The sequence below is a fragment of the Vanellus vanellus genome (genome assembly GCF_965231255.1).
Source record: "Vanellus vanellus genome assembly, chromosome: 1".
Classification (NCBI taxonomy): Eukaryota; Metazoa; Chordata; class Aves; order Charadriiformes; family Charadriidae; genus Vanellus; species Vanellus vanellus.
Window position 1 is genome coordinate 165553603 of NC_138905.1, and position 929208 is coordinate 166482810.

The 929208-nt window shown below is 38.0% G+C and overlaps 2 protein-coding genes across 2 annotated transcripts in view; both read right to left on the reverse strand.

Moving 5' to 3' along the window:
* GPC6 (glypican 6) overlaps positions 1-773 on the reverse strand; it is a gene marked incomplete at both ends in the record, with an annotated part of 788000 nt that extends 787227 nt beyond the window's left edge. The window contains one exon of the mRNA XM_082479868.1: positions 404-773. Coding sequence (XP_082335994.1) covers positions 404-773 — 370 coding nt within the window. The remainder of the gene's footprint in view (positions 1-403) is intronic.
* A 135887-nt stretch (positions 774-136660) lies between these two features.
* On the reverse strand, positions 136661-901669 carry GPC5 (glypican 5; the record flags this gene model as incomplete). The annotated part of the gene is made up of 8 exons (XM_082480394.1): positions 136661-136818; positions 463957-464119; positions 634883-635003; positions 749306-749431; positions 753576-753709; positions 775939-776633; positions 881584-881745; positions 901501-901669. The coding sequence occupies 8 exons, from the start codon at positions 901667-901669 to the stop codon at positions 136661-136663; spliced, it is 1728 nt and encodes a 575-aa protein (XP_082336520.1).
* Between the last annotated feature and the right edge of the window lie 27539 nt (positions 901670-929208).

A 929208-nucleotide genomic window follows, 5' to 3' on the forward strand; every position in this document is an offset into this window, starting at 1 on the left:
GGCGGCAGCGGGGGCAGCCCCCGCTGCGGAACCGCCTGCTGCCTCCCGCAGCCCGCCCGCAACTCTCCAAGAAGTTTCTGCCGGCGAACAGAACCGCGGCTGAGGCTCGCCCGCGTCCCGTGTCGTGTCGTGTGTGTGTCCCCCACCCCACCCCACCCGCCTTTTTTTTTTTTTTTTTAAATCCCCCTCCTTAGTTTTTTGTTTTTTTTTTTAATGTTTATCTCTCCATCTATTTACACACACGCACGCCCCCGCCGGGAAAGCCCCCCTCCCCCCCCCCCCCGCCCCCGGGGGTGCCACCGTTGCAGACAACGCGGCGATTCAACGGCCCCGCTCCCGCGGAAAGTGCGCTTACACACACACACGCCCCCCCCCCAACCTCCGCGCTCCGCGGCCCCCTTACCTGCGATCTCCTGGTAGGGGACGCTGGCCAGGCTGAAGCCCTTGGCGCTGTACGCCTGCCGCACCTCGCCGCAGCTCCGCGCTTTGCCCTCCGCCCCCGCGGCCGCGGGCGGCACCGGCACCAGCAGCAGCACCAGCAGCAGCAGCCCCGCCGGGGCGCAGCTCCGCGCAACCCCCTGCGCCGCCGGCATGGCGCGGCGCGCAAGTCCCGCGCGGCGCGCAAGTCCCGCGCCGCCGCCCCTCCGCGTCGCCGCCGCCGCCGCCGCCGCCGCCGCGCCCCCCGGTTGCGGGGGCGGCGGTCCGGGAGCCCCCCGGTCGCCGAGGCAAACTTTTGCGAGGTGGGGGGGAGATGGGCGCGCACACGCACACATGCGCGCACGGCGGGGGCAGGAGAGCGGCAGCCTCGTCCCCCGCCCCCCCCACCCCCCCCGCGACTCCTTCTCCAAATGCAAAAGCGCTCTCGCCCCCCTTCAAAAAAAAAAAAAGGTGGGGGAAAAAAAAAAAAAAAGAGGCGGGGGGAGAGAGAGAAAAAAAAGAGGGGGGGGGGGTAAAAATCTGTCTGTAGGTTGTGAAGATTGAAACCGCGGGCGCGTTGGTGCGAGAGCGGAGTCCCGGGCCAGCGGCAGCGCGATCCGCCGCCGAGCTGCGCCCGCCGCCTCTGCGCGGCTGGAGGTGGTGGGAAAAGCAGCCGGCGTGGGGATGGGATGGACTGGACAGCGGCTCTGTGCGTGCCCGTGTGTCTGCCTGTGCGTGTGTGTGTGTGTGTGTGTCTCTGCATGCGTGTGGTGCACTGGATGCGTGTGTCTGTATTTACGGGATCCGGGGAAACCTCTGCTCCGCGCAGCGCTGGAGCAGCCTCCGGAGCCAGGCAGGGAGAAATCCTGGAGGCAGACACAGCGAGGGAGAGCCACACACGCACACACATCCGCACACACATACACACACACACACACCACACACATCACACACACACACACACACACAGAAACGTGCTACACATTGCATCGCCGAAATACAGGAGCAGAAAGCAAATCCTGGCGTGGATCGCTGTTTGCTGGCAGAAGGAAGGAAAGGCATCCGCAGCCCCCAAAACTTCCTCCTCCCCACGAATCCAGCCGCTCCTAGCCCCAAAATTACAGGTTGCCTGCTAGCGAGGAGTCAGAAAAGAGACTCTTCGGTGGTATCGCTCTCTGTAAATGCCAAGTTTGGAGTGAGCCCCGTAAATACTTTTTTTTTTTTCATTAATTATTAGTTGCACACCTAAATACCTGAGCTGAAGAGCTAGAACGAGGATGACTCCATCGTCTAAAGGGGAGAGAAGGAAGGAGGTTTCTGTGCACCAGACAGAGAAGAATGAGGAGGAAACAAGAAGGGCAGTCCTTGACCTGGGCAATTCATGTCACCCTAGAAAAGGAGAGCAGGGGACAAAACCGTAAGTCCCCTCCTGCAAATGAGCATCTGCAAAGCACTGAATGGGGGAAGTGAAGAAAATTCCTGTAAGGTGAATTCAGTCTTTGCCTAGGGAGAAAGAAAAAATACTCTGTTCTTAAGTATTTGATAGTAAAATCCAAAGCTACAGTTTTAAAGGATTTACTGCAGTGCTTTTTATGAGTACTGTAGAGAAGTGTGATATTTTGTCAAAAGTGTACAGACAGAGATGTCAGGCCCAGGATGAAGTGAAGGCGGCCAACAGAAGAGATAAAAGACCATCAACTTGTAGATTGACAGCAAGGAGCCATAGAGGAATGTCATGACACTATCATAATTCAAGATGCATTCAAATTAGACCGAAATTATTAAGTGCCAATACTGCTGCAGTGTCACACTAACTGCAGTGTTAGTCCTGGGTCTGGGCCAGCGTACACAGCCTGGTCCCACCTGCCGTTGTGTGTTCCCCTGGCTTCCCTTACCTTTTTTCCTCTCCCACATCGTTGTTCCGTCTCCTTCCCTCCCCTTTTCCTCATCAACCCAAGTGAAGATGCTCTGATGCTGCTCGTGTACACAGCAGAGAAACAGCAGTTGTGTCCGCGGCCTTCGTCCTCTCCCTCTTCCTGGCAAAGTTCCTGCGAGCGTAGGGCCAAGGAGGGGGGGGTGGGCAGGAAAGAGTGGGTGAGACGTGGATTTTATGAGTTCTGCAATCCGGTCAGAAAGGTAGGGTTAGCACTAGTCCCTACAACCTCCCCCTAAAGTGAGATGTCCCTAGGGAACCAGTGCCAGACCCCGGTGAGATCAGGTTGGAATGCAAAGGTTTGGGAGGGGGGTTAGTGACAGAGAGAGATTTCCTTCCTTTCTCCCCAGTCCACAAGCCATTAAAAGCTCCATGGGCTTGCTGGCTTGAAAAGTTTAATTATATACCACAATCCTTGCTAGCACTAGTTTTGGGGGACGGGAGGGTTGGTGGATAGGTGGATGGGTATTGTAACGGTGTCAAGTGCTGTCACCCAGCCTCATCTTCTGGAGGACAGGATGGAAGACACTGCTTTAGCAACCCAGAAACAGAGACCTCCACGTGTTCCCAGCCCACTACAAATAAGAAGCTGTTACTACATGGTAGTGACCCCATATTAATGAAAAGTTAGGCAAGGTCTGTGTATGTACTGCGTGGAAAAGTTTTGACAGATCTCTAGGTAGGATCTCACTGTGTGTAAGATACATGCAGGTCACCCCAAGATAGGATCAGGAGGGTGTTACAAACATTATACATACCTCATTTCTTCTGGATTGCTCCAACTTCCCTCGACGTTGCGGTCAAAGCAGAGAATTAGCTTACGGCATATCAAGCATGACAGACTCCCCCACAACCCAATCTTCTTCAACATTTCTTCAACCCACAGGCAAGTTATTTGACACAAATTCAAAGATGCAAATGAGAAAATCATCAAACTGGTTTGAACTAAAATAGCAAAAGAGATTCTGTGATTAACTCAGGAATGCATCTAGGTAATTGTATTCTAAGAAAATTGTAAATTTGCTCAAAAAAATGGGGCTTATTCACCCCTGCATTTTTTTGCGAATACCAGTTGAATTCATAACATGGGTAGTATGATAGCACTTTTACATAAGGCGATGACAGAATGATGTAACCTTTATATAACATGGGAAACCTTCTATGGGAAAATCAGGCTCATTTCCACCTTTGAATCCTGCCTCAGACGTAAATGGCCTGGGCAGCCGGTCACACTGCAGTCCATCGCGTGTTGAAGGAACACCTTACTCTCCCAAGAGCTCGCGTTGACACACAGGCATTTCTACCGCTTCAACAAAACTCCTACTCATCACATGGGAGAGCCATTGTGTGTTCTCAGTGCGTATGTAATTAATTTTGTACAAAGTGGAAGAGCTCCAAAGAAAGCCCAAGTCGGAACGCGCTCTAAGCCAGTGGCTTTAGCAATCCCTTCGAAACATAACACCTTCTGCCAGGCGCATCATAGGCACGAGCTAAAAGCGCTCCTATTTCAGGACTATTAGGCTATTTGAGGTGGTCACCCATCCCATACTCATCCTTTTTCAGCTGTACCTTGTCAAAACCCCATGTAACTGGTGTGTTTCACAACTCATGAAAATACCTCTTCGATTTATTCTCTCAGAAGGAGGCACAAGCGACCACTGTTTGCTGAATTAGAAACAATTTAAGATATATGTAAGATGATGAATAAAGTCCTCCTCCCTCCTCCTTGACATGGCGATTAGTGTCTTCCAGGTTAAAGTGTTCTCTGGTGGAGATGGACTTGATTCTGAGTTGTCACGTATCAGTGAGTACTCAAACCTCGAAGTTGTTGGGTAGAAGTCTGGCTTTTCCTACATTAAATTTGGGAGGAAACACATTCAATTCATTTGCATAAGCACCAAAGTGAAACATTTTCTTTTAGTTAAATGGAACATTATAATCACTGGGGAATGTTTTTGCTTCTTTTGCATTTCTGTGAAAAGAAATAATAGCACTTAAAAAAAAAAATTATGTTTCATATTTTTGCTTGCTTGGCAGTTGGACTGAAAAATCACTCATTTACCCTCTTGGAGAGCCCCCTCCACCGAACAAATTTAATGCAGTAACATAGATGATTGCTTAGAATGAAGATTTTGCGATGCATCTACTGGCCAAGTTTACCACAAGTGGGCTTTTTTTTTTTTTTTTCTCCAAGTTATTCCAAATAGAAGGTGTTCATTTGTATCAAGTTCTACTGATTGATTTTTTTTGCAAACTTTTTCCTAAAGTTGCGCCAAAAATGTGGAAGACAAATGATTTTTAACCTTCGTGTCCAAATACTTCATAAAAAAATGGATTAAAAGTAATCATTCACACCCTGTCGTCATAAAAACGTCAATACAAAGTGGAGCGGCAGCCAGCGTTAATTCCTCCAACCACTGGAACACTCTGCCCCACACGGCTGAGACAGTTTTATGGTGCGCAGCAAAGGAGCTGTGGAATCTCTAAACAATAGGGACAAAAATAAATATTGAATTGCCGCGACATTTGCCAAGCAGCCATCAGTTTGAGCTCTGAACGATTCGAGGACATGGTGGAAAAACACATGTTTATAGATTTTAAACATTATAATCTGTAGTATGTAGGTGTGAGATTGAGTTTGTACAAGGAAGTTTTGGTCATGTTTTCGAGTTATGTCACTTTAGAAACAGGATAAATGATGTTACGTTGAAAGATACACTGATTTATTTTCAGGTGTTATCAAAAAACTCTCATCAATGTCATGGGTATTAAGGGGACTGCATAGAGAAAAGCATCTTTCACCTGACTTGACAATAAAGCTTTGGCAAATGTCAAAACGCTCTATAACTCAACTTCACAAATAAAAAAAAAAAAACCAAAAAAAGGAGCTGACTTCTAGATTCACCGTTCAATCTATGTGCTCCGTAGATTTGCAGCTTTCACGTAACGGATTTCTAGCCAGAAGGTTTCACGGGTTGAGGCGACGATCGGTGAGATTCTCAGATGTCCAATGGGATTACTGTTGGTGAAGTGGCTCTGATGTTTGTTTCAGTTATTTCCTCAGGTGGAGGATTGCTTCTGCGCAATTAGCCCCCGGCTGCACCCCCAGGCCCTGAAGCACCGCAGAAGCTGTAGCTCTGGGGGAGGGAGGGCTGGGGGGATCCTGCCTTCGTCTGAGGGAGACATCCATCCCCACACAGGTTTACAATGCATTTTGTTTAGAGTATGAAACACATCCTTGATATTGAGGAGCAAATCACCCACGCTCTGGGCCGTACACCCCAATAGGGGAATATCCTTTTCCTATAAAACCGTGAGGACAAATATGAAGAAATGACAGGAAGAAAATGTTCTTATTCTACGTCTACAGTGTCTACTCCAGGTGGGTGTGGTTCTTCAAAAGGTCAGAAATCGTTAATTGCATGGTGATGAGGTAATGCTCTGTGAATGAAATTGAGCTGCGAGTTTGTCCCAATAAAACTTTCCCAAGACCAGTTCAAAGAAGGCATGCATTGTAGCATCAAAAGGTCCCTTTTAACTGGTTTTTCATGTTGTGTCCAGAGCCTTCATAGAAAAACTTCCTCCAGACGGCACAAACTGTTCTTCCTTATCACTCTATGCTAGAAGGGAAAACTTTTTCTTTTTTTTTTTTAATTTGCACTCAATGGTATTTGCTGCAAAATTAATGCAAAGCCCAGTTCTTTCCAAAAAGTAAGCTCTAGAGGCACAGGTGTGAAGAACTCATCTTGCTCTTGAAGTTGCACTCAAATATAGAATTGTCAACACAGCTGGTAGATAAGCCCTCTTAGAAAAGGTTTTCAGACTCATGGCCAAGAAAACAGACCTGCTAAATATACAGAATAATGAAATACAGCTAGCTTGCTTTCCTCTGAAAATTTTCAGAGGCAGAAGGTAAAAAAATGATCTAAGATTCCATATGCTCAGTTACGCATAATATAGGAGGCTTAGGCTCCCATAAAAAAGGTTCATAAGTGGTAATCAGTGATATCATATTAATTATAAGCAGTAATGGTTGCTCTTGAAATCTGCAGGCTATGCTATTTTGGGCAACTAGCAGCATTTTATTTTAGCTGTTCATTTTATGAAACCCTTTGTGAAGAAATGCTAGAAGTTTATGCATAGCAACTGACTGGGTAAGTCGAAACGCCTGGGCTTTGCAGCAACCGTACGTGACGGCTGGATAGAACCATTGCTCTTTTTAGGTGCGGATTACGGGAAACAATCCAGGGCTGTTGTTTGTAGTAATGATTTTAAAAAAGAAAAAAATTATATTTTTCTATCTATTTATTTAAGGTAGTGTCATTTAATCTGCACATTTTTAATAAAAGAGGTGGACCACGGTGACACTCTCTCTTAAGTAAAATGCCTACAATTTGTATTTCCTTAGAAAAGGTCAGCTCCAAAAAAAGGGAGAAAATGAAATGGTTTTTAAGACCATAACTTTTCATTGCAATAAACAACAAAATCACAGAACCGTAGAATCATAAGTGCACGTATATAGATGAATTCTGTTCTTATGCTCAATTTCACTGAAGTTCAAAACATTTTTAAAGCATGAATAAATGTTGGCAAAGTTCCAAAATCCAACTATTTATTTATTTATGTAGATCTTACACTGACCAAGAAATAGTATTTTAAATATTATGTACCGCTGGTTTTGTGTTGTTGTGATGCTTTACTTCTAAGTAACTTGTCTCCAGCTCAGGCAGGATTTTGACATTACACTACATCTTTCAAGAGCAAATGCCATTTTTCGTAAGAACAAATATACATAAAATCAGGTTCATTTTCAAACGTATACTTTTATGGATCCGCTCCTCTCTAGTTAATCCATGGATAAGATGTGACATCTGTTCTGATTCTCAACTGTACAAGAAGATTACCTTAAAGGTGCCTAAAAATGGCTAAGCATCTCTTTATCATTGTTTTCCTGCATCCTCTTACTATCATTAGAAAGTAACAATTAAAACAAAAAAGCACTTCGTATACAAAGTCAAAGAAAAATGTTAACTTCCAAACAGCATTTAGACTGTAGATTAATATTATTGAGAAATATTACTTATTTTTAAACATGCATATAATCAGATACCAAACTACGGGGTAAATTGCAGCAATATTACAGAGTCAAAAACATATTATATGCCATAGATTACCACTAGAAAGATTAGCTGTATTTAGGTCATAGGCCTGAGTGTTGCCAAAGCCAGCAGGTGTCCATCCATTGGTGACAATTTTCATTCATATCTTATCAATTTGTATTATCCTTTTTTTTTTTTTTTTGTTTCACCTGAAATTTGAGGGAATTCTATGCAATAGACAGAAGATGGACATTATTTTTGGTAGAAAAGTACAGTCTAATATATGCATTAAAGCTGTGAATGTAAGGTTTATAGTTTTTAAATTACAATTTCCGAGCAACGTGTTTAAAAGTATATGATATGTTCTCTGACAAAGATCAAAGGGCTTAATATATTTTGTAAATTACAGCTGTAATGATTCCATTTGCAAAAGCTGTAATTTACTGGTCTATTTTCATAATGAATGGGAGCCTAACGAGTCACACAAGCTTACACATTCAGCTGAAATACAGGACATCTTACACTTGACTTGGAATGTACATTATGATAATAGTTGAGATTTTATTGGTGAGTAAATTTTCTTTTCATTTCTTGGCATGCTCCTCTTGTCAGCTTCCTCGGGTGTTTTAGTTTTCCCAAATGAAGTGCAGGAGGAGGTTGCAATGGTGCATTCATTCCTGCGCGCACGCATGTGTACCGGGAGGCGGTGAGAAAAGAAAGGCCAAGTTTTTAGATAAAGACAAGCTAATAAACCTCTTGTCAGGATTAAAGGAAAATACACCTCGGGCACAGTTATACAAGTTCATTTTTCTTGGCACTTGTAATAGAATCATCGCCTTCTTGTCATGGGATGGACATGGCATGCCTAATAATCAAAATGGAAGATTGTATAGAACATAAAAGAATGGATAGTTTGGTCTTTTTTCCCATGGATGTTTAATACCGCTTTACATGGGTTCACGGAGAGACTAGACAAGCTCATGGAAAAGAAGTTAGCTGAGAATTGCTAATTACTGTCAGCTCTTGGCTCCGGAATAGCTTGAGCAACCAGTTGCTCAAAAGGACAGATTACCTCCATAAATTTGTCCTTTCCACCAGTGTGTGCTTTGGAAAAAACATATCAATTTCAAAAGTGCATTCAATGACTCCAACCCTCCAGCAGGAAGCAGTGCAGATCCCCTGTAAACATGCATACCTCGTAAAACCCTTATAAACCTCTGGTTTACCAACAGCACCCTGCAAGTGTTACAGAATTTGTCAAAACTTGACTTTTTTTCCACTTCACACTGTCTGGGCAGTTCACAGGAATTACTGTATTCTACAAGATCACTGGCTGGACAATTTTTTCCTTCTGAAAGTATGTTCTGCTCCACAGGAAAGCACACTCCCTCCCATCCTTCCCTTCCAGTAAGTCCCCCTGACTTGCTACTGGGTGGTATTCCGTGGGAGGGAATTTTATCCCAGTGATTTCTAGTTTGATTCAACACAGCTTATGTCCATTTGACCTTTAAATGGCAAGACTGCTAAGATTTTATTAATATCAGTGTAAAAGTCTTAGGGTTTTTCATCCTCGGGACATTAAATTCCACACCTTTAATTGAATAAAAGGATCACTCCTGCTAGGGAGAGGAAAGCTCACAGAACCTCTCTTCTGTATTTACCTGCTTACTGCTCAGATAAATACCTGTCTGCCTTATGTTCACGTTCAGCAAGCTACAGACCCAAGCTTAAGGGGGAAAAGAAGTTTTTCCATAAGAAGTTTACCCCGCTTCCTTCGGGACACTTTTTGCAGATATTACATAAGAAAAGACTGTATTCTTTTGACAATACTCATGTGCAGGGAGTTCTGTTGATTTTGATACGGAAAAATCAGATCCGGGTATTGATCTGTCCTTACTGAGCTCTTTGTTGGTTAATTCAGTGGCAGCTAACTTTCCCTGTACTGCTTCGGCACCGCTTCGTAGTTCCCAGCGTTACCTTTAAGTCTTCTGTGAAAGTTAGGTGTTGTATTCAGCCTCCCTCCAACCTTCAGACAGTGACTGGCTTTAATTATAAAATGTGGATTTGTCAAGTAGCTCAGACGCTTTATTTTTAGTTCCAGGCTCACAGGTGTCAGGAGAATGCCTCTTTCTCCTGGAGATTGTTTTCATTACCCCCTTATGAACCCTTCATCAAGATGCTTTAGTGTATCTTCCTTTGATACTTTTTACTTCTGTCAGCAAAATTATCATTAGTGTAATCGTATCACCATCCTTCTTTTTTTAAAAAGCTCGGTCTCAATGTTAGGATTTCAGAAAGTGCTACGAGGAGGAACGGCAGGAGTTTGTTTGCAGAAAGCGAGAAAAAAAAAAAAGAATAAAAAATAAGCGGGACACTTTCTTTTCCCGCTGCGAGTACTTTGCAGTTTCCTCTGCAGCAACTAGAAAATTGTGACCCTTAAAAACAGATCAGTTCCAAAGCAGACAACACACAGCAGAGAGACTGTGGGAACCCAGGAGGTAAAGGTGTGCGTGTTTATATAGGGTCCAGCGGTCTCCCTTATGCACAGCTCCCTCCCCAGTGGTACCAGAGGAGCAGAGGACCCCGTGGGCAGGTAAGGCAGCATGGCAGGTGGCCAGCTGCCTCCCGGCAGCCTTTGAAGGACCCTTCGCCTAACCTGGCAGGCTGCAGGTAATTGGCTAAAACATTTCTGTTATCCGATAAAGTCTTGGGGTGGTGTCTTCGGGAAGGCAGCAGCCTTGCGCCCTGCCTTCCCGAGGAGAGAGAAGGTGCTGAGGTGAGAGGGAGCCTGGACAAAGCAGCGGCTGGGGAGTCACTTTCAGCCTCAAATCTTTGAAGATAAGTTTCTCTGCAGAGTCAGAATATCAAGTCAGATATCCTTCAGAATAAACAGAAGAAATGTAAAAGACATTTTGCTGTGTTATCTGCAATTCCAGTGGGAGTTTTGTATACAAAGATCGCTGAATATGCAGGAGGTCTTTTATAAGCCTATTTTTACTGTTCTCTGTGATTACTAGAAAAAAACTTGGAGTTCATATACATTAGTATCAGCGTTTTCAGTAATGGTGGGACCAGATGACTTCCTGAGGTCCCTTCCAACAATAATTTTTCTATGGCTCCGTGACCGCTATGTGATATGCTGATTTTTGGGTGAGAAGTAAAGTTATACAAAGAAAAAAAAAAAAAAATCTCCAGAAAGAGCTTGGCATCAAGCTCCATCTTTCTTTGTGGTTCCACAGGACAGACCTCAGCTCTAGGAGCCACGAGCGTGACTATTAACAGCAATGACTCCCTTCTTGCTGCTTGTCAAAATGGAACAACGAAGCTGGCTTGGGAGGACTGAAACTGAGAAGTACTTCTTTGAGGCTGAGCGTAACTGCAACTCTGCGATGCCTATGCCTAGAATGCAATCTTCTGCATCCTTTGCTTCCCAGGTATTTTAATTGGCTCCTGTTGTCTTTCATTGCATGTGTAGCAACTGATCTCAGCTCAAGAATAAGCTTTAGCGCATACCCTTTCTGTGTTTCTTTAATTAGCACGTTCTTCTGTCCAACTAAAACGGCTTCATGCTGCTTGTTTTCAAGATACAACATGTATAAATTTTATCACGATAAATATTCGCAAAACACGCATGTGACAAAAGTCAAAATTCCTAGAACCTCCTTAGAAACCACAGGTACCTTAAAGTCAATTTAAGTGAGCCTTGGTTTCTTGGCACATACACTATGCAGATCCTTTTGTAAATCTGATTTCCCTTTTTTCCAGGGAAGGGCTACAAAAAGCCTTTCGATGCTTTTCCTACATCATGTACTTAATTTTAAACGCAAAGCTCAAAAAACTAAGCCAAGCTTTTCCAAAGACCACGAGTTAAAAAAAAAAAAAAAAGTATTACATTACTCTGATCTCAGCAGAATTACACCAATTGATTTCTCCACACGTACTATCCCTGCTAGCACCTTTCTAGATGTATGCAGATTGCATATGTTTGAATGGGTACGCTAAATGTTGGATGGTCAGTCGAGCCGTGTGCGTTAGACTGCATTTAGACACGCATAGTCTATCCACGTGCAGAGTCCTTTTGTCCAGATTTCAGGTTAGATTTACTGGAGTCTCATGACTCTAGCTGTTGAAAAATTCCAGATGAATAGCCAGAAAAATCAACTCGGGTCACTGATAACGTGGAAAAACATATCGCCAAACAATGGATGCTAACAACCCAAAGAATTGACAGATAGAGAATGGACTAATGCCCCTTAGATATCTCACCGGACAGCAGAATAAAATATGTGAAGAAAAAAAGTGAAGGAAAACCCCAAAAGATTCCTTGCTATTGCTAGGATTTGAACGTTCCTCTTTCTAATAAGTCTGTGCACTCTTTCAGATTTATCTAAGATTAGTGTTGCAAACCAGTCCAAAAGGCAGCCCTTGTTCCTGGTAGGGAAGAAGAGTCGTGCCCCGCGTCCCCAGTGCTACAGCCCAACAGCTCCAGGGAGCCCCCAAAGTTGTGTTTGTCCGTGTCCTACCGATTCCTCTCTCTCCACCTACCCCAAGGACTTAAATCTGCATGCAAGCCAAAACCGTCGTACAGTCTTGTCAGAGGAGTTTGGGGCAGGGCTTTGCCGCATCATATCTGTAATCTACAAGTCTGAACACCACTTGAATGCTAAACCACACCCACCTTGCAGAGATGCGAGGATTAAGCCGGAGACTCAATAATTCAAGTCTTAACGCGGGGGACATGTAAGGCACGTGCAAATATTTAGCTGAAGAGCACATTTCCATACCCCATATGCGACCTGTGCGTCACACGATCTTCTCATTTTTGTCAGTTTGTAATAAAGTTACACTGGCATTTTGAAATACAGTGCGATTACCGGAGAGAAAGAGAGCAGGATGAATACTGTGCAGTGTACGTTTTCTGCTGTGGTGGGTAAGAAAGATTTGATGCCCTAACTCCACTGTCGTCTTGAGTTCAGCCCTGAAATACCTTTGCAAAGCTTCTAGAAATACGTTTATGTGCTCTCATAAAAGTGGCAGATCATCTGAATTTGAAAACCACAACTTATCTCATATTTTTCAAAGCATAAGCGGAAGTAAGCACTGATAACATGAGAAAGAAATCTACTTCTCACTTGCAGAGAGTGTAATGTTTTTTAGAACAGTATCCTATTTTAATGCTCAAAGATCATTAATGACAACATACTGAAGACTGCAAATAGGCGCATAAGTGTCTTTATAGAAGCTATGCTCAACCCTAAGAAGTTTATGCTCAAGTTGCTAGCCTAAATTTATCAATGGTAAATTGTTTTTGGAAAAGAATGGCAGTTTATCACGGATTTATGGGATAGTAGCCATATTTATCACACTTCTATCATACTGATCAAAAAATCAAGAAAATATTGGATCTGTACCCTGACCGTCAAGAGCAATGGTGCCATTCCTTGCTTTGAGAGGAGATTTGAATGATAAACTTATTTCTTTAAAATGATGGTTTAGGTTTAGAGTTTTCAAACATGTATTCTATATATGATGCACATATACTTTGTATTATGACCTGAGTTTAGGCATTTGTTACATAGACAGATTTATTACTAAATTTAGGGCTAATAAAGAAGTCAAACTTAAGACAAATATCCTTTTTCTTTGCCTGAAGATCCTTGACAGTTGCATGCAACTTCTACAAAAAGAAACAAAAAAGAGCTGTAACACAAAATCTCATTTATCACATTTAATACTTGGGAGTTTTGTTTGTTTTTGTTGTCCTTGCTTGGGTTTTGTTTTTTTTTTTTTTTTCCCCTTCAAGCTTTACAAAAAAATGAGCAGAAAAAGAGAAAAAATAAGCTTAAGAACTTAACATAAGGGGATTGGATTGTGGTTCTATAAAAGGGCTATGTACTGTAACATTCAGAATAACAATAATTTTATCTATTAATTGGAAAGCAAAACAAAAATGTGATCCTTTTGTTAAAGGAAAACATCACTTTCTAGAAATGCTTTAAGTTATGTGGTTACCTGAAAGGTTAGGTTACAATAAAATTGTAATGAGGAATGACTCAAACTTGAAATTAGTGTGCATAAATGATTTGTGTACCAAATAATCACATAGTAAGGGACATCAGAAATACTAAAAGAAAAAAAATACATCAAGTAAATAAAAGTAAGGTTTAAGAAACATACCTGAGAGGAACTACTGTGTTGTTTTTTCTTGGCAATATTTGGCCACTCAGTTCTGCCGGGTTGTGTTACAGGTAAAGAAGATAACAGCCTAAAGGCTTGATGGGAAACAATGACTAGATTTTATCAATAGACTTTTAGTCCCCCTCTATATTTCTTCATTGTATCTGCAATTTTATTGACTACCTTTCTCTGTTTATACAGCTAGCAAAGGTGACCAGTGTTAATCAGACCCTACCTCTCCTGGCAGTGATCGCTGCAAAAACATTCTCAGTGTAAAACAACCATCAGACCTGTACCAGGGACATATTTACGGAGACATTAGTTTAGCAGTAGGCGAGATGTTCTTGCACCTAGCAAATCTTGGCCAAAGTATTAGCACCTGAGAATGTTGCAAGACAGTTACTTTCCCAAGGAACTAGAATAGTTAAGCTCAACAGGGGAGGATGATGTTTACAAAGTCTCTAAATAGAAAGACGGTGACCTCAGCTTAAATGATTGTTAACAAAACATTAGTGACCTATTCAGTGACCCCATATATTTCTGCTTCACCTTATCTGTTTAGCCACTAAATACATCTTAATCTCCAAAAGGGCAAACCCAGAATGTTAGTGATTGTATGTGATGAGTGAAGCCAGACATTTTCAGCTAAAAGATCACACAAAATATAAAACTGCAAACTGCTACAGCCTATGAAGCCCCCAGTATCAGTTATCCCATCTACTACTTTGGGAAGGAAAAGACTGAACGTAGTATATGTGGAACTAATAGTCCTCCTGGGGGCCACCCCTCATCGTATTAGTGTTTTCTCCTTTCTGATTTTCCTATATACAGTATTCTGTGAACGCCGCAGACCATAAGGTACAGAGCATACCTATACAAATTTCATCCAGATCAACTTAAAGAAAACAAATCTAGCTACTCTTTTTAGGAAGAAAAAAACCACATGGAACTAACTGGTTTGAATTCACCCAGGACACTGTTTCTCACTAAGGAGTATGCTGGTAGAATGAAATGTTGACAGAGTAATAACAATACTCATTTTAATATTACAATTGAAAATATATGGAATGAATATTCACAGCAAGAGATCAAAACCTTGGATAACAGAAGGAAAATGGGAAAAAGAATATTTATTCCACAAAAATAACGCTCTACAGGATGAATAAATCCTTTTCATTACTAGAGCTTTATAGAAAACAATGGAAATAATCTTCTTTGAAAAAAGTGCTTAAAGTAGCTGTTCTTTTGATTCAGCTTTTAGCATCTTTGCAATAGAAATGTTCCTGTAACACATTCACTGCTAGAATATGTTTTTATCGTCTCAATCTCCCTGTGAACTCTGAGCGAAAACATTCTGTGGGTGGTAGAATAATGCCATTAGAGTCACAGCACAATTCTCCAGATACTGGAAAAGGACAGTTTTACTGACAAATATTTACCTATTTAAAGATGCCAACAAAAGTACATAGTATTTAATCATCTCAATTTTATTATTTATCTGAGATGGTTTAACGTACTGAATCCCAGCTTACAAAGCATTTAGAATTTCAATGCAGGAAGAAGTCTCAAAGATTATATCCCATCTTTGTGATACAGGAGATACAGTACGTAAATTTTACAGTGGCATCACTCTTCCTGCTTTCACCACTATTCAAAGGTCTCCTAAACTATACCTGAAAAAAGCAGAGAACAGGGAAAGAGGAAGATTCTAAAAGCATAAATGAATATTCCTGTTTCCTGGAAAATCATTCCTTATCCTTCATTGCAACAAAAAACACACTTGCTACGCTATGCCTGCTCTCCTGTACCTGCTTACTTTTACTGGAGTGAAAAAACCCCTAAACCCTAAGGCATTATGTATAAAGGAAATGGTAATATATACAAAGTATCTTAAACAAGTTTTAAGGCCCCTTTTCATAAAATGTAGTAGAAATGCAAGACTGCAGTTTTCAAACATCGGTAACAACTTTTGCGTTTTCTAACCATGCAGGGTAATTTATTACAATGCTTGATCATTTACAAACATGTCTTATGCAACGGAGCTGTTATTGGCAGTAAATGACTCTGTCTGGAACATCGTCTGCAATTCTGGTATTCACCCACCGGGGTACCTGTGGGCTCATTAAATGACCAGGGAGGACATGAAAAAACCTCTCATAATAAGAGATTTAAGAAGCCCCATTTCTTCAGTTTGCCTAAGAGAAAGTTAAGAGAGTGCTGGATTACAGTCTACCTATACCCGTATAGGAAAAGATTTCAGATCGATTGCTCAAAGAGACCAAGGCATTACAAGGTACAATGCTAGGGAACTGAAGTTGAACAAATCTAAAACAGAGGGCATAGATGTTTAATTTATGTAGAACTTACACTGGGATGTGGTCAATTCCTTATCACTTGGAAATCTTTAAATGGGTTGCATATGTTTAAAAATATGATGGAAGTTATAGGCTGGATACAGAGATTATTAAGTGGGATCTTATGCAGTTATGAGGTGTTGATACTTAAGTGTGCATCCTATTTTTAAGCATTCCTTTGCAAATAACTGAGCTGGGACAGAACAGTGAACCTAGTAGTCCTCTTTACATACAGAAAAAAATAATTTTTCATATACATGTGATTTATCAGGTTGAATGTTAACCCATTGTCTTTCCCTGATGCATCTGCCACCTGTCAGTGAGGTCTTCTGATGTGCTCACAGTGAGCAGGTGGGAGCAAGAGCGACAGGAAATATGCCACCAGCAGCAGAAGGCTCTTGACATTAGTTTTTGTACCTGTTCAATCCAGCACGATACAGAGCGATTGTTACGCAAAAAAAAGAACAGTTCAATGTCCTTTCTCATACTTTTGTCTGGGACACAGAGTGTGGGAGGTGTCCCACTTTTTAGTGTCCTTTAGAAGAGGTGATTTTTATTTTCACTGTATCACATACACTTTAGAGAACTTGGACAAACTCTGCTAGATATGGCTTTTTAGTTATTTAAATCTTTCTGAAGTGTCTCTTTTTCATCCTTCCTGAGGATGGAATCATATAGCTTGCTCTACCTCAAGGTGAAGATTAACAGAGAGAGTTTTCATTACTTCCACCCCATTTGTTCTCATGTTCTTTCCATTCTGTGGGTCACCAGGACAACTTGAGCTCCCCACTGATGTCCTCCTCAATGACCCGAACTTTGACCAGGCTTTGGGAAAAGACATGGTGTCAACCCAAGAACGCAGGAACAAGGGAAAACCTTACTGAGATACCAGAGGGTGGGGCTGCATCCCATTTTTCTGTCCAGGAAACCTTGGATGAAAATATGGGGGCATGCATACACCCCATTACAGTGGATGCATCATAATTTACGTGGGCTGGATTTCCACATGTAGCCAGCAAGCAGCCTCGGCTCCTCTTTTTTCACCAAATGCCAAGCAGAAGGAAAATATGACAGACACTAGCCATTATAATGGGAGAGGGGATAATTCCTCTTCCCACCCAAAGCTCTGTAGCACACGTTACCCTCTCCTTTCCTGGCTGGTCTGGTGAAGGGAGCTTGCTCCTGACACGGATGCCCTACCTCCCTAACCTCTTCCCCACAGGGCAGCATCTGTCCCTGCTGTAACCTCAGTTTCTGCAGCTTGCACTATCAGGTTGTATTAATGTGCCACGTATTAATGTGTCACATATTAATGTACTAACCTCTACAGAGTTAAAGATAATAGGTTAAAAGAGCAAGTACTTAATCCTTTACAAAGCAGATTTTATCAGATTAATCGGTTCATGGAATATAGTTTCACAGAGATCCAGTAGCCGAACAGAAGTGTGATAGTATATTAAAAATTTATAGGAAAGATTTGTTTAGAATGACCAATAATCCTAAATCAGAAAGCTTTTTCCACACCTACTCCTTATTATGCTAAACAGTACCACTTCCCCTCTGTCTGCAGAGAAGAGACAGATTCGAACCACCCAGTCAGCCTCAGATTCTTTGCTTTGAGATCACACTTTTTTCAGACTTCATTCCATACTCTTTGAGATTGGGATTTCTTTATCCCGTTTCTTACAATTTGGGGTTCAAATATGTGGCCAGTACAACAAAAACAACAAAAGGACTATTCAGTTACCTGATCCAGTCTGACGTGATAAAATTTTAACTCAGCCCTTGCTATGTTTCAGTCAGTAATAAAAAGATAACAGAAAAGAAAACAACTCACAGGGCAGTACGTAACGTAAAAATACATCAGTAGCATATGACAACGTAGAGAAGCAAACCCTTGAGAGAAACACCACTAACTCATTCTTGCCATAACAGAACAATCTTTCAAATCAATTCACTTTATATCCACGCAACTTGTTATCCTTGACTGTGTTGTGAGGCTGTAAAGACTGTCACTTGTTGACATAAAATACATTGTGGATTCAGTTAAACAGACTAGAGGGATTTGAAAGATATAACCAGAATACTTTGCAATACGTCCTTTTACTAACAGTTTGGAGTTGATTTAGTATATGGGGAGACAGAATATTAACCAAACACCACTAAAAAATAGGAGCTGACCTTAATAAAAATAAGTAGGTGAAGTTATAAATTAGTTTAATTAACAGAAATTTGATATTAGCTGATTCAGATAATTTACCGTGCTGACCATTCAAACTTATTTCACTAATGGAGAAGGAGTATGAAAAAAATGGATGCAGTACAGCACAAGAGTTTAGTATAATTTTATTACTTCCTCCAACCCACTTTAGCAAATTGCATATCTTCAAATGAAATTCCATTTTGCATTCACACAACAGCATTTAAACAGCACGGAAGCTTTGGTGACCTACTTGCATAACGCAAATTCTGTAAAAATACACAGGATGTGTAGCGAGTAAAACCAAGGACCTGATTTTTCATTGGGACAGGTAGGAAGTCTAGGAACACGGAGCTATGTTTTTCATGTTTTTTATTGCAAACATACGTTATTAAATCATTATTAAATCATCTCATTATATCAAGAAAAGCCGCTCCAACTTTGTAAATCAAACACCCCAATGATTTTACCCTAAAGCTCAAGTTCGCTCTGGCTGCCAAACTTGCAACCACCTCAGCACATTCCAAGTTGTAAGAAATGTATCGACAACAGTTAACAACACGGTTTCTGCCTAATTTCCAAGCAAACATATGTGTACAAGTCACACATTGCATGCATTAGATTATCATACTGGAATCAGTAAATGAGGCCCTAATGGGTGCCTCATGTTTTTAAGAGTAGAAGACATTCATAAAATGATCGGTATTTCTTTTTTTCTTTCTCTCTTAAAACAGTACTTAATAGATATGTTTGAAAATGTTACATATGCCTTATTTCTCATGGTCTAAGCAGCCTTCGAGTTTTATGTAATTCATTTGAACCTGAAATTTGTAGGCCTTTTCTCCCATGTTCTTTTTTCTCCTTTTAAATAAATGAAATGGAATTTTACATTTTATGGCAGCATAAAATGTAAAATTAACATTGTCATTATGGCTTTATTACTTTTGACCATGCTGCTCATTCAAGGGCCGTAAGCCTTTTTGCTGGCTTTCAGACCACACAGCTCCTGTTTCGTGCCTGGGAATTCCAGTGTCTTGAAGACTTTTTGTCTTTCTCCTTGCAGCTGCTGCTCAGGGACAGTCGTGGCTGTACTGTCCACGTTCAAAAGCGGAGCGGGTATTTGCCAGCGTAACGTATACGCATTCTCGAGAGCGTTTGCAGACCAGCTGAGGTAGATAATAAGTTCCCAGGAATGTCTGACAACATCAGGATTGTCAGGGAGAGTTTTAGAGAAGAGGCTGAAGGTCTGGCCTACCTTCGTTTCTGTGCTGCTCTGTGTTATCCTTACGGCTCAAAACGAGGCAAAACTCTGAAAGCATTGAGGTAACGGGCACAAACTTGAATATAGGAATTCCCATCTTAACATGAGGAGGAACTTCTTTACTTTGAGGGTGGCAGAGCACTGGCACAGGCTGCCCAGAGAGGTTGTGGAGTCTCCCACACTGGAGACATTCAAAACCCGCCTGGGTGCCGTCCTGTGCAACTTGCTGTAGGTGGCCCTGCTCTGGCGGGGGGGTTGGACTAGATGATCTCCAGAGGTCCCTTCCAACCCTGACCATTCTGTGAGTCTGTGATTATAATTTAGCATTAAACCCCCCCAAACTCTATGACTACAACACTGTACTTCCTCCAAAGAGTCATGGAGCTGTGGTGGGTTTTTTGTTTGTTTGTTTGTTTGGTTGTTTTTTTTTTCCAAATAATGCCATTTAAAGATCATGATAAATGTAGGGTTCTTTCTTTTGGCTCTTTCATTTTAGCATATAATGTAGAAAAGGACCAAAAATTAAAACCTGTAATCAATTAAAGCATGACAAAAATTATGGTGAAAAAGAACAGGAGAAAATGAGTCTTATTGAAGCTGAATCTTATTCTGCCCTGTTGGTATTTGACAATATATTATCCATCTTCATATTTTATGAAAGTTTTGGCTTCAAATGCTGTGGCTTTTTCATGTAGTGCAAGCCGAAACTTCACAGAGGCACTTAAAACAAGGAAAAAAAAAAGACTAATAAGCAAGCTGAGATAACATTTCAGAGATGTCTTTGTACAACACATAAACATTAAAATATATCTGCTGCATGAAAAAGCTTTTTTTATAAATAAAACCAATCTTAAAACATCTCAAAATTCTTGCTACACATTTGTTCTAAGGAAAATATCTATATTTGTTCTAAACCACAGTAACTTCAACTGTTTTCATTCAACATCAAACTAAATGAAACAATCATTAGTAATAATTACTGAGAAGACAATAGAATAGTTTCTTGATAAACATGGAGATACTCCACAATGCTGTATGGAAAAATTATTAACTGGAAAACTTGTTTGTTTGCAACATAATTGCCAAGAGCTGATCATTCTTCCATCACCTCCTACCTCTTTGTGCGTTAGTCCATCAGAAATGATGCAGCGTGTGTATTTATTCAGGGACCTGTTCCCACTGAAAACTAATTTCCTCACCTTCCTTCTGAAAAAAAAAGGAGGGGTCCGGGAGGATTTGGGGCAGGGGGGAGAGGGAACAGGTAGAAGAGTGCAAGGTCTCTGAAGAACCAAGACTGAAATGCCACAGCAAGGCAGGCAGTACTGGAGCGACTCCACAGAAAGTTCAGGAAAACAGCAGGAATTATAAGCTTGAAGAAAGCCATACATGAAAACACATTTGATGCGTTTCAAGGCAAAGGAAAAGTCAGAGACTGAGGAGATTCACCTTTAATTGCCCAGAAAGCCACATGAACTAGTTTGGGCAAACAAGAACACTGTCTAAAGAAATAAGTTCACCTTTAAGGGAAGGTAAGATAGCCACGCACTTTGATATTTTAAGCTTTTTCCTTCTTTTCGTGACCTTAGGAAACCTTGTTCCTACTTGCATTAGGACAGTTGCCTCATCAGTCTGCTCCAGCATCCTTGCAGAATCCCAGGTGCCAGACTCAGAGCATCCTGATAACCACGGGGATGTACGGTACAAGAGATGGTACGCGAGGTCTGACCCAAAAGCATGGGAATTGGCAGATTTTGTCCTGGTAGGCAAAAGCAGGAAACCTGACACAGAGGGAAGTGTATCTGGTGCCACTGCAAATAGTACAGCATGCAGCGAGCCCTGTGCAACTGCGCCACCTCTACATCGTGATACAACATGATGATTCCTTCATATCTATGACATGCAGCAATAGCAAAAAAAAAAAAAAAGTCAGGAAAATTTCTTTATTCAGCCATACTAATTCTATGAAGTAATTCTAGACTAAGAAAGTGATGAGAGATCCCATAAACCTACAAGACAATGTGACCTGTGTACCACGTGGAAAAAAGTTATACCACAGGTAACAGAAGAATTGAGTTATGTGAATTTATGCCCACATTTATAACTCAAGTCACTACTTACAGCCAATATTTGGAAATTCTGTCCTTGCCACCCTCCCTTCAATTTAGATGCCGATAGAAGAGTGCCGCAAAGTATGCTGTTATTCCCTTTTGTGTTATTTTATTGACACAGCATACCAAAAAAAACTTTTCTGTTTTAATGTTTAATAGTTGTAAATTATTTATGTACTCCTTTTTTTCATGTGTGTCGCCTAAGGATAAAACACAGGGTTATTATTGCTGGTACTGGGAGAAGCAATCCTTTGGGTTTGATCCTTGTTTTCACCCTCCCTGAAACCCTTTAAGTCACTGACTACAATGATGCTGAGTGTGAAGAATGCACCTGTCAATCATCTAGGGGTTTAAATCTATCGAACCCTGCTAGCCACTCAACTAAGCAAATGTTTTTTCACTCAAACAAATTTTAAAATAGCCTTGCATCTCCTTGTTGGAGAAGAAAACATGCATATAGAGATATCGAGAAGCACAAAACTAAAAAAAAAAAAAAAAAGAGAAAAGAGGAATTCAGTGTTCAAAGGCAAACACAGCTGTGGGGTTAACCTGTTTCAGAAATTTCTCATTTATGAGCATGCATGTGAGAATATAAGACTAAAGAGGAGGCTATTTATAGCGCCGAGAGTGCTCAGGACTACCAGATTTAATTTTCAGCTAAATGGGTGCGTGGTATCAGTTAATATCCAGCGAACATAATCACAGAATAATCCATTTTGAGGGAACTGAGTTCTATCTTCAAAAACTTTGAACAACAATATATTTAGGAACACAGTTCTATAAGGGCACAGTGTGAACGTTACAAAAAAATGGCATTTTACTGTGGTAAAAAAAGGAAAAAATAACAGGAAGTGAGCTCAGGTAACTAACTTTATCCTCATGTAAATTAGATTAATTAGTATTTTTGTAATCTTTTGGGAAAAACTGATAATAGTGGCTGCATTGTTTATGCAAATAGTATCCAAATATGCAAAATGGACATAACCAGATTATAAATTAAACTTCAGCTAAATGATTAGCCTGAGTCTATCTCTACAAAGCAGAAAACCTCATTAAAAGCATTGACTCTACATTAAAAAAAAAAAGACAAAGCTTTCTATTTTTCTTTTATAATGTGTATGAATAGTATATACAGAAAATAAATCTTAACATTACTTTAAATCTTCATTTTCCTCCTATCTGGAATTGATTTTGAATCAATGCAAGTTCTTTAACAGAACCTATCTTCCAAAGGGACAAACACAGTTTACTATTTAAGTAAAATAAACCCAATCTTTACAGCAGCTACAACTCATCAGAATTCCGAGTTCACTGTGTAGCAATATCCTCCTTCCTGAAGAAAAAGATGAAAAAATAGCTATATTGAATTAATTCCCTGGCTTAACAGAACAAACATATTATCAGTGCATATTCACAGAAGTTTGTCAGGTTTGTTTATTCATGTGTTGCCTGTCATTGGAAGTGCAGAAAAACTAGGAGATAATACTTTTACTTAAATATAGTTTTTTTTATGCGTATGTGTTAGATTTTGTAAAGAGTAATGATTTTGGTTGCTGAATCTTTAACTTTATATAAGAAAAAAAATCAGGAATATTTCTTTATTTCACTTCAGAAAGTACAAAATCAATATTTTGAAAGTTTCATTCCTTTGAAGATTTGCATCAAAAACGCAACATCAAGACACGTTATGGAAACTTGAAATGACCATAAGATTGGCTTTCAAAATCAAGATTACTGTCCTACTCCCTTATATCTATTATTTCAGCTTTATAAAATTCCTTATTTATCAAAAAAAAAAAAAAGATGAAATATACAGGAATAAATACATCACATCATGATTTGAAAGAGGTGGGAGAAAAAATCATCACGAAAAAGGATGTGTAATACAGTGAGCAATCAATGTGCTACTCAAACTTGCATCAGCAGTGCGCCACAACTACTTGCAAAATTCAGTTCAAGTTCCAGTATCAGTTCTGTGTTTTTGGAAAAAGTGTTGATCCCAACTCTGAGCACTTCCAATACTCTTAAACAAGAGAAGTACAAGATATAGGTTGATCCCCTTGATCTCAGCTGTACAGTCTCACAGATGTGCCCTAGAAATTTTGTTTTGATTTTTGTAAGAGCAAATAAAATTTTTCACTTAGTTATAGACAGAAGGAAGAATAAACCAGTATACCAACAATGACGTTGTTCTATCCTATGTCTGACAGCTTTATGTTTCCAAATACAGCCCTAGTTTAAGTGGATACTTGTCCAAAAAGTTACTTCAAAAAGTGTGCCTAAAGAAAGTAGTCTGCTATAATAATTCTGTGAGCTTCCGAGGTCAGCAGGTTTAAAATAGAGTGGAAGACTTGTGTATTCCAGCAAAAGAAAAAAAAAAATTAAAAACAAGTTTGTACCTATGATAAGCTACCCCTTATTTCAGTTTTCCATTTTCCTTAACTCTGGAAAAGAAATTGGTTCTGAGCTTCTGGGTTTTTTGGCTGCTCACAGTTCTGCATTGATTTTACCACTAACTAATACATAAACAATTTTAGCTTGAGAGTGACTTATTTTTGGTTTGTCAAGCTAACAAGAATTGAAATCATGTTTTCCTTTCATTTTTGTGCAGTCTGCATATGCACATTCTTTTTTTAGAATGAGAGTGTTTTATTTAGACATCCATGAAATGTTGATATTTCAGATATTTTTTTTTTTTTTAATCTTGAACTGAATCCCAGACTACCTGCTCCCAAATCAAAACAAGGGGTGGCACAGATCTTTTCTTATCTAAACATGTTTCTTGGAATGATTATAGGATCTAAGCATTTGAAACAGAGGATCAATATGATTGTCATTATATTTACATATGTCTTTGGAAAATGTCACTGCTTTGAAGGTGATGACAGGCAAAAAGACAGTAAAGAAGAGAATTAGATCTAAATATGTTTCTTTGAGTGATTATGGGATGTAACGATTAGAAAGCGGTGTTCAGTGCTGCTAACCATTTCACTACTGTCTACCAATAAAACGACAAAATAGGAGTTAAAAAGGCAATGTGGAAAGTAATGATAATTCAGCAATAAAAGTTCTCAGATGTAAGAATATGCAAGTGTTTCTCAGCATAAATACAAGTTACATGTTCTGATTTACAGCTGGACGACTTGGGACGAGTCTATTTGCTTTTCTGTAACTCAAATACTATGCAGTTGTATTGCCCAACTCACGTAGCATATAAAAGTATAAACAGCAAAAAGATATTAAACAGCAAAGATCGGCTTCCACTCCGGAAAGAGAGCTAAGCCAAACATAAGGCGGTTTATAATAAGATCATGTTTATCCATAATAAGCAAAATCAGCAAGGATCAATAGCTACATTTTACTCAGACTTACAGGCAAGGAAAGAAATAACAGATCCAGTGTCCACTGGCAGCTTTCTGAAGTTCACAGTATCAAAGTCTCCAAGCACCAGTCCAACTGTATCTAACGTTACGAACTTCAGTTATGTTCCGGGAAAACAAACAGTGTACAAACGTCTACTAACAACTCCCTCATGACACAGCTTCTGGCCTCTTCAGACAACATTTTTGATCTGCATCTCTTTCTCTTACTGCCCAGCCTAGAGTATCCTTTATCATTGTTGATAGTGGGCTTGTTAGCTAGACTTGAGGCTATCTGCCCTGCCTGCCTGACTTGGTAATGAGGCTCAGTTGCCCTCTGTAAATGTATACCAGCTGCGGAGAGATTGATAAAAATCTAACAACACGTGTGAGGTGTTAAAAAGCATCTCTTGAGTCCCTGGTGTCAGTTACAGATCTATTCAACTGTATCTGAGGGCTTCATACAGGCTGAAAAGGGAGAGCTTCCCTTCATGTTGAAGATGGCCAGGTTGACTTGGCAAACCTGCAAGACCTTTCACATCGCTCACCAGAAGGATAGAACCAGCCCCAGGTCGTTCAGGAGAACATTGGCGAGAGAAATATAGGATATCTAATTCAAGAAAAATACAGGATATCTAAACATTGTGGGCAGCTTTTAGCATTTTGGAGGCTCCTCCAAGTAGGTTTGTGAGGAGCGATTCACAAGAAAGTGACGTACAGGATCTCTCAGCCCATCTGCAGGGTAGGTAGCTTGTATTCAAAGTTTGGGGGGTTGTGTTTACCTACAGCATTGCATACATTCTCAGGGTATAGGGGCTTGCGTTTTGGGTTGTTGGTTTTATTTTTAATCAGTGTTTTGTAAAGGTCCTAACCAGGCTCCTTGTTGGCAGACTTTGTCCCTGTGTCAGGAAGGTGAGACAGACACCCCCCCGCAGCACATTAGAGTTTTGATCCCTTTGCTCAGATCAGGGGACTCACCCAAATGTGGTGCAACTCTTTCTTCCCGTTAAAAACACAGGCTGTGGAGAAAGGAGATGACCTGTGTGTCTGAGATGAGATCAGGGTGCAGCAGGGGCGGACTAGGAAGAGGTTCCAAATCTCTTGAACTGGGACAGATGTGCATGCAGTGACCTGCTGATTTTAACATGTATATTGGTTACAGAGACAGGCTAAAGGGAAGTTCTCTTCCACTCAGACGGAGTATTTGTCACACTTTCAGGTACTGTATTACCACTGAATACTTCTTGAATTCATCAGTCCTGGAGATGGAGGCCAAAATCCATGAAGGCCTGTTCTCTCCTCTGCTAGAGAGGAACTCGGAAGGGGAATCCTAATATAGCTGAGAGGAGGCAGTCCACTCCATGAAAAAAAAAACAAAAAAAGAGGAAAATATTCAATGTTTAATGCAGTGGCAGGCTGAAAGGCGGCCAATGACTACCCATACCTGAAATCACAGTTCTTTTAGAATTACTAGTTTCTCGGGAAACTAAAATTAAGAGGAAAAGAAATACAGACACCTTCACCACTTAGAATACAGATCCTGGAAAGTATGCACTGAAAGACTAGTGAGCTGATGAAGGATCAGGGGAGCATCGTAGTGACATCCTTTCCACTTTTCAGGGCTTGTTTACAAAATTAGTAAAGCATTCAAACACAACATAAAAAGCCTGAATTCTATTCTCTGCTCAGCTAGAGTGGAATCAGAGCCTCGTCTCTCAGTGGACACATTGACTTGCTTGTTTTCTGGCCCCTGGAACTCTGTTCAACACATGCTGCCACAGCCTCATCACACAGAAAGGAAACTATTTTCTATCTTGATGCTCTAATAGTGGCCTTAAGATGTGGAATTGCGACTCCTTAGTCTGAAGAGGGACAGGAATCTAGATCACCTACATCTGTGTTCAGTTTTGGGCCCCTCACTACTGGAAAGATATCGAGGTGCCAGAGCATGCCAAAAAAGGGACAAGAAAGCTGGTGAGGGGTTGTGAGCACAAGTTTTATGAGGAGCAGCTGAGGGAACTGGGGTTGTTTAGCCTTGAGAACAGGAGGCTCAAGGGAGACCTTATCGCTCTCTACAACTGCCTGAAAGGAGGTTGTAGTGAGGTGGAGATCAATCTGTTCTTCCAAGTAACAAGTGGTAGGACAAGAGGAAATGGCCTCAAGTTGCATGAGGGGAGGTTTAGAGTGGATATTAGGAAAAATTTGTTCACTGAAAGCATTGTCAAGCATTGGAACAGGCTGCCCAGGGAAGTGGTTGAGTTACCATCCCTGGAGGTATTTAAAAGATGTGTAGACATAGTGCTGAGGGTCATGGTTTATTGATGGACTTGGCAGTGTTAGGTTAATGGTTGGACTCGATGATCTTAAAGGACTCTTCAACCTAAACGATTCTATGATTCTAGTTGATAAGGTAATAGGCATATTCGTCCTCAGTATTTAAAAAAAAAAAACACAATTTGCCTTTAGTAAGGCCTGTGTACTAGGTGTGTTTAAAGCACACCTACTTTCTCAGGCTTGCAGGGATCTGAAGTGCTGAAGTGCTGCTGTTGCAAAGCAAACTTGGTGAAAATGTCTGATGTAGACAAAGAAGTGCTCAGCTGTAAATGCTTGTAGAGATGGCCACGTGTTAGTTTTGCACCTAGGCATTTAAAATTTGCCTTATACTGAATTAAGAAGCATAAGCCTTTCTTGAAGCTGGTCCAGATTTGTGTTTTTACTCAACTGTTTCTAGTCTAGCACCTCAGATTTTTTTCAAAGACAAACACAGATTGAGCAAACAGGTCAATGCTGTATTTAGCCATCACAAGATCATTTTACACTACTCCAGTTTTGCCAATGGAGCAATAAAAAGGCAGATTTTCTGGGCTATGTAAATTCCGATTTAAAAGCTTACTGGAATTGTATATAAAATCCAGTGAGAATTGTTTCAAATATGCAGAAATAAACAGAATTAACAAGCTTTCGAAAATTCTACTGTTTCTTTGAGAATAATCTGCATAGAAATAAGGAATTAAAATCTAAAGAAAGCATTCATCATGGAATTACTAGGCAATTAAGTCAGACTAGAGGCAGTGGTGAGAAGAGCTGGGTAGTCTTTGGTTGTCTTTCACTGATAGTAATTTTTTTTCTCAGTTTTATGACAAGTGAGACATTGAATGAAAAGGAAAAGATTCTCAGTCTTTGAATATTCAAATTCTGATGGAAAGATGTTTTTATTTGAAAAGTAATTGCAGAAGCATCTATCAATAGTATAAGAAATCACACACATGAAGTTGAAGAGGAGTTGAAGACCTAATGAGGGGAATTTGTAATGAATATTACAAATTTTATTACAAATGTAGCTCCAGCTTTGATGAAAATTGAGAACACAGTCCGAATTAAGAACTTGTAGCTTCCAGTTATTTTTTCCTTCTGAAATAATTTGTTAACTGGCATCAGGGAGAGTGTCTTTGGTTATTGAGTACATATTCTGCCACCGACAAGCTAGTTGTCTTCTGAGCCCTTAGCCACCTGGAAACGTGAACTTTCATGAAGCAGTTGCTTGAGCACATGAAATTCGTGAATACTGTAAGGCTCTTGCATAAAAAACCCTCTGTAAATGCAAAAATAATTTCATTTTTTAATCACAGTCCCATTTCTACCTTTCCTTCGCCCAAAAGAGAGAGAAGTAAAGAACCTTCCCATAGATCTAATTTTACCAGGCTTCCTCAAGGCTGTCCAGGTTTTGCTAGCTGAAGATTTCAGTGGTCTCAACTGACAGGTCTGGAGTCTCTAGTAAGTAAAAGAGAAACAAGTGATTATTATACTATTAGAATAAGTTATTATAATAGTTAAAGAGGACCTCAAAGCCAAGCCACATAGACTGTCTTGCTTCCGGACTGCTTGGTTCTATCTGTCTCTACAGCAGGTTTGCCTTGTGAGCAGCTAGCTGGAGCACTCCATAACAGACATGAAGGAATAAGTTAAAATATAAGTGCTGTGGATGGTCAGGCGTTCAAGTCTTGAGCTTTGTCTTGACAGTGTTTTTTAGCAGCGCCCAGAGTTTTGACCAGTGTGATATTCAGCACAATACCAAAATTCAAAGTGCCAACCTTGTAGCAAAATTCATGCTCTGGAGTATGGTAGGGTCTAAACTCAATAAAAGGCCTAGTGTTAGATAATTTGACACCGGATTTTCACGTATCTGGCATCTTCAGTAGAATCCATATCTTCCTACATAAGAAGTTCATTGCAGGTGCATAGAATCAGGACTATGATGGGGCATGGTAATACAGACAGTTTTTGTTCAGCTACCAAAAATTCAAAATTCTGGTTTGTCCTACTGGGCCTCTAATGAAGAACTGTGACTGGGTTTCTGCCTGTCATTAGCCACACGTTGCATCTGTAGGCAGTATAAGAAATGTAGAAATAGACAGCGTGGCTATGGCCATTACCAGGTGTCTGTACATCTCAATTAGATCCTTGATGCACTGTCCTAAGGGGTCTCTGGAGCTCAAACTCCCCTCTCTGCCTCACACACCATGATTTGAAGCTTCCTCAAAGCCCGAATATGAGATAAATTTGAGCACAGGAGGCTAAAAAGTGGAGTAGTCATAGTGACAGAATATGAGAAGAATTAAACTATGGTTTCTTGGCAGGTTAAGGCCACACAAATCATGTCTGGCACTATCTTCCTGAGTCTTTTCTTGAGCCCTCGTGCTTGTGTGGCCAGACAATGAATTGATTCAGGGAGCTGATTTGGCTTAGAACTTACATTTTTGCCAGGTTAGCTTTTAACTGGCCATTCACAAATTCAGATGGCAAGAATCCCAAGGATGCACTTCATTTCACTGTGATGACTAACAAAAGGAGATAACACTTCTCTGTAAGGTACACGCAGTCTCTGGACAGAAGAAGCTGGTTATTGCATTGAACTTTTTTGAAAGCTAATTTTGTGGTAACAGACCTAGGAAAATGAAAGGACCGTTTTTGACATCTGAAGGTAAATTGTTAAAATACCAATATATGGAACACTATGCAGCTAATTAACTTTTACAGCCAATATATAGCCAATTAACTTTTTCACATTTACCATATGTTTATCTTCCTGCAGGGAGTATTTCCAGGAGGAAATCATAATAGGAGATAGTTCTGCCTTTTATATGGGAATAAGATCTGTTGATGATAGCTACAAATTCTTACATAGCTCGTGGTAGCTTCAGAAGAGGGTGCTGTTGAAATTTGAGAAGTGAAATGTAGGAACGCAGCAACTAATTTCATGTTTTCACAATGCTCGTTTCCATAACTGGTTGACTATAAATGGTCCTTTTTCTTTTTCCTGACACCAACCCAGAGCAGTCAGTATCAGCAGTACTCAAAAAAGAACAGGACATCAATTCAGACAAGACACTAGCTGAATAAATTATTGTCACACAGTGGTACAGTGTGTCTCCAAGCTCCCTGACCGCTCCTCTTGGGAATAATCATATATTACTGTCTATAATACAGTAACTGTACAGTCCTGGGTCAAGTCTCAGCCGGCATTGTTTCAGGAACAGCCTTTGCTCAAGCTCTTATGTGAGGACTTGTCCTCTAAAATCTTGGTAAACATCTGCTCTTGTAAACAAATTGTGGTAAATTTTTCAGTTCTAGACAATAGCGGCAGTATTGGCTGGTCCTCCTACAGCCTTCCTCTCTTCACTGTCACCAGAGAGAGACATTGCCGTCATCTTGCAAACATCTGAAACCTATTACACGTAGACAAACTTGGCTGGAATTTCAAAATGCTCTCAAAATTATAAAACTAAAATACATAAATGAATGCATTGACCAACTCCAAAGTCTGCAACTGCTTTTGAGCTGTTTGGTAGCATAGCTCCCCAGTTCCTTTTGCAGTCCTGGTCTCTCTCCAAAAGTCTGTTAGAGCACACCGAAGTCTCTTTTTTGCACCTGTCGTTGCAAAAGATGGTCCTCCCATGGCAATCGTAGGGACCAGGGACTATGAACACACCTAACTGTTGCAATGGGAAGATGCTGGACTCTTGGGTCTCACAGCGGGATTGTAGCCTGCATGACTGGGTCACCGGTGTGATTGTGCTTAGGTGAGGGAAAAGCATTGTTGTCACTTGTCAGCCGAAAGAGCCCTCGCTGCTCTAACAGTAATAGTGGAAGGAGAAGTAGTTGCTTGGGTGTTCAGGCAGTTAAGTTCTCAGATCAGAGGAAATGGAATGAAAGGGACTAATGAGGAGGAATTAACTACTGCTGTGGTGAATTGGTTGTTGTTTATCACTGTCCAGAGTTGAATAGTCAGTCCATAATTAAATAAGACTTGCCAGAAAAGGTGCAGCAATGTTTGCACACTGGGTTGATTTTATTATATTTTTTCAATTTATTCCAATACAATTGCTTATACATTTATTTGATTAACAATGACATTTATCCTGGAGTAGCAGCGGCGGAATATTTATTGGGAGAGCTGAGGAGAAGAATATGAAGGATTATCTTAGTTATGCCTGGCTTAGTCTTTGATCCTAGAATTGAACTGTATTATTAAAAATATTATTTAAAGTATTTGACACGTTTTTTAACATAAGGGTATAAATAACTATTAGAAGATGAATTTGACAATTATCAGCATTTTAAAAATGTGAAATATTCTGATTTCAACATTATGATCTGACAATGAAAGTAGAATATCTAACATGAATAAGGATTTTTTTGTTTGTTTAATACAAAATATTTCTCCCAAATAGCTGTGGGAAATACACTTCTCATGGTTCAAACTACCACACCTCCTCCGTTTTCTTTTTGAAACACAAAAACTCTGCCAATCTGACTAATGTCAAAGACTTTCTTTTTGTTGTGTGGAAATATTTGCTTCATTTTCAAGTTATTGAACCCTTTCTGGTTTTAATGGAGATAAATAGCCAAAAGAAACAATATAGTAAAAAGTTAATTTTAAAAATATCAAAGAGAAATGATTTTTCATTCTGAAGACAGAACAACTCATTCTCAAAATATATCTTTTAATATTTTTATTTAAACTCTTCACTAAATTTGAAAATTATTTTGATTGCTCCAGAATGTTATTTCTTGCTGAATTAAACATTTTTGGAAAAAATTACATGTAGCACTGACAATGATCATACATCAACACAATAATCCATATACTTCAGCAAAGTTCTTTTTATTAATTTCTACCTCTGTTATTGAGCATCTTCTCTGAATATTTCATTTTGGAAAAATAAATTCTCAGTCCTAAGTGTTCAAATTTGAATGCCTTGAAACAGAATCATAGAATCACAAACTGGTCAAGGTTGGAAGGGACCCCTGGAGATCATCTATTCCAACCCCCACACTTGATGACAGAAGAGAATACATCTTAATTACCTAGGAGGTACTCCAAGCACACTGTTGGATAAGATTAAAATTCAAAATCGTCTTGATAAATTGGATAAATAATCTGGAAAACAATCCTCAATCTGAACAGGATGCAATTCTCCAAATGCATGGCAAAGTTCTGCACTACTTCACAAAGATAAGAATGATAGGCTTGGCAGCTGTACGCAAAAAAAGATCAGGATCAAAGCTAAACAACAGTGATTAATGTCATGCAGTTGCAAAAACTTTCAGTACCATTATTATCAGGATATACAAATAGAAACACTGTACAAGGATGTACCCCTTTTTGCTTTGTTTGGTAGAGTTCCTTCTTGTATGGTCTTGGCTGCAACGCTTTCAACTGCAGTGTAGGGTAAACACCAGTTAGAGTGTCCAGAAGGTTGCAGTTGTAATGCTCTTGTAATGAAATGCTCCGGTAATGCAATAAAGACATGGTAAGGTATAATTATGAATGCTAGATGTGAAGAAAAACATTCTCCATGTTTGTTGTACACAGACTATGTGGGGTTTAATTCCAGAAAGGGAAGATTTAATTTATATATTATGAAAATGTGCCAATTTAGACATTGAGGAGACTAAAGAACATCTATTCAGGAAATTTCAGAGAACATATGTTGGTCAGAAATTGTAGGTAGAGTTTATAGAAACTACCATTTATTTTAATGAAAATCAAGAACAAAACCTGAAAGATTTCTGGTTATTTGTAACCAAATTTATTGCCACACTTTTCTTCTGTGAATATCTTTTCAAAGCTAGCACATTAATCACATCCACAAAAAGCAGGCATTTAAAACTGCCTTGAGACACACTGAGAATAATTTTTGACATTTAAGTATGTGCTTACCCTTTTGTTCCATAACATTTACAAGAAACTTATGGTTTTGTTCTCAAATTTTGTACCTACAGTCATATAAAAGCCAATGCATTTGTTAATTATGCATTCCTATATGTATTTGTTGTTTAACTTTCAAAATAAAATGGTATAGAAACAATGTCTGCAATAAGGATGTTTGCAAATCGTAATTGGAACCATCAGAGAACCACTGCCTATATGACAGTCAAAAGCATTCTTTTTTTTTTTTTTTCAATTTTCCGAGTTGATTTCAATGTCTGCGTTAGAATAAAACCTATTCAACTCTCAAAAGTCCTTGTAAGAGAACTGAATTAGTCTTTTGTCCTGAATTTTCTGAAATGAACTCAATGAGCACTCAGCAGTCGTGGATGTTAAGGCCCAGACAGCAACTACAATGCTCGAGTTCCAAGTTCAGGAGTTGACTGCTGTTCACTTGTCAAATAACTTGGTGCAAACCGTTCTTGAATTCTTCATACACTTTTTCATGAAGGATTAAACTCTCTTGCAGTTCTCTGTCATGGCAATTTGTTTGGCTCAAAGGTTCTTGACGTCTGTTGTCTCAAATAGCAATGCAAGACCTGCACCAATAAAGCAAAATATTAAAAATTTTAAATTTTTAAAGAAAATGTGATATGTCATTAACGGACACTTAGTTTCCTGAAATAATTCTTCCAGTTCATTTTTAGATGATGTCCAACCCTGGGACTTCAGGGTTGGTTCTGGAAGCTTTGGTTCTGGAAGCCTTGTTCCTGTGTTTATTTCAAACAAACTAATGATGAAGTACCTTAATTGCTGGCAACCTTTCTCATTACATTGCTTTAGTAACAATTGCAGAAAACTGATCACTGAATAGATGTTTTTTATTAATAATAATCAAACACTCTGGGAAACTGCATCTTCATTTTACATTGTATGGAAGATACAACACATGAACAATGTTATTTAGGAAAGCAAATAGCTAACTTGACTTTGGAGTGAAACTAAATAGAATCCCTGAAGGTCATAGCACATGCTAAACCACAGGGTAATCCTGCTGCTAGTTTTCTTTCTTGATACATGAAGCTGAAGTACACATCTATCATGGTTTGCATTTTTCTCATTAGGACTCTGCTTGACAAAACTAAGACATTTTAAGTGTTGTTGTACATTCTGTTTTCTTCGCCCCCCAAAATTATAAGCTTTGAAGATTCTGAGTACTGCTGCTCTTTACAATTTTTTTCTCAAATTCTTCCATGAACATGTCACGCTCTTCATATGACTTCTGCTTACAACACTCCTCAAAAACTAATACCTTGACTTTATATTACCTTCAATTGACTCATTCATCACAACAGTGTTGCAGATCAGCTGGGACAGTAGAGAGGAGTCATTGAAAAAGGATAGAGGTACCTACGTTTTGCACCCACATTTTGCTGACTACTTTTTTTTTACTGGGGAAAATAATTGTTTCAAATCCATGCATATTATATTTATCAATTTAAATTAAAAACTAATGGGCTTAGATGTAGTATATCTAATGCTTTTTTCATCTTGAAAGGCTGAGAGAGCTGGAGCTCTTTAGCCTGGAGAAGAGAAGGCTGAGGGGAGACCTTATTATGGCGTACAAGTATCTCAAGGGTGGGTTGAAGGAGGATGGAGCCAGGCTCTTTTCAATGGTTCCAAGTGACAGGACGAGGGGCAATGGGCACAAGTTAGAACACAGGAAGTTCTGTTCAAATACACGGAAAAACTTCTTTACAGTGAGGGTGACAGAGCACTGGCACAGGCTGCCCAGGGAGGTTGTGGAGTCCCCTTCTCTGGAGATCTTCAAGACCCGCCTGGATGCAGTCCTGAGTAATGTGCTCTGGGCAATCCTGCTTTAGCAGGGGAGTTGGACTAGATGATCTCTAGAGGTCCCTTCCAACTCTGAAAATTCCGTGATTCTGTGATTTCCTCTCTTTTAAATTCTAACATACTTCATTCTTATTTATTGGCTTGATCTCTATGTCTATTCTATGACTTTATAGCAGTTCAGCAATTAGAGACTTTGTAAATAAGAATTATTTTTTCATATTTGATTCATTTTGGGGTAGTTTCAATGTGATTATTTATAGGTGCGTTACTATTAAAATTGTGGTGCAATTAATACAAATAATTTTATACCAAAGGTTGTGCAGCATTCATTTTTTTTCATGTAAAAAGTGTGTATCGGTGTTGTTTTTTTTTACAGTAGGTAGTGCACCACAGCAACTAAAATCTTTGGATTTGAATTTCCCTCAGCTCTATTGTCTTCTAAGTTCTCCTCTCCCCAGTTTTATTTTATTTTTATTATCCGTTTTTTTAGTTGGTTGTATGTCAAGAATAATTAATTGTTGTAAGCAGCTTGAAAGCTCAATGATGTTAAGAAATAAACAGAAATCTCTTAAAAAGTTTAGTTTGGGTGACCTGAATGTACTGGTGGGTAGGTATTCAAGAAAGCACAAAATGCAGTTGAATGTACATATATAACCCTTGGAAGGACAAATAGCTTATAGTTGAGCTTATAGTTGGGCAGTCAGATAAGAGACTCGGAGACACAGGGAATATGATCAAGCTGAGCACAAGGAGAATGATCTTTGCAAGAGCATTTTGAATGGACATTTTTGACCACTATTGCAATTTTCAAGGCAAAACCAGGTCATTAATCAAAGTGAGAGGTGAAAAAAATGACATCAAGTTGTTTACTTGTTTTCTTTTGCAGGCAGATAGGAAAGGCTTTAACTTAGAAATGTTATGCATAATGAATCTGTAAGTCATAAAGGCCGTCATATATTTATTAGCTATAACTGACACTATATCCACTTCTCTTGCAAAAGTTGTGCCAGTTATTTCCAGTAGTACAATTGTATCGCTTTCTTCCGCTGCCTTTTTGTACATTTAGACTTCATGATTTTTACCTGTCTTAAAATATTCGCATTTGATCTTTTTATTGACCAGGTGACCTTCACGGAACTGGCAGAGGCAGCCGGGCCGAAGTGGGAGCTGAAGATGAAATGCAGGCAGGGACAGACCTCGGAGGCGGGACCGGAGCCTTAATGGGCCGGTGCCAGGGCGCATTACGCCGCCTGCATGACAATTGCCCAGGAATCCCACAGAATGCATATTCTCAAAATTTTCCTCGAGGTGAACCATTTTAAAAGCAGCCTGGGAAGAGATATGGCTTAGAGTAGAAATGAAGCCTAAATCTGGTCCAAGCGGTGGATTAATGCGAGGCGGAATGCATTGCTTCAAGGCTGACTGGACCGTTCCCGGGATCAAATGCCAGTCAGGGCTCTAGTTAGGCCACTGAAGCTACATCTAGAGTGCTCAAGAGAGAGATTAAAGATAAGTAAAGTCTGATTTATGGTTTCTGTTAGGGACATGGTTATTTATAATACAACATTCTTGTTTGATGTTCCTGTCTACATTTAATTTTGTTTCTGATAGTGATATCTCTTGTTGCTGTTATTCTTCCAAGCCATGCTCATTTTTCCTTTCCTAGTCATATATAATATATTTTTGTGAGGTCTTCTGTACACATAAATATTTTCACTTGGTCGGTGTCCATTTTACTTAAAGGAATAGCTACAAAAATGTTCTACAGAGGTAACATTAAAGCATTATTATCTTTGAAAAATAGTTCTTGGTATCGTAAAAGGAAGTAGTTAAAATAATAACATATTTAAAATAGTTAACTCAGTGCTAATTGACATCTTATAATACTTTCGCTATGATGGGAAAATTCCAAATTTCGTTGGGTAGTTGCAGAGAGAATGCCCTTTTCAGATCTGAAGACAGATTGTATTTTAATTGAGGGATGCTAAGAGGAGGATGCTATATATTGAAAAGTATTTCAGATGTAGTAGTCTGGTAGAAAAAGAAAGACTGCATTTATGGTGCAAGAAAGGGAAGATAGAGAAATCAGTTTAAAAGGTAACTGGGAGACTTGTCTAAAAAAATGATGAAAAAAATGGGCTGGGAGCATGTACATTATAGAATGCTTACGAAGGAGAGTGGTTCTTACTTGGCTGTATTAATTTCAGCAGCATGAAATTAATCAGTTCAGTAAGGCTGAATAATTCTAAACGCAACATTTGCCTGTTTCACAGTTTAGATGTCTGAAAGTTAGGCATCTAAGTCAGAAGTAGTCATCCTAAATTCTTTCTGGTGATGATGGAAAGAAATGGGCACCTTCAGATTAATCTGGCCTGTCTTAGACATCTATGTTGGGGTGAGCTAAATTGTTCTTTGGAGCTCTCTTAAATAACATTTTGGATGTCAATAGTGAGGTGAGAATAATATTTCTTCCTCCACATCTCCCACCCATATTCATAAAGACCTGTATGCACATCCATGTCATTCTTCAAAAAGTGGGATATTTCCTCTCATCAAGTACATTTCTGCTTTCAACCCTTCCAAAATTAGATGTCCCATGAAGCACAGAGGACCAGAATTGTGAAGAGCGAGCTTTAATAAGACTCAGAAGTGACAGTTTCTAGTTCTTCCATTTACCTTATAAAAGGAGTAGAACTCGAAAAAATAGGTAAGACACCTCTAAAATGAGACAAACTGATATGTCCTTGAAGACAGCTTCATAAGGTGAAGGAGTTTTAACAGTGTTAGAGAAAGCTGCTCTTACTAAGCTATCCCTTGGTTTGGTAAAATATATGTAGTACACGCATCAGGATTTTTTTTTCACTTTCTTTTGGGTGTTTTACTTTGTGGTAAGGCTTGATTATGTACTTCAGATACAAAGAAAATCATGTGATCCCGTGAAATCTTCTTTCCAACAGTGTAGGTTAAAATGATGTATACATTTTCACGTCTGGAAAGACTTTCGTACCAGTCTGGCTGTGATGTTTCAGTGTTGCACGTTAGTCTGAAAGTTAAGTGTCAGCCAGAGAGTTTAAATACATTAAAAAGTTCCCACAGGGTAAGGAGTTAATGAAAAAAGGCTAAGCTAGCTCAAATTACTTTACCACAAGCTAAGAGCGCGTATACAGGCAGCTGCCACAAAGCAGCTGAGGTGTGTGGAGCTGTTGCACCACAATGGCTTGTTCATTTGTATGAGCCCTTGACTGCGCTTTGAAATCTACTGTATTTTGATATAGTAAGAATCTTAGGTTGTAAATGTGTAGTTAATAGACTATTTCTCTGTTTACTTTTTACTGTTCAGTTTCCTCTGGCTGAACTGCATTAAACTACTGCATTTATAAAAATAACCACACTCATGATTGAGTTATGTTGATTTCACTTAAAGTTCTTAACTGATTTATATTATCGATTTTGATTAGTATTAGATTACTAATGTGTATGTAGAATGATACATAGTAGTCATTTAACATTAATTATTAATAATGAGTCAGGTTAGAAGAAGTTAATTTAATACTCTTTAGATCGCACACAACCTGCATTTTCAATTTATTCTTTCCTCAGCGCGCAGTCTGATAATGTTCCATGTATGAGTTGTAGCAGGTCACTAGCAGTAGAGCGAACTATTCCTTAACTCCAAGCTTGCTGCCAGAGCAAAGTTTAGATCTTTAGGATGTGCCTTCCTCACACTGCTCTGACCGCGTTTACTGGCACAGCCACTTGTGCCTTTCGTGCTGCCTGGCTGTGCTAGACTTTGTGTGAACACGTTTTGTGCCTGCCGATTTTACCCTACCGGAGACTAAAGAGTAGTTTAGGCTCCTCCACTTCCACCACTGAACTGCAACATGACTCAAGCCAGCCCATTTTCCTAAAGTGCAGCATGATGGCATGTTCATTTGGTTTAAGTGCTCCAGACACGGGTATGAAGGAGAAGACTGGACTGTCCTATAAGGTACGGTCCTACAATCTATACATACAACCTGCACCGCACCCACTTCTGTTTCCATTAAGAGTGCGCGAAATAATGTAGGGCTGCTATGCAGCTCACCAGAATGTTGTTTCAGTGTGAAAATAGGGGTATTAGTTGCATGCCTTGGAGAAGGGATAAGGGTCTTCAGATGTGTTTGAGACTGCAAGATGTCCTTGGGTTGTGTTGGAGGACGTGGAGAGTGGAGGAAAGCAATCCTGGTATAGTCTTGTCCTTATGCCTTTGGGAATTGACTTTTGCCTCACCCGGCTCAGGTTTAATCTTGGAAAAAGCTAATTGGGACATTTGAATAGTGAGCTAGTGGGGGAGTTACAATTATGTGGTTTGATAACCAAGGGCCAGTGCTCGATTTTGTTCTCTAGCCTCTTTTGCTTGGCAATGTAGACACAACATGCAGCTCTTCTTTAAGGTTCCAGAGAATATAGGTGGCCTGAATAATTTTATTAACCTACTAGCCATTTGTAAAAAGGTCTGCAATCCTTTTAGGCCAATGTAGTGATTACTTGATAGCTTTATCATACACTTTCACACTACCACAGTGATTATTACCATTCAACCCTCTTAGGGTGTAGGTGAGACACGATGAACAGGGAACGCTCAGCAGATTCAGTTCAGGAAACTCCTACTGTCATGAACAAAGAATAACCTATACCAAGCAACAGTTGCCACAGCTGCTTCACCATTTGGAAAAACTCTCCAATGTTTAGGTAAATATTCTTGAAGATGCTCAGGATCCTACTGTGTTGCCAGAGTTAGTCATTAAAGTTGTGCATGCCCCATCCCTGGAAGCGTTCAAGGGCAGGTTGGATGGGGCTTTGAGCAAACTGGTCTAGTGGGAGGTGTCGCTGCCCGTGGCAGGGGGGTTGGAACTATAGGATCTTTAAGCTCCCTTCCAACTCTAACCATTCTATGATTCTATAAAATCACAAAGCCTACCTCTTCCTCTTTCTCTTCCTCTTTCCCTCTACCTCTTTCTCTTTGCCTCTGTGAGGTTTCTAGCAGACGTTATTAACAACTCAATTACTTTGTCAAACCCTGAGAGATTTTCACCAAACTGCCACACCTGCAAAGAAGCTGGAGGAAGCTGTTCAACTAGAATAGGTTATCATTAAAATGTGACTGGCATTGTCCTTGTCTGATAAATAGACCACTGTCAGCCTATGGTGGATTACACTGTGCGCTCTCTTCTTCCCCTGTGAAACAGACGGCTTTTAAACACCAAATGAAGACGTAGCCTTTCAAAGGCAGATTCCCTTCGCAACACGGTGTGTGTCACTCTCATTACCCTCTCTGGTATCACTTCACTGAGATATGTAGATATCTAAATTGCAGTAAACAATTATTTCAAAATTTTAGTTATGAGCCATAGGTTATACCAATAAATTCAGCAGACTCTGGGAACTCTCAGGAGGGACGGAGGTCAGCTGTAGTGCACAGCATTAGGAAGGATGAATCGCTCCCATCCTCCCATTTATCAAGGCTGATATCCATGACAGGCTGAAGGAGAACCAACAGAGTCGTAGAAGAATACTTAGCCCCTGAATTAAAAGAGCATTTTGAATGCTTGCTATCAATGCCCAAGCCTACGCAAAATTCCCTTTGTCCTGCTCTGTCTTTTGTCAGATACTGACAAAGCAGCACCCAAGGTCTGTAGCATCGGTCCAGGTTTGTTTTCATGCAGTATCAGCGTTACGAACATGCTCTCGGTTTAGGTGTTTGAGACTTTTTCAGTTAATCTCAGAATTATATATCTGTAAATCTTTGACTTTATAAGTGAGGAAGACTGGAGCTTAAATATTATAATGAAAGAAATTTTGGTTGGTCCTGTCCTGTGCAAACAGACCGAGTGATTAAATTCTCAAATGCAGATACACTTGATCTCTACACAAGATAGGATCATAGATGCTGCTGCTGATTTAAGGCAGCCTGAAATCTCTGTAAGTATTCAGCTGCTGGGTGAGGGAATACTTTGTACCATTAAAACTGTGGAGTCACACTGTGTATGAACTTTGAGAAAAAAATCCACAGAGCAGGAAACCATAGTTCAGATTTGAAGTCCTAAATCTTGTTGAAAGACAGGCTGTTGTGAATATTGTACAGTTGCAGGTGAATGAGGCAACAGATAAATCATTAACAGATTCTTTGTTTCTTTTGACTTCAGTTTCCCTGATGTGGATTAGGGGAAATTTCTTCTGGGGACACAGGTCAAGAGTTATCAGATGAAAAAAATACTATAGGCAAACATGGCATAATTATTCTGTTACCAGTCCCACAGTAACCCTCCCTCAAAGGAGAATACATTGCAGTATTCATTTACAAGATCTTTTACCAGTCTTGTGTGATAAATGTCATTTTGATTTAGTCTGGGATCCTGTTTTGTTTTGAGATGATACTTCTTTGCAGTTTAATTTTATTAACGTAGCAAGTTAGAGAATGATGTTCTGGATCCACATAGTGAATTATTCATTACATTTCAAATACTACGTTGCCATCAAATGCTTTCTGATCTGCATTACATAAAGTCATGCTGAATGTCTAATGTCTGGACTACCTGTGTAATGAAGAACCTCTCAGACAGTTTCAATCAAAATACACTTGAGAGAAAGCAGACACGGTATTTTGATAAGCATCATGAGTACCCTATAGTTTTATTTTGTTTGGGTTTTTTTGTTTCCTAAGCAGGAAGAATCCTCTAAGATCACCACATCTCTTAGAGGCGCCTGCTCAAACACAAGAGTTTTGATTTTGAAGTTATTATTATTACATCATTTAGTGAGTTTCTAGGGCTGTTGTTACTGATAAAGCTGTTAAAATAATGTCTTACAGATCTGTAAGTGACTTTCACTCTTTCAATTTCTGAGACTAAGACCATACGCTTGCTATTCTTTGTAAGAAATGTGAGGCTGTGTTCAAAAAGCAAAACATCTCTGTAACATGGCCTTAGCTCGCAGTCAGAGATACATGCTCTCTTCCACTTCCTGTGTTCTCTTAGAAAATAAAAATATAAAAGCCCAGGACTCATAAGAATAGAAGAATAACTTTTAAAAAGTTAAAAATATACAGAGATCAGTAAGAAAGTAAAATGTTTAAGAAGTCTAAATCAGAAGAATGGAATGTTTGTTATTTTTATACATTAACTAGATATATTGATTGACCTTTTAGCAAAAATTCTGTCTTAAAATTTTAATTTTTATTTTAACATCTGAATGACCTGATCTCTATTTTAGCATTTCAGTTTCATGGACACAAATAATGGGAGACAAAGCGTGGTTTACTCAGACACATCTGATTTGTTTGTCTTGCTCCTTTGTCCTTGGAGGTCCGCAAGAGAAACTGCGCTCAGAAGTAAAGCTGTGCTTCATGCTGTGCCTTTAGCTGCTTCCATGGCCAGTTTTGCGTCCTTAAACATTCACAAACAAGAGTCCCCTCGTGATATGCCGTAATTCCCAGTCATTCTTAATAGCTTCTAAGCTGCGATTCAGCGTTGAGTCACTAGGTGGCATGTGGCAATGAAGGAGAAGGAAGTTAATACTGGGAAGTTCTGGTGAGCAGAGCTGGCACTGGCTGCCTTGGAATAAACGCATTAATGTATTGCCATCTGCCTCTATTTTATTCACGTGTTGGACAACAGACCATAGTTGTCTATTGCTCAACATGCTTTTCCTCATAAATGATACTAAAATGTGTTCAAATATTTCCTTTTGGTAACTTTATGAAAAATCATCCTGTGTGCCCGATCGTTGTAGAAATTGAGTCTTTTCTGCCTCTTCCACCCTCTGCCTACTAAAAGCAGACACAGTCTGCTTCTTAGTAACAACAACGTATACAGAAATAAAGGGATAAATTAGGCCCATGCTGGGGGCAGGGAGAGGGGGGAGAAGGAGATGCCAGTATTCTAGTGCCTATATGGCCACATTATTCTGTGACTCTGGTATGATTCAAATAAGATATTGTTATTCCACGCGTTAATCTTACAAAACAGAAGTTTCTTCCCAGCTGTCTATGAGATTGAAAGGAAATGGGTCCACCGGTTAATACAGCTGTGTATCATGGAAATCTGTGTAAAGGTGGTAGTTCTGCCATTAGAAGCACATGTAGGATACATATCCCTATAGAAATAAGTTATAGAAACAGCAGACAGGTATAAAACTCCTCCATTTTATGGTGACCACAGCCAAGGATTCTAGTGATTCCACGTACCCAGACAACTCTTCCTCATTTGTGAGAACCAGGGCCTGTGGTGGGACATGTTTTCTGGTGGTTTAAGAAGACATTATCCACTTCTTCTTCTTGATTTGCTTAGAATATGAGAGATGCCCACCACAGTACCTTGCCTTTTGGCTCTGTGGTGGATTAACCTTAGCTGGCTGCCCACCAAGCCACTCTATCACTGACCCTCCACAGCAGGACCAGAGGAGAAAATAAGATGAAAAACTCATGGGTCAAGAAAAAGACAGCTTAATAAAGAAAAGCAAAAGCCGTGCAGTGAAGCAAAGAATCCAAAAAGATTTATTCTCTACTTCCCACCAGCAAGTGATGTCCAGCCACTTCCTGGGAAGCAGGACCTCAGTACACGTAGCAGTTGCTCCAGAAGACAAACACCTTAGTAATGAACGTGTTGTCCCTTCCCCCACCCCTGCCTTTATCTTAGCTTTTATGCTAACACTGTCGTATTGTATGTGTCCTGGTTTGAGGTACACAAACCATGACAGTCTGGAACGCCATGTGGATTCTGGATGTGGGTCAGGGCAATCCCAAGCACAAATACAGGCTGGGCAGAGAATGGGTTGCGGACAGACCCGAGGAGAAGGACTTGGGGGTGTTGGTTGATTAGAAGCTCAACATGAGCTGGCAATGTGCACTTGCAGCCCAGAAGGCCAACTGTATCCTCGGTTGCATCAAAAGAAGTGTGGCCAGCAGGTTGAGGGAGGTGATTCTCCCCCTCTACTCCACTCTCGTGATACCCCACCTGGAGTACTGCATCCAGCTCTGGAGCCCCCAACATAAGAAGAACATGGACCTACTGGAGCGGATCCAGAGGAGGGCCACGAAGATGATCAGAGGACTGGAACGCCTCTCCTACGAAGACAGGCTGAGAGAGTTGGGGTTGTTCAGCCTGAAGAAGAGAAGGCTCTGGGGAGACCTTGTAGAGGCCTTCCAGTACCTAGAGGGCCTACAGAAAAGGTGGTGAGGGACTCTTTATCAGGGAGTGTAGTGATAGGACAAGGGGTAACAGTTTTCAACTGACAGAGGGTAGATTTAGATTAGATATTAGGAAGAAATTCTTTACTGTGAGGGTGGTGAGACACTGGAACAGGCTGCCCAGAGAAGCTGTGGATGCCCAATCCCTGGAAGTGTTCAAGGCCAGGTTGGATGGGGCTTTGAGCAACCTGGTCTAGTGGGAGGTGTTGCTGCCCATAGCAGGGGGGTTGGAACTAGATGATCTTCAAGGTCCCTTCCAACTCTAATCTTTCTATGATTCTATGATTCTATGAATGTCTTTTTCATCAGTTTGGGTCAGCTCTTCTGGCTAGGTACCCTCCTAGCCTCTTGCCCACCCGGGGACTACTAGCCTTTGGAGCTGGGCTGTTGGAGTGACAGCCTTGATGCAGTGCCAGCACTGCTCAGCAGTAGCCATAATATCAGTGTGTTATCAGCACTGTTCTGGCTGCAAATACAAAACACAGAACTATGAGGGCTACTATGGAGAAAGTTAACTTCTTCCCAGCCAGACCTTCTCTGGCTTTTCTCTGTTCCTGAACCATGAGCTCTCAGTAGGCTGCTCCATAGCAGAGGTCTGTCCTCCGTAGTTGCTCCTTTGTGTCTGGAGCAGTCCACACTGCATGTCTTTTCCACCTGTGCTCATGTAAGAGTCTGTCCATGCCCATTTATTGCCACAATCCAGGTGATGGAGCTATCCTGCCACATCTCTCTCATCCCAGTGGTATCAGAACTCAGTGTCTGTGTACAGGCTTCTGATTTCTTTTGTTTACTTCATAGGTTACTGGCACTTGAGATGAGTTCACAGCCACCTTTTCGCTCTCAAGGGGAGTGTGAGACCCTTTTCCATCCTCCATCCATGGAGCTTCCCTTATCCCTGTTCCCCTATTTCTCTGGGGTTTTTTTTGGCCTCCATCCCCACTGAGCCTAGCTTAAAGTCCTCCTCACTAGGTCAGCAGTCCTGCTGGCAAAGATAATCTTGCCACCTGTCTTCATTGAGTGGATCTTGTTTCTTCTCTCTGCAGAAGTTCTCATCCCTTGAAGAGGGATCAATGGTCAGAGCAGCCAAGGACCTAATAGTGACTCCAAGCTGAGAAGCTGGGATTTGACTTTCTGGTGATCCATTCCTTTCCTTTTAACCATTAGGATCAAGGAGGATACTGCCTGGGCAGCTGTACCCTTTGTGATAGCCCCTAGAGCCACCGTTTATCTGCTCAAGGTCTCCTTTGGTAGTATTATTAATGCCCACAAGTATTATAAGCAAAGAAAGTTTCAGGTTTTGTCCAGTTTCATGGTGCGATTCTTATCCATCATCCGATGTATGCTTTTTAAATACAGTTTAGGGATCATTAGAAAGTTTTCTTCTGAAGCCATGTGTACATCAGAGGTGGCAAAACATCCCATCAATTTGGCATCATTCAAGAAATAGATCAGATGATGTATGAAGTCCTAAAAAAAGAAGAAAAGTGGAGCCTCCATTAGTGAGAAGGGAAGAAAATACTTGGAATTTAAGCAGACAGCTGAGGTAACAGATTATTTCTCAGTACAGGCCTTATCATTAACACAGCCAAAAAAATCCTTCTTATAATGAAGTAAACATTTGTTCTTTCTGGATAATTTAAGTGCGGAGTCAGGAGGTCATTTAAGGTTAAGCAAGAGATTCATAAAACATAGTCCTGCTCTGCCTGTGTTGATACATAAATTACCCCTACATCTGTGATTTTTACTTTTACTTTGACCGTTTGTGTGTAGTTACTCCTGCTCTTGCTTGATCTGATACATCTCTTTCTGAACCTGACCTTGATGAACCACTCTGAGTTTTTATTATATACTATGTCCCAGTTTTTGGAGATGGCTAAAATTAAATTTCTCTTTAATAAAGTGATCTGTCTTAGCAGACATTGATTACCTACTTAAACTAGTATTTAATCACTTTTAATAGGACTGCAAAGTATCTTCATAATGTAGCGAGGAATAAGAATTGTGAAGGGAGAGAAAGGGGAAAAAGAGATGTGTTTGATTGTCACTGAAAACGTATCTAGAATTAGCAATGTATTTTAGGATTCAAATAAGTGAATTAGGTTGTCTACATTTGATTAGTTGTCCAGACTGTCTTCATAGCCAATGAGTCTGATTCAAGATGCTTATTTATCTCTATTAACTCTAAAGGGAGCGTTGCAAACTAGTTCAATTGTAGTTGTCTGAAGTTAAGTGAGATGTATCCTACCCATGAGGACAAAACATTTCACTACTGAGGAAAACTTTGTTGTTGGTAGATGCACATCAACAGGAACAACCTAAACATAACTTGTTTCAAAATCACATAGGATGAGAACTATCTTTCCTAATTTTGTATGTCTAAGTCCAGGCCAGACACTTTTAGAATTAATTCACTTCACCTGTTTTTGATATTTGTATTAGGATGAGTTGAATCATGGGTTGGACATGTGAACAGAGAGATTCATGCTATTATTGTCTTCCCTTACAAGAACACTGTTGCTTGATGTGCATGATGTGGTTGCTTGCAAATGGTTTATCTTCATATCAGCAATAGTCCTGATTGACTCCAGTTGTATGAGAATTGGTACCCTACAGTAATACCTGTCCTGGTTTGAGAAACACAGGATTAATTTCTCTTTTAATGCTTGGGAAAACTGCACTTTCAAAAGACTCTAGTGTCTGACTTTGTGAAAATATTTACTTTGTAGCCAGCTATGTTATATGGGTTTCAAGGTCTCAGTGTTTTTGAGCTCGCCAAGTGCAAGGAGGAGGAGGAGCGGGATCTGGGCACTTGACCCAAGCTGGCCAACAGGATTACTTCATACCATGAATGTCACATTCAATATAAATTAGAAAGTTTGCCGCAAAGTGTTCTCTCTTCCTTAATGGCTGTGATCCAGAGAACTTCATTGCCCTGGTGCTGGACACCTGAGGCCTTCCCTTCCTCCTGAAGCCACAGCTATTGCAGTGTCTGACATTTGCTGTCTACTGCTTGGAGTGCGCAATTTCCTACTACGAAGATAGAATTGTCTGAGTATAATCCTTGTATCTTTTATATTGGTATTGGGATCAATATTGGTTCTTTAGTGTTATTTATGTTAATTATCTCATCTTAGTCTATTAAATCTGTTTATATTTCAACCCCTGAGTTTCCTTTTTTTTTCCTGATTCCCCTTCCTGGTTGAGGAGGATTCATCAGGTGAGAGAATAATTGTCTAAACGACAATAAATTGTTTTGGGTTTCTCCAACCATAACAATACCGAAGGGAGTATTTCTGCCATTACCAAGGGTAGTTCAGTAGAGACTGAGATATGATGGTAGTATTTCTCCTATGTATTTCCAAGTGTTTCCAACATGCAAACACTTGACTTTGTACTCAGTTCAATGTAATGTTTGTTGCATTGGCTTAACTTTTATTCATCTCCACTGAGCTATGCTATTTTTTTTACTATCTGTTTTTTTTTTTTCTTCTGTTCTCATAAATTCTTTAAAAGTGGCTGGTGGCTGCTGTGAAAAGAGAAGATAGTCCAGAAAGAGCTTTGATATATAGTCTTTTTAAAGTTTGTTAGAGATAGACTATAAAACATTTAATATTTCAAAATAAAGTGATTGTTTATAATGCAAACATTAAAATATGAATTGACAAATGGGACGGGCTGCTACTTTTAATATGGACATTGTCACAGCTCTTGTTTTGGCTTAGGGATATATCTGAAAAAATAGCCAAGAATCAAACATCACGTTATATTCCTCCTTTCTATGTATGCTATTTCTAACCTTATTGTCTTATTTTTTCCCAGTTACAGTCATACAAACATACCTAGATTTACCAAGTAGCAGGGAAATGGGAATTTAGCCCAGTTTTCCATTTCATAGTCTAAAAATCACTTCCTATATTCAATTACTGTTTAATTACTTAAAAACTGAGTGGTCATTAGATGTTTGAAGTAGATAAACAAATCACTGTCCACAAATAAATTTAGAAAATGTCATTGGGTGAAATTTCAATGAATTGATCTTAGTTAATCAGTTAATCATGAGCATTATCTCTTTAGAAGAGGACTATTTTTTGATGTGCAAGGCTTCCCAGTTTTATCCATGGTTAGACACTTGGATTAACTGATCGACTCCAGCCAAATTGAGACACGAATAGGGAAAGTTCACAATACTGCCATAAGAAGAGTAAGCATTACTAAAAACTGAAATTTTCACTTGAGATTTGTTGTAGGAGTATGTTTACTGTTGGGCTAAGTAACACCACCACCACCCTCTATTTAAAGAACAGTTTTAGAACAGAATGATGTCTGGTTTTGAATTCCAGCTACATCTTTAATTTTAAAATCATAGTTTTCTAGTTTGCTCCAATGTTTTTCCTAATGGTGAAGGTGCAAACATCCTACTATAAACAAATTAAGGATGTACTGAGGAACATAAAGAACTGCATAATGTAAAAAGTCCCACACCGACGAAATAATTGTAATTAAGTTTTAGTACCGTTAGTTATATCCTTTATACATTTTGAGACTGAAATGTGATTTACTAGGTCTTTTGTAGATAATTACTATCAAAAGTATATAAATCATCATTTTGTAGTGTATATATCTCCTGTACAATAAAGAGTTTAAATAGGTATAAATGTGCTTTAAATAGCTGCGAATGCAACTTATATCGTGGGAGTTTATTTTCTCGGCACCAAATTACCTCGCTAATAGAGCTGAGCAGAAAAGAGCAATAGGAGCACTTCAGGATGTCAAAATACAACCCCGTTCCCAGTCAGAGAGAGAAGCTCACTTCTGCGAAGTGGGAAGTCCCAGCTGATGCAGAACCATGAGTCTAAACCAAGATCATCAAGTGCTGCGGGCTTGACATTTTGCTTCTGCTTCCTACAGTGGGTGGCCAGAAGCTATAGCCTGGTATAGCGGCTCACCTGACTACAGCCTGGCTGGTTTGGGTATCTGTTCGGCAGGGAAAACTTTCCAAATTTTGCCAGTAATGATACAGTTCCATGGGACATTTTGGTTGGTTGGTTAATCATGGATACAATTATCTGGTGAATTGGTGTTACTTTTAAGCTTGCCTACAGCAACATTGATTAACAATGTATGGACAATTCTATGCAAGTGACCTCACTATTAGTGAAATGCCTATTTTCTGAACATAAGTTATCACTGAGTGTCTTGACAGGTTCTAATAACAGAGAAAAATATGTATAAAAATTTTGTGCCTATGTCAAAGAGATAATTAAGGAGACTGGTTATAGACATCAAGCGTTTACCCCTGTATTTAGCTATGAATGCAGAATCGAGTGCCACTGGAGAGAAATTGCTTCCATCTGAAAGCAGCTTTCACCTCTCTATGCAATACATTGCATGTTCAGTTCATTTCCAAATATCTCTATTACTGACTAGAGATGCATCTGATTCCAGCTGTCTCAGAAGAAAACAACCTCCAAAGCAGAGTTTTTTAAACTTCCCAAACATGTAGGACAACAAAACTTATCTCTACACAGCTCCGAGATCATAAAATTTTGTTGAACACAAATTTAAGATTATCAGTTATCTTGAAAATATTGGCCATGAGCCTAGGAAATTACATTATATTTGATCTGAAATAGAAATTGAGTATTTCTTCAGTACAATACTAGTTATTTAGAAAAAATATCTTCACAGTCCTGCTTCTCTCTACACAGCTGGAATAAAATTGCAGAAAGGCTTTACAATCTGGAGCAAGAACATTCCCGTGTTTCTAAATGAGTCCTGTGTTCCAAAGAACTCTTGTTCTCCTCACTCTGAAATATCCTGGATTTTTCCCTTGCTCTCTATCCATAGTATAGTTTGCCAACTACTCCCTTTACCCCCCACCTTTGCAGCTCTGTCCCTAGAGCCAGCTATGGCGTGGGGCTGCCTGCACTAAGGAACCATTGAAGAACCATCCTGTGATGGGACATCATCTAGAGGCATGATTCAGTTCAGTGAAAGGTCTTAAGGATTAATTTGTGCTTAGAGAGGCTAATCTTCATTTGCTTCTTTAATAGTCAATGGAGAGAGAGACAAAGGCTTCTCAGGTGCTAATTTAGTCTACAAAGTTAGGTTCTTCCAGAGGATGATTCAAAGCAGGATCCTGCCTTTTTCTCAATCAGAGGGGACTTTGTTAGCGCTATTGAGATACTCCCTGAAGACTTGCCTTTTAACAAAAGCAAACACACAGTAAAATACATGAGTCTTGTCCAAAAGCTTCCCCTGATTCCAGTTTTTATATATACTTCAAGCTTTTCTCTTTTCACCTCTTACTTTGTGAGGTATTACCTCCGTGTAGACAGTAACAGTCACTTGTATCGTCACTGTAGATAATCATCCTTTCGGTACAAAAAGGCATCTACTCTTCATTGAAGAGTATAATTTAAAGTTATCAAAATCAAGGGGAAAAAAAGCTAAGGGAAAGAAAGAATCAGTATACACATGGAAATTTCTGTCAGCGGTTTTAGCCCTCACAATCCCTTTTTTGTCATAGCGGCAAAAAGATTTTCATACAACAGGATCAGCTAATGATGTAAGCAATCGTATATTGCTTACAATATATTGTAAGCAATATACGATTGCTTAAGCAAGCTTGTATTACTAAACCTTCTTAGTTTCACCTCCTTGTCCATTTCTTTACCTGCTTTCTTTTTTTTTTTTTCTTTTTTTTTTTTTTTTGTTGTTGTCATATCTAGAAGTGAACCGAGGGAAGATTTTTATCTTTTTACCAGTTCCATACTTTGCTGAAATGCAAATATGCAATTTATACTATCAAAGCAGGTACACAGAACTTAGATGCCAGGTGAAGTGAAAATATAAATTGTAAACCACAATGTCAGTACAGAGTGTCTAGATAAGGTTTTTCTTTAGAAATTACTGCAGAGTCAAAACCTGTAGTTGTAGTTTAAACCACATGTCAATTTGCTAGCCCCTGAGAACCTTACCGCTGTTCTTCATTTCTGGTCTCCCCAATAAACAGGGGAATACAATTTTGTTACAAAAGGTCAGAAGTTTATAACATGCTGCCTCAACAATTGATGAAAACATCTAACTCTTCTTAATCTAAAAATGAATGCTGCTATTAAAAGGTCAAATTATATTAGATTATTTGTATTTTTCAGCTTGGTGGAAGCATCTGAATCACTTGGAGTAACAGAAGTCATAGTATACATACACAGTCAAAAAATAAAGGAATGGAGAGTTAGAAGTTCTAATTTCAAGGAAGCGCATTAGATTTTTCGTAATAAGGCATAGATTTACAGAAGTGATTAACATTTTTTTAAATGTCCATAACACTCTTTAGAAATCAAGCCCTTTTATCTTGACTCAATATCAACACAGTCGCTTCTGAAAATGAGAATGGGAAAAGAAAAAAAAAGAAGAAAAAAGAAAATGGGAATTCTTTCACAGTTGTAAGTCTATGTGTCTCTCTCGTTACTACCAGTGTTATGAACAGCATGAAAAAACTGACAGATTTTTATTATTCTATGGTTTAAGTCTTTTTAAGATAGCAAAGTGATAAGTTCAAAGGTGCCCTAAGTGAAGATCTAATTGTGCATCAACTGGTCTCTGTGCCAACAAAGACTATGTAAATGGAGCTCAAAGGAAAAACAGATGATCTAAAGTTCCAGTGGTAAAGTTCATTAAATAGTTTTTTATGAGAGAGAAAGAAGCACACTTATAATATACCAATATCACCCAGCTGGCATATCATACCAAATATAATTTGTAACAAACACCTTATAAATATTATGATGTTTAATTAAATTAATAGATTTTTTTACATTAAGAAAAAATAATTTCCATCAAAATTGTCAGAACTGCATGATTGAATAATTTATTGTACATTGTAAATAGAACAAACTCCAGGACTTTGAATTAACCTTTAAAAAACCTGCTATCTAAAACCCAAACATTAATCACTAAATTAAAAAGTAAAGATTTAGGTATTCTACTTCTGAGGAGGTAACTCCCCAAGGAAAGAATCTCTTTGAAGGCTCTAGTACAGTCCTGTCCCAATCACTGAGAATCAGTAGAAGCTTTAGAAGGGCAACGGATTAGATAATTTGATGAAAAGAAGAGTAACGTTTATTTTATGAGTCATTCACAGTAGGAAAAAAAATGGGTTAAGTTAAAAATACATGGAAAGTGACTGTTAAAAATTACGTAGTTTTCAGATTAAGCTAAGGATTGAAGAAAATTTAAAATCTGAAGGTAAAGAGAGAATCTAGCTGGTTACATCTACTAATCTCATCATTCCCATACATTTTCCCCAAAAACCAGTTCATTTCTCTGTTCATGAACACAGGAAAACTTTTCAGTTTCCCATATGAGTGCTTTTGCAGGTTAAGAAAATGGGTACCAGCTTGCTCTTCTAAAATGTAATTTTGGGCTTTTTTTTTTTTTGTTTGGTTTGGTTTTATTTGGGTTTTTTTTTTTTTTTTTAGTGCCTCTGCATAGTTTGAAAATTATTTTAATACATAAGGGAGTAACAGTTCAAATTGAAAATTACCTTTTACAGATGGCATTGTTTCACTCTTAATTTTCTTTGAAAGAAAGAAATCAAGATATATTGTTTTAGGCATCTTGAAAAATGTTAACGGAAATGTAAAAGGAAAGCTGGCAAAATTTACAAATATCAAATTAATCAGTAAAGGTGCAATCCATCTCACTCAGTTTTAACTCCCTGAAAATGATGCTTTTATTTTAAGGTATATGTGAAGGCTTACATTCATAAGTGATGCAAAGAGAGAGGTCATCCAGAATGATGTATCCCACCTATGGGATCTGAAAATTATTGAATACTTCATGAGGATTTTCACTTATATTATGAATAGGGTTTTGTCTGCTTTTAATAAATATGAAGGACAAGGCAATCACTTACAGGTAAAAGATAATTAAAATGAAAAAATAGTATTTACTTTCTACTAAACAGTTCATCTCAGTGGCTTTGTTTCCTAACGTGAGATGGTTTAGACAATTCAAAAGAAGTAGATAGTTTCATTTATTTTTAGGGCCTAAACATCTACTATATTTACAGACATTATGTTTTCTAAAACATATTTTCAGCCTTAAAAGCATCAGATGCCTTGTGGAGACTGTTGGCTGGAGTGTATCTCAGTTCAGTGCAATAAAATCGCACTAATTTCTGTCTTCCAGCCAGATGTCTCCACCAGACTATGGAATCCTTAAATATTTTCTCTTGTAGCTGACTTCAAAACTGGAGGTAATTGCTTTATCACAGAAGGTTGGGAAATGTATGTCTGGCACACAGGTTGAGTCCTGAAATAAGTACAGGCTTATGTTTTATGCATCTCTTGAAGATAAATTAGCTTGCTTCAGGAATTTTGATCTTGAAAGATTTAGCTTGGGAAACCCTGGACGTTTCTTTATCGCCCATTCCAACTGATGCTTCTGTTAAGTATTTCTTTTCCTTTTATCAGAAACTCTCTTGCAGGAACCCTACTTGCCACAGAAACATCAGCGCATAGAAGGTGTGGGTAGTGGACAATGTTTGGGGGACAAAAGAGAAAAAAAATGAAGGAGATTTTACTGGTTTGTTTTGGGAATTTTCTCATGTCCCTTGAGACAGGTCTGGATATGATGACCAACATGACAATCATGCACACTACAGACATTTTGATACTCTTTTTGCCTATCACAGCAGCAGTCAAGGCCCATCACAACTTAGATGTTTGGGAATTCCCACCCCAAAATGGGTCTTTGCCGCTGTATGCAGATGGGCCAGGTCTCTAGAATCTGCCTTTTTCGTGTGAGCCTGCAAGCACAAAAATAAATGAATACGGAAAAGACTCTTGAGCAGTGTGTCAGTCCTCTACTGCAGAAGGCGTTCGCTGCTTACCCAGCCACCATTCTTCATTTATCCAGTTATCCTTGCCAGATCTCCCCAAAATAGATCTCTGCCTGACAGAGACTAAAACATGACTAAAAATTATCATGTTAAGGAAAACATTACAAAAGAAATCTTAGGGCAAGAAAATTTAAACACAGACCATCCTGAAATGCCTCGGCTTCTCTTAGCTAGTTTAGAAAGCTGACTGTCTCTCTTTTCCTTTCTAACATATCTAAGCTGAAGTCTTCAACTTGCTCTTATAAGAATTTCCTTCCCAGTTCTTTGTGATTGGGCTTTTGGATAATCCTACTCGGTTTCTTGTTTTTTTTTAGGCTGAGACTTTTAGCTTTTTTCACCAGCGTTTCCCAATTTACATTTTTTTTTGCTGTGCTCTTTTATTTGTTTACAATTTTCTTAGAGGTTTTAGGCTGTTTTCTCACTCTTATCTTTCTGAAGACACATTTGTGAAACTGCACAGCTGATGTCTCAAGAAACCGTAATTTTTTAATCACCGTAGAAGACTTCAATATTAATTTTGCTCTAAGTGCTGTATAAAGACCAATCATTATTCAACAGATGGCAAATTGGGAACGGTATCGTTACAGAAGTATTTAACTTCTTAAATACTGCATTGGAGAACAAATGCGACTAATAATGGTATTAGTGCTGAATAGCCTTGGCTGTTCAGATTTGTGACAGCTAGCAGATTTATTCGCTAAGTCATTATGAATCAACAAGAAGTGGTGCTAAGTTTATACTAATCTGGATATCCTTGACAGGATCTAATAGAAAATAACCTTAAATCACTCAATTTAAATTAATCAAAAAATAAAGGAGTTCTGTAACATGTTCTTGGTTTGAAGAGGTCAGATTTCAATGAATGTAGGGAATTAGCGATGCTGCAGTGAGGACCTAAGGGTATTGATTCACAGAAATTCCAGGACTGCTTCGCATTCAAAAGAATGATCAGTATCCTGGAAAAATCTTGTGGAAAGGCATCATGACTATTCCTGAATAAAAAACAACTGTAAGTTTATTAGGAGTAACCTTGGAAGGAGGAAGAAAGAAAATACTAGTTAGGAAAGAAAAGTCGTAAGTGCAGGTATAAAGTTCCCGAAGTAAGTCTGAGTTAGACTGCTGCAAGAGAAATAAGAATAAAACCCAAAAGCAGTTTTAGCTTTATAAATATCTGTGAATCAAGAAAGAGTGCAGCTTGAAAGAGGTACCTCATACACCAGAAACAGTCTAACTGTATTAGCACACCACTCTGCCAAAGCCGATATACTGTCCTCCTCCATTTTCTCTCATGTGGGGAAAAGCATACAGAATGTGAGTGTGTCCCTATGGAAAGGGAAAGTAAAAGTCAAAGATTCAACAGCTGAAGTCAGAAACGCTTGATCATTTCTGTCACAGGATCCTGGAAATCACAGATCTGGAAACAAATATCTTACATGGAGCCACAGAGTTAGAAGAGAAACTGCTGAAAAAAATTTTTTAAAAAAATCTGGAAAAAAAAGAAAGAAAAAATAACCCTCAAAACGCCCCTGGCCAAGTAGAGGCCTGATCAACTGACTTAAACCGCATGGCAGGAAATGGAGAAGAATGAATACGGCTGTCCAGATGATGATTGTTTGCAACAATGAACTTTATTACTTCTGCTGTACGTGTTTTGATCTATGTTACTACTTAATTGTTTACTCATCCCTTTTATATAAAAGTGGGAAGTTTAGAGCAAAGTGGAAAGACATTGAAATTATATAAAGCTTATACCTGAATTTAGACATGAAAGTTTTGGAAAGATACATCTTCACTGTTAACTTGTAGAAATGGGACAGCTGCTTCTTATTTTATTGTATCCAAACTGCAGTCAGAACAATTTTCAAAATTTTTTGTGTTGCCCAGTATATTTAAATAACATACTTCCTGGATACAGTCCAAACTCAGCATGCATTATACAGAGATTAATGATTTTAATTTGTATCTACTGTCATCAACTGATTTGTAAGGAATTAAATCGAGTCATTTGTTAAATATTTCCAGGTAAAATAAGAGATTAAATTACCTCTAAACTTTTTTATTATATCAAAGCAACCTCTCTGGTAATAAAAATAAATTTAAGAGATCAAAAAAACCTAAGAGTATTGGTCATACAGATTACATTTTTAAAAGTCAGAGGGTCACAAACTTTCTGGTTCATATTTAAATCAGATTTACATTCATTAGGAGCCTTACCATGGGTTTGTATTAAGGAAAAAAGATTTCAAACATTAATCATATGAAATAAATATTCCAATCCTTTCTCAATTGTACTTCCACATCAGTATCATATTGCTTTTAGGTGATTTCCACAAAAAAAGAAATTATGTTTAAAATACAGTATAAAACCGTCCTATAGAAAATGGAAATTTCTCCTGTAAAGAAAAACAAAAGATAGTATTTTATAAGTCAGCCAGATCACAGAATCACGGAATTTTCAGATTTGGAAGGGACCTCTAGAGATCATCTAGTCCAACTCCCCTGCTAAAGCAGGATTGCCTAGAGCACATTAATCAGGACTGCATCCAGGCGGGTCTTGAAAATCTCCAGGGAAGGGGACTCCACAACCTCCATGGGCAGCCTGTGCCAGTGCTCTGTCACCCTCACCGTAAAGAAGTTTTTCCGTGTATTTGAACGGAACTTCCTGTGTTCTAACTTGTGTCCGTTACCCCTCGTCCTGTCACTGTGAGCCATTGAAAAGAGCCTGGCTCCATCCTCCTTCAACCCACCCTTGAGATACTTGTACGCCATAATAAGGTCTCCCCTCAGCCTTCTCTTCTCCAGGCTAAAGAGTCCCAGCTCTCTCAGCCTTTCCTCATAAGGCAGATGCTCCAATCCCTTAATCATCTTAGTTGCCCTTCACTGGACTCACTCCAGCAGTTCCCTGTCCCTCTTGAACTGGGGAGCCCAAAACTGGACACAGTATTCCAGTTGTGGCCTCACCAGTGCCGAGTAGAGGGGGAGAATGACCTCCCTCGACCTACTGGCCACACTCTTCCCTATGCAGCCCAGGATTCCATTGGCCTTTTTGGCAACAGATATTCAGATATTTTGGATCGTACAACAAAAAAAACCCTCAAACAATACAATGACCCTGCCTTCCCCCCGATCCCCAACGCCCAAATAAAAAAACCCTATAAAGATTAAAAAAAACAACCAAACCAACAGATTAAACAGTTGCAGGCTTTTGCACCTCAGAGAAAGGTACATAGGCAGCCAGCTAGGAGACTTCTATTTCTCATTTAAAAAAATCCCAAACCACTCTGGTCAGGAAATTCAGCAATCTGGAACACTGTGTGGAGATTTGGCATTGCCTGGAGAGGACTGCAGTGATAAAAAATCATGGAAAGAGTACCTGGAAATCTAAATACTTTAGTTTACACCATGGCACGTTGTTTTCATCCTTACAATTTACACAGATTAATACATAATGCTATACTTTTTAGGATTTCAGTTACTGACTTTTTTTTTATTTTCTGCATGCTTTCATCAGTGAATTGCAATGATAGGTCCTTTGGGACTTGCTATATGGCTTCAATTTCTGGTATTCAATAGTACGTAGGCAGATATAGCCTTGACCTAAATGCAGGGGTGAGAAAATGGGAGAATGTTCATACAGGCACAGGCCATAATGTCATTGCAGAAGAGGGGTGGTGGATGGTAACGGAAAGGTCCTCTCTTCTCCTCTCAGTCCAGTCCCTGCTCAGTGTGGACTTGGTGTAGAACTCCGAGTCTCCTGTGTGGCTTGAACATTTGAACCCAGCTCTCCCAAAGCAGGTCGGGATGCTGGATTACCGTTTCTGGTAAAAATAAAATACAAGCGAGAAAAATTGCTGTTGCTTTTGCTGGGCTTTTTTAGGTTAAGGGAGAAGTGTCTAGATGTCGTGGGAGACATGCTGTTTTCCCTATTAATTTTCCTGGTTCTTCATGAAAAAGTAAAAGTCTAACTATTTATTTGCTCATAAAACCACAATGAGGAAAGCATGAACCTATGTGTTGTATATATGCCTTTATTGTAAAAAAAAAGAAAAAACAAACAAAAAAAGAGGTGTGAACACTTTGTTCAGGATGACGTGTTCATAATAGGTAACAATAGTGTTCACAAAGTTGAGTAATTATATCTACAGTGTTTGTTTGAGTTTTAAAACCATTTTATGTTTTCTTTTTACACTGCTCCAGGGAGATAAAACTGATACATTGTGTGCTCAAAGAAATGTAATGGAAGCTATTTAACGTCTCATTTCTGTGTGTATCGTTTCTTGCTTACAGAATGACATTTTAAAGGCAACCTTTGTTGTAAAAACTGTCAGTTTTACACTCCTTTCCAAGACATTTGTATTGGTTGGCCGAGCTGCTGCCACCTCTTGTATGAGGTGAGGATGAAAGCAAAAATAAGTTCCCTTGTACCAATATCATCAGCTGGTCCACATGAATGTGGTCTACTTAACTGATTTGGCTTGAAACTGAGTTGCAGAGACATAAGGAATCATTTGCAATACCAACCGTTGTGCCAATGCATAGGACAGCCAAGCACTTCAAAGAAAATTTTTGAAGGTTTCTCAGATTTTCATTCATAATGTTAGCAATATGACACAGACGAGACGGGGAAGTATTGTATAACTGCGGGTAAAAGATTTTTCCGAACTCACTATACCGACAACCTTGATTCAGATGACAGCCCATGAAACCATTGCTCAGAGTCACTAGATTTCACAAAATCAATTATTTTCTTTTCGTATGTCCTAAGTTCTGTATCATTACCCGAGAATGAAAGCTTCTAATTAAAAAGAAGCAAAGAAACATGAAATTACAAAATTATTAGATAGAAAATTTCAAATACATAAATCGAGAAGACTGAAGGCAAAAAGAGAACTAAGACAGCTGGTTTTAAACTTGCCTTATGATTCAGAATGATATTTTAGTGCCAGTGGACTACAACCCCCTATCAACAATAGCAAGTGATTCTTTCATCCTGAGCTGAGAAAACCAGCACAGATCTTCAATAAAGGGTTAAAAGAAAAAGTAGTAGCTCTGCTAAATCATTATGGAGAATGTGGTCCCCAGTTGTGGACAGTGAATAAGCTACGTGTCAAGTAGCCCGTCAGGGACTCCTTATTTCTTTGCTCAGGAGCTGCATTTAAGCCCTCGCCCTTGTTCTTTGCCCATGCAATGTTGCAGTTGTGCCTGTTCCCAGCCTTCAGCTGAGGAGCCCCTTTGCTCCAGGAGTGGAGTCCTGATCCAGCCTGCGCTGCCGTGCCTGAGGAAGCTCAGCATCAGTGGGGGCTTCCTCTGAACATCACTGTCTCCACTTCCCCCACATGGTGCTGAAGGTGACAATGAGGTGGACAGAGCAGTGTGCTCTTGCTAGTAAGGGCACTGCCCTGCAGTACGCGAGGAAGAAGAACAGAGCAGGACCAGTGATCGGCACCACAGTCAGCCAAGAGTCCTGCAACCACTGGGGAAGTCTGCAGTAGCCAGTAAGTCTGAGGGGGAGCCAAGAAGCGGAGTCAGCAGGTTGGGAACAGCTTGGGCGTGGTCATACCTACAGCATAGCTCAGGCAAGGGCCCAGGGCTGTGGGTCTGAGCATAAGTGCAGTTTTGGAGCTGTGGGGCAGAGGCCTCCAGCAAGGCCTCCGTGAGGTCCTTCTGCCACCCAAGGTGTTCTCCTAGCGGTTTGTTGCAAGGTTAGGTGGCTGCCTGGCTTGGAGCACAGGCAGCCGGACCTCCAGGAGGGAGGAGGGCTGTAAAGCCCCTGTATGAATCCAGGTCCATGACTCCAACCTTGGCTTTTCTCCAAGAATGCCATTAATGAAACAATGGGGCATATTCCTGGAAAGGGTAATGGACTTGGGGTAGCACTAAAGCGCATGAAGGGCATTTAACACCAGTAAGTGGCCAGTAGGTACCTTCTGGCCCTCATCATATGAAATCTCCAAGAAAACCCAAGCAAAAAACTCAGGAAAAAATTTGTAGGTTAAAAATGCTATGATTTTATAAAATGATCTTGAAAAATTGAACTTTATAGTAGAAATTAGACAAGTCAGAAGTTGAACTCTCTGGTACATTCATTATACCTACAGTTATACCTGCAGGTTGGTTCAAAATTATTATAAATCCCATATGACTACTGAGAGGTGTAGGAACCATTCAAAAATTATCCTCTGTATTAGCAAATAAAACAGCTGAGATAATGCTATCAAACCAGATGGAAAATTCAAACTGTCATTCATCTCTGTGTTGAAATTTTTAGGTTGGAAGTGGTTATCTACCTACCTAAGACAAGATAGACAAAGTTCACCTTTGCTGGTAGGAACGTAAAAATACTGTATTGTTTTTACAGTAAGTTCTCAAACGGCTGCTAAACTTTACTGATCTTCACATTGCAAACCTATTAATTTACCAACCCATTAACTTACAGTCGTTTTCATGTGTTTATTTTAGTGTTGGTTAATAACTCTTTTTGCTGTAGTGAAGAGTGTTAATTACTCTCCTGAACCTTTTGGTAAGGCACATAATGGAGATCGTGCGATAGTTTAATTACAGACAGTTGTTCCATGTAGTTCATTTCAGAAGCGCTAAGTGACCCGTAAGTTTAATTCAGTGCAGTTTGGGACAGCAAGATCAAATTCTGAATTTATTGTGGCAAGGAATTTCTTGTTGGAGCTGAGAGCTATACTTTTATGCCAGCAAAGGCAAAAAAAGATCGTAGCCTTTTGTTTGTTTGTTTGATTGTTTGTGTTTGTGTTTGGTTTTGCTTTGTTTTGTTTTGTTTTGGAGGCTTCTTTTTAACTGATGGAAAAACTTAATTATAATTATTAAATCCATAATGCATCTCATCACCCTCTGACTAATATTCACAGGAATTACTTTATTCTCAGTTGTCCTTGTGCAAGTACAGTTGCACAGACTTAAATGGTTACTAAATTTGATACATTATTTTATCTATAATTTTCAAAGCGACCTCAGTTCTATGTCCTTTCAGATGTGTAATTTTTTTCTGCAGAAATAATCTGTGTATGTTTTTCCATGAAGTGGCTAACACATATACTCACACAAGACCCTACTACACGTTGCCCTGCATATTTGGATAACATCTGTAAGAAAAATAAGTGCTAATGCATGAAAATACCCATAAAACTTCTTTTATGGCAATGCTTTTGAGTTTATGAGTTTGTGAGAGATTTAAACATTTAAATCTTGTTTGGAAACTACAGTTATTGGAATATTTTATATGCATGACAAAACCTCAACTAGGGACTGTTCCAGGTGCTTAAGGACAGGTGTCTGGAGCCAATTTTATAATTCTAAAGCATTCTGCCCAGCCTGTTTTTGCCACTACAGAGAGGCACAGGTCTGCTGTACATCCTCTACCATCCCATCCTTCTGTCTGCCATCTCTGTGCAAGTGTTTTGCCTAGTCTCAGATGGTAGTAGCTACTCTGCTCTGGTGAGATCCCACCTGGAATACTGCATCCAGCTTTGGAGTCCTCAGCACAAGAAGGCCATGGACCTGTTGGAGCGGATCCAGAGGAGAGCCACGAAGATGATCAGAAGGCTGTAGCACCTCTCCTACGAAGACAGGCTGAGAGAGTTGGGGTTGTTCAGCCTGGGGAAGAGAAGGCTCTGGGGAGACCTTGTAGAGGCCTTCCAGTACCTAAAGGAGGCCTACAAGAAAGCTGGGGAGGAACTCTTTATCAGGAAGTGTAGTGGCAGGACACAAGGTAATGGTTTTAAACTGACAGAAGGTAGATTTAGAATAGATATTAGGAAAAAATTCTTTACTGTGAGGGTGGTAAGACACTGGAACAGGTTGCCCAGAGAAGTTGTGGAGGCCCCATCACAGTATCACAGTATCACAGTATGCTAGGGATTGGAAGGGACCTCAAAAGATCATCTGGTCCAATCCCCCTGTCGGAGCAGGAACACCTAGATGAGGTTGCACAGGAAGGCGTCCAGGCGAGTTTTGAATGTCTCCAGAGAAGGAGACTCCACAACCTCCCTGGGCAGCCTGTTCCAGTGCTCTGTCACCCTCACTGAGAAGAAGTTTCTTCTCAGATTTAGGTGGAACCTCTTGTGTTCCAGCTTGAATCCATTACCCCTTGTCCTGTCATTGGTTGCTAAATTGGTTGCATTGGTTCCCCATCTCTGGAAGTGTTCAAGGCCAGGCTGGATGAGGCATTGACCAACCTGGTCTAGTGGGAGGTGTCCCTGGGCGTGGCAGGGGGGTTGGAACTCGATGATCTTCAAGGTCCCATCCAACCTAAACCATTCTATGATTCTACAATAAAAAGATTCAACTTCCTGAAAAACATTAATTTGAAAAATGGTACTGCATGGCATCCTAAGAAAACATTGGGAAACTTTTATAAAGGTTTTAGTAGCTGCTAAGCTATTTATGGTCTGAAATTATGCATGCAAATATATATTACATGATCATCGGTATCACATTCTTTGATTATATGTAGAAATTTCAGCTGCTGGAGCTAAAAGCTGTGAAATATATTTCCAATACTAGTGGAACAAGAACAATAGTCCATGACGGTGAAAATAAATAAAAAACTCTAGAAACTGAGTAGTTTTTGGGTACTTTTTAAGTAATTGTTATAAGAAATGATGCCTGACAGAGAGTATTCAAAATGAACTATTTTATTGTTGCAATTCAAGTCAATACTAACTGTCTCTATACAGAGACAGTAACAAGGATACCATCCAGAAAACTGTGATTAGGAGAAACAAATCAAAATACTCGTGCAATTGTAACTCTCCAGAACAGATAGATAACTGAGTCTAATAAAGTTATAAAATTTAAGAAATAGAAAAGGTGTTGATACAATGGACAACACAGAGCTGCAGGCACATGCACATGAGGGGACAATCTAGGTGTTCTTGAGAAATTACTGAAAGGATTTAAAAACATGCCTGATCTTAGTCATAGTGAAGGTACTAGCTGACTTTTGCTTTTCAAATCCTTGTTGCACAGCCTAGAAACCACTCTTGGGCTGACAGTCCTTGATTTTGAAGAGCTGTCTTAATGTGGTGCGTGTTCCTTTGGGAACCACAGAGTAATGTCCATCCACAGAAGTGCCATTTCTGCTTTCTAGGAAGAAACTGTGTTCAGCAATGTCATAACCACTACAGCATAACACCGTCATTATAGCTGATAGAGGCGTCAAGTATCTCAGATGAATTGATTTCAGTCCAAGCTCTTAGGGCTTTAAGGACATGCTTACAAGAAGTAATACAACAGTTCTGTTGGAAACACCTCAGCTAGCTCTAAATGATGGAATGTGGCTGCACAGTGCAGTACCACACTACAATTGCAGATTTATGTTCCATTAGACTTTGGAAGCAACATAAGCACGCTAAGGTAACCCCTGGCAGGTACAAGTGCCGCATGAGGGTGCCTCCATTTTCAGCACTAGCCGGGACGCAACCTCTGCCTGGCATTGCCCTATGCTGTGCTGTCCAAATACAAATTATAAATTCTCATGTGTGGGGAGCTCTTCAGGAAGACCCTCCTGTTCAGCTCTGTTTCAGGGGATGAGTAATATACAATATGTGCCCTTTGCGCTCATGTGCTTAAAAGCTGTAGCAGAGGTGTCCCCAGCCTTCAAACACCAAGAGCCCCCAATCTAAGGACAGCCCTTCCCTATTCTTTCTGCCCCCAGGTTCTGAAAAGACTAAATCAACCCTTCTCTTCTTTTTCTGTAACTTCAACCTGGTGTGCAGGCCACAGCAACCTAATGTTAGTCTTGGTGCACTTGAGATTTTATTGATGTTGAAATCATTGTTAAAACTAATAAAAAGAAAACACCTATGCACTACTACACTAATTAATTATAGATAAGAACTAAAAAAAAATGAAGTCATGTCTTTTAATATAGGAATACAACACAAAAATATGTAAGGAAAGTTACAGATTGAATAATTGCTACATTAAAATAAAAAATTTATTGTATTCAACACCATACATTTTTCCTGAAAGGCAATAATTTCTTGACAACAATATATTAATTTAACTGCATGAATACTACATTAAAGTCTCATTATGTGACACTATAAAGTAAATTCTATCAGTCAAATGTGAGATTCATTTATCTAACCAGGCACAGGCTTGAGGAACCTGTCACTAGTCAGACCTCAGAGGTTCAGTATTTAGGCTCTCATCTACAGGCAAAGGAGAGACCAGGAAGGCTCCCCCAGAGGATGCTAGAACTCCTCCAGCTGAGGAAGGAGCTCCCACACCCAACAGACAGGACTGGGGGAGCACAGGCTCGTCCCAGATTTAGTATCCCAAGTCAGCGATGTCTATTAAGCACCATTCATGCTCTAGACAATTAGGCCTGCCCATCAGACTAAGCGTCTAAAATAAGTCTCACAAAGATTGTAAGTTCCTACCTTTTGAATAATAGCTTTCTCTAGAGGAGTCTGAGTCTCATCTTTCACCTCCTAAGGCAGTACCCTAAGTATTAGAGTATTTTGGAGAAAGAACTTTCCTTTTCTATTTTTGAAAATGTGTTTCCTTCTGTAACCAGTGATACAAGAGACACTAAACCAGAGGGATGGACAGCAAGGAGAGAAGACCTGGTTATATGGTCTGACTGGGACATTCAAACAGAATTAGTAAAAATGACTTCTATGCAACTGGGCACAGCCTGAAGTGAAGACTGCTTAGTGAACAGGGATCAGAAGCCAGGTCCGCTTGTGAATGAACGAGAAGACTCTTGAGATGACAGCAATGAGGATAACAACTACTTAGACAATAAGTATGCAGTCCAGAAGAAAACACTCAAAGAAAAAAATATTCAACCCAGAAAATCTCAGTTACTTATTATCCGCGTGATAAGTTCAAGTTCATAAGTTCAATTACCTAGTTGAAGTAATAAAGTGTATACGAATTGCAAATAAAGCAGCTATGACAAATTAAATAAATACAAATAGTTAATAGAAGGCACCTGAAGTTAAAAGCAAACACTGGAGAGAACTGAAATTTGGAAAGAATGCTGTGAATAAAGCAATGCCTTATAATAGTACCATTAATTATGAACTGTAATTGCAAACAATGAGGGCAAAATGCTTGAACTTTGCTAGAATTATGCCAGTGATACTTTATAGGTTTATAATTAAGCAGTTAAATAAGAATATGCTGGCCTGAACTTAGGCATTGCCCTCATAAAGAAATTGTACTATCTTAAATATAGTGGTACAAGACTGTATATCTGTGTATAATGGAATAATGTTAATGATAAACAGACGCTGACATGCACAAATTTTGTGGATCAGACCTTATGGTATCTCTAATGACCTCAGAATCTGTCACTGGAGATAAAATATGAATATGTATATGTTTGCTTATACTATATGTAGTATTGCGGTGTATACTAGAACTAATATGTACGTACCTGTATGCATGGTATATAACGCAGGTTATTTGCCTATGTTGTTATGCATCCATTAGAGTAGCACATTTTTGGTAACTGAGAAGGGAAAGGTATGAAATATTATAATTTCTGACATTATTCATAATAAATTCAGTTTATACTACAGAGCGCTGTTAGTGACATCAGACTAAGAGCAATGGCAACAGGCCCAGTAGCATCCTATAGACAGCAAAGGAAAAGAGCCTCCATTTTATGGACTATATCCTAGAAACATCTTTGGAGTATATCACTGTACAGAAAGTGGCGTCTTGATAACCATATCACAGTTTAACATCCCTACAGTCCCCAAACACTACTTAGTTCCCCCCAAACTCCTTGACATCATCTTTGAATGAGGTTGACATGAACACTTAATTTTACAGCCCCACATCAAACTCATCCTGATGTTACCCTTCTGTGGCTCACAAATCCTGCTCCTGCCATCTCAGCTTTTCCTCCACACAGACGCAAAGGAGAGAGGGTTCTCGGGGATTTGAATGTTGAATTCTTAGTCTTTCAGTCTTAGTCTAAATTGCACTCAAAATTTTTATCAGTAGAGCTTTCATAGCTGAGGGTGTGAAAAAATCTCACCCCTTACTGACACTGTTATGTCAGAAAAATACCTCATACAGAGACATTTATGCTGATAAAGGAGAGTCTTTGTCAGACTTAGTTTATGTCATTCAGAAGATTAGTGAGACTATGACGGCAGAAAACCACTTTCTGCTGCCATGCTCTGCATGTACGCTAGGGGCTCTGCTGACAAAGCACCTGGCGTAACCAAACCAGTGATGAAGGCAGCAGCTCAGGTTTGTTGATGCCTGCCGTCTGCTCACATGTGATGCACTGCCACTGCCATCCCGAGTTTTTACCCTGCTGTGGGTGCTGAGGAATGTCACACAGATAAGGTGACGCACGGAAACTTAGAGGGTGTAAAAATTTATACAAGAGAAGTAAGGCATAGCCCTGAACTAGCTTGCCATCTTAAATCCTTTTATTTTTTCAAGGATTTCTTCATTCTCTTAATCTGATACTTATCCAGATCTCCACGATGTACGCATAATTTTCTTTATATAAAAAGTCAGGAAAATGGAAAGGTTGCAAGATACCTTTAGGTTGCTAAAACATGTTCATAGTACACATTATTGAAGGTGAATGTTGTCTTTTTTATATAATTTATTTACTTACTGAGAAAATAATGAATCTGATAGCCTTTATCAAAGCAGTGAATTGCAATTGAATAATACATCCTTAGCAGTATCTAAAACACATTCTACTTTGATTACTCCCAGGATTTTGGGTTAGCAGCTTCATCACCTTCACTGATTTGTGATGAAAACATTCCCTCAAAATTCGTGCAGACACCTTATTTACTTCCTGAACTTCTGGTTTGTATCTCAATTTCTATGATCATTTTTTTTTACTTAAATGAAAACCATGGGATTCAGTACTTGGGCTCTTCAGACATATCAGGAAATTACGACTGCCAATTATCCACATCATCTCAAAACAGATTTACATGATGAACTTTGAAGAAAAGCACACAAAAGATCCCATATAAGAAGAGCACATTTTGACTCTGAAGCTGTGTCCTGTTACTCCTCCTAAGTTCATACGTGCTAGCAATTACAGGCTTCGCGAAGAGCTCTCTCTTGAGACCAGTCAGGAAGAAAACAATCATCCATTGAACTGGCTTGCAACTAGCTCCTCTCTGACCACAGCTGAGCAGTAAGGACCAACGAAAGTTTGAGGAAAAAAATGACCCAGGAGAATGAGCATGAACCAGTTCAAAAGCTAAGATTCCTTTCATGTACAGCAGCAGTTTAGAGCCTATCCTAGCAGACCGTAACTTACTTGAATGATGTAAATAAAGTCAGTCAAGAACCTCATAGGAAGGTGCCAATAATTCCAGGCAGTTCACGTAGTTTGTGGTCACTAAGTGAGTGAAGCTCAGCACCTGAAACAAAAGTCTCCTCTTTAGGCATAGAGTAGTTTCAATGCCAATATAAGCCCTACTCATCTCTTTGCAGTATTTCATCTCTCAACAGGCGAAACACTTTCCAGATGAATCCATTTCAGAGAACTGGTTACATTACTGTGTGTGCCATGAAGGCACACCTACACATGCAGGAAAATTTACATTGTGAATGGGAATTTTGTGATGTACTTGCTAATTCATGAGACTGTCTTGAAACCACGCACTCACCTCATTTCTGTCAGTGACAATTTATAATCACGAGAAAGCAGCTAAAGCTGGTGATGATGATAGGACTGTCTAGCAGAGACATTTTTTGATTTCATGCTTACTGTCTTCTACTCTTAACTATCCAACTCGTCTGTACCTCGTAGAAACTTTGTGAGGAAAGGTTAAAAATAGTACTTCTTAGTTGCAGATATTTAAAGGAAATACAGTTTCACAGAGAGTTATCAGCACACTTATTTTTTAGGCTCTGGGCTGTGTTGGTTAGAAGAGATGAGAAGAGGATTTAGATCACATGCCAGTCCTAAAAACTGGCTGTTACTGCTAGATAGCAAAGGTAAACACCTGTGAGCCAGCTCAATGCACAGATGCAAATCAGACTACATATGAATTTCTCTGTTATGATGGGTCTCAAAGGGGACCCATTAGAGCTCAATTAAGAAACAGCTTGATGTAAATTTTCTTCTTCCATTTACTTGTTTATGTTTTCTACATATGCTGCATAGGAGAAAAAGAGGTAACTGTGAATTTTAGAGGCAACCACAGTCTCCCTTTGACCATTTCATTTTTATAGAGCTTTCTGTTTATTTTTCTCTTGCACATTTTGCTTACAAGGCTGTACTTTGCCTACTAGGTCTGTCTGGGAGTTTGTTAAAAAGACAAAAAAGCACAACCACCAACTCATTCCTAACCTCAGACCTTGTGAGTATTACACAGTAAGCAAAAGTAAATGATATGGATACTTTCTGGAATGGCTAACAACAAAAGAATAAAAATTAAATGCGTTTTGGGGGTCTAAACAATGTTAAAGGTGAATGGCAAGCAATATTTGAGGATAAAGAAAAGAATTCTCAAAGTAAAGTGGTATTCGGATGTTTTAGAAGTGTGATCTCCTTTTCACTCATTTATCTTTTGTGACCTCTTGAGAAACAGCAGTTCAGTGCCTTCAAGGCAGGGTGGTGAAAACTGACTGTAATTACTGGTGACAAGTGTTATTTTCTTTACCTTGTCCTGAAGTATTTGAACTGTAGCTTGCAATTAAAGGTACTGAATAGCAATTAACTTCTATCTTGACTGTTGGTGTTAAACCCTAAGTCAATATGCTTCAACAAAAGAGTTTAATATGCCAACAAAACCCTCTCTTTCTTATTACCAAAGCCGAATTCACTCTCAAGAAAAAAAACAGGTCTGCAAGACTTCTATAAAATAGTAAACTGCCAACATCAGATATAGTTGTTTCTTTTAAACTTCATAAGTTGAGTTTTCTTTTACAGAGTTAATTGAATTTATATGCACATCAGGTGGGATATTATGCAGGGTAAACCCAAGAACTTTACATTTCGAAAACAGTTTATGCATCTGAGGTTAAGGGAAATGATTGAGTCACACTTTTGTACTGGACACAGAACCAACACAACCTTTTTATGTGACCAACAAGGCTTTTGGTCTGACATCACTGAGTTGTCTTAGTTACAGAGACAGCAAGTACCCTAACTGGAAATTTTGAGTTTTATGCACAAACATGTAATGTCAACACACGAATGGCCCCTGTGGTTTGCAGAAAATTAATCTCACCAAACAAAGCAAAAAAACCCTTGAACCCAATCTGCCACAAATAAGCCATTTAAATGGAGGGTAAATGCATAGATGTACTGTAGGGTGAGTGCAGGGGACCAACAGAGAGGAGGCAGATCATCAACAGTGATGTCTCCTGAGCATTCAATTAATCCTGCCTGCTTCATCATTTTCCAGTTCTTATTTAAGCTTCCATAAAAAGCTGAACTTTCCATTAGTGTTGTGGAAGACAGTAGTAATAGAAAGAGATTTATATGCTCAATTTAATACGCTGTATTACTTTCTACATTCTGTTCATTATTAGAGTGTAGGTAGGTCATCCAATCAGTTATCACTCAAGCACCCATAACAATTTTAGAGAAACATGTTCAAATAACAGTCTGTTCCTACAGAATGAAATTATTCGGTGCAGTCTTAACTAGACAGTGATGAGGAGACACAGTGCAAGCAGATCAATGTGGTTTAGTGCTGTTGTACAAGATAGTAAACTATGTCCTTTACATTAGAACAGCATAGCTATGATAGTTACTTCAAAGAAAAAAATATTTCTATTACATTCATCACGTTTTGAAATTCCAAGGGCAGATTAAAACCTAAACTTAGGCCTTTCTTTCTGAGTGTGAAGGATTTTTGAACTGTCTACCTTTGATTAAAGAAGACAAAAGAAAAGCATGAAGAGAAGGGAAAATCTCCCTTTAACTTGATCAGTTTCTAACTCACATAACAGTAAAGAAAGCACTAAAAACCTGTACCAAGGTCATCTAGTGCGGTGATGTCTACCAAGGTACTTACATATTTGGAAGCAGTAGCCTCGTGGACTTATCGGTGAAGTAACAAGCCTGACAGCTCTCAATAGTCCTGTCACAAGATGTTGCACTGAAGTCTGTCCATCTTTCAACAATGCATAAGCCCTGAATTAAGTAGGGGGCAGTTATTGACATAATTTTCCATTTGGACAAATTAGTTTTATAGCTCACTCTCCTTGTAACCATTCCTCCTGATTTGCATGAGGACCATAGCATGATACAGTAGTATGGTAGTTTGTCTTGTTTTGCTCTGATTCTTACTGTCTTTCCAGGATGGGCTATCGTGATCTGTCTTCAATTAAACCACAAACTCCTTGAAAGATAATACAGGCTTTAGAATCACAGTTTCACATTATCTAGAGATTATTAAAAAGAATGTGGCCAGCAGGTTGAGGGAGGTCATCCTCCTCCTCTATTCTGCCCTGGTGAGGCCACATCTGGAGTCCTGTGTCCAGTTCTGGGACCCCCAGTTCAAGGACAGGGAACTACTGGAGAGAGTCCAGTGGATCAAGGGAATGGACCACCTCTGAGGAAAGGCTGAGAGACCTGGGGCTTTTTAGTCTGGAGAAGAAAATTCCGAGAGGGGATCTCATCAATGCTTATAAATATCTAAAGAGTGGGTGTCAAGAAGATGGGGACAGTCTCTCTTCAGTGGTGCCCAGCAACAGGACAAGGAAATTCCATCTCGACATGAGGAAAAATCTTCTTTACTGAGTGTGGCAGAGCACTGGCACAGGCTGCCCAGAGAGGTTGTGGAGTCTCCTTCTCTGGAGATATTCAAAACCTGCCTGGACGCCGTCTTGTGCAACCTGCACTAGGTGAATCCGCTCTGGCAGGGGGGTTGGACTAGATGATCTCCAAAGGTCCCTTCCAACCCCTACCATCCTGTGATTCTGTGATTCTGTGATTTACTTGGAAGGGACCTCTGGAGGTCATCTTCTCCAAAACCCCACTCAAAGCAGGGCCAATTTTTCCCAAGTGATATGCTGACAACTATCCTTTAAAGTAGCTCTTCACAAATTATGTTATAGCAGCTTTCGTAATGGAGTCCTGATCTTGATTTCTCCATATGTTTGGTTAGTTCATCTGCTGAGTGGGAGGGAGGAGGAATAATTCGATTCTCCAAACAACTTTAAAATTACTATAAAAGATGCCATTGAAACTAGAGAGATAGAATTAAGATACCTTTGGTTCCAGCTATCAAGTTATTATTCTATTTAATAGTCAGATACTGATAGACAGAACTGATATTAAAGCAAGCAGGTCACCTAGTATGTTATTTAGTACGTTTTATAGATCTTACAACTTCTTGTCTTTTATGATAAATGGGAAAGGCAAAATACTGTTTGCAAGCATGGCAACAGGAAGCCTAAGGCTACCTAATATATCTGTCAATCAACCTGCAAAGTATAAGTGGTTTCTAAGATACTTCTAAGACACTGCTTAGATAATTCTCAATTTATCCTAGAATGAATTATTCTAGAACCAAGAGGACATCTGATTAACCACACTCTGATTAACAGAAACTATATGTTAATCAGAGGTCTGTGAAGACTTCACTTGGGATATACTGACATTGCTCTTATGAAGGTCCTAAAATTTACGGAGGTAGAACTTAGTGGTTTAGAAGTAGTTGTCTCCTTTTAGTTGATATGACTCCTGAATGCAAACCTCCAACTGTTCCTTCTTCAGTGCAGTGCAGAAATAACTGAAAAAACTTTACAAATTCAAAGTGCCAAGTCTGAGCAGTTTTCTCCATGAAGAGCCTAGTAAACTTGACTGAAGAACAATAAAGGAACTTCATTGAAAAGATGTTTTTCCATAGCTTTAACATAAGAAATCAGGGTCCTTATAAACCTAGAAATTAATAAAAACAGTCTAGTGGGAGAGTTATTTATTGTCCAGTTAAAGATTCTTAGTGACTTGCATAGGTGTGCATAGATATATACACTTCTATAGACAGTTGTGCATGGGAAAAAAAAGAAATTATTAGGACAATATTGTTCTGATCTGCTTTAAATGATCAACAGTGGACTACAGAGTAGAGATTAAGAAACCTGTAGAGCAATCCCTCATAATCTCTGGGTCCCTCCTCCCTTTCAAGAGGAATGGGCTAGGAATTGTCTAAGGTAGCTTGGACTAATTTGTCTCATTTTCTGGCGTTTTAGACCAGGTGGATAATTTTTAGGTTTATAGTGTGCTTGGAAAAATGTCACTTAATTATTACCTTCCTGATTATCAGCTCTTCTCCAAACAAGACTGAAATGTTTGTAAGTTTTTTGAAACTGTGAAGTGAAGTCTTAAGACTGTCAGTGTCAGCTTCCTTCTGAAGAGAGAATGTCTCCAGGGCATTCAATGACAATACAATGCTAATTCAAAAACTATCCAGCAGGAATCTTGAAAAATACTAAACCCAAAAAATCTTAACCAAGCTGAGGAACTAATATGATGAAGCTATATGACAATTATAAGGCAAAAGGAGAGAAAAGACAAATTCTATCTTCTAAAACGGTAAGTATTTTTTTTTTTAATTGGGCCATTGAATCAAGTGCTGTGCACTCAATCGCACTGAAAAAATCAGACGCTGACTATAGCCATCTGCTACAAAACAGCTGCAAGTACTTACTATACTTAAGCTTTTGTGGTGCATATAAAGTGGTGACTATCTAGCATAATGAATGAAAGAATTCAGATTCCTATCTACTTCCAATTACACAAGAAATTTAAAATGTGAATTGATGAATTTTATATTTTAATTATTTTTTAAAAAAGAAAACAAGTATTTTTGCTTTTAATCCAATAGATACAAGATATTGTTAAGCACAAGTGCCATGAGCTACAAATACGGACTTCAAGGCAAAGTAATTGAGAATTTTAATGCAAAGTAATTGAGAAGGTCTCTATGTTTAATGCTTTTTGTAATCTTCGATCTGTAATCAACAGTATCTCAATTTAAATTGCATTACAAGGAAGATTTCTTCTGCACAAAAGAGATACTTTTAATAACAGCTTTGATTATCTTTTATTTTTGATACTACTATAATTTTTGTCCTGTAGATAATTTTGTGCAATGTCAGCTGATGTTGTTTTCAATTCATAGAGTCTTGGTAGCCAATGACTGCACAAAAGTAACACAAACACCATGCACTGTAGGGAAATTAAATGTAATATCCTTAATTTTAAAACAGCTGTTGTGTGTGTTCTCCTTTATAATGAAAGCAATACAATTGGCAATATGGACAAGTCCCAAAGCACATTTAAACACCTACATTTGTGTGTCCACTTGTAATCTAGTATCCAAGATGCCACTGTACTTGATTCAGGAGCCCATTCAAAGGCTTTTTGCTGCCTTTTGAGATGTCACACATTGGCAGATCTTACACAAGATCCATGGAAGTCCCATGTCCTTCTAGAAGAGCACAGGCTGAATAGAATAACATACGGTACTTCAAATGGTACAAGTCACCAATGTCTTATCAACTACTTTGTAGCAAATAGAGTTTACAGAATGATGCAACTGATGAAATGATGACAGCTCTCATTTGACTTTAATGGAAAGGTAGGCACTTAGGTGAATAATAACTTTAGAGTAAGATTTGAGTGTCTGTACACAGGCAAAAAGTACCGTTGTGGATAATCATGGACATTTCAGCTATCTACACAGGGCTAGTTGATCTATGGAGAGGCCACACACTTTTAAAGACGTGTCTGTAGACTGGGAGGAATATGCCAAAGCAGCTCAAATGGCACTTGAGATCTATATTTCTTCAACTGGATCTGACCCTAAGAGTTTGCGTTTTGCACTCACATAGTCTTTCGATACCTGGCTTTAGAACAAGAGTTAATACTCTACTACGTTAAACAGAATCCATTCTTAGTATGTTAGTATGAACTGACCTTATTTATCATTGGTTCCCTTAGTGATTGTAGGGAATTCAATTTTATAGGAAATAAAAAGGAAAAAATAGACTTAGACATGGCTAAGCATGTTAAAATCTTCATTCATAACCAGTTAACTATAATGCAATTTAATAAATACAGTTTTATATGCAATTAATACATCAATTAAATCAAGCAAAATATTCCCATAGCTGATTTGAGAAAATAATCTTCATAAGAAGAAACGCCATCATTTGAGTCAAAACATTTTTTTTACTTTTTTTTCACACTTTGATTAAATGCTTATAAAGATATTGAATATAAATATTCACTATCACATTAGCTTGAGAAATCATGTTAACAACAGTGAGCCTACAGAAGTTGACACCAGTTTAGAGGAAGGCAGATGAGCATTATGCTTGCCTTCCAAAGGTAATATAGATGCATTGTAAGATGTAAGAAAAGTTTTTCATCTTTTCTACATTGCTGCAACTGAAGAATCTCTTTGTGTAAAGTCATTATGAAGGTTTGAATCAAAGGAATGGGGCAGGGAGATTCTGGCATTCATAAACCATTTCACTTTGCTGAAAATACTTCACTACTTCACCGGAGTGAAAACACTATGCTTGTGCCCTACCCAACTCCATCTCTTATGGGCTTGACAGGCATCTTCAAAATAAGCTCAGCTACTCTGTCTAGGTACTCATCTTTTTCTAAAGAAACAAAGTGAATGACAAATCTGATTTCCCTCTGAACTTTCAGTTAACTTAAAGTGAAATAGTTTGGTTTTTTTTTTAATTTATTCTGTAGTCCATTGACTTGTGTCAAACATGGATGGTAAAGTTTTTAACACAGAATCACAGAATAGATGTGCAGTTGGAAGGGGCCTCTGAAGGTCATCTGGTCCAATCCTTCTGCTCAAGCAGGGTCACCTAGATCCAGTTGCCCAAGACTTTGTAACCAAAGTTACAAACAGAAAAAAAGCATATAAATACTTCACCCTTACCACCTGAGAGTTAGTTTTGTGCTTGGAAAATTCTGTAGGACCTTTATTTTCTTTTTTTTTATTTTTTCTTCATGTTTTCAACTTGTGGCTGCAATAAGGGTCATATTTTGTAGCATTACCAAATGAAATTTTTTCTGAAAAGCAACAAGAAAATCTTTTTTTCCCCAAAATATCAGTTCAACTTGTTAAGTTGTATTGCACTTCTCTCAGCCTTTCTGCTGTTTTCCAAATCCTCTCCGGCACCACATATAAATTATCAATGATGGCCAAGTAACAAAAATGTCAAAATGCAATGAAACAAGAGCATATTAAAAAAAGCCTTAAAACATAAGGCCAAAACCCATGTGATATTAATTTTTGTTTTCAGTCTAATTTTTCATACTTTTTTCAGTACTGTAATCAATTCATCTGTATAATGAGTTCCATGGGGATTTTAACTGAATATTTTCTTCATATCATGCCACTTCTTTCATATTAGTTAAAACAGTACGAACCCCCATCTCATAATATATTGAGTATAGAATGAAATAATTATTAGTTTCTAGTCATCTATGAATTCACATGAATGTCAGTCTTTCTGCTAACCCTGTTTACGTTGGTATAAAGGTACATTTGTGTTTCCAATGAAATCAGCAGGAAAAATCACGGATTTCATGGCTGTAGTAGTATACTTCTAGACACAGGATCGGGTGTCGTGATATAAATGTGTTTTGCAACTTTTAAGCCCTTAGCATGTTCAGAGAGACTATTAATATCTTAGGATCAAGCCACAGAGAATACCTTTTAAACTAACCAACTTCCCTCAAACCTCAAGAGAAAATATTGTGAATATGTGCCTGTGTGCATGTGTATTTGTGTATGTGTGTGCAGATGGACAGTATACATTAATGATGTATCAGAAAACTCATCTTGGTCGCTCGCTTTATCAGAAAGCTTCTAGCAAAAACCAGATTGAGTCCGAAAGATTTATAGCAGCTAGTGTTACTCGTGACACTTCATCTGAGTAGAAGGACTAATCAAAGAAGCTCATGGAGCAGCTAAATCTAAGGCTGCTGCTCAACTCATGATCTCTGGATTATCAGTGATCTGTAGGATCTGAGCAAGTGGTTCATGGAACGATACATGTTCACATACAAGCAGGGAAACAATCAAAATGGGAAAATAAAAAAAAAAATAAATGAACATTCCATGCTTAGTTTATTTTCTTAATAGGATGTAGATGAAAACCATTCTGCCAACATTGCACAAGATAATATTTCTATCTTTAGAAAAGTAGATTGTTTTCTGATTAAAAGAGGCTTTGGTTGTGAGGTACTGGTCTAACAATTATAGTGTAGTGTTTCCGTAGTGCCATCTTTGAATCTCTTATTATCTTTCCGTTAACAGAATTGCACCCTGGAAGTTATATTTTGTGAATTCCTCAATGTATAGCTTTTATAGGAAAGATCTGGCATTTCTGCGCTATTTTGACATACTTTGTTTACTAGCTGTTCACCTTTGTTTCATAACCTCTGCTCAGATGATAGCAACGCCTAGACAGTTTCATGTCTCTCTTCCAGACTCCCTTGCCTATCCTAATTTGTCTACATGAGTGTAAGGAGCATAATGATTTATTCAAGAAAGCATAGTCTAACATATGAGCAAGCTAAATAAATGTCAAATAACTTTATTCATTACCTGAGAAACAACAGGTGAAAATGCAGTTTGGAATGACTTCCCTTCCATTTTACCTGACACAATGACAGAAAAAAAATAACCAGCAGAATACATATCTTGACTGAGTAGAAAAGGAAGTGAGCTAAACAATACCAAGAAAAATATATCTGGAGTATTTTATGTGGTACATTACATCCTCTTCCCCATCCCTGTATGCCCTTGTGAATCAAGGTCTTGCAGAATATTGACTGAAATTACTTTATAAAAGTTATAATCATGAGTGCTGAACTAAGGGGAAAATGAAATGAATTGCATGATGATAACAAAGATTATGACGATCATAAATTGTTATCTGTAGGACTAAGCCATGTAGGATCCAAGTTTAAAACTTAAAGAATCTATATTGTTATTTAAAAACAGTCCCAGAATACTTCATTGCCTCTCTTCAGAGCTAAAGGCCCAAAGCATTATTAACTATCCCAGTGGCTAGGAAACCCGGATGGGAATTGGTCCTTTATACTACTACGGGTGTTTTAAAATCAATGACTCTTAAATACAAAAAACAAAACAGGGAGCATAATCTGGGATTCCACAGCCAGATGGAGTGCTTTAAGCACTAGACTGTGAAGTTGAGATCCTTCTTATCTTCTAAATCTCTTCTACTTAGTAGTTGAGCGCTGAGTTTTCAACAGAAAACTCTTTATGCTTCTCTTTCTTTTCCCATATAACCTTCCAAATGGAGAGTGGAGTAGAGGAAAGACGGATTCGGGTTTGGTCCTGTCACAAGAACACAAGAAAAGCCTCCCCAGGTCAAACCAATGGTTTATCTAGCCCAGTGTTTTTCTCCAAGAGCAGCAGGAATTGCCATTTAGGAAGACCGTACAAACCAACCCATTTTGTGGAACTAGTGGACTCCCTTATACTCTTCCAGCATCCCACTGTTGTATTAGATGCTGGAGGACACATCCTTGCCCAAACGCTCCAAAAAGTAGCTATTGCTGATGAATGCCACTTTTTTCAGGAACTCCAGTAATATTCTGGCATCACTTAATAAAGACAGCATGAATGTTGTCTTAGGTATGATTTGGCAGATGCCTCACTGACAGATCCTTCTTTCCAGAATGAAAAACTCCGTAACCAGCCATGTACAATATTCAGGTAAAACAACATTAGTGTAACTAGAACAGTATGATGGGCCCCTAATCCCTATATGTTGCACTGTTTTATCAGTTGCTATCTGTCATTATCTATTATGTAAATTGTGAATAGTGCCTGTGGGTTCCAATGCATCTTAGAGTCAGGTTATTGAAGCCAGCATAGAGAAGTTAAGGAGGGCAAATCCTCAAAGAAATCTATGTCTAACAGGCCATAACAGGAGGTTAAAAATACAGAGTAATCTAAGAGAGAGGGAATGGAGAATAGTAAATTCAGAAATGTTTGCATAAATTAAACAACAGAAGTAATACATTCCTGCCGCAGTCATTTAAAGTGATTTGCAATTACATCAAAAGCAATTATAATATAATGAAGCCAGTTGAAATCGTGAGAACTGTACCTTTATTTTCTAACATGTTCTAAAGTGAGCAGATGTATTTTGGCATTGTCCTGCAGTCATCTCGGGTTTTGTTTCATTTTCTGCATTAATTTCATTAACCGATACCCTCCAGTATAGTTGTCCACACATAATGAGACATGAGGACAGGGTAGCAGCTCTAACAAAATGTGACACTACTGCAGGCTGCTCAGCAGAACTTGCTCTGTGAAGACACTTACCAGTATCCACTTTTAATAGAGTATGTCACACTCCTGACAAATCAAGAATGCATTGTGTCGGAAAGGAGGTGTCTTTGAGTCAGTTCTGGAAGCAAATACTTCATATGACAGGGCAGCTCTGTGGGCAACATGACTTCTTCCATTTACCAAGTCCCTTGTCTCAAACTGACCTCCAAGTCCTTCAACAAGTTAGTTCAGTTACAGTACATTTTTAGGAACATTTCTTTGTTATTACAGTGCCATTACAGAGTCATTACACAGACATAACTGCGCATATTGTCAAGCTTTTACCCTTTCATTGTTCATGGTCAAGATTTTTCATTATTTTCATTAATATGTAAAACCTGTCACAAATGTTAGAAGGGTTGAAACTATGTTCTTCTGACTAGAAAAGGGGCTATATTTGAAAAAAGCTTTATTTGTTGGGAAAATACATGTTTCTCTTTGTTGTTAGTTCAAAACTAGTGAAGATGTCTGAATATATTTCTATTGTAAAGTTTGCAAAGGGAGTTAGACCTACAAAATTGTATCCAAAGCTGGTAAGAACTGAGATACAGAACTGTGGGTTGGACCATGATGGAGATTAGAAACTACGTTGTCACATTGCAAATCTATGTAAAGTGAATGTAAATATATATTAAGGTTTGGGATTTTGGTTAAGAGCAATCATTAATTTGAATAAAACAAATCTGGAGGAAGCACTTAATTTTTAGTGCATAATTCACTGGATCTCTTCAAACTGTTCACGAGAAAAAATTAATAAACGTCCAAAAAATTAGTATTTTTTTTCCAAGGAGTGAGAAGGAAAAAAATTTAACAAATCCTTCACATTTTGTCCCTGGTTTTCATACTTTCTCTAGCTCTAAGGCACTATAATTCTGGTCTCTGAAACTACATTATTTTCCTTAGTGATCCAGATACTCTGGAGATACTGTTGTAACTCTTTCTAATTGCACTGGCTATAAATGTTTTACGGAGTCAGTATATGTGTGTCCATGTCTGTATTTGAGACACCTATATATCCAAGAAGAAAGAAAGAATATGTTTAGAATTAGGTTTAGATAAATCTTTAAAAAGATAAGCTGCTGGAAACAAAGTACCTTTAAGGATAAAATAATAAAAAAAAAAAGTATCTACACTGTATGTTGTTATCTGTGGCATGTTCTACTTTGTTATGATTGAAATAGGAGTGTTGGTCTCAGGCAACCTTGATTTGTAGCAAGCATGAATGCAAGCATAAAATCATTTTTTTTTAAAATGTCCTAATTTTAGTTTCAGATACTCATAAGGAAAATATGGTTTATGAACCAAGTATCAGAACACTAACCACTAAATAAAAAAATGCCAGTTATTTTGTTTATTTTACTTCATATTTCTACTGCTTTTTCTCCCTATAAACGCCAAAGAAAGGTCTAATAGCTGATTTCCTTGTGCATTCGAATTTTGTACTTAATATCAAATTGTGGTTAGATATTAAATGTAAAAACAGAGCAACAGTCTTCAGAAGAGTTTAGCTTCTTTTTTCTTCTTAATTCCCGTTTACACTCGTACTTTATAAGAACAATACTGTGATATGTTAGAGTTTCCATTTGCAAATTCTACCTATCTAAACCTTGGATCGATAAAACGAACTTATTAAAAAGAAACAAACATCTGAAACATTCTTGTAATTTATATGATCGGTGTAGAAGTAGATAACCTTTTTGCAAAGTCCCTTGCTTATTTTGCATTAGACTTAAGGAGAGCAGGGTTTTTCTCTTGGTTTCTGGCAAGAAGCAAACAACAGTCAAAAGAAGTGGCATGGTTGAATGTGAAGATGTGTTTACATATGTTCACGGAATCACTTCAGCTTGCAGGGTCACAAAATGCAGGATTCAGTTGTCTAAATGTAGACAAGCAGGGCTCTGAGGTACCCATCTGCTGCCCCTCGCTTGCCATATTCTTTGGTCAGACATGCTAGCTCTCTGAAAAAATATTAGAGCGTCTATAATGGCATTAGTTGCCCATTTTTAAGCAACAAAATTGCTTCTTTTTGAGTTAGAAAGAAACACTGAATATATGAGAAATATATCTTAATAAAAATGCAAGAAAGAAAAATGACTGTAAAGATTAATCAAAACATTCTGCTGCAGTAATTTCTAAAATATTTAATCTCAGTTTTGGCTTTTATTTTTCACTTTATAAAAGTATTTATATTTTAATATTAAAAGTCTTTTTCTTCTGAAGATCAGAAAATAGATTTTAAAAAGCTATGAAAGCTTTGACAGTTAGAAATTTATTTTTATCCAGAAAATTCAGTGATACTCTCTTACTAAGAGATGGTTTCAATAAATCATGACTTTTTAAATTGAAAAATTCCACATGAAAATTTGTGACTATTTCCATTTATGATATTTCTTTCAGATGTCACAATATACAGTACTTCTATGAGATGCAAAGAAGGAATGTATGTCATTGAGTTGGCATATGCTAGATTAACATGGACATCAGCTGCTCCTCATAAATCTCAGTGTAGTAGGTGTGAAATATACACTTCTAACATGATATTTTTTCTAACGCCATAATTGTTATTACTTAATTATTTAGTTATACAAAGAAAATGGGGTTTCTCCTAAAAATGGGTGCTTGCTTCCTGGCTTCCTGCTGTGTTTTTCTAACAACTGTGGGCAGAGGAACAGAGGAACTCCCCAATATGTTACTTTGCAAGATAATTTGTTATGTTTCTCCTCTGTAGTTCTCTATAAGAAGTTGTTTGATCTTTCTTGACAGGAAATAATTTTTTCAGCATGCCAGAAAGTGAAACATTTAAACAAGTCCATGTATTCCTAAATAGATCACGGATCACGGAGTTTTCAGAGTTGGAAGGGACCTCTAGAGATCATCTAGTCCAACTCCCCTGCTAAAGCAGGATTGCCTGGAGCACATTACTCAGGACTGCATCCAGGCGGGTCTTGAAAATCTCCAGAGAAGGGGACTCCACAACCTCCCTGGGCAGCCTGTGCCAATGCTCTGTCACCCTCACCGTAAAGAAGTTTTTCCGTGTATTTGAACGGAACTTCCTGTGTACTAACTTGTGCCCATTACCCCTCGTCCTGTTACTTGGAACCATTGAAAAGAGCCTGGCTCCATCCTCCTTCAACCCACCCTTGAGATACTTGTACGCCATAATAAGGTCTCCCCTCAGCCTTCTCTTCTCCAGGCTAAAGAGTCCCAGCTCTCTCAGCCTTTCCTCATAAGGCAGATGCTCCAATCCCTTAATCATCTTAGTTGCCCTTCACTGGACTCGCTCCAGCAGTTCCCTGTCCCTCTTGAACTGGGGAGCCCAGAACTGGACACAGCATTCCAGTTGTGGCCTCACCAGTGCAGAGTAGAGGGGGAGAATGACCTCCCTCGACCTACTGGCCACACTCTTCCCTATGCAGCCCAGGATTCCATTGACCTTTTTGGCGACAAGGGCACATTGCTGGGCCATGGATAATTTACTGTCTACCACAACCCCCAGATCCTTCTCCTCAGAGCTACTTCCCAGCAGGTCTGCCCCTAACCTATACTGGTGCCTAGCATTCTTCCTGCCCAGGTGCAGGACCTCGCACTTGCTATTCACAGTATGCATTTCAATTGTCACCATTCCTTTGAAAGTCTTTGTGTCTTGAGGTTGTGGTTTAAAGAAGGATTACCTTGCCTCCAATCCTTTCTCTTTCACTAGCAGAGAAAAAAAAATGTAAATAGTGGAGCCCAGTCTTACTACAGGTATCACTTTCTCCCTAAAATATCTCAAAGCTGAGTGATATGATTACTTACTACAAGAGAGTTTTAAGTTCCTGAAAAGCACATCACAAGTTCTCAGAGTGGGGAGTGCTTCCCAGTTGCAAATCCTTTGACATTGTTGGTAGTCATGTATATACCAACTGTATATTGAAATAACAATGGAGAAAGTTCCATGCTGTTCTTCAGATGGAAACCTAACATATAGACAGAGGAGACACAGGACTTCTAATAACTTGGTGTAAAAGATCTAAATAGCCATTAACAGCCTGGATAAGGAAAGACTGATCACCATTAGAAATGCTTTCTCCTTTTGTTACAACAGTGGCATGATTTCTGAGTATCTGTCAGATATTATGCGTTTTCCCAGCCTTTAAGATAGGGCAGTATTATTGTTCCCATTTTTCAGACAGAGGATTGGGGCAAGGGGAGGTAAATGGCTCCTTACGGACAGTTGTACCTCCTGTGACAACCTCTGCTATCCTCACCACGGCCCCAGGGAGCCATCCTCATTCCCTGAGCCATTTGGTTCACAGTACCTTGCTTCAACTCTTTTCTTCTCAGACCTTTTTTAAAATGAGCTAGCCACTTCTTCATGGGAATAGATCCTAGCTTGTAGCTAAAGCACTGGCCCTTGCTGACCTTCCTGCTCCCAAGCCTCCCAAAAATGTTGCTCATACCCTGAGTGTCCCGTGCTTCCAATGTGACCAAACAATCTTTCAATTTTTAGTATTTTGAATACTACTTGGGGTGTGTTAGGTTGTTATATCACCATGGCCACTAAGGCCTGTTGAGGAGCAGAGGAACAATGATAGGCCAGGGACTCCACGAGTGCCAGAAGTCTCTGCTTGTCCCAAGAACAATGAGACCAGTGTCTGGGTGTTCATCCCCCAAGATAAGTCAAGGAAAGAAGCTTCTTTCTCAAATGCCTTGTGGAGTGAATGAGGATATTGCTGAACAGGGGTCTAGGATTAGTTATGGGATGCAGGGAACAAAGCATTTTAGGACTGTCTAAAACTTATTGTAGAAGATATTCAGGAGACTGTGAGAATGTGCAAGGCTTATTGTAGAACCTTTATTGGAATGACCAAAGGCAGGGAAAGGGATGGAACGAGTCTGGGGAAAAAAGAGAGAACTGGAGATAAAAGGTAAAAGTGTAAACAGGTCATCTGCACCCTGCATTTCATCACCGCAGTTTAGCCTGTAGTATCATTAAATTGTATTTTTAATTATATTCTGCGTGGGTATGGTCTCTATTCTGACTGCATATAGGTGAACACTAGCCAACTTCAAGATGGATTAGCCAACAAGTGTACAAGAGGTGAGTAAGATAAAAAACATGGGGGCTCATAGGCCCAAGTACCAGAAAATGGGAAGACCAGGGAATCCAAGGGCCAGACAGCGAATGTCTAATGCCGGCTGCTGGACTGACCCATATTTTGTTTTGTGCTTATAAGTATGTATAAATTGTGTGTGTGTGTGTGTGTAGTCCACTACTAGACTTCAATCCCAATCAGCTGGAGAAAAGGCACAGGATCAGACTTTCCATGTTATTCATATTTGTTTGAGTTTATGTGGGTGCTGGTGAGGGCATTATTTTCCACCCAAGTTAGCATGAGGTGACTGGCCACGCGTGTGTTAATTTTGTGTGTGTCCAGCCAGGCATGCCTGCTGAGAACCCATGCTCTGCCTCGCTGGTGGTTGAACCTGGGGACAGGGGATGTCCACTAACCACATCTATCAGCTGCTGAATTCAGCAAGCATGAACAGTTGTGTTCAAACCACTCGTGTAGCAGCTACCCTGCTGCATTCCTGCAGGTGGCTGAGGAATCCCCTCACTTGCAGTAACTTCAATTTCAGGTTCTTTGGTGAATAATATTCTTTTACAAGTTGCCCAGGATAATGAGAACTCTATTTCACATCGCTCTCTGCTTCAGTTTTTATAGTCCAATAATAAATGTGTCTGCTATCTGCAGAAGTACTCCACATGGGGATGTACGAACATACAAGACCCGCTGGAATCAATTAGTTATTTGTGTTTAGGTGAAGGATTCTCATTTTCAATGTCAAATCCTATAGCTGAACTCAGCGTTCTTCTTTGACCCAGCTGTTCCTGTTACCACAACTCGTGGTTGACATGAAAGATGGAACGTCAAAATCTCAAATTGCTGATAAACTTCCAAACCAAAACGTGGCTGCATCATTCTTTTACATCATTGGGATTTTAAAATTTGCTTTGGTTTTGTAATTTTTTTGTGTTAAAAAAAAATAGTTTGTCAAACTAAAACTTAAGCTTTATCAGAAAATTAAATGTCGTAGAAAAAGTCAGAAATAAAATTGACATGATTTCAGAACTTTGATGCTTTTAAAAGGGAGAGACCTTTAAGAGCTGATCCTTTAAAACAATTTTTAGTTTCAATAAATGGAGAATTTTTGTACAAAGTTATTAGAAAATTCTGACACAGAGCTGGAATTCTTTTCCTGTAAAAGACAAAAAAATGGAGAATTAGAAGTGAAAATGCATAAGAAAAGACATAATGTTTATAGTAAGATTAAATACTGTTCCCATTTTCTTCTCCAGTGTTTTTTTTGTTTGGAAGTTTGACATATATAAACAATGTAGTTTGGTAATGGAAAGAGGTGGAATTCAAATTGACAGCCTTTGATTTAAGAAGATAAATAGTTTAGAAACACATAACTTCCATATCATGGCACAATGATGTATTTCAATGTTTATTGGGGTTTATGCACAATACTTGTCAAATATAAGAAGTGTTTCAGGCTTTCAAATACACTGCCTGTTACACTGTGTGTAACAGTCAAATTTTAGAGGGTTCTTTGGTTTAGACCTTGAACTGGGGAATTACTTTTCAGTACTTCACGTTTCTGGTATGCTGTAGAAAGCACACAAAGAAATTAAGAACCTGGTGAGACTTTTTTCTATTGGTCTCCATATTTATAGTTATTTGAGGTTTTATTTATTTTTAGTAAAACAGACAAGGCAGAAAAAATTTATGGTATACCATGTATCTATGCCCTAAATTCTTCAAAATTTAAACTCCTTGGGGATGCGACATTTAGAAATCTCACAGAAAATTTTCAGTGAGTTGCTTCCACTGAGTGTTTTGTCAGGCAATGAAAAATAGTCATCATTCTTTATTAATGACAATCTCTCTACAGTCTAATCCAGGACTGACACTGTGTCTCTCCACTGCATTTTTAGTTCACTCCCTATCACCCCTTCTATATATTGGATATTGCAATCAGTAGTTGTTTGATAATGCCATTTTCAAAATGTGCCTGCAGACCAGGTCAGTAAGGTGAAATTGCAACTAAATTTTGGAACTGAAATTTCTGTATTCAATCTTACAAATGCTTGACACTGAGAATAATGCGTACTATGGAAAATCCACTTAATGCTGATGCAGCTGCTCACATTAGAAATATGTTTGGGGATTTTTCAGTTTCCTTTTGCATCATAATTATGTTTCTTTTTTCTGTTTTCTCAGTTTCACCTGTATTCAGTGTCTTTTAAGAAAAAGAAAAGACTCAAAGTTTTGTTCTCTTTGTTTTCTCCCCTCCTTTTTTTCTTATCCTCGTTGTCCACATTTTCTTCTTCTGCAGCCCTAGTTCATAAATGAAATGAAATGATGTAAAAGAAAAAAGAAACCAAGCAATATCAGTTTGGTCTGCAGCCAAAAAACCCAATATGTTCTAGATGATCTTCTTTTCAGGGAACTCTAACTTTTATTTTACTCTCTTTTGCAAATGGGCTTCTATAAATACAGCTTACTTCGGCTGAGCAAGAGTGCTGTAAACTTATTGATAGTTTGTGAATTGGATAGCATGATTTTTTTTCAAAAATGCATTTCAAGAAAAAACAGTATGTTGGAAAAACTTAAAAAAAAACCCAAACCAAACAACAAAACAACCAAGGTCCAGAATTGGAATTGATGAATATTTGCAATTATGCTTGTGATTCAAGAATTTGCTGAATCAAGCCTTTTTGGAAGAATGACTGGACACAACACCCCCTTACCCCAGATGGATGAGTAAATGCAGGCTTATCTGTAAAGTTGATGTGAATGCTAACAGTTCTCATAAGTGTGTGTGCTGAAGTGGAACTACATCAAGACATGTCAGAGGAGGATGTGTCAGATGTAACGAGGATTGTGTACAGAGAAGAGTATAAAGCCAGGAAACATCCCGTAGAAACCTATGAGACGTAGGAAACCTTTAGATACTAATTTGCCTTCAAAGTCCAATTTGAGATGCTCTGTCTGAAGTAAATCAACTTTATTTTACAACCTAACAAATGTGGAGAATGAAAACTTTCTAGTGGAGTTACTATGAGACATAACTTTTCTGATATATAAAATACACTGAGGTGTACAATCAAGCATTCTTGGCACTTAGATGAATAAATGTTTTAGAAACCAAGTGTACAGTGATTTTCTGTTCAGTAATTTTACTTTGCAGCTAAGCTTCTTCTAACTACTGAAATTAACAGCATATTGTGCAGAAACTGTTCGCTCTCAGAGTGGTAAGACCGATGTTTATAGTTGATGCCCAGGCATGGGATGCAGAGAGGCTCTCGCTTATACTTATTGATACAACAGCCAAGGTCAGCTAACGTTGTTATTTGCCCCATTGGAGGGTTGGAAGCAGAAAAGTGTAGAGGGGTCCCACCTGTGGGGAGGAGTAGACAAGACAGGTAACCCAAAACTGACCGACAGGGTATTCCATCCCATCTGCCTCATGCTCAGTATAAAAGCTGAGGGATCAAAGAGTCAGCTCTCTTTCTTCAGTGGCCGACGTCTGAGGAGGACTCTCTTGTGTTCATCTGTCTTTGATCCTGTTCCGTGCATTCCTGAATCCACATCTGGAATCGAGTTCCCATCCATCGCTGAGTCCAGTCTGGGACTTTCCCAGTGCCTGCTAGTGATTTGATCATCATCCTGGGAGCTCAACATGGTTTTGCATATATTTCATTATTTTATTTTTTATTATTTTATTAATATTTTCATTAAAGTGGGTTAGTTGTTTTTTTTAAAACTCATAAGTTTCTTTCTCTCTCTCGTCCCTCTTCTTGGAGAGAGAGGTGGGGGAGAGCATCGTTTGTTTCAGTGGCCAGTCTGGCCCAAATCATGGCATAGCTAAAAGACAACAGTATGTAAGTAACACACTGTCTCTAAAAAATAGGTCTATAAATGAATGCATTGCTAAGTTGCATATGATTTTAAAACATTCAATTTCCTTTAATACATTATGCAAATTCCATATGAAATATAATAAATTATTACATAAGTACATAAAAGGGTTTCATCAAGACTAGCATACTGTAAGAGACTGTAACATCAGGCTGACAAAAGAGATGCTTCACTTTCACCTTTACTATCCACTGAAGGAAAAAAGAGAGGGAAATCAAACTTTTTTATTTTATGTTTTTTTTTTTTTTAGCTTGGAAATAGTTTTTAGTAGGGCTTTGTTCTTGCAGAATCTGAAATGGCTTCTGAACTTTTAGAAGGTTTTAATAAGGAAGAACTTTATAACATTACAGCTGTGATCAATACAGGGCATTGAGGGCTTCCAATACACATTCCTAGATAGCTCAGGTATGACCTCTGTTATTATTGGACCTTGAAAAAACATAAATATAAGCTTGAAAATCAAATTTCTATATTATCCTTTTTACTTCAGTATAAGTTGGTTGAATGACTAGACTGCTTACTCAGTCAGAAGTATATGTTGTCCTTATTCTGCCTTTTATATTCACAGGTTTCCTACCTGCCAGTCACAGGATCCTTAAGTAGAATTACAAACCCCAAATTTTCTGGAGATCTGATAGCCCTTGTCTTTTAACAGGTATTGCTGTAGAGAAAAGGCAGAATAAATCACAAACCCCAGTGTTTTCTACTGTCATAGCTATGGTGTTACCAGGTATTTTAAACTGTAATTGTCCACAGTGGAGGATGAACCCGTTAGGGACCATTACAGCAAATCAGTCGATTGGAGGGGTTGGACCTGAGGGTGCTGAGGGACCTGGCTGCCATCTCAAGGCGGTGGTCATCACCTTCAAGGGTAACTGGGGGAGGTCTCTGGTGATTGGCAAAACTCAGACATCACTCAGACTTTGAGATGAGTGAGAAGGAGGCCACCAGCCTCACCTCAATCCCTGGGAAGATTATGGGCTAAATTCTCTGGGAAATCTTACCCAGGCACACGAAGGGCAAGAAGGTATCAGGAACAGCCCATATGGCTTTACAAAGGGCAAACCATGCCTTCCCAGCTTTTGGCCGGGCCAGGACCAGCCACAACCCTGTACCTCAAACCTCTGCCCCATAACAAAGCTGAAAATAGCCCTGTGAGCACCTTCCCAGGGGTGGGCAGTAAGTAGCCATGGAGGCAGCCAATCGCCAGGTGCTGCGGGACCCTGAGCCAATCAAAATCGGGTACCCTCTGTTGCTGCCCGCAGTGCTGAGGCACCAGAGTTTGTTTCTCTAATTGAAAATTAGGCAGAGAATCGTCAGCACCCTGGCACAGTAGCCACAACCTCTTCATGCAAATAATGGTTCCTCTGAAATTGTTTGGGGGAAAAGGTCTCATGAGGGAGAGCATATCTCCCATCCATAGAGCTAATTAAAGAAAATTAGTCAAAGCACAGACTAAAAAGCCTTTTTTTTTAAAAGAAAGAATTGTATATAAAACTGTTTAAACTACTTGATAACAGATATAATTCTACATATAATTATAATATTTGTAATTATATGAACTAGAGGATGATAGAATAAAAAAATATTGAAGATAAATAAAATGTTCTGTATAAAGATATTTAGTAACTTTTGTTGACCTCTGCAAATACTTTTTGTAATTTTTCGAAGCCCATTCTTTTTTAACTTGTATATCAATGTCAGTTTTGCTTCCTAACTGAAGACTTCTGCAATGATTATTAAATTTATTTCTTAGTTGAGGATCTGGATAGTTGTAAATGTCTTCTTTAGAAAGGGGAATTGCAAATTATGGGGCAATTTAAAATACATCCTACTTTTAAAACTGCTTTAAGTTACTGTGTTTGGTTTGTTTTTTTTTTGTTTTTTGTTTTTTTTTTTTTAATATATAATTTCCTTGTTAATTCAGCCAATTATCAGCGTTATTGGGCATATTTTCTCTCATTTCCTCTGCTCTTCACCTGGTTGATCTTACACAGAAATATTAATATAAAAATATGTGACATCCTACTTAAAAAAACACAGATTGCTCCTGCTATTGTATACTTTAGATTTTTAAAGTTTTGCTGTTTTAAGTTGTATATCGGTGTCTTAGGCAGCTTTTGCATGAAGCTGTAAGTCTCTTACTATAGATACCTTGTAAGAAGAGTAATTAGAGTTATGATTAAAAGACCAGATCATTCATTTAAACAAACTCCATTTGTAATAATTGAAGAGCTGCCAATAATTGAAGACAGAAACATCCAACAAGAATAAAAGTAAATATAACAATAATGCTTTAAAATATTGGGTTGAATGATGAATTTTCTGGAATGCTTACAGTATGGAAGGTGGGGAATACATAGTGCATATATTATTTTTTTAATAATTTAATCAAATTGCTTGTTCTGTATTGACCTATTGCCTCCTTATCAGCTACCTCCCAGTCATCTTCATACACGTTTCCTGGAAACAGCTGTAAGTAGGAAAATTTTATGGAAGAAAACTTTTGAATTAAACTTGTAACTGAATTTGTATTTAAAAAAGTTGTTGCTGCATATATTTACTCATACTTAAATTACATGTTGTAAATGGAACCAGTTGCAAACAATAGGACTAATATCACCATGTACAGTTGTACATAAGGATAGAATAACAATGTAGAACAATTCAGCCTGGAAGGGACCTCAGGAAGTCATCTAGTCCAGCCGTCTGCTCCAAGTAGGGTCAACAGTAAATAATCATAAAACTCTGATTAGTATGGGTTTTAAAATGGATGAAAGGAAGCAATATTATATGAATTACTTGTGTTTGTTTGAGTGGGGGTGTGTAGAATTCCTTGAGTGACTCTCTTTTGTTTAGCTTGGAGAACTGATTTTAACCAGTGTTATTTTCAGTTTTACAAAACTGATTTTAACCAGTGTTATTTTCAGTCTACAATATGTCCCATGATAGGCAATATCTTATAGATAAGATTTCTGTCCTATATGATTACTTCACTGCAAGACTGAGCAAAATAAGATCAAGCAGGTAGTGCAGTGAGATAGAATGCTCTGAAAAAACATAGATATTTCTAGAAACAGAAATGGGAATAAAACCCAAACAACTACTTTCTTTGTCTAATCACTTTTTACAAAATTCCTTCTTAGTGCTAATCTCTCTTTACTTATGTTTGCCTCAAATTTTCTACAGAATAAAAAAAGTGATCTAACATAGAGAAACAATTTTTCCTTAAATGAAATTTACATAATTATACTAAAGTCAAATTAATAGTCCATAAAATATCAATCATCTTAAATTCTTTTCTATATTTTTATTTCTATATTTCAGAATACATCTGCCAATAAAACAAAAAGTATTGAAATTCCATGAAATCTCTGAAATAGGGGTACAATAGAAATGGCACAAAAAGTTTATTCATAAATAAAGCAGTCTGATTAATTTAGATTTTTGTTGCCAATCTTCATCAGCAATTAGATATATAAATGATCATTTCAGTATGAATATTAATTATTTAAGCCACTTCAGAGCAACAGTTATCACGGTCTTATTAGGTATAATATATAGTGCACAATATGTATTTAATTAAATATATCTTCTCAACCATGACTCAGTAACCTACTATTTATCTATATCAAGCATTCAGTTTTGTCATTGACTTCAATTAGCTAAGGTCTTCAAAGATTAAATACTAGGCTAGTACCGTGCAACTAGCTTCAGATATTTCTCCGGTGGGAGTAGGTGCAATATAATCTCTATGGAGTAGCTGCAATATAATATCTTCCTTCTGTACTTAATGACCTGTCCTTTCTAAACCTGAGATGAAGAAACAGGTAGCAAAAAGAATGAAAGGTTTGCTTCTCTCAAAGGGATTTCTGACTCACATCTGAGAATTACTGCTTTGAAACTGCTGTGTACCCAAATTATTCCATTATTTATTATGACGCCTTCTTTCATTTCTTGGTCTCATGAAATACTGAGTTTCTCTTTGAATTAGAGATTTTCCATTTTGACCTTAAGAGCAAGTAGAACATTGGAAGATTCATGCTTTTATTATATGAACTATACTCTTGAAACGATTTTTTGAAGAAAAGTTGACTTGAGATGTCCTTTGATATCCAAGACCATCAAACTCTTGTGCCAGGTCCCTAAACTTCTATTACATTTAATTTTGCTTTTCATATTGTTTTTCTAAATCCATTTCCTAGAAACTGAACTCATTTGAGCACTCTTGGCCAAGTCTTGTTTACAAATCATACTGTTGTGAGTTTGGTGTTCTGGGCTCTGCCTCTCTGTCCAGACAGCTGAAGAAAAGCCAAAGGTAGTTAACATTTTCTGTTAGTATCAGATTTGTGCTCTCTGCATGTATAGACATGAAAATAATTGTCATCAACTAAAGAGGGAGCACCTTGATTATCTGCCCAAAATTAGATGGGATGTATCCCAGCCTAACCATCTGGAATGACTGGATAGATATTTCATTTGCACAAAATGATCAAGTTATCACTTGGCAGTGCTTCAATTTTCTGTCCAGTGAAGAATATAACATAGGAAAAAACAGATGTTGCCACTATAGATTATTCAAAGCTCGACCAAGTAAGAATACACAGCTTTTTTTTGTAGTCTATAAACAATGCTTTCAGCATTGTTAATTTTTTTTTAATATTTCATTTTTGCTGATGAATCATTTGTGTTCCCTATTATTGAGGAATAAAACCTCATGCCTGCCCTCAACTAATATTAAGATCTAAATCAAACTTACGGATTTTCTATGGTTGTCTGAACTCTTTGAAGGTCTTCTGTTATGGTAGATGATACATTTAATATTATCAAGACAATATTTAATTCATAGTCAATACTTAGAGGTTTACTTTATAGCCAGTGATCACTCTGGCGTATCATCTGGAATACAGAATTGCAAGAAAGTCTCATGGGATGATAATATTACTACATTGCCTGACACAGTGTCTAATACATTGAAAGGAAGCTAAGATATTTTAATGAATACTGCTTTTTTTTTTTTTAAAAAAAAAAAACTTTCATGCAGAAAACAATTAGGAAAGTAGAGTCAGTTAATAAAAAGACATAAGCAACCAGACTTGCAAATTCAGAACAAATTTTAAGCATCACTTTAGAGACATTGATCACAACAGATAGTAGATAAAAGCTTCAACAGAAACTGTACAGTAGAAGTAAAATAAAGTATTATGAATATGATTGTCTAAAGCCTAGCTATAGTTTAAAAAAAAAAGCAAGAAATACATTTCACAAAAACCTCAATTTCCTGCTGCATTTTACTGCAGTAATGGATAATTGTGATATCGTTCATAGGAACGTTATACAAATTCTACAGGAGAACTATATGACAGGACTGTTTGTTTAGAGGGTGTGTTTTTAAGTATATGGCTTACTTAAATTGTCACAAGAACAATGCAGTTGAGAAAGAGGGCTGAATAGAGAGATAGATGTGTGAAAGCCAGAAACACTGGACTCAGATTTGCTGCATTTACTTTAAGGTGTTTAGCTGAAGTAGCTATGTTAGGAGCCTGTAACACTGCATGTGTTAAACATCTGAGTGACTTTTAATGCAATTTACATTATTACTTAAGCTGCCATGCATTATGATAATAAATTTCCTTTATTTTATGTATTCAAAGAAGACATATTTAAGAGAGAGCAAGTAGAAAACAAGCCTGGAGATGAGTTTTAGTCATTTAGGTGTCTCCTTTTATTTTAGAGGCTGTGAGGCACCCCACCCGGTCTCCAGCAGCACCTCCAGCAAGGCATAGATCTCTGGGAAGTCCAGGAACCTGGCTGCCAGTCCTACTCACCTAACTTGGATACCTGTGGTACCTCAGATGACATTAGGTGCTTGTGTTTAAGCAACTGAATCCGATCCAGAATGGCCACTGCAGTAGAAATACAATGTTCTGTGCAAACCAAATACTTAGTCATCAAAATAAAAATTATGTTTTCACATGGGTTTACTGTACTTTTTTTTTTTTTCAAAAACATCTTATGAATATCTAGAGGAATTTTTATAGAACTTGTGGTCTCATAAGAACTATAAAAAATTTCCTCTCTGTTCCTAGCAAATCAGTTTATTATTCCTATAAACATATAGAAATACAATAAATTTAAGCATAATCTCCTAAGCTTGATGCAATCTTTTTCCTTCATTTAATAATCTGCCATTTAAAACTTAAGAGCATTTTAGGCATACTCCCTGTTTTGATATTCAAAATCACAGTCCCGCAGATGATTGTATTAACTGTATTGGTGAATCTTAATTTGTTGCGCTTCTTTTCCTATGAGCTTTCTTCCTTTGCTCTCTAGCAAAATAACGTATATGTTTATCATCAGGTAAGGAAAGCAGGAGACCACCATGGTTGAGTAAGGACCTCTTGGTCAAACTAAAGCAAAAGAAGGAAATGCATAGGCAGTGGAGCCAGGGACATGTATCCTGAGAAGAATATAAGGATGATGCCCAGATGCATAGGAATGGGATCAGGAAAGCTAAGGCACAGCTGGAGCTGAATTTGGCAAGGAATGTGAAGCGTAATAATAAGGGTTTCTACAGGTACATCACTCATAAAAGAAAGATTAAAGAAAATATGCCACTACCACCACTCCCCTGATAAATAAGACAGGAGAACTAGTGACAACTGACATGGAGAAGGCTGAAGTACTCAAAAATTTGCCTCAATTTTCACTGTTAATCACTCTTCCCACATCTCCCAAGTCCCTGAAACTCAAGGTAGGGACTAGGGGATTGAAGTCCCTCCCATGGTAGGAGAAGATCAGGTTAAAGACCACCTGAGGAATCTGAATGTACACAGGCCCATGGGACACAACAAAATGGTTCCCAGGATCCTGAGGGAATTGGCTGATGTAGTTGCCAAGAAACTCTCCATCATAATTCAGAAGCCATGGCAGTCAGGAGAAGTCCCCAGTGACTGGAGAAAAGGCAATATCACCCATTTTTTTAAAGGGTAAAAAAGGGGACCTGGGAACTACCAACCAGTCAGACGCACCACTGTGCCCTATAAGATCATGGAGCAGATCCTCCTGGAAGATATATGGAAACATATGGAAGACAGGGAGGTGATCAGAGTCAGACAGATGCTGTCTGACTGATCTGGTGGCCTTCTACAATGGAGTGACTGCAGCAGTGGGCAAAGAAAGAGCTACAGATGCTGTCTACCTGGACTCTGCAAGCCCTTTGATACTGCCCTACTCAGCATTCTTGCCGCTAAATTGGAGAGATATGGATGGACTGTTAGATGGATAAAGAATTGACTGTGTGGCCATGTCCAAAGAATTACAGTCAATGGCTCAATGTCCAAGTGGAAACCACTAACAAATGGTGTCCGTCAAGGGTCCACACTGGGAACAATATTATTTAATATCTTCACCAATGGCATAGATAATGGTACTGAGTGCACACTCAGCAAGTTTGCAGACAACACCAAGCTGAGTGGTGCAGCTGATACGCTTGAGGGAAGGGATGCCATCCAGAGGGACTCAGAAAGGCTTGAGGAGTGGGTCCATGTGAACCTCATGAAGTTCAACAAGGTCAAGTGCAAGGTCCTATACCTGGGTCTGGGCAATCCCCAATATCAACAGAAGCTGGGGGATTAATTAATTGAGAACAACTCTGCAGAGAAGGACTTGGGGATAGTGGTGGACAAAATTTTGGATATGAGCTGACAATGTGTGCTTACAGCCTAGAAAGCCAATCATATCCTGGGCTGCATAAAAATAAGCGTGGCCATCAGGTGAGTCCCTCCCATTCTCTGCTTATGAGACCCCACCTGGAGTGCTGCATCCAGTTCTGGGGCCCCCAGTACAAGAGAGACATGGACCTGTTGGAGAGGTTCCAGAGGAGAGCCACAAAAACAATCAGAGGAATGGAACACCTTTCCTATAAGGAAAGGCTGAGAGAGTTGGGTTCATTTAGCCTGGAGAAGAGAGGGCTCCAGGGAGACCTTATAGTGGCCTTTCAATATATAAAGAGGGCTTATAAGAAAGAGAGAGACTTTTTACCAGGACCAGTAGTGACAGGACAAGAAGCAACAGTTTTAAACTGGAATAAGACAGATTTAGATTGGATACAAGAAAGAAATTTTTTACAGTGAGGTTGGTGAGACACTGGAACAGGTTGCCCATAGAAGTTGTGGATGCCCCATCCCTGGAAGCATTCAAGGTCAGGCTTGACTAGGTTTTGACCAACCTGATCTAGTGAAAGATGTCCCTGCCCATGGCAAGGGGGTTGGACTAGATGATCTTTAAGGTCCCTTCCAACCAAAATAATTTTGTGATTGTATGATTCCATTCTATAATTTATGAAGTCTCATAACTCATTAAATATGCCAAGCATTCCAATACAGAAATCTTACAAAATGGGAGTACAGTCTTGATTTAAAGAAATGTGGTAATTAAAAAAAATTTTGAGTTGTAAAAAGGAGCCTTTTTTAGTTGTTCTCTGTTTTGAATTCTGAGTCGACTGGTACAAATAATTTTTTTTATAAGAGTTAAGATGTGATGTTATAAAAAACCCCACTGCTTCAGTTTTTAGTTTAATACCAGGGCTAAATTTAGAATTAATGAACAAAGTAGCCTACGCTATAGCCTTTCATTAAACTCTGGCTCCAAGGAGTCTGAGCTATTCTAGTTTACTTGCACTGGAAATAAAGGAAAATGCAAATTAAAGTTGTCCATATATCTATGTATGCAGGGAATAATGTGTTCTGCTCTATATACCTAGCAACTGGAGGATTAAAAGTATACAATATTAAGAGAAGTTCACCATGATTTATTCAATATACTTTGTGAGGTGATTTTTACAAGATTTTTCTGTGACATTTGTTGATTGTGTAATAATCAAGCATGTGTGACCTCTTTTCTGTTAGAGGGAGTGGTAAGCAGACTATCTTTCTGGTAAACAATCCAGGATGCAAGTGAAAAGCGTGAATATTTTCTTTCTTGAACTAAATAAACAGAACAGCAGAATGGGCCAAAGGTACATACCAGGTTCTATTCAAAGAGCTGGCATAAGGAAAGACATTTTGGAGCGAGATCAGCAGGGGGATACCAAGATTGTTGAGGGGGCTGATCCATATGTCCTGTGAGGAAACCTTGAAAGAATGGGGCTTGTTTAGCCTGGAGAAGAGAGGCTAAGGGGGATCTTGTTGCTACCTACAAGCACTTAATGCGAGAAAGTAGAGAAGACAGAGCCAAACTCCTCAGAGGTGCGGAATGGAAAGTGAGAGGTAACAGACATAAGTTAGAACACAGTATAAGGAAATGAAATAAAATAATTCTATTTAGGAAAAAAAAAAAAACAAACAAAAAAACGCCATAAAGTTGGTCAAATACTGTAATAGGCTGCCCAGAGAGGCTGTGGAAACTACATCTTCAGAGGTATATAAAAATCAACTGGACATGGCCTTGAGCAACCTGCTGGATATGCTCTGAGCAGGAGGTTGGACTAGATGACCTCTGGAGGTCTTCTCTGACCTATACATGTCTGTGATTCTGTCTTCAGTATAAGGAGAATCCTTCAGAGACATGAGAGATTTTATTTCCTTTCCTGTTGCACTGTGTAAGTAAGGAAAACAATGTATTGTAGAAATATCAGGCCCAAATGAGGCATTGACTGCTTTTTTGACTATTCTTCTGGTTTCCCAAAAGATAAACAACACAAGTCAGATTCCCTGTAAATTGCTGGAGATCTTAAAAAAGGTTCAGAGCAACTCCAGATTAGCAGAATTCTGAATTGTCAATTGCTTCAGCATCAAATGGATTAATTCCAGTAGGCTAGATCCAGGCAATTAAATTCTGACTGCACTGAGGTTGAATGTAGAAGGTTAAGCCCCAAGTGACAACACAGACCATCTCCTCTTCAGACATAGCCTGATCTGCCTTAAAATTCTCTTGTCGCTGCAGGGCATTTTAAGAAGTGCTCATGTCAACTGCAGTGTAGGTTTTCTCAGGTGATGACACGACTAACAGTCTGTAGAGCAACAGAATCAATAGAGTATCCCTTACAAGCCATGCGTTGAAGAAGCGCAACCACATATCTCAAAATATAAAACTTTCAGAGTCAGGAAGACAGCAAGATGCAGTCCTTTGATGAAGGAATATTTTCCAACCATAAAGAAGGGAGCAAACTATTTTTACCAAAATGCATTATTTCAGTGTGTGACTTTAAGAACCTTTATGATTTCTGAGTTTTAATTTATTAGAGGTGTTTACCCAGGTCATTCCATTTGAGCAATCTAACTTAGCTGCTTAGGCTCCCAAAACAATCAACAACCAAAGCTGTATTTCCTGCACATTGAGTCTGTGGGGAACCTGGGCAGCAGAGTTAGATTGAATCCAATGGAATCCTGGGCTGCATAGGGAAGAGTGTGGCCAGTAGGTCGAGGGAGGTCATTCTCCCCCTCTGCTCTGCACTGGTGAGGAGGAGGGGTAATGGAGGAGGGGTAATGGGCACAAGTTAGAACACAGGAAGTTCCGTTCAAATACACGGAAAAACTTCTTTACGGTGAGGGTGACAGAGCACTGGCACAGGCTGCCCAGGGAGGTTGTGGAGTCCCCTTCTCTGGAGATTTTCAAGACCCGCCTGGATGCAGTCCTGAGTAATGTGCTCCAGGCAATCCTGCTTTAGCAGGGGAGTTGGACTAGATGGTCTCTGAAGGTCCCTTCCAACTCTCAAAATTCCGTGATTCCATGATTGTCAGAATCACCGTGGCTCACTGTAACATCAGTTTTTCAAGTATGGCAGTATCTAACTCAGGAACATAACATGGATTAGGTTTTTATCACCTTAGCCCATTCTTATAAGCAGAAAGAAAGCTTTTAAATGAGGAGCATTTTTATCAATGTCCTGCATTGAAATTTACAGCAGCCAGAGTGCTAAATGTATAGCCCAAACTAATGAATAGGAAATATTGGTAGAAGAATATGTCTTAAGTCCTTCTGTTTTCAGGGCTGTGAACACTCTCTGAACTCTTATCATGGTGTGGAGGACAAGACAAAGAAGACAGAAAGGGGAAAAATGCGTTTCATTTGTGAACCATTTAAGCCTTGATTTTGAGGCTCAAAACCAAATTCTGCCCAGTTAATCTTGTGTGAAACCTGAATTAGGTAATTTTGACCTAGACATACATACCTTCCACACTTGATAAACTGATTTAAGCACTTTCAGAAGATAGTTCTTCCTACTTGTCCTAGGGTTTGATTTCACAACTAGCTTATGCTGAACTAGGAGTGTTCCTACTGACAGATTCAGCCGCCTTTTCTGCCTGTAGCCACATTTCCTTCTGTCTGCTAGCACTAGTTATTGTAATGCTTTGCAAGGCATGGGAACAGTACACCCATATGAATCCAACTGCTTTCAGAAAAAAAGACAAAACATTTTTGTAGTGATTTTTTGGCAACCTCAGCTGCTTTTGAATCTACTCCCTAAAACATGTCCCTTAGAATATAATAACTTCAGTCCCACTGAAGCTTTTCAACAGACAAATATAAGTGAGGTTGGTAATATGATTAACACTATAGCCTCAAGTATACTTTGATGTTTATTTCTGTATTTCCTAAATTACAGTTCAATCTCAGATTACCCAGAAGTTTGTATCCAGGCCAAACTTCTGCAGCAGGTTACATAGGAATGGCAGTTTTGGCTCTTTTGTTTGTAAATTATTTCCTCATTGCTAACAAACCATTTCTTTCTCTGTTTCTTCTGCATTCCTGAGTAACATCTGGAGAAAACAGGAGTCTGGATAACCTGTAATTTTTTTTTTTGCATATGCTCGCCATGCTCTTTTCTTCACAGCACAAATAAATGCAAACAAAAGGAAACAAAAAATTCTATATTGGGTCAGATTCTCAGGTACTGTAAATCAACAAAATTGGCAAAAGAGGCCTTATCTCTTTTGTTTTAGTCACATTGCCCTTTCACATGGAACACTTTCTCATTACCTGTCCCTCATTTCAATATTTTGATTAACATTTATTTATGGGATATAAAATTTAATATGAAAACCATGTTCCTGAAGAAAAGCAAAGTACATGATATACGAAAAAAAATGTTTTGTTTTTCAGGAACATCATTGACTAATTTACACAAATTAATAGCCTGGACTACTGTAATTACATCTTGAAGTTTTTTCCAGAAGAAAAATTTGAAACTCTTCTTTCAGCATCTTGAAACTATTAATGTGAGTGTTTGATAAAGACAAGTTTGGAAGAGATAGGGAGAAAAAAAAGGAGTTTTGACATAAAAGGAAGGGAGGTTGTAGCGAGGTGCATGTCAGTCTCTTCTCCCATGTAACAAGTGATAGGAAAAGAGGAACGTCCTCAAGCTGCACCAGGGGAGGTTTAGATTGGATATTATGAAAAATTGCTTCACAGAAAGGATTGCCAAACATTGGAACAGGCTGCCCAGGGAAGTGGTAGAGTCATTACCCCTGGAGGCATTTAAAAGATGTGTAGATGTAGTGCTGAAGGAAGTGGTTTAGTGGTGGACTAGGCAGTGTTAGGTTAATGGTTGAACTCAATGATCTTAAAGGTAATTTCCAACCTAAATGATTCTATGATTCTATGAAAATAACAGCTGGGATGTCACTTATATTTTTTACCATTAACTTATTCAGTTCAGTTGCTATCTTGCTTATTTCATTCTGCAGTGTATTTCTGAGATACACATACCTTGTTGTGTATGTATCTTCCACATGACAACCTATATTTTCACTAATATATGCATTTTATTACTTCTGTCATTACTAAAAAAGATATATGTATTTATATATAATAATTACTCACCATCTCTACCTTACTTATCAGGACATGCAATGATTAATAGCACTGGATTCAGAATCCCGTATTCATGCGCACCCCCTGTAGTGTGTAGATAACTACTCAGAAATTACAGTGGAAATAAAGTCATCAGGTTCAGCTTCTTTCTGTCCCTATCAAATTGTAACTGGCATACTTTTCTTTCCACTTGGCTACAATAGCTGCAGTTTTAATTATATTGCTAAAATGATATTCTATCCGTGTTATGCTGTATAGCATCTGCCACAGTTTTCTTCAACCTTGTAATTCACCACACAGATGTCTAATTCATGATTTTTCCCCTCTAATGAGGTCAGAGTGTCTTGTATTGTCTCAAATAGTACATGAAATGACATCATTACATGTACCTTGTTATGTGCAGAATTCAGTCAATGCAGAATAAGAAAGCAATAGGTGTTCTCAGAAAAGACATCTTCCCTTCCCTTCCCTTCCCTTCCCTTCCCTTCCCTTCCCTTCCCTTCCCTTCCCTTCCCTTCCCTTCCCTTCCCTTCCCTTCCCTTCCCTTCCCTTCCCTTCCCTTCCCTTCCCTTCCCTTCCCTTCCCTTCCCTTCCCTTCCCTTCCCTTCCCTTCCCTTCCCTTCCCTTCCCTTCCCTTCCCTTCCCTTCCCTTCCCTTCCCTTCCCTTCCCTTCCCTTCCCTTCCCTTCCCTTCCCTTCCCTTCCCTTCCCTTCCCTTCCCTTCCCTTCCCTTCCCTTCCCTTCCCTTCCCTTCCCTTCCCTTCCCTTCCCTTCCCTTCCCTTCCCTTCCCTTCCCTTCCCTTCCCTTCCCTTCCCTTCCCTTCCCTTCCCTTCCCTTCCCTTCCCTTCCCTTCCCTTCCCTCCCCCTCCCCCTCCCCCTCCCCCTCCCCTTTTTTGCTTTAGTCATATTGCCCTTTCAAATGGAACAGTTTCTCATTACCTGTCCAACTTTTCAATATTTTGAATGACATCTATTTATGGCAGATGAAATTTAATGTAAAACCAACATTCCTGAAGAACAGCAAAGTACACAGCCTTTGTCCCCGCTGCCACTTTTATCCTGTCTGTCTCTGGCCCTAGCCCTATTTCTTTTTATGTTTTTGATATGCGCGAGCCTTCTTAAAGGTAAGACAGCTTGTTCTACAAATTATTGGTTTCATCAATTTTAGCCTCAGGTTTGAAATGTCCTCACAGAATGTGATGGGAAGATGAGATCAGAAATTGATTTGAATTTAATTTAAACTCCATGACAAGGAGTGAAGGATGTTTTGAATCAAGTTCATCCAACTGCTTTGTTCTTCTCTATTGTATTAAACTCCTCCAAATAAAGACTTCAGATTTTATTTTTATTGAAGGTTATTGTTTTTTGGATTATTTTTGTGTGTGCTTATTATGCTCAATCTATTGTTCCAAAATACTTGGGTACTGATGACCTGTGACTTTCACTCCTTTACACTTCTGGACGGCTTTATTCCCTGTAATTAAGCCTGGACTTTGTCATTCAATCTCTAGCAAAAATAATAAAAGTTGTGTGCCACATTTCAACTTTTGACAGCATTTGAGGTGATCTGCACTGAACAAATTGTACCTGAGCAGATTAAATGAGCATTTTCTTCCACCTGATATAATAATGAACCTTGCTCTTGAAATCACCCATTTGGTTGCAAAAAATAGCTTAAAGGTTAAAGAGAAGAATTTAAGAGAACCATTGCCAATCAGTGTGCATTGTACCTAAATCGAAGTATATTATTTAAGGTGATTCATTGATAAAGGCTCCATAAATGGTAATGAAACCTGAAATGTGGGACTGTGTTCTGGGTATCCTACAAGCCCCCAAATCAAAGGTAGAAAGCCCAGCAGCAAGAAAACCTGACTTGCAGGTTATTTCCCCTGGCAAGTAACCTGCTACAGACCTGTGAAAGAACGGCCGCACATTTAATATCTTGCTACCTTCCGCAGCCGTTACAAATCTGTGATTTTGAAGTTCTGGGATTTCTGGGTACTGCTGTACTTACCAGATGTTTTTGCTGTCATTTCATGACTCCCTCTTGGAGTTGTCATATTTATTAGCTGACACTCATCATCCCGCACTGCATGTTCTTGAAGCCAGAGAACATAAACAGCACTGGAAAGAAATTTCCAATATTATTTTAGACACTCAGCTCTGTTACTTCCAGAGTTCATCCTTTCTAAACTGTTTCTCTAATCTACTCCTCCTGCAAAGACAAATTGTCTGTTTCTTTTCAAATAACCTTCAGATTCCAGGGTGAGGAAACCAGTAAGCTACTGAAGCAGAAAGACTGTTAGACTGGAAAGATTTTGCAAGTAATGAGACGTTTTTTAATTGCAGCTCTGCTATGGCTGTTTTTAAACAGTAGACGCCACCACTCCGGGTTGTGGTTCTGTCTGCAAACCTTTAATATTTGCATAGAAGAAATCTTGGCTGAATAAAAGACTATTATTTGAACTATATTATCTGTTAATAAAACAACTGTAAATGGAAAAGGGTCTTTCAAAGAGTACAAACTGGCACTCTTAGTAAGGAAACAGGAAAGTCTCTTGCATTATTTTTATAAAATACAAAATCTCAGCTTCAAACTCCTTGGTTGTATGCTTTTCTTAGTTGATTATGAGATGAGTTATCTGTCCATTTTTGATGTGCTGATCATAAAACAGCATTCCCAGATTTGGATGACTTCCCAGAATTGCATTATACTGAGCCAGTGTAGCTCAGTTTTCATATGTTTATGTGGATTGATGTGCTGGAAAGAAAAAACTTATAAATTGAGGTATTGAGATTGCTGGATATAATTTTTATTATTATTTCTACAAAAGGCAAGAAAGAAAAAAAATCAGCTTCATTATTTTTGGTTGCAAAACTCATGTCAGGATTATCTAAATACTTCTGTGTGTGTTAATGACATGAAAAAATCCCTTAGATTATCAGTTGTATAGCAGCAAAAAGAATATTTACTCATAGAAGAAAATAAGAATATGTGGGGTTTGGGGAGACCCTACTTATAAAAAGTCTGATATTATGGCTATTTGAAAAATAAATTTCAGTTATGATGTTTCTTGTACCATTTCAGTAAGATTCTTTCAAACACCTACCTTGTCAAGACTTATTGACATAATCTTTTAAAATAGTTTGACATAGATCTTCACTTCCCCCTTTTATTTTTTTTTTCATTACCCATTTGTTTTTTCAAACAAGATTTAAACTTTCTGTGTGTTCACAACCCTTCTACATGTCATTTTCAAAGATCAGGCTCAGATAGAAGTGGTTTATAACGGCTTGCTTGTTTTCATCTTCCTCTTTCACCTTTCACAGAATCACAGAATCACAGAATTATCAGAGTTGGAAGGGACCTCTAGAGATCATCTAGTCCAACTCTCCTGCTAAAGCAGGATTGCCTAGAGCACATTACTCAGGACTGCATCCAGGCGGGTCTTGAAAATCTCCAGGGAAGGGGACTCCACCACCTCCCTGGGCAGCCTGTGCCAGTGCTCTGTCACCCTCACCGTAAAGAAGTGTTTCCGTGTATTTGAACGGAACTTCCTGTGTTCTAACTTGTGCCCATTGCCCCTCGTCCTGTCACTTGGAACCAATGAAAAGAGCCTGGCTCCATCCTCCTTCAACCCACCCTTGAGATACTTGTATGCCATAATAAGGTCTCCCCTCAGCCTTCTCTTCTCCAGGCTAAAGAGTCCCAGCTCTCTCAGCCTTTCCTCATAAGGGAGGTGCTCCAAGCCCTTAATCATCTTAGTTGCCCTTCGCTGGACTCGCTCCAGCAGTTCCCTGTCCCTCTTGAACTGGGGAGCCCAAAACTGGACACAGTATTCCAGTTGTGGCCTCACCAGTGCCGAGTAGAGGGGGAGAATGACCTCCCTCGACCTACTGGCCACACTCTTCCCTATGCAGCCCAGGATTCCATTGGCCTTTTTGGCGACAAGGGCACATTGCTGGGCCATGGATAATTTACTGTCTACCACAACCCCCAGATCCTTCTCCTCCAAGCTATCTCCCAGCAGGTCAGCCCCTAACCTGTACTGGTGCCTAGCATTCTTCCTCCCCAGGTGCAGGACCTTGCACTTAGTTTTGTTGAACCTCATTAGGTTCTTCTCTGCCCAGCTCTCCAGCCTGTCCAGGTCACGCTGGATGGCAGCACAGCCCTCTGGGGTGTCAGCCACCCCACCCAGTTTGGTATCATCAGCAAACTTGCTGAGGATACACTCTGTCCCCTCATCCAGGTCATTAATGAATATATTAAACAAAATAGGACCAAGTATTGACCCCTGGGGGACACCACTGGTTACAGGCCTCCAACTAGACTCTGTGCCGCTGATCACAACCCTCTGAGTCCTGTCCCGCAGCCAACTCTCAATCCACCTCACTGTCACCTCATCTAGCCCATACTTCCTCAGCTTCCTAATGAGGATGTCATGGGAGACAGTGTCAAAAGCCTTGCTAAAGTCAAGGTAGATGACATCCACGACTTTCCCCTCATCCAGCCAACCAGTTATAACATCATAGAAAGCTATCAGATTGGTCAAGCACGATTTACCCTTGGTAAATCCATGTTGACCACTTCCAATAACTTCCTGTTCCTCAACGTGTTTGGAGATGACATCCAGAATGAGTTTCCTAGCAGCACAACGCAGCATCAAAACAGGCAATAGCTCTTTCAAAACAGCTCTGTGGACTGCAGCAGAGGAATACAACATATTCTTGTAAACATTTTCCCTAACCAGGTTTGAAGATGGGCCAAGAAGTTAAGGAGTTGTATATAGTCTGAAAAATTTAGCTCCTGGTAGACTACAGCAATGGTGTAGATGATTGCAAAAATTGTATTCTGCTAATGCAGCATTGTGATGGTCCCTACTGAAGAGTGAGGGCTTATCATTAACTACTATACAGTGGTGCACTGGTGTTGGCAGATAAGTGTTTGGCTAGAGTTCATTTTCCTCTTAGTAGCTCGTATGGTGCTGTGTTTTGGATTTGTGATGAAAACAGTGTTGATAACACACTAATGTGTTAGTTATTGCTGAACAGTGCTTGTACAGCGTCGAGGCCTTTTGCTTCTCCTCATGCTGCCCCGCCAGCGAGTAGGCTGAGGGTGCACAGGACGTTGAGGGGGACACAGCTGGAACAGCTGACCCCAACTGACCAAAGGGGTGTCCCATAATGACACTGTGCTCAGCAATAAAATCTGGGGGAGGAAGGAGTGTGGGGACTGAGGCAAAAAAAGGGTTAAGTGTGGTAGAACTAGTAGGGAGGAATAAGCAGCTGCAGCACTGTTTTGGCAGACGATGAAGTTGTGTGAAGCTACTCCCTAGATAAGGAGGTGCTGCTCACAGGGAAGCGAGATTCCCTTTTTGGTGGGAACGTGATCTTTTAGAGTGTCTGATGGTGTAAACAAGTAAAGTAGAAAATTACTGGCCTTGGTAGAAAAGTATATAAAGAGCACGCTTGCTTAATAAAGCGGATTTGGGGTTGGATTTCGATCCTGCATATCAGAGTTCATGCATTTCAATCGCCACAAAGGAGGAAGGGGGGATGTTTTCAGTTGCAGCATTTGTCTTCCCAATTATCCGTTACACACAATGGAGCCCTGCTTTCCTGGAAACAGCTAAACACCTGCCTGCCAGTGGGCAGAAGTGAATGAATTCTGTATTTTGCATTGCTTGTGCACACAGATTTCGCTTTCCCTGTTAAACTGTCTTTATCTCAACCGATGAGTTTTTCTCACTTTTACCCTTCTGATTCTCTCCCTCATCCTGCTGTAGATAAGTGGCTCTGTGAGGCTTAGGTGCTTACCAGGGTTAAACCACATGAAGTGGTGTTTGGAATGCCATAATGATTTTTAAGGATAGAAAGAGAGTCCCAAAATAATCTAGAAATAAGTTAGGCACAAACAGGAACTTCCTTCCATGATTCCTGCAGTGGTGAGAAATTACTTTTTTTTTCTATATGAATACTATAAAATCCAAAGCATTCGAGAACAAAAATGTAACAGTAGTGTTTTGGCAGCTGATGTTTGTTAAACAGCTGATAAATATTAGGTTGCAAAGGATGACTACTGTACTTCATTGAATATGACACATTTGGACTAGGACACAATTATTTTTCAGCTCACCACATTACAAATTAATGGTATATGTATGACATTCATATAGTCCTCTTTGAAATGGTTCCTTACTTGACATAGAACGTCTGAATATTTTCCACTTGCATGCATCTGGGAGACCTTCACAGAGAAATCTGCACTGCAGAAATACCACAGAAATTCTTGACATGATCTGTCTAAATTATCAGTTTATTAACTGGAGAACTTTTGGCCCACAGTTGTTGACTGCATTGTGGTGTAGATTAGCTTTTGCTCTTTGTCACCTTATATCCATTCCTCGTTTATTTTCAGACTGAAGCTAATTAAACCTGGAGTTTTGAAGAGCTCCTGCTCTCACTCTGTTTTACAATAGACTCAAATAGTCTACATAGAAATCCTGAAAAAAAGAAAGCTTTGTGTTTTTCAGCATTGGTCCTTGTCTTTAGCTTTCTATGGCTGTCACTAGCCTTGTTGGTGATGCGTTCCTGGGCCTCGTATCCTAGACATCCAGGCCTGTACTCATTTAGCAAAAGTGTTGGCTCCTGTGCTCCAAAGGCCTACTTTTGTGTAACTGGGAGTAAAGGAAAGGGCTATTACATACTGATAACTTGTCCTAACGTGTGGCTGGGATGTGACTTGGGCATTCACCAAGACGTAGGGACCAGAGAAAAGCTGTCTTGTACACCAGTGTACACATGGCCTCTATTTGCTTGACATAGGTGGAATTCGGTGATGAAATAAATGAAAAATGTGTAGTTCAGGGCCTTTATCACTATAACACAGGCAGAGGTATTTGCAATACAAATAACAAGGGGCATTTGCCAAAAGATCTTAACCTTGAATCAGAGAAGCAAACTTACCGAATTATTCCATCATTCTGTTTAGCTTTTAGCTTTTCTTTTTGTGATTACCATCAATAGTGTCAATTGTAATTGTTATTTCATAACACATATTCTTTCTGGGTTTTGTGGAACATCATTACAGATCACACAGATCACAGCTCCATTAATTCACAACTTCTGCTTCTTTACAGTTTTCCCCATCTAATACCTGCTACAACCTTCTGCTGTGTATCAGTAGAAGAGGACTACCTTGTGTGCATCCCACTAAAGGAATGTTTATCTGCAGCACATTCTACATGACACTGACAAATTTGTTTTAAGCAAATGGCCTAAAGGATTTAACAAATGGAGGAAAACTAATAAGTAGTTTTCAGAAAAATATGGCATCAAACAGGAGACACTGATTCTTCATGTGCAGCCTTGTCAAAGTTCTGTGGAGCAAAGCTAGTGTAAATAGAAAAAATGAAAATGTACCTATCCAGCAATGAAATCCCAGGTGAAAAATGTAGTCTGAAATTGTCCTTAATATTATCCAATTTATTTTAGAAATAGTAGAATATTGATCATGGGAAGTAGTTGAAAAAAAACCTTACCAGGTGAAGTTGCACCAGCGTTACTACAAAATAAATAAATAAATATGTATTTGTCCTTCACGCTAGGAAAACTCTCTTCTCACCTTTCTGTCCCCAAATGCAGTGTTTCACAGGTCATTTTGATCTCTATCATCCTAGATATAATCAGTTTTCAAGGTGATTTACAGAGATCACAAGTATTTTTCAAATACACTTTGCTGTGCAATATGAATTATTGACATGCCCAAGGCCCACCATGCTGGCTATGTCATTCAGAGAAAATAGGTGATGATGTGCTTATGCGTATAGAGAGCAGACTGACAGAAATGGGAACAAAAGCATGAGGACAGTGAGAGTGTGGTGATAAATACCAAAACACGAAATGAGAGAAGAAAGACTGTCAGACATGGTAAGAAAAAAAAAAAAAAGTTGCAAAACAAACAAAATGGATTTTTTAAAAAAAAGTATGTTCCACTTTATGAAAAATAGAAGCAAAAATATTTTGAAATGTTCAACTTCAGATAGTTTCATTATGAATTCTGAAATATGGGGAATATCTATCCTATTTTTTCTCATGTTCCTGAAGTCCATTATTATTTTCCAGAGAGATAATAGAAACTCTTTTAGTCCACATCAGAATTAATACAGCTTGTCTCTGTGTCTTTTTTCCCCCATCTGCATAATTTTACATTTAAGAGTTTAGTTTATTTTTTCATAATTGTCTGGAGTATCTCCTTGGTCTTAAATGCCACTTTGGAAGGACGAGCGTGTCCTGTAGATCATTTGTCATAACTGTTAGACCCATATAGAAGTCTCAGATACCCTTAGGGCAAAAGGTGACGTGTTTCTTTTTAGTCAAATCTATTTCCTATGAAGTGTTTGTTTTCATTTTTAGGTTTGTGTTGTGTTTCTTTCCTGGGGTGAGTTTCTTTTAGAATAGGTCTTCAGAATGGTGTCTGCCAGATGTTAAATTTCTCAGACATGGAAGCTAGCAAATAAAGAGACTCTCCCTCAGGTTTGGGTCCAGAGGGGTTATTGGGTACCAAGCAAAACCCTCTCTGTAGGTATGAAGCCTTATAAGACCTTTTCTTCACTTTCTTTGGTGGTTGCATACAATGACCAAGTTAGTTGCCGTTCACTTTGGTTGTACCACCACTTTTGATACTAAACTGGGCTATGATAATTACATTTCTTAATGAAATAGGTCTTGTATATTGACCCTTCCTCCCCTTCCCTGTCAATGATGCATGCTAAAACTGGTGAATTTTAGTGCTTCAGCAACAGAAAACATAACAAAACACTATAACCACCTTGTTTCATAAGGAACAACTTTGAGTGTTCAAGTTTTACATCTTATATCTGTTTTGGAGGTTGTTTCCCTTCCAGTGATTGCCCAGCATGGCAGATGTTTAAAATGCACTTTGCTATTTTCATTTTCAATTACGTGCCAAAAGAGCTAGTGTGTCTTTAATGAAACAGTACACAAAAAAATACAAAGCTCTATTTGGCAAGTACTATGTCATCATAATTCAGGTCTTTAGACATTTCTCAGTGCTGCTCATTAAGTTTATTATCACAAATGAAGTTTGTACAAACCCTGTTTTGAACGCTGTGTTGACTCGCACATAATAGAGTAAGAAATGTCTAATAGTGATGCAATCCCACAGGAAGCATCTTTTTACTTTGAAAGTAATGCAAATAATATTCTGTGTTGCATTAAATTAGCACGAAGCTGATAAAGGGTAAAACCTATCATCTGTATTGTTCTCAATTTCGCTGTTCACTGGTAGTGCTAGCAGTTGCAGCATCAAGTTCAAAATGATAAACCTAATGAAAAAGTCCTGTAATAGAAACTCTCTATCTAACAATAGTCATGTCGTGCCAGAAGACCGAGAAAACATAAATAATCCAGGAAGTCATTTATGTATTCACAAATGAAATGAAATGCTAAATGTGGAAAACCTGTCAATCTTTAAACAATATCTCTTATAAGCCATATCTATCTTTGATTGCATTTGTAAACTACTTATTTTGGGGTATTTTTGCTTTTGTGTTGTAAGTTTTGTTTGTTTGGTTAGTTTGGTTTGTTTTAAGATAAGTTGTAGGGGATGAGGTATACTAAAGGACATCCTTAGATGAAACAAATTAATTACGTGTACGGATCACAACCAGCAGTCGATGTTGGGAGAAGGTAGCATCTGTATCACAAGTAAATAAAATCTGCCACCTACTTATTCTTGACTAATCCTGACTAATCATGAACTGGTTGTTCAAGTGGGCCTTTTGTTTATAGATTTTAGCTTTACTGTCTGCCTAGGATAAAGTACTGTGCATTGTTCTTCCCAGTTTTCCCACAGGTTTTGGGTAGGAATAAATGAGGTTGTCCTTTCCTGGACCAGTTAACTTTCTCTGAACACTGAATTAGCTTCACCTTCTAGCATTTATAAGGTTGGTTCCTGGCCTCTTCCCATCCGTTCCCTGTCAAACCCATATCGACTTCCTCACAGTGGAAACAGAAGTTGTCTTTTCTCAATATTCCAGACCAAGCAGGGGAGAAAAAAAAAGCCTTCCTTTCCTTAAATACCCATGAGAAAGTGTATGTTTATTCCTTCATGCTTTCATAAATGCGTTATGTTACCAATTTCACCTATAAGTATAACCACCTTCAAAAATATTGTAGGCATTTTCACTTTAAACCCTCTTATAAGGTCTAAGTCCTTTCCTTCTTTTTGCCATCCTCAGTGTTTGCTATATCTCTCTGCTTCATTGACCACACTTTCCTTAATCTTTGTGAAGAAATAACCTAGTTAGGAAGTTTCCTTTTGAACCACCATGCTAGCAAATTACCTGCAATACCAGGGGACTGGAATATCCCTGTCTTATATTCCAATCTAATGAGAGAACTGATAATATGATGGGTGGATAAAAGAGACCTATCCTTTATTAATAAAATGGGATTATCAAATAAATCCCTCTTAGATGTAGTTCCTGTAATGATTTTGCACCTTTTTTTATTCTAGAAATTTTATTTACCATGCAAGAATACGTACTTTAAATATTTTACGTTTGTGTTAAAAGAATACCAAAGTTACAAACCCAAGATCTCAAGAAGATACAAATGGTTTGAATTAAAGCTGCCTGTGGGTCATCATTTGGTCCTCTAAATTCAGGTATATACTTGAACTGCTGGATCATACAGTGATTCTTCTATTATTCAGAAAAAGTACTGCTCACTACGGTGCTTAAGGTGAAATATAGGAATTTGAAATCAGAATTTAATGCTTACATTCTTATCCAAAATCCCAGTAAAAATCCCCAAATCCTCATGTTCAGGTAGTAAATCTTGAAACTATTTGGAGAAATGTGCTTCCGGGCTTGAACATGCACGTCAAGCAGAGGTTTGGTCTTTGCTTCTGAGGTATAACTGTATTGTATTCAGTGACTGTCTACTATAAAATACGTAGCAGCCTTGGGGGCAGGACCAAGATACTCAGTGAGAATCAGTTGCTTTCTGGCTCTGGATTTTATTCTGTGCTCATAAATCTTGCACTCCAAACTCCACTATGGCTTGACTTCATAGTAAAGATGGCAGATGATGTGGAATAAAACTGAAGTATGAGAGAAAGAGTAATCTCAGTCTTCTTGGATGAATTCTCCAATCTTTTAAAGTTCATCACTATCCTTTTATCCTTCTTTAAGGGCCATATTTTCAGGGAAAATTAATGAGTTAGGCTAGGAAACTCATTTTTACAAGGGTGTTTATGCCAGCACTCTGGATAAGCACCTACAAGGGTTTCACTGTTTGGCACTTCCTCTCAGCTGTCATAGTCATAATAATGCTGTATAACTGCAACAGCAGCAAGCCTTCTACAGAACTCTAATGACCATTTGATAATTTATCTTACTGTTTTTCAGTGTGCCCCATACTTCATTTACTACTTATTTAAAACTTGTTCTGAAAACAGGATAATTACTATCCGGTAAAATTTATTTCTGTGGTTGCTTCATTATTAGCCTATCAGTTGGGGTATTATAATCTCTGCCTCAAAACGCAGAACTAAAAAACACTGGCTACAGGTCAGCACTGTCTATTTATGTGGAATATCCATGATGAACCCTGAAGAGGTGCAAGAAGAAGTGAGGTTGTCTTCCTGCTCCCTTGTACCATGCAGCAATACCAGTTACTGATGCAGAAAAACAAAAGCTGCATAATCTGATAAAATGGTTGAAATGCTGTTCTTGCCATGGGTGGATGAAAGTCTGGGATCAAATCTCACATTGATCTATAGACGTGTTCTTTTTCTTCAGAAACTGGTTCTGGTCATTATCTGGTTTAGCTCGTCGATTGCAAGCTTCTTAGAGTATCAATCATGCTCTCTTTCATACATAGCTAAGGACAGAGTAACAAATGATAATGTTTTATTTACATTTTACCCTTTTGGCTTAAAATGAGAGGTTTAAACAGAGTTCAGAAAATGCGTGTTCAAGTGCCACACGTGAAGTTTTCTCACTGTCATCGTCACATTTTAACCTTGTTTTAAATACTATAAATGAAAATTAGACTTTGTTGTGAAGCTTGAAAGATAAAGCAATATATACCTCAGAATACATATATTTTTCTTGCCAATGAGTCTAAAGAAATTATGAAACAAAATTTTGTATAAGCACATTTGTAAGTTCAACTGTCTCTAATTTCAGCAGTCCAGGAGCTCAGAAATTTCGTCTTCACATCCAAAAATAAATTACACAACTTGTTGAGTCTCTTGACAGTGGTCTAATAAAATAATGGAATGAATTAGAGTTGATTACAAATAGCCAGAGTGGACTATTTCTCACCTAGTCAGTCTGACAATATAAAGATACTCCATTTGTTTCCAAAAGTGAGTCAACATTTTGGCAGAAGGAATATCTAATTTATTTGATGCCAGCACTGTTTCAAATAAAATAAACTGAAATGTGTCCTTCCTTCCATGTAACTTGCAAGACTTAAAAGTTGTCTTTATTTTTTATTGTTTCATTCTCTTCTGCTCATATAGCCTGACAGTCATTGAGTTATTTATCATCCACTTACTACTTCTCAGTTGCTGGAACCAGTCTACTTTTTGTAACAAAATGGAAAAGTGTATTAGATTGGTTTAGGTGAAATAGATGGCATGAATCTGACTGTGCACAGAGTAATCGAGTGGTGACATTTGGTTGTGGCTTTGCTTCATCCAAATGAAGTGAGTATTTTTCTTGATCAATCAGACTGAATAATAATGATGCACTTCCCAGTGACTAAAATCAGTGTTCTCAGGACAGTACCATGTGATTTCATCCTCCAGAGCAGACTACCAAAACGGTCCACTGCTCTTACACCTGACAACTTTATTTTCACATATTCGATTTAGCAAAGCTCAAAAGGAATTCTGAAAGTTGTCTGTCTCATTAAATGTTAACTAGATTTCTCTCCAGGAAAGTTGTTCCACTATAATGTTCAAAAAAAATGAAAATAAAATGGACAAGGAAAACAGTGATTTGGATAAAACATCATATTCACTAGAGATTGCGTATAGGCACACATGGTCCAGGAAATTTTACTTTACGTTCAATTATATAAATGATTGCTGTGTAAATGAAGAATAAACTGTGTTATGGTATTGACCTAATGCTTAAGCCTGATCTTAAATTGTTCTGAAGTTAAGTACAATTTACTTTGTGGCTTACTTTAAATTGTATTCCGACAAAACATCAAATAAAATCACTTATTCTAGTAAGAAAGGTTTCAGGGAAGGAAGGTTTACCAGGTGCCAGTCCAAGCTGTGTTAAAATGTGCGTATGAAAACAAGCAAAACCATAATATAAAATAAATATTTCTCAAAAATGCACTTAAAAGAATTTATAAATATTAAAAATTGATAGGCATATGCTTGGAATGATACCAGGCACAACTTCTCTGTATTTTGTAGACAGTTCTAGATGATGCATGCAGAAATTTTTATAGCTAAAGTAATGATGATGATTAAATTAGTCATTTAAGTAATTGTTTAGTTATTGAATATTTATTAACATTTTCACTAAGTAACTATTCTTTCCCTTTCCTGTCTTTTTTCTCCTTTCTCCTAATGAAGACCTCTTTTTTGCACGGTGTAATGTTACAAACAGTAGCACTTACAGTAATACCATCAGTACCAACATTTAAAATAATAGCATTACTTCAATGAGTAGCTGAAAAGACCCAGTGGTACCAGGCTGGTATATCAAGAAGAGGCTTAACTTTTACAGAAACTCTTCTCTTCTAAAGTGGCTGCTGTTAACTTGCCTGGTATTAAATTTTTTCATCAATCACTCTTACTAACCATGCAGCACTTTTTCATATTCTATACAAACCTCCTGCAAGTTCAGGCATTTCTTTAACAGGGTTTCATTCAAAATGTGGAGAGAATCATTCCCTTTCTGTCTCTTCTGTTGAGATGACTTACCCCTGCTACACTGGTGACATGCCCAGTGTTTAGAAGCACACTGAGTGCCAATGTCATATTCAAAAGACAAAGTCACTGTTCATGAAAACTCAATATAGGGACCTAATTCAAAGCCCATTGAAGCAGTGAAATCCCTGGAGAAAAAAAAAAAGAAAAAAAAAAAATTACTGACTTCAGTGACCACAGAGAAAGCCAAGAAATGCAAAAAATGCGTTCATTACAGTACTGCTGTGTAAAACATTAAGGTACATTCATTGCAACGAATGCAAGTAATGGACAATGGAAACCCGTAACAACGTACTTAGAAGCGAGAACAGTCTCACAGTGTGAGTGGGGTTGAGAGAGCAATTTGACAAAGAAGGAGGCCATATAGCAGATGATTATCAGCTTGCACTCGCAGCACAGAGGGTTATTCAATAGAAAGCACACGGCGGAGTCTGTCAGGGGGAAGATTTTCTACTGTTAATAGAAAGAAATGAAATGAGAGATAGCAAAGAAGATGGAGCTATAGAGTGCTTTAAGGAGGGTGAATGTGAAACTAAATTAGGGGAGTCAGTGACCAGACTGCAGAAAGGTAGAAAGCAAGTTCTGACTGATAAAACAGAAGATAATTTTAGTGGCAGCATGTCAGACTTCAAAAGATAGATGCTGATGAAAAGATCATGATTCTTAAGACAGAAAATAACTACAGCATTGAAAGCTTTAGCTGTGACGTGTTTTCCTCCCTCAGGTTTTGAAGGAACTCCAAAATAAATTTGTGCCACATTCTAGTAAGGGACTGACACGAAGAATAATAAATGAAACAAGTCAAATATTGACTACATCAGGTTCTTGAGTCTGGGAGTAAAATATTCAGTTAAGGATTTAAAAGTTCTCTGTAAGGCCTGACATTTAAGACTGCAGGTTTTGTTGAGCAGCTAATTTCCCCATGCGTTATACATGAAGAACTCAGATGCCACACGCCGTGCAGGGAACCGCCTGGTAGGAATGATGAGGGTAGAGACATCTCAGAAATCCCAGTACCCTGTAGGGCTGTAGATGTACATGTTTGCGTGTATATGCACTTCTACCTCTTCATGAGCTACAGACGATAGGTGCACTTTGGGCACCACCTGGCTAAGCAGCCTGTGGTGATGGCAGACATGTTCACTCTTACGTGACTGGAAAGTGGTTAGAATAATTGATCAGTGAAGGATCTCTACAGGCCAAGAGGGTTCAACTTCACATTTTTTAAGATCTGGGATGGTGTCCTTATCACCCTAATTTTCAAGCTGCAGTCACTTCTAAGACGGGGCACTGTGCATTTCTTGATCTAAAGTGGTGCTCCTGCAAGCAGTTGTCATGTTGAACAAGTAGGGAAAGGAAATGAGAAAAGAACAAATGAGGTAAATAGTAAACCAGAAATAAACAACAAAGCAAATGCTAGAAGTTGGTGTATTTTGAAGACCACGATTAAAAATATTTTGTGTTATGCTCTGTTGAAGAGTAACAGAACTACATGAGGGAGCACATGTGGGATGAATGGATAGTTACCACGAACAATTGGTATGGCTGCAAATAGAGGCAAGTATAAAGGATAGTGTCAGATAGCTTGAAATGTTTCTGTAACGAAGCCATACAGAGAAAAAAATGTAGAGGTTTTTTATGTTTGTGCATCAGAAATTGAGAAATATCTGCAGAAATATATACCTTGTTGTATGCTGATATGTGAATAAAAGCCAGAGAATGGACATTCTCTATTATGGTGTAACAGAGACACCCGGAACCAGAGTGTAGGGAAACCTATGAATATGAAGTTACGCAAGTATGTGGCAGTATTTGTACCAGACCCATGAACTCTTACTACCTGAGACCCTTGTGTTTTGTTATTGTTTAAAAATCAATTTTATTTGGTTTACTGTGCTTGATTTGTGTCTTTTATTAAAGAATAAAATCACATAGTGTTTATTTTGCACATTGTATTGATAGTGTTTATTTTCTAAATCCCAATGAAATAAAGGTATACTTGTAGCAACAAAGGTGTTGAGCTATAGTTATTCCACATGAGATGGACCTTACATGATTGCCTAGAGGCCATTTAATTTTTATGAAACAGGTGCACGCACATCATTTGAATATATATGACAAATAGGAAGTCATTTAAAAAAGGATTTGTCAGATGTTATATGTAAGGGCAGCTGTCTTGGAAGTCCTGAGTATGATATCTTTTTAGTTTTGATGGAAAACTTAGTGTATATCCTGTCTAATAATCCTTCTCTTTTTAAATTGCCCCTTGCTTTTAACTTCTGGCTTTACAATCAGAATGCAAATTTTCCTTCTGAATGACACTTGAAAGAGAAAAAAATACATTTGAAAAGGAAGAAAACCAACAAACACTATACACCTTCATCACTTGCCAATACCACATTTTGGTTTATGTTTCATTTTTTCAGGATCTGATAAAGACAGATATGTATCAGCAGAAAAATACGCTGAAAGTCAGTGAAGCAGATAACAGAGATTCAGAATCTTATTGCAAAATGTACACTGCCCTCATTGTCAGACCCAGATGTTTGCAAAATCAGGAAACTGTTATAAAACAAACAAACAAACAAATAAACAGCTTGAAGGAAGGGTCTCCTTAGCTAGATTTATTAAGTGAGATCTTTATTATGCCATATAGTGGCTTGGCTCTTCCAAGAAGCACAGATCTGTGGATGAATGTACTGAAGTGTGCTGACCAGCACTAGTGGAAAAATTGATACCACCCAGGGGAAAGAAGTGCGTTCAGCAGTATTTTTCACTAGTGTCACCTGTGATGCATTTCCAGGTAGTCCATTTTGCCCCAGTATGCTTTCAATCAAACCCGTGATCTCCATTTAGCCTGCTGTTTAGAAGAATCTCTAGACATCTTGCTTTAAAGAAATGGAGGGCGTTTGTAAGGTTCATCACGTTATCTAACACAGCTTGCTTGTATCAAAATATTTCACGCAGGCAATCCAAACAAAAGGATTTACAGAGGTTTTAAAAGCCATTATTCAAGTAAATGGAAAATAGGCAAAGCACACAGTGTTTAAAGTGTTGGGCAACTCGACAGAATTTTCTCTTTTACCTGAAAATAAGTGAATATAGTCCTTTTTTGCCTATTGAAGTTTTTTATCGTCCAGGGATAAATGCTTTTATTGCAGTGACTTCTGCCAGAGCTTTGTGCTTCCCTTTCATTAGGGAACTACAGGATTTTATAGTTGCTTTATACTAAAAATAGGAGTTTGGTATATGAACTATAATACACATTCTAAATTTGTCCTCCAAAGCATTAAATATAGTCTTACCCTCTCTCTACAAACTGCTAGAACTTATTTTGTGTTATTTAAATGCCTTTTTTTTATTATGACATTTTCCTTCAATGCCATATTACTTGACATCTTGTAGCATTAGCCATCCAGTGAAGATGCAAAAGGAAAATACTTAAAAGATGTCAGCACGTGCTGATCAAGAGGCTCATCTTGCCTCTGAAGGCAGCAGAAAAAGGAAAATGGACGTTTAACTCCCTTCTCTGGCTGTGCAAAAATGTAAAGAAAAGAAAAATTACTGTTGCCTATAAAACTTCATTAGCTTTAAACCCAAGGAAGTAATTATTTTGACCAAATGCACTATCAACCAATGGAATTTATTGTCCATGATACCACCAAGGCAAAATCTTAGCAAATACAGAAAGAGAAGGGGACATTTATATAAACAACAATGCTCAGAGGTCTGAAATACATGGCCAAGAGAAAAGAAGTACGTCTGTTCATTTGTTCTATCTTTCTCTCTCTCTTCCTTTGTTTCTTTTTTCTTTTTCTTTTTCTTTTTCTTTTTCTTTTTCTTTTTCTTTTTCTTTTTCTTTTTCTTTTTCTTTTTCTTTTTCTTTTTCTTTTTCTTTTTCTTTTTCTTTTTCTTTTTCTTTTTCTTTTTCTTTTTCTTTTTCTTCTTTTTCTTTTTTTCTTTTTTTTTCTTTGTCCCCATTTTTCCTTCCTTTTTCCTCCCTTCACTCCTCCCTTCCTTCCCTTCATCCCTCCCTTTTCCTCTTTCCTTCTATCCCCCATCCTTTCTCTCAATCTTCCTCTCTTTCCTTCTCCCTCCCTTTCTCCTCTCTCAGCTCCTACCCCTCACCCCTTCATTTGTCAACAGCTATTAATACATGGGATAAAGAAAATTTCCCTGGAGATACAGTAACTTTTATGGTAAGCAAGAAATAACATTGTCAAGTGTACTCTTTGGCAGAGATGTTTCTCTAAATTTAGACTTAAAACAAGTTGCTTAGATAGAAAAACTATACCTGACTCGGTATCATTAAATTCACGCCATGTTTGTTATCCAAGCTGATCTTGACTGTTTTCAGAGAAAATTTTTGGAGATAAAACTCAAACTAATGCAAACAACTACAAGGCTCCCTTTGCTCACTTCTACTCCATCATAGTAAAACAACTATTTTTCGATACAGTCAAAACTTCCTGCCATTTACTTTTATATTCTTTTTTAAGAGGGTTTCTACATCAATAAAGATAATAGTAGTTGACAAAAATACATCCCACAGAAATAAATATTTTATTTACCCTTTGAGCATTATTAGAGGATATTTGTATAGCAGTACTTTCAGGAAAAATCTTGTGTTTACAAGTTGGCAAGCCATTAGCTCTTCTTCCTCTCAAGCCCCTAAACTAGAAATCATTTGAAGATATTACAACAATCTTGGATTGCTTATTGCCATTTAATCCTTTTTACCGTTCATTTCTAAATCCAAAGAAACACATTTCCTTAACTGGATATTTTAGAAAAGTATAAGTTTCATATCTTCAGTGATATGTGTGAATTGCAAATATTAATAATCCTGTCACAAAAGCACTTAGAGTTACAGCATATTTACATGCCTTTTCCATAGCAATTGATATTTCCCTTGAGCAAGACTATTGGAATTTATGAGCTTGTGAATGAAGAAAAATAGCCAGCAAATTAGTGGTAACACAGACTTACTGTTAGTTTTGCCGCTGGCAAATGGTGTTTTCAGTACTGGCAACAGGCTCATTAGCCTTTGTATAAAGCATCTGTGACACTGAGTCATATCCTGAGGCAGCATTACTCTGCAGTCTTGCCTTCAAGCAGAGCTTTAATAACAAAAGACTTTTCTTATTGCCGTTTTGTTGCCGTTGGTGGTTGTGGTGGGTTTGGTGCTTTTTATATTGCGTTTTGGTAAACAAAATTAGAGAAGTTCAGATCTTCAGTCAGTCTACTTGTCATTTTTAAATACCATTTGAAACAAGCGAGGAACTCATCAATCCTTTGGAAATGGACTGCTAATGTAATATTTAATCCATTAGGCATTATGGCTTTGTTCATTAATTTCATTAGCAAAGATCTGAAATGCACCAACCTTTCCTTTTAGGTCCAGACCGTCTGCATTAATATCCCTTGGAAATGACTTTGTTGTTTTTGAAGTTTACAGCTAGTAGCAGAGAGCTGAATTTACGTGTGCTCCTGCCAAATTGAGTTTGTAGCAACGCTAATTGTTAGATGGAAGGCTAGGTTATGGAACTTTCTGTTGTCTAAGAAATTTTTTTCTTCGCCTGGTCTAATCATGGCCCTATGAATGTAACCAATCCAAAATACTATGGCCAATTCATTCCTGCCACGGGGCTGATATAGCTGCGGTGTTTGTTGGAATAAACACATTGGAAAAATAACTGTATTGATGCAGTTAAGGTTATGCTTTCTATTTAGTCTTCACACCTTGGAAAAGCATCACAATTTTTAATCTGTGTATTTAACATCCATTTGATTTCCTTTTCTTTTCCTTACATAATAATAATCAACCCTCTAATAAAGATTTTCATAATCATAACTGTATTTAGAATTCCTTTAGCTGAAGGAAAGAGTTGATTAAGGCAGTGTTACTTCTCTCGCTCCTGCTGGACACCTGAGGTGAGGATGAGTCCTGTTATTTGCTACCTAAATGCTACAGTACCTTATGTAATTTAGTCATCTAAGCTCTTTTTACAGAGAATTGAGGAAGACATGCATCTCCAGAGGGCAATTCATTTTTTTCTGTCATAGAAAATTATATTAAAATGAGATGCGCTGCAAATGTCTCACAGATGACTAAGACAGTATCTGGACAGGCTTGGACTAAGTGCTTTTCTTTTAGAAGACTGATCTTAGGTGAGATGGCTTCTCCCTTTTCTGCCTACAAGCCTAACTTATTTTACCAGAGACCAGAAAGGTCTCTGACTAGGTAGTCATTCAAGGATTTCAAAATACAAGGTTTATTGTGGTAGTTTTCTGTGAAATGGTATGCTTTTTTTGAGCATACATGTATCCTAAAAAAAAACCCAAATAAACCGTTTTTGATATTTGGTGGAAAAGAACCATGACTTTTCCTTTTAGAATTGATTTCTCAATTTTTCAACAGCTGAAAGTTTCAATAGCTCAGAGTTTTTGTCCAGGGAACAGTATTTTTCTTCCAAGTTACTAATAGATTTCAATATATTACTTTTTTTTTTTTTTTTTATGAAAACCTGATAGAATTTAGTCAGGTTTGTTTCCTTGCAGCTGTTTTTTTGACAGAAGAGATGACAAAGTCTTGAATCCCCTGCAAGAGAAGCAGGGACTGCTGCTACTTCTAGAATTAATGACAAAATATGTAATTTGATCTCAAGTGGTGCTACTTTTCCTGTATAGTCTTGGGGAAGAAGTGTCATTGAAAATAAATCATTATTTCCTTTATGTGGGAATTTACAGCAGTGAGCACTTGTGGAAGGTCAACAGGTGAGTCCTTAAGGTTACAGTAGAATATTGGTATTTGTCTTTTTTGTCTTACATTTATTACATAATTCCTTTTGTATTATGATTGCATCTTTAAACTAAGATTTAGCAACTGGAGAAAACGCATTAGGAGAATGCCTAGATCTATGCTTATCTCTTTCGGTATAGTCTTAGGGATTTGCCTGTGAATGTGACACACTGCGGTTCATAGCAGTCTCCTACTGCACGGAGTTGGAGATACATAGACTTTCTTTCGTTCATGGCCATTTCCACTTTTTTACAATGAAGGTTAGCCAGAAGAATTAAAAGCTCTTACCTAATTCCCTCTGCCCCGTATTTTTTGAGCTTGTTATCCTAGAATGAGGCATTTCTTCAATGCTAGGGGCTGAGATTTTTTTCCTAGGAACTCAAAAATAGTCTTCTTAACTTCAATTTTAGCTAGGGCATTACTGCCTCTTTGAGAAAAAGGAGAGAAGACAGAAAAAAGTTATCATTTAAGTTGGCATTTCTTATTTGTGATTTTCACTCATTCATATTTCAGGTGTTTTCATGGAAACTCATGTCTGATAATTTCTACATACTGCTGATAGAACAGAGAGAAGGTTCAGAGTGAGCTGGGCTGCAGCTTGTGCATTGGAAAAAGTCCAGATTTAATAATATCTAGAAAGATTTAGAGTAGTATGATCTAGTGCATATAAGCCTGGAAACCAGAAACTTTTTACACTGATCCTGTTACTGTAAGTTATTTGTAAAGTTATTTTTAAAGGAAGTAGTGGATAAAGGTGTTTTTTTTTTTTTTAATATTTTTATTTAAGAAAAAACCTTTATTGTAGCTGGGAGTAGGGGAATAATCTGATTTTCTAAAGTGGGCATTCATTCACCATGTTCTAACAAAAATTTAAATTAATATGCAAAGGTAGAGAGGATCCTTAGGATACTTTCAAAATTTTGGTTAAAACATGAAACATAAAACAGATCAGGAGGTATGGTACTGAGTACTGACTGCATGCACTCAGTGTTAAGGATTAAATATGGTCTTCCAGCTCAGAGGCACAAATAACACATTTTCAATCTTTCCATGGGAGGAAACACCAAATATTACATACTTATGTCTAAAGGCTTAATCAGTTAAGTAAAATCCCAGATCCCACACGTAACATTTTGGTAACTTCATTCCTTCCTGACATTAATAAGTCCTTATACAAGGCATTGCAAGTTTTTGGTACAACCATTTTCAATCTGTGGGAAAAAATCTGCTATAACATTCTTTGTGGCCTCCTGGATGCTTGATTGCAGTAATTTCCTAAATAAGCATTTTTAACATCTAAACCTTGACCATCTACCTGTATGACATCAAGGAATGAACATCTGGTAGTTTTTTTTCTCTTAAAGGGGTATAAGATTGAGTCTTTCAGGAATTTTTATATACTAGAGGTTCTTTGCATCGGAAACTGGCCATTGCTCACACTGTGCGTTGGATTTTCTATTTTCGGTTGTTTGATTCTTGCTATGAAAGAAAGAATACAAGATCACACAATGTACTTACTGTGTAATAAAGGGTAGGGCAACATTTAGATGGGATATTTGAATTTGGCGAGTTCAATTTCATTCAGACACTCACTGTTTTGAAGCATTTTGGATAAATGAGATACAGCCTGAATGGTAGAGAAATAAAGGGCAGAGCTAGGTCTGCAAGCAAGAGTTTTGTTTTTAACCTCATAATTTGAGAGACTCTCCATAAACATACATCATGTAACAAAGATATAATTTGGTGAAAAGCCAGTGTCAGGCTTTGATGTAAAGCTATTTCAATACAATGCACTGTAGATCACAAATCCTCAAGAATATTTTCTTTAATCCAGCTGGCAATGTTTGAGAAATGATAATTACTAACCTTCATGAAATGTAGATTTAATTTTGCCTTCACATTTGATAGCTTTATGGGTCTTCCCTACAAGCCATTTTTGTGTTTCTGAAATATGTCAGAGTGACACTGCAAGCATCTAACGTCTTTTATCTAGACACTGAACAAACAACACCCGCAGCAGCACCGCAGGCTTCCTGACATTGCCTTGTCAAAGCATCGTCTTCAGCTCCATTTTGGGAGAGTCAGTGATAGAGGTTTGTGTAGTTCAGCTTCTGCTTGTTCAAACCTCAACCTTTTTGCTGAAACTGCCAATCAAATGTACTCATTGCAACATGCCTAAAACTGCAGCAATCAGTGTTGCTTCTAATTTGCCTAAAATTGTACAATCAGTCTAAAACTTAAAAATCTCATAAGCACCTTATCAGTTGCTTGACTTATCCAGCTTCTGTGACAATTGGGATAAATTCCCTGGGAAAGGCTGGCATACCATAGAAGTGAATTTGTCCTTCTGGGTGGCAGGGTCTCTGATAAGATGTGTCTTATCACCCTAATTAAAGAAAGTAGAAAGAAAGTAGAATAGATGACTGTGATGAAGAAGATAGGGTATCTAAATGGAAATGCCAAACATTACTGCCTACAAAGATATGTATGATGGATACATGGAGAGTGTAACCTATCTAGCTGCTTAGCAGTGGATGAATAAATGTTATTTTCCTTCTGAGGTTAAAAAGTGTCTCAACACATTGGAATTCTTCAGCCTTACTTGACCTGCCCTTGAGGGTTCCATACCTATTTAATTATGGGGGTTTTAGCATTTATGAGTAACAAAATATCTTGTGACAGTCATTGTGGGAGAATCAGGAATTGCAAAATGGATGCTGCATCATGGAGTGAAAAGCAGTTGTGAACACAGGACTTGGAAGGACCTCTTGATTCATGAAATGCAGTTACCCACTATCTCAGGCAATACGAATGACATAATTACTTCCCTAAACATATCCAGGCCTATCTGAAAAGCAAGAAGTTTGGGGTTTGTGTTTTGTTATTTTTTTGCCACTTGCATCATTAGGAAATCTGATGAAAAATTCAGTTTTATGAATTTAGAGGATTCTTCTAATTTCTAGTCTGAAGTCTGTTGAAATTGCCAACAGATGCCAAATGAAAAGTACATGTCTGGAAGCAAAGGCTGAATTTTGGATACCAGCAATACTATCCTGTACCTGGTGTCTTGATTGGCTTTCCCTCACGTTAATAATTTTTTAAGCATACATTTTCAAAGGAGGCTCTACAGGCCTGAATAAAATTGGGATTCCCCTTCGGTAGGCCATGAACAAACCTACAAAGAAACAGATCTTCTCTGCAAATCAACAGTCAGATTAGAAATAAAATACTAAAATTGACAAATACACAAAATAATAAAATTATCATGCAAAAGAAGAGATAAAGTATAATGTGAGGGAGACAACAAAATGATTATGCAGTTCTTGGGATGAACTATATCTGTGCTAGTCAGTGGTTATATATCTGTGCTTTTATCTGTATTGCCAGAGAACTAGACAGTTTATAATTAACCAGAGACTTAGAAAACATTTTGGGTAACATTGTTTTGCATGTTAAATACTACTTTGGCCCAGTGTGGTTTAAGTTTAACCAGGAAAATTAAGAACAATTGAGATTGATGATATTGGACTTTTTTCAGTGTCAAATTATGGTCTTTGAAACCAGATGTTTTAGTGCACAGATAACCAATGTTTCTCACTGAAGACTAGTACATGGGCACCTGATAGAGATGGCTACAAAGTATGCTTATTTCTTTATCTTGTCTTCTTGTCTTTCTTTCCTGAGTGTTGTCAGCTATAAGTTGCCTTTTTTTTTTTAATATAGAAAGATGCTCTTTCAAAATCGTCTTATGATTTAAAGGAAAAGAAACCACACCTGTTAAAAAAAAAATAAATAGTGCTGGTGATCCTTAGCTGATATATTAGTACATGGCTGTTTATGTATAGATGTATGTTTATATATATCAATGTAAGTTAGCACACAATTTTCCTTTTTTCATTTCATTTTCATTGATACTTGGCTAGAGTTTCAGCATTCAGAATTCTGATTCCTATTAGCAGATAGTTTCCACTAGGCCCAGGGAATCTATTACTGGTCTTGGCTCTTCTCTCCTGGAGATTACTGTCTTTTCAGCAGTGATATGAATGTTTGTTCTTGCCGCAGCAATTTAGACCCTAATGTGTTTCTGCAAATTGCTAGGCTGTATGTGGCAACTCAGGAACAGACATGATATCTTCTAGGTAGACAACAACATCTTTTAGAGGCACGCAACAAAACAGCTGTTCCACCATCAGAGCTCACAGACAGTGAAGTTTATTCACAGGCAGTCTGAAATCTTACCGTGTTCTCTCTGGGCTGTGTCAGTATTTTATCTGAGAACAATTACATTTAAAATGCGTAAGCCACTTAGGGAACAGGAATGAAATTTCTCAGGACTTCCATCGCAGATTTCTACCTACTGGACTAATGTCATGTTCTCCCTCTTTTTTCTTTTTCTTTTTTTTTTTTTTTTGTCTTTTTTTGTTGCTTTGGCTTTGATTTTATTGAGTGAAAATCTGAATTTGGCTTCAAGACTTTGTATTAAATTAACAGAAAATTGAAGATAAAATCTCAGTAGGCACAAGCAAATTTCATTTGCATTTCCTTGGTAAGCCACAGAATTTGACATGGTCTATGTTCTTCTTTATTACACTATCTAGATTTGAAACGGCAATGATAATTGTTCAAATTAGCAAGTATGTTCATGGGATTATAAACTCTCAGATAATATGATTTGAATTTCCAGTAATTTTCCAGAAAAATAGAAGTAGGTGGCTTTTATGTAGTTTGCAGCTTTGTCACAAATATCTTGTACAACTTTGTTATTGGAGGAACCTTGTTTTCACATTAAAATTTTCTCAAAAATTATAAGCATTTTCTAGAGGTAAACCACAATTTGCTCAATACTGTATGTTTATTTTCTAAACTTTTCTTATCTTCATCTTAATTTTAAAATTTGGAGTGAAAAGAGAATAAAATAATCTGGAATCCTTCCTCTCGCTCTTTATTGATAGGGTTGTTAGCTTTTTACCTCCGGCTGGCATGTACGTGTTGTCTGAAAAGCTTCATTCTTAATCCAATAAATCCCTGGGATTAGATGTGTTTTATCTCTGTATGTGTGGCATCTATCATTGCTGGAAGGAGAAAAAGACGTCTAAGAAAAACACATCAGAAAGCATTTGTGTGAGTACTGAGCCATAATTTGTGCACCAAAAGCTATCATATATGAGGTTTCATGAGCAAAAGATGCAAAGGTGGTCATCAAAATGCAAGACTAGCTGAGGAAGATACTTAGAAAACTAGGGTGAGAATGAAATTTATTGGTGAAATTGGAGGAAATTTTTTTAGCACTTATGTTGTTTATAGCAATATTAATCCTGGCAGAAACAGATTCCAAGCAAAAAGGTCCATATCCAATTTATAGTACTCTTCCTTAAACTCACAGGTAAGTGTGGCTAAAAACCCACCCAGGAGAATGGTAAACTCATTTGCACTGTCTGTGTGCCTCATGAACGTTTGCCTGCGAGAGAGCAGTAAGTTACATAAAAGAGTTTACTTAAGGAGGACTTTAACAAGGTCAAGGTAGAAATGCAAAGTAAATAACTTATCAGTTTGGCAAACCTCAGAAATCTTTGAAAGACAAAGTTACTGTTCTTCAAAGTGTGCTTGCAAAGTCATGCATGGTGGATAAGGAAGGCAGCCACTACTCTCTCAATCCACTTCTGTCTTATTCATAGTTTATTGACCAGCCTAGCGCCTCAGCTGTTCCTCTTAGCAAAGTGCATCCATGAAGCAAAGGTGTTCAATTGCTGCCACTGAAAGAGGTGGTCTACAGGGCTCTCCTACCATTCTCAGCTTCTACAGTTCTCGTTTTGCCATTGAGCACAGGTCTTGTGGGTGGTAACAGCTTGAACAGCTCATGCCCTCTTTTGCTAGCATGATCAGTGTTAACTGTTCACTAGATGTGAGATATTGTCTGTAAGTAAACTCTGTAGCAGTCTTTCAGCTAACTCAGTTCCCCTCTGGCCCAGGGCTCGCCAAGGCCACGTTTGGCTAGCCAGGCCTGTGTTGTTTTCACCTCTGCTTGCTCCCAGAGCAACTTCTCTACTTGTCTCTTCCAGTGCCGCTCAGCCCTCTCAATATAGTGCATGTTCCGTTCTTCTTTTAGAAAGGATTAACTGACATACAGGCTTTATTCACCAAAAGTGGTGTCTCTCCCCTCAAAATGAAAAAGAAATAAACACTCCCATAACTATTTTACTCAGCTTCAAGGTTACTGGTTACGTAGTTTTAGTAGAGGCCTTTCAGATCATGCCCGTTGTGTGTTACTGTAGAAGTAGAAGACTAGATGGTAGATCCAGTCAGTGCCTGAACATCAGGTGGTATAGAAGACCAGTCCTGCCAGGGTAAGTATCCAAATTCCTTGTGCAGCTAACAAAGAGAGGTAAAACTTTAGAATGTGCTTTTCTTCTAGAAGGAGAAGCTGAAAGGAATTAGCTGGATTGAATCCCATGTTAAAAGTGAGATTTATGTCTTGTAACTTCACATATTATTAGATAGTCTTGATCTAGTTTCTTCATTGCCAGAAGAGACCTATGTGACCCTAGATACCTTTCTCAGGTGAGAGGAACCACTCTTTCAAGGTGCTCCATTGATCCTGAGGGCTCAGTTCAACTGGCCATACAGAGGCTGTGTACCCCTTTTGAGATGGCCTAAAGCATCTGCTGGGAGCTGGCAGAAATGATGCAGTACACGGCTGAGAAGTCCACTGCCTCCCTGCAGCGCCAGAAGGGGCAGGTGTCTCAGACTCTCCTGGTGTAACTGCGTAGCCTTGTAATATGGCATTGCTATGGCTAGTAACTGGCCATCAGCTTTGTACTGAGTTTTCAAGTCCTCCAGACTGAGGCTCATTAGACTTGCCCCATCTGAACTTTTCTTGACCTGCCTGCAGCTTTGTTTTGTTTGATTTAGCTGTGACAGCATGTTCTTTTTTTTTTCTAATTCACTAGGTGGCTACGGCAAATTTGCTTTACTTTCATTTACCTTTGTGCGAGACAACCATAGTTTTATACAGGTATCAGTAACAAACACATATTCTATGTAGAATGAGAAATTTATGACTTTCACACAACAACGTAATGTAGAGAAATGCAGGTTTCGTGCAACAGTAGAGGCCTTGAGAAGTGCAGACACAGGGTGTGATGTAGAGGAACACAGGCACGGGATGCCAAAGGACAGGAAACAGGGCTGGTACTGGGGACCCCATGGCGGGTACTGGGGACCCCATGGCTCTAAACAACTGATCTGTGGTCGAAGAAATGCAGACCTGGACCTGGAGAAAAGTGGTTTTAAGGGTAACAAAGAAAATGAAGATATTTATATATCTAACATATGTAAATGACACTATATCTAGTGAATTCAGATGTAATTTGGAGCAACAGATGAATGAAGGAAAAGTAGAATGTGCTAGCAAATGTATAAAAATGACATAATGCAAATCTTGGGGTGAGAAAGAATAAACCATGAACATTGTATTCCTCTCTGTGAAGGACCCCAGATGCTGATGACCCAATAAAATCACTCTTCTGCAGTCTGAAACTACCAGTTTTAAGACCCAGACGAACAGTGGAAGGCTGAAATGAGATAGAAAATGCTGGCTGAATATGATCTGTCAGTGTGCCCAGGTGGACAAGAAGACCAACATCATCCTGGCCTGTATCAGGAATAGTATGGCCAGCGGGCCTAAGGAAATGATCATCCCCCTGAACTCAGCACTGGTGAGGCCCCACCTCGAGTATGGTGTTCAGTTTTGGGCCCCTCACTACAAGTAGGACATTGAGGTGTTGGAGCGTGTCCAGAGAAGGGCAACAAAGCTGGTGAGGGGTCTGGAGAACAAGTCTTATGAGGAGTGGCTGAGGGAACTGGGGTTGTTTAGCCTGAGAAAAGGAGGCTGAGGGGAGACCTTATGTCTCTTTACAGCTCCCTGAAAGGAGGTTGTAGAGGTGGAGATTGGTCTCTTCTCCAAAGTAACAAGCAATGGGACAAGAGGAAATGTCCTGAAGTTACACCAGGGGAGGATTAGATTAGATATTAGGAAAAATGTCTTCACTGAAAGGGTTGTCAAGCATTGGAACAGGCTGCCCAGGGAACTGGTGGCGTCACCATCCCTGGAGGTATTTAAAAGACGTGTAGATGTGACACTTAGGGAGGTGGTTTAGTGGTGGAGTTGGCAGTGCTAGGTTAGCGATTGGTCTTGATGATCTTAAAGGTCTTTTCCAACCCAAGTAATTCTATGATTCTAAGTAGTTTATGTATTACAATTTATTTGTATTATTACTCTTATTGAGACTTTTTCTTTGTAGAAATATTCTAACCAGGTAACCATGCTTTATTTCCTTTTCAGTAATAATTAGATCTAGACTAGTAATGATTCTTGAATTAGGTTGTTAAGATTTTGATTATGCTAACAGTAAATTCTTGGTTTTATATGTATGGTGCCTTTCTTCTTTGTCCATAAACAAAACTTCAAGTGTAAAACTAGGCACCTGTGTTTCAGCAACTGACTAGTGCAGAGTGCAGGAAAGAGTCAGTCAGTGAGAGTTTACGTTCTAGATGCATGAGTTCAGACTACTTTTCCTCTTTGCCTAAAGAACCAGATGGGTCTAAAGCAATTTTGCTTTATGTTGTTTACCTTAATCAGTGGGTTTGCAGTGTTTCCTAGGATTTGAAATTGCATAGTCTTCTGTAAAGCTGATCTTTTGTGTTTTTTATTCATAGAACACCATAACTAATGTGACATAGTTTAGAAACCTTCTTGCCTGTCAAGAGTATACCTCAACATCTCCCATGGAAATTCCAATGTCAACAGCTGTCCTTGGTCTTAGCAGTTTTCTGAAGTGTTATAGAGAAATAGGATTTTCAGAGTAAAAGATTGAAATCAAAGGAATTAACACAGTATTTCAAATTACTCGTGTAACCATGTATTAGTATGCAAGTCTACTTACATATTTGAGCACAAGTAATTTCCTCTTATCCTTGCTGTTTAGATTTCTAAAATGCTGAAAATTTTAACATTGTTACATATTCCATAGAAAAATACATGATTTTTCCTTTGATTCATATAGGTAAGAGCTCACAATATAAATTTATATTTGTTAAATTAAAATTTTATTTGTCATGGTATACATATAACCAGTGTAGAGCAGAGAAATACAAATTGCTATTACCTGTAATGTTGTGATGACTTTTAAAACCAATCCTACTCTATTAAATGTATCGGTTCAGTTTTGCACGTAGATAATACAAAGCCAAGCTATGCTTGCAGTTATATCCATTGAATTCCATGGCATCACAAATGTTTAAAAGAAGAACATGGCCCATGCATTAATTATCAGCCCTACTGATGCTCTGAAATTACAAATACAGCATTTTTTATGGCTTACTAAAGATACACGTGGCAAGCAACATTTATTCTTCAGGATCATGTTGCTTTGTACCTTTTTGAAGGCCTGGTATCCCATATTTTGTTTTACTGGATAAACCTCCGATCTTTTTAAAAATAAAAAGGTGAGAGACAAGGATTTCACAAACACCTCTTTCTGCCAAAAAACAGGAATGTGAACAGACCTGAAAAATATTTTTAACAGCCAGCACAAAGGTGTTAGCTATACATTTAAATAAACTACAAGTAAACAGGAAAGCACATTCTCCTACTATGCAATACCAATCCCCTACAGACACAGCTACAGGGGACAAAGAAAGGGAAATATCTGAGGGCAAGGTATATTGATGTATGTATTAGGCAGTATGTTTTTGCCCATCAGCAAAAGAGGTCTGTTATAGGTTTTCATGTGTGGCATGTGTATGAATAAAATCAGACTTTGCCATGATTTTTTTAATGGCCAAATCCTGCTTTAGATACTGAAGTATGAATCCTTGCACAAGGTGTAACTGTGAAAACAATTTCTTGCATGATGTGTTTATGCTATTAAAATGTTTTCTTGTACCTAACATTGTGTCCGCTTGCTACAAATGTGTGACTAAACTGCCATGAACACTATGGCCACCCTGTCTGTTGTACCAGTGCCTCTGTCTGTGATGCAAGGTGAACGGGATCAAGGAGATCCTTCGGGTCAGAAATACCCTGACCAGTTTCACTGCATGGTGCTGTAAACTCTTGTACCAGCACAAATGAGAGAGACAGTGACACTGAGAGAAGCAGGAAAATCAGAAACTGCCATGGAGAAAAACCTCCATGTGACTTAAATTCAAGAGACTAACAATTGATTTAGATTGCCTGACAAACTTGGAGAGACATAGTTGTGACACCTAAATTAGGCACACACAGCAGGTCATCTTAGCACAGCCCTCTGTGCTGTAAGGGGTGATGAGATACATTGATCGAGTCCTCCCATCCACAGAAGCTCAGCGTGTTATTCCTCTTCAGTGTGAGCTGGTAAAAGAGCTTCATGGGGTACCAGGTATATCATCTCTAGCATTTCGCATTTACAAGTTACAAAATAAAGTGAAAGATAAAGTTTCCAACTGCCAGACATGCAAATTTTGTCTGGCAAAATCTGTCAAGACAGATTTTTTGTTCATGCATCACCAGGAAGAAAGAATTAGGAGTTAGAACTTTATTAATAAGTTGCTGAGATTTGCAAGAGTAGAATCTGCATTTTACTAGAACTACATTAGCTTTTTAGTCTAATGTAGTTAGAAGCAACTTTTTTTTTATTCCTATTATAATAAGTTGTAACTCAGAGCACATAGCAAAAGGCATCATTTGCTGAATAAGATTAATTTTTACACAAGTATTTCAGAGTAGAACTGAACTTAAAAAAAAAAACATCAGCAGTGATAGCTTCAACCTCTTGTATTATTTCACGCTCCTGAGAAGATGCTATAGAAATATTAAGGTCAACCTGGAATTTCTGATGGGTTAATCTAAACCCTGTTATGATCTGAACAAAAATATTATTTTAGTAAACATATAAAAGTACAGGTATAGAGAATTAAATGATGTACGTGTATATTCACCTATCCGTAGAAAGAAAGACAAAGATAACCTGTTACATGGCTATAGTTATGATTCATCTTTTATTAGTCATGAAAGGAACAATGATATTTGCTTCCAAAGGAAATAAATGTTTTTTTTTTTCTCTTTCACCAGCTACACTCAGGAAAGTTGTCAACTTAAAATATTTGTTTGAAGTGCTTGAGCATTAGTTATGAGAAAAGGTGCTTCCGTACTTTTTCCTATGAGATACAAGGTACATTTAAACATACATGTTTTAAAAAGAAAATAAAAATTGGACATTCAAGAAGAATAGGTTGGTCTTCACAAATAAAAATATAATGGATTTTTGAAATGTTGTGATTTCAAATCACTCTTTTTCTAAAATATTGTTTCACAAGTAACTACACTGTCCTCTAATAAATTATTCTCTATAAATCCCTCTCACCTTATATTTGCTGCTTTTTTAAATTGTACTGAGACCAGTTGCACAACTTTAATAATGATATCCATTGTGATTCTAGTATAAAGAGCATTTGAATGAGTGTCTGCCTGAAAAATGATACGTTAAGTAAAACATTCTTACTTTAAACCATATCAGCTATAATTCATAAAAAGCTTATTTAAAAGAAAGCAAAACAAAGCAAAAATCTCATTCAACAAAGGTTTTGTGAGATGCGGAGAAGTTTTAGACTGTTAAAAATGTCTGAGTAAAAACAACTGAAAGTACTCAGAGAAACCTTGACCCCAGTGCCACTTCTCAGGTCATGTGGAGAGCTCAGCCCTCTGCTGCCTGTAGGACCTGCTGTTGGGAAAAGCCTCTGCATCCCAAGGCAATTCACCCAGAGGGGCTCACATACACACTGCATACAGTCCACCTGTTTTACGTAGATACGGAAGTTTTTCCACTGTATTGTTATGATCTCCAGTTTAGCCTATTCTTTCTTTTTCTCCTCCTGGCTTTTCTAACTTACTCTGCATTTACAGTGCTATTCCTCATTTCCTTGCTGGCTTTCAGGGGTCTTTTTTCCAGTTGCCGAACTTGGAGCTACATTTCAACATCCTGCCATGCTCCCACAGTTTCTTGCAAGGGTACCTCCCTTTCAAAGTAACCTCCGGACAAATTGCAAAACAGCCTTGGCTTCCTCTGAGGTAAGTGTCCTCTCCTTGCTCTGAGACATTTTATTGTTTTGTTTGTTTATTTTTTATAGTTCTTTAAGAAACAAGAATATTTCTTTATAGTACATTAGATGTGATGAAGGAACCATGATGTAGCCTGGCAGACATACGAGTCCAGGCAATGATGTGGAGTGTGAGGTGGTGCCTAGAGATGGATGGGCAAGTGAGGGAACTCCAGACCTGCCACTATTGTATTCATATTGTTTGTGGGAGCAGCCCCGAAACCTAGATTGTTCGTATGTGTCTGCGAGGAAAAGACCTTATTTTCCACTCCAGATGGAATCTTAGAAATGATTTTTGCATAGGTGCAGTGCAGAAAATAAGGGGAACAGGCCACGAAAAAGCTGAGAAGTATCAGACTAATTAACATATATCTGAAGAGGCCTTAGGACCTAATTACTATCAGTATTTGAAAGTGGGGCTTTTGTTTCCAAGGTGCTATAGAATAAACAGTTATCTCCTTGACTACCTGGTGCCATCAGTAAGGTCTTGAACTACACACAAAAGTGAGGAATGAAAACAAACTGCTTTAAGATGTAAATCAAATTCTAAGTGACGGGTATTGGTAGATTTTTTTTTTCTCCATTTCTGAATCTCTAATTCAAAGCTGTATTCTGTGTTTCTTGAAGTGACTGGTACCGGTTATTGTTCAAAAAAACATTTCTGGACTTGATTAATTACTGGTTTGAGCTGATATGAAAATGGAAAATAACTAAATCAGATTTTCTTTCCCTGAATTACCGATGCTGTAATTTCAATGTATGCTGAGACAACAAGGCAAGTGAATTTGAAGGACTGGTTTACAAAACCTGCGAAAGAAAAAAGAGGTCAAGTAAAATGTGCACACTTACACACATGCCTACTAATGATGTTTATCTGGGCATGGAATTGCTCTTAGGAATGTTCACTCGGTTTTTTAAATTTTATATCTGTTTACCTCGATATTATACTGTGTGCACTAATGACTAATGCATGCATTTGGGAATACAAATATTTACATATGTTTCTTTATATTAGTCTCATATAAAATTCATTTTTTTACAGTCTAGGAAGAGTTCTAGGTATAGTATGAATGCATACAATACTATATCATTTTTTTTATTTTGTAAAGGACTGTAAAGGAGAAATAAAAACAAAATATTCTTAAATACCTTCTGGTTAAAATGACATGGGAATTAGTCATGGCAGGATAATAAAATCTTATAATACTAGTATATAATGTAGCATTAACACTGTGGAACACTTTAGCTTATGTCACTGTATGAAGCATAGAACTTGATCTGGGATTCATGTTGTGATTCAGATTTGCATTCATGTGTCACCACTTCAACAAGGTATCTAAGCTCCCAACATTACTGATGGACACCTGGTGTATGATTCACAGGCCCACATATGCATGTCTCGATCTATTTGAGATAAACAAGAATATCTCACTTAGCTACCAGCTGCCACTCTGGATGGCTCCCATCTAAGGAACCTGTGGAATTTCCTATGAGGCCAGCTTAATATATCCCAGTCCCATAAGGATATCTTGGATACTCCAAGAAATCTTAGGTGGCACCAGACACTTACTTTTGGGCAACTGAGTTGCTCTCTTAGGTGTCTGTCTTCATATGAGCTGAATAACTCACCGGGCTTCATTAATTGTGTTGACAAAGAGGTCAGGTCACTTGCTCACAGAAAGACCTGAGCCCCTTCAGAGCAGTAGCTGGACATCCGAGTGGGTTTTCTTACAACGTCTTAACTGGCACTTGTTGCTGGTATTTTAGCAATTGAATGTTACCCCGTATTTCCACTGACTGCAGTGACAGCTTAGATATATAACACATATGTAATAGATACATAACACACATGTAAATATTTGTATGTAGACATATAGATTGAGATATCTTAATCCAACATTGAATCCTAACCTTGCTGTTATCTGTAGATTGCAGTTATATGTATCTGCATATACATAGACAGTCTTTAATATATATTTTTTCCGAACTATGAAAATTAATTCCTACTAAAATTAGCTGAGTTTACACTGCATTTTTTTTTTCCTTTTTGGAGAAAGAGAGCAAGGCAAATTCAACATTTTCTGGTTTAAAGGGATCATAACCCAGAAGGCAGGACTTTAAATACAAAACTCATAAAGTGCTGAGCAACACTTTCATCAGTTGGTATCAGTTGTATGTAGGGTCGTGAACAGCAGCACAAAGTCCACTTGGAGACGAGTCACTCTTGGTTTACTTCAGGGGTTGATACTGTTTGACTTCTTTATTAATGACCAGGATGATGCAACAGAGTGCACTCTCAGCAAGTTCTCACAGAGGATACAAAAATGGGAGGAGTGGCTGATACATTAGAGAGTTGTTCTGCCATTCCAAGGGACCCTGATAGGCTAAAGAAATGGCTTGATAGGAACCTCATGAAACTCAAGAAAGGCAAATGCCAAGTCCTGCATCTGGGGAGGAATAACCCCATGCATCAGTGCATGCTGGTACCAACTAGCTGGAAAGCAGTTTTGCAGAGAAGGGCCTGGGAGATCCTGATGGACACCAAGGTGAACATAAGCCAACAATGTGCCCTGGCAGCAAAGACAACCAACAGCTTCTTGGGCTGAATTAGGAAAAACATTGCCAGCAGGTCGAAGGAGGTGTTCCTCCTCTGCTCAGTACTGGGGAGACAACAATGCTGTGTCCAAGTTTGGGCTCCCAAGGACAAGAGAGATAGGGATGTACTGGATAGAGTCCTGCAAAGGGTCATGAAGGTTTTTAAGGGATTATTTTCAAATTATTATTCAAAGGGACTGTGATGAAGTATAAATATTTTAGTCATGGTGTTATCCTCTTTGTTAAGCTGGTTTAACGGAAGCTTAAAAAACACAGGAGAGGCTCAGAGAGCTGAGACTGTTCAGCCTGGAGAAGATGTAGGGGGGTCTTGTCACTGTGTATAAATACCTGATAAGGGGAGTAAAGAAGATGGAACAAACTCTTCTCAGTGGTGCCCAGTGACAGGACAATAGGCTGTGGGCACAAACTGAAATACGATAGATAACATTTAAATGTAAGAAAACATTTTTTTACTATGCGTATTCAAGCACTGGAACACGTTGCCAAAAGAGGCTGTAGAGTCTCCATCGTTGCAGACATTCAAATACCAACTGGACTTGGCCTTGGGTAGCTTGCTCTGGTTGACTCTGCTCTGCACAGGGTTGGTCTAGGTGATCTCCAGGGGCCCCTTGCAGGACTTGGTGATTCTGTGATATCTAGTCAACTTATTATAAACGTAAAATATTATAAAAGGAAATGTGATTTTGCATGACTTTACAGATGTTGAATAAAACCCACAGGAAAAATATTACTCAAACAACTTTGCTAATATTCAGGCCTAAGATCAGAAAGGCTGATATTGTACAAGCTACCGTAAATATAGCTATATCCACCAGATCCCTTATTCCAGGCTTGTGAGCGAGGATAAACAGATGACAATGAGACGCATATATCAAGCCAGAGCTAAACAGTTACCAAAGACTGAGAAATAGTGTCACCAAACTAATCAGCATAAATGTCATATAGTCAGCCACTGTTGTACATCCCGCTCCAGTTGTGTCTAAAGTGCTGCCATCGTTGGTTTGATGGATTTGCTTTACGTCACTGAGGTTCGTCTTGTCTGGCATCCCTGCTGAGACAAATAAGAAAATATAGTATGATGCATGCCTTGTCACTACTGGCATCATTATAGCTAGAACAAATTTAAATATCCTCAGCAGACAGACTGTCACAGTTTGGTTTCTAATTCTCATGTTACTGCCAAATTCAAAATCCTTTATAACTGCATCTAGAAACATACACTATACTATATGGCTATTCATCGTTGAAAGCAGTTCAGAGGTCTGCCAGCTCTGAACAAAGTTGTTCTTGTAAAAATATATATCAACAAACATGTGCAGACTGAAGTGAACAGTTTTTGAAAGTCCCAGCAGTACCTAAAAGTCCACTGCTCACATCTTTCTTGGATTTAAAGGAAAAGGGAAATAATTTAATGTGAAATTGCTTGTGTCTGGGTCCCAATATTATTCCAAAATAACCTATACCTGATGGAAGCTATGCAGCAAAGTATACTTGTTGCTGTAAAAAAAACCTCAATTTTGGCACAATTTAAATGGACTTTACAGCATTATAAGGCAAAACTGTAAAGCTAACTTTAAAGAGGAACTCCTTTACTGAGTTCCTGGCTAAATATTTGTACTTCTTGGGACCAGGGTAAATATTTCTCCATCTCAAAACAGTGCTTTGTATGGAACAAGGATGTAATCACCCATTATATTTCTGCTGCCTGGTTAAACAATCAGAAACAGAAAGTCTTGGAGACACATTCAGATTTGGAAGCGTTGTCAGCTGCTTGCATTTGCTATGAATACTTCTAGACTATCTTAGCCCGTGTAATAACTTGTAGCATGCCGCTATCAGTCAAAATTAACAAGTCTAAATTCAGTGTTATTACATGCAACAAATATTGACATTGTAATTACACCGAGACTGAAAAAGGCTTCATATAAAGCAAAGTCAATATTTATGTAATTAGGTCAATACATATATAATGCAGAAGGTAAGCTCTACTGTTGGAAGAGCAGCATTAGAAAGAAGCTCAGCTCTACTGAGCTGACATATTGATTTTACAGTCTGAGTCCCTGCATTATTATTCATTGTTTAGGTACTTCTTTCTGTATCATTAGGAAAGATGAATAAACTAGTGATACTTTTTTGTTGTTTTATTATTATTCAAAGGGACTGTGATGAAGTATAAATATTTTAGTCATGGTGTTATCCTCTTTGTTAAGCTGGTTTAACGGGAGCTACAGAGAACTCTCATTTTTAAAAGGAACAACAATTTTGGTGCTTGTGTTAAAAATACTCTTTTCTCTAAAAGCAGCTTGAAAGCTGCTCTTTGTGAACTTGCTGTATGTACTCAAATCTCCTTCCTGAAGCTTTGAAAAAATGCATTAAGGGAAGAGTCAGCTAAAGTCAATCATGTTGTCTGAAAAACCTGCTAGAATGAATTTGTCGTCTTTGCTGCTGTACTTAGAGAGCAGAATATACTGCTATTTTGTGTGGATTTATCGATCCGGTGCTCTTGCCCGGAATCTGTGAAAATTAGCTCTATGAGTACAATGCAAGTGGACATACAAAGAGGAAGAGTGACAATAGATGTTGAGAAGGAGGTAATACAACTTCTCCTTATCATGCACATTCAATGCCCTGTCTAGAAAAAGGTCAGTCACTCAACATTTCACTGAATGGGTGGTTGGTGGATCATCAAAGAGGGTATGTCAAGGGCTGTTTTCGGAGAAGATTTGGAAGTAGAACAACAACAAAAAACATGGTTTGGGTCATTTCTCCAGGGCATTAGTGAGGATTTCCCATATTTAAAAAGATTAATTTCAACAGATGGAAAAATGCAACTCTCACCTATACAACAAAGCAGTACACCAAATGCTATAGGTATAATGAACTGGGTTTTTCCCAGTGTATTTGCAGATACACTATCACAGCAGTGAAAGATATGGCATTATCTTAAACACCTAGGATATCAATTATCATAAAAGATAAATACAGTAAAAAGAAAAATATTCCTAGATCTTGCAGTTGGAGAAATAACTGGCTTCAGTTAGAGCATGTGATCTGAATCATAAGGCGATGTGACTAGATATTAATTACTGAATGAAAAGTTGAGTTTAATTTCTAGTGAAAATTTCATTGACAATATTATGGAAAATAGGGGGAGAATAGATTTAATTTTATGGGAAATGTTATTTCAATTTTTCTTTCCAGTCCCAAATAAATACTGCAGATTTTGGAAGTTCCCATGAAAAGAGTGTTATAAAAAATGTTCAAACTTACCAATACATATTCCTTTGATGAATGAATATAATCTCTGATGTTACATGCATATACTGTTAGGATTGCAGTGTAAACATACAGCCAGCCTTTCACCTATTCAGTCAACCCCACAGGTCTATGCCACAGCTTTTACTTTATTGAAATAAGAAGTTAAAAAAATATACGTAGACATTCCCCTGTGAAAAAATCACTGAACAGAAGACCACTCCTAAAAAATAGTCTATTTTAACAGAACTGTGGGCTTTTTTTTCCCCACAGAATGCTATGTCTTTTTTTTTTTTCCAGCTAGTTCTAATAAGTATAACTGTATATTTAATTCCTACACCTAGGCTGTACTTTCTATTTAAATAAATAGGTTCTGTTGCCCATTATGCATCAGGATTTAAACATATATGTCATCTTTCCTATGTCATAATCAGTAATGGAAATGATCCTTTCCTCTGAATGAGATTAACTTTCGTAGTTCACAGCAAACTTGCAATGAGAGCTATCCAAACATTTAGAACAGAAGGGACTAAAGGCAAAAACAAACTCGTTTGATTTTAGTTTCCTCACATACAAGAAGCTGAAATTATGTTACACAAGAGACATTTACGTTTCCCAAATATAAATGTCTTGTTTAATATCAAAATCATACTAGAGCTAGTATTTTGACTGGAAAATGGTAAAATTCAGATGTTGAAGCTGAGATTCACAGTTTTGTTCTGAAGAAAAACTAAAACTGCAGCGGAGCAGAAGATAAGTCTATTAGGAATTAAAATCCAAGTGTAATATTTGCATGAACCTATATAAAGCAATGCTGCCAAGTATCATTACCTGTCCCCAGCATCACCTGTGAAACTCAGTGGCTGCAATTTAAAGTATTGTCCTGCTCTCGTTTAGAAAAAATTAATCAGGAAAAGAATTTCACCAAACATTGTGATAAATATCACAGTATCTCATTATAGTGTAACAGCTGCAGAGTATTTCTAATGGTCTTTAACATCTTCTAAAGATATTTAAAGCTTGTGAGAGGTAATGTTACTGGCAGCCTTGAGACCTGACCTGTTGTGTTCTCCAGAATAGCAACAGCAACAGTACAATTTCCCTACAAATGTAGGGAAAAAATCAGGAGGACCAAAGTCCAACTAAAACTAAACCTGGCTTCTGTTGTCAAGAATAACAAAAAAAAGTTTCTATAAATATATTACCAATAAAAAGAGGACTAAGGATAATCTCTGTCCTCTGGTAGACGGGGCTGGTAACATAGTGACCAAGGATGAGGAGAGGGCTGAGGTACTTAATGCCATCTTTGCCTCAGTCTTCAGCAGTAGGACCAGTTGTTCCCTGAGTACCCAGACCCCTGAGCTACAAGACAGGGATGGGGAGCAGAATTAAGCCCCTGTAATCCAAAGGGAAATGGTGCTGCTTCAGCACCTGGAGGTGCACAAATCTATGGGGCTGGATGGGATCCACCCGAGGGTACTGAGGGAGCTGGCGGAGGTGCTCACCAGGCCACTTTGCATCATTTATGAACAGTCCTAGATAACCAGGGAGGTCCCAGCTGACTGGAGGTTGGCAAACGTGACAACCATCCACAAGTAGGGCCAGACGGAGGATCCAGAGAACTACAGGCCAGTCAGTCTGACCTCGGTGCCTGGGAAGGTCATGGAACAGATCATCCTCAGTGCCATTACACAACACATGCAGGAGAACAGGGTGATCAGGCCCAGTCAGCATGGGTTTGTGAAAGGCAGGTCATGCCTGACAAACCTGATCTCCTTTTATGATAAGGTGAATTGCTTAGTGGATGAGGGAAAAGGTGTGGATGCTATCTACCCGTATTTTTGCAAAGCTTTTGACACCATTTCCCACAGCATTCTCCTGGAGAAATTGGCTGCTCATGCCTTGGATGGGTGTACTCTTTGATAGGTAAAAAACTGGCTGGATGGCCATGCCCAGAGAGTGGTGGTGAACGGAGTTAAATCTGGTTGGTATCTGGCCACAGGTGGTGGTCCCCAGGGCTCAGTGCTGGAGCCAGTTCTCTTTAATATCTTTGTCAATCATCTGGATGAGGGGATTGGATGCACCCTCAGTAAGTTCACAGAGGACACTAAGCTAGGCGGGCGTGTTGATCTGCTTGAGGGTAGGATGGCTCTGCAGAGGGATCCGTACAGGCTGGACCGATGGGCTGAGGCCAAATGTATGAGGTTCCACAAGGCCAAGTGCCAGGTCCTGCACATGGGTCACAACAACCCCATGCAGCGCTACAGGACTGGGCAGAGTGGCTGAAAAGTTGCCCAGCAGAAAAGGACCTGGGGGTGTTGGTGGACAGCCGGCTGAATATGAGCCGGCAGTGTGCCCAGGTGGCCAAGAAGGCCAACAGCATCCTAGCCTGTATCAGGAATAGTGTGGTGAGCAGGACTAGGGAAGTGATGATCCCCCTGTACTCGACACTGGTGAGGCCCCACCTTGAGTACTGTGTTCAGTTTTGGGCCCCTCACTACAAGAATGACATTGAGGTGTTGGAGCGTGTCCAGAGAAGGGCAACAAAGCTGGTGAGGGGTCTGGAGAAGAAGTCTTATGAGGAACGATTGAGGGAACTGCGGTTGTTTAGCCTGGAGAAGAGGAGGCTGAGGGGAGATCTTATCACCCTCTACAACTACCTGAAAGGAGGTTGTAGAGAGGTGGGGGCTGACCTCTTCTCCCTGGTGACAAGTGATAGATGAGAGGAAATGGGTTCAAGTTATGTCAGGGGAGGTTTAGACTGGATGTTAGGAAACATTTTTTCACTAAAAGGTAAAAAAAGGGTAGATGTGGTACTTAGGGACATGGTTTAGAAGTGGTTTTGTCAGGGTAGGTTAATAGTTGGACTTGATGATCTTAAAGGTCCCTTCCAACCTCAGCAATTCTATGATTATATGATTCTAATTTCCTTCCAATATTCAGCAAGAGCCTTTAACCTTGATTTGAAAAGTCAAACCTAAGGTCATGGAAGATTTTCATTTGACATGGAGCTTTTCTACTGAGATTTTCAAAATATTACAAAAATGGGCTATGACTTTTGAGCCGCAGATGCTTGCCTAACAAGGGCCATGCTGGGACTTTAAGCATTTTAAACATTTTAAATGCAATATCCTCTAATAACGGTCTAGTTTGAAACCAAACCAGAAAGTGTTTGTGTAACTGTAGTATAACTTCAAACACCTTGCTGTATTATTTTCTGTCTGCTGAGTAACATATATCAGAACCAACATGGCTCTTCAAGAAAAAATCAAGCTGCCAAATGAGCTGCTGTGGGAATCCCATTGGATACAAACCTTGTCAAAGATTCAGGGAGCAGGGAGAACTGGATTTATCTCTGTGCATCATTCTTATGATGTTCTGGAAGATTCAAAATACAGCTTTTATGGCACAAGCATTTTCTATGAGCCTCAAACATGAGGAAGAATTTGGGTAAGGATGGGACAGTGTTTCAAATAGGAAAAAAATGAGGAACGTGGCTTTTACAAGACAACACTCCTGTGAAGTTTTATGCAAAATTCTTCTTAAAAGGGAAATGATTATTTCGATCATTATATGTAAGTTAATTTTTGGGATCTGATAACACATCAGCTGTACAGAAAAACACTGATAACTACGTGAAGCTCTGTCTCAAAATTCATAAGAAAGATCATGAAGAAGCTTTATTAGAGATCAAAGAAATACATAAAGGTCAGATGAATAGGCCAAAAACCTGATGTGTTATAGATGAATGTTTAAATATGAAGTTGGAAATGTAATTTAAAAAAATGAGGTACCTGGAAAAGGATGACATGTAGGCATCTTGGTTATGAATTTATAGATGTCAGCAGGGAGCAATAATATTTTGGGAATGTAGAAGATGATAAATTTGTATGTAACTGATAAAGTAAACTGAAGAATTTGTAGGCAAAAGCAAAAAGAAGAATAGCATAATGATTAAGAGCAAAGAGGGGACAGTGTTGTCAGAGCAATGGGTTCAGGAATTTGCCGGTAGCAAGAGATAGGACAATCTCCTTACTGTGTCAAGTGAACACCAACACTGACTAGTATCAACATATTTTGTAATATGAAAGAAGACATAATATTAGTTTGATTCCTGCAATTCACAATAATGAGGTCTCAGTAATGACTTTATGCAGTTAAACTTGAAAAAAATGTATTAATCGATTTTAACAAAAAAAGAGGAGAAAAAAAAATTATTTTCTTTGCATTGTTGTTCCACAAAGTAAAATGACCTATTAGTAACCAAACCATTTTTTTTTTTTGATTGGCCAATCCTTTGTCATTTGGAACTTTTAAAGTTTCTAATGGATGCCCCGTCCATGTCTTTTACTGATTTTTGGCCAGGTTTTATTCCTACCTACATAATACCATGAAAATGTTTCCAAACAGAGTTATTCTAACTAGATCACAGAGCTGTGTTTAAATACCTCAGACATGCTTCAATTTATATGTAGTGGTTGCTGTGAAAACTTGCTTTACTTAAGTAAAACTTTAAGTTTTACTTAAACTTTCCTACTTTAAATAATATATAGATTCCTTTACTGAACAGTAGCTATATGTGAGAAAAAAATATTCATTATATGTCAGATCATTCCCCCCAGCTAGTGTGTTTAAGCCATTAATCTTAAAAACATCACAAAATACAAGTATTCAGTGTTTAGAAAATAAAGTAGAAACAATGGATTTCCTCTACTATTATTTGAAGTCTCTTCCATGTGAAGTTCATGTGATGTTGGCCATGAAGTCTCAATGAGGGAAGGAAAAGATGTCTGAGAAGAACCATATTATGAAGGGCACCTGGCAAAGGACTGATTTCTTGAGGCCATTTTCATGTTTTTATGACTCCATCTATACTTAGAAAAGCTAAGGGATGTCCCTAAAAGGAAAACATATGCTATATTATGTTTAAATATATGTCTTTCTTGTAGTACACGTATAGCAGTGCATGTATTCGCCATCTTAGGAAAACTGTTTGTTTTTATGATGTACTGCCCTCTCCATTGCATAGTAAGTGAAAAGGAAAAGAGCAGGGGGATTGGAATGGATGATCTCAGAGGTCCCTTCCAACCTCAACAATTCTGTGATTCTATAAGTAATAAATGTTTCACAATTCAGTACTAATCATGAACAAATAAGCAAACAAGCAAAAAAACCCCACTGGATTTCACCTGCAAGTAGTACAGAGGGAAAGAATCTACATTACTTTACCATTCTTTGACTACAGTGCTTTTGAAGATGTGAACAGTGATATGAGGGGTATCTCTGCTGAGAGTTAAGTCAGGAATCAACCTAGTGAAAAATGTATCTCTGCTTTATTTTGTTTAATTTTCATTTAATAGAGAAATTAACAGCTGAACCACAAAGGCTAAAGAAATGTCAAAATTTTCAAACATTTTTCCAGTGAAGTTTTGGGGATTTTTAGGCTTTAATTTTAAAGAAAAATAAATCATCTAGCATTGCACATTGGTTTGCCATATCTGAACTACAAATAAATTTACTCAGCTGAACTTCTTAATACTTCAAACTTCTTGTCTTTCAGTGAAGCTCCGTTTGCTGGAAGGTTCATGAGGAAAGAACAGAAAAGGCAATATTATTCATTTAGAATGAATGGAGGCTTTTGCATTATGGATTCTATTGTTACATAGACATACATATAACTGCTGCCTGGTCAATGAAATTAATGAATTAGCACAGAAAACAGGCTTCACTGATACTAAAATTGTGTTGTAAAACGGTTTCGATTCCTATCCCCTTGTGTCTTTCTGTGAGGTCTAAAATCTTAATTTGGGTGCAATAAATGATTGTATCTGTGTCAATTCCAATAGCTTGTCAGTAAAGGTAAGATGAAAGGGAAAATAAGGTTCAACATCAAAATTAATAGAATTTGCCAAAACAGTAATGTCTCTTTCTTACTATTTGAGTCTGCCTGTGACCATTGCCTGATGCTTTTGGCGTGGAAGAAACAATAAGACATAGTGAAAAATGTAATAAACAGTACATTGGGACCCCTGACTTCTGGCATTCAACGATTAATGTGTGCCTTGGAGCATAGGGATACATATTTATTATCCTTGTAAAGTAGAGTGAGTGATTCTCACAATTCGCATAAATTCTTGCTACTTTTTCTACAGCCACTTCGCCTTATGCAAGAAGAAACCAAACCAAAAGCAATGAAAAGCCAAAATAAAAAATCAACAAACCGAAAATGTGCTTACACCTTCTCAGTTGTATGAGATCATTTTTAACTACGAAGGCCAGAGTTCTTAAAATGCATCCATTAAAAACAATTCAGTACAGCTTTTTTAAAATCACAGATGAGCTCATATTTTGGCAGAGCAGGATTTCATCTGCTTTGCTATGGTGGTTATATGGGTCAGTTTGTGTCAGAAATGATAAGCTTAAGTGCGAGCACCATCCTGAATGCAGCAGAAAGTAGCATTATGCTGATGCTGAAGTGGTGAGCTTAAGAAGATAACAACAGATGATATGTAAGGCATGATTAATTCCACTTAATTTTTCATATCTGTACAGTCTACATCTACAGCCAGGGTTCACTTGGTTAAACATAGCCATCTACAGACATTTTAGATGCAGGGGAGGGTCGTATCACAGTCGTCACACAACTGTCCATTCAAACAGAGTCTGATTATTATAAAACCCTTTAAGGATGTCTTGGGCATCCTAAAGCATCTCCAGTGGCTTTTGGTACTTCTGCTTAGACAACTGAAAACTGCGGCTTCCATTATAGTGAATATAGAGAAATAAGTAAATGCAGAAGAAGGAGATGTGGTACTCAGATGTAGATATTTAGTCTGTATTTTCACAGATGAATCCTACTCTTAGTCACATAACAGGTTCACCACTGAGTAACCAGTGAATATTTTCCGACTTTTTCCCTCCCTGTCATTATGCTTTATATCTGTGGTGGAAAACCAAAAAAAAAAAAATACTGAATCATGTAGCTCTTGCAAAAGTATTACATTTTAGAAATTCTAGGTAGGAAAACTGAGAAAAAAAAAAAAGTGGGGTATTGATACAGTTCATACTTGTTTCAACTGTAGTCTTATATTTTCATTTATACCTAAACCCCTGCCTTTAAACATTTTTAGTTTCAGCATCTGGTGTTTAAGTGCAAGAAGGGCTGCCATACTGCCATGAAAATAATGAATGTCTGATGTGAGCAAACACATCTGAGTAGCCGGTACGTCATGAATGTGTTCCCTGCTAAAGTACAGAAAGAGTCATTGCAGCTATATTTACATAGCTAAATACACATCCCAGAAGGAGATCCTTCAGGCAAAGTGGTGTTGAGTGGCTTATGCCTACCATGCTCAGAGATACCAATACCTAGAAGAAACTGCTGAACAAATCGCCACTGCACAGTACAATGCCCTGAATGTCTTTTAAGCCCCACACAGTGGTCTCCTTGGCTACTTGACCCAGTTATCAGTTTGTTTGCTTGTTTGGAGTTCAAAGTGCCTGAAAAACGTGAGGGCTGTGCTGCAACCCACCAGGAGGTGTTTTTATAACATGAAACTGAAGCAGCACGTTACAGGCTCTGGGATACGATATCCAGGCATGGGAAAGTGTTTCGAAAATAAAAAGCCTGCTGTTGAGGGACTTTGTAGGGCAGAGAAATCCTTCAGCCTTCAGCCGTCTGGTTTGTGTTGCCTTTTGGAAGCAGTCCTTGGAATGAATTATCCACAGAACTTGAAGTTTGTTTTGGAGGATGGAGATGGTTTGCCTTAATGCTGGACCATGGAGTGAAGTAACATTTATGCAGCGTGGAAAATGGGAACTGAAACCAGGAGACAACTCACAAGCTCGGTTACTTGACAGCACAGACGTAGCCAGTGAAATCACTGAAATTTGGAGAATTGCATAGTATCATAGGGAGGTTCTGGACTGTGATATAAATTCTAGCAGCAAATTCTTAAAGTCCTTATGAGTCTCACCTCTTTAATTGGCCAGTTATTTCATTCAGTGAAATGCAATCACGTGGGTTGTCATGGCTGGTCCTAAGGAAAGTAGCTTAGGAAACGTGTATCATATCCCAGACAGGACCTTGAGTAGGAGTACCAAAGGAATGAACCTGATCTATATGCCACAAGGTGATGTGGAACAAGGAGATGATGTTCCCTTAGGAGCCAAGCCAACTGAAAATTTACATTTAGCTTGCCTCCACAAAGGGGGTTTATCAATTATTTTTGTGTCCATAAGTGAAGTGTAGCAATAATCAAGCCATCATTAGATTTCTTTATCTCTCAGAGTAACTTTCTTGAGCTTTATCCACTATATTCTTAAGTGACGGAGCTTTTACCAGTTTCCCGAGGGAAAACTATGTCACTGTCCATGTAATGTAGTATGCTGCAGAATGATGCGGGTAAGAACTCTTTGAAACACAGTGTACTGAGTTGTTGTCAATTTTTGCTCTCTGTCTATGCACTAAACATAGATACTGTTACGAAGAAAGCGTCTGGAATAGGTAATTGGTACTTATTTGGAGGAAATAATTTGATTTAAAATCTTCCTTTTTGACTTTGTATATTCTAATGATCATTGTAATAATACACAAATCAACACAAATAGCAATTATAAATGCAGAGGGAATATTAGGATGCAAGTAATCTCACCTACAAACAAAGGAATAGTATTACTGTTATTTGTTAGAGAACAATTATGAAGTCTGCCTAATGGCATTAGCTAAGAGAATTCTGCATGGTTAACCATATATTCGGAAATGAATCCAACATATCATGTTTAACTTCACATATTTTATGAAATCTGTATATATGAGAAATAGAGTGTAACCAATGATCTTAACCTAAGTCTGGCAAGTCATTTTAACTACAAGAGCAGCAGACATTAAGTCTCTAGTCTAGTATTTGAAAGTTTTCTTTCAAAGTTGACAGTGGCATTTGTTTCACATTATACATTAATGGTCTCTGTATTTCCCTTTAGAAAACAAAGCTTTTATGAGTTAATGTAACACAAACAAATGGTGTCACAAACCAAAACATTTCCATTTATTTCACATTCTTAAGAATCAGAAAGAAATAACTTTATTTGTTGACATGGCTAATGTATATTTTTTACTTGTAGGTCAGTTTTAGCATATAGCAAAGTATTAGATATCTAAAAGACTTGCTTTTGTTTTGCATACAGAAACTAAAACATAACTGTATTTTTCAACTGAGGTAGAAAGAACCACAGTAACCTTCATTAGATCTATTCCTATTGCTTTCTCACACAATAGCTCTTCTACGTCTGTGTTCATTATAAGAAACGTTCATTATAACTCCAGTGCTCCAGGGTGCTGGAATCAGCATTGTCAATGCCTGTTTTAAATGAAGAAATCCATCTTGTCAATCCTTTACACTATTTGGGAACTTTTAACCTTTATCATTAACCTATGCAAAGGCTTTGTAATCAATACAAAATTATAATAGGACTAAAATCCCATAAATCCGACTGGGTGAAAGTAAGCAAATTCTTCATTCTTTGAATTTTCATCTGATCACTACTAATTTCCTTTCTATGAGAAAGATGTCCCATATAAATTACTGTCCTTTGAAACAATTTGGCCAATTCATTATATTTTAATCTTGTTTTCAATTTGTTGTAGAAGGTTTGTAATCAACAATTCTGGTTTATACAAAACTACCATCTAGAACAGAGAGGTGAATTAGAACTGAAACTCCTGAAAGTAATGTGTGCACTTGGGTTGAGGCTAAATCAAAGTTGAGGCTTGGGTTGTTACTAATTAGGCCCATTAAGAAAATGAAATACTTTTCAACTTTTTTAAAATCATTCAGATTCCTAAGATTTCTAGCCCAATTTCACTGTACCAGTTCATTATTTTACTGTTTGTCTGGAAATTGTTTTTAAAATGAAGGTATAAAATCAGTCTTTTACAGAAAGAAATCTGAACGACACAGATTTCCATTGTTAAGATGATTAAGGAACTTTGGCAATTTTTTTCACCTAGAATTCCAGTCATTCCACTTTCTGTTAAAAGAAACATAGCCTGTAGATTAGCTTAATCCCCCCCAAGCACTGATACACTAAACCGTCCTTCTTAATTTTAGCTGTAAAGCATATTTAATGACATATTTCCACAATTTAAGCTGATTAAGGACTGATTAAGCAGGCCTGCTTGTAGCCATTTCCTCGCCACGTCTGCCAGGTGGGGGCTACAAACCCACCTGCTGCCACGTCCTGGCACATGCAAGATCCCTGCCGTGAACTTCTTCCCAAAGGTGAGCCATCAGATCTGTGATTTTTCTTGCTGAGTTAGTTTTACTGCAGCTTGAGCTTACTTTTAGAACCACCCCACGGTGGGATCAGATAAGTGCTGGCAAGAGGAAGAAGGATCATGCTGTTATACTCTGGGAAAGGACTTAAGCTGTCAGCTAACCATAACGTCGTAAAGCTCCCAGAAACAGACTGCGAAAAACGTATAATCCGCTGTTGATATCTGACCCAAACCCACATCAAAGACTGGATTACTGACAAAAAAGGAAGTGCGGAGCAGTAAAGAAGGTAGATGTCCTTGTCTCTGTTCCTTCATTGTAAACAAAAGCATAGCTTTTCTTACAAATAAGAGTGCAACACAGAGATTCTCTTTGGTCACTGATTTCTCTTCCTTTCTGGAATAACTTTTGCTTCCTCGAGCTTTAGCTCAGCTATTACGTTGAGAATGTATCAAAAACATATGACTCAAAAGAATCTCATTCCTGATGTCTTCTTAGAAATGCGTTTTCTAATCAGGTTATGAGGTTTAAAAAATACAATATTTCATAGCAATTTTTGCTCTCTGATTTTCATTTCAGAGACAGCCCTCTCTGGAAGAGTATTTCAATTTCTTTCAGGCTAGATGAATGTCTGTGATAAATACTGTGGTGCTTGCTGATGTATATTGATCTGCATCCCTCTGTTTAGTGTTATGAAATGTCATAGGAAGTCTCGTGTCTCGGTGCATCCCACAAGTACAAGGTCTTTGTTCTGAAGTCACTAAAAATGGACAGTTAAACATCAAAATAAGTGCATTCTTTAAGTTTGGAGGTAGCTGTCAGGCAATTAAAAGACTAAACCTGGTACTTGTAGCAGTTTTACCTCTCCCTAGGAAACCTGGCCTTACAGAATTTGTATCAATATGCAGGTTTTATCCAAACATACGGTTCCCATTCAGCAATACACAAATAGTGCTGCTTCTGTTTGGATCCTTAACATCTGCCCCTGAACAGAAAAAAAAACTGCTCTCCCCTTTGTGCTCCCACAGCCTAACAAGGCTGACCGTTGACTTCATTGGCTCTGGTCGACTGACTGGGGGAAAGATATCAGTCTCCAGGCTTGTGGGGAGGAAAGAAAAAAAAAAAAAAAAAAAAAGTAAGTAATGTAATGACAAGCCTCAAGATAACATGTGGAAAAAAAGGAAAAGAAAGATTGAGGAAAAAAGATGATTTCTTTGTTCGTGGATAGGAGAGAAGCCAAAATAAAAAGAAAACCTATATTGTTTCAAAAGTTTCCTCTTAAAAATACGTAAGCTGTGTTTGCTCTTTACTTCTAACTGAAGGGGAAGGCCCATCTAACTTAGCTTACTGAACTAACTTAAGCATAAAGAAATGTAATTGCTATGTCCGGTTAATTTGATAATTTAGATATATTTTCAAAACAGGCTTTTAGTCACAACGCAGCTTTTCAAAGAGAACAGGGGTACAGACGGATGAGAAACAGCTGAATTTTCAGTTTAGGTTTTTAGCCTGAAGATATTGAAATAAGTGAAAAAAAATTGAGTAAACAATGAATCAGGGTTGAAAAGCAAAGAGAAGAGAAGAGTGAAAGGTGACCTCTATTCAAAGTAACTTTGTGTGGACCTGTAAGTTAAAGGCACCATAATTTTCCACTTTTTTTTTTTTTTTTTTTTTTTTTGTTGGGAGGCCCTAATTTTGGCTTTAGAGCTACTTCCAGTGGGTCATGAACTGTACCATTGTCAGTGAAGAGGCATGTGAAACTGTTAAAGACGCTCACTTTTTATGTACGGGTGAGCCATGGGAACTGAGGGGATACACTGTGGAGTCATTCTGTGAGCTTTCTTTTCATTTTAAGCTACTGAGTTCTCATCTTGACCATTCACTGTCCTTTAAACATAAATGTTCTTCTTGACCCTAAATGAGTGTCAACAGACCAAGACCATCTCCTCCACCACACTCCTGTTCTCTGTTGAAGCATCAGCATTTGGCAGGAGAAGGGGAGATGATAAGTCACCTTGGCAGATAACATGACTCACTTTTCTCTTTTAGATGAAGAGAAGGAAGGTCGGACTCAGGTTCCACAGGCAGTGCAGCAGAGAAAGCTTTGCAAGAAGCCTATATCCAAAACCTTATGAATGTATACCAGACAACATGAGAACAATAATTCACATCCCTGTCCTTCGTGCATGTTTCCTAGAGGTTTGGTTTGGTTTGTTTGTTGTTTGTTTTTTTTTTTTTTTTTTTTTAAGTTGAGTTGCATACCTTAGTACAGCTGTCATTTCTTGGGAATTAGTAGAGAGGGGAATCCTTCCAGAGGAGTAGAGCCTGGATATGAGATAGTTTAAAGCATATGATAGCTCTTGGTGCCCTGAAACTGGTTTTGTTTTTAAATAGTCCTCTTCTAGAAAATGGCAACTGAATAATGAGAGGACTGCTTCACAGACAACCAGAGGTTTGCTTTTCAGCCTGACACCAGGGATTTGTGATTTTATGGAGAGATTAGAAGCCATGAAGTCACTGGAATAGGTTTGAATGTTCAGGATGGAGAAAGCAAAACCTGGTGCAAATTATATCTATTTCTAAAAATACAGTCAATCCTGAAGCAAGCAATCTTCTCAGGACAATTGGGCTTTTCCCTTTTGAGGGACTCCAAATGGAAGCTCTGACGGAAATTGGCATGTGTATAGGGTGAAAGATCAGAGTGCCTGGACCCTAAAGTAAAAATAAAAACATTCACTAGACAGTGAAAGAAGCCTACATCTTAAGAAAAAGTGAGCTATTTACTTATATCTTCTCTTACACACTAAATGTTAAAATAACTTGTTGTATACTTTAAAGCATTTGATTTTGGGAACTATATCGAAGTTGGATTTATTTTTATTTTATTAATGATATGTATTTTTTAAAGGCTTATGGCAAAATTAGCAGGTAAGATCACACGTTAAGGTAAGGCAACAATGGAGACATTAAGAAAAGTAAGCTATTGAACTAGTACCATCAAAATCCAAAACCAATGCAAGAAGACTAAGACTGAAGTTACACAAACTAGAAATTGGATATGAAAAGATGGAAATTCTTACACAACTAAAAAGGCAGAATTGGAACAGAATGAATGAATGCATTCAAAAGCTAATGTAAGTTAAATGACAAAGGAAATTCTCCAAAAATAGTTCAGCAGCACAAGCAGATGAACTAAACTGCTGAAAAGACAGACACTAGGTTTTTAATAAGTCAATAAAACTGTAAGTGTGGAAATGTCATGTAAGCTTAAGTGGTAGCCATGACATCTCTTTCCTCCCTTGTGGTGTGCCTTCCTCCTGTGTGCTCTTTCTTTCCTTCAGGCTCATGGATGGGTCATATCATGTCACGCTACTCCTCCACACAGTCCCAGGACATGTTCAGTACACTCTGGTCCTGCTCCAGCAGTTTCCACAGTCAGCAAGGAATTAGGGAGCAGCAGAGATACTCAATAAGTGCAGCAGGAGAAAAGTGTCAAACTCCAACACCCTCCTGGACACCAGGTCAAGATGGTGTCTCCTCACTTTGCCAAGAAAGCTGTCAAGAAACACAGGTCTGACTTTGGAAGCGGGGTTACGGAAGGTTGAGAGGTGAGATGAATTCTTCCAGGGGTTGCTACTATGTCTGTCTGGGCATTGAGGATGACCCTAGCACAGGCCATGCTGTTGCTGATGGGGTTCAGTCCTTCAGCACCTGAACAGGTCTGGGTTGGTGACAGTAACAGTTTGTGTTGACTGTCCAGTGATCCCTAGGAAAGATGGGGTGTTGAATCTGTCCCAGGTCCATCCAGGAAGACCAGTCAGGAACAACAGCAGGAAATGGGGCCAGAAACAGGACTGGAGAAGGTGTTTCATTCCACATTGGTCTGAGACCATTCAGGAGACAGGATTGAAGATAATTACATCCACAGAATAGCTCAGGGAAGGTGCAGAACTGAGCTGAAATGAGGCGCTTGGGTCTATGGCCAAGAAGGCATGGATGGAAGCCACAGGTGACACTGGTCAGGGCCATTAGGGCTTAGAACAGGGGACATGGGTATATCTCTGTAACAACTGCCTGAAAATAGTGCTTAATTGTGTAAGTGTCTCAGCACCCCCAGCCCCCAGGCAGCTCCCAAAGACCTCATGCATTTTCCAGAGAGGTGTCTAAAGCTGCAAAAGGTTCATGTTCCACATGTTCCCCTGAGTACGGCACAGGCACACAGTTTGGACAAGTGATCGGTACGGTGTCCCTCACACCGCATAAGTCTCCCTTCATTCCTCCTGTTGCACACACCTATCTTAACCCTCTCCTGCTGCAGTACCAGCTATGGGCTTTAGAAGAGACAGGCAGGTTATTATAGCCAGCCCCAGAATGTTCCTGCTGACATTGGGGTACACGCCAGGAGTCAGTAGAACACTCTCTGGGGATTATCTCCAACCTGTTTTTTTGGAATGCAATCTGCCCGTGAATCACTGTGGTCGACTCATCTATATAGATTGCTTTGAACTTTGTCCTCCAGGTGAACATAATGTGAGGGAAATGAGAAAGCATCTGGAGACAGCAATACAGTAGTCAGTCATTCTGAAGGACTTACATGCTGGTTTTAATTCTTCAAGTATATACGAAGGAGAGATCCCGCATCCAGCTGTTCCTGGACTACATCTATTTTCCTAGCCAACATTCAACAGAGGAGTCTGAGGAACGCAGTCCTCCCAAAGAAATGGAGGCCTTTGAGATACTTGTCTGCTGCCAACATGCAGTGAGTCAATATCTCTTTCCAGGAAAGTCTGCGGGTAGGAGGAGAGAAATTAAGAACTATTTCCAGACTTACTTCTGAAAGCTATTCTCTATGAACTCTTCCTAATAACTTGTCAGTGGTTGTCAGTGTCTCTCCTCCCTTCCTTGCCCCCAAATACCTCCTGCCCATGTTCTGAGGAAGTGAAAAGCAAGTGTCCTCTCTCGCTGTTTAGGTGTCAGCCTTAGAGCAGGTGGATGTATTGGGACTACATAGCTTTGAAACAGGAAAAGGGACTAGTAAAAGCCTTTCTTTTGAATGGGTGTCCAGGTTTTTATTTTCAGTTGTAAGTTATCTGTTGCATATATAAAACATGTTAGGAATTTCAGGGATGCATAACTTTTTCCCTTTATGGGAACATAGTGGAGAATTTCCTGTGTGGTTCTGTTGCCTGCTATATAGGCTGAGTGTGTGGGAAAAAGGCTAACAGTGTTAGCTACTGGAAAGAACTGTGTCTGGAGAAGATCTCAGTGTCAGAATGTAGCAAATGAAGGCAGGCAGCTCCTCTGACAGAGACCTGGACATGACCCTCTGCCTTCCTGAGTCTTACACTGACTTGCTGATTCCACCAAATGGGCAGGAGAACACAATCCTATCAGAAGATGCCAATCCATTTGAGCAAAACCACTGAAATTCCTTGGATTAATGTGTAACAAAAGACTGTTTCAATAGCCTGACAGTTTAGCCAAAAGTGTGCCAATATTGTCACTGAAGTGTGCACCTGCCACTTGATCCAACCATCCCATGCTGTAGTCTTTCCGTTCCCCAAGTCTCCCTTTAAACTACTCAGTCTAGATCTGATTTACAGTATAATATTTCTTTGGTGGAGATTAAAGACAGGTGAAAATATTACAAATAATATAATGTTTGTTGCTTGATTAATACCAGCCTCTTCTATGGGAACCTATTCATTTGTTCAATCTAAACTCTGAACTTTGTATTAAAATATAAGGAACTGAGATCAGTTGAGACTATGTAGGCTTCTGCAAACAGTATTTTACATATACTACTATCAGGCAGAAAGCTGTAAGCAAAAGAAAACAAACAATCTTACAATTATTTTCAGCATAATAGAGAATCACTTCACTGTTACAATTTTTGGTTTATGAAAAAAAATCTTAAAAAGATGATAGAAAAGAATTATGTAATAAATGTTTTTTAAAAGGAATAATCTTGGCAAAACAATCATGTCTGGAAGATTGGCTATTTTAAGTTGTGTAAGTTTTCTGCATTCTCAGTGATGGTTTTTGCTTCCCATAAAACATTATCTGTCACAAATTTACTAATAATATTTTCACTTTTCAAGGGCAAAAAAATAAAGGTGTGGCATTCATAATGCTTGAAAACATTGAATGATGTACACATAAAGAACAAAATAAATCCTCTGTATTGCTAGGCATTACTGAAAGCAGAGCGATATCTTGCTGTTTAATCCTTTTATTGTCACAGTGATCAACCGTCCAGATGCAAACTATTTTTAGTGGCTTTCTCTGCACATGGACAGTGAAAGCATAAATAAAGGAGATGATAGAACACTTTTCTCCACACAGGTGGTCTGATTTATAAACAGGCAGTGGATAACTAATGTATTTTATACCTTATGTCAATCAAAATCCTAAGAAAGTAAGATTAGGCATTGTTACAAAATTGGGACTTTATGGACTGATTCAATTCTGAATGTAAAAAAAACTTCTTTCACTTCTATATTCAGTGAATTGCAACCTTAGCATTCTTTTAAAATGCATCAGTAAAACAGATTTTTTAAAATCTGGTATGTAGAAAATTCAAGAAAAAAGTATTATAGATACATTCTATTTTGTCTTTTTGGAAGAAGACTATGTGATATTTAAAACTGCTTATTGTTTTACACTTGAACTGCAAGATCCAAAATAGCACGTAAATCAATCTCATTCAGATTTTTTGTCTGGCATGAAATGAAATTGTAAACTGGGAAATGAAGACATACAGACCTAAATAATTAGATATTCCCAAGCATATTTTTAGATGACACATCTGGAATATATGTGTGAATATCTTAATACAGTGTGGAGCTGGTGAAATTCAGCGGTCTGTGTTATGCACAACATCAGACTAAATGACCAAACTGGAAGCCTTTTGGCTGTAGATCTGTTAATCTATAGGCAGATTGAAATCCTCTTGAATTGGAATTAATAGTTATTAGCCCGACTTCCACATTGTCTCTCCAACTGAAAACTCTAATTATATTAAATCAGATATAAGTGCTCACAAACAGCACAGTCTGCCCCGATAAGCTTGTCTTGAGCTCATAGAGCTGATATTTAATTCTTAGACTACTTTGAAACAGTTGTGGTTTTTTTTTTTATTTTATTTGAAAGCAATGCAGACATTTCAAATGCTTCATGTTTATCATAAAATACTTATGTTTACTTACTTTGCCATATTTTCTTGAACTTTTATAATTTGCAAATGACAATCATCTTTCAAAGCCATGCAAAATTAAAAATAAATTAAAATAATTCCTATAATGAGAAACTATTTATGTCAGGAGCACATTTTTGTCAAAATGAATTTATGAGTTTTGAAGAGATACATTCCTGAATATAGGGCTTTACTAGCTGAACGCTGATGGACACTTACTTGAAGTACTGCACTCAGCACTGTCATAGCCAAGTCCCCAAGCACAACTTAGCCACTAGAAATTCTGTACCTAGTCTCTTCCCAATGCTTTGTATTCAGATGACATTTTTCAAAGTGTTCCTCTGTGCAAATCCTTTCCCCAGAAAGATATTGTACTTCTGGGAGTGTAGGTGATTTCTGTGGGTTCTTTATTGGTGCTAAGAACCTGAGAAACAGATGATTAAATAGGAATAGCCTTCCTCCATGCCTATTGTGTAACTGTTCTATATCTGTATTTTTAAAAGAGTATTTTAAAATAGTTCATGGTCTAAATGTTCAATAACAGTATTAAAACTACAGCTAGACTGTCCTCAGCATTTTTGCTCTGTGGACTCAGTATGAAGGAAAAAAAAACATTTACCCAAATCTGCACCTCCTAGACCAAGATTTCAGCTTGTATAACAGAAGGTATGTGATTTATTTTTTTTTTAAATATCTTTTCCATTATACTGTGGTCTCAGCATAACAGTGTGATTTACAACCTGGCCCGGGTTTTCTGAAATATTTGGATCAAATTGAAATGCAACTAAAGGTGATCATTTGACTTAAGGAGTTTCATTATTCTAGATATGTAATTATTTTAGAGTTCCAAGACATATTTCCAGATATTTTGTAAAAGAAAGAAGAAATCATCTTCCTTATTAAAAAAAAAAAGAGGCAAAAAAAAAATAGCAAAAAACTTCCTACAATTGTGAAGTTAAGTATGTTTATGTAACGTCAATATTAATAGTAAGGGTGGCATATGTTGGAAAGGTGCAAGATTTGCATGACCACCTTGTTTGCTCATGTTCACACCACTTGGTTTAATTACGGCTATCCTCTACAACACTGTCCCCATAGAGAAACAGTACAGGCATTTATGGACACACTGCCTCCAACATTTTTGCGTGACATTCAAGAGACTAAAAACCAAGAAAACCTCGCCCAGTGGTAACTCTGCATCCACAGAAAGTGAAGGAAAGCAGAGCATGTGCCAGTAGGTCTACCATCAGATTTGTTATATCCACTTTGGGTCTACCAGTGATGGCAAGACTGGATTTACAAGGTCAGTGATATACTGGCTGCCTCCAAGCATTAAGTGTGAAAATGCTGATATTTTAGCAAAGCTTGCTCTTAAAAGAAATATGTAATTACGCTCTGGTGAGGTGCACTGTCATTCCTTCCCTGAGCCAAACTGTAAATTTGCCATGGGGCAGAAATATAGTAAATTTATTTTTTTTTAATGCAGACATTTAGTCGAAGATATATCAGTATCAGATATATTTTTGTGCCAGGATATATACTTCCAATATCTACCCTTCTGGGACTATTGAAATATTAATATTAACATTTAAAAGCCTTGATTATGAAGCCCTTTCTGTTTTCAGTACTGGTTTCTATGTCTCTCTATTTATTGGATTAACTTTCTTATAAGCTTTGTAAACAAAGAAAAGAAAAGAAAAGTATAATCTTTTCACCATAAAAAAAAAAGCTAGAAAGTCAACATCTAAGTATTGTTTTTATAAATTATTTAAGTTAAAATGTTATAAGACCTATTCTGACTTATGTTCTTCTAATACACATAACAATATGTGCGTAGCATTGTTATAGGTCTCAGCCTGAGACATCTCTGTACATATGTTGCTGTATTTCAGTGTTACAGAAGTAACCTTCTGTGCTAGTTCTTAGTAGACACCAAAAAAATTACTAAGAGAAATAGTTCAATTAAAAAAATAAATGTAAGGTATCATAAATTATAATGAGATGGGCCCTTTTCTTGAAGTATTTTTTGCTTTGGAAATAATTTTTATTAAACCAAAATAATGTTAAAATTAACACTTTTCATTGTGGATTCACTGTAATTAAGAAATACCATAATGTAACATATAACTCTCCATTGTATTAAATCTGAGTAATTTAAATCTATTAGGGATAATGAGTTTCTCACATTACCTGATGAAACTTGAACCGAGTTCTCCTTTCCATGCCAAACTGAAAGACAAATACTGCTGATGGAAACTTTACAACAGAAGTGTTTCCGTGTTATTTGTAAGGACTTTTTTTTTTTTTAAATGTCCCCTTCATCTACAGAATGAGATTAATATCAAGACCTAAACCTAGAGCAAACATGACACTTGAAGACTTCTCTTCAGCTTTCTAGACAGACTTGCTGTGAGGCTGCCAAAATACAGCTTAGTGAAACAGAAAAAAATTTTCAAGTAAGTTTTTTAAAAAAACTTTTCTGTATTAAATAGATTTCATAGTTCCCCGCCAAAATTTATTTTTGGTTCACACTGTGATGACTAGCTGATGTGCAAGAATTATTAACAGCTGGTCTGTATTTATTTAATTATTTATTTAGAGACTGGTTGCTTTTTGTCTTGTATTGAAATCTAAACAAGAGAATTTCCTGACTACGTTTCTGTTAGATGCCAATAAAAACTGAAAAGTTACTTTTAAGAAAACTTTTATTTATATGCAACATTTATGTAATTATGTACGCACTGACAATGCTGAAAAGTAGTGTATTAAAAAGAACTTTTGCCCTGAGTATCTCCTGCTCTCAAAATATTTTCAACTGCAGTACAAAGCTGACTTCTCTCCAAGACTGGAATTCTTTTGTGGTCTTTTAAAAAAAGTGAAGTGGTGTAAAAATCAGTAATGTTTTGAGGTTTGCAGAATCCACTTAATTATTCAGAGAACCCTTGTTTCAAAAATGTTTAGATTTTATCAAGTCTGCAGTAATAACATCTAGCTTGAGACAGTACTTTGTCTCTCTGTTACTAATGCTGTCCAAACCACTAAACTATCCCAAAGGGAGAAGAATGGGAAGAATAGAAAACTGTCATGAAGCAATTATCACTGGGCAAACTGCTTCATATCCATGTGTTCAGCACATCTATTTCCATTTGTTTCTGGCACGGAGTAATATAAAATCAAGGACTGACACAGAGGAAGAAACAGGAATAATGTTCAATGATTTCAAAGTATGCAATAAACCAATTTAGCCAACAGAACAAATATAGATACTTTCAGCTGAATGTAATTATGTCAGAGCATCTGGAGAAAAATTCTGGGGGTAAGAGGGATTTCCAATATTTAATCCAAGTAATTGTATAAATCTATGTATACCTTGCCTTCTGGGAGTATACATGTACGTTAGGCAAATTATATACATGGCTGAAAGATAAATATATTGGGGGAAAGTTTTTTACATTTGTTTCAATACTAAGTAAAACTGGATGTAACCCCCCTTCCAACTGAAATGCAAATTTCATTATTTTTCAACTTAAAAAAAAAATCTGCTGTGCTCTTTACTTGGGTTTTTTTGGGGTTGTTTTTTTTTTTATTGTGGTTTGTGGTTTGTTGGTTTGTTTTTTTTGAGGAAGATAGGCTGCCAAATACTTACAGGCAGAAACTGATAAGCTACCTGTGAACTTGCTGCTGAGCACCTCTGTACAGATACAAGCAGACTAGACTGCTGGGAGCTGGGTGGCCAGGAAAAGCACGAACAGCCCCAGTGCTGCCTGCTGCCTGTGCCGGACAGGAGTCCTCCCTCACTGCAAAAATTGTACAAACTAGGGAGAAAGCTGAAGAGCTGACTGGTTCAAAACTTCAGACCTTCAAAGATATCCCAAATGATGGGATCAATTGTTCCTAGAGACCTTGGGCACTGAAGGCACCTTTACAATCGATAATAAAGGGATGTCTGCATGGTAGATTTGCCTTAGAGACTTTGCTACAGTCTACAATTTCTGAATAAACTGCAGCTACTCCAGGCTAAGGTGGACAAACTTCCAACAGAAGGTCCTCTAACAGACAAAAAATAATAAACTGAAGCTTTATGGTATTCGGTTGGAAGATGTGTTCAGCTGCAAAGAAGCCCAACACTATCTACATAATTTCTGGGAAGCAAGAATGGATTCAGCCTCCGATGTCCAGAGATCTCTTCCATGACATGGGTAATTCCTGCATTTCCAGCACAGCACACCCAGTCCAGTAGCTGTGAACTTACTAGCAAAGTTTGGTACAGGCTAAACATGTTTTGGGTACTGTTCAAACAATTTATCGATACTGATCTCCGAATTCCACTGACTGGCATTGTTCCTGATTACTGCTGAATTTATTGGAAGCCAAAGAATCCAGATGAGAAAACAGAACCTTGAAGCATTTCTTCTCAGTGCATGAGAGGTTTTTTATCATCTCTCAGACTTGTAGAGGCAGTATGGAGAGATCATGCTGGTCAGTCAATGCAATAAGAAGAAATGAATCATAGAATCATAGAATTGTCTAGGTTGGAAGAGACCCTTGGGATCATCAAGTCCAACCATCTACCCTACTCTACAAAGTTCTCCCCTACACCATATCCCTCCACACCACATCTAAATGTCTCTTAAACACATCCAGGGATGGTGACTCAACCACCTCCCTGGGCAGTCTATTCTAATGCCCGACCACTCTTTCTGTGAAAAATTCTTTCCTAATGTTCAGTCTAAACCTACCCTGTTGGAGCTTGAAGCCATTGCTTCTTGTTCTGTCATTAATTACCTGTGAGAAGAGACCAGCACCAACCTCTCTACAGTGTCCTTTCAAATAGTTGTAGAGAGTGATGAGGTCTCCCCTCAGCCTCCTCCTCCTCAAACTAAACAGTCCCAGCTCCTTCAACCACTCTTCATATGATTTGTCTGCTAGGCCCTTCACCAGCTTCGTTGCCCTCCTCTGTGCTTGCTCCAGCACCTCAATATCTCTCTTGTATTGAGGTGCCCAAAACTGGGCACAATACTGGAGGTGTGGCCTCACCAGTGCTGAGTACAGGGGCACAATCACCTCCCTACTTCTGCTGGCCATGCTATTTCTAATACAAGCCAGGATGCCATTGGCTTTCTTGGCCACCTGGGCACACTGCCGGCTCATATTCAGCCGCTTGTCAATTAGAACCCCCAGGTCTCTTTCTGCCAGGCAGCTTTCCAGCCACACTTCCCCAAGCCTGCAGCGCTGCATGGGGTTATTGTGGCCCAAGTGCAGGACCTGGCACTTGCCCTTGTTGAAACTCATACCATTGATGTTGGCCCAATGATTCAATCTATCCAAGTCCCTCTGTAGAGCTTCCCTATCCTCCTGGGAATCAATACTCCTGCTTAACTTGGTGTCATCTGCAAACTTGCTGATGATACACCCTATGTCCTTATCAAGATCATCAATAAAGATGTTGAACAGAAATGGTCCCAACACTGAGCCCTGAGGCACACCACTTGTGACTGGCCGCCAGCTTCATTTAAATCCATTGAGCACCACTCTTTGGGACCTTCCAGTTAGCCAGTGCTTGATCCAGCGGATCGTATGCTCATCCAGGCCATGCAAAGCCAGTTTTTCCACAAGAATTTTATGGGGGTCGGTATCTTATGCTTTTCGAAAGTCCAGGTATACAATATCAACAGCCTTTCCCTCGTCCAATATTCTGGTAAACTTGTCATAAAAGGAGATCAGGTTCGTCTGGCAGGACCTGCCTTCCATAAACCCATGCTGACTAGGCCTGATCCCCTGGTTGCCCATTATGTGGGTTTTGATGGCACTCAAGATGACCTGCTCCATGACCTTCCCTGGTATCGAGGTTAGACTGACAGGTCTATAGTTACCTGGATCCTCCTTTTTGCCTTTCTTGTAGATGGGTGTTACATTTGCCATCCTCCAGTCCATTGGGACCTCCCCAGTTAGACATGATTTCCTGTAAATGATGGAAAGCGGTTTGGCGAGCACGTCTGCCAACTCTTTCAGCAGAAGTGTCAGCATATCATGAAGTGTCAGCATATGCAGCAGTAAAGTGAAGTACCTAGATAAGAAGGAAAGCCTCATTCAAGCAAACACATGCTTAAGAGCACATCTGGGGCTGAACAAAGGGAAATAATCATTCAGAGGAAAGGGAAATAATTGCCAAGTGGAGTTGGTTTGGGATGAGAATATTTCACATGAACAGGATTTTCAGAAATTATTTCAAGCTTTTGCTACCAGTCTGGCTGTTCCCATACCTCGATGCCAAAGAGTTGCGTGTACCATTCTGCCAGACCTCTCTAGCAGTGGAAATAGAAATTCTTGAAATGCCTGAACAAAGAAACTAAACTTAGTGCTTTTAAGCAATCCTCTTGGTGATTCATCCATTTGAACCTGGACATGATACATAGTTTAGATATATACATGCTTTTATATCTGCTCTAGCTGTACTTAGTTTCCCTACGAGTCATTGCTAGGTGGTTTTGGGTTGCTTTTTTTTTTTATTATTATTTTTCATTTTTTTTCTAGTACATCTGCTTGTGTGCTCACTCTCTGCCATTTCCCAAGTAAGTATTCTAATTTCATAAGCAGCACCTTAAATTTTCTAAGCAGCCTGTTGCAGGTAGAAGGAATGGTGATGGAGTTGGGACATGGATTCTGAATGGAGCTCAGAACGGAACCGAACAGAATATAGATTCCCACATTCTACACAAGCTACAGAGGGAGGCCTTTCCTGTAATACCGTAAAAAGTACCTGGCATGCAGAACCACACAGCAAGGGTAAGGGATGCATCCCCCTGGGGAATGAACAAGTCCCTGGGGCCTTTCTGATGTTCTGTCCATCCCAGCTGTGGAATCACTCACCTGGTAAAACAGCATCAGCACTCATCTCCTAAATGCAGACACACACTATGTTATTCGGTTGCCTACATACAGATGCTAAGGGCTATTTCAGGCACAGTCAGGTATCCTGCTTAGCTGCTGCTTGTCATTCTAGAAGAATGGTGACTTCCTGTAAGACCTGTATTGTAACTATCATCAGCCCCATATCTTGGATACCCTTTATATATACTTTGGAAGGTGATACGTACCTATCAATATAGGTATAGAAGAATCCCACTCTAGTTTTCTTCCACTCTGATGTTAACCAAAATTGGTTTGAAATGGCGTCATGAAAATGTTTGTATTTAATATGTTTTTCTGCATGGTCAATCTCTGTTTATCAGCATTTATTGGTATCATAGATATCCCTGCTCTTTGATGTGATTAGTATACAATTGGGCTTGCTCTTTGCCTGCGGACAAAGCAATTTCATCAAATGACAATTAAGTTGAAATGAAGAGATGTCTCATCCAGATGAACATCCAAATGAACGTGTATCAGAAGCAAAATGTTTCTAAATTTCTTCCAAGTCTGACTATCAGATCCAATATCTGTCTCGGATAACGTGCAGTTCTGCTGATTACCTGACTGCCTGCTGTCCTTGGCTTGGTGACAGATGTTGATGAAGCACCCATGAAGTCGTGAGAGATAATAATATACTGGTTGTCTGAAAGAGTTAAGGTTGGTTCCTATTTTCTTCATTTCAGAGATTGTGTAATAATTTGAAGATATTAACTTGTATCCATATGGAAGTGTGTACAGGAGGACTCTGGATTTCTAATATTTCATACATAACAAAGCTATCGTCTTTCATATCTTTTTAGATCATATTTTTCTCATTGTTGGATTGCAATGTATTTATGTATTGTTTTCCTATGTCTATAATTTATGATCAGTTGCTACAAATCACACGTCACACAGTTACAGTTATGATCATGTAAGTTTGGACAAAGCACTGATATTAGTTAGAAACTCAGGTGTTGTTGCATCTTCCTAAGTGGTGTGTGATGATGATAAAATGAAGAACGATATTCTGATGTACATATGTTACTGACACCTGGATTTTATCTCAATATCCATAACCTGTTAAGTAAATAAATTTTTTTCTAGACAGCTATATTGTATCTAGTTAGCACAGAAGCACATGAGGGCATGTGTTTAGGCACAATAATCAAGGACTGGCAGATCCTTCCATTTGTAATTGAAATTAATCCTACCCCAAAGGTCTGGAAAAGAATGAGATATCTGAAATGAGTCCTTCCCTTTTAGTGCTAATCAAAATAAAAGTATATTTGATGGAGTTGGCACTGTTTCTACCAAAAGAAATTCCAAGAAGAGTTGAGACCTATAACTTGGTCATAATGACCTTCAGTCAAAGTGGCTTTCAGTTTCAGAGAACTGGATAATGGGTGCTTATGACTCTACAACTCATGGCACATTAAGGCTGCTTTCATCCCCTTCTGCAGGTTGTACCTTTCAGAACATAAAAAGAACACTTCTTTTGCAGGTGCTTTCAATCTCCTTGTTTTCATGAGTACATGTCTAGTTTTATACAAGCCGATCTCATGAAAGTTCAGAACATATGCTGTAACAAGAAGACTGCGCTCCTTAATATACACTTCATTACAGTTTCTTTGGTGGTTTTATAATCCTTTTGAATTTTATACCTGCACGAGAAACATGTTTCTTCTTTTTTTTTTTTTTTTTTAAATAGACTGTGATGCATATATTACAGTAACTGATTTACTTCCTGCTTTCTCCTTCTATAGTGCATGCAAAAATATTTTGTACAAGAACAGTGGATAGTAGGACTATTGGGAGTACAGTGAGCATCTGAGGGTCTTGTTTCATTTCTGCTCCAATTGCTTCTACTTACAGGTCAAACCTGTGTTTATAGTATTTTCTTCAATATTTCCTGTAAATTTAATCGCTGCAGGGGGTAAAAGTTATTTCCTTTTCTACTGTATTGCACAAATATTTTTCTAGAACCATGTGCTGATTTTAAGTGTATACGACATCTCAAGTTTAACAGAACTCCTTTATTGGGATATGAAATTTCACATTGCTATTAAAAATGAGTAAAAATATCTTTCTTGAATACATATTGAATAGGACTGTGTATCCTGAATAATTCCAAAATAGTAATAAATGTCTTGAAAGGAGCTTAATATTTTCTACCATCAGACGTTCACTGGTGTTGGCAGTATCCCCTGTAATTAAGGCTTTCTGGACATTCCATTAATGATGACAAGCTTCATTCTTGCCAAAACTGAGTTATTTAGAATAAAAAATCTCTGAGAATCAGCTGTAGAATGAATTCCATTTCAATTATTTATTTGGAAATGTTCAGTCATAATGAATCAACTATATCTGAAAGAAACACTAAAGAAAATACACATTAATTCCCAAACTTTTACATCTTTTGCATTTTCTTCTTCTCATGTGGGATCATTAGTCAAGTTTTGTTATGAAGAGGTTTCACTGGTTGAAAAAATGCATTTTTAGTGACTTGCAATGTCTTTTTTTTCCCCACTGCAAATCTGTAACTATGCCCAACTACATAATTTTGGTTTATTTATTGGTTTATTTATTAGAAAGTTGCTTTTGTCACTTAAAATTTCTGAAGAATCCATTATTTTCAGGTTCTCCTTGTTATGACTAAACTCTGCTCACACCTTTACAGTCAGGTAACTGACTATGCCTCCTGCTTAACATAGGCAAAAGTTGAAAATTTCCCTCTAGACTTTTTTCCAAAACTACCATTCTTAGATTTCCTTTGTCGATCTAAAATTCATACCATAGTCTGAGTATTATCGATGAAAACAAGGGTGGTCTTCCCTCTGTAACAGTGGTGGCATCAGACAGCACAGATTTGCGGCAGAGAAATAATCTGATTCAAATGCAGGGGAAACAAATATCTTGTTGAGAAGGGAATTCACTGGTTAAAGGCATTAACTGATACCAGGACTGTGAAACTAGGGAAGGGAAAGGAAGAACTTGGAACCTGAAGGAAATACAGGGAAGACTGCAAAATATTTGCCTGGGAAAGGACATTCAGTTCAAAAGAAGAAAGTGACAAGGGTGGTGATGGGACTGACAGGAAAATAAGACTTGTGAATGAAGAAAGTAGCTGAGCAAACAGTGATAGAGTGGAATCTGATGAAAAGGAATAGATCAGCTGGTGGGGAAAACTGACTTTGACATGAAGCTGGAAAGGAAAAGGTGAAGGAGTGGGAACAAGGCGGTAACTGAGAGAGAAGTACATTAACAGTGTTAATTTTTGAAACCAAATGGAAATGATTGAAAAGAGAGATAAAAAAAAAATAATCAATTACCATCGAGTTAAATGAGTACCAAAACCAGCACTAGAAAGGAGAATTATCTTCTGGAACTGGGGAGACAGTGGGATTGTCTAACTGCTGCTGTAAAACATTTGTTGATTTCCTTCCCATGTTGTTATCTTTTAGTTCAAACAGCAGAGTTTTTGCAGTGGAACTGAAACTTCAAGACCTGCTGATAGTCAATGTAAGTAGGTGTATAAAAAATGAAGGAAAATACTATGGGATTTCTTTTTATTCTGAAGTGTTTTCTTCCAGTTGTTTCTTTAGACAAAAAAAATATGCAAAAAGCATAAGAGCAAAAATGTGTTGGAGCATTATTATCTGTCTGAACAGGCAACCAGTTAAAAAAATAAAATATAAGAAACAAAGTTGTTTCTAGATAATTGATTTGGATCTTTTATTACATCTTTGCTACTAATAAAGCACGGCAAGGGAATGTTCTGAGCTGCTGAAAAGAGATCATTTGCAATTCCTGTATTGTCAAAATGGCCTCTGGTTATTTTTGCCCTGAGCTGACCAGAACTTCCCAAACCCACTTCCAGTCACAAAATGTAAGGTAGTATGAAGCAGAGGCACGTAAGCAAATAGTCTTTTTGGACATGGCCACCCTGTCTTGGAGGGCAAGGTGATTTAAATTTTGCATGCGAGTTGGCTTTAATGCTATATAAAAGTCCTATACACATTTAGTATATGGGTATAGACAAAGCCTTATTATCTAGCCAAAGAGTTTTTTAAGTTCAAATTGACATACTACATTTTTTCTCTCTGCCCAAATTCAGTTACAGCTGTCCATTGTTGCAAGGATAAGTAATATTACCTATCCTAAATAAGTAATCAGCTTACCACAAAAGTGATTCTAGAGTTGTCTTTGTTAACAAACTAATTCAAGTTTATTTTTAATAATGAAACATGCACAGAAAACCAAGGACAAGTATATTTGCAGTAGTACTGATCAGACTAGTTTGTCAGATGTGCATGACAAGTATGAAGAATCCTAAAGACTTAGATGCCAGATCATATTTGGAATTTGGAAGTTCTTTTATAGCACTTAGAATAAATCTGCTCCTCTATTGTGTGCCTTTTGTAACAGTACCCTGTATACCATTACAAGGTGACAATCAATGACACCAATCTGCCTGAAAAAACTGCATCCCAGTTTGAATATGCCTGTAATAGTGACAGAAAGCATGGATTGGACACTGTCTGCAAACTGCAGAAATTGGATGAGAGCCTTTTTCTAAACTCAGCAAGGAATAATTGCTCATAGCTATCCAACTGAGCCTGTTACTTTAGCAGAAAAGAAATCTAAGAATAGGTTTATAAAATACGCAATAACTCTCCCCTACAGGCATAACAGAGTTTAGGCATCTAAATGCCTTTAAAAATCTGGCTATATGCTCAAGGTGGACAAAAAAAATGTAGAGCAGTCTCTACAACCAGAATATTCTTTTGTTTAAGAAAATTCCAAGTTTAACAATGTTTTCTTACTGTTCTATGAAAAAAGTATAGGTTTTTGGGATCTGGACAGGCAGGATCGATGGGCCGAGGCCAGTGATATGAGAACCAACAAGGCCAAGTGCGGGGTCCTGCACTTGGGTCACAACAGCCCCATGCACCGCTACAGGCTTGGGGAAGAGTGCCTGAAAAAGGACCTGGGGGTGTTGGTCAACAGCTGGCTGAATATGAGCTGGCAGTCTGCCCAGGTGGCAAAGACGGCCAACATCATCCTGGCCTGTATCAGGAATAGTGTGGCCAGCAGGACTAGGGAAGTAAGTGTCCTCCTGTATTCAGCACTGGTGAGGCCCCACCTTGAGTACTGTGTTCAGTTTTGGGCCCCTCACTACAAGAGAGACATTGAGGTGCTGGAGCATGTCCAGAAAAGGGCAACAAAGCTGGTGAGGGGTCTGGAGAAGAAGTCTTATGAGGAGCAGCTGAGGGAACTGCGGTTGTTTAGCCTGGAGAAAAGGAGGCTGAGGGGAGACCTTATGGCTCTCTACATCTGCTTGAAAGGAAGTTGTACAGAGGTGGGTGTTGGTCTCTTCTCCTGAGTAACAAGCGATAGGATGAGAGGAAATGGCCTCAAGTTGTGCCAGGGGAGATTTAGATTGGATATTAGGAAAAAGTTCTTCACTGAAAGTGATACCAAGCATTGTAACAAGCTGCGGTGTAGTGGTGGAGTCACCATCCCCGGAGGTACATAAAAGATATATAGATATGGTGCTTAGGGACATAGTGATGGACTTGGCAGTGTTAGGTTAATGCTTGGACTCGATGATCTTAAGGGTCTTTTCCAACCTAAATGTTTCTATAATTCTATGATTCTATGCATTGTTGGTTTTTTTTCCACAAAAAATAGCAAAGGCATCAATGCCAGGACAAATATAGGTTGGTAGGTTACTTGAAAAGACAAAGACCCAGATTCAGTTATCTGCCCCAAACAAGACAGGGACTTGAAGCTTGGCATCCATCAGCCCATACAGAGCCCTAATCTGTAGGCTATTGTTCTTTCAGTTTCTGTCTCTATTCTAAACTATTATGAAAACTCTAGTAAAAGAGTTTCTGTCATGTTTTTATTCATACCAATAGCATTTACCATGGAGAATAACTTTGTCACAACCAAGGCAACATGGGAAATCTTAAACCACTTTTCTCAGAAAGCAATAGGGATGATAGGCCTAAATCTCCCATAAAATGATCACTGGTGAACATGTTTCTATAAATAAATCACCTTGTTTCTGATGTTCATTACAGCTTGAGGAGTACTTAATTTCTTAAATAAATAAATAAAATAATTTGGATGTGCATATTTCCAAAAATTAAGGAATGACTTTCATGCCCATTTTAAATGTATTGTTTTTACATTGCTTTTCAAAAGTCATGTTGTGACCCCTGCTTCAATATAGGAATAAGTAACTTCTCATGTGCAAGCAATCATTTCCCCTGTCACATTGAATGATATTGTTCCAGAAAGAGAAGTAATAGTTTTTCATCTCCCTAACTGGCCAGTCTGTCCTGTAAGCAAGTCACAGGCTGAAATATCAGCACGTTCAGAAGAAACTAGATTACAATTGCATTTCCCTCAGGAACAGAATGGTAAAACAGTCAACAGAGCAATACTTTTGTAGCTAAACCCCATAGAGCAACAGATTACCATGACCATAGCATCCTAAAAATCATAAGGAAATTACAGGGACTAATTTGCATTCTCCCACTGTTTCTGAGCAGGTTTGTAATCTGAAAAAAATCTGGTAAAATTGATTACTTTTTAAACCAAGCAAATACTAACTGTAAGTACATGTGCTGGAATATAAAACATTTTAATGCAGAGATTAAAAAAAAAAAAAAACAAAACCCAAAACCCAAACACAACAATCAACAAACCACACAGCAGCAGTGGATAGATGTGATGACAACATTCACAAGCCCAGACCCTCAGCACAAACCCCAGAATCACGAAAGTGTCTTCTTTCATTATCAGCCACTGAGGTGAGTTAATCAATGCAGCTTTCCTTTCCATCGCTTTTAGAATGATGGAGTCATACTTTGCCCCATCTCTAAGGCTACAGGAATGAAAAAAGACAAAGATTGTCCCAGATGGGGAATTGGGAAAAAATAATGCCGCACAAAACTTTTCTCTATAGTCTAGTCCACCTTCATGGAACAGTAATAAGCTTTCAAAGGCTCAGTGTAGTTTGATGCATTGCTCGCAATAATATAACTTCATCTCTAGTGAGAATGAAAAGTACCCCACTCTTTCATGAAAGGAAACTTGTGTACTTATAATGAAAGCTTCCTTAAGTTTGTGTGGGTTTTCGTCTTGTTATTGTTTTATTATTCAGGAGATGAAATAGGAGGCGATAGGAGAAATAGGAGACTGGAAGAACTCCTAACTTAAGCTTTTTATGTGCTCTGTGGCTAGAATACTTGGTTAGTGTTTCAGAAAAGTACATTACTTTTTGAATCAATCTTTTCTGTTCTGAGAGTCTCTAATACTTCTCACTCTGCCTCAGTCATATTCTTGAATGGAGGAACCTCTACTTTTTATCAAATATTTCAAGCTGTTGCTGTCAACTTTCTCTTCTCATTTACTCAGGGTACTCTTCAAAAATATGGCTAATCACAATTGTATGACATCTAAGAAAAACATATGCAAAATGAACATTGAAGACAGTTTTTTTCATAGACAGAAATGGACTTTTTGCAGCCGTGCAAAGCTTCTATGATTTATTATTTTTTTGTCTTTTGTTAGACATATGAAAACTACTTTTACTCTCAATTAATTTTAGAAATCAGGAAGAATCCAGTTTGCCTTTGGAAATTTAAAGCCAAATATTTACAGTCCAAGACAAATACACTTCTCGAGGTAAATTTAGACGTTGATGTGAAAGAAAAGAGAGAGAAAGAATGAGAGTCGTGGATGTCATCTACCTTGACTTTAGCAAGGCTTTTGACACTGTCTCCCATGACATCCTCATTAGGAAGCTGAGGAAGTATGGGCTAGATGAGGTGACAGTGAGGTGGATTGAGAGTTGGCTGCGGGACAGAACTCAGAGGGTTGTGATCAGCGGCACAGAGTCTAGTTGGAGGCCTGTAACCACTGGTGTCCCCCAGGGGTCAATACTCGGTCCAATTTTGTTTAATATATTCATTAATGACCTTGATGAGGGGACAGAGTGTATCCTCAGCAAGTTTGCTGATGATACCAAACTGGGTGGGGTGGCTGACACCCCAGAGGGCTGTGCTGCCATCCAGCGTGACCTGGACAGGCTGGAGAGCTGGGCAGAGAAGAACCTAATGAGGTTCAACAAAAGCAAGTGCAAGGTCCTGCAACTGGGGAGGAAGAATGCTAGGCACCAGTACAGGTTAGGGGCGGACCTGCTGGGAAGTAGCTCGGAGGAGAAGGATCTGGGGGTCCTAGTAGACAGTAAATTATCCATGACCCAGAAATGTGCCCTTATTGCCAAAAAGGCCAATGGAATCCTGGGCTGCATAGGGAAGAGTGTGGCCAGTAGGTCGAGGGAGGTCATTCTCCCCCTCTACTCTGTACTGGTGAGGCCACAACTGGAATACTGTGTCCAGTTTTGGGCTCCCCAGTTCAAGAGGGACAGGGAAGTGCTGGAGCAAGTCCAGCGAAGGGCAACTAAGATGATTAAGGGACTGGAGCATCTCCCTTATGAGGAAAGGCTGAGAGAGCTGGGACTCTTTAGCCTGGAGAAGAGAAGGCTGAGGGGAGACCTTATTATGGCGTACAAGTATCTAAAGGGTGGGTTGAAGGAGGATGGAGCCAGGCTCTTTTCAATGGTTCCCAGTGACAGGACGAGGGGTAATGGGCACAAGTTAGAACACAGGAAGTTCCGTTCAAATACACGGAAAAACTTCTTTACGGTGAGGGTGACAGAGCACTGGCACAGGCTGCCCAGGGAGGTTGTGGAGTCCCCTTCTCTGGAGATTTTCAAGACCCGCCTGGATGCAGTCCTGAGTAATGTGCTCTAGGCAATCCTGCTTTAGCAGGGGAGTTGGACTAGATGATCTCTAGAGGTCCCTTCCAACTCTGATGATTCTGTGATTCTGTGATTCTGTGAAATGAAGATATACCCTCTGTCTCTCTTGACGATGAGATTTCTTTATATCTACCTACCTACCTACCTGTCCACCTACTTATCTATCTATATGTGTATATCCATATGTATGTACTTGTATATATGTATACACATATATACTTATGCATATATATAAGCCATTTACTCTGTATGTTTCATTTGGTTTTTGCTTTAGGCAACACACTGTTTCATAATTTCATAAGGTATTTTTCTTTTGAAAAATATTTTATTCTTATTATATATTTCTTTAAATATTTTTTAAAGTGTGTGTACGAGAACAGGAATGCAATGTCCCTGTTCTCATTGCAATATCTCAGATATTTAATCAGGCTGATACAAAATGGAAAACATGTCCTCTGCAATCCAAGAGGGCAAACTGCATCATGGGATGCATCAAACACAGTATAACCAGCCCGTCAGAAGAGGTGATTACACACTGTATTCAGTGTTGATGCAGCCACACCTTGAATACGGTGTGCCATGCTGGGCCCCACAATTTAAGAAGGATTTTGAGGTACTCAAATGCATCCAGAGGAGGGCAACAAAGTAAGTGAATGATGTCCTGGTTTGAGGTAAAACAGAACCAATTTTCTGTTCAGTAATTTTACTGTGTGGCTGGGCCTCTTCTAACTGCTGAAATTGACAACACATTGTGCAGAAACTCTTCACTCTCAGAGTGATAAAACTTATGTTTATAGTCGATGCAAAGGAATGATATGCAGAGAGGCTCTTGCTTATACTTATTGCTATAACAATCAAGGTCAGCTAATTTTGTTATTTGCCCCGTTGGAGGGTCGGAAGCGGAAAAGTGTAGAGGGGTCCACCTGTGGGCAGAAACGGACAGGACAGGTGACCCAAAACTGACCAACAGGGTATTCCATCCCATCTGCCTCATGCTCAGTATAAAAGCTGAGGGATCAAAGGGTCAGCCCCCTTTCTCCAATAGACAACGTCCAAGGAGGACTCTGTCTGTTCATCTGTCTTTGATCCTGATCCTGAATGCAGATCTGGAATCGAGTTCCCGTCCATCACTGAGTCCAGTCTGGGACTTTCCCAGTGCCTGTCAGTGATGTGGTTGTCATCCTGGGAGCTCAATACGGTTTTGTATATATTTCATTATTTTCTTTTTATTATTAATATTTTCATTAAAGTACTTTAGTTCCTTCTAAACTCATAAGTTTCTCTCTCGCTTCCCCTCCTCTCCTTGGAGAGAGAGGTGGGGGAGAACATATGTTGTTTCGCTTCAGTGGCCAGTCCAGCCTAAACCTCAACAAAAGTGCTGGAAGGCATGTCCTAGGAGCAACTAAGGACTTTGGGCTTATCTGGTTTGGAGAAAAGAAGGCTAAGGGGCAACCTCATTGCTCTCTGTGGCTTCCTGAGAAGGTGAAGCGGAAAGGGAGGTGCTGTGCTCTTCTCCCTGGGATCCAGTGACAGGACATGTGGGAATGGTTCAAAGCTGCACCAGGGGAGGTTTAGATTGGACATTAGGAAGCATTTCTTTACCAAAAGGGTGGTCAAACACTGGAATAGTCTTCCTAAAGAGGTGGTCAATGCCCCAAGCCTGTCAGTGTTTAAGGAGCATTTGGACAATGCCCTTAACAACATGCTTTAACTTTTGGTCAGCCCTGAATGCATGGGCGGGCACCTTTTGGTCAGGCAGTTGGACTAGGTGATTGTTGTAAGTCTCTTCCAACTGAAATATTCTATTCTAAAAATATTTTTGGAGTTCGATCTATAGGCATCTAAAGGACTACTCAGCATGAATTCTTACTAGAACTGTGCAAAACTTGGCAGGTGTGATTTTCTGAGTTTCAAACCTGTCTTTTCTAATCACAGCTTCTGTGGTTTTAAAGTTCAACTTTTGCTTTAAGTTTTCTAAGTATCTGAATACAATGCTTCATGAGAGTGCCTAAGAACTTGCCGGGGTTAATTTCATTAAGTTTTATATATTTTTAGGAATGTCAATGTCTTGTTTTCAAATATATATCTGCATTAAAGAGGCAGAGAAAATGTTTTCCTTACTTTGATTTTCCATACATGATGCAAATGCTACAAAATTTTTCTTTAAACTATGCCCAATAGCTAACCCATATCTTAGTCAAAGCTGAGTTTTAAATGATTTCCAATTTCATTTAAAATGTCTTTATAGCTTTAATATTTGTGATTGAATTATGATTTTATTGAAATAAATAAACTAATAAAATAAAATTAGAAAAAGAAAGCACGTTGATTGAGACCACTAGCAGTTTGGGCATCATTTCAGAAAAGCAATTAAATGTGTGTTTAAAAGGAAAGTAACTTCACTCAAGACAGACAGTAGACAGTGCATGAGACAATGTAGAAGACGGTCTCAAAGAGTAAAAGATCCCAAGACAGTTAGAATTTGGCAAGAGAATAAAGCCTCAAAAATCAAGCAAATGGAAATTGGCCAAGACTGAACAAGCAGAGTTTTGGGGCAACCAAGTTGTTTGGAAAGTTGTAACTGAACCTGCAAGATGTGTTTCAACGCTTATAAAACAATTACGTCTGGGAAATTCTAGATGTCATCATCAGTGTGGAGTCCTAGTAGCTGGAAAGGTCACTAGACAATAAGGCAGTCTGCAAAATCATGATTGATTTAATAGGAAATGATAGTTCAGTCTTCCTGCTAAAAAGAGAATCAGAGAATAAAATGAAGTGAGCAATAGTTAGATGCAAAACATAGTAAGATGAAACAGAAAAAAAAAAAAAAAAGAAAAGAAAGCATGTTCTCACACAAAACATACCTAAGCTGTGTGGAACACCTTGCCACAAGATGTTGTGGACTTTATGCATTGCTGAAGTTCAAAAAGGAGCTTGGTAAACCTTCTGCAGGAAAGTCACACAGCTATTAAATACAAAAGGCTCAGCTTATTTGCTTTAACTTTGGCATTTATTGTCATTTCAGACACCTTAGAAACTTGCAGGTGGATGTTGAACCTGAAAGAGACCTTACCTTTCTTAACCAGAGCTGGTTATAGTTATAGTTATAGATAGTTACAGTTATAGTTAGTTATAGTTAGTTATAGTTAATGAACGGACATATAGTTAATGAATATATAGTTAAAGCCAAGTTTATACTTGGGTACTTAAATGACACTGGGCATTCATGCTTATGCATCTGAACTCCGGATGTTTACTTTAGCATGAACTGAATCTCTCTTGAGGTTCTATTGACTGTCTTGACTAGACAGTTCATTAACTATATGTCAGTCCATTAAGTATAATTAAAGCTTAGACATCTATCTCACATCTAAGCAGTTGCATGGAGACATCCAAATGAAAGTGTATTAATGTTTTGCTAAATACCAAAAGCAACTACTTCTGGCTCAAGAAATCCCTGAGTTGCAGACTGGCAAGAACTGGGAAAAATATTCCAGGAAATGATCAATGATCACTGTATTCTTCTTGTTTTTGTAAATCCTTACCTAAGCAGGTACTATCAGCCAGTGGAGACAGATGATTGGTAGAGCAGATGAGATTGATGGACCCTGAGCTGTCTTAGTATAGCAACATAGATGCCCTTATTTCTCTGGGAACATAGTATGTTGCGTACAGTTAGGAGCTAGGATCAAGTCAGCATAGCACCAAATAGAAAATCCAATGATATTCAGATGAGATCAGTAAAGAAGAAAAGTTTTTAAATGTGTGCTGTACGAAACAAGCTGTTTTTCCTGAAAGGGTTGGAGGCTTGTTAAAATAAAGGACCTACTCGTTCCAGGTAGTGCCTTGAAATGTTTGACCTACTTTATATGAAGGCATGAACATATGCAAAACATCAAGGTACTACTATGTCTACATATCTGAAACAGGTTATTCTTCCCATTCAGTCTCGTAAGTTGCCTCTGTACTGAAAACCTTTGTGTCTTTACCTCACAGCTATTTCTAACACTTTCTTTACATGTTCCCTCAAGCCCCGTTTATAGCAACAATTTACACAGACCAAGGGCACAGGTTTGATCACTGACATACGGCTGTCTGTCCCCAGTAATGGCTAGCACACTCCCTGGCATCGTTTTGATCCACTTTTCCAGATGGAGTCTATGAGTCATTTGAAGAAGAGAATACACCACAGGCTTTTCTCAACAGGCAGGTTGAATAATAACTTTTTCTTCTTGGGGTGAAAAGTAGGAGGAGTTTACCCATTTGAATTTAAAATGCCTTGACATTCATCTTCTAATCAGGACCTATAATGTTTTATTTACTAATACAGATGTAACTGAGGGGAGTTTTTTTCCCCAGTAATTGTTAAAAACACTCCTCAGGCAAAACTCCAAGCTACCCGAGGCTACCAGAACATATCACAGGCTTATTATCCTTTTCTCTCTTATCTTTGTGCTTTCCTTGTGCATATTTTCACATTTATGTTTTAACTGTCCTCTATGACTGATCCTTCCATGAACTTCAGGTGATTAGGTCAGTCTTAGCATTCATATAAACCCCCACTGTGTTTTCTGTGAAAGAACTAGTTCAGATGTAGATCCTATGAATTCTGCTGCTGTAATCCTCTCTCCCCACAAGGGTAGACACTTTTTTAATAACAGCAACATCACGATGCAGTACAAAGACAAGGTATTTCCTGTAAATAATGCATGGATTCTCAGAAAAATGTACACCAATAAAAGTTATAACTTTATCTCTAGAAGTATAAAGAACAAACTCTTTGGGGAAACAACATATTTTTATTCTTTTCTCATAAATTGCCTAACCCACTGATGTCCAGTGGAATGGAGATGAAACAAATCAATGCAGTTACTGTATCACAACACCAATGTGTACACTGGGTTCTAGGTACTAATGTGTATGCTACAGTGATAAATCTGATCATTAATCTGTTAAATAGAAGGCCATTGCCTGTGAATACTTACTTTTTTTTGCAATAATTATGGGCATATTTGATAGCAACAAAGAAAACTTTACATTTCCAACAAATTTTAACGTGCAAAGAATGAGTTAAAATCTTAAAAACCTGACATAATGGAAGTAATTTCTCAGATTGCTACTAAAAACACTCTCATAAGACACAGATTGTTCACTTAAGAAACTGGGGAATTTGTGACTGAGAGGTATAAGACAACCATATTTAAATTCACAGTGAGGGACCTATAATGTGATAATTTCATTTTTTCGTAAATTGTTTTTCAAAAGTTCCCAACTATATACAGTGGTTTCTATGGCCTTCTGTGGAAGGAAAATGTTAACAGGGTCTGTGACTGACCCTGCATGATGAGTGATTTGAACTATATCTCGCATGATTGCATGTAGCAAATATTTTAGAAAGTATTGTACACAAAGAAAATCACAATCCTTTTTTCATCTCTTTTTGCCAATAGTTATTTAAACTACATGCAGTTTTAAATTCAGCAAGGTCTACAAACCCATGCAAAGAAAAAAATGCAAGCAGATATAACTGTAAAATTCTGAGATAGAAAATCGTAGTGAATTGCAGGCTGACCTTTATTTTCGCTACTGGAATAATGATTTTATTTGAGAAATTATGTGGTCAGACTGATTAAGCGCACTTTTAGATCCACAGGGAACCTCGGTTACTTTTGCTTTCAAGGAATCAAACATTTTCAGAGAGGCTTAACATTTCTTTCTTTGTGAAAGTCTTGTTATGGAAAAAGAGATTTCAAAAAGAGGAGAAACTGTAGAGAAGGAGCTAAACGGTATTTCCTTTAGACAATATCAAATCCGAAATAAAATAATGTGAAATTTAGAGTTAAGGAGCATTGCTCTCAACATTCAGCTGTATTATTGGCATAGCTGACAGGTAGGCTATAATACACAGTCCTTTTAACTTTGAAATAAGTAAATTGCATTTAAATAATGATATCTAGCGATTTAATTCCTTTGTGTGCTGGATCCTGGTAACTGACCACCTATTAAGTCAACAGATGAGCAGACCTAAAATGAGCTAGAGATGAAATCCAAATGAAATAGAAAGCTTTAATTTACAACAAGGCTTAGCAGAGTATATGCAAAATTGCTTTCGTTTCTTTCACTACAAAATATAAATAGGCAAAATACAGCAAGTTACAGGTGAAATTTGTTAATTAACCTGTCATATGTTAATTTACATAAAGATCTGGATGTTTATCATAGAAAACAGATTTTGGAGATGAAAGTAATCAGTGAAAACTGAAGGCATGTATGTATGTGCCATATCAATACAGAGGGTGGTAAATGTATTGTTCTTTGATATGTGTCAGAAAAATTTAAATAGTCTAAATGTCCCCAATTTGAAAGTATATTTTCTTAACTTGATAAAGGAAGAAAGACCTAATTCTAGATTCTACTGCATTCCTTTTCCTGCATACTGTATTGATTGTCCTATTCTGTATGTGGAGTTAGGACATTTTAGAAACAGTAACAGTCTGAACCTCTCTCATCAATCAGAACTGTCTGAAAATAAACATGCACAATGGATAAAATATTTAGAACAGATTTATATTTAATTCCTCCCCAAAAGTTACAAAAAAGGACTAAACATAACAAAAAAAGGGCACTTAAACAAGCATTGTGCAATTATCATCTCGTATCAGATGCATAGAGCGTACTTCTTCCCTACCTTTCCCAGACAGACGTCAATACTACCTGCAGAATGCACTGAGTGACAGACACGTCATTAGAAAGATTCTGGGCTGTACTGTTTGCTTCCATGTAAATTTTTTCAGGGGCATATAAAAGTACTTATACTTTGTCTCCCATATAATTGAAAAGCAATAATTGTTTTTTCTTTTTTTTCCCTGTCTTTCTTTTTTTTTTTTTCAGAATGAGTATTTTTTTTTCTGGAACAGATACTCCCTGTTTCACTGCTGGACAATTTATCATATTATTAAGGTAAAGACTTTCCTTCTGACAGATGAACAACTAATTAACCCTCCTAATTTTTATCAAAAGAGGACAATATGTAAATCTCTAATTCAATGTACTATATTTATAGAAAAACAGGTTGTGAGGAACTTTGAAGATGTGTCCATACAAGTAAGTAAAAGGCCTACTTCCTGACTATTCATACTGTTTAATTCCTAACATGGTTCCTGTTAACGGTTTTGGTCTTTACCACCTGCTACAGTTCCAGATGATGCCTGGGCATAGCTCCTGAGATAACTTATGCCAGGAATATTTCCCATACATTTGGGCCCAGTCATCATCTCCTTTGGGTGCAAGAGGGTTTAGTTGCATGGATGTGAGCCAAGCTGTACCGGTGACTTTCTGCTTTGCTCTAAGTCTGTTTCAATTTACATTTGTAAATGTAGCCCGAGGGATGTTCTCATCCATCTTTCCACCCCAAAGAAAGAACAGCTAAATGTAAAATATCTCTTGAGCATATTTGTGTAAACTGGTGTACTGGGTCTGGCTTGGATGAAGTTAACTTCCTTCATAGCAGCCCATACGTTGCTGTGCTTTACATTCGTGACCAAAACAGAGTTGATAACACACCAGTGTTTTAGATATTGATGAACAGTGCCTGCACAGCGTCGATGCTCTCTTTGTTTATCCCTCTGTCCCCTCAGCGAGTATGCTGGGTGTGGGGAAGAGGCTGGCAGGAGACACAGCTGGGACAGCTGACCCAACCTGACCAAAGTCATATCCCATACAGTACGGTGTCATGCTCAGCAATAAAACTGAGTGGGTGCAGGGCAGGGAGTAGTTCTGAAGTAGGCATTATTCAGAGACCGGCTAGGCATTGGTCTGATGGTGGGTGGTGGTGAATGATTGTCTTTGCATCGCTTGTTTTGTGAGGTGGTTTTTGTTTTTGTGAGGTGGTTTTTGTTTGTTGGTGGTGTTTTTGTTGTTTGGGTTTTTTTTCCTTTCTCCTTCACTTATTAAATTGTTTTTACCTCATCTCACAAGTTATTCTCACTGTAGCCCTTTTGACTCTCTCCCCTATCCCACTGGGAGGGGAGCGAGTTAGCAATTGTGTGGGTGTTTAGCTGCCAGCCAGAGTCAATCCATAACAACTGGTTTTTAGACCCTCCAGTGATGGAGTTGTACAACCTCACTAGCAATCTAGATTAGGGCTGGCTTTTTAGAAAGGTTTTGGGTATTTTTTTTTTTTTTTCCTGCTGCAATTTAAAGCCCATCAACTCTTCCCTATCCACAGTGAGCATAAATGCAATTTTATTATTACCTGCTGTAGAGATTCTTGCAGAGAAATCTGGAGGTTGTTATGAATGAAGTATGAATGGAAATATGTGTTTGAAAGCATCAAAAGAAATTTCACATCACGGGGTTGTAAGAATGACCTGTATTGATAACAGATGCCTCATTAGTGAAGAACTTCCATACAAACACCAGGAGGATGGCAACAAGGTTGTAGCATATCATATATATCAGTCCATTTCCTTTTAGCCCATCAGAAAAAGGACTTGGTATACAAATGAAGGAAAAACCTTCCATGGGCAGAAAAGTAGTCTAAGATTTAGTGAAGCTGACTTAAGCAAGATTCTGGGACAAACAACCACTCAGCTGCTGACTCCTAGAGCATATGAAAGATCTGTCAAAGAATTAGTTTGTTGCCACAAATCAGAGAAAAACAGAGACAGGACAAGGACTTGTCCTTTGTTCTCTGTCTGGCATACAAGTGATCCTGACCAGACCACTTAGAGCATCTGAATATGTTGAGTGAATGAATTTTATGACGGTACAAATGTGAAAAAATCAATCTACGTACATACTTTGTGGGGGAAAAAAAAATCACCTTCCTTTACTAGAAGACCTTGCTTTGAGTTTGATTGTAGTCATTTCACTACAATTCTTCTGTGAGCTACCATAACATATTTGAAGGTTGTTATCACAGCACCTTCCAGGCTTTCCTTCTCTGACTCTGCAGTCCAAAGGGTTTCATTTTTTTCCATAGGTCATATTTTCTATAGCTTGTTGGTTCCTTTTGGACAATTTTCAATATGCCCGTGCCCTGTCTGGCTTATGGCCATTCCTAAAATTGCACCATGTTGGACTCAGATTAGTGGAAGGACAGATGGATAAAAAAAAACATCTGGATGATTGGGCTGGTGGCTCACAACCTACCTGGAGGCAGGTAACAAGTGCAGTACTGCAGAGACTCTGCTTTGAGCAGGAAGTTCGACTACAGATACATTCCAATCTGAATTATTCTATGTTTCTTTGGCTCAATGCTCAAAGTAAAGAACTGGAAGGGAAGGAAAGAAGGTGAAAACTCTTTTAGAAAATAGTTAGTATGCCATTGTGTGTTGTATGTCCCAACAGAGAAGCTCTTTCTTCACAATACTGCAATAAATGTTAGCAAATATTCATTTTACAACCCGTAATAACCATCAGGTCCTTTTCTGCAGAACCTGTAGTTTCCCATTTTGCATTTGTATCATAGTTTTTCCCTACCTAAATACAATTCTTTCTTCCTACTGAGTTATATTTTACTTAATCATATTATTACAACAAATCAGTTTTTTTTAAAAATTTTATCTTATCTTACAAAGTACTTGCAGACCTAGAGTTTCATAACATCTGAAAATTTAATAAAGATGCTCTTTCTTCCATTGTCAAGAGTGAAAAATATTGCTGAGCCTTGGAAAGACTTTTGTGATATCACACAATAAACATCTTTTCACTTTGACGATGAGCCACAGTTAATTCTTTCCTAAAGTAGTTTTCCATCAGTTTTGTGTTCATATTATTATTAAAACTTCTTTACGGTGAGGGTGACAGAGCACTGGCACAGGCTGCCCAGGGAGGTTGTGGAGTCCCCTTCTCTGGGGATTTTCAAGACCCACCTGGATGCAGTCCTGAGTAATGTGCTCTAGGCAATCCTGCTTTAGCAGGGGAGTTGGACTAGATGATCTCTAGAGGTCCCTTCCAACTCTGAAAACTCCGTGATTCCGTGATTATAGTTGTTTAATCTGGACAGTATTTCCCTTGATTGTTTATAAGACTGTCATGTGACAACTTCCAAAGGCCTTCTAAAATAAAAATGTACGACAACACTCATCTCTCTCTAACCACAGAATTTATTAAAACGTAATGGATGTTTAATTGGAGAGTTCTAGTTTCTGCCTATATCTATATTGTTGCCAATTACAGAGTAGTAGAGTTCAGTATTTCTGGAAATTCATGCTTTCTGGAGGTATTTAATGGAATTCTAAATTTTGCCTTTATTTGATATGGTAAAGATTAATTGAAAGTACTGCCTGTCCCTTTGAATTAAAAGCAATTTAACAGTACAGAGTGCTGACACCACTTAAATTCACTTCATACTCAGTTTTCACTTGCAACTAAGTGAATTTTCTCTATAAAATATTTTCAGTTTAACACATTGTGTGAACCAGTACTGAGATGTAACTCAAAGTAAGTGATATTTTTGCTCTGATGTGTGCTTTTCTTAACAGTGAAAGAGTTTGATTGTGCAGAGTAATGGAGGTAATGAATACAAATAATTTCTGCTGATGCTACGTTGATACCAGCATCCAAGGATAAACTACCATTCGTATTAGAGATACTCTAAGAAAAATAAAAATACAAAAGAAAGACTTCCCGTAAGCTTATTTAACTGCAGAATCTTTGGCTAAAGGCCTGAAACAACTTCCAAATTATTTTATCGTGTAAGGTCCTATGTGTCATTTTTCCCAGCTGCATTAATGTTCCTAAGATTCAAATACATCACATGTCATAGCACTTGATGCCCGTGTACACCATCAGCTGCAATGCAAGTTAGCGCTCAGAAGCAGCTGGAAGAAAGAGCAGGCGCTTGTCTTCAGCCTTTTACTTAACTATATTCACGCAACACTGAAGTTAACATTAGTAGTAACAGAGAAAGGGAAGCTGTTTGCAACTCAAAGCGACATTTTGCAAAAAAAAAAATATCCGTAACCTTTAAAGAACACACAAAAGAATGTAAAGCTAGATGGTGACGCTAAGCAGAGCCATAGGTAGTGAGTAAACTGCATCATTACTGATGCAGCTATACTTCAGAGAGACTTTCCTGAGGCTTTTTTCCCCCCCCCACTCAAACTTTGTCATAAGGAAAGGCACAAAGAAGACATTTCCTTTGGATTAAAAAAAAAGGGCAGAAGGATCAGAGCCTGATTATTCCCCTGATTCCTTGGCCTGCTCCACGTCGTTTTGGTAGGCATCTAAGGGCATCATGCCTACAGCACTGTGCTACGCTCCCAGATGAAGATGCTACAGTGAGCTGACCCTCATTGGCCAACAATGCTGCTAGTAAGTTTTCCCAGAGCGCCACCTCTGCTGGAGCCATTTGCAGCTTACCAGACCTGTGTCCTACCCTATTTTGCTAGAATTTCAAATGCTCACAGACTGGGAAAGGATACTGGCAGGTAAGGTAAAATTCCTTACCTTCCTGCCTAAGTGTAACCAAATGAGAATTTAATGCTTTCAAAAAGGCTTTCAAGGGAAAACTGCCATCACGGAAAGATCAGGATGAAAATCTTACACTTTGCAACTGGTGATAACCTACCTTGGCTGATAACACAGGATTTCCCAGACTTTGCATGAGGACTAGACTTGCCTCTGTGGTAATGAAAAAATGTGAGAAGCGGCACCCTAAACATAAGTATTTCTTAGAACAATGCTGGGAATTCTGCTGGTAAAAATACCAAAATGAATGGCTTATTTTGGGAGACTGTTAAAAAACATGTGAGAACAGTTAAATTTTTCTTCTTGTCTTCAGTCTGTTTCTATTTAAGAGTTGGCAAGCACAGAACGGCAGTTATTTTTTTGGTTCAAAGAATGTAGATACTTCTGTGTTTGCTTCCTCTTAAGTAAAAGCGATCCCACAAGAAAGGAAAAAGATGCTCCTTTCACTTCATTTTCAATGAACGGCTCTCTTATGCTTTGCTAGGAAGAGGTCAATGCCTGCCCCAGGGAGCCCAGTCTCACAGTGCAAGAAACACGAATCTGAACAAGGTGGGTAACAAGGGCAAAAGTACCTGAAAGAATGTACTTTTCTGGTGCTCGTGGGTTGCGTTTTGCAGCTCAGCATTCACACATCACAGGGTGCTGACACCTACAGGAATTCAGTTAATGATGTGGGGTTTTTAAAACCTTCTCACTGGTAGAGACAATGATATACTCAATAAACAAAGGGAGAATTATGATTAAAAACCTGATCATGATGTAAAGTAAAAATAAAAAAAAAAAAGAAAAAATGAGCTAGAGATATAGATCTACTTTGCACTGTTCAGTTTCCCTATTAACAAGAAAATGAAGAATCCTGTCATTTCATCTTTGTTAGGACTTCACTGATCAGCTGCAACAACTGTAAGCATTTGATAGTGTAAATTGGAAATAATCAGTCAGAACGATTTAAATTTTTCTACAAACCTATTTGAGAAGGTGAGTACATAAAAAAAACCCACACCACTGAATTTTCCCTAGTTGTTTGGGGGACTAGGTTTTAAACTGAAAGAGGGTAGATTTAAATTGGATGTAAGGATTACGTTTTTTATGATGTGGGTGGTAAGAGGCTGGAAGAGGTTACCCAGAGAAATTGTGGATGCCTCATCCCTGGAAACATTGAAGATCGGGCTTTGAGCAACCTGATCTGGTGAAAGATGTCCCTACCCGCAGCAGGGGAGTTGGACTAAATGATTTTTAAAGGTTCCTTTCAACCCAAACCATTTGATTCTATAAACATGATGTCAAAGACATGCTCCAAAGATGCAATAAGAAATAAGTATTTATAGGACAGAATAGAATGGAATTGAATGGAATGTGGGAAAAAGGTCACGTAACCCAGACTTTGCTTCCAGTAGCTATTGGATAAATGTGACTATTGCAATGGGAGAACGGAAGTTTTCCTACAGTAGCTTGTTGTCCTTACTGCTAATCTCTCACCTCTCCATCCGTTCCTCTGAGCCATTTCCTTCTGTGCATTCTTATATAGCTTCAGCAGATAAGTGCTAAAAAACTTTGAGGGGATGTCATTTTGACTCCCTCAGGTAGAAGAAGGAATGGCCTCTTGGACTCCCATTCACTGCTCATCCCTCCTGGTTAGGATATAGAGACACTGCTACTAACGCTTTTAAGACCTTGCCATTGCCCACGGTTTTAAACAGAAGCCCCGAAACAGCTGAAGACTTGAAAGTTTTTGGCAGTAAAGACACATGTGACTTAGGTTCTGGTACCTGTATTAGGAAACATATCCCTCTTCTCACTGTTCTTGCTGCTGTCATTTGCAGTTCATCTCACAGCAACCTAGCTGCTGCAAGTCTGCTAGAAAAGGCATGATTTCTCCCATTCCTTTCATTAGGAACCCTGGGGCCCAAAATGGGCCTAAGAGCAGCCAGATGCTAAAAGGCTCACTTTCAGCTGAAATAAAAGTTTAAGTATGAGCCACGAGCATAACCCAGGACAGACAAGAAAACAAGGAAGCATCTTTAGATGACACATTAGGTAAGTAGCATGAATCACCCTGTAGTTCCATCTCAATTCTTTCTATAATCAACGGCTTCTCAGTGTAGGCAGGTTACTAATGTTAGGTGGGTGAGGTGAATCTGTTATCAATGTCACAGAGTCAACTTTTGTTTGTGAATCTCACCCTAACTGTTTAATGCTTTAACCAACCAATTAAACTTGATTTAGATAGTAAGGACTTTTTCATTTTCAAGAGCTTCACTTGCAAAATCAAAATTGTTATTAATTTCAGTTTAAACACTTGCTTAACATGGCATGCACACAAAACACAGATGCAAATATAGAAATACAGCAGTATCCTGTTATCCTTCCAGAAGTTCCTTACCACTGGAGTTATACCATATTCACCCATATCATTTTAAGCTCACAGGAAAGAAACTGTTTTGAAACAACATCTGATAAGGACCTAAGGAAGAACAATAAAGTGAAGAGTTTGCTGGTGATGGTTAATGGGGAAAGACTGAAAAAGCTAATAGGTGTTAGAATTTAATAGGAAAAAAAGCTTATCTGCTCATATTTATAAGAATAAAACTGTTAGATTTCTATATATACCTCAACACTAAAGAAGGCTACTTAACAAAGAAACCTTTGAAGTGAAATGACATTGGATTATTGGCAATGAGACGTCAGGATAAAATCACTTAATATCATGGAAAAGCTTCCTCGCTTGTGGAAAGGTGGGAAGGGCAGAACAATAGATATAGTGTAAGTCTCACCCCTAGTTCCATTTAAAAACCAGATATAACTTCCTTGTAGGCAGATGCGACAGAAAGATGACAAGTGGGTAATCTCAAGTGTTGCTAATACTCAGGATGCTGTGCAACTGAGCACAGAATAATTCCAGAAAACTTCACAGTTGCTGTTAACTCAGTTTAGCTAAATCAGGCTATTTTTACTGAGACCTAAGCCAGCATTATTATACCACTAGTTTTCCTACTGTACTAGAATTTTTAGTGTTCTTTCATGTCTCTCAAAATCATAGAACAGTTTTGAGAGAACAGAGAACCCTGTGGGTTAGCACTCTCTAAGGAGTTAATACTTGCTCCCACAAAATAAGTCATAAAACCTTCCAAAAATACTGACTCCTAAAAGGAATTTTTTTCCCCTTTGAAATTATTTGTCATTTCTCTATTTCTTTGGATTTCAGTCCCAGGATATCCTTTCTACACTAGCAGAACCTTTGAAAGAACTGTTAGGTCAGATTGTATAAAATCATTAATTTAATCTAGGATCATTAAACCTGGATACTGTAGAATTGAGACCATAGATATATTTCAGAAGACGAGATTTTCTTTCAGTGGCATAGTATTTTTGCTCCGCGAAATTATTCAGAATGTGAAGAGTTTTAGCCCAATGTTTCAGGGAAGCCTGCTTATATATTTTTAAATAATGAATGATTCTTTGGAAAAATTGATATCCCTGAAACTTGTATTTATTATTTAACAGTCAAATGGCATCAGAAACAGCCAAGAAAGAGCTTTAACCTGTCTATTCAAGTTGTTTAAAAATTATAAATGTTTTGTTCAATCAAGATGAATTATCTTTTTTTAACCTTTCATCCTCATGTGCCTAGTCTGCTGAAAACTGTTTATTTTAAACTAAACCTTGAAGTGATTACTCAAGATTCAGATCAATTACTTTTAATTTCAAAGCCAGTACAAAGCTGTTTTCAGCACCGTGAGACAAAGTTGAGTTTTGCTTTCCCCAACATGGAGGTGAAATAAGCTTTTTTCTCCTCTTCTTGGAAACAAAGTACGAATCTGTGGTAGCAGACCAGGTGTCTGTTGGTGTCGTGTTGAAGGGAGTGGGCAATGGTGAAGGGCGGCTGAAAGGAAACAGGCAGCTTTTGAGAAGAATTTGGACAGGATGGAAAGCTGCTGTGAAGACTGAGGATGTTGATGTGAGGGAAAGAGGGCATTGGGTCCCTGAGGGCACCAAGCCTTCCCTAAGACCTCTGTCATGGAATCATAGAATCATTTAGGTTGGAAAAGACCTTTAAGATCAGCGAGTCCAACCATAACAACAGTCCATAGCCAAGGCGCTCCTTTAAGCTCACCCTGGGCCCCTGGTCTTTGCCGTCCTCCAAGACACCCATCAAGACTCTCATGTATTGCCCCTGGCAGCAGCAGCAAAAGCAAAGGACCACACCGACGGGAAATCGTGACCAGGTCTTTAGGCAGTGCACGGTGTTAAAACATCTGATACCTGAAGCTTCTGGCAAAAGCAGAAAGGGCAGCTTTGGGGCACGATTCCTGCTATTGACAGCACGTATGTCACGGTATCGGTTAAATGAATGCGACTAGGAGAAAGTCAACACTTGCAAAAGATTTCTGTTTCCAATGTTCATATTTGAAATAGAGGTTGGCAGCAAGAAAGAGTGGACTCAGAACTTCTAAAAAAAAAATGTTAAACAGCTTATTTTTAGTGGTGACTCATTTATTTGATGGTAGAACACTTTTATGTATTCTACTTGTTTTCCTGAGGATACTTCTCTAAAGGCAGATTTATACCTATGTTTCCTGTAAACAGTGCTTTCTTAATTAGCCTCTTGCTGGGAGGGGAGGTGGGGGAGGGTAGGCGACACAGGGAGGGGGAAAATATTGCCTGCTTTAATGCAAACAGCAAAATTTCTGAAAGTACAAAAAATAAATACCAACTCAATCAATACTAGGAAAATGAACTAAGAAATCACGCCTAAAGTCAACAGAAGGAGTTAACTCTTCACAGTCTTAAAGTGAATCCAGTCATAGTATTCTTATATTTATTTATATAGGTAAGTTATATTGCAAGTAATGCTGTTTGCCTAATTGATTTACAGAAGATAATCTTCAAATTTTTCTGATAAAATACTATTTCTGTAAACATAACACTTGTGTAGGAATCTCAGTCCTAGGTATTATTTCTATAACATGGGACTTGAAGAGCTGCCTTTGATGTTTACATCTACTGACCACTGAGGACAGCACTAAAAGGTTAGAGCATGCAATCACTTGCCAGTGACTGCTGGCATCTCCGCTAGAGGATCCCGCCAGCTCCTTCCTGACTGCAGTTGTGAAGGATTCCTCTGTTGCAGATCGTGTTGTTGCACTGCTCATGGTCCTCTATCAATGTGGGCTGTGTGTCCTCGCTAAATTTGAAACGTCTGCCCACTTCAGAATTAACTAAATTAATCATACTAAACGTTTCCTCGGGTGTTCAGGCATGTTCTGCAGCATTTTGATATTTGCTTTTCTTCCTCACTTACTGACGTCAATTCCACCATTTTAATACTTGCTCTGGCACTGCAGTATTCACGGGACAAATTCACTCTTGTGACACTTTCATCCTACTGCTGTGGTCTCTGCCTTATTCTCTAGCACTTGTCAAAACTTTGTATAACCCCGTGGACTAATCTGCTTGCCTGTCTGCTTTTGATGCCCTCAAAAAGTGGTGTATAAGTGCTTTATACGTGTCATATTCTTAGAAATCTCAGTATTTGCTACCTGTTTCATGTACTTGAATATTTCGATCTGATTCATTCCACCTATTTGTGGCACCTAACATAGATCCCTAAGGCAGGAATATAGTCACCTACAGCTCCATTTGTAGTTAATGGGAGGCAGTAAAGACCTCACCAGAGCAGATTAGGATGCTGTAAAAAAATGTTTCAGGCAACAGTGCATTTTGTTTCTCCATTGCCTAAGAACATAATGTGACTGCAATCCTAAGTGAAATCCCTATAGTAAAGTGGTATGAATGCACTAGTAACTGCTTGATTTGGGTTTTCTTCTAATTTATCTTCATATGATGAGGAAAGACCTTTGTGTTCCCTGACCTAAGCTATATCTATGAGGGAGGACTATGCTTGTCAGGGTTTTTTTTGCAGATGTCATCCCATATGCCAAAAAATACGGAATTATATCATGTCTTGTTTGAGCCATCTCAAGGAGATATCTATAATCTGTCCAGATAATGCATCAGTACATGAATAAGAATACAGTATAACATGCATAATAGTGTATTCACATACATATTACTTGTTCCTACTTTGCTTGTATTAGTATTAGTATTTGTATCCCTATTTGTCTTAGCATTAAAACTTAAAAAACTGCAAATAACACCATGGGATTTTTATATTGTTACATAATGAGAGAAAAATAAGCATCTATCATGGATTTATGTTATATTTTTGCACTGCAAATGTCTTTTAACAGAAGCTGATTCAATCTAAAGTATAACATTTTCAGGTACATTAAAGCCAGATATGAAAGTCACAATATATAGAGAGTATTCTTAGTAGAGATTTTGATGAAACTATATCTTCCTGAACACTGCTGGAAGAATTTACCTGAATATATATTTCCTGAAGTAATCTTATCATATTACTGTATTTTGATCAAGTGTGAATACACTCAGACACATAAGTGTCTGAAATGTATTAAATAACGTGTAATGCCATTGTTTTTCAAAACAACGAGGCTGGACAAAGAAGAGTAAAATGAATTCCCTGGTTTGTATCCACAGAAAGATTTATTTTATATAATCTACACAAACCTATGAATAAATGTGTATATATGCACAGGGATACTCTTCTTTTAATTTCCTTTTTTTAATTCAATCTATGAATTTATACTTAATTTTGCTTAAAACAAGATAGCTACGATAAAGTCTCAGGCTAAAAGCAAAGTGTCGTTGGACATCTGCTTTGTTTCATTGTCTGACTGCCAATGTGTGTTGAAGCCCATCCTTTCTTATCTGAAGCATTGATTTATATTCAGGAAGTATATGAATCATGTTAGGCAGCTAGACTTAGGAACACAGATCTTCCTTTCTTTTCTAAATAGCTATGTTTAGCAAGTTGTAAGTAGCCTAGAAATATCTTGGTAGTAGAAAATAGTTGGCATATGTAAGTTCAAATCCCCAGCCAGAACGTCATTAATGCTGTTCAGTGAGAGCGGCAGAGACTCACAAAGAAATGATCAGTCCAGCAAAATGTGAAGCATCTTCAGTTCCTTTTGAATGCGGTGGAAAATGAAGTTGCTCAGCATATTACCAGAAATATTCAACACATAACAGATAAAGCCCAAAAGGAGAAATTCACAATGGTCTGGTGAACCGTTTTACTTGTACAAAGATTGTTTGTTTCTTGGTACCCCTCAAATGCACTTCCAAAAAAGTAGAGAACAATCCCAGTTTAATTAGAAAGTCAGCACCACAAAGGAGTAAGCTTTTTAGAAAATGTATAAAATGAGTCCTTCTGATCCTTTTGCCAATCTATTAATTCTCAAATTAAAAAAAAAAAAAAAAGCCAGGGTGATACTTCATTAGAACTTAAAAGCAGCAGAGAAAAAACTGCAAAAGAAAAAAAAATCTTGCTTGGAAAATCAAAGACAAAACACTGAAGTAGACTGTAAAATAACATTAATGTTCATGAAATATGCTTAAAGTGGAAATTGCTTTGGGAAGTTGGTAAATGTTCATGTAGTGCTGAAACGTCACACAGAAGATGCAAAGCGCAACACGGTTTAAAAAGAGACAATGGGTCAAGAGCAGAGTTAAAGTGAGCACAGTATTAAAAGTGGGGAAAAAAAAAACTCTGAAAGGCCCTGAAAAAGATATTTTTCTTGGTAGCTACAAGATCTTTTTCCATTTTCAGTATTGCTTTGGTTACCAGCCCCTTCAAACTTTTTCAAAACAAACAACAAAAGAAGTATTTTAATCTGGGATTACTCATATTGGGTTTATTTCAAGACAGGTGTTTTCTACTTTGTTTTTTTTGGGGGGGGGGAAGGAGGATTTTTCAGGAGGATATTAAAACCAGAGAATATAACTTAAAAGGATCCTTTTTGGTGAGGAATAATTTTGAGCATTTACCCCTTTGCATTAGTGATAATAACTTGAAATCAATATAACAGGCAGGTGACATTGTTTGTATGTCCAGATTCAATAGGATTCTTTGAAATAATTAAAACCCATGATCAAGGGCAGCTTCTGCATTCCAGCCATTCTTTTTCAACTATAGCATCTGGCATAATAATAGATATTCCCCCTACAGTCTTTCTTGCATTTGTGTTTATATTATCACAGCTGAAACAACACTATTATTAGAAAATATTGTGCCAAATAAGTTACTCAGATCCTCCCTGTTGTATGCTATTTAGGCAGCAGAAAACAACAGGCACTGGTGTAACCACCAACTGAGCATCGCTTTTAGCTCTTGAGGGCCTCAGGCAGCACCTGACCTACCATCCCCCAGCGAGCTGCATCAGCTCAGCAGTGGAGGTGCTGGGGGGCACTGGCTGGAGGTGACAGAAGAGGGCAACAAAGCTGGTGAGAGGCCTAGAGAAAAAGTCTTATGAGGAGCGGCTGAGGGAACTGGGGTTGTTTAGCTTGGAGAAGAGGAGGCTGAGGGGAGACCTTATCACTCTCTACAACTACCTGAAAGGAGGTTGTAGAGAGGTGGGGATCGGTCTCTTCCCCCAAGTGACAAGCGATAGGACAAGAGGAAAAAGCCTCAAGTTGTGCCAGGGGAGGTTTAGATTGGATATTAGGAAAAATTACTTCACCGAAAGGGTTGTCAAACACTGGAACAGGCTGCCCAGGGAAGTGGTTGAATCACCATCCCTGGAGGTATTTAAAAGACATGTAGATGTAGTGCTTAGCACATGGTTTAGTGGTAACTTGGCAGTGTTTGGTTAACAGTTGGTCTTTATGATCTTCAAGATCTCTTCCAATCAAAAAGATTCTATGATTCTGTTCTATTATTCTAAGACCTGCTGGTCATGTTGGATCTTGCTGTAGCTCCTGGTCTTTTCAGAGCAGCCAGCCTCCTGCTCCTACAGACCTGCAGCTCCACCTTCTCAGTGGGTGCAAATGCCCCCAAGTCCCGGTCCTCCTGCTTTGCACCAGTGCAGAGAGCAGAATTGGTGTGTGGGCTTGAGTACGGAAGTGGAACTTTCCGTAGTCATCATTATTTGCTCGTAAATCATTCATTGCTGGTAAATTATAAATTATTGATAGATCTTCTGTTTATTATTGGTAGCTTCCCTGGCATACTTTCAGACCACGAAACTAGCTGTCCCTCGGGAATGGCTGGACACAGAGAAACCTCAAGTTAGCTATTCCTGATAGCAGTTTGGGTACAGCCATAGTCTTCTGATAAAGAACTATATGGGATGTGAGATGCCATGGCACTTAACTCAGGTACGATCCTGGTGTAGTCTAGGTGCAGCCGAAGCAAGGATAAGTCTAGTTTGGCCTGTGGCTGGATGAAGAGGCTCCAGGTTTCCATAACAATAATAAAACTCCCATGCTTCACACCAGAAAATCCAAGCTGAATTAACACACACTGTTTTTAGAATAACAATCTCGCTCTCGTGCCTACAGCACGCATTGCGCTGTGTGACAAACTTCTGAAATGTATTTGGAGATAGCTACACTGTGCCACCTGGAGTTTTAATAAACCAAAACAAATTATTTTCTCTCCATCTCATATCATTTTATTTATGAATAAAGTATTCAGATTTTGAGCAAGAGTTTACTTCCATGAATCATGGATAAGGAATTCATGAATAGATTTGCAAGTGTTCTAAGGAAGGCTCATCAGCTATCCAGAAAGCACTATTAACTCTGTAATTTGTCAGTATATTTTGGATGCTGGGAAAAAGAGAAAAAATGAAGTAGAGATGGGTGCAAGAGCATTACAGAAGCGGGTCTTCCTGAATATTTTATAATGCTAATATTATGGGTAAGGGTCACAAGAACGACCACTGCAGAGAAATCCACAACAATGACATTCAGAGGCTTTTTATTACCTTTCCTCCCTCTCACTTCTGCCTGCCTGAACAGCTATTTTGGCTGTTGCACAGCTTTACTATGTCGTTAGGGTTCTGTCTAGCTCAAATACATTTAAACAGCTAGGTCTGAGGTGGAGGTATTGATACGCTGCTCATGGTGCAATTGCCCCTCCTTAGGGAACACTTACTCTTGTTTGTCCTGCCTTTTTACCTGGGAAAATCACCAGCTGAGAAGAGAAGAATTCTGTGGTGAAAATGTGTCTATAGATTTTTATTTTATCCAGAAAAAGCAAATGGCTACAGCTATTTTGTCAGTTAAAATACTTGTGCTTTTACAACATAGAAATGTAGCAAGTACAAAATTGTCAATATAAATCACATTTGTTTCCTTAATAACAAACAGAGTATTGCCATTTTAGTCACTTGAAGAAAGATTCCTACTTTAGCAATATGAACAGCTCTTGAAATTGATAAAGGCTTTCCAAGATAAGAAAGTTTCCAGCTGAACCTGGAAGAAATCCATCTATTCAGAAAATTAATATAGCTCTCAGCGTTGCCTATCTGGTAAACAAAGAAAAAGAACTACACAATCTGTGGGGATCTACAAGCATAAAGCAATATATTCTTGCCAATGCTGTGAGAATCAAAAGCTCTCACTTGAACTCTCAGTTTACATATTCTGTTCCTTTTTCTCCGTGTGACAGCCAAATTACTGCTAGTATCAGTAGTTTCAGAAGCAACTTTAAAACCACCCACTAGATTGATTTTCATTTCTTTCTACTGAAATAGTAGGTTAATTTATGTGAAAGTAAAAGGGAACAAAACCTACATACACAAACAAGATTTTTAAATATGTTTTTTGAAGTATAGCTACCGTTAAAGAGCCTAACCAAACCATATATCGCTGCATGTGGACAAAAGTTTTGAACAGCAACACCTGTTTGCAATATGGTTCAGTATTAAATGAGACCAGTGAGTCAACTGTGTGGGTTGCCATATGGAGTCTCATGTGTTTACTGACATGGACATAAAAGAAGAAATACTACCATATCTGCTATACAATGTCTTGATTTGAGTTGATTTTTTGTTCAATGCTGTACAGTTTTAGTCCCTGGCTGTGAGTCTACCTCATCTTTCTTGGTCCATGGTCCCGAATGAGTCAGTGTAACAAGGCAAAGGTACCCCATGGGGGCAACTATTTGTATCCTATCCCAAGTACTGAAGCCTGGGTATTTGGTCAGAGCACCAGTTTCTTCTCACAGAGCAACCATAGTCTCCTTTCCTAGTGGACGTACTTGCAAGAATGTACGAATAGGTGACTTGATAAAGTTTTTAAAATAAAACAATTTTCAGTTAATATGGTTTATTTTTTCTTTGTAATTTGTTTTTATTTTATTTGAATTGCAACTCAAATGGAAATCATTAAAAGGAGCGTAGGCTGCAAGAAAGAAGAGTTAGGCATAGGCCAGGAGAAGTGTCCCAGGGCTCCTATCACCGTCTTTGTAGATGATTATCTGGGAAATGCAAGAAAAAACACTACTTCACCTATTAAAAATTATCAAAGTGTATCTGGAAGCCTAGAAAGGGTATGAAACTTCACAAGTGATCAAAAGATGTGCACGGATTCAAGATCACTCTGTAGAACAATGAAGAAGAGGTGCTGCTTTATTACCAGCTATTGAAGACTTGGTCTCTGAGCATATTTAGGACAAATACATAGTAGAGAAGTTCTGGCTCACATGAACAGCAAAGGAACAGCAAAGCCTATGGGATGTGAAGAGAATCCAGCAAGTTACAAGGATGACAAGTACATGCATATCTGAAGCAACTCCTGAGCCAGCTAGCACATGCTACTGTAATGTAGAAAAGAGAAACAAAAAGATGTATCTGAAAAAGTTAAGGAACTCAGAACAAAAGTACTCGTCCTAAAATCTTGTATCCTTTCAATACACCCCCAGACACCATGAAGTGGCTTAGAAAGAAGTGTAAAAGTAGTCCCAACTCAAAATAGGTAGCCCTTAGCATTTGGGTCAGTAACCTCCCATGCATGCACATCTTCACCAGCCGAGGTGGCCATGCGTTGGGCTCACTGCAAGGCTGTGGCTCCCCCAGCCCCTCCATAGGTGCTGCATCACAGGGCAGGCTGAGCAAAAACCCTTGGAAAACATCAGGATGAAGCCACTGCTCAGGGCAAGTGAGCCGCTCTAGTGCTTGTCGCCGGGACTGAAGACCTACTGTCTGAGGGACAGAGGCCAGGAAAGTCAGCACTGGTGGCAGCCACACTGTGCACGCCATCATTTCTTCCACAGCGTTAAACTGCTGCCTCCGCAGAAAAAGGGGAAGGTCTGACAACATGCCACGGTAAATTCCCACCTTTGATACGCGTCAGGCAATCCAGCAAAGCATCTAGCAAGCAGGAGTTCAGGGCTGGTCAAACAGCTGGGAGCAAGTGCCACAAGAGATGAGGGATGATGGATGTGTACAAGATCGGGCTTTGCTAAAAAGGTGCTGAGGAGAAATCTTGTTGGATTTAAGAGGAGACAGCTGCATTCCAGATGGCAGGTGGGCTGTTTCTAACAGCTAGCTGTGAGTGAGGTGTTTTGGCATCTGCCAAGACTACAGGCACATGAGCTTTGGTTCATTTATATTTGAAAGGGGCAAGGTGAGGAAGGAAGGAGGAGTCCACGCTGTGTCCAGCTACTGCAAGTATCTCCCAGTAGTCCAGAGCACTCTGTATTTTGGAGCTGCATAGAGTGGGCTCCCCCTTCCTTTGGTTTTTCCCTTTATTCCTTACTCCCTTACGCCTGGATCCTGCTGAACCACCCAGAGACAGTGGGGAGGGAAGACTCTCACTTGTCCTCTGCTGGGACCACCTGTGCTGCTGATGCCACTGCTCAAGGCTGCTGCCTCTGCTGAGACGTGGCCCCCAGTGTGGCCTGATGACCCTGATTTAGTCACTGCTGTGGCTATTTTCTAACAGTACTCCCCAAAATTGTTTCTGTGTTGCCAAGAAAATGTGCAATTTTAAAATTTCCACCTGTAGACAAAAATACACGGAACAATCAACTTAATGGTTAGGCGTCACGGATGGAAAGCCACTTCTCATCACTGTTGTGCCAACTGCTATTTCCTCCTGTCACAAAGCAGCAATAGAAATACTTTATTGCAAAAGGATTCAATTAATTTTTTCAGCTGAAAAAAAAATTATTTTTTTATCAGGTCCATTTAACAGAAAACACTCTTTTTGACAATAGGTCAAGCAAGATATTGTCTTCTTTATTTTAAACACTGACTATTACCTATAGAAGCTAGTGGTTTCAAACATAAAATCAGAAATACCATTTAAGTTCTCATTGCTTCCTTATATTCATTTAATGCTATTTTCTCTGGTGTAAGATTGACAAACCATTTAGCAATTAGTAAAAGGGCTTGTTTTTACATTAGAAGTAAAAAGCAAGTTCATGAATGTGAAAATATGGGAAGTCTCACCCATATTTTATTAATGAATGTGTTAATATACCTTCTTTAGGGAATTTCTCAGTGTGAAAATATGCAAATGCTGTTATTTTTAAAAGCACAAAGAGAACTTGATTTACACCGATAAAAAAAATAAAACCTTTCAGAAAATAACAGGCAACTCACTGGGGCATCACTGACCTATTCCTTTCTCACTTATTAAACGAATCTGAGGACCGTTTCGGGATTGTATTGATCGCGCTTTTAAAATGACAGGTGACCTCCAAATCAGTTCACACACCAGTGTCTCTTAATAGAGCACAGAGCTGCTTGTCAGTGGTGCCCTCAGAATTGAAATAGACATTGATGGACAAGACCTTCAACTGGCTATTTAAAACATGCGGATTTCCCTGATTAAACTGATCATTTTTGTGAGGTTTTTGTTGTTGTTGTTCTTGTTTGGGTTTTTTAATAAGCTTTTATTGATTAGGTGTTTACTGCTACAGTAAATTAAGCGAATGTTTGCAATGCCATAGTTAAGAATTTGTGACATTGTAATACAAAGGTTCTGCCGCAGGTTTATAAAAAGTGTTATGTTATTAGCTATAAATGCATCCTTCTTTAGTCCACGACTAAGTGTAAAAGCTTGACTCTTTTTTGCTGTTTTGAAAAAACATATGACATTTCTGTAAGTTAAGCAAGATGTTCTTTTAAAATATAATGAGTCTTTTTGTATTTCTAACACAACTCAGCAAGACTAATTTTAGAGGTGTCAGTATAATTATAGTACCTCAAAATTTGCTAAATATTTTTCGTGTTTGAAAGAAAAAACCCAAAAAAGAAATGGTCAGTCTTTTAGACAACATCTATGATATTGTGACATGTGCAGGTATGTTTTATTTAAACAGAGCAACAGTGTAAAACAGGAGCTTGCTTTAGAAATCGTTGAGTATTACATGCATTTTCTCCAAGCCTGATTTTGCTGCTGTGGTATCTATTGTCTACATAGTACCTCACTATGAAGTGGTTTTCAAAAAATGAAATCTTGATCACACCTCAATTACAGCAAATGTTTATTAAATATGAGTGAAGGAAGAAAAAAATCAGATTATTTATAATCATTCCTTGTTTCCTGAGTTACTCTGCAATGAAGACATTTTCTTGGTTGTGTTTTTGCATTAAGAGAAAAGTGAATGTTACAAAATTGTAATTGAATCTAGGTTCAACCACATCAGCAATTCCTCCAGTTTAGCAAGATAATACTTTTCTAGAGTTCTGTCATCAAAAGCATTTACTTCAAATATGCTTGCGTTTTCTCTCAGCTTTATTCGTCTTTGAATTAGATTACTCTTCTCTGTGTTTCACCCAAAAAAGCTGTAAATGAAAACGGTACTGGACCCAAAGTGGACTCCTGTGTGAGGTTATAGCATAGCACTTTCCATCTTGACAATTTTTATATAGCAATAATTGTCTGCATGACTCTGAGTTAGGTAAGTTACACATACTGAGTTTTTCATGCTGTAGGTAAACCTGAACTAATTCAGTATTTTTTTTTCCCCATTTTAAAGTTCAACTCTCATGATTTCTGAGTGAAATTCTTCACACCATTTAACATTAATCCCATTTATCCTTTCTCAAATCCCATATTTTTAAAAGTTTAAGTGAAGCCATGGATATCATATATTAATTCCCAGGAAGGGAAGAATTTAATTCCAAAACTCTAGAGGTGACATTTAGAGTATCATATTCTGCCCAAGACTAGTACAGGCAGACTTTGGACACATTTGCCTCAGCTACAGATGGGTTAGGATGGACACAAGCTTCTCTCTCTGCAGTTTGAGCTGAACAACCGCGGCCCAGCTCAGAAGTCATAGAGTTGCATTTATGCTGCTCCTGAGCTGACGCATCTTGCCTCTCAGGAAAGAATATCCACTCTGTTACAGCATGCTCTTAATGTGTGTGGAGCATGAACCAGACCTGGTTTAAGTTCAGCCAGCTCGGAAAACAGACAAAGTAAATTCAGAGCTGCAGAAGGCAATTCAGACTATTTATTTTTCAAATGTCACCATTAAAAATATCTAAATCAGTTGTTACAAGCCCCTCAGACAAATCTGTTCAGGTGAGCGCTCTAGAAACAGAAAATCTGTGTTCTGCCCCACCTTCTTTCAGCTTGTGAGAATTTGTATTCGTGGTCACTGAGAGTGCATTGAAATGCCTGTGCAGAGCCCGAATGCTTTCCTTTTCTTATTCCAGACAGGCATAATTTCAGGCCAGGACAGGTGGGTGACCATAAATAAGGAGCGTGATTTTGTCACCTGATGACTAAGACGTGTTATTTGGAGGAAGACAGCATCAGGTCCTGGCCCTTGCTCCAGGTAGTGTTGTGTATTTTCCATTGCCATTAGTATGTAAAAGAAATTTTGAACAGGAATGGGAAACATGATATTCATTCTCCTTACTCCACTAGAAAATATGATCGTTTCTGAGTGGCCTGAGCAGATTCTTTCCTGATTAAGTGAAAGAAACAAAATCACAAGAGTATCAGAACACCAGCATTCCTGTAAACTCAATGATTTGTTACCTTAATATTATTTGTGATGCACAGTTGCATCACTAGCAATCTGTAAATTTCTTGCTAAACTCATAATGAAAGCACGGAAGCGAATTTTGGAAGTTGGAGAGTGGCCATGAAATCCAAACTGCTCACAAACTCAGTGCAAGAAATAAGCCATCTCAGAATCTTTCAAACAGTATCCACAGTGTTGGAAAATAACTGTGTCATCAGGGTGCCAAAATGCTGTCCCAGCAGAAGTCCTCTGAAAAAGTTTTTTAAAAGCATGCATTTTTTAAACCTTTCCAGTTATGAGAAAGCAATGCTTTAGAATCTTATGGCAGGTGAATCAATTCATTGACAGACTTCTTTATATTATTTTCTGTGTTCAGAATAGTTGGACAATTAATTTGAAAAATGTTGTTTGGAATATTTTAAAAAGAATAGCAACTTTTCATGGCTATGTTTATTTTCATGACCTTTCCATACACAGTTTTTGAATTTTGAATGTATATTCCCTACACTTTTTCTTGAGCAAAGAGCTTCATCCAAGCTTCACCCAAGTGGCTGAGAAAATTATGCTATGTTCTGCTTCATTCTAAGATGATGACCAAGAGTAAAGACACTTAACTTTAACATAAAAAGGGAAATTCACAATGGAATTCTGTAAGTAAATTAATATTAATGGTTACTCTATCTTTTATTACAAGTTATTCCCACACCAGTTTTACAACTCTCTATGGGATTCAAAAGATATTTTTAGGTACCTTGGAGTTTTGACTGTTTTGGGATGGAAGGGTTGTGTTTTAAGTGAAATCCATGCCATTATTCTCATGAGTTTTAATTGTTAATCAAAAGCTACTGTGTCTAGTAACATAATCACTTCAGTCTAACTAATCTTTGCAAGTGAAGGGATGCTATCTATTGAAATGCTAAAATGATTAGAAAAAGTATGGATTCAGAAAATTTCCTATCAAAGTACTGATATTATCCAAATATGTCCTAGATGTATTTACAAGATCACAATAAAAATAGAGGAAAAGACAAAGAGATTTCCTAGCTGCTTTTATCAAGTGCCTGTGAATAAAATTTTTAAGGGCTCAGTAGCCAGCAGCATAATAAATGCCACAGGATTTGGCGAAAAAGGCAATCCATGGCAACGGCAAGTTTTCTGGTGGGTGACTATGGCTTCACAAGCTGATAGGAATTTTTTAATGCAGGCAAGCATCTATAGAAATACTAAACATGACTAAGGAGACTGACCAAAATCTGTAGCTTCTGAGCTAACGTCCTCATACTCTTCCTACAATAAAGTAACTTCATTGTTGTACCTGTTAGGGTTGTCCTTCTGATTGCAACCCTCGCATTTACTAATCTGATGCACACTTGTAATGGAAATGTATTTTATAAATAAAATTCATTATCTTCATCAGTTCATTTCCCACAGCAAAACTTTTGGGATGAAATCCTGCCCCTATATATCCAACAGTAAAATTTCCATTCATCATAAAGCAGCTAGTATTTTACACTTTATTATTGACCTTTTAAAAGTCATATTATGAAAAAATAATGAGAAGCTGGTGTACCTGTACCATAAGCAATATAACCCTATATCAGAGCTTTATGCTAATGAAAAGCTTTCTGTTGACTTCACTCTTGAGGTTTCCTCGTATTTCAGTGAAATAGAATATTCCACCGATAATAATATAACACAGCCTAATTAGGATGGTGGAAAATGAAACACGCTTCTGTTATTTCAAGGACCCAAGCACCTTTTAATTATTCTATAAATACAGTGGGTACATGATTTAAATGGAATCTGACTGTATAACGTGCTGCACTAAACCTTTACATACCCCTTTCTGTCTTCAAAGTCTTGAGCTAACACTGACTAAGTACACTAGGTATGCTGATAAAGTGCAATTAAGTGAAGGAATAGCTTTTCTGGCAAAGATCAGGAAGGAAAATTGCCATGGTAGTCTGACCTACATATAAGCATCAAAAATGGAGGCTCTAAAAAGGTAAGATGGAGAAGTTGACTATAGAAGATGAAAGAAAAAGACATCCGGGCAAGAGGATTATACTTTTCAACTAGCATAGAGTTTGTGGCTTTAAACAGTAAAAAATGAGTGGATAAATAAGTATGAGAGAAGTAATTTGAGCAAACAGGAGAAAAAAGTACTTTTTAGAATTTCAACACTTCTATTCATAACAAACACTGCTAAATATCTGAGTGTATTAGCTTCAATTCCCCCGCTTTGTTTACACTTCTAGCTCCTAATATTTATGTGTTTGTTTTGTTTATTTTTATTTGGCACACCAAATGTCATGGGTCTCATCAGGAAAATCTTTAATCACAGCTTTATCGCAGCTTCATATTGACAACTTCAAGCACTAAAAAATAGGGAATCGGGCACAAAAAATCATAACATTGTCTTTAAAAACTCAAGAAATTACATAAATTTGAGGTCTCTGTGTAGGATGCCATCTCATTTATGAGCTGTTATCTTGCAATTGTATTATACATTAGGCTTTTTTTCATAATAATGAGAGGTCTAAGTGTATTTGAAAAATAAATAAACAGGTAAAAGATGAGATTATAAGATTAATGTGTCAGTAGCTGGGATTTGAAGAAAAATAGTTAATGTTATTGACACATTAAAATTGTGAGTGTAGATTATATAGCTTACCGAAAGATTTTTTTTTTTATTCCTGGATAGTTCTTTAAGATATTGAAGATTTTTAAAGATCAAGAAAATGTGAAGACTTTGGTTAACATCTGGCCAAGCACATTGGTTTGCAAGGACCGAGGTCAACATGTACTGCTAAAAGTATCTTGTCCTGAAGTTATTGTACATCTGTGTATAATTGAATTCTAGTTATTTTTGAATATTAATAGAGTATTCTTGAAAATTATACACTGAGATTGATTATTTTAGAAAGAAATGCTAAAACAATATCTATTATGTTGCACTTTTTAACTATCTCTTCCAGAATACAAAAGAACTGGAACAAGCTGTGCTAAGTGATTTAGTGATTTCCCCAATGTCCTAGCATGCCTTTTGTTTACAGCTCGGCATTGTAACAATCAAAGCTTTTCTTCTTTCTTTCTTTTTTTTTTTTTTTGTCATCTTTTTTTTCCTAGACACTAGAAATATAGAGCTTTTAGAGAAGATCAGAAGACATCCTGCGGTCCAGCTTATAAAATTTCTTCATCCATTTCCATTTTTACAGAGTTTAATAAAATCGGTTGCAGGTTGTAAAATGTGCGTTCTGAATCCTCTTGTGATGGAAACTGCATAATTATGCAATGCACAACATTGATCCACGTTAAGCATTTATTTATTTAAATAGCTGTACGCATGGATTTAGGCAAGTAGTCATATGATCTATAGTAGCTAAGTAGTACTCCTGCAGCCTTAGGGTGGTACAGGCTGCAGCACCCTGCCAGAAATCTACATTCCATGAAAAACACTCACTGGACAGTGGTTTCCTGAATGGAACTGAAATTTTAGGGTTTGCTCTGTAAGTGCCCAAGTGGATTGGCATTTCAGAACTTGCTGCTTTGTGCTGGCAAAAATGCCAGAGGTGGATTAAGCAATCACAGCCAAGCTTGCTTCTGCTTGCTATAAAAACATGTTCTATGCAAAGGACTGCTTCATTTGGCACGTGCATTACCATGGTCTATAATTTTTTTCCAACCAAAACCAAAAAAGGCTTTTGAGTTTCAGTGACTGCGCAGGCAACTGAATGCGGGGATTTCTGTTTACTAGGGAAACACACGTAACAGTTATAAACTGTGCTCAAATTCTCAGTGGAAAGACCAACAAAAGAAGTGTTCTCATCTCTTTTTTAATGCACTCATGTCTTTTATGTTTTTCCGTGTCGAATGTACGAAATGTTCCTGGTAGCACTGTCGCAGCACACTTTGAAATTTATCTGAAGCCAGAACCTAAATAAATGGTCTAGTTTATAAGCATCTTTAATGTACTTTTGAATTTAAAGCTTAGCTTACACAATTTATATCTTATGTATTATGCTAAGTAAATAACTGATTCTGAACAATATCACATCTATTTACCTATAGCAAAGCCTTCATTTTAACATTAACTGCAGTGGAACATTCTTCTACAAAATACTTCTATTTTCAGCTATTCTTTGAAATACTGTATGGTTATTCAATTTAGCAGCACAGAAGGCAACTACTGTAAACACCGCAATCCATTTAAGAAAAGTAAAAATAATTCACAGAGTTTCTAATCCAAGAAAGCAAGCTGAGAGTGACCAAATGGAACTGCAGACTGAGACTAAAGGTCATGCTGAGTTAAAGATTTACCGTAAAAAAAAAAAAAAAAAAGCAAACAAGAAAAACAAAGTGGTTTAAATATTAGTTACTGGTCCCCTCAAACATTCTGCCTGCCAGGAAATTTGTCTGAGGAAGCTGAACAATTTCCCAGTTAAGCTATATGGGCACAATTCCTATCTTTTGAAATAAATCATCTATAGGAGTGTCTTTGCAGAAAAAATCTTTACAGTGATTAAAATGTAATTGCTCACAGGGAACTTGTTGCATAATTCAGTATCTGTCTCTATAATGGGAACAAACTGCATGGTTTGAGCATGCTTTTAGATGCAGATTGAGCCATTTTCTATATCCAAGATGAAAAGCAGCCTTGGACTTGCCCGATAACTGCATTTGATTTTAGAATGAAAGTAGACAGACAAATTGGGAAAGTAAAATTTCAAGATCAAAGCTCCATCACAGAATCTTTTACAAGCCCGAGAAACAGACTACAATGGTTAGGGTACTTTTATTCAAAGGTGTATCAAAAGTGGATGCTTGATTTTAGAGACAGTTTCTTTTTATGCTTGGGCTAGCATAGGGCGGATGCAACCTCGAAGTAAAAAAAAACCCTAGATTAGAGGAGAAAAATAGCTGTGTTCAGGAAAACCTTTTGCTTGCCCATTCCTGAGGTCATTGATGTAAACTTCAAAGGAAGGTATTTATATCCCTTATACTTTAATATATTAGTGTTGTCTTTGTAATCTATTTGCCAAGGGTCATTAGGAGGCAAGGCCCAGCAATGCTCAAAGCAGCTCCCTTAAAAAAAAAATAGCAAAAAAAAAAAAGCATTTTATTAGGCTCAGTCTCAGCCTAACATCTTTATTTTCTCTTCCAAGGCTTTAGAAAAGTAAAAAAGCAAAGAGGAAAGGGGAAAGTAAGGGAGCTCAAATAAGTCCCTTTCACCTACCTGATCCATATCATGATTAAATCAGTGTTTAGATAACCTTAACCACTCCCTTTTACTGCTATTATTCCCTTGCTAGACAGTTCTAGTGAACAGGAAAAAAAATATTTTTTTCGTATTAAAATGAAATTGAGAAACAAAATTTCGGGGAAAGAAAGGCTCAAGATCCTAAGCATATACATGCCATATATTTATGCAAATCACAGCCAGTGCTCTTGAAAAATTCCCACCCTCTCAGAAATACTGCCAGAATCACTAGTGCATAGACTAAACCCCATGACTTCACATCCACAAAGACAACTTTGTCACTTAAGCTCTATCCACGACCGGTCACAGTAGGCTCCTGAAAAGCCAGTTCTGGTGCGATGACTCTCCTGGAGCTGTAGGAGATACTGCTTACGTAGCTAACCCTCCATCATATTTCAATATTCTGAGAAAGCAAAGAAAGATGAGAGAGTTGAGTGTGTTTGCAGTTACCAATTTATTTGGTGAGAGGATTTGCCATAAATTGTGAAGCAGCCGGAGTTCCCTATGGGCTGATAGTTTCACGCCCAGGTGTGTTGCATTGTCTTATCCCAGATGGTAAAACACATATCTAAGAGCAGGTCATAACCTGCTCGGCTTTGAGCAACTGGATGTAGTGCATTCTTATAACTGCTGATGTCTCAGAAAGTGATGCAGAAGCCCTCCCAATCTAATTAATTGTGGCCATAAAGCATCCAGCTATAGTTGGAAACACATCAAAGTATTTTCTGCTCTTGATGTGACCTCTGTCCTGTTTGCCTTCAGTATCAGCTGCTTGACTTTTTCATCAGGGAGCTGGTAACTGGTAAGGACTAGTTTATTTTAGTGGTGTTAGTTATGTTTAGTGCAGACTAGACAGAGGGGTATCTGTGGTGAGCGAGAGATGCTCGCACTGGAGTCCGGAGTACTTGACAACACAGATTATGTTAGGTGTTATTTAGAGCCAGACCTGCTCAGTGCCCAACGGTGCTATCTCTGCTGCCATGCCGTGTGTGTTCGTGCTTGTGAATATAAATGTATGCAGGTACAGAGAGTCTTTAAGATGATGAAGGATATATGCAACCCCTGCTGCCTCCTGCACAGAAAACATTTGAATTTCAGCTTCCAAAGGGAAGTCACTGAGCATATGAAACAGGCCAGGAAGAAAGCAAGCAGGGAAATCAGTTCCCTTAACCTCCTTGATCTTAGATGGAGAAGTTTAACAATTGAATATATAGTCTTAGCATGGGAAACATGATTCAAGCCAGCCTGAGGGAAAGGAAAAATAAGAGAAACGTGGAACACTACTGATCAGCTTCTTCCCTGTGGATTTATGTGTTCTACCTCATGTTTTCAAGCCAATTGATAGCTAGTTGTTCAGGCCACCTACTGGCAATTTTCTACAGCTCTGAAAAATTTCTGATGTGACTTTTTTGTGACTTTGCAAATGTTAGTTGTGTTAAGAAACTCCTGGGGTTAGGATGATTTCGCAGAAATAATCATAGCTAGTTTTGGCTTAATAAAATTAACAATTTATTTAATCAAACAGAAAAATGGTTTTTAGACAATACAGAGCATGTGATAAACAACATAAGAAACCAGAGGTTTTTTTCCTCAAGTAAAACTTTCATTACTTTTTTTAGACTAAATCTCAGTTCGAAGTGCATACAAATGTCTCCTCTCCATGTAACAATAACAATATGAGTCACAGCTGTTTCACTGGAAAAACCTCCTCCATTTCAATGCAAAGAAGTAAATCTGTTTAAAACAGCTTCAGTGGTAGATTAAACTAATCTATTTCACTTTGCACAGAAATGGACTGGAAATTAACACAATCAGTTATGGCGTCTCAGCTGTGAGGCTGGTAACAAGCAGTTGTGAGGGATAATTTCATAAACTATTTCAACTAGAGTCATAAGAGCATTTTTGCTTGTGTCCTGACATACTGAGAAGTCCTGTAAACTTTTAACGTGCAGGCTAGTTACAGGGAATATGAATTTATTTATGTCTGCATATAATTAACAAGCAAATCACCACAGACCTATTTTGAATGTGGATTGCACCTTGCAAATGACTATGGATATTTGAATACTTAAGGGGAGCTTCTGCAATAAAATGCATCTGGCCACATGAAGAACAAGTCAAGAAAGAAGAGCATAAGAGGCAGAGAACAAGATTTATTTGTAAAAAATGCAAAAGCATTTCCAACTAGGCAAAAACTCTTCACGCAAGAAGTGTGATAGCATGAAACAAGAACATCAAAAATCAGTGAGTGATCTTCTATCAGCTGTTGAATTTGCCATTTGACTGCTGTTTACCAACTTTATGTTGAAATGAAGACCCGAAGGGCATGTCTCAGTTATCGTCAGATAACTGATGTCTAACCACAGATGTCTCATGATTTGAGATGCCCTAAGATATCCTCTCTGGCTTTTCAGCTGCTGCTTCCAAAGGGTGCAGAACTCCTATGGCTCATGTGTCATTTATGCCAGCCTTATGTAGATATCTTTAAAAATCTATGACATCTACAGTGGTACATGGCATATCTGTTTAGGTAACTGAATGCAGTTATCTGATCTGAATTCCACAGATATGCCTCTGTAAGGGAGAAATACTACATGAAACCAGTAGGGAGAAATGCAAAGTAAAAGACTTCTGGACTTCTGATCCCAGCAAGGTTTTAACTTTGGTAAATGTTTTATCTGAGTGATGACTCAGCTCTTAGCAAAAAGACCTAAACCGGATTTTGGATTGTCTTTTCTGTGGAAACAGTCCAGAAGTCTACAGTCTATTATTGTGAGCAAATACTGAAAAACATGCAAAACTAAAATGAGTCTATGAGTTTCCAGCTGTGTGATAAAACTTATTTGGTTTGCTTAATACATGCACAGAACAAGAGTCTCTAAAAGCTTGGTGTGTGCAGTTTGAAACAAATGCTAAAAAAATTAAACTTCAAAACAAATAGAAGATCTGAAAAAATCACAGTTTTCTTACAGATAAAAGCCAAAGCAGTGACATGCACATGATCCCTGTTAACATGCTACTAAATTGTTTATCTTAAGGCACTAATTCTACTTTTAACCCCTCAAAATAGAGCTCACTGGTGGTGACTAAAAGTTGCATTAGAATCAGAAAACAATTAGTTGTCAGGAAATGCAAGTAATCATGTAGTCCATCCCCTCCCTCCACAATAAGCTCAGATATGTTTAAATCATGCCTGACAGACTTGCTGAGCCTGCTTCCTAATGATGGAGGCTATACAACCTCCACAGCCACCTATTCCAGTACCTCACTGGTCTTACAACTTAAAAATGTTTCGTTGTTTTTCCAAGTACATCTATCTTTTTTTTCTGTTTGATTTGCCAGTTATATGTCAAGATAATATTCCCTCCCTCTTAGCTTGTTCCTTCCTCATTGAGATAAGGACTTTTTCCCAATAATTTAGTGCTTAATAAGCAAACATGAGTTCATCAGGCAAATGTTACCATTGACTTAGAAGTACACTGACTGTATCTACACAAATTCAGTCTTTTCACCACAAACATTGAACACATTCCACCACTTAAGGCTATGAGACAACTAGTATAGGTAAAGAGAAATTTAGCAGTAATACTCTCCTAGGGTGCACGACTACCTATACCTATTAAAGGCATTCGGGAATTTTTGTGTCAGGAAGTCAAACATATCTTTATACAATCTTGTAATATGATTTTCTTGTACTGAGTAGTTGTACCAGTGGATGTCTACAATAAACGACCTCTGCTTAAGTTAACATCCTTCAAATGTGATGAGCAAATTTTGAAAGAAATACCTATATTTACAGGATTGCTGTATTATGATAGAAAACCATAGTCTTGAAACTGGTAAATTCAAAATATATATATATATATATATATACACACATATATTTAAACCAGTTGAGACCCATTGGAATGAAGCCTTGAATGCCACAATTATTAACTATTATTGTCTAATGTTTTGTTGTGAAAACTGAAGGTTCAGCTGTCTCAAAAAGTTGCTTTAACAGTAGTCCATTGCATGGACAAAACACCATTATTCCAGAACATAAGATATTATTTGGAGCCAATATCTATGGTAGGATTTAGCTCCACAGTGGATGTTATGTAAGCTGTAGAATCAAGCTGGGCATCTCAAAGGTTCTCCAGCTTCGCCAAATCTGGAGGAAATTGGTGAGCTGACTAACTCACCAGGTACTAGTATTATATTAATTAAGACAACCATTAACTACAAGGACATTTAGTTATCTCAGTCACAGGTAGGAACCTACAATGAGATGCCCACAAACTGGAGCTCCATCATATCTCTAAAGGGTGGATATGTACATGTGAGACAGTTGCTAGATTCTTCATGGAGTTCATAGAAATAATTACGTAAAGAAAACTATGACAAGTTTGAAAAAAAAAACCAAAACACCACAAAGTAAGGCAAGCCAAGAATGAATTTGAGGAATACCTTTTTGAAAGCCTGAATCTTAGAATTTTCCACATACAGTAATTAAACCTCTAGAGAACATCAGGAAGTGGGGTCTGCAGACCCAATAGATGATTAAGATGTAAAAATAATGCTCAGAGAAAAAGAGGCAGTAACTGAGAAGGTAAGTGAATGCATTACATTGATGTTCACCATGACAAAAATAAGGCAAACACCCACACTTCTGCGTTTACTTATAAAAAAGATGCAAGTTGTTTGCCAAAATGGCGAATCAGGAGGAAAATTTTAGGAAAAATTGACAAAATGAGCACTAACAAACAGCCAGGAATTCAGAATGTTAATCCACTTATCGATTGAAGTGTGTAACCCAAACCCCTAGATGATCATTGTGATTAGAAGAATAGAAGGTGATAAATGTAACTCCACTTTTTTTAACCAGAGATGATTCACAGTTACAAATCAATACAGCTGAATACTCTTCTAGCTTACTAATAAAAAGAACAGTAAAAACTATGTTTGAAAAGGGATAAGTCAACAAGAAGGAGGAGATCTTGCATGAAAAATCATAAAAACAAAGATTGGCATCATATATTTTACATTTTGAAAGATAAATTTCAGGGTATCCTAGAAAGGCTATGTAAAAATAATAATAATAAAAACAAAACAAAACAAAACAAAACACAAAACCTCCTTATTATGCCAGTCACAGCAGATAAAAAAATTAGGAAACAAAACATAAAATAAGCAGTCTTTTTTTCCCAATAGAAGGCATTCAAATTAGGTCCCTCTTTCTCCTAGTATGTGTTGTTCAGCATACTCATTAATTATCTGAAAGAGAAGGTAAGTAGTGAGAATAAAATTTGCTGATAATCTTAAATTATTCAGGATAATAAAAGTAAAAAATTACTGTGAAGATGTGCAGAAGGATGTCAAAATATTGACTGACTAGGCAATAAAGTGGCAAATGAAATTCAGTGTTGATTAGTGCAAATTAGTACACATAGGAAAAGAAGCCAAACTATATACAATGACTGACTCTAAACAGCTATTGCCACAGAGGGATGAGAGCTATAATTTACTAAAGATAGTTTTGTGAACATTTTTGTTCTATGTTCATTGTTTAAAACAAACAAATTATAAGAACTATTAGGCAATGAACAGGAAAAAAAAGCTGAAAGTATCATTATAACGTGCTAAATCTTGAATGTATCGACTTCTGATTCCCCTTTATGAAGAGTACAGCAGAACTAGAAGAGATGCAGAGAAAGTAAACAAGTTTTATTGAAAATTTCTATACAATTTCTGTATTAGGAGAAATTAAATACACTAGAACTCATTGAAGGAGACAGCTGGAGAAGCTGGTGAAATAGAATCACCTATATGAGAAATGAAATTGGAAATGCTTATTTAGTTGCTTACAGTGCAAAGAATTAGGGTAAACATGTTTTTTTTTGGGTAGTGGACTTTTTTTTTTTAAAATATACATAATTAAACCATTGCACCCATCATTCCAGGGTGTTAAGAAATGATTAAGATCATGAAAGAAAAACAGATTAGCAGCTATTAAATGTTAAGAAACAACATTGAACTCTGCTTCGGATCACTGGAAGTGGTGACTGTTTCATGCAGGTAAGCATCACTGTACATTCTGCTCCTTTACATCTACCTAAACTTTGCATGGTGGACCCTCTTAAGAGATAAGTTGCTGGATTAGATGCACAAGGTTATGAACTTGGTGGAACTGCTGTAGAAGCTCTTATATTCTCATATATGCATTCAGAAAATAATTCAGTGAAGGAAATAGTAGGGTTAGACCAAAGATCCATCCATCACAACATCCTGCCTTTGAGGAATAAGTTGCAGGGGAGGGAATTGGATTGAGAGTTGGCTGCGGGACAGAACTCAGAGGGTTGTGATCAGCAGCACAGAGTCTAGTTGGAGGCCTGTAACCAGTGGTGTCCCCCAGGGGTCAATACTTGGTCCAATTTTGTTTAATATATTGATTAATGACCTGGATGAGGGGACGGAGTGTATCCTCAGCAAGTTTGCTGATGATACCAAACTCGGTGGAGTGGCTGACACCCCAGAGGGCCGTGCTGCCATCCAGCGTGACCTGGACAGGCTGGAGAGCTGGGCAGAGAAGAACCTAATGAGGTTCAACAAAAGCAAGTGCGAGGTCCTGCACCTGGGGAGGAAGAATGCTAGGCACCAGTACAGGTTAGGGGCGGACCTGCTGGGAAGTAGCTCTGAGGAGAAGGATCTGGGGGTCGTGGTAGACAGTAAATTATCCATGGCCAAGCAATGTGCCCTTGTCGCCAAAAAGGCCAATGGAATCCTGGGCTGCATAGGGAAGAGTGTGGCCAGTAGGTCGAGGGAGGTCATTCTCCCCCTCTACTCTGCACTGGTGAGGCCACAACTGGAATACTGTGTCCAGTTTTGGGCTCCTCAGTTCAAGAGGGACAGGGAACTGCTGGAGCGAGTCCAGTGAAGGGCAATTAAGATGATTAAGGGCTTGGAGCATCTGCCTTATGAGGAAAGGCTGAGAGAGCTGTGACTCTTTAGCCTGGAGAAGAGAAGGCTGAGGGGAGACCTTATTATGGCGTACAAGTATCTCAAGGGTGGGTTGAAGGAGGATGGAGCCAGGCTCTTTTCAATGGTTCCCAGTGACAGGACAAGGGGTAATGGGCACAAGTTAGAACACAGGAAGTTCCGTTCAAATACACGGAAACACTTCTTTAAGGTGAGGGTGACAGAGCACTGGCACAGGCTGCCCAGGGAGGTTGTGGAGTCCCCTTCTCTGGAGATTTTCAAGACCCGCCTGGATGCAGTCCTGAGTAATGTGCTCTAGGCAATCCTGCTTTAGCAGGGGAGTTGGACTAGATGATCTCTAGAGGTCCCTTCCAACTCAGAAAACTCCATGATTCCGTGAAAGAATGCTGGTGATGAAGTGGTCCCATCTCTGGGCAGATCCAGCACCCTGGAGGCCTTAGGGGAGTGAAAGGAAGCTCTGTCTGGTGTCAACCTCAACCACCCTGTTTTATTTTTCATTGTTTTATCTTCATCCCTTTTTCATTTCAGGGCACAATTGATTTTAAGCTGCCTTCATATCCCAGTATTCTTATTTGGAAGCATATCTAGCACATCTGAGGCCAGCTGGAGAGCATTAGGATGTCCTCCAATATCCACGGCAATGCTGAGGATCAGTGTTGTGCAGCCTCACACTGCTGGCTGCGTGCCATAAGAGCAGAGCCCCCATTAGAGGGCTTCACTAGCCCTCTTTAAGAACACAAAGAAAAATACCAAAGTGCTTTGGCTATCATAGTTTCCTCCTTTTAGCAAAGAAATCAGAACCCGTGTTAGAGCTTGGATATGATGACCTCTTCTTCCTTCTTTGGAGGATGACAGGGTTTGCAGATGGCAATCAATAACAGCCGGCCCAGTAGAAGCCTCCCAAATGATGGGAGCAATGATTTTGGAGCAAACACAACAGAAAGAAGACTGTAAACATAGTGAGAAGCTGCCTGTGTTTGCAGTGCTGGTTCTTTCAAGGAAAAGCCAGTTTCCTTCCAGAAAGAGCGAGTCCTCTCATATTATTAACCAGGCGATGGTAAATACAGCAACACTGCAGCCCAGGAACGGGGACACAAAAGCAGTCTTTCTTGCTTTGTAAGAACAACCGATGGCTCTTTCCTTTCTGACTGTATTGAAACTGGAAAAATATCTTAATTCAAAATTGCTTTAACTAACTGTGCTTATTACAGGCAGAAACCAGAGCAGGAAGCCTTATTTTTGCTTCTGTTTTAAATCTACCAACTAATTCTTTTATTTCACTAACTCAATTTTCTTATGTTTATTATACAAACACTGTTTCACTTCAACATTAATGATGTTCCCTTTCCTACTTTTCCATTTTAGGAATTTTTTCTATATATGTTTGATCGTTGAAATAAATACATGGATATACAAAGTGAAACATAAGCAAATGAAGCTCCAGATAGTGAATCCATGCTGGTATTATATAAATGCTCTTCACTGGAGTACTTCTGCAACAGATCTGCTGTAGAGGGTTGGCCCTCTTGGCTGAGCTGAATTCGGAGACTAAATTCCATTACTTGTCTATTTCACAGATGGCAACTGCTAGGAAAATACCTTAAAAAAATCCCTTTCTTTGGACTACATCTACTTTGGTAGCTGAAAACATCTGCCGCAATTTAGGATTTATGCCCTTTCAGGACAAACAGTTCCTTATGGTCGTCTCACCGCACAGTAATTTTGCACTGGGGCTTGGTGCAAAGCTGTTACACGATGTTTCAGTTTGGACCAATCTGTTTATCACCTTACTAGCAAAAAGTAGAGAAAGAAACCCCAGACTGGAAGTATAAAACGGGCTATATAAAACCCAAACTGTTGCTATGCCAGCCAGCTTTCATCCAAATATAAGCCGTACATGCAATGTACTCGTTAACATGGTAGTAGCCTGGGGTAGTGCCCAGGTAATAATGAATTCAGCGTGTTTGCCAGGGTGCAGCAACAGGCTGGTGCAGCCACCGCACATTTAAGGCACGTGGTGGCACATTTAAGGTCTACCTGATGTAACACTGAGCCTAACATTGGTCATCTCTGTTACCTCAGCCGCTGTTGCACTGCACTTTGTTAGGCAGTGTAAGCATGGCTGATGTTTCTTCCCAAGAAACAAGAATTACTTGTTTTTAAAATCAAAGGTAATGTACTTTCACATCCTTGGGGTTTTTTTGTTTTTGCTCCGTCTTACATTTATATTTATGTTCCTGGTTTATGTTTTACCATAAACCCTGTTCATGTTATGAACCGTTTTTATGCACCCAATTCCTTGTTTATACATCATTAATAATACCCATGTAATAGCAAAAGGTTTACTTTTTTTTTTTAGTTTTTAAAATGTTAAAATATAAAACTAAGGTATTTATACTTAATACACTCTTAGTTCAGTTATTTGTGCAATATTTCTGTAACTGAATCTCCTGTATTGATATAGCAGTATCAAACCACAAATACTCTATAGAGCATAACACAAGAATACTGTGTCAAACAAATGATGCAGAGAAACGTTGATATCATATCACAGGGAAAAAAAGGGGACTTATTACTTAAATATTAAGAAAATCAATATAGCTTCAACTCTAAAAGCCAGTTCCTAGAGGAAAGCAATACTTTCTGTAGTTAATCTTTTATCCTTTTTCCTTCTATGATGTTTATACCCCAGGGAGGGGTATAAACTCTCATCCTTTACACCTTATATTTCACAAGTACTTTCATTCTTAAATACGAAAGTTGGTACACCTAAATATAAGATAAGACACATAGACACATACAACCCCTCTTCTAGGGATAGCAATACTATGTCCAGATATGAAGAGGCTGATGTTTGCGATCTCCTTAATGCTCCAGATCCCATAACCATGACAATCTCACCTTTCATTAAAATAAGCCCCTAACTTTCATGTGACACAACATCTCTAACATCAGAAGGATTCTTTAATGAGAGTTGTTTTCATTCCCAAAGTTTGTGAGAATCTAATCCATGGTTATTGTATGCAGTTAGGTTAACAGTTCCTGTATGTTCCCATTGTTCTCTATTTAGCTTTGTAGTTTGTCATTAGTCATTAGAAACTAAAGCTACTGTTGTGTTTTAATTTGAATACAACTCCCCGTGCTGACACAGTCTTTGGAAGACAAACTTTGTCTCAAGAGAAATTTTACAGCTGAGTTGCTTGCAAAGCTCTCAAATAATAATTTCTAGTTGAAATGGAATGGTACATTCATAACAAAACCTGCAATAACTGGGGGGAAAAAAAAGGATAATCTTGTGGAAAACTCCTAGTCAATGAACTACTGTTCCCACAAAATGACAGATATTCCAGTGGTTCCTGAAGTTCCTGAATAATCAAATAATTATTAATTCAAACCTAGCAAGGAAAAGAGTAGGACATTCCTCATGTAAAAAAGAAAAAAAGAAAAAGAAAGAAAGACTTTGGACGTTCTCTGTTAAAAAAGCAGTATAACTCAGATGATGAACTTGATGCTGTTTTAACATGACTGAATAAAAAAATGGAGTAGATGGCATATATGCATGACTTGTCAAAATCTCTAGCAAAGCTTTTCAAAAGGTTGGAAAACAGAGGATATCCTTTCTTCTCAGAATACTGACAGCTGGAAAGTAGTATTTCTAGAAAATAATGCCTCAAAGGACCAGCAGATTTTTTGAGCAAGACGTAGATGTATACAGCTGTTCCCTCTTTAAACATTTGACAGCATGCAGTGGGGCACTATACTCGACCAATAAAAGCAGGTGGAGCGTGAATAAACATACCAATAAACTTTGTGTCTAATTCTTTCTCAAAGATGACTGAAACGCCTGTTAAAGAGCAACTAGTGGCTTCCGTATCCTGGCAGTTTTTACTATTTTCCACGCTATTTACAGTGAACATTAATTTATTGAGAAACAGTATGGTGCTTTTCTCTGTGACTGTCTTACTCTAGCTAACTGTGAACTATTAAAACATGCTGTTCAGAGTTTTATGGAGAATAACCCTGGAGTTTAACTTTGTAATGCTTCTGATAAACCCTGAAAAGACAGAATTTTGGCTTGTCTTTCGACCAAAAATTAAGTAAGCTGGCGTTAGCAAGCAGGATTTAAACAGAGCTATGCCCAAGTCTGACTCATCATTGACCTTACCCATATATGAGCACCAGAGGGTGAATAAACATGATTATATCCTCCCACTCTGTTTGGTTGTGCAGCAGATATTTCAAGTTGCAGTGACTTAGTGCAATATATTATTGCTTGTTTGCAGAAAAAAAAAAAAAAAAAAAGAAGATTCTATAAAAGGAGGTAGAGGGAAAAGGAAATCAGCTCATGATGCAGTATTTTTCCTTAGTCCACAGGAGAGTCACATAAGGGTGTCAGGCTTATCTGCAGGATGAATTCTCCTTCCCAGTGCTCAAGGCACTCCAGCAGAGAGGACGGCACACAGACCTGGAAGAACTTGCTCTTGTAAACTGTATTCCCTCAATCACAGTGAGATGCCTGACTGTTTTATGTCTGTTAAACTGCAACACAATCTCCTGCCTTTATTTCTCAATGTGATAAAAGCTTTTCATAATGCATCACATAGTGTTAGTGCAGTCTCTACCACTGTGTTCTGTATTTTGCATTCCCGAATGGACTCTGGCAAATGTAAACAAAGCAAAGAAGCAAACAAAACCTCCCTTTATCCTCTGGCCTTTTTCTTTCGATAGAACATAAATGCCACTTTTTATTCAAGCAAAACTGAAAACTACATCGTTGCTAAAAGATGCTGTCTGTTGTAAAGCTCATGGTGTTTCGAGCTAAGTGAAAAGAAAATTAAACCCAATAAAGTAGTACAGGAAATCTAACATGAAAGTAAAAAGCAATGCAGATTCCTCCATATCAGATTTGTAATGGAGTTCATTTTCTCTTCAGGGGAGTAAAATTAGCTGTACAAAGCATTTACACAATGTGTTCCTCTCTGTAAAGATATGAACATTGCAAGAGTCTTATTCAGTATAGAAATATCTGAGGCTATCAAAAGTCTCTAAAATTGTGCTTGGCTTTGTCAGCATAATATGTCGGAGTGCTCATCTTTTAACAGATACGAAAATAGTCAGTAAAAATTTATTATTGATTCTATCATCAGTGTGGTCTCCTCTAACACAAATACACAACTCCAGCAAAGATGGTACTTCTTTGAGATGTCTACAGACAAAAATATATCTGTTTTCAGGACTGCAGGGTATTGCCCTTGTCATGGAGGATAAAATAGCAACATGCAGTACTCTTGAAATAACCCGTGGACATGATAATAGAAGGATACAAATGAGATGGCGTTTGTAGGAAAGAGTAATTGGAAACTAATGAAGCTAAAAAAAACCCACCCAAACCCATGTAAATTTGCAAGATCTGGCTCAGGTAGAAACTACTTAGTGGCAGATTGCAGAGCAAAGCTCCAAGTTCATTGTGATAAATGAGCAAAAGGAGGTGTTGTACCAACATGAAGATACTACAGGCTTAGTTGCATTGCCTAACCAAAGATGCCTAGTGCTGTTTGGGCTACCCTGGGCTATCCTCCTGACCCTGGGCTGCAACTCTAGAAGGACACAAGCCTCCTATATCATATCTGCCAGCCCCTTGTGGGGTCCTGGATGCCTTAAGGAATGTCAAATAGCACCAGATATTGCTGTGTGTTGTCAACTGTGTTGACACCTTTATTGCTTGGTGTACATTTTAATATGTGCAGTTTAAGTTTGTATTTCTTAGCGTTTCATCATACCATGGAAAATTTGAATTTACTCTTCCTGGACTGGCTCTAATTCTGCCATGCCTCCCCCTCCCCCCACTGATACTACATTTATAATTAAATAATAAAGACACAGAAGCTTAAAAATAGATCAAATCACTCAGCAAACAACGTAAGTGAAATAGGTCAGACCAAAGTTCATGTAGCGTGGGACCTTTCATCTAATAATGGCTTGTAGATGATGTTTAGTGAAAATTATTGGAAGTGTGATACTTTTCGGACTATTTTCCCAGCTTTAAACAATCTACAGTTCAGGGAATTCCTCAGGCATAAGTGATATCTTTGTGTTAATAGATTTTTCTTCCACAACTATCAGAGGTCAACCAATCATTTATTCCAAGTGAGCAACTTGACGGTTTTCAAAAAATTTATTGACAAGAAAGTAAATGTTGGTATTATGGTTAAGAATGGATTAATTGAGCAGTGCATGTGATCTAATAAGTTTCTGGATAGTTTCTTTGGAGGATAAAAAAATAAATAATTTTCCATTTCTGAGCATAATGGGCTTATGCAATGTGACTTAAAATGTGTGTTTTCAAATGTCAGGATGCAATGGTGGCAAAATGTGCTTTATGTTGGTTTCACTGTCCAAAGTAGGATGCATTGCATTTTATCAAAAAAGACACTAACGTCAGCAAGATAAATGACAATATCTGTTCAAGTATGGTCCAGAAGAGAAAGATCTTCAAAAAAGAATTTGAAGGTGCTATACAATTGAGATGAAAGATAAATTGGTAGTGACAGCCAGCTTCTTTTTTACATAGTGTCAGAATAAAGTTGTCTGACTATTAAGAAAAGACACACCAAAAGAGGACCTAAATCCAGGATCAGTTCTGCCCCACAGATTATATCAATAATGTTAATTCATACAGAAATAAAATGATATTTGCTCTTTGTTTACATATAGTTTACAGAATCATCTAACAAAATCATACCGTAATCTTTTCTTTTTTTTTTTCGTATACTATGGGGTTGTTAATAACTACACCCATTTTTTACATCAAAAATCTTAAATCCTTAAGATAACATGCTATAAAAACACTGAGACATCAACATTAAACATTAATATTTGACTGCTGTGTAAGTCAGGGAAAAATTTTGCTTAGTTGTTTTTAGATGAATCCCTTTGTTCATGCATAAAATCTCACTTTTCCTCTTCTTTCCCCAAGGAGAAGCCTAAAATGTAACTCTTATCAATCTGGCTCACTCACCCTCATTAAAGCTGAAAGAAAGAATAAGAGGAAGAAAGTAGACTGCGCTTTTCCATAATCATGAACTACTATATTGTTTCATCCATATGGCGTATAGCCCTATCTCAGGAACATGTACATTAGTTTGACCTCTGGATGACCTAAGATTAAACTGTTAAAGGAAAAGATAGGTAACAAGGGACAGCTTAAAACTAACCATACTCCAAGCAGTGGAAATAAGCTGGCTGAATAAACTTCTCATGGAGCAAACTGATGGCACCTTTCCATCCCCTTACAGCAAACCACGTAAGCTTTCATCATTCCTGCAGACACTGTGTTCATAAGCAAATTGAAATGTTTCAGCTTTTTAACTGATAGAAATTTCATAGGGCATTTAGCCAGAACATATACACCCTGTTTTAAAGGCGGTGCAACCGCTCTCCTGGAAAACCTCGCTTCCAGTGACAAGTCAGTAAGAAGACATGACAACTTCTTGAAAGTTTCACTGAAGATCAATGATTATTTTTCAGGATCTCTATGCTTGAAATACATGTCATGGAAAGAAAACCATGATGAAAATATTTTTACTGTTGGATTTTAGTGTAAAAAAAACCATGTACCACCACATTTTGGTGGACAATAGAGTGGTGCCATGAATGTCAAGATGTACCTCTGAGTTATAGCTTAAAAAAAGTAAGAGAGTTTGTTTGTGGTTTGGATTTTTCTTTTTCCTTTTTAATATTTAATTTCTTCAAAGTTTGGTTTTTTTTTTATTTACTTATCTATTTATTTTTTAAATTTTCACACTTTTTTTCTTTTTGTCTTTTTTCCTCCTAGATTCCTACTGTCTTTTTTTTCTGTTTCTTTTTTTTTTTTTTTTTTTTTTTGTTGCTGTAAACAGAACAGGAAGCGATGCTGATGAAGAAAACCAGAAAAAGTATTCTCTGGTTTAAAAAAATAATTTTTTTAATGTTTTATTTTTGGTAATTTTTATTCCTGGTTTATACTGAATCTTATTTTTGCAGCAAGCTGTACTAGCCCTCCCATGTTTTTCATCTTACACAGTGTGGAATTTGTACTGTGCTAGAATGTCTTTAGAAATAGATAAAGTTTTTAAGCTCCTACCTTTAAAAAACCTAAATCTATACAAGGATAATCTGAATTCATGACCACTGTGTGTTATACATTAGACCAGGAAATGAAGTAGTTCAGAATCAGCTTCATCTCGTGTTATGAGGGTAGCAGTCTGTAGGAGATGGGACAGAGAGTAAAGGGAAAAGTTAAGCCAACACACCCTGTCTGAAATACAGCGGGTATTGAATCCATAAGTGGAATGCTGGCATCACAGAAAAGAATGGCAAAGTCTGTACGATTTCAGCAGAGCGTGAATTTTGTCTCCGCTTTAATGCGACAACTAAAGAGCATTACATTAAGCACATCTTTTGCTTTTCACAGACACAGGTATCAGGCTCCCTTTTACTTATCAATATTTGATCTATCCCTGTTTTATCATCTCAGAATTTGTTTTACTGAACGTTGCACTAAAAAGGAGTCTAAAATATTGGCTGGATCATAAATGCAAATGCCAGAGAGAAAAGTAATATTTAAAACAAACAAACAAAAAATTTTTAACAAAGTGCTATTCACACCTCTTTTTCTTACATCTCTGGTTGTGACAGAGTACATTGTTTTACCATGATAGCTTCCTAAGTGGTAATAACTAAGCATGAGTGACTGTGAGTTAAAAGAACACTTTTCTATACCGCTTGATTTCCATGTTACAGCAACAAAGAGACCCTAGCAACTCACACATATAATTTTCCTTTTGTTCATTGTTTTTGACAAACTTGCATAGACAGCATTGTCAGCTCTCTTGCTGTTGTCATTAATGCCATAATAGCTAATAATTTGCATAAATATCTAGCTCTTGAAAGAGATGATCATGTAAATATTTCAGATTTCATTAAAGAGAAAAAGCATGTCTAGTGTCTAATCTTTACAGCTCTGAAGACTTAAGTGTGCCCCACCTCACAATGAGGAATTAGAGCCTTTTGTTAGCTCTCAAATCTCATGATTTTTAGACATTTGGAAATGTCTAAACAGGAATGCTGAAGGTTTGAGCAGTATTCCCCTATACGATAAGGTTTATTTCAGTAGGACCCTGACTTAATTCTTCTTTCCTGGATGCCTTCTTTCTCTGCCAGTAATTCCTTTTTTTTTCCTCCATAGACAATTTTCCTTCAGCAACCCTTCAAAAACTTGACTGGGTGCCAGTATTTACTTCCACAGAATTATTCATCTTACGATCACTCTGGTGTTACTAAGATATGGATCATGTCGTGTGAGATGACAGTTCAGAGAGAATGGGAACACCCAAACAACGTCTTGTCCCTCTGTCTTTTTATCAGCTTACTGGTACTCTGACTCCATTGGTCCAAGGAGATATTTTTTCTAGTTTGCAGGATGCCTTGTACTTCAAAAATGATTAACAAATAATGTAACAAATAATCTAATAAGCTGTCTTCTGTTCTTTTAAATTCATGGTAGCAGACTTTATTGCCTATAGAAACTTGTTTGAAACTTACATGGCAAATTTTAAAGATTAACAGGTAATTTTAGATCTTGGGTCTTAAAACTTATAATAATAATAATAATAATAATAATAATAATAATAATAATAATAATAATAATAATAATAACAATAATGAAGTCTAACAAATTATGTAAAAAAATCTGTTGTACTCTATTCTTAGATGTGTCTGTGTATAAATCAACAGAAAGAAAAAAGCAATTCAGTAGCAGGAAATTTGCAATACACAGTATTACACCAGAATCATCTTACTATAGATTGTTATTGGCAATAAAAAGGGAATAAAACTCAATGAAAGGGAAAATGTGATAAAAAAATAAAATCTTATAAGTATTCTTTTTTGTGCTATCTTACCCAGTAGCATTAGAATTTTCATTTTTAGACAGCTAGAATGACTAAGGAATTTTCTCATGGGTCAACACATTTTGTCATTACATTTTTCAGGTTTTATAGGAAATTTTCTAACCATTTTACTAGATACAATATCTAGATTATTATGTAGAAAGGGCTTCTGCTTTGTCAAGTAATATATTTAAGCAAACGGAGGAGCAATCTCTAATTTTTCTATTCCTATTGCTATAAATACATGCATACATACATACATATATATACACATATGTGTATAAACACAGATGATCTTCTTTCAATGGCATTTCAAGGCATTGTTCTGGGAAGATTTTTTTCTTTACCCTTGACTTATTTTAAGTATTCCACTCATGTTATGGAAGATGGTTGTCTGATTGCCTGCCCTATTTTTCTTTGCCAGAGCAGATAGAGCATGCTTATCTATTAAAAGCACTCCAGAGCTACATTAAGCTTGGATACCTGTGGAGCTTGTCAGCACAGGTTCTCATGCAGGTCACTGGTTGCTGGGGCAGCCTCAAGAACAGAATAACAAGCACTATTTGATATGGGAAACACAAATCTCTGTGTCTTTTTCTTATCTGCATACTTACAAAAATTCCTTTGGATAATGAAACAGAAAAGCTCTCTGGATAAATTTGGTGCTTTTTTTCACTTTTCTGATTTTTGTTGTCTTTGATACAACTATTTTTATTCTTGAATCTCAAAAAGATATAAAACCTTTGTAGTGGTCGGGATATTTATGTATCACCTCTAGTTCTTCTTGGAGAGATGTCTCATTTCAGAAAAGAAAGCCCATAGACACATTAAGTAATTGATCAACTGAAAAAAAAGAGGGTGTGGAAATAAAAGCCATCAGAGATGATTTGGCACCAAATCATACCATGACTACAGGTTTTTAGGGGTTGTATTCAGTTATGAGAGCATAGGTGCCTGCTGACTTAGGGCATCTGAGAAGGCTCTTTAGATATCTACTACAGATCTGTTTTGAGAGCTGTAGCAGACCTATAGTTCTCTAGAATTGGAAGCTAGGAGGGACAACTCTTAATATTTAAAAATATATGAGACACCCATATTCAGGAAACTAAATTGCCCCCCATCAAGTTCTGCTTTTTATTATTGTATTTTTATTTAATGGTGTAACCTTGGACTCAATTCTGGTGCCCACGTAGAGATGATGGTAAAAGTTGAGATTCACAGTGATAGCCTGCCTGGCCCTAGATGGTCCTCTGGTGGTGGTAAGTTCGCCTGCGGATCCTGTGTCACAGCTGATAAACCTATGCAGCTGTCTCATCCTCTCTAGAGCATCTCAGACAACACCACATGCTTAGGTATGGACAACTGCATCAAGCTTCTGTATACAATTATCAATAAACTGTCCTCCATAAAGAAAATCAACATTGTGAACATACAGGAAATTTTTTTTCAATATCATATAAGAAGATACTCTCTACCATTCTGAATGACTCTTACATGATAGTAGGTGCGGGATATTGGACTCATTTCCCACAATTCAAGGTGGGGGTTGGTCTCTTCCAAGTAACAAGTGATAGGACAGGAGGAAGTGGCCTCAAGTTGCACCACGGGAAGTTTAGGATGGATATTAGGAAAAAAATTGTTCACTGAAAGGGTTATCAAACATTAGAACAGGCTGCCCAGGGAAGTGGTTGAATCACCAACCCTGGAGGTATTTAAAAGATGGGTAGACATAGTGTTTAGGGACATGGTTTAGTGGTGGAGTTGGCAGTGCTGGGTTAATGTTTGGACTTGATGATATTAAAGGTCCCTTCCAACCTGGAACTTACAGATTTCTTCTTAACTGAATGCTTTTATTACCCTTTTGTACAGAAATTCTACCAGGACAACCAGAACTGCTGTATTATCGTGTAAAGATCAGTGTATACGTGTTTCTATTTTCAGGATATACTTGAAATGCCATAGTGTTTTTGTTTCATACATGCCTGCTGTTTTAAACCCTTGACCTTTTAAAGCAAAAAATAACTATAAATTTACTCATTAATGTATTTTCTGGCACTTTACTTTTAACATAGAACTCTTACTTCCACACTGTTCAAGTTTCAGAGTGTACCCGAATTTAGTTGTAGATAAATATTTATCCATATATCTATAAACCGTAGCAGATGTGCTATTAGTCTATGCTGCATAACCCTGGTCTCAGACAATCACCTAAACCAGATTCAGTAACTTGGCAGTATACGTCATGCAGTGCCTGGTTATCGTCTGAATTACGTGTCTGTTTCTTGATTCATTAAAAGTATTTTAGGAAGCTTTTCACAAACTACAATTTCATTAAGCAGACAATGGAAAAATTATGATAAAATAGAAGCAAGTGAATCTTCATGATCATAATTCTGAACTAATTTCTTTTTTATTTTTTTTTCAAGACTTTTTTATTTCAAAGAGCTAGCCGGTTTGACTCCTTTCTTCTCTCCCTTAAAAACTGAGATTCTTTGAAGCACTAGCACTACTGCTGAATTTTGAATGTAAATGTATAAATTGTATGGCTGTCCCGTGTCATTTTAGGCACTAAATTTGTCCCATCTTGTTTTAGGCACTAAATTAGAGATGGACATCTTTTAACCACAGATCTATCTTCAGGTAAGATTCCTCAATAAGTAAATATATTGCCTTCTGCAGGTGCCTGTCTCTGTAAGATGAATAGGTGACTAAGATCATCTAGCCTTCGAAGTACTGGTTTCAAGTTGGTACTGCACTTAGAAGTCTAGGTAGAGAGGGTGATTATGTCTGGCCCACTAAATAAAAAAAGGGGCCAGACATCAATCCTGGGGCTTGTAGCCAAGTGTAACAGGCTTGACCCATCCATACTACTATCTTCTACCTATCTTCTTCTTAGACCTGTTTTCTTCTAAAACAAATTTTTTATCCAAAAGCTAGGTCAGCGTAGTCCAAAATAAAAACAGAGAGGGAGCTAAGAGTTAAGCAGCAAGTACAATCAAGCATCCAGTGCTCAAGTTCACTCCCTGACTCTCTTTTTTGCATCCATGGGGAAGCTGAAGACATCACAGATTTGTGTCAATGCTTGGGGGGGGGAAGGGGACGGAGAAAAAATAAATTCTTTACATATACCTTCGCTGTATCTCCAGATGTTTCTACCAGAAATTTAGGTGTGGGGATTAGCTAATTGTTGATCTTTTTGTGGAAAGTGATGATTTACAGGACCTCTTGGTTTTCCTAACTTATGTGAAGATACTATTTTAAATTTAAGGTTCACAACAAAATTGCATTAGTTAGTATTGAGCAGTGATCATGTGCTGGGTGTGATACCTGGAGATGCAAAGGAAGAACTCTATCACACTAATACTTACAATCAACATTTTAATAAACTAATGGAGAATTTAAAGAGAACTACTAACTAATAGGAAAAACGTTGAAAACTTCAGAACTTGAGTAATGCATAATATGACACAGAAAGAACACAAGCATTAGGGGGACGTTGTTACTTTTTCCTGGATGAAAGATTCTCGACATACTTTTTATGGTTGTTGTTGTATACTTCCATTTCTTTATCATTTTTTCTGCCAGCTGGCAGACTTGAAGGTCAGCTGGAGGGTAGCCACTTTGTAAACAGTACATAAAGCTGTTTCTGGGGAACAGTATTACTATGGTGAATTAAAGACCTATAATGTTTTTTGGTTTTCCTATACAATAACATTATACAATAGTATATAAGCTGAATTAATAAATAATAAAGTTAAACTAAACATATTAAAATATGTTTAAGAAAGAAAGTTGCATAACCTTAGTTTGGACAGGAAATTTCAAGCCTTCAGGTCACCAGAGCACCATAGGCTTTTCAGGTCATCAGGTCACTACGGGATTTTCAAGTCATCAGGTCACCATAGGATTTTTAAATTCCATTTCTCGCTTAGTAATTAGATTTTGACAACAGTGACTTACCTTCTCTCTTTTTTTGAGTTGTGGTTTTGTTTTTTTTTTTTGTTTTGTTTTGTTTTGTTTTTTTTTTTTTTACTTTTCCTCCCATGCCAACGCTTACTTACATGATCAATCTGGAAAGCGACATCTGTGAGACCTGAATTTATGTGATTCAGTAAAGAAGCTTGCGAAGCATGCAGTATGAAATGTGAAAGTTTATACAGTAGTCATGTGATAATAATGTTTTATCCAATTTATCAGCACCTTCATTAAGTGACATTAAACATTTAATTTTGGGAAATGTAGCTACTGTAACAATGCACAAATATAAAGAGCGGCAACCCACTTCATGTTTTTTCTTCCCCAGCATATGTATCCTCAGCAAAGTACAGGCAAAATGTTCTAGGAATATTCACAGAAGGAAGAGATTAGCCTTCTGAAAGGCATGTGTAAAACAGGCTATGTAAATTAACTCTAACAAAAAAATTGAAAAAATTGTTGGAAGAGTGGAAAGACATTATGTATGGAGATTTCTAACATTTTTGAGAGTCTTAATCCCTTATGAATGGATTTGATCGGAAATATGTTATGCAAATATTTATATAACTCTATTAAGTCTATCTTTAGTTGTACGTTTGTTCTCATGAAGGATATCTTCTTGATTCTTTGGGACCTGAATTTTATAAATGTCAGGTCATAGTTTCTTGTATTCTATTGTCAGAAAAGTGTTCACCTTCTATGATACTATTCAAAAGTGCTTAACACTCAACTATAACAGTGTTCATATTGAATTGGAGATGATGAATAATTCATACAGTCTAATTTAACTTTTTTTTCTTGGCATTAGATGGTAATTTAGCATAGGGCATAATTAATGATTTCTAATATACTGACAGTCAAGGTTGTACTTGGTAACATCTAGAAAATGTACAAAAACATGCTTTCACAGTTAATTTAATGCACTAGGTACTCTTTGTCACTCTTATGGTATATGAAATTGTATTGTATGTATTCATGGTTTCCCTAGATACTTAGAAGACACTCCGTAATGCTAGCATGGAAATATTAGATGAAAGATTTCTTAATATCCCATCAGCAGGTTTTGACAACCTTGGCATTTCCATATTGGCTTCGGGAGGACTTCCAGACTGGTAATTTCACTTTATGTCTGGGTATACTGCCTTCTCCTTTTTGCATAATGATTTTATATATTATGTCATATACAGTCTAAAACCAATGCCCAGGAATGAACTAAAGGAGACTTATTATGAAATACTAATAATAATCCTATTAAAGAGGACTGATCTTTGCCATTGTTTTAAAATAAGTCTATATTTCAGTCCTTTGTTCTGTCCCAGATCCTGCCACAGATTTTATACATAACCTTGGTAAAGCAACTTGAGGTTAATCTTTCCATATTGGATATGTAGGTATGTGCCTATTGCAGCTATTTCTCTTGATAAAAATGGTTATAATTCCTTGTACCCCAGAAGACGTGAGACTTTGGGTGCTTAACATTTGTTGACATTAGACTGAACTGGGGCATCAGAAGTGATCACTCCAAGGCACGATGGTTCCTTTTCTCTCCAGGAAGTAGGAAATCCTGTAGGAAGTACAAAACCTGATGCAAGTTTATGTAGGCTGCTGTGAGATTGCATTTTCATCTGCAGCTTGGTTGTCCCTGCCACAAGGGCAACAGCCACTTAGTGTGCATGTTCGGGGAAGCAACTTGGGTGGAAACTACTTCACACGGCCTAACATTTTTATGATGCTGAGTATATGTTAACTAGACTGTGTTGCCACTTTTACTGAATACAAAATTGTACTCTGTTTTTTTTTGCTTTTTTTTTTTTCCCCTGGCTACTCAGGACAGGCTTAGCAGTAGACACTTGGAAACATCTGAGTTGCTGTAGAATACCTATCGTCAGCAAGTTCAGACAACCTTGAGGTTCAATGACAGGTTTACTCTGCTACCACTGTTTTAAAACCATTTCAGTTTTCTGATTTTCATGTTGTTGCTAATGAATCCCACTGGCAGAGTTAAGAATTGTGTTCTGAAATACACTTCATTAATATTCTTTAAAGAGCTTTCTACCCTGGGAGGTGGCAGTGGACAGGAAATTTTCTCGAAGAACAATGCCTGTTGTGTTGCGTAGGTCAGACAATCATATTGGTTTAGGGAGTGTCACTGATGCTCATTTTTTCTTTCTGGAGACTCATTTATCTTCTAGGAGTCAACCTCTTTCTGAGCTAGAGTCAACCCATTAGTGATTGTCATCAGAATGCTGCTGAGCTAGCCCAGGTCTGTGATCTTCTTGTTTTACGAACTATGATGAATGAAATGTACTTCATGACAGTAAGTCTAATGATTTAGGGCTGGAACTGCTTTGGAGGTTTCCAAAATAATTTATTTGCAAGTTGACTTACACTATTATAAACTAGAATTTCAGAATTTATGCGATGACAAATCCTGCAATCTTTATTATATTCTCAAGGAAAATAATGAAATACCACACTTTTTCTTACTTCTTGCATTGCATGGAAAATACAGTTAATTAGAATATAATAATTTGTATTAGAGTGGAGTCTAAGAAGAAAACAGCTTAGAAACTTTGTTGTAGTTTAGACAGTAAATGAAAAGTAAAAGTGTTATCCTGGGAATCATAACTTACAGCACTGTGCTTGATATAGTAACATTTTTATTCAAAGGAAAGTTGAAACCCTGCAGAGAAAATAAACATATTATTCCAGCATAGAAATATGTTTGGATAGATTTTGCATTATTCATTAATGATGATTTTTTCCCCCATTTTGAGAAATTTCTTATCCTGCCTTACTGTTCAGGATAACAACAAATTTAAAATGTCACAGGTAGCATTTTTTTCTTTTTTAATCAAGCAGACATAGGGCTGGGTGGGAAACAGAAAAATAAACCTTAAAAGAGGTACAGTGCATTTTGTGGCTTTTTTTTTCATCTAAGATGCAATTTGCAGCCTGACATAGGAGCAAGATGCTTTTGGTCCATCTGCAACCTCATTAAAACCTGAGTTTTGAGAAGCTTCCCTGATTAGGCCCGCGAGAGTCAGTTTTCAGTACCCAAAGTGGAAGTACTCATCTCCTGAATTTCCTAACTTTATAAATCTGTGCCTAATGTGCCTACTTTAGCACTGCATTTGCTCTAAGACCCCTCTATTGTCACAGTAAAGAGACAGGCAGCTCTGAGTCATTTAGAAATTATTTGGGTTATTTCTCTCCATTAGCTAAAGGAGAAGTTATTTTTCTCAAGTGAAAATCATAGTGCTTTACAAAGTGTTTATATGCACTTTGCAGCCATACTAATACACTGATAGCTACTTGTGCTATAGACAAATGTCTTTAGACTAGTAAAGGTACAGGCAAAGACAACTTGGATATTCCAGAATACTGCATGTCTGAATGAGGAGTATTTTTAAATGGACTAAAATAATTTAGTTTATCTAGACTAACAAAAAAAGGTGAGGTATATTTGCCGTCTATAGATTTTTTGGAATGCTTTTGAGGTAAGCACTTCAGACAAGATTTACTTCGGTTGAAGAACACAAGGAAAACTGGGCTATACATAAGATATATTTAAACAGAAAATTAGAAAAAGTTTTCAACCACTACAGTACTGTCACTCTATTACAACTTTCCAGTAAGCCTTCTACTGTCTTTCAGAGGAGAAATACATGCAGATATTCATGTAACTGTATTTGAAGCCTTATATGCATTATTGTGGCACAATTTCAGTACTATCTGCCCTATAATCCAAAAAACTGTGACTTTGTGTTACACTGGGTATTTAACAAAACAAATAATTTTTTTTCAGCTGGCAAATTAATTTGTGATTTAAAATGTAGCCATTAGGCTATATATGTATATCTTTTATTAACTAAATTTTATACTTTATATATTAGATATTATTCATTATAAAATTAACATATAAAATAAACATATGTATTTTTGTACAGTGTATATACAATTTTTTCTGAAATGTTAGAAAATATACTCTCCAGATTTTTTGTGGAGGATCACATATACTCATATGTATGTATACACACGTACAGGTATGTAGTCTTATTTTTTAGATAAACCCTCAACCTTCCTGATTTGAGTTTCCATAATTTTACACCATGTCACCAGCACAGCAAAAATCATCATTGTTTCTCACCCTGTTGTTCCACCTCTTTTGTTGCCTACCAAGCTATACTGGGAACAGCTGGGAAAACAGGAGAGAAAACTGATTATTGGAGAGCAGAAGATACTTAAGAGGGAAGATCCAATTTAACTTGGAAGGAATTCTGAAGGAGTTCTATTTTTTCATGAATCAGCAGGAATTCATAATCTTCTCTGAGGTCCAAAGGCAGGTAACCAATATAACAGTTAAAATGGACAGAATGAATTATGTCAAAAGCAACCAAAAATTAGTTAAAAAAAAAATCAGGCAAATTAGTTAGTAGTCGAAGTTTTTGAAGCATTTGTTGATATTATTGCTCTCCAATGACTTGCAAGATCTTCAGGAAGATTTATAAACTTCAGTTTTGGCCCAACCCAACTTTGTTCCCATTTAACTGTTAAGGAGTTACGGTGTCAAAGTCTTTTAAGTGCAGAGAGGAAGTGAGGTGGGGGGAATTAATATTAATAAATTTGACTTTGTTTAGCAATAAAAGTCAGAGTTCATCTAGGGATTCACTATATTAAATAACACCAAGTAGGAATAAGTTGATTCACTATATTAAATAACACCAAGTAGAATTAAGTTGACTTACACAATTGGACAGAGAAGATAATTGCTGTTTGTTTTAATAACTTACTCATAAAGCATATAGTCATGCCCCAAACTACAGGTCAGAAATACATTCAGGGGTAAACTTTTAAATCTGTGAGGTTTTGATCAAGTCATTCTCATTTACTTTGATAGGATTTGGACAGTGACAACGCAACAAACATCCTGCAGATAGTGGTAAGAAATGGACTGCATAGATAATTTCCAAAATCCTTTGCAACATGTCTGCTGCTTGTGTTTTAGCTGGAAGACAAACAATATGACTTAAATAGCTCAGTGGGTATCATGAAGAACATTTCACACACTGGTGAGTTTCATACAATCCAAAGTCTAATGGAAGGTATGAGAGGATAGAATGTATTATAGATAGAGAAGTCTGATCAAAGTAGAAGTGGCGGGTTCGTTTTTGTGAGGCATACTCTGGGCCTACTGCAGACAATGTTTTGAGTTATTCTATACATTTGAAATTATAAAATACTTTTTACTACCTTTTTCCATTCAGCAAAGGTCTCAAAAAAAGGCTCTGTGTACTCACTCAGGAGTCCATCCTTGCTGTCCTGCCAAGTTCCCAGTACAGCTGCTTTTTTTCCCAATGGAGGGGAAAAAAAAACGTAGGCACAATTACAGCAAAACTTCTTGAAGATGTGTCTCATAACAATATAGATTGACAGCGAGAAAGGAAAATGATGCAAAAGAATTCCCCTAATCTTCCTAAGCAACCCGCTCTATTTGAACATAGCTAGTGAACAAAGTCTACCTAAAATTAACTCTAATGTAACAACAGGGGAAGTGAATTGTAGAAATCTATGGCTTTGCTCTAAGGAGAATGTGTCACCGGCCCCATGACATTTAAATTAAATATAGAGGCTGTCAGTTTAAATGTCCCAGCTGATCTCAACTACTGATATAAAGCAAAGAGACAGAACAGGTCCCTAAGGTACCTAGGAGTCACACGGTAAAAGGTTTTATGGGCAAAATACAGTACCTTGAACTGTACTTGGAAAAAAATGGGAAGACAGAAAATATTGCAGGACTGGTGTAACAGTTCTTTGCGTGTAAACTACTGCTAGTAGCAGAGCAAGTGTATTTTTTCATAAAAATACTTTCTGCATGGTTTTCAGATGCAAATTTAACTTCAGTTGTATACATCTGTAAGTGGTCCACAAGTGACTCTAGTAACATTTTGTAAACAAAAAAACCCAACGCATGCTTGCATCAAGACCACGTGCATTCTGATAAAAGCTGATTCAAACATTGATGGTACTTCAAGCACTAAGACAAATTGAGAAGAATTACTTTAACACACTTGTGAAAAGGTACTTTCTTATTGTTGGAGAATTAGATATATGGCTGTTCTTTGTTTCCAGGACAAGACCCAGGTATATTTATTATATCCATATAAATGTCATGTCTGTTGCATTTGTATTACTTTAGACATATTCTTATGTTGTTCCGAGTGACTAGATGCAGAGAAAACTTTGATGTATAAATATTTAGATAACAGCGTATCCATTCACCTCTCTAAAAATCCATGACAAATCTCACACGTATACAACAAAAGAGTTTAAATCCCATAAAATGATTTATTAAAAAAATTAAACAAAGGGAACTCAACTTTCAGGACTTTGTACATGCTAAATATTATTATAACTTACTGCTGATTAGCTGCAAAAATTTATTCTTTTTACATGAGTATTAGAAAAATCCATTTTACTGTTTGATGTATATTAGTCTGTTCTGTAGTCTGTTATCTGTGTTCTGTAGTCACATTTTTACACATCTAAATTTTAGAAAAAATAAATAAAACCAGCTATTCTTTAGGTGGTCAAATGCTGGTATCAACTAGTGCACTAGAAAGAGGTGTCTTAGAGTTTCTGAAAATCCTTAGAGTACTTTCTGTAAAAATTGCAAGTTTTTGGTTCTGGCCTGTGTTTATATGCTAAAAAGTGCTCATTTTTCCACATGTATAGCATCCTTCATTAGTATGTGCTTAATAAACAGTCTTATGAAGTAACATATTCATTTTTTCAGATGAGAAACATAAAGCACAGAAAAATATCTCATCAAATCTTACATCGTATTAGCAGGAAAAGTAAAACAAAAATTCCTACGGTTATCTTGATTTCTGTTCTATCCCAACTAAAAAGTTTCCTTCTCCTTTGCAAATACATTGATGAATAGTAAACGATAACTGAAATTAAATGACAGACCTCTTCAAATCTCCATACCCTTAAGTATCTACTGTAGAAAAAAAAAATGGGAATAAGCATTGTTTTAAAGTACATTTAAATTTCCCAGTCTATTTATTAGTGAGTCCTGGTTGTTGATTATCTCTCCTCATTTTACTTAGGTGACTGGAGGTCATTGAAATGTTTCTTTCTTCAAAAAAATAATGTTGTCTCCACAGAGTAATTCATGTTAATTCATGGTCATATGGCCTTTCAATCCATTAATTAAATTAATGAGACTTCACTGCTTTCACCCATGCACCCTTAATTAAAAATGTTGAGAGGGAGAGGAGCACAAAGAAATAACATATGGCATTATCAGTGTTGTGCCCAAGAGAACTATTTAATAACAGCTCAAGTTAATTTGTTGTTAATAAAACCTACTCACTCTCTCAAAATGCACATGATAATGTGGGCAATCTGTGAGTATTCGAACTTATAAAATGTGTTCACTATTCTCTGCCTCAGCCTTGATAACTAATGATTCATACCACTCAGTAGCAGAAAGCTGGAGTATTCAAAAGGCACAAGCAGAAATCTGAATTTGATCATATCAGAACTCATTTTGATCAGAATTCATGGTATCTAGCTGCTCTTCATTACTGCTGATGAGTTTTGGGAGCTAAAACTGTGCAGAATGAGTTAAGAATGTATTCTTGACAGATCTGCATGAGGTGTATTGAAGAAAATATTTGCTCAATGTGTGATGTACTTCATTTCTTACTGGATTATTTTCTGAGGATTTTGACGTAACTGAAATAAAATACTAAACCTTAGAGACTAAAGGAAAGAGCTAAAGCTAAAAAATAGACACTTCCCTATGTCATGCAAACAATAGGCAAGTGAAAGTATCTGGAATAAGACTAATGGTGCCTGGAGATTCTGAGAAAGTGAGATGACTGATTTATTTCTAATTAACGGCTTATTCCCTTCCAATTTCCTGAGTCTTAAGAGAAATGAAGGTTCTGCACAAGCCCTACTCTAGTCTATAATAAGCACCTGCCACCACCCCGAATAACTCCTGCTGGGAACCTACCGTGAAGCTGGCGTTGAAGCCCTGCCTGAGGTACCCTTCAAGGCGCCTGGTGCACAGTGGCAGGGAGGAGTCAGCAGTGGCACGGCTCTGGAGGTACTTAGATAGCCAAAGGAATAGGGGCAGAAAAAGAACAGCTAGAAATGGCAAGTCTTTTCTTTACAAACATCTAAACTATCTGAGCTTGCCAGTGGTTCCCTGCGTGCAACTGCAGCTGAAGAAATGTTCGGATTTCACTCACAAGAAAACCTCTTAATTCTTGCTATCTCAAAGCTGTATAATAGAGCTGTAAGTCCTTCCTTTCAAGGACAGCACGATCAATCATTTCTCAGTTGTCCTCATTCACACAGAATCATCTGACTCCCTCTTGGTAGGATTTCCCTGGTTCCCCCTTTTGGAACTAAATTAATGCTCTGCAGATGGATTCTAGTGGCTGACTTCCAAGCTCTTTGTGTTCATTGGCAATCCATTATATCAGTATATATCCAGAATAACTTTATTCAACTCCATGACTAGTTTTCACTGAATGCTTTAAATACTCAATGGTGTATTACATTTCTAATAACAAGAAAAAGGTGCAAGCTATTCACACAAAACAAATACAGTAATGCATGGAACAGGGAGACTTCTTTTAATTAAATTAATCTCTATATGAAGGCAAATAATATCCATTATAATAATTAATAATCAATGCAACTAGCTCTGTGGTGGATCTATTGCAGGATGTTTTTGAAGTTTTTTTTTTTCCCTTGGGTTTCTGTTTAAATCTTTTTTTTTATTACTAACAGAAAAGTTAAAGTTAATGAAAATATTTAGAGCCAAATGACAGAACAATTTGTGCCACTTTCAATTCTTCCACCAATTTTGTAGTGGTGGGAGATATCTAAATTTTGCTTACTATTTTTCATCATTTCAAATAATAAAGGTTAATAAAAATGGTGAAAAAGCATGATTATTTTTCGCAACCAGTGTGGGATTTTTCTCCATACCATGTTTATTTCTCTTGTTAAAGTTTAACGTATCCTGGATGAGAAGACTTCCTGAAGATAATCTGTGTCATTACTTATTCCTAGGTGTTTGAAAATTAAAAGTGAACCATAATTTATTTCTTTAAATTATTCCAAGATGATCTTCCTCCTTCCCAACACTTTGTTTATCTTTCTGGCTGTTCAGAGTGTGTTCTTTTGCCACCCATAGAGACTACCTTTCTTCTGCTTTAGTTCCCTGAAATAACCACAGGTAAGGACAAAAGAGCATCAGCTACTGGAAAGGAGAGTCAGAAATGCACAAACAAGTACAGAAGGGAACAAGCAATAGCAGCAGCATCATTTTAAATCACCTAAACTATTGCAGAATTGTACTTTCAGTTGTTTCAAATTCCTCTGTTATACATATTTTATACCCACTTTTTATTAGCATCTGGAGAAGCTAAACACATTAAGACATTTCATTTCTTCATTCTACATATACTTCTTTCAAACCCTTAACCAAGTCGTCGTTCTTCTTGAAGCCTCATTTTACTTCTTTTAAGCAAACATTGCTTCCATTAGAAACATTCGGAACAACTAGGGAATATCCTCTACAGAAATTTACTAATACGTATACAACGCCTGCCTAATTCACATGACATTCAAAACAGGCCACCTTATCACTTGCAGTTTTAGGATGAATTATTTGAAGAAGAATTGAATTTTGAATTAAGAAAGCAAAAGAGAGAATAAGAATGTTAATTGAATTTATGTTATGCCTGACAAATTTGGTGGCCTTCTACAAAGGGGTTACAGCGGCAGTGGACAAGGGAAGACCAACTGATGTCATCTACTTGGAATTGTGCAAAGCGTTTGACACTGTCCCACACGATATCCTGGTCTCTAAATTAAACAGACATGGATTTGACAAATGGACCACTCGGTGGATAAAGAACTGGCTGGACGGTCGCACTCAAAAAGTTGTGGTCAACGAGAGCAGTGACGAGTGGCATTCCTTAGGGGTCGGTACTGGGGCCTGTACTGTTCAATATCTTTGTTGGCGACATGGACAGTGGGGTCGAGTGCACCCTCAGAAAGTTTGCCAATGATACCAAGCTGTTTGGTGAGGTAGACATGCTGGAGGGGAGGGATTCCATCCAGAGGGACCTGGACAGGCTGGAGAGGTGGGCCCAAGCCAACCTCATGCAGTTCAACAAGGCCAAGTGCAAGGTCCTACATCTGGGTCGGGGCAATCCCGACCACAAATACAGGCTCGGCGGGGAATGGCTGGAGAGCAGCCCTGAGGAGCAGGACCTGGGTGTGCTGATTGACAAGAAGCTCAACATGAGCCAGCAGTTGCAATCGCAGCCCAGAAGGCCAACCATATCCTGGGCTGCATCAGAAGAAACGTGGCCAGCAGGTCAAAGGAGGTGATTCTGCCCCTCTACTCCACTTTTGTGAGACCCCACCTGGAGTACTGCATCCAGCTCTGGAGTCCCCAACAGAAGAAGGACATGGACCTGCTGGAGCATGTCCAGAGGAGAGCCACGAGGATGATCTGGCACTAGAACAGGTTGCCCAGAGAGGTTGTTGAGGCCCCATCCCTGGAGGTGTTCAAGGCCAGGCTGGACGTGGCCTTGGGCAACCTGGTCTAGTGGGAGGTGTCCCTGCCTATGGCAGGGGTGTTGGAACTCGATGATCTTAAAGGTCCTTTCCAACCTAAACCATTCTATGATTCTATGAATTTGCTCTCAATTGTTTTGGATCCAGAAAGAGGATCAAATTATATCTGCAATACCGCTGATTTTTTAATCTGATCTTTTCCCAGCACAAAGGATTTTAGTTACACTGATTTGTCACATTTTGATGTGGATTTTTTACCTCCCCTTTTCAAACATCTGTTTTGAAATAACATTTATTACTTAATGCAAAACAAAATTAGTGAAAATCCACAAACAAAAGTTTGAATAAAATGGCACCATCTGCTTTGGAGACCTAGGACAATTGTTTCAGGAAAGAACTCATGCTGCACTGTGAAAACCCAGGATAATCTTTCTGACAAATACACACTGTAAATGTTCACGCTATGCAATATATGGGTAAGACAGCAGCCATTTACAGCAAACACCTTGAGCAAATCAGTTGGACAGTACTGGAATTACCTCCTGCTTTACCATGGAAGCAAGCCAGCATCCTGCTACTTGGCTTCCTCCCTTTCCTCCATTGTAAAACACGCGCATGCACACACAGAACAGCTCTCAGTGTCACCTGGACTTCCACTAAGATAATATATTTGCCAAGTAAACTGGAAGATTCCACCTAAATTCTAGCAACTTGAAATGTGTCTCTTCTTATTTGGCTGGAGATAAGTTTGGTCTCATGTAGTATACAGTAAAAAAAAAAAAAAAAAATAAAAAAGGAAGGCAGAGAAAGGGATTTTAGGGACTTTAACTTTTCACTGGCAAAGAGACAAAATACAGTTAACCATATGGAATATAAAGACAAGAGGATTAAATAGCAATTTTTTCCCTTTTCTACCTTTATCTATGAGAAATATTTGTTCAGTTGTCTATGTGACGGTAAGCAAAAATATTTCAAGCTAGCTTTCAGCATCTGCTTCAATGCAGCCATTCAATCTACACGATGCCTGTATTTGACTGGCCTGACTAGTTCAGATCACTAGTCTTTAACATGCTTTATCAATTATTAAGAGGCATAATAAACCATGGAATCATAGAATTGCTGAGGTTGGAAGGGACCTTTAAGATCATCAAGTCCAACTATTAACCTACCCTGACAAATCCATGTTCCCAAGTACGACTTCAACCCTTTTTTTAAACACCTCCAGGGATGGCGAATCCACCACCTCCCTGTGCAATCTATTCCAATGTTTGATGTCACTGAGGATGGGAAGAAACAAAGAGTGGTAATATTTAGCACTAATCTACAGGTGGGAAGACCTGTGCTCCAGGTCTTCCTCATCTTAAGTAGGTTCAAGTCCCCTACTCTTTGGTATGAACAAGTCTAGGCCAAGACGAAAACTCACATGAGATGATTCTTAAATCTTTCACTAAAGCTGAAAGATTGTACAAAAATAAGTGCCATATGCACAAATCCAGGGATATAATAAGTGCAGATTTGCTTCTATGTCCCAGTTAAAAAAAATAATTGTGTTTTCTATCTGTTCCAAAAGCTCTCTGTTTTATTTGGTAACAAGTACTAAACACATGAGCAGTACTTAGGGCACAAAGCAGCATGTAAAGAATAGAAATATATTGCAAGGGCTCATCAAAAGCTTAATGATATCAAGAAATCTTTCTTCCACTGTTTGTTTTCTGAGATATTGAGCAAGGCACCCCCAAAATGGTTCAGACTCTGTGAATTTATCATCTCAGATATTGTATGATCCTCAGTGTTCAGATGACAAGATACTGCAGTATAGATAGATAAATTGATAATTTTGGTGTTCTAAATATATAAACACATGGTTTTATGTTCTTTTTCCCAGTGCTGGCCTTAGACTGAGACATTTATGTAGTCATTCACTTGAGCTTTTATAAAGTGGTATTCGGTTTTCAATCTATTCAAGTGTTAATTTTGTACTTAAAAGGTAATTATTATATTGCTAATCCCAGGTGCTTTATTTTCTCTTAGTTGAGGATCATAAAAAAGGGAGAGCGGGGGGCAGCATAATTTTATTTTTTAAATTAAAAACTTAGCAGGTCACCTTTTAATAGATTTATCTATGCACTGGGATTTATATATATTCAGTAAAGACATAAAAGTAGAGATAGCAATTAAGAATTGTCCTGTGGGATATTATTATATGCAGCCTTCCTTCCCCATCTGTAAAAACCTAAGTGTTTCTTATCAGATGTCAAACACCCTAAGCACCACTGTCAATAGGCATTAAAGGAGTTTGTGAGGCATGCACAGCTCCGCGCAGGACTGGATCCTAAATACAATGAATAACGTTCTCAGGTTTAAATGATACTTGACATCATAAAAAGAAACCAAAGATGAAAATAATTGTATTGTTCCTCTACATGTGGACAAAAGACAGAAGTGCCGGTACTGTCATGAAAATTCAGCTCGGGAACATCTCTGTCCAGGGAGCTGGGGAGAACTGATCAAAACCATGTTTGATTGAGCTAGCCTGGGATAAGTGATTCAGCAAAAGAAGATGCTCAAAACACCAAATCCTTTTGTTTCTTAAAATACAGCTGGATGACTGTAAAGTGTTAAATAAGATGTCTAGGATAGAGGATAGGAAACACATATGATATTAGAACAGATGATCCGCGTTTAAATTAAGGCTCAGTGGGGCAAAATCTGCCTTAGAACAAGGCAGAACAAAACTCTATTTTTATTGTATCTTTACCTTTTTAAATGAGTCCTTCAATTTTCCCTTTGTAAGCATAATGCATGGTACATCAGAAAGGGAAAGATGACCAGTGACTTTCTGAACAATGGTGATTTCAAGAAGCGTAAATGAAGATATCCAGTAAAGCATTAGTGTAATGCCGGTGCTCTTACGCTACGAATTACTCTGACCTTTATGAAAATTACCATGGCCAAGCCTTCAGTCTTGTAATTACAGGAGCAGCTGAAGAATTGGACCTTATGACAAAACTCATAATTCCTTTAATCACTAGTCTTCAAAAGCAATAGTGTTCTTTACACTTAAGAAGGGAAAAAAAATATAATTGAAATGCAGGTTTATTATTAAAATGCTAATGAAATCAAAACGGGGAAAATTGTAAGTAATGAAAATATTTTCACAATATTTTTTTCCTTTACTACTTTATTTTAGGAGTCAGCCTCATCATCAATTTAGGAATATTTAAATTCGTGTTTTGAGTGATTTATATCTCTATAACAACATTTGATGTGTCAGCTGCTTCAGTGTCTTTCTTTAAAGTGCCTTACACAAATGACAATCTTTGACTTTTTTTTTTTTCATTAGAGCCGTGATACTTGTATTCAGAAAGGCACCTGAAGTAATTTTGAACAGTAAATAGTTGTACAGGGAGTTAATAAAGAACTGTGAAGTAGAGCTCAGATACAATAAAAGATTATATCACAATAGATAAAAGGTACAGCGGTGCTTTTCTCACTGGGATTTTGAAAAGGACTTGAGTTCAATTACAGTGTTAGGTACTTTAATCCTCATTCTCTATTTGCTATAAATAAATCAGGAACAAATTTATCAAGTAAAATGACAAACAATATTCATTATTTTAGACTACATTAACCCCCAAACTTCTACAGGAATAGGAGTGATTCACCTAGATTAGTCATGTCCCACTGAGGCCACTTGTAAGAGCTTTAGAGCAGCATAAAAGAGAAACTCATGTACTTGTACATGGAATACTCTCTGTTTATTCCTGTATTACACAGAGAATAGAGAACAAAGGACCTTTTCTTTGCTTAATATTTCTTTTTTTTTTTTTTAATTCAAAGTTCTATACTTTAGCTACAAAAGATTTCATTATTCATATCTTACCAGATTCACCATCATAATTTTCAGTTGTTAGCTAAGGGAATGATGTTTGGGGTCTAGAGTTGTCTTAGAGTACTCTTGTGGTCACTGAGAGAGATATCTATCTCTAGGGCACAATTTTGAGTATCCTCTTGCATTTTCTTGTAGACATATTGATATAATAATGCCAGTGTGTAGTATGGAAAATAAAGTGAAATGAGTCCGTGTGACAGTGGTTAACATACACATCTTTTTTGAATCTTCAAAAGCACTTGACCTCCACAGCCTTATGACCTGAAGTAATGAATTCCACGGGTTCTTATTGTGCTAAAACATGCCGAATACTACCTGCAAGGGAAAGGTAGGCACATTGGCTTAATCCTTCCTTTAAGACTAATGAGAGCAGAACACTTCTCCAGGATTTCTGAACACCAATGACCTGGCCTGAGCAGTAGCTGCAACTTTGACCGGTGCCCAGGTGTTTAAATGTTCTAGAATAACAGACCACTGAGCATATGTAATCAGTGCAATGTATCCAGAACACGCAATGCATACTGTATATGTTCTGGTCATCTGCACAGCTCATGGGCAATTGCTTTGGCGCATCTTAATGTGTCAGGCTAATATATGTGCCTTGTACATCACATACTCCCAACTTTCCAGAAAGCAGCACTTGCAGAAATGGAAGAGATGCATCTGATATAATCTGATGTAGTTGCACCCATGTTAAACCCCCTTCTCCTCAGTTATATTGGACATTACCAACTATCGTTTTACCGCCATGAGAAAGAATACAGCACAGAATGTCATATAACCTAAAATGTACCTTCTGCATAGCTCACATGTCTATCAAGTTTTTCTGCTTCTCCTAAGTTAAGCAGTCCAAATAAGTATTTCCTCTCTTGGAATCCTTTGTGCCTTTCTAAATATTTCTGTAGATTCTTTCTGGAAGTGTGCACTCCAGAGCTGCAGGAAGGTGGGTTGCCATGCACTGAGATCTTGCTTTTCAGAACAGGCTACTAAGAACATTTGTCTTGTTCTCAGCAGTGTCCTTTGGACCCAGACCCTGATTGCTAGGACAACCTTGTCAGTGGAGAGGCTGTGAACAGCCTGAGAATAAGAAGACAATACATCATTAATGTATCTTGAGGGTTGTGTTAGTTTTTGGATCTATTCAGAATGAGGCCTTTGGGTGTGATAGGAGGTGATTTGTGTGACAATTGATCTTCTTACCTCAGAAAGATTCCCCACCAGACTCACCTCCAAAGCTGTCGTATAAATGTGGTGTATGCATACTGCTACCACAAGGCATGGGAGGGACGGGTAAATATTCTCTTCAGAGGAAGATGTGGATACCCTCTACTTGCACTGAAATCAGCATTAAGATGCTGGTGACACATATTCAACTAATGAAAGATAATTTATTAAAAGATGCATGAGAACAAGCTCTTTGAACTAACATGCCACACGTAAAAGAAGACTTATTTCTCACCTCACACCTCTTCATTCTTGTGTGATTGACTTTTTTTTTTTTTGTTTCAGCTGTGACCTTTGCTGGTTACCATAATTTTATAAAATAAGAAAGCTTTATCTACAAATCTTGTATAAGAAATCAAGGTATTCTGCAAAACAAAATGACTTTTTATAATTCCATGCTGCTTGCTTACCAGGACTTTACTATCCTGGAGCTGTTTGTGATTCTTGTCCTAGAACACTGGTTCTAGTATTGCTGGAATGGAAATCGCACGTGTGGGACTCTGCCCACCATGTTCACTTCTTGCTCTTTTTAAAAAGAAAAAGGAAAAAGAAGACTACCTAGGTTTGCATCTAGTTTGCTGCTACTGCTCCTCATTATCCATGACTCCTCAGAAATAGAATCATAGAATCATAGAACAGCCCAGGTTGGAAGGGACCTTGAAAGATCATCTAGTCCAAACTTTCAAGGAAAGGGGCCTAGATGAAATTATTTATCATCCTGTCCAGTTGTGTCTTGAAAACCTCCAGTGATGGGGACTTCATCACATCCCCAGGGAAGTTTTTCCAGTAATTGATTGTTGTTACTGTAAAAAATTTCTGTATTATATCAAGATGAAACCTCTCCCAGTGCAACTTGTGCCTGTTGCCCCTTGTCCTCTCCATGTGGCTTCTTGTGAAGAGAGCCTTTGTCCTCTTCGTAGCTACCCTGTAAGTACTGGAAAACTGTGATAAGATCCTCCTGAGCCTTGTCTTCTCTAGGGTGAAAAGAACTAACTGGTTTCTCTGTTTAGTAAGTATACCAAAGAATGCAGTCATTGGGCTCTTGACTATCACTGACTTGTAGAGAGTAGGACACCATTTGTCCTTCACACCTTTAAAAATCTCTTCTACCTATTAAACAGATCCATTAGCATCTTGGGAAGCACAGCATCTCAGCTGGCTGATTTGCACATGTTCAACCTTACCTTTATAGTGGTTTTTTTCCTTGCTAATTATTCATATTACTTCTTTTCTGAAGAGAATTTTCAAATGAAAATAACATGTCAGCTATTTTTAAATTACCATTTATTTCATTGCCTGCACTATTTTATCGTTTTAATAGATCTACTTTCTCCCCAGTAATTCATTTGCCACTAATATATTTGTATAAGACTATCTCTTTCACATCGACCTCTATGGTTAGCCTTAACACATTTTGATTTTTTGCTGCCTTTGTCTTATCCTCAACACCAATAATATGCATAATATTACCTTGAAATCCAGATAGCATTATTACCATTACAAGTCAATGAATGCTTTCACCTTAGATAATAGTTTTTGCTGGGGAGTAAATTCAAAGATAAATGTGTTAAGAATGCATAAATGATTTTGCTTAAAGCCTCAGCAGGTACTGAGTCACAACCCATTAATCTTTTCATATACTCCTCAGCAAGAACAATTAATATCCCACTATAATGAGTCTATAAAAATAAGTCTAGTGATGCTAAATATTAAAATTGAAAACAAGCAGACAAAAAAAACTTTAGAGAGTATTCAGTGAATCTTAAGTATTGCTAGCCAGAACTAAAATCAGTTCAATACATATACACAGAAGATTACCATTATTGGGAGATAATGCATTTTCAACTATGAATACTATCCCATAAGATCTAAATTACAAATGTGAGCATAATTCATGCTGGTGATAAACCAGATTTATATTGATGTAATTTCATTGACAGCAGCAAGGATACATTTGCATAAATCTAGAGGAATGCAGGATTACGTTGTTCATTTTACTAGCAATGGACATAACTATCTATATAGCTGCTATATAGCTATGTTCAGTCGTACAAAACAGAACAAAGGAAGAATCATATCCAGAAAGAAGATTTGATATTACAAAGCCTAACGACTAGCTTGTAAAATCTCATGACAGCCATTGCTACACTTTTCATAAAATCTAAGTTCAGTGTGGGTCAACAGACCCTGTTCCATGAAATATTGTTGGATAAATTGGGATGCCTACTGTTGAAAAAATAAAGTTTTACACTGTGAAGTGTCTGTGGATTTGCAAACCTTATTGAATGCTTTCTTTAATTATGTCTGTAAAAAGTCAGCCTCTGTCACTGTTTCAGATTAGAACATATATCTATCTACAGTAGGTGTTCAGCAGCAGAGGCATTGGAAAACATGCTCTGGAATTAAAGGTTACCATTTACCCTTATGGTCTTGCAATATATTAAACTTTTGGAAAACAGGAAATTGGGTCTTGTCTTATCTAATTTCATCTCTTAATTGAACTTGCAATAGATAGATATAGTATCGACATGAACAAGGAGTTCCAATTGCTTGGAGGTTGATTTGTTTAAATTCAGAGATAGCAGTTATTTTAACAACTGTAAGAAGCTCAGTAGTGATAGTACTCGATGTTCAAAGGCAGCAGGAAATCCTTGAAGAAAAGCTCTATCTGTTTTCCATAAGTAAAGGAGTCAATCACCTAAATTTATTTCTTAATGTTCATCACATTTTCAATTATTGCAGAAAAGGCTATAACGAATAAAATGAGGACTAAACACTAATAAAGTCAAACAATGTTTTTAGTTAAGATAAATTTATACTTCAGGCCTTTTGTCTTCTTGTGAGTTCTTGCTGTGCAAGAAAATGGAAGCTGAGTTCCAGTTCAATGAATTTTCTTCCGTTATGTCTGGATTGTCATTAAACTCTCATTAAAAGATTCAATATAGCGTCATAAGGCTTTAGATCAGGTCGACATTAAGGAGTAGAAAGACTGGTTTTTTTCTCATATAGTTTCCTGAAGTTATCTCTCTCCTATGATTTAGGGATGAATATATGTAGCCTTTGGACTATACATTTGTCCTCCCACCTGCCACTCCTGAATGGCCCAGCTTCTGTTTAAGCTTTCTGAAAGCCATGCTGCAGGAACTATCTCTATTGCAGTAGTATGAAAATTGATCTTAGATTTGAATGTAGATGAACTGTCCTAGAAGAGTTATCTGTTATGGGGATAGGGAAAAGGAAGAAGAATCAAACACAGCATGGATATTTCTTATCCTACTCTTGCATTCTCAAACAACTAAGACCATGTTAAGCCTTTCTGCAGAACAGAAAAAAAAAAAAGTCTTTCATTAATTTCACAGGAATGCACTTAAACTGCAGCTAAGAATCAAATTTAACTCAGGTGTCTACAAGTTAGATGTCTGAGTCAATTCATCCAGGCTCATAGGGGCCTTTATCTCAATGTGGAAAAAAATGTCTCCCAAAACAATTCATCCCAAGAAGTAAGCAAGAGATAGGTTAGATGACTTCGATGTTTTGGAATTGCCCTTTCCACTGGTTTTAGAAGCTTAGGGTGACCAATCTAGACATCTGAAGTTATTTGAAACGGATTGCAACATAAATCAACAAACTCTGGAAATATGTAATATTTTATAATTCAAAGCAAAATGTACTTATAGAAAAACATTAGCAAGAGAGTGAAATAAAAATGTGTGGTTTGCTAGGTTTCCTTTTTCTAACAATAAAGTTCTTGTTTTAGCAGTCTGGGGACATATGACTTTAATCAAATGGCATATTAAGTTGGGACAGATGAGTAATTCCCAAAACACATTCAGCAAATGTCACCATTTTGCTACTTGAATCATCTGTAATTTTTTAAGGTATAAATTATCAGAAATCATTACGCAAAGAATTTAGAATATAATTTTCTCTCTGTCATTTGTGGGAATTTCAGCAAGTTTCTAAGTTATTTTGGATAAATTAGATAGGTCTCATGGAATAGTTCTGTTCTCTGATGAGATGAATATAAATCCTGAGACCTGATGTGTTAACATATCTGCATATGAATTGCAAATTCACTTCTTGCTTGATTTATATGAAATAAGTCATTGGTAGAAACATGTCTGAAAACATTTGCTGAAATAGAGACATAAAATTCAAAGCATTCCTGCTTTTGAATTTGCTTCAGCGAGCTGGGGTGAAGCTATTTTTCCTTAAATACCTCACAAAAAAGTAGAAAAAACAGAAAGGAGCTATGGTCCAGAATAGATGCAGTATCACGGGAAGAAACACAGCTTGACTTTTAGGTGCTGCAAAGTAAATACCATCTGACCACTGCTCTTATTTTCCCTGTTTTGCCTCTGTACCTTTTGAATTCTTCACTGTGTGCACCTCCGCTGCCACCCAGCCAGTGGCTGCAGCATCCCTCTGGGGGACTCTAACACCCAGTCCCCTCCTCCTCAATCAATGCTCTCACCACAGCAGTTTGGCGCGAGGGGAGGTTTTCACTTCTGTCTCCATCAGATAAGCTGAAGCCTTGTCGTCAGCTCCATGGGGCCCACACGGATGGCTGCAGGCATCATGAAGACCCCAGGCCAGCCCCCAGTCAGACATGCTCCCATTTTTACTGTTTGCTGTTGCTAAATTCGTGGTGGCCGTACACGAGTGAACCACTTTTTAGAGGTGCCTATTTCCCTGCATGAATCATATCACAATAATAGCTTTTCATCCCTGTGCTCTGCTAGATCTTGCTATTTGTAGGGGCTACGATGTGTAACGAGTCACTTCAGCGGTCTGATTACTGCCATATGATTGTGTTGTCAGTTTCAGGGTTTAATTTTTTTTTTTCAGTCCCACAACTGAATACCTTTCTGTATCTATACATCTACATCCTAAGAAAATCGTCAATTAAAAAAAGATGAGAGGTGGACATAAACCAGAAAGACAAAAGGAAGAGAGAGTCATTAACAAGAATTCGAATGACCATCCTCTCTATGCCCAGCATTTTCTTTCTCTCAGTTACAGAAAGACCAACCTACTCATATGTGGCAGTCAACCAACATTAATTTCAATGGATTATTTTGTGTACATTAGAGGTGAGACTTTGAGTCACATAGTTTTATTTTCTGATAACTTTTTTTTGCCAAAAAATCTTAATTAATTTTAAAGATAAATTAAATTTTGAGATTAAAAACAATGAAGGATTTTACGCTAATTCAAAATGATACATACAGAAGTAAGTAGGACTGTAATTAATTAGTTTTATAAACCATGTGTTTAAATTTTATGTTTATTAAACACAGAAATAAACTGGAAATAGTTAATTCATTTAAAAAAAATATTTATACTCTTTTAGCTTCTGCCTATTCATCTATGTCTTAGCTATATTTTCCACAATACTTTCTACAAATTTTCTTTCATCTTCAGGCAGAATTAAAATCAATATTGGGGGTTAATTAATGACTGTATGTATAGTATAAAGCTCATGAAATAACATAAGGAGTAAATATAAAAATCGTTTGAGATGTATAAACAAAAGCCTTTTCCATATGAAATCATGTATTTCAGAAATATTTCATTTGTCAGTTGAACAGACAGCTGGTTTTAAATGCTATATTTACCAATAATGAAATATCTTCATTGTTCTAGGTGAACCTGCTCTGGCAGGGGGATTGGATTAGATGGTCTCCAAAGGTCCCTTCCAACCCCTACTGTTCTGTGATTTTGTCATTTGATACTCTCTTATGATTTGTAACTCAAAACAAGAGTACACAAATTAAGATCAGGGTATGCCAACAATTGCTTAGTAGAATTTAGATTGGCCTTTGAAAAAGAACTAAAATAAAACTTACTGTTTGCAAACATGCCTATTTCAACATTTCTATCTTTTCACCAGCCATTCAACTGGTAGCTGAGTTGAAATAACCTGATTTTCAAAGTGAACCTCACTTTTAGGGAAGTGAACACCAAAAGGAATAAGTTAAACTTTGCATTATACATAGTGACTCATCTCAAGACACAGCATACTGCTGATTTGTACATCAATTTATGTTATCAAGGAAAATCCTTGGCCCAGCAAAAAGCAAAACCTGCTTTTTGGTTGTGGTGGTGATGTTTTTTACTGTGATTTTTCAGAGAATCGTTCTAGGTCATTCTGTAAGTCACTTCACTTTGTTTTCTCATACAAAATACAGGTAATCCCCATAGGCAGATGCTAAAGGTACACAGTACTAACATGTTATAATCCTCAGCGACACTCTGTGCATGCTACTTCATTGTTGACAATGCTACAGAGAGCAGAGATCGTTACAGAACTTATAAAAAGCAAGCAAAGGCACAAGTAGAAAGAAAATTAGCAGGCCTGTCTGCTGCTGTACGAAGCGTTAGTGGTAGCTGCAGAAAAACTTGCCTCCACGCTCAGGGAGACTGAACAAGGAAGGGTGAAAGCACAATGCTCTGTGCTCTGCCAGAATTGGACAGCCCCGGGGAAAACAGGGACAGAAATACATGCAGGAAGTTCAGCCACCTCACTGAACACGCTCTGCGAAATGGCTATGATTAGCGGAGATCGTGAGAAGAGAGCTGGAAAATGGTTAAGAAGGTGGAAAGAAATGTCAGTCATGCCCACTCAGCTGGTTACGATAGCACTGAAACTTTCTGCTCATCGTCTTACTCAGCATCCCTCAGATTTCTTCAAGGTTATAAGCTGTCCTCCCAAACACTGCTTGCTTTCTCAGATACTGGCATAGCATTCCTAGCAGTCTGTCCATGCTTCCTAACCTCCTCAAGTGCAGGATCAAGTCACAGGTGCTCTTTTTCCCCGTGTTGCTTTGCCTATTACTCTATTCATGTAGATCTTCCTCCAGGTCCAAGTGGCATGAAACCACTAGTATTTTTTCCTCAGCTGGGTCTCCATAGCAGCAAATTCCAGCCTTTTCAATCAGCTGGTGCTGCTCTTGGTGCTGCTGGCCCTGACATAAAAAATGTGAATAGATTAATCCCAGGATGGACAGGCAACCTGCCTGTGAAACAGAAAGGGTAGCGCAGAGCTGGGGAATAGAAGAAACAAACAAGAACATGCATTTTGGGCAAAATGTTTAAACAGAAATAGCTCCTGGTAACTTAATAATGAGGATACACAGCTCATACAGAGGGTTTTTTTTGATAAAACCTCAGAACCACTTTTCTGAAGAGGAGAGGGAATGCAAATAAGTTAATTACTATTTCCCAGCACAATGGGTAGAAAGGTTGGGCCTATGTTTAGGTCTTCTGAGTCATTGTTCACTGGTCACACTAGATTGCGCTGGCAATGGCAAAAAAATGAGTGATCCACTAATTGGTGCTTAACAGGAATTTATCCCCAGGAGCTAATTTCACTACCTTTAAACTAAGGGTAATAATAACTGCTGCTCAGTTCTGACATACGTAACAGCATTACACTTAAGAGAGATTCATTTGGCTGGCGTTATCCTGTTAAATGGTGTGTGGCCATTGGTAAACAGATGTAAAATTTCCAGCCTTTCAGTTGGAAAATGAAAATGGAGAAATAAAGATGAAGTTAGCTGAATGGGATCTTTACTCCTGTGCCCTTATTTCTGAAGGGATGTAAATGCAAGACGTATATAAACTTTGCAAATCGGGACACTCCATTAATTAGAAAAAACAGTGAGTGCAAAGAATCTACTGTATAGTGACATAAAATTTAATATCAGGCAGCACCTACAACACCAATACAAACCTAAAAAAATTTCACTTAACATATGCTCTCAGTATACGCTTGATGACAAAAGGGAAAACAAAATGAGGACATATGTCAACTGCCTTTTGAAAATGTTAAAAATAAGTTGTGAAAACTTAGGACTAAGATGATGACAAAAGTCCTGTTTTTTATCCAATGTCACTTGCACTTATTTCTAAGAACAGCAGGAAGACAGGAGCTTTATATTTCCTGTTTTACCCTTTTTAACACCCCCCAGCTGAGAACTTGAAGTTCCCATAGGAATGAGGCTGCAATTTGTAAATACCTTTGTTGACAGGAGTATCATGTCAATTCAATAAAAAAATTGCACCAGAAATACTCTGACTTTGGGGCATTTTTTTTTCCCCAATAGAAATATTCTCAGCAAAGAAGAAACAGCTGTATTCCTCATGTGGAGTTCAGATGTTGGAATTTATATATAGACAATATCAGCTTGTTTTCATGACAGAAAATGACAGCAGAACAAGACATTTTATGTGGTATTGTTAGAACAATTGAATACAAGCAGGCACTGGGAGGTCTCTTTGAGGGCTAAGTAGGGTTTCACTAGCTGTACCTGCTTTCCAGTTTTGCAAGAAACATATGTGAATAAATTTCAGCGTATGCCTCCAGTTTCAGAGGCATCCAAAGTATATGTATTTACGTATGGACCAGTACAATAGGAAAAACAAATAGCCTTGATTGTGACTACAACAGTAGCGGTTGTCAAGTAAAGAACTCTTGTTCAATCTTCTTCACTCCTTAGATGAATAAAGATATTTTCAGATCATAATCCCAATCCATGGAGGAAAGAAAGCTTAAGTGAAAAACGACCAGCCTACCCATACTTAGTATTTTTACTGTGTTCAGAAATATATAATCACTTCAGTTCATCAAATAGAAGCAGTGAAGGTAGTATTGAAAAAGGAGGATTCCTGTTCCCTGATCCATTCTTCATTGTTCCCTTAAAATGTTTTCTGAGCGAAGTGAAAAAAAGCTGTAAGAAAACAAGTCGAGATTTGTCTAAAGAAACTGCATGAGAACAGTGATATCTTCTATGGAAAGTGTTGTACTGTTCTAACCTCTTTGATCAGTGAAAAAATAAAGAAACCCTGTTATTTGCTAATTATACTGCAGTAGAAAAAAATGTTTAAGGTAGCTAAAGAGCCCATGCCCCAAAGACCTTCCAAATTAAAATGAATGTTGTGACCTTACTAAACAAATACTAGGGAAAATGTATTCTGTACTGTTGGCTTACACTTTAAGCAGCTGCTCTTGAGTCTGTGGGCTGCACAAGCTGTAATAAAGATATGATATTGACAGTTTATCTACAAAAAAAAAAAAAGCTTTGTACAAGTCTCCATTAACCTTATATAAATGAAATTTGTATTGAAGAAGCCCAGTGCTCACCACCACCTTTAAAAAAAAAGGTGTATTAGTGAAGTCACTACATACCTTTTCTTCAGTGTTTATGATGATATTTTTAGAAAACAAGATTGGTTGTATAGTTTGCCGCAAAATTTCCTTATAACCAGATGTTCTTTTGAGACCAGAGTCCTGCTGTCAGGATTGATTTGGCTCAGTAGAAACTGGCAGCAATAACAGAACAGCGGAAGGCTGCAATTACACTAGACAGTAAGCCCTCCAATTCCAATAGTTGGGACCCTAACCAAATACCCTGGATACCTGTTTAAAAAAAAAAAAAAAGAGCTGATACGATGCTTGATTCCTGCATTACCAAAAAAAGGTTTCATATAGTTGCACCAGCACTGCGTTGTCAGCACCCTACAAAAATCCTGTAGGAGTAAAAAGTGGAAACCTGAGAAGTATATTGAGAGAGAAAATAAAAAAAAAAAAGAAAAGAAGCTGCACTTCCTCCTTAATCCGTTTCCCTAGCTGCTCTGTGCATAAGCCTCCACGTTTCATTCTGTGTCTATTAATGACTCAGATTTGCAGTGTCTTTGTAAGACATTCTTTTGGAACTTCTTGGACTTTGCTTTAAGCGTTGTGAATCCTCACAGGATGGGAAACCCAGACTTTAAAGAGAAATAGGCTGGATGGAGTCTTTCTGCTGCCTTCAGCGAGAGCTGGCAGGGGCTGCCTTCAGCTGGAACCTATAATACTTCATGGCAGTTTGTATGTGTCACTTATGTGTTGTCAGCTTACAACCAGGCTGCAAGGTGAGAAGATGGAAAGGGAGAGGGGGAAGAAGAACATATCTATAATACCTCTGTCTGTCATCTTATTCAGCTTCTTCTGTCTGTACTTGTAGGCCATTCTATACTCTGGTATTGAGAACACTTGTATAAATATATGGTTATTTCATCTGTAAGACTGCAAGATGTTGAGAGGATTTTCAAGAAAGAACAGAGCTCCTGCGGACAGCAGGGATGCAAAATACCACTAAATTATCTTTCAGAAATCTAGCTCCACAACCCAAGCTAAAGTGGGCTATTTCATGCTTTTCCAGGTTTCAGTCTGTCGCAGAGCCAATAGCAGCATAATAACCTCATTGAGAGCATGTGCTAAAGTGCAAGAGACTGCAAACTTCCTCTTGTCCTACAGGAAGGGAGTACTACTCTTTCAGTAGGAAAACTGCATTTTTTTTCCCCGAGTAATGTAATCTGGAGGACATTAAATTCCTTATAGAACAAACAGAATTTTTAAACTCTTGGAAAACTTAGATAAATAGGCAACTTGGGTAAAGAACAAGATTTTCCCCTCTACGCAGTAAGTTTACATCTTAAAAAAGAAAAAGTGGATAGCTTTTAAACTGCAGTTGTTTCATGGTAGAACTATTTCCCTGCTGCTATGTATGCGTACTGTTTTAACTTTAATAGATCTATCTCTGTTATGCAAACAACTGCACAGCCCCATACATCTCCACTGAATGTGTAAATAGCACACTAGTATTTTTCTTTGCCACTATTGAATATTTTTCTTTGCCGCTATTGAATTTTGCTTTTCATTAGAACAGCCTGGACTGCTCTAAAACCTCTTCATTTACACATATACATGCATCATTTTTTGACAGTCATGCTGGAACAAGTGTTTAAAAAATCATCAAGGAAGGAGGTGTACCAGCCTGCGTCCCTGAGGTCATGTTAATGGAGACAGTGTGCTTTGCTGGTTCCACTGCCATTGTCATAAAGACTTGCTGTTTTCCATGGCTAAACATGCAAGTGCTTAGATACTACTCAAAACCTCATTACTTTTATTTATTGGTATTAAAAAGTCAAAGAAAAATTACCCCTGTCTTGTTGACTGCCATCTCTTACTATGCTTGTTTACTTTAGCTGCTAAAATGCTCATGGCATGAAGGTATTGCTGCATTTCTTTTTAGGGCAGTATACACTATAAGTTTGGATTGACTCTGCTATATAATATTACTCATGTGGAAAGTATGCATTAAAGACTTCCTCAGACCGACAAAAATCAGTATTATCTTGAACAAATGGGACCACTGAGCTTTCTCTAAAAAATGATTAGTAATACATGTTCAGATTACCTAAGACTGTATTTTCATTAACTCCTTCATGGAATCACAGAATCAAAAAAAAGTTAAGGTTGGAGGGGACCTCTAGAGGTCATCTGGACCAAGCCCTTCTGCTCAAGAAGGGACACCTAGAGCTGGTTGCCCAGGACCATGTCCAGATAGCTTTTAAATATCTCCAAGGATGGAAACTCCACAACCTCCCTGAGCAATCTGTGCCAGTCCTCAGTCACCCTCATAATTAAAACATGTTTTCTGATGTTCAGAGAGAACCTTCTGTGTTTCTGTTTGTGCCCATTGCCTCTGGTCCTGTCATGGACACCACTGAAAAGTGCCTGGTTCTGTCCTTTTTGCACCCTCCTTTCAGGTTCTTATATACGTTGATGACATTTACCCTGAGCCTTCTCTTCTCCAGGCTGAACATTCCCTTGCAGCCTTTCCTTGTATGTGACATGCTCCTATTCTTAATCACCTCTGTGGCCCTTCACTGGAATGGTTTCATGTCTCCGGTATGTCCATGTCTGTCTTGTACTGGGCACCCCAGAATTGGACACAGGACTCCGTGTGTGGACTCATCAGTGCTACACAGAGGGGAAGGATCACCTCATGCGACCTATTGACAACAATCCTCCTGATGCAGCCCAGAATACCATTAGCCTCCTCTGTGACAAGGGCACATCACTGGTTCACGGTCAACTTGGTGTCCACCAGGACCCCCAAGTCCTTTTCTGCTAAACTGCTTTCCAGCTTGTTGGCCCCCAGCCTGTACTGGTGCCTGGCGTTGTTCCTCCCCACGTGCAGGACTTCACAGTTCTCCTTGTTGAACTTCACGAGGTTCCTGTCATCCCATTTCTCCAGCCTGCCAAGGTCCCTCTGGGTGGCAGCATGGCCCTCTGGCCTATCAGCCACTCCTTCCAGTTTGGTGTCATCTTCAAACTTGCTGAAGGTACACTGTGCCTCATCATCCAGATTATCCTTAATATCCTCATATAGGACATTTTATGTATATGAAAGGCACTATCATAGGATTACAGTAAACGTCACTGTTGCCTTATTGTCTGGAAAGATAAGGATCCAGGGTAACATATAGCCTATATGAAAAATTCAGTAAGTTTTGAGTGTGTAGTCGTATTTAGAATACTAAAATTATTACAAAAATGTAATATATGAATTTTAAAAATCTGAATAAATCACTTAAAGATTAACAGACAAACAAACGTGTCAACCAAAAGTACATGGCTGATAGATGTTCTGTAATCTGCTATTGGTCTCAGGTTTTACAGGAGAAAATAAAGGTGTAGACAAAGACCGAACACTATGACCTATCTTTTTTTAGAGTGGTTTCTATTAAGCAAAGAATAAAGTGTCTGTTCGCGGCCTCTTAATGGATTTAAACCATTGGATCAATAGTAGAGGATAAAACTAAACCACTTAAGAAGGTATTGCATTAATAAAATCCCTTGCACCTGTCTCTGTAAAAGAGGATAAACAGAGCAGAGTTTCAGGGGGTGATTAAGAGAGCATCAGGTTGCAGTGAAAAGCTTAAAGGGGACAAATTAGCCTTTGCTGTACATGGAGATAAGGCAAAGGGCTGCAAGGCTGAACTACACATTACAAGCTTTTACAGGCAGATTAAAAGGGTTTGGTTTTTTTTTAAAGATGCCATGGGGATATCATATGACAAAATATCTTGAGGCTGTTTATATAACTAATAAAAAAGATGGTAAACTGCTGTGCTGGAGCTACCCTTAGGGCTGCTTGTTGATCTTATTTATGGCAGCCAGAATTATATGTGATTCATAGCTGTTCTTGTATTCATTCTGTAGAATGCCTACTGGGACACGTGGGGAAAAATGTGAAGATTCAGTATGATTTTATTGCATTTTAATAATAAAATGTACTAGTTGTAATACTTTTACGAGCTTGTTAGCTTATATATATGATCCTCCCTTTCTCAAGCCTCAGTGACTGAATCCCTTATGTTCATGCCCTTCACATTCTTATTCATTCTCAGATGCCAGCTGTCTTGAGAGTTCCACAGAGCTCTGGGCCAGGGAGGCCCTTATATCACCTATCCTCACTTCTTGGAGGTGGCTATCCAGACAATTTCACTCCTATACAGTCATGACTGACTAAATTTCTGTGGTTATAACAAGCAAGTGCTGAAGAAGATCTAGCTGACTATGTCTATCACCAAAGGTTATTAGGTAAACCACAGAGTAACAGGTCTTTGCAAGTATTTAAAGACGGTTATAAAAGAGAATCAAAAAGTGGCAGTAAATGGCCAGTTCTCACTGTTGATGGAGGCCACCAATGAAGTTCCGTAAGAGTTTGTGCTGGGTCCCATATCATTCAACATATTCATAAATGACCTAGAAAAAGGTGTGAGTGTGATGCAGAAAAGAGGTGAAAAGCAAAGTTAAAATATTACTGATGATACTAAGCCATCTGAAGTAGCAAAGACCGGGGCCAACTCTTAAGGATCCACCAAAGAATCTTATGGGATTGGGGAAGAAAATAGCTAAGAAAATGTAGTGTAGATAAATATAAAGTGATGTTCACGGCAAAGAATCATCTTCCACTCTGAGTTCTGAGTCAACCACTATCAATCAGAGGAAAGACTTGAAGTTATAACAGAGAAAATCCTGAAGATATTAGGTGAATTTCAGTATGGATAACTACTGAGTTATTAGAAATGGAGCACAGAATAAAAAGGAGAATGTCATTATAAAGCTATATAAATCATTTTGCTTACTGTGTGTGGTCTATGTCCCCAGAAAACAAAAGATATAGAGAAACTGGATAAGGTTAAGAGAAGGGCAACAAGGAATATGAAAAGAATAAAACAGTGTCTGTACAAGGAATAATAAGTAGTCTGGGACTCTTCTGCTTGAAAAAAAAATGACTGAGGGGGAAATGATAGAGCATGTAGAGAACTGATCTATTGTTCTCTGCCCCTTGACAGTAAAGGAACTAGTAGGCATCAAATGAAGCTGTCAGCTGTCAGGTTCAAAACCCAGTTATAGATAGACTGTGCATCACCTTGACACAGAGTGTTGTGGATGATAAAAATGTAAATGGGCTCATAGGAAGACTAGGCAAATTCATGTCAGAAAAATCCATACAAACCATTTCTGCCTCAGGTAGTCTTGTAGGCTAGAAGAAGTATTACCATATGCTGTTGCATTTTTTCTCTGGGCATTTACTTTTAGTTGCTCTTGGAAACAAGCTCTTGTGCTGACTTAACCTGTGGTTAATCTTGTTTGATGTCCTAGTATCAATTGCCCCAGTGATGCCAAAATCGACAACATCCAACAAGACAGCTACCAACAAAGAATGAAGACAATGAAGGCCTTTATAGAAAACAAAACTATAAAAACTCATATTTTCTCTCCCTTCTTCATTCTATCTTTGGTGAAATGTTTCACCAAAGGCTATCTTCAAATTGCTTTATTCCTGTAGGGTTGCTTTAAGGATAAAACTTTGTAGTCTAATGTAGGTAATTACACGTGGAAAGCAGGAGGCATGAGGTTCAACGTGCCCTAATATTAAAAGTACAGATGTTTACATGTGAGCTATACTTGTCTAAATTACCATTACAGTCAACAGAGACTCAATGAATACCTCCATGAGGAGTAAGGGAATGATCCAACCAATGGGAGTTTTCTTCAGGTACATAAGCAAAAGTATCTCATGCCATTTGAAGTGCTCAAAGATGATAGATATTTACTAAACCTACAACAGAACTGTATTAGTCTAGACTCACAGCTGGAGGCCTGGCAGCATTCATGAAAATCTTTCAAACATTTAAGCAACTAAATAACATCCCGCGTTTCCTTGAGGATGAGGTGATCAGTCTGCATCAGCAATATCTGCTATATTTTTATTCATTAAGAATGGAATGGAATGGAATGGAATGGAATGGAATGGAATGGAATGGAACAGTATAGAATTGTTCCAGTTGGAAGGGACCTACAATGATCACCTAGTCTAACTGCCAATTCAGTTTTCAAGTTAAAGCATGTCGTTAAGGGCATTGTCCAAATGCCTCTTAAACCCTGACAGGCTTGGGGCATTGACCACCTCTCTAGGAAGCCTATTCTGAATGCTTCTTAATGTCCAGTCTAAACATCCCTGACAGAGCTTTGAATCATTCCCATGCATCCTGACACTGGATCCCAGGGAGAAGAGCTCAGAACCTCCCTCTCCACTTTCCTTCCCTCTGCGGAAGCCACAGAGAGCAATGAGGTCACCCGTCATCCTCATTTTTTCCAAACTAGACAAGCCCAAAGTCCTTAGCTGCTCCTCAGAGAGCTCCTCTCTCCTTCCAGAGATTTGACCTCCATCCGAGGTCCAGAATCCTGCACTTGGACTTGTTAATTTTCATGACATTCATAATTGCCTATTGCTCCTGTCTATCTAGGTCCATCTGCAAAGTCTCTAATCCCTCAACAGAGTCAACAGCACCTCCCAGTTTAGTATTGTCAGCAGACTTGCTAATGGTGCATTCAACTCCTGCATCCGGATCGTTGATAAATATACTGAACAGAACTGGCCCTGGGACTGAGCCCGGAGGAACACCACAGGTGACTGGTTGCCAGCTAGATGTAGCCCCATTCACTACAACCCTGTGAGACCTGACCTTCAGCCAGTTCTTCATGCAGCAGTTTCAGTATTAAGAACGTGTAAACATTTGCAAATAAATGTAAAAATAGACAAAAATCTGAAAAAATATAATTCTAAACATCTACAGCGCACTTACGGTTGACACAAAATTGCACTGTGATAACATAAAATGTATTTTCATATTTCAAAATTCATTGTAAATGCTTTAAATATATTTAGAAGCTATGTATAATGAAAATGGCATTTTCTGAAAATGAAGTAAGAAGAGTTGCAGTGGTTGCTGGCAGGTTATAATAAACCATAACACATTCAAAATGAAATAAAGACAGATATAAAAGCCATCTCATAATTCAGTAAGCCATTTATAATGAAATATGCATCTTTTAAATAAAGAGAATGCATTAGCAGTAGTTAATATGTTACAATTATTCCTTTCTGTAAATCTGTTATGTTATGTGTGTTTATAAACATATTAACTTTTCATAAGTTGTTGACAGACAATCCTTTAAGACACTTTGAGAAATGTATATCTGATTTAAGTCTATTATCTTCTGCAGTTTAAGCAAGTTTGTTTCTTATATAACATTTTAAAATTGCACAATTACTTGGAACTAATACTCCTTATTTTAAAAATTTGTGAAGTATGAAACTTAGAACACCTCTTTGATTTATTTATAACAAGGAAGATAATGCAGTTGTAAATTGAAAACAAATAATTTTTCTGTCATCATTTTCATGGTATGAATCAAATTTTCCACTTCTGAAGGATACATAGTATGATGATAAATTTTGGGAGTCTGATCTCAAGATGCCCTGGAATATCTCCTTCTGATTCCTTATAAAAATACAGAATGTGTGCAATGTTCTTTATTTGGACATACCGCCTTCCCTTGCCAAAGTGATAAACATGCAATATTTGTAAAGTTGCCTTGAGAACCTTGGAAAATGATATAGAAATCTGGAATATGTTACATTTTATTAGGTGACTTTGCTGACTATACCCCCAAGTTCCTGTCTCTTTTTATGGCGCATTATAATTGATGGCTTTCACACTTCTTTACTATAGATATTGTATGGTAGTAAGACCGGAGCAGTGTTGCGCGGATTATGGTGGATGCAGAATTTCAGGAGCTGGATGCTATGCAAATGCTTCAGGATTAAATTTCTGTGATACGATTGCCTGCCGTGGGAGACAGATCTTTGTTCTGAGCAATCCCTTGAAGTGCTGAAACGCTGTTTGTGAGGTCCCACTGGTAAGGTTCTGCAGACCAAGAGGTTTTCCCGTCCGAGCGGCTGCTTGCCTCTAACCGACACAAGCACCTCAGGATTGAGACCAAAGAACTTGCAGGAGTATAGGGACAGACAGCTGTTATACATTATGCTACCAAAAGGTAGCATACCTTACGTTTTTTGTTTGTAAGATATAACATTACCTCTTGAGTTGCTTTTTCCTGTTACTTTCCATCTTCTACTTTCTGTCTGGGGTCCTTTTTATGCTCCGGGACTGTGGGATAAAGGCCACAATAAGGCAAAAAAGACTGAAGGGATGGAAAGGAGGTTTATACTTTTTGAGAAAGGTGTTGTTGCTGTTTTATAGAATAACAGTTGCGGATTTAGTTTTTAAAAAAAGGGGGGGGAACATTTCAGCCAACATGGCAGAAAAAAGGAGTATCACACAAATGTAAAATGTATTTTTTTCACAGTGCTGGTACTTTCAGCCCTGTTCCTTGTTAAACTGGCATAACCTAGACCTGGTGTGTTACTAGGTTTATATATTTAAGTAATTTTTAATAATAGGATTTACTTGCAGTATGAACACCCTTTGTGTTCTCCACTTCTAGTTTCCTTTAATAAAATTCAGCTCTGATGTTGTTCTCCATACATTCTGTCAAAATTGCGTCCTCCTGATTTCCTCCTTCATATCTCAAAGGCCACTGAAGAACACATAGGAGCTTCATAGCTTTCCTGTTGCCCTCTGAAAAGTGTATGGGAACTGACACTAGTATTTATCTTCTGTAGTATATTGAATAATCAGGGAAGTAACTTTCCTTTGCCTTCTCTTTCAGTAGAAGACTAAAAATTAAATGACAGCAAAGGGATACCCAAAAATTTTATTACCGGTTTCACCAGTGCAGTATTTGCATAAGGACTTCTCATTTATTTTCACTATGACAGCAATTTGGGAAAATAATTCCATACTTTTGTATCTCTTTAGACATCTTGGACTGGCTACGTATCTCTGAGTCATGAATAATGGGTTTTTACTTACATCGCTCTTTCCAACAAGAAGATGTAATAAATGAGAAAAATGCATATTTATCTTAGCTAGGTCTGTAGCTACTTGAATCCTAGAAAAGGAGAGGAATTAATATTATTTTGTAGGGTCTTAATTATGGCATAATTTCTTGCTGAACTCCTATAGCATCAGGCACTGATGTTACTACATTACAGCCCTTTTATGATACCTGTGTGGAGAAAGGTGGTAAAAAAAACCTCAGATATTTCTTTTATTTCAAGTGATTCTTTTTTTTAGAGAAGAAAGTATTTGAAAAGTTCAGATTGACTGAGCTCCTTTTTAATGCAGATAAACCGGAATTTCTCGAAGCATATGCAGGGTGTTCAACTCTAAGGACTGTATGTACCATTACAAGACTTAGAGTATAAAAAGAGAAGCTAAGAAAACAGTGAAGGGTGGGTTTCATCCACCCTCAAAATATATATTATAGACATAATATATGTCATTGACATCTACATATGAATTAATTTTTTTTGCTTCCATCTATCTTCAGCGAAAGGAACACTTCTGGTCATAGTTCAAACCATGTTAAGATAATAAAGCCTCTTGACATCTAGGACTAGATGATGTGAGCCCCATCCAACAAATCTCATTAAGAATTTTAGTGGTCAATGTGACTAGTTTAAGAGGAAGACAATTGAATGTGGAGAATAAGTAAGTAAAACAGTAAATAAGATAACAAAACAATCTAAATTACTCTCAGGAGCGTTCTCTACATGTTTTGCCTCAGCACTTGTGGGAGCATGCAAGCTGGCATGGGCCTAACTTGTTGGGGAGCAGGCAAACAATTAAATTATATAGAAAAACCACTGGACAGTGCTTGAGCCTGGTTACAGGCCCTGATTTATGTACTAGTACAGACATAGTTCAAGATTCCTTCAGAGTAGAGAGCTAGACTGCATAACGCCCAAATGCATTGAAAAAACAAGAGATTTTGAAGTCGGCACACTGAACAGATCTACTGATACCTCCTTTCTTTGAATACAACAAACTGCAGCTAATACTGATGTGGAGTAACCTGTGCCCTATCATCAGGATATGGACAGTTCCCTAAAGTCTGTACAAAATACCTTTCACAATGCCCCATTACTTGAGTTTTCACAGTCCATTATAGAGGATGAGAGTTTAAAAGATCTCCATACATTTTCTATTACAGATTAATTCTTCTTGCTTACCCGAGGTACAGATCAGTGTGACCATAGACTAACATCAGGGAAAACCACAATTGCAACGTACAGACAGATTCAGTCTGGTCTTGTCTAGCATCTCCCAAATAGACTTAGAAGGGATAACAACCTGGGGAAATGTTGTATTATTTCCCGACCCAGTGAAGAAGGCTGTATGGCACTTCACAGCCTGGCTCAAATACATGTTAGAGAGAAAAAATACAGGTTTTTATTTCATGATGCATGTAAGGCAAGGGCTCCTTTCTGGCAGCTAGACTCTCTTATTGTTCATGAAGTGGCCCTTCATTTTAGGAATGGACTCAGGCTAAATACAGATATTTGAATAACATGGTCTGAACTCATTCTTTTGGATGCCTCTGATACAAAGATATTTCACTCCATTTCATTGACCTTATTTTGCAACTTACTTTCCTTACTTATGCACTCTCATTAAAAAGAAAACAGATGTGTATTTGGAAAATGTTAATGACTAAACGATATTTCTATTTGCTCAATTCTGAAAAGTAGATAAGGAAGAAATAGTGCTAGAGATAATTACTGAATTTCAATATTTATAGAAACCAGGCACTTGTGTAGATAATAAGACAATTCTCAATGTGCTTTGATGATGATGAAGTACCAGTTTTCTGTAAATATTGAAATAAGGTAATTATCACTTGAACTATTCATTATTTATCTGGTTTCAAATCACAATGAATACAGTCAAATTGCCATTTTTTCATAGGAATGTGGAGCTAAAAATAGGTATTATATTAGCTTTTTATATACTTTCTTTTTGGAAGTGGCTTGAAAAGTATTTTACAAAATGTAATGAGAGAGAATCTCTACATACACAAGCAAGGACAAAATTGCTAATTTATTCTTGGAGTTAAGACAGCAGGCTTCCTATAGAATGAACTATCCTCCCCGATATCTCTGATTCTGCAAACACTAACATCCAAAGATAAATCTATTTGTCATTTACGTGCATAATTGTAGGTACATAAGGACATGTCCTGAGTCACTGAGTTCTGTACTTTACACACCTGTGCAATTACATTAGTCAATCTGAAAAGCATCCAGATTCTTCTTAAAACCAACTGCCTTTGTTGTCTCTGCTAATTTGATACGAAGGATGTTTCAGAACCTACTTGTTCAGAAAGGAATCTTCTAGTTTACCCTTAAAATTAATCCTGAGTAGCTGATAAATATTTGTTATTTTGCAAGTATTGCTATATACTATATGCAAGAAAAATTCTTGGTTTGCACTGCACAAGACCTATATCCTCGTGCTGTTCTTTGTATGGTTTTAAACACAAAAATACTTAAATACAATATACTTTCCATAGATAATAAGACACTACAGCACTTTCTAAATGTATTTATTTTCAGGATTTCTGATAATGCATCCAGTGACACACAGAACTGTTTGCAAAAGAAATCTGATCATAATTTGGAAACACAGGGACAAAAGAAGCATTGAAATGCAAATTAACACACCAGTTTCACTTGTGATAAAGTAATACCTACAAAATATTAAGCTTTGTAGTATTTTAGTGTCTGAGTGTACTGCACTCAGAATTACATTCTATTCATTTAAGGCCATACAAAGCACATATTTCATTAGGCCCAGATCCAACAGTATATTTTGCCCAAAGACTTCAGGGAAGCAAATGTCACTCCCCATCTTCAGGAAAGGCAAGAAGGAGGACTCAAGGAACTACAGGCTGGTCAGCCTCAACTTCCAATCTCGGGGAAAGAGATGGAGCAGCTAACTCTGAAAACCATTTCCAGACACATTAAGAACAAGACAATCATTAGGAGAAGTCATCACAGATTCACACCAAGTGGAAGTCATGCTTACCCAAATTAATAAACTTCTATGATGAAGTGATTGGACTGATAGATAAGGGAGAGCAGTGGATGCCGTCTACCAGGACCTCAGTTAGGCCTTTGACACTGCCTCCCATGAGATCCTTGTAAAGAAGCTGTTCATGTACTGGCTGGATGAGCATACTGTGACATGGATCGAAAACTGACTTAATGGCTGGAGCCCAGAGGGTGGTAACTGGCAATGCAAAGTCCAGTTCGACACCAAATACTAGTGGTGTACACCCAGGGTCAATAATGAGTCCAGTCTTTTTTACCATCTTTGTTAATAATCTGGATGAAGAGGCACAGTGTACCTTCAGCAAGTTTGAAGATGACACCAAACTGGAAGGAGTGGCTGATAGGCCAGAGGGCCATGCTGCCACCCAGAGGGACCTTGGCAGGCTGGAGAAATGGGATGACAGGAACCTCGTGAAGTTCAACAAGGAGAACTGTGAAGTCCTGCACGTGGGGAGGAACAACGCCAGGCACCAGTACAGGCTGGGAGCCAACAAGCTGGAAAGCAGTTTAGCAGAAAAGGACTTGGGGGTCCTGGTGGACACCAAGTTGACCGTGAACCAGTGATGTGCCCTTGTCACAGAGGAGGCTAATGGTATTCTGGGCTGCATCAGGAGGATTGTTGTCAATAGGTCGCATGAGGTGATCCTTCCCCTCTGTGTAGCACTGATGAGTCCACACACGGAGTCCTGTGTCCAATTCTGGGGTGCCCAGTACAAGACAGACATGAACATACTGGAGGCAGTCCAGTGGAGGGCCACGAAGATGATGACGAAGGGACTGGAGTATCTCTCCTATGAAGAAAGACTGAGAGATCGGGGACTGTTTAGCCTGGAGAATAGAAGGCCTGGGGCTTATCTTATTAATGTTTTCAGTGGTTCCCAGTGACAGGATCAGAGGCAATGGCCACAAACTGAAACACAGAATGTTTCCTTTGAACATCAGGAAACACTTTTTGATTGCGAGGGTGACCAAGTACTGTCAAAGGTTGTATGGAGAGGCTGCGGAATCCCTTCTTAGAGATATTCAAAAGCTGTCTGAACATGGTCCTTGGCAACCATCTCTAGGTGGCCCTGCTTGATCAGGAAGGTTGGTCCAGATGACCTCCAGAGGTCTTTTCCAACTTCAACCATTCTGTGATTTTTAAGCAAGCAGCCTGCTCTGATACCAGATACAATGACAAAAGAAAAGATCATCTGGTTTTCCTCCCTCTTTGAAAATTAAATATGTTTCATATTTAAAAAAAATGTCATCACAATCTCTTAAACTATGGTTGTTCAGAGACAAATTTGCAGCAAGAAGAGGGAGTGGCTGAAGGCTGGATGTCCAGGAGCACTCTTTCAGGAAAGCATTTAGCTGTTAGGCAGCCTGGAGTCCTAGGAGTGCTGCCTCTGCAGGGGCTGTGCATCAGCAGACTTTGTGAAGTTTCCTGCACTCAAAAATGTTCCCTTTTTCTGAACAATATGTTTGATGTCCAAGTGGAAACCAGTGACGAATGGCATTCCTCAGAGGTTGGTACTGGGACTGGTGCTCTTCCTCTTTGTTGGTGACACAGACAGTGGGATTGAGTGCACCCTCAGGAAGTTTGCCAATGACACCAAGCTGTGTGGAGTCATTGGCATGCTGGAGGGAAGAGATGCCATCCAGAGGGACCTGGACAGGCTTGTAAGGTGGGCCCATGCAAACCTCATGAAGTTCAACAAGGCCAAGTGCAAGGTCCTGCATGTGGGTTGGGGCCATCCCAAGCACAAATACAGGCTGAGCGGTGAATGGACTGAGAGCAGCCATGAGGAGAAGGACTTAGGGGTGTTGGTTGATGAGAAGCTCAATATGTGCTGGCAATGCATGTTTGCAGCCCAGAAAGCCAACAGTATCCTGGGCTGCATCAAAAGAAGCATGGCCAGCAGGTAGAGGGAGGTGATTCTGCCCTTCTACTCTTTTCTGGTGAGACCCTGCCTGGAGTACTGCTCCAGATTTGGAGTCCTCAGCACAAGAAGGACATGGACCTGTTGGAGTAAGTCCAGAGGAGGGCCATGAAGATGATTAGAGGGTTGGAGCACCCACTGGAAAGCAGCTCTGCGGAGAAGGACCTGGAAGTTTTGGTGGACAAGTTGACCATGAGCCAGTTATGTGCCTTTGTGACCAAGAACGGTGATGGTATCCTGGGGTGCATTAAAAAGAGTGTGGCCAGCAGGTCGAGTAACATTAACCTCCCTTTCTACTCTGCCCCACCGAGGCCACTGTGGAGTACTAGAGTACTGTGTCCAGTTCTGGGCTCCCCAGTTCAAGAAAGACAAGGAACTAGTGGACAGAGTCCAGCAGAGGGCTATGAAGATGATCAAGGGGCTGAAGCATCTCTCTTATGAGGAAAGGCTGAGACACCTGGGTCTGTTTAGTCTGGAGAAGAGAAGGCTGAGAGGGGATGTCTTCAATGCTTATAAATATAAAAGGGTGGGTGTCAAGAGGATGGGGCCAGACTTTTCAGTGGTGCCCAGCAACAGGACAAGGGGCAACGGGCACAAACTGGAACACAGGAAATTCCATCTCAACATGAAGAAAAACTTCTTTACTTTGAGGATGAGAGAGCACTGGCACAGGCTGCCCAGAGAGGTTGTGGAATCTTCTTCTCTGGAGATATTCAAAACCCACGTGGATGCATTCCTGTGCAACTTGCTCTAGGTGAACCTGTTTTAGCAGTGGAGTTGTACAAGATGATCTCCAGACATCCCTTCCAACCTCCACCATCCTTTGATTCTGTCATCAAATGTGCTTATGCTTCAGGCTACAAGGAGCAGGATGTTTTTCTTTTTGGTCTGTTAGAGGTACATGATACAGAAATAAAACCTTATGGTTATTATATGCAAGTGGTGGCAGCTTTCTTGTAAAAAAAAAAAAAAAAGCAAGAAACAGAATAAAAGAATAACATTACCACATCTTCAGGATGTGTACCTTCAATCCAGAAACAAAGAAGAGATAGAGTGACTCAATATGGATGAAGATGTGAGTGTATTCATATAATAGCAAATTGCATATCAATATTCACTCTGAAGTGCTACAAATAGGAAGTAGTTCTTGCTGCTATTTAAATGGTTTAAATCCTGGTTCCACATGTGCTGCCTGCAGCTGGGATTTGTGTCAGAGCCTACCAACTTCAGACAAGGATCATAACTGTTCATAGTATCTTTGTAGCACTATAGTTTGCTCCAGTGTGCGTATTATTAAAGCAGACATAAAGCATACCATGTGTCCACCAGAATCAGAATCATTATTTTAACAGCGTGGTTTTTAAGTATAGTATGACAAATAGCAGCTTTTGGATTGGTATTAATAACTGCATTAATGCAGATAGGTAGCACTGTGACTTGCTGTTACCTGTGCGTCTTTCATTGTTATTAAAACAAAATCTGGTTTCATAATACCTCTTCAATTATTTCAAGCCTTACTGGTGCCTATCTGCTTTTCTAACTCAGAAAATAGATGGCTTAAGAATTCGTAGAATAGTACAATAATGTGACTCGGGAGTTTGCATAACACAGAGCAGAAAGGAATTTTTTTTTTTATACAGAGTATCCCCCAGATACATATTATTTAGATGAATCCAAGCTGCTAACTTTACATCATTGCCATTTGCCAGATGCACACTTGACCTTTTGGGTTTGTACACGTGCATATGCTATGTTCAAAAATATGAATTTTCTAAGCATGTACCAGACGCAAGAGTAATAGGCAATGTTTCCCTGGGCTCACTCATGGGCACCAGAGAAATTTTCTGGCTCAGTTCCATCCTTTCTACATTAACAACTCTAGATACCAACATACATATTGGCCTAAGAAGTGAAAGGGCCTGTCTCTCTCCTCTGTTTCTAGATGAGGTACCTAACAGCATAAGGTAGATTCAACATGCACCATTTGATGGAGCTGACTGAGCATGCAGCCTTGCTGCAGGCAGACTTCAGAAGACATATGAATATGATCTGTGAATTAAATTGCTTTAAAAGAGTGATTTTGTCTCTATAGTAACACCTATCAGAAAATTAAAGCATAAATAGCTATAGATAATCAAATCTTAAATCAAATTTTTCTTCATCTAATTTATTGCAACAGAAATGCTGCAGGTTTTATATCCTATATTTTTAATATAAAACAAATCATACCTATTGATTTGTCAAGGTTAATTTTTAATCATAAGTTTCTTTTTTAAGATTAAGTAGATGGTAAGGAGTCTGAAATTTTCTCATCGCTCACTTCACGGAAGACAAGTGAAATTGAATAACTTGTGGCTTAGCTTGATATTTTTTCTGACTAATAACTCACTGAATCAACAGGCATGCATATATCTCTACTGAGAATTAAAAAATTTTGTCCCACTGAATCAGGTGATTACTTCTCCATGTCCTTCCCTTTAGCTTATACATACTGTGACAGTTAGAGGTGACACTACCTATTTATCTATTCAGACCATGCTGTCTAAATAGGGAGTATAATACCTACAAAAGGGAGTATAATTATTTCTGAAATAGTTACACATATTTTCCAGGACTGTTGTATCAAAGCTTCAAGCTGACTTTTAAAACTGGTTAGTAAAAGTGGAAAGGTAATTTGTAGATTCTTACAGGTAAAGAGCCATAGCTAATGACCAAAAAAATGCAATTGTTGAGAAAGCTGGAGGAGCAAATTGTAAAAAGAATAAACTACTTAAAGGCAGAAATGAATGGTATGGTAAAGAATTCAGGGAGCAAAAACATTTCTGCTGTTAATATTATACAATGAAAAACAACACAGTTCTGCGTGACTTGACAGCTCTCATTTTATTATAAGGCCAAAGGCAGCCAAAATCTGGTTTGGAAAGTTATGTAAATGGCCAAGAGACTGCAACCAAAACATATGCCTTGGAAAATGCATGTACATGAAAAAGGATCAATAGAGATGTATAGCTCATTTTCTGAGCTGGTGCTTGCTGTAGTCTGTTTGTCAGCTCCTGTAAAATTCTAATTGTGAATAAAATGAATCCAAGAGCGGGCTCAGTTGCCTAAAAATAGGTTTTGAGTGCCATTTTAGATGGCCTGGGGTGTCCACATGGCCTTCAGCTGTGTCTTTGGAAGGGCATAAAAAGAAAGTTCATAGCCACCACAGGGGAACACTAAAATGAAAATTGCCTATTTTTCAAGCTTATATAGCATTATTTAATGTTTAAAAAAAGAAACCAAACACCAGGAGCTTCTCAAATACACACTGACATATATCATCATTAAATTGTGTGGAGCATGTTCTGTTTCTACACGTCTTACTTGGATTTGCATAAAATGCTGGAAACTTCATGCCCAAATTCAAAACCATGCCTAGCACCTCGTGCCTCTCCTATTCAGAATTGTCCTAGGCATCATAGCTGTAGACAGGGTTTTTGAAACATAGTATAAAAAATTAACTGTTTCCTTGAACTTTAGCCTTCTAGGTGTGATGGCTGAATTAGCCAAAAGTATACATATGGCCCTGCTTCCCTCATGGCAATGCAGGGGATATTCTAAAACCTACCTATCTCATCTGATTGTTACTGTAAAGTTAAATTAGTTTAAGTTTGTTAATATCATAATGTTGGGTTTTATATATATTATTTACATATGTCTTAAGGCCAATTCAGAGAAGTGGAAAAATATATGCAAATGCTGTTCCTTACAGTCAATGGAGAAAGACATACACTTCTGGAGATTCAGAAGAGAAACCTATTGTAAAATTTCTGAACTCTTTCTTCTTTAATTAAGGGAAGAGCCTGGCTAATTAGCTGCTTGAGATTAGCCATAGCCCCTTTAGTCATGTCTGTTCTTACATCTAAAAGAGGAAGGAGAAACTTCAAGCAAGGATTGCCCATATTGATTCTCCGTCAAAGTTCCTGGCTTAGTCCTAGCCTTTCAGGTCAACATGCTTCTGGGCAATGCTCAGGTACAGTTAAAGGGAAATTACTTGGAAGAAGTTACTATCTATGGGCAGTTTTGGTCAAAACTGGCATCCTGTCACCCTTGCCAGTCTTCCAACACTGCTATTATAGCAGGCGTTGCACCTTCAGCTGTTCCAGCATGTCTCATGCCATATCCAGGACATCCTGCACATGCCTACCCTCAGTTTCACACTCTGAAAAATCTCATTGTGGTGAGCTACAAGAAAGTTTTCATACTGAGAAATGAAAATACACACAAGAGATAGTTGTCATTCTTCAGGGTCAGAAGAGGCCTAGGGCTGGGTGCTATGAAGGGAGAACACAGCAAGTCTGTTTTCCATCTGACTTCAAGGCCAGAAAAAAGCTCATGGGTCTTATCAATTAGCAGTATGCTTAAATGCCGTTGATCCTCTCCTTTAGCTTCCAGTCTACTCTATTCTTGACAAAGAAGCACTATTTATATCGTGATTGTGTTCAGCCTGCTTATAATGCAAATTAAAACATTTATGCTGCAGTGATTTCAGATCTTGTGTTTGTAGGGCTATGTTCAAAAATACTGCTATCAATTCTTCCTAAAGAGTTCAGTTGAAGCTGCCTTCTTCTGAAGGTTTGATTTGGTCCCCAAACTATTTCAGATATGACCACGTATATTCATAATATCTCAGGTTTCTGTTTTGAGAATAAATATATAGGTATCCATTAAAAATCAGTAGCAAAAATAGTACAATTTATCAAGACAGTTTTTAAAAGCTCAATAGAAATTCACTTGTTTCCCATGCCCCCCCCCCCCCAATATCTCTTTTCCTGTTAACATATTTATTTCTGTAAAAAACAGAACCTTTCTTGAAGTTTCACATATTTACTGTCAGAATGGGTCTATCAGGAGACAACATTGTCACCCCTCCTTATTGGATTTTTGTGAAAGAATAAACATACTACACTGGAAGGAGATAAGATAAACATTTCACCCTGTAATTTTTCCAACACCCGCTTGATTCCCTTAGTTTCCTCTGAAATCTTCTCTTCACAGCTTGAGCATATCATTATTGGTAATCCTGTTAAACTGAGTATACTTCATGCATGACAATCTCTTCACTGTCCCCCTTCCATCTGGGATTTCTTAATCTGGATTTACCTGAAACTCATTTTCAGTTTGTAGTTTAAGAGAATGTTTCATCTTTAACAACCTTCACCTGATATCAAACATTCATTTTCTCTGGATTTTTTTTTTTCAAAATAACTGTGAACAAAAATTATTTTTTTAACTGAAATACATTGTGTTTACTAAATTTCAAAGACCGAATTTTATGTGCTTTATGCACACATAATCATGTTTGACTGGCAAAGCCTTATTTGCAACAAGCTCCTAATAGAGAGAAATTATGTTTGTCCTTCTTGGAGAGAAAAGTGAAGATGGGATGAAGAGATATGCTAGTCACTTTTCTTTGTTGATCAAAAATCGGATGAGATATATAATTTCTTCTTTGGAATTTTTGTGCATTTTGAAGTATTGGAGTTGTTGCTATGTTCATTCATTGTCACAATGGTGCAGTCTTACAAGACTTTACAGTTAGCAGAGATCCAACTGCTCATTTGTTTTACAAGCCTTTCTGATAAGAAAATGGTTCTGCAGGGTAAGTAACAGCAGGAATTGTATTTTTACTATTTGTGAAATTTCATTGTCTTGCCAGAACAGATTGAACTTCAAAGCCTGACTAAAAGCACCACACATAGTTTATTTGTTTGGAAGATACAAAAATAAAAGCCGGAACTGAGGTTGCTACAATGGTATTTCAAATAAACTATTGTCACAGCCAAGGCTTTGTCAAGGGCTGAATGAGCTTTTCATCAACCAAACTATTTTTCTGTTCCTGAAGTTAGTAATTGATCGCTAACTTAACTGCTTTATTGCTGCTCAAATTGTCATACTGTATCCAGAGCACAGAAAAAAAGAATTCATATTTATGGATTTATTCCATCTTTTTATTTTCTTTAATAAGCAGTGTGTTTAATGGTTGTCTAATCATAAATTCTAGTCAGACTCTTTTAATTGGTTTTTGACCTACATACTATTATGAGCCTGATTAACAATTCCCTAATCAAAGTTGCAAAACATTCTTCTTTGTGTTCAATAATTTAGAGATCCATGTGGGAGATGTATTGTTGCTCCTAGTCTCAATATGAATTTGGTTCATTCTATGCATGTAGTCTTGAGATTCACTTGAGTAAAAATAATTTCAGTTTCCCCCCCAAAATACCCTAATACATCCAAGAATACAATGAGTCTCTAAACTGTATTTCTCTTTCATTGTTAAAGATACCTACAAATTCAATCACCAGGTATTTGGCTAATTAGCAAAAAAGCATATTTATTCTACCAGAGGCTCCTAGGACCAAGTTTTAGCATGATCACTTTGAATCATGTGGCCAGAATACTTTTGGGCTACCGAGTTGTAACAGGCAGGTTCAGGAACAGTGCTCCCATTCATGATCAAGGCATAGAAGATGACATATAACCCTCTTTACTATCTTCCTTCTCTAATGCCAGGAAAACAGAAGCAAGATGTGGAAATATGTCCTGGCCACAAAACACTGAAACATTGTGATTAAAGGCTTTTAAGGCCAAGGGTCTGCCTAAGCCCAATTGGCCTGTAAATCACGTTGTTTCTGTAGCCTCCAGAAAACAAGAGAGTAATGTGTGAAGCTTAAAGGCCACTCAGTCTTTTCCCAGAGGAACAAATGCCCTTTTAGAAGAGGTATAGTTTACAGTACAGGTGAGAACTAAGCCTGAGAGGTAAACGACTGGTCTTACAGGCCTCGGTGACTTCTGCCTTATTGTGTACTTCTTGGTCATCCTAAAGCTCTTGTTAAATCAGGGACCCTATCACGGCAAGAACTTCCAGCCTTTTTTCTTTCACCTTAATCCACACAGAAAATTACTGGTTTGATGTCAGAAGTCTTTTAAATTTAGGGAATTCTTTCAGATTACATCTCAGTTGTGTTGCAGTTTACGCCGAGTTCAATATAAACACACATTTTGTTATGTGTTTATATATATCTCATCACTGTCCTCTTACACACTTCCAGTGATTCATTCAAACAGCTGGACAAGGACTTTCACAACTTACTGGAAAACAAACCAAACCACTGTTGTAGCTCAAACTGCCTCTAAGTACACTGGCAAATAAAGAATTTGGAGGAAAACATGGTACTGTGGACAAAGCTTTCCTCAAAAGGTGCATACACAAGGCTAAAGCCAAGGTATTTCAATTAATTTGCTGATGACCTCAGTTAGCTGCTTGGTGAGTTAAAATAGTACTCAAACCTTAGAATTACTTAATAAGCATCCTAAGACTGAAGATGAGGGAACAAGCTCACTTGTTGATAAACCCGTGACATATTCTTCTCAGCCAGGGAACTTTATGTATCAGAGTAGACTTTTTAAGGAATAGAAAATCTACCTTACATGCATATTCAGCCTGATGCCTGATGCTTTGCAAAGCACTTTTTCCTCAGGGAACTATGTGGAGATTCATTATAAATATTCAACTTCTGACATGTCTGCAGATAAATTAATACAATCCAGTAGGTAATTCTTTTTTGCAAAATTCAAACAAACTCCTTTCATCACCATGAAGACACAAAAGTTGTTTTTTTTTTTAATATATGACTCCTGAATAGTGTGTGATCAGCAACACAATGTGACTGAAGTTCTTTCAAACATTTACTACTGCAGAACATGAAACCTGAAGTTTTTGTGTCCTACATTGTTTTAAGGTCTCAATTTTCTGCAAAGTTTAAGTGTAATGAGTTTTTTCTCATTGTGTACTTTTGTACACAAATATACACATCTACTCTTATGAAAATGCATTTGTTCCTTAGTGTTATTTCCCTACACTGTGACTGAAGTAAACTTGTCACATTTTTAACAAAACTGAAACTCACATCTTGCATGACTATAGGGATTCTAATGCTATTTATAGAATTAACAGGCATACAAAATAAATATGATACAAAATCCAGAGTCAATCTTAAACTCAGCAGAAAGATTACACTAATAAAATTTAGACCCTATCAGATAGACATTATCAACACAAAGGTTATCAGGATGCTGTTCTGAATGTTTATATTAAAATCCCCAAACTGCATGCAAATGATAGAAACTGTTGGAGAAAACAAGTGAAAACCCAGCATGAAATGTACTTTTATGTCAAGGTTATAAAAGCTACCCATTTATGTACAATATTTGCTATGTATCTGCAATGAATTATATGCCATATAATTTAACCTAAAACACACATTATAATTTCTGAAGCTAATGAAGGATCTGGAAAAAAAACTTCAGAGAGCACACACAAAAATTGCCAAGAAGTCAATAGGGGTCTTAAACTATAGAAGAAAGAGAACTGTAATTGCTTAAAATCTTTATCTCAATGTTTAGTCAAGATAAAGCGCAAAGAACTTTCCTGCCTGCTGGATTTAAAGACAATTTTAGATGGCAACAGTGCAGGGTACCATCACTTTGGAATAGCAACTGTAATAGTAAGTTATATTCAATTATATGCTTAGAAAACACTCCAATATATGTCAAGGTACAGTTAATGTTTTGCACACAAATGCTACTGAGCTCTTTGCATTATAACATTTCATGGAAGAACGTGAGATTAAATGAGATTAAATGTTGAATATTTTTGGAAAAAAAAAAACAATTAAAAAACCCTACAAAACTAAAACCACAGAAAAAAGTACTTACTTTCTTATGGTTATACTAAAATAATCATCTGCTCCCATTTCCTTATGTATTCTTCCATGAGCACCTAAATAACAAAGCATTCAGAGTTTTGAAGGAGGAGTAGCTGCTCCTTAGAATGAATAGACTAAGTAGAGAATATCTATCTTCATCCATGTTACAGTACATTATTTATTCTTCCTCAGTACTCTAAATTTCCTGTGAATATTGTAACAAAGTGATGGTAAATTTGTACAGATGCAATGGGTTGTCATCTACTCTTGAACCTGTTTTTGAAGTATATTGCTGTCTGTCCAGATGGAGAGATGACAGAAGAAAAAAAATATGGTAGGTATAACACATGGCAGATCATCCTATCTTTAGGCACAATGGCTGTATTCAGCCATCACAGCAGTACCTTAGTGAAGACAGATGGTATCAATATCGATCGATGTTGAAATTAAGAAGGTGTTTCAGTGAGTTCACCAAGAGCTCGATATCTAATAGTATTCCTCTGTTTTCCCCAGACAAATGGTTGACTTTGCAAGTAATGGCATTTTTGGTAGTATTTACATCAGAAATAGTTCAGCCTGACCAAGCCTGACCAGTTAGAGACATCAGTGGCAGAGCTTCTGCAAAATGACAGCTGAGAATTCAGGTCTGGTAAACTGCTTAGCATCCTTGTTTGAAACTGTAAGATGACATCCTAAATTGCCATGCTCCATCTGCTTCCAGAGAGTGGGCCACTTTATGATGGAGATGTGACTAGCTCATAGATCATACAGTTTTTTGGGTTGGAAGGGACATTAAAGATCACCTAGTTCCAACCCACCTGCCATGGCCAGGGGTATCTTTCACTGTATCAGGTTACTCAAAGCCCCGTCCAACCTGACCTTGAACACTTCCAATAATAGGGCATCCACCTTTTCCATCCTCATCGTAAAAAATGCCTTCCTTATGTCCAATGTAAACCTACCCTCCTCCACTTTAAAACTATTACCTTTTGTCCTATCAGTCTACTCCCTGATAAACAGTCCCTCCCCATATTTTCTGTAGGTCCCCTTTAAGTACTGGAAGGCTGTTATAAGATCTACCCAGAGTCTTCTCCAGGCTGAACAACCCCAACTCTTTCAGCCTGTCCTCATAGGGGAGATGCTCCAGCCCCCTATCATCTTTGTGGCCCTTCTCTGGACCTGGTCAAGCAGGTCTTTCTTTTCTGGGGGTCCCAGAGCTGAACACAGTGCTCTAGGTGGTGTCTCACAAGAGCAGAGTAGAGAGAGAGAATTACCTCCCTCAACTTGCTGGCCACGCTTCTTTTGATGCAGCCCTGGATATGATTGGCTTTCTGGGCTGCAAGTACACATTGTCAGCTCATATTCAGTCTTTCATCCATCAATATCCCCAAGTCCTTCTCCACTGGGCTGCTTTCAATTCACTCATCGTCCAGCCTGTATTTGTGCTTGGGATTGCCTTGATGCAAGTGCAGGACCTTGTACTTGGCCTTGTTGAGTTCCATAAGGTTTGCACGGGCCCATCTCTCCAGCTCATCAAGGTCCCTCTGGATGGCATCCCTGCCCTCTAGAGTATCAACCACACCGCTAAGCTTGGTGTCATCTGCAAACATGCTGAGGGTGCACTCAATCCCACAATTCGTGTCCCCAACTAAGATGGTAAATAATAATGGTCCCAGTACGGACTCCTGGGGAACACAACTCCTCACTGCCTTTCATCATATGATACGATACATATGGTAGAATTTGTGTGTTTGCATCAAGACACTTTCTTATGAAATGAAAAGAAAATGTGTAACTGCTGGAATTTGTATTAAGTATGAGGTCTATTATTGCAACAAAACTGTTACTGTTCTTTTTTTTTTCAGAGAGAGGACAGAATAAAGATTCTTTCCTTTCTGCTCATCTTCAGGCATTCAAAATCTATTCTGAAGACGTCCTCTTTAAAAAAATAAATAAATTGAAGTTTATTCTAAATGGGAGAAATCTAAGTTTAAGAATGCTGAATATAAAAGTTCATTTAATATTTATCTTTAAATGTGGGTGACTTGTCTCTGGAAATGAGTATTTGAATATAAATAACATTGAACTGTATTAGAACTAGTGCTTGGGGAAGTGTGGATTTTTAAATGTTTTGCTGCTGTGTTGTTTTTAGAATCAATAACTGGACTTTCATTTCACAGAAAATGCAGGAAACAAAATATTTACTGCTCAGTCCAGCTATACCACTTTTGCCCTGGCACTGTAATTCCCATTGATTTAGCAAGTAATGCTGTCAAATTTCACATAAGTATAGAAATGATGAATCGAAAATCTTCTAGCTTTCAGGAAGATTAAATCATAACTCTGTTTGGACTGTTCTTTAGTTCCAGCTATTTCACACTAATGGCTACATTTCATTAACTCCGATTAGTCCGGATGGGATACCTCATACCACTGGGATGAAATTGAATCATAGAATGGTTTAGGTTGGAAAGGACCTTGAAGATCATCGAGTTCCAACACCCCTGCCATAGGCAGGGACACCTCCCACTAGACCAGGTTGCCGAAGGCCATGTCCAGCCTGGCCTTGAACACCTCCAGGGATGGGGTCTCAACAACCTCTCTGGGCAACCTGTTGCAGTGCCTTACCACCCTCAAAGTGAAAAATTTCTTCCTAATGTTTAATCTGAACCTGCCCTCTTCTAGTTTAAAGCCATTCCCCCTCATCCTATCGCTACATGCCCTTGTAAAAAGTCCTTCCCCAGCTCTCCTGTAGGCCCGTTTTAGGTACTGGAAGGCCGCAAGAAGATCTCCCCGGAGCCTTCTCTTCTCCAGGCTGAACAGCCCCAGCTCTTTCAGCCTCTCCTCATAGGAGAGGTGCTCCAGCCCTCAGATCATCCTTGCAGCTCTCCTCTGGACATGCTCCAGCAGGTCCATGTCCTTCTTCTGTTGGGGACTCCAGAGCTGGATGCAGTACTCCAGGTGGGGTCTCACAAAAGTGGAGTAGAGGGACAGAATCACCACCTTTGACCTGCTGGCCACACTTCTGATGCAGCCCAGGATATGGTTGGCCTTCTGGGCTGTGATCTCACATTGCTGGCTCATGTTGAGCTTCTCATCAATCAGCACACCCAGGTCCTTCTCCTCAGGGCTGCTCTCCAGCCATTCCCCGCCGAGCCTGTATTTGTGCTCGGGATTGCCCCGACCCAGATGTAAGACCTTGCACTTGGCCTTGTTGAACTGCATGAGGTTGGCTTGGGCCCACCTTTCCAGCCTGTCCAGGTCCCTCTGGATGGCATACCTCCCCTCCAGCGTGTCTACCTCACCAAACAGTTTGGTATCATCGGCAAACTTTCTGAGGGTGCACTCAACCCCACTGTCCATGTTGCCGACAAAGATGTTGAACAGTACAGGCCCCCATACTGACCCCTGAGGAACGCCACTCGTCACTGGTCTCCACTTGGACATTGAGCCATTGACCACAACTCTTTGAGTGCGACCGTCCAGCCAGTTCATTATCCACCGAGTGGTCCAAGATGGAGTGTATTTACAGAAATGTTTTCTGCTCGGGATTGGTAGGTACTAAATTTTTCCCAAACCCTACACAGGCCACACTGAAATTTTTCTCCATGCTTCAATTATTTTTCCATACTTTTTTACATATCATGAATGTTAAAAAGAAGACATCGTGTACCATGTGTTTAAGTAAGGATACAGAAAAAAAGAGAGACCATCAAAGTTCTAGTCTAACTGTCAACGGGTTTGTTTATACTTGGATATAAAGCATATTGGATTTAGTATCATGGCACAATGAGAACATTTCCCACTGAAGTGTCACAGTTTAGATCATAAAGTGCTATCAATCAGTACAAATGGAAAAAAAAAAAAAGTGAGACATTTACCTGATCAATTTAACTAATGTTATGTATTTTCTATTGAAATGGTATAGCAGATCGAACTGTTGTGGAAAAGACATTTATGTTAAGGGTATTTAGGTGTATAGAGAAGACCTCCTGCATACCCAAGTTCAATTCCTTGCTATTAAAAGCAAACGTGTCAGATAATTGTTGTTCAAAGCTAGTAAATATCCTTCTTACAATTGCTAAATACTAGTTTGGTGAGAACATTTCTGTTTTCAAATCTAATATACATGAGTTAACATCAGCATACACTTTTTAATTTTGACAAATCATTTAAGTCAGTGGGAAAGCTATGATTTCTTACACGGTTTCATAAAACTTTCTCTTTTTTTAGTGTTAGTGCATACAAACTTTTTGAGACCAAGATATGAGTCTTCCATGCTAGACGTTCTACACTGGTAAATGGAAGAGGGTCCAAAGCAATAACCTGCCTTATTAAAGTTGATGATAAGGAGCACATTTCAAAAGCTGTAGAACTAGTGATGAAGCATGGGTTATAAAGGTTAATTCTTTAAACATTAAGAGAAAAGCTGTTCAGTTTCACATTTTATTGACATTTGATCATAAATTGCATTAACAGCTGGAGTATTAAAGAACTGGGAACATGTCTCATTGTGAAATGCAATGGTACTTTCGATAATACATTCCACAACAAAAAGAGCTCTGAATGTCAGAAAGCTTCACATTTAGTGAGTATTTCATGGACAGATTTATTTACAGCAAATCTTTCTATTTATTAAGAGAACTGTCGATGATTTGTGGGCAAAAGATGGAGTGGGAACACAAGTCATGGAGACATACATATATTTGCTACAGAAAGAGAAAAGAAAAAAAAGATAAGGTCAAAATTTTTCATAGAGAAACAATCTCGCTTTTCCCCTTGTACCCAGTGTTGTATGTCAGACCTCACAGTGGAGTGAAATGGTGTAGCAGTCAGCACGAATTTAGCTTAGTTAGCCTGTTAGTGTACCAACTTTTTGTTGTAGTAGAGGTAAACAAAAAGTGATCAACCATCTGTCTCAAAAAACAGAATGTTGTTTTCGTGAGCTCAAGGAGATAGATAGCCAAACTATTAAAACAACCTGCTGATCATCATGTGCAAACATGTCCTGCAGTGTCCAGAACAAGCAGACTACAAGTGCTGACAATAGTGACAGCAAATTGGGAAAAGACAGTGCAATTTGATCAGACTAATCATCAATGAGATATTCTCTACCCAAGTCTATAAATGAGGACACTTATGAATATTTGGAGTCCCCTTCCCTGGAGATTTTCAAGACCCGCCTGGATGCAGTCCTGAGTAATGTGCTCCAGGCAATCCTGCTTTAGCAGGGGAGTTGGACTAGATGATCTCTAGAGGTCCCTTCCAACTCTGAAAATTCTGTGATTCTGTGATTCTGTGAATACTCAGAGATGCCAGAGGAAGAGACTCCAGAAGGGACCAAGAAAAAGGAGAACCTGTGAGACTCCGATGGGAACCCATGATCCTGCACCAGGATTTGGGACCATTTCTCCAACACCCCAGCAGACCCTCTGGCCCAGCCCCAGAAATGCACGTCACATAGCTGGGACTGCTGCTCTAACCTGCCTGACTTCTCTCCCACCTGCATTGTCTCTCCCATGGAACAGGGACATGGTGTAATTCATAAAATTGCATATGTCTGTTATTAAAGTATTTTGGTATCCAAGTCCATTTAGTATCCACACTGTGATTTGGCCTAAACCCACAAGAATCAGGTTTCTGTTGTTTTGGTTTTTTTTTCATTTTTTTTTACACTAGCGAGAAAATCCAAAGGGTGTTTTTATAAGTAATAGTTCAAGATGTTTTGGTCCCCTGCTACATTATGAATCATATCCATTAACTTCTAGAGAGCCTCTGCTCTTATGACCTGCTTTAGAGGATGAAAAAGAGAGACTGAGCAGGGCCCCAGTATGCAGAACCACATGCTCATTAGAGCGCTCTGGATGGTTGCAGCTTCTGCACCTCATCTGTGCCAGAAATAGCTGTCAATACACAAGCTTAACCTTGCAGAAAGCATCTTATCATTCTACTAAGGACTAGGTATTATTTGTTGCCCAGCACTTCTCCTGGGTCTCTTGTGGGTTCGAGATACAGTAATTATTCTGTGTACTTCTCCAAATGCTCTGTTACTCTGGGAGCAGTGTGCTGAAGCCTGCCAAACTGGGTTTTACAGCATGAAACAGAGGACATGAATGATATGCTGGAGATATGGCATGAAGACATACCATGTATTTTGAAGGCCCAGAGGTATTTCTTGGAAACCAGAGGACATCAGTCAGTGTTGTCTCATTCATATTGACTGTAAAAGCTATTCAGGAACAAAATATCCTCAATCTGTTTTGGTGTTTTGCATCAGAGAGAAAATTAGCAGCTCTACTCCAAAGATTGTTCTGGGGACCTAGTTATCTGACACATCCAATTTTGCCAGAAAAGTCTAGAATTGAGCACTTATAATGGTATTTTATACGTGATCATAAATCCTAGAGATTGTGCCTCTGCGGGCATAGCACATGAGCTCACTCTGCTTAAAAAGCGCAGCCAATCTCACTCCCATGGAACCATGTCCTATCCATTTCTAACACTGTTAAAATCTGGTATGGCTGGTGCCCTCAGACTATGATACGTTCTAGAAGTCCTGAACAGCTACTAGGTTAACATGTTAAATAGTTCTATTTTGATTTGAGAACAATGTTAGGCACTGAAGGCCAAAACTAAAATGTCACTATCTATACTGTTTTGTACTATATAGATTATAACTGTCATCCTTAGATAACAGAGATAAGTCATATCCTACCACATGACAAATTCTTGTTTGCTTTTACAGCAACCTACTTTTTTTTTTTTTACTAATATTCCCCTAAAAGTTATAGCAAATATGTCCATACAAAGAATCACCTCCTTCTTCCATATTTATTTAATTCTGCAGCATGCTGATTTAATTCAGTCTCCCGGGAAAAAAAAAAAAGTCACCAGCTGGTACAAGTCAGGTCTGGCTGTTTCTAAGCAGCTTGTGTGGATTTTCAAAGTAACCATGTAGATGGAATCAATTAATAGACGTATTAAGATAGCTATTTAAAAATAGTAATACACTTATTAAAGCCTAATAGAGAAAATATGAAAAGGCAAATCATGTTTATCATATTTTGAGAATCTATATTAGCAGTTTGATTATATTGAAAAAAATATTATTCAGTGAATTAAAGTGTCACAAACATCCAGATACATTGGAAATATAACTGTGAAGCTAACAACAAAATTCTACAACAGATGTGACATTTTAAAAGATTAATTTAATTATTTGAGTATCCACTGGAAAGGTAATTTGAATATGTCAGAATTTTTCCTGCTGCATTTAGCAGCACAATGAAGTAGCTGAAGTTACTAGAACTAGCTATAATCGGATTTCTAGAGGAAACTTTTCTAAACTTGTTTATAAAATAAAGAAATTGATGCTTTGGGAATTATATTCCATAGATATATTTTGTATCTACTCATGACCACATAATTGTTAAGTAGGAAAAGAAAACATGCGCATTGACCTTAGCTGTAACTTCACTGTCATGCATAGCATTATGTCAAGGAGTTTGGACTGATAGCTACAAAAATATCAACACAATTATGTGGGATGCTGTAAGTTTATTTTTTATCTAACCACCAAGCGAGAAAAATAAATCAGCTTTGTGAAAAAGCATAAGCCACGGAAGGCTTCAGTTCCATAGTCTGATCTGCACTTAAATGCAAAATTTCTTTATAATGGGAGAACAAAGGGCTATCTGTTAATTCCTTGAAAGCTGAAAATGCACACTGTACCTGTTTCTGAAACACAAGTTTCTCTGTCTAAATTTCTTAATCAAGGTACAAGACTTGTGTAGAATAGAAAAAAATCAACCTGAAGAAACTGCCTGCTCCAGGAGCAGAGATAAAGTTCTTTTGACCAGAATTTTTTTGACCTGATTAGAAAAGTTGATGCAGATTCTGCTAAAATTTTGAAAATAGGTCTGCACTCACTGGTAGTGAAGGTGACTTAGTTTTTTTCTTCTCCATTCTCCCTCCACTTCTTACCATCTACATTTCCAACAAAAAATAAGTGTTAGTTCAGAGAACAGGGATGCTACACAGTGGCCCTCTAAAAATGCAAACGAAAGCTTATGCCAACTGTGCAAAGACTGTCCTGACCTTTAATGTGTGTTATCAACTTGTTATGAGAACTTGCTGTGTGAACTGGAGCTTGGTACCAGGTGTGTCTTGTTATGACGTAGAGTTTAAGCATGTGATAACAGCAAGCGCCCTGAAAATATAGTTGAAAACAGAGGACCCAGACCTATAAACAACCCACAGATGGTCAATTAATTACTGGTCCTTGAAGAAGTACAACCTTGACAGTGGGGAAAAGACTGCTTTCAGCATACTAAAGAAAAGAAGGTAAGCAAGAAAAAACAGCTGAGCAACAGAATAAGGCACCTGCCTGGGAAAGTAACATCCTTGTTGTGCAGTGCATAGTTTAGGGTGCAGAGGCTAAAGGCTTTGGAATGGGGGTGGGGAGGAAGAAGAAGTAGCTACCACAGGAACTGCTCCTGCAGAATTGGTATGAGATCACTGGAGTAGTGAGGAAGCTGCCTGCTTTTCCTGCCTGCTCTAAGAGCAGCAGCTCTCTCTCTCTCTGCTGGCTCCAGGACCCCTTCATTCCTCAAGAACCTTTTGACCTGCTAAGGCCATTGTCCAGGACTGTGCATGGAGGGGGGTGTGTGGGCGTGCATGCGCATGCATGTGTGTGTGTCTGTCTTTCCCTGTAAATGCTATGTATTTCTTCTCTGTAACACTCAAACTTGCTAGTAAAGCCTTATTAGACATAAACCCAAATACAGTTTTATTGTTTCCTCCACTGCCTTTTACCTGACTCTGCGGTCTTCATGTAGCTTTATATTATATAGTTTGACAATGAGTAGGTCATTTTACATCCCAGAATATGTATTTTCTTGAATCCTAGCACCAGTCAAAATATTCTACACACTGTACGCTAGGAAAGTGTTAGGAATGGGTGACTGTATGTATATCCGTCAGTCAGTTTGGTATCTCGTAGCCAGGGGTCTAGTAATGTCTGTAACCACTAACATCATGATTGTCCCTGACTTACCAATTTGAAAAATAGCCTATTTTCATAAACCCTCCTTTGCAAGTCACAGGTAAGTCAGAGACAGGACTTGTTCTGCTGCTTATGGAAGTTTCTTCCTTCCTTGGGGGGTAAGAAGATAATGCCTCATTAAGGTTACGATGTCTTGATACACTTAACAAGTCTCTTAAATCCATTTTCTCTGTTTCAATAAATCTGACAAAGAAATTTGATGGTTATGTGGGTATGTCAGCAGTTCATTTTCAAGGGCAAGACAATCTTCCAACTACAAAGAAGAAACGCCAAATGAAAGCTAAATGACACAGTCAAAAAGAACAGGTAGGATTTGCCTTTACCTCAGGAAAATGTGATGAAAAACGCAACAGAGATTTCACACTACAGGAAATTAAAATAGCATCGTAGAATGAACGAGCTTTTAAGAGAAGTAACATCCCTGGTTTGTAGAGAACACTCTTGCTAGCTTCTAGCCAATAAATATTTTTGCTTTTGTTGCATCTTTCCTCTTTCCTATTTTTAAGAAGGTGAAATATCTTACCACAATTGAATAGGGTAAAGATTCCCAGTAGTGAAATCTATTACATGGTGACATAGTCTCCAAAGGGAAGCAGTAGTAGCTTTATTGCTAAGTACATTTAAATCTAGATGAGACAAAGGATGGGAAAATATTCTTTAGGGAACAATCAAGTGACTACATGAAATAGAAGACCAAACAGGTATTTTCAGCTCTAATTTCTACCATTAGCATCCATGTTACAGTATGAATTGAAGGTTATTCAGAAATTAATGTGTTACAGAGCTGCTAGATGGGACATTAATTATGAAAAAATTCTGCAGTTCACAACATTTTGCAAATTATTAAAATTCCAGGGTTAGTAATTTAACCATACTTAAAATAAAGTGTATATTAATAAGCACTGAGCTGCAGCCAAAAATATCCACCTGATTCTAAGTGGTTGCTTTTCACATAGCAACTAGAAAATTACATTACTAATCTGGCCTTTCCTCATAATCATAGATGTTGCCTAGAAATAGCATTTCAAATAGCATGTCAATGAATACATCTTCTGATGTTCTAATAGGCTGGAAATGGACAACGGAGACGGAAACAAGGAGAAATAGAAAATTGTTGGCTAATGAATATCTACGTAACAAAGGGTATTTTTGAAGGCCTGCATAGCTGAAATAATTATATGGCTGTAGGCTGTAATTAAGCATTATAAAAAAGGTGATACAATATATATTTTCTTCTTCTTTTTTTTTTTTTTTTTTTCACAAATGCAGCCAATTCAGATATAATAGAGTCCTCCTGACACAACTGAAGGAATTTCCCAAATAAAACATCCAACAAACAAGAAGTCTATCTCCCCATCTTTAACACTTGGAACAGGGTGAAATGGACTTCAGTATCACATTTCGGTTTCAGAGCCAGAAACTAATTTCCTCAGTGTCTGGAAGACTCTTTATTTTGTTTCTTCATTTGTAGGTAAGAGGGATGGGCAGTTGGGATCTGCTTTTGAGTCTGTTTTGGCAATAGGATTTCCCTTTGATTCTTTTGCACATAAAAGATGTAGCCTTATATATGAAAAGTGTCAACCAAGAAAATCAGTCTTGCCTTTTTGGTGATATGTAGTCAGTATTATTATAGCTTCAGGTGAGTAGTAATTCTTGAGCATGTTCTAGGAAGAGACAGATGAGTAAAAATCAGTGCAATGCAGTTCCATTATACTGACTCTGGCAGTGAGAGTGTGAAACCATAGTAACAGCCACCTATAGCCTTTCTAACATTAGAGAAGATCCATAGCATGCAAACCCTCCTCTAAATCACGTAGGAATGCTTTAATGTTTAATGTAGAACACTGCTGGCAGAATGTCGAAGATAGGACTAGAAAAGTTGTGGCCACATGCTAGCTGCTGTGACAACACCAAAAGCAATTCAGTAATACAGCATGAAGCAGGTGAAGAGGTGGGGAGCAAGGAAAGGATGAGGTTCATTCTTTCTGCAGGTTGCCATCTTCTTGACATCTGGAATGAGGTCAACGCTGCAGTCTTACAGGACGGAGAAGAGAGCAAATTTTGGGTGGACTTGAATTATTACTTTGAGGCTTTCAGGTATGTGTTGACCTGCCCGTGGTCCCATGTGTTAGCCTTGCTGCTGATCACTTGGTGGGCTAGCTAATGCCTTTGCCCATACCTCCTTCCCTTTCATATCCTCCTGCTTCTGGCATATATATAGTAAAGCAAAAAAAATGCCTACAAGCAGAAAAAAAAATACAAGTTACTGTGCAGCTTACCAAGCAGTCTAATTCATGTTGGTTGAAACACAGCTGGTGAGGGAGGAAGAACATTTTATTAAACTAGCAATCAAATTATTTAAACTAGAATGAGATTTTATGTTTCACTTACTATCATTTTTCTTACAGTGTGAGTTTTATTAATTTTTAATGCTTAATTTGCAGTTTTTAACTTCAAAGAAAGTATAAAAGGAATATTCTGTACTTTTTGTAGAAAACTGCTTCATGTGTTCTGAAGTTCCCACATATTCTCATTTGTAAAACTCTGTCCATTTACAGGCGGCTTACGACTCCCATAGGGAGCAACCAAATATCTTTCTATTTAAATAAGGTTCTTACTGAAGGCTAAACCTAAAAGTGCCCTAATAAAAAATAGGTTCTGTTATCAGTCTTTCTGTCCCTGGATGGCCTCTGCTTTCAAATAAAACATGTTGATTTACCAACCTAATCCTTTGCTGGCACCAATATAATGCTAGTCTGTATTAACTGCAGGGGTGGTGGTGGAAGAACCTGGAAAGAGCACTGTCAGAAAATGTGGAGATCTGATCCAGAGGGAACAATGTTTAAAATTTACTTTACAATGGGGACTTTAACCTTTTTATTGTTAGGGTTTTTTGCTTTCCTTTTTTTTTTTTTTTCCCCTCCGATAATTTCCAGCTGTATTTAAGACTGTAGCTGAAGTTACTATAGTGATTCATCTATGCTTATAAATAATAAGGTTATGTTACACATAATAAATGCAAAAGTAGGGGAACTTGGCACTGGAATTTTGTTAGCTTTAATGTCCTGATACACAGAAGGACGCCAGACACTCACCCAGATGCTCTCTCACTCCCCCTCCTCAACAGGACAGGGGGAGAAAATAGGATGAAAAAGCTTGCTGGTTGAGATAGACAAAGGGAGATCACTTACCAATTACTGTCATGAGCGATATAAACTTGACTTGAGGAAAGGTCCCTAAGAATGATCAGAGGGCTGGAACACTTCTCCTTTGAAGAAAGAGAGAGAGTTGGGGTTCAGCCTGGATAAGAAAAAGCTCTGGGGAGACCTTATTGCGGCCTTTCAATACTTAGAAGGAGGCCTATAAGAAAGATGGAGAGACATTTTTTACCGAGGCCTGTAGAGACAGAACAAGGGGCAATGGTTTTAAATTGAAAGAGGGTAGGTTTAGATTGGACACAAGGAAGATATTTTTTACGATGAGGATGGTGGGACACTGGAAACGGTGGATGCTCTATCACTGGAAGTGTTTAAGGTCAGGTTGGATGGGGCTTTGAGTAACCTGATATAGTGAAAGATACCCGTGGCCATGGCAGGGTGGTCAGACTAGATGATCTTTAAATGTCCCTTCTAACCCAAACTATTATGATTCTATGAAAATTAATGGAATTTATAGGCAATTAAAATAGATTTGGATAGTGAGAAGTAAAGGCAAAAAACCCCAACACTTCCCCCCCACCTTTTTCCCAGATTCAACTTCACTCCTTCATTCCCAACTCCTCTACCTCCCCCTTCCTCAAGCGGCACAAGGGAGATGGGGCATGACGGGGGGGATCGCGATCAGGTCCATAGCAGCTCCTGCTCTTTCCTCCTCACACTTTTTCCCTTCTCCTGAGTTGGGCTCTCCAGGGGCTGAAGTCCTTATAGAAATATCCATGTGTCCCACTGTAGGGTTGTCCACTGGCTGCAGTGTGGATATCTGCTCCAGCATGGTTCTCCATGGGTTACAAGGTGTCATGGTTTCGGCTGGGATGGAATTGACCTTCTTATTGGCGTCTGGTAGAGCGTTGTGTTTTGGATCTGGGTTGGCAGTAGTGTTGAAAGCACACTGCTGTTTTTGGTTGTTGCAAAGTATTCAAGGCCTTTTCTGTTCCTTATACTTCCCTGCCAGTGAGTAGGTTGGGAGTGCACAAAAAGTTGGGAGGAGACACAGCCAGGACAGCTGACCCCAGCTGGCCAAAGAGGTGTTCTATGCCACATGATGTCATGCTTAGTATATAAAGCTGGGGGAAGGTGAAGGAAGGGGAGACATTTGGAGTTGCGGCGTTTGTCTTCCCAAGTAACCATTATGCATGATGGAGTCCTGCTTTTCTGGAGATGGCTGAACACCTGCCTGCCCATGGGAAGTAGTGACTGAATTCCTTGTTTTGTTTTGCTTGCATGTACGGCTTTTGCTTTACTTATTAAACTGCCCTTATCTCAACCCACAAGTTTTCCTTATTTTTCTGATTCTTCTCCCCATCCCCCTGGGAGGGGGGAGAAGCGAGTGAGTGGCTGGCTGCATGGTCCTAGTTGCTGTCTGGGGTCAAACCACAACACAAGGGGACAATCTGTTTCACTGTGTTCTCCTCCACAGGCTGCAGGGGAATCTCTGCTCTGAGACCTGGAGCACCTCCTCCCCCTGCTCCTTCTCTGACCTTGGTGCTCATACTGCTGCTTCTTCCTTTTTACCCTCCTCACTCTGCTCTCCATCTGGCATTCTTCCATTTCTTAAATATGTTTTCACAGAGGCACCACACGCATTGCTGATGGGCTCAGCTGTGTCTTGTAGTGGGTCTGTTATGGAGACAGCTGGAACCAACTGTGTCTGGCCTGGGGCAGGCCCTGGTCTCACAGAGACCACTCTGCTGCCCACCCGCTAACAAAACCTTGCTGCCCACACCCAATACAAAACTATATGAAGTGGGGTAACCAGTCTGGCCTTCTGGCCAAGTATTAATTCTAAAGATCAATCTAAAGCAGTTTTATTTCCTTTCAGATCATCTTCTGCAGCTCAGAGGAAGTCACCTTGTGAAGTCCATCCCTTGGAAAGGATACCAGAGTGTTTTTTGGCTTCTCAGAGCTACGTTTCTCATATTACAGGTTCCTGATCCTGCCTTACATATGGGTAGACAGAGTTCCATGAAAGGCAAATACTGACATTTGTGGTGTTCCCAACACTATTTGTTTAAACACTGATCATGCACATGTACGTGACATTTCCTAAAAATGAAGGACTAGATTACTGAAAGAAATCTACAGATGATAGATTTTTAGCCTATATTTCTCAGTTACATAATACACTGGCACCCAAAACCATTCTGGAACTCAATGTGCATTTCAATGGCGCAACTTGAGATACCAGAGGATCTCTCTACCCAATACTGCAATAAGGGTTTTGTATTTTGGTGGTTATTGTTATGAAGAAAAAGCAGAACAAATATAATTCAGCCAGAAGCTTGTAATATTTCTCATCATGAGATGGTGAAGAGAAAGTTAATGTAAATTTTATTTCTGTTCCCTGCCTAAATACATTTTTTTTTGTGTTTAGATACCTAAGGCTCTTCTGAATTCAGAAAATAACTCAAAATATATTGTTATATTGCTATATATTTACAAACATAACATAATAAAAAACAATTGCTGGATTTTAGCTCTCAAGGACAATGCAGGAACAGAAATAAAAGTCATCATCCAAAAATTCAAGAGTTTGTATGTGCATAAATTACGATACCATTGCCAATCATATTCTGTATCATTTTGCTTCACCTTTCATAGAATGCCACTGTATTATTATTTTCTTTTGGCTCCTTGAGTTATTATTAATAAGATAACCATTCATCTTTTTGGCATAATGAAAGGTATTATGAAGAGTTTTTTAATGTAAAAAGTTTCGGGAAATAGATGTTGCTTGGGAACATGTAGTCCTTTTAAAGTCATTTGAAAAAGTACAATGCCTTAGTTTCCTGCTAAGATTTATGTTGAAACTGATCTTTCTACAAGATAATGGAAGGATGAGCTAAAACAATGAGATAGTCTTTAAGAAAGAAAATACTCTCTCTGTACCAGTTTAGCAATACGGCTGTAAAATGAAATGCTCGGTTAGACTGCTTTTTCACTTTCTTGCCTTTAGCTTTCCGTTTCCATGGGTTTAGTGTGAGAAACTTTTTGCTGAGCCTTATCTAATTTTTCATTTACACTTTCAGAGTACATAAATTTGTTCTTTGATACTAAGGGAAACTTAGTTTACTTACTGGTTACATAAAGACAATCTGAACTCAGAAAATATAATGTATATGGTGGGTTTTTGTTTTGTTTTATCATTGCTGATGTTTTAAGAAAGCCATTCATCCATATTCCGGAAGAGATCTGGATAAAGAAATTGTTATTACACTTAACATGAATCCTTCAGAAACTTCTTTTTGCAAATTTAAATCACTACATTGTAACTAATAAGACAGGAATAACCTCTGTTGAGAAGCTAAGTATTTCACAGTCCTTGGAATATTTGCAAATGTACATTTAAATCTTCCTAGGAATGATGGGAACTCTATGCTATAAATTCCTTTAATACTAGAACTATAAATATTACTTTACGAAGCCTGCTTCTGCCTGTGTTTTATAGCTTGCCCTGATTTGGCTCTCCTTTTAGAGATACCACATATTACCTGTGAAAGGCATTAGGCTTTTCCTTCCTAAAACTGTGTGCTGAGTATCATTCCAGACATACAAACACAACTCTTAATAAAAAGGGTTTAAACATGCGATCAGTCACTGCTGAAACCGGGCTTATTTTCAGTCAAAACAGGAACAGAATTAAATCAGAAATTAATGAGAAAAACTTCCTGTAGTAGAAAAAAAAAAAAAAAGTTGTATCAGAAAAATGTCAGCTGGAAAACAAAAATTGGTTATTCCCAAAATAAGTTATTTCTCAGATTCTGTACTACCTAAGCTTTACCAAGTTAAGAGTATAAAGTCATAAGAGCAGGCACAGTAAAATACAGCACCTCTAATAGCAGGCCATAACTTATATGTATGGAAGAATATAAAACAGGATGTGTATAGGGACTGGCCTTGCTCCTCCACTTCCAGAAATCAACAGTGTGGGACTTCTATAGCTGGAACTCATATCTTGAATGTGAAGTCTGATGGCCACAGATAGACCATTCCTCCATAAACTTGTTGAATCCTTTCTTGACTTTTTTGGAAGGTGTAATATCTTGTTTGTTTGTTTGTTTTTGTTTTTTTTTTTCACTCAGTACATTAGAGATGCTTATTTTAAACCTATTTCCTGAGAATTTCTTTAGATCTTTCCAGGTTCTCATATTGTATGACACAGTGATGATATTCTTCATTTACCTCCATCATTTGTAGCCCTCTTATATACCACCCAGGGTCATGCAATGTTTTCTAAAGGAGAGATAGAAGAGAAATATAGTGTAATAGTTGCAAAAGGGAGGCTTTAAACTCAATCAAATGGGAAGGCTTTGCCATGCATCTTTTTTACACTCCCTGGGAGGAAGCCAGCTCAGCAAAGAGTAAGTAGTAGCTACTCCTTGCTGGCATTTTCCACTAAATTGTAACTGTGTGACTATGGAAATGTCCCTTTAAGAAAACAAACGAACAGCTGCCTCGCACGAAATCTCTTCAAGTACTTGTAAAATATTCAAATTCTTATTCTTTCTGCTTATTATCACTCCACAAATTCTCACTCCTGAGTCCATTTGCCATTATCCTCTATTCTCTTCAGTGTTAAGTAATGCACTCTTTGGCCAGAAAGAACACTTTATTTTTCTGATTTATTTGTTCTACAATCCTTCCCTCATCCTCCAATATTTTCTCTTCCATCTCTATTATCAGCTTGATAAGGGTATATTGTCATCCAACCACATTTGTCTTCATTGTAGTTGCCCTCAAAATTTTCGTCATTACTCCCATGCATCTTAGGTGCATTCAGAGGTACGTGACTTGCCTTCTGGAACCTTTTCTCGATTTCTCATCAATTTCTTAATTTCTAGCTCCTGGAAAATCCATTACTTCTGTCCACATCTTTTTGTTCTAGACTCTCTCTCCTTTGTCAAGCAGTTTGCTTATCTTCTTTAAGCAGAGCATAATGATACCCTCAGATATTTTGAAACAAAAGGAACAGAACAAAGTTATTTTATTTTTTATTACAGGTTTCAGGATCACCCTACAATTTCTAATACTGACTGAATAACTTCTTTTTATATACTCAATTGCTCGTCATTTGATGTTGTGAAATGAAGTAAATGTAACAGAGCAACATGTTATTATTCCCTTGTTACAAAATTTAAAGTACTGAAGGAAAGCATACACTTGAAAAAAACCAATACTAAAAATTTAAGTTTGATGGTGTGCCATATTTTGTTTTGGAAGAATGTTTGAGACATGCTAGTACAATAGCCACAAGAAACTTGCTTAATGAGATCAGTTCCCTGGAAAACGTAGGTGCAGACTATTGGAAAGGCACTTCCTCTCTCCTCTACAGTTCTGCACGGAGTAGCAGTTTTTTGTTTGTTTGCTTTGGTTTGAGTTTTTTCCCCAAAGAAAACTAAAATAAAGACAGGGCTTTGGTTGTGCACATTAATAGCTCCTTTGAATACTCATATAACTCACAATAACAGTGCAAAAGTATCCCTCCCCTACCCCTCTCCATTTTATGGTTCCTTATTTGCCTAGTCTGCTGCAGGTCACCATTTGGGCCAAGGCCAATTATATGAGATCCAACAAGGCCAAATATTGGATCCTGCACTTGTGTCACAACAACCCCATGCAGCGCTACAGGGTTGGGAATATGTGGCTGAAAAGCTGCTTGGTGGAAAAATGACCTGAAGTTGTTGGTTGACAGCCAGCTGAATATGAGCCAGCAGTGTGCCCAGGTGGCCAAGAAGGCCAACAACATCCTGGCCTGTATCAGGAATAGTGTGGCCAGCAGGAATACGGAAATGATCCTCCCCCTTTACTAGGCACTTGTGAGGCCGCACCTCAAATACTGTATTCAGTTTTGGACCCCTCACTACAGGAGGGACATTGAGGTGCTAGAGTGTGTCCAAAGAAGGGCAATGAAAAAACTGGTGAAGAGTCTAGAGAGCAAGTCTTGTGAGGAGTGGCTGAGGGAACTGCGGTTGTTTAGCCTGGAGAAAAGAAGGGTGAGGGGAGACCTTACCGCTCTCTACAACTACCTGAAAGGGGATTGTAGTGAGGTGGGTGTTTGTCCCTTCTCTCAAGTAACAAGCGATAGGACAAGAGGAAATAATAGCCTCAAGTTGCACCAGTGGAGATTGGATATTGGGGAAAATTTCTTCACTGAAAGAGTTGTCAAGCATTGGAACAGACTGCCCAGGGATGTGGTTGAGTTACCTCCCTGGAGGTATTTATAAGATGTATAGATGTAGTGTTTGGGGACATGGTTTAGCGGTGGAGTTAGCACTGCTAGGTAGATGCTTGAACTTGGTAATCTTAAAGGTCTTTTCCAACCTAAACATTTCTATGATTTTTCAAACAACAGTAGAATAATTTCAAGTTTCATTCTGACTTCTTCTGGACTGCCAGTAAATTTCTGACCTTCCGGTTATGAAAAGCAGAGGATGCATTATCATATAATTCAACAACTTTAATAGAAAAATATATTTCCTGTGGTTTACATCCAAACACGAGATAATAATAGTCATTTGTACAATTTGCTGAATAAGAGACTTGGTCCTGCTATTCCTGTTTTCATTGAAAGTCCCTTTGTCTGCCAGTAAGACCCAATAGCAATGTTGGCACACCCTATGGCAACAGCATTGCACTGGATGCACTTTCTATAATTCAGCCATGAAGACCACCTTATTGTCACCACAAGTTAAGAACGTAATACCTACTCCAAAGAACCACCCGAGAGTCTGAAACAGAGCATAGAGAAGAAGCATTAGTCTGCAAGGACTTCTTTATTTCCTTTTCTGCACAGTTATTTTTCTGAACAATAAGGGATTTTTTCTCTCTGAGGAAGATTTTGGTGTTTTCCAATATACTGGAATACTCAGTGTATTAGGGGATTCTCAAACATGGATCTACTTCATTAATACTCTGGAAATCTTCCAGAAGTACTTACAACAATTACAGTAATACCAAATGAACTCAACACGAGTAAAGTTATCTCAAGATGTACTAAATAAACTAATAGTGGTTGGACACTCATTTTCTACAGATATTGAACTCACTGTAGGATATTTCATCTGAATTAAAACAAGGTGACATGTAGAATGCTCAGTTAACTTATGGAGGGATCAAATACCATTTTCAGTTATCACCTATGGAGAAGCATACCAATTAAAACTTATAGCAAGTATGTGGCAAACTACATTCATATTTTTTGGTGAAGAAGTTAATGACAGAATAGAGATTTTGTAAGTCATGTTCAATGGTAAAGAGGAAGATAAAAATGTCACCTTGGCATTTTCCTTAAAATGGGAGTGCTTGGGAAAATAGGAATTTCCCATTCATCACAGAATCACAGAATCACAGAATCACAGAATGATAGGAGTTGGAAGGGACCTCTGGAGATCTCCTAGTCCAACTCCCCCGCCAAAGTAGGTTCACCTACTCTGGTTGCACAGGATGGCGTCCAGGCGGGTTTTGAATGTCTCCAGAGTGGGAGACTCCACAACCTCTCTGGGCAGCCTCTTCCAGTGCTCTGCCACGTTCAAAGTAAAGAAGTTCCTTCTCATGTTTAGATGGAACTTCCTATGTTCAAGTTTGAGCCCGTTACCTCTTGTCATATCACTGGGCACCACTGAAAAAAGACTGGTCTCACTCTCCTGTCACCCTCCCGTTAAGTATTTATAAGAATTGATAAGATCACCCTCAATCTTTTTTTCTCCAGACTAAAAAGACTCAAGTCCATCAGCCTTTCCTCATAAGAAAGATGTTCCAGTCCCCTAATCACCTTCATAGCCCTTCGCTGGACCCTCTCCAGCAGATCCCTGTCCTTCTTGACCCGGGGAGCCCAGAACTGGACACAGTACTCCAGATGCGGCCTCACCAGGGCAGAGCAGAGGGGGGAGATAACCTCCCTCGACCTGCTACTCTACTTCTATTGTTTATAGGTATGGCCATAAGAAGAGCAGCTAGAGCCTTGTGGATTAAGAATGCCAAACTTTCCAGTAACATCTCAAAACTGGAGCTATTTAATCTACTTTTGGTCTGTAGAAAAAAGTTTGAGTAGGTCAGCTGTCTTTCCCTGTCTTTAATATGTAGGAATAAGAAGGCAGAAGGCCAGCAGTAATCAAGTAGTCCACAATACATCCTTCATCCAGCACCACAAGACGGGAAGAGAAAGCGTCAAGTCATCTAAGAATACTTTTTTTGGTGCTTCACCAACAGGCACAGATATTTTTTAGAATTCATTTCTTGTCTGCGATTGCGCATAGATAAAAGTTATTCATTCCTGAAAGCAGGCATGCTATCCTATTTCAACTTTCTATAAGGAAATTTTACTGGACGTTTATTTAATCTCTACCACTACCCCAGTATTAATAATACAGTATTTAGCAGAGCAGTAGGCTGTGTAGGAAGAGGTTTGTCAAAGGGTTGTAGGCAAAAGTCAGCCTGTCATCAACAAGGGACCAAATTATAGTCAAGCTGTGTATTGTAGTGTGTGTATTCTACAGTATTTATGGTAGGGGTGAAAGAGAATGTGCAGGTTTTTAACATCTGACTCCCTCAAGAAGCTTGGTGTGAATAAGGACTAAAAAGCATTTTAAATATCCTTAAAACCAAACAAAAATCTCATTAGATGCCTCAGAGGAACCTTTTCTAACACTCTCTTGCACAGCGGTTATAAGTTTTTATTGGCCAGAAAAATAAAGAGGGAAAAACTAAGCCTAAATTTAAATATTGGAAATTGAAAACACAAAATGATGAAAAAATATTAAGTCAAAAGCCAGATAAAACAAACCTGTTATGAAAGTTCAGACAAAGTAGTCCCTAGCACTGCCCATTGTATCATGGTGTGCTAACTATATAGTAACCGTATGTTATGTTAAAAAGAAGAGGGGGTTTAGGTATCTAGATGCAGATTAGTTACCTAAACTTATATTATACATTAGAATAATTTCTTAAAAACTGATATTTCTACTTTTTTTAAAGGCTGAATGTGACTTACATGACGAATATTTTCAAGAAAGCTGGATTCAATATATAAGCTGAATATTTGACACCATTTAAATGAAAAAGATCTTTAAAATAAATTTACATTTACCTATTTATTTTTTACTACTACAATTACCATTAAATACGAGCCACATAAAAGAGAGTAAGAATATAATAGAATCTATCTTTGGATAGGACAAAGAATTATAAAAATTTCAATCCTGTCTCTGCTGAGTTGATTAAACATCCACTATATACTTTCAATTTACCATGCTGTTTTGATGCCAAATGAATTCCAGACTTACCATACCAATTTTTATCATGGGAACTTCTACTTATTTTGCAGTATAACATAATTTAATAAAAATATTTTTTTCTAAATTGTCTAACAGAAACAGATAGCTTAATATGAATATACCATTACCAATTAAATAGGTAATACAAGAAAAAAACACTGGGTACTTCTTGATAATGAGGACACCCAAGAATTTTCCAGGTCCTTTGTGACACAAAGTACTTTTCTTATCGAACAAACAGGGAATCTATTTCACTCAAATTGATTGCCGCTGCTCAAAGGGGAGATATTGACTTCTATTAGCCTCTTTTTGCTTTTAGCTTTTTCTTTCATTCTGAAAATCTTCAAATAAATTGTTTCAATTGACACACACAAAAAGAAATAAAATTCTTTTGCCTTGTGATAGAACCTTTTCTACAAATAACAATATTCACTGCAGTCATAATGTGGAAACACCAACAGGGAAATAATTCACATTGAAATATTAATTTCACAGTGTCCAGAAAAATAATAATAATAAAAAAAACATCAATGACAAATATAGAAAGAAACAGTGAAAAGATGCAGTGGTCAAATGGAGCCCTTGTTAGAGAACTACAAACTTTTCAATACCATTTCCACTTTCCTTCTAATATAGAAACAAAAAAGATGACTGTTTTTTAGGGTTTTTTTTTGTTTGTTTGTTTGTTTTTTTTCTAAAGCAGGTAGTTTAGTGGAGGTGTTTATAGACACTAAAGAACTAATGAGGTGACTTTCAAGTAGCTGGCCATATTAAGCTGCACTTGGTTCATTGTTTCTGTCATTTTTATAGTTCAGTGTGCATATGTGATTGGCAATGGCAGCATCCTGTATGCTTTCTGAGCATTCGGGATCACATCCTTAAAAATTAAAAGGCTACAAAAAAGGTTAAAGTTTAATTTTTTTTAATGCTAATTAAGTGTACCAAGTAATTTAAAAACAAATGCCACAGATGTAAGGACCAGATTTGTATACTCTCACTGATAGTGAATACCATTTTTACTTCAGTTATTCACACTCTTTACCAAGGGTGATGTTCCTCAATAAAATATTAAAAGTGTCTCAAATGAGTCTCTGAATGTGTGCAAATATTTTTTTCTAAAATATACAGAATTATGAGGGTTAGTTGGAATAATTATTTGGGTTTCTATGTTGTTTTAAGTACTGATGGTTTTTTCCTACACATATCAAACCCTACACCCTATGGTTTAGTAGGAATTAAAATAATGATAGGAGACAAAAAACAAGACTAGTTATCTTTTATTAATTAAAACAATGTCAGAATGTAACAGGAAGAAACCTTGGGAGATATGTAACAGGAACAAGAAACTGATGTATTTCTTGCTGGTTTTTGTATCAGTTTGAATGTTTTCCCTGTTACTGTAAGGAGAGAAAATGCATTTCAAAACACCACAATCTTTTTAGTCTAAAGTATGGGTAAAATCTCTTATTTGTCTCTTTTTTTTTTTTTTTTTCCAGCTGGAGGAACGAAGCCATGACACTGAGAATTTGCTAAAAATGTAGTGTCTGTAACACAAGAAATAATATCTGATGATTCCTATACTGTCCTTTTAAACATCTCGTTTTGAAGAAGAATGATAATTTCCGTCCTATATTATTGATTCTAATAGTTAAATGCAGGCATAATCCCCCAAATATGAAATTTCTATACTCCCTTATAAAATAAGTTTTACTAATTGTAACAGTCTTAATATCGATAGAAATCCTTTCTGAATCTTACTGTGTTCTCCTATGACTATGAATTCCATAGTCTAACTTCTGAAAAAGCTCATGTGGAAGAAGGGAGTTTACAATAGGTGGAAGAAGGGGCTGACCGCTTGGGAGGAATACAAGAATGCTGTCAGGGTATGCAGGGAGGAAACAAGGAAAGCCAAGGCAGCCTTGGAATTGAACCTGGCGAGGGATGTCAAGGCCAACAGGAAGGGTTTCTTTAAGTATATAGGAGACAAAAGGAAAACTAGGGAAAATGTGGGCCCGCTGTTGAACGAGACAGGTGCCGTGGTGACAGATGATACAGAGAAGGCAGAGTTGCTGAATGCCTTCTTTGCTTCTGTCTTCACTGTTCGGGCCAGTCCTCGGAAGACCCAGAGTTTGCGGGTAACAGAGAAAGTCTGGAGGAAGCAAGACTTTCCCTTGGTTGATGAGGAACAAGTTAGAGATCAGTTAGATAAACTGGATATCCACAAGTCCATGGGGCCTGATGGGATGCACCCTCGAGTGCTGAGGGAGCTGGGGGAAGTCATTGCTGGAACGCTCTCCATCATCTTTGAAAGGTCCTGGAGAACAGGTGAGGTGCCTGAGGACTGGAGGAAAGCCAATGTCACTCCAGTCTTCAAAAAGGGCAAGAAGGATTAAACGGGAAACTACAGGTCGGTCAGCCTCACCTCCACCCCTGGAAAGATGATGGAACAGCTTGTTCTGGGTGTCATCTCAAAGCACCTGGAAGAAAAGGTTATCAGAAGTAGTCAACACAGATTCACAAAGGGGAAGTCATGTCTGACTAATCTGATAGCCTTCTATGATGGTGTGACAGGATGGGTAGATGAGGGGAGGGCAGTGGGTGTTGTCTACCTTGACTTCGGCAAGGCTTTCGACACTGTCTCCCACATCATCCTCAGAGGCAAGCTTAGGAAGTGTGGGTTAGATGAATGGACAGTGGGGTGGTTTGAGAACTGGCTGACAGATAGAGCTCAGAGGGTTGTGGTCAGTGGTGCAGAGTCTAGTTGGAGTTCAGTAATGAGTGGTGTCCCTCAGGGGTCAGTACTGGGTCCAGTCCTATTCACTATATTTATCAATGACATGGATGAAGGGATAGAGTGTACCATCAGCAAGTTTGCTGATGACACAAAACTGGGAGGAGTGGCTGACACCCCAGAGGGCCGTGCTGCCATCCAGCATGACCTGGACAGGCTGGAGAGTTGGGTGGAGAGGAATCTATTGAAATTCAACAAGGGCAAGTGTAGGGTACTGCACCTGGGGAGGAATAACCCCATGCATCAGTACAGGTTGGGGGCTGACCTTCTGGAGAGCAGCTCTGTGGAAAGGGACCCGGGAGTCCTGGTGGACAACAGGATGACCATGAGCCAGCAATGTGCCCTTGTGGCCAAGAAGGCCAATGGCATCCTGGGGCGCATCAAGAAGAGTGTGGCCAGCAGGTCGAGGGAGGTCATCCTTCCCCTCCACTCTGCCCTGGTGAGGCCACATCTGGAGTACTGTGTCCAGTTCTGGGCTCCCCAGTTCAAGAAGGACAGGGATCTGCTGGAGGGGGTCCAGCAAAGGGCTACAAAGATGATTAGGGGATTGGAACATCTCTCCTATGAGGAAAGTCTGATGGACTTGAGTCTTTTTAGTCTAGAGAAAAGAAGACTGAGGGGGGATCTTATTAATGCTTATAAATACTTAACGGGAGGGTGCCAGGGGGATGGGAACAGGTTTTTTTCAGTGGTGCTCAGTGGTAGGACAAGAGGTAATGAGCCCAAACTTGAACATAGGAATTTCCATCTTAACATGAGTGGGAACTTCTTTAGTTTGAGGGTGGCAGAGCACTGGAAGAGGCTGCCCAGAGAGATGGTGGAGTCTCTGACTCTGGAGACATTCAAAACCTGCCCGGACGTTGTCCTGTGCAACCTGTTGTAGGTGACCCTGCTCTGGTGGGGGGGTTGGACTAGATGATCTCCAGAGGTCCCTTCCAACTCCTATCATTCTGTGATTCTGTGATTCTGTAACTAGAGACTGAGGTATGTATTAATAAAAAATTCTGATGAAAGTGTTCCTACTTCTAACAAAATATTTTATGAAATTGTCACGCGTCTGTTCTACCTCAAAGAAAAAATGTCAAGCCCTGCTTTCTTTCCTTTTGAATTCCATTTTTAAGTTTTTGCATAAGAAGATCTCCATTTATCCTCTTAAGATGGCAACTTCTACCTTTCATCACTAACTTATTCATAGAATTTAAAGCTACAGAACAGGGTTTGAAGTGTTTGCCAAATGCTGGCATAAGTGATAAATTACAGTTAATTCTACTTTCTAAATATTTTTTTTTTCAACATTGGGAAGAGCTCGAGCTTCTGTTTCATTGGATGTTAAAGCCTCCTTCTGGGTAATTTCATCCTGTCATCATCAGAGCACCAAAAGGCTCCAAAAATATTGTTGTGTAACTTCCTTTGTAATAAAGATCCTGCCACTGCAAAAGAGATAGAAATGTACATAGTAGAGTAAGAGACTAATCTTACTCATAATGATCACAGGAACCAATAAAGTAGCAGCAATGCTAATGTCAATCCAATATAAATTACAATAACTAAGCTTTAAGTCAAGTCAAACGAAGCAGTGCAGACAGTGCTCTGCAAATGCTTTAAGAATATCTCTATGGATAGGTTAAGGTTTGTCTAAAACAAAGAAAACCGTTCCCACCAGGAGTTAGTTTTACAATGTATTTTTGTAAAACCTTGTCTTATTACCCCTCTTTGTAGCTTTTCATCTCTCCTAGTGACATCTCTTCTTCTTTCATGGGACTCGTCCTCTGACATGTCAAAGGTCAGGACTGGGTTCACCTACTGAACTAGTGTAATTTTTCCTTTGCCCCAACTCCCCCCATGAGCTTTAAATCCAGTTCAAACCAAAACCCAGTATCACCAATAATTGAAGCCAGAGTTGATCAGCATCAACAGATGCATATTTTTTAAATGAGATCACAGACTTAGTCCATACATAAAAGGAAAAATAAAATTCAAAGTAAAGACAAGCAAATATTTTATGTCCTCCTCGTATTGCAAAGGACAGTTTTGAATCAGGTTCCAGCCTATGAAATATCTGATTCAACAGCCTTATCAATTAACACTGGTTTTTTTTTGTCAAAATTATTTGCCCTTCTCATCCCCTAATCAAAAAAAATGATATAAAAATGATAAGGAAGTCCCAACTGTCATTTTAAAACTAAAACAGTTTCTTGGTGACAGCCATAAAACTACAGTGAAACAAAGGTTTGTCATTCAAACTTTATTTTGTTTCTTTTCAGTATTAATTTGAGACCATTCTTATTTAAAACTGTATAACTAATCCCCCAAACTATTAGTTTCAAAATTAGGAGGTAATATTATTAGAAAAATATGCTTAGTTTTACACATTGTAAAGCTGTGTCTGTTCAACAAATAATGGAGTTTCTTGTGGATGTATAGAGCTGTTGACACAACTGACCTCTTCCAGAGCTGTCACAGCTTGCAATGTAAATATGCATGAGATCCACATTTTTAAGCTGATAAAAGGCAAATTCAACATATTTGAAAAGTCAGGCTCAAAGGTAAGTGCTGAATCAATGAAAAGGCAAAGATCATCGCCAGGCACAATAACAGAAGATGCCTGGAATTTGTTCAAGGACAAACTTTTAGATAAAATGAGGGACGTTATATTGGCAGTGGCTAATTATAAAAAACCATAAAGAGCACACATTCCCATCTAATTTTATTAGTTCACAAAATATTGTCTCAGTTACTCAAAATCATCTCAGCAGAGAGGCTGAACACGTGAACAACAAATAATCCCAACGTTGACAGCACAATAATAAAGGTACTGTAATCAGAGAAATATCAATATTTACCTCATTAATTAACCTCCTGCTGAATTTTATGCGTTATGACAATGTTTTTTCTAAGTGTCATCTGAGTGGAATCTCAGTAACATACCAGATGGAAAGGGCAATACAAGTGTGGGGGTTTTATTAGTATGGTTTTACTAATATAGAAACTGCAATAGGGAAAGTGAAACTTCAGGCATGTTGTTATACATATTACCAACATTAACAAACCCAGCACAGCCATTGTCCTAAAAACACATAAGAAATATAAACAGATAAAGAATAAGAACAGTAAGAATATAACATAAACACAGCAGCCCCCCAAAAAAGTGGAAATGATTTTCTGTATCCTTGTCTTTATTTTCCTTTATTGTGAAACAAAACAGGGGAGAAGTAATGGGAAAAAGGGAAACTGCAGAATATGATCTGCTGGTAGAGAAAAGACAAAAACTAGAAAAAAATGATAAAAGGAATTTAGTGATACAAGAAGATGTTAAGGAATGCCATGCTGATTTTTGCTGTGGAGAAATTAATGAGGCAAAATGAAGTGATCATTAAAACACATGTATAACACAACAATACAAGAACCATGATACTGGATCAGAACAAAAGTCTTTCTTTGGTCAGTTGCAGATACGTAGGTAAAGAATATAAGACTCAGGGCAAGTATAAATTGATCTTTCCCTAGACTGTCCCTCAAAATCTGACAAATGGTAGTTTAACAACTTGCTAGGTGGAAGAATAAGTACATGTAAGTGATTCATGCAATAAACTATATACCTGACATCATCGTTGTGCAAGATGCTGCTGGTTTTGTGATCCCAAACAACGGGGAGACAGTGATCAGGAAAACGGGACACGAAAATATTTTGCTTTAACTTTCATTCCTTCTATACCTGCCATGTAGGAACACAATTCTAAATCAGAAAGTGCAAGCAGCAACTGGCTGTGGGAGAATGGTCAAAAGTGATGTGCAAGCTTTGTGCTGACAAGGATGGTGAAGATATGAGAAGAAAGCTTGGGATCCATGAGAACAGGGAATCCAGGAGCCATTGACCTGTTTTTTTATGAACCAGTTCATCAGCCCAATTGCTTAATGAAAAATAAGCTGCTTTCCCCTTCTTTCCCATAGTGCTTTTGATGTACATGATTACATCGCTACATTACATTCAGCAGTCACTGCTGAATCCGTGAAGGCAGGATGATGCTCCCTGAATTTCTGTCATACTGAATGAAACCCAAACTCAAAGCTGGATTTGGCAGAACCCACACAATTGACACTACTTCTATCCATATGTTTTATGATAATTCTACATGTGAAACTCCATAAATTTTTCATTTGAGTTTCATGTTAGCAATTTAACCTTGTTACAAGCAGAAATCCGCTTTCTGTTTTCAAAGTACAGGTACTTTATTGTAAAGATAGCATGTTCATGATATTTGCAGATCCAAGTGGTACAATTTGGGAAAATCCAGAAAAAAAGCCGTAAGGGTGACAGAGTGCTAGCTCCTATGGCTTATTAAGAGAGATTTAGTAATCAGAGTTGTTATAGCCTGAAGAGAAAACTGAAGACATGATAGCAGTCTCAATGTATGTAAAAAGCTCCTGTTCTCAATACCCATAGTGGAGAAGACAAAAAGTATCAGCCTTAAAAAAAAGCAAGAAAAATTTAGGCTAGGTTTCAAGAAAGATTTTCTATCACAAAGGCTTCTAAGAACTAAATAGGTTGCTGAGCTATCTTGTAGACTCTCAAGATTGGCATCCCTTAAGAACAGATTTAACAAAATCTGTCAGGAATGACCTTTCTTGTTTTGACAAAGATTAACTCAATAAAGTGGAAGGATACCCCTCCAACTGCTGTAGCTGTGACTGTAGCTCCTTATTTCACCTGGGAGTAGGTTGCACATGCCTATTAAGGAACAGGAAAAAATGATGTTAAGCATGGCTTGAAAGACATTAATGCTTAAATACTGCCAGACATTCAGCTTTCACAAAAGAGAATGAATATATTTACATGGGGATAACCTATTTATTTCATTTACATTAAAAAATCAGTCTCTTTGAAAAGAAATTGCTACTTGTAAACAGGTTGAGCCTCTAGCAATATTTATGGAATGAAAATTATTATTGTTGTATAACAAGGAAACTCAAATTCCATTTGTGGAGTAACGGGGTGTCAGGGTTGTGCCTGTGCACAAAGCCAGCATACTCAGCCATCAATTCTCTGAGTGGTTCAGGAGCTTCACATTAGTCATCAGCAAAGATGAGACAAGGGATTGATGTGAGACAAGGTGGTTGACTGAGCTGCTGTCTGGTTTCAAAACAATGGATTTGACTCATCACAGGACCTCTTCAGGTGGGAATTTCAGACAGTCCTGGTACCAGGTCTTTCATCTAGGTAGCTCCTACTAGACCTGGACCTATTGATAGGTACCATTTTTATGGATCGATGTACTAATAAACATCCTGGGTACAGTGTCAAACTGTCACAATGACTTTCCCAGACAGGTCTAGCTGCACGTGGCTAAGATATTTCTAAACAATAGAATTTTTTCCCACAGATACAGAAATGTTCATTTCAGACAGTCTTTTGTACATAGTTGAGAAAATTGACATGTTTTTTATGTAGTTTAAGATATTCAATAGAAACGGATTGTGTAAACCCTGGAGCAATTATGTAGGACCTCTGACCTGCTTGATTATAAGAATTCAGCAAAAGCCAAGTTTGGGGAATCTCAATGAATGTCTGTGTGACTGACCTGTTAATTTAAAATTTGCGAATAAAATTGCATCTTTTATTACAGTTTAGTTAAAAACTTCCACCAATATTCTGATACAATGGGCAATGAGGAAGACAAGATTCCTTCTCCAAAGAACTTTCACATGTGAGCTATAGAATAAATCCTCTTTTAGCAATATTCTAGAACATATTTTAAGTTGTTTTTAAATATATCATTGACAAAAAAACAAAGAAATACATGTCATTGTTACTTTTGGACAATATAGGCTGTGTTTTTTTTTAAAAAAAGGAAAGCTTTCATCTTAAAACTTCAGCTTGTTATCTAAATTATTTATTTTCCCGTGCTTTCAATGACTTATTCCTGAAAGTCTTCCCCCAGTCAAGTAAAGGCGAATGTAGTTTGGCAACACCTTTTGATACTTAAGTTACAAAAAGGAGAAGGGCAGTATTTGGCTGACAACAAATGCTGTCATTTGGCAACAAATGCCAAAAGAAATCTGACAAAAAGTCTGGAAGGTCATACTTTTGCTACCAAGAGAAGAAACTAAATTTGTTTAGTCTGCAAAGCAAACCTAGAAACAAATCCATACCCTGATACAGTACAAAATAATCAGCTCTGATGACCTTATCCTTCTAGGATGAAAGAGAAATTTATGTATACCAAATAATACAGTAATGAATGTGAATCCAACAGGCAGCAACTATGAAAACACCTTTTAATAACCTCCAGCAAGACTATTTCACCCCCCTAAAAATTCAACAGACTACCTAAGGAAATTAAACCCCACTCAGGTACATTCATCCAAGCAACAAACAAAGAAATAACGTGAGTGAGGGGATGGAAGCAACATGCCATTAGTTACCTGCCACTATCCATACACTATCGTTCCTTTCTCTTGCTCTCTGTGACACTTCTGTGAACTGCAAGCCCTTAGCAGTGTCACATTCTTCTTACGTGTTTGCTTTTTATTTCAGCCTGCAGCCGAGCCATGTGATGGCAGGCAGAAGGACAGAATGGCCTCCAGGGGCAGCTGTCTCTCTCCCTTATTCCTCTCTGGTTCTGGGGCCTGGGGAGCTCCATGGAAACACACCGAAGACACATGTAGTCTCAGGGCCCTGAGGTTACCATCCATGCTCATTGTCCCTGACAGATCTCACCTAGGACCCCTTGACAAGGGTCCACAGACCCCATTTTGGTGGGCCCTGTCTTGTCCCATGGGAGTGCCCATGCCCAGCCTCCCCTCTGTTCTGCCTCCAGACAGGAAGGGGCCTGATGCTGTGGGGAACTCATCTCCCTCTTGGGCCCGCACCACAGCTCTTCTCAACCCTCATCTCTGGCACTGTCCGCCTCCATGGTAGCCCAATGTCAGGGGATGTCTGTCGCCCTGTTACTTGCCCGTTGAGCTCAGGCCCTGTGGGACCATGATTTACTGGGGAGGGTCTGGCCATCCCTGGCATCCCCCATGGTGCTGTGGATATGCGCTGCTTGTGGATATAGCTAGTCCTCCTGGCCACAAAGCTCAGGTTGGGACCAATTCCTAGATCAGCCTGACTTTTTGCCCTCTTCACAGAGAAATGCCATGAGTGGCTGGAAAGGGAAGGGCTCCCTCTCCCTGTTGCTGTCTCCAACACCCAGATGCCACATGGACAGGCTTCAGGCTGCCGAAGATGGTCTATGGGAGATGGGCACACACCTGGGTATGTGCTGTCCTGTCATGGTGCTTGGGGACAACAGGATTGCCTATCCACATGTTGTGGAAAGCTGCATCCAGCCCCAGCTGGGGCTGTGCCACTGGGGTGCGTGGGACAGGCACCAGTTCTCAAGGTCGCCCTCTGATGTCTCTTTGGATGCTCACCGTCTGAAGCTGCAGAAAGAATAAATGATCTTCCAATTGAAATGCTACAGTAGAAAAGAACCTGGATTGGAAAGCTGTCTGACAGTCAGATTTGTGTTAATGGAATCACCCCTCTTTGTGCATCACAGTTCTATAGAGACTTTATATTTTGTGGCATATTTTGAGTATAAACATGTTTGCTCTCTTAAAGTAGCATGCACTGACAGATTTCTAGACTTATTATTGTACTAGTTTTAGCTGGGATAAAGTTCATTTTCTTCATAGTACCTGGTATGGTGCTGTGTTTTGGATTTGTGCTGAAAAATGATGTTGATAACACACCCATGTTTTAGTTATTGCTGAACAGTACTTTCACAGCATCAAGGCCTCTTCTGCTTCTTACACTGTCCAGCCAGTGAGTAGACTGGGGGTGGGCACAACGCTGGGAGGGGACACAGCTGGGACAGCTGACCCAAACTGACCAGAGGGAAATTCCACACCATATGACGTCATGCTCAGCAATAAAAACTGGGTGAAGAAGGAGGACAGGGGAACATTAGGAGTAACAGCATTTGTCTTCTCAAGCAACTGTTACACATGATGGAGCCCTGCTTTCCTGGAGGTGGCTGAACAGCTGCCTGCCTGTGGGAAGTGGAGAATTAATTCTTTGTTTTGCTTTACTGGTGCACGCAGTTTTTGCTTTACCTATTAAACCATCTTTCTTTCAACCCATGAGTTTTCTCACTTTTACTCTTCCAACTCTCTCCCCCATCCTGATGCGGGGTAGTGAGCAAGCAGCTCTGTGGGGCTTAGCTGACTATAGGGTTTAACCCACAACCAGTGTAATGGAAAAAACGAGGCAATAAAAGTAAAAAAAATGTTCACTTTTATGACATGCCTACTTATATGCATATATATATTTTACAAAGAACCTTCTTTTGACCTAAAGAATGTTGGACAAATTCTTGAGTTCTTAGGATCATCTGATAACCCCTTTCTTTTATGCATTATATTCAACATTTTAACACTCATAGTTTATATATTTATACTTATATTTTAATTTATTATTTAATTTTCTAAATAATGAAAATATAGCTTTTTACTTCTAAAAAAGTAATATTATTTCCAATTACTTCAAATAGTATTGTAACCTAATGTACTGCGGCTCTTGTAATGTAGCTCTTACAACTGTTATGTTTTAAACTTTTTTGATTATTTAACTCTATTAGGCTGTAGTAAGTCATGGCCTTGTTCTTACATAAAATATTCACATGCTTAACTTGCAGCACAAGTAACCTCATAAAAATCAATGAGCAAAGCAGATGTTTAAAATTAATCATGACAATAAATCTTGGGAGACTCAAGGACTTTAAATTCTATGTACCAAAAGTATTACACTAATTTTCAAGGAATGACAAGAATTTTTATTAAAAAATGCAGCAGCACCAAATTACAAAACGCTTCTGTATACATTGCTGAAAAATAACTTTGGACATTTACTTTTTCCCTCAAAAATCCAAACCCTAGGCCAAACTAAATGGAGCTTGTAATTTCCAAAAGGAAGACCCTTAACTGAGAAGCATATGTGGTGGAGGGAGGAAAAAAAAAGAGGGGAATAGTACTCAGAAAGTAGTAAATAACCTAAAAATAATTTCTGAGTACAATTTTCTTCAGTAGAATTTTAGGGCTAGATTCAAAAGCATATTATAATCATGGAATACAACTTATGTGAAATTTAACAGTTAAAAATGTGATCCAAACTCCTTCACCTTACATTTTGTTTGAGTTTTTGCAGGTGCCTCAATAACTACTGTGTCAAATTACTTATATAGTTTGCACAAAAGAACCACCAGATAAAATTCATAAATGGATTAAAAGAACCAGTCACAACACAGGACCTGTTCTTGCCCTGCTATGTCCCCAAGACCTGTCTACAGTGTTATATTTACACTTTCCTACTTTTCTACCTGGTCCAGACCTTGCTGTCATTCTTGGCTGTGCAGTATGGCCAGCTTCAACCCAAGCAGTGCACCTGTCCCAGCCTGGATTCCAGCCGGAGAGGTAGGAATCGCATACGTTTGGGTCAAAGAAGGCATCGGACCCAGAATTTTTGATCCCTCAGAAAGAGTGGTAACTCAGAAGGTGAGAAGTGGAGGCAGTTTGCCTTGTACACAAGGTCCTCCTCCTCTGTGGCCACACAGTGAACGTAGAGAAGCAGCTGTCAATATCTGAAGGGCTCATGTGAAGTATGGGTCAAACTGAATTAAGACGACAGCTGCTCAAACTGAGAGAAGATAAGCTAGCTTCAGTCTGAAAAGCCTGTAACTGTAACTCTTGCAGGTAATAGCCACAATAGTGACCTATTAAGGTCAGTCTGATTGTTCTGTATGTAGGCACAGATTTGGAGTAATGCATATACCTATTTTTGGACTGGATCTGTCTTGTATCCTGCCTCTTCAAAGTGGAGGTGGAGACTGTGTGTCATGCCTGTGCCTCTCTGTACTAACATGTCATTAGGTGCCAGAGTTAACTAGTTACTATGAGTCTTCCTGAACAAGAATTTTGGGAAACTTGCCTGGTTTCATGGATTCCAATTCAGGTTCCTAAATACTACAGGTGGGTACACTATTTTGCAATACATAAACACTCGGGGTCTCATTTTTTTATGACTTCAAAAAAGGTATTTTTCCTGATCACACTGGGAATTAGAGATTTGTGCTGAGACCACACGTATAAGACCAAGTTTTCACTTCTTCAAACACTGAAAATTCTTTAAAATAAACCACACTAAAGCAAACAAACTAGATAGCATGGTAATCAAAATTAGAGAGGGGAACAAGTCCTGAATTCTTAATGGGCTGCGAACCCTAGAAAGATAATTTTTTTCCTTTAAACTTGGACCACAAAAAGTATTATGGCAATGACTATGGTACCTTTAAGATTACTTTGTTCTGACTTTGAGGATGGTAAATCTTTCCTCTACTCCCTCACCTCTTCCTTTTATGGCATAAGACATGGTAACGCTGGCCTTAATCCCTCAAATAAATCAACAGGTCAGCCTTTGCCATTAAGTAGTGTGGTGTTAATTCCTACAGTCAGAAGATAAACAGGTACTTTTGGAAAGTAACATTAGGAAAGCAATTTCAAATTCACAGAGTGCTATTTGTTCTTTTCTATTGTTGAGGCAATCCTGATAATGTGAAGATGTTTGCTACTGCCTTGTTAATGTGTTTTTACATAGAGCTGCCCATCGTCTAATCTTGCTCAATTTAGTGAAGGCTTCGTGCTTCTTCACTGCAAGAACTGCATTATATAGAGACCTTGTAGGTCAAAACAAAGTTCTTGGGACTTTCTTTCTACCTTTTCACTGATTTCTAGTCATAATCATACCTACATGGTTGTACTCAAATCTAACACTAATTGATTGGGGCATTAGCATTACTTGACTAATACATTTTCCGTATAATTAATGGCTAATTTCCTTATTGTTGTATATATATACCCATATGAAAAGCATACAAAACACCTCCAATAATGTGCTGAAAATCGGAGAAAACTGTTGATGTGCATGTTCCCTGTGATAGAACCCGGAGCCAAGCTTAAGTATGTCAAGTACTTCAAGTTCCCAACTCCGTGACAAAAAATGCTCTGCTATTCCTGGCTGTATTAGACATCTTTGCTTCTGGCATCTTATAAGCAGTTCATCTAGTATACTTATCCAAAATTATCTTACTAGGTGGTCTGCCCTAAAGTCACAGATCCAAAATTTTTTGGGTTGCACAAATCAGGGACTTGTGGCAGCCAGACACAACCCAAGCCTAAAAAGGTGGCGAGCCTCTAGCTCTAGGTTAGCTAGGCAAGAATGTAACCGAGAAAGACTTCAGAGTATTATGAAATCCACAGAGGTAAATATAGTAATAAAACGTAGAAATAAAAATAAAACATTTTAGACTCAGCAAACAGATTTTCTGCTGAAAGTTGTCTCAGAAAATATCTATTTAGTTCTGTTTGTTACTGAAATCATCATGAAGCTGTATACCCCCCAGTCATGGGATACATAGCAGATAAGTCTATGTATTGACAGAACAAGAGGGAATGGCTTCAAGCTCCAACAGGGTAGGTTTAGACTGAACATTAGGAAAGAATTTTTCACAGAAAGCGTGGTCAGGCATTGGAATAGACTGCCCAGGGAGGTGGTTGAGTCACCATCCCTGGATGTGTTTAAGAGATGTTTAGATGTGGTGTGGAGGGATATGGTGTAGGGGAGAACTTTGTAGAGCAGGGTAGATGGTTGGACTCGATGATCCCAAGGGTCTCTTCCAACCTAGACAATTCTATGATTCTATGATTCTATATGTATGCAGATGTATATGTATCAGGCACATTTGCCCTTCTATGAGTATTTCCTGTGCCCTTTAAATGACAGAACTTGTCCCAAGTATGGGATTCTCAGTAGGAACACAGACACACACAAAAAGGTGAACATAGGTAAATAGTATGTTTAATCAGGAATAAAAATAACAAATAAATCAGAATCTTGAAACAGGTCTTGCATCTTCAAAAAAGATAGTGGGGTACCAATTGACAAAAGGTATTGAGGTGCTTGGCTCTACATGCCCAGCTTTAATCCATTCATCCATGAGTTTAGTCTTGAAATAAGCACTGTCTTACATGGTTCATGATTCTAAAAGGGGTTGCATATTCTCAATACAAGATTGCAAGGCACAGGAGAAATCTCTGGAGTAAGCAGATATGTTCTAAGTACATTAAGCAAAGAAAATAAGCCAAAAATAAATTAAAAAAATATTAATTGCTTATGGAACATTCTACTCAAATATTACTCTGGAATTAGGATGATCAGCTCTAATAACTGGCTGCAATCTCTGACCCATTAGCTAACTCTTGCACAGACTGACGCAAGCTGGACAAAAAAACTGGCACAGTGTGCAGGCTACAATTGGCAGAGAAGACAATTCAGAGCATATTCTGTTTACACTAAAAGTCTGATGCAAAACACAAACACAGTGGTCAAAAAAACTGTGTGTGAAATCTTACGAGTGGGTGAGGGAACCGAGATTGTTCAGCCTGGAGAAAAGGAGGCTGAGGGAAGACCTTATCATTCTCTACAACTACCTGAAAGGAGGTTGCAACGAGGTGGGGATCGGTCTCTTCTCCCAAGTAAGAAGCGATAGGACAGGAGGAAACCGCCACAAGTTGCACCAGGGGAGGTTTAGATTGGATATTAGGAAAAAATTCTTCACCAAAAGGGTTATCAAGCATTGGAACAGGCTGCCCAGGGAAGTGGTTCAGTCACCATCCCTGGAGGTATTTAAAAGATGGGTAGATGTGATGCTTAGAGACATGGTTTAGTGGTGGAGTTGGTGGTGCTAGGTTGATGCTTGGACTTGATGATCTTAAAGGTCTTTTCCAACCTAAACAATTCTATGACTCTATGAAAGGTGCAACATGGACCATAGAACTGCTAAGAGATTCTGGAAGTGCGCAGTGGGCAGTGTCCTTGCCTCATCTGACATGATAGTTTCATGATCTCAGGATCTTGATGATGATTTTGTTTAATCCCTATTTCAGCAGTGGAGATATATTTCCCTACCTGAAGTTGACCACCTTGTGGCTAGCTAGTTCGTCAGTTATACCAGCTTGTTGCTTGCCTACAGTGCTCTCTAGAAAATGTTTCAGGTAGAAATTACATTCATTTATATGATAGACCCTTCCTCTCTGCCTTTTTTGGGAAGGAAGTACAGTGAGTTTGCTTTCTATCTGTTTGGCAAAATGTAAAACACATGAGAAATCTGCCAGCATTCAAGGGATTTTCTGTTACTTGTGCCCCAGGACAGACACTGATATACAGATCCAGAGTGGAAAGGCATATATTCTAAGATTTCCTATTAGTTCCCTGCTACACACATGAGGGCTTATCCAGTATTTTTTAAACCACGATGTCAGCAAATTTAAAACATCAGATCTCAACTGGTAAATCTGCTGAGTAGCCATTTAAAACATGTAATGGTAGCAAGCACAAAAGCATAGATTCCACAATAAGTATAGAACATTAACAATATGTACAGAATAGAAAATCTTATCTGAGTTAATCTAGGAAAGAAAATCAAAAGATCCAGTTCAGGTATTAGCTAAAATTCACACTGAATCCTACTTTATCCGTGTAAGTTCAGCCAAGCATAATAAATCCTTCACAAACTGTAAAAGCATGTATAAGCTCACTTTAGTGAGAAGAATAGTATTGCTACTTGTCATCATAATACAGGATCATTGTAGATTCATTTTGTTCTTGAAGACTTTTCAATTGCATTGTAGCCAAACCTCTGGATGCTTAATGACAGGATGAACAGCTTATAATGAGTTACAATGTCTGCAATGGGTAGAGAATTTTTAAAACCATACGATTTGATTCTATTAAACTAAATATCTAACATCCACTGAAATCTGTTCCAGTTCTGTTAACTAATTAGAAAATTATTTTAAAGAATTATAATTTTCTGGGCTCTTAGAATTAAGTTTTTCAACATTGCCCACAGTCTGCAAAAATTTTGTATTAAACTGACATTTCCAAGACTTTGTGCAACCATTAATAAACTGTTATGTTAAGCCATAATACAGAGAGTATACAACAAGAAACATTTTTTCTTGCTGTAAGTCTCCCTCAGCTACAGAAATCAGTGTCTCCCTTTAGGGTGCTCTCCATGAATTACATTTGAGACGTTACTGTGTGTTTATGTAGGGAGAAATAATAATAGAAAATGTTATTCCTCATTTAGTTCTTATGTCATATAATTGTGATTTCTGTAACTCCTCCACATAGTCATCATGAAGTGCAAACTTAAGTGCTCTATCTGCAGGGTAAGTTAAGAACACGTAATACAATAATTATTGGAGTGTAGGTAGGCACTACAAATATAATGTTTTAACCATCTATTTCTTCTGCAAAATGATTATGAGGTGAAGTTGTTCCAAAAGCCAGTGCACCATCATAGCAATATAACTTCCTTATCAGGGCATCCAAAGACTAAACTGTTCTGCCCATGTACGTGCTATTCCATGAAGCAGCTTTCACATATCTCTGGAAATGTGGGGTTTGAAGATTGACACTCAAAGCCACGGTCAGTAACTTTGAAGTCAAAACTATTATCAAGTAGGAATATCAAGTTTGAGGTGTTTATTATTCACGCAGCTCTCTCATTTTGATGTTCAGAAGAGAAAAGAGATTCATAACACCATAAATTGCCTGGGAATATTTATTGGTCCCTTTTACATGAAGGGACAATTCGATCCAATGACGAATTCACATTACTTTTCTTTGGTCATGTGGAAAAATTCACTGCAAGGAAAATGGAATGCAAATTTTAAGAAACAAGAGAAATGATTTGAACATGTAAGATTTTTATTTTTTTTATTACTGTTATTAGTCAGAGTAACCTGATTGATTTAGGCAGAGGTACAAGGATGAAATAGTAGTCTGACCGCTCAAAGAGGTGGGCTGACTTAAGGATGTACCAAATATGACCCAAGCCATGACTGGATCTGTTAGAAGCATCTGTTAGAAGTCTAGATTATGGTGCCTTCTGATTTCTGTCTTTACTTTTCCTACCAGTAGACACCTGCTCCCAGGTAATATTTCCTTGCCAGCTGATTTTGCTGCACCCAGAGTAGGCTTACATACTCCCACCTCTTTGTAAATGATAGACTATGTGACTGTAGAACCTCTTCTTCCAAAGAAAAATTGCATGCCAGACTTCTGAGAACAGTCATGGTCAGGTTAAGCACTACACTTGGGCACTATGAATGATCTGCTTCTCACCCAACTGTTAAATGCAGGTGCACTGAACTACACTTGCAGCTAGAGCTACACAAGCAGAGTAAATTCATTATTAAAAGAATCCATATATTAATGGAAGATATAGCTCATTTCTAGTGAAGAAAGTTGTATACCCAGTATCTCCCAAATTAAATTATTCAAATGTATGCACCCTTAAAGACAATCTACAAAATTATGTTCAAACCTTTTCAGTATTTTGTGCTTGCAGAAGGCTATGACAAGATCACAGAGTCTACAGTGTATCTTAAAAGAGTATTTCCTGCCTACTTTCTTCAGAATATTTTTGAAATTGTCATACACTTCTCCAGATATTAATGTAGCCACTAATGCTTTATATACATTTCTATGGTACAGCTGGTCTATACAAGTTTTCGTTTCTGTTTTGACATTAGATTACTAACACATCTGCAAAGCCTGTTTATAAACATTGCAAACAGTGTTAGAACAAAAGTGGATCCAGGCAAAAGATGTTAGTTCATTCCGCTAGATTGTTCTTATCAAAAACTACTTAAAGTGTTTCATTGAACAAAGGCGGCTCTCACCTTCACACAATTTCCAGGATTTTATAAGAAGGGTCAAGTTCTCCAACAGCAACAGACTAGCAGTCCTGTGGCTAGGGCACATTTTAGCACGTAGAAGCTGTGAAAGCAGACTTTGTCAAGATTTTTATCCACAGATCTCTAATACATTAGCCTATCATTTTTCTTTAGTTCCTTGGCTCTGTTCTGCCTTCTCTCTACCTAACAGCAGCTAAGAGAGTTCAGCTGCCTTCTGGCTCTTTCCTTGGCTCGTAATTGCACACTGCCCTCTGTGTCTTCTAATCTGTTCACTGACCGACAGTATGTGTTGGCATTTTGTGGCTTTTGGGTAGGATTTGTGAAAATATTTGCAAATATTCCTGCCTCGGTGTTGCATAACCAACTGTACGAGGAACTATTTGCATTCGCAGGCAGAAAAATAATTTAACTTGTAACCTTTCCAGCTCTCCTGTTCTACATATTCATTAAGACCATTAATCATTTCTCCCACCTCCCCTCTTCTTTTTTTAAAGTTCATATTGGGTTTCACATCAAAAAAGACCCTTTTTAAATATATATATATACACACACATATAAAATTTGTCAAAATCTGTAAGTAACGTTTCATGTCATCAACTTCACTAGCAACGACCAAGCAGTACTTATTTACCTTTCCACTCTCTCTCAGACCATAACCCTTTTAAGACTGATTTCACGGTCTGTGTGAACCAACTCACAGTGGTAGGAAAGAATGCTTAGAATAACCAGTAACAAGTATTTTACAAATCAGATGAAAATTTTGGTACACATACAGATACAATTACACAACTTTTGGCAGCCTGAGAGATCTCTAAAATATATGCATTATGCGTATATTAGGAAAAAAACTTTTCCATCAGGATGAAAGAATTTCCAATTGATGTGTATTTTTTTCATATACTGTATTAATACCTTCTCTTAGCTGTAATGTTTTATACTATATTTTAAAAATCTCCTTAGCTTGTGTGCAATCTTCTTAACTGAAATGTCTAATTCAGAATCTTAATCACGAAGGTTTTTCTCTACAGCCAGTCATCTCTTCAGGGAATTATTTAGCCCATCTAAAATCTCTGGAGTGGTTTATTACTTCCAATTAACTATTGAGGGAGCTGGAAGAAGAAACTTTTCTAAATTACATGCACTGTACAAGGAGTAGCACAAATTCATGTTTTCATATGAAAAGGAAAACATGAATCTGTTTGTCTGCTCTGCTTGAAAGAGCTTTGTGGTACAATGTTCAACTTATATTTTTCCTTCCCAACTGATGGAGCTTCCTGCGGTCAATAATCTTTCTCTTTATACTTACTACAGTAACTGCTAAAACATTGCTTAAGAGAGTCAGAACAGAGGGATTCAGGGTATTTAAGCTAGACTTCCGAATAACTTTCTGGTGGCGCTTCTTTCTTTTCCCGTTGACTGGGGCCTACATATGCAAATCTTGTGACTGAGACATCTGCAGTGGGACTCAACTTCTGACACATAAATTTGAGTGTCTGAATCTAGTCCTGAGTACCTTCCCTGTCTTAGCAGAATGTCAGCTTTATGCACTGATATTTGGGCAGAGATCTTCCAGATTTCCAGATGTCCAGATGGTGTGCAGATGTCTAGGTTTCCATTGGAAATGAGGCAAGCATGTTTCCAATAACCTCAAGTGAATGGACATGGTGCACAGCTGGAGAAGGTACCTCCTGTGCTGCAAGGACACTGACTCAACTTCACCGCAAAGATGATATGGAGTCTTGCTATAGGATGTTCTGGGTTTATTGTACTTCTGCAGACACTAAGTCTGATTGCAAAAGATGATTTCTGCTTGCCAGTGTTGGCAGCACAGAGGTAGGTGCTGGAAAGTATCCTCTTTATATGCTTTGAACACTGAGGGGTCCTTGTTTGCCTTAGATAGACACATCCTTGAAACCTGGTTAGCCATTACTGTGCTTTAGAAACTCTCACACTGAAAACCCTTTTGTCATTTAACATATTTTTATACTTAGTTGTGTTGTTTGTGAATACAAAGCTATGACTGTAAATTTATTGTATGCTCAGAAGTGTCTTTTAAATTTAAAATGATAAGTTAGGAAATGGGATCTCAATATATTCGGTAAATTATTCCGTGGTCTGTGCTGGGCTGAGCAAACTGGCTTATGTGAAATAAAAATATGTTTTCTATGGTTCCTATTGAAAAAAAAAAAGTAATGCAGGATTAGTATTTTTCATATTAGTAGACATTTAACCTCTTTCTACCATTTTTTATTCAGCTTTGTGTTACAGCGCTTCTCAATTCTAAGCAGGACTGGAAGCAAGAAGTTGCACTAGAAAATTTACAATCAATACCGTTGCCATGAGTGTTTTAGGTCAACTGTGAAATCTCAAAGGACTGGATTTTTAAATGTGCTTAGCACTGTCAACTATGTAAAATTTCCAGTGCCCTCCATCCCATCGTTTTCTTTGGTCATGATGTGTATTGAACCCCAAGGAAAAGCTTCCAGTTTCAATTAAGGAAATAAATGGAAAAAAGAAAAAAAAAAAGCTTCTGTCTTAGAAAATATGTCTGAAGAAGCTTAAAAAAAACGCTGCTGTGTTTAAAGTCTGGCCTATGGGGCCTTTTGCAATTTTATGATAAAGATAGATGCTATTTTTTTATATTGCTAGTAAGGAAAAATATTAACCCAGTGTAAAGACCATGGTTTCTAATGATGAAGTTGGCCGTTATCACTTTTTTATCCTAGAGAAATGGCTCATAGATGGTGCTAACTAGAGTCAATTGCTACTCACTGTCTTGCGCTGACAGATAGCCACTCTGCTCTGGAGGGCACTTGCACAGAGCAGAATTATTTTTAGTTGCAAATACTTGGGAGCTTCAAGTCATTACTATGAATCATGTGACATTAAACACCTGCGGCAAACTGCCAACTCTGACAAACTCTTTACTGTGACCCATGAGTATATGCACAATTAATATCAGATTGTACATTATTAAATTTTCCTGCCTGACTTATGAATGAGTTCTGCCCTACAGGCGTGGAAAGAAGAAACAACGTTGGTCCTGCTTACCAACCCAGGAACAGCTAACCTACTTTTGATCTGTCTTCCCCCTAGACTTACAAAAAGACTGTTAATTACATTGATGATATATCACCACACTTTTTTTTTTTTTCTAATAGGGATTTCAGTAAAAACTTACAGCTATTTATATCAAATATTGCTTCTTCCATCACTGCCTGAAATTTATGTAATTTAATTAACTTATGCCTCGGTGATATTTTGGAAATGAAGTAGCTCTGAAGTAGGCATTGAATGGAATCTACTTAATATTCCATCACACTATGCTGCAGCATAAACCTAATTCTCTCACTAAAATGACACTCTGAATATTAAAAGGTAGGAAAATTGGACCTTTTTACTTAGTATGAAAAAGAACATGCAGTTCAGATACCCTGGCAAAGTAATTGTGCTGAACAATACACTGATGGAAAACTGAAGTTTACTTGAGAGTAGGTGAATTCCAGAGAGGGTGCTCTCAGTGGCAGTGGTGATGCTGCACATTTTGCATATTCGGTCACAGAACTGATGGGTGCTACCATTAATTCTCATCGTTTTTTGGCGCATGTTCACTAGAGATAATTTCATTGCCTTCTCATCTATCGACAGACAAAAATTCTTCTCAATTTTTATATTTCTTTATAATTTGCTCTTCTATTTCTCTAAACTCAGACCTAGCTCTGCAGGCTGCATCTGCACCATTTCCACTAGCTACTGATGTTAACTTCTGCTTTGTTCACCCAGTCATACAGAGCTTTTCTCTGAATTTTCAAGTAATTGTTGTATGATTCTAGATAATGACTGCAAGATCAACCTTTATGAAAATTTAATGATCAAAAGATCCTTTTTTTTTTTAAATAAAGTAACTCCTGTTTTACATGAAACAAATTTTATGCAATTTTAAACTGACATTTTCCAGAGCGTACTTTTGCAAACAGAAATGTGAAGTTTTTTATAGCAGGGGAATCAAATTACGTTATCTTTTGTAAAGGTAATTAGATATTTCACACATCAAGATAATTTTTAATCATATCAGAATATAACATGTGAACCTGAATAGGCAGACACATACATAACCAAAGATGTTTGTTTTTTTTTTTCTCAGATCAAGATATCTAAATATTTCCAGGAAGGAACGGTATTAATTAGCATTAGAGTGGTAATTTGTGAGTTGAATACAGTATGTAGCTTTTTCACTTAAAAGAAATCTTGTTAATACAGATTTTTATATTAATGGTAATATTCAATACAGATCTCCAAACTAATTCTAATAAATGTAACATGTAAACTACATGTAAATTAAAGCCCGTCTTTTCTCTCTCTCTGATTATTAAACAACTACAGAGTACCATCAACGTTATGCAAGTTCCACCAACAGTAAAACCCTAATCTTAATTTAATTTCAGTGATGTTAAGTGACTATATTAATGTTTATATAAAACCAATGTGTACCCATGCAGAATCAGACATTTTGGACGTCCCTAGAGTTTATCCATTCTACTTAACCAACATCAACACAAGACATAAAGCGGATACTCTGATTGCTTACAAACAACATACAATGTGGACTGAGGCAGCGCAAGCCTTCTGCTACCATGATTCAGAGAGGCAGGCTATTACTCCTTCTCTTGGACATTAACAGGAAGCTAAGTGCTTGTTTAAAACAAAGCAAGTGCTATGTGATGTTTCAAAAAAAAACAAAAACAAACGGATGATTTTTTAGGATTATGTACTTTCTTGAGTCAGGTCTTATGGTTTGTGACAGGAGCAGGGCAGCAAAGGTGGTAGTTATGATCTTTACAATAACTGCATGTATTGTTTGTATCTCCAGTGAGAATTCTTCTGTGTCATTTTTCCATCTAAATACTAAGTAGAAAGAGTTGACTCAAGAGGAGGCTGCTTTTTACTCCCTCCACACCAGGGAGAGAAAATGCTGCTCCCTTTTACGTTTGTTACACGAATTTCAGGTATTTTTTGAAACACTGATATTGTATATAAATTACCGATGTTTGAATTTTCAGCACATACAGAATGGGACGTAAAAGGGCTTCTTCGAAACAGACTTGAACAGGAGCTAAATTGTGCATAGGCCAAGTGCAGGCCGTGGCACCAGGCAGAACGTCACCTGGTGTGGACAGGCCTCGATGTAACTCTGCTTCTTGGCACCGACTTTGCAGTGATCCCTTTTGAGGCCATCTCAGTCCATTTGATAACTGAGAAAAGGCAGCTTCCCTTCAAATCAGGGAGCAGAGTTAATGAAGTCTATTGCAAGGGTATCACAGCCAGCTTGGCCATGGGAGGAAAGGAAACATTAAGTCATTTCTGATATGACTCAGGTTTTGGATAATTGGTAGTTACCCTCTAAACTACCTGGCACTCAAAAGGCAATGTATTCTAAATTTCTGGCAGCTGTTAGAATGCTAATGTTTAAGGTTGGCATAAATTATACTTACTCGAGCCAATGTATTACGTGCTACTCTTACATACTGCGGCTGAATGGTTCCTGGTTTTGTTACTATTTGCTGTGGATTCCCACTTTTTCTTTATTGCTGTGCTCCAATACAGATGCATTTTCTTTTAATTAAGTCATTACTGCTATCTTGTAGATTTGCTTAGCACTTCCAATGTTTAGCTGTCATCTACATCTGTAATCTTTATCTCTATAATTAATGCTATTTTTATAATATTTTAATGTGAAATCAGTTTGAGAAAGACATCTTTTCGCTGCTAATATAAGCTTTAAAGAGATAAAGCTCCAAAGACCAGAAATGGCTTTGATCTTCAAGGCTTATTAATGAGAGCAACACACTTAGCGCTGTGCTTACATACTCAAACATTTTCAGATAATCCGAATCGAGTCTCAAGGCTGTACAAATTTGCATAAGTGGTTCAAATTTCCAAAAAATCTCAGTAAACTGGCAACCTGACAGAATAACTTGAAGTGACACATGAAGGATGATGCTGAAGTTTTAAGAATTTGAAACAACACTTGTTTATTTTTTAACCAATAAAGTGAATGAAACATGGGCAAGCCTAGGTTTTGAAACAGAACAAAATAGAGCATGGACACAAATAGCTGACACAGGATCTGCCAAAAAAATGTAACTTTTGATCTTGAAAAGGAACTTTTGCCTCCATAACCAATTCAAAACTGCCCTGCTTCACATAACCACCAAACCATTCATTCAATTATATCTGATTCACACTTACTTTGTAACTATGAGGCTGAAAGTCACTCAAGGAGAATGTGTAAAATGGCAAGAAATGGGATGAACTGTGCACATGCTCACGGCCACAGGCATAAATGATGCAAAAAGGTGCCCACCTTTTGAGACTAGTTCCTTTGGCTCCTTTTTGATTCTTCACAACAGTCACTTTCACTTTCATTTACTTAGCACCATATGACTGGGGATCTTTTCCATCCTCTCTGAGCTGCTGTAATTTTTTTCTTGAAATATTCCCTGCCTCCCTTACCTTTTTATTAGATTACCTATAAACCAGATTGAGCATTAAACCTGGTATATAACAACCGAATTCATTATGTATGTTATGTTGCAATGTAATTTCAATTGATTTTTATACTGTAGCTGTCCTAGAAACTTTAATCAGATTTTTCTTTTCCATTTCTAATACAAAACTGTCTATTAATAAATAAGAGAAGACAAAAATACAGCAACTTAAGATCACACATAGGTGGTCTTTACAACCAACATATTATTTTTGAAAAAACAAAACGGTATCCCATATTATATAAGACTGCTTTTTCTTTCCTGGTAGCAATTTTTGGAGTTTACATTAAATTGCAACACCCTGTAAGCAAAAGCCCTTAAACACAGAAATGTGTTTTTGTGCTGAGATTAAAGGAGGCATTTTCTAGGCCACTGTACAACCAAATATTAATATACATTTATTTAAAAGCTTTATATTTCTGTCTGCTTTTTTCATCATTCTTTTACTCAAAAAAAAAATCACTCTGGAATTTAAACATTATGAAGAAATAGACAACAACTTTTAATATATCAGAAAAGGGGAAATTGTCCCAAGTTAGAATGGAAATATAAGCTTTGGAAAAATATGTCTTCTCATATTATTATAAAAAATAATTTGATTCCAAAAAATGATTAGATTGATATAATTTACAATTGGTTGTAAAATTAAATTTTAAATTGATTAGACTTAAAATTGACAAAACTACAAACACAAAAAAAATATTATGAGTTGTATCTCTTTGAATGTTTTCAACGAATTATGTAAATTATCTATTTGGATTTTTTTAATGACCACCTTATCAATACCCAAAGAATGAAAACTGTATAATGGAATAAAAGAATACCTCTGCACCACTTAATTTCTCTATTAAGTTTTCAAAATAACAGCTAAGTAATGCCAAAGATTTTGCAATCATTCTTTATGTAATAATGAGACACATACTGCCATTTTTTACTCAAATAGGTTGTAATAATAATATATTCCTTTGGCAAACAAAACCACCAGATATCCTACATTCCTGCATAAGAAATCAAAAATATTTGACTGAAGTGCACTTGAAAGAAACTAACAATTTTTACTATATCACAAAAGCAATTTACCAGCCTAAGAGTAGTTCCTCGTATTAATCAGTAATAACCAAGTCACTGCTCTGTACTATTACTTAACTGTTTTCATTTTGAGTATTTATGGTAAGAAGTAGCAGGTGCTTTGAAAGTTAGGCGGCTCAGTGTGCTTGACATACATTCAGATGGATAGACCTATTTTAGTCTATCTGAACAGGAAGCCAGGTCACTCGGTAAAGAATGGTCAATAAAAATGGTGAAATAGGTTTTCTCCAAAGGACTGATAGCTGGATAATTTGAGAAAAGGATGGAGAAGAATCATGAAATACCTCTGGATCGATGGCTATTAATTTAAGAGCAGCACATTTCCTGGAATGAAACAGTTGATGTTGTTATGTGGAACAATTACCATTTTCAATTAACTGACATTTCACATAGCTTTGAGACTAGAGGAAGACAATAACCCTCAGCACCTAATCTCAGCTCTGCTGTTAGGTGAGCCTTTTGTCAATATTCTTGTGGTATTATTTCAAAGGCAAACCCAATACACTGTGAACGGTTACTTTCTTTGTCCTCAACCACTAAGAACCACACAGACAGAGTTCAGGCAGAGTTCAGGCGCAATGTATACCACGACAACAACAATTTTGCATGCTAATGTGTATGTGTATATAGCTATAAATATATGTGTAAAAATACACGTGTACGGGTGTGTTTGTGTGTGTGGTTTTAAATATCTATGTATATGCCAGGGTTTCTTCCGTTTCACTAACATGAGCAGATCAGTGAGCTTTTATGGTTGTTATGGCATGTCACAATAAAATGGTAAAACAAATATCAGTGGTACAGCAAGCTAACTCATTAGAATGAAATGAACTTCTCTGCTCATCAACACAATGTTCTATATCTTGCTGTATAAACCACCATTTAATTTCCTTAAATCGCTAAATACAATTATTGGGATAATTAAATGAAATTGTCTCAAACGGCTTCCTTTTTCTTTTATTTATATGGATGGTAGATTAAAACCAAAACCAAAACCAAAACCAAAACCAAACCAATAAAACCCCCAAAAAACCCTTGTGTCCCAAACCGTAAAAAATACAGAAAGAGATATTAGAAAGGAAGTTGAAAACAAACTGTACTAAAATATCAATTACACTGTCAACATTATGCTAGTAACGAGTCATCTAATGCTGATATCCTATAAAATTATTCTGTACCCACACCAATGGAAAAGGAAACCTTTCGTCATTCAAAGGTTTATGTATTCAGCAATTCCAGTGTGTTCACTTTAAGCCTTTAATAAAGCTTTTTTAATTTGGTATAATCTCTGCTGCAAGTTCCCCCCAAACTGTGCCTGGATGATACATGAAAGCAAAGGATCCACTGTTTTAGATCAATGTATTCAGCCAGAGTGCAGAGCAGCACTGTGCAAAGCGTTCACACAGCTGATGGCTTTCACTCCAAAGGGTCTCTTGAGCAGCAACTGCAGCCCGTCCCAAATCCAGGACCGTTGTTTGTTTGCTTTGAGAAAACATAGGGAAGATTTGGATACTTAGGCTGAATTAGGCACCTAAGTCAGAGAGATATTCAGAAAATTTACTGTATGGTTTCCCATAGTCCTGGAAGAGATTATATCCAACTGGTGCCAATTTCATTTGGCAACAAAACTAAGCATCAGGCATTTAAATAAATAAAATCCATAATATCTGAGAATAGAGGTGCTCTCATGTGAGCTGCGATGATGTTCAGGCCCAAAGTATGGGTAGAGTTCTATGTCTCTGAAGGGACATAATCCACTTAGCATGCTCTGAACAGGTTTAGCAAATCTGCGAGCACAGAGTTCAGCACAAGGCATAGCCCTTCTTATTTAAAAACTTGGTGGGGAAAGAAGAGAAATAATCAGTCTTTTAGATGGTAAAGCAGACTAAATGTAGTCACTAGCAAGAGGAAAACCTAGGTTAAATTCTTACCGCAGTTTGGGGAGATTCAGGTAATTCTCTCTAATGACATAGAAGATTGCTCTTTCTGGCTGAATTTAGATCTCCACAGAGTCGCAAAATTCAAGGGCAGAGAAGAAAAACTGGAAAGTGAGAGCCTGATTCAGTCCATGAGTCGATAGCTGCCAGCTGTTGTAATTTTGCTCTAACCCAAATCTGAAATGTGGTTTGATACATCCTTCTTGGTACTCAATACAGTTATCCTTGTTTCCTCTTGAGAGGGCAGTGATTTTTGTGGCATTAATATATATAATAGTGATTTTTGTGGCATTGAGCATAGAACAGGTGAATGAAAGACCCAGAAAACTCCAAAGCCAGCTCAAGAAAGGAGGTGGAACACATGAATAAGAGATGCAGCAGAGGATGGGACCGCAGCAGCCAGTATTTACATTGGTTTAGGCTGCTGTGGAAACACAGGTTTAGTAACGCAATATTTAAACAACTCATCCAGAAAAATGCGGCACTGTGTTAAATTTGTTGTGCTTTAAGCTATTTCTGCTTTTTATCAAGGGGCCGTTTAGAATAAAAAGGATAAACAGTCCAAGAATCAAGCCAAGAACACAGAGTGGTTCTTACTTTTTTGTTTTGACCACTTTAAGAAACAGTAAAAACGTTACGTAAAATTTTTAGATCAAAATAAAAGTTAAAATATTTAAGAAATTTATCTGGTGAGCTACAACATGAAAAAAAAAAAAAAAACAGAACAAAACAAAAAAGAAAAACAAAACAAAACAACAAACAAGCAAAACCCACAAGTCAACAAATTATAATATATTATAAAATGATTAAGAAAAATTAGCTGGATTGTGAAATTACAAAAGAGGAAAAGCTCGCCTTTTCAGCTTCTGAATAGAGTTCTGGAGAATTAAGGTCTCAAGTGATGCAAGGTCTGACTACCGAAAGATAAGCAATTTTTTCTACAATGTAACTGAACAACCTAAATGTCTTTTTAATATTCTGGGCTTACCTATAAATTGTAAAAACATTGGCTCTTGGTGCAGTGTAGAAATCATAATTGGTGAAGAATTTCATCAGGAAATGAATTAAATAAAAAGATTAAAGATAAAAAGGAAGAAAAATAAACATACCACTGCTTCCCTAACAGGTGGGAATATTTTCAGTTTTAACCTGTTTCCCTCTGTGAAATCAAATTATAATCCTAACCACAGATAGTTTCCCCTAAAAAAACCCTGCAAGTAATTTCTTTACACACGTAAAATAGATTTTACAAGCAACTGTTAGATATGCAATTGTCAGAAGATATTGCAACTATTTCTGATGTAAGTCCATTAACCAGCCTTACCTTAAGTTTTAAACGTGGCCACTGATTGTTATAATAAAAATATTTATTGAGCAGTAATAATGACAGCATTTTTTCTATACTGTAGAAATTCCTATTTTATATTATTTTCCTTTGTATCAGAGTGTGTCCAATAGTATTCTAAGCAATGGTACTAACATCTGTCACAAATGTGTTTTTCACAGATGTATTCTCTCATTCTGTCTTTAAGGAGAGCACACATGCTGCTTCATTTTGAATGTTTCTAGTTCTGTCTTGCCCTAAAATCAGCAGACAAATGCAATTCTACACTGGAGAAGTCATGGTGGGAGGCAGGTGCCTTTCATCTTCAGGAATGGGTGGCATGGTTTGTGACAACTTCTAGCTCCACTAGGTGTTAATTCCAAAATGTCTGGAAATTTTATACCAGCAGAAATTATTTCCCTTTTTGAAATGTTCCTGAGTGCCAGAATTTTGGAAGTATCAGCCCTGGTTTTCAGCCTGGAGCTTTTATATACCATTGGCCTGGTCCATTGAACAGATCTTGAATATCATTCAGTATTTGTAACAGAAAAAGATTTCAGGAAGTAAAAGATGCGCTAGATATCCTGTAATCCATGTACAGCACATCTACCCATGTAATAAAGTCCTGTGTGAATGTATCTTGCTGCAGTTAACAAAAAAGAATAACGATCTTAAGGTTGTTGGCTTATCTCACAACGGGTGTAGTGCTGTTCTTGGGAATTTGGTACAATTCATGGAATTTCATGGCAAAATCAGGATGTCAGGTACTTGAGAATTGCAAGATCTCTCTTCAGAGGTCAAGACAGCATCTAAACTGTGGTATAATATATACTGAGCACTAGGCTGAATGAAAATCTATTACTGCATTTCAATTTTCATCATAGTATTTCCATGTTCTATGTTCTATTTCTCCTCTAAACTTGAGAAAGAATATTGAAGTCTGTAGCAAACTGCTAGAGGACCCTTTGATTTCAGATGTGCAGCACATCATCTCCCTACGTGCCACTGTTTTCTTGGTTATTGCTGGTCTCTTGACCCTCCAGATTTATATAATGACAATGCAAGGCAAATAGGGGAATACTGTTTGAAAACTCTTTGAGTTCTATGGAAACTCTACTAAAGTTACTTGTTTCTTGTTAAAGTTACTTGTTTAAGTAACCTATACTTCATTTCCTTGGTAAAATGTCCAAGAAACATCATTTATAGATTTGTCAGATTCTTGCATTAGAAATGTAGAAATGCTGTTATGTAATTACAGTAAAATTATTTCTAATTTAAAGTAAATTAATATCAAATGTAAATAAAATTAATTATCCACAACATCTATAATACATCAATGTTACCAATATATATGGAAGGCATAAATTTAAAAATGGAAAAACAATAAAATTGATCTGTGTACACTCTGTCTCCCCCTTATCCATCTGACTTTCTGCCAGCTTTCATGTCTTTGAGGTATTCCCTCTTTCTGCACACTGCATTAACAATAGATTAGATTTTTTTTCTGAATTGTGGTAACTAATCTTCCTTCTGAAATCCTCCAAGGGTCCAGACAAATTTAATCTTTCTTCCGAAAACTTTTATTTCCTCCTTATCCAGGAGACAGTTTGCTTATTCTTCTTAATTAAAGTATGCATTATTTCACTTGCTTAGGGATTAGATTGTTAGATTGTTAGATTAGATAACATCTCCTATAATGTAGTGACTAATTAACATTTCCTCAATGAGTTGTAAAAAATCTCATTTCTCTCCTCCTATTTTTCCATTGAAACCTTCCCTTCCCTTCCCTTCCCTTCCCTTCCCTTCCCTTCCCTTCCCTTCCCTTCCCTTCCCTTCCCTTCCCTTCCCTTCCCTTCCCTTCCCTTCCCTTCCCTTCCCTTCCCTTCCCTTCCCTTCCCTTCCCTTCCCTTCCCTTCCCTTCCCTTCCCTTCCCTTCCCTTCCCTTCCCTTCCCTTCCCTTCCCTTCCCTTCCCTTCCCTTCCCTTCCCTTCCCTTCCCTTCCCTTCCCTTCCCTTCCCTTCCCTTCCCTTCCCTTCCCTTCCCTTCCCTTCCCTTCCCTTCCCTTCCCTTCCCTTTTCCAGCTGCTGTATCTGACTCTTTTTGGACTCCTCTCTGAATTTATTCAGCACTCTAAATCAATGGAAAAACTAAATTGTAAAGACAAGACAGTGTTGTTTTCAGCTGAATTAGATTTTAATCAAATCCTGGCATTATCCAGATGTACTTGGCATGAAGAGAGAGGTGAAACTGCACAACCAGAAGGGGAAGTGGAAGGACAGAGGAACAAGGAAAGAGAGAGGAGGAACAAGAAGCCCTGCTGTTGGCAGCAGCAAGCCATTAGATTGACCCATGGAAGCACAGCTTTATTTTGCCTGTTTCAGGGCTAAGTGGCTCTTGCACTGAATTTGAATCTGTACCATCTGGACATTAACAATATACATCATATAAACATCTAAGTAGGATAAGCACACATAACTTGGGTGGCTTTTGCTTAAGATCACCCACAACCAATTTGAGGTGATTGTTCCTCATTGTCTAAGTTTACTATAGTGTCCTGGTTTGAGGTGTGGGTGGGATTTGCCTTGCTTTAATTTACCTGTCCACAGTGTAGTTGCTTACATGGAATAGCGAGCTCAGTTCAGCCAGCTAATCATAGGTATCTAGTACTTCTAGTTTGAAGTGATATATGGCATCTGAGATATTCACAGGCAGGACACATGACATAGGACCTACAGAAGTTGTGCCCATCCACTAAGGCACTAAAAATGGTACTAGAGACTTAAACAAGCTGAATCTCATCTGCTACACTTCGATTTGAACACTTTCTCGAAGAGTATAAAACTAATCCTTGATCCTCTTTCTAGAAATTCCTATTTTATAGGCCCGTCTTAGTCTTCTATTCCTTATAAACAGGATTGAGTTAAACAGCAAAGGAGGGAATGAGATACCAGATAGGCCTGATTCTAGAATATGCCTTATTTCAACTAGCTCTGAAAATTCTAGTTAGGAACATGTACTTATGAACATAAATATACTTACAGTATATATAATATGCAAATACCCTGTGTGCAAAATCATAACTCAGAGTCTGGCCCACTGTACTGATTCAGGTGTTCATCTAACACACACATTTGTGTATTTATATGCAACATGAGTAGTGGTATGCTTAAAGCAAATCATGTGTGTAAAAAATTGCAAAACTCAGATCTCAGGTAACACACTTTATGATCTCAGAATCTGTTCTGTTGAAATCTATATTAGGATAAGGGAATTACTAGATTGAACTATAGCTCTAAAACCCCACATTTTACATAAATGTTTTGTTTATTGATGATGTTCTTGTGATATACTTGTGATATACTAAAATTTAACAACTTAGCGTCGAGTTCCAGTGTAAATTCCACAAGACAAAAAGTCACCTATTCCATTTCTTAATATCAATTTTCATTTCATATATTCTGTAATTATGTGAAATAAGCTTAAAAGCCAATATATTTTCAATTTTTCTCCATATTTTAAAAGGCATGAATCAGTTTCTCAATGAGTTAGACACCCACTCATGAGTTGGTTTATCAGGAGGATCTGATGTTCTTCATAAGTCATTTTTGTAAAGATGAATAATAATCTGTCTTCCCACTATGATATTTAAATTATTCCTTATTTATCTAACTAAATGGTATTTTAACATTCAAATTTTTTGGATGAATGCTCATTTGAAATGCTTCCTCTTTATTGGGACTCATACTCCAAGTCTTTTGTGAAATTGGTGGTTAAAGACTATATATTGCCATTGATGTTGTCACAAAGGTCCTGATTCTATCAGAAATCCCTCATGGAGTTTTAAATAGTCACAAATGTTCTACATTATTTAATCGCCTTTTCTCAAAGTTATTCTGCAAGGTTTTTGCAGGCACAGATGTTATCTTTTTCAAGTATACACTTTAGGCTAAATCTTCCATTGGGGCCAAATCAACCAAAAGGTTATTACACAGTGTGAAAGGAAACATTTCCAAGGCTCTAAATAATGGTATAGTTAATCTGAACATCAACAGAATTGAATGTTGTATACACAAATGGTTCCAATAAAAATGTGGAGGCATTTTTTTTATCAGAAGCAGTTACATTTAGCTGCGTGAACTTCTCTAAGATGATGTAGTTGTACTGTTGGAACAGAGCCATATCTAATGTTACAAATGCACTCCAGGTGTTAGAGGGAAAATTCATCTGAGGAATTTACCCAGAACTACTAGAAACAAGAGGAGATGGATAATTTCCTGTGTTACTTGGACAGATGTTTAGGTCTGACTGTTCTGGAAGCTTGCAATTTTCATTCTTGCCACCACAAAGGATATATCCTCAAGGGTACACAAGGAATTACTGGCCAACAACTCGGCAAAATTAATTTATCAAGTCAGTGCTCCATACTGAGAATTAAAAGAAAAATGGGTGGATCTAATGTCTAGGACCCTTTACAGAAGGGATCAGCTACTACAAAGAGACTCATCGCTGCAAAATTACATGGAGAAAAAAAATTGCAAACATGATCCAAAACCAAAAGGAGTCCCATCTATTTTGTTAATACAGTTGTCAGTTGGGGAAATGGACTCTCCTCACTTTTTTAAGACTGCGGTGGGCATTTTGGAAAAGAAGATGCACTATTTCCAGAATAAAATGATGAAAGTCAAGACTTATTTTAGCAATCTACAAGTGGGTGAGAGGTGGCAAAACACATAGCAAAGTAAATATTAATTGATCATCAGCTCCTCTATATGGCACATTGTATTACAGAAATAGCCAACCTGTGGCAATAACAGCCTCAAAGCTACACTGTAGCTCCGGTTCATAATGGTTATTAAGACACAGTAGGCAGAGAAAATGTGTAGGGTTCATCTTATTGTACAAGCATATACATATAAGGCATACTATCATAGAAAGAGGCTGGCATGGCAACTGCAATTTATTGCAAGTCTTGATACCCTTAGAAGCAGCTGAGCCTTTCAAGAAACCATCCAAAAGGACCTTATATATAAACAGTCACTCTTCCATCATCAAAACCATGAGTGACTGCAAGATGACGAAATTGACACCTTTATTAATATTTTCAGAGAACAAACCACCCTATGTGCTCTGATAATAAAAATTATAGTTAAAACTGTACTTCATATAAGCCTTCTGTTTTCAACTTGTGTGTAATAGTCTCATATTTTTTTCCTCGGTGGCTGAGACATTTCCTATCAGTCTCTTGATACTGGAAATACAGCCAGTCAAGGAAATCAATACCTAAAATCAACATCTCATATTTTAGGCAGTCAGCCACTGTGATAGAATCTAGAATCCTGCATTAGTCAGTAAACTCTCTCTGCAGTTTATTGAGAGAGTAAGGTGATAGATAATAAGTGCCTTAGAGTCCAAAACTAAAGTCCAAAATAATATCCAAAACATTTCTCACATGAAAAACTCTCTATTTAACTAAATACCTTCCCATTTCACTGAATTTCCTGAGAAACTTGGAGTTACGCTTCTGAACATGCCCTGAGCTGTCCCAATTTAAAAGTCTCAATATTTATTTCCCATCTAAATGGGTTCCATTAAGATGCAGCAATGGGAAGCAGAACGCTGCCTATAATTTGCCTTGATTTTAGGGACCTAATGACGACAATTATTACACCAAGTTTTTACATTCCTTGCACAATCAGCCTAATGGCTTCCTTGTAAAGCTTCCAGAGGGAGGTTTTATTTTCCTAACTTTTAGATTTCTAAAACTAGGTGGACTGGTTCTCATTGTGGGGATGACTTATCTATCATCATCTAATCATAAATATGTATCTCATCATCATCAGGAGATAAATTGTGCCTTAGACCAACCTGTTTCTTCCTATTGACCGCAAAGAGAACTCCAGGTAGCTGACGCTGATGTGCATACCCACACAATGAATTTGGTCAATGAATATCATGTTACGTGTTACTCTGCCTTTCTCTTAAGAATGCCTAATACATATCAGGAACACACAGTTTCCTGCAACATCTTCTGTTGGCATCTTCTTTCAAATGGAAATGTAGAAAGGGTGTTTTATCCATTCATTATTAGCAATATAAATTGCTATATCTGGAATAGGTGCCAGGTGAGCTCCCTAACTGCAATATTGAATCTCTTTTGCAAAATCAACATTTCATTCTCTGTTGGATCTTAAAGAGGATGGATGAACAGTGCCCCATGATCAACTGAAGGTCAGGTCATACTGGTAGGAAGTAGGAAGTACAAGTTTCTACATACTGAAGAGAGTGCTGAAGCAGGAAGTTCTCATTTACTCTTTCCTATTACTCTGACAACTATACAAAACTATACAACTATACAAAAGAGGAGGAATGCCGCATCACCTGGCCACCTTTAGGAAAAAAATTCTGGAAGTGCAACATTTTGTGGAACCTGATCCTGCCAATCTTCATTAGGCATTCTCAGCATGCACAGCATGTAAGGCATTTGAGCAGAAAAACTGATGATTCAGACCCTAAAGTTAGTTGTCAACAGGTTGCCCAGATGTTATATTCTTGTTCTATGTCAATGGCTGTTGCCTAAATATAAGGGCGTCTGACATGTCTGTGGGTTTTCAAGACATTCACATAAGGCTGCCAGGTTTGATGAGGACCTATGGGGGAATCTGAGCTTTCTGAGGTGAGGACTGGAGGTTACCTTAGGTCAACCTAAGGTCTAAGAGGTTACCTTAGGATACCTCAAATGGAACTAGATGCCTAAATTGAGGCTACTGCATCAAACTGTAGATCTCCATTGATTTAGGCACCTCATTTACCTATAGACACGTAAATTTGCACATCTTAATCTGAGAAGTTAATCTCTCCCTAGATTCTGAAACAAAGCAAAGAAGTAATGAATTTGTTTTCAAATTTAGATAACATCCATACAGGCCTGCACTGAATCTAATCCTAGATTCTTGTAACCTAAATGAAAGCTTTATGTATGGTTCAGTTTCATTTTATGCTTCTGTCTCATAAGAACTATGGATTTTTTAAGTGGAGATGATATTTGATTTGCCTGCAAAGGTGATGCAGTGTGGCACTGTTTATGGATGTGGTACATATAGAACTTTAATGTACGCATTTTTGATCCAAAATATAATCTTTTTCTAAGATCAATCTTTAAAAAAGCTTCCACACGCTTTTCACTCACTATTAATAAGTAAGTCTAAAGAAAAATATTGAGGGAAGTATTATAGAAACTGGAGGAGGGATTCATTTGCAGACATGGTTATCACCAACAGAGCTGTTAACAAAATAGAAACATTTATAGCTTTCGTTGAGGGAGCCATTAACAAGGCCAAAACCATCATATCCTATGAACTGCATTGGAATTTATTGAGGCTTAACTATACTTCATCTTAGTACCACACAGGTTGTGTGAACTCATTAAGAAAACAATGCAAAAGAAGGTGGAGAAACTTCCTTTAAAATTTATGGCTTTGGCACATTCTTCCTACTCTTGGCAACAAAAAGTGCCATCATAAGGGCTTTCTATCAAATCAGGATTTCAATTTACCACGCTTTCCCTAACACAGCTTTTGTACTAAGAAATGAGAAATTAATCTATCATGATCTATACAAACATGTTTCCTGTATTTTTCTCAGTGTTAACTGCACAAAAATTTGGTAAGAAATGGGATCTGACAATGTATTGCCCAGTCCAGATAGAGAAATATTTTCCTTATTTTCATAGGAAATGACAAATTTTCTTTCCTTTTTCACCTTCTTAATTTGTGAGGAATGGACTTGAACGGTTTTCTGACGAGAAATAAAACCGTTTTCATGCCACAGACTTTAACTCTTGTTCCCCTAAGCTGAAAGAGCAACATTAACATTGAAAACAGTGTTAAAGCACTTTAGCATAATGTTTAATGTGTTAGGCGTTTCACTACCTTGCTTTCCACGAAAATTAATTAGAATTTGGCAATGTTTGTTAGATTAGGAGAATGAAGAACACTTTTCATATCTCACTTTTGAACTCTTATGTTATTCTTCCACTTCATATTCTGCTTTAGATTATGTGGACCAAATTGGTTGTAGACTCAAACACTCCAGCCAAAATCTCCCTTTGATTGTAATAAAACCTAACTGCATTTACCAGAGAGAGAGTTAAATATCAGGACTAGAGAAAAACCAGCAGAATTCTTATGTGGAACTCCAGATGTGCACCTCTCAGAGAGCTTACTCCTAATCTTCTTTTGCCCACAAGCATTTACAAGATTTTATCAATAATAATTTCTAGAGTTGGTGTACAACAGTGAGGAAGGCTCACATTTTATTTGACATAATTTCATTTGTTTATCTTCTTGAGAATTCTTGTCAAAGAAATAAACAAAAGTCCTGTATTGACACAAGGAATACTCCTTCTAGGAAATTATAAATCAGTAGGAAATTCTTGTCTCATCGGTAGACCTCTGTGAAAAACATAAGAGACTGCTATAGTTTCAGCAATGTCAACTTCTGCTTGTAAACACTCTGCCCATCTTGCATGGAATTACATTACTCTAGCACTTGTCTTTCCCAGAAGCGTTCACTCCTGTTTATCTGAGCATTTGATTTAGAAATCACAGCTATCCTTTTAAGTAGAAAGATCTGCATCTAAATCATGAATGGTGAAATTGAATAAATATCCACAATATGCACTCCACCACTACAGCTGATATCATAAGCATCTGTAATTTCAATATAACCAAGTGTTTCTTTTGTATTCTTTGTGTTAGAAAGCCTAAAATCAATTTTATCCATCAACGAGACAGTGAAGAATTTAATCTGAACCATTTCACAGAAGACGATTTTTTGAGTTATTTTTTTCAAATAAGCGTAATTAAAATTTGTCTCTAGACTCAACACTTCCTGCAGGAAGTTTCCCTGCCACAGATAACTATATACCCATACTGTTCTCATACATAAGGTACTTGTATTTACATGTTCCATTGAACTTCATTTCTTTCTATTGCTCAGTTGTATGAACTGTTTTCTGGATGGAATTACATGGAGATTTTTAGACCTATATGTGGAGTTCTTCATCCCACAAATGTCAAAAGAAGGTAAGTATTTGATCACAGTGATATTAATTGTGTTTTTTTAATTCACCATCCAGCTTTTCAGACTGGTGTCGTATAGAAACTAGGTTCGTGCAATTATGTACACACACAGGAGTGTGTGTACAATGCTTTTAATAGCGTTGTCCCCAGTAAATTTCTAATCCAAACCTAGCTTGAACAAAAAAAATGTTGAAAAAGTTTAAAAAAAGGTATTGTTAATGTGTTTTGTGAAAGTAGCAAATGGAGAGAGGAGGAGAAACCTACAGCTGACCTGTCTGTTAGAGAAGCTGAGACATGCACAAATACCTTATTCACGAGTTCACGCTTTAGGATATATCTCTATTGACCTTTGATGCATCCTGGCACATACCCCTAGAATTCTGATTCCCTGGTCATTCATGATGGAAACTCCTTGGGATGCATAACAAGATTTCATCTGTGTGCATAACAGAGTGAAAAAAGGACATAGCCCTGATAGAGACAGATGAGGAACCCAGGTCTGCAGTCTTGGAAGCCTTCTTGGTGGCTGGACCAGATTTCATCCAGACACAGCCAGAAACTATAAATACTTCAGCCAACAATGGAGACTTCAATCAGAAACTGCAGTCAACCATAAGACATAGAATTGTAGGAAGTAGGCTTCATTGTTTCTGGTGGTCATGGAAAAGAAAATTGCCTGTATTTTCATTGTGAGAAGTTCGGTGGTTTTGCTTTTGCAGAAAGATGGGTAATTTCCCTCTGTGCTGTTCAAGCTTTTGTCATGGGAAAGGAACAACTTTACTTGAAATGCACGGTGAGAATCGTTATGTTAGGAGTATACCTTTGCTAAAAATGTGACTCAGAGCAACACCTTTTGCATAAAATATTTACCCCTTTTAAATGTTCAGTCCTTAAAAGAGTCTGTCTTCACTGCCTATTGTAGCAATAAGTTTAAGCAAGTATCCCCCCAAAGTTTTATATATAACATATGTATAATGTGAAGAAACATTTTAATTCTCATCAGGATCCTTTGGTTTTACCCCTTTAAAGACATACTGGGTTTCTATTCCTGCGCTAAAATAATTAGGTCAGTTCAGGAGCTTGATTGTTAACATCATTGCTATACAAAACAAAGGCAGCTGTTTTTTCTGTAGTAGATATCACAAAAGATTGTCATAGCTATAGACTCTGTGATAACAATATAAAACCAAATTAACTCCATCTATGTTGTCTATATTCTTTAGACCATACACAAAACATTTTGAATGTTTTACTTCCTGGGATTCATGTAGATGTTTATTTTTATTAGATCTGAATCAGTTTCTAAAAAAATGACATTCTATTTGGTACTTTGCATGACCACCATCAACGCAGTATTTCCATGTTTCACAAACATTAGTCCATTTATTATTACAAAATCCCACGAAGACAGGAAAGTATCATCTCCACTTCTGCAGATGTGGCCAAAGACCACACAGTTAAGGCTACATCAGACCCTGGAACTGAACCAAAGACTCAAAGTCCCAGTCCAATGCCTTCCTGGTAAAACTATCCTTATAAATCCTTGCAGACTTCCTTTTTAGTTGTCATTTGAAGCAACACTCTACAGCATGAAGTGATAATTATGTAACCTTATTTACAGCTCATCAAGAGTTTCCACAACTTGAAACACACAACAACATTTTCTTAAATATAAAGGAAGTCAATGTCAGATGTTTGCATCTTTCCTTAGAGGTTAAGTCCAAGTAAAAATACTTTCAGTATTGCTATGTAATATTAATGCAACATAGATGGGGTGTATGTAGCACAATATAACACCTAATAGAAAGAAGAGAGAGCATTTCAACAGATGGGCCCTTTGGTATAGCCACCAGTGCTCTTACTTCTTAAAATCTTTCATACCTATTTTCTTGTGGTTGCATCTGATCCAAGGACCTCTGTTGTCAAACTGTTAAGACAAGGTCTTTATTAAGGAAAAGGAATGTAAATCACACTTGCAATACAGTTTGTGCTATTTTCTTCCATATTTAAAGTTTGTGGGTTTTGATGGAAGAATTGCATTTTCATCTGTTAGGAATCTGCCAGCTGTTAGATATCTACTAATTCAATGTTTAAGTCTGAAAAATTTAATAATGACCCCCTTTACAGTCAATGGAGAAGAATCTGCAGTAGATTGTTCTTCTGACACACCTTAGAATGAAATTAATTCTGGAAATGGCTGTATTGTTACTGAGCAAATAAAGATATTTTTGAGGACTCAGATTTTGACATGTAAATTTTGGATACCTAAATTAAGACAGATTAATTCTATCCCTATCTGTAAAAATAAATATGTCTGATCTGACACAACAACAGCCTCATGTTTTTCCACCTCACTGCAATTTTGCAGAGGAATATGTACCATGGTACTGAATAGAAATATGGATTTTGAACTGTACCACTTGATAGCACAAAAGCAACTTATTTTAGAGAAAAAATTAAAGATATTTTTTACCAATTTCAACTTTTTTATACATTATGTACAACGCTCTAAGTATTTCTTCTGTTTATACATTGAGAACTATAATTCTTTCTATTCTGTCCAAAAGATTATACCACTTCATGAAATAGCCTTAAGAAAGATGGTCCTCCAAACTGCATCTATCACATAACGTAGATAACTTCATAGTTCACATCTATTTACAAAATTATAAAAGAGAAACCCTTTAAAGAATGTACTTTCAGAGCTACACCGCATCTCTAGATTTCATTATCTGTCTGTGAGAATAAGAAACAATTTATATTTCATGACTTGGTCCCATGTGGCAGGCAATATTAAAAAAAAATCTTTCTGCGCTGAGCAGGTAAGACCATGGGGACACTTCACTGTGTTAAGATACAAGAGGCACAGATGCAAGTCATACAATCACATATGACTTATACCTCAAATTTGGTCTGCAACCCCCATGAATTTGTCAGTAATTCTTGATAAAATGTTTTTTAGAATATTATCAATGGGATTAGTGTTGTACTTGTAGTTTAGAGTAAGTCTAAGGGATAATCAGAGTACTACCGAGGTAGGTTAAAGAAATGCATTTTAATTGCAAAGCAATAGATCAGTGAGAAACCTACATTTGACAACTGCGCTTTCAGAAACAGTAGTAATCATATGTTATTAAATCATGTTAACAAAACAGTCAGCAGTTATCTTACCACAGCCTAAGCTGGGGAAGCTTGTTCATTAGGATATAAACTGGGAATTCAGTCCCATCTGGCTTTTTCTGGGCATTGCCACAGGAATAACTAAGTATCTATGACAATCCCTTGAGTAGTACATTTTCAGTGGTGTAGAGCAATCAGTACGTTGGACTCCCAAATCTGAATAATATAAAAAGAAAACATCCATCAGTTTTCAGTCTCACTTTTCTTACATCATTCCAGGACTATGCACATACTGAAATACTCCAGTGGGAGGAACAAGAAATATATAGAGGATAGTTTTCTCTCTTTATGGAAAATCTGATTATAATTCTCCCACAAAAAATATGTCCACTGTTCACAGACATTACATGAAGCTGTGGCATGTGTTTCACCTTGCCACTTTGTACTGTAAAACTGATTTGTTCTTAGACTACTAAATGTGGATATAATGCTGCCTTTCAGCTCCTAAAGGAAAAATATTTATTCTGGGACAAAATCCTGACCAAAATATTGAATGCTCAGCTGGTTGATGGATATTGTCTTTACTATGGTAATGCTGGGGTACCACATATCCTTTTAGTAATACCTCTAATGTTACATCAGTATTTAGATATACTTCATTTACTGTTTGATCAGCTTTCAAGATGGTGTTTTATAAAAAGTCTGAATGGAATTTTCAGGCTTTCTATGTATTTAATACACAATCATGCCTGTTTTCAACACTTGGAACCTGGGTTAGTTTAGTATCTTATTTAAGTACCACTTTGAGTTTTTTTCCTATAACTCACCAGTTCTTAGAAAGCAGTAAATAATCTAACTACTTCTCAGATTTAATTAAAAATAATATTGCATCTCTTCAGAGCCAGCTGCTTTCAGCTATCACCTTTCCTATACGTGCCATGAGCACACACTTCTAAGCTGATTTTATAAATGGTATTCTTACTTGTGTTATGTTTTCTGGGTGCCATTACCAAGTAAATTATGAAATGAATTTGTTAAATTATGATCAGGTAACAAATTCCTAGTCTTGCAGAGAAAGATTTCTGAGTAAGATTACCAAACATTGTACTTTTTATTTTAAACTATATTCTAAAAAGTATATTGGGACACATTCTCAAAAGCATATTGACTACAAAAAAAAAAAAAAAAAAAAAAAAAAAAAGCTTAATTGACTGCAAAATCAGGGCATAAAAGTGTTTTAAAATCTGTGCTTTCAGATCTTCAAAGGTGTCCAAATACTATCAAGCAATGCACAGTATTTGCCCTGGTGTACCTGCAGCCTTCAATTTTTATGTAAAAGATGTTCATTCAGCAGCTCTCTCAACGCATCTGTGTTAAGGAGCTTTATGGATCTGTTACATTCGGGAGCCACATAACTCTGAAGCACTTTAGCCCGGTGTTAAAGTATTTTATCTCTTTGCAAGATCTGTCATAAGGCAGAACTCCATAAAGGAAGGTGACTGCTCAATTCCCAGGGATTTCAAGGGCATTTAGAGTTCTAAATAACTTCAGACATCTGGGCCTTATTTGGTAAAGCATTTAGGGATATGCTTAAACATTGTGCTGAATCAACGCCTAGAGTCTTTTTCCCATCCATTTTTTTGCCACGTAATTATCAAAGGAAAGGATGACTAAAGTAATTCCAACTTTAATCAAGCTTAGTTATCCTTTTGTCAAATAAGGATAGCACAGAAGGAAACAGAGCTCCTACAATACATGGTCACTTAAGTGTTAGAAGTTAGGATGAACCCGCTCTCATGAATGTCAAGCAATAGTGATCTACTGGGTTTGGTATGCTTTTAAGTAATCCCTTCATCACCAGAAATAGGTAGTTTTCTTTTGACAAAAGCAAATAACTGACCCCGTCCTTTTTTTTTTTTTCCATACAAAACAAAGCTATTCTTTTAAGTAAGGACTCAAAGAAGCAACACTTAGAAATGTTCAGTTTCCACAATGAAAAAAATTAGTTAAAGAAATTTCTTCCCACAATAATTTGGCTTTAAATGAGTTTAATATTAGTAAAGGTTTGCTTTGGATAGGTGAATATATTCTTTTCTGCTAAGTGATATCTTATTTAACAAGGTAATTTATCCTCAGTTTCCTCAGCCAACAAAGCAATAAGTACTGGATTATTTTTCCACAGCATAGCATACATATAATTATTTTTCATTCACAGTTTACTAACAATATAGCTTTTTGATGTAGCCTCCAAAGAACAACCTTGGCAGTTTATCTAGGAAAATCAGTTTACATGGCTCATGACGATAATCTTAGTTGTTTAAAAATTAACCCTTCACTCAGAAAAGTTCAAATTCCTGTAAAAGTTCAATTCCTGTAAACAGTACATATTAAGAACATTTTAGCATAATCCATGTTAATTTAAATACTGACAAGGCAAGGACGGCAGACATACTGGAATATTATAAAATAGATACTAAGGTTTACTGTCTTCTTAGAATAAGAAATCAAAGAAGCTTTTATAAAAGGTTAAAATGGTCATTATTTGGTTCAAAACACATTACACCTAGCAAAGGTTTTATCTTCCAGTATCTGAATTGAGCTGAAATCATTGTGGTACTATTAACATCAATACTTATTATGCTATGCTTCTAAGGAAATATCATATAAAGTTTAATAGAAAGGGGTAATTTTTCTATAAGCTTATCATGATCATAGGATTTTAAATGATCTCACGGGTTGCTGAATCCAGTTCCTTTATGTTACAGGTACCCTCATCAAAAACTTGTCAGGCAGGCCTTACATAACAACGAATGGGATTTCCAGTTGCTACTGCTTCTATTGCAAGGATATACTAGAATTTTGCTAACACATCACTGACTACCCATCTCCTAAAATTCCAGACTAAATTTATTCATGACCAGTGACAAATGCTTGTTCTCATTCAACACCATCCTTTAGCTTAACATCTTCCTCTCTCCCCAGTGTTTACTCCCCCGATGTCTTTGTAATGTAACTATATCTCTTCTCCTAACCTTAATTTTGGTAGGCTGAGTAAATTAAATTCTTTTACTCTCCTCTTATAAAATAAAATCCTCTTCATTCTCCTGATTGTGTTAAGAGCCATTTTTGCATCTGTTCCTTCTTAAATTAACCTTTTTTGAATGTGAATGACCAGAAGTACACACAGGACTCTAGAAGATTCCTGTCCTAGAAGACTCCAGCCTGCAAAGTGCCAGTTTTTAGCAAAACATCTTCCTTGTAGATATGTCTTAGTTCTGTGTTCCACATCATTAGGTTTCAGGACATTGTGACTGCTCCAGTCCTCAAGGACAGTGATATTCCTACTGTCTCGTATATAAATGGTGTTTCCAACCTAGCCAGCAGTGAATTTCTCCGGAGATTTTCTGTATCTTGTGTTTAAATTATTCTGAAAATATTAAATAAGATTAGTCTCAAGGGTAATCCTAAAAAACCCCACCGTTAACTTTCCAGCTCTGTTTTTTTTTCCTGGTGGAGCAGTTGCTATCACTCATTTTCTTAGCTCTTCACCAATTTTATAATACTTGAATTAATCCCCATCTTTCCACCCTGAGATACGAAATCTCATGTGGCATCAATAAAATGAGTTGCTGAAATTCTGATGATAAAGTTTCTTCTATTTCCTTGTTCTGGAGAGTCAGCTGATATAAAAAAGAAAAATGTTAAATTATTCTGGCATTATTTATATTTGTAAACCAATGCAGTATTTTATCTGACTTTATTTTAATTTTCCTGGTCTTTGATTATTTTTTTCTTCCCAATGTAATCTAAATCTTATACAGGACAGTCTAGTCAGATTCCCTGGATTGCTTTTCCCAACTTCTTAAGCATTTGCTATTTTTCAGACGTATGATAATTCTACAGATTTCAAACCAAGTATATTCAAACCGCTTTTTGTTTCAAATGTCAATTGTTTCAGAATAGTCAGCAAAATATAATTGAGTTTTCTAGAGAAAACTGAATTGTAGTGCATTGCACTTTTTTAGTTTTATTTCTGTGTTAACAGTGGTAATGTTCATTTCTATACATTTATTCCTCTTCACTTTCCTGTCTTTGTCTTCACTTCTAACATCAATTCCTTGGTGAGAACTGGGATGTATTTGAGGTAGGAATAAATGGGCACTGATTTCCATTTACACAGCATATATGATGCAAGTCGCCAAAATCATGAGAAAAAGGAAATCACATAAATGAAAAGCGGAGAATCCTGAAGGAGTTAGGACACTGACCTGAGGGAGGCCATGAGGGAAGGAAGAAAACAGCAAGAAGGAATGCATGAGGAAACAGGCAGATAGGAAAGATGAAAATGGTTTTGCTGGTATAAAGATGAACACAGACATTTGTTTGGCTGATGCAAGGAGGAGAGATTTTCAGACATTAAGGAAAATCTTGCAAAGACATATTTCTAGGTTTGACCATGTATATAGCAAATAGCCTTATAGTGATGAGTACTCACTTTAGATGAGAGACTCTAAAAAAAATTAGCAGAAATAACATCAAAAAAATTGCTCTGAAATAAAACATAATATTCCTGTTGTTAATATCTAGCAACAATAACACTTTCAGGTTTTACTTTCTTTACTTCTTAACAATGTTTGACACATTGTATCCTCTGAACAACAGCTTGAAAACTTATTTGTGTTTTAAATATTTATCCTGAGGCATTTTTATTTCAGAAATTGAATGGTTATCCTACACTGCAGGTGTTTTGTTTGCTTGCTTGATTTTTCTTTTTTTTTGGTAACAGTATTGTGCTTCAAGCATTAGCAAGTATATTTTGTAGAGTATGTGCTTCCTTATAGATTACCAGTTACATGACTTTTTTGTCTAATTATCAAACAACAGCCATTCAGCTCTGCAGATTTTCAGAGAGGATGTTTGTACCCGGGTTAGTTCCCTACAGAGAATGCAGAATGCATGTTTGAGCTGCATTTTCCTGACAGATCCCAGATTCCCTGTTTAGGATAAACCAGATTTTTTTTAACATCTTCCTGTGGCTTATACAGGGATAGTTCAGTCCCATATTTTCAACACCCTTGTTTAAGTATATATGTAAAGGGGTTTCATGTGAACTGGATGTCTAATGTTCCATTACAGTAAATGGAGATTTACCTGGGAAGTTGAATGTAGCCTCAATGGTGTTGAGCTGACAAAATCTAGGTGCCTACTTTAGGATGACTTTAGGGGGTTGGACTAGATGACCTGTAAAGGTCCCTTCTAATGCAAACCATGTCTCCAATCACCTTCCTGTCCTCCATGCACCTTAACGTAGCTTCTAGGAGGATCTGTTCATGATCTTTCCAGGCACAGAGGTGATGCTGACAGGTTGGTAGTTCCCAGGGTCCTCCTTTCTAGCTTTTTAAAAAATGGGTGCAATGTTTCCCTTTTTCCAGTCACCAGGGACTTCACCTGACTGCTGTGACTTTTCAGATATTGTCGAGAGTGGCTTGGCAACTACATCAGCCAATTCCCTCAGGACTCTGGGATACATCTCACAGGATCATAAAATCATTTAGGTTGGCAAAGACCCTTAAGGTCATTGAATCCAATCATAAAATCTTGTCAGGTCCTATAGACATATATATGTTCAGGTTCCTCACGTGATCTTGAACCTGATCTTCTTTTACAGTGGGACTTTCTTTTTAGTTTTTTTTTGCTTTGTTTTTTTTTTTGTTTGTTTGTTTTCCAGTGGAGGAAGCATTCTACTAGGACAAAGTCATTTAATAACAGTTAAACAGAAATTCTTATCAAAGGCCATGGAACTTTAACCTATATAGGGATTGAATAAGGATTGTATTTGGTGCTGTTGGAGACATGAGCCCTGAGATGTGAATTAATACAAAAATAGATAGAGGTTACAGTACCATATGAGAGATACTGGGAACAAAACAGGTCTTGGAAGATAAAATTAATAAAAAATAATATGTATTTAAGATATAAAATATATAGTGTACTTCAAAAAGTCAAATGATTTCATTTCTTTTCATTTAAGTCTAAGTACATTCATTCTTTCTTGAGAGATGAGATAGTCTTTTTTAAATAAGTATGAAACAGAGCATGTTCATGCTGAAAATAATGTCATGGTTATAGAAAAATAAAATAACTACGGAGCTCCTAGAACCAGTTCCTCAAGAATCATGACACACCATTTTATCAGTTCCTTGGGAATCAAGGAAAAAAAATGGAACAATGAAATATATGTTTTGATACTTTCTGGTATCAGAAGAGACATAGTCTAAAAGACCGGTAAAATACATTTTGGATAAGGCTAAGAAGTGCCAACAAAAACTGCACCAATACATCCCTAACATAGATAACTCCTGTATACTCCTGTTCGGTGCACTCTTGGGCCACAGCATATTGCCAGAATAGGTTTGTTTTTTTCAGAAGTAGTAAGTTGTCAAAAGAACATTAATGAAGAATAGCTAAGTGTACACAGTATCTAAATGACAGGCAGACAATTCTCCAACCTTTCAGACATTTACAGAACATTTTCTTTGGAAAAACAATAACACTTTACCAGACTGTATAAAAATGTAAATAATAAACCAGGAAAATATACAGATGAGGAAGTTTATAACAGCTAAAGTTCTGCAAGACCCACAAGGGTTATCAGGACGTTTCCCCACCAGTGAAAACTGTTGCTCCCCTCTACTTGGCATTTAGCTAATGGAAGTTTTTCTCTGATAGGAAAAGAAAATTGTCTTCAATTTACTTTAGTAAATACAATTCCCTGGACCCTCAGTGTTTCAGGATTGTATTGATTTCAGAAACTGAATTAATCACAACAATTTATATGCATAACTATCCTTTAGTGCATTTCAGAACCACATTGCCTTTTTTTTTTCAATTTGTGGTGTCCTCTGTCCTTCATGTTAAGCTTCACCACAGAAAGTATGTAGCAAGGAACTGACTCCAAAAATATTTCGTGTTGCTTAGATAGCACGTGCTGTTCAACAGTTGGTTTATTTGGTAGCTCACTGTCAGGATGTTGATTAGAAAATGCATATCCTGCTTGAAATACGTGCTTTTTCATCTAGAAACATATACCAAGTTAACCCCTTTCAGTTTTACTGCACTTATAATCAAGTTTCAATGTGAAAACATAATCAGATGGTAGGATTGATAATGTGTGATTCTTGCACAGTGTATTTAGTGTATTCTAGCTTTTTTTTTATTATGAAGAGATGTAACTAAAAGATTATGAAGAAAAAAAATGACCACAGACTGAGGGTATTTTGGAGAAAAACACAACCTTTCACATTCACCCAATGTTCAAAGGTGAATAAAGAAATTATTTTAGCTGACATAAATAGTTGTTTTAATATTCTAATAATTGAGGGTTTGGATTGTTTCTTTTTTATGTTTTTAGTCTTTCCCAGGTTGGAGCAATCATAAGCATTTGCTGTATGATCAGTTAGAAGTCAATGCAATTTATAATGTACTTTAATGTAACTGGGTAATTTAGGCTTGCAATAGACCCAGAAAGTTCATTAGTAGACATGTGTTTCGTGAAAGGGACAGGAGCCTCCTCAGACTTTCAGTCTTTCGCATTCTCTCTTTTTGTTGGTTCATTGTGTGCAAACTCATATGTTCTAATGCCCTTCACTTGGTTTTGTAACCTTCTCTCCCTAGTGACCCTGATCATATCATACGTTCGTAAGTCTATGCCCACCAAAACCCCATCTGTATTTCTAGTCTTTCCAAAACTTGAGGCCTTCTTTTTTGTGCTTGTCTATTTTCCAAACACTTTTTAATTTAATAGAGGAGGATTTTTTTTCCCTTAGAGATTTCCAGCATCCATTATTTTTGAGCTCCTTAATCTATGCCTTTTGACTTAGAAGTGCTGTTCGGGTATTTAAATCCCTGTAGAAGAGACTGCTTTGCACAGTGATTACTTTTCAAAAGAGATTCAATACAGGTCCCTAAAATCATGTTACAATTTTGCCCTTTTTGGAGTGAAAGGAATAAAAGCAAGGTCTCACAGCATTTGGCCACAGCCAAGAGTAAATCATTAAAAACTCAGCGATGAGCTAAGATCAAACTCTATATAATGGTAATGAATAGAGAGACTTTGGTACAATAAGCATCTTTGGAAGAATCATGAATACTTTGAAATGCTGTCAAAACAGTTGCGTATCTGTCTGGCACTGAATTCCACAGAATAAGGATTATATTTCATTAGGCACTAGATCCAGATTAATTTTTCCTAGTTCTAGATATATGATTTAGGTGACTGTTTGAGGAGATAAGTTATCTAAATTATTGCTACTGAGAGACAGGCACTCTTTATTAAAAAGAACACCCTTCCAAAGGGTTCAGAAGTACAAAGTATGTACAGATGTACGTAGGTTGCTTCCATATAGTGTCTCAAGTGAGATGAGATTAATCTGCTCTCTAGATATCATGATACACAATCTTGTTTTAAAATATAGATTAACTTTTACTGTAGCCTCCAAAAATTACTTTTGTGCTAAAGACTGTCAATTTGAAGTAATGTGCAAATGTAATCTATGATATTGTGAAGTGAGCAAGTCAAACGGGTATTACACTAGTTTATAAAAATAAAAGATATTCCAGCTCTAAAATGAAGTATTTAAATAGATATTTAATCAGGGCAGTTAACCAGTAATGACACCAATTAATCAAGAAGTGAAAGCACATTCACCTTGTAACCCCTCCCCCACAGCAAATCCATTAATTTTGAAAGAGATTGATTGTGTTTATAAAAAATCCAACACTGTAATTTAATTATTATAAGACAATGTCAAAACAGCTTGTAAATTCTGTGAGTACCAGAACTACAGTCCTCACTCAGACTAGTCTTGCACAGTCAGTAGACATTTTGCTGTATAAAGAGTACCGGATTGGGTACTACTTGAATAAATAGGACTTACAAATTATCTTATAAGGATAGGAGGAGAAAAAAAAAAAAAAAGCAACATTTTTTCCCCAAAGAAAATACAAAAGTAGTGGTCTTAATATTTTTTTAAAGTACTCTAAAAACTGACCATGCAAAACAACCATATGTAATTGCCAAGATACAGATTTCATTCTAAGACTAATTTTTTATACAGATAATCAAAAGGGGTTTTATGACAAGGTAAGATCAACTTTTCTGAGCCAAAGACATTATGAAATCGAGAAAGCTGGGATTTTACAAGAACAAAAGAAGAGCTGACTTTACTGATGAATCAGCTAAGCAAGTAGACATACCTGCGGAAAATACCACAGTACCACATTTCTCTGACAGTAAGTATTAAGCTACGTTAGTAAGAAACATAATTTTAAATTTCAGTTTATTGCTACAGTGACTGATTGGCTGACACTATATAATCCTTTTTCTCCTGTATAGAAGCTAATTCAATCAGGATTATATATTTATTTGCACATACCTCTCATTACAGAAACACTGTGATCGCTGCTCAGCTCCTTCCTCCGTGTTTTAACTTTTTTTATAACCACTTATGATCGCAGTGTAGTCCTGTGATGCCAGCAAGAACAAGCAGCACAGGGACACATGCAGGATTCTGACAAATAGAAGTAACCAGGAAGGGTCAAGAAAGAGAAAACACTTACAGTTGGGTTACATTAGACTGACATAATACTATGAGAAAAAAGAAACCTGATAATGAAAGAAGGACACAATTATACTCTCCTCTATTTAGAAACTTTCTGTAGTTTTATAGTTTTCAGCATGATATTCACAGAATGACATATCTGATGGTCAACGCTTTTAGAGGGAGGAAGCAGCTAAACAACTGATGTGTGTAGTAAAGGTGAAGATCTGTGAGCTTCACGAGAAGATCAGTTAATTTGAATCTAAACTGTATTCACTGCCTCAAAAAAAAACCAGTAATTTTATCATTGGTCTGTGTTCTTATGCAATTAATGAAGTAAGAGAACTCAAACACCATATATTTCCAAATAAATACAAAGGACGCTTAGGGAATCATCATTATTAAGATCATTATGGCTTAAATTTCCACAATATTTTAAGGTGTTTGGGAGCCATGATTTTTCAGATGTTTCAGTAAACACCTATAAAAAGTGCATATTCAAAAACTGCCTACAATCCCTTTCTTAAAATAATTTTTACATCTTGACTTCATTGTAGCAAATGCCTGTTTTCTAAAGGACAATGTGTGAGACCCTGTGTGAGAAAAGACTGAAGAAGTGCCTTTCCAATTCTACATTATTTTGATGTGGCATACGGTATAGGAGATCATCACTGACCAGTGCTAATGATCAGAAGGAATGATAAAACACTTTCCTTTTCCCACCAGTAAATTTTGAATTCTTAGCTTATGCATGTAAATTGGACATAAATGACTATGTTCCCTCGATGGCCTCCCTGCTTTCACGTTTAATGCCTTCTTCGCCTCTGTCTTTAACACCGATGATGACCCCCGGGAATCCCGGAGCTCTGTGTTGGAAGACAGTGACTGGGGAGATGACAAACTCCTAGCCACCCCTGACTGCTTGCTGACACAGCCAGACAAGTCCATAACATGTTGGGTGAGCAACTGGCTGATCGGTTGGGCTCAAAGAGTGATGGTTAACGGGGTTACATCAGGCTGGCGGCCAGTAACAAATGGGGTTCCCCAGGGTTCAATTTTAGGGACAGTGCTCTTTAATGTTTTTATAAATGGTCTGGATGCAGGAATTGAATGTACATTAAGTAAGTTTGCTGATGATGCTAAACTAGGAGGAACTGTGGACTCCCTCAAGGGTAGAGAGACCTTACAGAGAGATCTGGATAGACCAGAGAGATGGGCAATCACCAACCATATGAAATTTAACAAGAACAAGTGGCAGATTCTCTGCCTTGGATGGGGTAATCCTGGTTATAAATAATTAGTGGGGGATGAGAGACTGGAGAGCAGCCCCGCGGAAAGAGATGTGGGGGTCTGGGTTGATGGCAAGTTGAATATGAGTCAACAGTGTGCCCTGACAGCCAAAAGGGCCAACTATGTCCTCGTGTGCATCAAGCACAGCACAGGTAGCCAATTCAGTCAAGGGAGGTGATTGTCCCACTTTACATTGCACTTGTGCAGCCGCACCTCATATATTGTGTCCAGTTTTGAGTGTCTCAAAATAAGAAGGACATCAAGCTAATGGAGTGTGTACATAAGAGGGTGACCAAGATGATGAAAAGTCTCGAGGGCAAGACTTAGAAGGTGCAGCTGAGGTCACTTGGTTTGTTCAGCTTGGAGAAGAGAAGGCTGAGGGGTCACCTCATTGCAGTCTACAACTTCCTCAAGGGGAGCAGTGGAGGGGGAGGTGCTGATCTCCTCTTTCTGGTGACCAGCGACAAGACACAAGGAAATGGAATGAAGCTGCATCAGGGGAAGTTCAGATTGGACATCAGGAAAAGGTTCTTCACTGAGAGAGTGGTCAATCACTGAGCAGGCTTTCCAGGAAAGTGATCATGGCACTAAGCCTGTCAGAGTTCAATGTGCGTCTGGATGATGCTCTTAGTCATATGGTTTAGTTTTAGGTAGTCCTGTGACGAGCAGGGAGTTGGACTCGATGACCCTTATGGATCCCTTCCAACTTAAGCTATTCTATGATTCTATGACTTGACTTTCAAAAATTTTAGATTCTAATTTTTCTGGGCAATGAAATGTGTTTCTTATTGCATCTAGCTGGACAGATTCTATTGCACACCACAAAACTAATTGATGATTACTAAGGATGCAAAGTCAGCCCTTTGAATACAGGCTGACATAGAGTAAGCTCTAAAACAGCTTCAGAAAAACCTTAGGAAAGACACTGAGCAGGCAGAATGGCTCTTTCAACTCTTAAAACAACTGGACTGCCGCTAAATTTAAGATCATTTGAAGTCTAATAGCTCTTGGCAAGAATCTTGACATATTATCCAGCAATTACAGTAATTTAATTGTAGTTATCTTACAGTATTAAAGTGTACTAGGCAATTTCCTGTAATAACCTTGATTAAGATACCTCTCATACATCTACTGTCGGAGTTTTAAGTCTGTTTTAGAAGAAGATGAATCATGCCCCATAGAAGCTGCTTCTTTTCATTGCTTGTAAAGTGTCCAGATGATTAGCTCATAGGTAAAAGACCACTTTGCAGAAACATATATTTGGCCAGTTAAAGATTATCCTTCATATCTAATATACATGTTTGGACAGGAATGATTCTCAGATTTTGAACTCATATTTTGACTTTCTTTCCATGTAAGAAAGGCCAGTGTTATACTGCAATGTGATTTCCTGAAATAAGAACTTCTCTATTTACAAACATATCACTTCAAGCTCCAGCAATCATAAGGTATAAAAGCAGTTTCAAACAAAAAAGCAAGAAACACAAAGGTATAAAGTATAACAGAAGAGGCATAAAGTCATGTCAGAAAAGTAAAAGATCTCTTCCGAGCATTAGGTATTTGAGCTCCTGGTTTATCCATTGTGTTTCCAAACAGTAAATTATGGTACCAACTTAAGCACAGAACCATTAGGTAAGTCCTAAGTAATTTATCTAAATATCCCAAGTCTTCAGAGACCAGATGTTTTTAGTTGTAATGAAGTTCTAAGTCTTGTAACATCTGACTGAAAGTCTGATTTTTCTAGTGACTTTAATTATTAGCTGAACCACAGCAAAATTCCAGTCTTGACATCACCAAAGGATAATATTTCTGTATATAAAAGCACATATGCAGAAAGTTTAATAAATGCAAGTTTTTATGTTGTTCTTACAAATTCCTTCATCTACCTATCAGTCACAGTTATCAGTTAGGGGCTATACAGGAAGCAGAATCTCTTTGTTGAGATTATTCTTGACTTTTGTGTTTACGCTTTTTTTAGCTCTAAGTCATTAGACAGCCTTATTTAGAAATGTCCAGGCTCTTTGTTATTAAAGTCTTAAGATGAGTATCTTAAGGTGCTCTCCATTGATTTAGACTGAATGAAAAAGCTGTGTATTGAATCCTTGAAAAATATTTCCTGTATTAAACCAGCCATGAGAACAGGAAGCAGACTTTTGTTAAAATTCTCTCAGGTTTTAATATCCTTGAGCCTGAGCTGAAACATGACTTTTTTAAAGGTCAGATTCCTGTCCATCAACCCATGAAGTTACCCAGAGATTCCTGAATTTCTATTTGTCTTGTTTCCCACATTGTTATCAACTTTATCAATTTTCTAACTCTTATGATTTTGTTTCACATTTTCTTTCCAAAGGGATAATCCTTTGACAAAAGTGTTGATATCCTTAATATGTGGAATGAAGATATATGAATGAGGCAAAGGTTGGGTTTGGTGCCTATAACATTTCTACTTCACATTCATGCTGACAAAGGCTGAAACCCTGAAAGGTTAGAAATATGCACTGTTGCTATTAGAGAAATGTAACACATGAGAAACAGTGAAGTAAAAGACCTAGTAGGCACTTCTAGGCAATAATTCAAGAACTAATATGGTTCATAGATATCCATGGCAAATGGCATTACTCTAGTTAGTAATGCCAGTTGCTTTCTTTGGGTGTTTAACACAATGGCACACTGTTTTTTCTCTGATAATGGTTCAGTCTTCTCTAGAAATAAAATGGTCTGACAAAGCCCTGAAACCATTGTGGCACAGCTACTCCAGAACTTTTCTGTTCCAGCATGAAACTGATAGAAAATCATGAGACAAGAAAAAGAATCTAAATAAAAACATTAGACACTGATCTTTTCTGTCAGCAACTAAAGCTGGCCCATCAGTTCTTCTAGTGCAATTGGTCTATCAAGGCTTTGGCAGCCTAGTGTTACACATTATTTGTGCAAATGGTAAGATCATCTAGGCTGAGACCTATTTGGAGCTTGCTAACAAGTTAAGGAAATTGATCTTTTACAAATGAACTACTTTATTAGCTAAAATATTTTTTTTTTTTTACTTGTGTAACTATGTTAACAAGATGTATATTTATCACTTGAGTCTTTAAAGCTAATTGTTTGTAGCATATTTGCGTCACAGATGCAAGCATGAACTACAAAATAGCTGTCATAAGATACTTGAAAAAGAAGAGCAAAGGAATTAACTTTAAGGCAAACATAGCACGTTCTTCCTCTGGGAGATGATTCCTTTTACTGTAGGTCAGTCACACATTTCATCTCAGATATGCTTCTGCTAAAAGAAGGAAAATATCGGTTTCAATTTAGCCTCACAAGCCCATCTGCAGTATGGCAGAATATGTTATGGATAGTATATGTTCAAATCAGTACTTGCCTTACTTTGTATTCCCTTATTGTACTACAAAGAAATAGAATTTTAGAAATTCAAAGCAATTTCAGTCTCCAGGTAGCTTCTTCTCCCAGTTTCTGTCTGAGTCAAGAATTCAAAGAGGACTTTATTAAATGAAGTATTCAGCACTGAAATTTTCTTAATTTTATGATCTAAGGTTGATTGGTAATAAAGATAAGAAAGGGAAAGGGAAAGAATGTTGTACATATGAATCTAAAAGCTATGAATACAACATATTTATAGCATATATACAAAGAAAATGTTGTAAGTTACACAAGGAATCCACAGAGAATAAGCAAGAGAAATCAAAAGAAATAGAAACATGATGACAGAATCTTTGAAAGTATTAGATTATTTTGTGTAACATTTAAATAAAAATACATTTTTAATGAGGACTCTTTCACCCATTGTTAGAACAACCCCAGCATTATGAGCTATCTTTCCATATTTGGTGTCATAATAATTTTTCCTGCCTGATTATAATGCATTTGTACTTTCATATAGGGAAAGTAACAGGTGGTAAAAGATCTTTTCATATAGGAAACAGAAGCATATTTTTTACTGTGTAGGTGTTTAGCTATTATGAAGGGAACTGGTAGATTCTCCAGTCTTGAAGTCTTCAGATTACAGCTTCAAGCCTTCTTGGAATGTATGCTTTAGTCAAACGGTTATGAGTTAATATGTTAATTACTGTTAGTAGTTAATTACATTAGAAGTATGAAAGTAATAAACAGTTATGCCCTTCTATTGTCAATGTCACTCACCTTTTTAGAGAAAGACCTATTTTAGTGTTCTGTGATGTCTCCCTTTCCCTCCTCCCCATTTTCTAGTGTATTTACTGATTGCCTGTGCAGAAGGCACACCATAGCTTTGGCTTTGCCTTGCTTTTCGCATCTCATTTGGGACTACCTCCAAGCTTCTCTGTAAGGACCAAGGATTAAAAATATCATCCTTTTTCCATGCTGCAGCTATGGATTGTTTAAGTGTTCCCTCACACTTTATTTGCATATTGATCTTAAAAAAATTCAGATGTAATTTTAATGGCCAGGTGTTATTTGCAAGTGAATTTTGTAATTTTTTGGTTTAGAAAAGATAAATATATGAAAATTAGGGTCAGAATTATTATTTTACAAAAGAAATGTAGGATAGTGGCATACTGTGATAACATAATTGTTTCTGTACGGCATGTAGTTGTTTCACCATCAAACTTGAAAATGGGACATTTTCTATTGAACTATTTGTAATGCCAAAGCCTCACATTGGCAGTTAACATTGCAGTCCAGTACACAGAAACTAGTATTTTGTGATTAAAACTCTTCTGGTGGAGAAGACAAAAATGTGTACCTCAACATTGCACACCCATCCCTAAAGAACCTACCAACCCGAAATCGGTTGTCAAAAATGCATTAAAAGAGCGTTCCAGGGGGTGAAAATTCACCGTGGTATTCGAAGGAAATAAAACATCAGAGCAAACCCTCTGACATTTCAACCCACATTCAGTCCCATCCAGTGTAAACAAAACTTGAAGTAGATCAAAACATTGAAAATTTTATTCTGAGTAAGCTTCACTTGGGTAAACAGGATGCTTGCTTTGAATATTTTTGTTATTTTTCCCTGGCATAGTATACTCTCTAAACATGAAAATATATATGTTTATTATTCTTTCTAAACATAATATGAATATTTTTATTTCAGCTAAAATTTGTTCTGGTGTTATTTTAATACTCAGACTCTTCAAGGAAATAAGAAGAACTTCCTCTCTTCTCTTTATTATTGTAAAAATGGCTTTTCTAGTCATTTTGCCCCTTTCGCATTGTAAACAAAGCTCAGACTAGATTCCAGCAACAGACATGTCAGCTCTTTTATATTGTGAGGTTTACCTAAAAATCTCTATGCGCAAATGTGTCAAACATTGCTGTTTTTAATAATATAATGGAAAAAAAGGACAAGCAGTCTCCAGTGAACTTGTATATGCATAAGCCAATTTTCAGAAGCACTGGCCCTGAGAATTGCAGTTGGACAGACCTGCTTATCTGAATCAGGTAAATATTTATTTATCAAAGATAAAATGTGAATGTGCGATTCCTGACAATGGATGTGCTACAGTTCAAACCCAATTTCCCACAGGATCTTTTTCACTACATTCAGATTAATGAGCATCTTCACAGAAATACTTCTTTCTACCTGTGGCAGTAGAAAAGAAGATGGTAAAAACAGACCTTGCCCTGTATTTTTATAGTACTATTTGTGACTACAATACAAGACCATCTTTAATTCACGGAACTATGACACAGATACATGAGATTTTTTTAATTTAAATGAGATTTTAAAGATGTTGCTGGAAGTCAATTAATTTAAAACAATTCTAATTAAAATTTGATTTGTTATGGTAAGCAAGTGAGAAGTCAATTTTTCATCTCCATGATTTTTCCTCAGAGACTGCAGTTATTCCGCTATACATCATAACTTTGAACACTACTGCAGTTTGATGAGATTAAACAGAACGATACAGAATAAAACAGAACACTCTAAGATGTGATATGTCTCAATAAAACAGCAAAATATTTACCTAATTTTCAAGCTATTTGAAAAGTGAATGAGAAACCTTATTCAGAAACCTCTCAACTGCTTCTTCAATTTTTTTTTAAAAACATTGTTAATTTTTTAAAACATTCAACATTTTTTTTTATGTATAGAATTTTACAAAGAGAAAAAAAATTAAAGACTAAATATTTTTTCTAAGATTCCCTAGAACCATAGAAGTGGCTTCTACCTTGACAGATGAGTGGCTTGTAAGCAAGTTGATCAATTGACAGCATGAAAACTACTCTGCTGGTACTTTAAACTGACAATTTATAGTAAGCCAATATTTGAGGTTCATCCCACCTAGTCCTGGACAGTTAATTAGTTGCCCTGTCTTTCTTTAGTGACTATAGAGACACTTAGACCTTGTGCCTTCAACTGAATGACAAAGCCCTGAGCATCCTTGTCTGACCTCATGGCTGTCTCTGCTCTGAGGAGAAGGTTGGACTGGAGAGTTCCTGAGGTCCTTCTAAACTGAACCATTCCGTGATTCTGATAGAAGAGAAGAAAGATAGTCCAAACCACATTATGTGAGGTTCCTTTACCCACTTTGGTATATATTATGCTTCTGTTTAGATTTTTCACCCTGAAGACGATCTTGTTGCACCACAGACACATGACTATCAGTATGAAAGGTGACTCATTTAAAACTGTTACTACACCATATGTTGTCACAGCAATGGGTATAATGGAGACAAACAATCAGAATAGAATGGGAGGGGGTTTGGGTGAAACAGCTTTTACACCATCACATACTTGGAACATATTGGAAATTATTACAAGCAGAGGTTTTGAGTGCATATTTCTCATCTACATATTGCACAGTTAAAATTGCCCTTAATTTTGGAGTTTTGCTCCTTAAATACAGAAAACAAGGTAAATATCCTCGAGATTGTTTATGAAGTAATTAAAAATATCCTAAAATATTTTGTTCACTGCCTAGTAATATGATAATAAGTTTTTAACTAATGTACATCTCTTCTGCTGCTACCTACTAACGTGTATCACTGGTTCTCAGAAGTCATATTAAAATCCTATAATGTCTGTTTGAATGAATGCCTGTGTACAAAACTGTGTAGTGCACTATATGACAATTTTTTCCCTGCTAGGCAATAATTCATTGTGTCTATTCATTTTAAACAACTACCTCTGAAGGAAATTAGTGATAAACAATTTATATACAGAAGACCTGGTAGCTATCATGGTCTTCTGGAAAATACGCTTTAATCACAGGTTTGTTTAAAGGTTGAAGTTTATACATTCATAAAATGAAAGTAAAATATGCTAAAACAGAATAAAATGCTGTTATATAAGAGAATATGCATTGCAATTTACATTTTTAAGTAGAAAATTCTACTAACTGTATTGTATCACAGATAGTTATAACAATACTGTCTGATTCCTTTTGAGTTCCAATTTCTCAACTTGTCACAAAGATTTTAAACCAGTCTTAAAAATCTACAGCCACGAGTTATTTCTTGAGACAAGTCAAAAAGTAGCAAAAGCAGATTAATCTTGAATCACAGATACACATATAGGCCATGGAATCTTTATGCACAAAATTTTGGGGAATTATGCATGCATATAAAGAAGAACATATATTTATTTTTATTTCAGCATTAGAATGTTTTCAGACTGCATTGACTTTTAAGGTTTCTGTTAACCTAAAAATTCCATGTCTGTTTAGTGTTTTTTTGCCATCATTCATTTAATTGCTCATCCACTTATAACTGTAAAATGCCACAAGAAGCTCTGTGTGTGTATGTATCAACAAAAATATAGTGGAAGCACAAAGTCAGAACAATTAATTTGAATAAACTGTAAGAAATTCATATAAGTACCTAAAATAAAAAATAATAAGAACATCATAACTTACTATTGAAATTTTCCACAGACTGAATATTGAAAATAAAAGACAATCTTTTTGTTTTAACTATTATTTTTCAGTTCTTCCCACTGCACTTCATAAGGGATCTTGCAAAGCACAGGTCAGAAAATAAGTTTTTGTCTTCATTAAAATTTACTAAGTCAAAGATTTTTTACATCATTATTTTGTCTTTCCAGACATTTTTCCCCATTGTTTTTCCATTATATGTAAAAAATTGTGTGACCAACATAAATAAAGGTGGGAGTAAACGCCCAACCTACAGATAGGTGGTATGATATTGTGTATTGTTATAAAGACAAAGCAGAATAAAAAATTGTTCGGTGATGTGATTCAGTGATGTTTTTCATAGGTGAATGACCAATAATGTACAGTGAGTACATGTAGAGCATATCTAAATTATTTTGATTTTTTTTTTTCCCAGCAGGTTCTGTTGTGGTTTAGTCTATATTACAAAGTTTGATATTTCTAACACTGGGTGCTGAAATCCAGTATAATCAGAGCATTAATTGAAAATGCAATATTGCAGTGGCAAGCTCCAGCAGGGATGCAGTGCTGCTGGATGTTCTTCAGTGTGCCTCTGTGGGTGTGACATGTGCAGCGTAGGACAGGAGTGAGCAACCACGAAGAGCAGGGGAAGCCCATCTATTTTCTTTTGATACAATTATTGGCTTATGCAAGTTTAAATGGATTGTGAGTTTAAAACTCTAAGTTCCTGAACACCCCTGCTATTTTCAGTGGGAAGAAATAGCACTTCCAGATGTGCCAGGTCCCTTACAGTCCAGAGGTGTACCATTTCTTCATTGATTGGGAGGCAAATGCGTTCCCATCTTTGTGCTTCAATTAAGTACTGAAGGTAGCTGACATGAAACTGATCCCACATGACTGACAGAATTTTACTTCTGAATGCCTAATTTTCTTTTTTTTCTCTGAAGAAAGGTTAGATAACTTGTTGGTAGGCATAAATAGTCATCACTTGAATTACAGCATAGTACAAATATTCACATTCAGTTAGATTTCAAAGATTATAATGCAATACCAGATTTTAATTGGTTTGGATCCACACAAAAATATTTTAATTTCTTTCTAAAAGTCTTTTAACATTGAAAATAACATTAATTTAATTGATAGAGGGTTTTCTTTTTCAAAATGTTCCTCGTTATGTGTAATCACTCAGCTATTGCCTTAGCTCTCAGCTACAGAGGTTGTGATTATGTCAGCAACTTACATCATGCACTGTATATTATATTATTGCAAATTATGAAATTACTATATTAATACATTTATAAATTATGAAATTGCATAATTTATAAAATATGAAAATACCATATTAATAAGTGTAACAGCTTTTAATACTCAGTAATGCTGAATAAGCATTAACCTTAAAGGATGCTCCATCTCTGTGTCCCCCTTTTTACTTTAGCAAAATAAAATCAACTGAAGAAAAATATATTACATTGTACTATGTAACATAGTATACTCTAAAGTCTAAAGAAGTTTGAAGCACAGGATAGGAACTTTCCCAAAGCTCATGAAGCCCATATCTGAGGTTCACTATGGTTAATGATAAATGAAAATTCAGAGAATTCCAAAATTTATAGTTCTTGGCATCTGAAAATTCTCTAACTTTCTCCCTCAAATTACAGCATAAGGTTAGGAAAAAAAACTTTCTTTTACCAGCTACCCAGAGAACCACCCACTTAAAACTTTGCCAAAGAGAAACATCACAAATCTTTTGCTCTTTCCAGAGTTCTATTTCCCCCAATCTTATACATAGCTTCTTCCCCAGTCTCCCCAGTGAGATTCCTTTTTACTCGCTCCTTCCCTGACAGAGCACACACTAAATTTAGTCTTCTTCCCCTAAGACAAAGGAGAAAAAAACATACTTCTTTCTTTGAATGGACAACGGAGAGAAGAAAAATTCTTAAAAAAATAAAATAAATGTGATTTTTTTTTAATGAAAATAATACAAATAATAACATGTCTAATGCCTTCAATAACAGTAGTGGCACAAATAATCCATGTTACAGACACACTTAACTGTATTGGTACTTGATTTTTATGGCTGGCTGCACTGATAATAGCACTTGGGATTAGTTGAAATGCTGTGTGCTGGTGAAAGCAGAGCTATTCACTAGAAGGCTATGAGTACATTGAGCAGAATGTGGTTACTACTTTTAAATAACTTATTTTCTGAAACTCCCTTTCTCCTCTTCCCCCAGATTTAAAAATAAATAACAAATAAATCCTGTCTCTGAATTTTATACTGTCACAGACAGTACTGTCAAGCAAGGGGATGAGCCAGAGCAGGGGATGATGATAGAGGAAATTTTACATGTGTTACAGAAATGAGAGTCTATCATGCCAGTTCATTTAAGCTCCATTTATGCTCAAAGTACTTACCAAGAAACTAAAAGTGAACAAGCCCTGCAGGGCCTATTCAAGAGCATTAGCAATAAACTAGCCCCCGCTGTGTCACTTAAAAGTTACAAGTTCTAATTTCATGTGGGAGTTATGGGGAAAGTTTGTCTCTACTATGATTATATCAGAGTGATTTTATCCCCCTCGTCATACGAAGTCTCAGTTTTTTTTCATGCATAATTGGCACACATTGTGGATATGTCTCTAATCTGCACAATTATCTACCTACACTGCTTTTCAATTAAAGGATCACAGTACGCATTGCGATAGCATATTCTTCAAAGGCCACAGTATCTGTATGCAAGCTAAGAGTTTGGCTATCAGAAAAAGGGTATGCACTTTTTTTTTACCTGACATTTCATCTTTAGTATAGCTCAGCATGTACAAGAAGTATGAAAGAAGCAATCCTTGCTCTCTTTCACTGACAAATATTTAATAGAACAGCAGTAGCTGTAAGTATTGGTGGCCTTGGATCTGAATTGAAATGTCAGTAGTAGCACTATAACGCAGTGCCTATCTGCTCACACACTTCAGAGAACGAAATCCTTATAAAAAGACATTTTAACATTTATCAGTGCATACAGGAACACACTAAAGAAACAAATGACACAAAAATGTTTGAATTATTGCAAGAAGTTTTATGATATATTATTACCTACATTTTCAAAGGTCAAAAAGTTATGCATACTGAACATGGAATTACAGACTACAAAGTACTACATGTTAACCAAGCCACAGCATTTTTAATAATACACATTTTGTCCCTCCACAGATGAAGTCTATATTCCAGAAAGTCAATAATTATATTTTGGAGGAAAAAAAAAAAAAGCTGCTAGATGTTTGTAAGTCTAGCAAAATAAAACATTTCAAATAAGCAGATTTTTTTTAGTACCATCTTGGTTTTTGTGCGTACCTTCATCTTGAAGGTGAATCACATTTTTCTCTATGAAGTCTACCTGGACTTGTGCAAAGCATTTGACGCTGTTCCCCATGACATCCTGGTCTTTAAATTAGAGAGACATGGATTTAACCACTCAATGGATAAGGAACTGGCTGAACAGTTGCACTCAAAGAGCTGTGGTCAACAGTTCCATGTCCAAGTGGTGAGCAGTGACAAGTGGTGTTCCTCAGGGGTCAGTACTGTGACTGGTGCTGTTTAACATCTTTATTGGCGACATGGACAGTGGGATTGAGTGCACTCTCAGCAAGTTTGTCGATGACACCAAGCTGTGTGGATCTGTCAGCGTGCCGGAGGGAAGGGTCGCTATCCAGAGGGACTTGAACAAGCTGGAGAGGTGGACCTGTGCAAACCTCATGAAGTTCAACAAGGCCAAGTGCAAGGGTCCTGCATGTGGGTCAGGGCAATCACAAGCACAAATACAGACTGGGAGGAGAATGGATTGAAAGCAGCCCTGAGGAGAAGGACCTGGGAGTATTGGTTGATGAGAAGCTCAACATGAGCTGGTAATGTGCGCTTGCAGCCCAGAAAGCCAACCATATCCTGGGCTGCATCAAAAGAAGCATGGAGCATGGCCAGCAGGTCAAGGGAGGTGATTCTGCCCCTCTACTCTGCTCTTGTGAGACCCCGCATGGAATATCATGTCCAGCTCTGGAGCCCTCAACACAAGAAGGACATGGACCTGTTGGAGTGGGTCCAGAGGACGGCCACAAAGATGATCAGAGGGCTGGAACACCTTTCCTATGAAGACAGGCTGAGAGAGATGGGGTTGTTTAGCCTGGAGAAGAGAAGATTCCGGGATGAACTTATACCAACTTTCCAGTATCTGAAGGGCGCTTACAAGAAAGCTGGAGAGGGACTTTTTACAAGGGCATGTAGTGATAGGACGAGGATGAATGGTTTCAAACTGGAAGAGGGTAGATTAGATTAGATATCAGGAAGTAATTTTTCACTGTGAGGGTGGTGAGACACTGGAACAGGTTGCCCAGAGGAGCTGTGGATGTCCCATCCCTGGAAGTGTTCAAGGCCAGGTTGGATGGGGCTTTGAGCAACCTGGTCTAGTGGAAGGTTTCCCTGTCCATGGCAGGGGGGTTGGAACTAGATGGTCTTCAAGGTTCCTTCCAACCTAAACCATTCTGTGGTTCTGTATCCAGATCAAGAGTTAATTCCTGTTGATTTCTCCTGCCTAGACAGACTAAGAGGGCAGGATCTTACCCACAATGCAGCACATCAAATTCCAGTGTATTAACAGCCTCCATATGAATCCACGGGGAAGAGTGTCTGGCATCCCATGTATTTTGTTAGTTGGGTAATAACAGAGACATAATTACCCTCTCCTGTGCCCTTGGTTCTGTTTCCACAACTGATCTACATGGTAATTTGCTTGCCCAGTCCACATGTATATAAAATTATTAACTTCTCAGTTTCTGCTTTTCGTTAAAAAAATCATTGTGTAATTTCATTTTTTCCCTGTACATTCACCACACGCTCATGTGCTTTATGGTTTACTTCAGTTTCTGTCATGTAATCTATCATACTTTTTGATTTTGTATCTGAGCTTTAACAGTTCCTTCTGCTTCACCTCACCAGTAAAAAGTTCCTCCTACTACTTTCTGGGTAATCTGGGCAAAAATCATGTACCTTTTCAATAAATTAATTTCATTTTTCCTTTTGTCTTCTCCAGTGTATTATTTAATAAATTATATACCCATGTCTTATTTATGTCTGTATGCTTTTAGACCTCAAAGGGCTAAAGGGGTGTCTGGTATTTTGATATTACACTACCCACGTACAGATTGGACTACTATGTGACAAAAAGGTTTAGGCTCCTACTCTCTTGCCCTTATTCGGCTTATTTGTCTTGAAGATATGAGTTAAATCTGCCATGGCCACTCTTCTACCCACTTATTTACTCACTTGTGTTATTGTGATCATTTAACAACTGAGTTTATTTCTTCTGCCCACTTCCTCACCTTCTCTGACAAAATTTCCTGATACTATGTTCTCCTGTGCCTGTATGTTTGGTGTGGATTTTCTCTAGGAGAATTTCATGAAGTAGTCCAGAACATTTTACTTTCCTGTTATAAGCCCTTCACCTATTACCAGTGTCAATGCTTTTCATCTGCCTTTTTTAGGTGGTTTTGTTTTGTTCAGCTGCATTAAAGTAACGGATTTCAATGCACTGTTAAACAAAGGGCAGATGCTTCGGATATTCTTTCATTTTCAATCTTAGTGGTAAGTAGTAAGATGTAATGTATTAATTTAATACCATTCCGTGTCCAAGAGAACAGACATATGTACATAAAATATGCATGGTTATTATGTCACACTCTGCAGTTTTTTTCTCCAATTTATTATGCTGTATATATTGTCAGATATCAGCGTGCAATGAAGAAAGAGAGTATGGTTTCTCCTGGTAGGGACCTTAGCAAAGTAGATCTTAACCATATAGGTAATTTTAACTGTTACCTCCTTAAAACTAGAATTAAATAATAAAAAAACAATGCAAAACTTATTCTTTGGCCCAGATGAACAGTGATTTTGTACAAGGTTAGATTCCATTCTGTGCTGTCAACATTTAAGTGCCTGGAGGTTGACTGTACACTAGCTATGCATCTATCACAGTCAAATGATGTCTAGGGATATATTCCATTTGTTAAATATAGGCACATAGTGAAATTTGACGTGCTTGGTCATCACCATAGCTTCTTTTTCATGTCTAATATGTGGCACTGGACCACAAAATCCAGGGTCATTGGCTCAATGGATTCCAAAGACTACAGATTCAGGCGACCTATTTTAGGGATGGAGGAGCAGCTCTCCAAACACTGCTGTGCCCGTATTTTCTTAGGCTCCACCAAAAAAAAAACCCTAGGAAGAGGGTGAATGGGTAAGGAGAACAGAGTGTGATAGATACGATAGCAGAGGTATGGCATGCCTGTATCTTTCTGGAAAGCCAGCAAGGTTTAGTCAGGGTACCTTAGGGTACATTTAGGTAACTAAATCACACCATACACTGTTGATCTTCATTGACTATAGAGGATGGGGTGAGTTGACCCTGGCCAGTAGCTCGTTCAGTCCCTCTGTCCCCAGTCAAATGGGAAAGAGATTCAAGAAAAAGAGAAGCAAGAAAAAATCATGAGTTGAGATGAAGACAGTTTAATAAATGAAAGAAAGCAAGCAAGCAAGAAAGAAAGACAGAAAGGAAGGAAGGAAGGGCGGGGGGGAGTGGGAGAGAAGCTGTGGAGCTTTGGATCTGTGCAGACACTGTTCAGTAATAGCTAAAACACTGGTGTGGTATCAACACTAAAACACCAAAACAATATTTTAGTCACAAATGTAAAACATAGAACCATACTGACTGCTATGAAGAAAATTAACTCCATCCCAGCCAGGCCTAGTACACAGAAGATGAGACAAATTTAGATCACTAAAATCTGGAGTTAAATGCCACCCACAAAGCCTTTTCTTTTCTTTCTTTCTCCGCAGCTCTTAATAAGTAAGAAATTTCACTAATTTTTGATACAGGCAAGTGAACCGTGGACCTGTTCAGACAAAAAATAATTGTGTGTACTCTGTCAGAAGGCAAGATGCATCTTTAATGCCTTTCCAAACCATATCGAATGCAGTCTACATAAAATATGTCTTCTACTGGTGCTTTCACCAGAGAAATTTTTAAAAAAAAGGGGAAGAAGAGAGAGAGAAATGAACGCTAAGCTGTCTTAGCAGTGATCTCTCCTTATTCATTTAAGAAATCCATATAATCAGAGGTAAAATTAAAAGATTAAAAAGAATGAGTAAATTAGCCAAGTAAGCTGGGGAAGAGAGAACGAGAAGAAAGCTGCACCTGCCATGCATATCATCAGTTTCTGATGATTATGTCAAAAGAATAATAATCCATATTACATTTTAAAAGAGAAAACAGTTCTTTCAATTCCAGGTCATTGTCAGAGTGTGGCTATGGTGGTCAGAATTACAAAATTGCTCCCATTTCAAACATAAGTGAAATAACTGGAAGAAAAGGTTAGATTCTCAGGAGAGAAACGTACTGTTGTCAGAAAACTTCAGATCCTTCTGTGCATTTTGCTGTACTTTAAGAACTCTGAATTTTATCCCAGAGCTAAGATTGTGGTTAGATTGACAAACGGTACCAAAGTAATCTGTTCTCCTGACAAAAAATGATTGCAATAAGAAAAGAGAAAACCACAACCTTTATTTGTCCTTGTGACTATAATAGCACGAGTACTATATTCAAAAGGAAGCCTTGTTAAAAAGACCTGTTATACAGACCATAAGGAGAATGAAAAATGTTAAAGAATCAACCGATTTATCTAGCAACCTTTATATCCTTGTTTCATGGTGCTTTTCTTTGACTCTGGACATGGTATTTTCACAACACTACTCCAAGTTATCTTGCTCTTTTGTCTGGCTAAAGATGAGAGACAAGAACTTGTTGAGCAAATCTGTGCTGCTCCATTTCAAAGGTGAATGTGGGGAAAAAAAAGAACCAACACACACTTTGCAGAGCCATTAATCAACATTTAGTTGGAGACATTCTAGGGGATTTAAAAACTGAGCAAGAATAATGAAGTGAAGAGGAGGCTGAAGGGGGAAGGGAAAGTCATTATTTATATAACCCAGTGAAATATGAACATATTTATTGGTTTCTTTAATCTCCAGAAAACCTTGTATGTTACTTATCTTTGGTGGTACTTAGCTAACTTTGTCCGTCTGAAAAGTAAGTCCCTGTGTTTGCATTTGCCTTAGGTTCTCTGGAGATTCAGTGGGAAAAGTAGGTGTTTCCAGCTGAAGAAGACTATTCCAAACTCAGTAGGATCTCAGTAGAATTCAGTCTGTTTGTAATATATGGCTACCAATATAATTCACACATTTAGTACTTTCAGAGCGTAGCTTCCATTTCTGTAGCTTTCCATGTGCCTTTCACATTTGCTTCCTTATTAAGCACCACCTATACCTTCAGGAGTTATTTTAAATTAAATAATTCTTTATTCATAAATGTCATGTTTTGCATCTTAATTTCCTGGCGAAGGTGACAGTGTGATTCAAGCTCACCGTCTATCTCACAGCTTAGTTTTGTGACAAAGATCTCATATGTGTGTCTATAGCAAATGTGATTAATGATCACCTGGCAAAACTACACAGGTTAGTGAACTTGAATTTTTTCCAAAATGTCACATTTAAATATGATAAATATATATTTAATATAATAAAATTACTATGTTTAATTGAGTATTTTAAAGGTGTATTTACATATTTCAATATTCTCACTCTACATAGAGCGCTGTCAAGACATAAACATTCTTATTTGAAGGTAAAAGTACATTATAAAAAATAAACATGCAATTTAAAGAAGTTGTCCCAAAAGAAATCTGCACCAAAAAAATACTCAAAGGTGTATAAACACAGTAATGAAGAAGCCTGGGTCAATATAGCTTTTGCTATTTTTTGGCACATCTCAAGAAATAACTGGTGGCTGTAAATTTTTAAGACTGGTATAAAACTGTTTTGACAAGCTGAGAAATTGGAAATCTAAAGGAACCAGACAGTATTGTTATAAGTATCTCAGATACAACATAGTTAGCAACTAAATACAATATTTTTGAAAACAAAAGTTTCTGCTTCTTAGCGAGGATTTTACGGTGAGATCTTAACAGAAAGATGCCATCTGCATCTTTTCACCTGATGAAGTTGGCAAAAGTTATATTTTAATCATCATCAGAACTCTAAAGAAAGCATTAATTGGTAGGTATTAATTTTTTTAACATTCGCTTTTTTTTTTTTCGGAATACAGTCTGTGAATCCATTTTGACTCCCACCTGTCATGTGGTGGCCCAAGCAATCTTACTATCTACAGGTAACAACCAGGTTGCATACAAATTTTAGGTACTGAACCTTATCCGGGCGTATTTCACCTCGATTGGAATTAATCATAGCTATATTTAGCCTCTGAAGAATTAGTAACCTACTTTAAACATATCATTTGGCTTTTTTCTTTTATAAAAAGACAGAGAAGCACATCCAGAGAGTGATTCATCCCATCTGAAGATAAATGTCTAAAATTGTTGGGAGGAATCATCCTCTGAAAGGCTCTATTTCTTCCCTACTTCTACAGAGCAAACCTATATGACTGTGAAATGAATGAAACAGACAGTGAAAGGAATTCTGCCCATTGACACCTGAGTGTAAGAGTATCATATAACTCAAGGATGAACATGCTGAAATACCTGAGCAGTGCAGGATGGGATTTATGTCCAAGTTTAACCATCTGTTCTAAACTAGCCATCCAGGTTTGCTCTGTAGACAAAGCCATTAGTGCTTTCGGTGGCTCACTTCTGTGGTGGTATTTCATGATGTGAAAATAATAAAACCAGTGATGGTCTCCAAGTAATTTTGAAATATGGGTGTACAAAATCATACTGGTGTGGCTTTAACACCTAGGACATTGTTTCATCTTCCGGAATGAACAGCTGACACCTAACAAGTACCAATGGTAAAATGTTCTTGGCATAGATCAATTTTCTTCTTCCCCAAGTCAATAATAATCTGTGCTTTTTTCCTTTGGCTTTGAGTAAAAATAAGCAGTATCAGTGGTGCAGTATTCCAAGGAATTTGCATCAATTAATACCTACACTGATGTTACCTTTCAGTTACTTAAGATAAATTAAATCAGTTTCCCTTTATTATAATTTCTAAATAGAACAGTGGAAAATGAACCAGTCATCATTTTCTAGGGTAAAACAGGTCTAGGTCTAGGTGTAAGGCTTTTCATTGTATGACTCATATTTAAGTAAGTGTTTAAGTTTACACACACAGATGCTCAGTATTCAAGTCCCCGTTTAGTATTATCTAGAACTGAGACCTGAATATTAAAAGGTTGTCCATATGAATACCTTCTGTAGTAGATTTTGTAAACAAAAACTGTCATTAAGACATCTCCCATCACCACCTAATCTCTAAGAAATTTGAACTAATTTTCTTTTGATTCTTCTGGGAACAGTTTCAAAAAAAAAAAAAAACACAAAACCTAACAAAACCCAAAAATCCATCTGCCCAATATGTTAACATAACCAAGACTGACTTCTTTTTTTAACTCACATTAGCTAATCTAATTTCTTCAAATAGCCAGCTGAGTGTAATGCAAAAAGAAACCTCAAAATTTTATACTTCTGTATCGGCAAGGTTCTTTATTGATGAACAATCATTCCATGGAATGAAAAATTTACTATCTATTTATAATTCCAGGCCATCAAACAAAATATCAAGAGTAACAAATTAGGTTGAATGTTATATGTGTAATCATCACACTTAAGAAAATACCTAGACAAGATGAGAGAACATGAAGTCAATATTTGTATATGGACTATGGAGAACCACTGTGTCCAAGAGAAACATCGCTAGGCGAAAAATATCAGTTGAACCTTATGTAGCCTGGCGTCCATCTAGAAGCTAAACTACATGGTAATGTAAAGATAGATAACATTCATAACATTAATGAAAGTTAAATTTTCATTCTAGATTCCCTGGTCTGATCCACTCTGCACATAGGACTATGGGAAAAGCATTTTCATGTAAAGGTCAATTTCGATTGCTATTTTCTAGCCTACGGAAGCCCCTGCATTACTAGCACAGTAAAAGAGATCCAGATTTGGCCCAGTGTTTCTGGTTCAGTAATGAATTGTAACTGTTGTGCACTGAGACAGAGTTATTGGTAAGCGTTGGAGGAGTAACTGAATCAATTTCTTCACCACACTAAAACCTTTATTTAATTCAGTGATAAGAAAGTGTTCAGATCATCTGATAATTTGATTATCTCTGTACAAAACCAAATCAGATTAGGTAGGTTGTTTTTCAGTTTTCATTTTCAGAGTTGATTTTAAGGAAATCTCAGAAACATCATTTAAAGTCTGCTGAAATATGATCTGAAATTAAGGAACAATAAGGCTTTTACTGGATTTTGATATATGTTAATATTTCAATATAATTAATTCATTGGTTTATGCAATCACATAACTTAATTTTCATGGAAATATTTCAGGTCACCAGATATCCCTAAATTTAATTTTAAAAAGTGAAGTTCTGTTGAATAAATTGCAGTAATGAAATATTAGTCTACTTTGGGTTATGATGAAAAACATTGTTAAAGGAAAATTTGAGATCTAAGAGAAGGAAACAAATGCAATGAATATGTGCAGTACTTGAGCACTTAGAACATTATTTTTTTTTATAACTGAAGCAGCTATGTTGTATTGATAACAAATAAACATCAACAGCACTTCTAAGGAAATACCTGTAAATTAAGATCTATGGATTAATATGCACCCATGGAGCTTCAGTGTAAGAAAAGTGCCCAGCTTATCACACAGCAGGGCTACCAGAGAAACACGCTTTTCCTTGAATCAAACAACAGAAAGCGAGGGAATCACATGAAGAAACTTCTATCTGCAATCCGAAATAAACAAAAAAAGGCTTTGGCAGTTTAGCTTAAGAAGGCAAATCTCAAGCAAATCTCACAGCAGTAGTGAAACAAAAAGTGCTCATTTTCCTATGGCAGATAATTTCATGTGATCTTCTGAACTGCAATTTCCTACGTTTTATGGCTCCTGGGATGAAGAGGCAGACATATTGATCAAAATGTTAGTGTAGCATCAATTGGCAAGAGATGTCTGAGTGGTATTTCAACATTCTGCCCTTTTAATCAGATGGAAGGGGAGCTGGGAAGAGAAAGGACTTTCCTACCAGACTATCATTTTACTGGCATAAACAAATATATACTTCTTCACTGCTTCACAGATAGGCCAAAATGTAGAGTTTACAAAAATAAAATCTATTAGTTACTTGTTATATGCAAATTTTATAGGAGATACATAACAGACAAGAAATTTTTGTACTTCAAAAATTAAGAACCGTAGCATAGTTTTTTAAAGATAAAAATTCCAAGTGATTAAACAGTGGGAAAAATTTAAGGTGACTTTTTCCATTGCTCTGACTTCAGAGACAGAAGCTAAGTACAAAATGTAACCCAGCCTTCTGTTAATGTCAGACTCTGCAGCCTGATGGCCTCAAAATTCAGTCTTCTCATTGCTAGCAGCTCTCAAGACTTCCTGGGCTTTGCGGTCTGCTTGGAGAACAGCTGGAGATGACTATTGCCCAACTTGTTTTAGCTTCAGCGTAGCTTTGTAGGATTGTGTGGTGCGACACTTTTTGTTACAATAACGTTGGTATATTTCTGTAAATAACCAATTGTAGAAAATAGTATTTATTCCCTGCAGTTATAACACCATGAACTGCAGCAGTAGTCAACAACCCCCAGTAACAGCTGGGCCCATCTGAGTTATGGGATCCTACCTACTATGACACCTGTCTGCCTTCTTGCATAACATCTTTTTTTTTTGTTGAGGACAGATAGTAAGGTAAATTTCCTGGCCTGTTTTGAATTGACTGTTGCTGAGATACTTCTGATAGGGAACTTCTGGGTGTACCGATTGGGGGTACTTTGTGTCCCCTGAGAACAAGCAGTATTTACTCCCAGCTGTTTGTTTAGACAACATAAATGCAACAGGCACTAATAGAAAAAAGCATGATTATACAGGCGTCAGGGAAATCATTCCCTGTAAACACTTTAATTTTCAATCTGTTAAGTACCTCCATTTGTTAGGTACTTTGTAACAAAGTGTCCGATTACAGAACTAATGAACTCAGCTCTACTTGGATAAACTTTTGGTGTTAAGCTCCCCAGTGACAAGAGAGAGACAATTGAGACCAATCCATCCCGACCCAAGATTTGTCCATTCTTCTCATTGTTTATACAGGGAGGGTACACAAATAGCTGAGACTGGTTACTCGCCTGTGGGATTATTAGTTAAGTGAGATGTATTAAATCCATAACAAAGATCGTTCAAAATTCAGCTTCCCCTTTCGTTCATGACAGGTGTCTCAGTGTGCTTTTGAGTACTACTGTGTGCATTTTATTTAAGCATTCAAAAAAAAAAAAAAAGCTTTTGCAAAGCTGGCCAACTATTAATTTTATTATTTGTATCACAGTATCAGTGTCAGCTATGTCCAGCTATGTAGCCAGAGGGCAGAATAAAGATATTTTAATACTTTTTATTAGTATATTGCTAGACTCAGATACTGAGTTTGTAAAAAGGCTTCTTTTCAGAAGTTGTTGTTTTTGTTTTTTTTTTCACAGAACTTCTTCTAATGCTCTGGAACAAAATGTTGTGGAGTTCTGATGCTGTGTTGTAAGCACTTGAATTCACAGGAGCCAATGTAACATGAAACTCATTTTTTTATATAATAACAATAAATTCACATGACTAAAAATATGCTTGAGTTACAAAGTTTAAATCAGAATCTTGATCTTCCCCACGTTCAAAATGTTCTCATATAATCTTTCAGGGCAGTCTCATCTCCGTCCTTAATAACAGTACGATCGATCTGGAAGCATTAAGAAAGCTGAAATTGCTTTACATGAAAAAGTGAAAAAACAAAGGTAGCAGAGCTAGTCAGAGTCTATTAATCTGTCAATCATCTGCTAAGAAATATGAAGTCAAATTCATACTATTACTAGAGTGACATTATATATAAATAAATTTGACACTTAGTTCTGTCTATAAACTTAAGATATAGAAGAACCATTACTTAATGTTAAAAAAATTTGCTATTTGCTAATTGTTCATAAAATCATCAACTATAAGATTTAGCAATTTTCCAACTCTGATTTATAACTTCTAAGTACAAAACATAATTTCTGCATATTTATTCTTTCTGTAAAACTTCATGCAGCTGCAATATGAATGATATTTAATTTGTTCAACAAAAGCATGAGTTTTTAACAGAAAAAATCAGACAGCATAAGATGGAAGTTTATTAACAGAAAGTCATCATAAATATGAGAAACACTCTAACAAGAGAAGTGGGGAAGATTTAGTCCACAGAAGAAAAAGCTATGCATGCACTATTTCTTTTTTCTTTTTTTTTATTGAGTAGTCTATCAGAAAAGACTTTAAAACAAAATACTTTAAGGCGATTTTCCTCTCATTACTTTCACCCAGTAAGCTCAAATTTTGTTGGTTTCTTTTTTTTTTTTTAATATCTATCTTTTCTGGTTATGCATAAGCAAAGATTTCATTTTATAAAGCTGTATAGACAATCATTTTAAAAAGTCTATAGATTCTTTTACTTAATTTCATATTCTGATGGATTCATATCAGAACTTTTCACCAGTAAAAAAAAAAAACAAAACAAATGACTGACTTAAACATACTTGCTACATTATCAAGAACATGCTAAACATACAAAAAAAGTTAGAGATTATGTACACTGTATTTTATTTAATTTCATTCCCTTTTCCCTCTCTCTAATGTTTTTATTTTTTTTTAAGTTGATTAGTTACTTGGTTTAGAAAAACTACTTCTAACAATAAGAAGTCGCAGCAGATATACAAACTCCAGGTAACAAAACACATCCTCAGTAAGCCTTTCCTCATTTACCAACATATTTTAAAAAGTATTAAAAATCACAGATTACCAAGGGACAGCATTTTGAATTAGAATCTGTTTTTGAAAATGCATATATAAAATTCACCTGGAATCAAAATGCACTGTTGTTACCTAATAATACTGCTATCCTTTGGAGGTCCAGTGCTTTCCCCAGAGATAAGAAAATAATTTTGCATGTCTTCATTTTATTACCTCACCTGTTTCTTCCCCATTTCATTCCATTTCTTTTATCTTTTTTATTATGCTTTAGAAAAATGCAATCCCCTTTGTATTATGTGTCCAGAACATTTACAGATGCATTCAGAACTCTTTTTACAGCACCTTGAGGATTAGGCAGTGTTTTATTACTGCTATTTTAAAAACAATTCTTTCAATATCTGGCAGATATTCTGCTGATCAGATTCAAACAAGATGAATAAAAATACTCCCTCTGTTGCAATGACTTGCAAGTTTTATCGCCTAACTCAATAAAGTCAGAATATATCCTGTACGTTATTGGACATCAGTGAGTTGCATGATATGAAACGTTTTCTCCTAGCTAGTTTTATATTAACCAGTTTAGAAACAAGAAAAGTTCAATTTTACCATCCTGGTGATTTTTACTTTATATAAACTAAACAGTGTACTTGAAAAGTATAACGGAGCAAAATTCGGAGGCCTACATTTAAAGACTAACAGTTAGAGACTGTTAGTTAAAGACTAATTAACTGAAGACTAATAAGAAAAATGTGAAAGAGGGCTGACATGCCAATAATGTTTTTTGTTTTGTTTTGTTTTGTTTTTTCATATATCACTCTAAAGTGGGTCCTAAACTAAATCATAGAATACCATTTCAATTCCAAATTTAGCCCCTGTTAAAAACCTGCTCAGAAAGTAATATTTAATGTCAACTCAATATCTAAGTCAATTCACAAAATGATGGATTCTTCACCTTGGCACATTTTTTTTTAATGGAATTCTGGTCACTAAGCATATGTATTAAGGCAGTTAACTTATTTAGCTTTACCTACGAAATACTTGCTAATACTCCTGAGAAGTGCACCTCAACAAAAATCTGGCAGCTCTTTAAGTGCCTGAAAATCTGGATATTTGTACTTTAGTTGCTGAATATGTCAAGTCTCCAAAGCTGATTACTGCTTTCTTCATCAATGCAATGATAAAGAAAAAACTTAAGTTCAATAAACTCATTACTTTCCTCTTCAAATACAGTAATGAAGTCAGTAAGAATTATAGGCTGGTAAATGCCACCTCTGTTCCTGGAAGGTGATGAACCAACTAACCCTGTAAACTATTTCCAGGCATATGAAGGACAAGAAAATCATCAGGAGTAGTCAGCATGGATTCACAAAGGGAAAATCACTCTTGCCCAACCTGATAACCTTCTATGATGAAATGACTGGCTTCTTAGACAAGGGGAAAGTAGAGGATATTGTCATCCTTGACTTCAGTAGAGCTTTTGATACTGTTCCCACAAGATCCTCATAGATAAGCTGATGAAGTACTGGCTGGATGATCAGACAGCAAGGCAGACTGAAAACTGGCTGAAAGATGGGTACAGAGGGTGGTGATCAAGGTACAAAATCTACATGGAGGCGAGTAACTAGATGTGTACCCAAGGAGTCAATAATGGGTCCAGTCCTGTTCAACATTGTTAATAATCTAGATGATGGGGTGAGTTTGCTGATCATGCAAAATTGAAGAGAGTGACTGATGCACCAGAAGGTTGTGTTGCCATCCAGAGGGACTTTGACAGGCTGAAGCAATGGGCTGAGAGAAACCTCATGAAGGTCAGCAAAGGGAAGTAAAAAATCTTGCACCTGGGGAAGAATGACCTCCTGCACCAGTACATGCTTGGGGCTGACCAGCTGGAAAGCAGCTTTGCAAAAAAGGACCCAGGGGTTCTGGTGGATACCAAGTTCAACAGGAGCCAGTAATGTGGCCTTGCTGCAAAGAAAGCTAACAGTATTCTGAGCTGCATCAGGAAAAGTGTTGCCAGCAGGTCACATGAGATGATCCCACCCCTCTACTCAGCACTGGTGAGGCCACACGTGGAGGCCTGAGCCCAGTTTTGGGATCCCCAGTACAAGAAAGAAATGGACATCCTCGATAGACTGCAGTAAAGGGCCACAAAGATGATGAAGGGCCTGGGTTATCTTTCCTGTGAAGAAAGGCTGAGAGAGCTGGGGCTGTTCAGCCCAGAGAAGAGAAGGCTCAGGTGGAAATCTCATCTATATACATACACATAACGGATGGTGCAAAAAGGACTGAGCCAGGATCTTTTCAGTGCGGCCTAGTAACAGGACCAGAGGCAATGGGCACAAACAGAAACACAAGAAGTTCTCTCTGAACATCAGGAAACTCTTCTACTGTGAGAGCAACCCAGCGCTGGCACAGGTTGCCAGAAGGTTGCAGAGTCTCCATCATTGAAGATATTCAAAAGACATCTGGAGGTGGTCCTGGGCAACTGTCTCTAGATGGCCCTGCTTGAACAGGGGTGTTGGACAAGATCACCACCAGAGGTCCATTCCAACCTCAACCATTCTATGCTTCTCTGATAAAACTGACCAGTCTAGAAGTGGAAAAACTGTATTTATTTATCTCTCTCTACCCAGCTGATCTCCCTGTTCTAGGAAGCCTTATTTCTGGCCACTAGATTTCTATAAAGGTAAGTGAGTGTGGCGAGAGAACAAGGTGCTTATATCACAAAATGCATTGGGAAGTCTTCCTCTTATTCATGTCTGTCCATTTTTACAATTCGATTTTAACAGAAATTGGATAGTCTTCTACTCTTTCTAATAAAAGTGTTACCAGAAAATATCTGATTTCTACTATATCCTTCAACTGCAATTTTTCCTTCTCTTTTTTTTTTTTTTAACATACCCAGAATGCACCTTTGAAGTGAATTTTCTAGTCACTTCCTTTTACTTGGTTTCAGTTAAGTTGGACAAAACTGGAAAAGTCATTCCAGGAGTGCACTTAATATACTCCAACTGCTAATTGTCATTGAGTCCACAGGACCAGATTGGAGTGAGATTGCACTAACTCCCTTAAATATGTCTGTTGCTGGTCCTCCAAAACAAATGTTTTTCTGTGCAAATGTCCTTGTACCAGGCCACACTACTTGCTCCATAGCAAAGGTTTACTCCACAAAGGTCAAAAGAGCAGTTGCTGCCAGATTCAGTGGACAGGTTAGGTGGGTCATGACTCTCAATCGTCTGTGAATGAAAGGGCAGACAATTCACTCATTTCGTAATAGCTCCTAAAGAAACCTGTTTTATATTACAGTTCAAGAAATTAAGATTAAATTTTGTTCTCCTTTTACATAAATTTACATTCCTAACCACTGCTAACCTGGATGTAATTTCATGGTGAGCCCTACAAATAGTGGCAGCATGTCCTCCCATTACTGGCCTCTTTTATCACCTAAAGATTCTACTTCTCCTAAGCCACAATCACAGAATCACAGAATGGTCAGGGTTGGAAGGGGCCTCTGGAGATCATCTAGTCCAACTTCTCTGCCAGAGCAGGGTCACCTACAGGAGGTTGCACAGGATGGCATCCAGGCGGGTTTTGAATATCTCCAGAGTGGGAGACTCCACAACCTCTCTGGGCAGCCTCTTCCAGTGCTCTGCCACCCTCAAACTAAAGAAGTTCCTCCTCATGTTAAGATGGAAATTCCTATGTTCAAGTTTGTGCCCATTACCTCTTGTCCTACCACTGGGCACCACTGAAAAAAGACTGTTCCCACCCCCCTAGCACTCTCCCTTTAAGTATTTATAACCATTAATAAGATCCCCCCTCAATCTTCTTTTCTCTAGACTAAAAAGACCCAAGTCTCTCAGCCTTTACTCATAGGAGAGATGTTCCAATCCCCTAATCATCTTTGTAGCCCTTTGCTGGACCCCCTCCAGCAGATCCCTGTTCTTCTTGAACTGAGGAGCCCAGAACTGGACACAGTACTCCAGACGTGGCCTCACCAGGGCAGAGTAGAGGGGAAGGATGACCTCCCTCTTGATGCACCCCAGGATGCCATTGGCCTTCTTGGCCACAAGGGCACATTGCTGGCTCATGGTCATCCTGTTGTCCACCAGGACTCCCAGGTCCCTTTCCACAGAGCTGCTCTCCAGGAGGTCAGCCCTCAGCCTGTACTGATGCATGGGTTTATTCCTCCCCAGGTGCAGTACCCTGCACTTGCCCTTGTTGAATTTCAATAGATTCCTCTCCACCCAACTCTCCAGCCTGTCCAGGTCATGCTGTATGGCAGCACAGCCTTCTGGTGTGTCAGCCACTCCTCCCAGTTTTGTGTCATCAGCAAACTTGCTGACGGTACACTCTATCCCTTCATCCAGGTCATTGATGAATATATTGAACAGGACTGGACCCAATACTGACCCCTGAGGGACACCACTCGTTACTGACCTCCAACTAGACTCTGCACCACTAACCACAACTCTCTGAGCTCTATCTGCCACCCACAATAATCCAAAAGATCTCCTAATCCAATTTTGGATAACCTGTAAATAAATAATATTTTTCTCTCAGAAACAGATGATCAGATCATCATGCATCTCTTTATTTTCATATGTGATATTCTTAACTGTACCTAATACTTGACTGTACATTTGAACTCATCTGTGAGAATGTAGTGATCTAATTTAGCTTAGAGAACCATTTATTTTAGCATCCTTAAAGCAAACATCACAAGAAGATCCCTGGTGTTTTCCCACTGAGAGACTTATCTCATTTATGACATATACTGTTTCTATATGATAAGATACTGTACACAAGATGGATCAAAGCTGAAATAATAATGAATTACAGCCTAAGCCAAATTTAAAATGCATGGCTTTGTTATGCAAGAATTCTACATGTAATTGTACATACTCTCCACACTCACATCGTGGTAGCATTGGTGAAAAATATTCTGTCATATTCACAGGTATCAGAGAAACAGTATTTTTCATCTACATTAATTTAAGAATCTGAAGACTGTATCTACCAAAATTCCAAAATTTCATGCTGTTGTAAACCTCTTGTTAGTCATATTTAACAGTAAAAGTAGTTAGAACTTTGGAAAATTAAGTAACAGGGGGGGTCTTTTCAGTGTGTTTTGATCTCATCTATACTATTGAAATCCTTTTGATGCCAATTTTTTTATTGTTTTACATAGCAAGATTCAATGACTGCTCAAATACAGACTATAATAATAAGATTTCAATACTTTACCACTCTATTGCATCCGATTCACTATGCTCCACAATCTAGCTTGCTCTACTCTGTACTATGTTTCCACCTCCTAGATTTAGACCTGCATACCTTTGTTAACCAACACATTAATTTTTCAGAGTTCACATTCCTTCCAAATGCTCACTTACAGTGTATGGTATTGAAAAAGGAAAAAAAAAAAGGTCGGAATATCTTATTTTTAAAATATCCTTTTCTCACTGTCTGTTGCTCCTTTTGATACTGTAATTTCAAAAATGTTATGTAAAATCTTTTGGTGAGATCATGCCTTCTTGTTCCATAAAGCATTGCATGACACTTGTACTAAGATGTAAGTGTCTAGAAGACAAATAACAAACAGAACCTTCTACATTTGTCTTTGGGTTTTGGGGGTTTCCTTTTCATATGGTCTGATATGAAAACATGGATAATTTAAGAAAAAGCTGCAATCACATTTTCTGTAAACTTTTTTGTCTTTATTTTTAAAATAATTTTTCAAAATGCATTTTTAAAAAGGCTCAAAAATATTTTGCTTCTGCTTCTTAATCTTTCAGAATGTTTCCATAACTGCAGGATATTGCAAATTAATTTGACTTTTGACTTCAAAGCTTATAGTTTATAATAAATCTAAGAATACTACATTATTATATGTCCGGCATTCTTAAGGTCTTATAGAATCATAGAATCATAGAATTGCTGAGGTTGGAAGGAACCTTTAAGATCATCAAGTCCAACCATTAACCTACCCTGAAAAAAACACTTCTAAACCATGTCCCAACAGGGATAGCAATCCACCACCTCCTTGGGCAGCCTATTCCAATGTTTAATAACTTTCAGTGAAAAAATGTTTCCTAATATCCAATCTAAACCTCCCCTGACATAACTTGAACCCATTTCCTCTTGTCTATCACTTGTTACCAGGGAGAAGAGGTAGTTGTAGATGGTGATAAGATCTCCCCTCAGCCTTCTCCACGATAAACAACCCCAGCTCCCTCAGTCGTTCCTCATAAGATTTGTCCTCCAGACCCCTCACCAGCTTTGTAGCCCTTTTCTCGACATGTTCCAACATCTCAATGTGCTTCTTGTAGTGAGGGGCCCAAAACTGAACACAGTACTCGAGGTGGGGCCTCACCAGTTCTGAGTACAGGGGGATCATCACTTCCCTAGTCCTGCTCACCACACTATTCCTGATACAGGCTAGGATGCTGTTGGTCTTCTTGGCCACCTGGGCACACTGCCAGCTCATATTCAGCTGACCGTCCACCAACACCCCCAGGTCCTTTTCTGCCGGGCAGCTTTCAAGCCACTCTGTCCCAATCCTGTAGCGCTGCATGGGGTTGTTGTGACCCATGTACAGGACCTGGCACTTGGCCTTGTTGAACCTCATATCATTGGCCTTGGCCCATCGGTCCAGTCTGTCCAGATCCCTCTGCAGAGCCATCCTACCCTCAAGCAGATCACACGCCTGCCTAGCTTAGTGTCATCTATGAACTTACTGAGGGTGTATTCGATCACCTCATCCAGATCATTGATAAAGATATTATAGAGAACCGGCCCCAGCACCGAGCCCTGGATGACCGGACACCAACTGGATTTAACTCCATTCACCACCACTCTCTGGGCATGGCCATACAGCCAGTTTTTTACCCAGTGAAGAGGACACCTGTCCAGGCCATGAGCAGCCAGTTTCTCCAGGAGAATGCTTTTGGAAACAGTGTCAAAAGCTTTGCAAAAATCCAGGTAGATAACATCCACACCTTTTCCCTCATCCACTAAGCGGGTCACCTTATCATAGAAGGAGATCAGGTTTGTCAGGCATGACCTGCCTTTCACAAACCCATGCTGACTGGGCCTGATCACCCTGTTCTCCTGCATGTGCCGTGTAATGGCACTGAAGATTATTTGTTCCATGACCTTCCCAGGTACCGAGGTCAGACTGACTGGCCTGTAGTTCCCTGGATCCTCCTTCTGGCCCTTCTTGTGGATGGCTATCATATTTGCCAACCTCCAGTCAGCTAGGACCTCCCAGGTTATCCAGGATTGCTCATAAATGATGCAAAGTGGCCTGGTGAGCACTTCTGCTAGCTCCCTCAGTACCTTTGGGTGGATCCCATCCAGTCCCATAGATTTGTGCACCTCCAGGTGCTGAAGCAGCACCATTTCCCTTTGGATTACAGGGGCTTAATTCTGCTCCCCATCCCTGTATTCTAGCTCAGGTGTCTGGGTACTCGGGGAACAACTGGTCCTACTGCTGAAGACTGAGGCAAAGATGGCATTAAGTACCTCAGCCTTTTACTCATCCTTGGTCTCTACGTTACCAGCTCCGTCTACCAGAGGAGAGAGATTATTCTTAGTCCTCTTTTTATTGCTAATATATTTATAGAAACTTTTTGTTGTCCTTGATAACAGAAGCCAGGTTTATTGGCCCTCCTGATTTTTTCCCTACATAGCCTCACTACCTCTTTGTAGTCCTCTTGAGTGGCCTGCCCTTCCTTCCAAAGCCCATAAATACTCTTTTTCTCCCTAAGTTGCAACCCTAGCTCCCTGTTCAGCCAGGCCGGTCTTTTTCCCCGACGGCTTGCCTTTCGGCACACGGGGACAACCTGCTCCTGTGCCTTTAAGACTTCCTTCTTGAAAAACATCCAGGCTTCCTCGGCTCCTTTGCCCTGGAGGGCTGCCAGGAATATATATATACACACATGTATGTACATACATGAATGCATATACTATACAAATATATATGAAAATAACTCCATGGTTTGTAACTAAAGTGTTTAGTTTTGTATTTTATCATTATTTTCTATACTTTCTGAATGTCTGGTATTTAAGTATATGTTCAAATTTACTCTTCACTCTTAGTGTCATCTGTCAATCTACTCTATAACAATTAATGTAGAAATATGCTGTTAATTTTCTAGTTTTGTTTTAGAAACATGAGTTCCTTTTGTACTTGCAGTCTAGTTATACCATAACCTCTACTTTACTTTCAGTTTAGAACTAAAACGACATTGAACATTTTTTTTCAAGCATTTTGCCTCCTGGTATTTAATTCCTTTGATTTAAGTATTATGTCAGAGAACACCCACAAAATAAATAAATAAAAGATAATACCGAAGTTCTTGTATTACAGTATTGCCCTATTTCTGAAGTTAGGTTTATAGATTTCCAAAAAAGGACTATATGGTTCCTTTTATTTAAAAAATGTATCTCACTATTCTTGACAACTAAATTGCACATAATACACTTTTCATTCATAAGAAGGTGACTTTCTAGAAACAAGTAACTGTAGCAAATGCTTGATTTGTTTTCAACCTCCGAGGCATTCCTGTTGTTATCTTGTTCCTGTTTTACTCTTTATTCACAGAAATCAGAGGAGAGATGCATCCTGTTCTTTGGTAAAAGATACATGATCTCAGCACTCTATTAAATCCTCATCATTGTCACAAGCTTGTTCATTCCACTGAAAGACAATACATGACTTTGCAGTATTTCCTCTGTGTACAATAAGGGGGAATCTGTGTCACACACCAAGTGCTTTGGCTAAATCTCAACAGAAACTCCCAGAACTAACTCTAACAAAAAAAGAATAGTGTATAAAAAAATCACTTTCTGAATCTGCTTTTTGTGTTGTCATTGTTCTGATTCCTTAAGCAATGACTAGTGGCTTCACATCTTAGTATGAAACTCTAGCAGAAAAGATTCACCCACATTCACCTGTGCATTGTTGATCATCTCAGTGATCCCTTTCCCAGTCCTTTGGATGGCCCTGAAGACCTGAGAAAAATGTAATTCTTGAAGAGGATGAGTAGAGCAGGTTACAAAGTATCCTTCTTCCCTTCCACAGGCACTGAACAATAATACCTGTGTGTCAACATTTTTTGTTTTACTAAAAAGTAGAGCCCAAATTGGCTGACTGTAGAGAATGGTATGGTTTGGTGAATTTCTGTTACCAAAAAATAAAACAAAACAAAACCCCAAAAGACTTGAAAAAAAGCTTTTGGACTGGGTCTGGCAGTGTCAATGTGCTTCATGCTGGCAGGAAGGAAGCCCAGCTGGGAGGGGTTCATCAGGAATTCCTCAGGAACCATCACAGGTACTGTTTCCAATTCCAGAAAGAAGAAAATGGGAGTAGTAAGCTGTGGTCTCCCAAAGACTGAGTCACACTCAGTCTCATGCTTAGTCTTAAGAATGCAGGAGTTGAGCGATTTCATGGCCAGTGTAAAAGAGATCTTAGCAGGACACTCATAAGTGTAGCACAAAGAGCATTAAGCACCGTCAGGCAAGAAAATGGGTGCTAAGATATCAGCTGATGAATGCAATGTGCCATGGAACCTGCATGACCACCACCTCGGTTTAAGGAGACTTTTCAGGGTTGCTTCTATTGATGGTGCCTATAACAGGGGAAAACCGAAGAACTGAAGAACTGAAGATGAGGAAGGAAAGTGGCAAACAGGCTGGCAGTCTTTCACTGTTCTTTTTCTTACAGTGGCTGGGATAATAAACAGGGGATTGCTGAAAAGCTTTCCATCATCTTTGTGGCTACATCCAGTCTGTGATGTTCATCAGGCACTTCAAGAATAAAAAATGATAAATCCTTTTCAAAAAAAGAAATGTTCCTTTTACCTCTACAGTTTCACAGTATCAAAAAAAGTATTTTCAATTCGATTCAAAATTACCATTTTAAAAACCAAAATGTGTAGGTGATGGGCTCTTTTTAACCTTAAAGATTTGAAATATTCATTGATGCGTAAGTCAAAAGACTCTGAGGATACCACAATAAAAAAGGAATGAAATAGCAAAAAGAATTCTTCAGAGCAATGATTTCTTCATGAAATAGTTTACACTTTTCCTTAGGCATTTTATTGTGGCTGGTAGGACACGCTGTACAAGTGAAGTAAGAAGTGTGATTTTGCAAAATGTCTCCATTTGTAAAGCTTAGAAAAAGACTCATTGCCTGTTTCTTTGCATAGAAAGCAATTACTATTTTTGCGTTGCTAATTTTCTCTTGCTGTGCTTGATAATGTATTACATGTGTTTATCCATTCTGGAGTTCAACTTAAGATGTACTGCATTCTTTAGCCTAGTATTATGCTAAAGTGTACTGGATGTTAATGAGATGTGTTATCATCATTCATCCAGACAGGGCTGATAATTATTGCAATGTCTAAATTGTTCTATCTTTGCACTATGCTTTTAACTTTTTATTTTTCATTAACATTATTCAAAAGTGTCAAAGAGGGATCATGATCCTAAATTCACGACTGAATTATTTTAGGGGTTTATAGACTGATATTTTATTCAACATTAAAATTATATAAAATGCACAAACAAAGAAATAGTGGTGAAAACCTTAGGTCTTGTTTGGTACAGCTGAGAGTCCTAATTACCAGCTGCAGAAACATGCTACCTCATGAAGCTTTCCCCAGGATTTTGTGAATCTGAACTTCCTGGATGCAAAGAAGTTTGGCTTCAACAAGAAGTGGAGAGGCAGCTCTCACCCACTCCGCCTTAACCTATAGCAGGAGTTGCCATCTCAGTCCTCATTTAGGCTCAGGAGAGCCAAAACTCAGGTCTCCACTCTTGGAAAATGGCTCTATCAACAAAGCTACTACATAATATTTTAGCAGTGTCAGGATAATAAGGCTGCCTTTTCAATGAAAAAGAGTAGAGTCGGAAATAGTAATAGAGAGAGTACCTATCTGAATATAGGAGTGTATTTCAAATACTTGCATTTGCAAGCGAGTAAATCCAAGTTAAATCCAAGCAAACCACCATTTCAGAAATACCCCTCTTTTCTGCCCCTTGTGCATCCATCTTTGTACCGTGAGGGTTATGATGTCACTCCCTGGTACTCGGTTTCCCTGGTTATATTCAAAATGTTGAACTTAATATAAGGTTGAAAATTCATTTTACAATTTTCACAACCAGAGCCAGACACCAGCATCTTACATGGACTTCGATACTATAAAAGGGAGTCAGAAGGAGCAGAAAAGGAATTGATGTTCTTGTGAAACAGTTCTAGACATGAGAGGGTCTGATTCTCTCACAGATATTAAAATGGGGTAAATGTGACTTCAATGTAGTTGAGAATTAAGGCAGACATATAAAAATTGTTTTGATCACCACCCAAATTTAGAAAAAAAAATGACACTCCTCCTTCCAACAGATAATTATCATAATTATTTTGAAGAGATAATTATATCTGACTCAAGAAGCATACTGTGTGCTTCACTGCTCATTTGCTAAATTCATAACAGCTCAGACCTCTTAGCCTATTCAACAGCTACTCTGGCTTGGAGTTTGCTAGCATCAGGCACAGGAAAACAGATAGGAATAGAGTTTAATAAGAAGACAGAACGGTGATGAGGCCCAGGGCTTGGCCAGAAAGGAGCATCAATCAGCAGTTTGTTTACATGGACCTGGCCACCTTTATCCTCTCTTGTCCTACATTTGTTGTCCTCCACTTACCCTGACCTCTTCTTCACCTTGCCTTTGCCCTTTCCCCTAAGCATCCCATAAGTTTTGTTCAATCCAACAAGCTCCTTCAAATATCCCAGGATAAGACTTTTCCCACGAGACCCATGGTATTCATGCTTCCCCTTTTATAACAGTTACAAAGTTGTGTTTTAACCTCCTCAAGGCTTTGGATGACTCCTTCAAAGACCCATCAGGCAATGACCAGAGAGCTCTGGTCTTTTCTAACATCTCTGCTATCTCCTGGTTCTTACAGTTAACAATCTTCTTAATTCGTTAATTCCCATGCCTCCTGTCCTGGTTGCTTACGCAAGCCAGCCTCACAAACCAGATATCCTTCCATTACACATACCCTTACACTCTGAGGCTGCAGATCATTCTGCCTGCCTGTTGAGGCTGGACCGTTACTCAAATCACACACCACGCGGCAGTGTTCTAAGAGAAATGCAATGCAAATAAAACCAAACCAAAAGAGTTAGTGAAATAAGCAACACTGTCCACAGGTCCAAAACTCATACGACATGGGTCAAAAACCACAGAAGGGACACCAGAAATGAGTCAGAATTATATCTAATATATCTAAATATCTAAATATCTAAATATTTATATCTAAATATATGTATTTAGATATATATTTATATATTCATATATATATTTGTATAAATATATATATTTTTATATATCTAAGTATAAATATCTAAATATCTAATATCTAAACAGTTTACAGTTTTGAAAAGTAAAAAGATTGACTGCTTTGTCAATGATTATTTTTCTAACAAACCTATATAACGGGTCACAAATAAACTTTTCCATCTCATTAATAAAGATAATTGTTGCTTTGTTTATATCTCTTTTTTATTGAATATTTGGTTTTAGTGTGTATCAGTTTTGTGTAGAATCCTAGCAGCAGTGGAAATCAAATACTATTCTTTCATTTAGACTTTTGGAGGATTATAAAGTTTCTGGGGCTTATAAATAGAAGAAGCTAAAGACCCAGGAGATCTCTCTGTTATTATATATATATATATATATATATATAAATACTCACATGCACATACATATCCAAACATTCTTGTGTAAGAGCACCTAGCTGAACACAGGAGTGCAGAATTGACTCTTGGGAGTCCTCTGTCACTATAAAAATGAAAAAGGCAAATATTGTGTTTTCTCCCATGAAAGAGTCATTTATGAGATGCCAGAAGGAATGTTTCTACAGCAGGGCATATGTAGGAGCACAGTAAAAGAGAGTACCACTTAACAGCACTTCACTAAATTCATTCTCCCACAAAGTAAGGTTCTAAGAAAAAATGTATAGGATTGAACAGCAAAAAAGTAAAGATGCACTAAAGATTGCATACTGTAGACTAGTGAAAAAACAAGGTACTAAAGATTGTAAGAATTAAGTGTATAAAGAAGAATACTAAATAACCAGAAAAGAGAGGCATGGTCTGTTATAGCTATGTCTATAAATGTCTGTGGCCCTTAGACAAAGGGTATGGGCTGGCTTGTCCAAACTGTTCACAGCTTGCCCCTGCAGCTACCATCACCTATAGAGAGCCAACTGAAGATGCCCAAAATAACATAAAACTAAGAATTAAGCAATGAAGATGATCAGAGGTTCACCTCTTAATACCGCCTCCTGAGTTTGGGGTGGGTTTTTTGTTAGTTCACATGAGTCTAAAATGATAATTGAAAAAGATTAAGAGAAAATAAAGATGGTGTAGGAAATGAAAATTACTTTTAAAGCAACAATACTTCTCATGAAACTTATTCCTTCTATGAGAGTTGGAAATTTAAATATCTTATTTTGAAATGAAGATGAGAGACAAAAAAAAAAAAAGGAACTTCAAATGACACAAATAGAATAATATAAGCCCCAGATATAGTTTTTTACAATATGGGGTGGAACTTCCAAAATATAACCTGTCTTTAAATATGTTGACCCTGTTGAAAGTGTTGGTTTTTTTTTAGCAAATGTGCAGTAGCACTGCCTATTTTTTTTTTTCACTGAAGTTGCAAATGCAGAGACATGTTCTGTCACAATGAGAATTCTTTATTAAAAATGCAACATTTCTGTTTCCTTTAATAAAACAGGCATTTTTAAAAACAAAATTTAAGAAGCAATTCTATTTTTCAAGCAGTAACCAATATTTTAAGCCATTAGAAACTACTAGTTGTTACTACCATTTTTTCAAGTCACTCAGTTGCTCCAAGTAGTGCATGTATAATAAATGTGGATCTGTTAATTTATAGTAACATTGAAAATCTATCTATCTATGACTTCTACCTGCAACATCAATGTTTATGTCTAATAAATTTTTAAGGTTATGCGAACTGTTAAATATTACTGTAGTACAGAAACTATATCTTCTCCAAAGTAAAAGCAAGAGTGCTGCCAACCATTAAAAACTCCCCAGTACTGAGTATCTTTATATATGTGTTTGTGTAGCTAGTTCAAATTTATTAGTCGCGGTTTCTCTTAAATCACAGTTTCATTTTCCTCTTTAAAATGTGCATGATTACGTGGAATGAAGCTAATATGGAAAGACAGAGCAGTATCTCCCTGCTGCGCATTAAACTTGACTTGCATACCATCATAAAAGTTGTATGAAGAGTCTGAATAATACTAGATTAAGTTACAATTTTGCAAAATGGGGAGAAAGTACAAATGCTATAGCTGTATTGCAATTAATAATACTTATCAAATATATGGTACTCTTATGTAGTTCAAATACACAATCACGGAATTTTAAAATGTCACCTGGATTACCCAGTAAATAAATGTAACTCAATAAATGCTATTCTTTTGAAAAAAGAGACATTGTCTTTTCACTGGATTACAGATTTCTGTTCCAACTCTGCGAATTAATCTGTGCAAAATACCTGGTCAGTAAACTATGCTTCATTGTTTCACTTCCTACTAAATATAGAAGTGAAATATAAAGAATAATACTTAGTTTTAAAATGTTTTATAGACAAGTGTAATAGTAACAATTAGCATCCTAAACCAATATTGAACTCAACAGAATTTTCATGAAAATACATGGGGCACAAGAAATGGCGAAAATGCTGATTTGAAAGAGTACAGGAACTCTCATAAAATGTGTTGTCAATAAATATCTGTTGCAGTACAGAATTAGCTACGAAATTATAGTGAACACTGAGCAATTTATTACTGTAAAAGAAAAATAAGCTCTTGAGTACTTTAATAGCTATTTTTCACATTTTTTTTTGCTTTACAAAATGCTTCTATATTTCTCTGTTTTTAAAAACTGTGAAAATAAGTAACCTGTTTACTTATTTCAGAAATTCCTAAAGGTAACTACAAATACTTTAAGCAGGCATAATTCCCTGACTTCAGCCCTCCATGCTTAACTATCTTAAGTTACACTACTTATATGTAATTTCCATTTAGTTGGGTGTGGATTGTAAGCTATGTGGTGATAAAACAAACACCCACAAACCATATTTGCTCTCCATCTCCAGTCACTAGTAATCTGCTAGAAGGGATTTAAGTGTTATTTACTGCACAGTTGCTCATATGGCGTTATACTAATAAAAGCAAAACAGAAAATGGTCACCTAAAATCACCGTGTATTACCACAGATTTACTCTGAGTGTACGAACTACGTTGCAACAGTAGAAGAGATGGTCTTTGAGATTGTCTTTGAGTTAACTCAGCTAATAATAAAACAGTTATCTTAGGTACTGATAGCAAGATAACAAGGATGGCATGGAACTTCCTGTGAGCTAAACTATCGTCTTTGTCAGGTGACCTTTAAGACAATATATCCTGACTTAAGGTGTTCTGTTATTTAAGGTCATAGAATAGTACAAACATAGAACCATACAATAGTTTGGGTTGGAAGGAACCTTCAAAGATCATCTAATTCCAACCCCCTTGCCATGGGCAGGGACGCCTTCCACTAGACCAGGTTACTCGAAGCCCCATCCAACCTGACTTTGAACACTTCCAGGGGTGAAGCATCGACAACTTCTCTGGGCAACTTGTTTCAGTGTCTCACCACCCTCATCATAAAAAATGTCTTCCTTATATCAAACCTACATCTACCCTCTTTCAGTTTAAAACTGTTACCTCTTGTCCTATCACTGCAGGCCCTGGGAAAAAGTCGTTATCCATCTTTCTTATAAGCCTCCTTTATACATTGAAAGGCCACAATCAGGTGTGCCTACAGCCTTCTCTTCTCCAGGCTGAATAACTCAAACTCTCTCAGCCTTTCCTCACAGGAGAGGTGTTCCATTCCTCTAGCCATTTTTGTGGCCCTCCTCTGGACCCCCTCCAAAAGTCAATGTCTCTCCTGTGCTGAGGGCTCCAGAGCTGGATGCAGTACTCCAAGTGGGGTCTCACAAGGGTAGAGTAGAGGGGCAGAATCACCTCCCTTGACCTGCTGGCCACACTTCTTCTGAAGCAGCCCAAGATACAGTTGGCGTTCTGAGCAGCGAGCACATGTTGCTGGCTCATGTCCAGCTTTTCATCTACCAATATCCTTCTCCACAGGGCTGCTGTCAATCCAGTCATCCCTCAGTCTGTACTGGTATTGATGATTGCCCTGGGTTCCATTTACATTGTCATTTTAGCAGACTATCAAACCCAGGAAAACATTTTAAGGCAGTATCTATATTAGCAAAGACTGTAGCCCTTTAGAAGTGGGATTTATAGAGTGTAGATTTGTTGGATTGGTACTGTGTATCCCAAGTTCACATTATACACATTTTAGGCTGTTTTATTTTGGATTGGGTCTGGTTTGCCCTGTCTTCCTTCTAGCTGCTGGAGTGTTCTTGGAGAGTATCTTCCAATTTCATTTCTTCTGACAGGAATCTAGTTTGTGTATCATTAGACAGTTCAACCACAAGAAAAAAGAAAGCACTGGTTGGGGTGATCACCACATGTGTTTTAAATGTGTGTTCCTGGTCCAAACGAAAATGTTAAAGTAGGTGAATGTTTATGACACCTTGTACCTAAAAATACATTGCTTTGGTACAGGAAAAGGCTGAAACTTTAGCAAAAGTAAAGTAGGAGAAAAGCAAAGCTCTAGTCCTATGACTAATTAAAGGCCAATTTGCAGCTGCATTTATTCTACCCCAGCAGAAATTTGAAACCTGTATATTTGAATGCTGCAGCCTGGGTCAGGGCAAAAACCAACTACAGCAAGAGCATTTAGGTTAACTCTTCTTGACTTACCTAGGAAATAGATAAAAATTACTCTTACAGTCATGACAGCTGAGAGGCTGAGAACCCAGTACCTCTCTGCTGTTAGTGAGTCTCTCATCCTAGAAGAGGTAAATGACCACATAAGTATTTCTAGCCTGTATCAAGATGAACACAAGTGCATTCATTTAAACCATTAAGTCAACCTTACCTTCACGTGAACTAAGTGACATCATACTGTTACAGAGGAGAGACATTTAAGAACAAGTTCCTCACTGCCTCTCAGCAACCATCTCCTAGCTGAAGTGCAGTTTCTGAATATAACAGTGCTAATGGTTTTAGCAAACACTAACATATTAAATAGGGATGTAAATTAGTTCACTATTAATAAGATATTAAAAAAAAAAAAAGAAAGAGCATGGTCTCACACGAGCCCAGATTTATTGTCAAAAACTCAAGAACATTACTTAAATCACGGAAACATGGAATCACGGAATCACGGAATCACGGAATCACGGAGTTTTCAGAGTTGGAAGGGACCTCTAGAGACCATCTAGTCCAACTCCCCTGCTAAAGCAGGATTGCCTGGAGCACATTACTCAGGACTGCATCCAGGCGGGTCTTGAAAATCTCCAGAGAAGGGGACTCCACAACCTCCCTGGGCAGCCTGTGCCAGTGCTCTGTCACCCTCACCATAAAGAAGTTTTTCCGTGTATTTGAACGGAACTTCCTGTGTTCTAACTTGTGCCCATTGCCCCTCTCCTGTCACTGGGAACCATTGAAAAGAGCCTGGCTCCATCCTCCTTCAACCCACCCTTGAGATACTTGTACGCCATAATAAGGTCTCCCCTCAGCCTTCTCTTCTCCAGGCTAAAGAGTCCCAGCTCTCTCAGCCTTTCCTCATAAGGCAGATGCTCCAAGCCCTTAATCATCTTAGTTGCCCTTCGCTGGACTTGCTCCAGCAGTTCTCTGTCCCTCTAGAACTGGGGAGCCCAAAACTGGACACAGTATTCCAGTTGTGGCCTCACCAGTGTAGAGTAGAGGGGGAGAATGACCTCCCTCGACCTACTGGCCACACTCTTCCCTATGCAGCCCAGGATTCCATTGGCCTTTTTGGCAACAAGGGAACACTGCTGGGCCATGGATAATTTACTGTCTACCACAACCCCCAGATCCTTCTCCTCCGAGCTACTTCCCAGCAGGTCTGCCCCTAACCTGTACTGGTGCTTTACGTTCTTCCTCCCCAGGTGCAGGGCCTTGCACTTGCAATAATAATGTGCCTAAATTCATAGAATCATAGAATCATAGAATGGTTTGGATTGAAAAGGACCTTTAAGATCATCGAGTTCCAACACCCCTGACATAGACAGGGACACCTCCCACTGAACCAGGTTGCCCAAGGCCACGTCCAGCCTGGCCTTGAACACCTCCAGGGATGAGGCCTCAACAACCTCTCTGGGCAACCTGTTCCAGTGCCTTACCACCCTCAAAGTGAAAAATTTCTTCCTAATGTTTAATCTGAACCTGCCCTCTTCCAGTTTAAAGCCATTCCCCCTCATCCTATTGCTATATGCTGTAGTCAAAAGTCCTTCCCCAGCTCTCCTGTAGGCCCGTTTTAGTACTGGAAGGCCGCAATAAGGTGTCCCCGGAGCCTTCTCTTCTCCAGGCTGAACAGCCCCAGCTCTTTCAGCCTCTCCTCATAGGAGAGGTGCTCCAGCCCTCAGATCATCCTTGTGGCTCTCCTCTGGACACACTCCAGCAGGTCCACGTTCTTCTTATGTTGGGGACTCCAGAGTTGGATGCAGTACTCCAGGTGGGGTCTCACGAGAGTGGAGTAGAGGGGCAGAATCACCTCCTTTGACCTGCTGGCCATACTTCTTTTGATGCAGCCCAGGATACAGTTGGCCTTCTGGGTGGCGATTGCATACTGCTGGCTCATGTTGAGCTTCTCATCAATCAGCACACCCAGGTCCTTTTCCTCAGGGCTGCTCTCCAGCCATTCCCCACCGAGCCTGTATTTGTGCTCGGGATTGCCCCGACCCAGATGTAAGACCTCGCACTTGGCCTTGTTAAACTGCATGAGGTTGGCTTGGGCCCACCTCTCCAGCCTGTCCAGGTCCCTCTGGATGGCATTCCTCCCCTCCAGCGTGTCTACCTCACCAAACAGCTTGGTATCAGTGGCAAACTTGCTGAGAGTGCACTCGACCCCACTGTCCATGTCGCCAACAAAGATGTTGAACAGTACAGGCCCCAGTCCCGACCCCTGAGGAACGCCACTCATCACTGCTCTCCACTTGGACATCGAGCCGTTGACTGCAACTCTTTGACTGCAACCTTCCAGCCAGTTCTTTATCCACCAAGTGGTCCATTTGTTAAATCAACGCCTCTTCAATTTAGAGACCAGGAAATTACAGATTTTATTCTCTTCAGAGCATAAAAAAAGCTTGCCACTGAAATTTTCTGTACAATCAGTAAACAGAAATAGCCTTTTCATAAGATTTTTAGATGACAACACAATCAATTTGTTAAGCACCTCCTTCTATCAAGCATATAAATAACTGAGGGTCAATTACCAATAAATCAGGGCTGATTCCTTTAGAAAGAGGAGAGAGCAGCAACCTTCTCTCTCCACAACATTTGCACAACTATTGATACATTCACTCCACTGCATCCTCCTTAGCCTCACGCAGCTAAAACCAGCCTCTGAAGAGACTGGGGCACTTGCCACTCCTTTTGTTGGTATGGCCAGCCAAGGGACCAGAAAAAGAGCTATAAAAAGTATTTGTGGCTTTTTACAAGGGAATGCACAGAAATGGGATTCCAGTCTTTGCTCCTTGGAATTTGGATGAGATGCTATCATAGGAGAAGGAAATTGTTGACTTCAACCAATTTTTCTCTGTGTTTATTCATACTCCAGCAACTCAAGACTCCTACTCTTGTCACAGTGTCTCTACTATAGTTATTGTAGCAGACATTTTGGTGGCCCACTGGAGACCCTTAACTAAACCTGGACTGAAAAGGATCAAGTTACTTCTGCACTCCCAGGTAGTGTCCGAAAGTTGATTTCTAGGACACTTTTGGGTTGATGAGGTAAGTGTCTTCAGATCCACATACTTAAAGAGTTGGGTGCTGTTGGAAAATAAATAGAATGAAGTGGTGGCTGGGACCCAAATGGAAATTTAGCTACCTGGTGTACAGGGTAGGCAGGATTTAAGGGAACTAGATTTAGTCCTTCCATCCTGTAAAGAGGTAGAACAAGTATCTCACAATTTAGATTTCTCACTTTAGTTTCAACACTTAAAATCAGTTTTGGCTGGTTTGGGGCTTGTGTGTGTGTGTGTGCATATGTGACTAGCATTCTTTAGAGAAACTAGTTCTTTGATGAGGGCCAAACATTTAAGAGCATCTGCCTAATGCACTGGCTTCAGGCTAATCTGGCTGCTGATCACATACAGTTATTTGGGGAATGACTGGATGAGGAGGCTTCTACTATGATTAAAGAGAGATTCAAGACAACGTGGGTTTGTGTGTGTCATGGGCCAATATATAAGAAAAAGCTTCTTACAGCACACAAGCTGGAACTCATTATAACCCTAATAAAATACTTATGAGGGAAAAAAAAAATCTATTCAAGTACAGAGTACATTTCCACAGTCTTTTCAATAACTGAACTAACACGTGCAATACAATTTAAAGGTAATATGGAAGAAATACTAAAGAAAGAAAATTAGCTAGGAAAACCACATACACAACATTTACCTATATTCCAGAAAGTATATCTACAGAGATTCAGGGCAACCAAAATGTACCATACAGATAACATACTTAATGAATGCCCATATTTAAGCCAATTTATGTATTTGTATTTTTCGTATATCAATAATAGCTCTTGTTCTATAGTAAAAGAACATGCTAAATTGTTCACTCTATTAGAAAAGAAGATCTTTAAAAGCTCTTTTCCTCTTAGCAGTTTGGAGAAGGAAAATAACTCCACAACATATCAGGCTTGCCTCATACCTGGAATGAATTGCTTGAAGTCCCAGCAAATAAAAGTCTAAATGATTCTGACGCTAATCTAGGTGTAATCAAGTTCATTCACTCTATGTAGTCTTGTCTTGGAGGAACATTTTTCTCCCGGAGAGCAGAATACAGCTAATTGGATTGGAATGAAAGCTGTGTGTTTTCATCTGCTGGAGAAGAACTGTAAGTCAAGTTGATGTGAGAAAAACTGGCAGGGTAAGTAAAACGAGGCAGTGTGGTTCTCTGGGCCAGGCAGCAGAACATCAAGGGGCAGCTGGGATCACTTTTTAACACACAGACATTCATCGTAGAAAGGGTAATCCCTAATATCTCATTTTGTAACTAGATATGTTCCAAACATGAGAAAGTGATTATTCTCAGGCCAAGCAAGCACTGTAGTTCCTGGGGTTTAAAAAAGTAGGAAAACAAGGAGAATCTTTATTATTGATGTGCAGGATACTGACAATTGATACGAAGTCTATAAAGATGGGGAAAGAATTGTAAATGAAAAGAGAAATTCATTGGCAGAAACATAGCGACCAAGGATGAGGAAAAGGTTGAGGTATTTAATGCCTTCTTTGCCTCAGCCTTTAACAGTAAGACCAGTTGTTCCTCGAGTACCCAGACCCCTGTGCTAGTAGACAGGGGTGGGGAGCTACCCCATAATCCAGGGGGAAGTGGTGAGTGACCTCCTCCAGCACCTAGACATACACACGTCTATGGGGCCAGATGGGATCCACCCCAGGGTACTGAAGGAGCTGGCAGAAGTGCTTGCCAAGTCACTTTCCATCATTTATCAGCAGTCCTGGCTAATCAGAGAGGTCCCAGTTGACTGGAGGTCAGCAAATGTGACACCCATCTAGAAAAAGAGCTGAAAGGAGGATCCAGGGAACTACAAGACTGTCAGTCTTACCTCGGTGCCAGTGAAAGTTATGGAGCAGATCATCTTGAGTGCAATCACGCAACACATGCAGGATAAGCAGGAGATCAGGCTGAGTCAGCACGGTTTCATGAAAAGTGGGTCCTGCCTGAGTAACCTGATCTCCTTCTATGATAAGGTGACCTGCTTCATGGATGAGGGAAAGGCTGTGGATGTTGTTTACCTGGACTTCAGTAAAGCCTTCGACACTGTTTCGCACAGCATTCTCCTGGAGAAATTGGCTGCTCATGTCTTCGATGGTGCATTCTTTGCTGGGTAAAAAACTGGCTGGATGGTTGTGCCCAGAGAGTGGTGGTGAATGGAGTTAAATCAAGTTGACAGCCAGTTACAAGTGGTGTTCCCCAGGGCTCAGTATTGGGGTCAGTTTTCTTTAATATCTTTGTCAACAACCTGGATGAGGGGATCAAGTGCACCTTAAGTAAGTTTGCAGAGGACACTGTTAGGTGGGAGTGTTGATCTGCTTGAGGGTATGATGGCTCTACCAAGGGATCTGGACAGGCAGGACCAATGGGCCAAGGCCAATGGTATGGGATTCAACAAGGCCAAGTGCCAGGTCCTGCACTTGGGTCACAACAACCCCATGCAGCGCTACAGGCTTGGGGAGGAATGGCTGGAAAGCTGCCTGGTGGAGAAGGACCCCGGGGGGTTGGTCAACAGCCAACTGAATGTGACCCAGCAGTGTGCCCAGGTGGCCAAGAAGGCCAACAACATCCTGGCCTCTATCAGGAATAATGCGGCCCGCAGGACTATGGAAACGATTGTCCCTCTATACTTGGCACTGGTAAGGCCCCACCTCGAGTACGGTGTTCAGTTTTGGGCTCCTCACTACAAGAAAGACATAGAGGTGATGAAACATGTCCAGAGAAGGGCAATGAAGCTGGTGAGGGGTCTGGAGAACAAGTCTTACGAGGTGTGGCTGAGGGAACTGAGGTTGTTTATCGTGGAGAAGAGGAGGCTGAGGGCAGACCTTATTGCTTTCTACAACTACTTGAAAGGAGGCTGTAGCGAGGTGGCTGTCAGTCTCTTCTTGCTAGTAAGAAGTGACAGGACAAGAGGAAATGGGGTCAAGTTACACCAGGGTAGGTTTGTGATGGATATTAGGAAAAAGTTCTTCACTGAAGGGGTTGTTAAGGATTCAAAAAGGCTGCCCATGGAAGGGGTGGAGTCGCCATCCCTGGAGGTATTTAAAAGACAGGTAAATGTAGTGCTTAGGTACCTAGTTTAGTTGTGATTTTGGCAGTGTTAAGTTGATGGTTGGACTTGATGATCTTCAAGGTTCCTTCCAACCTAGACAATTCTATGATTCTATGATTTATTTACAGTGATAATTTAAGAATATCATTAATGGCTATCTTGCAATTTTAACTGAGGAAATAAGGTTTTTAATTTATTGACTATGCATTTACTTTAAACTCACAGGGGAACTGCATCTCATGCAAAAGAAATTGTGATGTAACAAATTTTGCCATTCTTTTCCCCACATTTTATGTGCTATTTCATTTTTTTGAAACATAAAATAAAAGTCAATTAGACACTAAAAAAAAGCAGGAAGGGCATTGAGAAGGAACATTTATCAGCCATATAGTTGGCAAGGTTAAAATACCTAGTTAGAGTTCAGACTGAATGGAAGTTTATGTTCAAAAATATTTTAACGTCATATATTTATAAAACCCTGTACCTCAACTTCTATATATATTTTTTTTACAGCCACAATTTAAAGAAACCAGAATGAAACTGTTTATAAATATATCACCACTCCAGATTTTGTTATAATGATTTGCTTTGAATTCCCATTGAAACCAGTATATTTGTTCAAACATTATTTAACTCTTTATGTTCTGTTTCTCTTACATAAATGCACTTTTCTTTCTATGAGTTTGATATTTTCTATCTCCAAAGTAACAAATGAGAAATGCTCTCCTGTTCTTTCACAGCTTTTCAGTATGAAGCCCAATTCCATGAACCTTAACAATGACTAAGACCTGAGGATTTTGGTTGAATTTCTTCATTACAGGATTTATTTTCGCTCTTTCTGACAAAGTAAAGTTATCTGCAAGTAGAAGTAAACAGGTTATGAAAGTCATGTTTTTCTAAATTAGTTCTAATGAGGAGAGAAAGCTGTAATAAGGTTTAACAGGAGATAATAAAAGCAGAAGAAATTAAGTTCTTAAATTTTTCAAAGTTAAAATAAGTATTGAAAGAAAAACCCTGAAGCTATAGGAAGGTTATATATGCTAAGATATAATATATATTAATGAAAAATAACACATGAATTTGCAGTGCAATATCACAACAAATGGTTACTATGTGTGAAGTATTAAAAAGTAGATTGATGGAATTTTAGTGGGAAATTGAATCAAACGCAATATCTCAGTGGTAAATGAAGGATTAATAGTCATGTATTTTCCCTCTCTTACTTCAACAGTCTAAATGCATATAGAGAAAGTCAGAAACTAGGTTTAAACCAGTCAAAATAAGACATTATAGCTAAAACTTTTTCAATCATTTTTTTCACATGCTGATAAACTATGAAGTTCAGTGAACAACGATTACAGGGAAAAGTCTACTTAACTAAATTGCTGCGGACCATTTATTTTTACTGTAGTAACTAAGAAAAAAAAAAAACTAAAATATTAAGAAGTTATTAAATCATGTGTCTTGGCATTTAACAAGCTCTAAGTGGGACATGAAAATCAAGGTTTTATGAAACATTTGCAACTTAAGCTCTGTTGTGAATAGCGCAGTCCTATTTCTTACAGAAAGAAAACCAGTGGTCAGTATAAGAAGCATCGTAATAATGCTCTGGCTGGGAATACCTGGCAAAATTACTTCTAGTTGGAAAATGCTGAGTTTTCTAGGCCTGAGAGGAAATTCTGGTTAAAAATAATGAAGGCAGAAAAAGAAGGGCAAAAGAGTGAGGCTAGCACGTTCTCCTGAGAGCTGGAAGAGGCGGCTCTTGGACGTCTGGCGTCTCCAGCGCCCGCTGTGCAAACAAGGGTGCTTCCAGCAATGCCTGCCTCACCTACTCTTTTGAGAGTCTGTTTTAAAATAAAACATTGTTCTCCCCGTATCAAAGGCCTCAAATGCTCACACTATGGCAAGGAAAAAGGGTTATATACGATTTGCTGACTCGGGTCCCTGGAGAGGAGCTGCAAACACTTCTGTCACCAACCTCACAATTTCTAATAAGCTAGTTTCGGCAGCTCGCTGTTCGGGGCTGGATATTGTTAATATTATTCTAACAACTTTCAAAGGCACAGGCTACTCTGCAGCTGCTGCACCCTTCTAGTTTGTGGGTGGGGGTGAAAGCAATCTTCTGTCTGCTCAGCTTTGGTGCAGAATAGGCTCATACCATTCAAAGACAGAGATGTGAGACCTTGATACAGCGTAAATGATTCTTTCTAAAGCAATTGCTGATGGCTATTCCCAGGCTATTCCTGCAGTGGTGAGAACGTATCTCTAAACTGTGGGAAGGTCCTGTTTGGTTATAAAATGGGACTTTAAGGAACACTACTTTTTGAGGAAAAACCTTAAATACTAACCACTCTATAGAAGAAGTAGTTAAAAAAAAACTTCTTAAAACTTCTAAACGAAAATATCCTAAAATATCCTAAAAGCTATAAAAAAATGTTTCAGTTTATCTTACAGGATTCCATAGCAAGAAAACAACTTTTATTTGAAAACTCTGTTTTCTGTTGAAACACACTTTTCAATAAGCTTCATGTTGACTAGGTAACATCAGTTACCTAGTCCCATTAATAAGCATTTTATGATAAACTGGGCTGCATTTGAAAACTGAGCTGGATTGGAAACCAGAGAAGTGAGATTACTGCATTCAGTGTGCAGAAAATAAAAAGGAACATGGTTGTGTTTTCTGTGGAAAGATGTTAAGACCACTATAATTATTTGCCCCAAACTAGTAAATGATTGCAAATAGCTCAACTCATCTCAGCAAGGACCTTCTCAAAACATTTTACATATGTTTGCGTTTATCATGAAATACTGATACTCTATGATTAATTCAAAACAAGAAATATAAACTATAATGGTCATTTCTAATATAAGCTTGCAGAAAATTTTATTTAAAGGCTGCCAGCCAAAAGCAACAGTGTTGTTACATTCCAATTTGAAGTTTTTTTCTGTCTCTCTGGATTAATTTGATTTTGATTAATTCTGATATGGATTAATGAAGGCACTTGAAAAATTAAATTACAAAGCATATAACAAACGCCTCCTGTCATAGTCCTTCTTCTATCACTTAGACTTCATCAGATCTAGAGAGAGCGCAAAGGGGAATGAACCTTGCCTTTTGGAACCTGGAATATATTTGGCTTGTATTCAGTTTGAAAGCTTAATAAAGATTTTGTTTCTGAAACCATTCCAAAATGTTGAGAATGTATAACTGCATCTGTCTTGAAAGTATTATTATATTGACAACTGAATAACGTTGATCCAAGTTAGATTTTAGACCACTTTTATATTGGGGCAAATCTACAGATATTAAATATAATTGTTAAAGAATATACTTAAATAAGCACATCGTTAGATGTCTCCATAGTCTCATTTAATGAAATTGAATCATTCCATGCTGAAAACATATTAAACAGTATCAGTCACTAAAGAAAATGAAAAAAAAAATCGCCTCACTATATTGCTGGCAGCTTTATGGATTTGACCATTTTAAACTTGTAAGCAGAGAACCCACAGCATTTTTTATCAATTCATGAATGTGCTCAATGTTTATATAATGATTCTTCTACAAAGGTGAAAGAATGCATGAACAATAAAAAAATGGTGATGTTCCTGCAAAACAACTTTACCTTTGAAGGTAGATCATATAGGGTGATGCTTGGCCACATCCAGTATGTTAATATTTATTAAGCTGACAGAAAGTCAATTTCACCATAACTTGTTCTATACTAGAAAGCAACAGGAAAAGATGTGCCAGGATTAAAAAAAAAAAAAAAAAAAGCAGGCATTCATTTATTCATTTCATGCTTTCTGTAAATGTCATTGTACATTTTAACAGGAAAAAACTCCTCACAGACTTTAATAAATAACCTGTATATAAAATAAAAAAAAAACCCTATATATTCTTATCATGCACTATTTTAGGAGTTAGCTGATTTCCAAGTTCGATGATCGTTTCAAGTCAAGCAGGTCAAGTGTCTTCAATAACCAACAATGCCTGACAGGAGTATAATTTCTGCAACCCCTAAAGCAGTACTGGGAGAATGTGAAATCATATAGTCATTACTACTAAACAGTCGTTTAGAAATAACTGATAATAAAGGGCAGCTAATGTAATTTGTCATGCTAGTAAGTTATTGGATACTCTACGAGGGTACATGAAATAAATAACATTTGACATAAAACAAAACCATCATGGAAGCATTCCTAAAGACAGCAAAAATATACGAACTAATGTGCCAAGAGAGATAACCCAGAAATGCAGAAAACAGGACATTTTGGACTCTGAAAATGAAAAATACTATACAGATTTACAAAAGGATTGCTTTATCATATTTTTTACTGTACTGAGATTAATGGGAGTGTACACTGAATATATTTCCAGCCACACAGTTTAGGTGAATCCACACACGAGGTGTAAAAAGAAACTGTTAGATGACATGATCATCTATCTAGTGTCTTACATTAATGGTTTCCAAATGATAGAAAACACTACATCTAAACTTACTCTTTAGTCTACAGTCACACATTATGAAGGCATTAAAATGAAACAAGTGACAGCAAGAATGAAGCCCCGACATTCAGATGCTACTTTAACTGTTCCTAAAACTATAATCTAAAACTAATTCTTTGTGTCTGGTTTTGAAACACCAGTGTTTTCACAACTCGGCCATCTTGGAGTTGTTTGCTTCTAATGAAATAAGTAACACAAGCCATTCACAGAGATCAGGAGAGCTGAGTTTTTCCATATGGTAAGTTTAATACGCAATCTAAATGCACCTTGATGCACATTGGTGTTCCACGGGGTCCAGAGATTCCTTACAGAGAAGGGAGAGAGAAGTATTTCCCAATTCAGTATGATTAAGCACTCCATAGATCTTGTCCGTTCAGAGAACACAGACATTTTTACAGTTTGAGCTAAAGCGATAGACACTATCCCAAGTATGCTATTTCATAACCACTACTTAAAGCTTTATTCTTTCAAGGAGGCTTTTTTTGGTGCTGACTTTTAAACAGTTTATGTATTAAATATATATGGTGAAAATTACATTAAAGAGAGTCCCCTTCCCTGGAGATTTTCAAGACCCGCCTGGATGCAGTCCTGAGTAATGTGCTCTAGGCAATCCTGCTTTAGCAGGGGAGTTGGACTAGATGGTCTCTAGAGGTCCCTTCCAACTCTGATAATTCTGTGATTCTGTGATTCTGTGAGAGATCAATAAATTTGTAGGAAAAACCACAGTGCAACGGAGTGATATCTGACTTGCAAACAATACAGAACACATTAAAAAAACTAAATAGCAGGAAGCCCACCAAGCTAAATGGCACTTACACCAAAATCCTGCAAAGACTCCTGTGGAGAGGGACAAATCCTCTTGCGTTTACATTGCTGACAAAAGGGAAAAACTGAAATATTTTAAACAAATAAACAAACAGCTGTTAATTGTTCATACAATATTATAAAGTTATATTAGGAATGAGATCATCTAGAAGAGGAAAGCCTATAGAAAAAACCTGTTCTAATAGAGTTTTCATGAAAGTACCTCAAAAGAGAGATTAATCTAGAAGTACTGTAATAGATGTAATCCACCTTTATTTTAGGAAACACTTTGGTAAAGTGTCCAATATGAATCAAAAAGTTCAAAGGTTTATGAAACATTGCCAGTGTGTAGATTTGAATACAAACCCTTTTCATGGGAATCCTGGAAAAAGACAAGAAATTCTTTTTCACATTGAAATGAGTATAGCTAATACTAACCCTTTGTAAGCTTAATAAAAGCAAAACATCTGTAATAGCAATTAAGTGCTGTGTATCTGAACTTCTGCCTCTCCATTATAGTTGAACAAAAGGGATAGAAATACATACATGTGGCACTCAATTATTTCTCTGTGTTTTCACCTCCTCTCTGTGACACAATGGTGTTGTGATGCTGAAAAATATTCTTTAAATTATGTCCTTACTATAGCCTCAAATTTTCATTCTACAGCTGGATTTAATTAAAAATCCATTATCAGTGGCTTATTGGATATATGAGTACATACCAGTTTTCTTCTTCTTTTCGTCTGATCTATCTAAACAAGTAGATAACACATCAAGAAGACAACTGGGTTCCATATGTATGCAAAGTTTTGTCCATAGGGAAGCATTTGGTGAAGTTTCTCAGCAGTCATTCTTAGGATTGAAGACATTAAACATCTTTGATTAAATTACCTTGGAACAAAGACCAGGACTGTACTCATGAGATCTGCTGATGACTTTCTTATCAGTATAGAGAAGGACTGGAGTCCCTCACAGGAATAACTGAATGTTTCAGGTGACTGATTAACAGTAATTGGATGAAAATCATCAATAGGATAGACTGACTGAAATACTTAAGGACTAAAAAGAAACAATAAAGAAATACTGTATGCAGTAGCTAACTGCAAGATGACTATGAACTATCAAGACAAGGCAATGGTGGAGAATAGCAAGTATTATTCTGGATGCATCACATGAAGTATTTTTAGTATAGTTCTACAGGGCTTCTGTAAAACCACATTTTGAAATATAAAAATTATTACTTCAGATTGGACTTAGGTACTTCACTGAGGAGGGAATTAAATAACTTATTTTACCTAAGGAGATATAAAGAGCTTGACTTCTTTAGTCAGGTAAAAGACAGGCTTATATAAAATATCATTGTTGTCTATAAACACATCTAGTGGATAAAAAACAATTAAGGGCAAAAATCTAGTTAAGCTGAAAATCAGTTTTCTTACAAGAACAACTGATTACTAATGAGCCACAATTTGTGAATCAAATGCTTCTAGCAAAGCAAAAAAATTCTGGTACAATATTCCACTATAGGTGGTGGATGCAAATTTGCATTACAAAACCAATGCATTGCGAGTGTACTGTAAGGTAAACTTTGACTGTCCCCAGTGTTCCTAAATGATTTCCTACTTATACATTTGGGAGTACATAGACAGAGACTGGTTCTGATTACAGTAGGCATGCCACAGCTCACATACACACAGTGAAATTCTCCTCCTTGGTCCCAAAAATACTTATGTGCAGACGGGCTGTTCAGACTTACCCTATTATGTTATGCATGCCCAGAGTATTAATTGTTTATGCCCCAAATTTTGCCATCCCCATGCTACCATTTCAGTATCACGGACGGTCAAGTGACAGTGCCCAGGCCTGAGCTTTGACTTCATTTAATGTTATAGAAATAATGAATACAGACTGCGGAACTTTATAGTTTACACCACAACGCCAAAAGGAGATACTCCATCAGTGACCTTCTCAATGGAGCAGTTATAAGACAACATTGTATATCTGTTGGGAAACTTATTAAAACTCTTCAGTTAAGCAAGAAACTGCCAGGCTCTAAAACTAAAGCAAATCAAGAAAAAAAAAAAAAAAAAAGCATTTGCATATATAAACCATTGAACGTATAGATCCATACCTTCAAGGTATGTTTAGTGATTCAATAACACTGAATGCACACCATGGTGATCTGATGTTATGTCACTGCACGTTTCTCGAATGCATTACATACACTTTTGACCTATGCTCTTCAGTAGTCATTAGTTGCAGTTTATCATGGTGGAGTTTCTTTCTTTAATTAATGTGAAGCACACACTTCCAGATTTGGTTATGGAAATTTAATGTGACTGTCCCTACTTGTAGTGTCTCTTTGGCATAGGAAGTAGCTCTTTGAAATTGTTTCCATAAAATTTTAGGGCTGATGTTGGGGAAAATATGTGTGTTTATATATGCAGTTAATTTAGATCAGCAAAAGCTTTCAGACTGACAGAAAAGCCTGTATTTTTATATCAGTGATGAATTAAGTACAGTAAATGCTATCTGCACAATAATAGTGTTTTCTTTATATTTGCTCATGGAATAAAATATTATTAACAATAAGAAAATTATCTGTGGTAGAAAAAGTAATATTATTAAGCTGGCTTTGATAACAGTGAGTGCTAATTATAGCTGTTAATCCAATGAGACACATTTCAGAGGTGTGGATAATCACCACAAATTTCACCTTTCTGTGAATACATAATGAGGCATCAGAGACTTATTTCTAAGCGTTTCAACTTCTGTCAGGAGATTTTCATTACATCAAACATTGATTAAGCCAAACTTAAGTCTACTATGCAATAGATGGCTTAGAATTGCTGATAGGTATCATTTAAAATGTATCTTTACAGAGACCTCTATTACAGTGTGAGAAAAGAAAAAAAGGGAATATTGCCAACTTGCGTAACTTACTTGGAGAAAGTTTCTGTCTCTGTTAATTTTAGTCTGGAATCTGGGAAGAAGTAAAGCATAAGGAAGTGTGGAGATAATTATAATTAACACTTTTGATCCTTGTTTTCTTTACTAATGAAGAACTCCTGTTAATAAACTGCAAAAAACTTATCATGCTATTGGGATCTATGTGAGATCTGGTGTGTGGGGACAAGAGCAGATACATGTACACACACTGTATATATACAGGGGAATGTATACACACTATACATATACATACACTGATACAGGGAAATGCTTTCCTTTAAAAAGAAAGTCTTCATGATTTTATGCAAGTTTTATCTATTGCAAGCATAGACAAATGTTATCCTCATAATCTAGTTTTGAAGCACACATAGATAGTACATATATATTTTTTTATATTTCTGTGTGTGTGTATTTCTTATTTCAGTAAGTCCTTCAGGAACATGCAAAACAGTCATTATTCTGCTCCATGAGCAGCCTTGTGAATTCTTCCTTCAACCATCAATTACATAAAGTGAATGCATCTGTTTTAACCTCTGTGCCACAGCATGTACATTTCTGTCACAGCAATTTCTAGTTATTCATTTACTGAATAAAATACATAAATACATATATTCCAACATGCTGTATTGTATCTTTATCCAGTTCTCTCTGAAATCAATGAGAATGGAAGCACATTCTCAGTACTCTACTATGCTATACATGTAATCACATCTTTCTATTTTCACATCACTCAGATTACTGTAGATTTCACTATTGTATTCAGTATAAATGAAAAACCCAAAGTATGCAAAAGTCCTACTCAATATTTCATTAATGCCTACAGAACCTCCTGTTTTCAAATGCAATAAATCTTTTGGAAGAAAATAGAGGAATGATCCTTCAGTTAGTTTGTAGGAGGATCCTGCAGTAAGTTAAGCTTATTTCTCACAGCACTGAGAGACCCTCTTCTTCCACTAATTCCAGTAGCGGTTCAGACCACTATGTCTTGCAGGAGCCATTGCTGCAATGTTTATTAAAAGCCTTTTCAGCACAATACTGTGCTCTGTGGAGTCTTACAGCTCGCAGTATGGTAAAGGGAAAACTGAAGTGCTCAAAATAAAGTCTTTAATCTCATTATTATCAGGTTGGGCCTCGTGTTATTTTTTACATTGAATAACATTACTATTTTCTAGCCCTTTCTTGTCACTATCCTCCTGAACAGCCACATTGCCACTTGATAACCACAGAAGTTTTCTAGTATGTGGTTCTTATCGGGTTCCCATTGTAGTCTAGCCACTGGTACTCTTACAGTTGAGCTCAACCCTCAGGAACAAATGCAAAGGTAACTCTGAGGAATACAAGGCCTATAACTGCAGAGTTGCATACTCCAGCTTAACACTAAGTCCAACAGTGTTAAGGAAGGCTATTTTGCAGCTTCCAAGGAGGATTCATCTGATCATATATACATATCCAAGCTAAGGACGAAGGCTCCTTCTGCAGACAATGGAGAGAAATTTGCAGTGCAGAAGGCCAACCATATCCTGGGCTGCATCAGAAGAAGTGTGCCCAGCAGGTCAAAGGAGGTGATTCTGCCAGCTACTCCACTCTCGTGAGACCCCACCTGGAGTACTGCATCCAACTCTGGAGTCCCCAACATAAGAAGAACGTGGACCTGCTGGAGCGTGTCCAGAGGAGAGCCACAAGGATGATCTGAGGGCTGGAGCACCTCTCCTATGAGGAGAGGCTGAAAGAGCTGGGGCTGTTCAGCCTGGAGAAGAGAAGGCTCCGGGGACACCTTATTGCGGCCTTCCAGTACCTAAAGGGGGCCTACAGGAGAGCTGGGGAAGGACTTTTTACTGGGGTGATAGGATGAGGGGGAATGGCTTTAAACTGGAAGAGGGCAGGTTCAGACTGAACATTAGGGAGATTTTCACTTTGAGGGTGGTAAGGCACTGGAACAGGTTGTCCAGAGAGGCTGTTGAGGCCCCTGGAGGTGTTCAAGGCCAGGCTGGACATGGCCTTGGGCAACGTGGTCTAGTGGGAGGTGTCCCTGCCTATGTCAGGGGTGTTGGAACTCGATGATCTTAAAGGTCCTTTCCAATCCAAACCATTCTATGATTCTATGAAATGGGCTCATCTAGGAAATAATTCACCTCATTCCACAAACTCAATTAAAATGCCTAAACATGTCTAGTGACATCTGAGGTGATCTAGGATACCCTATATGGCCTCCCACTATTACAGATAATAGTGGAATTTTTGTTTTTCTACTATCTTTAAGCCTATATAAAAAAACATGTAAAGGGCCTTTGGTGCCTAGAAAAACATTAGAGGGTGATCTGGAGTGTTAGTTTATCAGGCCTGTTTGTGCAACTCTGCAATACAGGAATCCATAACACATGCCCTTCAGAAACCAAAACGTGCCAATTGAGCACTGTAATGGAGTTCCACAATCTGTATTATGTTTTGGGGATGTAATTTCAGGTTATGAACTTTGAATGGCAGAACAGATTACTGGAGAGGTCGTGTCTGCTCCGTGAAAAGTTGCTACAGCTGCAAGAGAGAGGGTTGTTCAAACTGAACACTAGCTTCAAAGCAGCAGAGCTCCTGTTTGGCAGGACAGTTTCTGGAGCTTCAGAACTGTTGTGCTTAATTTGGAAAAGCAAAATCAAGTGACTTTCAAAGGAAATTTCCAAAACATATTTATTTCCTTGACTTTTTGGAGCTGGGAGCTGGGACCCCCATGAAAAATGAGTATAAATATCTTCTGTTTTATTTTTCTTTTTTCATTTTTTTAATTATGCCCCTAATCTGGGGAGGTTGCAACCATATTCTTACATGCTAACCTTGGCTCAAGTTTTGCTGATTAACTGCTTGCTTGTTTCTATCTTTAGTCCTGCCAATCATGATCTGGAATAAGCAAGTTTATATTTTTATGTAAATCTAAACACACAATATACAACTAAATTTACTCAATTTCCTTTAGTAAATCAATAATACACTATTTTACTAGGATTCACACTACAATTAGACTGTTGAAAAGCCTAATGAACAGTAAAATGTTTGTGGTTTTTTTTTTTCAGTGAGAGCCAGTACCTTAGAGGATAATATCTCTGTTAACAAGAAGAGGGAGATAATTAAAGTCTTTACAAAGCATCTGTCATCCAGCTATACTGACTGGAGATTATAAAAGAACACAGATTATAAGAATAAAAAATAAATTAAAAAAATAAGAAGCTCACAGAAAAATAAAACAGAAATTTTAGGGAAAAAATAGACAATGTTATGACCTTCAAATAAATGCACAGATGTACTAAACCAAAAAAAACCCCTAACTTTGAGTACAATTTTGATGTGTAAACAAAACAATCACCATGTAGCATTTGCTGAGAAAAATCAGAATGATGAGATACAGTGTGGATCACAGATTATTGCACTTTAATTTCTAAATGAGCTTAGACATCTGTGAAATTAAAACCCCAGGGCGGACAATTTATGTGACACTATGTTGAGAGAGGAACAAAGCTTTGAGATGCAAATTCCAGCTTTCCATTGCGTCAGAGCAGGTAACCTTGCAAACAACCTTCACACAGGCCAGTCCTCTCCACTCTGACTGATGTCTCCCATATGTATCTATTTCTCCTCTCTGTTTTCCAATCAAGTTGACAGCAATTCCCAGTTCATTTTCTAAAGAGACTGATAAAAGCCAGGCTGGACTTGTACCTGTTATTAACCTCTCTTGTACCATTATTACTTATTTTTCTCCTTTGAGATAAGCAGTTACATTGCACTTGCTGATCTTTGCATGTGATGTGTTATTACATAAAAATGGTACTGCAAATGTCAGCCTGTTACTGGGTCATTAAAGTCAGGTCATGATATTTGAAAATTTGATGTTCTTAACCTTTTCAGGAGTTAACCAACATATATTATGTGTTTATTTGTCTTTGTTGTTTTTGTCAATGTTGTTGTTGCTTACATTAATTATTCATAAATACAAGGGCATATATCATGCTATAAAAAACTATGAAATTTAATTGATTTAATATGTTATTGAATAAACTATGATTTAATCATTAAGACCATTTACATAATTATTTTCAATGGCCAGTTTAAGACTCCTTCATTATTTTGAAGGAATTATTTTGAACTCTGTATATGCACAAATAATTATTCAAATCTCTTCTGTATGTATACTACAGGACGGAATGGGATGACATAGGAAATGGCCTCAAGTTGCACCAGAGGACGTTTAGATTGGCTATTAGAAAAAAATTATTCACTGAAAGTGCTATCAAGCATTGGAACAGGCTGCCCAGGGAAGTGGTTGAATCACCATCCCTGGAGGTATTTAAAAGACGTGTAGATTGAGTGGTGGACTTGGTGGTGTTAGGTTAACAGTTGGACTCAATGATCTTAAGGGTCTTATCCAACCTAAATGATTCTATGATTCTAAGATACACAAATAGGAATGCCATAGTTTTTTCTATAAGAAAATAGGGCTTTCCTGCCTACCAGTAGTATAACCGAATGTTCTTTTCAGTTTTGTGCACCTTTAATTTTGTTACAAAACAAGGCTAAGGAACGTTGTGCTAGGTAGAAAATAGTTATTTCTCATTTTCAATTACAAATGAAAATATTTGATAAAAAGTATATCTAAAAATGGATCTGCATGATATTTTGCAGATATGAATTAACTGCAAATCTCAGCTAATGTCTGAAACTTATCACATGTCAGAGAGGCATTCTAAGATGCCAAAAACCATGATACTTCCTTATAAAACTGCAGTCCCAAAAGACAAATATCTAAAAAGTTCGTTAGTTTTTGCAAGACTATCATCACTTTATGCCAACAACTGGGAAAAAAAAAATAAAAACAAGGTGGTGTTCAAAATACCTGCCATGTTTGATTTGAAATGGAACCAAAATTCTTCTAGGAAACCATTCAGAAAAGCATTTATGAACCCAGACTCCATTTTCCACTCACATACGCTAAGTCAGATTTTCTAAATAAATCAATCCAAGAATTTTATTTTTTTTTTAATTTCTTCACTGCTCTATGAACCACAGGAGTCTATGATTCCTGCAGACAACAAATTAATGAGTTATCGGGTGCCTTCTTTGATTTATCACATTGAAATTATTCTAATGTAAACAATATACAGAGAATATGTCTTCTAAACGTATACCTAAAATACATTAATTTTTATGTATATATTTTAAAATATGTATCGTTTTATTAATTTCTTCAATATACTTGATGAAAAGAGGTCATTCAGAAAGTCTTTTACGAGAACCTTCTTTGGTTGCAGGCATAACAATTTTTGGGAAGTTACTGAAGAACTCTGTTTATCTTTTTTTTACTAGACTTTTATAGATGCGTTTATAGAGGAATAATACCAATGGCATGCTGGCCATCTGTTGTCCAGCTTTAAGAAGTGAATAGTTATTCCTCAACACTAAGAAGACATCACTCTTTTCCTGATATATCATTCATGGACAAATGCTCTTGAAAACTTAGAACAACTCCCAAAAGCACAAGTCATATTTTATAGTGACAATATTCAAACTCACTTAAAGCATGCGGTTGACAGTACCATGCTGGAAAAAATGGTTTGTATATCTTTTTCACACTGCTGAGAACCGCTACTGAAACAAAATCTTCACAGATGGAACAATATAAAACAGCAGTTTTACAAACTAATGGTTAAAACAATCAAGGAGTTCTTAAACTCAAAATAAGAACTGCACAAAATTGTGATATTACTGTTGCAATCACTCTCATTTATAGGAAAAATGGCACAAAGCTACCATAACTTGTAAGCAAAATAAGCTGTAAAAAAAATCACATAGGAATGACTCTAGTAGTCAGGAAGATCTAACCTCCAGAAGTGATTTATTACCTTCTTGGGAAAGTGAATAGGCGCCACGTGATAAAATGATTCTGAGTATGAATATTTCTATGGAAACTTTTGCTTCATGTTAGCACAATAAGCTCTTGCTTCACTTGCTGGATGTGACACAACCAACCACGAACAGTTAGAAGTGCATCAGAAAGTCATTCACACAGTGAAATATATTATTTTTGCTCGTAGTACTGGGGTGGAGAAGTTGTCTCCAAAATGCAAGTAATATGGCTCTTCACAGAAGGCAGATTATGCCTTCACTCATTTTTCTGGGGCATATTCTATAGTAAGTTTCTATTGTCTTTTGTTATTGTGTTATTTCTACAAAAGAAATCGAAAGTCAGTGGAGTGCTAATGACAGAGACTCTGATATTTGAACTATGGTTATTTTTTTTTTTTCTTTAAGAAATCTTCATCTTTCTTGTGTTGGTCTTAGACCTATGGACCAAGACTATATCGTTCCCTGGTGGCTTGATCCCACCTATCTTCAAAATCTTTTAGACCTTTGAATTTTTCTAAAGACAGTGTGTGTCTCCACTTTATCAGGACAAGGCTGCATAATCTACCTTTACTTTTGAAACAAACCTTTCTCTAGGGTTTTGATCCTTCCTTTAGGGAAATATTCCCCTGCCACACTTGAGAGATAAATTGTCAAAATGAACTTTTTAATAACTTTTTACACAGTATCTAATTGTGGACTAGCCTAGCAGGCAGTCTCAGCAGGTGCATTTCTATCAAAAATAATTTCACTGCATCGTCTATATAATTGAATTGACTAAGTTCTGCTGCATCATGATGTTTACTCTCATTATAATGACAGCTGTGATATATTGCAAGTTAGTTGCTTGAGTAGAAGAAAAACTGTGAGAAGAAAAAATATACATTTCAACCATAATTCTTCAAACCAAACATCTGGGGGAAAAAACTCAACCAACAAATCATTAACTCCAAGATAAATGGCAAATTATCAAAAATATTTAATTTTTTTTTTTTTCCAAAAAGTACCTAGACTGTTTTTGGAACATTCACCATATTAGGAGTCAAAAGATTCTTTTAATGTTACTACCTGCCCTCAAAATATTATTCCTTGTGGGAAAAGAAAAAAAAATACTAATCTTAAAAAAACCCCACTGTATTCTTCAGTTTCTTAGCACTGGAACATGATCTGAAGTTCTGCCCGGTAGTGCAAGTGGGTTTTTCTTTAAGTTTTCTCACCAGGAACACCCATTTCAAAATATTCAGTTAATATAAGCAGAAAATATCATATGAATCATATGAGTGTCATACTGTAAATGCAATTTGCAGCCGTTTAGAAAGTGCCCTAAGAATAACTTCCTCTTTAAAAAAGGGAGCTTATTGACTATAAAAATAGAGTAAAATAACTGTCTCTACATCTGTTTTCATGTTTTCAAAAAAGTACAAGGAGTGATTTACTGTCATTGAGAACAGTGACTACTGAGTTAAAACAGCTCCATATAGTACCAAAATTATAAGTAGCTTTTATACTCAGCTGTATTGCAGCATGTTCAATTTTCTAATAGTCAGAAATAACCTTCCTCAAATAGGACTTATTGTACTACCATAATTGTGATTTCTTAGTCTGAATACTACTTTCTCTTTGTATTTGTAACTGTATGTGGCACAAGATATATACAATTAATAAAACTATTGGGCTATTGAATAACTAATTCATTTGTCATTACCGGTTCTCAAAGATTTCACCTGAATTAAGAAACTGCTGTTGTTCCAAAAATCTTTTTAATGGTTATCAGAAGCATTTGTATGATTATATTATACCCCCCTAAAACATGTCTTTGTCAAAACTGTTTAGACACATGGAACTGCTATTTTTTTTACTACTCAGTCCAGTACTTTTCAGAAACAGAAAGAATGTTGAGGCTAGATACTTAAGGCTAGATACTTGGGCCTGCAGAAAGGCAGGCCCAAAGAAGAAAAATGTAAATTAGTAGCGTGCATCCTATGTGAGGCCTTTCACATACACGTGGCAGGGGTGGGGTGAGCTTCTTTTATAGTCCTTCATATGAATGACATACAGACCATATGAACTCTCAGTGATCAACAGTCTGCCCCCAGATGCCAAGTGCTCCTCTTTGCCTCTAATGCCAGCTAAACTTTCAGGCATATGATAGTGGAAGGCTAGAGAAACCTCTCAGGAAATAAAAATGTATGCTTGTAGGGAGGTTGCTGCCCCAAGGGTAATCCAACAGATTTACTGCTTGTCACTGCACAGATTGAATTTTTTTTTTAGAAAAGATGACAAGTGGGAATAGACTTCAACATTTAGGTTGTAACACGGGCTTTAGTGGCAAAGCCTACTCCAAGCTGGAGAGCGGACTAAGCACTTGATCTCCCTTGACTTTGCTAAAAATTTATAAAACTAACTCATATGTAGACACCAGAACCAAGTGTTATTTGAAACACCAGGAGTATCCAAAACCTGCATATATTGCAGGAGTTTTACAAGAGATCTGTGTACTTCTGGACCAGCAGAAGGAGATACTCAAAAAACCCAAATGAATTTCAAAATGCACTAAACTCCGTAATGACAGCAACTGAACCATGTCATAGCTGTCTATAGGTGAGTTAGGTATAATAACTGGTATGGTCAGTGGATCCCCAGAACACAGTTCAATGGCCCACACATAGACACTATGCATGGTCACCACCTGATTATCTTAGGACAACTTAATCAAGGCCCTACATTTAGTTACTTCTTTGTAGATATATACATTCTGGAGTTTTACTTGTGGCAAAACTTAATCAATTACTTGACTAATAACTGACCTTTCTTTCAGAAAACATGAATTCTGGCTAACATTTCTTAGAATTCATTGAGAAGAAAAATTGGGATACTATAGAAAAGCGGAAGGGAGGTATAATGAAGGAAATGTATTGAGAATGGCATTTTCATAGAATCCTAGAATCATAGAATAGATTAGGTTGATAGAACCTAATAGATTAGGTTAGATTGAATCATTTAAGTTGGAAAAGACCCTTAAAATCATTGAGTCGAACTGTTCACCTAACACTACCAAGTCCACCCACTAAATCTTGTCCCTAAGCGCCACACTTCACGTTTTAAATACTTCCAGGGATAGTGACTCAACCACTTCCCTGGGCACCCTGTTGCACTGCTTGACAACCCTTTCAGTGAAGAACTTTTTCTTAATAGCCAATCTAAACCTCCCCTGGTGCAATTTGAAGCTGTTTCCTCTCATCCTATCACTTGTTACTTGGGAGAAGAGAGACTGACACTCACCTCGCTACAGCCTCCTTTCAAGTAGTTGTAGAAAGCAATAAGGTCTTCCCTCAGCCTCCTCTTCTCCAGGCTAAACAACCTCAGTTCCCTCAGCCACTCCTCATAAGACTTGTTCTCCAGACCCCTCACAAGCTTCTTTGTCCTTCTTTGGACATGCTCCAGCACCTCTATGTCTTTCTTGCAGTGAGGGGCCCAAAACTGAACACAGTATTTGAGGTGCGGCCTCATCAGTGCCAAGTACAGAGGGATGGTCACTTCCCTAGTCCTTCTGGCTGCACTATTTCTCATACAATCCAGGACACCATCAGCAGGTATGGCATCATGTAAACCAAACCATGATCAAAAAAACCCAAATTCTGCTGGAAACACCAGGCTTGGAGCCAGTTTTTGATCTGCTAGCTCTTCCTATTTCTTCCCTCATCATTCCCTGCAACTGGAAGGACAGAGGATAACACTACTTGTGCTCCTGATCACTTAACCAGCTGTCCCAAGTCCCTGAAGTCTCTCTTGGTTGCTCTCAGGCTTCTTGTTGCAACTGCACCACTGCCTACCTGAAAAATCAGTAATGGATAACGATCCGAGGGCTGTACTACAGTGGGAAGTTTTCTCCACACATCTTTAACCCAAGCCCCAGGGAGGCAGCAGATTTCCCTAAGAAGTGGGTCCAGTCTGCATATGGGGCCTTCTTTTCCCCACAGGAGACAGTCTCTTGTGACAATGACCCATCCTTTTTTCTTTATGGAAGCAGTTTTGATGCAGGGTGTAGTCTGACTTAACCTCAGTGACACCTCCGAGCTAGATGAACTATCATTGTCTTTGTTGTTTGGTTCCACTTACAAAGCCTCATACCTATTATGCAAAAGCACCAGGGAAGGTGGGGTAGTCACAGAGGAGATGCACCTGCTGTACCAGGCGGGAACTTGTCGCCATTACCCTCTGTCCCTTAAGTCACTGTGTTCAGCCAGCCAGAGAGAAGATAGGGAATCCTCCATATCATGTGTCCTGTCTGCCTGTTGGGCCAGTCTTAGGGAAGGTAGGGTGTGATTTCAGTAGTCTCTCTCTCTCTTGCACTCCCTATTACTCCTCAAAGGTTCAAAAGTTTAGGAAATATTTCTTCAGGTTGGTAGCTATTTGTTTCCAAGCACAGATGAAATGTTTTCACAGATTCATGGAAGGACATTGCATAGGAATCTGTGCAAACTTCAGGTTGTTCTTCACAGGAATCATTGTTCGTCTTTTACAGACAGAAAAATTTATAAAAGTTGCCCATCAGTGCTTACTCTGGCAGAACTTTAATTTGGTCAAGAAGCAGAAAAATATGTTTAAGTCAAACCTGATTTAATAAGGCTTTGGTACAAAAAAATATTATACATAAAATTTACTATAACCAGATAAAATATAGAATAATTAAAAAACTCTATTTCCTAATATTGGACAGGGTATTAACATAGTAGCAAATTAGCTATCAGATCCTGAAGCTTTTCTGGTATGTGTTATTATTGATGAATCTTGTAAAGAAAACTATCATTCTTTCATTTTTGTCTTTGCCACTAATACTCCTGTGGTCTTTATTTCCAGCTATTAAAACACGGAAATTGGTATAAAGTTCATGAATGTTCAGAATAATTTGTATTAATTCCTTAGCATTGCATATTAAATAATCTTAATTAAAAAGAATCATTTATTTAAAGGCAGTATTTTATTTCTAATATCTCAGCACCTAATTTTTATTCTTATACAATAAAGACATTATCTGCTAGTATCATATCATCTTGGAAGATATTACTCCAAAAATGTGTGATCATTTACCACTTTTCTCAAAAGTATTTTTGTAGTAGCAATCCTATTTCAGATATGTCTTTACCTATGTTTTATGCAATTTCTGGTTCCATATCTTATGAGGATTTCCAGAGTTGAAAAAACACTGCAACATAGCAATTCCACTTTACGTGAAAATCTCTGAATTCACTTAGGCTCAAAAGTTTTAACTGTCCTGAAACTTACTTAAGGCCTAAGGAAGTCGAAGGATTATGAGAATTGGTTGGGCTCTAAGGGACCTAATATGATTTCACATTGGAAATGGATTTATGTAAAATTCAGTAGACTAGGGTCCAAGAGTTCACCTTCACCTAACCTCTCGATGATGAGCAGGTGCTTCATCTGATCTACAACAAAGGTGTCTACATCTGATTTTACGTGCTGCATTGGGGAGCTTTTGGATGAACAAGACAAAAGTCATCGTGAGAGCACAACCAAATCCTTAGCTTTTCCTTTTCCCATGGGAACACCTACTTTTTACAAATGAACTGTCAGGACTTCCGTTTCTGTTTTTCCGTTTTGCCCTTTCTGCCTAACACTGCTGGCTGTGCAGTGGCATGACCTTAAGAGAAAGACTCCACGTGCCTGTGTAGTCTGCAGCTTGAGAACTGTCAGACTCTCACAAGGATGCAAGCTTAAAACCCCTGGGGACAGGAAGAAAAAAGTTCCAGGCATTCCAGTTCTGAAGCTCTATTCCACCACTCAGAAAACAACTGATTGTTGAGAAAGTTTTGGCATGTCAGCATACATTATAATGCCTCCTAAAATGCAAATTATGTCATAAAAAGTGAGATGCTGATGAAACTCCTTGAGTGGAGATAGGAACAAGCTGATCTATGTGACCCTATCAACCTATCTTAAAAGCTGATGTGCCATTTCTTTTCACATTTTGCCACAAACCAGATGTGCTTTGATATACAACATGTTTGAACAGCTAATTAATATTTAAAAGTGTCATTCTGGCATATTCCGTATAAACATACATTTGGAATACACAACATCCTGTCAAATACAATTTAAAAAAAAAAATATCCAGTTAACTGGCTCATGTTCAGTAAAATGTCTATGAAGGCCTATATGGTTGATATGATGCAAATACTTCTGGCTTTATTGAAGAAAACAAAATATTTCTGTCATTTTTTGCTATTTCCTCCCTCAGAAAGTTAGATCACCTTTAGGCATACAAATACAAGGGAAACATGTTTCCAATTAACAGCTTTTGGAAAAATATGAGTTACATCTATTTTCTTTAAAACAGGAGGTTTATTCCTCAAAGTCAAAAGTCATGCATAAGAACTTCCTTAGAATAGTTCCAACATTTTAATTTATATATAATTTTAAGCATTAAACAAATTGTCTCCCACTGAAGAAAAGGAATGCAGTAGTAATTTAGGTTTGTAGAAAAGAAAAACAAAATAATATCTGCAATTCTGAAATAGTACTTAGCTCGAATAAGTGTTTAATATTTATATAGTTATATTTTGAGTAAACTATAGTTAAATGAGGAATTCATAAATGTATAACCTCAAAGTTACTATTTTCTTCAAAGGTGTTGTTCAGAAGTGCTCCATCTACCAACTTTATTAATGCTTATTCAGAAATTAATTTAAATATCACTTTACTTTGGTGTCACCACAAAAAATGGTCCATCTGCAATGACGTCTTTCAAGAAATTCAGTAACAAACAAAGTTTACAAAACAGAACTTGTTCAGCTACCATACAATTCCAAAACAGCGGCCTTTAATCATAGCTGCAGCTATGATTACAGAAGCACGGAGAATCGATGAACTAGGCATGATCGTCTCTGAAGCTGAAGCTGATACTGGTTTTATCTGAAATTGTGAAAGGGGAGGCAATGCCATAATGCTCAGTGGTTAGTTGCCATTCTATCTTTACCAGCTCTTTGAGTTTTAACAGTTCACTGACTGGAAGAATGTGGATGCTCAATAACATCTTAACTTTTATAGCCAACATCTTCAGGAGCTTTTCTGCAACACTGGATACAGTACAGCTACAATTAAAGGAGAACAATGATAACATTTCTTTTTTAATTAATTAGCTAACCTTTAATACGATAAGCCATTTCCTCCTTTGTAACTTTTCTCAGACAGCTATATTCAAAATTTCAGAATAAATAATAAATATTTACATAGCCAGATGTATAAACATAATCACAGTTATGAGCAGTAAATAAGCTGAGAAAATATTTTTTCATCCAAAAGTGCCAATTAGTAATAATAGTAAATTATGCGATCTGAAAGATATGGCACTGAGTGGCTTTTAAATAAATTAGGATATTTTGTGGAGCTGCACATGTGAAAAAAAACTTTGTAATGAACAGATCAATGGTGTGGGAAATAGGAGGTGGTCTGACTATTTTAATCATAAATTGATCTCTCTTATTCAGCTCATGGACACTGGCATTATAGCTGAATGGAGGCATAGCTGAATAGTTTTGTAAACTAAATATTTTCTACAAAAGGCATTGACAAAGGAGGGTGAACAGAAAACAAATACAAATCCAAGATAATAATAAACAGTTGTATTTTAATAACAAACCCATCCTTTGTTATAGTATTTAATGGTACGGTAGTAATACATAGCCCATTTTACAAAAATACTAAATGGCAAGTAATGATGTATGCTATATTCTGTAGGAGAAAAACTAACGGTACAAGTAATTTACCCCATATCACTCAATATGTAGGAATTTTAGATTTTTTTTCCAAAGTAACATGCTAAAACTTTGTCTTTCTCTTAAGATGTTAAATAGGTCAGATGAATCATTCTCTAAATTGCTTATTTATGTCTATAGATTACAAAATAATCTAGTTTATTTAAAACATAGATATTCTATATTGCAGGCAGTACCTTAGAGGATTAAACTACAATCAATTTTCTCAGGTAGTGAGTCTTATTTAGTAAAAGCTTCCCCTTTTTTTTTTTTTTTGGTTGGAGTTAGCTGTGCAATCAGATATTCCCTAAGAAGATCCTGAAATCAAACGTATCCTCCTTGGCATAATTTCAGTACTTGCCAAAGCCCTGCTTGAATGTGGTCATCTGGTGTATAGTTGTGGTACTGAAACTACGCTGTTGAGTGTTTTTCATAGAGTATTTCAAAACCGTTTTTTTACTACCCAAAATATAGTGTATCTAAGTGACTTTGGGTCACTTCTATATTTGATAAAGAATCAGTTATGTATTGCACACAATGGTCAGCAGCAACAGGTTGATTCATTGACACATGATTGCTGACTTTCGGAGATGCATTCAGTTATATTATCACACACTAAACACTAGATAAAGTCTCTTCCATAGACATTTCATTATTTATCTAGGCACGGTTTAAACTAGTTTTTTAGAATGCAGTAGAAATCCTGTCAATCATGGGGGTTTTAACTATTTTTTTTTAGTCTTTTAAATCTCACAGACTACGTTTGTAAAAATAAGCTTTATAGCCCAGATTACCAAATGCTTGTTCATATAAACTTCATATTCCACAATTTTTATCCTCCTTTTTTTTTTTTTTTCAGTGAGGAAGGAAAGGAAAGGGGGGCAACTGCTGACATACATCAGCCTAGGGGTTTTTTTCTGATGTATTAGTTGGAAAACTTGCAACAAAAAATGAGGACAACATTTTTTCCCCATGTAAAGAGAAAAAATATATGGTTTTGGTACATACACAGATGTGGACACATCCAGTCTGAATGAGCTATATATATATTGGTGAAGCAAACAGCACCAGTAAACAAAATTCTCTTAAGTGACACAACTCTTTTCTTACTGGCTTCCAGAACTCCAGGTACAAAATGGCTCTGAAGTATAAATACAGAAAAAAAGTTGAATCACATCTTTTGTAGAAAATACATGATAAAGGAAGAGATGTTGTCATTCAGTCAACAGTTTTCTTTCTGAATCTGCTGTTACAGCAATGTAAAGTATAGCATTAGATCATGAACTATTTCAATAGCAGTCTTTCAAAGGCGATCACTTGTGTTTTTTAAGGACAATGACACTGTTCTCAAAATCCAGTTTGCCCCACCAAATTATGATTTAAGTAGTTTTTTCATTGAAATAGCTATGTGTTTTCTGTAGTAAACAGTTATGTAGTGCTGGATTCTTATGTTGAAAAGTTTATACCTTTTATCTTTGGTGCACTTGCATTTCACAGGAACACAAACTCTGTTTATTGTATGAATTTTCTAAAGCCATTCCCTGTGGAAGACACGTTGTACATAAACATAAGATGCTGTATCATAAAACAGGAGAATTTTTCTTTCGTTCACATTTAGCTCGTATTTCTGAGGGAAATCCTGAGTCCCAATGCAGTAAATAAGAATGTTGCCATTGACCTTGTTAAAGCTGGAATTTGACTCCTCAAATTTGTCTCCTCTTACCCTCAAGAGTCTCAAAAGATTTTTGGGCCTTTTTCTCAGTCTCCTACTTACTGCTTATTCTCCTTCCTTTACTAATTGCCTTTCAGGTAGAAAGAAGGCAGGGTATCTGCAAACATTTTGCATTTCCATTAAGGACTAGACTACAAAGGCACCTGGTAACGTCACTGCTTGTCTGTATCACGTGTAACTTTCAAGTTCCTGCCCGCAATAACTTACACCCCGTAGCCAGCATTTGAGTTAAAACCTTTTCTTTGATTTTACGTCTAAATTGCTCCTTTGGGGAAAGAATTGGTTCACTCTATTCTGATTAAAATTAAGTGGAAGAGAATTCTCTTTTTTCTTTATATCACTTTGAAAATGCTTCATCTGAGCAACTATGGCCATAGCACACTGTAAACATTTCTGTGATTGTCCCCTGTTCAGTCCACGGGCAGAAACAGGTATTGCTGGAGGCCAATTCATTTTCAATAGATGTTGAAAGTGGGTCACAAGAGTTAAGGAGTCTGTATCAGACTGAATGAGGTAAAGGTGAGGAATGGTGTTATACACCAAATAGTAGAGCAGGAATGTGGTTCGCTCAGTCCTGTCACTTTAGAGCTTCTGTAGCGGTCACTTTCAGATCTGTAGCTTACTCTGAAGCAAAGTTTTAAGTATGCTTGTATAAATATGAAAAGCATCCTCAGAACACCTGGAATACATCACATACACTAACATGACAAGACTATCTATCACTTTACCAAGAGATTTGAGCAATAGGTAGGCACATGGCAGAGCTCAGCCAGAGCTCAATTCTCTTTTGTATCCTCAGTTTTCCAATGTTGCTGTAGCTAAATATGATATGAAGTCAAGTTTCATATTAAATTTTAGTTAAGCTACTGGTGTCTAATTTCATGTTATAAAAAATTCTGGGGTAGTTCAGATGAAGATCCTGGAGAGGTCAGACCTGACAATTTTTTGTTTATATCTGGTAACTTGGAAAAGCCTATGAATGATAGGGGCTGATGGACCCTTAACACTGAAAAGGAAAAGGAAATTATCTGTGTTCCTCTGTCACCAGATGCGTGTTGGATGCCAGGCTTTGGTAGTCAGATATTGTGAAGCTTAATCGACAATGAATTCTAAATTGAGATATTATTTAAGTAACACATGTTGAATGGTATAGGTAATGAACTTCCAACTCCAAAGAACATGAACCACTTCAACCTCTTCCATTACAGATGAGATTACTTCTGTTGCAAAACAAAGAACAAATCTCTTTTTAATTTCTTGCAGCCCATGAATTCTGTCTGCATTATTAATATTTGCCCTTTTTCTGTTAGAGCAAGTACTCCCAATAAGTATTCGAGTTGCTATAATAAAATCCCTATTAAGAGAAGTATGAAGCAATGAACAAACTGACTTAGATAAAATGCCAGCTGAAAGATGCTGCATAAAATATGTTTTATATCCTTCCTCACATTATGTGCTCTACTACGGTTTGCAACATCAACAACCTAAGAACATATGACTATATTCCTTGCTCCAGTGTACTATACTACTAGATAAAGATGAAAATTTGAATTTGTTTTCACAATATTGTAAACCAGTTATAAAGAAATTAATGAGAATAGGATTTTTAATAGATGTGTATTAAAAACAAAGCCAAATTTTTCAGGATTAATTGTTTCTAAATCCTACCCATTAACCATTTATTTCCATCCTTTCTGTCTCTGCCACGATTTCCTCCTAATACTTCTATAACGTTCAAAGTTTTTGTACTAAATATTTCCCCCCCAAGAAACAATAGTCTTACCGTTCTAAATTCTGTAACATACTTCTCAATTCAGTTTATCTCCTCACACTCATCTCATGTCATCTCAGGTCACTACTGCTCACCTGCCCAACTGGTCTACACTGACTGTGAGGTACTGTAAGAACCTTACCCACCTTACTGGCTATGCTTATATTGCTAGATGAAACACGGACATGGTCAATTTTCTAATTCTGAGGCAAATATATATGGCTTAACTCATTTTTCCATTCAGGCAAAATACAATTTGGTCAACTTTATAACTCACAACACAACATTTTCTCTGTAGTTTTCCTCACTCAAAAAATCATGAAAGCACTTTCAAATACAAATTAAGAAAAAGTAGTGTGATATATAAACAGCCAGAATCTACAAAATATCACATTGCAAATCAGAGGTCTATCCCAATTTCATATTTAGATTGCATAAATTGTTGAACCTCTAAATTCCAAATTATTAAAATATCACAAGGTTCATCCAGCATTGTTAACATACCAAAAATATTGAGCTGTCAATTCCATATTCAAGTCACCTCTACCAATATTTAGTAGTATTTTATATTTTTTAAAAACTAATATACAATTGTTTATGCTGGCCTCTACGTGGCTTAATCACAACAAATCTCATATCTATAAATTTTTTTTCAAGTAAGCTAAGATAAACCAGGTTGATGTTAAGTACTTCTATAAATCTCTTAAAAGAACCGTGGTTACTGATTTTCATGTGTTTTTCAAGAACAGAAATTAATGTTCGTGCATTTTATTTAGATCTATAAAGCACACATAAAACTTTGAATACAGATCATAATTCTGAAATTTCGCTGGCCTACCTCATTCCTCTAACGCACTGTTCTGTGGCTGAATAGCCATTGGCATCTGGTAAACAAGTAAAGTCAGCCTGCAGAATTGGAGCTGAAAATGCTATGAAATCATAGTAGTGAAGACATCATTTAACGCTGGCATATACACAATCCGGTATGAAGGTTTTGCTTTTTCTTTACACAACATCATTACCATATCACCGGTGTATGGAAATGCGTACCAAGTTTTTTTTGTCAATTTAATCTCAGCAGCGTCTTTTTCTTTTCTAGTTTTTGCTTAACTAACCTATTTTCCAGTTTCCAAGTGCTAATATATCTTACTAATTTAACTGAAATGTGCAAAAAGACTTGGTGTGATGGAAAATAAATTCTTCTAATTTCAAATTGCACAGCATATCTGTTGTGTTAATGGGTGAGCAGAAGATATATGCTTATCATTTGTTCAGGAACATGTAAAAGTACATGAATCATGGAGGAAGGAAGTGATATAGTTCCCATTTCCAGGTTTTCAATATAGATAATACTTTATCAGATTTTATAAATGTAAGTTGCTCCATGTTTTATTTCTGCTCAACTCTTCATATTTTCCTGGAATTATGTTTTTATTTATATACAAACCTCATAGCAAGTTTTGTTAACTTAAAAAAATCAGGGTTCCATACACCTTCATAAACAAAACTAGTCACACTTTTATTTGCTTTTATTAGTTTGCTGCATCAACACAGAGTAGACTGTTTTTGAAAGGTACAGTTTCATCCTGCCAAAGAAGCTCCAGAGGAGAATATATAATTTCAAATCTTAAGTCCATTTCATGAGGAGCTATTCTTTGAATGAAGTTTGATTATCCAGGGCCAACTACAAAGTCAAGACTACAATCTAGAAAATGTTTGGGCTCTTTTATTACCCTCTTAAATATTTTTTTAAAAATAATATAACCAAAGATGCATATAATGTAGTAATAAGCATACTGAAAATTACAGTAAGAAGTGTACTGAACTCTCTTTCCTTTACCTGATTCCTTCTCTGTTGCTGTACATTTTTATTTGCAATTTATCAAACATTGAGCTCAAGTTCTCTATATTCTGGAAGTTATAGAAAGTTTTTCAATACACTATCAAGATAGATAAAAGCATATGCATTCGAAATGGATATTTCTAACAACTAGATTAGATTTTCAATGATCTCGCCTGCATATATCTATTCAGAATGCAACAATTCATAAAATGAAGCACAGCTTCAGTGGTTTTTGGATTGATAGATATTCTAGTCTCTTTCTTGCAGATAAATAGTGATAAATATAAACTGTTAATTCCATTTAGCATTCTGAATTGCTAATTTCAATTTCATTTCCTGTATGTACAGTAATATATTTTTTATTATTTTTGCTTCTTTGCACAATATAATTTTGGTTAATAACAGCAAAGTAATTCAAAGTTGAGTAAGGAAGATATGATACGCCTTATCATTCCTCATAATACCTTACTGTTTACATAAATTTCTGAGATGCTTAAAACAATCATTGCTTTTTTATTTTTTTAAGTGATCATAAAATTAGAGTACAGAAATAAGAACGTTTAAAGCTCAGGGATAATTGTATTTGTTATGCTGGCTGCATTGATATAGAAGTACCATGAAAAATCACAAGTAATACAGTTTTAAACATTCTCCATACATATGAATTAAACAGAAGCAAGACAATTTAACAGACTATTCAATAAAACATCCTTACAGAAAAGGAATATTCTCATCATACCATTATCACAGAGAATAAACAGTGTCACCAGGCACTGAAAATTTTAGTGTTGCCAGTTAATGAAAAGATAAGAATCAGTGTACCAAATCTTCTACAATTAAGATGAATTAATTTAAAAATCAGTGATGAAAACTAATGTGATAAAGTTTAAATGTAGTGGAAAATAGCTTTTTCTAAGTTAGCATTTTTTGCACATTTAACAAAAGATTGTTTAAGGAGTTTAAAGATGTATATGTAACTAAACAAAATGTCGATCTTCATTTAAGAAGACAAATTATCAATTTTTAATTTTTAAAATAAAGTTTGAGGCATTACACCATATTGGGAGTTAATGAATACACCATACTGGGAGTTAGTGAAAATATAAATTATTGAAAATTTCTTCATGTAAAAAAATATCAATAAGATTTTTTATCCGAGCCTATAGAAGTGATATCAAGGAGAACAATGAAGTATATAATAAGTGAGTGCTGGTAAGGTAACAACCACTTATCATGATATTGGCACATTTTAACTCTACAAATCTAGGAATTCAAAATTCTCTAATATACCCTAGGTGCTCCAAAAATGTAGGTTTACATTCAGTACTAGTTTAAATAGTTGTTCCTTACTCTCATCTACTTACTTAGGTGAAGTGCCATGTGTTCACCTGGAAAAGCTGTTTGTGTGACTGCACAGAAAAAAAAATATCTATTTTTGCACAGGTTTCCTTTCAGACGGGTCAGTTTCCCAGTCAAGGTCTCTGCACAGCTGCAGAAACGCCCACACTCGCACAGAACTGCTGCAGAGGCAGGAAGAGGCAGCTGGGGTGGGACAGGGATTCACAGGACGAAAGAGACACCAAAAAGTTAATGATGAGCCACAGCTGGGATCACTTGAAAGCCACATCAACATTACAAGAAATTAGGGTTGTTAATTAAGGTACTTAAGTTAGATACATACAGTCATGTAGTGTCACCTTTCCTACCCTTTCCTTCCCAAAGTATACATTTAATGTAGCTAAATAGGATAAAAGTCAATAAATAAATAATCTAAAAGTCCTGCTGTTTGTATGAACTAAGATTTTTACTTCTAAGAAGCACTCCAGAGAAATCAAAGGAATGCTTTCAGGTATATTTGCCAGCAAGAATAAGAATAAAATATGTTTCGTTTCTTATTATTTAATACTTTAACAGAGGCTGTGACTTTTTTTCCTCCCTCTTTTTCAGCCTAATGGTGGAGCTTGTGGGATTCAGGTCATCTATATAAAGAACATGTATAATTAAATCAAAGGTGTTTTAAAGAACATGTGATTTAATTTAAATGTATTTATTTTAATGAAAACCTGTTTTGAAGGCCTTATGACTCAACATGAGAAAATGGAACGAAAAAGCAGACAGGTGAAGCAGTTGTCCCAAATCTGGCTTCTGTACCTGGTGTGCAAGCAAGTAACACACAGAGTAGAGGTATTTCCAAATTTATTCCATTAATGTGCAGAAATGGGGTGCTCATCCCAAAATGGGAGCACACCTTAGTTTCAAAAATTTCCATTTTTATACACTGATTATTACATATTCAAACAATTAATACATGTTTATCATTATTCTCTTTAATGATTGGTCAAGAATTCTTAGCTTCCTGTGTAAATTAGTGCACAGACTGTCTTCTTCCGTTGTTCTCTTTCGAGTGAGTGGTATCATTTGGGTAGGTGGTCAATGAGTCGGTGGTCATGATCTCCCCCTGCCAAAATTACCTTTTACCTACTTCTCCTCTAATCTTGGCATTTCCAGGTGGTTTTCTCAGTTTGCCGTTGATCACTCTCTTGACAGGAATATCCTACTTATCAACAAAGCAACATAGTCTAGTAGTTAGTTCCTTAATCAAATCTTAGATGAATCATGTCTAGTTACTATTTCTGTATTTTAAAATTAGGTAAATAATTAAATAGGATTGGGCATGTATAGAGGACTTCTAGCAGCAGCAGGTTTCCTTGATTGCTTCAGTTATATTTCACTTTTTTATTTTAAAATTAATACCGACTTTACTACAACAAAGCTAGCATTGCAGTGCTTTAGCACCCTTTGGAACCGTGGGTGCAGGACAGCCTTACACTTACCTCTTTCAGTTCCGCAGCCAAAAATTCTTACCAAGCTTTCTTAATTTGGGGGAATGAGAAGGCCAGATTCTGAGCTCCATTCTAATAATTTCTCACAGAGAGTTATACTGTTTTTTCAATGGTTATTTTTAACCTTCTAACCTGCTGGCCTTCTGGTCTTTCTTTTCACTCTGTTGCGCTCTCTTCTACTAATGACTTCAGTTGTTATTTGTGTGAGGAAATATTGTAGATTTGACTCATGGATATTAAGGCTTCGACAAGAAAGCCTCTGAGGTGAAAAATTAAGTTATGATGGTCTAGAAATGGTACGGAAAATGATAATAGCCATTGTTTCTGATCAAGTTTCATATTTAAGAAAAGATCACAATCTCTGCTATGTGTTTAAAACTGACAGAGATGTGAGTTCTATGGGGTATCTGGGGAAACTTCTCACATTGGAGTAGTGCAATACAGGATTGCATACATAGGTAAAGTGTAATTCTGCACATATTTCTATAGAGACAGATAAATATGAGATACGGTCCACAAGGCATTCTCGAGGGAAATGACTTAGTAATTTAAAAGTAATCAGACGCTGTATGGAGGAAAACTAGAAGCAAGGACTCAAGCCCGAAAGAGGAAAGTAGGTTGTATAGCTTTTACAACCAAAATGTCAGCTGAATTAAATGAACATTTAACACATTTGTTTCCTTCAGGAATCCCACAGAACTTCACAACATGAGAAAAAGAAAGAAAAAAGTCAAAAAAGTAAAAACTCTAAAAACTCTTGATTTTTTGTCTTTGGGGTTTTTTTGCCTTCTCTTCATTTTGCCCAGCATTTATGAGATAGAAGTGATTTTCTGTCTGTTCTGTAATTTATTACCTGACGATATCTTCCTTTATGTACATCATATGTAAATTTATTGATGTTCTAAAACTCGAAACGTTTTTAGAAAGCAGAAATTTGTCAATGAGGTTTATTTGTCTCTAAAAAGGAATATAATCAACGGATAGTCTAGAAGGTCTTGAACAAGTATCTTGATTTCAAAGATACTGTGGCTAAAAGAATGAGAAATGCCTCTACTACATTAAAAATAGAGCTCTATTCCTATGCTGCCAAAAATGGCTTTCTGCTAGCATCAAAAATTTATAATATGGAATATCGCTACTTGCCTATCTCCTCAAATGAAAGAAGATAAGCTCTCGATGTGTAGTAGAAGGAAGAATTGCAAATATAATTTTCTTATCTTTAATCCTGTTTGAGTCTCCTTATTCTAATCCCAAAGTATTCCTTTAGAGGAAAATATATAAGTATTTCTACTCAAGTTGCATCATGGTCTGTGTAGAGAATTAGCTTTGCACCTACATACATGTTAACAGTACACCAACAGGAAACTCATTTCAAATAGGTATCATCTGGATGGGTTGATAAGCAGAATCTGCTGATAATCAACACATGAGCTGCTCCAAATTGTGGAGATTCTTCAGAGACAGCTTTAAGGAGCAAATGAGAGAAACAAAAATTCTCTTATTTTTTCACTGTCTTGGAAATGACTGAGGCGTTTCTTTTTCCTTCAGATTTCCACACATAGGAAAAACAAACCTTAATCAGATAAGTGAAATGTTTGGTAAAGCCATATGCAGGTAAGAGCAATGATTTATAACAAAAATTACTACATAACCTTGGTTACCTACCATTTGCCAAAGTGAAAACTACGGAGATTTGTAAATAATTGAGGTTAATAAACTGTCTTCTTCCTCTTCCCCCAACATGTTCTGAATTAAAGTATACATTATAAATAAATAAAAAAAACTGTTTAGAAAGTTAAAAACAGCAATCATAACTTGTTTGTATAGGACAGACTTTTCATTTTGAGTAACACCTTCCTCTTCAAACCCTTAAAATTATTTCCATGAGATTATGGTGGATTAAGTGACTGCTCAGGGTAAAACTGGCAGAATTAGGTCCTAAAACATTTCTTGTGCTATGCTGTGATCCCTGAAGAGAAGGGGTAGGAATTGCACTACTAAAATCATTAAAGCCAAACAGGATTTATAATTTAATATATTATTTGAGAAACATTCCTGCATCAGCATGGGGACAGACAAGACAACTTAGAGCTCATATGTTTCTCATGTCTAATTCATCTGATGGTTTCCGCTTGATCCTTGTCAAAGGTATTGCAGTTTAAATTTATTTTTAAATCTGAGAAAGTATAATTATTTCCATTACTGGAATATATTAAAATTATCATCTCATACAGTAAACCAATCTACAGTCAGGTTGGGTTTTTTGATTGCTGGTTTTCATTTGTGTTTTTTGGGGGGAGTTGTTGTTGGGGCAAGAGAGGAGACAGGAGAGTATAAAGTCACGGACAATGTGATGGGAAAAAGTAGAAACTGGAAAATTATACTGTGATTTACTTCATGAAAAGAAAATATGATTCCTCATTGTACACTGAAAATGAGACATCTGAAACACTGAACAAAGTGAATTTGCTTAATACCTCACATCATTAGAAAAATACCTAATGAAATAACTTGATACCCCATCCACTGTAAATATTTTCAGTGTTCAGTAACTTTAATTTCCCTTTATTTTAGGTGCTTCTGCAGTACACAGTTTCTCACTGAAATATTACAGTATTCAAAAATTATTCAAAATGCTTTCTGTAAGATTTTTTTGGAGAACAGGTAAAGCATTGTAAGTGAGCATCAAGAGCGTTGTAGGGACATTTGAAACTATAAATACTCTACCAAATTTTGGTCCTGACTTCATTCATACTTCTTCATGATAATAGCTAAAAGAGAGAATGAAATATACCTTGTAACCTGAAATATCTGTAAACAACAAGTCTATGAACCCAGGTGACCTAAAATTCCCTTATTCTTGTCTTCTCTTACTTACTTTTTCTTTATGTTACTGCTTTGGTTTTGCTTTGTTTTGGGGTATTTGTTGTCACTGTTTTACTTAGCCTATTAGTATTTGGGATTATATTATGTTTTTTGTCTCTGGTTACATCTGATATAATCTATAAAAACATGCATGATCTATGACATACTAAACTACATTTAAATGTGAGATGGTATTGAAGGGCAGCGTTTCTGGAACCACTGTAAATTGGAGGGTGTTTCTGGCGGAGTTCAGTGATGTGACTGAAGAAGTGGAATCTGTGCCTGTGAGGAGCAAGAAGACTGGCATGTTTAAGGGCAGATGTTTCTTCAGTAAATAAAACAACAATGAAGAAGCACAAAGATGCTTAATTAGGAAAAGCTAATCTCAAATCACTTTTGCTTTTACTTCAATTTCCTTTATTTACCTTGGTCCAGCTCTGTTTTCCAAAAAATCACAATAATTATACCTTACTGAAGGAGATTTGTATAATACAGATATAAAACATGATGTTCAAAATCATTTTCTCTTGCAGAAGAAGAAAGTGTTCAGAAAAAAACAAGAGTTAGTGCATCATCCAGCTAGTAATACAGATAAAATATTGCCTATAATCACAAGTGTATGGCACCTAGTATGTGTTCAGCATCACTGTTACTGCATGCAAATCAGTCCTTATCATATAAACACACTCTTGAGTATGGAATTTCCTCATCTGTATGGACAAACTGGGGTCTCAAACAAGCGTAGCAATATTTTTTTGAAATGCAAATTGGATTCTCACATCTGCTTGAATCTTTGGCCTTCTTTAAAGACCTATTCCTTTCTTTTTATAGCCTCTGCATTTATTCATTTTATTTCAATGCTCATTATTTATACTCTTTCTGTAGGTCTCTGTTTCTGGTTTTCATTTTTCTCTGCTTGTTTCTCTTGCTTGTTTATTTTTGCATCTTCTTTCTACGAGCTCTGCCATCCTATGTAGCTTCTACTGATTGTGTTTCCTACTCTCTGTTAAGCATTGCTTGAGGCAAGTGTGATATCATGTGGCTCTGAGATGTTTCAGAGGTACTAGTCAGATCCAGGCTATGGGATTTCTTTCCCCGGGACTTATTGCACCTCCTCCTGCATCTCCAAGACATGTGATTCTCTCATCCTCTCCTGAGATCTACTTCCTCCCAAAAGCCTACTCTTCTTCTCCAAAACATGCCCTTCTCCAAAACCTGCCCAGTAGACAATACTGACATTTTTCAGCTCTGTTTCCCAGTACAGAGCTGCTCAAATGGGGTAGACACAGAGGCAAGGTCTTCATTCAAGCTATTCTACTCAAGGAAATGAGAAGGAAGAATATCCTGGATCAAAGACCTGCTAGATGTGTCATGAAAGCCATACAGGGCTGAGAAACTGTGATCATAGTAGTATCAACCAGTCACCAACGCTCACAGGTATTTATCTGTTTATGCAGAATGTGTGTCTTTTTTTGGACCGCAAACACTTTGACCTCCTCGCCTTGGCCAAAGTAATCAAAAAAGGCACAGTATTATTGCTATTCTAATCTAGATGTTTCTTGTCCCTATAAGCATGAGCACGTTATGCCTATACACATTGTTGCCCTGACTGCACCAGTAAAGGTTTACAACAGTAAAAGAGGGGGTTTCGTGAAGGTTAATTAATCTATTTTTGAGGCAGCAATACAAAGAAGAGCTGATATTTATTCCACTGACATATATGTGTTTACCCAGAAAAAGGCTGTTGTTCTTTCTGTATTCTATTATGATGCTATTATTATACTTTTGAACAGGTTAATGAACTACAAACAAGTGCAAAGTGGGCTAAGCTGTACTTTAACAAATTACTATTTCAGTACTAAAATTAAATCCTGGCAAAGGGAAGGATGAGTAAAGGCAAAAATTATTTTGGAGAAATAATACAGAAACTGGGGAGAAAAGTCAATTTTAAAACCTGTGAGGAGGGTCCTTAAGCAGATGTCAATTGCCTGTATCTTATATGTACCTTTTTCTACATACCAGTGTCATTGTGCCACTCTGATCATGTGTCGCTTGGACTGTACTTTGAAATATGTAGACAGAAACAGTAATGAAGTACTACTGAGAGGAAGTGCTTTGTACCAGTCCTGTGATATATACCACAACAAGCTCAAATCATCTGCAAGCAATGAGCATTCCCAGACCCAGTGCTTTCAGGAATAGAGACTTGGAAAAGTTAAAGGAAATTGGTTCCATTTTTACTTCCAAGACTGATTAATAAGATATTCAGAATCTCCCACCCGGTATCAGACAGATTTCCCTCTTTATGGCTCATTTCCCCTCATCTTCCTTTCCTTCTCCCACTCAAACCTTACTGGCCACACAGTTCCCTCCAGAGGTATTCTGGCACTGTTCTCATTTTTCTTTTCTTTCTAATTTTAGTTTTATTTGCTTTTAGAGTACCTATTTTGAATCAGTATAGATTGATTAATAAAAAGACCATGCCTTCCAGAAAACAGAAAAAAAACCAAGTAAAATAGGTGTGAGAGAAAAGCAGTCCGAGTAGTTAGGACAAAATTAGGCTTGGAAATAACTGGCAATGTATAATTAGCATGTACCACGTTCTAGAATCCAAACAGGTTATTAAATCTGTAACTTAATAAAGTAATTAATATAATTCTGAAGTACTAAGCATGGGTAGTGATGAGATAGAATAGCCTTTTGTATTTAGGCATTGAGAATACAAATTGCCACCTCCCTGTTATATAGCTTCACCCTTATCCAAATTAAAAGATGAGTCAAATTTTGATAATATATCATCCAGGATGATATAAATGCCCATCTCATATTAAAACAGTCTTTCCTACCATGACGATGTACCTTACGTTGGGCAAGTTACCATCTATAAAAAGGCTTTTTCTTATGCCCCATAAAGGCAAGAACTACAGACATACATTTTGTGGTATTCTCACCAAGCAAGCAGATAAAAAGACTGCTAAGAAATCTCATTATATAGAATAAACATTCACTTATGGTCAAAACATACAAGAAGCTTAATGATTAGGAAAAATAATTAACAGGAAACAGTATAAGGAGCATCATCATTGGGCAAAGGTGTTGCTGCAGTTTACAAGGGCAGTAAGTTCATAGCCTTGGCCCGCAGTCCTTGGTCTGCTACCTTTACAAATGTCTTAGAAATTCCTTTAAAGGGTTTTCATCATGAATAAAATTATAATGAAATTGTTCACACTGCTGTAGTTAATGTTGCATCAGCAGTTTTACTGTAACCCTTGGTTTCATGGGTTCATAACTCTATGATAAACATGTGCTTCAGACTGAAGCTTGGCATACCAAAAAGCAGTCGTGAGAACAGTAATTCAAATATCAAGAAAAATGGTTTCATTGTTTCAAGTTTTGAAAGGAAAGGAGGTCAGATAAGTATGATAGTCTAAAAATTATTTTACCCTTTGAAAACTAAGAAACCTGTTAAGTTTCAGTGTGACTTTTTATAATTGTCCTGGTTTTTAATGAAAACAGGTTCATCATGAGAGACTGACAGTATTTCAAAATTTTCAGAAGTATTTTAAGTTGTCCATAGTCCTCTACATGTGTCCACAACTTTATGTCAGCAAGTATTCTTCAGTGATTTTTTGCCTATTAATAAATGCCCGTGTGTACAAAGGATATTTTGTCAAGGTTGACCATAACTGCTTTAAGTCTCCACTGTACCTTTTGTTCAGTTATCCATAAAATAAGATGAATAACACTAAGTAAAGCAGAGATAAAGATGTAATGCTTTATAGAATAAATAGTGGGTTTTCAAAATTAATACTATTTTTTTTGCCATATTGATCCTCACAGACCTGCTAAGGCATCATCATGTAATACCTGTACCATATACCAAAACCGGATGAGAACTCAACATAAAGTCAATAATTACCTTAAAAGGAGTTAGATACAGCCTTGAACACTCACTGAGTCCAAGGATTGGGTGCCTTGACTGCACTAGAAGGCTTCCACAGCACAGGAGGTGAAGATAAAGGGCCTGGTCCTACTTCATACTCTCTGACAACTATTAAGGGACTTTTTCTGTAGCAAAGAACACAATTTGCCAAAGAAAATGCACTTCTCTGTTGTAGTCAGTAGCACTGGGGAGCTTCTTTCAGAGTGATGTTCCTCTGTCCTCCTGTTAATGTGAAAGCCTGGTGAGTCTGTGGCTTTCATTTAAGCACTTGCTACCACAGACCTGTGCGTGCTGCAGGACTTCAAATGAGCTCCAAGCTTTTTTTGCCCACGGTTCAAAGTCCCATATCTTGTATGGAGCACACTCATTTTTGTTGAGATGCCGTATCACAATGCACTAGCCATTGCCTCCTCAACTAGTTTTATATTGCGCTGTCCCCAAAGAAATAAGGGACTTCACAATCATAAACTGGCTCCTTTTAGTTATTGTATAAAAGCAAAGACTATTTTAAGCACCTCACAAATGTTGAAGAAGGGACATTGCTAATTCTTAATTTCAGGCGACTTTATCAGTTTCCATTTGAAGTATTGCACTAAACTAACTGTTCAAAAAACACCCAAAAGAAAGGGCACAAGACTTTCTGCTAACAATACAGACAAAAAAAAAAGTTGTAAAATACAAAGTTAAAAGGACATTAGCAGGATAAATGTCGTATTTCTAAAGTGAATGTCATTTCCTTTGCTACTAATAACATTAGATTTATAAGACTGAGAAAGGAAATGGTAATTTAATTTTTGCCATTTGTGTTGTCTGTTGGCAAAGGTCAGTCTCTTCACAGTGCAGCCTCTACCGGCATCTGACAGCATGTGAATCAGCTCACAACCAACTCCACCAAAAGAACAAAGAAAAATTGAATGAAAAGAAATCTAATGACACAATTTATAAGTGATAGGAGAGATGCAGTTTTGTGAAGCATTGAGCTTTGGAGTGATACTAAGCAAGAACAGCGAGTACAGGGGACATATCCACAAGGAACCAGCAGAGTTATATATTTAGTAATAACATGTCAAATTGCCAAATTTTCCATCTCAGCAGAGCTACTGCAGTAAAAGAACTACTACAGCAAAAGAATTCTTCCATTTTCCTACAGCAGCTGGAGGTCTCCAGAAAGTCTAGAAATCCTGGATTAATGATTACTAATTCACCTTAGACTATCTAGTTACAACAAATGCATTTGGGGCTGAAAGAAATCTTATTGCTATCTGGCTACTTATCATTATTAGTGTTATAGCATGTAGATGATACTAACTTAATACAAAGAAAATAGTTCACTTTGTTGTTCAGTGCTTAAGTAGTAACCCCGAAGAGAGCAAATAAAAACTATTACAGCAACGAGTAAATGTATATTGTGCCTCAGATCATTGACCAGAAGTGTCAAGCTACTATAATAGTAAATATTCCTTTCTCCACTGAAGAGTTAAGGCAGTCACTACAAGTAGCAGGAAAGATGACAGCATGACAAGACAGTTGTGAGAGCTCTGGGCAGCAGGTGCGCTTGTCTACAAAACGGAAAGAATGAATATAGAGAGACCGATGCTGCTGAAGTGCAGTGAGAGTGCGCAAGCAAGGCACAGACACATCAAAGTTGTTTACAAATTGTTTGCAAAGCATAGCTGGATCCAACCAAAACCTAACAGAGGAACAGAGCAAATCCTAATACAAGATTACTGAAGATAAAGCACCGCCCTAAGCAGGTCACAAGCTAAAAGTCTTGTGCTCTGTATAGTTTCTTGACTTTTCTACAGAGCACTAATGCTTCTAGTAATAAATATATCTACTACAGGACGCTATTGGAGAGCACGGGCATTTCAGTTCAGTGTAACAGACCCTTAGATTAATATACTTAAAATGTGATCAGATTTTTACAACTCTTCAATGTTATCAGACTTCTCCTTACAGCAATATACAGAAAATTGATGAGCTAGAAAAGGTTTTGAGAACAGCAATACAGGTGGAATCACATCAACAAATCCAAACAGAATTTCATAAAGAAACACTGAAGTTCCAAAGAAAAAAATATATATTTAAGTTGATGACCTTTTTTCTTAGAGATGACTAGAAAATGTTCAGGATAAAGAAACAAGATTCCCATGCTAGTTGTTGGCTAGAGTTAAAAATGATAGTGCTTCACTTCACAATAGACTGAGCAAAGCCATAATCTCCATTCTCCTCATGTTCATCACACAAAAACTAATCAGCTTCCTGTGGGTTACAGGTGACTGAAGTTGTTCTTCGCTATCAACGCTATAGATTTGCTCAGAAGGGATGAAGGGCTTCATGCCTTTATTCATTTGATAGGATCATTGAGAAATTCTGTGACCAGTCCCAAGGTGGTGGGGCTGGAGGACTTCTGTTACGTGCTTGAGTGTTAAAGAGCACCATAGTCAATACCTCACTTTAAAAAAGAGCACTCAAGGAAGGTGTAAAGACTTAGACTCAATACAATATCCTCAGACCAATGGTTTATGAAAGAGTAAGCTGAGTCCATCCAGAAAAAAAAAAAGACACCATAGCAAACCTTTGCAAATACAATAAAAATAAAGCTTATATCCAAAAAACCCACTCTGATTGTAAGCAGAGTCCAATTGCTGGTTACAGAGAAACAGCTAAAGAGATCTGACTACAGAGTAAATGATACCTATAAATGTTCTTTGTCTCCTAATCTCATAGTACGAAATTATTGCCTGAGATTTTGCTTTCAGACAGAGATTTCAATAGCAAAGATATTTCTAAATAGAAAAATAATATACTGCTGCTTTGCAAAACTTAATACAAAAAACTTTCAAGATGCTAGAAGTTCATCATGCCTATGTAACTTGAGAAACAATTTCACTACAGGCTAAGTATTGCATTCAACAAAAACTAAGTTAAAAAAATGCCTGAAAGTAAACAAAATCCTATGGAAAAATAAACACATTTAAAAAGATTATTTCTTTCGTAGTTGAATTAATTCATGTTACTCACATAAGGCATGTTTCTTTTTGCTGTCTCCATTGGGCATTCTAATTCTTAAGTACCAGACAGATGTTTTCTTTGAGGAACTGTTTTAGATCGTAAATAATCTGCAGGTAACTGACAGGTCAGGTCTGTAGGAGCCCCTCAGAGGTTGAAAACATTCTTCTGCACTTGTAATATTAATGCCTAGTTTATCCTTGCAAAGAAGCAAAGACTATGTTTCCTGTTTAAGTTAGAAATCTCTTTTTCAATCAATTATGTGAGCACTTGGATTTCTGAGCACAGACTGGCATTGTCCAGGATAAGAAATGGAACAGACTGGATTGGATTTATAAGGTTATACTTACTGGAACAGACAGAACGTATACATCCTTAGACGGTGAAATTAGTCATGAAAAATTATACTAAAAGTATGAAGAAAATTACATGCAGTAATTATTACACTACATGAAATAGTCTCGATATATTAATAATTTTCCATCTGTTTACTTATGTTCTTAGAATTTTCCTCAGGAATGTACTAGAGATTCAGCTTTCCGATGTTGCTAAGGAAATTTACATAAACTGTGAGTTCTCAAAGGACTTCTCAGATGTTAGTAATGAAAACTTGGCAAGCATGCCCACTATCATAGTTTAGTAAAATAAATACAAACATAGTTGTTTTTTAAAAAAGGAAGACCAAAATGTCATGTGCGTAGTTATGTAATGCACTGCATACAGGATATTAGAGTCATTATTTTATGAAACAGGAATTGTCTTTGGCCAAAAAGCATAGGTTATTATTAGCTGTATTGTCTTCACTGAACCAGAAGACAGCGCATTGAAATCAGATAGTTTTCACCAATATCAACTCCTTTGACAAAAAAAAAAACAACCAAAACCAAAACAGTCATATGAACCACTAACCTCATCGTACATTTGGAAGTCCAAATCTCCCAAGTCTCTTCTAAAAATGCATTTCTATGTTACATATCTATAATCTGTGTTCATCAGTTACTCAGCCTTTTTACAGGTTAAACTTAGATTCCTTTGGCTCATCAGAAATTAAAATATATTATTTCCAGTGCTTTCTATTATTTCATTACACAGTACCTGTTTATTCACAAAAAAAGTCTTCAGAAAGAAATTAAATTCCTTTCCTGAAAAGTAAATAATGTTTAGGCACATAACTATCTCTTACGTGGTCTGTAAGAATCCTAATTTCCATGAAGAAAACAAAAATCTTGGGCATTTAGGAATCAAGAGAAGTTTGGTTAAAGTGCCTACGTTTTTTTTTGAAAATCAGGTTTATTCCTGAGGCTGGATTTTCATGAGAATATCTTAAGATATCTTTTAGATTTTTGAGTGATCTAGAATCTCCCTCGTCATCATTGGAAAATAGCTACATATGGCAAAAAATTAATCCCGGTTTTCTTAATTATACTACTCTTGATCAAGAAAACTTTATTTGGAGTTAACCAATTTTCCTGATAGAATATAAAAGGAATATAGATTACCCTAGATTTAGGAAATAATTTTCAAATTGAGGCAAATCCCACTACACATCACCTACATTCATTGTTTGAACGTGAATAGAATACAAAAAAAATTTATACAATTTTCATACTTGAATTGAAGGTTATACATAAGCTGGCTAATAATAAAATTTGGAGTATATATTTCATTTATATATTTGGAAAAAGGATTAATTGAAAGGTTGATAAATAAGAAAAATCAAATCTATCTCTGACCATAAATACTTTGGACTGTTTATAGTGTGATGCATTCCAACTTTGAATGTTATTGTTGCAACACAGGGAAGGGTCTTTCTCTATATTGCAGGCATTCATAAAAGCATAGTATCTTAAAGCGTTATCTCCTGTGGTTGCACAGAATTAAACTCAAGAGTGGTATAACACATGGCCCTATTTACTTAGTAAGCCAAATAAAAATTGCAAGAATGTTATTTTTTCCCTGTAGCGAAAGACATAGCATAACACTAGATAGGATCTTAAGTCACTTTTTAATAACTCATGTTTCGCTATTAATACAAAAAAAAAAGCATGCAATAAGAATGCGTTGAGCTCATGCAAAGCAGATCAGGATTTTTCTAGTCAGACAAATGGCTTTACAAATTAAGTAGTAGATACAAAAAAAATTATTAGAAATGCCATTGGATTGGATTTTAGAGATTAAATGTGTAGTATTTAAAACTAGTGTGTATAGCTAAAAATATCTGCCAATATGTGGTGGTTTGACCTCAGCCAACAGCCAAACATCATCCAAGCTTCTCACTTGTTCCCCTCTCTCATGGGATGGAAAGAAAATAGAAGGAAGGCAACAAGGCTTGGGGTTCAAGACAATGACAATATAGAACGCTGATTTCTTTGAATGCAGTTTATGGACAGGTCCACTTGAGTATCTAGTCAATAATCCCATTTTTTTTATGTTCTTTCAAGTTTTAGGCAACCCACCCATTATTGACAGAAATGACAGCAATTAGAAACAGGAAAAGCCATCAGTAAGACTAATATAATACAATGGCCAATATTAATCTATTTGAAAGTCAGAAAATTCTGTTCTAAAAGGCCTTTATAAAAGGCCTTTATTTTCAGTTTATTCAGAAATATTTCTTTTACATGAAAAGTAGATTTTAAAATATGTTTACATTGTTTTGGTTTCTCTGCAAGTTAATGATGCTTTAAGAGCTTGGTAAAAATTAAAAAAAAAAAATAAAAATTAACCTGTTTGTTCAAAGACAATGATTTAGAAAAGAATCCTGACAGATATTAGGAAGCAAATAGAAAACTCTTTATAATGGAATATGAAACAATTATCGTACCAGTGATTGAATAATCTACTCATTTACCCTTTTAAAGGATAAAAAGAAAGAAAAAAAATTTACAAGCTGAATACTCTTAGGTATTAAATGTAGCATATTAAGTCAAGATCTCCCCTTTCAGACTCCAAAATGCCCTATGGCAAATGCTCCATGTAATTAATATTTAAATTATATGGGTTCATAACAACATCATAAAAATCAGAATTAAGGCTTTTGTCCTAAACCACAACAGCTTTTTTTAACATTTGCAAAGAACGGGTTATATCAGGGTCCTTAAATCTACTAAGTCTACAGATCAGCATGACTTCAAATGACAAGCAATCTATTTATACCAAACTTTGTAAATTAAAATATATAATTCTGTCACTGACTCTAGTTTATCATAGATTTCTGTCTGCTATTACATAATCTTTCCTTTTGCACTAGCACCTGTACCTAGTACAGATTATACTATACTCCAGGCAAAATAGAAACAAATACAAACAAAATATGAGCCTTTCTTCAAAAAGCCTACAAAACATTTTTCTTAAGCTGTCTTTAGGTTTAAGAATGAAACACAGAATTTAAAGTCTTGTACAAAGCCAAGAGTACTGTTTGTCACATCACATTTCTATAATGTAATCCACAGCACCTAAAAACAGAAGAAAAAAGCCTACAAATGAAAACATGACAATTTTCCCATTTATGATTTTGTTTCTGATAGCCAAATACAAAATACTTGCATACTTAAATTTATGTTTATTTATAGATTTTATGTACTTGTTTATATATATATTATAATTTAAAAGGAATTATTTAATCATTACTTCTTTTCCAGTTTTCTTCTGATGTAATTCTTATTCTCAATTAAGAAAAATAAAGAAAAATAAAGAAAGATTGAGTATATAATGCTCTTCAAGTTATAAGGACTATTGTGTCTGATCAAAATTTTGAGAAGTAATGATTCCTTTCAAATAATGAGTTGTTTCTTGTCCATATGACTTTCATGTGTCCTTTCAGATTTTCCAGGCTCAATTGTTTCATTCTAAGAATAAGTTTTCATACATCTTGATGTGGTTGTCAACATATATGTTTGTTTTTTTTTTTTCTGGACTTTAATTATTTTACAAAAATATGTTAGTGACACTGTATAGTCTGTGATATAATTCAGGACTTCAATAACTTCATTTATTTGAAGACCTTTGTGATATGGATAGATAATAAAATTTCTGTAAAGCTATGTAGGAATATACAAAAATAAGATAAAATGAATTCATTTTCACCTGTGCAATTACTTATATTTATGAGATTTCTGCTGCCTCTCAAATGGATTGATCTGCCTAATAGTCTTTGGGCTTGGTGATGGGCAAGAGGATTTTACCATTATATAAACATGCTTTCCATCCCACATCTACTAAGTATTCAAGATAATAATCAAAAGTTCTGGTACAGGAAACAAACACCTTTTAAGCTCACTTAATGTTTGTTGCCAAATACATTTTCTGGAGGATCTTGTGAAAGCATCATCTTCATATTTTTTAACTATTTAGGACTATGAACAGGTACAGTAATGCAATATGTTCACTTTCCAAAAAATACAGGAATAAAATCCAGCTACTGAAGTTCACTATATATTTCTTTTAGGGTCTTATAATTTATTTTATCTAATCAAATAAATTTGAAGGATAGGGTGCTTTTTAGTAGTGGTTCCATTCCTTTAGATGTTACTACTGATTAATCTGTAAAGGCTTCCTTCCTTCCTAGGAGTCTTTAACCGTGCTTTAGCAAAAGAAAAATGGCAGAATGCCAGAAGTATGCCAGTCACCACAAATCCAAGATAAAACAAATGGGAATTTAGATTCAGTAGAAGTCTTTCAATTTAATTTAAAAATAAGGGCTATTTTTTTAAGAGCAAGCTGGGACATAGGAAAGGAGATTCTTGAAAAGGAACATAGATACGGAAAAGTCTGGAAAATAGAGGGTAATTTATTAAGGATAAGGCAGAGTAAAATAATATAAACGATGTCAAATTTTGAAGCATTAGGTGATTCACTGAAGTTTAAAGTATAAAATATGATTTAATACCGTGGGAGTACAAGATTGGCACTGATTTACTGTACTTGAAAGAAAACAAAGGTGTAACAGAAGCAAGTATGTTTATTTCTTTATAGTTTGGATGTGTTCATGTGTGCATGCACAACAGTCTCTGAAGGCTAACGTGACCATATTCACAGATACTGGAATTACAGATGAGATGGTGAGATCCATGATGTGATTTACAAGCAGCAATAACCTATGTTCTGACTGGAATGTTGTTCACAACACTGAAATACTTTTCCTCACTTGCACCAGTGCCATGTTGCACATCCTGTGTTAAATAAATGGACTGAAAAAAACCCCAAACAAATAAAGCAATAAATATAAAAGGAAAATTCTAAGGGACCTGATAACGATGGTTGATTAACCTCTGAAGACACTTTCTTATGGGGTAGGGCAGAGAAAAGTTACTGCATTCTCTAAAAAGGAAAAGATCCCTCCTGAAAAGCCACAGTATGTAGTATCCCCTTCTTCCTTTCTTGCCCTTACTCTCACTCCTTGTAAAAGAAAACTTGGGAAATGGAATAAATACAGTAAGGGTTATGATGAGGACTATTTTTCTATATGATCCTAAGGTCTGAAATCTGTTGAAAGGATTTCGGTAACTAAAGTTGTGTCAGCTGTCTCATTTTATCAGAGTTTCTGGATATTTGCTGCCCTTGTAAAGGCAGAGCTCCATGAGTCATAGGATTACATGAAAATGTCCTTTAATACATTTTTAGCACTGTTTATAGTTGTGGAGAAAATTTGGAAAATTTAACAGCTTAAAACAATAGAAGTGGAATAAAATGAAACAAAATGCATTAAAATACTCCGGAGGAAATTCAAACCTATTAGAAATTCGATTTTTGAGCTGTTAATTTTTGCAATGGATATTCAGTGAAATCTTGTTAAAGCAGCATGAGGGACTCCTTGTTCAAAACACGACAGCAGTGAGATTATGTCCAAAGCAAAGGAGAGCTGGTAGCTGGCTTCAGATAGATGACTGAAACTGAAGTGTTCTGTGCTAAGAACAGTCGAAGAAGACAGTAAGAAAGCAAAGGATATGGTGACAAAAAATACTGCTAATGCACTCCAGAAAAAGAACCAGGGGATAGAGTACTTTTAAAACAGATGTTCTGAATTATGAACAAAACAAACAAAAAAAATTGCTATTTATTTACTATACTCAAGAAAACAATGAGATGTTCTTCCATTAATCAAAAAAACATCAATTGATTTCAGTATCAGTTTATCTTCCTTAAGAAAATGAAGTAACACAAACCTGAAGACTCACTAAATATGAAAGTGAGAAATGAAGCACAGATAATATGATGAAAATTGACGTGTCAAAGATTGCAAGACAAATTTTCCAATTTTCCACAGTAAGAAAAAAATATTACATTAAAAGCAAGAATAGATAACTGGAGAAAACTTTTATTTTATATTTTAATATGAGAATAGCCATTCTCAATACTGAGGATCACATGTCTGACTAATTGCTGAATCTGCTAGTATACTTAATATACTATTCAATCACCTTATTGATATTTAGAATTTTTAACCTTGCTTTAGTTGATTCCTGGATTACAAAGACTGGACAAAGTCTTGGTGCATGTTAATATAATATCTTTCAATGAAAAGAAAAATTCCAAGAAAAAAGACGTTTTTGGTGAAAATTTATCCTTTTGTAAACCAATAGTAAAAAAAATTAGGACCACCATCTGAAAAAACAGTACGCTTCCCTATATAATGCCATAAGATATTAACCACACACAGCCTTAATAAAATATGCTATATGCCCCTTTCTCTTTGTAAGATTCTTATATTGATGTGTTGTAAAACTTTTCAGAGAACATAATATGCTAATACTTCAGTAGGCATCCTATACATAAACTACTGGTTTAGTTGTAAAATGTCTCACTATTGTGGCTATTGTGAATTAAAAGGTTGAAAAAAAGAATGTGCAGAAAAAAATATTAATTTTGATTACTTATTGCCTTTGGGAACTGTGATTTGTTTGATGTAATCTTTTGTTTAAAAACAGACTGCTTGGAAGTTAAAGATGTTGCAATGATAATCTGCTTCCTATTTCCCACATGTATATTACCTTTCATGAGGTAATAGGTATACATTGGAATAAGAAATAAAAAAAGCTTGATAAAGTAAGGCATTTTTTTTTTCTTTTCTTAGTTTTAGCCACCTTAACCTCACCACTTGTGTCTTCAGATGTTCTACTTTCAATTTAAATTTTGACTTCTTTTATTTCCCAGTGACTTTTAAAAATTATGACAATCAAAATACGTAAGAGGAAACACTCCCACTCAAACTGCAAAATGAACTAAAAGCACACGCATGTTCTCTTGCTTTCTGCTTTATACCTCTCTTGTAATTTAATAAAATATTAATCTGTATTGGGTTTGCATGACAAGGTTTTGGTAGTTGGGGGGCTGTAGGAGTGGCTTCTGTGAGAAGCTGCTAAAAGCCTTCCCCATGTCCGATAGAGCCAGTGCCGCTCAGCTTCAAGACGAACCCACTGCTGGCGAAGGCCGAGCCCATCAGTGATGATGGTAGCACCTCTGCAGTAACATATTTAAGAAGCGGAAAAATTGTTTCACAAAAGCACCTGGAGAGAGGAGTGAGAATATGTGAGAGAAACAGCTCTGCAGACACCAAGGTGAGTGAAGAAGGAAGGGGAGAAGGTGCTCCAGGTGCCAGAGCAGAGATTCCCCTGCAGCCCAAGGTGAAGACCATGGTGAAGATCATGGCAAGGTAGGCTGTCCTCCTACAGCCCATGGAGGGTAATGGTGGAGCAGATAACCACCTGCAGCCCATGAAGGACTCCAGGCTGGAGCAGGTGGATGTGCCCAAAGGAGGCTATGACCCCATGGAGAGCCTGTGCTACAGCAGGCTCCTGGCACTCCTGGCAAGGCCTGTGACCCTGTGGAGAGAGGAGCCCACGCTGGAGCAGGTTTGCCAGCAAGACTTGTGACCCCATTGGGGACTCACACTGAAGCAGTCTGTTCCTGAAGGACTGCACCCCATGGAAAGGACCCATGCTGGAGAAGTTCATGAGGAACTGCAGGCCATGGAAAGGACCCACGTTCTAGAAGTTCATGGAGGATTGTCTCCCGTGGGAGGGACCCCATGCTGGAACAGGGGAAGAGTGTGAAGAGGAAGGAGCAGCAGAGACAATGTGTGATGAACTGACCACAGTCTCCATTCCCCGTACCCATGTGCCACTGGGGGTAGGAGGTAGAGAATATGGAAATGAAGTTGAGCCCGGGAAGAAGGGAAGGGTAGGGGAAAGTGTTTTGAAATTTGGTTTTATTTCTCATTATCCTACTCTGATTTGATTGGTAATAAATTAAATTAATTTCCCAAAGTTGAGTTTGTTTTGCCCATGACAGTAATTGCTGAGCGATCTCCCTGTCCTTATCTTGACCCACAAGCCTTTCATCATATTTTTCTCCCCCTATCCAGTTGAAGGGAGTGATAGAATGGCTTGGTGGGCACCTGGCACCCAGCCAAGGTCAACTCACTACATAGTGAAATGCAGATAATTTCATGAAAAGGAATATTCAGGAGTGGTCCATCAAAGCATTTAATTTTAATTACATTCAACATTTTCTCACACTGTTTACTAGTGCTGTTTTCCAAAATGAGAAAAGAATGAGAAATGGGCACAGCTGTGACTAAACGCTTCATCACAAATTATTTTGGATCCGTTATACTTTTTTATAGATAAGCATAAAGATCAAACCAATGCAGTAAAAGCAGAAATAAGCATTTTATCATTGCAAAATTGATGTGCACAGTGACATAATATTCACTGGCCATATCACTTGCCCTACCCATAAGTCATCAAAAAATTCTCTATTGCATATTAAATGGCTCAGCCACACAGTAGTCTGCCTCATAGGTAGCTAATATTTGGCACTTGTGAGTAATACTTGGATCACTGAACAGTGGTAAATATGGAAACCATGGACTATGTCAAAAATTGTGCTAGGCGTTTGCTAGTATCAAAATAAGGTTTTTTTGGTTCTATTTTATTCCCAAGTATACCTTTATTCACACATATTTTTAGTTGTATACAAGTAAAATAAGTCCTCATTTGCAGTTAAAATTGTTGTACTTACTGGTAAGAATACCCTACATTTCATCTTCTTTGTCAAAATGCAAGGACATTTAGTGCATAAAAAAAATTCTGCTGGTACATTTAAGCCATATTTTTGCCTTTTAATTATATAAACATAACATAACAATGTAAGTGTATTTTATAGCCTTAGCTTTAGAGTGTATGTTCAGTATTCACAAAACCAAAAGATGCAAAGATGAGATGCTATGGAGAAGCAATGAAAAAAGAGTTACCATGCTAGTAAGCAAAACAAAAAGTCTCAATGTGTAATTCCTCTGTAACATTTTATGATGAGGCTAGTAAGAAGGCTAAGGTTCAGTCCATAGGATTGCCATCAAATAAGACCATTTATTATCATTAGACCAATTTCATAAATGTATTCAAGTCATTTGACTGTTCCAGTGAACACATTTGATATAGGAATATTTAATCAAAATTATAATTGGCAGATAATATGCGAATTGATATAATGTGTTTCATAGTAATCAATTGTTCAATATTCTGTCACTTGATTAAATATCCTTTCTGGTTCCTCCCTGTATACTCTCTCACTAATTTGAAAGAAAGGACAGAGTGAATGGCTAGTGTTTCGTGAAGATAGCTAAGAAGGCATAAACGTCAGTGGTGTGAAAGGCATCCCCAATTTCCCCACCACCTGGCAACGCTCAATGTGCCTTTCAAAACCATGGCACAGAGACCAGGCTTTTATTCCACATGGTAAGTTCTGAATTCTGATGACAAATTCTGTTATTGCAGCTAAAGAGATGAAAGGTATTCCTAACAATGGAGCTACTGAGCTCACTGAACAGGTTTAACAGATGTGCTGGATGTGGAAACACGTATCACTTTTGACTAGTGGACGAAAGGAAGTCAGTGAACATGGGTCTTTTTGGATTTTAGCAAAGGTTTTGATACTATCTCTCACAGTGTCCTTGTGGATAAAATGTCCGGCATACAACTAGACGAGCACAGAATATGATGGGTGAACAACTGGCTGAAGGATTGGGCTCAAAGAGTTGTAGTAAATGGGGTAACACCTGACTAGCGGCCAGTCACTCATGGTGTTCCCCAGGGCTCAATTTTAGGGCCAGTTCTCTTCAATGCTTTTATCAATTACCTGGACACAGAAGTTGAGTGCACACTAAAAAAGTTTGCAGATGATGCTAAGTTAGAAGGAGCCATTGAGTCCCTCAAGGGCAGAAAGACCTTACAGAGAGGTCTTGGCAGAATAAAGTGCTGGTCAACCACCAACTATATGAAATTTAACAAGGAAAAATGCCATATTCTACAGCTGGGATGGTGCATTCCTAGATGAACATACAAATTCAGGAACAAGAGGCTGAAGTGCAGCCCTGAAGAAAGGGATCTGGGAATTTTGGTTGATGGTAAACTCAATATGAGGCCACAATGTGCCCCGGCAGTCAGAAGGGTCAACAGTATCCTGGGATGTGTTAAGTGTAGTGTGGCTAGCTGGTCTAAAGAAGTGATTGTCCCACTGTACTCAGCATTGGTGCAGTCTCACCTCAAGTACTGTGCGCAGCTTTGGGCTCCAGAATACTATAAGGATGTAAAAATATTAGAATGTGTCCAAAGGAGGGCAACAAAGACAGGGAAGGGACTAAAGGGCATGACTTATCAGGAGTAGCTGAGGATATGGGGATACTAGGTTTGTGCAGCTTAGAGAAGAGGAAACCTAGGGGTGACATCATTGCTGTCTACAACTTACTCATGAGGAGGAGCAGAGAGGGAGGTGCTGATCTCTTCTCTCTGGTGTCCAGCAACAGGATGCAAAGGAAGAGCTTAAAAGTGCATCAGGGGAAATTCATATTGGATGTTAGGAAAAAGCTCTTCACTAAGAGGGTGTTACTGGAACAAGCTCCCTAGGGAAGTGGTGGTGGCCTTAAAACTGTCAGTGTTCAAGGACCATTTGGACAATGGTCTTAGAGATATGGTTTAACTTTTAGGTTGCCCTGTATGGAGTCAGGAGTTGGACTCCACGATCCTCACGGGTCTCTTCCAACTCAGGATATTCTGTGATTCTATGACTGACTGAAAAACCCTTCTTCTTTCTCCGAGCCCCACACAGAGTTTAGTCAGGCCTGCTTCTCTTCTAATCAGGCAGAAGTATCATAAACTCTAAGCATTAGCTGATAAACCTGCTTGACATCAAGACATGAAGTCTGTATATAATAACAGAATTTTTTTTTTTTTCACTGATAATACATGACACAGAATTTGCATTGTACATTGCTTGTGATTACCATCTTTTTTCCTCATTTTGTAGCAGAAAACCCTGCACAGCTTATATTTCAAGAATGCATTCTGGTCTTCCATTTGGTGACACTCACATTTGACAGCAAATTGCAGTGTCCCGCTGGAAAGCATATGTGCACACACACTTTGAATGTATCTGTTTGCTTTGTAGGTACCACCCTACCTCTGAAGACAAACAATTAATTGAGAATTTTTTCAAAGGAAGTGCTTTTAAAGTCATTCCTTTTACTGTATTTCTTTATAGATTATCAATTTGAGCGTTTTTCACCATCAGTGGGGCTCTACAGTAACCTTCCTCCCTCTTGTCCCTTGTCACCAGCAAGTAGCATAGCCATCGAGAGGTAAAATGTTCAAATTGTTCCTAAAATAAAATAAAATAAAGGATCTTTTTAGACAGAAATTTTGGGTAAGTATTTTTTGGCTGCCCTTTTTCTTTATTTCCTGGGGAAAAGCCTAGTTTCTAAAGCTAGTGATGGACTGCTCACTACCAGCATTTTTTTAGAGAAAAAAGAAAGAAAAAAAAAGAACCATGACACTGCAGTAAACAGATGATATCAAAGCTCTCTGCGATTAACTGGATGTAGAAGAAAATTAAATAGTAACCTAGGGAGACTATTTTTTTTAAATGATTTATACAGTACATTAAACAGTAGGGAAATCCTTTCTGGAAAAACTCTTTGGAGAAAGAACATGTACTTGTATTGATGTTTGTTACAGTATTGTAGCACATAAATATCCAAGCTGGCAAATACTGTACTAGGATTTCAGGTAATGACATTATGCCATAAAATAGCGATATCCTTCAATTCCCAATATCTAGATGCTTTTATTTCTTTGTTTTGTAAAAATAAAAAATACTGCAGAATCTCATTCTCTTACCAAATTAAGACCGTGTACTTTTAGGATACTGACAGTAATACCTTCTCAGGAGCAATCAATCAGATGCTGTACCTGATAATATTCATACTCTTCTCCCCTGGCATCAGTCTTTGCTATTTGTCAGCGAGTGCTACAGTGGCATCTTCTGGCATACAGAAGAATTAATTGCCTTCTCAGTGAGAAAGAACATTCCTATTGAAAGGGTAAGTTAAGAAACAAGCTCTAAGAACTGAAATAAAAAGCACCTGCTGTTCTTCAATTATTCTGTTTAGACCAATGAAAACAGTAATGAATGATGAGAAATTAAAGTCTAGTTCTTTGATAAGTGGCCATTTGGGCACGAGAGTTTATGTGTGAGGTAACTGTTTCTAGGGCTATTAGTATCTTAAATAATGACTTATAATTGTATCAGTTGACATAAGATGACAAATGGTAGTTAATTAGAAAAAGGAAGAGCAATAAAAAAGGAGGAAAAAAGGCAATAGATAGGACTGACTAGAAGAGAAAAAAATCTGACGACTCCATTTCTGAATCCATCTAAAAACTTTCTTTTACATTTTATGACTTACATTTCATAGAAATTGCAGCACAGTAAAATAAATTAATGTTTATGGATTTGGGAATAATGAGAATTGTTAATGAACTGAATATTATATTTGATATTTTACTAGAAAACTGCTTTATAACTTCATAAAAATGTTACTGAATTCAAAGATTTTATCACAATCTCTTTAATTATATATTATATTTTCCTTTTTTTATGATATATGCTACGACATTAAACATCACACATCTTGCTCAGCGCATTCAAAGAAAGGAATCTTGAGATGCAGAAACAGCAACTTCCTCAGTCCACTGACAAGAGCCTTAAAGCGCGATCACTGGCAGCTCAGTCCTGGGCCATTGCTGCTCAGTGGAGGTCATGAGAAGTTACCATTTATTTCTGGCATCTATTGAATTTTTCCCTTCTCTGTGGCAGTTGTTAACAACGGTATCGATCATGGGAACATTTTTCAAAGTGTGAAGCTACTGGGATTTTGGTAGTTGGTGACTGTCTCAAAAGAAGTGGTCCTGAGTCTATCAAATATATTTGGCACGGGAATGGGAGTAGCTGAAGTCCTGACTGTACTTAAGCAGTTCTACAAGCAAAATGTTCTCCCTGATTTTTATTTTTTAAAATCTGATCAAATTCAGAGCAAATTAAAATAAGAATTCGTGGAGCTATACACTTATTAACTTATTGCAAACAGAGCTGTAGAAAAAAGCTAACGGTTTTTGCCATCTGACTGGCCAAACCTTCCAAATTTTGCCATTTCTGCAGTGTGAGTACAGCAGTAGACTCACAGATGAGCCCACAGGGCTGTCCAGAGCACTGGCTCACGACCAGGGCTGGATTAAGCAGCACGTGATTAGGCTGAGATGAGTACATCCTCAACCTGTCTGCTTGGCCCCACTTCCAAAAGTCATTCCCCCTTGATAAGGACAGAGGAGTCCCCTGTGGTACCTGACACACCATTGCGCAGTGTGCCATTGCACTGGGTCTATACATCCAGGTGTTGGCAGCTGGGGGCTGCAGGGCAGCCTCTGTGAGGAGAGGCCATGGCTGCCTCGTGCTGGATACAGTTAGTTCCAGTCAGATCCCGCAGACACGCCACAGGGCACGGCTAAGCCCCATCAGTCAAGGTGATCGCGCCTCAGGGAAAATGTATTTAAGAAAGGGCAAAATGCTGTCTGGCAGTGTGAGGAGTGAGGGAAGAAAAAAGAGTGAGAGAAACAACCCTGTGAACACCAAGACGAGAGAAGAAGGAAAGTGATGTGGTGCCCCAGGCAACTGAGCAGAAACTGCCCTGCAGCCCATGGAGAGGATGACAGTGGAGCAGGTTGTCCCGCTGCAGCCCATGCAGAGCACCTCACTGGAGCTCATAACCACACTGCAGCCTGTGGAGGACTGTGCTGGAGCAGGTGGAGGTACCCTGAAGGAAGCTACAGCATGTGGAGAGGAGCCCATGCTGGAGCAGCTTTATGTGAAGGACTGTAGCCTATGGAGAGGACCCACGCTGGAGCGGAGAAGAAAGTCTGTGGAGGAGGAGTGGCAGAGAAGAGCTGTTATGAACTGACTGCAACCTGCATTCCCTGTCCCCCCTGTACCGCTTGGTGGCAGGAGGTAAAGGAGCTGGGAACAAAGCAGTGAAGTTGAGCGAAAATGGGACTCATGATGGGGGGAAGGTGTTTGTTTCTTACCCTCCTACTCTATTTTAGTTGGCAAGAAATCTAATTAATTTTCCCCAAGTTGAGTCTTTTTTCACTCGTAATGGTAATTGGTAGGCAATCTCCCTGTCTTTATCTCAACACACAAAATTTTTCATGTTATCATATTTATCATTTGTTGAGGAGGGGGAGTGAGAGAGCAGCTGAGTGGGTATCTGGTAACCAGCCAAATCAACCAACCACATTTATCTTAACATATAGCAGAAGCACATTCAGTTGGCCTTATAGTGTTGGTCTCTAAACGGTTACGGTGGAGGTCTAGCATCATGTGTCATTCAATTATACTGGCTAGAGGAGATACAGCTCCAGAGCACAGGCAAAGTGGGCAGCAGAGGCCACCTTCTCAGCTAAATCAATTTGCAAACAATATTCGGTGCTCTTAGTGTGCCTATATTTAAAGTGTGTCTTATGTGTCTAAGTCTTGGAACTACCAGAGACTAACACACTGTAAACTGAAAACCTATTCAAGTTCCATATTATCTTCATTTAAATATATATATATAATTCATTTAATTATTGAATATAAAATCCCTGATATGCACTTTTAACTAGACAACATTTAACAAACAATAAATGTTTTAATAAAACTCAAGAAGTTCGGCAAGTTACATTTTTGTCTCCAACTACCTTTTGCTGAACAATTTGGTTAGGAAACCTTCACCTAAATTAATAGGTCCTTCTTTTTTGACTAATGACTGAATCTATCTATGTAAGGTATCAACACAATATGTACTAAGTGATTATTTTGCAGGTATTTAACTCGTACGTAGCTTCTTCTTTCAAGAACAACTGTCATATTCTGATTTTGCTTTCTGGCACTTTAGAAACAGTATTTTTTAACAGCCAGCTGTCTTCACTCTGTCTAACAACTGACATATTTTCCAAGTGTCACTGTTGCAATCTGTAAGATTTTCTTACGGGTGTTATACTTTCTATATCATTATCACCTGTGCAAATGTCCCAAACCGTGTTTCTCACATCCTAAAGCTGATCACAGGATCCACCCTTTGGCCTTGGAGGTGGAGTCTTACACACATTAGCACTTCATTTAAGCCTATAACTGTTGGAAAAAAATGAAAAATGGTGGAACAGACACAATGAGGGTAGTGAATAAGGCCATTTCTGCCTATTTCTCATCCATCCTTCTCTATTCAGACTTGTTCTTATTCAAACATCTCAATCAGCCTTTTTCCTCAAAAATCTGCTCTCTTCAGGACTAATTTCCTATTCTTAGGAATTTTAGTTCATTCTACCACTGTTGTCAAGGCTACATTTTTCTTTCTCTAGGTTGGGTGCAGAGAATTTTTGCCCTGAATTAAAATGGCATTGATTGGCTTATGTCCATAATGCAGAGGGCATTACTGATAATAAAATGAAAACAAGTGGTCCATGCCCTTCCCAGAAACCTGCAACACCTTTCCGTAAGATCTTTCTATGATCATAACGTTTATAACATTCCCAAATCATATGCCTGAACAAGAAATGTACCAGCTTCTCAGGGGCAGCCCTTAATTTAACCTTGCACTATAAAAGCAGTTACCTGTGGATGACTGCATGTAACATATACTTGAGAAAGGAAACCAAAAGGGAGAAAAGATCCGTGTTTCAGAGACTTAATGGATTTGACAGAAAAACCACTAGTGACTGTATGGTACCACAAAGGATGCCTTTGATGAATCACAGAATGATAGGGGTTGGAAGGGACCTCTGGAGATCATCTAGCCCAACCCTCCTGCCAGAGCAGGGTCACCTACAGCAGGTTGCACAGGACGGCATCCAGGCGGGTTTTGAATGTCTCCAGAGTCGGAGACTCCATAGCTTCTCTGGGCAGGCTCTTCCAGTGCTCTGCCACCATCAAAGTAAAGATGTTTTTCCTCATGTTCAGCTGGAACTTCCTATGTTCAAGTTTGTGCCTGTTACCTCTTGTCCTATCACTGGGCACTACTGAAAAAAGGCTGTTTCCATCTACCTGGCACCCTCCCTTTAAGTATTTATAAGCATTGATAAGAACCCCCTGTCTTCTCTTCTCCAGACTGAGAAGACCCAAGCAAAGTCTGTTGAGCTTTGAGTATATTGTATATTTTTTGTATATATACTTTGAGTATATTGAGCTGTGGTATAACCCTCTGTTTCTGCAATTGGGTAAATCACAGTGAAGCAGGAGATTTTGCCTTCTTTAGGCATATCTACTGGCCCTGAGCAGAACCTGCTTAATGGTGCTCCACTTAAGAAAAATGACTCATGTTTAGCATGTCTAATCTCACTACTATTGGCCAACATCTGGCAGAGAATTGTTCTAGTTATCCACCCTCTGCAAACACAGAGTGGAATTTATCTCCAGATTCACTTATCTAAATGTAGGTAACTACAATGCAAGGTCTAATGTGAGCTAGCTCCTGCTATAGTGACTGGAAACCCAGTTCGTACAGTCAAAAGAAACTAGTGAGCACATACTGAGACAGGCTGCTGAAATGATCTGCTAAAATGACAGCGTATCTAGGCAAATGAGTCCCACCCCTGCAATGAAGTGTCTGATCTAGAGGGGAATCCTTCCAAGAGGATCAGGGCACAAAGAACACTGTTTCTCTTTTCCATTTATATTTTCCTATAAAGTAAAAAAGCAGTACTTGTGCCTATTACCACAAGACATTCTAGAAATTCCAATCTGGGACAGATTGAAATTATATAGATGTCTAACCACTTCCCTTTAGAAGAACAGAAGAACAAGAACACTCAGTTGCCGCTTCCCACCTTGCGGATATGTTGCTTCAGAGAATACAGGTGATAACTGAGTATTTTAGAATAGGTTCACCCTTCTTTGGGAAACTTTTGCTGAGTTTTTTTTTCCCCTTGTTGTTATATTCACACACATTTTGCAGATTTTAAGAACTGAGTCTTGCATAGTCACATCTCCCATATAGATTACTTCTAGGGGGAAAAAAAAAGTGCTAAGTTTCCGTAACAAATGGAAATTAATTGATTTTCTTTTATTTAAAAGTTAAAAAATGGTTTGAACATGAATTACCGAGAAGCAGATTATTGAAGGCATTGGAGTTATAATCATTAATAGTGGAAGACGCAAATATGAAATTAATATAATTTAAGTCTCTGCACAGGTTGCAAAGGGAACTCTCAGGAGATCACACACTTTGATTTTTTTAAAGAATATAATAAAGACTGGAGACACATGACAGGCAGAGGAACTACCTTTGATTATAAACTACCTTTGAGTATACAGAAGTGTAACATTTATCATGGTTTAAATCTGTTTAAAAAATAGATTGAAAGATAAAGGTCTGATGTGTTTCACAACTTTGAAAAAGAAGCAGATGCTTTAATAAGAAGATTAAAAAAGTGTTTTACAGTTCCTCTTCAATTGAGTGAAATAATTATTTTTTATTATAATTGTCATGATAGTTTTGGTTTGTTGTAGTTTTAACATTTATTTTTCTGTGTTCCAAATTTAAAAAGAGAAACAGATAAAATAGATACCAAAACAGTTTGACAAACAAATGCACCATGGGATTCACAGCCATTCCCACATCCTTTTGCACCAGTACCCATTTTCTCCATCATAGATGATGGAAAAAAGGAATGATTTCTTCTCCTGGAAAACAAGACTTTTTAGACGTGAATTCCATTTTACAGGTCTTACTGGCTGTATTTGCAAGTAACCTCTCTGTTTTATATTGTAACAAATCACTAGTGAACTTGACAATAAGCCTGTAAAGTACAGTGAAAAATATTTAACCCTTACCTAAAAATAAGCAAAGTGAAATCAATACCGCACCGAAAGCAAAAGAACATAACTCAGGGAAGGACTAACTTTAGATATCTGTACTTGAGCTACTGAAGCTTGAGTCCTTTTACAATCAGTTGAGAGAAATAAGGATTGTAGGGAACGATTCTTCTCATCCTAACAGAGGTACTTAATATAGGCCTAATTAGTTGTGCTCTCACGTGTTTATTCATTTCCAGTAAGGTATGTTTATTTGTCTACAGTGACTATAAAAGGTGTCTAAACTTCTTAGTTCATGCACAGATATTTACATTATAAATAGTTAACACAAAGAAAAATTCTGTCCCTGTATCTATTGTTATTAAAGTAAGATTACATTCAGAGGAAAAAAAAAGAAATTAATAGTAGTGTATAACTGTCTTCCAACATTCATGTTTAGATTTTGGGTGACAAAAAGGCAGGGTTTTTACTGTAACATTAAAGTACCTAACCTGATCATTTTAGGGAATTGTTACCAGACTATGATAATCCTTTCAAACTGCATAGAAGGTTAACTTTTTATTTTCTTTCCCGCAAAGTAATAAGAGTGAATTTCTACCAAAAAGACCCTCTTATATTTTCTTTGAGGCTTTATGTCAGTAAAGTAGAAATACAATGTAAAAGATTCATCAAAACTGGATAATAAAAGCTATCACAGACAATATAAGAAAAGTGACAACAACTGTGGGATGGGGTTTCCCCCCGCCCGCACAGAAAAAAAAAATTACATTAAAATATGAAATAAAAATACAAAGCAGACCAATTTCCCAAAGCAAATATTCAGATCTTTGCTAATTTTGTCTCCAATCCCAGCCTTTCCAAAACACAAACAAGTCTTTAAAGATCAAGTCACTTGTGACAGACTTAAAAAATAAAATTCAAAATTGTGAGGCCAACTGGAGATGAAAGCCACTTTTTGGAAGGTCTGATTTTCAAAAATACCTTGACTTTTTGAGACATATTTGAAGAAAAATCTCCTAGTTTTTTGAGGAATAGATATCACCACTTAGAGAAAGGTATTGATTTAAAGGAATATATTTTTGTGGGAAAACTCATGCTCATTTTTATTTTGTATAAAGGAAAACAATATAAATTCTCATTCACTGAATTCATGGAATAATTTGATAGAAGAGCAAAGACGGTTTTAACAAAGTTGATCACAAGATTTATAAAAATAATCTTTTCAGATCCTCAATATATTATTATAAAGCACATTTCAAAAAGCATGTTAAAATAATAAAAAATATTAATTGATTGAATCATAATGAATAATTAGAAATTATTAGAAATAGAACTGTAATATTAGACATTGGTTCAATGAAATAATATGTGAAATAAAAAGCTCCAATTTTCAGGTAACTTCAGAATGAGTGGTAATATTATAAGATAATTCCTTTTAAAATATAATTAGAAATTTGTAACTCCTACTAAAGTTATTATGTGGTCTCTCTGGAAAATACAAGCTCCTATGTAGTCAGTGAAATGATGTCTACTGACTTCAGGAAGAACTTGATCAGAACTCATTTAAAATGTAACATATATTAGCCTTATTATGTTCCAGTTAGCCAGATTTTGCATAAAAAAGCAGTATATTTTGACTTGGTTTTTCATATCTTAGATGCACATGCAAAAATAAATAGTACATAACTTAATCTGGAGTTCTTAAGGAATTTTAAATGTTTTGTATGAAAAAAATGCATAAAGGTGCACTCCTTTTTTTAAGACTTGGACACAATATCTTCTTTTCCTTTGTTGAAATTTTCAAAGTTCTTGCCTGTTAATGGGATGAAATATAAATCTATTAAAAGTTGTTTTGGGGAAACGAAGCCTAAATTCAGGTCAGACACTAGAGAAGTGGTTATTCTCTTTTTCCCCCATATGCTAGCTGAATGGCTTTAACCACAGCTCTAGAGACTTAGCCTGATTATCATCTCCCTCTAGTTTTTCCTACATTATCCAAGTAACTAAGAAGTCTTTGGACCAAAAAGAGACAGACTTATAATAGGTAAAAATAGGAGACAATGTACTTGGGCATAATCTGCTGGTTTTTGAAGGACTAACCTTTACCAATTTTCCTCTGGCTCATTTGAGGTGATTGGATTAGTTAATCACACAACTTTGATGATATCACATAACACATGGATAACATTCTCATAGGCTAATATTAATTGGGAGGCTAGGGATCTCTCACACTTCCTTCTCACAGGAAGACTGTCATAATCTGAGCTCTTCTCTCTCTTTTGTTTTTTGGGGAACTGAAAATCTCCTGAAGAGAAAGATTTATTGTAATAAGTACATTCCTGTGGAAAATTTACATTTCAATAAATCAGTATTATCTTTCAGCAAGAAGATACATAATGTCAACACACATGAAGTTCAAAGATTTTTCTGTATGCATGATCAAGTGTTGGCATAGTAATACACAATGATATAAATTATTGAAGCATAAACAAAGCCACAGTGATACACAAGTTACAATGATTTCCATAAAAAGTAAAAATTCACTCGTGGGCACCTGTGCATAGACCTTCACCAGGCTATGAAGTTTGCACAGGTAAAGTTGCTGGATGTGTAAAGACATGAAGTTGTGTGAGAAAAAACAAAGCAATTCTATTTGAAATGCCATGTAAAAACAGAAAAATTATGAGAAAACTTCCTTGTATCTTATTTTGCAAAAAGGTGTGACCTGAATATTCATTTTATGCATTGGAAAAACAAATTATGACATTTCAATTTCTAGTTGTTTCCTATTTAAAGAGTATAAACTCTCTCTCTTGAACACAATCTTTTGTCAGGAGTCAACATTTGCACTTCTTGAGTGATGAATTTAGCCTGCACAGTGGATTAAAGCTGTACTGTCGGGTTGAACTCTTAATTCAAATTCGAAAACAAATAAGGGGAAGGGTTACATAAAATTTGCTGAGGGAATTCTCACAGAGGCAGAAATAAAGTCAGCTAATTTTGTATTTTTCAACAGTGCATTACGTGGCATTAACATGTTACGCTCAACAGGAAGATTCTTATCTTCCCACCACAAACACACACAATTACTCTTCAAAGGTTTTAAGTTATGGAAAAGCATTTAACAAGTATACTCACTGGTCTAAAACACAGTGCATCAGAGCAGTGTAATTATTACAAATTACCTACATTAATAACATAAGGTTATATCTTGATGGGAATTACCTTATAATAATCGCATTGATTCTGAAGTTCTCTGAAAATTGGAGCCTTTTGCTCTCATGTATTGTTTCATTGAACCAATATATAAATATTCACACTCACAGTTGCCAGTAAAGAAACAAACTTTCCAGCAAAGTATCAATGTATATTGCTTTTTTATTCTTTCCTTTATATTCCCTGAGGAAAAGGAATAAGATAATTGCTGTTATACCTATTTGTCTGGATAGAGAATTGCCTAAATGCTTTCTTATTTCCACAGTAGTAGAAGGAAATTAACCAGTGCCACTCTTACAAAAGTGTCAGTGTACACCACCTGCCTGTTAAGCAAATTCAGATTTAGTACTTCCCAGTTTTTAGCAAAATTCAAAGAAACCCCTCCTGTTTACCACTTTATGCCTCCTGAACTTGAGCACAGCGGATATACTCCGGTATGTCCTTCTCTGATCTGGATTCTCCTGTGAAGGTTACAGCTCTTCAGGAGCTTCTTTTTGGAATAATTAGAATATGGTGTTGTGTGGTCAAGATATGATGCAGGTTGAATATGACCTGAACTACGTCTAGACTAATTGGCTATGCATAGGAATAAAGTTAGCATTCTGAAGGAGATAGTCACTTCATGTGGTACTGGAGGAATAAAAGGGTAATTTATCAGTCTGGAGAATGATGGGGCTCTAATTAACAGGGCAGGAAGGAAAGTTCACTCCTCTCCCTGTATTCATTCACTTCCTTCTGACTTGTCCTTCTCACCAGCAGTGACATCCTTCAAGCTGTTTCCTTGGATAGAGAAGGGAGAAATCCCCAAATTCTTCTGGTTGGTCTTCCAGATATGCAGACACTTCTGAGCTGTTTAAACCAACAAGTTGTGTACTGAATGAAGAAGTAATAGACTGTTTGCTTGTTTCACTTAGTTGTAGGCCAAAAAGCACAGAAGCAATTACAGAGGACCAGAAACTCGATTACAGATACAGTCCTTGCTCAAACAGACCTGACAGTGAATAATATGTCAAGTGTCCCACTGTGGACTATAAAATTAATTCTGAATGGTCTTCCTATGAAACATGGGTGGGTTAAAAACACCTTCTCTAAGAAATGTTTTTTTTGCCTGAAATTAGTGCAGAAGTCACAGCAGATGCCCCAGTGGGGCAAGGCACTCCCTTCTCACATTTCAAAATGGTGTGGACTGTCCTGTAAGGTCCCTCATTTCCTGCTCCTCCTCTACAATCATCTCTCAAACATGTTCTCTCAGAGACAAACCACCAACTATAGACAGAATTATGAGATGGGGAATACACACATTCTATTTCTGGAGAATTTTGTAAGGTTAAAATAAGTTTGCATTCAATTCTGTTAAAATACATCAGGCACCATGATTAAATGTCAGTTCTTCTAGCTAAATAAGAAATGGTTAATCATACCCATTCCACAAAACACAATATAAAATCTAGTATAAAAGCAAGTGTTAAAAGTTACTGCAAAATTTAGAACAAGTTTGGGGTTTACAGCGAGAAATTATTTTTTTTTAATTCATTTTTAATAGAATTGAGATGTTCTGAACTGAATGAACATATAAAGAGTCAAGTCATGTAGCCCTTCCAAAGACACCTGAATAAGAACACTTCACACTAACAATGGAGGATTAGGAAGAACACTGTTGTGTTTAATCAAAATAAACATGAAATCTTACTCAGACATAAGGGATCTTTTCCTTTACTGAGGTAACACAGAATGCAGATGAGAGTTTAAAGCAATATAACAGATGGCAAACATCATAACGGAGATTTTATTGCTTTCACTATCTGGCACGTTCCACCAGTCTTCTTCAATCTTTGAATTCTGAGACCCTCACAGACAGCAGAGATCTAAGGAGTAGCCCTTCACACCACTTCCATGGTGGTTTGGAACCCAATGTTTTACTTTCGGAGCTGAGGATGGTGAATAGCATAGAAATAACGGGAAAGGTTGTCCAGTGAACATGAGAATAGATGAACTGTGTTACCTGATACCATGCTGACAACTTCTAAGGCTGAAATTGTAACTTTCAGACTTGTCTACTTATCAATCTTTGTCTCCTTTGTTTGATTAGGCAATAGATGTTTAAGGAAAGGGGTGGTGAACTATGCAAGAGACTAGTTTTGGACCATATTTCTAATATTTTAATATGATTTACCTTCTGAGACAAAGGTATTGGTCTTCCAATACACTTTGGGATAAAGATGCACTCAAAGACACTGAACAATAACAAGCCTATTGGTAAATAGCTGTGGTAGAAACATTGAAATATTTTGAAGTAAATCAGCAGATCCAGATGGGACTTTTCAAATACAAACCCCTAAAAATGCTTTGGGGGAATATCATATCATTAAAGCAATTATTGTTTATTAGAATGCTTAATCTATTTCATCTGTGTACATATATTTTTAAGTTTGCTTCCTAATGAGTTAAAATATAGATTAAGACTGTTTAAACATTACGTTATATAATTTTTTAACATGTTTAAAAGTAATCCAGGGGTTCTTCATTTAGCATTTGACAACCTGTGTGGTTGTCTACGACTTCCAATTCAGATCATGAATCCTTATTCTTCATGTTCAACTCCTTCAGTGAATCTATCTCAGTCTAGTCTTGTGATGATTTAAGTCCTATGTGCCTAATAGCTGATGGTTTTTTATAATAAATACAGTTCAAGATAAATGCAGTTATTTTGTCACATTTGTCTGCTGCCTAAACCTGTCTTTTCTTCTTCTTGTGTCCCAGTCTAGTACTTTGAATGAAAATATATACAAAACCATATCAAGCTGTCAGGATGACAATCATGCCACCAGTTGGCACTGGGGCAGTCCCAGGCTGGACTCAGTGATGGATGGGAACTGGATTCCAGGTCTGGATTCAGGATCGGGATCAAAGGCAGATGAACAGACAGAGTCCTCCTTGGACGTTGTCCATTGCAAAAAGAGGGCTGACCCTTTGATCCCTCAGCTTTTATACTGAGCATGAGGCAGATGGGATGGCATACCCTGTTGGTCAGTTTTGGGTCACTTGTCCTGTCCACTCCTCCCCGCAGGTGGGACCCCTCTAAGCTTTTCTGCTTCCGACCCTCCAAAAGGGGAAGTAACAAAGTTATCTGGCTCTAAGTGTTATAGCGATAGGTATAAGTAAGCAAGAGCCTCTCTGCATACCATTCCTCGGCATCAACTATAAACGTCGGTCTTATCACTCTGAGAGCGTAACAGTGTCTGCACAATATGCTGTTAATTTCAGTAGTTAGAAAAGACCTAGCTAAGAAGTAAAGTTACTGAAAAAAATTGGTCCTGTTTTACCTCAAACCAGGATGCTCAGTGAAATCATGTGTTATAGTACAGCTAAGATTTGTACTCAGACTAGTTATTTTGTTCAGTGAACAGTAACTGTTCAATTCCAGCACAGCTAGGATGGGAATGGCTGATGAAGCAACCAAGAGAAGCAGCTATACAAATGAGTGATAACACGATCACCGTTGACATTGCACTTTCTTCCAATTCCACCTGTTCACGTGAATAGGTAGTACTGAATTGATATTATTCTTCTTATTCTAACTTAGGAAAATCTTGTGCCCTGCCAGTGATGAGAAGCAAGATGGAAAAGCCACTACAGAATTTGTGCATTTTCAGGTACAGCCGTTAGTGACGTTTGTTCTCCTTGAATTAGAGAGGCTAAATGAAGTTTCACGCATGTGCTAGCTTTAAGTTGTTTTGGTCACAGAAGATGCCATCAGAATCAGATTTTTAAAAAAGAAAAAAAAGAATAAAGCAGCTATACTGAAGTGGGGAAAGGAGCAGAGAAAGGAGAAAGGATGTTTGAGACTTGAGAAAGCGTTATAATATCAGATAAGAGACAGACTGGTTTGTTTGAACCGTAGTACCCTCTTTTATATTGTAGTTTCAGCTGGGATAGAGTTAACTTTCTTCTTATGGTGCTGTGTTTGGATTTAGGATGAGAAAAATGGCAGGGCAGCATGAGAAGCTGAAAAGTCTGACTTAGTGACTAAAACACCAGTGTGTTACCAACATTTTTCTCATCATAACAGTATATAAGTATATAAGGGCTGGGGGTGCACAAGAAGCTGGGAAGGGACACAGCCAGGACAACGCCAAAGGGATATTCCATACCCCATGAAGTCACGCTGAACAATAAAACTGGGGGAGTTGGCTGGGGGATGGTAGTCACTGCTCGAGGACTGGCTGGGCATCGGTCAGCAGGTGGTGAGCAATTGCATTGTGCATCACTTGTTTTGTATATTCTTTTATCATTATTATTATTTTCCCTTCCTTTTCTGTCATATTAAACTGTCTTTATCTCAACCCATGAGTTTTACCTTTTTTCCGATTCTCTCTGTCATCACACTACGGGAGAAAGAGTGAACGGCTGTATGGTGTTTAGCTGCCTGCTGGGTCAAACCACAACAGCAGATCACAACATGAAGCCTTTTCAAAGCTACTTTCCCTCTATCGCATAATATGAACAAGAAAATAAGAATCTACAGATTAAGTACTCCTAGAAAGAAAAAAAAAACATTTTGGAGATTTTTTCCCTCAAATGAGATGAATATCAGGTGAGATAAACATCAAAAAAGTGAGAGACGAGGCTTACCTTTATATTATACCTTAAGCACAAGAACACCCTTGATATTTCTACGTATATAAGCCCTGAAATAGGAGATCACTGGCTGTGGTAAAGAAACATCTGTGTTGCATGTTAGAATGAGAAAAGAAAGACAAAGCAGTGGTAGAGAGCTTTTCAGAAAATTAGTGGTCTTGCTAAATGTCTTATGAGAATTCTGATAGATGGTATTGAGTACCTCAGAGGAGTGATATCAGGATTAGCCCTTCCTCACAGAGCTGTTTGAAAACAGATTCAAATCAATATATAGGTGATAAGTATTTGTTGTTATTACCTCTTGCATTCTGCAGGGGGTTTTGAGGAGGTAATTCATTGTGACGCATGAAATAGTCCTGTGGGAGTTCCTGGGTTAGAGCAGAATAAAACTAGCAAATGAAGTGTCAGGACTTTATACTACTGTTTATTTTATAAATTTAAAGTGCACAATCCTTTCTAGTACCATTTCTTCAAATAACAGCACCAATTTGCTGTATTTTAAAGGCACTTAGGAAGAGCAAAACACTGAGAACAATTGTAGGGCTTCAAAATATTGAATATAATGTAACGATTGACTGATATGAAAACCAGAATTTTTCAAAATACAAAATATTTTAAGCACTGGTGTAATGCTAGGGTTATTGCTTCTGAGTCATAAATACCAAATCTCTTCATTGACCTTCCAAGGCCTAAAGTCTCCTGTCAGTCTCCAACACTAAGTGAAAACAATTCTTACATCTGTAGCACTGAGTGTAGAAATAAGTCATCTTTGACTTCAGAGGCTACATGTTCACATGAAATTGCTAGAGGTTTGCCTTGGCAGAAACATATCTCCTCCCTTCCCCTCTGTTCCTTCCAGGTCTGAGGATCATACACATGTTCAGAAGACAATGGCATGGTATCAAAAAAAAGGCAGATGTGTCTTTACATTTTATACAGTATATATAGTTTATATAGTTTGTGGCAGACAGGATTATTTCCTTGGTGAAAATGTCTGGAACAGCTAACAGAAAGGAGCCCATGCTTTGGCGAGGACCTCCAGACTCTATTATAGTACAAAACAGGTAGTAATTCCCCTTTCTTTCCTGGCTGTTTATGAAAGGATGCAACGGTGCCTGGAAGAAAAAGAACGTAAAAAGTTTCTTTGGTGAGGAAAAAATAGTACTCTCTGTGTGTCACCATGCATCAAAAGAATATAAGGCAAAGTGAATTAATCATGTGCGTAATGGATACAGTTAAAATGTGTATGTTACTAAACCCCATAAATAATCTTTTTTCACCCATTTTAATGTAACACATTTCACCCATTTTAATGTAACACATTAAAAGGAAACAATTACGAAATAACTTAACAATTGTATAAGTCATAATTCCTTTTTGAGCTTCAAAAATCATAAATGCATTAAAAAGTCCTATACCATTGCTTAACTATGACAAGAAAGTAAGTATCTGGTTTCTGGAGTTTATTAAATCTTCTTAAAAGTTGTTTTTATTTGAAAGTTCTTAGACAAAACTACTGTAAGAAGAATATGTATTTAAAACTGCAACATTAAAGGTTGAGTTCACATCACACGTTCAAATTGTTTGGTGCTTCAGGGGACTTCGGGGATTTTGAGCAACGTGGTCTACTGGTGGGTGACCCTGCTCATGGCAGGGATGTTGGAACTAGATGATCTTTAAGGTCCCTTCCAGTTCTAACCTTTCTATGACTCTATGATGTTATGATTCAGTTTTCCTGGTGTCATTCATGTCTTTTATATGTCAACTCTAACCTATTTATAAATATAGATGGAAAACCAAGTCTCTGTACTATAGAGAAAGAGGACTATGTCCCACATTCATGTTTTATTTGCCCCACCTTAGTTCTGCCGTCTGTCTTTATGGCTTTCTTACAGTTTTTCAGAAATTGAAATTTAACAGCAATGAAATGTTAGGCCACTGATATTTCTAATTTGTGTCATTTTTCTTCTGCCGTGATTCCTAAATTTCTATGTGGACTTTGGCCACTTCAATCCATTGTGTCTCTACCTGTGTCTCTCTGCAGTCTATTTTTCAGTTTAAAAATGTGATCATGCTACACTGATAAGCAGGTGTTTTATAACGCATAGAAGCAGCATGCAACAGTGAAAAACCTGAACAATGATCTGTTATGTAGCAGAAGAAATAAAGTAACGTACAGATGTACAGCAATTCTTGAGCTTGACTTCTGAGTAAGATTACAAGTGTTCGGAGATCAGAAGCTTATGAAGGGTTGGATTTGAACAAATCTAACTTTTAGATCTCGTTTACACTGCGAGCGTGGGTTTTCTTCTTTTTTATATAATTTTATTTAGGACTATGAATATAAGTTTCTATATAGCAAATAAGTTTGGTTGGTCTTCCATGACATATATGAATATATATATGATATATACACATACAGAAGAGCCCCCAGGCATTTCTAGCTATTTGTAGGCAACTAAAAGAAAAATTGGGATGCACAAAAAAGCACTAGACCTAACATTGAGGATCAAACATACAGTAGTCAACTTCTAGGTTTAGCTGAAGTTCAGTCATGCTTTTCAAAGATGAGTAAGCAATATCACCAGAGTAAATCTAGCTTTTCAGTTTAAAAACAAGGAGTTCAGGATCTGACTTATCTTCAAATTGATACCAGTCGCCTGTAGCTAAGAAAATTTCACCTGCTTAAATCGTGATGATGTTTGCCTTTTAATTTTTTAATTCTAGTTCCTCACGTAAAATCATAAATCTTGAGAATATAGTTTTATTTGCTTACGAAAATATACTTACTTCACTTTTTTTCACTTTTGGTTTAGCTTTTAATTCCCAGCCTTACTTCTATATCACAACATTTCAAAAGAATTGTTAGTTTATGTAAAATATACACTTAAGTGGTTTCTGAAGAAAAAGATTTTCCTGATGTATATTGTAACAAAATTCTTACTAATTGGGAGGTTTTAAAAGTTCTGTTGCACAGAAAATCCACGCCAGTAAGCATGTGTGATAGCCCAGAATAAAGTAATGTTGTCTAGGACTCTTTCAGGTATAAATTCCAGACACATTTTAAGGTGCATTCCAAAAATTAAATGCATGCCAGCATAAATCCACAAAGTCACAACAGCACATTGAAGGCACTACTAACTCAATATATATACACAAGTCATAATGTTGAACAGTATGGACTCATGGTTTTGTTAAGTCATATCTTAGAAAAGGTTCAAATGAAACAGCATTACATGCAACTTCAGTATGCCTAATACATAGTTTATAATTCTAGAGATTTATAATGCATGTAGTATAAAGAGAATATGAAAGCTAATTATATTTTTGACATTTTGAAAAGATTACACTAAATATATCAATATGAAGAAAATTCCAATGCAATAGAAAAGGGTGAAGGAAAATGTACTGTTCTCGCAATTCTTTTGTCATTTAATACTTGCTTAATAAACCTAGTCATATTCTAAGACTATTTTACAGTCTTTTTGTACCATAGAGTGTCATTATCAAGTAGATAAAATATATCCAGTGTTCCAAAGTACATCTGTTTTTACATATTTGATCTCTAACTTTTTTTCAAAGTTAAATCTTCAAAGACATTCTCAGGAAGTAAGCGTCCAAAGCCTTTTGCAGATCTCTTCAAATTCCATCTAGAGAAGTATAACCAGACTTGAAAATCTATAGACTGGGTATCAGTGCAACAGCATCTTAGGCTGAATCTAAACTGACCTGCTAAAGCATGCTCCAGTTGTTTAAATCGGAATTGGGCAAGCATAAACTACAGCTTCTCTCTGGCCACTTTTCTAAATTGTCTTTTCACTGTCAAATCAAGAAGGACCTGGGGTTCTCACCTAAGCTTGGGAACTTGGAGTACACTCTAATTCAGTAAATGTAGGTAAATTCAGGGATTGACACCAACTTTGACTTCTTATCTGGTAGTGTTGAAATCTGCATTGCAAAATGCAGAAAAATACAAGAAAATGCGAAATGCAGAAAAAAATCCCAACACAAAAACGCCTCAACAAAATGCAGAAATGCAGTTTTGATGATACCAAGCATCTTTTACCATCATCTCTGCCTATATTTCTACACTGGAAAGAGAAATAAGAGACACAGAATAATGTCCTGACGCAAAGAAGTAGTTAACTTGTGCTTCAATCCAATTGCTCATGCACACAGTTCCATGCCACTGATGTGCACAGACGATTGTTTGAAGAAAATTGTTACAAAAGTGCTTCACAAAAGAGGAAAAAAAAAAACCCAAACACATACACACACACAAAAAGCCCCCACAACAGTAAGAAAAGCAGAAGGAAGTATAAGAAGCATTGATGCTGAGTGGGCTACAGTACATTGGTTTCAATACTGCTTTATGAAATTCAGCTACCACAACTAACCCCCATATTTTCCAATGTTCCATGAAAAGTTAGAATAATTTCTGTGCTTAACTGACAAACCTTTTATGTTTAAGTAGTAACTCACAGGAACTTGCCATTGTAATACCTTTTAATTGACTAAAATACTGTGTTAACGTCTGTCTACATTATTCCAAATATGTATTAACATGTGTTATGATGAAACTGATACTTATATGCCATGATACCATGTTCATAGAAATACTACAATTGCAGTCCTACTCCTGTAAATCTTGGAAACGTTATACAGACAACTTTTCCACACCTTTTCCAAGATGATTCAGTGGTATTTCTTAGTGGTAAATATGTCAATTCACTATTTAAATGTATGAAGGAAACAGAATAATGGACTTACAGTCTGTAATTTTCAGGATTCTTTTGACTTCTCCACTTCCTGACCCTCCACAACCATCTTCATCATCACAGTCTCCACTGATTTGCTCATCCACACCTCCTCCACTGCCTGTTTGCTGGAAATCCCATTTATGATATTTAGGAAATGATTTGCCCTGTAACAGCTGAAGACAAGACAGGGTATGCAAGTTAGCAGTACAGATGGAGAACTTCAGTGAGTACACAAAATTTCATATATGTCTCTCTAGTAACTATCTGATTTTAAAAGAAAGCTCCAGGATCCACAGAATGATAATAAATAATGATATTCACTACTACAAAGACATCACTCAGACAAATCTCAGTAGCTTAGTAAAAGCCACTTGCAACAAATGCTGTATAAAAACAGGAGAATGCCCTTCACCACTGAATCAGCAGAACCTATTTATGCAGGACTTTTGATTCAAAATTTTTATTAGACTGTGATATGCTACCTGAAAGACAAAGAGAAAAAAAAGTTCCTTTGTTTAACTGCCCTGCTGCCTGCTCATTGTGTATTCCATACCATACTTCTGCCAACACAATATTGATGGAAACAAAACGCAGCCAGTATAATGAACTGCACCCAGTTAAACAGGACACTTTTCTTATTCTTTCGGCCCACTTCAAATCACAACACAGCCCTAAAACCAGCTGCATGATAGGGTATTCTTTATCCCTGAGCTCTGTAGCATAAACGTGGGAATGAACCTCCAGCGAGACAGTTTTTCAAACAAGGGTTGCTGCCAAAGTTTCCATAGTATAGTGTATATTTATATATATACATTTTTTTCAGCCTGAGAACATGCATCACCCTCTACATTCTGTATCTCTGTCTCAGTCTTAAAAAATGTATTCGCTTAATAAAGTCTTTATATTTTGCTGCTCTAAACTTCAGCCCAAATTCTCTTTCCTCTTTTTTTTTTTACCTTTCTACTTATTGAACATTATAAACTTATGACTAGAGATCTGAAAACCCAGTCAATCCCATTAAATTTCCGCAAATGTAGGTTCAACATTGAAAAATGTTCTTCAACTTTTTCCAAACTTTTTCCTGTACTTGAAAGAGCAGAGATTAAGGAATGAACAAGATTGTTTGTAATTTGGGTTTTGTTATTCTCTTCAGTCTCCTTAATTATACAAGAGGAAATATTGTCTCCATATATGTTCACAAATCTCAGTGCTGGTTCTCTACTCAGCACGGCTTAGATCTAATATAAGTTCTTTATTAAATTGATACAATCCATGTATTTCTTCAAGGCTAGCTTGATTCACATCAGAAATAAAGATAAAAGGCATTTAAAATGATTATTCATTTGTCCTGCAATTTTTATAAACCTATTACTTAAGAGGAAAAGAAACACAGGTTACAACTGCAGGATTTTGTTGTGTACACTTATTAAGTCTTCCAGCTGACTAAGGAGAATTACTAGCTGTATACTGAGTGCCCAAAAAAGTAGTAAAATAAATTTTCTTCCCTTTGTATCACAGGCTAGAATAATCTCTTTTTCTTTTAGGCGTCCAAAAAGGTTTTCCATTTTATCAAATTTCTGTCTTTAAAAAAAAAAATGCCGTGAGTTTAATCATACATCATTGCCTTTCAATTTAAGTGAAAAAAGCAGCAAACATTATTTGCAACCATGTCAGTTTGACTGAGTTATGGCAAGGGTTAAGTCACCAGTGCTGTCAGATTGCAGTAGGCACACCAATATTCCAGGCTAGATTTGCTGGACTTTTCCCTTAATTTTGCTGTAAGTTTGTCGAACTAAGATTTTGATATCAAAACCAAGTCCTCTGCTGGTGGCATTTTATTGTCACAGAAAATGTGTGTTCTATTACCACTACTCTGGTACATGTGCACAGGTGAATTATTCAGGTGTAAGTAACTGAAAGGTCCTTGGGAGTTCCCAACTTCACACCTTGCCTGCATAGCTTTGGGAAATTGGGCTTCCAGCTTAAATCTTTCACTACCCATGTGCCTAAAAGCCCCTTCGGATTTTCACTGATGGCTTAGTGGAATGCTTTCTTTGACACAAATAACAATCCTGATAAACATTATAATGCCAAAACGAACCATTAATAAGCATTGTGTGAAATTTCATCTTTTAGAATGAAAACACAGGTTTGTGTGACAGAAGTTACATTGTTGTAATAAAGTACTCACAGGGTTCTGTAAATTTCTGACTTGGTACTATACAACATTTCAGTAAGAACAAAAGTTGCTTGCAGCAGCTACAGAGCCATCTATAAGGGTGTTTGAAGATTCATAACAAATCTCAGAGTGTAAGCATAATTAGGAAAATTATCACTAAGAACATATGGTTGTTGTACAGTCCTAAACGGTCTGGTAATTTTTCAAGACTTTTTAAGATTTTTATCAACAACCTGGAAAGCAGTATAAAACACAAAATGGTAATCATAGAATCATAAAATCACAGCATCATGGAACGTTTTGGGTTGAAAGGACCTTAAAGATCATCTCGTTACAACCCCCCTGCCGTGGGCACGGACATCTTCCACTACGCCAGGTTACTCAAAGCCCCATCTAGCTTGGGCATTGAACACTTCCAAGGATGGGGCATCCACAGCATCTCTGGGCAGCCCTTGCAGTAAAGAATATCCTCCTAATATCTAATTTAAATCTACCCTGTTCTAGTTTAAAATCACTACCCTTCATTCTATCACTACACTCCCTGATAAAGAGTCCCTCTCTGTCTTTCCTGTAGGCCCCCTTTAAGTACTGAAAGGCTGCTATAAGGTCTCCCTGGAACCCTCTCTTCTCCAGGCTGAACAACCCCAACTGTCTCAGTCAGTCTTCATAGGAGAGCTGCTCCAGCAATATGTTCATCTTCATGGTCCTCCTCTGGACTCGCTGCAACAGGTCCGTGTCATTCTTACGTTGGGGACTCTATTCCAGGTGGGGTCTGAGCTTGGAGGAGGTGATCCTTGAATATTAACCAGCTTTTTGGGGCCCCTCTTCCCTCCAGGGCTTTATCCCATGGTACTTTACCAAGCAGATCCAAGAAAAGGACAAAGTCTGCTCTCCTAAGTCCAGGGTAGTGAGCTTACTGCTGCCCTTGCCCTAAGGATCTTGAATGCCACCATCTCATGGTCACTGCAGCCAAGGCTGCCCATGAGCTTCACATTCCCCTCCCAGCCCTTCCTTGTTGGTGAGATCAAGGTCCAGCATTGTATCTCTCCTTTTTGGCTCCTCTATCACTTGGAGAAGGAAATTATCATGAACATATTCCAGGAACTTCCTGGATTGCTTATGGCCTGCTGTGTTGTCCCTCCAACAGATTTTGGGGTGGTTGAAGTCCCTCCATGAGGACCAGGGCTTGTGAACATGAGGCTGCTCCTATCTGTCTATGGAGGGCCTTGTCTGCTCGGTCTTCCTGGTCAAGTGTCCTGTAGCAGACCCCCACTGTAACCTCAGCTATCCCTGCTAACCCTTTAATCGTCTGTAAGCTCTCAGTCAGCTCCTCATCCATCCACAGGCGAAGCTCCATGCACTCCAGGTGGTCATTGACATAGAGGGCTTCTGTCCCCTCCCTGTCCTTTCTTAAGAGTCTGTATCCTTCCATTCCAACACTCCAGTCATAGGAGCCATCCCACCACATCTCTGTGATGCCAATAAGATCACAGCCCTGCAGGCGTGCACGTCTCTATCATCTCCTCTTGTTTATTCCCGATGATATGTGTGTTCGCATAAAGCCATTTAAGTTGGGCCCCCAATGAAGCTGACTTACTGGTAAGGACGAACCTTTCACTGGTACAAGAACTGGAGAACTACTAAATAACAAAGGGAAGTGACAAACTTGTCTAAGAAAAGACCTCATCCAGTAAGCCAGGCAATTGAATGAATTTTTAAACACATACTATAATAAAATACAGACAAATTTAAATTTGCAAGTCTAAATATTGTATTACATGCATATTAGAAGACAAAATATTCTGTTCTGTAAAATAATTATGGGTGGCCTGGGTAGCCAGCAGACTATGAATTATCAAAAGTAGTATTCTACCCAAAGTCATTAATGTGATATCTTTAGGGACAGAAATAGTAACACTAAGTCAGATTAGGCATGTTACATTAGTCTTATATTCAGTTCTTGTTTCCTTGGTTCTGAAAGGATGCAATAGGAGTTCTATTACAGTGGTTAAAAAGGAACAAAAAAATACTTTTGTTTTTAACCAAGGAGCTCATCTTTTACTGTACCAAAAAAAGCCCACCTCAAGAATTTATTTAACCAGCCTTGTGAGCACCTACATGGCAAATACAGATTTGACAGATTTGTGTAAGAGGATAAAGCATATGAAAATGAATAAAAACCTTTTATTTACACATTCAAAGTGAACCAAAAAAATCTAGATTACCAATATCATACATTTAAAAAAAGACACGACGGTTGTTCTGTATAAAAATAATTTATTAAAAGTTCTGTTCAGGTTCTTAAAAAAAAAAGAATATGTATGTTCTGGATCAAATAGGTTTTGGTCTTAAAGCATGAATTAATTCAGAGGTTCAAGGACAGTGTATGCAGGAGGTTAGACTAAATAACCAAAACGGTCCTTTCTGGCTCTCAGAAATATATGAAATCGTGTAAGTAAATCTGGTTTAAATGAGAATTTTTTACTTTCCTGTGTTTGCAGGAAGTTACAAGTGATTTCATCTCTCATAAGTGATAACACTGAAAGGCAAGGGAACTTATGTTTACGCTACTGAAACTGATGTGATATTGGTTCTCTTTCAACAAAAATCTAGTATCCTGTTTACTTATCTTGCACATCATATACCTTCAGGGGAAACATTGATTTTCTATTAATTTTATTTTATTCTTTTTCAATAAAAATATCTTGATGACACTGTTTCAGTGAATGTGAACTAAGCTCAGTCATAATATTTCCTCTCTTTCATTTGTGTGAACGTATCATAAGTACTTGTGGAGGGAATCCCAAAGAAGCCCAGCAGTGAATCCAATTTACCTAATCAAATCAAATCTAGAAGAATTGTTTCTAGAAGTATGACTATTTTGAATTCTTTCAAATGAGAGGAATAAACTATGCTAAAATTTATTCCTCTGCTTAGCCTTACATACATGAATACATAAAAAATACAGCATTTCTCTTTAGTGAACTCATTAAGAAAAACTACTCATACCTCTGTAGGCCACGATCTCCTGCAGGGTTTCATTTCCAACAATGGAAAAGATCCTTAACAAAAATGCGTATTCTAAATTAGAAGTCCAGCTTATATTGGAGACTGGTATTTTGACCAATAGCATTACAATCCTTTTACTCCCTCATGATTGTGCCCAGTGGTTTTTTTTTAATAAAAATTTGTAGTTTTGTGTGAAATACATCATCTCCTTTTGTATTTTTTGCTTTTTCAATGAAATCTTCAGAGAGAATGAGATTTCTAACCAGCTGTAGCCTTTACATCCCTGTGATGACGCAGAAAGTACAAGCGATGCACACACTGCTGTGTCAAACCCACTGCTGTCTGCCCAAGATCCAGGCCTAAAACTCCGCATTTCAAGTCTGCAGGCTCATTCCACTCCATCAAATCACCAACCAAACAGCAGTCTGAAATTCCGATGGAAGTAACACATTTCTCTCCAGTCTAAGCCAACTCATCTGAACACAGTGAGAAATAGACATCCATTCTTCTCACTGAAGACAAGCAAGAATCAGTAAGGTGGTTGTGAGCCAGCACTGCACCACGCAGCTCTGTCCTACCCTTTGTGCTATCTTGATACACCTTTACTACCTCGGGATCAAGAGAGTTGCTGCTTGCATAGCAGAAAAAGGAATTACCGCAGCTTATTATTATACTACTACTTCAAAAAAAACAGACATTTCTTCTCAGCCGTTATTTATGTCACATTCAAAAGCAGTTAGTAAGCAAACATCATTTTCACAGAAAGCTAACTACTGAATTAGGTAAAAATGACTAATAATTTTCACTGATGGTACAGCTCAGCAAAGCCAGGTTGTGGGCCCAAGCACAAGCGTACGCTGTCCTTTTTGTTCCACCATTAACATGCTTCCCAGCCACCACAGATTTGAACTGACCCAGCTAGCACTCTCCACAAAAATGCTTGACCCCAATTTGAGCCTGAGCATAGTCTAGGGACCACTCCCAACAGGCAGCCTGGGCATGGTTATTCTGCTCTGGGAAGTAGGACATTTGCAGTCCCTGGCCAATTTTATTTAATATAACAGATATAACTTTTGGGGATGTCTACAGTGCTGAATGAAAGAGAACGGGGGAATGAGCTAGAGCAATAGATGCTGAATGTCAGCATTTCTCAGTCTTTGTAATTTACAACTCGTTTGGATTATTCCAACCAGTTCTCCTGAAGGTAAATCTCTTAGTAAAGAGGCTAATTGTAAGTACCGGGGACATGAAGCAGTGTGTGCTCTCATCCTTGATCCTGTTCTCATTTAGCAATATAGATACAGCTCCTAAATGTAATTGTCCCTCAGAAAGTATCCTGTTCCTCATTTCTTACATTATTAAAGACAAAGTCTTCTCTGCTGTAAAAATTTTACTTTATATCTGGGAGTGCATTTTACAGCTAAAACCCCTCAACTCAGGTTCTCACGTGAGTTCTGTCATGAGTGATTAATTTTCTTTCCAGTTATTACTGGTTCCAAGTGAATACAGGAGCAAAAGCTTGGCTCTTGTCCCTCAGTACAATCTCTGCTAGCACAGCTATGCACACTATCAACTTGATTTGTTTAAAAAATATTTAGGTTTTTTTTGCCTTAAAAAAAGCATGTCTTGCTAACATCTCACTGTAGATTTAAATCATCCTCAGAAAATTAAGTAAGCAAGTCAGGCATTTCTAAGATAACAAATGAGAGCAAAATTAACCCCCAGAATAATAGCTTGTACTCGTCTCTCTGTCTAGGTTGTTGAAATAACAGAACAAAGTCACATTATATATGATTAATGCTTAGAGACTAATGTTCTTGGCCCATTTCACCCGTCCATGAAGACAGCATAGCTACAAGCAGAAATAGATTATAACAACAATGAAAGAGAAACATAAAAAATTCAGAAAAGAAAACCCCAAACATCACCAGCACAATTTCATTTAAAATATTTCTAAATCTACAGTATGAACATCTTCAATATCTGTTCTTTACAGCCATAGATCTGCTTGGATATTTTATTGCACTGATCTTTTCTGTTCATCTGTTTCATTGTACTCCTTTGAAGGTTATTGGTATAACCCCCTCCACTAGACATTGCAAACAATTTTTCAGATAATTTGTAAATAATTTTATCCTTTAGCTTATCCTCATGTGCATTTTTAGACTTGTCTGTCTTGGCAAGGGGGGATACTGATAGACATGACATATATTAGATCATTTTATTCTGTCGTAATAGTAGAAAGAAATAACATTCTTCTTCAGAAGCTGAAATTCTGTCTTTCCAGAACAGACTACATGAAACACTAGATAGATCAATATCAATGTGGCATACAGTGATCAGATAAAGTTCATTTGAACAAGATTACTCAAGATTTAGGGTGGCTTTGGGCTTCAGATTCTTACACCTCAGTGTAGATGCCAAAACTTAGGTGTTTCTCTGTAAGTATCGTGTCTAAGGTCCTCAGTAGTAATTTGCATATTAGAGGTTTGTTTCAATTTTCTGGGCATGGTTGTCAAGTGCCATTTGGTCTAAGTTACCTGGGGCACTACATAGGTGGAGAGTTGTGATAGAGAATTTGCAGAAGACTTTCTGGAGCAGCAGGTGGAGGCCAAGGGACACTGAACAGCTGGAATGGCTCCTCCGGGTATCTGTGTACATGCAATTGAATCATAATCCTAGGTCAACAGAGCCAATAGAAAGCAGGGAATTATTCTAATGAGCAAAGACAGGTGTCTAAATTGACTTTTATAGAAAAGAAAAAAAAAAGGTTTTCAAAGTGAATTGTTAATTCTTTCAAACGGACATTACATTTTTGGTTTGCTTCTTTGGTAACAACACAGGTCCTAGGACAACTAGGCCAAGTGAACAAAAGCACAATGGGATCCCAACTGTTAACTAGATGCTAGAACTATAAAATGGAAAATGTCATTGTTTCTTTGTATGTTCTGTCTCTATATAAATGTACTACTAGCAAGAATAAAGGTGAAATTATTTGTGAGAAAAAATGCTGCTTAGAACTGAAGAATTAAATTTTCTGAAAAAAGTTTATATGAAATAGCTACTGAAAAATAAGATAGGATTGGGTTCTACAGAAAATTATCTATACTACTCACTTGTCCATCTGTGCATTTCTAGTTTCTGGCAATTCTGAGCCTATATCTACAAAAGTAGAAGTTGCCTCACTTTTATGACATATATTGTTACTTAAGAAGAGTTAATGATCTGTAAACCCTAGTTTCCTCTCAGTATCAGTGAAAACATAAGACTAAAGTTACAGCTGAAGTGAATTAACGACAGATCATGATAGATAATGAAAATTGCAGGCAAACTATTTCAGAGTCTGATTTCTCCTTATACTTCACAAGTGAAAGGGCATGATATTAAGCCAGTTAAAGGAAGAATTTTAAAAATATCAACACCTTCTGGAATGCTTTTCACTTTATAAGAATAACATGTTACTTGACATTTCATCTGGAGAGCCATTCAGAAGACATTACAGAAAAGGCTGTATGACAATAATCAGTGGTGCCATCATGAGCAAAATTATTACCAGATTATTAGAGGTACATTACATTTGCTATTGCTATCCTATTGTGATTGGCTAAATTGGTGATTTATCCAGAGAACTGATTTCAGTTAATATAATTCAGTGGAGGCGACTCACCAGCAGTGGTGACTCACAAACTGTTTTCTCTTATCCACCAGCAGCATGATAAAGCTACTTTCTTCTTTACTTTGATAACATTTCCAGTACTCATGTGAATGAACTCTGGAGTGAGTGAGCAAAAGCAATAATTGCTGCGTAAAATCCATGAAGGCTGAGGTGACAGCAGGGCTAATATTGCATTTAAGGAGATGTTTGAATGTTAATAACCATGCCTCTAGCTTTTTCCGCTATATCATTCAAACACAAAGTGAGGAATCAAAAAGAAATGCTTCCTGGTAGTTGGATAGGATTCATGTCAATGAATTACAGGTTTTTACATCTGAGGAACTCATCCCAATATGTTCTGGTCAGCAGAAAGAAACAAGAACCTTTAAGTCCCCTCCTCTGACTTGCTTATCTATAGGACAAGGTGAACTGTATCTGACAACCACCTATTTCGCTCTATTGGTAAGAAAAATCAGTTCAGATATGTGTACATATATGGCTACATAAATCCTAAAATTTAAGACTGTTGAGAAGGGGTGCATAGCAATTAAGGCATCTCATAAAGAATGCAGTTTTGCTGTAAAATTATGCCAAAAGCTAGCCACAGCTGATACAGTTGGAAATCCATTCTGGCCACTTGACCTGGGGAGTCAAAGACATCCAAACCTGCTCCTAAGATATCATTCTTTTGTTCCTGGCTTTAAAAACACCATGAAAGCCCTGTGAGCTGACTAAGCTTTCGATGAGTTTTTCCTCATTGTAGCACACAGCACAGAATGCTGCCTTAAAGCAAAAAAAAAAAAAAAAAACAAAAAACCCAACCCTCAAGCTTCTGTTTTATCATCTGTACCATTTTTTGTTTGTATGAAATATGAACAAATAAATTCAGGGCAATAGAATTATTCAGTTCCCCCCAGACAAAGAACTGATTGAATTTTCGTCAGCTTGAAGTCATTGCACCTTAATTTAGCTTACTGACTAACATCTAAAAATCTTTTTTAATTGTTGTATACAGCTTGAGAAAGAAATCCATTTCTATCTATTTTGACATTATAATTGAGCCTCACATCCACCATTCTATAAACTGAATAAGCTCCTGTGACAGATCAAAAGTATGTTCCATTCAGCTGAGGCGCTGTGTGTGTTTAACACACAATAGTGATGAAGCTGCTTAGAGTCTAGAAAATAAAAATACAGCCTAAAAGAGAGAGTACAGACATATTAAGGAAGCAGTTACAGAAGAAATTTTTGCCAGTTTCTGAAGAAGAAGCTTTATGAGGTTTTCAGAGATATCAATTATCCAGATTTTTGTGAAAAATAGGAAATCAAGAAGCAAGGGAAACAATATGTTTCTCTAAATTAAATGGAAGCTGATTGTCCAATAACAAAAAAATAGGTCACTCATCTAAAAGCTTGATGTTAGAATCTGGATAAATTAATTGGGACCATGCCTGTTGATGAAACATAATATGGAGGATGCAGGTATGAGGAGTGCTAGCTCCTCCTAAGACACACTATGGGGAAGGACTCCGTTGTCCTGTCTCAGACATAAGAGGATCTCGTGTCTACTTTGTATCTCTCCAATTATTTTTTTCTGAAAAGAAAAGAACTAAAAAAATATTGCAGCAGGAAATATGAGAGTCAGAAAGAAGTAAATAATTATGTTTCTGTTCACATATCATGCCAATCTAATATCATACTAATTTTCTGGCTCTGTGCAGCTGAGTTGTTCTGAGGGTATTCTGCATGACATAGTTCAGTCGTATCAGTAAGTCATGAAGCTAATGAGTGGTTATAAAGCCTCTCCTCTGACAACTGATGATGACATTGTGAAATAATTCACCCACAGTTTATCAGTACAATCAGAGATGATAGGAACCATTATCATTGGTGCCTAGAACATGACAGGGAATAATTAACCAATTATTGACAAACAGGACATACTAAATCTTTTAATTCCTCGAGCAGACAAAAACATCTTGCTTTTAGCCCTAGGTAAATACTGGAAGTAAGTTACAACAGCAAGTGACATATGAAAGATAGACTTGATATGAATGCACCCCACTGATCTCCACAGCAGAAGAGTGGAAGTAAGCAGCTCAGACCAACAGTCAGCTGGGCCAGGAAACGTGTTTGGAGGGCTCTCAGCATTTCAGAAATTTTACACAAATGACAGCATATGACTCCAAGACACTTATGTCTACCAACTAATAACTGCTGTAGATGGCAGGTCCACAAAAGCCTTGTGTCCTTCAGTTAATCAGGAGTACAGAGTTTTTCTAATCTATCTGCATGTAAATCATTGATCCTTATAGACTCTAGGTCTAGAAGAGGGAGTACAGAATAATATGTTATGTAGACTTCAGTTATCTCTGATAAAACTGAGGCATATACAGATAACAAAAGGTGTTACCACAAGCAGTTTATGCACTCAGAGAACCAAGACACTCTTCTGTACAGTTATCACTAAATTATTAACAACAAAGTATGACATTGCATCCCATTATGACAGAATTTTATAGGTTTCTAAACAAATGGTAAAAGTCAGCAAGAAAAAAATATTTCAAACAGTATATCTTTATAAAACTAGTACACACTCAGAAACATTTGAAATCAAGTTAAATACAAGAAGAAAGCAGAAGGAAGCCTTTAATTTTGCATTAGCCATTGTTCTGTAGATAATACAAGTTAAAAATGGCCTCTCGTTCTTCACAAAATGTAACCATTAAAAATACATTTCCATCCTAAGCAGCAGCACAGGTACTTTTTCCTTAGATCAGAGAATTTTAAATTGATCTAGAAGATGATGTGGGAGTAGACACCTATAAAATTTAATATTGAACTCAATTACTATGAAACAAAACCCTTCAGTATTCATTTGTCTCACAATGGACTATAACAATGTTGTGTATGGCCCAATTTTGTTGGGGAGGGATTCTCTACATAAAAATAGTCATCGTCCCCCCCATACAAAAGAAATTAAGCAGGACCTTAAAATAATTAATAAGCAGGAACCTCCTTGGTTTAGTGAGATCAAGTGTAAATTGCAAAAGCATACCACCACTCCTTATCTGTGACTTTGTCTGGCCCAATCTTATAATAAGAGTTTGCCACAAAACACGCCACAGCAAAAACATACATCCAGAGTCTTCTGCATTATTTACCAAGTTTTTCTTAAAGTCCTATGTATCTTCTTTTCATTTCCAAGATATATCCTTCAGAAAGAAAGCTAGTACAAACTCTGGTACATCATTTGTGCCCCACTTAAGCCTTACACTGAAAGTTTTCCAGTTGCTGAGATTGTGTGCTGGCAAAATTCAGAAGGTAAGTGAATTCTCAGTGAGGTTAAAACAAGGCCTTCCTGCCACCCAGTTTACCCCCTGCCCTCGTTCTTGAGTTGTCATTTATTTTCGTGACTGCTATAGAATTACACTCCTTTGGTTATGCTCATTGTGTAGTAAGGCTGCTTTGCATAAATTGAGACTTATCATGTATGAAGGGCTGTATTTTTAAATCCTCTTTGCCTCCAAACTATTCTTAAAATAGTTGCTATTGCCTACTCTTGTCAAAATGCATCATGCCTGTTTTTCAAAATATTCAAGAGAATTAAGGTATCCTTGAAGTATGCAAGTGGTGGAGAAGGGGACACTTACATTAGTTGAGAGCAGCTTTCTTGGTGCATGAAGTGGACTATTTACAATCAGAGCCTTCTCAGAAAGCTTTGATAGAACTATTCTTTAAATCCCATTGGGTCTTTGTATGTATGATAAGATTATATCTTTTCCCAGAAAAGATAGCTTCAAGTTCAAGCAGCTGCCTATGCTATTTCTCTGTGACATTACTTATTCAGATGCAATCAAATACTATGCAGAGCATTATCAAATAGAAGAAGCCTTTTTCGAAATTCCTGAGAAAGCCTGGCTCATCCATTTTGCAGCTGTAATACGTGCGCAAAAGTCTAATTATAGTAATCCTAATCTATGCAGACTATGTTATTAAACGTGACATATACTTTAATTGTTGACAGATGACTTTGAAACCTACATAAATATTTATAAGGTCACATGTGCTCCTATAGCTAGCACACACAAAAATTCCAGGTATATTAGTCTGTCTTTTCTGAATCCTTTTATATGCACGTGCAAACTCAGGATTTCTATTATGATAACTATTTTATTGTTTAGGTTACCTGAAGACTTAAAAGGTCCATTTTTATTTTAAAGTGAAATGAATAGAGCATAGAGTAGAGACAGTTTTGATTACTTGGGAAATCAGAGTACTTTTTCAGCAGTATATTGTATTGTGTCAGCCCATGAGCTCACAGTTATTAGAAACCTCCGTCCTGCTGTTTATTCACAATCCCCCATCTTCATTGATCATAGGAGATATCAATATAAACCTTCAAATCCCCAGGAACAGTGCAGAAAAACAGGACCAATCCAGCAACTCCATTCATTGACATGTGGATCTAGTGCACGTTCCTCTTTTTTAGAACTTAGAAATCCTCATTTAAATCACATATAATGAAAAACTTGGTTGCTAAAAAAACATCCAAACCAACTAGACAATAGGCAACATTTACAAAAAGAACCACATAGAAAATTGATTCAACTACCTGAACTTTTCAAAGATTTCCTAGGATAAGCTTAAATTAATTAATAAGGTGAAGACTGAGGGGCCACACAAGTCACAAAAGCTGCTTACGTATCTTTTCAGCTGCTAGGGTGGGAGTCACTTCATGTAGCTTTAGAAATCTAAACTTAGGCACCCACTCAGTGGATAGGGAACTTGCTGGACAGTCGCACTCAAAGACTTATGGTCAATGGCTCCATGTCCAAGAGACCAGTGACAAGTGGTGTTCCTCAGGGTTGCTACTGGGACTGGTGCTGTTTAACATCTTTGTTGGCGACATGGACCTGGGATTGAGTGCACCCTCAGCAAGTTTGCCAATGACACCAAGCTTTGTGGAGCGGTCGACATGCTGGAGGGGAGGGATGCCACCCAGAGGGACCTGGAGAGGCTGGAGAGGTGGACCCGTGCCAACCTCATGAAGTTCAACAAGGCCAAGTGCAAGGTCCTTGCACATGGGTCAGGGCAATCCCAAGCACAAATACAGGCTGGGCAGAGAATGGATTGAGAGCAGCCCTGAGGAGAAGCACTTGGGAGTGTTGGTTGATGAGAAGCTCAACATGAGCCGGGAACATACGTTTGCTATTGTCCTGGTTTGAGGTAAAACAGGACCAATTTTGTTCAGTAACTTCGCTTCTTAGCTAGGCCTCTTCTAACTACTGATATTAACAGCATATTTTGCAGACAGTGTTCACTCTCTCAGAGTGATAAGACCAACTGTTTATAGTTGATTCCCAGGCATGGTATGCAGAGATGCTCCTGCTTATACTTATTGCTGTAACACCCAAGGCCAATCAAATTTTATTTGTTGGAAAGTTGGAAGTGGAAAAGCATAGAGGGGTCCCACGTGAAGGGAGGAGCGGACAGGACAGGTGACCCAAAATTGACCAACAGGGTATTCCATCCCATCTGCCTCATGCTCAGTATAAAAGCTGAGGGATCAAAAGGTCAGCTCTCCCTCCAATGGCCGATGTCTGAGGAGGACTGCTCGTCTGCCTGTGGTCCTGATCCTGAATGCAGATCCGTAATCCAGGTCCCGTCCATCACTGAGTCCAACCTGGGACTGCCCCAGTGCCAGCCGGTGTCATGATTGTCATCTCGGGAGCTTGATACGGCTTTGTATATATTTCATTATTTCTTCTTATTTTATTATTAATATTTCATTAAAGTTGTTTAGTTCCTTCTAAACTCATAAGTCTCTTTTTCCTCCTCTGCCTCTCCCTTTGAAGAGGGGTAGAGGGGAGCATCTGTCAGTCCCATCTTGGGTCCCCCACGTCCCCAGTAGCCGATTTGGCCTAAACCACAACAGCTACGCAGAAGGCCAGCTGTATCCTGGGCTGCATCAAAAGAAGCATAGCCAGCAGGTGAAGGGAGGTGATTCTGCCCCTCTACTCTGCTCTTGTGAGACCCCACCCCATATTGCATCTAGCTTTGGAGTCCTCAACATAAGAAGGACCTGTTGGAGCAAGTCCAGAGGAGAGCCACAAAGATGATCAGGGGGCTGGAGCACCTCTTCTATGAAGAGGCTGAGAGAGTTGGGGTTGTTCAGCCTGGAGAGGATAAGTCTCCAGGGAGACCTTATAGCAACTTTCCAGTATCTGTAGGGTGCCTGCAAGAAATCTGGAGAGGGACTTTTTACAAGGGCATGTAGGGATAGGATGAGGGGTAATGGTTTCAAACTGGAAGAGAGTAGATTAAATTATATATTAGAGAGAAATTTTTCACTATCAGTGTGGTGAGGCACTGGAACAGGTTGCCCAGAGAAGCTGTAGAGGCCCCATACCTGGCAGTGTTCAAGGCCAGGCTGGATGGAGCTTTGAGGAACGTGGTCTAGTGGGAGGTGTCCCTGTCCATGGAAGGGGATTGGAACTAGATGATCTTTAAGGTCCCTTCCAACCTAAACCATTCTATGATTCCATGATTCTATGACCTACCTCTGCAGAGAGACAAGCAAGTCCAGTGAGTAATGTATCTCCGCCTAAAGTTAACTGAAAGATGTTCACTGAAGTCAAATGTCAGATTCCCTGTTCATATTCTCAGTTTTGAAAAAAAAAACAAGTATCTGTGCATGAATGAGATTTAATTTTTTTTCGCTATAGGATTTGTCTACTCAATTTAGACATCTGCAGACTAGTTAAGTGGTACTAGGCACCTTTTAGAGCTACTAAACCTTTTATAGGCAATGGGAAGAAACAATCATTTTCAGAAGACTGACATCCTAAAATAAACCATGTAAGAATGCACGGATGTATGCATTACTGATTTTGGAAGGGTATTAGCTGGCAGTATGTATTCCAAAGAAAGTTGATTTTTTTCCCTGAATTCTGGCACTAAAAGCTCTTTCTGGCAAAAATGACTGCTTCAGAAAATGAAGGGACAGGTTGACCATATAAAATAACAAAGTGAAAATGCGAAACCTTAACATTTAACTGGAAAAACTGTAACCATGAAATGATAGAATACTAAGTCCTTTCAAGGGTGTGTGATAATTTCTTCCTTGAAAGCCTGGTGAAGGGATCAGTCAGAAAGGAAGGAAGGAAAGAAAGTAAACGTCGGCCATTTGATGGTAGTCTTCCTACTGTCTCTATCATAGAAAAAAATTATTTTAAAAGTTCTGAGAGTAAATTATAAAAAAATTTGTTTTATTCATTTTCCTTACAATTAATATAGATCGTTACGGTAAGGTTTATGCACTTCTTTAGCACAACAACAGTAAGCTTTGAATTCTTTTCCTCCAATCAGAAATATTTTACACAAAGCATGACAACAACTAAACATCAGAAATAGATGAGTCAACATTCCAAAGCTTTTATGAAACATAAAAAATCTTTAACTCCTTTGAGATAAGCCATGTTTATTGTATTATATTTTCTCTTGCATAGAGCATCTAATTGGGAAAATACTAGAATTTCCTATTCAATGTAGTTATATATTTTTCATTTTATTGGAAGTATGAATTTCAAGTATTAAAGACTTTAATACAAAATTAAGAAATCACTGCTAAAGCCTAGAAGAAATATCACAAAGCTTTTTGTAAGGCACTTTGGGTCTTTTTCAATTTATCATAATCCAATTACATATGTATGTGTCCTAGCTGCTCTGAGGATAATATGAGACAGATGGAGTTTGAATTTTGTTTCAAATGCTAGCAGAATTTATATATTGCACTTAACCTGAGAAGGATTTCATTATTGCAATGCATTCACTTCTGCATGGTTCTGTAATGTAAATTTCTGTAGAAATAAGAATGATGAAAAGATCAAGTATTAATGCAGAAAAATACAGAATGCTTTTGATAAAATATGAGTCAAAATATATAAAAATGTTAAGTCTGAGGTTTAGTTTCTAGAGTTCAGTGTTCCCACTTCTCCTTATATCTTTTAAAAACTGAATATTTAATAAATTATAATCTTTGAAGATGTCCAAGTCGAGTTTTGCATACAATCATTTCAATAATACACTTCTTGGATATGCATAGTACAGATGTTAGTAAAATACAGTTGTGTTTATAAACTAATACTTACTAACACATCTCCAATCTATCAGATATAGCAAAATTTTATTTTTTGTTTTATTGTAGTAATCTTTTACATCCAGGGCTGGGCTATACTACTTTAGAAATTGCAAAGAAAAAAAAAGCAGTTCTCATGTGAGCTGGTACAGTATAGCACAGTACTGGGCACTATCAGTAGCTGTGTTCCTGCTTGGGAGGCAGCTTAGTGTCCGCAAGAGGCAAAGACTTTTGGTACCAGCACAGCGTTAGGGAAGAAGACATGTTTCAGAAATCAAGAATTTACATGTCTCCCTCTTCCTTAAAATTCTGTTTATAGAAGAACAGATATCCCTCACTTTCTTTCATATACCTTAATTATTAGTGTTTTTATGCAAAAAATAAGAGATTCAGACTGAAGCCCTTTCCCTGTCCAAGGTGACTCATATCCACATCTTCTCCTATTGTCCTATTATGCTATAGTCTAGTTTCATTAAGTAAAAGTAATGTGTGTACTTTCAAGCTATTCTTACAAAACTACATTGGTGAGGAATGAATTCTTAGTATTTTATGAGCCCAAAGTGTCGAAGAGAAATCATAGATTTGCAACCTCATAGTCAAAGATCTGAAAGTTATATTCCCTGAAGGATAAATTAAGTTATTCCTCCTCAAAAATCCTGTAGCTTTGACACAGAGGCCCTCTCACTGGGAGAAACTGAACTAGGATCTCTTACCTTGCTGGATAGGACTTTAATCACCAAACTGCCATTTGAGGGGTAAAGAATGGAAGGAGTAGCAGCTTCTTCTCTCAGATTGATGTTAAAAGACTATACCATTTCAAATATGTGATTAAATGCTCACCTCCAACAATACGAAGGAGCACACAGATACAATGGCTGGAGGGGAACCCAAACAAGCCAGTTAGAGGTGAGCCCCTGTCCCATCTCTCCCATAAAAGCCTCAGCCCCATGGGCTGGGGGGGATACTTGTCACCCTGACTCAGTGGCGGAGGATCTCTGTGGATCACTTCACAGACTGAAGAGGTTACTTCCTAGGGGATGCAGGACATGTTATTGGCTGCAGGGGAACAGCATTTTGGGATCGTACAAGACTTAACAGGGGATGCTTAGGGGAAGAACAGAAGATGGGGAAAGAGACAGATCAAGGGGGTATGGGGAAGAATATGCATGGGAAAATGAAGGGATGAAACAGGCCAGTCATTTGTAAACTGGGTCTTATCTGTACACTTGTCTGGCCAAGCCCTACATCTGACCTGCACACCCTGCTCTGTCTTTTCATTCAACTTCATCTCTACCATTTAGGACAAGAGACTCTATATGTGTGTATGTGTATGTATCACGGTCTAAGTGCCAGCTGATGATGTGGGCACCATCAGTCACACAGGTCCATGTGTCAGTGATGCTAGCAGCTGAAGGGACTGGAGTGCATAGATATTGTGTGGGTCCATATGTCAGTGTGTGATCGCTGGACTGGAGTAGTTTGAGTCAGATAAGAGTCCTGGGAGCCAGGTATTGGAGCAAACATAAGTCTGGGCTGGATACTGGAGAGATCAGAGGGTCTGTGAGCTGGCTAGTGGAGGGTCCAGGAAGCCATTTGCATGTTCATGTTGGTGTGTGAAGCCACTAGAGACCAGATGATCCAGGGCTGCTGGGTAGACGATGAACGTCTAAGTGTAATTATTGAAGGGATCCCTAGTGTGTGTGTCTGGGGATGTGAGTGGGCAAAGGGCATCTGTAACAGCAGCAGGAGTGGGGTTGTGAGCCCGGGGCTAGGGTAGCACACCCAAGTGCCAGCAACTGGGGAGACCAATGATCCAGGGTCAGTTAGTGGATAGGGTAGATGTCCAAAGGCCAGTTATTGGAGGGACATTGTACATATATATACATACACATACATATGTATGTATTTTCCACTAATAGACTTTCATCCTGACCAGTCAGAGAAGTGAACAGGATCAGGCAATTGGTGCTGTTTGTGTTTACATGAGCGCTGTTCTTTCTATCTGCATTGATATGTTGCATATATCCCTGTTGTGTGCATATGCACATGGGGTACTGGGAATACACGCTCAGCTTTGGTACTGTCTGGACCTGGGGACATGGTACTGCAGCAGATTTGACAGCCCCTAACATAGGGCGATTGCATTCACATTTTTTAGGACACCTAGCTCTCAGTCCATCTGTGTTCAGCGGTCTTTTGAGAACGCTTGCTAAAATGAGCTTTGCAGGACAGTTATGCAGAGGGATGTCTTATTCCTCTATCTGCATTAGCAAAGCTTTGTGGTAGCCACAAAGTTCTTCAGGGTAGGACGACTTCAGAAACGCACAAAGCCTTTATCTTGGAAACCTGAGAAACTTTGAAGTGTCAATGCAGCCTAGGTGCTTCTGGGGCAAACAGAAAGTGAATAGGGGAAACATAGCTTTATTTAGATTCTCATCTTCTGTTCATTTTTTTTCAGGGTGAGGGGAGGTCTACCCCTTGGGGAAGATAAAAAGAACCCTGAAGAACAGTTATGATTGTGGCAGATACACGATATGGTCGGCAGGCTGTGGAAGTTCTACGATTCTGTTAGAGTCCTGTGCACATCAACAAAGGATGACAGTACCAAGTCAACACCAGGAAAATGGCCATTCTTTGTGAGGCACGTTACCTTCCCCCAGCTTGACCTGTAGAGACTTTGTCAGACTCCATTCCACAGATCAATGACTTTCCAAATGCAATGTTGAGCTTCAAACTCAAAAGTATTTTTTCCCTTTTTTTTCCCTCAACTAATACAAACAAATAAACAAGGGTTCGAGGCCTAAACCTCAAGATGAAATGCATGTACAAAACTGTGTTTCTGATGAGTTCATTAAAACAGTTAGCAAGTCTGTCATATGTCAATGGCTATAAGTTGGCCAGCTTCTCTATTATATTAAACCAGTTTTGATATAAACCATCAGTCTTGTTGTATTACACTTAGTGTGAGAAGAATCATTATCCTCTTTCTGTATATAGAACGGTTCAACACATCGCATAAATTAATGCTAGAGTTCTAAAAGTTTCTGTTTTCCTCCAGAACATACTCTCACAATTTTCTTCCTACTTCCAAAGCAAAATCTGGACTATGCACTGTTTGGTATAGATCCCTAAGTCAACAGAAATTAGGGTTACTATATGGCCAATTAAGACTTAGAACTAATAATTTATTGAGTATATAATTTTGAGAAGACCCATTACCTTACTAATTAAAATGTAAATATTGACGGAACAGATTATATTTACTACACAGGTCCCAAGGACACATTTGTGTTTCAGCCTTACTTATGTGAAATTAAACATTTCATAGCTCTTTTTAACATAAAACAATCATACATCGTGTAGCTTATTAATGAAAATTTCCTTATTTCTGTCCATATTCGATACTATATAATATACAGATAATCTATTCTTCACTAAAAATGAGTTGTTAATGATGGGAAAAAAACCTGTGTTTAATCAAATTGAAATTAAACTTTGACTTATGACTTTTCAAAAGGACTGTTCCAAATAAGGGTTCTATTACTTATTTTTAGCAAAGATATTATATTATTACCCAAAGATATAGCATTGTTGTCAGAATTGTTTTTTATAAACCAATAGAAGGCCTAAAGAATAATACTTTCCCTTATAGTAAGGTATTGAAAAAAAAAGACTCTCTAGATGCCTATAAATGTAGAAACGGCATGGCATGTTCTTAAACTTCGGGACATATGAAAAATATATATTTCACACAGCAGACCTGAAAAAATACTATAATTTTTTTTTTCCTCTGGATATTTATTCCATTTTAGATGACATGATTTTCATATTTGGTATTTATGAATGCCTCATTTATAGGAAGAATATCACATAGTAAATAATAAATATAAAGCAAATATGTAAAAATGCTCCCAGCGACTTCAAGAAACAAAATCAAAGCACATTATCACCACCTAATGAATTCTAATAAATGTTGACAATACTTTACAAACTGTCACAAGCTCTGAAAGATACTGCATGTAAACCAGGACTCTAATCCCAGTAGCTGATTCTAAGATGCAGGGAAGATGTACTGCACGATGCAACCCACAGTCCTGGTGGCCTGACTACTAGATACTAGTGGCCGTATCTAGTAGAAGCAAACAATGGAATACCATGGTTATATCTATGCTAGTACTCATCCATAGTATGCATCATTAGCACCCAGGAGAAAATATCTTGGGAATTAGAATGTAATTGTTTGCATATTGTAAATGCTAGGATGGTTTTGGCTCATGAAAATCACCAAGTAACCTCTTTGGTAAGAGGTTGAATGGATTCAGAAGTTACGACAAGCCAGAGACCAAATCCTAATTGTTGGTTTGTCTGTAGATTCCCTGTTTTGGGGGGTGCAAGAATATCTGTATGAAACCAAGCTGTTCCATGGCAGTTAGCCTCAGCACTAGAAAACGAGCTCAATCACGTCAATTTTGTTAGAGTACATACATCCAGAGTCTTTCCAATCAACTTTATATCTTTAGAACTCTTCCTAAAGATTTTTTTGGATTTGAAGACTGCAATCTACTTCCCCAGCTTTCAATATTAACACAAGTCCTCTTGAATATGCCCATGAGCTTCTTTCAGTTTGATTGCACCAACACAGTAAAAATAAACAATACTAAATTCCGTTTTCCTTAGGTAGACAATGTCAACTCATTTTCTGATGAATAAGATTAAAAAAAAAAAATCCTGAAATTTATCCTTATTATCATAGACGCAACAGTAGAGAAGAAAAAAAAAAAAAACAAAACCAAAAAACAAAACAGCGAGCAATTATCGTATTCAGATCAGCAAAGTGATAATACCTGAGTGTTTTAGATTTGTATCCCCATTCAAAACATTATAGTAGTAGCAAGACCATGAGCAAATGAAGAGATTGCATCTGTTTCTCTTACATGGTAAGTGATGCTATAATCAAGGCTTCCGTCTCGCAACAACTGCAATAATTTGAATTAAGATGTATCCGACGCTAAGTATCAGCAAATCCGTGGTAAGTGTCTATGTGGATGATTTTAACTGATACAATATTACCTGAATTGGGTTAGCTTTCTATCACTAAAGGCTATACTAAATGCATTATCTCACTCTTGCCAAGGATTAAAAATGTGTATGCTGATAATCACTGCGTATACAGTAAGTGGTTCAGTTAATATATAGCAATTTGATCCTGCATTTGAGCCTTAGGTCTCCAACTTTGAGTACAGTTGCTGCTCTAAGGCTGCATCTACATTAGCAAGTTCTGTGGACCAACAGAAAGAGACCTAACCAGCAAAGCTGGCAGGTGCGGACAACCTACTCCTCACTCTTCTTACATTTAATTTTCTGCTTTCGAGAAACTCCGGTACAGTCCTTTCCGGACCAGTCCAGCTTCCCCTTTGTGGCCGCGTTGCATTGGATTTGCTTCAGGAGTGCGCCTTCTGGTTAAATTTCATCTAAGAGGAATCAAATTTTTATATTCCGAGACTCATCTGCATGTTCAGTGGTGACAACCAAGTGGAATCCTGATACATATTTAAACACTAATGAAGATGCACTTTTAAAAGCCTTAGAATAGCATCTAGTGTACACACATTTGTAATAACAACAGGAGTAGCCATGAAATAGATATTTGTAGATTCTTACAGAAACCATCCGTGTTGATAGGGTGTGTTTTTGTAATACTGACTGGAGGAGGAGGAAAGCAAGAGAAGAAGGAGAATGATATGGTAATGCAGTTATCCAAATCTTTCCTGTCTTCCAAAAAGAGGTATGGTTTGGAAGGAATGAATATTTGGTTTGCCATCTTTTACCGTGTTTAAACAAAAAGCGTTTACTCTATGATTTGTAGTCACAGAAGATGATGAGCATACACATGGCAAAATTCACAGAAAAATTGTTCATTTGGGGCAGTTTCAAATACTCAGCTGCAACAGAATAATCAGAAACGTGCCAAAGAATGCAGCTTTCAGCAGACCACCAGATTTTGAGATACAATTTATTCTGGCATAATAAAAACCATCTGCTTTCACACTATTACGACCTCTATTATCTATTGAGTCACGATCTTACTGTCTTTTACCAGATCATTTTTCTCTGATTCACAACTTGCAAGTAACATAAGTCAGGAATATCGAAATGAGGGCCAGATATTAGAGCAGACGTATTTTCTATCAAGAGACCTCAGAGCAATAGATGATCTAGGAGAACAAAATTTCACTTATGTCATTTAGACACTGGGGCCATATTTTATGATTTTAATTATTCTGTTTAGCTATTACAGTTTTAAGTGTTTTGCAGTAATCAGCGGAAACTAATTAGACATAAAACTATAAGACATTCATTTTCAAACACTTTATCTTAATTACATTGTAAATGCTGATATTAACAGATTACACAGCAGTTTGTTTGGCTGCTTCATTAAATGATTGCTAGAGAGTGCTTTAGAAGCAGTAATAAGTGCACACTAATACCTTTAGAGTCTGCAGTAGATGTGGACAATTGAGCGAAAGACACAGAAATTATGTACATTTACTTTCAAGCGCAAGAGATAGAGAAAGGACAGTTACTTACAAATGTTCCCGGACATGAATGGATTAACAGAAATGGGTCTAGCATATTAGCTCTGAACTGTTAATCCTCGTAATTCAAAACTAAACTGAAGAAAGTGTTAACGAAAGAGAAAAAAAAATCTAAATAGCAGCCAAATACATCAGTGGAATAATTCTTTCAATGGTGATAATACTATTTCAAGGGCAAATGCAGCCCCAAACCAGAGAGAACATGTATTTTAATTTTAATTTTACTCGGTTATTTCTAAGTAATTATGTAGCTTTAAAATAACATTAATTTGCTTTGGTAATATCTCTGTGGCAAACTATGTCATGCTATTCAGATTTTTCTTCCTGCAACATGAGGATTATAAAAACAAAGCCAAACATAGCAGTGTGACATGCTATTAGAACAAAACATACAGAGAACCTTGGCTTAACCCTTTGCAAATATCTCTTTGGCATACTGTGTTTACTCCAGGAGTCTGATTTAACAACAGAATAAACTCTTGGCAAAACAGAATACAAAACAGCTGGTTGCATTCCTGCCAGGCAGTTTCATAGTTCATAAACCCCCCCAAACCAAATGAAATACCTTAACATCAAACAATTCTTAGATTTTACCAAAAATCTTTAACTTCACATTCGAACGTTATAGCATATCCTCATTTTTCCTGAAACTGACCCACACTAACTTCAAAGTCTTGCCACAAAATAATCATGCTGGGAGATTCAACAAAAATAGTAAGCACAGGACTAATTTTACTTTTTGAGGAAATCATGGGAAACCATTAAAGACTGCAGCCAAATTCAGAGCCACTTTATTTTCTCTGCTTTAATGCAGAGCATGAAAGTGAATTATCACATTTTTGTATGAAACAAAAGTAGAAAGTATAGACAGTGACAGCATGTACACAATTCTATGAAAAGTTAGGTTTTGATCACAGATACTAAGCAATTATGCTATTTGTTATTCTAAATACAAAAGAAAACTCACCACATAATGAAAAAGCTGAATTTTAGCTGTATCAATCATGTATTAAATAGTCTACACGCTGAGGACTCATTTTAATGCTGGCACATATATTAAGCAGAACCATTTCAGACTGACAAGGAACCTATGAAATGGATTTTGCTGAAACCAGTAAAATGTGAGTAACTTCTGTAATTTAACAAAAAATTTTTTGCAAGACTGGGAAGTAGTCTTGATACTTATTTCACTTCTGGGTTTAGGAATTTTCTCCCAAGTCAGTGTTTTGTGAGGATTTACTTGTATAATTTACTTGTTTTCTGTAAACTCTCTGAAACGATGTCCACACCATTTAATAAACGAACTGTGGCCATTGCTCAGTTCTCAGACGTAATCATCCTCTCTTCCCTGACTGCTTTCTTGGACAGCCCTTCATCTTCATTATCCTCCAGACTGTATCAGTTGGCAAGGGTCATACCTTCCAAAGAGCATATTAACATTTAAACACTGTAGTTGTTCTCATGTGAGCACTTAGGTTGTCCTTGTACAATTTCCTAGTATGGATACAGCCATCCAATCTAGCAGGGTGATATTTCATGTATCGACATGAATCCCATATTACAAAAAGAATATTGACAAACAGATGATTAAGATAGTCAGTAACTATCATGTAGCTGTTGATATCCGGGATTAGACTGCCCAAAGTTTCGAACCTCAAATTCATACAAAAGGGGATTGGGCAAAATGGAGTAGCAAAGTCTACAACTGTAAATTTTGACACTCTTTGTTGCAATATTTAGTCTCACTGAGAATCTATTCCTAAAAATATAAAAGCACAAGGCTTGATACAAAGGTTGTTGAAATCAATCAAAAGAGTTTGATTACGGAGGCTTGTGAGGCAAACTCCAGGAGTGTGAAATATGAGAAGTCCGACACAGTGAAAGGTTTAGGAAGAGAATAATTGTTTTAAATCCATCCTCTGTAAAAGCAAATGAACGATTTAGCATGCAGAACTCAGACTAGAAATAATTGTCGGAAATAAAAACCAATAAATAGGAGAGGAATCACAGAGAGACATTCCAGCACATGACATAGATTATATTAAAAATGTGCAATAGCCTCCTTGGAGAAGAGTTGAAAATTGAATTATTTGAAACTTTTTTATGCCAAACGAGAGGAAATACTAGGAAAGCTGGTATTTTCTTTTTCACTTTCAAATAAACTTTTTCACTTTCAAATTCACTTTTTCACTTTCAAATTCATTGAGCTCTAAGTAAGCCACTGCACAATTCAGTTCAGAATTCCTGATTCATATTGTTCTCAGTGAAATACTTCCTAATCAGCCATTATTGCCTATAGGCATGAAGCCAAAGAAATCAGCAGAGTAGAATGTATTTATTTATTAATTTTAATCAGTGCAGCTAATGCCAGGACCTTTAAACCATCTGCTTCAGTTAAGGAAAAAGTATGGACCACTGGTGATGTTACTACTGAAAAAAACATTTAGAGGAGAAACATATGTTCCAATGGCAATTTGCCTCCTGAGTGTAGAGGGAAAGAGGCAAACGTTTAAAATAGAAGAGCAGGATCTGCGGTTAGTGTTCCAAAGTTCTGCATATTCTGAATTGCTTTCCAAGATACTGAGGTTTTTTTTCTACATGTCTGTTAGTGCTCAAGGGGCCGGGGGGACAGAAAAAAACCCAAAACTCTCATGATGTATATGTACGCACATTTCAACGTGAATATACAGGTATTCATAAGTTGACAACTGAAACAACTATCTAATCACTCATCCAGCACATTCTGAATAAACACCCTGGCAAACTGACCTGGCAATTAACATGATGATTTAGTGCAGATACAAATTTTTACCTTAACTTGTGTGATCGCTACTTTTACTGTTTCCCTGGTTTATCCATACTTTAAAATTCTCCAGATAAAATGATTGTATAAGGCCAGAGGCATGAGTAGAGGGCACAGGCTGTTTGTCAAGGCAGACAGAATTACCATCTTTCCCCATTTTGGACTGCCTCGGTTCTGAGAACAACATGGCACAGACAGTGCAGTATAACGTGGGTGACTTGCGTGAGATAACTTGCCTTGCCAGCATCTCAGCTGCAACTCTCTCCCTTCCTACCCTACTTTACTGTGACTAACAAGACTGAGAGCACTTCTTGAGATTACTCTGAGGCACGTCTTTCCACAGAGAAGGAATCTCCCATGAAAAGGGAACTGATTGATAAATTATCTGAACAAGAGATATGTCTATGCCCTTGGCACTGCTATTTAAATGAAGACAAAGAACCAATCCCTCCTCTGAGCTCCATATTGCTTTAAGACGTAACAATGCTTTCATGGGAGTTTTTTTACTTCAGTGTCCAGCATAACTCGAGGGAGCTGTGTCAGCTCATCAGATTTGTAGGGTATATGCATTAAAGAACCAATATGTGTGGCAACTTCCTTGTTGTGGCATGTGACTATGTGGTGGTGTCTAATGGTGCAATGTCTGCTGAGGCACTGCTGAAGGTCCACAGAGGCCCAAGGAGCCAGACTTAGGTGAATAGCAGAACTAGCTAAACAAAGCGCTCCCTTGAGCGAAGAAATCTTGAACTATGTATTGGAGAAAGACTGGATTTTACATCTATAAAAAATACATTCATGCAAATTCACATATGTATTTGTTATGTTTAACAGTCCTCACAGACAGCCTTCATAACAAATCACTATAGTACAGTCGGCAGCTGAGTAGACCAGTCATTGACAGGCCATCCATGTGAAATAAACAGGGTTTTGTCTTCATCAGGCAGCACAATCTTAGATGGTATGTACATGGCATATTGTGGTATATTTTTTTTTAATTAGAAATGTCTTTGGTCTTCTCAGTTTCCACAGATTATGAATGGTTTGTGTGAAGAACACAGCTGCTATGCATTCTTTAAGAAAACTGACCTGAGATGAGACTGTACACCCTGTTAAGATTTACTTAAGACATCAGAATTGCCTTATCTTTTATTGTACCCAGCAGGCATAATACGAAGCGCCTAAGGAAAAAATTCTTTAGAAAGGATTTCTGAAGGAAAATATAGTCAGAATCCTAAGTACAACAATTTTTGTGAAAACTGATAAAGAATATTGTCCTTTCAAAATTAAAACTCTCAGTACAATGAAAATTCATTGGGAGTGTATATTCATTCCAGAAATACAAAGCTAGAAACATGTATATGAGATCTGCCAGCATGTAAAACTAAACAGCATTCAGCATTTATGTATTTCAGAATCATATTGCTTCATCAGAACATAAGACTTTGCAATTATCAATTTACTGCAGGAAAATGGCAACTTTTCTTTTTTTCATTCAGTCAATTTCTAACAAAAAACAAATAATGTAACAGCTACTAATTTTCAGTCCTGTAGATAATAATAAGCTCTTTCTGGCATTCAAATGCAGTGTCAATGGCAAGGCATTATGGAATGACTTTACAAGATTTAGCAAATGGCAGCTATGATCCAATGTAGGTAAAAGAAAGTAATGTCACTAGAGAAAAATCATCTAAATCATGCCTACATGATGCTCCTAAGTTGCAGTTACAATTCCAGAGGAAGATTTTGAAATTAATTTTGACAGTTCTTGAAAATATGCTATTTAAATAAAAATCAGCAAAATTCTGATGATATTTTAACTGCCATCGGAACAGGTCTTGAGACCAAGGTGCCATTTTGCTGCAATATCAAATTTTAGCACTCTGGCGCCTTGCATGTGTGCAGTTCTAATCTCCATATCTCTAGGAAAAAAAAAAAAAAAAAAAAAAAGAGGTAGAGGATGGTACGGATAAGAACAAATAAGGGATAAAAAGGATGGAACTACTGCCCCATCAAGAGACAGCTTGAATAAACCAGCACCGTCCAATTTGCAAGCAGGGCAGGTGAGCAGAGATGTGATTGAGATGCATAAAGGTGACAGAGATATGGGTGACAGAAGCATAAAAAAAAGTGGATATGCTGAATGCAAAGATGTTTTCCACCAAATTCTGCAACATTAAAGTTGCACAAAAATGCAGTTGAAGGAACTAATAATAGATAATTTAAGGTGAGATAAAGTACTTTGCATAGAGCAGGAAGTTAATTTGTGGAACTTTTTGCCATAGGAGATTGTGAAGGTGAACAATATGAGAAGTTTCATAGAACAATTCAACAAATTTGTGGGTCGCCCGCGATGGACAACATGTCCATATCAAAAGGAGCAGGCAAGAATGTATCTTCTAACAGCTGTAATACAAGTGCAATGGATTGTGGCAGAGTATAACAGGAATAGACCACAGATCATGACCAGGATCACATTCTCCCTAAATAGCATCTCCTATTACTACTGTACGAGAGAGACTACTGGACTCAATGGACCACTGGTCTGAATGGAAAGGATATTTCTGGTGTTCTTAATCATTTGGCACCAAAACAATAGCCTTTTTGGAGAAATAACAGAACAGAAAGTCCTATACATAAGACTAATTATTATTATATTAATTTGTGGTGAATAAAAAAAAAGTAGAAGACAGAATCTTTGAAAGGCAGAAGAACTGCTCTGATTTAGGGCTAGAATAAAGATGATGCTATATTTCCATATAGTTTAATATTTTAAAGTTGTCAGTCTAATTTGCCTATTTCTGAGTAACATCACATTCTGGTTCCCAGCCTGGGGATATAAACAGGTTTGCTATACTGTGTTTCTCCAAATGCACACAGCATCTGATGACATAGATATCATTGTGTATAAGCACCTTACTGAGCTTCAGGCTTTTGAATTATAAGCACATGGGGACACAAATACAAGGCAAACATTTGCATAGAAGTGACTCAGTAAGAACATTTATATTTACAATAGCTTTTGAGCATTTGGATTGAGAACCAAAGCTGAGCGAGAGGGATGAAGACAGATTAGACCAGAGAGAGTTGTCTTTCAGCAATATGCATTGGGATGCATAACCATAACATTTATGAATTCTAGGAATAATTTACACTGGAGACATTATGTCTTGAGAAAACTGAAATAAAAGATCAGATCTTAGAAATTCCATTATTTGAATCCTTCGCATTTTTCTGCATATTAATTTTTCCATCTCCAGTTTTTAAACTGAAGTTTAAAACATCAATAAATCTCATTACTCTATGTCATTCACAATTGAATTGATTAGCAGAAATGTTTTTAAGATAGCATTATTTCTTTATCTCTTTGAACACTTACATTACAGAAAAAGTCTAAATAAAAGGCCAAGATAAAGGTTAAGTTGCTTCCAATTTTTAAAGAGGGTTAGATTCAGTGGTATTATTCTAACAAATTTCTGACTAGTCATACTCAAAAATAATCATATTTTTTCTTCCCACAAACATGTAATGATTTAACATAATACAACAATGAAGAAAAAAAATCTCTACAAGAATTCATTTTTCCATCTACAAACAATTTTCATGGTACAATAATCAGGAATGAACAATTCCTGCCTTCCCTGGCATTGGGAATAACGAAGGTTCACATTCCTTTCAGTAGGCTCCTTCTGGATGATTCAGGCATTTGCCTGCAAGGCCAAGCACACTACAGCTGATCCACTAACAGATACCTTAAGCTTTACTCTTCCTAAGTACAATGTGAATGTGCTTCAATCAGATTAAAAGCTACCAATACAGATGGAAATATTCAAATCCTGATTGTGGTATCCTTTGGTTTGCTGTTGGTCGCTATCTTCGCATACACTTATCACATACAGCAAGAGAACAAAAAACATTCCAGTATAAAAACAAAACCTTTGCAGTCTAAACCTTATATCCATGGTGGTGGATATAAAAAACAAACATCTTTTAAAGATATTGACAGCAATATTAAAAATGCAAACAGAACATGCTGCTACTATTTATGGTAAAGTAGTGCTTTAAGTTCAAGTAGACCTTTCAAACAGGTCTACTGCTGGGTGGCAGTACCTGACTTGCAAGACAAAAAATACGGTTATGCTTTTGCTAAAACATGTATGGCATTTATCAATTAAAATATTTTCCCTGACAAATATCTTGTCATTAACATTACAGAAGTAGTTATCAGTAGGAGTAGTGATATCATTAATAAAGATTTCTTTTTTTTTTAAATAAAAACAAACACCTGCCTTTTTCCAAAACAGTCCAAATGAATGATATTCTGGATTGTATGACAAAATTCCCATTGTCTTTAATGATGCATAAGGGGGCCCTCGGTCATAGAAAGATGGCCTCATTTCTGTATAGTACCAAGAACCCATTTACTCTGAGAAAAGAAATAGCCACCTAAGACTAAAACTTTTTGTGCATAATAGCTTTTTATGAAAAAGACGTATAACCCAATTTCATTTTGACAGAAACCACACATTGAAATGGCCATCGGAGGGCAAATGTTTCAATTAAAATTCATTTGTGCTGCAAGCCTTAATTCTTAATATAATTTGGACTATACAGCATTCAGACACAAATGCAGTAGCCACTACCTCATGCAGAAATTAGCACAGTTATATTCATAGGTAGAGTCCTTAACTGAAAGAAAGAAAGAGTATAATGTGTTATTTTGCTGTAGTTACAACAAAACAAAGGCCAAAAGCTACTCTCCTTCCAGGCAGAAAAGGGAACAAGTCCAGAACAAAACTGCCACTTGGAAGTTCTTTTCAGGGCTTGATTTTAAACATGTTGAATACACACCTTACTACAGCAAAACATCTATCTGCATGCTTAGCTTTCTGATTATTTCCATAAAAGTCAATGAGATAATTCAAATGCTTTCAGGATGAAATAAGTGTGTTGAGCATTTTATATAGCTGAACAATCAGTTAGAGCAATGAATAGCCTAAACATTTTGACCCTGATTCTCAGTAAGTGTAAATTGCTTTTATCTCCTGAGTTTATTTTACCTACCCAGATTTACAGCCATTGAAGAAATAGGGATATAAAATTGGTTAAATGCAAGATATGGAAGAAGTGCAACTATTTAATCATTGTTTTTTCTCTAAGAAAGCAGAAAGAAAATTTAGAAAGTTATTAATAAGGTCATAGTTACACACTGCTTTGTGATAATACTCCATTCACTTATAGCATATAAGGTAAATATCCTATTAAAAGTGAGCTAAGAAATTCTGTAAATTTCATAACATAGCAAGATCAAGAAAAGTAGTTAAATTATTAACAAATAAATAGTCATCTTATAGTTTACCTCAGAGATTCAAAGACATTAAATGACCTAACAAGATATGAAAATCAAATAAAAGGGATTTAAAAATGACATTATTTAAGCATTGAAATAAATTGCATGCAGAACCATGCTAAATAAAACAATCGATTCTGAATTTCTTTCTTTCTTGTTTTCTGATTAGATAGATGAACTGGCCTCTACTGACATTTTAAATTGCTACTTTTAGAGCCATGCCATGCTTTAAATTATTCCATTTTGAAAGAACAGATTCATGACCAATTTATCTGATTTACTTCACTTCCAATGGGTGGAAACGGATACCCTCCTAGGTATCATATCACACACCTTGAACAGTCTAATTTAGTGTGATCAAATACAGGAATGCAAACAAAACCCTAATTAATGGTTTCCCATACAGAATGTGTAAACTTTGAATAGTCCAGAAGATTATGTTATAACAAAAAAAAAAAAAAATCTGGCTCAAATTCTGCATTTCATTATTCAATTTGAAAGAAAACTTCATCTGGCACCAGTTTTTGGACCATCACAAAGTGCCACTTTCCTTACAAAACTTTCCTTACAAAAATTAACTCCCATCAGAGTCGTGCTCTAAAACAGTAAATTCATGCAACAAGGTGAACATTAAAACTTCATATAGTTAAACATCAACCTAAATTCTTTCTCTTTTCCTGTTTTCAGCCCATACTGCTTCATAATAATTTACAAGGTAAATATGGAAAAAACAGAGAACTGTAACTCAGTGAAAACACACTTCAGCATTTTCCCTCCATCACTGTTTATGAAAGCACTCTGTAAAATCTTCAGATGTATCCATAATGCTCACTTCTGAAATGCAACCTACAAAGCACTGGGTCAGTGAGCAGCTGATGCATTGAGTGATTTCATTTTTGTTATTTCAATTATAAATTTGTGCTCCTCCTTTCAGCCTAATGCACTAATTATGTGTCTTAGTCATACCCGTATATTTGAAATTACTGCCTTTGTTGCATGATTAGAAATGATCAGGTAAAAAATCTAGGGACTACTCCTGTATAAATAATATTATTGTAAACAGAATTTTCATTTTTATTCTCTCTCAGCTTTGGGGTGTTTGAGGATTTACTCTGGTCTTTTTCTGAATAGGGTACTTCCTTGTGTGAAAGTAATAATGACAATTAGATCAATTCAATGTAAAACCTAGGTTGGCAAGAAGAAGAGATAGAAAGAAACGTAGAGGACTTTCCATAGCCTAAAACCCCACTGTCATTGATTTAGCTGCTTCAGTCCACAAGCCTGGGAGAAAGAGCAAATAGTTAGACTGTTTTAGACACATTATCCATTAAAAACCTTAAAGAGACTGTGTATTTTTTCTAAAGCCACACATAACCGAGCATCTTGCTGGCATCAAGGTAAACACACTATAATTATGCAACCAGTGATCTAACCAGGGAAAGCATGCTCCACCCACAGAAGTCCCCTGCTGGAAAGCTCAAGAACAAACTCATTTGCAAAGCTGCTTTATTTAAATCCCTTGCTGGCACCTGCCATGATGGAACTGCAGGAGCCAAAATCTATGACCCATGTAGTGGAAGCAAAAATGGACAAAGTTTCTTTATGCCCAATGCTGTCATTAGAGTTAGGAAAGTATTCTCCTCTTTAAAAATACGGTGCTATGTACAATTTTAAATGAGCTGAGAGATGGTGCAAAACTTTTGAGGTAGATCCATTAGTATTAAAACTAAGTCCCATAATCACCACAATTATTATCTCGATCAAGTGTGATTTTGCTAAGCCAACTGTTGATTTTTCCTTTTTGGTCTAAAAAAAAAGGAGAGCTGAGAGAAAAAAACAATTTTCTGTTGAGTCCTTTACCTACAAGCAGCGGAATAGGTAAAAAACTGAGGCCAGGGATGAATGCAAAAGGTGCATATATGGAAACATATCCCTAGATCCTGTTATTTCTTCCCCAAAAGGCAACTGAGTAGCAAGCAGGAGCTAGAGGTGAAGAAAGCAACAGATGAAAGTTAATCAAAGAGGAGCCACCTGGGGAAATCCATACCAGTCATGAAGGTTTCTTACTACACCTGTGAGGTTTGGAAATATCAGTTACTCTGTCTCAAATCATGTAGAAGAATTTCTACCATGGAGATATCCCCAGTGGTGGAGCAGCTGGAGTTCAATATAGGGGAGACACACACAAACCATCTCGTGATACCAGTGACCAGATGATGAAGAAGTGACACATGGGAGGCTGAACTGCAGAGTCTGAGCCTTCTTGGCAGATTCCCTGCTTGGCCATTTGCTGAGGAGGAGCCCTGGATGGCTCCAGGGACCAGGACATCTGGCGGTACCATTTTGGACAGATTGCTGAGGAGCTTCTCAAGAGGATCAAGGAAAGCTGAGGGACTGCCATTCATCTTTAGACTGTTGATGAAAGGAACACACTTCTGATATCCAAGAATGGAGAAGTAATCTCTGTGAAATGGAAGTGTTAAGTATTGGAGCATGCTCTGAGACATGTCCTCCTATTAAAACTACTGGAGCAACAACTAACGAGAATAAACAGTGAGAGAAACCACTGACAAAGTTATGGTTATTGAATGACAGCTACTTAAGAAGGTTGCACAGGTATTCTGACTAGTTGTTTCATATGCTTGTTTAGATGCAAAGATTAAAGCACATCTACATGTCGTATATACTCATCTTTAAGAAATGGGCTGTCTCAGCAATTGAATCCTGTAACTCATAGAATTTTGACCTATACTCTGCCAGATAAGCAAGCTGAAGAGCACAAAACTGTTTTATTTATGTTATCTTATCTCCTCAACACAGTCCACAGACATTTAGGCTATATCAGGACTACGTTATGTGGGAGCACTTCTGACTTAGTGGTCTTAGGCATTAACAACAGCCATACTGCAACCATCCTTGGGGATGAAAAGAGGTGATATCTGTTGTTGAGATAGTGCTACAGATGAAGAAAAACCTTTTCACAGAAAATAAATTTATTTGGAATCACCTGGTGACAAAGATCTGTCCTGCCTCTGCCAGCTCCAGTATATAAACACAGCCATAGCCTTAATTTTATTCTGCTTTTACACACAAGGCTGACTTAACACTGCTGCCGTTTGTGCACAGTAACAATACACTCAGGCTTGGTTTCAGTGGAGTACATTTGTGCTTATAGCCTTCTACATGCCAATAGTCTAGCAAGATATATTCAGAAATTACATTGAACATATATTTACTTTAACAACCTAACTACTTCTTCCAGATATCCTTCTTGAAACTGCATGCATATTCAATTTCAGGAGAGAATAGTTTCCATATTTCATTGGCAGATTACAAATTTAATCTTCACGATATGGGGATTTTGTTCAGGGATATGCAAAGCGACCATACATCAGGATTTTATTTTCATATATTATAGCTTATTTTAAACTTCAAATAATCCCTATGATTAAAAGACTGAACTTCTGACAATATGTCTCTTATTGTACATTTGTTCCTTGGGGTTCTTCAAGACTGTAAAGTATAGCTCAATAAAAAGCTTAATATAATTGTATGTTGCTCACCATTTAGAAAACCAGTAAATCTAACATCTTAAGAATTCTAAAATGACCCATTAACCAGTTCCATAACTTTTTCTACCAAACTAAGTAGATTATTTTTTAAAAAAATATTATTTTACTACCAGTATCTTCAAAGACATGGGAGAGCAGATCTGGTCTGTTAATTCAGTTTATGCAGAAAACTGCCTTGTGCAAGCGACAGCACTCCTGTGAATTTTAATTGATTTAGTCTGCTGTACTACCAGAAGACTAACACCATTATACAGATACTTTGAAGAGCAATCAATCAGCCAGTGCTCCAAGTGAGCAGGAGCTCAGCTCTGGAACCTTTCCTCAGCAGGACCACAGCTTCTGCACTTCTAGATGAAAGAAAGGTTCTTACAGCTTCTCTTGAACAAAATGATAAAAATAAAATATAAAATACAAAATGGAAACCAAAATCCATTCCAGCTGGAGGAAAGGGAGGAGAAAAAGTCAGCAGATTATTCAGTGAGTCTCTCCTGCTTACATCTTTTTGCTCTGAACAATGTAATCAATCTCTGCATTATCATATCCACTTTACATTTTCCCATTGACTGATTTTCAAATGGAATCACTGTCACATAAGGGCACTAGACGGAATTACTATATCTTTTCTGCTAGCTACTGCATTACATTTCTAATACAATATCTGGTCGTCTTTTTTTTTTTTTTTCTCCTTTACATCCTTATTTTAGCTTGTCTCTGACCACTGCCACCACTATTCCTAATTACACTCAATACTTAGCATGTGCTTGAGGATGGATTTTAATAATTTAACAGTAATTTATCTCCTAAGTGCTCAAAATTTATGAAGTAGCTGCACAGCACACTGTGTACGGGAATATGCGTATAGGAGTATAATAACGCTATTTGAAGTCTTTTCTTCCTGTTGCATTCCGTATCTTACTCCCTTTGACATCTTTGCTGCATTGGTCTTGATTCAGGACAAGAAATACATAAGTTTACTATTACCATAGTCTTTGAGAACTTCCTCTTATTCCTTGAACAGCAGTTGAAATGCTTGATTTTAGAATAGCTTTTATAAAGTAACCAGCATCTTTTACAATCATTTTGTTTGTTCTGCTTTGTCAGCAAAACTGAAAACTGCAAGGATTAAATTTCAGCATGTCAAAAACTTCTGATGTCAAACTATGAAGTAATCAAAAAAGTTATTAAAACAGAGCTTGTTAGATTAAATAATTTTAATGCATGATTCCAAGTTTTCCTCTGAATTATAAACCCACAGTAAATACTACAGTCTTCCTAGGTAACACTGGTCCTCACAGCTCTTGGTACCGGGAGGTATGGAGCAAGCTGGTCCCAGACTGGTTCCTTCTTCTATACAGGAGGAAACCATAACCTTCACACACACCATACACTTTCCCATTCCTGCACTAGGACCCTGACCATGCCTCCACTTTACAGTCCCCAAGTAGGACTTTAACCACATGCCACCTGTTTTTCCTGCCTCTCCTTCAAACTGCTACTATCTCCATCCATTTCACTTCCTGCCTATATCCTTGTCACTGATAGCTGTAATCATCTTTGGGAAGGAGTGTAATCCCGCAGTCAGAAGTCAGCACCTCCAGACAGTCAGTTTTTACTCAGATATTGCTGAATCTCAAAGATTTTGATTTAGGACCTTCACAAAGGCAATTGTTAATCACTGATATCTCTATTATCTAAGGGATCTACCCTGCAACTAAGGTGAGCTTCTCCACATGGGCGGTGTTTCCTGTAATGCTATTTCAGGGTTCAAATAGTCTGGGAAGTTTGTAGGGTGGCTGAACCATAAGCTTTTATAAAAGATTTATAGATAAGTGGTGCCATATGTTCCTCTCGTTTCCCAGAATTTCAAAATCTAATCAGGATAATGTTCCTAAAAATCATGCCTGGACCATACTAGTCCAATCCAGAATACTGAAAATAACAGTTTGTAAGATTTTTGGGGAGAACTGTATTTGCATATTTCAACTTTTCCCCAGAGACAAGAGAGCTAGAAATTTGTTGTCCTGGATGGAAAAAAGAAGATTGTGCTGTTTCATTGCCTGTCTGTCAGTACCCCCGTAATAATTTTGAAAAGCTCTAGTGAATTACAGACAAATTTGATAGAGGGACTGGAGTCCAACATTTCTGCACATATCTTTGGAAATCAATGACTAACAGTCATTTCAAATAGCAGAAGGAAAGGTTTAGTTGTGTTTGGCCGTGGTCAACTCATCAGCTGGGGAAGCACCAACCTAACAGAACACATGTTAGATGAAGGAAGTGGGAGTATTCAGAGGACGTGTCTGCACTATACACTAGTAACATGCCTATGGTGGGCATGGCTCAGAATTGTGCCTATAATATTGATAAAAAGTTCTTATGGACCAAATTAAATGTGGAGAAACAATCAGAAACTTCAGCCAGCTTAATGAACAGATGCATTTTATTCCTTCCATAACTCAAATTAGAAATGACAAATGATTACCTCTGTTGTTTCTTTTTTTTTCCTTTTTCCATTAAATTTAGTGTCTAAAAAGTGCGTAACATCCATAAATTGTGAAGGTAAGACTATTCTTTGAGAACAAGCAAATCTGGTTTTACAAATCAAGAAGGATTACAAGGTTTTCTTAAAAAAAATCTTTGTTCAAAAAACTGGCAGAGTCTAGCGGGAAAAGAAATTAAAAAAAAATATTGAGAAGTTTTAATTCAGTTAATTTTTTTTTTTTTTTTAATTAATAATCTGGATTGGTACTGACATACAATTTTCTCTTGAATGAAATATAAAACCACTCCGACTAGAAAAGGATCACAGAGCTCTATTAGGAGTGGATGCCACCTACTGGAAATCAATCAAGGCAGAAAAATCAAATCTGAGCAGTGCTCAAATACTCAAAAGAAAATGAGTAAATTGCTTTCACATATCAACTCTAAGTGCATAAGCCTGGGGTCAAGATGTGGGCAAGCTCACTGACAAAATTAAAAACATGATACTATCTAGGTCAGTAACCTAAGAGAGTACTAGTAATTGCATATACTAAAGCAAAGAAATCTGTCAATTTCCAACTTTGAACTCTAAATGACAGAAATTATTGTCTGTGCTTACAGAATTCTGAAGCGTTAAGTGTTTTTTGTACAAGGGACGATCATGCAAAAAATGTGACCATAGGAGACATTTTGTTATAGCCTTAGCCTAACATCAAAGATATCTTCTTTGGCCAGAGTTGAAGTAGACCTTCCAATCACATTTGGCCAACAATACATTAGAACGCATAACAATGTCTTTCTGTAATAACTTAAAAAAGCATGGAGCTGCAGACTGTGTAAAATCAAGTCACAATATTACATCAAGACTAGAATTAGTAGTCTCTCTAGCCTATCCCTAAGGAGCAATTAGACCAAATTACAAATTCCCTTAAATATTATTTGTTGACTTGAATGGCAGCTAGTATAGACACTTAATCGGTAATCTATGTTCTAAAGTAAAAAGGTTAACACTCCCACTCAGGTGATTAATGTCTTTTGTTCTTTTTTCCTCTCTCATACAAATTTTATTCACACACACAAACACATAAAGCATTCCAGGCATATACACTTTGTGGCAGTTAAAAGTTTTTGGGAAGTCAAGACACACCGGACATCATAATGTTATAGCCCAGTGACTAATGCCATTCACACCCCTCCTGGCAAACATCAGAACAATTTTTAATGACAAGCAAAAGTGTGATAGTACAAATTATAATGGAATAAAATGATCTTGGATATTCTTAAAGGAAATTAGTTTGAATTCATTGTTGATTCTAAAAATTTCTTTCTCTTGTTTTGAGTATTGCAATCTTTTACGAAAAAAAAACAAACAAACAACAAACCCAACCTTAAAAGTCATGCTTGGTTCTTAGTGTCTTAACTGTTCTAGTCTCCCCAAATTGTTACAGATAACATATACAAATGCAACATTCTAGAAAGAAATAGAAAGAGCAAGAAGCAAGACAGTTCTTAGATGGTGTAAACTTGCTATAATAGCTCAACTGAAATATAAAATTGTAAAAAGAAAATGAATTAAACCATGACAAGAAATCCTGTATCAGATGTTTAGTTAACTAAGAGTTAAATTTGTCTTAATAATGTGCTAAAACTCAAAATTAAGTAAAAGATTATGTATACTGTATGTCAATTCCTTACCAGCCTCATCTAGAGGATTCTTGTCAGACAAGACTTTATGAATTTGATACAATATCTATTTCAAGAAATAAAAGCTATTCCAAAGAGAACTCTTGTTCCCTTAGTCTCATAAAATTTCAGCATTTTTGCAGTGCCATTGGCAATGGTGGCAGTAAAATGCAGGGGAAAGATTTGAAAAGTGATAGTATCCTGCTAAGTTATAACCACATTCTGGTGGTTATCGCAGAAGAAAAAGCCTTGTGAAAGGCTGAGCAAGACACATATATGCTGAACAGAAAGTGTAAAAAACAGTAACTCTTGTCCTAAAACTATGTAGAATATGCTTTAAAATTACTGACTGATCTCATAGATGCAGTGACAGTACATTCTTGCCAGCATAAGAGAACACATATCCAGTTTCCATAATCTTAGCACAGTTACGGCAACAGCAAAACAGCTTTAAAGCAAGTGCAGAGTCAAAGTCCTTTTCTCTCTGAGGCTGTATTCTCTGTGCATCAGTCCTCAGTGATCTCAGAAGGAATTTTAGAAAAAAAGTACAACAAAGTCAAGCCCCATGGCTCCTTATATAATGTTTTCAAGTACTACAGATGAGCAGAACAGGTCTGTACAAGTACCACTGAACACAGAGGATGCTCTGAGGCATTAAATAAGGTCACTGTAGTTCAGGAAATCCAAGCAAACAAATAGATCTGCAAAAGGAAAGAGGTAAAGAAAAATTTCAAGAAAATAAAAAAAATGCAACTGTTGGGCTGGAAGAAAAATTGACAGCTCCCTGCCTTCAAGACTCAAACACTGCACTCAAAAATTAGACTTCCCCCATCACCAAGCATTTTTATATCCTTGAATTTTACAAACCATACGTAAGACTTTATCACAACACTTGTAACAAACCTTAGCTAGTGGAACAAAATGACTACTAAAATGATGCAACCTGATCTACTATAGAACTTCTCAAAACTCTACAGCTCCTTGCCTTCTTCTCCATCTTAATTAGCACTACAAGTACAGCTTGTGACACCACTGTAAGACCCCAGTAGTTACTAAATCTACATTTACTTACACAGGAAAAAATATGAGTCCATAAACTATTTTGTCCTTACTGCTTCCTCTTGCTCTCAACCTACAAAGTGGTATATACACACTCCTTTCAGATATAAAAATTATTTCATTTTCTATCCTCTATTTCTTTTGTACTCCTCTCTCAAAGCACCAGTCAGAAATCTCCAGTTCTCCCAAAAAGTTCAGACTAATGGTATATATTCCTAAGTCTTTGCTATCATCTGCTCTTGTTTTTTTCCTATCATCTGTATTTTTTCTAGTTTTATTTTTATTTTTATCCCCCACGTCTCTCCCCTTCCTTCCTCTCTCTCTTCCTCTTTCCCTTCTTCCTCCCTTCCTTGCTTGCTTGCTTGCTTCCTTCCTTCCTTCCTTCTTTTCTTCCTTCTTTCCTTCCTTCCCTCCTTCCTTCCTTCCCCCACTTTCTCCTTCAGCTTTCTTTTATTTCCTGTTTGTCCTTTCCCTGCTCCTTACCATACTTTAAATACTTCTCTTTTTCATATCAATGTTTGCGTATCTGTAACTGTTATTACTCTGCCTAAAATTTTCAGGCAGTTTTTCTCAGGTGCTTTAGAGGGAAAGCTTATAGTCACAAACATCATGCAGTGTAAAAGATGTATATGTTTATTAAGACTTTATAACATCATTGATACACTGCACATGATATTAGGTGTCTTTATAATACACAATATAAACTTCCAGTAAAAAAATAATGTGAAAACAAACACAAGGTGGCGGTTGGCTTTCAGCGGTCATATGCTCGCTTCAGGCCCTCGCTGCATGTACTCATCTGTGTAGGTAAAGCTGGGTAGAAGGGTTGGACATCTTTTTTTCATCAGACCTTTCAACAGATAGCCATGGCCACCTTGCTCTAAACTTTCTTCCAGAAAGAGGAAATTCTGGCTTTCAGTTTATGGCTAGATATACAGCAGACAAAATTACGAGCACGTCTATTTCTTAAAGAGTAGTGTTGATGCTTTTGGTCAGATGAGATTTGGGACTCAAAGGTGCTGCAGGGTCAGGATAGAATTTCTTTACTTGAGCTGTTTTGAGAGTAGGTAAGAAATGCATCCAACGGCAATGCTTTTGTTTTATAGATGTTTCCCATAGAATTCTCTTATCGGATCCCACCTGTGCATTCTTAGACCTATATAAATTTTAGGCCAATTACTATTTTAGCTATAAGAATAATTTTACAACAAAATAATCTAAAACCATGAAACTAATATACATATCTCACACATACACACATACATTCAAGGATCTTTAAAGATATAATAAAAATTATTTAAGATCCTGGGTCAACTGTGTCTGCAGGGATTGCTAACTACATCAAAAAGTTTCCATTTTAGATTATCTAATCCTTCCTTCATTTCTTTGTTACTTCATGTCTGATTCTACTCCTGTTTCCAAACCTTAGATTTTTTCTTCAATATAAATTTTAACAGAAAATGGTATTTTTGATTAAAAGATTAAAAACACCCAAATATATTTAGAAGACCAAGAACATCAAGCAAAATGGAAAATTTAAATATTTCTGTTTCATTATGCAGCAGCAGTGTTTTATCAGAAATAAAGTTTGATTGCCTCATGTTTCCAACATCCAACATAAATATAATTTCCCAAAATGGAAAAGTAGACCTCCATACCATACGCTATTTCAACAACAACTGAGACCAGATCTGAAATTATAGTCTTAATAGGTAAGTGAGCCAACAAAGAAAATTACAATTGTAGACACCTGACTGGCAACTCCTCTTGTTCATTTCTGTATCAAAGTAACTTGTTTAAAATGGAAAACAAATGCGTAATTTACAGCAATTCATTTACTCAGGTTTCACTGTGGGACTTAAAAATGAAAATTATGATAGTCAATGAGCTGATAACTACGGTGTTTAGGTAGAATGTGGACTAAGGTTCCAGACTTCTCTAAGATGAGCAGAGCACAGACAGGAAGGTGAACTGCCCACTGTCAGCTGAGTGCTCTAACAGTTAGAACAACTGGTTGCAAGTCATACACTTGATGCTATGTTACTGAAAACAAATCCCATGAAAGGATTTGGTTTTTTTCCAGTACAGAATGAGAAAATGTTTTAATGTTGAAAATTTACCTTCGTTGCCTTTTACTGAAGAGTATATTGACTGACAGTAAATTTCACTATCACCTTGGACATTTTGTCATTAAGTATTTCAGCTTCAGTAGGTTATTAAAAAGTCCACGTTTAACATAGGACCAAAACATTCTGAAGAATGACGTCTTTTCAGTCCCCCAAAACAGCCACAGAGGCTTTTGTCACACAACCTTGCTTTGTTATTACATGTACATTGTTTTCACTGAGCTATGCTGTTCAGACAGTTAGCACTCAATTTCGAGGTCTAGCCTGCTGTCACTTTTTAATGCCCTTGCTCCCAAAAACTAGACGTATGTTCAGTTATATTTACAGCATAATTCAACAAAATATTTAAGTGTATTTTAAATCTACTGCTGTGAGATATGTACTCAAATAACTTAGAAGTTATGGGTTTTAAAGTATTCCTTAGCTTTTATATGGACAGTATTGTTCAGCTTTTATATAAAATACATGTTTTTTTGAACAAAAGTGTTTATCAAATCTTATGCTTTTAGTTAGCACTGTTGAGAAGCAAGTGTGAAGAGTAAATACTAAATGTCATACTGTCAAATCACAGCCAAAAGCTGGATTTTTTTATCTCAGAGAATTCAACACACAAACACTGAATCATGATCAGCCATGAAAAGAAGGGATGTATAAAGTAATGAAGATTAAGTCTGGACCACTCTTAATTGTATTGCACTTACACCTATAGACACTGTGATTTATCTTTCATTTTGATACATATAACAAGGGAGGAAAGGAAAAAGACTCTGGTCTAATAGTCTTTACAGTCTGACCAGGGTCTTGTAAAAGCAATTGGAAGCATTTTTAAATTTATATAAAAAAATATTCCTTTTACAGAGTTCTTCTGATTATACTGTTGTATTGGGTTAGTGTGGCAAGGTTTTGGTAGCGTGCCCCACACTGGATGTCAAAAAGGACTGTGGTGGGTTGACCTTGGCTAGATGCCAGGTTCCCACCAAGCTGCTCTATCACTCCCATCCTCAGCAGGACAGGGTGGGGAGGAAACAAGATGGAAAAAAATCTTGGGTTAAGATAAAGGCAGTTTAATAAACTAAAATTAAAGGCCATGCATGAAAGTAAAGGACAACAAAAGATTTATTCTCTGTTTCCCATCAGCAGGTGATGTTCAGCCACTTCCCGGGAAGTAGGGCTTCAGTACATGTAGAGGTTGCTCCAGAAGACATAATGTCGTAATACCGAATGTACACACCTGGCCGATTTCCTTTGTTAAATGTGGCTGAAGAAGGCTATCAGGTCCAGAGCTATTAAGAGTACTGGCAGATGCTGTGTCACTACAGAGGCTCCAGTTTCTTAGGAGCTTACAAAAATGTTCATGTTACTGGAGGCATCAACATTTGGAGACTGACTGTAGAGAAACATTGATGTTTCTCTAGGTAAAACTTATTTTCTGTTGCAATTGCACATTGGACTCACGGTACAATTGGATTCATTTGAAATATTTTGATGCAGTGCTGCTGGGAATCTCTTTATCAAGTTGTATTTAATTAGGTCAATGATTGGCATATATTTGTACTGTAGTCAGAAATATAATCTCTTCTTTTCTTTTTTTTTCCCCAGCAACAATCATACATATCTTTATATACACATACACGTGTTGGTGATGCATACTCAGTTTCCATACTACAGGGATGCAAGCTACAAGCATATCAGCTTTAAAGAAAAAAAAATTAACAGATTGACTCCATCTTGAATCCAAAGTAGTACTCAGACATGTTAGTCCAATTAGTAACACTGCCTGCTGTTCAGGTTCAGCTTGCAATGTGGCTTGGAGGAATTTTAAACCACATCTTTCTCTTATTTGAATAGGCAATTTCCTCATCTGAAAATAAATTACTCTAGGAGATATTTTGGTGAGGGAAAAAAGTTTCCAAGCATTTCTCACACATAAAATATATCGAGTCCACGTGAAATGCCTCGAACAGAACTCTCAGCTTGTAGCAGAGGCTTTCAATTTTACCTTTTATTCTCTGTAATAGTTACAAGCAGTTTTCCCCTTCTTTTCTGTATTTGAATGGCATATTTCATTTCACACATCCATTGCTTTCTGCCCAGCACTGTAATTCAGCTAAAGGAAAAAGCTTAGTATTTGAAAATGTCAGCTGCCCAAAAGATATTTGAAAGTCTGTGGATGTTAACCTTTCTAACATTTGCTTAAAGCCATCTGAAATTAATTCTCCTCTCTGCCTTCCCGTATCTAAATAATGAGAAAGAACTATTCTAAGATGCGTATTTAAGCAGAAACTGATACAAAGTGTATGATCTCTTTGGGGAAAACAGGCCTCCTAATACATGTAAATAACTCCCATTCACGTTACCAGTACTGCACAGGAACTGATTGTCTCCCAAGTTTGTTATTCAGTAAATTAAAGTCATGCTTGCCCCTCTCAGTTCCTCTTACTTATTCTCATAAAAAACATTTTTTTATGATGTTCTGTGCACACCTTTCTTATCAGTTCCCTGTGCATAAAATTAAATGGATAGCGACAGAGATATAAATAGTTTTAAACAAACCTAGTGCTCAGGATATTTGTTTTAATCACTGATTATCAATTCATCAAGTCAAGATTACTGGCAAAGACATAAATCCTGAAGAAAGCTTTGAAATTATTATCATTTCAAATAGGGCTTTACAGTTTAACCACAAAACACAACCGAACAAGAGTAAAATGCCTCAATTTGCTAGATCATCATTAACATGAATCTAAGACTGTGTGTTATATGTTTAATTGCATTCTCTCAATAAGAAGTAAAATGAAAGTGCAGGTCTGATTTAAAACACCCCACCGTGTAATCATTTCAAAGAAACAAACCAGCTGCAATTGTTTGTAAAGAATAATGATCCTAAAATTATTTATGCTTGAAGCAAGTAACTTTTTGTTCTGATACAGTTTGTTCTCTCTATCACAACAAGGTTGTTAAAACTCTGCTCCCAGAAATAAATAGCATTTTCTTGACATAAATAGCTTCCATTTGGATAAAACGATATGAGTCTACGGAGGAAAATCTGATTTTTTTTTATTTTTTTTCCCTCTGTGGTCTTGAGAAAAGGAAAAGTTACACTCTCTCCTGCTGATATATAATCATGGCGTCCTGCAGAAAAACTGCTCTGGGCCACATAAATGGAAAAATGACCATGGCAATCAGGGCCAATATTAGACAATGTGAGGTCACAACTAAGACTTACATAAAGCTCTACTTTTTTCCTTCCGAAACAATTAGCCTCCACTTTTCCTTTCCAAATCACATCTGAGCTCCACCTAGAATTCCACATCATCCATCCCATTTTCACACATCATTATCTTCCAAAAAAATGCTACAGTTTTATGTCTACCCTCACACCTCCTCTGTCCTACCACACATAGAATCATAGAATCAAAGAATCATAAAATCATAGAACAGTTTGGGTTGAAAGGGACCTTTAAAAGTCATTTAGTCCAACCCCCCTGCAATGAGGAGGGACATCTTCAACTAGATCAGGTTGCTCAGAGTCCCGTCCAGCCTGACCTTGAGTATTTCCAGGGATGGTGCACCTACCACCTCTCTGGGCAACCTGTGCCAGTGTTTTACCACCCTCATTGTAAAAAAATTTCTTTCTTATATATAGTCTAAATCTTCCCTCTTTTATTTTAAAGCCATTACCCCTTCTCCTTTCACAACAGATCCTGCTAAAAATTTTGTCCCCATCTTACTTATAAGCCCCCTTTAGGTACTGGAAGGCTGCTATAAGGTCTCCCCAGAGCCTTCTCTTCTCTAGGCTGAACAACTCCAACTCTCTCAGCCTGTCTTCATAGGAGAGGTGTTCTACCCCTCTGATCATCTTCACGGCCCTCCTCTAGACTCACTTCAACAGCTCCATGCCCTTCTTATGTTTGAGGTCCCAGAGCTGGACGCAGTACTCCAGGTGGGGTCTCACGAGAGTAGAGGGACAGAATCGCCTCCCTCAAACTGCTGGCCACGCTTCTTTTGATGTAGCCCAGGATACAGTTGGCCTTCTGGGCTGCAATCACACATTGCCAGCTCATGTCCAGCTTTTCATCCACCAGTACCTCCAAGTCCTCCTAAGCAGGGCTGCTCAATCCTTTCCTTCCCCAGCTTGTATTGATACAGGGTGTTCCACTTACCCAGGTGTAGGACCTTGCACTTGTCCTTTTGGAACCTCATGACGTTCACACAGGACCATTTCCTGAGCTTGTTCAGGTCCTTCTGGATGGCATCCCATCCTTCAGACATGTCAACGGCCCCACTCAGCTTGGTGTTGTCTGTGAACTTGATGAGGATGCCCTCAATCCCGCTGTCTATGTCATTGATGAAGATATTCAACAGTACTGGTCGCAATACAGACCTCTGAGGAACACCATTTGTCACTGGTCTCCATCCCAACATTAAGCTGTCGACCATTAACCCCTGGATGCAACCATCCAACCAATTCCTCATCCACCACAGTCCACCTGTCTCAGCAAATGAGAGAGGGGGGGGACCTTTGGCATGTGGGGGACCATGTCAAAGGCCTTACAGAACTGCAGATAGATGACATCCATAGCTCTCCCCTTGTCCTCTGATGTAGTCATTCCATCACAGAAGGCCATTAGGTTGCTCAGGCAGGACTTGCCCTCGGTGAAGCCATGATGGCTGTCTCAAAGGACCCCCCTGTCCTCCAAGTGCCTTAGCATAGCTTCAAGGAGGATCTGTTCCATGATCTTCCCAGGCACAGAGGTGAGGCTGACAGGTCAGTAGTTCCTACGGTCCTCCTTTTTACCCTTTTTTAAAATGGGTGCGCCATTTCCCTTTTTCCAGTCACCGGGGACTTCACCCGACTGCCATGACTTTTCAAATATCATGGAGAGTGACTTGGCAACTACATCAGACAATTATCTCAGGGCTCGGGGATACATCTCATCAGGTTCCATAGAATTCTATATGTTCAGGTTCCTCAGGTGGTCACAAACCTGATCTTCTCTTACAGTGGGAGGGACTTTGCTCCTCCAGTCCCCATCTTGTGGTCCATCCACTTGAGAGGTGTGGGGAGTGACGTTGCCAGTGAAGACTGAGGCAAAAAAAATGTTGAGTACCTCAGCCTTCTCCTCATCCATTGTTACCAGTTTTGCAGTCTTGTTCAGTGTAGGGGGTACACTTTCTTTGACTTTCCCTTTCTGGATGAAATACTTGTAGAAGCCCTTTTTATTACTCTTTGCGTTCCTTGCCACATTCAGTTCCAGTTGTGCCTTGGTCTTCCTGACACCATCCCTACAAAACTAGGCAACATCCCTGTACTCCTCCCAGGATACCTGTCTGTGCTTTCGCTGTCTGTGCGTTTCCTTCTTACCCTTTAGTCTGACCAGCAGGTCTCGACTCAGCCATGCAGCTCTCTTGCCTTCATTTCCTGATTACTTACACCTGGGAACCAAGAGCTCTTGTGCTCTCAGGAAAGGTTCCTTAAAGATCTGCCAGCATTGCTCTGCTCCCTTTTCCCTCAGGGCAGTTTCCCAGGAGGGTCCTATTGACTAACTCCTTGAACAACTGGAATTTTGCTTTCCTAAAGTTCAGGGTCCTGACTTTACTCTTCCCCTGATCCATATCCCTCAGGACTGCGAACTCCGCCAGTGTATGATCACTGCAGCCCAGGCAGCTTCCAATCTTGACATGACTGATTAGCTCACTTGTGTTGGTGACCAACAGGTCCAGTATCGCATCCTCCTGTTACATGGCTTAAGAAGTTATCCTCAATGCATTCCAGGAGTCTCCTGGATTGCCTACAGCTCTCTCTGTTGCTTTTCCAGCAGATGTCAGAGTGGCTGAAGTCCCCCAGCAGGACTAGAGCCTGTGAGCATGATGCCTCCTGTAGCTCGAATAAGAAGGCTTCATGAATAGGCTCCCCTTGATCAGGTGGCCTGTAGTAGACCAAACACAAGGTTCCCTTTGTTGCCTCAGTCTCTGACTCTTACCCATAATATTTCAACCTGCTTGTGGCTATTCTTCAGAGACAGCTTTTCACACTCTATCCATTTCTTGGTGTAGAGGGCAATGCCTCCGCTCCTCCTTCCTCGCCTGTCCCTCCTGAACAGCCTGTAGCTATCGATAGCAGCACTCCAGTCATGGGATTAGTCCCACCAAGTTTTAGTAATGGCAGTGATATCATAGTTTTCCTGCTGCACAGTGATTTCCAGCTCCTCCTGCTTGTTGCCCATGCTGCATGCATTAGTGTAGAGGCACAGCAGCTGGGCTGTTGGCCGTGTCACCTTCCTAAAGGAACACTCCTTAATCCCTTTGAAGTATTTCACTGGTGTGTCCTTCTTAGGTCCTACCACCTCAGGAGCCCCTGTCTCATCCCCATAAGAGTTCAAGTGTTCTGAAGCACATCTCAGAGCAACAGGCTGAGGGCTCTTACTAACACACCATCTCTCTAACCATTGTCTGTCATCCCACAGCTTGTTACAGGCAAGCCTGATATCGGCCCCCTCCCCCCTCAAACCTAGTCTGTCAATGAGCCCCGCTACCTGGTGAGCAAAGACCTTCATCCCCCTTTGAGAAAGGTGAATCCCATCTGACATCAGCAAGCCTGGTGCCATATTGGCCATCCACTTGTCAAAAAAATCAAAATTGTGGTGGTGACACCAGCCACAGAGCCATATATTAATAGACCAGGTCTGCCTGTTTCTTCCAATGTCACTGCCCGCAACTGGAAGGAGAGAGAAAAAAAAACAACCTGTGCTCCAGATTCCCCTACAAACCATCTCAAGGCCCTGAAATCTCTTTTGATTGCCCTTGGACTATGCATCGTGGTTTTATTGCCACCCACATGTAAGAGCAGTAATGGGTAATAGTCTGAGGGCTGTACCAGGCTCGTGATGTCCTCAACCCATGACGGGTACATCCCAGGCATTCCCCAAGACACAGCAGAGTTTCCCTTTTGCACAGCCGAGTACTACCCTCCCTGTCAGGAATTCCCTCTGTTCTTGACAGGAGATTTGGCACAAGGGACATGTGTACCTAAATGTAGGATCTTATCCTGTGCTACTATTATGAGAAGTAGTAGCAATTGCAGGGCTTTAAATTAGGAATGGCAACATTTGAGGTCCTTTTCTAGGAGCCAATACAAACTCTTCAGCATTAACATCCACTTTACAAGAAGCACTGTCTATTGACAAAACGGTCCCCACTGTTGCAATCTATCAGACTTAGATTCCTAATGGCCAAGGACAGCCTTCTGAGGTGACCAAATTTAACCTGGGCATGGTGGTGGTCAAAGTCTAAAAATGTTATTTTTCATGTCGTTAGACTTATATGGTTTGCATCAATCACATCCAGAGCATCAGACAAGCCTTCATCCAAGTTGAACTCCTCAACTCTAAATAGGCAGTAGTGAACTAATAGACACAATCTACTACCAGATTCAAGATATCTGTTTTCCTTCATTTCTGAGGTCTTCCAGCAGAGACATGTCAGCTTCCATTTTCCTCAAAAAACATCAGCCTCTATGTTATCAGAGTGCTAGTGTGCACTGTGAACAGTACCTTCCTGCTGTTTTGAGCCACACATCCATGTCTGAATACCTGCAGTTTTCAGCCAAGGCTGAACTTCTGTGAAGCTAAAGATGGATATATACCTTCAGGCAACTGACTAAATGCTAAAACCATGAGGATTACTGTGTCTTATTGCACCTTGCTTTATTTCTGAGAGGAATCTGGAGAACCGTACCATGTACACAAAATCAAACTATTTGAACTTCATAAAGCCTGGGGCAACTGCTGCCAGCTCCCTGGCACTCAGGAAGGAAGACAAATGAGTGACACCATGAAACATATGCATGTGGCCCTGAAATTTTATCCTCTGTTTCCATGGAACAGGAAGTCCACTCTGCTTTTTCTATCCACACACACACAAAAACCACCCAAACACACAAACAAAAAAGACCCCAAACAAATAAACAAACAAATAATAATAATAATAATAATTAAAAAAAAAAAAAAAAAAAAAAACAACCCAGACAACAAAACCAGGTTAATAGAACAGGTCTCTACATGTCTCCAATTTTATTTTTTTTAAATCGATACACACATGTGCTAGCATACAGGTAGCTGATGTGATGTCCCTTGAAGCCCCTCCCAGGTGCATTATAAGCTGGGAACTACCCCCAAACCCTCAAAACCTCGCAAAGGGAAAAGGGCAATAGTATTTTGGCCTCCCCACTGCACCCAGAGTTTGACCCAGTCAGACCAGAGGTGGATTTCAGGCCAGTCTGATGTGAAAAATGTTGGTCAAATGGCAACATGCCAAATCAGAAAATTCTCAAGAAAGGGGGCCAGCACTTCTGTGTGGCTGCTTACTTCTTCTGTCTATGCATCTATGTAGCTGTGAGCCCCTGAGGGCTCATACCTTCCAAGAAGGCTGCCCATCCATGCAGAGAAATAGAACTGTGGGGAGAGAAAGAAATGAGTCACACTAGTTTCCAGAGAAGAGAAAGACGGCACAGCACATGCTATCAAAATACAAATTGATTTACAATAAACCATTCTAAAAGGCTAGTGTAGCTTAAAATTAAGGCACTAGTTAATCTGTCATTGACTTATAGGATCAGCCAGGAAAAAAATAAAGAAGGGGATGGAGGGGGGAAAGAAGGCAAAGTCCATCTGCCTATCTGCATCAGGCACATGACACATTAGCCTGACTGCTGAAATGAGATGAGTGAGAGTATCCATATGTCTGTCTTGCCCCTGGGTCTCATGTTATACTTCAATTACATCCCAGATGTTTCTAGGCCTTGGTAAGGGTTTGGCAATGATTTTACAGTCAAAGGCCTGATAAAGATCAATATAGCTATACCAAACTGCAATTTTTACGGACTTTTTTCTGTAGCCCTCAACTTCTTTATAAAATGTGATTAAAATACCTTGTCCCTTGGACAGTGGCCATCAGGACTGAGCTTCCAGATGCCAGGAAACCCCCCATGTCATGAAGCCTGGGAACGCATGAGATTTCACCATACAGAAACCGGTGCCTTGATCCTTTCTGGACCTCAGTGGTTCCTCCCTGCGATGATGCTACTGAGTGAAGTTCTCTTCTGTGCCCACAACGTGGAAATTAAATAGCCACTCCAGAATGGAGCCAGGGAAGAAAATTACATTAGATGTAGAGTGACTTACTTGAGCCCCACACCAAAAAAGTAAAGCAGAAAGTGATCAAACATGCACTAGCATGCCAAAAAAAAAGAGATGGGGAGTGCTTTGGGAAGGGAAGGTGGGCTTCTGGCAGGTTTGGGTGTAGAGCTGCTGCAGAAGTGATATCTCAGGATTAGTCTGATGTTACAATTCCCATGTGCAATACAAGTTGTGGCCAACAGGGAGATCCTCCTCCTGTCCACTCCTCGGGTGCAGGTTCCCACCACCACCTGGTGTCAGATCTAGCTACCTTGCAGCTGAAGAGTAAATTTATTCAACCTGCTGATCCAACAGAAAATGCCAAGGCCCCGAGGACACCACCAAGCCTCACTGTTCCTGCCTGGCTCCCCTGGGGCTCCCCCACCCTGCTCACAGCCAAGAACTCCATGACAGACCCCCGGGACCACCAGTCCCTGCCCCAGTGATGCCATCACAGGGCAGGTCTCCAGCTCTGTACAGCCTTGCCCTGCCCAGCCATGGGAACCACCAAGCTGGCCCTCAGACTGTCCCAGCCTCAGCCTGTCCCCATCGCTGGGGAGGTAACTGATGCCCAGGGCTGGGGTTCTCTGGTGCCCTCCAGCTGCCCTGCTCCTGGTTGGGTAGTGGGACAAGCCCTGGCTGCCAGGTCCTGCCCCGACACCCCACAGGGGGCCCCACCAGTTCCAGTACCACAGGCCTGGAGAGCAGCTGGCTTGTGCTGACAGAAACCTCTTTTTTGGGAAGGGTGTGGATGAGGGTTTAATCAGCTGGATTTACTCTCTCTACAGCCCTGTGATCATCAGCTCCAGAGCCAGGAAAACAGGAGTACACATGGGCAGTGTCACGGTGCTGTTCTGACAGCTTTCCAGCTTCACTTCCTCTGAGACCCAAAATAAGAAAGGTACAAGACATGTCTGAGCTAACAGTTTGCCCCTTTGAAAGAAATAAGATTTAGAAATACCTACTCCCCCCTCATCCCTTCCGCTCTGCCTTCCGACACGTGCTCCACCTACTTACTGTTGATTTTGCAGTTCACTATGTCCCTACACAAATTTATGTAATTGTCTATTATGTAAAACATAAGAGGAAAGGAGGTGAAGTTAATACAGACCTTGTAGATCTTCACACTGATACCAGTATCACAAACACTGTAATCATCATCATCACCTTGCACTGCTACTAAAAGATGCCATCTTCCGTCTGACTTGTCCATGACTTCCTGGCTTTTTTTTTTTTCCCTCACAGAGCCTATGCAGCCAGGCAGGGACCTGAATCTGAAAATTAATGACTGCTAAAAGAAACCCTCCAAATAAGTCAGTTTTAACTTGCATTAGTTGCCTGATCCAGTTCACCTCATGGTCAGACGAATGTGCCTGAGGGTGCAAAAAGTACAGCTGTGCCGGGCAGGGAAGAGGAAAAACTGTCTCTTTCAGAAGCCATCTTAGTTGATACCAACTTAAAACGTGACAGCCCAATGAAAGGTGCAGTGAGAAGAGCAGTAGTCACATATTTTTAAAGAGTAATTACGAAGGACATGTATCCAAGAGGTGTAGGGAAATGTGGTTAGACATCGGCATCTCATTACAAGCCTAAGGAAGAGCCCAATATAAATTTCAAGTGTGAAAATCTGTTCAGTCTATTGAAAATGGTATGATATCTAATCACTTTGATATCACCGTGATCCTAATAAGCTCAAGTGTGTGTTGCTTATTTTATTGACTAAGTATGTAACAGATTGCTATGGGTATTGGAAAACCTCTAAGCTCTACTGACAAGATAATACCCGTAATGATGGTGGAAAGCAGACAACCTTTTATATTCTGTTGACTGCTCTTGCTCAGGTTATTTGAACACTGCACTTTGATAGTATCATCAATAAGATGTTTCGAATACTACCGCCCTTTCTGCTTTTTTATGATCAAGTCAGATTTTCAACAGATAACTTCAGCAAATAAAATATAACCAAAAGCTCTCAAGTGCCATCTTAAACTGATTTCTTCCAGAAATTCACTCAAGGATAATTTCATCCAACATACCAAACACCAGATATGATTTTGCATCCTTCCAAGTATAGTTTCTTTCATGGTGAAAGAAGGCCTTGCCTTCAAACAGTTCACACATCGTTCTCATCTGAAGAAAGTTCACAGTCTCCTGTGCAGACATGTCCAATGAATCAGATCCTTAGACAGTAATTTCTTCTGATAAGAACTGTGTACTTGTAGAAAAAAATTGTATATGGAAATATGTGTGATACAGCTGAATACTTTTTTTAATGATGGGATTTTTTTGTGGTTTGGCAATTAAGTCATCTAACAGTGAAAATGCTTTAAAAATTGCTGAATGACAAAACCTGAAAAATGTATGGAGAGTTCTGGAAATCTATTGTGTGGACAAACTGAAATGGCCCACACAATTTTGAGTTGTCTGTGCTTTTTGTTAAAATCAATAAATCAACTAAAACTCTAAAATAAAAGTAATTTCAAACTGAGAAATTATAACCTTTAATTTTGAAAATGTCAAAATATTTTATTCTTTCTTTCAAAATCAGAAGTTTGGTCAAATTCATAAATATTTGGAAAACTCCTTACTACTGAGTTTTCATACTTTGTCAGAATATGTTTGGAGCAAAAATTGCACTCGCTTTTAATACTCTGTTGTATTAGAATATTTAATACTCAACATTATTAGGTACAAATTACAATCTTGTACAACCCAATACTCCATGAAAGAAATAATGTCAGTAAAATTGAAATGTTATGTGTCAGTGTGAACTGTGCACAAGATGATGAACTATTTTGTATAACTGAAAGTGAATCAGTTGTTCTCCGTAGAGAATTATACTGAGTAATGGACTGGGCACTTGGAGACTGAAAATAAAATAGAGAATTACCTTATACAAATTGTGTTCCAATTTCAGGTATTTTCAGACAAAAATATGGACAATATGCCTAAAAGCACAGGCAATTTTTGTGAAGTTCTTCAGTTCTGTCTGAAGAAGATAATCATAAAATATTACATAATATAAAAGACATGATTCTGTTTTATGAAGTCTCATTTCAGAGCATTCAATATGTTAGTATTTTATTTAGCAACAAATTCCATCTCTTAACTTTTGATAATGATATCAAGTGAAAAAAAAAAAAACCAGAATAAATGACAGAAGATCCCAGCTGTTGCCTAAACTTCAAAGCACAGTACCAAACATACCACGTATTTTAGATCATAAAAACTTCATAATAAATTCATGCACTCACATGCTTAGAAACACCGAAAACTAGAAATTTCTACTCAGGTTTTATTAAATTTCTTACCAAGAATGAGAAAAAAAAAAAACAAACAAAAACAAAACAAACACTTTAAAGATAAATAAGGCAGTCCCTGTGTTCATCCATGTCTTTGTGCACACATTACTTTTTTATGTTTGAACATGTGTGGATAAAAATTAAAACAAAACAATCAAAGCTTTCTCAAATTAGGATGCATTAGTTAAAGATTTTCCCTAGACTGTGCAGAGCGGCAAAGCAGGCTCCATGCTGTTAAAGTCACCTATTCATTCTGTTGGGAGTATAAGTTTGCACTAACACTTCCAGTATAACATAAAGCTGTATGATTTGTATTATTTAGTTAACGATAAGGAAGGCAAGCGTAAGAAGACCTAAGAAGTTTCCTGAAATGACGGAAACTTTCAGTCAGTCCTAAGAAACCCAGTCCACTTTCAGCTGTTGGGGAATAGATTTTTGGTGTTTAACAATGATTTAACAGCGCTACTTTCCTCAGAGCTTTAGGGAAGAAAACATTCACTTCTGATATGGTATTGGGGTCCTGTGGAGAGTGGAACAGATGCTCTGTGAGATTTTCTAACCCAGGCATCTCTTGCATGGCTGTGGACTGTGGGCATTAGGACTCAGTGATCCACATGACACCTTCCTAGCATATGTTTTCATACAGTAGCAATAATTACAGTTGTGTCATCAAAGACTGAGCAAATATAATATAAGTAATAGTACTGAAGTTTCTGTTACTGCCAAAAAGATGCAAATTTTGTAAGTAGGGAGTGGAATAGAGTTCACATATGAAAGACCTGTAATGATTTAAATGAGTACATACAAGAGAGATTTACTTGCAAATAAAGAAGTAATACATCTGTTCTGACTTTCAGACTTTGTGTAATATATATAGGATACAGAAATTTTAGAAATTTTTCAAAGGAAATGAAATCAAACATCTCACAACAGATTATTTCCTTCAACTTCTCACTTTTTAATCGACCTTTTACCACCACAAAGTCTTAGTATAAAAGTTTATAAAAACATTGAGCCACATATTATGCATTATGGCTTTTGGAACACTGAAAATGAGATTATAAAAGAAAGCAATGCTGAATTTTTTAAGTTGAAACCCAGTTTCAGTCTACACTGGTGTACAAAAAGTAACTCTGCTTAAGACATATTCATAATGAAGAAAACAGTACACATAGTTCAGCGTGGATGGACACAGCAACTAAAATGTTATAACAGCGTCACTGGGGAATCACAGTCCTTATGATGAAGTAATTGGAGGTATTCATATCAGCTAAGCTTTATTTGGAAAGCACTGAAATTTGGTTGTGATATATGAAAGTAGGTTACAGAAATTAACTGATAAATTTACTTCCAATGCTTTTAGTTAAACCTTGCTAACTTAATAGGCAGATTTTCCTGACTTCATTGAGTCTACACAAAGGAAACTAAAATGATGTAATTGGCATTTGCAAGTATGGTCACAAGTCTACACTTAATAATAGGAAAATTAGGCTAAATTGCTAAATGGTATATAGCACTTATTTGATTAGTAGCCTTTAATAATTATTTTTTTTATTTTAAGTAACGTTTATTTTTGTAGTGCCAAACTTCAGTCAAATATTACAACTCTCTTCAACAAGTAGAAAAAAAGGAAAACCTAACAATTGAGGATGTGACTTTTCAGCAGGAAAACTAGCTACTTGACTGACTTGAACTGACCTCCTATAACCCATAGCCTTCAAATCTGTTCTACAATATCAGCCTATACTTATGAAAAATGTAAAATTCCTTAATCACAAAGAAGCTAAAAGCAGGATGACATTACAGAGCAGCAATTGATTTGCTGGGGGCCAAAGAGAAATGTCACAGTTAAGCTTCTGAATTCTTACTCTTGTCTCCTTGCTAATTATTTTCTAACTTCACGACAGTTCTGTGCTTTACTCTTGCAGGCTTCCTAGTTGTTTAAATTCAGTTTGGATTACTACACAGTGGTACTCGTAATCACCATGGACTTCACATCTGTATTAAGAGGGAAAATAGTCAGAGGCCGTCCTGTAGAAGGCAGTAGAAGTAAAAGCTAGCCTGTAGGATACTTCATAGGCCAAATCGGTCTTATAGTTCAGATGTATATTGGAGGATAAACTGACAGTTATTTCTATTGCAGAATTGTCCTGCCTGGTGTCCTGATTAAAGTGTCTGTTTGGAAAATAAAACCAACAAAAAAAACACCATAGGAATCTCAGTTTGCTCATTAGGTCACAAAATGTTTTTGTCTCTCTGTAAATGATAGTTAACAACTAATAAATCGTAACAAAATATTTCCCTTAAAAACAATTTGTGCAGTGAAGCAGTTAGCTACAACAACCCCTTAGCTAAAGACAGCTGGGATTCAGACTCCACAGTTTTAATTAATAAATTAGCAAACGTCATCAGAAATATATTAAAAACATATCTCACAATTAAAAATAATTGCATTTATTTGGAGGCAAAAGTTACACATTTATCCTTAGCTGTTAGAAAGATTTTTTCCAAGTTAGTACACTGAAGAGGTCATCAAAAACTAGCAACCTGAAAAATAATGTGTCCTATTCACTTGCAGGAGATTTTTGCACAAATGAGGTCTGTTTATAAAGAAGAAATAAACATAGCATATAGGAGCTCTTAAAATGATTACAAGATCCCCAAGTACCCCTAGCTAATTTTGAAGTATAAAAGTCTCTCCAGAAGAAATAGTACTTAAAGATATTTAGTTCTCTGTATATTGAAGGAATAACTAGAGTCTTCAAAAACAGTGTCTCCCTTTTGACTAGAGAAAAAAAAAAAATTACTGCTGTATTGAATAAAAGACCAGATCAAGATGTTGAGAGCCACTAACCAGTTTTTCCATTTTACTCTAAAATTAGTAATTATGACAAACTTCCAAAGAATAGGTATTACATGGAGTTTTCAAAATCAGACTATGGAAGTTTAAGTCCCACTGGAAGTCAATGGGACCTGTGTTTTTCAGCCACTTAGATTTTATTTAAAATCTTCCCTTAGTACGTGTCTCCTGTTATATCTATTCTTTTCTGCAATTACAGGAAAATTGTAGATGAAACAGACAAATGGCAAAAAATCTGTAGAAAAAAACTTCACTTGAAGAGTAAAAATAATCCAGGTAACAGATTTTGGAGGTTGTGTTTATGTCTGCATATTGATAAAATGTATGCACTCCAGACTACAGCAAAATTCAGTCATGAGTGGTACTTCTAACCATTTCCATTCACATTGCATACTTATCAAATCCTAAACTCCACAGTTGTTCAAAATGAGACTTCACATATTACATAATCTCTGAATCTCTCTGATCTAAGAAAGATTATATTCAAATTATATTTATCATTATCACTCCAAAGAGACCCAACTCAATCTAATTCAACTTTCCTCTTAGGAAAGTTCTGTATATAAAAAAATGTCAGCCCTTTAGAATTTTAACTTACATCTACAAGAAACAGCAAACTTTGGTTAAATATCATCTTTCAAATTAGATGTTTTTAAATTATTGCCTTGGAAATACAATGATGAAAATATTTCCAGCCCTTCTTCAGCACTTTCCATCAAAAAGCAGGTTTTTATGCTAGCAAAACAACAGAAACGCAGCTTATGTCTTCAGAGAGTTAGAGAAAGGTTTATTCAACACATCTTTTGACTTTGTGCTCAGTAATAAAGATGTGCAATCTCATAAATGGATAATACATTTTCACAAAATTTATGTTTTTTTTCTAGTTCCTGTTACATCAATAGGTGGCCTTTAACAACAACTATTTCTTTTTTACCACTGACTTGGTGTGAACAAAAAAATTTGGGCTCTTATTTCTGTGCAATCCATATATCACTTGCTGTTACCAACGGCTTGTGAAATTGAACACTTAAAGGAGTTTTTGTCATCACTCCCACTGTTAAACATGCTGCAGTTGTAGATCAACAGCAAAATTGGACTTGTCTGCACTGTCTTAAAGTAAAATTAAACCTTGAGTTTATCAGTAAAAGGCAGAAGTTTTATTTTAGATTTTCATATTTTAAGTCTATTGAAAAAAAAATGAAAGGAAACTCGGAGGGAGAAATACACAGGCTTCATAAATATAAAACATATATTTTAAGGATTTGTGTGGTAGTTTCGCAAATGATCTCAAGGCGTGTAACCATTATCAATTCATGAAGGTAAACAAGGCTGGGGAAGGAAGTATAACTAACTCTTCTTCATGACCAGAGAGAACAATGAGTCTATTTTTTTGAAAGGACATTTAATGTGCAAGGTCCCTCTTCTGCTCTCAAAATTGGGAACATCATGCTTTCTGGTGTGTTTTGGTTTTTGTTTGCTTTTTTTTTTTTTTTTCTCTATGAATTGTAGTAGTCCCTGTAAACTCAAAGACAGAATGATACGCCTATAAATCTATCTTATAGAAATGTCGATGAATCATACCGCATCTTCTAACGATGCATGTTTTGACCTCAGGATATTTCAGTTTTCTGCAGAGACCTTTTCTACACAGCACACTTCTTTTAGAGGCCTCAGCATATAAGTAGAATTTATAGCAGAAGCCTATTTTTTTTTCTTTTAAAGACTTTGATACTGTGAAAGAAAAAGTGTAATAAATAAAACACATTGCAGACTTGTGCATAACCGAATGCTGTGTTTCCTTGCCTTTACAGTCCAGTCTAATTAAAAAAACAAAAACAAACAAACAAACAAACAAACAAAAACAAAACCCCAAACACTTTTAAAGGAAATCAGTTTCTATTTGACCACAAAAAAATAATAAAAAAAAGAGACAGTGCATAGTTTAAAACATCATTATTACAATTCTTGATTGCAGATGAGACATGGAGACAATGACCTTTAACCTTCAGTTATTCTTTAACAGCAACATAAAGCACACTCTGAAGTGCCTCCTTGCAACTATATAATAATATACTCTGTTTTTACTGTCAGAAAAATGAATAAAACTGTTCTTATTAAAAACACACAACAGGCAGGCTCTTTCTAAAGCGTACTCTGAACTCCTATTAGTGTTATTAAAACTGATAAAAGTTCACTGAGAAGAAAAACATACCCCAGTGCAGAAAGTGGCCTAGCTATCTGTGAAGTGTTACAGAAAGTGGCAGAGACGAACCTGGTAGGAAGCCCTGTGAAACTCAGCCTTTTCACTTGTGGAGTGTATGTTGTTGGGTTCTCACTGATGTTTTAATTACATCTGTACCCCTTTCAAGTGGTGGTATTAAAAAGGTTTATTCTACACCATCCCACAGGGTATAATAGGCATTCAAACGAATGCTAACTTATAGTCCATGTGATAAGTTTGATGATATTTCCAGCTTCCTTTAATAACAAACTCAGACACAAGTATAATGCAGAAACTTCAACCACCAACTTGGCACTCATAGTCATTGCAATAAATACCAAAGGTACAAAGAGATGAAACAAAGCAAATCAGATTTTAAATTCAATATTTTTTTTTCAAAAGGTGGATCTCAGGTATCAAAACTGTAAGGGAAGGCAGAGAAAGGACGAGGTTCACCATAAATGGTTACATTAGTATTTGTATCACGGCCATTCACACTTCTTTTACGAGAAGAATGTGTTCCTCTTCTCAGATCTATTCACAACCCATCAGCCAGAGCAGTGCTATAGGGTTTTGGGATCACATAATAAATAAGCCAACTGTAGAAAAATTGCAGTCAACCACAGAGCACACAAAAAACACCACAACATTCCAAAACCACGCACACAGTGGAGGTGGCGATTGCAGGTAGTGGTCTGTATTTTGTAAAAATTTACCAGAATATCACAGTTTTAACAACTGCATTGGGCTGAATACTTTTCTTCACCAGCAATCTTTTTCTCTAATGGCTGTATGTTTTCTTGGTGCCCAGGGGAAAAATGAAAGTCTTTATTTTTAAAAACTGACAAATATAACACCTCATAAAAGAAAGCAATGATTAGGGATTACCCAAATTACTTTAACTGTGTGCTGATTAACTCATGAGCTTATATTTTCTTCTCATACTATGTTCGTATAATAACTGTATCTAAAAAATAAAAAGAAAAAAAATGCACTAATCCATAGAATGACTTAGTTAAATGTAGTTGTTGGGAATAAATTTCCTGTGTACTCAGAAGAGAAATTAAAATAAATGCAAAGAAATCATTTAATTCTATTGCATTTAATTAGGTATAGGCAGATCTCATTAACAATTTTGAACTATTATTCAACACTGGTTGGGAAAAAAAAAAACAACTAAGCAATAAACCCAGCAGTGATTATTTCTTAATATTCAAAGGTAGGGCAAGTGTGTGTTGCCTAGGCATTCAAGATTCAGCTTATTCTGATTTTGTACGTGCAAGAAAAACTGAGTTTTCCTTCTTAAAGATACAGGGATGTCTGGACATTTTAAAATTAATTTTTTACTCATAAAGAAAAAGAAAATAATAATCTTTCTTCAAGCAAATTATGTTATTGAAGTAGGGTTAAAATATGCAACTGTTGTTTGGCAAAATGTCTTTCTATATGCAAGCACTTTTTTTTTTAAAAAACAATGCATATGTTCATATGTTATAAAAATAATTGTTACGAAAGAGTCAGAAGAGCAACCTTATTTTCTGAAATTTAGTATAGAACTAGCTGCATGTGTCCCCTTTAGAGTTTGGAAATACTTCAAATTTTGATTTAAAAACACAAGGAATACTGTCATTGTTTGAAAAAAATGAAAATTTGAATGAGCCTATGTGATTAATGTAGGAAGGCTATAAGATTTTAAAAGTATATTTAGTATTAAAATATTTAGTAGTTACTTATTTCTTCAACTTTTCATCAAATATTTGAGCCAAAATCACTGACTATGAAGAGCTTCAGAAGGTGTTGAAGATGATAAATGAACAGGGGAACTAAGCAGCTAATGAAAGTGTTGAAGAATGCTAAGTAATATGCATTAAAAAAATGCTGCTTCTAAGTCACATTGAGATCTATATTAGCTATTATCACATTGAAAAGTGATTGGAGAGTAATTATGGATAGTGTGATTCTTGAAATCAAGAAGACAAACAGGATGATAGGATTATTAGAAAATGTTTAGGAAAAAAATATCACTAAAGAATCACAGAATTGCAGAATGGTTGAGGTTGGAAGAAACCTCTGGAGGTCAGCTGGACCAATGTCTCTGCTCAAGCAGAGACACCTAGAGCAGGTTTCCCAGGACCATGTCCAGACAGATTTCCAGTATCTCCAAGGATGGAGACTCCACAACCTCCCTGGGCAACCTATTCCAATGGCAATTCACCCTCATGGTAAAAAAGCATTTCCTAATGTTCAGAGGGAACCTCCTGTGTTTCAGTGTGTGATCATTGCCTCTGGTCTTGTCACTGAACACCAATGAAAGGAGCCTGGTTCCCTCTTCTTTGCATCCTCCCTTCAAATATTTGTAAGTATTGATGAGATCCCTCCCAGGCCTCCTCTTGTCCAGGCTAAACAGTCCCAGTTTTCTCAGCCTTTCCTCATACAAGAGATGTTCCAGTCCCTTCATCATCATCTTTGTGGCCTTTTGCTGGACTGCCTCCGCTATGTCCATGTCTTGCTTGTACTCCAGGTGTGGCCTCACCAGTGCTGAGTGGAGTGGAAGGATTACCTCATGGGACCTGGTGGCAACACTCGTCCTAATGCAGCCCAGGATATTGTTAGCCTTCTTCACCACAGTGGTGCATTGCTGGGTCATGTTTGACTTGGTCAAATCTGTCAAAGCAGAAATCTATTTTTCTTTTTTTAGGTATTCACAAAACCTAAGCAACAGAGTCTACGTTACAGGGCAAGTGCTCCTGGGAGTTTTGTTTCCAAAGGCAATGCTTTGGAAGACACTGGACTTTGAGTGTCTGAACACAGCTTTCTCCTACATAAATTCCAGATAAGTTCCAGATGGTTTTATTTTTAGGCATTGTCTTCTGAAAAATGTAATTCTCTTCCAAAAAGCAAGAAATTTGTCATATAAAATGTCTATATATATGACAGGAGGGTTTTTTTTAAATATTGTTCAAATTTTTAACAATCCACAGTCTCTTATGAAGACTTATGTCTTGGAAATAATGACACTACTGTATGATACACATGCAATTTAGCACTGTTGGTTCTTTAGTCATAAAAACATGCAACTCTTACAGTCACTATTTTTTGAGAACTTCATTATCTTCACAATGAAGTTTCTCCTAATGTGTAATATGAACCTTCTTCATTGGAACAACTTATTATTTCTTGTCTAATCATAGAATCATAGAATCACAGAATGGTTTGGGTTGGAAGGGACCTTAAAGATCATCTAGTTCCAACCCCCCTGCAATGGGCAGGGACACCTTCCACTAGGCCAGGTTGCTCAAAGCCCCATCCAACTGGCCTTGAACACTTCCAATCATGGGGCATCCACAACTTCTCTGGGCAACCTGTTCCAGTGTCTCACCACCCTCACAGTAAATAATTTCTTCGTAATATCTAATCTAAATCTACCCTCTTCCAGTTTAAAACCATTACCCTTTGCCCTATCACTACACTTCCTAATGAAGTGCCCCTCCCCATCTTTCCTGTAGGCCCCCTTTAAGTACTCAAAGGCTGCCTACTCGATTGTCCTGACCCTCGTGCAGGACCTTGCACTTGGCCTTGTTGAACTTCATGAGGTTCACACAGGCTCACCTCTCGAGCCTGTCAGGGTGCCTCTGGATGGCATCCCTTCCCTCCAGTGTGTTCACTGCGCCACACAGCTTGGTGTTGTCGGCAAACTTGCTGAGGGTGCACTCAAACCTGGGGTCCATGTTGCCGACGAAGATGTTGAACAGCACGGGTCCCAGTACTGACCCCCGAGGAATGCCACTTTTCACTGGTCTCCACTTGGACATGGAGCCACTGACTGCAACTCTTTGAGTGTGATCATCCAGTCAATTTCTTATCCACCGAGTCATCCATCTGTCAAATCAATCCCTCTGCAATTTAGAGACAAGGACGTTGTGCAGAACAGGGTCAAAAGCTTTGCACAAGTCCAGGTAGATGATGCCAGTTTCTCTTCCTCTATCTATCAATGCTGTAAGCCCTTCATAGAAGACCACCAAATTTGTCAGACAGTTTTGGTTTTCCCTCAGTGAAGCCATGTTGGCAGTGACTGATCACCTCCTTATTTTCCGTGTGCCTTAGCATAGTTTCCAGGAGGATCTGCTCCATGATCTTGCAGGGCACACAGGGGAGACTGACTGGCCTGTAGTTTCCTGGGTCTTCTTTTTTTCCCTTTTTAAAAATGAGGGGTATGTTTCCCTTTTTCGAGTCAGTGGAAATTTACAGGACTGCCACAACTTTTCAAAAATGATGGATAGTGGCTTAGCAACTTAATCTGCCGGTTCCCTCAGATGCATCCCGCAGATGGATGTCATCAGGTCCCATGGACTTGTACACCTCCAGGTTCCTCAGATAGTCTCAAATCTGGCCTTGTCCTACAGTGGGTGGTTATTCATTCTCCAAGACCCAGCATTTGCTTTCCGTGACTTGGGCGATGTGATGAAAGCACTTGCCAGTGAAGACTGAAGCAAAAAAGTCATTGACTACCTCAGCCTTCTCCATATCACAGGTAACCAGGTCTCTCGTTTCCTTCTGGAGAGGGCCCACAATTTTCCTAGTTTTACTTTTATCACTGAGGTACCTGTAGAAGCTTTTCTTGTTGCCCTTGACATCCCTGGCCAGATTTAACTCTATCTGGGCTTCAGCTTTCCTAATGTGGTCCCTGGCTTCTGGGACAATTGTTCTGTACTCCTCCCAGGCTACCTGTCCTCACTTCTACCCTCTGTAGTCTTCCTTTTTCTGTTGGAGCTTCTCCAGGAACTCCTTGTTCATCCACACAGGCCTCCTGGCATTCTTGCCTGACTTCCTCTTTGTTGGGATGCATCGTTCCTGAGCTTGGAGGAGGTGATCCTTGAATATTAACCAGTGCTCTTGGGCAGGCCTTCTTCCCTCCATGGCTTTGTGCTATGGTACTCTACCCAGCAGATACCTGAAGAGGCCAAAATCTGCTCTCCTGAAATTCAAGGATGTGAGCTTGCTGTGCACCCTTCTCTCTGCCCTAAGGATCCTGAATTCCACTCTTTCATGGTCACTACAGCCAAGACTGTCCTTGAGCTTCACATTACCCCCAGCCCTTCCTTGTTGGTGAGATCAAGGTCCAGCATTGTACCTCTCCTCATTGGCTCCTCTGTCACTTGGAGAAGGAAGTTATCATGAACATATTTCAGGAACCTCCTGGATTGCTTATGCCCTGCTGTGTTGTCCCTCCAACAGATTTTGGGGTGGTTGAAGTCCTCCAATGAGGACCAGGGCTTGTGAACATGAGGCTGCTCCTATTTGTCTATAGACGGCCTCACCTACTCTGTCTTCCTGGTCACGTGTCCTGTAGCATACCCCCACTGTAACATCACTTGTCCCTTAAATCCAGATGCATAAGCTCTTAGTTGGCTCCTCATCCATCCCCAGGCAGAGCGCCATGCACTCCAGGTGGTCATTGACATAGAGACCAATGACCCCTCCTCGTCTCCCTTGTCTGTCCTTCCTTAAGATCCTGTATCCTTCCATTCCAACACTCCAGTCACAGGAGTCATCCCACCATGTCTCCGATCCATTCACCTCTCTGATCATGGTAATCAAGAACAAATATTTTCCTTCCACTTTACATTAATTTTTTTATAGACCTGAAAATTCATATGTTTCTCCTTCATCTGCTTTTCATTTGTAGGCCAAACAGCCCACTTCATTCTTAGATTGTGTGTTTATGAACTCTGAGTACTGTTTTTGAGACATACTTTATAATCATTATATTGTCGCAAAGCTCCAGCAGAGGACTTACTGGTATTTATGTGAGAGTTTGAGCTAGAAAATCCTTTGCATAAATTCATAATGCTAAGGGGCTGCAGGATCTATGTAAATAGGAACTTCTGATTGCCGCCTTGCTATTTCTGCAAGATATGCCATATATGTTGTTGTATAGTTAAGAAGTCTTTGTAGAGGCAATGTGCATCAAGATGGAATTTCATATATACAAGCCTACTACAAGCAAAGGACAATTAATGTATGACTGTTTATGAGTCTATTCATTTAGAACTACTATAGTAAAATTAACGTTATCTCTAAAGGATGTCATAGACTGATTTTTAGTGTTTGGTATGGGACTTTTAGACAAACAGAAATTCTAAACTGTCAATATCTTGGGCTGCATCAAAAGAAGTGTGGCCAGAAGGTCAAAGGTGGTGATTCTGCCCCTCTACTCCACTCTCGTGAGACCCCACCTGGAGTACTGCATCCAGCTCTGGAGTCCCCAGCAGAAGAAGGACATGGACCTGCTGGAGTGTTTCCAGAGGAGAGCCACAAGGATGATCTGAGGGCTGGAGCATCTCTCCTATGAGAGGCTGAAGGAGTTGGGGCTGTTCAGCCTGGAGAAGAGAAGCTTCTGGGGAGATCTTCTTGCGGCCTTCCAGTACCTAAAGAGAGCCTACAGGAGAGCTGGGGAAGGACGTTTTACAAGGGCATGTAGCGATAGGATGAGGGGGAACGGCTTTAAACTAGAAGAGGGCAGGTTCAGATTAAACATTAGGAAGAAGTTTTTCACTTTGAGGGTGGTAAGGCACTGGGACAGGTTGCCCAGAGAGGTTGTTGAGGCCCCATGCCTGGAGGTGTTCAAGGCCAGGCTGGACGTGGCCTTGAGCAACCTGGTCTAGTGGGAGGTGTCCCTGCCTATGGCAGGGGGGTTGGAACTCGATGATCTTCAAGGTCCTTTCCAACCTAAACCATTCTATGATTCTATGATTCTATGAATATAAATTACTTCTCTGAGTAGATAACAGTAAGTTGAATAACTGAACTCTATACACTGCATATTGTCTAAGAAGCCAGCCTCCATCCTTTCTAAATATGTCTACATGTCTATTGCTGGTTTATGATTAACTGTGATTTCAATGAACCAGTGAGCCATAAAAAGCCTGTTTTTTCTCATGGAGATAAACATGGGCATGAATTTATCACTATAGTTATCTGCATATACTCATACGAAAAATACCGAACTGGAACTTGAAAGATGAATTCTGTTGTTTCTTGTTGACGGCAGTAAAATGTTTCCAAATAGGTATAAGTATTTGTCGACACCTATAATTACTGATTTGAATCTTAACAGATAATGAATACTGTATACTATGTAGAAGTTATCCATGAAAAATGATTTTATAAATACCTTACAGAATAATTTTTCTAAAAGTGTGCATTGAGAGTGTAAAGATATTTTGCCCAGTCTGAGGAAGGTAGAAAACCTTTCATTATGCCATGACTCATGCTGCTGAGATCTTATCATGTATTCTGTTATGTCAGAAGTAAAGACAAGATGAAATATGCCTTGACATATTGTACTCATACCAATGCCTTAAAAGCCTAACTTACATGGCTTTCTGAAAACTGAATAGGGTTATTTACTGTAGGCATATAAACTCTCATGTGAATCTCACTCCTATTCAAATAAGAGACAAGAAAGTTCAGGGAATTCTCCACCCATAACAACTTTGGAGAAGCAGCAAGAAATCCTGCCAATTTTGGTCATTTTACAACTGCTGCAAAACTCTTGGCCCAGACACAAGCTTTCTCTCAAAGATAAGTTGCAATGAAACATTACATACTTCTCAAAAAAAATGGGAAAAATTGGGAAGAGTATTTGATTTATTTAATAAATAAAATTTATATAAATATGTAAACACAGCAAAGTATATAGGTTTTATACAGCTTTATGTAAATTATGCATTATTTACATGAATATTATATGAATATTATTTTTTACTTACTAATAAACTTTTGTTATGCAAATTTAACACCTTAGCCTTTAAGGGAGAGATTTATTTCATCACATGTTAGATACCAAGAAGGGTTTAATTTTTGCTGCTTGCAGAGGTTTCACAGAACCACGGAATTGTTCAGAAAGGGGTCCCTGAGAACGTTCCCCCCTGATAAAAGTAGGGTCAGCTAGAGCAGATTGCTCAGCACCTTATCCAGTTAGGTTTCAAATACCTCCAAGGATACCAACCCACCTTAGGAAAAATACCACGGACACCAATATATAGCTTCTCTGGACAATCTGTTACAGTGTTCGACAATTCTTGGAGAAAAAACTTTTTTCTTATGTTTAAATGAAACTTCCCATATTTGACTTTGTGCACATTGCTTGTTGTTCAGTCACTAAGTATCACTAAGTCTGAATCTTTAGTACCCCAACATGAGGTATCCATGAGAAGATCCCCCTGAGCCTTGTCTTCTCCAAGCTGAACAGTCCCATCTCTCTCACCTTCTATTCATATGAATGATTTTCCAATCCCTTCATCACCTTCATGACCTTTTGCTCTGGACTTGCTCTGGTATGTCCATATTTCTCTTGTACTGCAGAATTGGACGCAGGACACAGCGCTCCAAATGTGGCCTCATCTGTGCTGCTTAGGTGGGTAGGATCACTTTCTTTGACCTGCTGGCAATGCTCTTCCTAATGCAGCCAAGGAGGTTTTTGCTGCAAGGGTAAATTTTTGGCTCACATTCCATTTGTGTTTGTCAGTACTCTGAGGTCTTTTTCTCCCTACCTGTTTCCAGATGGCCTTCCCCCAGCATGCACTGGTGTATGGGGTTATTCTTTGCCAGGTGAAGGAATTTCTCTTTCCCCTTGTTGAACTTCATGAGGGCCCTGTCAGTCTATTTCTCCAGCCTGTTGAGGTCCTCCTGAATGGCAGCACAAACACCCAGCATATCACTCATACCTCCCAAGATTTTATCATCATCTCAGTTGAAAAAAGAAGGCTCCTCCAAGGAGAGTTCACCACATTTGTACTAGAATAAAATGAATGGTCTCCTTAGGATGCCTGTCTCTCACCACTAATCATAAAAAATACTTCAGACTATCACAATAATTCTTACAAATCATCAGGTATTTTAAAGTTTAAATTGTGAATACTTCATAGAATCATAGAATAGTTTGGGTTGAACAGGCCATCTAGTCCAACTTCCCCTGCAATGAGCAGGGACATCTTCAACTAGATCAGGTTGCTCAGAGCCCTGTCGTACCTGATCTTGAATGTTTCCAGTGATGGTGTATCTACCACCTCTCTGGGAAATCTGTCCCAGTGTTTCAGCATCCTCATTGTAAAAAATTTCTTCCTTATATCTAGTCTAAATCTTCCCCTCTTTTACTTTAAAACCATTGCCCCTTGTCCTATCACAACAGGCCCTACTAAAACTTATTTTCCCCATCTTTCCTGTAAACCCTCTTTAATTACTGAAAGGCTGCTATAAGGTCTCCCTGTGGAGCCTTCTCTTCTTCAGACTGAACAACCCCAACTCTCTCAGCCTGTGTTCATATGAAAAGTTCTCCAGCCTTCTGACCATTTTTTGTGGCCCTCCTCCGGACCCGCTCCAACAGATTCATGACTTTCCTGTGCTGAGGACTCCAGAGCTGGATGCAGTAGTCCAGGTGGGGTATCACAAGAGCAAAGTAGAGGGGCAGAATCACGTCCCTTGACCTGCTGGCCACACTTCTTTTGATGCAGCCCAGGATGTGCTTGGCCTTCTGGGCTGCAAGTGCACATTGTCAGCTCATGTCCATCTTTTTGCCACCAGTAGCCCCAAGTCCTTCTCCTCAGGGCTGCTCTCAATCTCTTAATCTCCCAGCCTGTTGATACCAGGGGTTGCCTGGTACTTAGCTGCCTTCTAATTTTCAATTAATTGTACTTATACCAAATCAGAATGAATAATGTAGTATTTTCTTCTGCACTTTCCTACCAATTCATTTTGCAGCTTCTTCACTGATATATAAAATGCTGCATTTCATACAGTATTACACCTTTTCCTGGCTTTTGTTTATACTTCCCTTCTTTCCATAGCTAAGGATTCTGAATGAAGATCCTGAATGAGGATCTCATTCTCCCATTATATAAATGAAAGCTTAGTGTGTAAGGACAGAAAAAATGAAGTTTGCAAGGGAAGAATAACAAGTATCTGAATCATTTTTCAAAAGATGGAAAAGAAAAAGAACCATACTGCTCCATTGAGACCTTGTTGCTGCGTCTCTTTCTTAAAAAAAAAAAAAAAAAAAAAATTCTTCAGCCACTTTGCCTGTATATTTGTCAAAAAACTGCATGGTTCCTAAAAGATGAGTTTCACTCTATAGGATGTCTGTTCTTTTCTGTGAAGTGAGGTTAAAAAAAAAAAAAAAAAAAAAAGCAGTTCAAAGACTGTTTACCTCTTGATAGCCTAAAGACCATGTTCAGATTTCTAAGGTCTGCTGTCATTTGGCGACTAGAATCATCTGAGGCCCTCATCACTTCTAGGTACAGAGTGCCCTGAGTAAAAAGGGAGCTAGAGCATCTGTAGCATTTGCTGCAGGCATCACCTGACACACAGCACTTGCTCTCAGTCCTGCAATGTGCTTGCAGCCATTCAAATGTATATCTTCCTCTTCCCACACTACCCTTTCAGAGACCCTGCTTCCCTTCCAGAAATCTCAGGTCAAACCAGGATTCCTGGCTAAAACTGTTCCTCTACTTGTCAGTTTGCTCATTAACTGAGAAATCATATGGCAAAGCTTAAGTCTTAAAAGTATGCAGAGAAGAGGATAGCCTACTGTCTATTACTGTCATGTACGCAATTTACTCCATGAGAGGCTATACGCAGACTTAGAGAATCCAACATCGTTAACCTGACGTGATTCCTAAGGGTATGGCAAATGGAGCTGTTTCTGTTTTATTTTTCAGATATAACTGTGCTACAAACCAACTTTGTCAAGAACTGAACAGGCAAGAGAAGTCAGGCTTAAGATTGACACCTTAACTGCAAATAACACAACCTGCCCGTGTGCCGTAGTAACAACGGCTGTCTGCAAATATGGGATTTAATGTGGCAATTTGTTTGGATGCCGACGCAATAAAAAACAATACAGGTAATTTTGCCAGGCTTAGGGGTAAATTACACATAACTTCTCCTCAGGAATGTATGCAGCAGGCACACTAGTTGAAATCATGTCCTCCTCCTGTCTCCCTTTTTAATAGTGAGCTGTGCATGCTCTAGAGAACATCCCATGATCTTGATTCTGTGACTATGCAGACCTCTGTCTACATTCTGGATGAATTTTGCCCTACTTCCCAGTGTGTATCAATTATATTTTACAAGGGATAGGATGTAATTTTTGATAATAACTTATTTTTAGTTAAACAGTCTTTCATATTGTCCATAGTAGCATTCAAAACTGAATATTTGTTGGTTTTCTTTTTCTATCTTTTTTTTTTTTTTTTAATGTAAGGGATATAAGCAGGTGAATTTGTGCCACTTAGTTGATAGGTCTATTGGGGACATCATTTGTATGAAAGTCTTGTTCCATTCCTCAGGTACAAACAGATAGTGCTTTGGAGATGTAGCCAATGCTGATTGCTAACTTGTACTTCAGTTAGCAAGGATGATTATAATGTACAAAACCCAGGAAGTTGTCAGGGATGTTGTTAATGAGGAAAGAACACATTACTGAAAGGTGCTCACACTGAGGTCAAGACATAGAGTTAAGGTTAGAGCTGATTATACCATACTCTGAACTGTCCTAACGGTTTCCTGTAGAAAAGATACCAAAAGAAGCTGCAAAAGGCTCTGCATGAGATCCTTTCATCCTTTGGACCTGAGATGAAGAAATAGACCAAGTGCCCCTTTGTCAAGGGTGGTTAGCAAACATGATGCTTAATCTCGATCAGACATTCAAACGTCAGGCAAAACTGGTAGGGAGACCAAATTACTTGGCACTGGGTTATCTGGGTCTGCAGGCATATAGCAGACAAAAAAATGGTGATGCTAAGATTTTTTGGAACATTTGTTTGCTGGCAAATAAAAAAGATGAGAGAGATGGCATCTTTTCCTCTTCTTTTAAACCAAACAAGAATTTGTTTGGGATTATGATACCCAGAAGGAAAGCAGCTGAGTCTAAGGAAGGGTTGGGAACTTTGGACTGTAAAGTACCTGTTAAACAATGAGAAGTGATCAATCAGCAGAATGAAAATTTGCTCCTAGCCTTGCATTCTTGGTATTTTTCCTCAATATACTTTGGATACCACGTATATTTGGATATTGTCTCTGAGAATCTGGGAAATCTGTTCAAGCCACATATCTGACAACTCCTTTGAAAGAAAATATCACCACTATGACCTAGCACCTAAATCTGGTGTTTGGCATATAATAATAAACTTTTGCAGCGGTGATATTAATGTCCCAAATTATGCCAAGATTCTTTTGAATACCTCTTTTTACTCAAGCCCTACTCATTCTTATAAATAATTTAAACCAGAATTACTTTTTTTTCTATATCTGTTTTCAATCTTTCAAGTCTTTGTCCAGACTCAGTATCAGGAGAGTTGCCTACAGCACCTAATTTATGTTTTTGAAAAATACTGGTGTATTTTATCTATCTACCTTCTTCTCTGAAGGCAAAAAAAAAATGCTCTTAATATAATTCTCTTTTTTCCACTCACTGTTTCAGTGTCCCTACCCCTCATTATATTGACCACGTATTTCTGAAGGTTATCTTCAACCTCACTAACGATGTTTTTTTGACTCATGATTTTCATTAATTTCTGCCTTTTGTTCTTTTCATACATTTACACACACACTTCTGCTCTTATACATACATACAGAGCTTTTGAACTCAAACTTCAAAATGCTGGATATAGTAGTGCCATCAGAGGGCAAAACAGAATAGTAAACAATTCTCTATCATTTTGTGGCTTGGGTGATTGCCAGTGCTACATGCCATACCAGTTCATATAGATATATTTTTTAACACCTTATAAATTTTATTTTTGTTTCTTATTTGCTGAATCAGATTATTTTTTTCTTGCCTGCAAAATTGTAATTTGCTGTTATATAATAAAGCTCTGTTAAATTAATTTAAAAGTACATACATCTTTTCTTGCTCAGTTTTGATTATAGTTTTTGACACTGTTCAAACATCTCTTGTTTTGTGGTATATTTTTCGTCTCCCTTTTTCAATGTTTCTCACAACAACTTTCACTTGTGTCTCAACATCTAAAGATAAAGAAGTCTAATCTCTGAAAGTGCTGTACTTCCATGCTCAAAATGTTTCTATATTTTTCTGTTGATTAAGAAAGCATATGACAAATACGAAAGAAAAAAAAAATTGACTGTGACCTTCCAACACTCAAAGAAGAAAGATTTAGCTGTTTTAATCAACAGAAAAATGCTGGTTTGGATGATTCAATAAGTGAAAGTAAATAGAGGAGATTTATTCTCACTGGAGGCAAGGGTGAGGAACGACAGCTTGGCTACCCACTTGCATATATATCCACCTAACCGACATGCACCTGTCTAATTCAGATGCAGGTCCTTTTTCTGTTAGTACATTTGCTTTGTTTTTGCAGGTGAAGGAAACCATAGGGGAGATGTTTAATTGAACTCTGGTGTGGAAGACAGACACAGAGAAAGCAGAATGGCTTCCAGCTTTCACTTACAAATTAAACAAAATCCTCAGGGATCTTTAACTGGCAGACATTTGGAGGAAATTAAATGCTAATGTGTTCAGTTGTACTTTTTACACCCACAGACATCAAATATATAAAGACATTAACTTCTCTTCTGTTGCAGCAAATTCATAATATATGCACAAGGTATAAGGTTAAATCTTATGAAGTAAGGTAAAAATTCAATATCAAATCATGCACTTGCAATATAACATGAGCCCAGACATTTTCAACCTTAAACTGTTTAAATAAATGACTAACACTTTTTTTTTTTATGTGCAAAAATATGGCACTACTGCAGAATTAGAGAAGGTCCTTGTTGAATACTACAATGTGAATTATGCCCAGGAGAATACAGTAAATGAGGTTCTGGGATGGCATGAAAGCTCTTATGCATAAGCTTTCAATACCTCCATCCAGAGAAGAAAAATGTTCTAAATATTTCCCACTTAAGAGCTTCGGAAAAAGTCTTCAGCAACTCAGGAGAAAGAATATCTACCAGTAATAGCACAGGGTAAGTGCTGGTCACTTTGGTTAGAAAGCTCATGTGCTTTATCATACTCTTCTTTTTTGCAGGTCATGACAAATGTCTCCATGTGTATAAATGACAAATTATGGCATTATTATGTATGTTTGTTACTGTCCTAAACTGTCAGACGGCTAGTATCTTTAGGAGAGAGCAGCATGTAAACAGTCAACTTAGGAACTAATTGCATGGCAAAAGAGTTTGGGAAAGCATTGGATGACCACATGAGCAGACTTCTAGAAACCAGTCAACAGCTGGATACATAAAGAGATGACAAATGATATAAAACATATGGTTTAAAATAGGAGAGAAAACAATGGAATTTAAAAGGAAAAAAAATCAGTAGTTTTGTTTTTCTGCAAATAACAAAAGAATCTATCTGTTTCCTTAGAAACCTAGTATTGGACACTAGCTGAAAACCCCACTGAGTTCTCCCTTAAGTTTAAGGGATGTCTGAAAGTGGGATTTATGTGACCTAAATGTTATCTATACCTGAACAAGGCTTATTTTGTAGTCAGTGAAGAGAAATAGGTATTGAAAAGACAACTTAGATGACTAACCTTTAGGTTTTTAACACTGACTGAATTATATCCCAAGTTCATACCAAAACTAATGCTTGACGTTATTGAATCACTTGGTATGGAAACTTGTAGCAGTTAGCGTAACTTAGGCCTAGTTGAAAGCAGTCTTAGCATGTATGGATAAGCTCTAATTGACCCTATAAGCGTAGGGAGTAGTTAAGCAGAGAAGTAACTTAAACATAAACCTCTGAAACAGCGTGAAAGTTGTGACTCTTGAGATCCTTTGAGACAGGAGGACCTGTCTCAGCACCACTCATTTTTGGGGCATCTGGTGAATCTGAATGGTCCAATCAAGACTTGGGTGTTGTCTACCCCATCCCAGCATGGACAGTGTCCAGAGTTGCTCAGGGAGAAAACCTCAGGGACCCTACAGTCTTGCAACAGGGTCAAGACCATCTCTGATTTCCAGGGATACCTAAGAGGACAAGAGCGCTTAAAGTTAAAGGAGGACGTATGGCATATCTGGAACCCCTGTGCTGACCCACAAGTCTATCCTAGACTTCACATTTTCTTACAGAGAACAGGAAAGTCACATAATTTGTAAAATTGTGTATATCTGTTGTGAAAGTGTTTAGGTATCTGAATGCACTCAGTCTTTCACACTAACATTTGGTCTGAAACCACAACAGAACCACAGCTTATTTCTTAAAAACATTTCTTCCACATGGCTGCAATACAGAATACAGACAGGCTGTAAGCTTGAGCCTTATAGAAAAGATTGGCAGAGATCAGATTTGTTTAGTACTGCACATATATATTATATAATAAATTTATTACAATTTAAATTATCTAGTCTTGAACAGATTCTCAGGCAGCTAGCTTTAAGTCGGTATACATAGCTACATGTTTTCACCTACAGACATGATTCAGCAGCTCCCATTCTTAGGTGCATATTTTTCCTGCTTATATTTCCTACTTATATTTCACTACTTATATTGTAGGTTTGCAATCACTGATGTGAAATTTCTATGACAGATAAAAGTTAGGTTTTTCAATGTTAAAGTTCTTTTTTTTAATCTAATCCTTTGTAAGCACAGAAAACTAAGAATGGAAATTTGTGGTAGACACCTCACCAGAATGTTAAAACATTCCGTAAATATAAAGTAATAACTGGGGGGAAAAAGTCTACTGAAAAAGCCATAGGCAAAGTTAACAAATAATGCAAAGAAGTACACTCAATATATCTAGATAGAGAAATATCTAGGATAGGCACATGTTAGTGATTCTGCGCAGCTTTGTTGGATTTATGCCTCAGCTCAGTCCTCTCCCTACTTCACTGTGTGATACAACTCTTCTGATCAATCTTCCTGCCATGGAGTGTCTCCCCTCTAGCCTCAAATGTCTTTAATATGCTTCAGTCTGTCACTCTTTCTACATCCATTGAGGATGGTTGTTACACTTTTACTGAAACTGTAAAAGCATTTTTTATTAAAAAAAAAAACACAATAACAATAATTAAAAATCTCCTACATTTGCAATGTGTTTCCCTACTGGTGTAAGAAAGCCCAAACTTTGGTTAACTTTCTCCTTTTCTTCTGATTTCCAGGAATGTGAGGATCACTGTATGATTTGCTTTTAATAAAGCAAATAAGGATTCAGATTTTAATACTTTTTGCACTTTTTGCCTGGTACGGAGAGGAGAGAATGTAGTAATTGAATGTCTTTATGTTCAGAATTCTGAAATCTGTAAAGAAGAAAAACAATTCATTTCAGGAAAAACAAAAATTCCATTTTTATAAGTTTAAAAAAGCTGCAGTAATTTTGCTTAAAAAAATCTGAAATGAATGTGTTTAATTTTGAAAATATTACAGAAATTTTAATTTTGACTTGTTGTATCACCTGGGGTTTTTTTTAAATTATTTGGTCATAGATTTTTTTAAAAATTATCAAATGTTTTGCCCAGATGAACTTCTTGAATTGGTTTTATGGCAGCAATCCCTATAGCCTGGAAAACACAGAAATGCCTAGTGCATTCAGATCGTATTTTTCTCAGCCTCGGGAGTAACTTATCAATGTGTATAAATAGCTGATGAGGGTGAGTAAAGATGGTGGTGCCAGACATTTCTTGGTACCACACAGTGACAGATGAGAGGCAATAGGCACAAATTGAAATTCAGTAAATTCCACCTAAGTATAGGAAAAAAAACATTTAAAGTCACAGTGATCGAAGACTGGAACAAGTTGCCCAGACAGGGTTGGAGTCCCCATCCTTGTAGATATTCTAACCCCAGCTGGACAAAGTTCTGAGCAACCTGATCTGGTTGGCTTGGCTTTGAGCAGGGATAGGGATGTTAGACTTGATGACTCCAGAAGCTCCTTCCAACCTCAGCTACTTGCTATTCTTTGAATAAAAAGGCAATAAAGCAACTCAAGTGTTAATCCAGGTATTTAAATAGAAAAAACAAACGAAGAAAAAACCCAAAACATTACAATCAAGACTGTTGAAAAGTTTCTTAACACAGATGATTAGACTGTCTTAGTGGACCACTTTTCATTGAATCAGAGCAGAACCAACTAGGGTCGAAATTTTCTATTTTTGCATTTAAATTAGTGTTCAAAGTGAAGGCTCTATGTGCACTGGAAGAAATCCATTCTGACACCTGTAAACTAGACCTACAGTCCTTGTAGTTTGTGAAAGCTGTTGTGAAATAGTAGGCCAGAATGAGAGCTGTACTTACAGTAGCACAAAGAGAGAGAAATAATTACAACCACTCTGAAGAGAATTTGATTGACTGGCCAAAAATTATCTTTGCCTTACTGGTAGGACATCTTTTATTCTGGCCTCCCACTCCTGCTGCTGCCAGGCTCCGTTTCTTGCAATGTCTGGAAACAGAACCCTCAAGGTGGTCATTGTTCCTTTTGCTCTTATTCAGTAATAAAGTATTCAGTTGCTGGAAATGGGGATTTTTAGGGGAAATTCAGAGTTTAATTTTGGAATGCACTAGGAAAGCTTTTCTTAGTGTTAGAAATATATATGCTACTAAAAGCAAACCAACCTTTTTTTTTTTTTTTTTTTAACGTACGTTACACAGAAAAAAAGTGTGCAAAACCAAAGCACAGCAATGAAGAAAGCAAACTGCAGAGTGCACTTTTTCCATTACCTTGTATCAACATCAAGGATCTTCTTCCTCAGCAGCCAGGATACTGAGTGGCACTGCTCATTCACTGTCTTTCAGTTTAATAATTCTGATAATGGTTTCATCAAACAAAGAAAGCAGCAAGACTGAATGCATTTTACTGCTTTTTAAGAATACTCTTGATTTTCTCTGCAAATTAAATCTCCTGTCAAAATAGGCTAAACTCTAGCCAACTCCCATAAGGTATGTTTTAAAATACTATACCAGTTTAATGAAAATAGAGGACTTCTGTTACTTTAGAATTTAACCCTAATAGGTGATGAGAATATTGTAGAGCATCTTGAGGACACTACATGTAATTAGCTCTTCCACAACCAGGAACTTGAAAAAAAGTCTTCACTTGAAGAACATCAGTGGGATTTCAATCAAGAAAACAGAAAAGCTTGATATGTTTCTTTGATGCCAAAATATCTTCTTGTTCACAGAAAGATATTTGCTTTACTAAAAGGTGGTTGGCAACTTATGAGGACTGTCAAGATATAACAAAGCTATGTAGGGGGAAAATGAGAAGGGCCAAAGCTCAATCAGAACTCAGCTTGGCCACTGCAGTTAAAGACAATAAGAAAAGGTTCTTCGAATATATCAATAGAAAAAGGAAGACTAGGGAAAATGTAGGCCCACTGGTGAATGAGACAGGTGCCCTAGTGGTGGAGGATGCAGAGAAGGCAGAGTTACTGAATGCCTTCTTTTCTTCGGTCTTCACTGCTAAAGCTGTCCCTCATGAATCCCACACTCTGAAGGCAAAGGGGAAGGTCTGGAGAGAGGAAGATTTTCCCTCAGTTGAGGAGGACCGTGTCAGAGACCACTTGGCCAAGCTGGACATTCACAAGTCCATGGGCCCTGATGGCATGCATCCGCGAGTGCTGAGAGAGCTGGTGGATGTTATTGCTAGACCACTCTCCATCGTCTTTGAACGGTCATGGAGAACAGGAGAGGTGCCTGAGGACTGGAGGAAGGCCGACATCACTCCAATCTTCAAAAAAGGCAAGAAGGAGGACCCAGGGAACTACAGACCAGTTAGTCTCACCTCTGTCCCTGGGAAGGTAATGGAGCGACTCATTCTGGATGTCATCTCCAAACACGTTGAGGAACAGGAAGTTATTGGAAGTGGTCAACATGGATTTACCAAGGGTAAATCATGCTTGACCAATCTGATAGCTTTCTATGATGTTATAACTGGTTGGCTGGATGAGGGGAAAGTCGTGGATGTCATCTACCTTGACTTTAGCAAGGCTTTTGACACTGTGTCCCATGACATCCTCATTAGGAAGCTGAGGAAGTATGGGCTAGATGAGGTGACAGTGAGGTGGATTGAGAGTTGGCCGCGGGACAGAACTCAGAGGGTTGTGATCAGCGGCACAGAGTCTAGTTGGAGGCCTGTAACCAGTGGTGTCCCCCAGGGGTCAATACTTGGTCCAATTTTGTTCAATATATTCATTAATGACCTGGATGAGGGGACAGAGTGTATCCTCAGCAAGTTTGCTGATGATACCAAACTGGGTGGGGTGGCTGACACCCCAGAGGGCCGTGCTGCCATCCAGCGTGACCTGGACAGACTGGAGAGCTGGGCAGAGAAGAACCTAATGAGGTTCAACAAAAGCAAGTGCAAGGTCCTGCACCTGGGGAGGAAGAATGCTAGGCAACAGTACAGGTTAGGGGCGGACCTGCTGGGAAGTAGCTTGGAGGAGAAGGATCTGGGGGTTGTGGTAGACAGTAAATTATCCATGGCCCAGCAATGTGCCCTTGTCGCCAAAAAGGCCAATGGAATCCTGGGCTGCATAGGGAAGAGTGTGGCCAGTAGGTCGAGGGAGGTCATTCTCCCCCTCTACTCTGCACTGGTGAGGCCACAACTGGAATACTGTGTCCAGTTTTGGGCTCCCCAGTTCAAGAGGGACAGGGAACTGCTGGAGCGAGTCCAGCGAAGGGCAACTAAGATGATTAAGGGCTTGGAGCATCTGCCTTATGAGGAAAGGCTGAGAGAGCTGTGACTCTTTAGCCTGGAGAAGAGAAGGCTGAGGGGAGACCTTATTATGGCATACAAGTATCTAAAGGGTGGGTTGAAGGAGGATGGAGCCAGGCTCTTTTCAATGGTTCCAAGTGACAGGACGAGGGGCAATGGGCACAAGTTAGAACACAGGAAGTTCTGTTCAAATACACGGAAACAGTTCTTTACGGTGAGGGTGACAGAGCACTGGCACAGGTTGCCCAGGGAGGTTGTGGAGTCCCCTTCTCTGGAGATTTTCAAGACCCACCTGGATGCAGTCCTGAGTAATGTGCTCTAGGCAATCCTGCTTTAGCAGGGGAGTTGGACTAGATGATCTCTAGAGGTCCCTTCCAACTCTGATGATTCTGTGATTCTGTGATTCTGTGAAAAGTTTCCAAACTTCCCACCTCCCTCAAATATTCAAAATATTTAATACTTTAATTCTTGGGTAGTTATTCTCCCACAATCATGCTGAACTATGCCTTCATTGGAGCTGACATGCTAGCCAGACTGCTGGAAGCTATCCAATGGCTACTTAGCAGAACCTAGCCAAGATTTATGAAAAACTATTGCTCATAGTACAATGTTCATTCCTGTGAAATGTCAGTGAGTTAACTAGTTTATAACAGTAAAGTGAAATTCATATTGCAAGTCATAGCATATTTCAGATTTAGTTACAGCCATGTACTGACATCCATCATCATTCATCTTCAGGTCAGGCATATATGCATTGACTTTACTTTTGTTTAGGGATCTTATTTCCCATAAAACTTGTCAGGTACTATAGAAAAGTATACAAAAATTGCTGAGGAAGTATCATGATTTTTTGGTAGTTCATGGACAGTTTAATTACTTTTCAGGAACTTACAATACCAACTTGTTACAAACCTAGTCATGGCGTGTACAAAGAATACTTCTCAAGAAGACCTTTCCATTTCCGGATTTTCTCTTTCATGAAATTCTGGAAAAAGTCTGGGACTCAAGATGTAAAGAAGCTTTAAGAATTACTTATTAACTGCTAGGTCTGAGAGAATACACATTTCTCTGGACAAGAGAATTAATATTCATGGCAGTAGAAGCATAGTCACATACTAGATTTTGCATGTGAGAGTATGCAAAGATGAGTAATTCTATTGAAAAACATATGATTAAAATGCAGATAGGCTAAACGTACCTTTTCATCTGTGCAGGTTGCAAAGCATTTTGTGATCCAGAGGATTAAATAATAACTTCACCTACAGAACCCCACAGGAGACCTCCGCAGAGGCTGAGATGTCTTTTAGAAGAAAGAAAGAACTATTTCTCTTTCTTGACTTGAGAGACAGAATAAGCATTATCTCCAGGGCAGACTTGCAATCCATAAATATGTTTCCCCTGGCTGTGAGAAAGACTAGACCGAAACCACAGTGCTGTCAGCCCACATATTCTGCTCTAAGTAGTTCAAGGCACTTCTGTCTCTGTGCTGCATATAACAGAGATTTTTCTGAGGCACCTAGGTATCCACAGGTTATATATTTTGCTTAAGGTCCAATGATGTAAAATGTAGGAGTCACAGCATCAGCTCAGGATTCCCCTCCCAAACCACAAGAAAATGATTCTTTTCTTTCAAAATCCCTGTTTTGACGTGGGCTGTTTTATTTGAATCAAGAACCAGCATTTTCCACCTCCAGAAAAATATCCCAGTCCCAAAGTCATTGACCTCTCTTCCCTTTTTGTTCAGTATTCCCTGCTTCTTCTGGAAAAGGGAGATGTAGTTGATTTCTGTGTTGACTAGGTAAACTAGATCTAACTTCTGGGTGGTAGAACCTTTTTCTCCCTCTCTGACCCTAAGTATGTATTTGGGATGGGGACACATACTTGTACTCGCATAATTTCTAGCCATTCTTTGCTTTCAAAATTCTTACTGGAACAAGCCCAACTAAGAATTAATCTAAATAAATTTATAGACTAAAAATGCCACTCTGGGTTTATCTTTTTTTTTTTTTTTTAATATAAGCTTTGCTGACTCACATTACTTCACTTGCTATTAGCTGTCAGTATTGGTACTAGGAAGGAAGCTATTACCTACTCTGATCTGGGGACTTAACCTAATATTTCTACGGGACTCTGCACAGCCCTGTGTTTTACAGATTTACCAGCTAGCTCAGAGATCTTGGAACAACACTGCACATATGTTACGGTTCACTTCACCAGAAAAATTATTCTTCTCAGTGGGCAGAACTGGCCCTGACACAAGGAGATGAGCTACGGCTGAAGAAGTGATGGGACCGGGAGCTCCAGGGATAAGGGGAAAAACACTGAACAGAATCTACCTGTGGTACTGATTGTGCATAAGTATCACAGAAGAGGCTTTACCTCTGGAGTGGCACTGTACAGTAGTCGTGTTGTTATGACTGGGGTTAAAAATTGGACTTTATGGATATGGTTGCAGTAACTGTGGATTTAGCAAAATATACTGAGATGGCAAAAAGAATGTTCTAGGTTTGTACATAATAAACAAATTTTAATTGCTTTGACTTAAAATATTATTTTCCATTTACCTGAACTATTGGCAAATGCACTAGAAAGATTGTAAATGGTAAAATATATACTTCAAGGAAAAAGTATTTGTCAGTATCTTTGCCAAACTAGCCTTCCACTATTATAAGGAAGAACGTGTTTTTTTCTAAAGCACCTAACTGGTTTAGAAACATAAAGCCTGTAGACTTTGAAGCATCTGGCAGTCATTCTTTCTCATGTTATGGGATTGGATAAAAAACATGCAAGTCGTGAAAGAAGTTGGTGAATACCATACTAGAAAGTATAATGAAAAAAGCACACAGACCATTATTGAGATACAAGCAATGTTGGAATAAAGAAAGTACTTTTTAAAACAGTGTAGAACACTCCATTTGTAGGAGGGAAAGGTCTCGAGTATCAGTGACAAGCAAGTATCGCGATGGAATAGCTATTGAATAGCTCTTGCTATTGGATAAACTGAAAGCAAGTTATAATTAGAATATCAGAGTTACGGAATTTAAGTTGTAATGCTGAAAGTCATCATTTTCATAGAATCACAGAATGGTTGAGGTTGGAAAAGAACCTCTGGAGGTCAGCTGGTCCAACCCCTCTGCTTAAGCAGGGCAACTTAGAGCAGGTTGCCGAGAAACACGTCCAGACAGATTTCCAGTATCTCCAAGGACAGAGACTCCACAACCTCCCTGGGCAACCTATTCCAATGGCAATTCACCCTCATGGTGAAAGAGTGTTTCCTAATGTTCAGAGGGAACCTCCTGTGTTTCAGTGTGTGACCATTGCCTCTGGTCCTGTCACTGAGTACCAATGAAAGGAGCCTGGTTCCCTCTTTGCATCCCCCTTCAAATATTTGTACACATCAATGAGATCCCTCCCGGGCCTCCTCTTCTCCAGGCTGAGCAGTCCCAGCTTTCTCAGCCTTTCCTCATATAAGAAGTGCTCCAGTCCCTCCATCATCATATTTGTGGCCTTTTGCTGGACTGCCTCCACTATGTCCATGTCTTGATTTTACCGGGGAGCCCAGAACTGGGCACAGTAATCCAGGTGTGGCCTCACCAGTGCTGAGTGGAGGAGAAGGATTACCTCATGGGACCTGCTGGCAACTAATGCAGCTCAGGATACGGTTAGCCTTCTTGGCCACAAGGACATGTTGCTGGCTCATGTTCGACTCGGTGTCCACCAGGACCCCCAGGTCCTTTTCAGCTGCTTTCCAGCATGTATTGATGTCTGGGGTTATTCCTCCCTGGGTGCACGACTTGGCACTTCCCCTTGTTGAACTTAATGAGGTTCCTGCCCACCCATTTCTCCAGCCTATCAAGGTCCCTATGAATGGCAACAAAACCCTCTGGTGTACCAGCCACTCCTCCAGTTTTCTCTCATCAGCCAACTTGCTGAGGGTACACACTGCCCCATCATCCAGATCATTAATGATGTTGGTGAGCAGAATTGGATCCAGTATTGACCCCTCGTGTACAGCACTTGTTGTTGGCCTCAAGTAGACTTCATGCCACTGATCCCTACCTTCTAGAACTGTCTGTTCTGCTCTTCCAGCTCATATGCTTCATCAGCTTTACCTCAAAAGAACAAATGACAACAGTGAGTGCACTGTGCCAGAAACTGGTAAGCATGGAATTAAATCTTTTAAAATAAAACCTTTTAAATGATTTCACATACCTCTAAAAGAGGGGGGTAAAGATAATACAATTTGTGTTAAAACACAGTGTTGAAGACTTAATTTGTCAACATTTAGCTCTCAATTTTTTCTGACTCCAAGAATAGCAGAAAACTGTGGTAAAAATAGAAAGAGAGAGAAGAGTCTGGGCGATGGGAAATTTTCCGTATTGATATCTGACTTGGGTAACTTTGGTGTCACTCTTTGCAAAGTTTCCATCTCAGGTGTATATATAGACCTCACGACTATCTTAGTTTTCACTGACTAGAGTAAAAACTTTCATTTAGTTTTGTTGACTTTCTGTATATTCACTTCTGTAATCTTATGAAGATAAGCTAACAAATAAAATCAAATCCTTCCAATTCACCTTACAAAGCTCATTCTTTCTGAATGGAATTAATTAATTTCCAGATACTTGTAAGGACAATATAGCATAATTCTTCATCTTGCCCTCTGTGGCTAGCCTTTCAGTGCTATACTTACTCTCATCTAGACTGACCTTTGCAGCTAAAGATTGCTTCGTGATTTATACAATTCATTTTTTGCAGGTCACTACTACTACCTTCTGAACTGACTCTATCAGTAATGTCTCTATATAATGTGATACTTTATGTTCTTGATTATTTTTTTTTTAATCTTGCTTGAATAAAATCTTTCATAAAACATATCTAAAAAGGTTTAAACCAGTAGTGTGGTTGAGCCCAGTATGTTGGGCTCAGCTATCCAAACTAAGGGTCCAGTACTGTTTGAGAAGTCCCAGGGTATCCAAGACATAAACCTTGAGCTGGAAGCTATGACACAGGAGGAAAACGAGACTTTCAACCTATTGTAGAAACAGCTGGAAGCCAACAGAAAATCCCAGTTGACACTGAAATTTTTATGCTAAGGCAAGCAGATCAATCCCAACAGAAGACAACACTGTGCAGAACATAAGACTTCATTTGCAAGAAAATACATTGAAATCTATTGATTTTTTGTTTTATACCCATTGCTATGTCTGTGCTTTTTTTCCCCTCTGCTTCATGTTATTTAAAATGGATTTGGTAATATTCCAGAAATATTTTAAATTCTTTACTTGTCCTGTCCATTTCCCATTCTGTTTGCTACCCCTACTTTAAACTGCTTTGTTCTCCATCACTTATGGGACAACTATGATTTCAAGAAGAAAGAGTAATAACAACCTAATTCTTGCACTAGATAATGCTCTCTGGCTATTGAGCTAATAATATAACAATAATAATAATAAGGCTTAGCCTTTCACTTGTTAAAAAAAATCCAGCTAGCCAAATTACAGGAATCCATCACTAATCAATGGGGTGAACGTTCAAATCAAGATGTAATAACAGTGTATGCTATTCTTATCAGCTAGAGCTTCTGGTGATTTCTCAAACTCTCATGCTAGGCTTCCATTTATTTTAAAACAGGTTCAATGCACAAAAAGCTAACATGAGTGGGCCCAGAAAATTTATCCTGCTTCTTTTCTCCAATCAGAAATATTAAACATTAAATTAAGTTAAATCCTAACTTTAATATCTATGATTCATGTCAACTTATCACATTCACTTTACATTTATTTATATATACAGGTATGTATGTATACAGAATAACCTCATGAGATTTAAATCCCCCAAAATTCTTCCAATATTTTTGTAAGTTTCACAAATAGTACTTTAAAGTTATTCCTTTCATACAAATGAGCAAATCAAAACAGAAAGCAAGATTGTATTATGCGTAATTACAACTGACTAGAAACCTTCTTTATATTTTTGTCCCTCTGTTTCAGTAGAACTTCCAGTCAAGCGCTATCTGGAATAAATATCTAATCTTATCACCTCTCATTAAAACAGTGTGCGGACTGTCACTTGGGAATACACACATTTTTCTATATAGGAAATAAAATTTATCATTTGTTATGAGATCAGGATTATTTTTTTTATAGTTTACTATGGATTGCATACACTTTTCACAACCACAAAGTTTTAAATGTAATAAATAATAATAACAATGTTCGATTACCTGTTTCTACAAAAATCATCAGAGGATCACAACTGAAAAGAAACTGAGTAGGCTGAGGAAGACGAATTGCTACAGTGCTCTTCAAACACATAATTTTTGGCACTGATCCTATGTTCAACTATTCTGCAGGCTCCTTTGGCATGCAAGTTACCCATTCATTCCAATACTCTGCTTTTGTGGTATCCTGGTAAGGGTTATCAAAACCTTGATAGGAACAAATATTTCCTTTCCAAGATTTCTGTAGGGAAAACATGACCAGAAAAATATGCAATAAACACTTTTCCAGAATTCGGTTTCGAATTAATGACAAGGAACCGTCAACAACATATATCACCAATGGAAAACTGGAGAAGCTGACAGCCATGTGTATACATTGACAACTGGGAAATACAAGAAATTGCTAAAGGAAACTAAATGTATTCATGAAACTTCTAAAGCAAATATTAAGACTAATAAGTACTACCCTACACTGGAAACAAAAAATATTCTAGCACTGATATATGACCTAAAGTTGACACAGACGGCCAATTCATCAATCAGTCATAATGCAGAATGTCAAAACAGTAGAAGAATACTTCTGTGTTTGGAAGAAAGCCAGGTGAAATATTCCACTGTAAGTGATAAGAAAATACTTTCTATCCCATGATGTTAAATGACAGCTGTTAAGTGTTTTAAATCCAGTCTAGATCTCATTTTTAAATGATAAAATATGGGCATTGAATTTCACCACAGTGCAAAATGAAAGGTTGTAGTAAGATGAGTCAGAATATATATGCAAACTAATCAGACTAACTTGCAGGGAAGAACATTAAAATTATGGATCAAGGAGCAGTCTGGATGACTGACGCTGATTCTTTAATAAATTTCAGATTATAACGTAGGGTCTAGGGAATTTTGACAAGCTAATGTTCTCCACAACATTTTAAAAGGGAAATTGGCTGACCAAGGCAACTATGGGTCTGTTAGCTTCACAATAATCTCATAAAAAAAAAAAAAAAAACAAGAAAAAATTGATATGTGATATAGTCTATAAACACTTAACAGATGGCAGTGAAATCATTGCCAATTGGACAGAGATTCTATACATTTGTCTTCTCAGATAAGACATACATATGTGTTCTGATACGCACTTATGTTTATGTGCACATATGACCATTTATATGGGTGCATATATTCATATACATAATCATCATTCAAGACAAAGAAAACTACTGATAAAATAAGATTTCCATTGAATAAACCACTCAGGTTTTAAAGGTATTTATTAACCTGCCTATCATTCATTTCAGCCTTGCCTGACATAATAATAAGCAGCTTATACTAAACCATTCTTTTGTCGTCTTAAAATCTATGAATCATCTTTTCAAACAAAGCAATATACCATCAAAAGTTCTTATGCTGATACCTCAGGGAGGAAAGTGTTTTAGCTGTCTATTGAGAGTCAGGAAAAACAAATCCTGTGTGATAGTTATATGGAGCTTTTTTCTTTCTTAGGAGGAAAAGGTGTTATGGGCTTCTATTTCCTTCTTTTTCCTCTTTGCTTCCATAAAGCAATAATGTATAAACATGATAAATTTACACTTCAGCCATTTGCTGCTAGAAAAGCAAAACTTTAAGACAGCTCTGTAGAGGGCAGACATGATTTGCTTGCTAAATAGTTAATAATGCAGGGGGGTTTTGTCCAGGATCAGGTGAAGCAGGCACAGAGAATGAAGGTTGTGCAAGCAGGTGAAAACCTTCCTGATTATAATGAAGCATCTAGCTAACTTAGAGTGTGCAGAACTTAACACAAGATAAGAAGAAAGATTATCAACTCAAGAGAAATAAATATATGCTGACTCATCAAGCAGTGGTTCTCTGCAGCAAAGTCAGTGCAGGAGGAAGGAAGGTTCTAAATTCCTTCTCTTCAGGATTCCCCAAAATCCTAAATTAGATCTAAATCCTTATTTAGAGGAAGGTTGAACTTGCTTGTTTCTCGCTCTCACTAAATGCCTCACAAACGTCCAAACTGTAGTATAATAACAATACATACCAAATTTATGTTTCATTTAGAACAAGATTTGACCTATAAAGCTTTGGAGGAAGAAATGCAGCCTCAGTAAGAAGCTTATATAGAGATCGACTAAGTGATCTTTGCTATTATATGCTTTTCCTCTTAATAAGTTTTGGGTTCTGTTCATTTATTTTAGAAAGTGAATATTTAGAAATCATAAAGCATTAGTTCATATTTAAAATCTGTGAATTAGATGAGGACAAATGTACTAATATGACATAAACCTGCAAAAAAACCCTGCGGTCATGTACATTGCAAGGTTCTTTTTATGCCTGAAAAACTCATGTAGAATGTTGTCGTTTGCTCCCCTCTGAACAAGTGGTGAAGTGTCTTGCATAATGGATCAGTCTGCCTCAAAAGGTAATTTAAACTTTTTTTAATAGAGTTGAGAAACTGATCTGTGGAGGTCCTTAAGGAAAATACACTCACTCATAATAGCAGGAGGACAGATAATCTTTTGCAATTTTCCCTTTAAAGCCAACAGATATTTATAAAAAGCAGAAAGGCTTGTTCATATTTGGAGCATGCAGTTCTTTTTTGTTTTTGTTTTTTGGATAAAATGTATATATTACTTTTTCAACCTTTCATGAAATGACTGGTAAAACATGTCTACTAAACACTACATAAAGTTGTGGCATAGTGTAACTACCCCCCCTACAGTTCACACCTCAGTATTCTGCTAACAAAATTTGGGGAGAAAAAAAATAACGTATTATGGAGTGACAGAGTTCCAAGTATGTTTTCCATTGAACATGTTGAAGATTAATCTCACGTGGCACATCTTTCACAACTTTGTATTACTATTAAATAAAAAACAAGTCCAGTTCTTTTACTCATTCAATAATGAACAGTATTTACATTTACAGCATAGAGCTGTGTAGTCTTGTAAACTCTCTTTAGGTTTGTCCACTACCTAATATGTGAGAAATAAATCCCTTCTCTTTAACGATACGTCGGTATCATTAAAGGTAATCTGAAATCCCTGAAGTATTAGGTTTAGCAGAACTTCAGAACTTTATTAAATCCACTTTACTTAAATAGCTACTAATTTTAATTTTGGTTTGCACTGATTTTTAGCTTCTTTGGCTCCATCTCTATTTTCCTTGCAACCTCCATAGAAGGATCTCTTTTTTGCAGTTTATCTGGTACAGACTGCTTCCATACTAACCATTACTAGACTCCTCTAGGCCAGACTGGCTACAACTCGCTCTACGACCAGGAATTATCCTTGGCTTGATACTTTATCTACCCTATAGATCTACAAGCTCTTCAGTGTCTTCCACATGCCCTGCACAATATTTTTCTGTTCCACAATGCAACAAAATGTGCCAGTTCTTATAGTCTCATTTTTTATTTCCATGAGCACGGGCTATGCTCAAACAAGTCAGCACCAACACCTGCAGATGTAAAAGGACATTCTCTTAACTGTCAGTTGTTGATTTAGTATGAGAACCTGTGATACCCTTTCTAGGCCTGAAACTTTTTAAGAATTTTTGAGCTATTTTAATAACTTATTATTAAACAAGGCATCAAGAAGACTGACTTGCAGGCATGGTGTATTATAACACTAAGCATTCGGATAGTGCTTGAGTTTAGGGTTGGACAGAGGATCTTGCTCAGGATGTTCTTTGCTTCATTTCTTAAGTTGTATTTTAGGCATGACCGAATATGCTATTTGGACCACTAAAAACACTGAGCTAACTGTAAACTTTGAAGAATGTTTTACTTTCTTTTTCAAAATTCATCATCTTCCCTTCAGTTTCATTACACTGCGTATATAATTTGGAGCTAGATATAGATGCCACTATCTCACTAAAACTTAGATGTTTTGAATAGATTTTAAAGTCATTATACTATCAAAAGGATCTGTCATCTAAAATAAATGACAATGAAATTGGGACAGGAACCAAGCCCCATCCTGTTTCTAGCTACGAACATTAAGATAGAGAAAGATTCTGTCTTTCTCTCACTTGGTCATTTTATATTCCTATTGCTTGTGGGACAGTAAGACACTTCAAACAATATAGTCAGAGATCCCTCTCAGTCCTAACCACAGTACTTTCTCTAAATCTATTAATTGATGAGGCAGGTGGTTTTGAACCTCTTCAGGCACAGGAAAAAATGAACTAGCATCCTTCCTCCTCACTGTTCTGTGGAGCCCTTTTAAAGTTATGATAATATGGGCGATTCCCTTTGTCTTTAAAAGTGAGTAACGGAAAAATCTGTATTTATTTTTTTATTTTTTCTGTTAGGTGTATTTTTAGCATTCCTACTAGATCAGGCCCTCAGGAAATGATAAGGAAAAAGATATTAGTTTCTAGCCTCAGTTTCACTTTGAAAACATGTGAGGTATTGCATGTGTTTAATGATGCTTGCCATTTGTGTGATCTGCAGATTATTTTGCTAAACTTCTATCTCTCTGCTATGTCTATATTTCTATATCATGAAGACAGATAAAGGAAGATGGAATCTTTTCCATGTGCTATATTACCTTAAAATGAACAGAAAGAGTAACAAGGGCAACAGAGATGCATATCAAACACGGCCCATTGCTAACTCTGTATCTCTTAGTTTTTCATTCAGTTTCTTTAAGAACCTGTTAACTGCCTCTCTTACCCAAGCTGTTGTTTGTTGTTGGTGTTTATTTTTTTAATTTTTATTTTTCTCCCCCTTCGCTTTCTCTCCTTTCGCTCCCAGCTTTTATCAGAGAAATAGAAATTCCTGCTCTTGGCAGACAGGAGCTAGATACAATCACCTCAAAGCCTATCTATTCAGCTTTCAGCAGTAGTCAGAAGCTCTTGCTGAGGTATGTTGCTTTCACTCAGCAAGCAAGTGGCTTTAAATAGAAAAATAAATAAATAAATAAAAACTTGACACAAGATGCAAGTAAAGACTATCTCATGGCAACAAATCCTTTCAACCCCAACCAGTTAATCACTTTAATGTTTCATGCCTATGTTATCTTATTTGCTCCTGAAATTACCAAACTTTGCTAAAAACATAAATCATCACAAGTGGATAAAAATATTGTCATTCATCCTAGGTTACCTAACTCTCTTTCTATTTTCATTCCCATTGTTTGTAGACAATGGAAATAAACATGAATCTTCAGATGGTAATTCACCTCCTTAAGACAGATGTTCCACTGCTGTCAGAACATACTCTTCTGTTTTCCATTTCTTCCATTTGTTACAGAAGCTGCTGAGAGGTGCTAGCTTAAGTATTTGAATTTTAGACATCCTAAGTTATAGCATATAAATCCCCCCTAGAGTATATTTTTCATTAGTTTGTATTCTGTGTAATTCATAACATAAACCATGTGATGTTATGGGTAAAGAGGTTTAATCATATAGTTAATTTTAAGATTTAACAAATGTTGTAGAATTACTTTAAATGGAGTTCAATCATTTTTTTCATGTTTGCAATTTAAAGAAGCACCTCCACTGACAAGTTATTTATTTTACAAGTAAAAGAAGCCCGAACTAGTTATCACAACAATTAATGGCAAAAAGGAAAGGAGATAAGTTCTACATGAAAACCATATACCTCTGGTTACCACTTTATATGGTGGCATTGACAGGGAGTTTTTTATTAATTAACATCCTTAATAAAGTGAAGATTGAAATAATGTTTGAAACTCTGATCTTTTCAGTATTGTCTTCGTCAACAATCCAGGTCAGAAAGTAGTGAACCAAAGTCTGTTCTTAGGAATATTCCATTTTTAATAAACAGTTAAAGGGCTTATTAAAATGTTCTTTACTTTCAGATTTATAAAGGGGATAATTAAATACTAGTGACTGTATCAGTGTATCCTGATTTTTCTGCACATAGTTTTATATGCAGAGTTACTTGGGCAATTTGATTTGATAAGCATTTTTGTAAAAAGGCGATTTACAACCAGTTTTGGCAATGTCAGTGCATCCTTTGCATATTGTGATGGTTACCAGACTTAAAATAAAATGATAGCGTGATGCAGAAGCCCACATAGAAGTGTCTCCAAAACTGTATTAGCTACAAAAAAGGCAGTGGAAATAACACATATAACCAAAATAGTCATATTACAGTACTCTGTCACAATTAAAATATCAGACAAGAACTCAAACCTTTAAGTTTTGCTCAAAATATTATTAGGACTTCATTGAAAGAACTCAAACTTTTGACTCTGTATACAAAGCAAAACGATGGGCATTCAACATAAAAGTACAATTATTTTTTTATTTTCCACATTTAAAAACACCCAAAGAAATCTTTTCTTCCTCTCTCCCCCCCCTTTTTTTCTTTTTACTGTTTTTCAGAGGCATGGCGGAAAGTTTAGTAGAGCAATGATTGGGACAAAAAACATCACAGATCCATAAAAAACATTAATCTTCTTAATGAAGATGTTACTTAATCACGTCATTGCCTTCCAAATTTAAGTTCACCTAACTGAGAACAATTAGATAGACTGTGGCTTGCAGTAAGTGTTAAGCTGGGACTATTGTAATTGACACAAGACCGATATGTTGAAAGTATCGCCATCTTCCTTCGTATAGTGCTCCTGGTATTTACAAGATTCTTAACAACCTCCACAAACTCCATGAATCTGATGGATCTGAAGCCAACAGAAAAAACTTAACTAACTTCAGTGAGCTCAAATCAGACTCCAGATAAAAATAGCAAGATCATTTTTTCCCCAAAAGTGTTATTTCTTAATTCAGCATTATGGAAAAAATAATTAAAATTATATTAAAAGTTTAGTACAGGCATATAACTCTGATGATAATTTTTTTTTCTTTTAAAAACCTTACAGGAAAAAAAAAAAGAGTTTTTTTCAGATAGTGTCTCTTTAACCATATCATTCACCCCGCCTGGTTTCAATATGCCACACGTAATTAACAGGCAGATAGATCTTTTCCCTGTTGTAGTAAATCAATGGAAAATGTATCATTGATTTCAGGTAGAAGTGAGGGATAGCAGGAAGTCGAGGCATAAAAGGGTGAAAAAGAAACTTAAACACATTTGTTTTATTGATCACTGTTGATTATAACTGCAAACCCATTAACAACTTGATTATAGGAGAGGGGGTCTTGGTTTTCTCCTTGTGTTGGGCAGAAAAACAGAGAGTGTGCACACAAAAGTGAGACAGTTACAGAAATTAAACAGTCTTGCAGAAATTATATTTACTGAGAGATAGAAAGACAAACAGGAATTTTGTATATGTATATTTGCTTAAAGTAGTCCAGCTTTTTACATATAAATATACCTTAATGCATTTATATCCTTCAGAAGAAAGTTAATAAGATAAGCTGAATAGTTACTACTTTGTTAAACAGTACTATTCAACTCTTTATAAAAAGAAATTGTTGTAACTTAATCCATACAAAGTTATAGTTTAGTTATAGTTTGTATGATACAAATAGCTATCTCATTCAAAGTTTATGAAAAGCCTAGTAAATTAACACATTAAATGACGTATGTTCACTTTATTTAGTTTTATTTCAGAAGTTAAAATAGGATAACAGATGGATCCAGAGCAGACACCCAGAAAAAGGATTTGAAATCCCAAAAGCAAGATTTTCATGGGGATGGAGGGAACAGAAAAAAAAAAACAAAAACAAAAACAAAACAACAGAAAAAATCCCATAAGGAATTTTTAGGTAGTAGTCAAAATGTCGTGGCTGATAGATCAGAGATTAAAGTGAGACCTGAAATGTTGATAGAACTCTCAGGTGCAGTTGAGAGATGACTAGCAGTATTTAGTGAAACAACTCATTAGAAGATATGTTTCCTTTATTAGCATTGCCTAACGTAAATTTTTTTCTGCATGAAGAATTATTAATAATATTATTGGACTTCAATAGTTTCAGTAGTTTAAATGTTATATATCTATATATCTATATGGACCAGCAGAAATAAAAAGTTCAAGAGTAGAGTGCGTGCACGCAACCTGAAGTCCTCATCTTAAAAAAACCCCAGTATTCTGTGTCACAAAATGAGCTACTAAACTTAGTGGAGGAGAATCATCCTTCTCTACTTTTGCTTAGAAATGTAAGACAGGAAGGGGTCAAATACAACCTTATTGGCAAAAACTGGAGGAGGGTGAAGGCCCTATAGTTCATAAGCACTTGCTGTTTTGGTGTTCAACCATCACCTGTCCTAGGCACAGCCACACAGTTGAACAGCTGTGCCCACCTATATCCAAGCTGAGTCTATCCTGAGCAGATGCCAATAGTTCTTTGAAACTAAGAGAATGTAGGAGTGATTAAATCCAGAAGGTGCTATAGGAGTATCTAATCTTTCCCTGTGCTACACGAAAGACATATAGCAAAACCTTAAGTACAAAAGACCAGAACTTCCGAACTATGTGCACAGGAAGATACTATGAATAATCCAGGCTGCTGTCAAATATCCTGGACTATTCTCCTCAATAACTGAGAGAGACAACAGACAGTAGTATTTCAGTTCTTTATGACATTCTGTTCTGTTGTAGCCCCTACAGCCTGAATTCTGCCGAGCCATGATGTAGAGAATGATGTGGAGGGGACCAGAAAAACAAGAGTGACTTATTCCACTTGGCATGACTAAGGGAATAAATGGGTATAAGGTAGGTTTATGTTCCCATAAATTTTGAGGCTACCTGAAGGCAGCTCAGCCCAGAATCAATTTGAGCAACTAAAAGGCTTCAAATTTACAACATCCAATAATAATTCCCTAGACACTGTTGTGGCAACTAAGAATTCCTGAAGCCCATTCAGCTATTATCTACATACCTTCCTTTTCTGAAAAAACAATAGGGGAGTCAATACAGGGATAGACTAATATGAAACAGCATCACCAAATCACTATCCTGGCCCTAAACCCAAACAAATATATTATCATTTCAGCAGTATCTTCCAGTCACTGTGTTATTCCAAATGACTTTAAATTAAAAAAAAAAAAAAGTTTAATCAGTCTGCCTTTATGCAATACATTGCTAGTCCCCTACCTGAACAGCTTTAATAGTGCCAGCACAGAAATATATTCAATGTCATATGTCAAAGGAAAGAATGAAGCCTCAATGTGTTGTGCACATACGATATGCACAGAAGCACCTACAGTGCATGATTAGCATAATTTTGTGACATAGGTTGAACAATGAGGCAATTACAGCAACCATCCTGCATATCACAATCACCACGTCAGAAAACATTTTATATACACAGACAGTCATGCTGTTTGGAAGAGAACTAACTCTCTGGAGAGATAAGAGCTGATTGATTGAATTCTCTACTGAGAGTATTTTAACCAACCATGCTTTATTACAGCCCACTGCACTTTGGTTTGTGTTTATGAATGTGCAATGCTGAACATTCCTTGATAGACAATGATGATGTCTCTGTCTGACATGACTATTACGATACTGTGACTTTATTAGCATGTAAGCATTTTTCCATTTTTTTTTTTTTTGGATCATATCCAATTCTAATGCAACTCCAATGGCTTCACTAAAGGAGACAAAACAGAGAGTTCTGCAGTCTAGTGTGACGTTAGCCCAAAACTAAGTAAAAAACCTTGGAAGTGGGATATTTTCTACTGCTGAAATCAATGGTGGCACATCATACTATTTTTAAAATGTAACTTGAATTTAAAGTTATCTTAATTATCAAATTCACTTAAAGTTAATTATAGTTTAAATCCACTTAACACTCTGTAATAAATGTTATACATGTAATGGATAGGATCAGCCCATTAAAACAATAACTTTTATGAGTGATACGTGGCCAGTTTAAACTAAAATTAATCTGTGGGTGGAACAAGGATTGAATTCCAATAGTCTAATGTCTCAAACACAATACACGCTTACCAAGGGCACCTCCATCAGTATGCACCATATCATTCTGCAGTACAAAATGTACTGAATTGGAGAGACTTTTTATTCCTTTACTATGGCCTCCAACCACTGGCTTGGCTTTCTATAGAATAAGAACTGTTCTATATCAAGGCATATTTTAACATAAAAAACCAGAAGATAAAAACCAAGATCTCAAACCGGAAGAGTTCATTTTGGAAACAATTATTTTTAATTTCAAAAAGTTCCAGTGGAAAATGATAGCCAGTTCTTAACCTCCATATAATTTATGTCAACGCTTTCAAATGAAGCTTATGTTTTCTAATATTTTTGCAGAGCACAGTGAACCTTCTGTTGCAATACATATAAACAAAGACATTTTTAGGCCATTTTTTATATAGGAATTAATATTTGCTTTTGGCCTGGCAAATTTCCAGACTCCTTGGGAAAATGCTAAAAGAAGTCAATGTATCGCTCTTGCCAATTCATCAGTTCTTTCAAGACTTGCTCCATTGCCAACTTTAATAAATATTTCACATTTACAAATTAGCATTTTTACTACCTATCTCTTCTCCAGAGTTAGCAGTCAGGTATTTCACCTGTTCTTATAGCCAGTATTGTATATAATAGTATACATTAGAAACCTTATTTAAATGTCACAGTTGCAAAATCAAACAGAATTAAGGCTGCTGCATTGCTTTAATTAAGTTTCTTATTGCATATGTATTATAATCATCTTACAAAAATTGAGAGTCCATCACATAGCGAAGAAGGCACCTCCATAATAAAGGATTCCTTTTATATGCTTTCAGCACCAAAGAACATAATTTCTTATCTTGAAACCCTCTGGCTCACTCACCCTGACCTCTTGCTCAGCTTCAGTCCTCTCTTTGAACAAAGGCATATTCCCCAAGGTTCTTAGAAGGCATTCTTTTCCTACTTGAAATTTTCAAACCGAAGCCCTTAGCTGGACTTTAGTGAAGTCCTTTATTTCACAAAACAAAGGGAAATATTACTTTCAGTCAGAGCAAATTGGTAGCACAGAGTGATTGTTTGTATGAAGCTCCATTGCCCATTTTTATCCTAAATCCAGAAGTTAAGAGGTTGAAGAAATTGGATGAAGTGATTGGAAAATGTTGAGTCACTTTTTTTCATCTTATGGGTTTAAATATACATTTCTCCGAAAAATGCTGTAATGATCAGGTGTATTTAGGGTGGGAGGGAAGGCACTTTACAATTCTGTAGCTGAAGCTCATCCTCCACACATTAACATATACACACAAATATTTACTATGCTAGAACAAGCATGCCTCTTGTTTCTTACTGATTAACATACTCAAGGGAGGACTTGTACAGCAGTCATTTCTGAATCTGCTGTTTAAATCACATAAAATTAATCCTGATTCTTGTTTCAAATGCTAATTTATTTAATGGTAAAGGCTATATTATTGCTTGTTATATGCACATAAAATACTGTACAATTTCCCTCTAGTTATTCTCTTTTTTTTTCCATTCATCTTCCCTTTTGATCTTACTCATAGGTAAAGGCATTAGGTAGCAGGCATAATGCAAGATATTTACACATCATAAATAGAAGGTTTATATCATGCATCTTGATTCCCATACAAGTACAAAGGAGAGGAAATTAAGACTCATTTTAAGCTCTCCTCCCTTATATATAGCCAGTGATAAAGCTCAGTAAATAAAACATGACTATTATTAGGGCATTGGACAACCACAAATTATCCCAAACAGATTTGATTCAAGCTTTATAGAATCACATGATCACAGTTCTCCAAGGAGCATCCAAATATTTTTTTGACATGCTTTTTCATTAATTCTTATTTGGCTATTTAAAATGGGTTTATTATAAAGGTTTCCACAACAGCAAACACCTGAGTATTAGGAAAAGAAACAAATTACAGAGTACAATCTTCTACATGCTTTGTTCATCAGTGGGGTTTCTGCCACTTTGACTTTTTTTCTTTCTCTATTCTTATAGTCTTTAAAATGTCAACAGACATTTTTTTCTGTCTATGCCAGAATCAACTGCTCTATATTAGACAGAAAGTATTACCTGGAGAGCAAAAATAGAGGTAGATAGTGTTTCTCGAGAATTCAGTTTAAACCTGCTTCCTTATGATAGGTAATCAGCTGTTCTTTGATGTGTTTATGCTGTGTTCATTTAATATAGACTTTTAGTGCTGATATATTATAGAACATTTTTATTACTGAAGAATATTGCTGTAAAATCAATAAATAAATAATCACAAGCTTTAGTTACACGTCAGATACCTTCTAAAAATACACCAAAGGAAAAAGAAACCCTCTTTATTTCACCCCTTTTACTCAAACACACACACTTTCTGTGTGTATTTCGAGGTCTATTAATGAATTGCAATATTTTTACTGTAGTAAATGGTAAAGGGTGATCTCTACAAAAGACATTGTGTGCACAGTAGTGTTGAAATGTCTACTTGCTCTTTAGGTTGCATTGATTAAATTGTTCAACTATGTTAATGACTGGGACCATTTCTAGAGAGCTTTGAAAATGCAAATGTAACTACACAGCTGAAACTGTAGCCTGCATGAAGCAATATTTTATATTTACATTGGATAGGAAAATGTTTTAATGGTACTAGGATGGATTATCTATTCATATCTCAGCTAGACATCAAAGTTGGCTTTGGAGAAAAAAACAGGTACTTTCAAGGCATAGTTATAAACTATCAGCACCAGATAGTATTTATCCAAGAGACCTAAAAGAATTAAAAGGTAATATGGTTGAAATAACAGCAATCACATGTAATCTGTTACCTACAACAGCCTTGGTACCTGAGGACTGGGAATGGCAAACATAATGCCAGTGTTTAAAAAACCCTTTGCTATGATATGAGAATGTGAAGCCTGTAATCCTGATTTCTCTCCAGCCCATGGAAACTATAAACCAGAATAGAATAAGTGGACAGCTGGATAAAAATCCATCTACACGGGATGAGTCAATTTAGCTTTTTAAAATGGAAGTCTCATCTTACCAACTCGATAGAGGTCTTTTCAAAGAGCACATAGATAAAGATGGTTTCCCAAAAGCTGTTCACTAAGTCCCTTACCAAATGATTTTAAGGAAACCAGCAGTAATGGAATAATAATGGTGACTGTGCCTGGTGAGTTCAGGTGTTGGCAGAGTTTGAGCCACTGCCATTCACCCCAGCTGTGTGTGGTTTCCCAGGCAGCTCCAGCACCACTGGGGACAGAGCCTGGGGCATGGCGTGGGCCTCAGCCCAGTTGGAGCTCCAGGGGAAGGTGGCCACTGCCCTGGTCTGGGATGATACAGCAGGCCTGGGGCTTCTTCCTGGGGCTGAGGGGCAGCAATGGCCTCTCTGATGAGAGCTGCACTCCAGTTGAGATGCTAAGCTGCTCGGTGAAGGTGCTGAAGACAAGATGAGCAGGCCACGCACCATGAAGAAAATTGAAGAGAAGGTCCTTGCAGAAAGTCTGCAGAGGCAAGACTCTGAGCCACACAAATTAAGGAAGCAAGCAAAGAAAGGAGGGGAGGAAAGTCAGATAGCTAGAGACCTTGGCCACAGAAGTAGTGGAAGGTAGCTGTCAAGATGGGGAAGGCTGGAAGCTTGTGACTTCTCGCAACAGAAGGAAAGTTTCTGCTCCATCTGGAAATCTGCAACTACAGAGTAGGTTGAATGCCTTAACCACTGGTGAGAACAAACAACACACATCAGGGGATGCATCAGAGCCAGCCAATGATAAAAAATCTTGTGTCTGCATGAAACGGAAAAGGTGAGCAGTAGTTAACGGAGGGTCCCTCTTGCAAAAAGGATAGAAGCACCAATCTGCTAATCAAACCTGAAGTCTTGGGAGACTTGCTGGTTAAGGTCAAGGTCTGTGAAGCCTCTTGCAGGCCCTCTGCAAGGCTTGTCAGCCTGTTGGACCTCTTGCTTATCACAGGCATTGATCATATTGTCAGGGGTAACCCGGAGCATATCAAGAGTGTCTACAGAGCTCTAGGGTAAAAAGATGTGGTCCCAGGTGGTGTTCTCCTTAAACCTCCTGCTGAGGCAGGAAAGGCTCAAGCAGAGATGGACTAATCCAACTAGTCAGCAGCTGGGTATGTGGTCTGTGTTGCAGGCAGGGCTTTGGCTTCTGTGACTGTGAGATCTTCTTTGAGGAAGGGTTACTGAGCAGGGATGGGTTAGATCTGAAAGAATGAAACAGCCGAGAGGGCAAATCACATCCTGGGGTGCATCAAACGCAGTATCACCAGCCAATCAAAAGAGATGATTGTCCTGCTGTATTTAGCATTGGTGCAGCTTTTTTAGCTGCACACCTTGAAAACCATGTGCAGTTCTGGGCCTCACAATTTAAGAAGGCTTTGAAGGTCCTTGAATGCATCCAGAGGAGGGCAACAAAGCTGGTGAAAGGGCTGGAAGCAGTGTCCTATGAGGAGCTGCTAAGGACTTTGGGCTTCTCTAACTTGGAGAAAAGGAGGCTGAGAGGTGAACTCGTTGCTCTGTATAGCTTCCTGAGAAGGGGAAGTGGAAAAGGATGTGCTGAGCTCTTCTTCCTGTGAACCAGTGACAGGACATGTGGGAACAGTTCAAAGCTGTGCCAGGGGAGGTTTAGACTGGACATTAGGAAGCATTTAATTACTGAGAGGGTGGTCAAACACTGCAACAGGCTTCCTAGAGAGGTGGTCAATGCCCCAAGCCTGTCAGCTTTTAAGTGGCATTTGGACAATGACCTTAACAACATGCTTTAACTTTTGGTCAGCCCTGAATCAGTCAGGCAGTTGGACTAGGCGATCATTGTATGTCTCTTCCAACTGAAATAGTTCTGTTCTGTTCTGTTCTATTCTATTCTATTCCAAACAAACTAGGGTGGGCAACCTAGTGAGGAAGGCTTAAACTATGTGCACCATAGGTTTCCATAACCTGAAGATAAGTGACAGTATAAGGAGCAGCGCAGATACATATGGGGGACAACATAACAATTTTCTTGTAAAAGCAGCACAATTTGGCCCATCTCAAACGCCTGTACAACAATGCAGGTAACATAGGAAATACACGTGAAGAATGAGAAGTTCATGTGCAACTGCAGAGTTATCACTTCGATGGGATTATAGAGACATGGTAGGAGAACTCATGACCAGACTACTGCAATGATGGGATACCAACTCCTTATGAAATATAAGGTAGGTAGGTACAGAGGAGGGTTGGTACATTATACAAAGAAGTGACTTGAATGCATGTAGCTTTGCTTTGGGATGAAGCAGTTATGAGAGATGGGTGAGGTTTCGAGAACAGACTAGCACAGCTGATGTTGCACTATCTAAAACAGGCATCTTGATCAAGAAAAGGAGGAAGATTAAGACTACTTTGAATAGCTGGAGAAAGCCTCACAGTCACAGGCTTTAATATTCGTGGGTGACTTCTAACTACCATGTTATCTGCTAGAAGGGCAATATGAATGGGTGCAAGCAATCCAGGAAGCTTTTGGAATATATTGAAGAAAATTAATAGATGCAGAAAATCAATGAAATGACCAGGGAGAGATGCTTTGTTGGACCTGCTAAGCACACCAAAAGAAAAATTGATTGAGGATGTGAAGGTGAAATGGCAACCTAGGCTTCAGGGACCATGAGACTGCAGAAAAAGGTAATGAGAGGAGTGAGCAAGACAAAACAGCAGAATCATAAACCTGGACATCAGAAGAGCAGATTTTAGCCCCTTCAGGGGCCTGTTTGGTAGAATCTCGTAAGAAATTGTCCCAGAAGGCAAAAGGACCCAGGACAGCTGGGGAATCCGCTGTTGGTCAGTTTTGGGTCACCTATCCTGTCTGCTCCTCCCCACAGGTGGGACCCCATTATGCTTTTCCGTTTCCGACCCTCCAACGGGGCAAATAACAAAGTTGGTTGGCCTTGGTTCTTATAGCAATAAGTATAAGCAAGAGCCTCTCCTCATGCGATTCCTTGGCATCAACTATAAACATTGGTCTTATCGCTCTGAGACCGAACAGTTTCTGCACAATATGCTGTTAATTTCAGTGGTTAGAAGAGGCCTAGCTAAGAAGTAAAGTTACTGAACAAAATTGGTCCTGTTTTACCTCAAACCAGGACACTAATCTTCAAGGACAACCTCTTCAGAGCACAAGGACAGTCAATTTTAATGCCCTGAAAGTTGAGCAAGCATGACAGAGGACCAGAATGAATAAACATGGAATTCCTGACTGAGCTCAATCACAAAAAGAAGGTGGAACTAGGAACAGGCTGCTTGGAAGGAATGCAGATACATTTCCTGCAGTGTAGGAATGGAGTCTCCAAAGCCAAAGCTCAGCTGTAATTCAAACTAGCAAGGAAGCGGAGGGCAGTAAAAAGATTTCTATAAATACACTGGTAGCAAAAGGGCCTGTTCTTCTTTAGCCTCCTATCATTCAGTGCAGCATGGGAGCTAGTGATAAGTTACAGGTAAAGGCTGAGACACAAAATACCTTTTTTGTCTCAGTTTTCACTGGTAAGACTTTCTTTTTTGGGTATGCCAGTTCCCTGAGACTGTGGGAATGAAGCAGTACCCACAATACAGGATGAAAAGAAAGATATTACTTAATCTGCTTGAATGTATCCATGGGATTAGATAGGGTGCACCTGAGGGTGTTGAAGGGGCTGATGCCATTGCAAGGCTGTTCTCTGTCATGTTTGAGGGGTCTTGGCAATTGATGGAAGTCCCGGAAGACTGAAGAAAAGGTCATAGAATCATAGAATCATTTAGGTTGGAAGGGACCTTGAAGATCAAGTTCCAACCCTGCTGCCATAGGCAGGGACACCTCCCACTAGGCCACGTTGCTCAAAGCCCCATCCCGCCTGGCCTTAAACACTTCCAGGGATGGAGCTTCCATAACTTCTCTGGGCAACCTGTTCCAGTGCCTAATCACCCTCACAGTGAAAAATTTCTTCCTAATATCTAATCTAAATCTACCCTCTTCCAGTATAAAGCCATTGACCCTCATCCTATCACTACATGCCCTTGTAAAGTGTCCCTCTCCAGCTCTCCTGTAGGCCCCCTTTAGGTACTGGAAGGCTGCTATAAGGTATCCCTGGAGCCTTCTCTTCTCCAGGCTGAACAACCCCAACTGTCTCAGTCAGTCTTCATAGGAGAGGTGCTCCAGCCCTCTGATCACCTTCGTGGCCCTCGTCTGGGCCCACTTCAACAGGTCCATGTCTTTCCTGTGTTGGGGGATGCAGTACTCCAGGTGGTGAGATGTCACCCACCTTCAAGAAGGACAAAACTGAGGATCTAGGGAACTGCATAAGCTTCACCACAGCCCCTGAGAATCTTACAGACCAAATCCTCTGAGAAGTAACTGAAACACATTAAAGACATAATGACTGGGAGCAGCCTGCACAGGTTTCCCAAGATCAAATCATACCTGATCAATCTCAGTGCTTTCTCTGACAAGGTGACTGCCACTATAGACAAAGGGAGTACACAAGATATTTTATGCCTTGAGGTTAGCAAGATTTTCAATACAGTCTCTGATAGCATCCTTATGATCAAAAGGGTGAGATATGGGATGGATAAGTGGACAGTAAGTGGACAGAAAATTGGCTGGATTGCCAGGCTCAAAGAATTGTGACCTGTGGTGCAAAGTCCAGCTGGGGGCCAGTAACCAGTGGGGTCCTTCAGGGCTTAATACTGGGACCACTACTGCTTAATGTCTTTATTAAAGACCTGGATGACAGAATAGAGGGCACTCTCAGCAAGATTGCTGACACCAAACTGCGGACAGCAATCAATATGTTGGAGGGCAGAGCTGCTATTCAGAAAGACCTCAGTAGACTGGAGAAATAGATTGATGGGAGCCTCATGGAGTCCAACAAGAGCAAGTGCAAGTACCTTCAAATGGAATGGAATAACCTCATGTAATTGTGCAGGCTGGTGGTAGACTCTAGGAGGTAGCTTTGCAGAAAAGGACCTGGGGGTTCTGGCAGACAAGCTGAACATGGGTCAACAGTGCACCCTTGCAACAAAGAAGGCCAAATGTATTCTGGACTGTATTGGTGAGAAAGTCAGTAGGCCCAGGATAATAATACTTCACATTTATTTGGTATTTGTAAGACCACATTTAGAACACTGCACGGTTTTGGACTCCCCAGAACAAGAAGGACATGGATGTACTGGCTCAGCAGAGGGCCAGCAACATGGTCAGGAAGCTGGATCACATGACATACCACGGGAGACTTCAGCCTAGAGAAAAGAAAGCTCAGGGAATACCTTACCGTTGTTTACAGCTACCTGATCAGAGGACACAGAAGTAATGGAACTGGACTCTTCTCAGGGGTGCATGGTAATAGGTCAAGAGGCTATGGACAGAAGCTGAAACATGAAGTTTTGATTAGATACAAAAAAAAAATTGCTGTAAGGGTGGTTAAATACTGGCACAGATTGCCTGGAGAGGTTGTGGTATCTCCATCCTTGTAGGTATTCAAGACTCCATTGTATGTTACCCTGAGCAACCCAGTCTAATTAAACCTGCTTTAGGCAAGGCAGTTTAATGAGGTCACCTCTGCAGGAACTGGCCAGCCTGAATTACAGCTACTTTTTTCAACATCTTCATGAATATTTATAATGAAAAGTATATGGGCAGTGGAGGATGAAGGATTGTTCATGTTATAAAGTTACTCAGAATAATAAAGGTCAAGGCTCAACTGTGATGACCTGCAGAATCATAGAATCATGGAATCGGCTAGGTTGGAAGCAACCTTTAAGATCAAGTCCAACCATCAACCTAATGCTGCTAAAACCACTACTAAACCGTGTCCCTAAGCACCACATCTAACCATCTTTTAAATACCTCCAGGGATGGCGATTCCACCACTTCCATGGGCAGCCTGTTCCAATGTTTAACAACTCTTTCTGTGAAGAACTTTTTCCTAATATCCAACCAAAACCTACCCTGGCGTAATTTCAGGCCTTTTCATCTTGTCCTGTCACTTGTTACTTGGGAGAAGAGATTGACCCCCACCTCTCTACAACCACCTTTCGGGTAGTTGTAGAGAGCAATAAGGTCTCCCCTGAGCTTCCTTTTCTCCACACTAAATAACCCCAGTTCCCTCAGCCACTCCTCATCAGACTTGTGCGGTAGACCCCTCACCAGCTTCATTGCCCTTCTCTGGACACACTCTAGCACCTCAATGTCTGTCTTGTAGTGAGGGGCCCAAAAGTGAACACAGTCCTCAAGGTGGGGCCCCAGTGCCGAGTATAGGGGACAATCACTTCCCTACTCCTGCTCACCACATTGTTCCTGATACAGGCCAGGATACTGTTGGCCTTCTTGGCCACCTGGGCACACTGCTGGCTCATATTCAACCGGCTGTTGACCAACACCCCCAGGTCCTTTTCTGCCGGGCAGCTTTCCAGCATCTCTTCCCCAAGCCTGTAGCACTGCATGGGGTTGTTGTGACCCAAGTGCAGGACCCGGCATTTGGCCTTGTTGAACCTCATACAGTTGGCCTCAGCCCATCGATCCAGCCTGTCCAGATCCCTCTGTAGAGTCATCCTACCCTCAAGCAGGTCAACACTCCCACTCAGCTCCGTGTTGTGTGCAAACTTACTGAAGGTGCACTCCATCTGCTTGTCCAGGTCATTGATAAAGACGTTAAAGAGAACTGGCCCCAGTACCAAGCCCTGGGGAACACCACTTGTGACCTGCTGACAACCAGATTTAACTCTTTTCACCACTACTCTTTGGGCCTGGCCTTCCAGCCAGTTTTTTACCCAGCGAAGAGTACACCCATCCAAGGCATGAGCAGCCAGTTTCTCCAGGAGAATTCTGTGGGAAACCATGTCGAAGGCTTTACTGAAGTCCAGGTAAACAACATCCACAGCCTTTCCCTCATCCACTAAGCAGGTCACCTTGTCATAGAAGGAGATGAGGTTAGTCAGGCAGGACCTGCCTTTCATGAAGCCAAGCTGACTGGGCCTGATCACCTGGTTGTCCTGCATGTGCCGTGTAATGGCACTCAGAATGAGCTGCTCGATAACTTTCCCTGGCACTGAGGTCAGACTGACAGACCTGTAGTTCCCTGGATTCTTCTTCCAGCCCTTCTTTGTAGATGGGTGTCACATTCGCTCACCTCCAGTCAACTGAGATGTCCCTGGTTAGCCAGGACTGCTGAGAAATGCTGGAAAGTGACTTGGCAAGCACTTTCACCAGCTCCCTCAGTACCCTCAGGTGGATCCCATCTGGCCCCATAGACTTGTGTGTGTCTAGGTGCTGTAGCAGGTCACTCACCATTTCCCATTGGATTATGGGGGCTTCATTCTGCTCCCTGCCCCTATCTGCTAGCTCAGGGGGCTGGATACTCAGGGAACAACTGGTCTTACTGTTAAAACTGAGGCAAAGAAGGCATTAAGTACCTCAGGCTATTCCTCATCCTTGGTCACTATGTTTCCACACCTGTCTAATAAAGGGTGGAGATTATCTTTAGTCCTCCTTGCATGCTAATGTATGCATGGAAATCTTTTTTGTTGTCTGTAACATCAGAAACCAAGTTAAGTCCTAGTTGGGCTTTGGCCCTTCTAATTTTCTCCCTACATAGCCTCACTACATCTTTTAGTTTTCCTGAGTTGTCTGACCCTTCTTCCAAAGGCCATAAATTCTCTTTTTTTCACTGAGTTGTAACCATAGCTATCTGTTCAGCCAGAGTGGTTTGCCAATAAAATAACTAGTGGAATTTAATGTAGAAATGTAAATTGGTTCATATTGTGGGAAAAAGAATTCTAACTTAATATCTAGGACCATGGGTTTTGATACAATTGTTATCAGTTTAAGATATTAGGCTTATGACAGCTTGTTCCATCAAAATATCAGATCAGTAAGTTGTATAAATCAAAAACACATACTATATGCTAGAAACTATTAGGAAAGAAGAAAAAAAACTGACACAAAGAGCCTTAGAGAACACTGTTCACCATTTCAAAATTCATGACTCACACACCTATTTTGGTCCTGTGTATGATTCTGGTCACTTCTACTCAAAAGAAAAAAAAAAAATAAAGAAAGCACAGGAAGAGATTTGGAGAGGGTAGTGGCATGATCCAAAGTATACAAAGACTTTTGGACTATGAGCAATTACTTAAGCAAGCATTTGCAATAAGGAAAAGAGATACTGTCAGGGGATGTGATACAATAGAGATTTTAAAAATGACTGGCATAGACATGGTGGCTTAAAACTGACTATTCAGCGCCTCTTCCAAAGCAAGAGTCAGGAACATGAAGTTTAGCTGGAGCCAGTTTCATAACAAGCGAAGGGGCACTTTCTGGAATTAAGCATAAAACTGTAGAGTTACTTGATATACGGTGCTGGGAATGCTAAATGTTACATGGATTTAGAGGGAAAACTTGACCAGTTAATAGAATTTAATGGTTCTTGAATATGTAAAAAATGACACTGCAGTTGAGTATGTGTTAAGGAAATGTATTTTCCTTTTTCTTGCTCTTCTTCAGGCATTTATTTTAGCTAATATTGGAGATGTAGTATGAGACTTCACAGACCTTTTGGTCTGACCCAAGATAGCCATATTGAGTTTTACGGTACGGTACATCTGTACAGTATAATGAAGCTGAAACATCCTCCAAGCATTTCTTGATCTGTATGCCACAAGTCACCCTATCAGATAAGGTACAAAGAATGAAAGTACATCAGTCAAAAGCAATTACAGTGTTTACTTTTGTTTATATATTGCATCACAGTGAATGAGAAGGGAAACTTTCAAATATGTGTTTTGTGCTGGATCACCAAGGGTTGTTTATTAAATCACTGTAATTTAAAATAAAACACTATGATATTCTGTTTCGATTTACTTAAAAAAAAAATCCTACTTATTTTACAACTAGAAATTCCCCATGGTTATAACATGGAAGGGAATAATTTCCCTGTAATAGTTGCATGGATAAATAACAGCTGACAGATGGTATAATACACAATAAAACTTTCTATTAGGTTCAGAATAACACATTACACAAACAGTACTTGTGTTTGTGTATTCCCAATGGCCCTGGTCTAGATCTTAGTGAAATCAACAAAACTATTTCCATTAAATCTGGTGTATAACATAAGAAATTTAACTGTTTTCCAGTAATTTCATGAACAAAAATTTATTGCTTGTATAGTGTATTGAGATGCATTGATTTTAATAAATTATGATCCCTCTCATTGTGTTTATGTAGTGCAGGCTGAAATCACCTGATTAAGCTAAGTATATACATAGTTAAGACAGCAAGAATGCATAAAACTGATGTAGTAATAGCAAAGGAAAGTGGTGTGTTCTTTTTAGTTTGACTCTTTGGTCATGCATTCACTCTATGATGCCCAGAGGAAATTCAAAACTGCGGATCGATAAAACAATATAAAAAAATTAGATAAAGTTAGTCATGACTAAAATGATAAAGAAGAGGGGAAATGAGGGTAGAATTTTAGTTGCTGATAACTGTCCTAGCTCTATGAATACCAATTGCCTAGAGAATTTAACCTTTCAAAACTATAGATTCTAATCTTCTGCAGTTCTGTTTTAGCTAGTCAACTGTAAGCTAAATTTGGTTAAACAATGAAAAATTTGGAAGATTTTTCCTTTTATGCATGACAGAAAAAGGGACATGAAACTGTTCTTCGTCTTTGTATGTGGAAAGTAACTTGATAGTTGTGACAGAAAAAGGAAGATTTCCTTAAGAATTGTTTTTTTCTTTTCCCAGAAAATTGTTTCATTTTGAAAAACCAAAGTAGGAAAAAGATAGCATGTTCAAGGAAAAAAGAAAAATAATTTACAATTGCAAAGGTCTTTACACTTCATTTATATTAAAACCTATCTGTTGATATACTGGATGAATGCGAAATTACCAAAAAGAATATTCAGTCTTTCAAAAGGTGACAGATACAATATACCTGGAGATTCCCCCTCTTTTATTTACCTCTTTCCTTAGTTTTTTTCAAAAAGCAGGAGAACCTTTAGAAAAACGAAATGGTTCAATGTGACAAGTTTAGCAAAATGAAACTTCGAGCTATGCATCAGAGCTCACTTACTGTTTTTGTTGTAGTGCGCAGTTAGCTGTGGAAATGTTAACTTTAATGAAAACCCTGTTCCCTTGTAGCCAAATAGAGTGAACTCCCAAGGGCATCCCCCATGTGTCATCCTCATTGTGTTTTTTGATCTGATCAGATTGAATCTTTCATGCTTGCTGAAAACACAGGTGGTGTCTTGTAAAGTTGCCTGCTCCTTAGATTTTCTGTAGCTGTTTCTAAGTTTTATGGTTTTATGGTTTTTATGGTTTCATATGTTTTCAATGCCTCCTGGGGCAAATACAGTTTCACCCACTTTAAATTATTTGTGCAACTTTAAGTGTTTTTATCAGTATACTTTTTTTACTTTTTTTCAGCTTCTATTTTCCAAGCAATTTTCAAGTAGGCATTCTTGTGCATTTTGCAGACTTGCAAGAAGTTCAGAGGCCCCCAGTTTTGAAAGATACTCATTCTGGCCAACCTGTCTGAGTATTACATGAAAACTCATGTATTACATAGAAGAGAAACTGTGAATATGTGACAAAATTGTAATGCCAGAGAGAAGTGAATGTTAGACAGATAGGATCTGTCAATAGCGTTTGAGAGAAGTACTTTTTTTTCATGGTAATATGTAAAGACAATAGGTGAAACGGTACAAAATAAAGTAGCTATGAGGTAAGAGGGTGGGGGGGAAAATAAACCCTAACTAGTTTAAAAAAGGTTACTTGAAAGAGAAAGTGGAAAAGAAAGATCTTGGTAATATTTATTATGGTAATTGTAGGCAAAACAATCACTAAACTTTGAAATTCCCAAAAAGAGAATTGCTAAAAAATTTTCAGAAGTACTGCCAATGCTAACTTCATTTTGTAAAGTGCTGTGTTGTGGTTTTTGGGGGAATGTGGGGAGGGAAGAAAAAAAAATGTGGTTTATATTTTAAATTAAGTACGATAAACAGTTTTCAAAACAAGCAAAGGCTTGTAAAAAGATTTTGGAAAAAAATAATACTGGCTTAAAGCTCAGATAGCTCACTTACTGACCCCCTCTGCCCGGGCCTTTAGGTTAACCTTTCACATCCTACATTTTCGGTTCCTGCATCAAATGTAGAAAGCTATATGGGTGAGCTCCAACTCCAGGATTACTGATCTCAAAATTAACTATACTACTTAAAAATTAAGAAATCTGAATGATTTATGAGTAGGACAATGAAGAGTCTCAGTTAATGAGCCAATACTGACAAGAGGACTAAAGTACAAGGCAAGGAAACTCCAGTAAAACCAAGAAAAAACAAATCTCTTTGGAGTTTTTTCTCACTGCCATTTCTGCAGTTTTGGCAAGCAATAGTTACAGCAACATAATACCTATGTATTCATATGTGTTCATAGTTAAAAACTTGATTTCACCAGGCTTTTAATATTCAACCGCTTGAGCTTGGAATAAATCCATTAACTTTGGTATGACTTAAGTATAAGATGCAGAAAGACATTCACTTATGACTTCCTGATCTCATAGGATGAAGAATTGATCTTCACTTTATTGCATTAGTCAACCACCTTTACTAGTAAACATTATTTTCCCCTCAAATGTGCCTGGCTTCTTTCTTTTATCATTATTTTCCATAAATTTCAGACTGAAGCTGAATTTCCAGATTTTCCTCCTGAAAATTATTATAAACAGGAAAAGAATTCCCAAATCATCCTCATGTTTGGTTTGCTTTAAATAACAGGCTCAATGCTTAAATAGCATTCTAACTTAAATAGATTCTAACTGCTAGTTATCTTTTCTAAACATAATACCTTCTCTATGTTCTTCTGTACTTTTCCACACCCTTTTCAAGTGTTGACTTCAGCTCTGCATTGTAGTATTGGTCTCTGCAGTAACACATTTAAATGAAGAAGACTGTTTTCTGTCTCTACTGTACATACTTTTGTTTATTCTTATTGGGTGACATTAAACCTGCCTGTGCTTATTGTAATCTAAGACTGCTAAACATTTTCCACGGGTACTGCTTGCAAAGGCATAGTGACCTGTTCTGTGGTTATGCCCTGCTTTCTGAGAATATCCATATTTTTTTTTGCAATAATTATGCAACGTAATAGTGAGGCACTAGCTTAAATTAATTGTTTATTTACTATTACTGAAATTAAGACACATCAGGGCATAGTTTGGGGTTTTTCTTCCTGTTAGCAATGAATAAAACAACCTTAAGCCGGTGAAAAGATTTTCACTTACAGATTGCTTGTAGCAGTAATACATAAGGGCATGTGTTTTAAGGCTAATGGCCTAATAACTCACCTTTTTGCAGCTTCTTAAGATGAATTTAATGCTTCGGTTTCGTTTGGGCATGGTGATTGGATATATTATTGCTTAGGTCACTATGTCATTTAAAAAAACAAACAAAACAAAAGAAAAACCCAACCCTCAAACCAAAAAACCTTAACTGCAAACTAATACGTAACAATATTCTGTTTCTTTCCTAGGCAAAGCGAGAGAAAGGAGGAGGTTAAAGGAACTATTTAGCTTGCATCTTTCAGTTTCTTGCCACAGAACTATTCACATTCCCAGGTCAGAAATGAGAATTTGTCAAGGTGCTCAACTTAATCTAGAAGATTTTGGGTGCCGCTGAGAATTACTAAAACCCTGTTTTAAAAAGAAGCACTGTTGTGCTACAGCGTGGAGCACAAGATGGAGACTGACATGAGAAGCCGATAACTTCCCTACCTAGAGCAATACTATTCTTCACTCCATCATCCACATGAGGAAATTCACTTAAGCAAGAATTTATCATCTAGCTAAAAATGCATGTGTCACAGGAACATGTTTATCTCTAAGCTAGAAATCTAAACTATCATTACAGTCATTGAAGATGCAGTAAATACGATCAATAGAGTCTACAGAGCTATCTGCATCACTGTAAAACCAGACATTGACATTCGATCAGCTGGTTCCCTACACAATATTGGTGTGCTGACAAGGGCCTCAATTCACTTGACCAAAGGTATCGATTTAGCGTCATCTGAGATGGCAAAGTCTATCCTACATGGCCTCCAGCTGTTGCTCCTATATGAGACCTGTAGGTCCCATGCCATACCTTCAAGCCAGATGCAGGTGTCTGAGATATCCTAAATCATTTCAGAAGTCTGTGTGTGAGCAGCAGAACTGATGCTTCACTGTCTTTGAATTGAAAAGGAGGTGAATTCCATGGTATACCCCGATATCCCCTCACACTTCTCTCCCCTCTCCATCATCTAGAGCCAAAGATTTGGGGACACAATGAAGATCTTTTATTATCAAGTCCTGTTATTGAATCATGGTTTGGGAGGCAGTGAAAACCTTATATTTAGGTTACAGACCTAGCACATACTCCCTTATTTGAAACTCACTGTCTAACTAGCACTATTTAGACATAGCATTAGAAATCAAGGTCAGTTATACTACTCACACTTAGTCTGAGAATTCTTTTAACACATTAATAATGTATTTGGGATGCAGAAATATTCACAAGAGGCAATTAAGTAGTCATAACCATAGACAAGACTGACTTAAAGTCACTACAAAAAAATATGAATTTTTATTCCATTAAGTAAATCAGTTATTTCTACTAGTTTTACTCTAATTATTTGCAGTATGATTTGGAACATACAGAAGTGGGGTTTTAGCTATTTATATTTGGGAATTATATTGTACACACTACATGAAGCAGCCATTAATCTTTTACAGCTGGGAAGCTTGTGTAAGTTAAGAACAAAATTCTTCTATGTGACAGGTAGAAATTAACATGACAGCAAATTTTTATTTGGAGGATTTTAAAAGGCAGCCTTCAACTGTAAATTTTATAACTTTAAACATCTAAGCTTTAGGTGTGCTTTGAGTGTTTATTTAAAAACAGCAAAACAGGATTAAGTTAATCTGTTTCCCCAAATATCCATTAAAAACCCCTCATTATTAGATTTTACAAAATCTAACATAAAAAGAAGCAGTATAATAAGCACTTTAGACTACTAAAACTTAATTTCAGAAGCCTTATTCATTTTTTCAGTATTAATGCAATTTGTGATTCACTTATTTATGACAATGAAAACAAACTAACTAGTCATGTATATTTGAGTATTTTAATTGCTAGCTCTGTGCCTCACTTTCTGCTGCAAAATGGAATAAGAATAAATAATTGAAGTATTTCTACTTTGGGTCCAAAACTACTTTTTATGCAAGGGCTGGTTTTATGTATAAATTACACTAACAATTAGAGTTTAATATGCTTTTCCTAAATCAGTATTTGATCATATAAAAGCAGAAGCAGAGTCTACGTAGAACTTGGAAACTCCTTTTTTTAAAAATTTAAAGAGAAGTCTTTCTACTGATACCATTAAAATGACCTATATATTGTTTTATCCATTCTGCAAGGTTGCCTGCTTGGTTTGTATTTAGATTAGGTAGCGATGCTCAGCATTACTGAGATAATAGAATTAGAAATACATTTAAGAATATGTTGGAGGAAGTAGAAGTTTAACATAAAGGCCATGTTTACCTTAGCTACTGAGAAGTCCAACTATAATAATTTATGTGATTATTTATTTATTTACTGTTAATTTTTGCACTGTGCATTGTTACAATGGAAGTTTCTGAAAAAAACATCTGAGTTTTTAGGTGCTCTAGGATAACCAAGGGTGCCCTAGGATGTCCAAAACATCTGCCTAGGTCTGGCAGACACGCTGTGGGATGTGTGACCTACCCGTGAACTTCTGTTGTGGTAGCTGTGGGCCAGGCATTTCAGCTGGCACAAGACACCTATATGCAGTAAAATAAATTGAACTCTAGCGTCATAGAGCTCAACTCGCCCTTAACTCAAAGCCCAAACTTAAGTGTCTACTGCCCTCTCAGGTGCTATAGGTTATCCAGGTTCCAGCTGCCCCTACAGAAACACAAGAATTTCCTCTAGGTTCTGCATTTGCAAGGTGTCTGAGCTCCATGCAAATACCACCTAAAGAGGGCATTTGAAACATCATTAGATGCATATTTTCAGGCAACCAAATCCTACCCATTGTAGTTGACAAAGCTATTTCACGGAGTATATGTGGCTACATGTAGATACCCACAGTGTAGATACCCACGTTTATAATATCTGAATCTGGAGGTGAATCCTGTTGTTGGTTACAGGCAATCTAAATGACTTCTCAAAATACTCCCTTCTCCTTTGATTAAAATGTACTTGCTTTTTGCTAAGCACTTCTTTGATTCAAATCATTAACCAAAACTCAGGGGCAATTTTTACTTTGTCTACAGCTGTTTCAACTATCCAGCTGTTTTACTTTGTCTACAGCTGTTTCAACTATCAACTATTTCTTATTGAAAATTTAAAGGACCAACATGAAAAGTGTTTGTTTTTTTTTTTTTTTTTAATTTTTGGACAAGCAAAACTTCTTTGGTCATTCTTTATGTTGAATATAAAGGGGTGATACAGTTTGTGATGCCTTAATCCCTTCTTCTTGCAGTATAACTATTCAAATTACATATATTTCAACCAGTGCCAGCAAGGTTTTACGTATTCAAAAGCAAAATTGCTTTTATTGCTCCTTGAGCTTTTTGATCAAAAGTAGAGCCCTGAAATTTAGTCTGCAAACACCAGGGTTGCCCTTTTGGCTTCCCTTCTCCATTTTTTTTTTTGTTTGTGTGGGGTTTGGTTTGAGGGTTGTTTTACAGTATGAAAGAAATTCTTATTAAGCTCTGTTAACTGAGCAGAACTTGTACATTCAATGCTGTGTTTCTTGTGGAATTCTCTTTAAAATACCAGCTGAATTGCTGAATTTTCAGTTCACTGAACTGCTTATCTTTGTATTTGGATTAATGCCTACTTCCTTTATTTCACAAATTAAATGCATTGCTTTTCCTAAACACAGTCTGGAACAATGGAAGTGGCTTCAGAAACCCCCTCTTCCATATTGGACTTACAGCTGTATCTATAATGTTCTTGGGTATTAGTTCTCATCTTCTTCACTCATCACTGCTTCATTTCTGGTTCAGCGTGCAGCAAAAAGTTTACTGCACTCTTGATTTTTTTTTGCTTATCTTAAGCTGCATATCCAAGTTGAGTTAGCTGTCTATAGCTAGTAAATCCCCAATGGTATAGGGCTATATGAGAAATTAAAAGGACTCCCAATTCAGGATTCTTTTTTCCTGCCTGTTTTTTCCACCATCATCAGTGGGTTATGCAACTTAGACTGACGGTTAACTCCAGATCATATATCAAGAACCTGCATATAGACAAGATAGCTCAGTCTGTTTCTTCAGGGTCAGGTCCAACACTAAAAATTTGCCTCATGGAACATGAAACCCTCGATTTATCAGTTTTGGGTTTTATTAGTATAACTTATTGATTAACCGCTTCACTGCTCTGAAGACTGAAGAGAAAAGTAGTCATACCAGGACAGATGCTGGAGCTGAGTAAGGAAGCCTGATCTGCTCCCTATATAACAACCAGCGCAACTAAGAAAAGGCGATGGTGACAGCAGTAGGCAACTCTCTTTTGAAAGAGGTACCCATTTCATGACCGGACATACTCTCTAGAGAGGTGTGTTGCTTACTGGGGGCTCGTGTCAGGGATGTCACCATGACACTACAAAACCTCGTACAGTCCTCTGGCTATTATCCACTGCTATTGTTTCACATGGGTACCAGTGACACCACCAGGAGCAGCCTGAGGAGTCTCAAGGATTACAGAGCCCTGGGAACGGCAGTAAGGGACTCTGAAGCACAGGTAGTTTTTTCATCAGTCCTCCTGGTCACAGGGAAGAGGTTTTAAAGGGCCAGTTGAATCTGTTGAGTCAACAAATGGTTACAGGAGTGGTACTATGTGTGGCCAGGGGTTCGGCTACTTAGACCATGGAACTCACTTTGAGAAAACAGGGCTGCTGCGGGCTGATGGGGTCCATCAGAGAAGGGGAAGAGCATCTTCAGTCAGCGGCTTACCAAGCTCATGAAGAGGGCTTAAAACTAAAGTTTCCAGGGGAGGGGAACCTTAATCCATCATATTCTTACCAGTTTGATGCCAGTGCCAACAATAGATGGCCAGAGCCTGGAGAAGGATCACAGGTCAGCCGGAGAGCACCTGGAGTGCAACGCAAAGGAATTTCAGCCACTCCAGCAAGTAAGTCAGCTTCACTGGAGGCCCAACTTCAATGCCTCTATGCAAACACATGTAGCATGGGAAATAAACAAGAGCAGTTAAGAGACATGCGCACACCTGCAGCGTTATGATCTTATTGGTGTCACGGAGATGTGGTGGGATGGCTTCTATGTCTGGAGTGTTGGAATGGAAGGATACAGGGTCCTCAGGAAGGACGAGCAGGGGAGACAAGAAGGGGGTGCCATCCTCTGTGCCAACGACCATCTGGAGTGTATGGAGCTCTTCTGGGGTATGGATGAGGAGCTGTCTGAGAGATTATGGGTCAAGATTAAAGGGAGGGCAGGGACAGGTGACATTACAGTGGGTGTCTGCTACAGGCCACCAGACCAGGAAGACCGAGCAGACAAGGCCCTCCATAGACAGATAGGACCAGCCTCATGTTCACAAGCCCTGGTCTTGTGAACATGCATCATGGGGGGCGACTTCAACTACCCCAAAATCTGTTGGAGGGACAACACAGCAGGGCATAAGCAGTCGAGGAGATTCCTGGCATATGTTTATGATAACTTCCTTGTCCAAGCGACAGAGGAGCCAACAAGGAGAGGTACAATGCTGGACCATGTTCTTACCAACAAGGAAAGGCTGGGGGGCAATGTGAAGTTCATGGACAGCCTTGGCTGCAGTGATCATGAAATAGTGGAGTTCAAGATCCTTAGGGCAGGGAGAAGGGCACACAGCAAGCTCACTACCCTGGATTTCAGGAGAGCAGACTTTGTCCTCTTCAGGGATCTGCTGGGTAGAGTACCATAGCACAAAGCCATGGAGGGAAGAAGGCCTTCCCAAGTGCACTGGTTAATATTCAAGGATCACCTCCTCCAAGCTCAGGAACGATGCATGATGCATCCCAACAAAGAGGAAGTCAGGCAAGAATGCCAGGAGGCCTGTGTGGATGAACAAGGAGTTCCTGGAGAAGCTCCAACAGAAAAAGGAAGACTACAGAGTGTAGAAGTGAGGACAGGTAGCCTGGGAGGAGTACAGAACAATTGTCCCAGAAGTCAGGGACCACGTTAGGAAAGCTGAAACCCAGATAGAGTCAAATCTGGCCAGGGATGTCAAGGGCAACAAGAAAAGCTTCTACAGGCACCTCAGTGATAAAAGTAAGACTAGGAAAAATGTGGGGCCTCTCTAGAAAGAAATGGGAGACCTGGTTACTTGGGATGTGGAGAAGGCTGAGGTAGTCAATGACTTTTTTGCTTCAGTCTTCACTAGGAATTGCTTTCATCACACCGCCCAAGTCACAGAAAGCAAATGGAGGGACTGGAAGAATGAAGGACCACCCACTGCAGGAAAAAATCAGGTTGGAGACCATCTGAGGAACCTGAAGGTGCACAAGTCGATGGGACCTGATGAGATGTACCCACATGTCCTGAGGGAACTGGCAGATGAAGTTCCTAAGCCAATATCTATCATACTTGAGTAGTCATGACAGTCTGGTGAATTTCATGCTGACTGGAAAAGGGGAAACACAATCCCCGTTTTTAAAAAGGGAAAAAAAGGAAGATCCAGGGAACTACAGGTCAGTGAGTCTCCCCTGTGTGCCCAGCAAGATCATGGAGCAGATCCTCCTGGAAACTATGCTAAGGCACATGGAAAATAAGAAGGTGATTGGTCACAGCAAACATGGGTTCACTGAGGGAAAATTTGTGTGATAAATCTGGTGGCCTTCTATGACAGGCTTAGTGTTGGCAGGTAGAGGAAGAGCAACTGACAGCATCTACCTGGACTTGTGCAAAGCATTTGACACTGTCCCACACAACATCCTTGGCTGATCACACTCAAAGAGGTCCAGTAAACAACTCAATGTCCAAGGGGAGAGCAGTGATGAGTGGCATTCTTCAGGGGTCGCCACTAGGACCGGTGCTGTTCAACATCTTTGTTGGTGACATGGACAGTGGGATTGAGTGCACCCTCAGCAAGATTGCTGATGACATCAAGCTGTGTGGCGAGGTAGACATGCTGGAGGGAAGGGATGCCATCCAGAGGGACCTGGACAGGCTGGAGAGGTGGGCCTATGCCAACCTCATGAAGTTCAACAAGGCCAAGTGCAAGGGGATTGGGGCAATCCCAAACACAAATACAAGCTGGGCGGAGAATGGATTGAGAGCAGCCATGAGGAGAAGGACTTGTGGGTGTTGGTTGATGAGAAGCTCAACACGAACCGGCAATGTGCGTTTGCTGCCCAGAAAGCCAACTGCATCCTGGGCTGCATCAAAGTGTGGCCAGCAGGTCGAAGGAAGTGATTCTGATGCCCTACTCCATTCTGGTGAAACCCCACCTGGAGTACTGCATCCAATTCTGGGGCCCCCAACATAAGAACGATATGGACCTGTTGAAGCGAATCCAGAGGAGGGCCACAAAGATGATTAGAGCGCTGGAGAACCTTTCCTAGGAGGACAGACTGAGAGTTGGGGTTGTTCAGCCTGGAGATGAGAAGACTCTGGGGAGACCATGTAGCAGCCTTTGAGGCCCCCATTTGAGAGGCCTACAGGAAAGCTGGAGAGGGATTCTTTATCAGGGAGTGTAGTGATAGGATGAGGAGTAATGTTTTTAAACTGAAAGTGAGTCGATTTAGATTAGATATTAGCAATAAATTCCTTACTGTAAGGGTGGTGAGAAACTGTAAAAGGTTTCCCAGAGCACTTGTGGTTGCCCCATCCCTGGAAGTGTTCAAGGCCAGGTTGGACAAAGCTTTGAGCAACCTGGTTTAGTGGAAGCTGTCCCTGGCCATGGCAGGGCGGTTGGAAATAGATGATCTTTAAGGTCCCTCCCAACCAAAGCAATTTTATTATTCTATGAACTTACTTGAAACATTTAATGTTGTTTTTTTCTAAAAAGTTAGAGATTTTGGTCAAGGTTTTGTTTTTGGGACTACAAGGATAACAAATTGCTGTAAATAGAACACCATACTCATATATTTGATCTGACTCAGTTTCTTATCCTAAAACTGACAACTATTTTGACCTTTGCCTCTAGAATTTGCTCTCCCAGTGATTTGTCAGCTCTGTAAGTCCCTGCTACAGATACCCTGATTTTCTGGTTGGCATTGTTGCAGCTAGGGTGTCCTTAAATGACTAGACTTTTATAACTGCTGTCTTGACAAAGATTTCATCTCTGACTGACTGCAAGTTAACCTACTAGAATGCTCCCGGGCAAGCTTTGGTGTGACTGATTGGAATAACTTCTCCCCCAGGCTTCGTCTGTTCTTGTGCAAGAGATTCCCATTCCTAACTTACTGACAATTGAAGACTGTGTGCTGGTTGCTGAGGCATTCAAATCCACAGCCTGGCATATTCATTTCCTATGCCATTGGTTTTACATTAAATAAATATAGCAGGCCATGAACTGCGAGTAATTGGCATGTACTTGGTTCTGGCAACTCTGGTTTCATTTGGACAACTTCTGGAGAAAGATACAGCAGAAAAGATGGAGAAAATGACCTTTTAAATTGTGTGAAGAGCAAGAGTTTTTCAGGAGTTATTGCTGCCTTCTTGGAAAATATCCAGACCTTGGTTTAGTTCCTTTTGTGGGGCCTTCAGCTACCTTTAAGTCTTATATTAAATTTTCTGGGACATACTTGAATTCTCCGTCCTCCATTTTCTGTTTCATTTTAGGTCAGCACTGTACAAGTTCATGAATTGCCTCCATGACAATGCATTGTCTCCATTGTCTACGGGGGGGTTACAGCAGTAGTGGAACAGGGAAGAGCAACTGACACCATCTACCTGGATTTGTACAAAGCATTTGACACTGTCCCACACAACATCCTTGCCTCTAAATTGCAGAGACATTGATCTGATGGATAAACCACTTGGTGGATAAGGAATTGGATGGCTGATCACACTCAAAGAGTCCAGTAAACAACTCGATGTCCAAGAGGAGACCAGTGACGAGTAGCGTTCCTCAGGGGTTGCTACTGGGACCGGTGCTGTTCAACATCTTTGTTGGTAACATGGACAGTGGGATAGAGTACATCATCAGCAAGTTTGCTGACAACAAGCTGTGTGGTGAGGTAGACATGCTGGAGGGAAGGGATGCCATCCAGAGGGACCTGGACAGGCTGGAGAGGTGGGCCCATGCCAACCTCATGAAGTTTAACAAGGCCAAGTGCAAGGTTCTACATGTGGGTTGGGACAATCCCAAGCACAAATACAACCTGGGCAGAGATTGAATCGAGAGCAACCGTGAGGAGAAGGACCTGTGAGAGAGAGTTGGGGTTGTTCAGCCTGGAGAAGGCTCCAAGGAGACCTTATAGCAGCCTTCCAGTACCTAAAGGGGGCCTACAGGAAAGCTGGAGAGGGACACTTTACAAGGGCATGTAGTGATAGGATGAGGGGGAATGGCTTTATACTGGAAGAGGGTAGATTTAGATTAGATATTAGGAAGAAATTTTTCACTGTGGGGGTGGTAAGGCGCTGGAACATGTTGCCCAGAGAAGCTGTGGAAGCTCCATCCCTGGTGGTATTTAAGGCCAGGCGGGATGGGGCTTTGAGCAACCTGGTCTAGAGGGAGGTGGCCCTGCCTATGGTAAGGAGGTTGGAACTTGATGATCTTCAAGGTCCCTTTCAACCTAAATGATTCCATGAAACTGAATCCTATGGTTGTCACCAATACTACCCTTTTTGACCTACTTGGTTACCCAAACTTGTGGGCTGTGTGGTGTCAAAGAGTCCCTATGCAAAATCTGTTTATTTACAAAGAACATACATGTCTCTTTCTCTGGACACAACAGAAGTCAAGGAGACACTTTCTATATTTAGTGTCAAATCTCATTCAGGCAATGCTTGGTCCAAAATCTTTCTTCCCTAGCCTACTCTGTATTGAAGTCTTACTCCTTTTCTCTCCTTTTCTTCAGTCCTCCTTTTCTTCAGTCCTTCTTTTCTTTTCTGTGAAATATTGAGCTCCAGAAAAATAGGTCAAAGAAAATTTTCTTCCATGAGTGTCAGCATATGCCTTTATTTTGGGAGGTGACACCATTGTGGGTTTGAGGGAAAGGCTGCTACTGTTTCAGTCAACTAGCTGTATAGAAGGTCTGTTGTCAAATCAGGGAAAAGGTTTCTTTTCAGCCTAGATGTGGCTGAATCTGGTCCATTATAGTTCCAGTAGTCATGGAATCATATTTATTTCTAAACTGGTTTACATGATGACATTGCAAATGTTAAACAAAGCAAGTTTTCTTTTATCTGCCATCAAATTTCCTCGTTTCTTCTGACACATCTATTAGCAGTGCTAATGACTTTATGCTAGAGCAATAACAACTCCAATGAATGGAAACTTGAAAATAGTCTTGCTCTGGTATAGCTAAGCAACTTACTCTCTTTTCAATTATGTATTTAAAGGAGGGGACAAGAAAAGTTGTGAGGAATCCCCACAGCTTTTCTCTAGACATAGTTAGGACTAAGATGATCAGTCTGGCAGATTCCATTCTTTTGGTAGTTGATTTTCCGTTACTGAAGCTTGTAATATCTTATTAAAATTCTCTTTGAGTGTACAGAGATGTTTCAAGAAGCTTATTTCTTCACACTAATGTCTAGCTGCCTGATTATCAGTTCATTTATGCTTTCCAAGGAATCATTTATTTTTTTAAGACAGTGTAATTTTTGTGCAAGCCTGACTGTTATCTCATTTGCTTGCAAAGTGACAATTAATTTCTGACATATAGCCTCTAGTGTACAGCCCTTGTCAATTACACAATGAAATGATCAGTTCCTGATCTTGAAGTCTGTAGGAAAATATACTAAAACTTGTGTAAGGTTTGTTTTTTTGTTTTTTTTTTTTCTTTATATATATATACAAAGAAAATTAATGTTGATACATAAGCTTGCATATTATCTACTACAAGGCAGTTTTTATGAATTACATTCACAACTACATTACTCTGCATCTGGTTCTGCTGTTATTTCATTTTCTTTTGAAATTTTCCAGAAGAATGATGTTTTAGACAGAAAGTTCCTCTGTGTGCTTCCTTAAGATGCTTGCTATAGAAATTAGCTCTCTAGTGCAACCATTTATTTGAGAGCTATTTGAGTTAGCAAATTACTTTCAACCAGAAAATTACATTAAAAATGTTTAAAAATGTATAGGAAACATTTCTCAACTACTTAATTACTCATTAACACAAGTATTTAGAATGGAGTGTTCTGCGACTGAGGTTAATAGGAGTTTTGCCTTTGACATCAGTGAAAACCTTTTTCAGAGAAATCTGGGAGCTAGGAGAAAATCAGCGAACACAGCAGATGTCTTTAATGAGATTGTGTGACTGATAAACTTTTAAGGACTGGAGCAATGTGAAGGGTATAAAAACTGAGTATCATTTTTAACTGAGTAAGAATTTTCTTAGAAAAGATATCGAGGCAGGCAGGCACCTAGAAGCAGCCTAAAGAAGCTTTAGCATAACATGTAGGAAAAAAAAAATAATGTGGAAAGGAGGGAACACAGGCTTGGGTGAAACTTACACATTTGCATCAGTAGGAATAGTCCAGATTTGAAGACACATGCAGAAAAAAAGGAAAGGACACAACCCTCTTCTGCAACCCTGAACTGAACTTTGTCCCCATTCCCATACCTGCCTGGGCTCTTCTCCTAATGTCTACAGTGTAGAATTAGGGGGGGTTGCCTCTAAGTACGAACAAAGCAACTTGCTAAATATATTTCCTTTTAGAAATATTTTTCTATTAAGGTAAACAAAGTTTTCATAACAATAGTATAAGGGATCCCATTCTACTCCTGCTGAAAATAGCAGTAAAATTCAAAGTGTTTTTAATGAATGTTGTCAGCATTAATGAATGTTTAAACAATGTAATACATCTGTCCCCTTATCTACAATAATGGATTCTAGTAGCAAAAAGACAAGGAAGGAAAACTATACAGTATTAAAAGATAAAACAAGAATAAGTCCAGGGCTAACATTATTTACCAGACACAGGCTCCAATCCAAAGCCTAGAGGAATAAACAGGAAACTTTGGGTTGATTTGCTGAGCTTAGCATGACTACCATAACGACCTCACTAATCTGCAATTGCAAAGACATAATTTCCATTTGATCCCAAATTTTCTTTTGGTGTTTTTATTGTTTTTTGTTTGGTTGGTTTTGGTTTTAGGTTGTTGGGTTTGTTTTTTTGGTTTTTTTTTTTTTTTTAATTCAAAAAAACAGTCCCATTCTTTACAAAGGTGGTTTTTACAGAAAATATTTTTTTTATATACACATATCAACTTGGAACTAAACTTGAAGATCAATAGTATAAAAATGCCAGGTTGGGAAAATAACTTGATCTGTCAAAACATCTGGCAGAATAAACTTATCTTTGAGCTCCACAGGAAATTGCATGAGGGCATAAAAAATGTAAGCCATATACAGTCATAGTTGATGTCATGAAGTGACATCTACATTTATACATGTACTGTGTGCATGTTACTAAGAAATTTCTCATCTCTGTAGGCACATACAAACACAGTAACATTAACTATACCTTTCTTTTTTCCCCTTCCTCTCTTGTACAGTTTTTCTTTTCAACTCCATCACTTTCCCTTTCTTTTCTTCTTTCCTTCCTTCCTTCCTTCCTTCCTTCCTTCCTTCCTTCCTTCCTTCCTTCCTTCCTTCCTTCCTTCCTTTTCTTTCTTTCTGGGGCATGTATGTTTTCCATTTTTTCCAGTGTTTTTTTCTTTTTGTCTGTCTTGCCCCATTAAATATTTACTAGCATTTACCTCATATTTCCCTTTTTTCCTTAGATCTTCTGCTGACTCTTACCACACTTTTTAGCTACCTTTCAGTGAGTCTTTTTCACTTCTATTCATCTTTTACACTTTTCCAGACCCTCTGCTCCCTTTTGTTTCTCCTCCATTCTGTTATTTAGTTATTGGTATTTGGCTTTCCATTTCTAATATTTATCTTTAGGTCAGACTTTTTTTTTCTGGGGGGGGGGGGGGGGGGGCGGTATGCAGTTCTTCCTGTATAGTTGTAAACTTCATGCAGCACACACACATAAGCATTACATCATAGTTTTAGGATGGGTTTCTCTGCAAAGCTTAAGTTACACTTTAATTCATTTAAATATAACAGGAATAGATGGGACTACGCAGAAAAAAAAATCTGCTTCAGCATATTTGGGAACTGTATTGAGGGCATCATATAATAAATGACCTATTTTATTCAGTTCCAAGCTTGTTTTGAAATATGCCCAATTGTCATTCTGTTCATACTCTGCCCAACATAGCAATTCTTGTTGTTTTCAAAGGGAGTCAATGACAACTACTGCAGCATTCCATAGACCTTCTCTGTCTTTTGTTTTCTGCATAGATATCAATTTGTTAAACAACTTGAATCTTTGACGACTTACACAACAGTTCAGCTAATGGTCCATGCTTTAATGCATCTTATCAACTGCAAACATCTGCCTAAAAATGGCTGTGCTTTCATGACTGTCAAGCTCTAGGGGAAATGTGAAGTTAGATGTCATTGTGTTGATTGGGCTTTAAACCAGGACTGAAAGATAAAAGATTTCTGCCTCTAAGCGGCAATTCCATGTAAATAATTTATAGTAAAAAAATAATGCACTATTCAACATTCGGAGGAAGAAATCTTCTTTCTGTGTCTATTTTATAACCATTCCTTTGGAATGATTCCAATTAATATTCAAATATTACCAACTTCCTATGTATAAATGAGTTGCTTATTAATATTACATAAGCTGTCCTCCTTTCTTCTGATGAGGCAGAGCACAACATGCTGTAAACAGTATTGACAGGAAAATACATGGTCTGGAACTGCAGTGAATCCGTTTACCATTCATGAAGTAACTTACTAATAATAGTTGTCTGCTTATGAAAATCTCGGTATGGTACTAAAAAGAAAACTCTACTGTTAAGGTTTTAACAGGGCACTGAGATCAAGAAAGAATAGTTGTAAATGACCTAGAACTGAATTCTTTTTCTTTTTTTTTTTTTTTTTTTCATATGGCTGTATAGAATAATGTGTTCATTTTGAGTTACGCATGCACAAGTAAGACATGTACTTTTAGTTGGCTGGAAAATTCAGCAGAGTAATCTGGCTTTATGACAAGAAAATGCAAAGCTCAGAAAAACTGGCTGTAAATACCTTACCTACTGGCCTAAGTTATCAATAAATAACAAGAGGACATCTTTCCGTCAGCATGACTTTGGGGAAATAGGGGAACTATTCAAACAGGACAAATTTAAAACAGTTAACAATACCCTAGCTAAGTGGACAAAAGCTAAGTAAAGGTTGCCTTCCATGATGATTATACAAGTAAAGAAAAAAACAAAACAAAACAAAACAACACCCTGCTTTAATTTGTCTAAAGCATGTAAAAATCAAACACAATAGCAATAACTGTAAAGCAGTGATGTACTGAATGGAACTTCATAACTACATGCTGATTATTTTGACAAGTTCAGCTGTTTAATATCATGCCTGACTGCTCCTTTATGGCTGATGGTTTTCTTTTGTTCAATATGACAAGCCTAAATGAATTTGAACCCAAGTGAATTAAAACCCTGATTCATTTATTTTGGCTAAAATCCCGTATGCACAAACCAAATGTGTGGGTTTGCTTCTGCTAATTCATTTGTAGAAATATATGACTATCTAAGAATACATCTAGTTGTTGCATATTCCATAATTATTCTGCACAGGCTTATAACAAGAGCAAAGCACTCTTGTTTGCAAGACCAAACAGTATTCTCCGCATTAGCGACCAAAGCCATTTTATGGCCCAAACTCATTTTTTTAAATAAATGAAGAGTGATCGAGACTTTTCGGGCTCTTAACATAAATTCAAATCTGGTTTACAGATAGTAAATGTGATATAACAATGACGATAGAAACTAGCATATTATTGTCATTAGAATAATGTTTCCTAAAAGACACAAAATGATTGCAAATGAATGAGCAGTCTCTGTTCAGGCAGCATTGCTAAGCCATACGAGGATCTAGTATTTTAAGTATGACAGTTGACCGGCACAGCATGGGGATGGAAAGGAAAACATACACGATGTAGTTTTTTCTACTTAATAAAATAAAACTCAGTGACTGTTTAATTCCTCTTAGGAGAATCTCTGCTACAGTGCTGTCTTTCAAAAGAACCCCAGAATGAAAATAAATTTAATACAGTCCATCTCTAATATTTGTCTTAGATTAAAACATTTCCACAGCAGTAGGCAGACACACAAATAGGAAAACAACAGTGTTCTCTAAAGCAGCTCTAATTTTCACCTAGTCCTTCTTACATAAGTGACATACATGCTTATCACTGTATGTTATTGTATCGCTTTCTATATTTCCTGTACATGTTGCAACATGCTGACTGAAAAGATTTACTAGGTACTATAAAACAGTCAAAATAAACAAGAAACTAGGAAAGACAAAAGATCTGGAGGTATAAAAAAGCTAGGAGGTAGACCTTGTGCAAAATAAATAAGAAAAAATATTCTTTCTTGTTTGGGATTCGTTAAAAAGTTTTCAAACCTGCATAAATATTTGTGTTAAGCCATACAGACTCCTAAACAAACATTCAAAAAAAAAAAAAAAACCACTAAAAAAAAAAAACAGGTACAGAAAGAAAATAAATGTGTATAAATTGTTCATATTTCAATTTACTGCAGAGCACTGTTATCTTCTAAAACATCCAGAAGCATTCTTGACACTAATTATAAATATAGGACTTGGCTTAGCCAAGAAAATTAAGTCCTCAACCATAACTCTCTTACCAAAACCCCTACTCCTCTATTCGTCCTTTTTCCTCCTCCATCCTCTGGAAAATCTTCAGATAAACACACTTTGCAATTATCCTGGCAGGTGTGCAACTCAATCCATTTCTGTTTAAATAGTAGAAGTTAAGCATATAGATTACTTCAGTAAATGCTAATTAGTAAATATAGTCAGCCTTTCTATATTTTCAGACTCACGCTCTGAAGCAGACTAAACTTGAGTGCCATCAATTCAGTATCACAATGCATAGAATACAAGTTTCAATCCATTTGTGAAGTCACTTTCTTTTCTCTAAGAATTAGTCACGGAGACAAGAAAGGAAAAGGATAGCAATAATGTTAATGATATCTCTATTTAATGTTAATTTGTGCTTCTTAGAATTCACCAAAAGGGCAGTTGGAGTTTGCTATGACTAAATTGCATTGAAATTGAATATCTGATAAGAAGTCTTCTAGGAAGCTTTGAAGGATCTTATTCTTTGAGTTTAAAAGGTAGCTTTCTTAAATAAGCATGAATAACTCCACTAAATTCTACATTTTCTGTTTAAAAATAGTTTTTAACAAATCTTCAAAATGTAAGTCAAGTGCTGCCTATGTTTCTGCTGTCTTGAGTATGAATGCAGCTGTGAACATAGATGCCTCTAATGCACAGGCAAACCTGTAGGGAAGGCTCTGCTCAGTACTACTCAATGAATAAATGGAGGAACAGATGTGAGGCCTCCAGTTTCCTTCCAGTGGAGTAAATTTCTGTACAATATCTTGTGGATAGGGAAGAAAAACTGCTATCCTCATTGGAGCAATAGTAGTAGAGATAGAAAGTTGCAAATCTAGAACTTCAAATTAATTTCTGAACGCCTGCAGCGGCAGCCATGATCAAGTCCTGTGTAGCAGGAGAAGAACCACACTGATGTGTGCCAGTGACAAGGCAGGGGATGGCAGGCCTAATAAACCCATTTCTGATAAGCTTGAAATTCAGGTTCTGCGAGAGTTTGCTCTATTTCAAAGCTTTGGTCACAAGAATGTATTTCACTTACCCTACAAGGGATAAGAGATACTGTTTACCCATAGTTGCCCCTCCCCACTTTCTTGCAATAAAAGCAGAAAGGTGTGATTTTGTGTATCACATATAATGCTATTACATTGAATATATAATAGACAAGGATGTTGAATGTGTCTAAAACTAGAAAAACTGGGTTTAGCATGCTGGAAGGAACTCCACTGCCTAAGATAAAAGGGACTCTGTTAGCTGATACCTAAGCTGGTTCAGTCACAGATATATACAAGACTTTAATGCTCCTTTTTTAAAAAGAGTTATCTTAAAGTAACTGCTTGCTCAGGGAACAGATAGATTTATTCCCTAAACATACTACATACTCTACATAGTCTAAAATCTACATCCTACATACCCTAAACATACTACATACTAAACGTACTACAAACTCTAAAATCCTGGCCAAACTTTTCTCTGGGTAGAAGTCTTCTTTTATTTATTTCATGAAGGCGATGTGCCCCAAAATGTTTTTGGCTTAGTTGTATAGAATATTTATTTTTTTTTTCCTATTGGCACAACATATTATCTTGGAGAGATGTGGAAAAAAAATTAATTTCTCACACAGTTTTCTGCCAATTTTTTTTTTAAAGGATGACTTTTATTTAAATCATAGTACTTTTGGAGATCTGTAATGTACAAAGTCTGTTTTAGAAATGAGTTACAGAAAACTGAAGGGCTACTGAAAAAATATTTCTCAGAGAAAAACATTCTCATGGAAGAAAAATTTCTCATGAAGAAATTTTGCAGTGAATGTTTTTGAGATATGTTCTCTTTAAAGCATAGCAAATGTTTGGAACATCTGTACTAACCCACTGTGTGAAGGATTGTGTTGTTTACATATACCTAAAATAACATGGAAGTGTACTGTGTCACGCACCAGCTCCAGCAATGCACTTTTAAAATATCAACATCTCACTCAAATGCTAATGTTCCAAAGAAAGGTTATAAATTTTACCATCTGACAGTGGCTGTTGCAGAAAACTTCAGTAAACTGCAGCGTGCAGTAGTTATTATGCTTCACAAATCTTAGTAAACTAAATGATTTAAAAAACAAAGAAAAACCCTTCAAATACTTCAATTTTTGCAAAGTGAGTGGTAAAATGCTTCCTGCTTGGTTTTCCCGTAGTTTAAGGCAGTGTCCTGGTTTCAGGTAAAACAGAAACAATTTTCTGTTCAGTAATTTTACTTTTCAGTTAAGCCTGCTCTAACTAACTGCACTGACTGAAATTAACAGCATATTTTTCAAACAGTATCTATTTCCAGAGTGATAAGACCCGATTGATTATAATTTCTACCAAGGAATGCAGAGAGGGTCCTGCTTATACTTATTGCTGTAACAACTGAGGTCAGATAGTTTTGTTATGTGCCACGTTGGTGGGTCAGAAGCGGAAAAGCGTAGAAGGGTCACACCTGTGGGCAGGAGCGGAGAGGACAGGTGACCCAAAACTGACAAACAGAGTATTCCATCCCATCTGCCTCATGCTCAGTATAAAAGCTGAGGGATCAAAGGGTCAGCTCTCCTTCAATGGATGGTGTCCAAGAAGGACTCTGTCTGCCTTTGATCCCAATCTGTGTGTTCCTGAATCCAGATCCAGAATCCAGTTCCTGTCCATTGCTGAGTCCAGTCTGGGACTTTCCCAGTGCCTGTCAGCGCCATGATCATCATCCTGGGAGCTTGATACTGGGTTTGTATATATTGTATCTATTTAATTATTGTATTTTTATTATTTTGTTAATATTATCATTAAAGTAGTTTAGTTTCTTTTCTTTTAAACTCGTAAGTCTTTTTTCTCTCTCATCCTTCTCTCTGTGAAGGGAGATGGTCTCCCTTCTCTGAAGGGAAGAGAAATAAAAGAGAGCATCTGCCATTCATTTTAATGCCCAGCCCAGCCCAAACCACGACAGACAGTAACATTTTTTCTTTTTCTCTCATTCCCCCTCTCCTTTCTGAGGGACTGAATAGGACTTTTAAACACTTAAAATACTTTTTTTTTGGACCGTACATTACCCACAACCCCTCCTTTGCAGTATCCTATAAATATTCTGCTATCACATCCCCTCTTAAAGTCCTTTGCGGAAGATTACCCCCTGAACCCTCTCCAATAAAGCATTACTCCATGCTTAGCACCACAAAATATTATTCATTATTTCATGAGGTGAGGAAAAAGCAAAATTCTATCCTTATTTTCTTCACTTTTTAACTCTAGTTTGAAAAACTACAAAAGCAATAATAATACTGGTAACTTTATAAATATGCTATACCAATGCAGAAAAGGAGCTATTCAGTAAAAACTATACAGATGCCTGCGCAGAGCTTAGTAAAAAATCTGTCTTCTGAGCTGCCTGGAGTTTGGAAATCAGACATGTTTTTCACTCAGCAGAAAGAATAGATAGTTTTGTTTCCCTGGACAGCAGTTTCCTAAAGTGTTTAAAAAACCTAAAAGGAATGGTCTTGCTCATCAATTGTATTCAGGAGCGCAACTAGGTGACAGAATAATTACTTCAACATGGGATTCATTTGTGCCCTTGTAGAGCAAAGGAACATCTGGTGTATATTTCTGTCACTTCCTCCTTCAACACCCCAATGAGCTGTGTCATCAATATCATGTATGCTTGTTTCTGTGTTACAGCTTTGTTTCTCCCCTACATGGTTTCTATATCCCATAGGCTATATAAGGTCATTTGGATGCATAAGAGAGTAGCTCATGTATAATGTTGTTGTTGCTCATGGGATTCATCTATATTTGAATATAACATATTGACTCTGAAAAATAAAAGCATTTTCTTTTTAATTATAATTACAGTTTAGAATACAAAATGAAAGTGAAATTGAAAATCTTAAGAGGAAAAAGCAAACAAGTGTTCTTTCATACATAGCTTCATTTCACTAGACAATAAATAAGGAATTAACTTTGCATCTATTTGCACAAAGCTCTGATCATGCAAATACTCCTAGCACAGGTAGAAAAAATCTAAGATTCTTATCAGTTTGTACTGGGCAGACCTCTACTGATTTTAATTAAAGTTTTATTGACTGAGAATTAAGTAAGGCCTTCACATTTCAGCTTTATAGGATTACACTTCTGAATAAAGGCCGGATGTATAAGCAGGTCTACAGGACGTTAAATATGTTGATAATGCTGTAATTTCTGTGGTTTACTGCTGTAACATGACAGAGATATATCATCGCTATTAAAAATAAGGAAAAAGAGCTTTGATGAGGTAGTTAGGGATGCAAGCATATCTATGTGTATATATACTTATATGGATGCTTAGATACTTATATATACATACACATACATATAGAAAAATGTATAGTATTGTTAAAGAAAAAAGAAGGAAAGAAGTGTGATGATCTTAAGTTTGAAATTACAGTTCTCTACCCTTAAAGCCAATCCCAGTTTGTAGATATGCTCTGAGATAATTTGCTTTGAGAATATGTGCATCATCAAGGAAACTATACTGTTTCTTCCCCCCTCCCCTCAAATACTTCTGTGTAAAAGCGAGTAAATCTTACCTATTAAGAACCCATTTGTCATACTTTTTCAGTCATTCCAGATAAAACCACAGGACAGTTCAAGTATGGTGGGTCCTGAGTGCTAGATAGCAGCTATTTTCTTTTGAGAGCCCTAAGATTCCATCAAGGAAGAGATAGGAGAAACACAATCCAGTTCCCATCTAAGGAGAAAAGGCAACAGTAATAACTATACTTTCATTGTATGCTTTTTGCTCCCTTTTCTGCAAAGAAAGAAAAAGAAGAAGCCACAAAGTCCACACAAAATTGGTGTCCAAATTATCTTTTCCCCCATTTTACCAGTTAGAGAAAAGGGAGCAGCCAGAAATGGATGGATAATGTATACCAACTTCTGGCTACATGACCTGTGCCATTGTGTGGGTTTTGGCTTTTATGACAATGGGACACTCTTCGATTAATATGGCCTGTCTAGAAGAGGCAAGGGAATATTTGACAGCAGGCTGGCCAACTTGGTGAGGCATGTTTTAAACTGAAGGACTCCAGGCATGGAGTCATTGCCATGATGGCAATGCTCATGCCATCACATCCAACTGGGGAATAATCCAGGCAAACCAGAGCAGCGACAAATGTTCCTTAGCTGCCTCCCAAGATGAGAACCAGAAGGCTAACCACCTCAAGGGTGTGTATGGCTGTGGAGGATCCTCTAGCTCCCCTCCAGGCAAACCTACATGCTCAACTACCTCTCTGAAATGCCTGTACACCAACGCACGCAGCATGGGGAATAAACAGGAAGAACTGGAGATCTGTGTGTGGTCACAGGGCCACGATCCCATTGCAATTACAGAGACATGGTGGGATAGCTCTCATGACTGGATTGCTGACATGGATGGCTATGTACTTTTTAGGAAAGACAGGTCAGGCTCTTTATTGTGACAGAGCTCTGCCTAGGGGTGGATGAAGAACTAACTAAGAGCTTATGGGTAAGAATTAAGGGGCAGGCTAATATGGGAGATACTGTTGTGGGTGTTTATGACAGACCACCAGATCAGGAAGAGGAAGTTGATGAGGCCTTCTACAGGCTTCTGAAAGTAGCCTCACGATCACAGGCCCTGGTTCTCATGCAGGACTTCAACTACCCTGATGTTTTCTGGAAAGGCAACACAGCCAGGCACACACAGTCCAAAAGGTTTCTGCAGAGCATTGATGATAATGTTTTGATACAGGTGGTGGAGGAAACAATGAGGAAAGGTGTGCTGCTGGACCCTGTGCTGACAAACAAAGAAGGACTACTTGGGGATGTGAAGGATGGGAGTAGCCTTGGCTGCAGTGACCATGAGATGGTGGAGTTCAGCATCCTGTGTGGAAGAAACAGGACAATCAGTAGAATTACAACCCCGGACTTCAAGTGAGCTAACTTTGGCCTCTTCAAAGACCTACTTGGAGGAATCCCATGGGCTAAGGCTCTAGAAAGAAGGGAGATCCAAGAGAGTCAGGCCAGTTAATATTCAAGCACCACTTCCTCTAAGCTCAAGACAGTGCATCCCTAGGAGTAAGACATTAGGCAAAGGAGGCAGGAAACCTGCATGGATGAGCAAGAAGCTTCTGGAAAAAATCAAATGGAAGAAGGAAGTTTACAGAATGTGGAAAAACGGACTGGCAACTTGGGAGGAATATAGGTCATATAGGTCAGAATATCTGACTATTGTCAGAGTATGCAGGGATGCAAGAAGGAAGGCTGAGGCTCACTTGGAATTAAACCTATCAAGGGATGTCAAGGACAATAAGAAGGGCTTCTTCAAGTACATCAGTAGCAAAAGGAAGACTAGGAAAAATGTGGGTCCACTGCTGAATGAGGTAGGTGCCCTGGTGACAGATGATGCAGAGAAGTCAGAGTTACCGAATGCCTTCTTTGCTTCAGTCTTTACTGATAAGGCCAGCCCTCAGGAATTTAAGACCCTGGAGGTAAGAGAGAGAGAATCTGGACAAAGGAAGACATTCCATTGGTTGAGGAGGATCAGGTTAGGTATCATTAGGCGAACTCAACACCCACAAATCCATGGGCCCTGATGGGATACACCCACGAGCACTGAGGGAGCTGGCAGATGTTATTGCTAAGCTGCTCTCCATCATCTTTGCAAGGTCATGTAGAATAGGAAAGGTGTCTGAGGGCTGGAGGAAAGCCAATGTCACTCCAGTCTTCAAAAAGGGCAAGAAGGAGGACATGGGAAACTACAGGCCAGTCAGCGTCACCTCCATCCCTGGAAAGGTAATGGAACAGCTTATTCTGGATGTCATCTCTAAGCATATGGAGGAAAAGATTATCAGGGGTGGTCAACGTGGATTCACCAGGTTGATAGCCTTCTATGATGGCATGACTGGCTGGGTAGATGAGGGGGGAGCAGTGGATGTTGTCTACCTCGACTTTAGCAAGGCTTTTGACACTGTCTCCAAAACATCCTCATAGGTAAGCTTAGGAAGTGTTAGATGAGTGGACAGTGAGGTGGATTGAGAACTGGCTGAATGGCAGAGCTCAGAGGGTTGTGATCAGCAGCACAGAGTCTAGTTGGAGGCCTGTAATTCATAGTGTTCCCCAGAGGTCAGTACTGGGGTCCAGTCCTGTTCAACATATTCATCAACGACCTGAATGGTGGACAGCATGGACCCTCAGCAAGTTTCCTGATGACACAAAACTGGGAGGAGTGGCTGACACACCAGAAGGCTGGGCCACCATTCAGCAAGTCCTGGACAGGCTAGAGATTTGGGTGGAGAGGAACCAAATGAAGTTCAATAAAGGCAAATGTTGGGTCCTGCACCTAGGGAAGAATAACCCCATGCACCAGTACAGGTTAGGGATTGACCTGCTGGAAAGCAGCTCTGTGGAGGGTCCTGGGAGTCCTGATGGACAGCAAGTAGACCATGAGCCAGCAATGTGCCCTGGTGGCCAAGAAGGCCAATGTCATCCTGGGGTGCATCAAGAAGGGTGTGGCCAGAATGTCAAGGGAGGTTATGCTCCCCTTCTACTCTGCCCTCCTGAGGCCGCATCTGAGTATTGTGTCCAGTTCTGGGATCCCCAGTTCAAGAAAGACAAGGACCTACTGGAGAGAGCCCAGTGCAGGGCTACAAAGTTTACCAAGGGACTGGAACACCTCTCATATGAGGAAAGGCTGAGAGACCTGGGTCTGTTTAGCGAGGAGAGGAGAAGACACAGAGGGATCTCATAAGTGCTTATAAATATCTAAAGGGCAGCTGTCAAGAGGATGGGGCCAGACTCTTTTCAGTGGTGCCCAGAGACAAGGCAAGGGGTGACAGGCTAGAACTGGAACACAGGAAATTCTGTCTCAACATGAGGAAAAACATCTTTACTTTGAGGGTGGCAGAGCACTGGAACGGGCTGCCCAGAGAGGTTGTGGAATCTCCTTCTCTGGAAATATTCAAAACCCACCTGAATGTGTTCCTGTGCAACCTGCTGTAGGTGAACCTGCTTTGGCAGGGGGGTTGGACTAGATGATCTCTAGAGGTCCCTTCGAACCCCTACCATTCTGTGATTCTGTGATATTGAATTTCATTTTTCCAGGTTTTTTGATGTGTCTTTGTGAAAATCTCATTGGCTGCATGAACGTACAAGAAGCAAAAAACATTAATGAATTCTATGCTGTTCTTCCCTGCTTGAGACCCAAGAAAGTTAGCACACTCTTAAAGCACCTGATACATTTTTAAATTTTTTTGAGGTAACAAGATAGACAAAATGTGTCTCCTCATTCTCAAAAACATCTGCAGTTCCTCACTTGAAGTTACAGCCTTAATCAAATCAAAGTAAAAATTCTATAGTTTCCATTATTGTAGGTTTTTCATTTTAAAACATACACTGAAATCACTCACCACAGTCACCAAGATGTTTTTCAAAATGTGTGGTATATATTAATTGTGCTTTCTTTTCATAGTGCACTGCAGGAAAACTAATTTTGGGTATAGTTTGACTGTATTTCTTGTTCCTTAAACTAAAAAGTCCTAAGAGCACAACAGAAATGATCCGTTCACACCCCAGGGAGCAGAATTTAATTTGATTTGAAACTGACATTTTGTGGCCATTTGTAAGCTATGTGACTAAAGATCTTAAGTGCTCACAGTAGGAAAAAGAAATGTATATGCATTCCCTGAAATAGCTGATTATCTTTACCTTAAAAATAAATTAACACAATATAAAGCAGAAAATAACTTTCTTAAGTAGTAATGTATAATGAGGCCAGTGTAGTCGAGAGTATTCTGACTTTAAGTGAAATATAGTCCTATGAGGACAGTAATTATTCATATGTATTTAGTGGAATAGGAGAAACTAGGATGTAACACCTTGTCTAAGCCCAACGGAAAGAAGATGTGAGGCCAGCAATGAGAAACAACTTCTCACCTTCTCTTCAGGTATGCTTGTCTACATATACTCTTATATGCTAAATAATCTGTTATTCCTATTATTGTAAAAAGAAATTTTCTCTAAACTGCAAGTAAATCCAGCAGTGGCATAATACAAAATATCCTGGGGTTTATTTTTTAGCTTTTTTCCTTTTAAAGAAGCATAATAAATAAGTAAAATATATTCATGCTAAAGCAATAATAAGGATGAAGAATATGAAGTTTAAATTATGCATACAATTTTTTACTGAATATAGCATATTATTTTTTCACAAAATCATAATGTCATGAATGTCAGTCATGTAATATGGTGTGCCACATGTATGTATGAATTTAGGACACGGGCATCTGTGTCCATTTCACCTCAGAAATGCTCTAATACACTGTGGTATTATAGCTTGAACTCACTGGAGGGACACTGAGATGTCTCTAAAACTGACATCTTTTTCACCTCAAATCAATCAAAGCCTTGTCTTACAAAAAATTCTATTGTTGTTGAGCTATCAAATTATTTTTCATTTCTTCTGATATTTTCAATGGAAAAAATGCCAATGGCTAGAATAGAATCATAGAATCTTAGTATGGTTTGGATTGGAAGGGATGTTTAAAGATCATTTTGTCCAAACCCCTGCCATGGGCAGGGACATCTTGGATTAGACCAGGTTGCTCAAAGCCCCACCCAACCTGGCCTTGAACACTTCCATGGGGCATCCACAACTTCTCTGGGCAACCTCTTCCAGTGTCCGACCACCTCCTTGTAGAAAATATCTTCCTTATATCCAATCTAAATCTACCCTCTTTAAGTTTAAAACTGTTGCCCCTTGTCCTGTCACTACAGGCCTTAGTAAAAAGATTCTCCCTGTCTTTCTTGTAAGCCAACTTTAAGTATTGAAAGGCCGGAATAAGGTCTTCCTGGTGCCTTCTCTTCTCCAGGCTGAAAAGCCCCAACTCTCTTGGCCTGTCCTCATAGAGGTGTTCCAGCCATGACAAGATAGGAAAACAAAAGACAAGTCTGCTTTCACGATTAATGTCATACTTCTGTGGATTTTTTTAGAATGTGACTAGTGAGTTAAGGCTAAAAAAGTTAGGATCCTGAACTTAGGTTAAACCTGGTCAAAATATAAAACTTCTCGCCAGGAAGTTCCTGTATTTTGCTATCTTTTTTGTTATCAACAGTAGAGAAAATATAAATAGGACTTCTGCAAACAAAAAAATGCAAACTTAGAATTTTCAACTTGTGTAAGGGTAATGTCTAAACCTTTTGGTTCATTGTTTGTTTTTTTTTTTGTTTCAATTAACTTTAAATATTTTTTGACAGATTTGTTCCTTTTAAGCGCTGATCAATGTCTGTGAAGTCTCCTCTGGTACCCAGCCATTCCAGACCATATTGTCCCAAGTTGGATGCAAAGGTATTGTGGGAGTCAGTGCTGAATACCTTGCTAAAGTTGAGGTAAATGGCATCCACTTCTCTCCCTTTATCTGAAAATGCAGTAGTTTTGTCACAGAAGGAAATCAGGTCGGTCAGGCATGATTTACTCCTGGTAAGACAACTTCATGGTTTTCCCAGGGAACGAAGTCAAGTTGATGGGCCTGTAGTTCCTTGGGTCGACTTTTTGGCTTTTATTTTCCCTGTCACAAAGCACCTGCTGAAATCTCCATGACATTTCAAAGATGACAGAGAGCAGCCTTGTAAGGACATACCAAAGTTTCTCAACGCTCTTGGCTGCAGACTATAGGGTCCCAAGGACATATATGGGTAAATTTCTCCTTTGCAACTGTCCCTGTTTCCACCTGCCTTTCTGCACTGCTGTTCTCATGAGTTTAGCCAAACCAGTCTCCTGATGTGTCTACTTGTTTTTCTGAGTGTCATGATTAACTGTTTTCATGCTAGAAAGATCGTGTCCTAAAACTTGTTATCTTTCCTGACCTCCTTTGCCCTTGAGATCTGCCTCCTATGGACCCCACCTAAGAGTTTCCCGAATAAACTGAAGTCTGTTCAACTAAAGTCCAAAGTTTGTATTCTGCTACTGTCCTTCCTTACTCCCTTCAGGATCCTGAACTCCATGATTTCATGGAGACTGCAGCCAAAGCTACTGCTGACTACCATATCCCTAGGAAGTTCTTGTTCCTGAATATCAATTCCAGCTGTGAGTCATCCCCTGTCTGGTCCGTTTGGTATCTGTACAAGGAAGCTATCCCTGACACCCTCTGAAGCCTTTCTTGCATTTTTGCTGTGTTGCCCTTCCAGCAGCTGGAAGGGAACTTAAACTCTCCTGTAAGACAGGGTCTGTGATACAGAGACTTTCTCTAGTTATTTAAAGGAGAATTTGTTGGCTTCCTGACTCTAAACAAGAGATCTGGAACAATTTCCCACCACATTGTCATGCTCACTGACCTCTCCTCTGATTCCAGGTTACCACAAGCTCTCAACCAGCCTGTTGTCTGCTGTATACAAGAGCTACATACCTTCAAGCTGCTCTGTAACATAAAGGGCAACTTCTCCTCCACTTTCCTGCCTCCCTCTTGAAGATCCTGTATCAATACATCACAGCACCCAAGTTATGCAAGCTGTTATACTACATCTCAGTTATTGCAGCATCAATGATGTCACAATTCAGCATCTGCACAAGGAGCTTTGGTTCTTCCTGCTCATTTCCAAGGCTGCATGCATTCATGTCTGCCTGTACTCAGCATTGGTGAGGCCACACCTGTAATATTATGTTTGGTTTTGGGCCAGTCCCTACAAGAAAGACACTGAGGTGCTGAAGTGAGTCCAAAGAAGATAGAAGCAAAGCTGGTGAAGGGTCTAGAGCACAAGTCTTAAGGGGAGTGGCTGAGCAAACTGGGGTTGTTTAGCCTGGAGAAACGGAGGCTCAGGGGGGATCTTATCACTCTGTACAACTATCTGAAAGGAGGTTGTAATGAAACAGGTGTCGGTCTCTTCTGCAAAGTAACAAGAAATAGGACAAGAGGAAACAGCCTCAGGTTGCACTGGGGAGCAGTAGGTTTGATATTTTCTTCACTGAAAGGGTTGTCAAGCATCAGAACAAGCTGCCCAGGGAAGTGGTTGAGTCACCGTCCCTGGAGGTATTTAAAAGATGTGTAGATGTGGCGCCGAGGGACATGGTTTAGCGGTGGAGGTAGCAGTGTTGGGATAACAATGGGACTTGATGACGGTAAGGGTCTTTTCCAACCTATGATTTAGTGATTCTGTGTCTATTTAAGGAAAGATTTCTTTTACCCTGTTTTATTGTTCCTGGAGCATCTCTTCTACTTGTCAACTTGCACCCTTTGTTTTCCACTGCTGTCCACTGCTTCCACAATAAACAGGGTTGTAATTTTGCTCCACCGCTGGGTGTAGTTTTAAGCTCTTCTCACCAGGTTTGTCAGCCTGTTGGCAAAGATGCTTTTGCTCTTCTTTGCCAGGTGGGTCCTGTCTTTACCCATCAGTCCTCAATTTTGAACCATTTTTCATAGAATGGCTTTGGTTGGGAGGGACTTTAAAGACCATCTAGTTCCAACCGCCCTGCCATGGCCAGGGACAGCTTCCAGTAGACCAGGTTGCTCAAAGCTCTGTCCAACCTGGCTTTGAACACTTCCAGGGATGGGGCAACCACAACTGCTCTGGAAAACCTCTTACAGTGCCTTACCACCTTCACAGCAAAGAATTTATTGCTAATATCTAATCTAAATCTACGCACTTTCAGTTTAAAAACATTACTCCTCATCCTATTGCTACACTCCCTGATAAAAAGTCCCTCCCCAGCTTTCCTGTAGGCCTCTCAAATGGGGGGCTCAAAGACTGCTACATGGTCTCCCAGGAGCTTCGTCTTCTCCAGGCTGAACAACCCCAACTCTCACAGCCTGTCTTCACAGAAGAGGTGTTCCAGCCCTCTGATCATCTTTGTGGCCTTCCTCTGGACTTCCTTCATCAGGTCCATGTCATTCTTATGTTGGGGGCCCCAGAATTGGATGCAGTACTCCAGGTGGGATTTCACCAGAATGGAGTAGGGCATCAGAATCACTTCCCTCAACCTGCTGGCCACACTTCTTTTGATGCAGCCCAGGATATGATTTGCCTTCTGGGCTGTGCGCACACACTGCTGGTTCATGATGAATTTCTGATCAACCAACACCCACAATTCCTTCTCCTCACAGCTGCTCTCAATCCATTTTCCGCCCAGTCTGTATTTGTGCTTGGGATTGCCCTGCCCCGTGTGCAGGACCTTGGACTTGGCCTTGTTGAACTTCATGATGTTTGCACGGGCCCACTTCTCCAGCTTTTCCAGGTCCCTCTGGATGGCATCCCTCCCCTCCAGCATGTCTACCTTGCCACACAGCTTTGTATCATCGGCAAACTTGCTGAGGGCACGCTCGATCCCACTGTCCATGTCACCGACAAAGATGTTAAACAACACCGGTCCCAGTACTGACCCCTGAGGAATACCACTTGTCACTGGTCTCCACTTGGACATTGAGCCATTGACCAAAAGTCTTTGAGTGTGACCATCCAGCCAATTCCTTAGCCACCAAGTGGTCCATCCATCAAATCAATGTCTCTGCAATTTAGAGACAAGAATGTTGTGTTGGACAGTGTCAAATTCTTTGCACAAGTCCAGGTAGATGATGTCAGTTGCTCTTCCCTTATCTGCCAACGCTGTAACCCCACAGTAGAAGACCACCAAATTTTTCAAAAACAGATTTGTTTTTCCCTCAGTGAAGCCATGTTTGCTGTGACCAACCACGTCCTTGTTTTTCACGTGCCTTAGCAGAGTTTCCAGGAGGATTTGCTCCATGATCTTTCCAGGCACACAGGCCAGATTTAATTCTATCTGGGCTTTAGCTTTCCTAACCTGATCCTTGCCTGCTCAGACAATTTCTCTTTATTCCTCCCAGAGGAATACCTGTCCTTGCTTCCACCCTCTGCAGGCTTTTAGTGTGGCCTTGTTAAAAAACAGAATGAAAACATAGTATATGGGGCAGAAAGGGTTTCTATAAAATCATTGATTATAAAGAAAAGTCTTTCATGTGCAAAGCAGAAAAAATACATTTACAAAAATAATAGCAATCCAGCTATTGAAGTAAATGAAACTGAAAAAAAAAGTTGAAAATTACAAAACACTAAAAAATATGCAGGACCAACGAACAGGACTTTTCCATCTACAACAGTTTTTTGATAAATCTCTAGCCCAAGTAAATAGGAACTTTTATTTTGGTAGTATATTGTATCTTAAAAATGAACTCAGTTTTTATTGATTTTGAAAGTAACACTCGCAAGTATGAAGGTAATAGCTTTTTGATTGATTCAGTCAGGATGAGTTAGGCTTTGTGAATAAAGGGGAAATTAATCAGTAAGGGTTGATTTAGGACCTCTTCCATAATATGGATTTCCATTTTTTTGTGTCATTGTTCTGTTGTTAAAGACCTGATGGACTGTTTGCACTGAGGTGAATGATTAAATGATTGTAACTGGGAGTGACTGAAAAGGGAGACAAGGATTAAAGCTTTCCTGAAATTAAATGCAACAATCAAACAATCTAAGAAAGTCTGCAGGAACCTATATAGTAAGGAAGCAGAAGTGGAAACAGCTCAGAAAAGAGACAGAAGTATTTCAGAAATCAGCCTTCAGAGAGAAAAAGAATGGTTTAGGAGGCAATACATAAAGGCATGTATTGAGATATTTATGACAGGCATTAGCAAGTGACACGCTTACAAGCATACATAGCACTGGTTTGACAAGAATCACCATATAAAGTTGTTCTCTACTGGCCTTTGAGTTTCTTTTTTTCCTCCAATGTAGATAAATAATATCTTGGCAAGGTGCAAAATATTATTAGGCTTGCTAAGTAAAGCTGTGATTGAAACAGAGTTTATTGAATACTGAGCTGAACAAGTAGCCAGCGGTTTTTCTTTGCCTCCTCTGATTAAAAATAATTATTCAAGAAAAGTTGAACTACAGGAAGTGGGTATTAGTTTTGTGCCAAAATTCCTAAAAATAATTTTTCTTTTATCCTATTGGACTGGCACTATTGCAGGACAGCAGCATATATAAAATTCAAAATGATGCTGATTTCTTTTCCCTTAGGGAAAAAACATAAAAGGCCCCTGTTATCTGCTGCCTTCAAGCAGACGACAATTCCACCATAGCTATGTATCTCTAGCCACAGAAGCAGACAGATTGCATAGTATATATCAGTGTGTATCTTTAAATAAATATTTTTGTGTACACATATATGCATATAAGTGTATATATATACACATAACTTGATAAAAAGAAGTAGCTTGATCAGAGGATAACCTTTAAGAAACAGACATTAACTAGAATTTTTTTATGCTTCTATATACTACCATATATTTTCTCCCATAAGTATCTGTGAGACAACTATATTATTTGAAAGAGAATATAACAATCATGGAATAGTTTTGTGTCATAAGACTTTATTAATGACAGCACATATTGTAATAATTCATAAACTCACGGCTTTCAAACTGAGATTTCATCTCTTTCCTGGAGCTGACTTTGCTGATGAACAGCTAGTCCCTTTTAGAAACTGGTCTTCCTTAAGAAAACATAGTTTAAGAAAAACAGTAAAATATGGCTTCAAGATCTTGAGCTGTGATACTGTGGCATCAGAGCATCTGAACAGAAAGCTTGATCCTGACAAACAGCCTACATCACACACAGAAAGCAACCAATATGTCTATATCGCAATGGACATGAGACACAGAGTAAAATAAGAAAGATGCATGAGAATAATTATTCACTTGTTGTGATGAATGCAGCAACTATGTTCTTGAGGGGAAGATGTTTTCTTTTGCTTTTCCAGAATGCTCTATAGTTATTTCAGGCTTTGTTTACTATGTTCTATTAAAAGGTCATGGTTAGGCAGCTGGGAGGAAGTCAACTTGTTTATGTTGGCTGCTGCCTTCCAGGTGAGCTGGATGTGTAATAGAACAATCTAATGAAACAAGATAGGTATGCAGTCAGATTCATAAACAAGCAAAAAGAAACATCGGCATGAGACTTTTCTGGACGACTGAATGCTGTTTCCTGTGTTCCAAAGAGGGAAAAGTCATGAATAGCGCTCTCATCAATGTACCACGAGAAAACTACCAGAAGAGACAAAGACAACCCTGTGTAGTTCTTCGCACCCTAAAAGAATATATTCCTGTAGGCAATCACACAGGCAAATGGTTCCTTTTTCCCTTGAACATGTCAGCTAATTGCCAAATTTATAATCACTTGAATTTGGCACTGCAGCTGACCTATTTAGGTGAGGTTCTTGGTAAAAACAAGAGAATCATTTGCAGATGCTTATAAAACAAAAGGAAAAGATCTTTAGAGTTTTCTTAAAAAAGCTTGGATACATTTGGGTTTTTACAAGATGGCATTAAAGACAGTATTCATTAATGCAAAATGCTAAGATAAACAGTAGAACATTCTTTGTTTCTAAATGCACTGGAATACAGAATGTATGCCCAACAATAAAATGATTGTAATTGCCTTCCCCCAAAAGACAAGAACTATGTGAAGATCATGGTGTGCTTTATTTCAGTGTATTTTACAAATCTTGTTTCAGTCAGCTACGCTAGTTAGAAAAATTTACATGTAGACTGCATTACGCAGGGCGATACAAAAGTTATAGAGAGCTGGTGCATGAAGCAGAGGAGTCATTTAAGGGTCCAACAGATTTCTTGCCAGGTCCCTGCAATCTCTGCTATTCTGTCAAACTCTGTCATTAGGAGAGCTGAGAAACCATTTAGGGGATCTTCCAAACTCTATATCAAAGAGTATTGCTGGTAAACTGTCAAGTAAGCTGTTTGGACAGGCGTCCTTTTTCCCACCTCTCAATATTCTGTCACCTCTGTTCCCCATGACTTTATGCTGTGCAGCACTCCATAGAAGGTAGGCTGTACTGGGAATGTCTTGGCCTTATCCTTGCATACTACTCTGCAAGCTGCCACTGATGACGACATCTTGGTTAGCTTGGATACAGTATTCACTGTAGCTCAGATTCCCATTAAAAGCACATTGCATGTGCTTTTACATTGCAGGGAAACCTACATTTTGGGTGCTTTCAGATGTGTTGTCAAAAAAAAAGGCATAAAAACCAGTGCTAAAAATAATAGAAAAATGGAAACCTACATTTTGGGTGCTTTCAGATGTGTTGTCAAAAAAAAAGGCATAAAAACCAGTGCTAAAAATAATAGAAAAATGGAAACCTACATTTTGGGTGCTTTCAGATGTGTTATCAAAAAAAGCATAAAAACCAGTGCTAAAAATAATAGAAAAATGGCATGACAAGAATAAAATTCCCTTCTTTTGCTGAAGCAGATGTAAATTTTATGAAAATTTGGGGGCATGAAGTATTGAATTAATGATTTTTCAGCTTGAATACTTTCAAAGATCTTTTAATAGTAGCTTCACTATCTTATTTATATTCTACTTTTCATTTTATTCTAATTTTTTCTTGCTAACAATACAGCAATAGACTGTTCTCTGTGACCACTGTAATAAAGGTCTTTTAAAGATAACTATTTTATCTGGATATTCCTAGGAGAGAACTGTGCTATAAACACTAGGGCATGCATTTTTTCCCCTCGTCATGTCAGATAGCATATTGCAGAGACAACTGTTCTACTAAACGCTTTGTGAGGACACTTCAGTATTTTCTATTACTAATGCACTGGAAACTGGATAGCTCTTTTTTTTTTCCTTTTTCGTCTTTTTCTTGGAGAGATAGGAGTGCAGTGGACTGGAGAGGTGGAGTTGCAATTGTTATGAACAGTTATTAGTTTGGGAGCTTACAGATTGAAGATTGACCTAGATATTTTCCTCTTTGAAAGTGCAATATATATAAGCACCATTTCTAAATTTTTAATATAAATTTTAACTGAGTTACAATTAGTCTTCAAGTACATGCTATTTATTGTCTAAGTACATGTATGCATTTCTAACAATACAGTGCAATGAAACTTGCTGCCAAGACATGACTATATGAATTCCATGAACCTGTGGAAACCCTGCTCCAAAACATAAGTGAAAGTTACAGTCAAAAAAAAAAAAAAATCTAATAAAAGCAATAGCAAAGTGCAATGATTTTTGTTGAGAACATTTTACACTTAAACAGAAGGTCTTCATTATAATAAAAGCTGAACCACACTGTCGGAGGGTTCTATAATCAATGACAATTGAGGAGGATTGAAAACTTGCTGAACAGCCAGGAACAGAGGGTAGGGATCAGTGGCACAATGTCCAGTTGGAGGCCAGTAACTAGTGGTGTACGCCAGGGATCAATATTGGATCCAATCCTGATTAACTTCTTCATTAATGATGTGAATGATGGGACAGTGTGTACCCTCAGTAAGTTTGCTGATGAGACAAAACTCATGTTTTGTGTGGAGGAGTGGCTGGTTTTGCTGGAGGGTTTTGCTGCCATCCAGAGGGACCTTGATAGGCTGGAGAAATGGGCTGACAGGAACGTCATGAAGTTCAGCAAATGGAAGTGCAAAGTCCTGCGCTTGGGGAGGAATAACCCCAGGCACTGGTACGTGCTGGGGGCCGACCAGCTGGAAAGCAGTTTGGCAAAATAGGACCTGGGGTCTTGGTGGACACCAACTTGAACATGAGCCAGCGATGTGCCCCTGTGGCAAAGACCACCAAAACTCTTCTGGGCTGCTTTGGGAGAAGTCTTGCCAGCAGGTCAAGGGAGATGATCCTTCCCATCTATTCAACACTGATGAAGTGAAACCGTGAGTACCGGGTCCAGTTCTGGGCACCACAGCACAAAAGAGAGAGTGAGGTATTGGAGAGAATCCATCAAAGGGCCACTAAGGTAATTAAGGGACTGGAGCATCTTTTGTATAAGGAGAGACTAAGAGAGCCTAGATAAGGCTCAGGGAATCTCATAAACGAGATCTCATAAATCTGAAGGGTGGTTGTAGAGAATAGGGAGCCAAGCTCTTTTCAGTGGTGCCCAGTGACAGGACCAGAGGCCATGGACACAAACTGAAACACATGAGGTTCTCTCTGAACATCAGGAAATGCTTTTGTACTATGTGGGTGACCGCATACTAGAACAGGTTGCCCAGAGAGGCTGAGGAATCTCCATCTTGTAAGAGAGTCTCCAAAGCTGTTTGGACATGGTACTGGGCAACTTTCTTTGGGTGACCCTGCTTGAGCAGGGGAGTTCGGCCATATGATCTCCAGAGGTCTCTTCCAACCTCAGACAGTCTTATTTTGTGACCGTTTGTCTTCAGGCTCCAGTGTTTTTAGTCTGAGTTCCACTTGGATTGTGCATATTGCTGATCTTTTGCAATACAGTTTGAAGGATGGCTGTGATATGTAGGAGCACTATTTTAGCTTAGACTTACTTTTCCTTTTTCATAACTTTTCTGAGTTTGGTCTAATACTATCTCCTTATTGTGTACATGCCCACATCAAATATATAGCAGGGGAAGAAAATCAAGTTTTATCTGTTTTCTGGTCAACATTGTCATCACTTCCTTTACTTTTATGTTAATGGAGTAACTGTTTTCTGAATTATAATAACATCCGTACCAAAAGACCCAACAGAAATTCAAACTGCAGAAAGAAAAAATTAACAATCCAAAGAGATTTAATATGAAAAACAGTATCTCAGAACAACAAACAAATCAAAGGAAGGAGAAAGAAATGTTAATATAAATCATTATGGAGTAAACACCATATACATTTAAGCTAAATGATGGTACTTACAGAACTAAACTTAAGTGAAAATATGTGGTAAAAGAGATCAAAATTTCACAGACAGACAGTAAACCAAATTCTGCAAACAATTAGGAACCCATAATTTCCCATTTTCCAAATCATGTTAAGAACACTCTCCTTTATTGCCTCTTTTTATCACACACACATTACGTTTCCTTACTGAATACACTTTAATTCAAACTTTCATTAAAATCAGAAATTAGAGACAAAGACAGAGTTTGTTCTTAACAGGAGGCAACTAACTGTGATAAAGAAGCCAGAAACTGCATGCCTTTTCATAAATAATAGTTTCATATTCACGTTTTAAAAAATAAAAGCAATAATTGTATTAATCGAATTTTCTAATAATAACTGACTTCTGTTAAAATGAAATATCAAATCAAGTACTATTTCTCAAGAAAAAAAAATGATAAAGGGAGTGTGATTATATAGATACATCTGAGTAATTTTTAGTCCAACACAGGTAACCATATATGCAAGATGGTCAGCACTTATTGAAAAAAAATATTACAAAATATTTTTTTTTTATTTAATTTCTTTTATTTCAGATATAGGGGTCTTCTTGAGAATAGCTTGTAAAACCAGCCATTTTAAGCTATGCTAATTTTACAAACCAGTAGTTTGGAAATAATCAGTGGCAAAGGGATTTCTGAATGAATCTAATGCAATTTTTATAAACAAAAAAATTCACCAGCAGTTTCAAAAAAACTTAGAAGAGAAACAGTTAAAATTATTTTTAGTAAGAATAGTAAATATTCATAAATGCTGATACTTGATGTTGTATAAATCTAACAATTGCTACTAAATCAAAGCATAGATTACTACTGAATATTTTTTTCATTTTAGTATTCATGATAATATTTGAATGAACTTCCAATAGTTGAGAAATTCATTATTCAAACAATTACTTCAGAATTGCAGTTTCAATATTTTTTTCTGTAAAAGTAAATTCATAATTAGTACAGTTATACAAGTTTTGGGAAAAAATAGTTTAAATCCAGACTCACATTAAGCATAATCCATTGAAAAATAAAAGAATCATTGAATGCCATAGTAAATGGAAGTACATACTGTAATTAATCCTTTTCATTGTCATTAAGCTTTATACTTAATAAAGGGAAAGACAAACCTGATGTCTGATGTGAATGCAAAAGACACAAGAGATAAATAAACATCTTGTTCATAGCCTGTTTGCATTTTTTTTTCATCTCAAAACTGCTTAACCAAACAATTAAGTGTTGAAAAGTACCTTGGGAGTTTAACAGCTTTTTTTTTTTCCCTTGGAAGATCATTTTATTTCTATGAAGAAAAAAGAGAATTGTTATTTTGAAGTCTTTAAAGAGTATTCAGCTAGGAAAAAATTATATATTGGCTTACCAAGACAAAAGGAGGATGATTTTTTGTTTGTTTTTCATTTTGCAAAGTCTCACATGACTTACAAGACTTTTACAAGAAACGTCACTCAAATTTCACCACTCCTACAGATTGAAATGTTCATGGCCATCAGGATAGCAAAAGAAAGTAAATGGCTACAAAAAGCTTTCATGAGATATTTCTCATTCTTTCCTATGAAAAGTTCAGTGGAGGGAGAAGAAATTCCTTATGGTTCAATTCTACCTTTTTTACCTATGTCATTCTGAAATTACATGTAGAAGTATCAATAGTGCAGAAAATGGTTAAAATAAATCTACACACCTATTCAAGAGATCAATAGCAATAAAAACATTTTATATATTTTATGGGGATGTGTGGAGTTTGGGGAATAGTCTGAGATGTTAAGTTTTACAGAATTTGCTAATAGTAGAATTATTGATTCTGTCAAGACAATAAACTCTGAAATAAAATCAGTTCATCAACAAGATCTCAAAAGCATTCAATAGAATGTGGAAGATACTATTGTAGTAATTTTTAAAGTAGTATTGATTTTTCTCTAAGTTCCACCGATTATTATCTTCTTGGTTTCATGAAAAGCTCCTCAAAATAACACAATCATAATTTCTTGAGTTTAAAAAAAAAAAAAAGAACATGAACATTTTTTTTCATTGCTTATACTGGAAAAGCAGATAAAAGATTTGTAATCTCTTATTTTCAGGAAGCAGGCTATCATAACCAGCTTGAGAATAGAACAAAACAATTTAATATTTATATATTGATTGGAAATATTTAAGTATTTAAGTGAAGCAGAAATAACTGAAAATATAAATTTACACTACCATCTCTTCCTTGTAATAATATAAACTGCTAAAATTAGGCATCGAAACTGAAAAAGAATTAGGACATGTTGAAAGCAATTCTGTAGTGCAACTGGGTTCATGAAATAATCAGTTAATATGTTTACCCAAAGGTTCACCAATCTCATTGAAATATACTACTATATTTATAATAAATAAGGTACAAAAATAAAAAGCTATAAAAAATAACATATGGAATTTGTAGAGAAAATTTAGTAAATTTTATTTTTATATGGTTTGTAATTCTGAAAGAATATTTAAACTTAAAATAGCTTTAAAAAAAGTGGTGAAGTTACATCCTTCCCTGAATGCATATGTCATCTTATTTACATATTATTAGAAAATAACTGGGAAGGAGATGGATGCATGACAAGAAACTGCCTCTGGATCTATAGCTGTGCAAAAGATAATAAGCCTTCTATGACTGCAAATTACTGGGGAATATAGGTGGCTCAAATCCATCTTTTGATCAGGTAGAAGACCCAGGTCCTGCTTTCCTCAGTTGCCTCCAGCTGATGTGCTTCAACCTCATAGAATTTCATAATTCTAGCTGGAAGGCTGACCCTTCTGCACAAGCTTACACTTCACATTTTCATATTTCATCCTGTTTCTATTCCTGAGGCCCTCAAACCACTCACTTGTTTCTATATAATCTGACTTGTTTCTGATTGCCAAATCATGTAATTTCTAAATTTGTAAAACCTTTTTAAGCCAAGATCATTTAATACTGACTGCAGTGCCAATCTCTGAGGAACTCTCCTAGTAATCTTCCTTCAGCCTAATAACTGCTTGTTAAAGTCAGATGGCGTTCGTTAATTTCTTTTTAAGTTAATTTCTTAACTACAAACTCTGTAATCCTTATCTTTCCAACTATGCCAAACTTAATTCACATGACATTTTAGCAACCATCTTACTGACACCCAGAAATTATTCTATGATACTCCTTCAAGCAAAGATTCTACAACATGTTGTCTGCTTGGAATATTGACAAGATTGCTCTGTCATGATAGGCTCTCTGTAAACTCGTCTCTTAGCATGTTTTCTGTTTTCTCCTTTCCTCCAGATTTTTCCCTAAATTGATTCATGGTGGTGTGGTCCATCTTTTACGTATATAGAAGCCTGAAATGAGGCTTAAAATTTTCTATTTGATCTTGATTGTCTACATTTTATTTCCATGACTTTATTCCCATAATTCACTCACCCTTATGTTCCTTATTCAACATCACCTTTGTTAGTGGAAATGGAGGTACCAAAGGTCAGTTCTCTCACTGGCTTTTTATCGATATTGCTGAAGATTTTTGTTGCTGTTTGTTTTCCTGTTCTCCACAAGTTTAGGTTAGCTTGACTTTCAGCAGTTCCGTGTAATCCCTGCACTTTCTAACAACAATCTTCCATCAGGTCCCTTATTTCCAATAGGCTTTTGCATTTTTATTTATCCATTTTGATTTAGATCCCCACTTTGCTATTTTATTTTTCATCTTGTTTCTTGACATTTAAATAAGAGACATTTGCTACAATTCAGGTACATTTTGTATTCAAAGTCATTAACTTCTCAGCAGAGTTCCTTCATATCCCTAATTTTTTCATTTTGTCCTTTGAAAAATAAAAATGTTAGCTGCAGAGCTTTTGTGTATTAATGGCTTCTATGTTTTTCCAGTAGTATGTTAATTTAAAATGTCTAAAAGCTTTTTAAGGTGACTAACGCACTTCAGTAACATGGGAAGTGATCAGGTGATGTCACTGACAGCAAAGCACACAGGACCATGGAAGAAAAACAGTGCAAAGGATGGAGCAGAGTGGAGACACTGCGGCTAAAACTCTGTGATAAACTGGGAACTTGAGGACCGAATGGAGCCCTCGAAGGTCTTATAGAACTGATAAACTGCCTACTTGTTACCCTGAGCCAACAATCAGTCTTTTTTTTTTTGATGAAATGCTGTCCTTTAGTGAACTTTGTTCATTATAGTGTCATTATAATACCAAAACACACCTCCATCCCAAAGGCTACCCGCCTCCAAGGTGCGACCACTCCTCCTTCAGTCTGCACCCTGAATTTTTCGTAAACTATACCTTTAAATGCGAGGCGAGAAAATTTTACATCAATCATAATGAAAGTATTTATGACTCAAACTCTACCTCGAAGATAAAAAATAGTATAAAAATAGCCCAAGAAAAGGGGGATGTTGAGGGAAGACACCATCGTGGACTTCTGTGACCAGTCGACGGGCTGAGCCTCTCTTCCCCCCCATAAGGACGCTTGTGGGTAAGATTCGAACACTTGGCTATACCAAGTGCTTCCCCAGGAAACTTAGAAATCTATATATAGAGTGGTTTTATAACTTAGCGCTTTTGTAACTGAGCTATATCGCTAGCATCTTTAGTATTCGCACGTGCTTTGCAGTCACTATCACCGGCAATCCAAAAGAACTTGTGTATCTGGTGTTTAAATAAACTGTACTGTGTAGGCAGCTACTCGTTTGGGTTTTCTCATTGAACCCAACCGAAGCATGGCCGTGTTAATTCATGAGCAGGACTGGGCTGAAGGTGCAGTCTGCTATTAGTGTATCCAGAACCGTAACAGTTTAATATATTGAACGCTCCTGGGCTGATAGTGGTGAATTGGGCATCACGCAGAATTTAAACCTAGCGGCACCTAGCCTGCCACCTTGGTGAGGAGTGTTAGGACGCAAGGGGGTTTATTTTCTGCCAAAACTACTTTGCCCCCTTAACGCAACACATACTTAAAGTATTCTTTTTTGAAAACCAGATGACACATCCCACTCTAAATAAATAACTATATTACTGGATTGCTATTGTAAACATTTGTTGTTATAAATATGATTTTTTTAATTCAGTCATTCCACCGATTCCATTTGGGACTGACAGAATCCCAAGCTCTTACAGAATGGCTTCGGGGTTCATTCTTTCTCAGCTTTACGATCACCTAGAAATGAGGTTTTACATTTTCTTGGCAAGCACTGTAACGACCAACTTATTAGCAAAAATTACGTAATGTGATCTCAGTCCTGTTCTTCCTCTTCTTTGTAATTAATTCACTGGAATCACAGGATGTAGTATGGAACATTATTAGTTTAAAGAAAATTGTTTTCTTATCTCAGCAGTCCTGAGATAACTAGGGTCCCATACTGAATAGCAGATCAGAGCTGGGTAAAAGCAATCCCCTCCTGCCTGTTCATCTCTTCAAATCACCCCAAACCAGCTATACAGAAGACTCTGCAAACAAGAATAAGGAAAAGAGGTGTCTGTCAGATGGGAATCCTTAAGACTGGTATTTCTGATAAAGCTTTGTGTCATGAAAATATATCCTGAGTTAATTAAGTACCCTCAAATTACTCCCAAGAAATCAGCTCATCGGGGGTTTTTAATGAAGTTTACATGTCTGGGGAGCTGCTAATAGGTTTTAAGAACCTACAGGACTTTTGTGTTGCTGAAAAATGGTCAAACTTTTCTTGAAAGATATCTGCCCAAGGTCCACATGAACAGAAGCAAACAGAACTTGATGTTGCCCACAATGAATGAGATTCTGCATCTTTGGCCAAATATCTCTAAGAAAGATATTTCAGTTTGGACTGTGGTCCTTTTAGGATGCCAAAATATAAAAATGAGATGTTCTAGAATATGATTCACATCAGCTCAAGTCTGAACTGGCTCAAAACTATCAGAATTGCAGTTTTAATTTTTTTTTTCTGTAAAAGTAAATTCATAATTAGTAGAGTTATATAAGCTTTTGGAAAAGAAGTGCCTTTTTCCCTTTATTACAGGGAAAGTCTCATCAATCAATTTAAGTGTCTCAAAATGGTTTGAGTCCAAGCTACAAGTTTGCTTTCAATATCAAAGTAACGATAGCTATTCATGTATTTTTTCTTCTTCTAGAAATACGCACAATACCAATATTCTATTTTCTTATCCTGAAGGAACTTGCATATTTCACACCCTGAATAATGGAACTGTCATACAAGTTAAAAAGCAATAAAGGTAAGAATCAAAAATAATTATTGTAGTGCTTGAATCATATTATTTTAAATACATTGGCAAGCAAAAGAGAGAGGTAGATGGAGAGGAAGGGTAAAAGAGAAAGAAGTTGAGCAGCATTAAAAAGAATTTTATAAAATTAAACCTTTCACCTAAGCCCCCCATTCCTGTAAAATATAGAAGTACAGAGGTAAAGAAGACAATCTCAGGGTCTACAGATGACATTCCATGTTGATCTACAATACCAGAACGTCTTATGGACAATAGCCTTGAAACTAATCAAATGAGTTTTTAGGTATAAATTACAAAAATAATACATAATAATGAAAACAATTTCCTGTAATTTGTGGTGCTAGTCCCTGCAAACAGACTTTTTGTTGTTTTTTTTTTTTTAATCAGAAAAATTGTCTAAAACATTTTTTAAAGTATTACAAGACATACCCTCTAAAGTTCACTAATGTAATCAGAATCCACAAAATATACACACTCCCATGAATTCTGCCTTTAAAACAGGCCTCTTCCATTTTCTCAGAATATTTTCAGGCTCATTTAGACAAAGGACAGCAAAATTAATTTAGCAGCAATAACAGCAACAAAACTGAATAAGACTTTTCTTGGTATGACATGAATATTCAGCAGTTAAAAATGCCAAAATATTTTCTCAAAATGATTTGAGTGTTTTTGTTAAACTAATATCTAAGACCACTAGAGATGAAAAAGAATATATTCCACTTGCTCCACTTTTTTAAAATTTATTTATTTTACAGACCTTTATACCCAGAAACATTCCTTCTAGGTTCTTAAACATTTCTTTCCCCTTATTTCTCCATTGCCCACAATTGCAAAGTTATCTGAGCCAGGAGGGTGCTCTGTAACAGTTGCCCACTAGTGCCATGGGAAAAGCTGCATTTCATCCCACTGATGATGCTCTTCCAACAAAAGCCTGCTTGCAGTGGGAGGGAATTAAGAGTAACAGGATTTGCTGACGATGAGAGCCTGGTGGCGACTGGAATGCAGGGAATGGGGAATGATTCTGAAGAGCATTTTGAGGAGATTATGAAGAGGTATCACAGGGGGTAATGCTCTCAGTTCTCACATTAGGCTAAGGTAAAGTTTAAGGTGGAAAATTTTATATACAGGGCATAAGGAGATGGGTAAACATTCAAGGGACCTAGAGAGTATGGTTAAGGGTCTGACGTGCAGACTAGGCAGTTCAGAAGAATTTGAATATGAATTGAGCAGACAGGTAAATCAGCAGAACACAAAGGACAGGTAATTAAGCCATGAACAAACTGAAAATATTCATAATTCAGAGCACATGAAAGAAAACTAGAAATCAGAATTTGAAAAGCACCAGAAAATATCCTGACAGCACGTTCTGTGAATTTCATACACAACACTAGTGAAGTCTCAGCATCAAATAAAATATCGCAATGGAGAGCAATAATATCTTTCTCATAAATATAGTTTAAAAAAAAATACAACTATTTGAATTGCTATGGAAAGCTTTTCTTTTTTCACATGGTCTTCAACTGAAAATTCTGGAATGTTAAAGAAAATATAGCCTACTGCTATTTTGAAAATAGTAACCAAAACACACAAAAATGACAAATATAAGGACATGCAATTCATTGCAACATGAGGCTAAGATATGACAAAATAGTCAAAATTAAAAATCTTCAATTATATCTTATTTAAAACCGAATACAGAATCAAAAGTCAAAAGAATGACTGAGGAGAAAAAAATTTTTAAGAGAAACTATTATACAAACATCAAATAAAAGATAAAATAGAATTTCAATATCTACAGCTTCTTCTTTGTTCATAGTTTTCAATTATTAACATTTTTACTTTTTTCAAGAAATAAATAGATTTTTGTTTCTGTTCAATCATTTACTTCTGTGTGTTTTTTTTTCTTAGTGTTGAAAAGCAATGTTAGGAAAAATGAGAAATTGAAAGAAATAGGAAAAAGAAGAAGGCACTGAAATGTAGATGAAGTTAAAACGTTTTTTTTTTTAATTAAAAGTGTCATTTAGACAAGGTTCAGTAAGTGCATATTCTTCACTGCAATCATATCAAGGATTGCAGGAGAGGTTAACTGCTCGTTTGACTCCTAGCCATAGCGGCCCATTTCATAAAAGTAACGGTTGAGGAAAGAAGAAATATTCCTGAAATTCCCAGGTGACTCCAATATCTGCATAGCCCTTCACCAGTCTTGCACAGTATGAGCCACACGTCTTCCTGATCACAGGCTTTAAGTCTTCCTGACCATAACAGACTTAACAAGATTAAAAGGACTTTTAAGAGAAGCAGAACATTTTAAATAAAGAGGATATATGACAGCTAGCTGTTCAGATTGATCCTCCTCTAATAAGTTGCCAAAAATATAAAGACAGGAAAAGAACCTACCTTCTTACTTCCTTGAGTAAGAAGTACTTCAGCACTTCCAGACACCAGGAACTAGGCAAACAGACTTCAGCAAAAACCTTCTCTCTTTAAACCCGGAGGTTATTCACATAAAGACAAGTCAATTGAATCAATCAGACATAGAAGTACATTAAGCCATTCATGCCTTCAGGCAGACCTCCCGCAAGAGACAGTAGAGTTCCCAGTGAACTGCATTTAGTATCCATCATACATCTATACGATTACCTGCTTTGGGGCAGGCAGCAGATGGGTATGCATTGCATAAGCAGCACATAGCCCTAAGAGACAAAGTCTTGACACTTGAGACCAAGTTGTTGAACTTAAGAAGTTCAAGGAGACAGAGAAGTTTATCAACAGTGCTCTTTGAACATTCACCTCCAGTGTTGCTGAGGAGCAGTCATCCTTGCAGTTGTCCTCACCCTGGAAGAAGGGATCCCTGCAGGGACTACAAGTAGGCTGAAATGGTGGGCAAACGGTTCAGTGTGTCATGCCAGGGAAGAAATCACACTAAATTACCTGTCTGTGGTGAACCCTGTGAGTTATCTTGATAAGATATTCAAAAATTGCTGGAGGCAAATGAGTATTAATGGCACATATAGCTTAAAAAAAAAAAAAAAATAGGACTCGACAATATTTGAACTGTTAGGAAGAACACTGAAGACCAAGCCTCCACAGTAGCATTTACTGACATACTTTCAGTATCACACATAGGCCCAAAAATAGAAGCACAGAGGCAAAGCTTTAATTTACAATTGAAGAAAAAGCGCAAGTCAGAAATACTCAGATTAATCAAGAACAGGAGACTTCAGAAACTAAGGGAGCTGTTACAGGAGGGACTGACTGCAGCTGAACTGTAAGGGAACCAGATGGTGAGCACTTCAAACAAGGCTTCGAAAAGGTTGTAAAGAAATTCTTAACCAGAAGAATGGCAAAAAGCTGACAGCTACGAAGAAGTATCTAACTGTTCAAAATCAGTATGAGACTCACTTGGAAAGCAGATTGTTACATCTCTGCGTATTACAAGGGTGTTAAATCAGGGGATGAAGAAATAAAGTAACGATAGCTAGTGTTATGAACAGTAGCCTTACTGCGATACTGGTCTGATATCGAAGTAAAAAAGTAAAGTTGTTATATTTATTGACATATTGTGCTGCAATTTTGTGTGTGCAAAGATCTGTGTGCTTTGACATTAAAGTTCAAGGAGAACAAATTTAGCGCAGACCTGAGTAAATAGTTGTGTTGCAAGGCAAAATCAGGGCAAAGCAGCTAAGTTAAGAATGAAATTACAGTTTAAGGTAACAGAATATGAACTTTGTAACCCCTTTCAGCCTTATCACTGTGGCTTTATCATAGTCATTCATTATTTGCACTTTAAAATGCCTCCCTATCTCTCACCACAATCAAGGCAAAAGTTTTCACAGTAGCTACAACACACTTTCTCTCCTACTTTCCTGTATGAATGTTACTAGCTGAGAGTAAGACCTTAATTCAGATATTCAAAACTAGCTCTTTCTCTGATAGTCATGAACGACTGGGAAGCAACATCTCTGTGTTCAAGCTGGGTTGTTGCTGTTCCAGACCTGCATACCGATGGGAAACACAGAATGGCAGAAATTCATTAAAAGAAATGCTGAGTAAGACAGTGAAATATTTTGTGGAATGAGTTTAAAACCGTGGGATTCTTTAAGAAGTCAGGAAGAGGAAATGAGGAGGGTCAGGAAAGAAAAACAAGAAGCTGATAAGGGAAAACCAGACCTGGGACAATAGTACTTTAAGGAATATAGAAGAAGGGTAGGACACTTCCCTCTTCGCTTTAAATATACATCCCATCAATGGACAGAAAAGAAAAGAAAGCAATACTTTTATCTAAAATTAACTTACAGCACTTCTACAAGTAAAAGTCTTCAGTCAGCACAAAATTTCTTTTGTGATTCATGCAGCCTGGATTGTGGGGCAGTGTATCTATGAGCAGATTTATATGATAATCGGATGTCAAGTAACACTAGATACGGACAGTGATTACTTATAATAATTTTGCTCAATTAAAGTGACAAGCAAGTTACAAGAAGAGAAGCTTCTAATCAAAACATTATCATACATGAAAAATGGGAGTCTATATATTATGTTTAAGAAATTATAGATAACAGGATTGGTTTAGGGCTCTCTACAAGTATTTTACAGATCCAGCTGATTGTTCGTTGGTTTTTTTTTTCTTCTACAGCTGTTTATGTCAGTGCAGTGAGGTAGTCTATAGATGAAGCTGAACTGGTCCCCAGGACAAAAAAAGCCCAAGGAAAAGAGGAAGCAGAGGCGCCTCATCAATGTCCCTCTACTAGAACAGCACAGACAATGGTCACCAGCTCCAGAGTAGGAAAGAGAAAGAGGTATCTCCATTTTCTCTTCGAAGCATGACCTACAGGGATGGAGATAATTAACTTTGCAAACAATTACGGTGTACCCTTGACAGCAGAATGTCTAGACCTTCCCCAAAACTTTCATCTGTCTGCTTTTAAAGATAAGGCCCATCAGAGACAGACAAGGGTTAAGAAGGGCAAAAGACAGGAAAATCTGTGAACATTAAGGAACTGGTAAGTATGCTGTTTATAAGCCAAAAAATAAGATAATGTTACTTTTAGGCTGTAAGGTCTTGAAAAGTCATTTAAATAAATGGATGCATTAAAGTAAATTTAAATGAGACTGCACCATCTGTTTAATAAAGTATATCAAGATTGGTTTAGTTATATGTTTTAAAGACAAAATTTGAAAAATATTTTTCAAAAGTAGTAACTAACCTGCCTTTTAAAAGATATATAAATGTCTGTTTAATCATATTACTATCAAAGTTATGATTTGTTGTATATGTAATGAATCTTGACGAGTTTTCTTCTATGAATTTTTCTAATTATGTGCTTATTTTAGAAGAGATTTAGAATCAGCATATTTATCAGGCTTTTTTTGTTGTTTTGTTTGGGTTTTTTTTTAAAATGTATTATAAACTTAAAGTTAAATGCTGGAGCAGTGTAATATTTCTCTTTCTGGAGAGAACCTAGCAAACCTAACAAACCTAACGACAAACCTAAAAAATAACCATAATCTGCCAGGACATATTTGCATTCACTTGTATTATCTCTTGAAACAAACAATAAATTAAAATTTAAAATTGCATCGCGCAGCTTGTTTCTGACACTTCCTTTAATCCGCTGAACAGTTTTGCTGAGGCTTCATGCAAATTATGTACTTCCCCTTTGGTTCTGATTCTTCAACCACTTGCTGGCTGGCTCCCTCAAGACAACACCACAGTTTTGCTGAGCAAAATTTTTGCCCTTCAAATATATAGTACAGTTTCAAATATGGTTTGTGTTATCCACATAGATTTCACATGCACAGTACGGGAGTGAAAAGACGTTTAATGCACCATACTATGCTGCTGTTTTCTACAATTTCCTACACTTGCAGAGAGCAAAACACCAGGCAGATGAGTTCTTTAAGTAACAAACAGCCCTCATAGATTACATGGGATTTCTGTTTATAAGATTTCAGAGCAACAGATTTTTTTCCAGACTGATATTTCTTGTGCCTGCAGAATGCGCTGCTTAATATACAGACTGACAAGGAGAACAAATTATGATGATGCCTGCAGCAAATGACTTGCCCTGTATTGCTGTCCTCAGGCCACTGGCTCAGAGGACTCCCCAGGACTGAGGCTAAAAGGAAATAGCCTCTCTCAAATAGGAAAAATTCAATATGCTCAAAAAAGGATGTATCACTTTTCAGCCCAGAAAGTCTGTGGACATCAACTTTTTTCTCTCAGCAGTTAACTGCACACCATACTGTGCATTCCTTTTTTGCATTTTTGTGCTACTGTGGTACCTGTTTTGTTTTAGACATCATAGTTTTGCATAGTGAGCATTGCACATACTCTAAGAAATGGTCCTGATGATAAAGAAGCCTCTTTACTTAATTCTGTTTTGTAGTTGATGACAACCTGTTTTCATGGCCGTAGCATTTATGACGACTGTTCCTATGTGTATTACCTGGTGCTAATAAAGTTTGAGCTTACTCAGTATCATCCTAAAATCATAGAGTAGTTTGGGTTGGAAGGGACCTTTAAAGATCATCTAGTCCAACTCACCAGAAGTATTTTCCTCAGCTGCGACACTTGGACTGACAAGAGGCAATGCTTTTCCATTTTATGAACACTTACAGAAATGCGATTATCTTTGAACTGATCTCTGCTGCTGTACAGAATCCACTCCCAGTAAAGGAATGTGGGCAATGCACCAATCAGCCAGCACTAACCTACAAATGTATGCCCAGTACAGTTATGTTGTTTATTCCCTTAGTATATCAGCTTAGAGGAACTGCTCGCTCAGTAATTTCCCTAGTGCTGCTGAAACTTTATGCCACTCTATGTGCCACTTAGATCTTAATGGTACCTACTGTAATCCCAGTTACTGCTCCACTCTTCCTTTTTTCCTTTTGAATGAGTTTGCTTGCATGCAAAGCATTTTGTTAATGTTTTTATGATATTGACAGACTGTATCTGTCACTAATTAATAGTAACAAGAACAGTAAGGTGCTTCTCAAATTTTTGTCGATACCATCCATCCTGATGTCCTATTTGGTTGCTGAGCTTCTACGCAGAAGAGGCTGTCAATGAAGCTAACTATGGGATGGTTTTGTGATATGTATCAGATTTCATAAGTTAAAACCACTGATTTGATTTTTTGCTTCTGACAAGCGAGTTGATTTCCTCCTTTACTTAAATCTTTTAAAGTCTCATTTTATATCAAAGTCTATGTTTCTCTTCCCTTTTTACCAAATATGTTGTTCCAAGTGTGTCGGTTTGGGAATATCCCTCTATTTTTTATTAATGTGACAGAATCATGGATTCATAGAACATCTTGAGTTGGAAGGGACTCATAAGGATCATTGAGTCCAACCCTCTGCTCCTCGCAGGACTGCCTAAAACTAAACTATGTGACTAAGAGCATTGTCCAGATGCTCCTCAAACTCTGACAGGCTTGGTGCCGTGACCACTTCTCCAGGGAGCCTGTTCCAGTGACTGACCACCCTCTCAGTGAAGAACTTTTTCCTAATAAGCATATTGATTTCAGAAGTAGGTGTAATAATGGTGTGTTGGGTGCTGGTGCTCAGGTGCTGGCAGTGGGGGCTGCAGGGCACAGATGAGCCCCACAACCAAGATGGTGGCACCTCAGGGAAAACACATTTAAGAAAGGGTGAAAAACACTTGGCAACAGCTGTGAGAGACAGCAGTGAGAAAAATGTGAGAGAAACAGCCCCACAGACACCAGGGCTGGAGAAGAAAGAGGGGGACAAGGTGCTTCATGCTTCCCCTGCAGCTCACGGTGAAGTCCATGGTAAAGCAGGTTATACCCCTGCAGCCTGTGGAGGACCACAGTGGAGTAGACATCCACGCTGCAGCCCGTGGAGTTCCCCATGCTGCAGCAAGTGGATGTGCCCTGAAGGAAGCTGCAGCCTGTGGAGCTGTGACTGGTGGAGAGGAGCCCACGTAGAAGCAGCCTGTTTCTGAAGGACTGCAGCCCATGGGAAGGACCCATGCTGGAGCAGGGGAAAAGCGTGAGGAGGAAGGAGTGTCAGAGATGAAGTGTTATCGACTGACCACAACCCCCGTTCCCATCCCCTTGCACCACTCAGGGTGAGGAGGGAGAAAAGTTGGGAAAGAAGGATTGAAGTTGAGCCAGGGAAGAAGGCGGATGGGAGGGACAAAACGACCTGAGGGGAAGGTGTTTCTAGTTTTTTCCTTGTTTCTCACCATCCTACTCTACTTTTAATTGGTAAGAAATTAAATTAATTTTCACCAATTTGAGTTAGTTTTGCCCATGACAGTAATTGGTAAGTGATCTCCCTGTCTTTATCTCAGCTGATGTGCTTTTTCATCTTATTTTTCTGTCCTGTTGAGGAGGGGGAGTGAGAGAGCAGCTGGGTGGGCATCGGGCAGCCAGACAAGGTCAACCCACCACAAATGGTATTTGCTTGGCTGCAAATAACAGCTTCAATTAATGCAGCTTCCTCCAGAATCACTTCTGTTAAAGTAACTTACAGTGCAAATTTGGGAAAACGGTTCAAATGTAAAGACTGCTTGAATTATACTTAAACTCTCTTCATATGATTAGACCAATCTTTTTAATAGTAATCAAGGTTATACAAAGCTACATATAAAAAAATTGCAAAACAAACTAGTTTAAAATATTTCAGAAGACATATAGGATAAAATATTTCATAGCAAACTGCAACACACTGCAAAATACATTTTGTAAAGAAACTAACTAAATAGTAGTCCTACTGCTGTACAGGCCAGTATGACTACAATTTGATACTTAAACACATACTCACTTTTTCACAATACTAGACATGTATGCATTCCAGTTTAGTTAGCAGATGTAGCTAAATGAGTTAGGACAGTCCCCAAACTTATTATAGTTTAAGTAAAATTCACTGTACTGTACTAAAATCTAATCAGATTAGTGATATTCTTATCAGTTCTAATGTGATAAAGAGCAGTGAATACTAACATCATTAAAAAAAAAATAATCTATTAGCAGGATGTGTCCTCCCTATTTTACTGTCTGTTACAGACATATCACTTGCATTTTGGTTCATTGTCAACCTGACCTGTGAATGTAAAAGACCGAATTAATAATGTTTCTACCGCACGTAGCTGAGGCTCGTATGTATCTCTAAAAGTCCAATTATTGCTCCACATGAGAATAAAAGGATGTGGTTCTTCTATCATAAGAAGAAAGACTCTTTACACAAATCCAGATCCCATTGGGCAGGACACTTGCAAGCTGAATTCCTAAACTAATTTCTAGTTGATTTTAGGCTAAGTGGCATGGTTGCCATTGCACAACAATTGATTCTGTCAATGCCAAAAGCAAAAGTAAACTGCAATATCACTGCCTAAAACAAGCCTCTATTGAAAGTATTCAGAGGCACACCAGTTGTTAAACTGGTGGTCACTCAAAATTAAGTGCATTTCCTATACCAATTTTCTTCTCCCTCCTCATGAGACATCACAGAGGGTAAATGTTAACCAATTAAAATATGAAATTAGGTATTGACAGATTTCTCTCCTTTTAATACAATTGAAATATATGATAAATTTAAGGAGGTTTTTTTCCCTTTTTTATAACAATGAAAAAGCACACATGCCCCCTCCCCAAAACCCCAAGCCATTTTGGATGCGAGATTCTCCCAGGCTGGGGAGCTAGTTAAAAATCTGGCAGTCTATGCACTGTCATACGTTATGCAATATGTTGCATCCATCTATACAACTAATGTGGTACTACCTCACTGCAAAATGAAGGGATTTTCTATTCACTGATGAAATTATAGAAGAAAGCAAAAATGCCCAGTCTTCACAGGCTGATCCTTATGTTTCTGTGGAGCCCACCAAAGCTAATGAGTGGTTGAGTGAATACCATTGTGACTACTGCATCAGGGACCTGAAGGCCTCTTAAACTGTCTAGTCTGTCCTGTTATATATCATTATATATATTCCCTTCCCTTTCTAAGTTGGGATTGGGAATTAAGGGCGTCAGAAGCTCCTTCTCACTTTCAGAATTCACTTCAGTGGGGTAGGGGGACAAAACTACTTGTTTTCTTTGAGATCTATAGCTAAAGTTATGGGAAGTTTGAAAGAAAGTATTAAAAAATAAATAAAAATCCATTTTAAGAGAGTCAAGGAGCGTAAACAATAATTTATAGATAGGAGAAAATAATTTCCTTTCCACAGTTTTACAAATAGTAAAGTAGATCAGATTTTCTAAAGTAAGCATGACAAAATCTGTGCCCCAGATTATATTCTTTGTCATACCTATAACTCTTCCAACACCTCATAATTCGCCTTCACTTAATATTGTACTTAAAAATGAGAAGATAGAACAACATACCTGTTTTTCTAAGAAACCCTAACACAAGCAGTTTTTATAGCAGCAAGCAATTTAGGTGCAAAATAGCCTTTTGTAGAGAGCATCTGCACCATAATGAATACTTCAGTTAGTGTCACTATCCACCTAAGTAGCTAGAAAAGGCTATCTTGTTTTCTGTGCCAATGTTGTCTGCACTAAATGGATAAGAATTGATAGTATCTCTCTGTTGCATCAATGTGTATGTTTTCTCAGTGTGTACTGTGCAGTGCTTTATAAGCAATGGAAGGAGAAAAAATAGCAAAAATACAAAAGTTAGGGATTTTAATTTTTTTTAAATAGCTCATCATTTAGTTTTATATAAATATGAACCTAAACTTAGTTCCAGAAAGCTCTGTACAACATACACTCTTTTCCTTTTGTTATTCACATTAGAGAAATCAAAAGCTTTTCATTTAAGCACAAATCCTATTTTAAAAAAAATCCTATTTAAAAAGATACTACACAAAAATGAGGATCATTTGTGCTAAATGAATGGGACTCTGATTAGACTTTAATAACTTTCATAAGATAGTTAGTGAAAAATGAAACAAACCAGGAAAAATATTGGTTTTTTTCTTTAAATTACTGACAAAAAGGACTATGTGGCTGGTGACCTGTTCTTCTCAATTCACCCTCTGGGATGCACCTTCTGCTGCATCCCAGCACTGGGAGATGCATGGTCTCAACTTCATGCCCTCCTAATCACTTTTTCCTTCTCTGCCTTCCACCTGTAAGCGCTATGTAGGCTTGCGTTTACACAGAATTTTCCAGGACATATGGTCATCTCAGAATGTTCATATAACTTTTAGTGTTTTGACTTACACATACAGAAAGACTACCTTTGTGAGCAACAAATAGGGCATATACCTTCATTATAATTACAGAACTGTGAAGAAAACCTTTTCACTCTCAAGAGATACAAAAGCATCAGCGATACTACACTCTGATGTGTATTTTTGAGGTTGGATGTTGAAGTGTATTTCAAAGGGATGAGGGTGAAACTCAGAAAATATCTTCCCATGTCATTTCTGGCTCTTCAGTATCTTTACAGAAATTATGCCAATATCTGACATACAATGGTAATACTCAACTATTTAACATATCTTCAGCACCAGCTAGCAGTCAGATGTAGCCCAAGACAATACAGTGGGATAAACCAGCTCTCCGTAGATGTGCCAAAAGACAGGAACAACTCACAGGACAAATATGAAATAGGTTTCTCTATCAAGTAAGAATATCCTACTGCAACGCATCACTCTAATATTCTGCTATCGTGCCTTGCCAAAGATAGAATTTGTCCAAGGGGTTGATTTAAAAAAGACAGTAACATTGTATTAATTCCAGAAATTAAACAAAAGAAGGAGCCAACACATCAAATATGAAAGGGAGAGCTAACAAAACTCTGGGGTGAAAAATAACATAATCAAGATACTGAGCTATTCTGTACCTGAAGGATTGTTTTAACTTTGGAAGAAATTAAAAATTGAAAAACGTAGTAAAAATGAAATCTAAAGCAAAATTAACATATAGATATGGATTTGTAATATGAAGAACAAAACAAAAATTGTAAAGCAGTCTTTCCTATTGCAACAAAAATAATAAATATGCAGTCTAGGAGCAAACACAGCTGAAAGCAATTCTAACACCAGTGAATGTTGAATGGCTGTTGCACAAAAGGCACTGAAATTTTACTCCCCAATTACCTCTATGGGGTACCTGTTATTGAATGGTGCAAAGTGTGGGATACAATAGATCAACAACAACAAAAAATATTTAAGACGAGAAAGGAAAAAAATATGTTTTGACAGTAAGCCTCCAAGAGCGTGTATCAAACCAAGGTCCAAAGTACCTGAGACTGTTAAATGCTGTAGTCTTGAGAATTCACTCATTCCATGAGAAAGAATTGCATTTCAGTCATCAACAGAGTCATCAGAATGTATAAATCATTCAATTTATACAGCAGTTTGAACTATTCTAAGAGGCAGAGGGATTTTAACTATTAGATGATTATCATAACACTAAAGAAGGCACAAACTTGATATCAGTGATCAAAGGGAAGCACAACTGCAGCTGCCACATCTTGCATATGAATAATTTAAAAACATCATTCTTTGTATGTGCAGATGAGGACTCAGGTAATGTATTCTGTCACCATTTCCAATATGTGCTTGAACGGCTCTTACGAAAACATGTATTATTTTGCCCATGATGCGGTACATTGATAAAAGCTTTAAAAAACACAGCTGAAAAGTTTAGTTGTTAGTATGACAAATCAGTGTCAAAACAAAATCTCACCTCACTATTTTTGTAACATTTTGAGCTAGGTAAATGGCTAAACGATGGCATGGTGAAACACAGTGCTTACCATACCGTAATAATGACCAATAGTAAACAAAAAATTAGATTGTCACCTACACTTAATTTCTTATGAAGTAGTGGCCTATAATCACTTAAAGGATGTAGGCATCACTTCCATTAGTGACAGTTTTCAGGCCTTTGTGGAGAAAGTAAATATTATTTCATGTATATCAGTTAGCAGTCCAGAGGTATGGCAGTATAAGATGGGACCCCTGCCAAATAAGTTCAGGCACATCTTTTGCTGCACCTAGAAGTAGGAAAGCATTTATCCTAATGGAAGCATTTAAATTTCCAGTATAGTCAACAGAGTGGCAGGTGCCTCTGGAGATCTCCAGAGGAAGATTTGGTCTGCCTAATTTAGACAGATATAGGCGTATTTTCTACTATGGCAGGATTTCCTAAAATTTCTTTCACCTGTAAATATGAGATCCAAGTAGTGTTTACTATTTTCAAAACCAGTATCTTTTTGAAAGAAGAAATACATTGAAATGACCAAAGTCCAATCGCCTGTAATCACAGAACCAAAATATCATACTTACGTCATAACCTCAGCATTTGCACTTGCAAGAAAGACAAATGAATCATGGTTTTAAATTATAGGGAAAGAAAGAAAAATAATTACCATTATTATTGCTGCCATTATGCAACTGACTTTGCTTGTCATGATTGCCTATTAGAGTAATAGTTGCAGAATGCAGTATATAAGAGACTATGCACTGAACCAATTATTTGCCTACCATGAAGATAAATGAAGAAGAGCCCATCATTTAAAACTCTGCAAAACACCAGCCTGTATAAATAAGAATTTTTACAAAAGAAGGTGACTTTGTCAAGCCATTTTCAGCACTGACTGGTTCAGTAGAGTTCATGTTAGTTCCTCTAATTGCACTTTGTTGCTGTGAATATGAACCTGTGGAGTCCAGAGCACAGATTATACCAGTCAGGGTCCAATGGAATCAAAAAGTTCTATCGATTTTTGGTTAATCCACTATTTACAAAAAAAGTAGGAGGATTACTCTGAGTCACTCACAAAGGAGAAGAGCCTAGAAATCACAGCCTGCTGGGAAGAGATACTCTCACTTATGAAACAAGTTCCGTTTCAGGGTTTTAAAGTTTTTAATAGAATAGAACCTAGAAAACAGAGTATGTTTAAGCATTGTATGTTTACGTATTTTAAAGCCAATTCTTTGCTTGGGATTTTTATGCACTTCTATATCTACCTTGCAAGAAAAGAGGAGGTATTAGGAGACATCTGTTCTTTTCTGCATGCAAGGCAGAATGGTCTTTGATCTGTTTTCTTATGTGCACATTAAAGATGAGCAGAAAAGGATCTTTAAGATATCTGTTCTTCTTTTGCTACTTGATAATATTTAGGCATTTGTACAACAAATATGTAAAGTCTGATTTTCTGAGAGCTCACTGGGCCCTCCCTTAAATGGTCTCTCCCTTTACATCCCAGAATATTCACTTTCTTCTTGCCCTCATTCTCAGATTCTTGAAAGCATGAAGGGAAATTTAGTGCAATTGGTGAGAAAAGGGTCATCTTCTTTGATGACAAAAAGGAAAGAAGGTTTCAGAAAAAAATGAAGCTTTCTAACAGAGTTTTTCTACCCTGGATTTACTACAGAGAATTACTTTTTCTGGTCTGGAAGGACAAAATTTAATCAGGATATATTTCTCAAACTTAAATTATGTATTCCAAATGCAAAACTGGTCATCCTCTTCAAATTAGTCCTTCTATAGTTTAATAATTTTTTTAAGAGATCCCTAAATGATTGCATGTATCTTCACAAGTTCCTCACTGTCTGAACTGTACCTAAGATCTCTGAAATTACAACAGTCATTTCAGGGAAATTAAAAGCCAACCAAACAAAAAAATTATCCTAAGTACTTCAGCCCAGCTCAAATACCAGCAAAAGCAAAAGGCTTCATTTTCAAGTAGACCTTAAGTTTGTTTATTGATTGATGATCATGCAGCCAAACATAGCGTTTGAAAAACAGAAGGTAGCATTATAAGAAGATCCAGTGTATATGCTAAATATTTCTCCTTAGAAAATGATACATTTCAAGTTTGTGTGTTCAGACTGACAACCTCTTGGAAAGGGCTCAGAAACATGACATGAAGGGTGAAATCCTTCAGACCAGACACATAACTGCAGGTGCCTACAATGTACATGCCAACATGTGGGCAATGTACCCAAACTCCTTTAATAGAATCATAGAATTGTCTAGGTTGGAAGGGACCTTGAAGATCATCAAGTCCAACCATCAATCTAACACTGCCAAAACCACTACTAAACCATGTCCCTAAGCACCACATCTACCCGTCTTTTAAATAACTCCAGGGATGGTGACTCCACCACTTCCCCGGGCAGCCTGTTCCAATGCCTAACGACCCTTTCTGTGATGAACTTTTACTTAATATCCAATCTAAAACAACCCTGGCATAATTTGAGTCCATTTCCTATTGCCCTATTATACATCAAGAACTGCTGTTGTCCTTAGCATGAAGCACATATTTACATATGGTCAAATGAACAGCTCTCTAAGTCCGTGACTAAATCTACAGATAAGGGAAGCTTAAACACCTAAATGCTGGTGTCTGATTAAAGAACTGAATTCCACCCCTGCTGCAAAAAAATGCCACAGGTTCTCACTGATTAAATTACATTGCAGTGCATATCACCATTTTCACTGTGACAAGTACCAGAAGCGAAGCTTCTGATTCTTTACCACATATTGATATTTACAGAGTGGTAGAAACTATTCAGCCTTGAAAGCCTTGGTAGCATGACAGGCTGTACAAGCTGAAAAAAAAAAAAAAAATAAAAAGCAAACTATACTTACCACCGATACACAGAACTCTGTGGTTGAGAAGGAAGGACCATATCCTATCATGACATCATGAGACAGAGAGAAATGCTAATTCAACATCCTGCATCTTGAAATGTTTAAAAGCTGATGTGAAAAGTCATATAAACCTGAATTACCGCCCATTTCCTTTCTCCTAATACAGAAAGAAAGTGGCTACATACAAAAAACAATTAAATAACAAAAATGTACTTGTTTAGCAAGCAAGGTAACAGCAACATGGAATTTATATAAAAAATCCATATTATTGCCTACAAAAATAGCAAGTTATATATCACCCTGCCAATCTGTGTCACCTTAAACCTAAGTTAAAGTATATAAACTTTTACAGATTTCAGCGATTACTAGTTCTGAAAAACAGGACAAGTATGTTTTTTTCCTACTAAATTAGCTGTTTAAACTTTTGCGCTACAGTAATGCTGCTTGGATAGAGTGCTGGACTTAAGTATGACTGTCTATCTCTTTGGCAGCACCGCAATCCATTAAGCTCCCCTTATTTAATCTGTCCATCATAAGCTTAATACGTGATCCATCCCTTTCGTATCACAAAGGACAAGAAGGTGATCTTTTGTATTCGAATCTCTAATTTACACTCCCCGTCCCAACCGGTAAATGGTAGAGAAGAAAGCTTTTTCTGCAGTTTCTTCAGCCCTTTTATCTGAGGAAAAGCAGTTATATGTCGGGTCTCTAAGGAATTTGATGCTCTCTTTATCCCCTGACCCTATTTTCATACTCAGAACTGCAAAAAGGAAACTACCCCATAGAAAGATAACATATTTGGAGTCTGGTAAGACTTGCAGTATGTAAATTATATGTAGTTCTCCTCAAGATCCACTCTAGTCTTTTGGGACAAGTGCAAATAAGCTCTCAAAATAAATACCTTATAATGGAATTGTTCTATTCCCCTCTTTAGATCCTCACTCAAGGAAGAAACAACACAACTCCTAGTCTCTAGAGGAAAACAACACAATAAACTATACAGTGCAGATTTAATATCAAAGAAGGAGGGCATTCCTGATAGATGAAAGACCTTGAGGCTTACCCAGTAAGATTTGCAATGTTTTTCTTTGCACAGTAATTTGTAATTCTTAATTAAGTCATACCGTCTCTTTGGAGGGAAAATTGTATTCATTTTCTCACCATTGTAGTCACCATTTTAATAAAGAAAGAGAGACAAAAGCATGCTGAAGCTGGAGGGCTACAAAAGATATTTCTTTTAAGAAGGAAGGAATAATGATTGCCTTTGAGCTTCAATCTGGATGCCACTTCTCCCAGAAAAAAACCCTACTGACGGAATAGAAATTATTTGGGGTTTTTTTCCCTATTTCCCCACTCGTTCCTTTGTCGTCAGAGAACAGTTATTTTTCACAAACAGAGAAATAAGAACCAAGAGAGTTTATCATGAAGCTATCAGTAATGTTAGAGTGGCTTGCTTATTTCAAGTCCAGAAACCATTTTGGAAACTCTATTTAAAAGCTGACAGATGATGGATAAACAAAATTAAACCAAGTCCTTAGATGAAACTAAATGCGATAGGCAAGGAAGAGCTGTCTGTATAGTGTCTCTAATTCTCATGTTTGGGGAATGAGGTAGAGAAGGGGAGCAAGCACCATAAAGGTGGCAAGCTTGCACGCTTTCCCTTAGTAGCATCTCTTTTTACCACTGCAAATGAGAGGACACTGGGTTAGATGGGTCACTGACAAGAAATGCCAGTAGAACATTTCTTATCACTGAGAGTTCAGATCAGAGTGGAAATTTATATTTTTGAACTGAAATAATGAGTTGTCAGCAAAATAACTGTTGGTTTCGATAGAATCGGAGTTTTGTCCTGTAGTTCTGGCTGTCTGCGCATATAGATACAACATGTAACAAAAGAAAACTGTAACCCTTTAAACATATTACAATACTATGATTGTGCAGAACCATACCGGAATTGACTGCCTTGTAAGCCTTAAATTTTGTAGCTCATAGATATGTACATCAGGTAATGAACACCAACTCCTTTAGCAAGCATGCTATTCTTGTTCAAAATTCCTAGTTTTTCTATCCAGCATCTAAAAAACAACCAAAACCCCACAGCCAGACGAATTCAAGAAAAGCCTAGATTTAGTAAAGAGGGAAGGGGAAAATTATGTTTTATTGTTTTTTTAAACGTACACCCAATTAATATCCCTAAATTATGCTGTTTGTGCTTTTGTAGACGTACTGCGATGCTGACCTATGGTTCTCAGAGGTACAAAGGGCCGCCCAGCTGCCAGAGTCTTACTTCCTACACTCATCTACTGTACGCAAACCTTTTAACTAAATCATTTTTAATAATTGAAGTGAGACAGAGCAGGTAGTGTTGTGGTGTAGACATACACTAAGCAATAACGTGAATTAACAATTAACCTTTAATGTACAGTAAATTAATACTTTCACTACTAGAGTGGTCTTTAGTACTATACTATATCTATAGGTAAAAGAAGCTTACCTGAATAACATGTTTCAGCTTGTCAATAATTTGACTTATTACAGGATCTGTTCCCTTCACTTTTACTTCTGGATTTGCAGATTGAGCTTTGATTCCACTGCCAACCACACGATGAGTATAGCTAGTTTAATACACAAACACACACAAAAATTGTTTAGTAAGTTTTTCTACTCTCAGAAAGGCATCTTCTAGTTCGTATTAACTCTCATGGCAGCAACATTCCACTTTAATGAGATGCATTGATTTTGTGCACATAATATAATTACTACAATTCACACAGTTGTATTATTTATTATAACTTTATTTTTACTACAAACTTTAACAAGAAAAGAGTTATCCACATTTTGAAGCAGGAAACATTCAGTCTTATGTGTGTTTCTTTGTGTGTGCAAAGACTGTCCTCCATTTTGGTTTTGCCAAATACTAACTATACTGTGATTGCCTAAACGCATGACATTTCAGGTTTTTAAAACAAACTCTGGATTCTACACGCACTGTATATTCTGAAGTTTCCTAGTGTTTTTGTGAATGAACATGCTGAATGAATATTTATTGCAGGACAACAGCCAAATTGTGCATAAATTATTTAGCATTACATAACTGATATAAATACAGAGTAGGCCAAAATTTACTTAGTAGATAGATATGTAAAAAAGAAGCAACAGATACCAGATATATGCTTATTCAAGAAAGAACTGCTGGAGAAAGTAGAACATTGTTTCTAATATATCAAAACTCAAAATACAGAGAGTAAAATTAACTACCTAGCAGAATTCTGTGGCTTATTAAGAAGCAATTCTTCATTCAAATTCCTGTGTTATATGTAATACTCAAATACAGAAAAAAAACCCTGAATATCTACCTTCTCATCGCAGATACTGTACATTATGCAAATACCCTCCATATGTTAGATTTTGTCTGCATGCTCTACGAGAGGATAGCTCTATATATCTCTGTCTCAAAAATATTTTGCCAGCTGTTACACTGTAAGAAAAAGAAAGGAAAGAACCCTACCAAGAATGGAGTAAAGAAATGCCTAATTCCTGCCTATTAGATCTGCATATGAGCATAGACATCACAGCACATTCAGATTTTGCAGAATCTGCTTTATGAAAAAAATTGCAGGCCCTTTTAGCTCTGCAGAAGATCTTCCATGTACACTAAACAACAAGCACTGTTCATTAAAGCAAGTCTTTCACATAACAACATCTTGCCTTTGGTATCTGCTTAACTATCACCTTAAGTGAGATTGAGGATATTCCAAAGGAAGTGTACACGGACCCAGATAACATTCCTAAAATGACATTGGTCATGCTCATAGATATAAATTAACCCTGTCACACAAAATGACACTACGTTTTCCATAGGTCCCAGAGAGCACAATTTGCCTTATGTATGTGTGACAAAAATTAGTATCTCCTTTAAGCATTACAAGAAGACACTTTTTGGACTACAAGTTCTGTGAAATGCTTCAAAAGTGAATGAATTCTGAGGCTCAGCAAAATTTTCCCCAGCTTTCAAGGTATTAAGAGCCAGCAGCCTTTCCCCACTTAAGTCCTTTAAAGCATTTGATTTCACACAGTAAATACTAAAATTCTAGACTTTCTACATACAGCTCTGCATGTGACATTTAGGCCAAGTGTGCTTTCTATTTCTTCTACATGAAATCAAGTCCACTGTAAGCAGATATGATATCAAATTTAAACTCAATTATGTATAAACATATCGCAGCGATGATCCCCTACGATTAGTCACAATTCAAACATTCCAGCTTTATTCATTCTTCATTTGAGAAAATAGTGGGCTGTATCCAATAATCAGGACACACTGCATCAGTTAAAGGTAAATACTAAAAATAATAAGCTCATTACTAAAAGACATTATCGAACCCTTTACTGATTCAAGAGCCATACTATTACTTGGAATAGATGTTAATGCACAGTCAGGACAGCAAGGCTTAATGCACTTAATGTAGTTCACTGGAATATGGTCGTTGAATGAGTTTAAAAAGATCTTCATAGCACTGTTGAATACATTGAATGTATAAATGGTTCACATTCTTCACAAAGTGGTATTTTGGTTTATAGCAGACAGCTTTTTGTGCTGTCTTGTAGTGATGGGGCACTTTGCCATCTTGTATTGATGCGGTAAAACTTTTTATAGGTATGTGCACAAAATCTGCAGCCTGCCTGCTAGACTTAGGGGAACATTTAACGCAGCAATTTCAGTAGGGTCAACAAATCTTCTGGTAGCTTCTAAAGACATAAAATGCCTCCAAACCTAAAAACCTTCTCCAATGTTTTTCTCAAGAATCCTTCTTCAGCAGACATTTTTCTAAATCAAAATAAATGACTCAATATGGAATTCTTTCCTTCCTTCCTTCCTTCCTCTTTCCAGCTCAACAACACTGCGCTCACCAGATGGACAACTGGCTTAATTCAACACACTGGTTTAATGCAACATAGCAATTTCTCTTCATACTATAACACTATAAAAAACCCCAAAACTTAAAGGTTATGGCTGGCCTTTCTAAACAGTGCTGCCACTTTCTGTTTCACAGCTCGCAAAACCTATGTTCTCACTTTCTGTCACTCAGAATTCTTCAATTAACACCTTTTTTCAAATGCTGCAAACCCAACTATTACACATTTGCCTGTGAACTGCATAACTACAGGAAAAAGAATACCCTTTTTCTTTTTTAAATTTAATTGACCATACTCATTTCTCTAATCATACAGGAAGAAATAAACCATACAGAAGTTGAGACTTGACTAGGTTACAATTTTATTAATTAAGCTCATCTGGGAATTATCTGGCAATGACTCATTCAAGGCTCACCATCATTTCTTTTTCAACTATTTCCACAATGAAATCCATACCCTTGCACAGTTGGTATTTACTGTAGGACTAACTCCCTTCTTTCACGTGAGGTAAAGTTTCTGGGAAAGTAATAATGTCTTGTGAGTGGACCAGATATTAAAAGTTTCAACTGTGTTCCCTGGCCTCTTTGGAGCTGTCATCCTCTAAATTCCTCTTCAGCTGTGTTTCATAAGCAATAATTGGATTTACTTACCAGTAAAAAGTGTAAGCAGTTAATTTTGGTTCTCTCTCTCCCACTCCTAGTCATTCTGTTATAGTCGTTCTTCTCATGTTCTCTCAAAGAAAAAATACGTATCTGCTCCCCAGGTAGAGGACCTCTATTATCTAATATTAAAATTTCTTTCTAGGCAATGATTGATTCTCCTTTCTTACATAAAACTTTTTCTTATTTACACTTTGTCAACATTGTCAAACCTGCAGGGCCCAATGGCTCTTTGCCATTTTGGGTTCAAATCTTCAAGTTATCCCAGAAACATGTCAAAAATCCATTTGAATGTTCTCTCAGTTCTCATGACTGAGCCAATTCCTATACCAAGTCCAGATATTCTTACCCAGTAACACTACCCTGTAGCAAATTTAACTTAAGCTTCACCTCTTTTGCCCACTTTGGTAAGAAAAAGCATCTCTGTGCAGAAAGCAGATGTATGAGTAGGCATGCTCTAGTCTGGGAATATCCCTGTCTATTCTTCTGCCTGCCCTTGCAGCTTTGTAAAGGAACCGTAAGTTTGGTAAGCATTTTCTTCTTTTGCAGTCACTACCAGGCTACTTTTTGTTCCTTTCAGGAAGGAAGTCCACTCAGTCAGTCACTTGTCAAAGAACCTACTCACATTAGTCACCCCAGTTGCATCCCTGCTGACTGCTCAGAGGTGAGGGTTGCTTTTTCGCTTTTGCCAGTTGAGAGTGGGAAGGGTAAGAAGCTGAAACAGAGGTGACATGTGCATCGAAGCAATGACAAAGCAGCACACTAGTGCTTGATAATACCACAACTTTAAGTCTATTAGCACCGAGCAACTATTAGATTATCAGGTACTGGTAGTAACAACCTCCTTATTACTTGTCCTTGCTTGCTCTGAGCTGTTTAGCACCTTCCTTTCTACCTCCTTTATCACTACTGACCTTTCTCTCATCGGCAGCTGGTGTGACCCTTTCCAGGGCTGACAGAAGTAAATTTGTGATTCTCCCTGCTTCTCACTGCCTGTGGGCTCCCTCACCCTTCACAACAACGTTCCCAAGCAGGACACACCCCCTCTCCACCTAAAACCTTCACTGGCTGCCCCCAGAGCAGTTCAAACCCAGTTCTGTGACAATTGACACATCTCAGCCCATCCTCCTGATATTTTTTTTCTGTTACAGGCCCCAGCAGACCCCAAATAACACTCAGAGGTGAGGGTCGCTTTTTCGCTTTTGCCAGTTGAGAGTGGGGAAGGGTAAGAAGATTACATCCATAGGGAAAACTTTGGGTCCAGGACTGGTACAATCGCTACTCATTTCAAAGGCTTCTGATTTATCCTCAGGTCTACTAGATGTTTACCACATTCCCCAGTTTGACTCTTAAAGGAGTTGCTGCTTCTCTCTCTCTCTCTTCTAAATCCTTATGCTTTTGAATTGCTGGGTTATTCAAGCTTTGTAAAGTTTATACTCCTTCAAGTGTTTTGAATTTTATATTCAGGGAGAATCCAATCTTAAAATTAATTCTCCAGGTTCTGGATGCCAGTTTTCACCCAGGAACAAGCCTTATAAATCATCATATATAGAAAATAAAGAGGTAAATGACAAAATTAAGATTCATTTGGATGGAACAAAAAGAATGCAATCCCATTTGGAACAGGACAATGGTTTTCCCCAAATATATTGGGTTTGCATGACAACATTTTGGTAGTGGGGGGCTGTCGGGGCGGCTTCTGTGAGAAGCTGTTAGAAACTTCCCCTATGTCAGATAGACCCAATGCCAGCAGGCTCCAAGACAGACCCACTGCTGGCCAAAGCTGAGCCCATCGGTGATGGTGGTAGCACCTCTGGGATAACATAAGAAGGGCAAAAAACGGCTGCACAACAGCAGCCAGAGGAGAGGAGTTGATAATATGAGAGAAACAACTCTGCAGACACCAAAGTGAGTGAAGAAGGAGGGGGTGGAGGTGCTCCAGGTGCCAGAGCAGAGATTCCCTTGCAGCCCAAGGTGACGACTACAATGATGTAAGCTGTCCCCCTGCAGCCCATGGATGTTAATGGTGGAGCAGATCCACCTGCAACCCGTGGAGGAACTCATGCCAGAGCAGGTGGATGGCCCAAAGGAGACTGTGACCCTGTGGAGAGCCCATGCTGGAGCAGGTTTACTGGCAGGACTTGTGACCCTGTGGGGGACCCACACCGGAGCAGTCTGTTCCTGAAGGACTGCGCCCTGTGGAAGGGACCCACACTAGAACATTTCATGAAGAACTGCATCCTGTGGGAAGGACCCACATTGTAGAAGTTTGTGGAGGATTGTCTCCCGTGGGTGGGACCCTATGCTGGAGCAGGGAAAGAGAGCGAGGAGGAAGGAGTGGCAGAAAAAACATGTGATGAACTGATTGCAACCCCCATTCCCCATCCCCCTGCACTGCTCAGGGAGAGGAAGTAGGGAGCCCAGGAAGAAGGGAGAGGTGAGGGGAAGGGGTTTTAAGATTTGGTTTTATTTCTCATTACCTTACTCTGATTTGATGGTAATTGCTGAGTGTCCTTATCTCAACCCATGGACCTTTTCTTCTTATTTTTCTCCCCCTGTCCAGTTGAGGAGGGGAGTGATAGAGTGGTTTGATGGGCACCTGGCATCCAGCCAGGGTCAACCCACTGCACCAAATTTGGCAATACTTTGTGTACCAGATTAAAACACAAATGTTGAAAACCATTTTCATGTGATGTTGCATTGCTAAATGATGGTGGTCCCTGCATAGAGCTCCCAAATGTGAATACATTCAACATACTGAAGTAAATAAATGCATGTTTACATTTTTTCCTGTTATTGGAAATCCTAGCCCATATTAAATTTGCTTTCACTGCAAGGTGATATGACTTTGATCAACTGACATTAAAAACTATGATTTAACTTTGACTCTTTTGTAATTACAGGTTTTGACAAGTCACAGGGCAGGCTGAAAACCCTTTTTCTTTCTCCGGGTGTATAATAAGGCATTGACAAAGCCTTACAAAGTATTGCTTCATTGATTCTTATCAAGTCAGATTATGTAAGTCAATCTCTTTTTGTTTAATCTATTCTTGCTGCTTGAAATGATATCTTTTGCATACAAAAATTATAAACTTACTTATATGTTGTTGTTTTATTTTCCACATATCATTGTGTTTAACTAACAAATGTCTATAAATCTAACATCTTCAAACATTCTAATGTGAACTAAATGATCTGTCAGAGCTAAATGGGCTATTGGGAATCCAAGCATGGCATACAAAACTTCATCCTTGTAGACTTACATTTACATGCAAAATATGTTTCCCTTTAGTTGGGGAAAAAATGTAAAAATCTCATAGTCTTGGTTTGAGAGACTTCATTCATTATAAAGTTTTAATACAGCATTAATCACTTTCTGTTTCTTTTACTCCTAATGTAAATGTAATGGAAAAAACATTTTAAGGATCCCCACAGAGGTAGCCTGACTCGAGCAAGTGTTGCTCAGATTTGAATCCTGAGGGGAAAAAAAAAAAAAAGACAAATTTCTTGCTAGAGAAGTAATAGACCCGCCATCTGTGCTCATTTCTGTACAAGCATGGTAATGTATCACATCACTTTAATAGGCAGACTTGGTCCCCAAGTACTATTCATTTTCATCAACACTAGGGGAAAAAACCAAGCACCAATATATTTGTATTCTATAAACATGTTTTAAAGTGATGAATAACAAGGTGCACATTTTATGAGCTCAATATATGAATATTCATATAAATTTCCTATTGCTCTCAACTGGAATACAGTTGGTGTGTTTTACATTGGATTGTATCTATACCTCTTTTAAAAGAGAAGATCATGCTCTATTGGTTGTCATTGATTTCTTGGTACATGCAGTTGGATAAGCTATTAGAAGTAATGAATATATTAATTCTTATAAGAATCAGATGTCTTGGACATGGTGCTTAAGGCAAATATTCCTCTATATCCCTCCAACACAAGTAATCTATATTATATTGTGATGACAACAAATACTGATACATCATATTTATTGTCAACGACTGATCATGATTTTCCCTTCCTTCACACTAGCTTTGTAGAGCACAGAATAGATAAAACAAAGTAAGAAATAAATGCTAAAAATGGGTCTGAGCCATAAAGTTTTCATCTAGATCCAAACTTCTCCAGACTTCAACTCCTAGTGCTAGTAGTGTTTCGCTTCAGACCTGTTGTTCTTTAAATTTGCTGCAGCTTATCTCTGCTATTACTTCAGTATGAAGAGAACGCAAATTCGTTGTTAGTAACAGATTTGTTTCAAGTAAAGCCAACCTTATTTAGCACAGCCTTTCACACAGGTGGTAAAGAGGTTTTAAGAAACCAATTATCTAACTACAAAAAGAAGAAACATAAATTATGGAAATAAATAGGGAAAAAATTCAGTTGAAAGAAAAAAATGTTGCAGTGCTTTCAAACAGAAATTCCTGCCATTTGTGAAAGTAGAACTGTGGTATACAGATGTGAATTAGAACCAGAACTCAAGCAGAAACAGAAATACTTTAAAGTTCAGAGCTTCACCCAGACTAATATTCATAAATAGTATAAACATTTCAGTTGAATTTCATTGTAACTAATAGTTAAAATGCCTACGTGCTGCCTGGGGAACCACACAGAGCTGGACAACTGGACCTACTAGGAACAGGTACTGGTGAGCTTGCTAAGTGTTTCAAAACCCTTGCCTCAGCTTGAAGAGTCAAGAGCTTCGATAGGTGGTAAGGGTGGCCATGATTCAAACCCGCAGTCCAGACAGCCCATTGCACAACATCAGCCCTGGAGATACCCTCAACATCTATTTCCAGATAAACGTTCTGGAATGCTGGATGCTTTATTTCAAATCTGTGACTTTTTTTGGTTGGTTTGATTGGTCCGTTTTGCCCAGTTACAACCTCAAGTTAAACACTGAAGCAAGGAGCAGGGCTTTCCAATGTGGTCATAGAGGCAAAGGAGTGTGGCTTCTGGCACCATGGCATAGCCCTGCCATTTAAGAGCACAAGTAAAATGAGGGCACGCATCCTGCAGAATTACAGTAAGTCTGAGAGACATACAGACAGTGCAATAATTCACTACAGATGGAAAACAGATATATCAGTGAAGGGATATTAGGAGGGAGACATAGTTAAGATATAAGATGTTTCTTATAATCTGACATAAAGTACCTCAGTATCATGATTTATGAAGAGCAGCACCTTAATAGATACAAAAAAAAAACCAAACCAAAACAAAACAAAGAAAACCTAACCAATGGTTAAATAGAAATCTTGTGGTTTTCCATCTCCAACATAATAAGAACTTGTGACATAGTGACAAAAAAGTTTTTAGTGCCAAGGAAAAGGTGGCATAGTCGTGAATAAGCTCAAATGAGATCTCGGGCAGTGTTGGACACTTCCTAAAAATTGCAGCAGTGGGACCTTCTCAACTGTGGAAAAGCTGCATCTTTCAAGAATGGGAAGATTTTAAACTGCTAAATACCTATTGTTAGATCAAAATAATAAGTATTATCTAGTCATGGCAATGAGGGCCACAATCTTTTAGTAACCGTGAATAATATTCACAACGGTCAAATATTTAAAGAAACTGATTTTGACTTAGGATCAAAGACACGGTGCAGTTTTACCTGAAAAATAGAATATGTACAGATGTATACGTATAACACATATGTATACGCAAAATTTTTTAACATCAAGTTTTTTTCCCCCCAGGATTGTCTCATTATGGTGATTTCCTGTAGGTTTGGTAGGATTCAAATCCACAGGACAAACCTCCAGAACACCACCTTCCCCCCAAAAAAAGAAATATTCTTCAGAGAGTTCCAAAAAGCTGGGAGCTGCTGTCTCAGGAAGACATAACTCTCTCGCTGTGATTTCACACTTGTGTAGAGTCTGAACAAGGGTCTAGCATGCACAATCTTCTTTGTCTAATTGTTCTATTTCCATGCCTTTCGTATTCCTGTTTACAGAGGAGCCCAGCTTCAACGGGAGAAAGAGAATGCCCTAGTTTAGAAAAAGTTTAGAAAACTTTTCTACTAAGCAATCATTACTGGTTGACATGCCACCAATGACAGGCTTGCAGAGGAACTGCACACCACCAAACACCATGGTTTCTTATTCTCTTTTTAGTGAAACTGATCCCTTTAAATGAAAACAAATTAACTCAGAGCCACTACAGTCTTGAAATTTACTTTCATCACAGATCAGACCGTCAGAGAACTCGGGAAGTCTCTATGTACATTTCTAGAAAATTATCTTTCTGCATGTCTTCATAGTACCAGGAATTTCTGCAGACAAAAATGTCACAGGTGAAGATAGTTGCCTCCTCCAGTTACTGGCAAAAAAAAAAAAAACAATCACAGTTTGCAATAATAAAATTCATTTATACAGACAAGTAGGTTAGAACTGCACTCTTCCTGATGATGCTGAAGATAAGAAGCAAAAGACAGAGGGACTGACTTTGCCTTTCCTGTAGTCAGGTTCATTAGAACATGAAGCAAGCATATCTAGAAAAAGAAGCACTGAGGATACTGAGTGGGATTCAAACTTGCTGCCTCTTCCACTGTTTGGAAGAAGTGATGTTGAGCTTGTTTTAGACACTTGGACCATGTTCCAAGTGGGAGACTGAAGTAATGAAAGGTGTATTATCACAGCAAATGCTATTCTCCAGAACAATCCTAAGCGTCTTGTCAGCAAAGCCTCTCCCAAGAAACCCGGTGACATCCTGCACTTTAGCAAGTTGAACTGTTCACCCCAGCCTGATGTCTCTCTTCCAGCTGCTACCATCACCTTCTTGGGCTTTTCAGTGCTTGGCTCAGTTGACTTCATCAACAGCTATGCAGGAATCTCTACATTAAGTTGTCAAGTTACAGGGTTGTGATATTGAGACAACTGCTCTGGTTGTGAAGGGCTTAATCACTGGAGCACATTGCTGTACCTCTGAAATACTCGTGTGTATCAGGTAGTCAGACTGCTGTAGGAGGTTCATAGCTGCTGCAGCTGTCCAGAGACACTGCCCGACAAAGGTTATTCTTGTCGTCATTTTGTGGCTACAGGATTCTCACCTCCATTTGCGACATTTCATCTCAAATCAAATCTTAACTGATAGCATTACTGTAATCTCCATGAAAGCAAGAAGACAACAACCACTATCTCTGCATCTGGTAACAGTGGAGAAGTCTCTCCATTGACTTAATTTTCTGCAGTTGAAGCTAATTTGGTGTAAATGAAGCAATGCTGACTTTCATCAGCTGACTGAAGTAAGGACTGAAATCCTGGGGAAATAGTTTGAAACTAGGTGCTTATTTCCTGTGGGTTCTCTGGGAAGCTCCAGACAGAGATAATGTGATATACAAGACACCTAATTACTTAATTTTAATAATAATCTGTTTACTTACTGTATTTGGTCTCCTGTATTCATCTCCTTTAACTGGGATTGATACAGTAACCAAGATACAACTTTTGGAATATGTTCCTCCTTCACAAACTGGGTTTTCTTGTTTGTATGTTCTAGTTTGGAAAAGTAGGTATTTATGTACTGGCATTGCTAAAAGATTTGTCTTCTTCAGCTCTCATGTTAATTGAATTCTAAATTACTTCACAGATTAGGCTGCTGGCACTTACAAGTTACAAGCAAGCACCTGTATTTACACAGTCTCACTGTGTTTAAGAATGGTAAATGGTAAGACAGCACACTGTGCCTACTACATTTTGTTTTATTTCAAACTTGGGATATGTTTTTTTAATAGCTCCTTCTCAGCTTGCTTGCTTTATGATTGCAGATAATTGCTGGTTTACACCTGCTATTGCTAGCGTCTTCATCACTGCTGGACATTTCAAAATTCTGCGTAACTGTTAATTGAGAAAATAACAATTACCTGAATACTAGTAAAAAGTAAATAAGTACCACCACAAATGAGTAAGAATGTTTAGTGGTGTAAATTTTAATTAACCCAGCTGAAATAATCAAAGAATCACTGCAATCATAAAAAACGCTTAGAACTTGGACAAATATTTTGGCTGGCTTTTTTTTCTAGTCTTACACAGTTTTTTAAGAGTAGATATTGCAAAGTTAGCATCAGAAAACTCATAAAAAATATTTTACACCTAGTTACCGGAAACAGTATTTGTAATAATTCTACGACAGATTCCATTTGTCTTAGACATTTTCAATATTTTAATTGATCAACATTTATTTCAAAAGAAAATAAAATATCTTCGAATTTTTCAATGTGAATTTGGTTTTAGATCTGTACCTTGGTATATATCTGAAAAAAACTGATTGCATATACACTTGTTAAATTTACAGAAAATATTAAGTGTGGAAAACAACTGAGTAAAAGTTGTGTTATTTGTGCTTCAGCCAAAAATATGTTCCTGTAATCATTTAGGCTAAAACATGTCTAATAAAAGATATGTATTTAGTTTTTGATCATTGACCAGACCTGCCTTGTTAAAGGAAAAAATACTAGGTCAGCCTTTGGGCTTTTCTACCTTTGAAAACAAAGTGACATGTCTTTGGAATACTCCTTTTTAAATAGATATTTCGTTAAAAACTTGCTTATTTGGAACCAGATTCATGGGAATAAGACAAATCACACTGAAGTATGTGATAAAGGAACTACTACAGAGCCTTTCAGAATATCTCTTTGAATGAATTTCCAAGTGTGACCCAAGCCTTCATTATTTTGTACAGCACAAAATCTATCATTGCAATCGTTTCCATGATGTTCTAATCCTACAATTGCTCTTCCAAAGCTCAAAAATACCCGAACAATCCCGTCATGATCTTAATTTGAACACCAAAATTTTGCAGAGGATTTTATATAGAGTGGTTGGAAGCCAGTTCATAATAGTTTTGATGTAGCAGTGTCTACCAAAAATGAGTTCTTAATAACCAATAAGAAGTGCTAATGGAATAACTAGATGTTCCAAAGGCTTCATTAGGCTAACAGGTCTCCCACTGGAGACTTCCAAAAGCACCAGCTTCTCTCCAGTTGTTATGTACGGAACGCATATTTAGAAGGACTGTTTTACTAAGCATCTGAAATTTGGTACAGGATGCCTGTTAAGTAAGACTATCCTTTTTGCAAAGAATACATCTTCTACTGAATTGAAAACTACCAAAGCTAAATTTTCTCCTTCAGAAGAAATCCTATAATCTACACACTGAAAATTCATTTTTTTGAAGCTTTCTTCCAGCACAGCAAACAAATTCTGATCAGTAGCACAGTTGTGACAGTTTTGATATACACCAAATTTGCCTGGATCTGCATTAACTCATTGAAGTAATCTATTTCAAACTAAGGGTATATAAAATGTTCTTAAAATAATATCTTTTCCTGCTGATTTTCCTTCTTCCTTTTCTTGGACATCAGCTGAATGAAGTAATCCACGTTAACTCAAAGAATTCCAGAACAATTCTGCTCAAATGTTAAGAAATATTAAATACATTTCTCTGTAATTGCTGCTATTTCCTACTGTAAAGAAAACTTCTATATCATGTTATCAATGTCAGACAAATGTGTTTTGTTTTCCTTCAAAATTTACACTGTTTCAAAAGTTCAAGAACTTTTGAAGAATTCTCACTTGAAAGATACCATGGAAATTAGTCATCTTTCCAACTAATGGTAACCACTGTAATAGTTATCTATGTGTACATATCTCAGCAGTATGTTGGTAAATTCCAAGAGACATTATTCTTATATGTGAAGCAAAATAAACGCCACAAAGAGCAAGACAAAACACCCCAGACAACAGCTCTGTTCTGCCAAACAGAAACTTAACCCTGCCGAGCATCACACCCTAGGGGGGGAACTCCTCACTCCAACAATGCCCAAATTCTCCACAGAGGCAAAAGAAAAAGCATCTGAGAGGCAACTACTATCAATCTGTAATGCACCTTAACGAATAAATGTGTTCTAGTAATTGCAAGCTCCATTGAAGAGAAAAGAACTGAAGAGGAGCTTTGAGACAGATATTTCATTTAAACTAGGTGCCTTGGGTAAGTCACATGTTTAAAATTGAGAAAATAAATTCTTATTACATTAGAAAATAAATAAGCAGCAGACATATGCAAGCGCGCTAAATCTAGATAAATAAGGACAACAGTATCTCCTTCTTCTTGTAGTATTCTTGAAATCTTCTTACAACCTTAATAATTTTACTGTACCTTCACTTAATGGAACAAGGAAATGAGAGATATTTATTATCATAAACAAGCACATAAAATTTTATAGCAAATAGCTGGCAAAACAAAAGGAATTACCTTGGAGAAACAATTCAAACAACTTGGAAACACAAGGCTGTCAAAGCCTAATTAGTCTAAAATTGCGAAACCTGTTTCCCCCATAGGACACTAAAATATCTCTGCTTGGAAATGGCAGAAGGGTCGTGTAACTATGGCATTGTGTAGGACACCAAACCTTGGAGAGAGAAGTCTCACATTTCATATTTTGTCCAACGTAATGCTTCAGTGCACAAACCAAAGTATCCTCTAGGAACTCGGAACGCACCTGATAATTTTGGGACTGACAACTGGCACAGTGCTGGCACAGTCAATATTTATCTCACAGCCACGTGGGGACTATACCACTAAAAATCATGTCAAAGGTGTACTCTCACAACCCTTTCTTTGTTATTGAGTAGTTTGTTTTTTTCTGAAGTAATTTATGGAAACTTAGCACAACATGACAGTTAAGTTATGGTGAAGGACTATCAAGCAGATAATAAATCTGAATATTATTATTGACAAAAGAAAAGAAGTTCATTCAGCAAATAAAGGTCAAATGAAGGAATCAACCTAAGTTGCTGTGCAATGCCAAGATTGAAATGCTATTTCAGCAAATTCACTGACATGAGCCACTCGATAGATCTTTTCCTGTTTATTCTAAGCAGCAAAATTCCCTGTGGTGGTGAAGTTGCTTTTTACCGGCCCTCTCTGTTGTCAGAGTACACTCAGGGTTAGCAAAAGATTGGTGGCTTAATAATAAATCAATGTAAGTGACCAATCCATGTCTGTGGCTTTGAATTCATTGTATCTTCCTAATTTATCTAAATGTGCATGAATGATGATGTTGCAAACTAGGAATTGATGACACGTACACAACACATGATGCTTTTTGTCTTAAATGTTTTATGACACCTACATGCTTAATATTAATTGTGTGGGGTGGTTTGGGTTTGGGTTGTTTGGTTTGGGGTTTTTTTTTGTGGTTTTTCTTTTTTTTCACAAATAAAACACTTTCATCTAATTTGTTCAATACTGTTAAAACCTAAAGAATATAACATTATCTTGAGAAGCTATAGGGTGTAATTCTCTCTTCGTTCAAACTAGTTTTACACTTATGCAAGCATGCTTACTTCATGCACATCTGTGTGGGAGGAAAATCAGTCCCCAGCTGTATTATTATACAATTTGGATCGGTTTCATTTTTATACAAAAGATATCAGACATTTTACTGATATAGAGTTTTCTCAGCAACTAGAAGTTTGTTCAGCTACTCAGCCGTAACTCTTTTCTTATTTCACAGCTTTAATATTCACAGCACCTTTGCTGGATGCATATGTATTACCTGATTTGCAAAATACCTGCATTGCCTCTTCTCAGAGTGCAGTGAATATCTCATGTGAAGAACAAATACAGAGTTATGGATCAGAAGCTGTACGGTGTACTGTATTTTATTAAATAATAGAAACAGGCATTACAGTATAATGCCAGTTATGTGCTAGTGTTACTTAAACTTTATGGGAAATTAAGCATTTAATAGAATGCCATATTTTATCAATTACAGTTCAGTAAAAGTTTCATTCTGTATTGGTCCTTAACTAGTCTTATCCAAAAGATAAACTTGGTTGCCTTAACCTTTGATGCTTTCCACCCTCTATGAGAGGCATAATGGGTAATTTTCGAAGTATTTCAGGACAAGTCACAAAGAATATGGGCTTTAAATAAAGTCATATTCTAAGATATTGGCATGTGTGTAAAGAGCTCCAATTTCAGAAGCTCTACTCATAGCAGAGTAATCAACTGAAGTGACTGGAGAAGGCTGAAGGTTTGTATGTGAAGCCGCTAGGAAGGTATCTGAACTGGCCTATTTAAACGCATCTCCTTCATTTCAAATTTTTTTAGCAAAATCATATGAGTACAACATAAACATATTTTAGATGCACGTTCTTAATATCAGACAGAATAGAAATAATGTAGAATCACAGAATCATAGAATTGTCTAGGTTGGAAGGGAATTTTAAGATCGAGTCCAACCATTGACCTAACACTGCCAAAACCACCACTAAACCATGTCCCTAAGCACTGCGTCTACCCATCTTTTAAATACCTTCAGGGATGGAGACTCCACCTGGGCAGCCTGTTCCAATGTTTGATAACCTTATACGCTATATACAAAGCACATTACAGTACAGGTTCACAGGACAATGGTAGTAAAAATATTTTTTATGGAAGGATAGAGATCATATTTCCAAGTCCTAATAAAAATAATTGGTTCAGTTCTATTGTCATATGAACCCCTGTAATTGTTCTCTGTTTTGCTCCATTGTGACAAAATTACAATGAAAATGTGTCAGTGACTCAGTTTCACCTACTTCTTCCCATTTATCCAAATCTTAATAAAATAGAGACTTTAGACAAATATGACACAATTTTCTGCTGAGAATGCCCCCATAGGAAGGAAGGTGAAAAAATTATTATAAAGTGTATTCCAGTTACCTATCTTTAGCTATTTAAAAATAAGGCATCTGTTGCCTAAGCATCTGTTGCCTAAGCTGCCCCTACAGAGTAGGGGAAGGGAAAGAAAGAGAGCGAAGGGCCTCTTGAGGGAAACACAGCACCTACTGTAGGATGAAATGATGACTTGCCATCTCCACCGGAACACACCTCCTAGACAACATGTCTAAACACAATACTGAACTTTCAAATAACTAAACCAAAATGAGATTGCATTAGCCTTGGGGTACTCATTGCTGAAATCATAAGCTTCCTGCAGCAAGCTTATTATTCCCCCTGGTTTTCAGTTTTCCATTTGTAAAGTCATAGTAATTCTTACTTATCTGTATCATGGAAGATACTATGAAAAGACAAGAGCTAAGTATTATGATGTGACTAACTATTGCAGTAATGGGAACTGTACACCTGAGCATCAGTAGGATGTCAAAGAACTTTGCATTTTTTCTGGAACATGCAGTTCAGTGCATTCTAGAAAACAGTGCAGCTAATGATAAGTTTTTATCTTCCTTTTTGTTCCTGAAGAAGCTCAAAGTATTTCATTTACTGAAATATTCAGTAGAACCTGACAAATTGAAGGACAAAACTTAAGAGAAATTTATACCGATCATAATGGATTGCTGGAAGCTAAGGATCTTCCTAAGAAAAAAAGGGTTCCACTTTCTTCCTTTGGGGTTGGAAGGAGTGGAAGTCCTGTCTACTGCAAGTTTGGAAGCTCCGGGTGACTGCTTCGTATGCAGTCTGAAGGGAGAATCAATCTAGGCAAGGCTATTCTCAAAGATTTGATTTTTAACTTCACTTGTGATATTGCCTTGGTTACAGAAATTAATGTCAAGTGAGTAACAAGGGGTTCAAGGATAATGTAAGTCAAACAGGCTACCTTCCCTATGAGAAAAGCTGTCAAAAGAAGACATGAAAATGGGGTCAAAGTGTTGCCAAAAACTATCTTCGGGGAAACAGCACCCTGCAGCAAGTATTAGATGTCTGCAAATGTTAAATTAATCTTGTGTTACAAAAATATATATAATTCCTGTGTATAGCTATAGATTAGTATGTGTATGTATACACATATATATGTACAGATGTGTATGTCTCTGTTATGATCTACATACTGAGCAAAACTTAAGTATGTCTGTCCTGTATCATAGACCCTAATGAAATGCTTAGAATGTTTATGAAAAGTGGCAGGATTTTAAAAACATTGCATAATGAAGACCTTTGCTGAGAGAAAAAGAAAAAACACGCTTCAGTATCATGGGACTTGAGAAAATTGGGTTTCACCTATGTCTCTACATATTCATGATTTAACACTGAACAAGCAACTGAAAACTAGGTCTTCAACACTACAAGAGTGTTGCAGTGACATTTTAGTCATAAGTTTTAGGTCATTGGCTGATGTCAGGAAAACCACAGCCTAATTTCTTATGCAAAATCTCTGGAGAGAGAACAGTTTAAGAAAGGGTTTCGCAACGGCCAGCACAGTCAGTTGGTAAACAGGAATTAGTAAGTTTCTTGAGCTAAACATAATTCTGTCTTTATCAATACAAACAAATTTCAAGCCACTTAAAAAATATTTCTCTTCACTGGGCTATTTTATTTAAATTTTATGGATTCTGTGGAATTTCTTTAATTGTCAACTGAGATGATTAAGCATAATGATTCAGGTGACTGATGTGCCTCAGATTTATTCCATGCTGTAACACAAGAAAGAGCTGGATACACTAAACTCTTCTCTCTGTTGACAGTTAGTCAGTCAGTCACATCAGTAGGTCATTCATTTATACACTAATTTGGCCAGAGAGTAAAAGGACTGCAATTTGTCCTTGGGGAGGAAACGGTGAAAGATAAAAGTTCCCATATCTTTATACAAAGTTACATATTCTTTGTTTTTCAGTTACTGGATAAAATGATGAGACATTCATGACAGCAGGAACTGTGACCTTGACATGTAGTTCCTAGGAAGCCATCCTAACCATTAGTCTAGAGGCCCATGGTCATTCCTGCAACGTTTTTTCAACTCATAAATCTCAAATCACTCCCTACAAACGGAAGAAATATCAGTGGGGCAGACTGAGAACTGCCTTTTCTGATGTCTGCAATGGCCTATATCCCTGTGGATTTTGAGATGAGCAGCGGCCCTGGACCCGCAGGCATTAGAAATGACCCATAGTCCATAGCCTGCTGTTTCTAACTGCTGAATTAAAGGAAGCAGGAAACTACCTTTTTAACAGTGCCAAGTCCTCCTCAGTTTTTAGTGTGTTTTTTTTTTAATGCATCCTAATCAGTTACATGTTCTCTGATAACACTTTACAGATATTATATTACTTATAATACAGCCCCAAATCTTTTAAATTGTGAAGCTCAAAGCGCTGGAGCTGGAATTCAGCTGTTACACACTCTTATCCCTTAAATAGGATTTTAATAGCCAAGGAAGGATGAAACAGAACTTGGCAAACAGTTTAAAGAGGAAGTGCCATATAAAGGCAAACAATAAATAGAGGGAGCTACATGAAAAGCCATGCAAACTTCTGATGTACAGAGGGTTAGACTAGAAACTGAGGAAGAAAACAGAGTAGCTCTGAAAGATCAGACTGCATCGAAGAAGCAAGACAAAGTTAAGTTCATGGAGATATTTGAAAACCATGATGGTACATTTAATCACTATGGATTTGGATCTAAAGAGTAAAAACGAAAGGAAAATAAAAGTAGAATTTTGAGTCCTTAATATAAGGTGTTCAGGTTATCAGAACACAAATATAGCCATATTTAGTTTGTGTTCCTGGAAAATATCCTTTCCACCCCTCCAAGTCTCTAGCTTATACAATGAGATAAGTAGTTCCATACATTTGTTGGCTCAGAGGCCAGCATATGGGTCAGCAGTAATATATGGCTCAGAAGCAATTGTTTTGATTTTCAAAAATGAGATTGCTAAAGGAGATGACCTTATTACTCCAGAATTTTGATAAGTGCCACTTTAGAACCATTTCAAATAATATATGTGAACCTCCAATTTATAATGTAATTTTTTTATTATTTTTATAGCGCTTAAAGTGAACATAGTATCATTTGTCTATGAATCTAAGTGATAATCATCTCAAGGAGCACTCTATCTTCATTTTGTTGAAAGTCTGATGTGACTAAATCAGCTGTCTATAGAATCCACTGAGATGAACAATAAACGGTAAGGCAGACATTCAGTATCCTGTAATAAACACAACTGGCCATCAGTGTTTTCAGTAAACCTTCAGAATCTGTCTAGAATATATAATTATTTGGAATACATCCCTTTTTGTTAGCCAGTATTTCTTAACAGAAGATAATGTACCTGCATCTTCCCTGAAAAGGGACGTGGGGGCCAACACCGAGTCAAACATGAAACAGCAATGTACCATTCCTGCAAAGTGGACTGCATCAGGACTGTTGCCACCAGGTTGAGGGAGGTCATCCTTCCCCTCCACTCAGCACTGGAGAGGCCACACCTGGAATACTGGGTCCAGTTCTGGGCTCCTCAGTACAAGACAGACGTGGACATACTTGAGAGAGTCCATAGAAGGGTGTAAAGATGATGAAGGGACTGGAGCATCTCTCCTATGAGAAAAGACTGAGAGAGTTGGGATTGCTTAGGCTTGGGAAAGCTCAGGGGGAATCTTATCAATGTATGTAAATATCTGAACAGAGGGTGCCAGGAAGAGGGAGCCAGGCTTTTTCCAGTGGTGCTCAGTAAGAGGTCAAGAGGCAATGGGCACAAGCTGAAACACAGGAGGTTCCCTCTGAACATCAGGAAACACTTTTTTACTGTGTGGATGACCAAGCGCTGGCACAGATTGCCCAGGGAGGTTGTGGAGTCTCCATCCTCAGAGATATTCAAAAGCTGTCTGGACATCGTCCTGGGCAACTGGCTCTACGTGGCCCTGATTGAGCAGGGGGTTGGACCAGATGACCTCCAGAGATCCCTTCCAACATAAACCATTCTGTGATTATGTGAATATATAGTTACTGATTTTTCATTTCTTGATTTTGAATTGTATACTACATTCTTCACAGTGTTATATATATTGTTCTATATTATTGATCAGTACAGTCATTGCAACCATGTGGTAACTGGGATTTCCCTCAGCAGAAAAATTATTTGTGTGTGTAAGTTTTATTTCAGTTTAGAAGACTGTAAAAAAATGTAGGCTTTCTATGTTCTTAACAAAAGATTTTTTTTCCTGAAAACTCTGGCCCTGCTACCAGTTATTTGTCTACTTTGTTATTAATTAAGAGAGTCAGAAAATTGAACAGCCCATTCACAAAGTAGATCACTTTACAGATTTGAGCAGAAAATATATTTTTTTTAAATAATACAATGGAATGTTAAGCAACCTAGGAACTTTGCTTTCTTGTTAACTGCCAGGCAAGTCCCAGGAGATGAGGATCTACCTACAACTGAATGATTTGTTTGGTAGAGTGTCATCCTTGCCATAGTAGACTGACTTCCTCTTTGTCAGCAACATAGAAAAATGACCTGCCAAACCACACAGGTACTGAGAACAACCCAGAGCCCCACAAATCAGAAGAGAGAACAGAAAGCTGGTTAGGGCAACAGGGTTTCCAATGAACTAGATTACAAAGGAAAAAATTTGGAGTCTATGAATGTTTCATTTCTGACAAGCCATCTTTCTCCTGTAGAAAACTACATCAGACAGCTTTTGCTCATAATGACCTATTGCAAATCATAGAATCATAGAATGGTTTAGGTTGGAAAGGACCTTGAAGATCATTGAGTTCCAGCCTCCCTGCCATAGGCAGGGACACCTTCCACTAGACCAGGTTGCCCAAGGCCACGTCCAGACTGGCCTTAAACACCGCCAGGGATGGGGCCTCAACAACCTCTCTGGTCTCTGGGCAACCTGTTCCAGTGCCTTACCACCCTCAAAGTGAAAAACTTCTTCCTAATGTTCAATCTCAACCTGCCCTCTTCCAATTCAAAGCCACTGCTCCTCGTCCTATTGCTATATGCCCTAGTAAAAAGTCCTTCCCCAGCTCTCCTGTAGGCTCTCTTTAGGTACTGGAAGGACGCAAGAAGATCTCCCCGGAGCCTTCTCTTCTCCAGGCTGAACAGCCCCAACTCTCTGTCCTCATAGGGGAGATGCTCCAGCCCTCGATCATCCTCGTGGCTCTCCTCTGGACACGCTCCAGCAGGTCCATGTCCTTCTTCTGTTGGGGACTCCAAAGCTGGATGCAGTACTCCAGGTGAGGTCTCACAAAAGTGGAGTAGAGGGGCAGAATCACCTCCTTTGACCTGCTGGCCACACTTCTGATGCAGCCCAGGATGCAGTTGGCCTTCTGGGCTGTGATCGCACATTGCTGGCTCATGTTGAGCTTCTCGTCAATCAGCACCCCCAGGTCCTTCTCCTCAGGGCTGCTCTCCAGCCATTCCCCACCCAGCCTGTATTTGTGCTTGGGATTGCCCCGACCCAGATGTAGGCCCTTGCACTTGGCCTTGTTGAACTGCATGAGGTTGGCTTGGGCCCACCTCTCCAGCCTGTCCAGGTCCCTCTGGATGGCATCCCTCCCCTCCAGCGTGTCTACCTCACCAAACAGCTTGGTATCATCAGCAAACTTGCTGAGCGTGCACTTGACCCCACTGTCCATCTCACCAACAAAGATGTTGAACAGTACAGGCCCCAGTCCCGACTCCTGCAGAATGCCACTTGTCACTGGTCTCCACTTGGACATCGAGCCGTTGACCGCAACTCTTTGAGTGCGACCGTCCAGCCAGTTCTTTATCCACCGAGTGGTCCATTTGTCGAATCCATGTCTCTTCAATTTAGAGACCAGGATATCGTGTGGGACAGTGTCAAACGCTTTGCACAAGTCCAGGTAGATGACATCAGTTGATCTTCCCTTGTGCACTGCCACTGTAACCCCTTTGTAGAAGGCCACCAAATTTGTCATGCATGACTTGCCCTTGGTGAAGCCATGCTGGCTGTCACCAATCACCTCCTTGTTTTCTATGTTCTAGAGTTTCCAGGAGGATCTGCTCCATGATCTTGCCGGGCACAGAGGTGAGACTGACTGGCCTGTAGTTCCCTGGGTCTTCCTTATTTCCCTTTTTGAAAATAGGGGTTATGTTTTCCCTTTTCCAGTCGGCAGGAACTTCTCCAGACTGCCACGACTTCTCAAATATGATGACTAGTGGCTTAGCAACCTCATCTGCTAGCTCCCTTAAGACCCGCAGATGTATCTCATCAGGTCTCATGGACTTGTGCATCTTCAGGTTCCTCAGATGGTCTCGCACTTGATCTTCATCTACAGTGGGCGGTTCTCCATTTTCCCAATCCTCATCTTTGCATTCTGCATCATGGGCAGTGTGGCTGCAGTCCTTGCCAGTGAAGACTGAGTCAAAAAAGTCATTGAGTACCTCATCTCTGTCTCTGTCCCGGGTAACCAGTTCTTGCGTTTCCTTCCAGAGAGGGCCTACATTTTCCCTAATCTTTCTTTTCTCGCTGACATACTTAAAGAAGGATTTTTTGTTTGTCTTAATGTCCCTGGCCAGATTTAGTTCTGTCTGGGCTTTAGCTTGTCTAACCCGATCCCTGGCTGCTTGAACGATTCCTCTGTATTCCTCCCAGGCCACTCGCCCCTGTTTCCACTCCCTATAGGCCTCCTTTTTCCATTTGGTCATGTCCAGGAGCTCCTTGTTCATCCATGCAGGCCTCCTGGCTTTTCTGCCTGCTGCCTTCTTTGTAGGGATGCATTGCTCCTGAGCTTGGAGGAGGTGGTCCTTGAATATTAACCAACTTTCTTGGGCCCCTCTTCCCTCCAGCGCTTCATCCCATGGCACCATACCAAGCAGGTTCTTCAAGAGGTCAAAGTCAACTCTCTCCAGTCCAGGGTGGTCAACCTGCTGCACACCTTGCTCGCTGCCTCGAGGATCTTGAACTCAACTATTTCATGGTCACTACAGCTCAGGCTAACCTTGAGTTTGACACTGTCTACCAGTCCCTCCTTGTTGGTAAGAACAAGGTCCAGCATAGCTCCTCTCCTCATTGGCTCCTCAACCACTTGGAGAAGGAAGTTGTCCTCAATGCAATCCAAGAATCTCCTGGATTTCCTATGCCTGGCTGCATTACCCTTCCAACAGATGTCGGGGTGGTTGAAGTCACCCATGAGAACCAGGGTCTGTGAATGTGATGCTGCCCCTATCTGTCTATAGAGGGCTTCATCCACCCGGTCTTCTTGGTCTGGTGGCCTGTAGCAGACCCCTAATGTAATGTCCCCTGCTCCCGATTTCCCTTTAATCCCGACCCATAGGCTCTCAGTCGGCTCTTTATCTATCCCTAGGCTGAGCTCCATGCATTCCAGCTGCTCCTTCACATATAAGGCAACACCGCCTCCTCATTTCCCTTGCCTGTCTCTCCTGAAGAGCCTGTAGCCTTCCACGGCAACACTCCAGTCATAGGAGTCATCCCACCAAGCTTATACGATGCCAATGAGATCATAGCCTTGGAGGCGTGCACACATCTCTAGCTCCTCCTTTTTGTTCCCCATGCTACGTGCATTTGCATAGAGGCACTTCAGCCATGTCTTTGTTGAGGCTGACTTGGCTGGAGCAGCTGCAATTACTTTGCGCTGCTCTCCAGGCAGCATTCCTTTGCCATGTATTAATGACACCATATATTAGCCTATCAGCTAGCCTGTAATTCTGTGAGTTTATGAATAGTAAGAGAGATGCATGAAGGTCTTCATGAACAGGTTGCACAGAGCAGAAAATTATAGTGCCCGCTCTCCAATATGCTTTCAATGTTGGCCATTAAGTGGGACAAACTCTGTGGACAAATTAAGAATAAATTCTTTGGCTGCAGTTCAACCAGACATTCAAATACTTGAAGCATAACTCTTAAATTATCTTAAACTCTCCTACATGCTGTCAAACACTACCTTAAGCCCTCCAGCAGGGCAGACATGAGGTTTGATTAAATATATCCAACCTGAAAGCAGTTTTCCTAGTGGTAGTAAAGGCTGACAGCCAGTTCTATATTTAAAAGATGAAAAAAAACCCTGAACCCAAAAGCATCACTGATACATAATTCTGTTTGCTCTGTGAATATACTGAGGATCTAACCAGAGAGCAACTACACAGAAGGAATTAGAATAAGTTCACTAAAAAAAAAAACATCATGTTCAATTCATATTTATTTTCAGAATCCCTGGAATCCCTTAATCTCAGGCTTGTTGTCAGAAATGACAGGTTCATAATTTTGGGAAAATACCTACATTTGTATGATAGTAATATGGTTCCTGTCTCAAGACCCTAAATACTTTTTTCAAGAAAATAAGTTAACAGTGTGTATTTTCTGCTTGTATTTAAGGTTCTCACTGTGAATAAATCTACCAAATAACTTTCAGAGTAGCTAACAGATCTTTAGAAAACTTCATAATATCGATGCAGTAATTTTTGGAATGCAAATTGAGATAAGGAAGCCTCATTTCTGATTCATTCTCTGAGTGATTCCAAAACTGCTTCATAAGGAAAACTTTTGTCCCTCAGAAAAACATCACTTTGAATTCTACATTTCTTCCTCCAAAAGTCCCCCAAAGCTTCTGGTTATTACTTAATTTTGGTACTTTTGAATATGCTTCATGGAAATCTGAAATGTAACTTACAGTTCTGTTCAGTCTTTTGTTTATTTGTCCCTTATGGCTAATTCTACTTTTCTAAAAACATGTCCTCATTCCTGCTCATAAGTGTGTTCTGCATCTGGAAATAAATATTTTTTGTTTATTTCAGGCCCCCTGATCTTCTTTCAGTATATGCATGTTTACTGCACAGCCTCACCGGCACAGCCTTGAAATTTTTCTGTGAGATACGTTCTCATTTTGTCTGAATAGCATGGTAATGCTTACTACTCTAAAGACAGCCAAAAATCAGGACAGCTGTATTGTCTTATTTTAGTTCTTAGTAGTAGCCGAGGACAAATCCCATTTTGTCCCCAAAATTCCTATTTGTAGCGCTGAAAGCTCATGAAATGTTTTCACTTTCCAGATCAGATTTTGCTCCTCACTAAACATCATACTGGCATTGCTCTTTAGCAGACTGCTGATACTCTCTTCCAGGACATTGCAAGAACTTAAGATTTTTCAGCTTTTCTTATACCAAAAAGGCATTTCTTCTCATTCCTTGAGGAGTTTACTTCATTGTCATATCCAATTAAATAATAGACGTTTGTGACCAATTGCTGGCCACAAGCCCAATGGCACTCTGCGGTTTTTGTAGCCACAACTCTAAGGATGTACTAGAACAGGTTGGCTATGTCCACGTTACACAGAACTTGATCCTGGAGCCTCCTTTTGGTCAGTTGAGGTCCTGTGGTCTGTTATCATTTTGTGTGATTTTTAAAATAAGCCGGACTGAAACACTGTGAGTAGTAGGTGGCAACCTGCCAGAGAGGTATTTTTATTGTGTGAAATCAAGGGTATTCAATGGATGTACCATGAGGGTACCTGGAGGCATTTAAGGATGCAACCCTTCTTGTAGTTCCTCAGGGGTGTGTCGGATGGACACAGATAGGCTTGCTGCCTTACTATCTTTTAGAAGTGGTTCCTGGAGTGAACTTTGTTGTATGTTGAGCATAGTACTGAGCGGTTCAAAATAAAGACAGAGAGTGGGCTAACAAATTAGCCATGAGGATGAACCATGATAGTACTCAAGCTTGCTGCCTAGACATCTTTTACTTGATGGTGGGAATGTACTCCAGTTAGTTTTCCGGTAACTTCTTACTATCTCGTGGCCTCTGTAGACTGATAGCTCCATTTGATGCTGGCAATCTTGTACTGCCATGGGTTTGCTGTAAACACTCTAACAAGGCTTGGAAGCAGAATTTTCATCTGAACTGCTGAGCTCTACATGCAGGACAGTAAGGCAAAATTCTAATGTGCCCTTTAATGTAATTATTATAGTAACATGGTCTATTATTTCAAGCTTTTTAACCACTGCCTACTTAATTTTGAGTGGGCATTGGGATGTATTTTTCATTAGGATATATCTTTTCAACCAATGTAGAAGTAACACAGTGAATAAGTCACAGGAAGAACACTTGGGTCAAGTATTCAGGACACAGCTCAGAAACAGTCATTATTCACGTCATTGATTTTGCTACTTTGTTTTCAGAATAGGAGTGAGTCACCAAATGGCACTGAATAATTTTTTCAGCTGGTAGCATTCACAGAGAGCAGTATTAATGCAATTTATATCTTCTGACATAATCAAGATCCAATCTTATGCTCTTCATTCAAAGGAATTTTCAATTTAAGGTCCTGATCTTTCAATGAGTCTATTCAAAGAGGCCTCTCTCCAGGCAGACAGTAGAAAATGCAGACCTCAATTGCAAATAGGATTATTTTTGTAGTATCATTGTTTTGGACATCTTAGACAAATATTGAAATAAAGAGGTGATGATATATCATGATTTTTTATTTATTTGTTGAAGTATTTTTTGAATAGAGCAACAATGTTATAAAACAGAAGATACAACAGGGGCTTCCTAAACAGCCTCTGATATTATTAAACAAGTGTGTTGCCCACCAAGACAGGCGTATGCGTGTCCTGCCCTGGGACCCCAAATTTCTTTTGTCTTGGGTGAATTTTGACAGATGTCACCCAAGTTTATGAAATCAAAATCCCTGTCCAGGTGGTGAGAAGTAGTTTCAGACTCCTTTAGACATCCTGCTTTAGATGTTTCCAAGAGCTTTGCCAACCATCAGCAGAGGCAGGCAGGGAGAATACTATCAGTGTCTTTGAACACTCTAACTGACTATGGCAATGCTTAAAAAAGAAGCATACATTAAAAAAAATATAATTTTGAAGTGATTGAAAGGAAGTCAGAATAATGCAAAGAACTGAACTCAAATTTCTTTTCTCAAGCTGTGACCTAATTGGACAATTCTTCCTCTATTTACCTGTGATTTCACTAGGTTATTAAAAAAAAAAAAAAAAAAAGACATTGAAACTACTGGCTAGTGCACCAAGGGAATAATATTTTTTTTCTTTGGAGGAAATTGGTTTTATAATTTTAAAATTCATATGAGATGACAGAAATTTGAAACTTTTTTTGTCCCCAGAGAAAAGGGGAAATGAATTACATCAATTATTTACCAAATTTCAGATAAAATTGGACCTTCAATAAAAGTTAGGTGTATGGTCAAAATTTTCTTCTCAGGCATGGTTACATTAAATTTACTTTTTCATTTGTTTTTTACTTTATTTTTGTAAATGGAAACAGAATCTATTACCAAGTAAGTGAGGTGTCCTAGCTTGTTTTCTTCTATCTTCTGTGGGGAACTTTTTCTTTCTTTTTTTTCTTTTTTTTTTTTTTTTTTAATTTTAATATGGTTATAATATAATCAAGCCCTGAGAAAATAATAAAAAAAAAAAAAAAAACAACAAGATTTTAACAGTGTTTCATAGAATCATAGAATCATAGAATCATAGAATCAGTGAGGTTGGAAGGGACCTTTAAGATCATCAAGTCCAACCATTAACCTACCCTGATAAAAACACCACCACTCCTAAACCATGTCCCTAAGCACCTCGTCTACCCTTTTCTTAAACACCTCCAGGGATGGATTTCTTGACTGTAATCTTTAATGTAATTTATATAAATCTATTTATATAAATTCTAAATATGTTTGAACTAAGTCAAGTTCTATATTGAATTGCAGGAACATGTCATACATATAATGTTAATTATATATTAGCTTTCTTTGCCAGTTTTCTGCTAAGGATGACATCAGCTTAATGAATGTAATATTTTTCCTTTTTAGTTTGTGCTTCATTCCGTTTAACTATTAATCGTAAACTGTGATCAATAAATAGTACCAGGAGACATATTTCACAAACCTGTCAAGGGCCAAACCAATAGCAAGTTTTGTAGGTGATGAAGATCTGCCACAAGAGCAAGCAAAGATGGAAACTGATGGAAAGGCAAGGTCAGATTGTCTATATTTCTCTGACAAGCATATGTTGAAAAGTTTTGTTACTGAGGGACTGACTTGAGAAACTTATGAAGTGTTGACCAATATGAATTCTTCTTCCCAATGGATGCAGCATTTTTGCTTGTCTTTCTCTAATCTATGGTTGTTCATCAATATTAAATTGCTTCTGGAATGGTTTCAGCCACTTGTGTCGCTTTATTATATTGCAGCTCACACTGTGATCCTGTATTGTGTTTGAGTGGCAAGGTTTTGGTAGTGAGGGGGCTGTAAGGGTGGCTTCTGTGAGAAGCTGCTACATACTTCCCCCATGTCCAATAGAGCCAGTGCCACTCAGCTCCAAGATGAACCCATAGCTGGCCAAGGCTGAGCCCATCTGCAATGGTGGTAGAGCCTCTGGGATAACATATTTAAGAATGGGGAAAAAAACCCTGCACCACAGCAGCCGGAGGAGAGGAATGAGAATATGTGAGAGAAACAGCTATGCAGACACCAAGGTGAGTGAAGGAGGGGCAGAAGTTGCTCCAGGCATGAGAGCTGAGACTCCCCTGCAGCCCAAAGTGAAGACTATCGTGCAGCAGGCTGTCCCCCTGCAGCCCATGGATGTTAATGGTGGAGCAGATCTACCTGCAGCCCATGGTGGAACTCGTGCCTGAGCAGGTGGATGGCCCAAAGGAGACCGTGACCCTGTGGAGAGCCCATGCTGGAGCAGGTTTGCTGGCAGGACTTGTGACCCTGTGGGGGACCCAGACTGGAGCAGTCTGTTCCTGAAGGGCTGTGCCCCGTGGAAGGGACCCAGGCTGGAGCATTTCATGAAGAACTGCATCCTGTGGTAAGAACCGCCACTGTAGAATTTTGTGGAGGATTGTCTCCCTTGGGTGGGACCCTATGCTGGAGCAGGGAAAGAGAGTGAGGAGTCCTACCCCTGAGGAGGAAGGAGTGGCAGAAAAAACTTGTAATGAACTGACCACAAGCGCCGTTCCCCATCCCCCTGTGCTGCTCAGGGGGAGGAGATAAACAATTCATGAGTGAAGTTGACCCTGGGAAGAAGGGAGGGGTAGGTGGGAAGGTGTTTTAAGATTAGGGTTTATTTCTCATTACTCAACTCTGGTTTGATCGGCAACAGATTAAACTAATTTTCCCAAATCGACTCTGCTTTGTCCGTGATGGTAATTGGTGAGTGATGTCTCCCTGTCTTTATCTCAACCCACAAGCTTTTAATTATATTGTCTATCCCCTGTCCAGCTGAGGACGGGAAGTGATAGAGAAGCTTTGGTGGGCATCTGGAGCCCAGCCAGGGCCAACCCACCACAGATCTATGGGAAATAAAACCAAGAAGGAATGGAAGAGTTTTGAGAGTTTCACAGACTCTAAAGTTAACACTTACAGGTTTATCTTGCAAATAACATGGATCATGCACTCATAATCTTGGCTGCACGCTGGGCTAGGATTTGATTTTCTAAAGAGCTAAACTCTTTCTGAAAACCTTTCAGGTCATTTCACTTAGTTATTTCCTTTTCCTTTAATTAGAAGATTGACCATGTCCAGAAGTATTATTTCTGTCTCTCAGCTATATAGATGGACATCCTATGGTGTCTTAGTTCAGCTGCAGACCTCTAGGATGCAGTTCAAATCCTTACACACAAGTGCATAGTGCCAATTTGAAAGCCTAGGATGCCTTAGATAGGCTGACCAGATTTCAGATCTGACAGAGGTCTTAGAGGAGACCTGCATCCTTCTCGCATGGCACATGGATGCTGGGTACCCAGAACGCTTCCAACAGTGCAAGGCTCAGATGTTTAGGTACCTCAAGCAAACCCTGCATGACAGCCATGTAGATCTCATCAATATAGGTAACAGACTACTGGAAGGATGTCAAAAAGGCACGAGACACCTTAGTTTAATACGCCCTGTGTTGTACATGCTTACATGTCTGAACAGAACTCCTACCTGAGAGACATTTCAATTGCCTGAAGCTGAGCTGACATGACATATGACAAGAGAATCAAAGAAATTAGTTCATTAAAGGATAGTCAAGTTAATCCAAAATGCTCCTCAATTTAATCCATTTTGTTAAGCTTTTGATCTAGGACCAACGAATTTGTACTGAAAACACTAGCCATAATACAAATTATCTCTATGAAAGTAAGCATTATATACTAATATAATGCTTAAAAAGCAGTTTTAAAATATTTTGATGGAAGTCAGCCCCCGAATGAGACACTCAAATTTAGATATGAAGACTGTCTTCCAGCTGCTGCTCCAGATACATAGAAGTACCTTACAGGCCCTGTGCCGTATCTGGTAGCCTGTGCCTGCCTCCAGTACCATTGCTAAGGAACAAAATCACTCCCTGGAGATCTAGTGACACCCTCAGTGGAGTCAAGAAATCAACACACCTCAAATGTACGTTTCATCAGCTGAACCACTTTGTAAGCATCACTAATTGCATTGATTAGGGACTTGTTTGAATTGTCTAAACATGGGTGTCAAGTGGTATTTGAGATGCCGACAGGTATCACAGTATCACAGTATGCTAGGGATTGGAAGGGACCTCAAAAGATCATCTAGTCCAATCCCCCTGTCGGAGCAGGAACACCTAGATGAGGTTGCACAGGAAGGCGTCCAGGCGAGTTTTGAATGTCTCCAGAGAAGGAGACTCCACAACCTCCCTGGGCAGCCTGTACATCTGGACAACAGCCACTTCTCCAGATCTCCCATGGTATATCTACCTCCTCCATGCAGGTCATTCTAGTTATTCTGGGTATTGCAAACAGCACACTCAAGCATCATACCTTACTAAACAATAACTCAATATTATAAGTCCCTGAACAACAGTGGGAAAGCTTGACATGTTTAACCATAGTTGTAAACTAATCCTAATTTTAATGTATTCAGCAGTTTCTAACATCTATATTGAACCCGATAGTTGATTTTTTACTTATTTAAATAAAGATTGCACTTCAATAACAATTTGACATAAATGAAACATAATTTTAACCATAATTTGACATAAATTAAACATAATTTTAACCATAATTTGACATAATTAGACATAAATGTTGTGTTGTTTTTGGTTTTGTTTGTTTGTTTGTTTTCAAATACCTGTGCAACCTTCGCATGAGAACTTCTCTGATTTTCAGTGTTACCTTCTGGGCCTTGCATACCTCTTATGCGTGTGCTCCAAGTTGGATGGATGCCAGCCAGCCCTGATCCGAGGGTTGCGAGCTCAAGCTAATATCGTAATCCTAATGAGAGTACAGCACCGTGCTAACAAAGATGCACAGCTTTCTGATTGAAGCTTGCTGGCCTTTAGCCAGCTCTAAGCCCAAGTAGAATGAGCGTAGGTTTGTCTGCAAAAGGCCAGGAAGATATGCTGTGACTTGCAACGAGCCAGATTCCCCGCACTTCGTAAAATGATCCCATTTGGCACAGCCAGGCGCTGAAGGGCAAAATCTCTGAAAATATCTGGGGCTAATGTTTGAATAAACACGGCGTTTATCAACAGATCTTTTTTGACATAATAGGACTTCTAACTTTACAGAAATGCAAGAAGGAAAAAATAAGCCCCAGTGAGATCTAGGAAACTGGGAAGTGTCTACTTGATATAAGAATTACAATGCAGCTTTTTTTTTACACAGAGAGACAATGTTAACCGGATATGAGGTACAAAGACAAACGTGCTTATTCATTAGAATGCGTGGCCCTGATATCTGGAATACGTCACAAGCAGGCATTTTAGAAGCCACTTAAGTTAAAATAATAATGTACTTGGATTAGACAACATTTTTTTATAGATTTGACACAAATATTATTGAATGACTTGTAACAAAGGAGAATGTAATTCCCTAATTTCATACTTATATGGTTTACAAATGCCTGGCAAATGAAAAACTTGCAGGAGATAAAATATGACATAGGTGGTTTTAAAAATTGTATTTATACTGTCATGACAACCCATTTTGTCAAGTCACATTACAGGAGAAAACAAGATTTTGTATATAAGCATAAATAACAGGACTTGAGAAGATTTTGTCTGTTGCTGTGCATTGTTTTTTGATGGAAGACAACAGCTTGACACTCAAAATAACGTTAACCCATGACTTTTGATTTCTTCAGTAAGAAATCTATGACATTTTACAATAATTTTAGTGACTGATAAAAGATGAATGCAGCAAAAGTTTTTAGTTTTATCTAACCTAATCAGAATCAGTTAGGAAATTCATCAATATTAATACTATTGATGCTGCCACTTCCATTACATACAAAGAGGCAATTTTCCTACTCTCTGTTGATTTGCCACTATATGTTTTGGTAGCGAGAATAAATGACATAAGATATTTTTTTTCCTTATGTAAGCATGAAGTCAAAAAGTCAAAATACAAAAGTTTTTAAAAATGGGGTATGAAAGTACATAATAAACAATCATCTATGTTCTTTTTCCACTGATTATAACACTTGTGGATTTTATATTATCAACATCCAGTTGAATAGAGCTCCTCATGTTTAGAGCAAAATTATGTAAGTTTATGCCAATCAACTTCTTCATACTTAGTTGGCAAAAAAATGCCAGCAGATTTTGACTACTGTTTGAGTAAATAATCCCAGGAAATGTACCAAATAAAATATGCATTTATTTAAATGCAGAGAGATATTAAAATTACTTTTGTTTCTCACAAAATTCTTGCAGTGAAGCTTGTGATAACTTGTGATATAATCTTATGATATTTTCACCATCTAGCCTATATACAAATTGTCCAATACCCACACATACAGTGAACACGTACATACCCAGGGAATGCATATCTGTATTGAAGAACAGACACATACATCTAACAAACTAAAAATATGGTGATGGATCAAATCCCCAAAGTGGGATTTTACACACAATTTCTTGGGTTAGTCTGCTGTAACGTACTGTTAACAGAACAAAGTACAGAATAAAGCAGTTAAGCAGTGATTCTAATATAGAACAAAAAAAAAAAAAAAAAAGGCTTTTGATCTGCTTAAAAACCTGGCGTTATCAGCTGCTAGACATCTACCCAATGGGAGGTCATTATCTGGAGGTACATAGGACTGGGTTAATTCTGCCTTACAAACTAATTGGTTAAAAGTGCTAATGCTATATGCTCAGTTCCCCAAGAGTCCCTCTGTAGTCAGTAAAGAGGCAGAGCAACTTTGAAGGGAGAATTATCCTGTGTAAGTCTGATTCAGCTTTTATAAGTGCCTCTATCTCTCCATTTGTGACGGCCATCACGCCCCTGCAATGGAAGAAGACTCAGAGGAGGTGGGCAAGAAGGATGAGCTCAGGGAAGAAGGTAAGGAATGACCAGCAGTCATCACAGAGAATACTGAACTTATCACACAGGGGACTGGAGGGTAACGTTTGTTGCAGATATACGGCTGTACCAGTGGGTCTGCAGGTTGTATGAACTTCCTTCCCTGAGATAATTAGTAGACAGTAATGTCTTCCTGAGTTAGTCAGACCAGGGTGGGGCAAGGGAGAAATGTATGCATGGATCAACCCAACACAAAGTATAAAAACTGGACAATCAATGAAAGGAACTTTGAAGAGAGAAACAGGCTTGAGTTGGCTTTTACCCACATACTCCTTCCCGGTCACTGGGGACACCCAGTGTCACGATGATGAGCATATAGGGACCAGTAATGGGAAACATGTTTGTATTGTGATTCAGCTGTATATTGCAATCACTATATTATGCTTGTGTTGTGTTTTCAGTATATTGCTGTATCACTTTGTTAAATCAAAATCCCACGTAATGCCAAATATCTTCAAATAAGTACATTTGATATTAAACATTAAACCCTCCTCGTGGGGAATATCTAAAAGAACCTGGTCAGACAGCATTGGACTCTGACACCAGTGAACATAGAAGGCAGGAAGATGCATAGGCACCTTGTTTAGGTGACAGGCAAGCCTTTTAATTAAGATTTGATGAATGAGGGCAAAATGAGATGTTCAGGATTCAGGTCACTGGATTTCACCCAGCATGGTGCATAATAGGTTTTCGGGAACTGCACAGAGCTGGGTTTGATCAATACAGTACAGTCATTTAGGAAAGAATATGGCATGATTACATTTTGAGCAGCATTTTTCCAAATGGGTGTCTCCCTATATACCGGGTACACTGGTATTTTTGGGGAGCTTATGATGTTATGCCGGTGATTGTCCTTTAGTAAACAGTTAAAAAAAAAAAAAAGGCAAGGAAAAAGTCTCTTTTTCTCATCTGGAGCTTACTCCTACCAAGTAATAGATGTTTTCCTGATAGTTCTGTGAGCAAACGGTGGCCAATCTACACATACTAGAATATGTAAATATATTAATCACATTAAGGAAAATGCAAATGTTACGCATGTTATGATAAAAAAGACAGACATTACTATCAGTACAGGAGTTGCACTTCAGCAATCACTTCTGCCTGTCCAAATAACTTACTCTAAAAGGAAGATTCAAGGGAGGAGAGAAAGTGCAACCATATATTATGCAGGGGAAAAATTCATCATGGTATCATGTAATTTACAGACGAATGAACTGATTACCCTGGGTTCCTGAATTTTTAATTTTATCTACTGTCAGTACAACCACTTTAGTTCATGCCAACACCATATGTTACCTCACATACATGCCACTCCACTTCTATGCACTTTCATTAATGTAGACCTAGCAGAACCCTACTTGCTTGGCTGAATCAGTTACGAGGTTTAAAGGAACTTGGCTTGGTGCGTTCACGTGTTTCTGTCCTGATTTCAGCTGGGATAGAGTTAACTGTTTTACTAGCATCTGGTACAGTGCTATGTTTTGGATGTAGGATGAGATAACGTTGATAAAACACTACTGGTTTTAGTTGCTGCTAAGCAGTCAAGGACTTTCTCAGCTTCCCATAGAAGCTGAGAGGGAGCGTAGACAGGACAACTGACCCAAGCTGGCCAAAGGAATATTCCATACCATAGACGTCATGCTCAGTATATAAATGGGGGTTGGCCGGGGGGCAGGAATCGGTGATTGCTGCTCAGGAATGGGATGGGCATCGGTCAGCGGGTGGTGAGCAATTGCATTGTGCATCACTTGTTTTGTATAGTCTTTTATTATTATTATTATTATTGTTATTATTTTCTCTTCCTTTGCTGTCCTATTAAACTCTTTTTATCTCAGCCCATGAATATTTCTTTTGTTCCCTGATTCTCTCCCCAATCCCACTGGGGGGGGGGGTGGGTGGTGGGGAAGGGGAGGGAAGGATGGAGACCAAGCAGCTGTGTGGTGTTTGGCTGCCTGCTGAGTTAACCTGCGACATTTTCTAAAGATTGCATGAGGTCTGCGGGCAGGCTGTGACTATTGGGTAGGAAAACAGAAGTATAAATTAAAAATTCTTGGTTAAATAAGCCCTTGAAAAAAGTTTGAAAGAGGAAGAAATGGATATAAAAACTTTTCTAGGTAGATTTGTGTTTTTGATTAAATCTATTCTTAAAAGCCTTGTGAAATGAGAAGCAAATAATTTAGCTAAAATACTAATGAGAATAAAATGCAGTAATACATTTTTCTTCTATGGTACGATGAACTAAAAAATTTGTATAGGATTTATCAATATGTTTACCAAACAAGTAAAAATAGAAGACAACTTTATTTTTTAAATATTTATTTTAAAATAAAATATAAAATATAAACTTTAATAGTAATGGAGGCAAAGCTGGTCTGTATAAGAACTCAAAAGCCAAAGACAGACATGAAAATGAGAACAGCTGTAATTTGTTCTGGAAAATGTTATTAGAAGACTTGAAACAACATGGCATCAATGAAGAAAATTTTAAATTACTCTTCTCCAAAAGCTACAGAAAGAAATATTTATCTGTGGCATTATTTCGAGTCTACAGTTATAGAAAATTAAAAATTTGGTATATTTTTATTACATTCCCTTCAGGTTTGTTAATGTTGAGCCACAGAAACTATCTGTCTATTTGTTGATATATATAGGCTTATGTATATGTGATGCCTTATACATCTTATAGGAAGTAATTTTCAGACTGAGCATTGCTGTCATAATGTGTTTCAGCAAACCATTTAGAGTACCTTAAATAATTCAATGCAAACTGGGTCTTTGTTCTCTTATATACAGCATAAAGCAAAAATAAAGCAAGGCTGAATATTGCTTAAAGACGTTATAAGCTGTAACAGTAAATGAAGAATATACCATAAGTTTTATTCCCAAACTAGAAATTGAATTTCATTACAGTGCTGAGCTCCGGAACAATTACTTAAGAGCATTAAGAGAGCAAGTGGCAGTTACCACCTTTTTAAAAAATAAAACTGGCTATCACTATTACGTTAGGTGTGGATATCATCCAGAAAGTGTTTGATAGGTGTGTTGAGAACATGTCTTCAGCTGGGGCCTGTAGGGGATTTAGTGAGAAGAAAACCTAATTTAATGATCACTGTTTGGATTTAACATGAGATAATCACGTAGCTGCTCAGCTTGAAATTGCCTGAGATAATTCTGCCTATACACAGAAGCAGAACTTCTGGTTCCTCGTTAATTTTTCTGATCATTGTTGGTGCCAAGGTAGGTATTTTGGTTTCTTATATGTGCACATAAATCCTTCTGTGGCTCAGATCCAAATTTATTAACCAACTTGTGATGCAGAAAATCTCTGGCGGAGGCAGGGACTGACTGGATACCTGGAAGCAAATGCAGTTCATGATTATACACCTGACCTGGAATTCAGGGAATAGCTAGTTTAATTTCCTGCTCTGTCACAATGTTTCTATGACCTTCACCAAGTCCTGCTGGATACATCTATTTATATGTGTAGCTATCTCCAGCTTTCTTTTAAATGAATCAGCACAAATCCTTGAAGCAGTGCAGTTGCACGCACAGACAGACCTGTGAAGCATGAGATCTCTGGAAGGTAATTCACTCCATTGCTCTTCCAGTATTTCCTTATGAGCCAGATTCCAGGACTGAAAATAGCTAAAATAATTAAGTTTTAGTAGCTATGAGATCTTTCTCAACGAAAAAAAAAAAAATAAGCAATTTCATTATCTGCTTTTCTACTCAACATGAACCAAATACTTATTTGAAGAGACTACCGTTCTGATTCAGACACAATCCAGATGGCGTTTGAGCTGCTACTTCAGTATGGTAAGTGTGTCTAGCAGATGGAATCTGCTAGATCTTGGAAGGTAGTTTCCCTGAGTCCTGTGCATCAGAACAGTAAGTTGTTCATTCTCATACTCGATAGCCATGGTTCCCTTGGTCTTTGGCATTATTGACTAGGGTTGAGCTGTGAAGCTGCTGTTCAAGTATCTTTAATAAAGCAATGCAGTAGGATGACTAGAATTTTGTCAGATTATATTGAAATTCAAAGACTGAAAAATTGAACATTTCAAAAAAGGCTGAATAGGTTTAATGTGATATTACATATTTCCAGAAGTCAGACACTACTGCAGAGGTGTCCTAATCAATGGTCTCAAAATCAAAAAATATGGTTACCATTGCATTACTATTCCTATTGTAGCACTTACTTTTGTTTCAGGCTCTGGAAGAGTTGGTCAACAAAACAACTGCATAAATAAACCTGTCATTCTTTTCAGATGTGTTTTCAGAAAAAAAAAATAAATTATAATAGTGGAATTGGAAGACTTAAGGAAGGCCATTCATGTTACCCAGGAGAAGACAAATCAATAAAAGTTCATGGCTCAGAGGTTCTCATTGATTGGAACATACTGGTAGCACAATAATTTCAAAAACCAATGCAGGGTTTGCCAACCACACCACATTTTTTGATTGTATACAATAAAATATTATGACCTAGAAACAGCTCTCTACAGTACAGGCCTTTGAATGTCTTAATGTATTTCACTCCAACATGGATCAGCCAAATACTGACCATTTGAAGTGTATTTCAGAAAATTATAAAACTCATATAACATAAAATTTTTAATGCAAAAAATCCATAAAATACTGTAGGCTGAAAAGCGTAGGTATTATAAATATGAAAGAGAAAATGAATATATCAAGGAAAATTGTATTTTGTAAAAAGGCATTTAAAGGCCATGTAAGACCCTATAAAAACATACCCAGCTAAACTCTTCTGTTCATTCATTAACTGTTGAAGACATTATTGGCTGTCACAGCCAATTCATGCATGTTGCTATGCCAGTAATTAACTTCAAGTCAGCAAGGGAAAAAAAAAAAAATCCACTCCTATTGCTCAGAGACATCTCAGTTAAATCCTAAGGCAAAAATAGCCTTCTCTATCAGTTGTTGCTGTGAAAAAAAGCAGATTATGTCTGAGCTGTATTGTAGCTTATTGAGACTCATGGGGCACACTGTGAATGCAACATCCACAGTTCCAAAACATGGAACAAAGTTCTACATGGTACACTCATTCCTGTTGAGCAAAAACAGTATTTAATTTAAGTATACACAAATAATATATATTTTTTTCTATTTATATTTACTACAAGTTTAATTATTTTTGAGTCATAATAATAAGTACTACTTAGTAAAGAAAAAAAGTTAAAGATAAAAGGTAGAAACATTAAACTGGCTGTAAAAAAAAATAGGATACATATCTTAAGTATCATCCAACCTTATTTCAAATTAAGACTAAATGAGAAGATCATTAATTTTCAAGCACCTGCTTGGTCTTGGATCTTAGCTATAACTAATGGGTGCAATACATAGTCCCCAACACTACAGCAAGGTGAAATACCAAGACTGGTCTGGTAAATCCAAGAATGTGATTTATCTCATTTTCTCTTTCATGTACTCTTTCACTACTGAAGATAAAATAAAACCTATTGAAGCAAGGAGTCTCTTTTCATTGGTTAAAACTTGTTTTAATAATGTTACATTCAAAGTAGCATATATTATAAAGAATGTAATAAAACTGATTATAAAGTACAAACGTCATTGGAAAGGATACAATGGAACTGAATGTTTCACTTGGGCACAGAAAAGTCACCCCTAAGTTAGTCGGTCAGTGGTTTGCAAATTACCCATCTGCCCTTTTCACATTTATGCCAGACAGGCCCTTTCATACTCAGGGAGGTTGCACATGACACTCAAGGAAGACATGCACAGGATATTTGTTTAGAGCAGTTAAACAGGTAAAGAAGCAACCCTAGATCTGAGATCAGTTATCTGTTTGATAAAGTGCTATATGGTGCTCAGGCATTCAGGACTCCTCATTTCGAAGCTGAAAAAGCTGAAGAACTGAAGAGCAACACCACCACAATTAATTATTATTTTTCTTCTTTTATATGTGTTTTGGTTTCAAACAAGAAAGCAAGTTTTGCAAGGATGGAATACATCTATGATCCATCAGGACCTGTTATTCTTAATCCTGTCTAATTTTCACAGTCAAAACCTGCATATTCCTTCACTGTCCTCCATCAGTTGTGCCATGCCCACAATCTATATCCACAGGAACTGCTCTGATCTGCAGCTGGTGAAGAATGTTTCTTCTACAAATACATTAACAACAAAATAAGGACTAAGGAGAATGTCCATCCTTTATTTGACGGGGCGAAAACATAGTGACCGAGGATGAGGAACAGGCTGACATACTTAATGCCTTCTTTGCTTCAGTCTTTATCAGTTAGACCAGTTGTTCTCTGGGTACTCAGCCTCCTGAGCTGGAAGACAGGGATGGACAGCAGAATGAAGCCCCCATAATCCAAGGGGAAATGGTGAGGGACCTGCTATGCCACTTAGACACACACAGGTATATGAGGCCTGATGAGAGCCACCAGAGGATAATGAGGGAGCTGGCAGAAGTGCTCACCAAGCCACTTTCCATCATTTATCAGCTGACCTGGCTAACCGGGAACGTCCCAGTTGACTGGAGGTTAGCAAATGTGACGCCTACCCACAAGAAGGGCCGGAAGAAGAATCCAGGGAACTACAGGCCTGTCAGTCTGACCTTGGTGCCTGGGAAGGTCATGGAACAGATCATCCTGGTGTCATTATGCAGCACATGCAGGACAACCAGGTGATCAGGCCCAGTCAGCATGAGTTTGTGAAAGGCAGGTCCTGCTTGACAAACCTCATCTCCTTCTATGATAAGGTGACCTGTTTAGTGGATGAGGGAAAAGCTATGGATGTTGTTTACCTGGACTTTAGTAAGGTCTTTAACACCGTTTCCCACAGCATTCTCCTGGAGAAACTGGCTGCTCATGCCTTGGACAGGCATACCCTTTGCTGGGTAAAATACTGGCTGGAAGGCCAGGCTCAAAGAGTGGTGGTGAACAGAGCTAAATCCAGTTGATGGCCAGTCACAAGTGTTGTTCCCCAGGGCTCAGAACTGGGGCAAGTTCTGTTTAATATCTTCATCAATGACCTGAACGAGCGGATTGAGTGCACCCTCAGTAAGTTTGCAGATGACACCAAGTTGAGTGGGAGCGTTGACCTGCTTCAGGGTAGGATGGCTCTACAGAGGGATCTGGACAAGCTGCATCAATGGGCTGAGGCCAATGGTATGAGACCTAACAAGGCCAAGTGCCAGGTCCTGCACTTGGGTCACAACAACCCCATGCAGTGCTACAGGCTTAGGGAAAAGTCGCTGGAAAGATGCCTAGCAGAAAAGGACCTGGGGGTGTTGATCAACAGCTGGCTGAATATGCGCCAGCAGTGTGCCCAGGTGGCTAGGAAGGCCAACAGCATCCTGGCCTGTATCAGAAATAGTGTGGTAAGCAGGAGTAGGGAAGTGTTTGTCCCCCTGTACTCAGCACTGGTGGGGCCCCACCTTGAGGACTGCGTTCAGTTTTGGGCCACTCCCTACAAGAAAGACATTTTGATTCTGGAGTTAGTCATTCCAAAGAAGGGCAACAAAGCTGGTGAGGGGTCTCAAGAACAAGTCTTATGAGGAACAGCTGAGGGAAGTGGGGTTGTTTAGCCTGGAGAAAAGGAGGCTGAGGGGACACCTTATTGCTCTCCATAACTAACTGAAAGGAGGATGCAGAGAGGTGGCGGTCAGTCTTTTCTCCCCAGTAACAGGCAATAGGACAAGAGGAAATGGCCTCAAGTTGCACAAGGGGAGGTTTAGATTGGATATTAGGAAAAAATTCTTCACAGAAAGGGTTGTTAAGCATTGGAACAGGCTGCCCAGGGAAGTGGTGGAGTCACCATCCCTGGAGGTATTATAAGACATGTAGAAGTAGTCCTGAGGGATATGGTTTATTGGAAAATTGGCAATGCTAGGTTAATAGTTGGACCTGATGATCTTAAAGGTCTCTTCCAACCAAAACAATTCTATGATTCTATCAAGTTAGTGAAAGGACAAGAAAACCAGAATATAAGAATGATTCCTCACTCAGCCCAGTCTAGATAATTTAGTGTCTGGAAAAAGACTTGACAGTGACTGTTATTTGTTTCTTCTGATTTTATTTTTTTTATGTATGTCTACCAGACTGCTGAAGATATTTCATACTCCACCTCTGTCTCTAAAGCCATACAGCAGACAGAAAAAATTGCTAGTGTCCAAGCATGGATCTAGTGAAACTGAGTGAAACTGGCTCATTTCTCACCTGGTGACCCTTGTTAGAAGCACTGGCTGCTAACAAAGGCAGATACTCCTATACCTTTCTAGCCTAATTTGATTATTTTCTTCTTTATTACTTTCAGATAAATATTTCAGGCAGAAAAAAAAAACCAACATTTTGTTTGTTTGAGTATTTTTGCTTTTCACTCTTCTTTCTTTTCTTTATGTTTGTAATAATTAAATTATATTTGCCTGCTATCTAAAGGTCCATTAAATCCTATACTTTAGCTGCGTGCCAGAAAATTGTTTGACTTCAGGCCATGTGAACAAATGTCCTGTGAGCCGTTTCCGATTAGCTAAGCTGACTGCTTGCTATAGGATTTTTCTCTCAAACGCCTGACACGCCTTCTTCACCATACATGGGGTCCTGTCCTTGGACCATACACAGAATCCAAACAGTACTCCAATCTTTCACCTCCTCATCATTTTGCTCCTCCTCCTCCTAGCGGCCCCCCATTTAGCACCTTATGTACTCCAGAAGTGGAAGGCTGTGTGATACAGCCTAATCCATAAGTATAGCTGATTTTTTCTTAGTCACACTGCAGAGCACTCAAGGACCAGAAGTATTTGAGAAGCTCAAACTTCTGCATTATCATGGAATGCCCAAGTGGCTGCTTTGAGTGTGTGGTTTTGGGCAGACATCACGGTGAACTTTAAACCAGGTGGAAAGTAGTGCAAAAGGGACAGACAGCATCTATCATAAAAAAAAAAAAAGAAAAAACAAGAGGAAATTCTTCTTTTAGAGTCCAGAAGATAGGATATACAGCAATACACCAGATTTCTTCTTTAAAGCAGAAATGAGGATTAGAAAAAAGAAGAGGATAGTCACAAGGTACTTTCTTACCTCAGACCAAGATATTAGAGATATTTTATGCTGAAATACAGCACAATTGATTATTTACAGTATAGGTCTTCTGTGAGCTGCTAAGGTGGTAGCATTACGGGGCCAGACGGGATCCACCCACTTTTTAGCATCTTTGTATGCCTCGTCAACTCTTCCTGATAGTCTCTGAATTTTACATCTTCAACAAAATTGTCTCATTGTCCAGCATTAATTATCAATTATCAATTACCAATTATCTACTATAAAATGCCTATTATCTATTATCAATTACCTATTATCTATTATACATTATTATTATTGTCATAATCTTTGCTAAAATCCCCAAGTAGATATAGGCTGGCACTACAGATCTTTTCAGGATACTGGACATTGCAGTTAGGCTGACTCTACAGTCTGAGCAGTAAACATAAACTTCAGAAACAAGGTCCTTAGAGGAGTTACAGACGCTGAGACAAGCTCATATAAAGCCTGTATATACTGGATGACCTTGAAACTAAGCCAGTACTTTTTAATGCAGGTGGTTCTGTGAGGATGACAAACCCAAGCAGAAGTGAACGTCACTAAAGCCACTTAGACACATCCTCACAGCTCTCCCAGGTGGCAATGTCCCTAAAGGCAAACAATGACTGAGAAAACTTTTCTTCATTATATTTCAGTGTAGTCCATCAAGGTAGAAAGGTCTTACTACAACCTCCATCTTGGAATGTGTTATATATTTAAATGCAACTAAGGTAAAACAGAAGTTACATTAGAAAAAGTACCTTCACATGCAAAAGCATTCCCACCACCCTGCAAATCACTTATTTTCTTTTTAAGCCAAAAGAACAGCACATCCTACTGCAAGGAAAACTCAATTTCCTGACTCAACAGGCTACAAAGTAAATACAGATTCTCCATGTTCCAAAATTAATCATGAATTGTTGCAATTTCCTTGCCCCAAATAATTATGACTTCTAATTACAGCAAGGTTTCATTTGCATATATCCCAACTTTACCATGCAAGCTGAGAACGGCTAAGGCATGTTGCAAAAAGATACGTCTAAGAATAGGCACCCAAGAGGATCATTATAAAAATATGTTTCTGTATCACCTGTCAGTTCAAAACACTGCTACATATGGTCATGGCTTAATGCTTCCCATTGCTCTTCTCATGCTCATGTTCTCCTTTCAAGTCCCCTCAGAAATTACGAGTATGTTGGAGCCAATAAGCAGGGTGTAAATCATCCCCAAACTGGTGCCTTTATGATCCCTCCTGCTGTTGTTCCTCCTCTTCCAGATGCTTCTCCTTCTGTTATTTTGCCATTTTACAGAACAAGGGTGATAATCTGAATTTTGCAGGCTCATCGGTTGACAAATATTTTTGAAAAAGAGTGCCAGCCTTTTAGAATTCCAGTTTCCATAATGCTTGTTTGGTAATTTCCATAATAATTTCCAGTCTGGTAGCCCATTTAGTACTGAACGCTATATGGGGGCTAATTTGGCATTGGGTTTGCCACTGTAAAGTCATACGAGTTGCCAACAAGAGAGTGGCAACATTATCTGTAGTTGAGTTTCACAGGTGAAACATGGCAGAATGAATTTTTATGAATGGTACAGAAGTTTAAAGATTTTATCTAAAAACCTTGAAAAAAAAAATTCCAATTACCATAGCGTCATCCAGTATAATTCAAAAAGCCCATGTTATCCCTTTTACTATGCAAAAGCCATAGTAACTGAGTACTCCTTTAGCCCCACATTAAAGTTAGGGAGACTCATTTGGGAAAGACAAGTTGTCCCAGCGTGACATCTTTTCCTCATAAAGCAACAGCTTCAAGAGAGCAGCCATCAAGTATTCTTGCTATTATTTCAACTAATAGAGCTATTTAGGGCAGTAGATAATTGGGTACATCATGGATTCATCTGCTTTTCATTTCCAGTACTTCAAAGATTAACAAAATGAATCCAACTGGCAATAATATCTTTAGGAGCTGAAACAACTATTTGGAATATTGCCAAAACTAAAGGTAGTATCTGTATCTTAAAATACCTCATTTGAAAAGCAACTCTTCAGTATATCTTTACCCTAATGGCATTTATCACATGCTTTCCTTTTAGCTACTCAGCAGAAATTGTGTGTGCTTAAAAGGAACCATGCTCTATTGGTTATGCAGGTATTGGGGATTTGTCTCATCTTTTATTCTGCATTCGGTATTCCAGCAGAAATCCCAATGACCACCTGTTTTACAGCCAAGATCATAATGAATTATACCAGGTCTGTCTTGATAAATGCCATTTGAAAGATTTTTTCTGGATTTACCTAAATTGAAATAAATTATCTTATAATGACAAAACACAAAATTATGTTTAAAAAGAAAAAACAGAATGAAAGAAAAAGTAACAGGATAGGCCTATCATAACATTTAGTATATTTCCCACTTAATGCAAAAACACTCTTTGTATAGTTTCTTCTATCATTTTGACCCTAGTTAACAGGATCTTACTTGATGTAATTCCTCCATTTTGTTATAAATTATAACAGGATATCTCTCTCAATAGGAATATATTTCATTTCTTACTTTCATCCCCTTTATATTCCTTGCAATACATTAAAGAAAATCTCTTTTATCTTTCAATACAAAAGTTTGTTATCACATCCAATTAGTCAAAACTAAATTGAATTCTCTGTACACTGGTCATATCTTTTTGATGTCTGGGTATTGAAAAATTAACACAATATCGCTAGATTATATAAAGAAGGATACAGCCTCCCTGCTTCATGTTCATATTGTCTTCGTATGCATTTTAGAAAATCACAATAGGTTTCTCCTTCTGCCATGTCAAACGGCAAGGTAATGCATAATTAGCTAGGTAGGAAATGTAACAGAAAAGAGAATATTTATATCCTGCAGGGTCAAATTGTATTTTGAACTATTCCTTCACAAGGACTTTTGAGTTTGCAGTCTTCGCTTCAGCAGATTTATAATTTCCCCCAGTTCTATTCATTTCCAATGCCTGCAGAGACCTTTTTCAGTCTTTAGAGAACAATTGAAATTTTCCATCTTTCATCAGAAGTCTTTGATGGTGCATTGACTACAATGAGGTGTAGAATTGTAAAGGCTTCTTCTGTCCACTGACCTATTCATTACATGAGATATCACATGAGCAGCCTTTGGAACTCCTTCTGAATTTCTGACCACATGGGAAAGAAATGTGGTCATAGAGCACAACAGTCGCTTCCTGCCTAGACGATCCATTTTCAACCCACTCCCCTCAGGTTTTCTTTACATTCCTATTGTATTTGAATGATCTCCCTGAATTTGGTTATTCTTGATTATATTCCTAAACCTTAGGGCCCCACATTCTGCTCCAGACCTTTGCTTTGCAAACCTTTTGTATTATCCTGCTTATAAAAAAATATGCATTTTTTCAAGAATATTCAGTGATAGTTCTATCAACACAATTTTTATATGCCTAAAAATACCGTCTGCCCAAAGTATCACCCTTATCATCCTTGAAAAAAAAAGTCAAAGCAGCCAATTAAAATCAGGATGCTATAGATAATGAAAGGAAAGTAAGGCCATTATATGCTTTATTCCATTTTGCCCCATTTAATTTGTAGGAATTAATGTGAAATTGAGTTTTCCAATTTGAAATATGAAGTCAAATAAAATTAAAACTATTTATTTCCATAAATAACAAAACATTACACGCATTAATTATAACTCCTTACAATGCAAACTCATTATAAATTATGTGTTCAGCATTTCATGTTTAGAAATGAAAGCTTTTCACAGAATCATAGGATGGTTAGAGTTGGAAGGGACCTTAAAGATCATCTACTTCCAACCCTCCTGCCATGGGCAGGGACACCTCCCACTAGACCAGGTTGCTCAAAGCCCCGTCCAACCTGGCCTTGAACACTTCCAGGGATGGGGCATCCACAACTTTTCTGTGAATACGTACGGTGGTATAGTAAATTGTTCTGTTTATACAGGCTACATAGTCACATTAGTCTTGGCATAATTTTCCACATCCAAACACAACTTTTTCTCCATTACAAATAGAATTCTTGTAATCAAATGTAATACCATGTTTATCTCTCCACTTTCATGTAAAATCTGTGGTCATCAAAACCCAACATAGTTGTTCTGCATTATGGAAAAAAAAAAAAAAAAAAAGCAACCACATTAATTTAAGCTCCAGCTGTATGTTTACTACATGGATAAAAACGAATTTATTAAAATAAATACAATAATGCCCGTTAAATATAGATATAGCTCTTAATCCTTAAATTTATATTACATTCAGCTCAAAAGTAATGGCAAGACAGTCTTACTCAAGAGTAACACATCCTCTTAAAGAAAGCAGAATCATGCTCTCAGTAGACAGAGAAATGAGGCATTAAACAACCTTGTCTAAAATCAATATAAATAAATAATGTACACTATTTAGGAAAATTGGGCTTTTCTGAGACAATTCTATTCTCACTAGTTTCTCACAAAATTTGTCATAGTTAGAACCTGAAGTCTTACTTGACCACCAATGTTTCAATTTTCTTTTTTTTAATTAAAAACTTCTTAAGTGTATTTTTATAGCTTGTTTCTGCTGGATAAATGAAAGTGAATTACTGTATAATAAGTTTTTTCTGAGTGATCTGTTGATTATTTTTAACAATACCATTTGTTGACTTGCTAATAAAACCTAAAATCCAAGGTGCAGATTTTTCCAGCTCTGTATGGGCTGCAACAAACTATAAGCGTTGCAGGCTCGGCAATCAGTCCTGTGTTCACGCTCCAGAATATGCCTGTTTATCCACTCTCAGAACTGACTACTCCACTGTAAATGTGTAATCCCACCACTTTTAGGGATCAGACTCAGCTACAAAACATAACTCATTTGTCACAAGGCTGGGATTCATTCAGCCTGAGATCAGGATACCTAAACTTAATTATCTGTACGTAGGCTATGTTATAGACAGTGGGAACTTTATTCGCTTGTGTAAATACAAGCATTGAGCATTACCTGAGATCTAGTGTATCCAACGCATCTATGCGGGGCTGGCAAACGTGACCCAGAACCTAACCTGTACCGATAAGGGGACACCCTTATGAACTGCAGCTCGAGGCTTGGCAGGAAACACTACAGTAACTCAAATGGTGCTAAGTGCCTCTCTTTGGAGAACTCAATAGACCCTCAGGTGTTTGACCAGCTGGATCATTCTCCAGGTACCACTGACCAGGCTGATGATTCATTGGCTACAAAAGAAGTTCAGGTACCGAACTTACCTGTAGACATGTATATAGACACCTAAATTGTCATATCAAATAGCATCCCACTCACAGGTTTCCTTATTTAGGGACATGTGGAAGACAGCAAGTAAATCACTATGCACTAAAAAACGAAGAGCAGATGACAGGAAACCTCAGGCCAAAGAATCTAATATACAGTTCTTCTTCTTTATATAGATACATATATATGTGTGTGTGTATACATTTAAACAGTTCAACAAAGGATTCTATAGACTATTATGCTCATGCGAAAATCTCTCATTTTCCAACTGGTTAATTAAATTGTCCATATGTATAAGCATTCCACAGCCTTGAGTAGTAACACCATACGGGCAGTTCATGCTGTTTATCTTGGTGTTAAACATCTCCCATTTCATCTCCGATTTGTCTATCCTTTTCCATAAAGTACCATAGGTACCCGGTGGCCACCTCTGTTAAGTTTTTGATGAAATATAGGCACCCTGTTCATTAACTCAGGGTTCAATGCTTAGCTGTCTTAAACTCGTCATTATTGCTGTTCTGGAGACCTAGTGCCACTTGGCTCCTCACTGAGAGAAAAGCAGCTTTGAATTGTCCCACAGATCCCAGGCTCCCTTACACACAATCAGGAGAAGAAAGCTCCCACCTCAGGTTCTCTGAATTACATTTTAAAGGCTCTCACAGGCATTTAAGTTTTGGGAAAAAAAAAAAAAAAAAAAAAAAAAAAAGAGCAAAGGCTTCTAACTTAGGCAGCATTAATCACATTGCTTAAGCATCAAATCTGCTCTTTAGATGCAGGACCCAAAAGCATTTTGGCAGCATTAATGAATTAAATTCCATGACACATAAAGCAGACTATAACCTATACCTTAAGATTTCCACGTTAATTCCAAAGTCCTCTCTGCTAAATATAACACGTTTTTCTTTACTTTTTTGCTTACTGTGCTTACTGTTGCAGTACCCTATCTCTACTTCATGTGTTGCAAGGAATAGTTGTGGTTTGCATTCAATTTATGACAAGATTCCTTGAGTTCTACACCCTAATCTGTGTTTTCAAAAAACACGTATTTTCCAACCCTGCACTAAAAATCCATTCTTATTATCAGAAGTGTAGTAACAATCCTGTCAGAGAATATCTTAATTCATCTGTTTCTTTGAGAAGCCCCATCCATATGTTGTTTCAAACTATCTTAATGGATAATTCTGTATGCATAACCACATTCCACAAAACTAGCGTTCACCATACATTGAAAAACTGAAATATTTTGCAGTTCTTTTGCTGGCAGATGATGAATTCCTTGTTGCTTATTTTTCTTAGAAAAGTTGCCATGATGCAAAAAAATGTGTCTGTATTGTACTTAAAATAAGCATGATGTCTGCATCTACTTTAAATATCTGCAGTTATTTAACTGACAGTTGTTGCATTTGTCTCCAAAAACATTCCCACCAGACCAAAAACTGGAACAAAAAAGTACTCGTGACAACTGACAGAAGAAAGGGTTCACCCTGAGAATCAGAAAGACCACAAGACGGAAGGAATTTTTAATTGAAAAAATACAATAATCTTAAATGGAATCGCACAGGAAAATGTTTGTAGAGCAATTCTTCAGCTTTTATTATAGATGCATCAATGGATTGATAAATAGATAGTTATCTAGTAAATATTCACAATATCATGAATTTTCTTGACATTATGGAGCAAAAAAAAAAAATAGTTGTACTCCTGCATATTTCTGACTGCTTTACCAGACAGGCAATTCTTAAAATCAACAGGCTATTAAAATATGTTTTTTTAATAATGGGAGTTCACTGATGATTTAACACTGAGTAGTTTATTTTCTCTATATTATAATAATTAGGAGAACATTTCTACCGGTTGGGTAGTGAACATTCTTGGAAAAAATTATATTATATCTCCCATATTACAGTAGTAGTGTGGTAAAGGCTGTGACAGTTGGATGAGTATGCGCTGTTTGCTCAAAGACAAAGAATCACAATTTGGACAAGATCACAAATTCTATTCGACAAACTCTTTCAGGTCTGTGCCCTCAAAAAAATGTCTATTTTTTCAAGTATATAATATGATTTAATAGAACTTACTAATTCTGTCCACAAACTTTGTCTTATCAACATTTTGAATGATGTTTTTACTTGTTCATCTGAGATACTATTTATTTGTAAAATGCAGTACACAGCATGGCGAATATCTAATTTTAAGTCTTCCGAGTCACATGTTAAATAAATAAGGAAAGCCATTTAAAATTGTTATCAGTAGAGCATACTCTTGTTCACATATAACTCTGACAAGAATTTTATGAAACATTTGGGCTTGTCCTAAATTAATATATTTACTCTATTATGATACGGGGACTGCAATTATTAAGATGAATTCTCTGAGTCTTTCTACCTGATAGACCAACAGACACTCTCCTCTTGGATTTATGTAACAAAGAGATATACTTCCTAGCAAATTTTGTCCTCCACTGAAGGTGCCTCAGAATGTACTCTTCCATTTAACAATCTATAAGTTCTTAACATAGAAAAAAGAAACAAAACAGTGTGGTCCTTAGGGCACAAACTTGGGAAAGGTTATACTTTAAATTGCTCTAATCTTTGCAAGAACAAAAAGATGCTTTCTCTTCCATTAAAATAGCGTAAGAAAAGTAACTCTTGATGGATTTCAATAACCACCTGATAGGCTACACATGAAGTTCTAACTCCATCATTACATACTATAATGCAGTGTTGTATTACTAAATTCAGCATTCTCAGTTTCAAAATAAACACTTTCAGAGCACTGTATAGCATAAAATTAGGTTCATAAAAGAGAAAGACTGTCTTAAAACACTTTTTCCATAATAATGTTAAAATTCATAAATGAACAAGGGGAAAGGGAAAGTGAAAAGACTTAGTTATCAGTGCAAGACAAGATTTAGAAGTTATATTTTAAATATCTTTAGTACGTGTAGGTTAAACACCCGCTGAACAAGTAACAGTGTTTGTAGACTTAGTTCCTCATTTGAAATATTTATCTTTAAGATTCTAAAATTAAACAAAAAAAAGCAAAGCTTTGACTTCCTTATAACAAAATTCTACAGTGAGCCTGTTTCTCATTTATACTGAAGGCCATTTACACATTACTGGCAGGGTTAAGGAGACTTTCAGTGGGTGTAAATGTAATTTATGTTCAGCCAAAATTGAAGAGTTGATCTCTCCTGTTCTGCAGTTACGTTCTAATGCATAATTTACATATAGCTGAAACATTAATGTCAGTTGAAATAATTAATTTTCAAAAGCCTATATAAACTTAGTATCAAACTTCATTCATAAACAAGTTGCTAGATGGCTTTCAATTTACATGATGTACAGTAACCTTTTCCACTGGTAAATGTGCAGTTTGATCTGCCAATTAAATTAAAAAGCTGTTCATGCCAGGGAAGATGCTCAAAGGATGAGTACATTCCTGATAGGAATACATGCAAAGCTTCTTTTCTTTTCAAAATGTAACAAGATAACATTTGATCAGTACCTAGCATTAACATGGATTTTATTTTACTTGATCCTGTCCTTTAGCAAATATCACAGAAGAAAAAAAAAAAAAAAAAAACACCAAAAAAAACCCCTTCAAACCAGCCTGATAATAGATCTCACTAATTGAGAGAAGAATTTAACTTATTTCTGCAAGATGATGCTGAGCATTAGGAATGATCACATAAGCTACAGAAGTTATGCATTAAAATATAAACAAAAATAAATAAATGTGAATTAAGAAGTTGGTTTTTTGTTGCTGATACACCTCAACTTTGGTCTCCTTCTAAATGACCGCACCATTCAACATAAATGTATGTCCACGCGTTTGTGCGTATTCCTCATTCCCTAGAGACCTGCTCATTGAATGAAGAGACCAAAAGCTAGAACTGAAAGTTTTGTAAAAACACAATTAGAAGACACACAAATCCAAGAGTAATTTTCAGAGATGTCTAACTGACACACAACCCTAAGTCCTAGTTCGGAAAATGTACAAGAATGCTTAAAAGAAGCTGCCTGAAGACCTTTGAAGATTTATACTGTAGTAGGCTCAGCCACTTTTCAATAAAAAACTTGCTAATTTAATCCACTTAGGTATTTTTACATTTTACTACAGGTTTCCATTGGGTCAATTTTCAAAACTGTGGAAAATCATGAAAGAGTTGTAATACGTGCAGTGAGATTGATCCAGATCCTTTTCGTCACTTCTGTCCCAAAGGTTTTATTAATGGCAACTTGAAGCAAGAGGAAAAATCCGTTATACGGTACACATACTGCTGTGTAAAACATGAACTTGCAAAATTTTTCTTTTCACTAAATCACTGTGACACCATCTACTCAGCATTATTTTCATAGCTTTTGACCTATTTCCATATATCAAAGCAAAACTGGTCAGAAAGTAGAAAAAATATTCACTTTATAGTAATAGATGAAAAAATAGGCTTTCTCCTATCATTGCTATGATAAAACTGTAACTCATCACAAAGCCTTATTGAAACAACGTACTTAAACACAGAATCTATTTTCTACACTGCCAAGACAGTCCATTCACTGCTAATGACAAACACTCAAATAGTCATACTATCCACTTTTCAGATCCACTCATACTTTTTTCATAAGCCTTACATACTCATGTCAGCAATATTGCAAAATTCTGGAGACAGAGCTAAAGAAAAAATCCACAAGTCAACATAAATATGGACTTTAAAGCATGAGCAACAAAGACACTAACAGCATTAAGTGCTATTTCCCTTTGCCTTCCTTACAACCAGGAAGAGAATGGATGGCAGCAGAACCAGTAGGGATTTAAACAGTGAATGAGATGCACGTCCTCTCAATCCTAATTCACGTTTTCTTTTGTTTCACTCTGAGACTGCATATAAATCTAATAGTCAAACTTAGAGCCACCACAAGTATTACAGGAGGATGTGCCTACAGCTGCCTACTGTAGTGTGTCCAGGGCCCTGGGCTACTCAGACCACTTGAAGCAATTGAATGCACTGTTGTGCCTATCTGGGCAATGTCCCCAGGTTTTATTTTTGATGGAATTGGTGCATCGGTTTCTCTCACAAGGCTTAATCAGGATGCAGCACCGATGTGTCATCAGCAAGTGTCCTGGTCTGAGGTATGGTCATGGAACAAAACCAACCATGGACATATTAGCAGAGGTAGAGCTTGGCACTTTTGGTTTTTCAAGCGGCTTGCCAGATATGCTTTATTTAAATATTTTGGAATTTTGCTAGAATCAGTGTATTCAGTTTTGCTATAAAGTTCCACATCAGCACTAAAGAATGCATGTATCATTTGAGATGTGACGGAGCAAGTGGACCTGATGTGAAGGCAGAAGACCAAGAAAGAGTGACCAAGCCAAAGGGTGATCTAAGAAAATTGTCTCTGCAGAATGAATGACTGGGGCAAAATTAGACATGTCAGTCCAGTGATCCCAGTTAGTGTAGCTGTGTTATTAACTTACTGTGGCATTAGCAATCTGGAACTATATTTGAGAGAGTTTTTCAATACTTGGGCCATTCTGTGCTGCTGTAAACCCACATTGCCGGTTTTTGCCATGTGAGAATCTAGCCCACTTGTTAGAGCAATTCTTTCTACTTAGCTAACCTAGTTTGTGGTGTTGAGTGTATTCCATTCTGTTTATTAGCAAGGTAAATACAATCTATGACCTTGGCTGCTTTCCTGTGAAAACAGTCCTTTATCTCAGGATACAGAGAAGAAGCGTGTGATGTGAATAAAGCTGCTAAATAGAAACCTGAGCAAGAGTGCTCTACAGAAAATGTGGAAGTAATGTATTGGGAAATCCCCTATGAGCTTCACAGGCTGGCAGGTGTGACTGAAGGCCCTCTTTCCCTGTAACAGTGACATTCTTAATATCCTGAGTGTATTGAATAAAGCAGACAGCTTCTAGGACAACAGTATTTTGATAGCTGCAAGCAGGTTAAGGCTGTGACAAAATGTAAAAGCAAAATGTAAAAGAAATTGACACACATTTAATTTTTATTTTTTTGCTTCTAATGTTCTGAAACTTGTGACAGGAATCCTTATGTTTCCATTACACTGGAGTGTGTGTAGAGATCGCATGGAAGTTCTTTGTTTTTTTTTTCTGTAAAGATTGCGGCAATCTCTTTTCACAAATTACTTACTACAAATTTATATAGCACAGCTGATGTTCTGTATAAGCCACCGGGCATTTGTTGACACTACACTGAGCAGGTGTATTTACAGTACTCAAGAGGAAGCGGTACAGTATTTTTTTTCAAAAACTCCTAAAACATCTGCAATGAAAAAATCTACAATGAAAAAAAAAAATAAATAGCGTCTACACCACCTCACTTCAATCAGCAAATGCTGACTATTAGGAACTAATTTACCTTCTACTATACCCTTGATAGAGTATAGTCATTTATCTTAACTGCTAGGTAAGGGAAAAGCAAGAGTAGATTAAAGTTGCCCCAGCAATTCAGAGATTTCAGGATGGTAAAAACTATATGAAAGCATAAACGGAAAATTCTGGCACTAGACAATATTGTTCAGTGCTACTATAGAAAAAGGAACGGACACAATCCAGTTCACTTAGAACACGTAAACCTAGGAAAGGTTATGGGTTTACTACTTGAGGGAGCTATTTTAAAAATCACCACCTGAAACAGCAAAAAACGTCACCTTAACCTACTCAGAATGATCGATGCCATGTAAACTAAGGTCATGTTTATGACAGGCAATTTTACAACATTGAGTACTTATTATTGAAAAGAAATGGTAAAGTCCATGTCTGCAAAGGAAATTAATCAGAATGGTGGGTAACCAGGAAAGCTAAAGGCACGGGAGGCAAGAAAACCTATAAACATCAGTGTTTCTGATCACTGAAACGAGCAGCAGTAATACTGTGTTTTAGTATACTTTGATTTGCTGAAGTCAAATTCCTGGAAATAACTTGAATGAGAAAATGAAAAAACAAAAAAAAAACCACAAAAACAAAACAAAACAAAACAAAACAAAACAAAACAAAACAAAACAAAACAAAACAAAACCTTTTCAAGAAAGAGCTGAGAGATTACACAGCCTAACCACTCACAACACAGAGCTTGATAAGCATGCAGCTGTGATTATGTGATCTTGCTTTTTATGGCAGGATACAGCTGAGGTTCAACAGACCTTTTCCAGGTCTACGTTCTTATGTCTGACTAGTTGGGGTTTGATTAAGTAGCCTAAACATAAGAGTTTAGTGCAATTAGAGATACTTACTCTTCTACCTCTTAGACTTCATCCTAATTATGGCAACTAGATTTACTGAATGTCTTTAAAAGATTTAAGAGAGAAGTATGTGCTCCTTGATGCAGTTGAGAGCATACGGGGAATCCCACTCATCTTGACTATCCCTCTACTGGTAAATAAACTGGACCAAGACCTATTCCTGCTCCTGGGAAAAAGTAGCATGATGCAGATCCCTATGGCTATCTGCTTCTCCTTTCCAAGGTGAGGTCGCAGTCCACAGTGCAGGCATAGAGCTCAGAGTATTTCTTCAGTGCCTCTTGGCTCTGCTGTTACCATATTGGGTGGAAATACCTTGTTGTACTACTCTGCAGAGAGCCTTAATCCTAACTATTGACTATTAATTGTGTACTTTAACTGCATTCAGTCTAATACAGAATAATCATAGAATCATAGAATTGTCTAGGTTGGAAGAGACCCTTGGGATCATCGAGTCCAACCATCTACCCTACTCTACAAAGTTCTCCCCTACACCATATTGCGGACCCTGCTCTGAAAGGCTTGCAGGATTGTTTAAGAAGCAGCTCCAAATAATCCTGTTAATATAAAAGGAGTGATTATCTCTTCCAAAATTTTGCAGCATCTGTCCTCTCCTTGAGAAAAACTGGCTTGTACATCTCACAGTGCAACTTCCATTCTGCAAAACTTATTTAAGATGAGCTCTACATTTGCGTATACAAATTTTAGGGGTCATATGTTCAATGCCCTGTAGAGGTTAAGTGGCATGTTTCAGCATATTTTAAAGCCTGCAAATCTTTTTGTTGTTGCCCTGTGGGTCAAAATTGCAGATCCTGACAGGTCGCTAGTTCCCACTTGGTGGTAAACTGTACTACATGCTCTATAGGAGATTTCACAGCTGCAACTGAAAAAGACTAATGCCTGGAGCCCGCTGAGGGCTCTACCTTGCCATAATCTCCACTGATAAAAGCTTCATTTGAAAATATTCTTCACTGATATTTTACTCACTGTAAAAAAACAGTCACTTTTGGGAGGGTAGGAAGAGCGCAAACAGCATTTCTTCTTTCCTTTGATTCTATAAACATGTTTGTACAGATTCTAGTTTAGAATAAGTCCACCTTCTGCTTTTGTAAATCAGAGTAGAGGAAGAATTTGCTATTATAACCCAACAGGAGAAAAATCAATAAACGTTAAACTTGTCTCTCTGAGTGCCTGCTAGACAATGTTTATGAAAAATGCTGACACTGACAATATGGAGGGAGTCTATGCTTATCTGTAACAAAAAAAAAAAAAAAAAAGAATGCATTACTTTTCCTTTTACCTTGCATTCTGTTTCAGAAAATTTGTATCCTAGATGCTAGAGCACTTGCTCGACTCTCCAGGTTGATTAGTTGGTAACAGAAGTCAGGAAAGAAAGATTTATCAGCATAATTAATCATTTTTGCCTTGCATACAGTACACTGATGCCATCTACAGACATGTTTAAAAGCATATCTAAATGCATCCAATTCAATCTATGAAGCTTCTCTCCTGGATATTAATTAATATGTTTATTTCACTGACTATGACTGGAATACTAATAGCTTAGCCACTGGAAATCAGATCCCCCTTGACTGAAATCAAATAAGAGGCTCTCACCAGTTCAGCAGAAACTGAATCAGGCCCTGAACAAATTTTCGGTCTTATAAGAACCCTTACCCCTTCCTCTGCAAGCCAAATTATTTACTCTAATTTTGCTGCAAAAGACAACCTGTTCTCTCATGCACAGATGATTCATTTCGTTTGATTTCGACAGACTGACCAAACCCTTCTGAGGGGTAAACTGTTCTGCTACATCCTATATGTCATTTCAGCACGCTGCCTCTTCCTTGAGATTATCCCAACAAAACAGTTTTACCTGACAAATGCCGAAAGACTAGCACTGTAATGCATACCCTTGGGCACAGCCCTGCATTGCTTTTACACACACAGATCATCCAAACCTTTGAAAGGTTCCTCTTCCACTCCCTTATCTCTATTTTAAGATTAAACAAATGCAGTCCAATCTGGTTCGGATTTTGTTTTGTGGCTATTTTTTTCTTTCTCTTAGCCTTCGTTATGTCCCTTAGGCAATTCCGTTATCTCACCTGTCACTAAGATTTTGTTCAAGATATACTCTGCAAAAGCTGCAACTGTTTATTTCTGGAAATATCATCCTGAATCCAGACATAGTCATTAGTTCATCCTCAACGGATACTCTTTATTTGAATTTTTAGTGTAATTGGCATTGGAAACGTACTTTCTCTTGTACCACGTCTTATGAGAAAGGGAGGTTCTAGCTGAGGTACTGGAAATATGGCTACATGAACATAACTGCAGTGTTCTTGCTCTGAGGCTGTACTTTCTTAAATAAAAAGATGTAAATAAGTTCAACATTCTTTTTTAGTAATCATGATATAAGCTGCTTACAAAGTCAAACCTTACAAAGCCATTATGTTCACAACCTCTTTTTCTGTATGGATAGAAACATGAGATATGAACAGCAGCACTGAGAACAGGCGGCACAGGTGTATTGAGGGCACATCGTGCCTGACTGTCCTGGTAGTCGTCTGTGACGAGATGACTGGCTCTGTGGAAGAGGGGAGAACAATGAATGTTCTACAACTTGACTTTAGCAAAGATCTTGCAATGGCCTGTCACAGTATCCTTACAGCCAAGGTGGTGAGATATGATTTGGCTAAATGGAATGTAAGGTCAGTATAAAATTGGCTGGATCACTAGGCTTAATGAGTTGTGATCAGTAAAATAAAGTTTAATGGGAAACCACTTCAGTGGAGTCAATGGTGGGGCTGATGATGTTTAATGGCTTTATTAATGACCTTAACAATTAAAGGAAATGCACTTTCAGGAAGGTTGTGGGTGACGCCAAATTGCGGAAGAGCAGTCAGTCTGCTGGAAAGCAGAGGTCTGCGATTCAGAGGATTCCCTATAGACTGGAGAAATGGGCCAACAAGAATCCCTCGAAGCTCAAGAAATGCCAATGAAAAATCCTGCTCCTGGGCAGAATAACCCCATGTCTCAGCACAGGCTGGGGGCTGGCAGGCTAGAAAGCAGCTCTGCAGAAAAGGATCTGGGAGTCCTGGTGGACAACAAGATCAGTACATCAGCAGTGTTCCCTTATAGCAAGGAAGGCCAACAGCATCCTAGGCTGTATCAGCAAGACTGGAGTCAGCACAGCAAGGGAAGTGATTCCATCAATTTGAGAGCAAACTCGAGAAGTGGGCCCATGTGAACCTCATGAGGTTCAACAAGGCCAAGTGCAGGGTACTGCACCTGGGTTGGGGCGACCACCAGTATCAATACAGGCTGGAGGTTGAAGTGACAGAGAGCAGCCCTGCTGAGAAGGACTCAGGGGTACCAAGAAACTGGTGGATGAGAAACTGGACATGAGCTGACAATGTGCACTCGCAGCCCAGAAGGCCAACCATGTCCTGGGCTACATCAAAAGAAGTGTGGCCAGCAGGTTGAGGGAGGTGATTCTGCCCCTCTACTCTGCTCTGGTGAGACCCCACCCAGAGTACTTCATCCAGCTCTGGAGTCCTCAGCACAGGAAAGACATGGACCTGTTGGAGCAGGTCCAGAGAAGGACAAGAAAAATGATGAAGAAAGGTTGAAAGAGTTGGGGTTGCTCAGTCTGGAGAAGAGAAGACTACAAGAAGATCTTATTGCAGACTTCTGGTACTTAAAGGGGGCTTCTAAGAAAGATGGGAACAAACTTGGCCCTGTTGTGATAGGAGAAGGGGTAGTGGTTTTAAACTAAAAGAGGAAAGATTTAGACTAGATATAAGGCAGAATTTTTTTACAATGGGGGTGGTGAAACAGTGGAACAGGTTGCCCAGAGAGGTGGTAGATGCCCCATCCCTGAAAATATTCAAGGTCATGTTGGACAGGGCTCTGGGCAACCTGATCTAGTTGAAGTTGTCCATGCTCATTGCAGGGGGCATTCAACTAGATGACCTTTAAAGGTCCTTTCCAACCCAAACCATTCCCTGATTCTATGATTCTATGAAGTGAGGATTAATGCCACCAAATCAAAATATACACCAAGAAGGTGGGTTATTTTTAAATCTCTGTAACAATCTAAGATGGAAGAAGTAAAGAGCCTATAGGATGTTATAGTTCACTTTAGAAAGAGAAAATTATTTCAATGGAAGGAAAACAGTGGCAAAAGAAAAAATATTATAAACTGGATGATGAAAAAAGTTAAATAGAAATCAAGACACTATTAACCATTAGTAAAACATGGTTCATAATAGTATTCCAAACATGAAGTGCAGGAAAAAGACTAATTAATTTTAAACTAGAACTTATTAAGATTATGAAAGGACTAATATAGTACAGTTGCTGCTGACAAAAAGAGTGTACAATGATACAAGTCACCTATTCCAATACTATACTTCTTACATTCATTTGCCAAAGTAGCTCCAAAGCTGAAACTTTATTTTATCCTGTTTTTTTTTTCTTTTGTTATTGTTGTTGTTGGTTTGTGGTTTTTTTTTTTGTTTTGTTTTGTTTTGGTTTGTTTGTTTGTTTGTTTTGTTTTGGTTTTTTTTTATAAAAAGGCAAGAGGGCTACCTATACCTGGTTGAGGGGCTAGCCCTGGAGTAGGATGTTACTCACAGATTGGCTTTGCAAGGATGTGCACTTTTAGGAATCATTACAGGGTCTCACAAATTTCATTCACAATGGAGGGAGCTGTAAAAACAAAATCTGTGACACAGACCAAGGATGTTCTTAAATAAAAAGGATTTGAAAAAAGAGTATAGGAAAATACAAACTGAAATGTCCAAAACTAATAAGCCCGTGAAGGTAACATTATTCTTTAAACAGACTTTATGTAACAGAATGGTGGTGCCTGCAGCTTCAAAGTAAAGTAGGAGCTATCTAGGCCTTACCATTGCTAGAGTCACTAGCTGTTCCGTCCTTGCCTTTACTTTCTTGTAGTGTGGTGATGATGACAACCAATATTTTGTCAAAATTGCCAGAAAGGAAAAAAAATTTCTGCGCCCTTCATCTTTAGGTGCATCAACATGGAAAAGTTAATATTCAAATAGTTATTAACCAAATAATCCCATTTTCTTATATCATACTATTATGAAGAAGTATGTGCCTTCTTAATACATCCCTCTTGCTAAATGATTGAGCTATGAAAGAGGCTGTTTTAGTTCCTATAGCAGACCAAAAAAGAAAATAGTTCAATTTTCCCAGTTTGGATAGATTTTGGTGAACCCTTTTGAGTAGTTCTATGTATGTAATTGGAATATATATTATAAAAGAAAAGAGTACTAGCATATATAATCTTCTTCCTTTATTTTTCACATTATATTGGGAAAGAAGATGTAAACATAGCTGTCAGAGCTACAGATCATATGATTTAAAGCAACTGGGATATATTTGCTGAGAGAGACAGAGAGACTTGGCTGATGCGTGCATGTATAAAAATTTACTATACTACAAATATGAAGTGACTGGTTTCATTAATTGTGCATTCAGAAAAGGAAACTGCCCCCAAAATGCACTGGCTAGGCAGTTCATTAAAAAACATACAAAAAACTATTAGTAGTTGGGCAATTCACACAAAATTTTGGTAAGGAGCAATACTGAGAACAGAGCGCTGATGTGCCCATTTGCACAATAAAGTCTGTGAAAAATCAAAAGTATCCCAGAAGCTTGGACTGAACTTAAAAAGGAGTTAGGCTTTGCTTGGAGACAGAAGCGCAACATGATCTTGTGACCTGCACAATGATAAAATGAAGGTTGAAGTTACTGCACTGGGCAGACTCAAACTGACATTTCTATGGGTCAAACTGTCCTTGTGATCAGAAAAACAGAGGCAGCTGTGTTTTCTGAAATTCAAACGATTAAAGTTGCTATGTAATATTAAAATCCAATCTTTTAAATCACATTACAAGGATCATCTTTTTTTTAGGCAGAAAATTCCTTAGTCAGTAAATCATGGAAAGTCACTTAGAAAATGACCTATTCAGATTTGTTTGACATTTAATTTATTAATGAAACAAAAAACACAGCAAAACAACTAAGAGGAAAGAAAAATATATGATAACAAAAAAAAAGAAGATGTGACTCATTGAAGAAGTCTACATCAATTTCATAATTTCAAATCTCTAAATACCCATAGGTTCGTACCGTTGCTACAAACTGACCATAACCAGCATACTCTATCCAAATCAAAATATTTACACATTTGAATGAAAGACAGGTATTTCTACAGTTGGACTTCTCACAACTGTATTATTATATGGGATCATTTTACTGTAAACATTCAATTATATTTTAAATTCTTGAAGAGATTACTGACATAAGTATAGCTTTTGTACCAGCTATTTTCCAGTATTTACCAAATATGATTTAACAAGGTCTTGAAACTGGATGTCATATAGATTGAATAACATTTGCAAAAAATATGTATATACCAGTGTCTGAAAGTCATTTCAGACCATTCAGAGTAATATTACCTCTGAAATCTGTCTGAATCAGTGTTAATGGGAGTGCCTAAAATACTCTGAGGAAATATTATCATGACTATAAAGAGCCACTATGCTAACTGCCCTCCAAAACACATGCAGCCTAACTGAATCCATGAAATATAAGTTCATAATCTACTTCTATATTATCTATTTCAAGCTAAATTTAAATATTAAATACTTCCTTCTTATAAATGCAGGGACATTGTAAACCATATAGAATCATAGAATCATAGAATTATAATTGGCATTCATATTTATTTTTAAAGATGATATATATGACCTCAAATTAACAAAGTATTTAAATATCTGTAGCATATTTTAAGGCTCAGCTTAATTTAGCCTAAGGCAGACATCTAAAATAGGTACCTTGAACAGTACTGCAGAGTTGTATCCATACAAGAACAGTAAGTGTGCTTGGGTAGAACTAACAGGACAGTTCTTCCTACTAATAAGATAGTTCCTCCAGCATGGAACCAGTCAGATCTGTATGATGAAGTTATCTTGACCTCCAAGACACAAGTGGCCATATGCAGACACACTATTCTGAACAGTCCTTTCCACCCCTGCTAACTCCAAATTATCACAAGTACATCCAGTCATGACCTGGGACACTCTGATGTGCCAAAAGTGATCCAAGCCTTGTTCCAATAATGTAAAAATAAAAAAGCTAAAGTATTTCAGCATTATAGTAAACTGGCATACTATACTTTCAAGTATATATGCGGTATAGAAAATCATATCTTTTCAGAGACACCTGTGTATGAACTAGTTTGCTTGTGTAATTTCTACATGGTAGACAATGTTAGATTCACCTGACTTCTAAAATCAAAGATAAATACAAGTTGGGTTTTTTTTTCTGTAGATTTTTAATCCCCTGATTTGAATTCAGTAAGTATGAGCACATAAGATGTTAGACACTTTTGGCTATCCTACCGTTAGGAAGTGATTGGGAAGTTGCCAGTGCCATCAGGCCAGGAACAGGCACCAACACAGTGACACCAGGATGCTGAGTCTGTCTGTCTTGCGTGTTCACCTGCTAGCCAGGGAAATCACTTTGCTTCATCTCGAAGATCTGAACTTTAAATATAAATTTCACTTTAAATATTTAAGTTACATTGCAATGAAAATGCAAAAGTGTCTTTGCGTGGAGTCCTTTTGGTGATGATATACCTCAATGCAACCTGGAAAATTCACACTGCTTGTGTGTCGTGAAAACATAACTCTGAAGTCGAGGTTCCATTGTGACTGATGTCTAAATAAAAGTCACGCAAAGATCTGACTGATGTAAGACATAGGCAGCCAATGTCATTTGGACAGTGAGCAAGAGACTGAAAGCAGGTTAGCAGGAATTGAAGAAATTTTAGTACATTGTTGTTTCAGACTTAGTGTAACACCTGTGTTTCTTCTGCGCTGAGGACCACAACCTAGACATGGGAATGACCACTAGCCAGCCAGAAGAAAGGCTGACAATTTTGTCCCCAAATGATAAGATTATGAGAATGGGTCATCCACAGGGAACATTGTTTGGAAGTGGGAAACTATTACAAATGAAGATTCATCAAAAGAAACAAAAGCCTACCCGGGTATCACTAAACTAAGGCTGAATATAGTGGTCACTGCAGCACAGAGTTTATGGAAAGTTGCAAGCGGGTTTTTTTAGTCCATTAAAAATAGTAAAGAAAGAATTCAGGGAGAAAAAAAACAGGAAACTGGAGCTGAAACTCAATATTTGATTAAGGAATAGAACAAGAAATCTAAAGCTCAGCTTTGTATCTCCATCACATAGAGTCTACACTGAGCACCTGTGATGCCCTACACCCACTAAAGTTGTGTTGCAAGGTGCGTAAACAAAGGGCAGTTGAGGCTCAAGCAGGACAGTTAGACTAGCACTTAGCATTTGGTTAGAGGATGGGGGATTTCATAATTGAAGAAGAGAACTGATATACCAGACACATTCCTTTAAACCATGTACTCAGCGCTGGTGAGACCCCACCTCGAGTACTGTGTTCAGTTTTGGGCCCCTCACTACAAGGACATTGAGGTGTTGGAGTGTGTCCAGAGAAGGGCAAAAAAGCTGGTGAGGGGTCTGGAGCACAAGTCCCATGAGGAGCAGCTGAGGGAACTGGGGTTGTTTAGCCTGGAGAAAAGGAGGCTAAGGGGAGACCTTATCACTCTCTACAGGTACCTGAAAGGAGGTTGTAGAGAGGTGGGAGCTGACCTCTTCTCACTGGTGACAAGTGATAGGACGAGAGGAAGTGGGTTCAAGTTATGTCAGGGGAGGTTTAGATTGGATATTAGGAAATTTTTTTTCACTGAAAGGGTTATCAAACATTGGAATAGGCTGCCCAGGGAGGTGGTGGATTTGCCATCCCTGGAGGTGTTTAAAAAAAAAGGTAGATGTGGTAATTAGGGACATGGTTTAGAAGTGGTTTTGTCAGGGTAGGTTAATGGTTGGACTTGATGATCTTAAAGGTCCCTTCCAACCTCAACAATTCTATGATTCTATGATTCTAAACTCTTGTTTAAATTCCAGAAGCATGTTGGCAGGTGTAGCACAGCTGTATGGCTTTGGGAAAACTTCTTCAGTTCTTGATGTTTCTATTTTCCATCTGTAGAGTGGCAGTAATATTGTCTTTTTGTTACTGAAATGCTGGGAAGACAAATCAGCTAATGGATAAATGACTGCCTAACTATACTACAACTGGCTATGCAAGTCACAACCACTGGTAAGTGGTATTCAAGCACAGCTGAGTATTTGTCTGAATTGCAAACGTTTACAAGGGAAGAGAAGAGGGCACATTGTCCACCCTCTCACTTCCGTGCCTGATCAGTCCCAAAGGAAGTCCAGGAATATGCTATCCTAAGATAGCAATCATGGCATTTTCCAGCAAATTCCAGATGTGGACAGTTACTTTGCTGCTATAAATGTAGATCAGAAGCTGAAAAGACGGGAGCAATATAAAAACTTCTGAAGCAAAAAGGAGCTCATAATTCTAAACATGCTACATCAGTTTGGTACCATGCAATTGTGTTCTCTGTATCACTAATAAAAGGAGAAAAAAAGATTTTGTGTTTTCTAATACTGACACCATGGATGCTGTTACCACATGGTGTTGCCACATCTCAATTTAGAATCTAACTCAAAATGCATCTATTTAGATGCATTCAATTTCGGATACACTGCAATCGTTTGCTTTAATGAAAAAATGAAAAAACTAAATGCTAAACTCTCCAGCAAAAACAATGTGAGTTCTGGAGATGGACAATTGAAGGAAAGATAATTACTCTGAAATGGTGAGTATCCAACACACGGACCCTGAATATTTTAATTCACTCTTCAGTATACCTGATCTATCTCTATTATATTAAATTGACATTTGTGTCCTATGAACATTCCCTGACACCAAGATAAACAGGTGTGGAACAGCTCTTGCCTCTGCTAGCAAAATCTCTCAGCCTTCAAAACAGGGTGACTGCAGCATATTGCTTATTGGGAACAGTGCCTCGAACCTTCTAACTCCCAAATTACACCTGGGAATTGTTTGGGAGAGTGCCAGTTGACACAAATGAAAACTCTTCCAGGGACTGGCCTAACTCAACAGGCTAGATGATAATTTTCCAATGGTCAGGTACATTCCTGAACACTATTTACTTTATATACACATATAAAAAATAAATACATACGTACATATAAAAATATATAACAATATATATTGCTCATGTGAACAGAAGTCCTGCGTGGCCAGGGGCTCCTAATTTCCCAGAAACTCCAGTGAAAAACTTCAAAACATTATTTTGCTTTACCCAGCTTCTCCTGTCAGACTGCACTGGGACTTGCCAACAGGGAAGCAGGACAACTGGGAATGGACACCAGCTCAGCCTATTCTAACTGGAAACTTTTATTTACAGAAACTTAGTTCATGTGGATGTGGAACTGAGTGACTGGTACAGAATATAACAATAATTTAAACTCATTTGTTTCTGGATTTTAAATACCAAATGAGCAATCACTGTGAATAAATAAAAAAGAGAATTATCAGCAGGGGAGGCTTCTACAAAAATATTTAGACATAAACTATGGATTTCTGTTAAAGCATACAATTTCATTTTTTATCTCTAAATTTGCTAATTTCTTGCAATTCACTTGACAGACTGCTCGTGCCCTCACTTTAAGCAGCATTGCTATGTTAAGCAATGGGGGTAAAAGATTCCCTGTATATGTAAAAGAGGCAGCTGCCAAGGCAGCTTCGTACGTGCGGTCCCCTGCCTTTTGAAATGGTCCCTTTATTGCTGCATCTAAGACACCCCATAATCTTTCAAAAAGGCTGTGCAGCCCATCTTCTCAAGCCAGCACTGGGGTGGAATTTCTATTGGGAAAAAGAAGGGATATAGCGGGAAATTTTTAAAGTCAGTTCACGGCTAATGAGTACCATCCGACGGGAAGGAAAACAAAAAGCTGCTGGCTTGATCAAGTTTGTTCCATACCTGCTTTTTCTTGTGTTTTGAAAAGGGATAGACACAGATTCTGGACTACCATTCTTTGGAGAGGACCTTCTAAAACTAAAAAATAAAGTTTTCAAAACTACAGAGAAACAAAAATAAGCTTACTGATAGTGTCCGTAATAAGAGTAATTTCTCCAAGTTTGCACTGTATAAGCGATATGCAAGGCAATTATTACCAATACCAATACTCCTTATAATGTACAGATGAAAGTACTATGACTGCACACATCGTTTCCTCAGCTACGCCTCGCGCTCTCCTTTTCAAGCACGGACATAGCCCTGCTCCAAACAGTGGTTGTATTTCCTCTGAATGACAAAGTACTCTGAAGCAAATTGTGTTAATGGCTTTATACAGAGGGCAATCGGCATCTGATACTTTCTAGGAAATAACTGTCTAATCTGATGCTACCACTCAGTGCAATCACAGACATGTCTACAGCTCATACAGACTCAGATGACTGAAAGCCTGACAGGAAGACAGTTGTAGTACTTCTTTGCATTCACGAGCTTGATTATTCACCCAGGTTCCTACATAACTGCAACATGTCCTGGACTCACACTATCTAGTTTTAAACCAGTTCAGTATATATACAAACGTGTATACCGTACAGTGAATTGCAGTCATGTCCTTGAACATAACATAATACAGACTTTGTCATCAATAACACCATTGGTGTTTTTCATTCATCCATTTCAAGAGGGTAGTTAATTATATACCTAATTCAATGCTACATACTGTGTCCATCTCCATTATCAGGCATCATGCCTTCCACTTTTTGCTTCCTTTCACCTCTGACAGAGTAAAAGTGGTTTCAGTCACTGTTAAATACAGTGAGCTTTGAGGTTTGGGTTTGGTTTTTTTTGGTGGCTAACTCCGTGCCAGCAGTAAGCCGTGAGTCCCTGCTCTGCCACTAGCCCCTGCAACCCATCAGCCAGTGAAAACATACTTAAAAATGAAGAATGCTGATACCTTTGCTCCGTTCTGGAGCTTCCCTCCCTCTGATCTGGAGTCTCTGGGCTGGCAGTACAAGATACTGCTGTTGCATCACCAGACTACAGTGGCAGAAATCTTGGCAGCCAGACAAAAGGTAATGAAAATTTCAAAGGTACAAGGCTCTTCTTGGAGCTGCAGAAAGTGACAGGGTTGTCGGTGGAAACATAACAGAAGCATCTAAGTAAAAAGAAAAATAACACCGATAAAGAAAAAAAAAAAGCCCTTTTTTCTGAAGATAACTAGAAGTCACATTTACAAATACTGTATATGTATTTTAAGATAAAAGGTCCTTCCTAATGCTCAGGAGGTCGTTGGTATTAAAGGAACTGGCATAGGAGGGAAAATGATATTTTTTTTTCCTAAGGGCAGAAGAAATACCTCTCACATTAAACATTTAAGAGCCTGTCAGGAGTGAAGAGTAAACATACAAACACGGATGGCATTCTGTGTCCTGCAGTGTAAATGCCTCCCAAACTGCAAATATTTAGCTGTTCCACAGTCAGGTCTTTAAAAAGGGACCTATATTTTCAGCCTGCAGACAGAAAGGGAATGAGATGCAATACTTGCTTATGTGCTGTGCTGTGTATTTACAGCTCCCCAGGTACTGCTCAGAAACATTACTCTAAAATTATATGAATTTCCATTGAACTGTGGGTTGATTTGTCATGGCGATTTTTAAATCATGACGATTTTTAAATTTTTAGTTTACTAACCTAAAGATGCAGGCTTGAATAAGAAACAGTGTTTGTGTTATATATCCTATGTTTTGCATAGAAAAAGCTATATTCAAAACAACGTGACTCAAGCTTTACCATACTGATGTTGTGCATCGTTTTTAAAAGGAAATGACAAAAGACAAACAAAATCAAAATCAATGCTTTTAGTTCTATGTATGTATGTACATTTTATGCAGTATTTACAAAGTAGACAGATTAAGGAAGGAATCCAACAGAGAAGGAAATCTCAGTTCTGCATGGCATGCTTCACTCTGCTCCAAAGTGTCGTTTCAAGCATGGATCTTTCAGTACCTTCACCGATAGTCGTACGGGCAAGGCAAGGGTTAGAAGAGAAGGGGCCACAGAGATCACTCCAAAACTCTTCCTAAATCTCCCCTTCTGCTATAGGGCTTAAATAAGCAGCACAAGCTTCCCTGCAGCTGCCTCCATGTCACAGCCAGTGCAGCAAGAGCTCCCCCCTTTGTTTCCACAAACTTTAACTACTTTGCTCACTTCTGACTTTCCAAAGAAAGGAGGTAGAAAAAAAGCAAAAAGAAGCTACTACGCCCTATGAGGGGATGACGACAACATAGTTATTTATTTCAACAGAAAATATCTAACCTGTATACTTTGGGATCTTTACAAAGCCATCCACTTCAATCCAAGGGGGCTTGCTTAGGGAACAGGGTGTTTTGAAGTGGTCAGCCTAGGGAGAAATTACTTTTTATGGCAAATACTTCAGAAAACCTGTCTAACAAGTCAAAATCGTCTTTTGCACACTCAGATCATAACCCAGAACCTTCGGAAAACAAACAAACACCTGGAATTTCTTAAAAGACCTGAGTTTCTCCAAGCTGCTACTACTTCAGCCAACAATCTGGCCACTGAGCCAGGGCCTCTTAGATTGAAGTGATTTTCACTGAAAGGTGAAGCAGATGTTTAAAGACCTCAAGTATACCCTATGAAAACGAGTAATGCACATATATTGAAATGTGGTAAAAATAACAAAAAAATCAAACAGTTCTGGAAAATCACCTAATACATTATCTAGGAAAATTTCCTAGTTCCTCTCTGAAAAGGTGACCAAATGTTTGAGTAATAAAAGTAACTGCAACTTCAGTAACTATAGTAATTAAGGCAGAGACTGTTAATTCTCTTTCTCTGGGCATAGGCTGATGACACTAACGAAGATGTTTTCTGGTACTGTAATACTGCTTGCTTATGGTAACATGCCTTATTCTCAAACTATAGCTGCATGAGTCAGGAGGAAAGTTAAGGTGCATCTTATTTTTCCAGATAATGTTTTATCTCAGTCTTAAAAACCAATAGAATATGTTCATGCTATCATATTTTTTAAAGAAAAAAAAAGATATTTCGTAACAAAATTAAAATGCATTTGCACACACGACACATTATCTAATGCTGTGCCTCACATGCTGCTGTTTCAGTGAACCTGGCAGGGTGCTTCAAAGTTTCTGACTCATTTAGTTGTAGCTCCACAATGTGGCCAATGTGAGAATATATTGAACGAGAGAGAGACATTTCCAACGATTTTCCAGTTGTTATGTGCATTCATTCCCCAGTAAGGCATCAACAGCCTTGCCCACAGCCTCCTCTCCCGCCAGGAAAATTACAGGCTAATGCAATCTACTAATGGGCTTTTTTCCAATATTACCTTCAGGAACTTAACAATATTAACTTCAGGAAGCTTAATGTCTTTTTATACCCTGTAAGATGATGGGTTCTTTATAAAACACTACACCGCAATAAATAAATAAATACAATGAATATAGTATTGACAAAGACAAAAGATATGTCTGCCTAGTAGAACAGCTTTTCATTTTTTAGGCAAATTCATGGACCGATAAGGAGAGAAACTGTGGATATTTTAAACACTGTAAACTTGATTGCTTTTTCCACCAGAACAATCTACTAAGCGAGATAAATATATTACTTTGAATTACATGTCATTGATCATTAAATTTTCTTACAAGCAATTCTTTTCTTATGGTGAGTTATTTCTTTGAGAAGCTTAAAGGTAAATCCATTCAGGTTATTTGTTGTAGTATCTATGTGTGTGCACAAGTTTGTTTAATTTAAAGCTGGACCACAGATTCTGACATTCCCTGAGGGTGTTTGGAGACAATACAGATCCATTGTTCATTCAATGTAAGTACTTATTGAAATGAACTGTTAGAATAAATGCATTAAAAGTTCCTTCACTGTTAACTGCAAAAGTGATGAATACAGTTTAGGAATACAGTCAATTCTGTGCTACCATTGCTGAACTGATTCATTCAAGCAAGAAAAAATTTAAACTGGGAAATTACAATACAGTTAAGGTTGCCAGTTTGCATTATTTTATTCCTAGTTAAACCTTTCAGGCATTCATAAATTGACCATAAAGATTTGCTCTGCCCTGGGGCCACTATGATATATATTAAGCTGACAATTTGCTCTTTATTCAGCTTGCTGTCTAGATAAGAAATATCACACGTTATCCTGAGTCTGCTTGCAAAGTCTGACAAGGGTATGAAGTTAAGGATCCAATGACGGATTTTATCCTGTCTTTTCTTATATCAGCTGACAATGTTCTGCAAAATTTTGGTCACCCAGTTTTGATTATCCTCACGATAATTAAAACAGTAATGATATCTTATTTGAATCCTTTACAAGCATAATTTAACTGATATTTACATAGCCCCATAAGGCAGATAGGTAAGTGTTATTATCCTTATTTAGGAAAACAGAGAAAGGCAAAATGACTTACAAACGGCTGTATAATGAAGTAATGCTACATCAAGATTAAGACCAGGGTTTTTCTGACATAACCCTATACTCATTCTCTGGATTAGAGTTCCTTCCACATTTATTAGTCAAACATATTTTTAATTCATGACTTTTTAATGTCTTTTATTAACATGCAAATAATTTTACAAAGCAAATTTACTTGTCACTTATAGTATTAAATTTTTGCACAATAATGAATTACACAAAATAAAAGTAAGTTTTGCCTTCTGTCTCTCTTACAATGTAACAGAATTCTTCCTTATTAAAGTCTTTGATACTAGGGATAGTATTTATACAACATATAAGTGCATTAGTGTTGAGATGATACCTTTTTGTTCATATTTAGCTCTGCAACTGAAATCAATCTATTAAAAATTGGTCCTGAATTACTGGTTCAAATGTCCCTTTAAAGGCACACTGGCAACGTAATATATACACTCCTTCCAGTCATCAAGCATCTGATATAACTGTACATAAAAGAGACTAAGAAATAACATTGGTTTTCTAAGTCAGTCCCTTCATTTTGAGAGCTCTCTGGGTATTTTGGGTTTAGTTGTTGTTACTGAACCTGCTGATGAACCTGCGGCCTTCCAGTACCTAAAGGGGGCCTACAGGAGAGCTGGGGAAGGACTTTTCACAAGGGCATGTAGTGATAGGACGAGGGGGAATAGGTTCAAGCTGGAAGAAGGTAGATTTAGATTAAATATTAGGAAGAAATTTTTCACTTTGAGGGTGGTGAGGCACTGGAACAGCTTGCCCAAAGAAGTTGCTGAGGCCCCATCCCTGAAGGTGTTCAAGGCCAGGCTGGATGGGGCTTTGAGCAACCTGGTCTAGTGGGAGGTGTCCCTGCCTATGGCAGGGGGGTTGGAACTCAATGATCTTCAAGGTCCCTTCCAACCTAAACCATTCTATGATTCTATGTCCTCTCAGTCACTGAAAATGCCTGTAGCAGGAGAATTGAAACAAAATGTCATCTCTTTTTCTGCTGTTTTTATGATTACGTTGTATTGAACACCCAGAATGACATCCAAGATCCTAAAAGATTAACTCCTCATTAAATGTGTCCAAACTTTTAAGTTTCATTTAAAAAAATACCGAAGAAAATTCCAGTCATCACAAGTATGTGTTGTGCACAAACAGACTACAAGAACACAGTCACAGCCCACATTTCAGTTTCTATGATGCCACAAAGACTGCCTTGGAGTTAAGTTTTATCGAGGACTGTTTAGCCTCTGCGTTGCAGCATGCTCCTTGCCGTAGCCTGCATCGCTCTGCAAACCGTCCTGATTTAAGGGGCATAGGGCTATCTCCCACCTCCCTCATTTCGAAGAATTTGCTTGGACTCTTTAGTTTTAGAAAGGTTTTTAGGAGAATCTAGTATTGCTAAAAGAAAGAATGAATTAGTTTTTTGAAGGAAGAGAAGAATGTGAGAGAAAGAGAAATGTTTTTAAAATCCTCAAAAATATGCACTAGTCTTCTTTTTTGATGCAATGGTTGCCAGTATGATATTTAGACAAGGAAACATATAGCTTTGATGAGTTTTAAATTATTATTAATATCTGTGTATCTGTGGATTTACTTATCCAAGATCAGCTGCTGAAGTCATTGAAAACATTTCTAGTCATTGAAAACATCTTCGCGTCTAACATTTCTAAAGCCCCACTGATAATTGCAGCCATACCCTTCTTTATAAGCTCTCTGCTTGCATGTTTTTGGGAGTAGCTTTCAGTGGCAAAGAGCGGATGATTTCCTTTTATCTTCCATTGTCACTTCACGTCTTCAAAGGCTGTGAATATACCCTGTATTTTAGTTTGTATAATTAAACATTCATTTTTGTCTGAAAGCATGAAAAATTATCAATTCAGGCTTTGTTTCTGTGTTTCAGAGACAGGGAAAAAATCTGAGTAATATATTGAAAAAGAAGAGATAACCTCGCCTATATTATGCTAGCATATAATATAGCATATATATATAATAATAGCATAAAACCAGCATCAGAGTAGGAAATTTCCTCTAAAGCATCTAAAGGTTGTGCCGAAAATTCATCCCAATAAAAAAAAAAAAAAAGAGAGAGAGGAGAAGGGAAAAAAAAAATCCACATGGCTGAGTATTCTCATTAAACTGAAAATCTGTCAATGAATATTTATCTTTGTTCTCCTGCCCGGAAGGGAGGCTGGAGAAAGACTGAGCAAAAACACTTATTTCTGTCAATGAAGCTTAGTAATCAACTCCATCACCAGAAGTCCTCTTACTGCCAGCTGTCATTCAGATGACAGGTTATTTCAATATATCAGCAGAGGGCCAGCTGGCAGGGGGATAGAAATGACAACCTTGCTTGAACAGTGAAAAATATTTTCAGCAGAATTAGCAAGGCTGAGATGTCTGTATAGGCTCGGGGATATGTGTAAGGCCAGAGGAGGGATGTATTTGAGCAAATAGGCATATTTATTCTTTGTCTTCTAGTGAATGTAGAGAACTATTTCTTCCAAATAGCAAGAAGTATGCCACACATCGGTAATTTAATGTTTGACCTGTTTAATAGATTACCTTTCCTGCTCTGTTTACTTCGCAGTGGTATTGTCCTGTCTCATACTTTTAACTCTTAAAAGTTTTAGCTCACGCCTGTTTCATTGCATGACATAGAGTGGTTTCTTTGGACTTCTTGGCACCTTTGTGACACTCCTTTTCCTCCCTTTCTTTTAAAATTTCTACCTCTTATTTTATTAGTTACTTCAGATTCTTCTCAGTCACTGCCATTTTTTCCCTGCTGTGCATTCATCTGACTTCAAATCCCCTCAGAGTTTTAACTCTCTCTGACTTTAAAATTATCTGTTCATGGATAAAACTCGTAGTTTGAGAACTTCTCCACCGGGCTTATGAAGTCCGGTTTGCAGAGCTGCATAGCAATCATATGAGACTTGCACTGACATTACCTGGATTTGAAGGTATAAAGAATTGTTGAAAATCAGTCTCTGACTGTGATTATAGGCAAATGAAAAGTTTACTTTCTTCTGCTACTCATTTTGTGCATTTCTTTTATTTATATTTAGTTTTGAAAGTGTCTTTTGAACATTTCTTTTCAATCCTGACTTTTTTCCATCAAAGTGTTCACAAACTCCTTTACTGAAGTCTCCATTTTCATAGGCAGAATGTAGATTTAAAGTGACAAAATGAAATTAATTGGAATTCTGCATCCTACTTCCTGATTTCAATTGCACTGTATTAAATAACTATTTTCACCAAAAAAATAATCTTGTAGAGTTGAAAATTAAGGGTACGGGATACATGTAGCTTCTATTTGCCCTGATTCCCTCAAAGTAAAAATATAATAAACTCTAAAACAAATATTGTATTTTCTATACCTGTAGTTACCTGAGCTATATTACAGATAGCACATAAAGTTTCTGGAAATTGGACAAAGGAGGGAGCTCATATAATGGCAAATCACATCAATTATTTCTCGTGCTGCAGATTACATTACCTAGAGAAGAAAGGATGCCTAGATTAATATTTCTTATCACATATGTGTCCTGTCCCATCTGCTTCCTATAGAGTAAATATGACCCAATCAGCACCGATCAGCCCAGGTCGGACTGTGAAGAAACAACAGGAATTTTTGAGCAACGCCTGGATTGAGTATCAATAATCATTTTGCTCCCTCAGCAATATTTTAATATGCCATCTACAAATTTTTAGGATACCCCAGGGCATGTTTTACTAGTCCCTTTATATATGCCTTGGGTAGGTTCAGAGACGTAAAGTAACAAAACAGCTGTCTTCAACAATCCAAAGCCCTTTAACATTTCACTAAAATTGCCCTGAAGTGTCCCAATGTTATTACGGTATAAGTTTTTAATTTTAAGATAAGATTTCAGTAACAAGAGGCTATTTAAAACACAAGACTGCCTTTCTATTTTTAGACTGCTTAACATACAAAGCATAAGGTAAAATACCGGTATTAATAGTTTTCCTTCTGTCATCTAAAAGTCTTCAGCTTCTCCATATTAACTTTTGGAAATGTATAGCTGAATACACTTCAAAGCTGATTTCAGAATATACATTAAAATATCATCAACCAGCTTCTAAATATTAGCCCCGTATCTTTCTATTATTCAAAATACCTTATCTATATATAAGCAAAAAAGTAAATAGAAGTGGTGTGATTCACACACAGTAAGAACATGAATACTTGCTTATTGTACTTCCATATGTAAGATATCATGGAAAGTATGTTTTATTGAATGTTCCAGTTCAGTAAGCAGAAAATGAGACTTGGAAACAAGCCAGCATCTACAAAAAAAAAACCAAAAATTCAATAGAGCTGTAGCCATTCATATCAGAATTTAATTCAGCTCTTCATTTTGTTTACAACAGTTAGAAAGTCAGGAATTATTAGAATGATCACAGAATGGTTGTTTTAAAAACAGATTGGTAGGATTCATCTGACCAAATCTAGATGTCTGAAATTCGGATATCTACACGTAAAATGGTTGTCTAGGCTTTCTTAATAGTGAGAGCTTTTAGAGAGTGCTTTTTATCCTGGAATTGACAACTAGAGTGGAATTCAGTTGCCTAAACATAAGTACCTGTGAAGCCATTCCACATGCCTTAGGGTACCCGAGACATTTCCATGGGGCTGGCAAACATGACAGAAGTGATCAAACACCTGAGCAGCACCTAGAGGCCAAGCAAGATATCTCTGGCATCTAAAATAGCGCACTGGAAACCTGTATTTAGGAAAGTGAATCTCATTTCCAAAGTAGAAATTGTGAATTGAGTTCTGTAATACCGCTTTTCTCCACTGACTCTAAAGGGACCCTCATCACTAGTGGCTAAAGATGTGCACAGTATGGATCTAAAATTACATAAGATTAATCACATCTTTGGTGTTAGCTCTAACAGATTTTATTCATTTTGAAATACAAAATAATGAAACTCCCATCACAGAAACACTGATCTTGCCTATGAACAGAAAGGGGTTTGCTGAAATGAGGAAAATATTTCTCCACTAGCTCCAAGACATAAGTAGATATATAAATAAATTCATAGATCTACAAGTACATAGAAGGATAAACAGATTTCTATGTCTAACTGTAGACATGTAAACCATTTGTAGACAAATGTCAGCAGTTTCCGAAAAGATTGGGAAGCTCTGTATTTATCTGTAAGAATTAACTCTATTGTGACATTTGCTTTCCTTTATTCGCAGAGAGGCATTTGCACACTCTTGGTTTCACCCCTTGAGGAATTGGCCCTGGATCCTGCTTGGAGGCATTTGTAAAACTGCATTTGCCACATTCCATTTATCTGGCACCAGGACAGTCTGGAGCAACACGTATAACTGCACCACCTGCAGCGCAGCATGTCCATATCAGTGTTTCGCTGGAGTACCTGGGTGGATGCTCTGCTCCTAGCTCATCCATGGTGAACACAAAGACGCATGAGGAATTCAAATTTTCTGTTCTTTCTCTACTTTCCTTGGAATCGACTTCACGTACGGATCATTTTTGTGCTCTCCAACCCTCCCCACAGCTTCTTTCCAGAGGCTTTGTATTTCCTGATGTCATATTGAAATAAGGCTTACTAATACCTCTCCTGTTTTGTCTGGCTATTGAGGGGTGTCCTGCTGAGCCCTCTGTGTGTGTGTGAGTGTGTGAGTGTGTGAGGGGGTCTGCACCAGCTGATGGAGTGGAGCTGCAGTCTCGAGGGCTTATATGTCCGGGTACCAGCAACAGGGGACACTGGGACCTGGAGGCAGCTGCTGGGCAGATTGTCTGAGCCCAGCTGCTGTGGAGGCTCCACCTTGTACATACAGATATATAAATATATAAATGAATATACAGAATACATATATACATATTCTCACTAGTAGACCTCTACCCTGCTTAGCCAGAGAGAGGAGCAGGATGAGGACACTGGTGCTACCTGTGTCCATATGAGTGCTTTGTGTGTCTGCTTGTGGTCTGTGTGGTGTGTAGTGTGTATATGTATGTATGAATATATGTATATATATGTAGTGTATGTGTGCTCTGCATGTGTGTGCATACAGGGAATACACACTTAACCTTGCTACAGGTTGGACCCAAGGCATGGAGCAGCAGCAGCCTCACCTCTCTTGGGTTGTCGGATACAGCACAGAATTTTACAGTAGCAAATACCTCTCCTGTTTAGTTTTATTTTGTTTTGTTTTGTTTCGTTTTGTTTTCACAAATTGCTCCTCAACATCTGGCTTTAGCCTGACTTGGCTTACCTGAGCTGGCTTACCCTTTACCACTTTGTGGAAAAAAACAAAAACAAAAAGAAAAGCAAACAAAAAAAGCCCAACAACAAGTGCTTTTTTGAAGGATGTCTTTTTACTTCTAAGAGATTCTTTTATTCTTCTCCTTAAGAACATTAGCCCATTTTCAGGGTTTAGTTTGTTTGGGGTTTTTCTTTTGATGGGAGGAATGCAGTATGTGGGTACTCGGGAAGCCCTCTCCGAGGCTCTAATGACTTACCTCTAATATGGCATTTGACCTCAAAGATAACCAGTGGGATTGCTTCTCTGTTTCACCAGAACTGCCTCAGCAGTGCTTTGCTTCCACCAAGAGCCAGAAGGTCAATATAGAAACTTCAAAGCCCCTAAACTACCCAGTTATGCAGAGCAAGCCCCATGCAGAGTGATACTAATGCATCTGAGGTCAGAAGAAGAATAAGCAAAAGAGAAAAACAGCAGAACGCCTGTTTCCATCACTACCAATCATTCGTTAAAGCAAATAAACAAACAAAAAATAAACGAAAATAGCGCAGTCTTGGTCTCCCCGCTCCTAAATGAACACGCTTATAAGGCAGATGTGGTTATTTTCTCCTCTCCTTCTGGCCTCAGAAACCTGGCTTTCTTTTTTTCTGCTCACAGTTCCAACAGAAGGATGGACAGCATCTGTAATCTAGCAGATCTCCAGCCTGCTGATTCAGGGCACTCTCCTTGTGAGGCAGAAGAAATAGGGCCGAAATTTCTGAAGCTAAAAAAGGCACCGAATACAGAGTGCTGCAAGTGTTAAACAACTGTATATAAAGCCTCCACCCCCACCCCTGCTATTTTCTGAGGTGAAGAGGAGACAAAGCAAAAATCCTACAACCTATAAATTATATTTGTGGAGCACACCAGTGTAAACTGACGCAAACTCAAGAAAAGTTCCATGGTTCACGTTAGGTTATACAATTAAAGGGTCATTTCTACCAACCCGAAGCAGCGGAGAGGGGCAAGGCCAGGCCCAGCGCCCCCCAGGGATGTCCCTGGAGACCCTCAGCCCATGGGACACCCATCACCCTGAGCCAGAGGGGGAAGATTTCCCTGGGACACCTTGTGACTGAGGGGTGTTACTGCTGTTCTGTAACAAAACCAAAAATGATAAAAACACCAGCAACATGCTTACTGGCTGCACAGACTCATACAAAGCTTGGCTATACACCCTCTACAGTGTCAGCTGGTTTCTGAAAGAGAAGAAATTGAGGTATTTCAGAGATACAGAAGTAGTAATTTATGAACACCATATATGACTTCAACCTTCAGAAATTTTAACGTATTATTAAAAATCATTTGGTATAGAATTCTTCTTAGTACAGCAATCAGATAAGAGGATGCTTTGCCAAATACTAGAAAAACTGATGAAACATATATCAGTATTTTATGACATCTTCTCCAAGGAAAGAGTAATACCTCACTCGGCTGTATAACACAGTAACGTATATCTACAAACTCAGAAATAAATATGAAACTTTTCAGAACCAGGGCTAAGACAACCAAGAAATACCTAATATCTAATAAAAATGGAAAATTGCTTTAACAAAAAAAGTAGTTTCCTAAAATAATGTAAAAGTATAATAGCAGCCATTTGGTTAAAGGAATAACCCAGTATTCTGTGTTCAACAATGCCCTTAAATAGATGCCTAGGGAAGAATAAGAACAGTTATGATAGGTTTGCCCCTAACACTTAGGTCTGCTTTCAGCTCACAGGACCTGTAAGCCCAAAACTGCTTCTAAATATTTATTTTAACTCAAAGGATTTATCTTCTAGAATCTGTCTGATTACATCTTGGGACCTGATCAATTTTAGCACACATGACATTCTAAGAAGAGAAAATACTCTAGCTGCTATATATTTAAGATTTTAGCAAATGTTATAAAAATCTCTAATGAAACTCTTAGCTGTTGTTTCAGTAATAAGCAAAATGTTAAATTTTCTGCTGTGCTACACATGTAAATACACCAACTACGCCACCACAACAAAACTGTTGGAACCATCAAATAATGTCTAATTAAGTTTTTCACAAGCACAAAATACTGTAATTCTTGAGTGTTTTTGTAAGGAACTATATAAGCAACAACAAAAAAATTAATATACATTTTGGGGTGGACAGCTGAAAAAGTAGGAAAATTATTCCAGATGCTAATATGATCAGGAAAAAAATTCTAAAAATGTTAGCATAAAACTGACCGATACTTGAAAACCAAAAAGGTAAATAAACCAACTACATAGCAATTTTCATTTTCACAGACATCTCCAATATAACAGAATCTGAACTAGGAAATATCTAAAGTAATAATAGCAGTACATCTCCAACAATTTTCTTTGTCCAATCATTTTTTTTATGTAGTTTTTAGTTTGACAGCCTTTGAGGCAAAAATTATTTAGTCCATTTATTTTGCAAGCAACTTTGAATACATGAACACAGGTATCACTTAATACTCAAACAATATATTTTATTCTAAGAGAGAGGATGGATAGCTGACAAGAAAAAAAAGCAATATAATAGAAAATAATAAAGATTAGTAGGTTATCTTGATTAGTGTTCTGCTACTGCAGAACTAGTCACTGTCCTTATCTTTTTACGTGCCCGTGAAACTATAAAAAGTCACAACTAAGTGTTTTATCATTTTGCTTAGAACATTATTCTTAACACAAGGCATATTAAAATTTCTCAAAATTCACTTAGAACCTTTGTTTTTCCCATTCTCGTACCACAGCTGTAGCCTGTCTGCAATCCTAATTACCTCTTCTGCTTCCAACTGTCAACTGACAACTTCAAACAGTGGGGAAAGGATTCAGTTCCAGACTGCAGACACTCAAGTACTGGTGTCTGCCCAAGAGATAGGTATCTACACTCCCACTAGAGTAAATGAAAATCATAGAATAGTTTGGGTTGAAAGGGACCTTTAAAGGTCATCTAGTCCAACCTCCCCCGCAATGAGGAGGGACATCTTCAGCTAGGTCAGGTTGCTCAGAGCCCCGTCCAACATGACCTTGAATGTTTACAGGGATGGGGCATCTGCTACCTTTCTGGGCCACCTGTTCCCATATTTCACCACCCTCATTGTAAAAAATTTCTTCCTTATATCTAGTCTAAATCTACCTTCTTTTAGTTTAAAACCATTACCCTTTGTCCTATCACTACCCTTCTTGATAAAGAGTCCCTCCCCATCTTTCCTGTAGGCCCCCTTTATGTACCAGAAAGCTGCAATAAGGTCTCCCTGAAGCCTTCTCTTCTCTAGGCTGAACAACCCCAACTTTCTTAGCAATCTAGGGTTTGATTCAGCAGGTTGAATAGAGGCATCTAGTGCCATTTGATGGTATCACGTATGACCTCCGGCTACCAGTCTAAAAAAGGGCTGAGCCTCTCATAGGTTTGTGTCACCAAGAGTGGAGGACTTGCTCCTAGCAAGGCAATCCCTAGAGGTCCTTTCCAATCAATATTTGTATGAATCTGGACCTGCCAGCCCTGCACAATATTTCAGATACCGTTGGCATGGCAATTGGTATGTCATACCTATATTTTTTACTCAGCTGAAGCAGGTCTCTAGTCAATACGGTCAATGCAGTTTGGTTCAGCTCACTCAAAAGAAAGCAGTAACATTTAATCAGCCCACAGTCTGCAGCGGAGTCCTACCAAACAGTATACTCTTTCTCAATGTATTAGTTGCAACTTAGCCCAACTGTTCATGATTAACTTTTTCCCTCACATTCATTTCAAATTAAACCCTACAATCTCATTCAAAGTGTCTACACAATTATTTTTAACTCTTCCTGAAATATTCACCGTTATTATTATATTTCCATACAGCTATGCATGTCAGCATGTTCATTATTAATGAATGTACGGAACAAACTTTCACTATAAAACATATCAGTGCAGAGGTTAGTACGAAATCATAGGCAGGTCACAAATACTATTTTATGAAATACATAACATTCTGACAAATGTCATGATGCATTAACTATGGGTTTACATTAAATATTTTCATTTCATTAAGAATCACATATTGCATATGGATAGTGCCCTTCAACTCAGAAGTAAACCACAGTCACAGCTAATCGACAGCAATTTTAGGACTGATCCTGAGAGTGTCATGATTCAAAATAATGTGTGGATTAGAAGTATTTTCCCACTGAAGTAATTTTCCCACTGTCCTGGTTTGAGGTAAAACAGAACCAATTTTGTTCAGTAACTTCGCTTCTTAGCTGGGCCTCTTCTAACAACTGAAATTAACTGCATATTGTGCAGACAGTGTTCACTCTCTCAGAGTGATAAGGCCAATTGTTTATAGCTGATGCCCAGGCATGGTAAGCAGAGAGGCTCTTGCTTATACTTATTGCCATAACAGCCAAGGCCAACCAACTTTGTTATTTGCCACGTTGGAGGGTCGGAAGCGGAAAAGCATAGTGGGGTCCCACCTGCAGGGAGGAGCGGACAGGACAGGTGACCCAAAACTGACCAACAGGGTATTCCATCCCATCTGCCTCATGCTCAGTATAAAAGCTGAGGGACCAAAGGGTCACGGGCTCTTCCTTCAATGGCCGACGTCTGAGGAGGACTCTCTCTGCCTGTGATCCCAATCTTGACTCCAGATCCGGAATCCAGTTCCCGTCCACCACTGAGTCCAGCCTGGGACTGCCCCAGTGCCAGCCGGTGACGTGATTGTCATCTCGGGAGCTTGATACGGTTTTGTATATATTTTTCATTATTTCTTTTTATTTTATTATTAATATTTCATTAAAGTAGTTTAGTTTCTTCTAAACTCGTAAGTCTCTTTTTCCTCCTCTGCCTCTCTCTTTGTAGAGGGGTAGAGGGGAGCATCTGTCGGTCCCATCTGGGGTCCTTCGGGTCCCCAGTGGTGAATTTGGCCTAAACCACGACACCCACAAAGCAGTAATATCGTCCAGACATTCTGTTTGACAAAATTCCGATAATGCAGTTTTAAGCCTTTAGCTAAATGCAGAACAATTGACTCTGAAAAACCTGCTACTTGGAATAACAGTTTATAACTTCCATCAGACAGTAAAAACAAGGTATGCAGCTAGAGGCACACCGGGGTCCGTAGTTTTAATCACTTGATTTCATCAGCTGGGACAAAGAAAAAAAGATGACTTAGTACTAACACATACACTATTAAAGGATTCTCTGATTGTTTTTTTAACAAACTTTTTTTTTTCATCATTTTTTTTCATTGTTATTACCTTATAAATAGTGAATTCACTGAAAGAAAAAAGAAAGTTACTCAGTTTGCAGGCATTCCTATACCAAAATTTCTATGAATCTCACTGACAGTACCTACTGTTTCTTCCTTTACTGGGATGCTGACACCGAACTCTCATGGATTTACTTGCCACGCTTCTGTAAAACATCCAAACTTCACAGGATATCACAGCAAACTGCAACTTTTCTCAGTAAAATAGTGAGCTCTCTTCCTGGGTGAAGGGAGGGCCTGGAAATCGCAATGGTCACTGAAAGGCACACTACATCACATCTTTGCCCACAAACTATTCTTTGAGAATGGCCTAACTCTACATCCTTAAACAACCTCAAGCCAGCTTTCGTCCCTAAGAGCAATGCTGCTATTTCAAAAAGTGCAACTAAGCAAACTGCAGACACAACCACTCCCTATTTCTCATGACAGAAGAAAAGATGAAAATGCTACTTATACTTTGACCCAGCACTATTCTTTATTGTTTGGTATTTGGATATCAGAACGACAGGTGCAATATAAATATACATAACTTCTTGAAAATATACAATAAAAATACCGATCGATGGTAAATCAGTCTTTAAAATGCATGACTGCACTATGTTACTAATAAAGGCACCTTGGTGGTAATGTTACTGAAAGCACAGACTGGTTTTGAGTACCCTCTCCCAATTCACTTGGGAATTTATTACATTACAGAGAGAGTGGAACAAGGTGGACTCTTCTGAGATTGCACACTTGAGAATTCCATACTGTAGCTTACGACACAGTCATTAGCACGTTATTTTAGATATAAAAGAAACATTAGAGGATACTGTAGGAAAATGAATATAAATGAGCCACAAATAATTAAATTAATTTTTCATTTTCTAGAATGCATCCTTTCCGTGATATCATCAAAGACTGCTTCAAATCAAAACAAACCCAGCTAAGATGGAATACAGTATTCAGGGCTGGAGTCAGCCCCACTTTCACTGGGACTGCTGCACAGCATGCGTTCAGCACCCCACTTACCACATGTGCAGTGAATTACACGAATTAATAGTCACATGGTGGTACCTTTCAGGTTACAAGTGAAAAATAATGTAAGAAAAAACAAGTTATGATTTTTATAAAATTATAAAAAATTATGCGTAGGACAACCACCCAGCAAAGACAGACTCAAAAAATTAACACCCTGCGGAAAGGTTTAGAAGTTTCAGGCCTTTTGAGAGAAACCATCTCTGCAAATCCATGTAAGAAGTACATTAACCCATCTTATTTTTAATTGCTGTATGGAATGTGTCTTGCTATATTTAGGTAAAATAGTCAGAACCACTAACTATTTATGTTCTTAAAAACTTGTGACAATATGTGTTTTTAAAAGCTGACTGAATGATCATCTTCAATGACTCATGAAGGTAAAAGTGGGTGTTACCAAACAAAGCAAATAGGCACTCAAAATGCTGAGATGACTGACAAAAGGCTACTTCTGAAAGACACAAACTGATGAAGAAATTAATAGAACTGAAATGAGTAAGGAAACAAACTCCCTAATTTTTCAAGGTAATGCACAATTTTGCTTTCACTGACCTGGCTAATATAAAATAGTTAATGTACCAAATGAATGCTTAAATATATTCCAGGACATTTGTTCCTACTTTTTACAAATCTTTGTCTGAGTACAGGAAGAAATAAAAACAGTCATTCTGAAACATTACCTCACACAAATACTTAAGGAAAAGTGTCAGTATTTGGTTGGCAGTACATTGTAGCCATCGCCATCTGTTCAGTCATGAAATTTGCTCAATGGCCTCTGTATTTTCTACATTTCTTTTTTCTCTGATACTCTCTGGGAAACAGTGGTATATAGTTTACGTATTTATAACTCCACCAGATGTTGACAAGCGGACTTAATTTCTTAGAGTTTCTGTAGTTTTAAAAATATGGACGTGACCCCTTGTTTCACATGCAGCAGGCTGGTTAAAAACATGAAAGGATATCATATTTATAGAACTAAACTAATTTAAAGAATTGTTGCCACTATATAATGGTCTTCAACACAGAGGCTGACTTTCTGGACCTTTTTCAAATTAATTTCCTTTCACCTTCTTTCTCTGTTCCATACAGTTGGTCCATCCGTCATTTTAATAATTTTTCCCATGGCACCTTGTATCTTTTGTACCCCTACCTGGGCAATAGAGAAAATTCTACGTATCTGCTCTTTTCCCTGCCTCCTACAACATGACAATAGTCTCCAGTCTTGTCTATGCTCCAACTCCCACTCTGTAATTTTACCCATACAACCCGTGCTCTGCTCCAACTCGGACGGCCCCTTTTCCCACAGCACATTTCCATCCAATGGCTGGAGTTAAGCTTGACCACAGCTGACCCACCGATGAGATCCTCAGGTGCTAGACTGCTTTACTGGCCTGGGATTTCATCAGGCCACGGCACCATGTTGTACACATCACCCTAATCCAAGAATTTTGGGCAGCCAACCAGGGGTGTTGGACCTTATACATGCCTTCTGGTTCTGCTCAGTCCATTGGTTACAGCTTGTTTATGTACCAAACCTTTCCAAAGCAAATAGTGTCTGGTAAGATATTCAGCAGAGTTATGGAGGTTCCTGTAACAGTAATTAATGGTTGTATGTGAAAACATAATTTAAATATGCCTCGTCCAGCTGTACTCTGTCCAAAAAACTTCAGTGACTCGAGCCTGAATTACTGTAGATTGATATAAACACAGCTTTGCAGCTGTGCAACTGCTGCACAACATCAGTAATTACATTGGGGTTTTATGGTATTGTCAGGGAGGTAGGAAACAGCTGACATTTACAAGTGAATCTGGGAGGCATTTTTATTAACCTATTTGTTCAATTGATGGATTTAAACCACAGTTAATCTAATAATTTATGGAACCCAGTATAGGTCCTCATTTGGCATGTTCGACAGTTACAAGCTTAACCATAAGCAGTACATGAATGATTTACATACAGGTATAAATGCATAAATAATTACTTTTATGCATAAATAATTAAATTTGCATCCTTGGGTATTTCCAGCTATAAACAGGAAACTGTTTCACAACAGTTTTATACACATTCCCAATGTCCATATGCACTTGAATACAAGTACATTTTAGAGAGTGATAAAGTGCAGGTATTTGATTTTATTTTGTTTTTTTCTTGTCTGCACTTTATTATTTGATATAATAATTAGCATTTTGGCAAAAATTGTCAGGAAATATTATTACATATTGAAATTTATTTTTATTTATGTAAAGGGATAGATTCAGTAGGTAAGAAGAATGGGAAGAAGAAAAGGAAAATGAGTTTAAGAACTGTGTTTTATGACTTAATGTTTGTTTGGCTGGCTTTTGAAATTAGTGATTCATATTTCCTTCTAGAATTGAGGCAAACCTATAGTTGAAAACTTAAATAATAATAGCAAAATACAAAAAGCAATGTACTGCAATTCAGCACAAAAAGACCTTAAATTCATAAAAAATATGAACTAAACAAAGGATTTTGAAATTTTCCAAACCTAAAGATTTCAGACAAACAAATACTTTCATAGGAATCTTTTGAGCACGTTTTAATATCTCAGCCAGAATGTTTTAAAGAAAAGCTGTTGCCCACAGATTGACAAATCACCAACTTTGATATTAATATTCTCAAGCATGTGATTTGGGCATAATTTTCCACTGCTAGCAATTTTTCAGGTAATACTTTATTACTCTGTGAAGTGCACTCCATGCAAACACATAGAAAATACTTAGGACAACTTCAAGAGTTTAATTGCATCTTCACGTGAGTTAGTATTTTTAGTATTTCTTTCCCAAGGAAACTGACATTTAAATTCCATAATTTCTGTATTTATTTCATCTGCCTTTGAAGATGCTTCATCTTTTAATATTTTTACCAGCAACAGTAATTTAAAAAGTCAAATTAATCACATGGATGTCATCTAACTACTAGTAAAGGTGCTGAGAAAAACTCATGTTGCTTTCTGCGACAGCAAGAGCAAATAGGACTGGATTTTAACTGAAAGTGAAAAAGATTGATCTTCTTAAGGAAAAAAATCCTAACTTGTGGATCCTTTATCACTTTAATCACTTCCAAGTCTCCTTCACAGCTTACAAATACAGAGTTTATGCTTTTAGAACAAAATTCAAATCTTGATTTTACAACTGACAAGTCTATCAATACAATGAAAAGTAATTACTCTTCTTCACAAACTAATGTGCATCATAATTAAACAACTTGTGAGAAATGAATGGTATTGGAGTCCTGTAATGGATATTTAATCTACAACACAAAGAAAAATCTTTAAAGTGCTCTAAAATTGTTTTGACAGAAAGCCAAATAGGTATATTTCAGATAATCTCAATCAGCTCATGCACATAAATACGATTTCATAATGGAAATGTAAACGTTAATTTTATTCTACCCACTTTGCCTGCATTGTATGTCGGATATTTCTGCCAGAGATTGTCACAGGTGATTAATATGAGTAGAGTAGAAGGTGTCAGAAATTGAGTAATAGAGCTCTGCATCATTACACTTCGTGCTATTTGTATTTTTTCCTCAGATTAAGTTCATGTACTTAACAGAAATTGTTTTAGGTCCCTATCAAGTGTACTTGATCACACAATCACAATAAGCTACCAAATGTTGCAGCCATGAAAATATGAACTTCAGATACAACAATAGAAAGAACATTTGTAGGCATGACTTAATTTAAGAAATGCTATATTATGCTATACTGCTGCCAGGGATTGGCATCTCCATACAATGCAGGGTGGACACGCCAGCTTAACTAGGCATTAACTGGGGAACCTTCTGCATTGCACTCCTTTGAGCAATGACGATATGTCCTTAAAGAGATTCATTAGTTCATCAGAGCAACACACTGGCTAAGGGAAGATGGTTGCTTCTGTATGGACACAATGTTCAAAACCAGGAAGGGACATGAGGTATATAACCGCAATTTAAAAGTGGGGTTGATTGTGGTACCAGAAGAAATAGGACACAGACTCAAGATCCTGCAAGCTGCGTAGCAATGTCTGAAGCTCAGCTCCCATGTATGGCACTTGAAAGATCTCAAGGTAGCTTAAACCATACTTTCTGTTAACCTCAAGAGCTCTGCTTAACTTGGGAGAAAGGAAGAGACAGTAGACTTTGGCCTGTTCACAGACCTGCTGGAACGATTGTCATGGGAGACAGTTCTAGGGAAAGGACAAGTCCAGAAAAGCTGGTCGATTTCAAGGACCACCTCCTCCAAGCTCAAGAACAGTCCATCTCCTTGTGCGGGAAAACAAGCAAAGGTGGCAGGAGGCCTACATGGATGAACAAGGAGCACCTGACTACACTCAAACATAAAAAGAAAGTCTATAAAAGGGGGAAGCAGAGTCAGGTCACCAAGGAGGAATACAGAGATGAGGTGCAGAGTCAAAACCCACCTGAAGTTGAATCTGGAGAGGATCACAAAGGGCAACAAGGAAAGCTTCTACAGGTGTATCAACAGCAAAAGAAAACCTAGGGAAAATGTGAGCCTGCTGCTGAATGGGGTGGGGGACCCAGCAACAAAGGACATGGAAAAAGCCAAGGTACTCAATGTTACCTTTACCTTGAACTTTACTGGTAATGCTGACCTTCTTCAATCCTAGTCCTTGAGGCCCATGGAAAAATCTAGAGCAGAGAAGACTTACCCTCAGTGGAGGAGGAACAGATTAGGGAACATTTAAACAAACTGGACATACACAGAAGTCCACAAGCCCTGGTTGGATAAACCCATGGGTTCTGAGGGAGCTGGAAGATATCACTCCACTCTCAATAATGTATTTATCACGGGAAAATCATGTCTGACCAATCTGACAGCCTTCCATGATGAGATGACCGGCTTAATGGATAAGGGGAAAGGCAGTAGACTCTGTTCATCCCTACTTTAGCAGCACTTTTGACACTGTCTCCCGTAACATCATCATTGACAAGCTGAAGAAGTGTGGGCTATGTAAATGAATAGTCAGGTGAACTGAAAACTGTCTTGGGTTGTTATGAGTGTCACAAAATCCAGCTGGAGAGCAGTCACTAGTGGTGTATACCAGGGATGAGTACCGGGACCCATACTCTTTAACATCTGTATTAATGTTCCTAATAATGAGGCAGAATGCAACCCCAAGAAGTCTGCTGACAGAACTGGGAGGAGTGGTTGACAGACTGCTGTCAGCCATTGATCTTATCAAAGTATATAAATACCTGAAGGGAGGGTGCAAAGAAGATGGAGCCAGGCTCTTTTCAGTGGTGTTCAGTGACAGGACCAGAGGCAATGGGCACAAAATGAAACAAAAGAAATTCCATTTAAACATATAAAAAAGCTTTTTTACCGTGAGGGTGGTGAAACACTGCAGAAGGTTGCCCAGAGAGGTTGTGGAGTCTCCATCCTTGGAGATACTGTATGGACAAAACACAGCCCTGAGCAACCAGCTCTAGGTGATCCTGCTCTGAGCAGGGGACTGGACTGGATGTTCTCCAGAGGCCTTTTCAACCATCCTATGACTGTGTGATGATCCCAGGGTACTCACCTGCTATATAGCTGTAAAATCCCTGAGCCATGGACCGACTCCAAAGGACTTCTTGTTCTGTTCTCCAGGAATCTCTGACAGTGCAGGATTCCTGCTGGCTTTTTCTTTTGCAAAGATAATATGAAGAAATAACAATATGATCTTTATCCTAAATCAGATGAAGACTTTTATGACCTGTGCAAATGCCTGTAAAATAATAACTGACTACCAAAATACAGAAATTTACACCTTTAACATTTTGCATATAAGAGAACTTTGGGAAGACTTCTGCCTTTATACAGAGAAGCATTATACCTATTAATTCTATTATAGAAATACTTAATTTACTGTGGAGTAAATGGAGTGCTGCTAAAACAAATTACATGGAACTAAGGTATCTGAAACCTCCATAAAACACCATTTTTTTCCTCAGACATAAGTATCATTATTTATCTCTGACACAACCAGTGTTACTTCTTTCTATATCTTTCCCACAGTAATCCTTTCCTGTTTACCTTATAGCAACCTCACTTGTCAGTATCTATGGTGCCAATATCATACTGAAATTACACAAAAGCACTATCTACTGAACAGACCCAAAACTCTGTGAGCCTGCTACAACCTGGCATTGCTGTGCGAACACCACGTCATATAGATCTCAGCAGGAACTTGCTCTTTTCATGCCTTGCTTACCCTGGCTGGCCACGGTATTCTGACAGAGCCTTTCTTAATGCTGAATAGCATTGAAAATACACGACTGTTTGGCACACTGCGATACATGCTTGCCATTTTCCCAACAGTACGTCTCTCTTGGAATATATCCTGACTGTGATCCAGCACAACTTTTTTACTTTTCTTGGAGAGCTACTACCTAACCAGCTCATTCAGTAAGTGCATGGCAGTTATTTCTGTCTACCTATAGTTCCTTGGACTTTCCCCTATTATATTTCATTCTTTTTTTTCAGATTATTTTCTTTGGTATGCCAAGATCATTTAAAAATTTTAGTGTTGTTCTTTGCTCCCTGAGCCATTAGGGATCCTACACAAACAACCAAAGTGTGGACAATGTGAAGATGTAAAAATGATGGTGAAAATAGGGTTGAGTGTCTATGGGTAAGAACCAGGGGGAGGGCCAACAAGGCAGATAAGGCAAATATTATGGTGGGAGTCTGTTATAGACTGCCCAACCACGATGAAGAGGCAGCTGAAATATTCTATAAACAGCTGGGAGAAGTCTCAAGATCACGAGCCCTTGACCTTGTGGGGGACTTCAACTTACCAGATATCTGCTGAGAATACAATACAGCAGAGAGGAAACAGTCTAGAAGATTCCTGGAGTGTGTCGAGAATAACTTCCTGACACAGCTGGTGAGGGAGCTGATTAGGGAAGGTGCCCTGCTGGATCTTTTGTTTGTAAATGAAGAAGGACTTGTGGGAGATGTGAGGGTTGCAGGCTGTCTTGGGCGTAGTGATCATGAAATGATAGACTTTTCGATTCGTGGAGAAGTAAGGAGAGGAGTCAGCAGAACTGCTACCTTGGACTTCCAGAGGGCGGACTTTGCTCTTTTCAGGAGCTGGTTGACAAAGTCCCATGGCAGGCAGCCTTCAAGGGCAAAGGAGTCAAAGAAAGCTGGAGGTTTTTCAAGAATGAAGTCTTAAAGGCACAGGATCAGGCTGTCCCCATGTGCCGAAAAATGAGCCGGCAGGGAAAAAGACCGGCCTGGCTGAACAAAGGGCTGTGGTTGCAACTCAGGGAAAATAAAAAAGAATTTATAGCCTTTGGAAGAAAGGGCAGGCCACTCATGAGAACTACAAACATGTTAGTGATGCTAGGTAGGGAGAAAATTAGAAGGGCCAAAGTCCAACTAGAACTTAACCTGGCTTCTGATGTTAAGGACAACAAAAAAAAGTTTCTATAAATACATTAACAATAAAAGGAGGACTTAGTATAATCTATGTCCTTAAGTAGACAGGGGTGGAAACATAGTAACCAAGGATGAGGAATAGGCTGAGGTACTTAACGCCTTGTGTGCCTCAGTCTTTAACAGTAAGACCAGTTGTTCCCTGAGTACCCTGAGCTAGTAGCCGGGGCGGAGAGCAGAATGAAGCCGTCATAATCCATGGGGAAATAGTGAGTAACCTGCTCCAGCACCTAGACATATGCAGGTCTATGGGGCCGGATAAGGGTACTGAAGGAGCAGGTGGATATGCTCACCAAGCCATTTTCCATCATTTATCAGCAGTCCTGACTAACCAGGGAGGTGTCAGTTCACTGGAAATTAACAAATGAGACACCCATCCACAAGAAGGGCCAGAAGGAGGACCCAGGGAACTACAGGCCCGTCGGTCTGACCTCAGTGCCTCAGAAGATTATGGAACAGATCATCCTTGGTGTCATTACGCGGCACATGCAGGACAAAGCAGGTGATCAGGCCCAGTCAGCATGGCTTCATGAAAGGCAAGTCCTGCTTGACTACCCTGATCACCTTCTATGACAAGGTGACCCACTTAGTGGATGAGGGAAAAGCTGTGGGTGTTATTTACCTGGACTTCAGTAAACCTTCTACTTGGTTTGCCACAGCACTCTCCTGGAGAAACTGGCTGCTCAAGTCTTGGACAGGTGCACTGTTTTCTGGGTAAAAAACTGGCTGGATGGCCAGGCCTAAAGAGTGGTGGTGAACAGAGCTAAATCCAGTTGGTGGCCGGTCACAAGTGGTGTTCCTCAGGGCTCAGAACTGGGGTTATGTAGCCTGGAGAAAAGGAGGCTGAGGGGACACCTTATCTATCTCTACAACTAACTGAAAGGAGGTTGTAGTGAGGTTTGGGTTGGTCTTTTCTTCAAAGTAACAAGTGATAGTGCAAGAGGAAATGGCCTCGAGTTACACCAGGGGAGGTTTAGATTGGATATTAGGAAAAAGTTCTTCACAGAAAGGGTTTTTAAGCATTGGAACTGGCTGCCCAGGGAAGTGGTAGAGTAATCATCCCTGGAGGTATTTAAAAGACGGGTAGATGGGGTGCTTAAGGACATGGTTTAGTAGTGGTTTTGGCAGTGTTATACTGATGGTTTGATTTGATGATCTTAAAGGACCCTTCCAACCTAGACAATTCTATAATTCTATGAAAATACTAGAAAAAAAAACAAAACAGTAGCTACATCAGATAAAGACTGACGACTGGGAGATGCCACTTTACATGTAAAGAATGTAGCATTTGAAGACTAATGTAAGGAAATATCAGCTATGAAATTCCCATCTGAAGAGAGTGGTGAAGCAGAATTAAAGAAAGGATGGCTTCAAGTGTAATAATTAGGACTACAGACCTCTCCATTCCATATTCTCTATTTGATTAGCACTGTGACCAACAGTTGTTAACTGATCTACATAAATGTGATATCTTTGAGAAATAAATGTGCATGCAGTACAAGTCCCGATAAATTTCCTATTTCACTATGACTTAGATTTTCTTTCCTATCTTCTGTGTCAACAAGCGACCCAACTACTAAGTAGGCCTAGAAAACGTCACATGTACTTTCACTTTCCTGGATGAAGCATATGCCAAGGACACCGTATAAAGGATGTGTTTCTGCATGCGTTTTGTGAATAAATATGAGAATTTCAGGCTAGAGGCTTCTGAATATGACCCTTTTTATGATTATTCATTTCAATCCAGAGAAGTAAATACACTTATTGAGTGAGAAGAGGTGCATTAACAATAAAACGTTTTCTTTAGTTCTCTTTAATTTTCTTTGGGGGTGGGGAGAGTAGGATTACTTTCCTTTAATATTGTGTCACATCAGGATTTAGTTGATTTACACTCTGCTTGCAGCACCCACTGGCTCCAATGAGCACACCTAATAAACTGAAAAGGAAGTGAATGTCTGGTATAAGAAATACACAAAATAATAGTAATTTAGGCTTTTTTTTTTTTTTTTTTTTGGTGATAGATCGACCTGTCTAGCCCTTGCAGTAATAAAACATCCATAGGAGTTAACGTTTTCAAGACAGGGTTCTTCTCCAGAAACACACCAATTCTGTGTCAGGGTGCCATTGGTCTTCCATAGCTTAACCTGCTCTTTCTGTTAATAGTTGAATTACAGATTCAAAAGAGAAAAAAAATGGTACAGAACCTATGCTAATTTTATATGAATAACAGAAAAAACTATAATAGAAAATATTTTCTGGTTTGACAGTAATCCCAGCTCTTACAGTTTGATTGAATGCCTGACCTTCTTTCTTTCCCTTGAATAGCCCTTTTTAGAGCTTTCTTCTGGATATCTACAAGCAAGGTGCACAGCAAAAGCTGCAGTTAATCACCTTCTGCTCTAGAGATCAGAAACTGGTCAAGCATAGCTGTTCAGTATCTGAAACAGTAGTGTTAAATAAACAGAAGTAATGTCTTATGTATATGCATGTTGATGTGGCAATATAGTTGGAAATTCTTTACAAATACAGCCGTATCTATGAAATACAGTAGTGTAGTTCTTTCTCTGTTTATCATAAGACCCTTTACACAAAAGTAAAACTGTCATCCTCTGGTGAAAAGCATATGTGAAATATTTGAGTGACTAGGTGGCTTTTAAAATTTCAGTCAATCTTTGCAAAAGCTTCAACATAAATACATTTTTATCTAAACACAAACATGAAAAGAAATACTACAGTTCTTGATTGCAAAAGTAGAGCCCACTGGTTACTATTTATTTAACAAATAACTCTGCCAAACAGAGCTGCTTCCTCAAGGACTTCATTATCTAACACCCCAGCTTTGCAAGTACTTTTTGTGTGCGTAGTTACACACATCGGCACCTCCTTTGATTTCAGCAGTATTCCTCTGACTGTGTTTACCTTCCAAAATGCCTTTTCACGGTCTCAGTTTAAGCAGATGACAAAGTCAAGGGAAAGGAAGCCTTCAAGAAAGACGAATTGGAGGGATTTGGGCAAGGCTTCCTATGTTATCACGGGAGAACGGAAGGTGCTTCTTCAAAAGAGTTGCTCAGAGAAGCAGCTTAACTCAGGGCTTCCCAATCACCTTCCTGCAGAGTCTGTGCGCCTCTATTTGCTATTTAGGAAGGTTAAGAAGATTAACCTAGGAAAAAGCCTAAAGTTATATGCCTAAAGCACAGGTTAAAACCATACTCCACCATTCCCAGTGTTTGCAGACCAGGAAGTTAAGCACATAAACAATCATGCTGTGGCAGTATTAAAAAGTAGCTTTTTTTACACTCCAAGTCCACTTCTCTGACTAGGCTAGAGATGCAACATCATAGAGCAGCAAACATGAAAGCTTTATCCCCGAGACATTTTAGAACACAAAAAGGTTCTGCTTTCTTTTTCTCCCATAGGCCAGGCATGCAGAGATGCCAGTTTGTGAAACATTTCCCTTCAGCAAGAAAAATATTTCATAAACTATATTTATGGTGATACAGATAGTGTTGCAGTCTAGCCCTCAAAACACTTTCCATAGCTAAGGAGTAACGAAAATCAAGCTGTTACGATATAAAAAGTTATAATGTTAGGCAATTTTAATTCCTACATATTGTAGGTCAGACAAATTTTCTACCTGGTCTTTAATACTATGCTAAGTTGACACATACGCACACACTCAAACACACATATTTAGGAATCAACTATTCATCTAATAAGGTTTTTGTTGGTAACTATCATGTTAGATTTTATTTATATAGTATGTCACATACCAGTGATACAATCTTGTTAGCCTACTCGATGAACATATTAATGCTTTTGGTTTACAGAATTTTCTTTTTTCCTACTTCAGGTATGTCAGCAGGCACACAAAGAACATAAGTACATAACTCAGTGCCACTCCATCTCTAAAATAATGTGTACTTCTCATTATGCAAAAAAAAAAAGTCCTGATAGTTAATAATTTTATAAAAGTATCATTACTTTTCAGGGATTAAATAATTGTTGTAAACAATTGTGTCTTTGCAATTCTTAACTATTACATAATTTTAGCAATTGCTTATTTGCTTGGCTGACATAAGAAAAAAATATGAGATAAAAATTTCCCTAAAATACAAATACGTGTTTGCCTTCAAAATTTACCAAAAAAAAAAAAAAAAAAAAAAAAGCCTCTTTGAAAACCATTCATGTATTTGAAGACTAATGGTTCATTTCCTTTATCCTATTTTCAAAATATTTTCAAATCCTGATATCTCCCCTTGTAAACACAGGCTGTAAGAAAAGATCTTAACACTCAGGCTTTACATTTATTAAATTTGCATTTATTTTAGCAGGATACTTGTACTGCACAAGTAAAAGAACAAAAAGATATTAATGAGAAACTATTCCATCTGGATTAATTCCACTTTAAATGTTGCTTTATAAATGACGGGTTTCAGTAATCTGTTGTTAATCCAAAGAAACAACTAATAATGATGCCTGATATTTTAAATCACTTCACTAAGCAGTATATATGCTTCAAAACTGAACAAACAGCTGAGCTGTCACCTTACCTAGTCATCCGTCCCCGGCGACTATACTGAAGGGCACCTCACACTGTACACGTTACTCAGTGTTCCAAGGTCTCGGGCAACAGGATAAAACCATCCCACAGTCTGAGTTTTCTTCCCACTCTGAAGTAAACACGAGGGAGTTTAATCCGCTGTCAGAGACATTTGCCCTTTTAAAAAGCAGTGCAATCTCTAAGACTGCAGAAATGCAGAGCAGCTGTTTCAAAACCAGATGAAGTAAATCTATTAGTCCACTGAACGGCTGCACTTGGAAGCTTTTCAGTAGTGGAAAAAAATCAAATCTAACCTTGCACGCAGCCAGGAGCATTTGGCCACCCTTCTGTGAATCTCCTGCATGGTGTCTTTTACTCAGTCTATCGCAAAGTATAGCATCGTATTGTCCGTTCATTCATTTGATTTGTCTCTGGTGCTTTATTTATTAGTGTTGTACCAGGTAACCTTTTGATACTGCTTACTGAAATGAAAGGACTGGCAAATCGCTGTCCTCAGTGCCTCGCTTTCAAGTTCATGTTTCCTCCAACAGTCAAAAATTTCTCTGTTGTTCTACCAAGACGATCCCTTTGTTCTAGATGATCGTAGTGGCAGGATTTTGAAAAATGTCAACTCCTTTATTATAATAGAAAAAAAAAAAAACACAATGGCAAATACCTACAGATCAGTAAGCACACATAAGATTGTGAAAATCATAGGTTTTCGTACTAATAACAACTTTGGTAAAAACAGTAATTTTTTTTAACCGGTACAGCTATACGAACCCCTATTATAGCTGCAGCTATTTCAGAAAAAATGCCTAATACACGAGGATTTTCCCCCTTACTTTACAGGATTAAACAATTCTGTTGCAGGCATCTTTACCCCCATAACACTGAATCCACACTGAGTGAACAACTGTACCCAGGGGGTAAAACAAGCAAACCTTAATAACAGACTCAGCAAGAGATCTCAGTCATTCTGATATCTTTTTGTGCAAGACGGGCTGAGAATGCACAAGGAGCAAAAGCCACAAGTAATTTGTAGCATTTCCCAGTTACATTAACACCTCTAATTGTAACTGACAGGGCAATTAAGGCTGATAAACATCCCAATACAGTGGCTTGTACATGATGATTGTCCCACTGAAACAACAGATCATGTATTCTATTCGGAGGAAAAGCGTTTCACTTTATTTTCCTCCATTGAAGTAGATGTCTCAGTTCATCATGCCTCATTAAAAGGTCTGTGTTGCTATAAACATGATTATTTCAAACAATCACAAGCCTTTATATCAAGCATGCAATTTAACAATTCCCTTCTCGAAACAAGTATCAAGATTCTTTAAAAAAAAAGTTGTTAATTTAATCCATTTAAATAATGGGTCTTAGAATAATGAACAGGCAATATTCTGAATACAAATATATTTAGGGTACATGTCGCCCCTCTTTTTTTTTTTTTTTTTTTTTTAATGAAATCCAGACAATTCCCCTCATGTGCCTGGGTTTGCCAGGTGTTGTACAGTGGTTTTCTGACCAGCTCCCCTTCCTCCCACACACAGGCACAGCTCCCCATGGTGAGCCATAACAAGTCAAGTTACGTCCAGTATTAGCAAGTAGTTAAATTCTGTAACAACAACTTCACAGAAATCTGTTTCTGTAAAAACTTAGTGCTTACAATACATCTATTTGGAAGTGAGAGAATACTTGATTAGATCTACTGTAATCCCAAGAGACTGAATTGAGGGTCCGTTAGTAGCTGGGGCGTGTCAGGTGCAATCTTCAGGCCCACCTGACAGTTGAGTTTCATCTGACAGGAATCCCACTTATTTGCCCCGAGTCCACAGCATCAACTTAAGTGCAGCAACTGGGGATGATTGAGAGATTTGCTTCAAAAGCACAGTCCTGATCCAAATGAAAATGCTAATGTAGATGCATCTGTATCTGCTTCTTCAAGTAGAAAGCAGTCGGTAACATGGCCATAATTGAGGAGGAAAGAATACCTCTTCAGTTTCTGCACATTCATTCAGGATTTTAAATGGGTGGTTTTTTTTTTTTTTTTATTCTCTGAGAACTCTCCGACATCTCAGCTGTTGACTGTTTAATTTCTCAGTTGCATCCTACTAATCATTTACTATATACATTTGTATATCAAATATTAAACATATCTGGCCATACTTTACACAGCTGTGATTATAAGCATACAGGGGAAAAAAACAAAACTTAAAAATTCAGCCCAAATCCCACAACTTTATGCTATATTGCAATCTTAAATAACATATATGAATAAAAACCATCTGAAAGCTGAATAACAATATAACTAGTTCTGGCAATTAATAAAATAGATTAATAAAATTATTTGTCTTAGAAAAATACCCAGATCTGTGTCTGAAGTGTGACAGAGGTCATGTTAAAAGCGAGCAGTGAATTTCAGTGCTTTTTTTTTTACCTTTCACAAATTACACAAAGACAGATAGCACATCAAAGGAAATAAGAAAAAAAAAAAAAAAAAACCAACTACGAACCACCACAACCCATAATTGCAAATGTCACAGCAAAATACAGGCAGTTACAGGCCTGAAAAGCAAACTGAAACATGCCATCGAGATGATTAGAGAGCTGGAGAATTTGACATATGAAGAAAGGCTGAATGGCGTTCGTTCAGCCTGGGAAAGACCAGGCTTGGGGGGTACCTCACCACACACTTTATAAAGTCCCTAAAATACAGGTACAGATAAGGAGGGGAAACTCTTTTCACAAGGATGCGCAGTGACAGAACAAGAAGCAACAGGCATAAGTTGCTCAGGGGAAATGCTGTCTGGCTATATGAATAAAACATGCACCCTGTGATCAGTTAAACACTGGAATAGGTTGCCCAGAACGTTGATGGAAATCCCCGTCCATGAAAATCTTAAAAACTCAGCTTGGCAGAGTCTTGAATAACCTCATCGATGGCCCTGACTTCTTACTGAAGTTCGGGCCAGTAATTCCAGAGGTCCCTTCCCAGCCCAGGCTGGTCTCTGTTTCCGAGCCCTATGTAACAACAGAAGGTTTACACACAAGGTGAAAAAATATTATCAAAAATATCTTTTTTTCCCTTTGGAATCCTGAATTGCAGCAGTTCATGCATGTTTTACTTTGAACAGGATAAATAGCAGTATGCATTTCTTTGGTCCACACCGTAAACAATGACAAAAGTACTGAGGCATAGAGTTTATATCCTCCACAGTTTCTACCTTATCTGCTCCAACTTGGTGAAAGACAGAGGTATGATAATGTGAAGAGGAGTTTAAAGAAGCAGAATCTCTCACGACAAGTTTGGAAAATGTACTTGAGCCATTGCAGGCAGAATCAGCCTTGCCCTCCTCTTTTCCTCTCTCTGGACGAAGGCTTTGGGGGAAGAATTGGAAAAATGGAAATACCAGGTAATAGACTAGACAAGGAGGCTCCTTGTCAGCTGAAAATGTGAAGGACAATTTGAAAAGACTTGTAACTTAGCTTTTGTCATGGCAATGGCCTACTACAGGCTTCCAAAGGAAAGAGGATTTAGCCGGTATCTTCTTCCATTTCTGTTCGGTCTGCTCTGGACACCCTTGGGCTCCTGGACCAGGACAGAATGATGGCTGCTCAGGAATTCCTTCTGATATAGAAGTTACTGGTCACTGCCTTCCATCTCTCTGTTCCTTAAAGTGATCAACGACCTTGCTTTTTCCTGTACTCTTATTTGCCCTTCTCTGGTGTCCTCCTTCCCTTAAATACTCAAACTATTTCCTCATTACACACTAAAATACTGGTGGCTGCCAACACTTACCTATGTTAGCTCTGTATAGCAATTTCATACACTTAGTGAAATAAGTACAGAATTAGTCAGATAATTCAGTAATACAAACTGGAAACTAGTTCTGGGGCTTGGGTGATTTATTTTGTTTTTGGGTTTTTTTTGTTTGTTTGTTTGTTTGTTTGTTTGTTTTTTTCCTCAAAGCTGTGAACTGCTTGTATAATCACAGCAAAGGCCAAATGAAGTTTGTGTTAGAAGAGATTTTAACAGCACACGGCATAACTTATAATAAGCTGATATGATCCACTGCCATATCAAATAGTTTTTATATTAATATAAATGGAGCTGTATTGTTGTATTAGGCTGTTACAGGGCATAGAACACTCAAAAACCGGCAAATATCACATATCAAAACCAGCAAATATCTAGAGAACAGAGGCAAACCCCAGAGGCCTTTACCTTAAGATTCCGTGCTATTGTTAGTTTACCTTTTAATTCTAAATTAAAGCAACCGAAAACAACAAAAGCAAGCACCTTTTTCACAAAAGACAGGCATTTCTTTGCAGAATAAAGGGCTGACAGCCGGCGAGGAATAAGGCTTCTCTTTTTGAGCCTGCGACAACTAGAATTTACAGTCTTCTCCACTGGGTGGCAACCTCGGATCCAGCAAGAGAAAGAACTGCTCTCTCCGGTGGACCACCAAAAAAAAAAGAGAAATTCTCCACTATTAATGTTTACCTAACGTTTTCGCTTCTGTTGGTGTTGCACTTGGCAATGCTATGAACATGTGGAAAAAAAGAAACTGGCCTACTGGCAGTTCAAAAAAGTATTTTAAAATCCCATTTTTTGTTTAACTGTTTCCGTTTGATCTCAATGGGGTCATGAAATGCAAACTATAGTTGCCATTAGAAGTGTTTGAAACTAATGCTGACTTCTGATAAGTGGTTTCTCACATGCATTGTGACTACAGTTCTGCAATTTTTTTGGAAGGAATGATTTTAACAGTCATTTGAATTTATAGTAAGAAAATGTAAGATGCAAAAGGAAAAAACCAAAAAAAAAAAACCAAAAAAAACCACCAACACTATGTCCCTGATTTGTTTAAAATGTAGAATGTACTTCGTCTGTCAAAACTCCATAGAACAAGAAGAACTCCTTTCCAAAATACTTGTGAACAGACTCACTTTGTTTTCTAAAGTTATTTTGTGACTATCAGAAGAAAAACCAGGAATAATAAAATGACAAACTCTGCTTTGTCACTGTTGTAGAATGATTAATGTGACTCTAATAAAGTGAAAATAAAGAAATGGAGTGCAAAGAAGAAAGGCTTGAAGTGGAAGACAAAGTAGAGACAAGAATATGGAAATCAATGGGAAAAAGATTTGAAAAATACTGGATGCGAAAGGTATGCAAATAAGAGGTAAACAAAAAAAGCTATGAAAAATGAGAGGAGGATGACATATTGGGGAGAAAGAAAGAAAAAATCACACTGGTATTTTCTTCCAGAGAAATACCAGGAAATAATATTTGTTTGAGCTCTTCATACTGTACGAAATTACAAAGAAAAAAGTTTGTATCTTTTTGTCACAGTGGGGAAGCCCATAAAACTTCAAAACATTTCTGCTATAACTTTTGGCTTTCACTTTCTAGTTCTGAGGGATTGCTGACATTAGCAATCCATGGTACAAAGTGGGAGTAATCATTAGATTTCAGCTGCTTTATATTCGAGTGCCCAACAATACCTTTTTTTTTTCTTTTTGCAAGAAGAAAATGGTTCAGAAATACCCAGTGTCATATCACGGAGAAGAAGTTCAAATGGACAAATGTCTCCACTCAAGAAGCTCCACTCTCTAAGCAACCACTCTTTAAGGTTAGCCAGCAGGGACTTGGGATAAACATATTCTGCCTCACTTTCTCCCTTATCTTCCTTGGGTACAGTCGCCCCGTTTCTGGCAATTCATAGAATGCAGAATCATATCATAACTTTATCAAGAGTGCTTGATGAATTATTCCATGAATTTGTCTAGCCATTCTTTGAACACAGATACACTTTTGACTTCCACAACATCCTGGGACAGAGATTCTGTGATTTGATTATACACTATGTGACTAAGTACCTTCCTTTTTTAGCTGGCTGGCCAGACATCACTTATTGTTGGTAACTGTGAAGGACTACTGCCTATTCACTTTTTTAAGTTTATGTGCTGGAAATCTGTTTTGGAGTTAGATCTCCAGATGTTCCAGGTAAGTAGTCTCATTTACACAGCAAACCACAGCCACAGGAGGACACAGGGGACGTATTATTGTCACTATTACCCTGGTGTCCCTTTTTTTCTTTTTTTCTGGTGAAAAACATGCCCCAGGGTTGCCGCTTTTAACATGCTATAACATAACACTTTTTAATGTGGATTCACCATGCGTTATTTTAATTTTTATTACAATAGTGCTGACTTGTTTATTTGTTTGTAAACAAAATTTTGCAGCAGAAAGTTTAACTATTTCCCAAATTTTCTAACATTATCAAGGTATTATAATTAGTTTGAACGCATGACAAATATGAAGGTAAAAGCAAAAATGTTTTTTAATTTTACTAAATGCAAATTTGTTATAGAACAGCAATGCTATTTTGAGACAGATGTGGGTAATAAAAATATCATTTTATCATGCCTTACTGGAAATCTGGCTTGCTTTCCAGGTGTTCTCTTCAACTACCAGCTGACCTCAAGACTTTTAATAGAATTTCCCATAGCTGGGATCTCTTCATTTGACAATGTCTGTCCTCACACTTAGCTTCCTCAAATGGAAGCTAACTTGAAATCTCCACTTTTGTCCTATAATCTCAGCAGATTTCAGCTGATGGATTTCATTTATCCTCAGCTTTATCTTCCCTGAATTAATACAGTTAGGGAATTCATCTGCCTTCACGTCTCCCAAAAAGCTCCTCCCAATGGAGTGAATTTAGTTGTGTTCAACACCTAACTGACAGGAAAAAAAAAAACCTGACTACACGATGTATATGTACCTCTTCATTGCAGGCAGACAGGTGAAGGTGAAGTAGCATTACTCCCAGATGCACACAAGTTTAAATGCGTAAGGTCAGAATTATTTTATACACACATACAAATGAGAAAAATGAACTTACTACACAGCCTATTTATCAGAAGATGAGACTTCCTATGACATGAGTTGTTCTGTCCCTAGAGAAGTAATTTTTTCTCTTCCTACAAAATTATAATCTTATGTATTCGAGGCCTATTTCATGTTTATGGAAAAGGAAAAAAATAACCAAGGCAATGCAAATCCCAAATAGCTTAAATGCTTTCTGAAGGTGATGGAAGTATTAAAGAAAACTGCTCATCTGAACAACAACTGTAGGATCTTTTTACATATGGCTTCTCTTCATGTATTCCACTACAATTTATGTACACAGCTGAGACAGGAGTTGTTCTTGTCATGAGCATCTGCTTGACTCATCGTATGTGCTGTATCTATCATTGTGTACTGTTCCAATGGCAGTGTTGAAGCATCTGCCATGTAGGCTCTCTCTACAGACGAGTTCAAAGACTAGAAGAATCTGAAAGAAGAAATTAACTAAAAGCAATTCAATGAGCTTTGGCTGACGTTCAGCAAGTTTGTTTTTCTTTTACCTGCAGTGGTTGTCTTCTGGTGGCTTTTAGCTAAGGATGGTGCACAGCGCTGCACCAGTAACTACCTCTCCCTGAGGCACAGGGTAGAAATGATCCATTTGTGCCCTTTCTGATAGTCATGAAATATGCTTTGGATTGTCTCTATTTGTTCTCCTAGGCTGCCAACCTTTTTCCATCAGACTTGCATGTCCTCGAGGGCATGATTCAGATCATCTAAGCTACACAGCTCCTCTGTGCTGCTCACTCCAAGTGATTACAGAAACAGCCAGTCCACTCGCACTAAGTAGGACGTGTCTCTCTCCATTGACTATACAGACTCAAGAAGTCCAGATTAGATGCCTAAATTTTTCATAGCTAAAGATGTCAGTTGAATCTTACCCCTCAAGTCTTCCTTGTATACTCAAATATGGTATTATAAACATATGAATCCAAAAGAATCAACTGTATTGACTGAAACATGAGGTACCTTATTTTTCATTTTAAATCTTTCACAGGTGTCTAAGCAAATAAACAACTTCTGATTGTTTGACCCAACCTTTTTTTTTTTTTTTTTCCCTGCAAATATATTCCTTTACTACGTAAGTAAAAGTATGGAAGAGGTGGCAGAGTCTATCTATCAGCTCTTGAACTGGCTGGTAAAAAATTCTCCTTTGAAAAACTGATTCTCTAGATACAAAAATATGGATTTGAAATTAAATGATTACTGCCAAGATCTCTGTGAATACAGTCTGTGCTGTCAAAAGGCTGAAGGGCAGTACTCCAGAATGAGCTTTCATTGATTTGGATCATAGTCAAATCTTTCCTGTGCTAGAAATATATGCAGTCAAGAACCAGTTGCCCTTATCTTGGGATTCCCGTTCAAGCAATTGAAGAAAATATTGTGAAAATCTGCAAATAATGTGTAAATACAGGAGGCTTTTGCTCAAAATGTAACTATAACTGTTTATGCAGCCTCTCTCCATTAGCTACTGTACCATTAGAACCCCTGTACCATTCAGTACTGCTCCTCTACTGTTCAGTACTGCAGCGTGTTAACTGGCCATGTTTAATACTTTTCAATGGAAAATGGAACAACTTTATACCAAAAAAATCATTTGTTGGAATTTTTTAATTTGTTTTTTATTTATATTAAACAGCTTCTGTACAAGGCTTTCAGGAAGCACTGACAATATATTTTTCTTCCCTAAGTAGAGCAAAACACGTTGCTTTGATGTTCGAACTGTAGGCAGTAATATTAGCTATCTGCCATGCTATCTTTGTAGATTCCAGAAGTATTTCATTAAACAAAAAAAACCCATGCAGTTTTATTAGACTGTAAGATAGGATAGACTTATTACTTCCTCTATTACTGTTCTACCTATGTGTGATTCAGAGGTTTTAAAGACATCAGGATATGAAAGTGAGACATATTAAAAGAAAGATTAGTAGGAACGTACTTGTGTACAGGAATGTAAGCGTCTCAAATATTGTTGTCATCATATTTGGAAAAAGGACACAAACATACCAATTTTTGTAACACTTTATAAGAACTGGAGACTTAAAACCCGGAGTTCTAGATGCCATAACCTCTCCTACAGTGAAAATATACTTAGGAAACCGAGAGAAAAAGAAAGGGAAATTTCATATTCTTTCCTAAACACCTTAACTCTCTTCAAATCCATTCCTAATTTTATCTAGCTTTTAAAACGAAATGACTTTAAGGAACTATGCAAACCAGAAAGTTTTGTATCTTTTTCAGGAATATGTTCCATCTTTGACCAAAGATAATGAGAAAGAGCTGGAGTGCTGATTGGTCCTGCACAATCCTTTATACTGCTTACCTCAGTTACTTGCATATACCACTTTGACCAGAAGAACAGCACTAGCAAAAATTGATCAACAGTGACATCACTTTCAGTATACGGGTCAACATGTGTACCCAGTTTTCTGCTGAAATACCTCACTTAGGCATAACAGCTCTGGATCAATCTCCCAGGTTTACCACTTAGTTTTTAGGGTATTGGGGGTTTTAATCTCAGCATAGATACTTTGTATTAGTTGTTTAAATACATCTGAGTTTCTAGATATTTTAAACTGAGATTTTCCCAAGTGCCCACATGTGGATGAGTGCTAAAAACCTTTGGCCCTGAGAATGCCGAGTTAGAATAGAAACTGTTAGAACAAAATAGGCACTTTAATGAATATAAGCCAACTTGTGCCTCCCATCATATAATTATAAAGGAATATAAGAAGCTGAGCTGCTAAGGAAGATAAGAAGCCATAACTTTTATTAAAAAGAACAGACAATATGGTATTTTGAAGTAGATGCTCATAGACTCACAGTTGTGAATGGCAGATTAGTTTTACTTCATTAAAGGGGACAAAATGATTTTTTCAACTACAAAAGCAGCAAGATACAATTGGAAAGAATAATTTCTAGAAAAAACAATGAGCAAACTCATTCTTGAACACATTAATAAAATTATATGAATATCAATATTTATCATCTGTACTACATAAATGACATTAACAAAATCAAGCTGTACACATAAAAATCAACAGAATAGGACTATATACAGCAAGTTTTTTCTTATCTAGAGATAAACTTACTGCCAACTTTCACAATTAGACACATAGGAAAAATCAATGGTTTTCACATAAGACTCCCAACCCATTTCCACATCTCTGAGTATAAGTCAGCTGTGAACATGTAAATAACAAAAAAAACAGCATAATCTAAGTTTCAGTACCATATTTTCCCAGTTGGTGCAGGATGCTCAGTGAAAATCTGACCTATAGCTGTCAAGAGAAAAAACTTCAGCAGACGCAGCATAGTAATACGAAGGTTGAAAGGAACACCTGTAAATGCTGCGGTGCAGAAAATCAGTTCTCAGAAGTCTCCTCTCTGGACTGGTGAGCCTGCAGTGTTTATAGAGGACTGCTGTGAACATTACAGTGAAAGAGGACCCCATAGAAAATATTTCACTACCCAAAATATTGTTTAAATAATTCATTGAGAGCTGTTGTATTAAATTGCCATGGCAAAAGGTGATAAATAATTTGTTTTTAGCAATATAAAATGTTTCAGAACGTCACTGTGTGAAAGGGGCCTCACTGTAAAATACCACTAAACTGACTATTTGAAAGGTATCTGGTATATCAAAGCTGAATTCAGTTAGCTAATATTTCTTTTATAAGAAATTCAGTGAGGCACAAATACACAAATCTTCTGTCTAGCATAATCCACTATGATTCATAGTTATTTATTTTATGTTAGGCTTATTTTTGCACTCTGCAGCAAAGCCTCTTGCACAAGTTTTCCATGGTATTAATATGAAACCTTATTATACAAAAAGGAGATTATAGATTTGGGGGTTTTTTTGCCTCTTTTGTTTCATCTTATAAACTATGGTAAAGTAGTCCTCAGTCTCTTAAGATCACTAATACTAAATTCTGGAGTAAGTCTATTTTTGTATGGCTGTGTAAAATGAAAGAACAAAACACTCCAAAATGAAGGTATGATGATGCCATAACTCAGACTCTTGGTCACTGTTCTTTCTCACGCCTATCTTTCAACAGTCTTCTGTGACTTTATAAATGCTCTTATTTATTTAACATGGCTCCAGTCATGTTTTTAACTTTAAAAGTCAATACATTTTTGTAAATTATAACCAGCTTAATAAAAATTAATTCACCCAGTCTAAGAACCCTTCTATTATAACCCCTGCTGTGCATAACAAATGACTGAAATGTTTCTAGGACAAACACTACAGAAAATTATATATTTGCTCAAGCAAACAAAAGGAAACACAGACCCTTTATTTTGAGGTAATCAAACGAATACATATTTTGCTGCTTTTACGTAATTAAACAAATTCCATCCTGAACTTCCATGAGATTTATCTATGCCTATATTGAGAACTGATATTACCATTATTAAAGCAGGAATGATTTTATTCTTATATCTCATGACAAAATATTGAACAAACCCCAAAATTAATATGAACAAAGGGATCACATGCCATTTCATTTTTTTCCCCGAATGTTAGATTCGGTTCTCCTAAACCCAACTGACACAGGGATCTGAATTTTAGCTTTTATATAAACTACCTAGATTTTATATAATCTATCATCAAGCCAGAATCCTTCTTTCTTCTATTTTTTGTCTTTCTCTGGAATAAATAGTTCAGATTATATTCTCCACTATTCCCAAATTCACTAAGATAACCTAAAAATAATGCTTAAGGTTTCTCAAAAGAAACGACAACAAAAAGTTACCTTCAGAAAACCAGCAACTGGAATAATATAATTATTTTTTATTATTCAATTACATGTTGATGCCAGAAGTAGAAATGCCTTTTATTTTCTACGTTGATATAAAAAAAGTTATCATAAACCCCACTCATTCTTGTGACAAGCGAAGTAGGATCAATAAGAAATTATTTGTAATTGGGTGGAGGGGCAGTAGTAAAACCAATGGTGTTGCTGATTGGTCATCAAATATATCCTGATGTCAGCAGTTTTTGAAATGAAAATGTATAAATTTTAATGAAAAAATCCTCCTGAATTCATGGAGGACTTTTGGAACCCCAAGTCCTTATAGGCCAGATGACCTGATTTTTCATTACAGCCCAGGTGTTGTGTGCTGGTGACTCCACTTCCAAACAGCCCAAAAGGGGCAGCAGCAATTCAAAACAAAAATACTTCAGATTTCAGGCATTTTGATTCAATAATTTATTTAATTTTAATTTTCTTTACAAAATATTCAGCCTAAAAACATCTTTATCTACCATTTACCTCTTAAGTTTATGCGGTGTTCTGGTATCTGAAAACTTCTGATTAGCTTGCTGTGGAATGCTATCGGTGCTAAGATTTTATGAGTTCATGGGAAGACTGAACTTTCATAATTGTGGGTCAGCCATTTCCAGATTTGCAGATTGTGGCAAAGCACATATTTACAATTGTTTTACTCTATGGGTCTGTGACTGGTCCTTGTTGGCAATAGTATATTAGGCAAAGTAGTAAGAGCCGTAATGGGCTGTTCCCATATACCAAGCTGCTCAGGAAAATCTTTTGCATAGGTGGCAAGTGGTGCCTTTGATGGCAGTTTCTGCCATTATGAAGTGATTCTTCTGCCCCATTATGAAGTGATGATTAGCTCAAATAGAAGAAAACTATGAGGAATTCATTAGATCTCCTTATCATAGACTCATAGAATGGTTCAGGTTGGAAAGACCTTGAAGATCATCAAGTTCCAACCCCCCTGCCATAGGCAGGGACAACTCCCACTAGACCACGTTGCCCAAGGCCACATCCAGCCTAGCCTTGAACACCTCCAGGCATGGGGCCTCAACAACCTCTCTGGGCAACCTGTTCCAGTGCCTTACCACCCTCAAAGCGAAAAACTTCTTCCTAATGTTCAATCTGAACCTGCCCTCTTCCAGTTTAAAGCCATTCCCCCTCATCCTATCGCTACATGCCCTTGTAAAAAGTCCTTCCCCAGCTTTCCTGTAGGCCCCCTTTAGGTACTGGAAGGCCGCAATAAGATCTCCCCGGAGCCTTCTCTTCTCCAGGCTGAACAGCCCCAACTCTTTCAGCCTCTCCTCATAGGAGAGGTCCTCTAGCCCATTTATCTTCTTTTTTTGTCTAAGAACGGATTCAGGATTGTACTCTTGTTTCAGAATATTTAAGAATCAAAAGAGAAAATTCCTTTCCCCAGTCAGTTTAGCTGTGCTAAAGCTAAGCATGTATTAGATTAGATGCTTATTATAATCACTTTCTAACAACTTGTTCAGCAATTAAAATCAATCATGCTGTTTAATTCCTCTTAATTTGGATACTTTAGATATGTGTTACATATGAAACTCTTCCTTCCAAACTTGATTAGCTGTTTTTAATAATCTTCATTAGTCTTGAATCCTTCAACACACATAATTTTACTATTTTCTTCTCTCACATCTATTTTTATTTCAGTGGAATCACTGGTCTCAAGATGTACAGTACATATTCCTCTCTCCTTTGTGGATTTTTAATCCACCTCTGTTCACATTCTAGCCAGGCACTCTGGACTACCAAAAATGTATAAATGTCAGTTAAACCACTTTACGTTCATGAATGAGAACAATCTCAGTCTATTTGCAGAATTCCCATTATTTTAGCTTTAATCCTAAGATGCCACTGAAATTCTGAATGTTTGCGTGCAATTATTCTTTTATGCTTTGGTAGTTGTCCTTATTAACTTACCAATTGCAATTCCTCATTTTCCATTGAACCTAATGAATCCTATAGCACTAAATTCGAAGCACTTCCTTGTGGCACTCAGTTATGCCTTTAAAATTGAAGTTTGAATTTCATGCCCGGCCACTGTAGTCACACAATTGGGTAAAATAGCTGAAGGGCTGAAGACTCGTCTGAGACATCCTCATTCTGCAGTGATGCGGACCTTGTGACACTAGTCTTCCTCCTGCAAGCCTTGCCTGCTACCCATCTTCTCTGACATGAATAGAGGAATTTGGGGATTCAGTTTTTATATAAAATTATGAGACTACGCCATGCTACAGGCTAGATTCAGAATAGTTTCTAGTTTCAAAATCAAGGGCCATATTGCCATGACACGATGATTTAAAAAAAAAATAAAAAAAAATAAAAAAAAAAAATGCTTAAGCCAAAAAGGGAACAGCTGAAGCATATGAAATGTAAACTGCTAAGTAAGCTTTCATTTCAATAATACCCTTTTTTTTCTTTTTCTGACCTTTTCCTATCCAGGCTTGATAATCTCTTAGATGTTACTAGAGATGGCAAAGGCTGTAAGATTTATCTGAGAGATGATATTACAGCTGTTAAAATCTTGAACTACTTCCTTTAGAAAAATGCACAGAAAAGGAGAAAGAAGAACTGCAAAGATTTTTTTTTTTTAAACATATCTATCTTCTATCTCCAGGGCTTATTGCTACTTGCAGCTTGAAACACAGATACAGCAGCCTCAGCAATCTCTTCAGTCCTGATACACTCACACTAGCATTATGCAGCTTATGATATTGCTTTCCCATGTTGGGCCCAAAATTGCAGTCATCACCAGCTATGGCACATGAGTGTTAAACAGAAGGCAAAACCAGACAGAAATGATGAAGAATCTCAAAACAAATAAAATCTATTTAAGTAATTTGAACAATACCAACTTCTCCCCACCCTGCGCCAGGAACACTGCACAGATGGATACACCAATATTTTTATTTATTACTATGTGGGGAGTGGGGGTGGGAGAGAAAAAAAGAGAGTGAGTGTTCAGGTTCAGGTGTTCAGTATTTACAGAGATAAGCGATGATGCCTGCTCAGGTCATTACTACTTTTAAAATGTGACAGTATCCCGGGATCATAGCAACAGAAGTTGAGCAACACAGGATTTAGATAATCCTAGATTCAGAATCAGAGGGCTAGAGGAGATTTTAAGAGGTTATCCAATTTATCTCCATATCTCTAAGGAAAAATTGGCTTTTGCTGCATCACTTCTCAGTGCCTTGCCTTGCCTGTTCTTAGACATCCTCCTTCAGACAGATGCTGGACCCTAAAACTACCTATTTTTGACCCTTATTGTCCTTGCCACTAGAAAACTCTCCATAATATTTAATCAGAATATATTTTAAATGTTTGCTATGTGTCCTAGCCATTATGGAAGCAGATAACAGATAGTTTTCTTCCCCCTAGCACCAGTCTGTTTGCACTTTGTATTTTCTCCTAACAGGTTTTATTTTCCAGGTTAAACAAATCTAATTCTTTGATTCTTTTTTTTGCAAGCTGAGTTTCCTAGATTCTCGATTGATCTCAAAATGCTTCTGCAAGCACTCTTCAAGTACACCACAGTTTTCCTGAAAATGCTAAAACTGGGCTCAGGCTGAGTTTCATCAAGATAATTTTGAATGGCATACCCTGGTTTTGGCATGTTATTAGTGCCTTCTAATCTGGTTTGCCTGTGCAGTGGTTAGGCTTACTGCTTCCAGTCCACATTCCCAAAGCCTGACATCTTCATTTCCCTTCACAATATCCCCAAACACAATCTCTTCCAATGCTGCTCATCGCCCATTAGATCTCTTCGTTAGTCGACTGATTCATTGATCCAATTCAAACGTCATTTCCAGGCACAATCTGTGGGGCAGATCAGGAGCCTTTCTTGCTCAAACACAACCTCCTTGTTTCTGAATTTCAAGAATTTGTTTGTTTGAGTGTGTTTCTGAGGCTGAGTTTGACTTTCCATAACCAACAGAAATCTCCAGGCACCACCCGCCAAATGTGTGTGCTCCCCTCCCTCATGCTTGTGTCACACGTGCCTTACTTTCATAGCAGGCACACAGACATGCCTCAGCACAAAAAGAAAAGAGTGCCCATTTTTCCCTAGATTAACAGTTCTGTAGTAATAATAATAGCAAAAAAACCCAACCCTGATCTCAGTCAAAGCGCAAGAAAGATCTTTTTTGCACTTCAGTTACAAAAGAACAAATATAAACAAATAAAATCGAACAGAGGACATTTTGACTGAGTATCAAGACAAAATGAAGGGGAGGAAGAGGGCAGATGCGAGTACCTTCTGAAGTAGGAGAATATGTACCACAATATATTTAGTGTACTAGTAGAGGTATTGAGATGTAGGAACTTATCTGCAGATCCCAGCTCCGGTTGATAACCTAGAGCGACTCAGAGTATCCTAATTCTGATTTTAAGCAGCAATCTACATGTCAGCTCTTTCAGGAAGTTAGAATTACAACTTACAGACCAAAAATATAAATATATATATCTAAATCTACATATGAAAACAAAATATTTAGTAAAGAATATATAAGTTAAACTAATATTGTAGTGGTCTTACTTTTAAGATACTTCAGTGTAATGAGAAAAAAGGACAGCAGAGGTGCTACCCTGGACTTCAGGAGAGCAACCTTTAAGCTATTCAGGGATCTATTTAGCAGAGTACCCTGGGAATCTGCTTATGAAGACTTAGGAGCTCCCAAGTGCTGGTCGTTCTTTAAGAATCACCTTTTAGAAGCACAGGAGCAGGCAATTCCACTGTGTCGCAAGTCAGACAAGCGGGACAGAAGACCAGCTTGGCTGAACAGGGAACTCCTCACGGAGCTCAAGAGGAAAAATAAACTGTATGATCTCTGGAAGGGAGGTCAGCTTTCACAGGAAGATTACAGAGCTGTGGTTCATATGTGCAGGGAGAAGACGTGAAAGACCAAAACTCAATTAGAGTTGATGCTGGCCAGTGTTGTTTCAGATAACAAGGGATTTTTTAAGTATGTCAATAGCAAGAGGAGGTCTAAAGAAAACATTAGATCGATACTTGTTGAAGATGTCCATCTGACTAGTAGGGATGAAGAAAAAGCAGAGGCATTCAATGCATTTTTTGCCTCAGTCTTTAATAATACTGATAGATCTTGGACTGCCTGGTCCCCTGAGGACCACAAGTGAGGGAACAATGACTTTCCTTTTGTGGAAGATCATCTACCAAAGGTCTTCGCAGTCTGGGGAGGTCCCTGCTGACTGGGAGCCTGCCAACGTTATTCCAGTCTACAAAAAGGGCATGAGGGAAGCCCCAGGGAACTGCAGACCTGTTAGTCTAACCTCAGTTCCTGGAAAAATTCTGGAGAAGATTATATTGAGTACTGCTGAAAGGCATTTAAAGAATAATTCAATCATCAGGCACAGCCTACGTGGGTTCACAAAGGGAAAGTCCCATTTAACTGATTTGATATCTTTCTATGATAAGGTCACCCGTCGAGTGGATGAAGGGAAGGCGGTGGATGTAGTTTTTCTGGATTTTAGTAAGGCTTTTGATACTGTCCCTCACCACACCCTTCCGGAAAAGTTGTCCAACTGTGGGATGGGTGGGTTCACGGTGCATCAGGTGAAGAACTGGCTGAAGGGCAGGGCTCACAAGGTTGTAGTGTATGGGGCTACATCTGGCCGTCGACCAGTCACCTGCAGTGTTCCTCAGGGTTCAGTTCTAGGGACAGTTCTGTTTGATACGTTTATCAACAATCCGGATGCAGGACTCAAATGCATCATTAGCAAGTTTGCTGATATGAAACTGGGAGGAGCTGTTGACTCTCTTGAGAGACAAGAGAGTCCTTGCAGAAGAATCTAGATAGATTGGAGCACTGGACAATCATCAATGGCACAAAATTTAGCAAGTCTAAATGCCATATGCTGCACCTAGGACAGAGTAACACCAGGCAAAAGTATATGTGCCCTGCAATTTAAGGACATGAAGGTACTTGAATGCATTCAGAGGAGGGTAACAAAGCTGGTGAAAGGGCTGGAAGGAATGTCCTCTGAGGAGAGGCTAAGGACTTTGGGCTTGTCTAGTTTGGAGAAAAGGAGGATGAGGGGTGACCTCATTGCTCTCTACAGCTTCCTGAGGAGGGGAAGTGTAGAGGGAGGTGCTGAGCTCTTCTCACTGGGGTGCAGTGCCAGGATGTCTGGGAACAGTTCACAGCTGTGCCAGCGAGAGGTTTAGACCGGGCATTAGGAAGCATTTCTTTACTGAGAGGGTGGTCAAACACTGGAACAGGCTTCCCAGAGAATGCCCCAAGCCTGTCAGTGTTTAAGTGGCATTTGGATAATGCCCTTAACAACATGCTTTAAATTGGTCATCCCTGAATTGGTCAGGCAGTTGGACTAGGTGATTGTTGTAGGTCCCTTCCAACTGAAATAGTTCTGTTCTGTTCTGTTCTGTTCTGTTCTGTTCTATTCTATTCTATTCTATTCTATTCTATTCTATTCTATTCTATCTTATTCTTATCCTTATTCTTATCTTGTCCTGTCCTAGTATTATAGTAAAACATAAAAACATAATTATAGTATAATAATATATGATAATAACTAAAATATAATAGTGCCACATAATATAATAATATAGGTTTGAAAAAATATATTAATAGTAAGACTATAAGCAGACAAAAGCAGTGATATAAGAACATTGTTCTTAGAAAATCTGTACAAGATTTTAACTTCAAATTGTTACTGAAACATTTGGTAGGAGTAGTATAAATTATTTCGGGAAGGGCAGCAAAACAAAAGTCAGGAGGTAAAGTTGAGATTAAATTTCAAAGAAAGGACATGCCATCTTGAGAAGATCATTGAAACCTTAGGACAAAGATTCCCAATGAGGCTATCAAGGGAGTCAACCACTCTTTAGGGCCTGCTGCTGCCAAAGCAGCTACCCAAGAAGATAAAGAAAGGTAGGCCTGTAGCTGTTTGTTGAAAGGTTATCCATTAATTTTCCTTAAGTATCATTAATCAATAAATTACAGCTCCTACCTAACCTTTTTAGAGATACCTGAAGATGCAGGCTGTCACTGCTCCTTCTATTTGGTAGCAGCTGTCTCCCACTTTACCAACTCACCTCACAGCCTTTTGTCACCTTCCTTGATATGACCTTTGATACTAACTGCTAATACATGTTGTATTAACAGCATGATCTTTATAAAAAAATAATTGCAATGAACCTTTTAATAATTTGGTCTCTGCCATCCCAAGGACTTTCTGCTCAGTGAAATACTTGTTTTGGTGATGACAGCAATAAAGCAAAATCAGAGATCAGCTCTCTGAAAATCCTTCTGACATCCACAAATGCTAGTGTTTTGTAAGCTGTGAAATATATTGATTCCAGAGATACACATCCAGGAGCACAGCAGTTTATTATTATCTCTTCTTTGCCATTGCTGCTGAATGATGTCTCCCAAGCCGCTGCATACATAAAACTATACATGTGTTTCACCCTTAAAATGTTTTATCTTTGTGTCTTAACTTTTAGTTCTCTCCTGAGAAACCATATATATTAGGAGCTTACTTCATCTTCAGAGCCAGAGAAGTTTTAAACAACTAGCTTGACTCTGTTATCGCACACACTGTATTAAAAGGAGCATTTTATAAAGATAAAGCTTAAACAAAAATCCATATTCTTCTTCCCCAACTGTCTTTTGTAAATGCCAGTCTAGCTTCTTTTCCAGTATACATATAGGTAAATTTGAAGGAGAAATGTCTGGAGAACAGCAGAATTCTCTTTTTCCTCAAAAGAGAGATGCAGGGAGATTTTTATTTTTTTTTACTGTTTACAGGTGAAGTCTGAGAGAAGGAAACCCATGCTTTTTTTTTTTTTTTAACTAACCTTGACACATACGTAGGGAAACAACGTACTTGACTCGAGCTGGAAGCTACGTTAGAGAAACACAAAATACAAAAGAAATGACAAAAGTGAGTGAGAAAGGTACCTTCTTACAACATCTTCTCCATTCCAACATGGGAGTCCATCGGCAGCTGCCAACTCATTACCGCACAGCCGATCAGCCAGGCCGCCGTAAAACGCTCTGTAGAGCCGGAGGTGGCTGATAAATTCTCTGCGCAGGGGAACACGGGAAATAATTGACAGTGTCAATCAATAACATTAAGCAGTACTGCTGTTGTGCGCTTCAACAAGAAGATAAAGAATGTACTTATTCTATTACTCTCCATAGGTTCCAATGATTTTTTAAATCAACTTGTCAATTTCCTGGTAGATAAGTGTGATTCTCTCAGATACGCTTCAGTAGCTTAGAAAGCTAATACTCTCATTGGTCAAAATGAAAAAAAAAAAAAAAAAGCTTTACTCATGCTCTGGAACAGAGAATATTTTCCTCCAACCTGTAATTTCCTTGCATAGTTGTGATGCAGTTTGCAATGTTACACTTGTACAAATATACCAAAAATGTTTAATAAAAAAGCGTAGCAAATAAAAAAAATAGGTGTGTCACCTGTTTTTCAAAAGCGCTATCAACTGGTCCCCTACACAGTGTTTCAAATACAAAGAGTATTTGTTAGAGTTATGGAGCAACTCAAGATTTAGTTAAGGTGGGTTTAAGATGTAGGTGTTAAATATTTAGTGGTTATTTAAATTCCTGTCTGAAAAATGACATCAGTTTTATCATGCGCTGTACTGGTAGGTTATAAATTATGTACTGCTATTTCAAATAATTGTCAAGATGCCCAGAGCTAATGATAAGGTTTTGTATTTAAATCAAAACAAATAATGGCTTTTTAGTTAGTATGTTTTAAACTGGATTGTGATATTTATGTTTATAAATTGTTTGCTTATGTATTGAAAATCTCTTCCTGGGAGACCCATTCCTGCTGTGAAAAATTAAAATATTTATTCATTCTGGTTTATAACATAACACTACACTGAGTTATCTATGACCCGCAGGCACAAAGAAAGGCACCAGTAAATGCTGTAGTCATTGCTCTGAAGCCAGCAAGCTTCACTTCATGTTAACTTCTTGTATGGTGTCTGGAGTTGTCAAAAAATGCCAGAAATATTCTACACATTTCCCTATATTTAATCAACATAGACCTAAAAAGGCATAAGGAATTAAATTGTTAAGTATTGTTTACTCCAAATTAAAACAGATAAAACATGAGTGATTATATATAGTCTGTACTTTAAAAAGCCACGTGTTCTTTCCTGTAATTGTAGGGCAAATATTTTACACAAACCACAGTGATTTATATTTACTATGCCTATTAAATGTGGTCTGAGTGCCCTATTAAGTCTAAAACTGCAGTTCTGAAAATCTCGGGTAGGGTCAGTTTTAACTACACATCATATAATTGTCTACGCACAATATATTTTAAATATGTAAATATGACTCATCCACGCTCTCCCAACCATGAATAGTCATATCTTGTATTTCTCCACCCCCAAAATTGCATCCAGTGTGCGCAGTATGTTTGCAATTTTCCTTCATTTCCCATTGAGTGGCATTGATTTTGATTTTGTCTATGCTTTGGGTTTACGTTCTGGATGAAAACTAGTGTTTAGAGAACCCTCTCATAGTAAATAGTTGCAATTTCTTCTGCACAATCAATCCATGTATAATACATAAATTGAAATAAATGCAGCTTCCATGATATCTTGTGACAAACTGCATTCTAACAGAAAGGTCACTTATTCAGTTTATTAGTAAATACACCCTGAGGCAAAGCTAAAGTTAATACAGAAGTCATAACTGATTTCAGCCCCTGTTGACGTCTGACCAAAGTAGTTAGAAAGGCAGATGGTATGAATGTCAATTTTCACATCATCATCTTCTAGACCAGATAGCATGTAATTATAGGCAGCCGAGCACAAATGTGCAATTAGAGTCAGTTGAAGCTGCAGATACTTCTTATCGTTTATTTGGAAATGTTCATATTTTTTTACAATTTTCTTCTTTTGGCTAAAAGCTGTCTATAGTGTTAAGTTCTGGAGGAAAATATATGTTCAAGTTTGTCTATTACTACGGAAGGTTCTGCTGAGAAATTTTAAAATTCGTCTGACAATTTTTGGTGTCAATAGCACATAGAAACTTCCTTTTCTTCTATACAAGAAGATATAGTACTATACATAGTACTAGAAAATAGCAGCTTAGGTCTGATGGTAAAAATAATTTAGGAAAAGTTCAGGCAGAGGCTGTCCAACACGCGCTTTGAAATGTCAACTTTCATCTGGACATGCATTTGAAAAATATTAGGAAATTAGGGAAGTCTTCGGAGCCACACATTTAATGGAGTCTTTTTGTTCATTTGCTTTCCCTAAGATAACTGTCATTGACCAAGTCTATGCCGTTTGGGAGAAGCCTGTTCTTTTCTGCTAAAGCCTGTGAAAGATGCTGAGAGCAACCAGCTGCCAGGAGCACACGGGAGGCAAATAAAGTGGAGTTAGATTCGGAGAACAGCACTTCCTCAAAGGCAGGCTGCAAGCATATCGCTGAAGTCGCTCTCCCATGTGAGGAATTGTTGCAGTTGCCATGGGAATATAAAGTGAAACATAAAGCGATTGTGACTCATAAGGAAGGAAGCGATCCAGGAGGCAGCAAATGAAGATGATATCATCTATGAAGTTGTGAAACAGGAATCTATGTCAGTGGATCTCAAATTTCCTCCTGCACCGCCTTTTGGTGTAGCGCCTGTCGCGTGCCATAAAATGTTTCCGGCACCTCAGGCAGGGGGAAGTCATGGGGAAACAGCAGCGCTTTGTGCTGCCCACTGCCTCTGATGCCCCTTAAGGTCTCCTTCTGGGCAACCTCCTTGAGGTCAATGCAGACACCACTTATTTTGAAACATGGAACAGTCCTGGATTAAGTGAGATTTTAGAATACAGTTTCATGTTTGCAGAGGGCTTGCGTTCGGCAAACAGCAAGACCTTACTTAGCTGCACTAAACAGAGAAAGTGTGCCCGTATAACAGGTATTGCCTGATGAACTTCTATGCTGGCTAAAGCAAACTTCTCTTTTGCACCTCTTTCCTTTCCACAATGTTCTCCAAATCCTGTGTTTGGTGTTGTTTTTTTCTCCACTACTTGGAACACGAAGGACCTTGCACTAACTGGAATGGTTTGCCTTTGAAGCTCAGAGGCACTTGTTCTTCTCCAGACATCAGGAGTGAGCAATTATTCCCTGCAATTCTCTCATTTTGTTTTCCTTCTGTACTGCAAATTGAAATAAAAGGAAAAAGAGGACAAAGAAAACCTCTCTGTATTTTAGCAAACACTGTGATAGAAAAGAAATTTCTGATTTTAACTTCTTACTTTATTTGGATAATAGGGCCTTTAGTCTCAAATGTAATACTATCCTTACTTCTTACAGTGCAATTACTCCTTACAGTAAGACTTGATTCATTTGTCCTAAGATAGATTGGCCTTTGAGATGTCCTCAGCTGTCCAAGATATCTGCAGAAGGCTGGAATACGTGATACAATTTACAGGACACCTGCACCCTTCTTGGCAGCAGCAGATCAGTTTGGATACCCTAGGGCATCCTCAAGTGGCACTGGGCGCTTGTAGTTGTGTGGGCAGCTGAACTGAGTCCTCTTCTCCATAGAGTATAATAGCAGCTTAAACTTATGCAGTTAGGCAAATTTTACCCTGTAATGCTCAGCCAGGTATAAATCAAATCTCTAAACCTTTGCAGTCACCTGAATTCACTATATACTAGAAAAAGAGCCAGAGGGGAAAAAAAAAAAAAAAATCAGCTGAATTTGTTTGAACAAGGATTTCAAGATTTAGCCTTAAATGCTTAATTGTCTCATTTTTCACAGTAGAACTATGTAAGGACAGTCATTCATTTGTTTCTGTCTGATCAATTTGCACAAATAGTCTTCTCATAAAAGTCACATCCACTTCTTCACAGATGTGGTAAAGCTTGCTGATGTGCAAGTTAAATATCATTCGAAAATTGACACATAGAGTTAACATTCATATTTTACCAATGTTATCCACTCTTTTACATACTTTAAAGCACACCAAATTACTCTGGTCATATGTCAATTGCTTCAGAAAACAAAATCTAGTAATGAAATTACTCTTTCCAAAACGTAACAGAGCAGATTGTGTTGCTGAAATGCTTCATCCTTTGCAGTCTTTATTTATTCTCTAGTAATGCATGCCATTGCATTGAACATAATCTATTCTGTTGTAAAATTAATGGCTTACTTTATTCTTTCTTTCTGGCTGTAAAACTAATGTCTTACTTTCTTCTGTTGGCGAGGGTTTCTTCACTGTCTCTTGAGAACACTTTCAATCCTTGACTATCTTTGTTCTGATCAAAGGAGCAACCTGGAGACTGTGTAGGCTTCCTTGCAGGAGGACCACATACCTTGTTCACCTAAAAGGGAAAAAAGCCACAAGAAAAAGGAAAGAACACACTTAAACAAAAATGATTACGTATCTCTCAATACAGTTTAAGTCCATTTTAATAGGAATGTTCCATGGACATTAAGCTAAGAAAAGTACCATTAATTATCATATTTCTCAACACTATATCCATAATGAATGCAGTAAACACATAACTAGTCATCTTACAGGAGAAAAAATCCAAACAAAATCATTCATTTTGAAGGAATACCAGGTGTATATTCAAGTCACCACACGGATTTTATCGGTTGTGGCTCTTTTTCTTCCTGTAAGGCAAGTGTATTGCTATGCAGACAGTAACAGTAACCTCAGAGAACATGATGTGTTGTGAACAGTGGCAGATTTCCATTTTTTCTCTATTACACCTCAATCACATTTTTAATATGCATTGAACTTTTTGATTTCTTTCAGGGTTGATGAATTATTATGGCACGTTCAGCACAGTTACCCAGAGCATATAGCGAACAGTTAGCATGGTGGAAACTTGCATTACAACTTTGCAAGATGTAAATTTAACGATCCAAGATGTAAGTTTAATGATTCGGACCATAGATGTTGAAAATATCAAGGGATTTTATATCTCTCGCTTTCTGATCTAGATGCCAATAGATACAAATTCACGTGAACTCCCATTTTCCTCTTTGTAAAATGTGATACTGAGCGTTTTGTACAATAGAGGTTATCAATTCATGTTCATAGTTCATTATTCTTCCTAGTCAGTGAATAAAAATAATTAGGGCCATACATATTTATTAAATAAGAGATACTTAATGCTGGGGATTACATCAGACACAATATTAAGCAGGCTGAACAGCACATATCTTGTGTAAGCTAGCACACATGTGCTACTGAAAAACTAATACCGTATGTGATTTATGAAAACTTGTTTTCAATAGGTAGTCAACTTTTTTAAAAGAAAAAGGGAGAGAGGAGATCGCTGTTGGCTCTAAGACAGGGATCCAATTTTTGAAGCAGAAACATATTCAAAATGCTACCATGAGAAAGAGGAAAGGGTGCATATATTATATACAGCATGGATTATTTTTTCCTGCTGTATTTTATATCCCCAAATGTAAGAATAGGGAAAGCAAATAAATCTCATGTTTCAAGTTACCATCACAGACATTAAAGACAAAAGTGAAAGTCCTAGGGACCGCCTTTCCAACTAAGAACTGCTGTGCTCTTAGTTAAGAAATACATATGAAATTTAAAATAAAATGAACGTATCTGATTTTGATGAGTTTGTTGTTATGCATGGTGTAAGTGGTCATAATGAAAGACTCATTGAATGTACTTGCTTAGACCAGTCAAAAGAAGAATCAGCATTATTACTACATATGAATAAGTGTTCACCTTATGAGCTGAAAGTGGGGGTAAAGTTGAAAGCGAATAATCCTTTCTGGGTGCAATTCTCATGTCTTAATTTAGGCATCCAAGTTATAGTTTGAATCCCTTTCAAATGCTGTGCACAAATTTACCTGCAAGATGTCCCCGGACATACGGTCAATGTCCTTTAAGGGACTTAACGGGATACACTTTAAACATCACTTGAAGTATTCACCTCATCATTTCTTATTAGAGGCAGTGTTTCCTTGGAGAGCATCTTACCACATTTGTTCTTGTCCTCAAATTCACTTTAAAACCTCCCTCACACTTTTCCCACTATTTCCCCTATAAGCTCTTCTTCAGAGCATATTATCCCATGTCCTTCACCAGATTAATTGGACTCTCATTTCCCCCATAAGTCTCTATACTCTTTCTAGGGTTCACCCATCCTTGTGCCAGTCTGCCCCTTCAGTGCTGCATTTCTCCAGCCTCTCCAGCAGCCTATCCCACCAGCCACTCGATACCAATACAATGTAGATCTACCAGAGACAAAAAATGCTTTTATCCTTTTACTTATCTCCCTTTGTTCATATTCTCTTACGCTCACTGATGTGACATGGGGAGCGTTATGCTTATGATCGGCTTTTAGGACAAAACAACTGATGGTTTGGGTCACCTCAGTTCCAGCTCGCCATACACTCTTCAACAGCTCTTTGTCTTATTAAGAATAAAAATAAGGGTTTAACAGAGAGCAAAGTCAGATGCAGTTGTCTGGGAAGGAGGCTCTGTCTCATGACAGGCATGGGTTACACTTGCAGGTTGTCGTAGGTCTTAGGTGCCTTGCGCATCTGAAAGAGGCACCTCAGCTGTCCAGGCACTCTCAGAGACTGACTGCAGGTAGGAGCCTGTGAGGGGAGGAGAAACGTGGTGGAGATGAGTCATTGGCTAATACAGACCCTGAGCAGCAGTCCTTTGGGTCAGGGAAAAAAAAGAAAGAAAGAAAAAGAAATGGCTCCAGCTATAGTAAACTGAAAAAAACATATGCATTCAGCTTCACTAGGAAGGCAGGAGAATCCACACTATTGATATTTCTTGAATTTACAATAAAATCTCATTACATTTTACTCCTACTAAAATGAACAAGTAAAGAAAATCAGTAATTTTTAAAGTCATAATGGCTTGGAATATGGATGATATTTGTTATATTTGTATTCAAAGTTGCTTCAAAATACTTTTTGATGACCTTTCCCTCTGTTTATTCTCTTTGATTGAATGTCTCAAGAAATGCATTGTGCAATACCAGGAAACCTGCATTCACTGATGCATGTAAAAAGAAACCTTAGTTTTAAATATAAAATCTTTCTTAAAAAATTAATCTTGGGTATACTTTATATATATAAATACCATAAAAATCCAGTCATTATCTGAAATGTCTTTTGAGGAGCGGAGGTTTTTTTTTTTTCAAAACCCATTTTTGGAAAAATCTGAAAACAGCATTAGCTAAATGATAAAAAGTGTTTGTACAGCACCACACACACCTCTGCCATTCCCAGAAAGAAGAGCATGACAGTAATCATATTGCTGACAACTCAGTTCCGTTAATGACAGCAACAGCTCTCACAGCTGAAGGTTAGCTCACCAGTCTTTAGCAAAGTCACTTACTTCTTCAGACATAGTTTCTGCAGGATGAGCTACTTCAGCATGTACAATGATATTGTCATTATCTCTGTTACCTTTTTCATAGCTCCAATATTTAAGACCTCGGGGCCACTGGCCTTATGTGGCGTCGGTTCTTCTTTTTGTGTTTGGTACATCGCACTTGTATCGCCCACCCAGCTGATCCCAATCTGTCTTTTTTTTAACTGTTCACCAGTGGCTGTCACTTTTAACGTCATGTTTAAACCATTAACTGCATATGCATGCCAAAGGTACATTTGCCTCCCTCACTGACCCAGTCTTCATTGTCACCTGATTTCTTCAGTAAACTTGTGCAAATGAAAATATACTCTTATCTTGCCTTAAGATGCCTGTTCTGTCTGTGAGCCAAATAATTTAGAACCAAAATGTCAGTACCTCATTTCCCAATACAGGTCTAAAAAAATAGATAAATACACTTTCCATAATAATGTCTGCTTTTTTTTTTTTTTTTTTTGACACATTCTTTAGATCTCCAGGAATGAGCACACGGTATCAGTGTAATGCCACTTAGTTGTACAACTATTTCCCCTGTTTTCTGAAGGACAGCTATGTCCATTAGCCACATTGTTTCTTAATTATTAGTCTTTGGGCTGCAAAATTAACCTTCCAAGTAAAAATTCATTCAGTGCTATTACCATCAGTCTTGAAAGACACAGACTGGAATCATAATTTTCAGAGAAGGGGATCTAACAAATGAGCGTTTTGCAGCAGTATCTGATCAGAATGTATTCTTATGATCTTCCAGTTTCACTGAAAGGGTATTCCCACTGAATATTTTCACAAACTGAGCATTTTTCTTGGCTTCAAACACAAAGTCCTAAAAAAAGAGTATAAAATGATTCTCAGAGGGAACTGAAAATACCCTGAGAAAAGTGAGACTGAAAAATCACCAAAAATATTATTCAGCAGAGAATTACACATCTCACTGAATTTCAGGAAGAATTAAAGACTGCTATAAAATTTCAAAACACATAAGCCTCAGCAACTTACTAGGGTTTTTTTTTTGTTTGTTGTTTTTTCTTTTGGTCACATGTTCTTAAATACCGCATAATATTTAAGAGCATAAAAAGAAACCTCAGAAAATTATAAAACTCCTGATTTTCACAGTTCAGACAAAAGTATTGTCATTATACTCAGCATGCTGTTATTATGCACAATTTGTATGCCACAGTATGATGACTGGGTTAATTAAAAGCTCTTGTAATAACCATGCAGTTAAATTGCAATTAGTGCCACACATGAACTTTATGGCAGTTTGATTTTGCTTGGTTCAATTCCGTAGAATGTCTACTTATGGTTACTTACAGTGTGGAAAACCTGAGCATCATAAACCTTTACATTTACACAGGACTGAACAATGATGTGAGCATCATATCAATAATGGTGGGATACTGTCATGCCCAATAGGAGAAATCAGTCACTTCCTTTGGGTTTCTTTTCCCCACTATAGACATGGTTCTTTCTGACCTCAGCATTTCTACCGAAATGATTTTACATCAAATGACTGAAGCAAACTGGATGCACAGTCCTGTGGTGCACTTTCGAACTAGATATGACAAGTCTTGGTGATTAACTATGCCATAATCTTTAAACGCTGCCACTCTGCCAGGAATCCTGAGACTCTCTGCTACACTTTGGTTCACGGGCTGTTGTGAAACACACTGAAAGGATGAGCATCTTCTAGTCTCGCAGAGTGTCTGTAGTCTGTATTCACAAGTTCTTACTGCTGTGCATAGAGTAACAGGGAAGAAAACACTTCTCTAGATACAAAACCTCTTGTGGTTAGACACAGCTCTAGCCGAGAACCAGAATCAAGAGTCTGAAAATTGCTCTTTCTTTTATGTTTAACTGGTTCATGCTTCGTTTTGGTAAGTTTAGCAAGCACTGTAAGTTTTTGATACATATATATCCAGGATTACCTGTAAATGGGGTGTGTGCCAAATACTCAGTAGATTACGACACAGTCTCTCAGACCTATAAACCATCAGTGTAGCTGTAGTCCATATAGGCATTTAAAACTGCTTTTATTTAATGCATGCTTTAGTTAGTGATTCGTCTGGTGGCTTCTGTTTCTAGCTATCAGATCACAGACTTGTCACCATCTCTCACAGTTAAATCCTCTCAAACACTTATGAGCAAATGGACAGCTGAAGTTTTATAACTCTAAAACAAAGCTAGAATGAGATGGGATGAAGGGACTGATTGAAAATATATTTGTTACCAAAGGAAAAAAAAAAAAAAAAAAGTGGTTAAGTGAATTTTCTTTTATTTTCTAGGAATACACAAGTGAATACTTTCTTCAAGAAACACACCCTTGATGAGTCACAAGCATTTCCAGCAACAGATTACTAATCAAACTGCCCAAAATATTCATCCAGAAAAACAATGCCTTAAACTATTATGAAGTTTCCTTGATTCACATTTAATCCTTGCAAGTGGATACGTAATACTTTCAGGTAGGTGCCTGCGTGTCAGACAGAGGAGAAGACGAAGACCAACACAGCATACTCTTTTTTTTTTACACCTCATTCTGCCAGCCAGCCTCTGCGAGCGGCACAGGGGATGGCTTCTCTGTCACCGGGCAACACAGGGGTTTGGCACTTTCTGATCATCTAAGCAGGTGAAAAATGAAGATTTCTCAAAGTAAGATTCGCTTCTCCTTTTAACTTTGTAATAATCTCCAGCTGAGCTCCTGCTGCAGGAGCCAATATATCCACACACATAGCGCCGGTTTCACTGACGTGTCTTCTTCTAATTAAACCACAAGAGGGAGCACCAGCATTTCAGTATTTCCAAGCACTTCAGAAGGGTTTTATCGTTTGCTGCTTATAACAGCTTATATGGTTTGTTGCTTATTGTTTGTTGCTTATTTAATATCAAACTTCTGTTGCAAAGAAAAATGTATTTTGATATGTGAGAGCGTGCACATGTGCATGGAAGATTAAAGTATTCCCAACTGAGTCAAAATTCAAGTGCCGAAAACGAGAGCAAGCATTTGGTACAACAGGACGTTTTTCCATCAGAAAAGGAAAAAGACATTAATGAGATTGTCTTAGGAACGAGCAGTGGAGTACCACCAGGGTTTACAACACAGGAAAATCATGCAGAAATTGTGTATTATTTCCTTTGTTCTCTTTCTAAATTTTGTGTTCTTTATCTGTGACTAGTTCTCTCCAGCCTCAGGACTTGGCAATACCTCTTAGGCATCCAGAACCCTAAGCAAGCTCTAAAGTTACAGCAGCAACTTATAATTTTATAATTTTCATACATAAGTTTAATCATTTTACAGAACTTGCAAGAGAAGTCCAGGACAACATTGTGAACAACAGCCTAGAGAGTAAGGCTGATACTCAGAACAGTGCTTACATAAATTATTAAAAAGCTTAATTTATAACCACTTACAGGACAAATCTTAAATGGACTTGCCAAATAATGATATTTTCAAAGCAATTTTATTCAAAATTGTAATTAAAAGTTCAGGTGATACATGAAAAAGTGTATTTATAATTTTTCAAGTGAGGGAGAGTTGGAAGTGGTTTCAAGCTCAAGAAATAACCAACCCAATTTAAAGCAACCTTGTTAAATGTAATAGTTTGTTGCACACCCAACCAGATGGTATTGAGCAAAGGTAAATGCAAATTACAGACATACAAAATGCAGACCCATCAGAAAGGCAGTAGCAGCCTCATCAAAAAAAACCCAGAGGACTATATGTTGCAAAAAAAAAGGAAAATCCTTTTCTGTGATATATATATATAATAAAAGTACATAATAAATAATAAAAGTATATAATAAATAAAAGTACAACTTCGAGATACTGAACTAATTATTCCACTCTGGTTGGCACTAGCGCAGCACCAGTGCCATTGCTGTACACCTTTCTGGGGAAATCTACAGTCAAGACGGAAGACCAAGGATGAGACAAAAATGATAAGAGTTTGTAATCCTTTTTTAATCGGGGATTTTTTGATATGATTTTGCAAGAGGCTGCTGTCAAAGCTGTTGGATTCTGGGAGGCACAGTCCACACCTTTCATGTGACTGAGACTCATATGCTCCTCCTATCACTCCATCTACCAAAATCAGTGCTCCAGCACAAGTTCTCGACACTGTTCTCATATCTTGCATTTTTTAACTATCTGATTTCCTTCATAATTTTGCACGTTCTGATTGTAAAATAAAGTTTAATAGCACATTAAATATGAGTTACTTAATATATTTTTAATTTGTGTCTCCTGCTCTTTAATTACGAAAACCTTAAATGGTTTTAATTCTGCTGCTCCTTTCATGAGGGACTAACACTTAGCAAGTCTGGCAGTAAAAATAGTTTCTCCTTCTGAATGGGGGTGGGAGGGAAGGAAATGATTTTGTTTTTTAATGGCTTAATGTCAGGGGAAATCCTAACGTTCTCAGCCAAGTCACCCTGCAGCCAGAATACAGCACTGCCAGTTCAAACTCTTCAAAGGCAGTTCAACAAAACTGCTTCTTGTGAGAGGCTGCCAGCTCTCCCGATCCAAGTCTGCCTCAGTGGATGCCAAGGTGTTTCATTTATGTTCGGTGAAAAGAGTCTGTGGTTCTCCTCTGAAAAGCAATTCTATAAAACCGGCAGTAGCCCTTCCCAAAGATCAGCTGCCTGTGTGTAGCTAGACTGATTTATTTATGCTCTCTAGTGGTTAAAATATACTTTATTGCTCCTTACTTCTGTGTGCCCTGCAAGTACAGCTCTGACGTAGAGGGCTAACATTATGCCTTCTTGTCTGATACAGGGAGAATTGTTCATTACATCTAAGCCTAAGTCTATCCACGGTCACCTGTGTAAACCAAAAGAAATTCATCAGGAAAGTGACGGTCAATGGAAGCAGAAATGGGGCTCTATAAATTTTATCAGGCATGCTACTCACTTAAAACAAAAAAAAATATATTACAACTTACAATACATAAAAAAATTGTGGAAGCAAAACAAGTTGGCTGTGCTAGCATAGCTGCACGATGTGTTTACACTTTGTGGCAGGCTGCAATTTGTGTTCCAGAATTGTGAAGAGTAGAGCAGTTTTGTAAGTAAGATCTCCAACAAAAGGACATAAGTCAAAAAAATCACGCACGCTTACAGTAAGAGTCATAATGCATTATTTCGTTTAGCATAAGACACTGTCAACAACTATTCAGATACTTGGAGGGTTACTTTTTCATGATAATAAAGAATATAAAACCATCTTAAAAAAAAAATATGAGGGGAAGAAACACTATCTAGTTACTCAACATTTCAAAGAACCTAGGTGTTTCTCCCTCATTCCAAACTACATCTTATAAGATTAGTGGGTTTGCTTCCTGTATATGTGTATTAAACTGGTTCAGTGTCTCCTCACCCTCTTATTTGAACCTGGACAAACCAGTTTTCTTCAATCTTTTGTGATCTACAAGACAGTCACTTATTCATACAGATTAATATCATTTCAGGGACCAAAATAGTCTGAAAAACTCATTTGCTTCAAAATCTCTGGATTTGCCCTCACAAAGTTTCTCTCTTCCAGGAAAAAGTGTTGGTAGTGATTTAAGGGCCAACTGAGACACCAGAAGTCTGCTCAGCTCAGTAGCTCTCTTTGTGAACAATTATTCTGTTTCACAATGAAAAAGGAAGAGCAGAGAAAAAGATAAAACACATACAGAGCCTACAGAAAGGATTCTCAGTTGACTTCTTCCTTTACACTTGTTCGTGCCTCTTACTTGGCTTTGGGGAAGGAGTGAAATGCCTTCTTCTGCAAATACGAAGAACCAGACTGCAGCATTTTCAGCCTCTTGGAGCATCCACCTTCAGTTCAGCTCCCCAATGGACACATTCAGACAAGCCTGCTCATGGTGCCAAAGCAAAGTCAGACATCTAGCATGTCCCCTAAAACCAGAATATGATGGCAGCCCAGACTGCTTACTCCACAGTCTTCAGACCTCTGAGTCCCTATGCAGTCAATGGAAAGAGGAAGGCTGTTTTCTATTTGTGCATTTTGCCCAAATTTTGCCTAACCTTCTGTTAAAAAAGAAATGAAGAAGGGTATATTAAAGATCCTATGCTGTCCTGACAAATCAGATCTCAATCTTAAGAAGGAAGTGCAGGAAAGATTTACCAGAAGATTCAAGTAATTTCAAATTGCGAAGTGGATTTGCTCAAACACATTAAGTAGGAATGCATAATGCATGCCATGATATGTTCCTGCATTATTTACTTGGCAGTCTATATTGAACGTACCTTATGCAAACCTGCACTACTCAGCATTTCTTCCCAAAGCCGTCTGTGTGTGTTTGTAACTGCAGTGGGTTGACCTTGTCTGGCCTCCAGATGCCCACCCAGCCGCTCTCTCACTCACTCTCCTCAACAGGACAGGGGGAGGAGACAAGAGGAAAAAGCTCGGGGGTCAAGGTAAAGACAGGGAGATCGCTCACCAATTACTGTCATGGGCAAAACAGCTTCAACTTGGAGAAGATTCATTTAATTTAAATTAAAAATAGAGTAGGATTGTGAGAAAGAAAGATAAAACTAAAACCACCTTCCCCCTAGTGCCCTCCTCCCACCCCCCCTTGCCAGGCTCTACTTCACTCCTTCGTTCTCAACTTCTCTGCCTCCTCTCTGTCCCCCAAGTGCTGCAGGGGGACGGGGAAAGGGGTTGTGGTCAGTTGATAATACTCCATCTCTGCCGCTCCTTCACCCTCATACTTTTCCCTTGCTTCACCATGGTCTTCTCCATGGGATACAGGTGGGATATCTGCTCCACCACAGTCTACCGCATGGGTTGCAGTCACACAACCTGCTTCACTGTGGTCTTCTCCATGGGTTACAGGCGGGATATCTGCTCCAGCACCTGGATCACCTCCTCCCCCTCTTCCTTCTCTGGCCTTGATGTCTGTGTGGCTGTTTCTCTCACTTTTTTCCCCTCATTCCTCATTGCCACGCATAATTTTTGAGCTTTCTTAAATACAACAAGGTGCCACCATCTTGGCTGTGGGGCTTAGCCATGCCCTGAAGTGGGTCCGCTGGCGCCGACTGGAACTGGCTGTGTCTGGCACACGGCAGCCCTGGCTTCTCCTCACAGGGCCCACCCTGCAGCCCCCACTGCCAGCACCTGGGCACTGGCACCCCATACAACAAGTAACCACTGTAGGAGTTGCAGGGCAGGAACCTGGGCAATTTGGCAAATGAATTGAAAGAGCACTTTTCACAAAGGTTTGAGACATGAACCTGACACTGGATTTGAACCTCTTCTCTCCACAGGTGAGAAATATGTCCTCTCTCATTTCCATAAATGAAAGGAAAATTGGCTGAAAGAAGTGGAAATGGAAATGATGTATCTTGAAACAGGTACCAACAGTTGTGCCACCATATACTCACACGCTGAGAAGCTGAAAAACGTAGCAGTTGACTTTATTTACAATCATAGAATTGTCTAGGTTGGAAGTGACCTTGAAGATCATCAAGTCCAACCATCAACTCAACACTGCCAAAACCACCACTAAACCACATCCCTAAACACCATGTCTACCCATCTTTTAAATACCTCCAGGGATGGTGAATCCACTGCTTCCCTGGGCAGCTTGTTCCAATGCTTAACAACCCTTTTCTGTGAAGAACTTTTACCTAATATCCAATCTAAATCTACCCTGGTGTAAATTGAGGCCATTTCCTCTTGTCCTATTGCTTGTTACTAGCTAGAAGAGGTTGACTGCCACCTCTCTACAACCTCCTTTCAGGTAGTTGTAGAAAACAACAAGGTCTCCCCTCAGCCTCCTTTTCTCCAGGCTAAACAACCCCAGTTCCTTCAGCTGCTCCTAATAAGACTTGTTCTCCAGACCCTTCACCAGCTTTTTTGTCCAGACGTTTCATGGTTTCACATTCTGCTATTATAGTTAAGAAATTCTTGACAGAAACGAGTGGTTCCACTGTTTGCCACACATCTGCCAGTGTATCATAAACCTTAAAATAAAGACACGAACAGAATATTAGCGTAGTGTATGTCCAGCAATGCGTATGAATTTTATTTTTCCTTTCCAATTTGCACTTAAGAAGTAATGCCCTGCTAAACGATCATACACTAACACACATTCTTCCAAAATGTGTGCATAACTATGGATGTATTATTGCCTCTTTTAATATTCTATGCATTATTTGAACCCCTATTTCTACACATTAAAAGCAAGTAGACTAATTGCACTGGGAAAAGACACAAATTTTGAGCAGAATTTTGCAGCACAGAGCTTATAACAGGGATTCCAACATACATGAGATGCTCCAAGATGTATTTACCACTCCTGTTATGTTAAATATTGTAGCAGAGGTTTTCCTGTTACTTGGAAAACACTGATTTTAGTTACAAAATCTGTAAAACAGCACGGGTATTTATAGTGGTAGCATATAGTGTGTGGTATAGCGGACAAGACTACAGAAATAAGGGTGATACTTCAGACCTCAGTAAGTGCAAGATACTGAAATATATAGCAAGGATGGATCAAACCAGAAAAGATGGAAAGAGCTGTCAAACCTACCATGTTTAGATAGGAAGGAAGCTTACTATTTAATGAAATCAAATTTTCATTAGTTACAAACAAGCCATAAACACTTGCTTTGTTGATTTTTACTTTGTTTTCAAAAAGTTCTCTGTTCTCTTTTCTGATGAACGAAGCCCAGTTTAGCCTCAGAAGAAAACCTTTTGACAAGCAAGGAGCTTTTCCACTTTGAAACAATGGGGAAGTGAAATATAACACCAGAGGAATCTGAATTAGATGGAGGTCATGACTGCAGTACACTTACTCTGTGCTACATTTAAAAAAAAAAAATGACTGATGTATAAAAATATGCCATACTTTATTATACAAGCACCACAGTTTTTCACAGCTATAGCTGGACGCATATCTGTGAATGGAGAGAAATGGAAGGTGATGGTGCTCAACTGTGTGTTTGGTTAGATATCAAACCTTCCTTTAGAACATAATTATATTAGAATACAGACATGTATAAGATGAGGACTTTAAATCCAATTACTGTTCGGCAGCTTCCACAAATCAGTTTCTATCGATCTTGTGAAGTAATTTAAATTCATCAATTTATCAAGTAATTTAAATTCAGCAAAGTAACGATGGCAGAGACATATGCCAAAACCTTCAGACAGAACTCTACACTTTTATTCCAAAGTCTGCTTTGCTGAAAATTACATTTTTCTTTTTCTACTTTTTTTTTTTTTTTTAACAAGTATGAAAGAACTATATGGCATGCTGCTCATTTGGGGTCTGTCTTTTACAAATTGGTAATGAGAATGGAATTTCATGTTTTTTTAATACCTGCCCATTGCCTCTTGCCCTGTCAGTGGGCACCACTGAAAAAAGCCTGGCTCCTTCCTCTTGAGGTCACTTCCTCTTGTTCTATCGCCTGTAACTTGGGAGAAGAGACTGACACCCACCTCACTACAACCTCCTTTCAGGTAATGTAGAGAGCAATAAGGCCTCCCCTCAGCTTCCTGTTCTCCAGGCTCCAGGTGGCCTCACCAGTGCTGAGTACAGGGGAACGACCATTTTCCTACTCCTGCTCACCATACTATTCCTGATATGGGCCAGGATACTATGGGTCTTCCTGGCCACCTGGGCACACTGCTGGCTCATATTCAGCCAGCTGTCGACCAACAGGTCCTTTTCTGCCGGGCAGCTTTCCAGCCACTCTTCCCCAGGCCTGTAGCACTGCACAGGGTTGTTGTGACCCAAGTGCAGGACCTGGTGGTTGGCCTTGTTAAAGCTCATACCATTGTCCTCAGCCCATCAATCCAGCCTGTCCAGATCCCTCTATAGAGCCATCCTACCCTCAAGCAGGTCAACACTACCACCTAACTTGGTGTCGTTTGCAAACTTACTGAGAGTACACTCAATCCGCTCGTCCAGGGGATCAGAACAGAACTTGCCCCAGCACCGAGCCCTGGGGATCACCGCTTGTGACCGGCCACCAACTGGTTTTAACTCCATTCACCACCACTCTCTGGGCCTGGCCATCCAGCCAGTTTTTTACCTAGCGAAGCGTATGCCCATCCAAGCCGTGAGCAGGCAGGGTCCTCTTTTTTGCACTACTTTCTCATCTTAGGATCTTAAACTCTTACCATCTCAATGCTGCTCCTGTCTCTCACATCCCTGACACATTCTTCCTTGTTTGTATCAAGTCCAGTAGAGCACCCTTCCTTGTTAGCTCCTTAATTGCCTATGCCAGGAAGTTGTCGCCAATATACAGCAGAAATCTCCTAGATTGCTTGTTCACTCCTGTGTTGTCCTTCCAGCAGACATCAGGGTGATTATAATTTCCTCATGGTGTGTGTGCCTTCCAAATCAACATCTGAAGCAAGAAAACATTGACAGGCAGCACACCTACCTTGATTGCTATGAGCAGGATAGAGTGTCCTCTGTCCACAAGTTCTCTCATGTTTTCACTCTATTTTTGAAGAAAGTCTTCCCATAGGAGACTCCATCTATTCCCTCCAGCTGAGATTTTTCAGCCTTTTTACTCATTGAAAAATGAAACAATGACCTTGCCCCCTCATCACCATAAAAATGAAGGCTTTTGACATCCTGAAAACACAATGACACTGGCTGCATCAGTCTGGCAGTGCTCTGAGAAATGCTCTGAAAAGCATCAGTGACATCTTCAGCGGTCACAGCATTCTGCACACTTGCTTCCAGAAAGAAAAGGAAGAAGCATTATGTCTAGAGGAAGAAGGTGAAAACAGCCCAGGCAGAACGAGTAAGAAGGGGTGAACAGGGACAGGCTCAACAAGGACATTTGTCCCTTGCAGTGCTAATAGATCCTGTAGCAGAGCACTAGCAGCGGCAGCACAATGCTACTCAAGAGCTGGTATGCTGGGTGACGAAGAAACAGTATCACACACTTTGCCATGGAAACAAGGAATGAAAACAACCATAAGGTGTCTGCTTATAAAGGAAAAAGCACAGGTAGAGAGACAGATCAAAAGCCAAGTGAAAAAGTAGTTTGTATCACGTATAATCTCAAAATGAGAGGAAGAGTGAAAGAAGAAGAAAATGCAACACATCTGAGCTATTGCATCTTTCGGATCACGTGTGGTCTCTGCCCATGGAGACTGTGGTCTGTCTTTCTTGGGGGCTCTTCTTGGGAAAGCAGCAAAGTCAACATTCCCCCATGGAAGCAGCACGCTCTGGCCTGGAAGCGGGATTCTGGTGCTGGGTACTCTGCTGACCTCCTGTTACCACCTGCCCAGCCTTCCTGTCCTCCTCCACAGTGACAGAGACTCCTTTCCAGTGACGGATCCTCCCTGGTTGATGTCAATGAGGTGCTTAAAAACAGCAACAACTTACTCCACCTGCAATGTACACTGCATTCCTGATAAGCTATGAGATGTTGTTGACAGTGGAACCTGGCAGTGCCCTGGCTCCTGCGCCGCTGTTGTAACCTAAGCCTGTAAAGAGTAGAGGGTCGATAGAATGTGGGAGACCTGCACATCTTACCCAGAACCCCAATTCACTTCCTTGACCATTACGCTCCCTTTCTCCCCATCCCTTATTTCAGAGACAATCCTCCTTTAGAGTTAAATTTTCCTTTTTTTCTCTTTCCCAGTGAGAAAATGCAAGCCAATAATCCACCATACACACTACACAGGGATGCATATGCACTTACACACACACACAGTGCTTCGGTGGTTTGATGCCAAAAGTAAGGGCACTGTTAATCATCCTGTCTCCCTGCTGCCTCCCTGACCGCTAGTGGCAGCAGGATCAAAGTCTGGGAGCAGCTAGCTGAGCTAGGTCACTTGTCCACACTGGGGCCAACCTGAGACACAAACCACTGCATCCAGCACTGACAGTGCTTCTCTTTTCTGCCCATGCCAAGTGCACCTGGAGGCTTGTGTTACTCAGGGACCGCTTAAGAAGGGAGAGTGCTGATCCTCCAAGGTAATTGTAGCAATCGTGACAGATGAGCAGAAGCGTGTGTGGAAGCACGAAAGAGAGAGAAGTCTGGGATTGGAATACGGTAAGTTGTCCCTGCCCTCAAGCTGCTTTTCTTTTGCCGCAGCATTGGAGAACTCCCTCAGAATGACGGTGCCTACGTGTCTCCACATTGTGCAAATGATGGAAAAAGTTGTCTACACAACAGCAGATGAATCACAGAAAAATGCAGTGAGCTATCTGGAAGAGCCAGCTAGATATTTGTCTAAAATTACTTATTTCCAATCAGATAAATTATACCTCCAATGTTTGCAATTGCAAAATTTACTGTGCAGTTTAAAAATAAACAATATGGATAATAAACAAAATTAATCATAAATTATACAATGCTGTGTAATCTACTTAATTTGTAAAATAATAAATGATTAGGTTGTTCTATAACAATTGCCAGTTTTACACTAGTATATACAATAAATTAATCTGTGAAATGATGTTTTCGCACAATTAATTCTTCCAATCACGGAGTTTTCAGAGTTGGAAGGACCTCTAGAGATCATCTAGTCCAACTCCCCTGCTAAAGCAGGAGTTCACCAAAAGTGATTACCGATTTGATAACAGAGACATATTTAGAGTCCTCTCCCCTGCTAAAGCTCTATGTGTAGAGCTTTTTCTTCTTGTTAATCAGGGTTTTGATTTTCAGTCTATGCCGTTTCATAAAAGCATATAGAAAAGAATAGAATAGAATAGAATAGAATAGAATAGAATAGAATAGAATAGAATAGAATAGAATAGAATAGAATAGAATAGAATAGAATAGTTCAGTTGGAAGGGACCTATAACGATCATCTAGTCCAACTGGCTGACCAATTCAGGGACGACCAAAAATTAAAGCATGTTATTAAGGGTATTATTCAAATGCTTCTCAAACGCTGACGGGCTTGGGGCACTGACTACCTCTCTAGGAAGCCTATTCCGGGATTTGACCAGCCTCTCAGTAAAGAAATGTTTTCTAATATCAAGTCTGAACCTCCCCATTTGTAAAACATTGTTCTGATATTTATTTACAAAATAAAAAATCTTGAATGCATCGCTTCCAAATGTTACATTTCTTATTTTATTTTAGGTTAAAGTAACGAGAAAATTAAGTTGGCAAGAGTAAATGTACATCATTTGCTTTTAAAAGTTTCAAATTCCAAAAGCAGGAGCCATGGGAATAATGCTAAGACTATGAAGCAAGAAAATAAAATCTAAAGAAGCAAAATTAAGGTTAAAGCTCTTAACCATTTTACTAAATGGTATGCAGCATTCATAGTCCACAAAATCAAAGAATGATGAAAGGCTCCTCCTCTAAATGAAGCAAAATAAGATAAGCTAGTGGTAAAATAGCTACTAAATTTGATAATAAATATATGTCCCTTCTGTGTACATATTGTTGAAACACAGGATGTTGTTGTTTAGACAGACTGAATTGTTTTAAGGGAAATGTTTACTCTGTTTTCCTGAATTTTCAGTTTTAATGGAAATGCTTATTTTTTTCTTCCATTTTTCTATTTTCCTGAATTTTTATTAGATGGATAACTCCTAAGTTTTTCAAGCAAAATCAGGGGTGGACATTACAAATAATGCTTGGAAGTACAGCCTAATATTTCCCTTACAGAAAAATACTCTAAATATGTCTCTGTTATCAAATCGGTAACCACCTGTGCTGAACCCTATACTGTTTATTTTTATATGCATATAAAATCGATATAGAAGTCCATTTCAGGTGCTCTGAGTGACCACTAAAATTTAAGTGATGAATTTCAGATCTCTTTCTTGACCTGATTTATATAAAAGGTTTATAATAAGTATTTTCTAATAGTAACATTTCTTTAAAATAGCAACAAAATTAATTATTTTTTATATACATTCAAATAGCTTGTGAACGTCCTTCACATGATTGACTAATGCACTCTAAGCAAGCAATCTAAACGCTATAGCTATGGAGTAGTAGGCATAAAGCTGCTGTATTTACAGGCATATAATCATGTAAGTAAATAAATTAGATTTTAGATACTAAGGAAGTGGATTCACAGGACAGCCACTTCAAAGGATGCTGATGTCTTGCATCTCTTTAAGAGCCTTAACCTGTAAAGCTATGAAACTTACCACATATCCAGGTACAGCACTTCCCACAATCAGAAATGCTGTTAACCTGGTCTTTTGTTGATAAACAAGCCTAGTTCTTTCAAAAAAATCCCTGCAATTATACTATCGCTTGCAGGTGTATGGTTTTTATGTATTTGGGATAATCAAAAGATGTTTTTTGTCACCTTCTTTCCATGCCTTTTTTAAAAATTGGTTTAGTGCACTTCTATAGCACTTCATTTTCCATACCGACATGGAATAAGGCTATGCGACTTTTAGCTAGAGAAACCCCAGTCAAATGTAGCTATGTAAAACAGATCCTAGAAGGAACAGAAAAAACCCTACAAATATTCTATTTATAATGTTTGTGAATATGCCTCTTCATGGGAATATTAAATTTAAAACATCACTGTATTACAGCAGTTCTGACTGTTTAAGTGTTTATACCTAGTCACTCCAAGCAAAAATAATCAATAAGGAAATAAAGCTCTAAATACAGTCTATAAACTTCTTCCTGCTAGCATTCTATGACACAACAACGATGATGTTTTTTTTGTAGTATTAACAACAGATTACAAAAAGAGCAAGAAAAAAGTCTCTTTTCGTACACCATAATTATGTATATTTTTTAGAAGACACATAACTTAGATTTTCTTCAGGATTAGACTAAGATGAGTGAAAGGACTTGAGAACTTCCAGAATTTTGACATTTTCATTTTCTCCAACTGTTTGGAAAATTGATCTGGTGAAAGTCCACATGGGTTAGAACACAGTGAAGACATAGGGCTTTTGAAAGTCCCATTCCAAATTTTTGTAGTCTTATAATACATACAAAAATACATCCAAGAATTTTACCAAACCTATAGCACAAATTCCTCACTTCCAAAATTAGGAAATGCCAGAAATTGTCTGTGTGATTTTAATCTTTTCTGTTGTGTTTCTGATTCCCACATTTTTATATGCATATATAGCTTTTAATATCATGGTCACATATTTCACTTTCCTCCAGATCCCCAAATCATCAGTCCCCAGAATACACAATGAACGACTAATCAATATTCCTTTTCATCTCCTTTATTCAATATTAATCCCAAACACCACTAATGTTTTGGGACTCAAGAACAATAGTTCCATGTAAAGTTTGGAAGGGAGACTTATTTATAAAGCCTTGTGACTTTTCTCTTTCTCTTCTCTCCTGTTCCCTTCCCCTTTTCCTTCAGCTCTTGCCTCAGACCCATTTCACCTCCTCTCAGGTCCTCTGTTTGTTCCACTCTGATGGACTCGCAGCTGAGGATGGTGCCAGAGCAGGACTTAGACAACCCAGGGTGAGACTGGCTTAAGCTCCACACTGTGAGTGACGCACAAACTTGCCCTTCCACAGCATAGGGCCCTGCCATTAACCCATGCATAAACGGAAGAGAAACACAGTCTTACGCTGGGGATAGTGGGCTCCATCCACACCAAAACTCTGTAAGTCTTCCTAAAATCTCTCTTTGTCTTTCTGTCTTAATATTGACACTCAGTAGCTAGCATAATGGAATGGAGGTGACATGAAACAATTTATTGCAACTTGTAAACAAGCTTCCATAGGTTTTTAGTTAGATTGGTTTTCCTTAAATAAGGCTTAAATACGTTACAAAGCTCTTGTGCGTTAATTAGCCGGTACAGCTGCCCTCAATGGAGACTTCCCTAGCTATATACAAGTGCAGAGACCAGCACGTGGCAACTCAGGCTAAGCACAAAGCAGAGCATAGGATGAAGCTACAAAGCCCTTTGTAGCAATAAGCATTTTTACCTGTTATCCAATGCTTAACCGGATTATCTGAACAATGAATACTGTTCTGGTTTTGTATGCTGCAGCTCTCTTAGACCTCTATTACATCGTATTTGCATGAGCATACATGCAGAATTCTGCTAAAAAAATGCTGTTCCAATTCCTACCAGCTGAAAAGCATAGGGTCCACTATGCACTGAGCATAAACAGTATGTAAGTGGACATATATAGACTTCAGGAACACAGAACAGAACTATCATTAAATATATGTCAATATATACATAGATGTGAACATATATAAATATGTGAATAGCTGCACAACCCACAAATCTCCAGTAGATTCTGCAGAATAGCATAGAATAATGTCCGGGTATAGAGACATATAGAGACAATAATGTCCAGGCGTTTATTTGTCAGTCAGCGGAGCTGTGGGAGGCAGGAATTAAAGGTGTGAATGCAAAACAGGAGGAACAAAGCGAAAAAGAAATTCCAGCTGGAGAAAGTGTGGCACTCCTCTGCTGACCCAAGCAAAAAACGGAACAAGTTGTAAATTACTGGAAAAAAGTTTTGTAAAAAGGAAGCCATGTTATATAGGCATTAGTGGTCTTTCCACTCTATAGAGAGCTTAAAGTATGTATATACATTAGATTTAAATGTAGGTATCCATGCAACGTGTTAGAAAAAAATCCTTTCCATATAGTTATTTACACATACATGATTAGATAAAGAGCTGTACAAATACATGTATCACTAAGCAGGACACACCGTTGATTCTCATATTAACATTTGCATATGCATATATCATACTTCCAAACATTTAATATTTTTTTTCTCTGTTTGCTTCTTTAAAACTCATAAAAATACTTACTGTGATGAAACTCACTTTTAAAACTGCAGACTGCTGCATGCCTAAGCGAGCCATTATTTGCTGGCTCATAATCATCTTTTCTGTGTCTGTTAGAATCACTGATGCATTAATTGCTTATCAAAATTTGAAACAGTTCATGAGTCGCTCTGAAGATAAAATAAATAAATATTAATGAGCCAATTTCAACAGAATTCTTGTCCTCTGCCCCTTAAAGCTGAAAGACTGCATTTATTAACTGTCAGAATTAGGTCTTGGTAACTAAAGTATGGGCAAATATGAAATATACTCAAGCCATATTCAGAAAATCAGAACAGACTGACTAGATCACCATGTTTCAAGGGATCAATGCATCATAGTCTTGTTTGACCAAATTATAGATCAAAGAGAGAAAGGACCGGTCAATTATAACATAGAGATTAAGTGAAAGATATGTCTAAATGCATAGGTCTGACACAGATTGAGTGAAAAATGAAATATTTAGTTTTTAAAGTGTGGAAGTGATTCTATATGTGGAGATCTTAATACAACAGAAGTAAACACTTGATGATCAAACAAACACATTGGCACAAAACATGATTAAATAAGAAATTTTAGTATTCCTTACATCATATAAGGGAAGGGGAGAAGGAAGGCATAGAGTTTTCAGGAATAACAAAATAAAGCGTTTTATTTTGGATCCATCTGAAATTTTCATTACGCCAAAAGACTCCAAAAAATTGGACACTCAATTTTTTACTAAAATTAAGTAAAATATACTGTTTTGGAGAGTAGAAATTTTCATTTTGGAAATATGAGTGTGCCGAGAGACTTTTAAGCCTGGGCCAATGCCCATTCACTGTTGAAAATCCAAGTCTAAAATTTTTCAAACTAAATGACCCAGAATGAAACAGGAAAGGCCTTCCCTTGAGCCTTTACTTTACTATTCTAGCTTGTTCCTGAAAATTGCAGGCAAAAAAAAATCCCCCCCAAAATCTGAGGAAGAACAGGGAATATCCCTGTCGCTTTGAAATATATTAGGAATTAGACAGACATGAGTGAGCCACTTTTAAGCCAAACTGCTAGTGAAAAGCTTTTTCAAAAAAAAAATCACAGTTTTTCTGAAGGAAGTTCAGCAGCAGGAGATTTCGGCTAATGTAGCTGGCTGATACAAAGCAGGCAAAATGGGAAAATCATAGAAAGGGGCAATTTCCCTGTTACTCACTGACTAGAAGCAGGATGAGGAACCCATTTTAATAGACTGAGGGTAAAACTACAGGCATCTCCCCAGATCAAGATATTTGACCCAGCTTTAAACCAGAGTATGTCACTGTCAGTGAAGTCTGTGTGTAAGAACAGATAGAAAAATATAATTACAAAACACATCATAGATTAAATATAACATAGGAAGATTGAAAATTTTGCTACTTAAATCACCTTCATAAATTCGCAGATACAGTAATTTCCTTTCTAATGTGTGGCTAAGTAATGTGCATTTTCCTTAACAGTATCTTAAAATTCTTCACTTCATGCATCCACAGCTAACATACCTCTCACATAATTTGCTTTTTCTCTTAAGTATATGTAAGGAAGGATTTTGTTCATGTTACAAATAAAATGTGCTATTTTCTTGGAAACCTACAAAATTATGCAGGTAATATACAAAAAGTCATAGGTTCGTTAAGACAGGCCACTGGTGCCTAAAAGACACATTGTTTAAATTTATCTTTACGTGCATATAAGATAACAATGAAGTGATTAAACAATTTACTTGTGTTCATGAAAGACATTTTTGTGCTCCTAAAAATTATTCCCAGTATGTCGTATAACAAATTTCCAATCTGCAAACAAATATCGTTGCTGAGATTTAACATTCCTTTACACAAGTGTCAGATTATTCAATTCTGGTTTTACAGAATATTTGTGGAATTAGCTTTTCACCAGATAATTTACTTTCTTCTCGATAATATTTTAAGCTTCCAAACTTAATGACACATTCTATTGTTCACCTTTGTTCAGTAGAACTTAACAGGCACAGTTGTAAAGTTAAACCTAAAGCTATTCAGTGCATCTCCTGAAAATGTTAACTTCTAAATAAAAAGGGGGAAAGAATAGAAGTTTCTATTGGATTGTGCAATAAAAATTTTCACTCAGGAAAATTTTGAAAAAAGCTGTGGCTTCATGGGAAATTGGAAAAGATAAATTCCACACAATAATTCTTTTCATTTTGAAAAGCGTTTACTGTAAATGCTGCCAAAATGTTAAATCTCCGCTTGACGTTAAACTTGGGAATAGAATATGGGAAATTAGCAGGTCGTGTGCATGATTAATATAAAAACTAGCAGTGCTGGAAAAAATGCATTGTCGAATAAAGCTGAACATGGATACAAATGTGTTCATCACCATAAAAATGGCCAAACAAATATTAAATATCAGTGTCACTTTTCTTAGTGTCATGTTTACACCAAGCGTGGTGGATAAAAACAGCTTCTTACCTGCTCAGATAATTCTGGTCCGTTGATACGAGCCTGTACCAGCGCGTCATTAACAAGGGAATGGAAGTTTAGAAGCACGTGCTCAATGTCGTAGGTCCCACTCATGGCGCTCGAGAGCTCCTCCAGGGACTGAATATATCCCCGCCAATGGAGGTCAACTTCTGCCATGTTAGCCAAGCAGCCGCGGATGACATTGAGGCAGTAGCCCATACAGGGCTTACTTAAAGTCAGCCCTTGGCAATGGGGACAGTACTGCATTCTCAGCAAAGCTCTGCTGCAGTCTTTAGAGAAATGCAGATGATCTGTTGTATTGATCACTTCAATCCCCAAATTCAGAGCCTGCAAGAAAGTCCGGCTGGGTAACAGTGATCTTCCCATTTGTCCTATGGCCTTTTCAGGAATGTTACCAAAGGGCCTGATGTCTCTTCTCGCCATTTGGAGGCACTCCGCATATTCCAGTGAAATGTCAGTCAGGCCAGGGTTAATCACGTGGTTGTAGACTACTGGGAACAGGGTGTCAAAAAATCTGTTGACAAATTCCCCTGTGCTAACGTCTGTGCCAAAAATGAAGAGTCCAACATCTGTGAAAAACTCCTGCACGTGTGTAGTAGCCTCAGCAGCCATGTTTCTATGCACATTGCAGAAAAGTGTGCTTGTGTAATTCTCAGCCAGTCTGATAAGCGTTTCAAAGGTTTCTGTATTAACAACAAAAAAAAGTTCATTATTTTTAATGTTTAAAAAATATAAAATTAGAGTTGGAATTGAAAACAATTACATCATGACTTCTTACATTTTTCCTGAATGCATTTTTGCATTAGAATTTACAAAGAGACAAAATTCTCACAAACTGTGACAACTGTCTTATGTATATAGGTAAAAATCTTACAAGTCATGTTACAACACAATTAATAATCCATGTTTTCTTGGCAGGATATATTAAACCCAGTCAAAAAAAAAAAAAAAAATAAAAGGAAATCCATTGTAAGCTGAGTTATTAAGTTACAAAATACAAGAAAGCCCTACTGTATCTGTCTACATATATATATACACATTAGCTCTCCGATCTCACAACTCATTTAGCAACATGCAATAGAAAGTTAAATGCTCTCAGTCACTCTGCTTCAAGCCATTCCTACTACCATCCTAAATGGACGGGCAAAAGTAACATTAAATAATTGAAACAACTCTTCCATTCCACTAAAACTTAACTTTTAAAAGATCAAGCAGTTTTGCCTTCTAGTCTTCCAAAGGAAGGAGCTGGTACCAAACCAACATTTTTTAATGGGACTGTATAAGTAAGGAGAAGCATAAAGTACAGTTAATACTGTCCAAACAGCTAAAAATAGGCAGAATCAGTGTCAAACTATATCAGGCAACTACTAAAGCAATCTGAAGCCTGATGTTAAGTCACTGACTGAAAGAAATAGTAAAAGACTCAGAATAATTTTAATATAAAAAAAAGGTTGGCTATCACATCTTTAATATATATATGCATAAGAATAAATGTCTTTTATTCTGAAAAAAGCTTGTTCAGGTCAGTGAAATGATTATCACTGATTTCAATGGGTCTGAAATTGAACATCTTGTGAAAAGATCCCAGACAAGACATATTAAATGAATCTGCTTATATGTTCTATGCATTCTTTGTTTTCTCCAATAAAAAAGAGATAGATGCTTATAAATCAGAGTTGTTACCTCTATTCCTCTGCAATCTATTATCTATTAACTCCTAGCTTCATATTTCACACCACCCTTAAGGCTGATTTTTCTCACTCTGTTTTCCATTCCTCTAACATTCACATAAGTAAGAAAAAAATGTTGACTACCCACAGTAAAGGGTAGGAAAGTGTATCTCATTTTTCTATTATTTTTTTTTTTCATTGCTATGGCATCTACATATATGCATCTCTCCCAAAGTGAATTTCACTAAAAGCATTCATACCTGCCAAATATCACAGTGATTAAGCAAAGGGTTTGATTTGTTTCAACAGTCATACTCCTGGAGTCAGGGCCCTGCATGGAGCTAGGCTCCCACCAATGGAGACCTATTCAATACAGCAAAGCCTCTTCACTTTATCCCATGAGTTGACACGCACAAGTGCCAACTGAGTAACTCTGTAGACCACAGCTGCCTGCATCACCACCGGCTCTGTGACTTGTCTCAACCTTAGCACCTCATGCCAGATCGTACCTGCGACAACTGCCCTGTGCCCTGTGTCCGTAGGAGTGCACATGTGTATGGGAGACCCATGTCCTGGAGCAGCAGATGAGACACAACATACCACATAGGGCATATTAGATTGATCAAGATGCCCACTTTAAGGCAACTGAACGGAGGATGAGGTCTCCACCAGCTATAAAGGCAGTTTGGACACCTAGCTCACACCGTGTTGCATATGCATGGACAGCTAAATTAGAGCCCTAAATACCCTACTGTACCTTATGTCTCATTTTTGTTAGAGAGAACAAGAAACGTAAAGAAAGCACAATCCTACTGTGGAGGCTTTATTTAGTTGCCAACAGTGTTTAGTACCATTTCCAATGGTAGATGTCGTGTATCTGCCAGTTCAGAAGGCCATGAGTATCCTGCAGGTCCTGTGTCACATCTGCAGGCTTTGTGTGGATGCTTTGCATTTAAAATGGTGGTAGATGGCTGTGCCTAGACGACTGAACTGAAGTCTAGATACCCAGTTATCACTGATTCAAGAACCCTTCATATAAAAGCCTGGAGCAGCCAGAATAACAGACAAAACTTTAAGTCAAATTGATTCTTGGTTTAGATGGCTTAAAATAATAAAGTGTGAAGAATATTAAAGCCTCCTAGGAAAACGGCTATTTTTGTAACTGTAGATTCAGTCTTTTACACGAATTTTGCCAGTGCTTCAGATGAAATTTATTAAAGTAGGTAATGTTAGTAAAATAACGATGTTATAATAATCTCTTTAGAATGACATGAATAAGGTTTTTATGGCCCTTCTCAATTTTTTATTATTACTTTTTCCTAGATGAAAACCATAAAGAATGTGATCTAAAATGTCTGTTACAATCCATGGCTGCAGTATCCTATTACCAAGAGCACAAATATTAAATGAAAGAATAAATCATGCTGCACATGGATAATCAATAGATTTTACAATGTGGTCTAAACAATAACAAACCTTCAAGATTGAATTACATTGCTAGTGCCCCAGCAACCCACAGATGAATGAGTACAATAATCAACTGCATGATTTATTGACTATTTCTGCTTTTCTAAACAGCATATGATAATACTGGCCACTTGTGTTTACCATTCTGCATCATGCTGTTTAATTGTCATTTCAGGATTTCTTACAAAATTTGTTAATCAGGTTTATTCTACTGGAATGTTTACTACTTTATAACCACCAAAGCTATTCCAGAGATTTGTTTTGCTCTCGGACAGCTTGAAGAATGACAGACAGCAAAGCAGACCTATGTTTAATTTCAATATTGAACAGCTCCTGTGAACACCTCATGATGGCAATCTATGTCATTTACAACACTTTCAGAGACTTCAATGACAAATCAATTTATGCTGGTTCAATAATGCAAGTGTATCATAGATTTAACAATGTGTTTCTCTATCTCATAAGTCTATAGGCCCAGAATAATATCATCAGTCTTAATAATTCAGCCACATAAAAGAAGTGGTGAGTTTTCAATCAGTATAAACCCAATACATATAAAAGACATCTTAAATATAACCAAGATGAGCCAGACAAGCTTTTTTTATTGCTATTAAATGATTTTTTAATCTGCAGGCTCAGTGCCTGTTATCTCCACCCTTTATGAGACCTTGGTAGTGACCACTATACAACATATTAGGGAAATAAGGAAGACCCAGGAAACTCAGGCCAGTCAGTCTCACCTCTGCACCTGGCACGATCATGGAGCAGATCCTCCTGGAAACTCTGCTGAGACACACAGAAAACAAGGAGGTGATTGGTGACAGCCAGCATGGCTTCACCAAGGGCAAGTCATGCATGACAAATTTGGTGGCCTTCTACAAAGGGGTTACAGCAGCAGTGGACAAGGGAAGATCAACTGATGTCATCTACCTGGACTTGTGCAAAGCGTTTGACACTGTCCCACACGATATCCTGGTCTCTAAATTGAAGAAACATGGATTCGACAAATGGACCACTTGGTGGATAAAGAACTGGCTGGACGGTCACACTCCAAGAGTTGCGGTCAACGGCTCGATGTCCAAGTGGAGAGCAGAGTGACGAGTGGCATTCCTCAGGGGTCGGTACTGGGACCTGTCCTGTTCAACATCTTTGTCGGCAACATGGACAGTGGGGTCAAGTGCACCCTCAGCAAGTTTGCCAATGATACCAAGCTGTTTGGTGAGGTAGACACGCTGGAGGGGAGGGATTCCATCCAGAGGGACCTGGATAGGCTGGAGAGGTGGGCCCAAGCTAACCTCATGAAATTCAACAAGGCCAAGTGCAAGGTCCTATATCTGAGTCAGGGCAATCCCAAGCATAAATACAGGCTCGGCAGGGAGGGGGTGGAGAGCAGCCCTGAGGAGAGGGACCTGGGTGTGCTGATTGACGAGAAGCTCAACATGAGCCAGCAATGTGCGATCACAGCCCACCAGGCCAACCGTATCCTGGGCTGCATCAGAAGAAGTGTGGCCAGCAGGTCAAAGGAGGTGATTCTGCCCCTCTACTCCACTTTTGTGAGACCCCACATGGAGTACTGCATCCAGCTCTGGAGTCCCCAACAGAAAAAGGACATGGACCTGCTGGAGCGTGTCCAGAGGAGGGCCACGAGGGTGATCCGAGGGCTGGAGCACCTCTCCTATGAGGAGAGGCTGAAAGAGTTGGGGCAGTTCAGCCTGGAGAAGAGAAGGCTCCAGGGAAATCTTATTGCAGCCTTCCAGTACCTAAAGGGGGCCTACAGGAGAGCTGGGGAAGGACTTTTTACTAGGGCATGTAGCGATAGGACGAGGGGACTGGCTTTAAACTGGAAGAGGGCAGGTTCAGATTAAACATTAGGAAAAAATTTTTCACTTTGAGGGTTGTAAGGCACTGGAATAGGTTGCCCAGAGAAGTTGTTGAGGCCCCATCCCTGGCAGTGTTCAAGACCAGGCTGGACGTGGCCTTGGGCAACGTGGTCTAGTGGGAGGTGTCCCTGCCTATGGCAGGGGGGTTGGAACTTGATGATCTTCAAGGTCCTTTCTAACCTAAACCATTCTATGATTCTATGATGATCCTATGGATACCTTTTGCAGCACTATTGTGAATGTCTACTATTTACTATGGGTGACATGTCAATTTTTATTTTTCTTTTGCTACACTTAAAATTATGATTTGTACACTCCTAAGTCAAAAATCAGGGCTGTCAATATATTAACCTATTAATTTTTTGAAAGAACAGTAATATCTCTCTTCCTGGTTTTGCTAAGAAGGAAAAATACATAAGGCTAGGAAAAAATGGACATGAGTACTTTTTTGGTCCATGTATTGCATTTATTCAGCTGATTCTTCATATCAGTACATATATACATTTTTTGATGCTAATATTGTATTTAAGTGATCACAAAATGATGTAAAATAACTATCAGGCCATTGCTTTAAAAGATTTGCAATCTTTCATTCACTTCCTTTAACCTTTCTCTTCTTGAGAGCCACAGGTATTTCTAAATTATAAAGATACCACAATGTAGTGATTGATCCAGTGAATTATTGGCTTTAAAAGACGATAAAAAGGTATGCATATGCCCTGTTTACTAGAACAACGCATAAAGAGAACCAAAAAAGAAATCTTGTTTTTTTTATTCCTGGACATTAATAAAGTTTAATGGAAATATTGTACTGAATAAAACAGAATTTGGATTGGATTTTAAACCAGCCCCACAATTCTCATCCTTAATAGTTTTGGTGAAGTGTCTTTCTACTACAGGTACGTTAGAAAATTAATTTAAAACAAATTTATATGGAATCATGTTGTTATAAAAGCAAATGTATTTTCTTAAGTTTACCCTTTCTTCATAAAGACAAATGGTCTATACAAGCTGCTAAATGAGAAAATGCATGGTCTAAATTCTGAGTATTAACTTGTGAAACATCTATAGCACTTAACACAAAGATGGTCTAATAAATTAAAAATCCAGTATTAGTAGTAAGCCAACAAGTTGTGAAGTCTTATAATTCAGTATTAATCACCAGCCTACATTACATACTATAAATTAATTCACACTTATTCAGGGTAAGATATGGAACTCAATAAATTATAACCAGACAGGTTAAATACTATGTCCATAGTTCAAGTATGTATTTAGCAGGAATGCCTTTCACAGTCCAGAGGGGATCCAAAACTGATGAGTCTGGATCACCTTAAATATCAGCCCATAATATACAGGAATCCAGATAATTGAATCCAAGCAAAAGCTGAAAAACCTAGTAATATTAGGAATTTATTATGATTTGGAAAATTCTGTGGGGAAGTATGAGCCTGTTGACAGTTGCTGTTAATGTTCAGTGATCTCATATGCTTTCCTCCTGTTTATGGGCAGCTCAAATAATCCAAAAGCATCAAACTCTCTCTACAAAAGATTTATAGTCCAATCAAGTGTGTCTTGCATACATTGGCCTATTGGAGTCAAAGGGAATGTCTCAGGTACAGTTTACAGCCTAGCAAACAAAAAGCCTTCAAAAATTATGGAAAAGAATAATTATGGAAAAGAAATTAATCCACTCAGTATTACACACATAAAATCTTTGTTTAAAATATACCAAATAGGGAAATACATATATGTGGGAAATTCAGTGTAATTATCCTTAACTGCATACTAGTACACAGTGCCAGGTATACTGCCAAATCCCCTAATCATTTATCATATCAGAAAAATGAGCTGGAAGAATAAAGTCTTCAAGACATATAAATGAATTATAAGGAATGAACTCATTAGGGCATTGCCTGTGAAGGTTACATGGGAGAGAGATCAAAAGGATAAGTTCCAGCAGAAGATATTTGGGACTCGCTAAAACTGCTCCTCATTAACACATATTTCAAATTAATCCATTTCATAGATTATAGATTCACCACTGAAGTCAGTAAGAAAACAGGTAGAACAGAGTAAACCTGTAGCCCAACTGACTTTGTGGTGCCAAGTGTTAGTGATGCACCTCAGGCTTTACAGCCATAACTACTCATAACAGACTTCAGAGTTTGTCAGGTCTTGTTTGGTCTTGAATTTACTTTAGCTCTATTTGAAACAAAATATTTAGGAAACTTGATTTAGAATCACTTGACCATTGCCTAAGTTGCTCCGTGTTCAAAGGCAAATTACTCAGATACTCAGATGTCAGGAGTTTCTTGTGTATCCTGTGATTTTGAGTTTGGTTTAGTTATACTGTAATCTTTTTTTTAAGTTGTGGAGTTTTGGGGTTTTTTTTTTTAGCTTTTTGCAATTTCAAATATTACACAGAGGACAAAAAAAATTAAGTAATCATGGTGTAATAAAGCCCAAGGGTAGTGTACACCCCATTAGCAAATACAGCTTTGAAGCAAATAAAATTAATGCTGAGAGGGCCCAAGACCATCATGGAAGAAACCTTCACCAGCAGCATCACACTACTCCCAGTGGAGAGCTCAGCATTGATGACTGATATGAGCAATGGACAGGAGGTCTGAGCATAGCACCAGAGAAAAGCACAGACACTAGGAAGTTGGTGTATGACAGTTTAATTTGAAATATTAATAGGAATTAGCAACCATAGATAATTTGGTTCATAAGCATTAGGTCAAAAGCATCACTACAATTACACTAAAAAGAACTGTTGCACTTTGAAAGGCTGTTCAAACACCAATCAGAGAAACAGCAAATTCTCTCAGATCCATACATAAAGTGTCCTCTCCGTTTTGCCTATAATGAAATTGTGTGGACTCCTAAGAAACTCACTCCAAAGTTAACCAGTTTTCTTTAAAAAAAAAAAAAAAAAAATTGAAAATGCAATATGCTGAAGAATCGGGAACAACATGTCCCAAAGCCAGGTGAGATGAATTTCTCTCACGATTGTGCTTCATCTTTTCACTAGTCTGAATTGGTAATTGTACTTCTAATTCTTATTTTATAATCTACTTAATAACATCACTCAGTGTTAATCTTTTCTTAATAATCTTGCTACTGACTATTTTGCCATGTAGAATTTGCTTTCTGAATCAACAAATCCAGTTGTTTGTTGTTTTTTTTCTTTTCCTTCTCCATTTTCCTATTTACACATTCAAGAACAGGCCCAACACTGCAACAGAACTCATGTTCAGCTGATCTGACACTAGTCTTGTATTTGTTTTTTATAAAATGTTGGAATAAATTTATCTTTTTTCCAGTTCTGTGGAGCTTCATTAATTTTTATAACTTAATGAAAATCATCAACAGTTCAGAAAATTCTTTTTAAACTTTCCAGTGAAACTTGCTACTGTTAATTTAAAAATATCTAGCCTTAGAATCTGTTATTTAACATACTCTTAAGTTTTAATTGGAATGTATTTAATCATACCTTGATAAATGATATTTTAATATTGAACAACTGTGATATGAATGAATGAATGGATAATAATCACATGAATGACTATCACATCGCTATTATTTTACATAGTTATAATCACTGATTCCACTTTTCTCCCCAAACGGTTATTTTTTTTTTTTTCTTTTTCAGTCTGTTGTTACCCTTTTAATAGTGATGATTACAGGGCCGTTCATCTTGCCATTTTGAAACCAATAAGAGCAGATTGTTTTGTATGGTGCCAGGAAAAGAAATAACTGGCAATAAATAGAGGTCTACCAAAACCTCTTTTTCTGTTCGCCTTCTCTCTGATTTTGCATTATTATTTCACAGGCAAGGCTTTTTGGTTGGAGGGAAACATTTCTAAATTCTGAATATATTGCTTACTACCTTGGAATGAAATATGCTCAGTGTGGCAAGCAGAACACTCCGTGGGACCACAGCTTTAAAACTAGTATCATATAATGAAGTAGTTTGAAAATCTCTTGACATAAAATGTTGTGCATGGTTTGCAAAAGGACATTAAATTGGTAATGATTTATGATATGCATTTTTGCACATTTGCCACAATAAATAAGGACGGCAAGTCATCTCAGATGTATGAAAATGGTATTTTTTGAAAAGGGAAATTTGTAAGTATATCAGAATAATGTTGAGTTAGGAGGATCAGAAAATTAACTAATTAGAAGGGTGAAATTCATCTCATATAACTTCAAACCTAAACATGTGAGCTAGTCACCTGAAGCTCCCTAAAAGCCAGGTGAGAGAAACACGCACTTCTAAGGCATGATTCATCTGTCTGACTTCAGATGACTGCTTTTGGTTGAGATGAACTGCTCTCTGGAAGTGCTTGTTCCTCTCCCTGGACTATAACGGGATGTTAGAACAAATCACTCGGATATAAAGATCTACATTTAGTCAGGGTGAATCCCTTTTGCGAGGAACGGGTATTAGGAGGAAGTGTCATCAAACATAATACAATACTGCTATTTATATGAATAAAGAGCCCAGATGATCATGCTTCTACAAAGTGGTCTTAATGGTAGATAAATGAGAAAATTCTAATATACTTATGCAAATCCTCTTTCCTTCTGCACAGCTGGGAGCGTGTTTTTCTTAGAATGAAGGAAAGTATATACTTGATTTCCAGAGGCTTGCCTGAGCATCGTGACTTTACGTGCCAGCTTTATAAAAAGTAATTATCAGGGAATCACAGAAGAATTACACATGAAGAGACAGAACAACCTCAGGAAGACTTCCATAAAACTATGATGATGACTGTCACCAGGTGAAGTTTTTGTCTTTATAGCTGAAAGTTTAGAACTTGATTTTTGGTTGTTTTTTTTTTTTTTTTTTTTTTCCCCACTTATCCCAGTTTTATGCTGGCAATACTCACTCAGCTTCAGTGAGATGGTTTTTGATTTATATGGGTTAAAGTGAAATGACAATCAGGTTCTAGCAGATGCAACACTACAGAGCAACATTTCTTGCACATCAAACAAGTAAATATATTCATTTTGTATCACTGAATATTTAATTTGGCAGCTTTCTTCTAAGTGTTGGTTGAGGTTTGGTGAATTCCTGCATCTGTTAGTCCGAGGAATTCCACACTGAAAATCGTCACAGCAGTCAGTCAAAGAAATGTGAGGAGTTTGTTTACTTAACATATGACTACATGTCATGGGTTTCAAAAAGTGTCCAAGGAGTTTGGTAAGGGATTAGATGCATTTTTTATCTTTCACTTCACTTTGCTTCACTTGATTTTTATTGAGATAGAAAGAGAAGGAAAATACGTCCTTTAAGGCTGCATTTCTTAAACAAACATCCACATTTTCCATGGAAGATACAGAAATTATTAAGTTTATGACTGGTTCTGTATTATGTTGAAGATAGTTCTTGGATATCAAGAAGAAAAACTGTATGTCCCTCTGCATAACTCTGGTATATTAGTGATTAGTGACCTAATCACTATTAGACTATTAGTGATTACTGTTATGTGCAAAATTCTGCTTAAAATAGGTGATGCAAAACCATTTTGGTTTATGCCCTATATTTCAGTATCTACTTTGCAGAATGCTGTAAAAATGAATGAATTTGAAGTATGCACTTTCAAGTTTCAGACAGGTTAATAAGTGTACCATTTCTAACTTGAGAAGACAGAAACTCTCAGGAGGTGGATAATCAGACAGACAAATATGCTCTTTCCCAATTACAAGAGGAAAATAGCACCTGTCAGCAACAACATAAAAATCCAGTTCTCTACACTGGTTAGAAGACATAGTTTTAGTATATAAACTTACCAAATTTAAGTGAAATTCAGAAGATATTTCAACACTAAGGAAGTCTCAGGAAAAATAAATTGTTTCTAGAATGACTTTTTTATTGCAGATGTACAGAATATGTGGTGTAACTGCTTTTGATGATAACATCTTAGGATCAAATATTGATATGGATCAGAATAGTCCACTTTATTTTGACGCACCCTTTCTTACTCCTGATTTTAATACAATTCATACACCAACTCGTAACCCATTCTTTAGAAACTAAACAATACATGTTAAATGATCCATTGGTGCTAGTAGTTTTGGCACCTGCCTTTAGCTCTACTCCCAATTCATACACACTTTTGAATGCAGACACAGCTGAAGGACAAAATCAGACTAATCCCCTTTGCTTGCATTCTGCTTGCTCCCCACTAATGCTCTTACACGTTTTTGTGCAGTTATTCAAGCCTGCAACAGAAGCTCTTGAGGTGAAATTTCTGGATACGCTCCATGATGTTCATTCAAGCTGTTTTAACAGAGCAGCTTTTACTATGGAAAAGGTAAAAACCCATTACATACTGTTTATTATAAGGTTCCCATGCACTCAGGTAAGACTGCTGACTATAACCTCACTGAGCATATCTGTAGAAAAACAAACAAACAAACAAAAACCCACAAACACACACAAAAAAAACCACCAACAAACACCCCACCTGGCAGAGGGATGTTTCTCCCTGTACTTTCTGGGGGAGCTACTGCACTTGTAGCTTGTATCTGGTAGAATGGCCCTGACCAAGGGGAAATCCCATATGATTTTTCAGTCCAGCTTTCTGGCCTCATGGCACCATTGAACAAGAAGTCAAAACCTGGATTTCTTTATATAGTCTGGATTTCTTTATAGAGTCTATGTATGTTGTCAAGACAGCATCTACGAAAATTTTTGAAATCCTGTTCTTTAATAGCAATCCATTTTTTTTCATGAGATTATCTCACATTATTTTCTGATTTTGTTTGGCAAGATGCTTTTTAATGACTATTAATGTTTAGTTAGAGCTCACTCAATGGACCAAAGAACAATAGATGTTAGATTTAAACATAAATCAATTATGTTTACTGTTGTATGAATAATTACGTAAATATGGGTTCATGAAATTATTCTCTTAAGCTTTATCTCTTAATGCTCTTTAACTTTCACCAAATTCTTTCCAAATATATACAAAAGATATTTTGCCTTTTTAAATGCTACATTTTTTTTTTCTTTCAGAGAGATCATGAGTATAATCAGTACACTATCTGCTTTTACTATACAGCTTTACTAGCGGTGCCAATAGCCTTTTGCTGTAGATGCTTTGCTAAGCGCTTTTTTGCAACTCCTGCTGCCAAGTCGATGTCAACTATTAATACACATTTTACCTCTGCAATGCAAAGTATAAAGTTCATTATGGAGCCTTCCAATTTATACTGTTCAGTTCATATATAATCTTGAACGTATGCATGTCAATAATGATGAAAGCCGTGATGTTTACTAAACAATGCCAATGCCAAATCCAAAACCCACAAGGAAGAAGGCAGCAAAAGATCACATCAGTTTATCACACCTATCACACAAGTGTATACGGTGATGATTCATCTCAGCTAAATACCATATTCTCTTCTTCTGAACAGTAGAAAGTCATGGGGATGTTAAAGGCATGATTCACCTGACCTATTTTAGATGTTTTGGGGAAGATGAATCATGCCAAAACATTTATGGGGAGATGAATCATGCCAAGAAAGTGCCTCTCACTTAATTTCCTATTGAGGGATCTGATGGTGTCTAGCTCAAGAATCTGGTCTATTACACCAATCATCACTAGTTTTGCTATTTCACCTGTATAGTTTGGTTATCTTAGTTAAAAACGTACTAATAACTTCCTTATTATTGACATATTTACTTAAAACTTCTGTATTATTATTACTTAGAACTTCTGTATTATTGACCTGTACCAGCTGTATCTGAATTTCCCCTGCAGAACATAAGATCAAACCCTGTCTCCTTTGGAGATTTGTTTGTCCAGAGTTTATTTTCTTGCAACTAGATCTGGTTTGGAAATTAGATATTCATCTAACTTGAACTGCATGAATGCAATCTATCACATAGAACAAATTTCTGGTGAAAATAATGAACTCTTAAAGAAAACATACGAGAAGCTGAACAATACACCTCAGCAAGTTGGAAGTCATGTCACATTTCTTTTTGATGTCTACAGTTAGATTGATGTTGACCTAATAGTCACCCAAGACAAATGTGTGTGTATCTCCTTTTATATTTGCATATTTAACACACACAAGCTTGCATACCTCATACGTTATTCCTTCACTAAAAGAGGCAATTTTGAAAAATACTCATTAGGTTATGAACTAAAGTTCCTTTATCTCTTAATTTGTTTCTCTGTCAAACTATTTTGATTCTGTGCTAATAACTAAAACATATGATGAAAAAGAGTGTAAGACATAAAGGAGGCTATTTTTGCTTATGTAGACAGATGAATTTCAGTGCCTTTTGAATATGACTGACTCAACCAAAAGATAATCTCATATTTTCAACCACTCTTCATATGTAAAATGTGTCTTAAAAATGTAGCCTGGATTTTAAAAATCTCTTTTCAATGCATTCTCGTCTCTGAACTTGACTATCTTCCAGAAAACCACCACAAAAAACACATGCAATACACAATATAAATGTCAATACCTGCATGCTATATCAAGAAACAATTAAGCTGGAATCCCAAAAGGATCATGCACTGGCAGCATTTCCAAAAAGACACATGCAGAATCTCTTTGCTTGAAAAAAATTTATTTTCTATGGTACCAAAGAAAGGCAACATATGTTAAATTTGCACTGCTAGCATTTAACACACTCATAAAGCTATCCACCGATAATGGATAACAAGCCCACTGAAGACAAAAGGCCTAGGGAAAGAATGTGACCACTGGACCCATAACTAATAGCTTACTCCCAGAGTTGTTTCAGATCACTCCTCCTAGTCCTTTCCAAGATAACCTGTGTGGTTCTATAGACAAGTTTACTACAGGGACCACTCTGAAAAAACAGTACGGATGAAACTGTGTAAGCTTTGGCATTCTCCACACTCTTCCAATATTACTCTAGAAAGCTCCCCATTCCCTTTATCCTCCTGACATCCCTGGGCATACAACATAGCACCTTAGGTTCATTTTGGTGGGTATGGTGCATCCTTCATATTATTGCAAACTGAAAAAAAAAAAGCATTAAAAAAAGAGGTCAGGTAAAATCAAGAGTGCACGCACAGCCAAGTGGTACATGAAAAGGATGTGGTCATTCTGCTCCAAAAAGATCTAGCCCTCAGAGGTGTCGACACAAGACACACTGTATTATTTGGCCTGTGATCTGGTAATGCCTCCCTAGACCTGCATAGTTAGCAATGCTGATACAGCTAACGTCCGGTTCTGGGCAACCTTCCTTCTGCAATCTGGGAAAGAGTGCTATAATGCTCTGTCCCTCTTGTACGCCTTTTGTCTCACTTCCAAATTTTGTACTTGGCTCCAGAACTGCTGGTGGGGCTCCCTGACTCTCTACTAATAGACATCAAAGAGATAAAGAGGTACAGGAGAGAAAAGCATTAAAAGTTGTGTGCCATCTACTAAAAATTGAAAGTGGCAGCCCTATTCTCCACTCAATTTAGCAGATGCCTTTTAATCCCCTGCCAAATGCAGTTTCACAAGAAGTCCACATATTAAACTATTTCCTGAACTGGCCACTTGCCTAGCAGTGACAAAACGGATGTGACCACAACTCTTCTTCAGACTGCAGACCATGGAGAATGGGGTGGGGGAAGGAACACCAAGAATACTGATCTTCTGCGACCATCCAGGGAAAGAAAATGTCCATTTCATTTCCATTGGTATGTTTCTCTTATAAGCAAGCAATGGAAATTAGTCCTACTTTAATCCTAAGGAATGAGTTGTGGCTCTTGAAAACAGACTGTTGCTCTGAACACAGGATATTCAAACGATGTAAAACTTTCTCCATGATCACGAAAATCATCTGTCTAGAAAACAACAAAATACTCCCTTCTCATATCCCATATACGCAGGAATGGTATGTTTCCAAATTAGGAAATAATGAACCATGAAAACAAGAGGAAGGTGAACAGCGAGAGAATTTCTCAGTCTCCTGAGACTCTCAGAAGTGCCCTGCTATTCTCTTCTGGGACCAGAAGTTCATACTGGAAGATTGTGCATATTAAATATTACAGAAATATTTTGTTGTGAGAACTAATTGCCTCTCTCCCTTTATTTGTGTGCCTTAGTGGGATGACATTTATGGCAGACATACAGGATCATCTTGGTCTTTCTTAAGACTTCTGTGTATTGTTATCAGTTGTTCAAGAAGTCTCCTCAAACCAGCGTGACTGCTGATGAAGGACTCTCTCCACGAGGATGGGAAATTGCCCTCAGAAAGTTGTCATTTGACTTGAAGCAAATGGCACAGAAGAAAGCCCTTTCTCCTCTAGCTGGCAGATAATGCAAATTAATATACGTTAATATATAACATATATATAATATAGATAATAATATATACGTTATATAACAGGCTGCTGTTCTATAATACGTGACTAGTCACATGCTAGGAGGCTCAAGAACAGAGCACGTGGGCAACGAATAGCCCTGAGGTATACTTCTAAAGCTGCCATGAGTATTAATTATCTGAAGCTGAGTATCAGAACATTCTTCAAACAACTATTTCTTAGATTCTCTGACTTATTCCTATCATGAGGATTTTTTTTAATTTTTTTTTTTTTTTTTCACTTGACATCTTTCTGCATGGTTTGGTTCAGTTGCATAAATTAACTGACTTTCTGTATGGCATGAGCAATAATCACTGGTCATTTTGGAATCATGGAAGAAGGTAGCATTGTAAGAACCACTATGGATCAACTGGAAAAATGTGGCTCAGGAAACTTTCATCTACATGAGAAAAGATGACACCCATAGCTATTTTTTGTGGAAAAATGCACCATAACGTAAACTATTCCACTGAGCAGATACAGGTCTGTGAACACTCATATTACAGTCATATGTCTTTATAGATGGCACATACAAAAAAGGACTCAGAGGAATAATGAAAAAAGGTAAAAAACAATCTATAAAAAAAGAAAAATTGTATTTTTTTTTATTTTATTTTCTCTTTCAAGTAGAATACTCCCTGCTTCTTGGGCTTTACTTTGGGTTTACTTTTACTTGGGGTTTAGCTTTTCTAAATCTACAATAAATGATAACATAATTTCAAAAATTGCAAAGTACTGGCATTATTCTGTCTTTTAACCGTTGATGCAGTACTTTATGCATCATTAATAACTTGCTGCTACAAACCCACCAAATCTATAGTCTTCAATAATAAATAAGTAAATAAATATTGTTTTTAAATTTCTCCTGGATAGCTTAGTTTAGATAGGATGTAAGACAACGATGCAATTGTAATTTTCTTTAATCATGTTCTGAGATGGAGGGGGGGAAATAAAGTGGATAATATTTTCTTCTTTTTATATGTTTAAGAATCATAATTTGTAGAACCATAATAATGAGACAATTCCTATCAAAGTGTCACTTTTTCAAAGTATAAAACAGGATTTGTTTCACCTTACTTTAGCCATCTAAAAGCCAAATATTTCACCTACCTATTTGGATAATCAGTGGCTTCAGATAGGCACCTCTTCATATTTTATCCCTGAGGCAAATCTAAGATTACTGATTAATTAACAAGATGCTTTAACTGTGCAAGCCATAGTTCTCACTCAGACAGACAACTTTGGTGGGCAACTCATCGTCCTTATGGCAGCCATCCACCTTAGGATGGGATGAATTGCACTCTCAAGTTCCTTTCCTTTCTTTATGAATTATGCTGCGCCTAAATGAGGCAATATTCTTTTAGCTGCTTTATAGGTGGCTAAAATTAGAAAAGGTTAATCCCACTCATAGGGTCTGCAAATTCAATCAGGTTTAGCGCTAGGTGAATGTAGTACTGAGTTTACCTACCTCATGGGTCTTCGATTGCCACAAAGATAATTTCTTTGCATTAATGTATGGATAAAAAAAAAAAACAAAACCAAAAAAAGGAAAAATATTTTACTATAAGATTCTCTGCTGTTTGGGAACCTTTGGGTGTTAAATTAATTTTGCAAGGGCCTTCAAGTGCAAATGATTACCACAATTATGAAATGTAAATTTGCCTCCCACCTGATTATATGCTAACTCCTGATGAAGCCTGAAAAGTCTAACCCATTACATAAATTAATTACTTTCAGCAGAGATTCCCCAAAACTCAGGAATCATAAGAGGGGAAAAAAAGCCAACTCTGGTAAAATCTGCTCCTGCTGGCTGTGCTGATTTTTTCTGACATTAATGAGATATGCTACCATTGATGATTTGTTCAATGAAACCTTGAAATGCTGGACAGCATTGGAGAAAGGGCAGAGGAAGCTCTTACTGATATCCTTTTAAATTTATCCGACTAAATCAGTGATACACTATTAAACACATCCAATCAGGTTTAATGTTTCACAATTACTTAGTTAATATCTACCAGAAATATTTTTTATTTAACTTTAATGAATGTGTATTGCTTGATATAAAGATCAGTTATCACCCATTTAAGAATTTAACAACACCCATTTTCAGTTCCCAAGGTAAGGATGCAGCATGCTGTTATTTCAATATATCTTTTCTAAAGAATACTCTACCATATTGATACGATTTTTTTTTTTTCTGATTTATTCCATAGAAATAGATAACTGGAAAAGAAATACTGCAGTGAAAATCAGTTTGTACTGTGCTGACTTTATTTAAGGTACCTTTTCCAGCAGTTATTTCCATAGCAGTCCATTTTGAAATGACTTTTTGAACTACATCGTTACTTCTAAAAAATCCACCTCCAATTAAGTATTCTGAGTATCTTTATCTCCACGTACAGGAAGACTCCAGAATTATTTTCTCCTGGGTCTGGCTGCATGATCAGCTCGTTCCCTGGATCTGGGCTGGGATAAAATCTAGGTATGCAACAATTCCCTCTCCCAGAAAATAATCTTCATTTCCATAACAAGGCCCATGATCAAAACATCCAGGGGAGCAACACCTGAAGGTAGGAAGCCACTGATTATTAAATAATAACAGTTCAATTTTTCAAGAACGCTCGTATGCTAAGTTGAGCCACCTATACAGACAGATTTCCAAGCAGCGTCCTAGCATACTGAAGGTGAAAGAAAGCTTTTTTGTAAACCGATGCTATCTGGTCTTTCTCAGTTAGCAAGAATTCAAAGATGACTGTGAGTTTTACTAACTCTTTGGCCAGCAGAGGTTTCTGCCTTCAGTGGAAGATGAAGAAAACAGCTCACCTAATTCTTCAATGTATTTCCTTTCCTGATCATCGTTCCTATCTTGCTTGAGGGACATTATTTATTATTTAAAAGCTAATATCCCAAAGATATCCTGACAGTTAGTTATGTGCATCAGTTGAAAATAAGACACAATGTAATGTATTGTTAATGTGTAAGCGTAGCCAAGGTTGTGGCATCCATCTATCTTGCAGAGTGGCCTCCCGTACGGCATGGGACAGAATAAATAGTCTGGTTCCACTAATGCTCCACAGATAATGGTTTTCAGACCAGAAGAAAAATTACCCAGTAACAGTTTCTAAGTTCCTCTGAGAAAAATGATGCAAGCAACTGCTGGGTTGGATCATCTACTTCTGCTTTATCACATAATCATTTGTTGATCTTTGATCTCAAAGGCCAGAGGGGAGAATGAGCTTGGAAATCTCATACTGTTCATAGTGATAAGGAAGTCATTGTTTATTGATGTTACCGGCCCTTGATCTTTTTTTTTTTTTTTTTTTTTTTTTTCCTGCTGTACTGCGGTCTGATCCTTGACTGTGAAACACACAGGAAATTCATTCATGTTGTGTGCTAGTAGAACTCGGTGATTACTTCTTCCCAGGAATGAAAAACTGAGCACGGGATGCTAGCCAGAGAGATCCTGAATCAAACGCTGACAAGAAAAACTACTGCATTTTCAAATAATGTGGTAAGTATGCTTATCTGAAGGAAATCAATTATTTGGATTAATAGTGAGAACAGTGTTGTTCTTTTATTTAGCAGGCAGGAAAGAAATCTATTTTGGAGAATGGAATTTGACAAGTTTTCAAAGCTGCTTGAGTTTCAGCCTGCATTTTAATACTGAGCAAGTCAGAAATAGTGAAAGAAATGTTTCTAATTCCTTCAGGTAGAAAGCAAGTGTACTTGTATCTCCTATATTCTGTTCAGTGTTATAGAATAGTACACAGAATAAGACAATTGGTTCCACTGGAGCCTCCAAGAAAAGCCAGGGGTGCTGCAGTATTTCACAGTGAGCCTAATACTGAATGCTTTGTGAGAACCAGGATTGAAGGGGTTTTGGCATGGGGACCTCTAGTTTTTGTATGCCACTAAAGTGAGGTTAAAAGCTGTTAAAACCTTAGAAAGCAAAGTGTTATGGAACATAAATTTATGGCAGTACACTTCTTGAGCACCTTCAGGAATTCAGAAATCCAAGCACCTACAGAGTTAGGTACCAGCTAAATGGCAGGCTTTCAGTTTTCTCAATGTAGACAAATTTTCTGCAGCTTCTAGTACCCACTATCAAAGATAAGTTTGTGAATGAGTGACCCAAAAACATTATTGTTCAATACGATTTGACTTCTTCCTAGCATCACATGAAAGTCAGTTATCAGCTGTACACATTAATCCTACTCACGCACTTGTATTAAGAATGTCTGCCAGTTTACAGGTGGATATGGAATATCAGCTTCAGCAGGCTGCCACACATCACACTGAAATTTGTGTGTCGTATCTTAATATGGGAAAGGTGCCTGAACCCATGGAGGCTGATGGTTAACTACCATGATCGGTGTCTAATTGCTCCTCTGGACTTAGCTTCTTGATCCAACATTTTAAAAATAATTTAGACTTAGAAGCTTTACTTTCAGTGAATGTGGATGTACTAAAATCTGATCAAAAATTCCAGTTTTCTCACTGTGCAGTAATGAACAATACAGTGTACAAATCACTCTTCAGTCAGAGTTACAGCATAGTGAGCAATTAAATGGTACTTTGAACTACGTATTTCATTGAGTGAACAGGTTAGACTGCTTATGCTATTAAAAGCTACTCAATGTAAGACTGGATCTATTAGGTCCTTATTTGCGTTAACAGCAATTAGCAGTACTTTGTAAAAAAACACCTCCAACAAAAAAAGGAGGCTTCTGGATCATGCAAAACTGGCTTCATTTTCAAGTAAAGTTTTACTACATGTTCCATTTGTGTTTCAGTAACAGAAATACTAGCAGTCTCCATACAAAACTAGTAGGTAATCTAGTATATGCTGTTACGACAGGGTATTGTACAGAATCTGTTTCATAGTACTGCAATACAGTTAAATTATAGTGGGAAGTTGTCTTCTGAGATAATAGATTGAAATATACGATATGTTAATTAGGATTGAGAATGGAGGACATGGAAAAAGAAGTAAAATAGTTAATATTTCCCACAATAATGCAGGGTAGTTTGGGTCACTGAAAAGCATTGGGGATTGGGAAGCCTCAAGTTCCAGGAAACCCAAACTGAGCAGAGGTTGACTGTGAAGATCTGGGAAAGTCTGGTAATTCCCTCTATTTCTATTACAGTATCACAGTATCACAGTATGCTAGGGATTGGAAGGGACCTCAAAAGATCATCTAGTCCAATCCCCCTGTCGGAGCAGGAACACCTAGACGAGGTTTCACAGGAAGGTGTCCAGGCGAGTTTTGAATGTCTCCAGAGAAGGAGACTCCACAACCTCCCTGGGCAGCCTGTTCCAGTGCTCTGTCACCCTCACTGAGAAGAAGTTTCTTCTCAAATTTAAGTGGAACCTCTTGTGTTCCAGCTTGAATCCATTACCCCTTGTCCTATCACTGGTCGCCACTGAGAAGAGCCTGGCTCCATCCTCATGACATTCCCCCTTTATATATTTATAAACGCTAATAAGATCACCCCTCAGTCTCCTCTTCTCCAAACTAAAGAGACCCAGCTCCCTCAGTCTTTCCTCATAAGGGAGATGCTCCACTCCCTTAATCATCTTAGTTGCCCTGAACTTTGCAATTCCTTTGCAATAGGATATATTCCTTTGCAATAGGATAATATACTTACTTGCATGAGAAGGAGGCTGAGAGGATTATTTATTATTTGACCAGCTTGTTTCATGCATCGATGATCCGAGGGCAGGAGTACCTCCCCTATGAGGAGAGGCTGAAAGAGTTGGGGCTGTTCAGCCTGGAGAAGAGAAGGCTCTGGGAAAATCTTATTGTGGCCTTCCAGTACCTAAAGGGGGCCTACAGGAGAGCTGGGGAAGGACTTTTTACTAGGGCATGTAGTGATAGGACGGGGGGGGGGGGGAATGGTTTTAAACTGGAAGAGGGCAGGTTCAGATTAAACATTAGGAAGAAGTTTTTCACTTTGAGGGTGGTGAGGCACTGGAACAGGTTGCCCAGAGAGGCTGTTGAGGCCCCATGCCTGGAGGTGTTCAAGACCAGGCTGGACATGCCCTTGGGCAACCTGGTCTAGTGGGAGGTGTCCCTGTCTATGGCAGGGGGGTTGGAACTCGATGATCTTCAAGGTCCTTTCCAACCTAAACCATTCTATGATTCTATGATTAAGTGCCATAAATGTTCTAGCACTCTTAAAACTATACGAAGCCATGAAATTTGTCTGAAACATCATTAATATTACATCTTTGTTTTCATATTAAAAAAATAGATAAAAGTATATGACTTGTCGTATGTTACTATCATGTCTTCTGTTATTGACTGCTTATCTTCTATAACAATGAGGAAAGGAAGGTGGGGGTCTATTGCACTAATGTCAAACCGGAAAGACTGAACAGATAACAATAATTCTTAAAAGTATCTAAGAAATGTTGCCTGAAACATAAAAACAGAGATAATTTTGATCTCTAACTAAACATTTTTTGGGAAAGGAACATAGTGAAAGGCAGACTATCCAACAATTTCTTCAGATGGACTGATAACTTTTACACAAAACAGAAAGCAAGAAGACCTAGATTTTATGAAAGAAGATGGATAGTAAGAGATTTAGGTGAGTGTCCACAGAATCATAGCATTTTCCATTCTTAGGATAAGAAGGAGAAGAACAATAAAATAAATACAAAAGACATAAAAAACCAGAAAGACTTTAGGAAACTCAGAAATTGCAAGTAAGATTTCCTGGGAAAAAATTAAATTAAGAACTTCCTTAAAGAAATTCTATTTAAAATGTGACTGTAAATCATCTAGCACTGAAGAAAGATGGAAACTGTGCGAGACAAACTTTGTAAAATCACAAAGTCATTACTTCAGATACAAGAATAGGTACAGAAAATGAGTACTATTCAAATCACTAAGGTGAGAAATGAAGAACAAAATAATAACAGAACTACCAGGAACATGGAAAGACACAGTAAGAAAAGTGAAGGCACAAAATGTGAAAAACCTAGCAAAGAAGATGCCAGATAAACAAAGAAAAAGATCAATAAGTACGTTAGTTGCAAGAAGAAGAGTAAGGAAAAAGCTGGTCCACTACTCAACAGGGGGGAAAGCTATCAAGTCATGGCACTAACAAAAGCTTAAATGTTTAGTGCATTTACTGCTTCAGCTTTCACTAAAAAGGTTAGGTGCAATCAGGCAGATAATTAATTAACACAAACAACACAGCATTTAAAATAGAAAAAAGGAAGCAGGTTAGAGAATATAAACATAAGCTAGTTGGCTTTAAATCATCCAGAGATGATGAAATTCAGGGAGTATAGAGAATTTGCTGAAGCAATTTCAAAAGCACGTGAAAAATTCATGGATGATGAATGGGATTCTGGAAGACTGGGAAAAAATCAAACAAGTAACCTATCTATCCTTAAAAGGGAAAGCAAAAGGAGCTGGAAAACTGTATATCAGTCAGACTACTTTACATTTTTAGAAAAATACTGGAATATATTAGCAAACAAAAAGACTGCAAGCCTCAGCAAAAGGGATGTTGACTAAGAGCCAAAACAGTTTTTGAAAACCAATTTCTGTAACTGGGGTGGGGGCTTGTAGGTGTGGGTGTGTGCGAGAGTGAGAGTAAACCAAGATTTTACTTGTTTAGTAGGCACAAAAAAAGCTTTAGTGAAGCTTCTGATACTAACATAATGTTCTCATAAGCTGTCTAAAAATTATCTAAATTGAGTTACTCTTATATGCAAAATCAGTTGGAAAACTATATTCAGAGAGATGTCAATGGTTCCCTGTTAAACAAGAATTTACTGATTTGAGATTCCTGGGGATCTACTGTTGGCCTAATCGATGTTTTCCTTAATGTGCAGTATAAAATGAAAGTATAAAATGAAAGTTTTAAGAAATGTGCAATTATGAAATCTGAAGGTGTTGGCAAGCTGGAAGCTGTAAGCATTCTTGCTGACAGAACTAAAACTCAAAATGACCACTGCATATTGGATATTTGTTCTGTAAAAACAGGATAAATTTCCAAAAGGAGAAGTGAAAAATACTACACTCGGGAAGAAGTAGCCAATGGCACAAATCCAGGCTCTATTATAACTTCCCACAGGAAAGAAAACATCTGGGGCTTTTAGTGGATATCAAGTTGAACATGAGCCTTCTATGCCATGTCAGAAAGGAAAAGACTATGGTATTGGTGTATGAAAAAGAGAGCATAGCCTATAAAATATATAAATAATCTTTTTGCTGTAGCTGGCTTTAAGACAACTTTTGCTGGAATATTATATTTTATTTTGGTACCAGAATTCCAAAAGTGTGTGGATTGCCAAGAAGGAATAGAGGGCACAACAACAAAAATCATCAGAAATGATGATTTAAACAATGACTTGTAAAGAAAAATGTAAGTAATATAAGTTGAATCCAGCCTAAAACTAAGGAAAGACATGATAAAAGGTAACTGCAGAGTGGAACAGAATAAACTATTCTTCATGTCCATTGTGAGTAGTACAAGTAATAATAAGCTGTGGAAAGGGAGATTAATTTAGACATAAAGAAAAGCTTACTAGAAGTGATAGCTCTGGTCTGGAACAGGTTGCCTTATAAGGGTGCAGAGTATCCATCAGTGAGATTTTAAAAAAACAAGCTAGACAAAAGCTGCCTAGTTTTGTCTGTCGGTTTTTGTCACCTACAAAATTTTGAAAGATTCTATCTTGAAAACATAATGCTGCCTTTGTTTCCTGGACTCTACGGTTTTCTGACTTCTTGAGCTAGTTGGGGTGCTCATGACAAACCAGGATAGAAGTCTGGTGATCCACAAGAGCATGTAGAGGTTGGAAGGAAATCCTAGGAGGAAATGCTGACTGTTGGTCACAAAGTCAAGGGAGGTGAGAAGCTGAGGTTGGCAGGTGGGCTAGCACACACCCAAGCAAATACAGAACCAAGGGTCTACCTGAGCTCAGCAGGCTGATAGCCAGGGCATCTGATAAATGATCTGTTCTGCTTGGAAAATCACAGGACAGCGAGGAGCTTGGAAGACAGGTCAATATTAAAGAGGGAGCAAATTAGTCGCAAGATTCTAAATTCAAAGACCCTAGACACTGTAGTAGGGTTGTAGAAAATGAGACCAGAAACAGGTTAACTCAAGAAGGACACTTACCGGGTTTTACATTGAAAGTTTTTCTTCAATCATTATGTTGCCTGTGGAATGAATAAACCGCCACTGGATCAACATCTTCCAGTGAAACTGCTCCTCCTATCAAAACACTGAAAAGCAGTTTTCTGGAATGGAACAAGATCCTAACAAGTTGGAAGGGACCTTTGTCGCTCCTGCTGATGAAGTCTTAAGAAGTGTTACAAATTAAAAAAAAAAAAAGGATGAAACACTTCTCTGTCTTGAAGACACCAGTTCACAGGCTCTTTAAAAAAGAAACACAAGTCATTTAAAAAGACTTGTGTTAGGCGGCAATTAAGTTTTTATTATTTTCAGGTACAACAAGAGTCTCAGTTAAGTGAATTTGAGTAACATTTGAGTAAAGAAATGAGAAATAATTTTTGACTGTTAATGTTTGATGCTCATCTTTTATACATGTCACTTATCACGTTAAGAAAATTACAGAGCTGATTGGACCATGGGTGACCCAGATGTTTTGCTGTCTCTCCCTAATGGTTCTGTATTCCTTACTTGTCCCAAAATTTCAGCTGGAAGAACCAAATCTCAGGATGATTTTTCCCAATGGCTGCACCAATGGGGGAGTACAGCAGCTGTCAGCAGTGCATGGGGACGCAGACATGAATGCTGGCAGCCCAAGGGTCAGGAGGAGCTGAGCAGCCCTGCTGATGGTCCTGGGGTGAGCAACCAGCACAGGCAGGGCACGGCTTTGGAGGAATGGGGAAGCCCTGTGATGTATTAGAAGTCTCACGAGAAAGTGGGTTAAGGTCTCAGGACAGAACACACTGGGGGACTTGGTGTAGACAAGGTTTGGGACAATTTAGGTAGAATCACAGAATCTCCTAGATTGGAAAAGACCTGTAAGATCATCTAGTCTAATCATTAACCTAACACTGACAAGCCCACCACTAAACCATGTCCCTAAGCACTATACCTACACGACCCTTAAATACCTCCAGGGATGGGGACTCCACCGCTGCCCTGGGTAGAGCTGGAGTCTCAGACAGGATGGAATTTGGGATGGTCTGAGAAAGAAGGGATTAAGAAAAGTTGTGGGGATTTGTTTTAGAGAAACCTAGGCTGTAGAGCTAGCAGGACGCAGAAACTTACATAAGACTCAGGGAACCTCTGCACTGAGAAGTCTTCAAGGCTCTGGGGCAGCTATGGTGATAATTTAATTCTAGGCAGAAGAATTACAATTTGGCATGTGAAAGGCTATGGGTCAGGGGACTAACGAGTTTTAAAAGCTTCCTCCTCCCTCTAACTACCTATAACCAGGACCTTGGTATGATGAGGGATCACAAACACACAGAGCTCCTCCTCGAGCTGGCATAAAACTACCAACTACCGTGCATGCTTCTGCCTCCCTTCCACATTCCTCCATTTTTTCCTTTTTTTTTTTTTTTTTTTTTTTTTTTTAATAGGGATTATGGTAGCTTTACCTCATACAGCACTCTGAATTTCATTCTCAGAGGGACGTCTCAATTTCAAAAGCTTCTGTGCTGAACTTTTAACTTATGAGCAATATTTCTCTCCCCTAATTATCTTGAGTAAACATCAAGATATGGGTTAGCTGTAGAGCCTCTCTTTATGGAAAGAAATATACTGAAATATACTCCTATATGAATCCTCCCACTCTAAAATGTACAACTGATATGGAATAGATCAGTCATGACCCGCAGATGTCCATTTCTCTCCCCAACTATAAAAATTATTACCTCAGCTGTAGAAACCTGGACTGAAAACATATAATGAGTTGAATCCCAGCTCTTTGCACTATAAAACTACTTTTAAAAATGTTATTCAGAACCATTCATGTATATTGATAGTTAAGCTATATGCCTAAAAAACTGATTAATTCATGTTAGAATTAAAGAGGTATATTTTTGTGGTTGTTATAAAAATTAAATATCACTAAGATTCTTGTGGTCTGAGAACACGGTCAAGGATCACATACTTTTCTTAAGTTAAATGTATTATTATGTTCCTATACTTACGTGAACTTAGTCTGGTAATAACCAGACTATAATTGCATGACCACAAGTGGCTCCTAAGTCTGGATAAAATATGGAGGCCAATCTTGCACAAACAAGTGACTGTCTTCAGATTCAGACTTGGATACCCACAATTCATATTACAGAAGCTGATTTGTAAAACTTTACTACTACTCTTTGTCATATTAATAAAGTTCAGTTTCACTCACACAGCCAATAAATGAATCCCTGCAAGACCTCAAGAGTATAACACAACTTCTGCATATCGCCCAGAAAAGATAACGATGGTAAGTAGATCGTGCTTCAGAAGCTGTTCTCTTTTGCATTCCAACAGCAGCTGCCAGTGCTCCCTCGTGCATTTGTTACTACAAAATTGGATTGAAATTTCTCTCATTAACTAATAACATTATGTTGTTTGTTTTATTACTGTCATTTGAAAGTACCGCTCTGCTGTGCTTTCCAGAATCAGTCATGTATGCAGTTAATCAACAGGTGGCAACCCCTTTGTAAAGCTGGATTTCTACACTTCTACACCTGTTTCTCGCTCTTGTCAGAAAACGCTAAAGCAATTATCAGAACTGTTCATGAAAGCCCACCACAATATTTAGTTAAATCACTTTAGTAGACGTATTCTATTTATTATTTACTCTGTACTTTAAAAACCCAAGATAATATATAACATCTCTTATCTGCAATTACTGCTCTATATCAGGTATTTTAAAGGAAATGTCTTGAATTTTCAAAATCGTATTTCTGGAACTTCTCTTCAACAGGCAAATCATAAAGCATAGGTGCTGTCTTCAGATATCATTTTCAATATCATCCTTGGATTTTTTTTTTAATATTGAAAGATCCTTCAAATATGTATTCTCCTTTCCTCATTTCTCTGTGTCATGCAGTCATGTTCTTAACATCAAGATATAAAAGATACAGTAACAGTAAACATAATCCAACAAGTGATTAAGAACATCACCTTACTTTTTAAATGTCTCAAATACTCCAATTTGCTTCAGAAGTATTATTCAAAGCATGACAAAATTAGCTTTAAAATAACTCAATTACTGAAAAAGCAGTATCTGTTTTCATCTCGGACTTTTTCAGACTCACATGTAATTCCATGACTTGGCATAAGATGCTTGAACATAAAGCCAGGTACTGCTAGAAGCACCTACAATTACCAAAGATGCCAATAACAAAGTATTCATGCTACCTTAGTTACCTCAAAATACTCCTTGGGTCTTCTAAGATGGGGAGTGGGATGATTACCGGGATAATTAAGGTCCAATTACCATGAATTGAAAAAAAAACCACAGAACTGCACAATTCCTAGAGAAATTACCCATGTTCCTAGGAAGAATGATTTGAATAGGGTTTGTATAGGCTAGCTAGTCAGATTACAAACACGTGGAGAGGGCTCTGTCCCTGAAGCCCATTCAAGCTAATGGCATTCTTTCTGCTGACTTAAATGGACTTTGGACCAGACGTTAAAACTGCTTTTATCTTCTGTATACACTGAATATGCAGTATGTACATATCACACCAAGGAATACTATCAGAAGACTAAATTTTCCACCAAGAATATACTTCAAAATATTTTTTAAAGCGCAAAGTGCAAAACAAAAAAAAAAAAAAAGAAAAAAGAAAGAAAAAATATAATTAGCATTTAATCGGCTGACATGTATAAAAATAATCACAGTTGTATCACAGCTGCTTTATCAACGTCATGCTTATTAATTTTCTTTCATGGCTGCCTGAAGACCCCAGAGCAGCCTGACAGACAGCAACTATAAGAAAATATACATTCACTTCCTTCTTTGCTAGCTGCAGCAAATGAAAGGCATTTAGTGGATGAAAAGTAATTTAGAATCTGGGCATATATGATTATTTTGAAGGAATGTTTTACTATATGAATCTTTTGAATGATGAGAAACTTCCCTGGTTCTTGAAAATTTGTTCACAAGCAAGAGGTTTTTTTTTAACATATTTGAAAGGAAAATAGATGACCAATTTAATTGAGAAAGTAAATGGTGAGGTTTCTGATCTGAGATCTGACTCTGATTGTTAGAAAATACAATAGATGAAGAGTTTTACTTCACATAATGTAATATTGTTATTTTAGTCCCTTTCCTTCCTCTCAAAAAATACCTTTGTAAGTATAACTTCTACAACATCTGAACATGTTACTATACGCACACTCAGTAATAACATAGTTTATAACTATTAACTGAGCACACCACCAATATGATGAGCACACGAACTTTTATAAAATGTAGTTAAGAAAATGGTTTTGTGCATCTTAATTTTTATGTTCATGTATTTTGAGCAGTGGATTCAGTTTTAAAACAGGCTGTTATAGGGAAAAAAAAAAAAAAAGGTAAGAGGTGCAGACTAAAAAACATATCCAAGGATATCACAGAACTGAAACGAATTTTGTGCTGAGGAATGTCTTTGTATATATGCTGGTTATGTCAACTCTTTCATTTACATGTTATAAATACTGTCCTTGTGTGAAAGGCTTCACTATGCATAATGTATTTTTCTTACTGAGGCAGCCTATTAGCTGGCAGTGCTTTTGGTGTGAATAATTCCCCTTTACCGCCATTTAACAGATGTAGCTAACGTTTCTTGTCCTTGGCTACTGACAGGGCAGAGGGATCCAGAGAGCGCTGCTCTGATTGACATTTTTTTCTCTGGGTACTTAGTATCATGAACCAGTGCTTAATTCACAAAACCATTGGCTCATACAGCAAAGATGGATAAGGAATATGCATTCTACTCCCCTGCTTCTCAAGTGGGCAGCCTGATGACTGCAGGCTCAGGATTGAAACACTGAGAAGACTAGGTATAAAATTCAGTCAGTTAATCTGGCATCTTTTTGGCATCTGTATTACTCTACATTATTTACATTCCATATTATTATTGAGCATAAACACTTCAGTTCTCTATTCGTCATATGTTCTGGTATCTTTAAAATCTGTAGGAACTAAATATTTTTAAGTGGTCAGCAACTCCAGGCACATGACGAAAAATCTGTGAGCCTTCTGAGCACTTTTCACAACAACGTTAAAAATCAAAGTCACCTTTTTATCTCATCTCTTCATCAACTTCCCAAATACACCACTCATGGTGTGACCAATCTAAGCAAAGATAGATATCTGCAGTGTAGATGTGTATTTCAGGTACCAATTCTATATTTTTTACAGTGGCATCCAATGCAGTTCCAGTAGAGTAAGTCTGGAATATGCCTCATTTTTTCCATTGACTGTAAAAGGAGTAGGGACTACTTCTATTATAAACATAAAGGGTAAAACAGAGAATTTCTAGATTAAGTTCCTGAACATATTTTTTCCTATTGCTTGCTGTAAGGCAAACTTTCTTCTCAACACTGGGACATCTGCACTTTAGTGCTTCCACGTGTTGAAAGCCTTGTAAAACACTTAGTGATGAAATGTGCTACTGCACAAAAAGTAAGATCTACAAAACTTGCTTGAAATTTCTTTAATTCCACAATATCCCATCTTCCAGGGTTTGTTATCTGCGGAATAAAATTACTTTAAAGGAAACTTAAGTTGAGTATGATAAAATGATATACAGCAACACACTGATAAATTTAAATGTGGATAAAACGTGGCGAAGCCCAAAAAGCGGTTTATGACAATAAAATAAATTAATTCATTCCAAATGTTACGCTACAGTAGGTTATATGATTCTGCCAGATGTTTCTCTTTACACAAATTTTATTATGCCACAAAGGGCAATTTGTTTTAATGAGAATACTTTTTGAGGATAATATTTGTTCTGGAAAGCAGTACATCTCTAGCTTCACTTTCTAATGAGAACAATTTCCTTTGATTCATTGGTGTTACCATTCTTTTGTCAACTCAGTCAAAACACCAATTAGCTGCACACATGCTGCAAGAGTGAGAAATCAGGAGAATGCTGATTAGGGTCTCGATCCTGAAAACTCTTCAGCAATATCATTAACTTAGTGGAGTTGTTTGCATAAGCTGATTGCATAATTAGGAGCTTAAAAGATGCAAAATTAATGTATAATTCCAAGCAGAGGCCCAGATTCTTTGCTTTTTCAGGTGAATATACTTCTCAAGTCCACTTGGTAGCTATCTTTTTATGAGAAAGTTTAAGTACCTCTACTGTTTGGATTGTGTTATCTTTAGCTGTTTCTCTTTCCAGGGTATACTCTTGTTGCGGCCCTTTTTCTTCAACATTCACCGTGTATTTGTCTCGTAAGTGTTACATATTACTTATCTAGTGCTTCAGATTTAGAAGCTGAACTGTCTCTGATATATAGCTAGGACAAAATTCAAATATATACATACAAGTGCTCCCCTTATGTCTACCTATATCTCCTTGCATTTATTTGCATTCTTTCAAGCTCCTACCAAAAAAAGCCACAGCAACCTAAATTATATGCTGAAAAGCTAAAATTTAAAATAAGTCATTTTACTTAAGAAAGTGAAATTGTTATCATTCTGCTTTAGCTTGCAGGGGTTTTTACATCTTCCAGTCACTTTGGCCAACGCATATTTTCTTACAAAAAAATTAAGGCAGTGTTAGGTCTAGAAAGACTCAGATGTTTAAGCAAGCAAAAGACAGCCTAGCTTATCTTTCAGTGCACAAACGGATCCCTTGAATTACTGTATGTTTTATGAAGTGTCTATCAGAAACTGGGATCCCACAACATTTCCACAGCACATGTATCATACATAAACTCAGAATTGTTCACTCCTTGAATTACCAGGGCAAATAAAATTGGTTTGCTGTCTACAGAGTTATCTCTACAGGTAAAGCTTAGTTATAAACATATATATTGAAAATACATTATGTTTCAGTGAGTACTATAATTCACCGTGTCAATTTTCACAACTTAATTTCTAAAGATTTGTCTTCTGATGTTGATTGTAATGTTGTAGCAAAATTATAGTGTCCTCTTGCCCCATGTTTGAATCATAAAAAAATCTTGTAGAGAACAGATTTTAGCAAGCCGACATATAAACAGAAATTAAAGTGATAAAGGAGAGATTCTTCAATTTTTCATTTTAAATTCTAGTAACATGCAGCAAATGAAACAGAGCTACTTACTTAATGATGTTTTTGTATACAGTAACTCTAAGGAACCACCTGTAATAAGGGAGTTTAACAGCTTTATAATAAACTCAATACCATTATTATAACATGGGATTTTTGCTCTCACACAGAAATTAAACAAGGCCATTATTCTGAAAATTTTATTAGTTTCTCTGGGTAATTTTAGAAAAAAACATCACTTACATAGCTCTGTAAGAATCAGCTTACTTACTACATAAATTAACAGAGATCTATTTGACGTACATGACAATTTTTAATTTGTAAACAGGAATATACTAAAGATTGTTAAGAAATATAAACTTGAAGCCTTGACAACTATGATTTAATAAGATCACTGAAGCACGATTTGAAAAAAAAAAAGGATTGTTACCTCTGTTAAATCAATTTATTTTATTCTTCAATATTATCATTCAAGATGAAACACAGTTCATCTTTCTCGTTCAAAATTTATCTCAGTGGTAGTTTTGTACTACCTAAGTAAATCTCATTTTATTTTATTACAACAGCACTCATTCATCCTAATCAGAATAAGGCTTATTATGCTAAGCAATATTAAATATATGTTAGATACAGTTCATTGCCTAAATATTGTGCAGTATATAATCTAAATATATAAAACACTTAGTTCTATGCTGCTTTTTGAGTTGTCATTGAAAGCATCATAGACTTCATGTGTTCTCCTGAATGGAGTTAGTGGATTTTTAGCTATGTAAACTCACCTGATAAAGGAAAATTTACTTAAGATATTTAAGACAAAACTTTGATGTAAAAAATTACTTACTTCAAAAATGTTCTCAGTTACAGTGAAAACACAGGCTTTATGAAGATGGTGACATTATGAGGTATTTACCATGTCCTATTACAATTAATTTTCTTCGTTTATTGGCCCTATTGGGTGTTACTAATAATATTCCCATTATAGCATGTGTATGCTATATATCTTTTTGGTCTACACATACAGCATATGCATGCTATACATGTTATGATATGCAGAAACCTTGATTTTCATAGTTGATACCTAGAATGATGTTTTCATTTCAGAGGAATATTAATTACATTTCAAAAAACTATCTATAGACACTATCAATTTCCAAGAGCACCTCTCTTATGAGGAAAGGCTGAGAAATCTGGGTATGTTTAGCCTGGAGAAGAGAAGACACAGAGGGGATCTGATCAATGTTTATAAATATCTAAAGGGTGGTTGTCAAGAGTATGGGGCCAGCCTCTTTTCAGTGGTGCCCAGCGACAGGACAAGGGGCAACGGGCGCAAACAAACACAGAAATCCCGTCTCAACACGAGGAAAAACTTCTTTACTTTGGGGGTGGCAGAGCACTGGCACAGGCTGCCCAGAGAGGTTGTGGAGTCTCCTTCTCTGGAGATATTCAAAACCTGCCTGGATGCAATCCTGTCCAACCTGCTCTAGGGGAACCTGCTCTGGCAGGGGGTTTGGACTAGATGATCTCTGAAAGTCCCTTCCAACCCCTATCATTCTGTGATTCTGTGTGATTCTGTGTGATTTTAAACACAGTATTTATTCTAAATAAATACCATCTTTAAAAATAATAAATTTATCTATACATTACATACTTACATATACTATACACTATATTTATTTTAAATTGTTACATAAGATAACTTCATTCAGAATTATTCTGAAGGAAATACAGCACCCTTTTTAAGTCAGAGTTGCTTTTGTGGGATCAGATTGCTCCCCTCTGTAAACCGCTGGCACGCATGAAGACAATGCACATTTAATTAGATGCTATGGCATTTGAAAAGGCAAAAAGGAGGCAATTTGGTATCTCTCATGTCCCCCAAAATGTACAAAAACATCTAGAGAAGAACATTGGCAGCAGAAATAAAAGAAATACTAATCAAAGGTAAAGGAGCAGAGTCTGGCCCCAAACATATCAATGTAAAATAATGTCTTTCAAGTCAAACAAACTATTCCTGATTGAATCAGTGCGAGATGACTGAACCAGAATTACCTTTTTCTATTCAATGATTAATAACCTTTATACAGAATTTAGTGACAGGTTCCCTCACTGGTGACAAGTACAATAAGGAGGCTGCACCTAAAATTTAGGGGGCTAACTTGGGGCCTAAACAACAGCCCGAATCCTCTTCTGATTTCTTCTGCTTCCTTTAGGGACAGCATTTGCAAGAGAATTAAGATCCTAGCAAGTAACTATCACTACGTCTTGCAGTTTTCTCAGGGTTTATGATAACATTATATGCATTTGCTATTTTTTCTGCAGTTTCAACCTGAGAAGCTACATGAGTTATATCCCTTAACTTTTTGGTAAGGTCTCTTCTAATGCTTGGGAAAAGTGCATTTTGAGAAGACTCTAGTGTCTGAATTTGTGAAAATACTTAATTTACAGCCAGCTATGGTATGTGGGTTTCAAGGTCTCAGTGTGTTCGAGTTAGCCAGGTTCAGGGATGAGAAGGAGCGACCTGAGCACTTGAACCAAGCTGGCCAACAGGATTATTTCATACCATGAATGTCACATTCAATACAAATGAGAAAGTTTGCTGAGGAGTTCTCTCTCCTCTCTGATGGTTGCAATCCTGAGAACTTCTTGTCCCGGTGCTGGACTCCTCAGCCCTTCCCTTCCTCCTGAAGCTGTAGCGCTTGCAATGTCCGACATTTGCTGTCCACTGCTGGGAGTGCACAGCTTCCTGCTGGTATAATTGGCTGAGTATAAGCCTGTCTATTTTATATTAGCATCGGGATCAATATTGGTTCTTTAGTATTATTATTAATAATATATATAATAACATTCCCAGGTCCTTTTCCACCAGGCAGCTTTCCAGCCACTCTTCCCCAGGCCTGTAGTGCTGCATGGGATTGTTGTGACCCAAGTGCAGGACCTGGCACTTGGCCTTGTTGAACCTCATACCACTGACCTTGGCCCATCAATGCAGCCTGTCCAGATCCCTCTGTAGAGCCATCCTACCCTCAAGCAGGTTGACGCTCCCATTCAACGCAGTGTTGCCTGCAAACTTACTGAGGGTGCACTCGATCCAGCTCATTGATAAAGTTACTAAACAGAACTTGCCCCAGTACTGAGCCCTGGGGAACACCACTTGTGACAGGCCGCCAACTGGATTTAACTCCATCCACCACCACTCTTTGGGTCTGGCCATCCAGCCAGTTTTTCACCCAGCGAAGTGTATATCCATCCAAGCCATGAGCAGCCAGTTTCTCCAGAAGAATGTTTAAAAGCAATTTTCAGTATGGAAGTCAATTGATTTATTCCTTCTCAAGTTACTTCATTGTGCTTTTTTAATTGCTAATGATCTAATTGCAGCAGTTTAAAGCAAAAAAAAAGTATTTTAAGTACATTAAACACAAAGTTTATTTTAATTTCTGATGCTTCCATTTTATTTTGATTTTTAAATTACTGCAAATGCATACTATTTTAAGGTAATGACCCTAAGCCCACAAGTAAAATTCAGAAGGAACTACAGATGCAGCAAACTAATAGTAATCAAGAAAGGTAACAAGAACCAGGTGCCTGAAGGCTTTTCACTCATCTGATACATATGTATAATGGTGTATGTAGCAAGTATATCATGTTGTACTTTGAAGTGAGGTTAAGCCTGTAATACTGTTAGCTTCATCAGCATGTGCACTGCTGTTGGTTATCAGAGCACTTCCCACAGAAAGCAAAGAAGGGAGTACCCTGAATCTGTTAAAGAGGAATCAGCTACAGACTTGACAATAGGTATAATTTCTACTTTTGCATTTGCTATTCAAAGATGAAACAGAAAGAAAAAATCTTTTAGTCATATCATAGGACTGACCCTTAAGTGACAGGCTAGTTAATGTAGCTAGTAGTTTCCCCAGTGTGTCATATGCTTGGCTGCCTTAACTAGAAAACTAGCAGTGTATTCTTGTAAAACTTGGCACTGTAAGCATTTCTGGAAAATTCAGGCAGATACTTGAATTTCCTGAATATTGACCATTCCTAGAAATACTCCTCAATATTAATGAAATCTGCAAAGAAACGTCCTTCGGCATTATTTGCTAGAAAACTGGTATCCATTTCAATAAATATTTTTCAAGAGTAAGGAAAATGTTATAGAAAGAAATGTAGACTTAAGTTTTTTAAAGCACCAAACCACATGACATAACTGTAAAGAATTTAACATTGAAGAAGAGGTGCAGTGCCTATGCCAGTTCCAATAAAACTCTTCTCACACTGTGTTTGAGATTTTCTTTTGGTTTTGGTTTTTTTTTTTTTTTCGTTTCTCTTTTTCTTTCTAAAATAACCTCTCTCAGTCCCACTGCATTGTTTATATCCTAGCAGACTCTAAACTTAAATACTATTAAATATTTAAAATAAAAGTTGATTTTAAATAAACCCATTTGTCTTATGCTGTGTTCCTGCTTACTAGATGAACAGGTTATTTATTACCCCTTATTAACATTATTAGTCTGACTGTCCCATTCCAACTGCACAGCCTGAGAAATATTTTGAGGAAACACCTCTCCCCCCAATAAATACACATACATACACACACAGAGGGGAAAAGACAAATACTGCAAATATACAGTGCTAAACTATATGTAGATATAAGTACATATACGTACATGAATGCAAAACTAACTTGTATTAAAAAGAATTGCTTTGAGTGAATACAGGGTGAGAGATGCCTTCTGGTTATTTTGTGATAGACTGTTTAGGGCTCTGAAGACAATTACCAATAGCACAAATTGCCATCCAAGAGGGAAAAGGACTATGTACATTACATCTGTCCCCCCTTAACTCTTTTCTTTTTTAATCACTGACAGTAATAATATTCTGGGAACGTGATTCATTACTTAAAAGATCATTCTACTTAGTGCACACTGCCTACTACTTTTTAATTTACTATTTTTTTCTAAGGGTATTCTTCTCACCCTTAAGGATTTAATTTAGGCTGACAGAACAGGATTTATGAGGATCATTTCCCTCCCGCGCCCTTTTCTTTTTGAAGATCAATGACACCTTCGCTTTCCCTCTTAATCCTCCAGTGCCTTCACAGTTTTTTATTCTTTAGAATAAATTACAGTTGTAATAAACTGTGTTTAAATTCACAGGGTCTATTCATATTTATACAATTTGCAAATTTCTTTTTGTCTGACTTGATTTAAGTCCAACTGCCATTTTCCCCTCTTATTTGCTAAGGGCCAGACCATAACACAGGCTGTAAGAGAGAAAAGCAGTATAAGGAGTTTGCCTGATCAACCAGACTCAGGTATTGAACAGCCGGCCGCCACGGAGGCAGCGATTCCTCATCAGCTGTCACTCCTCACTGCACAGCGTGGAAATCAGTGTAGCTGAAACTGTGTGAACTGGCGGCTAAATTACGTTAGCGTGATTTGAGAACAAAAACGAAGCCAAGGCCAGATTGCAGATCTCGGCCTCCTGATTCAGTACCTGTTTTTCATCTGGGGCTATAAAACTGTGTCACACCTGAGACTTGGGATAGATCCCAGTGTGCCAACCCCCTCCTGCCTGTTTGCTCATGACTTTCCCGTTTTTCTTTTTTTTTTTTTCCTCCAGATTGATTTTTTAAAAATCACTTAGGCACTTGGCTACTTAGAGTCATTAATCATTAATTTAATCTACCTTCTCATTTATTAATAAGCTTACTTTCTCTCAAGTCCTTCATTTTCCCTTGATATTGTTGTAAAAAATTTATTGATTCTAACTGCTCTGGTTGACACTAATCTGCTCTCATGTTTTGCTCTCCTTACCTTTTCCCTGAATTTTAAAGGACCTTGTGTCCATCCAAACAAACATACCCCCAGAATTGTTTGGAGTAAGCAGATGTCGCTGCTTTCTTTTTGCACAGACTCATGTTTACACATTATATAAAAGAGTGAAAGACTGCATATCCAGTAATTGCTTTATTGCTCTACACATTCTGATCCAATTACAGATCTGTTCTTCAGGCAAGCTATAAATAAATGAGCAGAATTGTTTAATAAATAAAATGTGAAATCATAGTTATTTTAAAAAAAAACCTACAGGTACAATAAAGTATGTAAGTGATTAAATGCAACATGAAATTAAAGCAGATTTCAACTCTACAGGTCTAAATGTATGCTGATTCCAGGAATTAAGATATAGTTTACACAACAGTCATTCTTTGAAGTGTATTCTTACATCTGGAATATTTTAGGCACACAGCCCACCTGTTCATGCAAGATGAGGTGTTTTTTTTTCTTTCCATTTTAAGAGATACTTACAGAAGCTTGCAGGTCAATAAAATCACTATTTTCTCTTTGGAAAAAAACTTGCAGCATTGAACTGTAAGGGCAGTAAGGAGAAGATGGCCCTCACTGTGCCACCTGATACAAAGAATTTGTGTATACTGCTATGTAAACCTTGAACAGAAAATGGCAAAACAAGAATGTGAGATTTCATGTGCGGTAATAGGCATATAAAAGTTTCACATACAGCTTCAAAAATAACAGTTCTACTAAAACATAATCCTACCAGAAATAACAATTCTAATTACTATAAACATAACCATCATAACATCATTGTAGAAAACACAAGTTGCCTTCTAATTGATAGAGCCTATATAATTTAAAAGGGAAGAAAAAGACTTTCCAGTGTTGCATGAAAACTTGGCCTTAAATTTGAACTACAAAGTTGACTTCAGTGAGACCAGCATTTAATTGTTAATCTCTTCTAAGAACTGACATTTAAAAAAAAAAAAATAGCAAAGAGTAACATCTATTCTAAATGCACATTAATATGTCGGGACTAGATGATGCCATCACATAGTCCCAATGATCCCACAGCTTCCACAGCTGTGGAATATGAGATAAATGTAATATGAGATCCAGTTTTAAAATCTTTTTTTGCTGTATTGTTTTCATCCTACCTACAGTTACAACAACAAAATTAATGATGAAGAGATGAGAAAGTCCAGTCTTTGCTCATAGAGCTTATGTGCCATGTAAGAATCGGCAAAAATATACTAAGTTTAGATGAATATTATCATCAGTGCTAACTCTAGTCTGTGTTTTGAGGTAAGTAGGAATACTTCCTGCTTAGATTCACCACCTCTGCCAATGCAGTAATCTTTAAAAGGAAACAAGCACTGTCAGTATGTAATAGATTAGCTAATTTGTTGTTTTGGTTTGGTTTGGTTTGATTTGATTCCTCTGCCTACCATCATCAAAGAGATTTGATTCCTCTGCCTACCATCTTAGATAGGATGAGAATGCCCTGTACATTTTTTCAATGTTTTTGTCTACAGGCCTGAACTACCCAACCCTTTGTTCTTTTCAAAATCTAGCTTTGTGCTGTATTTAATATTCTTATCATCATACTTATCATCGTTCTTATACAGATTATTTAATATTCTTAGCATCATTTTAATACAGATTTTGGAATGGTAATATACTTTGATTCTGTGGGGAGTTTAACCTATGAAAGCTCTGTGAGAGATGAGAACTACCTAAACACATACTGATATTCACTGATATTTCTTGGCATACAGAATTACTGTGCTCGTTCTATTCTACCGGGACAGATTCAGCTCCAGATTCAGCAATGCCCTGGAGCTGCAGTGCCTTTGCACAGGCATGAGGAGATGGGAGGACTCACTGTATCCTGTGTCCTCTTGGTGGGGCTTCAAAGCCATATTTTGTCTTTTACTGTGCAAGGCACTACTGTCTCATTTCTGTTACAAGATTTATTTCATGTACTTTGTCTAAAATTTTCTTCAAAAGCATGAGGTAATTTTAGTGGGAAGACACAGGAAGAATCGCTAACATAAACAACTTAATGTCCTACATGAGAAGAAGAACTACAAAAAGTAACATTTTCTAACCAATAAGCAGGCTGATGTCATAAGGAGCTACAAAAGCAGTGTAGTATAGCTGTGTGGCAGAAGGACGGGATTGACACTGAAAGGATGCACAAAGGACGGCATTTCGACAGGATTCAAACAGGTGTGACGATGAGACAAAAAGTTAAAAATACATACAGTAAATAGCACAAAGAATTAATTATGGATGAGAGATTTATGTAGATGTACAAAAGAAAATATGAAATTATAAATGTAAATGAGAGATGACAATTCATATATATTAGGAATCTTACATTACTGGTACATCTGTACAGCATAAATTAGCCATGCTCTTACACTTTTCCCTCATGAAACAAAATACCGATACTGCTTTTCCAGAGATACAAAGAATCACTCTTTCTCTCTAGAAAAGCAAGACAAATTAAAACACCTCAACATAAAATTATTCTAATGGTCTGAATCACTCAGAGTTTGATTCAGGCTGGTTTACTCCTGTGACTCCAAGCTAATGCTCTTTCCACCCTTCCTTACAGCCCCATTATGGCAGAGGGTTTGCCCTTACTACAGGGTGTGCCTGAGCCAGATTGGTGGGACTAAGCAAGACATCTGAGCTCAATGAACTTTTAAATGCATGGAGCTGCAGCCCTTACAGATACATGACATGGTATAGTCTGGGTCCCCGGACCGCATCCAAAAAACAGAATGTGACTGATACAAAGAGTTTCAGAATGATCTCTAAATCTTAATGGCATTTACCCAAGTGGCAAATGCATGCACATAGGGAAATAAAACAAAATGATGGACTTTTAACTACTACCCGCCAGGAAAGAAATCTTGGAATCATGGTGAGACATTTGCCAAAACTGTCAACTGTTTACTCGGTACTTGTCAAACATGAGATATTCACAATGACTGTGAAAGAGAAAAAGAAGAAAATAACTAATACCATCTTTCACAACATAAATGATTAGTCATGAAGTATTACAAATAATGAATACTGTACACAGCCCTAATCATCACATATCCAGAAGAAAACAGTAGGACTGAAAGAGGTAGAGAGGAGGGCAATAATGAGTAAGTACGGACAAGCTCCTCCACAGTGATTAAACAGACCAGAACGCTTCAATCTGGAACAGAGAAATGAGATGAGGGTGCCAATGAACAAAGATGTGGAAAATCACGAGGAAGACGAACATAGAATGAGCCTTCATAATTTCTAACACAGACATTAGGGTATGCTTCTTCTGGAGATGCCCTACAGAACATAATTAAACAAACAGAAGCAAATGCTTTTCATACAGTACGTAGAACTCATTCTTACAGGATGCTGTGAAAACCAAAAAGAAAATATTAGTTCCAAAAGCAGTTAGACAAATCAGGGGGAATACATTGACCAGTGGAAATCTCTGGATGCTGCCCTTGGCTCATTTGCCAGATGGTGTGAGGCTACAGTACGGGAAGCACCTCCAAATAATTTTGTTTCTCATATTCTTTTCCCAAGCACATAGGAACACAGACAGGGTACAGGGCTCAATGTAATTTTGACCCTCTAGGACAGTCTGGACATTATTTATCACTTTGAGTATTTTTTGGAACTCAATCACATATATACTTTAATTTTAGTTCCAATACTAGCTTGCTGGTATTTCATGGTTGATGACAAGTTAACAGCAAAAGAGAATTAATATTTGGTTGCATAAACACAGAAAATGTTACAAGCAACTAAAAACTGATCCTATTCTTCCTTCATATTTCTATAATGAAAATTCCAATTAAATTTTACCTCAAAATTCACTTACATATTAAAAATTAAACACAGAACAAGCTAACAGCTAATTATTTTTCATGGTCACAGCATATCCTTCTTGTTTGTTAAATGTGAATAGCCTGCCACAGTCTAGATCAATCAGCTACATTACAGTCTAGCTTACGGTCTAGATATTTATACCTGGATTAAGAATATTTTGTTATCCATACTTTTGCATCAATCATAAATATTCTGAATTTCCACATCTTTGCAGTTTCAGAAAGTGAACATACGCTGTCTTGCAGGAGACAGGACTGGGCAGCCCTACGGATACCCCTGCAGTGAAACACTGATGCATGCTCTATTGGGATGTACGGGACAACTTGATAACAAGCTTGCTCTTTACAAGTTACCAACATCAACATTTTCAAAGCAAGACTTTTTTTCTAATGACATAGTCACAAACTGTTACTGGAAATTCTCACGGTTAATCACAATGATGTGAATTTTCCTACTACCCCCGGGTATTAGATAAAAGTCTTTGCTTACTCAAGGAATTCCATGCTTAATAGTAAATCTCAAGAACAAAAGAACTAAAAAAACCAGCCCGATGCAGTTCAAAAGATGCAAAGAAATGCTTAGGGACTCTGCAATATTACAAGAATGTCTTTGCTGATCTACATGAAGCATGACAGGTATAATCCGAGCTTCCACAGGAAAGATTAGTAAAAATCCTACCACAAAGACATGCAAAACACCAAACTATGCTGCTATTAAAACATCACTTTTTAGTATGTATGCGACAACATTTCAAAAGAAGTAAACGACTCAATATCGCTAGGGGGAACCTCTACTGCATTTCATACTATATTGTGTCATTCATTAAGAATATAAGGTGTAGAATGGAATAACAGTAATACCATATATGTAATGAAATATAAGTAATGGCCCAAAATTCAGAAAAAGACTGGCTTTTTTCTTTAATCTGCTGCTGACGACCTGTGGGACTTAAAGGAAATCATGCTTCTTTCTCATTTACTTACACTGTGAACTTTTTATGATTGAGACTTTCCTTATTATGTGCCTGCACAGCACCAGAAGCACGGGAGTCTCAGAGAAATACGTACTTTGATGTGATCCAATAGCTATTTTAGTCATAATGAGCCCATGTAATTATTTTCCAGCACTGCCTAATCCTACAGGTTCAGACACTCCTTTACGTGCCTCCTCAGTTGTCCTGACAGTTTTCTGGATAGCCACTGCTTGATATTTGCACATCCTAGGTCAGAAGTATCCTGAACCAAGAACACAGTTGGCTGTTTCCCTCTTACACTCTGAAATAATCAGTGTCAAATCAAATGACATCCTCCTCCTGCCTAAATGCCTGAAAGAACTCCCATTAGTCAGTCTTCACTGCAACTACCTACGTCTTCCACAAAGTCCTGCAAGTTAGACATAATTTTGCTTAACTGCCCAGATTTTAGACCATTTTCCTAGAAAGTAAAATAACCGTAACCTAGATCTTCAGCTTGACAAAGTTTGAACACAAATTCTTCATCTCAGGTGGATGCCCATAGAAGGAGGGTGTCTGCTGCTTTGTGAGTATCTTGTCAAAGAAGCTGTAAAATCATGATCAGAACAAACCTGGCCGGTGGCACAAACTGATAAGGATATGTGTGTGGGGGAGGGTGAGAATGTTTATTTTTTACAGTTGGGAGGATAAGGAAAGGGAGGGAGACAAAACACACACAAACATAAAGTCTGACCAATTAGCATTAACAAGCAATAACCAGAAACAACCTGGTCAGTCACACCAGTTGATGGGCTATGAAGAAACTGCAGGCATTCCAGGACTTTGCAACGGATGAGGATGCAAACCTGGGGGTACAGGATGTTGGAGGGGGTCGGTGGCACTGTGCCAACTGATGAGGCAATGCGCAGGGGGAGGGGAAGCAGGGGGGGAACAGAAAAGGGAGTAAGCAGAAAGGGGTGTAAAAGGGGCTAGTTGCATGTTAATTGGAGCTGGTCAGTACACTTCTCTGGCTGAACCCTGTGCCTGATCACCCCAGTCTGCCCTGTCTTCTTATTAAATCTTTTCTTAACTCTTTCTGTGTTTAATCTCACTCCATCCCCTGTGTGTGTGTGTGCGTGTGCTGCACGGATTCAGTGCCAGCTGCTGGTGAGACCTGAGTGTGCGCGAGTGAAGTATGTCCTGGAGTCAGACCAGAGGTGAGGGTACCACTGCCTTGTGGTGTTGGCTGCTGGAACCAGTGGGGTCTCAGCATCAGTTGCTGAAACCTGAGTTTTATCCTCCAGCCAACTGGGTGTGAATGGTGTGTGTCCCAAAAATTAGCTTCTGGGGGGACCAGGGTGAGTGAGTCTCAGCTCTGGTGGCTGGATTGGGACCACAGGTCACAGCCCGTGTGCCTGGTGCCAGCTGCTGAGGGCGAGTGTCTGTATCTCCCCAAAGCGGGTGTGCATGGGGTGTGCGTGTGCAATCACCAGCAAACTTCAAGCTGGATTCACCAGTGAGCACAGAGAGGCCTCAGGTCTGGGCAAGAGCATCAGATGAGCAGAGGGTCCATGCTGGTATTTGGGGGAATCTGCAAGCGTGGGGTGCCTGTGGGACGAGTGTGTGTGTGCTGCATGTGTGCAGCGAGCACCAGGCTCAACGAGTTGGGAACTTGTCTGGCAGGTAAGAGGGACTGGGATCCAGGCAGGCATGCTGGGCAGGCAGAGGGGCTGTCCTGGTGCTTGGGGGGATCCATGAATGTCCATGTGCTTGTGAACCTGGAGAGTGGCATGTGTGACCTCCTGTGGCAGCCTTTGTGACAAGCCATGTCAGTGTCCTGTGTGCGTGCGTGTTCCTGGGATACGTGTGTACCTGGGATACATGCTCAGCTTCACTACTGGTTGAACCCACAAACCTAACAACTCCCTAGCAGCTCTAACACACACTGTACGGATTCAGATAATTCATCAACCTTCCTTTTGCCACTGGAGACAAGGGCAGAAATCTGACAATCATTGAGCCAAAGGAGAGCAAGAAAAAGGAAATATGACTTTGGTTTTGTCGCAAGGACGCTAAGCTGAAAGGGAGGAAACCAGAACTCTGGTTTACTTTCTATCCAAAGATTCACATAATGTGCCCAAGCACTCCACAGACAGAAACTGGTGTCTGCCACGGGCTTCCTGACTTCTTTTCTGACTGCTTGACATAAAAGTACTTTTCCATATTATCAACACAGTAATTGTTTCCATTCAGACTGGATGAAAGTTAGTTAGCAGTAATCCACATCTAGAAAGTTCTTTCTCTTTTTTTGGCAACCGTGTACAATTTTGAGTTTTGCATTTCTCATTTCCAGTTTAAGTTTATTGTATATTATGTTAATGATTGGTCATGAAAAAAATAAGAAAGAATTTAGTAAACAAAAGCCATTTAAGTTAAGTTGCAACACACACAAAGTATATTTTCCCTGTTTATTGTTTGCTGGGAGAGGGAGGGAAAATATAGATTTATCTTTTTAGCGTTAATGAAATAAATCAAATCATACATACATGCAAAAGAATGTTTCTAATTCAGGTAAATATACATGATGATCAGCATCTGAACCTCCAGCTATTTCAAAAATATCAAAAGCAAAACCATGCAAAATATCATCTAGCAATATATTTTTAAAACATCAGCATCTGTTTCACCTTGTGTAAAGCCTGTGAAAGTTCATGTTATGCATAGTATATTGCCATATGCTAAATAAGGAAGGTCAACTTCCTCTTAGAATTAAAAATTAAAACCTGCACATGTAAAATCAAGGTTTTCCTTTACAATCTGTAATGATGCTATTTTCAGTTCCCTCAAATAGCCAATGCTTTAGAAAATAAACACTGGGGATTCTTCTCTTCATTTCAGCCTCAGGAAAGAAATCTCTGAAACTCTACCATTTATCATCCTGGAAATCCTGAAAGGAACCATATATTTTTGAGTTAACTGTGAAAATATCATATCCTGTTTGATAATACAGTCATATTTAATTTGCTTCACTGTGCTTAAGATGGTGACTTGGATGAAATAAAATGAAAAAAAAAAAACAAAACGAACAAAAACCAAACAAACCAGAAAACCAAGAGAAGAATTGAGTAAGACACATTATCTTAGAACAGTCCAGGTTGGAAGGCACCTCAAAAGATCATCTGGTCACGTTGGCTCATCTTCAACTTGCTGTCTGCCAGGACCCCCAGTTCCTTTTCTGCAAAGCTGATTTCCAGCCAGCTGGCCCCCAGCATGTACTGGTGCATGGGATAACTCTTCCCCAGGTGCAGGAGTTGGAAATTGCCTCTCTTGAACTTCATGAGGTTCCCATCAGCCCATTTCTGCAGAATGTCCAGGTCCCTCTGTATGGCTGCAAAACCCTCTGGTGTATCAGTCACTCCTCCTAGTTTTGTGTCATCAACAAAATTGTTGTTTTGTAAACTTTACCATCATCCAGATCATTCATGAAAATGTTGAGCAGGACTGGACCCAGTATTGACTGCTGGGGTACACAGGTAACTAATGGCCTCCCACTAGACTTCATGACAGTGATCGCCACCCTCTGGGCCCAGATGTTCAACCAGTTTTCAACCTACCTCACTGTCTGCTCATCCAGACCATGCTTCAGCTTCTCTATGAGGATCTTATGGGAGACAGTGTCAAAGGCCTAACTGAAATTCAGGTAGACAATACCCACTGGTCCTCCCTCATCTAACAAGCCAGCCATTTCATCATAGAGTGTTACCTGGTTTGTCAAGCATAACTCCCCTTTGCTGAATCCATGCTGACTACTCCCTTCTCATCCTTAATGTGCCTGACAAGGTTTCCAGGACTATTTGTTCCATCAGGGATAGAAGTGAGGCTGATCAGCCGGTAGATCTCTGCATCCTCCTTCTTGCTCTTTTTGAGGATAGGAGTGTTACTTGCTTTTCTCTTTTCCTTAAGCACCTCTCCCAATCTCCATAATCATTCAGGTAATTGAAAGGGGCCTCAAAATTACACCAGTCGTCTCCTTCTGCACTCATGGATAAATCCCATCAGGGCCCATAGACTTACGTATGTCCAATTTGTTTAAGTATTCTCTCATCTGATTCGCTCTTCCACCAAGGGTAAGTCTTCCTAGCTCCAGACTTTCTCCCTGGTCTCTGGGTCCTCAGATTTCTGAAGGCTGGTCTTACTAGTAAATGCTGAGAAGAAGGAGGAATTGAATACCTCAGCGTATTCCATGTACTGTGTCATCAGGACTGCTGCCCATTCAGCAGCATAGGTCTTCTCTGGTCACAATTTTGCTGTTTATGTACTCATAGATTCCTTTACTTTTGCCTTTGACATCCTTCAGATGTCATTCAACTTCAGGTGGGCTTTGGCTTTCCTAACTCCATCCCTGTAAGACTGGACAGCAACTCTGTACTCCGCCTGGATCACATGTCCCTGCTTCTACCTTCTGTACGCTTCCTTCTTACATTTGAGTTTTGCCAGGAACTCCTTGTTCAACCATGCAGGCCTTGTAGCATTTTTGCCCGACATCCTGCCCAGTGGGATGGACCACTCTTAAACTTGGAGGAAGTGATCCTTGAATACCAACTAGCTTTCATGGCCCCTCCACCCTCCGGGGCCTTATCCTATGGGAGTCTTTCAAGAAGACCCCTGAAGAGGCAAAAGTCTCCTGTCCTGAAGTCCAGATTTGTGATCTTGCTTTTTGCCCTGCTTCATCCTCTCAGGATCCTCAACTCCACTATCTCACGGTTACTGCAACCAAGGTTGCCTTCAGCCTTCACATCCCCATCGAGTCCTTCCTTGTTTATGAGTATAAGGTCCAGTAGAGTACCTCTCCTCATTGGCTTCGCTATCACTTGTGTCAGGAAGCTGTCATCAGTCCCCCATGAAGTGGCTGAAGTCCACCTGAATGTGTGAGGTTGTTTCTCTCTGTCTGTAGAACTCATCCACTATGGAACAAGGCAGGTGTTTTCCTTTCATAGAATAGGCACTTCTTCAATTACAGACTAAATTTGAGCTAACTAGTCATTTTCAGACAAAATCCAAAAGCATCTAATGAATTTGTTAAGGTACAGAATGTTGGACAGGAGACAGACTGAGATGTTGGCTCAGATTTAGGAACATTGCAGGTGCCTAAGTCCCAAAGAAACAATATTCAGGCAGGCTGGAATCAATGTGAATCTTGGGGAATGTTGTATTTCAGACTCCTACTAGTAAAAGTCATTAAAAAAACCATAAAATTCTGCTACCACAGAACTTCCTGTACTGTAACAGATTAATCTGTGTATTTAAATAAACTTTAAGCATTTATACCTAAAATAAAGTATTTGCATATATGAAACTAAAATTTAGGGTTTGTGTGACTGTTTTGAGCCCTCCCATTGTGTATCTCATCCACTGCAGGATGTGGGAATAGGATATGAAGATATTCTGTAACTGTTGTCACTGAAGGGTTAAATAAAATCAATTAAAAAGACTGTGAATCATTACAATTACAATTAACATTGTGTAAGACAATAAATCATACATCATATGAGAAGTAGAAAACTGATGCACATCCCTTTCTGTGTCACTGCTGAGCTCCTGAGTATGACACTGCTAAGGTTTTGTGATATAACATGTGTCTATCATATTTGTTTGCTGATATTAAAAATTAAAGATGTAAGGATACAGTGCACCTAGCAATCAAGAAACACCATTAATGAATATAGGGTGAAAACAATGCCAAAGGAAAAAAAAAAAAAAAAAAAGAAAAGGGTGAAGAACCTAAAGGCTCATTTGATGAGAAGTAAAATAACTTAGTTTTGACAGGAAAAGCATAATTACCTAAGTGTTCAAATGTGTGTGTATTGTTTTATCAATTAAACTACTCGTATTTTATAATCTGCTGTCATTTTATTTAATTTCATGTTAGAATCAACCCTTCTTAAACAATAGTTCCTGTCACTTTGGGCTTTTCTGTAAGGTAAGAGACTTTAAATATTTGTAAGTCAACTAAGGAGAAAATTCTGTTACACAAAGGTCAATTACCTGCCCAGGAAGTCAGCTTCAAAAGTGAATTCGCCTTCAGAGTATATTCCACTTCAACCAATGCTTTACAGCAGTTGCTCACAGACAATGGTAGAGCACTGAGTAGAAAACACATCTGACAACAGCTCTGAAAGGGAAGTAAAATTCAGTCTTCTGTTTGGTTCTCTGTGGTTTGTGGCCACCTGATTTCCTTATACAAACTAGTGTGAACTCAGCACACAGCAAACAAAATTAACAGGCCTGGTTAAGCTTTGCGCTCCTCTTAGGACATTACAGGTCAATGGAAACAGACAACAGGCCCACACAAGGCTGCCAAAATATATGAGTGACACAGTACATGTACTATGGATACACATGCACACTCTTATACAGCCTTGTTTTCTTATTTTTTTTTCAAAAGTTGAATTTCCATAATTTTGTGCATTACAGATACTAATGAAATACTTATTTTTCACAAAAGGAAAGACAAAGAAAGTAACATGACGAGGAACCACTGCCGTCATACCATCTAAAAACTAGTGCCTGCCTCACCCACCAAAAACTACTCTTACAGTGACCCCAGACAACAAACAACATTGCATGCTACTCGTGTAATAAGCAGCAGGCAGCAGTAGGTACATATTTCATTGACAGTAACAGTTCTAGGAAGTCACTTTAAAACAAAACCTTTCCATTGTTTTCAGTCACAAAATACGCTAACTTTTAAATGGAAGGTTCAATTAATACCAAAAGCGAGACCTAAATATCTGCAGAAGTATCTACATGTAAGTATCTTATTTATGATTGGGAAAAGCTATTTACCTCCCACTTCTTATATATACCACAAATAAGCCACAAAGCTCAGCATCCAAAGAGGAGAGAATAATTTTCTGAAGAACTGTGGAAATTTCCAGAAATATTGATGCATAAATGAACTCACTATTCAGTAGAACTGACACTACACTGAAAACACGTCTCAACTTGGATGCAAAAAGACTTTTCTATTAGAAAGTATTATATCAGTAAAAACGTATCTGAGGAGCATAATATATACCTGTGCATATACACACACACTTGTGTATGTTAATATAGAATATATTGAATTACTGAACTCAGTAAAACTGTTATTCAGATATGCACATGTTCGTAGTGCATGGGCTACTCCACAAACAGAGAAGACGCTGTTTGGAAGGCAGTGGTATCTGCCTCTACAGTTACAGGAGAACTGTGGATAAGCTCAAGAGCATCTCCAGCTCCCCAGGGACATGCATCGTGGCCATCCTCAGTGCATGTTGTGCTGAGATCTGGGTGTGCACTCCATGGTTGTCCTCACAGCCACCACCTGGTTGCCACTGGAAGAAAGCACTAACTTGCAGTCAAAAAAGAAGCCATGGGCAGTCACATCTGTTCAGACACTGACAGTGGCTTCCCAGCTCTACAAAAGTTTCAGTATTATCCTGAAAAAAATTAGAATTATCTCTTCAGCTTTCTCTATTTAATAATTTCTGATGAACAAGACTGGTGAGATGAACATTTTTAAATAAACAGCAATACCACTTAATTCTGGATGATGCAGAGGCCTGAAATTACCAACTGGAATAAATGCAGAAAATACATATTCTGTGTTCTCATATACTTATAAATTGATTAATATACTAGGCTGTTGACCTCCTTAAAGAATTAACCTCTAAATTCAGACAGGAGGAACCTCTCTCTGGAGACTTTTGTTTGAAAGAGCTGTTAAAAGAAAAACATATTTCTACAAGGGAAGCAGAAATTTCTCACCAATTCAAAAACCTGCTCCTATGTTCTTTATTATCTGTAGTAATATCTCTCTGTAATATTTCTCTGCCTCGCCAGCACACTGAATTTTCAAGTTTTTACTCTAGAACATTATATTTTTATTATAATCTGTTTTTTTTTTTCACTTTTGAAAAAAAATTAAGACTAATTTTCTGTAAAATATAAATAATTATGTACTTTTCATTTGTAGAATGATAGGGGAAACTGAAATGTGAAAGTCTTCCTTGTTGTGAAATTAATGATCATGAAAATACTTTAGAATGTGCATCAGTAAAATTATTTTTATATTTATGATATTGTAATAACTGAGAAGCCAACTATGGTGTAATCTGTTTTATTTTCTTCTTTATTGCTGCCATTAAGTTAGCAGGAAATAGAACGAAATGAGGTATAACACTTGCCTATTAACAAACAGTTGATGTAAGAAGTGATACATGAATGCAGTGGAAAAGTACTTTTCACTTATTTTTACTTATTAAACCAATTATTCTTGCACCATCTAAATCCTTCTGAAATAATTTCCCACTGGCTGAAGCAAAACCCACTGCTGGGAGCAAAATCAGTTGATTCTTTGAAAGCTGCCTTGATGTTGAACACACGCACAACATGCTACAGAATTCAAACAGATGTTTTCAGTTTCTAGGATTAAGGAAACTTTGTATTAATGTCTTCCAGTGGTATTATTCACAAAACCTGACATCCTTCAGCTTCACTGGGGCCTGGGGTCAGCAGGAAAGTGATATAAAAATATTACGGTTATTAATCACCAACAAGTAAACCTATGAGCTTGTACCAAACTCTGAGAGAACAGTATTTATATTGCCACCTAACCCACTATTTTTTTACAATGCAGCAAATTGAAAGCCCTTTGTCATCACAGACTTTTGAAGTGTACTTTTTGTAACTTCAAAAAATATACACTGCGTAATCACATTTTGCATACTGAAAAATAAAAACTGAGTATTATTACTAAATATAGCAAGAATTATCATCAAAATCTTTCAAAAGTATACATCTGAAAGTCTGCAAGGAAGTGAAATTCTTTACAGACATCCTCATAATATAAGCATGGCTTTTCTCTCTTACATTTAGCTTTAGGCAAGGTACAAGAAATATAAGGACTGGCACTGTAAACGTTACCGTTATAGCTGTGACCCAACTGACTATGAAGAGTGATGGCTGCCACAGATAACTGCAGATCAGTCTGCGTAACATAAAAGAAAATTTTAGGTTCTTCTCATTATAAAACATATTTCGTCAGTTCTCTTGGTATTAAAATTTATTGTTTGCTTCTAGATGCACTTTCAAATTTGAAAAAATTGGAAAGGAGGACAGAAGGCAAAAAAAGTGTGAGGTACTTTGTTTTCCATGGTAGTCGTCTTTGGAAACTAAAAAGTTGTCACTTACTAAAAGGATGGCCATGAATACTAACTATTTGCTCACACGAGCCAAGTGACCAGTCCTGAAATGAAAGCAAAAAGCCTACCATATACGGATCCATCCACTTCTGAATGAAAATTTTTCTTTGACTTAATGAAAGACAATGGGTATGGGAATCAGTTTATGTAAATCTTGTCTATGTTTCTACAGAGTTACCAGAAATATTCCAGGACACGGTACCTCCCCCTACTTTCTACGTCTGTTTAACTTTGTGAGCGCCTATTCATGCAGCGTCCCCTTTGCTCTCAAGCTCCTTTGCCATTTAATTGCAATCCGCTGCATTTGCTTATTTCTGAGAGATTTGCACTTTTCTCCTGCCTAGAATGTCATTTCAATACATGTTTAGGTAGACAGGCAACCAAACTCCACCTAAGATCCCTAGGAAAACCCCCAAAACTCGTGTCACCTGCAGCAGGATGGGCAACAGGTATTATCTACATTTTCTATCATATTTTTGATGAAGGAGAATTAACCTTTTTGGACACTGAACACTTAGATGGATTTGGTATTTTCAGATGAAGAAAGAACCTAAAATAGGCAGATTGGACTGTTTGCCTGAGGCCACTGCCTCCATTAACTATGTAGGAAACACAGTTTTTGCACAGCAGACTGGATTATCCCTGCCACCAGGGCCCAGTAATCTAAACTTGAAGTGAGACAACGCCTAGTTTAACATCTTAAATTAGATTTACTGTATTCCAAACTGTATTTCTTTTGTGACCTTTTTCACTTCCACAAGGTTACTTTATTAATTAAAACTTCAAGCTGTGTGCTGCGTGGCCTTGTAGGAGTTGAAGGGGTTCAGGTTCATATTATTATCCAAGGAATGAGAATCAGCAGTTCCATAATTCAGTGTTAGCAGAAAAAGAATCATACAATCATAGAATTGCTGAGGTTGGAAGAGACCTTTAAGATCATCAAGTCCAACCGTTAACCTACCCTAACAAAACCACTTCTAACCCATGTCCCCAGGTACCACATCTACCCTTTTTTTAAACACCTCCAGGGATGGTGAATCCCCCACCTCCCTGGGCAGCCTATTTAAATGTTTAATACCCTTTCAGTGAAAAAATGTTTCCTAATATCCAATCTAAACCTCCCCTGACATAACCTGAACCCATTTCCTCTCGTTCTATCACTTGTCACCAGGGAGGTCAGCTCCCACCTCTCTACAACCTCCTTTCAGGTACTTGTAGAGAGTGATAAGGTCTCCCCTCAGCCTCCTTTTCTCCAGGCTAAACAACCCCAGCTCCCTCAGCTGCTCCTCATAAGACTTGTGCTCCAGACCCCTCACCAGCTTTGTTGCCCTTCTCTGGACACGCTCCAACACCTCAATGTCCTTCTTGTAGGGAGGGGCCCAAAACTGAACGCAGTACTCAACGTGGGGCCTCACCAGTGCCGAGTACAGGGGGATGATCACTTCCCTAGTCCTGCTCACCACACTATTCCTGCTCACCACACTGTTCCTGATACAGGCTAAGATGCTGTTGGCCTTCTTGGCCACCTGGGCACACTGCCAGCTCATATTCAGCCAGCTGTCCACCGACACCCCCAGGTCCTTTTCTGCCAGACAGCTTTCAAGCCACTCCACCCCGATCCTGTAGCACTGCATGGGGTTGTTGTGATCCAAGTGCAGGACCTGGCACTTGGCCTTGTTGAACCTCATTCCATTGGCCTCAACCCATTGGTCCAGCCTGTCCATATCCCTCTGTAGAGCCATCCTACCCTCAAACTGATCAACACGCCCGCCTAGCTTAGTGTCATCTGCAAACCTACTGAGGGTGCATTTGATCCCCTCATCCAGATCATTGATAAAGATAGTAAAGAGAACTGGCCCCAGCACTGAGCCCTGGTGAACACCACATGTGACTGGACACCAACTGGATTTAACTCCATTCACCACCAGTCTCTGGGCACAGCAATCCAGTCAGTTTTTCACCCAGCGAAGAGTACACCTGTCCAGGCCATGAGCAACCAGTTTCTCCAGGAGAATGCTGTGGGAAACTGTGTTAAACAGTAAGAACCAATAAGAACAGTAAGCAAATACCAGGTCCTTTTCTAGCACATCTAAAAGACATGTATATAGACTGTATAAAGAAGGTAACAGAGATTTGAACATTTGGATTTATTTCATTTTATAAAGCATATAATTCATGTAAAAGTCTTCACTATACAGGTCAGAGTGCACCCAAGAGCTTCCCGAAGCCTCAGATCCGTGTAAGACAGTCCGATTAACTCTTAGCTTCTCCAAGAGTGACACAGAAAATATTGAAAGATAAACAGCGAGAACTGAAATTGAAAATAGGGAAGCCAGGAAACATATAAAGGCTACAAATCTGGAGAAAATAAGATACTGGCATTATTGCACAATTGAATGTAGTACTGAATATATAACCTAGTGCATAACTGACAACGATGAAAATTTAGTAGGGATAACACAATATTTGCAGCTAATTTTGCAACAACATGGTGTAAGCCTCTTTATTTGATGAGGAATTTTTCTTTTACAGTGCAACTGGTGAATTTATGTGGGATAAAATAGAGCCCAGTGTGCCCATGGAGAGATTACACCCCATTTCTAGGGAAGTGAGATGACCCATAGTTGGTAAGAGTTTTGAGACAGGTCTGCCAGTACTTTTTTTTCCATAAAGCAAACACCCCAAAGGTACAAAAAGGCTTTGAATCACCAAGCTTTGAATCTCAATACCTCTGTTTTGCCATAACGGTGTACTTTTTAAAACAGACTAACTCTTCAGTGAGAGAGAACAGCAAGAAAGAACTGGTAAGAAAGGTCTGTTGCCACAACAGTTCTTCAGGAAAAGTCTTTCTTTTTGACATTTTTTTTAGCTTGGCCCAATACCCACTTTTTGCTTCCTACCCTCTCTGTATACTCATCGCTTCCCAAATAATCTCCTCCTCAGCTTGGCCTTCCCCACATCCTGGAAGAATCCCCCAGCTGATATGCTCAGCTGCTCTCAGGACAGAAGCAATCTGTTACAGGAGGTTCACCCTTACCTGACACAAAACAACCAGTTTTTTTACTATTATTATTTAGCTTGTAATATAACTTAGGCATGCAACAACCCCGGGCTTACACAGACGGACAGTAAAAAAAAAAAAAAAAAAAAAAAAAAAAAAGTCAAAATAGTCATAATCCTTTTTTCCTTTTTTTCCTCTTTAGTTTCTTAAAAAGCAAATACACCACCTTCCACAAATCTGGATCAACCCCTATTATCCCATAATAATATCAAAAAAATTCAGGGAAAGATCTTGGAAAATTTGATTTTTCTCAAAGTTTTGCAACACATGTTTACAATACAACAAAGATACTATCCCAAGGTGATCACTTAAAATAAAAAAAAAATACAAAATTGATGATTTTTAATTAAACAATATTTTAATTCATGCTTGAGATGGTCATATTCATAAATCATTTCTCCAAAGACAAATAAGAAAGCCAGATTTAGACCAATACATGTGCTACCTCTACGATCAAGGAAATTCTGAAGGTACAGCCTAATTTAAAATCACAGATGTGCAGTGGCCCCACAAGCCAACTGAAGATTAAGTATTTGTGCAGCCACAGAAAGTTTTAGGGATCACAAAAATAAAGCAGATTTAAAGTAATTTTAATTGTACGTTTCCACCAAATAAGGATTATGTCTCCATCTTTCAAATTTGTAATATTTCGTTACTTTTGGTTGAAACCTTTCTTGGTTTTTTTTTTGTTTGTTTGGTTTTTTGTTTGTTTTTTTTTCTTAATCACAATGAATAAAGGAATGAGGAGTAAAATGAAATGAGATTAATAGGTTGTTTTTTTCCTCATTTTAGTCACCTGCTATACACAGAGCTTTTGTTTTATTTGAATTTCCTAAAACTCCCACCTGGTGAAATTCAGAAGCCATCTGAAACAAAAAAGAAAAAGCACAGAGGAAGGAAATGAGAGCACTAATATTTGTGTGACATTCAATGCTCCTAACCTCTTTGGATCTTTGTTTTTAAGTGGATCAAAGAATTTCCCAGATATTTTGTACAATAAATTCTTCTAACATCAAAGTCCTACAAGATGTCACTATTTTCCTGTAGTCACGACTGAAAAATCTCACTGGTTTCAAAGTTCCCCTTTGCTACTCAAGAGTGACATGAAACAGCATAAAATCCCTTAATTACTTGATTTTTAATTCCTTTGAAAACTTCTCTCTTTTACAGACAAAATCCTTGTATTTGTTTTCATTCACATAACACTGAAAATCCTCAATTTATGACACAAATGAGACTACCAGCATGAATTAAAAAAGTAACTTTGTTGAATAATTTTTGCCAAATGAAAAGTAATCTTAATTATCTTCCCCATATATAAGCTTCCTAATGCAAGTTATTTTTGTAAAGAATTGCATGGGACAGGTTCTAAGCCAAATCTTTACTGTCATTACTTCTGTTTAAATAGCTACCAGGTGAAGACAGTATTTTTTAAGTTAATGAACATGCAACAGAGGTCTCTTTAACACCAAGAAGTACAACAAGAGCATGTAAATACAGTAATTCTTTTCCCTGAGCTTCCAGTTGAGAGCAATTATCTTTGTTAGTAACTGGCAGCAATTGGTTTACTGTGATCTCAACACTAATTACGCCTATAGGGACTCACTGCTCTGATAAATTATTATTTACCTTCTCATGTGGATTCTAAATAACATGATCTCACTCCTCTGAATAGCACTGCCTCTTGATAGCAACCTCACATGCTTGTGTGAAAGTATAAAGAACAGACCATTTACAAGCGTCCCTTATTTATTTCATTATTCAAAGCCCTGGTGGTGATGGAATTTGAAAAACATGAAAAGAGGAGCCACACTGTGATACAAGAGGTGATCGTTTTTCTTTCTTCAAGAAAAGGTAAGTTAACTATAGGCTACTGCTGCACAGTACCTATTAAGATGATAAAATGAGGCTGAAGCACCCTGAACTGTGAATTTTGGATTGCTTTAATGATTTCTTAAACTTTCAACTCAAATCTCAGTTCAGTCCAAAGTGTAACACTTGAGCTCTGGGAGAGTAAATCTGCTTAAGGGAAGATGCTCAAGAGCAAGCAAACTAAGTTACACTGTAATTGGTGCTTCAACAATCTGCAGTAAGATGACCTCACCTTCAAAATGTCAACCTTTAACTAAAAAACAGAGCATGAACTATTGAACAGTGTGGAACCTTTGACCTGGTATCATAAAATCTAGAAATTACCAGCACAAAAAACTTCTGTCGACATTGAGAGTGTAGCTTCAGAAATAACATACAGAATGAAACATTTCAGATGAAATTCAGGAACTATTTCTGCAATTAGGTTACTTGTCATCATTTTCTCATCTATGTGAACTTTTGTGTAGGGTATATCAGCCTTAAGTGCCTGTAATCTTTGATTGCTGTGGGCTAAGAAAACTGAGAAATGATACAAGGCATCTTACAAGAAATATTAAAAGCTATGAACCTCACGAGAGTTCACATCTCAGGCAAAAGTGCAATTTGAGATGTACAGAGATTGTAAGAATCCTTTAGAAAACTTCAATACCATTAAAAAAGACAAAACATCACTGATGTCAGATAAAACATTTACCGATGTGGAATTGAAAGCAAAGAACTTGCAAATTTCTCTCCTGAAATTACCTGCTCCCAATTTTTTTTTTTTTTTTACATGTTGCAAATTTGCCTTTGTATATTTCTAGTAGATTTATTAATAAGGATGTCTCAGAAGATCATTTGTGGGCTGATTAAAAATGAAAATGTCCCAGGAAAAGCCCGTTTCCTGTCAATCTAAATTCTAACTAGACTCCTACCTCACAAATATTACATTGCCAAGCAGACAAAGCTGCTGTAAGATGCAAAAATCAGTACTTGCTAGCATACACTTCATCTTTTTTAAAATCTAGACATGCCACACTGCCATTGCAGCCAACATATCTCAAGTCTGATTAAAGAAATATAGTGAGCTGAATATCAAACACTCAAGGGTTAAATTTCATAGCTATTGCATACTGCTAATGTGCTGTTCATATTTTCCCTTTTCACACTATAATACAGAATCTTTCCATAGATCATAACAGAGGTGATGATTTACATCATATATAATACCAGATATTGAACAGAGAATACTTAATGTTTTTAACAGAGAAGAAGATACTTACTAATTTAATGAGAAGTGTTTACTTTTAGTGAGCTATTAAGATCATTATAACTCCAAGACATACACTTAAATCCTCCATTCTTCAAACTACAGGGGAAAACAGCACACAGGAAGAAATTTGTCAGTACTTAATGACAAGCCTGGCCTGTTTCAAGTGCAGAAAGTATTTACAGATCTTTGACATCAGTGGCAACATCCAGTCCAGATCCTGCTTAACTATTTGGAGATTTCCAGATTGAAAAGTGAGTTATTCTGGTTGATGACATTTTTCTGCATGACAGCCTCGACTGGCAAAGAAATTTCTGTCCATGGTACCAAACAAATTAACATCCTGCCAGAAAGAATAGTTTTGTCAATAAAATGTGGTTTTGCAAAACTTAGGTCCCAGAAACCTCACAGAAGGATAGGCTATAGATTCATTTGATAGGTCATTCTATCATGGACAGTGAGGAACAGTAAGAAAAATTTTTATTCTAAATTTTGTCAATATCACCTTTCAAAGTATTATAATCAATGGAAACTTTCATTCCCTATCTATAAGCAACCTATAAAAAGTATCAGTGAGATCCTTAAAAGGAGTCCACCGCTTAAGTAGTTTGGCTTATTGTGGCTGGAAAGATTGATACAACAACCATAACCACAGCACCTGCAAGCGTAATCTGGCACACTATGTATTTTCATGCAAACATGGCATGCAAATGTTTATTTTATTTCAGTTGGATTTGATTCTGTCCTGAGGAATGGAAAATGGATCTCTAATAAAATATCCCAGGAGGGTATGTCCAGTTTTCTAAAGCACTGAGTGACAATAGAAACTGTTTTAGAAGTGAATTCCACATGAGACTGGCAGGTATGACACAGCGTCTGTAAGACCCTTTCTGAAGCCACAGCTAGTGGTCAGACAGGGTACCATAGGGGCCTCTATAATGGTACTGTCTATTCTTGCTGCTGAATCAGATGCAGTATCTGCTGGATATCTGCTATATCTACTGTATCTGAGTATCTTTTCACATATGCTGGATAAGTGAAACTGTGGTTCTCCTCTCTGTGGCAACTATGCCATTATTTTTCAACCACAGCAGATCAAAGTTACTTGTTATAGTTACCTGCAATGCTGTTCTGACAGCTCTGCCCTCTCTGATGAACTCCTCCAACTTTTTCCTTTGAGTATTTTAAAGTAAGAAGAGTGTAAGAAAAAGTATTTGATTACAGGAAATAGCAATGCCCTAGCTTATACATCAGTAAGGAGAGTGACATCCCTTGCCCTTCCACAAGATGAGCTACGGTAGCAATTTGCAGAGTGCTGTTGGCTTATTTTTCCTCATTCTGACACCTCTGGATCTTGATGCCTGAGTGTGGTGCACTACTTTTCAACACTAGATATAATTTTAGTTGAACAGAGTTGGACTTTTAGGTTTTCAAGGAAGAGGAAACTTCATTCCAGGCATTTTAACTGGCTCTGTCTTACACAAAAAATGCACAAACTATGTCCATCCTTGATGCAAATCAGATTGACAGGATGAGTTTCATCTTTCCTAGTTTAACAGTTATTTAATAAAGTACTTTAAATCTAAATTGGTCATACACATTCCCTTATAGTAAATAAAGGGAAAGAGATACCTCCAGAAGACAATTAATTCCATTCCAAGAGAAACGTTTAAAAAGGTTAAATGATTTGATCATTAGAAAGTTCTGATAATTCCATAGGTCCAAAAAGTCCCTTTTTCAAAAATACGGAAACTGTGAGAGATATTAAAATTCATCTGATGTAAATATCTATATCTGAACAAACCATACTAGTGTATACTTGTAGAATCAACATGGAGAATTTGTCATTTTAAAGCACAACTCATGTCCTCCTAAAGGATGTGGCAAAACACATTGCTGTGTAAGTGCCTCTTTCTCTCCAGTGACTATAAATGAAGTCTGGACACCTAGATATAGACATAGACCTCCAGATCATCAATACCTGAATTTGGACAAAATTAAATTCCACCCAAAGGACAAAATAACTCACACTTGTTGTGAGGGACTGACCTCCCTTGCGAGAGGAACACCAAACTGGTTTACAGCCATCGGTTAAGAAAAGTAATAAAAAACTTCAAGAAAACTGACAGAAAAAAGAAAATTCCATTATAGGAATGGAAAATGAAACCATATTGTGATAAAGACATTTTATTCTAGATAAAAACTATGCTGACTAGCAACTATTACGTTTTATTAAATGAACAGAACTAGAACTTGCTCATCCAAGTCTATTAGAAATTGTCACTAGAAAAATTAATTGCATCTTTGAAAATATTTGATTCTGAAGAATTTCTGAAAGACTGAAAAACACATGTATATCATGATAGTAATTATAAAAATAAAATAAAAAAGCAAAACGATAAAGAACTCGTTCATATAAGTTACACTACCCTGATATTGATTGCAGGCAAAATAATGTAGTATTTCTGGAAAAACGAAATCAGAATGTTCTTAAAAGGTGCAGAATAAAAGCACAGTTAATTCCAAGAAGCATGACTTTGTGGAAAATAGGTCTTCTCGACAAGCTTGCTATTTTTTAATGAGATCACAAGATCTTTTAGATGACAAAGGTAAATGAGATGAGAACCTAAAATCTTTGCATTAATAATTAAGACAAGAACAAGCACTGTCTGAACTAAAAATGGAGTAAATATCACTGTTGGATCCCTAAGATTAACCGTGATGTTCACTAATATCCTGTGTTTAGACTAATGGCATTTATTTGACCAAAACATACAATCATTGCTGATATAATTTGCAGATGACATAAAATTGTTGGAGATACAAGTAATGATGTGGTGAAGCCAATCATACAGCTAAATCTGGATCTTTTGGTAATATGCAGTTATTTGCAGAGGCTAAGACAAAATATAGCTGTCAAATGCAAGGCAAGAGGAATACAAGAGAAGCACTCCTACACCTCCTGAATTCCTCAGATTTAAGGAGTAAACAAGGGTCATGGTTGCAGGACATTTGCACTAAGTTGTCACAGTAACTTACTGCAGACTGAGTACAGTCATTACCAGTGAATTATCACAGTTTATTTATTTATGCATAATGCAAATATAACTGAATTTCAAGCACCTGAAAATGGTGGTAAACGTACATCTTCAAAACTGCCTGCACAGATTTACCAGGCAAAAACACGCCTAAGAAATCTCTTACCCTGACCTACATGGGTAAGAGATGCCTGACAGTAAGTGGCAAAAAACAAGACTGAGTGAACAGAAGCTAATATTAAGCTATGTTATATCAGAAATACGGTACACATTTTTCAGTACTGAGGATATTGATCACTGAAGTAACTCACCTAAGGTATACCACGGATCCTTCATCCTTTGACATTTTTCATTCAAGAAAGGTAAACTCTTTATAAGATAAGCTATAGATTAAAAAAAAAAAAAATCCACAACTGTCAATGCAAAAATTACTAGGTGAAATTTGATACCAAAGATATTTCAGCTATTAACACTAGATTCCCACTGGCTGGCTTTTAAAAGCTCCATGCATAAATCCTTTAGATTAATCTATCCTTTAATAATACAGAAATGCTTCCAAAATGTTTTACGTATATCTGAATGTTTAGACACTCTTCTCTGGGCAAATCTAAAATCGATGAGATGCAATTCCATTGAGGTTGTTGAGGGCCCATCCCTGGAGGTGTTCAAGGCCAGGCTGGATGTGGCCTTGGGCAACCTGGTCTAGTGGGAGGTGTCCCTGCCTATGGCAGGGGGGTTGGAACTCGATGATCTTCAAGGTCCTTTCCAACCTAAACCATTCTATGATTTTCACAAAACACATAGTTGTCTGTCTATGTTTCATATATTTCTCTGCTTCTTGATTTGTGATATAACTTGACATAAGAATCCAATAAGAATTTGGAAGTTTTTAGATGTGATATGAATAAGGTTATAACACAAACTTAAACTACCTTTTTTCCAAGTAAAGAGAGAAATGATTCTTTGTAAAAAGATGGTAGGGAGAGAAAAAAAAACAAAAACAAAAACACATGAGTCTGCCTACGTAAGGACAAGGACAACTACAGCAACCCCTGATAAACTAACTCGTAAAATGTCATTGTTGTGGTTTAGAAGTTGCATTTAATGTTAGCAACCTATGAGAGATTTTATATGCATATACAAGAATAACCATGTTATGATGAAGTATATACAAATAGGTAACCTAAATAATCAATTCCAGAAATTTAATTTACAGTACAAGGAATCACATTCATCCTATATTGGCTATGTCCAAGTTTTGCTACTAACCACAAAGTTTACAGGTAAATTGGGAGTTCAAGGTTGAGAGGTGAAATAGATGTAATTCAAGTACCTGACATTCTCTCCTGCAAAGTTCCATTTTTTCTCTGCAGTGTTTAACAGTGATAGAAATCTCTGCTTCAACCATTGTCAAAGTCGTTCAGAAATAAGACAAGAGATCAATTGGGTAGAGATTACTCTGTACAGATGACAGTAACACATTGTCTCAATATCTCAAGCACATAGAAAACAAGCAAGACATTTTAAGTCATCACTCTTTCTGCATGTAGTATTGATAGGCAGTCAAGGACTGAGGTCACAATACCTGTTTAAACCAATTTTATTCATCCTTTTTTCCTTTTAATCTTGTCCCAAATTAAAGAAACAAATTTATTTTCTTTTTGCTTTTTTATCATTGGCAAATTTTTATTTGCTTTACCAGGAGGGCTGATTTATTTTAACAGTGTAAACATCTCATGAAAATAATCTTTATGAAAATCTCATTGTCCAGTCATTTTTTATCAACTGAGATAATTAGGATCAATTTGTGAGTGTAAATATTGTTTTATGAACTTCACCCTATTTGGTTACACTTTCTTTTAGTTGACTAGACTGTATTTTCTGCATATTATACTTCAAGATTAATTCTAAATTATATAGAAATATTAAAACAAGTGAGTTCTGATAAAATGTTCAGATGCTACAATTACACATATATCCCACAAGTATGTTATAAAGAAGCTAATAAACAGAAAAGCCACATCATCTAAGTCTTGCAGGCTATAAAAGTGCATAATTATTTTCAAGAATGTCTGAAGTATACAGTCTTGCTATTATACACCTGGAGAAGCTATTAACATTCCCATATGCGAGTACAAATACTTTCCGTTCCATGTTTTTCTTTATTCTCATTTCAGAGATCACATACTTTGATTATAAATAAAACTTGTAACTTCATCCTACTTGAGTCATGTCCAATGCTTCAGCTAAGTTCAATGGAGAACAGAATATACGCAAAAAGCAACTATTACAGATCCTATACGCTGAAGTTTAAAAGACATACTACACACTGCTACATGCTTTCTTTTTAGACACACTGCAGAAGTGATGGGAAGCCAAAGTACTTCTCATGTTTGTTTTTCCACACTCAGTGCCATGCGAGTTTTATATTTTTCTAGCTCTTTCACAAAGGTTGCAGAGTAACTTATCATTAGACAGATTCTAGCCTCCCAAGAGGCTCAAGAATCACCTAAGCCACCATTTAATTACTGAGAAATATTTAAATAATTATAAATAATTTAATATTTAATTATATATTAATTAAGTAAACAGAAATTACTGGGCTTCCAAGAACTTACCAGAAAAAAGCCGATTGTTCCCCTACTTTTCTCAGCCATGACCGGTTCCTCACTTCTGAAGCAGTATAATGTACTGCCATTGCTAATGAACTACTAACTTCATTAGGATTAGATTTAAGACTTAATCACTTTTATGTTAGAAATAAATGACAGGAGGATTCCACTGAAGTTACTGAAACTCTGAGCTATGGTTTATCACATGCTATTTCACAAGTCTTTTCTGAACAATGTCAGCCTCACCTTTGGATTGAGGATTGGTTTAAAAGCCTTTATGATATACAAAGCATATGACCACTATACTTCAGCAGTGATTCCTTCAAACAATAACGAACAGCTCTGCAAGCAGTTTGCTATTAAATGGCTTTGTGAACCCTTCACGTTTGCTCAGCACATTCTTTTGCAAAGTCTAGGAGACTTATTCAATTGACCAAGATGTTGCTTGGTAGCAGCTTGATCATTTGATTCTTACTGGGAAGATTAAAACTAAAGCATTTCATCGTTGTAGTCAGTTTCTACCACAGCAGTCAAGAGAGCAAAGGCAAAGAAGAAAAGACCTAATCTGAAATTCGCATTAGCACAATTGCTAATCAGATGCAGCTTCTGATAAAAATCCCACATAAAAGCTTTTTGCTTCAGATATCACAGGCTAAAAGAAAGCACAGTTCAGCGCGATATTAAAATACAGCTTCAAACCTCTTGTGGTTCAAAAAAACCCCCAGCAAACCCCAAATGCAAATGCTAATAGTTAAACTTTCTAAGAATTTTAATTATTATGTGCTGGTATAATAGTGTTTTATTAAAAGCAGACTATGAACAGATTGATCAAAGTGGTGTAAAAGTAATTTCCAGAACTTCCAGTCTACAGATATCTGTGACACTTAAGCTTCATCTCTACTAATAAAACAAACACGGCTGTGACTGTCCTTTGTCACTGAAGACAATTTACATAGAATGACCCCTACCCACTCCAAACCAGCATGCTGACTGCCAACAGTAGATGTTCCTGACCCATATTAACTGCACAACTATACAGAGGAAGTTTTTGGTATTGTGCTAGATGGCATGGCTAACAAGCAATCAAGCGACTGTTATGACAATCAACCAACCAACAGTCAATTCTAGAACACAGGCACATGCCCTGACACTCTCTGACTGATTAATTAATAAAAACACAGCTTTAATTTTCATAAAGTTCTTAGCTAAGATTTGGATGGAGCACAGGTGGCAAGTGGAAAATCATTAGTAAACATACAATGATGATGAATCCAGAGAAACTGCTTTAGCATCTTTAATTTAGACCATACCATATTTAAAAGTTAGGTCCCCGACTTTGGAAGGGTGATTCACAGGAACAGCAGTTAGTGACGAAGACCCCACACAAATGGCAGAGCTAGGTGTAAACATCTGAATTGCACAATGGTTTAATATTTAATGATCTAATATTTTGTTAACACTGATTAGATGAGTTCTTCTGCTGCACAACCTGCAAAATGTAACTTATACTGAGTAAATGCTGGAGAATCCTGAACACGAAAATATTTTGGAATTCCCACCTTCTGTGGAGTTTTGGTGCCTTAGTCAGAACTTTGTATTAATTATCTCCACTTACTTGCCATAAGTATTTGCCACTTACACTGCATAACCAAAAAAACACTTTCTAAAATTTTGAATCAAACTGATTAAGCCTAAAATCATTACTAGTGGTGGGTGTAGCAGTGTACAAAACCTCTGCTTTGTTTGGGGAAGAAGCAGCATGGCATTAATTCCCTGTGCTCAAGAAAATAAGAAGCTTACATCTCCAAATTCTTTGATTTACTTTTCAAGTAAAAGGAGAATTTTTAATGTGTAAACAAATTAAATTTGGGGTGACTGATCGTTTCTTATTCGAGAGACAATGCATTATATTTCTAATTCTCATTTTGGGGAAGTCTGCAGCTTAAAACATAGGGCTACCTTTAAATAAAATAACTGAAATATACCAAAAAGGAAAAATGGTCACTGCTGACCACTAAGAGAAAAAAGAACATGTGTAACTGACCCAAGAAAATTAGTTATTCACAAGACCCACACAGGATATAGTCTGTAGGATGGAAAATAATTCATTCAATGAATAATAGGTAAGGAAATAAAGGTAAACATATCAAAGCATGAGATTAGTAATCCAAATGCATTCTAATTTGCCATCTTGGATTTCTTCATTAATAAGTGTCTACAGACCTCTGACATAAAAAAGAGAGAAGTTATGCTTTGACAGTCTTTGGTACAGAACAGAATCTTGTTAGTTCACAGTAATATCTGGACTAACAGTTATGAGCACCTACAAAACTGCAAATTAGTACATAAATGCAAGAGAAAGTATCACTCACTACAATAATTCTTTAAAATTTTTGAAGTGTACTTTAGTTTTAAGTATTTATGATAAAAAAATACATTAATGTAGTATGTACTTAGTAAGTACTCCACACAATGCTTGTAAATCAAAAAAGTCTTTGTAACATGACCTATCACTACCATAGTCTGGTTTTAAAATCTTTAGAAAAATATATGAAGTGTAAATTATGGTAAGTGTCTGTGATTGACTTCCACATGAATTCATGAAATTATTCCTCAACTGAATACAGCAACATTAAAGAAGATAAATTTAATTCTAAATTTCTAATATGTAACCTTTTAAAATTATATATATATATTTAAATCATAAATATTTTGACTGATTACCCGTTTTAAAGAAACATAGTTCAATTTTAACTTACACAGAAATTTCCCAATTAGTATGTAGCAAACACAACAACACTTAAACTGAAGGAAAATTAAATTCATTTTTCAGTGTAGTTCTCACAAGTGTGATACTTACAGGAAAATAATGATTTTTCCTTTTAGAGGAACACAAATGGCATCTTGATTCCATTTAATCACATAACAGCCTGGTTGACTCCAGTCTTTTTCTATGATAATTGAAGGGGTTGTGGACTATCTAATTTACTAATAAAAAAGCAATAGCTCTGTCTTCCTTCCTTTTTTGCACATTTGCTGCTAAAGAGTTTTTCCGTCTTAAGATATTCATACAACGATGTTGTTGGGGAGCCCCTTGACTCTGCTTCATGCTCTGGAAAGTGATTTCTTTTACAGAGAAAAAAAAAAAAAAAAAAACAAAACAACAAACCTTTGTTGAAATGCTCCCCTTCCTGCTGATGTAGGGGATGAATAGAATAATTAGACTCTCCTGCTTTTCCAAGGAAAGAGTTTTATGAGCTTTAAACGATATTGCCCAGATCACCAAGATGTGTAAGTTCAACATCTGGCATGTGATCCTTCCCATAAAGCCGTGCTGACAAAAATGATCCTTTGCTTCAGAATAAATTATCTTTTCCCAGTAACAAACTAGTGGGGTACTTTGTTTATTATGTTCTGTTTTGCAAGAAAAATATGAGATCTGTATCAGACTACCCATTTTATACTTATTTAAGGCACAGATATGGATCCAAACAAGTTCTACATGATTATGAAAACAAGTTATCCTTGTTAAAACCGTCAGTAGAAAATTAGATCATAGCACTGATATTTAAAATGACTGTATTGCCATATGTAAGCTAATAATCACATTATAAGGAAAACATACCTGCAGCTTATGAAGCCACTACTTTTCTTTTTTTCTACAGGTCTACTGGAAAACCACGTCATATTTGATATAACAGGTAAAATCTTTTTCCAGTGAAGCTGATGACAAAACCTACATTAATTTCCTACCCCTAACATTCAGAGAGGCAAAAAAAAAAAAGTGTGTGTGTGTGGGGGGTCTGGTTTAGGCTGGGATAGAGTTGACTTTCTTACCAGCAGCTGGTATGATACTGCGTTTTGGATTTGGGATGGCAAATAGTGTTGACAGCACACTGGAGTTTTTTGTTGTTGCTAAGCTCTCAAGGGCTTTTCTGCATCTCACACTGTTCCGCCAACAAGTAGGCTGGGAGTGCACAACAAGCTGGGAGGAGACACAGCTGGGAGAGCTGACCCCAACTGACCAAAGGGATATCCCATACCATATGACGTCACGTGCAGTATATAAAGCTGAGGGAAGAAGAAGGAAGAAGAGGGGGGATGTTCAGAGTTACGGCATTTGTCTTCCCAAGCCACCATTACACATGATGGAGCCCGGCTTTCCTGGAGATGGCTGAACACCTGCCTGCTGATGGGAAGTAGGGAATGAATTCCTTGTTTTGCTTTGCTTGCAAGTGCAGCTTTTGCTCTACTTATTAAATTATCTCAACCCATGAGGTTTTTTTCCTCACTTTCACCCTTCGATTCTCTCCCCCATCCCAAGCAGGGAAAGCGAGCAAGTGGCTGCATGGTCCTAGATGCCAGCTGGGGTTAAACCACAACAGGGGGAAAGTGAAAAGTCCCCTCACCTTTTTGGATGGAGCTTCAGAAAAAGAACAAGAGCTTCATGGAACAGAAAGTACAAATACAAGGTAGCTCACTGCCTAAGGTTAGGGCACTCAACCATAAAGCAGAATATCAGATCTTCCTCTTCTCATTATTTCTGTTTGTTTTTCTTTAAAAAGAATAGTGATGTTTTCATTAAAAAAAGGTTTCTGCTGCCAATAAAGAAGTCTAAACTGCATCTTATTAGACTGAGCTATCCCCTTGCTACTTTCACTTTACCAATGATACCTTGAAGGGGCAAGAGATCAAACACACTGCTTTCTTATTTTTCTCTATCTTATAACCACACAGTAAAAAATATGAGGCAGTCCCAAATCTCTACTTACGTTTTCAGCATTAACCTTCTCAACTCCCTAAGGCCATCTGCCTTTAAAATTCTTCTCTAAGGACCAGAGTAAAAACATCAGGCGCTGTAGAACTTGTTTGTGGAGTCAGTTCAAGCAGCCCCTACAAATTTAAGTTTTTCAACAATTTATAACTTGATCAACATTTTAATATGAAAATCCAAAAATATTTATCAATACCCACTGAAACTAAATATTAACAAATCCTCCAGACTGTGATTATAATTTACTAAAATTTCTAAAGGATATTTTTTTGGCAAATACTGCAACATGCCAGTGCATGTTACAAGAATAGACTTGGCTAGAGTTTGTAAGATTTTGCATGCCTGTCTTTAAAAACAGAAACCAAAAATATCTGGGTTTTGGAGAAAAGGTAATGGTGCTGGTAACTAAAAGAAAAGTCATTCTGTTGATTATAATAATAACAAACCCCAATGGAAATTTTTTTTTACATCACGTAAAGAATTATATAACAAATAGTCAAGATTTTCTTTTGTACCTTATGACAATTAACTTTTTATTCAAAATGACTAAATAAAAAAGTTTCAATGATTCTCTGTAAGAAATAACTAACAAATTATCATAGTTTGGGATTTTTATTTTCCTATCTTTAAATAGTTGAGTTTAAAAGTACAATGCCATTACCTTAATTTTACCCTTAATCTACTTAAGGTTTATGTAATTTTATGATCCATATCTAATAAAGGCAACAATTACATCAGCTTATAATATTATATGAACAGGATCAGAACAAAGATCCAGCTATACCAATATCCTGTCTGAAGTGGTGGAACGGATCCCTATTGAAACTCGTAAAATAGGGCAGTCATTCTCCAGAGAACTTTCCCAGTTCGCAACGACTTGAGACTGGAAGTCTCTCTTAGCCAATGGTGGTAACTTTGCATATACCAGTAAACTACTCCCTGGAGCTGAACTGATGTAAAGTTTTTGCAACCATTCTCATCCTGATGCCATTAGTGACACAGTTAATGTGTTGTGAGAAGAACCACCTTCTAAGAAGTTCATTTGATGCCCCCTCGTTCTTGCATTTCAAGGGAGTGAAAAATGGATCTCTGTTTATTCACTCCATGCCACTCAGGATTTTAGACATCTCTATCGTATCTTACTTGTTAATCCATTTCCTAGACCAAAGAGTTGTTATTAAAGACTACTCTAGAACTACTTTGCCATTCGTCATACAGATGCTTTTCTGCATCTGTGACTACCTTGTTTCCCCCTCTGAACCTTTCCAGTTCTACGAGCTACAGTATCCATTTTGAGATTGGATAGAAAAGAGCTGGAAAGTTTTCAAAATGAAAGCCTACTATGGCTTTCTCCTTTAGTAGCCTAATACTCTGTTTTCTTCTTTGTTTTGGTTTGGGTTTTTTTCCCCCCTTTCTGAGCACTCCAGGTTTTTTTGACCGCTATGGGACATTGAACTGACATATTCATAGAACTATCATAAACCCAGTATCTCAGCACTGGGTGGAAACAGCTCACAGCCACTACTTTTCACATAAAATATTTTTTTTTTCTTTTTCCATAACGCTATTAAACTTACACTGAGTGTCAGATGACTTTCTAACTTGCAGTTGCTCTGCCTCTGAAAAAGATACCTATGCAGCCCTGCACAGTTGGTCCTTACTTTTACTACCCTGAAACATTTAGCATCATAAGCAAACTTTGTCATTTTGCTGTCCCCTTTCCAGATTACTTAGAAATATGATGAACTGTATCCCAAAACTAGATCTCCATGTAGAACTCCACTAGTGACCCCCTTCCACTCTGAGAATGGAAAATGTCTTTTTATCCCCCATTCCTTATCTCTTAACCAATTATTTATCCATACAAGAACCTGCATCTTACTTGTGGCTGAGTTATTTGTCAAAAGTCTTTTGGAGATCCAAGTAGATTCTATCCACTGTATCTCCTTTATCCAGTTAACTGCTGATCGTTTCCAAAAACTGCAATAAATGTGAAGAATAACCTCTCTTCACAAATCCATGTTGACTGTCCCCCCAAATTACTCATCTATGTATTCACTAATTCTATTATTTATTACAGCATCTACTAATTTGACCAGAAAATCCTTTCTCAGATGAAAAATATCTGCAAACACTAAGCTGAATGTAAAAGACTGTGAAAGACCCTAAATACACAGAAAACTTTCCAAGCTCAGTAGTATGATACTCGATTCTTTATGTAACAGAAATGGTATTCGCCCTGGTGGCACACAGAACAAATCGAAAACCAGAAGTGTGAGTAAAAGTGTATTATGGAGCCAACATATTGTTATACATACCTTTCATACAACTACACAAAGTTTTAGAACACATAATTCAAGGACATACATTCTTCTTGTATTTATTTGAAAAAAAAAAAAAAAACAAAACAAAACCAAACCCAAAATATAACTACAAAAAAAAAAGCAAACAGAAAAAAAACAGTCTAGGGAAGCAATAAAATGGTAAAATATAGCAGCACAGGGCTAGGAGTTGCTACTCATTGTAGTAGCACAGTGTTAAGCATTTCTATGAAAATATCCAGGATTCTCTTTACACCTTTATGTGAAGCGTTTGTTTCTGGAAAGCATTCTGCATTGCACTGGTAACTCCATACACTGTTTGATGCAACGCTAGTTACCTAAGTTGCCCTTAATTAATTCCCTCAGGGCAGCTATAACCTGTGCTCCCATATTAAAAGAACAGACTTCTTTTCAAACTACAAGGTTGAAATCGCAAATCAATCTATAAATAAAATGGTATTTTACATTAAGAAACCTCATGTCATTTTAAATTTCAATGTTTTGTCCATCTTTTATATTAACAGACTCTCAGCTGTAGTTTTGTCAGAAAATCACAGTACTTGATTCAGTACAAAGACATGGAGTATTGTTTCTCACATGTTATTTTATGTGGTTCTAAAATATATATCAGCACTTCATCATACTTTCATTAACTGGTAATACCAGCCAGCTTTCCAGAACAGAAGTATCCTATAAATCACTGAAAAATATTGCAGTGTATTTCCAACAGATGACAAGTGAAGACTGAAAACAAGAGTTTTCAGTTCTGACATTGATTTCCTTATAGCTCCTCAAGCTCCTCTTGATTAAACCTTAATAGGAAAACAAAGTTCCCCTTTCTTCTGGTTCAACACCTGAAAGTCCTCATATTTTTTTATCAAATTTCATATTATTTTCAACTACAATCCGCCACCTCCCCACCACCCTCGTTCCTCTGCAATATTTTCTGGAAAGCTACATCACTTTGTCTCGTGTTAACAGCAGCTTGGTCACCCTATCACTGGTTTCAGAAATCCTGCCTCTCGGTCCAAATTCATTCTCGCAGAAACTGCAAAATGTCGTAATAAATGTAACTTTTCAGACTTCATTGAGCAGATTTCCATTAACATGCAGCGTCTCTTATGTTTATATCTTCTGTTATAAATAGGAACACTCATGGCATATTTTCATATGAATGAATGCCTTTTAACCTATAAAAAAATAGGACAAACTCAGATGAATTTTAAGCTAACAAGCTAACTCCCAATTGCCACTTATCAGCTCATCTTCAAGCACTGCTGTCTTTCACTGTGCAAATTTGACTATCATCTCAGGAAAAATGTTTTCTAAACATAATACAGATTTTGGAAATGGCCTCATTAGTCCTCTGTGGAAACAACTGATGTTATCTCTAAACAACGGAACTTTGAGCTAAAACATACTTTGTTAATCGTATGGGTTGGACAGAACAAAAAATGGAAATCCATCGAAACACTGAAGGGTCTATCTTATATGGAAGATCTAAAGTAAAGCATTAAAACTGTATGTTGTGTGTGTGATAATAAGCAAACTTTTATATCAATTGCCAACACTGTGCAATCAAAGCCAACAAAATACATACACACAGGATATATGTGTACCAAAATCCAAGGAAGACCTTCTTGCACATATATTCTGTACATATATATCCTATGTAACATTATATTCTTTCCTCCTGTTTGGCTTTAATAATTATTAGCTATTCTCTGAGATTTCCATTAACTGATAAATGAAATGTGTCTCCAAACGCAGCCAAACCACAGTCACATTTAGCTCATATAATATTTCAGAAGAAAGAGAAAGATGACAGAGAAACATATTTTTTTTTATTAACAAGTATTCATTTACCTTTGTAAAGAGAAATGGTTTATGGCTTCAAATACCTAAAGAGTTCTTCCAGACATGCAAAGCAGAAACATACATACACCATTTAAGGTATGATACTTACAAAACCATTATTCTTTGGGTGAACAGGACTCCCAAGGCACAAGCAATTAGGTTATTATAAATAACTTAAAAATTTAAAATAAATTTAAAAACCCACATACACATAAAAATAAGTATGTTAGAGATATCAATTAGCTTATGATCCAAATTGTTTCTAAATCATCCCGCATCTGACAAATAAATATAAAATATCAGAAACTCCAGAAGGAAATTACTATGAGAATGTTTTACAGACAAATATCACTTTGTTATACAATATTCTCCTCAGAGATTTAAGCTGTCAGAAGATAAAGGAATCTAGCAAGACTCTAATGAAAATAAGAGATCTTATTTTCCCAAAGGAATTAGAATAGCTTTGTAAATTAATAAATAGAAGACATTAATACTCCCCTACAAAAGAAAGGCTTCTTAATTTAGTATGATGTATGCATAAATGCCTTTCATTCAGACTGTTAAAAGGGAGATGAGCAATAGTTAAGGGCAAAGGCTACACTTTTATTTCAATAAAACAAAGTGTAAATGAATGGCAATTAGATGAATGTATTAGATGCAGACAGAATACATTCTTTGGAGAAAAACTTGTAATAGGGATCTAAAAAGGAGAGGTTTGGGTAACATATTACCATGCAAGACCAATAGATGCATAATTGTTCACAGAAGCAGACCACTTTCAGTCATCAAATCAGTCAGAACTCAGTGAGCCAAATTTGCAGAAGGGAATGATAAATAAAAAGCCTACAAACATTAAGAAAGATTTGTGAGAAATAAAAATTAAACACAGGACGCTCCCCTGATCCAGTCCTCCTTGACACAGAAGTTTGACTCGTGTTATGGTCAGAACAAGGGTTTTGGATTACTGTCCTGCTCCGTCCACAGTGACCTGGTGCAGGGCTGTCTGACAGGTACTGTTGGCCACCATCCATGACATGAATTGCATGGCTTCTTACCCCTTCTGCCATTCCTTTGCCCTCCTTTTCACCACTCCCAAGTGTCCCTTTCTCCACCTCAGTCTCCTCTCACATATGCAACCCATTCCTAGTTCTTCCCCTTTGGTGCCTGTTTTGCTACATTCATACCCAAATTTGGAACAACTGGTACCATTACCTGGGTAGTCACAACTGGTACAGTTACCTATATACTGCCAGTCTGGCAAGACTCTGCTCCACTAATGGTCCTCAATGCTCCCCTCCAATTATCTGTGACATTCAGCCATTTCACACGTAACTCCCCTTTAACTACCTAAGAAATCCAGCCATCCCTCATTTGCAATTTCTGCCAGCTTCACACACTGTCATTTGTCACAAACGCCTATTTCTCATGTCATATCCGGTAGTTTCTAACATCCTGTTTGATTATCTCAACCTCAGAACAGGGACTAGTCATTTGCCCGCAGCCCGAACTTCCCTGTCTACTTCTCTCCATGGACTGAAAAAGTAAAGCCTGTGTTTATACTCATAATTTACACAGCTAGGGTTGGGAGGAATGAATCTGAATTGAAGGATATGTCCACACAGAACCCTGCAGAGCAATCTGAGCTTGCTATGCCTACAGACTGAGCCCACATATACACAAAATGAGCTGGTTTCTATCTGAAAGTTGCTCAACTGCCTGTGTAGGCTCTCACCTGGGCTATCCTTCCTTCAACTCCATATTTGTCCTTACTTCGAAATTCTTGACTTCCAACTTAATTACTCAGAAGATCCTTAGTCTATATTATTCTCTATTGCTTCCATGAAATGTAAAAACCAAGCAGTACGTTTCTTGACCTCTCACCTACCACCTTTGCTGAAAACTCCAGGAATACAAATACCAACAGTTCCTTTATACCTCCGAGGTGCCAGACTTTTTTGTTACATATTGTGAATTTTATCTCCTGGAGATCATCTGCCTTCCTCTCTTCATCTGATGTGGCACACATCTTTCCTAACACACACTAAAAAAAAAAAAAAGAATGTGGGCCCAATTTTTCTGCTAGTTCCTCTCCAAAGAAGTTGGAAATACTGAGAAAAAACAGGGAATTTTCCTCATTCCTTTGCCATTAGAAGAAGATGGATGGATTGCAAGGGCACTTCATTTCTCACATCAGGAAGAGACGATGGGAATTGCCCCTAATGGCAGTGAAAGGACACCATCATCTATTTTGCATTCACCCTGAATGCACAAAGCTCACAAGTCTTCCATAAACCCATACAGTCTCCATGTTTTCAGGGGGCTTAATACTTCTTGCTTATTGGAAAAAATGCAGTTTATTAGACTTAGCATAATAATTTTATTTGTATGTAACTTAGCTGGGTTGGGTTTTCAGCTTCTTGCCTTTGACTTTTTAGTAGTGTCAGCTTTATTTTGCCTGTTTTCAGGATCAGAGTAACATTATCTGTACATCACATCTGCACATCATAAAACAATACATAATTTACACCAGTAAAACTATTTGACAATTGGATAAAATGTTTTACAGTAAGGCACTTAGAGAGTTGCTTAGCTTACTGAAACTATTATTGAGAATGATATAATTGCATTCACACAGAGAAAATGCTGGATATTAAAGGGCTCTTTAATAGAACAGAAAAGATGTTCACATGCAGTGTGACTACCTACTGTATCAAATTATCAAAGAAACAATGGGTTCATCTTCTCCTCCTGACAACTTCAAACCAAAATTGGTTTTAGCTAAATTTTACTTAATGAACTTTGTAATATAGATGTAAAAACATGTTTGACTAGATGATCTACTGATATATTTTATCACAGTTCAGACAGAGCTCTAGCTGTCAGAAAATACAAGTAAGGAATTATACAAACAGGTCTGTGGGAGAATAATATACTTTTCTCACATGCAGCTGGTGAAAGTGATGGTGACTCTCCAAAACTTACAGCTGATCGTCAAAAAGTACAAACTAGCTACATGCCACAGAGTTATGCATTAGCACTATAATGGTGCAAGGCATCCAAACTGACACAGGGAGTAGCGTCAATACATGTCTTAAAACATCTGGATTTCCATAGAAACAGTAATGTACACAAGATTAATAATTAAGCCTTGCAGGCTTAACCTCAGTTAGCATACATGTCTTTTCAAACTCACAGTCCAGAAGCTGTACATTAACACCATAGCTATAAGTGAATGAACGCTTGCAGTTATTACAACAGAAAATGGAAATTTGCTTCCTCGTTCTTATTACATTTAATCCATCTCATAATATTTCTTTTAACGTTGCTTTTCTGTTGATATTTCATTCCCTGGAACATTGGCTCAGGTATTTCATTCCACAGGATTTTAACACGATAAAAAGGAGGTTCAGTATATTTTTAAGTATTCTAGGAATAATCTGTGATTTGAAGGGCAGCTCTAAAACCAATTTATGCAGTGTAAGTGAATTTGTGTACTACACAGTAAGACTAAGAAGGTTAGTAATATAGATTCCACATTTCTAATGTGCATTACTAAAAGTTGCATATAGCTAACTGACTACGGGAAAAACAACATTAACAGAAATAAAAACCAGAATGCATCTGTTTAGGTGTGGAAAAGGAAAGTATGTAGTAATTGCAAGAAAACAGATTATCCTGACCTAACAAAACTATTTCAAGGAAAACTTTAAAATATGCCAGCCACAAAATGCAACAAGGGTAAAAAAATTGGATCACGTTCTCTATCTATGCATACTCATCACCATAGTGTATAACGAATTTCTGGTACCTCACGATTTCTAATGTCTGCTACTGATTTTTTTTGTTGTTGTTGTTCTATCGAGCACTATTCCTTTATACTTAGCAAAACTTACAACCTGCTTATAATTTTAAAAGCACAGATATTGCCATCAATTAGCTATTTATTAATTTATGAGACTCCACCTATCACTGCCTCAGGGTAAAGTCCCTTTGATTTCATCTACAAAGATAAAGGCAAATACCATGAGACCCAGGTGTACCGCTAAGTTATTTAACATCATAGTAACTGCAATCGCAAGTGCAAAACCATATTATCCACCACAGATATTTTTTCCTCTCACTAGCAACAATACTTCCAATATGATGACAAAAGTTATGCCCAGCTGTCATCCCTCTCATTTGATTTTAGATGCCTCCAGTGTAGACAACTACATCTGAGCTAGTCATTTCAGATCCTGCAGAATCAATGGAAAGAAACAGGCATCTCAGCTTGCCTCTAGCACAGGTGACTGGAACGGAGCCTTTTCTGCTGGGGGGAGAGAGCAAAAGAGGGTGTGTGTGTGGAATGTTGGAAATCGATGTTAAAGTCAATCTAATGTGTTTGACAAGTTTCAGCTGTCATTCTGAAAAAAACAATATTCATCCTAAGACACTTCTTAGTTGATACCTCAAGTACAGACCCCTACAGAAAGCCAGAAAGCTCTTATCCATGACAGAGTAAAAGCACAGACATGAAAAATGTGCCAGTATCACTTGATATTTCACCTTTTATATACCTAAGAAGCTCTTTATAAAGAGCAACTCAGCAAGTTCAGATATATTAAAAGAAAAAAAAAAAAAGAAAAAAAAAAAAAAAGAGTGAGCTGATCTCACATTAAATTGGGGTTGGGCCTAAATGAAGACCATAGCCACTTCAGACTGCCTCTGTACCAATGAATGAAGAGAGGCAACCCGAAGAGCAGGTCAGCTTTGCATGGTCTGTACCGTCTCTGAAGCACAGGCTCTGCCCACCAACTAGTTAGTGAACCCTATGGCATCAGCACTTAATTTTCATTTTCCATTCAAAAGCATCTGAAGGTGTGTCACAGCCAGTTGAAGTGCCTTTTTACAGCATGTAACAGAGCATAATGTCTTATGACAGTAATGTCTGAGGTCCATTTAGGGTGAAGACAGCCAAACTTACCACAGTCTCATCTAAATGGTCTTTAGGATTAGTCTCTGTGATGAACATTTTCAGAGAGCACAACAGCACAAGTCAAAACATTACCAAAGAAAATACTAATGCTCAGGCAACGCAGGTAAATAACAGTTTCAATCTTCCTCCCGGGCTATGTGTTATTTATCAGTACAGATGCGGCTCAAACTGAAGCTAAGGAGGATGAATACGAGCTTAAGATGATAGTATTTTCACCCCAGGTGAGAGTACCCAGGTGCATGGCCATGGTGTGATGTCACATCTCTGTGATCACATGTGAGCATGTGTCTGAGTTGCATCTCTCCCTTACTAAGAACTGCCAATATAAACCTACCCTTGTGCTCTCTAGATGAATTACGCTTCTTTTTGTTCGAAAGCCTACAGATTTCCCATTTTATTCAATTGCTACAGCTTTGTTTGCAAAGAGATGAGAGTGGGTGCATTTGCAAGCAGCAGACAGAGACTTTTCTTGGTTGGGACAATAGACATCTGGAAGAACCTGCCACATCTGAATCAAAAAAGATATTTATGACAGCAGCTAATATAAACATTTGCCTGTTTCCCTCACTTTTAAAATCTCTCTAGAAAAAGGCTTGCCTACACCACATTTTGTGGGACACTTGCTCCCCTGGAAAAAAAAAGATGATATCTTTCATGCTCTTCGTTTGTAAGAAATACAATCTTAAGAAAATAATGACGCTAAAGCCAAGCAGACTCAGGGTACATTACCAAGGATTATTGCAAATCTTCTGAGAGATAGTCACTTCATGCAATATACTTTGACTAAGGACAACATATGTATGCTTATTTACTGATAAAATGAAAATACAAGAACTCTCTTATATCCTGAGGCAAAAAGTGAAGATACTGAATATATATCTGCTATCCAAAAGTTTCCAGCGTTTAATGTCTGGAGTATATGTGAACCAAGAGTTAGATAGGAAAGACCTAAAAGAAAAGAAATGTATAAACCAGAAATAAAGTCAAAGCAAAGAATTACTGGTACTTGGACTAACTTCTAAATATATATTAGCTTACAGATTAATTCCTACTTCTGAGATTTTGCTGGTCAGCTATAAGTGTAAGGAAACATTTTCCTTTGATAGATAACTGTCTTCTGAATTTTTACTTATCACCTTAAATCTGAATGTTTATGTTGGATTACTTTTAAGCTGAGATAGATGCTAAAATTCAAAATTCTATTTTATTTAGATGGATGTGACTTTGAGGGGCAGAAAAAATACTTTAAATGAAATATTAGTCATATTTTCCACCACTGTAACTTTAATGCATCTCATCATTTATTCCCAGTTTAAGTTCTGCTGAATTTAGAGTTCAGTTCAGAAATTCTACGGTAATTTATAGATCTAATTTGTGGATCACTCGCATTTTACACTAGAATTGTTGCTGTCTACTGTTTTGGGAGAAATTTGTATATTAATTAAAAGACTACTATATTTTCAGTCTGTCCTGTACAGAACTCATGCAACAAATTTGCAAACAAATCCTTACGAAGTAAATATGGTTCTGATGTATTTACCCAATTATAAATATCTGATATTAATTATACTATATTATGGACAAACTATGTCAACCTTTAAATTAAATACATTTTAGCATTAGTTATACAATGCACTTGAAGTGGCAAGACTACCCTACTGCTTCCCTTCCCTGAACTTAAAGTAGCTCATTTGATTTACAGTAAAACAGATGTGGTTAATAATTACATCTTGGGATGAATGTGAGTATTTATTCTAATAAGAAAGATTACAAAAAAGGAAGTTATGATAGACTTGTAATCATAGCTTCCTTTTAATTACAAGCACTGGAAGTAGCTCAAAAGCATTGTGACTTAGACTATGGTTTCACAAGTCTTCGGCTGCATTATCAGACAGACACACAACTGTTTGTGCAGCTGCTTCATGAAGCAGATCAGGGAAAGTATCCAATTTAAATATAATACAGAAGAAAAAACTATCCAGCGCTAGTTTCCCACCCTACTTAAAGCAGGCACAAAAGCGATTAGACTACTACAAAGAGTAGAGGACACGGCACATGCTGTCAAAGAGGTATGAACCAAGGAACAGGAATACCCCAAATTATTAATGCAAAAAAAAAAAAAAAAAAAATAGAAAATTAAAAAGACCTTTATGAATACCCATGATCAAAACTGGTACTTAACTGAAAAATTGTCAAAGATATGCCATCCTGTTTCAACAGAATTCTACTGCTCAGTATAAATGTTTCTGATACAAATCAATGAAAATGAAGTGGAGCAAATCAAACAAGACAAAACTAGCTACTTTTGTTAAAAGATACCTCCAATACTCAGCTGGCTCGCAAGCCTTTGACTTTATTTTATCCTTCCAGCACCACAGATACAAGGTAAGGAGGTATTATACGCAAGCATGGAAACTGAAAATAAAAGCCATGCTCACAAAACAATGAAACTTATACTGACTTATTGCAGGAATCTATTTTAAATAAGGAAGTCAGGATTGTAGGGCACCCCACAAAGCCAACAGAGAGAAGAAGATTCCTAACCAAATCAGCTGAACCTCTATTTGCACAAGGAGTCTGAACATAAATGTTAGATACCAAAATATTTAAAGATAGTGAATATGCCTCTTAATATCCAAATTCACAATGGTAACCCAATTCCTACTCAAATTGATGGGACTTGACAGCTCAATTCATGCTGTCTAACTTCAGGTACCAATTCAGGCACTGAGGCAGGAGATGAAGCGGCAGACTAATCTTCCTCTGCAAGTACCTTTCTCTCACTGTTGACTGCAAAGGAGCCCAGGAAAGCTAGGCTCCTAACTTAGGTGTCCAAGTTAAGTGGAAAGAAGCAGGGTTTTAATACCTTTGTGGATTTACTCCAGCCACTCAAATGCACTCCACTTAAGTACAGATAGTAAGGAGTCTCGTGGCCCTAGGCTCTTTCTGTCGTTAGTGGAGAAAGGTATGTCCAGGAGTCTGACTTTGGTACACTCCGTAATCCTTTCTCTCTGTACACTATACTGGGAGTTAAAATGCCTAATTTAGGACAGAATTACTTTCATAAAATTTTCTAAAACTTATAAACACTAAGTGTGAGTGGACAACAGTAAGAAATAGGTACGTTTCAACAGCAAATTCAGATGACGTGTCTCAGAAAAGCCTTTCAGCACATCCTCAACAGATGAATTAGTTATCTCAGTGGTCCCACCACTCAGCTGTCAAGTGACTCAATGACAAATCACCATGCTATCAAACTAATTTCAGTGAGGTGTGCCCTCCGTTTACCACCTCTCAGCTGAAAAAATATAAATCCTGGACTTCAAAGTCTTCACACATTCAATGCATGAACAGAAGGGTGGGAAAAATACCTATGGTTTCTATGAGAATTTACAAAAAAAAAAGGAAAAAAGATAAAACCTGAACATAATCGTGTATGTTGCAAAAACTCTTGCTTTTCCTGTACCAGAAGAGACAACATAAATTGAAATTTTCTGGATTACTGTGCTTGTAGGTTCAGAGCTACAGTAGGAAAAACTGTTTAGCTATAAAATGTTCCTCAAACTACTTTTCCTTCAGACTGATACTGCAGGCATTCAACACAAACAGTTTTAACTTTTGAAGCAAATGTAACTACAATGGTTTTCTTTATTATTCTCAAAATAGAAGTATAAGAGAAACTATATTTATAAACCATTACATGCAATCTTTCATGGCTATTCTTGAGAGCTTTAAGTGAAAAATTTATAAAGAACAGAGAACGCTGGTTTTCACTTTCATGTATTTGTAAGCGTGAAGGAAAGGGTCAAAGGCAAGAGTAGAATTTCTCACAATACTTTCCTTGTGAATAATAGCTGAGAAGTCTGTAAAGCAAACTAATTGCTTAACTTTCACATTATCAACGAAGCTGTCTTTTGAAAGCATGGTTAAAATCTCAGTCATCTGTTATGTTTGATCAAGTTAGTTTTGACTGAAATGCTCTCACTGTCTACAAAGAGAGCTCTATTTTCTTCAAAGAGTTTCAGAGATACCCAAGAAAATGCTGTTCCTTTTGACTTCTAAACCTTTTTCAGAGAGGATGCAGGAAAAGGCAATCATAAGTACTGCCATCAGAACAATCTAAATGATGAAACAAAACAGTGTCTAGTTGGAAAAGAGTACACTGAAACAATGAATGTACATTTATTATGCTATTTTGAGTTTCTGATACCTTAACACTAAACATTAAGAGTATGTGATTCTATCACTACATATGGCACGTCAAACAGAATTCACGTTTCAAGTCTTGATCCACATTAAGGCATTGCTCAACGCTCCCCTTGACAGGATTTGAATCTGTTTCCCGCGTATTTTAATAAGCAACCATATCTGGAAAAGGAAAATTTTGAAAAAATAGCTGACTAGGTATTAGCCGATCTGTGCAATTCTACCTCTGGCATCAAATGTCTCTTTGCAGGAATTGAGATACTTTCTAGTAATTATGAGCCTTCGACTGTTGGTGTCTTAACATAGCAAAACAACTGTGTAACTTCAGCAAAGACCCTAAAAGGATGCCACTGTATCACATCTCACTTGTTCTTCCATGGGAAGCCAGATTCTCACAGGCATTCCAGTAAACTATAGACATACACTAAGCTTTTCACGCCTGCCGAGTAAAGAACAGCTTATTCACCCACTCTCATTGCTTTCAGCTACTTCCTAAATAGCAGTGTTAAAAATGCTATTGTCTGCCAGTTCCACTGCCATCAACACTACCGTCAATAAAATCTGATTAAAAGCAAATTGAACGGGATTGAGCTACACAACTATAAACATACAGTGCCACTGGAAGAGCGCCAGAGCACCTGTGATAGCCAGGAAGACACTGCACAGGATCCACAGGAGACCTACACTTCTCCAAAAGAGCCTCTGGGGCCAGGGAAGAGGTTCCAGGTCACCAAATATTAGCACTAGATGTTTGCACTTAGGAAACCAAATCACAAAAAATGCTTAATTTTTCTAATACACAGGAACAGAACAGCTTTTCTTTCAATAGTACTGAATTTAATCTCAGAGTCAAATGAAAGTATTAACTAAAAAAAACCAAAATAAAAATAGATATAGAAGAGAAAGTTATGAGCATAAGAAGGAACACCACATAAATCAGACAGGAAATGTACATGCATGAGCAACATCATGAAGTATTCAACTTAAAGAAGTACAATTAATATAAAAAACTGAAAGTAATTAAAAAAAAAGAAAAGAACTAGAACTCCTCATTCTCTGCGAGCTGGCTATGAACTGTTATCTTTTTGTGACTGGATATGTCTTTGTTCCTCCCCATTTTTTCTGCTGAGGAACTCCGTGCATATATATCAAAGGCATTATCAAGGATTCTCTCTAACCTGGGAGTAACTGCCACCTGTGTTTCCTTGGTGATAGAAAGGGGTTTATCTTCGCAATAGATTTATTTTCTGAAATTGGTGTAAAGATTATGCAGACAGACCACAATCTGTTTTGAAAAAAAACTTATCCATAGAAACAAAGGAAAATTATTAAAACAAAAGGTCTGTAGTGCAGCATTCTCCTGAAGTTAGATATGCTGGAGCTTCCGAGAACAGTATTTGGGAATGAAGTTTAATCTTTTCCACTGAAGAATGTTAACACATTTCATCCTCCAGGTTAGTAACAAGCTTTTCAACCACTTTTTAGCTTGTTGTTCAAGCTCTCCTAGTTGCAGAGATTTGTCTGGCTTTGTCCTTAGCCAAGCCAGTTGTCTGTGGCCTCCTCAAGCAAGGAAAAATGATACCTGTGCTGTACACAGAAAGAAAAAAAGCAGCAATAGAATAGATCTGGATCTCCGTGTCATTAAAATATCTAATGCTTAAAACATTCTCCTTTTTCTTGAAGATGTATTAAAAACAACGGAATGAGATTAACTCTTCACACACCTCATGCACAGGAAAAACAATAAAATGGTTAAACATAAGTATTGATCTTAAAAAAAAAAATAAAAAAAAAACTGAATCCCAAATTAAGGGAGAAATACTTTGTTTCCCTTTAAGATGTCTTACAGTTCCTATGGCCATCACCACCTCCTTCTCATGCATTAACCTTCCTTGTCATGTTTCTACCTGCCTGTAAGCCTCACAGGCCTTTCCTAAAATCCTTTTATATAATAAACCACTGTTGCAGCTGTGTTCTCCCAAAATGACGGCTGCTATGGGTCTCTGTCCTGTAGTTTCTGAAGCTTACGATACTCAGATTCTCCCACAAATTTCCTTTTACAATATTCTTTTGGTTTATGCTGAGCTAAACCCAATCCATACTTAGTTGTAGGTCTGTTCTGAAGAGATAGTGCCTGGACCAGGAATATGATGGTCTGCTCTTCAGGAGTCTTGCATATAGTGTCATGCTAAGAAAAAATCTGCACTCAAAAGGCAATTCATTAGGATAACTTAATTCTTCCAGCACCGCTACAGTCAATTTCATAGAATTGTTTGGGTTGGAAGGCACCTTAAAGATTGTCTAGTTCCAGTCCCCTTGCCACGGGCAGGAATACCTTCCACTAGGCCAGGTTGCTCAAAGCCCCATCCAAGCTGGCCTTGAACATTTCTAGGGAAGGGGCCTCCACAACTTCATTGGGCAACCTGTTCCAGTGTCTCACCACCCCCTCAGTAAAGAATTTCTTCCTAATATCTAATCTAAATCTACCCTCTTTCAGTTTAAAACTGATACACATTGTCCTATCACTAAACTCCCTGATAAAGAACCCCTCCTCATCTTTCCTGTAGGCCCCCTTTAAGTACCGGAAGGCGGCTATAAGGTCTCCACGGAGCCTTCTCTTCTCCAGGCTGAACAACCCCAACTCTCTCAGCCTGTCTTCATAGGAGAGGTGATCCCTCTGATCATTTCTGTGGCCCTCCTCTGGACCTGCTCCAGCAGGTCCATGTCCTTCTTATGTTGAGGGCTCCAGACTTGCACACAGTACTCCAGAAGGGGTCTCACCAGAGTGGAGTAGAGCGCAGAATCACCTCCCTAAACCTGCTGGCCACACTTCTTTTGATGCAGCCCAGGATGCAGTTGGCTTTCTGGGCTGCAAGCGTATGTTGCTGGCTCATGTTGAGCTTCTCATCAACCAACACCCCCAGGTCCTTCTCCTCAGGGCTGCTCTCCAGCCATTCCCCACCAAGCCTGTATTTGTGCTTGGGATTGCCCTGACCCACATGCAGGACCTTGCATTTGGCCTTGTTGAATTCCATGAAGTTTGCACAGACCTACCTCTCCAGCCTGTCCAGGTCGCACTGGATGGCATCCCTTCCCTCCAGTGCATCATCTGCACCACACAGCTTGGTGTCGTTGGCAAAGTTGCTAAGGGTGCACTCAATCCCACTGCCCATGTCACCAACAAAGATGTTAAACAGCATCATCCTCAGTACCAACCCCTGAGGAACTCCACTCATCACTGGTCACCACATGGACATCAAGCCACTGACCGTAAGTCTGTCAGTGCGACCATCCAGCCAATTCCTTACCCACCAAGTGGTTCATTCGTCAAATCCATGTCTCTGCAATTTAGAGACAAGGGTGTTGTGTGGAACAGTGTCAAATGCTTCAAACACCCTTCAAAAGAACTCTCTTAATTCAACCTAAATTGCTAATGTAAATTCACCCCCACAAGGCTACAGAGCAGACTTTCTGAGTTCTTCTGTCCCCTGTTCTAACAACCCAGCCTGACTTCCTTCTCTTGTCTCTAAGCAGAAATACATCCAAGAACAAACATATCTATTCAGTTTAGGTACCCACATACTGAGGTACTGTTGAAAAGTAGTTGGTCTACATCACTGTCCAGAATGCAGCTACACTTAATTGCTTAACCCAACATTCAGGTAGGCCTTACACAGACTGTATTCCCCCAGAGTGACTAAATGACTTCTTAGTTCATGTTGGTAATCTGTGGTATTACTAAGGATTGAACACTGTGGTCTAGTCTAGCACTTTACAGAAAGATAACTATTGTTCTGATATGGTATAATTTTAAAAGAATAATTATCAGGCAATCAAACCACTTAAAACTTACTAAAAAAAAAAACCCAGCCCAGTGCTGTATTAGCCTCATAATAAATAAATAGATGAAACCACTAATGTACATACATTGATACATACAAATGCAAACATTAAGTTATATTCAGTCTGGAAACACAAATTCTCTTCTTTAAATCTGGAAAGACTCAGATGGGGCTGCTTCTTGGAACTATCAAACAGTGTGGGAGGAAACCCCTTCCACTACTCCTGTGAAAGCTCAGCCAGCCACCCTTTGGCCTGGATGTAAGATTTGCAGGCCGGGAAGGAGAGCAGGCAGAAGAAACCTAGCTCTAGCTTATTCATCAAAAACTCAGATAAGGGAAGACAGACCTACTGGTTTAGTCCCAGCTTCGAAGATACAGACCAAGGATGGTATGTCAGTATGAGAAGCATTCTGGTTTCTACTGTTGTTTTGAATCCACTAGCTGTTTAAAATAAAATATATAAGTAGTTCAGAGAACCGAGTCCAAGTCCCCCTGCTGTCCATTTCTAGGTAGGCACATTTTCCCTCCCTGAATGGAAAGGGACAAAGTATCTGTTTGCATAAAAGTAGCATAATTAAAGCATATGGGAAGATTTTTACCATTGTGCTTTCACCAGGTAAATACTTAGAAGCAGCTGTTACATCTAGTTTTTTGAAAGTTTATCAAAGCAACAAGACAAAAAGGTAAATCAAGTAAAAATGCTAATCCTTTCACTTAACACATTTCTCAAAGGTCCTCAGAGGCATAACTTTACGAGGTTAATAAAAACAACTAGATTAGAACAGGCCTTGGTCTTCACAGGGCAACTAGATACCAGTAGAGATCTGGGAGTGGAAAAAGTAAAACACTTTCAAAAACTCCTGAAGTAGAACTTAATTGAGACAGTATTGAGTACAAGAATTTTCTCTTCAGATTAATTTTCATATATCTAAAGTATGTTATCTAATACTGTACTGTTCCTACAACTCTAGTGACCTAATGACACAGATAAGACCAGTATTTGTAGACAGAGGTAATATGTTTTTAAGAACTCAAAAAACATAGTTGGAAGTTTATCCAGTCAATACAGATCATAAGAGAAATTATCTGTCTACGAATTTTTGCATAACATTTTATATAATAAAATCCAGCAAAAATTAGAATTTTAATTATACTTTTTATTATATAAGGCGTATTTTGTCATTCTAGCATTTGTTTACCTCCTTCAGCTAGGCATGTTCTCAATCCCATACACTTACATAGTAACAGAGTCGTGAATCACAAAAAATAAAGTGAAAAGCGAAAACAAGCAGCAGCTCAAAATAATATTCACTAGAGAATCACGTATGAAAAATAACCTGGTTTCACTTAATATGTAGGTAATTTATAAGGCATGTTAAGTTTTAGCCTGCTAAAGAAAGAAGGCAAAATATTATTTCATGTAGGGTAAAGACTCATTTAACAAGTAATAATAAATCATTGCAGCTTGCTTCCAAAGTTATTCCTTCCCTCAGTATGCTACAGATTTCACATGATAAACTAAAAAGGACTCTGGGGTGGGGCGAAAGTATTGTTTCTTCATGATGAAATAACAGTGTTGCAAAATGTCAAGATGCAGAAAGTATCTTAGCTTGGTAAGAAGTAAAGTAGTTGCCATGCACAATCTTTCTCCATTTGTGACCAAAAAATAAGACATTTTCCAAAAATCTTTGAAGTCCTGTTTTTGTGTAAAATTTGATGGTTTGAAGTTCCATTGATGGATCTCAGCTTCTAAATACTACTTAGAAGCTGGAGCCTAATTCAATTAGACAGTATGAATCAGGGTGAAGAGTGCAAAGAGAAATGGAAGAAGTTTTGGCCATTATCTGTTTTTCAAAAAAGCCTTAATGAATAATTTTATAAAAGCTGACAGCACAGAGCAATAATGCCAGTGGTGTGCAGGTCTGATGTTGAAAGAAACAGGTGAAAGTGACTAAGACTGAAACGTGTAACAATTGATACCCCTAAGTCTAGCAATCCAGAAAGGATTCACTAAGGATACAAAAACGCAGGGGTCTTAAAAATATATATAAAGCATGCAAAGAGAATCCAAAGCAACCATAAACACTTGCGGTATTTATACTTCAAAAGAATTTCATGATACACATACCACACTAAATCCCACTTAGTTGTAAAAGTGCTTGGAGAACTTGAATAACTCAGTGGTCTTCCATTAACTCTCTGCATGAGGAAGAAAACCGCGGGGGGATGTGTCTGGGGTAGACTGTATTCAGCTTTTGACTACATTGACATTATTCATCCTTCAAGGAACCATTCTAGAGCCAGACTGTACTATGATGAATACCTTCATATGTTCCCACTCACCATTTTTAAGACTAAAGTAGGATCACAGAATCCGACTACTGTAACATACCTTAGGCCTGCAAAATATATCTTTAAAAAATAGGGCAGTGGCCAGCATTTGATTACAGCACATCTTCAAAAGCTGATGCTAAACCAGAACTGAATAACCTGAGATGGGTTGATACTCTATTATCTCCATAGCTAGCTTGTTCCAGTGGCTAATCACCTTGACTATTAAAATTTATGGCTTATTTCTCATCTGAGTCCATCTGGCTGAGCTCCCAGACACTGGCTGTTGTTATGGCATCAGTTACTAAAGATCTCTTTAGTACCCAGAATATTGTAGCTACCGATAAGCTATAAAAACAAAATCCCAGAACAAATTACAGATTGAACCAACTCTGGGAAAGTCATCAAATATCTCATTCTTCCCAAAGAAAGGACAGATGACAACTATAACTTTCCTGACAGATGATGTTGAGGGATTTTTCTGCTTAGAAGTTAGAGAGCTTCAGTGACAAGGGATTCCAAAGCCCATGTCAGTAGTCTACCACACATGGTATTCAAAATGCAGGAGAACAAGGATTTAGGTAACAACATGTAATGGTTCCTGCTTTCCCATCTGTTCCTAATATGTTATTTACTTTTCTAACTGCTACAGAGCATCAACCTGCATTTTTCACAGAATTACCAATTGCAATCACAAGATCTTATTACTGGTCAACTCAGAGACTTTCATTTTATACAAGAAATGGGATTTATTTTCCCCATATGTATCATTTGACATGCAATTTTACTGGATTTTGTTTGCCATTTTAATTCTCGTTTAGCCAGGCTTGTAAAGCCTTTCTGCAACTTTTTGCATTTGGCTGTCTTCTGTATTACCCTGTATAACTTATGATCATAAGCACTGCTTCACTTTTTGTTCCTTCTTCCAGGTTTTATTTTTTTGCTCTATGCTGAACAGCACACACCCTTAAAAATCGCTTTGGTGAGCTCGCTCCACTGTAAGAATTGGCCATTTCTTTCTATACGTTTTTGTTAACTTGTTCTTTCTTTCCCCCACCCCACAGTTATTCAGTCAACCAAGATAAAAGATAAAATCCTTGTATATCTTGTCTAATAAGTACCTTTGTTGGTGGACTTTGTCAAAAGTTTCCTGGAAGACTAATCAGAGTATAGCTACGCATACAAGGCCAAGCAAGTTAGCTCCCCTGGTTCATTCTCACCTCCCCTGACCATCTGTACTGTCTAAATGCCAGCTTGCTCCAAAGATTCACGTGAGCCAACTTTTGCCCACTGAAAGAAAACCTCACTTCACTCCAGGGACCCGGGACTAAAAAGCAGTATAGATGAGTTTTGCTCCCTCCGGCCTATGCAGTTCCTTATCACTGTTCCAGCAGCCTTTGCCACTCAAGCACCACCATTTGCCCCAACACTGCACCTATGTGGGCATGCAAACACATACATTTGATGCCATCTTCTAAAGAAGCTACACTGATTATGTGGGTTACCATCATTATTTCAGACACCCTCAAACTAAAAAGAAAACCTGTGAAAATCACATGTTACAGAGCATAAGGGCAGCAAATGGTACAGCTTAACACAGTACATGGATGCTGTTAGTCTACCACTGGTCTAGATACTGCTTATGCCTGGATATTGCACGTGCACCTCACCAAGCTGGGTACCTCCTCATGGCCAGAGATCACCCTGCTTAAGAGATACATTTACCTGTGTAGATTTACTTAATAGCTCACATGGACTGTATTCATATGAGTCCTTCAGATAACTGAGTATTTGTGAAAGTGGATACAAAGTGACAGCAAAAGAACATCACTAGCGCTGCATCTCCATATTAAATATATAGTGATGATTTCTGAAGTTTAAGGTAATGGAAAACCTAGATGTCGTGCTGTAATGCAAACCAGAACATGTTTTTCCCCAGAATTTGTACAAGCTCTAAAATTTTGAGTCAGAATAACCAATTTTACTTTTTCCTGTATCTTTATGGGAACAGAAGCAGCTTAGCAGCTTTTTTTTGAGAAACTACTTATACTTTGAATTAAACTTGACATGCTCTATTTAGAATGTTTTTCTTAGTTCATTCTGCTAGAACCTCAAATAGACTTTTCTTGGTCTTAAGAATTTTCATTTTAACTTTTCAGGAAAATGTTGTAATGCTGTTCTCATGCTGTATGAGATTTTACATTTTTCAAATGATAAGTCAAAAAACTATCACTTGTTCTGAATTCTCAACATACACAGGGAGAAGATGCCACGGTTGGCCTTCTTTCAGTGTTACAGAAAACACTTGCATATAAATGGACCAAGTTAGGGAACTACTTACAGCTTCTAGCCGTAATGTGCTTCACTGAAATCTAAAGCTAGATGATGCAGAGAAGAGAGGAATCAGTCTCTAAAACACAGTCAAATTTTCTTTTCTTCAGGTTACATAAGTAGTATTGTCCTCATTTGGAGCGCAGAAAAACTTTGTAGATTCTCTGCAACAACCAGCTGATTAATCGGATGCACTGAATTCTTAATATGGTCTTTGACTTCCCCCTTCCTTTCTGATACTTAAGAGTAATTTTAGCTTGTAATCTCAAGAAAGGACTGTTGGTTATGGTCGTACGCTGCACAGGTGAGGGAACTGAGGGTGTAAAGTTCTATAGAAAAGAAGAAACAAAAAAGACCACAACTATTTTCCCCTTTCTCTTCTTCTTTCTTCCCAATGCCCTAAGTCTATACTTCTCTAAGGTTTGGCTTTTCAGGATTTATTAATTTCCGTTTGTTTATTTGTTTTTTTTTTTATCCATTCCTCATTTGATTGCTTTGATCAGTACACAGACATAAGCTTATGCCTGGATATTTTTTAAAGACCTTTAATGGATATGGATATTTTTCATTATTTAAGTCACTAGTATAAGTACTCTTGATTGGTTTTATAAGAGGAGCTGAGTTTTAAGAAGACATGCAAAAAGCTTGAGCTTTATTGCATCTTCCCAAATCTGCCTGACAGTATGATCCTGTTCCAGTTGCATTAGGTACCATAGCAACTACAGAGAAGGAAACTGAGTACCAAAGAACTATTTCAGCTAGGGAAGCAAATCTGTAGTTAGAAGCAAGAACAAACCTACAATCGTGATTATTTTTTTTTGTCCTACTACCTTGTCTGTTCTGTATCTAATTCAAAAAGTGTGATGTTCCTGAAAAGCAGCAATTTGAATTGCAATTTTTTTTTCTTTCCCCCCCTCAGGCTCAAGTGACTGTTCTGTAATAGTGACATCTTCTAAGGCTTTAATATAACTTAGTCCCTTACTTTTAAAACATAAATATACACTATATACAGTTTATGTAAGTAAAAACTGTTAATATAGATATAGTCACTGGAGTTACTTAACTCCATTTAAAATAGGCATATTTGATCTTATTTCCTTTGACTAATATGGGATCAAATGCCCCTAACCCCACATGTAGACATCCACAGTCTGAAAGAGTGAACTTGAATCCTTTGCCCAAAATATAGTGTCATTTGCTTTTCTTGAGGTTATGGATGACATCCCCCATGGAATCAGCAAATATGACAGAGAACAAACAGGACCAGCGCCTCTCTGTTGAAGTAGGCCTGGAGGACAGACAGGAAGGTCTATGACAGCTAAAACAGCACTAGATAGATGCCTGTTGTGCAGCTGAATCAAGTCTTGACTCTTATCCCAATGATCCACTGTTAACACTTTCGGCTCCGGGTGGGTCACGCTGCACTATATCAATAACCCTTTTTGTTCTTACGCAGTTACCTTCTCTTTTCCTCCTGGTCCCCTTCTAACTTTGCACTATTTCATCTTCTGCATTCTTGGCTATTCTGTCTCACAGTAACACAGCACAGAGAAAGGAAGCAAAATTAAAGTTCTTTAAACCAAAGAGGTCATTGATCTGTTTCACAGTAAGAACTAAGTGCAGTGAGTGCAGGAAGGCTATATTTAAATCTTAAATTATAATAAATACTCAAGAAAACATGCTTAAAATCAAACAGAAGGTTTATGATCACCAGGTGTAAAGAAAGAAAAGAGGCAGCTTAATGAACCATTAAATATAAAATAGCAATATTAAATGAAGAACTAAGTCTCTCCCAAGGGGGTAATCGCTACAAAATTTCCTTAAATATTAGCTTCTACCTAATAACACAATAAAGGAAAAGCCCTTGCATAAAAGAAATTACAGAATTTAATCCTCTACTCTGAAGGAAAACCTTAAATTAGATGGCTATTTCAATTTATTTTTAAAACAACGAGTATAAGTCATGAAGAATCAAGTCCCTCATGGGACTGATCAAAATTGAATTTGCAGTTTGCTGTACTATGCTGACAATCATTTACAATAAAATCAGAATGAGAAAGGGAAATTGTCTGTGGGGACCACTGAGCCAGGTAATAGCTTCACTATAACAGAGTCACACAGCAGAAAGCAAATTAAAATGTAAATAGAATTTTAATATGGTTGAACTAGGCCTTATTTTTCTTACAGGAATCTTGCTTGCAGCTTTTAAGTAACATATCAGGAGTGACAAAACTAAATACTTATTGGTGATATTCAGATATTTTACGTTACCCGCAATTTGTTCAAAATATCATGAGTTTAAAACTGTGTTAGGCAAAAGCAAGAAAATTAGCTTACAAACTACTTAAGTTTAAAATTGTCATGACATAATGGGAGCACAATGCAAAGCCATGCTATAACCTAAGATTTCTAGTCCCGTTCTGTACAACTATAAACCTTGCAAATTGCAACTACAATATCCCATCTTACAAATCACAAAGACCTTGTAGGTACAACATAAAGAACAAGGAATACTTTGAATATTTAATTTTTTTTAGATATTTAACAAAAAATATATTTACACATACATAATGCATTTTACACAAGCACAAAGACAGCCTGTACTCCAGTATAAGAATAACACATTAATTTGATTTGAAATAAATTGTCTCAGTCATGTAATAAGCCTGATCCTGCAGAACATCTATGCTATATACATTGCAGGAGTTTATCTCATTCAAAACAAGCAGCCAGCCCACCGCTATCACAGTGGTGGTGGTGGAAGGGAATATCCACTTGAATTTAGATTAATTTCTTGTCATTCTTTAAGAAAAGTTAGTTAATTGGCTCCCATTCAGCACATTTTTCCTTCTTTTTAAAGTCCTGGTGACCATACAGGATCCATTGAAAAGGGCAACAACAAAATTGGTGAGAGATGGAAAGTATATCCAGCCCAGAGTTGATATATGCCTTGAAAGAAACACTTGTTCTAAGGCAATTCAGGCCTAGCAGGTAAACTATGCCAGTGCAGACTATATTTACAGATTATACAAATAAGTAAAAAAACTCCCCGGAGCAGCAACATGTAACCTTCCTTTATTGCAGATGAGTACCCTAACCACTGAACTACAGAGCTAATTTTTCACTTTGCTTCTGTCCCAATGAATATTAAGTAGCTGTACAGACCAGAACAGCTGCAACACAGAAGTCTAAGAGTTATACACTGCAAAATAAATAATCCAGAAAACAGCTAACTCATCAACAATCTAGTGTATTTTTAAACGCTAACCAAAAATCCTACATAAGTGGCTACTATACATGTGCTGAACAGCTATGCAGCTGAGCTACAGAAAATCTGTAGCGTTCTGTATTGTGACCTGCTATGCATATGCATTTTAAATGCACTTACAGAGTGAATACAAAACATTCTTTTCTGGAAGTCCAGAATCAGCAGATCTCTATCACAGAACTTCTCTAGTCTGCACAGACCTAAGTTCAAGCCCTTAATGCAAGCTGAGACTCATAGATTTATTAAAAATTGACAATACTTGTATCAGTAGTTTTTAAGACTCAAAGTACAGTTACCTATGCCTGCGGATGACCTGTTTAATATTAGTAAAGGTTTGTTTCATTACCCCTGTTAAAATCACTATACCACCTACTTCATGACGAGACAGACATACCTTTCTGCTTCATTTCAGAAAAAGAACAGAAAGAAAAGTAGATAATCACTTCCTATTTTGCATGTAAGCAAATCGCCACATGATAAGCAAGGGGTGAACAGTAGGTTTCCCATTCTGCGTACAGAATCTGCTTGCACATTTCTACCTCTCCGGCAGGAGGGAAGCAGCTCACTCTGATCAGTAAGCCAGCTTTCATTTACTTCAGGATAAAAGGTTTGAAGGGGGATGGGGATGAAATCAGGATTACAAGAGTGGTGCCTGGGAGAAGCGTACCAGTGCTTCTGGGTAAAAGTGTTAGCAAGGTCTTGCATCCTGTCCCAGTGACGGTGGGGGATGGTGAATTGTGTGACAGCAAAGACATGAGGGGTAGTGATAATTTGGTAGCTACAGTAGTGTCTGAGTATGATCAAGTGCAAATTAGGGCTTGTCCCCCCAAGAAAGTGGCAGGACAATTAGCCCAGCTGAAGTGCATCTATACTAATGCACACAGCATGGGAAATAAACAGGAGGAGCTGGAGGCCATTGTACAGCAAGGAAACTATGATATAGTTGCCATCACAGAAACGTGGTGGGAGGACATACACAAGTGGAGTGCTGTAATTGATGGCTACCAACTCTTCAAAAAGGATAGGCAAGGAAGGAGAGGTGGTGGGGTGGCCGTCTATGTTAGGGGCAGTTTTGTATGTCTGGAACTTAACAGTGTGGATGACAGTGTTGAGTGTGTATGGATAAGAATTAAGGGGAAGGCCAATAAGGCAGACATTGTGATGGGAGTTTGTTATAGACCTCCCAATCAGGATGTAGAAGCCGATGAAGTATTCTATAAGCAGCTGGCAGAGGTCTCACGATCATCTGCCCTTATTCTTGTGGGGGACTTCAACTTCCCAGACGTCTGCTGGAAATACTACGCAGCAGAGAGGGAACAGTCATGGAGGTTTCTGGAGTGTGTGGAAGACAACTTCCTAACACAGCTGGTGAAGGAACCAACTAGGGGAAGTGCCCTACTGGACCTACTGTTTGTTAACAGAGAAGGTCTTGTGGGGGATATAAAGGTTGGAGGTCGCCTTGGGCAGAGTGATCACGAAATGATAGAATTTTCAATTCTTGATCAAGTAAGGCGGGGAGCCAGCAGAACTGCCACCTTGGATTTCCAAAGGGCAGACTTTAGCCTGTTTAGGAGCATGGTCGAGAGTGTCCCTTGGGAGGCAGTTTTGAAGAGCAAAGGTGCCCAGGAAGGCTGGGCATACTTCAAGCAGGTGCTCTTAAAAGCGCAGGAGAAGGCCATCCCCTTGTCTCAAAAAATGAGCAGACGGGGAAGACGACCAGCCTGGCTAAATAGAGAACTTTGGATGGACCTCAGGAAAAAAAGGAAAGTTTACATTCTCTGGAAAAGGGGGTTGGCAACTTATGAGGACTATCAAGATATAACAAAGCTATGTAGGGGGGAAATGAGAAGGGCCAAAGCTCAATCAGAACTCAGCGTGGCCACTGCAGTTAAAGACAATAAGAAGAGATTCTTTGAGTATATCAATAGAAAAAGGAAGACTAGGGAAAATGTAGGCCCACTGGTGAATGAGACAGGTGCCCTAGTGGTGGAAGACACAGAGAAGGCAGAGTTACTGAATGCCTTCTTTTCTTCGGTCTTCACTGCTAAAGCTGTCCCTCATGAATCCCATACTCTGGAGGCAAAGGGGAAGGTCTGGAGAGAGGAAGATTTTCCCTCAGTTGAGGAGGACCGTGTCAGAGACCACTTGGCCAAGCTGGACATTCACAAGTTCATGGGCCCTGATGGCATGCATCCATGAGTGCTGAGAGAGCTGGCGGATGTTATTGCTAGACCACTCTCCATCGTCTTTGAAAGGTCATGGAGAACAGGAGAGGTGCCTGAGGACTGGAGGAAGGCCGACATCACTCCGATCTTCAAAAAAGGCAAGGAGGACCCAGGGAACTACAGACCAGTTAGTCTCACCTCTGTCCCTGGGAAGGTAATAGAGCGACTCATTCTGGATGTCATCTCCAAACACGTTGAGGAAGAGGAAGTTATTGGAAGTGGTCAACATGGATTTACCAAGGGTAAATCGTGCTTGACCAATCTGATAGCTTTCTATGATGTTATAACTGGTTGACTGGATGAGGGGAGAGTCGTAGATGTCATCTACCTTGACTTTAGCAAGGCTTTTGACACTGTCTCCCATAACATCCTCATTAGGAAGCTGAGGAAGTATGGGCTAGATGAGGTGACAGTGAGGTGGATTGAGAGTTGGCTGCGGGACAGAACTCAGAGGGTTGTGATCAGTGGCACAGAGTCTAGTTGGAGGCCTGTAACCAGTGCTGTCCCCCAGGGGTCAATACTCAGTCCAATTTTGTTTAATATATTCATTAATGACCTGGATGAGGGGACAGAGTGTATCCTCGGCAAGTTTGCTGATGATACCAAACTGGGTGGGGTGGCTGACACCCCAGAGGGCCGTGCTGCCATCCAGCGTGACCTGGACAGGCTGGAGAGCTGGGCAGAGAAGAACCTAATGAGGTTCAACAAAACCAAGTGCAAGGTCCTGCACCTGAGGAGGAAGAATGCTAGGCACCAGTATAGGCTAGGGGCAGACCTGCTGGGAAGTAGCTCTGAGGAGAAGGATCTGGGGGTCCTGGTAGACAGTAAATTATCTATGGCCCAGCAATGTGCCCTTGTTGCCAAAAAGGCCAATGGAATCCTGGGCTGCATAGGGAAGAGTGTGGCCAGTAGGTCGAGGGAGGTCATTCTCCCCCTCTACTCTGCACTGGTGAGGCCACAACTGGAATACTGTGTCCAGTTTTGGGCTCCCCAGTTCAAGAGGGACAGGGAACTGCTGGAGCGAGTCCAGCGAAGGGCAACTAAGATGATTAAGGGCTTGGAGCATCTGCCTTATGAGGAAAGGCTGAGAGAGCTGGGACTCTTTAGCCTGGAGAAGAGAAGGCTGAGGGGAGACCTTATTATGGCGTACAAGTATCTCAAGGGTGGGTTGAAGGAGGATGGAGCCAGGGTCTTTTCAATGGTTCCAAGTGACAGGACGAGGGGTAATGGGCACAAGTTAGAACACAGGAAGTTCCGTTCAAATACACGGAAAAACTTCTTTACGGTGAGGGTGACAGAGCACTGGCACAGGCTACCCAGGGAGGTTGTGGAGTCCCCTTCTCTGGAGATTTTCAAGACCCGCCTGGATGCAGTCCTGAGTAATGTGCTCTAGGCAATCCTGCTTTAGCAGGGGAGTTGGACTAGATGATCTCTAGAGGTCCCTTCCAACTCTGAAAAAATTCTGTGATTCTGTGAAAAGCAATCGCCCCCATGTAGTTGATAGGCTGGAAACTCAAATATTAGCTTATTGCTCAATAACCTGCTTGTGTTCCCAGACCTTACCCAACGCCCTTGAGCTACATTAGACAGAGCAGCTGTAAGGTTTCAGACAGTAGGGAATTTCTGAGGGCTGCCACTTTGGTGTGAATAATATACACACTGGGGCACAGCTTCAGGCACCTCAGTGTACGTATCTAAATATTTGAAATCTAAGTGCCCAAGCTTTCATTAAAGTCAAGGGTGACACTGGGCTCAGTTCAGTTGTCTAACCATAGGTTTCAAGTGACATTTGACACGCCATAAGGTGTCTAGCAATAACCAGATTTTTTTTCTCCACAGGAACAAAATTATCCTCCCAGGTTTACAGTCAGTTCTTTTTTTTTTTTGCAAATTTCCTGGTTTAATTCTCACTTTATCACTCATCATCTACTTTTTAAAGTACAGGTGTAGTTATTTACAAGAAGAGTCAGTATTTGGCTTGTTAAATTTTGTAATAATGTATTCTAATGTTTATTTGATTAATTTCGATTTGATGCAATTCTATACCCTCCCTTATTTTTCCTATTTACTGTTTTTAGAAGATGGTTTTCTAGTTTAAGATGTCACTTAAATTGCAATTAGATTTACCTACTTTAGATATTAAAGTATCTATCTTTAAAAATTCCACCTAAATCCATACAATTTTAGTTCACTTTTGCTGGGAAAGAAAATTGGTTTTACCTCTCACAAATGCAGTAGATTATTCCATTTGTTCTAAGCAGTATGCCAGGCTCATTGAGATGCAATTTGAAAAAAAAGGGTCTAAAAATATTACTTGCTATATTATAAAAACTGCAAAATTCCTTGAACTTCCCACATGGAATATGTAGTTCATAATAGTGTAATTACCAAGTATCTCTTCAAGTGACAGTGTACAGATTTAGTAGCTCTATACACAACAGTTCCGCTGTAATAATAATAAATAATGAAATAATTTTTCATGAACAAAGTTTTGATCAAATTCATGCTGTTTTAAAACTGAAATAGAATATTCTGAATTTAAACCTATCTGCAAGCATCTTTATGGCTCAAGCAGTCAATCTTGTTATGCTATAGTAGATAAATGTGTTATCTTCTTGGAAAGAAATTCATGAACCGTTTTTTGTCAGATAGCACCCATAGATTAAGCTTAAAACTAGTTAAAACATTCAATTCCTTTAATCTGTCTTTATAAAGAGTATTTTAAGCCTGTTGTAGGGCTGAGAAAAGCCTGTTGAGCAGTCTAGTCTAACCCCTGTCCCCAAAGCAGAATCAGTCATATCCACAACATATGGCAGCTGCTGTCTTGTCCAGCTTGTTTCTAAGACCTCTGGACATGGAACCCCCTCAAATGTTTTATCAAAAGCATTTTAATGTTGTCATTGGAAAATATTCCCTCACATTGAGCTTACATTTCCTTTGCTGCAGTATGAAACCACTGTTTTTAATCTACTACATGACAGGTGCAGATAACTACTTTCTCCTATGTAGTTGCCACCTATGTTTTTGAAGGAATAGTGTGATTCTTCCCTAGATTTCTCATTTTAAAGGAACTAGGATTGTCCATTTATTTAAATTACAGGTTTAGACTTCAGTGCATATTTTTGCTCTTTTTTTCCAATTGGTCCATGTCTTTCTTCAAGTAAACCACCCAAAACTGAACCCTGGTTCTCCAGTTTATCAGTGCAAAACAGAAAGGTTTCAGTTCACAAACCTTGTCTGCTGTCTTTCTGTTTAAGAATCCTATGACGATAGCTGCCTGTCTCACAACAGCATGAAACTGCTGACTTCTGTCAGCTTTTGATCCATCGTTACTCCCAAAACTTTTACTACAGATCCATTCCAAGTTATCCCCCATACTGTTATGTATTCCATTGTTTCTCCCCAATTAAATGTAGCACCTTGCATTTGTTCCTGCTAAATAAATTTAGATTTTAGCCTTTGCCTCCAACTCGTCAAGATTTTGACTTCTGTCTTTCAACAAGATTTGATTTGCTGATGTTTTTTCATTTTCTTGAGAGAATAAAAATACTAAGTGAAAACTTTTCCACATGTACTTAGAAATATTGGAAATCTAAAAGGCTACAGAAAATGTTATCTTTGAAACAACACTAAACATTCATTCTAACCTACCAACTTTATACTGCCTTCTTCTGTTGGAGTTAAGTCTTCTTTCAAACTCCCACATTTTGCCAGCAAATCAGTCTCCCAAAATTCTCAGAGTAAGCAGGAAACAGGCATCCACAGTTCTGTAAAAATGCAAACTTTTTATAGGCACTGCTCGCAAGGGAATGATGCTTTGAATTTGTACTTCACAGGTTTTTTTTTCTAATGTACAAGTACTACATAAAGTATAAAAATTCTAAATTAGCATACATCTACACTGATCACTGTGTTAAACAGGCGTAAACCAAAATAGTATTTAGCTGGGTACTAACAAAAATATGATTATGAAAAAAAAACTTAGTATTCACCAAATATGTGAGTCTGAAACTTTGGCCAGTGTACCTATGTCAGCTTAACTGTAGCTCAGGTATTATTGCAATTAGGAGAAATAATTAAGTCATGGTAAACAACCGTAGTCTGAGACAAGAATCCACAAGCACAAGTGCGCACTAAAAAAGTACAATTTAAGAAAAGACTGATGTGGTGAAAACTGTTCTTACAGAAGCTCATTAAATCCCTGTGTATATACGCTCCAGGAATGCCTGTAGCACAGCATAAATGTATGCAAATAAGTATCTAAAAAGATATGACTTACCTACAATGGAAGTAAATCCCTATAAAATGATAAAAGATTTGCTTGCAATACAGAAATAAAACCCAGGATTAATAATGACATTTTAAGTATTAATCTAAATCTTCAGATTTCTGCACTTAGAACAGCCCCTCAATGCTATGCTTTATGTATACATAGACATACTGCGTCCAATTCTAAGTTATACTAGCATACTGTTTATCCTGCTTTGTATTATAAAGGAATCAAAATACCATCTGAATAGATGATTTCTGAAGTTAATAAGGTTTGTATAACAGCTTTAGTCCTTAAACCAACCAGTGAGTATAGTAATTTTCCCACATTATTAGAATTCCCTACTTCTTCAGCCCAACGGGGAACACAATCATAGCTGTGGGGAAGGTCTGCAGAGCAACAACGAATGAGGAGCATAACTGTGGTGAACCAGACATTTTTGAGACCCTCATCCCCCAGTATAACAACAGAGTGACAATCAGGTCTATTAGCTTGTCCGCTTTTTTGACTTTTAACAGAATCATTCAGTTTCATTTGATTAATAAAAGCTGGGATTCACAAGTATTTGAATTTTACCTTATTTATATCTCACTTAAAATATAAAGGATTATGGAGCAGAGAAAGAGGAAAATGTTGGAACTTCAAAGTAGTTCTTGACATTGCAAATGATATAGAGGGAAATGTATCATTTGAAACCATAAACAATATATACAGCAGCTCTTGCTAAGAGTTTTCTGATCCTCAAATTATTCTTCAGAAAACTTTATAAACGGAAAACAATTGAATCAGTGCCAGGGCAGATTTAGTTTTACAAGGATGAACAGATTTTCCATTATTTCTTATGGCTTGCCATTCTACCAGAGAAAGCAGCTCAGAAGATTTCAACACATTTTTAGTTCACACAATTTATTTTAGCTACTGACTACAACTTCATCATATTTAAATGTAGTAATTGTACTGTGACCTCAAACAATATGATATAACAGTTTGACTTCATTTAATTCTGGTCTAGGTTAAAGTGGACATTGATCTATTGTATAGTAATAATTTCACAGAAGAACATGAAACTGCACCAGGAAAACCTGATTCAATATACTCCAGAACTTACATCACAAAGGCATTAGTTTTTCTACATAGTAGTAAAAGGGTCAGGAAAGGCTATATTGAAAAATGCAGTTTATTACCTCTTTCTTAGAGAAGCATACTTGCCAAATCCACTGTTTTGGTGACAAGTTGCCACATTCATAAATGATTCACAGTTCCTTATTTTTAAAACAATTGTACAGTGCTAGAGTTGCCATATATAGTAGGACAAAGAAAAGTCCATTTGCTTTCAGACTCTAATTATCATCTCTAAACTTCCCATTCAACCAGACAAGCTGCTATCTTGTTCTATGTCATATATTGCCACTTTTTAAAGAGTTATGAGCTCTCGGTGTGGTAAAACAGTGAAGTAACACAAGATCTGCTATTCTGTCACACAGAGCTCCATCCCACTCCAAATCACCGGATTCTTGGATGCCTATTCAATTCCTCTCCAAGTTATTACAAATTGTAGGGATATTTTTTTCCCTACACAAAAATTGGTACTGCATTGTGACTATACAAGGGTTGACCCTGGTGGTGCTTGTTCCTCTTTTGTTTGGAGGTATCTAAGAACTGTGCAAAAGGAGTGTGTGTAGACCTATATATTGGTCTACAGCATATAAAATAAAGGTTAAAAAAAGCATTTATTTTTATGGTTACCAATAGAATGGAGATGTTATGGCAATCCCTGTACAGCATTCACAATATTTTTCTCAGGTATTAAATAAATACTAAAAATGCAGAGATGTGAAAGAATGTTATCCTATCAAATTAACTGTATTGAAACATGAGTATCATACATCTTAACTTCTCTAGTCACCCTTCTCAAGGGAAGAATGATTTCTTGCTCTCCATAATCTATCTCCCACTTACCAGATTAATCTCTTATTTAACTTCACTCTCACCTATCTTTCTGTTCCCTTACCACTCCTCAAAGGTACTAAAAAGAAACAAGATTCACAGTGAAAAAGAAAATATGGACTCTGAAACACCCTGAAATGTAAGGAAAAAACTGTAAGAGTACTTACTAGGAAGCAGTATACAAGTGGTGTGATTTGCACCATGCTGCTTGACATGTCCTAAGAAACATGGAATTTTTGCAACATTTGAAAATTTTCAATAGAGAGTTACTCTCAGCAGGCAGCACTTACCACAATATAGAGCCACGTGATTTTAACAAACATTAAAACATGGCAAAGATATGTCAATATATATTTATATTTACTCTCATATAAGGATACATATACACACATACAGTTAACAGACAGACGCCTCATTTAATGAACAAAGTCAGCCATGCAAAAGTATTTAGTATCTAGTCATCCTGAAGTACTCAGGATCTCTATACTGTATTTAATACAGAGGGAAAACATACCTCTGAAGAGTTCCTGTCGTGGTTTAGGCCAAATCCACCACTGGGGACCTGAGGGACCCCAGATGGGACCGACAGATGCTCCCCTCTACCCCTCTACAAAGAGAGAGGCAGAGGAGGAAAAAGAGACTTATGAGTTTAGAAGAAACTAAACTACTTTAATGAAATATTAATAATAAAATAAAAAGAAATAATGAAAAATATATACAAAACCGTATCAAGCTCCCGAGATGACAATCACGTCACAGGCTGGCACTGGGGCAGTCCCAGGCTGGACTCAGTGACGGACGGGAACTGGATTCCGGATCTGGAGTCAGGATCGGGATCACAGGCAGAGAGAGTCCTCCTCAGACGTCGGCCATTGAAGGAAGAGCCCGTGACCCTTTGATCCCTCAGCTTTTATACTGAGCATGAGGCAGATGGGATGGAATACCCTGTTGGTCAGTTTTGGGTCACCTGTCCTGTCCGCTCCTCCCTCCAGGTGGGACCCCACTATGCTTTTCCGCTTCCGACCCTCCAACGTGGCAAATAACAAAGTTGGTTGGCCTTGGCTGTTATGGCAATAAGTCTAAGCAAGAGCCTCTCTGCATCCCATGCCTGGGCATCAGCTATAAACAATTGGTCTTATCACTCTGAGAGAGTGAACACTCTCTGCACAATATGCAGTTAATTTCAGTTGTTAGAAGAGGCCCAGCTAAGAAGCGAAGTTACTGAACAAAATTGGTTCTGTTTTACCTCAAACCAGGACAGCTCCAGAGGAAGATACAGATTATTTTAACTGCCTACCTCTCTCCACTGAATATGTAAGAAACAGAGAAAACAGGCCAAGGCACCAAACCTCAACAGACTTCAAAAAGAGGCAGATGGCAACTGTAGCAAGGTCCACAACACCTGCTCCCCTCTATACACACCACAACAATCCCCTTCACGTTTTCTGCACAACTGGCGAGATGTTTGTCCAGTTGCCAAAGTAGCAGAAGAGGTAATTGCACTCCTAGCCGCACAGCCCAGCCTCAGCTAAACATAAAGGGAATGCCTAAAGAACTGGCAGTGAATGCTGAGGCAGACACCCTGTATACAGTAATTCAGACTGGAAAGGACCTTCAGGAGGCCTCCAGTCCAAACTTCTGCTCAAAGCAGGGTCAAAACTGAATTCAGACCAGGTATAATGTCTTACTATGTTCCTAGAGTTCAAAACCCAAAAAACATCAGCAGCATCTTATTTTGGTTTATGCATCTGAAATCATTTAGCTTGAATTTTAGTTAGCAACCATAGCAATTCTTCAAAGTTTAGTAGCATGTTCAACGGTATGTTCTTCCATAAATAACTACTTCACGGTTCTAAATCTAAATAATACCATAATCCACAGAATATTCTCTCTCAATTATACTTCTTTGCATAAAAGGAAATTAAAGACAAAAGTATTAAAGCATATACTTCAAAAATATATGAAGTGTATAAGGTATATAAAACATATACTTTGAAATATATGCTTTGAAAAACATTTGTTTAAAAGCAAATGATGAAAGAAAGCCAGTAGAAGTAATTAGTGTTAGGCAAAGGATGGCTTGTGTTACTGCAACAAGAACTGCTTACACGTGTTTCACAAAAAAATGAAAAACTAATTCTCAAGCAGTAGTGAAACCATACGTCTATAGGGAGGACTAGGCTACAGAGGCAGGCTCCTTTCTTTGGGTCAATGCTTCTTGAATTCCTTTCTACACTGTAAAATGGCATTACTGGGAGAGTGAAAAGTGCTTACGTCCCACATTAGCCTCTGAATTCGTGTTTAGGGCACCCTCCTGGACTGGCAGGTGATAAAATCTGAATCTTTATAAGCTAAGAAGGGCCTAAAACACACACCCTGAATATCGGCTCAGAGTGCACCCGAGGGAAGTACAACCATTTCTCCTCAAAGGCATATGTGTATCCCTGTCTTTCAGGGAGAACTCACCTACGGGGGAGATATACACTGCACACACTCTGAAAACACCCCACTGACTGAGCTCCTTAGGACATAAAAGAAATAGAAATGTAGTTTCTGGGTCCTGTTTTCACTTAACTTCAGTTAAATGTCACTTCAATCCCATTCTTGTGAAGACTGAGAAATCTTGGGATTGCACAAGTATGTTATCTAGATAGCTAAGGATTTTTTTTGTGTGTTGTTCTTTTGTTTTTTCTCTAGGGGTGGGGGAAAGAAGGAGGTGTTACAACACCAAGGCATAGAGTACAGCCCTTACGTAAGGAAAATACAATTGGTTACTGAGCTCTACAGACTCTACAGCCCTAGGTCAGCAAAGCAATGCAGCCTATTATATTATTATGGTACAAAAAAAGAGAGATAATATATGGAAGTTGGAAGGAAGAACAGAGGCAGAAGAGAGGGAGGGAGAGATTTCTTTGCACATTTTACCAGTAATCTCCTGATCATGACACCATCATGACACCAATGACACCCAACAGCTGTGTTAGGCAGTCAATACTCCCAGAAGCCAGAGAGCAATTGCAACCCGTTTTTAGCATTAGACAGCCTAAATTTCAAAAACGGAAGGCTATAGGACCCCAGAGTCAACTTTGCTGCCCATTTTATGACCTTAGGCAGATGTTTTTGTTCTTCTAATCATTTTATCTTCACAGGTTAAAACAAGAGAGTCACCAGAAGGACCACTTCCTAAGCCTGTACAAAGTTACCATCTTATCCTGTCCAACCAAGTAGTCATTAAAGCCATAAGTACATATTAATAGACAAATTACAAGACTGTAGGGTTTTGTCCTCAACACACATGAATTTTATATCCCTTTCTATTACATAAAACCTCATATTGCCACTATTTCTCTTCCCAGCTCCTTTCTGCATTAACTTATGCCTTATTAATTCAGAGAAAACTGAATAGTACACAGCACAATTGCTAAAAGACAATCCCACCACCAGCCCAAATAACTATTAATTTATCAGATAGTTTCCTATTGTGCATTGAACAATTGTCACTCAACCTCCAATTTTTTTAAACTATTTTTAGAAACTCAGAAATTTTTTTTAGTAACGCAAAAACTACATCCCAAAAATGAACCTCAAAAGCAAACTGCCCAAGTATTTCTATTAAAACAAGACAAAGAACATGGTGGGTGGAAATACTAGAAAAACAAAAACTCTTTTGTAGTACTCCAGGCAATAAACTTGCATTTTAGTATCATCCAAATTAAAGAAGTTCAAGAGAAACGCCAAGTTACTGGTTTACAAGTCAAATCAAAATATCTTTCTAAAACAGTTTCTTTCTTTTTCTCAAATATCATTTTTAAAAGTCACAAATTCCAAAAGCAATGCAGTTTCTAATCACCTGCATGATTTAATACTCCTTTGAAAGCACAAAAGCATAGGGAGAAACTAAAAATTAACAAGATAACTTTTCTTACATGCATAAGCTAATAAAAAATTAAAATCAAGAAAAGTAGGAACAAGTTTGGAAACAAAAAGCAGAAAGCCTTACCTTGAAAAGCAGCTGCATTACGAGATATTAAAAATTTTAATGTAGCACTTGATGTTTGAAGCACTTGCTGTATATCTTGCTTTGCTGCAGTCTGATATCTTTCCTCCATCTTTTTGGTACAGCATGTTGGATTTTTAGAAGTGCAAACCTGGAGATCAACCCCTAGTAAATGAGATAATTACATTGATTACTACAAAACAGAAGTACACACTACACAAGTACACAGAAAATAGTTAGGCTGGTTTGTTTTTGTTTTTTGGGGTTTTTGTTGGTTTTTTTTTGTTTTTGTTTTTGTTTTTTTTTTTTTTTTACATAGGTATAGACACATAAAATACCCAAAGCTTCAAAGACATCTAGTCTTGTTAAACAAAAAATAGACGGGGATACTAACTAAAATTCTGTGGGAAGAATACACTTACTGCAGTTAATTAGTAACATATAGTTCTCCTGACACTGTAATCTTATTCCAGCTGTCAAAATTGCTAACTAACATCGGTAAAATACATTGAATATGCCTTGTACATCATTGTACAGGTGGTAGATGCCCCACCCCTGGAAACATTCAAGGTCAGGATGGACAGGGCTCTGAGCAACCTGATCTAATTGAAGACACCCCTGCTCACTGCAGGGGGGTTGGACTAGATGACCTTTAAACGTCCCTTCCAACCCAAACCATTCTATGATTCTATGATCTTCTAGAATACTGAACTGCTGGGCCAGCTCATGGCTAGCACTCTTGTTCTTCTGTAAATCTTGGAGTGGAAAGAGATAACTATTGCTAAATATTACAAACACACCAGTGGAAAGCCCATTCCTGATAGGTTTATAACGAATACTGTGTCTTTACCTAATGTCTAACATTGCCATGTATCTGTCACGCCGATCCGCTACTTCACAAACAGGTTGGGAAGTATTCCTGGAAAGGAATACCTTGTCAAATTCAGGGCATGCTGAAATTCAAGAGGGGCAATTCAGCACTGTTATAACAGCTGCCTGTTTAATTTTTTTTTTTTATAACCGGAACACAATCAAGCATGAAAATAACTTATTCACCTTGTTATCATCTGGTATTTAAAAATCTTTTTTACACTGTATCTCAACAATGCTTTCTAAAATGCGGAAACAAACATTTCATGAAAGAAGAAAGATGTGAGAATTTAAATTATATTAATACAAAACTTAACGGTCCAATCGAAGTGCTGTTCTCAGATATACACTGTTCCACTGAGAGATCACAGAATCACAGAATTTTCAGAGTTGGAAAGGACCTCTAGATACCATCTAATCCAACTCCCCTGCTAAAGCAGGATTGCCTAGAGCACATTACTCAGGACTGCATCCAGGCGGGTCTTGAAAATCTCCAGAGAAGGGGACTCCACAACCTCCCTGGGCAGCCTGTGCCAGTGCTCTGTCATATCACAAGATTTCCAGGAAACATCATGAGAAACATTTTTTATCTGCTCTGTGGACTACAGTCTAATTCTGTGGTTGTGTGTATATGCATCACTCTTCATAATAGTTAAAAAGGTAAAATCATAAGTGGAAGAAAAAAGGTAAGAAATTCAAGTGTCAAAACTTAAATCCACATTGCCCTTGCCTTTGTCCTCGCTTTCAGCTCTTACACCATCTCTTTGTACTTAACGTTATTTGCCTACCACTAAACCTACAAGATTTAACATTCCTTTTAAATCTTTTTTTTTCCCCTGTTTTTCTCTGATAAATCATTCTAACATAGTTAGACTATGTTAGTCTAACATTAGTCTAACATATGTTAGTCTAACATTCTAACATAGTTAGACTAACTAATATAGTTATGGGGAAATGGAGGCTTTAGACATTTTCGACCTTTAAAATTCCATTAGTTATCTTATGTAACTTAGGTGTTTTAAATAATGTATTTCAGAAAGCTAAGAAAAAAAATTTAAGCTGCTGAGGGCTGGATCAGAGCATTCTGGAAGAATGGTAAAATGTTTGAATTCATTATATCAAACTTATGTCCTATGTGTTGGTTGAAGCAACCTTAATGAAGGGATTCCTGGCCCTGGAACTTAATTTCAGCTACAAAGTAGGAAAAAGTGTTCTTATTTACGTACAGCAATCCCAATCCTGAAGCAGGAACCCACTGTGTTATATTTAGATATGTAGAAAAGATCCAGAAGATTGCTTAGAAATCACATGTAGAAAAGCACGAGACCAGAATGAAATAGGTAGATGATATGGACAATTAAAAAAAAAGGAGTTATCCTACAACACTTGTCTCTACAATACCACACAGAAGTAATTTGATTCCCATGACAAATAAACTTCCCCTGCTAATTGCAGATATTACAGTCTCAGAATTGCTGAAAATTTCTTTCTGGCATCAGTGGTTTCCATCTTCACAATTCCTTGTCCCTCAACCCCCAGGCAGGTGTGGAAGGAGGATACATTTGAACCTTCAGTATTAAATACTACAGAATTTCTCTTAATTTTTAAAGGCTCCTTCCTGCTCCATGCTTTAGGTCATACGATGTAAGTTCTCAGGCAAAACTAATTCATTTTAGTTAGGAGTGCTGCTCAGGAATTGATATAATTCCATATTTACGAAGACAAAAGTTTGACTTCATACGCACAAGAACAGTTTACTGTCCGTGGTAAAAATGTGTGCCTTGAAATAAATCCATTTCACAGAAATAAGCAGCAGTAAATATCATTATGTTAAAGGAAAAACAACAGATACTTTAGGAAATCCTACTACTACACAGAATTCACAAATCCGAGATTGCCTTCATGGCAGCATGCTAAAGTAAGAACGTAACCTCTGGATGTGAAAATGAACTCAGGCAAGTGATATCCCTGTAAATCTCTTTGAAGTGGTTTCTAGTAGCAGTTTAACATGCAGTGATTAGTACACCTACAAGCCATAGTCCAGGAAGCTGAACACTTTCACTATCACAACAGAAAGTCAAAACTCTATTCTAATGCTGGTATGAATCACTGAACTGCGACTATTAAGAAATTTTACTTCTTAAGTGTTATACTATTGCTACAAGATACCTTTTTGCTCATACAGCTTGACGTTTTTGAAGGCTACTAATACTCATCATTTATTTAAAAAAAGAATTTCTGTGTTCTTCAGTATGTACGTGTTTACAATTTACAAACTAAGTAATTTCTCCTGATTGGCTGTCTTTACAAATCTCGTCATGTAAAAACTGTAATATTCCATCCTCTGACATTCCAATTCAGCCAAAGAATGAAAATAAAGCTGCCAAATTAAGGTGGTCTATTAAATTATCTTTTTATTAGCTACTCTAATATTTGTTATGCATGCCAAAGTACGTGCTTTAGTGTCAGAGACTGCCTTTAACACAGTTGCTTCCTCCAAGCAACATTAATGAGCATCTTAAAATAATTTTTGTTATGAGTATTAGAAATACAGTTCACCAGTGCTCTACAACCTCAGAATCCACGTAATATCTATATACAGGCTCCCTCTCCTCCATCTCCACTGCATGCCCCATGCTTCCCCAAGCCAGATTTCAATCCTTTGACCCCACCGACTCCAACCTCCCAGTTCATATCAGCTCTCCAAACGAAGGCCCCTGCACTGCTGACCATCCCTACCTTCCTGCAGCATTCCCACGTCCCCAGTCCCAGACAACGTAAGTCCACCCCCAAAATACTGAAGACTCCTCTCCTCTCGTCCGACTTTTCTTCACAAAATAATGGCATGCCCTGCAATAGTCCAAGTCACAGCCCAGGATAAAACAAAGCAGACACAAACTGCTACATCATGTAAGAACAATATAATGCAGATCAGCTGCTCTGGGTGCAGGTCTCTCTGCAGAGGGCAATTGCTGCAGCGCAGCTAAACATAAAAAGTGGGGAAGGAGCAGCAGCAGGAATGGACCAAGTCACGGGACCCCAAGCAACCACTTCAGATGATTGTGCGTAAGGCAGGCCACATTTAGGATTTAAAACAGGCAAAGCCGGAACTTGAACTACGTGAAAGTTTGTTTTTCTGCAACCTATAGCTGTACCTCTGACGACACTTGTTAGAAGTTAAATCTTTTTATCAGGGCAGTGGTGATGGCTTCAGCAAAATTTGGTTACGGAAATAGACAGCAGGTTACTCAAGAGAATAGGTCAGAGAACAGATTAGTGGTGCATGACTCAAATCAAGAAATGTAAGGATTAAAGCTATGGTAATAGTACATATTCCAGAGGTGAGTTATGCCGCATGTATATAAAACATGTAATTTCAGGTGCAATAACTCTAATGCAAAACATGTCTAAGATGACATTGTTTAAGGAAATAAAACACTGCAAGTTTCTATTAATCCTTTTAAATCCTCTTGCTCATGATTAGATACTTTTGCTGTCATACTGAATACTAATTAATTTAAATATTAGCTACAGCAAATGAGAATTTTAAAATAACATACTGTTAAAACAGCAAGCAGCAAACTGGACTAATGTACCACCCACCTACAAACAAATTAAAACAATGATACATAAGCCTGCAGCAATATTTATACATCATACCAGAAAGGTCTGTTTACAGGTACGACACGCAGTTCTCCGTCTCCCATTTAATATTTTTTTTTTTTTTTTACTCTCAAAGTTTATCACACAAAGAATATCACAGTATGAGACAAGCCAAGGTATAGTCTGTACTACGCCAGCAGCAATACACCTGACAAACATCAAGAGAAAAAATGTTTATACTGATAGCAATATTCACAGTATTGCATTACAACAGCCTTTTTTTCCTTTTTGGCTACTGAATATTATCTTCTGCTTGTTACAAAAAGCAACTCACTACTGTCAAAAAAAGGCAGGCAGCTATCTAGTCATGTAACAGACACTGTAGAAGAGAGGAACCATGTTACTAAGTTGTTTGTACACATTTCAATGCAATAACAATTTCAGACTTACTGTATTCCTTATTCCCCTACATATGTTCTTTAGGTTCTTTTTTGAAAATAAAAGGTTTTATTTATGTTTGCTTATTTAAAAGCAGATTCTCTTCAATTATTTTTAATTATTTGTTCATTTGATTTCTCTTTACTAACCTTCAAACAAATCAGCAGAGGGCTTGGAAAGAATCTGTCAAATAACCTGATCTATTAGCATTTGTCTATTGGTCTCACATTGACAAACCAAGCAATTTTACAATTCTTTGCAGTACTTGTTTTCTCTTGAAACTCCAGTTCTGCTGTTCCAGGGAAGTCTTTTACCTTCATAAAGAATTTTCTAGCCAGCATGACTTATAAAGAAACAACACATAGGGAGCAGAGGTCACTTGTGATACTACATATCTAAGACAGAGATTGTTAAAACCAACATGCATGAATTTTGAGGCGTCTGGTCCACCATTATTAATACTGCTGCTCAAACTTATATTTGGTAACTAATATATCCATTAATTTAAGTACAGCTGAACTGGGACTCTACAATGGAAATATCCTATTTTATAAGATGGCCTCAAGAAATAGTAGCTGAACAGTTCAGCACAAATCTATCAATTCATCTAATCAGACTAACATCTGGACTAGATTATGAACTCCTATGTTGCTGAAACCTCTATGGCTATTAGAAATTTTACTATAAGATACATGTTAAATTTATGTCTGACCTTGTCCAAAGCCTGTTTTTGACAACAAACATGCTCAGCACCTACTAAGAGACTGACACAGATGCTAAATGTGAACAACCCTGAAGCTTGGCTTTACCTCAAAGCTGCATCGGTTTTATGGGGACAAAAACACTAAACAAATTATTTCATTTCTAGATATCGGAAGATAACCCACTTCTCCTATATTGTTCTAAAAAAGGTCTCTCCACTCTTCCTGCAAAGTGCTCCTTCAGTTTACCATTAGCATTAAGATTCCTCATGATGGCTTTGGCTTCCAAATCCTTTTATTCTACCAGATGCTGAAAGGAATCATTCTCAACACGTTCTTCTCACTATGAATTTCACAAAGCAGCCTGGAAACCCTAATCCACTTATCTCATGTACCTCTCTTTCATAAATATAAATATCTGCTATAATTATATATTTATATAAAAATACAAATATATATTTTCTAGCACGATTCTCAGTAATTGTCTTATTTCTCAATTTCATACTTTTAAAGTTTAATATGCCTAACTATCCTTATTTTCTTAACCTCAGCAAGTTTTAAGTACGATTATAAGAGCCCAACAAATCTGTCAGAATAAGAAACACAGCAGCAGTTAGAACTAGAATTAAATGACAAAGAGGAGAAAAAATTAATCTAGATTAATGTTACTAAACATTGTCTACATCAGGACTTTCTCGTGTTCTTCATAAGCTAAAAACATGATTATGAAGAAAACAGAACTACGTAGCGTGACACTGAAGTCTCATGCGCTTCCCTACACTTCTCATAACTTGCTTCTCTGCAGTGGAGTGTCCAATATACACATTTTCAGAGATGAACTTAGACAAAAAAGTTAGCACAGCAACATGGAATGCATTTTCAAGGCCACAAACAGAATCAATGAATTAATAAAGCACAGAAAGTCTTAAAAAACAGAAAAACTTTGAAGGTTCAACTGTTAATTTACAGGTGGAACATAATGAATACACTCGTCTGTTTTTCACAGCTAGGTTAGCTATTTTAGTACAGTTGAAGTGAAAAGCATTAAGAATCAGAAGGATATTTTAAAAAGTAAAATTAGACACTTCTGTATTAACAACAATTTAAGATTTTCCAGCTGTTCTCTAGCAGCACACATGCAAGAATCAATCACGGTCTTCAGTGACTATAGTTTTGAACTAGGTCTATGATCTTAAATACTAGTCTGAAATATCAAGTATATCTTTTTTAGAGCTTCACAGAAGTGTTTCCATGGTATTTAAAGTATCACAAAGAACTATTGTGACTTTCTCTATGACATATGCCATTGGTTTATTAAATGAAGAAGTGAGGTTTTTAAGTGGCTAGAGTAAGTTTGAACCAAATGGAGCACGGACAATGCCTTTTGTTTTCTTCTCTTTTTGTTCATGACATTTGTAAACATCCTTTGCCTTTTTTTTTTTTTTTCTCTTCTGTGTTTTTTTTTTGTGTGTGTATATATGGGTGGAGGGGGAATCAGCTGTATGAGACTGGCCATTAGCTAAATTGCTTCAATTATTACTGAAAAGCAAGAGCAAAATTTTTGTTTTACTGCCCCTTAGGGAAAAGGATAGCAGCAGCCACAAGGCAAGAATGACAACACAGCAAAAAACCCAACTAATGAAGCCACCCTTCAAAGTATGCGGAGTGCTCACTTGAAGCTGATCATTCATAACTTGTGATGTTCCTGCTGCTTTTTTTGTCTGCTTTGAGTTGTGTGCAGAAGAGCGACGCACAGTAATCAGAGCATATCCATAGAAAAAAGGGGCTCCTGAATTTTAACCTTGCCAGCACCACAGTGGTAGGATCTCGTGACAACTTCATTTGTGATTTCTTCAGGAAGTATGAATTCTGTTAGGTAATTATTGGTCTGGGCCTGGGCACATCTTGGCTGTGGGATGTGGCAACAGCACTTCCCAGATACGGAGTCCTCGCATGGATGCTGCCCATGGTTCAGCTCCATACTGAGCTCCAGGCACTTGGTGTCCCCCCTCCAGCATAGGGGTAGAAAGATTTACCCACACAGGCTATGAGGGAGCTGGGGTAGACACCAGCCAGTGGATGAACAGAACTACAGGGTCCTGCCATGCAATTTTTCTACAGCCTCTCTATTTACCGTCTCTTCTTGTGTAATTTCAGGACTACTATACACTATATACTATAGTTGTTATTGTAGTGAAGATTAATTCACTGATATTAAAAAGAGGAAAGTGCCATAGTTGTTTAGCTTCTAGCATTGACTAAAGTCAGTGACATTAAATACACACAGAGATATCATGCTTTTGCCTCAAACCCCTTCCCTGGAAATGTAAAATGTTAAGCCGTATACCTCCCTGATTGGCTTCAGGCTCTAGATTTCCTGATCAAAACTATTTTTTCCTCTTTTTGACCTTAATTTGAGAACATGTTTATCACAGTAAGGTCATTATGTTTAACTCAATTCTATTCCTAGTGCAGAATAAAAAGAAAAAAAAAAAAAGAATACCGTGTTTTCCTAACGCTGCCCTCAGTTGTAACATACACCATTTTGTTTTACTAGCAACATGAAAGCATTCACATTTTAGAGGGCTGAATCAGATTAGTCAATAAACTTTTAGAGGGTTTGGGTTTTTTTTTTTTCCTTTAATTAAAGGGACAGATTTCTTGAAACTGCAATTTTTCCTCAAATTTTACCTAAAAGAACAAGCAAAGCACAATTTGGGCAATATGTGACATGTTATAATTCAAGTTAATGAGGTTTATTATTATTTAAAACTAATTTCATTTATTCCTTTTCCTGTAACTTATTTATTAATTTAAATATGCGATAAACCATTCACAACCGTTGGGAAAGCAGCCACTTCAAGGGAAAAAAAAAAAAAAATTCACCATGAGGATGACTAGTCTAACACTAGAACAGGTTGCCCTGAGAAGTCAGGGAGTCTCCATCCTCGGAGATGCTCAAAACCTGACTGGACATGGTCCTGAGCAACCTGTGGGAGCTGACCCTGCTTTGAGCAGCAGGCTCTCCTAAAGATCTCCAGAGGCACCTTCCCACCTCAGCCATTCTGTTATCTGTGACAATAGCAGCTGTTAATACCAGGAAGGTACACCAAAACTGCAGAACTGCCCAAGGGAGTCATCTATCCAAAACTCATCATGCTGAATAAGAAGATGACCATTAGCTGTATCACACATTAACTGGGGAATTAGAAGGTTTTTGAAACAGGAGTGACTTTGGCAAGACGCACAAACGTTTGTGACAGTGAGGAGAGATGGTGGAGACGAAGCATCAGCCATCAGAGGGGGTCTGTCCCCACCATTGGTGTCCCCGAGGCACCCTGACCCCTGCCCAGGCTGGGCAGTGCAGCCTCCTCATGGGACACCGGGAGCAGCTGGCACCCAGCAGTGTGCAGGCAGCATGGGAACAGCACACAGGGACAGCTCCTTGGGGTGCAGGGACACCTCCTCGCTGCGGGGTGCATCAGTAGGGAGCAGCAGGGGTGCACAAAGCTGAGGCAGCTCTGTCTCCCACAGGAGGGTGGTGCACCCTGGGGAGGCTGCACAGCCAGCATGGGGATTGTGTGCAACCATGGTGGGAACAGGAGACTAGAAAACTTTGGAATTGGTTAAAGAGCTTAGAAATTTGCAGGTGTTTATTAACATTTTGTGTCTAGTACTCTTTATCTCTTGTCTTACTGATATTGAACCTGAATGTATAATTAACTGATTGTCAGGTGTCTTCAACAAACCAGTAAACCACTTTCATCCTGATTTGTCTAAGACTACTTGTACTGAGCAGTTTTTCCCTTGAAGTATCACACAGAGTGCTTTGGCTTTTATGACTATGGGGTCCCTCTTTAAGGAATGAGGATTGTTAGTGAAAGATGGGATCTGTTTGACAAAGTAGAGTAAAAGCAACTTCGCCAAGAAGGTGGCCAACCTAGCACGGAGGGCTTTGACGTAGGCATGTCAGGGAGATGTTGACAGCAGTTTGCAAGCAAGCATGGGAAGGGAGGTCAGCAGTGGTGAACGCATGTGACAGAGAGGGGTGCAAGAGAGCCCACAGGAAGGATAAAGCAGGTTGAAAGAGGGCCCACCTCCAGTGCAGGTACACAAACACACACAGCCCAGGTGTGAGGCTGCATCAAATGTAATGGTATCTGGCCCATTAATTTGCCCAGTTATGGACTATTCAGTATAAACTGGCAAGCAACAACGAAAATGACAGTTTAAATAAACACAGACACACAAACACTAAACAGCAGGTGATAACAGGGACCATAACAAAGACCAGAGTTTGTCAACTGCTGACTGATGGGCTACAAAGGAACTCAGAGCCTTTGAGAGGGTCAGCCAGAACATCGTAACTGGTGAGGAAGGTGAAATAAGTCTGCCTTGAGTATTGTTGGATACCTGGGACTGTGGGAAACTTGTTAGGGGATAACATAAGTTTTGTACAGTCCCACAAGCCGCTTATGGGATGTTTAGGGTAAGAGCCAAAAGGTGGGATGAGAGGAGAAACAAGCATGCAAAAATAAAGGAAAAGGGGGAATAAGAGGTTGGACACGTGTGAGTAAGGCCAGCACAGCACACTTGTTTCACAGAACACTGCATCTGAGCAGCGAGGTCTATCCTGTCTTCTTAACAAACCCTTGTCTCAACTAACTCTGTCCTGTTTGTGAGTGCTGCAAGATCTACATGCCAGCAACTGGACAGACCAGGGACTATGTGCATGCTTAGGTGAGAGAGGTCTAAATGCCAGAAACAGGAGAGACCTCGATGTGTTTATTTCCCTGGTGCATTTAATCCTGTGTATGTTTATGTGTAATTCACTAGTACATTTCAAACTCGAATAGCCATTGAGTAGCAGGAGGCCTGCCTCTACAAAGACTCAGTGTCTGAGTCAGTGGTGGGTAAGGAGGTCCACAGTCCAGGCACGGGTACTGGGGGAACAGAGAGCTCATGCTAATATTCAAGGGATCTGCAACTGTGGAGAAGCTTGTGAGATAAATGTGCAAGTGCGCACATCTGTTGCTAGCAAACATCAAGCTGGACTAACTTGACGGAGAGGAGAGCAGGAGGAGATTGGCATAGCAGTTAAGGGGAATCAGTCATGGATATTAGACTGGGACGCCACAATGCTGACATTCAAGGGATCCATGAATGTGGGTATGCTTGTGATTTGGAGAGGGAGGGTGTGTTTTCACTAGAGAATTTCACTAGTGAACTCTTACAGTGCACCCAGATGAGCTTCAGCAGCGAGGAATAATTTCCAGGAGAAGAATCTGCAGGATTTGGCAGTTCCTATAACATCCTTAACACTGGGAAACAAACACCCAAAGCTGGAGCTCTGCACATGCCCGGAAGAACCAGACACAGTTGGGAGTAACTGAGACATAATTAAACAGCTTGAGTGATGACTGTGCAGCAATGGATGGATATAGGCTGGTCAGGAAAGATGACCAGGGAAGCAAAGAGGATGCTCTTCATGTAGAGGAGCAGGTTGAAGGTATGGAGCGGGCAAGCTGGTTGATGGCATGTGATGACACAGGACCAAAGAAGAGACCAGTGAAGATGACATTGTGGTATGAATTTGATACCATGCAAAGTCAGGATAACGAAATCGATTGAGTTTTCTTTAAAGCAACATCCTGGTTCTTAATGAGAGACTTTAAACCTCACAACTGCTGGAAGAGGGATGCAAGAAAACCGATAGATTTCTGGAGGCGACTGGGGACACGTTCTTATCACAGAAGTTAGATGGGTCAACCAGGTTTGGCCCTCTTCTGGATTGATACTAACAGAGAAGGAGGACTTAGTCATGGGGAAGGTAATCAACAGCAGCCTTGGCTGTAGTGCCCATGAAATAGTGCAGAACAAGATCCCAAGTGGTACGAGGAAGGTGAGTAGCAGAGTACTGACCCTGGACTTCAGGTGAGCAGACCTGCTTATTCAGGGAACTAGCAAATTGGATCCTCTGGGATCCAGCACTGAAAGGTGTGGTTGCTCACCAGAGCTGGCAGGTCTTTAAGGACCATTCTTTGTCAAAGCAGACAGTCCAGTGGGTAGACTTATCAAGGAACAGGCTTGGGTAAACAGGGAACTCATTACTGAGCTTCATTGTAAAAAGGACGTAACTGGGAGGTGGAGATAAGGGCAGGTTATAGGGGACAATATAGAAGCATTGCCCAGGTGTGGAGTAATGGTGTTAGGAAAGCTAAGGCTCAACTAGAGTTGAAAACAGCAAGAGACATCAAGGGCAAGAGCTTGTACCACTATGTGAATAACAGAATAATAAACCAGGAACAGTGGGCCTGCTACTGAAAGGGGTGGGTGATCTAGTGCTCGTGGATGCTGATAAGACGGAAGTATTCGCTTCCTTCCTTGCCTCAGAATTCACCAACAAGCCCAGGCCCCTGTGCCTAGATGCAAGGGTTAAGTAGAAGAGGAGCCAGCAGTAGTGGAAGAGGATTGAGTGTGGGATCTCTTGTGAAATCTTGGCCCATATAAGCTGATGGGACCAGGTGAGATGTATCCAAACATGCTGATGGAGCTGTTTGAAGTCACTGCAAGTCCACTCCCTATTATTTTTGAAAGTCTGTTGACCCAATGCAAGTCCCCAGTGATTGAGGAAAAAGTAAATATTGCACCTGTCTTCAAAAGAGCAAGAATGTAGTTGAGGGAATTGCAGACCATACTTTGTTACCTGTATGGCAGGTCTGATAATTCAGTGTTAGACTTCTACATGGCTAGAATAATTTCTAGGTTTGGAAACAAGGTTAGGAGAATCTGCTTTCTACATGACATAACCTTTACAATTCATACTACTCTGGACAACACTACAGTGAATGAATACCAAGCTTTTCATTAAACTGTTATTACACTGCCTAGATACCAAATAATTTAAGAAATAAAAATAACTCTGAAAAGGCTAAAAAAGGAAAATTCCCAACTAGATATATTTTGCTTCTCTTTCATCACCAGTCTTACAGCTTTCTACTAAATGTCTTATTAGAAAGACATTATACAATTTAGTGCATTACAGAAGTCTCCCCAATACAACTGCTCAATCTTCAAACTTCAACACAGCTTGTATATACGCACAAATGCCATCAGGAGACTTATAACTATTTCCAATGAAGAATATAGCTGTGGTGGGTTTGGGGAGGGTTTTGTTTTGTTTTACAAAGTGTTTAAAAACAGTAGAAAACCACCTCACTACCATGAATATAAGATGACCTACCTTACCTTTTAAATCTTAACAGATAGTAACTACAGATAAACATCCTCTCTCTGCTTGCAATTGAAATGTATGAGAGAAAATTTGGCTAAGTGTTCTTACCAAGTTACCCCAAACACAAATAACATTGCATTGCACATAGCATCATTTTAGTTAACAGCACTGTTGTATAATAAACCATAATTTCAGGATCAGAAGTGTGTAGCTAAGCTGTGAAACTAAGGAAAAATTAGAACTTGTGAGTACTATTACTCATTCTCCTTCTGACTTGAAGTGTGTCTCTTTCACAAGTAAACAGTAGCTTTATTTCTTAGAAGCAATGATCTCCTTTTTCCTACGAGGTTCAGAAAAGCAGATCTTGCACAAACCTTTGTGTCATTTTTCCAATATGTATGGCCTTTCAACAACTACATTTTAGTTACTAACAAATAATACACACAGCATCTGCTCACATGCAATTCCATGTGTATATAGGCTCATACGTGTAGAATATTTGTTTAGTATTAAAATTAAATAACCTGAAGATTAGCTCTATTACCCAAACTGTGCTTAATATTTTAAACAAATGTTAGGCACTGCTTAGTTTTCAAGGCTTCTGCGCTTTGCCTCTTATAAAGCAGGAGCTAATATGAAATTTTACCTAGGCTTACTACAGGCTTTAGTATAGCTTCAAGAAGACATTTAGACTTCTAGCAAAACTCTAAAATTAATAATGAGTGTTTGTTTATGGTTTCAGCTGACTCTTCAATATTCTTTTATTCCCTTGATTTTATGGTAAATATTTTTTTTAAGCAGCTTCTTTTTAACATGGATATCATTCCCAACCCTAAGGGAACTTTGTTTTATACTTTAAGACTGCTAATCATCTACATATAAAGTACATTTTATTGACCTACTTCTGGTTCGAGCTCATTAAACACAGCTGCTTTCAATGGTCAGGAAAAAGGACCCAAACAACACGCAAAACAACCCAACTGACTAAAAATGGAGTGGTTGCTCAAAATCCACAGAATGGCTTTGTAGTTTCTTTATAGAGCTACAGAACACGCAACAGCTTACAGACAGTGTTTCACAAGAGGGTATGTAAACCAGCAAGTGAAATTGGTTGTACTGACATGGGATAACCTATGTTAAAACCTGACAGACTTATTTTCTGTGCTTTCACATCTAAAAATCTTTTTATCTTCACAAGAATTGTTTTGTCGATAACCAATTATTTTGAAATACAGTGAGAAAACATTTTCTGCTCCAATAAGAAATATTGGCTCTTTTCAGTACCAAATTCTGAAGGCTCTACGCTGCTATCTATTTTTAGACAAGATCAACAAGACAGCAAAAAGTGAAATAACGTAGCCTATAATAAATATATATTAACATAAACAGCTGTAGTATAGGGAAGGTTTTACAACTGAAAACAGTCTAGATGGGTGTAGAAAAAACAGTAAAGCAAGAATAAAGTTCTGAGGTATAGGCTTACCTATTTCCAGATCTGGAAATTATTTAAAACTTTCATTCATGGTCTCAGCTGTACAAATCCATATTTTCTGTACCTTGAGATAAACAAGTGCTCACAGGATGAGGATGTTAATTGCCAGGAAGAGAAAATACCAGATGTGTAGTAAATTTCTGTCTGTCTACTTAGACAAATACTTCTATGAGATCAAATCCAGACTCTGAAAAAATCCCCAAATGGACCTAGGATTGTCATGATTAACAGTCAGTGCCCAGCTGCACTTCGAGACATGGTGCATTCCACACAGTGCTTTCAGCGGACGCTGTGTGCAACACTGTAGTACAGGTTTGGCTCCTTCCTAACATCCTCTAAGAGCATTCTCCAACTATCAGGCACCCTATACAAGGTATAGGCTTCCCTCCATACACCCACGCTATAGCTCACCACACAAAGTGTGCCTTCATGTTACACTACACTCGCTGCCTGTGAAAAGCCTTCCTATTTTTAAGACTATTTGGATTGCAGGGGAAGGGAACCCCAAAAATCCATAGTGCCTTGACATTAAAAGAGCATCATATTGGATCTAGAGAAGACTCATGGGCAAACATCATTGAGTGAAGACAGTCAGCTCCTCCTACAGAATACCAGCCTTAAGCAATGTAGACATGAGCGAATTTATTCCACCTAGCACGAGAACCCAGAGTTGGTCCCCTGTCCTTTATTTTAGCAGTATAGACACCACCTTCCAGGTCTTCCCAGCCAGATCAAGTACTGCTGACTTCCGAGAGAAATTGAAGTGTGGGAGGCAGAGATGGACTCAACTGCATAGCAGTTTTCCCATTTTTTTTTTGTTGTTTTTAATCCCAAAATGTTTTAAGAATTGTTTCACAGTAATCATTTTGTGGATCCAGAGGGGAAATACTACTTGTATTCAGGAACCAACAGTGTATGTTCACACACGTACAAAAAAAATATCTTGTAGGCAACAGTCCTTACAAAAACAGAAATGATATTATGAACATCAATAACTGATATGACAGAGCAACTCAATTTTTGTCTCTACCTAAAACCTTTTCTGGAAATCTGAATGTCAGTTAGACAAACAGAGTAACTAGAAGTGCCCCTGCCTGCACACACTAAAAAAAGAAAAACAAAGTATCTTTGACTTCAATAGACCCAAAATCCAAATTACTTGAATGTAACTCACACTAGAAACCAAAATTAAAATTCAGAGATCATTCTGGAGTTTCATCAAAGTAATCTGATCTGGATTTTAAACTGACTTCTATTGTCACTTTCAGCTGAATTAGCAAAAATACTTTCCCTTGAATTAACAAGAGTATTACACACCAACTTTTTCTCATCCTTCAAGCATAGTTTGTCTCATTTATTCAACCTTCACATGCATAAAGATTCTCTATCAAAAAGTCTTTGCAATAAAGTTTATACTAATCACATAGTCTTTACTCTTTATTATGCTTCTTGTTCTCACAGCTGCATACATGACCTCCCAAAGGTTGCTGAAAAGAAACCTAGATTGATTCCTAAAAAAAAAAAAAAAAAACCACACACACACACACAGAGAGAAAACCCCAAACAAACAAACAAACAAAAAAAAACACAACAAAAAAAACCTGCTGAGAACTTGGAAAAATATCTCCAACACTTTCTTCCACTTGATCAGGAACTCTTTGGTTCTACAGTTCCAGCAAACGTAACATTTTTCAATAAGCCATGGAATTCAGCTTTTTGGTGCTAACAGAAGCTTGACAGTTTGTTCACCGACATACCTACTGGAAGCCCTTTGTGAAGAAGGCAAGGGTGACTAGTTTACTATCCATCCTATTCTGCTGTTCCACAGATTCCAAGAGAAGGAAATCAGAGAAGAAATCTCATTTGCAACCAAAAGGAGATTTGAGAGCTCCCATTTAATCCGTCTGAAAAATGAGCTGCTGAAATCAGCTAAAAGCTCTAGCTTTACTAGCACGTATGGGGTAAAAGAGTGGAATTCTTGAAGAAAGTCATTTACATTACAATACCAGAAATTTAACCTAGAAAATAAAAATATGTTTAAAAAGTATTTTGCAGACACTAATTTTTGTTTTTTAAATAATCCAAACAATACAAATACACACAAAAATAAAACTAGAAGTCCAAACCAAACCTTTGAGGCCTTTTGTATTTAATACATGCTTTCTATATTGTTTGATCCTTCATACAATGAAAAGGGTTTTTTTAGGATTTTTAATTATTGAGGTTTTTCTGTACAGTCCCAACAACACTGCACTTATAGCACAGAACCAGACAGGAAAAAACAAAGTATTTTTTGCAACTACCATTGAAAATCAGTACAAAAGTGATAAATGTTTCAATATAGCATGTGATGGCACTGAGCATAAGTCTCCTCACAAATCACTGCTACAAAAGATTGAGCACAGTCAGGTTTCTGCATTGCTGGGGGTAGCAATAAAAACCTTGGTTTTGTTAAAGACATTCATTATCTTTATTATTAATTGCTAATTTCAACACCATGATATCCTGTGTTATGTGAGTGGTAACACAAACTCAAATTTGTGGTTCCCATATCCCTTAAGATCACCTTCATGCTTATATCTGCCATTTTTGCATATGATGCTAGAGATATTTTTGCACCTTCAAAGGTACATCAACTACATACAATTGCTGCAAAGCTAATTATATAAAATAATGCACAGTGTTCTGAACTAACATATATTCAGAATACAGACACACGGCAGTCTTTGAATGTAACAGAATTAAAATTTGCATGATTTAGTGATATAAGGCTGCTTAGTTTTTATTACCACTAAGAAGAGTAAAAAAATACAATTGAGAATGCTATGGTCTTTTAATATACACAATAAGAACAAGGCAAATAGAAGCCAACTTCTTCCCTATAACTATAGAGATAGCCTTCCACTGTATACAAATCCATACACCAACTAACATTCCCACTTTCTTTCAGCTAGTGATCCTTCTCCACATAAAAGGTGTGGTTCAGCTTAAAAAGCTTAAATGATGACCTTACACAAGCTAGATCTAAAGTACCACTAAAATAAAGAAATGTAGGCAATACAATAGAGGCAAAGGACATGGGCAGCTCATTCTGAAATCAACATCTAACATTTGATAGCTGAGTAGCTCCTAGATGCCACTGGCTGCACCGAGCACTGCACTGTGCAGTTGCCCACAGAGAGCATGAGATGCCAAAGGTATTCCACCCGCTGCCCCTCCAGAAATACACGAGTATCCAGGAGGTGTCACATCTGCCAGCCCTGTGGGCGTATTCCAGAAACTCAAATGGTGTCAGACACCTACATTTAAGCAACCCAATTAAGCCTCATAAAGGCAGCTTTGACACCTGTTTTCACAAGTGGACACCTACAGAAAGTGTTTATGTATTACACACAAACATTTCAGACAAGGTTTTGAAATATTGTTCACTTCTTGCCTCAAAAAGAAGACTGAATATAGAAGATCAGTAGCAAAACTGACATTTCTTTCCTCTTCACATTATGTTTCCAGCCTACGAATACCTTTAATCACACCTAAACCTTCTAAAACACTCATTTAATGCCTATTTTCTTGTCAACTCCAATTTTGATTAGATTTTACTGTTCACAATTATTTGTTTCATGTACCTTTGAGATCAAAGCTACTCAGAGCGGGAACTCTGACACTTGTATTCAGCTCCTTGAGGGCCGGTGTTTTCTGGGCTGCCCACAGCAATGCAATTCCTTCAAAGTGTGAAAGGATGCTGACCATGCAGCTGTACCGCACCTCCTGCTGACTGCTGCTCGCAGAGGCAGCGGTGGAGAAAGGAATTCTTTTATTACTCTTCTAATTCAAAACCGGCTTTTGCTTCAGGAACAGGAAATACAGAAACGTCAAAAGAAGAAAATGAGAGTGGTGTTATAAAAATATTATAGCGGAAGGGAGGAAATCAGAGGGCAGGGCAGAAGTAACATATATAAAGTACTGTAGATCTTTCCTCTTGAGGCAACGTTTCCTCCCTATCCCCAATATACAAGTGAATGTATGGTTTCAAAATAGATGACAATGGCAGAGAAAGTGTAGTAGTTGCACTAGACTACAGAATGAGAAGAACATAGATAAACTGATACCATACCATTCATAGTCATATTATTCACACAAATAATCAGCACAAAAAATTTAAATCACTGACAGGGCTTTGACTCAGATTTCACTTTCCAGACATCTTCATTTGCATAGTACCTATCTAATCAGGCTTTCCAATCAAAGTGTTTATTTTCTTTTTCATGAAGACAATAATAAAATCTTTATCTAAGGACAATGTAAGAAGACAATGCATGTTGTGAAATGTACTAGTAGCCTAAACATAGTACTTTGATTTGTAAACTGCACACTGCAATATTGTGGTAAAATTAGGATTAGTTATTATGCTTAAAATTAGAGTCACTAAAAAGCTGTATTTTTAAGTGATTCCTTTCAGAATAAAAATAGTGTGCCTCATCTCAATGTGCAGAGTTAATAAAAACTACACAGATTAAAATATCAATAGCATCTTCCTTTTTCTAAGGTAAAGAGAAGTCATTTTCTGTCAGGAAAGCATTTACTCACATTTACTCGTTAACTTGTCATCTAAACATGAACACACTTTACAGATATGTGCGTTAAAAAAAAAAAAAAGTATTGTCCAACCTTATATCCCTGATCATGAAAATATCTGCTTTCTAATTTTGTGATTAGTATCACTGAAATCAACCGAGGTTCTCACGAGGCTGGAAACAAACCCCAAATCAAAGAAGGTACGTATTCTTACATACATGCTTTGTCACGTCGTTTGGTATCCGCTCAAAAAAAGTTTCATGGTTGATATAAATGCTAGGATGTACTCAAATTGCTGTTACTTAAGGCATTACTTTCCCGGGAATTTCACTCAGTTACAGCTATAGGCAGACATCCAGTAGACAAAATGTGCAGATCCACCACTCGCAGTGGTGTAAATCATTCTCATTTCACACCAGAGTAACTCCACCAGCCCAAGACACAGTTCGGCGGCTCTCCCCGTCCTTCCAGGTTTGCACTGGCACCGATGTCCCTGTATCTGCCCACAGACGGCTGAAAGCAGGGCGACTCCCCCACACCCCTAACTGTAGCTGGCTGTCTCCTTTGCGCCCCACCCCATACAGCATGGAAGGGGGCGCAAGGGGCTTTTAGGCAAGTGTCGGGGTGCTCCAGTTTTTGCAGAGCCCCCATCCCGAGAAGCGCATATTCTCTCTTGAGTAAGAAGCCGGACATACTCCCCCCGCCATCATGAACGACCCCACCAACCCCCGATGTAGCCGCGGAGGCAGGACGGCCTGCACCTCACCTCCTCCCCGCCAACCCGGGGATCACGGACGCGGGCGGGGGGCGACCGGAGGTGCCCAGCGGTACCGCAGCTAGAGCGGGCGAGCACCGACGAGACCCGCCGCCGGCACCACCCACCCGCTCATCACCGCCGGCGGCACCAAATTCAAACCCGCCGTCCCCGCACCCAAGGGGGGCAGCCGCCGGCCCCCACCACCCCTTGCGCCTTTCCGCAGTCTGCCCTCGGCAGGTTTTCCCTTTACCTGCCCGCGGGGACTCCGGGATGCCTCTGAGGGGGCCGAGTTGCCGCAGCTGGAAAACTTTTCGGACGCCCTCGCAGGTCGGCGGCGGCTCCGCGCCCCCCGAGGCGGCTGCGGCCAGGAGCAGGGCGCCGAGGATGAGGACGCCGAGGCGGAGGCTCTTCCCCCCCATGGCCCGCCGGCCGCCGCGAGCTGCCGCAGGGAGAGCGGACGAGGCGCCCCCGAGCCGCCGCCGTCGGGAGGCTGCCAGCGCCGCCCGCCGGGACCCTCCCCCGGCCCGGGCCCGGCCCCCGCCGGTTCCCCGCCCGCTCGCCCCTCTTCCCCCCCGACGCCGGGAGCGGCAGCGGGAGAGCGCTGCCCACCGCCCGTGTGGCGGTGCCTTCACGCCGCCCCGTCGGGGCTTGAAGGGGGGGGGGGGGGGAGTGTAGGGGTGGGGAAGGAGACCCTCCCCCCCCGTACAGCCCGGGTGGTGGGGGTGCGAGGTGGGGAGGAGAAACCTGCAGGGAAAAGCAGCGATGTCTTGCTATGTAAGCAATAAACCCCCAAAGCACCCAGAAAACAAAGAGAGACTTAAAATAATTTGTAGTGGTTTTGGGAACTACTCGCAGTAAGCTAAGAAACTGGCAGTATCTTACACAATTCAGTTTGGCTTCAAATGCCAAACTTTTGCTTTCCTGACAAAAAATCTCCAAGAATTCGGCTATCTTCAAGAGGTCTTCAAAAATTTCAGTTTTCTTAGGCAAAAGTGACAAAGGACCAGTTTACAAAACCCTCTTGTGTCTACAAGCCAGAGAGTCCAGTGGTACCTGTCAGAGCAGCCAAGGAAGCAGCTGGGACTCATCAGGTTATCTTTTAAATAGCTTCCTTGATGCCAGATTTAAATTTGTGTGTAGAGAGGATTCTTAAGTGTCACACCTTACCCCTTATAGCTGGAAATCGTTCTCAGTCCATTTTGAAGCTGGTGGTGATCACTCAGCACTGTACAGCATTACTTTATCCCAGCTTTCACTCTAAAATAAATCTTTTACCTGTGGCAGCAATTTCGACACAAGACAAAAAAAAAGGTCTAAGTGCAAATTATTCTATGTATCCATTGGCATACCGGTAACAAATTGACACATAAGTTATTAAAACTCGCACTAGAGATCAACCATTTCTCTGCTGAGCAAAGCAATAAAAGAACAGCATTACATTAACATTATCGTCTACTAAGTGACAACTTAGTTTGTAAAAAGCAGAGAGGACTAGTATTTCCCTTTTTTGAATCATCTGTACTCCTGAACTTGGCAACCTTCTTGTGTCAGTAAGTTCCAACATATATTATATGAAGTGTCCTTTAAAAGAACTTGTCCTACTGTTCTTACACTGTTGATGTATGAAGAGTGAACACAGATGACAGGTTACAATCTTTTTGATAAAGCAAACTACAGCAAAAGGCATTTTAGGCCCTTCATGAGGAAAAAGAGGGGAAAACAACAGAGAGAGTCCCACTGCAAATAAAAAGATTTGTTTTAGATAAAAAAAATAGAAATAAAAAATGTAATACCTTGTGTGGAAGCTGGTAATAGGCAGCGAATCCCTTGTCAGTCAGCAAAACGCTTTCTTAAATAGAATGATTATTTTTAAATATTAAGAAAATATCGGTGGGAAAAACAATCCAAATACAGCAGCAAGAAAATGTAGGATCTTATTCAGAAGCTTGAAGATGGTAGAGAAAGTTCTGGGAATCATGAAATGCCAAACTCAACACCTACAAGACATGCAGCACTCACAACAAATATATGAAAATAAAGTATTAGGAAACAGGGACAATTTCTTGCAGGCTAAGAAATACAGACAAGTATTACTACTTAAAAAACAAACAAAGTGTCTTGCTTACTTCACAACCACACAGAAGTTTGTCAACATCAACAGATGATGTTGGAAAAACTCTAGAACCCCAGGGCTTTAAATTGAAGGCACTTATTCCCCATCTTCCACTAGTAGCAATTGAGAGAAACTTCTATCCTCTAGTTCTACAGGTTAAGAGAAAAGGGAGCTTTTCAGTAAGAAATCGACTATACATGTTTTAACTAGCTCTTTCAAGATGAGGAAGATTCCAGTTTTGTCCAAAAGATGGTGGTGGGGGAGTGTTGTTTGTTGGGGGTTTTGGTGGTTGTTTGTTTTGCTGTTTTTTTTTTTTTTTTTTTTTTTTTTTTTAATAATTTTAGCATAGGGACTATGAAAGAAGTAATTACCTTTGGCTTAATTATGAGACTGAATTTTATCTTCTTGCAGGTTTTATGATTCAAAACTCCCCTGATTTTAGTGTTAAAACGTGTATTTTAGCTAACAAGCTTCACGAACCAGATCTTCTGCATACCTGCAACCATATGCAGAAAAAAGTGACTTCTCATTTTAACACAAGAATGTACATATCTATGCACATGATGAGAGAACACTGACATTGGCTACAGACTTGTCTCTTTTCTTGATCAGAGCTGCACGTGCCCTTGATGGCACATCTGCCCTCAGCAGCGTAGAGTCTAGTTGGAGTCCTGTAACTAGTAGTGTTCCCCAGGGGTCAGTGCTGGGTCCAGTCTTCTTCAATACATTAATCAATGACCGGGATGAAGGGACAGAGTGTACTCTCAGCAAGTTTGCTGATGCTACAAAACTGGGAGTGGCTGACACACCAGAAGGCTGTGCAGCCATACAGTGGGAGAGTTGGGCAGAGAGGAACCTAATGAAATTCAACAAGGCCAAGAGGAGGGTCCTGCACCTAGGGAGGAATAACCCCACACACCAGTACAGGTTAGGGGTTGAGCTACTGGAAAGCAGCTCTGTAGAGAGAGACCTGGAAGTCCTGGTGGACAAGTTGACCATGAAGCAGCAACGTGCCGAAATGAAACTTTCTACTATTTTTGGGACACAGCACTAAGTTTCCTGCTCATCTACATAGCTTACGTTCTCCTTTGGACTGTCATCTTGCAACTACTGAAAACGCTTTATTTGGCTGTGCCATCTTCCCTGCTTGTATCTTTTCAGAGAGCTACTACAAAAATAACCTTTCTGACCTGTCACTTTGACCACATCCACCTTTCCCACTTTTTTTTTTTTTTAATCAAAAAAGTCACTTGGCTTCAATTGCATATGCCTTTTCTGTTCCCATCTCAAGATGCAAAGGGGAGTTTCCACTTCCAGAGGACTACAGCACCTGTCTCCACCTCTAAAAATCTTAAATGATTAAATACTTTCATGCTATCTCCTATTTTGTCTCTTATATCTGCAAGTAGTTCAAATATCCATTAAGCTGCCTCATTCTTTTAAGTCATTCTTCAAAGCTTTCTTTACTATGAGTCTTTTAACTATTATTTTTATACATATCAAAGCAATTAAGTAAACTTTTCATTAAGAACATGGACTGTTATGTTGACTTAGCACGTTCACATCATATCCCAGTGGCAAATTCTACCCATCTATTTCTGGTCTAATATATGCTGTCTGTAAACTCTTGGCTCTGATACTATCCTTTTGCTTTTCACACAGCTTTGAACAGAGCGGGGATTCTAGCACTCAAAGCTAGAATATAGCTCCTTGAAATTACAGCAACAGCACGGGGGGGGGGGGACAAAAACAAACAAAAAAAACCCACAACAAACCACCAACTTTTTCTTCAGGTATACAGAACCATTCCACAATTGAAAAAAAAAAAAAAAAAGTCCTCATACTTTAGGTTGACATAATTAAGCTAGTAAACTAGGACTAAAAGCTACACAGCAATTGGACTCAACACTACCACACTCTGTTATGAACAGCACCAAACTTACAGTGAGGCCAGTAAAACTTCACACACTTAAGTTTAACTCATCTCAGGTTCCATTAACAGTGATGCTGAAAAGCTGGTATCAGTATTACAAAAGTTCGACCTGTATTTGGAGATAAATTCTCATAGCATTTTTAATTTTATTATAAATGAATTATTAATTTAAACTGAAAATCTTTATGAAATCTTAATGAGAAAACAGTGTTTTGTTTCATGCTTGCAATTACAAAGAAGTGTCAGGTGAGATTTCAGGTAGGGACAAATGGGAGACAGCACATTGGGGAAGTAGTTGCACAAAGGAGAATCATAGGCCATCAGCATTGCTTACTCCCACCCCCAAGTGCAAAACCAAAATGCTATTCTACTATTATTCTGTATTCCAATCTAAACTTCAATTGCTGCTTCCCCCAGTGCATTATGGCCCTAGCATCCCAGTTCCCTGCCTCTGCAGAAGTCCCCACATCATCTTCCCTGTGAAATCAGCAAACCACTGTCTGCCAAAAAAAACCACTGGCAGACCTGTGAAGCGTTAACTACTCATGCCGTGTGTGCACACACACACCCTTCCCTGGGCAGGGGAAGGGTCCCCTCCCTGCCCACCAAATTACATTGCTCAAAGCTTTCCCTTAAGTGAAAGGGAAAAGGTTTCAAAAATGCAGACATTGCATCCTGCCTGCACTGAAAGAGCTTCAGTTCTTTACAGTAATTCTAAGTACAAGCATTCACTTTGGAGTACTGTATCCAGAAAGTAATTGCACATATATTTTCACAAAGGTTTTATTTATTTAATAATTTATACTTCAAGCATAGCTCAGCAGTCAGCCATTTACTTTGAAAAGTACTTTGCCTTACTGCTAGGTACACTGTTTCCATGGAGACTTCCTCAGATAGCTAGGGTGAACATTCTTAATGTCATTTTCTTTTCATTAATATCACTTGTCTTACTTGCAGGACAGTTAACTCAGACCTGTACAATTAAGACATTACCAGAAAGAACACATAAGAGGGAATGCTCCATAGAGGAGACTGCTGCAAAGAAAAGCAGCAACTTCTACAAAATACTAGCATGTAACAGAAAAAGAATCTGTTGTGTAACTGGAAGTACAGTTCTGCAACCTGATCCTAATATGAAAGAAATTTGTATTCGATATCAGTTTCGGTCTAGCACCATCAGGATTTAAAAAAAAAAAAAAAAAAAGAGCCAGACTTGCATGGATATTTAAACCTTCTTCTTTGAAGCATCAACAAAAGGTCAACACAATTTTAGTCATATCTAAACACAGAATACGCAGGGGAATACATCTTCATTTCCATACATGCCACAAAAGGGACAGTTGTTCACATTTTATAAACTCAAATTCAAGTTTCATTGGGCCTAGAGATATGAATTCATTTCCCTTAGTGCATATCTGACATTCACAATATTTTTACCTCATCAGACAAGGATGCCCCCGGAGACTCCACAATCAGAAATTATTTGTTCAACAAGAGGACCAGACACCACCTTAGTAAGTTCGAAGGTAAACCAATATGCACATGTGTAGACAATCCTACAGTAAATGGAATCACTCACAGCTTCTGTTACTAATCCTTGTGCCCTTGCAACTTGGGAAACATTCACTCTAACCCTGTAGTTGGTGCCCACCCTCTCATTTTTTGTTGGTGATAAAAACACATTAAAAACTATTCCTAAGAGGTATAAACAACATGACTTGCACCTGAACTGAACATACTTGATGCTTCAGTTTTCTGCAACTGGACCAATAAAGTGTTTATAGCGTACCAGATTTTATCTTCCTAGTTTTTTTCCCCCCAAGCAGATGGAAGGACACCGAAACATTCAAAAATATGGAGCCCTCCCCCCCAAAAAAGTAGTCTTTATTGATTCACTAAGTTCTGAACAACTGTAAATCTAAGAAGTGTCTCAGGTTTGCCTTGTAATTCTATGTGTGAACCCTACCTATACAAGCTCCATGGTAAGTAACAAGCTGGAGTCACATCCATTCCACTTAGGACAGTAAAAAAGTTAAAAAATATGCCTCTCAGGACATTCCCCTAAGACAGTAAAACACAGGTTATAGCATCTTTCAGAACTCCAGACCCCATCTTACAGTTGCACGCCACTTCTACTAGTCACATACAGTCTTACAAACTGATATTCAAAGATAAAAGGTGCCTGTGTTCTTCCTTTGTGTCCCTGCAGCCCTTCACACATAGCTACCCCGAACAGCAAATTTTGAAGGCACTGTCTTTGCCCATAGTGTTATTTCAGTAAAAAAACTTCACCCAGAGAGGTACAACCCTTGTTGGTGTTGTTTTTTTTTTTTTCCCTTCGGCTCTCACGTTTTTCAAAGTGTGTTTTTTTACTGTCCATAGAACAGAACTGAAAATGATCCTGCCACAGCTCTCAAATTTAATTCCGCACCGAGTTTTACCCTTAGGGATAAACGCTTTATTTCTTCCTAACTTTTCTCCACTGAGTCCTAGTACCCAAATCATGCGATTTAATCCAGGTAGTTATAGATGCATGTTTCACTGGCACTAAATGCAGAATTTATTAATTTAAAAATCAGGGCAAACCAAGGCACTCCTAAAAGTCAGTAAGGGCTTCAATTTTCATCAGTAATGACTCCCAGGCACCTATTTTTAGATCATTAGTAGCTACTTGCTGCCGGTGTTGAGCAGATGACTTACCTCACCATTAGGTCCCACTGACTAAGTGAAAGAATGCCTACCAAATGTTACCTTCAGACCAAAAGACGCTAATCTGGTCACATCTTGTGTAAATGAGTAAAGAAAAGAAAATGAGGGTGTCAGCATTCATTAATACCATTCACACATTCAAGATGCAACTGACTGGCTGTCTCTGTCTGCTTGACGCAGATTCAAAAACTTTCCACACCTCTCCCAGGAGAACATGCAAGTAACATTTCAAAAGTGAGAGGGCTACACAAAGTCTGTGAGATTATCCCAACATGCACTGTAGTAGTTGTAGCAATGGGTCTGAGGGAGAGCAAAACCTGTCCACCAGGTTGGGGTACTGGAAGGAAGAAGTACTGGGCTCTGATCTCTACAGATAATCAATTATTTCATCTTAAAATGGTAGCACTGATTTCTTTCTGCATTATAAATACACAGAATACAGCCATAATGTTTTATTGAAAAGCTGTTGAACCCCCTCCCTAACTACATCGCATGCTTTTTATAGATCACTCTATATTTAGCAAGATTCACAATTCACAATACAAAAAAGTCAATTTCCAAACTTATATTTCATTAAAAAAAAATAAAAATCACACTGTGTAATTATGTTAATGCCTATCTGCCCATAATAACTTGTTAATTGGTACTTCTCTGGTGTTATATGTATGAGGTATCAGAAATGCCTCAGTTACAGAAGCAGCTTCAAGTGGAAACTGGGTTACTTTTGATACCAAAGACAACCACCACACAACAAGGTTTCATGAACTATGCTGCCCCTGAACGACTTGTGAAGCTGTACCTCAAGTTTACCTTTTACTTGTATTAAACAGATAAATTAGTGTATGGAAACAGCCCATTAAAAAAAAAAAAAAAAGAGAAAGATGCTTAAGGAGATATTGAGACACCACCAGTTTTCATGCCACATCTTACTGGCACGCAAAGAAACGGTATTTGCTCTTACATAGGAACAAAAGCTTTTACAAACTGGAACCAAACTGCTTCCTGTTAATGAGCTGACCAGTCTTAGCTAAAGGCATATCCTGGATGAGGATCTTGGAATTGTGTGTGTTCCTGTATTGCCGACAGCATTGACATACTTTTCATGGAAACTGTATATTACACTAGTGACTTGGAAGTTCACTGAAGGAACAAGAATTAGACATTGCAGCACGTAAATACTTTGAGAGGTTAGCTATACTGTTATCCACTAACTGTTCCAGAGCACAGTAAGGACAATACAAGCACATAAGTTTAATCTTAGTACTACATGGTTTCAGTAGAATTTATAAACACTTAATACCTTAATATAATAGAAATACTAGGAATAACTAGGCAAAAAAAAAAGAACAAATAATATATGTGGAAAGTGCTTTATAGGCTTAGAGGAAAAGCTAAGGCAATTCTCTGGTAAATACTGTACCTCTAACTACATTCCAGCCTTGTCTTCAAGTGCAACTCTTAGATGACTTTAATGTAAAAAATTAGTTAAAAAAAAAAAAAAATCTTAATTTTAAAAGCAAAAGAAAAAAGCATGTGAGGACAGGTGTTGGAATGATGCCTTTTTTTTTTTTGCTTCATTTCGCTAGAATATATTGTTTAATGAAACATTGCTAAGATAGCATGATTTATACAGTAATCAAAATTGACATACAAGTTCTGATCAGCAGGGCTATTTTTGTTCTTTTGTCTCCTCCAGTACACAAAGAAACAAAGATGAAGGGTGGTGCTAAGGAATTTTGTTTGCACTTTGCAAAGGCTTTTCACATCCCCTCCCCCTTTTTTCACCCCCAAACAGAACTTCATCAGCACATAACATTGGACTCTGCAGAAACAGAATTCTACACACAGACTGCACCCACGTGTAACTTTAGGTCACAATGTTTCATTTGCCTGTATCTTCTCAAGCTGCTCTCTACCTCACCCTAATTCTCAGTGCTAAGCTGTACCTGCAAGACTGCGTTCCCCATGATTTTGTCCTGCAGCGCTGTTCCCATCATAAGCTACAGAAGTTTCAAGAACAAAGCACAGTAATACAGTCCAGATGAGAAACAAGGCATGAAGGAAACCAGGAACATAGGGTGCCTATAGTAGTTCAGGACAGCAGAATACAAATATTCCAGTTAAAACAGAAAAATGGCAGTTTTTCAATAGTGAACAACAACAACAGAAAAAAAAAAAATCTATTTTCCTTTTCCCTAGAATGTGGAAAACATGTTCCATCTCTCCAGGTGCATTTTCTGGGGCTAAAAAGTTGGAAGAAGTCATCACTGGAAGTTTCTAGTCTCATTTCTATATGTTTATCCAAGGCTTTCTCCAGACTTCTAGGACTAGCACTTTTTACAAAGTTGTCCATCCTATTCAAGTCTTGTGTTTATTAAATGTTCCTGCAATGACTGAAAATGACAGCTAATCAGCACCTGCTCTTCTGTTAAGATATTATAATCTTGCTCTATCAAACTCCACTGCCCACTAAATCCTTTATTTCAAAGTGTCAACAAAAGCACTGCCCTTTTTACATACATAAGCAGCTGTGTGAGTCTCAGTTTGAAGATTATCTACACGGTATTTGCTCATCTCTGCCTCTCTTCCAGAAATGGATTCTTTGATTATTCCCCCATCCTTTTTTTTGGTCAGGAGAGCTGTCATCTGTCTTGCCTGTATAATCCCACAATATGGAGCGGGAATGACCTGTAAGTATATTGCTGCTGATTCTGAACTGGCACTTTGCAAAGAAGACCCTCATATTTTACCTTAAGCTATACAGGAATAATGGACTTTACACTTACTTAAGAACTACAAAGGGCATTTACATAGTGGCTTAAAATGCAAGTTGGATGCGTCCGGCTGTTTACTAAGTTCCTGATTCTGATTTTCTTTTTAAATTTCTGACTAGTTCAATACAGCTAGAACTGAATTAACTTGTTTTGGCATTATGTATAGTGACAGCTGCAAAGCATTGGAGCCACCAACTGTTCAAACATGGCAACAGCTACCTCACTTCTATTCCAGAGTAGTTTATACAAAACACAATGTGCAAAGTAAGTTCTGTCACCACTGAATTTCCTTCATTACTTAAGACACAATATTATCATATTTATCCTACTAAAATTCTGAAAACTTTGTATTTGATAGGAGAAAAAAAAAAAGAGTATATTTATCTCAAATGGTTATATTGCTACCTCTGAAGACATGACATGAACTTAATACCCCAGAAGCTCTTCCAGTTCTCCCTTCAATTAGACACTCAAATTAAAGACAGTTACTGATAGAGGTATACAGCAGATACGGTTCCTTGTGCACCAGTTCACCAAAGTAAGTTTATACAAGCCTTTTATAAATAATCTTACAGATTTATCACTACAATTGTATCCATAATTTTCAAATACTTATTGGAAGTTGATTAATAAATTAATCAGCATAAAGGAGACGTTCACTTCAGAGCATACTGGTAAGAAAAACTACATGTTTTGCTTAAAGTATAACTTGACACAATAGCCAGTATTTTTACTGGATTTTTAAAGTTTATCTTGAACTTTTATCTTCAAATTCAAATATGTATTCATTCCCCCTATTTCATTTCCTCACAGTGCTTACTTTAACCATAAATTTATCACTGAGCTGTACCAACCCAGGTGAGGCAGCCAAATGCCTCAGCTGTTCCAGGCTCTACCATTCTGTGGAGTGGTGGAGTGGAACACATCATTAGCAAGTTTGCTGACCACACCAAACTGTGAAGTGCTGTTGATTCTCTTGAGGAACAAGAGGCCTTGCAAAAAGATCTAGATAAGATTTGAGCACTGGACATTCATCAACGATGTGAAATTTAGCAAGTTCAACTGCTCTACTCTGTACGTAGGACAGTAACTCTAGGCACAAGTACTAACTGGGAGAGAAGTGGCTGGAGAGCAGCCCCACAGAAAGGGATCTGGGGGTGTCGACAGCAGGCTCACTAGAGTCAGCAGCATGCCCTGGAAGCCAAGAGGGCAAACTGCATCCCAGGGTGCATCAAACACAGTATCACCAGCCTGTCAAAAGAGGTGATTTCCCGCTGTATTCAGTGTTGCTGCAGCCTCACCTTGAAAACCATGCGCAGTTCTGGGCCCCACAATTTACGAAGGATGTTAAGGTCCTTGAATGCGTCCCAGAGGAGGGCAACAAAGCTGGTGAAAGGACTGGAAGGCACGTTCTATGAGGAGCGGTTAAGGACTTCGGGCTTGTCGAGTTTGAAGAAAAGGAGACCAAGGAGCAACCTCATTGCTTTCTACAGCTTCCTGAGGAGAGGAAATGGCACGGGAGGTACTGATCTCTCCTCCCTGGAATCCAGTGACAGGACACGTAGGAACAGTTCAAAGCTGTGCCAGGGGAAGTTTACACTGGACGTTACGAAGCATTTCTTTACTGAGAGGGTGGTCAAACACTGGAATGGGTGTTCTAGAGAGGCGGTCAATAAAGTAAGTGAAGTAATAGCTCAAGCATCTAAGAAAAATACTATAAAAAGAACTGAGGCAGACTGCACAGGAAATATCTTATTAGGTATGAGAAGCTTCATGACACAAACCTTTCTTCAGATATGTAAGCCATCCTAGCTCTGCTATTATTGTATGACCACCTAATTCCCCGATAGAGAAACAACTCCTCCATGAGGGTATAAGGGCTGTGGCAAGGTCATACTACAGCTGTTCATTCAGTATCCCAACTGTAATATCAGATCCCTAGGGAAAAATATAACAATTCCACTCCATGTTCTTCCAAGCACTTGAGACTTCAGAACTACCTGAATTACTGGTCACAATTTCTTTAAAGATCCCTTAATGCATTCCCCCCACCACCAAGTTTTGGCCAATTGCACCCCCCACCACTCCCAACACATTTGGGCATCTTTAGATGTTTGCAATCCAGCTAAGACAAAAAAGCTCACCCTGCAAACATTTCAGGATTATCAAAAAATAGGAGAAAACCTTATAAGCTTCCAGGTTCAGCACCTGCACTGTCCACAGCTGACTTCAGTCATCAGAAAATGCATTCAAGTAAAAATAGCTTCTTCCCCTCCCAAACAGATTTTCCAGGAAGAACTTAAGTTTCATAGACACCACCAATGAGAATGAGAGAACAGACATAAAACGCTGATGTTTTCGCAAGCTACAGTGATTCCTTCTCCATTTTCTTATCATTTGTGGCAGGTGTTACACAGAAAGTCATTTTACTAACCAACCTGTTCTTTGCTCTATATTGGGTGGACATAAATATATATTAGCTTTTGTATATCGATAGCACTCCCCATATGCATATTTATGCACACAGAAGGTATATGTACCTATACAGACACACATACACATGTAAGAGAGAAAGCGTAGATTAGGGAGACAAGAAGCAGCTGTGAAGAAAGAACATTTCCTGAATTTTGAAGAAACTAGGAAAGCTCCTGGTTTGTTTATAACATATTTCTCAGGCCTTTCAAGGACAAAGATGTCATGTCATTAATTAGTTTCTGACCTTGTATGCGCAGGGAAAGGCTAGTCAAGGGAAATTAGAGAAATTTAAAAGTCATAGAAATTGCAAATATATATAGGTTTATTAAATGCCTCCCCAAAACATTCTCTGGAATACACAGTATTTATTAAGATTCTGACTAACATACAGCAAGTTTAAACTAGCATTTTAAGCAACACTATAAAAGGTTACTAATTATCTATACATGAAGTGGGATGGATAGCTATAGGTAAGGGGAACATTAGCACTTCTTGCAATGACAAATTCTAACTTTGAAGAAACATGGTTGTGGTATAAGAACAAAAAGGGTAGTATGAAATGTTATCACTGCTTAGGCCCAGTAATTTACTTTACTTGAAGCTAACTGAACGTGAACTTCCAAAGTTGCATTTGAATTTAAATATGGGATTCCCAGCATCTTAAAAAGAAAACAAACAAAAAAACAACCCAAACACAGCAGTGAGTCAGAAAGACGACTCTCTACATACACCTTTCAACCTCAATCCTAGAATCCTAAAGTCACAACCTATGGATAAGAGATAAACCTTTACAAAAAAATTTAATCAGTCCACACCTCCATACAGTGGGTAAAGGACCTTCCAATCTCCAGCCTTGACTCTTGTTACTCATATTGTTGTGCAAGTTCTATATATGAACAGAAAACCAACTGCTCAAAGTACTAGACAACCTGTGATTGGAATGTGACAATTTGGCAGCTGTAAAGTACAAGCTATCTATCAAACATTTCATCAAAAAGATTGATCAGCTTAGAAGTAATGAGTTTCATTAACTGAAAGTAGGTCTATTACAGTACGTGATATTCACATCTTTTTAGGTTCATCTTCATGGATCAGCGAGTGGTTTCGGAACTACATATCAAAACACCTGTTTTGTCAAAGTCCTAGTGTTTAATCTGTGAGATCACAGCTAAGTATCTCTGAATTCAATTTCTAGTATCCCTGGGCATGTTAGTTGGGAAGACTGGAAGCTCCAAAGGCACTCAGGTTGAAAGCAACATGTTAGATAGCCACCGGTCAGTTATGATTTTACCCATTTATTAGGCTGCCTAAATGAAGGAATCCGAGCATCACTTCTAGGTCTGAAGACCTAATGTACAGTTTGCTAGAGGTTGTTCAAGATAAGAAATGTGATAGGTACTCCTCTTTATCAACACCCCCCTACTTAACACATTCCCTCCAAGTTCCCCCGCCCCCCCCCCTTTTTTTTTTTTTCCTTCCCCTGTAACTCACTTTTATTGTGAAGACAGTGCTACAACATTGCATTGCACTTGCACACAAAAAAAAGTACTGGTCCTTAGTACTCCCTCCACATTTGCCCAAGAAGCATGCTTAATATTCTGGCATTTTAGGCAGAAAGTCTTTTACATTAGCATCACAATGGACAGGAAAACTTTTAAACATCAAGTCAAGAAAGATTGGTACAAATGCTGCACTTTTGGACTTGTTGGCAGATCTAAGAAAAAGAGCCTGAGAACTCTTAGCAAAAGGCAAACATAAACCTGATACTAGAACAGACCAACCAGGTCAATCAGGATTATCAATGCCTATGTCCTTACCATTCATGAGAATCTCAGAATAAGGTACGCACAAACTTCCCAACTATAAATTGGGAGCACACCAGAGACCCAGACACCAGGGAAATTCCAATTTTGTTGGGGCCATAAAAAGTCAATAGATGAGGATGTTCCCAGTGAGTAAAACAGAGACAGATCCCTCATTAGTGAACAGAAGAGTGAATCAGCTAACTGTGGCTCTGACAAGGTGTTCAAATCACGTGGGAGATTCAACTACTGATTAATGCACCGGTTCTACAGGTTGCAGCTACCACATGAAAGAACACCGCACATGCCCTGCCTTGCCAGTCAAACACAAGGTGGTGTTGCTGCCCTAGGGAAGTGGCACTCTGGTTATCTTGAGCACACTGCACACCACCTCAAGTCCTGAATATTGAAATGCTCCCTTTATTTCACTGAATACCAGTGAACTTGGATGTCAGGCCAAAACTGGAAACCCATGAACAAGAAATTCAAGGTAACCTGGATAAACAAGAGACTTTGAAAGGTCACAGTTCCAAGCATGGGGCTGGTCTCATCACAATGAGAAGGACTACTTAATCCCAAGGAATGCTTCTGCCTCAGCGGCACCTCGTCTTAATCCAGAATTGTGGTCTGGGAGTACCATCTGGTGGAAGCCACAAAAAAAAGCTGTTAAAACAGTGGATATAAGGGTGATTGATCTGGAGGTTTCTTTTTTGGGCACAAAGGAAAGCTTAACAGGTTTCTCACTGTTGACTCATTGCCTGAGGCCAATATATAAAAAAAAAAAAAAAACAAAAACCACACACACAACAAACCACAAACCTGAGAAGGGACAAAGGACAGGTATTTTAATTCTCAGCTTAATTTCACTTAACTTTTATAGCTTTTCTCATTTCAGCATGTTAAGGTGACTTGCTATAAGCAAACAAAATCTAGTCTTTACCAAGGAGGGACCTTACTTTCCCCCCCGGCTTTCTCCACCCCACCCCCTGAAAAAATGGCTCTGCAGAGTCTCTGGCTGAGACTACTAAAGTAATCTTAACACTACTTCTGTAGGCCCCCTACAGCATCTAGCTCTCAGTTACTTCCTTCTCTCCCCATCTCTCAGCAGAGAAGGAAGAAATACAAATATACATTTTTGTACAACTTTGATCTAGGTTTTGTTCCATGGTGTTTTATCATAACTCTCTAGAGGACCACTAGGAAACAACCTTTTTACCCATTTGTTTAGATTATTTGGCAAAGGTTCCCTTGCAGTTAACTTTTATAAAGGAGAGGGAAGAGGCAAACTTTCAGAGCTCCTTCAGGCTATGAGGGAAGACTGTTTATCACTAGCAGAACTCCGAAATATGTAGTCCGTGTTTTATGAATAAAGCACATCCCTTAATTTTTTCTTGAATGCTAGACAGTTCCTTTTTTTTCCTGCAATGCCTGTAAGAATATGCTTTCATTTTTGTTGGCTCCCCATGCTTCTTATAAAAGAATGTAAGGTGGAGTCTAACCTAATTTAAATGTCCTAGAAATCTGCAGATTTCTAGAAGTAGGTGATCCCCAACGTACCATAGTTTCTCTATCCCCAAAGGGGAACAGACCTACAAATCAATACACATTTTAGACCGAACTCTCATTTAGTACTAGAGAAGCACTTACCAAATGGAACTACATATATGCATAGATGGAGCAAGTAATTTTCAAGTGTAACTCCATGTGGCTGCAAATACCTGAATGTGGCTCTGAGATACAAACACCATTTACCCACCTGTCAATACTGAATGCCTCACTATACACAGTGCTGTTCACAGTTCCCACAAACTTAATTATTTCCCCAGGTAACCACTCGCATGTCAGAACATGAAGTATGTCTGTCAAGGCCAGTGGTGCTGCTTGAGTTTGAGTGGGAATTATACCAGTAGATGAAGGGTAGAGCTCAGATTCCAGGTTGTGTCCAGGCATGCTATTTTGACAATTGCTACATGAAAGTAACCCACCTAGTGCAAGAAGGTTTACTTTTCTATATACTAGGCTATGTTGCCAGGCAAAAACTTCACCATTTGGGGAGAATGAGAAAGTAGGGTTAATACAAGAGTACAACCATCTTCAGCTGGATTAGAGGATGGTCTTAGAACACACCATCACAAAATAGTACAGAATGGATTCTCCAAGGCTGCGATTCCTTTTTAACCACTACTCTTCATTCTTACAGTGAAAATTTATGAAGACAAAAGTTTTTCACTTTTGTGAAAAAAATTTTGAGAAACACCAATTTGAAAAAGGGACCTATAAGGATTTTCAGTATTAAAAAAAAATACAAACAACTCATGTGACAAGGAAGGGGAACTCTTCACGGAGCAGTTCAAAACCATAACACTACCACATTTCCTCCTCCTAAGTGCCAAATAAACACCACCACCCCCTAAAAAAATCCAAAACCACTAAGCCTCCCTATGTATAATAATACCACCACAGCAGAATGGGATACCCTAGGAAAGTCAGAATACTGTTAGGCACACTCAATAGCCACGTTAGGATACAATTAGTAGGAACTGAGAAGAGTTCACAACTCCAGCAGACAAAGCTCTGCAGGCTTTTTTCACCTCTCTCACTCCTCTGAAAAAAAAGAAAAAATCTAAAACAACCCCAACAAAAACCGAACAAGAGCACAAAAATGGATTTCACTCTCTTTTAATGAAACTAGGTTTGCAATATACTCAACCGTTACCATACTCCAAACCTAAAGTGGCAAAACACTGCTTATCACTCCAAGTACAGTCTGCCTCGACATTTTCTTGGAAACAGCATCATTCTAGCCTCCAACATACAGGGTTCTCTTCCAGTAAATATTTTTCCCCCCTTTTCTTTCCCTACTCTAGCCATAAGTTTTAACCTCCAACCATCTCAACCTCCCCTCATGATTAGAAATGCTTTAGTCACAGAAATATGATATGAATAAATGTATTTTTCTCCTCCAAATTCCAAGTGCTGTACATATTTGAATCCACATATAACTGCATCTGTCTACCAACTGGGTGTTTAATTATTGGCTGAATTTAATAAACAAAACTTAAAAAGGGACAAAAATAACCTGAATAGTAGATACCAACAAGTGAGCATCTGTTGTCAAAGTGATCGGTACAATCCTTAGACGTGAGTTGCTAGGAAATAAAGGTAAAAAGAAACATCCTAATTCAGAATACAGCTTCAAACAGGAGCTGACTCAGACCTGGCCAGACAAAGAACATGCTCACTTTTGTTTGCACTGATCTCCGTGGATAACCCATATTACAGATTGCTCATGCCATCTCTCTGAGCAAAACCTGCTTTCACTACCCTGCTAAAGCAGCCTCTCAAATGCTGCCTACTAGGATCTATTCATAATTCAACCATTTGATTTCACCTGGGATCACTGAGTTTTCTACAAATGGAGACAGGTGAATAGGGAGAACAGGAGAGAACTACTCCCTGGGCACCCAGATATTAAAGCACAGAAACAGAATTAAGAGTTGTTTTTTTTGTTTGTTTGTTTTTTTTTTTACATCTCTAGTCCCAGTTTGCCACAAAGTCAGAGGTGTTCCAAGCTTACAGGCCAACTGTTAAAAATACTCCAAAACACCTCTGGTATGTTGTTAATCGTGACAACTCCAAAATACTCTACATTCATTCTTGCAATTATGTCAGTAAGTATATTTGGGCTTTCTGATACCTAACCATTTCTCAGAGCATACTCACCTGCACAGAAACCCAATCCAACACTTTTAGAAACACTAGCTATCTGTTACCGCAAGATCAGGGCTAAATCTCTACTAGAAGATGCTGACAAATACAAGCAGCACGTATTTGGTGACGTACAGAAGAACATTAAAAATCAGCTGTATGACCTCCAGGCTGGAACCAAATTATGAACTGAACAGTTCAGAGGGCAAAATCTGCTCATGAAAGTTAACCATCCTGTGCAATATCATACTGGAACAGGGGCATGCAGAATTTCTGTGCGATGGCTAAAACAGGGCACTTGTTAACACAAAATGCTAAGAAACACTATTTACTGCCACAGACCTTGAGAACATAAGCATAATGTAATTTCAAAGAAATTCATGACTTGCAGTGGAACAGTTGTTTTCATAGACACAGATATGTATGTACTCATGACTTGCATACTCATATGTATGCTTCATCTGACAATATTGATGCAAATGAAAGAAATACATCCCAGAACTGTTGCATCTCGCTCATTATATGTCATATCAAGAACTATTTAACATAACGCAATCACACAGCTCCACCACACATATAGTAACTTCCAATCATAAAATCTAGGTATCAATTACTGTTCAATCAGCATGTTTTTCAAAAGCTTTTGCTAGATGAGAAGGAATTTCTACCTAAATTGAAAACCGATTAGCAGAGTTTATCACACACCAACACTCTCTTATGGAGTTAAGTTGTCCCTAAGTCACTCTTGTTTCATTATGTAACTTTTCTTTTCATTGTTTTTACTGAATATTAAGAAAAAATCTGATCAGCCACTTAGTAGTGCCAATTTCTAGAATGTGACTGTAGAAAATATGATACTTAAAAGCAGCCTCTCACATCTCACAAGACACAGCATTTTTTGGTCTTTGGAAAACAACTAGGAAAGGAAAAAAAACAACCACCAAACTTAAACCCTGTAAACCTCTGTAAGCTTAACACAAAGATTTTCTATTTTGAAGTACTTACAAGCTTTCCAAGTTTTACAGTAATATTCAGAAACTATGGAGTTAAGGTAGATTTCCCAAACAACACATGGGTCTTTGCCAAAATAGCATGGCAAGGGAAAAAAAGAGAAAGAAAAGAGATACATACATATCAAAACAACTACCTAGTGACTCAGTACCTTCCCTAAGTGCTCATATTTTACATCTCTGCAGAGAGGATAGTTAACTAGAGAAATGCCTAGAAAAGTGCCAGTCGTAGTAACAGTAGCTTTCCTTCTGCATCAAGTACACTAAGCAGGAACTAGTTAATTCATTCTATAGCACAAAAAAAGCACTGCCATAAACACACTGCAAATATGTGAGTATCTGGAATCTTTTAAACATTCTATAAGATGTCACCCAAAGGATTTCTTATTGTTGTACAATGTCTTATCCATTGTTAAAATCCAGACCATTTCTATCCAAACTGCTGACATGCCCCACAGCAGGACAGTTGCTCTAACATTCTTGTCAGTCACAGCAGCGTACAAGTCATAGAAAATACAGATTAAGTAACTCAAGTTATACTAGTCTCCTTCCTTAACCAAGCTTTCTACTCTCTTTTCCCATCCATCTTGTTTTTATCTTCCCTACTGTTAATTGCATCCTTGATTGCCTCCCATCTCCCAGGGAATATCACACTTTTTTCCAGCAGGAAACAGGCCCACATATTTCTACTGCAAGCGGGACATACCTATCTGCAGGTCAGATTCCCCAAAACACACATCTCTTCAGGCAAACTCACGAGAGCAGACATATTTTCCAGTGACTACTAGAAATGCACCCAGGCATTTGTCACAGACTACTGTCTTTTTAAAAATCGCTCCATTAGGAGTTCAGACTATACATTAATAGCTAGCATTAATGAGCAAGCCCATCTGACAGTAATCAAAACCATGGTCTGAATTCCATATACTCACAGAACACTCATCACCAATATATGCATTTCTTCAGTTAAAATAGTCTCAGCTAGCTCTTCACCAAACTTGTGTAAAAATGCTGTTCCACACAAAGCATGCTGGCCTCACATAAGAGCCATTAAGAATTTTATTAATTTTTTTAATATTAACTAGGGAAATTCCTTCCCTCAGCTATAGCTGGTGCCTAAACCTGCTACAATTTTTGATGCTTGAAAGAATCAGTCCTCCTAGTGATGAACCAAAGTGCTAATCTCTTAAAGTCACAAAAAGACATCTAAGACTACCCAAATTACAGCTATTTGCAGGTACAGCTTTGTCTGTACTGTTTGCTGTGCATTTAAAGAACCTGATCCAGTTCCTAAGATGTCTTAAGTCAGCTGAACACCAAGCATTCTGTATCTGGACACTTGGGCTGGAATTACTTATGTGTCATATCACCCTCCTGAGTTAAGTGTAATGAAAGAGAACCACAACACCCCACCCCAAGAAACAAACAAAAAAAAATTCAAACAGGTGAGCCTGGAATGAGACTGAATCCACAGAATTGTTCATTCATTAAATCAGTTTGGGAAACTATGCAAAATCAAGTTTTATTTAACAGTAAGAATGAAATGCTATGTTGGGGGGGGGTTGTGTTGTGTTGTTTTGGGGGTTTTGTTTTGGGTTTGTTTATTTTTTTTTTTTTTTTCCTTAGAATAACAAGAGGACATCCATTTTACAACTCCGTCTCTATGTACAGGGCCACTAGTCAGCTCCCCCCCAGCCAGGAATCCTATTGGCTGTAGTAAGTAACAGCCTTGTATTAAATCCTGTTAAAAACCTAACTGCACTCACCATATGTAACATTTTTTGTTTGCCCTCCGTTTCAAAATATGCTCCAGAACAGGAAGCTTCAAAACTGGTAGCGTGCAATGATGCCAGGGTGGGAACACGTCAGTCTGGAATCATCAAGGCTGAACACAATTCTCATGCAGCATGTTAAAGTATCAGTCTCAACTCTTCTGCTGACCATATCAACTGAGGGAAGACAGATGCTTGTTAACAGCTACATAGTGGTAAAGACACCAGCGCAGCAGATAATCAGGAATAGTACTAATGTACTACATGGAGTAGAGAAGAATCCTAGCGTCACATTTTTACCTCCCCCCCAGTATCTTCTCATTTAGACATTCAAAAAGGTGAACAGGAAAGCACATGACCAGAAACAAACACTCTGAGAACATAACTGTAGATTTCATAGCAAGGCTATGATGAAGAGTCACAACATGACACAGTCCACTGTTTTATCATTTGCTTTATCTCCTGTCTCCATGACATTTCTATGTCTTACATACTGAATGCCATTTGCCCATTCATCTGAAGCTACTCAAATCTAACATTTAGAGAGAAAGTTGCTTCAGGGAATGAATTCTAGTCTAGTGAAGGGGGGGATAGGGAGGAGAAAGTTGGTGTGGAAGAAGACTCTGTAAGCCAAGTCCCAGATTTGAAGAAAGCTGCGGGTCTTTAAGGAAGACTTCGTAGACAAGACCACTTATGAACAAAACAAATACAAGTGATGTATTTCAAAGATGAGAATTAGTGAAAGGCAGAACACGGCGTGTTGCATTTTCTCATAATAGTACCTTTCCTGCATAGCTGATATACAAGCCTGTGCTGCCACAGCAGGGGATGTCCCCTTCTAGTCCTATGTTCATTTAATGCCTATGAACTAGCTATTACTCAAAATGTCTGCTCTTGACAGTCATCTCACTAGTTGCTTTGATATTCTCAAGTCAAACAAGAAAGTCAATTCTAAAGAACTGAGCAGGTTTTTCAGTATCATCCAGTGACAAATTAGTGAAAAACAACTGCTTAATTTCCCAGCATGCTTTCAGATACTGAGTGTACAGAGAAAAGTTTTCTATGGTTAACAGACAAGGCTTTCCTTATAAGGCTAACTGTGCTATACTAGAACTTCAGGCAAGTATTACTACTGCTTGGAATTTCTTGCTTTTTGTTTAGAAAGATAGACCAAGTTATGTTCTTCCTGCATAATACACATCAAAAAAAATCCAAAAAATCCACGCAGGCTTATCTTTATTAATGTGAAGCTCACAGAAGTTCATATGGCTGAGACTAATTCATAGCAGGAGTTAACTTGAAAAATTATTACCTGTACCAATCCCAGCAGAAAGAAATAAGCTTCTCACCCACATGATAGTATCTTAATAGACTCAGCTGAACACATCTACAGAAAACGCTTCTTGGTATTTCGGCAGTTTTAAACTGGCACTTGTATTAGTACCTAACCACTCCAGTCAACCTTCTACAGAAGTATCAGTGACAAGGCTCAACTTATTTCAGTAAAACCAGCTGAACTTAGGAGCATTACTTCTCTCCCTACTGTCTCCTGTCAACTAGAGTTCAGTGTCTCAGCTACGCTGAAACTAACATACACAGGACTAACGATCACTTCTTAGGAGACACTTGAGTGACTACAGAAAAAAAAAAAGTTTACACAGAACTTGATGCACAAGGCAAGACTATATTCACTTATTACCCATGAGAAAGCTACCGATGCATTAGAATGAATTGTAACACAGTATAAAAGTATTACATGTATTTTCAGAAAAGAACATGCGTGATTAGCTTGAAACTTCTGGCAACATAGGTTATACAATTAATAAGCCAAAACTGTATTGAACGCATGCAAATAAGACTGATAATACAGTTTACACAGGCATTGTTGTAATTGCCCCTTGACTAAAGCATAGCTTACCACATCCTTAAAATGCTGTATGACAGTTACAAAATTGTTCCTCACAGACTTGCACCATGTGAAAGTATTTTTTGGAGTCCAGGCAATTAAAAGATTAAATGATGGAAACACTAACAAATGTCACATAGCTCATTTTCACACAAAAATTATTAGAACTAGGTAGACTCCAACATACCTGATGGGCAATTTAAGGCTCCATGGGCATAAAAACTGCTTGCCAGCACTCAGTTTTACAAGCTTCATTGTCTACCTGTAATACACATCTTCAAGCAGTGATGCTTCCATGGCAGTATAAACATGATCACATATTGAAACACTTCCTGCATTTCAACTTTTAAGAATATTGCTTTTACACTCGAAAAGAAGTTAAACCTGCCATCACCGGATTACTGCAGAAACTTATCATACAGAAATCGGGAGATATGCGTCTTCATCTGCTGACTTCACTGACACAAGCTTCCTCTAATCAGCAAGACTAAAAAGAAAATCTTAAGCTTGGGAAAAGAACATTTGGGGTAAGAAACCTGTCTGAGCAATATGTTCATAAGAAATAGGGATACAAAAAGGGGCAGAAATTGAATAGCACACAGTATGAGCCTAAGTTGGCTTGGCTACTTCAGAAAGAAACTTAAAAGATGCCAAAAGCATCTAAGTATTTTCAACATCTTGCTGGACGACAGAGTAATGTTTCAAGGAAGCATTGCCATATACATTTACTGACTCTTAAACAGTGTTCAACACCCTTAGGAACAACAGCCCATTTGGCTTAGCATGCTGTTTTAATTTTAAGTAAGAATAGCAAGGGCAGCATTGACCCAAATATTTGTAATTTTCCTATACAAAGGTACTTTAGAGTACTTTATATAGTCTGGTGGCTGTAAGTGACAACCAAAGTATTCTGAATTTACAGTATTAGTCCTCTGGAAGCCTGCTTTAGGAAATAAACCCATTAATGTTTGAACTACAAGTGTAGTTTACTAACACGCAGCTCATTCAAAAAACAAGGTGTTGAATGCTCCACTTGCAGATTTTACATTGACACTTCCTCACGGAGCCCAGTTATCACATCTCCCCCAACCAATCTCAGCTTCTTTGAAGCAGTTACATAGATCGAGTTCTCCCCCAGGTTAAGTTCTTCAGGTAGCTGAAGAGATGTTTTATTTCATTGCTATGTGTAACATGCCAAGTGATTCACTCCAAAGGTTAGAAGTTAACCACTGTTACACTCGCCACAAATGCAGGTATTCCACAAGAAGTGGACACCTGACTAGCATTAAAGATTCCACAGCTAAGGAATGATTAAGGCCCTGCCTCTAACTTACTATTCTTGAATTTGACAAATTCTGGACAGAAGAACTAAGGCTATAAGATGTGCTCTAATACCAACTAGAGAATACACAGAGTTTCAATATAATAAAGGACTACCAAAAAAAGCTGCCAAATTCTTCATGTAATTTGAATTTGAGTAGCAGGCTTACACCTAACAAGTTAAAACTTTCACCTAGATTTTCTGATACCCAAGATCCATTTCCTCTAAACAAATTCATGAAGAAACTTTATACAAGTATCCACCTCAGTTTAATAGAAAGCTAATAACAGCCTTAAAAGTAAAAATCCACACTCAAGAATTTCAGTAAATACATATTGTCAGCAACAAATTCAGTACATACAAGTAAGAAGCCAAATACAGAAAATGAAGGTCTAGTTACACAGAAAGTTACATGACATTTTTTCAAGAAGAAACTAAAAAAAAAAAATCTTAAGTCTCCTGGATCAGTGAAGGACAAATTCCTTAAAGCTACGAAGGTGTTTCAGCCTCTATCCCCACCAACCTCAACAGGCCGGGACAAGTGCAATACCACAGACACACACAGCATTGCAACTGATCCCAACCTGTGTAGAAAGGGGTACAATTTCTCCACACTCACTGACTGACTTGTCACTGCCACAGTCAGTTTTGCATGGATTTGCACAGCAGAGTATCATACAGCTGGATGCAAACCTGCAAAACTAACCAGAGAACAGTGTTCAATTAAACAACAAATAAATTGTAAGGCATGCTGAACATGTAGTTCTACAGCTAGCAGTACTTTAAGTGCTTATAATGCAGTAGATTAGTGAACACTACCTGCACTATAAGCACTTTAGTGCTACAAGAGCTGTCATTCACTAGACTGCTGTTAAAACGAGGAAGGCCACAAAATATCCCATAACCAGCAGAAATCATTCAAACTCCTTGATGTAGATTATAACAGGCCACCATCAGTTTTGCATAGATTTGCACAACTACACTCTTCTTGTAGTGCAACTATGCAAAACTAACAGAAGACTGCAAAGCAGAAAACTACTGGAACATCTACAGTCTTAACCTGAGTGACTGGATGAAGACATAACTTCTTATGCCAGAAGGAGCACTTAGGGCAGTAGATGCTAATCTACTTCACTATCTGCACTAGATGCACCTTAGTACAAAAAGCACTTGACACCACCACACTGTACCTTTCCAATCTCTGAAGTCCTGCAAGATCTCCTGAGGCGGTTGTCAACATAATGCTACAAGTGCCTTCACTGCAGTAGGTTCTATATATCACTACCTGCACTGTAAGCACTTTGACATTACTCTGACGCAACCAGCATTTTTAGTAATTCAAGATATGTTGTCTACCTTGCACCTGCTGAAAGAAAAGAACAAAGTGAGTATTTGATCAGGTTTTAAATTGCACACTTTTGACAATCGAGCTTTGGAACAAATATTCACATTTTGTTTCAGGGTTTAAGACCTCCTTCAGAGTCAGCTGAAGCAGCAGGTTAGCCCAATCCAGGACTCTCACACTCAATACTATGAGTACCAAAATCAATGCTGATTTGACAGTGGAAGAGCCCAGTTGTGAAAATTATTGTACTGCTTCTCTCATACTGTTCTCTGAACACCATCACAAATTGTGGACACAAAAATAACTTAGTTTTCAAAGACCAATCTAAAATAACGTAAGAACTCTCATCACCTCTCCTCAATTTAAAAAAAAAAAAAGATAAGGCCAGTAACATTTAAATCAAGCATAAACAAAGTTTATGCCCAATTCTAGGTAATCAAGAACTTAAAAATTATATCCAACAGATCATACCATCACCTCTCTGAAGTCTAGAAAGTATCTTACGACATGCTCTCTTAAGTTTTCGAATCACTTGCTTTGCTGGCAGGTTAGAAAATTTGCTGCTACTGCCACACACACACCTTGCCCCAAAATACAATTCCTGCTGTTGTATTCAGATCTAGCAACAAAAGAGCAGTTTCTAATGATGGTTGTAAAATATACTACCGCAACCAGCTTATGTTCAAAATTTGAAAGCACATTTTATTCCTTCTTTAATAGGAATATAAACTTGAAGGATCATGTAAAAGTCAAGTCTCTCCTACCCAATACTTAATATAATACTTGAAACTATAAGAAAACTGTAACTTTTGTTAGACTTAAAAAGCTTTGCGCAAAGAAAAAAAAATAATCCCAGACACCGAATTTAAACATTTTTAAGACTCTCTCACCATCCAGCTACTTCAGTGGGATAAATAAGTGCTTGAAAAACTTGTATTATTCTCCCCTTAACGAGGGAAATCGTGGACTGCTACACGTGCCTCCAAGCCCAAGGAACTCTTCGGAATTTAGTGCTCCTACCCAAATTCTCAGGCTCAGTCTCAAAAGCACTGGTTCTACCCCTATATTTTAAAAGATGAAATTATTAACAAAATAAAAACTTACCGTTTTCTGTAAAAAGTAACTTCCTCCGCAAACACGCTACTGCAACATCCACAGAAGGCTTCATTATTTCCTGCGGCACGTGTCGATACTGCAAAGAAAACCCACCGGAGTTATTTGCTTTTTGTTGCCGAGGAGAGAACAAAGTCACCCGAGCGAGTTCCCGAAAGCCAGAGCTTCCCCAGCCCCACGCCACCCGCGGGGAAGGCGCGAAACGCCCCGGTACCCCTTTTTTTTCCCGGCCAGCCCGAAACCGCCCCGCGCGACACCCCGCACGCGGGCCCTCCCGCCCTCCTTCTCCGAGAACCAACCCCCCGCACCGCCACCCCCTCGCCGAGGACCTTCCTCGGGCCGACCGCTGCCGCTCCGGCGGCTCGGGGCGGCCGAAGGGAGGCCGGGTCGGGCGTGGTGGTGGTGGGCCGCCGCCGCCGGGGCCCGCAGGCCCCTTCCCGGCCCGGGCCCGCTCCCCTCAGCGCGCAGCACGTGCTCCTGCGAGAACACAGGGGCGGCCGCGCGCCCCGCGCCCGCCAGGGGGCGCCGCCACCGGCAGCGCGCGGAGGTCACAGCCCGGCTACGGCGTGACGCCCCCCCCCCCCCCCCGCCCGGGCCCGCCGAGCCCCGCAGCCCCCGGGCGGAGGGGAAAGGGCCGGTCCCACCCGCTCCCGGGGGCCTCCCGGGCCGGGAAGGGGCCTCGGCGGGGAAGAAGGGGGGAGGGGAAGCGGCTCCCCGCGCCGTCGCTGCCCACACGCGGCTCCGGGCCTAACAGGGAACAATCGGCCCCAGCACGCAGCCGCCGCCATGTCCCCCGCCTACCTCCCCCCACCCCCCCCCCCCGCCTTCCCCAGCAACATGGCGCCGCCGAGGCCCCGCAGCTGCCGCCGCCGCGCCGATTTCGTAATGAAGCCCGCGGCTCCCGAGCGGTGGCGGCGCGGGGCCCGCCGGCTGCCCACTGCCCGGGAGAGGCGCGGAGCCCGCGCCCAGCCGCCCGCGTCCCGGCGGGGAAGGAGAGAAAGGGGGTGGGGGGAAGAGGAGGGCCCGCCGCCCCCGCCCCTCCTGCGAACAAAAGCCCATGCGGAGGGGCCCGGGACGCGCTCGCAGCCCGCGGCGCTGCCCCCTCCCCGGGGCCCCGCGCCCCCTCCCACGGGGGGGGGGGGGGGGGGCGGCGAAGCACAAAGCGCCTTCGCCGGGAACTCCCTAAGAGCCGCCCCCCCCCCCCCCCCCTTTCCTCCGCGCCTTCCCTCCCTCCCCGCCCGCCACCGCCGCCCCTTTTACCGCCGCTGCCGTTCCCCGAGCTGGGCGTGGGCGGCGAGCGGAGCCCCCGCGCTGCCGCGGCCTCTGCCCCATGTGCGGCTTTGTTCTGGTGCCGCCAACTCCCCCACCACCACCACACACCACCACTTCCCCGCAGCAGCGGCGGGCACGGCGCAAACTTTCCCGGACGGGCCTTCCCCCGCGGGGGGCACGAAACACCCGCCCGCTCCCACCCCCCACCCCTCCCGCCGGCCCCCGGCAGCTGCCATTGTGCCGTGCGCGCCGCCCTGCCCGCCCCCGGGGGGCTCGGCCGCCGCCGGCCGCTCCCCGCGCCGGCCCGGCGGGCCGCCCCGGGCCCGGAGCGCGGCGGGATGGAGGGGAGGGTAGGTGGGGGGCGGGGGGGGGGGGGTTGGGGGGTGGAGAGGCGGGAAGGGGGCGGCGGGACTCACTGCAGCAGCGAGCGGCGCGCACGCTTTTTCAAATCTCCCTCATTCCGGCCCCTCCCGCCCCGTGTGCGAGCTCGGGAGGCGCCGCCGCCGCGGCGGCCGCTGCCATGCGCCCTGCTCCCGCTTCTCTTCCACCACCACCCCCCCACCCCCCACGCCCTCCGCCTTCCCGTCCGCCGCCCACCCACACCCCCCTCTCCCGCAGCCCCGGCCACTCACAGCCGCCCGCCAGCACCCCCCGCGCCGCTCACCGCTGCCTCCGCGCCGCGCTCGGCCGCCGGCCGCCCCCCTC